Raw genomic sequence first — 1,153,433 nt, 5'->3', positions numbered from 1 at the left:
GGGTTGATGGTAACCTTGAAATCCCCGAAGATCCTGACACTGCCGTATCGCTTGAGGACTAGTACCATCGGAGCTGACCATTCAGACGTCTTGACGGGCACCAGGATGTCCTCTCGCTGTAACCGCTGCAGCTCGTGGGCGACCCCGTCCTTCAGGGCGAACGGCAATGAGCGAGGCTGGAAAAAACCTGGCCGGGCTCCCTTAGGTGCATAGATGCCAGCCGTCGTGCCGGCGAATGTGCCCACCTCTGGCTGCAACAGGGACTTGAGCTCGGTTATGAGGCTGGGGACGTCTTTCACCACATGCAGGCTGGCTCCTGGTACTCTGGCAGACGAACGCCCAGTGCATGAATCCAGTTTCGGCCCAGCAGCGTCGGCGACGACCCGTTGGTTAAGGGGAAGGATTGCCTCCCTGTCACCAAAGCGAACGCTGACCTGTGCCTGACCCTGGACCTGGGAGAGCTGCCCGGAGTAGCTGCGCAGCATCACGCCCGAAGCCTCGACGGACACGCCGGGGAAAGTACGCCTGAAGAGTTTCCCGGCCATGACCGACACGCTGGCCCCTGTATCCAGCTCCACGGAAATGGGGTGCCCGCAGATTTCGACGGTCAGCATGTACGGCGGCACAGACGACGGTACAAGGCTTGTGTGCCACATGTCGAAAATCGGCGGGTTCTCTGCCACGACGTGGTGCCTGGCCGCGGAAGAACTCGAGCCTGCTGCCGCACGCCCCCGCCGCATACCCTTGCGACGGCTACTCTGGCCGCGGGCTTGTGTGGTACCTGGGCTTGAACCAGGCAGCTGCTGATGTTTGCTGTTCGTCCTCCCCCTTCGGCATACACGTGCCAGGTGCCCAGTTTTCGCGCACGTGAAGCACTGAGCTTGACAGAAAAGGCACTGTGAGGGGGAGTGGGCACTACCACAGCGACCGCAGGTACTACTCGTTGTGGCGAATTTGTTGACCGCCGCTTCCGCCGAGGGTGAGCCAGTCGCACGGGCAATCTCGCCGGCGTCCTTGGCGGCAGCATCCATTGCCAGCGCTGCCTTCACGGCGTCGTCTAGCGAGGGATCGGGAAGCTCCAGGAGTCGCGTCTGCAGGGCGGGGTTGTTGATGCCGCAGACCAAATGGTACCGGATCAGCGAGTGCAGTTGGTCCCCAAAAACGCAGGCACTCGCTAACCCTCGTAGCGCAGCAACGAACTGCCCGAGGGTTTCTTCTTCCCGGCGGCTCCGGTTGTTGAAGCGAAAACGCTCCATTAGTGTGGACGGTGCTGGGTTGAAATGCGAGCGCAGTATGGCGAGCAGCTCACCCAGCGTCTTAACATGCGGCGTGGCTGGCTTCAGAAGGTCGAGCAGGAGACTGAAAACGCCGAGGTCCCGCAGCTGGCCAGGAAAATGTCCCGCTGTTTGCCTTCGGGTGTGTCGTTAGCCCGGAAGAACACGTGGACTTGTTCCTCGTAATTGGCCAGGCGAACCCATCACCCTCGAACGGCTCGGGCCTTCCGTACAGAGGCATGGCGGCAGCAACGGAGGGCGGTGTTTCTCCGCTCAAGGCGGTGTGGGACGATGCGTGGGTACTCGTCGCCAGCCTCGTCGCCAGTGTCACGATCCACCCGGGTTCGTGAACGAGGGAGGGCTCGAGGCAGCCTCCGTTAGAAGAACGCTCCACGGCGTGGTGGTGCACGATGACTGACCGCCGAGCAGCCGTGGTCGTCGGTGTGTATTCAGGGGGGTGAATCTCCGCATGGCTGCCATTGGTTGTTTTGGAGCATCCGCTCTTTCCACGCTAGCGCCAAGGTCTCCTTCAGTTACGGCCCTAACCAATGGGCAAGGCAGAAGCGAAATGGCGGCGCACACGATTGTTTACGTTGTCATGGCAACAGGTAGAGCAGCCGCGCGGCGCCTCCTTTCGCAAACGTTTTTCTTTTTATTATGCCGACCCTCTCCTCTCACTTTCCCCCTTTCCCCATGCCGCGCGCGCCGCTTACTTTTTTTTACCTGTGCGAGACGCGTTCTTTTTTTTTTATCGCGCGCGTGCTACGGCGCATCACGTGCCAGCCCGCAAGCAATGCGCGCGCTACGCAGCGCATTGGCATTGTTTGCGAGCTGGCGCGTGGTGCGCCGTTGGCTATGCGTTGGCACGCACGCAGTCTCGCCCATACTTATAGTACACCAGCATGTGCCGGGACATAAAAAGAAATTCCACTTCCAACACATTAGATTTTTGGTCTCGCTTTATTGACTTCGTTTCCGAAAACAGATTTTTCTTATAACGTGGTGGTGATGCACGCTCAAAAAATGAGCAATAGTGAACGGTGCATGACATATACAAGAGTACTAAACACAAAAGTTCACAGACGGTGAAATAAGAAAAGAAAGCGCTAGAAAACGCGAAGGCCGCTTCATGTACACACACATAAAAAAACAAGATTTTTATATAGCGCCCTCGAGACCGAAATGTAGACAAGCTTCTGATATGCACTAAAATATTGCACAAAACTGGACAGGTATGACAGTCATGACAACTATAAAAAGGGAAAACTCACTGGTAATGGCAAAAACAATGACACGCAAAATACCTAAGAAATAGAATAAAATGCTAACATTGTTTGATTGAGAGCCATACCAAAAAAAAAAGAGATTACTTATAAATCTGCACGAAAGTATATGAAATGCATGACATGTTCATTACTGCTGAACAAATTGAAAAAGACATGGCAGAACAAAAATAACATTGTACTAAAAACTGAAATACACATTATCACATTATTTTGCACCTGGCCACAACTTGAGTAACGGTGGCAAGGTTAACAGAAGGTAGTCGGCTTTTGCAGCAGCACATAGAAAACATTCTCAGAAAGGCTTATTCCTCCATCAAAGACCAGGTAAAATAATCCAACAACACGACTTTTCTTTCGACCCGAATGCAATGCTTAGCAATAAAATTACGTCATTTAGGCACTAAGTCGTATCTACTGGGCACTCGTTTGTATAATAAACACGAGCTGCAAAAATCTGCATGTAGGACGCTTGCAATGCTCATGCTTTCCAGAAGAAAAAGAAAGCGCATCATGCCTACACATGAAGGTTGTTCGCGCGGTTTTCCAATCGGCGGTTGTTGAGATAGTACACAAACACGAACAGTAATTTTTCAGCTGTTAGTACGTTTGTAGAACGTGACACACAGAAAAAGCACTGAGGGCGGTACGGAAAGCTGTGCAAGTTACTGAAGTTGCAGAATGAGACTTGGCACGGAAAAACCCAAGTCATAGACCAGGTGACAATGAGGAGAAACATCTATTTGTCAGCTTTCTCTACCGGCCGGGAAGAAGCAAGTGCAGCATAATCAAGGCGCAACGACGTCCGGAGCTTCATGGAGCACACACATGGACAGGGCTGTGTTCGTGTGCATGCGCCTTCTGAGGTCCTTGGGTCTGAGCGCTCACCTGTTGTCTATAGGCACCTGAAACAACCTTGCAGGGCTTGTTTTTTAGGTATTTGTGCACCACTGCACGATGCACGAGCGGTACGAGTCGCGAAACGGGTGAAACATCGCGGAGCACAAGCACACAGCTACCGTGGAGCACGAAACTGACGAAACCAATGAAACTACCCACGCCGGTCAACGCACAGCAGCGCAGGCTTCGCGATAACAGCAGATAACGAAAAAATTGGAGGACGCTTAAGCTTCGCCTTCAAGAGTGGAACGCGATAGCGTTCCCGTCGACCCGCCAATGGGTGTAAGACAATGGGCTACAGGGCAGCCATCACTTACGAGGCGCCCCGCATCAGACACGGTGAGCGTCGAGCCATATGGTCGAGCAACGCGGCGTTCGGCGCAGCAATGAAACGTGCGCCTGAGCAAGCGGAGCGAACCAAAGAACTCGGTATCCCGGAGGGGGAAATGATGCACGCCAGCCAAACGCCGTGATCGGCACGGGCAGAGAGATAGAGAGATAGTGATCTAAAGAAAGGAAGGACGCTTGATTCTACAGAGGGAGCGAGCCGCGACAGCTCCAATGCGCGCGTGGCGCGCCATCTGTCGGGGCAGCGCCGTACATGGAGAGGAGGGGGTCTTCTGTGTTTGCCGCAAGATGGCTCTCCGTGTGCGGAAAGCGCAGAAGAAATGCAACGAAACGCACTTCGCTACTCGTGTAATTGCGACTTCTGTAAGTTACATGTTCATAATTACCGATATACACCACAGTATAACTTTCCACGGCTCGTTTCGAAGGCAACACCGCATTCACTAGAGGCGCGTTTGTACCTTATGGAAGCATCGAAATCGTGGCTGAGTGGTAGCGTCTCCGTCTCACACTCCGGAGACCCTGGTTCGATTCCCACCCAGCCCATCTTGGAAGTTGCTTTTTATTTATGGAGTGCATGCGGTGATTTATCGCTCACGGTCAACGCCGCAAAACGCTGACGCCGACACCGACGCCGACGACACCGGCTTTTCTGCGACACGAGCTCCTTAACGCTATCGCGTTAATATGAAACGTCATGCAGCGGGCTGCTACAACACGGCCGCCAGAATGCACAGACTGCACGGAAAAGGCAGCCCCGCGTGCTTGGATTGCGGCGAGAAGTGAGCACCTTCTGCTCCGCTGCCCGGCCTTCGATGTTGAGCGCACTGCGCTCTTTGCATCATACCGTCGTGTGGGACTGCCCTGTGATTCGGAGGGAGCACTTCTCTTTCCGGCAGCCCACCCTTCCATTGTCAAGAAAGTGCTTCCTGCCCTACTTGACTTGTTGTGACACGCAGCTGAGAGCGCGGCTGTAAGCCCCGCATTGCTTCTTCAACCTTCTTGTTATTCTTTTTCCGCCTTCTTTTCCTTCTCTCCCTTATCTTTTTCTCCCCACTCCCCTTTCCCTGTGCAGTGCTGTTGAGGTGTCCTCCTCTGAGAGACAGTTACGGCACTGCACTTCTCTCTTCCTCTCTTTCAAAAATCACTGCACACACACAGCTGGCGCGGGGCCGGCGGGGCTGCACGGCGTGCGCGCGGAGACAGTCGAAGGTGAGGTAGTTGCGAGGGAGTAACGAGGGAGGGCGATTGGAGAGGAGTTGGGGGCACGATGGAAGAATACTTTCTTCCACCATGGTTGGGGGGCAAGGGCTCGGCCACCTGGATCGGCGCGCGTGCGCGCGACAATCTACGAGGCCATGCCAGGGAAACGGATTTTTGGGTTCGCCCAATACAGAGATGACGTCATTACCTCTGCCACCTAGAGTCACTGGAAAAAATCTCAGAGTACCGCAAAGGTCGGCATTTGACTGGCAACACTGAGCGGCCACCGCCATATACCTTCCAAGCCGACTGCGTCGCGGGAAGGCCGCCGTGTTTACCCACCATAGCCGTGTTGGAAGAGCTTGATATTCGGTGACACATCGGGTTGAGTGTTTACTGAAGTACAAATACTTTGTGCCCGGAGATAATGGTTGCTAAGAACGAAAATTAAATGTTATTTTGTGCGAAGTAATGCAGCCGGTGGTTGTTTTGCACGCCGATCGCGTCTACTGCTGGAACTGTGCTACGATTGTGGGCAGCAGCTCAGCGCTGCTATCGGGAGCTTATGCACGCGTTTTTTTTTCCTTCCGCGGAGCGAGCTACGAAGAAAACATTTCGTCACTTCGAGCCTGAATGAGGCAAGCTTGTGCTTTTGGGCATGAACATCGTGGACCGCTGTCGGCTTCTATTGAATGTTTCCAATCAGGACGAAACTAACACCTGACAGTGTCACGGGCACGTACGTTCATTGTATAGTTTCACAAGCTAATTAAATCGGATACACTTGATTTAGTTTGTAAACGGATACCGCACGTTCTCGATTCTGCCGGGCGACTTCGTCCGCCGTATACGCACGACTCACTGCGACTGCCATGTGCGCACCGGTGTTTGCGCCGTGATCGTAACACGATATGTGCACAGCAGGCGTAAAAACCAACTTCGATTACCATTTTGCGCACTAAATCTTGGGGAAGCCCAATATGAGCCATTTGCGTGATTGCAGCAACGTATATGTACTTGAGTAATACTTGTTGGGGGGCTAGTTGGTGCATGTTTCCAGAAGTGGGTTATAGCGCCGAAAAAAACACAACACACAGCAAGCGAGACGGGACAGGCGCATGTCTTGCGCCTGTCCCGTCTGGCTTGCTGTGTGTTGTGTTTTTTCGGCGCTATAACCCACTTCTGGAAGTATATGTATTTCTGTACACTGATTATGATCGAGAGTTTGCTACATTGCGATTTATGAACGCGGCTGTCTAGTGCGTTCATGAGCGGCTACTCTTCTCAACTTATTTATGACGGTTTTCTTAGACTGCTAAGATTTGCTGCCTGTGTAAAAAAAAGCAGGAACGCCCGCTGGTGACGCAGCACTTTTTTCTTCTAAGTTACATAGGCGATGTATAAAATTCTTGAGCTTTTATAGCGGTTTATGTAACATTCATAGTGACAGAGTGAAACTAAAGCTACTGGGTGTTCTGTTGTTTTGTATTTCTTGTTATGCATAAAGCACAACATTATTTAGGTATGCACCGTAGCATTTCAACATAAAACATAATATGTATGCTGACTTCAGTTCATTGCATGTGCTCGGCTTACAAGCTCAAAATTTAAAGCATGTGTTGTGACTATCACCTGGCCATAAGTTTCAAGCTCGAAATGCGTATGTATAAATGAGCAAACGATAAGTGGAAAAAAGAAAGAATCATGGGCTTCGCATTGACCATGTTTTTATTGACTGCGATCGTCACGATCTGCGAAAAGCAACTGCCATATGGGTCGAGTGACTCGAGGCGAGAGCGGGCTCACGTGCGCGGAGAAATCATGCGAGTACCTGGTGCACGTGAGCACGCGGAATTCTCGCGCGACAAGTGTGCCTTCGCGTGCCACAAGCACGGAATAACCGCGTGTGTTGAGCAACAAACGCGTACCCGTGTGCCCGCGTCAAACGTGCAAGACGCGAACGATCCCTGCAATGAACTCCTATTTTCGTAGCATCGCTAATACCTCGTGCACTTCGCTTAAATATCTTCTAAAACAGCGCCGAAAAGCACAAGCAAAGTGTACTTATACCTCGCACACGCGGGTGTTTTTTGTAGGCTTGAAGTTCTCCCGGCCGACATAAAAACGTTTACAGCGCAAACACATGCAACCACAAAGTAAGGGACAGGACACAAGCGCTGTGTCCTGTCCCTTACTTTGTGGTTGCATGTGTTTGCGCTGTAAACGTTTTTATGTCAAGTATGCACCAACTCGCCCAGAAAGAAGTTTTAATGAAGTACCCTTCTCCCGGCCGATTCTGTGCAACTACGCAGAACAACGCCCTCGGTCATTTTTCCCGGTCGGAATCTAGGGAAAAGTATTTCCAGACTCAGTTCGGTTGCTGCATCCGAAGGCGCAGCAGCCAGGCATGATTTCCTTGCAGTCAAACGCGAGCGCGACAATCGGAACACCAAAAAATTGGAGGTCGCTTAAGCTTCGCCTTCAAGAGTGCAACGCGACAGCGTTCCCATCGACCCGCCAAAGGGTGTAAGACAATGCGCTACGGCGCAGGGATCACTTACGAGGCGCCCCGCATCGGACTTTGCGCCCACCTATCACACGGAGAGCGTCGAGCAACGCAGCGTTCGGCGCGGCAACGAAACGTGCGCCTGAGCAAACGGAACGAACCAAAGAACTCGGTGTCTCGGAGGGGGAAACGATCTACGCCAGCCAAACGTCGTGATCGGCACGGGCAGAGAGATAGATAGTAATCTAAAGAAAGGAACGGCGCTTGATTCTGCAACCCGTGTGGGAGCACGGCGAAGCGTCGTCAGGGGAGAGGGAGTCGGGGGAGAGGGAACCGGACCGCGCACAGCCCCAATGCGCGTATGGCGCGCCACCTGTCGGGGCAGCGCCGTACATAAAGAGGAGGGGGTCTTCTGTGTTTGCCGCAAGATGGCTCTGCGTGTGCGGTAAGCGCAGAAGAAATGTAGCGGAAACGTACTTCGCTATCGTGTAAATGCGACTTCTGTAAGTTACAGGCTCATAATTACCGATATACACCGCACTATAACTTCCTACGGCACGTTTTTAAGGCAACACCGCGTTCACTAGACGCGCGTTTGTACCGCTTTCAAGCATCGAACGCGTGGCTGAGTGGCAGCGTCTCCGTCTCACACTCCGGAGACCCTGGTTCGATTCCCACCCAGCCCATCTTGGAAGTTGCTTTTTATTTATGAAGTGCCTGCCGTGATTTATCGCTCACGGTCAACGCCGCTGACGCCGACGCCACCGGCTTTTCTGCGACACGAGCTCCTTAACGCTATCGCGTTAAAACGTAGGGAACCTGCGCTGCCTGCGCTCAAACTCAGCCGGCCCGCCCGGCGCTTGGAAGGTATATGGCACTCCCAAGTCACGTGGTACGGTTGGGCCAATGAACGCATCGGCGGCGCGGGGAAAACGAATGCGGTACTCTGAAATTTTTTCCAGTGACTCTACTGCCACCGAAACCGGGGAGTTTCCCCCCACTGGTGTATTGCGGTGCGGTGACCAATGTTGCCTACCGAGCCTGGCAGGCAAAGATTATGCCCGAGGAGGCGTCACATGCTTGTTACAATCAGCAATCTCGAAGGTACAGTAAAAGCAACGGAAGAAATCTATGCTGTCCTGTGCAGTACCCAAAGCAGCCACGATATCTCCATTCAAAGTAGTAATGAACAGGTTACAGAGGCTCCTTCCATAACTAGCGATGAAGTTAGAAGGGCCTTGCAAGACATGAAACGGGCACTACCAGTCGATGGACTCGACTGGTAGTCCCCGAAGTCGAAGATGCACTACCAGTCGATTTATTCAAAGATGGTGGAGACATGCTTGAAATACTGGCGACTCTCTATACAAAGTTTCTATCGACTTCAAGGGCCCCAGAGAACTGGAAGAATGCCAACATTATACTAAAAAGGGAGGCGGTAAAGAATTGAAAATTTTAAATAGACCCATTAGCCTACTTCCAATATTATATAAAATATGCACTAAGATAATCTCCAATAGAATAAGAGCAACACTGGACTTTTGTCAACCAAGGGAACAGGGAGGTTGTTATCTTTATTTTATTTTTTTTATTTATACATACTGCAGCGCAATTTGCGCTATAGCAGGAGTGGGTTAAGGAAATGTACAGAAAATGCATTGGAGTATACAGCGGTAAACACAAGTGAACACTTTTAAAGAGCACAGATGAAAGGAAAACACACAAAAATACAAGTGAACACTTTTACAAAAGAGCACTGATGAAAGAATACACAAGAAGTTATACAAATGCTGCCAGGCATACCCATGCCTGATTATGCCCATACCCATACCCATGATTATGCATCTGGGATGGCGGTTGCAAAAATTTGGGATGAGCATGAGCGAATGGACCCAGGTAATGAATTCCAGTCTTCGATTGAGCGGGGAAAAAAGCTGAATTTGAACATGTTAGTACGTGCGTAGTAGGGTGTCAAGTTTAGGTCATGATGTCTTCTCGTTGATGATCCCGGCGCGAAGTTAATGTAATTATCATTTGAGAGCTCAACTAAAGAATTTACAAGGCAATGCAAGAATTTTAATGATTCGACACGGCGACGAGAAGAGAACGTGTTTAGGTTCAAGGAAGAAAGCGTTGAAGAGGGCGAAAAGTCGCGATCGTAACGATGACATATAAATCGCACAGCTTTTTTCTGTATAGCCTCTAGTTTATTAATCTCTAACTGCTTATGCGGGCTCCAAACTACAGATGCATTATCAAGAACAGGGCGGATTAGAGATTTATGCATTAGTAACTTTGTGTCTTTAGGAGATCGGGTTAGCATTCGCCTAAAGTAACCTAATTTTTTTAGTGCTTTACTGCATATGTAGTCAATGTGTTTGGACCATGACATGTTATGCGTAAAAATGACACCAAGATACTTATACTCAGAAACCTCATCTACTGTACGGCCATTGGACGAGTAACTGAAAAGGGAGGGGGAAGATTTGTTGCAGAAAGACATCAGAACGGTTTTATTGAAATCAATGTTCATTTGCCAAGTGTTACACCAATCGCAAAACCTAGAAAACGACTCTTGAAGACGATAATGATCATTAGAAGATTTCATCACTTCATATAGAACGCAGTCATCAGCATTGAGACGGATGTTAGAAGAGCAGTGAAGTGGCAAATCGTTCATGCATAATAAAAAAAGAAGCGGCCCAAGGACGGAGCCTTGGGGCACACCTGATGTCACATCAACAGTAGCGGAGTCAGTCGAACTGTAAGATACGAACTGGGAGCAAAATGAGAGAAAGCTTAAAATCCAGTTAACCAAATGAGGATTATTCAGTACAGCATTAAGTTTAGCAATAAGTTTAGAATGTAAAATGGTGTCAAATGCCTTCGAGAAATCTATAAAAATGGCATCAACCTGGTTGCCTACGTCAAGGTTAAATGAAATGTCATGCGTGAACTCAACTAGCTGCGTTAACGTGCTAAAACCACGCCTAAACCCATGTTGCATGTTAGACAGTAAATTATTTGATTCCAGAAAGAGCGTGATGTGCTTATGAATGATGTGTTCCAACATTTTGCATGACTGTGACGTCAGTGAAATTGGTCTGTAGTTCGACAAACACTGCTTATCTCCAGATTTATAAAGAGGGACTATATAACTTCCCTGACTACTAAGCTAAACACTCATCTGAAAAATATTTTAACCTGGTGCCAGCTTAACTCGCTAAGCATAAATCCTACCAAAACGTCTTTTATGCTTTTTCATTCGAATCATAGGACACAAGAGTTCATTCCCACTGTCAACCTAAACTCTCTTAACATCAGTGCAGTTAATGAATGCTCATTTCTTGGAATAATTCTTGACTCAAACTTAAAATTTACGAAGCATATCGCCTATTTAAAGCGCAAAATTTCTCCTGGTATTAGAATTTTACTTAAATCTAGATATTACTTTAGCAAACCAACATTGCTGACCTTGTATTATTCTTTTATTCACAGCCATCTTAATTATTGCATTACAGCATGGGGTAACACATATCCAACTCATATAGCACCACTACAGCATTTCCAGAATCAAGCCATCCGGATATTGTCATTCAGCTCATACAACTGCAGTGCTTCTCATATGCTTTTCAACCACAGAATACTTTCAGTAAAAAATATTGTTAAATATAAATTATCCATAACGTTATTTAAGGTAATACGTAAGCCTTCTCCAGTAAATATATTTTCTACGGCTACTTTGGTTAACTTGAACCGCACAAGGTTTGCAGCTAACAACAATTTCTTATTGCCACTAATACATACTAATTATGGAAAACAATCTGGATATTTCGCAGCATTATCCACTTGGAACAGCCTCCCATTAAATGTCAAGCACTCTTCTTCTTTGAGTTCCTTCAAGAAAACATTATTCACTTTTCTACTAGATAGCCAAGATAATCCACATATCTAAGCTATTCACCTCACTCCTGCTCATTTCCTTGCCGTTTTTTTTTCTTTTTTCTTTAGTTTTCTTATTCTCTCATTTATAGCCTTTATAAGTGTTTTGGTTTGTTATGTTGCGAATGCCCTAAACCACTGTTTTAATTGTACGACTAGCTATTGACTTCATATTACTTTACAGTTTGTACTTATACTTTGAATATTCTTCATCATTGTGACTACTGTATTGCTGTTTTATGCCTTGTATTTCTTTTAATGTATATATTTTCTGTCAGGAGGTCCCCTTTCAGCCACATGCTCTGGGACCTCTTTCTGTATACTTATGTAAACATGTATGTCTCCTCCTTATTAAAGAAATAAACTGAACTGAACTGAGCACTTTGGCTAACTTCCATGAAGAAGGTACAGTAGAGGATAATAAGGACTTTCTGAATATGACTGACAGATATTTTGATGACCACAACGAATAACGAACAAGGAACGCGTTGTGTATCCCGTCCGGACCGGTGCATTTCTTAACATCCAGGTTTAATATAAGGTTGAGGATGCCTTCGCAGTTAATCTCAACGTCACTGATTGCTTCAGAAGAAACTATATTGGTAAGTGTCGGGATAAAGTTGTTATCGGAAACAAACACGGATTGGAAATACTTGTTGAATGCATCGGATATCACCGCCGGGTCGTTGGTGACGTCATTATCTATTCTGAAAGAAGTGGATGAAGCATCGCGAGGTAAAATAGAAGACTAAAATTTTCGTGGGTTAGTTCTTAACAAATTGTGCAGGCGAACGCGAAAAAAGATCCTTGGCGTTTTGCAACATAAGATTGAGTTCTTTCTTTGCCTTAAGAAATCTATCCAATGCCAAGGGATATCAGTGCCTCTTCTGGAACGCCTTAACCTTCGAACGCGACGGGACAAATGCAAGATATCGCGAGTCATCCACGGAATGTTAGAATTTTTTTTCTTCGTTTTAATGGGCACAAAACGTTCGATACATGATTTGACAAGACGCTCAAAGTAATTAGCAAGGCAGTTGACGTCCTGGTTGTCTGCAAGTGCACTAAACGTATCAAAATGATGAGATAAGGCATCAGTAATGGAGTTGTCCGCACGAGTGAAATCAGGAAAACTAGTAAACGTGTAGGGGGATTTAGAAATTGGACAGGAAAGTGACACTAAAACGCCTTTATGGTCTCAAATACCATCAAATACTTTGCAAGAAAAGTCATGTTCGGCTAGGTTAGCGCTTAAAAAAACTAAGTCAAGGACGGAATTTAATCTGGTTGCACTAGGAACAACCTGGGTGAGACCAAAGGACAAGGAAATGTTGATTAGGTCTTTACAAATAGCTGTGTCGCGACCGACTGCAGACAATGATGGCCAGTGGATGCCAGGGGCGTTGAAGTCACCCATGCAGATAAAACTCGACGAAGCAATGCTGATCTCGCTCATGACATTTGAAACAGCATGAACATCAAGAGTAGAGCCGGGGGGACGATTAACACTAATCACAATACACCGATTATGAAGGTAAATTTTACACCACACGGATTCTGTTTCTGGAGGAGAAGGCAAGACTGAGAATCGTAGATCCGACCGGATAAGCAGTGCCGCGCCACCACCAGTACCGCTAACCCTGTGTAAGCGCACGGCAACAAAACCGGGTGGAGTGAACTCAGATTCGTAAATACCATTAAATACCAGGAACGTTTCAGGAAGGAAACTCTACAATGGATCATATATCCATGTCATCAATCAGGTAATCGAGAAATCCGCAGAGTACAATCAGCCTCTCTATATGGCTTTCATAGATTCCGAAAATGCATTTAATTAAGTTGAGATACCAGTGGTCATAGAGGCATTGCGTAAGCAAGGAGTACAGGACGCTTAGCTAAATATCTTCAAAAGTATCTACAGAGATCCCACAGCTGCCTTAATTCTCCACAAGTAGGAACATACCTATAAAAAAAGGGGTCAGACAAGGAGACACAATCTCGATCTCCAATGCTATTCTCTACATGCTTGGAAGAAGTATTCAAGCTATTAAACTGACGAGGCTTACGAGTAAGGATCAACGGCGAATATCTCAGCAACCTTCAATTTGCAGATGACATTGTCCTGTTCAGCAACACTGCGGACGAGTTACAGCAAATGATTGAGGACCTTAACAAAGAGAGTGTATGAGTGGGGTTGAAGATTAGTATTGTCGCGGTACAACGCGGACAGAACACAGGGAGACGTTCTTCACGAACAACAGGACAATCTGTTCAAAAACAAACAGAGCAGAGACACGTCTTCTTTGTCATCACCCAATCTCGCTCTGACCCACTAGGCGGAGTCCGTTAGTGCTCCCATCGTCGTCGTCGTCGTCTGCATAGAATGCACGCGTCATTTGTCCCTCCCTACGAGAGCATCGTCCCGATGCTAGACAAGAAATGTCAGTTGCGGAAGTAAAGGCCACTAGCATAGTTATTCGCTCACATACGGCTTCATGCGGACAACGTGCACAAGTTCAGGACGGTGTGTGCGGCGCCGCGTACAGTTCGGATTATCGGGAACGACCTCGTAGGTGACATCACTGAGTCGCCGCAGTACCCGATATGGTCCGAAGTATCGCCTTAACAGTTTCTCGGGGAGGCCTCGTTTCCGTACGGGTGTCCAAACCCACACTCTGTTGCCGACTTCATAGGTAACTAAACTATTCTACGGTGAAGATCGTAGCGGCCTGGGTCGTAGTCTTGCTGCTGGCAGATCCGCAAGCGCGCGAGCTGCCGAGCTTCTTCTGCGCGTTGTGTAAACACATCGGCGTCCGTATCAGCGTCGTCAAAGTCGAGTGGAAGCATCGCATCCAGCATCGTTCGTACATCTCGTCCGCGAACAAGGGTGAACGGAGTCATGCGCGTCGTCTCTTGTTTCGCTGTGTTATATGCAAAGGTGAAATACGGTAGGATGTCGTCCCAATTTTTATGTTCGACATCCACGTACTTTGATAGCATGTCTTCAATGCTTTTGTTTAGACGCTCTGTTAACCCATTGGTTTGTGGATGGTAGGCGGTTGACTTTCGATGGGACGTTCCACTTAGTAGCAAGACGTGACCTAAAAGTGCAGCCATAAATGCGGTTCCTCGGTCTGTTATTACGACGGTTGGCGCGCCGTGTCGTGCTCTGGATAGCCTTTTTTTCAGCGTAACGTGTGAGATAGTCGGTTGCGACGATAACAAAGCGATTGCCTGCAGTAGAAGTAGGAAGAGGGCCCAAAATATCCATTCCGATTTGATCAAATGGTCTTCGAGGGACCTGGACGGGTTGTAGGAGGCCGGCTGGTTTCGTCGGAGGCGACTTGCGCCTCTGGCAGTCGAGACAAGTGCGAACGTGATGTTTCACGGCGGTGGTAAGTCTCGGCCACTAATACCTTTGCTGCACTCTGGCTAATGTTCGCGTGTAGCCTAAGTGACCGGAAGTCACCTCGTTGTGGCAAGCTTCAAGTACTTCCGCACGAAGAGCTGCAGGAATGACAAGCAGATAGGGGGACCTTGGCCCGTAAACAAAACGACAACAGTCCTCTTGCGAAAACTCTAGGTAGTTTCGCAGATCTTCCCTCCAAGTTCAAGCAACTCAGGGTCGTTCCGTTGTTGTTGCGCGATGGCGGATGTGTCCATAAAACAAAGAAATACTGAGTCTTCTTCTTCGGGCGGAGCAGGTGACTCTATCGGCGATCGAGACAAGCAGTCAGCATCCGTATGTCGTTTCCCCGACTTGTACGTGACAGTCATGTCAAACTCTTGCAGCCTTAGGCTCCGACGCGCGTCGTCCAGAAGGATCTTTAAGGCTTGTCAACCAACATAGTGAATGGTGGTCGCTGATAACTGTGAAGTGGCGGCCATACAAATATGGGCGAAATTTCATAACCACCCATACCACGGCGAGGCATTCTTTCTCAGTTGTGGTGTAATTAGCCTCTGTACGTGAGAGTGTTCTACTTGCATAGGCAAGCACGCTTTCTGTGTCGTCTTGCCGCTGCACAAGAACAGCTCCCAAGCCAACATTGCCGGCATCAGTGTGGAGCAGTGTAGGAGCGGTCTCATCAAAGTGAGCAAGCACTGGAGGTGTCTGGAGACGTTGCCGCAAGTCGTTGAATGCACCTTGCTCTTCGTCGCCCCATACAAAAGCAACATCGCCTCTCGTCAAGCAAGTTAACGGCGACGCAATGCGCGCAAAGTCTGCAATAAACCGCCGGTAATAGACACAGAGGCCGAGGAAGCGCCTGACAGCCTTTTTATCGGATGGTACGGGAAACTGTGCGACGGCTGCAATTTTTTCAGGATCCGGCCGGACACCTGCGTGGCTGACGACGTGACCGAGAAACTGCAGTTCCGCGAAGCCAAAGTGGCACTTCTGCGGCTTCAGGGTGAGGCCGGCGGACCGTATGGACTGCAGAACCGCTTCAAGCCGTTCGAGGTGCTCTTCAAACGTTGCGGAGAACACGATGACGTCGTCGAGATACACTAAGCAGTTTTTCCACTTCAGACCCAAAAGTACAGTATCCATGAGGCGTTGGAACGGGCAGAACACAAGCCCAAAGGCAACTCTTTAAATTCGTATAGGCCGTCTGGCGTCACGAACGCAGTTTTTTCACGATCTCTCGGGTCTACCTCGATTTGCCAATATCCGCTTTTTAAGTCCATTGAAGAGAAGTAACGTGCCTGTCGAAGCCTGTCGAGTGAATCATCTATACGGGGAAGTGGGTATACGTTTCTCTTTGTCACCTAATTTTGCTTTCGGTAGTCCACACAGAAACGCAAGCTGCCGTCTTTTTTCTTGACCAGAACTACAGGAGATGCCCAGGGACTCGTTGATGGTTGGATCACGTCATCTTCAAGCATTTTTGTCACTTGTTGTTGTATGGCTTCACGTTCTCTAGGAGCCACACGATATGGATTTTGGTGAATTGGTCTTGCCGTATCCTCTGTAATTATTCGGTGCTTTGTTAGAGGCGTCCGACCGACGCTGGACGTCGACGCAAAGCAGTCGTTGAACTTGGCCAATAGCGTAAGAAGGCGCTCTCGTTCGTGCTGCGACAAAGCAGTGCTAACGTGAAGTACACTGCAGGAGCTGGGTCTTGCGTAGGTGTTTCTTCGAGTAGTGAACAGCAGCCACGAACATCCGCAACGGCGTCAAAATAAGCCACAGCCGAGCCCTTGGGAAGGTGCAGTCGCTCTGTGCTAAAATTTGTTAGCAACAGGTTTGTGCGCCCGTCGGTGACATTCACGATTCCTCGTGCGACCGAGATACCGTGCGTAAACAACAACGTGGTTATTTGGTCGGCAACTCCTTCGCAATGAAACGGTATGTCACATGCAGTGGCGTAGCAACAGGGGGGGCCGGGGGGCCGTGGGCCCCGGTTGCAAGGGGCCAGTGGGGGGGGGGGGTATTTACGCCTGAATGCACCCTTCTTTCCGCCGGCTTGACTGGACCCAAATTGCAAAGAATGCTCCGGTATCCAGTAGCCCGAGCTCACGCACCCGATGCGTTGCGCCGCAGAATTGTCGACTGCAGCTCTATCAACACCCCACGAAATAATGGGCCTTTTTCATGGGTGCCTTGTGCGCATGCGCACCGGAAGTACTCTGACAGCGACACTAGCGGCGAGCGCCCGAAACATTTTTGGTGACATCCGGCAAAGAACGTACGTACGGGCTCTGACGTAGTAGTTCTGCGGAAACCCGCAAGGTGGAGAGAAGTAATAAAGTAATGGCTCTCCGTGTTGGCCGCGCTGCTCCTTGGCAGGCAGGATCATAGCTTTTTTTTTTTTGCGATGCCACAGCGATGTGCTGCCGTAGGCTGCAGTAATGCCAGCGGAAAGCCTCCAAATGTGCGATTTTTTAGATTTCCTGCCGCGACACTTCAGGCAACGAGACGAAAGAAATGGGTGCAAGCAATGCATCGCGTCAACGCCGACGGATCGCCGTGGGAACCGACAGCGAACTCCCGCGTCTGCAGCAATCACTTCGTAACAGGTAAAGAAACAGTGACTTGATATTCCTTATTACTTGATGAACAGCGTGTCTGTTGAGCGCATAAGTGTAACTTCGAGCCCTTTCCGAGCGGGACCATGGCAGGTCGGCGATCGTGCATTTGTTTAGTACGCAGTTTCGGTTGTGTTAGCGCAGTGTGTCCTGTGTCGTACACGCGTGAATAACAGAAACACTCAAGCTGTTTAACCGTCACATTTTATTTCAGGAGCGCCCTCCCGCTTTATGCCCCACCCGGACTACGTACCATCGGTTTTCAAGCACACGCCAATGAGATGCCCTGGGTCAATCGCTCGCTTTGACAGAGTGAAGAAACGGCAAGGTATAGGCTGTGTGTGACGCTGTTTGAGATTCGTCAACTGTCAGCATTTACGACCTTGCAGTAATCTTTCTTCATTTTGTATTCGGCACTTGATATTATTTTTCATTATCATGAAATCGCCCGTGTAATGCTGAATACGCCGGCTGTCGTGCGATTGCCGATGCTAAGCAGCATCGTGCAGTACTTGCGAGTGAAGCTTCTTGAATAGCGAATGTTGATTGCTCTTTCTGCCGCAATATAACTCGCGCTTTCGTCTTGGGCGAGTCAGTTACGGTATCGGCGGCTAGATGCTCCCTTCTCTAAACACTAACCCATTTTTAATGAGTCTTTATCTAGCAAAGGGAGATTAAGTGGTCACTTATTTATGAGTAGTACAGAGTTTTTATATTTGATGTTGCGCCTATCTTATTAGTCTTAAATAGCACATTGTTACACTGTCGCGAAATATATTTTAATGTTATTTATCAGCTTCAAGACTGGCAAATGCAAGTGGCCAAGCCAGCAGCGGTGCAACCACATCAGCTGTTGGACAGAGGACTCCACCGAGTATAGCAGCAGGCCAAAATAGGACACCACAGGATTGTCAACCAGTTGCCGGGGCATCTACTCCACCTCTTGGTCAAGGAACACCATTAAGCAGAGCAGCAAGTGCAATGTCATTAGGCTCTACGACCTGTGAAGATGGTGCAGTATTGCATAGTGTGCCAGCTGAACACGAAAAGAGCTGCCAGACGGATAATTTCTCCCTAGAGCGTATTATGCTGCTTGAAAGCCAATTAAGTGCAGAAAGAAAGAAGGTGCAAAAGCTAGAAGTACAGCTAAAAGCTGCTGAGGAACAGACAATACAGTGGAAAGCACATTACTACGAGCTGAAGGCTACAACACTGTGCCTCGATAACATGCAAGGTACTGAGCATATGTTGTATTACACAGGATTGCCTTCTGTGCAAGTGTTTCACGATATACTAAATTTAGTTTTGAACAATAACCCTCGGTTTGCAATAGACATAAAGAGCAGGTCACTCACTGCTGCCGAGCAGATGTATGCAGTACTGGTTCGCGGACAAGTATGGCCACACGAGAGATTGCTCGCAATTTTTCAATTTCAATGCCATCATTCAGTCGTATATTTTCAGAATGGGTACTTATATTGCAGAAGGTTCTCACTGAAATAACTAGCTTCCCCACACTTCCTGAAGTACAACAGCACATGCCACTTCATTTTAGACGGTACCCAAACACACGTATAATACTTGACACAACAGAAATTCGTATACAAAAGCCCTCAAGCTTAACTGCCCAAAGACGAACTTTCTCCCACTACAAGTTCCCAAACAGAATGAAATGTGTTGTAGGTGCAACACCTGACTGCTATGTTAGCTTTGTGTCGCCATTATATGGGGGAAGTACCAGTGACAGAGCTATTGTACAACAGTCTGGAGTACTTGATCTATTCGAATCAGGAGATGGCATCATGGTTGACAAGGGATTCAAGGTAGATGACCTTCTGCCACGTGGTGTTGTCCTTCATATGCCTCCATTTCGTATTCCTGGAGAAGCGCAGATGAGTGCCAAGGATGTTGAAGCCACAAAGCATGTTGCAAGTGCACGGGTGCACATTGAAAGGGTCATAAGAAGAATCAAGGAGTTCCATTTATTGGACAGACCCTTACCTATAAACATGTTAGACATAGCAGATGCAATTTTCACAACATGTGCATTTCTCTCAAACTTTAGGCGACCACTAATAAATAATGGGAAGGAAGTGGAGACAGACACCATGTAATAGAACACGAAAGCATGCGGTATATTTATTCAGAGCACCTAAAAGGTGTCGTCATGCACTAAAGTTTTATGATGCAAAGGAACGCACTATGTGTGTGTCAGCCTTCTGATAGTCATCTTCAGATTGTCCTCATCACAATGGTCAACTAGATAAAACCCCACAGCATACTTCTTGAAGGACACGTAGCCTGCACCTGTAGTGTAAAGAAATCCAAGGCGTCGGATACGTCGTGTCATGAGTTCTGGAATAATAGCAGCCTTATAGAAGTACACCAGGCCCTGAAGTATGTCTTTCCAAATTTCTGCGTCAAAATATTGTTGCGGGAAGAAAGCAGGCCCACGAGTGTAAAATAACTTATATTTACAAATGATGGATATGGCGTTCAGGCAGCCGCCAGACTTCGTCTTTCTCTAGTCCAATTCAACGTCTTCCTTCACTTCACCGTAACATCACCCTCCCGGTGGGGGAGCTCCGTCCCGGTGCAAGTTAAACAGCCTCACTTATTGGGGGGACATAGGGCTTGAGCCTGGTGACGTGAACAACATCACTGGTTAAGTTGGGAGGCACGGAAGGCTGACCGAGTGGGGCGATCTCGTAGGTCACGTCGGACAGTTGGCGTAAGATCTGGTACGGACCAGAAAAACGGGACAGTAATTTTTCCGACAAGCCGACACGACGTGAAGGCGTCCAGAGAAGGACAAGGGAACCAGGTGAAAAATGGTGGTCTCGGTGCCGAAGGTCGTAGCGTCGCTTTTGAGAAGCTTGCGAGACTGTGAGGCGATGACGGGCGACATCTCGGGCCTGGGCGGCTAAGTCAATAGCATCGCGAGCGTAAGCAGTGCTGGGTGACTGTACTGCGGAAGGTAGCAACGTGTCAAAAGGCAAGGTGGGGTCGCGGCCGTACAAAAGGAAAAATGGTGAAAATCCGGCAGTGTCGTGACGGGACGAGTTGTATGCGAAAGTGACGTATGGTAAAGCGACGTCCCAGTCGCGGTGATCGTTGGAAACGTACATGGCGAGCATTTCAGTGAGTGTGCGGTTGAGTCGCTCGGTGAGGCCGTTCGTTTGAGGGTGGTACGCGGTAGCAATCCGATGTTCTGTAGAACAGGAGCGGAGCAGATCATCAACGACCTTCGATAGAAAGTAGCGGCCGCGATCTGTCAGCAACTGGCGAGGGGCGCCGTGGTGCAGGATGACGTCTTTTAGTAAGAAGTCGGCGACATCTGTAGCGCAGCTGGTTGGCAGGGCTCGTGCGATGGCATATCTAGTGGCATAATCGGTTGCTACAGCAATCCATTTGTTTCCTTTGATGGAAATTGGAAACGGACCAAGGAGGTCGAGGCCCACACGGATGAAGGGCTCTGTAGGTATATCAATGGGTTGAAGCAAACCAGCGGGAGGCATAGCAGGCGTCTTCCGGCGCTGACACAGGTCGCAAGAAGCGACATAACGGCGCACAGAGCGATAAATGCCAGGCCAGAAGAAGCGGCGCCGCAGGTGGTCGTAAGTACGAGTGACGCCCAGATGTCCAGCAGTAGGAGCGTCATGAAGTTGCTGGAGCACGGTGAGTCGAAGGTGCTTGGGGACGACTAGGAGGAGCTCCGGGCCGTCAGGACGAACGCTACGACGGTATAAAGTTCCATCGCGCAAGGTGAACATCCGAAGGGACGGGTCATTGGGCGAGGAGCTTAGGCGTTCCATAAGTGTTCGAAGAACAGGATCCTTGCGCTGCTCGTCGCCAATGTGGAGGAAGCCGGAGAGGGACAGAATACTGATGTCCGAGTCTGCATCGGTATCGTCCGGTTGATCCACGGGATTGCGGGACAGGCAGTCAGCGTCTTTATGCAGGCGTCCTGACTTATATATAATAGAAAATGTATATTCTTGTAGGCGCAATGCCCAACGTGCAAGTCGTCCAGTTGGGTCCTTCAAAGAGGAGAGCCAGCAGAGGGCGTGATGGTCGGTGACAACGCAGAAGCTCCGACCGAAAAGGTACGGGCGAAATTTCGCGACCGCCCATACGAGCGCGAGACATTCTCTCTCAGTAATGGAGTAATTTCGCTCGGGCGTGGAAAGGCGGCGGCTAGCGTAAGCGATGACACGGTCTTGGCCCTGTTGACGCTGAGCGAGGACAGCGCCGATGCCATGACCACTCGCGTCAGTTCGTACTTCAGTGGGCGCAGAAGGATCAAAGTGGGAGAGAATCGGGGAAGTGGTAAGCCGCTCAATCAGGGTAGAGAAGGCTTTCTCCTGTAGCGGTCCCCAAGAGAAAGAGGTGTCTTTCTTAAGAAGGTCAGTGAGAGGGTGAGCAATGTCCGCAAAATTTTTCACAAATCGCCGAAAATAAGAGCATAAGCCCAGAAAACTACGGACATCGTTCGTTGAACAAGGTACAGGAAAATTTCGCACGGCGTGAACTTTCTGTGGATCAGGTTGGATTCCGGCGGCGTTGACGAGATGACCAAGCATGTTAATTTCACGGCGACCGAAATGGCACTTGGAGGAGTTTAGCTGAAGGCCAGCCCTGCGAAACACGGAGAGTATGGTTGTGAGGCGCCGCAGGTGGCTCTCAAAGTTCGGCGAAAACACAATCACATCGTCGAGGTAACACAGGCATGTAGACCACTTCAAGCCGCGCAAGAGAGAGTCCATCATGCGCTCGAATGTAGCTGGCGCATTGCATAATCCAAAGGGCATGACTTTAAATTGGTACAGACCGTCCGGTGTGACAAAGGCGGTTTTCTCGCGGTCCATCTCATCGACGCTAATCTGCCAATAGCCGGAGCGGAGGTCAATTGATGAAAAGTATTGGGATCCGTGAAGGCAGTCAAGAGCGTCATCAATGCGAGGCAAGGGATAAACATCCTTCTTTGTTATCCGGTTGAGGTGACGGTAGTCAACGCAGAAGCGCCACGAGTTATCTTTTTTCTTTACTAAGACAACCGGTGATGCCCACGGGCTACTGGAGGGTTCAATGATGCCCTTGTCCATCATCCTGTCTACTTCTTTCTGTATGATGGCCCTTTCTGTTGCCGAGACACGATATGGCCGCCTATGAATGGGGCTGGCGTCACCGGTGTTGATGCGATGCGTGACAACAGATGTCTGGCCAAGTGGACGGTCGTCCAAATCAAAGATGTCCCGATAAGATGACAGGAGATGACGAAGAGCTGTTGTTTGCTCGGAAGGAAGGTCGGGGGCGATCATCTTAGAAACATCGTCCGCAGGCGTCGAGTACGAAGGAGTGGATGACAAAGGTCCGTTCGTACTGAGGAAGGATTCAGAGGTCAAAAAAGAAATCTGAAATTCTTCCAAAGGAGTGATATGCGCTATGGCGATACCGTGTGGCAAAACATGTGACGAGAACCCAAAATTGAGGATGGGCACGCGAGCGCAGTTTTCGCGGATCCGAATTAAGGTGCTCGGTAGGGCAATATTACGCGACAAAACCACGTCAGTAAGCGGCGACAGGACGTACTCGCCATCAGGTACGGGAGGACAGGGCGTCAGCAGGACATTTGTAGCAGCCTGTGGAGACAGCCTCGCAAATTCAGCAGCACATAAGCGGTGTGGAGCACAAGTGGTTGCGTCGGCAGGAAGCGGCAGGTCCAACTGTACAACACCTGCGGAGCAGTCAATTTGGGCAGAGTGTTTCGAAAGGAAGTCGAGGCCGAGAATTAGGTCGTGTGGGCAGTGTTCAAGGACGATAAATAGAACAACGGTATAATGGCCCCCAATGGTCACACGTGCTGTGCACATTCCAAGGACAGGTGACGTACTCCCATCGGCGACTCGCACGGTGCACGGTACGGCGGGGGTCAGAACCTTTTTGAGCCGGCGGCGGAGAGCAGCGCTCATAACTGAAAGCTGCGCTCCTGTATCAACGAGAGATCTAACAGGAACGCCATCGACTTCAATGTCCAGCAGGTTTCCACATGTAGGCAGGGTCAATAGAGGATTTGTGGGCCGGGTCGGAGTTGCAGCTTCACCTCCGGGAGCTGCACCGCCTAGTTTCCCGAAGCGAAGCGACCGGTTGCAGAAGGGGACGAAGAGCGGTGAACGAGAGGCGAACGGGACCTACGACCTTGCGGAGACGGGGATCGGCTGGATCTTGGTGGAGCACTGTCGGCGTTGATGTTCCTAGTCGGCGTATAGGGCGAGAAAGTGCGATTGTCGGGTACTTGGCTGTAGTGACTCGGAGACGACCACCGAGGAGGCGACGACCAGTGGTTGCGGCAATGACGGGCGATGTGTCCAATACCGGAACAATTAAAACAGATGGGTTTATCATCCGCTGTGCGCCATTCAGCTGGGTTGCGACGGAGTGGTGGAAAGCTTTGCGTCCGGGAGCGAGCGGTCGGAGAAATTTGGTAGGTGTTGGTATGGCGGACTGAGCAGAGAGATGGAATGCCCAAACTTGCTATTTCCTCCCGAACGACCGCTTGTATAAGGGAGATAGCGGGTACGCTTTCCCGACAGTCTGAACGAACGGGAGCCGGGGCCATGGCCTCAAGCTCACGGCGAACGATGCGCGTTATTTCTTCCGGTCCTGCGGGCTGAACGAACCGCGGCGGGTCTTCGCAAGAAGATGTCGCGGCGGTATTGGGCAACCGGTCGAAAGTTTGAGTGACGCGGCGGCCCTTCGCTTGTTCGAAGCGCCGGCACTCCTTAATAATTGCATCCACAGTGGCACAATCCTTACACATCAAGAGATTGAAGGCATCGTCTGCAATACCTTTCAATATATGGCCAATCTTGTCTGCCTCGGTCATGTTGTCATCAGCCTTGCGACAGAGGGCCAGCACATCCTGTATGTACACGACATAGGATTCTGTGGACGTCTGAGCGCGGCACGCAAGTTCTTTTTTAGCTGCCAGCTGACGACCGACAGGTCTGCCGAACAGGTCTCGCATTTTTTCTTTGCAAACATCCCAGCTCGTTAGGTCAGCTTCATGTGTGTCATACCATTGCTTCGCAGTTCCCTTCAGATAAAATATTACGTTTGCAAGCATCATTGTAGGATCCCACCTGTTGTTGTCGCACACTCGCTCGTACATCGTAAGCCAGTCCTCGACGTCGACGTTGTCCGTGCCACAAAATGTTCCCGGGTCCCGTGGGTGAGTGAGGATGACCGTGGGCACGGGCTGCCGAGGCGTTGTCGCTTGTGTCGGTTGATTTGCCATTGTGGCAGCAGGTAGATGACGTCCGCTGCGAAGTTCCGTGGTGGTACCCCGCACCTTCCACCAAAATGTTGCGGGAAGAAAGCAGGCCCACGAGTGTAAAATAACTTATATTTACAAATGATGGATATGGCGTTCAGGCAACCGCCAGACTTCGTCTTTCTCTAGTCCAATTCAACGTCTTCCTTCACTTCACCGTAACAATATATACGTTCCACTGATATGCAGTCTTGCAGGTCAGCATGGTCTGTGAAGACTACAAAGTCGCACCATGGCTTCTTCGCGACTCCCATCTGTCCTTGTACTTGGTAGTAATAATAATGGTCTTTCTTCAGGGTGACCTCACCATTAGTTACTGCCAAGTAAAAACCTTTGTCAGCGCAGGCGTCGACAACTCTTTGGCCAGCTTTCGAAGCGGGGCACTTCACTTCTAGAAGGCCATCCTCACTGCCATCTCTCACAAGGCGATCGGGCGATGCGGCGATGAAAGAATGCAATTCATGAATATGCAATCCTGTTTCCAGGACATCTATATTTTTGTCATATAGCTGCATGAATTCTAGATATTTTTGAACTGCTTTTGCTTCATTTTGTATTCCGTAGAGCCTGGGGTCACCACTCTTCATTATTTCTTTGCGAGGATAAAGTATTTCTTTAACAAGCCCTTCTGGCTTCAGGCAGTGCAGTATTCTGCGGAACTTTGAAGCAGTTAGCTTCCCGGTTCTTTCTGTGAACCATAGAGGGTTCTTATCCTGGCCTACAGTCTTTGCACAGATATCTGCCCTCTCGGTAGCTGTGAGCGACACCTGCTCCTTGAAATATTCATCGATCAATGCGAGGCACTTCTGCGAATTCATGTCCTCTGTGTCGTTGATGGGGCTCGCATTTCTCACTGGTGCTGGCCTCTCTGTGTAACGGTTCCACACCAGCTCAGGTGCATGTGTTGCAATCGCACTCCTAAACTTCAACAGCCCAGACTGCCCAGCTGTTCTCAAATGAGGAGGAAGTTGTCGCTTAGCCTTAACGGGCACCGTCTTGTTAATCACATGTTTCTTAAAGGTGATGTCCACCAAGGGTTTGGTCAGCAAATGCTTTTGTCCTGAAAATAACAAAATGCGGGGACTTGTATACAGTTCATACACATGTTTTATAAAGCTTACTGGCCAAGATCTATTTTGACATTTGATTACGCATGCGGTTATTTTGCACTAATGATGGACACTGCAAACTCCTGTGAATCCGATCAGCATGCTAGCTCACCTCTTTTCAAATACAGTGTTTCTCTATCAGCATGCTTACATTCTACATTAAGGTACCATTACAAGGAAGAGTGTAGATACCAGACCAAAGCTCCTTTTGAAGTCATTTGTCACATCGTCTTGTGTTCTACCACATACGTCCCTCCTTATTCTGTTCGCTGCATTTTACCTGATTAACTTGAACTGTGTTCTGAATAAAAACATTCACCCTACCTTGTGTTGGTGCCATCCATCTGCACGGGACACTCGTACAAGACGGCCTCTGGATACTTCGTATGGCAAACAGCAATGCAGCTATATGCTGGCACCTTTGGCTTTGACTAGGAAAATCAGAAGAAAATAAAAAGTATTCACATTTAGATGCCTGTTAAATGCTCCTGTGAGTGGGCAAAACAAACGGAAAGAGAAAGCTAATGTTCGTTGCAGAATATATATTTAAGAGAGCACGTTGTTGGGCGAGTCGGTCGTACATACTTAATACTTTAAATATATATTTAAGAAACGCGGACTCGCTGCACTACATTGAAGTGCGAGCGTACATTGATTTTCATTCTTTTTCTTTTCCAGCTGCACGGGCAAGGTTCTCGAAGGCACTGTTATCCGTGCATGATATAGATAGCTTAAACGGTTTATGCACGGTCGGGTTGTTTTTTTTTTTTGCGTAAATACGGTAGAACATCAAATAATCGCCAGAACTATTCGCCGCGAACTACTCTTCGCAAGGTCATATAGGCCCGAACCAGTGACATGCGAATGCTTTTGCGGCACGCATCGCCCACAGCCTGTGGCTCGACTCACTTTGTAAACGAAAAATGAATGTTTCCCGACAGCGAGCCGTAGCGGTGCTTGCACGTAGAGACGGTGAAAGCGCTGCCACCTCGCGAACGCACCGTTGTTAGGACACCGTTTTCTACATCGTCGTTCAGTGTTATATCATAAGGGCGGACAGCACATTCGTGCACAGCATTTCACGTCTCTAAAAAATGTACTTACCCAGCAACGCAATCGCAGTATGCTTGGACGACGGCCCCTGCTCCGCCTTTAGCAAGCGCTACGACTTGCTTGTAGTGGCCAGCTTTCATCGAGCACAAACATATGCTGCGCAACACAAGTTCGGTCCCTGTTGGTTGTCCGCACATCAAATACTCGATCCGGCGAATGTACCTTTCCTCTTTGAACATCCAGCCTTTATGCAGCTGCCGGTGCGACTCGCCGAAATGGCTGTCGATCATGTTGTCAGTCACTGGCGGCACCAACTCCAAATCGCAGCTCCACTGACCGCCGGAGTCGAGAAGTTTCTTGAAGTCTTCAATAGAAAACATGTCGAAGAAAGCTTCGCAAGAGTCGACAGGCGGTTGCGAAAATCAGCGGTGACGATGCAAGCGTACTGTGTAAACTTTAAACAGCAGCAGTCACAGCACAACGCAAAGCAACAAAGACCGTCATGCCGCCGCGTCAACCGAGAGCCACCGTATTTGCTTTCGGCTCTCGCCGCTAGAGGCGCTCTCCCATCGTGAAAAAGGTCAATTGCCCGAATGTGCGGGCTAACAAATTTAATTCGCGAAATGGTCGCTAAACTACTCGCCTTAGCGGAACGTTTCATGTGGGGTGCGCTCGTGCTCTGCGTTCATGCTGGGAGCAGGAGTCGTGAAACATGCCCTGAAGAATGTTCTTTTAGCAATTATAAATAACATTATAACCACAAAAGAAATACCGCCTGGCCTCAAGGAAGCGCTTGTAGTTCCTCTCTTCAAAAGCAGACAGGTCAATGTTGTCACAAACTACAGGCCAATTTCGATACTTTCGTGCATTGCTCTTATACTTGAAAAGACTATTTTTCACGTAATGCAGAGCTTCATTGATGCGCACAACATAATGTCGCCTAATCAGAACGGATTTACTTGTGGGCGTGGCACTAGATTAGCATTAGATGAATTAACCGATTTCCTTAATAGTACTCTTGAAATTAGTGCATTCGCTGGTGCATTATTTCTAGATGTATCAAAAGCTTTTGACTCCGTCAACCATGAAATTTTACTTTGTAAACTTCATAGCTATGGCTTCCGAGGGCCTTTTCTAACTTTCCTTAAGAATTATTTGCACGGTCGAATTCAAGTAGTAGTTCTCGGAAATATTAAAAGCAAACCTAGACAGTTGAGCGCTGGAGTTCCCCAAGGGTCGATTTTAGCTCCCCTTTTATTCAACTTGTACGTTAATGATCTCAGTCAAGCAATTTTTCGCTGTCGGGTGTTTCAATACGCAGATGACACGCTTTTAGTATCTCGTCATACTAATTACCATCAAGCCGTGGCTGAATTACAAACTGACACTACAAACGTTATCAGTTGGTACCGTAAAAACTTAATTTCTATTAACCAGAATAAAACTAAATTAGTTTGTTTTCACGATCCGCTGAAATCTATTCCTGTCATCACTCCACTGTTTCTTCATTCTCCTCTGTGTAACAATTGCTCTTGCTCTCCTATTCCATACCTCTCAAGTGTCAATTATCTCGGTGTTCATTTCGATTCTAACATGTCTTGGAACACTCACTTGGCTAACGTTTGTGAAAGGCTGCGCAAAATAGCCTGCCTACTGCATTCTATTAAAGCACTATGCCCAATTTACGGAAGGAAAACAATAGCACATGCATTAGCGTACAGTGTGCTGAGATATGGAATCTGTTCTTTTTATTTCTGTTCAGTGTTTTGGTGCAATAAAGTTGATTCTTTACTAAAATCCATAATTCGGGCGGTGATGTATGGTGTACCCATTACTAACAATTCCAGTCTTTTTTCATGCTCGCACATGCCCTCGTTCAGGCTCTTATTCAAAGAAACGGTAATCCTTTTGTATATATGGAACAATGAGTTCTGCCTCCCGTATGTCCCCGCCAGAGCATTACGTACACGCGACCGCTTTACCTTACCAAGAGTACGGACAAGATATGGAAAACGTGTCCGTGCCTTCTATGTACCTGATGTGTTAAATGACCTGCCAGATAAAGTTTTATCTTCCAGCACATGGAAAGATGTTAAATCTTATATTTTTGATTTGTATGTGTAATTTGGTTTCTTTACTTTCTTTCTCTCTTTCTTTCTTTCTTTCTTTAGTTTTATTTTGAGTCTTGTACATAATTTATTTACTGTGCCGCTCCCTGGCTTGCTCCATTCTGCCGAGCGCTGCCCCACAAGCCCATTGTTGGCCTGGGCAGGCTCGTATGTGTATGTCATTTTCGAAATAAATAAATAATTTATATATATATATATATATATATATATATATATATATATACAGTGAGGCGTTGTAAGGCGTTGGGGCTCTTGGGTCCCTCTTCCGTTCAGAACGCGCAGCGAAGACGAACAAAGCAGCAAAAGGGCGTTCAACCAGCGCGCCCGGCGCTAGCGTTTACGGCGAAGCGTTCGTTGAGAGCGACGTTGCATAAGTGGGGCCGTCAAAAGTCGCGAATTGGATTCTCTGGATCGTCTTCAGACTCGGTTCGGCCGAAGAGTTTGGCGGCGTATGACTCGACAGGCTGTAGTCGCGGGCCCGCCGCGGTGTCCGGCTTGCTTTTATTTCCCTTCCCGCTCGCTCCGAGAAGCCGCTGCGAAACCTGCCCTTATGTTTCACGCTTTCCTTCTTACCCTCGAAAGTTTCAGAAAACTGTTGTTGTGTGACTTCATGTCACAAGTACAGTGTCTGTATCAGCTGCACAGAATTTTATAAAGAAAGAAAGGTGAATTTTGTAAGGATATTTCCCGATCGAGATTCTATGAAGTTATGTCTTTTTGTGATTACTAGGAACTCGGTAGCGCGAAAAATATGGCAGATTAGTAATTACCATTTCCTTAATAATCCCGTAATTAGTACTTATAGAGAAAGCACTTCAATTCGAGAATAGAGGACTCAAAGTCATATTATTAACTCAACGAAACCTATTAAACAAGATCGTTTTGGGTGCTACAACCTACAGTACTTTGGCACTGCGGGCGGCGCCCAGTATAAAACCCGGAAATTGTCGATATCCTCGCCTTCCTCGACTACATCAGGGGGGAGGGGGGGTGACAGAAGAACTATGGGCCCCCGGTGCCACACGACCTAGCTACGCCACTGGTCACATGCTACCGAAACAAGGGCACACGATCGAGGGAGGATGACGACGTCGTCTTCTGTTAGACGAAATGAGTTGTGTTGCGGCGATAAGCAATGGACTATAGTCGGATACAACTTTAGAAAAAAGGGGGCGTTTACTCCTCCGAGGCGGGTGCACCAATGGGCGCGCATTCTGGACCGACGTCATGCGCCGGACGGCCGGTGACTTCGCCGCTTCGGTCATCTGGGCGGGGCCTCCCCTTTTTTCTAAAGTTGTATCCGACTATAGAAGAGTTGACTGTTGGGCTAGTTGGTCGTCCATATTTGAAGTAGTAGCTTAGCGCAAATAAAACCACAGACACAAGGAAGACAGACAAGGACAAGCGCTCCTCACAACTGTTTAATGGAAAGGAAGGATAGTGCATATATATATCCTCTTGTCACGCATGCGCCTACCAAGCAGAAGTGAAGCCGGTACATGCCCATCAAAGGCGGTCGCGCAAGAAGTTGAATTCGGCATCCAGTAATGTGATGGAAGGCTCACTCACACATCTCTATTCTTCTTGATAAAGAAGGCCTCAAGAGGGAGCCTGGAAGGCGCGTTGCCGCTCCTGCCAAGAATAGTTGTCTCAGAAAATCGAGCGTCGCAACCACACGCGGTAACATGAGCCACCAAATGTGCGCCCTTATCCTCTTTTTTCTTTAGTTTTTGCGCATGTTCCCTTAAACGGTCATTCACACAACGCTAAGTTTGACCAATGTAGAGCTGCCCACAAGGGTGCAAGGGAATTGCATAAACAACCCCTCTGGAGCACTCAACAAAGGGCTTCTCATGCCTCGTGCGGCAGCCCCACCTGCTCTTGCAGCAAACTCGAGAACACAGCTTCGAAAGCTTGTTGGGCGCAGAGAAAACCAGAGGAATACCATGACGGTTAGCAACCTTTTTAAGGTTGTGTGACACCTTGTGTACATAGGGAATAACCTCTGGTCTTACCTTCTGTCGTTCGATTTCTGCGCTCGCCCTTCGTGCTCCAAGCTTTACTTTTTGCCTGCTGGTCCTATCAACCGCGAGCCATGAAGCAATTGCTGCCGTACGATTCCGCACACTCTAAAGTGGTGAAGCGAGCAGTTGGTAATCTTTGCTTGGAATCGGCTTTGCGGAAATCGTGCGCACACCAAATGCGGTCTAGTTTTATGAACCAAGTTGGACGCCTTTTGGCAGCAGGTTTCCCTTTGACGGTCGTCAATGCTATAGTAGAGTCTCTTCTGCAAAAAGTAAAGCTTGGAGCACGAAGGGCGAGCGCAGAAGTCGAACGACAGAAGGTAAGACCAGAGGTTATTCCCTATGTACACAAGGTGTCACACAACCTTAAAAAGGTTGCTAACCGTCATGGTATCCCTCTGGTTTTCTCTGCGCCCAACAAGCTTTCGAAGCTGTGTTCTCGAGTTTGCTGCAAGAGCAGGTGGGGCTGCCGCACGAGGCATGAGAAGCCCTTTGTTGAGTGCTCCAGAGGGGTTGTTTATGCAATTCCCTTGCACCCTTGTGGGCAGCTCTACATTGGTCAAACTGAGCGTTGTGTGAATGACCGTTTAAGGGAACATGCGCAAAAACTAAAGAAAAAAGAGGATAAGGGCGCACATTTGGTGGCTCATGTTACCGCGCGTGGTTGCGACGCTCGATTTTCTGAGACAACTATTCTTGGCAGGAGCGGGAACGCGTCTTCCAGGCTCGCTCTTGAGGCCTTTTTTATCAAGAAGAATAGAGATAGATGTGTGAGTGAGCCTTCCATCACATTACTGGATGCCGAATTTAACTTCTTGCGCGACCGCCTTTGATGTGCATGTACCGGCTTCACTTCTGCTTGGTAGGCGCATGCGTGACAAGAGGATATATATATAACGCACTATCCTTCCTTCCATTAAACAGTTGTGAGTAGCGCTTGTCCTTGTCTGTCTTCCTTGTGTCTGTGGTTTTATTTGCGCTAAGCTACTACTTCAAATATAGCAATGGACTAAACCGGAGCTCTCATAAAACGTCACCATGCGGTCCGGGATGTTAATTACGGCGCCATATTTTTTTAGGAAGTCCATTCCAATAATCAAATTTTTGCAGCATACAGGAAGGACGGTGAAAGCGGCCACAAAAGAAGAATCCCCAATGTTAACTCTAGCAGTACATCTTCCAGTAGGCATCAGTAATTGGCCGCCTGCCGTCCTTATGCGAGGTCCCGTCCATGGCGTCTTTACTTTCTTCAGGCGGAGGACGAGTTCCTGACTCATAGATAAGCCAACACCAGTGTCGACTAACGCTGTCACCGGCTGCCCATCCACGGAAACATCAATGTCGGCGCTCACAATTTCTTCAGTGTTTATCGGCTTCACGTCCTTCTGCAGCGAGAATGTTGAGGGCTTTTTAGTGTCTTGCGGCGGGCCTGCAACCTTGCCCCCAGAGGCCGCCGCCTTCAGTTTCCCCGACGTGGGCTGGGCGACCTTCGCCATAGTATGCAGAAAACAAAGATAATTATCAATAGCTGGGCAAAGGAACAAAAGTTCAGGATTGCCAGTCAGCCTCTACAGTCTGTGAAGCAATACGTTTACCTAGGTCCATTAATCATAGGGGGCCCTGATCATGAGAAGGAAACTTACAGAAGAATAAAAATGGGTTCGAGCACATACGGCACACAGCACCAGATCCTGACTGGAAGCTCACCACTATCATTCAAAAGAAAAGTGTACAACCAGCGCATTCTATATACCAGTGCTAACATATGGGGCAGAAACTTGGAAACTGACAGAGAAGCTTGAAAACAAGCTAAGGACCGCGCAAAGAGCGATGGAATGAAGAATGTTAGGCATAACGTTAAGAGACAGGAAGAGAGTGGTGTGGATCAGAGAGCAAACAGGGATAGCCGATATTCTAACTGGCATTAAGAGAAAGAAATGGAGTTGGGCCGGTCATGTAATGCGTAGGTTAAATAACCGGAGGACCATTAGGGTTACAGAATGGGCGCCAAGAGAAGGGAAGCGCAGTCGAGGACGGCAGAAGACTAAGTGGGGTGATGAAATTAAGAATTTCGCAGGCGCTAGCTGGAATCGGTTGGCGCAGGACAGGGGTAATTGGAAATCGCAGGGTGAGGCCTTCGTCCTGCAGTGGACATAAAATAGGCTGCTGCTGATGATGATGACTTTAGACTTCGTTTCTTTGTTGTTTTGTTACTTTTTTTTAACAAGTGTAATTTTATGTTTCCTTCTCCTGTTATGTTTGTAGCATGGTGACGATGCTTTTTGAGAAGGGGGTGGGGCATTGAAATGTGGACTTGTTTAACATCTTTTATGGGTGAGCATTTTTCACCATCTAACAAATGTTATCGTTCAGCGCAGGACGCGCCCCATGTATCGGAAGTTTCTCGAATGTTATCGATCGTTCTGTTGTCACCGAAGCTTCTGTAATCTGATTGCATGCGGGACTCGAATGTGTACAACATTCTGAAAGACACGCGGGCACCACCGAATACTCCAAAACCTTCGATGACACGTGTATAAAAGCCGACGTGCTTGACCGGCAGATCAGGTTTTCGACAATCGCCGACTGTGTTCGCCGCTATCGTTGTTCTTCGGGTGTCCCCCGTTTTTGAGGGCAGAAGTTCGCCAAATAAAACGCGAGTTTCATCAATCACAGTTTCGATGCCTTCTTCACCGTCACTACTACGTGACAATATTACCCACACTTACGCCCAGAGGTCATCCATTGTACTATGTATGGCTGCATCCACATCTAATATTGTCACGTGGTGGTGACGTTGAATAACACAGTAGCAATACTGTGAACGACAAATCTAACCTTTATTGGGCGAACCTGTGCCCACAAAACAGGCTGCACTTATAGCACAACGATAGCGGCGAACACGCTCGGCGATCGTCGAAAAACTGATCAGCGGGTCAAGCGCGTCGGCTTTTATAGATCAGTCGTCGAATGTTCCAGATTAACTGATGGGACCCGCGTGTCTTCCACAAAGTTCTACATCATTCGTGTCACGCGATGAAATCTGATAACACAAGGTTTGGCGACAACAGACACGCGGATAGAAGCGTCGATAACTTTCCAGAAACGTCGGATACATGCAGGCGCGTCCCTCCCTCTGCGATTACAGTTGTTAAGCGGCGAAACGTGGTTGCCCGATAAAGATAAGTACACGTGTCATTACCCCCCTCTTAAAAAAGCATCGACCCGATGCTGCAAACAAACGAAAGTAACAAAGAAAAGCACTCGTAGCAAAGAAAACAACAAACTAAGGAAGTTCATCAGCGTCCGTAAAATGGTTTAAGGCGCACCACGTGGACCACTTCAGATCGTGCGCGGCGCCGCTGTGAGTGCGAAATGCCGTCTGGCACGACCTCATAGTTTAGTGCGCCAATACGTCGAATGACCTTGTAGGGTCCGAAATAGCGTCGCAGCAGCTTCTCACTGAGTCCTCGCCGGCGTATCGGGGTCCATACCCAAACACGGTCGCCGGGCTGGTACTCCACGAAACGTCGTCGGAGGTTGTAGTGTCGGCTGTCGGTACGCTGCTGGGTCTTGATCCGTAGGCGGGCGAGCTGTCGGGCTTCTTCGGCGCTCTGGAGATAGGTAGCGACGTCAAGATTCTCCTCGTCAGTGACGTGCGGCAGCATGGCGTCGAGCGTCGTCGTCGGGTTCCTGCCGTAAACCAATTTGAATGGCGTGATCTGTGTTGTTTCTTGCACCGCCGTGTTGTAGGCGAAGGTGACATACGGCAGGACCGCGTCCCACGTCTTGTGCTCGACGTCGACGTACATTGCTAGCATGTCAGCGAGGGTCTTGTTCAGGCGCTCCGTGAGACCATTCGTCTGCGGATGGTAGGCAGTTGTCCTCCTGTGGCTCGTCTGGCTGTACTGCAGAACGGCTTGGGTGAGCTCTGCTGTAAAAGTTGTTCCTCTGTCGGTGATGAGGACTTCTGGGGCACCATGTCGCAGCAGGATGTTCTCGACGAAAAATTTCGCCACTTCTGTTGCGCTGCCTTTCGGTAGAGCTTTGGTTTCAGCAAAGCGGGTGAGATAGTCCGTCGCCACGATGATCCACTTATTCCTGGATGTTGACATCGGAAACGGCCCCAACAAATCCATCCCAATCTGCTGGAATGGTCGACGAGGAGGTTCGATCGGCTGCAGTAATCCTGCTGGCCTTGTCGGTGGTGTCTTGCGTCGTTGACAGTCTCTGCATGTCTTGACGTAACGGGCGACGTCGGCGATCAGACGCGGCCAGTAATACTTTTCCTGTATCCTCGACAGCGTCCGGGAGAATCCGAGGTGCCCAGCGGTTGGATCGTCGTGTAGGGCGTGCAGTATTTCTGGACGGAGCGCTGACGGCACCACAAGAAGGTAGCTGGCGTGGACTGGTGAGAAGTTCTTCTTCACGAGCAGGTTGTTTCGTAGCGTGAACGAAGACAACACGCGCTTAAATGCCCTAGGGACAACGTCGGTGTTCCCTTTCAAATGCTCGACGAGGCCTTTTAGCTCCGGGTCTGCTCGTTGCTGTTTAGTGAAGTCTTCCGCGCTTATTATCCCAAGGAAGGCGTCGTCGTCCACGTCGTCTTGCGGCGGGGGATCGATTGGGGCGCGTGATAAGCAGTCGGCGTCGGAGTGTTTTCTTCCGGACTTGTATATTACCGTTACGTCATATTCTTGTAGTCTGAGGCTCCACCGCGCCGGCCGTCCTGAAGGGTCCTTTAAGTTAGCTAGCCAACACAACGCGTGGTGGTCGCTGACGACTTTGAATGGCCTGCCATAGAGGTAAGGGCGGAATTTAGCTGTAGCCCAAATGATGGCGAGGCATTCCTTTTCAGTCGTAGAATAATTGCTTTCCGCTTTTGACAGCGACCGGCTAGCATACGATATCACCCGTTCAAGTCCTTCTTTCCTCTGGACTAGGACGGCACCGAGGCCTAGGCTACTGGCGTCAGTGTGGATTGCAGTATCGGCGTCCTCGTCGAAGTGTGCAAGTACCGGCGGCGACTGCATGCGTCGTTTGAGTTCTTGAAATGCGTCGGCCTGTGGCGTTTCCCAATTGAACTCGACATCAGATTTCGTTAGATGTGTTAGCGGCTCCGCGATGCGCGAAAAGTCCTTGACAAAGCGCCTATAGTAGGCACACATGCCAAGGAATCTGCGCACTGCCTTCTTGTCGATTGGCTGCGGCAACTTTGCGATGGCAGCTGTCTTCTGCGGGTCGGGGCGTACTCCAGATTTGCTGATGACATGGCCTAGGAATAGAAGCTCATCGTAAGCGAAGCGACACTTTTCCGGCTTCAGGGTGAGCCCTGATGACTTGATGGCCTCTAATACTGTCGCAAGCCGCTTAAGGTGATCGTCGAAATTTCCGGCGAAGACGACGACGTCATCCAAGTAAACAAGACAGGTCTGCCACTTCAATCCTGCTAAAACCGTGTCCATCACGCGCTGGAACGTTGCAGGCGCCGAGCACAGTCCAAATGGCATAACCTTGAATTCATAGAGGCCGTCTGGCGTGATGAAGGCGGTCTTTTCGCGATCCCTTTCGTCGACTTCTATTTGCCAGTAGCCAGACTTGACGTCCATCGATGAGAAGTATTTAGCATTGCAGAGCCGATCTAATGCGTCGTCTATCCGTGGGAGGGGGTATACGTCTTTCTTCGTGATTTTGTTCAGTCGACGATAATCGACGCAGAAACGTAGGGTTCCGTCCTTTTTCTTCACTAAAACAACTGGAGACGCCCACGGGCTTTTCGACGGCTGGATGATGTCGTCGCGCAGCATTTCGTCGACTTGTTGTCTTATAGCTTCGCGTTCTCGCGTCGAAACTCGGTAAGGGCTCTGGCGTAGTGGTCGAGCGCTCTCTTCGGTGATTATGCGATGCTTTGCGACTGGTGTTTGTCGAATCCTTGATGACGTCGAAAAGCAGTCTCTGTATCGTCGAAGCAGACTTCTGAGCTGTTGCTGCTTAATCACGGGGAGACTTGGATTTATGTTGAAGTCTGGCTCGGGAACTGCGGTCGTCGGGGTAGATGCAACAGAATCCGAGAGGACAAAGGCATCGCTGGTTTCCTGTATTTCGTCGATGAATGCGATCGTCGTGCCCTTGTTGATGTGCTTGAACTCCTGGCTGAAGTTTGTCAGCAACACTCTCGTGTTTCCTCCGTGCAGTCGAGCGATCCCACTTGCGACGCAAATTTCACGGTCGAGTAGTAGACGTTGGTCGCCTTCAATGACGCCTTCTACGTCAGAGGGTGTTTCGGTGCCGACTGAAATAACGATGCTGGAGCGAGGCGGGATGCTCACTTGATCTTCGAGCACACTCAAGGCGTGGTGGCTACAAGGGCGCTCCGATGGTATCGCTTGATCTTCCGACAGCGTTATTGACTGCGACTTCAGGTCGATGATGGCGCCGTGTTGGTTCAGGAAGTCCATGCCGAGAATGACGTCTCGTGAACACTGTTGCAGGATAACGAAGGTGGCAGGGTAAGTCCGGTCATGAATGGTAATTCTTGCCGTGCAGATTCCAGTCGGCGTAATGAGGTGTCCTCCAGCGGTTCGAATTTGAGGGCCTTCCCATGCAGTCTTAACCTTCTTCAACTGGGCGGCGATGTGTCCACTCATGACGGAGTAATCAGCCCCTGTGTCGACTAAGGCGGTAACTGCGTGGCCGTCGAGTAGTACGTCGAGGTCGGTGGTTCTTTGTCTGGCGCTGCAGTTGGGTCTTGGCGTCGGATCACGGCTGCGTCGTGTTAAGCTGAAGCTGGAACGTCGCGTCGTCAGGTTGTCTTTCGTCGTCGTATTCTTTACTTCCAGACTTCGTTGGGACGGCGGCGTGTCGTTATATCGTCGAGGTAGTTTCTTCGGCGTCTTGTCGGCGGCGGAGGATCTTCGTCAGTTCGACGAACAGCAACCGCACCTCCATCGGTTGCAGCTTTTAGTTTTCCGGATATGGGCTCGCTGACCGGCCCCGAGCTGGGCCAGTGTATGGTCGGCGCTGCGGCGACAGGTAGCGGCCTGGTGACGGCGAACGGGATGGTCGTCGAGGGCTCCATTGAGTAGCGGCGAGGTAGTCGGCGATGTCACGTGGGCGCTCTCCAAGCTGTGGACGCGGCGCGTTGACGGCGAAACCTCGCAGTCCCATTTCCCGATATGGACATCGTCGGTAGACGTGACCCGCTTCCCCGCAGTAGTAGCAGAGCGGGCGGTGGTCAGGAGCGCGCCAAACGTCGGTCTTCCTCGGGTAGGTGCGCTGGGCGACGGGTGGGCGCGTTGGCGGCGGCGGCGCCGGACGACGGAATTGCGTCGTTGCAGGACCCTGCCGTGGTCGCGGAGGGGGACCTTGACGGCGTACGACGGCGGCGTAGGTCATCGCTTCGGGCTGTGGTTGCGGTAATTGGGGTTGCACCTCCGGGATTCCAAGCGACCGCTGAACCTCATCTTTGACGATGTCGGCGATCGAAGCCACTTGGGGCTGCGACGAAGGCAGGACCTTGCGCAGTTCTTCGCGCACAATGGCCCTGATGGTCTCCTGAAGGTCGCCGGAATCCAGTCCTTGGATGGCGTACTGTGGCGTGAGCCCCTGGCGGTTATATTGCCGGGTGCGCATCTCCAGAGTTTTCTCGATCGTCAATGCCTCTGCAGAAAACTCAGCTACGGTCTTCGGCGGGTGACGAATAAGTCCTGCGAAAAGTTCTTGCTTGACGCCCCGCATCAGGAAGCGGACTTTTTTCTCCTCTGACATTTCCGGGTCGGCGTGCCGGAAAAGACGGGCCATCTCCTCCGTGAAGATCGCGATCGTCTCGTTTGGCAGCTGCACTCTGGTTTCTAGTAGTGCTTGGGCTCGCTCTTTTCGTACGACGCTTGTGAACGTTTGTAAGAAGCCGCTTCGGAACAGGTCCCATGTCGTTAAAGTGGCTTCTCGATTCTCGAACCAGGTCCTGGCGGCGTCTTCCAGTGCGAAATAGACATGCCGCAGCTTGTCGTCGCTGTCCCAACTGTTAAACGTAGCGACCCTCTCATACGTCTCGAGCCAGGTTTCCGGGTCCTCGAATGTTGATCCGCGGAACGTCGGAGGGTCCCTGGGCTGCTGCAGCACGATGGGGGACGCTGGGGCTGCCATTGGGGTTGCCTTGTCCACAATCTTTTTGGTCTTCTCAGGTAGAAGTCCGTGCTCCGGGGGCAGTCCTTGCAGTCGGCGGCTAGCACGCTGGTCTTGGGCGACGTTGGTTTTGTCGTCGGGCTTCGGGCTAGGATCGCGGCTTTGCGGGGGCGTTCGGTACATGAACGCACAAGCACCTCCATCAGATGTCACGTGGTGGTGACGTTGAATAACACAGTAGCAATACTGTGAACGACAAATCTAACCTTTATTGGGCGAACCTGTGCCCACAAAACAGGCTGCACTTATAGCACAACGATAGCGGCGAACACGCTCGGCGATCGTCGAAAAACTGATCAGCGGGTCAAGCGCGTCGGCTTTTATAGATCAGTCGTCGAATGTTCCAGATTAACTGATGGGACCCGCGTGTCTTCCACAAAGTTCTACATCATTCGTGTCACGCGATGAAATCTGATAACACAAGGTTCGGCGACAACAGACACGCGGATAGAAGCGTCGATAACTTTCCAGAAACGTCGGATACATGCAGGCGCGTCCCTCCCTCTGCGATTACAGTTGTTAAGCGGCGCAACGTGGTTGCCCGATAAAGATAAGTACACGTGTCAATATATATCCACAGTGACATCCACCAAATTTTGCCTTGTACTATTTTTTTTATTTCTCATATTCGTCATGCATGCATGCACTGGACCTCTTCAATTTGTTGTGTCAGACTGCCCCAGACTGCTTGAGACACTATTACAGCCAGTGAGAGTTGGCATACGCAACTTCTCGGACAATCCTGGACTGCTTAGGACAACATATAAAAGAAGTGCCACTGTTACTAAGCCAAGAAAAACTCAAGTTGTCACCACCAGCATCTTTATTGTGAAACCTCTTATTGGTAACAACCGTCTGACAAGTACGTAACGGTGTACACAATATATGCAGTGAAATACAATGGCAGACTGCAGACATTACAGGCAAACTAAATTGCTGCACATAATAAAGAACTGCCTCTGTCTCATGAAAATAAAGTGAACACTAAAAATACAACATAATGCCATCTCTTGGTTTCTGAAAGCCACAATGAGCCCTTAACGCACAAACCAATACAAAAATATCACATACGCATAACAGCTAAGCGTAAGCATACTAAGGGATAAATAGAATGAGACAGTAAAAGCAATGCTTGAAAAGGAACGCTTCTCTCATAAAAAACGAGACAAGTTCTTCTTGGGTTAGCAAAGCACAGTGTTAGCTGCACTCTCTCCAGTAAAATGAAACACAAAGGGCACATATTATATCAGGCCTAATTCTCATGAAGAAAAACAAAGGCAGGATTCACACATGGAAACATCAAAGCACTGTTTGACTAGCCTTGTATTCAGCCAAAAAGAAATAGAAATAACATAGTGAAACATAAACGAGAGCAACAGCGGAAGGCCCAAAACAGCAATATACTATAGAAAAAACCAATACATTAGTACAATTATAAATTGTGTAGGAGAAGCAGGCAAAGCCCTGCAGCAAAAGGGTGCCAAATCAGCTGCTCCATGAAAGATAAATATTCGGAACCCAGCTGCTACATAAAAAAATATTTTTAACATATTGTTCTCACTTTTACAAATGAAGACTTGCAAATGGCACAAAGCTGTTATAATTAGGAAGGATCTTAATTTTTTACTTATTTTCCTTGTATGTGTCGCATGTTGTTTTTTAGCTTAAGTCCTGTCGCTTCGGCACTCTGCACAACAGTGTTATGTCGAACCAACTAGCCCACTGTGGAATTTTCCTGAATTACATTTGAAGTAAGCAAGCATGCAGTCCAAGTACAACCATGGTATGCTCTCTATATAATTTAAGTAGAATAAGTATACCATATATACATGTGAGTGAGACTACAGCCAATTCGTGTGTAGATTCATGGATCAAAAGGAATGTCAACATGATTGCAGTGAGTGGTTACCTGGTATCACAGCACACTTGGCATGCACTAGTCAACCAAGTGCAGTGGCACCACGCCACACCATGCTGCTGAGAGTGCCGAGCAGGGTCCCCACAGACTCAAAAGGGGAAAATTCAAGGATATTCAAGGAATTTCAAGGCTCAGTGGGAGTATTTTCAAAGACTCAACACAATGCTACATGCAGCAATTTTTAATATCCGGTACAAATTTTACTGAACAAAGTCGAAAAAAAGCACTTAAAGGAACAGCTTATATTGCACTAAACCAAGATAATATTACTGAACAAATTCGAAAAAAAATCATTTCTAGGAACAGCTTGTACTGCACTAAACCAACATAATATTACTGAAGAAAGTCGAAAAAAAAACATTTCAAGGAACAGATTGTATTGCACTAAACCAACATAATATATGTTCCGTCTTGAAAAACACTGCAGTGCATTGCACCAATGTCGAACAGCAATCCATTCTGCAAAAGTGCTAATGGCAACTTCAGGGGAGCTCCTGCCGCTTTTCCTGAATCTTCTGGTTGAGGCTACACAGTTCCTCAGTCTTGCTTCGTGCAGCCTTTCTCAGACTATTTGATCTGACCACATACTTCAGATCATTTGCTGCTTCTGCCTTTTCGGCATAGGTATCCGCTGAAGCCTGGAGGTCAGCTATTGTTGCCTCGAGTTTCTTTTTCTTTTTTTTTCATTGCGTCAATCTCTTCGTCAATGCAGCGCCTCTTTGATTCCCTTACATTATCGCATTGCTTCTTTTTTTCTGCTTCCAGATATGCAGCATACTGCTGCCGGGCAGCTGATACAGCAGTCCTCAGCTCTTTTGTAATAGGGACGTTAAGGACGCCCCCTGCCTTGTCCACAGCATCGCACACAATACGTTGCGAAATGTACGACAGGTCCTTCAGGTTTCCTACAGCAACCTGGCGGTTCACGCAAAACCCTCGCTCCACAGTGGCCTGTCCGTGGCTGAGCACGAGCAAAAGTTTGACAACCTTCCACAGTTCCCCACATGATGAATTAAACTTCATCAGCTCAGTCAAGAACTCGTCCAACCTGTTTACGTTCTTCTCAAACATTCGCAGGTTATGCATCTCTTCCTGCAGGAACTCGGTGTACTCCCCTAGTACAGTGTTTCTTTGGTGCTCAGACATTCTGCCCGCTGTAATGAGGGCATCCAACACTCTTCTGAAGCCGGCCAGGCACTCATCAGGTTTAGCACACATTTGTCGTGGGTCCAGAGAGGACAAACTCCTCACGATTGGGAATCTCAGTGGACTTCTCTCAAGCACCTTCTTTGTCACACTGATCAAGAAGCGTTTGCATTCCATGCGGAATTGGAACACATCCTTTTGGCTTGCTTTAGTTTTCCTGACAGTCTGTTCAGCGGCATAGCCTACATCCACCTTTTCAAGTGGAGTGTGGTTCTCGGTGCTTTCAATGTCCACCATCAGCAGACCAGTGGCTCCTTTTGCTGAAGGCAAGACCGAGCACTTCAGAAACTTCGTCAGTAGCTTCCTGACCACAGTTTCCAAGTCCCTTAAAAGAAAGAACACCATGGGCTGATCCGTTTGGTACTCAGTGAGAAATGGCATGAGGGTCATGGCCACACCCAGTGCAAATTGAAGCTTTGCTAGCAGTAGGTCATCACTGGCAAACTCACACAAGTTGTGAAATGATCCACACTTAGGGGGGTTTACTTCCTTCTTCCTTGCAGCTACAATAAATTTCTTAATGTCACACCACAAGAGCACGGCTCTCTCTATCACAGGCACATTCTCCAACCACCGGTGGGCAACAAAGTTCAGGGGAAAAGTATCCTGACCGGTAACTGCTGAGAAGTCCTCCCTTCTTGCAGAAGAACCATGGAAAAGCGCGCTCAGACTGGAGAGCAGACAGTCAAGTCCACACTTACTTGCTGTAACACCCGCCCTGTAGGCGTTGTGCATGGTGTGGAGGCCACAAGTCCCAATGTCCAGACATTGAACTTGGTATGCTTGATCCAGGTGCTCTTGGAAATTCTTGAGTAACTTCAGGTTAACATTGTTATCGTTGTTAACATTGTTAACGTTGTTAAGATTGTTAACAACGTTATCTAGTGAGGCGAGTCTAGCAGTGCTATTGGAGGAATTAGAGGGCAGTAAATGGGATATAATAGGGCTCCGTGAAGTTAGGAGGCCAAAGGAAGCATATACAGTGCTAAAAAGCGGGCACGTCCTGTGCTACCGGGGCTTAGCGGAGAGAAGAGAACTAGGAGTCGGATTCCTGATTAATAAGAATATAGCTGGTAATATACAGGAATTCTATAGCATTAACGAGAGGGTCGCAGGTCTTGTTGTGAAACTTAATAAGAGGTACAAAATGAAGATTGTACAGGTCTACGCCCCTACATCCAGTCATGATGACCACGAAGTCGAAAGCTTCTATGAAGACGTGGAATCGGCGATGGGTAGAGTGAAAACTAAATACACTATACTAATGGGCGACTTTAATGCCAAGGTAGGTAAGAAACAGGCTGGAGACAAGGCAGTGGGGGAATATGGCATAGGCACTAGGAATATCAGAGGAGAGTTATTAGTAGAGTTTGCGGAACAGAATAACATGAGGATAATGAATACCTTCTTCCGCAAGCGGGATAGCCGAAAGTGGACGTGGAGGAGCCCGAACGGCGAGACTAGAAATGAAATAGACTTCATAATCTGCGCTAACCCGGGCATCATACACGATGTGGACGTGCTCGGCAAGGTGCGCTGCAGTGACCACAGGATGGTAAGAACTCGAATTAGCCTAGACCTGAGGAGGGAACGGAAGAAACTGGTACATAAGAAGCTGATTAATGAGTTAGCGGTAAGAGGGAAAATAGAGGAATTCCAGATCAAACTACAGAACAGGTATTCGGCTTTAATTGAGGAAGAGGACCTTAGTGTTGAAGCAATGAACGACAGTCTTGTGGGCATCATTAAGGAGTGTGCAATGGAAGTCGGTGGTAACTCCGTTAGGCAAGATACCAGCAAACTATCACAGGAGACGAAAGATCTGATCAAGAAACGCCAATGTATGAAAGCATCTAACCCTACAGCTAGAATAGAACTGGCAGAACTTTCGAAGTTAATCAACAAGCGTAAGACAGCTGACATAAGGAAGTATAATATGGATAGAATTGAACATGCTCTCAGGAACGGAGGAAGCCTAAAAGCAGTGAAGAAAAAACTAGGAATTGGTAAGAATCAGATGTATGCGTTAAGAGACAAAGCCGGCAATATCATAACTAATATGGATGAGATAGTTCAAGTGGCTGAGGAGGTCTATAGAGATTTATACAGTCCCAGTGGCACTCACGACGATACTGGAAGAGAGAATAATCTAGAGGTATTCGAAATCCCAAAGGTAACGCCGGAAGAAGTAAGAAAGCCTTGGGAGATATGCAAAGGGGGAAGGCAGCTGGGGAGGATCAGGTAACAGCAGATTTGTTGAAGGATGGTGGACAGATTGTTATAGAGAAGCTGGCCACCCTGTATACGCAATGCCTCATGACCTCGAGCGTACCGGAATCTTGGAATAACGCTAACATAATCCTAATCCATAAGAAAGGGGACGCCAAAGACTATTATAGACCGATCAGCTTACGGTCCGTTGCCTACAAACTATTTACTAAGGTAATCGCAAATAGAATCAGGAACACCTTAGACTTCTGTCAAGCAAAGGACCGGGCAGGATTCCGTAAAGGCTACTCAACAATAGATCATATTTACACTATCAATCAGGTGATAGAGAAATGTGCGGAATATAACCAACCCTTATATATAGCTTTCATTGATTACGAGAAAGCGTTTGATTCTGTCGAAACCTCAGCAGTCATGAAGGCATTACGGAATCAGTGTGTAGACGAGCCGTATGTAAAAATACTGAAGGATATCTATAGTGGCTCCACAGCCACCGTAGTCCTCCATAAAGAAAGCAACAAAATCCCAATAAAGAAAGGCGTCAGGCAGGGAGATACGATCTCTCCAATGCTATTCACAGCATGTTTACAGGAGGTATTCAGAGACCTGGATTGGGAAGAATTGGAGATAAAAGTTAATGGAGAGCACCTTAGTAACTTGCGATTCGCTGATGATATTGCCTTGCTTAGTAACTCAGGGGACCAACTGCAATGCATGCTCACTGACCTGGAGAGGCAAAGCAGAAGAGTGGGTCTAAAAATTATTCTGCAGAAAACTAAAGTAATGTTTAACAGTCTCGGAAGAGAGCAGCTATTTACAATAGGCAGCGAGGCACTGGAAGTTGTAAGGGAATACATCTACTTAGGGCAGGTAGTGACGGCGGATCCGGATCATGAGACGGAAATAATCAGAAGAATAAGAATCGGCTGGGATGCGTTTGGCAGGCATTCTCAGATCATGAACAGCAGGTTGCCATTATCCCTCAAGAGAAAAGTATATAATAGCTGTGTCTTACCAGTACTCACCTACGGGGCAGAAACCTGGAGGCTTACGAAAAGGGTTCTACTCAAATTGAGGACGACGCAACGAGCTATGGAAAGAAGAATGATAGGTGTAACGTTAAGGGATAAGAAAAGAGCAGATTGGGTGAATGAACAAACGCGAGTTAATGACATCTTAGTTGAAATCAAGAAAAAGAAATGGGCATGGGCAGGACATGTAATGAGGAGGGAAGATAACCGATGGTCATTAAGGGTTACGGAATGGATTCCAAGGGAAGGGAAGCGTATCAGAGGGCGGCAGAAAGTTAGGTGGGCGGATGAGATTAAGGAGTTTGCAGGGACGACATGGCCACAATTAGTACATGACCGGGGTTGTTGGAGAAGTATGGGAGAGGCCTTTGCCCTGCAGTGGGCGTAACCAGACTGATGATGATGATGAACATTGGGACCATCCATTGAAATCTGAAGAATTTTCTCAAGAGGGAAAGGCTCGAGCGCAGTCAGCAGCGTTCCTTGGATGTCTTCGGATGTCGAGTGCCCCATAAACACCGAGGTATAGTACCTCGTTGTTAAACCGGATGTGAACATCCAATTGTTTCCGCTGGAGATAGTCGTTCGTGGACTCGTCGAAGAGTACCACGTAGTAATCGCAATCTTTTATATTCCGTTGCAGAGCAGATAAAAAGAAGGGCCTCAGACCATGGCACGTCACATAGGCACATTTTTTCTCTCCGCAAGAAAATGCTTTGGCCACGCCACTGTCCGGGAACATACGCTGGAATAGCTGGCCTGCTTCCGACGACGACCGATAGGAGAAATGCGATGTGACAACTTTCAAAGTCCACAGAATCTCCGCGTTCGTCACCAGCTCGTGTGCCTTGCAAGCATCGTCTAGATTTCCCGATTGCGAAGGAGGTGGGACGGCTGACTGTTTCCCCGTACTTGGAACTAAATACCTTCGCACCGAACTGTTGGCTGCAATCTCCATGACACCAGCATGCTTAGCACTCTTCATATGGCTCTTTAACGCCGACTCGCCCATGTTGGTGATATCGAAGGTCTTTCCGCAAGGTCTGCATCTTGCACGGTGCTCACTCGTCGCATCTAGTGCAATCCAGTCTTTGTAAGCCTCGTTGTGAAGCCACGCGCCTTGAAATTTGCTTTTCCCAGGCATTTGCTTTGTATTCAGATGTTTCAGCCGCAACAAGTCGGGTGCAGAAGCGACGGCAGAATGCAATGCCGTCAACCACCATAACAAAGCGCCAAGATCAGATTGGATTGAATCGGCTCAAGTTGGCTTCAGAGCCGAGTGGCTCCAGTGTGGCTGACCGTCGCGCAATATTGGCTATATTAGCACACACTGATTTTTTACGCCTGAAACGCACATATTGAAACACGGTACTGAAAATAAAAATATTTTAACTGCGTTTTTTTTTTATTTATAGTCATTTGCATGTACTACGCTAGGAATTCAAGGATTTTTAAGGAGCAGCAAAAAGTCCAGGATTTTAAGGGCCTTGAAAACCAAATATTCAAATTCAAGGGTTTTCAAGGTTTTCAAGGACCTGTGCCCACCCTGGTGCCGAGCCACTCGTAGCAGTAGATCAGCCCCTCTCCTTTTCAGCCATCTCTATGCTTTCCATACACTCAGCCTGATACCAGGCAACATGATTCTACATTTGTAACATTTTTGAAAACATACAGCACTCCTTATGATGCAATCAGGTGCCATGAAAGCCCAAAGCATTGATTCAGCTGATGCTGGAGAAGAGCTGCTACATCTATATCTTCGTAGCGTTACATGGTTAGTTTTCATACACTGGTCTCAACATAGCAGCAGTGGTTAATAGCATTCGCTCCCGCAGCAGTTCTACCAAAGAAACATGTTGCAGTGAGTGCTCATCTTAAAGTTGCCACCTCAAAGGGAAAATTTTTTTGTGCACTGAAGATAGTGAAGTTTATTTAGCCTTGCAGTCATTACCGTTAGTCATTACAAGTTAGACCGCTACTCATTTCAAAGGAGGAAGAAAATTTGTCAGCACTCCTAAAGGCACATGGTACGATGCTGTGGGGCTGGAGGGTGAATCGTACTTGAAAGAACACTCTCTCGCTGGCTGGCTTGAGCATCCTAAACGTGAAAAAGAGGACAGAATCTTTACAACTATGCAAACACATCGCTTATTACTTACCCCGCATTTAGATATACACCCTTACTTGAAGCCCATGCTTGATTTTGTCACAGGTGTGAATGTGCCCAAGACGCTCATTGCTTTTCCTTGGGCGCGTTCGCGTCGGACTTTATCTTGACCAAATCAAGCACAGGCTTCAAGTTAAGGCACATTTCTGAATGAGAGGGTAAGACATACAAAGCAGCTTAAGATGCCTAACGTAACCGGTTTTCAGCTTCTCTAAATTCAGTGATTAGCTTAACATCTCCAGAGTAGAAATCCACAGCTATAGCATCTCCTTTATCGTGGAAGCAGATCTAAGGCATCTGCTTAACTAGTACCACTGACAATGAAATTTGACCTTGCAAGCAGTAGAGCACAGCGAAGCTTTATATAATGTGCAAAAAGATTGACTGTTCAAGAACATGTGAAGGTACATGGCTTGTGCCTACAAATGATACAAGCACGTAATACTGCGCGCTATACACAAGAGCTATGTAAACGTACAGAGGAGCAACAAAGCGCGCAAAAGATCACTTAGCTCTACAGACAGCCCTTATCATAAAAGATATCCACTGGCAGACAGAATAAAAGCAATGCATAAATGGTGACTACCTCACAACATTGAGCACCAGTATTGAAAATGTCTGCCAGAACCACTAAAACCATATTGTGCTGCTGTGCATAACACCTGCGGACCGCGAGAGGCGCAGTACAAGAAAGACCAAGACGAGCATGAGAAGCTGAACTGAAACAGGGGACAAAGGGAGACAGACAAGAACGTTGCTTGTCTATCGCCATTTGTTTTGGGTTATTAAGCTGATCATCTTAGCCATGTGCCAATTAGCTCAGTCTAATACTATTCTGACAACAAACACCGCCGACATGCCTTGAAGGGTGCTGCCAAAACCGTTGTGCGTTTGCGTTGTGCATCAGCCCTTCTGGTTCATGCTAAGCACTCATTACCGGCATAAAAGAGAAGAAAGTGCAAAAACAAACCGCCGAAATACCTTGAAAAGCATGTGCCTGCTGCCAACCGGACACCACTGCAGACAAGGCGAGAATAAGAAATGAAGTGCCACAGCATCAGCATTGCCACATAAAAGTGGTTCGCTGTGAGAAAGGTTGGCGCTACCTTGCTATTTTCTGCAGCCCTTGAGGGAGCATGGCATAGAGGAACACAGCTCAGCACCAGCACCAAAACATGCTCCAAACAGCACCAAACATGCGTATGCTCGCATACGCTTGCATGCTGCGCCATTGCAATCGCTGTGCTTATGGCAACATATGACAAGCATGCGACTGTGAGGCTACTTGATAATTAGACAATAATGCTACGTAAAATCTATTTAAATCATTTAACTTTTCTAACATCATTTAAACATTATTTTTCATTTAGTGCGACATTTATGGAGTGCTTCCGGCTCGTTGCGTTTTACACACATGGCATCCGAGACCGAGTGTCAAGTATCAAAGGCCATGCAATCAATACCTTGCATGCGTGAGGTTTTAAAACATTTGGTGGTGCTTAACAAAAGTAGAGTCCCTTCATATAATTTCCATGCGCTTTTTTTCTGCTATATATCAGTTAATTGCTGAATATACTGTACCTTGTTTTTCGATTACTTTTCCAAAGTTGGAAACAAGGAAGTCTACAAAACACAGAATCTGCAACACGAAAGTTTTGGGTACACGTAGTACATTCTTCTTTCATTTCGCCCACTGCTTGTACATTTTGTTCTACTGAAAAAATGAACATTTCATGCGCAAACATCCATTTTTTGAAGTAGCAATAATTGATCGATGTCCAGCGAAAGGATGGGACGTCTTATGGACATCCATTACATGTGAACTGATACAGCGTGATATAGTAACACCAACTACAGGCACCAACTGCGTAGCATCGTCCATGTTAAAATCATAGAAGGGTGTATACAATGCAAAAGTTTTGAGGGGCCTACAATGCACGTCTAATGTACAACCTTTATGGAGGTTTCATGGACATCTAAAACTTTGTGCAATGTATGTCTGAAGTAGTTTTTAGAGACATTCTATGGATATCCAAAATTTTGTCCGCTGTACGTCTGATGAATGAACTAAATGGATGTCCATAGGACCTCCCATTTTTGCTGGATGCTTGGATCAATCCGGTACATTTATTGGATGTTTGTGGCTATCTGAAAATCTTAGGGACACTCTTTTAAGCCCGTGGGGAATCTTATGGAAGTAGGGAATAACCTCAATGTTTCTTGTCTCTTCCAATTGGCGATCGGAATTCACGCGTGGTTTCTTCAATTTCCTTGTCAATGTTTCCCCAACAGTCAACAGTACACACGATGAGAAACCGTAAGCTTTTAACCGATCCACCTGTTCCACAAGGCTTTGCTGCATAACATGCGGGCAACTTTTGTTCAATGCGTTCATGAAACACAGGTTCGCAATGCTGCGCTTAACCAATTTCGAGTGGGCTGATCTGAAAGGCAAAAGCGCCTTTTTAGATCTGGGAGCATACTTCCAACAGAAGTGTTTGTCAGGTGGAAACATAACTTCTAAATCTAGGAATCTACTGGTCTTGTCACTTGGTACATCTTTAGTAAAAATCATGTTCTTTGAACAGGTGCTAAAAACATTTAAAATCTGATCTGCCACATGAGACAGCTGGTCTGTTAAAGAAAGATTTAGGATGATTACAAAATCGTCAACACATCTATAAACCCCGACAACACCTGTCGTGAAGTGCTTCATGTAGTGCTGAATCGAACACGTTACACAGTACAGGCGCGATACTCGAACCAATACAAATGCCTTGTTTTTGAACAACATACTTGTCACCATCCTGTACAATGATGGGCCTTAAATACACACTCAGAAGCTCTAAGAAAGACTCGAGTGCAATTCCTCATTTGTTCTGAAAGGAAACAGTCCTGTTATTCTCAATTATTTTCGAACTGCTTCTAAAAGTTTATCCTGGTGTATTGAGTAGAACATGTCCTCAATGTCAACCGAGAAGGCAGGATTGACACTGGGAAAACCGTTAGTAAGGTGCTCCACAAAGGACAACGAGCTCTGTACCACAAAAGGGTCCGTCGGTGTAAGTCCTTTTAAGGCCCGTTGAAAAAAGCTTGACACCAACTTCTTCCAAAAGCCCTCTTCAGTCACAACGACCCTAAATGGACAGTCGGGCTTATTAATCTTCGTAGTGATGAACACACACGTTTTGTTGGCAATTATGAATCTCCTTCTCCAATCCATCCAAATTCAAACCGTTGATCAGATAAAGGGCTAATGCCTTTGCCTTGCGAGGCTTAAAGTCCTTCTCTATTGCTTCAGCCGCTTTTGAGCCGAATGTGGAAGACAGAATCGCCACAAGCCCACCTTCTTTATCCACCTGGAGAAGCCCAAGGTCATTCTGTTGGAATTGGAAGTGGGCAATCAAAAGTCGCAGGTCCTTGCTTTTTAAGCGAAGCACTGCTTTTAGCCGCACCACCACGCTCTTCCTTGCTGCGCCGCGCGCGGCCGCGTAGCTTCCCATATGACGTCATAACAGCTGCAAAAGCGGAGGCTCAACTCGTGCGCTCGCTTGCGGCCGCGTATCTACATAGCCGGGTCTCAGCTCGTGCGCTCGCCTGCATGAGTTGTTTCTTCGTCTAGCCGAACCAAATATAGCCAAGCAACAGCAGTTCACCAGGCTAAACAGTGGTTCAACAACTAAAATAAAGGCTAGTATGCTTCGCATCCTGGGCTTAACCTTAGCTAAGCCAAGCCATTTTTTGTTGTTGCTCCCCCAGGTCTTCATTAGGCAGCCAACCCCTTCCGAGACACAGTGGTTCCTTTCTTTTGGCGGGGCTTTCCTGCAACTATGTGCACTGCTGCCAAAAGCTCGTGTTTCTGAGCATGCGGCTCAAGGCTGAACTTTTGTTCCATTTTCAGCACATGGTCTAAGGCCGATGGAAGGGTTTGAGGATCCGTTTAAGTTGGTGACTGGTGTGCTTGTTGCACTTTTCTTTGTTTCCTGAGTAGACCATGTCGAAGCTCATTCTAGTATACCAAGTATACCTCAGTGAGCACCGCAGCAAGGCGGCCATGCTACCATAGCCTGTTTGACAAGGCCCAGGGATGCTCTGACTTCAGGCACAAGTGGTAAAGCCAGTATTGTAGGTACCCGACTTGCCTTCAAAATCTTGCAGGTGCGTTTCCAGTGTCTTGCGGAAGGTAGCAGCGGGCCGAACAGCTGGAGGATTTCCAAGGGCGGAATGCCAATTTTGAGGCAATAGGACACAACACGTGCCCTACAGGTAGTGAAGGCAATTGCACTGACGCAAGAGAAGACGTCTGTTGAAGAGGACACACGTAGAAAGGAGCCCAGGTTTGCATAAGCAACCCATCTGTGCTTATTACAGAGAAAGAGTGGTGCTTTTTATCGAGGTTTGTTTGACATCAGTGTGTCTGATTGGTGTCTTTTGCATGTGCCCTTATGCAGGAAAAGCGTTGTTCAAAAGTATGTGGATGTTTCAATAAATCAGTTCTAAGTCCGGCGACTGTGTGTGTGTGCCTCCTTCTGGTCCTGCGTCTTGGTTTTCGCTGGTCTTTTTTTTTTCTTTAAACATGAACCAACTGGCCCAGCAATTCACACTTCTAAGTGACCATGATCAAGCATGGGCTGAGGCCAGCAGGTGAGCGCATATCTCCTCCACTAGCCCAGCCATGGCCACACATGGCTGCCTGCACAACTGAGCGTGTACAGCGCCCCGTGCCCTATTTCGGAGTTGATCTCTGGTTGGTGCAAAGAAGGTCGAGCCGAGACGGCTAGTGGCTGCATGTGCACTGCCTTCCCGTACGCCTAGTGCTGGAGGTCGCGTAATCTAAAGTTTCGGAGATGCGTTGAATCGAGAGGCAGGAGAAACATTTGTGCCCCTCTGTTTGCGTTATTGATCACGCCAGCATTGTGACAGCGTGCTCGGCGCCATTGAGCCTGCTGATGATTACCTGCGCACGCATTACACCATGCGTGTTCATTTAATTAGCAAGCGAATAGTGTCTAACTTTTCTCCATGTTCCATCCCGACCAGACGGGCTTTCGACAAACACTGAACTTCAGTAACAGAATGTCTATTGCAATTTATACGGCCGACAAGACTACAAACTATACAAACTTTACTTCGTGTAGTTGTCTAATACTTTGATATATCAATACTTTGTACATCGTGCGAAAGTACTTTTTAGACTGCACCGACTTCAGGTTCGGTCCACATTTTTACTGCACATCTCCAGGATCTGCCCACGAAAGAGGCTTTAAACACATGCCCGATATGGAAAAGTGGGAGTAACTCGTTAAAGAATACATAGTCAAAATTGGCCCCGTGGGCACGTAACCTACAACCGTAGGAGGTGCCCATGGCAGCCCACTTCTAAAGCAAACCACATTCCTGACAAAATTTCGCGATAAATAGCAGAGGGAAATAGTAGATCGAAGCATATTTTATCAATAAGGCAAGTGACATATGCCTAAGCCCGTAGCCTTTCTGAATAAATAAATGAACTTTCTGCATGGTAACGCTTTGTTGTTGGTGGAAGTGACGTAACTAAGAAAGGTGATGGTTTGGGCTTGTTGGTTTTCCATTTAGACTGTGTCGTACAGTGCGAACTGGGACAGGGGACACTGGAAAAAACGTTAGCATGTCTTCGTTTCTTCCTGTGTCCCCTGTACTGCTTCGTGCTGTACAACACAGTCTAAAATGGAAGCGATGGTTATGAAGTGCGCATGTATAAAGGTGCAGTTGACGTTTCAATAAAACATCATTTAGAAGTAGCGCATCATCCTGTGTGTATTTTTGTTTCACTGTTTTTGTTCTAAATGACATGAGTCTAAGGAACTAAAATAACAAAAGCATGCACACTAGTTTCATAACTTTATTGATGTTCGTGAGAGCACCAGGGTGGCCCAAGGTGAACAGTCCACAGCGACTGCATCCTCAGCTGCAACCTCCACAGGCTTGGCGCTTTGCGTCATCCCATCTGCGCTGGGCCCCAGCTGTCCATAAATGTTGCTGCCCCAGGCCCAGGCTGAGCCGTTTCCTGCAAGAACAGTTGGGCTGTGCGAATTCCCCCCAAGTTGCTCGAAGCCTGTACCTGCTAGAGCAGCTGTGTGGCGCGAGCCGAGGCTGACAGCATGCACCTCCAGCAGTGTATCCAGCAGGAACGGCAGCGTGGATAGCGGCGTTTGCCGCGGATCGGTGGCCAGCTGGCCATCACGGTTCCAGCCCCAGAGATAGAGGTCACCGGCTTCGCTGAGTGCGGCAGAATGCCAGCCACCCGCAGTGGCTCCTACCAGGGCCACACCTGCCAAGGACTCGAGGAGTCGTGGCGAATGCTCAGAGTCAAGGCTACCGTGGCCCAGCTGGCCGCGGCCGCCATGCCCCCAGCTCAGCAGCTGGCCACTTACAGTGAGCGCCAGCTGGTGGTCATGACCACAGCTCACGTGGCACACCCGACCTGCCACCGGCACTGGGCTCAACCTGCAGTCATCCAGTTGCAGCTCCTGCAAGGAGCCATCTGCGGGCCATGAAGCTAGATGGGTCTCTCAGTTTGACTAGCATCGAACTTGAAGTCAACATTTTTACAGAGCAGATCGCACTTACAAAGGGATTTTTGCTTTTCAAGAAACTCCCTCCAGCTTGCGGACCACTTATTTGACACACAGTGCATTAGACAACTAAAGAGTGACACCCAACCAATTTATTTGCACAAAGCACACACATTGTACAGGAGGGAGTCTTAATGCATCTGTAGAAAGGCATGGATAACACTTTAAGCGCCAGCGGATGAGGGCAGAAAGGAGACTTGACAACAGAATTTGCCAACTTCAACAATTTATTCCCAGAAAAAAACGCCATTACACATCATGCACAGTAGCACTACAATTGATCAATACGTCAAACTGAGCTTTCCAAAAAGGCTGTTTCTTTATCTAACAGGTCGATAGACAGGGTGCTTACACCACTCCCAATTGAGGCGGTGTCTTAATTGCTCAAAAGAGCATAGCTTAAATTTGAAAAATTACTGTGACAGTCATCTGTCTGTGCAGGTGCATAAAGGTAGTTTTTTCGGGGAATAAATTGAAGTTAGTGCATTGTGTTGTCATCGTCTCCCTTCTGTTCTCGTCTGCTGGCGCTAAAAATGTTATCCAAATTACAGTACCAATGTGCTCAACATACAGCAGTAGAAAGGCAATTTGTTTGGTAAGGAGATAACATTCACTCAATCCTCTCCTATTCGGTCAATGGAATATCCTCGGTAAGGCTAGTCATACGTGGGAAGACAGCCAGATAGTGTGTACAATGATAGGACGAGATTCCTTGTTTGCCAACACTAAGTCTTTGAAATTAAACGACGAGAAACTGACAAAGCACAAAGACAACACGGGTGCTGACTGACAACTAGATGTTTTATTATGCTAACGAAATTATATGCACACATAGAAAGGCACGTGGTGCAAGGCGCATCAGCAAATCATGCCTCTCATTAATAGTACTTTTTGTTGTGCAAGGTGATACAAGTTTAGTATACACAGGAAGGCTAACACAGAATATTTATGCATGTGATATACCTGTACTAGTTCGCCGGTCACCTGGGTCTCATTCTGAAACAGAACATTGGTGTCCCGAAATATGGCATTGCAATGGCAACATCTACAACGCGCGGGCGGATTTGAGTATGACAAATTTTGACAGGAGCGTATAGCTTTCTAAGGCAAATGTTAAGACAGAGCCCTGTTTATTCATACAGCAAACTTTCGCGCACGATAACTGCATAGCATATACCACTCCTACAGAACAGTAAACCAACCGCGGTGTGCTTGATTCAACACGTGGTTTGGGAAGCTAGCTTAGATTAATTAACATGATTACAAATCCTGCTTAACTGACTCTTCGCAGAAAAGAACACTTCAACACCGTATTTCTTAGCAACTTCGTCTTCTTTTCTTTTAAATCTTTATTTGGTCGGCGAAGTGCCCCGGGTTTTTGTTTACCCTTTTAACCAACTTCGTCTTAGTCAGCAATTTTCCCCTTTCTGTAAAAGAATTGCTTAAGCTGGATGTGTAATCTACTTATTTAAAGGTCCAAGCAGGAGGCACAAAGCATTGCAGAATACACAAATACAGACAATGGTACATAGCATTATTACATACAGTAAGAGGAAAGTATAACACAAATTCAATTGGGTTAATAATGGCAGGTAATACACAATACAGTAGAACCCCACTGTTACGTTTCTCGGTGGTCCCGGCTGCTACGTCATTTTTGCCCAGTCCCAGCATAGCTCACATAGAATCTCATGCATTAAAAACCCTGCTATTACATCGTAACTCTGGTAACATTCTCATATGATAACTTGCAATCTGATACCCCGAACCTGCCCAAGCAACGAGCGCTGACCACCAGTTTGACTTTGACTAGCTTGACTATGAAACTGGCTGCATGAAGCTGCATTTGAGTGAGAATTGCCACCACTAAATGGCCATCAAGTGGCAATGTTAAACTTGTAACCGCAATCTTTATCGTGCCTTCATGATGATTTTTGAAGAAAAGTTGACGCACTCAACACAGTCGACAAAGAGCCAGCGTGGAAAAGATTCGAGATCGAGGTAGCAGACTCTCAAGTTCAACAAATCGCCACAGAGGGCGAAAAAATCGACCACGGTGCTGCTAATAAAAACAAGCATAGTACCTCCACTCAACATATTCCCTCGTGAGCACAATCTCCCACTACAGGCACTGTAATAAGCACAATTTCAACCAACAAGCTTTCTCCCACATTTATCGAAGCACAAAAGCGTGGCAGTTTGGGCGAGTTGGTATGTCATGACTTTTTTAGGCTTGTAGCGCAGCTCACAAAAAGCAAAAAGGAAGGTAGAAAGGGTAATGCTCACTCTGTTCTCCATTCCTTTTCATTACCCTTTCCACCATATAGACTTGTGTAAGGGACGCATCCCCAACTTGGCAGCCCAAAATTTGCGAAAAAAATTCCCATTAGAGAAGCAATTGCATTCGGTCCCCCAATATTGCATGTGCGCATTGACAAATTTTCACGCAATGCGCACTTCCGCATGCCCCTACTGATGGCGAGAGGTGTACGCTGCAGGGGCGTAGAGAGATTGCAGGCGTAGAGAAAAGAAAGAGCTTGCTGTGGCAAAGCGAATTGTCACATGGTGAAAGTTTCATTTTGTTACTTCTTCTTTTGCGGAAAGTAATGGGCCACGAGACTCTTCAGTTGCCGGACACTCTTATTATATTATTGCTATAGCAATCATACAGACATGTACTCAAGGCGCATTCCTGTCGTCGCCAGCGAAGTCAGGTTCCGTATGAAGTCCAAGGGCGATAACCTCGTCACCATGCGCCGCATGCTGTATGTGCGAGTGAAAGCGCAGGGAGGCAGGGGAGGATGAGGTGAGCCAACGGCGATGGCTCAGTCTTGTGTGCGCAACTAGAGTGTACATAGACAATGGCCAAGTGGGACGAATGGTGCTCTCCCGCTGAGGCGCCACGTGTGGAAAAAGTTTGCGAGGACACTGCGAGTGAACAGGATAGGGGTGGAGACGCGCTTCACGGCATATTCAACGTAATTTCGCAGCGGGCGTTGAGACAGATTGCAAATTTCAACTGCAAATTTATATTGACACTTTTTTGCTATGTATACATATTTGACGCATGGGTCATACAACATGACGTCTTCAATTTTGCTGCCGTTGTCAGGTGCGTCGTCTGCTAGCGGGCGCCCATTCGTTGCGCGCACGCTCGTGCACACCCAGTTTTTCTCGCAGAAAGTTTGTGCAGCCAAATTTTTTTATGGTTTTACTTGCTTTGGTGCGCCCGTGACTCTTGTCGGCTGGTACAAATTGTAGTTTTAGCCAGGTGAACTGCTATTTTTAACATTATTTTCTAAAAGTAATACGTAATTTTTGCCACAGAAGCCACCTATCTGTAACATGAAGCTACCAAAGAAAATTTTATTGATATCATGTCATTTTATGCGATCTTTTTGTTGGTAGAATATCGATCAGGGACAATGATAAAAAAAAACGATATTATAGTGAAACAAACCAGGTTTATTGACTGCGTGGCGTGAAGAGATGCAGATGACCAATGCCCTTGTAGATAAATCTAAGGGTACATAGACACATATATAGAAGGCATACATGTAAGAGAACAATAATCAAATATTCTAAATGCACTGACTGAAGAAGTGAAAACTGCTGACCGGAATAAGCATGTTTCTTCTATAAGCTGCACCAGCCCCAGCTGAACCAATCGACTTTCCGAGAAAAGGAATCACAGTAATTATTGGATGTTAATATGAACAACAGTGTTAGGGACAAGATATTGCCTATGTCCTCAGACTGAATCGGGGAGACCGGGAAGTCTTTACCAATGTAATCTCCGTGGCTTGTCTGGCAATCTCCTTCAACATGCCAGCAGGCAAAATGAAACAGAAACATATTGTCTCATCAAATGGTATTTGCTATTCAGCAGGTCGTGTTCTACTACAGAATTCACTTATTATCGAATTCAAAATTATCGAATAGCTGAGCTGTTTCTGTTCTATTGTAATGCATAAAAGCACTTTTGAAGTCTCGAAGGCGAGGGGCCGATAAAAGTGAGGACTCTTATTCCGAATGATTGTGCTACTGGAGAGTCGCAGCTGTTGCGCAGAGGCGAATCAATTCCAGTGAGAATTAACGCATGGGTGCTAGTTAGTTCTGCTGAACAAGTTCCTAGCTGTCATTAAATATAAACGCCCCATTTCGGGGCAGCCTGTAAATCTGCCAACTTGATTCAGGCAAGGAAAACATTTTTTTGACAGCATCATCATGTCTGCTACCCATTAAAACTTGGTGCCCAATGTGGTAGCACACTTACCTTCTTCAACAAACATAGCAGATCGATAAATATTTCTGTGTACGTGAGGCATGCCGTTCCTTTAATTGCTTCATCATTGTCCTTATGATAGTGCACCGGATAACTGAAAGCAGCCATTTACAATACAGAAGCTGCTTAGTTGAGTGGACTTACAGCTGGGAACAGCATTAAATTTAGGTATGAAATATTAGTTAAGCGGAACATGTTTTTCTCAGAAATCAGTCTCGAGAATAATTTCTTTCATTTACACCCCTAAAGAAAGGCGAACGACGCAGCTAATTCCTTTTTTTTGTATGTTACTAATTTTAAAAATTCTGCTATTTTACGCCTGGCGATATGATTATGAAGCACCCTGTCCAGTTCTCATCATCTAGGGTTCTTTAACGTGCACATAAACAGAAGTACACAAATGTTTTCCCATTTCGTTCCCATCGAATTCCTCGACCTGGTTTAAACGCGTGAGTAGAGCTTAGCAGTGCAACGTCACGTCATATCCATTATGTAGCCACTAATTAGGATACCACACCGCCTTTTTTTTTCTTTGTTGTTGTTAAGCATGAACAGGACAAAAAATTTTGCACGGTTTACGGGCCAAACATTAGCATATATAATGGCTACCTACAAATCTTTTCGGCGCCCGAGGTCCGACCGCAATAAAAGAACCCGTACCAATTACTCCACATTTTGTTACGCGATGAAAAGGGAAACATGAATGAAATCTTGCACTGCAGCTTTTTTCTTTTTCTATAAGAATACCTTCCATAAATCTGAGTACAGAACACCAGATGGGGCAGGTATGTTTTATTTGTTTGAAGCGGCAAGCAGGAAGTTTACATATGTTTTTTCCGTCTGCATTTCGCAAGACCTACTGATAGAACACTATATGCGCAAAAAAGCACACGAAGGATACATGCTGCTCGAAGGTCAAGAAAAATATTTGTTCTCCAAAGGGAGCCATACAATAACATGGTAGAATGAAAGCCGACACTGCGGCCGCAATGCAAGCGCAATCCCGAGCGGCATTTAAAAAATAAAATTAAGAGAAAGAAAGGCATCTATTGCTACGGCATAAATACATGTCATATGCAATTATAAACACCGTTTGAGCGGACGCATATACCAGTACACTAAGTAGTACGAATGAACCTTCCGAGAAGTATCGCCAGCAGTTTCCCACGCCGCGACCTCGATGTGGCCCAACACACTTCAATTGCAGCGCCGCCACAGTATTTTTCGTCGTCGCACTCCTCACTGCAAAGCATGCGCCACCCCAGCCGCTTGTGTCACTCAGGCGTATTCTAGTACACTCTGGCGCAGCGGAGAAAAGCGGAGAGGGAGCGCGCCGCCTTCTGCCGGGCGCGTCGCATCCTGGGAAGTGGGCGGAGGGAGGGAAGGGCCTTAGGATTCCATGATCTGTGATTGTGCAACATGTTTCTTTGCCTTGTTTTACACATTATATAAAGTGACTTTTGCTTAGATACGTAGATTTACTGGAGACTTATAGTATATTTAAATATCTTGTTGCAAGCTTTTGTGGATACATGCAGTGAACTTTGTTCCCAGTGACACTTTCCTGCCCTTTGTCAAGCTTTATCTTTGCATTAGTATATTCCATTGTATCTTCGCATTTCTTGTGCACATTTTGCAGAACTGCTTTTTATATGTGATCTTTGTCGCGACTATTTCTTCGGTAAAATTACAATACACGACCAGTGACACCTCCTCCTGCACAATACATTGGAACGATGGACAGTGTCATTGAGATTTTCCCTGGCCGTTGCATATGTACAAAAATTTAAACAAGGTTCTTGAATGGCAAAGCTTCATTAAAATATTTGCCCTCAACTTGTTTATTTCATGGCCTTTACGTTTATCATATCAGCGGAATGGACTGCTTTGCTGGTTTCGAAATGATATAGTATTAAAGTTTGTGTGATAATTTCTTTACTTATTAAATATACAAAAAAACATGGAAGCATTGATATCAGTTATTTCTGGCACAACTATTGGTACATATGAATATATTCTTTTATGAAATGATACATACTTGTGCTGACAGTGCGTAGCGTTCAAGAATTCATTTGCAGCATCTTTGGCAATGGCAATTCATTTATTTGAATTAGGAAGGAACAGCGTCAACTAAGACAATCACGAGAGGGAGAATGACACAGGACAAGCGCCAACTTCATCTATCTTTTATTCACCAAAAAATCAGCAAATATAAGGAAAATCACAGACATGCGCACAATAACCATAATGCATCATCAACATATTCCCATTCATTTCTACCCAAAACTAGCCGTGACTGGAACCACCTGCCAGCTTCAACCATCGGTATTACTAACCCAGAAAGATTCCATGAACTTAACAGATCCTTTTGATGTACTTTTTTTACATCATTCTTTTTTTAATTATTTGGCACGTGTATGTGTGCATAGCGCAATGACCTATGTGACACCATGTCATTCCATGTTCCTTCTGTCAACATGCCATTATTTTTCACTCATTTATTTATTGCTGTCTTTTCTGATTTTGTTTTAGGTAAAGTGCTTCTTATCAAATTTGTAAGTGTTCTTTCTGTGCCCCTCTCCTCTACAATGCTGTAAAGCCTTGAGGGTACAATAAATAAATAAATAAATAAATAAATAAACAAACAAACAAAAGGGAGCTTTTGAATCTATTCACTATGCTAAATTTAAATCTATAGGCAACAACACTTAGTTTGGTTGCTCAGTGTTTTTTTTTTTCTTCTTTCCTTTTCTTTCCGTCTTTTTTTACTCTTCTCGATTTATTTATTCCATTTCAATATTTTCTTTTATTTAGTTTATTTTTCACGAGCACCTGTTTCTGTTGCTCCTTCTATTATCTCTTTCAGAGACACGATAGCCCAAGACCGCCAGCGAAACAGGTAATAGAGAGGTGCTGTGCACGCCATTGACACACCGGCTGACACACGGCCATTGACACGTGATTGACAGACGGCCGTGTCACTGGCCTGGTGCACAGCACTTCTTCATTCTCAATTTGACACCCTCACCATTAACACACTTCGCTTGTTGCCGCACCAACCAGCCTTACGCCCTCTCCCCTTTAGAAGAACCCCACCTACATATCCTGTGGTGAGGAAAGCATATGTCGCCTTGAAGGAGACAAGTCAACTTGTCGAAACGTTGGCTCCTGCTTTCACCTTGTTCTTGTTTTGCTCATCGTTTTGTTTACATTATGTGATACATGTGATGCCATGAACCACGGGATGGCAAGTCAACTAAGAAGCTTGTAAATGAGAAACAAAGTACAATCATATCTGGTACACGGTGACCGTTAGAGTAATGAAAAAAGAAAGAACGAAAGCAACAGGATTACAAACAGGATTATTAGGTACAGTTGTCCCTAATACTTACACATTTTCAAGTGCACATTTTTAGTGTATCTTTATCTTCTGCCACCCTTCCCAAAGACTGGTGATCGGCTCGGGTTGTACCGGCGCTTAAGAAAGGCGAAGCGACATTAATAACGAACTATTGACCGATATCCCTTACTTCATCTTGCTGCAAACTATTGGAACATATTATAGCTAACCAGATAAAAGAATTCTTAAGTGACAACAGCATCCTCAGATCGGTACAGCATGGCTTTAGGAAGGGGTTTTCCACCGTCACTCAGTTAGCTTCAGTCATTCACAGTTTTGCTAGCATTCTTGATAAACCTGGTCAGATTGATGTTGTATTCCTGGATTACAGAAAAGCATTTGATCTTGTTTGTCACCATAAGCTAATTGAGAAGCTTGAAATCATACAATTGCCGCCATACTTAATTAGTTGGATCTCTGCATACTTAACAAAGCGCACACAATTCGTCAGCATAAACGACTGCCCTTCAGATGAAGTGCCAGTTACTTCCGGTGTTCCTCAAGGAAGCGTGCTTGGCCCCTTGTTATTTTTAATATATATTAATGATATTGTAGAAGTAATCGCTCACCCCGTTCAATTAAGATTGTTTGCTGATGATTGTGTTTTATTTAATGAAATTAAATGTCACGAAGATCAAGTCCTCTTAAATTCTACCCTTCAGAGCATTCATTCCTGGTGCCAGCAGTGGAACATGGAGCTCAACATTAACAAATCAGTTTCTATGAGAATTACTGAAAAAAAGCACCCTTTACCATTTACTTATGATCTTGCATCTCAACCCTTATCCGAAGTCGAGGAATACAGGTACCTGGGGGTTATCATAACGCATGATCTTTCCTGGAATAAACATGTCTCTGCTACATGTGCTTCAGCATTAAGAACACTTGGCCTGCTCAGGCATAAATTAAAAATGGCACCTCCGGAAACCAAGCTGTTGGCTTAAAACTCTATGATAAGGATTACACTAGAATATGCGGCGATTGTTTGGGACCCGTACACGAAACGCAACATCGATGCATTAGAAAAAATTCAGCGAAAAGCTGTGCGGTTTATATTTTCTAAATACCGTCCAACTGACTCCCTCAAACTTAATGAAAATTAATAATATACAAACATTAAAATTGCAAAGGAAAATTCAAAGGATTAAGTTCCTCTATCTGCTTCAGAATAATCAGCTATCTCTTAATCCACAGCAATACATACAACCACTAACAAGGCACCGGCAGGCCAACTCATTAACTCCGTATTTTGCCAGGACCAACACCTTTACATATTCCTTCGTTCCTCGCACAATAACAGAATGGAATAACTTGCCCATATCGCTTCTTATTAACACTGACAGCATTGAATGCATTGACAGCTAAACATGCGACAGTTGAAAAGTGTTGTTTGCTTCTTTTTATCTTGTTTTGTTGCAGTGTTTCTGAAATTGTTTATTTTTTATTTTCCTTCCATCATTCCAATGTAATTAATTGTTATTTCTGTTTTGCTACTCGTGTATTCTTGCATTTCCTTGTTGTTGTTCTTTTTTCTGTACTTCTGCCCCTCCTGCAAGGGCCGCTACAAGGCCTGCAGTATTTTCTAAATAAAATAAAATAAATAATAAAAGTTTGGTTCCATTCAACTGCACGCCGCCAAGACGACCGCCAAGGCAAAGTTCATCAACGTTAATTACACTGCACAGTTCAAGGCCGATTCCGGTGTCGAAGTAACCGCTGTTCCAAGCGACTTCCCTATGTTGCCTGCCAAGCTCAACGAAGTCAACGCTCTGCTCACCGGTCCTGTAGGACAGCCACTGCGTATGTTAGACTATTTAGCACGACTTCGGTGGCAGGGGAAAACGAGCTCTCAGCGCCTGTAGGTGATCCAGTCTCTCACCGTGCCTTTTTTGGGACTGCCAGCGCTTCAGGCCCTCCAAGTAGTCAGATTTCTTGACGAACTCCAGACTCCGAAAGCAACATCGCACGTCGAGCTCTTCCAGGGATTGGGCACCCTCGAGGATGAGTACATCATCTGGCTGAAACCCGATGTCGTGCCTTTCTCGCTAAGCACCCCTCGCAGCATTCCCATCCCGCTGCTCGAGGTTGTCCACCACAAGCTAGACAAATTGGAGAGTGGAGGTGTAATCCGCAAGGCAAACAAGCCAACATCGTGGTGCTCTGGTCTCATTGTTGTTCTGAAGGATGATGGTTCGTACCCGCTGTGCGTGGACTCGACTCAGCTAAACATTGTCGTCCTCCGGGAACGCCACATTCTACCAACTGTTGAGCAAGTCCTCAGCCCCCTTGGCAACGCAACAACTTTTTCAAAGCTTGACACAACCACGAGCTTCCACTAGGTGAAGCTCTGCGGACTCCCAGGAGCTTACGAAGTTCATTACCCCATTCGGCCAATACTGCTTTTGCCGGCTCCCCTTTGGCATCACCTCCGCACCGGAGTACTTCCAAAACAGATGGCCAGAACCCTGGAGGGCCAAAAGGGAGTCACCAATATGATAGATGACATTCAGTTTTTTGGATGCACCCGCCAGGAACACGGCGCCAGACTGAGCTAGGTGATGTATTGCCCTGCAAAAGCAGGCACAGGGTGTCTACCAAGTTGACATTTCCAAATTCCCTGAGTTTTCCAGGTTTTCCCCGAGTGCCTTTGCAAGATTCCCTGAGTGATGCAGAAATATGTTTTACGTCAAGACGGGCTGAAACCATATCGCCTGATGCTGTCACTCTCTAGTAAGCATATGAAAAAATGTAAAAAAAAACCCTTAATCCAATTTTAATACTAAGAAGTAGTGTTTATGTTATTCAAAAAAAGAATAGAAGGGAGGGGTTAGTAAAATTCAAAGAAAATAAGATGTTTCCGAAAAAAAATTGCAAATTGAATCAGACATTCTCAAATCCAAACAAAAAGGAGATGCATACCGAAGCAAATATTTTCGAATATGAGCTATCTCTATCAACTGATAGCAAGCTCAGTGGTACGAGGCCCGAACTTTGTCACAAGTGAGATTCTCTCTCAATAGCTCGTAAGTCAACCTCAACTGTCTTGACATACTCTCAGCCCGCGCACGACGCCTCAGTCTTGTGTTTCACTGCTTCAAAGAGTTTGTTTTGGTTTGTATGAGGGACACCTGTATCTCGGCATCAGCCAACACTTTGTTTTTGAGCTCAAGATGGCAGCAGCACGCTTCCTTTCCCATTCATTCCCCAATGCGTAGGTCCTTTCTGTTCTTGTCGTCCTTCCGCCACTCGTTTGCCCCACAGACCATTTGAATCATCATCTTGGTCAGTTGCACAGTCCACGTCCAATTTTTCGAACTCCCTAGGGGCCGCGAAAACGTCCGAAAAATCGGCCAGCTGGAAAAAATAAATGCAATCCAGGTGAAAATGTTTTTACTTCCAGCTGGATTATGGAACTGGAAATTTCACCCAGCTGGATACTTTTCTAGCTGGGAAGGCAGCTGGAAAAAATCCAGCTGGGTACATTTCCGGTTCCATAATGCAGCTGGAATATGTCCCAACTGGAACGTCTTCCAGCTGGATCCAGCTGCAAGAAATGCCAGCTGTAATTCAGCTGGAAGAGGTTCCAGCTAGAATCTCCAGCCAGGACTGTGGGTCTATAGACCCACAGACCAGGCTGGCACACAGCACCGGTCGCCATGGTGTTGAGCCATGCCCAGGTGAAATCCCAGGGTGTAAGCTCGCATCAAGCAGGATACAAACTGGCCAGAACTCGCATGGATCTCAGCTTGCTGTCGCAAGTCACAGTTCGTTCCTAATGTGTCTGGCCGCAGGACCAACTGGTCCGGTGAAAATACATGCAGCCATAACAGCACGGTGCTGAAACTTGCAACCATTTATTTGAACACTTGCAGCAAGGATTGCGGAAGCATATCTTGCATCTCCCTCAAGATGTGGAATACACTTGCACATCTCCTTGTACACCATCTGGAAGAAATATTTAGACATAGTGAGTGAACTTTAAAACAATCATCACTTTAATCCACTCAGTTCTAGTAAACAGTGACCTTTACCAAAATCACGTGGATTGTATAAACAGCGTTTGGACAGTACCACAGTTTACCTTCATCACAACCCCTTCTACAGTTTATGTGGCGCAATTAAGGCCTCAACCTGAGCTCTCAAGAGGCTCTCAACTTGAGCTGCAAAAGCTATGCAATGATTGTTAAATTGTTTAGCGCCATTGACTGTGGCTTTAGTGCAAATAGAATTCAAATGAGCTCATTTGTAATTTGAACTAGGCATGTGATGCAACTCAACAGCCTCCCAAGAAGCATTCTTCTGCTGAATAACAGAGGAGCTTGGACCACTTGGACTTACTTTCCAGAATGACACCAGTTGGAAATATGTGTCATCAAACTCGCCGTAAAAGTGCTCTGTTGGTCTTACTTCTTTAACAAAACGCTCTTTTATGTATTGGAGCACAAAAGTAACTGGAACGCCCATTTATTTCGTCTCACACTTTAGAAAATAATATATCGAAACTGATGTAATTCTGGAAATTCATTTAAAGTGGATCCATCTTGCAAACTCACAGCCTACAATTCGTACACTGCAATATGTGCAGCATGGTAATAAGTTAATTTGTCAATTTTTGCTAATTACTTGAAGATGTCTTTCGATTTCGCATGCTAATAATGTCCACCTCTTCTAATAATTCCGCTCAGCAACAAGAATTATATCTGCCACAGGCCATTTCTACAAATTCCGCAAACATAAAAATGATCAACCTGTATACGAACATCACGTACAGCAGGGACCTATATCATGTGCACGATCAAGCGTGCCAACATTCAGGATAAAAATAAACATTAACTTACGCTCAAAGCATAAGCAAGTGAAATAATTACCTCCAAATTTTAGAATCAGGGCTGGAGAAAACGGTGCTCTTCGATCCGCACTGGTGAATCACAACACCACAAAGTACAGCAATAACAACCGTTGATACCCGCTTGCCTGTACTTGTAACGCTGTCCAGAGAAGAAACTGTCCAAAAACAATTACTTCATGCACAAGATCATGCAGGTTCCTCACAAAAACTTGATCACACGCACATCCGAGAGACTCTCGTTGTCTCACAAAACTGCCTCGCAATGACAGTTTCCGCCATGTGCTGTACGAAACTAGGGCCCCTGTGGCCTCGTCACATTTTTTTATATTCGGTCTGCATTTGTAATGCTGCTGTTCGCTGTGAATAAAAACCCGAGCTTTTCTGAGAAATACTGATATTGCAATAACACGCTATTATTTTATTATCAGTGTCAAAAGAGCACATCAAAACAAGATACGAGACTAAAGCTACTAACTATACAACAAATATGGCGGCGATTGTAGCGGCGTCGTGCAGAAAGGAATAAGTGGGAGCAGCGGTCATTGCAGCCTGAACTGCTGAAGGTGCCACATGTTAAGGCTCTTTTTTGTTAGGGAAGGAATTGCTATGCTGTAAACACTAGCCGTTTGCGCAACGGCTCAGCATGACCATTCGAACAAGCTCCTCATTAGACGACGTCGACAATGTAGCAAGATAACAGTGTCGACCAAGAGCGCGTCGCTTTTGTCTACTACAAGTAAGGTTCAATAAAAGTGGCAGTTCTTCCTGGAGATATATTTTTTTTGGCAACTCGATCACACAGGACACTTTAGATTGCAATCGATCGCGATCAAAGGTACCCGGAGTGACGAGCATTTCCATGCAGTTCATGCAATTACGATTGTTGTCACGACACAAACGAATATAGTTTTTTTTGCTGCCGCAAGAGTAAAAGCTTTTCGTTCTGATACAAACACCACCTAGGGCTAAATATGGGCATGTTGCAGATACAAAAAATGTCTTAATGCAAGTGGGAAGCTCCACTTTCCAGTCGATAGATTCTACTTCCGGCTGGAAAATGCTCCATCCAGTTGTTTCCAGTTGGAAGCACTGTTTCCAGCTAAAAAATGCTGTATCCAGTTGTCTCCAGCTGAAGCTAGAAACTTCCAGCTGGTAGTGCTGCTTCTAGCTGAAAAACCAGCTGAGGTGGATTCCACTTCAAGCTGGAAAGTGCCGTTTCCAGCTGGCTCTGGAAAATTTCTAGCTGGAAGGGCTGATTCCTGTTGGAAACCTGGCTGGAAAGACCATTTCCAGCTAGAAATTCAGAGCCCATTTTCATTTACTGCCCTTAAGGGCTCAATCCGCCACAGGCACATTCGAAAGCGCTCTGCAGGCCTGCCGGTACACGTATTAGGCATATTGGTGCTCGTACTGTGACTGGAAAGACTGGGTGCACGCGTGTATAATTAAGGAATACATACTGTGTCTCGTGGCAATAGCCCCTTCCCACACGTGTTATGCTTCACTGCAATACTTTTGCGTATGCTTCACCAAGTAACACTTCTGTACAAAGGCGAAGCTGACTTTCGGAAACCGGCATTATGCAACGCATCGTGCTTTCCAAGCTTCTAAGCCCATCTAGAGGACCACAAAGGCGGAGTCCGTGCCAATGTTACGGCAGCGAATTCTTTCAATAAAAAACGCGGCACCCAACGGCAAGAAGCTTCATAGGGAACGTCGAAGCAGCTAGGCCTAGCGTTGCCGCAGTGGTGGCCAACGCTACTAGACTAAACTATCCGTAGGCGCCGTACATCGCGGGTGCCCCCGTTTCTTGGTTTGCCGTAGGCGCCGTACATCGCGGGTGCCCCCGTTTCTTGGTTTGCCGCCAGAGGGCGGGAGCACCGCAGGTAGCTCTACGCGGGCGCAGCTCTGCTAGCCACCATAGCTCTGCGTTTGCGAAGGGGCTCGGGTCCTCCGACTTCGCAACTTACGTACTCAGCAAGTGTTTTCACCGATGCGCCTTTAAATGTTTGTATAGTCTCACGTTTAGGAGATTGATTTAAAAATTTTACGTAGCTGTGAAAATGCTGCTGCGCTGCCCGAGAATGCGCTGTGGAGTCCTTAGTCGAGGGCCGCAGCAGCCCCGGCCGTCCACTGCGCTCTATTAATCAGCTGTTGCTGATGAGCAGCTGTAAGTAGCTGATTAGTAGTTGTAATCAGCTGTTGCTGCTTAGTACTATATAATTATTAATGCAAACGCGCGCGACCACACGATGGTCCAAAAAGTCACGGGAGCCCAAGCGAACCAATCGAGGCAGTTCACGACGCCAGTTAAGGCAGCGTCAGTAGATTAAAATAGAGTTAAGGCGCTCGAACCCACGACCATTGGGGGAACCTTTCGAACCCGCGACCGTTGGTGTCAATTAGGGCGATGTTAATTAAGGCCCAGTTTGTAAGATATAGTTAAGGCGGTCGTTGGTGAGAGTTGAAGCCTCGACCTTTGCTGGTGCCAATGAATTGCCTAACTAGGTGAATTAATCAATTAATGATTAAATTAGGTACTTCACTAACAATCAATTGAATAACTATATATATATATATATATATATATATATATTAATCATGAATTAACTACGCATTACCTAACTAGGCGGATTTGAATATCTACAAGCTACGGTAAACATTATTTTGGTTGTGACAAGCTACGCGGCATTTGCACATTTAAAACTCTGGCTGAAGTTAGCTGGGACACACGGTATATACGCACTCTCAGCACTTCATTTCGGGATGAAAAAAATGAAGCTAACACTATTTCTTTCATCAGAGCACTGCATTCACAAGTGCTTGAAACCTACGTGAGCTTTGCTCCCTTGCGAGCAGACTTGCACATTCAAAGTAGGTTATCGCTGCAAGACCGGAGCATAAATATGCTTTCGCGTCACCAAATAAAATTGGATGATACGACCCATAAGCTCTTCAAAACGCACAAGAGTGTCGAAGAAATGCACCGAGACTGCAGCAAAACACGCATGTATACAACGTGCCAAAACAGATAAACAACGGACAGTGCTTCGTCGCCCCGTCCGTGCCGTGCTGACCGAGCAAAGTGCGACAGTAGCGCCACGAGATGCGAGGATCGGTGGTGGGTCCACACAGTCACGGGAGTTTGACAACTGAACCTAGTCTAGTAACCAGAGGTAATCTAGTAACGTTGCTAGTAACGTTGGTGGTGGCTACGGTTGCCAGCGGATCTGCGTGCGAGAGCGCCGGTTCGAGGCGGCGAGGTAATCAAAATGGCAGCGGTGGTGGCTTTGATTAATGCCGTTTCGGACCTGCGGTCAGGGCAAAATGTCCGGAAGATCGGACGGCGAAGAGCGTCAGCATTGCGTCCGAAATTTCAGGCGTTCTGATACGTTGACTCTATGGTGTATGTGGTGGTGCCGCGAAGCCGTCCAAATTATCGGGAATCTGGAAAGTCGGTCGTTGAATGTACACTGGCAACTCCTCCAGCCGACGACAGGGCGTCAAAAACGATTCATTAGGAGTCCTGTAGGTTACTCGAGCCAGCATTACCGCAACTTTCGACCCTTTCAATAAAATTACAGCTAATTTTCCCCGATAGAGGCACAAATTGCCTGAGTTTTCCCCGAGTTTTTTCAGACTGCTCAAAATTCCTGAGAATTCCCGGTTTTCCCGGTTGGTAGACACCCTGCCTCAGGCATCACGTTGAACCGGAACAATGTTTTGGGGTGTCTGAGGTCTCCTTCCTCGGAGTCATCGTTTCAACGCAGGACATCAGGCCAGATACAGGCAGGGTTGAAACAGTCAAAGCCGTGGACTCTCCAACAGACATTTCTGGTGTCAGCCTACCGCTTGCAATGGTAAATCATCTCACCAGATTTTTGCCACCCATCTCGGACGTCAAAACGTCCATCAGGGCCTTACTGAACAGGTCCGCTAGTTGGGTGTGGCAGCATGAACAAAGTGCAGCATTCGAGAAAATCAAGGAACTCTCAACGTCAGGCCGGTGCATGGCCAAGTACCACCCGTCGTACGCTACTACAGTTTCTGTAGACGCGAGCTCGTTCAGACTCAGTTCAGTCTTGCTACAGATGCGACCCTCTGGAGAGCACCCCGCCCAGTCACGTTTGCTTCGAGGTCAATGACCTAGACCGAACAGCGTTACAGCCAGACAGAAAAAGAAGCTCTGGCGACGACGTGGGCTATACCACGGTTCGACGAGTTCGTCCATGGCATCACCTTTGATGTCGAGACGGACCACCTGCCACTCGTTTCACTCTTTGGCAAGATAGAGTTGGACACGTTGCCACCTCGTGTACAGATTTCAGTTGAAGACTATGCAATACCAATTCTGGATGCTACACGTACCGGAAAAGCTGCTAGCCAAGGCAGATACCTTGTCATGCATCACCCAGAAGGCATACAGTCCCCTAGACACAGTGGAACTATTTGCAACACAGGCGGTCTACTGCACATCGGAAGTCTTGCCGCTTTGCCCAAAAGACATGCGACAGGCACAAGAGTCTGATGGCGAATGCAAGGCCCTCACCTCCTTCTGCCAGCATAGCGGGCCACAGAAGTCTAAGCTACCGCTGCACCTCTCCAAGTACACCTCGGCGGCAGGCGAGCTTTCTGTCTGTGACGGGGTTTTGCTGAACGGCGCCCGGATAGTTGTCCCTTCGGCCAGCGGTTTTGACTGTTGCACGAAAGACATCGGGGCATTACCAGAGCCAAAACCCTGGCTCGAGAGTCAGTTTGGTAGTAGGCATATCGGCAGACAACACCTCTCTAGATGCCAACTGCGAGCAGTGCACTTCCACCCATATGAACCTTGCAGAGCCCCAGGTGTCCACGGTCCTACCCGGGCATCCTTGGAAATTTCTCAGCATGGACCTGTTCATCTCAACGGCCAGACAACCATCCTGGTGGCAGATTATTACTCAAGGTTCCCAGAGGTGGTGACCTTGAGGAGCGCAAAGGCTCAGGCAATCATCGATGCTCTGAAGAGCATCTTTGCACACCATGGAATCCCTCAAGAGGTCAGGTCAGACAACAGCCCACCGTTATCATCGCAGGAGTTCGCGGCATTTGCAACTTTGTAGGGCTTCAACCATGCAATCAGAAGTCCGCACTACGCTCAGTCAAGCGGAGAGGCAGAGAGAATGGTTCGGACAATCAAGGACCGATTCCGCAAGACAAAAGATCCTCATCTGGCCCTGCTCAGCTACCAGGATACCCCAAGATCGACGGCTTGAGTCCGGCACAGCTGTTGATGGGACGACAACTAAGGACGAGAGTTCCCAAGAAAGACTGCCAGCTACGTCCCAACTGGTCATCAAGGAAAGACGTCGTCGGCAAGGATGCGGTCTACAAGCGGATGCAGACCGACAACTACAACAGACATCACGGAGCTCAAGACTTGCCACCACTCCGAACAGGTCAGCGTGTCCACAAGTTGAGGCCACAGTCCTGAGTCCGGCACTATGACCAGGAAACTATGTGGTTAGACCGAAGTGTGGCGGTGTCCTACAGCATAACCGGCAACACCTAGTGCCTTTTCACTCTGCTCCCAGAGGGGGACCACTGCCACCAGACGAGCAAAAGCCCCCCCACCACCAGTTCTCCCTCAAGAACCTCAGCCTGCCAACCATACTCCCATGGCACAGGCTACAGTTCTACCCATTCTCTGCCTCCTCTCCCATTTTATTTAGCTTCCTTCTGGACTTGCACATTAGTAGAAAGGTAAGCTCTGCAGTTTCGGCAATGCTTTTAAGGGGGTCATGAATAACTACAGCGCCAACAGGCTAATGTGGCGACGCCCAGGGAGCTCAAGAGGGCATTGTGAACATGCAATGCGATGGAAAGGTCCAAACGAGTTTCTCATGTCTCCTTTCCTTTCTGCCATGCTCCTTCCATGTATATACACGCTCTGAAGAACCCCCGATGTGGTGTGCAAGCCAGCCACAGCAGCAGAAGTAGTAGCAAAGTCGAAGAACGAGGCAAAAAAAAACTTTGCTTTAAAAATCGAATATTTAAATATCAAATAAATGCCTTTCAAACCTCATGATCTTTCCGGACGCAGCAAAACTTCTCATGTACCAGGAGTTTGCAGCAGTTGTTACATGAGTGAAATGATTTGAGCAGACAAATGCGCATTAACACTGACACATCACTACAGAGTTTCAGTAGGCACCTAAGAGTGGTGATGGAACACGGGAGAATGTCAGACGAGCGAACGTCTTCACGTCAATGGTTCTGCATCAGAACTTACTGAGGTGCAGCAGCAATGCCCGAGTGGGACCCAGGGCGGCCGCTTGTAGCGGCCCCAGTGCCAGGAGGGGCCCGCGGCCTCGCCCAAGAAGCGCCTCCTTCTCGCAAAGCACCAGCCAGTGTCCGCGTATGCCCAGGACCGCCTTGACAGCCCCTTCGCCTACTTGCTTTGGGCCACCAAGGCCACGGAGCACAGCAACGCCGGCCTCTGCAACAAGCACATAGCTTTGTCTCTGAAACGGGAACCCTGCAAGAATGTCTTCAATGTGTGCCGCCATGTTGCCCAAAACCAAGCTGTCTGGGTGGCGAGACCTTTAGGAAAACGCAACGGGGACGAAACGAACACTGGATATGACGTGGACACGAAGTGACACAGGGGAGCGCAAACTGCCATCTTAGTAGCTTGTGCTCCCTTTTGTCATTTCGTGTCCACTTCATATCCAGTGTTCGTTTTGTCCCCGTTGCAACTTACAGTAGTACTTGGCGCAAGAAAAGTGAATACACACCAACTAGCCCAATTCGTACCTCTTCTAACTATATTCCTTCATTGCAGTCACATGATGCCTCTGCTATGACTGTCTCCTCACCTGCATAGGACGTTATGTCAGTTGTACAGGCACAAGATTTCTGTCATTTAAAGTTTTACAGAAAATTGTCGACCGAGTGTAGCTACAGCATGAAGCACAATCACATGAGAGCAGAACAAATTGTATGATCTTTTACAGCATGTCAACTGCCGTGTTCAGCTTAAATAGGTTACCAACATCAAAGATGCTAGTCAATGGCACGGCACCTTAAAGAACCCCTCACCAGGCCCCATAGCAAATTTTGTTTATATGCTGGAAGTTGTTACGTGTCCTCTAGGGAAGGTTCTGCGGCAAGAAGTTTTCAAATCGGCTCATTAATAGCCGAGATAGTAATATTTCAGTGCCGCAAACCCATGATTTCAGCAGGCGGGCTCCACTGCCAAGCAAGACGCTCTCTCCACTCGCCCCGTCTAGCCTACGCAAGCGAAATTCCTTCCTTGCGTTCTCCTATAGCGGACCTCAAAGATCACGTGACGCAGACGTGTCACGAGCGTCGCCTTCATTTTTATTTTTTTTTTTATTTTTTTGCTCCTCGCTTTCACACTTCCGCCGGTGGCATCGCGCGCGAGCGGTTGTCTCGTTTGCGCAGCGCACGATTTTGCGCGCTGCGCACAAGGAAATATGATTAGCAGTATAATTCAGCGCTACACGAATACTGAGGCAGAACAAGCGGATCGCAGAGCATGATCACGCGCTGGAACACGGCAGAAAATGGCATAGTTTCAGTACCTGCATGCGCACGTTACCGCACGACCGTGGGAACAAGCAGACGAAGCGGAAGTGCATATCTTGCTTCGGTGCGAAGTAAAACAAAAAACACACAGACATTCCGTTTGTGTATTTTATTGTCACGTGGTGGTGACGTTGAACGCAGTAGCAATACTGTGAATGACAAAACTAACTTTTATTGGGCGAACCTGTGCCCACAAAAACAGGCTACGCTTATAGCACAACGATAGCGGCGAACGTGGTCGGCGATCGTCGAAAATCTGATGAGCGGGTCAAGCGCGTCGGCTTTTATACAGCAGTCGTCGAATGTTCCAGCTGCTTCGGGAGCGCCAAAGTGAGCTGAAAACGTGTTTAAATTCCCTCGTACGCTGCGGTCCTCATTTAGTGGCGAGATTTTCCCGCTTCGAGTGTCTCCTTTACAACGCTTGAAAGCACTACAATAAGTAGTGACTGCCTTTGAAGGCGCGCAACATGGTAGGCTACTGCTCGGTGCCGCAGTGCCGAACGCGCGTAACGAAGGCCGGTGTCAGCCTTATTCACACGTAGCCGCAGGACAAGAAGCTGCGTGAAGCTTGGCACGCGAAACATAAAACCGGCAAACAGTCATCGGCTACAATTCGGCTATGCAGCAAGCACAGACGCGAGGAAGATTTCTGCTACGGCGCCCCGTCTGCGATGTTCTGAAAACGCGCCCTGAGACGGTCGCCCGAGTCCGCTGCCCGACTAATGTCATGACGGTTTGGTCTATGAACTTGTCGATGCTATAGATACTGGCATGTTCACTGGAGTGGAAAGCCAACGGTAAGAAGCACATTTAAAAAAGCATGGCATATGGTCATGTTTGTGTTATGAATTAATGCACTGGATTACAAAAAGGAGCAGCGGGAAATGGCACGCTGAGAACACCGATAAACATACAGTGCTACGCAACTCGAGAAATAATATTGAAAGGTCAAAAGAATTTAGAAGAAAACACAAGGTTGAATCGTCGCGACGGCACATCAGTCCCCGTAGGCGTCGAAGTCTCTACAGTGAAGTTATTTTTGAACAGCTCTGATAGCACCCACGCAACAATGGTTGCTTGTATACTGTCAAATGATCATATTCTGCGGCCTAAAACTCATGGCACGGTGCGAATCTACGCGATCGCTGCATTGAGGCTTCATGCTATTACGCTCCATTTAGTTATACAAACGCTATAAGAACATATTTCACATAGCTTGCTCTCAGCGTTTACCTACCTTTCACGCAAGAAGCCGGTTCGGGAGTCTCCATCGCGGCGACCGCGCGCAGTGGCGTTCACTGTACGTATTCGGTAAAGAGGTAGCGTCTGTGAACGATTGTGTGCTTTCAGTTTGCCCAACATTATTACTTAGACAGTAAAAAACTTCTCTCGTTTCGAAAGTACTTACAGAAATCTCCGGGAGAGCTCGCGCGTGGTGTTTTCAGTGAGCGCTGACACCAAAACCTATGAGGAGCGCGCCGCGTGATCCCTCATACTACGCCAGCGAGGCGCTTCCGCTAGATGGCGACTCCGTAACTCCTCGCCTCGAAAAGAACTAGGAAGCTTACCAGCAAGTATGCGGCTTGTGGTGTGGGCAACACAGCAACAAAGAAGGTCAAGCGGAAAGTTAGAGAGGCTGAATTAATCTCATGGGTGGCGGCAATGGAAAAGAAACCTGCCATGAGTAACTACACAAGAGGAAAAAACGAAATCAGGAAAGAAACCATTTATGATAACTCAAAGGGAAGCTCATTACTTTTCGAAGCGAGATCGGGATGCCTTAGAACACGCACCTATAAAGCGAGATATAAGAAGGAAGAAGAAGCATGTGCTTGCTGCGGTAAAGCTAGGGAAACGACGGAGCATATTTTATTAGAATGTGAAGACGTCTACCCAGCGGTCGATTTAGGCACCACTGGCCTCCTTGAAGCCCTTGGGTTCAGCGGGAGCAGTGGTAAAGCAAACAGGTCCGCAATAGACATTAGTAAGAGGCGATTGGAGGATTGGTGGAAGAAAAGTACGGAAACGACAAAAGACGGAAACGTACAAAAACACAGTTCGCAATAGGGGATCAGAAAATTTGGACGTGTTAGTTCATAGTGTTTTTTTTTTCTTTTCTTTTTTCATTGGTTAACCTAGGTAGGATATCAGGCAGCATAGTAGCAAGAGCTCGGTGGCGCAACCCATCGCCCCGTTCCAAAGGGGACGCTCATAACATCATAACATCCATCCATCCATCCATCCATCCATCCAGCCGCCAATATGAGTGCGAGTGTGCCGGTTCGAGGCGGTGAGATTATCAAAGTGACAGCGGTGGTGGTTTTGATGAATGCCGTTTCGGATCTGTGCTCACGGCAAAAAGTTCGGAAAATCGGATAGCGAAGGGTTCCTGCGTCCGAAATTTCACACGTTCTTATACATTGACCCTATGGGGTTCGCAGTGGTGCCGTGTAGCCATCCGAATTATCTGGTGTCCGGAAAGTCGCTCGTTGACTGCACTCTGGCAACTCCTCCAGCCAACGACGCGGCGTCAAAGACCATTCGTTACGATTCCTCTGTTACTCGGGCCAGCATTAATGCGACTTTCTTTCCCTTTCAATAAAATTACAGCTGATTTTTCCTGATAGAAGCGCAAATTCCTTGATTTTTCCCCAAGTTTTTCCAGACTACTCAAAATCCCCGAGAATTCCCGGTTTTCCCAGTTGGTAGACACCCTGGGGTTCTGATGAAAACCCGAGTTGGCATCAAGTTGCGAAAAAAATTGAGCCGCTGACAGCTCACTTTCTATACCTTTGCGGGTAGGCATCGGATAGTGCTCACGTAATATATTTTAGAGCGCAGCTCTTTGGCGTCCGTTCCTGGGTTTCGCGTCGTCGTCGGCGTCGTCGTCGGCGTTGTCGGCGTTGTCGTCGGCCTCGTAACCAGCTCGCCTCCGCCGCCGCGCTCCGCCGCCGCGCATGCGCCGCTGCTCCGCCGCCGCGCATGCGCGCTGTCGGCTCTCCGGGCGAGGGAGGATGATGGAAGGGAGGAGGAGAGACTGTGGAGGAGGGCTGGCTACACAAATGGCTCTTTGGCGTCCGTTCCTGGGTTTCGCGTTGTCGTCGGCCTCATAACCAGCTCCGCCCCCCTTTCATCCCCCCAGCGCTAGCAGCGACCGACTGATACCGCTTTCGTGAGTCCGCTACCGCACTCACGAAAGACGTCGTGCACTTCCTGCAACTCGCATTAACCGTCCATCGATCCACACCGATGTTAGTAGTGGGGGACTTTAATGTTGACATAAAGACAAACAGCAATTTCCTAACACTTATGCGGGAGAACATCCCGTTCCTCTCGCTCGTAACGCGTCCCACGGCTGTGACAACCTCGCGAGGCACTTGTATAGATCTCGTCTTTGAGAATCAAGCATTGGTGTACCAAGTCGAACATATATCAGTCTATTTTTTGTTCACTACTTTAGGGTCAATGCACACTTGGAGAGCGCCATTCCTTTTTCGCACCATAACTAGAAACCCATTCGGTGGGTACTTCTACTTTTTACGATGGACACCTTCTCCATGCATGCCAGCTCGTCACGCAATGGTTGCTTCGATGGACACCTTCTCCATGCATGCCAGCTCGTCACGCAATGGTTGCTTCAGTGCCAAAGGTACTTTCTGAGCAGGTTGTATGACTGGAACCACATCTGGTCACAGAACCATCTTGTACTTTCTTTGCATGCAGCCCATGCCGCGAAACAGACGTGGAAATTCTATTTCTGGCCCTGCTTTACCACTTTGCCTGACTGAGTTTGCTTGGACAATGCCGAACTCAATGCATGTGCTCAAGCCAATGATTGCTTGGCGTCCTTCCTTGACAATAAAGAAAGCAGTATCTCTTGTTGTACCGTTTAATTCCAGTGCTTTAGTGACGACACCGAGATGCTTGATTTTGGAGCCATTGTAGGCAGTCAGCACTGCTGCGCTCTTGCACAATGCATTCGCTTTCGAGATGCGTTGAAAAATGCTAAGCAGTATCAAGTTGGAACCCGTATTGGCTTTAAGTTCTATATCGTGACCAGAGACCATACCACGCACTGTCCAATCTTTTCCTGGTTTCGTGATTACACCACAGACCCCGACGTCGAATACATTGAAGCTATCTTCATGATCTTCCTGAATGTCATGAACTTGCAGGTTCTTGCAGCATGATGAAAAGTGACTCTTTTTAAATGTGTAGCAGGTTTTTCTGTAGACTGGGCATTGCCATGGCGCATGCACCCGACCACAGTGCTTGCACCGGCCTTTCTGTTCTTTGCTACGTTCATATTGGCAAGAGAAGACAACACGTACGATGGTTGGGCATCAACTGACTTCTCTTTATTAGGTTCTCTTTTATAGCTTTGTGCAAGAGGGTGGCGCATGCATCAAAGCGGTTAGGGGGAAAAAGAATGCGCTTGCTATCAGCTCGTCTGCTTCCATGGTGGCCAAGTATGATACAGTTTGTTGTGAGAAAGCGCAGCAATGCAGATGAGTAGGTTCTATGGCTTGTATATTTTTGCTCTGCATAGCGCACTATGATATGACACACTCTTGCTATTTCCACATCTGAGTCCATTGCGAAGTGCGCATATAGACGAAAATGGCGAGCTGAATATTAGAACAAATTAGGAAATATATAGTACAACGCTGCATGAGTTCAGGCATTCGGGTGTTTTAAGTAGAGAAGTAGAGAAATAGCACCAGTATTATTCTCAATGATTTTATTCTGCTCACATCTTCTGTTCTGTTGAGTGGCCAATTCCAGTAAAAGCGGGCATGCGACTTGTTCGAGCCGTAGTCACACGGCGAAGTTTTAAAAAGGAGATAGAAATGACCGTTATTATATATTACACCTAGTCATGCTCATCCAGGGTTCGGAAAGGCACGTACCTCTTTTCACAGAAAAAGGAATTTTAGTGATGCATGATACTGTCTGCTCCCGGTGCACAGCTTTTGCAGAAATTCAATGCCGCTCTAAGCTCGGCAATGTTGAATGGACGGCATTTGCGATCCAGTGTCTTGCGTTCTTCTATTTCTTTGTAATTTCAGGAATGTCTATGAATAATGCACAGAGCTAGATATGTACTAAAAATGTTTACCAAGAGCTGGTCTTCTGGTCTTCCAACCCATTTCCTTGATTATTTATCAAAAGCAGCGGATGCAGTTGCTGCCCCTTCAGTTTTCTGAGCACATCCCACACTTGTTTCTTGGGTACACGAAGAAAATTATTCCAGTTTGCTCTCCTAGCCTGTCATTGCATGCGTCTTCCCTGCGATTTAGACAATTTGAATTCAACAAGATCTTCCATAGTTGGGTATCGGCGCAGAATGCCCCATGCTTTGTTTTGCTTTTTTTCGAGCTTGCCTGCACTCCTTGTTCCACCAGGGAACTCGTCTTTCACTTGAAAAACCTTTTGTTTGAGGGATGAACTTTTCTGTAGCGTCAATAATAAAAGCAGTAAATTATGATACAGCATGATCTATACTAAAATTACTTATGCAATCTCGTGATAAATAGGCGGATTCCTTAAAACATTTCCAGTCAGCTGAGGCTAGTTTCCAGCGAGCGACATGCAGAAAGGAGTCATGTTGTGTTAGTACTGAGTTTAGAGTTACTGGGAAGTGGTCACTTCCAATCGGATTTTTGATGACATGCCATTCTAAATCAGCGAAAAGAGAGGCAGAGCCAATCGACAGGTCCACTGATGAATATGAATTATGATGAAGGTTGTAATATGTTGGTTCCATCTTATTAAAGACGCATGCACGAAAGTTCACAAGGAAGTTTTCGATGAGTTGATCTCTCGCATCCCATTGCGAGTCTCCCCAAAGCATGTTTTGAGCATTAAAATTACTGGTGATCATGTATGCTTCTGGGAGCTCGTCAATGAGGCTGTGAAATTCAGTTTTATTGAGGTGGTATGCAAATATTATCAGTTCTGTAAAGAAGGCGCGCTTCACGGCACAGCCGCATCACAAACGCGCGGCTCGGCTCCGCTCGCGCTGTTGATTACTGTCGCCTTTTTGGACAGTGCTTCGGGCTGTCTCGCCATTCCCGGTCGCTGCGCTTTTGCATTAGGAGCCGCCAATAAACCTCTTTTCAATTGGTGGAGGTACGGGGACTCAAAACCCCGTCGCTTGAAGCCCTGGAGCTGCGATCAAGAACGCTATCGCCCGCCATGACCAACAGCTCATCCCAAACGGCGCCGTCGCCACAGTCCGTCACTTGCACCGGCGTTCCACGACAACCGGACCCCAAGATCTTCAGCGGTGCAGACGACGAAGACGTAGAAGACTTGTTGGCGTCATATGAACGGGTGAGCTCGCACAACAAGTGGGATGATCCAGCGAAGTTAACCCACGTCATCTTATATCTGGCTGGTGTTGCCCAACTCCGGTTTCACAACCACGAAAGTGACCTACCCACATGATCAATCTTCAAGACAACCTTTACGGAAGTGTTCAGCCGACCCGCTGTTCGCAAGCTGCGCGCTGAACAACGCTTGCGCGCTCGAGCAAAGCAGATGGCAGAAACGTTCACGAGCTACATTGAAGACATCGTGGACCTGTGTAAACGAGTCAACGCCGCAATGCCCGAAGCTGAGCGTATTCACCATATACTGAAGGGCATCGATGACGGCCCTTTCCAGATGCTCCTAGCCAGGAATCCGCGCACTGTGTCCGAAGTCGTCAGCCTATGCCAAAGTTATGATGAGTTAAGAAAGCAACGCGCTTCGACTCAGCGTGCTCTGGGAAGCGACGACTTGGTGGCAAGCCTTGACAGCATGTACGACCCACGCTCATTATTTCAATGGGTCAAGGACTTCGTGCGTGAGGAAGTTGCCCGCCAACTTTCTTTAGTCCCCTTCACTCAGGAGCCCACCTCCCATCTTCCAAACACGCTCCGCACTCTCATTTCCGAAGAGGTCGCTCAAGTTGTCCCTTCCGCACACCATCAGCCGCCTGCAGCCACGAATCTCAACTCTGCGCTGGCAGTGCAGCCTGTCGCCACGCCTCTCACCTATGCGCAGCCAGTCCTGCCTGTGGCCGCGCCTCTTACGTACGCGCAGGCAGTACGCAGGCCTCCGCCTGCGTCTTTCGCGACCCATTCCCAACTGGTGCCACCGGAAGCCCATGCTGCATCCTGGACCGCACCGAGAGCTAATCCTTGGAGGTCGCCTGACAATCGTCCCATCTGTTATTCTTTCTGCACTCCCGGACACGTCGCCCGATATTGCCGCCGTCGGCCTCAAGCGTTCGGCGACGCCTATTGGCCCTTCCAGTACGGCAGCCAGCCCTTTCGCCAATGCGCCACTCCTTCCCCCCAACCGTATGCTCGTGCTGACCTTCCAGAATTTCCTTCACGTCGCTCGCCATCCCCTCGCCGACGCTCGCTCTCCCCAATGTGTCGGCGACCCGCACCACCTGACCAGGAAAACTGAACGTCGCAGTTCACGAGGCAGGAACTGTGCCCCATTCGAACTGCCTAAGTCCTCATGCCTGTCCTGCTAACGTGGTCGAAATTTGTGCAGAAGGTGTTCCTGCATTTGCTCTTGTGGATACCGGTGCAGCCGTTTCTGTGATAGCCGCCAAACTGTGCCGTTCACTGCGCAAGGTGACCACGCCACTTTCTGGACTGTCGCTTCGTACGGCAAGCGCGCAGCACGTCGCTCCGCAAGCAGCCTGTACTGTACGTGTGCTTATTCACGGCATAGTTTACATATTCGAGTGTACTGTTCTTCCCACCTGCTCGCATGACGTCATCCTCGGATGGGACTTCTTATCCCGTCATAAAGCCGTGATCGACTGCGCACGCGCCGAAGTTGAATTTTCCCCTTGTGACGCACCCTTGCACGAATATTGTGGCCGCCCTTCTAAACTTACCGTTGTTAGATATGGCGCCGTTTCCTGAGGCTACTTCGAGTTCCCCAGACCACATCGAATCGCAGCACAGCTAAGTGAGGAATGCAGAAGCAGGAAAGCACATTCCAGAGGAGCGCACGAGCCAACAAGTTTGTAAGCCGCCGGTAGCTATTCTCTGCTTGACTCTTCCAGAAAGCGAGGGGATAGCACGGCATTGTTGGAAGTAAAGTGGGTGCCAAACCAAGGCGGCGGTAATGCGCCGAGACAGCCGGACGTGCCGGGAAGGCCCAAGCGTACCTCTTCATCGCCTTTGAAGAAGACATTTGCTACCGCTGCGCGGCCGTAGCACCGGGAGCAGGTGGGCACCCGGACAATGGAGCATGAGCACCCCCCCATTCTCCGCCTTGGAAGAAGCGCATTGCAAGTCTGCGAGGCAAGACCGCAGAGAGCCGCCGGGTGCGACAACGCGATACGGGCGCCAACCATTGGCTGAAAATGGCGTCATCTGAGCGGACTCTCCCATTGGCCAAACATGACGCGACTTCCAGCCCTCGAAGGGTTTAAAAGAAGCATTCCAGAGAGACCAGAGCATTCCCTGATTCCCTGATTTACCTCTCTCGAACTTCTTGCCGCGGGCCGCAGCGTCCGAGTTGCTGCCGGCCCGTAATGACTGTACGACTGTTACTTGAGTCTCACCTCTCTGTATATAATGTAAAATAAATACTCCCAAGTTTTGTTTTCATCCCGAAGTCCGTCCTCAACCCCTACATCTGGTAGGCAGCGGTGAGATCGCCTCCGAATGCATCAGCTGGTGGCAGCGCTACGGATGAACCTTCGTCGAGAGAGATCCTAAGGAACCGGGAAGAGCGAAGAAGAGAGAGCCTTCGTCGAAAGAGGTCCGAAGAAACTGGGAGTAGCGAAGAAGAGCGAGCCTTCGATCCAGGGAGTCCGGAGGAACCGGGAACAGCGGACAAATGAACCGGATGGCAGGGTGCTGCAACCGTAAGTGAGCGCGTGGTTTTTTTCCTTATGATTCGCCAGACTAAAATGTTGTGTGTTCATTTTGATAGTTCTGGGAATCGGGAGTTTGATGCATTGTGTGTTTGCACAAATTAATTAAGGAAAACAGTTTTAACCACCTGTCGGGGCAGCTGCCATGGATCTTAGCAGGTTGACGAGGTTAGACTTGTTGGTGTGCGACGATTTGGGAGGCGGACGAACGGATGGAAACGCCAGCTATCATAAAAGCTATTCAAGATAGTGGCAATGATGACAAAAGCATTGAGCTTGCTTGGGAGGTGATACAGGAGCCACGGGAACGTGAGCGTCGTGAACGTTTGCGAGAGCGTCGTGAACTTAGGAGTGAGCGTAAGCGTGAAGAACGCGAGAATGAACGGAAGCATGAGCTTCAAGAACTTACTCTTAGGTGTGAGCGTCACGAACGTGAGCGTGAGCAAAAGTATGAGAGAGAGAAGGCAGCACTGATCAAAGAGATACAGCATTGTGATCAGTTATTGGCACAGAGACAACGGCTGTCTGAGAATTCTGTAGGAAGTACAGAGCGAAAGAATGAGGAAGTGTCTAACAGATTTTCGCCAAAAGCCGACGAGAAGAGTAGTGCCTGTGAGATTGGCTGCCGATTCATCGGAAAAGGGAAAAGGCTAGCTGCTAACGATGCCTTAGTGGCAACAGAGGCCGTTAAAGGCCGCAAGGAGAGCGACGAGGTGCTGTGCCAACAGATGATTGTAGAGACAGCTAGGCCAGCTGCGAACAAATTGGCACAGTTACCGCGTGTGTGCGTCGCTGGTAATGTTAGCGAAGTTGCTAGCGAAGAAAAGGGTACTGTTGACGCGACAGACGCGAGCACCCATGTCAGGTCAGATCCATTATGCAAACTAGAAGTGAGGCGTGCAGACAGGACACAAGAGTAGAGAAGTGGACAACACGAACGCCGACTATCAACTGAAGGGAGCACTGAGGCGAAAAATGAAAGAAGACACAAAACTCATCTGCGCATGCTCAGGAATGGTAACACCACGTGTCAATCGGGTACACGTGCTGGTCTACGTGAGAGATAACTGTTAAGGCACGTAATCTCTTCCTTATGTAAAGTAATCGAAGGCTGACTCACGCACGCACTTCCACCATTATAGATATGCCAAGCCTCTACCATAAGACGCGTATCTTCATTCTTATGCCTGTACAGTATCGCGCATTCATCTAACTTTGGCTTGCAGTTACAATCTCGGCAATGTAGCGAAAGATTAGAAGGCGATCCACCGGTTAACGACCTTTTATGCTCCATTAGCCTCTGATTGATACACCGTCCCGTTTGCCCTACGTAGAACTGGCCACAGCTAAGGGGAATTTGATATACCACACCAATACGACATTCCGTAAAACTGTTGTTCTTATTGTGCTTCACTGGACAAATATCTGTTCGTTTTTTGCCTTTAACCCGCTCCTTTTTATTCTGTACGGCAGCGCATATCTTACCTAGCTTATTGGGAGCAGTGAAAGCAACATTAACATCATATCTACTAGCAACTTTTTTAAGCCTGTGCGACACTGAATGAATATACGGAATAGCCACTACTCTTTTTTTGCGATTACTGCTTTCTGTGATTACGTCCGTCCCCCTGGAAACAGACTTCTTTAGGCGCTCAGCTACAGTGGCCACCGCTACATTAGGATAACCTGCTTCTAAGAGGCGCCGGACTTGCGCATTAAAACTGGCGCTCATTTTGTGCATGCAGGATCTTGTGAGGGAAGACTTAATGCACGACATGGCGATTCCGTTTTTTACTAATTTAGAATGCTTGGAATTCATTCAGTGTCGCACAGGCTTAAAAAAGTTGCTAGTAGATATGATGTTAATGTTGCTTTCACTGCTCCCAATAAGCTAGGTAAGATATGCGCTGCCGTACAGAATAAAAAGGAGCGGGTTAAAGGCAAAAAACGAACAGATATTTGTCCAGTGAAGCACAATAAGAACAACAGTTTTACAGAATGTCGTATTGGTGTGGTATATCAAATTCCCCTTAGCTGTGGCCAGTTCTACGTAGGGCAAACGGGACGGTGTATCAATCAGAGGCTAATGGAGCACAAAAGGTCGTTAACCGGTGGATCGCCTTCTAATCTTTCGCTACATTGCCGAGATTGTAACTGCAAGCCAAAGTTAGATGAATGCGCGATACTGTACAGGCATAAGAATGAAGATACGCGTCTTATGGTAGAGGCTTGGCATATCTATAATGGTGGAAGTGCGTGCGTGAGTCAGCCTTCGATTACTTTACATAAGGAAGAGATTAAGTGCCTTAACAGTTATCTCTCACGTAGACCAGCACGTGTACCCGATTGACACGTGGTGTTACCATTCCTGAGCATGCGCAGATGAGTTTTGTGTCTTCTTTCATTTTTCGCCTCAGTGCTCCCTTCAGTTGATAGTCGGCGTTCGTGTTGTCCACTTCTCTACTCTTGTGTCCTGTCTGCACGCCTCACTTCTAGTTTGCATAATGAATCCTTACCAACTAGCTCAGCTTTCTGTCGTCCCAGGTCAGATCTGCGTGCAGTAGTGAGGTGCGAACTGGACGATGCAGTTGAGAGTAGTTCTCGGGATGGCGAGCTCCGTAGTCCACGAGAGAACAACTGCATTGTTCAGGGATCGGTGCGGCTCTCCGCCAGTCTAGATAGCCTAGAGAGGGATGGTTCAGTTATTAATCATTCGGACTGTGCGCGTGAGCCAGCGATCGATACCGACGGGCTGTGTGCCGATGCACAGCGTGAGCTAGGCAATGTAGTAGAGGGCAGTTCGCAAGAGTGCGAGTTGTCTTACTCGAGTAAAGCCTGCTGCATTGTGCCAGAGTCGGTTGGGCTGTCCGCCAGTCGAGGCAGAGAGAGTGTTGATTTAAGTGTAAATCACTCAGACTGTGCGGGTAAGAGACTGATCCGGGCCGACGAAATGTGTACCGGCCAGCACGAGGCACGAGAAGGCGACATGAAAGCGAGTGCAAAGAGAAAGCGCCGTAAAAAGAAGCGCGGTAAAGACCGAAAGTCGGTAACTAATGTAGCGCCGCCAAAGATGGCGAGAAACCCAAAAGGGCAGGGCGCGAGGAAAAAGATGCGGTCTTCTCGGACGATGTTGACGCATCGAAAACGTTCGAGCCACCGGTCAAAGGGGGACCGCGAAGCATGTTCTCCACGGACGCGGACAAAGGGCACGAGGCAGTTAAACTCCTCGTCGTTCCGTAGTTCTTTTCACAGCTCAACGTGCAGTTCGAAGAAACGCAAGGTGGCAGGACGAGACCAGGTGGGGAGTAGCGACGCGGTCAATCAAGTTTGTGAGGAAAGCGGGGCGCCAGGGCGCAAATTGGCAGAAGACCGTAACGTCTTGGGGGAGCTGATAGTGGATCAGCCCTTTTGTTGTTTCTCGGCAGCCAGAGTAGCTTTCAAACCGCGCCCACCTCGAGTCCGGCTGAAAGTATGAGTCAGTCGAAAACGTTTGGAAAGGAAGGCCAAGAGCCCTTCCGTAGAAATGAAGTGTGTTGTTTTTTATTTTTGAGCATCGGAAAGTTTTCGCGATTTGAGACTAGGATTTCTTTCAATATGTAAACGTATGAGCTTTGCGTTTTGGTTCGAGAAGCTCGAGATTTGAAAGATGCGTTTTAAGTAAACCTGTAGTCTCGCGAGATGTTCATTAATAAGTATATAGGCTTTCTTTTTTTATGAGTGTGTGAGTAACCTGAAGGTCAAGGTTATCGTCGAAAGGCCTATGGTAAAGCGCGTGTGTTATTTAACCTTCTTTCTTTTTAAGTGTTTTTGAATTTTCTAAGGTTAAGTGCGTAGATTTTCAGTGAGTGCATGATTTGCACTGAGAAGCGTTCTTAGTTCCATTAGCGCATGTCCTGTGTGGACGGAAGGAAGCAGATTTATTACTGGGTTGCTCGTGTGTGTTGAGGGCAGCCGTATTCTGACTTCTCTGATAAGTATGCGTGGAACGAGTTATTAAAAGACGCATTATTTTAAGGGTTCTGCGGAGTGTGTAAGTCCCGCAAGTTTAATTATTCGTTTATGTCACGTGTCCTGTAGGACTTTCAGGGAAGAAACGTGAGTAAGCGTAAATGAAAAGTTTGCCTACAACGCAAGTACGCGTTTTGTTTAGTGACCACAAGGCTAGTGCGCTTGTGATTACGTACTTCTGAGGTTGACCAGATTGTTCAGTGGCACCAATACGTGCGATAAGTACGCCACTGCGATAGATTGGAAACATGCTGTTCGTGTAGCTAGGCCACTTAAGTTATGTTCGGCTGTTTTCATTTGTTGTTTGCATCGTCAACGATGTACAACACTAGTACTCACACTAGTACAACAATAGTACTCTGCTCTTGTCGGCATTCGAGGAAAAATGGATAGCTGTTTGGAAGGGTGGTTGGAACTGTTTTGTCAAAATTGGGGAAATAAAAGATCAGGGTTCATTTTGACTCAGTAATAGCCAGGCGAGTCAGGGGTGAAGAGCCTGCGCTTACACGTGGGGCAGCGCTGTGTTGTTTTGTTTGTTTGACGTATGTTCTCCAGGGCCCAGGATCCCGAAGTTCGTCAAACGAGGCTCGACAGCAATACCCTGCAGGTTCTTTCAGCGTTCCTCATGGCCAACGAATTGAGTTCACCGGCCATTCAGAACAACCGGGGCGAGGACGAGCTGTTAAGATATGGCGCCGTTTCCTGAGGCTACTTCGAGTTCCCCAGACCACATCGAATCGCAGCACAGCTAATTGAGGAATGCAGAAGCAGGAAAGCACATTCCAGAGGAGCGCACGAGCCAACAAGTTTGTAAGCCGCCGGTAGCTATTCTCTGCTTGACTCTTCCAGAAAGCGAGGGGATAGCACGGCATTGTTGGAAGTAAAGTGGGTGCCAAACCAAGACGGCGGTAATGCGCCGAGACAGCCGGACGTGCCGGGAAGGCCCAAGCGTACCTCTTCATCGCCTTTGAAGAAGACATTTGCTACCGCTGCGCGGCCGTAGCACCGGGAGCAGGTGGGCACCCGGACAATGGAGCATGAGCACCCCCCATTCTCCGCCTTGGAAGAAGCGCATTGCAAGTCTGCGAGGCAAGACCGCAGAGAGCCCCCGGGTGCGACAACGCGATACGGGCGCCAACCACTGGCTGAAAATGGCGTCATCTGAGCGGACTCTCCCATTGGCCAAACATGACGCGACTTCCAGCCCTCGAAAGGTTTAAAAGAAGCATTCCAGAGAGACCAGAGCATTCCCTGATTCCCTGATTCACCTCTCTCGAACTTCTTGCCGCGGGCCGCAGCGTCCGAGTTGCTGCCGGCCTGTAATGACTGTACGACTGTTACTTGACTCTCACCTCTCTGTATATAATGTAAAATAAATACTCCCAAGTTTGTTTTCATCCCGAAGTCCGTCCTCAACCCCTACACCGTGCGCGAGGACACAGATATTCCACCTGGCTCCTTCGCTCTCGTACCAGTCTCTTGCGATACCATCCCTGATGCAACGGTCCTCTTCACACCGTCCGACGTCTTCATGAGCCGTAAATCTCTCCCACTACCCTTCGCAACACTTGACACGGCCGGCGGCTGCAGCAATATATACTTTTGCAATCCCCTCTGTGCGCCTATTACATTGCTCATTGGAGAATGCCTTGGCGTCGTGGAACTCCTCGACTCTTCGTCCTTGGTTGACGTCCCCGGAGACTCTTTTGGTGTTGACTCCGGCCAGTCATCTTCGATTTCCGCGCTTGAGGAGACGTCCAGGGATGCATTCTCGAGTGCCATCGCCGATACCCTCACACCTGCCGAACGCGCCGACCTTCTTGATCTCCTGCACCACTTTAGAAGTTCATTCGACGTCTCACAACCTCACTTTGGCCGCACATCAGAAGTGCAGCACTACACTGACACCGGTTGACATCAGCCGTTACGTCAACGACCGTACCGCGTCTCTGCCGAAGAGCGTCATGTCATTACCACCCAAGTCGAGGATATGCTGCGCCGTGACGCTATTCAACCTTCGCACAGTCCCTGGGCATTGCCTGTCGTTCTCGTTCGCAAGAAGGACGGGTCTATTCGCTTTTGCGTCGACTACCGTCGGCTAAATAAGGTAACACGCAAAGACGTCTATCCTTTGCCGCGCATTGACGACGCCCTCAACAGTCTTCAGGGAGCAGAATTCTTCTCGTCCCTTGACTTGCGTTCAGGGTACTGGCAGGTACCGATGGCTGCAGCCGATCGCCAGAAAACCGCATTCATTACGCCTGATGGCTTATATGAATTTAACGTAATGCCGTTCGGGCTTTGTAACACCGCTGCCACCTTTGAACGACTCATGGACAACACGCTGCGTGGCCTCAAGTGATCCATATGTCTGTGTTACCTCGACGATGTCGTGGTTTTCTCACCTGATTTTCCAACTCACCTGCTCCGCCTCAGACTTGTTTTGACCTGTCTAACGAACGCTGGCCTCCAACTCATCATCATCATCATCATTTTTTATTTTCACCACTTGATACAAGGTGAAAAAGGGAGAGCCGGAATAAAAGCCGAAAATTCTTCGGCTTGACAAAGCTCCGGTCTCCCAGATAGGCACGGCAGCGGCTGGTGTAGCAATACAATCATGAAGTGTGGATATAAGAGTATTTTTACACAGAAATACAGACATTTTCGTGTTATTACATAGAAACTAGTTATAATATAGTTGTGCCAAATAACTCCCAGTATACAATTACAATCTGTTATCTTGCGTTTTATTATTTAACAAAGACTCCGCCGCATATATCATAAGAATGCAAAAGCAATGTATACATATATATATACATTAATACATACACATACAAAAATAAATATAACAAATTTCACAGAAGTGTACAACAAACATAAGTTAATATCAGGAAATGTTCTTTCTTTTTTCGAAATTAGTTTACATACTTGCAAATACATATGTGCGTCCAGGTAAAAAAAAAACAGAAAAAAAAAGATAATCTGCATATAGACTGCTGCTTTCGTGACAGACACCACGGCAACGTAGCCCAGGGCGTCGTCACATCCTAGATTTTAGAGCGCAGCTCTTTGGCGTCCGTTCCTGGGTTTCGCGTCGTCGTCGGCGTTGTCGTCGGCCTCGTAACCAGCTCCGCCCCCCTTTCATCCCCCCAGCGCTAGCAGCGACCGACTGATACCGCTGGATGCCGCTGACGCCGCTAGAGAGTCAAGATAACGTGACTGCATAGAACACCGTCGCCGCCATGCAGAAAGAGGAGGAAAGGGTCCCCCCCCCCTGTTCTTGTGTGGCGGATAGGGTGCTCTTCAGTTGCCGACGCGCCGGTTATTTCACGTAGGCCCCGGCACGTCGACGAATACGTGACCACCTTCCCACGGCTAGACCTGGTTCTTAGCGCTGCGGAAGCGAGGGTATCATATTGTTTGTGTCGGCATCGGCGGCGTTGTCCCTGAAACCAACTCCGCAGCTGGGGTTGACTCACTATCGGCGTCAGCGGCATCAGTCAGTCGCTGCTATCTCTTCCCTCCTCCCTTTATCGTGTTGTCCGCTTGCTGCGCGCGCTTCTGCCCCCATCGTTTGCCGCTGGGTGTACACGCCGCCCCCCTCCCCCCTCTTCCTGCGAGTCTCCGGTCGTCAAAGCGCCGGCTCGAACTTAATTCCTTTCTTCGCTCCTGTGGTGCTCGCAGAGACCACAACAGAGCGGCGGGAGTCGCTATCTACTTGCGCACAGGTCTCTCTGCAATACCAGTCGAAATGTTTGGCACGTCACATGAAGTTGGCGAACTGTGCGCCGCAAGGTTGCCCAACGGCTTGCTGGTAGTAGCTGCCTACTTCGCCCCTACCGCACTCACGAAAGACGTCGTGCACTTCCTGCAACTCGCATTAACCGTCCATCGATCCACACCGATGTTAGCAGTGGGGGACTTTAATGTTGACATAAAGACAAACAGCAATTTCCTAACACTTATGCGGGAGAACATCCCGTTCCTCTCGCTCGTAACGCGTCCCACGGCTGTGACAACCTCGCGAGGCACTTGTATAGATCTCGTCTTTGAGAATCAAGCATTGGTGTACCAAGTCGAACATATATCAGTCTATTTCTCCGACCACAAAGCTTCCTTCATGACTGTCAAGAACTGTTAGTGGAGTCTTTGTTAATACGTGTGAAAAATAAAAAAAAATTCTGTGATAGCGCATACATTTGTTGCTCGATTTCTTTGCCTCAATCTATCGAAAAGGTGAAACAGCTTATTTGCTGCGCTCAAATTTCGCATTAGGAAGTAACGTAATCGTCGGTAATTTTTTTTTCTTTTTCGCGAAGACACTTTTTACAGCATCCAGTTTACAACCCAAACCCTGCCACGAGGTCCGGGCGCAATCACTGCCGCGGAAAACCTGGATTGTAGGAATAATAGTTACAAGTGTGAACGTATAAACGCAACGAAAGTACATGGTAAGTTTGGCGGAACTGTTAGAGCTGTTAACAATACACATCTATAAGAACAAATCCAATATTTTAGTTTTGTTTAGAGATAGCACATCAACATTTTGTTGGTTGAAATAGTTAAGTAGGGAAGGTAGTGTATGTTTAAGGCGTTGGCAGCCATAATTAGTACGTGAGAAAGGAATGTGCCATGGTGCCTGGTGACGATATGAATATGTACTTCTATTTTGTTGTAGAGTTTCCAGGGTTAGGAATGAGTCGAGTTTTCCCAGCATAGCATTTCTATAGCTTAGTAACGTTTTGAATTTATATATGTCACGGGATCTGATTATTCTGTTTTGTTGGAAAAGCTCTTGCGTATGCTCGAAAAAAGAAACATTCGCTATCGCCCGAATTGCTTTCTTTTGAAGTATTTCCAGCATTTGAATATTTTGCGCTGTAGTGTTACCCCATATACGTGAACAGTAACTGACGTGTGAATGGAAATGAGCATGATAAATAAGACGCTTAACTTCAAAGGGTAGTGCACTTCGATTCCGGTTTAACACACCAACAACTTTTCGTACCTTTGAACAAACATGACTAACGTGTTCATTCCAGGACATATGCTCTGTGAATATTACACCTAGGGTTTTTATGGATGACGAAATGTTAATTTTATACGGACCCAACACAATACTATCTGGCAATGTAGTGGAACTTCCCGGAGCATGAAAAATAACGCATTTTGTTTTGGTTTCATTGAGGATGAGGCCGTTTGCCTTAGACCAGGCTCGAAGTCCATAACAAACGGAGCTTGCTATAGGCGTTATTTCTTTTAAATCTTTACCGGTAAAGAAAACAGAACAATCATCTGCATACACGACAAATTTACACATATCGCTCACTTGTACAATATCATTAATGTAATATAGGAAAAGTATTGGGCCAAGGATGCTACCTTGGGGCACACCCGCTGTCAAAGGTTTCGTCTGCGACCTGTACTCATTAATTTCAACAAATTGATGTCGGCTTTCTAAATAAGAGCGGATAAGTTCAAGTGTGATTCCTCGGAAGCCATATTTTTCCAGCTTTATCAGCAGCAATTTGCGGTTGACCCTATCAAAGGCTTTGCTGAAGTCTAAGTATAACCCTAAAGTCAGATTTTTTTTTTTCGATGTCATCTAGAATAAGCTCCTTCTGTATGCTAAAGCAGTTTCCGTAGACCGCTTTTTCTTAAACCCGTGTTGACAGTCGGTTAGCAGGCTATGTTTTCGCGAAAAATTATCAGTACGAAAGTTGACAATTTTTTCGAGTCCCTTTGATAGCACAGGAAGTATAGATACAGGCCAATAATTGCCAATATTATTTTTGTCACCTCCTTTGTGAACAACGATTACTCTCGCTACCTGCATATTACGCGGGAAAACTCCGGTTGACAGGGAAATATTAAAAATGTGCATTATTGCAGGTGCAAGTAAATCTATGACGTACTTAATTGGCCTAATTTCTAAATCATCTACGTCTCGACTGTGGCTATTTTTCAGGGATGAAAATGTTGTAATCACCTCAGGGATGCTAGTAGGCCTTAGGAATAAAGATTCTCTTAATGACTCTGCATGCATTGTATCTTGAATGTCGTGATCTACGCACCCTACTTTAACAAAAAAATTGTTGAAATGGTTCGCAAGTTCTGTACCACCTACGTAAGTGCCATCAATGTTCAACGTATCTGTTCGTGTATCGACTGACTTCCGATTTAGTGTTTATTTTTTTCCATACTTTATCACTTCTGCGCATGCAATCATTATTAAATATACGGTTGTAGTAGTCATTTTTCGCCTTTTCTTCTTCTTTGTTCAGTTTATTCCGAAACTGTTTATATTCTTTCCACTTTGACAAGTCTTTTGACTTGATGAACGACTGATAAAGCTTATTTTTTTGGTTGATTTGCCTAATGATTTCTTTCGAAATCCATGGCTTGCGCGACTTTCTTCGACTCCGATAGTTTTCAAGCGGGAATGATTTGAAGTACAGCGTTTTGAGTTTGCTCGTAAACTTATTATATGACTCGTTGGCATCTTCAATGGCAAAAATATCGCTCCAGTCTATTTCGTGCACTGCTTCTCTGAATTTATCTAGTGTTTGAGCCGATATCTTGCGGTACGTTGTCTTTTCAGTGCACGTGCTTTTGACGGTGCCTTTACGCTCTAGAAAAAGGTATATAGGCATATGATCGCTGATATCATAACTTATGACTCCCGATGTCGTGCTATCGATAGTCGAATTTATTATGAAAGTGTCTAGTAATGATGATGTCGTGACGGTTACACGTGTCGGGGATCTGATGATGCTGCAGAAGTCATTGCACTCTAGGATAGATAAAAATTGCGCAGTAGTTGCTGAATTAGTCAGCATGTCAATGTTGAAATCCCCGCCTAGTATAAGCAGATAGCCGCTTTCATTTACGTATGACAGAAGGTTATCTAAAAAACTCAAAAAAAGCAGAGTGGCTGGCATTAGGGGGTCGATACAAAACCGCAAATACTGTCTTTTCTTTCTTTATGCAAAAGACTTCATAATGTTCTGTAGCTGTGCTATATTCTCTAAGAATGTCATACCCTGTTAGAGAAACTAGAATTGCAACGCCGCCACCTCTGCTTCCCCTGCGGTTCACGAAGAAATGCTCGTATCCTTGAGGTATATAATGTTCCGAGTCATCATTGTACCAAGTTTCGGTAAACATCAGTACGTCAAATTTTACCTTACATGATTCGATTAGTACAGTGACTTCATATTTTTTGTTCAGCAGTGACCTTGCGTTTAGATGCATGAATGTTAGCATCTTTGCTTCGCCGCTAATTTTGTGTCTCTTAACGATTTCCTCGGGAATCACACAGTCTGAGGACGCCATCTCTACTGGAGGTACGAATGTGTCAAAGCTTATGTTTGTTAAACGCTTGTGATTTTGCTCAGGTCGCTTTCACGCCTGATGCGAATTACAGGTGAAGTCTCTGTGCGACGTGCAAGAATAATGCCATTCTTCGTCCACACAAATTTCCAGCTGTGTTCACGTTTGCGTGCTATTGCCATCCCTAACATTTTCTTCACTTCGGGACAAAGGTGTTCATTTACAAACACAGGAGATTCAGTGGGCAAGCCGAGGGATGCATTTGTTAGCCTTTTCTTGCGTGACTTCTGAAGCACTTCGTCGCGTTTGTCACGGCGTTGAAACTGAACAATTATATTTGTCTGATTTTCCTTCTTTGTACGAATTCTGTGACAAACATCGATGTCCTCGCGTGCTATAGGTTCACCAACCACATCACCAATTTTCTTTAGCACTTCAACTAGATTTTCGTTTGGTTTCTCGACTATTCCATTAATTTCAAGATTTCGATTACGCGAGTACTGCTCGGACTGCAAGAGGCCCGACTGGCAATCTGCTAAGTCCTTCTCCAGCGTAGAAACTTTATGTTGTAGCAGTTCGTGTTCTTTCTTCAGCTCATTATTTTTACTTAGAGTTGCCATCAATTTTTCATTTGTATCATCAAGGCTCTTGCTGAAGAAATCCATGCTTTTCTTCATTTCATCAATTTCAGTGCACAAGTTTCTCTCTTCGGATCGGATGCTTCGCTCTAGCGCTTCTTTCATTTGTTTCCACTCATTTCTAATTTCATCTTTGAAATCATGTAGCATTCTTCAAACTTCCTTGTTCATATTTTACACTATAGTCGTAACACAAAGACCACGTACACTCAAGATCGGGCAGCAGTGGCAGCAAAAACTACAATTTGTATTCAGAAATGCGCTGAGTGCGCCACTAACCTGCAAAACACAGAAGAAATGGTTTAGCGTGTGCCTGGGAAGCCGCCACTGCTGCCGTATGCGATCCCCGGTAAGATGGCAGGCTTTATATGTCCAGATGGTCAGGTGGTCCCGGAAATCACGTGGTCCCGAAGCCAGTCGCCTCGAGGTGCTTTCGTAGATTGCGCTTGCTTCATTTCGGGTGTCGATGACAAGGGCACGTGTATGCGGATCTGCAGTATATCTAGCTGCCCAGTGAAACTGCAAAACACAGAAGAAATGGTTCAGCGTGTGCCTGGGAAGCCGCCACTGCTGCCGTATGCGATCCCCGGTAAGATGGCAGGCTTTATATGTCCAGATGGTCAGGTGGTCCCGGAAATCACGTGGTCCCGAAGCCAGTCGCCTCGAGGTGCTTTCGTAGATTGCGCTTGCTTCCTTTCGGGCAGTCGATGACAAGGGCACGTGTATGCGGATCTGCAGTATATCTAGCTGCCCAGTGAAACTGCAAAACACAGAAGAAATGGTTCAGCGTGTGCCTGGGAAGCCGCCACTGCTGCCGTATGCGATCCCCGGTAAGGTGGCAGGCTTTATATGTCCAGATGGTCCCGGAAATCACGTGGTCCCGGAGCCAGTCGCCTCGAGGTGCTTTCGTAGAATGCGCTTGCTTCCTTTCGGGCAGTCGATGACAAGGGCACGTGTATGCGGATCTGCAGTATATCTAGCTGCCCAGTGAAACTGCAAAACACAGAAGAAATGGTTCAGCGTGTGCCTGGGAAGCCGCCACTGCTGCCGTATGCGATCCCCGGTAAGATGGCAGGCTTTATATGTCCAGATGGTCAGGTGGTCCCGGAAATCACGTGGTCCCGGAGCCAGTCGCCTCGAGGTGCTTTCGTAGAATGCGCTTGCTTCCTTTCGGGCAGTCGATGACAAGGGCACGTGTATGCGGATCTGCAGTATATCTAGCTGCCCAGTGAAACTGCAAAACACAGAAGAAATGGTTCAGCGTGTGCCTGGGAAGCCGCCACTGCTGCCGTATGCGATCCCCGGTAAGATGGCAGGCTTTATATGTCCAGATGGTCAGGTGGTCCCGGAAATCACGTGGTCCCGGAGCCAGTCGCCTCGAGGTGCTTTCGTAGATTGTGCTTGCTTCCTTTCGGGCAGTCGATGACAAGGGCACGTGTATGCGGATCTGCAGTATATCTAGCTGCCCAGTGAAACTGCAAAACACAGAAGAAATGGTTCAGCGTGTGCCTGGGAAGCCGCCACTGCTGCCGTATGCGATCCCCGGTAAGATGGCAGGCTTTATATGTCCAGATGGCCAGGTGGTCCCGGAAATCACGTGGTCCCGGAGCCAGTCGCCTCGAGGTGCTTTCATAGATTGCGCTTGCTTCCTTTCGGGCAGTCGATGACAAGGGCACGTGTATGCGGATCTGCAGTATATCTAGCTGCCCAGTGAAACTGCAAAACACAGAAAAAATGGTTCAGCGTGTGCCTGGGAAGCCGCCACTGCTGCCGTATCCTCAAGAAGTGCCACATCGCCGTGCGAGAGCTCACCATTTTAGGCCACGTTGTGTCCAAGCACGGCGTTCTACCCGATCCTGCAAAACTTCGAGCAGTCGCTGAGTTTCCGAAGCCTCAGACCATCAAAGAACTTCGAAGCTTTGTGGGCCTATGCTCATATTTCCGGCGCTTTGTTCGGAATTTCGCATCGATCATGGCGCCATTGACTCAGCTTCTGCGCGGTGACACCACCCTCTCCTCCTGGTCCTCTGCATGTGACTCCGCCTTTGCTACGCTGCGTCGTCTTCTCACCTCCCCACCTATCCTTTGCCATTTCGACCCGTCAGCTGCAACTGAGGTACACACAGATGGCAGCGGGGTCGGTCTCGGTGCCATCCTCGCCCAACGAAAGCCCGGGTACCCCGAATACGTAGTCGCCTATGTGAGTCGCACGCTGACGAAGCCTGAGGCCAATTACAGCGTGACCGAAAGAGAGTGCTTGGCCTTAGTATGGGCACTTGGCAAGTTCCGACCATACCTGCACGGGCACCCATTCGACTTGGTCACAGATCACCACGCGCTTTGTTGGCTTGCCAACTTGAAAGATCCCACTGGCCACCTAGCCCGTTGGGCATTACGCATCCAGGAGTACGATATTCGCGTCGTATACCGCAGTGGGCGAACACACTCCCATGCAGACGCCCTGTCTCGTTCACCTTTACCTCCAGACTCGGCCTGCGGAACAACTTCCGCACACTCCATTTCATCTCTCGACATGGACTCCTTTGCCACCGCAGAACGACGTGACCCATGGATCACTTCTCTTTTCGACTATCTATCTGGATCATCGACCATCCCTGTATCCCGAACCCTCCGACGCCAAGCAGTTCATTTTGCCATTCGTGACCAGCTGCTCCACCGACGCAATTACTCTCCTGAAGGCCGTCGGTGGCTTCTGGTGATTCCCCGCAGCTTAAGGTCACAAATATGTGCCGCTTTCCACAACGATCCACAGTGTGGCCACGCCGGAGTCTTCAAGACATACGAACGAATTGCCACCGCTACTACTGGCGCGGCATGTACAATTTTGTACAAAAGTTTGTTCGGTGCTGTCTTGACTGTCAACGCCGCAACTCGCCGCCTTTACGCCCGTCTGGTGCCTTGCAGCCGCTCCCGTGCCCTGCCACACCCTTCGATCGCGTCGGCATCGACCTATACGGCCCGCTTCCTACGACGCCAGACGGCAATCGGTGGATCGTAGTTGCTGTTGACCACTTGACACGCTACGCCGAAACTGCTGCTTTACCAAGTGCTACAGCGCGGCATGTAGCCTTTTTCGTCCTACATCGCTTCGTGCTTCGACACGGCGCACCTCGAGAACTCCTCAGCGATCGAGGTCGCGCCTTCCTCTCCGAAGTCGTCGAAAGTTTGCCCCCGCGGAATGCCGTATTACTCATAGGACAAGCACGGCATACCATCCACAGACCAACGGGCTCACAGAGCAATTTAACCGCACACTTGGTGATATGCTCTCTATGTACGTGGCAACTGATCATGGTAACTGGGACCGCATCCTTCCATACATCACGTTCGCATACAACACCGCGATTCAGGCCACTATGGGATTTTCACCTTTCTTCCTCCTGTATGGCCGCGAGCCTACGCATACCATCGACACGCTCCTTCCATACCGTCCTGACGCCTCCGAATGTCTACCTGTGTCCGACGTCGCCCGACAAGCCGCAGAATGCCGCCAGCTAGCGCGCTCCTTTACAGCAGAGCAACAGCAGCGCCAGAAAGAAAACCGCATCAACACGCTTCCAAACACCACCTACGCTCCAGGCGTTCTTGTGTGGTTGTCGGTCCCTTTCCAAACGCCGGGGCTTTCCTCGAAACTCGTCCCAAAATTCGAAGGGCCTTACCGAGTCTTGGAGCAAACATCTCTGGTGAATTTTCTAATTGAGCCCCTGTCACCACCTGAAGACTTGCGCCAGCGTAGACGTGACATTGTCCATGTGTCGCGTCTCAAGCCCTAACACGACCCTCTGCCTCCCGATTCTTAAGGCGCCAGGATGGCTCTTTTTGTCTGGGGGGAGATTGTGAAGAAGACGTGCCTCGCGGCACAGCCACATCGCCAACGCGCGGCTCGGCTCCACTCGCGCTGTTGATTACTGTCGCCTTTTTGGACAGTGCTTCGGGCTGTCTTGCCGTTCCGGGTCACTGCGCTTTTGCATTAGGAGCCGCCAATAAACCTCTTCTCAGTTCGTTAAATAAAATTGCTCGCACAGATACAGCCTCGAAGGAGCAACAGACTTATTTACAGCTATAGCTACACCTCCGGACAAGGCAGAAGTGTTGCCACGGTCTTTACGGAAAATGGCATATTGCTTGAGAAAGTTCGACTGTGTAGGCTTTAAGTGTGTTTCTTGGATACACAGCGCTTTCGGATTAAATTTGTGTACGAGGCAGCAGAAGCTTGATGTGGCCGAGTTGGTTTTGCGTACTTGAAAAAAAGAGCGCTACGAAGACGTGGGCTAAAAGAGGAACATGCACGACGTACACGGTGCTGCATCCGCCGTGTCCGTCGTACATGTTCCTCTTTTAGTTCGCGTCTTCGTAGTGCTCTTTTCTTCAATTATGTACGAGTTCTGTGATGTCGACGAGGTTACGAAAAAGTCCTCTAACATTCCACTGTAGTATGTGCGTATTCATGTTGCAGACAATCTTTATGTTGTGTGTCTCGTGTAAGAAGACTAACTTAGAGTCCCTTTGAGGCCCAGTTATGCGGGCTTTTTTTTTTAGAGCGCAGCTCTTTGGCGTCCGTTCCTGGGTTTCGCGTCGTCGTCGGCGTCGTCGTCGTCGGCGTCGGCCTCGTAACCAGCTCGCCTCCGCCGCCGCGCTCCGCCGCCGCGCATGCGCCGCTGCTTCGCCGCCGCGCATGCGCGCTGTCGGCTCTCCGGGCGAGGGAGGATGATGGAAGGGAGGAGGAGAGACTGTGGAGGAGGGCTGGCTACACAAATGGCTCTTTGGCGTCCGTTCCTGGGTTTCGCGTTGTCGTCGGCCTCATAACCAGCTCCGCCCCCCTTTCATCCCCCCAGCGCTAGCAGCGACCGACTGATACCGCTTTCGTGAGTCCGCTACCGCACTCACGAAAGACGTCGTGCACTTCCTGCAACTCGCATTAACCGTCCATCGATCCACACCGATGTTAGTAGTGGGGGACTTTAATGTTGACATAAAGACAAACAGCAATTTCCTAACACTTATGCGGGAGAACATCCCGTTCCTCTCGCTCGTAACGCGTCCCACGGCTGTGACAACCTCGCGAGGCACTTGTATAGATCTCGTCTTTGAGAATCAAGCATTGGTGTACCAAGTCGAACATATATCAGTCTATTTCTCCGACCACAAAGCTTCCTTCATGACTGTCAAGAACTGTTAATGGAGTCTTTGTTAAAGGAATACGTGTGAACAATAAAAAAAAATTCTGTGATAGCGCATACATGTGTTGCTCGATTTCTTTGCCTCAATCTATCGAAAAGGTGAAACAGCTTATTTGCTGCGCTCAAATTTCGCATTAGGAAGTAACGTAATCGTCGGTAATTTTTTTTTCAGCGATTGTGAGAGTTGCCACTCCTTAGGCGCTGGCAGCGCCGTCTGGCCGGTTGTTGTGTATATTACCTCTTGCGAGGAGCTGGACACGCTCTCTTGCGAACGCTGTGTTTGACGTGAAGGCCTCGTCTTGGGAGACGAGACCTTTAAGGCCACCAGCCTAGAGGTCGATGGCCCCTTCTGCCAAGGCGGCAAAGCAGCGCTAGTAATACATGACAGGCATAGTAGATAATTGCTGCCAATCGTAATCAATTTGCGCTTATAAATCCACATACTTCAGAATCCTTAGTTATAGGTCTTGTCTGGCTGGAAGCTGTTGTATCGCTGAACCCTGGCGTGCCACATCGGCAAAACTGTTCTTGAGCAGGTATGACACCCGCCTTAGTGTCTCTTTAAATTAACTATTCTTTCACTATGATAGTCACAATTTCCTTTTCTAACTTCCACGATGGGCAGGACCGCGAGTAGGCGGCGTGCTCCCCATCACAGTTGACACAGTGTGGAGTATTTTCACAGGATTCCGATGCATGCTGATGAGAGCACTGCATTTAGCACAGGTTTGGCGGCCTTGGCAGTTCTGTGAACTGTGGCCAAATCACTGACATTTGAAAGACCACAGGGGATTTGGGGCACACGGTCTGACGTAGATCTTCACATACCCTGCCTCGATAGTGTCGGGCAGGATGCTTGAGCCAAATACAAGTGTTAAGAGCTCGGTATGATATCTTTACCATCTCGCCTCATTTTAATTCGCTTGACATTGATCACATTTTGATCATTCCATTCTTTTAGAAGTTCAACCTCAGTCAACTCCATCAAAATCATCGGAAACGATGCCTCGAATTGTGTGCATGGCACGGTGTGGGGTCGCTGCCACCAGGATGTCTCCGAATGACACTAGCTTAGGCAGATTTTCATGTTGCTTCTTTACACGGAGCTCCAGAAGGAGACCACCGCTCGCCATCTTTGATGCTTTATAGCTTGCCTAAGAACTTCAGTAAGTTATTTGGCAACTATGAAAGGTGAGATAATTCTCACTGTCTTTGCTGGTTTCTCAGAATGTATTACGTGGTATCTCTGAAAGTTTTCTTTTTGCCGTCCAAAAACTTGGAACACTTCATAGGTGTGCTCTCTTTACTGAGGGTGATCAAGGAGTAGGGGGAAAGAACTTGCCATTATTGACATGAAGTTTTAAGCAGCGGCGCCAGCCGCCCACCATGGAGCTCAACAAGGAGTAGTGAAAGGATTTATGTTTGAACAAGGCCTGCCAACGCCAGCTGTACACAGCCACTATAACCAAATCTGTTAGAACCAAGGTTGGCTATCCCACACAAGATTAACCCTTGCTGCCTGGCAAAATTGGAAGGGGAAGCCAGATGACAGGAGAGATGGAAAGTGAGAGAAAGACGAAGGTTGGAGGGAGAGACAGGAAAAGGCAACTACCAATTTCCCCCTGGTGGGTCAGTCCAGGGTTGCCGTCTAAGTGAAGCCGAGGAGCAAGCTCGTTTACTTGGATGATGTCGTCGTCTTCGCCAGAAATTTCGACGATCACCTTGGGCGGCTTGCGACAGTACTAGAGGCCATCAAGTCATCAGGGCTTACTCTGAAGCCGGAAAAATGCCGCTTCGCTTACGATCTGCTCTTGGGCCACGTCATCAACAAATCTGGAGTCCGCCCCGATCCACAGAAGACAGCCGCCATCGTCAAGTTCCAACAGCCCATCAACAAGAAGGCAGTGCGTAGATTCCTTGGCATGTGTGCCTGCTACAGGCGCTTTGTCACGGACTTTTCACGCATCGCTGAGCCACTGACACATTTAACGAAATGTGATGTCAAGTTCAAGTGGGAAACACCGCAGGCCGACACATTTCAAGAACTCAAATGACGCATGCAGTAGCCACCGGTACTTGTGCACTTCGACGAGGACGCTGATACATAAATACACACAAACACCAGTAGCCTAGGCCTCGGTGCTGTCCTAGTCCAGAGAAAATATAGACTTGAACGCGTCATAACTTACACTAGCCGGTCGTTGTCAAAAGCAGAAGGCAATTATTTTACAACTGAAAAGGAATACCTCTCTATCGTTTGGGCCACAGCAAAATTTCGCCATTATCTATATGGCAGGTCATTCGAAGTCGTCAGCGACCATCACGCATTGTGCTGGCTAGCGAACTTAAGGGACCCTTCAAAACGGCTGGCGCGGTGGAGCCTAAGACTGCAAAAATATGATATCACTGTAACCTACAAGCAGTGGCGTAGCTAGGTCATCTGGCAGCCGGGGCCCACAGGTCTTCTGTCACCCCCCCCCCTCCCCCGTTTGTACTCGAGGAAGGCGAGGATATCGACAATTTCCGGGTTTCAGCACCAGTACAGCCGCCTTGTACACCGCGCACGTCCCCCGGGTCCCCCTCTCCTTCGCTTTCTTTCCCAGAGGTCGCGAATGGAGCAGGTATTGGCGGCGAGGAGTTACGGAGTCGCCATCTATAAGAAGCGCCTCGCTGGCGTAGTATGAGGGATCACGCGGCGCGCTCCTCATAGGTTTTGCTGTCAGCGCTCACTGAAAACACCACGCGCGAGCTCTCCTGGACATTTCTGTAAGTACTTTCGAAACGAGAGAAGTTTTTTACTGTCTAAATAATAATCTTGGGCAAACTGAAAGCACAGAATCATTTACAGATGCTATCTCTTTACCGAATACGTACAGTGAACGCCACTGTGCGCGGTCGCCGCGATTTAGTCTCCCGAACCGGCTTCTTGCGTGAAAGGTAGGCAAACGCCGAGACCAAACTATGTGAAATATGGTCTTATAGTGTTTGTATATCTAAATGGAGCGTAATAGAATGAAGCCTCAATGCAGCGATCGCACAGCTTCGCAGCGACCGACTGCGTGCGTCTGCATGCTTGTGCGCGCACTGTTTCGCGTTCGCCGCGTGCGCGTTTTCGCACAGTGCCACGAGTTTTAGGCTGCAGACTATGAGCATTTGGCAGTATTCAAGCAACCATTGTTGCGATGGCGCTATCAGAGCTGTTCAAAAATAATTTCATTGTAGAGACTTCGACGCCTACCGGGACTGATGTGCCGGACGTCGCGACGATTCAATCTGCTTTTTTTCTAAATTCTTGGACGTTTAAATATTATTTCTCGAGCTGCGTCGCACTATATGTTTATCGGTGTTCTCAGCGTGCGATTTCTCGCTGCTTCTTTTTTTGTAATCCAGTGCATTATTTCATAACACAAACATGACCATATGCCATGCGTTTTTTTTTTGTGCTTCTTACCGCTCCCTATCCACTGCAGTGAACTTGCCAGTATATATAGCATCGACATGTTAATAGACCAAACCATCATGACATTAGTCGGGCAGCGGACTCGGGCGAGCGTCTCAGTGCGCGTTTTTCGAACATTGCAGACACGGCGCACAAGCAGAAATCTTCCTCGCGTCTGTGCTTGCTGCATACCCGAGTCGTAGCCGATGACCGTTTGCCGGTTTTATGTTTCGCTAGCCAAGCTTCACGCAGCTTCTTGTCCTGCGGCTACGTGTGAATAATCCTGACACCGGGCTCCGTTGCGTAAGTCTGGCACTGCGGCACCGAGCAGTAGCCTACCATGTTGCGCGCCTTCAAAGGCAGCCACTACCTATTCTAGTGCTTTCAATCGTTGTAAAGGAGACACTCGAAGCGGGAAAATCCCGCCAATAATTGAGGACCGCAGCGTACGAGGGAACCTAAACTTTCCTTTTCAGCTCGCTTCGGCGCTCCCGAAGCAGCCGACGCGGCCGCTATGTCCACGTGATCCCTAATAGCACGACACGCCGACGATGCGCCAGCTTTTCCAGTGGTGGAGCTATACCATAGTGGAGCTCGAAGCCAATACACGCTGTTTTTTTTCTGCGCCAAATAACACAGTGTGCTGCAGTGATAACTTGTGATAAGCGCATGTGCACATCTTCTGTCAGACTGTAAGGCTAGGCAAGCAATACAAATGCGACATCGTCGCAAATACGGCTCACGTCACAAGTAAAAAAAAATTATAAAGTTTTAGTTACCACTTTTAGCGGCAACATTGCATTTGCAAAATTGAAGGCCGACATTCATATCTTGCCCAACAACTTCACAAAAATCGTCGTAGGTACTATGGCCCGCAGTATTTTGGCTGTGGGCAGCCCTGAACGAAAACGAAAATTAAGTTATGTCTCAGTGACGCTGATCTCCCCACCCTATTAGAAAACGGAAAACGCCACCTGCAGCCTCCCTGCTGCGCGGGCGCCGATGTTATGACAATTACGACTTCACTTTATTGTGATCAATAAAGCCTTGTTTTTATTTGCTGCTATACGGACAAACGTGATTATCCTAGCTGTGGTACCACCAAAAGATTGGGAACAGAATAGAGCACGCTTCGCGTCGATTCTTGGCGTCACCATAAAAAAAAATAAAGGACCTCGATGAAGCCCGTGCCAGCGAAACCTGTTGGCCTGCACTCGCAATGGAGTAGGTTGAGGGATCAACCTGACTGGTCCACTATTTCATTTCTTTCACTACTGCCATACTAGGCGCCGCCCGCAGTGCCGAAGTACTGTAGGTTGTAGCACCCAAAACGATTTTGTTTAAGAAGTTTTTGTTGAGCTAATAATATGACTTTGAATCCTCAATTCTGGAATTGAAGTACTTCCTCTATAAGCACTAATAAGGGGAATATTAAGGATATGGTTATCACTTACCTGCCATATTTTCCACGCTACCGAGTTCCTAGTAATCACAGACACGTAGCTTCATAGAATATCCGGAAATATCCTTACAAAATTCACGTTCTTTTTTAATTCTGTGCAGCTGACACACACTGTACTTGACATGAAGTCACACAATAACAACAGTTTTCTGAAACTTTCGAGGGTAAGAAGGAAAGCGTGAAACATAACGGCAGGTTTCGCAGCAGCTTCTCGGAGCAAGCGGGAGAGTTCGGGAAGTAAAAGCGAGCTGAACATCGCGGCGCCCGCGACTGTATACAGCCTGTCGAGTCATTTGCCGCCAAACTCTTCGGCCGCACCGAGTGACGATGCAGAGAATCCCATTCGCGACGTTTGACGGCCGCACTTATGCAACGTCGCTCTCAACGAACGCTTCGCTGTAAACGAGAGCGCCGGGCGCGCTCGTTGAACGCCCTCTGGCTGCTGTCTTTGTTCGCCTTCGCTGCGCGTTCTGAACGGAGGAGGGACCCAAGAGCCTCAACGCCTTACTGTATGTTTAGCGACTCCTGCTCCCAGCATGAACGCACGGCACACCCCACATGAAACATTCCGCTAAGGCGAATAGTTTAGCGACCATTTTGGGAATTAAATTTCTTAGCCCGCACATTCGTGCAATTATGTCATGGGGTGTTGATAGAGCTGCAGCCGACAATTCTGCGGCGCAACGCATCGGGTACATGAGCTCGGGCTACTGGATACCGGAGCATTCTTTGCCATTTGCGCCCAGTCAAGCCGGCGGAAAAAGGGGTGTCTTCAGGCGTATGACACCCCCCCCCCTTCCCTCTGGCCCCTGCACCCGGGGCCCACGGCCCCCCGGCCCCCCCTGTTGCTACGCCACTGCCTACAAGTCCGGACGAAAACGATCTGATGCCGATTGCCTATCACGCGCCCCCATTGACTCGCCGCCACAAGATGACGATGATGACGACACTTTCCTTGGATTATTAAGGGTGGAATATTAAGCGCGCAACAGCAACGAGCTGACCTGGAACTGAAAAGCCTCGTCGAGTATCTGGAAGGGCACACCGACGTTGTCCCTAGGGCATTTAAGCGAGGATTGTCCTCATTCTCGCTTCAAAACAACCTACTTGTAAAGAAGAACTTCTTACCAGTCCGCGTCAAATACCTTCTTGTTGTTCCGTCAGCAATGGGTCCAGAAGTACTGCACGCCCTAGATGACAATCCTGACCACTGGACACCTCGGATTCTCCCAGACACTATCAAGGATACAGGAAAAGTATTACTGGCCGCGCCTAACCACTGACGTTGCCCATTACATCAAGACATGCCGAGACTGTCAGCAACGCAAGACACCACCAACAAGGCCAGTGGGATTATTACTACAACCAATCGAGCCTCTTTGCCGACCATTTCAGCAGATTGGGATGGACTTGTAGAGACACATTCCGACGTCAACAACAAATAAGTGGATTGTTGTGGCGACGGACTACCTCACCCACTTCGCTGAAACAAAACCTTGTATAATCTGATTGCATGTATGTGCGACGCGAATAGTGAAGCACTTTGTGGAAGACACACGGGTCCCAGCGATTACTCTGGAGCATTCGACGACTGACGTATAAAAGCCGACACGCTTGACCCGCTGATCAGATTTTCGCCAATCTCCGACTGTGTTCGCTGCTATCGTTATGCTTTAAGTGTAACTTGCTTTTGAGGGCACAAGTTCTACCAATAAATATTTAGTTTCACCATTCACAGTATTGCTACTGTGTTCGTCGCAGTCACTACCACGTGACAATATGGCCAACATGTCCGAGACCCCTTAATTATTCCCATGGAACTGTGGACCGGGGATGACCTAAATGAAGATGCCAAGACCACATGTGTATATGCGCTTGATCTGAGAAAATGTCTTGAACAGACTTTTAGGCTGGCACAAGAAAATCTCTCCAAAGCTCAAAACGTGCAAAAGAAGCATTATGACCAGGCCCTCATACTACTCCTAACCAGCAAAAGCTAGCTACTTATGCATTGGAAAGGGCCATTTCAGGTTACAGGGAAGAAGAGTGACCACGACTATTGGTTGGACCTGGGACACGCAACAAAACTGTTTCGTATTAATATGCTGAAACGATACGAAGAATGTCAGCCAGAAGTCATTCATTCATTGTTGTCGAAGTAGAAGAATCTGACAGTCCCCTGTCTATGTTTAAAGTAAACAAGGGCAAAAGTATTAAGGCAATAACACTTGGTAGCAAACTACACGAAGCACAACGTGCTAATATCGGCAATCTCTTCGACACATTCAGAGACGTGTTTTCAGAAGTTCCAGGGAAGACGACTCAAGTGGAATGTGAAGTAGAGCTCAATACGTCAGCAACGATTTACACGTCCCAATACCCATTGCCGTTTGCAATGAAGAAGTAGAGAAACAGGTCCAAGATATGCTGAAGCTGGGCATTATTGAGCGATCACACTCACGTTATAACTTACCTTTGGTAATCGTCAAGAAACCAGACAACAGCTACCGTGTGTGCATTGATTTTCGTCAAATCAACAATGTTCTGGTGTTCGACGACGAACCCATACCAAGGACTGACATTATGTTTGCCGCAGTCGAAACAAAACTTTTCCTCAAAGTTGGACCTCACAAAAGGTTATTGGCAAGTACCCTTAGAAAAATATGTTCAACCGAAATGAGCCTTTTCAACGCATACAGGACATTATCACTTTGTTTATATGCCTTTTGGAATCAACATGGAATTAGCAGTGTTCATGTGGTTGATGAGGATGCTACTACAGGGCATCTCAAACACAGTACGCTACATAGGCAATGTTCTGATCGCTACAGCTACATGGGAGGAAGATCTACGAACCTTGAAACAGTTGTTTCAGAGGATATGAGAAGCGGGCTTGAAAATCAAGCCTCAAAAATGCGAGATCAAGATGACCTCCATCGTTTTCCTTGGTCATCAACTGGGAGACGGTAATATCCATCCGGTAAAAAGCGCCATAGCGAAGATCGCGAAAACCCCAACTCCAGAAACGAAGAAATAGCTTCGCTGTTTTTTCAGCCTAGCAGGATATTACCGGGATCTGATACCTCATTATGCAAAGAAATCCAAGCCCCTGACTGAGATGACAAGGAAGATGGAAAAGAACAAGGTAGCCTGCAATTCCAAAAGAGAAGAAGCATTTGAAATGCTCTAATAAGCTCTTGCATATGGACCAGTACTCAAAGCAGCCGACCTGAAAAAGACATTCGTGTTACATACAGATGCCTCTGCTACATGTATTGGTGCTGTGCTTATGCAGAAGCACTGTGGTCTCCTCCACGCCAGCCACCAGCTTTTGCCCAGGGAGCAGAGGCACTACTCTGCAATTGAAAGAGTGTCTAGTATTAGTTTGCGCAATTGCAAAATTTTACATCTTCCTCTATGGAACATTGTTAAATCTGACCACCAACCACTACAGTACCTCTCGCATGCCAAGAATTTGATCAGTAGAATTTTATGCTTGCATTGGAAAAGTATACCTTCCGTGTGGAGCGTAGCAAAGGTTCAGAGAACAAAAGGACCGACTGGTGGGCTAGTTGGTATGGCATTATTCACAGTAGCGCAGAAGCGCATGGATGACGAAAGGGAAAAGAAGGGTCACAGCACTATGTCCCGTCTTTTTCCTTTTGTAATTCATATGCTACTGTGTAAATAAAAGTTCAGAGAATGGTGGTGCGGATTACATGAGTAGGTTGCAGCCATAGGCACTAACCATACGACAGATAACATAGGACTGATCTTGGTTGTTGACTTCAGTGGACTGATCTGTTGTCATTGAGCAAGAGTCTGTGTACATTTAAGTGAATATGGTCAAATAAAAAAAATCAAATCAAGATCACTTTATTTCAGGGCATTTTTTGCGGAGACAGAGACTAAAGGCTGAAATAGCCTGACTGGGCCCCTGCCCCCGTTCAGTTCATACAGCATTTACGCTTATAATAACATATACAGTAAGGTGCACATTATATTAAAATTACAGTTGCACTCAATGTACAGCCGATGAAGAAAAAAAAGTGACTTCTAATACATCAGATAAGAAGTATGAGATGCATACATGTGCACACAGATCCCGCAGATAGATATACATATAGAAAAGGTCACACAGGATTCATGTGTTAGATAGCTAGTAGACCCTTTATCATGTTACAGATACGTAGAGAACGATTATGTACCAGTACATTGTGCTTACAAAACAGAAAAAAAAATCAGGAATGTCATGGACATAGAAGAAAGTAATGTAAAACAGTCTACAATACACATGCTGTTCGGACAAGGAACGTTTTGTACATTCTTTTAAGTTTACCACGGCTGTCTGCCCAATTTATTATGTCTTTCTGTTTATTTAGAATCTGTATAGCTTGATACGTTACCGACTGTTTCCCGTAATTTGTCCTAATCTACAGAAGCGTCCTCCTATGCTGCCTAAACCTGTACTTATGTTCAACTACCATATCACTGTCTTTGCATATGTTTGTGGTGTGTATATGCTGCACTAATTTATAGAGATAAATTTGATTGGCCATAAGCATGTTGTGTTTCAGAAATAACTCCCTGTTACGTAAGTCATGGATATCTCCTGCATAATTTTCAAAAATACGTAGCACGCGCTTTTGTAGTACCGTTAATCTATTGTAGTTACGCTAAGTGGTGGTGCCCCATACTAGCGAACAGTAGGCAATCTTAGAATATACTAGAGTGTAATAAAGAGTTTTTTTTAGCCGAAGAGGTATTAATGTAGAAATTTTTCTAATACATCCTATTGATCGAGCTATATCGACTACCAAATGGTCGACGTGACATGACCATACCAAAGATTCTTGTAACCAAACGCCTAGAAATTTTTGCTCAGGTGTTTGGTGAATAATCTCGGTTCTATGCGTAATATGCATGTCATGTTGGTCGCGTTTATTTGGAGGAGAAAAAATGATGTATTTAGTTTTAGAGGCATTTAATTGTAGACAATTATTATTTAGCCATTTGGGTGGGTTTTGTAGATAATGATTAGTCTTTTCTTGAAGTTCACGTTTCGTCCGTGAAGTGAAAAATATGTTAGTATCGTCCGCAAAGATTACTATATCAAGGGTGTTGTCAATCTGAGTTATGTCATTAATGTATAACAAAAACAGGGTAGGACCTAATACTGATCCTTGGGCTACTCCATTTGTTACTTTTAACGACGTCGAGGAATAATTATTAACATCTGTAAATTGGAAGAGTTTCTCAAGATAGCTGGTTATTAATTTCAATGACATGACACGTATTCCATAACACTGCAGTTTTAGAAGTAGAATATCGTGATTCACCGAATCAAATGCTTTCTGCAAATCTAGAAAGAGACCTAAAGTAAAATCCTTATTTTCAATACCTTGAATTTTCTCCTTTGCACAAAGTAGTGCCTGTTCAGTTGACTTGTGTTTTTGAAATCCAAATTGCAGACTAGATATGATATATTTCCCTAAGAACCTTGTTATGCGATCACTAATTGCCCACTGAATGAGTTTTGATAAAACAGGCAATACCGATATTGGCCGATAATTTGTAAGGGCATTTTTGTCTCCGGATTTGTGTATCGGAACAACCCTTGCTATTTTCAGTTGGTCAGGGAAGATACCAGTATCAAACATTAAGTTAATAATATAGGTGAGAACGTTTTTTAGTAACTTGGAAACATACTTTACTGGCTCAGCCCTAGATTTGTCATAACCAGCGGCGACATTTTTTATTCTATTAAGTAACTCTTCAGTCTCTTGCAGGGAGACGTGATACAAAACAAACGAATTTGGTAAGAATTGATTTGTCTTGTTGGTTGTTGACTGCCTATAATGGCGCTATCTGACTTCCCTGATTGTATAAAGTACTCATTGAAGGTGTTAGCCAAACACTGCCCTGCTATCGCATTTCCATTTATCTCAATCTCTTGTACGCTGGTTATTGCATTGGTTCTGCTTGTCAATCTGTTTACTGTTTCTCATATCTTTTTTACATTAGTTTGATGGCGAAGAAACAAACTTTCATAATAATTTTCTTTTGCTTTCTTTAGATCTGAAGTTAGTTTATTTCGAAGCTCCTTGAACTCCTTAAATTGGTTTACATCGCGCGTACTAATAAAAGCGTGATACATCTTGTTTTTTCTCTTATTCTTCTGTATAGTGCAGGGTTAATCCAAGGTTTTCTTATTGCTTTCTTATTCTTTCGGCCACATTGTAAAGGAAACGCATCATCATAACTTACTTTTCACTTCATGTAGAATTCCTCGTAAGCATCATTAGGATCACTGCAGTCAAACACGCTAGTCCAATTTATGGCCTCCACTAACGAAAAAAATTTTTCAAGCAATTTGTCATTTACGACTCGATATTTGCTTACTTCAATATATCTGCGTGTGAAGTGATCAATAACACAAAACACGGGTAGATGATCACTTATGTTGCTAACTACCACTCCACCTATTAGTTCTGATACACTGATATTCATAACACAGATGTCTATGGTTGTCTATGGTCATTTATTGCTTTGTGCTGAAACATTTGTTTCCTGTCTCGCGCACATTTCAGGCATTTTTTTTTTCTTTTCCAAATAAGCTTTCAAAAGGGGGGGGGGGAGGGGGTGTTGCCATGTCGTGCGCAGTATTCTTATATGGTGCACGGTGGCCATGGTGTTGTGCAGTGCTTAGAGGAAATCACACGAGGACGATGTTAAAGATAAAGAAAAGCAAGAAGACTGGAAATGACAATTCAACAATTTTGACCAATAGCAAACTAACAAGCAAAGAACGAGAAAAAAAAGTGCTGGGAAAAGATTGTGGAGCAGCACAGAAGCAAGCAGTGCCAGGCCGCAAGAACTCGTCGGGTTCGGGTCTTCAAAGCCCAGCTGCTGTCTGGCTACTTCATTTACCTGGCGATTCCTCAGCCGACCACGGTCCGCTGTACTCGGACTGGGACAAATTCCAGCCCTGGGCCTTCCTTTGGTTGTATGGGACCAAACTGTGCCAGGCCTACCCTACTGTTCGATCTTTGTCCACCTGCGACCCATCTGCCCATGCCATGCTCGTCCCTGCCGTCATCATGAAGCGGAATCTACCGACCCAGCGACACTACATCGACGCCCACAGGATGAACGCTTGCGAACACTGTTTATCGCGGTGTGAGACTATATAATTCCACGGGACTTTATTCGTTGGCTAACATTAGGGAAGTGTGCAGTGCTTACATGTTTTTTAGCGTTTATCTAACACGGTTACTTTCACTTCTCTCATCACTGTATTAAAGTAGGGTCATCGAAACTGCACATGGCCTCGTTCCTCTCGGCAACGGTTTCGCCTTCATTACCGCAATTGTTCAACCCTTCCCTCACAATCTGAACTCTTCTATTTTTCTTCTATTCCAAATATATATTAACGATTTTCCTGAGCATGTTTCCTGCAGTATTCAAATGTTTGCAAATGACTTCATCATTTAGCACACCATCAGTAACATTCATGATCAACTTAGTCTCCAGGCAAATCTTAACAACATGCCAAATAGCTGTAAAAACTGGCTAATGTCCCTCAACCCTAGTAAATGCAAACTCGTGTCCTTCTCTCATTGCCACAGTCCACATAATTTCCAATATTCTATCGTTAACACCCCAAATGAATTAGTACCATCTTTAAATATCTAGGAATAACCTTGTCTTACGATTTATCGTGGCATACCATATTGCTAACATCATTTCAGCATCAAATAAAACACTCAGTTTTCTCAAGCACGATCTCCGTCTTGCCCCCCCTCCCCCCCCCACCATGTAACATTACTCGCGTATAAATCACTTATACCAAAATTATAATACCCATCTGCCATATGGGGCCCATACCAAGCGTATTTAATCAATGCATTAAAAGCAGTCCAAAGTCATGCCGCTAGATTCATTCACTCTTCTTACTCATACGACGTCAGCATTTCATCTCCGAAAGCAAAATCCAGCCTACTGGCCCTTTCTTTTCATCACCGCATCGCACATCTCGTCCTTTATCATAGTTTCATTCTTCTCGCGATCAGTCACCCTATATAACAGCCACGGCACGGATATCTCGCAGACCAGTTATCCACTTCAGGTTACCCGTCCATCATTGCGACTACCTTTAGTGCCTTATTCTTTTTTCGAGCAGTTACAGACCGGTAATGCCTGCCCCTCATCACTTCATCGTGGCAGCAGCAGTTGCATTCTCAAGCACACAACTAAATGAACTTCCTTGGTTTCACAGGCTAGCTACATCGGCTGTCCTCTAGATAGCTGTGGTGGCTACCTGGCTGACTATCCTTGCATTGCACATGTGCCTGTGGGGCACTAACTACCCTGCTGGTCTCAGTGCACACTCCACTGACACCACCCCAATGCTGCGTTCTGAACAGTCCGGATTCCTGACATAAAAGCCGTCCCAGCGAGAGCATCACTGTTGTAGCAGCAGCAATTGCATTCTCGAGCATCCAACTAAGCGAACTTCCTTGGTTTCACAGGTCAGTTGCTTTTATTCTTGATATTGTCACGTGGTAGTGACGTATAAAGAACACAGTAGCAATACTGTGGAAGATGAAACTAACTTTTATTAGTCGAACCTGTGCCCACAAAAACAGGCTACACTAAACAGGCAACAGTGGCAAACACAGTCAGTGATCGTCAAAATCTGATCAGCAGGTCAAGCGCGTCGGCTTTTATACATCAGTCGTCGAATGTTCCAGAGTAATCGCTGGGACCCGCGTGCCTTCCACAAAGTTCTACACTATTCACGTGGCACATACATGCAATCAGATTACACAAGGTACGGTGACAGACAGCGGATGGATCTATCAATAACATTCCAGAAACTTCCGATACATGCAGGCACGTCCTGCACTGTGCGATAGCATTTGCCAGGCAGTGAAACATGGTCACCCAATAATGATAAACATGTACACGTGTCAATACCCCACTCTTAAAAAGCATCGAATCGATGCTGCAAACACGAAAGTAATAAACAAAAACACCCGTAGCAAAGAAACAACAAACTAAGGAAATTCGACAGCGTGTGTAAAAGGGCTTAAGACGCACCACGTGGACCACTTCAGATTATGCTCGGCACTGCAGTGAATGCGAAATACCGTCTGGCACGACCTCATAGTCCAGTTCGCGATCACGTCGGATTATCTTGTAGGGTCCGAAATAGCGTCTCAATAGTTTTTCACTGAGTCTCTGTCGATGTATTGGGGCCCAAACCCAAACACGGTCGCCAGGCTGGTACAGGACGTAGCGTCGTCGGAGGTTGTAGTGTCGGCTGTCGGTACGCTGCTGGTTCTTGATCTGTAGGCGGGCAACTGTCGGGCTTTTTCGGCTCACTGGAGATAGGTAGCAACGTCAAGAGTCTCTTCGTTGGTGACGTGCGGCAGCATGGCATCGAGAGTCGGCGTTGGGTTCCTGCCGTAAACCAGCTTGAACGGCGTGATCTGTGTTGTTTCTTGCACCGCTGTGTTATAAGCAAAGGTTAAGTATGGCAGGACCGCGTCCCATGTCTTGTGCTCGATGTCGACGTACACTGCTAGCATGTAGGCGTGGGTCTTGTTAGGCGCTCCGCGAGACCATTCGTCTGCGGGTGGTAGGCAGTTGTCCTCCTGTGGCTTGTCTTACTGTATTGCAGAATGGCTTGGGTGAGCTCCACTGTAAAAGCCGTTCCTCTGTTGGTGATGAGAACTTCTGGGGCGCCATGTCGCAGCAGGATGTTTTTGACGAAAAATTTCACCACTTCGGCTGCGCTACCTTTCGGCAGAGCTTTAGTTTCAGCGAAGCAGGCGAGATAGTCCGTTGCCAAGACGATCCACTTGTTTCCAGATGTTGATGTCGGAAATGGTCCCAACAAATTCATCCCGATCTGCTGAAATGGTCGGCAAGGAGGTTCTATCGGCTGTAGTAATCCTGCTGGTCTTCTCAGTGGTGTCTTGGGTCACTGACAGTCTCAGCATGTCTTGACGTAAAAGGCGACGTCGGCGGTCAGACGTGGCCAGTAATTCCTTTCCTGTATCCTCGACAGCGTCCGGGAGAATCTGAGGTGCCCAGCGGTTGGATCGTCATGTAGGGCGTGCAGTACTTCTGGACGCAGCACTCACGAAATGACAAGGAGGTAGTTGACGCAGACTGGTGAGAAGTTCTTCATGAGCAGGTTGTTTTGTAGCGTGAACGAAGACAATCCACGCTTAAATGCCCTAGGGACAATGTCAGTGTTCCCTTCCAAATACTCGATGAGGCCTTTTAGCTCCGGGTCTGCTCATTGCTGTTTAGTGATGACTTCTGCGCTTATTATTCCAAGGAAGGCATCGTCGCCCTCATCATGTTGCAACAGGGGATTAATGGGGGCACGTGATAGGCAGTCGGCATCGGCGTGTTTTTGTCGGAACTTGTAGATTACCGTGACGTCATATTCTTGCAGTCTGAGGCCCCACCGTGCCAGCCATCCTGAAGGGTCTTTTAGATTAGCTAGCCAACACAATGCGTGATGGTCGCTGACCACATTAAATGGCCTGCCATATAGGTATGGGTGAAATTTTTGCTGTAGCCCAAACGATGGCGAGGCATTCCTTTTCAGTCGTAGAATAATTGCCATCCACTTTTGAGGATGATGCGACCAGCTAGCATAAGATATCACCCATTCAAGTTCATCTTTTGGAAAGATTGGATGCGCTTTGTAGACGATCGCAAGGAAGAAGACAGGACAGTCTTCTGTCTTGTCCTGCCTTCTTCCTTGTGATCGTCTACAAAGCGCATCCAATCTTTCCAAATACAACGAACCAACTTGCCCAACAATGCATTCTGCTAAACTACAAGTTCATCTTTCCTCTGGACTAGGACGGCACCAAGGCCTAGGCTACTGGTGTCAGTACGGATTTCGGTATTGGCGTCCTCGTCAAAGTGTACCGGCGGCGACTGCATGCGTCGTTTGAGTTCTTGAAATGCGTCGGCCTGCGGCGTTTACCACTTGAACTCGACACTGCATTTGGTTAGATGTGTTAGTGGTTTTGCGACATGTGAGAAGTCCTTTACGAAGGGCCTATAATACCCCTGACACACGGGCACACTAAAGTTCTTTAGGTAAGGGGACATCTACCGGAAAGGCGTTTAAGTGCAGTGACACATGACAAAGGAGTATCTCCTTTACGGCAAAGTTCCTTTTCGGAAAAGGAGATCGTGCAACTACTTTTCGAGCGGAAAAGGACCTACTGTCGCACACAGCGTGCACAACTCGTCAATAGATGGAAACCTGCCACACAACTATGGTGCCCATAGGTATTTTTTTATCTTGCGAAAATGTTTTAATTGTTAGCGGTAATATAATTTGTCGAATAGTGAAGATTTCCTCTAGCTATACTCTCAAACGCTCGCATAACGTCGCTAGTGCCGCCATATTGAATTCCGGCAGTGTCGTCGTCGTTTGCTGCGCGTATGTGGTGTGTTCACGTCGCGAGATGGAGACTGCACAATCAGCGGCCACAGGAAATACCCAGAAGAAACCACAGTTGTTGGAATAACATATTGAATAAAACGCGTTACGCCTGCACGCACAAAGGAAGGGACGACAAAGACGTGAAAAAGGACGACAGAAACGGGGGCATCACCAATGAACAGCACGCACAGTAAAACACCGGCTGCACATAGTTGCTGGACCAAGTTAAATGGCTGCTAACAACGCAAAAACGCGAATAAAATAAACGACCATAAGCATTATTAGCCATCAACAATGAAAAAAATGTATTTTTAGGTTCTACAGTAGCTAAGTGTGATTAAATGCGCAGCTTTTTAGGAATGTTTTCTCTCTTGTGGCTTTAACAGCCAACGCTATTTTTCTTGCGGCGTTCATCTGAAGAACCACCTAAAGAAGTTCAGTGCGGTGCCGTGTGTCATCGGCGCAACTCCTTTCTGTAAAGGGTCCTTCAGAGTAGCAAAAGGGGTTTACTGGAAAGGACTTTAGTTATGCCCGTGTGTCAGGGGTATAATAGGCACACATGCCAAGGAATCTATGCCTTGCCTTCTTGTCAATGGGCTGTGGAACTTTGCGATGGCAGCTGTCTTCTGCGGGCCAGGGCAGACTCCAGATTTGCTGATGACATGGCCTCGGAACAGAAGCTGATCGTAAGCGAAGTGGCACTTTTCTGGCTTCAGAGTGAGCCCTGATGACTTGATGGCCTCTAATACTGCTGCAACCCGCCTAAGGTGATCGTTGAAATTTCTGGCAAAGACAACGACGTCATCCAAGTAAACAAGGCACGTCTGCCACTGCAAGCCTGCTAACACCATGTCCATGACACGCTGAAACGTTGCGGGTGCCGAGCACAGTCCGAATGGATGCAATCATGGACGCGCATACATGCGCGAATAGACTCAATGGAATCATGAATAGACGCGCATACATTCAATCAAATTGCACAAGGTTCGGCGACAACAGACAGCAGATAGAAGCATCGATAACATTCTAGAAATTTCCGATACATGTAGGCGCATCCTGCGCTGAGCGATAACATTTGTTAGGCGGTGAAACGTGGTCATCTGATAAAGATAAACATGTACAGAATACATTGTTGCGCCAAAAAAGGAAAATAAAGACTTGGGAAGGAAGAGTACGAAACGACAGATTGAGCGCTGAACTTCAACTGATTTTATTCTTACGGCAGGGCAGGGAGAATGAACAAATGCGCATGCGTACATCAGTGTTGCCTAGAGCGATTCCAGTGACGTTTTTAAGAGTTGCAACTTGTTTTCAAACAGAAAAACCGACGTGTCACTAAAACAACTCGTGCCTCTCTCTTTAATGTGATATGCCTCCTAAAGTTCTCTTGCCAACGTATCACCACTCCTGCCAAGTATCTTTATCTCACGCAGCAGTGGCTGGCATCTGCCTTCCAGGCAAACCGTGCAATGAACAGGTAAATGCGCATTACCTTTATTGATTAAAGACAATTCATGCTCCCGGGCCCGGTCATTAACACATCTCCCCGTTTGTCCAACGTAGGATTTCCCACATTTTAGCGGTATTTCGTATATAACGCCCGTCACACATTTCACGTACTGTCTAGTGTGCTTTTTCTGGCATCCTGACTTTTTGTCAATGCAGCTTATGCGCGGACACAGTCCAGCCAACTTGTGTGGTGCCGAGAAAACAACTGGCACACCAAACCTAGTAGCGACTTTCTTCAAGTTGTGGGAAAGCTTGTGGACGTATGGCACCACTGCAGGTATGCCTCGTTTTTGGTCAGTGAAACCAGGAGAGATGCCTCTTGGAAGGTGTTGATGCCCTTGGTAGAGCACCCAACAAAGTGCGGTTCGACAAGTCCAGACACCCTACAAGGACCATCGTAACTTTTTTCAAAGAAAATAACCTCTAGCTTCTTCAGTCTGATAAGGAAGGACGTTTTGTGGTCTTCTCAGGAGGTGTGTTTAGCGACAAGGCACAACAAGCTGTAGATAAGAACTTTGTCCTAGTCAAAGAAAAGGCAACAAGAGTCAAGAAACAAGCTGAAGCCCTTTGCACAGAACTTCATCTTTCGAAGTTAGTCATGGCAATAAGCGATTGTAAAGGTGCTTCCTTAACCCTGTTTTTCACAGCAAAATCTCATATGAAGAAATTCCGTTCCGTGCCATCGTAAGCGAGAAAGGATCTTGGCAGCAGATAGCCAGTTTCTTTTAAAGAACTTGAAATCGTTGCAAGTGAATGATCCTTTCACGACTAAGAGCTCTAGAGATGTAATTCAATTCCTGAAAGGAAACGCCTCTATCACACACGCTTTTTCTGTAGACGTAGTTGATTTGCTTTACTCAGTGCCTCAACAGGAATAGTGTGCCTCTATTAGGGATTGCATTGACCGCAACAGCCCAGTAGATTTTCAGAATCTAGTGGGCATATCCATTGACAATTTTATGGTTTTATTGGAATTTTACTTAAAGTCTAATTTTATTTCTTTTAACGATGAATTGTATGTTTAACGAGAAGGGATATGCATCGGGTCCTGCGCCGCTCCTGTGCTGTGTGACATTTTCTTGGCTTCAATTGACCGCAACCTGCACAGTTCCTTTGACGACAGGTTCTACCTTAAGGCTTTTAGATATGTCGATGATTTTTTAATTCTTTTAAAATGTAACCATGATTTTACTGTTGACCAGTGCATTAGCCAGGTCTTAGATGTTTTTAGACTACATGAGAAGGGCATGCTATTTACACATGAAATCCCTTCCCACGGCACTCTTCAGTTTTTAGATCTGTCTTTATTTTTTGACAAAGACCACGTATGTTGGCAGTATAGCCCACGTGCCCAGAAGAAATTGCTACCGTATGATTCGGCACACTCAAAGTCAGTTAAAAGAGGAATAGCCACTCTTTGCCTTGCATCTGCTCTCATGAAGTCGTGCCCCCATGCGATGCAGACTAGCTCTGATAAGCAATTGGCAAGGCTACACACAGCCGGTTACCCGAGCTCGGTCGTTGGGGCGGTGTCTAAAACATTGCTCCAGAAGGTGAAGGGAAAAAGGCATACGCATAGGCCCAACCAAAAACGAGGCAAACCCGCAGTGGTGCCATACGTCCACAAGCTTTCCCACAACTTGAAGAAAGTCGCTACTAGGTTTGGTGTGCCAGTTGTTTTCTCGGCACCATGCAAGTTGGCTGGACTGTGTCCGCGCATAAGTCGCGTTGACAAAAAGTCAGGATGCCAGAAAAAGCACACTAGACAGTACGTGAAATGTGTGAGGGGCGTTATATACGAAATACCGCTAAAATGTGGGAAATCCTACGTTGGACAAACAAGGAGATGTGTTAATGACCGGGCTCGGGAGCATGAATCGTCTGTAATCAATAAAGGTAATGCGCATTTACCTGCGGCGCAACAATGTATTCTTTAGATCCCAACCAACTCGCCCAGCAACATGTTCTACTCAAACATGTACACGTGTCAACATTTCTTAGAATTTGTCAATCCTGCAACTGCTGCTGCTACTGTTGTTGTTGCTATTGTTTTTCCCTGCTTATGTACTCACATTGTGTTCGCTATTTAGCCATCCTTGCAATGCTGACAAATGTTGAACTTTGTAAGCGAATGGATGAGCTAGAAGCTACATTGAAGCATCGGTTGAATGAATTAGTCGACCAGATTGCAGTTAGTATACAAACTAAGCTTCAGGACACAAGCTTAGACGTTGATGCGATGAGAACTAAAGTTGGTTGCGTGGATGAAAGTCTAAAGCTTTTAAACGACGTAGTCGAGTCCACCCGATTTCAACAGCTTGAGTTGTCCGAGGCAAACCGCGCTCTGAAGGCAGAAAACGAGGCCCTTCAAAGGAAAATCGCTGACCTTGAGCAATACTCAAGATTAAATACCTTGGAAATAAAGGGGGTGCCCTGTACCCAGGGGGAGGAGTGCACCACAATCCGACTGCCATCGGCAACAAAATCAACTGTACAGTCTCGGCCACTGATGTTGACATAGTGCATCGTCTACCAGCAAAGTCTGGTCAAAAGAATATAATCACGCAGTTTTGCTCTCGAGCAAAAAAAAAACAATTTATGAAGAAGGCGCGAAGGGCCCCGAGTGAATACCCGAAGTATAGAGTTTTCAGGAGAGAACACGCAGGCGATATTCGTCAATGAGCATCTATCGCCAGACAATAACCGTTTGTTCTCCAGGATGCCTGCCTTAAAGAAGAAAAAAGGTTGGCAGTTCATCTGGACGGAAAACTGTCAGATCAAGGTGTGGAAATCTCCTGACAGGTGGGTATTTCACATCGCTTCCGATTCTGATCTATCTATTATTACCTAACCTTGCATAAGCCTTCCAACTTTCAACCTAAATTGTGTCCAATGGCTTCGTACTTTTTACCTGAAGAACTTGAGGCTAATTTTTCATCACCCTGCCATTCACTAATCCATTTAAATGTGCGAAGCCTGCAAAAAAACATGGATGGCATCACAAATTTGTTATCATCTACCCATCATAATTTCTGTTATTTGCATCAGTGAAACCTGGCTCTGCATATCTCACAATAACTTGTATAGCGTTCCTTCATAATCTTCTGACTACTGCCACCGTGATAACAGTAATCATGGTGGTGCTGCTATTTTTGTGCCTTTAGAGTTGCATTTCCATAGGCAATCTGATTTGACACTCAACGTGGCAAACTGTGAATCTGTTTGGATCAAATTTCATGATGCATTTTTTTTTTCACAAGAAATACCTAATAGTTTGTTGCATCTATCGTTCACCTTCCTTATCTGGAAGCGCGTTTTGCTTAGCCCTAGGTGATTTACCCCATAATTTAACATTCAAGCAGAAAAATGTCATTACCATGGGCGATATTAACCTTTACATACATCCAACCCACTACTTAATGATTACATTATCTGCCTCAATGGGTTTGGTTAGGAAAAGTTAATTGCTGTTCCAACTCGTCCCACAAATAAACAATCCAATCCAAGATATCCAATCTTATTACTAACCCTGACTGCGGTGTTGTCGAAGCTTCAGTAACCGATCATTAACCAACATTTGTGCACTTATCTTCTACTGCTGGCACTACCGATACAAACTTCACCAGAAAGTTTAATTCGTCAACTTTTATTGAAATAATTGTGCACTTCATACTTGTCCCCAGTAATGGCATGTGATAACTGTGAATTTGCCTATAACACATTTTCAAAAATAATTTCTAATGCTATATTAGATTCCACGGTTGTAATGAATTTAAAAAACGTTTTCAGCTTCTCGTAACCCATGGTTATCATAACACAGTTGGTGCTCATAGGTGGTGCAGAGTTGGCGCTCATTTGGCATAGCAAACTGATGCTTATAGCAGAGCATCAGTTTGCTAAATTGTTTATCGAAAAAAGTAACCTTTATAGAAAAACAAAAAAAACAGCCATTTAGCCCTGCACTTCACGAAAGGTATAATAAATATTCTTATTATGAAAACTACTCAAACAGGCTAAAACTATCTATTATGAAAATGAAATTAAGTCTGCCGATAGTGATGTCAAAAAACAATGGAAAGTATTAAACTATTTTTTAGGTCGATCCAATCGTAATTCCAAAATAACTATGATACAATCGGGCGATTTTCTCCTTGATAATCCCTTGGACATTGCAAACTCCTTCATTAATTTCTTCTGTGCAGATAATGAAGGGCACAACAATCCATTGACTGAGACTTACCCCTAAGTGTCTCGTAGCTTTTTCTTTCATCCCGCGACTCCTGAAGACATAGTCATTTCCAGTCTAAAATATACAGGGCCTGGTCTTGATAACTTGAGCCCATCTCTCAAAAAAATTATAGCGTACCTAATATCTGAAATATTCTGTCACATACTGAAACAGGAATCCATCCAAGTTCTTTGAAAAACGCCAAAATAACCCCTGTTTTCAAGAACGTAGATAAGCGTCTAACATCTAACTACCGCCCTATTGCTATACTTTCACTCTTTAGTAAAATTGTCTAAAAACTAATCGTAATACGCTTATCCAGTTATTTATAAAAATTTCATATCCTATCGCCAAATTACTTTGGGTTTAGGGAGGGATACTCAACTGACTTAGCATTAATATTTTTTTTGTGTGTGTGTTCTGTTTATTACGTTGCGTTTTTTCATTATGTCTCATTGAGTGTTGCTGTTCTGCTTTTTTTTATTCTTGTTGCCTATTCCTTGAATACGCTTCTCTAGATGTTTGTTGAATTTTTGTCACCCCCCTATGTAATATCCCCGTTGTGAGGGCCTTTAGGGGTTTCTTGAAATAAAAATAAAAAAACAGACGAGATTCGGCAGGCCATTGACACTGCAAATGTTGCTGGCGCATTATTTATTCACCTATCTAAAGCGTTCGATTCACTTGTTCATAATATACTTTTTGCTAAATTGGACTCTATTGGTATAACTGTCCCAGCACTGCGATTATTAACTAACTATTTGAGAGAGAGAATATATTGTTTCAATATCTAGCACTTACTCACACCCTAAAACCACTAACATTGGTATACTACAAGGATCTATATTAGGACCCCTCTTGTTTTTAATATACATTAATGAGCTCTCGCAGTGCCTGAAGTTCTCTGACTGTATTCTTTACGCTGAAGAAATTACTATCTTCTCCTCAGACAAAAGTCTTGATGCATTAATGTGCAAGCTTAACCACAACGCGGCTAACATTGCAACCTGGTGCTGACTAAACAGACTACATATTAATACTGCAAAATCTAACTTGTCATTTTTCTCAGCTAAGCAAAAGCTTATCTCAGTGTCTGCATCGCTAAACCTTGCTTCCAGCACACTTTATCCTACTGATAGTGTGCTGTTTCTTGGCATCATATTAGACAAACACGCTGGCATCGATGGATTAAATTCCAAAATGCTTAAGAACACTGCACACATCTTTAGTGTATTGTTGTATCTCTAGCAATCATCATCGGGAGTGGTGCCACAAGACTGGAAAATAGGTAAGATAATTCCAGTACCAACGAAAGAATCATCACCATCGTGCCACAATTAACGTCCAATTTCCCTCACCAGTGTTTGTTCCAAACTAATAGAGCATATAATTTATTCTCATATTGTAAAGTATCTAACATCCACTAATTTCTTTAATCCTAATATACATGGTTTTCAAAAAGGCATGTCTTGCGAGACTCAACTAGCTCTCTTCATTAATGACATCAGCTCACATCTTGATTAAAACGTACCCATAGATGCCCTCTTCCTAGATTTCCAAAAGGCTTTTGACAAGGTTCCTCATGAACGGCTCTTCCTAAAACTATCGAGTCTTAATCTTAACCCTTCTGTTCTCCAATGGATACGCAACTTTCTAACTAACCGTCAACAGTTTGTTTACACAAACTAATGCTTGTCAAATTCATCACCCGCTATCTCCGGCATGCCGCAAGGCACAGTCCTGGGGCCACTACTGTTCTTAATATACATTAACGACTTACTGAGAAGTTCGTCTTCCAAAATTCGTTTATTTGATGATGATTGCGCAATCTATCGTCCTTTTACCAATGACGCTGATTCTCGTGCTCTCCAGTCCGACCTTAACGTCACTGAAGCTTGGTGTAATGATTGGCTAATGTCTCTCAACGTCAAAAAAACAAAAAAAAAACATTGTTATGTACTTTCCGCTGCCGGCAATAATTTATTCCAGCTAATTACGTTATCGCCGGTTCTGAAATATGTGCTGTGACTTCTTATAAGGTACTTCGGTATTAATTTGTCCAATAACCTCGGTTGGTCCTCACACCTGCAGCATTAGTAATGACGCCAATCGTGTACTATGCTACCTTCACCGTAATCTAAATCTTGTTCCCCCCTCAGTAAAACTACTCGCATATTTAACACTTGTTTGACCCAAACTGGAATACACATGCTCAGTGTGGGACCCATACCAATCTAACCTGGCAACAACACTGGAATCCATACAGAATCGTACAGCAAAGTTAATTCATTCCGACTACTCTTACCACACTAGCATAACTAAACTTAAGTCATCTCTCAACCTTCCAACCCTCGAGCACCACTGCAAAACAGCAAGACTGTCTCTTTTACAGATTTTATCACTCACTGCTTCACCAGAGCGACATCACGCCTGCGCATCGCACTTCATCCCGCCATAGCCATTCAAAGGCTGTTTATCTGCCTCCAGCTGGCACCACCGCTCATCTTAACTCTTTCTTCGTTCAAACAGCGAAAGACTGGAATCATCTACCTACTGAAGCGGTGTACCACTCGTCATTCATCATTCAAGGCATTCATTGAAAATATGACCTAAATAATATGCCCACCCCTCATGTAAAACCCCAAATGGGGTATTTGAGGCATGAATAAATACAACAATTTGATGAGCATGCTTTATCCTTAAAGAAGGCAGCATATGGGATTAGCATATTAAAGTTCGCAATTTCTTTAATGTGAAGACACTCATCTCCCTCTATTACGCCTTTATTCCCACGTATATTAATTATTGCATATCATCATGGGGGAACACGTATCCCACACATTTATCCCCACCACAGCATACCCAAAATCAAGCAATTCGCATCACTAACCTGCCATCTAACTACAGACCAATTTCGCTCACCAGCACATCATGCAAAATTTTGGAACACATTATTCTCAAACACTTAACCGCACATTTCGAAGAACATATTCTAGTAGATGTTCAACACGGTTTTAGAAGAGGCTTATCGACAGTCACTCAGCTAACAGAGGTCGTACACGATCTTGCTTTAAGTATTAATAATCATAATCAAATTGACCTACTTTTACTAGATTTCAGTAAAGCTAGGTTAAAACACGCTGGCGGGCTAGTTGGTTAGAATCCATGGTAGAGTGTATAAGCGCGACTGGACGAGGACGAAGAAAGAAACAGATACACAGACACAGCGCTTCTTACACAGATACAGATACACAGACACAAAGCGTTTGATTGTGTGTGCCATACTAAACTAACAGCAAAAATTACAGCTGCGATTGGCAATGGACCCATTACTGCATGGATAAAAAACTTTTTATCTCACCGATCCCAATTTGTCGTCATTGAAAACATCTCATCTGCTCCGGGGCCTGTCACATCAGGGGTACCACAAGGCTCAGTAATAGGTCCGCTGTTATTTGTACTTTTTAGCAATGACATTACAAATAACATCGATTGTAAAATCAAACTGTTTGCAGACGACTGCATAATATACAGAGAAATACGTAATTACCAGGATCAAGTTCTGCTCAATAATGCACCAGCAAAAATAACTGAACAGTGTGATAACTGGCAAATGACCATTAATACAAACAATACGGTTTGCATGACAGTAACGAGAAAAAAGCACCCATCGCTTTTCCACTACACACTTAACGGCAGCCTCGTAACTAGAGTTCAACAGCATAAGTATCTTGGTTTAACAATAACGTCCAACCTTAACTGGACAGCACATATTAACAACATTACTTCTTGTGCATTATGAAAACTCTTCTTTCTCAAAAGGTGCCTGCGGTTGGCACCAACTAATGTCAAACTTTTAACTTACATTACACATGCGAGACCTGTCCTTGAGTATGCTAATGTCGTATGGTTCCCATACACTAAAACAAACATATCTAAACTGGGAAGGATCCAGAGAAAGGCAATTAGGTTTATCCACCAAAAATACCAGCGCAGTGATTCCCCTACTCTTCTTCTAACACAGTCAGGGCTTGCAACTTTGGCTGTATGAGCAAAACGAGCTCGTCTAAAATTTCTGCATCAAATATTACACAGCAGACTAAAAATAAATGCCTCTGCATACGTTACCTTTTCTAAATCCCACGTACTTCGTAATAATCATGCATATACACTCAACAAGTTCCTTTGTAATAACATTACTTTTCAGTCTTCCTTTTTCCCCCGTGTTGTTCGTGAGTGGAATAACCTAGATGCATCTGTAACTAACACAGTATTGCAGTCTGATTTTATTAAGTTATTAGAAGATGAAATAAGTAGTTAGGAAAGAATATTTATTATGCATATATAATCGTCAGAACTCCCATTTTCTGAACTATAGCTAAACATTTACCTCCTTTGTTTCTTTCTTTGTTTTTATAACATTGTAATAATCCTTACGTACATGTAACCTGCAGTGTACTATTTCTGCGAGTTGCTCTTGTTATTCATATTATTAGTGTTGTAAAATTGTGCATTGAACCTGTTTGATGTATTTCCATTTACATGTTTTCATGTTCTTACCATTCGGTATATAAAACATGAATTGTATGAACAATCATATGCCCACCTGCTATGGTCTCGATATGAGACTGGCAGTATTGTAAATAAATAAATAATAATAATTACACGTAGCAGCTTCACATCGGAAGAATCTGCATTACTCAGCTCTAACAGTATTTTATCCTTACAGAAACTAAATAAATACTCACTTCTAATACTTGTTCGTAAATCTGTTAACAGAAAACTCCCATTCCCTATAATTACTAATGGCCAGTATCCACAATCCACGTCTACCCGTTTTGCTTCTACCAACAGCTATTTATTACCAAAGCCTAGAACTAATTATGGTAAATTTACTTTTCCAGCCACACTACTTTGAAACTCATTACCATGTCATATTGAGATACTTTCATTTTTACACATTGAATCAAACCTCCGTAAATTTTTTGCACTCAATATAATAATTTCATCATTACCATTATATTATTCATTGCTTTGTGTCATTAAATATTTTACAGCGTCAGCTAGTGACTAATTTAATATGGTAAACCATTAAACACAAAAGTAAACACTAAACCTATCCCATTCTTTTGAAAGGTGTAAATAATGCTACCCACCGAGTTAGTGTACGTCAAAACTTGTAGTTTCTTAAGAATAATCAAATAATCATCGACATGATCATTTGGGAGGGGTTTAGTGTTTACGTACGAACTGCCTTCTCAGCGTTCATCGCAGTTTTTAGATATTAACATTACTTTAGAGAATGGTTATGTGTGTAGGGAGTACGCTCCACGGGCACAGAAGGAACTTTTACCCTACCTGTCAGGACATTTGAAAACAGTGAAGAGAGCCATCGCATACCAATGCCTGGGTCTGCCCTCACGAAGTCGTGCCCCCACGCAGTGCAGTATAGTTTTAATAAGCAAATAATCCGGCTAATGTCTGTGCTAGTTACCCCAGCGTGGTCATTGAGTCTGTGATGGAAGCCCTTTTACGAAAAACCAAGCCATGTTTGGGAAGGAGGCTGTACAGGAGAAGAGCCTGGTTAAACCTGTTGTGGTTCCATATTTTCACAAGGAGGCCCGCCATGCAAAGAAAGTGGCGAACCGACATGGCGTGCCCGTGGTGTTTTCTGCTCCGAAGAAGCTCGCCCAGCTGTGCTCACGCATTTTGTGTGATAGAAATCTGAGCGGATGCAGAAACAAGCATGCCAAGCAGTTTAACTGCTGTACGGGGGTTGTGTACGAGATCCTGTTTACCTGTGGGATGGCTTACATAGGCCAGAGTGGGCGCTGCATTAATGACCGGGCAGGGGTTCATTTGAGGGCTATTAGGGGAGGTGGGACAAATTTGGCTGATCATTGCGCCAACTGCATACCGTGTGAACCGCAACAGAGTGACATAAGAATCCTAGGCAAAGGTGGTGATAAGACTACGCGTGAACTATTGGAAGCCTTTTATTTTGGGAAAAGGGGAGATAAATGTGTGAGTCATACATCTGTGAAGCTCTTCAGGGCAGAAATCGAGTTTCTTGAACGCGTGTTGTAGTTTTAATGATTTGGGTTACCTTGTCACTGTTTTTTCAGTGTTGTTATGCACTACACATGTCATCCTTTCCGCGTATATTTGCTGGCGTGGCTGCAAATAAAATAGATGCAAGTTAGCGCCTGTCCTGTGTCTTTCTCGGCTGTTTGTGTGCGTCTTTCTGTGCGCTTATTTCTGCAATGCACCATCTAGCCCGTCTGGAGGTGTTAAAATATCCTACTAATTTCTAATGGGAGGTCCGCTGTACAGTCTGTTGACTATGGGGACCTCCCTCTGTCGTACGTATAATCCCCATTTATAACTTACTAAAAACTCTCGAACTTACTTTTGAAGACTACGTTAGTGATCACCTTCAATACTAAAACAATCTTCACTGCTTGTTTGTTAATCTAAATAAAATCCCACCCCTTATGTAAAACCTTCTAAAAGAAAGGCCTTTAAGGAATAAAACAACTGGACTGAAACTCTCAATAAACGAAAGACCGTCAGGTGAAGCAGGAGTAAAAACAATGGATCTCATGTCATTATACAAGGTGAATGATGCCATGGGATTGTTTCTCGTTGCTTTTGAACGAACCTGCGAGAAAAATGGGTTGGCACTTGAGAGTTGGCAACAACAGATTCTGACCATTCTTTCTGGCAAAGCAACCAAAAGAATTGCAAGGCTAACACGAGACGATGCAGATGACCATCAGAAAGTAGAAGCTGCATTAAAGAAATATCATCTCTCAACGGAGGCTTTCTGCCACCGCTTACGGGAGGCCGCTAAAACATCAGGTGCGTCTTTTTAAGATTCACTTATAAGTTAAAAGCCAATTTAATTTAGTGGTTAAACGAGAAAGATGCTTTTGGTTGCCACATCAAGGTTGTTGAGCTAATCTGCATGGAGCAGTTCTATGGGTCCTTTAGCGAAGAGATGCGTCTGTGGATTCAAGATAGGTCAGGCAAAAAAGCTTGGAATGTGGTGCAGTGCTAGCAGATGAATTTGCCGCACGTCACAAATCGGAGAAAACATGCGTCAGGCCATTCATTAAATTCAGGCAAGAGGAAAACAGACGCTCCTTTCACAACAAGAGATGGAGGCATTTGGACTACTGCTGGCTGAAGCCGCAGTATTGCAAAGTCTGTCCAAACATTATCCCTACTTATTTTCAAATCACTCGTAAATGCTGTTGAACAAGGGATATAGTTTTAGCGACTACTTGGTCCAAGCTCTCACATGTTCCAAAGCTCAGGAGTTCGTGGTGAAGACAAAGCGCAGCAACAAAGCTAAAAATATGCCTTGCGACACACACTCGGGAAGCACAGCACATAGCTAGTGAAAGAGGCACAGAAGGAACTAGCGACAAGGCATCCGGCTCAGTGAGAATATTGCAGCTAGAGCTAGCAGAGGAATTAGACTAATTTGGCGCTGCCACATTTGCAAGGCTTTTTAGACCTACTGAAGGTTCATAAAAAGGGAATCGTGGGAGAACATGAGAGCGATGTATCCCTCAACAAGCTGAAAGACAAGAGGAAAAGTGAATAGCCAGGAAGAGCATCACTTTTCAGCCCCGCAGTGGTCTTTTGTACCGACAGTACTAAGACACGAAGGGGCTACAGTACAATCAGCTTGTTCCCTCAAGATACAGGGCTCCAATCCTCAACTTGTGCCATGGCAACGGCTGGGTTGGTCACTTAGGAATAAAGAAGACCAAAGACAGGTTACTACTAGAATTTTATTGGCAGGATGCTTCAAAAACGTAGAGCATTATGTTCAGACATGCGAGGCTTGCCAGAAAGTGGAAGTCACACGAAACGAGGAAAGCACCTACGAAGTTGGTTCCTGTAATCACTGAAACCTTCAAATGCTTAGTGGTTGATGTGGTGGGACCCCTTCCCATGACAAGTTCAGGGTACGAATACATTTTAACAATGATTCGCCCCCCAACCGAATTTCCAGAGGCCACTCCCCTAAAATAAATCAATTCAGTTGAGGTAGTTGAAGCCTTATACTCTCAGTATTTTCCTGATCAGGTTTCCCGTCTGAGCTACAAAGCTAAATGCTATGTTCATTTGTACGTGGAGCGTTTCGGAGTGCTGAAACCACAGCGTGCAAGCGGACATGTCATGTGATATTTTTTTTTCTGTATTTCACAGGCATCTGCAGTAGGCGGAAAAACACTGATGCCTAAAAGAAAGTTAGAACTGTCTAATCGGATGTTTTGCAAAGCAGTCTACAACTTTCTAACTGGAATTTTTTTCATAACTTCGTTGGTTCCAAAGTTGGTTAATTAGTCTTGACTAATTATGCGAGTACATTGAGGCACTGTGTACAAAATTGCATGCGCCAAGGTTGTGCGTCAACAGCAAACACATTGATGAAAGTAATGACATTTAAAATATGTCACATACATCTTAAAACACTTCTGATTAGAATTTAGAATTATGCTGCAAGTTTAAATAACATTCAAAATGTTCTAGTAAAATCAGTGGGAAAGTAGATGGTTGGATATTTTTACTCGGTGTGATTACGTCCAGAACTGAGGTTGAACAACGCGAATAAAACAAAGACACGAGGAAACAAATACCACAGACAAGCGCTGACTGCCAGCTGGAAGTATATTTGAAATTCTCCAGCCATTTTATACCTTTTCCAGCATAGGCATGCGTATGCCAGTCGCAAACACATCGGAAATCAGCTACGTCATAATCTTTCATGCAAAAAAAGCTATTTCTTTTCCCGACTAGGCAAGAGTGCTTATACATTTATCTCCTTCCTTTCTAATGTAAAAAGCCTCTATTATTTCCCTTTCCCTCTCCCAATGAATTTTGTTTTTTCAAATATGGGAGTGCAGGGACACTTGTTACAATGTCCTGCTAAATGACTCCCAGAGCCATTCTTTAGGTTACTGCTGTGCTGACAAGCTCTGTCATTGAAACAGTATGTCATATGCAGCGGGTTCACTCCTTTCACTGTGTTTCACAATTCATTGCGCAAGGCTCAATTTTTAAGTGATTGTATAGGTGCTTTTCAAGCCAGCTAGACATGGAATGGTTGATGCTCTCACATGTGATGTTCTTGTACAAGTTTTTGCATGGAGTCCACATTCTCTAAACATGACAAAACACACTAATAATGGAAAACTGTTAATCTATTTTAGAGCTGTACACTTTTTATGATTCTGAAACTCTTCAAAACGAGGCTGAAGTAAGTTTTAAATCAACAGAATCAGTTATCGCCTAAAATGGATAAGAATACAAAAATAGTGCGACTTACTCCATACAATAGTCAGCAACATGTGTTTGGTCGCATCATCTTAGAGTGCATCGGCATATTTTTAAACTCTGACTAAAGTTAGCTGAGACACCCTGCACAAAGTCCCAAGTACCCATAATTAGATACTTCGGAAAGAAGTATATTTTAAACATTGCACCTAAAATGCAACGGAATTTTCTTATGAGTAACCTTTATAAAGACAGTTTTATCAAGATTATTAACCATTTGCCATTTATTCGCACCAGGAGGCTACCTTATGAAATGCCCGATTCAACAGCAACTGATCGGACGTACTGTCAACTTCAGAGTATAAAATACGATCGGCTCAAAGCTTGACCTTAACAGAAATTATATCACAATATTGTTACGTAAGAAGACGCAAATGAAAAGCTATATACAAGTATATTTACAACGTAATACGCCGCACTTGGCCAAGAGGCAACAGCCCGCGCTAGCCTCCAATCGTTGTCGTCGTCTTCTTACTGCTCGCCTCTTCGTCATCGGTAATACTAGTCCGTAGCACTACCCCCGGCGGCAAAAGCGCCGTCCCGGAGCGAATAAAGGCCGGACTTGGAAACAGTGTAGTAGGCCTTGAGCCTACTGACGTGCACGACATCACTAGGTGCCACGGTAGATGACGAAGTGGAGCTCACAGGGGCAATTTCGTACGTCACAGGCGTCACCTGGCGCAGCACGCGGTAGGGCCCTGTGTATCGCGAAAGGAGCTTTTGTGAAAGTCCGACGTGACGAGAGGGCGACCACAAGAGCACGAGCGCACCAGGCGAAAACTGTACATCACGGTGGCGGGCGTTGTACTGACGCTGCTGAGTGGTTTGCGAGTCCGTCAGTCGAGCACGGGCAAGCTGGCGTGCATGGTCGGCGAGAGCGATGGCGTCGCGCGCATACTCGCTTGTTGAGATCGAAGCAGGAGGAAGTGCCGTGTCAAGGGGCAAGGTCGGTTCGCGACCGTAGAGCAGATAAAAGGGAGAAAATCCGGCGGTGTCGTGCCGGGAAGAATTATAAGCGAATGTGACGTAAGGAAGGGCAATGTCCCAGTCGCGGTGGTCCTTGGAAACGTACTTTGACAGCATATCGGTAAGAGTACGGTTTAACCGCTCTGTCAGGCCATTGGTTTGAGGATGGTATGAGGTAGTCAGCTTGTGTTGAGTGGAGCAGGAACGTACAATGTCGGCGATAACTTTCGAGAGGAAGTTACGACCACGGTCAGTGAGCAGCTGTCGCGGGGCGCCATGAAGTAAGATAATGTCACGCAAGAGAAAGTCCGCGACGTCAGTGGCGCAACTGGTAGGGAGAGCCCGCGTGATAGCGTATCGGGTGGCGTAATCAGTCGCGACGGCTACCCATTTGTTCCCAGAGGATGACGTGGGAAAGGGACCGAGGAGGTCTAATCCAACACGAAAGAACGGTTCCACAGGGACAGTGATCAGCTGGAGATGACCGGCAGGTAGCACCTGAGGTGTTTTCCGACGCTGGCAGGTATCGCAGGCAGCAACATACTGTCGGACGGAGCGAGCGAGACCAGGCCAATAGAAGCGGCGGCGGACGCGGTCGTACGTGCGGGTTACGCCAAGATGTCCTGCAGTAGGTGCGTCATGCATCTCAAAGAGCACAGTCTGTCGTAGATGTTTTGGCACGACAAGAAGAAGATCAGATCCGTCAGGGAGGAAGTTCCTTCGGTACAGAATGCCGCCCTGGAGGACATATCGGCGAACGGATGCGTCGGTAGGTGTAGAGCGCAGACGCTCGATGAGTACTCGCAGCGATAGGTCTCGGTACTGCTCATCGGCGATGTTAGCGAAGGCAGACGCAGAGAAAATGCCGTCGGCGGTACTACTGTCGGCGTCGTCAGGCTCGTCTACCGGGTAGCGAGACAGGCAGTCAGCGTCCTTGTGTAGTCGGCCAGATTTGTAGGTGACAGAGAACGAATATTCTTGGAGGCGTAAGGCCCAGCGACCAAGTCTTCCTGAAGGGTCTTTCAATGAGCATAACCAACAAAGCGCGTGATGGTCTGTGATAACGGAAAAGGGTCGGCCATATAAGTATGGGCGGAACTTCGCAACCGCCCAAACTAGGGCCAGACACTCACGCTCAGTGATGGAATAGTTGCGCTCCGCGGGTGAGAGGAGCCTGCTGGCGTAAGCGATAACACGGTCGTGGCCACGCTGGCGTTGTGCCAGTACTGCTCCAATTCCGTGACCGCTGGCATCAGTACGGACTTCGGTAGGCGCAGAAGGATCGAAATGGGCCAGAACGGGAGGTGTTGTGAGAATGTCAATTAGATGAGAGAATGCAGAGGCCTCGTTATCGCCCCACTGGAAAGGAGCGTCTTTTCTCAAAAGGTCGGTTAGTGGTCGTGCTATGGCGGCGAAATTCCTCACGAAACGGCGGAAGTACGAACAAAGGCCGATGAAGCTGCGCACATCCTTGACACACTTCGGAACAGGAAAGTGCGTAACAGCATGGATCTTGCCTGGGTCCGGTTGCACTCCGTTCGCGTCAACGAGATGCCCAAGGACGGTAATCTGGCGACGGCCGAATTGGCACTTCGATGCGTTCAGTTGCAGACCGGCGCGACGAAAAACGTCCAGGACTGCCGAGAGGCACTCGAGGTGCGTAGCGAACGTTGGGGAGAATACTATGACGTCGTCCAAGTAGCACAGGCATATGGACCATTTGAAACCGTGAAGAAGGGAGTCCATCATGCGTTCAAAAGTGGCAGGAGCGTTACATAGACCAAACGGCATCACTTTGAATTGATAAAGACCGTCCGGAGTTACAAAAGCAGTCTTCTCGCGGTCGAAATCGTCCACAGCAATCTGCCAGTAGCCGGAGCGGAGGTCAATAGAAGAGAAGTAGCGAGCACCATGGAGGCAGTCAAGGGCGTCATCGATCCGAGGTAGGGGATACACGTCCTTTTTGGTAACCCTGTTAAGGTGCCGATAATCCACGCAAAAGCGCCATGAGCCATCCTTCTTTTTTACCAGTACAACCGGTGACGCCCATGGACTACATGACGGTTCTATGATGTTATTGGCAAGCATTTTGCGAACTTCAGCGTGAATAACTTGACGCTCAACCGGTGACACTCGATACGGGCGGCGATGAATAGGAGGGGCATCGCCGGTATTAATGCGATGTTTAACAGTTGTAGTTTGGGCCAAAGGACGATCGTGAAAGTCAAAAATATCGTTGTAGGAAAACAGAACGCGGTAGAGCTCACGAGCGTGCTCGGACGGCATGTCGGGCGCAATCATTTTCTGTAAGTCGGCGATGGTGCAAGTTGTCGACTGAGATGGTAGAGGAGGATCGGCTGAATGGCTGTCTACCTCAATAGATGCTATTGAGTGATCTTCGAATGAGCAAAGCTGGGCCAGAGACATCCCGCGTGGCAGCACTTGTGTCGTCAAGCCAAAATTGACCACTGGCAGGCAGACGCAATTAGCCGTAATAGATAAAACGGTATGAGGTACCGTGATCCCGTGTGTAAGGAGGACGTCTTGTATAGGAGCCGCGATATAGTGACCGTCGGGCGCTGGTGGGGATGACACTAGGTCAACGTAAGTCAGTGCCGTAGGTGGCAAGCGAACAAAGTCGACGGAACTGAGGCGACTGGGGTGTGGTTCAGCGGGATCCAGAACAGGCAGGTCAAGGCGGAGAGTACTGCCGGAACAATCAATTAGAGCAGAATGTGCAGAGAGGAAGTCTAAGCCGAGGATGATGTCATGGGGACAGTGGGCGATGACCGTGAATAGCACGACTGTTGAGCGATCGGCGAAGGAGACGCGGGCGGCACACATACCAATTACGGGGGCTGTTCCGCCATCGGCGACACGGACAACAAGCGTCGTGGCGGGCGTGATTATTTTTTTCAGGCGGGTGCGAAAGTCCGCGCTCATTACCAACAAATGCGCCCCAGTGTCTATAAGAGCAGATACAGGAACACCGTCGACTTGCACGTCAAGAAGGTTCAGATGAGTGGGCAACGTCAGTGGAGGATTTGGCGGCGTAGGGAGCAATGCAGCGTCACCTCGAGGCGCTGCATCATTCAGTTTTCCGGCTGGGAGCGGCGTCCGAAGGTAGTCGGCGAAGAGGAGCGATGGGGCTGGGGAGAGCGAGATTGTCGTCCTTGGGGCGAAGGTGAGCGAGAATAGGGGCGGTTCGGCGCAGGAGAGTCAGTGGCGGCATTATCGGAGCGTGCGGCATAAGGACGAGAAGGGCCACCCGAGGGGCGAGAATAGGCAGTATAAGCAGACCGGGTCGGGGAAGTCCAGCGACTTCGACAGTGCCGAGAAATGTGCCCGATGCGACGGCAGTGAAAACAAATGGGCTTGTCGTCAGCAGTGCGCCATTCAGCTGGGTTGCGGAAACGTGGTGGGTAAGACGATGCGGGACGGGGCGGAATCGAAGAAGCCGGATGGGTATCAGGGTGATGGGCCGAGCAGATGGTGTGAAGGCCCATGTTTTCGAACTCCTGGCGGACAACTGCCTGGATCAGGGAAACCGTGACTGCCGGTGCGTTGGTGGGGCTGGAGTCGAAGGCAGCCGGATAGGCGGCCTCAATCTCAAGCCGAACGATCTTGGTAATATCGCCGGTGTTGTTGGGACGAGGAGCGTCGGCACAGGAAGAAGTCGCTGGGGTGTTGGGCAAACGGGCAAACTGCTGATCGATACGTCTGCTTTTAGCGAGTTCCAGGCGGCGGCACTCTTTGATAACAGCATCCACCGTCGCGACGTTGTTGAACACGAGCAAGTTGAAGGCGTCATCGGCAATGCCTTTGAGGATGTGGGATACCTTGTCTGACTCAGGCATGTGTGCATCAACTTTGCGGCACAGAGCCAGGACGTCCTGAATGTACGTGACATAGGGCTCTGTTGACGTCTGCACACGGCCGGAAAGCGCCTTCTGCGCGGCAAGTTTGTGACCGTAGGGGTTGCCGAACAAGTCTCGGAGCTTTTGCTTGAACGAATCCCAACTGGTGAGCTCCTCTTCGTGCGTCCGAAACCAAACTTGAGGTGTGCCACCGAGGTAAAAGACTACGTTGGCGAGCATGATAGTAGGGTCCCACCGGTTATTGCGGCTGACGTGTTCGTACAGGCTGATCCAGTCGTCGACGTCGTCCCCATCTTTGCCCGAGAATACGCCAGGATCACGAGGAGCAGGGAGAGAGATGTAGGTCGTCGAAGTGGCAGGAGGGGTCGGAGGCGGCTGAGTCGAATTGTCATCGCCGGGAGCCATGAAGCTAGGCTCGACGTACCGTCCACTGCGAAGCTCCGTGACGAGGTACAGGGAACGTCCACCTCCACCAGATATGTTACGTAAGAAGACGCAAATGAAAAGCTATATACAAGTATATTTACAACGTAATACGCCGCACTTGGCCAAGAGGCAACAGCCCGCGCTAGCCTCCAATCGTTGTCGTCGTCTTCTTACTGCTCGCCTCTTCATCATCGGTAATACTAGTCCGTAGCAATATAATTACTAAACAAAAGAAACAACAAAGAACCAAAATCTGAGCCCTGGGGAACAACAGAATCAACCTTTACATGTTTTAAACAACAATCATAAAAATAAACAAATTGTTCTCTTTTAGTTAGGTGCGAAGAAAGCCAACCCATCAATATTTTATTTGCAGTGTGTTCAATGGGGCTGGTTGGTTCATCTTTAGAGTAAAAATAGGAACAGCACAACACAAGCGAGTAAACAGGACAGGGCGCTCTGTTCTGTTTACTCGCTCGTCCTGTGTTGCGCTGTGCCCGTTTTTATCCTAAATATTTTATTGTTAAGTACCTTGTCTAATTTGAAGATTAATTTTTTTTGTGAGACCTTATCAAAAGCTTTGCAGAAATCCATAAAAATAGCATCTATTTGTTTGCCATGGTTGATGGATTTCGCAAACTCATGTAAGATTTCAAAGCTGTGTGCAGATTGAAAAACCTTTTCTGGATCCGTGCCAATACCTAGTTAGGAAGTTGTGTTCATAAAGAAATTCAAGGCTATGATTGTGTATTATATGTTCTATTATGTTGCGAGAGGTCGATGTTAATGAAATTGGTCGATAGTTGGAAACGAAAACCACGTTGCAAACTATCGACCAATTTCATTAATTTTTTTATGTATTGGTTTAATTCTGGCAGTTACCCAATCGTGTGGCAGTTCACCCTCATATGATGATTTGTGAAATAAAACACAAATACTTAGAGACCCATTCTGCATACCTTTTTAAAAAACCATTAGGGATGCTTTCAGACCCAGGAGATTTTTTTTCATATCAAAAGTTTTAGTAGCATGTTTAATCTACCGCCCTCTGAGATAACATTCAACATAAGGGCTAAGGAGACACTGAGAGTTGGCAAGATACCACTGTCGCTTGTGTAAACAGATTTAAAGTGTTCATTAAAAAGGTTCACAATAGACTGACTCACAGATCTCTTTGCCATTATCATAAAAGATTTCACATTCACTGAGCTTTGGGGAAATTGTTCTCCAAAACTTTTCTGGTGAGGTGGTTATGAAGTTGGGTAATGACTCACCAATTGTTTACTTCGAATGTGTTTTGCTCGTCTGTTTTGAATTTATGATTAACAACATTATTGCTGTGTTTCAATGCACACTCTATCTCTCAATAACCGCGGCTTTCTCGGGAAAGAGAAACAAAAACGTTAGGCATTAGGTTGGTTAAAACACACACTGAAGCTGGTTTTCTTTAATTCTCTGGAATCTCGAATGACGGCTGCAGGTATGATTCTAATAAGGTTTCATTTGAAGAATGTGTGGACCGGGCAGTTCTCACGGTAAGTTTGGTGCTCTCTGTGCTACAGCACTGCTGTGCTGTCAAGCACCTGGAAGACCAATTTCAAAGTGCTTGAGAGCAGGTAAGCTGAAGCACTTAGAACCTGTCTGGGTCTACCGTGATGCGCTTCAACAGCCGCAACAATTGCCATTGCTAGGGAACATCCCATCAGTGAGTATATCGCCATAGACACCCTTAGAAATCATCTTCCTCACTTTTCCCGACCCCAGTCTCAACGCTTTCCTTCTCTCTCAGAAAGTAGACCAGATGCAACCTTTTCAGGCATCGTAATCTCGTACCAATCCTCTCTTCCATCCAATTTCAGTCCTGCAACAAGACCACCTAGTCTTTTGCAGTGTCTCAAGCAGCCACAAGTGTGGCTTTCCATTCCAGGAGTTGGAAAGAAGTCCGACTGGCCTACTAGTGCCCTGAATAAAGCCGCTCTACATCTACTGCATGATTCATACTCCAATCAGGTTCACATTTATACAGATGGCTCTTCGACTCTAACCAGCTCTACTAGTGCGGTAGTCTTTCCGTCGATATCAATCTGCAAGAAGTTCAAGATCAGCTGCGTCACAACATCGACAGGGTCCAAACTTTCTGCCCTCCGTAGCGCAGTGCTATATGTGCAGCAACAGTCACCAAATCACTGGGCTATATTCTGTGACTCAAAGGCAGCCCTGCAATCACTCTTATCAGCACTGCACTGCAGCCCAGATGAACAATTGGAAGCAGAGATACGATTACGCTACCATCAAAGGCTGGACAGAGGCCACAACATTGTATTTCAGTGGCTACCTGGGCACTGCAACATTACTGGCAATGAAAGTTGCTTCGCAGACAAAGCTGTCTGTGAAGCACATAGTGAATGTGAAATCACCTTGATACCATTGTTGAGAATGGATGCAGTGCGGCACATCAGCGGTCTTGCCCATATTATTACTCTAAGGAAATGTAACACACCGGAGTTCACTAACCGGCACCTATAATGCCATGACCCGCATATGAGATTACACCTTTTACCTGGTGATAACTGACGGGAAGAAATGCTACCGTGCCGCCTATGAGTAGGAGTTTTTTTCACAAACACTTACTCCTTCCTAATTGGAATGGCGGGCAGTCCCAACTGCAGCACATGTGATTTCAAAGAAACGGCCAAACATCTCCTGTGTGACTGCTCCACATGCGAAGATGAAAGGAGTGTTCTTCGGACAGCTTTGGGGCACTTTGACGACAGGCCCTTCACAGAGGAGATCTTGGGCCCATGGCCTCATGCGTCTGCTATGTGCAAGGCCACAAAGGCGCTTGTGTATTTCTTGAAATGCACCAGCCTGTATGACCGCCTGCGAGTGACTTAGCGATGTGTGTAACATCTGCTTGTGTGTGTAACAGTGCGAACTGTGAACTTTTTTCTTCCTTCTCTTTCAATCCCCTTTACCCCTTCCCCAGTGCAGAGTAGCCTACCGAGCTTAGCCTGGTTAACCTCCCTGCCTTTCCCTTTTAACTTCTCTCTTTCTAATTGGTGCTCTCTGTTTGTTGTGCCTTGGGCTTGGCATGGTTTAATTCCAAAGGCATCACCTATCAGGCCTTAGACTAAACAGGGAAACGAGGCAAAGGCACAGGGTCTACCGGCCTCTTCAAGGTGCTTGGATGCTGCAATCCCTTCAAAACCTCCGGTGGCAACGGACGGGCTGTTATGACCGACGCAGAATTCTACCTCTAAAATGTGGGAAATGTTCCAGCTCGCTTTCCAATGTCAAGGTAATTGCCCTCATCACCGAGAACGCATCACCCCTATGACCCCTGCCACATCCCGAGCTAACACGGGTAACCAGCAGGCCACGAAGGGGAGGAGACCATCAACTTCACAACTTGACAAGGGGACTCAAGACTGTGCTGAACACACAGGCACTGGCACTTCCATGGGTGCAACCACAGCACACTTTGACTACCAAGAGACCATGAGAAGTGAATGACCCCTTCGGTGGGGACCTCTCCATCTATTGTAGCGGCAGTGCGCAAGGGGTTATTTAAGGCCATCCTAGCCCGAGTGTTAGGCAGAACTGCTCGCGACTCTAATAAGTCACAACCATGTACCAATAAAGTAAATACATTCTTCCTATTTTTCATCATCACAATGCCTGCCTTCGTCACTGTCTTCTGATTTTTGTGGTGATGACCCACCTCACTCGGTCAAGATCATATCAGCGTCATCCATTGAAAATTGCACTATCTTGCTAAGCAGAAGGCTGTCCAACTTTTCGAGGAGGTCAACCGCTCTGCTGTGACCGAAGAATGATGAAGTATTTGGCTGTCACCTCAGCATTGTTCCAGAGCCACACATAGATATCCAGATGTTTCTTCTGTAGTTGCTCGTTCACTTCATCAAAAAGCACAATAAAGTGCTCCAACATTTCAACCATATCTTGCACTTGCGAAGCAGGAAATGGCCACAGGCTATGACAGGCAATGTAAGCGCACTTTTTCTCTCCGCAAGTGAAGCTCCTGGTATTTCAGTATCATCAATAATTTTCCTGAAAACTTGCACGTCTCTACATGAGTTGTATAAGTAATGCAATGACAAAGTTTTCAGGGTCCATGGAAATTCAGTTTCAATGACTGTGTCATGCTTCCTACAGTCCAAGTCAAGCATTACACTACGAAAAGGTACTACTTGCCAACTCACTTTGGCTTGTGGCCGCTTCTGATGTAGCTTCTAATGCCTAAAGGTAATTGACAACAGAAGGGCTGAACGCAGCCACCACAGCTCCTGATCAACGCTTTGCTCTGTGGAGATGCTCGCCTCTCATGCATCCCTCGATGTTGTGTTCCCCGCATAGCTCTCGTATCCTGCAATCTGGCTTCTCCGTGTAGCTGAGCGCCAGCAGCGAGCAGTGTGGTTGCAGATTAGTCTGAGAGATGGTGCGAGTGTTACGCTGCTAATGGCACCTAAATGGAGGGGCAAAAGGGAGTATGTTGTTCCACTTTGCCTTGGGGTCGGCAGCATGCGCAGTCGTCGGTCGTCTCGCCCGCAGGCCGACACTTCGCAGGACCATCCCAAAAAAGGCTTCGGAGTGGGACACCGGGATGGATGAGCACAATTGTTTTAATGCGCCACTGTTTGCATGGCCATACATACGAATGATTAGGCACTGGTGCTCAGCACGGGGGCGAACATATTCGCTCGCTATCCGGTTGCCGTGAGTCGAACATCCTCTATTTGTAGCGCACTCATCGGAATGTTCTATGGGTAAGAATTGGGCTAACAGGCATTAGTGTATGAAAGGTGTAATAAATGCCCTTTTAGCTGTTTGCACTACTGTGTTGCCATTCTTTTGCCCCAAGAGCTTTGTGAGATCCCACAGCACTTTTTGCGTTGCTCTTCAAAGTAGATTCCCCCATTAAGGTGACGTCGATCTTACAGGAGAGTACACATTTCGATCATCAAGGGTCACTCACATCCGGTCTCACCCATTGGTGGTAGTCTCCATGTTGCAGCTAAAAGGACTGTAAATTGCACTTTCCGCCTGGCATATATAGGCGCCAAGAGAGAGCACCTTGCAAAAACTCAATTCAGATGCGCCTGTTCGCTGATGACTGCCGTGTACACAGTCGTACACAACCAGGAAGACCAGATAGAACTTCATAATTCACTGCAAACAATTTACTCTTGGTGGAAGACTTGGGGCTTGAAACTGAACACATCAAAAACATATTACATGTCTTTCACAAATAAGAAACTCCCGCTTAACTTTACATATTCGATCGGAAGGTCAACAATCAACAAAAGCGACCAGGTAAAATACCTAGGCATTAAACTCACGCCTAACCTTAACTGGAAACCTCATATTTCGACCATGTGTCAAAAAGCCATAGGCAAACTATCCTTCTTAAAAAGGAAACTGCACGCAGCACCACCACACCTCAAACTAAATGCATACAAAACACTAATAAGACCATGCCTAGAATACGCTGATCTAATCTGGAGCCCTAATCAAAAATGCCTTATAAATAAAATAGAACACATACAAAAATTAGCAATTAAGGTTTGTATAGTCGGACTACAAAAGGCAGTCCAGTATCTCAGGTCTGCTAGCAAGGGCAAACCTAAAATCCCTCTTGCAGAGAAGAGCAATTTAGCGACTAAAATTCATCTATCAATTATACCATGGTCATTTCCAGATAGCACATTCTCATTACCTGCAAGATCCTCCAAAACGCTCAACCAGACTAAATAATTCCAAAACAATCTATCTTCCCCCAAGTCGTGTTAATATTCACAAGCATTCCCTTTTTCCGTCGGCCACTTCCCAGTGGAACAAGTTAACTAACGATATTGTGTGTTGCAATAACATCGACTCTTTTATTAACCGCATTATGTGTATTGACTTATCATGATTTTTTTTTCATTTCATTTCTGTGCCACTCCTGCACGGGCCGTGAAGGGCCTGCAGTATACTTAAAAAAAAAACTTGACAGCACAATCGCAATACCACCAGCCACAGCAGAAAGTTTCACTTTTGGAAGCCACGTGCTGCATAGCTAGATATCGCAGCTGCCGCAGGGTGCCACGATAAGCCCTATTGCCATGGGAACGCTGGGATGACCACGTTGGCCTTGGTTACTCTGCCGCTTCTGTAATGATGATGATGATTTAATGGCATCCCCTTTGAAACAGGGCGATGACAAATGGTCACCTAGCCTGCATCATTTAATCAGGTATACTAATACATGTTTTTTATCTAGCATTTTTGCTACATCTCCTTAAAGTCTTTTTTTCCTTAAAACTCTACCTTGTACCACTATGGCTGTCAAAGGTTAGGTCGCATCAATCTCTTTGCTTTTTTTTTCCACCGATACTTAAACGTCTCTTGCTTATCTCGAATGCTGACCAGTTGACACTTCCGTCCAGTTTAAACCCAAACGCTTCTGCAATGTGTATGTTACCTACGGTTCTTATTGGGTGAATCCTTTCGCATTCCATTAGGATGTGCTGAGCAGTCTCCAGATTTTTGCTGCAGCATACACATGCCTCATCTAGTTCCGAATATTTGCTCCAGTATGTTTTGTCCTTAGGCAACTGGCTCGAGCCTCAAATAGTAAAGCACTGCTCTATGTGTTATCGAACAGATTTTTCCTTCCAATTTCTTTTCTATTCTTGTCAATCTCCATGGTGCTTTTTATTTCCCTTATTTGCATCCAGTTAACTGTCTCCGTTTCTCTCACTTTCTTTCTGATCACTCCTGGCTGTACAGTTAGCTTTAATTACCCTGTAGTTGGTTGCCAACTTTCTTGACCGCTTCCTCCATTCTGTGTCCACGCTTTTCAGGTAGATACTTGTACGCTTTAGCTGCCCATTTATTTTCATCCATGTTCCGGAGTCTTTCTTCAAAACTAAGTTTGTTCTGTGCTTTACCAACTTCAAAGGAGGACCAACCCATGTCACCCTGCACTGCCTCATTTGTGGTTTTACCGTGGGCTCCCAAAGCCAGCCAGCCTACCGATCGTAGGTCAACTTCCAACGCTGACAAGATATCTGATTTTAAGCATGGAATGGCATTTGCAAACGTTTGCGCTGGCACCGTTGCTCCTTTTCAGATTCCACGCACCCCCTCATACTTATTGTGGCCCCACAGTGCTCCATGTTTCAATATTGCAGCATTCCGCTTCCCCTTTATTTTCAGACTCTCTTGGTGGGTGCTTGAGTAAGTCTTTCCTTTGCTTATGTATATGTTGAGGTATTTACATTGCTTAACTATGGGTATGACTTGCTGTTCAATTGACACCACGTATTACTTATCTCTTCCTTAAAGATCACAATTCCCGATTTCTCTGTGCTAAACTTGAGGTCTAGATTTGTCACTGCACTGCCACAGATATTTGCAAGTGCCTGTATATCTTTTATTGCCCACTATGTAGAAGCACTATGTCGTCCGCATACATCAGTCCAGGGAGCTTCTGTTGCACCATTTGTCCATTACGCAAGTGGGATAAATCAAACCCTAATTCACTGTTTTCCAGTAGTCCTTCTATGCCCTTAACATAAAGCATGAACAACTATGGAGACAGAGGATATCCTCACTTCAGTCCTTGGTGAATTCCCACTACTTCAATACCTTTTTGACACAGGTAATTTTTGTGGCACAGGTAATTAGCGGCATCCATTAGCAGGACGCAAAAGCAACTCCGCTGCCCTCCTGCCTTTCCTCACAACTCATTTTTTCTTTGCAACACTTTTGCTCATCTTTGCAGACACCCCACCGGCAGGCCGGTGCCTGCTTTTAAGTCGAGAAGTTTCATTTTCTGGCCGTTAACGAAAAGCAAGCGTTGGCCAGTGTGGGCAGACATGCAATCTTCGCTCACTGTGTACTTTGTGCACAGCAGTCCCCTTGGTTTTGTGTGCGTCCTACTGTGTGGCACGAGATGCAACCGAAGAGAGAAGGAAAGAAACCTTAATTGGCACAGGCCAGTGTCAATTGTCGCCTGCTTCTGTTCAAAAGAATGCATGGTTTCGACGGCATTTTGCATGTTAATTATCAGCATACCAAGAAAGTGCCGGTTACATTCAACATGCGATGCACACTGGAAGGGTGAGCTGGCGATATCACACAACCAAAGGCTTTGCGCCGGTTCAGTGTAGAAATATACTTGCTTTGCAGCCCTTGCTCATGCTGCAGGTTAACGAGTGGCCACTGCTTGTTGGAACAATCATGATTTTCAAGGAATACAAGGAACACTGCTCCGCTGAAGGAGTCTCGAGGGCCTCTGAATTGCATTTTTCAAAATCCCAGGTGCTGAAGGTTTTCAAGGGGCTGTACGAACGTTGAAGTTGATACGCAGGCTATTTTCCAGATAGAAACACTCGTTTGTGGTGGGAGCCAGTGATAGAGTGCATACAAACCTATCGCCCACTGTTTTTATACTAAAAGGTTCGGATATCTTCCTACCAGCCTGCCTCTGGAAGCATATGAGTGTCATGAAACTGTGGGGCGCACGAGCACCCATGGCAATGGTCAGCCAGGTGGCGCCCCACTACTGGACGCTGCACGGTAACTCTGTACATGGCTGATGGTTCCCCTCAAGCCATAATTAACGATGACCCTTTTGACCAATGTGGCACTTGGACAGGGGAATCATGCAAACCACAGCCACATGACGGCAAAGCACATGGCATGATTTTTCACGCAAGCTTCCATGAAGGTCAGTAACGTGGAAAGTTGGGCTAGTTGGTGAGTGATCATAGTACCTTGCTGGTGAAGCAGCGCACAGACACGGACACAGTGAAGACAAACAGGAATAGACGACACTCGCTGCACTCGCAACTATTTTATTTCAGAACACATACTTCAACCATTCCATGAAGGCTTCCACCATGCGGCCCGCCCATCCTTTATAGTTTGTGGCACTGAGAATTTTGAAGATACATTGCTGTAGTTCCTGCATGATTAAACATTTAACAATTTGCGATGATTAAGCAGACGAGCAGAGGCTAATTGTGTTGCTGTGTTTCGAAAATATGGAAAGATTAAGTGTAATAACTACACAATAACATCTGAAACAATGAGATTGTAGTGGCGCTACTATTGCCTTCAAAGCAGGCGAAGAAGAAGATGGGCTCACGTGCAGGTAGCACGATAATAGAACACGCTAGCGCACTCGACCTGAGTCCATGGTGTTGGCCGCTCCCGAGATCCCGCTGCACCATGGCTGGCCAGCCTAATTAAACTGTGGCTACAGCGGCTACCTCTTCGTGCCACTTCCCACAATATTAGACAAATCCATCACTTAAAATCCAAACCATCATTCCCATGGTACTACAATGCCAGAGTTCCTGCTAGTAAGTTTTGTAAGAAAAAGTATACCTTAATGTCTTGTGACCTATCCTGGTGCACATACGTCACTGACATTTGCCATTTCATCTGTTGGTTTTTAACCTACAGTCACACAAGGCACTTGCAATCAAACTTCTCAATCAAAAGTGCGCTGTGTGATAATTGTATTGTGCACCTCCAAATCAGCTAGCTTAAGCATCAATTATTAGGCCTAAACTAAAACATGCATCTACCTTACCATGCCACAAGATTAATCCATTTCAAGTATTCATTAGGTGCGAGCAAGTCATCCCTGAAAAAAGAATTGGCCTTCCATTCTGTACGCATTAAAACATTGCAACCCCATGCTTTTTCTGCAAGTGTTACCACACCTCGCTCTGTCACCATACATCCTCCCCACATCATACATTGAACACTATCCAAGTGGGCCATCATCGCCAAGCACACTTTTTCTGTCTTGTTCTCCTATGTTGCTACAGAGTGGAACAATCTGCCTTGCTATAGAAAGTGTTACTGCTCATTTTTCACAAAGCTTTTCTTTAAGGTACTTATCGGCTCCCCTATTTCTAGTTGATATAATTTGGATTCATGGTAAGGGTTGTAACAGCGCACCCAGGACAAGGATAACAGAAGGAATAAAACAACACAGCACTGACTCTCAACTGATTTTTATTGAAGATATGTCTAACACATATATATATATATATATATAGGAGCCATTTGATAACCATGACATGCACAAGATACAGATATGCGTCGAGGCAACTGTGACAAACTGACACATAATCAAAATTGACATAGGTAATGCAGTTCCTTGTCATAAAGAGTGATAGACGGTTCACTGATACACGCTTTGTGCCTAATCTTTATATTGTGAGCTTCGGCGATTTCCCTTGTCAATTGGCTTGCGTGTTTAAAAATGACACTAGTTTTTTTTTTAATTCAGGGCGACAACCGCACGACTAGCAGTGCTCCGGGAGATGAAGTGGCGCAACCCCTTGAAGAGATAGCTCATGCTCCCGAAGTCGAACATTCACACATCGCTTCGTTTGTCCCACGTACTCTCGACCACAAGATAATGGAATGGCATACACAACCTGCTTAGCACAAGTGACGTACCTGTTCACATGTTTGACAGTGCATTTTCCCTTCACTTGCTTTTCTTTCAGCAAATTATCAAGTAATGGGCATATGCGACCTATCTTATGTTTCACAGAAAAACGAGCATCAATGTTGTATCTTGAAGTAACGTTCTTAAGCCCGTGCGCTAACTTGTGTACATACGGTAAAACTGCGTTTTTCCTTTTTTCTTCTAATTTAGTTTGAATACCTTGGTCATTTGTGCTCTTGAGGCCGCGAACCATACTTTCATTCACAGATGAAATGATTGCTTCGGGGCCAGTAAACGAGTAACCTGATCGGAAAAAGCAGTCTTCGTCATACGAAAACACGACTTTTTTAATGCAGCATTCAGGATAGACTTCGCTACAGCCAGCTTCACTACTTTGAAATGACCTGATTTATAGTTCAAAATGGGCTTAACCGGCCTGGAACCATATTTCCAGCACACATGATTTTTACCAAAAATTATTCTCAGGCCAAGAAACTGCAGTTGATGGTCCTTAGGGACTTCGAAAGTAAAATCAAGGCCCATGCCGTGCTGCCTGAATAACTTTAAAATTCATAGACACCATCGGTGTGAATGTCTCTGGTAAAAAAATATAACGAAATCATCAACATAGCAAAAAACCCTATTGGAAAGTTTAGCAAGGTGGCCCTCTAATTGCCTATCAATATAACCTAGAAAAATGTCACTAATAATAGGAGCTACGCACGAGCCAATGCATACACCTGATTTTTGTATATACAGACCCCCTTTCCATGAAACAAAGGTAGATCTCAAGTAAAAGGAAAGGAGTTCAAGAAAGGCTTCTACTGAGATACCGCAACCATTGATGAAGGCTTGTTCGTCATTGTCTCACACTTGTGCTTGTCATGTCTTGTGCATGTCATGGTTATCAAATGGCTCCTATATATATATGTTAGACATATCTTCAATAAAAATCAGTTGAGAGTCAGCGCTGTGTCGTCGTTTTATTCCTTCTGTTGTCCTTGTCTTGGGTGCGCTGTTACAACCCTTACCATGAATCCCAACCAACTGGCCCAACTTGCCGTTCTGATGCGATATAATTTGGGCCTGTGTATGTGTTTTCTATATATTTATACATTTGCCTCATGTCTTTATGCATGCATGTACTTAATAGTAATGCAATTATGTACTGATTATTCCCCCCCTTATGTAAAACCCCATCAAGGTATCTCCAAGGTATCTCTTAGAAGCGCTTAAGCACTGTCAAGCTTCCGTTGACGTGGAACTTAAACAGCTCTCAGCCAGAGTACACGCCATCGAAGCTGACGCCGTTGCCTTAAAAACGAACCCCGTGGCTACATCGTTTGAATTGGCAAATAGTATGGATAACTTTTTTTGGCAAACTGAAAACTATCGAACGTAGCGACAATGCCGAAAACAGACTATGTCGTTCAAATTTGTTATTCTTTGGAATTCTCAATAACCTGTCAGAATCTTGGTCCACGTGTGAGGGCAATGTAATCGATTTATGCTCGAAATACCTTTAAATCAAAGATCAAAGATAGCCCATACGCCATACGCGAGGATTTTTCTCTGCAAACAGTTGTACCTAGAAAGAAGCTACTGGAGTTTTTGCAAGATCAAAAAACACCACATGCAAGCTCACTGTTGACCGAATGCAAATGGACAATTCAGTGTATATGTACAATGCCACAGCCGATAATGTAAGGCAATTACCCGGATAGCTAGTGCAGCCATCTAAACAACGTCCACCTGTTAAACCCTTAATGTCACATGCAGCCGCAATAACAAAGTTATCTGTGTCATTTACTAATGTACGAAGCCTTATTCCAAAGCGGACAAAACTATGTTCTTATTTAGATAATAGTGACTGCGACGTTCTACTTACTGCTAACAGAAACCTGGCTTCACACAGATATTGTGAACTCTGAAGGACAATGGGACACAGATGAATATACCATATATCGGAAAGACCGAGATAGTAGATAAGGTAGAGGCATGCTCATCACTGTAAAAAAACACTTCTCCAGTTTCCTTGTTGATGTCAGCAGCCCATTGTAAATTCTATGGATCTGCATTGCATCACCTGCTTCTCAATCTCTCTTCGGTGTGTGCTACTGATTGCCAGATAATTCTGTGTCCTTTGTTTCCGATCTTTACAATAACTTTGCCTCTATCCAACAAATTTCCCAAAGCTACAATAAACTTTTTGGATGACTTCAATTACCCTCACGTGGACTGGACCAACCTAACATCACACTCAAGTACCACTCACGATTTCATTCAATTGACCCTCGACTTCTCACTTACTCAACTTGTTTACGAAGCCACATGTCAAGCGAACACTTTAGATATTTTGACATCTGTGCCCGATAATGTAACCTCTTTACAGTATAGCACTGGGTTTAGTGACCACTTGCTTCTGTCTGCTGTAATCGAGATACCTGCCTGTTCGCATAACATTGTACAAAAACATATTCTCAACTATAACAAAGCAAACTTTGATGCTATTAACCAGGGCCTTGAGATCTTTTGCAAATCCTTCCTTCAATCATTCTCCTCTCGCTCAGTGACAGAGAACTGGTCTCTTTTTCAGCAAAAACTAAGTGATTTGGTTCATGCGCACATACCGTGTATCTCAATGAGAGCCGCGTTCCGGGCAAGTTGATTGGTGAAGAACATTTAGAAAAGGGCCCGCTGAACTAGAAATGAACTTAATGAGAGCAGCATTCCGGGCAAGTTGGTTGGTGTGTCGTGTGGTGTGACTTGGTGTGTTGTCTTCGCTCATGTCCGTGTCGTTTTTTTGTCGCGCAATATCATTTAAGTAAACCATGTATCTCGTTTAAAACAAACCTATCTAAACCATGGTTCCACAGATTGCTAAGCACAACGAAAAATAAAAAGACACAGCTCTTTAAGATGGCAAAGCTCAGGGGCACGTCTTGGATGAAACACCAGGCTATGGAAAAAGAGCACTGCAGTGCTCTTTGCACTGCCAAGCACAAATTTATGCTATGTGGCCTTCAACCGCTTAGTAAAAATAACGCTAGAAAGTTTTGAAAATCAATTCCTCCCACCAACACTACCGTTGAGATCATTTCACTGGTGGATAAAGCATAGAGTTTATCACAAACAGCGTGATAAACATGAGGAGAATGACTTTAGATTGCAGGTGGGTGATGTGTTAAATTTGCAGATACGCGATTTTCTTGTCTAATAACTGGATGGATGGTGAACTGACGCATTAAGGACCACGTTGGATAATGGCAGGTCCCTCTATAATTTCACGTGTGCGCTGGTTCGCATGCTTTTGAATGATGGTGACATTAATGAAATGGGGGATGCATTCACACGAGCTGCCGTGCAGAACAAGATTGCTGCTACATTTTTTTTTATGCTGTTGGCATGCTACCGGAGGCGATCACTGAGGCAGCGTCCCGTCTTTCCTATGTAGGAGTGCCTCCACCTCAAGGGTATTTCATAATTGACTCCATCGTCTCAGGTGACCCTTCTGCACAAGGCGTTCAGCTTGCCTGGGGCTTGCCCCCATGAAAAAAAAGGTTGCGACAAGAACCATCAAGCACTCTTCACCAGCTGCATCATTGCAGTCGTTTATGAAATATTGAGGTGCGGGCGCTCCAACATAGGACAGACGGGATGCTGCCTCAATGATCACCTCCAGCAGCGCGCCAACAACATAAAACAAAAAATATAGCAACAATCTTCCTCTACATTGCAGGTTGTGTCAATGCATCTCCCATTTCAGAAAAGCCAGTCATCCAAAAGCACGCTGACCAGCGCACGTAAAATTGTCGAGGCACTTGCTATTATCCAATGTGGTCCTTCATGCATTCATTAGTTCCCCACACATGACAAGGAAATCGCGTATCTGTAAATATAACACATATCCGCCCACCTGCAACCTCAAGTCATTCTTCTCATCTTGATCAAGCCATTGATGTTTCACTCTTACTTTGCTGCCTATATATTCTGCACTCGCGCAATAATCTGTAGCAAGTCAGCGCCTGTGTCGTGCGCGCCTTTTCATGTCCCGTTTTTACGCTTTTTGCTGAAGTATGTGTTTGTGCCAACAATCCCGGCTAGCCTTCTGCGTTTTAAGATATACGTTGCGGTTTCTGTTGAAAGTGTCAACGGAGACCCCGTAGCACTGACACATATACCTTTAACTAATGTTCCTTTGAAAGTTCTACGCTCCTTAACTTTAAATGTTAGCCCTGTGTCAATCCTTGCAAAGATTTCAGCAAGGTTGGCTAGGAACAACCGATGTCGCGCCAAGCATTTTTTGTGCCATTGAGCACTACCGGTTCGATGGCCGTGTGACGGGCCGTACCAGAAAACTGTATTACGCAAGGGCTGTTTCGGCGTTGTTGATGCATCCGTTCGAAGGCTGGAGCGACAATGATAAGTTTTCGCACCGTCATCTCAGACTACGGTTTCCATTTGTGTGCCGTAAAAGACTACTTGCGGATAACCCCGTCGACTGTTCAAAATGAGGGAGCTTATTTGCTGCCTTTACACACTTGCTGTTCTTTAGGTTTTAAGACGCAGTAGCTTGACTAGATGTGTACATACATCAGCTGCAAACGCATGTCCATTCGTGACCAACGAATACGCAAGCGCACTCTCCGGCCGCACCTACGCAAGTGCTTACCGTACGTACTGCTGGTGGATTAGTTGGTGCTCACCTGTGACGAATAGAGCATTTGCCCAGCCAGCGTGCACAGACAGCACGGGACCGATATCCTCAGGACACATCCGAAAAGGTTTCGCAGGAACACAGGTGAAGCACTCGAATTTGTCAAAACCGAAGTAGCGGTACAACATACTTCTGTCAGTTCTACAGTTCTGAGCGAACCTCCAAATTCAAGGTATTTATATATGCATGTAATAAGGTAAAAATGAGAAAACAACGACAAACTATGACAAACTACATGGCCAGTGAATCGTCACCGACTTTCATTTGCCCATCAGATTAGACAAGCGCCGTGACTGGTAACGAGCACATCAATATTGGATTTACCCGCCCTTTCTGCGCATGCGTGAGGTGCAATGGTTGCGATCATAAGAGTTACTACTCTAGAGGACAAGCTACCCATAGCATAGAGTTTCTCACTATATCACCTAGAGGGTAATCTGGCGCCACCTACTGAACTCCAGACCTGCACAGATCTCCCTCCTCCAGCACGCCTGGTCTAGTTCGCCCCTTTCGCCGCTAGGGAAAGAACGTACGAGCGCAGTGGCGCTAGTTATAATCTGTTCGCTGTCGTCTGCTTCTGCGATCTGTTCAGCGCTTGTCTTGCCATTTCGGCAGGCACAAAGCTCTTGTATTGGCGGTAAATGAATAAATTCACAAATATACAAAAGAAAACATATTTGCGAACAATGCTTTGCGTTTGAATAGTGAAACTACAGGAGCGGTGAAAGAAATGTAAACAACGAGCATAGGTGGCAGCTGCAATGCTAGATCGACGGCATTATTTTCCCTTTCCTAGCCTCCATAAGAGACTGGAAAAATTGTCTGAAAAAGATTCATAGGATAATCTAGTTTTTTTTTTAGTTGTTTACAGATAGCCTAGTGTCGTAGATGACACGAGAATTTACTGCTGTGTGCCGTAGTGAAATGCAGATGACCTGGTAAAAGTATATAGTAAAAGTATTCACGAGTATAAGTCCTCCGCCCGATATGTACAATAGGTTGATCGATTCTGTTTCAAGGAAAGGTGAGCATACCTTGTTTTTATTGTCATTGGTTTCCTAGCTCAGTAGAAAGCTTACCAAAAATTAAGCGATCCCAGTTCTTTAAAACGTGCTGCACTGCAGGCCTTAAAAATCGTGTCACGGAACTCTTTTCAAACTGTAAAGCTAGCTTTTCTGCGTGGTACGGCGGCAGCATAATGGTGGTGCTTAAGATACGTACGCAGTGAAGCTGTGTGTGTAATTCACTTTTTGAACTCACGACGCATTCACGGACAACTTTTAAGAGTTAAAATGAGTGGTCATCGTTCTGTCGTCGAACATTACGGTGATTTCAAGTTTCTAAAGAGCGCAGAAGCGAATTTTACAACGTGTAAAATAAGACTGTTGTGTACTTTGCGAAATCTATACACATTGTGATTTATAATAATCTGCTAATAATAGGCAATAGGAGCGGCTATTTAACGCTATTTTAGAGAGCAGCGGACTACACGCTCCGACATTTTTTAGGTTCGGGCAGTCAACTTTTGGAGCCAAGTGACCGATCAAAGCCTTGTGACATCACTGTCACTGTGTTAGCAAAAATCATCAACTAGACAAGCAGTTCGTCACAACCAACGCCTCCTATAATATTGGCCTCGAGCTCCACCACTGGAAAAGCTGGCGCCACCGTCGGCGTGACGTGCTAGGAGGGATCACGTGGACATAGCGGCCGCGTCGGCTGCTTCGGGCGCGCCGAAGCGAGCTGAAAACGAGTTTAAATTCCCTCGTACGCTGCGGTTTTCATTTAGTGGCGAAATTTTCCCGCTTCGAGTGTCTCCTTTACAACGCTTGAAAGCACTACAATAGGTAGTGGCTGCCTTTGAAGGCGCGCGACATGGTAGGCTACTGCTCGGTGCCGCAGGGCCGGACGCACGTAACGGAGGCCGGTGTCAGCCTTATTCGCACGTAGCCGCAGGACAAGAAGCTGTGTGAAGCTTGGCTCGCGAAACATAAAACCGGTAAACAGTCATCGGCTACAACTCGGGTATGCAGCAAGCACAGACGCAAGGAAGATTTCTGCTACGGCGCCCGGTCTGCGATGTTCTGGAAACGTACACTGAGACGCTCGCCCGAGTCCGCTGCCCGACTAATGTCATGACGGTTTAGTCTATGAACTTGTCGATACTATAGATACTGGCAAGTTCAGTGGAGTGGAAAGGCAGCGGTAAGAAGCACATTTGAAGAAAGCATGGCATATGGTCATGTTTGTGTTATGAATTAATGCACTGGATTACAAAAAAGGAGCAGCGGGAAATTGCACGCTGAGAACGCCGATAAACATACAGTGCGACGCAACTCGAGAAATAGTATCGAATGGACAAAGAATTTTGAAGAAAAAAAAAGATTGAATCGTCGCGACAGCACATCACAGTCCCCGTAGGCGTTCAAGTTTCTACAATGAAATTATTTTTGAACAGCTCTGATAGCGCCTACGCAACAATGGTTGCTTGTATACTGTCAAATGCTCATATTCTGCGGCCTAAAGCTCATGGCACGGTGCGAAAACGCACGCGCGGAGAAAGCGAAACAGTGCGCGGACAAGCATGCAGACGCGCAGTCGGCCGCTGCGAATCTGCGCGATCGCTGCATTGAGGCTTCATTCTATTACGCTCCATTTAGTATACAAACACTATAAGAACATATTTCACATAGTTTGCTCTCAGCGTTCACCTACCTTTCACGCAAGAAGCCGGTTCGGCAGACTCCATCGCGGCGACCGCGCGCAGTGGCGTTCACTGTACGTATTCGGTAAAGAGATAGCGACTGTAAACGATTGTGTGCTTTCAGTTTGCCCAAGATTATTATTTAGACAGTAAGAAACTTCTCTCGTTTCGAAAGTGCTTACAGAAATGTCCGGGAAAGCTCGCGCGTGGTGTTTTCAGTGAGCGCTGACAGCAAAAGCTATGAGGAGCGCGCCACGTGATCCCTCATACTACGCCAGCCAGGCGCTTCCGATAGAGGGCGACTCCGTAACTCCTCGCCGCCATAGAGTTAGTAGAACGACTCTAGAGGAAAAGCTGGGCCGGAAAAGTGGGAACCTCTAGGGCGGCGCCCTGTTGCTACTGGTCAATGTGGCCAGCGCAATTACTATTGAAAGAGCTGAAAACAAGTACAGGTCACCTCATGCCTTGTCATCTAAAACGCATATTTGATGGCTTTATGAAGGTGGTGCGTTAATATTAAGTTTACAGAAAGCGATCGCTAAGTCCGTGACTTATGTAAATCACGATGTACGCATTCATGCAATAAAGGATGACGCGAATTTCGGTTTCGAATCTGTTTTTTGGATGCGCAGTAGTTTCGTACAGTTTAGGTTTGACATGCGATCGCGCGTCGACATCGGATGGCACACTCGTGCCTTATGTGCCACCGAAGCCCCGAAGTGCTCCGGCATATACCTCCACATGTAAGTAAACGAATGTATCTCCTTGTTGAGAATATCACGCGAGTAGGGAGCTCTTGTGGTGCATCACAATCGTTTGAGAAGCGTCACTTTTCTACATGCGGAGCGGTGATTTTATTTGCAGGTTTCCCTTCAGTAGGAAATTGCTGCAGGCGGACCAGCGCACTGGAATTGTACTGGCGAAGCCACAAGCAACTCAAAGAATCTGTTTAATTGTTGCACTTTGAACAGTCATGCTTCTACAAAGGCCACAGCAGAAAAACAGCCTGATGCCGAGTATTTCTGTGCCACGAAGTAATCAAGAGGCGAGTGCCTAATGCGGACGAAATCGAGCTCTTTCATCGAGACTTAGAACGACAGAAAGCTGAGCTAGTTGGTAAGGATTCATTATGCAAAACAGATGTGAGGCGTGCAGACAGGACACAAGAGTAGAGAAGTGGGCGGCGCTCGTGTTGTTTACTAAATACTCTACTCTTGTGTCCTGTCTGCACGCCTCACCTCTGTTTTGCATAACAAGTGCATCAACCCACATATTAATAGCGTAGGCATTTTGTTAACTGTGCAATATTTTCAACACTTCCTTGCATGCCATTTCATGTGGATTATCTTTTCTGGTCACAAATTTGTGCAGCGAATCTATTTGCATGATCGACTCCGGGCCTGTGGGACCGTTCACTTGCACTTGATGCTGAGTCTTTTACATGTATCCATAAACTGCAGATGTGCACATCAGATCCCTGCGAGCATTTTCAAAATTCACTTATTATAGACAACAGGCACATATACAATACTGACATAATCTCAAATACCACTAAGCAGTTGGGACACATTTTTGTTGATCATACTCGCAGGTAAAATAAGTAGATCATGTGGACAGCTCCAGCTCGTTTTCCTTAAATCAGTGTGTGCAAGGGGTATGCAAAAATAATTTTTTATCGCGCATCGATTATTTTGCTGTATAAGCAAGAGAACCCACCACGTTAGTGTAACGTATCTTGTACATCACGCTAATATGTGCTTTAATTTACCAAGTGAGATGAGTTACTTTTATGGCTCATTCAGTCATATCACACTGCAAGCTGCATTCATCAATCTTCAATTGGATTTTGCAAATGTTTAATGAAACATGTTTCCCAAATTTTATGCAGACATGCAATGGCAAGCCCTTCCGTGTGTTCCAAAGGTAAAATTTAAGCTCTGAATTAAAGAAGACATTTCTAGTCAGAAACAAGCAAAAATAGTGAATGCAGAGTATCAGAAGCCCAAGGTACAGAAATTATGAGAAGTGTCGAATGATTTTAAGGAAAGAGTCGTATTTGAAAATGCAAGACTGTTCAGTGGAGGTCAAGCAAGTCAATATAGGTAGAATACTCTGCAAAATTATGCGAGAGAGGGGATGTCAAACTATGGGTCAGGAAATGCGTTGTTTTTCTGCAAAACAAAAGCTGATTGCCATTACATAAGTCACTTTAGCGTCACGAGGCTGCTGCTTGATAAATTCAGAAATAGACCAAAAAACAAGACACGCAAAAATAAAAAACAAATTTAATGATGCTCTCTCCACACTGGGATAAATAAAAACAAACACATCACATCTAATGTGGACATATCAGACGCCTTTAACACTAAAGGAAAAATTCAGTTTCGAGCTATGGCACTTGCCGCATAGATGTGGGTGCCCTTGCACTAATAGTGATAGAAATTTAGAAATGCATTTAGAAATTGAAAGCATTCATGCAGACAAGGATGATTCTTTATATTTTTGGCTACCACTTCAAATGCCTCCACTAAGTGTTACAATGCTGCACGCAGCCATACTAAGGAACTCGCAGCAACACCTGCAGGTAAAAGCAAAAAGCAGTCAAAGTGCTGGTGTGTACTGGACACTATGTTTGAAAACATTTAGGCAAGAGGAGTGCAAGAAGCAGACATAACTGCATTTATTTCCATAATTCCCCATTTGAATGGCCTTTTCTTTTTGCTTAGACAATGCCTACGCCTAGCCACAGCAGCTCCCTCATACAGACTCCGCAAGCCAAGAGGCCGTGGAGGCAAAGGCAGGTAAGAGGCAAGAAGCAATAGCACTGGTTTCGACATTCATCTAATTTCTTTCTTTTTCTTTCGTTTAGGCAGCCAGCACACCCCGAACAGCCACCTTGACTGCGGGTGTGTCACCCTAGTCACCAAGGAAACATTTGAGGGAAAGCAACAGGCAATGTGAACAGCCACTTCTCCATCTAAACAATACTCTTTCTCTCGGATGACTCCTACGCCTCGCCACGCCAGCACACTTGTGCACAAAGATGCCGCGGAGGCACGTGCAGGTCAGAGGCAAGAAGCAGTGACACTGGTGTCGACATTCACCCAATTTTTTTTACTTACACTGAGGCAGCCAGCACACCTCGAACAGCCACCTTGACTGCAGGTGTGTCAGTAGATTCCTGTCGTACATATGCTTATAATAAACTTGAAGGCAAATGGGACAATGATGCATTGTTTTTTTGAACATTTATTGTACACATACAATATATGTTATACTTTGCAGCGCTACAGAGCATATTTTGAAGCTTCCCCCTATATTTTGCACATTTACTTACATATGTGTTGTGTGGCCCTCAATGCAGTTCATGTTGTAGCAGCTGCTTTGTCTGTGTATTGCACATTGGCTAAAGCTCATGATATCCACATACTTCTCTCACATATGCACAATAAAGTTCTATGTAGTCCTCAGTGTCACAACAAAAAATGAAAGTAAGCAATCCGATTGTGGAATTGTGTTTATTACAGTGATTCCTATGACAGTTACTGACAAGTTGACAACTTGAACTGGTCAATCCGTCCATAGCCTCCTCTATTTTTCAAAAATAAAGGAGGCTATGATCCGTCATGGCAAGGAATTGTATGTATACATAAAAAAAGGGGGATATGTGTGTGTGTGTGTTTGTAGTGGGGGGTATAGGATTAGGGCGGTACGAAAAAAATGTACCAACTCCGTCTAGACCCATTCTGTTAAGGTACCGTAACAAAGCGTATTATGCATAAAGTTCATACAACCAACTCTGATACTACTACACACGCCAGGCGACGCGAGCTACATGCCATGACGCATTCGCGACTGCACCGGATGCCCTCCATATTATTCTCGTTAATCGTGTTCACTGCACCGAGGCAAAAGAAAGATCATGGGCGCAGGTGCCTTTAAAGTATCTCGACCTTGCGAGGCACTGCTGCGCGTGCCAGGGGAGCTGTCCGTGCGAACACTCCCTGGCACACACCTGACTCGGCGGCCCCAACCTACGTACCGTTCTGCTTCGAGCTTTGATCCCCCCACTTCTCCCTTGGGTGCCCTCGAGTTCCTGCGCCGCCTGCTTTACTATAATCTCAGGTGCTCTCCTGAGACTTCCGTTTGTCGGTTACATGCGCCTTACAGCTGGATCAGTACTTATAATAATAAAAAAAACGCGATCTATCGTCGCGACGATAGATCGCGAAAGCGGATTTTGAAGCATACCGCGTCCGTGCGAACATAATTACGGAACGCCAACGAGGAATCTGACCACAGCTTCAAGGTAATCTCGTCGAGTGACACTCCTGCAACAGGCGTGACCGCTGAAAACCGCATACCGCCGGAAACTTCAACATGATCATCCCTCGGTTGCATAACTGCCACCTGTACGGCCAACATGGATCGCACCCACACCGTCCCGCAACATAGATTAAACAACCAACTTATAAAGCCCAAACACACGGCTGCACGCACACATCAACAGAAACTACAAGCGAGACGCCATGCTGCTACGCTGCTACGGTTGCCGGATTAAAACTGACTACTGTCGCCATGTCTAGCAAGCGTCTCAGGGGCTGGCAACCGCGGCGCGTAGCAACATGGCTGCGCTCTTGGGGTTCCCGATTTTAATGCATGGGCCCTATGGGTAGCTTGTCCTCTAGAGTCAGTATAGTAACTCTATGCTCGCCGCCAATACTATGCCTGGAACGTGAGCCGCAAACGCGCTGCCCTTCCCTCGCATGTACTCTCCTCCTTTTGGTACGGTGGCGAGCGCCTCTTGCGGCCAGCCCTTGTAAACACGCCGGTGGCGCGGCTACCGGGAGCCAGCCGGGAGCGACGTCGGCAGCCAAGTGGCTGGCGCGTCGTGAGCTTTCGGCGGCGGCGGCAGTGGTTGCCATGGGGACCGGTACGGTGGCGCGCGCCGTCCTGCGGCGCATGGTCGCAAAACTCGGCAGAGAGCTCCCTATGGAAAAGAGAGCAACGTTCCAGGCATATAGCTATAGGAGGCGTTGTCACAACACAACAGCTGCCGTACTAATTACAACGCCGCACGGCCGCCCACCGCGTACGGATGGATGGATGGATGTTATGAGCGTCCCCTTTGGAACGGGGCGGTGGCTTGCGCCACCAAGCTCTTGCTACTATGCTGCCTAATATCCTACCTAGGTTAACCCATGAGAAAAAAAAAACACACTATGAACTACCACGTCCAAATTTTCTGATACCCTATTGCGAACTGTGCTTTTGTACGTCTCCGTCCTTTGTCGTTTCCCTACTTTTCTTCCACCAATCCTCCAATCGCCTCTTACTGATGTCTATTGCGGACCTGTTTGCTTTTCCACTGCTCCCGCTGAACCCAAGGGCTTCAAGGAGGCCAGTGGTGCCTAAATCGACCGCTGGATATATGTCTTCACATTCTAATAAAATATGCTCCGTCGTTTCCCTAGCTTTACCGCAGCAAGCACATGCTTCTTCTTCCTTCTTATATCTCGCTTTATACGTGCGTGTTCTAAGGCATCCCGATCTCGCTTCGAAAAGTAATGAGCTTCCCTTTGAGTTATCATAAATGGTTTCTTTCCTAATTTCGTTTTTTCCCCTTAAGTAGTTACTCATGGCAGGTTTCTTTTCCATTGCCGCCACCCATGAGATTAATTCAGCCTCTCTGACTTTCCGCTTGACCTTCTTTGTTGCTGTGTTGCCCACCCCACAGGCCGCATACTTGCTGGTAAGCTTCCTAGTTCTTTTCCTCCACTGTGAATCAATGTTTTGCCTGTACAGATACCTGAACACTCTCCCAGCCCATTTACTTTCCTCCATATTCCTCAGCCGTTCTTCATACTCAATTTTACTGCGAGCTTCCCTCACTTCAAAACTAGTCCAGCCCATATCCCCTTGCACCGCTTCATTTGTAGTCTTCCCGTGAGCGCCCAATGCGAGGCGACCCACTGACCTTTGGTTCCCGTCGAGTCCTGATTGTACCCCTGATTTAAAGCAAACAACCGCATTTGCAAAAGTAAGTCCTGGAACCATTACCCCTTTCCACATACCTCGGAGGACCTCGTACCTATTGTATCCCCATAGCGCTCTGTGCTTCATTATGGCTGCATTTCTCTTCCCCTTGACTGTTATGGTTTTTTCCTGTGTTTCCATATATCCGTTGCCTTCGTTTATCCATATACCAAGGTATTTATATTCTGTTACCCGAGGTATTTCTTGGCCCTGTATCTCCACTGTCTGTTCACTGTTTTCATTGAATACAATAACACCCGATTTTCTAACACTAAATTTCAAACCTAAATTGTTGCCTTCCTGTCCACAAATATTAGCCAGACGTTGCAAATCACTTTGGTTGTTTGCGAGCAACACAATGTCGTCTGCATAAAATAAACCTGGGAGTTGCTGCTCTATTACTGTACCTGCCTGTTTGTATGAGAGATTAAACCCGATATTACTTCCTTCTAGCGCCCTCTCCATCCTCACCATGTACATCATAAACAGCAGCGGGGATAAAGGGCACCCCTGCCTCAGTCCCTTGTTGATATGAACTTTCTCCGCGCTCCTCATCCCTTCCCATTCAACGCAAACAGTATTTTCTAGGTAAATCTCTCTCAAAAGCTGTATACAATCGTTACCTAAGCCTTCCCCTTCCAGAATATCCCACAAAATGCTGTGGTCTACGTTGTCGTATGCTCCTGTAATGTCCAAAAAGGCCACATACAACGGTCTGCTTTCTGCTTTTGATATTTCAATACACTGAGTAAGAACAAACAAGTTATCATCCAAACGCCTACCTATTCTAAAGCCATTCTGAAGCTCTCCCAAAATGTCATTATTTTCTGCCCAAGCTTGAAGCTTTAATTTGATTGCCTGCATTGCTAGCCTGTATATTACCGATGTAATGGTCAACGGTCTATACGAGTGAATTCTGTCTTTCTCCCCCTTACCTTTATAAATTAAATTCATTCTACTTTGTCGCCAACTGTCTGGTATTCGTCTATCTTTTAAAGTTTTTTCAACTGCTTTCACGAGAGCTTCCTTACTTTTTGGTCCCAGTTCATTTATCAGCCTAACGGGAACCTCGTCTAGCCCTGTGGCTGTGTGCTTAGGAATTTTCTCTTCCGCTTTCTTCCAGTTTAAATTTGTAAGCATTAGCTCCTTTCCCCCTTGGGTCTCTTTCATGCTCTTTTTCTCTTCAAATACAACCTCGTCCTTGCCTTGGAAAGATTCGGCTGTTACTTTTTGGATGTAATTTATTGCTGCTTCTCCTTCCAGTCTGTTTTCATCTTCGTCTAGGATATGTTGTTGTATTGTTGTTGATTTCCTGCCTAATAATTTTATGTGATTCCAAAATATTCTAGGTGCGGCCTTCTTTTTCTCACGTATTTCTGACAACCAACTCTCACTTTCACCTTTTAATTTTGCTTGCACCAGTATTTGAACCATAGACTTTTTCTCCCGGTATATTTCCCATTTACCGGTTACTTCATCCTGTGGCAACTGCGCCTTCTTTGCCTGCCTGTGCTCTCGAGATGCTTTCTGTCTTTCGGCGATCGCTTCTCGTATCTCCTTGTTCCACCAGCTTTTCGGTTTCTTTTTTCCTTTCCAATGAACGTGTTGTTTCTCTTTCCGTATTTCTGTCGTTACTACACTTAGAAGCTCACCATATTCCCACCCCTTACTTGGCGACTTGCCAATTTCTTCCTCCACTCTAGTGACTATATTTGCTATTCGTTCAGCGTTCAAATTTGGGCTGGCCATTTTGCTTTCGTTGCTCTCTTTCCCAACTACATATCCCATTTTCAAAATGATGCGTTTATGGTCACTCCCTATGCTGCTAAACCCTTCCTCATCGATGACCATTTCTCTCAACTTATCCTGAATTCCTTCTGTCATCAGACAGTAATCAATGGTCGATTGCCGGTTTCCCACTTCCCACGTGATCTGTCCTTCACACTTAGGCCCTGTATTCACGATCACGAGGTTATGTTGCTCGCAAAGGTCTAGCATTAACTTCCCGTTATTGTCGGTATAGCCGTCTAAATCCTCTATGTGGGCATTCATGTCACCTAATAGGACTATCTCAGCACCATTCCCGAAACCCCTAATATCAGCGCTTATGCATTCTACTAACTCTTTATTCTTCTCTGTGCAATTTATTCCGGTCCACAAATACGTAACTCCAAGCCAAGTTTCTTTCCCACTCATTGTACCTGATAACCAAAGATGCTCTTGACATTGTGAATTTACTCTTTTCCATTTGGCTCCCTGATGGATGAGCATTCCGACTCCCCCTCCCTTTCTTTCCGACTTAGTTCTGTTGCACCCTTCCCATACATAATTCTCAATAACTGGCGGCTCTTCTGAGTCTCTAAGGTGCGTTTCTGTAACCGCATATACCCCTATTTGTTCTCTATGTAACTGCTCCTCAATCTCTGCCCACTTTTCCTTTCTTCTGCCGCCCTGCATGTTTATGTAGCCTATTGCATGGCGAGCTCTTGTTCTTGCTTTCCTCCTTTTCCTCTTATCGACGGCGATGCTCTTCTGCTGTTCCCCTAGGGGACCTTCTTTATTACTACCTACTCTGACCTCCCGAGCGCCCGCGGGCCCCCTAAAAAAGCAACAGCGCGACCCCCAAGTCGCCAGCCCACTTCTCGTGCTAGCCTGTAATTGAAGTGGATCCCATCTCGTTTAAAACCACCACAACTTCTCACTTCCCTGTTTACTTCGACAACCTCGAAGCCTTTCTCTCGGCTCATTTTCCATATTGCCTCATTGGCAGCCATTACGGCTCTTTGTACGTGACTGTCACGCACAGGCACCTCCGGCACCGTGCACACCACGATCTGCACCTGAGGGGATAGCTCGCGCAAGTCGTCCACCCCCTTTGCCAAGCGCTGGGCTAGTCCTGGCCCTTTCCTGTTCAGGACGTCATTTAGCCCACCTGCTACTACGACAAGGTTGCGCACGTGGGCATTTTCCGTGAGCTTTTCTTTTGCTCGCTCCATGACAGAACCCAGTGTCTGCCCTGGAAATGTCCCTACCGCCACTCTTTTGTCGCCTTTCACCCTCTCCACAATTGCTTTTGAGCACCCAGCCATGTTTGAGTCGCCAGCGATGATCACCCTTTCACTCTCTCCTACCTCGCCCTGCTTCCCGGCTTCCTGTGGCTGCAGCGTCGCCTCCCGCGGGGCGTGTTGCGCTGCTTCGCTATAACTACGCCGATTCACCGGCGGCGAGCTGACTACCGCTTGCCCTGCCACCCTGCCCCCGACTTCGCATGTAGGGTCTACCCTACTTTCTGTGCTTTTGCCTCCGGCTTGGTGTCCCGACCCATCATTCTCCGCTGCGCGCGTCTCAAGCGCATCGAGACGCCTATGCAGTTCTGCTCTCCTTTCCTTCTCTTCTCCAAGCTCGGCCACGGTTCTTACTAATTGCGCGGCCTGCACCGCTTCCACCTTGACCAACTCGGCGACTTTCGCCTGCAAAGCTAACCGCCTCTCCCGCTCCTCCTTCAGGTCTGTTTTCAGCTCCTCGAACTTGGCTGTCCAATTTCCTTCCAGTTTTTGGACTGCTTCCCTGACCTTTTCGCACAGCCTGCACGTAAAGCTAGACTCTTCCGCGTCTGCTAAGCTCTGGAAACTGGTCTCGTCGAGGGAGCACCAGCGCAGGCACTCGTCGCACTGCACTTGCTCCGCATCCCCCGCGGCCTTCCCTTTGTTTGGTTTCATCGCTAGGCCTACTTCCTCAGGCTCAACGAGCACGTCCGCCAAATCACTTCGAAGAGCTAGCTGAGATAGTTACATAGGCCTATGAAACAGGTCCCGCCTAGCACCCAGGCCCAACGAGGGAAACCGCCAGACCCAGACAAAGCCGGCACGTTTACCACGCTTACCACGAATTCAAAATTTGCGCCCCCGCTCCATGCAAAACAAAAGAAGAAAAAAAGACCACCTAGCCACGAACGAAGTCGCTAAAGCCTCGACACAGGAGCGTCCGCACGCCCAATTACTATTTAAATACAAAAAACAGCTAATAAAAACAGAAGCAAGCTCAAAGCATGCACAAAAACTTATGATTTCGTCGTCGCCACGGAGCTCCGAAACGCACGTCCTTCCGCCACAAAATCCGCCGTTACTGTTATAAAAGCGCCACCTACGGCCATCGGTTGAACGAAAGTGGGCGCAAGCTCCTCCCATTGAAGCCGGATATCTGTGCAGGTCTGGAGTTCCAGTAGGTCGTGATGACCAACGTTACTAGAAAGTATCTCGTACAGAGGCTAGAAGGTTTTCCTAGTGTCGTGAACGGCCGCCATTTCAAGGGGCCTCTGTGAAACCAGTTTGGATGCACTGCGTAGGTGGCGCTGCAGCTACCAGGCGAGTTTTGGCCGCGCTGTTCTAGGCGCGCCGTTCGCCCAGCCAGTTGGCAAGTGCGCGCGGGCTGGGATTTGTGCGTGATTTCTTTGTGCCTTTAGATGCACGTGTAATAATGCCGACAAAAAAGGTCGCACGTGTTCGTGCCGCTCTGCAAAGGTGGCCACAAGTCGTCGAAAGAAAAAGTGTCGTTCCGCGCCCCGTCCAACCCTCATCGGTCGCAAGAATGGGCTCGAAACATAACGCGAGATGACAAGGCTCTCGACGAAACCTGTTTCGTGTGCTCAAGGCATTTCAACGAACGCTAAGTTCAAAGCACGAGATAAATTGCTACTTTGTCCCGGCTGTTAGATTGAGCCTCTCTCACCTGGCCAACATACACAGTATGGAAAAGCGTACTTCTCGAAACCCTGCACTGTGACGACGTCCGATATGTAATACTTGCCTACGATGCAAATACTCAAGAAAGCTTATCTTGAACCAGTTCAGCTGGCAGCATAAGAAACGACTAACGACTTTGAAACAAATAAATGCAAGGAAGCGAAAATCCCTTGACTTATTCCGCCCCCCCCCCCCCACAAAAAAAAAAAAAACTTTCAGCAAGACCGTCAAAGACCTCCGGGTACTCCCGCAGTCCATCCCAACTATTGTGCTGGAGGAGAAAATCGGAGGCCTTCCTCCAAAGCAGCGCCTTGGTGTGAAGGCATGTTTCGAGGCAGCTTCCAGAAAGTCAACCCGGGGCATGCGGTTCAATCAGCTGTGGGTGTTGGAATGTATCCTCATGCGGATGAGGAGCCCACAGCTCCTGATCCGCATTTGCAAAGGGACAACGTCTGAAACATCGACACGACAGAACGGTTTCTAAAACTAATGGAAGACTAATTTTTATAATGTCGTCTAGAATCCCATCAAAAGGCCTTCGTGCTGATTCAAGAAGTGCACAGTTTTTTAATGAGTTTATTGTTTTTCTCAATGAATGGGAATTATATGCTGCACAGCATGGTGGCGGTTTTTAAGTGCAGGAACTGCCCTTGGGCTTGTAGGGGTTGGAGGACGGGACTTCGGGATGGAAACCCACAAACTTGGGAGTATTTATTCTACATATTATGTACAGGGAGGTGAATCAGGGAATCAGGGCATATCCCAGAATGCTCAGGTCTCTCTGGAAGGCTTCTTATAAACCCTTCGAGCACTGCAAGTCACGTCATGTTTGACCAATGGGAGAGTCCACTCCGATGACGCCACTTTCAGCCAATGGTAGGCGCCCGTGTCGTGGTGTCACACCTGGCGGCTTGCTGCGGTCTTGCATCGCAGACTGGCAATGCACTTCGAACAAAGAGAAGGGGAGGGCTGCACCAGCTTCATTGTCGGATGCCCACCTGCTAATCCCGGCGGCGCACGAACTTGTTGGCATGTAAACTCGTTGCCTTAAACTTGTCTGCTCGGCCGCTTCTCTGGAATGCGCTTTCCTGCTTCTGCATTCCTCAATTAGCTGTGCTGCAATCCGATGTGGTCTGGGGAACTCGAAGTAATCGCAGGAACCAGCTCCATATCTAACAGCTCGTCCTCGCCCCGGTTGTTCTGAATGGCCGGTGAAATCAATTCGCTGGCCATGAGGAACGCTGAAAGAAGCTGCAGGGTACTGGGGTCGAGCCTCGTTTGACGAACTTCGGGATCCTTGGCCCTGGAGAACAGACGTCAAACAAACAAAACAGCACAGCGCTGCACCACGCGTAAGCGCAGGCTCTTCACCCCTGACTCGCCAGACTATTACTGAGTCAAAATCAACCCTGATCTTTTATTTCCCCAATTTCGACAAAACAGTTCCAACCACCCTTCCAAACCGCTATCCATTTCTCCTCGATTGCCCACAAGACCAGACTACTATTGTTGTTGCAAACAAAAGGGTCGTCGACGATGCAACCAACAAATGAAAACAGCCGAACATTACATAAGTGGCCTAACTACACGAACAGCATGTTTCCAATCTATCGCAGTGGCGTACTTATCACACGTATTGGTGCCACTGAACAATCTGGTCAACCTCACAAGTACGTAATCACAAGTGCACCAGCCTTGTGGTCACTAAACAGAACGCGTACTTGCATTGTAGGCAAACTTTTCATTCACGCTTACTCACGTTTCTTTCCTGAAAGTCCTACAGGACACGTGACATAAACGAACAATTAAACTTGCGGGACTTACACACTCCGCAGAACTCTTAAAATAATGCGTCTTTTAATAACTCGTTCCACGCGTACTTATCAGAGAAGTCAGAATACGGCTGCCCTCCACACACACTAGCAACCCAGTCATAAAGTCTGCTTCCCTCCGTCCACACAGGACACGCGCTAATGGAACTAAGAACGCTTCTCCGTGCAAATCATGCACTCACTGAAAATCTACGCGCTTAACCTTAGAAAATTCAACACTTAAAAAGAAAGAAGGTTAAATAACACACGCGCTTTACGATAGGCCTCTCAACAGTAACCTTGACCCTCAGGTTACTCACACACACACAAAAAAAGCCTATTTACTTATTAATGAGCATCTCGCGAGACTACATGTTTACATAAACCTCATCTTTCAAATCTCGAGCTTCTCAAACGAAAACACAAACAAAGCTCATACCTTTACATATTGAAAGAAATCTCAGTCTCAAATCGCGAAAACTTTCCGATGCTCAAAATAAAAAACAAGACACCTCATTTCTACGGAAGCGCTCCTGGCCTCCCTTTCCAAACGCTTATGTCTGACTCATACTCTGAGCCGTCCTCGCGGTGGTCGCGGCTTGAAAGCTACTCTGGCTGCCGAGAGACAACAAAAGGGCTGACTAACTATCAGCTCCCCCAAGACGTTACGGTCTACTGCCAATTTGCGTCCCCGCGCCCCGCTTTCAACACAAACTCGATTGACCGCGTCGCTACTCCCCACCTGGTCTCGTCCTACCACCTTGCGTTTCTTCGAACTGCACGCTGAGCTATGAGAAGAACTACGGAACGACGAGGAGCTTAACTGCCTCGTGCCCTTTGTCCGCGTCCGTGCAGAACATTCTTCGCGGTCCCCCTTTGACCGGTGGCTCGAACGTTCTGGATGCGTCAACATCGTCCTAGACGACCGCACCTTCTTCCTCGCGCCCTGCCCTTTTGGGTTTCTCGCCATCTTTGGCGGCGCTACATTAATTACCGACTTTCGGTCTCTACCGCGCTTCTTTTTACGGCGCTTTCTCTTTGCACTCGCCTTCATGTCGCCTTCTCGTGCCTCGTGCTGGCCGGTACACATTTCGTCGGCCCGGATCGGTCTCTTACCCGCACAGTCTGAGTGATTTACATTTAAATCTACTCTCTCTCTGCCTCGACTGGCGGACAGCCCAACCGACTCTGGCACAATGCAGCAGGCTTTACTCGAGTAAGACAACTCGCACTCTTGCGAACTGCCCTCTGCTACATTGCCCAGCGCACGCTGCGCATCGACACACAGCCCGTCGGTATCGATCGCTGTCTCACGCGCACAGTCCGAATGATTAACAGAATCATCCCTATCTAGGCTATCTAGACTGGCGGAGAGCCGCACCGATCCCTGAACAATGCAGTTGTTTTCTCGTGAGCTACGGAGCTCGCCACCCCGAGAATTACCCTCAACTGCACCGCTCAGCTCGCACTTCACTTCTGCACGCACATCTGGCTCTACATGGGTGCTCGCTTCTGTCGGGTCAGAAGTGCCCTTCTCTTCGCTAGCAACCTCGCTAACATTACCAGCGACGCACACGCTCGGTAACTGTGCCAATTTGTTCGCAGCTGGCCTAGCTGTCTCCACAGTCATCTGTTGGCACAGCACCTCGTCGCTCTCACTACGGCCTTTAACGGCCTCTGTTGCCACTAAGGCATCGTTAGCAGCTAGCCTTTTCCCTTCACTTAAGAATCTGCAGCCAATCTGACAGGCACTACTCTTTTCGTCGGCTTCTGGCGAAAGTCCGCTAGATGCTTCCTCATTCTTTCGCTCTGTACTACCTACAGAATTCTCAGACAGCCGTTGTCTCTGTGCCAATACCTGATCACAATACTGTATCTCTTTGATCAGTGCTGCCTTCTCTCTCTCATACTTTTGCTCACGCTCAAGCTTACGTTGCTGATACTCCCGTTCGCGTTCATTCTCACGTACGTGACGCTGACACCTCAGAGTAAGTTCTTGAAGCTCCTGCTTCCGTTCATTCTCGCGTTCTTCACGCTGACGCTCACTCCTAAGCTCACGACGCTCTCGCAAACGTACACGACGCGCACGCTCCCGTGGCTCCTGTATCACTTCCCAAGCAAGCTCAATGCTTTTATCATCATTGCCACTATCTTCAATCGCCTTTATGATAGCTGGCGTCTTCATCCGTTCGTCCGCCTCTACTCCCAAATCGTCGCACACCAACAACAAGTCTAACCTCGTCAACCTTCTAAGATCCATGGCAGCTGCCCCGACAGGTGGTTAAAACTGTTTTCCTTAATTAATTTGTGCAAACACACAATGCAACAAATTCCCGATTCCCAGAACTATCAAAATTGAACACACAACCTTTGAGTCTGGCGAATCATAAGGAAAAAAACCACGCGCTCACTTACGGTTGCAGCACCCTGCCATCCGGTTCGTTTGTCCGCTGTTCCCGGTTCCTTCCGGACTCCCTGGGTCGAAGGCTCGCTCCTTCTTCGATACTCCCAGTCTCTTCGGACCTCTTTCGACGAAGGCTCTCTCTTCTTCGCTCTTCCCGGTTCCTTACGATCTCTCTCGACGAAGGTTGATTCGTAGCGCTGCCACCAGCTGATGCATTCGGAGGCGATCCTACCGCTGCCAACCAGATGTAGGGGTTGGGGTACGGGACTTCGCGGATGAAAAACCACAAAACTTGGGAGTATTTATTCTACATATTATGTACAGGGAGGTGAATCAGGGAATCAGGGCATATCCCAGAATGCTCAGGTCTCTCTGGAAGGCTTCTTATAAACCCTTCGAGCACTGCAAGTCACGTCATGTTTGACCAATGGGAGAGTCCACTCCGATGACGCCACTTTCAGCCAATGGTAGGCGCCCGTGTCGTGGTGTCACACCTGGCGGCTTGCTGCGGTCTTGCATCGCAGACTGGCAATGCACTTCGAACAAAGAGAAGGGGAGGGCTGCACCTGCTTCATTGTCGGATGCCCACCTGCTAATCCCGGCGGCGCACGAACTTGTTGGCATGTAAACTCGTTGCCTTAAACTTGTCTGCTCGGCCGCTTCTCTGGAATGCGCTTTCCTGCTTCTGCATTCCTCAATTAGCTGTGCTGCAATCCGATGTGGTCTGGGGAACTCGAAGTAATCGCAGGAACCAGCTCCATATCTAACAGGCTGCGTGTAACGCTGCGCAAAGCACACTGCCGCTTGTAAAATACCTAACCACGTCCCTGCAATACAAGTACTTGTTGACCGCAAACCTAAGCCAAGACAGGATGGAGAATGTATTTGGTATTGCGTGCCAGTGCTTCGGTTGCAATGATCATCCAATAGTGGTGCAGTTTTTGATAATTATCAACAACCTGGCTTTCTACAGCCTCGCAAAGCCTCCAAAAGGAGCAAAAGTACTTGCAGAAGTAGTGACTGCCCTCTTGCAGCCATCTCATGTCCCCAAAGAAAAAAATGCGCGAATAACTGAACTTGTCGATAATTTACTGGATGGCGGAAACTTGGCTTCTGCTGCATGCAGAGCTGCTCGAGGAGCACAGCAGCCTGAGCGATCCTCAGGGCTGTGTAGACAAAAAAAAAAAAAAAAGTGACAGCAGACTAATCTTTTTATGTAGCTGGGTATGTTGTAAGAAAAATCCTTAAAAGATTTCCTTGCCCTCAATGTGCAACTTGTTTCAGCACTTTGTCTTTGCAAGCCGAGTCAAACAACAATACCTCGCTTACTCGAAATTTTGACCATGGAGGCTTAGTTTATCCATCAAGGCCAATTGAACAGCTCATAGCAAAGCTTGAGGACGCATTTACGGTGTTTTTCAGTCGCAATAAGCTACACGCAGATAGCATGGTCAGCTTTCTGCATTTTCTTCAGGGACGTGAGCTTCAAGGTGAGAGCTGCGAGGAGCATGGACGTCGAATTACGACAGAAGTGATGAAGTTTTACGCCTTGACTAGGATGCATTTTCTTGTAAAGTCAGTAAACAAAGCGCGCGGCGATAAAAGAAAAAGCTGCTGAAAATGAGGCGCTGTTGGTAGCCTCGCACAGGGCCCTTCCCACAAGGAAAGGCATTAGTATATTGTTGCCATGGAACCTTGTGTAATACAGACATTCCGCCCTGCAATTTGTCCCGCTTCATTTTCTCGTTTCGGTATCATGTACAAGATGTGTTCTTACGCTTCTTTACGGCGCAGTAGGTCGGGCCCGAAGTGACGCTTGCATTTGCTCCTGCCGCGGCACGCTCTCGGCGTTACAGCTAGTCCGTGTCGAATCTAAATGACAAGAGAACCTATGCCAGAGTTTGCACTGTCTTTAGCACCTTGTCAAAGCAGTGACAGCAGCACACACACGATCAACCGACTGAACCAGAGAGCACTACCCCCATGAGAGCTTCTTGTGCCTGCCCGCGCGCCAGTAGGGTGCCTCGATGTCCTCCTCGCCCGCCGCCGGAGCGGCGGGCGAGGAGGACATCGAGGCACCCTACGCGCCAGCGGGCGGTAGCGCCATCTGCCTTGCGCATAGCAAGTTATTTCAGCTGCGCCGGTTCGGTCGTGACACTAGGAAAACCTTCTAGCCTCTATATATCTAGTAACGTTGGTGATGACGGTATATGTGTCTGCGAGGCTCGTGTTGGCTGGTGTTGTAAGAGGCTTCGTCTAAAACGTGGATATGGCTACGCAATTAACGCGTTCTCAAAGTAAAATCTTCATAAAATGTTCCATTCACGCATAATACATCTTTACTCACCCACGAGCAATGACCAAGCGAAGAAAAGCAAGAACAGACGACCAACTGTTCCAAAGCGAGCGCGAACCTTGTCGTCTGTCCTCCAACTTTAGCGGCTCGCTGATACTTATTACGTAACGTGTAGTCGTACACACAAGGTCCGTTCGATTTATCTGCACTACCTGAACTAGTTCATATAGTGCCACACTCGGCCATTCGTTTTGGCAGTGCAACGTGGCGCCCTCTGAACTACGGCGTTCGTTTTAAACAAGTGCAGGCGTCGTGCAGGGCTAGTTCAGGCAGACCCTGCACCGTGTTGAGAGGTGGTGCCGGTCGTGCACAAGCGCTACAGCCATGACAGCAGACGACGGCAGCATTTGCGTTGCAATAGGCGGCGTGGCAACGAAGCTGACGCCGATCGTCAATGAAGATGGGAACCGTGTTTGGCGATAGGCGTGTTTGGGAACCGTGTTTGGGAACCGTGCGATAGGCGGAAAAGTCTTTTAAATTCAAAATCAAAGTAGCGACTCACGACTTCTTCACAGTACTTAGGAATTCTATTGCGTTGCAACCTAGTTAGCTTCAGCGCTAGAATTGTGACAACATCGTCGAAATCCTCGTCTTCACTGTCCGAGTCCATCAGCTCAATAACTGTTTGAACGATGGCTGCACATGATGCGCCGCAATCCATAGCGGTTTCCACCATATATCAACCAGCCTGTACACCCTTTAATACACTTTCGCCTAACCGCGGGCAGGCTGGATCAATCCATGAACAAAAGTCGACGTGCAGCTGGCGAAGCGCCAAGACCAGCAGAAGGCCTGCACTACCTGCACTTCAGCATTCGTTTCAGTTTGGCGCTACTGTCGCGCTATGCCTGCACTGCTGAACTGGCGCTGCATGAGTGTGACACTTTTTCTGAACTGCCAGGAACTAGTTCACGCAGTGCAAGGTAAATCGAACGGAGTGACAATAACAAGTTCTCATAGTTCACTTTTTTTAAGTTTCCTTCCTCCGTGTCATAGTTAAACAAAACATGTTTTCGCGTAATAATAAAGCTAAAACAGCTTTTCACGTGCTTTTCTAGTAGAAAATGAATCATTGTGACAGACGGACAGGTACTTGCCAAGCGCGTCTTCAAGGTCATAGAGTTTCTCACTATACCACCTAGAGGGTAATCTGGCGCCACCGTCTATGGGAGTTTCTTAAGGGGGCACCGTGCCGTCATGGGAATGACGGGATATGTGTCTGCGAGGCTCGTGTTGGCTGGTGTTGTAAGAGGCTTCGTCTAAAACGTGGATATGGCTACGCAAATAACGCGTTCTCAAAGTAAAATCTTCATAAAATGTTTCCATTCACGCATATTACATGTTTACTCACCCACGCTGCATGACCAAGCGAAGAAAAGCAAGAACAGACGACCAACTGTTTCAAAGCGAGAGCGAACTTTGTCGTCTGTCCTCCAACTTTAGCGGCCCGCTGTTACTTTTTACGTAACATGTAGTCGTACACACAATAACAAGTGCTCATAGTTAAACAAAACATGTTTTCGCGTAATAATAAAGCTAAAACAGCTTTTCACGTGCTGTTCTAGTAGAAAATGAATCATTGTGACAGACGGAACGGTACTTGCGAAAGTGTCTGCGTTCACCCGGTGAACGCAGCGCAAGCGTTAGGTTCACCCAAACGTCACGTCCGGGACGCCACATCTGGTCTTTGTTTTTTCACGTCCGTGATGTCACATCCGGCCTTTTTGGCGGCATAATATGGCATATGGCAGGCTCGGAGTGCACGAAGCGGTGGATCGCTTATTTTTCGGGCTTTTGCTTCTCGTAAGTATACTTCGTCTTTGCGTTTGATGTGCATCTACTACGCGTAGCTAATCTTTCGACTGCATGATGCCATATATAGGTGTTCTGTGATGATACTTTATAGCCAGGTTCCTCACGAGCTTTTGTGATGCATTGCAGGGACCGCCACACCGGCCAGCCAGTGCTACAGTGTCCTAATGCAGAGAACGTATATTACACGGAACTGCGCTCCTTCAGAGTTATTTAGAGTCTTTGTCAGAAGCACGTAACAGTAACATTACTTGGTTACGGTACTGCTACATGGCAGAATATTTGAATGGCAGATGTCCCGAGTGCGGCATGTAAGTACGTACGTACGCGCGCTTGTTTAGCCTAAATAAGAGTTTCTATTGTTCCCCAATGGAAATGCACATTCCTGATGCATGGTTCAGATCTGCCGGCTAAGGGCGGTAGTGAATAAAGTCACCAAATTGCGGCCTCGTTGCGGTCTCGCATTGCGGCCTCAATGCACGGTCGGGAAAAATTGCTTTAGAACCAAAATTTCGCTGCGCTGTCAGTAGCCATTCACTGATAAGCTTTCTCCGCAGCGTAATGCTCAGTGCAGGTGTGATGGGGGTTGTGTGTGCGGTCGGTATGTGACCGATATTCCTGAACGCAGTGTCATTCAGCGATGTGCACAGCTGTGGCTGATTGTAGAATGTGGGCTGTGACAGGAGAGATGGGGACCATGCTCCTGCCTCGGCCAAGGTTGCAGTGATTTCAGAGCTGCAAGGAGCGCCCAGGCAGAACCTAATCTCGGCCCTATGCTGCAGCTCCAGCTTCTTGAGACGGGCACGTGGTAGTGCCACGAGTGGGAGGACGTACCGCAGGCGTGAGGTGGCTATTGCATGGTACAGCCGCAGAGCCCACCTAGTGGTGCAGCTCTGTCCTCGGGCAACAAGCTGGGAGACTGCCTTGTGGACCCGGAGGACCTGGACATGCAGGGTCTTGACAGCAGGCAGCCAGGTCAGCCGGTGATGAACGTGTAGCCCCGGGTACGTCACTGCCGGGCTTCAAGGTCGCCTTCCAGTTGCAGCTGTGCAGTGGGCGGTTGCTCTTGGGTGGAGCAGCATGGCCCCCGTCTTCCTTGCCGAGATGGCAAGGCCAATGCAGCTCAGGTAAGCAGCGGCGGTGTCGAGGGCCCTTTGCAGAGCCGAGCGCGCACTGCTGTGGCTGTGTGGTGGATTTCGCACACATAGGGCGATGTGGTCCGCGTTGATGGAGGTATTCACGTGGTTGTGGGGGTCAGTCTGCAGGACAGCAGGCAGTCGGGCCAGGTTGAACAGGAAAGGGCTCACCACTGATCCTTGTGGGACACCCTCTACCAAATAGGTCCAGGGCCTGCTGAATGACTGGATAGGGCAGGCCGTTAAGCACCAGGAGCCGATAAGCACCAGGAGCACGGCGTCACCGCAGGCCTTGGCCTCTTCCAGCGTGGAGACCACGTCCACGATGGAGTCCGCACTGCATCAGCTCCGCCGGAAGCCTATCTGCTCATCGGCCAGAAAGCAATGGCCTCCATCAGCTTGCAAGCAGCAGAGGTGAGTGAGACTGGCCGATAGGAGCTCACGTTTTTCAGCCGGCCTTCAGGATGGGGGCCATGTAGGCTGTGCGCCATGACTCCGGCACCTGCCCTGACTGCCAGATGTTTAAGCAGTCAAGCAGGTGCAGCTGCTCGCTGGCGGCCAGGTTGCGAAGCATTTGGGTTCCTGGTGCACTGCGATGCTTGGAGCTCGTGCAGCGTCAGCGGGTCCTGGTAGATAGCCATAACCTGGCTCGATGGCCACCCTGGGTGGTGAGAGAGAAGGGAAGACGGAAAGGCAGGGAGGTTAACCAGGCTGAGTCCAGTTTGCTACCCTACACGTGGGGAGGGGAATGGGGAGTGAAAGAGGAAGAGAGAGAACTTAAGTGTAGGATGTCTATAGTCGGGCACTCAAGTCTGTTGCCCTCAGGCAGCGAAAAAGCGCTCGGACTGCTTTCTGGGCCAATGAACTGTGAGGCCAGGCTCCCAAGACTGGATGACAGGCCAATTACAGAAGCGAAGACCCTGTGTGGTGGTTGTGCAGGCAGCTAGGCAGGCTGACGGAAGGCTGCCCTACCTTCAGGATGGCTGCAGTGCGTGGTACAGCCAGCGCAAACTGGTTGGCGAGGAGCTCCGCAAGGGCCTCTTCGCTGATGCTCAGCGTGATGGCCACGGCGAGGACAGGTTGTAGGCTTCCTCTCCTGCTGGTGAGGGATTTGAGCAGTCTCCAAGCCAGGGGTCCCCTGGACCTTCCCTCGATGGCAGAGCAGAGGCTCCTCCTGCGCCGGGCTTGGCGTCTGCAGCGGGCATCTGCACGTCTGTACTCGGTCCAATGCTCTGCCTTGCCCGTCCGGATTGCTCCACGCTACATACGGCGCCTGGAGGCACGTATGTTGAGCAGGTGGAGGTCCGGAGCGGGGGTATCTGGTTGGGTAGAGCACTGAACGGTGGCAGCCTGAGCACAATCCACGATGGCGCTCAGGAAGTCACGGCCATCGTCCAACTTGCTGCAGTGCTTCCGGAACAGGGACCAGTCTGTGACGTAAGTTCTTGACCTAGGCCTTCTCCCATACCTGGGGCTGATCACAATAGGGAAGTGGTCAGACCCCCATTTGTCCGAAGTTGTGGCCCAGGAGTAGGAGCACTGCTCAGTGTTGAGGGAGAGGTCAATGGCCGTGCGAGCTCTGCGGTAGACGTAGGTGGGCTCCCTGGTGTTCCAAGGTCAGCAGGCCAGCTCAGCTGATGGCATCTGTGAGGCCTTTGCCTCAGCGGGTGCAGCTGCGGCTTCCCCAATCCGTGTGGTGTGCGTTGAAGTCACTGCACAGGACTGCATGCCCACCAAGGCGAACAGCCAGCTGGATGAGGCTGGAGGGATCCCACGGCTTTCCTGGACGGATGCAGATGCTCGCCACAGCCGTGTCCTGGCTGCCAAGGCGTACCACAACGGCGCATGACTCCAAGGGGCCACCGGCGATGTCAGCAACAGGTAGAACAGCACGCGCCAGGGTGCTGCGGACATAGATTGCCGTGCGTGGCTTTCCTGGCTTATGGACTCCATCTAGGCAGGGTGCCGCAGTGCAACTGCGTGTGGCACAGGTGGTGGCACCCGAGTAGTCGGGAAGCCGTAGGTTCTCGGCCACGGCATATGTCTCCAGCAGTGCGAGTACCGTATAGTGCGGAATATAGGTTGAGGTTTTTTCCCAAAAATATTACTAAAAGTTCACCCCTTGACTTACATACCGGCCCTTGGCACAGCATGAATAGTCGTCTGGCAGCATGTAGGAGCGCAGACCTTTCGGCATCCACATTGTTATCGCCCCCTTGGTGACCGACGCGACCCAACTCGCGGGCGCTGCGCGGTTCTTTATTCTGACGAAGTTCTTTATTCTATGGCGCAGTGCACCCGGAGCTCAAAGACAGGGTGGCGGATTTTGTCCGCGAGCATCGTGCCAGATCTTTGCCAGTCACAGCAGAACTCATCTGCATCAAAGCTATTGAGATCGCCCAAGAATCCGGACTGCCCAAGGAACAATTCAAGGGCTCCATTTATTGGGTTCGTCGCTTCATGCAACGCAAGGGATTCGCACTTCGACAGCGCAAATCAATCTGGCAGAAGCAGCCAGAGGCATACGAGGACAAGTTGGTCGAATTCCAGCGCTATGTTATCCGTCTCCGGCAGCAGCATGGCTACATGTTGGTACAGATCGGCAACGCTGATGAAATGTCGGTGTGGTTCGACATGCCGTCGCTCACCACAGTGTGCGAACGCGGCACAAAAGAAGTCGAGCTTCTTTCTACGGGGAACGAGCATTCACGGTGATGCTCGCGTGTACTGCAGATGGCAGAAAGCTGCCCCCATACATAATATTCAAGAGGAAGACGCTGCCGAAAGAGGCTTTCCCACGGGATGTCGTTCGCGTGAATGAAAAGGGCTATATGGACGAGGCCCTCATGCTCAATTGGATTAAGACCGTCTGGAATCGGCAACCAGGGGCACTCTTGCGGTGTCCGAGCATGCTCGTCTTGGATGCCTTTCGCGGGCACTTGACCGCAGGATTGAAGCTGGCACTCCGCGACGGGAGGACGGAACTCGCCGTCATTCCGGGAGGCATGACGTCAACACTTCAGCCACTGGACGTCGTGCTCAACAAGCTTGTTAAAGACCGTGTCCGTGAACAATATAATCAGTGGATGGCCGGCGACAACCTGATGACCCCAACCGGCTAGCTGCGCAGGCCGCCTCTCGTCACTGTGGCCACATGGGTGTCGCAGGTTGTGCTCGCTGCCCGACGATATGGTGGTGTGGGCATTCAAGAAGTGTTGCATAAGCAAGAAGTGTTGCAAAATTTTTTGCATAAGCCAGGAACGCACACAGGAGTCCAAAGAACTTTGTCACCAGGAGAAAAAGTTACAGCACAGTGGGTCGAGTCGTAACGAAACTTGCGAGCGTCCTGGGAGACGTCGGTGTTAAAGGGAAGCTGAAGTGGTTTTCAATTTCCATGAATTGCTGGGATTGGGAAGAACAGACCTAATAATTTACGGTTCCGAAATTTTTTTCTTCGTTTTGTTAATATAAGGGGCGGAAATCGCTTTCTAAATCACCCCCGCGGACACGCCCCCATCGCTTCCCGGAGCGCCGGGTGAGGAGGTTACCAGAGGAGAGAACCGGCGAGAGTGACGTCACTGGCAGGGACCGAGCTGCCGGACCGGCGTGCTGGCATGCGCTCGCATGCCTCTTTCCGTCCTGCGCTTTACTGAACGACGCTACGAGAGATTAGCCGCCGCCGCCGCTCACGTTTGTTTTCCGATTTTCGTAAACTGTTCTTTCCTTCTGTGCTGCGTGAGTGCCTACAGCCAAGGGCGCCCAACATGCCCTCGTTCTGTGCAGCATTCGGCTGCGCGAACACACGCGGGCGAGACGATGTGGTGTTTCACAGGTTCCCGAAGCACAAGAAGCTTGCAGCGCAGTGCGGTGAGGAGAGACGAAATCAACTGTGCTGTGCTCGGACTATTTCCGCGATAGCCGGATAGCCTTACGACAAATGCGGAAACGTGTTGTTGCTAGCGTTGCTATACTCCGTTTCATACATCAGGTGCCACGCTGTGGAGGCTTGAGATACTTCTTGCAGTGGCTGCGTTCGCACTTAGAAAAAGTTCGGTGTTTCTTGACCCGATTTTTTAGAAAACTTTTCATATCTAAGCTCAGTTCTGAATGAAAAAAAAAAGAATTTACCCATAGAAACAATCCGTGTACTTATACGGCTGCTAACACGTTCTTTCAAATCAATTTTCTTTTCGGCATTCTTTAATTGCAGCCCGTTGCGGCAGCTTCACGTGCATGCTCGCGCGAGCAAATGCCGCTGGCACGGTGCGAACCATAGACGGAAACGCGCGCAGTAATAAATTTTGGTAATCGGACTTCGTGCATAGCTTCCACAGCGTTGCACCTGAGGTATAAATTTCAGTATACGCTTGCCTAGTGACATTCGACGTACGGTTGCAGTTATCATGTTTACCACACGGCGGTGCTAAAACTGCCTAATATCTTTATGTCAACACTAGCATGGAGCGCGCATACCGATTCTTGATCGAGCCACAATCGCAAAGTCGTCGAACCATATTCTGAATATTGCACATATAATCCCCCTGACCATCTCGATCTGGATGTGTATGATAAGCAACTTCCATGACTGTACCTCGCAGCACTGCATGTGCGCGCTTTGTAACGCGGCACTTATGTTCGCGATCGTGTATCAACGCTCAGAAAACCACGGGACTTCAGACAAGCAGCGGCAAGGTGCTTGACATCGCGGAATTGTACCCGTGTTTACAATCTAATGAGAAGTTAGTGCTTCGGCATTCTTCCAGCAGCAAGTTCCCAGTGACACTTTAGCGCATTTTTTCTCCCGTCATTGGAACGTGCAGCTACATGAAAAAAAAAAATAATAAACCATACGTAACAGCTAAGATTTCCAGCGCGCGAGAAGGTGTACACATCGCTCTCGCTTTTGGCACACTCAACATCGTCGTTGCCGCCATCCTTTTCCGTATCGGCTGTCGGTCCGAACATGTACGGCGAAAATACAAGCTGTCCGAGACAGCGAGAACGTTCCATAATGCTTACAACTCAGCTATGCAGCCGGAACAGAACAGCGTGCTACGCTCTCAGACGGCGGCATGCGGCGGCGCCGACCGGCGACTGCCGCCACTGACGTCACAGCGGCTCCGACCAATCACGGGCAACAGCGGCGTCCGCGCGATACCCTGAGGCGCTGGTGCGCGTTTTCATGAAAAAACAGCCGCTTGCGCTTGTTTCCCCCCTTTTTGAACGAGATATTCGTGTTCAGGGGACTCAAAACTGTAGAATGCCGCAGAGAACTCATTTTTTTCGAAAAGTGTTTCAGCTTCCCTTTAAGCGGGGCGAGGCGTCTGCACTCTGCGAGGCGAGACACAAACTGTTCCAAGAAAGGAACTGATGGGGGTACAGGAGTCGAAAGGAATGATACATCAAGAATGAAACTTGGTGAACAGCCATAGATGAAGAAAAAATGTTAAAATCCAGTGGTACGTTGCGTAGCCATGTTATAGGCGAATGTCATGAACGACAGGATTGCATCCCCGTTCGTGTGGCCAGGATAGATGTACAGTCGCATGCAATATGACTTGCAACACTCTTGTTCGTTGTTGAAGGGGCTCCACGGCTGCGCAGCAGCTCTGACATTCGAAATAGCAGTTCAATAGACACCACTAATTGAAGCTGTGTTTCGGTCTGGAACTTACCATGTGTCTGCACAGCCGTACAGCCTTGGAACCCCTTCGACCACGGGCACCGGTGTTGCAATTCATATTGCACGTGACTGTACATCGCAATCATCAAGCTGTTGGTCTGCGGATGGTAACTGGAAGTCGCCTTGCGAATTGTGTTAGAGGCGCACAGAACTTCGGTAAGGATAGAAGAGAGGAAGACTGCTGCGGTCACTGAGGAGAACGCGCGGAGCGCTGCGGTGTAAGATAATGTTGTGTAGAAAGAAATCGGCGACTTCAGCAGCAGTCCAGGATGGTAGAGATGCTGTCTCCGCATAGCGTGTTGGATGGTCTATGGCCGTTGCAATCCAACGATTTCCATGTGAGGTCATGGGAAGAGGACCGTACAAGTCTATTCCAACTACTTCAAAAGGCGGAGCGGGACAAGGCAGAGGTTGTAAAGAGCCAGAAGGAGCTGTTGGGTTTGCTTTGACAATGAACGCAGGGTGCAACATACTTCGCAACGGCTGAAGATGGGCCAGGCCAGGAGCAGCAACTTCATATTCTGTTGTAAGTCTTGTGGTAGCCTAGAGGACCAGTCGTCGCATGATCGTGAAAGGCTTCAAGCACCTCACATTGCAGAGAACATGGTATGACCGGGACCCATTTGTTGCCATCGATGTGATAAATGTTGTGATTTAAAACCCCATTGTGCAGCTTGAATTGATTAAGTTGTCGACGAAGTCAGGTGTTTGGAGGTGACGAAGAATCTTCCATGCGTTGGAGAATAGTTCAGCAGTATGGGTCGATGCGTTAGTGGGACACAAGGACAGATGGGCTGTTGTGTCTTAGCCATTAGAGGGCTACAATGGGTAAAGCCGATGAAGAGGACTCGGGACGTACACAATCGCGGAGAGGTTATGGTGAATCTTCATGATTCGGCAGAGGGTAGCAAGAGAGAGCATTGGTGTCTTGATGCTTCTTTGCAGCCCTGTAGGTGACATCGAAATCGTACTCCTGTAGGTGAAGCACACAGCAACCCAGGTGACCTGATAAATTCTTTAGCGATGAAAGCCAGCACAGTGTGTTATGGTCGGTAACGACTGTGAAATGGCGGCCATGAAGACATGGGTGAAATTTTTGCACGGCCCAACAGCAAAGCACTCCTGCTTGGTTATGGTGTAGTAATTTTCTGCACTGGTTAGTGCACGACTAGCCTAAGCTATTACTCGTTCGCGGAATGTGTTGTCGCATTGTAGTAGAATGGCACCGAGACTGACTGCTAGCGTCGGTGTGAAAGACGGTGGGCGCGGTTGGATCAAAGTGGCGCAGTACTGGGTCTGACGTCAGGGCATGTTGCAAAAGCAGGAAAGCATGTTCACATTCGTCGGACGAAACAAAGGGTGCATTACTAGGGAGGAGTTGATGGAGCGGGGACGTAAGTGTAGCGAAGTTGCATATGAAGTGCCGGAAGAAGCAAGTCCAAGAAAACTGTGCATGTCTTTTTGACGCAGTGGACACAAAATTCGAGGATGGCAGTAAGCTTCTCGGAGACCGGACGAATACCTTCTTTGCAGACTATGTGCCCCAGAACTTTGATGGCCTTGCTGGCCAAACTGCATTTGTGTGTGTGTGTGTGTGTGTGTGTGTGTGTGTGTGTGTGTGTGTGTGTGTGTGTGTGTGTGTGTGTGTGTGTGTGTGTGTGTGTGTGTGTGTGTGTGTGTGTGGGCGCGCGCGCACACGCGCGTGTGTTGAGCTGCAAACCAGCATTTGCAAGACAGGCAAGGACTTCATCAAGATGTTGCAAATGTTGTGAGAACATGGTTGAAAACACACTGTCGTCGAGATAGCACAGACAGGTTTTCCATTTCAAGCCACACAAGACTTATCGATCATGCGTTCGAATGTGGCAGGCACATTGCAGAGTCCAAAAGGCATCGCACTGAACTCGTAGAGCCCATCAGGGGTAGCAAATGTCGTTTTTGCTTTGTCGGATTTGGACATCGGTATTTGCCAGTAGCCTGGTCTAAAGTCAAGGCTAGAAAAATACTCAGCACCGTGGAGTGAATCTAGTGCATCATCCATCCGTCACACGGGGTGAACATCTTTGCGCACGATTTTGTTCAGCGCACGGTAACAGACGCAAGAACACACTGAGCTGTCTTCGTGACAATTGCAACGACATGAGTGTCAACAGCTCAAGTGACAGTTGATCCACGAGGCAGCAGTTGGGGTTCGATTTGGTTTATTGCAGTAAGCAATGCAGACCCCTCAGAGAAGCGAATAAGGCCAGGGGTAATCAGAATTGCTCGAGATAGGGCATGGTCATAGGGTAGAATGAATACGCCGCCATCCACAATGTTACAGGAGTTGACACCTATAATCTTTTCTCTAGGTGGCCAAAGAACGTAATCGGAAGAGGTGACGAGACGAATGCATTCTTCGTGGTTAGGAAGAGAATTGCCAGTGGCATCATCCAGTTGTGTGAGGCGCTGACGACAAGAGATAGAAGCAAACGCCAAAGATAAGAAGTCCCACCCCAAGATGAGTTCATGGGTCACTCACGAAATACGGCAAAAACAATGTGGTGAAGAATTTAGTCTATGGACACACGAACAGGACATGGTGCGATTGGACGAATAATAACCTTGGCCGCTGCACAAAGAGAAAGGCTGGAGTAAGGCAATTCTTGTGTTTTATAGAGTCCCAAACAGTCACATGGCAATGATCGCCAAGCGTCTTGTAACATGGAGCCACCTCAGAATTGCGCCAAACAAAGATGATGGATGCAGCCAGTCTTGCCAGATAACTACATTTTGACTATTCTGTATTGTTTGCATTTTTTGTGTAAAAGGAATTGTTGCAGAGAGTTTTATCTTCAGTGGCCTTCAGTTGACGTCATCTGCTACAACTAGCACATAAGTTAACTCCATAGCACCACTAGGATGGAGACATTGTGTCGTGGGGTGCTTCCTTAAAAGTGGACAAGAAGATTCTAAAGGAAAAGTGTGAGATGGTCACAGTAATAACCAAGGCATTTGGCATGGGAATGACCCAGCTATGAAAGTATTATCAGATGTGGACAAGCATATAATACTAACTGGCGCCTTGCACGAGTCCCAAGTGTCAAATGTAATGAGTATTGTGCATTGAAAGGGCCAAAAATGTTTTGTACATGCAAGGGAACACTATGGGCATTTGATAACAGTTGCTTAGATGTACTACATTAACAGGAACCAAACGAACTCCCTTAGACATAAGCATGCAGCAAATTCAAGGACTAGATGAAGCTTCAAAGAAGTAACTGCATTTCATGTAGGATAGGTGTGAATGACCTTTGTGCACGAGATCAGTGACAAAAACACTAAATGAATGCAGTACAGTGTCTGTATCATATCTTGTGCAGACCAAACTAGCCTGGAGTTTCAGCGTTCCTTGTCAGTTCATTTAAATAGGCACTACATTGTTCAAAGTGCAATATTGTTCTACAAAACATAATATGCAAGATGTAGCATGCTAACCCTCGTGGCTCAACAACTACTGAACCGAAACCTCAATGAGCAGTGAAGCTTCCTTGTAATTTTCATCGTAACCATACTTTCGCTCTTGAAAGTGAACCTCTTTAGTGAATTTGCTTGTGTATTAATTTTTCTTTAGGCAAGTATTTATTATACATGTTAATGTCTCAATCCTGCTTTTTCTTTCCGGGGCTAAAACAAAATGCCTCTTATTTTACTTTGATCTTTTGACCTAGGAAGCCATCATCTGGTGCTGTGTACAGCAAGCACATGCTTCGGGCAAGGAGGGAGCCAGCACCATATCTACATCAGCAAGAACCTCGGTGCTCAAAATAAACATTTTCTGTGCAAATACCTGTCTTTTTATACTTCCAGCATGAATTAATAAGTTTCTTTTGCCTTCACATGCAGGAAGGTTTATAGGAATAAATAGTGACTGTTGAATGCCCAGGAAAAGCCTTGAAGCCATTCTACTTGTACAGTGATAAAGTACATGTGTACTTGAACTTGATAGTACAGAAACGAAAGGCAAAGTAACAGGCAAAATGCTCGGGGCAGCAGTCGTATAAATGGTAGATGAACACAGCTAATTGTGCTGTCCAGTTTCATTCAGTTTGACCAAATGTTGCAAGAATTGCCTTCAATATGAATCATTCAGTTTAGCCAGCTAAAGTCGAACTCGTACAAACTTTGGAATGTCTGCTGGGAATTTTAGCATAAATGGTATGTGTGCATCCTTAAGCAGCACCACAAGCCCAGTAAGGTTTTTGCGTTACTGTCCCCCCTCCCTTGGGGTTATTGCAGTGTCTACTTCAAGTGCTTGAGGGTATAATGGAAAATGACTCCATTCTCCAATGAGAAGGCTATATAAATATGCAGGACAAGAGCTTGTAGGCCTGGTTATAAGCATGAATTAGATATGTATAGACCAAAGGCAATATGAATACAATATGTTAAATTGCATCCATATGTGGGAACTGCCCACATCAAAGGAAAGAAAGTGCAATACTTGCAACCTACCAACATAAACATCAGTTTAGGGAAGGATTCTGTAAGGATCCACTAAGTGGACTGTTTCAGCACACTGATTAGGTAGAGCTATAAGCTGGTAGAGCAAGTGGCAATCATCACCATGGGCTCTCGTGCTCTATTCATTCAGCGTGTACTGGAATGGACAGTCCACTTAGTCAACACTTACAGACTAGCCCCCTAGGGCTGTGGAAGCACGCAGTATATTAAGCTTAAGTCTGGAGTGCTACCTTCTGCTTATGTGGCAAGTCCTCCTGTTTACCTGTTCCTTTCAACTGAGAGCTGAGCATTGCCTAGGTTAAGTCAGAAAAAGCAACCAGCGTCCATAGAATTCAAACTATTACTATTTGCCCTATATAAGGGGACAGTGAAGCCTAAAATGACACTTGACTTGGGCCATATTTTTCGCGATATGCCCGAGAATATTGGGATTTCCCATCAATTTTACCCTTCCTACATCACATAGTGAACAACCTGAAAACTTAACACTGTTGCGCAGAGCGATGAAGGGTCAGGATTTGAGCGAGAAAACAACACATGACACCTGAGCGCAAACTATGAACTGGTTTATTTTTCTGCAAGTGAAGCGTACATAAAGCCTACACGCATGCACAGGAGTCCTCTTCCCGGTCTACCTACACCCTCTATTGTCAGTGATTATGCTACTCTCTTTATTGCTGAGTGAAATAGACGGCGGGCTGACACATGAGCCCTGTGGGTCCACCTTGAGGTTGTATGCTTCCACGACTTGCCTTTTCCTTTGGTTCCTACTTTTCAGCAGAATCATTGCCTTGTGATAATCACCAGTTGATAGTTTGTGCTCAGGTGTCTCTTGTTTTCTCGCTCAAGTCCTGTCCCTTCGTCACTCCGCACAACAGTGTTAAGTATGTTGAACCAACTAGCACACTGCACAATTTTCCTGATCTTGAAAACAATTGTAAACTAAAGTCCGTGAGAAACAAAGTGTTCTGTCATGACATACAGATTTATGCATGATCACTTTGCTATATAAAAATACAATTTTAGCCAATGTTAATGAAGAGCTTCACTTCTGGAGTTCACTTAAATAATGTCTGTGATGCATTGTGACAGTACGAGGTCCTGGAGATCCTACTGTGGAGATATGTCAACATTGAGCCTATTCCTGTTTAATGTATGGATAGATGCCTTCACGAAGAGTTGGAGAAACTGCACAATACAATGTTTTATATCACATGTAATAATTATGCTGTGATAAAGTGTACACGCTGAGCTTAATGTTTTAGAAAAGCTCAAGAAAAGGCTCCAGAATAGGTATGATGGATAGGCAACCTTTTATTTGGCTCTCTTCATAGTGAAATCTAGACGCATCACCTCAGCCACACTTAGTAAAATCTGTGGGCTCGTACTGCCCATGCCTTTACTGCACAAGTTGCCTTGGTGCTCCCAGTCTTGACAGGTAACACTTAAGCACACTCTCATGCACGTGTTTGTTCCAAAGCTACAGCTGCTAACTGAAGTAACTCCCACATGCGATTCTGTAACTCTAGACCTAACTGCAAAAACGCATGCAGTACCACGAGTTTGGCATGGAGTCCACATGACATGTGCACAACTTCAAATTTCGTATAGGCAACAGATAACTGGTAACCTGTTCGAGTAACAAAATGGATGCCAAGGAAAATTCACCCAAAGCCTTAGGCAGGAAAATGAGGTGTTGTGATGAGATAAATAGCAATCACATTTGATCGACTGACTAAAAGCTGGCAGGGGTATTGCATTTGACATGATTGAAATGAGCTGCAGCATGGCATGGTAACTGTGGCAGCCTTTACAATGCCGCGCTCTCTGAATTACACTTATGTGCATCCATATGCTGCAGCGACCAACTGTTTTTATTCAAGAAAGCCAGGTTTGTGGTTCAGCACACATCATACGCTGGCAAACTCACTGATGAGTCAACTCCCTGAGATCATCCCATGAGTCTGAGTGAGCCCAGCTGAGCAGTATTTTGGCGAGTATATTCTTATGAGTTCAAGTGAGCAGCTAATTATAATTTTGGCGAGTCTAAATAGTGAGTTCCGATTATTTTGCCAACATATATATGGTCCGTGTACTTTCGAAATTCAGCTACGACACTTGCGCATAGGTTGGAAATTAAGCTTCTCGCCAAGTGACTACTGCATAAATGATCATAGAGCTAGCGAAGAACGATACGCCTTAATGATGCAGCGTGCCGCGCGGGATCCATGTGTGCAGCGTGCCAGTGGATGGGTGCGTGTTTGGGAAATTAGAGGGTTTCGACCCATCCACAGATAATTTACATAATACCTTTCTCCATAGTGTATTATTGCGATAGCAATTTTTGGACACCCTAAGCGAATTTTCGCCATCGCCTTGATGTTTGGTTTAAAGTCCAAGTGTGACAAAAATTATAGTGCTCCGTTGCATCCCACATGCTGGGGTTAATTGCGAATGAAAGGGTGCGAGGCTGAGCCGAGAAGGATGGCAGCTTTATGCGCGCTGTCCACGTCCCGTGATCAAGTGCGCGCTAGGGTCAGAGAGCGCGCGACGTCTCTTGCCTGGCGCCGTGCCCGCGCATATGGCTGTCCGCGCGCAGCAGAGTGCATATACACGGCCCGCGCGTGCCACATTTTTTAAAAGTAATTTGCGGCCGGTGTAAAGGCGGCAAGCCGACGTGGCTGCTGGTTTCACGAGTGTCAATTGGAAGTAGCGATATCTAAGTTTCGGGCGAAACTTAGAGAACAGTGAATTCCTTAGAGGGGCCAAAATTTTGGGGCGCATGAGCGGCACGTATAGTAGAATGCAGTGTTCCATTGTAAAAAAAAAAATTGATGTAACAAAATAGAGTGCTGAGTGTTACGTCTTTGTTACATCAAGGTTCAACAAAAATTAAGCGCTGGAAATCAGCGCTGGACGCACATGCAACTCCTTACTCCACACTGAAAACATTTGAGAAAACATTTTTTTAAATACTTTGTACATTTGTATAAATCCCTACCTGCGGATATTCCTCTGGTTTAGCCTAATTATGTGCTGCCTACTTAACTTACTGACGCAGCATACGTATCATTGCGAAATTTATAATTTTTTGCTTTTAGAAAAAGCATCGAGTTATTGAATTTTGCGAACAGAAAAAAAATTGCAACTTCCAATATAGCGCGCTTCCTAGGCTATTAAATAGCTACAATGTTCAAGGAACGTACTGTTTCCATGAGTGGTTTACTCATGCAGTAAGATGTACTGCTCCTACACCTTGTAATAAAAAGCATATGCATCGACACATAGCAGCTGATATTCTTGCTTATTTTCTCATCACAGAGGTAGATGGGGCACATGAACCAATATGCTCACACAAATCAACGTGACCAACTACTGCGGAGAGATGGCAACGAATTCTTTGTTTACCTTGTACACCACAAGTGCGAGGTTTGCGCATTAATTTGACTTCATGAAACCCTATTTATACTACAGGCTTTACGGCAATGCTTGCATGCAGTGCGGTGAAGCGCTCGACGAAACTGCACATATTATATGATTTGTTTGATATTAACTCGAGATGCAAACGTTTGTGCAGGCAGGCAAGCAATGTTTCCATTCACGCAGCGCACCAAAATAGCGAGGTATATGCATTGATCTGGTTTCATGACATCGTACTTTTGCCACTAGCTTTACGGCAGTGCTTGTGTATAGTGCTGCGAAGCACGACGGAACTGCACGTTATTATACGGTGTGCTTGAAATCCACTCGAGATGCAAACGTTTGTGCAGGCAGGAAACGAATGATTTAATTCACGTAGCACAACACGAGAGCGCGCTCTATGCAGTCCTTTGATTTAATAAAACTCTATTTCTGCCACAGGCTTCACAGCAATGCTTGTGTAGAGGGCTGTGAAGCTCGACGCAGCTGTAACAACATCCCACAGTACACCCGATTTTTACCGAGTTTGTTTTAAAGGGCCCGTCACAGGCAACATAACAAATTTTGGTTATACACTGAAAGTTGTTACGTGTCCTCTAAGAAGTGTTCTACCGCAAGCATTTTTCAAATTGGTTCATTAACAGCTATGATTGAAGTGCCGCGAACGCATGATTTCAGGAGGCGAGCGTCGCCGCCTATATAAACACTCTCTCGACATTCCCCGTTTCGCCTGTGTAAGCAAATTTCCTTCACTGCGTTCTCCAATACCGGAGCCGAGGGGTCGCGGCGGGTATACCCTGCCGTCTTCTTTTTTTCACCGTCTCCGGCACACTTCCGGTGACGGTGTCGCGCGAGCTGTTGCGCTTGTCTCGTTTCCTGTAGCGGACGATAGTGCGCGCTCTACACGAGAACACGTGATTAGCGGTATAAGTCAGTGCCCCAGCACTGAGGCAAACGCGAGAGGATAAAAGAGCATTCATGATCGCAATGCTGGAACACATGTAGACAATGACGTATAGTTTCGTTCTCTGCGCGCGTGCAAACGTCGGGAAAAGGAGACGAAACGGAAATTCATCTCTCTTGCTACAGTGCGAAGTAAAACAAAAGCACCCAGACATTCGGGTTGTATTTTTCATTATTTCTCTAAACTTTAATTAGTTCACTGCAGCAACAGATTCAACAAATAACTGATGCTGCCTTGAATCTAAGTCACGTGTCACTCTGAGTGCCATCACAGCACAGCCTGTGCTCCTATGCAGCAGCAAAGTTACGGGCATTCATCTGCTTGCTGCTGCGATAACATTATGACACTTTAACTCAGAGGTACGATTTTTGTTGCGTGAGATTATAGATAGCCAGTAGACTACTTGTCTGATGTTAAATGCTATGACCCACTGGCAATCCACGATGCACTCAACGAAAACGTTTTTATGCTGTGTGTGGCGTGACTCACCAGTGACCCACACGCAAGAATTCCCGCTCTTGTGTTGCCATCTGAGGTTTGAAATTGCAACAAATATATATTTTTATTGCATTGGACATGGGGTGGCATGTTTGTTTCGGAGAGTGGAGTGGCGGCGCATTTCTCAGTTGGGTTTCTTGCAAACTTTCGCAGCAGTCTTTGAAATACGTGCCATTGGAATAAGTACCTGCATTTTTCTTGCTACTCCCAAACTTTTCAGCATGTCTAATAGATAGATCCTCATGCCCCTTACGGATGAAAAAAAAAAAGCACAATGCAGAGGAAACAAATAAACTTAGTTTTGGGCCAGAAGAATGCACCAGCAACTTCGCGATCACCAGCGGATGAGTCAAGTGCTTCAGTGTCAGATGTTCAGCAGTGGACAGTGAAATCAGTGACAAAGATAGTGTTTACGAACCATCACAGACCTCAGCCAGCATGTCGAATGGAGAGTCAGACCTGACTGATGATTCTGAGGTGAATGATTCAGGATACAATGCTCTCATTTCTCTCAGCCCATCTCTAGAGAAATGGACACCGGCAACAACCACTTCGCCTAGTGTGACACCACACGTACTCTAGGCCGCCCACTATCATTCAGTTGCCATCTAGCCGTTATGCCCCATCTTTATGTTCACTGTTTATTACGGATGACATTTGGCAAATGATGGTCAATGAAACAAACAGGTTCACACAAGTGTTGAAGTCAACTACTCCTAAATCTAAATCACGCTTGAAAAATTGGACGGAAACCAATGCCAAAGAAATTAAAGCATTTATTCGAATACTGATTTGTATTGGTCTCCTCCGTCTTCCTACTCCCAAATCTAAATCAAAGTTGAAAAATTGGATGGAAACCAATCTCCAACAAACGAAAGCATTTGTTGGAATACCAATTTGTATTAATCTCGTCCATCTTCCTATCCGAGTCACTACTGGGCAAAAAGTAACCTGTATGGTGTTGAACTCATTCATCAAAATATGAGCCGTTACCGCCTTTTCCATACTTTTGAGGTTCCGGCATTTTGCGGACAATTAACTGGTTGCAGAGTTGCAGGATCATGTCTTTAAGATCCATCCTCTGGTAGAGAAATTGAACCAAAATTTTTGCCACTGTGCTTGAGCCAGGAAAGGAGGTTGTGATAGATGAAACAATAGTGCCATGGCGTGGCAGACTTTCGTTCTTACAGAGTCAGGCTGTTCAAGGCATGTACCAAAGACGGTTACAGGCTAAAAGTTGATGTATATGCCGGAAAGTGTGACCGAACAATTGGCATCGGACATGCCGAAGATGTATGCTTGAAACTCCTGCAAAATTACAAGGAAGTTGTGTGCCCGCTGTCCCTAGACAACTTCTACATGAGCTTGCTGCTCACTTTTCGCCTTCTAAAGGAAGACACTTTCATTCGTGGCACAGTTTGCTCAGTGAGGAAAGGGCTGCCAAAAGATCTCACTGAAGTAAAGGTTGCAAATGGCAGTGTTACCGAACTTCAGTCCAAAAATGGAGTGAAGGCACTGAAGTGGATGGACAAGAGGCCTGTTCTGATACTCACATCTGTCGCCAAATATGAAGCAACTTTGGTGGACAGTGGGAAGAAAACAAGGGACAATGCACCAATCATGAAACATCAGGCCGGTCTCGATTACAATGCAGCAAAAAAGGGCGTCGACTATAGTGACCAAATGACGTTATACCACAACTGCCTTAGAAAAGGACTCAAGTGGTACAGAAAGGTAGCTGTTGAGTTGCTTGTTGGATGTGTCATCATAAATGCGTGGAACATTCGTGGCATGCTTGAAGGAAACTCTACGCCAATTATAAAATTTCAGGATGAACTGGCTCATTCACTGTTCGGCCCTCGTCAAGACAACATCGAAGAAACTCGTGGGAGAAGTGTCCACATGCTAAGAAAAACTGGCACATCGGCACACGACACTCAGTGGCTCTGCACTGGCTGCTATGCGGCCAACAGTACCAGCAGTAGCCCAAACACTATGGTGAGAGTGAGAAAAGTGACCACTTTCTGTGAATAACGCCCCGGCAAGCCATTCATCTGTTTGTTGTGCTTTAATTCTAAGCACAAGTAACCTGAGAAGCAAGCTAGCTTCAACTGTAAAATGAGTAGGATGAAAACTTCAAGACATGGCTAATGTTCATACTAAATTTTAGCCTTTCTCTAACTAATAAATATTTCTAACACAGGAACTGACTTCTTGTCTTTTTTAATGGCAAGCACTTTGTAGTTCAACATAGGTTTCTAGCATCTTGAATCCATTGAGGGGCTACAGAATGTATTAAAGAAAGCTAAAAATGCATAATGTTGTGCTGAATGTGATCAAGACACATGTACAAGAAACTATAGTCATTAGTTCGATGAGGACAGTAATGTGCTTTAGCAAGTTAGAACTTTGTTACCGACTTGCCCACATTCACATCTTAACAGATTTAACAATGTTTCCACTACGTGGAGAACCTTGATCTACAGTGCTTTTATCATACTGAAGAAGGTTGGTGTTCCTATTATAACACGTGTACTTAAGAAGCTCAATCTCTCAGGATTTCATGTTGTTTTACTTGACATAAGCTTACGAGGCTTACAGATTACGTGCTCATATCTCAACGTAAACACTTACTTCCTTTTCAATGATTTTCATTTCTGTAAAAGCACAGTAAATTTCGTCAGACGAGAAGTGCAAATGTGTTTTTTATTCTTTTATACTTGGTGCTTGCTATTATACAACTTACTTATATCAACTTGCTTGTTTAGAAAACTCGTAAAGGACACTCCCCCCACCTTCTTCTTTCTTCTTTTACTTTCCATTGACTCTGACTTTCATTATGCTAATAAACTTCAGAAGAGCTTGCTCTCAGGCTAGTTTGTACACACTGCTAAGAATGAAAAAATGGAGAGAAAACGGGACAAGAAAGAAAGGCCTACAGAATGCTGATTTGCGCGCGGCAATCGATATCAAGGACGGGGTGCTGGACCAGGGAAGCTAAGAAGCCGCCACAACAAACTATGGGAGCTAGTTGAATGGCCTCGATGTCCACACAGAAACATAAATATAGGAATGTTATAGAATGCTGTGTCATTCAACAACCGCGTGAATGTTGAAAAGCGGGACAGTGATTAGCTGAAAAGAGTTTCAGAGAGCTCCAGGGAGTGGGGAGGATGATACAGTAAGGGGGCTAGGGTGGTGACACGCATTAAGGGCATCAAGAATGAAGTGAAAAATTATGGGACATAGGGGGATTGTCTCATCACTGCTCGATCGCTCAACACCAGATAGCTGTGGCCAGTTGCCTTAGCTGAGATTCACCTACCCTGTCATAGCATGTGCTGTGCTTGCTGCTTTGCAGTCTTTAGAATAGGCAGGTGTCAGGGAAGCATGCCCATAATGCCTGCAATTAAGTAATAGGCGACTTGCAAAATAGTGCCCGTTCTCTTCCATACACAGCCATGGCTGAACCACTCAGTAGCAAATCTGGTAAGAAAATAACGCTGACCTTCACTGTTACTTGGGCTGCAACAAGTCTGGGCTGCAAACAAGAAGACACAAGACAGAGCGCTGTCATGTTTTTAGCACAGTTCACTTTCCTAAGTAATGTACCAACAAGGTCATAATATACATTATATTATCAATTATAATTATCATCAATTTGTAAACAAAATGTTATTTTTAATATAGTCATTTTTAAAAACAGCACAAGGATGATAGCATAATTTTAGGCGTAGTCTTAGCAATGAAAAACTTTTGTCAGAAGTTAAGCAAAGTTTTGGCAATGTAAAAATGTGCATCCTCATTGCTAAAGCATTCCTGTCCGGGGAGTGCTAGGAGTTTGCCTTGGTGTGATGTAAAACCCTCCACACATTTATATAGTGCTAGAGAGAGAGGTGATGGGGGAGTGGTAGTGGCCAGTGGAGAATCCTTCCCTGAAATGAATTTCTGGCTACATCACTGAATGTCTGCAATGCCTTGTAATAGCAATAGGTCTTGGATGGAAACACTATAGATGATACCAGTGAACCTATTGAGCCTATTCCTGTTTAGTGAGGTGATGTATGTTTTCCCAAAGAATTACAGAAACTGTACAATGGAATGTTTTGTACCACCTGTAATAACCATGCTGTAAGAAAACAGAAAGGCTGAGCTTAAATGTTGTAGGAAATCTCTTAAGAGGCTCAAGGATCGGTAAAGATGACTAACTTCTGTATTCTCCACTCAACCCTCCACCTGGATTCAAATGCACAGCAGCCCCACTCCTTGACACAGGCGGTTGCTTAGCTTTAATTAAACTTCATGTCAATTACTGTGAAACACAGCATCGTCTTCAGTCAAGGGGTGGCACTGCGCTCATCTCAGTAGAATGAAGCTTCCAGTCATAGATGGTTTCAGAATACAGGGCAAGTGACCTCACATTTTACTCTCTTCGTCGTGAAATCTAGACACCAAAGCCTCGGTTTGAACAAGTAATGCTTTAAGCGCTCTCTCATGCATATGTTTGCTTTAAGGCAGAGTCAGCTTACTATTTCCTGCTTCTGCCACATGCAAATGACACAAAAATATCTCAATAAAATGATTGTGATTTAAGTGGTACACACTCTCTGCAATGTGATTAAATGTTTGTAATAAAAGAAGCACTACTCATGTGCTGGTCAGCATCAGCAGCATTATGTTCACCAAGATAGCTCTTTTGTCTCAATATATTCAATATTGTTGCAAATTTAAGAGGTTTTGCAGCTAACATGTAGCTGTCAACTTGTGTCTCGAGAACATACAGCTTTAGTTGAGAGGAGCGCTATATTGCATGAGACAAAGGAGCATTTTTAGACTGCTTGTTTTATTTATGTGTGAAAAACAATTGTGAAGGTTTTAATAGCAAAGTAATACAGTAGGTGTTGGCAACGCGAACAAGCTATGCAAAGTGTATGCATTAGAAATGAACTATCCAGATGAGGACCCCCCACCCCACTGATATATGTCAATGCTATAATATCAAATGCTGTGACATTTAACACATATGGTGACTAAAAAAAAAAGAATAACTAAAGCAAGAGCAGCATTAATAAAACAACAATATCAACTGCAAAATTTATACAATTTTTCTCAAAACTTTTATCTTCGCATAAACTGTGGCTTCACACACTGTGGGCACTTTCGCTAACAACCTTCACATTTCACTAGAGCTAATTCTAGCTTCCCTTTAGCTTCTAGCTTGATTCTAGCTTCCAGCTCAACTGCAATGTTTTGAACGTCAGGGCATGTGCAAGTGAAAATTAGTTTGTGATGGCCATGTGGATCTGTTTCTCTGCCTGAATAATAGGGAGAGGAGGACAATATAATTGCCTTGAGAACTATTAAGCAGAAGTAGCATGGTGGATGAGGAGCAGTGGCCGGGATAAAACATTTCAGGTGTTCAATGTAGTAAGGATACAGGAGTCATATGATTAACTTCGCAAGAATATGAGGCCATTATAACACTAAGGGAAACAGACTGGCCCATCACACTGAATTTTCAAATATCGTAACTGGTCTAGAACACCTTGCACAGCTGCTGTAATTAGGAAAAAAAAAATGTAGCATTGTCTTAAAAAGACAGCTTTTTGTTTGTTTACTCTGCTATGCCACTGTACACATTATTACTATTACTTTTTTTTCTTTTGGAACAGAAAGTCACCATATGCCTGGAGGTTTTAGATCACCTTCTTGGTGTGCTCCCGATATATGAACAGTTCGAAAACATTAACATTGTTGCTTGGTTTATTGCTCAAGTAGAGCGGCACGTAACGACTGACTACGGAACCAGGCGTGTGAATATGCACACCCTGTATCCAATCAACCCCTATATCAATCAATTTTGTACAATTAGACCTCCATATATTGAACTTTAATGTAACAAACCGTTTTACTTTGCAGAACGTATTTGGTGTGCATATAGAAATCTTCAATTTATTGAATTCTGTTTATCTGCAATTTCAATTTACGGAAACTATAAATTCTTCTAAAATTTAAATGAGGATATGTGTTGCATTTGAACTGTAAATTCTATGGATGTACAAGCGCTTTCCGGGAGTAAAGCTTCACGATTTCCTTCCAAAGTTTATTCGACTTAAGGACAAAATTCTGCAGCAAAGTTATAAACGACCACAGGTGACAAGCAGCTGAATGCGAGGTATCTGGTACAGACCCACGGGGGAAAACTTAAAAACCACAATAGCACACATTCAGGCGAGTATGTAAACAGGCGAACTAAGCAGGGAACAAAAACAACACAGCACTGCTTTCATAGGTCCCGAATGATCAGAGTTTCGTCAGAGTTGGTGCAAGCACGCATCCGCAGATAAAACGGGCTCCCACCGTGCATTGACCAATACTTCGAGAGCTGACGCCTACACAATAACCGGGGTAGGTTACAGCACTTGTTTCTGCTCTGATCGTATAGTGTTCGAATGATGTCGCGACAACGCAAGTACTTGCAATAGGGGCGACGACCTTCCACAACTCCAGAACATCACAAAAGACCGTTTGCACATGTACTAACCAGCCAAACAAACTAACCACGGCAGCGAAGACCACTTAAATCGAACATACAACGCAGAAACACCTCGTAAAGGTTTCACCATAGAGAAAGGTTACACCTTGTTGCACAGACGCTCACAAGAAATTCAAGAAATGTCCAAAGCGCACTACCGCCGCCTTTTAAAAATCCAACGGGAGCCAAGCCAAATCAGTAATAAGTCGGCTATTTGGGTGAACGCAACGTACCCGTTAGAACCACCGGGTACGCCCAACGCCGGCCGGTACTTGCCAAGCGCGTCTTCGAGGTGTCCCGTCTCTACGAGAACGATGCCAATCCGAATCCACAATATACCGGCATTCCCGTGCATACCACAGCGCAGCAGCGCCAGATTTCCCTCTAGGTAACGTAGTGAGAAACTCTATGTTCAAGGTGTCCTCAGGCCCCGTACACTCTCAAGTTCAACGAATGGCCACAGAGGGCGAAAAGTCAATCGAGGCGCGTTTCAGCGTAAGCGCGCAAGTGGAGCTACTGTAATTTGGTCGAATACTTTAATTTGTGCTTTCTCTGCTAGGGGCGCTGAACATGCAGAATTTTTTACTTTACACAAACCATTGACATAAACAATCGAGGCGTCTAAGGACGTTTTGTTACCTCAGGCAAGTAGGCAGTTCATTTTTTTTAAATTTGATTGTTTAAGCTGCTGTTTAGTCATAGCGTCAAGGTTTTTGTACTTGATTAACCACCGACAGCCGACAGCCTATTGGTATCGATGTGTTTCCTGACCGTCTCGTGCGTTCGAATACTGCGGCGGTAAAACCGGTAAAACATTTTCGAAAGCATGCTGGTTTCGTCTGCGAGTCATTACATAGACTTGCTGTAAAGAGGTCTACTCTTGGCAAAAAATAGTGCCTCATTTTGTTTAGGCGTTGATTATCGTAATGAATGCGGCGGAGGTTGAGGGAGTACGCTTGAAGGTACGTTTTTATGCCGTTGATCTCCATAACACCGTAAGTACGCAAACCGATGTCACAGAACACCCGATGCATCATTGTGTGTTCTCCGTCATCGCTTGTTTGCTGTACGCCTACTAATTCTTCATTTCTTCAAGTGTTGTATCCTCCTTTTGTCCTTGTTCTCTTGTGCTTCAGTTACAGTATGTCGTTCTGTCAGCTGTAACGCGCATTCGCAAAACCAATACGTTTGATAAGACGCAGTGGTTATCATAATTTCACTACACGTGTATAAGCTGGCACATATGGTTCAGATACAGATACCTGTATGCGGACTTGCACGACGTTGATGCGGACATTAGGATAATTATGACACCCGTAAGGAAGAGGCAGCTGACGGCCGTAAGCTGTTGCGTTCTTTCGGCCAAACTACCCGACCTGGTAGTGCTGTAAAGATGCTGTATAAAAGTGACACGCGGTGACAGGGAAATTATTATACTTAGCAGCCGACCGTACGTTTTGTAGCTTAGGTCTTCTTTCTTGTGCGTTTGTGCTACCCTTATTAATGAGCCATTTCTTGATTACGTTCTTGACTATGTAACCGCGTTTGTGTGGATGCGTAGACGTGTGCTTTCTGTTTGTACTTGTAAAATGCAAATAAAATATTTTCAGGCTTACTCAATCTTTGGTGTCATGTGCGTTTATTCCAGTCGAGGCCATCGTGCCACCTGGAAAGCGCATTCTGTCAGTAGCCCTACACGAAATGCAACAGCTGGCGCGCGGCGGCACAACTCGGAGTAACGGCGGCGTAATGAACAAAAAACCGCTCGGGATGCCCTTAAAAGTCAGTTCAGAGTGTGCCTTAACTCGACATGACTCAGCGCTACATGTATTCTGCTGCGCCTCGATCATGTTCCCGCCAGTTTGGTTGCTGTGTGGCAAACGTAGCGCCTACATAAATATATAGGCGCTACGTTTGCCACACAGCAACCATAGAATAAAGAACAACTTTAGAGAAGGGAAACTGTACCTTTGGCAGTGGTTCGAAAATAAGCAGCGGCAGCGCATGGAACTAACTTTCGGGGACGCCAGATGACGTTGCTCAATCCGGAAGCGGAAGTGCAAACTTTTTTTTTTTTAGCGCAAAATTCAATATGGCCGTTTTTTGCCGGTCGCGTACGCTGGTACGTGCCGTGCTTGCCCTGCAGGCTATGCGGCATGCCTCAATGCCTTCGCTGCCGCTTAGCTGGTGCGTTCTAATTGCCAAGAGCCTCTACTGACGCCCATACAAACAAGCCACAAGTGAGTGAACAGAACGCGCGACTTTATTGGCAGAAGACAAGCAGTGTACATCCTCGTGCAATAGCAGAAATAAAATTTGCATGTCGAGATACGCTGGAATCATTGACGCGAGCTCGTAAACGGCTCACCGTCGTCGTCGCACGTGGTGGTCAGGTTAACGAGCAAGAACCAGCAGCGGAAACATATTGGACAGAGTGTGCCACTTATTTGCAGCGACAGTCGCCGTTAAAAATGCCCAAATTGCATTGCGAAGCAATCGGGAGACGCAGGCATCTGCTGCCGCAGCCTACACAGCGACATGGGCTACCCCAGATTTTAGCCGTTCACTCCTTTCCAACCTGCACGTTTCTTTTCTTTCGGGGGCCGCTAATGTGTGGCTCGCACTTGGTGTCTCACATTGTCTCGCTATGGACAAGTCGCTTTCGTGGGCATCGCCTCCATCAGCTACTTTTGCGGGCCTTTCCACCCATGTAGCTATCAACTTCATACGCATCGGACTATGTAAGCACGTATGCTGGTCTCCGTTCATGCCTAATCGCGGCCGAGAAAGGCCAGAGGCACAATTTGCCCATGGCTGCAGCAGGAAAGGGCGAACGGGGAGCACGAATCACGGTGCATGAAAATTGGGAGTCTATGTCGCTGTGCAAGCTGCAGGAGCGAATGCTTACTTCGAGAGACTGCTTCCCAGTGCAACCGACCAGGCCGCAATATTCTAAAAACATAACACTGCGACCATAACCAAGTGACATAACAGCAAAATTAAACAGCAATCAGTCACCGCATGAGGTTCAGACAATACGTTATACATTGGCGACGAACTATATGGCAACAGTGAGCATTCACATACACGGGTCTCTTAGGGTACATTGAGCTGCCTACCTACAGGCGTAGTGCCCGACTTCGTCGCACGTGGTGGTCTACTAACGAGCAACAACCAGCAGCAGAAACAGATTGGACAGAGTGTCCCACCTGTTTGCGGCGACAGTCGCTGTTAAAGATGAGCAATTTGCAGTGCAAAGCAGTCGGGTGACGCAGGCATCTGCTGCCGCAGCCTACACAGTGACATGGACTACCCATCATTTTAGCATTGACACCTTTCCAGCCTGCATGTTTCTTTCTTTTGGACGCCGCTAATGTGTGGCTCACACTTGGTGTCCCACATTGTCTCAATATGGACAAGTCGCTTTCGTGGGCATCACCTTCATCATCCACTTTTGCGGGCCTTTCCACCCAACTTCATACAGGTCCGACCATGTAAGCACTTATGCTGGTCTCCGTTCATGCCTAATCGCGGCCGAGAAAGGCCAGAGGCACAATTTGCCCATGGCTGCAGCAGGAAAGGGTGAATGGGGAGCACGAATCACGGTGTGCGTAAATTGGGAGTCTATGTCGCTGTGCAGACTGCAGGATCAAATTCTTACTTCGAGAGGCTGCTTCCCAGTTCAACCGACCAGGCCGCAATATTCGAAAAACATAACACTGCGACCATAATCAAGTGACATAACAGCAAAATTAAACAGCAATCAGTCACCGCATGAGGTTCAGAAAATACATCATACATTGGCGACGAACCATATGGCAACAGTGAGCATTCACATACACGGGTCTCTTAGGGTACATTGAGCTGCCTACCTACAGGCGTAGTGCCCGACTTCGTCGCACGTGGTGGTCTACTAACGAGCAACAACCAGCAGCAGAAACAGATTGGACAGAGTGTCCCACCTGTTTGCGGCGACAGTCGCTGTTAAAGATGAGCAACTTGCAGTGCAAAGCAGTCGGGTGACGAAGGCATCTGCTGCCGCAGCCTACACAGCGACATGGACTACCCATCATTTTAGCATTGACTCCTTTCCAGCCTGCATGTTTCTTTTCTTTTGGAGGCCGCTAATGTGTGGCTCACACTTGGTGTCCCACATTGTCTCAATATGGACAAGTCGCTTTCGTGGGCATCACCTTCATCGGCCACTTTGGCGGGCCTTTCCACCCAACTTCATACACGTCCGACCATGTAAGCACTTATGCTGGTCTCCGTTCATGCCTAATCGCGGCCGAGAAAGGCCAGAGGCACAATTTGCCCATGGCTGCAGCAGGAAAGGGTGAACGGGGAGCACGAATCACGGTGTGCGTAAATTGGGAGTCTATGTCGCTGTGCAGACTGCAGGATCAAATTCTTACTTCGAGAGGCTGCTTCCCAGTGCAACCGACCAGGCAGCAATATTCGAAAAACATAAAACTGCAACCGTAACCAAGTGACATAACAGCAAAATTAAACGGCAATCAGTCACCGCTTGAGGTTGACAATACATTATACATTGGCTACGAACCATCTTACAGGCATAATGCTTGCCTTTGTCACATGTGGTGGTCTGGTAACGAGCGACAACCTGCGGTACAAACAGATTGGACAGAGCCTTGCACCTGTTTGAACCAACAGTTGCCGTTGAAGATGAGCAACTTCCATTGCGAAGCAATCAGGTGACGCAGGCATCTGCTGCCGCAACCAACACAGCGACATGGACTACCCGGCATTTTAGCGTTAACTCCTTTCCAACCTGCACATTTATTTTCTTTCGGGGGCCGCTATGTGTGGCTCACACTTTGTGTCCCAGTTTGTCGCAATGTGGACAAGTCGCTTTTGTGGGCATCACCTTCGGCAGCCATTCTTGCGGGTCTTTCCACCCATACGGCTATCAACTTCATACACTTCGAACCATGTAAGCACATATGCTGGTCTCCGTTTTGAGCAAATCATGGCCAAGGTAGGCCACAAGCACAATTTGCCCATGGCTGCAGCAGGCCAGAACGAACGGGGCGCACCAGTTACGGTGTGTGTATACTGGGAGTCTATGTCGCTTTGCGGACTGCAGGAGCAAATGCTTACCTCGAGGGACTGCTTACCAATGCAACTGACCAGGCCCCCACATCTGTAACACAGTTACCACAACCAAGTGTGGCAGCAAAACCAGATTCTGCAATCAATCACTTCACTGTAGCTTGCACAAAGACCCAGGCTATCAAGGAAGAGGAGCAATCATCAACGAGACTAGGAATATGGAAAATGAGAAAGCTTGCATTCAAGAGAGAAGCCACTCTGCTCTGCAAGCATTGAAGGCTAAAAACACCAAGAAAAGTAAAATGGTGCATAGCACATGTGCATAGGTTAATGCAAGACGCATGCCGATGCTGCATCAGCTATTTCAGGAGAGTAATTGCGCATGACAACATACACTAGAAGATACTGCTACAGATATGTTAGGCTGCTAGACAGTGACTGGTATTAAGTATCAGCGAAATATCCAAATATAAAGGTTGACCTTTATATTTGGATGAGGATGAATAACCTCTAACAAAAATGGGCAATGAGAAAGCTTGCATTTATAGAAGAAAAATTACACTTCGCACAAACGGAATTAACATGGCTTGGAAGCTGATTAAGGACGAACTGATGAAACTCAATCTTTTGGCCAGCGTCGTCCGTGCTTGGTCAGATGTTGCAGGTGCATCTGAAGACGAAGAATTTCTAGAAAGTCCTTTTTGAGTTACTTGGATGACTCAGCCAAATGTCCGTGCTGGTGGAATGGTGGCTGAAGCTCTTTGCAGTCTTAACACAGTCCTTTGCAGACTTGATATCTCATCCATATTCTTGTGCATGTGCTTCTTTGTTCTTGGTGTAAAAGCCTTGCAAATTCGGCTCCAGCCCCTTCCGGTTGGTGCAGATAGGAGCTCCTGTGATGACCAAGATGTGCTTGGCATAGACTCTGTTGGGGCAAAACGGTGACACGTGAGATATAGCACAGATTAGCCAAATTTATGTGGGTTTTATATGTTCGAACCAATTATACTGAACCATATATATGAACAAACATTCATATCTGCTGCAAACGGCAAGCCAATACAGCATAGATCAAACATATTTATTTCTGAACCATATGTTGTTTACCTTGTAGTAGTAGCCAATGTCCACACAATGACCTTGTCGTAGCAGGCAGCAGCTTCTGTTTAGTGCGTGGAGTGTGTTGCTTTATACTGGTGCCGTCCTCATTACTGCATGTCTGGAACAGAAATTTTGACTGAATCAGAAATTGAAAAAGCAAAGTTTTGCAATATGAAATGCAAAAAGGTGTGACATATATGTTGTAATGATTTGCGACTACAGAACACATGCAAATGTACACTGTCTATTCTAGGGTGCTTAAGCAGCATGTTAAATAAATATTGCTATTGCCCATAAAATTGATGTCTGCCTAACTACAATGCATGTCAACAGCGCAAGTACTATTAAGATCACAAATGAGAACATTTGTGGGTTCATTTATGCTCTAGAAGTGATCACACTGCTAGTTACTCAAGCAAATGCATGAAAGTCATGAAGCTATTAGAACTGATGCATTATTTTTCTCCACGAACGTGATGCACCGCTTCACTACTGCAAAAATAAATGCCCTACGGTAAACCAATCTGAACAGCAAGAACATTTGGAACCAACAAGTACGAAATATGGGTATCATGCTTGCAACTGTTTAATACATTAAATTCTGTACTTTCACTTCATTTTACCAAAGGATTATTCGGTTTTGTGGACGAAAGACGTTGCCGGCCGACTCGAAAAAAAGTTTAATCTGTATATTGATAAGGCTACTCAGTCACCTACAACCACGGCTACAATAACATGAAAAATGAGACGCGCGTTCCGATATCGCTCTTTCTTTCCTGGTTGTGTGTGTAAACCAAACGACAGCCTCGCAAGTAAAGGTTTATTTAGGAAACAGCAACTGAGATCCTCACTGCCCATATGTAATGCAGGATCTAGTTCGTTAACTTGTGCCCGCCTGGAAGGTAATGAGACAGATATTATATAACGATTGAAGCAGCGGTGTTAAACGACTCACCGTTATTGCCGTTGTCAACCGCAGCAAAATCCAGCTCCCGTTTCGATGCAGACCTGTTCCGAATGGCTCACGACCGAAACCCAACTGCCGGGCTTACATGTCCGCTTGCAAACACGTAACTTCACCCCAAGTTACATAGAAGCGCAAGAAACTAGTTTTAGAAACAAAGAAGCAACCAGTCTTGAGTGTACGAACGAATGAATCCGTGCCGCCGTGCACTCGGAAATACCGGTAAAAATTTTAAATCCAGGCCAGAGGTCACGTGAAAGATCGATGATGCTGAACGCTATTTGCGTTCATAATGGCGAAGAAACAATAAACTTACTAACAAAGAGTACAATATCTAATTAGCAATGATAATTTTGCCCTGTTTTTATGTAAAAGAAAATGCTTCGGTAATTGTAAGAGAAAGTTTGTAAGATAAAATTGCGCTTATTACGACGCCTCTACCGGGAAATGTTGGAACTAACGAACGAATCCCGAGGTGATGCTACTAGGTCGGCTTTGTTAGCAGCGGCGCGCGGTCGATTTTTTCGCCCTCTGTGGCCATTAGTTGAACTTGAGAGTGTACGGGGCCTGCAGCAACTAAACTGGCGGGAGCACGATCGAGGCGCACCAGCTAGAAACCCAGTAAAGCCACAGAACACCTGGTAAACTGCGCAAAACCCCGTTTCCGTTTCCTGTTGTACAGCGCCACCCGTGGTCACATACTTTAGTTCACGACGCCACCGCTACGCTTATTTCCGTAGCACTGTGGAAGGTACAGTTTCCCTTCTCTAAGTTTGTATAGGTGTTCTGTGGTGTCCTGTCTCTACGAGAACGATGCCAATCCGAATCCACAATATACCGGCATTCCCATGCATACCACAGCGCAGCAGCGCCAGATTTCCCTCTAGGTAATGTAGTGAGAAACTCTATGACCCATAGGGCCCATGCATTGAAATCGGCACATAGTAAACTCTATGGAAATCGGGAACCGCAAGCAACGTTCTTAGACATACTTCAGTTTCGCAGCTCCCTATGCGAGCCCATTGGCCGACGTGGCCGAAACGGGTGTCACTGAAACTACCGGCGCTGCAGTCGCGTCTTTCGTCATGCGCCGCGCGTCGTCTGCTCCTGCTGCGACGCGTCGTTTGCACCAACAGGCCTGTGAACGCTTATCCGTCGGTAAATGTAGTTTAGATACGCAGTCTGAGTTTTGTGACAAACCTGCCGCGCGTAAGTAACGGGGAGTTCACGGTGTCTGTGCACTATCGGCGCTGCAGTGACATATCTCTCACGCAGCGCGCATCGTCTACTCCTGCGATGTCATCTCTGCGGTGGGTCGTTTTCCCCAACTTGCCTGTGCCGTTTGCTCTTTGACGACTGTGTTTCGACTGCCCGAACAATATTTTATGCCAAGGATCTTTGAATGACATGTCTAGCTAGTCTTTAGAAGCTGCAACTACACCGCAAATGAGAGGTCGTGCACTGCGATTCCGCTTTTCAACCAATTTTTTCCTTATAAAAGCGCCACGGTGCTCCCTTCAGCGGGGGCTTTGTTTTTTGCTGCTTATTCTTAAGATGTGTATTGACGGCGAGCGCCTGTGCAGACGTAGGGACATTAACGCATCACGCCCAGCAGTCGCTTGAGTAACGCTGTGGTGAATTGATCCACCCCCGTCAACGCTTCTTCGCCTAATAAATTTAATTGACACATGTATTTTTTATAGTTGTCCGCGGATATTATGGGACGTGCAAATGAGTTGGAAGTGATCTGTGAGCAGGGACAAGGACGAAGTTAAATACTATGAACATATTTATGTCAAAGCTTAATTCATTTTCTTTTTGACGAACAAAACAAACAACAAACACAGTGACACTTTTTATTTACTTTGTGCACAAAAAAGTAATTTTGAGCTACTTTTGCTTAAAGCAATTTTGCCCTCTTTCTGGCTGCTTGCACCTGCTCTGTCAGCGAGTTATCGGTGCCAATCAGCACAGGTTATATATGAAATAAACTACGCTAGCTCACGTGTCCATATCTGTGCTTGAGCAAATGGTTGTATACACACTTCAGGGCATGTGGCACATCACACAGGAAATAAACGTACGCGCGCTCAGGCAGGCATGTATGTGGAATCTTGTGAGAAGGTGAGGTTACGCTGTCGCTGATTCCCATCTGCTGCCACACCGAGCGATTGTTCCCAGCTCCGTCACTGACTACGGCGATCACCATAGCACCATGTTTATGCAATTGCATTACATCTTGCAACACCAGCTCTGCTAAAATCCTGCCAGGCGCAGCACCTTTCGTGGCAAAGCTAGGTGGCAATCGGTTGCACCCAGCTCTCCAGAAGTGGTACGAACATCAGCACGAGCGCATGATCTGCAAATTGGTCAGTTCCTTCATTTGAAATACCATCGTAGTCCACAAAACCATCAAGTTTGAAGGTTGACTTGTTGAAATTGTACGCCTGGTGCAACTTAATTTCATCCAAAATCAGTGTGCTGAATTTCTTCCCATCTGCTCTGTTGCCCAGCTGTTTTCCAACAGCTTCCATGCAGATAAGATTGAAACCATACTTGCATGGTATTCCCTTCAGAATTTGTGTGAGACGGCTCACGGAGGGCAAGGGCAGCATATTCATGTCTGAAGCTTATATGCTCGAGGGCTCAGAAGCCAGTCCGTATTGTACCGCGCGCCACACGGAGGAAGTTCGGCCAACGCTTCCTCGATTCTGTTATCGGGCATTTCAGAAAGCCTTCTTCAGAGGCAAAATTTCATTCTTTTGCTTTTGATGCGCGGCAGCCGCCCTAAGCAGCCTCTTCTTCTCATTGCGTAGTTTCTGATATTGCTTGAGCGTTGCGCTCGGAGCCTCAATGCTCAGTCGAAGTTTCCTCTGTAGACGGAGAAAACGCGCGCAGACTAGTTGCTTTGTAAGTACGTTGCACTGCTTGTGGTACATATTATCCGATGTCACCGTGTCACGCTGGCCTGCTTTCACGCCCGCACACATGTTCAAGCTCTCTGCTTCTCTCAGGATTCTTTCCACATTTGCAATGCTAGTCGCAGCTCGAAATAGCCTCTTGTGACAAATTTTGCTGTCGCCGTTTATGCAGCAAGTACCACCCTCTTCAAGTACAACAGTTTTCATTACTCGCAGATGCCTGGCTACCAGTTGCCTCATATAAAATATTCTGCATCGCTTCTGTGTTGCGTCGTCCTCAACAATTTCGAACTTCCAGAGCGTAGAAGGCAGTGTCACGTTCGTGAGCTCGTTGAGCACCAAGTGTGTAGCGCTTATTTCTCAAGTTCATTCTTCCAAGCCCAACAGCAGGTTTGGATTAAGTTGAAGCGCTATCACTACAAGCTTCGCCCGATGTACTTGCCGGCACTTGCGCTCGTTCTTTTGGTGGAAATCGCTTTCGCTTCACATTTTTTGGCTTTGAGATGTGCTCAGGCAGCCCAGGAAAGAGCCGAGGAAGTGCGCCGGGAGCAAGCATCGATTTCCCGCGAGGAATCATTATTTCTTAAATTTGTTACCCACAACATGCTTGTAGTATTTCAAAATGTCGTCGTCCTCAAAGTGGAGTTCACACACTTCTGATTTGTTTGTGAGGCGTTTGTCTTTTCGCTGTAGCATGCGTTCCCAACTTTTAAACTCTCCAGCGTCTTGCGGCGGGTCGAAAACATGGTGACCAGCGACATCGTGTCTTAGGCTGCTGGTGCAGCCGAGGGCAAAACAGCACGGCATAGGGAACTTCTTGCTGTCATGAGACGCGGAAACGCTTCTTCAAGAAGCTTTTCAAGAGAGCAAATCACGACGCATCACACAACATCTACAAAACGGAGAAGGATAACGACAGACGATGCAGCGCAACCAACATGAAACCAGAAGTGAAAGCAGAAGTCATGTTTCAAGTTCATTACCAGAAACGCATTTACAATACCTAGCTCAGATATGACAAATTTTCACAAAGAGGTTCAAAATTAAGAACTGTGAAATAACTACTTCTCAAAATTGAAACCGGAAATCTACCAGAAATGGAGCAACTTCTATCAAAAATGAAACAAAAAGTGACGAAAGACGCGATCGCAGCGCCGCTAGTTTGCGTGACCACCACTTCGGCCATCTCCCAAGCGGAGCTGCGAAACTGAAGTATGTCTAAGAACGTTGACCGCAAGAGCGCCGCCATGTTGCTACGCGCCGAGGTTGCAGCTTCTGAGACGCTTGCTAGACTTGGTGACAGTAGTCAGTTTTAATCCGGCAACCGTAGCAGCGTTACGGTCTCGCTTGTAGTTTCTTTTGATGAGCGCGTGCAGCCGTGTGTTTGGGCTTTATAAGTTGGTTCTTTATTCTATGTTGCGGGACGGTGTGGGTGCGGTCCATGTTGGCCGTACAGGTGGCAGTTATGCAACCGAGGGATGATCCTGTTGAAGTTTCCGGCGGTATGCGGTTTTCAGCGGTCACGCCTGTTGCAGGGGTGTCACTCGACGAGGTTACCTTGAAGCTGTGGTCAGATTCTTCGTTGGCGTTCCGTAATTCTGTTCGCACGGACGCGGTATGCTTCAAAATCCGCTTTCGCGATCTATCGTCGCGACGATAGATCGCGTTTTTTTATTATTATAAGTACTGATCCAGCTGTAAGGCGCATGTAACCGACAAACGGAAGTCTCAGGAGAGCACCTGAGATTATAATCAAGCAGGCGGCTCAGGAACTCCAGGGCACCCAAGGGAGAAGTGGGGGGATCAAAGCTCGAAGCAGAACCGTACGTAGGTTGGGGCCGCCGAGTCAGGTGTGTGCCAGGGAGTGTTCGCACGGACAGCTCCCCTGGCACGCGCAGCAGTCAGGGTGTCCACCAACCGGGAAAACCGGGAATTCTCACGGAATTTGAACAGTCTGGAAAAACTAAGGGAAAACTCAGGGAATTTGTGCTTCCATCAGGGAAAATTAGCTGTAACTTTATTGAAAGGGAACGAAAGTCGTGTTAATGCTGGCTCCAGTAACAGAGGAATCGCAACGAATCGTCATTGACGCCGTGTCATCGGCACGATGTATTGCCAGAGTAGTTAACGACCGATTTTCTAGACGCCCGATTTTTCGGACATGCCCGATAATTTGCACGGTTTTGCGGCACCACCACGTACTCCATATAGTCAATGTATACTGCCCTGACTGCAGGTACTGCAGGTCTGAAATGGCATTAATCAAAGCCGCCACCGCCGCTATTTTGATAATCTCGCCGCCTCGAACCGGCACTCTCGCAGGCAGATCCGCTGGCAGCCGTAGCCACCACCGCGGCAACGTTAGGCCTAGCTGCTTCTATGTTCGCTATTAAGCTTCTTACCGTGCGGTGCCGTGTTTTTCATTGAAAGAATTCGCCGCTATCACCAATGGCACCGACTCCGCCTTTGTAATCCTCGCGATTGGCTTTGAAACTCGCAGAGCACAGCGCGTTGCGTAATGCCAGTCTCCGAAAGTTAACTTCGCCTCAGTACACTAGTGTTAGGCGGTGAAGCATAACAAGCGTGGGAAGGGGGCAATTGTCACGGGACATAGTATGTATTCCTTAATTACACATGCGTGCACCCCGTCTCCTGTCACAGTACAAGCCCTGATATGCCTAATAAGCGTACTGGCAGGCCTTCAGAGCTTTTTCAGACTTGCCTGTGGTAATTTTAGCCCTTAAAGGCAGTTAAAGACATGCATTAATTTTTTTCAGACTGCCCGTATTTTTTTCGTTTTCTTTTGCGGCCCCTCGGAAATCCGAAAAATCAAATGTTGACTGTACAACTGACCAAGAGGATGCTTCAGATGATCCATGTGGTGAAAGCGTGGTAGAAGGAGGATGAGAACAGAAAGGACCGACGCACTGAGGAATTAACGGGAAAGGAATTGCCGGCGCCTTTTTGAAGGAGCTTGAGCTAAAATAACTAAGTGTTGGCTGACGCTGAGACGCACGTGACCCTTATCCAAACCAAAATAAATTGTTTAAGTAGTCAAACCCAACACTGAGATGTTGTGTACGGGCTGAGAGTATGTCAGGACAGTTGAGGTTGACTTTCCAGCTGCTGAAAGAGAACCTTAATAATTAGTTGTGACAAAGTTCAGGACCTCATACAGATGAGCTTGCTATCAGTTGATGGAAATAGCTGATATTAAAAAAATATTTACTTATGTATGCATCTCCTTTTCATTCGTATTTGAAAATGTTCGACTCAATTTGGAATGGGCTTTACCATTTCTTTCTCTGTGCATTTTACACCTTCCTTCTGTTTTCTTTTTAAATAAAATAGATATTACTCCTTACTATTCAAACTGGATAGTCTTTTTTTTTTGTTTCAGTATGCTTACTAGAGAGTGACAGCATCGGGCAACGTGGTGTCGGCCTGTCTTGACATAAAACAAAGTTCTGGCTCATTCAGGGAATTTCGCAAAGGTGCTCAGGGAAAACCTGGAAAACTCAGGGAATTTGGAAATGTCAACTTGGTAGACACCCTGAGCAGTGCCTCGCAAGGTCGAGATACTTTAAAGGCACCTGCGCCCATGATTTTTCTTTTGCCTCGGTGCAGTGAACACGATTAACGAGAATAATATGAAGGGCATCCGGTGCAGTCGCGAATGCGTCATGGCATGTAGCTCGCGTCGCCTGGCGTGTGTATAGTATCAGAGTTAGTTGTATGAACTTTATGCATAATACGCTTTGTTACGGTACCTTAACAGAATGGGTCTAGACGGAGTTGGTACATTTTTTCGTACCGCCCTAATCCTATACCCCCCACTACAAACACACACACACATATCCCCCTTTTTTTATGTATACATGCAATTCCTTGCCATGACGGATCATAGCCTCCTTTATTTTTGAAAAATAGAGGAGGCTATGGACGGATTGACCATTTCAAGTTGTCAACTTGTCAGTAACTGTCATAGGAATCACTGTAATAAACAATTCCACAATCGGATTGCTTACTTTCATTTTTTGTTGTGACACTGAGGACTACATAGAACTTTATTTTGCATATGTGAGAGAAGTATGTGGATATCACGAGCTTAAGCCAATGTGCGATACACAGACAAAGCAGCTGCTACAACTTGAACTGCATTGAGGGCCACACAACACATACGTAATTAAAGATGCAAAATATAGGGGGAAGCTTCAAAATACGCTCTGGAGCACTGCAAAGTATAACATGTATTGTATGTGTACAATAAATGTTCAAAAATACAATGCATCAATGTCCCGTTTGCCTTCAAGTTTATTATGAAGTTCAAGTTTACTGAAGTTAATTACGAGCATATGTACAACAGGAATCTACTAACACACCTGCAGTCAAGGTGGCTGTTTGAGGTGTGCTGGCTGCCTCAGTGTAAGAAAAAGAAATTGGGTAAATGTCGACACCAGTGCCACTGCTTCTTGCCTCTGACCTGCACGTGCCTCTGCGGCATCTTTGTGCACAAGTGTGCTGGCGTGGCGAGGCGTAGGAGTCATCCGAGAGAAAGAGTATTGTTTACATGGAGAAGTGGCTGTTCACATTGCCTCTCACTTTCCCTCAAATGTTTACTTGGCGACTAGGGTGACACACCCGCAGTCATGGTGGCTGTTCGAGGTGCTGGCTGCCTAAACGAAATAAAAAGAAATTAGATGAATGTCGATACCAGTGCTATTGCTTATTGCCTCTTACCTGCATTTGCCTCCACGGCCTCTTGGCTTGCGGAGTCTGTATGAGGGAGCTGCTGTGGCTAGGCGTAGGCATTGTCTAAGCAAAAAGAAAAGGCCATTTAAATGGGGAATTATGGAAATAAATGCAGTTGTTATGTCTGCTTCTTGCACTCTTCTTGCCTATAAAAGTTTTCAAACATAGTGTCCAGAACACACCAGCACTTTGACTGCTTCTGCTTTTTACCTGCAGGTGTTGCTGCGAGATCCTTAGTATGGCTGCGTGCAGCATTGTAACACTTGGTGGAGGCATTTGAAGTGGTAGCCAAAAATATAAAGAATCATCCTTGTCTGCACGAATGCTTTCAATTTCTAAATGCAGTGGTAACTATCACTATTGCTGCAAGCCCCCCCCCCCCCCCACATCTATGCGGCAAGTGCCACAGCTCGAAACTGAATTGTTCCTTTAGTGTTTCACAAGGCATCTGATATGTCCACATTAGATGTGATGTGTTTGTTTTTATTTATCCCTTGTGGAGAGAGCATCATTAAATGGCTGAAGTATAGTGCCAAACAGACGTACGACACACGGACGAGCGCTTATGTTCGTGCCTCTTCTTGTGTCGTCTGTATGGCGCTATAGTACTTCAGTAATATGCACCAACTAGCCCAACAAAAAGTTCTGCTGGAATATCATTAAATGGTTTTTTTTATTTTTGGGTGTCTTGTTTTTTTGGTTTATTTCTAAATTTATCATGATGCTAAAGTGACTTATGTAATGGCAATCAGCTTTTGTTTTGCAGAAAAACAATGCATTTCCTGACCCATTGTTCGAAATCCCCTCACTCACATAATTTTGCAGAGTATTCTACCTATATTGACTTGCTTGACCTCTTGCATTTTCAAATACGACTCTTTCCTTAAAATCATTCGACACTTCTCATCATTTCTGTACCTTGGGCTTCTGATACTCTGCAGTCACCATTTTTGCTTGTTTCTGACTAGAAATATCTTCTTTAATTTAGAGCTTAAATTTTACTTTTGGAACACATGGAAGGGCTTGCCATTGCATATCTGCATAAAAGGGAAACACGTTTCATTAAACATTTGCAAAATCCAATCGAAGATTGATGAATGCAGCTTGCAGTGTGATATGACTGAATGAGCCATAAAAGTAACTCATCTCACTTGGTAACTGAAAGCACATATTAGTGTGATGCACAAGATACGTTACACTAACGTGGTGGGTTCTCTTGCTTATACAGCAAAATAATCGGTTCGCAAGAAAAAAATTATTTTTGCATAACCCTTGTATACACTGACTTAAGGAAAATGAGCTGGAGCTGTCCACATGATGTACTTATTTTACCTGCGAGTATGGTCAACAAAAATGTGTCCCAGCTGCTTAGTGGTATTCGGGATTATGTCAGTATTGCATATGTGCCTGTTGTCGAAAATAACTGAATTTTGAAAATGCTCGCAGGGATCGATCTGATGTACATATCTCGTTTATGGATACATGTAAAAGACTCAGCATCAAGTGCAAGCGAACGGTCCCACAGGCCCGGAGTCGACCATGCAAATAGATTCGCTGCACAAATTTGTGACCAGAAAAGATATTCCACATGAAATGGCATGCAAGGAAGCGTTGAAAATATTGTACAGTTAATAAAACGCCTAAGCTATTAATATGTGGGTTGATGCACTCGTTATGCAAAACGGAGGTGAGGCGTGCAGACAGGACACAAGAGTAGAGTATTTACAAGCAAACAACACGAGCGCCGCCCACTTCTCTACTCTTGTGTCCTACATGTCTGCACGCCTCACCTCTGTTTTGCATAATGAATCCTTACCAACTAGCTCAGCTTTCTGTCGTTCTAAGTCTCGATGCACTCGATTTCGTCCGCATTAGGCACTCGCCTCTTGATTACTTCGTGGCACAGAAATACTCGGCATCAGGCTGTTGATCTGCTGTGGCCTTTGTAGAAGCATGATTGTTCAAAGTGCAACAATTAAACAGATTCTTTGAGTTGCTTGTGGCTTCGCCAGTACAATTCCGGTGCGCTGGTCCGCCTGTCCAGCAATTTCCTACTGAAGGGAAACCTGCAAATAAAAACACCGCTCCGGATGCAGAAAAATGATCTACTGTGATGCTTCTCAAACGATTGTGATGTACCACAAGAGCTGCCTACTCGCGTGATATTCTCAACAAGGAGATACATTCGTTTACTTACATGTGAAGGTATATGCCAGACCACTTCGGGGCTTCGGTGGCACATAAGGCACGAGTGTGCCATAGTGTCCGATGTCGACGCGCGATCGCATGTCAAACCTAAACGAAACTACTACGTATCCAAAAAACAGATTCGAAACCGAAATTCGCGTCATCTTTTATTGCATGAATGCGTACATCGTGATTTTCATAAGTCACGGACTTAGCGATCGCTTTCTGTAAACTTAATATTAACGTACCACCTTCATAAAGCCATCAGGTATGCGTTTTTAGATGACAAAGCATAAGGTGAACTGTACTTGTTCTCAGCTTTTTCAATAGTAATTGCGCTGGCCACATTGACCAGTAGCAACAGGGCGGCGCCCTAGAGGTTCCCACTTTTCCGGCCCAGCTTTTCCTCTAGAGTTGTTCTACTAACTCTATGGCTACGTCGGCCAATGGGCTCGCATAGGGAGCTGCGAAACTGAAGTATGTCTTTGGTACTAACTCTATGGCGTTAGGGTTAGGTTCACCCAAATAGACGCTAAATAATGGTTTGGCTTGGCTCCGTATATTATTTTTAAATAGGTGGCGCTAACGCGATGAACGCGACGAGAGCATCGGTGCTTCCGTTCTGGCCGTGCGGTCTTCGCCTGTGCCCGTGACTGTGGAGAAGGGATGGTGGCTGTTTGAAGTCGTTAAATGTGAGAGCTTGTGGCAAAGTGATTGAGCGTGGCCGTAGTAGTTCTGCCCATGTAGTGTTTTGCGGAAAGCGACGTGGTTTGTGTGGATGTCATCGCAACGTTTGCCAGCTCCTGGGTGGCCCCTGTGCTAGTTATTGATGGCATTGCCCAGTAGCTTTGTGGAAGTTGATGTACAGGCTCGTCCACTCTTAGGGTGAACACGGCTCACCGTGGCCGCGCTCCGCGGAGCGCCAGTGCGTCCGGCGCGGCGGCGCATCGAAGCGAAGCGGCGCAGGCGCACACGCACCTAGGGGAGGTGCTTCGCGTCGTCTGCTACAGCGCTGGAGCGCGCCGCATCTTGCTTTGCTGTACACTTCGCTAGACCCAGGTGACTGAGTGCCCGAGGCGGCATTGCAGGAAGGCGCACTTCACTAACTTTAGCATTTTCCAGCTGGTTCCGTCTACAGCTTGTGAACAGCCTGCTTAATCAATATACATAAACAGAAGCAAGCTTCTCATCACAGACGTCACTTAGCATGTTTTTCATATGTGATGAGGGTCAAAATTAATAATAATTTTTTCGCGCTCTTTATTAGGCTGGGGCCCTCTTATTTTACTCTCACAGCACTTGGTGTAGTGCATACCGAGAAACCTATTAGGCGCGCTCTTGGTTGGAGTCGTCATGGGATGAGCCTAGCGCGCCCTTTCGCGCGTGTCTTGATGCTAGAACGAATGTGCTTAATTGACTTAAGAAAACGACGGAAACCCGCTATAAATTTCGCAGAAAGTTAGAGAGCGATTGTTCAATCACGCATCATCATGTTTGCCATGGATTTTACCATTCAAGAGGGCAATACTATTACTTCGACAACAACTAAGAAGTGATCCGCTGCTTCGCACTCTCTTATTGACGCGTTAATGTCGCTGGTAGGAGAGCATGGAACGCTTTACGCGATGTAGGAATGTGCTCTCCCCGGCATAGCAACTGATTTGGCGGCGATTTTACTCCCCCTTTTCATCTTTCTGCATCCTATAAAAAAACTAAATTCATTTTTGCTGTCACAGCTTGTGTAAAATCACCGAAGCGGTGCCGGTCCTCTGACGGCTACCTGATGCGAGATATGTCGCATTCTCATTTTTAGGAATCGTCGGTCAATTATTTGATTACATTGATTAGGTGAACTAAAACATATAGCGCCGACGTTTCTTTTTTTTTTGTTGTTTTTTTCTCCTTGGAATCAATGCACGCCGCATGCGAATGCTGTTTCCGTCCGTTTCGAATAGGTAATTAAAGTGGAAAATCTATAATCTACATGTCTGTTTTCTAGTTTAAATTACGTCTTGCCGGGTAATTAAGTCGTTATTTGCTTCTATTTCATGTCAGTACTTCCTCAGAATGGGCCATATGCATATTCTCACTAGCATATAATAATTTGCTAATTGTGCGGTATACGTCCCGAAGCGACACATGGAGTTACGCCATAGAGGTGGGCATCGGATAAATTTGGAGATTAGGAGGAATTTATTTCTTTTTCTTTAGGGGGGGGGGGAGGGTAGGCGGGGGTGGGCTGGGCTAAGTGGGTAAAACCAAAATATGAATACGGCACAGGAACCCTTGCCGCGGACAAGCGATGCTGTTGCCGTCGTGGGGAAGTGGCCGGTCCGTGTGTTGGACGAAGGCGGCCACGACATTTAAATTGACGGTCATGAGGCCGGCATGGTGTCGTCTGCCCAAAGCATGCCGGTGGTCGGCAAACGGACTCGCCGTTTGTAAACGCTAAGCCCGGACCAAGCGAGATTGCTTTGTTCAGGCCAGTCCACTTTTTAACTAACCATGGGCGTCAGCCCGATCAACCGCTGAGCCCCCCTCCCCCCCCCCCCATTTTTTTTTACGTAGGTCATGCTACCCCATCCTAGCTTAATATGATGATGCGGTGCAGCCAACGACTACTCAACTCGGTGACTGGCCACTCAGGAGTTACAGATTCTGGGTGACTCGCCAAATCGAAAGACACCAGAGGTGTTTCCATTAAACTCATTTCCGTCGACTTGCATGAGGAATTGCATTTTATTCGGTTGCTGGTTGCCATGGCAATTCGGCGATAAAAACGCTGTAAACGTGCAGGATAATTTCATTTCCCCGGTTCGCTTTGGAAACTAGCCATGTCGCGGGTACTGGAAAAAGAACGACGACGAATTGTAGATGTGTGCCTACAAAACTATTCTCAACGCGTTATATCGGAGATGACAAAAAGGCCACTGAAAACTGTAAATAGAATTGTCCACGCTATTACAAGAAGAGTTGACTGTTGGGCTAGTTGGTCGTCCATATTTGAAGTAGTAGCTTAGCGCAAATAAAACCACAGACACAAGGAAGACAGACAAGGACAAGCGCTCCTCACAACTGTTTAATGGAAAGGAAGGATAGTGCATATATATATCCTCTTGTCACGCATGCGCCTACCAAGCAGAAGTGAAGCCGGTGCATGCCCATCAAAGGCGGTCGCGCAAGAAGTTAAATTCGGCATCCAGTAATGTGATAGAAGGCTCACTCACACATCTATCTCTATTCTTCTTGATAAAGAAGGCCTCAACAGCGAGCCTGGAAGACGCGTTGCCGCTCCTGCCAAGAATAGTTGTCTCAGAAAATCGAGCGTCGCAACCACACGCGGTAACATGAGCCACCAAAAGCGCGCCCTTATCCTCTTTTTTCTTTAGTTTTTGCGCATGTTCCCTTAAACGGTCATTCACACAACGCTCAGTTTGACCAATGTAGAGCTGCCCACAAGGGTGCAAGGGAATCGCATAAACAACCCCTCTGGAGCACTCAACAAAGGGCTTCTCATGCCTCGTGCGGCAGCCCCGCCTGCTCTTGCAGCAAACTCGAGAACACAGCTTCGAAAGCTTGTTGGGCGCAGAGAAAACCAGAGGGATACCATGACGGTTAGCAACCTTTTTAAGGTTGTGTGACACCTTGTGCACATAGGGAATAACCTCTGGTCTTACCTTCTGTCGTTCGACTTCTGCGCTCGCCCTTCGTGCTCCAATTAAGCTTTACTTTTTCAGAAGAGACTCTACTATAGCATTGATGACCGTCAAAGGAAAACCAGCTGCCAAAAGGCGTCCAACTTGGTTTGTAAAACTAGGCCGCATTTGGTGTGCGCACGATTTCCGCAAAGCCGATTCCAAGCAAAGATTACCAACTGCTCGCTTCACCACTTTAGAGTGTGCGGAATCGTACGGCAACAGTTGCTTCATGGCTCGCGGTTGATAGGACCAGCAGACGTGGCCAACTTCAAAAGACAGTTTTAAATCTAAGAACTGCAGGCCTGTGTCGTCAGGAAGTTCATGGGTAAAAACAAGCCCTTGGCCTTGGTTGTTAAAAGCTTCTAAAATAAAAACAGGGGATGTAAAGTCACCCTTATTGTTTAAAAGCACTAGAAAATCATCAACATACCTAAAAACTTTTAAAACCTGCCCCCCATTAAAAACCTGCTCTAAAGACCTATCAACAAAAGACAAAAAAAATGTCGCACAAAATAGGCGCTTGTCCTTGTCTGTCTTCCTTGTGTCTGTGGTTTTATTTGCGCTAAGCTACTATTACAAGAAGGATGGAAGAATTGCGGATGCTCCCCGTAAAGCCCGGCAAAGAGTCACCATTGTTGAGGCGGCTTCAGCAAACCCGACCTCCACCATTCGAGAAATTAAGAACAGCCTCAGGCTGGGTGACGTCCCTGACATGACTATCAAGCGTCGCCTCTAGGCCCCAGCCTAATTAAGAACGCGAAAAAAAAGACTGTATTTTTACCCTCATCACATATGAAAAACATGCTAAGTGACATATGTGATGAGAAGCTTGCTTCTGTTTATGTATATTGATTAAGCAGGCTGTTCACAAGCTGTAGACGGAACCAGCTGGAAAATGCTAAAGTTAGTGAAGTGCGCCTTCCTGCAATGCCGCCTCGGGCACTCAGTCACCTGGGTCTAGCGAAGTGTACAGCAAAGCAAGATGCGGCGCGCTCCAGCGCTGTAGCAGACGACGCGAAGCACCTCCCCTAGGTGCGTGTGCGCCTGCGCCGCTTCGCTTCGATGCGCCGCCGCGCCGGACGCACTGGCGCTCCGCGGAGCGCGGCCACGGTGAGCCGTGTTCACCCTAAGAGTGGACGAGCCTGTACCTTGTGTGGATTTCGTTGCCGCCTATGACTGCCTTAATTATAGGTGGTCACGCTGCCTTTTGAAGCGCGTACGAGCGCGAGAAACTTCACTGATTTTTGTGTAAACAACGTGGACGTCTCGAAATGTTAGCTAGAAAATCAATCAGCAGCAAGCCAAGCCCGTGTTTTGTGCTTTTGCGAGTTTATGCTCATGCGAGCAGCAGAATGACAAAAAGTCCGTTACATAATGTCAGTTCCATATCAGCTTTGCCGCAATACAGTCACGTTATGCGGTGAAGCATACGCAACGTATTGCGGTAAAGTATATGAAAAAGTAGGCAGATACCACTGCGTTACTGTGGCGATTTTCTTGTATTATGGTCATGGCCGTGCGCGAACAAGGAAGAATCACTGTCGAAGCGCATGGCACAAACCTTGCCAATGCTTCAATTGACAAAAAAAGAAAACGAATTGGAGTGGGTGATGCCAAAAACAAAGCCTTGACTTTTGTATTATCAAAGCAGTTCCGAGAATATTCAATCATATTCCAAGTTCCTGCCTTATTTATGATTGTTTACAGTACATGCATATATTGTTCACCAGCCTTAGCACCAATTCTAATGTACTTTAATGATGTAAGTTTAATAACACGTGGCAAATATATAATTTGTGCTCTATGGTGTTGTGCTGTTTATAAGCTGCTGCTTTCATGTGGTAATGTGTACATTGGCTGGAAGAGTTGATGCATCCTCCTTATAGAACTCATTGAAAGGTTAACCAGCTGTCAAGCCATCGTTGTTCTTGCAGTTGTACACCAGATTTCACAAACATGTGGATAGTTATGATACACAAAGAGTAGCTGAGGCTTAACATATCCAGATGCATACACAGGAGTGCGGGAGTTGACCATCTATCTAACTCAGGTTGAATGTGCATACTGGAGTAACATGTAACACTTGTTGGGTGTCTGTTTTTTTTTATTGTTAGCTTTGAGTGTTTTCTCCCATTTGTAGGTCTTAGTGTGTGTTGCTGTGTATGTATATAATTGCTTCCAGAGTGGCTTTCTTGTTGCTAATAAATTTAGAGAAGGCAGCATTCTTCATTTTGTGCATAAGACAGCAAGTGAGTATGTTTCAAAGGATGTTGGATTTTGTTGCCATAAGCAACAAAAAGGCATAAGCATATAGACTGTTTGCTGGAGGTACTCTTTATTGCATTAAGGATATTATCGTGCTGATAACTCTGTGCACAATAGTTAGAAAGATCACATCATGTCTGACATGTCTTCTTGCCACCATGAAATCTTGTCAGATGCATAACACGGGACATACACTACAGATCTTGGCCAGCCATTCTCATTTGTGGTCTCGACCTCCTACCATTGAGCAGACTGGTCCAAGAGACAAAACATGCAACTTTTATCTGATTAAATGTAGTGTATGTTGCACAAAATTAGATGTCAGGTGTTATTGTTGACACAGATATAATTGTGCTCATAATTGTGCATTAGTTTATGAGGCTCACAGATACATATCTGTGAGCCTCATAAACTAATGTCAAAAGAAAGAGAATAATACCCATGAAATGCACTCTTGTAGGATGGCAGGACCATTCTCTTGCAGGGCTAAATAACAACCATGCAGTAGTATCATATCAAGCTGAACAATAATTTACTCCAAGAATAGTTTTCTTCATGGAACATTGCACTGATAGTCTTGAAATACAATACCCATTGCTAACAGAAAGCCTTCCAAATTAGCATGACAGGAGGACATATTTTAGGAAGCAAGAATGAAAACGGAGCCGGTTAACTATGAAAGTTGTGAATGCAACTCTGCAGAAGTTAGAAAAATGAACCATATGGAATAGTTTAAAAGTAAGTGGTATAGAGACAAAAGGCCGTTTTATTCCATGCTAGAAAAGCAAGCAGAGGTTGAAATGCTTTCCACATACATACCTTCGAGGTACATATGTACAGGGTCTGTTCTGAAAGTAATGTCAGTAAGGCGATTAAAAATCATTCATTGAATTTGTTGTTACAAAAAGTTTTAAAATCTTCAAAATACTCTCCTCTTGCGTCAATACATCAGCTGCAGCGAGACTTCCAGCTCTCCAATGCGTTGCGGTAGTCCTCCTCTGGAATGGCCTTTAATGCTGTGGTGCTAGCTGCTTTGATCACGTCCGCTGTCCCAAAATGATTGCCTTTCAGGGGTGTTTGTATGTGTGGAAACAGAAACAAGTCCGAGGGAGCCAAGCACGGGCTGTACAGGGGCTGGGGAATCGTTGGCACCCCTGCTTTAACTAGTTAGTCGGTGACAAAGGCACTGTGGGCCAACGCATTACAGTGAAAGCTCGTTAATTCGAACTTCAATAATTCGAATTTATGGATAATTCGAACTGTACGATTTGGTCCGGCCAAGCTCCACAGAAGTCTATGTATAAAAAAGTCCGTTAATTCGAACGCGAGAAGGTTCCCTCACGGATAATTCGAACTACGCTCGCCTGACACACGGCCAGAGAAGCGCGCCTACTGCCTACACACAAGGCTGTATTGCCTCCGAAACGGACAGAACGGCGAGAGAAGGCAAAATCGGAAAAAAAAAATCTAACCGACGCGGGGTCAGCCAGAAGGCAGCGGTGGCTGCCGCCTCTCCGTTCTACGTAACCTCCGAGACTTCTTGCCCGTTGCGAATCTTGGAGGCTTTGCAAATCTTGTACAGCTGCTAATGTTGTGTGGAGATGGCACGGCAACCTCCAAAACACAGCGAATCAAGTACGTCGCAGCTGCGCTTGCAATCAAGAACCAACGAATGAGGGCCTTCGCCACCTTCACATGTTCAGCGTCTTTGTCTCGGCAGTCTTCATCGGTTGTGCACCTCTGTTTTCAGCTTAGGAGGTATCGGCCGTCGCGATTCATTGTGATGGTGTTAAGCCTCGGCTAACGTTCGTTTCGGTGGACATCGGTGGTGTGGCACAGTCGGACCCAAAGCTTCGACTTGAAGAGGGTGTGTGCCCGCGGCACACGCCATCACTTTCTGACACGCCAAATTTATGACATGCCCTACTGCTTCCAAATCGCAGTTTACTGTTGCCCTCCTTCACTTTCGTTAGTTCGAACTTTCGTTAATTCGAACTGAAGCGGCTTCCCCTTGCGGTTCGAATTAACGAGCTTTTACTGTATTGTGGTGCAACTTCCAGTTGTGTGCAATGTCTGGCCGGATGTGTTGAACCCTGCGTTTCAGTCTTTTGAGGACATCCACATAAAATTTGGAGTTCACAGTGGTTCCAGGTTCTTGACATTCATGATGAACCAGTCCGTGGATGGAAAAAAAACAAACCCGATGAGCATGATCTTGATCTTTGATTTGCTCATACTGGCTTTCTTCTGGGGAGGGGACGAGTGCGTGTGCCACTCAGATGATTGCCTTTTGGTCTCCGGGTCAATATCGAATACCCAAGTCTTGTTCTCGTCATCTGTAATGACGTACGTCCAAAAATTTTCGCTCACGTTTGCACATGTTGAGATTTTCTTGGCACGTTTCAACGCGGCATGACTTTTCGTTGTCAGTGAGCACTTTTGGAACCATTTTTGTGCGTGCACGCTTTCCACATGCCGATATCGCTTGTAACGATTTCATGAACTTGAGTTTTCAGAATGTTTAATATGTCGGCCATTAAACGAACACTTAATTGTTGGTCTGAGTTCAACAGTTCCCTCACTCGTGTCACACTGTCAGTCGTAGTGGTCATGGATGGCCATCCAGCGCAGTCCTTGTCGTCGCCCTCTTCCTGGCCTTCCAAAAGGCCTTGTGCCACAGAAACACTTGCCAATCTGACAGGGCATGTTCTTTTAAGCAGTCTTGAGCATAGTAACAGTTTCCGCACCGGCATTGCCAAGTTTCACACAAAACTTGATCGCAAATCTTTGTTCTAATGAGCGCTGCATTTTCATTTGCACAAGAATGAAAAACAGCTCTCACGGACAGGCCCGTCCAACACTCTCATGTTCGGAGCACACTGAGTGATGGAGCGCTGCTTAGCTGGATTCCGTCACTACCAGTTTCAACCAGTTAGACCGCTTTGACATACAGTCACGTCACAATAAATTTACTGACATTACTTTCAGGACAGACCCTGTATGTGGTGATAGACAAGTGTTTTAGATATAAATGTTGGGAACCTGGATAGAGGTGAGGGACATGCACTGTAAAAACAAGATGTATAAGGACAAAATTAATCAGGGTGCCTACCAAGTTGACATTTCCAAATTCCCTGAGTTTTCCAGGTTTTCCCTCAGCACATTTGTGAAATTCCCTGAATGAGCCAGAACTTTGTTTTATGTCAAGACAGGCTGACACCACGTTGCCCGATGCTGTCTCTCTCTAGTAAGCATGCTGAAACAAAAAAATGACTTAATCCAGTTTGAATAGTAAGGAGTAATATCTATTTTATTTAAAAAGAAAACAGAAGGAAGGTGTTAGTAAAATGCACAGCGAAAGAAATGGTAAAGCCCATTCCAAATTGAGTCGAACATTTTCAAATACGAATGAAAAGGAGATGCATACATAAGTAAATATTTTTTAAGATCAGCTATTTCTATCAACTGATAGCAAGCGCATCTGTATGAGGTCCTGAACTTTGTCACAACTAAGGTTCTCTCTCAGCAGCTGGGAAGTCAACCTCAACTGTCCTGACATACTATCAGCCCTTACACAACATCTCAGCTGTTGGGTTTCACTGCCTAAACAATTTATTTTGGTTTGGATGAGGGACACCTGTGTCTCAGCGTCAGCCAACACTTAGTTTTTTTAGCTCAGCTCCTTCAAAAAGGCGGCGGCACCCTTCCTTTCCCGTTAATTCCTCAGTGCATCGGACCTTTCTGTTCTCATCCTCCTTCTACCACGCTTTCACCACATGGATCATCTGAAGCATCCTCTTGGTCAGTTGTACAGTCAACATTTGATTTTTTGGACTTCCGAGGGGCCGCAAAAAAATTGAAAAAAAAAACGGGCAGTCTGAAACAATTAATCATGCCTTTAACTGCCTTTAAGGGCTAAAATTACCACAGGCACGTCTGAAAAAGCTCTGAAGGCCTGCCAGTACCCTTATTAGGCATATCAGGGCTTGTACTGTGACAGGAGACGGGGTGCACGCATGGGTAATTAAGGAATACATACTATGTCCCGTGACAATTGTCACCTTCCTACACTTGTTATGCTTCACAGCGTGACACTTGTACTGAGGCGAAGCTAACTTTCAGAGACTGGCATTACGCAACGCGCTGTGCGCTGGGAGCTTCAAAGCCAATCGCGAGGATTACAAAGGCGGAGTCGGTGCCATTGGTGATAGCGGCGAATTCTTTCAATGAAAAACACGGCACCGCACGGCAAGAAGCTTAATAGCGAACATAGAAGCAGCTAGGCCTAACGTTGCCGCGGTGGTGGTTACGGCTGCCAGCGGATCTGCCTGCGAGAGTGCCGGTTCGAGGCGGCGAGATAATCAAAATAGCGGCGGTGGTGGCTTTGATTAATGCCATTTCAGACCTGCAGTCAGGGCAATATACATTGAGTATATGGAGTACGCGGTGGTGCCGTAAAACCGTGCAAATTATCGGGCATGCCCGAAAAATCGTGCGTCTAGAAAATCGGTCGTTAACTACTCTGGCAATACGTAGTGTCGATGACACGGCGTCAATGACGATTCGTTGCGATTCCTCTGTTACTGGAGCCAGCATTAACACGACTTTCGTTCCCTTTCAATAAAGTTACAGCTAATTTTCCCTGATAGAAGCACAAATTCCCTGAGTTTTCCCTGAGTTTTTCCAGACTGTTCAAATTCCCTGAGAATTCCCGGTTTTCCCGGTTGGTAGACACCCTGTTAATTATTTTAGTCAGAAATTGGTCAGTGGTGTCTGGCTTCTCTTGTTCCCTGGCCCTGGATGGTGAATACAAAGTATATATATATTTGTGTACAATCAAGCATAGAATCATTGCATACTACCTGTGCTAACATATGGGGCAGAAACTTTGAGGTTTCTTGGAGACAAAAAAGGGCATTGTGTTGTCATGTTGGAAAGCACTTTTCCGGAGGAGGGTGTGTCAGCCACTGACATAAATTTTAATTAAATTTATACCAATATATATAAAATGTTGAGCTGTCACGAAGTTGAATCAGTTTGGTTTGACAACGGTCTCAAATGATGTTAAGGTGGAAAAAGGTCTTTTATGCGCCTTCTTCAGGGCAAAACAAGCTTAGGGAATCCATTTCAGAACCATTGTGTCGGAATATAAATCATGGCTTCATGTTTCAGAATTTCTGCAGACACACCTTGACAGGCTGAGAATCAACGACCAATTCCTTGCTCCCAGCTCTCAGAGTGTTGTACACTTCCTGCAGGAGCATAATCTGAGAAAATGGACAGGCTTTAGTATAGATGCAGAAGATCTATACAATTCTTTGCCACAGGTTTGTCTCCCGCAGTTTGTTAAGGACTGCATACACAATGAAATAGGTTAGCCGGAATTTGCTGAAAGGTGTAAAATTCTGGTTGCAAGCTTTCTGGAGCTTCTTGATTTCTATGTAAGGTCAATTTCTGTCTGGTGGGAAGGTAAACTATGTGTACAGAATGCTGGCATCTGCATAGGTTCCAGTGTTGCACCAGTGCTCAGTAATATATTAAGTTATGTTGACCAGAAAATAATCAAAACCTGAGTGGGCTTGCTCTTAAAATTTTCAGATACGTGGATGATTATTTGTTTTTCATGAGCAAATGATAACTTTTGCAGAGCTGTCATCGAAGTACTGAAGCTATCTAGAGAACAAGAGCAAGATTTCAACTTCACATTAGAAGTTCCAGAAAAAAAATGTGCTGCAACTTCTTATATCAGGCTTGCTTTTATGTGGGATCACGTATGCTGGGGATATCAGTCGAGAACTTCTATGTCCCTCTTCTTGATTATAGGTCTAGCCATTCAAAACTTATTGAGTACAGTATTGCCACTCACGCAATTAGAGATGCCCCAACCAAGAGCTATCCTCACCTTATCCTTGAAAGTGTAAGGAATCTGGTGACAAGGCTTAATGAGGCAGGTTATTCAGTTTCAGTGGTTTCTTTATCTTAGAAACACGTTAATTAAGGAACTTAAAGTGCAACCAGGGTGGAAGAAGCTTAAGGAGGAAGAGCGTAACAAAGTTGCCATTGTCCCCTCTATTAATTGTCACACAGGCAGAAAAAGGTGGCTTCTAAGTTACAGGTCAGGATTGGGTTTTCAATTAAAAATAAGCTGAAGGGAATATGTGAAGCAATAAACAAGCACATTCACAATGGGTGTCTGAGCAGGGAGGAGTGCAAAGTGAAATATAGCATACAGTTTGTCTCTTGCACACAAAATGTTATTTATTCAATTCCTTTTTTTTTTGCAGCCTACAAAATATACATCAGTCAGACTGGAAGGTGCTTAAACATTCGACTAAGGAAGTACCATAGTTTTTTTAAGGGTTTTTCCGCATTCACACCTTTCTGTGCATTGTTGCAGCAGCGGGCGTCATCCAGTTTTTGAAAGTACTATTCTGCTGTTCACACACTGAAAAGCTCTCACATGAATTAATGGAGGCTTACACATTAGAAAGAAAGGCTCACTATGTGTTAGCCAGCCATCCATCTCGCTGCAAAATAGTGAGGTTGCCATGTTAGATCTTAAGTAAAGCCACTGAGTTGCATTGTGCCTTAGTAATTGTTTTTTTACATTGATTAATCAGCCGTGATATGTGTGTTGCCGTCAAAACATGTGCATTCGGTGATGTGAAGGTTGTTTTGGTATGTATCTGCATATGCTAGGGGGCTGGGTGTTGGTCACGTGATGCGTATTATATATTGGTTGTTTTCTTTCAATAAACTTCATTTAATAGTGATGTATCCTGTCTCGTTCTATTACTTTTGTCGGCGTCTGTCATGCAGTAGCTACCATGAAGCTTCAACAACTTGCCCAATTTTCTATCTTATTGAGCTTAGGGCAGATAACCAATGGATCATTAGAATTATGGAATGGGTGCCATAATAATATTATATATATATATATATATATACCTCCACCAAATGTCAAGAGGAGTTATAGTTCGATTGCTAAAACGCTCAGATAGCAGAGCACCGCAGCGAGAGGACACAGAGCTTCGGCGACACAGGCACAAGGCTTCCAAGCACTCGTCCTCGTCGTCTTTCTCCAAGCAATGTCTACTGCTCATTCTCCTTCAGTACAATATATATATGTATATATATATATAAGGTAAAATGGTGGTAAGGTGGGGTGGTAAAAGTAAAATGAAGAGATTTTAGCATCATAATTAACTAGTCCTTTTAACACATTTACCTACAAAATTAAACACTCTGTTCTTACTAAGCACCTTGTACATAGGTATTCATATTACTAGTAATCTTTCAATGCAAATGCATATCAACTTTTTGAGTAATGCTAATAACTGAACACATGGCTTTTTATGCTGCAAGTTTTCTTGGACTCCTGCTTCCCTTAAACTTATACTGTATAATATGCTTGTAAGATCAAAACTGGAGTATGCTTCATCAATCCGGGATATACCTACAAAAAACACAACTCATATTTAGTTGAAGCCATACAAAACCAACCTGTACATTTTATTGTAGCTGCTTATTCCAATACCGCAAGCACATCAACAATTAAAAGTTGCCTTGATTGGCTAGGCAACAAAACTTACCCGTTTATTTTGCAAATTCTCAGTTGAAACATGTTTTTATTACCTCCTTGTAGCTCATTGATATATATATGTGTGCATGTGGGTGTGTGTTCTGAGGCTGCCTTTGACAGGAATAGTAAAGATTGGTTTGGCAAGTTGGCACCTGTACCTTGAGGTTGTGGTTCATTCTCAATGAGATATAAGGAAGTAATAACATATGTTTCAATTGAGAATTTGTGAAATAAATGGGTAAGTATTTTTGTTGACAAGCCTGGCCAATCAAGGCAAGTTTTAATTGTTTATATGCTTGCGGTATGGGAATAAGCAGCTACAATAAAATTTACAGGTTGGTTTTGTATGGCTTCAACTAAATATGAGAGTTGTGTTTTTTGTAGGTGTATCCCGGATTGATGAAGCATACTCCAGTTTTGATCTTGCCAGCATATTATACAGTATAAGTCTAAGGGAAGCAGGAGTCCAAAAAACTTGCAGCACAAAACGCCATGTGTTCAGTTATTAGCATTAGTCCAAAGGTTGATATGTATTTGCACTTAAAGATCCCTAGCAAAAAATCTGATAGGGCAACCTAATAAAAATTTTATCAGTCTTTTTCTATTGCATTATGAAACGATAAAACTGATACACTGATAAAATTCCTTTTAGTTTTACTCTGGACCTATCTGTGCTATTCTGCTTGTGCAAGTCTACTAGTGTATTCTTTTTATTAGTGTAATAGTGTATTCATATTATTTTGTCAGATCTATAGTCTATCAGTATCTATGTGTGTTGTATAGGTGTAATGTGCTTCAAGGAGAAGCAAGCTTCCTCATTTTGCCCAAAAAATGGGCCAGAAATAATGCATTTATATTATCACAGAAGACAATACATATAAATCAAATATGAAGCCCAGGATTCGGAAAGGAAAGATTGTTGGAACAAATATACACCATACAACAGCTTAAAAAGAATAAAAATGTGATCACATTTAAAAGAGAAAAGGTGTTTACATTGGTTCACAACAAAGTTTAGCCTCTTCAAACAGGAGGTTATTGGCAATCAAGCCACCAAATTGGTTCACACGTACACTACGAAGATTATCAGGCTTCGCAATCTGGAAAGCTAGTGAATGGAAGTGGTGGGTTCTTCCTTATTCATTACCATGCCTTCATGGCTTTTTGCCGGATAAGTATGTCAGACATTTCAGTTTGCTTGTGGAGGACGTCTATATAGTACTTCTACTGGACACCATCACTTCAGATGACCATAATGAGATCATCCGATCTTCTCTTGGAGTTTGTTGTGAGAACACAGTCTTTGTACGGATAGGGTGCAATGACATACAATGTACACCAAATTCTGCATCTTCCTAAAAGTGCGGCTAAACTAGGACCTCATTGGTCGCATTCTTCACTTGTATTTGAAGGCGGAAATGGACTTCTTGTGAAATTGGTCAGCGGAGCTAATGATGTTCCTTTACAAATATTGGAAAGTTATGTACTTGCTCGAAAGTTGCAGGCAGCTAAAGCTGAGCTCTTTCACCAGAAGCAGTGAGTTTTTTTGGTGTACAGGAGAGGAGAGCTGGTCAGCAGACAGTCTTGTTAGGCACTGGAAAGCTGTGCCTTAACTTGGAAGAAAGTGAAAAACAGGCTATAGTCCACAACTGTGGCAGTGACTCACCAAGTGTCACTGAATGTTACCGAATGGTCATCAACCAACGAACATTCCTCTCTCTCCAGTACACTTGAACTATAAAGACTAAAAACAGTGCATTTGTCAGCTTCTCAGGTGCGTTTTTTCTCATATGTAGAATTTTTACTGGAGAGAATTCTTGTATAATTCTACAATGCCAGAAACTATTTCCTGTTGAACTTCTCCATGCAAAGCACCTATCAGTCTGTGTCAGAAGAGAGGAGCCACTAGTTTATGTAACACCCAGAGAAGTTATGCCCCTTTGTGTGTTTATGGAAATATATCACAATATTTTTGTAGCGACAATAGCAAACCTTTATGAAAGAGACCAATTCCCGTGCTCAAGACATGGCAACGATGGACAGTATGTATTCAGCCATGGCACATGAATGTCTGGTAACGACAGGTTATAGCTTTAAAAAACAACAGTTGGTAACAGTGCACCACGCTTTATGGCGTTCAGTGATAATCAGCTTTTTGATGTTTGAATATATTAAACAAGCCAGAACCATCAAAATTCTAGAGCGTTTATTTTTTCTTGAGATAGCTTCTTGTTTTCCTAATGAACCAGCTAGCCCAATTTGCCATACTTCATTATTGTACTCTTGTTGAGCAAGTGCTTGGGGAATTGCATGGTCTGCATGTTGGCAGTAGTAATGCAGCTGCTGATGAACAGTCGCAGTATCCAAAACATGACAATATTTTACAGGACTTATGCACGGTTTCGGGTCGGTATCCTTGCATGTAGCGAAGGGCACTACTTAACCAAGTGACTGCCTTGAGTGGGTGATCACAGTGAACAAACAGTGCTTCACTAGCAGATGGTGAAGAAGTAATGCTTCTCAGTCTGTATGCAGAGGCATTTAAAGCAGCTGAATGATGCCTGAAGTGAGCAGTTGAGCTACTTAAGACAACAGCATCACTTTCACACCATGCATCTGTTTTCCTCACTTTATTTTCTCCTTTGACTCAATGTAGCTGGTGCAAGTTTATCCGTTAACTGTGGCGGCATGACTAAGACACTGTCTTTTTTTCTGAATGAAACAAGCAAACTGAAATTTTATTTTAAAAGTGTATTACGGTTAGAATCAAAGACTCCAAACACTATATATGAAGCCTGTTGCCGATAGTCTTCTTTGGAAGATACCTATGAAGAAAGGAGTCACACAAGGAGACACAATCTCTCCAATGCTATTCACTGCGTGCTTGGAAGAAGTATTCAAGCTATTAAACTGGGAAGGTTTAGGAGTAAGGATCGACGGCGAACACCTCAGCAAAATTTGGTGTGCCGATGACATTGTTCTATTCAGCAACACTGCAGACGAGTTACAACAAATGATTGAGGACCTTAACAGGGAGAGAGTAAAAGTGGGGCTGAAGATTATTCTGCAGAAGACAAAGATAATGATAAATAACCGGGCAAAGGAACAAGAGTTCAAGATCGTTAGTCAGCCTCTAGAGTCAGTGAAGGTGTACGTTTACCCAGGTCAACTAATCACAGGAAACCCTGACCATGAGAAGGAAATTCACAGAAGAATAAAAATGGGTTGGATCGCATATGGCAGACATCATGAGCTCCTGACTGGGAGCTTACCATTATCATTGAAAAGGAAAGTATAAAATCTGTGCATTTTGCCAGTTCTGACATATGGCGCAGCGATTTGGAGACTGACAAAGAAGCTTGAGAACAAGTTAAGGACCGTGCAAAGAGTGATGGAACGAAGAATGCTAGGTATAACTTTAAGAGACAGAAAGAGAGCCGTTTGGATAAGAGAACAAACGGGTATAAATGATATTCTAATAGACATTAAGAGAAAAAAATGGCGCTGGGCAGGTCATGTACTAATGCGCAGATTAGATAACCGTTGGACCATTAAGGTGACAGAATGGGTACCAAGAGAAGGGAAGTACAGTAGAGGATGGCAGAAGACTAGGTGGTGCACCGAAATTAGGAAATTTGCGGGTGCTACTTGGAATCGGTGGGTGCAGGACAGGGTTAATTAGAGATCGCAGGGAGAGGCTTTCGGCCTGCAGTGGACATAAATATGATGATGATGATGACGACGACGACGACAGTAATCCTGTTTCGGATATGCATTAAATGTTGCACATCCGTCTCGCAAAATTTGTAAATGTAATTTTGTATTAAAAGAACTGGAGCACACCTGCTACAAGAATGGACTGATACTTTTCTCATGCAACTTCCCCAATGTAGTTTCACAGATTAAGTAACGCTACTGTGCTTTGAAAACGTGTGCTTTAATTCATGTTGAGACATGTTTAGGATATGTCTGCATACAAGCTGTAAAAAGTTTTGATAAATACACAGTTTACACACTTTATTTTTATTTGATACTCTAATATCCAAACTGTGTTTGTTAATCAGTTCACGTGGCAGGCAATGCATTCGGGATTGTATATTCAGTTCATTTAAAAAAAATCTCTTCAGGTGTGTGGGCACCGGTGTGTGTGCTATTTCTAACATGCTTTATCAGTGCCTCAATTAGATTTCGGTATGTCATATGATGATATCTATCTGCTGCCTACCAGTCTGGTAAAGAGTTCTATGGGTCAGGTAGGAATATTTATCACTCTTAGAAGGACCCGTACAACCTATACATATTCCTAAGAGACTTAAGCTAAATCCCTCACCTTAGAACTGTTTTTCTCGGCCAGGACCCATAAACAAGAAATTCCTTTTCGTGCTATAGTGTCAGAGATAGGGACGTGGCAGGTCTGTGTCGCTAGTTACCTACAGAACTGCCTAGCTTCTCTAGTTTTTTCAGACCCCTTTTGCCTGCGTAATTCTCAGGCTCTAGTTCAGTATTTGAGAGAGGAAAATCCTGGTGACTGTACAGCTTTTAGTATGGATATCGAAGACCTGTATTATTCCTTGCCGCATGACGGGTTGCTAAATTCCGTAAATGAGTGCATTAAAGAACAAGTGCAAGAGTTGGCTTTTATTGACAGATGCGGTGTTTCCACGGGAGCTTTTCTAGAAATTCTTTCAATGTACTTGAAGTCGACGCTGATTGGGTGGAGAGATGGCGTTTTTCTGCAGAAATCAGGCATTTGTATTGGCTCAAAGGTTGCCCCTATTCTTAGCAACATTTACCTGAGTAAGGTTGACAACTGCTTAGAGAAAGCCTTAGGTGATAGTGTTATCAAGATATTACGTTACGTTGATGATTACCTGATTTTCTGTAATAAGGAAGATTTCGATTCCGCTGCTACCTCAGTAAGTGAGCAATTTAAACTTTATGGGGGAGGATTAAAGTTTACGAAGGAATTTCCTCAGTGGTGCGCAATTCAGTTTCTTGACATTTCCTTGATCTTCGAACAAAATCATGTTTGTTGGCAGTACTCCCCAAGATCTTCGAATCCGTTGCTAAACTTTCAATCCAAGCATTCTAAATTAGTAAAAAACGGAATTGCCATGTCGTGCCTTAAGTCTTCTCTCACCAGATCCTGCATGTTGATGAGCACCAGTTTTAATGCGCACCAGTTTTAATGCGCAGGTCCGGCGCCTATTAGAAGCAGGGTATCCTAGTGTAGCAGTGGCCACTGTGGCTGAGTGCCTAAAGAAGTCTGTTTCGAGAGGGACGGACGTGATTACAGAAAGCAGTAATAGCAAAAAAAGAGTAGTGGCTATTCCGTATATTCATTCAGTGTCGCACAGGCTTAAAAAAGTTGCTGGTAGATATGATGTTAATGTTGCTTTCACTGCTCCCAATAAGCTAGGTAAGATTTACGCTGCCGTAGAGAATAAAAAGGAGCGGGTAAAAGGCAAAAAACGAACAGATATTTGTCCAGTGAAGTACAATAAGAACTGTTTTACTCACTGTCGTGTGGGTGTGGTTTATAAAATTCCCCTTAGCTGTGGCCAGTTCTACGTAGGACAAACGGGACGGTGTATCAATCAGAGGCTCATGGAACATAAAAGGTAGTTAACCGGTGGATCGCCTTCTAATCTTTCGCTACATTGCCGAGATTGTAACTGCACGCCAGAGTTAGATGAATGCGCGATATTGTACAGGCATAAGAATGAAGATACGCGTCTTATGGTAGAGGCATGGCATATCTATAATGGTGGAAGTGCGTGCATGAGTCAGCCTTCGATTACTTTACATAAGGAAGAGATTAAGTACCTTAACAGTTATCTCTCACGTAGGCCGGCACGTGTACCAGATTGACATGTGGTGTTTCCATTCCTGAGCATGCGCAGATGAGTTTTGTGTCTTCTTTCTTTTTTCGCCTCTGTGCCCCTTCAGTTGATAGTCGGCGTTCGTGTTGTCCACTTCTATACTCTTGTGTCCTGTCTGCACGCCTCACTTCTATTTTGCGCAATGATGACGACAGATTGAAGACTGTGAATGGTGAGCAATGATGCATCCACTTGGCAACTAAAGAAAAACATATGAGGACAGCTAAGCATATCTTATCTGAGTTGTGATTGCAAAAAAATTAATGCCCAATTGAACACCGCTGAGCAGTCCTTCGAGTTTTGTGTTGTGAGTGATGTACCCTAGAGCTACATTGGGCCCGAGCTAGCAAGCACCAGCCTGCCGTGCCAACACCGCATGCCACCGACGTGCTACACGACCAGAGACCAGGAAACAGCAGTGGCCACCAAGGCCGGCAGATACGCGCTGCAGCTAAGCCCAGTGGAGGGGGGAGATACGGACCGGGCGGCGGCTTGCGAGAGCAAGGATGACGTGGCGTTGCGACGATGCCCTCTCCCCTCACGCAACACCTGGTGCGCTATAGTGACAGCAAGTGTACCCTTTCACCCGCTCTGTTCCGTCGAGGCGTGCTTGCGACGTGGTAGCAGCCAGTGGGATTTGAGGTGCCGTTTCGCTGAGACGACAGACGCCGGATTTTTGGTCAATGGGCCATTTGCCGCTTTCGCATAAATAATCGCTACAAAATAATGACAACGCGGTTACGTTGAGCTCGCATTCACGCTTCGTCTGCACGGATCGCCCTACCTGTGTACTTTTGGTACTGGGGCCAATTCTGTACCATGCAATACACTCAGCCATGGAGCACCCGCAACAATCAGGCGATAGGCAAAAAACGCTGTGCTTTAAACATGCACCCACAGAGTGCCCCAATATTGCAACCAGCCGATCCGCGCATAGTGAAGTGTCCGCACGGTCGTGTTTGCCATGTGGCCGTGCTATGCGTGCGTGTGGCTGATATATTAATTGAGTAATCAAAAGACTGGTTCCGAATGCATTTACTAGCCAATTTGAGTCCACGGCACTTTTATGTGCTGCTTTGAATAACTGCATGTGGTACCGCGGTTGCCTCAGATTTTTTCTTGCTCAATGCATGTAGCGCGTACTTTAGCAGCAGTGCTCGGCATGTTTCGACTAAAGCAATGTCATTTCAATTCTGCTTGCCACTCGTGGCGGCTGTAGCTGCTTATAGTTATACAGTACTTTGGTTATAAAGTACAGTAAGTCTAGTTAATAGATTTTACTGGGATGCGAGGTTTTATTTTGTTAAATCGAGAACTTCTTCAAATTGAAACCACTTGATTAGATCAAGCAACATGCCATAAAATTGATGCAAGAGCCAAAAATGTCATTTTTTCCTATGTTCACACTTATTGTAGCAGTACTCTGCCTTAATGGGAGAAACGATTAAACATTCTTAAAAGCTATATGTCAGTGATACTAAAATCACCAGAACTCAATTAGACCTACTATACCCACATTTTTCTTTTTAATTATGGCAAATCAGGCATGATATTAGTTGATTCTAGGTTTTCAGTGCTCATGAATGTGACAGTGAATATTGAATGGCATGTAGTGTAGTGCAACGAAAACAAGGACACAAGAAGAAACAAATCACAGACATAATTAGGCGTTTGTGTCTGTGTTTCATTTCTTCTTGTGTTCTTGTTTTTGCTGCGCTACACTACATGCCTTCCCATGATATCAACGAACAAGCCCACAAATTGCCACCCCCGTGTAGAGAACTGGAAATTTCGTTACACACTTAAATCTTGATATAACAAAGTAGGTAAAATCGGCAATTCACTTCGTTATATAGAAATTTCGTTGTATTGAAATTAGATCTGTTATGCAAATAAGTACAGTCGTCGATCGATTTTTGTTGAACGGAAAGGGGCCATGCAATTTTCCGAATTATCGGGCAATCGAAAAAAAAAGTTTGAATGAGAAAACAATTTATTTTGACGAATATAAAAGTCAACGATGAATGATACAGTTTCATGCCACGTTGATATCTTCATATCAGCGGTATAAATTAAGTGAAGCCATGCTTTCGCGTGCACTCCGCCCCAAAAGCGTCGCCCGGCCGCACTGCGACGACGCTATCATGAAAAGTGTCGGCAGCTGGGAGCGAATGCTTCGTCTGCTTCTCGTTCCAATAACGGGTCATCAAAACTCGAGATTGCGCAACCTCCAATACTAAACATGCGGGGAAAACAGCTTACATGATGCCACGCCGTCTCGGCATGTCCACTCTTTCCACACGCAGCAGATTACCTCTAAAGCAGGGTGCGTGGCTGTGTATACGCTCGGCCGCGCTTACAGCCACGCGCAGTCATGGCCGAGACGCGCGCCAACTTACCCCTCACACCGCCCCCTAGCGCAGGCTGGATCGCGTTACCGCGAATTCGTTTTCCTCCCCCACTTTGCCATTGCTCGCATGGGAAAACGGCACATATGAAGCCACCATCTTCCTTGTCTCACCCTCGCACACTTTCACTCGCACCTAAAGCGCAAGTGCGCGGGGCGCGATAGGATCTGATCGCCCTTGGACTTAATTTATACGGGACATGATGTGGCTCCAGGCTGTTGTTCTTGTCGCGCTGCACGCAGTTTGAGAGGTACGTTTGCAAGCAGCTGCTTGTAATTAAATCATTTGACTATCTGCGTCCGCGGAAGTTACCATTGATTGTCTTGGCAATCTCTGCGGCAGAAGCGAAATTTCGTTATATTGAAATTGCACACAAACACACTGTTATATTGAGGCTCTAAATGCATGGTGTTCTATGGAGAAGAGGTGATGAAAAGTTAGATACTTCGTTATATTGAGAATTTCGTTATACTGAGGTTTAACTGTATGGAGATTTGAATGTATATACCTTGTTGTGCTGCTCCTTGGGTCATCATCACTTGTGGGTGCGAATTTTTTTTTTGCTTATTCTGTCCATTATAGTGGCAAGGAAAGAACCACAGAAACTGAACTCGGATCAATTGATGCTGCTTACCCAACGTTACTCCAGTTCACTCAATCAAACTGCAGAGTGCTGCTACACATGACAGCTTTACTAAAGGGACCATGCAAAGGCAATTTTCGGCACATGTTCAATGTTTTCTTCTGTCAGCAGTGGTGAAGTAGTTCTTTCTTTAAGTCGTGTTATGCCTGCACCTAGTAATTAACTTGTTCATGTGGTTTGGGCCGGTGATTTAAACCTTTTTATAAAACAATTCATGTAGCATTATACTGATTGTACATCAAGTCAAAACTTTATTACTCTGTATTAACAAGAACTCACGAAACAATGCAGAATGGATATTCCTGCTATCTCTGCATCCTTTCAAGAGAGTTTCCAACTCTGTGGAGTAAAATTATGTGACTTCTACACATTTATTGACAGTGTACCATAATTCATGCACAAAGGGACTGTGTACATACTGAGCGAGATTGCAATATTTCAGTCATGTAATATTGCCAGTATTTTCCTGCAGCAATAAATATAAAGTCCTCGTCAACAAGTTCGACAACTTATCATTCATATAAACAATTGCAGTATGTAGGTTTGAGTGAAGCATTTTTGTGCTCTATTTAACCAAGAACAATTAAGTTACTGCATGATGCTCTTTTGCAAATATCAGTGAATTATTTGTGTGCAAAAAAAAAAAGAGCTTTCGTTACTAATTATAAGGAGACAGCTATATTACCATATTCTGGATATACACTTAGTTGTGCAGATTTATTTTCTATCTGCCAGTTGACAACTGCTATATTAAAGCAATATTGGCCTAAGTTTAAAGGTAAACACAGTATGAAAAAGATATAGTGCTTTATGCCTATCAAACCGGAATATATATATACCGCGTTGCCTACACCATTGGCAGATTCAGGTGGAGGGGCTCTGGAAGTTTGTCTCTTCCCCTGAGACATGCTGCACCCGCCGTGGTTGCTCAGTGGCTATGGTGTGAGGCTGCTGAGCACGAGGTCGCGGGATCGAATCCCGGCCACGGCGGCCACATTTCGATGGGGGCGAAATGCGAAAACACCCGTGTAGTTAGATTTAGACGCACGTTAAAGAACCCCAGGTGGTCGAAATTTCCGGAGTCCTCCACTACGGCGTGCCTCATAATCAGAAAGTGGTTTTGGCACGTAAAACCCCATAATTAAATTTTTTTTTTTTCTGAGACATGCTGACTCTAATTCTGACTCATATGATTCTGTATCTGTTGCGTAGAAAATCACTCTCGCCTCGTTTCCCTCTTGTTCTCCTTTTGGAGGAGGCCCCCTCTTGATGTGATCCTTGTTCCACTCTTGGCCTGCATCATTTCATAATCGAGGCATATAAGGCCCTTAGGCGATGCAGCTCTGACATTATGCGTACCATTCAGAATTGTACACGAGCCTGAGCCAGTGCTTAACCATTCTTCTGATCAAATGTTAATTTTTAGACTAATGTCCTTTCCTCTTGCATGACAGTTATCTCTGCTGTATTGTTGCTGCTCTCTCATGGATGTATACTAATAAATTATCTTAGTCAATTTTTCTTCTTGAACATTGAGTCCAATCTTTGCCAATTTGAGTGTGTGTTGGATGTTAATTTTCTAAGACCTGTCTTCACAATCTGCCTCCACCTCATCCATTTTAGCACCCCCAATTCAGTCACTTCTCCATCCTGACTTCTAGGTGACTTTATTAAAACTGTTTAGGTTCCATATGGTATTGCTGGTCATGTATTTTCTTGTAAGTTTATTGGACAGTGAAAATCTTCAACTTGACTGGAACCTGTATAACATAAATATCATAATGCATCTTTGCAGTTTTTCCAAACTATATCAATTCTGCTGATTCTGTGGGCTGTCCAATTTTTCCATGTTGGCGTTTTCAGTTATCATTGAACCAAGGTATCCGTCTTCTTTATGGTTTACCCTCAAGGCTTCCCTTTCATCTACTCAGAGAAATTGGCACTTGGCGAGCAAAACATGTACTTGTCTTTTTGAATATCCCAGCTTAATGTTTTAGTGTGTGCAGTTTGGACGTGAATCTTGAGAAGCACTACATCTGCTACAAGTATACGAGGTATAATTACTTGTGTTTAAAAATAATCCTAATGTTCCTTGATAGCTGTCTTTTTTTTTACTAGACGATACAAGCATGGTGCTTAATTGCAAGATAAATATGCCTGCTGTAACTGTATGCACCAGTGTTTGACTATTCGATACCTACTATTCCTATTAGAAAAATGCGATATTTGCCAACCTCCAATTATTTGCGCTGAAGTAGAGAAGAGTTTGACGGCAGCCTGTCTGGTTTGGTCAAAAGAGGCATGGTAAGTAGTTTAAACTTAGATGCCAACCATAAAAATGAAAAACAAGAGCTGGTTCAACTGGAGTTTTGTTCACAATCATTGTGAACAAGGCTTTCGTGTGGGAGCCGAAACATCTATTTTTTATGCCCGATCTTCATTTGCTTATTATTATTTGAATTCATCTAGCCCTAAAGAGGTGGCAATATATTTGGAGTACTACTCTTTGCATTTTGTTTCCATTGTTGAGTTTTTTTTAAAAAGTAACTTCATGCACCACACAAGTACAACTCAAACATTTTCATTCTTTCAAGGACGTCACAACTAGTGGAAGGTATTCTGCACTAACATAATTATTTTGAGATTTCCAGTAAATATGTAGTCCCCATAAAAAGTATCTAAATAATTTTGGCCTAAGCGGTTATACATTAACCATGTAGGCTTCATCAACTTCTGACATCACTTGGTCTTGGCAAACTTGTGAGCTGACAAGTTTGAGCATGCAGTCACTTCCCTCCATATTTGTTTCGATGAAGGCTTGCCCTTTGGTGCTACTCTGGATCCACCCCTGTTTCCTGTGATTACCACTACGGGCTTCAAGGCACACACCCTCAGGAAAACTTTTCATGCACAAACCTGATTCTTTCACACTTTTACTAAGACAGACATTGAAAGCAAGGATGGCATAGCAGGCATGTTGATTACAGAAGTACTCTATTAAATAGCTTTGTAAGTATTCATCTAGTGACATGTCCATATCTTTTTCTGCTGAAGTGCAAATTAGCTGGGGGAGCATGTCTCGTTCTCATGCATACCCCAGCCCAGCCAATCAGAACTTCAGCAGCGGATGAAATAGACATTTCCACTAGGTGGGCACGGAATACATCCCCTGTGCCCTGATCTATCTTTCCACCCTTCTTCATGTATTTTACTCAGTAAACTACTGGTTCAGCATGTTGATCACCTTAATCAATCTTCCAATAGTTCAGCACTTAAAAGGTATACAATACAAATAAGGCACTGTAAATCCAAGCAGTTAGGCTGGCACTTGCTGCTATGATGCACCATACAGGCTGAAGCAATGGCTTCACCGTAGCTTGCCAAGTTAACTTTACTGAACTTTGAATTTAGAGAAGGCAGAATATAAAAACAGACTAGCGTTTTTCTTATGTGCTTCACCCCTCTGCTTTTTTGTTACTAAAATCAGTATATTGAACCTAATTGAAGTAAAAAGAAAGGAAAATTGTGCCACTAATTTCATTTCACTGTCTTTTTAAAGGTATAGCAAGATTTTTAAATTGCATTACGAGTTGTTACTTATGTTTCGATTTCTCATGCTCCAAATAGGGCTACAACTGTTCCCTCATCCACAGCTATCAAGGCCTTATGGCAACTTTGGAAGCTCTGAACTGAGCAAATGCTACGCATTGCATAATTTCTTAATACATTTTCATAGCTGCCTTCAACGTCTATAGTTTCTCATTAAAGCCAGCATCTCTCTTGTGACCACCTTTAAAGAGCTTGTGGTAATGTATGCCTAACAAGAAAGATGGGTGCTTTGTAGTGCTAGTATGCTCTAACTATATTGTTTTATGCAAAAATTGCTGACATGCATGTCTGACAAACACCGCATCATGTTTGCTACTTTGCCTTCTGTTTCAATTTCACTGCATCTATACATTTTACCAGTGCACGAGTAGGGTTCAAGGCTGTTCTTTAAAATGCTCATGAGCACTTATCATGATCAGTTCCCCATATAAGCGGTTTTGCCATAGAGAATACAGGAATACAAGCATAATTAGACAACGAGGAATGTGGGTAGGAACACTATATTTTCAGCAAACATTTTTTTAATGAACTGCTGTTATACTGCTAAAATCTGCACATTTAATAAAAGTACACCGCTCTGCTTCACCACTCCATGCTAAGTGCAAGTATCCTGTACCACGGAACTCAAACCAAGACATGGGATGTTCAGTCTGTGAAAATAAAAATGAGTTTGAAACAACGTGCAAAAACTAAAGCACACTCAAGAAAATAAACACAGCACAGGAACAAATCCAATGAATCAAAATTACCTTTGAGAGCAAACATAGTTTCTATGGCACAGTGAAGAAACCTTATTCCTTCGGCTTTTTTTGTGCACGAGAAAATATGAAGGTGCATGTGTTCTCCCCATTTTGTATATCTGTCACCTTTTCACACACAACAAAGATGTCTCAATGCACCCAACTGTCTTTGCATATCCATTTCTCTGCTCTCATACCACGATACCTACAGTTAAAAGCTGTAGTAACGCTTAGCTTGAATGAACCAACACCAGCTACATGCACTGTGCTGTTGAACATGGCATTGTAATTTAGATTCATGCACAGCACATTCGTGTGCTATAAACATTTGATTGTGATCGTAGACGAGATAAATAAAAAGAAGGTATGTAAATAAGAATGTTCCCTAATAAGCTATGCAGAAGTGGTCTCCCATTTGGAAAGAAGCCGAGTGCAACTGCAGTGAACAAGAAGAGAACTTATACAGCCTTTAAAATCTATGTTCTAAATGTGCTACAGATAGTTCTGAATTCACGGTCGAAAACCTAGGCGTTAAAGGTGACAAACATTTAAAAAGGTCTCTGTTCAGACTGGTAATGCTATGTGTCGCCTAGTTTGATAAAATATGCCATATCACTGGTCTCCCAAGCTAAGGCTGCTGTCCAGTTGCAAGTGCAAATCACTCAATTATGTCTAGGGCACGCTTGAGCAAAAGGCAGCGAAGATTACTGTGCCACTGAGGTCTTTTTCCTGACATCTGCTTTCTTCTCAGAAAGCTACTTCTCTAAAAGAAAAACATTCACAACAAAATAACCCAAATCTTTCTTGAGAAAAGCCATCACACTGGTCCTTGAACACTAATTATGCAGTGGCTCCTTGTGATGTAATGTTATGTTCGTCAGCATTTTACAAAGTACAGGAAAATTTAATAATGGCAGCATGACAGGTACACAAAAAGTAAAGGGATAAAACATCACACAGGCTGCCATCAGTGTTCATGTCTCCATTTGAATGTGGATGTTTTTAGCAGTGGATACATGTTCTCATTAAACTGAGTCATATCACAAAAGTGAAGGGCAAGGGTCTTTACATTCTAAACTGACAAATGTGCTTTATTATGATTCACCGCAATACAGGATGTGTTTTGCAGTGAACGGTGACGTAAGGTTTTGGCTAACTACAGCGGGCATGTCCTGCAGTGAGGCCTTTTATGTATTGCGGTAAAGCGTATTATTGCGACAAGAGCTAACCTGGCATGTATGGCTTTAGCCAACAAAAGTTCTTAAGACATCATGCATCCTGCCACGAAAATCTGCTTTGTTGAGAGTAGAACACTAGGTTCGTCGCTGAGTGAAACCATACATTTCAGATTCGCGTAAATCTTTCCCAATATCGGCATGCTTCACTGCAACACACAAATATGTTGCAGTGATAACGGTGGTCGAACAGGCTGGTGCAAATGTTTCGACAGGGCAGTTTGCCTTCATCAGGACAACTGCTTTCCTTGGCAGTTTTCATATATGTGAGTCTCCCCCACTCCCAACTGGGGAGATTTAGCTGGACCTTTGCCAAGAGACGTACCGACAAGCGTTTGGTAGTGGCTGGTAGAGATGCAGGTGTCTAAAAAGCGTTGCGAAATTCGGTTCCGTAAGGTTAGCTTCACTGCAGTACAAATATGTTAAGCGGTTAGACATAGAAACTGTTTTGCGGTGAAGCATAGCAAGGGTACCTGGTCTTTGATGCAAAGCAGCTTCCCAAGAGGCACGCTAATCCCATGGCTAGTTATGCAGTTCCCCGCGTGCGACTGAGTTCCCCACGTTCGGTGGTTCCCCAGTGACATACAAAATGACATTGATTGACTGTAAATGGGCGACGGCACTATATGCTGATGCAAAAGCGTCGTTCTGCTTTCGAAAACTGCACTCGGCTAAAGAGAACATCTTGACTTGCATATGACCAAAGCAGTTGGACAGAAAACTAAGAGATCACATAGCTATAATGGAAGAAATCAACAGTTCAGAAAAAAATGGCCGTGTAAACATTAGCTGGCTTACGAGGTCGACAAATCGACATCAGACAATCAATCGGGTACATGAACGAAAACTTTGAAGATTACCGCAAAGAAATGAAAAGTCTTCGACTTGAGCTTACCGAAGTGAAAAACCAGGGCCTGGAATGCAAGAAAGAGAACCTAAGACTAAACAAAGAGCTTCAGGAAACGAAAAAGCAGCTTATTGAGTTAAAGCAGTACAGCAGGCGTAATAACCTGGAATTAAGAGGTATACCAAAGGCTGACAATGAAGACGTCCTCGGAACAATCGGAAAAGTCGCATCTTCCTTGTCCGTCCAGCTTTCTGATGGTGACATTGACGTAGCTCACCGCGTCCCATCGAAGAACAATACGCCTCCAAACGTAGTTGTGAAGTTCACATCCAGATCAGTTCGTGACAAACTGTTGAAGGCAGCCAAAAAGAAGCGACTGAATGCAGCCATGCTGGGTTTTCAGAATAGCGATCCAGTGTACGTAAACGAACACTTGTGCCCCGAAAACAAGATCTTGCTGGGAAAAGCCATTCAACAAAAACGAGAGAAAGGATGGAAATTTGCATGGGTTTCTGAGGGGAAAATAGTAATGCGGAAATCTGAGAACTCCAAAGTAGTGCATCTAACACGTGAAGAAGACTTAGCAGAAATAGTTTAAGTACTTTTATAACTTGCACACCCTTTTCGTTAACAATGGCTTATTCAATCAAAGAGATTGACAATCTTTGTAGAGCAAAATCTACATCAGTTTTTCATTGCAATATCCGTAGTATTAATAAAAACGTAGACTTGCTTTCTGCTTTCCTGTCACTACATGAACATTCGTTCAGTGTAATTGCAACAACTGAGACGTGGCTGCGGAAAAGTGAAACAATCAGGCTTCCAGGTTACAGAACAGAATCAAACGCGCGCGACTCACGTTCACGCGGGGGCGGCGTTGCATTGTTTGTAAAAGATAATATATCGTATAGTAAAGTTCCAGCGGCCACATATAGTTGCAATGACATTGAATCCCTTTTCATTCGGCTAGAGTGTGACGTCATCATTGGTGTAGTTTATCGGCCACCGAGTGGTAACCTCGCAGGATTCCTCGATAAGCTGGAAACAATTTTCTGCGCTGTGTCAAAGCAGCGAAATGAACCAGTGATTACAGTAGGCGACATGAACATAAACACGTATGACATGCACAACCACGACTACAGCTATTTGTTGCAATCTTACAACTATCGTAATTTAATTACGTCGCCGACGCGTATAACTAAGGCATCTTCGTCTTTAATTGACCACGCATTAACAAATCTAGACAAAGGGGTTACCGGAGGCGTTTACCAAGAGCCAATCTCTGATCATCTACCTATCTTTGCCGCTTTAGATCATCCAACTAGTACCAAAGAAATAAGAAACAGCATTGGAATGAAAATAGATTACAAGCTATTACGAGAAGAAATCCTTCGCATTAATTTCAGTGACATCTTGCACGAGGATATCGACATTGAAATAAATAACCTAATTGCATATCTTAATATCGCCGTAGATAGGAGTAATCGCAAGGTCTCGAAGGGTCGACATGATACGCCCATGTGCCCTTGGATGACAAAGCACATACTTGAAACACTTAAGGCCAAAGAATACTGGCATGACAAATGGCGCCATAATAAAGATAACATATACTACTTAAAGCAATTCAAAGAACAGCGGAATAAATCTGTCGCTATGATTCGATCACGCAAAAGGGCCTATTATGCTCACCTAATTACACAGACCGCTGGTAACACAAAAAAGCTGTGGGAAATCATAAACGAAATCACAGGAAAACAACGCAAGCTAACTGTGCTTCCCGAAACCACTGATAATGACGTTGTAGAGAATTTTAAAATATACTTCGCATGTATCGGTCCATCCCTGGCTGAAAAGTTTAGTGAATCGGAAAATATATCCATCTTCCAGAGTCCCGTACCTAACACTTTCGTTATGTATACCATTGAACTTGAAGACGTGATGGCAACAGTCAATAAGATGTCAGTCTCTAAAGCCTCCGGACTAGATGGTATTTCTATTCGAATGATAAAAGAGAATATAGATATGTTAGGGCCAGTATTATGCCACTTGTTTAACCACTCCGTGAACTGTTCTAGATATCCGTCTCAGCTGAAGATAGCTAAGGTTGTCCCTATCTTCAAAGAGGGAGACCGAAATGACCCTTGCAATTACAGGCCGATATCCGTGCTCAGTACCATTAATACTATATTTGAAAAAATTCTAACACATCGGTTCCACAAATTTATTGATAAGTACAAGGTTATGTGCCCACAGCAACATGGCTTTCGTCCGAATCATTCAACCTCGTCAGCAGTGTTAACGCTAACTCAAATGATTAATGAAGCTTTGCAAAATAATGTACTTGTATGTGTCATATTCCTGGACCTAAAAAAAGCATTCGATACAGTTGATCACAACATACTCTTACATAAACTACAACATTATGGCTTCCGCGGTCGCTCATTAGATCTTCTTACTGATTACCTTCGTGAAAGAGTACAAGTAGTAAGAATGAACAATATTGCATCATCGCCTAAGCATATGCGCACTGGAGTCCCTCAAGGATCCGTCCTTGGACCTCTTTTATTTTCATTAGACATTAACGACTTCCCACTTATTTTTGGTACAAGTGAAACCCTTATGTACGCCGACGACACTTGTATTGTAGTAACAGCCGATAACACTTGTGATCTTGAAACTAAAGCAAACGAAGAGTTGAAAAAAGCAAGTGAATGGTTCTCAATGAACAAACTTACGATTAACGTCAGTAAAACCAAGTATGTGGTATTTCGAACGCGTAACTATACCTTTCCTGCTAAATCATTAAATTTAGAAATAAACGATTTTCCATTAGACGAAGTCAACTCATTTCAATATCTTGGCGTGATTTTCGACAGCAATCTGCACTGGCAGGAACAAATAAGCGCAGTTTGTAAAAAGCTCGCATCAGGATGCTATGCGCTCTCACAAGCACGGCATAGTCTCGATACTAACACACTGCGTATTTTATATTTTGCACTCATCCATAGCCATATCGCATATTGTAATGAATCATGGGGTACGACATACAAAACTTATCTTGAACCTGTACGCAAACTACAAAAGCGCGCCCTGAGAATAATTACCCATTCAAGTTTCGATAAACCAAGTCTGATTTTATTTAATAGAATGAATGTGTTGCCGTATGACAAGATACACGAATTAAAAATTGCCACGTGTGTCTTCAACATTGTTAAACACAACCTCCCTTTTCATGTTTCTATATTTTACTCATCTAATCGTGCGACCAGAAATCAAACGTGCGGTAATTTTAATCTTCCTCCAACTAAAAATATTTACGGACAACGTTTGCTACAGTTTTCAGGGTCAAAAATTTGGAATAAACTACCAGCAGAAATAAAACAAGCAAATAATTTTTCATCGGTACTTAAGAAATACTTGCTTAGCCTCAATAATGCTTTTCAATGGTACCAATCACGATGTCCTTTCTTTTCTTTAGTAACTCGCTGACACCTGCAGTGTTTCGATTTTGTCTAGATTAATATTGTGTGTTCATAATAATGCAGAAGCTTGCCTGCAATTCTCCTAACTAGCGTATTGTATTTACTTAGAAATGTTTAATAGTATAAGATGCTTCTCACTGCTTCGCATTTCATTGTGTACGCCCGTGCAACTTAATGGTATGCGACAAATATGTGTATGCACGTGATGTATTTTAATTGCTTTGTACTTGCAATTGTTGTTCATTTTTTATTGGACCCGACACTAGCCTGTGGCTATGGGTCCAACCAGTTCTGGTATTTCTGTGTGTTCTATGTCTGCAAATAAAGAATTGAATTGAATTGAATTGAAACCAACGGTTCAAAGCATAACAGCCATGTTTGAAATAGCGCTGAAGGCCAGGCAGTACACTTATTAGGCGCCTCGGCGCGCGTAATGTAACAGGAGATGGCGGGTGCACGCGTACATCATAAGGAACACATATTATATATGACGTGTGAAAACGGTCACTATTCACGTTTGACATGCTTCACTGCAATACTGTTGGGTGCGCTTCACCGCGTAACACCAGTCTACTGGGGCGAAGCTGACTTCAGGACGCCGATTTATTCAACTTATTTATTTATTTATTCAAAAGAACCTTACAGGCCCTATGGAAGGGCATAAAGTAAGGGGGGCATATTAAACAGTAAAAGGTATGAAAAGTACGAATTTCCAACAGGAACAGTGCTATAAAAAGATTACCATGTTACACAATATTGAAGGCACTAGGAATACAAAGCAATATCTGAAGGCGCACAAACACTTGTTACTGTTAACAGAGCAAAGGAATACCGTTTATGAAAATGATATACAACATGGCAAAAATGCACGATAACATACACTAGACTGGTCACTCATGAACGGTATTAAATGGGAAAAGCATGAGTAACTGAGATATATATCGTATACCCTTATCGTGTGGGAAGTATTACGTCAGACAGTCGGGCAGATGCATTAATGATAGACTGCGCGAACACAAAAATAAAGTCGACTAACTTGTATCAGATGGGTTTCTTTCCCTTCATTGTAAGCAACATAAGTGCTCCCCTCTCTTCGAATCAACAATCATTACCGGTAGAAACAAGTGCGAACTCACTAGACTTATAATAGAAGCCGAGCAGATTGATGCCCTAGGGGATTCATGTATCAGCAAACCATCATTGGCTCTCTCTGAAAAAGAAATGAAATTTTTGCGCATGGCTTAACATATCACAAAATGTATCGCTCTGATTGTTAATCTGTTCACGTGGCTGTGACTCATGTTGTCTGAGTGTATAAGTACGACCTGGTTTTCGACAATAAACAGTGTTGAAAGTTACAGTGGTGGTCCAGCAAGTTTAGGATTTGGAGCAATTTTTGGAGCAGGAAAAATGTCATTCTGGAGCAGTTATGTAGCAGAAGAATGTATTTTTGGAGCATTTGGAGTAGTACGGCAGTAATCTGTAGCCATTTGGCAAAGCTTGTTATTACTGTGCAATCAGTAAGTGAAGAGTGACGCAAGACACAAAGCCAACGGCAGCACAAAATTACGAATGCGCCAGAACGATTTGCGCCGTTAGGCGTGCACAAGACAAAAAGTGATGGCCAATGTCCTATGTGCAGTCCAAATGACCGATGTGCTTTGATTGACTTTACCGCACCAGACAAAATGTGTATTAGTATGCCTAAAACAATGCTAGAAGCTTGACAACACTATGCGTCTATGAACAGTGCCAAAATGAGTACCGTTGTGTGCTATGTCGCAAAGACGGTACACTCGCTTTCGTTGCAAGGCAGATTGTCGCCTTCCCGTGTGTCAGGGGGCATCCGCGAATAGGTACCAATCGATTCAGCGTAAAACCGTAGTTTTCCTCACCTATACCCGACTGGGCATTCGTAACACTACCGATCAGGCTTAACTAGGCCGAGGCAGTGTGCCATGGCGAAAATTGGCTGTTAGCCGATTTGACGGGCAAGCTTTCCACAAGTCATCATGGAAAGCTTACCGCTAATATGTTCGTCTAACCGGCGATCGGTTCCGAGATCATGTATATGTGTTTTTGAAAACTGTCGAAGCCGGCAGCTACTGCAATCACGCATAGAAGCTTACAGATTGGCAGAAGGTTCCGAACTGCATGTGCAAACGCATGAATCCGCGTGCATGAACACGTATATGATACGATCTCCGTGCCTTCCAGTGGCTAACTGGCCCTATACCTTCGCACATAAGCGCTGCTTTCGTCGCCGTTCCCTTTGTCGGCGTCGGGTATAAGAATTGTTTCGATTAGAGTTGATGACCCAGACGACCCTTGTACCAATACAGGCGTGCCTCATAATTAGATTGTGGTTCAGCTACGTAACTGTTTCTGTCCCGGACGTTCCTGTCCCGAAACCATCTGAGTGCCCCGGTTAGGCTACGTGCAATACATCGGCCTCAGCCGAATATTTCATTTAATATGCAAAAACAGAGTAGCAAATAATCGACTCGCGAAATGAATTATATGAATGTTAAATTTAATCGTATAGTTGTTCCATAACGTCCGATTTTCACACTCCCTGGAGGCCGCGAAAACGTCCGAAAAAACGAATCTGTGCCTTTTACTGCCCCCAAGGGCTCAAATCACCACATAAACGTTCGAAATAGCTCTGAAGGCCTGCAAGTACACTAACTAGGCTTATCGGTGCTCACACTGTGACAGGGAAGCGAGTGCACGGATGTGTAATTAAAGAATACAGTATATACTGTGTCGCGTGATAATTGCCCCTTCCTTCCACTTTTGCAATGCTTCACCGCAACAATGCTTCGCGTACGCTTCACCGCATAACATTGCTGTATTAAGGAGAAGCTGACTTTCAGAAGCCGGCATTATTTAAACGCGTCGTGCTTTCCGAGCTTCGAAGCCATGGGGGAGGATTACAAAGACGGAGTCGGCGCGATTTCTAACAGCGACGAATTGCTTTAACGAAAAACAAGGCAGGAACACAGCTTGGTTGCGGACGTCGAAGTAGCTGTAGGCCTAGCTGCGGTGGCCTAGCGCAGCGTTGCCGCGGCAGTGGGCGGCGGCCAGTGGATCTGCGTGCGAGAGCGCCTGTTCTAAACGGCGACATAATAAAAATGGCGGTGGAGGTGGCTTCGATTATTGCCGTTTCGGATCTACGATAATGGAAATAGGTCCGGAAAATGGGACGGCGAAGAGTTTTTGCATCAGAAATTTCAGACATTCTTTTCTATGCGGTAGGTACCATGGCAGTGGCGCGAAGGCGTCCGATCATTGGGCATGTCCGAAAAGTCGGGCGTCCGGAAAATCGTTCGTTGACTGTAGTTGCAAACCCTACTGAAAACATTGCGTTGCCGCAAAAACGAGAAAATACCGCGCTTTTGCGCAGTTGGCGCAAGTGGCACTTGAGTGGGCGCAGCCAGGAGCAGGCAAGTCGAATTGTAGCAGAACGGCGCAAATGGCGCAGTTGGACCACCACTGAAGTTAGTGCTGTGTGTGTCCCTTTGTGTCTTCTCTTGTCCCGTCTTTGAATCGCGCTACCATACTCCCCTTGAATATTTAGAATTTACACATTTTCGGCTGAAGCACATCACCTCGCACTTTGTAAAGTTTAGTGTCATGAGCCATTTGTTACACCAGTTACTGATAAGGTTAAGATCTGCTTGAAGTTTCAAGTGATCGTCAGTCGTGTGAATAGGACGGTAGATTATACAGTCATCAGCAAAAAGGCGCATGCAGGAAGTAATCTGGGTGGGTAAGTCGTTAATGTAGATTAAGGAGAGTAAGGGGGCCGAGGACGCTGCCTTGTGGCACACCAGAGCTAACAGAAGAAGGCTGGGAAGAGAAATTGTTAACAACAGTAAACTGTTCTCGAAAAGAAAGAAAATTACGAATCCAGGATAATGTTAAAGAGTCAAGTCGTAGGGCAGATAATTTAGAAATTAGGCGACAGTGGGGCACTCGGTCAAAAGCTTTAGAAAAGTCAAGATACAGTCAGTTTGAAGGTTGCAGTCCATGTTAAAGTGCAAGTCAGTCGTTAGTTCGAACAATTGCGTGTCACAAGAAAATCCCTTCCTAAAACCATGCTGATTAGAAAAAATGAAATTGTAAGCTTCTAGGTGGCTGTACACGTAGGAAGTGATTATGTGCTCGAGCATTTTGCAACATATGCAGGTTAAAGATATGGGCCGATAGTTGTCAGGTGTATGAACATCTCCAGATTTGTGAATTCGTATTATTTTTCTATTAACCAATCGGTGGGTAACTTTCCAGATGCTAGGGATTGTTGAAAAATATGGCATAAGATCTTGCTTGAGGCAGCGATGGTGTTCTTTAAAATCTTAGAATTAATGTTGTCAATACCGGCGGAAGTAGATATTTTGAGGTTACTAATGAGTAATTTAACGCCTTCAACAGTGATATCGATTGGTTCCATGTATGCGGCATCAAGTTCAGGAAAAGTTGGAACATTGGAAAAGTCCTCCTGAGTGAAAACAGATGAAAAAAATGTGTTGAATATGGTGGGGCAATCGGCGCTAGAAATAGGTATGTTTTCTGTTCCGTGCAAAGTTATGGTGTTAGTATCTCTTGTCGGAGATATGGTTTGCCAAAATTTTTTAGGATTGGAAGTTAGCAGCGATGGTAGGTCTTGAGAGTAATATTTATCTTTGGCGGAAGATATCGCTGAGCAGTAATTGTTTAAACAGTCTTTGTATATCTGCCAAGCCTCAGCAGTGCGTACGTGTTTAGCCCTGTTATAAGAACGCTTCTTTCTATTCCTTAGTTTGCGAAGAGACTTGTTGAACCAAGGGCTGGATTTGTCGTTAGTTATGGAGATTATCGGGATGTAACGGTCTACTAATGCTGTTAATTTGTCCCTGAAGAGCACCCAGTTGTCGTTTATGAATCGACAATGAAATGAAGGTAGTAGCACTTGGCAAAAAAATTCTTCTAGTTGGGAGTTAATCTCATCGTAATTTGCTCTGTTATAATCGCAAATTTGTTTAGTTGTTGCGCCAGACACGGGCTTTGGGATGTTAACAGCTAGTTGGATGAGGTTATGATCACTAAAGCCGCTCATATTTGAAATGGAAATAATAGTGTCAGGTGCGTTTGTGAAAACCAAGTCCAAGATATTGGAAGTGCGTGTAGGGGCCTTCACTATTTGGAACAGGTTAAAATCTAACGTTAGATTGATTATTTCCAGAGACGCGTGACATGAAGATGACATATGTTCCCAATCGATAAGCGGAAAATTGAAATCACCAAGAAGATAAACGTGGTTGGATGGATGCAGCTGGAGCGCTTTAGTGACACTGTCCCGCAAGTCATTCAAAAAGGAATGGTTGCAATCTGGGGCCCGGTAACAGGCACCAATAAGTACAGCACTGGAGGACACATAAAAAGCAGCCCACACAATCTCGAGTGATGACCCTGAATCGATAAAATATGAATGAAGGTTTTTCTTAATGGCGATAAGTACACCCCCACCGCGCCTATCGATGCGGTCGTTTCTATAAATTTTGTAAAGATTATTTGTTGGCAGGATCTCATTGTCGTCGATATCTGGATTCAACCATGTCTCAGTTAGTACTATTATGTCAGAGTTACTATTTTTTTTTTCAATTTTATTTCCCAGAAGCATCTGGACGGCTTCCTGGCTAAAAGCTGCTAGAGCAGCTTGACAAAAGGCGCAGGAAGCCGTTACAAGGCATAGCGGACAAGTCACATAAAAAAACAGGTATAATCGCAAGCAATGGAATCAAACACGATTTCAGTTTAAGAAATCAGTTTTACAAGATACGCCAAAGAACAGCAAATTAAGTATTGAAAGAAAGAAACAAAGTTGAGAACAGATAACGAAAAGACACTAAGTTCAAGTTCATTCTCAAATAACAATTTGAAATGCACTGTACGCAATCAGTAGGCATGAAAACACAAAATGAAAAAAAAAACAATCTGTCTTACAACACGATACATAAGCAATCGCAAACACACTGTACATAACAATACACAATAGGCCAGAAACACGATATCAAACCAAATGGCAATACACTGGATCTTTTATTTAGTTACAATTGCACAACATATGTTCGAAACTGCCTTCTACTATATCCAGCAGTATTTTGGTGCTTGTTAAGTGTTAGGGGAACATTGTGAGCAAGTGACTGAAGTTTGTAATTCGTACGAAAATGTGGTATCGCCCACATATCAGTGCAGCGCGTTTTAACAGTCAACGAGTAACGTTGTAACGATGCCAGAGAAGAGAGGTAATTAACGATTTTAGTTGATGAAAAATTAAACAACTGTAATAACCGAAATTCATACATTTTATCCGCGCGAAGTAAATTATGCTCTAGAAATGCTTCTTTCGTGGTAACTGTGCGTTCAAGAATTGAAATTTGCCGTATAATTCTTTTTTGTATGGTAACAATCTTATTTATATTAGTTTTTGTTGTGGTAGCCCAAACCAGGTTGCATCTAAAAAACCACAAAGTGTATCGTGTTTAGGTAGCAAACTTCGGATGTTACTGCAAAAGAGTACGCATTTGGGCTGGTTGGTTCATGATTACGAGCAATAAAAAATATCCGAAGCCTTCCACATTCACGTTAGTGGCGAAGCATGTGTAAGCCTTCCGTCCATTTCTCTCCTTCCGAAGGAGATTGCCTTCTTATCACATTAATTGCAATTCCCCCTGCGCATGCCCTATTCTGTAGATTCTGTGGTTCAGATAGCGGTGGAGCATATATATGTTGACTGACGGAATAAACACACTTTGGTTGTTAGTCAGCGCAGTTGTCTGTGTCCTTTCACTCGTCCCGTCATTTAGCACAGTTTTTATTGCTCGTATTCGGATGTTAGTGTAGGCCAGTGAGAGCGAGAGAGCGGCTTGCGGCAAGAAAGGCAGTTGATCATTTTGCGAGCTTGGGCTTGTGTCTAGCTACCTGGTAGATTGTATTACCGAGTCGCTAGCGGTGTCATAGACATATACTTGTTTGTCTATATAGAGCTTGTCGAGCACCAACTTAAAAGGCTTTTCAAGTGGCCTGGCAAAAGCTACCAGCTTTCTTCTAGCCACACGTGTTGATGGCGCGAAGTCTTCACCAATTGAAAATGTTGTCCCCCTAAGTTTACGTGCTGCGGACAGGATACTTTGCTTGTCTTTGAATGAACACAGTTTTGCGATCATGGGCAGTTTTTTTTCAGTAGAATATTTTCCTAGGCGATGAACCCGTTTGTACTGCATACTGGTTGTGGGAAGTTCGAGTTTTTCTTCGCAAAACTTCTTAATCTTTTCTTCAGACGTGGGCCAATCTTCTTTTTCGTCATCCTCGATACCGAAAAATAATAAGTTTGATCGTTTTAATCTGTTTTCTGCATAGTCACATCTGTTTGTTATTCGCTGTAGCTGGCTTGAAATATCTTGCAGGGTATTCTGAGGGGGAACCGCTTCAGTGGTAGCAGTTACGGTTCCACTAGCTTCAAGTGCAGTGACTCTCGCTAAAAGTTTTTTGATTTCATCGTTAGTAGCGGCTTGTTCATCCTTGATGCCCTTAAATTCAAGAAGAACTGACTTCAACCCAGATTCCAATTTTTCAATTGCCTCCAGGGCGGATTCGAAAGCAGCGGACTCAGTCTTGCTTATTGGGCCAGGATTCGACTCAACATAACCTGATAACATGAGAAGCAAGTTAACGAGGGAAGAAAATACACACTGCAAACAAGTCAATATCAGCTTTTTAACGCTAGACTGCTCCAATGGGCACGACACCGCAATAAGACAGCAATTGCTAGTTTTGGCACATGCGGCACGGTTCAAGTAACCCAGACAACACCAAATGTCCTAAGGACGTCCCAAGCAAGTACTGAAGTCCCAAGTCCAAAAAAGGAAGTAATATGGATGTCCCATGGACTTAAGCGAACGGATGTCCAATAAACGTCCCAGAACAGTACATAAATGGGCTCCTGCGTGCTATATATATATATATAGTCACATTAATATGCTTACTTTACCGAGTATTTTATGTGTGCCATCTTGGTACACGTACACGCTCAAATTAAATTTGCGTAACCCTGCACACATAGTATGCATTACGCAGACGAGAACACAAAATGTCGCTTATTTATTGTAATTTTGCACATGAATTCTGCCGGTCGCGCGTTAATTAGCAAGCGCAATACGTATGTGCGTGAACAATATCGCGCGATAGGCTACGTTGGTCGTTGGTCCCACATTTATGTAAACATTAACCTTGCGCACTAAACCGGTTCAACTCCGATGGCGCACGAATGTAGTTCAACGTAAACATTATTGGGGATTGAAACCATCTGTGCGACAGACCTGCCTACATACTTCCTACTTGCCAAATTCTCGGAGAAGCGGCGTGCAGTTTCGGTTTCAGATCTTTTTGAATTTATCTTTTACTCCATAACTAATTCGAAATAGGCCGGGAAAACACAATAAAACAAAAGCATTATTATTAGTATTTAAAATACCGAATCGCTCTTTTTACTTTTGCCCTATTATATACGGCACAGCAGCTATGGCTGTTCTGTTGCCATGGTTTCGCATTTTCTCCCGTGGGCTCCGCATGGGCTCCGTGTTCGCATTGGACCTACATAGTTTCGGGGTTTCGCGCACTTTCTCAAATAGTTTTTATAGTTGGGCTCGTGGAGCAAGCCTGCGTCTCAATCTAAGGTAAGTGTTGTCATTTGCTAACTGTTTCTGATCAATCTGGCCTGCGGACATACGTGTGATGGCCTTGTTTTTCACCTCCTTTAGAGCTTACGGTTCGCGGGAAGCGCGCCATGGAAAACGAAGACGAAAGTAAGTTATCGTCGCATTTTTTATTCCTCCATGTTTGTAGTGTTAGTCTGCCGGTTTTAATGTGCAGTCCAGTGCTATACTCTCAATGTCACTCGTGTAAACAACACGCACACATCAATTTACTGGCGATTGAGAATCTAAACAACGAGGAATACAAGCGAGCAGTAATGTCAGCATGGCCTCCATGTTTAGAGCGACTGCCTACCGCCGTGTCAGCCAAGCCGTGCAGGCCGATGTGCGCGCAATACTGGCAGCTGCTGGCGAACATATTAACGCAAGGAATCTTTCTGGTGTCGCTGCCACCTCGTTTCAGCCAGTGGAAGTTCGCGAATCACATCCGAACCTTTCGCTCGGCCAAGTTGCGAGGGGCAGGATTTGTGGCGGTGCGCAGGAATTTTGCAATGTGGACAAGTCTGGTGACAGCATACATAGCAATCACAGCTCTCCCGTGGATTGCATGCAGTTTATTGGCACATTCAATGTTTTGCTGGTCTCAGCTAGTATATTTAAATTTTTGTCTGCTTGTGCATTCTGCTATAAAACAGAGTGTAAGCCATGGTGTCTTTGTTGTTTCAGATGCTTTGCACAGGTCTGTAGCTACTCACACTGAAGCTCCAAGGTTATACACAGACTTGCAAACTCAAGGTTAGTTACCTATGTGATTAGTGTTAGTGTTTGTACTAGTATTAGTGTTTGTACATTTATTACACTATGGTCATGTGGAGCATAACCTATGGTCTGTTCTACATTCAGGTTCAGCCTACAGGCCATATCCACATCTCTTGCTGAAGCTACAAGGTCACGCATGAATCCACATGTGCTCAGTGTGTAATTCATATGCAATGTTATGTTCTTTATGCAGGTGGAGTTTAACCCATGGTGTTTTTGTTTTAGATGCTTTGCACAGGTCGGAAGCTGCTGGCTCATTCACGGAATTGCAAACTCGTGGTATGTCATTTATGGGATATGCATCATTATGTTGATGTCTTTCATTGTTTCCACTTTTTTATTTTTCTGTACATTTATTAGCTATGGTCAAATGCCTGTGGTCTGTTTTATGTTCAGGCTCATCATACACACCAGTATCCACACTCCTTGCTGGAGCTACAAGGCCACACACGGAACCACATGTGCTTGGTGTGTCATTCTGATGTCACATTGCTATGTTTGTATGGTGCTGTAGTTCTTGATATTTAGTTCTTTTAATGCAATTAGGATTCTTTGCCTACTTCAGGCGTTTTGAGCCTATCTATCTAACTATCCTCTTACGTCTTTGTTTCAGGTGGTTTATGCAGGCCTGCTTCGACACATGCTGAAGTTGCCAGCTTCACAGAGTTGCAACCTCTTGGTATGTCCCGCATGCAATATAAATTTTTATGCTGGCTTTGTTCAGTGATTATAATTTTTGTTTTTGGACATTTAATGCACTGCAGTCAGGCAGAGCATAACCTGTGGTGTCGTTTATGTTCAGATTCATCGTACACGCCGGTATCCACATATCCGACTGGAGCTAAAAGGTCGCACACAGATCCACAAGTGCTTGGTATGTTGTCTACCTTCTATTAATCATTATAGTTAATAGGGTTCAGTGGTGGGTTTTAGTGTTGCTAAGGCGATATTTTCAGTATTTTATCTGTGAAGACTGATTTGTCTTGCTTTCTCATTTAATATTTACTTGAGACAAGTTATTTTTTATATTCTATATGTACCATTCGCATTCGTGATGGTCCATTAGCACTAACTTAGATTGTTTTTCATTGTAACATATTGAAAGCAGAAGGTGGTGCCCTTAGCACTAAATCAGCTTTGTTCTTTAGTTATCTTGCGGCGTCATGACAGAAAAAAATGGCAGAACCCATCTCATGATGACTGTCGACGTAATGTGATTAGCATTCAAGCAATATAGCAGCACACCACATTGCTGAAGCCACATTCATTTAAAAAATCTACAGTGACCATTCTAAGACTATCGTTGCTTTGGCTATAGGCGACATATGGTGTCTCCGGTATCAGCTCACTTTCTTATAGCGCTCGCATGGCGAGGTTGCCTATCAGCATGACGGCATAACGAAGACTGTGTGACGAAAATGTCATGATAAAGTATGACGTCTATGGAACAGCGAAGGTATTATGATGACAACGCCATGGGGACAAGGATGGTAATTTTGAAACAATGACTATGGTATAATCACGACAATGTGAAGACTACAGCATGAGGACAATGGGATGACGCAAGTGCATGGTGATGACTGTGATGAAGGTACGGCAACAACTGCATAACAACGATGGCAACGACAATAAGATGACATGTTTGAGGTGATGACAATGGAAAACAGTGCGATGACAATGGTGTGCTGATAACCATGGGATTACGATGATGTAGTGATGGCACGGCGAGAGTCGGATGATGTTAGAATGACGAAGGTGGAAGGACCATTACGGCATCAAGACGGCAATATGACTATGAAGTGTCCAATCATTCAGTCATGGAGATAGCCAACTTTTTTGTCGGTCAAGGCAACTGACTGCGGGCTGACACTAAAAATTTAAATTCTGGCTTTTTACATGCCTCTAGCAAGATATGATTATGAGCCAGGCACACCATAATGAGAGGCTCGAGAATAATTTGGACCACCTATGGTTCTTAAACATGCACCCAGTGCATGGCACATGAGCATGTTTGCATTCTGCCCCCATCAGAATGTGCATGCAACAGCCAGGAATTGTACCTGCGAGCTCAAGCTTAGCACCACAACACCATAGCCTCTAAGCCACTGCAGCAAGAAGTGAGCTGACACATGAAAGCCCTTTGCAATGCACAGTGATCCATAGTTTCCTTGACTGAAAAAGAAATTGGCTATCTTCGTGACGAAGAGATTAGATGCTCCTTTTGTTTTCATTAAGGACACACGTCTGGTTTTTAGGCGCTTTTTTAGTACCTTTTTTTATTTTCTAAAGCGTATATATTGCGGATGCAGAGTCAGAGTAGCAGCCAGTGCTTAGTCCTATTCTCTCTTTCTCGTCCCGTTTGTCACTCTGCTTTTCTATCATGAAGCCATACTAACAAGCACAGGTTCAGAATTTCTTGCAATATTGCTGGCTGTCCAGTCATTAACGTATCTACATTTTTATTTTTCAGCTTGCGTTGACATGTTTCCTGTTGAATGCTGTAGTGTAAATGATAAGCAGCAAGTTCTGAGAGTTCCATGTCTTAAGCTTGGGTAATTGAACAATATGTTTCTTTCACTTGTGCTATGTACCTGTGTAGATTGAAATGCAAACAGCAAAGTGCATAGCTTCTACACAGTTTGCCTCACCTAGCTTTCGCTTCACAATAGTGGTGCGAGCGTGAGTATTCATTAGCCAACCCTATGGTGCAGCTATGCAGCATGTAAGAAAAACTTTTGTATGTCGCTGCTGGCACACTACCTTTTCTCAATGTCATTGTGATGGAGTGACACTGCCATAGGTCAGTGGTGCAGTTTATCGCTTCTACCTCATTTAGGAGCGCGCCCCATCATTCGAGATATGACGGTTGCTAGCGTGGACGCGGTGACTTAGAAAAGCACTTGTGGTCCGTGGTGTGGCTGCGGCGTTGCACAAATCGTGAATCCTAACTCACATTGTTATCACAAGGCCAGTGCTAGGTGACGAAAACTATAAAGAAGGCATGTGTTCTGCTGTTTGTGTTCCAACTATGGCTGATAGTACGTTTAGTAGTGCTTATCACTGTTTCTTTTTTCCAATTGTTGCCTCATCAACTACCATACGTGCACAAAAATAGGTTGACTACTGACATACTTGACCCCCATTTAGTAAACTTACAGAAAAAATTTTAAAATATGATTTGAATATAGGTAGACCTATATCTTTCTAGAAAAATGAAACACTTTGACCATGACACACCTTTATTTACCGCTCGGCTACTAAATCTTGTTAGTTGATGCCACAAGCTGTAACCTTGACGTAGTAGTTCTGCGGAAACGCGCAAGGTGGAGAGAAGTAATGAATAAAGGGAAAATGAGACATCCACCTGTTCGTAGCAATTGCTACAAAGGAAACCCATACGGGTTCCTCGAAAGAAAAGCCTCATAGTTGAAGAAAAATTCGTCCTGGTCCGGGACTCGAACCCGGGACCACCGCTCAGATGGTAGAGCGGCTGCCCCGGAAAGGCGGTGGTCCCGGGTTCGAGTCCCGGACCAGGACGAATTTTTCTTCAACTATGAGGCTTTTCTTTCGAGGAACCCGTATGGGTTTCCTTTGTAGCAATTGCTACGAACAGGTGGATGTCTCATTTTCCCTTTATTCAAGCTGTAACCTTGTCTGAACTGGCACAGAAGACAACCTCGCGAGATGCTTCGCAGGCATCTTTGGCATCCCAAATGACGTTCGTGCACCGTTGAGCGCATAAAATGTGCAGCATTTTTTAAAGCCAGTTTTAATAATCTCCAGACTGGCCTTACGGCAGGCGTAATGGTGGAACTCAGCTTGGTACTCTGGCTAGCTGTGTTCACGAATATGGTCGATAGCTAATTTTGGGTAACAGTTTAGAAAAAAAAAAAAGGTCTACCTATATTCGAATAAATGCGGTAATTTTTCATCTTGCAAATAGCGCTGAAATGAAAATTTACATAATACTAATGGCATTATTTTTTTTATTTTTTTGTAGCCTTCATGGAAAGGGTCTCACAGATACTTAATGGTATTAAGCAGACCCAGCAGGCCCATTCACAATACCTTAATGAGCTGCTCAGCAATACCAACAGTGCATCTTCACAACCTTGTGACCTCCCTGATTTGCCTTTTTCGGATGCGACAGACGTGCTCGACTTTGACAAGAAGCTTGAGACAGACAGACAAGCTCTACATCAGAAGGTAAGTTCTCTGCTTCGTCTATTCTTGTAATTTTGCGAATTTTATGGCTGTAAGCACGTTTTAATTAGTACTCCACTCCCTAATCATGTTGCTTCATGGCCTAGGCTCAGTGTGAAATTGCCTGTCTTGTAACTACAGTGGGCTGTAGTTACAAGACAGAAATTGATACTGATGTTACTTATGACACTAAGTCTCATTCATGACATGCTGTAGGATTTTACATTAACTGTCTATGGCAGTTTTAAAGAATATGAGTAAAAGTAAAAGCCAGTTAGCACTTTTCTATTACCAAGAAATAATTCAGGTTGCAAAACTTTCAGTGTTAACTGAATCCCAATTTATCTTTATAGCTGTATTTTTTCTTTTCTTTTTAACTGAAGAAGCACTTGGTTGTCCAAGGAGGGGACTCAACAAAACAGAAAATGACACGCATTCTACAGTCCCTCCTTAGCAGGAACGCGGCAATAAGCTTCAGTTGGTTTGGAACGAAGGGGAAAAAGAAATTCTCCGAGCTGAATCTGTGCAAGCTAATGTGTGGTGAGTTAGGTGTAGCAAGTTTGATATCACTTACTTCTTTTTAAATCTAGTGTCAAGCAGTATACTCACTGTATTGAGGGTGCTTTGATAGATTTGATCCCTTATTGCCTAACTAGATAGATTTTCCATGGCAAAATATATATAATGTACGACATTGTAACAGCTTATGACTTATACACCTATTATTCACACTTTGCTAAGTTTAGTGCTGGTATTTAGTTTTGTCTCTTTAGTAGAGTATATACTGGTCCATGTTTTGTGTGGTGTGCAAAACTTATAGGAAAGATAATTTTGCTCATGCATGCAGGCACATTTACTAATGACATCAGACACCCAGATGCCACCCTAAAGGATGTCGAGAGGGCCGCCATGACGTGGTTCCGCCATGCTGCCGAGCGACTTGCTGCTCAACAAATATAATTTTTTAAAAAATTTCGCTGTCAGATATGATCATGCTGAAGTCGGCTTGTTGCAGATTATCTGCATGGCCTGTATGAACATATTTTTTTCACTAGTGTTTCATCCTTTTTTGTTTTGTTTTTGATGTTACCATTTGCCACTTTCAGAGCCATCATTTTCTTAATGTGTTGTTTCCTGCGCCTAGCTGAAATTTTTGTTTCCTGAAACTTAATTTTTTTACTGGTGCACACAGCTTGCACTGCCTGCTTAACTGTCTTCTAGCAGTGTAGGATTAAGAGTTAAGAGAGCAGAACTAAGACTAATTAAATGCATCATTGGCGTAACTTGGAACACTGTTGTACAATGTTTAAAAAGTGCACAGCAATCTACAGAAAAGCACCTTAGCAAGTAAATACAACTTTGAATTCTGCTCTACTAGATGAGAGTTGAGCAGGCTGTGCACACCAGTAAAGAAATTAGGTTCCAGGAAATCAAAATTTATCTTGGGCACAGGAAACAACACAGCAAAAGCTTATTTTAAACTTTGTATTAATAGGTCCTGTGAGGACAATGTGACTTAATTACATTTGTTTTCATTTTATTTATGGGAAGCGTGCAATAAAATTACCATTTCCAAAGTTCAACTGGCGTGAAATACTGTCTAATTTATAGTGCATTGTCCAACATGAAATTAGTGTCTTGTATTTGCAACAAAAAATCCAAAAATACTAAATGTTTTAACAATTCATTTTTTCTGTCAGAGCATTTCTAAACTTCAGCAATCTTCACTGTACTCCAAAATTCGCTGCCTTATCACATTACTTTTTCTATTTAATTCTGTTCTAGAACTGTTACAGCATGATGGCCTTCAGTACGTTTGTCATTTGCTCTTTTACCTTTTCCTCGTCCTAAAAACATCTTAAAGCTCTTGTTTCAGGCTTGGAATTGAAACACGGAGGTCAATATCCATTGTTTTCCATTTTATGTTGTGAACTTACACACACCCACTGCTGTGTAGCTGGGTACGTGTGCTTCTGCCCCCTCGGCAATGTTTCCAGTGTTTTCATGATTTGGTAAATATAAAACAAAGAGGAAAACAACAGAACCACTGAAAGCCATAAGCCTGCAGTCTCGGAAAAAAGCAGGAAAACGAGTGAATTACATCTTGGGAAGAATACATTGAAGGTGACTGAAGTAAAAAAATGTTCGAAAAAATGTACAACTTTCAAAAAGACAATTCTGTCTATATATGGGTACCTGCCTTTTAAATGCAGCATGCACTGGTAATTTTTAGGAACAGTGGATTATGTAACATCCAAATTTGATCCCTGAATGTCCCGGAGAGCACATATAATGGACATCCTGTGGATATCCAAATATGATTCCAGAATGTCCCGGAAAGGTCACAAAATGGAAGATCCTATGGATGTCGTTTTTTGTCTCATTTGGGAGGATTTGGGGATTTGTATGGGACATCCCACACGTCCTGAGCAGGACATCCCAGGGATATCCAAAGGACATCAGTGTGTTGTCTGGGTAACTGACCTGGAAGAATAGCAGTTGTGAGCAGCGCATGGTTACAGCGGTGTCGTGCCCCGCTGTAACCTGTAATCCAGCGAGGCAGGTCCGTTTATCACGCTTGGCAACGTTTGACCACATTTTCTGCATTAATTTCGTTCGTTCTTTTTAATTTTCCTATCATAGTGACCCTGTATCACGCAGTAGCAGAGCTGGTGCCGCGCCCTAACTGCGTTAGGAAAGGTAAGCGTGTATGCAGCAGGCACGGCGGCACTGGCTCTTGTTGGGAAACTTCACGAGACGCTCTTCCGCGCAGCGCTGCCATTTGCCTTATTAAAATATAGCATGTGATGATTAAATGAGCTGCAGCAAAGCTGTAAAAAAGCTGTAGTAATGCTGTTCTAAGTCCATTTCGCTCGAGCGAGATGGTCTTAGAAAAAAAGCGCGATGTACACAACCTGACGGGATAGCTCGTCATGCCAGTGTTTTCTTACGTCCTCGTTCTTTCGCGCATCCTGCCCTGAACCAGACTACTGAATAGTCGTGTGCACGCACTGACGATCCTGACGGAGGCAATTCACATGAGCAGCTCTATATAGGATGCCAGTACGGCCCATTCTACAGGCCGGCTGCAATTTGACGCGGCCAGGAGGCAAAATATGCGCGCAAGGTACCTAGCGGTAACGCATCGACCAGCTCACAGCCTCAAGCTGTTATTACTCGCATATAACGTGGAAATATCAATTACTCACGCTCTAAGTGGGCACGGAATACGGACCGCTTCACAGCGCAACCACGTCATGGAAATGAACGAATGTGACATCATGGGTTATAGCGGACGTGACGTCATAGGTGAACGTAGACGTTTTGGGCACCTTTCTTCATAGGCCGGCGCTGGGTGCACGCGCGTGGCAGCAGACGACCCCAAGTGGAGTCCGCTGCTGCCACGCATGATGACGTCACAAAAAGAAAACTTAGTAAAAAATACATGAAATGCTAACGTTATCGTTTTGTTTTAAATACACTACGCCTAAATAAATAAAGCATTTATTTTGTGCTGCGTTTCAAAATCGAAAATGACTGTCGGCGCTTACACACGCGTTCACGCAATGGGAGGACCGTTGCGATTCCTTGTGGCTGTGTGGTGTGTACTGTAGTATTGAATCACTGTGTAATATCGGCGAGCACGAATAACATTGCCGTTACGAAGCTACAGAAGCTTCGAACGAACTGTGCTGCATCCACGAAACAGCACGACATGACGCTTCATTTGGACTGTCGGTTTCGAAGAGTCGTGGTAGCACGTACAGTCGCCCAAATCTTTAACTGGTGTGCGGGAGCGGCGACTTTTCCGGGCGTCAGCGCCGTATGACGCGGCGAGGCTGGAAACAGCCTAGTAGACGATGGGCCCAGCTGAGCGCGCTTTGTCCGCATGCGCTTAGCCTCAGACTGTTTCCAGCCTCGCCCCGTCAAACGGCGCTGACGCACGGAAAAGTCGCCGCTCCCGCACACCAGTTAAAGATTTGGGCGACTGTACAGCGCCGACTGCATATGGTGTCGACACGGATCATGCATATTGCAGGGTGTGTCGTATGTAGCGATTCTTTAAGTTGTGTGTACGCCTTCTGGCAAAGTCGGATGTCTGTTTGGCCTTGGACACCACGTCGACACACTGCTCTCGAGCTCGAAAACGCAGAAGTGGTGCGCGTCGGCATTGACGTCGATGTATTGAGCCACAGTAGAACTATGAGCGGCTGGGCCACGTTCTGCAATATTTGTCTTCATAGTTAACATTGAAGTTGCTCAACATGTTCCTTTAGAACTGCGGCGAGCAGGTGCTCAAGCAAGTCGCGATTCGCTAGCCGCCAAAATCCGATAAACAAGGGAACAGTATGAACATGCAAGACAATTAAGAAACAGTACAGGTAAATGCGACATCGAGTGCCATATAAAAATTGCAACAGCTCACTTACTTAGGCAATATCTGCAACAGCAATCCTACGAAGGATGAAACATTTGTTTTTTTTTCCGCGATCGATGCACAACGCTAAGCGGCAACTGCAGCAACAAGCATTTGGAACGAGTTTAAACGTTTTTACCATAACAGAAAAAAGTTCTGCCAAACTGAGAGCCCACATATGCTCCATTCACATCAGTAAATTCAACAAACAAGAGCAACAGCACTGAAAAACGTAACAGGGGCTGCACAAGACCACACTACCAACCATAAACGCGCTCCAAGGCATAAAGAAACGAGCTGCTCCAGCGTTGCGCCCAAGTGTGGCTCGAGATCACAAGCTCGAACACCATCCGGTTCTTCCAGCGCAACTAACTAGAACAACATTCTATCACACAACACAGTAAGAAACCGTAAAAGCTGAAACGCTGAACAGCTCCAGCAGCGCGCGCAAAACTATAAACCGGAACACGCCATACTTGTTTAAACAACGTCATCATAACTGTGACGTCACTTCCGTGCGTGGCAGCAGCGTTTTGGTATGGCATTTCGCTTCTACCACGCGCGTGTCACCAGTCACCGCCTTCTTCTTCATATATTCAACAGACTAGCGCAAAATAGCAGGGGCACAGACAGAGAAGACGACAGGACGAGCGCAGAAGAAGCGCTCGTCCTGCCGTCTTCTCTGTCTGTGTTCCTGCTATTTTGCGCTAGTCTGTTGAATAATGATGACACACCAACTAGCCCAGCTTTCTGCCTTGATGGGCACCTTTCGTCTGCTGTACCCATATAACCTCCTTGTAACCTCCTTGGCTGTGCCCCAGTCACACCAGACACGGCCTAACTGTAATTAGAAACTTTATGCTATGCGTGATGCCATGCGATACCGACGAAGCCTCTAATACGCGTCGACCGAGTTGCCATAATATTTCGACATAAAATCACCGGCACAACTCGTTGTTCTTTTTTTTTCATTTGTTATTACTTTTTTTTCACTCGCTTCATCTACTCTCTCGAACGTAAATCGCCTCCCGCAGAGTGCAGTAGGGGGCAGCCATGCGCAGCCCCCTCTAACGGAAAAAACCCTGCCATCAAGTTCGTGGCGGACGCTGCTTGGGGTAAGCTTCTGTTTACAATGGTGCCGTGTTCGCTCCCTTTCAATCGGCTCGGAAAGGTGGCTAGTACCCAGCGGTCTGATGAGTGTCAAGGGGTGGCGTTCGCTTTGACCTCCGATCGACGGTTACATAGCTGGCATTAAAGATGCTGATTCGTTCTAACCTGAGGAACCATCCGACTCTATATATCGACCGCTGCCTGTCGTTTCAGCATTGGCGATTACGCTTGGCAGAGCACACACTCGTGTTTCATAAGTAAATCTGCTGTCGGCAGTTTAATAACATACTTTGAACGTTTTGTAGCATCGGTCGATCACCTCGGTTATTATTGGTTTCCATGTGGATCTCATCCTGCTTGCCTCGTATGCATGTAAAAGCATTTGTTGCTGGTATGAGTCGGGTTCTTTTTCCCGTGCATTGCCAAAGTGCCAAAAACGCAAACGGGTCAGGTTCACCGCGAATTGAACGAATGATGTGACATTGAGTTGGCAGAAGTTAATATGTGCTCCAAGACCGCTGAGCGCAAGTTGCATTAGCCTCACTTTCAAGTATTCATTTTGTAAGCGTTGCGTTGAAAAAAAAAGAAGAAAAAAACAAACCTGATGTTTGCAAATAACACCAAGACAGCAGTTTGCTTCAGCGCTGCTGATGCACTTACTGTGCAATGCGCTTGAAAGACCATTGCGGCATGAAAAAAAAAAAAGAAACAAATGTAGTTTTTGAGATATAGAATCGCAGCGTTGTTCACAAAATCAGGTTACGTTTTTATGAGCTCCATAGTGTTATTTGAGTGTGCCTGTCAACTCTTCCTGAAATTAACTTTGGCACTCTAGCCCTCATGTCTTGAATGAACTCTCTCTCGTCTGCTGCAGTCTAAATCCAAAGCGTAAATGTTTATCTACTAGGCGGGGCGATTGTGAGTAACCATTCAAAGCTTTAATAATGGTTCATGTTTCAAATCATGTATTTGTCTGCTTGTAATCTTGTTGAAGCATCCCAACCTCAATGACAGCAGAATATTGAATACAATTTTGTTTTTCTGTTGTATATCTTGGTGAACTTAATAAACCAGCAAGTCTTGAGTGTCAGCAACAAAATACAAATAGAATGCGCTTTTGTTAATGCCACCTTCTCAGTGTCTGTAGTAGAAAACAACTAATGCAAAATGAATATCCTTTTTTGCAAATGTGAAGAAGCGCATCTAGTCAATTGATTAGTATATTATGGCATGTAGACAAACAGAAAAAAACTTTAGCATGTTTAGCTGCCTGGCACCCAGTGCTACTCAAGAGGCTGCTTACGGTAATTATTCTCGTTGTCGAGTGGACTGGTCATGTTGACATTTCAGAGAAGGTAACTTGTATATAGCAATATAGAAGCTGCTGCTTCTACTCCGTGAAAAAAAAAAAAGAACATTTAATAGTGGTTTTTCCTAATAATTTTAGGAGGAAGCTGCATGTTATGGTATGGACACTGTAGCCTCGCTCCGGCTGCACTGTGTTGGTGTTGAATCAACATTTTCTGCACTGATTGCAGTGTCATGGCTGTAATTGATGAAGTGCAAGTGAGTATGACAAATGCTGCAGGGAAGATTTGACTACAATAGGTTCAGTACTGGCTCCCACTGGACTGTGCTCAGCAACTTGAGTGATGTTTAAAAACTAGCACTACTCATTGGGCCAGCCACCCTGATACTATATGCAGCTCAGTGTTTACAATGTGTGCCTTCAGCACATGCATGCATACAAGAAATGTGTTGCCAAAGTCTACACTGGTTCTGTGGCGTTACAAGCCCATGAGGGGAATTAGCAGGAAGGGTTTCACATAGAGGGTCCGGCATATTTTGCTGTACCTGTTCAAAAAAAAGGTTTTGCACTCACTGCTGCACTGTTCTAGCTCAAATTTCTGCTGAAAGATCAAATTTCGGAGTTTACATTGTTTACTGGCACACACCACAGTTAACTGCTTGGTTTTTAAGAAAAAAGTTCGAATTCACCTTCAATTATATGGGATGCGAGCTGCTGGAGCGGTAGTGCTAGCATAAACTTGTGTCGCTGCCTGCCGGCAGCTGCAGGAAGCAGCCGGTTAGGGACGTTTGCCGCATGTTCCAGGAGTGGGCAACACATGGCAAACCTCCCTGACCGGCTGCTTTCTCCAGCAGGCAGCGACACAAGTTTATGCTAGCGCTGTTGCTCCAGCAGCTCGCATCCCCATAAGTGAAGGCAAATTTAAACTTAATTTCTTAAAAATCAGGCTGTTAACTGTGGTAAGTGTTATACTAAATGACATAGACTACAAGATGCAAACTTCCAGCAAAATTTGAGCAAGAAGAAGGCCACAGTTAGTGCAAAACCTTTTTTCGAACAGGTACAGTGAAATATGCAGAATCTTGTATATCTTGCCATGCACGCACACAGAAAGTATAACACAGGATTGCACATGTGACGAGAAATCATATTCTGAGGTGCAATGGACAGCTCCCTTAATAAAACATGCTTCCAGTTCAAGTTTTCAAGAGTTGTGGCTATAGATAGTTATCCTCGAGCCTCACAACCACATGCCCTCTTTATTGCTTACTGTATAAACTCCTTGAAGGGCCCGTGTAAGGGCTGCGCCCCCAACTTGGCCGCATAAACTTTGGGAAAAAAATTCAATGGAGGAGCATTCGTGTTCGGTACCCTGATGCCACGCGTGCGCATCGGCAAATTTTCGCTCACTGTGGACTTTTGCATGCCTCTACTAGATGGCGAGAGCTGCGTGTTGACCTCTGATGCTATGGTACATCCGGGGTGTGTACAAGTTAAGGCTCGGTTCCGTATAAAGCTGCAGCTCACCAAAATTGTAAAAAAAAAGAAAAAGAGGCCCTTACACGAGTCTATGCTGTACTTTTTGTGCATGATCCTGTAAGTGGTCATTCACCCCAAGTTTGGTTTGGCAGATGTACATTGTATCGCAAGAGATAGCATAAGCTACTCCTCTGAAGCACTTCACGTAGGGCTTCTCATGCCTTGTCTTGCAACCTTGTCTGCTTTCACAGGAAATTTGAGGGCACAGCTTAAGAAGCTTATTATTGGCAGAAAGAGGCACCTCATGATGGTGAGCAAGCTTTTTAAACTTGTGTGACACTTTGTGCACATGTGTTCTTGCCTTCGGCCTCAACTCTGGACGTTCCATGGTTTACATTTTGTAGTAGTGCCTCGGCTACAGCTTGTCTCTTGTTTTGTTGTGCTAGTTGCACTCGTCTAGCCCTTCTTGCAACCTGCAATGCTGCACACACTTATTCTGGTCTCCTCGGTGTGCCTGTTAAGCAGGAGCTAAGACTTCCCAGACAAATGACAGCATAATGGTTGCTGCTGTGAATTGTTTACTACTGTGCCCAAGAACAGCACATTGGCCTTGTAATTTTGGTGCACAACAACAAAACGATACGCAAAAGAGCACAAGAACAGAATAATGTATAAAACTGAATGGAGTAATTCTGCATTAATTCTAGAAACGAATGTATTGTTGGGCCTCATTATTTTATTTATTTATTCAGAATACCCCTAAAGGCCCTCTCACAGAAGGGTATTACATAGGGGGGGGGGGGTTACGACTTTGCACCGCTGCACCACTATTACGACTTTGTGGTGGTCCCGTAGCGCTCGTCACCCGTTTCGTGACAGAGCATTGGTAGCGAAGACTCCGAGTCAGGCGTCGGTGAGAATAACAAAAGGGATTTTATACACTATATACAGGTCATTATACAGGACAGGATCGGATCGGCACTGGGGCCGAGAGCTCACAGCAAACGCGACTGTTCTCACACGGCGACGTCCGGCAAAAACGCGTGACACATCTCACCCCAGTCGAGAGCGGCACTCTGCTCCCGGTGGGTTGGCGGATCTGGTTTTCCAGGCGGCTCGTCGCGGCCTTATAATCCCCGAGAAACCATTGTCACTCAAACGGCCCAATACAAAGCCAGCACTCGACGGTCGTCCGAGAGGTCCAACCAGCGACCGCGCTGGCCACCCGGTTCAAAGTTCGCGCGCGCGGTGACCTCCAGGCAAAAGGAGGTGCGGCGCCGGGCTGTCTGGCACTCGGTTGCACGTTCGGACATGTTGCCCGCCGATGCTTCTCCGCAGGACACCGCTGCCTGACGGCTCAGCATCATGACTTGTCAAGGGAGAATTAGGGCGCTCGCAGGATAAATTCTGCATCTCGCAGATTCGGAATCTGGGCTGGTGGTAATGGCACAACAGCATACAGATGTAATAAGTGAGTAATAAGTCAGAAAAAAAAAACGGGAACTGATAAACAATAATTAAAAAAAATAATAATACAAGGCCCATAAGGTTATCGTGGTACTAATAATAATCAGAAATGTACAAAAAGAGAATACGAATCACAAGCACACAAAAATGGAGGGTAATCTGGGTCATAGAAAGCACTCAGACCATTAATGTATAACAAATCAGAAAACAACACAACACGTGAACTTAAAAGGAAAAGGCAAAACACCGCAATAAAAATAGGAACAATAACCATAAGAATATGCATGTTACACAGAAGACGAGCACATTTTTTAACACCATTCGTGGTGTTAAAAAAAAAAAAAAGACAATGGGGGGGGGGTCGCACATAAGAAAGGTTTGCGCACTTTCATTAATGATTAGAAGTTTCTGGAATTCATTTATGTCGGTGACAGTTGCGATGTGTGATGGCAAGTTATTCCACTTGGTTATGTTGTGCGGTATGAACGATCTGGCATAAGTTAGTGTGCGACACGTGAAGCGTTCGACTTTAAAAGGGTGATCACGGCGGGGAAAGATGGCAGGGGGTAGCCTAAAGAAGTCCTCGTGAAGTGATGTGAAGTGATGCGTCATGGTAGAGCTTATGAAGAAGTGATAAGTGAGCGGTTTTACGGCGACATGATAACACATGCAGTTCAGCACGATACTTCAATGAAGTGACGCTGGTGTGACAAGAGTAATCTGAAAAAATAAAACACACAGCGTGGTTCTGCAGGGCTTCGATGTTTTTAATAATGTAGTCTTGATCGGGATCCGAAATGGCTGAGGCATATCCTATTTTAGGATGGATTAAAGTGATATAAGCCAGTTTACTTAAGTGCGATGGGGTGTGTTTCAAGTTACGTTTAAGAAACCCAAGTGAGTGGTTTGCTGAAGCAAGGGTGATGTTGATATGGTAATGCCAGGGCAGGTCAGAGTGAAAGTTAACTCCAAGATATTTGTACGTAGTCGTAAGTTTCACTGAAGTATTATTTAGCAAGTAAGATGTTTGAATGCGAGAAGCTTTTTTAGTGAAAGACATCAACTTAGTTTTTGAAGGATTTTGTGTCATTAGCCACGTTGTGCACCACGCAGTTAAGGAGTCAAAGTCAGATTGCAGAGGTTGGCGATCAGCTTCAGAAGAGATGTTGCGGTAAATAACACAATCATCACTGAATAGCCTAACTCTAGATTTGACAGAGGAGGGTAAGTCATTTATATAAATTAGGAAAAGCAATGGACCGAGCACACTTTCTTGAGGAACACGAGATGAGACTGGGACAAGAGGAGAGTCAAAGTTATTAACTGACGTGAACTGTTGTCTACTAGAGAGGAAGGCTTGCACCCACGCCAGAACAAGTGGGTGAATATTAAGTTGTCTAAGTTTTATTAAGAGCCGGTGGTGAGGAACTCGATCGAATGCTTTTGAGAAGTCAAGGAATATGGCGTCAATTTGGATGCCGGCGTCCAATGATGAGTGTAAATCCTGAGTAAATCCTGCAAGTTGTGTTTTGCATGAGAAGCCCTTGCGAAACCGTGCTGGTATTTGAAGATGATATTGTGTTCCTCTAAATATGTAATTACTTGTGAGTGTATAATGTGTTCCAAGAGTTTACAGATGGTACTAGTTAAAGATATAGGTCTCTAGTTAAGTGGGCATGAGCGATCCCCTGATTTACATATGGGCACTACTTTTGCTATTAGCCAGCCCTGAGGAATGGTGCCTGACGATAATGATAGAGAAAAGATGGCTGCCAAGCAACGATGGATACCAGAAGAAATATGTTTAAGTATTTTGTTGTTGAAGCCATTATGGTCAGATGCAGATGAAGTTTTTAATTTTCCAAGTAGAGATAAAATACCAGCTTCGTCAATTATTATTTCAATCATATTAATACCGGAAACAAGATCAATGTTAGGGCATGTAGTAATATCCTCAAGAGTAAAAACTGTTGAGAATGAATCATTTAATAACTTAGCACATTCGGATTCAGTAACAGGAGAACCATTGGTATTAGCAAGAGTTACATCAGGGTGGTTGCTAGGATTTATTGTGTGCCAAAAGCGCCGAGGGTTATTTATTAGCAAAGATGACAAATCATGACTGAAAAAGTGTCAACGAGTAGTTTTTAAAAGCTGTTGATATTCGTTGTCACACTTTTTATCACGACACTACGAAGCCGATAATCTGTTTTTGTCTGCCATTCTGAAAAGTCGTTTCTTTTTATTATTAAGTCGATGTGATTGCTGATTGAACCATGGAGAAATGTTGCTTGTTTTGATGGTCATAACTGGAATGTATTTGTCAATTAAGTTTGAAAGGGTATTTTTAAAAAGGTTCCAGTTATCTTCTATGGAACGTGACAAGTGGGCATCTAAAAAAGGTTCCATGAAATGGGATAATTCGATACATATTGCATCAAAATTGGCTTGCTTATAACACCTTATACACTTTTCTGCAACTCTCTTTTTGTTAAGTGAACAAGTTAAGCTTCCAGTAATTATGTCATGATCAGAAAGACCATCGAGATGGGCTACGTCAGTAAACAGGTCAGGACGAGATGTTAAAATTAGGTCAAGAATGTTTGCACATGTGCTCGAGCAACATGTAGGTTTTTCGATAAGCTGGCACAACAAAAAATCAAGGCAAGAATCAAGAAATTCCTGTGCCTGAGTATCGTTGGCTGAAACAGACTGTGTAGACCATTGAATATTGGGATAGTTGAAGTCTCCGAAGATAAGAACCGCATTTGGAAACCGCCCGCATATTTCAACAACTCGATGAAATTCACTTTCGAAATGAGTTAACAAGGATAGGTATAGCAATGAAATCTTTACAAATTCCAGTAAGCACACCACCGCCTCTTCGATCCTTTCTATCGCAGTGAAAAAAGTTAAAATCTACTTGCCTGAAAAGAATATTACTATCGGAAACAATATCGTTCAGCCACGTTTCTGTTAGTGCAATGATGGAATCTGAACTTGAGTCGATAATTGAAGATAGTTCAACACTTTTAGAAAGAACATTTCTGATATTAGTGTAGAAGAAAGAGACCTTTCCATCTGAACGAGATGGGGTGGTTACATGTGCTTGACGCTTAGAAGGGGCACGTCACATGGTTGGGGCGATTGCCGAGCGTGCGTCGGTGCGTAGTACACACACCGCGCAATTAGAACTTGTGTCCCAAATTTAAGTGTTGTTAGTTAGGCATAGCTTGTCAAAAATAAGACGCACACGATCACCTTCTTTCCTTAGTGTTTTCGAAAAGTGCAATTACTTTCTGCATTTGTCCCGCACAGCCTCAGAATAGTCCCTTGCGACACTGAGGGGCATATTTTTCAGTTTGAAGCCTTTGCTCAGAATGGTTTCGACTTTTGTCATTAAAAAGTTTAGCGAGGATGGGGCGCTTTTTATCTGAGGTGAAGTGATTTATGCGATGAGCCCTGGCTAGTGACGAAATCGAAAAGTCAAGTCGGTTCATGCAGAAGTCACACACAAGGCGTTCAGATGATTCCCATGTTTCAAATTGTTCGCCGTCGTCGCATTTCATAGAATATTACGTTTGACCTTCGGGAACGATTTTCCAAGTCGTCAATTTTGGCTTGAAGGTCTGAGAGGCCCTGTTTACTTGCGGGGGCTCCCGTTAACGCAACCGACTGGACTTTACATTCAAGCTCATGTACTCTTTTCGTCAATGAATCTAGCTCATTTTTTAGAGCTAGGTGGATATGCAAGATTTTATTCATTGATTCAAGCACGTTAGCATTATTGGCTTCAAGCCGCGAAACGGCGCCATAAACCAACTCCAACTTTTCTTCCTGCGCCTTAGTCATAGGGCCGGGATTTGGTTCAATATCGCCACTACACATGAGAAGACACCAAAGGTACAAGGCAGTCAAATGTACACGCTTAAAAAAATCGGGTGGCCACGGCACTGCAAAGAAGCGAACATGATCAGAAGAAGTAACTAACCTGAGCAAACATGGTCAGTAAGCCCCCAATTATGACCCTTGTTAATATAGATCACCCATATTATGGACAATTTTTTCAAGCACCCAAATTTTCCTCCTAATTTCCGCCATATGGACACTCAGTGTCTGGACTGGAAACACAAAAAGCCTGTAGATGTTAATATGGTCTGGTATGCTGTGAGTGGAAAAACTGCCCGAGCACTAATGTGTTTTTGGAAGCGTAAATGCTCTCTCACCTTTTATATCTTGTGTGCACAAGTTGTGAAACTTTTTGCAACTTTTTTACTTCCTTGTTCAGCAAGCTGCACATGTCAGTCCCACACTCCTTTCTTGAGGGAAAGCTCTGTTGTTGGGAATGACATCGATGTAAAGCCTGCTGTCATGGCACTCGTAGATCTTTTGCTTTATGCCAGCAACCCGATGTACACATTGGGTTCTTGCTACCATAGTGAAGGATAGGAATTACAGCACACAACATGCACAGAAAGCTTGAGCGCAGCGTGCACTGTGCTACAGGTGCCGTTTGCTGTTTTGTTCTAAAATATACATAGCTTGTTTGCCATACAACATGGCCTTGCAAATGCGTGCTTGGTTCCCCGCAATGATAGAAGTGGAATATTTTGTCATGCTCTGCGCTTGCACCACAAAGGCATCATTGACTACTACAAAAGGCTCTGAGTGCAGGAGCTAGTACTTTTGTCAAGACACAGGTCATTCTGTATTCCACCAAATTAAACTACACGAAAACGAGGGAAGAAAACCAACAAGCGCTGCATGTTGTTCAATCTTGTGTCTGCATGGTCATTTAGCATGGATGGCTCCCATGCTACTGTGCCACCCAATGGGGTTGGCTTGTTGCACCCACCTTGGCGTGGTGTGTGATCCTCTTGGCACAAGAAATGCGACTGCTGTTGCCTACACAGCTTGTGGCCAGTGACAGTGCTCATGGATGTGAAAAATGGAGAAGTGCACTCTGCTCATTCTTTTAAGTATACTTTGTGGCTGATATAGCTGCTGCACCTAACTGTTACAATTAGTGTGCAATATGGACAAATGGTTGGCATGGCCATGAAGCAATCGAAAGTGAAGACGGCACATTGAACACTTTTTTTAATTTTTGCACACTTACTAGTACCTTTTGGCCAGAACTGTACACATAGACAATGCTTGCTTAGACAGACAGACAGAAAAACTTTATTTATAGCATGTGAGTTTGGACTCTTCTGGGTCCCTGGACCACCGCACGGTCCCGCACTACGTCGAAACGTTCATGCACCTTTTGCTCATGACGTCGGCAGCCCGAGCCACCGCAGTAACCTGCGATGTCGGGTCCGTAGACGAGAGCAGGACCTCCCAGTCCTCCCAGCTTGAGATGGCGGGCTGTCCCTGCGGGGGAGGATTGGCAGGGCAGCCAAAAAGGATGTGGGAGAGTGTGGCGTGAGGGTCTCCGCACAGGGAGCATGTAGGGGAGGTGCCACAGTAGTGGGATAGCAGCTGAGGGGATGGGAGAGAGCGGGTCTGGAGGCGTCTCCAGAGGATCTGTTGGGAGTGCGTCAGGGAGGAGTGGGGAGGAGGGTAAGACCGACGGTCCAAACGGGGTATTTGCGTGAGCTCCTCAAAGCTGTGTACCCGCTCCCTCGAGAAACCCGGATCGAGGCTGTCCTGAGCCCGGCAAATTAAACCTCGGGCCAATTTATCGGCAGCCTCGTTTCCGGGGTTCCCAGAGTGAGCCGGCACCCACCGGAGCTCAACCCTACGTGGTAAATTCTGGGTGGGGATGTTCAACAAGTTCCAAGCAGGGTTGTGAATTCTGCCTCTGGCAAAGTTGGACAAAACAGTCTTTGAATCGCTAAAGATGTATTCAGCATCCGAAAGGGCAAGGGCTAAGGCGATGGCGATCTCCTCTGCTTCCTCAGGTGTAGAGCCCGAGGGAAGATGGTGAGTTAGGGGTCGGGGTAAGGTTGGGTTGTAAGCAACTGCTACAGCTTCATGCGTTGTACATGCGGCGTCCACCCAGATGGCTTTCTCGACCTGTCCGTAATACTTGTGGAGGGCATTTGCGCGAGCTATGCGGCGAGAGATGTGATATTGGGGATGGACGTTTCGAGGAAGGGGTTTCACTACAAGGGGTGTATGAATGTGTCGAGGAATGGCCATAAGGGTTGACTGATTAGCGGGTATGTTGATGCGAAGGGAGGCGAGGATATGGCGGCCAGTGGCGCTCGCGGCAAGTCTTAAATACTGCGTCTGAAGGTGTGCCTCAACTAGTTCAGGAAGCGTGTTATGCATGCCTAGTGCAAGGAGTTTGGCTGTGCTAGTACTGCGAGGCAGGTTGAGGGCTTCCTTAGTTGCAAGGCGGATCATGGCGTTCACGCGCTCGGTTTCCGTGCAGTTCAGCTTGAGATATGGAGTGGCGTACAGAATGCGGCTAAGCGTAAAAGCATGAACAACTTTCATGTTGTCTGCTTCGTCTAAACCCTTGTGCAGGGAAGATACGCGGCGTAGAAGCTGCAACACTGATTGTGTGGAGGCCTTGAGTGTTTTAAGGGTATGGTCATTGCGTCCGGAATCCTGCAGGTAGAGACCAAGGATGCGCAGGGTGGGAGTGATGGGGATAGGGGATCCTTGTAAAGTGATTTGGATGGGTGAGTTGGCGGCAGATTTCGGTCTAATTAGGAGGAGTGCGGACTTAGAGGGGGAACATTCGAGTCCGATAGATGATACGTGAGCGGAGATCGTGTCGACTGCTAATTGTAGAGTTTCCTCAATTTCCCCGTCTGAGCCATGAGTGGTCCATGCGGTAATATCATCAGCGTACAGAGTATGTTTTAGGTGTGGGATGAGATTGAGCTTCTGGGCTAAGGGGATGAGAGCAATGTTAAATAAAAGGGGGGAGAGGACCGCGCCTTGCGGGGTTCCAAATTCACCGAGCGTATAAGAGGGTGTGCTGAGCTGATCAATGTGCAAGGAGGCAGTGCGGCCAGAGAGGAAGGCGCGAACGTAGTTGTAGGTCTTAGGGCCTACCTGTAGTTCCTGCAGTTCCCGTAAGATGGCAGCGTGTCGTATTCTGTCAAATGCCTTAATGAGGTCAACCGCCAGGATGGCTTTAGTAAGATGGGGGATGGTATCATCAAGCACATCGTGCGTAATTTGAAGTAGGGCATCCTGCGCAGATAGATGCGCACGAAAGCCGACCATACTGTGGGGGAGAAGGTGATTTTCTTCCATGTACGTTGTCAGTCGGGCGAGGATTATGTGCTCAAAGGTCTTGCCGAGACAAGATGTAAGAGAAATGAGGCGGATGTTCTCGAGGGTGATGGGCTTGTGGGGTTTTGGGATAAATATAATTTTTCCATGCTTCCAGGAGGCAGGGAGGGTACCTGCCTCCCAGCACTCGTTAAAGTAGGTAACGAGGTGAGATATGGAGGCATCATCAAGATTTCGGATGGCAGCATTCGTAATTTGATCTTCCCCGGGTGTGGTATTGCGCAATTTCAAAAGGGCTGCACGAAATTCAGATTCTGTAATAGGAGCGTCAAGCTGTGGTTGGGGCGAGCCCGTGTACTCGGGATGTTTGCAAGGAGGACCTGGGGTGGTATAGGTGCGTTTCACCTGCGTGAGGAAGGCGTCGGTGTCCTGCCGATGATTATGAGTGAGGCGGCGAATGCTAAGACGCGTCTGAGTTTTAGATTGCGTGGGATCGAGCATATGGCGTAACAGGTGCCAAGCGCGGGTTGTGGAGAGATTGCCTCGGAGGCCGTCACAAACCTGAGCCCAGTTAGCTTTGCAAAGAGTGGCACTATGGTGTTCTATTTGGGATTGAAGCTGGGTGAGTTTGAGTTTTAGTTTCCTGTTGTGCTTTTGAGTTCTCCACCTTCGCGTTATGTTCTCTTGAGCTTCAAGAAGGTGGGCGAGCTTACTGTCGATAACGGGGGTGTCTGGGGTAGTATCGAGCGTTTGGGTATGTTGGCGAATGTCTTTCTGTAACTGAGTAGTCCAGGTGTCTAGGTCGAAGGGGCCCTGTGCTGGCTGCGCTTGCCTAAATTTACGGAGCTGATCCCAATTAGTGTGCCTAGCGGTAAATTTGCGCTGAGGTCGGCGATAGTTCACCGCTATGCGAATCAGGTGGTGGTCGCTGCCTAGTGTGGCTTGCGTTCTTCCCTACTGTAGGTGAGCCAAGTTTCTACCAAGCGTGAGGTCTGGGCTAGTATCGGCAGTAACACTGTTACCAACCCGCGTAGGTAGGCTAAAATCATTAAAGATGGTCAGGTGAAGTAATAGCGTATTATTGTATAAAACTGTGCCTCTATGGTTGGTGCGTCGATAGCCCCAGTCCACGTGAGCGCAGTTAAAGTCACTGGCAATCAGTAGGGGGTTTGATCTGGCCATTTGGGTTACGGATTTGAGGAGTGGAACAAGTAGGTGAATCGGCTGTCGTGGGAGAAGATAGCAGTTAAGCATGAACAGGGGAGATTGTGCAGGGGTGGGGGGTAAAATTTCGATGAAGGTGTGAGCAATAGGGGAGGTAACGTCGTGCTCCGCGTAATGCAAGGTGTTACAGATGTATGTAACCACCCGAGGAAGATCAGTGGAGTCAGAGGGGATAACAGCGTATCCTGGCAGTTGCCTGCAAACATTGGCATCCTGGATAGCGATAATGTCTGGTGAGGACAAAGAGTTGGCGATAATCTGCTGCAGAGGGTCGCGCTTTCGCCGAAAGCCCCTGCAATTCCATTGAATAATTTGTAAGGAATTATGGTGCCTCGGAGGAGCCATGTTGAAGGGTGGCGGGGCGAAGGAGGAGTGCAGAAGGTGGGACTGTGGGAGGAGAGGCCGCTGAGAGTCCAGATATAAGGTTAGCTAAACGCTCCTCAACCTTGGCCATGATGCTCGATATGACCCTATCTATTATACCGGTAATGGTAGCTTCAATCATAGTCTGGCACTGTGCAGTGACCTGCGCAGTAATGCGCTCTGTGAACTTGGATTCTAGGTTTTGGGCGAGGTCCTGAAATTTGGCTTCCAGGTCTATAGGTTGGACTGGGCTCTCATCAGGCCTCCTCTTTTTCTGAGGAGGTTGGTCGGACGGGTTGGATGAGGAAGATGGGGATGGTGGAGTGGGGGGTAGAGCAGGGGTGGAGGTAGAGAGGGCTGCCTTGAGCTGCCTTACCTCATCCCGCAGGTCCTGGGAGGTCATGATATTCGTCTTGGCAACCTTGGAAGCTCATGTAGAGGTAGACGGGAGGGTCGTGTTAAGCGGGGGAAAGTCCTTCTTGGTAGGGAACTTTGACTTCTGGGGCGGTGGGCTATGTCGTTTGGTGGCGGAATTTCTTGCCTTGCACGAGCCGGTGCCCGTGAGGTGCTGCCCCCCACAGAGAATGCAGATCGGGATGCAGGAGGGAACATCTTGCGGCTCATGCTTGTCCCCGCACCGCGGGCAGAGACCACTCTTGGGGTGGGGGCACACGTCGTGTCTGTGGCCCGGTCGACGACAGTTTGTGCACGCGTCTGGACTTCCCTTGTATGTCGTGCATCTATGCACTACACTCATGTAGCGTATGGTGTGAGGGACTGGGCCATGCGCAAATGTGATCAATATGGAGAGGGTCCTACCCATTCTGCGGGCTGCGATGATATCAGCTTCCGGGTTGCGAGTCTGGAGGTCTTGTAGCATCTCTTCGGGTGTTTCCGCCCAGTACGCTTGCGAGATGACTCCGCGCGCAGCAGCGGGCGGCGGTGCGATGTAGGTGGCGACGGGGTAACTGGTTTCTTGAAGGACCACTTCCTTGAGTTGGACGAGGTGAAGGGCCGTTGACTCGTGAGGTGTAGCGACCGTGAAGGTGTTATTCGTCGGGTGAATCCGGAGGTGAAACTCTCCTAGGTCCCGGTCAGCAGCAGTGACTCGCAGAGCTTTCATGAGTGGCTGCGCTATGGCTCCGTTCAAAGCGAGGCCTCCTCTTGGTCGGAAGACTACCCTTATAGTGCCGGGAGGGAGTGAAGCAAGTTGCTTACTTCGCAATGCGATTGCGTGCGTCACGCGCAGCTGTTGTTGTTGAGCACGGTATGTCGGCTTGAAGGTCGCAGGGGCAGTGTCGGCCGGAGCACCGACGGCGGGCGCGGCAGGCTTATCTCGAACAGGGGCTGCATGAGGAGGCACAACCAGCGTTTCCGGGCTTGGTTTGCCTCCCTTGTACGCGCGGAGTATCGTGGTCCACTCACTGGGTCTGAACGTTGTCGGGTCGAGGTCTTCGCCCTGCACCTCCATGGCTGTTGGGGGTGGGTGCGCTACCAGTGATTAGCGAGGCAAGACCAAGTGCGGCGGCTGGCCAGGAGCAGACTTTCCGACATCGATGTGGTCCAAAAAAGTTCGGATGTAGGTTTAGCGGTCGGCAGCGGCGCAAACGGAGGGGATTTGTGCGTATTCCGTGGTGACTGGCACACACAGCGCACGGCACCTCCTGCTTGCTTAGTGGCATGCAGCTGTAGGCCAACATGTCAAATTTCAGTCAAGGGTCAGTGGAGAAACAGCCCGTAACTGGCTGCTAGAGCCTTCCTTTGTTCTGTAAATATGTCCACTTTACCGGTGTCTATCCCTTACAACTGAAGCGTGTGGTTTTATGCAAGTCTGATTTGATGGTCTGGCATGGTTTTATGCATGACTGTATTTTGATGCACAAATTGCTCACATCTTTATCATTTATGGTGCAATGTGCAGAAACAAATATTAACTTTTTCAATCCACTTTGTTTTCTATCAAGATTATGGATCACCTAATGGGGACAGGAACCAATATGTCCATATTAATGAGGCACACCTGTATTAGATACCTCAATGTTGACATCACTCAGGGCCTTAATAAACATTCAATCAAATTATGGGACTCTGAATTTTAAAAAAATTATCAACTCGAAATGCAGGATTTTACTAAAAATTCGTTTTCCAGAAATTAACAGAGTAGCAAAATCCAACATTGAAAATAATCATGACACTTACGCAAAATTAAGCTCAGAAATTTTATATTTCAGTATAAATGTTTTCTTATACCTTTTCAGAACTCTCATGTAACTTTTACATCCATTTGTTAAATTTTGTTAGAAAACAAAACGCACTTCCAAGCAACCTGAATGTTCATCTAGTTTGATAACAAAACTAAGCAACTATGGTTTTCCACCTAACATTGTAAACTGGATCTGTGCATATTTGAGCATGCGCAGACAATTTGTCGATGTTGAGGGCCATTACTCCGGATGTCTCCCCGTAAATTCGGGAGTGCCGCAGGGAAGCGTGCTCGGACCGCTACTTTTCCTAGTATACATTAACGACATAACAGTATGCATAGACGATAGTGTGAGTATTAAATTGTTCGCGGACGACTGCTTACTTTACAAAGAAATTAAAATGCCAATTATCAAGTGATCCTGAGTAAAAGTCTTACTGCGATTTCTGACTGGTGCGACACCTGGGAAATAAAACTTAATGAAGAAAAAACGGTTTTTATGCGCATTACCAACAAAAAACACCCTCTAGCATATCAATACACTATTAATCAATCCGCGGTCTCTGAAACAGACTCCTTTAAATATTTGGGTGTAACCATCAATAATCGTCTAACCTGGTCGCAACACATTCATAATGTTTGTGCGTCTGCTCGACGTAAACTCGGCCTACTGAGGCTCAAGCTAAAACATTCTCCTCCGTCCGTGAAACAATTGGCATTCTACATACTCGTAAGGTCGCGATTAGAATATGCTTGCGTCGTCTGGGACCCATTCACGAAAACAAATAATAAAAAACTGGAAAACATAAACAGGCTTGCCGTCCGCTACATATATAATTGTTATGGACGTTATGACTCCCCCTCTAAATTGATTAATGAAAATAATATTGCCACCCTAGAATCCCGAAGAAAGGTAGCACGCCTAACATTGCTTTTCCGCCTTTGGAAAAGAAGACTACAACTTTGTCATTCACCCTGTCTCCAGCCACTACCAGCTAGAGCAACCAGAAATTATCACCCCGACAAGATAACCCCTATTTTCGCGAGTACAAATTGCTTTAAATATTCCTTCTTTTCTAGAACAATAAATGATTGGAACGCTCTGCCAGCCGATGTATTCCTGTCCAATAACATATTACATGCCATTGAAAAACTGCATTTCAAATAAACGTGTGACCGCATGAGTACTTTCATGCGTGTTAGCATGAAAACAAAAAACAAAAAAGAACTGTTTAAACTGTTACTGTAAATATTTCTCTCCTTTCAATTCAATCCCTTGCATTGTATGCTTGTATAATGTGTTTTTTATGTATTTATATCATCCTTCAATGTACCTCATATGATTCAATGTATTTCATATTTCATATGCACTTCTTTTCTTTGAACGTATTTAATTGCATTACTGTATGAATGAATTCCCTCCTGCCTGGGTCACAAGTTGGCCTGCAGTATTCTGTAAATAAATAAAAAAAATCTGTTGCTGCTTTCAAGTCTGTACTACCATTTGGGCCAAATGGGGCGTAACTGACGTCATTGCAAGATGGCATGAAATTGTTGCAAATGGCGTGACAAGTGGACGTTTTGACGGTCCAAAATCACAAGGATTGTGAATGAACTGATCCAATCTGAACAGCTTGTGCTCTCGACACTTCATATTCCATGACGGAATTGTAGTCTTCTGCTCGTCCGTCATGAAGGTTTCCAGCTTGATGTTTAGCGCAGATAATTTCATTTTCACTGCCTGTAATCGGCTATCGAGGACATGAAGTGTCGAGAGTGCAAACTGTTCAGATTAGATGAGTTCATTCACCTCACTCACAATCCTTGCGATTTGGGATCGCTGAGACGTCCGCGTGTTCTTGACACGCTCCATGACAGTCTGGGTGAAGAAAGATGTCCCAAATCAGAAGCAACAGCTCGTGGGAATGAAGACTGGCTTCCTGGGTTTTGGCACCAAAATACGACGTGGGAAAATTCCTTCTCCATCCTTTATTGGTGCTTAGCGTGATACCATCCAAACATAGCGTACATCAAATCAGTCCTCCTCAACAGACCACACCCTACTATCCAGTTCTCCCTCTTCTTCGCTCTGCATGCGATTACCAACATGGCGATTTGGAGCGTGAATACATTTTACGTCCAACACCCACGCTATGATATTCATTATATTCTTCACACAAGCTGCAGGTCACTTAAAGACATTGCAGTATGTTGTTCTTGAAGGAACAGAAGCAAACATGAATGGTCTGTTTGGTGGATGAAGCAACTGTGTCTTCCTTTACTACTGAGTAAATATGTGCGTCCACAATGGTGGACATTAGGACATTGAATTTGATATTTGCATGCATCCTTGAATTCGCACAGCTAATTTAATTTTGGTGTTCATAGCTGACTCACTTTGCTGCTAAAGGGGGACATAGAGAGTGCAATGACGATGATGTTCCAGAGGTCCCCCCCCCCCCCAAAAAAAAAATATAAAGCCGATCCCAAGTACAATAATGCGAATGTCTAATACCCCTGACACACGGGCAAAAGTAAAGTCCTTTGCAGTAAACCCCTTTTGTTACTCTGAAGGACCCTTTGCAAAAAATAGTTGTGCCGATGACGTATGGCACCGCACTAACTTCTATAAGTGGTTCCTCAGATGAACGCAGAAAAAAAAAGAAAAAAAAAGAAAGCGCTGCTTGTTGAAACAGCAAGAGAGAAAACATTTGAAAAAATCTGCGTATGTAGATTACATTTAGTGATTGTAGAACCTAAAAACATTTTTTTCATCGTTGATGGCTCATAATACACATATTCATTTATTTTCTTCATGTTTTTTCATTCTTACCAGCAATTTAAATTGGCCCAGCAACAATGGACAGTCAGTGTTTTTCTCTGCATGCTGTTTATTATGGTGCTGCCGTGGTACCGCCCACGTTTCTGCCATCCTTTTTCACGTTTGTGTTGTGATACGAGCAACGTGATGCGAACGTTTGAGAGTATAGCTAGAGTAAATCTTCAGTTTTCGACAAATTGCATTACCGCTAAAAATAATTACATTTTTTAAAATAAAAGTACTTATGGGGCACCATTGTTATGTGACAGGTTCCCTTCTATTGACGAGTTGTGCACGCTGTGTGTGAGAGTACGCTTTTTCTGTTCGAAAAGTAGATGCGTGATCTGCTTTCCAGCAAAGGAACTTTGCCTCATAAGGGAGATATGCCTTTATCGTGTGTCACTGCGCTTGAACACCTTTCCAGTAGATGTCTCCTTACATAAAGGTCTTTAGAGAGCACGTGTGTCAGGGGTATTAAGGACTACACTTGCCTATAAAAGATGATATCAAGAACACTGCAGGATGCCATAGCCCTGGCTGCTCCGAAAAGACTCGGCAATGTCGCATTACACAATTTTTGTTGGGCATCTCTGTAGTGACATTGATTGCAGTCATTTTCTACAATTTCGCTCCAAGTGATGTGATGATGATAATGAACAAAGCTCAATCATGCTTCACTTTGAAAACTGTTTTATCTGAAGTAGCAAAAGAGAAAATATTTGTATAAAACTGCAGGAAAGAAGGTAATTCGTGTGCAATCAATTTTTTAATTTTATCTCACCTCTACTTTAAAGCCCCAGTGTCCACATGGGTGCACAATAATTTGTGTTTGAGCTACAAGCAAGTGAAAACATATTGCTTCATAAATGATCTATCTAAGTCCCTGCAATTAATTTAAGAGTGGTAATAAATAATATTACTGCAGGGTTTTGTCAGGAACTGCGAGGTTACTGCCAGATCACTTTGTTCAACAGAGTGCCATCTAGAAAGCATGCAAAAGGGCTTCCTAATAAAAGACAACACTTTTTCTGCTTTTAGAAGTGCAATAGTGCCAATCAGGCATCGTAGAACATGGTAGAAGTAGTAGAACATCTAGTAGAAGTAAACATTGTTGTATTTAGGGATTGGATTTTGTGGCATATATTTTTTTGAAGTTCGGCAGGCATTTATCAACATTTACTTTCCCCTGAAAATTCGTCGCTTACGGCACCTATTTTTTTACAGTACCTTGTTTGGTGTTTTCGGCCCTTTGAAAAACTGCCCACACGTACTATATTGGGAAGGAAACAGCAAAACGAGAACACTTTCTTGCCATAAAGGCAGTGAGGCATATTATTTACACAAGAAATCAGTTAAAATACATGCACATATACATGCAGAGATTCTTGTCAGAGAGATGGCAGTGCTCCTTTCTGTTTATCATATTTATTTGGGAAATGCAGTGCTCAAAGTTGTCACTAGATGAGAATGGAAAGCAGTTAAGTGCTGCATTCACAGGGCATGGCCAGTCAGGTCGATGTGATTCCCAGAAAGAATCTGGTTCCACTTTGTACTGTGTAGAGCATATCATCATCATCATCAGCCTGTTTCATGTCCGCTGCAAGACGAAGGCCTCTCTCCGCGATCTCCAATTACCCCTGTCCTGTGCCAACCGATTCCATTTATCACCCACGAATTTCCTAATTTCATCGCTTCACCTTGTCTTCTGCCGTCCTTGACTGCGTTTCCCTTCTCTTGGTACCCATTCTTTAACCCTAATGGTCCGACGGTTATCTTACCGGGGCATTACATGACCTACCCAGCTCCATTTTTTTCTCTTATTCTCAATTAGAATATCTTCTATACCCGTTTGCTCTCTGATCCAAACTGCTCTCTTTCTGTTTCTTAACGTTATGCCTAGCAATCTTGGTTCCATCGCTCTTTGTACGGTCCTTAACTTGTTCTCCAGCTTCATTGTCAGTCTCCAAGTCTCTGCCCCATATGTCAGCACTGGTAAAATGCACTGATTGTACACGTTCCTTTTCAATGATAATGGTAAGCTTCCAGTCAGGAGCTGACAATGTCTGCCATATGCGATTCAACCCATTTTTATACTTAAAAGGAAGAGGTCTGGACACCGACGAAAAATGGTTTAAAATAGTTATTTACGTTTCGACTCCCCCACGGGAGCCTTGTTCACAATGAAAGAAGCGGCAGAGCTGGCGTCCCTTTTTATGTGCGTCTCAAAACATGATTAAGGCACCTGGCATACATGGGCGGCAGATTGCCTTTGTTGCGATTAAGAGCGTGCGCCGTGGTTTGGATGATTAGGGACTCAAGATAAAAATGCGAAGAATGATTTCGTTCTTTGGCAACCACGTGAGATTTCTCCCAGTTAATCTTATGTGATGTGGCTGCGCAGTGTTCGGCCAAGGCATTCGATGCAACGTGTCGTTTCTGGACGTCATTCATGTGTTGCTTAAGTCTTGTTTTGAAGTTGCCGGTTTCACCGACGTAGACTTACCGACAGTCCGCACACGGAATGACATACACCACGCCTGGGAACTTGTCCTTTTCCAAAGGGTCTTTCACATGCACGAGCTCGTGTCTAAGTTTCCGGGAGGGCACGTGCGCAGCCTGCACGTCATATGACCGCAGGACGCGTGCAAGAGTCTCGCTTATGCCGGGGACGTACGGAATCGAAGCCCGTCCTTTGGGGGGTCCAGGCTGGGTGGATACTGTGCGAGCCTGCTGGCGCCCTACTGAGTCAATGACGTACTCAGGGTATCCACAAGCCATTAATTCCCTCCGCACAAGTGCATTGTCCGCCATGCAGTCTTCCGCTGTTGTGCACACGTTCTTTTGCCCAACGAAGAAGAGAGCGGACAAGAGACCTCTTTTGCGAAGCAGGGTGCACTGATTTGTAGTTTAGGTAGTGGCCTGTGTGAGTGTGCTTCCTAAACACCTTGAATGACAGGTTTGGCCCTTCTCGCTGCACAAGGGTGTCCAGGAACGGCAGTTGCCCTTCAGATTCCACTTCAACGGTGAACTTGATTGCTGCTTGTGTATTGTTTAGGTGAGCCGTGAAAGGGTCAAGGTTTTTCCTTTGCAAAATACTGACACAGTCGTCGACATATCTGAGGAAGACTTTAGGTGGTGGTGTAAACGAGGACAATGCTTGAGCTTCGATAATCTCCATTGTTAGGTTAGCTACTGTGACCGAAATCGACGCACCCATTGCTGCTCCGTGTACTTTCCGATAAAATTTCTTCTGGAACGTGAAATACGTATTTGATAGGCAAAATTTTAGTAGCCTACCTAGGTCATGCACATCGATGGGGGATCTGTCATCTTGAGTCCCTGTATCTTGAGTCCCTAATCATCCAAACCACGGCGCACACTCTTCATCGCAACAAAGGCAATCTGCCGCCCATGTCTGCCAGGTGCCTTAATCATGTTTTGAGATGCACATAGAAAGGGGTGCCAGCTCTGCCGCTTCTTTCATTGTGAACAAGGCTCCTGGGGGGGAGCTGAAATAAATGTAAATAACTATTTTAAACCATTTATGGTCGGTGTCCAGACCTCTTCCTTTTAAGTATGTAATTCGCGTCTTTATCTTGAGTCCCTAATCATCCAAACCATGGCGCACACTCTTAATCACAACGAAGGCAATCTGCCGCCCGTGTATGCCAGGTGCCTTAATCATGTTTTGAGACGCACATAAAAAGGGGTGCCAGCTCTGCCGCTTCTTTCATTGTGAACAAGGCACCCGTGGGGGAGCCGAAACGTAAATAACTAGTTTAAACCATTTTTGGTCGGTGTCCAGACCTCTTCCTTTTAAGTATGCAAATCCCGACCAGACGGGCTTCCGTTATACTTACAACTTAACCCATTTTTATTCTTCTATGAATTTTCTTCTCATGATCAGGGTTCCCTGTGATTAATTGACCTAGGTAAATGTACTCGTTCACTGACTCTAGAGGCTGACTTGTGATCTTGAACTCTTGCTCCCTTGCCTGGCTATTCATCATTTGTATTCTGCATATTAATCTTCAACCCCACTCTCACACTCTCTCGGTTGAGGTCTTCAATCATTCGTTGTAATTCGTCTGCATTGTTGCTGAATAGAACAATGTCATCGGCAAACCGAAGGTTGCTGAGATATTCGCCGTCAATCCTTGCTTCTAAGCCTTCCCTGTTTAATAAACTTGAATACTTCCAAGTATGCAGAGAATAGCATTGGAGAGGTTGTGTCTCCCTGTCTGACCCCTTTCTTTGTAGGTATCTTCCTGCTTTTCTTGTGTAAAATTAAGGTAGCTGTAGAGCCTCTGTAGATATTTTCCAAGGTATTTACGTAAGCGGTCTGTACTCCTTGATTACGTAATTCCTCTATGACTGCTGGTACCTCTGCTGGATCAGATGGCTTTTCGTAATCTATGAAAGCCGTATAGAGAGGCTTATGGTACTCTGCGGGTTTCTCGATAACCTGAATAATGGCATGGATGTGCTCCATTGTAGAGTATCCCTTCCTGAAGCCAGCCTGTTCCCGTGGTTGACTAAAGTCCAGTGTTACCCTTATTCTATTGGAGATAATTTTGGTAAATATTTTATATAATACTGGTAGTAAGCTAATGCATCTACAATTTTTCAAGTCTTTACCATCTCCCTTTCTGTGGATTAGGATAACATTTGCATTCTTCCAGTTTTCTGGGACCCTTGCAGTCGATAGACACTTCGTATGAAGAGCCGCCAGTTTTCCAAGCATTATGTCTCCTCTATCTTTGATTAAATCGGCTGTTATTCCATCTTCTGCCGCTCTTCCTCGTTTCATGTTTTGCAAGGCCCTTCTGACCTCATCACTAGTTATAGGAGGAGTTTCTGTATCCTGTTCATTACTGTTTCAAATTGAGGTATGTATCCTGACTGCTCCGCGTACCGTACAGGCCAGTATAGAATTCTTCCGCTGCTTTTACTATGTCTTCGAGATTGCTGATATTACCCTGCTTATCTTTCAGTGCATTCATCTTGGTTTGTCCTATGCCAAGTTTCCTTCTCACTGATTTCAGGCTGCGTCCATTTTTTACAGCTTCTTCAGTCTTCTCATGTTATAGTTTTGAATATCACTTATTTTCGCCTTGTTGATCAGTTTTGACGGTTCCGCGAATTCTGTCTTATCTCTTGAGTTGGACACTTTCATTCTTAGTTGTTTCTTTATCAGGGCCTTAGCTACTTGGGAGAGTTTGCCTACTCCTTGGTGCCTTGCCTCCCACTTCAATTGCTGCCTCTGAAGCCAGCCTAGTTATGGTTTCATTTATTACCTCTATGTCATCTTCATCTCTGTTCTAAGGCTGCATATTTGTTTGCAAGTACCAGCCTGAATTTGTCTGCTTTTACCCTTGCTGCCTCTAGGTTGACCTACTTCTTCTTGACCATTTTTTACTCATTCTCTCTTCAAATTGGGGTGAATCCTAGCCCTCACTAACTTATGATCACTGCACTTTACCCTACCTATCACTTCTACATCCTGCACTATGCTGGGATCAGCAGAAAGTATGAAATCACTTTCATTTCTAGTTTCACCATTAGGGCTTTTCCAGGTCCACTTTCTGTTTCTATGCTTCCTGAAAAAGGTGTTCATTAATAGAAGCTTATTCCTTTCTGCAAATTCTACCAGCATCTCTTCTCTAGCATTCTTAGAATCAGTGCCGTAGTTGCCAGTTGCTTGTTCACCAGCCTGCGTTTTCCCCACTTTTGCATTGAAGTCATGCATTACTACAGTATACTGAGTTTGCACTTTTCTCATCGCTAATTCAACATCTTCATAAAACTGATCGTGACTGGATGTTGGAGCGTAGGCTTGTACTACCTTTAATCTATACCTCTTATGAAGTTTGATTACGACTACAGCTGTGCTCTCATTAATGCTGTAGAATTCGTCAATGTTGGCCGCTGTATCCTTATGGATTAGGAATCCTATTCCATATTGTTTCTTATCTGGGAGACCTCTATAGCAGAAGACATACATGTCCGTTATTCAGCAATGTATAAGCCTCACCAGTTCTTCTAATCTCACTAAGGCTGTTGATACCCCAACAAATGTCTGATAGTTCTTCAAAGAGTCCTGATAAGCTAGCCTCACTCGAGAGGGTTCAGGTGTTAAACGTTGCAAGGGTCAGTTTCCATTGGTGGCCTGTCCGGACCCAGACATTCTTAGCACCCTCGGCTGCGTTACAGGTCTGACCACCACCTCGGTCAGGTGCTCCGAAGCTGCTGGGGACTGAGGGCCATTGGGTAATTAAGTGAGCCATTTGGGAGGGGGTGGCTAAATACTGTGCTAGGGAGGCCAATTCCTGTTCTGGTGAGGGAGTGTCTTGTTGAAGCTTAGTGGGCCTTCCTAATTTGGTTGTACCTGGATTAGTACAGCCCCACTCGCTCTCGGAATCTTTTGCAGGTGTCAGGCGTCACTCCAAGCCTGCAGATGTTGTGCACTGGAGGAGGTGAATTTCAAGCTTGCCATCATCAAATTAAAAAAAAGAATAGAGCCTTATAGAAGGATTTGAACTTCCGACCATGGCAACCGAGCATTCAACATAGCTGAGTCAGATAATCCCGTAAGCGGTGAGGCTACCTTATTGCCGATAAGTACAGCCCAGAGGGCCCTATGTGCTTAGAAACTTTTTTGATTTATCCGCGATAGATGTGTTTTCCTGATCGTGATGGGTAACTCAATATAGAACGATTTCTAAACGGTTCTGGCCTTGTAGTTCCGGAATCACACATGTGCAGGCGGCCGTGAACTCGGCTAGGCAAACCATATAGGTGTACCGATGACCTTTCACTGTTGCGTATACATGCTTGTGATCTACAGAAGTACAAACGAAAACCCGCGAAAGCGAATATAAGTGCAAATGTAGAAGAAATACATGGATGCAAACTACCTTTTCTTTTCTTTTTTTTTACTTGATGAAAATCTGTATTTGAACTTTGCAACTGTTGTTGGTATGTTATTTTTTTTATTTGCATGATACTGCTAACCTTCTAATCATTTTTTCCCTCTTCCTTTAGCGCTACAAATTTTTTTTTTTTTGGTGGGGGGGCTCTCACTAGAAAGCCAGCATGAGGCATGTTGGTAGAGTCAGTTAAAGTCAATTTAGTATATCTCAAATGCCTGAAAACATGCTTAAATTATCCGAGGTACACGGGTTTCGCTGATCGCGGCAGGTGGCACGGCATAGTATTTCTCAATGTTTCTAACATTGTGGTTTCGGAGTCTCCTGTATTCAAGTGGCCATGAACTAGAGCATATAGTCTGCACATATTTTTTTAATATTCTCCAGCATCACTTCCTCTCTTGCAACCTTGTAGAATAGTGCACAGTATAAACACTGAAGTCCTATACTGGCCCACGAGAAGAGATGCCCCGGGCCATATGCCAATTCCTGGTATCATATTCGATCAGAAATGGTGAGCTGGCTTGTACCTCTCAGATCAAGCTCTCTGGTCGTGTCCATAAGTTGGCAGGCACTGATGACCGCACCTGCTTGGAAGGCATCAACCCCATTAACACATCCACATGTCTTTTTCTACAGCCAGACTAGTAAGCTGATGAGGATACGCAGGAAGAGCAGGGAAGAATGGACGCTCACAAAATTCACTTTACTGATCCCCTTTGTCATGAAGGGGTGGGTGATGAGGTATGGGCGAGGCTGCTTGTCCAGAAACCCCATTCTCACCTGCGCGTGAGCTTTTGTCCCGGCTGTAAAGGGGCTTAAGCATGAGCCTGCGTGGGAAGGTGAGGTCACATTGATGAGACACAGTGGGATGAGCTATGACGAATACCCGAAATTGGAGTTGCCTGGTAGTTTTTGGCATTTATCGGTAAAAGCCGGAAACTCCAATGCCAAGCTATATTGTTGTACTTTGGCACATTGAGAAGAATAGGCTGTGGTACAGTGTTATGAAAAAAATATGGCATGCCTAGAGACTTGTTTGTTCACCTGTCATGTGCCAACCTAAAAGCTTTGAAGGCGTATCAACTTGATTCATTGAATTAAATGGCACAGTAAAGCCTTCTATTACTGTCGTTGCAGTGACTGATAATCCTTTTTCACTGTTCCACACTATAGTCGCTCATACAAATGGCTTGAAAATGACCCCTGGATTTTCTGTCTAATCAACATCCTGGCTGAATGAGTATGAAGCATCAAAAGCAAAGGCCTATTTGTTCCTTTGGGAGAACAGTCATCTGAATGGCAGGCACAATGACAAGCACACAGTCTTGAACATGATTTGCATTTACTCGTAGAACAATGACGTTGCTATTGTCCAAGTAACCTTGCCTGAGAAGCTCACTGAGAAGCCTTTTCTTATCTCTTTCATCACAGGATTTTTGGCACATACACACTGTGGGAAAAGCCCTGTATTGGGTGGTGTTTCCACTTCAAAGATGCATGCGTGTTTGGCAATGGCCAAGTGCATGTGCATGTGCAGCAAGACGTGTTAAAGAATGGCATGCTTCTGATACTGTGCAACTTATTTGCCTTGGCTGTGGCCAGCATGGTACCAAGAATGGCTTCATTATTTTGCCACTAAGCTTATCTTTACATTTCTTTAAAATCCATGGTTGGCATTAGGAAGGGTCCCCGCGCTCCAAATTGTGCATGTTGTTTTTATTTCACATTTTCTTGCTATAGAACTTGATAATGCCTTCAGCACCAGTGAAAGTGGCAAAATCAGAGCATTTGGTATTGTTGCTCCTGAAATTGGTTTCCACACTGACTGCAGCGTCATACATCAACAATTTTCAGCCGTGGATGTGAGGCACGCTACTTATGGTGTTCGTTTTGGTTAGTCGGACATGATGAATATATTGTGCATGTCTATGCTGTACGTACAATGATTACTTTAAAAACATGTTTTATGGTTTTTAAAGCTGTGAAAAGGACACAAACTTGTGCAATACAAGTTAATTTTGGTAACAACTGACATTAGACATACTAACGGTCTACGCTCAAAATACCCTGCCAAAATAAGCATTTGCACATAGTGTGCACCTATGAATAGTGTGCAAAGTTTATTTCTTATATTGTTTACAAGCATCCGATGGGTATACATTGTTACGCTCTTAGGAGCATAGTGGGTTCACGCCTCAACAAACAGTATGCGGGGGCACCGGAGAGTGGTGAACGAGGAAGACGACGTGTGGCTGGCTGGCTGAATCTCGCCAGGCGCTCAGCTGATCCAGGCCATCGCTGCTAACTCTACCCGGCTTCAAAGTAACGCCTTTTGTGGGCGCAACAGAGTGGTGGAGGTGCGGGGTACGACAGGACGTACCACGGAGTCGCAACATCCAGAACTTCGCCGGAGCCGTCGTCTTGCCGGTCTCTTGCCAACGACCTTCCCTATGGCTCAGGACGGAGGTGGACAAATGCCAGCTCTAGTTTCACCTTCTCAAAGGTCAGCGCCAGTTGGACCTTTGCGGCACTACATGGAGCCACGCTCATTCGCGGGAAAAGTGGGCGAAGACGTCGACGAGTGGCTGATGCACTACGCAAGGGTGAGCCGCTACAACCGTTGGGATTCTGTCACTCAGCTTGAATATGTCGCGCTCTTTCTGAGTGAGACAGCGCTGATGTGGTATGAAAACCACGAAGACTCCCTAACAACGTGGGAGCACTTTGTCGAGGAAATTAAGAAGTGTTTTGGCGACACCCACGCCAAACAGAAACGCGCCGAGAGAACACTTGCTCAAAGAGCTCAAGCTCCTGGAGAAACATGCACTATATACATAGAGGAAATCCTCAAGCTGTGCAAAATCGTGAATCCGCAGATGTCCGAGGAAGACCGAGTCGGACATCTCCTCAAAGGAATTGCAGAAGATGTATACAGTTTCCTCATAAGCCGGGAACACGTTGATTCCGTCTCAGATGTCGTGCGTCATTGCCGTACGTTTGAGACGTTGAAAACACGTCGCATTGTGCCAAAGTTTGGACGCCTGGCGAATGTGACAACCATTGCCAGCGTCGATGAGAGCCCGTCTGCCGATCTTTCGTCTACTATACGGCAGATCGTGCGTGAGGAACTGCTGCGGCACCAGGAACTTGCGCGCGACATCATACGACAACCTGACGCTTATTACCCGCAACACATGGCGCCTGCCGCACCCTGCGCTTCCTGGCAACCGGCGGTATGTGTCACAGACGTCAACCGCAGAGGTGCTCCATGGCCACGTGAGGACACATTTACGACCGAACACCGACCTGCAGAACATCCTCACCCCAGCAGGTTTGCACGCAGACCGACCGTTCCTCCTGTGCAGCAGGCTCAGCTGCTTCGCTCTGCTACACGACCCCCCACGGCTGAGCGCTTCGAAGGGCAGTTCATCGATCGTCGTTTACCGGTGTGTTATAGCTGTGGCGACTTGGGTCACATTGCCAGGTACTGCAATCGCCGCCAACCACCGAGGTTCGACCGATCGACGATGTCTAGGCGGTACCGCGCTCCTCTGGGCGAAACATACTCGCCCTCGCACACATACTTAGGACGCTTGCCTCACCAGCACCCGGAGCCGCTGCGGAACCGTTCGCCAGCATCCGATCGCAGCTTGACACCACCACCCGCTCCTCGTGTAAGCCGATCGCCCTCTCCGCGGCGTCGATACCCGTCGCCACCTCCGGAAAACTAGCCAGCGCGGCCGTTGGAGGTGAGGTCGCTGGACAATCTTCGCTGTCGACAAAGATACCTCCAACCATTTGTATGTTTAAGAATAAGGTGTTTGTATTAATTGACGGGGTTTCATCCATGGCCTTAGTGGACACGGGAGCAACCGTTTCAGTGATGAGTCTGGCGTTTAAAAGCCTCCTAGGACGAAAGGTGACGTTTTGCTGGGACCGTGCCGATACGTTTCGCGGAGTGAGTGGGGAGTTGTTGTATCCTGTGGGCGTGTGTAATGTAGACGTAACCTTGGGTGGTCAAATATTTAACGCGGAGTTCGCTGTTCTACCTCATTCTACGCATGACGTAATCCTGGGCCTTGATTTTTTGAAACTGTGTGGTGCCACTGTCGACTGCAAAACGGGTGAAATCAGTGTAGGTACGAGCTTTTCTGCTGCGTTTATGGAAGGCCCACCGTATCGTGAAAGTGTGCTTTGTGTATCCCGGGATACCGTTGTGCCTCTGTTATCTGCAACGTGTGTTTCAGTCGCCTGTTTCCCCACCACCGACGGAACGTTTGACGCTACCGTGGAGCCCGTTCACCTGAGTTGCATCAAGAGGAATGTACTGATACCGTATTGCACGCTGTCAGTTGTTCAGGGACGCACCAACTTATGGGCCGTAAACTGTTCCAGTGAACCTGCAATACTACCACAGGGTCTGAAACTTGCCGCCTACCATGAAGATCACGTGCTATCGCTCGCCATTCTTACAGAGGCTGTTGATTCTGCGGATGAGCGCCATTTCGCTAATGTCTGCCCTGCGGCGCACTCCTCATTTCTGACTATGGTAAACAAGTCGCTCAGCACTAAGCAGCGTCACGAAGTGGCGAATATTCTGCTAAAACATGCCCGACTGTTTGACTTCTTCCAGCAAGAGGGGCCACCATTGTTTCCTCCTTCTCGTATACACCATCGCATAGATACGGGATCTGCCCAACCGCTGCGACAGAAACCATACAGAGTCTCACCATCGGAACGCAAGGTAATCAATGACCAAGTCCACGAAATGCTAAATAAGAATGTAATCCAAGAATCCTGTAGTCCGTGGGCAGCGCCAGTGATCCTGGTTAGAAAGAAAGATGGTTCATGGCAATTTTGTGTTGACTACCGCCGCCTCAACACCATCACTAAAAAGGACGTATATCCTCTTCCGCGTATTGATGATGCTATCGACTGCCTCTCATCAGCGTCTTACTTTTCGTCTGTTGACTTGAGGTCGGGGTACTGGCAGATTCCGATGCACGAGGCAGACAAGGAGAAAACGGCATTTGTAACACCAGATGGACTTTTTGAATTTAATGTGATGCCGTTCGGGCTCTGTAATGCGCCTGCAACTTTCGAGCGCTTCATGGACAACATCCTGCGTGGTTTGAAGTGGGAAGTATGCATGTGCTATCTAGATGATGTAGTACTTTTCGGGCGCACGTTCAGTGAGCACAACGCACGTCTCGATCTTGTGCTAGACTGCTTGGACAAAGCGGGTTTGGTCCTCAACTCGAAGAAGTGCCATTTTGGAGAGCGCCAAACACTCGTTCTGGGACACCTAGTGGATAAGGACGGTATACGACCTGATCCAGCGACGACTGCTACGGTGGAAGCCTTCAAGCAACCTCGCCATGTAAAAGAGCTACGCAGTTTCCTAGGGCTTTGCTCGTACTTCCACCGGTTTATTCGTGGATTTGCCAACATCGCGTATCCGCTGACATGCCTCCTCCAGAAGGGCGTTCCCTTTGAATGGACTCCTGAATGTGAAGCTAGTTTTCGTGAGCTGAAGTCTCGTCTGACGTCTCACCCCATTCTCCGACACTTCGACCATGCGGCTCCCACAGAAGTTCATACGGACGCTAGCGGTATTGGCATCGGCGCTGTCCTTATTCAACGCGTCGACACCAAAGAACACGTCGTCGCCTATGCGAGTCGTTCTTTAAGTAAGTCCGAGCGTCACTACACCGTTACAGAGCAAGAATGTCTTGCAGTTATTTTCGCGGTACAGCGCTTCCGGTCGTACCTGTACGGGCGCCCCTTCGCTGTGGTGACAGACCATCATTCTCTCTGCTGGCTGGTTAATCTCCGTGATCCGTCGGGCCGGCTTGCGCGTTGGACACTCCGTTTACAGGAATATAACTTTACCGTTTCTTATAAAAGCGGCCGCCGACACGCCGACGCTGACTGCCTCTCGCGCATGCCGCTTCCACCGACGGACTGCGATGCGGACAACTTCGACTGCTATATTGCATCACTGGAGCCGGGTAGAGTTAGCAGCGATGGCCTGGATCAGCTGAGCGCCTGGCGAGATTCAGCCAGCCAGCCACACGTCGTCTTCCTCGTTCACCACTCTCCGGTGCCCCCGCATACTGTTTGTTGAGGCGTGAACCCACTATGCTCCTAAGAGCGTAACAATATAAAAGTGAGAGGGTGTGTTTGTGAGGATTTAACTAGATGGGCCATTATATCCAGCAAGGCTCGGGGTCACGTCCGATTGCCTGTCTCGTCTGAATCACATGTTGTCGTCTGCGCTTGCTGTTGACTTGTATTAAGAACTCAACTTTACCCGCACTAGACGTGACAAACGCAATGTTGAATATGATAAACGTTTATTGTTGTGCAGCATGTGTGGTTATTGTAAATATAGTAATGACCCTGTCAGATACCGTGGCTGCAGGCTTGTGGTGGGAAGAAAGCTTCTGGTACCATAGGATGCAAACAGCAGTTTGATTGCAAGTAGCGTAAGTGCTCATTGGGTGAGTGAAGTCTGAAAGGGTATGCCCCTTTATGTCATCTGCTTTTATTTTGAATATTTAGGTGGAATACCTTTTGTTTGTCCGCATCAATTTTCGTAATCTGCCTTTTTCACAGCGTGACAGCGCATGTGCCCTGCCCTAGTGTCGCAAAACGCTTTGGAAGGGGCATGCGCACGGCTCGATCTCGGGGTAAGTCCCCCGAAAAAACGACAAAAAAAGCTCACAGAAGTGCACTGTTGCAAACACTTGTGCTGTTTACTGTGCTGCAACTTATCGGTAGCTCTATGTCGGTGCAGTTCTGAAAACGTGCATAGCAAAAGACTGCCAACTCTACGTTTCAAACGGAAAGCAGCTGGAGCTTCGTCTGGACTGCGCCATAAACCACATAGTTGCTGCCTTTCATTGATGGCTAGCACATTTATCGATAGACCCCCTGCGTTACACTTAGGCGACACTCCAAAACCATCACATTGCTGATGGAATTCTCGCAACGTTGGTCCTCACTTACTGGTGGTGCAGCACGTGCGTGACTCAACGTACTCCTTTAAGTAACAATGCGTTGATACAAGACCGACAAGGCACTGAGAAAATTTTATCGTACCAGGCTGATAACAACACAACTGACAAGCGCGAGTTGTCTTAGTGTGATGGGTTTTCTTGTCTCGGCATCCGACAAAATCAGCGTGATGACCATTGTTCAACTGAACCCCGTGCGATTGGCTATCAAACCGACAACGCAATAGCTGCAGCGTCTTCGCTTGTATATTTAATTAATTGCACTCAGAATGAGTCAAACATGCCTTCAAAGTTGAAATGCACAGACTTCAGCCCTCACAAGCCGTAACATGAAATTTGAGCCGATGTTGATCCTGTTCAGTGATGGTTAGGCCTAATGGTGCCTTCGCATTCATGCACCTGCTACTGTGGACCTGAAGTAAGCAGTTAGGGTGAAGGAAACTGCTTTTATAGCTCAGTTCTGGCCTGAGCGATTTGAAGTCAACTACTCTTTACTTCGCACGGCGCGTACACAAGAGGAAAGCGGTGACGCAGTGCTGTGTCAACATCTGCATGTCACCGTTCCCGAAGACTGCCAGTCGCATTCGCTACGTAGATTGGTGGGTCTGTACGTGTTGTTATGCTGAGACATTTCTTAATTCCAGAGATGCACTGTTTAATAACTCTGCGTCAAATGGGAAACAAAAGATAGTGTATTCGGTACAGCAGCATAAGCCACTGCCTTGCTCAGTTACCGATGGTGTCAGTGATGGCATCCGCATTTTTACGAGAGACTTACATGGGCTATAAATGTGTGCTTATGCTCTGCGCAGATTTAACTGTGCGCGAGCACAGTTTTCTCTGAACATACTTTATAGCACATGCAAACTGTCAGTGTGATGAAGTTAAAGAAAAGTGGGACTCCGTAATAACAGCCCATAATATATGCATCTGGATCACAGTTGCCATTGTTTAAGTGGCTCGGCCGCTTATATTGACTCATCTCAGGGTGGAACAACACAGCTCATATGTGCAGATATGTATATTTTGACAATATTTCATATCAGAGATGCGCCATTTCCACAATATTTTAAGCTAACAGTGATTTATAGCTGTAGATGTCAGTGTAAACAAATGTAATGCTTTGGTAAATCCACTGCGGAAGGTTGCGCTTGAAGACTTATTGAATATGTGAAATGTCTCCATGTTCTCAGACACTTGGAATGCACATTCCTTTGCATTATCATAAAGGCCTTCTTCTATTTCATTCTTTGCTCTATGATTCAATTTCATCACTGGCCTATCCTGTATTTACATTTTTTACGCGACCCACTGTAAGTGATCCTATAATAATGTAGCCCTTCTTACTTTTTTTAAATGTGGCTTTGAACTACTTTGGAGGATCGTAGTTTTTTTCATGCACACCTGAAGTATTGCACTTGTTACCTGGTGTGATAGTCATGATGCCTTTGCCTCCTCCATTGCACTTTATTTATTTACCAAAGTACCCACAGTGCCTTCGATAGGCATTACAGTGGCGGGGGGGGGGGGGGGGAGATATTACATAAAAGAAGAAATATACATAATACAGGCAGCATAGGATAAAACACCACATGTTCATGTCTATAATATTATTACAATATTATCGAGAGATGCTCAAGAGACGAGCCGCCGCGAGAACAACTATGAAGTTGGTCTGTGCCTTGGCACGGGCCAGTGTCGGCCTGGCTGTCTGGCTCCAGTGTAACTAGCCTGTAAATAGCCTCTTTCGTCTGTGTCTTTCCACACGTAACATTCTGGTGGAGGTTAGCGATCCCTGTCCTCGCCATGGAACTCTGAAGTGGTCGGTTCATAGAACTTGTCACCATGCCTCCCAGTGATGAAGACCACCTCTGCAACGGCTTCGGCTTGTCCAACTGCTCCAATCGTCACGGTTGCCCAACATTGGGACCCTGGTGTCTTCTTTGGCCTGGTGGGACAGAACGTTGATGAATGGATCAAGCTGTATGAACACGCCAGTGCTAATAACAGGTGGGACCCAACGATCATGCTCGCCAATGTCATCTTTTATTTTGGCGGCACCCCACGCATGTGGCACCAAACACATGATGACGAGATAACCAGTTGGGACAGTTTCAAATAAAAGCTATGGGAACTGTTCGGCGACCCCATTGGGCGCAAGGTTGCCGCGAGAAAAGCTCTTGCGTCTCTTGTTCAGACATCTACAGAGCCGTATGTTTCATACATCCTCAACGTCTTGGCTCTATGCCGCATAGCTGACGATACTATGTGTGAAGCAGATAAAGTGGCACATGTGCTAAAAGGCATCGCCGACAACGCTTTCAATTTGCTTGTTTTCGGCAATGTCTCGACTATCGACGCCATCATAAAAGAATGCCGTCACTTTGAACAAGCTAAGAGCCGCTGTATCACACACCACATCACGCGGCTACCCAACACTTCTGCTACGTCGACATGTGAGGTTCGACCGCGTCAGACCACCACCTCTGACGACGTAACCCATATTGTTCGCCGCGAGCTCGAGGCCGCCTGTTCGCCAGTTTTCTCCGCGATGTCTCCCGATCTGCCAGCAACCACGATTGCGATGATTCAGGCCGTTGTCAGACAGGAATTTGAGAACATGGGTCTGAACTCCGTGTGTTCAACGTCTCAACCCAGTGTTCTCCAGTTCTCTAGCGGCCCTCCTCGTGACCGGCAGTCCTTTTCTGCCACATCTTGGCGCAACCAGTCCGAATGGCGTACCCCTGTTGACAGGCCGATCTGCTTCCACTGCTGGCGCTTCGGCCACGTCGCTCGTCACTGCCGCAACCGATGGCCACCACCTCCTCAGACATATGCTGCCACTTATTCCCGCACCTTTGGACCTTCTGTTCCCAATACCACCCACCATGAACCCACTGCTGCTGATGCCCCTGCTCCTAACCTTTGCTACAGCCGCTCGCCCTCACCTTGACGCCATCAGTCTCGTTCGCCCCAACCTCGTCGCTTCTCTTCGCCGCCTATTGCCTCCCAGATCCAGCCAGAAAACTAGGCACTGCAGCTTCTGGAGCCTTGCCCTCAAATCCTCTGCTCACGTTACCTACGAACCAAAACCTTCTTGATATTGACGGCTATCCTGTCACTGCACTCATCGATACAGGCGCCATCTTTCTATTATGAGTGCTGCCTTCCGATGACGACTCAACAAGCTCCTCACCCCAGCGTAGGCATGCGTCGTCCGCGTTGCGGATGGCGGTACTGTGCCTATCATTGGCATGTGTACGGCACGTGTCAGCATCGCCGGCCGCCACACTCCTGTCCTCTTCACCGTGATTGTTCATTGGTCCCACGGCCTAATTCTTGGCCTTGGCTTTCTCTCCGTGCATTCTGCTCTTATTGACTGCTCTGCCAGTACCCTTTGCCTTGAGTTGCTGATTCTCACAACCTTCTGACGCACCCCAGTGCTGCTTACGCCCCACCGGTTTTCTTCGCTTGCCGCCAAAGTCGATAGCCTATATTGAACTGTTGTCTTCCCCACCACTTCCTCATGGCGAGTACCTCGTCACTCCTTTGCCCGACATTCCACTACAGTGTGACGTTACCGTGCCTCACATTGTACTTACTATTACTGCAAACTGCACTCACATGCCTATCTTTAACTTTAGATTGGCAAAGCAAATCCTACCGCAAGGTATTTGCCTTGCCAACATTGATTGTCTCAGTGACCATCACGTGGCAGTGTTATCGACTGATGGATCTTGCGAGCTCAGCAGGCCCCCTGCGCCAGCCTCTGTCGCCGATCTCAACATAAAGAAAATTGTTGCGACGGACCTGTCCTCTGTGCAGGCTGAAGACCTATGCCAAGTATTATTGTCCTACCAAGATATTTCCAACTTCGACGATCGCCCTTTTGGCCGGACGCTCGCGGTCAAGCATTGGATCCTTAGTGGCGATGCTACGCCTATTCACCGACGACTGTATCGAGTTTCTGCGTCGGAACGCCGAGTAATTCAAAGTGAAGTGAACAAAATGCAAGATAAAAATATCATTGAGCCTTCTTCGAGTCCCTGGGCGTGACCTGTGGTGTTGGTTAAGAAGAAGGATGGCACGTGGCACTTCTGTGTAGACTACCGTCATCTGAACAACATTTCTAAGAAAGACGTCTACCTGCTCCCACGTATAGGCGACGCCCTTGACTGCCTGCACGGTTCCAGCTATTTCTCTTCTATTGATCTTCGTTCTGGATACTAGCAGATTACTGTTGACAATATGAACAGAGAAAAAACCGCGTTCATCACACCTGATGGACTTTGAGCGTATGATGGACTCCTTGCTCCAAAGCTTCAAATAGTCCATATGCCTCTGCTACCTCGACGACGTCATCGTCTTCTCACCAACGTTCCACACTCACCTTGAGCGTCTAACAACCATACTTGATGTATTTCAAAAGGCAAAGCTGCAACTTAACTTGTCCAAATGTCGTTTTGGCCACCGCCAAATTACTTTTCTGGGCCATCTCATTGACGCTTCCGTAGTACAGCCTGATCCCGACAAAACTTGCGCTGTCCGAGACTTTCCAGTTCTGAAGACAGCCGCAGACGTTCAAAGTTTTGTAGGGCTATGCTTGCACTTTCGTCATTTCATTCAAGATCTTGCGGCAATTGCTAGACCCCTCACTAATCTTTTGAAGAAAGCCATACAATTCTCGTGGGGTACTTCAGAAGCCGCCGCCTTCTCTCATCTCGTCACTCTTCTAACCTCACCATTCATTCTCGCCCACTTCGACCCTGATGCCCCTACAGAATTGCGTACAAATGCTAGCTGTTGTGGCGTAGGTGCCACCTTAGCCCAGCATCAGTGTGGCCAGGATCACGTTATTGCTTACGCAAGCCGCCTCCTAGCACCATCGGAGAGCAAGTATTCCATTACGGAACAAGAATGCCTTGCTTTTGTCTGGGTGGTTGCGAAGTTCCGTCCTTATCTTTATGGTCGCCCTTTTTCCGTAGTCACTGACCATCATGCTCTCTGCTGGCTTTCATTGCTAAAGATCCTACAGGTTGGCTTGGTCGATGGGCTTTGAGGCTACAAGAATTTTCATATTCCGTGGTGTACATACGACGTTACGTCAGCTCTTGTGAACTTTGCCAACGACGCAAGAAGCCTTGCCAGCTCCCCGCTGGTTACCTGCAGCCACTCGACATCCCTGCCAAGCCCTTCCATAGTCGGCTTAGACCTTCTTGGCCCATTTCCGGAATCTACATCAAGAAACAAATGGGTTGCAGTCGTGGCAGACTACGCGACTCGCTACGCCGTAACCCGCGCTCTTCCGACTGGCTGCGCAACTGATGTTGCGGACTTCCTCCTACATGATATCATTTTCATGCATGGTGCTCTGCGTCAATGGCTAACAGACTGTGGCCGTAGGTTTTTGGCCAAAGTCATTGACGACATCATGTATGGCTGCTCAATACAGCATAAATTTACCACCTCCTACCACCCTCAAATGAACAGCCTCACTGAGCGCTTGAACCGCACCCTTACAGACATGCTATTGAAATACGTTTCAGACGACCACCGTGACTGGGGCCTGGCTCTACCTTACATTACCTTTGCGTACAGCTCTTCCCCTCTCAAAACTGCAGGCTTTTCCCCGTTTTACCTCTTGTATGGCCGAGAACTGACACTACCACTGGACGCTGGGCTTTGGTCTGCCACAGCTTCAACTAGCCATTATGCCCATGATGCAATCGCCTGTGCTGACCATGCTCGCCAACTTGCACGCGCTCATCTACAAGTGTCTCAGGACAAACAGAAGCAACGCTACGACCTACGACCTCCGTCACTGTGATGTCCATTTGGTGCCCAGCACCGTCGTGTTGCTTTGGTCACCATTGTGTAAAGTTGGCCTTTGTGAGAAACTGCTTTCCTGTTACACAGGTCCATATCGCGTGCTCCGCCAAGTGACCGATGTCACCTATGAAATCGTTCTAGCCATGCCCACTACGTCCTCTGCTGTGACAACCAGTGACATTGTCCACGTCGCCCGACTCAAGCCCTACAACTCTCCACGCGCCTTGCATATTTACCAGCACTGTGACGGCGCTTTTGCCACCGGGGGGGGTAGTATTACGATATTATTGAGAGATGCTCAAGAGACGAGCTGCCGCGAGAACGACAATGAAATTGGTCTGTGCCTTGGCGCAAGCGAGTGTTGGCCTGGCTGTCTGGCTCCAGTGTAAATAGCCTGTAAATAGCCTCGTTCGTCTCTGTCTTTCCACACGTAACAATATTACATCATGAAGCGACTGTACAAACATTTCATTTGAAGTTGTTTTCACAATATCACTTGGTAACCGATTCCAGTCTCGAGTTGCATTGGGGAAAAAGGACTTGGTAAACACGTTAGTTTTACATAAAGTTTCGTTCGCTTTGAGTTTGTGATCAACTCTCATAGACACGTAGTCAGGCATATATGTAAGTAGTTCGTGTTGTTGATACCTGTTCTTGAAGGAAAGATATTATGGAACAGTTTTAATCTACGAATTAAATATTGTTTTTGTAGCAAAAACAATTTTCTTTTTTGGCCTCTGTCACACTAAAATTTCGTGTGATTTTTAAATACAAATCGTACAGCCTTACTCTGTACTCTTTCCAGTTTGGCTATGTTCACTCGTGTCCAAGGATCCCAAACCGTGCTGGCATATTCAAGTGTTGACCGGATACTGGAAAGATAGAGTTGAGCCTTCGCTTTGAATGGAAATTTTTTTGCATTTCTTTTCATAAAACCTACAACCCGAGATGCTTTGGCAGTGATGTAATCAATGTGACGTGTCCAAGATAAATCAGTCGTGAGATACATTCCCAAATATTTAAATTCTGACACAGTCAACAGTTGTGTACCATTAATGTTATAATTAAACTAAAATTCTTTCCTTTTCTCTTTAGTTAAACACATCTGCACCATTTTCTTTATGTTAAGGTTCATATGCCATGTTGAACACCGCTGTGTGATCTTGTCAATGTCACCTTGCACTTAGTGTTTCACTGTTTCTGCTTTTCTGTGCAATTATATTACTCTACACACTCCTCCACTTGCCTGATAAGAGGAGACCATTTCTTTCCACTGAACCCTGCTCACTCCAGGCAGAATGTATCGGCACAAGATTAAACCAGGGAGACCCTTTTGCAGACTTGTTTGGTTGACTGTGCTTCACTAGTCAAAGATGTTTGTGGTAATGGAGGCATTGTATAGTGAAGTGCTAGCAACATGTAGGTCATCTCTACAGCTACTGTGACAAGTGGAACAGAAGGATATCGGATACAACATTGGTGACGCTGGCAACAAACTATTGATGAATTAAACTGGCAAAGCCTGAGGGTTGGTGTAATGTGCAATAGGGAATAAGACATTGTGATTGGTAGTTGACCTCTTGAAATAGTGCAGGATTGCATATGCCCATGCTAAGTAGGAGCAAAAAGAATGTACCGATGAATAAGATTTCCTCCCAAATGCAAAACAGCAGCTTGCCCTTGAAAGTGAAGGGGGAAAAAAACAGTCACAAAAGATGAAGGACAAGAAGAGATGTTCACACCAGAATTACTGGACTATCAACTGAGCTTTATTAGAAACGGCATAGTCCCAGCGAGGCCAGCAGAGCATGCGCAACAACAGCATCACTAATCACAGAGCATTGAAAAGACAAGATATCACATCTATCGTGACCGACCTAAAAAAAGCAAATTCTTTTTCAAGTAAGCGCACTGATGTGGTACTAATGCAGTCATCACCTAATAACCTGATATAGTATGCTTCCAGGATTTTCTCGCTCTTCTTTTCCCTGACCTCTACCAAGAATCGTTACATTGCTGAACAATGGGTAACAGCCACATTTATTGCAATGGCAAGGCAAGTTTGCACCGTCATCAGACCCCACGGAGGAGTGGTGCTCATGCAGCTGGTCATTAGTACATCGACCGGTTAGGCCTATGTAAACTCTCTCGCATGCGAGAGGGAACTTATACACCACCTGTGCGACACATGCCATGAAACGGTTTTCGTGCTGTATTGTGCAAACTTGGTTCCTTGCCCTGCCTCGAGAAATGCGCGAGCACAGACCCGAAAGCTTGCAAAGAGCAGAAAACACTAAACTTACTCCCTGCTTGGCCGCAACCTTTTTAATGTTGTGGCTCACTTTATGCACATATGGCATGACTTCGAGTTTCCTATGTTCAGTTGCCCCAACATCTGCCAGATTCGTACATTATTTCTTAAGCGTCTGAAACAGCGATTCAGCCACTATCAAAAGGGGCTGAGGGAACTCTGTGGCTTCCAAACATTGGAATTGTATGTCAAAGCTACTTTTTATGGCATGGTGACAGCTTTTTTCGAGTGCATTGCGGAAACAATTCATTGCAGTCCTTCTTTTAACAATCTTTGAGAGTGCAGAACCGAATGGCGACAGAGCTTTCTTGCTTCTAGGTGAAAACATCTAGCATAAATGGCTGTCGTCAAAAAATGTTAGTTGCAGTTCTAGGAACATAATAGAATGATTGCTAGGAAGTTCATGAGTGAAATTAAGGGTGCGTGTAGAAGCTTTAAAAGCAGTCAAAACATTGTCTACTGCTTCGGGCAGAGTGTGGTTAGGTAAAAGCTCTGAAGGTACTAAATGTATTATTAGGTTCCTAGAACTGCAACTAACATTCTTTGACGACGGCCATTTATGCTGGATGTTTTCACCTAGAAGCAAGAAAGCTCTGTTACCATTTGGTTCTGCACACTCAAAGATTGTTAAAAGAGGAATTGCAATAAATTGTTTCCATAATGCACTAAAAAAAAGCCTTTACCACGCCATAAGAACTAGCTTTAACATACAATGCAAACGTTTGGAAGACACAGGGTTCTCTCAGCCCCTTTTGGAAACAGTGGCTGAATCGCTGCTTCAGAAACTTAAGAAAGAATGTACGAAGCTGGCAGATGTTGGGGCAACTGAACGTAGGAAACTCAGTCATGCCGTATGTGCATGAAGTGAGCCACAACATCAAAAAGGCTGCGGCCAAGCAGGGAGTAAGTTCAGTGTTTTCTGCTCCTTGCAAGCTTTCGGGTCTGCGCTCGCACATTTCTCGAGGCAGAGCAAAGAACCAAGATTGCACAATGCAGCACGAAAACCGTTTCACGGCATGTGTCATATGGGTGGTGTACAAGTTCCCTCTCACATGCGAGAGAGTTTGCATAAGCCAAACCGGTCGATGTATTAATAACTGGCTGCGTGAGCACCACTCCTCCCTGGGGTCCGATGACGGTGCAAACTTACCTCACCATTGCAATGAATGTGGCTGTTACCCATTGTTCAACAATGTAACGAATGCCGTATCTAATGAAGCTCAGTTAATAGTCCAGTCATTGTGGTGTGAACATCTTTTCTTGTCTTTTGTGACTGTTTTTTTTCCCTTCAACTGTGTACTTACTGGCCCGAATGTCAATCCTTGAAAGTGATTACTTACAGTTGTGACAGAACAGTCAATGAGAAAGGCGCAACAGCCAGCAGCAGTGAAAGCTCTATTGGGCACCTACTGCAGACAATGCCTGGAGCAACTAGCCGGGGCTGACAGCATGTCTGGTGGTGTGGCTGCTGACATTGACCCCAGCACAGAGCTGCATAACTTGCCACCGGTCCTTGCCACCAGCATCGACCGAGAGGATCTCGGGGCCAGGTATGTCATGCTAATGCTATGAGTTGCTCTTTGTGAAGCACAAGAATGTAGTCGAGCATAGTTATTATCCAGTGTTACCTTGGGGGCAACACAACCATATTAAAACGTCTGTCACTACTTTGTCTGACCATATGACAACCTCCACATTTCAAGCTCATTGTAAAAATAAACTTCAAACTTTATTTGCAGAAACTTGAAAGAAAATGTGCATGTAACAGCGAGACCAATGCCAAAATTAGGTGTACCTTTTTGGGCATTTAGGAAGCAGCTTTGCTTTCGGTGCCAGTAACAAATATTGCTTGAGCGTTACTTTCAGTGCAAACAGATCAAACACGGACGTGACGAGGCTTCCGATGCTTGACCAGGCATTTTTTCCACGCCAATGACGAGCCTCACTAGTCCAGGTCTTTTTTCACTAAATGCCAATGACTGGTCTCTTGTTCAGTCATTTCCTTTTGTCTGCTGGCCACCACAAACAAGTGGAAGTAGCCTGATCATTTTGGTGGGGATGATGCACTAATAGATAGTGCCAATTTCACAAAACAGTATTTTGTGAGTGCAGTCAGTGGAAACGTACTGGAAGTCTGGCCCTCCTGGGTTTTTCAAATGTTGGCACAATGTTAGGCAGCTGCAGTAATGACTGTTGCCTTTTTCAATGCCGGAATTGCGCTGTTTTTGGCTGTTGTTGTCATCCCAGTAAATGATTAGATGGGGACAGCTCTAATGAGTCTTGTTTAGAGCTTGGCACTTGTTAGGGCTTCAGGCAACCTCTCTCGCATGTGGATACAAATGTTTTGCTGCCTCTGTCATTTCTTTTCCTCACAGCGCTATGAATGATGCATTGCATGGAGGACAAAAGCATGCCTCAAGCCTCGTGTAGGCTCTTTCTGTGGCCATGCCTATCTGGAACTGAAAAATGGGAACAGTGCGACATTAGTAGAAAACGGAAAATAATAAATGAGCAGTGAGAATTGCAATAACAAAAGCTGTTGGCGATGAAGCAGTCATAAAAAAATTGAGGAAACTGGTGGCATTATGGAAAAAAAGTTTGCATAGAAACCCTGATGTAACAATGTAATGAAAATTGTACAAATTTCTTTGATTTAGTGATTTCAGCTCCATTGCACAGTATGTATTGTTTACTGTAAGTTAGCGAAGTAAATTAAAAGAAGTTCCCACGCATCATTTGCACATTCCTTGTTATGAGTAAAGAAATAATAATGGGAAACAGACGTGCAAACATTACTGGCCGGAAGCGGCTGCCGAGCAGAATGCTTGTGTTGCATTCCTTTAAGTTCTCCAAAGGAGTACAATGTATAGCTTTGTTACCCAGAAGGGCTTCCCTGTAGCATCTAGGTTGACAGTGAGGAATCAGCTGCCTCATGCTGTCCAGACATTGTGTGAAATGTCTAACTGCTGCTGGAGCACACGAAGAGTCTAGTGGGAAGCACCACTGCAGGCCACTACACACCTTGGCCAGGTTGTACCAAAGTTCCGCCCTGTCAGTGCGGTTGTTTCTGTTCATGCCATCATGCACCACCTACAACGACCAGCGTCCTACACTCTGCTCTATGCAATTGACGTGCTCCTCGCCACACACAACAATGCACTTGCTCGTCTAGGTGACCGCCAATCACAGAACAAACTCCGGCTAAACCTCAAGAAGACCTGATGATGGACACAAATCGGAACACAAACAACGTTAGCGGTGCCAACCTGCTTGAGCTATCTCGTGAATCTATAGCAGCCTGAAGCACCGACCTGGCATCGCAGTCACCAGGCTGGCACACTGCAGCTGGCGTGCTCTGCAACCATCAGATGAGAGACTGCCTGAAGGTGTTCCATACAGTCGTCAGCTATATGGCTGCGAGAACATTTTTCGGTGCTAACGCCGTTAACTAAAAATTAAATTATGGGGTTTTCCATGCCAAAAGCACGATGTGATTATGAAGCAACTAATGCCGTTGTCCCAATCACTGAGAAGATGCCCAAATGTAAATGCGAGAGCTTCAAGCGAGGTGCTTCGTTTGCAAGGAACACACTAGCAGTGCACACATTGTATTTCAGTCCAAGGACATTCGGTTCAAAGATGTTTGAGGCGCCCATGGGCCAGATTGCAAATTTGTTACCACTTTTGTCGAATACTGAAAAGGGACCATAAAGTAGTTGAAATAAATGGAGTCCCTTTAATACAAAGCTGCAGTGCAAACCGTGAGTTACTGCATTGCAAATGCACTTGAACCGTGCTAGCAGAGGTCTCGCCACAAATATTGAGGCCGCAGGGTGGCTGTGACTTTACGTCACAAAGCCAGAAATATAACATGTTCAACGCGGAAACACAAACGGAAAGGAGCGTATATGAACATGATTGTGCTGATCCAGACTGATGTGCTTGAAAAGAGTTGGACTAGAAGCCTGATTGGTTTGGTAACGTACCACCAACTCTGGGCTGCAGTTACTGTATTAACGTGTGCGTCAGCAATGCCAATAGGAGTATTCAGCACAATATTCATCATTCATGACATGAATGCTGAAGTGTTCCGCATTAGCCACATCCATGGGGTAACGGCACTGTTGTTATATGCAAAATCATTACCAATAGGATGATAGAGTTTCATATTAGTATACCTAGAGGGAAATCTGGCGCTGCGATCATTCAACCATCATGGGAATGATGGGAAGTACAGGCTTCAGATTGGCATTCTATTGACTGGCGAACTAGTCTACAAGTATTTTTTTGGCAGTTTTGGTTTCGCTCCAAGCGCAATTGCTATAACCTGCAGTGGGACAGTGCAGCGCAAAGCTCTTTGCCTTTGTTCTGTTGCCCGAAGTGGCGATAGCGCGCTGGGCCAGCGACTGGGATGATGTTTGTGTCGGGGTGTGGCGTTGAAGCCCTGACAAGAAAGTGACGGCGTCGTAAACGTTGAAAGAATATGTTTTGAGCATTTGGATCTTGGTTTGTTAAGTGTGTTAGGTTGGCACTGTAGCGTTACGTGCTTTATGAAACTTCAGAATAGGAAAAAAAAGGTACTACTGATACAAGAGATAGACAGTTGTACTTCTAGTGGCTTGACAATAAAATTTTATTGAATGCTTCATTGTGCATTGCTCGTTTATGTGCTCATTGAAATGCGTGTTTTAAGACTTCGAGAACACAAACTTACTTGTGGTAGGAAAGGTTGCTGCTTCCTGGCTGTAGTCTAGTGTCACAAAATGGGTAAATGCAAAGCCACGCCATAACGCTTCGGAAGCGGTACGTCAACATAAAATATGATGGCGAAATACTTGTAGGAGGCCACTAGCGCCCGAGGCCACTGCAGCAGATGTGCTTAAAAGTTCTTGAAGACGTTCAGCAATTGTGACAGCTGACGCAGCCTTTCGAAAGAGCGAGACACTTCGCAAGTGCCTGTTGTTTGCGAGAAAAGTCTAGCGTTTGCAGCGAGCAGGCGTCGTAGCAGACGACACTTGTAGCATTCCGCTCAAGGGCGCAACACTTTCTCACAATACAACATTTTTATTTCCAGAAATACCTGATGTGTATCTTTATATAAGTACATGCACAGTTGTTATTACTGTTGCAAAAATAAATAAATAATTATTCTTTGGCATTAAATCGGGAACAGAATCACACAAGTAGGCATACCCTGGTGTCTCCTGGTGACAAACCAGAGTAAACCGTGCTTCCATCTCAAAGTCATACAAAGTTTATGTAACGTGTTGTACATTATGTAACATATTGCAGAAATAAAATTAGATTTTACGCGATAATATTTGAGTATAGCTTTGTTTATTGCGCCGCAAGCAAACGCCACTAGTCTAAAGATCGAAGTCAATCCGAAGCCTGTACTTACCATCATTCCCATGTAGGTTGAGGCAACGCTCATGAGAACCCCCGTAGACACTAGTGCCACATTTCCCTCTAGGGTATTTATTTAGAAACTCTATGAATTGGATAAAACATGTTGCTACAAAGCAGTTTGAAGCAAATCACGGTTCTAATTTAGTGGCGTACCAACTAGTTTTTGAGTGGAGGGGCAAGCCAAAACTCCTCCCCCCAATTTCCCGTGTGCATTCATAGCGAGGGTCTCGAATCTGGCAACTTCGATGCCGTAGGTAGCATACGAGGATTTATTAGCCACGTGTCTGTTCCTTAGGTCCTGTGTGATGTGATGTCTTTGGGCAAAAAAAAGTATTTAATTTGCCCACCATGGCTCTGAATAACACTCCCAGGTCTAGATCTAGTACACATAAATACCCAAGATGGTGGCTGAATCAATGGACATTGCCGTAGCACAATTGGTAGTGCTACACAAGCGTAATGCGAAGGTTGTGTGTTTGGTTCCCGTGATGACAAGTGATCTTTTTGTGCACTTTATTTTCCTCATTATTTTCTACATTTCGATTTCAGCCACAACTAATCAACCTTTGTTTTCATTGGCGTCATTGCCTGTAGGCTTTATATGGTCATGATTAACAAATATCGAGCCCCTCAGTCTCCCTTGAGATGGTTGTAGAACAATATCATTAGTCAGACTGTTTCAGTCTCTGATAGCCCTAGGAAAAAAACGAATTTTTAAAACAATTATTGCGTGATTGAAAGGGTGCAATAGGGAGATTGGGACGTTGCCTTGTGGCATAAACTGAAGAGAAATAATAATTGGTAAAGTCTATACTGTAGTGTTGGTTAAATAATAGATATAAAAGTTTTAGACGAGAAACTCTATTTCTTTCACTTATGGGCGGTAGATTTGCTCTCATTAGCAGTGTACTTACAGATGTTCGACTGTAACAATTCTAAACGAAACTGGCAACCTTTTTTGTGAGTTGTCAATCTAGTTTATATTAGTCAATGTGAATGGATCCCAAATGATGACTGCGTAATCAAGTATTGGTAGTACTGTGGATTTGTATGCCAGCAAGCAAACACTAGGAGTGGAGCACTTGAGAGCTCGCCTTAGAAAGGAAAGTCTAGTGTTAGCACAGGCTACAACATAATCTATGTGTTTATTCCAGGAGAGATTATTGGTAATTGAGACCCCCAGATACTTGTAGTGCTGCATCTCACTGATAAATGTATCGTTTAAATGATATTGGAACACAAGGGGCTCCTTTTTATGTGACATTTGCATAAATACGGTTTTCTCATAGTTTATAAGCATCTGCCAAGGGTCACACCAAGAGATTACGTGTTGAAATGTGGCATTTAATGTTATTTGCTCATTAGAGCACTTTACCTCGGAGTAAATAACACAGTCATCTGCGTGCAGTTTTATGTTAACAGGTATGTCACTGACAATGTCATATATATATTTAAAGAAGCGGTGCATCAGGGTTTCTCCAAGGCTCAATATTGTGTCCTCTTTTATTCCTGCTGTATATTAATGATCACCCCCTGCACACCACAGTTAAAATACGCCTTTTTGCAGATAATTGTTTTATAACATACAATTAAATCTCCTACTGATCATGTTGTCCATAACAATTATTTTGCTGACTTCTGTAACTGGTCCAAAGCATGGCAAATGAATAACAACTTTTCCAAAACTGTCATGTCCTTTGCATGACGCTCATCCCGTTCCTTCTTTGCTTATGCCTTTAACAATATTACTTTACATAGGGTCTTCAAAATCAGATATTTGAGTATCCTACTAACACATGATTTGTCATGGTCATGATGTCACCTGTTACAAGGCCTTTAAAAGACTAGGTTACTTACATCATACGCTGGCTGTGTTTTGCTCCTCAAGAAACTAAACTTCTTACACATAAAACCCTCATTCGCCCCATCCTAGAATATGGCTGCGTTGTATGGAATCCATACAAACACTGTGATGTCAAAAAACAATAATCAGTGTAAAAAAAAGGCAGTGCGTTTTGTTTGTAGGAGGTATGACAAGGAATTTTTGCTGTCTAACTCTTTTCCCCTACTTGGTCTCACTCCTCTTGCAGAGCGTCGCAAACTTGAATGCCTAAAATTCTTTCACATGTTAATCAATTCTCCTTGCCTCTCCTCTCTAGATAACTATTTGACTTTTTCCAAACCCTCATGTACGAGGAATCACCATGCTCTAAATACCTCAACCTTTTTTGCCCACACTGATTCCTTTAAATTAACACAGTTGTTTTCCATGAACAGTTGAAGTCTGGAATTCATTACCGGGCAATATCCATTCACTACCACTGAAACAATTCATGCAAGCTTGTTTATAAATGTTTGTATGTTGTTCATCCCACTCTGCAATAGCCTCATTGAGGCTGCAGTATGTATGTATGTATGTATGTATGTATGTATGTATGTATGTATGTATGTATGTATGTATGTATGTATGTATGTATGTATGTATGTATGTATGTATGTATGTATGTATGTATGTATGTATGTATGTATGTATGTATGTATGTATGTATGCATGCATGCATGTATGTATGTATGTATGTATGTATAAATAAATAAATAAATAAATAAATGAACTATGTGGCATTGAGCAAGCAGTGCTTCAACCACTTGCGACAAAAACACACGGCGTCTATCACTCAGCAGCTCCCGAGGTGGGCCATGACGAAGAATGAAACGATGGAACAGAAAGGATGCAACGTCACTGGCGGTCGCTGCAGGTAGAGCAGTGGTTTCAGCAGAGCGTGTCAGGTGATCAACTGCGACAGTAATCCATCGTTTGCCAGCGGGTGTGAGCGGTAGCGGCCCGTAGAGGTCAATTCCTACACAGTCGAAGGCACGAGCAGGGCACGGAAGCGGCTGTAATAAACCGTGGGCTGGATGAGGCGGAGATTTGCGGCGTTGGCATTGCGGGCCCGAGTGGACAAACTTTTGGACAAAAGTAAACATTCCTCGCCAGTAGTAACGTTGCCGCAGGCGCTCATACGTCTTCAAAATGCCTGCGTGTGCACATTGTGGGTCAGTATAAAAAGACGCGCACATGTCGGAACGCAAAGTCTTAGGGATAACCAAGAGCCACTTGCGACCATCGGGCTGGTAGTTGCGTCGATACAAGAGGTTATCCCGGACAGCAAAGTGGGCAGCCTGGTGACGCAGGGAGCGGGAGATGGGAGATGGAGGCGAGCCAGAAAGGAGATCCAGAAGAGAGGCCACCCAAGGATCTTTGCGCTGTTCTGATGCGCAGGTGGCGATGTCGACCGAGGATACTGCCTCAATGGTGGAGAGGGAGGCCGTTTCAGCTGGCTGCGGAGAGCGGGACAGAGCGTCGGCGTCAGTGTGCTTGCGACCTGAGCGGTAGATGACGTGTATATCGTATTCTTGAATGCGCAGAGCCCAGCGGGCAAGGCGTCCAGACGGGTCTTTTAAAGAGGATAACCAACAAAGGGCATGATGGTCAGTAACGACATGGAAAGGCCTGCCATATAAATAAGGGCAAAACTTCCTGAGTGCCCAAACGATGGCCAAGCATTCTTTTTCTGTGACGGTGTAATTGCGTTCCGCTTTGGTCAGTGCACGACTGGCGTAAGCAACGACGTACTTGGAGTAGCCAGGCCTGCGCTGCGCAAGGACAGCGCCAAGGCCAATACCACTGGCATCAGTATGTACGTCAGTTGGGGCGGCGGGGTCGTAGTGTCGCAGTATAGGCGGAGACGTCAGTAGATGGCGTAAGGTCACGAACGCGGTGTCGCAAGCAGGAGACCAGGAGGCTAGGTCGTTGGCGCCACTTAAGAGTTGTGTCAAAGGTGATATAATTGAGGCAAAATTGCGAACAAAGCATCTGAAGTAAGAACAGAGGCCGATGAAGGCGCGGAGTTCTTTGAGTGTCTTAGGTTTCGGAAACTCTGCCACAGCACGAAGGTTTGATGGGTTGGGGCAAATGCCGTCTTGTGATACGACGTGACCTAGAATCATGAGCTTGCGCACGGCGAACTGGCACTTTTTCAGGTTCAATTGCAGGCCTGCGTTGGTCAAGCACGTCAACACTTGCCTAAGGCGAAGAAGATGCGTGCTAAAATAAGGGGCGAACACAACGATGTCGTCGAGGTAGCACAAACACGTGCTCCGTTTGAGACCGCGCAAGATATTGTCCATCATTCGTTCAAACGTAGCAGGCGCATTGCATAGGCCAAATGGCATCACATTAAATTCGTATAAACCATCAGGCGTAATGAACGCAGTTTTAGGGCGATCAACTGCTGACAGCGGGACCTGCCAGTAGCCCGAGCGTAAATCGAATGAAGAGAAGAATTGAGCGCCTTGCAAGCTGTCCAGAGCATCGTCAATGCGTGGTAGAGGGTAGACGTCTTTTCGCGTTATCTTATTAAGACGGCGATAATCGATGCAGAACCGAATAGAACCATCTTTTTTTGTGACGAGAACCACCGGTGATGCCCACAGGCTATTGGAAGGTCGAATGACGCTGCGCTGAAGCATGTCATCCACGTGCTCACTGATCACCTGACGTTCCTTGGCGGATACGCGGTACGGGCGCTGCCGCAATGGCGCGTTGGAGCCAGTGTCGATGTGGTGGCTGACAGTTGACGTGCGACCCAGAGTGGGCTGAGCGACATCAAAAGAAGAATGGAACTGGGCAAGCAGGTGAAGAAGCTGGGAGCGCTGCTCGGAAGTGAGGTCATCAGCAATTAAAGGTGTGAATAAGTCAGGTGATGGCGGAGCAGAAGTGGAAAGCGCACAGAAGTCAGTGAGCTCTGTATACGAAGCATCCGGCACGTCGTTTAGAAACATGTCATCAAGAGGCTGAACATGGCCAAGTGCTTCACCGCAAAGAGCCAACAGGGCTGTAGGAAGCGGATTGCAGACAGCGATGGCGCTGAGACCGGCGGAAATGTCAAGCGTGGCGAAAGGGAGGGGAACATCGTTGCGGGTTATGAAGAGTGCCTAAGGAGTGAAGAGGACAGTGCCTTCAGAGACAGCGCCACAGAAGACGGGTACAATGGCAGACGAGTACGGCGGTATGGCGATGTCTTCCCGAAGGACTAGCTTAGCGGGAAGAGATGTGGCGCCGACGAGGAGTACGTCACACAGAAGGGATAATTCCACTTCAGCACATGCACAATTGATGACGGCGTTATTTCGCGAAAAAAAGTCCCACCCAAGTATCACGTCGTGAGAGCAGGACTGAAGAACCACAAACTCCACAAAATAGAGAACGCCCGGAATAACAACTCTAGCTGTGCATGCTGCTGAAGGCTGCACTGGCTGGGCGCTTGCTGTGCGAAGAGGAAACCCAGAAAGTGGCGCCGGAACTTTTCGTAAGGCGCGAGAGAGGCGTTCGTTTAGGACAGACACGGCTGCTCCAGTATCAATTAGTGCAACGGTGGGGAGGCCGTCCACAGTAAGGTCGACAACGTTCGAAGGCGACAATGGAGGACTTGTAGAGATCGATGGCGACGCAGTTCTTGCCTCCTGAACTGCGGCGCTTAGTTTTCCTCTCGCGTGGGTGAAGGGCGCCGACGCATGGGGGATAACGAGCGGCAACGCGGGGAAGGCGAACGACGTGTAAGGACCGGGTGCAGATAAGTGTCATCAAAAGGTTGCACGTCGGCGTAGAGAGGCGACTGCACCAACCCATCAGAGTGCAGCAAGCGGCGGCAGAAGAGTCGTGCAACATGGCCGGGAATACCGCAGGCATAACATATGGGCATGTTGTCTTGTGCGCCAAGGATTAACAAATGCAGGAGCAGGTCGATGAACGGGATGACGAACGGGTGGTAGTGGCCGTCGATGTAGCGCAACGAGTGGTTGACGAGCAGGCTGCGCGGCGACGCATGCGTAAGTAGGTGGCACGGCGCCAGGGTACAGCTGATGCTGCATTGGTAGAGCCTCAGCAACTTGCTCTTCAATAACCCACCGGAGCGTAGGGGCGAGCTGTGTAGGAGGCTGTGACGGCAGCGGCTGCTGTTGAGGTAGCTCAGCAAAGGGCATTAGAGAGAGCTGACGTGCAATTTCCTCCCGCACGAAAGCTTGGATTTGTGTGAGCACGGGGGAGCGATCAGGGAGGACGGTCATGGAAGAGAGGGCCTCGTCAGCCACGGAGGGGCGCCTGGTCAAATCGCGCTGCCTTCTCAACTTGTAGCTTTGGCACAAGTTTATGAGCTCTGCTACGGTGCGTGGACTCTTGGCGATCAACATTTGAAAAATGTCATCGGCGATGCCCTTCGAAATGTGCTTCAATTTCTCATTTTCGGACATAGAAGCATCCACACGTTTGCACCGGTCAAGAACCTCTTCGATGTAACAGGTGAATGTTTCACCGGGTTGTTGCGCTCGCTCTCGTAACCTCTGCTCGGCGCGCAACTTGTAGACGGCGGGGCGACTGAAAACTTCAGCGAAACTGGCCTTGAACGCGGACCAGGACTGAAAGTCGGCTTTGTGATTTTTAAACCACAGGTGAGCCACTCCCGCAAGGTAGAAGATGACGGCGGTATCGTCCCATCGATTGTGCAAGCTCACCCGTTCGTATGTAGACAACCAGTCATTGACGTCCTGCTCATCCGCACCGCTGAAAACCGCTGGATGGCGTTGCGGGACAGCGCCAGAGCAGGCCACGGAGGGTGGCGGCGACGTCGGCTGGGGAGAGGCAGGCATGACGGGAGGCAGAGTCCGAGACCGGAGTTCCAGGGTGTAGATGTTCTTGAATACCCCGCACCTCCACCAATTGTAATGGAGTGTTTGAACAGTTCAGTTGGTAGCGTCTATTCGTAATCGAGAAGGAAGGTCAAGCAGAGCAGGAACAGCTGGTTGCCCGAACGGCTCACGCTTGCGCTAAGCACTGGCGATCCCGCTGGCCCACTGTTTCGACTGCAGGCACGGAAGTGACGATCTGGCTGGCCTTGTCCTTATGCTCTTCTTCTTCATTACACTTTTCATGTTATCTTCTTGTGCTGTACGTTCTCGTGCCTGATGCTCTTCGATGTCGTTGTTTTTCACCTAGCACGGGATTCGCCTCCGCATGTGCACTCTTTGTCATCCTCTTCTTTTTTTCTCCGACCACAGCACTGTCTCGCGCACTACGCACATCACAGCAAGAAAACCAGTCTTGGACACCAGAAAGCCAGAAACAGCAAGAAACGAGAATTCTTTCACTCAGCAAATATATTTATTACAACCGAATATGTAAAAAAGAAAAAAACAATTGGTATGCTTCGTGTTGTGCTACTTAGCCTGAAGCTTTTTAAATTTGTGGACTACATGCAGCTGTGTAGTAAGAAACAGTGCACTTCGAGCTTTGGCTGTGCTGCCACAGAAAGTTGTCATTGGGTATAATTACGTTAATAACGCGAGCAAGTCAGCGCTGGGCAACTGCAAGATGTATGAAGCTACGCATTGTATTCATTGCCGGTCATGCTTGTCTGCGGAATGCAGCACTTGTATATATGTGGGCTGGACCACCGCTAATCACAGTCCACACTTGTAGAGTGCACATTTCTATGTAAGCACTGCCACCGCATAAATAATTTTCTTCCAAACGCACAAGTGAAATATTGCAACCACGTATGTCCTTGGTGCAGAGGCGGGACAGCTGCATAGCATCTCCCATCTGCAGTTGGATGGGCCTGCTTATGGATGCATGACACTGCCTATGATGTATAAACGAGGGCCTAAATGCTGTCTTTTCTAAGTTTAACGAGGTGTTGTGGCTTTTGCATGACATTGAGCCACAAATAAAATTGTGGAAAATAACATGTTTTGTTAACAATTGTGTGAAAGTATTTTTGGGCTTTCATATCGGACCATTGTGTGCAAATAGCTTTGAAAATGCAATATTTTAAACATTTTTATGAGCAAAGTACAGAAAAAAAAGAATAGTGCCTAAGTTGTTTAATAATAATACCATGTCTACCAACTATTATAGTGTAAGTTTTTATTCTCCCACCTGATTTTGTGCGGTTTGAGAAAATTGAAATGACACTCGAACACATAAAAATATTTTCCCCCTGAAATATTTGAGGGAAACGGTATTCATACCAATGATGTTAAAATAAAATTGGATATGGTCAAGTGCACCAGTTGGCATAGAATGAGTCATATGTGCAGGAATGAGCATGCAAAGTGTGTGGTGTACCCATGGTGTATACAGAGCAAGGTGCATTGCTGACCAGGAAACTAATTTTGGGAAGACACTAACGTTTAGGTCGGCTAGCTTCCTGCTCATAGGTTATCAACTGCGGAAACAAGAGGTAATGCCTGTATCTGTTGGGTTAATACCATGACCCCTGCTGCGCAGCTGAGGCTTGGGGAAGAGGGATGTCGCTCATACATTATTTTAGGGCCAGGGTCAATGTTTGCGACTTGGAGGTGTGTCCTACCCTGTGATTGTTAGCCACTCACAGTGGTGGATGTTTTCAATGGCAGGCATTGTGCAGTATGTGATGTCAGAAGCAGGCTAATAAATCCTTGCATGCAGACTTGGTGCACAGGCAGGACGATCACATGGGTTCTGAACCAGGGTGTCTACCAACCGGGAAAAGCGGGAAACCGAAAATTCTCGGAGATTTTGAATAGTCTGGAAATACTGAGGGAAAACTCAGGAAATTTGTGCTTCTATCAGGGAAAATTAGCTGTATTTTTATTGAAAAGTAACGAAAGTCGCGGTAATGCTAGCTTGTGTAACAGAGAGGGATCGTAACGAATCGTCTTTTGACGCCGTGTCGTCGGCTGGAACAGTTGCCAGCTAGTGTACAGTCAATGGCCGTTTTTCCAGATAAGAACATCTGAAATTTCGGACGCAAGAGCCCTTCGCCGTCCGATTTTCCGGACTTTTTGCCGTGACCGCAGGTCCGACGCTGAATTAATCAAAGCCACCACTGCCGCCGTCTTGATTACCTCGCCGCCGTGGTAAACGCTAGGCCTAGCTGCTTCAACCGTTCGGCGCCGTGTTTTTCATTGAAAGAATTCGCCGCTGTAAGCAATGGTACCGACTCCGTCTTTGTGGTCCTCGCGATTGACTTCGAAGCTCGGAAAGCACGGCGCGTTGCATAATGCCGGTTCCCAAAAGTCAGCTTCGCCTCAATACAGAAATGTTACGCGGTGAAGCATACGGGAAAGTATTGCGGTGAAGCACAAGCGTGCGAAGGGGCAATTGTCACGGGACACAGTATCTATTCCTTAATTATACACACATCCATCCGCCATCTTCTGTCACAGTACGAGCACCGATATGCCGAATAAGTGTGCTGGTAGGCCTTTTCGGATGTGCCTGTGGCGATTTGAACCTTTAATGGCAGTAAAAGACATGCATTCATTTTTCGTACTGCCCGATATTACGAACGTTTCCGTAGCCCCTAGGGAGTCCAAAAAAAATCGGACGTTGTCTGTACAGCTGACGAAGAGAATGCTTCAAATGGTCCGTGAGGCGAATGCATGGTGGAAGGCGGACGAGAACAGAAAGGACCTACGCATTGAGGAATGAACGGGAAAGGAAAGGTGCTGCTGCCGTTTTGAAGGAGCTTGCACTCAAAAAACAAAGTATTGGCTGATGCCGAGATGCTGGTGTCCCTCATCCAAACCAAAATAAACTCTTTAAAGCAGTGAAATACATCACTGAGGTGTCGTGCGTGGGCTGAGAGTATGTCAGGACAGTTGAGGTTGATTTACGAGCTGTTGAGAGAGAATCTCAATTGTGACAAAGTTCAGGCCTCATACCACTGAGCTTGCTTTTAGTTGATAGAAATAGCTAATATTCAAAAATATTTGCTTCTGTATGCATCTCCTTTATATTCGTATTTGAGAATTTTCCACTCGATTTGCAATGAGTTTTGCCATATTTTTCGAAGACATTTTATCGCTGTGCATTTTTACTAACTCTTCCCTTCTGACTTCTTTTGAATGAAATAAATGGTACTCCTTACTGTTCAAACTGGATTAAGTCGTTTTTAGCATGCTTACTAAAGAGTGACAGCATCGAGCAACATAGTGTCAGCCTGCCTTGACGTAAAACAAAGTTCTGTGTCACTCGGGGAATTTTGCAAAGGCACTCGGGGAAAACCGGGAAAACTCAGCGAAGTTGGAAATGTCAACTTGGTAGACACCCTGGTTCTCCCATCTGCGATCCTGAAATTGTTGAGTCTAGGCTTTTTCTTTGCAACGAGTGGCAACAATCGGGGGAACTGATTTTACAGCGAATTTTTCTTTTGCCTTGTCAACTTGTTCCACTGGGCAGTGTGACTCAAGCCTTAAATGTATTTAGATATGTGTCAGGCTTCTCTCTGCCCCTCAGTCTTCCCTTGACACGCTTGCATTGAATCTATTGCAGTGGTAACCAGGAGAAGCCAATGCATGTAATTTGAGAGAGCCTTCTTTTTTTTTTGCAGCACAGACAAGGAAGACACCTTTGGCCTAGGGTGAGTGTTGGATTGGATTCGTGGTGTAAGAAACGGGTGTACAGTACAAGCATTTGAGGCTGCTCAAAGTACAACAAGAAAGCAGGGACACCTTGCATGAATTGTTTTTGGGCGGGGGCAGGGTGCTCTGCATCCAGGAAGAAGGGGCCCGCGCTGCCGCCGAGGCCCTCTCAGCCACGCAGCTGGAGGTGGCCTACCGCGAGGCTGGTGGTGGAGCGGCAGTGGGTGCTGGCTGGCTGGACGGCCTGCTAGGCTGCCTCCGCCCTGTCTGGAGCATCTTGCACAAGGCTGACGACCGGCAGGGGCCCGGTGAGTGGTTCTTTGACCTCGATGGGGCCAACAAAACGATTGCAAATAAAAGTAGCACTCTTAATCAAAATAGAAATCTGACACACACAATTTTGAATGAGGAAAATGTAGCATGCTTCTGATTCTCTGACAGTCAGAAAAAGATGAAACCAGCAAAGTAGGATGCAAATTTACACACACCTAATGTCCATTATGGTCGTCAATCTTGGACAGCTTTTTATCGCTGCCTCTGGACCCCAGCATGGTCGCCTGCCTTGCAATCCACTTGATATTCTACATTCCTTGAACCACTCCACTGGAACCCCAATTGGGATGGTGGCCCACTTCATCAGTTCATCCTACAGGGCTGAAAACACGTGATGCAATTCCATTGCTGTTAGCTTAGCTTTTGTAATTAAAGCCTCAAAGTGGCATGCTGCCATCCTGTGATGACAGTGGTGATGATGATGCTGGCTCGATGGTAGGCTTTTGCAAATACTACAAGTGCGGTTTGTAGTCAATTGTAATGCGCAGGCAATTTTCAAATGAATTTTCTTGGAAAAGCACACATTGGAATGGGGGAAATATGGTATTTATTCAGTTTAGCTGCCATTTTTGCTTGAAAAGTCTTCCTAGGGCAGACCAAAAATAAGCATTTTCAGCAGTAGATGATACGTCTTTGACCCAGTCACCTAGCACCGTCAAGACTGGGATCACCATTTGACATTGTGCCAACCAGTCAAGTTTGAGTTATTTCATTTCATTTCATTTTATTACCTTAAAAGCCCCATAGGGGCATTACATAAGGGGTGGGCATACATATATTTATTATACATCAGTTTAAGGATAACAGAGCACAAGTTTTAAATACAACACACGGGAAAATTAGGTACATAATTCGATCTGGTTCACACATAGATAGCATATCCCGTACATTTTTTTTTTATTCTGAAAAATGGTCTGTTAGTTTTTGCATGAATGTAGGTGCACAGGTTATGGTGGCAATTTGGTGGGGCAGGTTGTTCCAATCTGTTGCTGCGCGAAAGAAGAATGAGCCTGAAAACGTGGTAACATGAGTGCGAGGGCGGCCAACTTGCTATGCATGCCGAGTGCGATGGGATATACGTGCAGCGGGAATAATGTATGGTGGTTAAGTGAAGTATGATCAAACTTATGAAAAAGAGAGAGAGTTGAGATGCAACGACGATTAGCAAGTGTAACCAATCCGGATTCTTTTTTCAATGATGAAACGCTGATGTCATAAGAATACGTTCAATGGATGAACCTTGTGGAATAGTTTTGCACCGATTCAAGTGTATTGATTAGATATGCTTAATGAGGGTTCCATGCGGCACCTGCATATTCGAGTTTAGGTCTGATTATGCTTTTGTAGGCTAGCAATTTCACATGCTTGGGCGCCTGCTTTAGGTTTCGTTTTAAGGTCTCCTCGATTTGGCTGCACTTTCTGCACTAGTTCAGGGGGTGCAGCACTCAAGCACTCGATTTGCCAGTGCAGCTAGCGCCATCTGCACTTCGGCACTCGATTTGATGTCGTGCTGCACGAGTTCATGTACACTTTGGCACTAGACTCTCCGCAAGTTCTTTTCTCGTGCACGTAGTGCAAGGCTCTCGGTAGCAGACGACACATGCGGTTCCGTGGCCATGCGGGTGTTGGTAGACGGCATCGACGGTGCCTGTTATTGGTAACGCAGCACGGGTACCAGTTTTCTTCAGGATGTGTACGCAGCATCTTGTTAAGGGCGCTTTCCAGGATCAGCTGCTGCTAAGTGCACTGAAGGCCGGGATTTTCCCACAGGTCACAGTCGTTTGTATTAATTTTCCCGAGCTTACCGCTACCTTGACGTTAAGTTTACGCAACCACATCAGTCCGTCATTTGAAACGTTGTGCCATATATGATTCAGAAAGGTGTGGAAACTGCGCTTGGTCATGCTTTCTGAATAATTATGCCGAAGTTGAACTAAATTCCAGGTACTAATACATAAATTCTTCCCAGAGGACAAGAACGGCCATTGCGCACACGTTTACGCTTGCGGCACACACCAACAAAAGAAAAGCCACAGCCGCCCAGTCGCAGCAGATGAAGGCCTGAACGTTCCTGCACTTTCGTCCTCAATTTGACCGCTGCACTGAAAGCGCTAGTGTGGCGCTACACTCGCACTTCAAGAGCTGGCGCTACACTGGCACGACACTTTTCTGAACTAGTGCAAAAAGTGCAGCCAAATCGAGGAGACCTTTAAAAATCAAGGGATTTATTAGAAGGTGAGATGACGTTAGTAATATGTGCACTCCAAGTCATTAGTAAGGGTAACACCAAGGTATTTGTAAGACTGTGCAGTTTCTACGTCTATGTTATTTATTGTATATGGGTAAGCGAGTGGGTTACGTTGGCGGGAGAATACCAATACTTTACATTTATTTAGGCTAGGTGTCATTAACCAGCAATCGCACCATTGTTGCAAGCGGTTAATATCCTCCTGAAGGGAGATTTGGTCAGACGTGTTAGTAATTGTTTGGTAAATGATGCAGTCATCTGCAAACATGCAAATATTGCAGGATACATGCAGAGGTAAGTCGCTAATATATATTAAGAAGAGGAGAGGCCCGAGGACAGATCCTTGTGGAAAATCAAAAGTTACTGGTAGGGAAACAGATGGGCTGTTGTTAATGAGGACAAACTTTGAGCAGTTACTAAGGAAAGCTTCAATCCATTGCAATATATCGGGATGCACGTTCGCCAGAGATAGTTTTAGTAACAGTCGATGTGGTACCTTATCGAATGCTTTTGCGAAGTCTAGGAATACTGCGTATGTCTGCTGTTTAGTATCAATAGTTGGATACAACTTTAGAAAACAGGGGGCGTTTACTCGTCCGAGGCGGAGGCACACGAGCACCCACCAATGGGCGCGCACTCTGGACTAACGTCATCAGCCTGACGAGGGTTGAGCCCGCCGATGGAGAAGATGGCCGCCCATGCTTCGAACTGGGCGAGGTCGCGTCAGCTGTGTGTTTCAGCCCCTCGTCAGAGTGAATTCCAGAACTGTTTGTGATGGTTTATCATGCCGGAAATATTACTAGGAGCTCACGATGCGGCATTTGTGCCGCGTGCGTTTATTCTGAGCCGTGATCCGGTGAAGGAACATTGCAGCGAGCATCTCTGGTGCTGCACTACGCTTTGCCTGAAAACAGGATCCCGCGGCGACCGCTACGAACACACATCCTGGGTGTTTGTTCCATGTTGTTTTATTTCGCTCCCGAGTGACATTACGACGAGAAGAGTTTTCTAAAGACTGGTGCCTACTGTTAGCGGCGGGTGTGCTCATGTACTGTGTCGCTGCGTTTTTCGTCAGACGGGGGAAGTAATGGAGGAAAACCATTCTCAGGAGAAATCAAACAAGTGTGTGCGCATGAAACAAGCCTATGAGTGTCTCAACAAAAAATATTTGCAGAAGAAGCCTTCAATGCAAAGATTTGTCGCCGTCAACTTAGCGTGAACGATCATTGCCAGCAGTGACATAGCCGAGTGTCTAGCGACAGTGTTCGAGCATTGTGTACACCGTCGATTGATTGCTGTCCACCAGTGCTCACTGCACGCGCAAGCTGTAGAATGTGTGCTGTGAAATTGCGAAAACACAAAACCAAAAAAATATAAGTGTTATGCTATTTAAAAGCAAGAGTATTTATTTAAAACGATGAATGAAGCATTTTTCTACCGTCTTGCCTCGACCGTATTCTCGCCCCAGGTTTGTAATGGTTGCGATAAATGAATTGTTTTATATAAGTACTTTTTCAATAGCAACTGATTCATTTTAAGCTTGGAAAACGAGTAGTAGATACGCCGTGTACATGTAAACAAGCGCAAAAGCCATGCAGAGCTGCTCTTTCTACTTTTGTCACTTGCAACGAAGCTAAACAGCAGACGACGGGCAGCATTGTAGAAGGCACGGGGGTCATTTTTTTGTCGCTATCCGGCATGTGCTGTAGCACATGAGAGCTCCACTAAACCAGTCAAAATCAAAATACAAGTCTTTATTTATACCAAGAATTGCGCGTTTCAGGAGCATGATTTTTCGAGCGGGACTATTTTAGTCGCAGAGGCAATCGGCTGTTGCGCTTCGGTCGTCTGGGCGGGGCCTCCCTTTTTTTCTAAAGTTGTATCCGACTATAGATTAGTGTGAAGATCATGAAGGAAAACTGCCAATTGTCTTTCGCAGGACAATCCCGTGCGAAATCCGTGCTGTGAAAAATGAAAAAAGTTTCCTGCATCTAAAAATTTCATAATTTCTGTATAAATGATATGTTCCATGATTTTGCAAAGTATGCTTGTTTGTGAGATGGGGTGATAGGTAAGTGGAGAGTTCTTGTCACCTGATTTGTAGATGGGTACAACCCTCCCCACCTTCCAGTCATCTGGCATGATGCCAGTTGAGAGTGATGGCGAGAACAGCAAGCACAAATAAGCAGCACTGATGTCTAGTATTTTTTAACACTTCTGAGTTTATGTTATCTACTCCGGCTGAGGATGTTATTTTAAGATTGTCAATTAGAGACAAAATACCATCGGCAAAGAAGGTTACCGATGGCATGACACTAGTTGAGTTGTTAATTGTAGAGGGAAGTGACAAGCTAGGTTCATAGGAGAAGACTGACACAAAAGCTCTCAAAAAGATTAGCACATTCATCATCGTCGACCGTTTCACTGTTCTCGTTGACTAACGCAATACTGCTTATTTCCCAAGGATTGATCATCTGCCAGAACTTTCTTGGATTAGTGACTAGCATTTTTGGTGGATCTTCGTGAAAGAAAGACTGTTTTGCCTCCCGAATAGCTGATAAATGTGCGCATTCTACTGTGTAGTATTTATCCCAGGCGACTGTGTTTGTCCTGCCGTTTGCTGCGCGGTACAAACGTTTATTTTTATTATCAAGTCTCTTTAAAGAATTGGTGAATGACGGCTTCTGAAGTTGCGTTCGAAACGTTATCTTTGGAATGAACCTGTCAGCTAGATCATTTATTTTTTCTTTGAACCTTTGCCAGTTAGTATGGATATTGTGTTTGTTAAAAGTTGCCTCGAATGAAATAAAGAAGTCGTACAGATTATTACGTATAGCCTCGTAGTTGCCTTTGTTAAAAAGATGTATTGTCTTTTGAAGTTTCTGGCGTGTAATTGGCGCAAAGTGAAAAGAAGTGTGAATAAGTTTATGGTCGCTAATTTCCTTCAGATAGGTAATTGATAATAAACCGTCTGGTCGACTTGTTAGTATTAGGTCTAGTACATTAGCTGTGTCTTGTGTGACACGCTTTGGTTCAGATACAAGTTTAGCGAGGTTAAAATTAACACAAACATCAAGGAAATTTCTTGCTTCTGTCTGATTTACTAAAGACGGAGCTATATTGCGCCAATTGATATCTGGAAAGTTAAAGTCTCCGAAGAGGAGGAGGTCAGCTTTGGGGTACTGAAAAGGTATTTTGCAGAGTACATTGTTAAATTGACAGGCAAAATCTGGGCTATATAGCAACCGCCCAAAAGAACTGTTTGTGGAGCGGTGTGACAATGAATGAAAAGGATTTCCAAGTTGGATATGACGCTAACAACAGAACACGATAATTGTTGACTGACAGCTATAAGAATGCTTCCTCCTCGTGTTGTCGTGCGATCCTTCCGAAACACATTAAAATTCGGTAAATCAGCCAGCACTTCCAAGTCTGGAATATGGTCACTAAGCCAGGTTTCCGTGAGTACCAGCACGTTGCTTTTAGATGTTAGTAGAAGATTAGACGCATGTTCGCGTTTTGCAATGAAGCTTCGTATGTGAATAAAGATTACTGAGATAGAAGTGCGTGATGCAACTGCTATTCGGGGGTGTCGATTTATATTTGATTACGAAGTGGTTGCTATACTTCTTTAATCGTCTGCAAAGCTTCATTATATACGTAGCGCTTGGAACCTATGAATAGCATTTTAAAATGTAGGGAAAACGGCACAGGCTTAGCTTTTGCAAAGGCGACAAGGTGTTTACGGGCATTCCTAACAGCCGGCGAAAAATCTTCGGCAACGCCGAAGTCAGTGCCTTTACGATTACGGCCATAAAAAAGGACAGGTTTCTTTGTTTTAAAGAATACAAATTTAACTATAATTGGGCGCTTGCGATCAGGGGAATACTGACCAATTCGATGCACTCGCTCTATTTCCTTAGGGTCAAGCGGTATATTCAGATGATCCGAACAGTGGCGTAAGATAATTTTTTCCGATTCGTTTGATGGCTCTGATGCTGATCGATGGAAAAGGCCATAAAAAATAAAATTATTTCGCATTGAGCAGTTCTTAGCATCATCTACACGGGCATCCGGTTTATGAACCAACTGCGTCATTTGTTCCCTGTCTGCCCGTATGGATTGCATATCGGCTTGCATGGATAAAGAACTTTCGTAATTGCCCTCCAGGTGCGTCAGTCTCTCGCTTAGAGTCTCTAGAGATGCAGTTATAGCCATGTATTTGTTTTTGAGATCTTGCATCTCAGCGATAATTGTATCTTGGTCAGCAGATACCTTCTTAATTTCAGCAAGTAATGTGGCGTAATCCGGACCGGGATTACTTTCAATATCCCTAGAGAGTAACAAAAGGCATCTGATAACCCAAAGGCACTCAGGAACAACACACAAGCAGCACTTCGGGCTCGGTAGCTGCACAAGAAAATAATTATTGGTTTTCTTAGCGTAAAGAGAGCTTGGTTCACAGGCCTGCATGAAGAACAGCAGCAGGTTAGTGGACCGCATCGTGGCAATGCCACGGAGCCCACAGTGTGCCAGGGGTAGTCGCTCTTCTTTTATAGGCAGCTGGATGGTTGTTGACGATGGCAGCAGGGCCAGTGGTGTTTCGTCGAGGATCCATTCTTTCACTGGCGTCGTCGCCAGACGGGTTGAATCCCTGTTGGTTCTGATATCCCATGTTATCACATCATCGAAGCACTGTTGCGATCATCCCAAACCGACGCTTGTTCATTTTACAAGAAGAGGCAGAAGCATTCGCATGATAACTGATGTCCAAACCTGCATGAAGAACAGCAGCGGGTTAGTGGAACGCATCGTGGCAATGCCACCGAGCCCACTAAGCCCACTTGGTAAAGTCCAATATAAGGATCAAAATAAAGTTGTTCAAAATGAAATGAGCTGACAGAGTGAATAGCAGCTGGATTGAGCTTACCAAATGTCCTACTGTATATAACATCCATTGTAGGTGTCCCAGCTAGTGCCCCATACATTTCTAGGCCATGGTTGGACTGCATGGTGGATAGGGCTGGTGTGTCAATGGTGTGCCATGTGCTGCTCAACCATGACAGACCTTCAATCTTGTTGCAGCGTGCAAGCTGTTCTCTTTGATTACGTCACTGTCTTGCCGGTTTCATGATACTATGGACAAGCCAAGTGGAAAGCTGAAGCAAAAGACCATTTCATTGGAACAGAAGGCCATAAAGGCTGTCAGGCCACTCGCAGATTCTTTTGTTGCTGTTTTATTAAAATTTAATCACATGCATGGCTGTATGGTGCTTTGACAGGCCGCAAAGCCATCTTCTTTTCATGTTTAAAGTTGTGCAACCCACTGGGCATATATTGGAGTAAAGGGCAGTAATGGAAGTAATTTTAGCTCTAAAGGTTTCATGCTTTTGTGATTGCCAGTATCAGTGCCATGTTACATTATTCTTGTCATAAAATCGAGTGCATGTTAGATTTGGGGATGCACGATGTTTTCTATATTGAACAGGGTGTGGATTAGATTAGGGGGAGGCATTAGAATCGGGTAAATGCTGCCACAGAAAGCAGTGGTGTGCTTCAATATTTTCTCTGCACCTTCTTTTAATTCGACCCACTGGATAATTCCATCACTTTTGACGCTTCCGCCAAGGTCCAATTGACGAAACGCAGCTGTATTTCGCTTTTGATGCGTCACTGCCACAAGTTCCCTAGGGCCAGTGCACAATGACAACCAAAAATTTGAATGCCACACAAAGGTTTGTTAGAATTTTTTAACAAAATCCACATCTGTCTGCATCTGTAAAATGTTGCTGTTGTGAATGATAGAGTAAGTGGTATTTCTCATGGCAGTATGCCCACCAAGCCTAATTTTGAAGTGAACAATGGAATCAATACGAACCACCCTAATTATTTAAATGTGTAGGCATTTATATGCTTCCCGAATGAGAAAACTGTCCGTCCCTTCGTTTAGTAAGACGATTACTTTCAAGATAGAATTCGCAGCAACGAGTGACTTTCCCTTTGTGCTGCCTGCCGCTTCAACGCCAACGAAACGACGCGAACTCTGCGCTCACGGCGCTCTCAGCACATACTGCACTCTGCCCGTTTCGCAGATCGTTTTCAAGATATGGGTCCACGCGTCTGCCTTCAGTGCTAAGTAAGCGGTGAGAACATAGCACGCCAAGCTATCAGGGGGGGCTGCCGCACTCGAAAGTACGAATGTGTACTGAGTTTGCAACTTACAACCTCTGTGGACATTGCACTTACGCCTCCATTATTCGCTTGTCAACAGCATGTGAGATGCTGCGAGTGCATGCTGTGGCTGACCTTGCCAAAACCCGCATGGTGCACACTGTAAATTACCTGCTTGCGGCGCCAAGGCAGGCTAATCTATTAGCAAGGGAGCACTTCCATAATCAGCAGGTGCACCATTATGGAGGTGCAACTTCACGGCCTGTTCCCCATCCCCCACATGCAATGGATACTGGAACCTTCTTTGTCATCACCATGTGAGACATGCTGTGCCTTGCTAAATACTTATCAATTTATTTATTTCAACTACCTGCAGCACCTGAAGGCATTATTGCAGGGGGGAATACACAGGGTTACATATGCACAGATGAAATACATAAGTGATCAGACAAAAAAAGCACCACAATAGAAAGGTTCATGCCACTATAAATTCAACAGCAATGCTCTGAACAATACTTCTGTGCGACTATCAGCAATTTCCTACTGTAGCTTATTCCACTGGGATATTGTGTGGGGTAAAAAAACGAGTGCCGGAAGACGTATGTTCTAGAAGTAATCTCTTTTATTTATCTGAGTCTTATCTTGCCGGTATGACTCAAATAAGTTTTTAGAAAGGCACCCTAATACATGTAACCTAGGAGTGCACTAAGTGCCCTCATAGGCCAAATAGCAATGAAACAAGGGAGAAGTGGGAGGCACAGCTCACCCATTACGACTTGGCAGGACAAAACTCCTTAATTAGACACTTATAGAATAGCGAACACAACTACAGCATACGGTATACGCTATAGTATAGCGTATGATAAGCAGCGCATGTTTTTTACAGTTTTAGTTGCCCTGTGATATCTTCAGATCTCGGAGGCCATATGCTGTCGTTGGGGCTATTTCCTGACTGTCGTTAGGCGGCACCGACATCTTGAATGTTTCGTTAGGCTTCGACTCGCTCGAAATGAGAAGCGATGTCAAAAACCCCACAAGGTTATCCATAATACTCTGTCTTCCAAGCAGCCTGAGACTAAGCGAAAGCTGTTTACACACTCAGTTGCTACGAACGAATTTGAATTTCACAAAAGCAACGCCAAATTCAATTCGAAGCGGGTAGCCGGGACAGCCACCATGTTTTCCGCAAACTACGCAAACCATGCAATGACACTAACGCTAAATCTGAGAAATAGAGTGTGTACGCTATACGCTATGGGTTGTTTAGCATTCTGCACATGCACAGTAATGACCCACTATGTTGTAGTGTACGCAATGGTATAGCATACGCTAAACTATAACTTTCTATTAGCCAGGTCAGGCAGGCGGCAGAGGCCAGTGGGGCCGTGGACTGGGGGGCTCCGACCACCCCTCCTTAAAATCTCTTTCTGACAAATAAAGTTTCTCTCTCTCTCTCTATATATATATATATATGTATATGTGTGTGTGTGTGTGTGTGTGTGTGTCATTTCTCGAGCCATTTATTTCGTTTCCCGTTATCACGTTTTTCGTATCACCCACAGATAACGTCTTCCTGTCGTACCTTGACTTTCACCTCTGCATTTCAGTTGCCCAAAAAAGAGCAGTGTGCTATGACTGAGCCAAAGGCTGCCAAAAATTTCTAATTTATGATGTTTTGCCAGCACCTTGCTGGCGTGCTTTCCCATGCCAAGAACAGCATTGATCACTGGTGCAGGGTGTCTACCAACCAGTAAAACCGGGAAAACCGGAAAAACTCAAGGAAAACTCAGGAAATGTGTGCCTTTATCAAGGAAAATTAGGTGCAATTTTATTGAAAGGGTCGAAAGCCGCGATAATGCTGGTTCGAGTAACAGACAGAAATCGTAATGAATCGTCTTTGACGTCCTGTTGCGGCTGGAGGAGTTGCCAGCGTACAGTCAACTATCGACTTTCCGGATTCTCGATAATTTGGACGGCTTCACAGCACCACCGTGTACCCCATAGAGTCAATGTATCAGAATGTCTGAAATTTTGGACGCAGGAACTCTTCACCGTCCAATTTTCCAGATGTTTTGCCATTACCGCAGGTCCGAAACGGCATTAGTCAAAGCCACCAACGCTGCCATTTTGATTACCTTGCCGCCTTGAACCGGCACTCTCGCATGCAAATCTGCTGGCAGCCGTAGTCACCACTGCGGCAATGCTAGACCTATAGCTGCTTCCAAGTTTGCTGTGAAACTTCTTGCCATTGGATGCCTGGTTTTGTATTGAAAGAATTCACTGCTGTCAGCAATGGCATGGACTCCACCATTGTGGTCCTCGCGATTGGCTTAGAAACTTGAAAAGCATGATGCATTGCATAATGCCGGTTCCCGAAAGCCAGCTTCGCCTCCGTACAGAACTGTTACTTGGTGAAGCATATGCAAAAATATTAAGACATGTTTTTTGCCGCAATTGAACACGTACAAAAGGAAGAAACATAAAGACAACACAGGCGCCCCGTGTTGTCTTTATGTGTCTTCCTTTTGTGCGTGTTCAACTGCGGCAAAAACATGTCTTTTAGCAAGCACCAACTAGGCCAATAAGCAGTTCTGTTACAAAAGTATTGCAGTGAAGCGTAACAAGCGTGAGAAGGGGCTATTGCCACGGGACACAGTATGTATTCCTTAATTATACACGCTTGCACCCAGTATTTCCTGTCGCAGTATGAGCACCGATATGCCTAATAGGTGTACTGAATGTGCTTGTGGTGATTTGAGCCCTTAAGGACAGTAAATGACATGCATTTATTTTTTCCAACTGGCTGATTTTTCGGACGTTTTTGTGGCTCCTAAGGAGTTCAAAAATCAGACATGGACTGTCCAACTGACCAAGAACATGCTTCAAATGGTCCGTGGGGTGAACGAGTGGCACGAGGAGGACAAAAACTGAAAGGACCTACACATTGAGGAATGAATGGGTAATTAAACGTGCTGCCGCCGTTTTGAAGGAGCTTGAGCTCAAAAAACAAAGTGTTGGCTGATGCCGAGATGCTGGTGTCCCTCATCCAAACCAAAATAAACTCTTTAAAGCAGTGAAACGCAACACTGAGGCGTTGTGCGTGGGCTGAGAGTATGTCAGGACAATTGAGGTTGATTTACGAGCTGTTGAGAGAGAATCTCAATTGTGACAAAGTTTGGGCCTCATACCATTGAGCTTGCTATCAGTTGATAGAAATAGCTCATATTATAAAATATTTGCTTCTGTATGCATCTCCTTCTTATTCATATTTGAGAATGTCCGACTCGATTTGCAAGTTTTTTTCAAAAACATTTTATTTGCTGTACATTTTACTAAACCCTCCTTCTATTCTCTATTTGAATAACATAAACACTACTCCTTAGTATTCAAATTGGATTAAGTCTTTTCTTTTTAAATTTTTTTCATATGCTTATAGAGAGTGACAGCATTTGGCGATATGGTTTCTTCAAAACATAGTTCTGCATCACTCAGGGAATATTGCAAAGGCACTCAGAAAAAACCTGGAAAACTCGGGGAATTTGGAAATATTAACTTGGTAGACACCCTGCTGGTGGCACCAGACAGCCATTGTCCTTCGATAACTAGTGGGGCTCCCATGTTTTCACCGCGAAAAACTTTAGACGGCCTTGTTCATAAAACATGAAACCGTGAGGCATTCTGGAGGCTCAGTCACGACAGCGGCACAAAAAAAAGTTACAGAAAGAGTGTGGTGCTGTTCACTACAAACATTTAACTTGGTCTAGCTGTGCAGTATACATGCGACGCCTGCAGCTCATAGCTTGGTCCGAGTATTCTGTACCAATTATTTGCGCGTTCACAAGAAGATTGCTAAGAAAAACAAATTTTGTTGCCTAAATGTTTCGGATGTTTTCTTCCTGCGAAAGCTACTGCAAGGGGCTGGGGATATTCGATACGCTGATGAGGTCTGCCAGCACTGCTTTACGCGCCTCAAGGAAATCCTGTCTTCATCTAATGACACCCGCAATGAAGCAGACGAGGAATTTCTTCAGGAAGAAGTGATTGACGACTAGAACAGGTACGTCCACCTTTCTTTTGATGTTTCACCATTGAAGCCACCATCTTCCATTCACAAACGCAGCAGACGATCTTACGGAAAGATAAAACCGGCCGAGATTGAAAACGTCGCGGTGACGAAGATATGCTCAACTTTAAGCGCTGCATACGGAAGCGTCAATACACCTGAACTGTCTGTGACAGAATGTCGTGGATGCGCTGGCTGGTTAAATAGCTTGACGCAAGTGTACGAGGCTTCAAGGTCCTATCGAGAGCGTCTGCATCTCTAACCATTGTGCCACCAGAACTTGAAAGCCTGTACATTTCAGAGGCAATCCCGTCTGTTGCAACCTACATGATCAGAAAGGCCCGAAGTTGGTGCGAGAAGCATAGAATGCGGTCAGATTTTGATCCGTAGATGAAGTCAAGGTTAAGCCCATTGAATGTACAAGCTGCGCTCGACTACTTCCCCAAGGACGAACTTGGGTGCTCTCGGCAGAGCCCGAACGAGAAGGACGTTGTGTCAGTCATCACAAATGGCCAGAGAGAGTGTGTCTCAAAGCTGTTTATGACATGTTTATGGCTGTTTATGACAAGCATTGTTCTGTATTTTGATTTTGGAGAAAACTGGACAGTCCTTCTCTCAAATGAAACACCATTGTACCACTGGCATAAGAAACAGATCTCTATTTTCACCTGTGTCACCACGACTAGGAAAGCAACACACAGGTTTGCTCTCATAAGCGATGACATGCATCAAGACGCAGCGCATGCCTGCTACGCCCTAGGTAGAGTGCATGAAGTGTTAGATGAAAAAGCACCCGTCTACTGTCACGTAATGTACACCACCGATGGTGAAGTGAGCAATTTTAAAAATAGGCTGCCAACTGTATGAGTTGTGCCACTCCAAGTGTACGTCTGCGAGGTGGATATTTGCCGCTACCGGGCATGGGAAGAATGCCTGTGACGGTGTGGGTGGAATCTTTAAACACCAAGCTTCCCTGCAGATCCTCAGGTTTGGAAGCACCGCCTTCATTCAGTCTGCACACGAGATGGTCTCCCAACATAGCGGCAAGATCAAGAGTGTGGCCCTGCCTATGTGCCTGCTGCAACCATTAACGCACATCATCACCAGAAGTCAGTGGAGTGGAAGTCAGTGCCGTATGTGCCGGCAATTCAGTCACAGCATGTGTGAATGTGTGCCTGCGATCAGTCAAGCAGACATGTGCTGTCTGTTGTGAGAACTGCTGCTAGCGAATCATATTGACCGCAAAAAAGACGGAGACATAGGAAGAAAACACATAAACAGCACAGGCGGTGGAGGCTTACCATATAAATAAGTTACCGCCTGTGCTGTTTATGTGTTTTCTTCCTATGTCCCCGTCTTTTTTGCGGTCAATATGATTTGCAGTAAATACTAACTAGGCCAAACTGAAGTTCTTCTGCTGCTAGCGAGCTGACGGTGATTAAACCCTTTTAAATGCTAACTGCAAAGGACATGCAATAAATTTGTTCGAGCGCCACAAGTACTGTTGAGTTTCTGCTCTCTTGTGTCCCAGAAAACAAAGCAAAAAACACATTCTCTGTTCTTGCCATAATAAAAAACGGAGGTAAACCTTCCTTCATTTGTGGCAACCATTGCCTTTTCCTTTTTTAAGAGAGAGTAAATGTTAACAAACCAGAACGAGTCATTGCGGCACCAAAGCCAGCACGTTTGAAATGGGTCACTTTGGCCCGTTATATTTTGTGAATAAAGGAAATGAGGAAACATTATCACACCCATGTTTTGCACGACATAAGCGGACTGCGTCCAAAATTTTTTCAAAAAATGGAACCGGTGTTGTTAAAATTTTTTCTTAAAAATGAGCTTTTTTGAATAAACTTGTTTCTTTAGCTATATTTTTCTTTTCTTGTGTTTCATGTAGGAAGATCATCTTTTGCATAAATGTTGCAAAGAGAATGTTCTATGTTTGACACATTTTTCAAGTTTCTGTGTAAAATAGAAATTGTGCCAAGACACATCAAAGTTACATGTTTATGATTTGGGCCATGTTTGGACTTTTCTTACATTTTTTTCTTTTGTGAACAGCATAAGAAAACGCATAGAACTAATTTACTGTGAAGTGTATTAAAATGAGTATAAAAGTTCTTCGACAGAACATTTTTAGTTTGCAATTACTTCGGCCATGAAAGCGAAAAATATTGTGGTAAATAATAGGAGGACGCTCGCGCTGCCACCTTCATATGTTTTTTTGGCTTGCTGGGAATGCTTTTCAGGAATAAAATTTTCGGTTCCGCGCAGTTTGAATATTCCTACATATAAAAAAACCAGCCAAAACAAAAATATTAAGCAGACACGCATGTTCGGTCTCACGTAGAATCACCCTGCGGCTTTTGGTTGCAACCTGGTTATGTTTTACCATATTAATAATCACTCCCTGTGAATCGATGGTCATTGAGGCCTTGCAAGTGCAGGACAGTAGTGTATCTGATGAACTACATTGGCATCATCAGCATTTACGTGAACTGCATATAATTATGGAGCACTAATGTTTTGACTTTGAAAAGGCTGTTTTCCATCTATCAGAGAAACTGTTACTATGGAAATAATAGTTATGTGGGCTAGAGTATTTGTCAGGTTTGGTGAATGTGTTTATGCAGCCATTAATACACTTGAAGTTCCTATATGCAATACACTCTGCAATCACAAGCTCTACCTGCAGCCGAACCAGGCACATATTCTGTAATGTATTAGCCTGCTTCAGCTCTGCACCTGAGCAGATTCCTCCCATAGATGATCTCAGGAAGGCATCTTTTCAACCTTGACTCAAAGACATCACCACACATAGACAACATACCAAACACTTTTATTTTCAGCAGATATGGTGCTTCAAGTTCTTGAGCATCATCTCTTTCAAGTCTCTGTCACTAGGTGAACTTCCATGTGACTGAAAGTTCGTTATTCCAATACCAAAAACAAGCAACACATTAATGTTTCCTCGCACAGGCCATTTCATTGCTGTCTCTGTACTGGAACAACAACTATGGAACACAGTATATTCAAGTACATATCCCTTCCTCTTGAACAAAACTGCCTGCTCAACACCTGGCAACACAGGTTCCAGAAAGAGATTTCAACAACAACCAACTGCTGGAAATCATTCACGACATTGTAGCCATTTTAGACAAGCAAGACAAAATTGGCATGATTTCTTTAGACTTCGAAAAACCTTTCGACCATGTTTCCCCTTCAGTGCTTTTCATTTAACTTAAGCTTACACTAAAAAAAAAACACTTGGGTGGATTGATGCTTGCTTTTCCTGTCGAAAATAGTTGGCTCTGATTCACCACCATTAGTGAAGATGGGCATTTTGCAGAGATCAGTGCTAGGGTCACTTTTTTCCTGATTTTCGTTACTGAGATCACACAAGGCACTCTAGTAAACATAAGGTTATTAGCAGACGACTACATTCTATATCATATAATTCGTAGTCACCATGACCAGGACCTCTTAAATTCGGCACTATTAAAAGTACATGCTTGATGCAAAACCTGGCAAATGAAAGTAAATAATGAAAAAACAGTGGCTATGGCTGTAACTCATACACAGCTTCATCTCCAATCTGCCTACATTATCAATGATCATAAATTTCCATTTTAAACATCTTAAGTATTTAGGTGTCATATTCAGCTCAGATTTTAAGGGAGGATGTGGCAACAAAAAGTTTTTCTTTAATTTATGGAAATAAATTTATTAAATTTGGCATGCAGGTGTGATTAGTCATGCTGATATCATAACTGAAATCAGTTTTGTGCGATCTATTATAGTTTTTTAGTTAGGACACTTGACAATCTCTAATAGTCATCCACAAACTAATGAATTAATTAAACATAAGTTCGCCAAGGTTTTCACATCAAGATTTCACAAAGGCCAATTTTGTGCAATAAAGCTATTGGTTTATTTTATAAATGCCGAAATGAGCATAAAATATTTCTTTTTGGAACTTTCCTATGCATATTGTCTTACTAACAACTTTTGCAAAATATCCATTATAAATTTTTTTATAAGGTGCAGATAAAAATTAACAGCTTTATTGCACTCATCAATCCTTCAGGATCTAAGTGTTAAAGAGAGAATGATTTTGTCTTCATTCGTGAAATATCACTGGGATGATTGAAGGCAACTGCACAAAAAATGAAAGCTGAGAAAACGGAGCTCAAAGTTTAATTTGTTCTAAAGATTTAAATATTTACTTTTAGCACCTAAAACCTGCCTGGGATATAGTCCTTTGCCTGTGAGGACACATTTTCTTTACGTTTTGATGTAGTTTTTCACTTCCTTGCAGCAGTTTCTTGCAGCTTAGTTGCCTTCTTGATGTGTTGTGCGCCCATGCGTCATGCAGAGGTAAATGATAGCGTATTTGAAACGTCCGCTCTTGTCTCCTCTCTTTGTGCAACCTCTTCATTAGTCAGAGTTGGAGTTGAAATCGGCAGCTGAATATTCCGTGCAAAAACTTTTGCTCTCGCTGATGTCACATTGCCGTTACAACCACACACGCAAGCACTGTCACAATTGCACGCAGATGCGCCATCAACACAGCCCACGGTCAGGTCGTCACCAAAGCCCACGGTCCCATCATTAGCACCGCATTCGAACACGCTTTCCCAGTCACCCATATGCGGCACTCGTGCCTCGTCGACAAGGCCAGTGGCACCCACTTCTACTGGTAGTTTTCTCTCTCTGTTCCACGCCTTTTGTGGTCTTCCTTACACATGGGCCATTCGGAACCTGCTTTCTTTGGGGCTCATCACAGAACATGTGCGTTATGCTGCCACGATCGTTGGTCACATTGATCGGAACGCATAGCTCGCTGCTGCGCAAATGTGCATGAGAGAGGTTCGTCAGCAATTCAAATCTGCAACAGCCAATAGGAGCGTGCCCTGTGGCCCACGTGACTATTGCGGCCAATCACAATGCCGCTTTTGCCTTTTTTCGCTGAGGTTTGCTGGTTTATTTTTTGGTGCAGAAATATGTTGCTGTGGCTATCTTAAGCTCCGATGTCTCCTCTTTACAATGATACCAAGATGGCAGTGCTGCATCAACGGATAGCCAAGTGATCGGCGGTGTGACGGCCCCTTCTGAAGCCCGACTTTTTCACAATTTTTTATGACAACACTCTAGGAAAGTGCTGTTCACTCGATTTCTATTGCATATTTCATTGCAATATTTCACCACGAGGTAAATAAAGATCCGTGGATCATGAAAAAATAATAATAAATATGCTGGAAAATAGAAAAATTTCGACAATTTGACCACTTCAATTGCCACGTCCCCCCTTCAATGAAGAAGCACGTCTTTTACATTGAAATCATCATCATCAGCCTGGTTACACCCACTGCAGGGCAAAGGCCTCTCCCATACTTCTCCAACAACCCCGGTCATGTACTATTTGTGGCCATGTTGTCCCTGCAAACTTCTTAATCTCAGCCGCCCACCTAACTTTCTGCCGCCCCCTGCTACGCTTCCCTTCCCTTGGAATCCAGTTACATTGAAAAAGAAAGCGTTACTTCAATTGGGCTGCTTAAGGAGGTTTCTGAGAAGGTCCACACCAGAAGCAACATCTTATTTATTTACTTACTTATTTATTTATTTATTTGTTTATTTGGGTATCCTAAAGGCCTGAAAGGGCATTACATGTGGGGATTGGTTGAATAGGAAATAACAAAAATAGTCACAATGCAGGCAAGTACGGCGATTCAGGAAACACGGAAATGCAACACCAAGTACAGCGTGGAGGACCAAACTAAAAAGAAAAAGGTACAGTACTAACATGGACAGTTCAATACAAAATTCTTTTTACTAAGTGCAATCTAGGCAACACTTCACAAAACAATGGGAGCATCATGCGGATATGCTTTGTGCTTTGTTTAGTTTCTAATAAATATGACAACAGGCACCTCATGCAGTAGCGAATACAAAAAGTAAAACTATTGTAAAACGCCTTTACATTCGAGAAAGGTATTTTAACGACACTTTCATCGCATTTCAACATTTCAACTGCCACTCTCATAAAATAAAATGCAGAAAAAAGGTATCATCGCCACAAAATCCTTGGCTTACAGATAGCCTTCTGAAAGCAGTGCGGTCACGTGAAAATTTGTATAAAAAAACAAAGAAGCAACCTTTCAATACTAAACTACTTGCCCATTATAAAAAATTTTCTAACTCGCTTTCTGCACAGCTGAGAAATGCAAAGAGAAATTATAACGAACAAGAAATTATAGATTGTGGTAATAACACTAGAAGAAAGTGGGAAATAGTTAACACCTTTTTAAACCTTAACTCTCAGAGCGTCATTTTGAGAATCATTGACAATGAAATGGTATACATTAATCTGCTTGATATTGCAAATGCCTTTTGTGATGCTTTCTTCAATAACACTTCCGATTCCGCTTCATGCTGTAGCATATCCTTTAAACGATTACCTCATTAATTTTTCCTTGTTCCAACAACACCTGATAGAGTAATTTTAGTAATTGAAACCCTTAAAGCCACTAGTGCTGGCCTAAATAATATTAACGCCTATCACATTAAAATGACTGCAGAACATATTGCTAACGTCCTCTCAGCTATCATTAACCTGATTTTTAAAACCGATGTTTTTCCACATGAACTTTAACACGGTCGAGTCATTCCCGTTTTCAAAAAAGGTGATCGCAGGCTTACGCAGAATTATAGACCCATTTGCGTTTTTCCCTTTTTTAATATTGAAAAACTTATCAAAAAGCATCTAACAAAATATTTAGATAAATTTAGTATTCTTTCCCTTTATCAGTTTGGCTTTCGTTCTGGTTTTTCAACTAATCTAGCACTCATTTCTCTTACTGATCATCTCAGAAAAAGCGTTTGATGAAGGTAAATTTGCAGCCTCGATATTCGTTGATCTATCCAAGGCCTTTGACACAATTAATCACACAATTCTTTGTGCTAAACTTAAAGCCATCAGAATAACTGGTCCACCTCTACTTCTAATCCACAGTTACTTACTAGATAGAAAGCAAGTTAACCTTTCTGGGTACTACTATAAAGAAGCTACTATTAAATTGGTGTTCCACAGGGGTCCATATTAGGTCCTCTACTTTTCCTAATTTATATTAATGACCTGCCTAGTTGCCTCTCCTCATCAAAGTGTATTATTTATGCTGATGATACTACTATATTTAGTTCTAACAATTGTATATCAATGCTAACATGTAAGCTAAACGAAGATCTCGCGAAAATTTTCACATGCTGTCAACTTAACAAGCTGCAGATTAACCTTCAATAAGACCAATTTTGTCGTCTTTGCCTCACATCAGCAATTGCCTGAGCTCCTTCAATCTATTTCCATCAACAATCACCTAATCACTGCACTTGATCATTGCTCCTATTTAGGTGTGGAATTTGATCGTCATCTTAAATTTCACCTTCACATAGCTAATGTGAAGAAGAAAATGGCATACAGAATATGCATTTTAATCAAAGCACGACCATATTTCTCATTTTCAACTCTCACGTTGCTTTATTATGCTTTTGTTCATTCTCATATTAACTATAACATTGAATCATGGGGAAACACTTACAAGTAACTTCATTGCAAGTCATTCAGAATCGAGCTATTCGACTAATAACATTTTCACCTCATAGCATTAGCACAAATCAGCTGTTACATGCACATAATATTTTGAATGTGACTGATCTTGTTAAATACAACCTGGGACATGTATATATTTAGGGCATTAAACAATGATATTCCAGTAACGATCATGCCAAAGACCTCCCTTACGAATGTAAATACTACTAGATTTGCAGGAAATATGAACTTCATTTTACCCTTAGTTTGCACCAACTATGGTAAGCAGTTGTTACTCTTTTCAGCTTTATCTCTGTGGAACACATTTTTTATTTATTTATTTATTATACAATCCCACATTCGCTCCGAGAGCATTACAATGGGGGGGGAAATAACACATGTGTTAAACAGTTGTAATTAAGGTTACATAAAAAAAAACAACCTTGGTGACAAATAATACAGTGCAGGCAGCATAACTATCCCAAAACAAAAAGGGGAAAGAAAAAGAAAAGGACTATATGTACATATATACACATACATGGGCATACATGAACATATGAACACATATACACTCAGAAATACATATAGTAGGCAAGCAAATGCGAAAAAAAAAACACGCGAACTGATCACGTCAAGCAGTTCATTGAAAAAGGCTGAATTTGATGTTTTAGAAACAGTATCCTGAGGCAGAGCATTCTATTCATTTATGGTTTTGGGAAAAAAGAATACTTTAACAAGTTAGTTCTTGACTTCATTGGCCTTACTTTTAATGTGTGTTCACGGCGATGGGATACGTAATGCGGGTTAAGCATGTATTTCGATTTATTAATGCCAGTATTGCTGTAAAAGACCTTATGAAAAAATGTGAGACACAAGCAGCGCCGGCGTTCGGCTAACATTGTAAGCGCTAGGCATATTTTCATTTGTGTGACGCTACTAGATCTGCGATAGCTCCCAGTGATAAAGCGTGCCGCTCGGTTTTGCACGCGCTCTAAGATGTGTTTAAGGTTGTCCTGATAAGGGTCCCATATCGTACACGCGTATTCAAGAATAGGTCTTACGTATATCGTGTATAATAACTTTTTCGTTGCCAGAGGACAGGGATGAAAATTTCGAGCCAGGAACATTAGTGTGTTATTCCCTTTCGCGGCAATCTCTGCAATGTGATCCTGCCAAGTAAGATCGCTTGAGAAGTGAACGCCGAGGTACTTGGCCCCTGTTACGCTCGAAATGGTCGAATTATTTAGCCGGTAAGAATGGGAAATGTCAGTTTTTTTCCTAGAAAAGCACATGTAGTTGCATTTTGACTCATTTACTGTCATGCACCAAGTGGTACACCAGTTTGAAATTTTATTAAGGTCCTCTGGAAGGATTTTGCTGTCATTTGGATTGTATATGGAGCGGTAAACAATGCAGTCATCTGCGTACAATCGTAGGTTCAACTGGATGTTCTTAGCTATATCGTTAATAAAAATAAGAAATAATAACGGGCCCAGAACAGACCCCTGCGGTACTCCGGACGTGACTGGAACAGCTGATGAGCAACATCCATTTACCACTGTTATCTGTCTGCGATTTACGAAGTAGTTAATTAACCAGTTCATTAGGTCAGCGGGAATTTTTAAGTGCTGAATCTTGTGTATTATACAATCATGCCGTACCCGATCGAATGCTTTTTTGAAATCTAAAAACAAACAGTCAACGCTAGTACCTTGATCTAATGCAGTTGTTATGCCAAAAGAAAATTCCGTTAACTGTGTGTCACAAGAAAATCTGGTGCGAAAGCCATGTTGTTCTGTGTAAAAAAAGTTTTGCAAATTCAAGTGCCTTATTAGGTTGCTGTATATGATGTGTTCCATAATTTTCGAAGCGCCGCATAGAAGAGAAATTGGGCGATATTGTTCTAAATTATTTTTGGTCCTTTCTTATGGACAGGAACCACATGAGCAGACTTCCATTCGTCCAGCACGATTCCTTCAGATAATGACGTCATATACATTGTATGAAGAAGATTGCTAAGAGAACTAGCACATTCCTTCAACACGGGATTGGGTATGCCTTCAGGACCTGTCGCTTTGTTTGTGTCTAGGCTGGTAAGGATTTGAAAAATACCATGAATTGCTAAAGTGATATCGTGCATTTCCTGAAGAACTGAGGCACAAGACGGTAAAGGGATATTGCTCATCGCTGAATTAGCGGAAAAGGCGGACCTGAAATAATCGTTGAAAGCAGTGGCTTTCAATTCATCATTTGTTATCGTGCCATTGTCAGACGTGATACATTGTACTATACCAATTTTCTCTTTCCTGGTTTTTTGGGCAAGCTTCCATATAATGTTGTCATTGTTTCGAATCTTTGCGTCTAAAGTACTGAAGAAATGATGCTTCTCTTCATTATTTTTCGATTTAGAAATTTGCTGGACAGAAAATAATTTTTCAGAAGTAACTGGCATTTTGCTTTTTCTGAGGTTCTGAAAAAGACGGCGTGTTCTTCTAAGGAGTTGACGGATTTCGGGGGTGATCCATGGTTTACCTTTCCCACGTTTGGCAGTTAGAAATTTTGATGGTATGTGCTCCGAAATTAGTGCAACTATCTTTCAGTACGCTTCAAGCAATGTTAACATCTTTTTCTGAGCAAACCTGTGAAAAAGCTGGAAGAAAATCAGTTCATTCACTGTTCATTGCCTGGTAGTTTCCCTGTTCGTAAAAGTATATAAGTTTTCGAGTAAGCCGAGCTCTATTTTAGTGTGGATAAGAAACGCTGGTTAAAACGACAGCGTGGTCACTGATACCGGGAACACAGATAGGTGGAGACACCAGATCAGCTTCATTTGTGAAGAGGAGATCGAGGGTGTTGGATGACAGAGCAGTAACTCTGGTTGGGGACTCGACGCACTGAGTGAGGTTGAAGCTACTTGTGAGATCAAACAATGCAGAATGAAACGATGAGTTTGATAAATTGGTTGGCAGACCGCCGCCCCAGGACACATCTGGTAGGTTGAAGTCGCCCCCCAGTAGAACAACGTCACAAGAAACTGATGCCAGTGCTTCAGACAGGCTAGATATAGCTGTACTGTCATTTCCAGGTGGCCTGTAGAACGAAGCTATCGTAATTGTCTTACCAGTTTGTGAAGCAACTTTACACAGGACAAGCTCACAGTCTATGTTGCAAAGATCGATCGGCCAGCTTTGCAAGTTATCTGAAACAAGTATAAATATGCCCCCTCTGTGTCTGTTCCTGTCCGAGTGATAAACCGTGTAGCCTGTTGGGAACACTTCAGCATTTAAAACTGTGTCATCCAGCCAAGATTCAGTGCCAATGATAATGTCCGGACAATGCAGTGAAATTACGAGCTCGAACTCGTCAGCTTTATTTTTTATGCTGCGACAGTTAATAATTTTAAGCTGCAAACTTTGTTTGTCATACACAGAACAGTCAACTTCGTGGGTTTGCTATACTACCTCTTTTGCCTCGTTATCAAAGATGTAGGTGCTGTTTCCAATATTCAAATAGTTAAACCGAAGCTTAAAGGGGTGAGTTTGCTTTTTGGCGAATGAAATTAGATGCCTTCTTTCTAAGCGAACCTGCGCGGAGTAGTCCTCACTCATAGCGTAGGTTGTTTCTTTAAGCTTCCGACCTTGAAGTAAGACCTTCTGTTTAGTTTTGTAGGACGAAAAAGCAACTAAAGTTGGTCGTGGCTTTTGCGTGCTGTATCGCCCTATCCTGTGAGCGCGTTCAATATCACTGTGACTGATGCTCACACCAGGCAGATCCTTACACAAACAGATATTTTTTTCTGCCTCATCCCAGGTTTCCCTTTCAGTATCCGTAATGCCATAGAAAACAAGGTTGCATCGCCTAGATCGGTTTCCTAAGTCGTCGTTTTTGCCTGACAAAGTTTGAACTTGTTTTGTCAGAGAGTCTACAGTTGACTGAAGGTTCGTGACAGCTGTATGTGTGCCTCTGAAGGACTCAATCTCGTCTTCTACTTTGGATAGCTTTGTTGCCAAACAATCTAGTTTCTCCGTGAATTCGCATTGATTTGACTGGATAACTGAGACCTCCTTCAAAAGTTTTTGCTGGTTTTCTTGAATTACAGGAATGACATCAACAGCTTTCATGAGCTTTGCAACCTGAGCCTCTGTCAGAGTTCCAGGATTCAGCTCGACGTCTCCGGACAAAAGTACAAGCAGATGCATCACAAAGCTCGTAATGCAAAACCACGTGAAAGGCACACTTCCAATAAAGCGGATAGCAAGGAACAAGGGCCACAGTGTCGACAGAAAACGGCGCTTCTTGGGTTTAGGAGTAGCATAATATGCGACACCAACCTGCACAAAGACGGCACGTAAGCGCATGGTAGTGCTCTCGTCGACACCGGGCCCCGTTGTGATGGCGTGAGGCTGCCGCTTTAGTACTTGATGGTCTGTTGGCAACGCCCACTGTCCGCTGACATTTTCTGTGACGGTTGACATGGTCGAAAGATCCAGCGATGATCCCGCCATTTCCACCGGGAATCGGTAGGCGTGACCAGGTGGCGGTGGTAGCGCCGACATCAGTACCCCAGCTGCCACGATCTGCACAAAGACAGCACGTAAGCGCATGGTAGTGCTTTCGTTGATACCGGGCCCCGTTGTAATGGCGTGAGGCTGCCGCTTTAGTACTTGATGGTCTGTTGGCGACGCCCACTGTCCACTGACGTTTTCTGTGACGGTTGACATGGTCGAAAGATCCAGCGATGATCCCGCCATTTCCACCGGAAATCGGTAGGCGTGACCAGGTGGCGGTGATAGCGTCGACATCAGTACCCCAGCTGCCGCGATCTGCACAAAGACGGCACGTAAGCGCATGGTAGTGCTCTCGTCGACACCGGGAATTACCATTCCCTTTAAAATTGTTCAAAGCTCACAGGTTTCGTACAGAACTTAAGTATTTTCTTTTAGCTTCCTCCGACTTTCCCATTTGAGTATACTATGTGTTGTATTTTTAACTTTCACTTTGTTATCTATATGTCTCTCGCATTTTCTTGTACTTTTTTTTTCTCTTAAGCTATTTTTGTAGTTTCACCTTTTGTTGACTAATCCAAGGCCTTGTTATAGCTTAATACATTCATCTGCTGCTTTTCTGTTCATTTATGCCTTGTCTCCTAAACCTTTATTATCGTAAGTTTTACATGTTGCCATTGTTGTTTTATTAATTCTAGTTATCATGCACAGGAGGTCCCATTTCACTTTCTAACTATGGAACCTCCTTCTGTATATACTTATCGCGTAATTGTCCTCATTTTTTTTCTTGAATAAGACGGATTCTCATGATTATAAAGTGCTGACTGAAAAGATTGAGAGCCGTTGATAGTGGCAACGCTAGATGGCAATGAATTCCATTTATTTATTTATACTACGAGAGGTGAATTTCGGTATTTTTCAGTGTGAACAAAAATTGGTTTGACTTTGTATGTGTGATCTAACCTAGCCAAGATATGATGTGCTGGAGAAATATTTGAGCGGGAAAATTATATGTTACTATAGTACAGGATGTGAAAAAAAGATAACCAGGAAAATGTTCTGTGCATGGCAAGTGGTGGCGTTCTGAGGATGTCTTTCAGTTTGGTGATGCTTTGATATTGTGAATAACATGACAGGATGAACCGTGCTATGTTGATTTGAACCGCTTCGAGATAGCTAGTCCGAGTGACATGATTGGGATGCCAAATGATAGATGTGTATTCTAGCAAAGTTCAAATGAGCGAGTGGTATGCTAATAGTCTAGTGTCACGGTTGGCAAGGTGAAGGCACCGCTGTAGAAGGCTGAGTTTCTTTAATGCTATTGAAGTTATGTGTTCTATATAATCGTTCCATGTTAAAGTAGAATTAAATTTAATTCCTCAGTACGTAAATGTCGAGATTGAATCCATTGCTATATTGTTAATTGCCTATATATTGACCTGTGTTTTTGATGTCGGGCTAAATATAAGATGTTTTGTTTTGTTAACTATCCAAGACAAACTTATAGCTGAAATTATGAGCCGCTCAAACCTCTCAGATTCAGACCAACAAGGTCCAACCACCTCAACCACTGTTAACATTATCGGCCGACTACAGCACGACATCACTACCCTGAAAGCCGCGAACATTGACGCCAACAACCGTATGCGGCGAGCCAACCTGCTCTTCTTTGGCATTGACGATTCCGATAAAGAACCTTGGAGTGATTCAGAGAACAAAATTCTAGACCTATGCAAAAATAATCTTGGTTTAACATTGAACGCCAGTGATATTGAGCGTGCACACCGACTTGGAAGATTCTCTGAAACAAAAAAACGCCCTATAGTAGTAAAACTGGCCCACTTCAAGACGAAAGAAAACATAATGGCATGTGGGCGTAAGCTAAAAGGTACATGTTTTGCCGTCAGAGAAGATTTTGCCCTAAGTACGCGCCTTGCACGCTCAAAATTGTTAAAATTTATCAAGCCCCAAAAATGCGCGTTTAAGCTCAGCCTGGACAAGCTGCATGTAGGCAGCAGATGCTATTTTTATGATACTACATCCGATACAGTCATGGAACATACCACAACACCTAACAGCAATCAAATGCCAGCTCCGACTGATACCTTATGTGACCAGCCGCAGTGACAAACAAGAAATTCCGTGCCTGCTTCATTCAAAAACCGCCCTGATTCATTTCTTAACATAAGCCTGGTTTTCACTAACATCCGCAGTATAATTCCAAAACGTGACGAACTCGAAAGCTTCATAGACGACACCACAGCCGATATGATTTTACTAACGGAAACGTGGTTAAATAAGGACGTCGGCGACCACGAAGTTTTTCCATCCTACCCTAACTTAACAGTTTACCGACGCGATCGGCATGATAGGCGAGGGGGAGGTGTACTAATCGCCGTTAAAAACAGCTTACCGTCATCCCTGATAAATCACGACGACAACATCGAACTAACATGGGTAAGCCTGCACAGTACAATTGGCAAAATAGTGTTTGGAATCTGTTACCATCCACCAGATAGTAACCCCTCATTTTGCAATTTCTTACGCCTCTCTTTAGAACAAATAAAAAAAGATATGCCCGCTACACCTATCTTCCTTTTTGGAGACTTTAATCATCCCAGCATCAATTGGCCACTACTTTCAGTACCCAACAGAACACCCTGTAGTGAACCCAAACAGTTTCTTGAATTAACACTAGACTTTAACCTCCACCAAGCAATAACATGCCCAACTAGGGGCGACAACACCCTGGATCACTTATTAACATCTAGCCCGGAAAACATAAAAAATTTGACTTCGCTCCCTGGCATTAGCGACCACAACGTACTTCATATCGGCATTTCATTGCCATTAAAAAAGAAAGCCCCAACGCAAAAATTAATCACTGATTACAAGAAAGCTAACTTCGACGCATTTAACCGTGATCTTGCACTCTTCTACGAAGATTTTCGACAGTCATACTCTGCTCGCTTGGTCAACGCCAATTGGGAATTATATAAAAACACTATGCTAAACTTAAAAAACATATATATCCCTACTATCCATATAAATACCGACAAAAATAACCAGTGGTTTACGCAGCACCTAAAACGTCTACTTAATAAGAAAAAACGCCATTATCAGAAAGCAAAGTTAACTAATAACCACAGAGCTTGGGAAAGGTACGAACTAAGCGTCAAAAAATACATCAAGGAATTGAAAGCTTCCAAAAACAAATTTTTTTCAACTGACCTCTTATCAATCCTTCAGTCCAACCCTCGTAAATTCTTCCAGATTATCTCCCCGCCTAAGCGCCAAACTCAGTTACAACTATCAGACGACGACAATGTACTAATTGACACTGAAAAATATGCTACAGCTCTTAACAATTTCTTCACATCAGTATTTTCTCCTGCTATAAACTTCAGTTCTGACGAATTACCATGCCACTCGCTGTCCACAATGCCCGATATCCAGATCAACGCTGATGGAATAGCTGGGCTAATACAGGCTCTAAAATTATCCTCCTCGGCTGGTTGCGATCAAATCAGCAGCAAATTACTTAAGAACACCAGTTCCCTGTCAAGCGCAATACTTAGCTTACTTTTCCAACAATCAATCAGTACTGGTGAAGTTCCCCACGATTGGAAAAAGGCTCAAATCATTCCCGTCCATAAATCTGGTGATCAAACAAAAGCATGTAACTATCGTCCAATTTCTCTAACCAGTATCCCCTCTAAACTGCTGGAACATATCATAGCAACAAATCTAATGCACTACCTTGAATCAATTAACTTCTATTCATATCAGCATGGTTTTAGAAAACTATTATCCTGCGAAACTCGGCTCTCTGAATTCACCGATGAAATCTTACAACACATGGACAATCACCTACAAATTGACGCCATCTTCTTAGACTTTTCGAAGGCCTTCGACCACGTCCCTCACAATCACCTACTTGCCAAATTATCTACTCTTGGAATCCCCCCATCACTGATTACTTGGATCGAACATTTCTTAAAAGGACGCGTACAATACACATCCGCTAACTCTCATGACTCACACATTTCTGATGTTACATCCGGTGTCCCCCAGGGAGCAGGCTTATCCCCGCTGTTATTTTTAATCTATGTCAATGACCTGCCATGTAACACAAAAACTAGACTGCGTCTTTTTGCTGATGACTGCGTCATCTACAACGCCATCCATAAACCTGGTGATTCCATTGACTTACAAGAAGACATAGACACTATCGTTTCATGGTGTGAAAAATGGTTCATGCCTCTTAACCTTAATAAGTGCCAATGTATGTCCTTTTCACGTAAGCGCAGCGCCACAATCTACGCGTACCACATAAGCTCAACTACAATACCACGAACAGACTGCTATAAGTATCTAGGTGTTCACTTGACATCATCATTATCAGGGGTTACTCACATTGAAACAATATGCGCAAACGCCTCGCGCACACTTGGTTTCTTGCGTCGCAATCTGAAATCTGCATCGCCCGCTATAAAAAAACTTGCATATCAGACATACGTTCGGCCGAAACTGGAGTACGCATCATCTATCTGGCACCCCTCGCAAGCATATCTCACCTACGAATTAGAAGCCATTCAGAATCGTGCTGCACGCTTTATCATGTCAAACTACTCAAGTAAAACCAGCATAACTGAACTAAAACCCGCACTCGATCTTCCCAGTCTCCAATCACGTCGTATCATCTCGCGTCTCTGCATGCTTCACTCTTACTACTATCACCCAATAGCCAGACACCCTCGACTACAACCCTCGCCTAGAATCTCTCCCCACCTCAACCACAGCTGTCCAATCGCGCACATTCAATGCCGTACGTCTTCGATGAGGGATTCTTTTTTTCCAAATGCAATAGTGCTGTGGAACACTCTGCCCGACAGTATTGTTTCTTCCGCCGACCACACGACTTTCCGTGAGAAACTAACAATCTACTACACCTAGAATGGTTCGTCTCAAATGCATTTGCTTATTGACCCCTTTTATGTAATTAATTGATAATAATTCGTTCTCACGCATAATATGTTTTTAATAGTATTTATGTACTATATATTTTGTTGTATATTATGGTTTCTTTACAGTGATTTTGATGATACTACTGCTTGCTCGGTTCCCTCCTGAGCGTTGTTTCCGTTTCTATTCTTCGTCTATCTTTCCTTGCTCTTTTCCCTCTTTAGCGTGATGAGTTCCTCATACTTTGTTTGCCCCCGCCTTATGTAATGCCTCCGGGCCTTTAAGGCTTTAATAAATGAAATAAATGAAATCTATGTTGATTTGCATCTGCCATACAGAACACCATTCTGCTAGTTTAATGAGGGCAGACTGCACGTAAGTAATGTTGGTAGGGCTTGTTATTTCTTTATATGTTATGCAGTCATCCGCAAATAACCGAATTGTTGTATTTATGTTAGTTGTTATATTGCTACGGGATAGTATTCCCAATGACGAAGAGCCGAGCAGTAAGAAGACGGCGACGACGATTGAAAGCTAGTGCGGGCTGTTGCCTCTTGGCCAACTGCGGTGTATTGCCTTGTAAATATACTTGTAAATAGCTTTTCGTCGGTGTCTTCCTACGTAACATATCTGGTGGAGGTGGACGTTCCCTGTACCTCGTCACGGAGCTTCGCAGTGGACGGTACGTCAAGCCTTCCTTCATGGCTCCCAGCGATGACAACTCGACTCCGCCGGCTCCAACACCTGCTGCCATTTCGACGACCTACATCACTCTCCCCGCTCCCTGTGATCCTGGCATATTCTTGGCAAAAGATGGGGAAGACGTCGAGGACTGGATCAGCCTGTACGAACACGTCAGCCGCAATAACCGGTGGGACCCTACTATCATGCTCGCCAACGTCGTCTTTTACCTCGGTGGCACACCTCAAGTTTGGTATTGGACGCACGAAGATGAGCTGACCAGTTGGGATTCGCTTAAGCAAAAGCTTCGAGACTTGTTCGGCAACCCCTACGGTCACTAACTTGCCGCGCAGAAGGCGCTTTCCGGTCGTGTGCAGACGTCAACAGAGCCCTATGTCACATACATTCAGGACGTCTTGGCTCTGTGCCGCAAAGTTGACGCACACATGACTGAGTCCGACAAGGTCTCCCACATCCTCAAAGGCATTGCCGATGACGCCTTCAACTTGCTCATATTTAACAACGTGGCGACGGTGGATGCAGTTATAAAAGAATGCCGCCGCCTGGAACACGCTAAAAGCCGACGTATCGACCAACAGTTTGCCCGTCTGTCCAACACCCCAGCGACATCTTCCTGTGCCGACGCTCCTCGTCCCAACAACACTGGCGATGTTACCAGGATTGTCCGGCGTGAGATCGAGGCCGCCTCTCCAGCTGCCTTCGACTCCAGCCCCTCCAATGCACCTGCAGTCACTGTTTCCCTGATCCAGGCAGTTGTCCGCCAGGAGTTCGTCAACATAGGTATTCACACTATCTGCTCGGCCCATCGCCCTGATACCCACCCGGCTTCTTCGATTCCACCCCGTCCCGCACTTTCTTACCCACCACGTTTCCGCAACCCCTCTGAATGGCACACTGCAGACGACAAGCCAATTTGTTTTCACTGCCATCGAATTGGGCACATTTCTCGGCACTGTCGCAGTCGCTGGAGTTCCCCGAACCAGTCTACATATACTGCCTGCTCTCGCCCCCCAGGTGGCCTTTCTTGTCCCTATGCTGCCCGCTCAGATAATGCCACCACCGATTCTCCTGTGCCAAACCGCCCCTATTCTCGTTCGCCTTCGCCCCAACGACGACAATCTCGCACCCCCCAGCCCCGTCGCTCCTATTCGCCGACTCCCTTCGGACGCCGCTCCCAGCTGGAAAACTAGACGATGCAGCGCCTCGAGGTGACGCTGCATTGCTCTCTACGCCGCCAACTCCTCTCCTGACGTTGCCCACTCATCTGAACCTTCTTGACGTGCAAGTCAACAGTGTTCCTGTACTGTGTTTTCAATATCAATATTTTGTTGTATTGTGTATTAGATCTATCCTTTTGTAACATCAATCATCTGTATTTCCATCATTTGTATACTCCTTCCCCCTACTCTAATGCCCAACATTGGGCGCTGTAGGTATGTAAGTAAATAAATAAATAAATAAATAAAATCTGCTCTCATAGACACTGGGGCGCATTTGTCGGCAACGAGCAGTGACCTTCGTAACTGGCTGAGGAAAATAATCACGACGCCTGTTGTCCGTGTCGCCGATGGCGGAACAGCCCCTGTAATTGGTATGTGTGCCGCCCACGTCTCCTTCACCGATCGCTCCACTACCGTGCTATTCGCAGTCATCGCTCACTGTCCCCACGACATCATCCTCGGCTTAGACTTCCTCTCCGCACATTCTGCTCTCATCGATTGCTCCGCCAGTACTCTCCACCTCGACCTGCCTGTTCTGGATCCCGCTGAACAACACCTCAGTCGCCTCAGTTCCGTCGACTTCCTTCGCTGGCCACCTTCGGCACTGACTTACGTTGACTTAGTGTCATCCCCACCAGTGCCCGACGGTCACTACATCGTGGCTCCTATGCAAGACGTCCTACTTACACATGGGATCACAGTACCTCATACCGTTTGATCTATTACAGCGAATTGCGTCTGCCTGCCAGTGGTCAATTTTGGCTTGACGACGCAAGTGCTGCCACGCGGGATGTCTCTGGCCCAACTTTGCTCATTCGAGGATCACTCTGTAGCATCGATTTCAGTAGACGACAATTCAGCCGATCCTCCTCTACCGTCGCAGTCGGCAACTTGTACCATCGCCAACTTACAGAAAATGATTGCACCCAACATGCCTTCCGAGCACACTCGTGCGCTCTACTGCGTTCTGATTTCCTAGCAAGATATTTTTGACTAACGATTGTCCTTTGGCCCAAACAACAGCTGTTAAACATCGCATTAATACCGGCGATGCCTCTCCTATTCATCGCCGCCCGTATCGAGTGTCGCCGGCTGAGCATCAAGTTATTCACGCAGAAGTTCGCAAAATGCGTGCCAAAAACATTATTGAACCGTCATGTAGTCCATGGGCGTCACCTGTTGTGCTTGTAAAAAAGAAGGATGGCTCAAGGCGCTTTTGCGTGGATTATCGGCACCTTAACAGGGTTACCAAAAAGGACGTGTATCCCCTACCTCGCATTGATGACGCCCTTGACTGCCTCCACGGTGCTCGCTATTTCTCCTCTATTGACCTTCGCTCCGGCTATTGGCAGATTGCCGTGGACGATCTCGACCGCGAGAAGACTTGTCTTTGTAACACCCGACGGTCTTTATCAATTCAAAGGGATGCCATTCGGTCTATGTAACGCTCCTGCCCCTTTTGAACGCATGATGGACTCCCTTCTTCACGGTTTCAAATGGTCCACGTGCCTGTGTTACTTGGACAACGTTATAGTATTCTCCCCAACATTCACTACGCACCTCGAGCGCCTCTCAGCAGTCCTGGACGTTTTTCGGCGAGCCGATCTGCAACTCAACGCATTGAAGTGCCAATTCGCCCGTCGCCAGATTACCGTCCTTGGACATCTCGTTGACGCGAACGGAGTGCAACCGGACCCAGGCAAGATCCATGCTGTTACGCACTTCCCTGTTCCAAAGTGTGTCAAGGATGTGCGCAGCTTCATCGGCCTTTGCTCGTATTTCCGCTGTTTCGTGGAAAATTTCGCGGCCGTAGCACGACCACTAACCAAGCTTTTGAAAAAAGATGCCCCTTTCCAGTGGGGCGATAACGAGGCCTCTGCATTCTCGCGTCTAATCGACCTTCTCACAAAGCCTCCCGTTCTGGCCCATTTCGATCCTTCTGCGCCTACCGAAGTCTGTACTGATGCCAGCAGTCACAGAATTGGCGCAGTACTGGCAGATCGCCAGCGTGGCCATGACCGTGTTATCGCTTACGCCAGCAGGCTCCTCTCGCCCGCGGAGCGGAACTATTCCATCACTGCGCGTGAGTGTCTGGCCCTAGTTTGGGCGGTTGCGAAGTTCTGCCCATACTTATATGGCCGACCCTTTTCTGTTATCACAGACCATCACGTGCTTTGCTGGTTATGCTCATTGAAAAACCCTACAGGAAGACTTGGTCGCTGGACCTTACGCCTCCAAGAATATTCGTTCTCTGTCACCTACAAATCTGGCCGACTACACAAGGACGCTGACTGCCTGTCTCGCTACCCGGTAGACGAGCCTGACTACGCCGACAGTAGTACTGCCGACGGCATTTTCTCTGTGTCTGCCTTTGCTAACATTGCCGATGAGCAGTACCGAGACCTATCGCTGTGAGTACTCATCGAGCGTCTGCGCTCTACACCTACCGACGCATCCGTTCGCCGATATGTCCTCCAGGGCGGCATTCTGTACCGAAGGAACTTCCTCCCTGATGGCCCTGATCTTCTTCTTGTCGTGCCAAAACATCTACGACAGACTGTGCTCTTTGAGGTGCATGACGCACCCACTGCAGGACATCTTGGGGTAACCCGCATGTACGACCACGTCCGCTGCCGCTTCTATTGGCCTGGTCTCGCTCGCTCCGTTCGACGCTATGTTGCTGCTTGTGATCCCTGCCAGCGTCAGAAAACACCTCAGGTGCTACCTTCCAGTCATCTCCAGCCAATCACCGTCCCTGCGGAACCGTTCTTTCGTGTTGGATTAGACCTCCTCGGTCCCTTTCCCATGTTATCCTCTGGGAACAAATGGGTAGCTGTCACAACTGATTACGCCACCCGATACGCTATCACGCGGGCTCTCCCTACCAGTTGTGCCACTGACGTCGTGGACTTTCTCTTGCGTGACATTATCTTAGTGCATGGCGCCCCGTCACAGCTGCTTACTGACCGTGGTCGTAACTTCCTCTTGAAAGTTATCGCCGACATTGTGCGTTCCTGCTCTATTCAGCACAAGCTGACTACCTCATACCATCCTCAAACCAATGGCCTGACAGAGCGGTTAAACCGTACTCTTACCGACATGCTGTCCAAGTACGTGTCGAAGGACGACCACGACTGGGACGTTGCCCTTCCTTACGTCACATTTGCTTATAATTCTTCCCAGCACGACACCGCCAGATTTTCTCCATTTTATCTACTCCACGGTCGCGAACCGACCTTGCCCCTTGACACGGTACTTTCTCCTGCTGCGACCTCAACAACCTAGTATGCGCGCGACGCCATAGCCCTCGCCGACCATGCATGCCAGCTTGCTTGTGCTCGACTGACGGACTCGCAAACCACGCAGCAGCATCAGTGCAACGCCCGCCACCGTGACGTACAGTTTTCGCCTGGTGCACTCATGCTCCTGTGGTCGCCCATTCGTCATGTCTGACTTTCAGAAAAGCTCCTCTCGCGATACACAGGGCCCTACCGCGTGCTGCGCCAGGTGACGCCTGTGACGTACGAAATTGCTCCTGTGAGCTCAACCTCTTCATCTACTCTGGCATCTAGTGATGTCGTGCACGTCAGTAGGCTCAAGACCTACTACACTGCTTCAGAGTCCGGCCTGTAGTCGCTCTGGGATGGCGCTTTTGCCGCCGGGGGTAGTGCTACGGGATAGTATTTCCAATGACGAAGAGCCGAGCAGGAAGAAGACGACGACGATATAAAGCTAGTGCGGGCTGTTGCCTCTTGGCCAACTGCGGCGTATTGCCTTGTAAATATACTTGTAAATAGGTTTTCGTCGGTGTCTTCCTTCGTAACAATATTATTAATATAAATCAAAAATATAATGGGGCCCAGTACTGACTCCTGTGGTACCTGTGATATTACGTGGGCATGGCTTGAAATAAGGTTTTGTAGCTTGACGGACTGATGACAGTTTGTTAGAAACTGTTTGATCCATCGCGTTGTTTTATGATTGAGTTCAAGATTACGGATTTTTAAGATCAAACGGTTGTGAGGGATGCAATCAAATGCCTTTGAAAAATCTACAATGACTGCGTCGACATACAGCAATGAGTGCAGTGAACGATAAATATTAATGACTAATTCAAAGAGTGTAGTTTGGCATGAAAGATTTTTTTGAAAGCCGTGCTGGTTGATGAGGAGTAGGTTGTTTTCATTTAGATATGTTATAATATACTTGTGTAATATGCGTTCTATTAACTTACAGCTAATTGAAGTTAATGAGATAAGCCTGTAGTTTGGAAGGGAAATGTCACTGGATATAAATATAGGTATTATAAACGTTGACTTCCAACCTTCCAGTACGCATCCTGTGTTTATGGATTGCTGAAAAATAATGAAAGTAGGGGAGCTGAATACTCACTGATTAGCTTTAGAAGTTTAGCGCTGATGCCGTCGGAACCTGGACTTGTGTTAGGCGAACGGCGTTGTATTGCATGACATATGCCGTGTGCTGTAGCTACTATGGTTGTAGAAGGAAACGCAATATGAGCTTGTGAGAGATGATGTGAATTATCAAGAGGCAGTTCATCTGTAAAAACTGTGGCAAAATTATTGTTGAATTCCTCAGCGCAGTCGACTACTGGTAAAGCACTGCTGTTTTCCCCCTGAAGTGTTGGTACTGAGTGTTTATTTTTTGGATTTATGACTATCCAGAATTTCTTTAGATGGGTTTTTAACATGCTAGAAAGCTTGAGATTACAGTACTGATGTTTCGTTTCAAGAATAGTTTTTTCTGCCCATTCAAATATGCTTCTGTAGTACTGCCAGTCAGAAGAGGTGTTCGTTTGTGATGCCTTTTTGTACGCTTCTTATTTAGGCACCTGTTTACTTCTCGTGTGAACCATGGATCATCAGCACATGATTTTATTGTAGATTTTTGCACATAGGGAGCTTCTATCTCCATAACTCGTTGCGAAATATGCACCAGTTGTGATTTGTCGAACGGTTTTCGAAGTCTTAGAATTTGTTTGAAAAGGTCTGCAGCATTCGATTGATGCTTTTAATGGCAGCTCTTGTGTAGTTCAGAATGAATTTTTTATTTTTGTTTTGTTAGCATAAGAAAGCGAGAAGGAATACTGCACTACTTTATGGTCACTGATGGCTTCTAGGACATGTGTCAAAATATCCTGGATATTGTCAAAATATCCAGGTTGTTTGTGAATAAAAAATCTGAATTGTGATTACCGCATGTGGGGTCACGAACTAGTTGCGTGGAGTCATGATAATGAAGAGTGAGAGAGAAGCAAAGAGGGAAAATTAAGGAGGTTAACCAAGGACATGCCCGATTGGCTACCCTACACTTGGGCAGGGGGAAAGGGAAGAACAGATAAGGAAAGAACTGAAAAATAATAGTCAGTCATTCACAGTCAGTCACAGAGGAATCTCCACTGTTACAAGCGTAGTCCAGTGTCCTTAAAGAAACGCAGAATGATAATGAAGAGAATCAATAAAACGAAGGTGATCGGCCTGTTTAACATGTGTGCTAATGGATAATGTTGACCAGTCTATGGCAGCGTATTTGAAATCACCACCTATTATTAGGATGCAATTAGGGAGCCTGTTAGTAACCAGCTGGACTGCTTTGTTAAACAGGTCAGTAAACTCGGGACAGCTGTCTGGTGTCCGTTAGCAGATGCCTAAACCCACCATGGTGTGATCAGATTTGAGCAAAATCCAAAAGGCTTCTAGGGGTGAGTCAACAGCAATGATAGATGGCTGGCAATCCTCTTTCACTACAATAAGCTCACCACCTCCTCTAGAACCAGTCCTATCTTTATGAAAAATTACAAACGATGAGGGAAGCGCGAGATCATTGCTACTGATGTCATATGAAAGCCACGTTTCCATGCCAGGAATGATATCTGATGAGGTGGCATGAATGATCCCTTTAATGTGTCAAGTTTGGGGAAGATGTTGTGAAAGTTTGCCAAGAGCAGGGATACCGGGCTGACATTAGTCTGCATGCTGTACGTAATTGCAGGCTGTCATTCGGTTTGGTGCTTCTCTGCTTCCTTTATACAATTACTTAATCCGAGGCAGGATCATATTGGTAAATTGCACTGCGCATGTGGAGTTTGTTAAAGTGCATGGAGCGTTCATTTGGTTTACGTTTTTCTTTCCCAAAGTCATGCAGTTAGCGCCTGTCCTATGTCTTTCTTGACTGCTCGTGTGCGTGTTCCTGTGCGTTTATTTTCCGTCTATCTGCACGCAGTTTAGTAAAGCAATGAAGGGGGCTAGTTGGTGAACGTTCATGGTTATATTGCGCTCAGTTTTACACAGACGATATTAAGAAAGGACAGGACGTGGACGGACGTAGCGCAAACTACCAACCGTTTAATAATGTTAAATAACGCGCTTATATACAAGGAGATATGGCGCGAGGGGGTATAAAAGATATGACAAGTTCACGGAATGTGATCATAGTTCGGGTCAGGCATACGTGGTTCACTGGCACCCGTTCGCCCTGGCAAACTCAACCTCAGCTTTGATAAGCGCGATGGACAGAGTGGTTACGCACATTTCTTTTTCTTTTGCTATCGCAAGCGCCTCCCATATTTCTCGCTCCGTTTTTGTTTTTGATGTGCCAATAACTGTGGCGCTTTCTAGAAGCGGAGAGCATTTGCATTGTTTGCAATGTGCAGCCAGGTTGCTGGGTGCTGTCAGAAGCTGGCACGTGTATTTGTGCTCCCGTAACCTATCATTTAGACAACGTCCAGTTTGCCCGATGTATACTTTCCCCCCAATCTAGTGGGATTTGGTAAACAACTGAAGTTGCACATTCCGCGTACTTTGTCACGTGCTTAGTTTGACAGATCGTAGCACTAGTGTTTGCCTCTTTGGATCCTGCATTCACCCTCTTGCACATGCCTTTTAGTTTTTGTGGAGCGGAGAACAGAACTTGAACGTCATGGCGTTGGGCTCTTTTTTATCCTATGTGACAAGCCATGAATGTAAGGCAACACCACGCGTTTTTTCAATTTTTCTTTTTCCTGTGTTTTCTGCTTTTTCCTGTTGGTTCTGATTTCGACCCGCTGTTTCGTAAGCGGCTTACTTGCAAATCGATGCTCTCCCTCACCGCATGGCGGCATGATTTTTCAATTGCTTGACTGATGCAAGCCTTGGCGATGCCTCTTTTTATGATTTTAGAATGGCATGAGTCATACCTCAGGATTTCTTTTTCTCCTCTAGTTTTGTAGCACCAGCAGATGTGGGAGCCTCTGAGCCTAATATTTATGTCAAGGTACTGCAAACGACCTTCGGTAGGAGTCTCGTACGTGAACTCTAAACCTTCATGCACTTTTTTGAACATGCTGATGACAGTTTCAATGCTAAATGGATCGGTTTGATCTTCTTTCATGCACACCAAATAATCGTCTACATATCTGAAGCAGGTAGTTATGTTAGTTTCTTCAAACAAGGTGGCAAGTTTCCTGTCTCCCACACTCAAAAATAAGTCGGAAAGCACGGGAGCTATACAAGAACCAATAGCGATGCCATCCTTCTGCTCATACACACTGTCACCATATTCGATAAACGCACCATGTAGATACAGTTTTAACAAGTTCACAAAACTTGAAATACTGCACTTGCACACATCCTGAAATTTGGTGTAGCCCAACGTGTCGATGGCTTCTTCTACTGCTTGTACCACCGCAGGCCTCGGGACACTGTAAAACAAGTCCTTCACGTCTATTGAAAAACAAGACGTCGGCGGGCTACTCTTCAGTGTTGCAATAACTGTATCTACATGGTACGTTTATCGAATATGGTGACAGTGTGTATGAGCAGAAGGATGGCATCGCTATTGGTTCTTGTATAGCTCCCGTGCTTTCCGACTTATTTTTGAGTGTGGGAGACAGGAAACTTGCCACCTTGTTTGAAGAAACTAACATAACTACCTGCTTCAGATATGTAGACGATTATTTGGTGTGCATGAAAGAAGACCAAACCGATCCATTTAGCGTTGAAACTGTCATCAGCATGTTCAAAAAAGCGCATGAAGGTTTAGAGTTCACGTACGAGACTCCTACCGAAGGTCGTTTGCAGTACCTTGACATAAATATTAGGCTCAGAGGCTCCCACATCTGCTGGTGCTACAAAACTAGAGGAGAAAAAGAAATCCTGAGGTATGACTCATGCCATTCTAAAATCATAAAAAGAGGCATCGCCAAGGCTTGCATCAGTCAAGCAATTGAAAAATCATGCCGCCATGCGGTGAGGGAGAGCATCGATTTGCAAGTAAGCCGCTTACGAAACAGCGGGTACCCAAATAGCATGGTGGTGCAAATCTGTGAAAACTTGTTGCCCGAAATCAGAACCAACAGGAAAAAGCAGAAAACACAGGAAAAAGAAAAATTGAAAAAACGCGTGGTGTTGCCTTACATTCATGGCTTGTAACATAGGATAAAAAAGACAGCCCAACGCCATGACGTTGAAGTTCTGTTCTCCGCTCCACAAAAACTAAAAGGCATGTGCAAGAGGGTGAATGCAGGATCCAAAGAGGCAAACACTAGTGCTACGATCTGTCAAACTAAGCACGTGACAAAGTACGCGGAATGTGCAACTTCAGTTGTTTACCAAATCCCACTAGATTGCGGGAAAGTATACATCGGGCAAACTGGACGTTGTCTAAATGATAGGTTACGGGAGCACAAATACACGTGCCAGCTTCTGACAGCACCCAGCAACCTGGCTGCACATTGCAAACAATGCAAATGCTCTCCGCTTCTAGAAAGCGCCACAGTCATTGGCACATCAAAAACAAAAACGGAGCGAGAAATATGGGAGGCGCTTGCGATAGCAAAAGAAAAAGAAATGTGCGTAACCACTCTGTCCATCGCGCTTATCAAAGCTGAGGTTGAGTTTGCCAGGGCGAACGGGTGCCAGTGAACCACGTATGCCTGACCCGAACTATGATCACATTCCGTGAACTTGTCATATCTTTTATACCCCCCCCCCCTCACGCCATATCTCCTTGTATATAAGCGCGTTATTTAACATTATTAAACGGTTGGTAGTTTGCGCTACGTCCGTCCACGTCCTGTCCTTTCTTAATATCGTCTGTGTAAAACTGAGCGCAATATAACCATGCCCGCAGTTTCTTTTGCACAAGTTGCACCATTGGAGAAAAAGCTTCCAACCAAACCTTAGGTGTCTCCAGGTCCTTCAGCTTGCTTGCATACTTAAAGCATCCGTTGAAGTTCAAAAACTTCACAACTTGACCAGTTGCCTTCACCCCCCCCAAAAAAAGATCACCTTCTCGTGACGCCTGCGGCAAAAAGGGCGTTCCACGTCCGCCGCAAAGGTCTGTGAGTGGTGGTGCTGGCTAACACTCCCAGTGTTCTACTAGGACACATAAATACCCAAGAAAGTGGATGGCAAAATGGCGCCGCAGTAGCTCAATTGGTAGAGCATCGCACACGAAATGCGAAGGTTGTGGGTTCGGTTCCCATCTGCAGCAAGTTGTTTTTCATCCACTTTAATTTCCATTAATTTATTGTTTTTTATTTCATTTATTAAGCACAAGTAATTTTCCATATGTTGTCCTTGGTGTCAGTGTTTGCTGGCTCCTTCCGATATAAAGTGGTGCAGTGTTCTTTCTCGATTCATTATGCTGATTCATTATTCGTTATGCAAAACGTGAACCTAATGCTGCAGAACTTTTCAAATGAATTCCAAGAAGACTTAGAAAACCATTTGACTAATCACAACTGGTGCGTATTTCGCGTTAAGTTAAAGGATATAAAAGCTTCCTGCGTGCTGAAATCTCTAATGCAAAACATTTACAGTAGAATTTCGTTAATTCGACTCCGGTTAATTCGATTTTTTGGTTGATTCGTTTTTGACGGAAAGTTCCGTCCGGCGTCCATATATATTTCTATGGGCCCAAACTTTCGTTATTTCAATCTCAAAATTGACCCTTGCCGAATAATTCAAACTCGACTAATCAGCTTCGCTGCAATACAGTTTTGTAATGCGGTGAAGCATACAGATTTATTGCGGTTAAGCATACTGAGAATAGAAAGGGGTCACTGTCATGGGACATAGTGCGTGTTCCTTAATTATACAGGCACGCGTGCGCCGTCTCCAATCACAGTACAAGCACCTAGACACCTAATAAGCATAATGGCAGCTATTCAGAGCTGTTTCTGATGTTGCTGTGGTGATTTAAGCGCTCATTTTGCCCGCCATGCGTGTCTCATAGGAGACCCTTAACGGGGCCTAGTACGAATTCCTTAATTATATGCGTACACACGTGCCTACGAGAAGCAGAGGAAAACTATCGGTTTTTTGGGAAAGTTAGTGAAAAAGAAGGTGGTCAGTTGAAAAAAAGTAGCCGTTTCGGCAGAAAGGCGAAGCATCGATTGCGATAGCAAATTAGTAAACAGCCATAATAAATAAGGATTGTAGTTTTATTGGCCATGTAAACTTGTAAGCACACGCTTACTAACTAAACTAACAAGCATGGTGTCAGCGCGCACAGGCAAAAATGCACACATCACACTTGATGACCGTGGACACTCGCTGTCAAAATGCTGACGCGAGGAAGAGTGGCAGCAGCAGTGACCTTCATGCTGTCTATTGTTTCAACACAAACTGAGTCGAAGTTATCAACAACTCCAAGTGAAGGCAAGAGTTGTTGATAAGTTTGACTTTGTTCTGCCATCTGCTAGCCACCTGGTTAGCTCAGGTGGTAGAGTGGCTGTCCCAGATAGGCGGTGGTCCCGAGTGCGAGTCCTGGACCAAGACAAATTTTTCAACTGCGAGGCTTCTCTTTCGAGGAACCCATATGGGTTTTCTTCGTAATAAATGCTATGATTGGATGGATGTCTCATTTTCTCTTTATTAATTACTTCTCTCCACCTTGCGGGTTTTCGCAGAACTATTACGTCAAACTCATGCCTTTGCTTCGAGTTGTTAAGTTTGACTTCGCCCTGCCATCTGCTAGCTGCCTGATTAGGTGAGATGGTAGAGCAGCTGCCCCAAAAAGGCAGTGGTCCCGGGTTCAAGTTTCGGAGCAGGACGAATTTTTCTTCAACTGCGAGGCTTTTCTTTTGAGGAATCCGTATGGGTTTTCTTCGTAGTAATTGCTACGATTGGGTGGATGTCTCATTTTCGCTTTAATTACTTCACAGTTCAGTTCAGTTGATTACCATAAAAGACCATAAATTAGATTACCATAAAGACCAAAATAGACCAATTACCAAAAAGACCAAAATAGATTACCATAAAAAAGGGGTGGGTTTTCATAAAATAGCGAAAACATCGTGAGAAATAATTATTTAACAAAATAGTCAGTTACAAGTTCTGTGAACGAAGATGGACAAGTGGTAGGAGCGATGTTGGTGAGAAGGCCGTTCCAGTCTGTGGCGGTATGGAAGAAAAAGGAGGCTGTGAAGGTTGTTGTCCATGCACGTGGGCGCGCTTCTTGAAGTGGATGGCTGGTGCAAGGAGATATGCGTGCTGCTGCTGTGATGTAAGGCTCTTGATTAAGGGAACAAAAGATGAACTTGTGGTACAGGGAAAGACTGGAAATGTGATGTCAACATGAAAGCATTGACAAGCCGGATTCTGATTTCAGAGATGAAATGCTGAAGTCGTATGAGTATGAGGTATGAATGAATCTAACAGCATGATTTTGTACTGATTCTAATGCGTCGGTGAGATATGCTTGATGCGAGTTCCAGATGGCTGACGTGTATTCCAGTTTAGGCCTGACAAGTAACTTATGTGCCAGTAATTTTACATCTGGTGGGACGTGCCATAGATTCTGTTTTAGAAAACCTAAGGTTTTGTTAGGTGCGGAGATAATGCTGGTGACATGTGCACGCCATCTCCATCTTGCGGGTTCCGCAGAACTATTACGCCAGTTGACTTGATTATGCCGAATAATCTGTTACATTTAGATTTGACTACATATCGAGCCAACTTCACCAACAGGACTGGGCTGAACTTGTTACTGAAAACTCTAAGTGTGATGATAGCTGTGTGATCACCTGTCTGACATGGGAGGTTCACAGTGCAGTCAATCCCAGTTACACATTTAAACCTTGATGTTGACATGTGTTTATCTTTATCGGGTGACCGTGTTTCACCATGTAAAAAATGTTATCGCTCAGCACAGGACGCACCTGCATGTATAGGAAGTTTCTCAAATGTTATCGGTGATTCTATTTGCTGTCTGTTGTCACGGAACCTTGTATAATCTGTTTGCCTGTACGAGTGACGCAAATTGTGTCGAACTTTCTGGAAGACACATGGGCACCAGCAATTATTCTGGAACCTTCGATGACTCATGTATAAAAGCCGACGCGCTTGTCCCGCAGATCAAATTTCGATGCTCATTGACGGTTTTCGCCGCTATTGTTGTGCTTTGAGTGTAGGCTGTATTTGTGGGCACAGATTTGCCCAGTAAGAGTTAGTTTTGTCATTCACAGTATTCTTACTGTGTTGTTTACCAGCACTACTGCATGACAATATAACCACGTCGGCAAAATTGGCAATTCGCTTTGTTCCATCGAAATATGTTTATGTTGAAATTTGACCTTTTATGTAAATAAGTAGTTGCCAATGGATATTTTTTTTATGTGAAAGGGGCCACAAAATAATCTGGAATTATTAGGCAATCAAAGTAAATTTCAGTGAGAAAAAGTTCATTTTGTTGAATTTAAGAATTGACTGGGAAAGATAACGGTTTCATGCCGTGTCGATGATATCTCCACATCGACAGTACAAAGTGAAGCCTGCTATGCTTTCGTGTCCACTCCACTGCCGCGGCTTATAGTGTCGCCGAAATTGGGATGACACTATCATGAAAAGCCCTGGCATCGCGAAGCAATTGCTTTGTCTGCTTCTCGCTTCAACACGTTTCTGAAACTTGAAATTATGCAACCTCCAGTACTATACACATGGGAAGACGGTGCATATTGTGCCGTGCCATCTCGGCATGCCTACTCTTTGCACACATGGAAGATTACCTTTAAAACAGGACACGCAGGCTGCGTATGTGCTCAGCTGAACTGGCAGTCGTGGGCAGCCATGGCTGCACTAGAAAGGAAAACACATGCCAACTTGCCCCCCACTTCCTCCCCCTTCCCCTCGTGCACGCTTAATCGCGTTACCATGAGATTATTTCTCTCCCCTATTTCCCCCTGCTCTGGAACGCCGTGCTCATCAAGCTACCATCTTTGTCCGCTCATGCCCCACGCTTTCACTCGCACCAAAACAGACAGCGTGCGAGGCACGATTGGATCTTATCGCACTTGGACTTTATAAAGAACATGATGCTGCTTCACTTCGGAGGTTGCTCTTGGTCGTGCAGCACATGATTAGAAAAGTGCGTTCGCAAGCAGTCGCTTGTAATTCAACCATCTGACCATCTGTGTCCACATAAGTTTCATTTATTGTCTTGGTATTGCTTTGCGGCTGCAGTAAAATTTCGTTATATTAAAATCGTGTACAAACACAGTTATATTGAGGTTCTAAATACATGGTGTTCTGTGGACAAGAATTTATCATATGGTAAATACTTTATTAAATCAAGAATTTTGTTATATTGAAGTTCATTATATCGAAGTTCAACTGTATCCAGTTGTCATCTTTATCCAACTGGTGTAAAATCCCCTTAGAAATCTCATGCAAATGTATAGCAATGTGCTACACGTACCGTATTTACTCGCGTAATCCTCGCACTTTTTTTCCCTGAAGATCAACGCGAAGTTTGGGGGTGCGATAATTATGCGGGGAAAATTTTCAAGCAAATGTTTCGCAGTGTTAAATGCAAAGATGAATGGGTGCAAGATCAGGATTGTCAGGTCCGCAATTGTAAATATAACGAAAACATTACTTTCAAGCGTAACTTACCTTCGTTATGAAAGTACAGGGTGAACGTTACGTTCACCCTGTACTTCACCCTTTACTCAAGCTGCTAAAGCACTTTATTTGCCACGCGCAACCTCCCCGTCACTACTCGCGTTGCGTACGTCCTGCAGTCAATTGTACTTTTCATCAGAGTCCGTGTCGACACTGGAATCGATGGTTTCTTCATCTTCCGATGTTTCTTCGTCATCCCACACCATTGCGCCGCATAAATCGTGTGGCCCAACCGTTACTAGCGCGGAAGTCTTGCACCGGGATGCCCTCCTTTCTTGCGATTACGAGCGCCTGGTTCCGTATCAAATCAATCGACACAGCACACCCATCTGCTCGTCGAGCCTTGATATATTCCAGTAAAGAGGATTCGACGACAGGAAATTTCCCAGTCTTTGGCCCACGGAAGGCCCGGCGCATCTTACCAGTCGTCTTGAGTTCGTCGTGCTGCCGTCTCCAATACCGGACGCAAAACTCGTTGACGCCGAAGTGTCTGCTGGCGGCGCGGTTGCCATGTTCCAACGCATACTCAATAGCTTTTAGCTTAAAAGCAGCTGTGTAGCTTGTGTAGCGTCCCATGGCGAAGTGGCACAAAGAGCATGGTGCAACACGCGAAAAAGGCAAACAAGACCTACAAGGCCTACGAGACACCGGAGAGTTGGAGACACCTTCGCAAAATGGCGTAGCGGTGGTGAGTGGATGAGCGGTAGCGGCGGTGGCAGCAGATGATTTACGGATGATAGCACAGTACCGCCGCCTAGTAGCACGTGGGCCCAACCATGGCGATCGCTACGACAAGCAGACGGCTCGCGGCAGTAATTTTGGGGGTGCGATGATTATGCGGGGAAAAAAAATTTCCACTTTTTGATAGCCAATGTGGGGGGGTGCGAGCATTACGCGAGTGCGAGCATTATGCGAGTAAATACAGTATATTGAACTCCCGTTCACCGCCACACTCAATATTGAATGCTACACTGCAGCCCTGTAAGTATGCTTTTTTTTAATGGAGATGCGATCACTTGCGTCATCAGAAACATTTAATGCTGACAAATTTGAAACAGCGTTGTTTTGGCAGATGTTGTCGAACGAGAGATGAAATTTGAAGGGCAGTACATGCCATGGAGGAAAAATTAACAGGGAGTAATTTACAGTTTAGCTCGCCTGCACATATGGATGGCTCATGCAAACTGTGGCCATTCGTTAATGGCAGGAGTACATTGCCATTCTCCTTCAAGAATAAGGAAGGTCTCCCAATTTGATGCACATTCCACAAGAAAATGTGAATGACAATCTTTTTCCTGAGTGGCGCTGGGCATCGGATACCGAAGTGGAGATGTCTGTATTTATAAATACTACGATCTTAAAGATCTTAGCAGCGTGGTACAGGAGTAAGTTTACGAAACAATGTAAATACAAAAGTGGGGAGCTGCACTAAAAAAATCCTTCACACAAGCGCTTCACACAAGAGCAAAAAACAGGTGCAAAAACAAGCACTTCAACGTTATTTCAGCAATCTTTACCAATCATACACTCAAACAGTGCTATCACTAACAATCTCGGAAAGTGCAAAAAATTTTTTTGAATAAAGATATGTCTAAAAAAGGGGTAATGAGTCCTGTGTTACTTATTTATTTATTTATCTATTGAAACTGTTAGCCCAAAGGCCAATACAGGGTGGAGTAATAATAAAATAAGCTTCAAAGATCGCTACAAACACGAGCGCTACACAAATCAATACAGAAAACACAACTGCTTAGATGTGCCAATTTTACACAAGAATATAAGCATCGTATAACAGGCACCGAACATTACAAGCAACAAATGTACCATACAAAATAATATTTTCAGCATCACAAACAGAAACTTCAATATCCCGTAGGATCATTTCAATCATGTCATGTTGCACATGCTGCTTATCATTGCATAAAAAAAGCTAATAATGTGAGAGGATGGTTACATAGAATAATAATATGCCAGTACAGATTTTTCGAACTGTTCAAGAGAATCAATTTCCGTTATGCTTTGCGGTAGCGCATTCCAATCTTCAATCGTTTTAGGAAAGAGGGAGTACTTAAATGAGTCAACCTTTGCTGGTATGGGCATATAGTGGCCCTCGTGGCTAGACCTAACGGACCGTGATATCCGGGACGTTCTCTTTCCGTGACGACCTTTGAGTGTCGAAATTGAAGTGGTTATGTTTCATTAAATGAATAAATTTTAGTCTAGCCACTTTTCGCTGCAATGAAAGTTCGGGCAAGTTTAGTTGATTGAGCATCTCAGTCACAAAATCCGTGTACCTATATTTTGACATAATAAACCTTGCTGCACGCCTCTGTATTTTTTCAATTTTATTTACTTCATTATTCTTATACGGATCCCATATTATGCTAGCATATTCTATCGCAGGACGTACCAATGCCAGATATGCAGTTAGTTTAACATCTCGAGGAGCAAGTTTAAGCCTCTGTCTTAGTGACCAAAGTTTAACCTTTGCGGCATTACATAAATTAGTAATGTGTTTTTTCCAAGATAAGTAATCTGATATCGTAATGCCTAAATACTTCAAGTGGCTCACTTGTTTTATTGGTCTACCATCTAACTTGTAATTGTAATGTAACACATTTCTTGTTTTTGTATTTATTCGCGGATAAACAGTTTTTTCATAATTTATTTTCATTTTCCATCACTTGCACCAATCGGTGATTGATTCTAGTGCTGAATCTAATTTTAATTGGTCCTCAAGACACGAGATTTTGGAGTATATTAAGCAATCATCTGCAAATAAACGAACCATCATCTTATCATTAAGGCCATCTGTCATGTCATTAATATAACATAGAAACAATACAGGTCCTAACACAGACCCTTGAGGGACACCTGATGTTGCTTTTAGAATTTTCGATTTGTTTCCTTTCACTTCCACATACTGCGATCTGTTAGTAAGGTGTGAAAGAATCCACTTAACTATATTTAAATTAACTCCGATATCAAGTAGTTTACCAATCAAATTCGAATGTGAAACATGGTCGAAGGCTTTTGATAAATCTAGGCAGATTCCGTCCACCTGACCCGTTTCATTAATTACCTGCGCAAAATCGTGTACTGTTTCTGCAGGCTGGGTGATAGTGGACAATCGGCTTTTAAATTCGTGCTGGTTAGAAATGAATATGTTCGAGCTTTCGATATAGTTAAAAGGCTTTTTGATAGGATATGCTCGAACATCTTGCAGCAAGCACATGCAATTGAAATGGGTCTGTAATTTTGAACTCTATGTTTGTCCTCAGTTTTATGAACTGGCACGACTCGCGCCATTAACCAATCATTTGGTAAATTGTGCTGTTCAAGAGACGCACGGAAAATTATCTGCAAATACTTCGCAATCCATTCAGCATATTGTCTCAAGAATTCATTAGGGATGCCATCTGGGCCAGGATACTTTTTTGTGTCTAGACCTAAAAGAAGTGAAAGTATACCTTCTACAGTTAAGGTAATGTCTGGCATGTCTGAACGAGCATTAGTAATTTTCTCTCTTATTTCTGCAGGCAATGCCAGGGGAGGGTCAAACACGAAATGGAAAAATTCGTTGTATATATCAGCAATTTGCGCAAAGTCTGTAATTATAGATTCATTGCTGGTAACATACCTCAAATCCTCACGTGATGGAGCAAAGTGCCGCCAAAACCGCTGTGGCGAATCTTTCATAAACCGTGATAAAGTGTGGGAATAGTAATGTTCTTTCGCAGTAGATCATTTTTCTTTTAGTATTATCGAAAGATCTCGAATCTCATTATGATCTTTATTTTGAATTTTCCTTCTACGTTTTAATTTCCGCTTTAACTGAATGATTTCTCGGTTCACCCAAGGATTTCATTTTTTCACTTTTTTTATCTTCATTAGAACATAGTTATGCAAATAGTAATTGACAATTCCTTTAAACTTATGCCACAACGTATTGACCTCAGCTGCTTCATCAAACGTCTCCAATGCCATCTCCAGATAATCTAGGATGCTGACATCATCTGCTGCAACAAAATTTCTTATGTGTATTGCTTCTCTGTGAAGCTTGACTGGTAACACTTTCTTTATGCACAGTAGGACAAGTTTGTGGTCTGAAAGTCCGTAGTGAACAGAAACAGCATAATTAGTAATCCTGCCATCTATAAATACAAGGTCAAGCACTGACTGGGTGGTTGGTCCAATTCTAGTTTCTTCATTAACAACCTGCGTAAGATCTCTGCTAAATACCATGTCCAATAAAGCATCACAGTGTTTCAAGTCTGCTGAGCCAGTCTGCTGCACATCCCAACGAATATCTGGCAGGTTAAAATCCTGAACTTAACGTTACAGCGCAAACACCTAAGATGAACCCCAAAAGGAAGAGACAACACACGTCAGCGCTGTAACGTTAAGTTCAGGATTATGTACCAACTAGGCCCAAATGAGGTTAAAATCACCTGCTATAATGAAACTATAATGGGTGTTTTCAGATAGATTGTCAATCAAAAAGTTGTGAATTGATTTTAAAAAGGCAAGAGGGCCATTAGGAGGTCTATAAACAGCACCAATTACGCAAGGAGAGCCACACAGCATTGATCTACACCAAATACTTTCGTTATTGGGATATCCGCGTATCATCACAAGCTCAATATATTTTTATGAACAATTGCTACGCCACCACCACGAGTTTCACGATCCTTGCGGATAATTTGATAAAAGGGGGGCATTATTTTGCTGTTGCCTATGTCCGAGCGCAACCAGGTTTCAGTCACAATGACAATATCGGGGTTTTACAGAAAAAGAAGGTGTTCAAATTCAGTGGTTTTGTTCACTAGGCTGCGAGCATTAATATTTATTAGCGTGAAATCTCGAGTTTGGTTTCTGCTGTGTCATTCAGATTCACATGCAGTTTTGTTTTTCTTGTTTTTTTTATTCGACAAGATTGTGCATCGTTCCATGCATACAACTCGTTGTCGATAACAATCTTGTCATACACCAGTCGAACCTTTAGGCCCCGTTCCCTTTCTGCTTTCGCATTTTCCCATAGATTTTTCCACCCGCCGTGGTTACTCAGTGGCTATGGTGTTGGGCTGCTGAGCACGAGGTCGCGGGATCGAATCCCGGCCACGGCGGCCGCATTTCAATGGGGGCGAAATGCGAAAACACCCGTGTGCTTAGATTTAGGTGCACGTTAAAGAACCCCAGGTGGTCAAAATTTCCAGAGTCCTCCACTACGGCGTGCCTCATAATCAGAAAGTCGTTTTGGCATGTAAAACCCCAAATATTATTATTATTTATAGATTTTTCCACTTTCGTAGCGTGTTTATAGAATAATCATCCGAGAAAGAAATACCGGTCCCTTTGAACTTTCTTCAGTTCTTGAACACCGCAGCCTTTTCTTTGTAGTCGAAAACCCTCCTGATAACTGGGCGTACTTTTCCTTCCTGCTTTCTACCCAACCTATGTATTCTTTTCACTGTGGTTATGTTAACATTAAGTCGCTTTCAGAAAAGATCAGTAAACACTTTCTTTTCAATCTGTTCAGCAGTCTCATTTTCACTCTCCGGAATTCTTAACACTATAAGATTATTTCTACGGCTGCGGTCTTCCAGGTCAGCTGTTTTCTCTTGTTGCACTTCCATGGCGATTGCCATATCCTTCAAGGTTGTTTCAAGGTGGGTAAATCTTTCCTCATACTTCTCTACTTCAAGCATTCTTTGGTTCAGCTTGTCTAGTTGAGTAGAAAAGGAAGATTGGTCCACCTTAATTCCTTTTATGTCTTTCATTTCTTTTTGCCCTTCCAAAATTTTCTGCAGCATATCCTCTACCTTAGGTTCGGGGTTTTGCTCTATATCACCACTAAGCATCAGCAACATCGACAAGCATGCCATGGCAATATCAACACAAGCTTTGGGGCACGACGCAACAACAATAAACCTATTGTAATTTTTGAACTTACTAACCTGCAAATACAAAACACGCAGTTCAGTTGGCTTCATCCTAATAGATTTGCCGGGCCCACGAAAAACCACGATGCTGACTGCCCTTAAGTAGCCAGCACACTCCGTTTTCACAGTGGGGGCGGGGGCCATCGTCGTTCCATACGCATGCGCCAGTCCATACATGATAACATCCGAGGATAGCTGCATGGCATGCTGCAAGCGACGATGGTCAGTAGTTCTGATGGCCAGGCCCGTTCGTGAAGTGTCCGTGAAGTCCGTGGCATAGCACAGCAAAATCTGCAAATACAGGACATGCAGTTCAGTTGGCTTCATCCTAATAGCTTTGCCATTCCCACGAAAAACCTCGGTGCCGACTGCCCTTAAGTAACCAGCACACTCCGTTTTCACAGCCGGGGCGGGGGCCGTCATCGTTCCATACGCATGCGCCAGTCCATACATGATAATATCCGAGGATAGCTGTGCGGCATGCTGCAAGCGACGATGGTCAGTAGTTCTGATGGCCAAGCCCGTTAGGGAAGCGTCTGTGAATTCCGTGGCATAGCACAGCAAAATCTGCAAATACAGGACACGCAATTCAGTTGGCTTCATCCTAATAGATTCGCCGTTCCCGCAAAAAACCTCGGTGCCGACTGGCCTTAAGTAGCCAGCACACTCCGTTTTCACAGCGGGGGCAGGGGCCGTCGTCGTTCCATACGCATGCGCCAGTCCATACATGATAACACCCGAGGATAGCTGCGTGGCATGCTGCAAGTGACGATGGTCAGTAGTTCTGGTGGCCAAGCCCGTTCGGGAAGCGTCTGTGAAGTCCGTGGCATAGCACAGCAAAATCTGCAAATACAGGACACGCAGTTCAGTTGGCTTCATCCTAATAGATTCGCCGTTCCCACGAAAAACCTCGGTGCCGACTGCCTTTAAGTAGCCAGCACACTCTGTTTTCACAGCGGGGGCGAGGACTGTCGTCGTTCCATACGCATGCGCCAGTTCATACATGATAACATCCGAGGATAGCTGCGTGGCATGCTGCAAGCGACGATGGTCAGTAGTTTTGATGGCCAAGCCCGTTAGGGAAGCGTCTGTGAAGTCCGTGGCATAGCACAGCAAAATCTGCGAATACAGGACACGCAGTTCAGTTGGCTTCATCCTGATAGATTCGCCGTGCCCAGTTTACAGTTTATCAGCCAGCTTATTCCAATCTACTATAGTTCTAGGAAAAAAGGAATACTTGAAGCAGTTGACACATGTTGTAAATGGAGTTACAGCTAGTGAGTGTCGCTGTCTGGTAGCGTAACCTGTTTTATAGGTGATAATGTGAGACGTGTCAATGTTGTAGTAACCATTTATTAGTAGGAAAAATAATTTTAGACAACGTACATGATTTCTGTCCTGAGCCAGGGATTAAGACATGTTTTTTGCTGCAATTGAACACTCACAAAAGGAAGACACATCCAGGGATTCTTAGCACCCTCTGCTGCATCACAGATCTGACCGCCACCGTGGTCACTTGCGTCGCAGCTGCTGGGGACTGAGGGCCGGGGTTTGATTGTTGTATTCATATAAGAGGTTGTGGCCGAGTACTGCGCCAGGGTGGCCAATCCTGCTCTGGTGAGAGAGTGCATTACCGGTTCTGGTCACCGGGATCAGGCCGCACTCCAGGCCTGTTTGTGCAATTTTCTCAACACACGTTTTTTTTTTCCCGGTGGAAAATTTCGCGGCACCGGGATTCAAACCACGGTCCTCTTGCAGGTGAGGCGGATACTATACTGCCACCGCAGGAGTTGTACGCCTCATTTAACCTACAGTGGTGCCTTCTTTGATCAGTCAAGGTGGACCAATCTGAGTTTGGTTAAACTGCACAGATGGCACTCAACTAGAGAAACCTGGTATTTATGACCTGCACCTGTGTGGCCATACATAATCGAGGAGAGGGTCCCCGTACAGTGATAAACTAAAAATAAATGCATATTAAAAAGGGGGGAAGCAAAAAAAAAAAGAAGGAAAGAAAAGGAAGGGAACAGGGGATTTGAACTCCTGACCCTTGGATGTTGCCCGGAGAGATAGCTCAGTCGGTTGGTCCATCAGGCCCCAGGTTACATTGAAGTGTCATAGCTCCTGTCCAGAGCCTCATACTTACTTGGAAATAGACTGATGTTGTCTGCGATGGTCGATTTTTGGAAGGCATACTTTCTTAGGAAAAATGGCCGCCCGTCGATGGGAGCGAACTACTTTCGAAATGAGAATGGCCCAGAGGGATGTACTACGAGTGCTAAGACTAATAATTTTCTCTCTCTCTCTTTCTCTCTCTCTCTCTCTCTATATATATATATATATATATATATATATATCTTTTCATCTCATCTATGGGTTCGACTGTGAGCGCTGTTGCTTTGTCTCTGCATCTAGTAGTTAAGAGGACGAGTTTAAGGGAGGAGAAGAAAAAAAAAAGGAAAGGAAAATTTCTGAAGCATAATTGCAGCGCCGTGGTTTTAAAGCGCACCCGCGGTAGAGAAACGGAAGGAGATCTAAACGTGCGTGGCAATGGTACGCACGCGAAAAACTGCCTTAATAATTTAGAGACTTGAGAAAAGGTTTCGTTAACAACCGATACATGGCAATCAGCACTCGTATACAACAAGAGAAATTATTGAGACATGGAAAATTCCCTTGAACTACTAAGTACGGTTTGCGAGAGAAATGCTTGTAAGTATTGAACTTTTTAAAAGATGAAGGAATATAGGATAGTCTCCACAGGCCGCCATTGGAATCTGAACCTGGAAACGTTTAACGTCAGAATGTTATCTAGTGAGGCGAGTCTAGCAGTGTTATTGGAGGAATTAGAGGGCAGTAAATGGGATATAATAGGGCTCAGTGAGGTTAGGAGGACAAAAAAAGCATATACAGTGCTGAAAAGCGGGCACGTACTGTGCTGCCGGGGCTTAGTGGAGAGACGAGAACTAGGAGTCGGATTCCTGATTAATAAGGATATAGCTGGTAACATACAGCAATTCTATAGCATTACCGAGAGGGTGGCAGGCCTTGTGGTGAAACTTAATAAGAGGTACAAATTGAAGGTAGTACAGGTCTACGCCCCTACATCCAGTCATGATGACCAGGAAGTCAAAAGTTTCTATGAAGACGTGGAATCGGCGATGGGTAGAGTGAAAACAAAATGCACTATACTGATGGGCGACTTCAATGCCAAGGTAGGCAAGAAGCAGGCTGGAGACAAGTCAGTGGGGTAATATGGCATAGGCTCTAGGAATAGCAGGGGAGAGTTATTAGTAGAATTTGCAGAACAGAATAATATGCGGATAATGAATACCTTCTTCCGCAAGCGGGTTAGCCGAAACTGGACGTGGAGGAGCCCAAATGGCGAGACTAGAAATGAAATAGACTTCATACTCTGTGCTAACCTTGGCATCATAGACGATGTGAACGTGCTCGGCAAGGTGCGCTGCAGTGACCATAGGATGGTGAGAAGTCGAATTAGCCTAGACTTGAGGAGGGAACGGAAGAAACTGGTACATATGAAGCCAGTCAATAAGTTAGAGGTAAGAGGGAAACTAGAGGAATTCCGGATCAAGCTACAGAACAGGTATTCGGCTTTAACTCAGGAAGAGGACCTTAGTGTTGAAGCAATGAACGACAATCTTATGGGCATCATTAAGGAGTGTGCAATAGAAGTCGGAGGTAACTCCGTTAGACAGGATACCTGTAAGCTATTGCAGGAGACCAAAGATCTGATCAAGAAACGCCAATGTAAGAAAGCCTCTAACCCTACAGCTAGAATAGAACTGGCAGAACTTTCCAAGTTAATCAACAAGCGTAAGACAGCTGACATAAGGAACTATAATATGGATAGAATTGAGCAGGCTATCAGGAACGGAGTAAGCCTAAAAGCAGTGAAGAAGAAACTAGGAATAGGCAAGAATCAAATGTATGCGTTAAGAGACAAAGCCGGCAATATTGTTACTAATATGGATGAAATAGTTCAAGTGGTTGAGGAGTTCTATAGAGATTTATACAGTACCAGTAGCTCCCATGACGATAATGTGAGAGTGAATGGTCTAGAGGAACTTGAAATCCCACAAGTAATGCCGGAAGAAGTAAAGAACGCCTTGGGAGCTGTGCAAAGGGGGAAGGCAGCTGGGGAGGATCAGGTAACTGCAGATTTGTTGAAGGATGGTGGGAACATTGTCCTAGAAAGACTGGCCACCCTATATGCACAATGCCTAATGACCTCGAGCGTACCGGAATCTTGGAAGAACGCTAACATAATCCTAATCCATAAGAAAGGGAATGCCGAAGACTTGGAAAATTCTAGACCAATCAGCTTACTGTCCGTTGCCTACAAAGTATTTACTAACGTAATCTCAAATAGAATCAGGAACACCTTAGACTTCTGTCAACCAAAAGACCAGGCAGGATTCCGTAAAGGCTTCTCAGCAATAGATCATATTCACACTATCAATCAGGTGATAGAGAAACGTGCGGAATATAACCAACCCTTATATATAGCTTTCATTGATTACGAAAAAGCGTTTGATTCATTCGAAGCCGCAGCAGTCATGGAGGCATTACGGAATCAGGGTGTAGATGTGCCGTATGTAAAAATACTGAAAGACATCTATAGCGGCTCCACAGCCACCGTAGTCCTCCATAAAGAAAGCAACAAAATCCCAATAAAGAAAGGCGTCAGACAAGGAGATACAATCTCGCCAGTGCTATTCACAGCGTGTTTACAGGAGGTATTCAGAGACCTGGAGTGGGAAGAACTGGGGATAAAAGTTGATGGAGAATACCTTAGCAACTTGCGATTCGCTGATGATATTGCCTTGCTTAGTAACTCAGGAGACCAATTGCAATGCATGCTCACTGACCTGGAGAGGCAAAGCAGAAGGGTGGGTCTGAAAATTAATCTGCAGAAAACTAAAGTAATGTTTAACAGTCTCGGAAGAGTACAGCAGTTTACGATAGGTAGCGAGGCACTGGAAGTGGTAAGGGAATACATCTACTTAGGGCAGGTAGTGACCACGGATCTGGATCATGAGACTAAAATAACCAGAAGAATAAGAATGGGCTGGGGTGCATTTGGCAGGCATTCTCAAATCATGAACAGCAGGTTGCCGTTATCTCTCAAGAGAAAAGTGTATAACAGCTGTGTCTTACCAGTACTCACGTATGGGGCAGAAACCTGGAGGCTTACGAAAAGGGTTCTGCTTAAATTGAGGACGACGCAACGAGCTATGGAAAGAAGAATGATGGGTGTAACGTTAAGGCATAAGAAAAGAGCAGATTGGGTGAGGGAACAAATCCGGGTAAATGACATCTTAGTTGAAATCAAGAAAAAGAAATGGGCATGGGCATGACATGCAATGAGGAGGGAAGATAACCGATGGTCATTAAGGGTTACGGAATGGATTCCAAGGGAAGGGAAGCGTAGCAATGGGCGGCAGGAAGTTAGGTGGGCGGATGAGATTAAGAAGTTTGCAGGGACAACATGGCCACAATTAGTACATGATTGGGGTAGTTGGAGAAGTATGGGAGAGGCTTTTGCCCTGCAGTGGGCGTAACCAGGCTGCTGCTGCTGCTGCTGCTGCTGCTGCTGGTGATGATGATGATGATGACACGATTTCTATCACTTATGGAAAGCAAGCCACTCCGAGATAAAGAGTTAGTAATAGAACTACGCCCATATGTGTTGTAGATGAATCGAACTGCTTTTTTTCTGTAAGCTTTGTAGCTTTCCAATATCGCTTTTATTGAACGGGTCCCATATAACTACAGCATATTCTAAAACGGGGTGGACGAGCATTTTGTATGCCAATGGATGTACTGTTGCTGTAGAGGATCTTAATACGTGTCTTAGAAAAAACAACTTGCGGCAACAGTTTGCTATTACTGTGTCAAGGTGCTTTGACAAGGAAAGATCCTTTGTTGTGTACAAGCCCAGGTACTTATGTTGTGTTACCTCTGACAAAAAAGCATTTTCTGTGCCATAGCGATATAGCAGTGGCTTCTTTTTTAAACTTATTCGCATACATACTGCCTTTCGAAAGTAATGCACATTTGCCATTATTTACACCACTCAACTCCCTTATTAAAGTCCCTGTTTAACCTGAGTTGGTCATCTTCTGTTGTTATTTCATCCTACAGAATGCAGTTGTCAACATAAAGCCTGATTTTAACAGAGAGGTTAGTGACAATATCATTTAAATATAACAAAAAGAAAAGGGGGCATGGAACAGATCCCTGTGGGATGCCAGAATTGACAGCAGCCATATCAGAGATTGTTTTATTTACAGTAACAAGCTGATGGCGGCTTGTAAGGTAGGCTTTAATCCATGCTAATATCTTATCACTTTTAAGCTCAGCTCCTAGCTTATGAAGCAATTTAACATGAGACACCCTATCAAATGCCTTGCTGAAATCCATGAATATCGCGTCTGCTTGTTTCCCTTTGTTTAGAGTGCTAGCAAAGTCATGTATGATTTCAGCTAATTGAGTAGTTGTTTAAAGGCCATTTCTAAAACTATGCTGCATGTTTGTAAAAACATTATGTTCGTCTAGAAAACCAGTTATATGTTTATGAATTATATGTTCTAAGAGCTTACAAGATGTTGATGTTAATGAAATCAGTCTGTAATTCTTGATGCGAGATTTATCCCCCGATTTATGTAAAGGTTTTATTCTAGCAATTTTCCAGTCTTGTGGTAATGATCCTTCGTTGATTGACCTCACAAATACAATGTACAAGTATTTTGCACACCATTCAGCATAACGCTTTAGAAAACAGTTCGGAATATCATTTGGCCCTGGAGATTTTTTAATGTCAAGCTTTAACAATAAATTTAGAATACCCTGTTCTGAAATAACAATGTCAGGAAGAGAAGGCAGTTCAGCAGAAAAGCATGGTAACCAGCCATCATCATTTGTGAATGCACTCTTAAAATAGGTATTAAAAGCAGAACATACAATTTTCCCATCCTGCACACTTTCACCGTTTATAAAAAAGGTGTCGGAAGACGAAGAGGCCAGCGTCACAACCCCCATAGAATTTCTCGGGACATGATCTGATAAAGTCTAGTAGTAATGTGCTGTGATAATACTCTTTATCGTTGACAATCTTTTCGTGAAGTTTTTTTGGAAAAGTTATCAATATTGGCTTTCAGTTCTTCGCCGTCCTTTATTTTGGCGTGTTCTTTTTTTAATCGCTTGAGTTTCCGCCTTATCTGTAACGTCTCCGGCGTAATCCATGGATTGTGGGGCTCGGTAGTCTTCAATATTTCAGGAACAAAGCGTTCCACACAATAAAAAATGAGGCCTTTGAAAAAAAAAGCCAGAGGTCGTTTTTACTACAATCAAGGCCTTGAAAGTGATCGTAGTTAAAAGCTAGCACATCTATTATACAGCCATCCTGTGCGCTTGAAAAATTAGGAAAATATTGGACCTTATTAGTTCGATTGATTAAACCACTTTTCAAAATCGGGACAACTGCTTTGTGACAGAAATACCGGATGTTACTGTACATGAGATGCAGTTTTTTATGTACCCGCCGTGGTTGCTTAGTGGCTATGGTGTTGTGCTGCCAAGAATGAGGTCGTGGGATCGAATCCTGGCCACGACGGCTGCATTTCGATGGGGGCGAAATGCGAAAACACCTGTGTACTTAGATTTAGGTGCACGTTAAAGAACCCCAGGTGGTCGAAATTTCCGGGGTCCCCATCTACGGTAGGCCTCATAATCAGAAAGGGGTTTTGGCACGTAAAACCCCATAATTTAATTTAATTTTTTAAGTCTTTTATGTGCCACTTACAAAAAAACAAATCAAGAATGGACCTTGAATCATTTTGAATTGTGAAATACTTCACAGTTTGTAGTAGATCAAAGGTAAACGTTATATCAGTCATAACACTTTCCGTACTCTGAATTGAATACGAAGAAAAAGTTTCCCAATTGATATTTGGCAGGTTGAAATTTCCAGTTAGTATTAATTTATCTTCTCTTGTTACACATGAATGCATATAAGTTGACAAGCGCTCCAAGTTATCAACAGTCGAGTTAGGAGGTCTGTACAAAGCTGCAAGGATGTATCTAAAATTATTCACCTATAATTTACAAAATATGCTTTCTACATCTGGAACATCATGCATTGTCTGCAGCATAATGGAAGATTTATACAGTAAAGCAATACCTCCCGGTCCCTAGGTAACACTTTATAATTCTTTGGTACGAATTCACTGTCAAATATATGATCACTTAACCAAGTTTCGGTTAGTATAGCCACGTCAGGGTCTAGTAAAAAGAGCATGCTCTCAAGCTGGACAGTCTTATCGCTTATCAGTGTTATCATCTTATGGAGTCTTAGCGCTCATCCTGTCTGTTCCTTTCTGTGTCCGTGTTCACTTCGCGCTACTAGCCAAGATCATGTTACCGTACCAACTCGCCCAACTGTCTATCCTTTTGCAGTCTTATTCATGACACTGCCGCGATTCATGGTAAGAATTGTGAAGGGCCTACTGCTTATCTTGTGAATTCATTTCTTTTTAGTAAGTTTAAAGCGCTTATCTTTAGCTTCGTCCCAGCCAAGCATTACGCCATCCACACTTAACTTATCAAAAAACAACTTCACCTTTGCATTATTTTCTTTTTTTCTGTTTCGCACTTAGCCATAATTTTTTTCTTATTTGACACACTCTGAATGAAAAGTCTTCTGTTATGGAAAGGTTTCTTCCTTTTAACTTTGACCAAGATCTGGGAATGGTTAGTTTCTCATGATAACCCAAGAATTTAATTATCACTGGGCGGCCTTTTCCACTCTTTTTGCTTATTCTGTGACACCTCTCCATGCCACTAACACCGAGTCCCAGCTCATCCTTGAAAAGATCGTTTTGTAGTATTTTTGTTAGGCTATCCGTGTTTTCATTGTCATGTTCCTGTATCCCGTCAACGATCAGGTTGTTCTTCTTGTACAAGAAGACAAACGATCAGGTTTGTCTTCTTGTAGGCAAGTATTGTCTGCAAACAGCATTTTAGGCTTCTGCAAGTGGCAAGAACGCATCCACGCCCAACCCCCTACTTGGATGGATCTTTAAATTGCAGTTTGTTGCATGCTGTCGACTACAGTAGAAAAATTTCAAAAATTTTGGCAGCAAGTTTATTGCTTCCGAGAAGCTCTTGTGCATACCAACTTCAGTGGACAACAGAAGTTTTCTGTAGCAGCCATAGAAGGTGCCACCAAGCACTCTTTCACCCCACCTTGGCTTCAGAGATGGCGTAGGCGATATGCCATGTTCATCCCAACACTTTTACTTATGACTCTTGTGACATTGAATTTTGGTACATATAATTGTCTAAATTGGATAGAAGTAGCCTTCGCAGGCAAGAGATGTAAATATTTTGGCAAAGAAAAGCCAAGGTTTTTTTCTTCACAACAGATCATCTAAAATGTCCACTTAGTGGACACCATGGATAAGAACAACACATGTGTGGGAGCATTTTCTGCGCAATGCAGTTCTTGCTCTTTCTAATTTCAAACAGATTGTTTTCGATGTGCCTTTGCTCATTATATTATCCAGTGAGCTAACAGGAAAAACAATTGAATGAGTCATTAGCAGCTCCTGCCAATGCTAAACAAAGGCTATCTGTCAAAGCAAATTTAGTTACCGCCGACGTATGTTAGGATGTCAGTAATTTTTTCTTGTCCCCCCGCATTGGCATCTGCGTGAGCAGGTGTTTGGTGCGGTGCGACACCACGTACCCGAGCGCACGAGGGTTGGCCCCTCCCGCCTGTAGCCGTGCGCGGCTTGGCCATGTCTGGGGAAAGGGGGATCCTGGGGGTTGAGCTGATGCTGGGTGTTTGGACCTTAATAAGGCCTCCCGGCGGAGGCAACGCACCTCTTCGGCCTCTGCTTCACATAGACGGCACCCCCAGGCTGACCCACCTGGAGGAAATCGGCAGTCGCCTTTTCCTGTCCTCCGCTCCATTCTTCGTCTTTCTCTCCCACTTTTCCATCTTTCCGGTCTTCTCTTCATTTCTTTTAACTTCCCATTTCCTGGCGGCAACGGTTAACCTTGTGTAATATATCCAGTCTTGGGTATATATATATTAGGTTATAGTGGGAACGTACCGCTGGCGTATGCAGAATAGAATTTTTCTAATTTTGTGACGTCCCCAGGTTGGGATTAGAGGTGGGCGGCGGGCATTCCTGCCAAATACAGTAATCCTATATATGGCTTCAAATTTCCCCACACTCCCTGATCGCTCCATGAAGAGGGGGCACACCGATGAAACCTTCAACTTTCTCTTAAAGCCAAAAGAAATATTTCCCAAGTACCTTGTAATACATAGTCAACACAAAACCAAGACAGTCCGTACAATATCCCCATTTGTGATCGCAAAATGTCTGACAGCAGCAATCGGTTCTGGTTACAAAGTAACTAAGATGGGAAGCGGCGACCTTTTTCTCGTAGTGCGTGACAAGATCCAATATAGCAAACTGACCAAACTTGTTGTGTTTGGTGACATTCCTGTATCTGTGGGCCCCCACCGGTCTATGAACACTGTACGTGGTGTCATTTCTGATGACGACCTCCTTGAACTTCGTGAGAGTGAGCTGTTGGAAGGATGGCAAGACCATAACGTGGTAAAGGTGCAACGAATTAAGTTAAGGCGCGACGACAAGGAAATTCCAACAAAGCATCTAATAATAACATCTGGAACAAGTGAACTACCTGATTCATTAGAGACGGGATATTGTAAACTACGCGTACGACCGTACATTCCCAATGCCGATGCTTCAAGTGTCAGCGTTTTGGGCATGGGTCTCAGAGCTGCCGAGGGCGTGCTACTTGTGCAAAATGTGCATTTAAAGACCACACTTCAGACAACTGTTCTTCCACAACCCACTGCGCTGTGACGGAGACCACCTCGCCTATTCGCGATCGTGCCCGTCATGGGAGAAAGAAAAACAAATAAGCAAACTGAAGGTAAAACTAAACATCTCTTTTCCAGAAGCGCGCAAGCGTTTTAGTGTCCACAACCAATCGAATCTGTCCTACAGTGATGTGATGCGCCGGGGGGCAGTGCCACATCTTCTGGCGGCCACGCAAGTCACACGGAGTGTGACGGCGGTTACGCCATCAGCCCCCCTGGCGGGAGCAGCCACTGCTTTTCCGCCCCCTACCACGAAGGGCCAGCAGACCTCTGAGCCTGCTGGTCCCAAGGCCACTGCTCGTGCAGACAGGCCCGAAAACCCCCGCGCGTGCCCGCTGAGCGGACGTCACCCAGTGCCTCTGACGAGGCGATGGATGTAACAAAAACTTCTCTGGCGTCTCAGATGCCGAATGAACGGCGTTGCTCCCTGGATCGCGCCAACAAAAAAGAATTACCCCGCATCAAGGGGCTTGGAAAGGTCCCTTGAGCCAACCTAATTGATATCTCTTGACACACACCATAAAACACTTCCAATATGGCCACACAGGTAATGCATTGGAATGTGAGAGGTCTAATACACAATCTTGATGACATTAAGAAACTCCTTCGCAAGTTTAATCCAAGGGTGCCGTGTGTGCAAGAGACACACCTCAATCCTTCACATATTAACTTTCTCAAACAATATGCCATTTATCACACAGATCGCAGTGACACCTACGCCTCGTCAGGCGGTGTTGCTATTATAGTTGATAAGGGTATCGCCTCTAAACGCCCCTTGAGGCAGTGGCAATCAGAGCCGTGCTATTTGATAAGCTAGTTACAGTTAGCTCTCTCTACATTCCTCCGAAATACTCCGAGCAATGAGCTATGGAAAGAAGAATGATCGGTGCAACGTTAAGGGATAAGAAACGAGCAGATTGGGTGAGGGAACAAACGCGCGGTAATGACATCATAGTTGAAATCAAGAAAAAGAAATTGGCATGGGCAGGACATGTAATGAGGAGGGAAGATAATCGATGGTCATTAAGGGTTATAGACTGGATTCCAAGGGAAGGGAAGCGTAGCAGGGGGCGACAGAAAGTTAGGTGGGCAGATGAGATTAGGAAATTTGGAGGGACAACATGGCCACAATTAGTACATGACCGGGGTGGTTGGAAAAGTATGGGAGAGGCCTTTGCCCTGCAGTGGGTGTAACCAGGCTGATGATGATGATGATGACATTCCTCCGAGTCATCAACTTTCCAGAACAGAATTCGAGAGCTTTATCGCAGAACTCCCCGAACCTTACATTGTAGCAGGCGATTTAAATGCACACAACACCCTCTGGGGAGGTTCTCGTTGTGATAGGAGAGGGCGCTTATTAGAAAACTTCCTTTTATCTTCCAATGCATGCATACTAAACAAGAAAGAACCCACACTCTACAGCGTGGCGAACAAAACGTTCTCATCTATTGACTTAAACATAACATCAAGTACACTAGTGCCATACCTGGAGTGGAACGTGATCGAAAATCCATATGGAGTGACCATTTCCCAATTATCTTAAAATTAACAAAAAGCGATAAGTTTTCTCTACATCTGCCCCTTTGGAAGGTCGACTGTGCTAACTGGAAACGATACAGAGAGCTGATACATTTGACCTGGGATGACATCTGTACTCTCTCGATCGATGCTAGAGTGTCATATTTGATGGCATTTATAACTGATGCTGCATCAATATGTATCCCTCAAATGAATGGATCACCCTCTAAACGACGTATTCCTTGGTGGAATGAGCAGTGTAAGGAAGCCCGCAAAAATCAAAGTAAGGCTTGGAGTCGCCTTCGCGACTGCCCAACTACCGAGAACTTGATTAGTTTCAAGAAAATAAAATCAGAAGGTAGAAGAATGCGCCGCTTTGCCAAAAGGGAAAGCTGGCAAAAATACATCTCTAGTATTAATTCATATACAGACAAAAGAAAAGCCTGGAACAGAGTAAGCAAAATAAAAGGCCACGAAAGTCATCCTCTACCATTAGTAAACATGCAAACAGATACTCTTGAGGACCAGGCTGACTGTCTAGGAGCACACTTCGAGCACATTTCCAGAACATCTCATTACACAGATACATTCCTAAAATTCCGGCGACAAGCAGAACAGATGACTCTGGGTGGGAAAGGCACATCCAATGAAGTGTATAATCGTCCATTTGGAATGGCTGAGTTCCAAGCCTCACTGAATGTTGCAACAAGTCCGCTCCAGGAAGTGACAAAATAATGTATGAGATGATCAGACACTTACACCCTGAAACCCAAAAAACACTACTGTCACTCTTCGATTCCATGTTCTCTGCCGGCTACATTCCATCTGTCTGGAAAGAAGCAATCGTAATCCCTATTCTCAAAGAGGGCAAGGACCCTTCCTCACCCAACAGTTATAGGCCTATAGCTCTGACTAGTTGCCTATGCAAATTATTTGAGAAGATGATTAACCGTCGCCTCATCCATTTTCTTGAAAGCAACAAGATACTCGATCCCTTTCAGTGTGGTTTTAGGGAGGGTAGATCCACAACAGATCTCCTTGTCCGCATCGAGACAAATATCCGTGATGCTTTTGTCCAGAAACAGTTCTTCCTGTCAGTATATTTAGATATGGAAAAGGCATACGACACAACCTGGCACTTTGGAATCCTCCGTGACCTGTCTGAAATGGGAGTTCGAGGCAACTTGCTGAACGTGATTCAGAGTTACCTCTCCAATTGGACGTTCCGTGTTAGAGTTGGTAACGTTCTGTCTCATCCATTTACGCAAGAGGCTGTTGTTCCACAAGTTGGTGTGCTGAGCTGCACTCTTTTTATTGTCAAAATTAACTCGATCCAGACTGCCATACCACATACTATGTTTTATTCTGCATATGTAAATGCCATCCAGATAGGTTTCAAATCATGTAACCTGAGTATCTGCGAGCGACAAGTACAGCTCTGCATAAATAAATCATCTAAGTGGGCGGACCAAAACGGTTTCTTCAAGCTAAACCCACAAAAAAGTACATGCGTCCTGTTTTCTAACAAGAGAGGCATACTGGCGGACCCCGCAATAGATCTAAATGGAGAATGGCTATCTGTGAGTCATGAACACAAATTTCTAGGAATCCTTTTAGACAGTAAGCTGACTTTTGTACCACACCTGAAGTATCTGAAATCAAAGTGCCTCAAGTCTATGAACCTGCTGAAGCTCTTGTCACGTACATCTTGGGGAAGCGACTGGCGGTGCCTTTTAAAGCTGTACAAAAGTCTAATATTAAGACGCCTTGACTACGGAGCAATAGTCTATAATTCTGCTGGACCTAGTGCTCTGAAAATGCTAGATCCTATTCACCACTTAAGTATCCGCCTTGCTACAGGCTGTTAGATATGGCGCCGTTTCCTGAGGCTACTTCGAGTTCCCCAGACCACATCGAATCGCAGCACAGCTAATTGAGGAATGCAGAAGCAGGAAAGCACTATCCAGAGGAGCGCCCGAGCAAACAAGGTGAAGGCCACAAGACACGTGCAAACAAGTTTGAGGCCCCCAGGTCGTGTGCCGCCGAGGAGCTATTCAATGCTTGAGTTTTCCAGAAAGCGAGGGGATAGCACGGCATTGTTGGAAGTAAAGTGGGTGCCAAACCAAGACGGCGGTAATACGCCGTGACAGCCGGACGTGCCGGGAAGGCCCAAGCGTACCTCTTCATCGCCTTTGAAGAAGACATTTGCTACCGCTGCGCGGCCGTAGCACCGGGAGCAGGTGGGTCCTCTGACAATGGAGCATGAGCACCCCCCCCTTCTCCGCCTTAGAAGAAGCGCATTGCACCACTGCGAGGCAAGACCGCAGAGAGCCGCCGGGTGTGACAACGCGATACGGGCGCCAACCATTGGCTGAAAATGGCGTCATCTGAGCGGACTCTCCCATTGGTCAAACATGACGCGACTTCCAGTGCTCGAAGGGTTTATAAGAAGCATTCCAGAGAGACCAGAGCATTCCCTGATTCCCTGATTCACCTCTCTCGAACTTCTTGCCGCGGGCCGCAGCGTCCGAGTTGCTGCCAGCCCGTAATGACTGTACGACGGTTCATTGACTCTCACCTCTCTGTATATAATGTAAAATAAACCCTCCCAAGTTTGGTTTTCATCCCGAAGTCCGTCCCTCAACCCCTACATCTGGTTGGCAGCGGTGAGATCGCCTCCGAATGCATCAGCTGGTGGCAGCGCTACGGATAAACCTTCGTCGAGAGAGATCCTAAGGAACCGGGAAGAGCGCAGAAGAGAGAGCCTTCGTCGAAAGAGGTCCGAAGGAACCGGGAACAGCGGACGAATGAACCGGATGGCAGGGTGCTGCAACCGTAAGTGAGCGCGTGGTTTTTTTCCTTATGATTCGCCAGACTCAAATGTTGTGTGTTCATTTTGATAGTTCTGGGAATCGGGAGTTTGATGCATTGTGTGTTTGCACAAATTAATTAAGGAAAACAGTTTTAACCACCTGTCGGGGCAGCTGGCATGGATCTTAGAAGGTTGACGAGGTTAGACTTGTTGTTGGTGTGCGACGATTTGGGAGTTGAGGCGGACGAACGGATGAAGACGCCAACTATCATAAAGGCGATTCAAGATAGTGGCAATGATGGCAAAAGCATTGAGCTTGCTTGGGAGGTGATACAGGAGCCACGGGAGCGTGAGCGTCGTGAACTTAGGAGTGAGCGTAAGCGTGAAGAACGCGAGAATGAACGGAAGCATGAGCTTCAAGAACTTACTCTTAGGTGTGAGCGTCACGAACGTGAGAATGAACGCGAACGGGAGTATCAGAAACGTAAGCGAGAGCTTGAGCAAAAGTATGAGAGAGAGAAGGCAGCACTGATCAAAAAGATACAGTATTGTGATCAGTTATTGGCACAGAGACAACGGCTGTCTGAGAATTCTGTAGGTAGTACAGAGAGAAAGAATGAGGCAGCATCGAGCGGATTTTCGCCAAAAGCCGACGAGAAGAGTAGTGCCTGTGAGATTGGCTGCAGTTTCATAAGTGAAGGGAAAAGGCTAGCTGCTAACGATGCCTTAGTGGCAACAGAGGCCGTTAAAGGCCGCAAGGAGAGCGACGAGGTGCTGTGCCAACAGATGACTGTAGAGACAGCTAGGCCAGCTGCGAACAAATTGGCACAGTTACCGCGCGTGTGCGTCGCTGGTAATGTTAGCGAGGTTGCTAGCGAAGAGAAGGGCACTTCTGACCCGACAGAAGCGAGCACCCATGTAGAGCCAGATGTGCGTGCAGAAGTGAAGTGCGAGCTGAGCGGTGCAGTTGAGGGTAATTCTCGGGGTGGCGAGCTCCGTAGCTCACGAGAAAACAACTGCATTGTTCAGGGATCGGTGCGGCTCTCCGCCAGTCTAGATAGCCTAGATAGGGATGGTTCAGTTATTAATCATTCGGACTGTGCGCGTGAGACAGCGATCGATACCGACGGGCTGTGTGCCGATGCACAGCGTGAGCTGGGCAATGTAGTAGAGGGCAGTTCGCGAGAGTGCGAGTTGTCTAACTCGAGTAAAGCCTGCTGCATTGTTCCAGAGTCGGTTGGGCTGTCCGGCAGTCGAGGCAGAGAGAGTGTTGATTTAAATGTAAATCACTCAGACTGTGCGGGTAAGAGACCGATCCGGGCCGACGAAATGTGTACCGGCCAGCACGAGGCACGAGAAGGCGACATTAAAACGAGTGCAAGGAGAAAGCGGCGAAAAAAGAAGCGCGGTAAAGACCGAAAGACGGTAACTAATGTAGCGCCGCCAAAGATGGCGAGAACCCCAAATGGGCAGGGCGCGAGGAGAAGAAAGGTGCGGTCATCACTGACGATGTTGACGCATCCTAAACGTTCGAGCCACAGGTCAAAGGGGGACCGCGAAGCATGTTCTGCACGGACGCGGACAAAGGGCACGGGGCAGTTAATCTCCTCGTCGTTCTGTAGTTCTTTTCAAAGCTCAGCGTGCAGTTCGAAGAAACGCAAGGTGGCAAGACGAGACCAGGTGGGGAGTAGCGACGCGGTCAATCGAGTTCGTGTTGAAAGCGGGGCGCCAGGATGCAAATTGGCAGGAGACCGTAACGTCTTGGGGGAGCTGATAGTTAGTCAGCCCTTTTGTTGTTCCCCGGCAGCCAGAGTAACTTTCAAACCGCGCCCACCTCGGATTCGACTCAAAGTATGAGTCAGACGTAAGCGTTTGGAAAAGGGAGGCCAAAAGCCCTTCCGTAGAAATGAAGTGTTTTGTTTTATTTTTGAACATCGGAAAGTTTTCGCGAATTGAGACTAGGATTTCTTTCAATGTGTAAGGTTTGAGCTTTGTTTGTGTTTTCGTTTGTGAAGCTCCGAAATTTGAAGGATGCGTTTTATGTAAACCTGTAGTCTCGCGAGATGTTCATTAATAAGTATATAGGCTTTCTTTTTTTTGTGTATGTGTGAGTAACCTAAAGGTCAAGGTTATCGTTGAGAGGCCTATGGTAAAGCGCGTGTGTTATTTAACCTTCTTTCTTTTTAAGTGTTTTTGAATTTTCCAAGGTTAAGCGCGTAGTTTTCAGTGAGTGCATGATTTGCACTGAGAGGCGTTCTTAGTGCCATTAGCGCATGTCCTGTGTGGACGAAAGGAAGCAGATTTATGACTGGGTTGCTGGTGTGTGTTGAGGGCAGCCATATTTTGACTTCTTTAGTGAGCGTGCGTGGAAAGAGTTAGTAGAAGACGCATCATTTTAAGAGTTCTGCGGAGTGTGTAAGTCCCGCAAGTTTAATTGTTCATTTAAGTCACGTGTCCTAGAGGGACTAAAGGTAGTAACGTGAGTAAGCGAACTGAAAAGTTTGCCTACAACGCAAGTACGCGTTTTGTTTAGTGACCACAAGGCTAGTGCGCTTGTGATTACGTACTTGTGAGGTTGACGAGATTGTTCAGTGGCACCAATACGTGCGATAAGTACGCCACTGCGATAGATTGGAAACATGCTGTTCGTGTAGTTAGGCCACTTAAGTTATGTTCGGCTGTTTTCATTTGTTGTTTGCATCGTCAACGACCCTTTTGTTTTGCAACAACAATAGTACTCTGGTCTCGTCGGCAATCGAGGAGAAATGGATAGCTGTTTGGAAGGGTGGTTGGAACTGTTTTGTCAAAATTGAGGAAATAAAAGATCAGGGTTCATTTTGACTCAGTAATAGCCTGGCGTGTCAGGGGTGAAGAGCCTGCGCTTACACGTGGGGCAGCGCTGTGTTGTTTTGTTTGTTTGACGTATGTTCTCCAGGGCCCAGGATCGCGAAGTTCGTCAAACGAGGCTCGACACCAATACCCTGCAGGTTCTTTCAGCGTTCCTCATGGCCAGCGAATTGAGTTCACCGGCCATTCAGAACAACCGGGGCGAGGACGAGCTGTTAGATATGGCGCGGTTTCCTGAGGCTACTTCGAGTTCCCCAGACCACATCGAATCGCAGCACAGCTAATTGAGGAATGCAGAAGCAGGAAAGCACATTCCAGAGGAGCGCCCGAGCAAACAAGTTGAAGGCCACAAGACACGTGCAAACAAGTTTGCGGCCCCCAGGTCGTGTGCCGCCGAGGAGCTATTCAATGCTCGAGTTTTCCAGAAAGCGAGGGGATAGCACGGCATTGTTGGAAGTAAAGTGGGTGCCAAACCAAGATGGCGGTAATACGCCGTGACAGCCGGACGTGCCGGGAAGGCCCAAGCGTACCTCTTCATCGCCTTTGAAGAAGACATTTGCTACCGCTGCGCGGCCGTAGCACTGGGAGCAGGTGGGTCCTCGGACAATGGAGCATGAGCACCCCCCCCCCCTTCTCCGCCTTAGAAGAAGCGCATTGCACCACTGCGAGGCAAGACCGCAGAGAGCCGCCGGGTGTGACAACGCGATACGGGCGCCAACCATTGGCTGAAAATGGCGTCATCTGAGCAGACTCTCCCATTGGTCAAACATGACGCGACTTCCAGTGCTCGAAGGGTTTATAAGAAGCATTCCAGAGAGACCAGAGCATTCCCTGATTCCCTGATTCACCTCTCTCGAACTTCTTGCCGCGGGCCGCAGCGTCCGAGTTGCTGCCGGCCCGTAATGACTGTACGACGGTTCATTGACTCTCACCTCTGTATGTAATGTAAAATAAACCCTCCCAAGTTTGGTTTTCATCCCGAAGTCCGTCCTTCAACCCCTACAAGGCACCTTTAGGACTAGCCCTGTGCAAAGCCTCTACGTCGAATCAAACGAATGGTCATTGCACTACCAAAGGACATATTTAACTTTTTCCTACGCCCTAAAAAAAAGTTAACTCAGATGTTACACATCCTTGTCATTCTACAATATGCGACTTGTCCACTGCTAGGCTGTTTCGTAACCACCCAGCCACTAGGCCTCCTCTGTCCCTCCATTTGGAAGCACTCTCAGAAAAAACAGGGGTCCCTCTTTTACACAATGTCCTAATGGCTCCTACATGGCTTCCACCGCCTTGGGAGTGGCAGACTATCCTGTGTGAGATCTCTTTCTTAGAAATATTGAAACGAGCCCCGGAGGCACACATATGTTCGCATTTTCTGGAACTCGAGGAGAAGTACTCATGTGATGAATTTTACACAGATGCTTCGAAGTCTCCAGCTGGTGTTGCTTGTGCAGCTCTGGGACCCTCACTTTCAACATCTGGACCACTCAACCCACACACCAGTATCTTTACAGCGGAAGCATACGCCATTCTTAAGGCTATTCAACAATTACGGCTCATAAATATCGCTAAGGCTGTTGTCTTCACAGACTCATTAAGTGTAGTGAGAGCCCTAATTAGCTTACGAAAGCATAAGAATTCGGTTTTAATGAGCTGTATAGCTTGTTATGCTCCACATATATGTGCAACCAAGCGATTATCCTATGCTGGGTACCTAGCCATAAAGGTATAAAAGGCAACGTAGCTGCTGACGAAAACGCTACAACAGTGAGTTTTAGCGACACAGATGGAAATATCCCCATTCCTGCCACAGACCTAAAGCCCTTTCTGCGCCATAAATTGAGGAATCATTGGCAAGCAGAATGGGATACACAAACATTGAATAACTTACACACTATAAAACCAAAATTGCGGAATTGGATAAGTGACAAGACAGCACGATACAAGGAAGTACTTCTTTGCCGGTTAAGAATAGGACACACTTGCAGTACTCACTCCTACCTCTTGACTGGCTGGGATCCTCCTACTTGTAGTAGGTGCGGCGATAGCCTGACAGTCCATGTTCTTACCCAGTGCCCTGCAATACAAACAGAGAGGAAAAAGTATTTCCCTTCTGCATATCGGGAAAATATACCTCTCCATCCTGCATTTTTTCTTAGTGACGAATCATTTTTTAAACTGCAAATAGTCTTAGATTTTTTAGCCGAAACCGACAGCCTGAAAATAATTTGGCCAGGCAATTTTTAGCACATGACTAACAGCCCTGCATTCAAGGGCTTTCTTGAAACTCTGGCGTCAGTGTTATGTTTTATTGCATAATGTTTAACGAAAGCCCATTGCCATAGCCCGCATCACTGCCTAGTCACCGTTATTATTTTAGCAACTATGTATTCTATGCCACTTACAGCTACAGGTTTTAGGCCCTTTTACAGCCATGTGACATCTACCATGAGGAATTCATTGTGCACGCCATCCATAATACATCGTCAAGATTACCACTGGTCATTGCGCTCTTTGGCCAAACCTGGCCCTTGCGCCATAAAACACACACACACACACACACGCACACACACACACACACATCATCATCATCATCATCATCATCATCATAATTTTTCTTGTCAAAACTGAAATAATGCACAAATTGGCAAGTGGAAAATGACATATAATTGCGCAAAATGCAAGCACATGCAGGCACATGCGCACCAGGCACGTGCCCTCCTCTCCTCCTCACCCCTCGCATATCTGTGTATCAGAACTTGTGCCAAAAAGTCGTTTATGCCACGTATCCCCCCCCTCCCCGGTCTAATGCGTGCCCCCTCTTTTCTGAAATGAATTCCCGGCCCCACTGTCACTGCAAGGTGTACTTGCGCATTACCGTGAAAGTAACTCTTTTATCGTGTTCTATAATGCAGAGTAACTTGTGCCCCATCCAATGTTTTGTATTCAAGCTTACGTTTGTTAATGTGGGGGCAGTAACTTCGCCTATTGGAGCAAAAGAAAACTTTTTGCATCTCAACTCACTGGAGCTGCTGTGCATGTTGTCCACTGTAGTGGGCATTCTGTATCTGATAAAATGAACTTTTGAAAGTCTGCCCCCTTCCCCCCACTTTTTCTTAGCTTTTTCTGAACGCACATTGATAGAAAACCAAAAGTGACCGTAATTCACATGTGTCATTTTTCTTCATGCAACAAAGGGTTAACAAAACCATGCCACATCTGCACTTTGCAGAAATACCAAATTGTGGCAGTGGCGCACAAGACTCACCTCTGTGCGGTTTTCGGGTCTGTGCTGAATGCGTTCCATTCGTGCTCACACAGTTACATGTGAGTGGGAATGGACTGTAATGTTTTTCTAGCTAGAAACTACTTTTGAAGCTAACAGCATATGTCAGTAGTCACCAAGATAGTGGCCGAAGGAGAAGGACCAAAAATGAAGGGACAAGGGGCCATGGAGTGTCTGATGCACAGACATATTAAGGTGGTCGTGAAGCAAGGATGACTGGTTCAAGCAAGAAGTCGGTTCCGAAACATAACAGCCTGACTGGTTCGTTGACCATATATGACGATAGGCCGTTCAAACAGCAGATTGTTGCTGTTGCAGCTGACACGTGGCTGGGCATATTAATGTGCGAGTCGCAGAACAAGTGCACTGATGGCGGCTTGGCACATATCCATACAGGCTGGTTTGCTTCTGTGGTGTGTTCATTTCTACCTTGTGTTGATTAATTCGCAACAAACACTTGGATACGTGCAAGGTGTACTGTGGTCTCGCAAACTACTTTCTTTACACATCCGGAAACATCTTGGTTTGATGTGTGCCAAGGTGAACGCAGGACATCGGGAAAATAAACAGGTGTGCGCTAAAAAACATAAGCAGAAACATGTCGGATGTGTAAAGAAAATAGTTTGTTCGGTTCCCTTGTCATGTGGTTCATCATATGTAGGCCAAACGGGCAGATGTATGAATGACAGATTGCATGAGCATCAATATAAGATGGAAAACCAGCTCTCCGGTCATATAAGTACGCATTGTAAGGCTCACAAGTGCATTCCAAATTTTGATAGAACCTTTGTTTTGAACAGAGCTGATGATCAACTGACAAGGGAGATATTGGAAGCGCTTGAGATCAAGAAGCGTGGTAATGATTGTATCAGTGAAGCCTCAGTTTTTCTTTTGACAAAGGAACTGGCGTATCTTGGGAGCAACACTTAGAAGTTATTCTGTATTGTAGCTTCTGTGTGCGATGCAGATGACGCCCCTGTTTTTTCTTTTTGTTTTGATCCTTGACAGCACCTGTATATTCCTATGTCAAGAAATAAAACCCTCAGTTGTTAGTGCGCCTACATGGTTGTCTCGTGTCTCCTTCCTTCGTCTGTTGTTTTATTTGGCGCCTTCTTTTAATCATTCTTTATCCTGTTTATTACTGTTTCAAATTGAGGTATCCTAACTGCTCTGGGTACCGTACAGGTCGGTATAGAATTCTTCCGCTGCTTTTACTGTATCTTCGAGATTGCTGTTGATATTACCCTGCTTATCTTTCAGTGCATACATCTTGGTTTGTCCTGTGCCAAGTTTCCTTCTCACCGATTTCAGGCTGCGTTCATTTTTTACAGCTTCTTCAGTCTTTCTTATGTTATAGTTTCGAATATCACTTATTTTCACCTTGTTGATCAGTTTTGACAGTTCTGCGAATTCTGTCTTATCTCTTGAGTTAGACACTTTCATTCTTTGTCGTTTCTTTATCAGGTCCTTAGTTACTTGGGAAAGTTTGCCTACTGGTTGCCTTGGTGCCTTGCCTCCCACTTCAATTGCTGCCTCTGAAGCCAGCCTAGTTATGGTTTCATTTATTACCTCTATGTCATCTTCATCTCTGTTCTAAGGCTGCATATTTGTTTGCAATTACCAGCCCGAATTTGTCTGCTTTTACCCTTGCTGCCTCTAGGTTGACCCATTTCTTTACCATTTTTTTACTCATTCTCTCTTCAAATTGAGGTGAATCCTAGCCCTCACTAACCTATGATCACTGCACTTTACCCTACCTATCACTTCTACATGCTACACTATGCTGGGATCAGCAGAAAGTATGAAATCAATTTCGTTTCTAGTTTCACCATTAGGGCTTTTCCAGGTCCACTTTCTGTTTCTACGCTTCCTGAAAAAGGTGTTCATTAATCGAAGCTTATTCCTTTCTGTGAATTCTACCAAGATCTCTCCTCTAGCATTCCTAGAATGAGCGCCGTAGTTGCCAATTGCTTGTTCACCAGCCTGCGTTTTCCCCACTTTTGCATTGAAGTCGTGCATTACTACAGCATACTGAGTTTCAACTTTTCTCATCGCTAATTCAACATCTTCAGAGAACTGATCTACTTCATCATCACCGTGACTGGATGTTGGAGCGTAGGCTTGTACTACCGTTAATCTATACCTCTTATTAAGTTTGATTACGACTACAGCTGTGCTCTCATTAATGCTGTAGAATTCATCAATGTTGGCCGCTGTGTCCTTATGGATTAGGAATCCTACCCCGTATTGCTTCTTATCTGGGGGTCCTCTATAGCAGAGGACGTGTACGTTATTCAGAAATGTATAAGCCTCACCAGTTCTTCTAATCTTACTAAGGCCAATGATATCCCAAAGAATGTCTGATAGTTCCTTAAAAAGGCCTGCTAAGCTAGCCTCACTCGAGAGGTTTCGGGTGTTAAACGTTGCAAGAGTCAGTTTCCATTGGCGGCCTGTCCGGACCGAGACATTCTTAGCACACTCTGCTGCGTTACAGGTCTGACCGCCGCCTTGGTCAGGTGCTCCGCAGCTGCTGGGGACTGAGGGCCATCGGGTAATTGAGTGAGTCATTTGGGAGGGGGTGGCCAAATACTGCACTAGGGAGGCCAATTCCTGTTCTGGTGAGGGAGTGTCTTGTTGAAGCTTAGTGGGCCTTCCTAATTTCGTTGTACATGGATTAGTATAGCCCCACTCGCTCTCGGCATCTTTTGCCAGTGTCAGGCGTCACTCCAAGCCTGCAGATGTGCACTGGAGGAGGTTAATTTCAAGCTCACCATCGTGAAATGAAATGAAATGAATGAACCTTTATTTCACGCAGTGACTTGTCAGTCGAGGTGGGAGGGTTTCTATTCCAGCAGAAGCTTGATGTGGGTGAGTTGGTTTTGCATACTTGAAGAAAAGAGCACCACGAAGACACGGACTAAAAGAGGAACATGTCTGTTGTGCATGTTCCTCTTTTAGTCCGTGTCTTCGTAGCCCTTATTCCAGGAATCCTCTGGCTTGGATCGCCCTCCGGGCCCAGGCGACGAGTTCGCGCTGGTCAACCAGGTCCGGCTTGGAGATCGCAGCCTCCCACGTTTCAGTGAGGAGGTTTAAGTCTGCGTCTGCTGCTAGTAGTTTTGTCACTGTGATGCTTGCTCGGGTGTTCTTGCATTGCAGTAGGAGGTTCGCCAGGGTGTCTGACACGTAACCTAAAGATATTAGCTGCGGTGCCAAAACATACGCCTAATGTGCACTTTCCTCACCTCACCATCGCGAAATAAAAACAAAAAAAGCTTATACTGTAAACTCTCAGTTGTACGAACGTTGGTTTATTGAATATTTCAGAATAACGAACTTTTTAAAAATCCCCGGCAGTTTTCTTATAGTTTCTATGCAAAAATGTTTCACTTAAGTGAATTTCGCAGCAGTCAATATTTCAGTTTAACGAACTCGCTCAGAGGACCAAGGCTTATTTTTACGATCAGAACCGATGCCCGGCCTCATCGAACCGCCGCTCCAGCGGCAATGTAACGTCGCTGGCGCTACAGCGCCCCTGGGGCAAAGTGGCGGCGCGGAAAACGAACGGCAACTAGGTATGGCCTCCGAGATTAGCCGCACAAAACGAGCAAGCATGTAATCTCAGAGGCCATGAACAAAGTAACATCACTGGCGCTTACAACGCCGCCAGAGCAAAGCGGCGATCTGTCACACCACAAGCCACGTGGTGTGTTTTTTTTTTCCTACCGGCTAGTCGTGGCATGGTCGTCGTCTCTTTCTTTCGAAGAAGAGGCGAAGAAGATGAAGAAAAGGCAACTGCCAAGCCAGTTTCAAGCCCTATAACTCTAGCGGAGGTTGTAGGGTACATTGTAAAGTTGAGAGACTTTGTGTCTCAACAGCAAGCTGTGCCAGAAGAAGTGTACAAAAACATTGACTCTTTGGACAGTTTTGTTACTTCCTGCACTTTAAAAGTGCTAGTGCAGAAGAAGATTACAGATTTCTTTCTAAGTGAGAAAGGCAGCATTATAACTGTTATGAACCTTGTACTTGTTGATATGTACAAATTCAATTTCACACATTTCTAACACTACTAACACTGTCTTTTGCTCCATGAATTTCACTTCAAACTTTTGACTCTGTATACCATGTCTTATGTTGGTCTAGTGAATATTCAGTTTAGTGTACTTTCAGTTAAGTGAACTATTTCCTTCGGTCTCTTGAAGTTCGCTCAAGAGAGAGATCACTGTAAAAGGATTCGAACTTCCGACCATGGCAACTGAGCATTCGACATAGTTATGTCAGATAATCCCGTAGGCGGCGAGGCTACCTTATCTCCAACAAGTACAACCTAGAGGGCCCTACGTGCCTAAAGACTTCTTTGATTTATCCGCAATAGATGTGTTTTCCTGATCGCTCCATATAGGATGATTTCTAAACAGTTCTGGCTTAATGTTCTGGAATCTGACGTGTGCAGGCGACCGTGAACTCGGCTAGGCTAGGCTAGACAGCCGTACCGATGACCTTTCACCATGGCAACTGCATGCTCGTGATCTACAGGAGTATGAATGGAAACTCTGGAAAACTAATATAAGTGTAAATGCAGAAGAAATAAATGGATGCAAATTACAACCTTTTTTTTTACTTGACGAAAATCTCTATTTGAACTTTGCAACTGTTGTTGTTACGTTATTTTTTCTTATTGTTTGCGTGATGCTGCAAACCTTCACGTCACTTTTTTTCTCTTCCTTTAGCGCTACAAATTTGTTTTTTGTTTTTTAAGTGGGGGGGAGGGGGGGCTCTCACTAGAAAGTCAGCGTGAGGCATGTCGGTAGAGTCAGTTAAAGTCAGTTTAGTATATCTCAAATGCCAGAAAACATGCCTAAGTTATCTGCCGTATACTGGTTTCGCTGATGGCGGCAGGTGGCATGGCATAGTATTTCTTAGTGGTTCTAACATCGTGGTTTCGGAGCCTCCCATATGCAAGTGCCCATTAACATGGCTACACAATATATTTTCGGCGAATTTGGACAGCACTTAAGTAGTGTGGGAAAAAAAAGAAAATAAGAAAATGAAAAAGGCAACTTTCAGTGCTTTTCATAAATTTACTAGCCGCGTATGGAGGGAGGTACACCAAACAGTTCATGGCCTCAGCTGCCAGTCTTACGCATTGGAGAACTCTTTCCGAACAAGACAGAACTGGTACTGATGCGCTGCACAAGGCTGAGACGTTGGATGTGAGGAGGGTGCATTGACAGAGACTTTCTCTCAAAGGCAAATTTTCAGTGGTGAGACGGGCTGCCAAAACGTAAAATAGGCGACCTTTGAAGCGGCCTTGCTCTGTAGTTAGAAAGCACTTATACGATGCCTTCTTTAAGCTACAGCGTAAGTGTCTGCGATCAGTTAGGCATTGCTTATACATTGACGTCCCTTTTGCCTCTGCACTTGCAATACATGCAATTTATCAGTTGTGAATACATGTACGTGATCTACAATCGTACAAACAGAAACCCGCGAAAATGAATATATACACACACACACACACACACACACACACACACACACACACACACACACACACACACACACACACACACACACACACACACACACATACACGCACATACACACATACGTATGTATGTATATGCGGAAAATTTCGCTCCCGAATGAATCGGAAGACTGTCCGACACAGAGCTCATACCGCTACTCTCATTACTCATACCGCTACTCGCGGGCACTAGTTAGAATCAGTTAGCGCTGGACAGGGGTAACTGGAGATCGCAGAGAGAGGCCTTTGTCCTGCAGTGGACATGAAAACAGGTTGATGATGTGGTCAGTATATCAAAGACCATTCCACAGTGCGAGTGACTTGTAACATTCGTGTGCAAAAATTAAGTAAACTTTTATGCATTCGACACGGCCTTGGAGAAGCAAATTCGTAAATTCCCGCACTTCACAATCTTGGAAAACTGTCGGAGATGTGTAGAGGTCTTGGATGAGCTTCAGATAGGCATATTTTATATTTCAAATGATTGATACATATCTAACTATTTCACTTTCCTTCGAGCTGGATATATCCTGGATTGTCTGTATAACTGCATATGGGAAGACCTGATGAATGAGATTGGCAACTGAAGGAGGATGTAGTGCAATCCTTTGCTCAAAGGTCATGGCTGGAAGATGTGACCTCTGCAAAAGCTAATGTGCTTTGTCTTTTTGCACTTGCCACGGTGACTTAGTGGCTATAGTGTTTCGCTGTTAAACATGAGTTCGCGGGCTCAAAGCCTGACCACGGCAGCCGCATTTCGATGGGGTGAAATGCAAAAACCCACGTCCTGTGCATCGGGAGCACACTAATGATCCCCTGGTGGTCAAAATTAATCCAGAATCCCACACTACGGTGTGTCTCATAATAAAATCGTGGTTTTGGCACATGCGACTCCAGAATTCAATTCAGTTACTTATCTTTCTGCATCGCTAATGCATTGCACACGTGGAAAATTAGTTGCATTTAGAAGATAGTGTAGAAACCCACCTATAATATCCCATATTTGACCAGCCTAATATCTCTTACATAATATATTGACATCCCAAAACATTATTCTGTGTGCCTTATTTCATGGCTTGGAGGCGAGGCAGCACCATCACAAAAGTGGATGTGGCAACACATTTGCTTAGGCCTGCATGCTATGCCAGTGAGACCATAAGGTCAGCGAGACCTGGAAGCAAGCACAGAAACATCCCACTATCAGAATATTCAGGTTTTTATGTTAATAGTTTTTTTGCAACTTAGCTTACCTTTAGGCAGGATACTGACCTATGTGCCAGTATTTATATGTAAATTTTGGGCCAATTTTTAAACCTTAAAACCAGGCATTTTCTGAAAACTGTTATATGTTGAGCTCATTTCTGAAAGCACAGTAGAAAAAGTATTTTTTTGTAGTGGTGTAACTTTTTGCCACAGATGGATCCAAAAGAGTGACCCATGAATTTGCGTTAAACTTGGCCAGAATGCAACGACCAGTCTTTCGAGCTTCCTCCTCTAACTGGGCTTTCTTTTCTGCACTGCAATGACAATAATAATTATAATAATGCTTTATTTTTGAAAATTTATTATACAGAAATGAATGTATGATGACAAGATTTGGCTTCAGCTGTCTGTGTTCCAGAAATTCTTTTGATTCTTCTGTGGTCTCAAAGTTAAGGACGGTCAGCTCCTGTAAAACCTCTTCAAAGCTTTTGTTGATGCACATGTCCATGGCCGCAACAGTGTCGGGGCACAGTAACTGCTGTTGAGAGACTTGGCCATGTTCTTTTTTTTTTTCCCATGATACAGTGAAACAACATTCTTTTTCTTGTCAGCCTATCATAAGTAGGAAGTGTAGCCTTCACCTCAGCAGGTGTAGAATGAGCTGGTGCTGACTCGGCCAGGGTTTGCTTGTTGTTTCACCAGGGCAAAACTTGGGAAAATGAAACCTCTACAGCTACCATACCTCAAGTTTTCACAGTTTTCTTCTGGTTGCAGAAATGCCTTGATTTTGTTATACGTGAAAATGAAATGTTGGAGCGTAGCTTGGCAATAAGAAAAATAACAAATAAATGAAAAGTCTATTTCTGACCGGCATTGATTTTTGACAGCTTGCACCTTCTCTCTTGATAAAATTAACAAATATTGGGGTAGAGATTTTCGTTGAAGTGACTATTAGAACTGAGTCTATAGAATTATTGTGTTGTGTGCAGGGGGGGACACTTGGGAGATCCCCTTTGAGGCCATCGGTCATCTCCAGTTTGTGGGCAGTGGAGCCCAAGGTGCTGTCTTTGTCGGCCAGCTGCATGATGAAACAGTGGCTGTCAAGAAGGTCACCAGCTTGGCCGAGACTGACATCCGCCACCTGCGGAAACTCAATCACCCCAACATTGTGGCTTTCAAGTGAGTGCGGCGTAATGTGCCACCTCCTGCGCTTGGTTCACATTGTTGCCTCTCCATTGCCTTGTGTAGGGCCAGCTGTTTCAGAATGACTAAAATAAGAGGCAGCTTCTTGGAAGTGGTGGACATTTTTGTAATAATTGGTATTAAATTATCCCTAAATTTTAATTCTAGGGACATGCAACTGTAGAATTCTAATTGGGCTGTACCCGCAGCATGAGCTTTTGCTATAAATTCTCTGAATTGCTTCCCACGAAACCTAGAAGCAGCTACTTGATGTCTAAAAGATGTCTTAAATGGCTAATTCAGAATCTAGTAGCTGTCTTGATACGACATTTTGTAGCTGTGGACGTCTAGAAGTACTTCAGTAAGCCCTGCTAATGTTGCGCAAATGGACAGCTTGACAAGAACAACTGAAGACCTTTATTAGACATTCCCTCAAATTTTTGTGGCAGCTGTTACAGTAGCACGAAGTTTGCAGACAGTTACATTTTATATTAAGCGAGGCATGGACATCAGAAAAAAAAGTTTATATTGTCGAATAGGGTGATGCACAGGTAGTTTTTCCAGATGTGAACTATAGGAATAGTGTAGTACAGCCTGATTGGTCAATTAGTGCATTTTACTTCGACCAATCAATTTAATGCCACCTGTCAGAATTATTTTGAAGATAAAACAGGACCTGTATTGTTTGCTGATATCATGCCAATGTGCGCGCATTGACTGAAACAAGAATGCCACCTCTACATGAAACACGTCATTGTTCACACAACTTTGCCCTGCTGGGTCTCCACCGAACTTAAATAGTTTCTAACAGGGAAACATTTTGTCATGGATGCTGTGGTTCAGGCAAAAGTTACATCATCTGGTTTCAGTTACAGGCGGCAGGATAGCATGACACCAGTATACGAAGCAACGCTGTGCTACAATGAATTCTTAAGAAATAAAGGGTAGTTCATAGCTGGAAAAACACTGTGCATCACTCTATCTGGTAATATAATTTTTTTCCTGATGTCCATGCCTCATTTAAAAGTAAATTGTAACTTAACTTTGTGGGTGCTCCTTGTATGGTATCACTATATGCTTGTATAGCATACCGCAGAAATAATGGCCAGTTCTTTGGCATACATACCACCCATTAGTGAATTCTTTGCATGTTGCATGTTACCGGAACTGTATGTTGAGTTTTTCCTGCAGTGCATAAAACATGATTGCAAGTGAAAATGTAGCAAGACATCTACTTCACATCATGTGACATAGTCAAACTTTCATCATCATCATCATCAGCCTGGTTATGCCCACTGCAGGGCAAAGGCCTCTCGCATACTCCTCCAACTACCCCGGTCATGTACTAATTGTGTCCATGTTGTCCCTGCAAACTTCTTAATCTCATCCGCCCACCTAATTTTCTGCCGCCCCCTGCTACCCTTCCCTTCCCTTGGAGTTCAGTCCGTAACACTCAGTGAGCATCGGTTATCTTCCCTCCTCATTACATGTCCGGCCCGTGCCCATTTCTTTTTCTTGATTTCAACTAAGATGTCATTAACTTGGGTTTGTTCCCTCACCCAATCTGCTCTGTTCTTATTCCTTACCGTTACACCGATCATTCTTCTTTCCATAGCTCGTTGCGTTGTCCTCAATTTAAGTAGAACCCTTTTCGTAAGCCTCCAGGTTTCTGCCCCGTATGAGAGCACTGGTAAGACACAGCTGTTATACACTTTTATCTTCAGGGATAATGGCAACCTGCTGTTTATGGTCTGAGAATGCCTGCCAAACGCACCCCAGCCTGTTCTTATTCTTCTGATTATTTCAGTCTCATGATCCGGATCCGTGGTCACTACCTGTCCTAAGTAGATGTATTCCCTTACCACTTCCAGTGCCTTGCTACCTATCGTAAACTGCTGTACTCTTCCGAGACTGTTAAACATTACTTTAGTTTTCTGCAGATTAATTTTTAGACCCACCCTTCTCCCTCTGGTCAGTGAGCATGCATTACAATTGGTCCCCTGAGTTACTAAGCAAGCCAATATCATCAGCGAATCGCAAGTTACTAAGGTATTCTCCATTTACTCTTATCCCCAATTCTTCCCAATCCAGGTATCTGAATACCTTCTGTAAACACGCCGTGAATAGCATTGGAGAGATATCTCCCTGCCTGACGCCTTTCTTTATTGGGATTTTGTTGCTTTCTTGATGGAGGACTACGGTGGCTGTGGAGCCGCTGTGGATATCTTTCAGTATTTTTACATACGGCACATCTACACCCTGATTCCGTAATGCCTCCATGACTGCTGCGGCTTCGACTGAATCAAACGCTTTTTCGTAATCAATGAAAGCTATATATAAGGGTTGGTTATATTCTGCACGTTTCTCTATCACCTGATTGATAGTGTGAATATGGTCTATTGTTGAGTAGCCTTTACGGAATCCTGCCTGGTCCTTTGGTTGACAGAAGTCTAAGGTGTTCCTGATTGTATTTGCGATTACCTTAGTAAATACTTTGTAGGCAACGGACAGTAAGCTGATTGGTCTAGAATTTTCCAAGTCTTCGGCATCCCCTTTCTTATGGATTAGGATTATTCCGGTACGCTCGAGGTCATTAGGCATTGTGCATATAGGGTGGCCAGTCTTTCTAGGACAATGTTCCCACCATCCTTCAACAAATCTGCAGTTACCTGATCCTCCCCAGCTGCCCTCCCCCTTTGCATAGCTCCCAATGCTTTCTTGATTCTTCCGGAGTTACTTGTGGGATTTCAAATTCCTCTAGACCACTTTCTCTTCCATTATCGTCGTGGGTGCCACTGGTACTGTATAAATCTCTATAGAACTCCTCAGCCACTTGAACGATCTCATCCATATTAGTAATGATATTGCTGGCTTTGCCTCTTAATGCATACATCCGGTTCTTGCCTATTCCTAGTTTCTTCTTCACTGCTTTTAGGCTTCCTCCGTTCCTGAGAGCATGTTCAATTCTATCCATATTATACTTCCTTATGTCAGCTGTCTTACTCTTGTTGATTAACTTGGAAAGTTCTGCCAGTTCTATTCTAGCTGTAGGGTTAGAGACTTTCATACATTGGCGTTTCTTGATCAGATCTTTCGTCTCCTGCAGTAGCTTACTGGCATCCTGTCTAACGGGGTTACCACCGACTTCTATTGCACACTCCTTAATGATGCCCGTAAGATTGTCGTTCATATCTTCAACACTAAGGTCCTCTTCCTGAGTTAAGGCCGAATACCCGTTCTGTTGCTTGATACAGAATTCCTCTATTTTCTCTCTTACCGATAACTCATTGATCGGCTTCTTATGTACCAGTTTCTTCCGTTCTCTCCTCAAGTCTAGGCTAATTCGATTTCTTACCATCGTATTTTCACTGCAGCGCACCTTGCCAAGCACGTCCACATCTTGTATGATGCCAGGGTTAGCGCAGAGTAAAAAGTCTATTTCATTTCTAATCTCGCCATTCGGGCTCCTCTACGTCCACTTTTGGCTGTCTGGCTTGCGGAAGACGGTATTCATTATCTGCATATTATTCTGTTCTGCAAACTCTACTAATAACTATCCCCTGCTATTCCTAGAGCCTATTCCATATTCCCCCACTGACTTGTTTCCAGCCTGCTTCTTGCGTACTCTGGCATTGAAGTCACCCATCAGTATAGTGTATTTTGTTTTGACTTTACCCATCGCCGATTCCACTTCTTCATAGAAGTTTTCGACTTCCTGGTCATCATGACTGGATCTAGGAGCATAGACTAAGGTCCCTCTGTAATAATGTAGCGACATCTGCCGCGCGCGCTAACTAGGAAGTTCCTGTAGCAGACGGCGCCCAAGCTAAACTGCGGCGTCGCTGCATTCACGAGGTGAAAATATATCTGCACACGCGCAGAAATAAAACCTGCTGTTGCCTGACTGTGGTGAAAAACTAAAGAAGGACCCGAACTTTTAAATCTAGTCCTTTAATTTCAAATGAGCACAGAAAAAAAAAAAAAAAACGCTCAAGTGAGCGGAATGAGTGCTTGATCGCCTTGATTACGCATGTTTACTTTTCGTTCGTTTGCGCTCAATCATCGCGCGAGCCTTGGTGATGGCTTGCGCTTAATCCCGTTTCCTCTGTGAATTTCATTGCTTGTAAGTGAACGAGAAGAATGGGGATTAACCGAGGGGCCCAATTTTTATTAGTCATATCATAAAAAGCCAGCAAACACTGACACCAAGGACAACATAGGGGAAATTACTTGTGCTTAATAAATGAAATAAGGGAACGATAAATAATGGAAATTAAAGTGAATGAAAAAACAACTTCCCGCAGGTGGGAACAGAACCCACAACCTTCACATTTTGCGTGCGATGCTCTACCAATTGAGCTACTGCGGCGCCATTTTCCCATCCACTTTCTTGGGTCTTTATGTGTCCTAGTAGAACCCTGGGAGTGCTAGCCAGCGCCGCCACTCACAGACCTTGGCGGTGGACGTGGAACGTCATTTTTGCCGCAGGCGTCACAAGAACGTGATCTTTTTGGGTGAAGGCAACTGGTAAATAAACCCACATATGCTACCTGAAGGCATCAATGTTGCTGGATTCGAGACCCTCGTTATGTAATGAACGAGAAGAAAGGGGGTTAACCGAGGGGCCCGATTTTTATCATATCATAAGAAGCCAGCAAACACTGACACCGAGGACAACATAGGGGAAATTAATTGTGCTTAATAAATGAAATAAAGGAACGATAAATTAATGGAAATTGAAGTGGATGAAAAAACAACTTGCCGCAGGTGGGAACCGAACCCACAACCTTCGCATTTCGCACGCGATGCTCTACCAATTGAGCTACCGCGGCGCCACGCGAAATGCGAAGGTTGTGGGTTCGGTTCCCACCTGCGGCAAGTTGTTTTTTCATCCACTTTAATTTCCATTAATTTATCGTTCCTTTATTTCATTTATTAAGCACAAGTAATTTCCCCTGTTTTCCTTGGTGTCAGTGTTTGCTGGCTTCTTATGATTTGCTTGTAAGTGTGCTACGTACACAAAAAGGTTACTTTGAACGAATAATTAGTGTAAAAAAGGCTGACAGTCGCTTTGACCGTTCGTCATAACGTCGCTGAAACGTCCAACCTTCACGGTGACTAAACAACATCCTGTGTGTGTGTGGAAACGAGTGCACCAACAGTCTTCTTGCCCCTGAGCGTGTCTGTCGTGTAGCGATTACACGACGACTGTTGTGTTTTGTGGCTTAGTGCTACGAGCCAGTGCAACTGTCATAACATCCTGAAGTGGTGGTATGGATTGTGTCAGCGAGTCTCCTCGATCATGTTCGGGCTGCCAGCACAATCTAATCTCGCGGCACACCTACATCGAGCGTAGTGAGTGCGCGTGTGTGAATGCGGTTGACTGTTCCTGTGAACCGTGAGACGTCGCCACATGAACTTGAATCATGATGCGCATTGTTGTGTTTATGCCTTTTCGCCCCCGTGCACCGCTAAAGCCCCGTAAGAATTAGAGGGCCCTTATAGGAAATGCACGCGGATTAGCCTAGCTATTACTGCACTGGGTTTTGCTGGTGATCCGTGTATCGCTTCTGGCATTTTTCTTATGTTAATTTGCAGTTGTGTGTTTTTCATCAGTAAAATGGCATCGCCGATTACTGAAACATCTTTGAGTGTAAGGGAAACTTTGAAGGAACGAGCTCGCATGTGTATGTAATGTACTCTGATATATTGTATTATACTTTATTATTGTATGGCCAGTAGCAGTGGCTATGCAGTATTTGTTTTTAAAAGCAGAGTAATGCAGGCACTTAGGAATATATTTATTCACATATGCAATGCACAATATACGATTAGGATATGCAGAGTTGGAAATGACTTATTGGTCATATTGTAAAGCGCAGTTAACAGTGCATGCAGAAACACAGGAAAGTGTAAAAGTAGAATTCGCTGATGAAATTGGTGATTTTTTATCGCACGTAACGCAATGCGGACATTTGTGAGTGAATTAATGCGCTTCTGCCCCACTATTTACTTGCATGCCAGGTCACACTACACTTGCTAAGTCAGCGGGTTCATAATGCATTAAAATCAATAATACCCACAAACTTCGCCCATAAACATTCATGCGTGCGAATGAAATACTATTGCAGCTCTGCACAAACACGTGTATACTTTCTCTCGCATCTTCGTATCACTCTATGTTACTTTCCTCGCATAGTCGTGCAGTTACCGATGGTTCAAAGCCCTTCTGTCCAATTTTGTGCAACCATACTTTTTTTCTGGTTCAGGTTCTGGTTGCTGCGTGAGATGCAATATAACTTCTTGCCATCCTTCATCCAGTTTTGGCACCCAACCGCACGGCAACAAGGCATTTCGGCCCTCCCGGAACGAAAATATAGCAGCAATGTGCATAACACAACAGGCGAACCGGGTGCACTTCGCCCGGTGTGCAGGAACTTTCATAGTGGCAAAGGGGCGGAGCAAGGTCACATGTCACCGATCAGCCTATCGCTGGCGTCGTTGGCTGGATCAATGCCTTTCTCTACTTTGGAATTATTGAGGGACTTTAGCATAGACCTGTACGACCCTCAATTTATACCTCTTAATAAAGGGACACTAAAGGTTACCAAAAAGTCAAGTTAAAGTGATAAAGCAATGCTCTAGAACGTCTAAGGCGTCAATATAATTGTGAACAGAGCTTTAGTAACCGAGAAATTGAGGTACAGTGAAAGCTCGTTAATTCGAACTTCAATAATTCGAATTTATGGATAATTCGAACTGTACGATTTGGTCCGGCCAAGCTCCACAGAAGTCTATGTATAAAAAAGTCCGTTAATTCGAACGCGAGAAGGTTCCCTCACGGATAATTCGAACTATGCTCGCCTGGCACACGGCCAGAGAAACACGCCTACTGCCTACACACAAGGCTGTATTGCCTCCGAAACGGAGAGAAGGGCGAGAGAAGGCAAAATCGGAAAAAAATCTAACCTGTGCGGGGTCAGCCAGAAGCCAGCGGCGGCTGCCGCCTCTCCGTTCTACGTAACCTCCGAGACTTCTTGCCCGTTGCGAATCTCGGAGGCTTAACAAATCTTGTACAGCTGCTAATGTTGTGCGGAGATGGCACGGCAAGTGCCAAAACACAGCGAATCAAGTACGTCGCAGCTGCGCTTGCAATCAAGAACCAACGAATCAGGGCCTTCGCCACCTTCACATGTTCAGCGTCTTTGTCTCGGCAGTCTTCATCGGTTGTGCACCTCTGTTTTCAGATTAGGAGGTAGCGGCCATCGCGATTCATTGTGACGGTGTTAAGCCTCGGCTAACGTTCGTTTCGGCGGACATTGGTGGTGGGGCACGGTCGGACCCAGAGCTTCGACTTGGAGATGGCGTGTGCCCGCAGCAAACGCCATCGCTTTCTGACATGCCCTACTGCTTCCAAATCGCAGTATACTGTTGCTCTCCTTCACTTTCGTTAGTTCGAACTTTCGTTAACTCGAACTCAAGCGGCTTCCCCTTGCGGTTCGAATTAACGAGCTTTTACTGTAAATGCACGACACGATTTGAGACCCCCCAGCGACATTCCGGTACTAGCCTGATGACGAAAGCACTCCTCATCATAATTTATGTGACTAGTACTCAACTACTCGTATTAAAAAGATAATTTCATTAGATTATAAGACGGAAGAAAGTGCTACTTGTCTACTTCTACTCGATTCTAAGAAAAAAAATAACATTTTGACGTTACCCTTGAGTAGTATGGGTGATCGAAAGGTTTCGTTTTCGCTCGACTCTGCATGCTCGACTTTGCCCCGCGCGCGCTTTGGAGTTTCAGTTGTTTCTTTATCGCGTCGTGCTGCGGTGGTCCTGCTGGATCGCGAAACTTGCATTTGGAACAAGCGGCGAGAATGCCACGTCCATGTAATGTCGTGGGATGTGCGAACGGTCCGCGGCACTTGGCCAAGGGCAGTTGCAGCGGCGAATCCAACGTTACTTATCACTGCGTGCCAACGAGTGAACCTCTCCGTTCAAAGTGGTTAATTGGCGTACCTCGATCTGCCACAGCGCACTGGCATAGAGCCGAAAAATCACGTAGTATGCTCGCTGCACTTTCGTCCAGAGGATTACGAGTTCAACGCCGACTTACTGAAGTCGCGTGAAGTGCCTTTCAAAGCAGGCCGTCATCGTAGTAGTACGCAACGATGCCAGCAGCACGAACCCTCAACATCAGGTCACGTTCATCAGTGCTTAAATCGCTGAACTCGAGCCCAGCATCGCGAGCTAATGTGTCGTTGTCAGGGTCATCCATTGCAACGACCGTCGAAGTTTGCGTCATAAAATAAAGAGCCAGCTTATCGTCGTGCGCTGTCCCTTCTGCTAGCCACCATAGTTCTGCTTTCGCGCTGCTGTCGGCTCTGTCTTGGCTCTGTTTCTGGCCGCGCGTTTGCGTTTTGTGCAGAAAAGCCATAGCGCCATCTGCGGGAGCCGTTTTACTCTCCAAAGGCGCAACCTCACTATGAGACCATGACGTCAATACTCCTCGATCGAAGGGCAGGTGATTTGAACTGCGCTAGAGGTACGCGGGCGCTTCAGAACGCATTTTCTCATAAAATAAGTCTCTTCTTTGCACGAAACAAGCGTTTCGAGGTTTCTGGGATGATATTTCAACAATCCACGTTGACTTAATAATAACCTTTAGTGTCCCTTTAAGTTTCACAACTAGACCTGCCACCCTCTCGGTAATGCTATAGAATTCCTGTATGTTACCAGCTATATCCTTATTAATCAAGAATCCGACTCCTAGTTCTCGTCTAGGAAGCCCCGGTAGCACAGGATGTGCCTGCCTTTCAGCACTGCATATGCTTCTTTCGTCCTCCTAACTTCACTGAGCCCTATTATATCCCATTTACTGCCCTCTAATTCCTCCAATAGCACTGCTAGACTCGCTTCACTAGATAACGTTCTAGCGTTAAACGTTGCCAGGCTCAGATTCCAATGGCAGCCTGTCCGGAACCACGGATTCTTAGCACCCTCTGCTGCATCGCAGGTCTGACCGTTGCCGTGGTCAGTTGCTTTGCAGCTGCTGGGGACTGATGGCCGGGGTTTGATTGTTGTGTTCATATAGGAGGTTGTGGCCAAGTACTGCACCAGGGTGGCCAATTGTGCTCTGATGAGGGAGTGTGTTACTGGTTCTGGTCACCGGGATCAGGCCACACTCCAGGCCTGTTTATGCAATTTCATCAACATGCAGATTTTTTTTTTAATCTAGTGGTAGATTGCGCAGCACTGGAATTCAAACCATGGTCTTCTTGCACGCGAGGCGGATTTTCTACCTCTACGCCACCGCTACACCCTTCATAAATAAATAATAAAGTCAAACTTTGTTACCTAATAAATTACAAGAGATGTAGAAAGTGTAATTAGCAAGAGTTACAAATAGCAGCAAAGGTGATCATGCATGAATCTTGAAGATGATTGTCGCTACTTCCAGAGCAGGCCAGCCTTCGTAGGAGAGCGCTGACTGCCCGCAAAAGCATGCTGTCACAGGCCACGCAGGAAGGTTCTTGTGTCTCAACACAGCAGTTCTTGCAAACACACGAAAGCAATATTTGTACAGAAGAGGGAAAAAAGGCGAGGGAGGAAACGAGAATGTGCAAATTGGAACTTCAGTCAGGAATATGTGTCAAATAAGAAGTTCGCCTCACATTAAAAATAAATTTAAGCACACCTTTCTCTTAAATTTTGGGGCTCCTAAGGTACGTATGGAATGATTTTTAAAATTAGTAGCATATTTCGTGGCATATAGTTATTAAATCGCAGAGCAGATTCCGACAAAGTCAGGCTTCAAATTAAATATGGTGTTTTGCAGCTAAAAAGGCACTTATCAACTTGTTAAACATGTCTGAGAACCTTCCTGCAAAATATTGTTACCCAAAAGCTAGGGGAAGAACGGAGGAAGAGAGCAGGAACTTCAGTTTACGAAACGAGGAATCGCAATCTGCTGTCCACGTGAAAGGGTTATCCTTGCGCAGCAATGAAGTCAGAGGGTAGGCAGTATCGGCAAAGTTGGGCACAAAACGGCGCAAGTATGAGCAAAGACCCAAGAAGCTCCTCAGCACGCGTTGTGACTGCAGTTGTTTAAAGCCGCTAACTGCAGCGACCTTCTGTGGGTCTGGTCTCACCCCCTGCTGGTCGACTAGATGTCCAAGTACTAGTGCCTCTCTTTGGCCAAAGTGACATTTCTTGGAGTTGAGGGTAATGGCAGCTTGTTCAAGGCATGTCAGAACAACGTCCAGACGATGGTTGTGCTCTGCAAAAGTGCGGCCAAAAACTACAACATCTAGATAACACAAACAAACCTCCCATTTGAGGCCGCGCAGTGCCGTGTCCATAAACCTTTCAAATGTTGCAGGTGCATTGCACAAGCCAAACGGCATGACGTTGAATTCAAACAAGCCATCTGGGGTCACAAAAGCAGTTTTCTCTTTGTCAGATGAATGCACGGGTATCTGCCAGTAGCCTGATCGGAGGTCTACAGATGAAAAGAAGGATGCAGAATGAAGGCAGTCGATAACGTCATCGATCCGGGGAAGTGGATATACATCCTTTTTCGGCACAGAATTGAGACGCCGGTAGTCGACACAAAACCTCCAGGACCCATCTTTCTTTTTCACGAGGATGACCAGCGTAGCCCAAGGGCTAGAGGAATCTTGGGTGACGCCCTTTGCTAGCTTGTCGTCGACCTGTTAAACGATGATCTTGCCCTCTGATGTGGACATGAGGTTAGGCTTCTGCCTGATGGGATGCGCGGACCCGTGTCGATCCTGTAGCGAGCCCGCGTAGTTGAAACGCGAACTTTGTTAGCATTCTGCGCGAAATCAAATAATGACGCATGCTTGCTAAGGACGCTGACCAGGGCTTGACGCATCTCTGAAAACAGTAACTTGTTGATTATTATAAAAAAGGTGACGAGTCTTCAGGGACACCATGGTCAGCCCCGTGCTCTTGGGATTCGTGTGATGTATCATCAGTTAAAGCGCCTATGCTGAGACTGGTATCCATTTCAAAAGAGGCAAGTCGCATACCGTTGGGTAGCACAACAGATTGGGAGGCTAAATTTGACACCCACAGTGTATTTGTTCCGCAGGCCACAGAGAGGATGCATCGAGGTACGAGCACACTTTTCCTCACAACCATCGAAGGCACAGGCTCAACAATTGCATCAAATGCATCGGCGTTGACCCTGCAAGCAGCAACTCGAACTCTGGAGAAGGAACATGCCGGTAAGACAGCATCTTCAATGACGACGAGAGAGTGTGGTAGCAGGTTGCAGGTAACAGGTAGCAGGCTGGTGGGCAAGAGGAGACAGGAAGAGCTCGATACATGCGAAACCGTCACCACGGTTGAGTTGCTTTTCACTAACTGCGGCACAACGCCAGGCCCACAGTCAACAGTGGCACCGCACTGTTGTAGGAAATTGAGGCCAAGAATTACGTTGTGAGTGGATTGAGCAAGCACTGCAAATTCGGCTTGATACACCTTATCGAAGAAATAAACTTTTGCGGTGCACACTCCAATAAGTCGGAGAAACGCTCCACTCACAGCACGAAATGCATATGCGTTATCCCAGAGAAACATTACTTTACGGCCTAGTCAGGTTTTGAAATCCAGGCTGAAATCGGAGACACTCACTCCTGTGTCCACTAAGGCCAACGTAGCAATGTTGTTCACTAAAATACGAATCTTGTTATGACACATGGTGACTGGCAGAGGCATACGGGCGTGTAGCTGATGACTAGGGACCTCACCTCCATTGGTCGCGCGCGTGCGCCTAGTTTCCTGGCGGCAGTGACGTGAGACAGCTTCACGGAGATGGAGACCTGCACTGGCGTCAAGGTGGCGGCATCAAGCTCCGCACAGAAGCTAGTGAGTCGCTATAGGAATTCACCTGGTGGTTTGTCCTGCTATCAGAGTTAGAAGGCCAGCGTGTCCTGTCGTCGTCCCGATTGCTACACCAATAAAGAGTGCGCGGTCGCTCATGGGACGTTGACGTGCAACGGCGATGAGGACAAAATCTGGCGACATGACTGCAAATACCGCATTGGAAGCAGATGGGGTGCCCGCGGGACACACCGAAATTGTCAGTAGCAGGATAACTTGCACAGCCGTCCCACTCTTGAGAAACTGCAGGTGGTCTGGGTGAGTAACCATCGTGGAACTGATAACTGGGATGCGCATTCATAGTAGGATTTGGTGCTCTTGAACGAGGAGCAAAGTTTAGGCGTCTGTGGAGGTGGCGCTGATGGACATCTCACGTAAGTCGCAGTGAGAAAAGGGCTCTCGAGCCCATGGAGTCAAGAGGGAAGCCACCTCACGTCGGTCAAGCTCTTCTCGCGCCACTTAGCGAATAACTGACGCAAGGTCGGATGGAGCTAGGACCACATCAGCACTGGCGACGTTAGCTACATTGGCCAGGCGGCTGAACTTCAGTGTGATACGTCGAGCTTTCAAGCCTTCATATGTACAGCAGTGCCAAATGATGTCACTTACGGAGTCCAGACTTTCTTTTCCGATGAGGAACTGGTACACGTCCTCAGCGATCCCTTTTAAAAGATGACCAACTTTGTCCTCTTCTGTCATCTGAGGGTCCAGGGCCTTGTACAACTTCAGCACTTCCTCGATGTACGTTGTGCAGGTTTTGCCAGGAACTTGGGCTTGCTGCATTAGGGTTTGCTCTGCACGCTTCTTTTTAGCTGCCGGATCTCCGAAGCACTTCCTGATTTTGTCTACGAACTTTTCCCAACGTCATCATGCTTTCTTCGTGGTTTTCAAGCCACACAGACGTGGTTCCCTTGAGGAATAAGGCAACGTTGTTAAGCTGGGCGGTGGCATTCCAGCCATTGAACTGACTTGCACATTGGTAAAAGCTGAGCCGTCTGTCCACGTCTTCCCTGGCTTTTCCGGCGAAGGTTCGTGGTTTGATGTAGGGCTGCCCTGGGTAGCTGGAAGAAGGTGGCGGGTTGTCACTGTCGGAAGCAATCTGTGGTGGCAGACTGGCAATTCGGTGAAGCTCCACGGATTGCGCTTCTGCGGGCGGTTCATCGTCATTCTTCAGGGGCGCCGTTGTTTTACCCCACACCGTCCACCAAAACTGTTACAATGGGGTGCGTTTATTTAAAGATGAATTGATGAAAACGGGCCGCGCCGACACCGAGCCACTGCAATGACAAGCGCACTTCGTTCTCCTCTTCCTCTGTTCTTCCTGTAGCTTTTGCTTAACAATATAATTAGTTTAAAGCAGTTATCCATTCTGCAGGTAAATGATGATAAGGTAAAAAGGTAAATCGCATTTTATATTGTTAAACCAAAAGCAAGTTTTGCATTTTGCACTGTCTAGCTGTTGCCTTTTTTTCAGACTTAAACATGACATAGTACAGGGTAAGCAGGTAGCATGCAAAGAAGTGGTGATAAAGAAGTATCCTGAAGCAACACTTCTAGGGCTGGATCAATCACTTTTGATATATTTTCATGTGACCCTGATTGGCTTGGGCAATACATCACAACAATGATGCATCACCTTGATTACAACGAAGGCACTGAATAAAATGACGGACGAAGGAAGACAACACGAGACAACCACTCAGTGCTCAGTGATCAGCATAATATTATATATACATTACTTATTATATATCACCATATATTATTTATTTATTTATTTATTTATTTATAGATACTGCGATCTTTTACAAGATCTTAGCAGGGTGGGAACATACAAGTACATTCATAAAAACATACAGTTCAAGCAATCGTGCCGACGCTTGAATTCAAAATGGCAAAAGGACAAAATGCATGAAGATGCATTAAAATGCACGAGATGCATATAATGCATGAAAATGCATTATATCACCATTTTTTACCCAGTCCATTGCTGATACGCAGTTCACTTCCAAATGACTGGAAGATTAGTAAAGTGGTACCGGTATATAAGTCAGGCAGCCACTCTGATCCTTCCAATTATCGCCCCATTTCCCTAACGAGTATTCCCTGTAAATTCCTGGAACATATAATATATTCGCAAATAGCATGTCATCTTGGTGATCATTCCTTCTTTTTTCACAGTCAGCACGGTTTCCGGCCTGGTTTGTCATGTGATACACAGCTTTTTGAATTTATTACTGAACTTCACCTCAATTTAAACTCATCACTTCAAACTGACCTCATATACCTAGACTTTGCCAAAGCATTTGACTGTGTTCCCCATCAGCGGCTTTTGGCCAAACTTTCATGCCTCGGTCTCAACCCTGTTGCACTTTCATGCATCCGTTCTTTCTTGCTAATTGATTCCAGTACACAGCTGTCGAAAATCATTGCTCAACCACTGCTAGCGTCATCTCCGGAGTACCACAGGGGTTCGTCCTCGGCCCCCTTCTCTTTCTTATCTTCATGAACAACCTTTCGAACGCATACCATCCAACATCCGACTTTTTGCATATGTCTGCGTAATCTATCGTCGCTTTACAGGCCCAACGGACCATGTAATGCTCCAAAAAGACTTACATTTATTAGAAACCTGGTGTTCCAACTCTCTAATGAAACTTAACATCTCCAAATGTAAAGTTATGCAGGTATCCTGTAAACACTCTAACAAGGATCACCCATACTTTTTAAACTAGACAGCCCTATTCACCGTTGAATCGTATAATTATCTTGGTATCACTATTAATAGCAAGTTGACCTGGTCCGACCATATAACAAAATTGGCTACCGACACCAATAAATCACTTGGTTACGTCAGACATACCCTTGCGTTGTGCCCCTCATCCACAAGAAAACTAGCTTATGAAACTTTCATTTGAAGTAAACTTGAATATGCCTCAGCTATTTGGAGCCCGCACCAAGCTTACTTAATTAATACATTAGAATCAATACAAAATCGTGCCGCTAGATTCATCACTTCCAGGTACAGCCGGGAAGAAAGTGTCAGTGCAATTGAATCATCTCCAAGACTCGAATCATTGGTGTTGCATCAGAAAATTGCAAAACTGTGCCTTTTCTAGCGACTTTATTATAACTTCCCTGAACTGCATAGAAGGCTTCTAATCTCACCAACCCGTACATCTCGTCGCCTTTTTAACTCTTGCAGCATCCAGTGCTTGCATGGTTCAACATTTTCCTTTAATCAATCATTTTTGCCTAGCGCCATTGCAGAGTGGAACAATTTACCAGATAGAGTTGTCAGTGAGCGCAACCCCATTATTTTCAAGCAGCTGCTTAGTGACCACCTGAAACCCTAACCTTATAATGACCCTACTGTGCCTTCATTGTTTTGCGATTGCCGTGTCACATTGTGACTGTTCTGCTGATTTGCTTTGGCATTCTGTTAAGTGTGCCGCTTATCTTTTCTCTCTTTCTTTTTGTTTTAATACGAATCCACAGGCTGAGTTTTGTAAGAAATTGTAACCATATCTGTGTTTCTATCCTTATCTTTTGTACCCCCCCCCCCCCTCCCTATGTAATACCCCGACAGGGGTCCTTAAGGGAAAATAAATGATGATGATGATATTAGTACAGAACATCACGGTGCATCAGGGTACATAAGGCAATGTATTGCTTCCAAGAATGCATTAACTTATTTTATTTGGACAATTGAATCAGGCAAAGATTTGCACTGCTGAATTGCCTTGGGAAAAAAACTATACCTGAAGCAGTCATTGTGCACTGTGGAAAGAGGTATATACATATGTGTCTGTGCCGTGATGTTTCCTGTGTCTTGATTTGGAAGTACTTGTTGTATCTTATTTTCACATGGTTATGAATTACTAAGAACAGGAATTTGAGCTTTTCATACTCTGTATGATTTTGCAGAGGTGGGAGCTCTGCAAGTTTACATAATTCAGTTGGAGAGTGAAAATGGCGGTATTTGTTAAATATAAACCTAGAAGTAAGGTGCTGGACTTTCTCTAGTTTTAGGCAGCTACTTTGGGTGTAGGGATCCCATACTATTTTTGCGCACTCAATTATGGGTCTTAGCAAGGTTTTGTAAGCTAAAATATTAATTTCAGGGGAGGCACAGTGCAGGTTACACCCACAATACTTTGTTAGCTTTTGCACAAAGTTCATTTACGTGAAGATTCCGACGCAAGTCGGGTGTAAATATAAGACCTAGGTATTTATGTTGTTTAACTCGAGCAAGTTCATGACCGTTGATACTGTATGAGAAATTTAAAATATTCTTTTTTCTAGAAATGAACATAAAAACAGACTTAGTTGGGTTAAGCTGCATTTGCCACCGATCGCACCAATTCTTAATTTTCTGTAAGTTTAGATTAATGTCGGCCTGATCACCTGGTGACTCTATTCTCTTGTACAACATGCAGTCGTCGGCAAACATTCTCACTTAGGTAGTGATGTCATTTGGCAGATCATTTATAAAAACTAGGAATAAAAGGGGCCCTAAGACACCACCCTGGGGTACTCCAGATACCAAGGGAGATAAACTGGATTGCTGATGCCCCAGTGGAATGTATTGTTCTTTATGCGCAAGGTAGGAAGTGAACCACCGTGTAAGGGAAGAATTTTTGAAGGTAACAATAATTTTAAGCAAAAGCTTTTTGTGGGACACCTTGTCAAAGGCCTTTGCAAAGTACAAGAATATTATATCAGTTTGGCCGAGGGCATTAATTGTGCTAGAAAGGTCATGTACAAGTTCAATAAGCTGAGTGATGGTGGACAATCCATTGCGAAAGCCATGTTGACCTGGAAAAATTAATTTATATTCATCTAAATAGGTGAGCAGATACTTTGACACAATGTGTTCTAGCATTTTAGAACAGGTGCTCGTGTGCGATATCAGTCGGTAGTTGCTAGTGCCAGAGGTTGGACCACCTTTATGTATGGGCACAATTTTTTCGCGCTTCCAGGCAGTGGGAAACGAGCCACTAGAAATGGATGATTGAAAAATTAGTGTTAAAAACTTGGGTGTCCATTCGGCATATCTATAAAGGAATTCATTGGGGATTTCGTCAGGACCGGGACTTTTTTTTTATATTAACGTGAAGCAACAGATTGAAAACGCCTTCTTCTGTAATCTTGATATTCTGAATAGGAAGTCTGTCTGCATACTCATTGATGGTAGGCAAGATACCGTCATCGATGGTAAAAACTGAGGAAAAAAAAAAGAGTTAAATGCTTCCGCTTGATCCTGGCTACTTTTGTCTGTGTGCATGCTACACGACTTAGCCGTTAGGTTCAAGTACCTCCAAAACTTATCTGGGGCTTCTTTGAGAAATCGTTTCAGTGTTGAGTTATAAAAGTTATCTTTAGACGTCTTCAGGTTGTGCCGGAGCTTTTTACCTAAAAGATGAATGTTATGTTTCTGTTCGATACTAAGACGGAGGGTGCAAGCCTTTCGCATACGCTTAAGCTTTCTTTTAGTGTGTATTATTTCCTGAGTTACACAGGGGTTTCTTTTTCCTGCACGTTTAGAACGCTCAGGAATGAAATGTTGTATGCAAAACGTTGTCATATCATGGAAAAATTTCTCTAGTTCTTCAGTAGTACCAGATGATCTGCACAACTCCAAAAAAGAATAATATGGCTGCTCCAGATGTTCCAGTATTGCCAGGTCATTGGCGGCATTAAAGTTTGGAATCAGAAGTTTCTCATTCTCGCGCATGATATTAACACACACGTCTAGTGACATCGTAACCATTTTATGATCAGGAAGACCAACAATTTCACACATGTTAACAAATGGGAGCAACCAACCAGATAAGAATATTAAATCAAGGATTGAAGAAGTAGTTGGACCCACACGCGTACAAGCTGAGACGACCTAAGTCAAATCATAAAAAGAAAGCGATCTCAAGTAGTTCATAATTAGGGACGTCATGCCCCTCTACACAAAGTGTCCACCAATTAATTCCAGGAAGGTTGGAAGTCTCCTAATAAAATAATATTGTCTTCGTGCTTTAGGTGTGCATCCATAAGGTTTCTTAGTTTATTAAGCTCATTCACTGGGGAGTTTGGTGATCTGTACATAGCACCAACGAACACTGTACGATTATTAAGTTTGGTTTTAATCCAAATAGCTTCGACTCAGTGACATGCGGGAGAATACTGAACAATATGCAGTCTTTAATTAGCAGGACAATTCGTCCTCCTCTCGTTTCGCGGTCTCTTGTCACGATTATCACTGATGATCACTGGGACACTGGCATTTCGCTCCTGCTGTGCAAGCATAGAAGAATAGTTTCCAGGCGTTGTGTGCGTGCCTTGTGTGGAAAATGACAACACGCCCTTGATTGTTGGAAGTTCCAGCGTGAAATTATTCAACATTAAAGCCAACTTATTAGGTTGCTTCCTATGAGTTCGATTTGTCTGTGGCAGCCAATGGTCACCGCACTTTTAACATGCTGTTTGGCATTTTATGCACATTTAAACAAAAAGATCTCTCATAGTTTTTGAGTTAGACGTTGCGAATGCATTTACCCAGGGTGTCTACAAACCGGGAATTCTCAGGGATTTTCACTAGTCTGGAAAAACTCGGGGAATTTGTGCCTCTATCAGGGAAAATTGCCTGTAATTTTATTGAAAGAGTTGAAAGTCGTGGTAATGCTGGCTTGAGTAAGAGACAGGAATCGTAATGTATTGTCTTTGACGCCCTGTTGTCGGCTGGAGGAGTTGCCAGTGTACAGTCAGCGACTGACTTTTCGGATGCCCGATAATTGCACAGCTTCACGGCACCACTACGCACCCCCATAGAGTCAATGTATCAGAATGTCTGAAATTTCGGACGCAAGAACCCTTCGCTGTCCGATTTTCCAGCGCTTTTTGCCGTGACCGCAGGTCCAAAAGGGCAATAATCAAAGCCACCACCGCTGCTGTTTTGATTACCTCGCTGCCTCGAACCGGCACTCTCGCATGCAGATGCGCTGGCACCCGTAGCAACGCTAGACCTAGCTGCTTCAATGTTCGCTATTAAGCTTCTTGCCACTGGGTGCCATGTTTTCCATTGAAAGGATTCGCTGCTGTCAGCAATGCCACCGACTCCGCCTTTGTGGTCCTCGCGATTGGCTTAGAAGCTTGGAAAGCACGGTGTGTTGCATAATGCCGGTTCCCGAGAGTCAGCTTCGCCTCTGTACAGAAGTGTTACTTGGTGAAGCATACACAAGAGTATTGCAGTAAAGCATAACAAGCATGGGAAGGGGCTATTGCCACGGGACACAGTATGTATTCCTTAATTATACTCGCGTGCACCCTGTATCTCCCGTCACAGTACGAGCACTGATATGCCTAATACGTGTACCGACAGGCCTTCAGAGTGTTTTCGAATGTGCCTGGGGCGGTTTGAGCCCCTAAGGGCAGAAAAGGACATGCATTTATTTTTTCCAACTGGCCGACTTTTCGGACGTGGACTGTGCAAATGACCAAGAAGATGGTTCAAATAGTCCGTGGGCTGAACGAGTGGTGGAAGGAGGACAAGAACAAAAAGGACCTACGCATTGAGGAATGAAAGGGGAAGGAAGCATGATGCCGCTGTTTTGAAGGAGCTTGAACTCAAAAGACAAAGTGTTCGCTGATGCCTAGATGCAGGTGTCCCTCATCCAAACCAAAACAAACTCTTTAAAGCAATGAAACACAACACTGAGGTGTCGTGCGCGGGCAGAGAGTACGTCAGGACAGTTGAGGTTGACTTACGAGCTGTTGAGAGAGAATCTCAACTGTGACAAAGTTCGGGCCTCATACCCGTGAGCTTGCTATCAGTTGATAAAAATAGGTCGTATTCGAAAATATTTGCATTTGTATTTGAGAATGTCTGACTCCATTTGCGATTTTTTTTAACACATGTTATTTGCTGTGCATTTTACTAACCTCTCCCTTCTATTCTGTTTTTGAATAAAATAAACACCATTCCTTAGTATTCAAACTCAATGAAGTAGTTTTTTTCCTTTGTTTTTCATATGCTTACTAGAGAGTCACAGCATCGGGCGACATGGTTTCAGCCCGTGTTGACATAAAACATAATTCTGTGTCACTCAGGGAATTTTGCAAAGGCACTCAGGGAAAACCTGGAAAACTCAGGGAATTTGGAAATGTCAACTTGGTAGACACCCTGGTTTACCAAAATTGACTCTGGTGACACCAGTAGTGGGTTTTACCACACATAGAATATATACTAGCACATTCCAGGTGCTTAGGTTATGTTTAGAAATTCTACTTTCAGTCTTATCGTTGACCCAGACATCTATAGCCGTTTGTAGTCATTCCAAACATTTTTAAAAGGTCCTGTGTTTCGTGGGTTGCACCAGTTTAGAAAAATAAGTACAGTAAACGACCGATCACTCGAATGCCTTTGCGGCACTGCCATGGTGCCCCTAGAGCCAATGTGTAAAAACGTCTGAAATTTCGGTTGCAAAAACCCTTTGCCGTCCAATTTTCCAGAGTTTTTGTCATTACTGCTGGTCTGAAACAGCATTGATCAACTCCATCACTGCCACCATGTTGATTATTTCGTCGCTTCAAACAGGCGCTCCCGCACACAGATCCGCTGGCAGCCATAGCCACCACCGCGGCTGCGCTAGGCCTAGCTGCTTCGAAGTTTGCAACCAAGCTTTTTACTGTTCGCTGCCGTGTTTTTCATTAAAACAATTTGCCACTGTTAGCAATGACGGGGACTCCACCTTTGTAATCCTCACCAATAGCTTCAAAGCCTGAAAAGCACAACACGGAGTATGATTCTAATCACTCTAAACTGGTCGAGCGGGGTGTAGCGGTTGGACGCCTTCTGGACGGAGTGCAGAATAGCTGCTGCGACCGCATGGCGTGTAGATTAAAACAGCAGGTTTCCCTCTCTCGGTCATTAGGGCTGTTGCTGAAGCCGTATTGCGGAAAGTGAAGGTTCTTGCAGGTCAGAAGTCGCCGACATCAGAGCGAAGAAAGCAACGAGAAGTAATGCCATGCATTCATAAAATCTCCCACAGCATTAAGAAGGTGGCTGAAAGGCAAGGTGTAAGCATTGTATTTTCCGCACCTTGCAAACTGGCTAGCCTGTGCACGAGAATTGGAAACGAGGGGACAGAGAGAGGGGCCTGTAAAATTAAACATGTGACATCCTTTATCGAGTGTGAGACTGGTATTGTTTACCGCATTCCATTGGCTTGTGGTAAAGTCTATATAGGCCAGACAGGTAGGTGTGTTAACAAGCGCCTGCAAGAACATAACACATCCTTGAGCAGGAACCAGGGAAGTAATGTGGCAGTTCATTGCCACAGCTACAAGAAGTGCAAAAAAAGTGCACCACTGTTTGGTTGTGTGACCATTTTAGGGCAGGGTAAGACTAGATATGAGCAGGAAGTCTTAGAAGCCTTTCACGTTGGAAATAAGAAAGAAAATTGCGTCAGTGATACGTCTTTATGTTTAACCAACAAGGGACATGCTTACCTGTCGGGTAGGTAAAAGGTGATTAAAGAACTGATGTTGATGCACAAGTCTTGGGAGGAGTAGAAGGTGCGCATGCATTGGCTGTTTTCATACGGCAATGTACTTTTCAAGGTATTATCAATGCACATGTCTTGGGAGGAGTTGAAGATGCGCATGGGTTGGAGGTTATGTGCGGCAATGTCAATTCCAATAACGTATAGTTGAGAGTCCAGCATCTGTCCATGTCTAATGCGTTTTCCTTGTGTGCGCGTCCTTTCTGTTTCGCTGGTACCCCCTTTTTCAAATTGTCATGGGACACAGCATGTATTCCTTATTTATACACGCATGCACCTGCCGTCTTCTGTCATGGTATGAGCACCGATGCACCAAATAAGTGTACTGGCGGGCCTTCAGCACTATTTCGGATGTGCTTGTGGCAATTTGAGCCCTTGGGGTCAGTAAAAGGCATTTATTTGTTTTTTTGGATGTTTTTGCGGCCCCTTGGGAGTCTGAAAAATTGGACTTTAACTACTTAAAATCTGCGGTTGGAATGCATTTCTATTCTAATTAATGTTGTTATGGGGAGAAACTATATGCAAAAGATATATTTCCAAGGCAATTCGCACAATGCTGCAGCAGTGGTAGCATGCCCAAAAGACTGCCACTATTAGATTCTTCGGACTATCCCACCACTGTCAACCAGATGTAGGAGTGGTCGGACGATCTCGCCGCTGCCACCATTTGAAGGAGTTGAAGGTCGTAGAGAGGAACTTGGTGAACAGGACTAGGTGAGCAGGGTTTATTTACAGTATTTACGTTTGAACATGGGATACATTTACACAGTCTAGCGTGACTCCCAAATGGAGCCTGCAAGACGAAGCATACAGCAAACGAGCACACAGCTCACGAGTACATTGACGAGCACAGAGCATGACGACGAGCACACCTTAGCAGCCGACAACAGCAGCTTATAACCACTCCGTTCGACGCCATCGTTCGACGTCATCATTTGACATCACCGTAGAAAGTCCTCGTGGTCGCCTTTGTGAGAAGAGGGTAGGGGTTTTACACACACACATGCCGCACAGGTTTCGGTGCTCTCTCCGAGGGCCGATGACCTTTGCAGCGCAGTCATCGTGGTATCCATTGTCTGGCGTCCCCGTAGTCGGGTCGTCACACCCGAACCCAGCCAGCGCCTCTGCATTCCAGAGCTGCCTTGCACAGCGGCCTCCGCTGCTGCACATTGTCTGGTGTCTCGAAAAGCGCATGGGGAGGTTTCGCCAATTACCTCCCCTCGAAAACTCCCCTGTGCTGACCCCTGCCGCGTGGCTGCCGGTTGTCCACAGGGCTCTGAAGTAGGTTCATGGTTGGTTAGCGCTGTCCTCGCTGGTTCTTTGAAGGGCGCCACCACCCCGGATCGGTCGACGCACCTGCAGCGGGATAAAATAGCTGCAGGCCGATCCTAACACCACCTAGCAACTACCAGATAACTTCAAGAGGTTCAGTGGCATGTGTGTTAGGCCACCAAGCCCCAACCCAACAGTGTAGATAAACTGTATCTTCAAAGGACACTTTGTGGTCCTGAGTGAACAAGGTACACAGCCATATTCCTCGTTTTTGGCAGAGAGCTACCAAACCCCACAGACTGTCGACTGGCAACGCTCGATCTGGCTCATTCCAACCTACCATGGGCTGGACAGTAGGCCCTACATCTGATCACATGACGAGGTTGGCATCTTCAAGCATAACCTTATCATGAGTGATGCTAGCATCTCTCTGTTGGCGAAATGGCTGGACCCACAGTGAGTGTAGCTGGCCGAGTTCAAAGGAAGGCCAGCCAGCCGTCTAGTTAACATTGCAGCCCTCAAAACATATGTTACTAGAATACCAGAAAAGACCATTCATATTTAAAACAGTGCCAAAAAGCATGGACAAGGGAGGACACAGGACGAGCGCTGACTGCCAACAACACCTTTATTGGAGCCTGTGCAAATATATACAATTTGCAATGGGCATAAAGTGAGTGAAAGAAGAAGGGGAAGGCAAGTCATCGTCGTTCAACTCCTGCTGCGCATGCGTCAATAACATTAAACAATATGAAAGTAACCATAACATGGTGGACACAGTCCAAACTGATTAACTTCTAAGGAACTTGAGTTCTTTATCACAAAGTGCTATGGAGGGGGAACCAACACAGGTTGCTCCTAACTGATTCATTGAAAACGCCTCAAAGGTTTTCCTGGCCATCTGATTGGTGTACCTTTTTAACACATGTGTGTCGTCAAGGAGTGGTGAACAGCCACACTTTGCACAATGAACAGCCAGATTACTGCCAGTCTTAATCTTGACACAGTGCGCATGCTCACGCAAACGTTCATTGATACAACGTCCTGTTTGCCCTATGTAAGTGCTGCCGCAAGATGTGGGAATGGAATACACTACACTGGTACTGCAATCTACAGGCTTAGCGACATGTTGCTTATTGCACAGTCCAGGTGTTCTCCGGCTTTCGTTTACCTTTTTGCACATCCTTCCCAACTTGTTAGGCGCAGTAAACACAACCTTTACACCGGCCCGGCCTGCGGCTTTCTTGATGCGATGGGACACACCATGTATATACGGGATCGCAACAGTCTTGGTTAAGTCATCACCCGCTTCGCGCTGTTTCTTGGGGGAACGAGCCTCTTGCAATAAAACTTCCGCCAAGGATTACAGCAGTTGTGCAGGATAGCCACTTGCTTTAAGCCGCTGGACTTGATTGGAGAGGCTGCTGGACATCGAGTGGTGGCAAGAGCGAACGGCTGCATTTCTAAGGGCCCATTTCTAAGGACCGCATTTCTATACGCATGCGCAGAAGGAGTTGACTGACGATGACTCGCCTTCCCCTTCTTCTTTCACCCTCTTTATGCCCGTTGTGAATTGTATATATTTGCGCAGGCTCCAATAAAGGTGTTGTTGGCAGTCAGCGCTCGTACTGTGTGTTCCCTTGTCCGCGTTTTTTGGTGCTGCTTTAAATATGAATGATCCGTACCAACTAGCTCGCACCCAAACCCTTCTGAGTTACCAGAAAGGACAATGGGCCATGGTCACCTTTAGAGGAAATGCACCTAGACAAATTTATCCTTCTGTTAGGACTCTATCCTGGTAAACATGTTGCTAAGGTGTGAGGGCTGGCATCGAATCAGTGACAGGCCCTGTTACATATTGCCATAGCCTGGCAGGTATCCCACTTCAGGGAACACTGCAACTGAACCAGAACACAGCTATATTTTTTTACTCTGTAAGGAAACCCAACATAAATAATGGTTTTTTGGTTCAGGGCAGCCACCTTCTCTTCTTTCTTTTCATTCATGCATTGCTAGTGGCTGAACCATGTTACCTCATTTGTATATGCACACAAGCTTGCGTTCATTTTGGGAGTGGCGACACCATTCGTGCGATTTTCAATGTGTCGGGAGGAAGGCATGTTAGTAATGCAGTAGACTCGCTTTAAGACAGACTCGAAGGGACCATGAAAGTTTGTTCGTCTTATCAGAAGAATAATTGGCAACATCACCAGGTGCAACCAAATATCTTACTTCAATACGGTAAATGAAACGGGGGAAATAAGACATAAAAGGCATTTGTTTAGCTGAACTTAATAGAAAGCTGTTTTCAAGTGGTACTCTTGCTTGGTTTGGTTTCATGCAGTCTGTGATGGATCTTTGGCGCTTCTGTGCAAATTGGCGGACAGCCACAAATGATGTCATCTCACCTAATGACCTTAAAAATCCTTCTGTGCCTTCGTGCTGCTGGACAAAGTTCACCAGCGAGATAAAGCAGTCATCTGCTGCCTCACAGGTCATTGGTGCAGGCTCTAAGATATCGAAAGTACGAAGGAGTGCACTGAGCACACGGCAAAGCAACACAACCTAGAGGAAAGTATAGGTGACGTTCAGCAAAGTGGGGAAAGAGAAACAAGGCGAAGGGTCGGGGTGGAGAAAGGTAGGCAGAGGCATGCTGGGTTGACCGCCTCTGGCCATGAGGATAGCTATATGGGCTTGTTGGTACGGCATATCTTATCTTGTTGTGCAAGCTAAACTAGGATGTTTTCCAGCTCCTCTGGCAGTTGCTTTAGGTTTCGTTTGGCATATCTTATTTTGTTGTGCAAGCTAAACTAGGATGATGTTTTCCATCTCCTCTGGCAGTTGATTTAGGTTTCATTTGCAATGCGGATGTAGCGAGTTCATTTCATGATAACATCGTCCTCACGTGCCGTACGCGGTGTGTGCAAGTGAAAGATGTGGGAGATATGGGGTTCTCCTCCGTGCTCTTGGGACAAAGGAACGACAACACAGTAGTGCAAACAATCACAAGGGCATTTATTGCACCTTTCATGGATCAATGCCTGCTAGCCGAGTTGCTATCCACAAAACATGCCGATGGGCGCGCGACAAATCTAGAAGTCCGACTCACCGCGAGCGAATATGTTCGCCCCATGCTGGATCCCAACGCCTGGTCGTTCGCGTGTTCGGTCACGCCGACGGTGGTGCGTTCGAAGGCGGCCACGCGAGGCGATCTCGCAGAAGCATGGGTCGGCGCGCACGCAGGAGACGTCCACGCCGTGCGCCGACCCGCCGGGAAAGAGGCAGCCCGTTCTGCCCTGCGCCCCCAAGTAACCCTGCCGTGAGGCGGCGTTAGCAGCGCAACACTCGCGCCATCTCTCGCACTGCGCTTCAACCACATCGACCGCCGCGGACGTCACGCAGGCCACGCGGCGAAGCGGGATTACAGGAGACGCGCTATGCGGGAAAAACATCAGGGGACGCGCGAGAGTCGCGCATCCCCACATCCCCCCAACCTTAAATCAGTACATACTCCGGCGAAACATGTCACTCGGTCTCACATCAACGCGTGCTTCGCGACAAGGTAGTACATATAGCAATGGCCGCGCCGAAGAAATGTCCACACGCTGTCCATAGCATGCGAGCCGACATTGTCCTGGGTACACCGCTGGCGTCCGCCGGTCACAGTAGCAGCTTTGTAGACTTGACGGCACGATTCCAGGCCAGGACTCCGGAGACGACGACGCAGTAGTCGGTACGAGCAAGCGTCGCTCGCGCCGACGCGCCCTGCTGGGAAGAGCCGCCATAGCTGTCGGTGACCGCCGGCTCTTTTGTCCGCCGCCGAGGGTTGTGAGCTGGATGCAGGAGGCCGCCGAAGTCGCTGCGCCGAACTGGCCATAGCATCACCATCGCCCGGGGTGGCTCGATCGTAGTCCGGGGCAGCAGCGCAGGCGATGTGCAGGTGACAGCAAGCTAGGGGTGATTCCAATCACGCTGCCTAAACTCAACACACTCGGCGAACACTAAAGTAGTGCAAGGGAGAGGAATTCTGCATGCGCATCGCCCACGTGGTACGATGTTCAACTCGGCTAGCAAAAGATCGGGCAGCTACTCAAATGATAAGTTCACGTGAACGAAGCTCGCTTCCTTGAGTCGAACGAGTAATTTCAATTCGCGCGAGGCTAACTAGAATGAGGGAAGCAATTTGCAACACCTCAACGCCACGGTCCACCTGGTTGTGTCCCTCCACGTGCGACAGGCAGCTTCGTAAAGCCTTAGGCCTAAAGCGTCGCTACTCTGACAACAACCGGCATCCAACAAACAACACCCAAAATGGGCGCAAAACAGGCAGCCGCGAGGAGACGTCAGCTCTGTGAGGTGGTCCTACTCCGCTCGGTGTACACAGCATCCGAGTTGACGGCGCCCACCGTCCCAGACGGTGTCGGAGCGCCCGGTGCCAGGCCGCAATACCAGTCAGCCCGTAGTGGCACCCGTGGCCCGCGGCCACCCGGCTCTCAGAGCCGCGACTTCATCAGAGTCAAAGAGATAGAAGAAGCAATTTACATAAGAAATTCGGACCACCCACGAGGCTTCCGTACTCACTCGCTTCAGGCTTGCCAATATGCTCCGCGGGCGCTATGCCTCGCTCTCCCAGGATGCAGACCACGTGGCTCTCGTCCCGACGAATGTCATTAAAAAAACACTTGCGAAAAGGCTTAGCATGTTGACATGTTCAAACACACTACAGCCACCGTCACCTCGCTCAAGAAAGCATGCCGCCGACGCTAGCGATCAAAATTCACGCTAGGCCTACGCTTCGGTTCAAACAAAGGTCTCGAACGAAGCAAAACTGTTAAAATTATCGTCCGATGCCACAAGAGTCCCACGTTGGGCAGCCAGATGTGGGAGATATGGGGTTCTCCTCTGTGCTCTTGGGACAAAAGAACGACAACACAGTAGTGCAAACAATCACAAGGGTATTTATTGCACCTTTCATAGATCAATGCCTGCTAGCCGAGTTGCTATCCACAAAACATGCCGATGGGCGCGCGACAAATCTAGAAGTCCGACTCACCGCGAGCGGAAGCGAGCGAATATGTTCGCCCCATGCTGGATCCCAACGCCTGGTCGTTCGCGTGTTCGGTCACGCCGATGGTGGTGCGTTCGAAGGCGGCCACGCGAGGCGGTCTCGCAGAAGCATGGGTCGGCGCGCACGCAGGAGACGTCCACGCCGTGCACCGACCCGCCGGGAAAGAGGCAGCCCGTTCTGCCCTGCGCCCCCAAGTAACCCTGCCGTGAGGCGGCGTTAGCAGCGCAACACTTGCGCCATCTCTCGCGCTGCGCTTCAACCACATCGACCGCCGCGGACGTCACGCAGGCCACGCGGCGAAGCGGGATTACAGGAGACGCGCTATGCGGGAAAAACATCAGGGGGCGCGCGAGAGTCGCGCATCCCCACAAAGCGTGCGACGGTGAGCCGATGATGGTGGCTCCATCTCGCGTGCGCAAATGGTGAAAGGGGGGAGGGGGGGAGCGCACCATCTTTTGTTGTGCATGTGGCACCAGGGAGGTAGGGAAGTGTTGTACTTTGGCCGCGCACGGTCGCGCGGTCTTCATCTTTAATGCGATCTGCTTTGGGAGGCACAGTCTAGGTGGGCCGATGGCTCGTAGCTTTGCGTGCACTGTGCTCTCGCCGCTCAGTTTGCATTGAAGCGATAGACAAGCGAAGGTCACTTTGATTGCTGCTGCTGCTGCCGTGATTCCTCACACCAGCGTTTTGACAGCGAGTGTCTGCGGTCATAGAGTGGGATGTGTTCATGTTTGCCTGTGTGTGCTGACACCGTGCTTGTTAATTTAGTTAGTAAGTGAATGGTACTAGGGGCATTCTACTATGGCGGCTGCTGCATGTGGTGCAGCCGCGCGAGCCCCGTCTTGAATACAATCTGTGATGCAGACAGTCTACACTCTTAAAACAGTTGCACCCGTTGGAGTGTATATTTGCCTCATAGCAATAATGGTCATCTTTCTTGCCCACATTTCCTTTCTTTAACGCTGCGAGCCCAGTTGCTCTCAGGAACGGAGGAAGCCTAAAAGCAGTGAAGAAGCTAGGAATAGGCAAGAATCAGATGTATGCGTTAAGAAACAAAGCCGGCAATATCGTTACTAATATAGATGAGATAGTTCAAGTGGCTGAAGAGTTCTATAGAGATTTATACAGTACCAGTAGCACCCATTACGATAATGTGAGAGAGAATAGCCTAGAGGAATTTGAAATCCCACAAGTAATGCCGGAAGAAGTAAAGAACGCCTTGGATGCTATGCCAAGGGGGAAGGCAGCTGGGGAGGATCAAGTAACAGCAGAGTTGTTGAAAGATGGTGGGAACATTCTTTTAGAAAGACTGGCCACCCTATATACACAATGCCTCATAACCTCGAGCGTGCCGGAATCTTGGAAGAACGCTAACATAATTCTAATCCATAAGAAAGGGGACGCCAAAGACTTGAAAAATTATAGGCCGATCAGCTTACTGTCCATTGCCTACAAAGTATTTACTAAGGTAATCGCAAATAGAATCAGGAACACCTAACACTTCTGTCAACCAAAGGACCAGGCAGGATTCCGTAAAAGCTCCTCAACAATAGACCATATTCCTACTATCAATCAGGCGATAGAGAAATGTGCGGAATATAACCAACCCTTATGTATAGCTTTCGTTGATTAGGAAAAAGTGTTTGATTCAGTCGAAACCTCCGCAGTCATGGATGCATTACGGAATCAGGGTGTAGATGAGCCATATATAAAAATACTGAAAGATATCTATAGCGGCTCCACAGCCACCATAGTCCTCCATAAAGAAAGCAACAAAATCCCAATAAAGAAAGGCATCAGACAGGGAGATACGATCTCTCCAATGCTATTCACAGCGTGTTTACAAGAGGTATTCAGAGACTTGGTGTGGGAAGAATTGGGGATAAAAGTTGATGGAGAATACCTCAGCAACTTGAGATTCGGTGATGATATTGCCTTGCTTAGTAACTCAGGAGAGCAATTGCAATGCATGCTCACTGACCTGGAGAGGCAAAGCAGAAGGGTGGGTCTAAAAATTCATCTGCAGAAAACTAAAGTAATGTTTAACAGTCTCGGAAGAGAACAACAGTTTACAATAGGTAGCGAGGAACTGGAAGCGGTAAGGGAATACATCTACTTATGGCAGGTAGAGACCATGGATCCGGATCATGAGACCGAAATAACCAGAAGAATAAGAATGGGCTGGGGTGTGTTTGGCAGGCATTCTGAAATCATGAACAGCAGGTTGCCATTATCCCTCAAGAGAAAAGTGTATAACAGCTGTGTCTTACCAGTACTCACGTATGGGGCAGAAACCTGAAGGCTGACGAAAAGAGTTCTGCTTAAATTGAGGATGATGCAACGAGCTATGGAAAGAAGAATGATGGGTGTAACGTTAAGGGATAAGAAAAGAGCAGATTGGGTGAGGGAACAAACGCGAGTTAATGACATTTTAGTTGAAATCAAGAAAAAGAAAGGGGCATGGGCAGGACATGTAATGAGGAGGGAAGATAACCGATGGTCAATAAAGGTTACGGACTGGATTCTAAGGGAAGGGAAGCGTAGCAGGGGACGGGAGAAGGTTAGGTGGGCGGATGACATTAAGAAGTTTGCAGGGACAACATGGCCACAATTAGTGCATTACCGGGGTAGTTGGAGAAGTATGGGAGAGGCCTTTGCCCTGCAGTGGGCGTAACCAGCCTGGTTACGCCCAGATGATGATGACAGATGATGATGATCATCATCATCATCTCAGTGTTCATCGATTGCCTTATCTGCTACACCAGTGGTGGAATGCTGCTATGTGGAATACCAGCCCGGTGACCATGTTTGGACCCTGATACAGCGATGTAGTCTGAGTAAAAATCTACTTTGACGTTATTTCGGACCATACAAGATCCTCCAACGTATTGGTGCACTGATCTATGGGGTCGTACTGGACGGCATTATGCAATCACAGCGGTGCCACACAACCTGAAGTTATCCATGTGGTGCTTCTTAAGTTATTCTATGACAGAGAAAGACATACATCGACCAAATAAAACTTTTTAAAAACAAGATGTGCTGAAATGTCTCGTTTTTAAAAAGTTTTATTTGACCAGTGCACGTCTTTCTTTGTCATGTTTCATCCCAACCTGGGGCTCTATTACGTAAAACTATTCCAATATGTTTTTATTCCAATCCCTGATGTCAAATTTGCGTAACCGCTAATGCAAGCATTGGGCGGTGACCCGCAGGGTTATCTGAACAGACCAATCAAACGCTCTCCTCATTTATAGGAGGTCACTTTTGTTTGCTTTAAAAATGAATAACATTGCCTACGCTGAGCAGCTTTTTTTATCTAATTGGCTGACAAGAGGTGTGGAATACGCTCAAGTCGAGAGGGATTCGATGGGGCCGAGCTAGTGCACTGAAAATCGATTACCACATGAAGAGGGTGGTGCTAGCGTCTGCAATTGGTCCGCTTTCTCTTACTTGGCTTGATGTGGCTGGCCGAAAATCACGGCGGCATGCAACGGAAGTTAAAGAATGCCGCTAAAATAGATCTTCAGCAAAGAAGAGTTTGCAGAGCGAGGTTATAAACATGCCGAAAGTGCTCGATAACGTTACACGGCCCCACAATAACTCTTATTGTACGCAAATAAACCCATGCTCTCTGGCAGGTGCGAGACGCCATTGCCCAAGCGATCGGCAGCAGCCATCTTTTATTCCTTTTAGAACGGGGCAGCCTGCAGCTATTCAGAAAAAAATCCAGTTTTGTTCGGCATATTAATGCATCTTTAAAGCGTACATGTCGCTTTGACGCGATGAGTTTTCGCGGTTTTGTGACGGCGCGTGACAGGCAGGTGAAGTGGGTGTGGTGGTGGTGGTAACAACTTTATTAACAATCCGGCAAATTCGTGGCCTGGGCCTAGGCGGCCCCCGAGGAGGTCCGGAGATCCTGTCTCCTCGCCGCCTCACGGGCTTGCTGGAGTGCCCATAGTTGATTTTCGAGGTTTGAGCTGCGCAACGCGGCCGTCCATCGTGCCGCAGCTTCATCTGGGGAAACTGCATTTTCTTCGCATATAACGTCACATTCCCAGAGAATGTGTCTAAGAGTTGCGTGAGCCCTGCTGCATAGCTTAAAGTTATCATCTGAGTAGATGTCCGTATATATCCTCCTGAGATGGACGGGGTTGGGAAAGGTCTTTGTTTGTAGCTGCCGCCAGTCTACTGCTTAGGCCCTGTCGAGTTTGGGGTTAGGGGGCGGATAAACCCGCCTTGAGTTTTGATAAAATTTTGTAATATCACAGTATCTGGTCATTCTGTCCCTCTCTGTCCATGCCTCCGTTGGATTTCCAACCCCAAGAGAGGATCCTTCTTCGCGGGGGCGGAACGTGAGACCTCGCGCTACGCGGTGGACCTCCTCGTTGAGGTTGGGTACGGGGGTGTCGGGAGGCGTGTGAGCCGGGAACCATATAATGTATCGTTCCTCCGTCTCCTCGGAGGTGACATAGTTCGCGTTGGCTCTGAGTATAGCCTCAGCCTTCGGCAAAATTCTGCTTTGTGCATAGTTTCTGACCGCCGTCTGCAAGTCACTGATTACGTATCTACAACTGGGGTTAACGATGGCTAGGGCTATCGCCACCTATTCCGCTACCTCGGGGTTTTTTACACGTATGCTACAACAAATGACTAATTGTTTCTCGCTATTGAGGACGGCCACTGCAAAAGCACGTCGATCCTCGTATTCTGCCGCGTCTACGTACAGCGCTTCCTTGTCCCTACCGAAGGCTTGGAGTAAAGCCTTGGCTCTATTCTCTCTTCGACCCTGATTGAATTCGGGGCTCATGTTCTTGGGTATATTAGTCACCTGCAGCTTTTCCCTGATCGCGCTTGGAAGGGGTGTCTTGTCGCCGTGCTGCTTGTGATAACTTATCCCGAGTTTGTCCAGGATACTCCTGCCCGTTCGTGTCTTCGCTAGTCTTTCGAGTTGCAAGATTTGGTGTGCTTCAATTAACTCTTCAAGCGTGTTGTGGACGCCCAGCTGTAGTAGCAGTTCCATGCTGGTGCTGTCTGGAAGGCCCAGTGCCATCTTGTGTGCTCTTCTAATGAGAGTGTTCAGTTTGGCATATTCGGCCGCGTACCAGTTGTTGTAGGCGGCCACATAGGTAATGTGGCTAATAACAAAGGAGCGTATGAGTCTGACGACGTTGGCCTCCCTCTTACCCTGATGTCTGTTGGTGATTCTTCTGATGAGCCTCATCGTGTTCGTGATCTTAGTCTCCAAATGCCTGACCGTTTCTCCGTTGTTGCCGTTCGATTCTATGATGAGTCCGAGCACTTTAATCGGCTTCACCCTGGGTATTTCTTGTCCGTCTTTGGTGCGTATGCAAATTTCTTCGTATGCAGCATGCTGGATGTAAGCCTTGGGGGGTCTTCCCCTAAGCGTCGGGCGGTAGAGGAGGAGTTCCGATTTTTCTGGCGAGCAGATGAGACCGGTTCCGACGAGGTACTCCACCACCACCTCGACCGCGGTCTGTAATCGCTGTTCGATTTCTCCGTCGCTTCCCTCAGACACTCAGATCGTAACGTCGTCTGCGTATATTGTGGGATGCACTCCCTCGATGGCGTTGAGGCGCTCGGGGAGGCCAATCATAATGAGATTAAAGAGCATCGGCGAGATGATCGAGCCTTGCGGGGTGCCGACGCTGCCTATGTTCCTGTCTTCGGATGCAAGTTTGCCCAGCGTTAAGGAGACTTTCCTGTTTGTGAGGAAATCCTTAACATAGCTGTACGCTCGGTTTCCTAGATTGAGTGCGGCAATGCTGCGTAGTATAGCTGCGTGAGCTGCATTGTTGAAGGCTTTCTTGAGGTCTAATCCTAGAATGGCCCTGGTACCTCTTGTCTTGTTGTCGAGTATCTGGTGCTTGATTTGCAACATTGCATCCTGCGTGGAGAGATGAGCTCGAAATCCGAGCATGGTGTCTGGATACGCTTCCACGTCGTCCAAGTGGGCGTTGATACGGGTGAGGAAGGCGTGCTCCATCAACTTGCTGACGCACGACGTAAGGGATATTGGTCGAAGGTTGTCCAGATCTGGGGGTTTCCCTGGTTTGGGGATGAGCACCATTTTTGCTCTTTTCCACTGGTCGGGGATGCATCCTCGGGTCCAGCAATCGTTGATGTACTTGGTCAGTTCGGAGATGGTCTCGTTGTCCAAGTTACGAAGGGTCTTATTAGTTACGCCGTCCGGTCCCGGGGCCGACTTGCTGTTGAGCTTTTGCAAAGCGGCCCAGATTTCCGCCTCGCCAAAGTCTCTGTCCAGAGAGAAATTGGGATTTCCCGTGTATTTCCCGTGTTGAATAGTCGGGCTGTGCGCAGAGTTCGGAAAGGATTTGTTCCTCGTCCTTGGTGTGTGTGTGTGTGTATTAGCTTGCGCATGGTTTCCCGATTTGTTGCCTTGGTCTTGGGCGGGCCTAGCAGGTGTCGGAGCAGGCGCCATGTGTGACCGGTGCCAATCCATCCGTCCATCTCGTTGCAGATCTCATCCCATTGTTGTTTACTAAGAGTTTTGCAGTATTCTTCTATTTGTTTGTTGAGTAACGCTGTGCGTTTCCTCAACTTCCTATTGTGTCTTTGTTTCTGCCACCTGGCTTGAAGTGATCGTTTGGCCTCCCACATGTGCACCAGGCGGCTGTCGATCTTCTCGACGGGAAGTTCTGGCGTCACGGTCTTTGTAACTTCATTGACGTCAGCCATCACTTTTTCGGCCCATTGTTGAATGTCTGTGATGGGCGTGTGCGTCATTCCGGCTCGATTCTTGCGGAACTGGTCCCAGTCCGTCCATTTGAAGGTTTTGTTGGGTTCGACCTTTAAATTCTCCAATAATTTCGTTTCGAGAATTCTGTGGTCACTACCAAGGTCTTCGAACGTGTTATTCCAACTCGCTCCTCTTGCGTTCTTCACTAATGTTAGATCGGGCGTGGTGTCTCTTGTCAGCCCTGTTCCCATTCTGGTGGGGGAGCTGGGGTCGGTGATGAGGGTCAGGCCTGTTTCCTGTATATCCTGCCATAAAGCCTTGCCTTTGGCTCTCGTATAGGCATAGCCCCACGCTCCGTGCGGGGCGTTAAAATCTCCCCCGATTAGTAGGGGATGGGAGCCCGCGATGTCGGTGGCCCTCCTAAAAAGGGTTAGAAAGCGCTGTCATATGTGCGCTGGCTTGCTGTATAGATTGAGGATAAACGTGCTGCTTTGGCTCTTGCTTTTAGGTATAATTTCTACGAATACTTGTTCAATCTGCGCTACCTTAAGGTCGTGACGAACGACCACTAAGCCTTTCCTGACCAAAGTAGTTACCACTTGGTTCTCCCCGGATGGGGGACCGATGGCTTGGTAACCGGGTAGTTTTGCTAATTCGTGTGTCTCTTGTAGCATTATTACATCGGGTTTCGATTTGCTTTTAAGGTGTTGTTGCAGGACCGCTTTTTTTGCGGTGTAACTCCTGCAATTCCACTGCCATATCGTCAGAGCGCCTCTTTTACCGTGCTTGCCTATTTTGGTCTGGTCGAGGGCTGGAGGTCTGAACGACCCCAGATGCTCCTGCGTTGTTTGCAGGTGTGTCGTGGAATTTATTAGATGCGACCCCAGTTAAGGGGGCCCCTGCGGTGGTAACTGGTTGCAGCTTGGCTACTCTAAGACTTAGGTTGGCCACGTTGTTTTCGAATTTGTCAATTCTCGACATTATGGTCGAGACCGCCAGCGTGAGGTTGCCGACGGCTTCCGCTTGTTCTTTGAGTACATTTTGCATTTCTGTTAATTTCTGTCCTAGGTCTGCCAGTTGTGATCCGGTTTGGCTGCTAACGGCTGGAGCCTTTCTCTTAGGTGGCGGAGGGTTGTCGTCCTCCTCCATGCTATTGTTATGAGTTACCGCAGCTGTACCTGCACTACAAGTACTCAGACGGGGAGATATCTCCACCCTTCGACTATTCTTAAGTTCCTGGATTTCTCTCGTGAGGTGTGAGATTAATTCTCTCAACTGCGCATTTTCCCGTCTCATTTCTGCTATTTCTTTAGAAGCTGCAGTCTCCTCAGTTCCGCCGCGGCGCGACGAGCCTTTGACCGCCTCTGCCCAGCTCACCTTGTTGGTGGCCTCTTCTACCGCCGGGCCGCCTCCGCTGCGGCGGGAATGCGAACGCGTACGGCTCCTGGATCTGGTTCGGGCCGGTCCGGGTGTGTGGCTTTGTGATCTGGACTTTCTGGTTCTCGAGCGGGCCGTCGAGCGTGAACCGGGCCTGGTATCTCGGGAAGGGCATCCAACAGATTCCCTCGTAGCCTCCGATGCTAGAAATTCTTCCTGTTGTCGTTGTCTTTCCCAGCGTCGTCTCTTGACTATATATGGCGTCTTGAAGCGAGCCTTGCAATTCTTATCGGCCGTTAAGTGCTCACCCCTGCAAAGTTGGCAAAGGGGGTTGCACTGGTGGTTGAGACCTGGGTTGGCCGTGCCGCAGCCTCTACAGATGCGGTCCTGTGGACTGGGGCACACGTCCATGCGGTGGCCCAGTCTGCCGCATTGGAAGCACAGGTCAAGTTGTTTTCTGTACAACGTGCACCTGATGAGAGCGCCTCCGTAGCGGACGAAGGAGGGAACTTTCAGTCCGGAAAACAGCACGATGACCATAGTGGTATTGCTGAGTCGTTTCGCAGCGATTGCCGTAGGATTCTTGGGGGTAACGACCTGGGCGGTGATGTCCCGGGGTGAATCTTCGAGAGGTATACCCTTGATGACTCCTTTGAAAGTTAAGTCGGGTGCCGATTCATATGCGTTGGTCTCATAGGCCTGGCCGTTGACCACGAGGCGCTCGACTCTTTGGTATCTGTCTGCGTTGGCTTCACTGGGGGTACTCACTACGATGATGTTCTGTTGTACGTTGAGGCACACGGTGTCTTCCCGGTGCTCCCCGGTTATGCCAGCAGCTTGGTAGACGCACGAAGCTACTCGGGCCGCTCCTAATTCGCCAATCTTGAGGCCTCCCTTTGGGCGGATGATAATCTTGAAATCACCCTTCGGTAGATATGGCATGCGGCTGGCCTTGATTAACTGCTGTTTCAGTTTCTGCTCGTGCTTCTTCCTTCCGCTGGTGCCGAGGTGGGCGCCGAAACTGCTCGTATTGGATCTCTCAACGGCTTGCTTTTTCGAGCCGACAGTACTCCAGCCCGTGCCGGCCTCAAATTCTTCTTGGGAAATGTTCTCCCCTTGCACGAGAACCTCCATTTCTTCCATCTGCGAGCGAGCGTGGGCGCGCGCCACGTGTACTTTTTGCGGGGGCGCCTATAGGCCTAGGCTCGCGGCAGCCACCACCGCGGCTGCTGGTGTGGCAGACGAAAATTTGTCGTAGAAGTTCAAAAAATGGGATTCCCACCTTGAAGTTAGTATCGGCAGAATCTTGGTAACTTGCTGCGTGAGATGGTAGCAAAAACTCGGTCATTTTCGGTGACTTCCCTGCAAAATCATTGAACGAAGACAGAGCCGACGTGAAGTGCATCTACCTTCTTCGGCCACCTCTTCTTCTCAAGTGGGTGTAGGGTGTAGCCTGAAAACTTTTGACCAATAGCCGACAGCTAATGGTGAAAAGGCATCGAATCATAAATAACTATGTTATTTTGTTCGGTCCAGCCATGTATAATCAGTGTGTACGCGTCATATCAGATGGGTAGCTATCGCGGTTTTCGTGACGTCGCTTGACAGACAGGCGAAGCGGAGGTGGTTCAAAAAAGTTTTTGACCAATAGTAGGAGACTGATTGCAGCATTGGAATAGAAAAGTTTGGAATAGGTTTACGTTATAGCACCCCAGATGGGCTTCCATCGAACTCTCAATTAAGCCATTGTATTTGTGCTAACAAACATTTGGACTTTTTTTTGTTGCTTTGTTATTTTTCTTTACTATGCGTGCTATTGTTTTTTTGCTTTTGTGTTGTTTTGCAGCATCAGGACGATGCTTTTTTAACCCTCTCATGATCAAAGGGTTATTTTTAATTCTGATAAGTTTATTTCCTTTTTTATTGTTGTTATTCATGAATGAAGAGTGCATATATGCCAACGCAATAGGTTTTTTTCTCACTTTACGGTCACCTAAGAAAAATTACGATAATTTTTTTCTAAATAAGTCCCTAAGAAGAATTGGAATCTGCAATAAAAAAAATCGATCCTGGGCAGTCGCATATGGCGAAAAAAATCGACCCTCATAAGGTTAATGCTGGGTGTTGACATGCATACTTGTTTGTCCTTCTTTTTGGGGCCGCATTTCACTTGCTAACTGAAATGTATCGGTCAGTTCAAGACATGCCTGCATGTACTTTCTCGAATATTATTGTTGATTCTATCTGTTGTCTAAGTTGTTGCCACAGCTTGAGTAATCAGATTGTATGCACGATGAGAAGATTGTTGTACTTTCTGGAACTGGCTCATTTGCCAGTCAACTTCTGGCAGTAATGTCAAGGTGTGACGAAGCTGAGAACAGAATGTGACGGTGCAATCTGTTGTTCTTTGGAATCCCCGATGAGGATAAAGAGAGTTGGTCGACTACAGAAAGAAAAATTATTGCCCTATGCTCAGATAAGTTGGAAATCACAACTGCCGGTTCTCAGTTTGAACGTGTGCACCGGCTGGGAAAATTTGCTTCAAATAAATCTAGACCAGTAATTGCCAAGTTTACGTTCCTTAAGGATATGCAGGAAATTCTCACTAGTGCACATAAGCTGAAAAATACTGGGATCTCTATTAGTGAAGATTTTTCGCTAGCTACTCGACAGGCACGTAAGAAATTGCTTCAATTTGCCAGTGAACGTAATTGTCCTTACAAACTGAATGTCGACAAACTTCGTATAGATAATACCACGTATATTTACGACAGTTGTTCTGATTCCATAGTACCTGCTCGATAGCTAGTTGCCGATGTGCGCAGCACTAAAGTCCAGCGGCTATCAACTACACGTGCACCTTCACTTTCAGTATCATTTACTAACATCCGCAGTCTGTTGCCAAAATGTGTCCTGCTTGAATCATATATTGAAGATAGTATGTCTGGTGTTATATTGTTAACCGAGACCTGGCTTAATGCAGATGTAGGTGACTCCGAGTTATTTCATACTTCTAATCAGTACACCATTTATCGCCATGATCGTCCGCATAAGAAGGGGGTGGCGTGTTGGTGGCCATCAGTAAAACTATTCCTTCTTTTCTCGTTGACAGTGACACTGCTCTTGAGGTAGTTTGGGTGGCTTGTCCTACATTATACGGGAAGTTACTGATGGGCGTTTGTTATCGCCCACCTGCCGCTGACCGCTTGTTCGTGTCCGATCTTCATAAGAGTATTACCAGGGCCCTTGAACAGTTTCCTACTAATAAAATCTACCTATTTGGGGATTTTAATTTCCCTGATATTAATTGGTCTAGCTTGTCTTCATCGAGCATTGATTCGGGTGATTTTATTGAGCTGTGTTTAGAGTTCAATCTTACGCAAATTGTTTCTGAGCCTACCCGCGGTACTAACATATTAGATCTTATTCTCGCAACAGAGCCACATAGCATAAGCCCTGTCATGCAACTTGATGGCTTTAGTGACCATAACCTACTGCAGTTCTCAATTTATATTCCACTGAAATTTGCTGGTGCTGAACGTAAGATTATCAGGGATTATAGCAAAGCAAATTACGAACAAGTGAACAATGAACTTGAGGTTTTCTTTCAAAAAACGTTTCTTCCATCATTTACAAATAATTCTGTTGAAGTGAATTGGAATTCATTTAGAAATATTATGTCACTCCTAGTAGACAAATATGTGCCACTAGTCACTATATCTAATGACAAATGTAACCCATGGTTTAATAAATCACTTAGATCACTCCGAAATAAAAAGAAAAGGTTATATGCTTCTGCTAAACAGCTATCATGTCCCTCGGCATGGTCTAAATATAAGGATTGCTTGAAATCTTACTGCCTAGGAATATGTGAAGTCAAAAAGAAGTATTTTTCCAAAGATCTGTCCTCACTTCTACACACTAACCCTAGAAAGTTTTGGCAAGCTATCTCTCCTGATTGTGACAGTAATACAGTAACATTATATGACACTGACAATGTTCTTGTCCCTGCATCTGAGTTTGCTTCAACTTTCAATTCATTCTTTAGCTCTGTGTTCACCAATGAAGACTGCTCCTCTGTTCCCTGTGTCTACGACCTTCATTATCGCTTCATGTCACCTATAAATATTAGTGTTGAAGGCATTTCAAAACTAATACGCGATCTAAAGGTGTCTACATTATGTGGCATTGGCAATATTAATTCTAAAATTCTAAAGAACAAGTCAGCTATATCCAGTCAGATTTTGTACTACATCTTTCAGCAGTCTTTATCAACAGGTCTTCTTCCTGTGGACTGGAAGATAGCCAAAGTTATTCCTATATTCAAAGATGAAAACAGACACTCACCTGGTAACTACCGCCCCATTTCACTAACATGCATTTGTTATAAGCTTCTCGAGCACATCATTGCCTCCCATTTATCCCACCATCTTGAATCTAATAACTTTTTCTTTCAAAATCAACATGGTTTCCATAAAGCGTTGTCTTGTGGCACCCAACTACTGGAATTAACGTCAGATTTACATTATGGCATGAATAACAGCAAAATTATTGATTGCATCTTTCTCGACTATGCAAAAGCCTTTGACAGAGTTGCTCACTGTCGTCTAATAGCTAAATTAACTGCTCTTAGGATTGACTCATTAACATTATCTTGGCTTCGCAATTTCTTATCTAATCGGCACCAGTTCGTATCTGTGAATACCTTTAGCTCCTCCACGTCTGTTGTAACGTCAGGTGTACCCCAGGGTAGTGTGCTAGGCTCTCTTCTTTTCCTAATTTTTTAAATGATTTACCGAAAAACATTTCCTCTTGCATACGACTTTTTGCGGATGATCACGTCATTTACAGAACTATTAACTGTCATGATAATCACCTAACTTTGCAAAATGACCTTCACCTAGTTAATCAGTGGTGCGACCATTGGCAAATGGCACTTAACACATCTAAGTGCTGCGTTCTTTCCTTCACTCGTACAAAATCATATCCTAAGTTTCCTAACGAAATCTGCTCGTTGGAAGTTCTCCGTGACTCTACTTACAAATATCTTGGTGTTTATTTTTGTACTTACCTAGCCTGGAGCTTTCACATCGAGAAGATGTGCGCTAAGGCTAACAAAACTTTAGGGTTTTTACGTCATCATCTGCACCTCTCGCCAGCTACCATCCGTCAACAGGCCTACCAAACTTTTGTACGCCCTCAACTCGAATATGCTTCATCGATCTGGTCTCCTCATCAACAATACTTAATAGATAAATTGGAATCCATCCAAAATCGTGCTGCCCGCTTTATAACTTCTAACTACAGTCGTCAATCTAGCATTACCCATATTAAATGCGATGTTCCCCTGCCGGACTTGGATTCCCGCCGCTCTGTTGCTCTCCTATGCCTCTTTCATAAATAATACTATAACTCATGGTCCAGCCGCTTGTCGCTTGAAACTCCTTCTCGCACATCTACTCAACTTCATGATCATCTCAGTTTCAGGCACATTTTTGGCCGCACACAGCCATTCAATAACTCTGCATTATCGCGCGCCATCACACTATGGAATAGCCTTCCAAATAATATTGTCTCAATAAAAGATCCTGCCAAATTTCGTTAACGTTTGGAACTTCACATGTTCGCTTGACTTTGTTGTACGACTTTGTATTGTATTCACCTTTGTATTGTTTTTGGACTTTGTTTTCCACTGTGTTCCTTTGAATTTGTATGTATTTTTTCCAATGTTTAACAGTGTTCCTTTTTTCCAATGTACAAACTTATTTGTTTCTCTTACTATGTAGTTCCCTTTTTTGCATTAAATATTTGTCATTTTTCTGTAACACCCCCCCCCCCCCCCCCATTCAATGCTCCTCTGAGCCTGTAGGGTAAACTGAATAATAAAAAAAATAGTATTTGAGCACCAGCGATTACACTGGAACATTCGACAAGTCATGTATAAATAGCTCACCCATAGATCAGATTTTTATGACTGATACATGCGCTTGTCACTATCGTTCTTCCTGTATGTTACTTGTTTTTCTGGGCACATGTTCCCCCAGTACAGAGTTAGTTTTCTGTCTAATTCTTCATTTTCATGACAGCATGTTGTTGAAGCTCTACTCATTTACAGCTCATTTACATTTAGTGCTCATTTAGAGCTCACAGCTTTCAAGCGAAAATGCCAATGCCTGCGGTATTCGCATGACAAATGGGCAAGGCGTTTTTTGAGGCTGCAGTATCAAAAGATCCATCACTTGTTGGTTGTTTGGCAACTCTCTACAGCTAAGGAATTTGTCAGCATAATGCACACAAACCTACCACTCTGTGTAGTTGCATTTCATTCATGAAAGAGCCAACGAGTGTGAACGGCAGCCATGGATAAAGAATAATCACGTACCGGTGTGGGTGTGAACTGCGCCGTGTGTGCATTGTATGAAGTCAGGAGTGGTCCATTTCAAGCTATTAAGGCCAGGAGTGAGCTATAAAATCAGTTTCCTTCATCATAATTGCTTGTCCTTTAGTTCATGTCTGCCGGTAATGCACAAACCTGGCGGCTGGGCTAGGCCTAAACGGCGCTGAATGAGACGGGACCGGCTCAAACTCAATGTGGACATCTGGCAAGGGCTAGCAACTGTACACTTCAAATTCAGTAGTACGTTGTGGCTCACTTTGAGCATGAATTAATACATATACAAGTGCACTTGCTGGGGTAATCGCATTGTTGGTTCAATGTTTTTGCACAGCAGCCAATTGCATGGCAATACAGCAGACTGGTTTTGTCAACATCGTTGGCATGAATGTCTGTCACACTACAAAGGCTCGCTGTTGTCAGTTGCATTGGCATCATCGTGGTCTTATTATGACAATATCTCTCTCAGTGACACGGTCTTCTCACTTGACGGCTGAAATTTGGTGCCAGTGTCATGTCGACTTCTTGACGGAATCAGTGTCATGTCGACCTAGTCATCATCATCAGCAGCAGCAGCCCACTGCAGGGCAAAGGCCTCTCGCATACTCCTCGAACTACCCCGGTCATGTACTAATTGTGGCCATGTCGTCCCTGCAAACTTCTTAATCTCATCCGTCCACCTAACTTTCTGCCACCCCCTGCTATGCTTCCCTTCCCTTGGAATCCATTCCGTAACCCTTAATGACCATCGGTTATCTTCCCACCTCATTACATGTCCTGCCCATGCCCATTTTTTTTTCTTGATTTCAACTAAGAACCTAGTACCTTGTCGTAGTACCTAGTACCTTGTACCTAGAACCTAGTCGACCTGGTACTGCACGTTAACTGACTATTGTTGTGAGCAGCTGGATAATCTACTGAAACACTACGACAAATACCATATTATTGGCACTGCATCGTCAATATGAGTTCATGTCCACATAGGCTATGCTGCAGGCTGCCTAAGCTATTCTATACGCACGTGTCGGAGAACACCTATGTGCGCGTCCTCAGCTCCACGAACCACCGAAGCTGTTCAAAACATTTCCAGCACTCTCCACTAGGGTATGGTGCATGTGCAGTCGTGTCATGCAAAACTGTCACATTCACTGCTACTGCTGACCTTTCATTCCAGCCAGCTGGCATCACCTGTCTTACTGAGACGTCCAAGGCAAACTCCTGGCCATCTCGCTAAGGTGGCTTGGTTTTCTTTGGCTGCTTTGCCAACTGACCTCCTTTGCAGACTGGTCTTTAGCAACATGAGGATCAAGGTGCCACATCCCCAGCTGACACATGTTGACGGCCAAGCTCCATCTTGTAAAACCAGCATGGCTAGCATACTTCCTTGTGCAAACTCCTTCCCAAGTTTGAACCACATTGTGTCCCTGATTCCCCATCACCATGGCAGATGCTCTGCTCATGTTGGCTGCATGTACTCCTGGCTAGAGAATTTGCATGTAAGCTGTGATGTTTCTTGGTGGGGAAGAAGTTTGGGCGTATTGGTGGGATACATACAAACCGGGATACATAGCGCAAGAATGACACAAGGACGAAGCAGGAACACAGGACGAGTGCTAACTTTCAACAATTTATTTATTGCAGCTGATGAGCATATATACACTCACTGGGACGCCACTGCAACAGACACACTGAAGGGAAGGAGGAAAAGCAGTCATGTGGCTACTACACCCAAAAATTCAAGCTCTTTCTTTGATAAAAGAATAGATGGCATGCTAACACAATTTTCACCGGCTCTAGCTATCTCGGCTGCTTCGACAATTTCCCTCGTTATCTTATTCTTGTGGCGATAGACAACAACAGATTGTTTTAAGAAAGGAAAGCATGGTGCCTTCGTGTCACATTTTCTACAATGGGCAGCCAGATGCCCATCTATTGCAATGCTCTCCACTTTATTACTATGCTCCGCCAGATGCACATTTAAACATCTGCCCATCTGGCTCACGTAGTACTTCCCACACGAAAGTGGAATCTTATACACTACGTTGCGAGTGCATGTAACGAAAGGATCCTTGTGCACAGTAGCACAACCTGGCTTTCTTTTCCTTATGGGACAGCTCAACACACTCAACCTCAAGAGTTTGTTAGGTGCTGTAAAAACAATGTTTACACCAGACCGTCGCCCAACCTTTTTTAGGTTGTGGGAAACATTATGAAAGTAGGGAATTACAGCCACCCTTCGTTTGTCCCTTTGTTCTTTCCTCTCTCTTTCGTCACCCGCTCTCTGCTCATCGCTCATGCATGAAGTTAGCTTCCTTCGATGATGCAGGCTTTCAGCAACCGAGATATCTCAGTTGCTGAAAGCCTGCATCGTCGAAGGAAGCTAACTTCACGTATGAGCGATGAGCATAGCGGATGACGAAAGATTTCACACTCGCTCACGAAGACGGAGCAGATATACAGCCAGAAGGAAAAGGAGGCCTTCAGGTGGGCCATACAGTGCTTTGACAAATTTCTTCGAGGCCTCCTATTCATTGTTGAAACAGACCATCAGCCGCTAACAACACTTCTGGGTGACATGGAGGTGGATTTGCTACCACCCAGAATACAACGCCTGTGATTCAAGTTGATGTGCTATCAGTTCAAGGTACACTACATTCCAGGCAAGCTGGTAGCTACTGCCGACACATTGTCAAGGGCTCCGCTTCCCTCTTCGGATGCTGCAATTGATGCAATTGCTTCTCTTGAAAGCTACATGTAAGTGGTCATGAAAACCGTTGACGAAAGCGCGCACGTTAACTTGGAAACAATGCAAAGGCATCAAGCATCTTATGGCGTCTGCCCTACCCTGGTCAAGTTCCGCAACTACAGTTGGCTGTCTAAGACAAGACTGCCAGTAAACTTGGCAGCGTACTGGAAATGCCATGGTGAACTTTCGGTTGCCTACTCACTTCTGCTGAAAGGGGGTTGACTGGGTGTTCCTGCAGCTCTTCAAGCGGAGGTCTTATGACTGGTACATGAAGGTCATCTCGGAGTGGCTCGGTCTAAGGCGAGAGCTTGCAAGTCGGTATGGTGGCCTGGAATAAGCCACAGAATCAAGGAAGTGGTCGAAAACTGCAAGCAATGCGCAACTGTGAGACAGCAGAGGGCAAAACCCATGATACCGATGGATACCCTAGAGGGCTCCTGTGGCAACAAGTAGGGGCAGAGATCTTCCATTTTGAAGGTCAGGACTTCCTATTAGTAGTTGATGTTAGTAGTTCTATTAGTAGTATTCAAGGTTTCTGGAAGTACTAACTCTGTGTGTAACGCCAAGCAAATCAGTCATTACTACGTTAAAGAGCATGATAACTCGATTTGGCATGCCTGAAATTCTTCGGTGCGACAACAGACGACAGTTTTTGTTGAAAGAATTTACGGACTTCGCGTGAATAGATGGCTTTACTCATTACATGAGTAGCCCCGCTTTTCCACAGTCAAATGGGGAAGTGGAATGTGCAGTGTGAACTGGGAAGGAACTGTGGAGGAAGAAGATTGATGGTCACATGGCTCTGCGGGTGTACAGGGACACTCCCGGCTCAACAGGCTTCAGTCCTGCTCACCTTCTGATAGGTCGGCGCCTGCGCACTCGTTTGCCAAAACTTCCTGACCATCTTACTCTGAAACAGCCTGGCTACAGGACCTTCAAAGAGTGTGACAAGGCTGCTAGGTGCAGGCAGACCACGAACTACAACTGTCACCATGGTGCTCAACTACTACTGGGTCTACAACCTGGCCAGAGTGTCTGGTTGACAGATGCCAAGTGTGCTGCTTGAGTGCTTAGTTGTGGTCAGCGTCCGTGATGGTACGTGGTGGAAACGCCAACCGATTTGATTCAATGGAACGGTTGTCTGCTTGTTCCCTGTGCTGGTCATAGCGGGTCACCTGGTTTGAGGGCACCGTCACCAGTGCCAGAGACAGTGGAGACAACTGACTGTGTGGGAGAACTCCTGTCACCACTGCCAGAGACAGAGGAGACAACTGGCACTGCAGGAGAACTCTCGGGTACTGAGCCTGGTGGTGTGGTTTCTCCAGAGGCTCCCCTGGAAAGTGTGCCTTTACTACCTAATGCAGACTGTTTGGGGACGGTGCACACTGGGACTCTAAGTCGCTGTTCTCGGCACACTCAATCGGGTCAATGCATTTTTATGCCAAAAAGACTGGACCTGTAATTAGCCTGTAATTAGCCTGTAATTAGTCCAGCTTTTTGACACGGGGGGATGTAGTGTAGAGGGCACTTCTAACCCTACTAACGTCAATAATGACTGACACTACTGAGAGCGTAAAATATCCGGAAATGGGAAGTAATAAGGGTCGTTTTTGTGTTCTCTTCTGTTGTCCTCATCTTTATTTGCAGTCAATATGATATGCAGTGAACCCCAACTAGGCCAAACTGAAGTTCATCTGTAATAAGGGTGTTCTGGCATCTTATTTTCTTCATAAGATACCTGTATGGAAATGGGGCTAATTGTGGTCGCTGATGCAGTCCCTGACTGATTTCGTGAGACTGCTTTGTAACACGTGCATGCTGCTTAAACTGAGTGTTTGCGCTGTTGCCTTGTTTGGATGCAGAACTGGCATTCAGTGGAACTGAGAGGAAATGTCGATGTCACTGCCTAGAGTGTCCATAGACCTGCTATCGCAATACAACATTCCGAGTGTACAGGCAAAAAAAATATGATTATGACGCATGCCGTAGCATGGAGCTCCGAAATAATTTTAGCCACATGGGGTTCTCTATCGTGCACCTCAATCTAAGTACACAGGTGATTGCAGTAGGTTGCTGTGGGCAGGTCATGCTACATAATGCTTCACGCCAGATCACAATGGTGAAATGTACAGACGAAAGCAAGTGCTGATACCAGCTGGCAAAACTGCTTTGAAACTGGCTGCTTTGGTGAGCCAGCTTTGAAACCTAGCTCATAAAATGATAAACCTATCTATATAGCCTGCACAAAGATATTCCACTTCTACATACTCACTTGAATGTAGTGAGTGTATGTCTGCAGAAAAAAAATTAAACACATGATCCTCATCCCGTGAAACATAGCCTTTTTATTTAATCACGTACAGATATCGATGAGGTACAGACAAACCCAAGCAGGGCTACTTTCTATGTTATGAGAAGCCCATTTGAACGTTAAAGCCATTAGGGGTTGTCAGCTGTTGCTCCCGTAGGTCGCTGTGCAATGAAGGCTTGCAGCTCTGAAACATTTTAAAGCATTCCGACTCCTGACACCTGCTCATGGCTTCATCATCATCATCAGCCTATTTTATCTCCACTGCAGGACGAAGGCCTCTCCCTGTGACCTCCACTTACCCCTGTCCTGCGCCAACCGATTCCAACTAGCGTCCACAAATTTCCTAATTTCATCACTCCACCTAGTCTTCTGCCATCCTCGACTGCTTTTCCCGTTCTCTTGGTACCCATTATGTAACCCTAGTGGTCCAACAGTTATTTGACCGGCGCATTGCATGACCTGCCCAGCTCCATTTTTTTCTCTTAATGTCAATTAGAATATCGGCTATACCCATTTGTTCTCTGATCCAAACCGCTCTCTTTCTATCTCTTAACATTATGCCTAGCATTTTTCATTCCATCACTCTTTGCGCGGTCCTTAACTTGGTCTCAAGCTTCATTGTCAATTTCCGAGTCTCTGCCCCATATGTCTACTATGTCTACGCAAATCATTTGTGTCCTTTGAATCCTGCACATGTTTCCGGAAGCTTAGAAAAACCTAATAGTATCTGCTGTCATGCTAGTTGGTGCAGGAACGAGCCAGCTCGTTACAATCTCAATTGCCATATCAGAAAATTTGTCATGGGGAAATTCGTCACATCAGCCAGCTGGTTCGATGCCATCTCGAGATAGGAATTCTGGAGAGGGTGTCTTATCCTCATTTGGATTTATTGTCCTTGCGACCTTGTGAACGAAATCACTGAGCTCAAAGGAGAATGGAGAGTGGGCATGACATAGGTTGGCAAACTAACTCGAGAGTGGACTCACTCAGACTCACTTACAGTCACTCAGACTGTAATGCCACTGTGGCGCTGTGGGTAAATAAATAAATAAACTTGACTGACCCGGGAGTGTGATACTTGCTGAGTAGAATTTCAATGAGTCTGAGTCCGAGTGAGCCTTAAGCAAAAAGTAAATGTTGTGAGAGAGTTCTGATTAATTTTTTACTGCATGGTGAATTTTGAATAAAGCAATTGCTAAAATCATTGCGACTGCAGAAATGTCAAAAGTTTATCCAAGCGGCATGCACCATACTCCAAATGACTGTATCGAGGGAAAAGAAGGACCCATCACAACATTGCCCGACCGCCACCTCATCGACAGCACAACGCTCGTACATATACGTTGAAATTTTCCATTCCTGCACACACATACGAGCTCTATGTATGCACCTGTAGCTAACTCATTCCCTGCCATGGGGCAAATAGGTGTTTTTTCTAGGTTACACCAGACTTTTTTTCTGAAGGAACTACTGCACTCTATATTTTATGTAATATATAAACAAAAAGCAGACTGAATGCACTTTTCATGCATAAAAGTTTTATTAACAAGGTGTATGTCATAAAAAAGATATAAATTTAGAGAATCAAGATTGTGGCATAAAATTGAACAAAGTTTGTAAACACACGCTTAAATCTACTAAGAAAGAAATGTAAAAAAAATTATGAGACATAGAATATGTATTGCCATCTAATAGTCACTATCCGAAAACAATCAAAATTTTTCATTGAACAGGTATTCCACTACAAATATTTAAGTGCAAGCACTGCAGTTTGCATACTGAAAAGATTTTGCGCCAAAAAAACAACACACACAAGAAAGACGACGACACCACGGGTGCCCGTGGTGTCGCCGTCTTTCTTGTGTGTGTTGTTTTTTTTGGCGCAAAATCTTTTCAGTATGCAAGATCATCAACTAGCCCAGCAGTTAACTCTTCTATACTGCAGTTTAGCACACCAGGCTGCAGCCACCAATGTTCCAGGCTTGCTTGCGTCATCATCGCTCTCGAAGTCGAAGCGCGCTCTGCTCCCGGAGGTGGCAATTTTTGTTTTCTGCTTTGATTATCATGAAACTTCGGAGTGCGTTAAAAAATTAATGCCTGGCGGGCAAAAAGACAACTGCTTAGAAAACAAAAAGTATAGTTCTCCTCCTTTACGTCTGATAGCGCAGTGTGTCTGTGAGTGGTTCGGAAGGTCTCGAAAGCGGCGTTTCAAATCATTTTTAGTGGGCTAATGATGTCCATGGGCGTGCTATGGAAAGAGTTAAACACATTTGAGAAAATAGGCTCTAGCATGCACTTTGCACCTCGTACACCTTGAGCTGTCATTTCCAAATCAGTAAAAGAGCACTAATACGTGAAAAATATAGCAGCACAAGAACATTCTTTTCTTGCCTTATCCAAGCTACTACAGCTGTACCAGAGGGCTCAAAAGCCTTGCCGACGCATGAATACCCATTGGTTACGAGCGGTGCGGAGGAGGAGGCAGCCACGCCCACCTCTGAAAATTGCATGCGATTGGGACAAACAGAGGAAAACCAGCTGGTGTGTGCAAATATCGGAGGCCATGGTCGGGGTGTGGGTTATATGTGAAATTTGGCTTGACGTGTGGCTTCGCGGTGGTGAAAATTTTGTTTAGAAGTGGGATTATAGCCACAGTTTCAAAACGCGTCACTGATGTGTTAGCTGAGTGCACATCTGCCACCTAACGCTACACTGCACGTAAATCCTCCATTAATGAGCTTCCTTTAATCAAACGCTATTTATTCAGAACAAATCTTTGGGCCCCTTCAAATTTGAATGATTGAGATTCGACTGTATTACAACATAATGATAGGTCGGATCACACCATGTTTTCATATTCTTTGCTTTGTGGCACAGTATTTTTGTTTGCCATAACTGGCCTTGCAAATAGTAGCTCAAGCCTCAGCAGCATCATCTGCTGCACCGAGTAAACATTGATTTGCACCGCCTGTTGCAGCCTTTATTGTTTTGCTAATTATACGTCCCTGTCACAGTGCAGTTGCACCATCCAAAGATGGCCATTAATACCATTTTTGTAGATGTTATAATTGGCATCTACGTGTGAATTTTCAGAGCTTCTTTTGCTTGATGCAGGGGCGTGTGCACTCAAGAGCCATGCTTCTGTATAGTGATGGAATACTGTCCCTATGGGCAACTGTACGACGCACTCAAGAATGGCCGCGTCATCCCGCCTGCCACTGTGGTCGAGTGGAGCAAGCACATAGCATCCGGCATGAACTACCTCCACTCTCGGAGCATCATTCACAGGGACCTCAAGTCACCTAAGTAAGTTCTATTCATGCACTGCACCCTGTTCTTTTAACTGGGGCATGCTTCATACATTGAGCCACATTATTTGCCAATCTTACATTGCAGATTTATTTATGTTTTTCCTGCTGTGAAACCCAGCACCTCTGTTTTCCACCTTTGATCCATACTTCTAAGTGTTTGTACTTGCATACACTTGGTAACTCATTTTCATGTTTTGTGACTTGCTGACCACTCATTATATAGAACACCATCAAGTCTGATTTCATTGTACCCGCCGTGGTGGTGTATTGGCTATGGGGTTGCGTTGCTAAGCCTGAGGATGCGGGATCAAATCCCGGCTGTAGTGACTGCATTTCAGGGGGGGGGGGGGAGAATGCAAAAATGCTAGTGTACTATGCATTGGCCGCATGTTAAAGAACCCCAGAAGGTCAAAATTAATCTGGGGTCGCTCACTGCAGTGTGCCTTATAATTGTACCAGTGGTTCTGGCAGGTAAAACCCCAGAGCTTAATCATTTTCAACTTCTTTACACTAATGTTCACTCCCAAATATATATATCTGCAAGAAGCTCCATATCTCACTGAGTATCCACTAAGAAAGCGATGTCCTCTGTGCACATCAAACATGTCTATCACCTCACCATCTCATTTACATGAAACATAATTTATAACTCCTGCCTCTGGCTTCCTTTCTGGCCATTTCTTTCCTTTCTGGCAGGCCATTCTGAATATCTAGTGTGATGTAAATAATGAGACCTTCCCATGTTAGCTGAAATACATTATACTGAAAGGTGTATTGTCTTGCCACAGGTTTTCATCTGTAACAATGCTCTACGAAATCTCCCTATTTACGGTGTCACATGAAATATGTTGGCAGATGTTGTGATTGTAGATGGTGCTGCATCTACAGAGCCACCAGGGGGCATGCAGCTGACCCACCTATTAAGAGTTACTGTATAGGCTCCATTTAGGGAGCCAGAGTTGCGCCACTCTTTTCCGCATGCAGCTCTTGCCGCCTCCAGCTATCCCAGCGCCACTATTTTCTGAGCTCCATTACATGGTCAAAACGGGCTCCATTGCATTGTGGAGAAGCCAACACTTCGACGGTCACGCCAACACTCCTCTGACGGAGGGTGCCTGGACCCCCCCATGGTCCACGAACCCAGGTGGATCGTGACAGCCAACGCTCCGCTGGAGCCAGCAATCAACAGGAAATGCAATTGACATTGGCACTGTTGTTATTATTGTTGGTTGTTCCTCGGTGCTGCTGGCCGAAAGATATGTGTTCGCTGGTGTTATTTCGAGTAACTTTTGCAATCAACCTCACACGGCGCACTGGCAACTCTTGTACCCTATTTACTTGCATAATGATCACACTCGCGTAATGATCGCACCACTGAATTTTGTCGTAGCGATATGTCGTGTGCCAAGTCTAGCTAATGATGATTGCGCTTACCATCTGTCGAATGCTAAGCGAACGACTCTTGAAGACATACCAAGCGGTCTGCACGCACCAAACATTCTTAAGCAGATGCCCCATTTCATTCCTTTCATCACTTTGCACACTTTCATGAAAAAAAAAAAAAAGCTACAACCAAACTTACCTCGGCTTTATTATTTGTAGGCTTCTTAATGGTTTTGGTCAACAACAACAACACAAAGGGCGCCTTTCGATTCTTCTGGTCTGCACTCGTGGGCGTGCAACAAATCGCGAGCGGCAACGATAGTGGCCATGTTTACACTGATACGTTAGACGTGCACCCTATTCATACACCGACGCTTGTAATGCAGCTAAGGTATTCGCCTACTCTTAACGGAAACGAAACCAAGACCAAGTCGCACCAAAGGGACAGACTCGCCAGGCTCATACATTGGGCGGTCTCAGCACACGGCGTCGATGAAGTCACCAGGCGCATTAACGACAAATACCTGCCGACTTCACCTACCGAACAACACGCGCCGTACAGCGGCCTGCCTAACGCGAAGCTCGATCGTGACATTTACGTCGAGGAGGTACGCGTGGCCCTGCACGACCTCAACAGCCGGTCGGCAGCCGGCCCGGACGTCGTCACGAACAAGGCGCTCAAGAACCTCGATGACGGCTCGTTTGAAAAGTTCTGGAGAGCGGGCGCGCTGCCAAAGCTGTGGAAGACAGCCAAGACCATCCTGATCCCCAAGCCGGGGAAGCTGCCGGACACAGATAACCTCCGGCCCATCTCGCTCACGTCCTGCGTGGGCAAGGTGCTGGCGCACGTCCTGCTCAACAGGTGGCAAGACTACCTGGAACGAGAAGGGCTGTACTCGGCCACTTTGATCGGCTTCAGACAGCACCTCAGCACGCAGGACGCGATGCTGCAGCTCAAACACCAAATCATCGATGATGGTGGCAGCGCCCGCGACAACAAAGCAATCCTAGGGCTCGACCTGCAGAGCGCCTTCGATAAGGTGAAACACTCGGCGATTCTGTCCCATGTCTCCAAGCTCAACATGGGCAAAAGATCCTACAACTACATCAAGGACTTCCTCATGGACAGGACCGTCGAGCTACGAGCAGGCGACCTACAGACGCAAGAGAAGAAGCTCAGGAGCACTGGCACACCACAAGGATCGGTCATTTTGCCGATGCTGTTCAACCTGGTAATGATCGGAGTGGCTGAAAAGCTCGGGCACAGCGAAAACGTCAGGCACACCATCTACGCGGACGATATCACGATATGGGTGACCGGTGGCAGCGACGCCCACATCGAGGGCGCGCTACAAGCCGCCGTCGACGCAATAGAAGACCAGCTAGAAGGCACCGGACTGACATGTTTGCCGAGCAAATCGGAGCCTTTCATACTCCCACCTACCAAAAACAGCAGAGGCAAGACCAGACAACGCGAAAACGAAAAAATCAGAATCATCACCAAATCCGGCAACGTGATCCCCAAGGTCGGCAAAATTAGGATCCTAGGCATGGTCATCGAAACCATCACCCGTCTCAAGGCAGAAGCAGCCAACGCGATTACACTGCTCAAACGAGTCACTTCCCGAAAGGCTGGCATGAGAGAGGATAGCCTAATTAGGCTCGTCCAATCCTTCGTCATCAGCCACGTCACGTATGTTGCAGCCTACCACAGATGGCTGCAACACGAATGAAACAAAATCAACGTGCTCATCAGAAGAGCGTACAAGACGGCCCTGGGCCTGTTCGAGTCCACAAGCACAACCTGCTTGTTACAACTCGGGCTACACAATACGCTCGAAGAAATAGCCGAAGCGCAACGGACCTCTCAACTGACTGACCTCTCAGGTGTCCATGACCAAAGCCGGGAGGAAGATACTGGACGATCTGGGAATTAGACGCTTGAACAAGGTGGAGATGAAGCTCCCCATCCCCGAAGAGGTCCGACGCCAGACCAGAATCGACCCCATAACGAAGAACATGCATCCCGAGTTCAACAAGGGAAGAAGAGCGGCGAGGGCCAAGGCTCTCATCGACCAGCATGCCAACGACGAACACGTGCGGTACGTGGACACGGCCGAATACCAACGGAACGCCTTTGCTGCGGTCGTCATAGAGGCGTCAACCGGCGCCACGAGGACGGCAGCGAGCGTGAGAAGCGCCGGAGCGGAACAAGCGGAGGAGGTAGCCATCGCCCTGGCCATCGCCGACGCAGACTGCCACACAGTGCTGAGTGACTCAAGACAGGCGGTGCGAAACTTCGCCAAAGGCCAAATCTGCAGGGAGGCTGAGCGCGTACTGCGAGTGGTAAAACTAGAAGAACGAAAAGTACGACTCAAGTGGTTCCCGCGCATGCGGGCGACGCGTCGGAACGCAATGAGAGCCATAATGAGACTCATCTTAAAACTTATTGTGCGCAAACAAACAGGGACAAAGAATAGAAGAAACACAAGGACGAGCGCTTTCTAACAACTGGTTTTATTTTTGAAGAACCACCTGCTTAAATACCCACAGATCTGCGCGATCTAGTCAACAGAGCACGCCTATAGCGCATATAAACACACAGATCTTCGCAATCAAGTCAAGAGAGCACGTCTATAGTACATATACCACTTGTGATAAAAAACAAGGACGTGCACCAAAGCCACCCGGTCAACATAAAAACAGCAAGGTGCATGAAACAACCACTTGGGATAAAATGCGTTGAAGATGTGATGATAGAAGTGAATTTTCTTTATCCAACAATGAAACCGATGGATGGCTGATGCATTTTTCTTTTTGTTTTTCAATCCAGTGTGCTTCCACAATTTTCCTCACGGTTTGATTCCTATTCCTATACAAAATGTTGGTGCTGCTAAGACGGGGGGAGCATTCATGTTCTTGGCAATGCATTGCCAAATGCGTGCTAGGGCGACCTTTCAGACTGGACAAGTGTTCCCTTAACCTCGTGTTAATGCATCTCGCAGTCTGCCCTACGTACACATGACCACACGTCATAGGGATCTGATAAACAATGTTCATCGCGCAATTGACAAATTGGTTCTTGCGCATATGTTTAACACTACATTCTTTCTTTACATCATCCTTTCTTTCGAACTTATTTTTAACCTTAGAGCACACACTACCTATCTTGTTTTTCGCCGAAAATACCACTTTTACTGCGTAGCTACCAGCCAGCTTTCTAAGTCTGTGTGAAAGGCCGTGCACTTATGGAATCACTGAAAACTTGGTAGCTACATCCTTCTGCCTTTGAATCCTTTTGCAATGTCCTTTATCCTGTTTAAGTTTTTTCATCAGTCTAGCGCACGACGCCAGCATCACAGCGAGCGGGTACCCAGCCTTTTTCAACCTATCAACTTGCTCAAAAAATGCAATCTTTACAGTGTGGTGACATGAATTCAACAACGCCGACCGGAAACACGAAATGACTATGCCATTCTTCACAAGCCTGGAATGATTTGAGGCATAATTCATTAGCGGTTTTCCAGCTCGGGGTGAAAATGACCAACATACATGTTCCGGTAGGAATTCTAACTTGACATCAAGAAATTGTAGCTTGTTATCTACCGGTAATTCAGAAGTAAACGTTAGGTCTTTGCCCAGAGAATTGAAGGCTTCTACAACCCTATTTCTGAAAGCACCCTTGTCTACATGACAGCCTAAAATCAAGTAGTCATCGACATATCTGTATACCTTATTTACTACACCTTCTAAATCTTTGGCCAACTCTCTGTCTATGCTTCCCAAAAAAATGCTACTTAGGATGGGAGCTACCTTTGACCCGATGCACTCACCCTTTGCCTGTATATATGTTTCACCACAGAATCCTATATGTGTATTCGCTAAATAAAAATGGAGAAGTTCAAGAAAGGATTCAACGGCCATGCCGCATTTGTTGCGGAATGACACCTCGTCATTCTCATTAGTTATGCAATCTTTAACACTGCACATTAGGGGCCCATGCGGTAAGGAGTAGTAGAGATCTTGAACATGTATGCTGAATCCCCAGCTGCAGCTTGTCTTCTCTGATGCCAGAAAATTCACAAGGCCTTCCGAGTTTTTCAATAAGTACGGATCCTGTACTTCTAAGGAATTCAACATATATTGCAGGAACTCAGCGACCATAACCTGCCAACACCCTCGCTCGGGCACAATTGGCCTAAACGGAATTCCTTGTTTGTGGGTTTTTGCTATAAAAAATATCTCCAATTTCATTCCTTTTGAGTTCTTTAAATGTGACGCAAGCTTTTCTTGGTCACATTTCTTCAATAACTCCACCGCCTCCTTTTTTACGTTTTCTACACTCACGTCACATTTCTTAAAGCACTTATTCACCGCTAGGAAAGCCTTTTCTTAGTAACAATCGTTTGGTAAAACAACCAGAAAGCCTTCCTTGTCTGCTTGAACAACGCGCAGATTATTCTCAACCAAATACTTAGCAGTCCTATCAACATTGGGTCTGGATCTATCGCTTACCGAAGCTTTGGCCACCACGTCCACACATTCCACCACACATCGTTCTTTTTCTTTCTCTGGTACACTCCTGGCAATGTCCCTTGTAAGTGCTAACTGTTGTATGTGTGGTTTCGGTTCCGGTTTGGGGATCACCTGCCGCCAGAGGCACCAGTGTCGCTATGTGTATATATATGACTGTATGTGGCAATAAACCGGGAATTGTTTGGTTGCTAGCAGTTCGTGTACTTGGGCGGCACATGCCGCTACAACATTGGCGACGAGGATGGGATCATTTCGGGGGGCGCCTTCTATTACTAGGGGGTGCAACGGTGGAAGAACAGCATCAGCAGGTACTCAAGTTGGGGCCGAAGTTCTGCGTGGAACCAAGGATCAACATCGTCGACAGGTTAGTGTTGTAGCGGCGTGTGCCGCCCAAGTACACGAACTGCTAGCAACCAAACAATTCCCGGTTTATTGCCACATACAGTCATATATATACACATAGCGACACTGGTGCCTCTGGCGGCAGGTGATCCCCAAACCGGAACCGAAACCACACATACAACAGTTAGCACTTACAAGGGACATTGCCAGGAGTGTACCAGAGAAAGAAAAAGAACGATGTGTGGTGGAATGTGTGGACGTGGTGGCCAAAGCTTCGGTAAGCGATAGATCCAGACCCAATGATGATAGGACTGCTAAGTATTTGCTTGAGAATAATCTGCGCGTTGTTCAAGCAGACAAGGAAGGCTTTCTGGTTGTTTTACCAAACGATTGTTACTAAGAAAAGGCTTTCCTAGCGGTGAATAAGTGCTTTAAGAAATGTGACGTGAGTGTAGAAAACGTAAAAAAGGAGGCGGTGGAGTTATTGAAGAAATGTGACCAAGAAAAGCTTGCGTCACATTTAAAGAACTCAAAAGGAATGAAATTAGAGATATTTTTTATAGCAAAAACCCACAAACAAGGAATTCCGTTTAGGCCAATTGTGCCCGAGCGAGGGTGTTGGCAGGTTATGGTCGCTGAGTTCCTGCAATATATGTTGAATTCCTTAGAAGTACAGGATCCGTACTTATTGAAAAACTCGGAAGGCCTTGTGAATTTTCTGGCATCAGAGAAGACAAGCTGCAGCTGGGGATTCAGCATACATGTTCAAGATCTCTACTACTCCTTACCGCATGGGCCCCTAATGTGCAGTGTTAAAGATTGCATAACTAATGAGAATGACGAGGTGTCATTCCGCAACAAATGCGGCATGGCCGTTGAATCCTTTCTTGAACTTCTCCATTTTTATTTAGCGAATACACATATAGGATTCTGTGGTGAAACATATATACAGGCAAAGGGTGTGTGCATCGGGTCAAAGGTAGCTCCCATCCTAAGTAGCATTTTTTTGGGAAGCATAGACAGAGAGTTGGCCAAAGATTTAGAAGGTGTAGTAAATAAGGTATACAGATATGTCGATGACTACTTGATTTTAGGCTGTCATGTAGACAAGGGTGCTTTCAGAAATAGGGTTGTAGAAGCCTTCAATTCTCTGGGCAAAGACCTAACGTTTACTTCTGAATTACCGGTAGATAACAAGCTACAATTTCTTGATGTCAAGTTAGAATTCCTATCGGAACATGTATGTTGGTCATTTTCACCCCGAGCTGGAAAACCGCTAATGAATTATGCCTCAAATCATTCCAGGCTTGTGAAGAATGGCATAGTCATTTCGTGTTTCCGGTCAGCGTTGTTGAATTCATGTCACCACACTGTAAAGATTGCATTTTTTGAGCAAGTTGATAGGTTGAAAAAGGCTGGGTACCCGCTCGCTGTGATGCTGGCGTCGTGCGCTAGACTGATGAAAAAACTTAAACAGGATAAAGGACATTGCAAAAGGATTCAAAGGCAGAAGGATGTAGCTACCAAGTTTTCAGTGATTCCATAAGTGCACGGCCTTTCACACAGACTTAGAAAGCTGGCTGGTAGCTACGCAGTAAAAGTGGTATTTTCGGCGAAAAACAAGATAGGTAGTGTGTGCTCTAAGGTTAAAAATAAGTTCGAAAGAAAGGATGATGTAAAGAAAGAATGTAGTGTTAAACATATGCGCAAGAACCAATTTGTCAATTGCGCGATGAACATTGTTTATCAGATCCCTATGACGTGTGGTCATGTGTACGTAGGGCAGACTGCGAGATGCATTAACACGAGGTTAAGGGAACACTTGTCCAGTCTGAAAGGTCGCCCTAGCACGCATTTGGCAATGCATTGCCAAGAACATGAATGCTCCCCCCGTCTTAGCAGCACCAACATTTTGTATAGGAATAGGAATCAAACCGTGAGGAAAATTGTGGAAGCACACTGGATTGAAAAACAAAAAGAAAAATGCATCAGCCATCCATCGGTTTCATTGTTGGATAAAGAAAATTCACTTCTATCATCACATCTTCAACGCATTTTATCCCAAGTGGTTGTTTCATGCACCTTGCTGTTTTTATGTTGACCGGGTGGCTTTGGTGCACGTCCTTGTTTTTTATCACAAGTGGTATATGTACTATAGACGTGCTCTCTTGACTTGATTGCGAAGATCTGTGTGTTTATATGCGCTATAGGCGTGCTCTGTTGACTAGATCGCGCAGATCTGTGGGTATTTAAGCAGGTGGTTCTTCAAAAATAAAACCAGTTGTTAGAAAGCGCTCGTCCTTGTGTTTCTTCTATTCTTTGTCCCTGTTTGTTTGCGCACAATAAGTTCCAACTCAATCTCGTCATCACCGTCATCTCTGTCACACAAATCTGTCGCAACAATGATAGCCTCATCGAAAATCTCTCTGCAGAATGAGGCAGCACTACCTGCACTTAGAAATTCCTCCTTCGACGCACCACCTGTGTCATGATCAGTAGCGAAGTGCTCCCAGAGCTCGGTAATGTCAGTGGCTTCCACAGTGTTGGTTTCACTCTCACAGGAGTCTTGGCCTGGCACACAAAGTCCGCCTTTCTGAAACAGTTTACGGTGGAAAATGGTCCCTAACTCTTTTCCCATTGATTGGCATGGCCACTGTATGAAGAGTATGAAGAACGAGTTCATGTTACATCTTGGAAGCTATGCTTTTCCTCTACGAGATGTTCTGCTGAGAATCTCGAACAGGTAATGTCTATAACATGGCAACTGTGACGTTTATCGGCGCTCGCAGTACCAAAAAGCATAGCCTTTGAGATTCGAGGCTATTACTCAAAGGAAAGCATCGTTGGACGGACGGACGGACAGACGGATGGACGGACGGATGGAATAGTGAACATTGTTTTGGTACGGCTCTGTTTTTTGTCGTGTCCCTACTCTTCTTCCACCAATCTTCCAGTTGCCTTTTACTAATCTGCATTGCGGACATGTTTACTTTCCCCCTGCTCTCGCTAAACCCAAGGGCTTCAAACAGGCCAGTGGTGGCTAAATCGACCGCTGTGCAGATATCTTCACATTCTTATAAAACATGCTCCATCGTTTCCCTAGCTTTACCGCAGCAAGCACATGCTTCTTCTCCCTTCATATATCTTGCTTTATAGGTGCATGTTCTAAGGCATCCTGATCTTGCTTCAAAAAGTAATAAGCTTCTCTTTGAGTTATCATAAATTTTTTTTTACCGATTTCATTTTTTCTTCTTAAGTAGTTATTCATGGCAGGTTTCTTTTCCATTGCCGCCACCCATGCGATTATTTCAGCCTCTCTGACTTTCCGCTTGATGTTCTTTGTTGCTGTGTTGCCCACCCTACAGGCCGCATACTTGCTGGCAAGGTTCCTAGTTCTTTTCCTATACTATGAATCAATGTTTTTCCTGTACAAATACCTGAAATCTCTCCCGGCGCATTTACTTTCTTCTATATTCCCCAGTCCTTATTCATAATCAATTTTACTGCAAGCTTCGCTCACTTCAAAACTTGTCCAGCCCACATCACCCTGCACAGCTTCATTTGTAGTCTTCCCATCAGCGCCCAATGCAAGGCGTCCCATTGACCTTTGGTTGCCATCGAGTCCTGATTGTACCCCTGATTTCAAGCAAACAACCGCATCTCCAAAAGTAAGTCCTGGAACCATTACACCTTTCCGAATACTTCAGAGCACCTCGTACCTATAGTGTCCCCATAGTGCTCTGTGTTTCGTTATGGCTGCATTTCTCTTCCTCTTCACTGTTAGTGTTCTTTCCTGTGTTTACATATATCTATTGCCTTCAGTTATTCATATACCAAGGTATTTATATTCCTTTACCCGAAGTATTTCCTGGCCCTGTATTGCCACTGTCTGTTCATGGTTTCATGGAATGCCATAAAACCTGATTTTCAAACCTAAATGCTTGTCTTCCTGTCCACAGATATTTGTCAAATGTTGCAAATCTTTTGCTTGTTAGCTATCAACACAATGTCGTCTGCATAAAATGAGCCTGGAAGCTGCTGCTCTACTGCTATACCTGCCTGTTTGTATGAGAGATTACACCCGATATTTATTTATTTATTTATTTATTTATTTCAGAATACTGCAGGCCATTGCTTGGCCCAAGCAGGAATGAATTTACATTGTTACATAACCAAGAGAATAAAATTTATACAATGTTAGCAGCACACATATATCGAAAGAATAAACCAAAAGAATAAAATTGTACAATATTAGCAGCATACTGATACCAAAAGAATAAAATTATACAATATTAGCAGCACAAGGATACAAAACATACATATCAGGTAAGTAGACGATGTAACGCATCAGAAAAATTTTGTGAGGAAAAAACAGATGCCGGTAACGAATTCCAATCTTGTACTGTTCTAGGGAAAAAACTGTACTTAAAGCTCTTAGTTTTGGCGAAGATGGGAGCAAGTGAATGCTCATGAACGCTCCGAGTCCTTCTCACTAGAGGACGCTTAATGCACTCTGGAAGCTGGAGCTTATTTTTTCCTGTTAAACTATTGTTCAAGAATATCAATCTATTAATCTTTCTGCGGGTTTCTAGTGTATGAATGTTATTTGAGATCATTAACTGCGAAGGAGAGTCTTCCCTTTTGTATTTTCCGTATATAAACCTAACCGCTTTCCTATCGACTTTTTCAAGGATCATTACATCTTTTTTTGTGTGTGGGTCCCATACTACTGAAGCATATTTCAAGTAAAGACCGCACACAAGTTTCGTAAGCCAATTGTTTTATGTGTGCAGGGGCAGTTTTTAGCTTTCTTCGTAAAACCCATAGCTTTCGAAATGCAGATGTAGAAATATTAGTAATGTGAGCCGACCATTTTAACTTATTGTAGAGTGTTGTGCCTAAATATTTATATTTGTCAACTTCCAAAATCATGTTGCCGCGGAGAAAGTAAGGAAGCAAAATGGGAGACTTTTTTCTAGTTATACGTAAAAGAACAGTTTTTTCACTATTAAGTTCCATAGCCCATTTCAGACACCATTCTTCAATAGCAAAAACTGCTTTTTGAACAGAGATGTGGTCATGTTCAGATGAAATTTTTTTTAAACACAACACAGTCGTCTGCAAACAACTTAACAGAGACATCTTTAGGAACAACTGCAACTAAATCATTTAGATATATTAAAAACAACAAAGGTCTCAGCTCACTTCCCTGAGGAACTCCTGAATGAACATTAACAACACTAGAAGCGGTCTTATTGATTTCCAGATATTGCCGTCTGTCTGTAAGGTAGTCTTGAATCCATCGAATAATAAAAAATGGTATACCCATACATTCCATCTTATAGAGAAGTTTGCCATGTGGCACCTTATCAAAGGCCTTGCTAAAATCAAAGAAAACCACGTCCGTTTGCCCGGACATATCAAGCACCCGCGCAAATTCATGTACAGACAAAACAGTCTGATAACTGTGGATAACCCCTGCCGAAACCCGTGCTGATTATCCGACAAAAGATTATGATCGCTCAGGAACTTTCGCAGGTAACCGGCTACAATATGCTCCAACATCTTACAGCAACTGGATGTTATGGAAACAGGCCGATAATTTGAAACAGACAATCGATGACTTTTTTTATATACGGGAACCACCCGTGCTATTTTCCATTGTGAAGGAATTTTTCCGTTTGCTAATGAGAGTTTAAAGATGTCTGTGAGGCAGCCTGATATTTGTTCTGCGTAACGCCTCAAAAATACATTTGTAAGACCATCGGGTCCAGCGGATTTTTTAGTGTCCAGTTTCAAGAGCATCGCCAGAACACCCTCACGAGTTACTTCAATGCCATCCTCTGGTGCAGCCACTGCTTTTATTTCATAATCATCTAATTCTGAAAACACCTCTTAGAAATACTGATTAAAATTCTCAGCTATTTCGGCAGCATCAGTGATAATCCTGTCCCTAACTTTTATTTTAGTAAGTGCATCTTTGGGTTTACTCAAATGCTGCCAAAATTTCTGCGGATCAGTCTTTAGAAACTCTGCTAATGTGTGTGTAAAAAATTTAGTCCTGGCGCAGCTCACCTTTGATAATAGGTCACGTTTGATTTCTATAAACAGTGGTGTTGACGTCCCCTGCTTCTTACGATGTCTCTTAAGTCTATGCTTAATGTGTATAATTTCACGAGTAATCCATGGATGTTTCCGCTTTTTAAGTATTTTTCTGTTTGGAACATATTTTTTAATGCAATGCCTAAGCACATTAGCGAACCTTTGCCAAGAGCTTTCCACATCATCACATGTAATCCCAACATTTTCTTCAGTATAGTCAATAATCGCCACATCGTCAGCTCTACTAAATTCCTTAACTGTAGCGACATCAACCGCACGTGTTTTTGATTTTTCGACCTTCCAGGAAAAAGAAATTAACTTATGGTCAGATATGCCGGGTTCAATTGTAACGGTTCCTTGTCTAAATCCTTCACTAATGAACAGCAAGTCAAGAATTGATGTTCCGCGAGTACATTCAGTAACTATTTGGTCAAGACCAAGACCAAGCATAACATCAAGGATTCTATCGCTCGTATGCGATAATCCAAAAGACAGATTGTTCCAATTTAATAAAGGCAAATTAAAGTCACCCGTTACAATAACATTCTTATTTCGTAACAACAACAAACGGTCATACAATTTACTCAAAAAGCTTTCATCAGTGTCTGGAGCACGATAAACTGCACACAAATAAAACGCCGTTTCCTTCACTTTGATTTTCAAAAAAAGGCTTTCATGCTCAGCAATCTGGCTTTCTACGTCAACATCGACAAAGGATTTAACAACCACAGCAACACCACCCCCTCTAGATCCTCGGTCCCGCCGATATAACCGATAACCTGGTGGGACTATGTCATCGTCACTTATTTGGTCGTGTAGCCAGGTTTCAGTTATGACACACACGTGCGGATCCAAAGAGTGCAAACAATCTTCCAGTTTATCTTTTTTGTTCACAATGCTTCTTGCATTGAAAGAAACTAACCGCACATCGGACGTATCTGGCCGTTAGCTTTCAAATAAGGATCTGGTGTTGCGCTCTATCAATGTTCTAGAGTTTAGAGCAGCATCCCATTTATAGTACCACCCATCGATCTTCAACTTGTCATAAACCAAGGAAATCTTACTTCCAGCCTTTTTTTTCAAGTTTTGCACTTTGCCAAAAATGCTTTCGTTTGCACAACGTTTCCGCGCAGTAGTCATTATCGATTCTAATGTTTTTTCCCTTTAGTTTAGATACATTGCTCCAGACCGCTTGCTTTTCTCTGTAGTCCTGAAAGTACATTATGACAGTGCGATTAGAAGAACTTTTCCCCAGTCTATGGATTCGAGCTACAGATGAACACTGCACTCCCAATTTAGCAGAAAAGAGATCATCGATAACTTTTCTGCGCAAGTCTGACTCTGATTCAATAGGATCTTCCTTTACGCCAAAAACAATTAAATTTGACCTCCGACTTCTATCTTCTAAATCATCGAGTCTGGCTTGATGCCGTGTAAGTGCATCCTGCACACCATTTAAAGCTATGCTTATGTTGTCAATCCCATCTGTTTTCATCTGGAGATCTTTTATGTTTCCCTCTATCTTATTCAAGCGATCACCAAAGTTCCCCAGTGCCCTTTCCGTTGCCTCTAAATGAGACCTAATGTCTTTCTGCCCCTCAATGAGTCTCTGAAACATTTCATCAACTGTTGGGCCTGGATTCATTTCTATATCTCCACAAACAAGCAGCATACATGAGCAATAGCAGCTATAGGCACAGCCTAGACATGTGCGTGGGCACGGCAGGAGAACAAGAAACCTATCGTCAGATCGTATGGTGCACACATAACTAACCTGTACCAGGAAAAGACATAGCATTTTGAGCACCTTGCCCGCAGCGCTTTCGCCGTGCCCACTGAAGACGGACGGGTGTGGTGCCGAATTTATAGGGCCAAGGGCTGATGACGTCACGGTCGATGACATCCGATATCCATGTACCTGTGGCGTCCCCACGGTGACGGCGCTGCCAGATGTGCTATCTTTGGTGACGAATTCTTCTGTTGAAACTTGATGAAGCTCGGCGATAGTCTGCGAAGATGCATGGGCACTTGACAGCAGCAGGACCTGTGCCAGGAAAAGACGTAGCATTTTGAGCACCTTGCCCGCAGCGCTTTCGCCGTGCCCACTGAAGACGGACGGGTGTGGTGCCGAATTTATAGGGCCAAGGGCTGATGATGTCACGGTCGATAACGTCCGATATCCATGTACCTGTGGCGTCCCCACGGTGACGGCGCTGCCAGATGTGCTATCCTTGGTGGCGAATTCTTCTGTTAAAACTTGATGAAGCTCGGCGATAGTCTGCGAAGATGCATGCGCACTTGACAGCAGCAGGACCTGTACCAGGAAAAGACGTAGCATTTTGAGCACCTTGCCCGCAGCGCTTTCGCCGTGCCCACTGGATATTACTTCCTTCTAGCGCCCTCACCATCCTCACCATATACATCATAAACAGCAATGGGGATAAAGTGCACCCCTGCCTCAGTCCCTTGTTGATATCAACTTTCTCCTCAGTCCTCATCCCTTCCCATTCAATGCAAACGGTATTTTCTAGGTAAATCTCTCAAAAGCTGCAGACAATCATCACCTAAGCCTTCCCCTTCCAGAATATCCCACAAAATGTTTTGGTCTACGTTATCATACGCACCTGTAATGTTTAAAAGGCCACATGTAACAGTCTGCTTTCTACTCTTGATATTTAAATGCACTGAGTAAGAACAAATAAGTTATCATCATTGGGATACGTGTTTGGCGCCATGTATGCGTATAGTTTCAGCAACACTGCGGACGAGTTACATCAAATGATTGAGGACCTTAACAGGGAGAGTGTAAGAGTGGGGTTGAAGAATAGTATGCAGAAGACAAAGATAATGATAAATAACCGGGCAAGGGAACCAGAGTTCAAGATTGCAAGTCAGCCTCTAGAGTCTGTGAAGGAGTATGTTTATCTTAGTCAACTAATCACAGGGAACCCTGACCATGACAAGGAAATTCAGAGAAGAATAAAAATGGGTTGGATCGCATACGGCAGACATCTTGAGCTCCTGACTGGGAGCTTACCGTTATCATTGAAATGAAAGATATACAATCAGTGCATTTTACCTGTGCTGACACATTTGGCAGAGACTTGGATACTGACAAAGAAGCTTGAGTACAAGTTAAGGACTGCGCAAAGAGTGATGGAACGAAGAATGCTAGGCATAACTTTAAGAGACAGAAAGAGAGCGGTTTGGATCAGAGAGAAAACGGGTATAGACGATACTCTAATAGACATCAAGAGAAAAAAAATGGCGCTGGGCAGGTCACATAATGCGCAGATTAAATAACCATTAGACCATTAGGGGGACAGGATAGATACCAAGATAAGGGAAGCGCAGGAGAGGACGGCAGAAGACTAGGTAGTGCGATGAAATTAGGAAATTTGCAGTTGCTAGTTGGAATCGGTTGGTGCAAGACAGGGGTAATTGGAGATCGCAGGGAGAGGCCTTCCTGAAGTGGACGTAAAATAGGCTGCTGCTGCTGCTGTGTATAGTGGAACTCGGCAGCGTGCAGCCATTGCAGCTACGAAATGTACAACGGAGACCAACGTTGCAGCAGGTTGTGGTGCGTTTCGAGAGTGCATTTTAGAGCACAGCTCTTGTTCCTGCGGCGGGCGTTGGCAGCGCAAAGGCACGTTTATAGACCTATGTTTTTGGCGCGCATCACTTTCGGCCAGTTACGGTATGCCACCTCCACTGCACCATACGAAATTCCATCAGCGTTCGATGCGTACGCCACTGGTTGCACTCTTCAGAGCATGTGCAGAACTATCCCCAACCCGCGTGCCGCTTTGAACAGCTGCCTGTGACCGTCAGCAAAGCGACGTCGGCACCTTTTTTTCTTCTCCGTGCCATGCATTGTGGGTCAGCGCAGTTGGTGCGACGAATGCGCAGATGGAGCAAGAGCCATCTCAACGTCGGGCACATCAGACTGCGTTGGCACTGTCCAGTTGCGCTGGATGCGCCATTCTTTCGTACTGTAGACATTGTTCTTCTCGCCAACGTGACGTAGCATGTGTGTGCGCACACATACGCTACATTGGACTATATACGCGCCTTAACCGAGCGATTTTTTTTCTCTGACTTTTGTTAGTTTGAATTTTGCATAATTAGAATTTTCATAGGATCCCAGCAGAATTTTAATTAACAAGCTTTTACTGTACAGTCAGCGACCGATAATTCAGATTCCACGGGGACCATAAGTAAGTCCGAACTATCGAATGTCCTAAAGAACGAATGTATCCAAAAAAGATCACTTTATTTACATCTTGAGGCACCCATGCATAGAACAAGGGATTGATGCATTGGTGCATGCACTTCCGCTTACGTGCAACAAAGTGCGCCTGTATTTCTACCAGTTTTGAGTTTCACTGTACGCCGATGCAAGGACCGCAAAGGCTTGAGTCAGATCCGCATGTGGAGGGCTCCGGAGCACACAGCACATCGTCATCTGAGTCAGAGTTGCTGTTTGATGGTGGGAGAACTTGCTCAATTATTTCGTCATTGTTCAGTTTGGCACATGATGGAACCGTGCTGTCGATGTCTGCAAGGTCTTCAAATCTAACAGCGGCAGGAATCGGCACACCGCAGCCCAGCAGGTCATCAACGATGTCCGCATCGTTGTGGTAGGTGGCAGTTCAGGCTCTTCAGTTGTGGAGTCGGGCTCATTCGGACTGCGACGTGAGACTCATTTGGAGTTGCACTGCGAGGGCACCGTTGGTTCCATTTGAAGTGGCCTGTCTATAACTTCATGAGAATGACTTGTTGGAGCCAACAGAGAACTGTCTGGAATGCAAACTAAACAAACAAGCACAGTATGACAGAACACTGTGCGCAAGGCAAACTGAGCATAGAGTGTACTAGAGAATGGTCGAGTGGGTCGAACGGCGCTGTCCCGCTGAGGCTCTGCGTGTGGACAAATTTTGCGAAGACGCTGCAAGCGAACTGGATTGGGCCGGAGATGTGCTTTGCAGCAGATTCAACGTAATTTCGCTGTGAGCACTGAGCCCGATTGCACGCATACGCTCTTATAATGGTGCTTTATTTCAACTGCAAATTTATATTGTTACGCAAACGAAGGAGTAAGAACTGGAGACTATTTACAAAGTATATTTACAAAAGATGACTGCAACGCTGGCCAGTTCAGCCGACAGCTCGAGAGGCAGAGAGCGTTCGTCGTCTTCGTCGGGGCACCCACGTCCATCGTCCACAAGAAGCACGCAATATGCATATACTGATATTGACACCATTTTGCTACATATACATATTTGAGGCATGGGTATACAACATGACATCTTAAATTTTGCTGTCGTTGTCAAGTGCGTCGTCTGTTACACTTGCGGACAACTTTCTGTGGCTATGAAGGGAAAGCTACGGAGGCAAAGCGCACAAGTGAGAGTGCATCTGAAAAAAGTCCTGCGTTTTGATCTACGTTGACAGCCCAAAACTGACAGCCCAAAAACATGACATAGAGAACACCCAGACCGAACACACCTTAATCGAGGTTTTACCGGAACGAAAGATGCAGAAAAGCCTATTCGTGGCCAGCGTATACAGCCCGCCTCGCGACCAGCTACCGGCCTTCGATCACTTTGTACGAGAAATGAGGAAATCCACGAATGGACACCAACTCGTCATAGTGGGAGACTTTAACGCCTCGCACACGGCATGGGGCTATCATACCACCACAAAGGAGGGTGCTAGAGTGCACGATGCCGCACAGCAACACAGACTCACCCTCTGGAATGATCCCCTCCAGACCACGAGAAATGGAAACAGCGTCTCCAGGGACACAAACCCCGATCTTACCTTTACTGCGGATGTCCCCTGGGCAGCGTGGAGTCGACTCCAGGAAACCTTAGGTAGCGATCACCATATTCTCCAATTAGATGTAGCACACACCCGTAAACAGACCAAGACCGGAATCGCACGGCTAACCGATTGGAAATCCTTCAAGGACAAGCTAGATTCCGGAGCAAGCATAACTGACATTGACGAATGGCTCAAAAATGTATTAGACACAGCAGAACGTCACACCAAGATCATACAACTCGATGCCGATACACCCGCGGTCGACGCGCACCTCCTACATCTCTGGGAGGCAAGAAGTGGCCTCCTGAAGAGATGGAAGCGACAAAAGCTTAACAGAAAGCTAAAAACACGTATCGCTCTCCTGACCAAGCAGGCTCAAGACTATGCGGACCACCTCGTCAGGCAGAACTGGCACGCTTTCTGTGACAAGCTACAGGGGACTCTGAGCACGAAGAGGACCTGGCACCTCCTACGCGCACTCCTGGCCACTGAACCCACCAAAACGAAACAGAAGCAACATCTTCACAGTCTTATCCACAACCACGCCGGATCAGAAGAACACCTCCTGCGAGAACTACAAAAGAAACTATGCGGAGACGCACCCTCTACCACGTCATCTCGCAGCAAAGAATACTCTGGAAAACCGAACCCAGAACTCGACCGACCCTTCACGCAGGCCGAAATCCACGTAGCCCTATCCAAGCTGACTAGAAATACCAGCCCAGGTAAAGACAGGATCGTTAACAAACACCTACGCAACCTACCGCAGCAGGCCACCGAGGCTCTCCTCTGTTACTACAATGAGTGCTGGGAGAAAGGAGAACTGCCTGCTGTGTGGAAACACTCGGACATCACCATGATCCCCAAGGCCAACAAACCTCTCAGCTTGGAGAACTTACGCCCGATCTCCCTCACCTCGTGCGCGGGAAAGCTCTACGAACATATGGTGCACGACCGCATTACCCAGTACCTAGAAGACAATAACCACCTACCAGACACCATGTTCGGTTTCAGGCAGCACCTCTCAACGCAGGATGTACTCTTACAACTAAAGGAAGGCCTTCTAGATCACCTAAACAATCGAAGCAAATACTCCATAGTGGCAATAGACGTCAAGGGAGCCTTCGATAACGTTAGCCACGACGCGATCCTCAACAATCTCGAAGGAACCGGCTGCGGCACTAGGACCTACGCATACGTCAGAAACTTTCTGATGGACCGCACGGCAACAGTCGGAATCTGCAACATCCGCAGTGAAAGCTTCCTACTTCCAAACAGAGGCACCCCGCAAGGGTCGGTCATTTCCCCGCTACTCTTTAACGTAGCTATGATCAAGCTACCCCCACTACTCGAGACCATACCAAATCTGCGTCACGCGATGTATGCTGATGACATCACGCTCTGGACCGGAGCTACGAACGTTGGAAGGCAAGAAAGTAGCTTACAAGAAGCCGTCGACACCATCGAAAGCTATCTCCGAAACTGCGGCCTCCGCTGCGCCCCAGAGAAGTCTGAACACCTCATCCTGAAAGCAAGAACGAGAGGCCGACCACCCAACTACGAAGAGGCTGACCCCAGCATCACACTCAACGGGACAACAATCCCGAAAGTCGACACTATGCGAATACTTGGACTCCATATCCACAAAGACGGATCGGGAGCTGCCAGCCTACCGAGACTAGAACGCACCCTTTCGCAGCTAATGCACCTCGTCAAACGGATCTCAAGCCAAAGAAGCGGGCTCAAGGAGCAAGACACTCTAAGAATAATACAGGCGCTCCTCACCAGCCGCATCACATACGGAACGCCGTACCTGGCTTTAAAGAACGCTGAAATAGAAAAGCTGAACATCATGATAAGGAAGGCAATCAAAGTCGCCCTGGGACTACCCGCCATGGCCTCTACATCACGTCTCCTTAAGATGGGCGTCCACAACACGTGGCAAGAGCTCGCCGAAGCGCACAAGAACAGCCAGCTGGAACGACTCAAGCTCACGCCCACAGGGAGATCAGTACTCCGACACCTAAACTACAGCGAGACGTATGTCGCAGACACGAACAAGAAAGAACGAATACCACCGGACGTTCGAGAGTGCATTTGCATCGCACGTGTCCCGCGCAACATGCATCCCATATATCACAAGAGCAGAAGACAGGCTAGAGCCAACGCCATCAAACGAAGTTTCAGGCATGACCCGAATGCCCCCTACACCGACGTGGCCAAGTATCCGCATCGAAACGCGTACGCTCTGAGCGTCGTAGACTCCCAAGGCTCCGAGCTAGCATCGGCAACCATCAAGGCACGCAACCCGGAAACGGCTGAAGAAGCGGCAATCGCTCTCGCCACCACCACATGCACAGACGCAGCGGTTATATTCACCGACTCTCAGGCCGCCTGCAGAAACTTCTTGAGGGGCCGCATCTCGGCCGATGCACTCAAGATACTGAAAAGACGAAGCACTCCGCTCCCGTACACCTGCGTAACGTGGGTACCCGGACACGAGGGCCTAGAGGGGAACGAAGCGGCCCACGCCGCTGCCCGCGAGCACGTCAGCCGGGCTCCCCTCTCCCCACGCGCTCTCGGACCCGTGACAGAAGAGCCGGAGGCCGTATCCACCAACTATTCGGCCATATTGCAACATTACAGGCTCGAGCGTCGAGTGTACCCTCCACCGCACCCTAAACTCGACAGAGAAGAAAACCTAATCCTTAGACGCCTGCAAAGTAATACGTACACGCACGGAACGATAATGCATCGCCTCTACCCGACGCTCCACGGCTACCTCTGCCCACTTTGGAACGTACCCGACACTCTGGCACACTTGCTCCTGGAATGCCCGTGGCAGGAAGGCAGCGAAATGCAACCAGAAACGCACGCAAAACGAGCAATAGAAGCAAACGACCTATTCGAAACGTGGGAGGCCAAGCTAACCCTCGGGGACCTGGAAGACCAGCGACAACTCGTCGCCAGGGCCAAGAGGGCAGTCGAAGCCAGAGGGTTCCTGGACTAAGGAGCCCTCCCACCTTAGGGTGATACCCGGCCTCGCTCGGGACACTGTTTCGTTTAATAAACGTTTCTCTCTCTCTCTCTCTCTTCTTGCCATAATTTTTATACTGCTTTTAGACCAGCGGTACTCTTGAAAATATCAAATTGGATCTCAAAAAAATCAAGAATCGAAGTGTCATCAGCCCTAGCATAGTCCTTAATTTTTACTGGCTCATAGCTCTTCATTTGCCTACTTGCTCGAATAGGCACATCGAGACAGATCATCCTGTGATTCGATATACCATCTTTTACCTTTACATTGTAATCATTTAATTTATTTGATAGGAACGCCAAGTCTAGTATTGACCTTGATGTTGGTGTAATTCTGGTATCTTCAAGCACTCTTTGTTTCAAATTGTATGTAAACCTAATGTCTAGTATTTTTTCAACACTTACTGATTCCACACCACTATACGAAAAATTTTTCCAGTTTATATGTGGTAGGTTAAAATCTCCAGTCATTACCAACCTAGTGTTCCCATTTACATGAGAATATAAAAACTTGTTCACGTTTTTGAGAAACTCGGGGGAGCTTGAGGGTGGCCGATATACAACTCTGATGAGGAAAACAGTACTTTCATGAGGTTTTTTACACCAGAGAGTTTCTGGTACTTCACAATCAATCAACAAAGCATTCAGAGAACTTATAACTATTATACACACCCCACCTCCACGTGAGTCTGTCTTTTCTAAATATGTTGTAACTTGGAGGAACAGTGGAATCATTCGGTACATTTTCATGCAACTATGTTTCAGTTATAGTGGTTATGTGAGGATCACGCAAAAGCAATAAATACTCAAGATGCGTAGTCTTATTTACTATACTGTACGCATTAAAAGAGAGCAATCTTAGCTATTTTTTGGTTTCTCAAATGAGCTGCATGAGCTATCAGATCCATTTGACTTAGTTGATACAATGCACTCACTTCGCTTCATTTGATCAGTATCACATTTGCCCGACTGCAAGTAGCACTTGTCTCTGACGTCATCCCATGTGTATAATTGATTGTTTATCCGAAGTTCATAGTGCACAAGAACTACTTTTGCGCCTGCATCCCTGTCCAAGGCAGCACTTTCCTATAACTTCTTTTGTATCTGCACTGTTTCCTTCGCGTAGTCATTGCTTATCCTGATTGAAGTTCCCTTTAGCTTTGCACAGCTTTTTAGGACGGTATCCTTTTCCTTGTAGTTGTAAAATTTCAAGATCGCAGGCCCTGGTCTATTAGGATTTACTTTGCCAATACGGTGAATTCTTTCAACTGTAGTGACTTCTGTGCCATGAACTTTAGAAAAATATCATTTACAATGCGTTTATTTAACACTTGTGCAGACTCGTTCGGGCTTTCAGTCAGACCAAACACCGTGAGGTTATTTCGTCTGCTTCTATTTTCACAATTGATTAATTTTTCAGATTGTTTTCGTACGGTGGTCTCCAATTTATCTATTCTATTTTTCATTTTGTCGAACATGGCTAGCACACTTTGCATCTTATGAGCTTTAGCATTCACTTGTGCATTTTCTTTCCTGATATCGTATCTTGCGATCCGATGCATTTTCATTTCCAAGAATTTCCTGCAAGATTTCAGCATTTCTTGGGCCTGGATTTTCCTCAACATCTCCGGCCATCAGCAGCAACAGCAGTATTGTCCAGCAATCCACCAAAATAGCACAACATCTACGAGGGCATGGCAGAACTAACAAGCATATATTTTCACTACAATACTGGAGCGGCAACTAACTTGCAATAGCAGTAACGGCGTTTTAGGCATCATGCTTGTCAGCCAAGTGCCATTCCCTCTAATATATACATACATATATATATATATATATATATATATATATATATATATACACACACATACATACACTGTACGAGTGGAAACAAACGTCACAGAAAAAAAAAAATTCAGTGGTGGATATCAATTAACCATACATGTGTGTTAGGCATGATGAAAACATACTGCAATAGTTACAAAGGTAAACCGAGGAATCGTATCTCCTTTTCAGATTTTTTTTATATATTTATAAATACTACAATCCCTGGTCGGGATTTTAGTAGGGTGGGAAATGAGTGATACATGATCTGATACAATAATATTGGTGGACAAGAGAGAGAGAAAAAAAAAGAAAAATATATACAATGCAATCCAATAATCATACTTATATACACATATACACAGATATATACCGATATGACATATCCATAAACACATACACACATTCATACATACATACAGTATACACGCCCTCAGTTCATATAAAGCAATAAATTTACAAAGCAGGTTAGTGAAGCACAAGAGCAAAATATATATAAAGAACGCGATTTATATGCACAAGCTTGAGAGAAACTCAGCCAGGGAGGGCTGTAACACTTGGTCATTTCCTAACAAATTCCAATCGTGAATCATTCTTGGGAAAAATGAATATTGAAAACAATTGTTATGTGTTTGGTACGATGTTAATGTTTGATAATGCCGTTGTCTGGTGTTATAACCTGAGGAAAATCGAATAACTGTAGATGTATCAACCTTAACATGTCCCGGTAGTATTTGATATAGAAAGTTTAAACGTGAGTGATGGTTTCTCGGGGCTAGAGGTTTTAGGTTAGCTCTGGTTTACAAGTCTGTTACAGATTTGTAGTCATAACGATTGTATATAAAGCGAACTGCTCTTTTCTGAATCATTTCCAGCTTCTCAATATTTGTTTTTGTGAACGGATCCCAGATAACAACGTCATAATCTAACCTAGGCAGAATGACAGATTTATATGCTAGAAGACGGACTGTAGGAGCGGGCAGTTTCAGAGCCCTGCGAAGGAAAAATAGTTTGCGTTATGTGTTTGCTGTGACTTGATCGATGTGTTTCTTCCATCTAAGATCACTTGTTATGAGGAGACCTTAGTATTTATACTCTGTATCATCTGCGTATAGTTTAATTTTAACTGAGATGTCGTCAGCAATGTTGTTTTTAAAGGTGAGAAAAAAGAGGGGTCCCAGCACCGAGCCCTGAGGGACATCGGACGACACTGAAACTTTACCTGAGTAATGCTGGTCAAAACATACAAATTGCTGGTGGTCAGTAATGTACGATGAAATCCAGGATATTAGCTTAGAGTTTTGTTGTACCAAGTTTAATTTATAAAGCATTTTATTGTGAGAAACCGTAGCAAAAGCTTTACGAAAGTCTAAAAAAATTGCTTCAGTTTGATTTCCATTATTTATAGAAACGACGAAATCATGTATAGTTTCTATTAATTGTGTTTGTTTAGAAAAGCCCCTGCGAAACCCATGTTGTTCTTTGGTGAAGAAGTTTTGTTCCTCTAGAAATACTGAAATGTGCTTATCTATTTGTGCTCCATCAATTTGCAAGCGGTTGAGATTAATGATATGGGACGGTAATTTTTTACACAGCATTTGCTGCCATTTTCGGTAGAGGTATCACCTTAGTCATTGTCCAGTCTCTTGGAACCTCTCCCTCCTGTAACGATTTCGAAAACAATATGTGAAGGTACTTTGCCACCCACTCAGCATACCGCTTTAAAAATTAATTTGGGATGACATCGGGACCACACGATTTTTTTATATCAATATTTAGTAGCATATTAAGTATGCCCTGTTCGCTAATGATGATATTGGGTATGGGCGGAAGGAAGGAGCTGAAATTGGGCATGAGATCGTTGTCTCTAGTGTAAACAGATTGAGAATGATCGTTAAATGCGTTTGCTATTTTTAACCGGTCTTGGGTAATGCAGCCTTCAATATCAAAAGCGCTGCAGTTGCGGGATGAAGAAGAAACCAGGCGCCAAAATTTTTTTGGCGATGACGAAATAAAATGCGGAAATAGTACTGTAGGGGTTGGAGGACGGACTTCGGGATGAAAACCAAACTTGGGAGGATTTATTCTACATTTTGTACATAGAGAGGTGAGCGTCAATTAACAGTCGTGCAGTCATTACGGGCCGGCAGCAACTCGGACGCTGCGGCCCGCGGCAAGAAGTTCGAGAGAGGTGAATCAGGGAACCAGGGCATGTCCCAGAATACTCAGGTCTCTCTGGAAGGCTTCTTATAAACACTTCGAGCACTGTAAGTCACGTCATGTTTGACCAATGGGAGAGTCCGCTCCGATGACGCCACTTTCAGCCAATGGTAGGCGCCCGTGTCGCGGTGTCACACCTGGCGGCTCTCTGCGGTCTTGCCTCGCAGACTGGCAATGCACTTCTTCTAACGAGGAGAAGGGGAGGGCTGCTCATGCTCCATTGTCGGAGGCCCACCTGCTAATCCCGGCGGCGCACGAACTTGTTGGCACGGGAACTTGTTGCCTTAAACTTGTTGGCTCGGCCGCTCCTCTGGAATGTGCTTTCCTGCTTCGGCATTCCTCAATTAGCTATGCTGCGATTCGAAGTGGTCTGGGGAACTCGAAGTAATCGCAGGAAACAGCTCCATATCTAACAGCTCGTCCTCGCCCCGGTTGTTCTGAATGGCCGGTGAACTCAATTCGCTGGCCATGAGGAACGCTGAAAGAAGCTGCAGGGTACTGGGGTCGAGCCTCGTTTGACAACCCTCGGGATCCTGGGCCCTGGAGAACATACGTCAAACAAACCAAACAACACAGCGCTGCACCACGCGTAAGCGCAGGCTCTTCACCCCTGACTCGCCAGGCTATTACTGAGTCAAAATCAACCCTGATCTTTTAGTTCCCCAATTTTGACAACAGTTCCAACCACCCTTCCAAACAGCTATCCATTTCTCCTCGAATGCCGACAAGACCAGAGTACCATTGTTGTTGCAAAACAAAAGGGTCGTTGACGATGCAAACAACAAATGAAAACAGCCGAACATAACTTAAGTGGCCTAACCACACGAACAGCATGTTTCCAATCTATCACAGTGGCGTACTTATCGCACGTAATGGTGCCACTGAACAATCTGGTCAACCTCACAAGTACGTAATCACAAGCGCACTAGCCTTGTGGTCACTAAACAAAACGCGTACTTGCGTTGTAGGCAAACTTTTCATTACGCTTACTCACGTTTCTTCCTTTAGTCCCTCTAGGACACGTGACATAAACGAACATTTACACTTGCGGGACTTACACACTCCGCAGAACCCTTAAAATAATGCGTCTTTTAATAACTCGTTCCACGCGTACTTATCAGAGAAGTCAGAATACGGCTGCCCTCCACACACACTAGCAACCCAGTCATAAAGTCCGCTTCCTTCCGTCCACACAGGACACGCGCTAATGGAACTAAGAACGCTTCTCCGTGCAAATCATGCACTCACTGAAAATCTACGCGCTTAACCTTAGAAAATTCAACACTTAAAAAGAAAGAAGGTTAAATAAAACACACGCGCGTTACGATAGGCCTCTCAACAGTAACCTTGACCCTCAGGTTGCTCACACACACAAAAAAAAAAACCTATCTACCTATTAATGAGCATCTCGCGAGACTACATGTTTACATAAACCTCATCTTTCAAATCACGGAGCTTCTCAAACGAAAACACAAACAAAGCTCAAACCTTACACATTGAAAGAAATCCTAGTCTCAAATCGCGAAAAACTTTCCGATGCTCAAAATAAAAAAAACAAGACACTCCATTTCTACGGAAGGGCTCTTCGCCTCCCTTTCCAAACGCTTATGTCTGACTCATACTCTGAGCTGTCCTCGCGGTGGTCGCGGCTTGAAAGCTACTCTGGCTGCCGAGAGACAACAAAAGGGCTGACTAACTATCAGCTCCCCCAAGACGTTACGGTCTCCTGCCAATTTGCGTCTTCGCGCCCCGCTTTCAACACGAACTCGATTGACCGCGTCGCTACTCCCCACCTGGTCTCGTCCTGCCACCTTGCGTTTCTTCGAACTGCACGCTGAGCTATGAAAAGAACTACGGAACGACGAGGAGTTTAACTGCCCCGTGCCCTTTGTCCGCATCCGTGCAGAGCATTCTTCACGGTCCCGCTTTGACCGGTGGCTTGAACGTTTTCGATGCGTCAACATCGTCCGAGACGACCGCATCTTTCTTCTCCTCGCGCCCTGCCCATTTGGGGTTCTTGCCATCTTTGGCGGCGCTACATTAATTACCGTCTTGCGGTCTTTACTGCGCTTCTTTTTACCGCGCTTTCTCTTTGCACTCTCTTTCCTGTTGCCTTCACGTGCCTCGTGCTGGCCGGTACACACTTCGTCGGCCCGGATCGGTCTCTTACCCGCACAGTCTGAGTGAATCTCACTTAAATCAACACTCTCTCTGCCTCGACTGGCGGACAGCTCAACCGACTCTGGCACAATGCAGCAGGCTTTACTCGAGTTAGACAACTCGCACTCTTGCGAACTGCCCTCTGCTACATTGCCCAGCTCACGCTGTGCATCGGCACACAGCCCGTCGGTATCGATCGCTGTCTCACGCGCACAGTCCGAATGATTAATAACGGAACCATCCCTATCTAGGCTATCTAGACTGGCGGAGAGCCGCACCGATCCCTGAACAATGCAGTTGTTCTCTCGTGAGCTACGGAGCTCGCCACCCCGAGAGCTATTCTCAACTGCATCGTCCAGCTCGCACTTCACTTCTGCACGCAGATCTGGCTCTACATGGGTGCTCGCTTCTGTCGCGTCAACAGTACCCTTTTCCTCGCTAGCAACCTCGCTAACCTTACTAGCGACGCACACACGTGGTAACTGTGCCAATTTGTTCCCAGCTGGCCTAGCTGTCTCTACAGTCATCTGTTGGCACCGCACCTCGTCGCTCTCACTGCGGCCTTTCACGGCCTCTGTTGCCACTAAGGCATCGTTAGCAGCTAGCCTTTTCCCTTCACTTATGATTCTGCAGCTAATATCACAGGCACTACTCTTCTCATCGGCTTTTGGCGAAAGTCCGCTAGACACTTCCTCATTCTTTCGCTCTGTACTACCTACAGAATTCTCAGACAGCCGTTGTCTCTGTGCCAATAACTGATCACAATGCCGTATCTCTTTGATCAGTGCTGCCTTCTCTCTCTCATACTTTTGCTCCCGCTCATGCTTACGTTCCTGATACTCACGTGCGCGACGCTCACACCTAAGAGCAAGTTCTTGAAGCTCCTGCTTCCGTTCATTCTCGCGTGCTTCACGCTTATGCTCACTCCTAAGTTCCCGTCGCTCTCGCAAACGTACACGACGCGCACGCTCCCGTGGCTCCTGTATCACTTCCCAAGCAAGCTCAATGCTTTTATCATCATTGCCACTATCTTCAATCGCTTTTATGATAGCTGGCGTTTTCATCCGTTCGTCCGCCTCAATTCCCAAATCGTCGCACACCAACAACAAGTCTAACCTCGCCAACCTTCTAAGATCCATGGCAGCTGCCCCGACAGGTGGTTAAAACTGTTTTCCTTAATTAATTTGTGCAAACACACAATGCATCAAACTCCCGATTCCCAGAACTATCAAAATTGAACACACAACCTTTGAGTCTGGCGAATCATAAGGAAAAAAACCACGCGCTCACTTACGGTTGCAGCACCCTGCCATCCGGTTCATTCGTCCGCTGTTACCGGTTCCTCCGGTCTCCCTGGGTCGAAGGCTCGCTCCTTCTTCGCTACTCCCAGTTTCTTCGGACCTCTTTCGACGAAGGCTTTCTCTTCTTCGCTCTTCCCGGTTCCTTAGGATCTCTCTTGACGAAGGTTTATCCGTAGCGCTGCCACCAGCTGATGCATTCGGAGGCGATCCTACCGCTGCCAACCAGATGTAGGGGTTGGTGTACGGACTCCGGGAGGAAAACCCAAAACTTGGGAGGATTTATTCTACATTGTGTACATAGAGAGGTGAGCGTCAATTAACAGTCGTGCAGTCATTACGGGCCGGCAGCAACTCGGACGCTGCGGCCCGCGGCAAGAAGTTCGAGAGAGGTGAATCAGGGAACCAGGGCATGTCCCAGAATGCTCAGGTCTCTCTGGAAGGCTTCTTATAAACACTTCGAGCACTGTAAGTCACGTCATGTTTGACCAATGGAAGAGTCCGCTCCGATGACGCCACTTTCAGCCAATGGTAGGCGCCCGTGTCGCGGTGTCACACCTGGCGGCTCTCTGCGGTCTTGCCTCGCAGACTGGCAATGCACTTCTTCTAACGAGAAGAAGGGGAGGGCTGCTCATGCTCCATTGTCGGAGGCCCACCTGCTAATCCCGGCGGCGCACGAACTTGTTGGCACGTGAACTTGTTGCCTTAAACTTGTTGGCTCGGCCGCTCCTCTGGAATGTGCTTTCCTGCTTCGGCATTCCTCAATTAGCTATGCTGCGATTCGAAGTGGTCTGGGGAACTCGAAGTAATCGCAGGAAACAACTCCATATCTAACAGTACCCCATAATAATTATGTTTATCTTTCGCAACCTGATCTCGGAGTTGAATGGTTAAGGTGGAAATTTCTTGTATGCGGAAATTTGTTAGACAGCCTTTTTTCTTTTTTAGTCTTTTCAGTTTTCTTCTAAGCTCTAGTGTAGATTGAGTTATCCAAGGGTTTTTATTTTTTGGTTTTACAATACTAGGCACAAAACGATCAATACTTTCTTTGTTAATATCCTTTAAATAGTCCCAGAGATTGTTTACATTAGCGTCACTGTGTGAAAGTGTATCAAAATGAAAGGATAACATGTCTGTTATTGAAACATCATCTGCTCACGAAAAGTTTGGAAAATGACAATTTGTTTTATTTGCATTCACAGATACACCAGAGAGCGTTAGTAGTACCATCTGGTGATCCGAGATGCCGGTATAAATTTCGCATTTAGCATTAGAAGCAGGAATGCCACATATAAAAAACAAGTCAAGTATGGATCTAGTATGACCTTGTATTCTAGTAAAGTCATCAACAATCTGTAATAGGTCGAAGGCAAATATGAGGTCAATAATTGCTTCTCTTGCTTTGTCGCATTGCGTCTGAACTGTCAACGAGTTCCAGTCAATGTTGGGTACGTTGAAATCGCCAAATAAAGTGATCCAATCCCCTTGTTTAACATGAATGCTCATATATTTTTTCAGTTCAACAAGATTGGTAGGTTCAGAGGAGGGTGGCCTGTATACAACACCAATAATGTACTTAACATTTCCTTAACATAAGCTCTACAGAAAAGAGTCTCGACGTTAGGTACATCAGGCATTTGAATAATGTTCAAAGAATGTTTAAAAATAATGCAAACTCATCCTCCTCTAGCTCCACGGTCTTTCCTGAATACATTGAAGCCAATTAGTACAAATTCACTGTGGAAGACTGAATCATTCAACCATGTTTTGGTTAGTAATACAATGTTGGGATCGTGAGAAAGTATATTACCTTCCAGTTCAGTGGTTTTGTTTAATATTCTTCTGCAGTTTATGTTCAGGATTTGTAAGGATGGGCAGGGTTGTGATATTGGTCATTTATGGGACTCTTTATTTAGCAGATAACATTGGTTTTTCTCGTCATTGCATGCGTAAAGAGTTCCGTCAACACTAAGTTTGTCATAAATGAGTTTAACTTTGTTACCCCTATTTCTCTCTTCACTTGCGTTTACCCATAGAGTTTTACGCACCTCATGCACCCGTTTGGAGAAGTCCACAGAAAGAGACAAAGATGTGCCTTTTAGTTTGCAGGAATTTTTCAGGATAGTTGCCTTTTCACGATAATTTATGAATTTAAGAATTACAGGACGAGTTTCTTTACCTTTTGAGCCCAGCCTATGCATTCTTTCTATAGCTGGAGTAGGTACTTGCAATTTTTCTATGAATATATCTTTCACAACTTTCTTTTCTGTTTCTTCGGAGGTTTCTACAGAAGACTCCTCTAAGCCGTATATTATTAAATTGTTCTTGTGACTTCTGTTTTCCAAGTCATCCACTTTTTTAATGACTGAAGCTAATGTATCGTTCTGATTTGAAATCGCTTTTTCTATATCATTTACTTGAATTGTTAATTTCTTAAAGCACGAAAGCTGCTGTTCCATCCCATCAATTCTTTCAGTTAAGGCAGTGATCTTTCTTTCCATTTCTTTTTGGTTGACTTGGGTATTTTTTATGGTAGCACTGATTTTATTTTGACCAGATAGCAGCTGCATCAACATTTCTTTTTCAGTCAGGCCAGGGTTAGGCTCAATATCACCGCATACCAACAAATCTTTAGCAAAATAAGAAAAACGTATAAAAATACACTTAGCAAAAAATGGGCCGGGCAGCAGCAATAGAATCGGTCATCGCTGCGGTAGGAATAAGCTAATGTGTAATCACTAACCTGCAGTAGAAAGCAGAAAGGGTTGCTCAACATTCTGCCTGGTTTGCTGCTGCCGAGCCCACTGGTGAAGAACGGTACTGCGAAGCCATTTATAAGTGTTCGAGCGTCCACGTGACATGATGTCACTGATGTCCGGTACGATGCAGATAGCGTGGCAAAAGGGAGGGATACCACGTCATCGATGTACACGTTCGCACGTGTAGGGCTTTGGATTCTAGGGCGCATGTCCACTGGTTGCTTGGCTCAGTCATTAAAACAAAGCCGATCGGTGTAAGCTGCCATCCAAGAAAGACTGCTGCAACCTACAGTACAAAGCAGAAAGGGTTGCTCAGCATTCAGCCTGGTTTGCTGCTGCAGAGCCAACTCTATATAGATAGCGACACTGATGGCTTGCTCACGCGCCTTTCTTGTAATTTTGCAATTTCATGGGCTTCCACAATCTTCCTTGTCATCCTGCTTTGAGCCCTATACAGAATGGAAGTACTTTCAAACATGGGTTTGTAGGAACAATCTCGGCAATGAATACCCAAGTGACTCGAGATTACCCTAGTGACGTTATATGGATGCTCTTTTAAACTCTCATTGATGCATCTGCCGGTTTTACCAATATACGTTCTTCCACATGAAAGTGGAATGGCATAGACAATGTTATGAGTGCAGGTTACAAATTGTTTGCGATGTTGAGTAGAACATGCGTACCTCTTGTTATTCTGTGTATTAACCTGTTTGCATAGCTCCTGTAGATGCTCAGGGGTGGAGAAAAACCATGTCCACCCCTGATTTTGCCACTATTCTTCTGAGATTATGTGAAATGTAATAAATGTGTGGTACCACAGCAACTTTCCTTGCTCTAGCAGTGTATGGTTCATCGATATGCGCCACTGTCGTTTTTTTTTTTTTTTTCATGTCACGTTTGTTTCCGTTTGTACGGTATATATATACTTACATACATATCAATGAGTGCAAAAATATATAGTTGAAACTGAAGCGCTGTCTCTGTGTATCTGTTTGTTTCTACGTTCTCATTTAGTCATGTTTATACACTCTATTATGGTTTCTAACCAACTAGCCCGCCAACATGTTTGAACTTAATTCTAACTTTATTAACCTTCTACAATTCCTTAGGTGTGAAAGCTATGAAGCAGCAGTGTGTTGTGTGAATAACCTTTATAGGTTATAGGGGTATTACTCAGGCTCGCGCGTGCGCACCTGACCCTTCTCTGGATGGCACAGTGCCGATGGAGCGGCAGTCGCTCGCTAGCACTTTCACAGCAGCCCTAGCAGTCAGAGCTGTGACCCCTAACCCGCGGTTCGCAGTGAGTTGCGACCACGGCGGGTTCAGGCCAGGGGGGACAGGGTGAGTCTCGACCTAAGGTGTTTATTCACCTTAGAGTACAAATATTCCAACAGACAACAACAGCCACAACACACACAAATACAACACAAAACAAAACCACAGTGGCGGAGCATTCCGCACGTCTGGGGTGAAACAAACCGCACAATGTGGGAACCACAAAAGAGGCTGATAAGAGTTCAGCTCACCCAAAGTGGATCCGCGCTCGGGCCCTGGGGCGGTGAGTCGCACACAAAGGCCGGGCGCAACAGGGGGACGGCGTGCGGCGGTCTCAGCGGCTGAATTTGAGATGCGGACAGTCGCAAGCTCCTCCACCGAAAAAAGATGCATCGGGGGAATAGCGCTTCTCCCCGAGCGTCGGAGAGGGAGTCTCCCCGGTTCCAAGAAAGGGAAAGGAGGGAACGGGGTGCCTTGGCTGCAGCGTCGCGGCCAGGCGCGAAGAGCAGCGGGAGCGGCGAAGGTGCCCTCTCCCCGCTACCCTCCGCGAGCGAGCACGTGATTATCGTGTGATAACCGCGTGGCCGCTCCGGAGATATCGGGATGCGCGTGCGATCCCCACAAGGTATGTAAATATATACAGTCGAACCCACTTATGACTGTAGTCAAGTGCGAAGAAAATCCCATTGTTATAACTGATAATTGCTAATAAACAAGTTGCCTGAAAAAGCAGAGGGGACGAACATTCAAACATTTGAATTGGTAAAGTAAGTAAGTAAGTAATGTAAACCACTTACTACAATGTTCCCATGCTGCATTATTGGCTGTAACAGTAAGGTAAGTCCGGCTACTGGGTGCCTGTGCTGAAAAGAAAAGGAGCGCAAAATCCAGAAAAAAAAAAAAAAGAAAGGAAGCCCCTGCACCTGCCTTTGTGCCTTCGGCACAGTCGACTTTTGCATTGTAGGCATGGAAGAGAGAGAGGCCCCTCGCAGGGGCGTCTGTGTCAGCAGGCGTTTGGTCTGTTGCGACACCATGGACCCAAGCACACGAGGGTTGGAACCTCCCGCGTGTAGCCGTGCGCGGCTTAGCAGTGTCTGGGGAAAGGGGGATCCTGGGGGTTGAGCCGATGCTGGGTGTTTGGACCTTTAAGGCCCCCCGGCGGAGGCAACGCACCTCTTCGGCCTCGGCTTCACATAGACGGCACCTCCAGACTGACCCACCTGGAGGAAATCGGCAGTCGCCTTTTCCTATCCTCCTCTCCAATCTTTGTCTTTCTCTCCCACTTTTCCATCTTTCCTGTCTTCTCCTCACTTCTCACTTCCTAGTTTCCCAGCGACAAGGGTTAACCGTGTGTGGCTAGCTAGCTTTGGTATGCTGTATTTGGTTATAGCAGCGATGTACGGCTGGCGTTGGCAGGGTTTCTCTTGCAGGAACTTGTCACATCCCCCTGTTGGGCTCCATGGTGGGTGGTTGGCATCGCGGTTGAAAACCCAACTATACTTATGGAAAATGCTTTTCCTAAACTACCTGATCGCCCTCAGAAACGAGGGCGCAGCGAAGATGTCTTTCAGTTTTTCGAACAACAAGTCCACAACTTCCCTCGATTCCACGTAATTCACTCAGAAAAACCAGACAAACTAGTGCGAACTATTTCACCGTTCCTTCTTTCCAAGTCTTTGACAGAAGTTTTTGGTACAGGATATAAGGTGTCGCGAATGTCAAGCGGTGATCTCCTTTTGCAGCTCCAAGATCAGAAGCAGTATGAGAAACTGCCAAAACTTGTGTCATTTGGGGAGACCCAAGTAACAGTAACCCCGCACTGTACCATGAACACCACCCCTGGCGTTGTCTCGGACGATGACTTGCTAGAGCTCACTGAAGCTGAACTCTTGGAGGGCTTCAGTGAACAGAATGTCTTAAATGTTAAACGAATTAAGATGAGGTGAGATGGTAAAGAGATCAAGATGAAGCACCTGATACCTTCGGCTCGAGTGTCCTTCCTGAGTCCGTCGAGGCCGGTTATATCAAACTTCGTGTTAGGCCATACGTGTCCAATCCTCTTAGATACTTTAAGTGCCAAAGGTTCAGTCACAGTTCACAGAACTGTCGAGGCCGGCTGACATGGGCCAAGTGCAGTAACAATGAACATTCCTCTGAAACGTGGCTGAACACTCCACATTGTGTTAACTGTGATGGCGAGCATGCCGCATACTCGTGGTCCTGCCCGTCTTGGAAAAGAGAAAAAGAAATTGTGACAATCAAAGTCAAAGAAAACATATCTTTCAAGGAGGCATGTAGGCGGGCGTTATACCTGTCTAAGAGCAGCTTTGCCGATGTGACGCGTCAGGGGGCAGCGTCACTATGGCCTCCGGCGGCTGTCCGACCCACAAGCAGTGAGTCGGCAGTTATGCCATCTGCCCCCGCGGCGGTTGCAGCTAGCGCTGCTCCATCAACCCAGCAGAAGGAACCTTTGACCCCGAAGGTGGGCACAGCCAAGGTTGCCCCAACCTCCCCGGCCCCTTCCAGCGCTTGCAACAGCCGGCGCAGCCAAATCCCTCAGGGAGCCCCATCGATCTCTAGGCTGGTGGGCGCAGGGGCCTTGCCATCCGAGGCGGGACCCTCTCAGGAAACTTCTCGCTCGCAAGAGCGCATGTCCGGCGTCTCACAAGAGGCAATGGACACTACACCTATCCTCACGACACACCAAGCGCCTAAGGGGCGGCGAGGCTCCCCTGAACGCTCCAAAAAGGGCAAAATCCCCGTTACAGGGCCTGGAAAGAGCTCTGTAATCTAAGGCATCACTTCCTTTTCTGTACACACAGCACCAATTTACTTTAAATGTGGATACACAAATCATTCAATGGAACGTCAGAGGTCTTCTTAGAAACCTTGATGATGTGCAAGAACTTATCACAAACACAATCCAAAAGTGCTGTGTTTACAGGAAACACACTTAAAAGCAAAACACACAAACTTTCTTCGACAGTATGTTACTTTTCGCAAAGATTGCGATGATGCTATCGCATTACCGGGTGGTGTTGCCATTGTAATTCAAAAAAGCATAGCGTGTCAACGTTTACAGCTACGAACCGCCCTTGAAGCAGTGGCGGTTCGAGTTGTTCTCCTAAACAAACTTATCACTGTTTGCTCACTTTACATACCCCCCCATTACAAATTAAATAAACATGAATTTCAGTCCTTTATAGATGAATTGCTAGAACCTTATGTTGTTCTTGGCGATTTCAATGTGCACAGCTGCCTGTGGGGCGACTCTCTTATACATGCACGAGGTCGTCTTGTTGAACAGTTCCTTTTCTCTTCTGGTGCGTACCTTCTGAATAAGAAGGAACCCAGGTATTACTGTATTGCAAACAGAACATTTTCTTCAATTGACTGACCTCAGCATAGTTTCCCCCTCTATACTGCCTGAACTTGAATTGGAAGTTACCAGCAATCTTTACGGGAGCGACCACTTCCCCATTCTGTTAAGAACTTATAAAGAAAACGAATATCCACCACAGGCCCCTAAGTGGAAGATTGATACAGCCGACTGGGAGAAATTCCCAACTCTCACTAGTATTTCATGGAATGACATGTCTTCTTTAGGAATTGATGCTGCTGTGCAGTATTTTACAACCTTCATTATAGATGCCGCATCTAAATGCATATCAGAAGTAAATGGCTTGGCATGCAAACGACGTGTCCCGTGGTGGAACGATGAATGTAGGATCGCTCGTAAAAAAACAAAACAAAGCGTGGGGTTGCTACAAGCGTCTCCCACTGCAGAGAATCTTATCAACTTTAAGAAAGTAAAGTCCCAAGGGAGGAGAACCCACCGACAGGCCAGAAGAGAGAGTTGGCAGAGGTTTTTATCGAGTATCAGCTCGTATGCAGATGAGGCCAAAGTCTGGAACAGGGTTAATAGGATAAGAGGGCGACAAACATATTCACTCCCTTTAGTAAACACACAAGGCGAGACCAGGCAGACTCACTTGGGGAGCATTTTGAGAGCGTGTCAAGTTCAACAAATTATTCACATTCCTTTCTCAAATACAAACAAATAGAAGAATGAATTCATCATTCATCAGAAAATGTCGACAGAATGAACCATACAACCATCGTTTTAGTAATGCCGAGTTGAAAGCTGCCTTGAGCGCATGCAAGAGCTCTGCACCGGGATCTGACAGAATCATGTATGAAATTATGAAAAACTTACACAATGACATCCAAGTTACACTACTCGCACTTTTCAACACCATTTGGGCTGTAGGATACCTCCCAACCGCATGGAAAGAAGCCATTGTGGTCCCTGTTTTGAAACAAGGCGAAGACCCCTCCTCAGTGGCAAGATACTGCCCGATAGCCCTCCCAAATTGCCTTTGTAAGGTATTTGAAAAAATGATTAATCGGCGACTCATTCATTTCCTTGAACTGAGCAAAATGCTTGATCCTTATCAGTATGGCTTCAGGGAAGGGCGCTCCACAACTGATCATCTTGTACGTATTGAAGCAAACATCCATGACGCATTTGTACACAAACACTTTTTTCTATCCGTATTCCTTGATATGGAGAAGGCGTACAACACTACGTGGCACTACGGAATCTTGAGAGACTTGTCAGAAATGGGCATTCATGGTAATATGCTAAACCTAATAGAAAGCTACCTCTCCAATCGTACCGTCCGGGTGAAAGTCGGCAATGTGCTTTCACGTTCTTTTACACAAGAAACTGGTGTACCCCAAGGAGGCCTGCTCAGCTGCACGCTCTTTATAGTGAAGATGAACACGCTTCGTGCTTCGTTACCACCGGCCATTGTTTATTCTGTATATGTGGACAACATTCAAATAGCTTTCGAATTCTGTAACCTCGCAGTGTGCGAGAGACAGGTACAGCATGGCTTGAACAAGGTGTCCAAGTGGGCAGACCAAAATGGATTTAAAATCAACCCTCAAAAAAGCTCTTGTGTTCTCTTTACAAGAAAGAGAAGCCTGGTCTCGGATCCTTGCTTAGAACTTTGTGGACAACAAATACCTATCAACAAAGAGCACAAATTCCTTGCTATTATACTTGACTATAGACTCACTTTCATTCCACACATTAAATATCTGAAAGAAAAATGTCTAAAAACAATGAACTTAATGAAACTTCTATCCCAGACTGCATCGAGTAGTGACAGGAAGAGTTTAATGAATCTATACAAGAGCCTGATTCGGTCTCGATTGGATTATGGTGCTGTAGTATATAACTGCTGCCCCGAGCGCGCTGAAGATGCTAGGTCCTGTTCACCATCTAGTTATCCGCTTAGCCACTGGCGCTTTCAGAACAAGCCCGATTGAAAGCTTATACGCGGAATCAAATGAATGGTCGCTCCAGCTACAGAGAACTTACATTAGCCTTACATATTTCCTGAAAATACACTCCAATCATCAACATCCATGTTTTAACACTGTTAACAATATGACGTGTACTACACTTTTCCATAATCGACCCTCTGTAAGACAGCCTTCTCGCTTCGTGTGAGGGAGCTTAGTCATGAAATGCATGTCCCACTCCTCGAGCTTCGCATAATGCATCCAACCAAGTTGTTACCACCTTGGGAGTAGCAGGTCGTAGAATGTGACATATCCTTTTTAGAAGTAACAAAACACGCAACAGAGATCGAAATGCGAACTCATTTCCTAGAACTCCAGCACAAGCACTCCTGCGCAGAGTTCTACACAGACGCTTCGAAGTTAGAGGGACACTAAAGGTTACCAGAAACTCAAGTTAAAGTGGTAGAGCAATGTTCTAGAACATCTAAGGCGTCAATTTAATCGCGAACAGAGCTTTAGTAACCAAGAAATTGAGGTAAATGCATGACACGATTTGAGACCCCCCAGCGACATTCCGGTACTAGCCTGATGACGAAAGGACTCCTCATAATTTGTGTTACTAATACTCAACTACTCATATTAAAAATATCATTTCATTCGATTATAAGACGGAAAAAAAATGCTACTTGCCTACGTCTATTCGATTCTAAGAAAAAATAACATTTTGATGTTACCCTTCAGTAATATGGGTGTTCGAAAGGTTTCGTTTTCGCACGAGTCTGCGCACTCGACTCTGCTCCGCGCACGCTTTGGAGTTTCAGTACTTTCGTTATCGCGTCATGCTGTGAGGGTTCTGCTGGCTCGCGAAACTTTCATTTGGAACAAGCAGCGAGAATGCCACGTCCATGTGATGTCGTGGGAAGCCCTCGTTGCTTTCCCGCTCCGGAGAGCCGGTGTCGAGGCCACCGTCGTAGTACGCAACGACGCCGGCAGTGCGAGCCCTCAGCAGCAGGTCGCGCTCGTCTCTGCTCAAATCGCTGAAATTGAGCCCACCATCGCGAGCCAATCTGCCAGTGTCAGGGCCCATGGCGACGAGCGTCGAAGTTTGCGTCATAAAATGAAGTACCAGCTTATGGGCGTCTTGCGCTGGAGTTTGATGTATAGTAGCGGCGCCTGGTGGCGGTGCGGGAAGCGACACCTGGGTCGTGCCAGCTTGGGTCGTATTGAGCCCTGGCTGTGGTGAAGCACGTTTCTAGGCCGAGTTTTGCATCGATTCGCACTTTTTTATGCCCTGTTGCGAGTGCGAAAAGGCTCGTCACTTCTCACAGACCACGCCGACCACGCTGTGAGCTCGCCGCAGCCTATAGTTTAACGAAAACTGACTCTCCGTGTGCCGTGGGACGTAATTCGTTTCTCCTTCCGCTAGCCACCATACTCCGGCTTTCGCTCTGCTGTCGGCTCTGTCTTGGCTCTGTTTCCGGCCGCGCGTTTGCGTTTTGTGCAAAAAAGCCGTAGCGCCGTCTGTGGACGCCGTTCTACTCACCGATGGCGCAACGTCACTATGAGACCATGATGTCAGTACTCCTCGATCGGAGGGCGGGCGATTTGAACTGCGCTAGAGGTACGCGGACGCTTCAGAACACATTTTCTCTTAAAATAAGTCTCTCCTTGACACGAAACAAGCGTTTCGAGGTTTCTGTGATGGTATTTCAACAGTCCACGGTGACTTAATAGTAACCTTTCGTGTCCCTTTAAATGTCGGGGTGTCCTATGCTGCCGTCGGCCCATCCTTCTCAGAATCCGATGTACTGCATCTGGAAACAAGTATCTTTACAGCTGAGGCCTACGCATTACTCTCTGTTGTCGAGCATATAAAAAAATAAAAACTTCAAAAATTAACGATATATCCAGACTCCCTAAGTGTCGTGAAGGCCTTGATGTCACTCTATACACACAAAAATCCTGTACTTAATGAACTCTATTCCGTCTTGTGTAAAGCATACATATCCAACCAGCATGTCATTATATGCTGGGTGCCTGGTCATAGGAGCATCGAGGGTAATGTTCTGGCGGACAAGATGGCCACGTCAATCGCATCGCAAGCTGTTAACCCTACCGCTGAGGTGCCTGTCACAGATCTGAGGCCTTTCTTGCTGAGGAGGCTGCGAGATCACTGGCAACACATGTGGGACGCGCAAACAGATAATAAGCTCCACCTGATAAAGCCACAGTTAGGATTCTGGCCCTCTACTGCAAAATCGTGCCGAACAGATGTCCTGTTCTGTCGTCTCAGAATAGGACACACATTTGGCACCCATAATTTTCTACTCACCGGAAGTGAGCCTCCAACCTGTGGTAGATGCGGGGAGAGGCTGACCGTACTCTACGTCCTGCTGGAGTGTAGGGAAGCCGAATTTGAGGGAAAGAGACATTTTTTCTTAGCATACTGGCAGCACATTCCTCTTCATCCTGCAATGTTTCTCGGTCCAGAACCGCTTTTTAATACAGACACAGGCCTAGGTTTCTTCAGAGATGTGGTCTTACATGTTATTAGTTCCATACATTCGTAGCACTTCCTCTCTTTAGAGGATGCCGCTGGGATAGTTTTACTGTATAGCACATGCCTCCAGGCCATTGTGTTTCAAGGGCTCTGGGGAGGCAGTTGTGCTGTAGCTAATCTTTGCATCTTACATGTTCTGCATATCATATCATTCTTCCGCAGTGTAGTGTAAGGCTCATGGTACTCATCATTAGTCATCGCCATAATCTTATTGCACGTAGATTTTACGCACTTTACAGTGACTATTTTTAGGCCCCTCTACAGCCACGTCATGTCAACTTCACAGAACTCATCATTCCACCTCGAAATCAATAACACTGTCTTGGCGCTCTTTGGCCATACCTGGCCCTTGCACCACTAAACAACATGCATTCATTCATTCAAGAGAAAGAGAGAGAGAGGTCGGCGATTTGATGTGCATGGCAAAAAGGCGAGTGTGGCAAAGGGCATGCAGGCGGGTGCAGCGGCTCACATCTTTTTCCAAAGATATTGCATTTTTTTTCGACACACACACCTAGTAGCCACATTTAATTGTTATAACTGATAATGCAGCATGGGAGCATTGTAGTAAGCGATTTATTTTGCCATAGAACATATAATGGTGCATCGGCTGCTCATTGTTATATCTGACATATTGTTCAAATCGGTACCTGTTGTGGTGGCTGAGTGGCTATGGTGCTGTGCTGATAAGCATGAGGTCGTGTGCTCGGAATCCGGCTGTGGCAGTCATATTTCGATGAGGATGAAATGCAAAAACACTCGTGTGCCGTACATTGGATCAATGTTAAAGATGCTCAGGTGATCAAAATTATTCTGGAGTCCCCCACAATAACGTGCCTCATAATTAGATCATGGTTTTGGCACAAAGGACCTTATAAGTGGGTTTGACTGTAGTACAATAATGCTATGTCAGCTGGAAGATATTGAAATGTGTGTTGCATTATTGATTCTGACAGCATCCTGATCAGCTACAATGATGTGCTCAAGATCTCGGACTTTGGAACTAGCCGACAATGGAGTGAGCGCAGCACCAAGATGTCCTTTGCTGGTACAGTGGCCTGGATGGCACCCGAGGTGATCCGCAATGAGCCCTGCTCTGAGAAGGTGGATATCTGGTGCGTCTGCTTTCTTTTTGACACAATTTTTGCATGTCTGTAAGCCACAGGACGGGTTCGGCACTGTGCACCAATACTGTTGTCACTTCTGGATTGGATGTGCAAAGTTATGTACAGCCTTACCTTTCTGCATGCATGTTATACAGCAGACAAGCGCCGTCTTTTTGTTTTGCACACTTTGGGACATTCAACGGCATGCGGGTTTTGCAGGTCATATGGTGTGGTCATGTGGGAGCTACTCAACTGTGAGACGCCGTACAAGGATGTTGATTCCAATGCCATTATCTGGGGCGTGGGCAACAACAGCCTGCACCTACCTGTGCCTGCCACCTGCCCAGATGGGTTCCGGCTGCTAATGCGCCAGTGCTGGTGAGCATGAGACAATTCACCTTCTCATATATGACCTCTTGTAGCAACTCATTTCACTGTGTCATAGTGTTCGCATCCTGGCTTGTCTGGTGGGATCACTGAAAAGATCAAGTGCAACTTGTGGTTTAGGCACCTAATTTGCACAATCATTATGAATTTCAAAGGAAGCATTCAGACACTTCTCTGGCGCTCTTCTACTTTAGTCTGCCTTATTTGCTTGAAATGTCTATTTTTGATTTGAAGAAAATTTTTATAGCACTCCAAACTTTCCAGTGCCTGCTGTATTTTGTCATGAAAAAAGGAAAAAGAAGGTACTGCAGCTTTTGCAGGTCATTCTGTCTTCGCAAAAGTATAAAGAAAATAACATTCATTACACTTTCACGCTTTTTACACCTTGCTTAGACAACATTGTAAATTAAAATAAATTCAATTTATTATACAAACAAGAAATGACAAACTTTGTTTGCTTGTTGAGAAATGGGTCTCTTTGGGAATCTTTTATGTGCCTTGTAGCAACGCTGTTTGTGTGCATGCTTTACTACCTTGTGCAGCAATATACAATTAAACATCTATATAACAAACTTCAATGTAACAAAATTTCACTGCCACCACAAAAGAATACTGAGGCGATAAATAGGGGATGCAGATGGGCAAGTGGTTCAATTCCATGTGGCTGCTTTTGAACGCACCTCTCAAATCGAGAGAGCCACTGCCAAAACTGAGCAGCGTTGCTGCAGGACCCTCTCACTGTCATGTTCCATATTAAGTCAAGATCGTATCACACCCTGCACACCATTAGCTGCGGGTGCGAGGGAAAGCTTATGAGAGTCAGCCGAGAGGGATGGCGACGTGGTCTTCCCTCGTGAGCAAGTGCTGCACATCGTCCACTGTGAGTTGCTGTGGGGGCAAAGTCTGGGCTAACCAAGATGTCCATAGCTTCATCTGGCATTCATGTGTTCATATGCTTTGCCGCATAACACAGTTTATTGCGGCAAAGCATACTTAAAGAAAACCATCCGGCCAAGCTGACATTAGGAGACTGGCTGCTGCTGTGCAACATTAGGCCCTTGCCCATTTTTATTGCTAATAAATAGAGTGCACGCCAGATTTCTACTTAGTTTAGGAGCTTTAATGTTATCTCTACATTAGTTTTCTACTTTGGACACATAGAAAGCATGTGCGTGAGGCGTGTTAGAATCAGGCAAGTACTGCCAAATGAGTCAGGAGTGTGTTTTGACGTTTCGTCTGCATCTTTTTTAATTCGACTGACCAGATAAGTCGGTAAAATTAGCCATTCCCATCATGGTCAACTTACTGGAAGTCTACTGTATAACGAAATTTAGATATAATCAAGTAAAGTGCTGATTTTACTGACTGCATCATATTGTTACGTATGCAGACACCGACGAAAAGCTATTTACAAGTATATTTACAAGGCAATACGCCACAGTTGGCCAAAAGGCAACAGCCCGCGCTAGCTTCCAATCGTCGTCGTCGTCTTCTTACTGCTCGGCTCTTCGTCATTGGAAATACTATCCCGTAGCACTACCCCCGGCAGCACAAGCGCCGTCCCGGAGCGACTAAAGGCCGGATTCTGAAGCAGTGTAATAGGTCTTGAGCCTACTGACGTGCACAACATCACTAGATGCCAGAGTAGATGACGAGGTTGAGCTCACAGGAGCAATTTTGTACGTCACAGGCGTCAGCTGGCGCAGCATGTGGTAGGGCCCTGTGTATCGCGAAAGGAGCTTTTCTGAAAGTCCGATGTGATGAGAGGGCGACCACAGGAGCACGAGTGCACCAGGCGAAAACTGTATGTCACGGTGGCGGGCGTTGTACTGATGCTGCTGCGTGGTTTGCGAGTCCGTCAGTCGAGCACAGGCAAGCTGGCGTGCATGGTCGGCGAGGGCGACGGCGTCGCGCGCATACTCGGTTGTTGAGATAGCAGCAGGAGGAAGTACCGTGTCAAGGGGCAAGGTCGGTTCGCAACCGTAGAGTAGATAAAATGGAGGAAATCTGGCGGTGTCGTGCCGGGAAGAATTATAAGCAAATGTGACGTAAGGAAGGGCAACGTCCTAGTCATGGTGGTCCTTCGAAACGTATTTGGACAGCATGTCGGTAAGAGTACGGTTTAACCGCTCTGTCAGGCCATTGGTTTGAGGATGGTATGAGGTAGTCAGCTTGTGTTGAAGAGAGCAGGAACGCACAATGTCGGCGATAACTTTCGAGAGGAAGTTACGACCATGGTCAGTAAGCAGCTGTTGCGGGGCGCCATGCACTAAGATAATGTCACGCAAGAGAAAGTCCGCGACGTCAGTGGCGCAACTGGTAGGGAGAGCCCGCGTGATAGCGTATCGGGTGGCGTAATCAGTTGCGACGGCTACCCATTTGTTCCCAGAGGATGACGTGGGAAAGGGACCAAGGAGGTCTAATCCGACACGAAAAAATGGTTCCACAGGGACGGTGATCAGCTGGAGATGACCAGAAGGTAGCACCTGAGGTGTTTTCCGACGCTGGCAGGGATCATAGGTAGCAACATAGCGTCAGACGGAGCGAGCGAGACCAGGCCAATAGAAGCGGCGGCGGACGCGGTCGTACGTGCGGGTTACCCCAAGATGTCCTGCAGTGGGTGCGTCATGCATCTCAAAGAGCACAGTCTGTCGTAGCTGTTTTGGCACGACAAGAAGAAGATCAGGGCCCTCAGGGAGGAAGTTCCTTCGGTATAAAATGCCGCCCTGGAGGACATATCGGCGAACGGATGCATCGGTAGATGTAGAGCGCAGACGCTCGATGAGTACTCGCAGCGATAGGTCTCGGTACTGCTCATCGGCGATGATAGTGAAGGCAGACACAGAGAAAATGCTGTCGGCGGTGCTACTGTTGGCGTCATCAGGCTCGTCTACCGGGTAGCGAGACAGGCAGTCAGCGTCCTTGTGTAGTCGGCCAGATTTGTAGGTGACAGAGAACAAATATTCTTGGAGGCGTAAGGGCCAGCGACCAAGTCTTCCTGTAGGGTCTTTCAATGAGCATAACCAGCAAAGCTCGTGATGGTCTGTGACAACGGAAAAGGGTCAGCCATATAAGTATGGGCGGAACTTCGCAACCGCCCAAACTAGGGCCAGACCCTCAGGCTCAGTGATGGAATACTTGCGCTCCGCGGGCGAGAGGAGCCTGCTGGCGTTAGCGATAACACGGTCGTGGCCACGTTAGCATTGTGCCAGTACTGCGCCGATTCCGTGACCGCTGGCATCAGTACGGACTTCGGTAGGCGCAGAAGGATCGAAATGGGCCAGAACGGGAGCGTTGTGAGAAGGTCGATTAAAAGCGAGAATGCAGAGGCCTTGTTATCGCCCCACTGGAAAGGGGCATCTTTTTTCAAAAGCTCAGTTAGTGTTCGTGCGATGGCCACGAAATGTTTCACGAAACGGCGGAAGTACGAGCAAAGGCCGATGAAGCTGCGCACATCCTTGACACACTTTAGAACAGGGAAATACGTAACAGCGTGGATCTTGCCTGGGTCCGGTTGCACTCCGTTCGCATCAACGAGATGTCCAAGGACGGTAATCTGGCGACGGCCGAATTGGCACTTCGATGCGTTGAGTTGCAGACCGGCTCGCCGGAAAACGTCCAGAACTGCTGAGAGGCGCTCGAGGTGCATAGTGAATGTTGGGGAGTATACTATAACGTCGTCCAAGTAGCACAGGCACGTGGACCATTTGAAACCGTAAAGAAGGGAGTCCATCATGCGTTCAAAAGTGGCAGGAGCGTTACATAGACCGAACGGTATCACTTTGAATTGATAAAGACCGCTGAGTGTTACAAAGGCAGTCTTCTCGCGGTCGAGATCATCCATGGCAATCTGCCAATAGCCGGAGTTAAGGTCAATAGAGGAGAAGTAGCGAGCACCGTGGAGGCAGTCAAGGGCGTCATCAGTCCGAGGTAGGGGATACACATCCTTTTTGGTAACCCTGTTAAGGTGCCGATAATCCATGCAAAAGCGCCATGAGCCATCCTTCTTTTACCAGTACTACAGGTGACGCCCATAGACTACATGACGGTTCAATAATGTTTTTGGCAAGCATTTTGCGAACTTCTGCATGAATAACTTGATGCTCAGCCAGTGACACTCGATACGGGCGGCGATGAATAGGAGGGGCATCGCCGGTATTAATGCGATGTTTAACAGCTGTAGTTTGGGCCAACGGACGATCGTTAAAATAAAAAATATGGGGGTAGGAAAACAGAATGCGGTAGAGCTCACGAGCATGCTTGGACGGCATGTCGGGCGCAATCATTTTCTATAAGTCGGCGATGGTACAAGTTGCCGATTGCGAGGGTAGAGGAGGATCGGCTGAATTGTCGTCTACTGCAATAGATGTGGACCGGACAGGCCGCCATTGGAATATGAACCTGGCAACGTTTAACGCTAGAACGTTATCTAGTGAGGCGAGTCTAGCAGTGCTATTGGAGGAATTAGAGGGCAGTAAATGGGATATAATAGGGCTCAGTGAAGTGAGGAGGCCAAAAGAAGCATATACAGTGCTAAATAGCGGGCACGTCCTGTGCTACCGGGGCTTAGCGGAGAGAAGAGAACTGGGAGTCGGATTCCTGGTTAATAAGAATATAGCTGGTAACATACAGGAATTCTATAACATTAACGAGAGGGTGGCAGGTCTTGTTGTGAAACTTAATAAGAGGTACAAAATGAAGATTGTACAGGTCTACGCCCCTACATCCAATCATGATGACCTGGAAGTCGAAAGCTTCTATGAGGACGTGGAATCGGCGATGGGTAGAGTGAAAACTAAATACACCATACTAATGGGCGACTTGAATGCCAAGGTAGGCAAGAAACAGGCTGGAGACAAGGCAGTGGGTGAATATGGCATAGGCACTAGGAATAGCAGGGGAGAGTTATTAGTAGAGTTTGCGGAACAGAATAATATGCGGATAATGAATACCTTCTTCCGCAAGCGGGATAGCCGAAAGTGGACATGGAGGAGCCCAAACAACGAGACTAGAAATGAACTAGACTTCATACGCTGCAATAACCCTGGCATCATACAAGATGTGGACGTGCTCAGCAAGGTGCGCTGCAGTGGCCATAGGATGGTAAGAACTCGAATTAGCTTAGACCTGAGGAGGGAACGGAAGAAACTGGTACATAAGAAGCCAATCAATGAGTTAGCGGTAAGAGGGAAAATAGAGGAATTCCAGATCAAGCTACAGAACAGGTATTCAGCTTTAACTCAGGAAGAGGACCTTAGCGTTGAAGCAATGAATGACAATCTTGTGGGCATCATTAAGGAGTGTGCAATGGAAGTCGGTGGTAACTCCGTTAGGCAGGGTACCAGCAAACTATCGCAGGAGACGAAAGATCTGATCAAGAAACGCCAATGTATGAAAGCATCTAACCCTACAGCTAGAATAGAACTGGCAGAACTTTCCAAGGTAATCAACAAGCGTAAGACAGCTGACATAAGGAAGTATAATATGGATAGAATTGAACATGCTCTTAGGAACGGAGGAAGCCTAAAAACAGTGAAGAAGAAACTAGGAATTGGCAAGAATCAGATGTATGCGTTAAGAGACAAAGCCGGCAATATCATTACTAATATGGATGATATAGTTCAAGTGGCTCAGGAGTTCTATAGAGATTTATACAGTACCAGTGGCACCCACGACGATAATGGAAGAGAAAATAGTCTAGAGGAATTCGAAATCCCAAAAGTAACGCCGGAAGAAGTAAAGAAAGCCTTAGGAGATATGCAAAGGGGGAAGGCAGCTGGGGAGGATTAGGTAACAGCAGATTTGTTGAAGGATGGTGGACAGATTGTTCTAGAGAAACTGGCCACCCTGTATACGCAATGCCTCATGACCTCGAGCGTACCGGAATCATGGAAGAACGCTAACATAATCCTAATCCATAAGAAAGGGGACGCCAAAGACTTGAAAAATTATAGACCGACCAGCTTACAGTCCGTTGCCTACAAAGTATTTACTAAGGTAATTGCAAATAGAATCAGGAACACCTTAGACTTCTGTCAACCAAAGGACCAGGCAGGATTCCGTAAAGGCTACTCAACAATAGACCATATTCACACTATCAATCAAGTGATAGAGAAATGTGCAGAACATAACCAACCGTTATATAGCTTTCATTGATTACGAGAAAGCGTTTGATTCAGTCGAAACCTCAGCAGTCATGGAGGCATTACGGAATCAGGGTGTAGATGAGCCACATGTAAAAATACTGGAAGATATCTATAGCGGCTCCACAGCCACCGTAGTCCTCCATAAAGCAAGCAACAAAATCCCAATAAAGAAAGGCGTCAGGCAGGGAGATACGATATCTCCAATGCTATTCACAGCGTGTTTACAGGAGGTATTCAGAGACCTGGATTGGGAAGAATCGGGGATAAAAGTTAATGGAGAATACCTTAGTAACTTGAGATTCGCTGATGATATTGCCTTGCTTAGTAACTCAGGGGACCAATTGCAATGCATGCTCACTGACCTGGAGAGGCAAAGCAGAAGAGTGGGTCTAAAAATTAATCTGCAGAAAACTAAAGTAATGCTTAACAGTCTCGGGAGAGAACAGCAATTTACAATAGGCAGCGAGGCACTGGAAGTCGTAAGGGAATACATCTACTTAGGGCAGGTAGTGACGGCGGATCCGGATCATGAGACGGAAATAATCAGAAGAATAAGAATGGGCTGGGGTGCGTTTGGCAGGCATTCCCAAATCATGAACAGCAGGTTGCCATTATCCCTCAAGAGAAAAGTATATAATAGCTGTGTCTTACCAGTACTCACCTACGGGGCAGAAACCTGGAGGCTTACGAAAAGGGTTCTACTCAAATTGAGGACGACACAACGAGCTATGGAAAGAAGAATGATAGGTGTAACGTTAAGGGATAAAAAAAGAGCAGATTGGGTGAGGGAACAAACGCGAGTTAATGACATCTTAGTTGAAATCAAGAAAAAGAAATGGGCATGGGCAGGACATGTAATGAGGAGGGAAGATAACCGATGGTCATTAAGGGTTACGGACTGGATCCCAAGGGAAGGGAAGCGTAGCAGGGGGCGGCAGAAAGTTAGGTGGGCGGATGAGATTAAGAAGTTTGCAGGCACGGCTTGGCCACAATTAGTACATGACCGGGGTTGTTGGAGAAGCATGGGAGAGGCCTTTGCCCTGCAGTGGGCGCAACCAGGCTGATGATGATGATGATAATGCAATAGATGCTACTGATTGATCCTCGAAGGAGCAAAGCTGGCCCAGAGACATCCCGCTTGGCAGCACTTGTGTCGTCAAGCCAAAATTTACCACTGGCAGGCAGACGCAATTCGCCGTAATAGATAAAATGGTATGAGGTACTGTGATCCCATGTGTAAGTAGGACGTCTTGCATAGGAGCCACGATGTAGTGACCGTCGGGCACTGGTGGGGATGACACTAAGTCAACGTAAGTCAGTGCCGAAGGTGGCCAGCGAAGGAAGTCGACGGAACTGAGGCGACTTGGGTGTTGTTCAGCAGGATCCAGAACAGGCAGGTCGAGGTGGAAAGTACTGGCGGAGCAATCGATGAGAGCAGAATGTGCGGAGAGGAAGTCTAAGCCGAGGATGATGTTGTGGGGACAGTGAGCGATGACTGTGAATAGCACGGTAGTGGAGCGATCGGCGAAGATGACGCGGGCGGCACACATACCAATTACAGGGGCTGTTCCGCCATCGGCGACATGGACAACAGGTGTCGTGGCGGACGTGATTATTTTGCTCAGCCGGTTACGAAGGTCAGCGTTCATTACCGACAAATGCGCCCCAGTGTCTATGAGAGCAGATACAGGAACACCGTCGACTTGCACGTCAAGAAGGTTCAGATGAGTGGGCAACGCCAGAAGAGGATTTGGCGGTGTAGTGAGCAATGCAGCGTCACCTTGAGGCGCTGCATCGTGTAGTTTTCCAGCTGGGAGCGACGTCCGAAAGGAGTCGGCGAATAGGAGTGACGGGGCTGGGTGGAGCGAGATTGTCGTCGTTGGGGCGAAGGCGAACGAGAATAGGGGCGGTTCGGCGCAGGAGAATCGGTGGCGGCATTATCTGAGCGGGCAGCATAGGGACGAGAAAGGCCACCTGGGGGGCGAGAGTAGGCAGTATATGTAGACTGGTTCGGGGAACTCCAGCGACTGCGACAGTGCCGAGAAATGTGCCCAATTCAATGGCAGTGAAAACAAATTGGCTTGTCGTCTGCAGTGCGTCATTCAGAGGGGTTGCGGAAACGTGGTGGGTAAGAAGGTGCGGGACGGGGCGGAATCGAAGAAGCCGGGTTGGTATCAGGGCGATGGGCCGAGCAGATGGTGTGAATACCAATGTTGGCGAACTCCTGTCGAACAACTGCCTGGATCAGGGAAACAGTTACTGCAGGTGCATTGGAGGGGCTGGAGTCGAAGGCAGCCGGATAGGCGGCCTCGATCTCACGCCGGACAATCCTGGTAACATCGCCAATGTTGTTGGGACGAGGACCATCGGCACAGGAAGATGTCGCTGGGGTGTTGGGCAGACGGGCAAATTGTTGGTCGATACGTCGGCTTTTAGCGAGTTCCAGGCGGTGGCACTCTTTTATAACTGCATCCACCGTCGCCACGTTGTTAAACACGAGCAAGTTGAAGGCGTCATCGGCAATGCCTTTGAGAATGTGGGAGACCTTGTCGGACTCAGTCATGTGTGCGTCAACTTTGCGGCACAGAGCCAAGACGTCCTGAATGTACGTGACGTAGGGCTCCGTTGACGTCTGCACACGACCGGAAAGCGCCTTCTGCGCGGCAAGTTGGTGATTGTAGGGGTTGCCAAAGGAGTCTTGGAGCTTTTGCTTAAGCGAATCCCAACTGGTCAGCTCATCTTCGTGCGTCCAATACCAAACTCGAGGTGTGCCACTGAGGTAAAAGACGACGTTGGCGAGCATGATAGTAGGGTCCCACCGGTTGTTGCGGCTGACGTGTTCGTACAAGCTGATCCAGTCCTCGACGTCTTCCCCATCTTTTCCCGAGAATACACCAGGATCACGGGGAGCGGGGAGAGTGATGTAGGTCGTCGAAGTGGCAGCAGGTGTCGGAGCCGGCGGAGTCGAGTTGTCGTCGCCGGGAGCCATGAAGGAAGGCTCGACGTACCGTCCACTGCGAAGCTCCGTGACGAGGTACAGGGAACGTCCACCTCCACCAGATATGTTACGTATGAAGACACCGACGAAAAGCTATTTACAAGTATATTTACAAGGCAATACGCCGCAGTTGGCCAAGAGGCAACAGCCCACGCTAGCTTCCAATCGTCGTCGGCGTCTTCTTACTGCGCGGCTCTTCGTCATTGGAAATACTATCCCGTAGCAATGTCAAGGCTTAACTATATATTCAGTTTCTTCTGAAATTTGGACGTGGCATTGCAATTGCATCAGTTGAGAAAGTGCAGGTCAATGGAATGGAGTTGCTTATTTGCTTGGGGTAATACTGTCATCTTGTGCAGGAGCCCCAAGCCACGAAACCGGCCCTCATTCCGGCACATCTTAATGCACCTGGACATAGCAGCTGTGGAGATCCTGAGCACGCCAAAGGAAAGCTACTTTGCGGCCCAGGCTGGCTGGAAGGAGGAGATACGGCGCTACATGCAGAGTATTCGCCAGGAGGGCCAACCCCAGGGTGAGCAGGAACTGATCCGGCGGCGGCGGGAGGAGCTGCGCCATGCCCAGGACATTCGGCTGCACTACGAGCGCAAGCTGGAGCGCACCAACAACCTCTACATGGAATTTACAGCCTGCCTGCTGCAGCTGGAGCAGCGCGAGCGTGAGATCATACGGTGGGATTCCATGGCCAAGCACTCCATAGTCACACTTGAACTGAGGGCCCATGCCAAAGCCTTCAGCCAAACCAGTGGTGCCACCATACACACACAAATACCATGGGGACAATCTCTCTCGGAGTCAGTACACTTGTCCAACCTTTTCTCCCACTGTTTGAAGCAACTCTTCAAGCTTAATGCTGTTGAGTGGCCTCTGCCAAGGGATCCTCACCTCATGCACAGGGGTGAATCTCCTTAGTTTATTGATTTTCACAGAGCTCGGTATAATGAAGGGTTGGTGGGGAAAGCTGGCCCATTCCTGAGAGGCGAACCTCATTGATACGATCCCGTTTCGTGTGATTTTCCGGCACCAATGTTCGCTATCAAGAACACAGAAAATGGCCCACTTCACTTAAGCTTTTAATGCGTTAGCATTGTTTGGGTACGTCTCACACTTCCTGAGGGCTATTTATCTATCTGTGTATGTTAGTATCTATGTATGTTTGTATCTAACCATTTTCCTCGCTATCTGGGTCAATGGGTAGTCTGTGGTCAAATGGTTTGCGCATCAGGCCGCTGTGCTGACGTAACCTGGTTCGAAGCCAACCGTGGGACCAACTTGGGCCACTGAGTACCGTATTTACTTGAATCTAACGCGCACCTTTTTTCTGATAGAACAGGTCCAAAAATTGCATGCGCGTTAAAATCGAGTACGACCCTAAATCTGCGTTACTATATCGCCATCGGAATTATAAGAATGGCTGCCTCGTAAGTGTTTCTAGCCTAGCTCCCGTAGTTTCCTCCATGTGCGTACCTCCATGTTATATGTGTAACCAGGCACTGGTGTAACCTAATCTACCGCCTGTCTTCCCATTTTCTGTGTTAATTCAGTCAGCATGGAAGTGCCGACTGCGAAGATAGGCCGAGTCCACCATGATGCCGCATTTAAAAGGAAAGTTATCATGTGCGCAGAGACGTACAGAAATCAGGCTGCATCACGGGCGTTCAGAGTTCGTAAAACTTGCGTGCGGGACTGGCGCAAAGAGAAAGAGAATATTTTCGCCAGCAAAGCAACAAGGAAAGGTTTCAGTGGACCGAAGCAGAGCCACTTTGCCAAAATAGAAGAGCTGCTTGCAGAATACATGCAAGAGCAGCAAGTGGCACAGAGGCCTGTGACGACCAATCTGCTCATAGTAAGGGTGATGCAGTTAGCCATACAGAAAGGGCTAATGCAGAGTGACTTCAAAGCGAGCAGGTGCTGGCTATCAAATTTTATGGAAAGAAAAGGCTTTTTTCTACGAAAGTGGACAGGGATATGCCAAAAATTGCCCGAAGAATATGATGAAAAATTGCACAGTTTTCAGCAATACGTTTTGAAGTTGCGCCATAGAAATGGCTACCACTTCGGACAGATTGGAAATGCCGATTAGACGCCACTTTACTTTAACATGCCTGCCACCACAATTGTTGAAAAGAAGGGGGCGAAGCAAGTGCACATTTTGTCTTTCAGCCACCACCGCAATGCTTTGTTGCACTGTGGATGGGCACAAGCTGCCCCCGTACCTTATCTTCAGATGGAAGACGCTCCCTAAAGTAATTGTGTTTCCAAGTGCGTGATTGTGCACAAATGAAAAATGTTGGATGGCCACAGTCTTGGTTGCAGACTGGATAGACAACGTTTGGCGAAAGAGACCCGGTGGCAGTTTGGGTCTGCGTGGGATGCTTGTGCTCGATGTGTTCAGGTGCCACCTTGACCAGTGTATCAAGGAAAAGCTGGCTGCATGCAGCACCGATCTTGTGATACCCGGGGGAATGACATTGCTGCTCCAGCTGCTCGATGTTTGTTTGAACAAGCCAGTGAAAGATACAATTCGTGCACTCTACACCTAATGGCTTGTCAGTGGTTGCCACAAATTCACGCCCGCCAATAAAATGAAGCCTGCCTCGCTGCAGGACTTTGCTAGATGGGTGAAAGATGCATGGTGCGCAATCCCATCTGCCATGGTCAACAAGGCCTTTGAAAAGTTCGATTGCCATAGACGGCACCGAGGATGAAATGCTTTGGTCCGTTGATAGCAATAAGGTGTTGTCTGATAGCGACGAGTGATATCTATTACTCCACGCGACTCGTACCAGCCCAGTGAAAATCTTGGCGGGAAGGTATGCCGTTTCCATTTGTGTTTTTATTCATCGCAACTTTATTGTACAGTGAAACCTCGTTAAACCATAGTTCGCCGTAGCTCGGAAAAAGTATTTATTTTTCGCAGCCTCAAATTAACTGAAGCTGCGAGCCAGCTTTGCAGCCAGCCCCGTCTTCTTGGCAAACACTCACATGGCAGATTCCTCGTTGGCATTGCAGATTCTCCTTGCACAGGCGCGGTATCGCTGTTCGTGTTGCGAGGCGCCTTTTTCATTGCAGGGTGCTGTTATCATCGCAACGATTGCATTCACGAGGCTGGTGTAAAGTGCAGATTCTGCCACTGTCAGGCCTGAATCGCCCATGCTGTCGCTTTCTGTGTCATCCTCATCACTGTTGCTAGGCGACACTTTGGCAACAACACAGGCAACGATGGTGAAAAGTCGAAGCTCGTAGCTGACATCTCTTCGCAGCCGCAACAGTGCTGCAGAGGAACTGCTATGGCACAAACCGTAGTCAACAGCAGATCCCTGTCATGTGCCAGCGCCGACTTCTTCATTTCATGTTCGATAGCATGAACAATGTCTAATTTTTCTTCTATGCTGAGCACCCGGCGTCTCTTTTATCCGAGCTTCGGCATGACGTGAGTCCTTGTTTGCACGACGCCACAGCACTCCCTGGCACGGTGCTGAAATGATGTTGATGTTGATGTGGCTTCATGCGCAAATGCGCAGAGTGCTTGGAGGCTGTTGTTCTGATCCATGGTTCCAATCTCTGAGGCTTGTTGTTCTGCGGGGCGACGCGATAGAGACGACGCGCCGCCATGTTTGCTCGACGAAAAGTGGAAACACTACGTGTTAATCAACACGTACGCAATAAGCTGATATGGTTTATGCGGATACAGAACACATTTGACGAGGATTTGACTTTACTACTTTTAAAACTAAAGTACTGTTTAAGTGGATATGGTTTAACGAGGCTTTACTGTATTGGGAATAAATCTGTTTTTTCCAAATTAGAGAAAATAGTATTTCTGTATGAAAACACGAGGTGCGTAGTATTGTACTTTTTTTTTTCTCGTGGAAAACGGTGCGTGTTACAATCGAGATTTTTATTATTTTTTTATTATTATTTTTTGGTTACGGAAAACGGGTGCGTGTTATAATCGAAGGCACGTTAGAATAGAGTAAATACGGTATATGCTAATGTGTACATACATGCTGCTCTTCAACAAAGCTCTTTCATGCCGACTTGGGTAACTTTAGATGCGGGACTGGGTAGACACCGCTGTTCGAGCTCCATGATGCCAACTTGTAGCACTGGGTATGTGCCAGTAGGTGTATGCCGGCCTTCAATGAATGTCTTTGTCGCCCACTTGAGTAACTAGGTATGAGCCACTGGAAATGTGCCACTCTACAATGACAAAAAATATCTTATAAATTTCTCCAATGCTGAGCTGAACCAAACCAATGTCGCAAGGGTTCCTCAAGGACAGCAACTCGATGCATTAGCAGGCTGCACCACAAATGCACTGGGTGTTGTGGGGGTTTGGGCTAACGAGCCCGGCACTGACTTGCTAAGGTCTGAGGAGACACATACCTTGTCCCCACTTCTCAGTGCATGCAAAGGAACACTGTGGCGGGTTTGCTTACTCACCGGCAAGAGGTAGAGATTACTCCAGCCATGGTACGAATGAAAGGGGGTTTATTCCCCATTACTTAGAACATGAGCGTGCAGTATGGGAGGTTACAGCAATAAGGTGGCAGACGCTATATAAAACAATGCTGGAATGGCATGTGCCCACTGAACGCGCATGCAAATGGCTCAAGTCGCACATCAATTGCAGATGGGGGTCCAAAGGGGTAAACACAGTATGTGCTGCTTTTCAACTAATGCCTTTCACGCCTGCGCCTTAGCGAGCTGCACCATGAATGCACTAGGTATGTACCCCTCTTCAATGAACCTCTCGTCAACTTGGGCTGCTAAGTGTGTGCCACTGATTCTGCGGCAAGCGAGGGAACAGTTCTCAGCATTTGCAGGCAACGGCATGCCATGTTTCTCTTCTCGGCGGGTGCATGCAGACATTGCGGTTGTGCCACTAGATGGCACACCGTGTCCAGAAAGAAGTGTGGGAGAGGAGCTAGATTCACACATGCCATGTTTCTCAACGGTAGCATACACTGGCGCACCAGGCTTATCGGAGGCCATGGGCAGCCTTCACTGTGGCGGCACCAGATGGCGCCTAGTGTTCTTAGGAAAGTGCAAAAGAGGAGTCCCGCTGCGGTACACGCCTCATACCCACCTCGTTTCGACGATGACAATAATTGTGGCACTGTATTGGTTCAATGCTAATGCATTACAGTCGACAGTCATCGTGAATTCGCGCTAAGCTACTACTTCAAATATCGTGAGATGGGTTCTGCTGCAATTTTTTTTACCAGTTTAGAAGTTCCCGGTAAACACTATACAGTAAAAGCTTGTAATTCGAACCGCAAGGGGAAGCCACTTCAGTTCATATTAACGAAAGTTCAAACTAACGAAAGTGAGGGAGAACAACAGTACACTGCGATTTGGAAGCAGTAGTGCATGTCAGAAATGGAATGCTTGAAAAAGTCTGTGATCGTAGTCTGCCTTTCTACCTTGAAGGCGACAGCTAGCATTTCTTGCTCTAACGAGCGAATGTGGCGGAAGACCTCCTCTTCGCCATCTTCAAAACTGAAGAAGAAGCGGGCAGCATTCAATCCAGCCATGACCTCTGCAGCGGAGAACCGCACTGGTGCTTCGTCCTCCTCCTCCTCCTCGTCACTGGCAGCGACAGGTTCAGCGCTTCTGACCTGAGAAATTATGTCCTCATATGTCAGCGCACCACACACCACTGCACTCTCGTCCACGTTGACATTGTCAGCAAAGGAGATTTGCAAAGCCCCCGAGATTTGCGACGGGCAAGAAGTCTCGGAGGTCAACGTGGAACAGAGAGGAGGCAGGGCGACACAGCCTTGTGTGTAGGCAGTAGGCGCGTTTCTCTGGCCGTGTGCCAGGCGCCAAGCTGCCGGCATGATGGCGCGTAGTTCAAATTATCCGTGGCGGAACCTTCTCCCGTTCGAATTAACGGGCTTTTTTTTATGCATAGACGTTTGTGAAGCTTGGCCGGACCAAATCGTAGTTTGAATTATACATAAATTCGAATTATTGAAGTCCGAATTAACGAGCTTTCACTGTATTTCGGCACCAACATTCAATATATTGATACATGCATGTTGTGTGTTTCTTATGGACAATGCACGCGGGCTCCCTGACGAAGACGATGAACGCTCTCTGGCTCTCGAGCTGTCGGCTGAACTGGACAGCACTGCAGTTATCCTTTGTTAATATACTTTGTAAATAGTCTCCAGTTCTTAATCCTTCATTCGCGTAAAATTTTGGTGGAAGGTGCTGTTCCCCGTTCGCGCCACACAGCTCCGCAGCGGCCGCACCTTCCTGTTTTCTGCCATGGTTCCCGGTGACGACACCTCATCTACTTCTACTCCTGTGACCCCGACAACAATGTACGTTACGGTTTGTAATCCCCGCGATTCTGGCAAATTCTCTGGCCAAGATAATGTCGACGTTGAGGACTGGCTCAGCCTGTATGAGCGTGTTACCCGAAACAACCGCTGGGACCCTACCATCATGCTAGCGAATGTCCTATTCTACTTGTGCGGAACTCCTCCTGTCTGGTTCCAAACACAAGAAGACGAGATCTCTAGCTGGGATACTTTGAAGGAGAAGCTCAGCGACTTCTTTGGAAATCCCACTGGTCGGCAGCTGGCTGCTAGAAAAGAGCTTGCTACCTAAATTCAGTCTTCTACTGAATTGTATGTCTCGTACATACAAGATATGCTTGCTCTTTGCCGGAAAGTCGACAAGGAAATGGCCCAGGTTGACAAAGTTGGCCACATACTCAAAGGGATCGCGGACGACGCATTCAACTTGTTGGTCTTCAACAATGTGTCCACCATTGATGTCATTGTCAAGGAATGCTGCCGCTTTGAGCTTTTCCAAAAGCCGCCGCATCATTACACAGTTCTCCTGGCTCCCTAACACGGCTGCAACGTCGTCTTGTGTCGACCTTATCGCTTCACCACCCTTAAATGAGCACGTCACATGTATTGTTCGCCGTGAGCTCAAGGCTACAAGTCCTGTGCCATTCCATTCACGCCCACTTGACCCCACCATTGACCAACCAGCCCCAGTGATCTCTCTCATTCAGGCAGTTGTGTGGCAAGAATTTGCAAACCTAGGTTTTCCTGCTGTCTGCTCCGTCTCCCGACCTGACGCCCGACCGGTGCCGACAGCTACGCCTCATAGCAATCTGTATTCCCCTCCCAGATACCGCAACTCTACCGAGTGGAGAACTCCGGATGACAAACCCATTTGCTTCCATTTCCTCTGCATTGGCCATCTCGCTTGCCATTGCCACACCTCCTGGACTTCGGCGTATTTGAGCTCCTTTTACCTGTCTCCTCGCCCATATGCCGACCCGCATCACTACTCACCTCGCCGTATGCCTCCTACCTCTGACGTATCCGTCGATGTCAGTCGCCCTGCTCGCTCGCCGTCACCTCAGCGCTGTCGGTCCCCGTCGCCCCAGCCATGCCGTTATTCATCACCGACCAATTATAGACCTTCCCGGATGGAAAACTAGACTGTGCAGCTCCTGGAGGTAGGGCTGCATTATCTTCGTCGTGTCGAAATTCTTCATTGATGCTCTCAACGAACCAGAACTTACTTGATGTTCACGTTGACGGTGTCCCTTTGACGACGTTAATAGATACTGGAGCCCAGGTGTCCATAATGAGTTGTAACCTCCATCGTAGACTGAGGAAGGTTCTCACGCCTCCTGCTTTCGAGCCATACACGTGGCCATTGGCAGCACTGTTGACGTCACTGGAATGTAAAGTTCCCGTATAAGTATCACCAGCCGCCATGTTCCTGTTGGTTTTACAGTGCTGACCAATTGTCCCCATGACCTAATCCTCGGACTCGACTTTCTTATGGTGCATTTAGCTTTGATAGACTGTTCTGCCGGTACCCTTTGCCTCAAACTTCCTCTACTCGCGCATATTCGTGCCGAACTGCCGAACAACTTTAGTACGACCGCCTTCGTCCGCCTGCCACCTAAAGCCTTGACATTTGTCGATTTGCTATCATCTTTTCCTGTGCCCAATGGTGTTTACATCACCACACCTGTTGCTGATGTCCTTTTGATGTGCAATATTGCTGTGCCCCACTCTGTTGTCACCGTCATCGATAACCGGACGTGCCTGCCCATCATCAATATTGGCGTGACAAAGGAAGTTCCACCCCAAGGCATATCGGTTGCAATGCTGCGTTCTATAGGAGATAGAAAGATCTTATTTTTTTTTTTTCCAGATTATTGTACACAAGTAACAACCACTTGTCGGACCTGTAGCCGAAGGCTAATTGAAGGTCCAATAAAAAAAAATATATAAAGGAAATCTTAGCACAGCAGGAATAAAATAAGAGCAACAGTAATTGTAGATACAAAGTTGTTGATTGTCAATTCACAAGTAAACTAAAAGTAAGTGAATACATCAGAGTACCAAACAACAGTGTAAGGGGCACAGTTCAAATGCAGGAGAATACATATCTGATTGTAAGGATGTGTACTATGATGTCAATTTCTTTTACGTATCCCATAAGAAATTGAAAACAATATCGTTAATATTGAACTGTTTGATAAAGCATACAATTTTTGTAATTCAATACATACATAATGAGCAAAAACTAGAGGAATATGACATTTCAATGCATAACAAAACAACACAATCGCATCATACTAATTACATAGAATAAGCAGAAAATAGTCCAAAAATTATTCTTTTTGCTTTGTACAGATGTACCAAAAAGTTCATGATCTACTCTGTCTTTAACAAAGAAAGCAAATATTGTTTCAGGGCATAGGGAAGTTCGAGGAAGTAATGACTCCCGCTGAGGGTCCGTTCAAGTTTAATGCCTATGAACTGTAGCATACACTCTCCGTATATATTGCTACACGGTGCGAGATTAAAATGACCTGCAGTTACATTTATTGTACAATGCGAAGACGAGTAAAATATGGATGAGCTAAATGGGTGGTTTAATCTAATAACCCTATAAACACACAATGAAATGCTCTGCTGACGTGAAGGCAGACGAAGAAGCGGCTCTTGAGCGGAACTCCATTTTCTACTGCTCTCATTTTACTAGTGTTTTTGTGTGCTTTCGGGAGGCGCCGCTCCCGAGACCTTCGGCGATGGAAACGGAGGAGACAGACGTCACAGCGTCAAGCACTCCTAGGAAGCGCAACCACCTCATGAGCGACACAGGCAGCGAGGACACCATGCTGTACTACTCTGCTTCAGACGAGGGTCTATTGGATGACTGTGACTACTTGACAGTTGTGAGGCAAAAAGGAAAGAGGAGAATCATCACTGCTTCCTCGTCTTCAACAAGGACGACGGCGATGGCAAAGAACAGTGACATGGCTCATACCATCCTCTTCTTGCCCGAGACGCCGACCGACGACCTGAATGGGCTAAACAGGCAAGCCAGATCTGTTACACTGGAGGCTCTTTTTCTGAATGAGATTACAGATATGAGAATTGTGACGAAGATCGGCAGGCTGAAAAGCCCCATTGCCATCGCGTGGCTCGTACCGAGTTCGTTCGCTGGCTGCGCCCTACCTGCTAGTGCTGAGTTTGTCGCTGCTGCTCTACGAGCCAAATAAACCCCCCTTTACAATTGGTGGAGCTGCTGGGTACAACCGGAATTCTGGAACTTCGCAACCGGACACTGCAGCCTGTCTTCATTATGCCGGAAGAAGGACCACCGCAACCACAACCCGCTGCCCAGGTGACTACCGTGGTCTGCCCCGGCCCGTTGCGTCAACGCGACCCACCCATCTTCAGTGGTACCGACCATGACGTTGAAGACTGGCTCGCTGACTACGACCGGGTGAGCATCCACAACCACTGGGACGACACCAAAAAACTGAATTACGTATTTTTTTATTTGAGCGGTGTCGCCAGCGCGTGGCACCGCAACGATGAACGTGATCTCATGACGTGGCCAGCCTTCAAAACTAACGTGACGGAGGTATTCGGGCGCCCCGCCGTTCGCAAGCTTCGCGCCGAGCAACGTTTGCGCAGTCGTGCGCAACAGTGCGGGGAGATATTTACAAGTTGTATAGAAGATGTTGTCGACCTCTGCAACCGCGTTAACGTCACAATGGCTGATGCCAAGAAGATCCGCCATGTCTTAAAAGGCATTGAAGACGACGCCTTCCAGATGTTGTTGGCGAAGAATCCGGTGACAGTCTCTGAACTCGTCAGTCTCTGCCAAAGCTTCGACGAACTCCGCAAACAACGCATAGCCACCCGCCAATCTCCTTCTCAGGCGACTTCAATGTCGAGCTTGGCTGTTTCCCCGGATAACACGTCGCTACTGCTACAGATGAAGGAGTTCGTCCGTGAAGAGGTGGCTCATCAGCTTTCTCTGATTCCCCTTACACACGGCAGTCGAATTCCCCTTACACACGGCCAGCCGAATTCACCGAACGTCCCCAACAATGTGTGTCCATATGCGCCACGTTTCCAACAACGCCGCAACTATTCGGGTACCTTTGAATCTCCTCCTGTTGTCGACACCGCATTCTCCGCCGCTCGCCGTTCACCTTCTCCTCGTCGCCGCTCGCTTTCCCCCATGCACCGGCGTCTGAGCTTTTTGCGCCAGGAAAACTAAATATCGCAGTTCAGGAGGCGAGAACTGTGGTGCCAGCGAAATGTATAAGGCCTCACACTTCCCAGAAGAACGTTATTGAAGTCGCAATAGAAGGAACATTGACGTTAGCACTTGTCAACACCGGCGCTGCACTTTCAGCGATAGATGCCCGTATTTGCCACAAGATAGGAAAAATGACGACGACGCTTTCTGGACTGTCTCTTCGAACTGCCAATGCGCAGCACGTCGAGCCATCCGGCACCTGCACTGCTCGTGTCGTAATTCAGGACGTCCTCTATATCATAGAATTCATCGTGTTGCCGTCGTGTTCACACGACGTCATATTAGGTTGGGACTTTCTCTCCACACATCATGCGATCATTGACTGCGCCCGCGCCGAAATCAACCTGTTTCAGTTTTTGACTGATATTATCACTGACCATAAGGACCATTGTAGCAAAATCTGTTTCAGAAGACACCGTTATAACTGCTTGGTCTTCCACCCTTGTCAATATCTCTTGTGACTATGTAGATGACGGCACAGTACTCTTCTCTCCGTCTGAACTCTTAGTTCGCCACCGTTCACTACCACTGCCGTTCGCCGCCCTCGAGTTCAAAGCTGGCGCCTCTCTCATGTTCGTCTCAAACCCATCGGCTGAACCAATTACTTTACGCCGCCGTGAAAGCCTTGGCAGAGCAGAGCCACTGACCTCATCTTCAATATTTGACACGATGGACGACTCCACTTATATTGCTGCTCTCGAGGCATCGCGTCCACAATCACTACCGCGTTCTTTTACGCCAGCTTATCCAGTGACTTTACGACGCAGCGCGACGAACTTCTTCGCTTGCTCCAAGGCTCCTCTTCCTCTTTTGATTGCCAAGCAACATCACTCGGCCGCACAACGACTGTTTCGCACACTATCGACACTGGGAGCCATGCACCAATTCGACAGCGTCCCTACCGAGTATCAGCGACTGAAAAACGCGTTATCAATGACCAGCTGAACGATATGCTCAATCGCGGTGTTATCCAGCCTTCTAGTAGTCCTTGGGCATCACCAGTCATCCTAGTTAAAAAGAAAGACGGCACCATATGATTTTGCGTTGATTATCGAAGGCTTAACAAGATTACCCGAAAGGATGTATACCCGTTGCCACGTATTGACGATGCACTTGACTGTTTGCAAGGAGCGGAGTTTTTTTCCTCCTTAGATCTCCACTCTGGCTACTGGCAGGTGCCCATGGCTGACGCTGACAGTTCTAGAACCGCGTTTGTAACACCAGATGTCTTGTATGAATTCACTGTGATGCCGTTCACTCTGTGCAATGCGCCTGCCACCTTCGAATGCATGATGGGTGGTATCCTACGCGGCCTGAAGTGGCATACTTGCCTTTGTTACCTCGACGACGTTGTCGTCTTTTCCCCTGATTTTCCGACCCATCTTCGGTGTTTATATCAAGTTTTGACCTGTCTCCGGAATGCTGGTCTCCAACTTCACTTAAGAAAGTGCCGATTTGCAGCTCGAAAACTGACTATATTAGGCCACGTTGTCTCCAAAGAAGGCATTTTTCCTGATCCTGATAAACTTCGCGCCGTATCCGAATTTCCGAAGCCCACTAACTTGAAACCACTAAGCAGCTTCATTGGCCTATGCTCCTATTTTCGACGTTTCGTTTGCAATTTCGCTACAGTGATCGCACCACTTAACCAACTTCTCCAAGGTGACAATGAACTTTCTGCTTGGTCGGAAGCCTCTGATGATGCCTTTACGACTCTTCGTCACCTACTCATGTCTCCGCCAGTCTTGCGCCATTTTGATCCAAGCGCACCAACAGAACTTCACACTGACGCCAGTGGTGTCGGCCTTGGTGCCGTGCTCGCACAACGCAAAAACACTAATGCCGAATATATAGTCGCTTATGCTAGTCTGGCCCTCACGAAACCTGAGGCCAATTACTCAGTCACAGAAAAAGAGTGCCTGGCTATCGTATGGGCTCTTCCAAAATTTCATCCATATCTCTACGGTCGACGCTTTGACGTGGTGACGGATCATCACGCCCTTTGCTGGTTGTCCAACCTAAAAGACCCGTCCGGCCGCCTCGCTCGGTAGGCCCTCCGAATCCAGGAATATGATATCCGTGTCGTCTATCGTTCTGGATGCAAACACTCTGACGCCGATGCCCTCTCGTGCTCCCCAGTTACTTCAGACAGCAGCACTTCTACCTATAGACATGACATCTCACCACTTGACATCCTGGACATGGCATCGGAGCAATGAAAAGACCCATGAATCGTCATGATATTCGACTTTTTGTCAAATCCTCCGGCAACTTTGGCACCTCGAGCGTTATGCCGACAGGCGCAGCATTTCACAATCCGCGACGGACTTTTATACCGCCGCAACTACCACAATGACGGCCGCAAATGGCTCTTAGTAGTGCCTCGCCACCTACGACAAGATTTATGCTCCGCTTTTCATTCTGACCCGCAGTGTGGTCACGGCGGAGCGTCAAAAACCTACACACGGCTTCGCCTATGATATTATTGGCGAGGGATGTACACCTTCGTCCACAAATACATGCGCTCCTGCATTGCCTGCCAGCGACACAAATGTGTCCCGCATCTCTCCACCGCACCTCTCCAACCACTTCCCTGCCCAGCTCAGCCATTCGACCACGTCGGCATTGATATATACGGGCCTCTTCCATCTACTGGCGCTGGCAACCGATGGATTGTTGTGGCCGTAGATCATTTGACACGGTATGCTGAAACCGCCGCCTTGCCTGCCGCATCAGCAAAAGACATCGCCTCGTTCATTCTAAACAACTTCGTTCTCCACCATGGCGCCCCTCATGAACTGTTGAGCGATCGGGGCCGCATATTCCTCTCAGACGTCCTGCAGTCACTCCTATCTGAATGCCAAATTATTCACCGCACTACTACAGCTTATCATCCACAAACCAATGGCTTAACAGAACGATTCAACAGGACTCTTGGTGACATGCTATCAATGTATGTTGCATCTGACCACTCCAACTGGGATCTTAGGCTTCCGTTCGTCACTTACGCATATAACACTGCCTCTCAAGCCACTACTGGATTCTCGCCATTCTTTCTGCTTTACGGCTGCCACCATCATCATCAGCCTGGTTAGCCCACTGCAGGGCAAAGGCCACTCCCATACTTCTCCAACAACCCCGGTCATGTACTAATTATGGCCATGCCGTCCCTGCGAACTTCTTAATCTCATCCGCCCACCTAACTTTCTGCTGCCCCCTGCTACGCTTTCCTTCCCTTGGAATCCAGTCCGTAACCCTTAATGACCATCGGTTATCTTCCCTCCTCATTACATGTCCTGCCCATGCCCATTTCTTTTTCTTGATTTCAACTAAGATATCATTAACTCGCGTTTGTTCCCTCACCCAATCTGCTCTGTTCTTATCACTTAACGTTACACCTATCATTCTTCTTTTCATAGCTTGTTGCGTCGTCCTCAATTTGAGTAGAACCCTTTTCGTAAGCCTCCAGGTTTCTGCCCCGTAGGTGAGAACTGGTAAGATACAGCTATTATACACTTTTCTCTTGAGGGATAATGGCAACCTGCTGTTCATGATCTGAGAATGCCTGCCAAACGCACCCCAGCCCATTCTTATTCTTCTGATTATTTCCGTCTCATGATCCGGATCCGCCGTCACTACCTGCCCTAAGTAGATGTATTCCCTTACCACTTCCAGTGCCTCGCTACCTATTGTAAATTGCTGTTCTCTTCCGAGACTGTTAAACATTACTTTAGTTTTCTGCAGATTAATTTTTAGACCCACTCTTCTGCTTTGCCTCTCCAGGTCAGTGAGCATGCATTGCAATTGGTCCCCTGAGTTACTAAGCAAGGCAATATCATCAGTGAATCGCAAGTTACTAAGGTATTCTCCATTAACTTTTATCCCCAATTCTTCCCAATCCAGGTCTCTGAATACCTCCTGTAAACAAGCTGTGAATAGCATTGGAGAGATCGTATCTCCCTGCCTGACGTCTTTCTTTATTGGGATTTTGTTGCTTTCTTTATAGAGGACTACGGTGGCTGTGGAGCCGCTATAGATATCTTTCAGTATTTTTACATATGGCTCGTCTACACCCTGATTCCGTAATGCCTCCATGACTGCTGAGGTTTCGACAGAATCAAACACTTTCTCGTAATCAATGAAAGCTATATATAAGGGTTGGTTATATTCTGCCATCCGGCCGCCATCCCTCCAGAACCATTGATACTGTCCTCCCATACCGGCCGGACCCTGCTGAATGCTCACCTGTTGCTGCGATTGCTCAGCACGCCGAGAAATGCCGACAACTGGCCCGTTCTTTGACGTCTGCTCAATAGTGCCGCCAAAAAGAGCGCCATGACCTCAATCCTCCCCCTCACCCCTTTCCCGTTGACTCACTCGTGTGGCTTTGGGACTCGCCTGTTGCTGCTCCTGGCCTTTTGTCCAAGCTCCTCCCGAAGTACCACGGGCCCTACCGCGTGGTTGTACAAACATCACCATTGAACTACGTGGTCAAACCCGTATCGCCATCTCCCGATCTGCATCGTCGAGGGCGAGAGACTGTACACATTGACCGGCTGAAGCAGTACTACAATCCGCCCACCTCTTCCTAGGTCGCCAGGATGGCTACTCTTCAATTCCAGGGGTGATGGTGACGAAGAAGATCGGCAGGCTGAAAAGCCCCGTTGTTATCGCGTGGCTTGTACCCAGTTCGCTGGCTGCGCCCTACCTGCTGTTGCCGCGTTGGTCGCTGCTTCTCTACGACCCGAATAAACCCCCTTTACAAAATCAACACCCATAAGAATGTTCTCGCGATCGATGTCAGGGACAGAGCAATGCTGGATGTCTTGAGAACAGTCAAAGTGCTGGGATAGAATAATGTTCACACCATAATACCACAGGACAGCGATACTTCATCAGGTGTGATTTATGATGTCGACGAGTCAATCAACGACAACAATCCGCCTATATTGGTTAAACCCACCACAGCAGATGTCACTATTACCGAAATCCGTCGCCTAGGAGAATCACGTTGTGTAAGGATAACCTTCAAGGGAGGAAGCTTGCCGTCACACGTGAAAGTCGGATTTTTTTCGTCATCCAGTGCGACCGTTCGTTCCACGACCACTTCAGTGCCGTAATTGTTTGAAGATAGGGCATATCAGCGGCATATGCAAAAATTCGACCGTGTGCCCAAAATGCTCTGAGCAGCACAGCGCTGATGCATGTCGTGCGACTGATTTCAAGAGTGCAAATTGCTCTTGTCCTCACGAAGCATCGTCGAAAGACTGCCAGAGACACAAGACAGAGCTGAAAGTCCTAAAACAAAAGTTGAGAGACAACTCAATGCACAGAGAAGCCTCCGCCAAAGTGCGACGATGTCGTTCCCGCCACAGACGATCTTCGTCTGCTAGAATACTGAGACCATCATAAAAAAGACGCTACTTCCAACAGCTGGTGCTCCCAAGACGCTCATTCACACTAGCAACATGGCGTCTGGTGGCGCATTGAATACGTCTTCTGCAAACGCCTGGCCTGCACTTCCGACATTACGTCCTCCAGCAGAACAAAGATTGACAGTGGACTACCAACGCACCAATGATGGCACAGATTGCGTGCAAGGACAAGACAAGCAAGTAATTGCTATAATCAAGTCTCTAATGAAAGTCATTCGCGTGTTGATAAATGACATGCAGACGCCATCTGCTCGGGGTGCACTGCAAGTGCTGGATAATCTGGATCTGGTTCTTACGAGGCTCAAATGGCAAACACAATGGTTCTACCGCATCAGCCATCCTTCAGACAAGTCAAGGAAGCGTCTATTATCCAATGGAATGCCCGTGGGCTGAAATCCTGTATTGCTGATTTTTGCCAATACATTTTCCCCAATCGATTCCCCATTATCGTCGTATCTGAACTGAACCTACAGAAAGCCATCTGGATCTCAGGCTATGAACCTTATGTGTCATAGACTTGTAATGAAATTAGCAAGGTGTTCATCTACATACGGTGTGAACTGACTTACATTGTTCATCCAGTGCTGCCACATGACAGTAATCAGTATGTCTGTTTGACCGTGAAAAAGTGCAAACTTTCATTTACTCTAGTGGGCGCTTACCTTTCTCCATCAAGTCATTTTGACAGACAGAGACTGAGTGGCGTTATAGATGCGACTCCTGCTCCATGGATTGTTGTTTGGGACTTTAACGCACATCATTCACTTTGGGGAAGTGTCAAGCTAAATTCCAAAGGAAGGAACCTCGTTTCCTTTGCCTGTGACCATGAACTTTGCTGTCTAAACGATGGCAGTCCCACGTTTCTGCGCAGCCGCACATACAGTAGCTGTTTAGACTTGGTTTTTGTCTCGCGATGCCTCACTCGCCACATACTTTGGTTCGCAGATATAGAAACTCACGGAAGCGACCACATTCCTACCTACCTGAAGAATAAATGCCTAACCAAATCCATCTCTTCCAATTTTAAACAAACAATAGACTGGCCCGTGTTTAAATCACTTATGGAAGATGCATGCCACAAAGGCTTTTCGTCCACACTAGAAACTCAGATCGCCAAGGCTATGAAGGATGCTATGAAGGATGCTATGAAGGATGCGTCCATTTCGGCCATTGGAGAAATACACAGATTTTGATGCGGAAATACAGAGCCTTCATGCAATCCGCCAGCGAGCGGAGTGCCGGTACAGACGGACTAAATCAGTTTACAACCTTAGAGAGGCGAGACGTATTCAAAAGAAAATTCAACGTCCTCTGGTTGTGCTGCAAAATCAATGTTTGTAAATCCTTTTGTGAGTCTCTCAATCCACGTAAACCTCTGGCAGCTGTCTGGAGAACAGTCCGTGGACTTCGAACAGCTCCTCAACAGCGCCCTCCTTTGAAATCTCTAGCCCTCCATCAAGGACGCCGAGAAGTTGACGTAGCCGAAGATTACTGCACAAGGATCGCGGGTCCGGCGTTCACCTATTCACCTCGCGCACATATTTCTATTATTGTCCCCCCTTGCTCCCGAGATCCTCATATGAACGCTCCTTTCTCCATCGAAGAACTGGAGGCCGCACTTGCTGGGTGCAGACGATCTTCGTCAGCAGGACCCTATGACATCACATACTCTGCACTTGCAAACCTTGGTCAAGAAGCCAGAGATACACTTCTTGACCTATACAATGCATCATGGCGGGACAGCCTGGTTCCTACCACGTGGAAATCCAGTCACCTTGTTCCACTCCTCAAGCCTGGCAAGTCTCCACTGGAATTTTCATCTTACCGTCCGATAGCAATGGCCACCTGTGTCTACAAGGTAATGGAGAGAATGATCCTTACATGGTTAGAATGGTACTTGGAATTTTACATCTATCCAGAGGTAATAGCTGGCTTTCGACGTGGCCGCTCGTCAATAAATAGCGTTATTGACCTCGTAACATATGTACAGCACCAGAAACATCTGAAACAAATCACTGCGGCCTTATTCCTTGATGTTAAAGGTGCGTACGACAATGTCCATCATCATGCGATTCTGAACGCCTTAGAAGCTGTAGGGATTGGTGGACACGCCTTTTGCTGGATACGCAGCTATTTGAATGGAAGATCTTTCTTTATTTTGACTGAAGATGGATCAACGCCGTCTAGCTATACCAGTTGTGGTGTACCGCAAGGCGGGGTATCAGCCCGACCCTCTTCAACCTGGTGCTCGTTGGTCTTGCCAATTCATTACCGCAAACCGTTCAGCTCTCCGTAAATGCAGACGACATTTGCATATGGGATTCAGGAATGACACGTCTACAAGTCCGCGCATGACTTCAGAAGGTTTCAACGGCCGTGTCAACATGCCTAAGAAGGCAAGGCCTGAAGCTTTCCCTTTGTGCACTCGTTGCCTTTACTCGCAAAGCCATGGCCCCGTATGCTTTGCAGATTAATGACCAAACTGTGCAACACAGACGAATGCACCGCTTTCTTGGCGTCATCATTGATAGGGACTTGTCTTGGAGCCCTCATGTCTTGTACATAACAAAGCGTTTGGCCGCCATTGTGGACCTTCTTGCATTTCTCGGCGGGAAGTCCTGGGGCGCAACAGTACCATCATTGTTGCAACTATATAAAGCACTGTTTTTGGGCTTCCTGCGGTACAGCTTACCTGTACTAGGAAATACTTGCACTACAAATATCTGCAAACTTCAGAGTGTGCAAGCACAAGCACTCAGAACTTGTCTCGGTCTCCCCAAAGCTACGTCATCGATTGCGACAGTGGCCATTGCCGGATACACTCCTTTGACAGTCTATATAGATACAGATGTCCTGAGAGCACGCATCCAACACCTGACTTGGATTACCTCACACCATCTTGCTTGCTTGCCAGCAAAGAGGCCACATTCTACTTTTGCCAAAAGTGTTGTCAGACATCAGTCTCACTTGCCATCAGAATTTACGCCCGCTACACAATTATCAGATCTATTGTGGTGTCTGCACTGGCCGCAAGTGCAATTGATAATTCCGGGAATCAGAAAGGAAGCTAGAGCGCCGTTGCAAGCTTTGAAACAAGCAACTTTGGAACACATTCACCGCGTACACAGATACCGGCAACATGTCTACACAGATGGTTCAGTAAAACTCAACAGCTCAGCTGCTGCAGTCATCATCCCGGCAAAATCTGAAGAAATAAAATTGAAAACTTCATGTTTGACCACATCAACAGGTGCTGAACTTGTGGCACTCTGTGCTGCACTCGATTTCATTAATCATGAACCACCGCAACAATGGACAGTCTAGTGACTCAAAGGTAGCCCTTCAGTGCATACAAAGCCCAATGTGCCACGGACCCAATGAACAACTGGCCTCAGAAATTCGACACATGTGTCATCGCAGCCATGACAAGGGATACAACATAATTTTTCACTGGCTTCCAGGACATTGCAGCATCAGCGGGAATGACCACGCCGACGAAGCCGCCCGATCTGCACATGAAAGTGATCAACGTGTCTTGATTCTGCTTTCGCGAACAGATGCTGCGGCTGGGCTGTGACTGATGCTCCGTGAATGTACTTTGCCTCTGTGGGACTCGAACCCTTTCACCATGTGTCGTATGCGTTCGCTGTCTCCGGACATACGGATGCACCTACCGCCTGGGTTTACCACGGCGTGAACAGACCATGCTGTACCGTCTGTGGTTAGGCATTGCATTTACGAACTCGTATGCTTTCTTTATTGGAATGGCCAACTGCCCCACGTGCACCACATGCAACATCGATGAGACGCTCGCACATATCTGTGTCTGCCTGCGATATAATGCTCAGAGACAAGTGCTGTGCAGAGTACTGGTCCAGTTGGACGACCTTCCACTATCAGAAATGAAAGCTTTAGGTCCACACTCCCACAGAACATCCATGCTCAAGGCCTTACTTGCGTTATTAAGGTTCCTGCGATCTGCAGGGCTTCACGATAGACTGTAAGAATGCTGCCCCTACCGCTCTGTATCGTACGCGGTTTGGTCATGCTCATTTCTATTTCTTTTTATCTCCCTCTTCCGCTCTCTTTCTCTTTTTATCCCCCCTTCACCCTTCCCCCCGTGCAGGGTAGCCAACTGGAACTGCCTCTGGTTAACCTCCCTGCCTTTCTATGCATCCTTTTCTCTCTCTCGCTCTCTGCTGACGTAAATAGAGAAATGGTAATATGGTGATATTGGTGGAATAATGGGGATGTGTGATCGTAATTCTTACAATGAGACAGAATTCTAATTGCACGTTTTTGGTGCTTAATAATCGGATTTAATATGGTTTTATACACCCATCCCCACGAGTCGATACAATACCTTAAGTGACTTTCAATAAAAGCAAAACAAGTTGTAAAACTGATGTGTCAAAGTACTCGCGGGCTAGAGTTAAGCCGTAGCAACCAGATATTAATCTGGAGCAGACGCTATTTATGTGATCTTCCCTTTGCAGGTTCTTATCAAAAATTACCCCAAGGTATTTGTAAGAACTTGTATGATCCAATGGGATGTTATTTATATGTATGTTTAAAGGCGTAGTATGTATCTACTATTTTGAAGCGTGACTGAAAAACAATATATTTTGTTTTCTTTGTGTTAATTTGTTAGCCAAGACCAGTCAGAAATTCTGTTTAACTCTAGATTTACCTTATAACAAAGTTCTACAATATTATCCACAGTTACTGTAATACATGTGTCATCTGCATACATCAATATTTCTGCAGAGTCTATAATTTGTTGCAGGTCATTTATATACGAAGAAAAAAGAAACAGACCTAATACGGAGCCCTAAGGGACTCCAGTAACAATATTTTGTTTTGAAGAAGTTCTGTTATTGACTTTCACGACCTGAAATTAATCGTGCGTATAACTTGATAAAAAGTCAAATACTTTGCCTCAAAAGCCACAATGTTTAAGTTTGTCCAGTAAGATGTGATGATCCACTGTATCGAATGCTTTCTTTAAATCTAAAAAGACGACAGCTACTAGTTAATTTAGTTGTAAAGCCATATTTATTTTTTGCGTTAAGGTGATGACTGCAGTAGCTGTTGAGAAACAAGGTCTGAAGCCATGTTGCTGATGGCAGAGCACATTGTACTTATCAAGGAATACTTTCATCCAATTCGATAAAATTTTTTCAAAAACAGTATTGATTATGCTTAAAACAGAGATTGGCCTATAATTTGAAGGGTCAGACGGATCACCTTCTTTATGGATTGGAATGACTTTGGCAATTTTTAGAGAATTTGGATATATTGCTTGAGTAATAGAGTGATTGAACATTTGACACAAAACTGGGCCTAATATGTCAATGTTTTCCTTTAACACCCTTACAGAAATGCTGTCGGGTCCTGACGCTTTATTGTTAGGTGTATTTAATATGTTTGAAACGATGTCACTGAGCTTTATCTCTTCTAGAATAAACGAATTTGCTACTGGATTAGGAGCGGGAGGAGCTTCACTATTTAACTGTGGTAGTTGAGCGGCTAGTGCTAGACCTACAGTAGTAAAATACTTGTTGAAGTCTTCAACAGTGTCTGCATCGACAGTTGGAGAATAAACACACTTTTTTGTCTTTTTACCAGTAACCTCATTTACTATTCACCACAGTAGTTTGGAATCGCTGGCAGCTTGACTGATATGTTGCGAATTAAAATATCTCTTTCGGACCCTCATCATGGACACCGCTTGTTGCGAAATGTCCTGTGCTGACCTAAGTAGTAAGCATTACTCCTATTATGCTTCCATTTGTTATACCAGTATTCTTTTATTTTAAGTATTTCCAAAATTTGTGTTGTCATCCATGGACAGATAGGCTGATTATAAGAACTTCAAGTATATGTACTGCTACACTCATTTATCAAATAGCTAATTAAGTTAATTAAGTTGAAAAACTCTATGTGTACATAATCATTATACACTTGTTCAAGGTCAGCCTCAAGGATTTTATCTCTAAACTTCATATAGTCTAATCTAGTTATAAGCCTCCCGTCATCTTTGTTCTTTAGACTTTGGCTGTTAAATGTCATGAAGATAGGCAAATGGTCTGGAAGAGGTAGACTGTACACTCCACTATTAATTCCAGACTCGACGTTCTTCATTGCATGATATATTATAGTAGCCGTAGTGCTTGTTACATGCTTCGGTTGACTTATTAAATTTCGGAAATTCAACCATTTAAGGAGGTAAGAATAATCCTTGTGTATTGGATTAAGTACGTCAATGTTAACGTCACCAACGATTACAACCTGCGTAGCTTGGCACTTTCGTAAGCAAGATAAAATTGATTCCATTTTATCGAGAAAACTGCCAAGGCTCGCGTTGGGAGGTCGATAGACCACGCCTACAATATAACCGGTTTCTGTTTTCTCAAGCAGTACTTCAATATCACAGGAAGAGAATGTAATCAAAGGCAGTATTGTAAAATCTAGATTATTTCTCACAAAAAGGGCGACATTGCCCCCTCTATAACATGACACATGTGGGCGGGATATTAATCTGTACTCTGGCATATCTACGATTTAATCATTCAAAAGCCAAGTTTCACTTGTTCAAATGACATCATACAAGAAATTATGCACCAACAAAAATGAGGTTTAGCAGAATGCGTTGTTGGGCAAGTTGGTTCATTATAATTGGAGACATGGGTTGTGCTTTTTAGACAATCACAAGGAAGGAAGACAGGACAGGTGCAAAATATTGTTACTGTCCTGTCCTGTCCTGTCTTCCTTCCTTGTGATTGTCTAAAAAGCGCAACCCATGTCTCCAATAACAAAAATGAGGTCAAGTGGTTTACGTTTTTTCTTAAACTGCGTATGTTGCAATGAAAAATGGCGCATTTTTGTTCAAACAAAGGTAATCAATTTGCTTTGATGTGTAAGCCATTTTGATTTAAAGATTGCATCTGTTAGGCAGCCCAAATATATGCAATCACACTATTTGGGCTAAATCTTCTTCACTTGTGAGGCTGATGACCCTAGAATTATCTGTCTTCTGCATAAGTACTTTGCCATCCGATACCCAAAAGTGGAAAAATTTCCACTTTTGCTCTTGTTTCATTTGGAGGGCCTTGGCGAGTAGTGCCTTATATTCAGGGCATAGATGTTCGTTTACGTACAGTGGTTGAGCTTTTTCCGCGCCAAGCATTGTTGTTGTTAGTATTTTTTTTCTTGCGGCTTGTAGGATCATGTCGCGCTTTCGGCGTGAATTAAACCTGACAATGGCATTAGCTGGTCCGTCACCCTTTGTGCGCACACGATGAATGGCATCAATGTCTCCATTAACAAGATCAACATTCACGTCACAATGTTTGACCACATCATGACGTTTTCAGTAGACGTCTGCTCAGATTCTTCACCATGTCCACAGGATGCCATTTGCAGTGACGCCACATTTCGTTCCGTGATTGTTGCGGACCTATTGCCTGAACAAGCAGCAGCTCTGTGTCACCTTTTGGTTTCCTACCATGACATCTTCGACCTCAATAATCTTCAATTGGGCCAGACTTCAATTGTTAAGCATCACATAAATACGGCTGATGCCAGTCTTATTCATCGCAGGCCATATCAAGTTTCTGCTTCAGAGCCCAAGGTTATTCAAGATGGACTGAACAAGGTGCTTGCCAAAGGCACCTTTGAACCTTCGTCGAGCCTTTGAGCATCGCCCGTGGTGCTTGTTAAAAAGAAAGATGGCACATGGTGTTTCTCCGTAGATTATCCTCATCTAAACCGCATTACCAAGAAAGACGTCTACCCCCGTGCCTTGCATTGACGACGCCCTCGATTTTCTCCATGGTGCCAACTACTTTTCATCAATAGACCTTCGGTCTGGTTATTGGCAAATTTCTGTGGATGAAAAGGCCCAAGAGAAGATCACGTTCGTCACCCCTGATGGTTTATACCAATTCAAAGTTATGCCATTCGGTCTATGCAACGCCCCAGCAACGTTCGAATGTATGATGGACTCTTTGCTTGAAGAGATCAAATGGTCAACATGCCTCTGCTACCTAGACGACGTTCTCGTATTTTCGCCAACATTTGAGACACACGTTGAGCACTTATCAGCTGTTCAAGTCTTCTGCCTGGCCGGGCTCCTACTAAATTAATCGAAGTGTCACTTCTGTCGTCGGTAGATTACAGTGCTGGGCCACCTCGTCGACACTTCCGGTATTCAACCGGACCCGGGGAAAATTCATGCTGTCATGTCATTTCCTGTACCTCAGTCTGTCAAAGACGTCTGAAGTTTTGTAGGACACTGCTCCTACTTCTGACGCTTCGTTAAAGACTTTGCAGCGATTGCCTGACGACTTACTGATCTTCTGAAGAAGGATGTACCATTTACTTGGGGCCCCGCTCAAACTGCCACCTTTGCCCACCTCACCAACACTCTCACCACGCCACCTATACTGGCCAACTTTGACCCGTCCTCTCCTACAGAGCTGCGTATCGTTGCCAGTGGTCACGGTATAAGGAGCCGTCTTAGCCCAGCGCCAACAGGGTCAAGATCGTGTTATCGCCTACACTAGCTGCCTCCTCATAGGAGTGAAGTGCAACTATTTGATTACAGATCGTGAATGCCTTGCTCTCGTCTGGGCGGTTTCCAAATTCCGCTCGTACTTGTATGGCACGCACTTCTCTGTAATCACGGACTACCACGCGCTCTGCTGGCTTTCCTCACTCAAAGATCCTACCGGCCAGCTTAGTCACTGGGCTCTGCGACTGCAAGAATATTCCTATGCCGTAGTGTACAAGTCGGGCCGATTACATCAAGATGCAGACTGTTTATCATGCTATCCAGTGGACGAACCACCCGCCGACCCTGACCCCGATGCTGACGCTTGCGCTTTCTTCGTTTCTTAGCTGCTGCATCTTGCTGACGAGCAACGCCGTGATGCTACCTTGCGCGCCATCATTGATGGCTTGGAATCTTCGCCTTCTGATTCATCCTTTCACCTGTTTGTTCTCTGGGAGGGTGTATTATACCACCACAATGTACGCCCCGATGGTCCTGCCCTACTCCTCGTCATTCCTAAGCACCTCCGGTCAGCTGTTCTACAAGAACTTCATGATTTACTAACGGCAGGTCACCTTGGCGTCTCTCGCACCTACGACCGGGTTTGCCGATGCTTCTTTTGGCCATGCCGTGCCCTCTCTGTCCGGAAATACGTTGCGGCATGTGAAAAATGCCGGCGCCGAAAAACACCATCGATGCTCCCTGCCGGGTGCCTTCAACCGCTCGACATTCCTTCGGAGCCATTCTTTCGTGTTTGCTTGGACTTACTTGGCCTTTTCCCTCTATCCACATCTGGCACCAAGTGGGCCGCATTGGCGACAGATTGCGCCATGCACTACGCCATCACCAGAGCACTTCCAACAAGCTGTGCCATATATGCAGCTGATTTTCTATTATGCGACGTGATTCTGCAGCATGGTGCTCCATACCAACTGCTCACTGACCGTAGTCGGACATCTCTTTCTAAAGTCATCACCGACATCCTGCAGTCCTGCTCAACCAAGCACAAGCTGACTACGTCTTACCATACACAGACTAATGGTCTCACGGAGCGTCTGAATTGCACCTTAACAGATACGCTTGCAAAGTGTGTCTCGGCTGACCGATTGGGACCTTGCCCTACCCTATGTCACTTTTGCATATAATTCTTCGCGTCACGACCCTGCCAGTTTTCCCTGTTTTTTTTTTTTTGTTTGTTTGTTCAGCCGAGAACCCACATTGCCACTGGACGCATCCCTTCCATCCACTGCATCAGAGACCAGCAAGTATGCACTTGACGCCATCTCCAGGGCAGCCCAAGCACGCAAAATTGCCCATGCTCGCCTCATTACCTTCCAAGAGAAGCCACGGCGCTTGTACGATTGCCAACACAGAGACTCCTGTGGTCCCCGACTCGCCCGTTGGCCTGTCAGAAAATGTCTCGGTACACAGGCCCATATCAAGTGCTGCATGCCGTGACTTCAGTTACATATGAAATCGCCCCAGTCAGTACCAGTGCTTCATCTGCCCTGTATTCCACTGACATTGTGCATATCGCACGCCTGAAACCATATTATTCTCCTGTTATTACCGATACTTAGATGCGCCGGTACGGTGCTTCTGCCGCCCGGGATAATGATACATGCATATTGCGTGTTTCTTGTGGATGATGCACGCGGGTGCCCCGAAGAAGACAATGAATGCACTGTGGCTCTCGAGCTGTCGGCTGAACTGGCCAGCGCTGCAGTTATCCTTTGTAAATAAACTTTGTAGATAGTTTCCCGTTCTTAATCCTTTGTTCACGGAACAATATTGGTACATCAAGAAAGACAAGGGGTTTATTTAACAGCCTTTAAGGTGAGCCTCAGAAGGTGAAAAACTTTCTTCTTCTCTTCCTCGTTTCCTCTGCTCACACGTGTTCTTCCACTCATGTGGCTACATTTACTGTACTAATAATATTGTTACGTATGCAGACACCGACGAAAAGCTATTTACAAGTATATTTACAAGGCAATACGCCGCAGTTGGCCAAAAGGCAGCAGCCTGCGCTAGCTTCCAATCGTCGTCGTCGTCTTCTTACTGCTCGGCTCTTCGTCATTGGAAATACTATCCCGTAGCACTACCCCCGCCATCAAAAGCGCCGTCCCGAAGCGACTAAAGGCCGGATTCTGAAGCAGTGTAGTAGGTCTGCACGACATGGTTATGGTTATGGTTATCCTTTGTTTATTTCCGCAACGGGTGTTGCGAGGACAGCCAGGGAAAAAGCTGTATAGACAGCTTGAGAGGTCCTGGCTTCCTCTTACAGTGCAGCATTGACGGCGGCGGAGTACAACATCAAACAAAACATGAGGAGAAAAACAAAAAAAAACAAAAAAACACGTACGTTCGGTACAGAGAATGAGACATGCACGTTCAGTACGCAGTACATTGTACTTGTACAGTACAAAACTACACGAACATTTGGTGCAATTCTTTCAGAGAAATATTGGATAAATCAATATTCTCGTAGCAGTACAAATGGTTCAGAAGGGTCGGTAAGGTATGCTGCAACATTTGTTTGCCATAGTTTGTGCGGCATTTCTTAACATTCCAAGGTTCTGTTGTGCGGGTATCATACACAGTTCTGCTCTGCTCTAAGCCAGCAAGTCTAAGGAAGGAGTCATCATTTTTCTTCATGGCGAGTTTATATTTATAGCACAGTCTGTAGTTATACATGGACTTCATCTGTATAATGTTGTGTTGATGGAAAAGGCCTGCAGTGTGGAAGAAATACGGCACTTTACATGCAATGCGTATAATACGTTTTTGTAAGACAGTAAGTTTGTTAATGTTTCCAGCTGTTGTTGTTGCCCACACCATACATCCGTAGTTGGCTATGGAAGAGAACAAAGAGTGGTAAAGTAACAAGTTAACTGATGTAGGAAAATTAAAGCAATTGCGGCGCATGATACCAACTGTTCTGGAAAGTTTCTGAACTACGTAATTAATATGATCATTCCACGACATATCTGCTGCAAAGTAAACGCCCAGAGTTTTCACAGACTGCACAAATTCTATTCTGGTATTGTTTAATTCAATTAGAGGAGGTTCAAAGTGTTTGTGACGTGGGTGAAACATGACTGCTGCAGTTTTGCTAACGTTAATTCTTAAGTGATTATCAGCCGCCCAAGTATTTATTTCTTTTAAGGTTTTATTAGCTCGATTTGCGAGATCAGCAGTTGAAGTACCCGAAAAAAACAAGCTGGTGTCATCTGCGTAAATTATATACTTAGCAGTGCTGTCGATGTGGACAATATTATTGACATAAAGAACAAAAAGAAACGGACCCAAAATGCTCCCTTGCGGAACGCCGGAAGCTACTGCTTTCAACTGGGAGCATTCACCGGCAATACTAACAAACTGAGACCTATGTCGCAAGTATGAGGCAATCAGCGTATGGGCTATGCCTCTAATACCGTAATGATCCAATTTTTTAAGCAGCACAGAGTGATTAACAAGGTCGAACGCCTTTGAAAAATCTAGAAATAATCCTAGTACCATGTTTTTTGATTCAAAATTTTCTAGTATGAATTCTTTTTGAGCAAGGAGAGCTAACTCAGTAGATCTGTTTTTACGAAAGCCATATTGAGCTGAAGTGATAATGTTGTGTCTTTCACTAAAACAAGATAGCCGTCTAAGAATAACTTTTTCGAGGCCTTTAGAAAACACAGGTAAGATGGATATCGGGTGATAGTTTCCCACTACATTTTTGTTCCCTTTTTTATATATTACTATAACTTTTGCCCTTTGCATAAGACGCGGGAAAACGCCGGAAACTAAAGATAAGTTGAAGATATGGGCAAGGCAAGGTGCAAGAATGTAGATAGTAAATTTTATAGGCTGTATCCGGAAACCTGCCGCATCTGTAGCTTTACTATTATTGAGTGATAAAAATTCTGTAATTACTTCATTTACTGTAACCGGCATTAGAAATATTGTTTCGCTATTTCGGGCACTCATATTAGACAGATTTACATCGCTGTTTGATGTGTCCGCAAAAGAAAGAAAGTAGTCATTAAAGGCATCTGCTAGGTCAGCACCTTTTAATTCAATCCCTTCGTAAATAATTTTTGTGGTCGGTTCGGAAGAATTACCAAAGATAGATTTTAAAACCTTCCAAACTTTTTCGGACTGTCCAGCAGTTGAATTAAATTGGTTATAAATATATCGCTTTTTAGCGATGCGAAGTTGCTTTGTAACGAAGTTCCTAAATTTTTTGAACGTTTTGAGCGCTTCAGGACACCTACTTTTTAAAAACAGTCTGTAAAGTTTATCTCGTTTTCTTATCAATTGCAACATATCTTTGTCGACCCATGGTTTTCTACTTTTCTTTGATTGGGAGAATTTCTTCAGTCGAAAGGAAGCATTATAAATGTCAGTAAATATCTCTAAAAATTTTTCGTATGCTTCATCAGGGTCGGTTTCCTCAAAAACATGTTCCCAGTTAAGAGTAGTTAAGAGTGTTCCCACGACATCACTAGGACATCACTGTCACTAGGACATCACTGCACGACATCACTGCACGACATCACTGTCGTGCACATCACGTGCACGACATCACTAGATGCCAGAGTAGATGACGAGGTTGAGCTCACAGGAGCAATTTTGTACGTCACAGGCGTCACCTGGCGCAGCACGCAGTAGGGCCCTGTTTATCGCAAAAGGAACTTTTCTGAAAGTCCAACGGTACGAGAGGGCGACCACAGGAGCACAAGTGCACCAGGCGAAAAGTGTATGTCACGGTGGTGGGCATTGTACTGACGCTGCTGAGTGGTTTGCGAGTCTGTCAGTCGAGCATGGGCAAGCTGGCATGCATGGTCGGCGAGGGCAATGGTGTCGCGCGCATACTCGCTTGTTGAGATCGCCGCAGGAGGAAGTACCGTGTCAAGGGGCAAGGTCAGTTCGCGAACGTAGAGTAGATAAAATGGAGAAAATCCGGCGGTGTCGTGCCGGGAAGAATTATAAGCAAATGTGACGTAAGGAAGGGAAACGTCCCAGTCATGGTGGTCCTTCGAAACGTATTTGGACAGCATGTCGGTAAGAGTACGGTTTAACTGCTCTGTCAGGCCATTGGTTTGAGGATGGTATGAGGTAGTCAGCTTGTGTTGAATAGAGCAGGAACGCACAATGTCGGCGATAACTTTCGCGAGGAAGTTACGACCACGGTCAGTAAGCAGCTGTTGCGGGGCGCCATGAAGTAAGATAATGTCACGCAAGAGAAAGTCCGCGACGTCAGTGGCACAACTGGTAGGGAGAGCCCGCGTGATAGCGTATCGGGTGGCGTAATCAGTTGCGACGGCTACCCATTTGTTCCCAGAAGATGACATGGGAAAGGGACCCAGAAGGTCTAATCCACCACGAAAGAACGGTTCCACAGGGGTGGTGCTCGGTTGGAGATGACCAGCAGGTAGCACCTGAGGTGTTTTTCGACGCTGGCAGGTATCACAGGCAGCAACATAGCGTTGCATGGAGCGAGCGAGACCAGACCAATAGAAGCGGCAGCGGACACCCAGCTACCAGCGACTTGACCAGCGGCAGCTCCCAGCGACCAAGTCTTCCTGTAGGGTCTTTGGGCATAACCAGCGAAGCACATGATGGTCTGTGACAATGGAAAAGGGTCGGCCATATAAGTATGGGCAGAACTTCGCAACCGCCCAAACTAGGGCAAGACACTCACGCTCAGTGATGGAATAGTTGCGCTCCTCAAGCGAGAGGAGCCTGCTGGCGTAAGTGATAACACGCTCGTGACCGCTGGCAACCGTACGGAGATCGGTAGGCGCAGAAGGATCGAAATGGGCCAGAACGGGAGGCGTTGTGAGAAGGTCGATTAGAAGCGAGAATGCAGAGGCCTCGTTATTGCCCCACTGGAAAGGGGCGTCTTTTTTCAAAAGCTCGGTTAGTGGTCGTGCTATGGCCGGGAAGTTTTTCACGAAACGGCGAAAGTACGAGCAAAGGCCGATGAAGCTGCGCACATCCTTGACACACTTTGGAACAGGGAAATGCGTAACAGCATGGATCTTGCCTGGGTCCGGTAATCTGGCGACAGCCGAATTGGCACTTCGATGCGTTGAGTTGCAGACCGGCTCGCCGAAAAACGTCCAGGACTGCTGAGAGGCACTCGAGGTGCGTAGTGAATGGTGGGGAGTATACTATAACGTCGTCCAAGTAGCACAGGCACGTGGACCATTTGAAACCGTGAAGAAGGGAGTCCATCATGCGTTCAAAAGTTGCAGGAGCGTTACATAGACCGAACGCCATCACTTTGAATTGATAAAGACCGTTGAGTGTTACAAAGGCAGTCTTCTCGCGGTCGAGATCGTCCACGGCAATTCGCCATTAGCCGGAGTTAAGGTCAATAGAGGAGAAGTAGCGAGCACCATGGAGGCAGTCAAGGGCGTCATCAGTCCGAGGTAGGGGATACACATCCTTTTTGGTAACCCTGTTAAGGTGCCGATAATCCACGCAAAAGCGCCATGAGCCATCCTTCTTTTACCAGTACAACAGGTGGCGCCCATGGACTACATAACGGTTCAATAATGTTTTTGGCAAGCATTTTGCGAACTTCTGCGTGAATAACTTGATGCTCAGCCAGTGACACTTGATACGGGCAGCGATGAATAGGAGAGGCATCGCCGGTATTAATGCGATGTTTAACAGCTGTAGTTTGGGCCAACAGACGATCGTTAAAATAAAAAATATGGGGGTAGGAAAACAGAATGCGGTAGAGCTCACAAGCATGCTCGGACGGCATGTCAGGCGCAATCATTTTCTATAAGTCAGCGATGGTACAAGTTGCCGACTGCGAGGGTAGAGGAGGATCAGCTGAATTGTCGTCTACTACAATAGATGCTAGTGATTGATCCTCGAAGGGGCAAAGCTGGCTTAGAGACATCCCGCTTGGCAGCACTTGTGTCGTCAAGCCAAAATTGACCACTGGCAGGCAGACGCAATTCGCCGTAATAGATAAAACGGTATGAGGTACTGTGATCCCATGTGTAAGTAGGACGTCTTGCATAGGAGCCACGATGTAGTGACCGTCGGGCACTGGTGGGGATGACACTAAGTCAACGTAAGTCAGTGCCAAAAGTGGCCAGCGAAGGAAGTCGACGGAACTGAGGCGACTGGGGTGTGGTTTAGCGGGATGCAGAACAGGCAGGTCAAGGTGGAGAGTACTGGCGGAACAATCGATGAGAGCAAAATGTGCGGAGAGGAAGTCTAAGCCAAGGATGATGTCGTGGGGACAGTGGGCGATGACTGTGAATAGCACGATTGGGGAGCGATCGGCGAAGGAGACGCGGGCGGCTCACATACCAATTATGCGGGCTGTTCCGCCATCGACGACGCGGACAACAGGCGTCGTGGCGGGCGTGATTATTTTCTTCAGGCAGTTACAAAGGTCAGCGCTCATTACCGACAAATGCGCCCCAGTATCTATAAGAGCAGATACAGAAACACCGTCAACTTGCATGTCAAGAAGGTTCAGATGAGTGGGCAACGTCAGTAGAGGATTCGGCGGCATAGGGAGCAATGCAGCGTCACCTCGAGGCACTGCATCGTCTAGTTTTCCGGCTGGGAGGGCGTCCGAAGGGAGTCGGCGAAAAGGAGCGACAGGGCTGGAGAGAGCGAGGTTGTCGGCGTTGGGGCAATGGTGAACGAAAATAGGAGCGGTTCGGCGCAGGAGAATCAGTGACAGCATTATCGGAATGTGCGGCATAGGGACGAGAAAGGCCACCTGAGGGGCGAGAGTAGGCAGTATAAGGAGACCGGGTCGAGGAAGTCCAGCGACTGTGACAGTGCCGAGAAGTGTGCCCGATTCGACGGCAGTGAAAGCTAATGGGCCCTTTGTCAGCAGTGCACCATTCAGATGGGTTGCGGAAACATGGTGGGTAAGAAGATGCAGGACGAGGTAAAATCGAAGAATCTGGGTGGGTATCAGGGCGATAGGCCAAGCAGATGGTGTGAAGACCCATGTTTTCGAACTCCTGGCGGACAGCTGCCTGTATCAGGGAAGCCGTGACAGCAGGTGCATTGGTGGGGCTGGAGTCGAAGGCAGCTGGATAGGCGGCCTCAATCTCACGCCGCACATTCCTGGTAATATTGCCAGTGTTGTTGGGACGAGGAGCATCGCCACCGGAAGATGTCGCTGGGGTGTTGGGCAGACGGGCAAATTGTTGGTTTAGACGTCGGCTTTTAGCGAGTTCCAGGCGGCGGCACTTTTCTATAACTGCATCCACCGTCACCACGTTGTTAAATACAAGCAAGTTGAAGGCGTCATTGGCAATGCCTTTGAGGATATGTGAAACCTTGTCTGACTCAGTCATGTGTGCGTCAACTTTGCGGCACAGAGCCAAGACGTCCTGAATGTACGTGACGTAGGGCTCCGTTGACGTCTGCACACGACCGGAAAGCGCCTTCTGCGCGGCAAGTTGGTGACTGTAGGGGTTGCCAAAGAAGTCTCGGAGCTTTTGCTTAAGCGAATCCCAACTGGTCAGCTCATCTTCGTGCGTCCGAAACCAAACTCGATGTGTGCCACCAAGGTAAAAGACTACGTTGGTGAGCATGATAGTAGGGTCCCACCGGTTATTGCGGCTGACGTGTTCGTACAGGCTGATCCAGTCCTCGATGTCTTCCCCATCTTTGCCCGAGAATACGCCTGGATAACAAGGAGTGGGGAGAGTGATGTAGGTCGTCGAAGTGGCAGCAGGTGTCGGAAGCGGCTGGGTCGAGTTGTCATCGCCGGGAGCCATGAAGGAAGGCTCGACGTACCGTCCACTGCGAAGCTCCGTGACGAGGTACAGGGAACTTTCACCTCCACCAGATATCTTACGCAGGAAGACGCAGATGAAAAGCTATACACAAGTATATTTACAAGGGAATACGTCGCACTTGGCCAAGAGGCAACAGCCCGTGCTAGCCTCCAGTCGTCGTTGTCTTCTCACTGCTCGCCTCTTCGCCATGGGAAATACTGTTCCGTAGCAATATCGCCAAACTGCAATCGTATGATATGTTTTCCGGCTGCTAGATCCCATGTAAACAAGAAATGATGTGAGGCATGTGCGATCCAGAGCAGTAAGTGCCTGCAATGGGAGAATCCCCGCAGAATTCGCCTGCCCATGTCGCATGAAAATGCCGTCACACACTCAGTTTCCTATTCCAGTACCAGCAAATCTCCTTGTGGGATGTCACACATCGCCATTTACAGCTTTTGCCACCAACCTATTGCTATAAGCATCTTCATCTATCTGTTAAACTCAAACTGCTAAAAAAAAAACTCTACGGTTGTGTGTCTCTTCCATAAGGTCTTTTTATTTGTTTTTTATTTACAATACTCTAAGCCCTTCGGTGCTGTTACAGGGTGGGAACAAACAAAACAAGATGTTCAGAGGAGCAGTTTAAAAATGCACGTCATGCAATGCTGGAATAACAACAATACATAAGCAGTGCATGTTTTTCTGTAGTCTTTCTTTCTAAGGAGGAATCAAATTCTCATGCAGATTCACTGTCCATTACAAACGGATGTCACGATTTTGTAAAAGTAGTGTGGCAACAGTTAGACAGCTTTCACTACAAACTCGGTAAGGCATTCTATAGTAGTGTTGGTTTGGCTGCTGACTAGTGAACTGTCCACCTAACCCACATAGTTCTACACATAGGACACACAGTCTGTACACCTTCTTGAAATCCTTTAAAATCCTTGAATTTGGAGGAAGAGACTCAAGGGCCCTTAATACTCCTTGAAAATAAATTCGCTCCTTGAATTTCTTGCAATTTTGAACATTAAAAGTAACAAACTCCGAATAGGCACTGTGCCATGGACACTTGGGTATCAGGAAATAATCCTAGATACAGTTGACTTCTGTTAATTTGACTCCGGTTATTTCTATTTTCTTTTCGGTTATTTAATCCTGACCAAAGGTGTCAGCTAGTGCCCATATGTAGTCAACTGTTTTGTTGCCTATGTAGTTTAGAAGAACTTGTTGTTGGGCGAGTTGGTACATATTAGCGAACATGGTTTAACTGCGCTAACAAATGGACCACAGAGACCACAGAGTCCTTGTCCCACGCTGTCCCTGTGGTCCGTTTGTTAGCGCAGTTAAACAATGTTCGCTGTTTTGTTGCCGTTGAAAAAGTGCTTGTTTTTGGTGATTTTATGTTTTAACATTTTATTTCAAGACACACAGTTTAACCTCGATATATCAAACATGGATATATTGAATTACTGCATATATCGAACACTTTCTGTGTCACCAGAACCATTGCGTGCATTTAAAATTTTTTTTTTCCGAACGGGGTTGGACGTTAAAGGGATATATCGAACTCCGCCACCCCAGACCAGGTGCGTTCTGCTGACCAGCGGTGAGCTTTCCCGGAACACCCTTGAAGATAGCGGTGGCACGATGGGCATTCCTGACTGTGGTGCACTATAGCTGCACACATCGATTTTGCCGAGGGCACCATTTGAGCGTATTGACTTATGCACGTGGACTTGGCTAGTTCAACAATGTCAACGACACATTGCATTTGCCGCACTGACTCCACCTCGGTGCCGCGCTCTGCATCTGCCGCGCCTCGCGATTACTGGTGGGTTGCACCCACAATGATGCGCAACAGCACGTGCTCACTGGGCTCACTCATAGATGCCTTGTCAGATGCCACTTAATACTTTGTTATTGGCAGTGTTTCAAAATGCTTTGATTGACAGACGTGGATATCGCGACAGAAGTAGTGGCCAAATAAAGACGCTGCCGAGGTTGATTCCGCAAGCGCTGATGTTGCCTCGCTCCCGACTTCAACTGAGGCTGTAGCTGCTTTGGCCCTTCTATGCCGCTGCTGCAGTGCAGTAGAAGGGACCGGCCTATCGCTTGTGGATTGTTTATACTATGTTGAGGAATCGCATGTTTAAGCACACGGCTTTCAATGAGAGGCAGGCTACACTGCTGCAGTACTTTCAGCCAAATAAATAAATACTTCCTGGGAAGCTTCAAGTAAGTATTTACTGTACCGTGATTGGTGCTTGATCGGGCAACGTTGTTCGAAGCACGTGTTTGGTTGCACTGCGTGACTGGCCTAGGCCGTGCCGACTTCGCCCAGCCGATGAAGTCAATGCGGCCTAGGCCAGCGCCTCTTATAGTTAGAGGAGGCATTGCTTAGGCTAATTATGTACGGTGCAATCGACCGCATGCTCCCAGCTGGCAAAGTCAAGGTGCGTCCTAGGCAACTGAACGCACGCTCTGAACAATGATCTCCGTTTGCGCCCTTAGTTCACCGATTGATTTGCAAAAGTTTTTCATGTGTTTTTTACATGATTTTCTATATTGAATTCTGGCTACATCGAACTTTTTCTCAATCACCATGCTGTTTTATATATTGAAGTTTGACTGTAGTAGTCGCAACGTATGCCGTGATATTTAATATTATAGCCTGATCACTGGTGTTTTGAATGGATGCATAGCAGTAACTACTGCAAAGACAGTTTTTGAGAATTCTTATGTGAAACCTCAAGAAATATGAATGAAGTAATAATTTACTATTTTAGTATAAGTACTGAGACTGAAAGAAATCTGAAATATACAAAATATGCATCTGGCTCCTAGCTCCCAACTTTTTTTGTAAGTCAGATTACACAAAGATAAAATATTATGATGATTATTTGTTCGCGTCAATGCTAGCTATAGTGATGCCCATGTTCTGCGGGAAAGAAGTAGCTTTGCAAGTGAGAAAACAGGTAAACTGAAGTTTCCAAAGTAAGTCGCATTAGAAAATTCGCGAGGTACAATGTACACACGACCTGCAGGCAAGATAGCCTTGGATTGTAATTCAAACAGGCGAGAAAACATAATTATGTTAGGAAACTCAAAGGATAAACTCTTGTAAGATAAATATTCATGTGTAAGCTGAGAAAGATCCATGTGCGGTATCCTTGGGACATCAGTGGTAAGATATCCGAAATAGACCCATGTACAATAACCTCAAGATGTCTGTGGTAGAATATCTAAAATTGGACATCTGACAGATGTCCTATTTGTTTCTGAAACAGTGAATATCCAGTGACAACAGTGATGTCCAGTGGCTCTCCTGTGGACATCCACATGGATATTGACATGTGTACTTATCTTTATCGGATGACCACGTTTCGCCGTTTAACAAATGTTATCGCACAGTGCGGGACGCGCCTGCATGTATCCGAAGTTTCTGGAAAGTTATCGATGCTTCTATCCGCTGTCTGTTGACGCCGAACCTTGTGTCATCTGATTTCATCGCGTGACGCGAATGGTGTAGAACTTTGTGGAAGGGCACGCAGGTCCCAACGATTAATCTGGAACATTCGACGACTGCTGTATAAAAGCCGACGCACTTGACCAGCTGATTGATTGACACGTGTACTTGACCCGCATTGATTGACATGTGCACTTATCTTTATCGGGCGATGCCATTTCGGACCCTACAAGGTCATCCAACGCATTGGCGCACTGGACTATGAGGTCGTGCCAGACGGAATTTCGCATTCACAGTGGCGCCATGCACGATCTGAAGTAGTCCACGTGGTGCGCCTTAAACCCTTTTACGGACGCTGACGAACTTATTATTTTTTTTTTTTTGCTACGAGTTCTTTTCTTTATTACTTTCGTTTGTTTGCAGCATCGGGTCGATGCTTTTTAAGAGGGGGGTATTGACATGTGTACTTATATTTATGGGGCGACCACGTTTCGCCGCTTAACAAATGTTATCGCACAGCGTGGGACACGCCTGCATGTATATGAAGTTTCTGGAAAGTTATCGATGCTTCTATCCGCTGTCTGTTGTCGCCGAACCTTATGTTATCTGATTTCATCGCCTGAAGCGAATGGTGTAGAACTTTGTGGAAGGCACGCGGGTCCCAACAATTAATCTCGAACATTCGACGACTGCTGTATAGAAGCCGACGCGCTTGACCCGCTGATCAGATTTTCGCCGATCGCCGAGTGTGTTCGCCACTACCGTTGTTCTTCGAGTGTAGCCTGTTTTTGAAGGGAAAAGTTCGCCCAATAAAACGCTCATTTCGTTAATCACACTACACGTGACAATATTCTAGGGATGTGTCGAATACATCCTGCAGACGTCCATCACACAATCGTTTGGCTGCACTTCACATGTCTTGCGGACGTCCCTTGCATGTCTGCAAGAGACATCATGGGAACATGCTGTGGATATTTTGCAGACACATGCCAGATCCTTTTGCACAGTGTTGTCTGTAGTGCCTATTACATTCACAGCACATGCTGTGTGAAAGATGCAATGGGAAGAGCGCTCACTCATCAAGAACAGATACGTTGTGCGCATTGAGGAAGTGCAGTATACTTCTCATTCTGCCAGGCCTTCCACCAAGCACAAGTGGCTTATTGAACTAAATGAAGTTTCCAAAGTAAGTTATGTTTGAAAATTTGCAAGGTACGATGTACACACAAGCTGCAGACATGATAGCGTGCAACTGTAATTCGAATATGCGACAAAACATAATTCTATTACAAGGAAACTCAACCGCAAAGCTTCTTGGAGGACAAATATTCACGTGTGTGTCGAAAAACCTTCGTGTGCAGTATCCTTGGGACATCCGTGGTAGGAACAGGTCCGTGTGCGATATCCTTGGGACGTCGTTGGTGGGATACCCCAAAGTGGACATCCAGCAGGGATGCAATCGGAGATGGTTGTTCGGTGCATTCGTTCGGTTACCGGCGCGCGCGATTGGCCTACTCCGCGCCGACGTCGCCAACCGCGGGGCGCGGCCACGTTTTTGGTGACGTCAAAATGACGACACGCTCCTGTCAATCATCCTCCCATTGAGCATTTCGTCTGCTAGGCGCCAAATCTGATGGGAGCTGGGAAGTTTGGAGCTATCATACGTCTTCGCATGGCGCGTCTGGTGGATTGGATTGGATCCAACCGGCGGCTGCGGCATGGCATGTTTGGATCCAATCCATAGTTTAATTCGAGAAAATAGCGCTTCCGTTGGGAACTTCGGTTGTTGCACTGACGTTTCTAGAGGAAGGTGGAGAGTGGGTGGCGGTGCGAAACGCGTTTGAAGAAATGGCAGAAAATGAATTCCGGCGTCGTTTTCATTTCTCGAAACGAATAATTCGTTGGTTGTACAGCGAAATCGCCCCCATCATCGGTGCCAGCGAGCCACTGGAATGTTGTCGCTGCCTCTTGAAAAGTGCGCCACTCTTCCTGTCATTTCTTTTCTTTTTTCTTCTCGCTGTGCCCGACACCACCTAGGGACGACGCAGAAAAACTAATAGTTATAAATTGCAGTAGTCACACGTACTACTATTTGCTACTATTTACTGCTATTTACTATTTACTTTTACTATTTACTTACTACTATTTACTACTACTATGTTTGGGCTTGAGAAGAAAAAATACATTTTTTTAGATAAAGATTTCATTCATTTGGAAGACGAGAAACATTCCGTTTTGTAGTATACTGTCTGCAAGCAGACGACAAACGATGTAAGTAAGCTTCCGGGGAGGTCACCGCTTCCTGATTGGCTGCTCACTCCGCTCCATTGTCACAAATTTTGCATACTGCCACATTGTGACGTTGCAGCAACCGAACAGAACGCATATCGAACAAAATATCTCCGATCGCGCCCCAGATGTCCTATTTGTCTCCAAAACAGTGTGCATACATCGGGACATGATTCCGATGTCGTACAGATGAAGTGTTTTCACTGGCGGATTAAATTGAAGGCTGTTGAAGTGGCAATAATTTCATCGCCGCATTTCCAGCACGCTCTGCATGCCCTATGGCATCTAATTGGCTCGATCTTCACACACGCTCTTGCACTTTCCGAAATATGAGCTGCTTTTGTTGCCATTCCCATTGTTTGCGTCGCTTACTTTCGTTTTGTCTCGGGTACGGACGCACAAGAGTTATGCCATGTTTGCCTGACACATATTTGCAATATAAATCAACAGCCGTTTTTGCCAATAGAAATAAACTTGTATTTTATAAAAAAAAAAGAACTATTTCTTACCTTGTTCGATGATCTATCATTAACTGTATGATCTATGTTGAGAGTAGCAGCTTGTCGCATGCAAAATAATAGTTTGAACTCTTGGTGGTACGTCGTATATATGTGTACACTAAAACTTTGATATAATGAAGTTGTACTTGCGATGAAAAACTTTGTTAAATCGCGAATTTTGTTAATTATAGGTTTTAAAGTTGCAACGGTAAAAACAGCTTCACAACTTCTCAGAGCATTCTTGGTGGATAGTATCTCGTTAGTAAGTAGTGATAAACAAATTGGAAGAATTTTGTGCGATAAATTTACGAGGGCTGTTTTTTTTTTTTTTTCAACCTCCGATAGGCTATAAATAAAAGACAAGTTCATCTAAAACAATAATTTTACCAAAAGATTAGTACAGTTACAGTTACTTTTCGACATAATCACCGAAGAGATTGAGGCATTTGTCATATCTGTGGACAAGCTTTGCAATACCCTCTTCAAAAAAAAGTTGCCGCCAATGAATTCAAGTAGTCCTTGACGTTGGTTTGAAGGTCGCCATTGGTTTGAAAGCGCTTCCCACCAAGCCATGTCTTCAGTCCAGGAAAAAGATGAAAGTCACAGGGTGCTAAGTCTGGACTGTGTGGCGGATGATGGAAAATGTCCCATCCAAATTGTTCGAGAAGCCGTTGAGTTGCTCCAGCAGTGTGTGGACGGCCATTGTCATGGATCAGAACAACTCCAGCGGTCAGCTTTCCTCTTCGTTTGTTCTGAATGGCTCTACGCAAACGTCGTAAAGTTTCACAATAAACAACTCCAGTGATTGTGGTTCCGGGCTCCATAAACTACACAAGCAACACACCTTGTTGATCCCAAAACACAGTAGCCATGGTCTTTCTGTTGTTGAAGGTTTTTTTGAATTTCTTTGGTTTGTTTGGTGAATTTGAATGCATCCATTGTTGTGATTGTCGTTTTCTTTTCGGTGTGTCGTATTGAATCCAGGTTTCATCCCCAGTCACAATTGATTTCAAAAGGTTGTCTCCTTCATCCTGATAACGCTCAAGGAACTCCAAAGCTGACGCCATTCGTCGAGTTTTGTGGCCGTCCGTCAACATTTTTGGGACCCAACGTGCACAAAGTTTTTTGTAGCGTAACCGTTCAGTAACAATAGAGTACAAAACAGACCTTGAAACTTCTAGAAATTCTGTAGACAAAGCAGTAATGGTGAATCTGCGGTTTTCTTTAACCATTCTGTCAACTCGTTGAACCAGGTCATCTGAAATGACAGCTTTGCGTCCTTGGCCCCCTTCATCATGCACATCATTATGTCCATCTTTAAAATTTCGACACCATTCACGCACAACACCATCACTCATGAAGTTTTCCCCATACACTCGACTCATTCTCCGATGGATTTCTGCAGCACCATGGCCTTCAGCCTGTAGAAAACGAATAACACTTCGCAATTCACACTTGGCGGGAGCAACAATAATGGCAGCCATGTTTACGTGGCTGTAGCACAATGCCGACTGACGCCTGAATGTCAACAATGGCGGAGTGTGTAGTGCAAGAGCTGTGCAGTTGCCAACAGCACGTGTCCGCTTTCTGCTGCCCGCATAGCGCCTGCACGGAGCGATCTGAGGTTGAAAAAAAAATGGCCCTCGTAGCATGATTATGAGCAACAGCACATGCAGTGCTGATCGCGCCGAGAGCAATACATTGACGTGGCTACATTGACACGCGCAAGCTTGACATCGGAAGGGAAAACACCAGAAATGAACATACAATTAAAGATATGAGCCAGGGGCTCTGAGATGAGATCCGCAACATACTTCATAGGCGCCGTGCTTAATTCATCAGAGTGTGTTGCGACATTGTTATGTATTCTATTTATCAAGCTTAATACCACAAAAGGTGTCACTGGGGCTAAACTAATTGTGTTAGGCTGTCTCACTCTACGGGAGATTCTTTCCCACGTACTCTGTTTTGAAGGCAGCAAATAGTCAACGGAATGGGCTATATAGTCATTCAAAGCCGTTATAGCATCATCATCGCTCATGTCTTGAGAGAGGGCTTTGATGTTAAAATGCGTTTTGTTTTCCACAAATTGTCTCAGATTAGTCACTGAATTCCATAGTTTGCGAGGATCGAGGATCATTATAAATCTTGGTGAATAGGTATTCATAATAAATCTTACCTTTTCGTGTGTTGGCATTTAGTTTATTGCGATACGTTTTCAATTTTTTTAGAGCCGCTAGGTCACGTGTTTGAACAAACTTATGATACATTTTGTTTTTTATTTTGATTCTTTTGTGACAGCTCGTGCTGATCCATGGCTTTCGAATTTTCTTTTTGTTTAATGTGTGCGATACCATGGGAAAATTGCTTTCATTACAGGTTTTGAGATAGCGAAAGAAAACGCTATATGTGCGATCAGAATCTTGTTCTGCATAAACGAAAGACCAGTTCATAAGCGCTATTTCCGAGTGAAATTGTAATTAGGTTTTTAGGTGTAGTAGAGAAAAGGTCGAAAACTGGTAAGGGGTCACTAAGGTCAAGTGAAAATAGGCCTGTAGCAATCTTATTTGTTGGTGTGTTTGTGATGCAAACGTCCAGCAATGTGACGCTATTATAATAGGTGGGCAGAATAGTTTCAAGCTGCACAGTGACTGCGTCATCGCTTATCATGTTGATATTTATGTCACCCATCAGAAAAAAAGGCATGTGCAATAAGTTTAACTTACATATAAGGCTTTCAAAGGTATCAAGAAATTCAGACTTTCTGCTCACGGGTGGCCGATACACTACAATAACTGCAATATTTGTTAATCGGATTGTAATACATTCGAGGCTAGTGGTCATGCAAGTTAGCTCATCGATGGCATCATGAATAAGACAATCTTTCACATACAAGATTAATCCTCCACCACGATTGGTAGTCCTGGTAACACCATTGTATGTGTAATAGTCTAATTGTGAAGGAGCGTCATTCGGAGGGAGCCATGTTTCGAAAAGCAATATCACATCAAATTTTGTCGTTATGGAGTCAAGGAACGTGCTGAGACTAGAAATTCTGTTTTTAATACTGCACACATTTAGATGAAAATCACTGAAATGCTTTCCAATATGTTCCGCCGCTTTGTTAAAACTGTTCGCATCATAGTAATGACAACTGTCAAATAAAGCCATTTCGTAGCAGATTAAGCCATTTAAAAGTGTCAGTTTGATACTTAGTGACATATTTTGTTGAAATCTTTCCATTCAGCTATTCTCATAACCTCCGATGATTCTGTTTTCCTGGCAAGAACTTTGCCATTGTTTGTCCATACGTACTTCCATTCAACATCACGCTTCTTAGCTATAGCAGCACCCAGAAGTTTTTTCCCAAGCTGAGTTAGGTTTTCATTGACAAATATTGGATCGGTGGACTGGAAGCCAATTTGGTTAGCAGAAAAACGTGCTCTCTTGGCTTTAGTAAAAATAGCATTTCTCTTTTCTTGGCGAACAAAGCGTACAATGATATTCATCACATCGGGATGCTTAGTTCCTATTCTGTGGCAAACATCAATATCTGTGGAAGTGATTGGTTCCCCAACTGCGGCACAAATTTTCTGGACTAATTCGGAAGGATCACCTTGATTGGGTACACCCTTGATATCAAGGTTGTCTGCCCTAGTATATGTCCCCCAAGTTTTCAACTTTCATGCGTAATTTCTTTGTTCCCATCACAAGAATATAGTTAGCTTTCGGTGCTTCTGCGAGTTCTTTTCGCAACGACTTTATCTCTTCCGTGAGTGGCCTAATGTCATCACAGACTGAACTAGAATAGTCCACACTTTTCTTAAAGTCGCGAAGTTCCTTTCGTATTTCTCTCTGAAAGATGTTTAGCTCCTTACTCATCTTTCGATAAAACAGCAATAAAGAGATACAAAAGGGTCAGTGGTGTTTGGCAGCAGTGCTAGCTACAGCATAATTAACATGAAGAAATGAATCCTCATCTGCGTGCAAAGAATACTTGTTAGTGATGTGAATCCTTCAAGGCACTGCTGCTAAACTGTGGTCAGAGCAGAATTGTCCCGGCTCATATATTGTCCATGGCCTAGAGTCCCGTCATCTGTGCAGGCGTATCCGTTCCGCAGCACCAAGCCATTTGTCGATGGGGTAGGACTGCGCCGCTGTAGGAGTTGAGGAGGACGTCGGGATGAAAAACTTGGAAGGTTTATTTACATTATTTACAGTGAGAGTCAATTAACAGTCTTAGAGTCATTACGGGCCGGCAGCAACTCGGACGCTGCGGCCCGCGGCAAGAAGCTCGAAAGAGATGAATCAAGGAATGCTCTAGGAATGCTCTAGCAATCTCCTCTGCTGCTCCCGGTCTGCATCTTTTAAGCCCTTCGGTGTCGATAAGACACGTCACGTTCGGCCAATAAGAGAGCCCGCTCAGGTGACGCCATTTTCGGCCGATGGTAGGCGCCTGTGCGATGGAGTCACACCCGGCGAAGAGAGTCGCTGCCCGGGTGTTTGTCCGAGGGCTTTCTTCTCCCTGCGGTCTTGCCTTGCTGACTTGCGCCGTCACCATAGAGGGAAGGGGGCGACGCCGCCAGGTTGTCACGGCGCATTACAGCCGTCTTTCTTCGGGACCCACTTTACCCATAACAGTGCCAGGATGGAAGAGTCCCTTCCCTTCACTTTCGGGAAGAGCCAAGCAGTGAATAGCTCCACCAGCTGCACACGAAGTGGGGTCCGCCAACTTGTTTGCACGTGCCGTGCCTCAGGAATGTGGCATCTGTGTTTCTGCGCTCCTTAATTAGCTGTGGTGCGATTCGATGTGGTCTGGGGAACTCGAAGTAAGCTCAGGAAATGGTCCCGTATCTAACATTGCGTGTTGACACAAGGTGTATCGCTTAGCCTGTCTGATCAGTGCTCCAGTAGGCAGTACCCCTTGCGACACGCGGTGATAAAGATTCCAGGAATGTGATCAGCTGCGTACAGAGAACACTCATTAGTGACGTGAATCCTGTGAGCACTGCTGCCAAACTGCGGTCAGAGCAGCTTGCCATCACTGACAACTGACACGAGCTTGCCAAGCCGCTCATCCCACTCCCACAGCCATTGTGCGAAAATTTCTTTCATCATCCAAGCCTTACGGTTGGACACATATCTCACTTGAAGCTTTCATTTGCCTTTGAAGCATTGTGGTGACGCATTTTTGCTGACCACGAGGGCCGCCACATTTTCCTACCCCTCCATGTTGGCACAAAGCAACATGGTTATGCAGACCTTGCTCTCCTTACCGCCCTGGCAGCGTTCACCTTTGAGGGCCAGGGTTTTTTGCGGCAGCATCTGGTAGAACAGGGCTGTCTCATCCATGTTAAACAAATCCTTGACACTGTATTTTTCTAGCAGCTGTCCAACGTTTGTCTCCACCCATGCCACTGCAGCTTCGCAGTCGACAGACTGCGCTTCCCTGCTGACATCCCTGCCGACGATGTCGTGGCGCTCCTTGATATGCTGCATCCAGCTGACACTCTCCACAAAATCGTCGTGCCCCATGATGCATGCGAAGTCCCTCGCTTTGCATCACAACAGTGCCCCACTCACAGGAGTGCCGCTTGCTCTTGTGTCCAAAAACCACTTGAAGACTACCTTCTCTACAGCTTCGAAAGTGGGGGCTCGCAGCTTCTTTGTGTCACCTTTTACGCCACGTGCAACAGCACTGGTGACAGCTTCTTTGCTGCTCAAAATTGTCAACAGCATGCTCAACGCTATGATGAATTCTTTGGCCACTTTTTCCTTCACGCCGGACTTGACAGCATTCTGCATAGCCACCTTCTGCTCCATTGATATCGTTTTGTGCTCCTGTTTGCCGACGTCTATCCCCTTTCTGGTGGTGGGAACTAGAAACACTGATACTGTCGATGCACACGGAGCACGGTGTAAGAATAGTTTAGGTGAGGGGACGCCGCCATTTTCCGCTTCGCAGCAAAGCTCTGCTTCTCAAGTGCCCCAACAGATGGCGCTACCAACTTGGGCCCGGCTGAGCTGTTCCGCTCTGAGGCCCAGTAAGCGCCGGTTGTGGTGTGAGGCCAGTGGAGCCAAGTGAACAAGAAGCCCAATTAATCTTGCAATGACATCATTATGAGGCCAAAGCAAATTGTCCAGTAAAATCAATACTTTGACTTTGCCACCTTCATGTTCTGCATTGTAAAAGCACATCTTTTATCAAGCAGCTAGCGTTTGGTTTTATATGCTGCGAAGGTGAAGCAGCGAGTTGTGTCCGGCTATCGCATGAATAAGCATCTGCAATGTCTTCACTGGCCCTGGTCACCTGTCGTAGGTGGTCAAGCGTAGCTACTGTTATAACACCGACTTTATTTTCTGCCGCTCATGAGGGACCTATCATGGCAATAACGCCGTGGGTTTTAAGAGAACTCACAGGAAGCAGTTGCAGCATCTTGGCCCAGAAAACAGCTAATAAACTGTTATAACCCTTGCAACCTTATTCTGCTGTGCCAAACAAAGTGTCTGCGTGTCTTTGGCAACTACAAATTCGATGCTGTCTGTCACGCATACTTTGTATCTAAGTTTGATACGTACAGTTTATAGTCTTGTGCATGAGAAGAATGTATACATTTGTGAGGATGGCAATTAGGCATTGACCTCATAAATGTAATTTATTTGCAGTACAGAAAAATTGCATTGGTAAGAGTGGCTGTGTACATCACACTACACACACACAAAAGAAAAGTTAGTCACATGTGTACTACACATAAGCACTATATTACACATTGCGCTCATCCCGGATAAAAGAAATCATACAAGTTTTGACAATTTACGCAAGTCTTGGCTTTTTTTTACATGCTTGTTTCTCAACTGTCGGCAGTACTGCCACATACGCAGGCACACATAATAGTGTAATAGCTTAGCAAGCATTCTTTCTTTATGAGCAGCACATGGAAATGTGAAGTTGAAGTTCTTAAGCACAGCGTCAGTCGTGCAATCTATGCATCTCTTTCGCCAGCATGTTTTGCGAAGTGCTCCTCAGTTGTTTAAAAGAAAAAACAGATGCATATTCATATGCGCGAGCCTTCCTCTCATTTTACAGTTTACCAAGTTGGCTTCAGGTAGCTTTGAAATGCTTTTCTGTCCAACCAGAGCCTCCTTACAAACTGTACAGGATGTTTGAGAACCAAGCTTTTGTGACACAAATCCAGTGATATAATACACAATGCAGTCGATAACTGTAGCATTCGGATAATCATGCTGAAACACATCATCGCACTCCAAGCTTTCCTCACTGATAAGGCCATACAGCTTCTGCTTGAGGACATGAATTTTATCGGTGTGCTGAACACCTGCAGATTTAAACACCTCTCTAAAATCACTGAGGGTGAGAAAAGCAGACTGTTCTTTCTCGGACACTACACAGTTGCCAAACTATGGTGGCCTCAATAAAGAATAAAGAGAAAGCATGCAGTAAAGCTGCAGGAATGTTGGGAATGTGGGATGCTCATCTTGGCCACCCGCTTGTCTTATAATACCAAAAAAAACACTCCAAGGGATCCTGGTTCATTTTGGCTGACAGCACGTACTTGAAACCGCACTCCTTCAGAAGGAATGCTGACAGTTCCTGAACAGATTTAAGGGTAACATGCAAGCCTTCGGCTGTAGATTGTGTTAAAAAAAGATCTTTGTGAATGTCGCGCCTCACAACTTCCTGCTACCAGCTATCTAGCCACTTAGACGCAGACTCGAGAACATGGAAATCTTTACATCTAAGTGTAAGGCCTTCTGCGGGAAAGCGAAGATTGAGAGCATCAAAAAGGTTATTCCCAAGAGGGTAAAGTCCACAGTAGGCTCGACATTGTCAAGCTGAGGTGCACCTTTTCGTGCATAGAAAGATATTCCCTTGGCAACTAAGTTGCTGAAAACTTGTGTGGCCAGCTTCATCTGCATTTTGAGCATATGGGAAGGATCTACATGACAATATGTGAGCTTTGGGCACATTCTAAGTTAAGCTGCATTTTTGGTATCTGCCACAAAAAGTGCATCATAAAACGACCATTTCACTAGCCGCCCATTTACTTTCAAAATCTTCTTGTCATAGAGATGATTCCGAAGGCACTTTAATGAATGAGGTGTCTCTGCCACGACATACACTTTTCTTGAGGCATCTAGGGGATGTTCAAAACCATTAACCACATGTCCTAGGGCACCGCTTGCTCTGAGCTGCTTCCACATGGCCCTATTTGTAGATGCACCATCGCAGACTACACCATCAACAAAAATTTCTGCCTGCTTTAAGTGCACAATTCACTGCAGCAACAGCTGTGCAAAGACAGTCCCCTTTGTTGCTCCTTTTGAAGCAAACACTGCTACAGGTTGTAAATAACTGTCATCAAAAGATGCGAAGGCGAACATTAAACCATGGTCTGCCAGCTCATTACTTTGTCCACCTTGGTCTCCATAGTCAACAAAACCAGCATACGTCATGGTCTTCGAGTTTACAGTCATCTATTTCTTGACCTGTATTTCATATAAAATCAGCATCCCTCTGTGATGAAAGGGTGTCTTTCTTGCTAGTTTAATCTTGAGAGCTTGAAAAAAATTCTCATCAAAGCCGCATTTCAGCCCAACCATGTTTATGTGCTTTCTTATGGTGGAAGTACATGGCATGGTCAATATGTTATTACTTTTCAAGAATGAGTAAGTAGTGAGGCTCCTGATGTTTAGCAAGAGGCATAGGAGTTGCCAATCATCTGTATAGCGCCTGTTATTCTTTGTTGTGCACCTAGCTGCACATATACATTCCTGCACAAGAAGGAGCTGAATCGGAATATAAAGAGTTTGCAGTTTCTTTTTGACATCCTCCTCCTGCAATTTCATTATTTCATCTTTGCTCTCTTCAAGTTGTTTAGTTATCAGTCTTTTTTTATTTTATTTTATTTTATTTTATTTTATTTTATTTTACAAGTACTGCCAGCCTTGTTACCAGGCCTTAGGCAGGAGTAGGCATTTGAAATAACAAAAAACATATATGAAATAAGATCAAACAAGATAACAGACACTGAACAGGAATCTGCATAAAAAACAACAACATAAGAGAAACCTTTCAAAATCATGATTTGATTAGTAAAAACGAGAGATGAACGCTATGGTTTATTCACAAAGTGCAGAAACAAAGGATGAAACCGTTGGACATTCGACAGTTGTGGCAGGTAGTGCGTTCCATTCAGAAATCGCGCGCGGGAAAAAAGAATTTTTAAGTACGTTAGTCCTGCAAGTAAAATCTGTAACCTTTTTGTTGTGATAAGAGCGCATGTGACGGTGACTAGCCGGTAGAATATATGCTGTTTTATCTATTCCTAATTGATTGTTATACAGTAAGAAAAAAAATTTCATTCTGTCCCGATAACGCCTTATTGCAAGGTTTTCCAGTTCTGCAGCTTCTAGAAGAGATGATGGAGATGTGCGCCAGCTGTACGAATCGAAAATAAACCTGGCTGATTTTCTTTGGACTTTCTCAATTTTAGTGATGTTGGTTAGTGTGTGCGGATCCCAGACAATCGCAGCGTATTCTATAATGGGTCGGATGAATGTTTTATATGCAAAGAGTTTTATTTCAGGTGAAGTGTTGCCTATTGATCGCCTTAAAAAACCTAGTTTCTTCATTGCTTTATTATAAATGTATGTTACATGTTCATTCCACCTAAGATCTGATGTTAATACTAATCCCAAGTATTTGTACGTGGACACAACTGATAAAGACTGGTTGTTAATGCTATAAGTAGGGGTTAAGGGATTCTTTTTGCGAGTAATGGTCATTGCAACAGTCTTTTTGAGGTTAATACTCATCTGCCATTTCGAGCACCAGGTTTGTATTTCATACAGCGCGGTGTTTAAAGCTTCCTGATCATTTGAATTGCGTATTTCGTTGTACAAAATGCAGTCATCTGCAAAAAGCTTTATCTTGACGCGTATGTTACTGATGACGTCGTTGATAAAGATAAGAAAGAGGAGCGGCCCTAACACTGATCCCTGTGGAATGCCTGAGTCTACAGTTGCGGGTGTTGAAGCTGCGTCGTTGACCTGAACACTTTGTTTGCGTAATGAAAGGTATGCTGTAAGCCAGTTAACTAAGGCGTCATTCTTTAAAATAGGTTTTAGTTTAAGAAGTAGTTTGGAGTGAGAGACGCGGTCAAATGCTTTTTCAAAATCGAGAAATATTAAGTCTATTTGGCCTTGTCTATCTAAAGCTGCCGCTAAGTCATGAACTGTTTCTATGAGCTGAGTTACAGTTGAAAAACCTCGCCGGAAACCATGTTGTCTTGCGTCAATTATTGCGTTGTCGTCAAGAATGGCAGAAATGTGCTTAAAAATTATGTGTTCGAGGATTTTTGCGCATGTGCATAGTAAAGATATTGGCCTGTATGATGTGAGGAGAGACGGATTCGCTGTTTTCGGTATGGGGATGACTTTCGCGTACTTCCAGTCGGTTGGAATTTCTGCGCGTGACAGTGATTTCTCGAATATTAGAGTTAAATACTTTGAACACCATTCGGCGTACCGGGAAAGAAACGCATTCGGGATTCCATCAGCTCCGGGCGATTTTTTAGCGTCGAGGTTGAGCATAAGTGCTAACACACCTTCCTCAGTAATTGTGGCATCACCAATCGGCAGAATGTGTTCATAGCTAGGGAACTGTGGGCTGATACCGTCGTCACGCGTAAACACTGAGCAGAAATATCGGTTGAGCGCATCTGCGGTTTCGGCACTGTCGGTTAAAAAGGTGTCGCCGATACGGAGTTTGGGTGCAGCTTTATTTTTTGGCGATAAGTGCTGCCAGAACTTTCCTGGGGATGAGACAAGAAAATTTTTTAGTGTTATTTTTTGATAGTGTTCTTTTGCTTTTTTTATTTTATCAGCTAATAATGTACGCAAGCCAAAAAGCCGATCGCTTGCGGGAACAGTCGGGCGCTGCTTGAGTTGTTTTCTTGCCTTTTTCAGCTTCCGCTCTATTCGTACTATTTCTTTTGTTACCCAAGGATTGCGCTTCCGCAGCACTTTTCGCTTCACAGGTACAAAATCACGGACACATTTGAGAACCAGGAACTTGAAGTAGCCCCATATTTCATCAATAGAATGCTCGTTTGATTCACACATGGTATGAAATTCCGGAAAAGCACCATCTAGGGCGTCCAATACATCAATATCACTGGCACGGAAGAAATCTGGAACAAATCTTTCTTGTTTTTCAATCTGTGGAGTAAAATTCACTTCGAACGTAAGGTATACCATTTTGTGATCCGATATACCTTCGAAAACTTGAATTTGTGGGTTGCGGCGGACTACGGCAGTATTTGCAACGAAAAGGTCCAGAATTGATAGTGTATTGTTTTGAATGCGGGTAGGTTCTTTGACAAGCTGAGAAAGATTGTGAAGCACTACTATATCTACGAAAGGTTCAGAAGCACTTGAGAGGGGCTCAGGGAAATCGTTAGTCCAATTTACAGAAGGAAGATTAAAATCACCCGCAAGTAGCACACTGCAGCGTTTATTCTTATAGGCGCACAAGAACTCGTTAAGATTTTCAAAGAAGGTGGTGTCGCAATTTGGAGGCCGATAGAACCCTCCTACGATTAGATTACACTCGTCAAGAAAAATTTTTACAACAACACATTCAATTCCTGTAATATCAGGCATCCTAGTAACACTCAACGTTTCTTGGAAGAGAATTGCAACGCCGCCGCCGCGGGAATCCCCCCTGTCATGTCTGTAGATTCCGTAACCGCGAGGTGTTATTTCAGAGTCGGTGATGTCACTATGCAACCAGGTTTCTGTTATTATTAGAACATGGGGTTTGTGGGCAATTACAATACTCTCTAATTCGGCGATTTTGTTTGCTATGCTCCTAGCATTTATGTTTAGACACCGAAAAAGTTTTTTTTCTTTTTTAACAAAGGAATGGGGTCATTGCAGTCCTTTAGGGTTTTCTCGACGGAAGGTGACAGGTATGTGTTTCATCTGAGCGCTGTCCCATCGGTACGTTTGATTGTCAACCTTTATCTTGTCGTACTGAAGCCTTACTTTGGCACCTGCTTTCCTATCGTCAGCTGTGCTGTCCCAGAGGTGCTTCCTTATCTGTCGCGTCTCTGCTGAAAAATCTTCCGAAATTGATATATTTTGCCCTTTGAGCTTGTGGCAGTTACTCAGCACGATTGTTTTTTCTCGGTGGTCAATAAATTTTAGAATGATAGGGCGGTGCTTCTTTGCCTGCTTACGGCCCATCCTATGCAGTCTTTCAACGGAAGATACTCGAACACCTAAGTGCTTTAGAAATAATTCTTCATTTAATGTGCTCAATAGCGAATCCGGTGTTTCGTTCACATCTTCTTTACAGCCGAAGACTAATAGATTGTTTCGTCTGCTCCTATCTTCTAAATCGATTAGTTTTTGTTCTAGATTCCGTATTGTTCTTTGCATTTTCTCAAATTGTGCTCCAAGTTCCGCATATTTAGCTGCTATGGTTTCCACGTTCTCAAGTTTAGACTCAATGGTGTTTAGTCGCTTCTGCATACTCTTTTGTCCATCAAGAATTTCCCTGAGCAACTGTTCAGGAGTGGGCCCAGGATTGGATTCAATATCCCCACTGAGCAGCAGCAACGCAAGCAAAAATTTTTTAACGAACATGCATACAGTACTAACGCTGGAAGGGCACGCCAGCTGGACTAGACAGCGGTGAGACGTTTTGACGGAGGAGTACGTGTTACTAACCTGCGTAAACAACATGAACGGGTTCGTCAAGGCTCTGACGGATGACCAGCTGGCGTGCCCGCTCGATTGCGATTCAGCAACCGTGCCCATGACTTTAGCAAGAGAGCCCTTGCGCGATGCAAGGTGTCAATCTTCTGTTTTTTGGCAAGTGACACAGACAGCCTGATGCATCTCAGTGGTTGTCGCTGTTTCGCTCGAGCAGCTTGCCGGTCGGCATGGATTCTGAGAGTATGAGACAGGCTACTGCATGCACGACATATATCTCTCGCAGGTAACAGCAGTGGGCATCTTTTATGCCTCCATTTACTCTGGCACTCAACGAAGGCACATTCAGGAGCCACAGAAGGAAAGTCCTTCATATTAAGTCCCCCACGGCAAATGTGTAAGTTGTCAACAGTTTTTAGAACATCCTCCATTTGGGAAGTTGACCCAGCAAAATTATTTATGCCTAGCATACTGCATTCAACCGGTTTGCCGAATATGTACACTTGCACAGCCATGTCACTTTTCACATGCACAGACTTTCGGTTAAAAAGCACACTATGCACCGTCACTTCTGAGTAGCAGAGAGGGGTCGTGGAACACGAGGTCACAGAACCGTTCCACGTCGATGTGATGCGTCGCCCAGGAAGGTGTCGAAAGGCACAGAGTCGATGCTGTGCAGAACATTTCTTCGAATGGTGACGAAGTGCAGAGGTCACTTGCTCCGACGACATTGCTGCTCTCAATAACTTCGCCAACTGGGTCCACGTTGCTGGGTCCACGTGTAGACGTAGAGGAAGCTGTACGGAAAATATTCCACCTTGACTGCTTGCAAAGACTCTTAATCTTCTTTGACAGGTAACTCGGCACTCCTTCAAAGATAGTGTGCAGGGCATCCTTGGTAAGTCCCGCCCTCCTGTTGCCCGACATCGGAATGCGGCCATCAATAGCTGTGGACCATGAAATGTTTTTCACAAACACACTCTGTGCGTTGCAGTACCCGGTCTTTGCGAGGTATCGCACGTCTCCATGCGTCAAGCTTGGCTTGGTCGTGCGGCGGCGTAAAAAGCGATAGCTATTCTTTACAGGACTTATAACCCGTGTTGCAGTATGGTACAAAGCACTTTCCCATCGCATGTTTTCTGGTAACTAAACTTGATTGATTGATTGATTGATTGATTCATTCATTCATTCATTCATTCATTCATTGATGGCACGCCAGTACGTTATACAACGAAGCAGATCGGAGCGCTAACACATAGCGCTAACGCAGGTGTGCACGATCACAAGAGCAGGCGCAGCGAGCGAGACTGGTGTGGATGGAGGGGCTTTAGGCGGGCGCTAGTTTCGCGCACCACTTCTCGGGGGGGTCTCCTAACCAGAACTTAATTCGCCGCTTCGCACAAAGCGTTGCCGCCGCACCGTTCTCTCACCTAACCTATTCTTACACCGTGGCACGGAGGCAACGACAAGCAACAACACAACCGCAGTCGGTGCTGCCCCATGCATGCAGTGAAAGAGGCGGGTGCATCAGTTCCACGGGAAAGGGGAGGCCGGGAGATGCGAATGTCACGCGGTGTAAGACATTGACCTGACAGATACCAAAATAGTCAGTAAATGCTCGTAGCGAAAAAAAAAAAAAAATTGCCGATGATTACGTTACTTTCTGGTGCAAAATTTGAGTGCAGCTCTTCAGCTTTTTCGGCTTTTCTATATACTGAGGCAAATAATTCAAGCAAGACATGTATATACAGTTACAACTTTTTATTCTTCACTTTTTCAAGAAACACTCCACTCCCAGTTCTTGATTGTCATGAAGGTAGCTTTGTGCTCAGAGAAATAGATGGATATGTGCTAGACTTGCTGCACCAATGCCTGGTTCGGCATAGCGCACCTCTCGATTCTGGTGGCGGCGGCGCTGGGCCTCTGCTCGGGCAGCTTGTTTAGCAGCTGCAGCAGATGAAGAACTTCCACTGGTTGCCTCACTCATGGCCCACAAACAACTGGCTGAGAATAAACTACTTATATAGACAGACGGATTATATTATAATATAAACCGTCTGTGAGCCTTGGACAATCCATCTGGTGCGGAACATTTTGCACCAGCAGTCGCAAACGGAGCATAGCTTGGCGCAGCTACCTCGCTTATCGGGAGGTTGCGGGAGGCAGCGCATAGGCACATAGGAACGTTGCGCAGTGAAGAGATGGCAACGACTGATTGACGCCGCTGACGCTGCTAACGAGTGAACTGAAGGTGGCTTTGCGTTTCAGCTTGGGAAGAACGCACCATGATTTGCTGATACCGAGCCAGCGCTTTGGCAACCGGAGAACACCGCACACTCTTGCGCGGTTGCCGCCACGGAGGAGAGGAGGGGGAAAGGGGTACACGCAGTGGCGAACAGTGGCGGCTATTTGTTTTGGCTTGGGCAGCAGCACATCATTGAGATCAGCCGCCACCGAGCCGGCGCTCTGATTGCCGCCGCACATGGGTGGCATTGGAGGAGGAGCGAAGAGAGCAAGGCTTGCGCCGTGCGCAAGAGATGGCGCCAGCACTGTGCTGGCCCCGGCTACAAAGCTGGTTATGGCGAGGCACGACGGTGATGGAAATGCAAGAACGGGTGCCAAAAAGCTGCACCCTTAAAGAAGGTTCATTATACCCATTGCGAGGAAACAAGGTTTTCAATACATGGGCATCTATTGGAACTTCAAGGGGAATCACAATTGCTGCATTATATCCATTAGTTCATTATACCCGTTCCATTATAACGAGTATGATTACAATCACACTGACATGTCTTTGGAAGCATGTATTCATCGTATTAAGTGATGCGCCTCGGTTTCGCAAAAAGAAGGAGCTTTTTGGTGAGAAGAAATGCTGTGACCGGCTTAATTACAGAGAGCAAAAAGTTTTTGCAAATTGCCTACCAATCACGAGCTCCTAAACCCGTGAATGATTTGTTGTACTAAGTTTGATTAATTAGTACCATGCATCCGTAGCGGCACAACCATTTCACTGAGTTTCATCCCATCGAATACTAAAACACTGGTGAGGAATAGCACCAAGAGAACTAGAGATGGTGCGTAATAAATGGATTATTGCATGTAGGTGAAAATAATATGATGCTATCAGCTGGGTTTATTTCTGTCGAATCTGCATATATAGGCAGTGTTCACATGGGACAAAAAAAAAATGAAGGGGGGAAAAAAGAGAATGAACACACAGGGGAGCATGCATTATCAATTAGGAAAAGAGAAGAAGTGCACTTGCCCACTCATTGCATTGCATGTGAAGAATGTAGACCACTGTTCAACAAAATTAATGATTCCAAGCAGAAGCAAGAATAAAATGGGCCGTGAGCTTTTAGAAGCCTTTCAGATCAAGGAAAAGGGCCATGACTGTGTAAGAGACACTTTTGTTGCCTTATCTCATGTTGAACACAATTTCCTGCACAGCTTATGTTGACATGAGGCAGGCTTGATTTGCCCTCTCCTCCTCCTTCTGCCTTTCCTTTTTTGTCACATAATGTTATGCTGTTGGTTTGTATTCCACAAGGCAACAATTGCCGAACCGTTACTGTCACGATCCGCCAGGGTTCGTGAACAAGGGAGGGCTCGAGGCACCGTCCGTTACATGGACACCACGCAGCGTGGTGGGGATGAACGATGGCTGACCGCCGAGCAGCTATGCTCGTCGGTGTTTATTGGGGTGCGGTGACCAATGTTGCTTACCGAGCCAGGCAGGCCACCGAGCCTGGCGGGCCAACGAAGATTATGCCCAAGGGGTGTCACATGCTTGTTACACCCTCTTACCTCCAGTTTGTTTGTCGACAACAAACATCCAAGTTCAAAGTGCGAGGCTCTGCCTCCGCCCTAGCAGGGTCGACAGTGCCTGCTACCCAGGTGAGTAATGGTCCTGTGGCCTCCGCCGTCGAGAACTCCACCTGGGCATCGGTGTTGACGGGCCGGGCGTGGCAACGCCAGGTGCTGCCTGAGCCAGCCTTGCTCCCTCCGGAGGATCCGCAGTGGTCGGCCTTGTGAGTGGTGACGGGCTCGACACCGGCCCAACGGGCACCGCACCACTGGCAACACTTCCCGTCTCCGAGGTGGGCGGTGCTCTACTGGAAGCGACTGGTGCTGCCGCTAGTCCTCCTGCGGGCTGGAACTCGGAAGTGGCAGTCGAGGGTGCTGGCCAGGTACCGAGGCGAGGCCTAACATGGTCGGCATGTCTCTGCCAGGTGGCCCTGTCTGGCATGCGGACGAGCAGCGATGAGGCGCTGGCAGGAGACACCACCTGTCCGGCGGACCAGGGTGGCCCAGGACGGAAGTTCCTGGCGAAAACTGGAGCTCCCGACTCCGGCAAAGGCCCGGGACAGCACTCTTGATCAGCAGCCAGCTTCTGCTTCAGCTACATCAGGAGCACTGTGGATCGGAGGTCCGGATGCAAGACGTCCAAGGGTGTCTTGACCATTCGACCCAGCAGGCGCTCACAGTGGGCACGACCAGTGACATCATGGGGCGTGGTCTGGTACTGAAACAGTATCTGGGTAATCTGCGTCCGGAAATCCCCAGTCTGGCTCTTCTTGAGTTTCTCCTTGATAGTTTGCACCACCCGCTCAGTTGCACCATTTGAAGCAGGGTGGTATGACGGAACCATCATCCGGCAGATTCCGTTCTTCGTCAGCCAGGCCAGCTACTCAGTGATGGCGAAAGCAGGACCGTTGTCTGACACGATGACATTTGGCAAGCCCTGGGTGGCGAATACCTGTCGTAGCGCTGCAATGGTTGCGCCTGCTGATAGAGTGATGACAGGTAGAACCTCCACCCACTTCGAAAAGGCGTCCACCACCGCCAGGAAGTAATGACCCTTGAAAGGTCCCCCAAAATCCACATGTAGGGGGGGACCAGGGTCTGTGCGGAATGGCCAGGGGGTGATTTCCACATGACGTGAGGCCCGCTGATGCTTCTGGCAGATTTGGCAGCTCTGCACCGTCTGAGCGATGTCCTGGTCCAGGCCAGGCTACCAAACATAGGACCGGGCCACCATCTTAGTCTTTTCCACACCCGGATGACCCGCGTGCAGCAACTGCAGAACCCTGGACCGGAGACTTTGTGGGAGACTTTGTGGAACCCTGGAACCCCACAGTAGGCAGCCCTGCTGCAAGCTCAGCTCAGCGGCTTTGTAGCTATAGGCCTGCTGAACCAATTCCTCCCCACGGGACACTGCCTTGACCACCTGAGACAGGACTGGGTCCCAGCTGGTCGCTTGCGATACCGCAGATCTGGAGAGCACCTCCGTGTACGCGTGCTCCAGCATGAACACTTCAGCAGTTTCTGGAACAGCATCAGCCACCTCTGGCAGGGGCAGGCGGCTCAGGGCATCAGCAGGTCCCAGGTCCTTTCTCGGACGGTAAAGCAGCTGGTAACTTAAGCTGCCAGCCTCAAGGCCCAGCGTACCACTCGAGGTGATGCCTGCACAGGAACTGCCTTCTCTCTCTCCAGTAGCCCCAATAGCGGCTTGTGGTCCGTACCGCATCGAACTTCCGGCCCCACAGATACTGGTGGAAGCGTTCGACATCGAACATGAGGGCCAGGCCTTCCTTGTCCAGCTGGCTGTAGCGTTGCTCTGCAGCATGAAGCCGACGAGAAGCAAACGACGCAGGGCATTCCTGGCCATCCTTGTCCCGGTGCGCCAGAATGGCTCCCATGCCATACGGCGATGCATCTACGGTAAGGACGACAGGCTTGGCAGGATCGAAGTGTACCAGCACTGGAGCTTTGGTGATTAGCTCCTCGCTGCACTGGAAGGCCCAGTCCTGTTCCTTCTTCCAGACCCATTGCTGACCATCTCAAAGCAGAAGATGGAGCGGCTGTAGATGCTCTGATAGGTGCGGCAGAAACTCCTGTAGAAGTTGATGAGGCTGAGGTAGCTCTGAAGCTCCTCCTTGTTCCTGGGCTTAGGCACCTTGAGCACAGCATCAACTTTGTGGGGAGCCGGGAATAGGCCAGCCTGGGAAATGACATGTCCCAAGTACTCAAGACTGGGGGCCAGGAAAGTGCACTTTTCCAGCTTGAGCTTAAAACCAACATCCTGCAGCTGTGCCAGGACGTTGTGCAGGTTTTGCAGGTGGTCCCTGTCGTCGCTTCCAGTAACTAGGATGTCATTCAAGTACACCGCCACGTGCCTCTTGCCCCTGAAGAGGTTGTCCATCTCCTTATGAAATATGGCTGGGGCTGAGTCCATGCCAAACGGTAAGCACGTGTACTGGAAGAGCCCCAAAGTTGTCGGTATTGTGACATACTCTTGGAGGCATCCTGGAGCACCAGTTGCTGGTAAGCATCTCTGAGGTCAAGTTTGGTGAACTCCTGTCCACTGGACAACGCTGACCAGAGATCTTCAATCCGGGGCAACGGGTACTTCTCGACAGTAGCGATGGGGTTGATGGTAACCTTAATATCCCCGAAGATCCTGACACTGCCATCTCGCTTGAGGACTGGTACGATGGGAGCGGCCCATTCAGACGTCTTGAGGAGCACCAGGATTCCCTCTCTCTGTAACCGTTGCAGCTCCTGGGTGACCTCGGCCATCAGGGCGAGTGGCAATGGGCGAGGCTTGAAAAAACTTGGCCAGGCTCCCTCAGGTACATAGATGCCAGCCGTCATGCTCTAGAAGGTGCCCACCCTTGGCTGGAACAGGGACTTGAACTCGGTTAGGAGGCTGGGGACGTCTTTCACTACATGCACGCTGGCTTCCTAGTACTCGGGCAGACGAACGCCCAGTGCATGAATCCATTTTCGGCCCAGCAGCGTCGGCGACGACCCCTTGGTTAAGTAAAGGGGAAGGGTTGCCTCCTTGTCGCCAAAGCGAATGCTGACCTGTGCCTGACCCTCGACCTAGGAGAGCTGCCCGGAGTAGCTGTGCAGTATCACACCCGAAGCCTTGACGGACCTGCCAGGAAAAGTACGCCTGAAGAGTTTCCTGGCCATGACCGACAAGCTGGCCCTTGTGTCCAGCTCCATGGAAATCGGGTGCCCACAGATTTTAACAGTCAGCAGGTACGGCGGCACAGACGACGGGACAAGGCCTGTGTGCCACATGTAGAAAATCGGCGGTTCCTCGGCCACGACGTGGAGCCTGGCTGTGGAAGAACTTGAGCCTGCTGCCACACGCCCCTGCCACGCACCCTTGCGATGGCTACCCTGGCCGCGGGCATATGTGGTACCTGGGCTTGAACGAGGCTGCTGTTTGCTGTTCGTCCTCCCCCTTCAGCATACCCGTGCTAGGTGCCCAGTTTTCCCACATGTGAAGCATTGTGCTTGAGAGAACTGGCACTGTGAGGGGGAGTTCAGTTCAGTTCAGTTCAGTTTTATTTCCTTAAAGACCCCTTTGCTAGGGGTATTACATAAGAGGTGGGTACAGTTGATAATGCAAATATAAACACAGGTATACAGAAAAAATTGTACATGGAAGCTACATTTTCGCAAGTGCATAAAAACAGAAATAATAACACGTGAAAAAGCAGGTTATTGATTAGCCAACAAGGACACATTTTCAAGAAACGATGTCGGGCAAGTGATTGCAGCTACGTGGTGGGGAAGGGCGTTCCAATCTGATGCTGTGCGGGGAAAAAAAAGACGAGGAAAAAGTAGTTGTGCGGGAGCATGGGCGTAAGACTTGTAATGGGTACCCAGTTCGTAGCGATATGCGTGCGGGTGGTGTGATATATGGCTTGTGAAATAAGGTACTGTAAAAAAACTTATGAAAGAGGCAAAGGCTAGCAGTAGCGCGGCGACGTGCAAGGGGCTGTAGATCAGATTTTGCTCTTAAGGAGGATACGCTTACGTCGTATGAGTAGGATGAATGGATGTATCTGACGACGTGGTTTTGAAAGGACTCGAGCTCGTTAACTAGATAGACTTGATATGGATTCCAGATGGGTGATGCGTATTCAACTTTCGGTCTGATAAGGGATTTGAAAGCTAGGAGTTTTACGTTCTGCGGGGCGTCACGCAAGTGTCGTCTCATGAAGCCAAAAGTTCTGTTAGCTGATGAAAGTATGTTGGAAATATGCGTACCCCAACTGAGATCACGAGAAAGTGTGACGCCCAAATACTTAAATGATTCTACTGATTCTAAAGGAACGTTTACTATAGTATAAGAGGACAGGAAAGGGTTACGGCGACGGGTAAAAGATATATGTTTACATTTGTTGGGATTAAGAGTCATCAGCCAATTTTCACTCCAAGACTGCACATTGTTAAGACTTCGTTGTAAGGTGTTTTCGTCAGTAGCATTAGAAAGTGGATGGTAAATCACGCAGTCATCAGCGAAAATTCGTATCTTACAAGATACGTGTTGGGGTAAATCATTAATATAAATTAGAAAAAGAAGAGGACCGAGAACTGATCCCTGAGGGACTCCAGAAGTTACAGGGAGAAGAGTGGATGATTTGTCATTTACAGAAACGAATTGGTAGCGATCAGTAAGGAATGCTTCGAGCCATTTGAGTACGTCACTGTGTAAGTTCAAAGAAGAAAGCTTTAGTAGTAAGTGGCGGTGAGAAACTTTGTCAAAGGCCTTTTCATAGTCCAGAAAAATATCGTCAGTTTGTTGGTTAGAGTCAAGGTTTACATGTAAGTCGTGTAGAAATAGAGCTAGTTGCGTTTTGGTAGAGAAACCCTCGCGGAACCCATGCTGTGCCGAATGAAAAAATTGATTCGCGTCCAAATGATTTATGATCAGGGAGTAGATGACGTGTTCCATGATTTTGCAAGAAAGACTAGTTTGAGAGATGGGTCGATAATTTAGCGGTGTGTTCTTATTACCAGACTTGTAGATGGGAATAACCTCCCCCACCCTCCAGTCGTGAGGCATGGAACCTGTAGAAAGTGACTGCGAGAATATAAGACACAAAAATGATGAAGAAATATATTTTGTATTTTTTAGCAGTTTAGAGTTTATACCATCTATACCTGCTGAGGATGAAAGTTTAAGGTTTTCAATTATGCGCAAAACACCATCAGGATAGAACACCACGCTCGGCATGCTAGAAACTATGTTTCAGGGGACATTAGTCAATGGGACGTTATTATCATTAGAAAATACTGACGAAAATGCGTTGTTAAATATGAGTGCGCAGTCAGTTTCAGGCACGATTTCACCCATATCATCAACAAGAGTTACAGTGCGTGTGTTACTTGGGTTGATAACTTTCCGAAATTTCTTGGGGTTGTCTGTTAACATTTTAGGTAAGTCGTTATTGAAAAAAGACCATTTGGCATTGTGGACAGCACGTAAGTATTCACTCTCAGCGGCGTAATATTTATCCCATGAAGTTGGGCTTGGTTTAAACTTGGCTCTATGAAAAAGTCTTTTTTTCTTATTTTCCAACCTTTTTAAATTGTTATTGAACCAGAGATTCTTATGATTCGCACGGAATGTTAGTTTCGGAATATACTTGTTTGCTAGTTCATTAAATGAGGTTTCAAAGACTGCATAAAAAGTGCATAATTCTTCATTTATAGCTTCAAAATTTGCTTTTTCATACAGGTTGATAGTTTTGCTGGAAAGAACACGGGGTGCTGGGGCAAAGTCAAATGTGGCATGAATTACACTGTGGTCGCTGATAGGACGAAGGTAGGTAACCGATGATAATGTCTCTGGATGGTCAGTAAGTATAAGGTTCAAAATGTTTGCGCAGTCGCGCGTTACATGTGTCGGCTCTGAGATAAGCTATGTTAAGTTAAAATTCAAACAGATGTCGATGAAATCCTTCGCCTCAGTGTTATTTATTGTGGAAGTTAGGTTATTCGTTAGGTTAGGTTATTCGAGTGGGCACCACCACAGCGACCGCAGGTACTGCCCTTTGTCGCCAACTTGTTGACCGCAGCTTTCGCCGACGGTGAGCCAGTCGCACAGGCAATCTCGCTGGTGTCTTGGCGGCAGCTTCTATTGCCAGCGCTGCCTTCACGGCGTCGTGCAGCGAGGGGTCAGGAAGCTCCAGGAGTCACGTCTGCATGGCGGGGTTCTTGAGTCCGCAGACGAAATGGTCCCGGAGCAGTGAGTCCAGCTGGTCCCCGTAAACGCAGTCACTCACTAACCCTTGTAGCGCAGCAACAAACTGCCCGAGGGTCTCTCCTTCCCGGCGGCTCCGGTTGTTTAAGCGGAAATGCTCCATTAGGTGTGAACAGTGCTGGATTGAAATGCAAGTATGGCAAGCAGCTCACCCAGTGTCTTAACATGTGGCACGGCTGGCTTGAGAAGATCGAGCAGGAGACTGAAGATGCAGGTCCTGCAGCTGGCCAGGAAAATGTCCCGCTGTTTCGCCTCGGGTGTGTCGTTAGCCCGGAAGAACACTTGGACTTGTTCCTCGTCAATTGGCCAGGCGGACCCATCTCCCTCGAACAACTCAAGCTTTCTGTACGGCGGCATGGCGTCAGCAATGAGGGGCGGTGTTTCACCGCTCGCGGCGGCGTGGGACAATCCGTGGGTACTCGTCGCCAGTGTCACGATCCGCCCGGGTTCAAGAACGAGGGAGGGCTCGAGGCACCCTCCGTTAGACAGACGCTCCGCAGCGTAGTGGTGATGAACGATGACTGACCGCCGAGCAGCTGTGCTCGTTGGTGTTTATTGCGGTGCCTTATTGCGGTGTTTATATGTTGCCTACCAAGCCTGGCGGGCCAACGAAGATTATGCCCGAGAGGGCGTCAAATGCTTGCTACCGTTACATTGCCTGCTGGACAAGCATGCAACTTGGGTTTGAGGTCGAGTGCAACAGAGTGTCTTTGTCAGTGTGAAATGGCTCTTGGCATCCAACCAAGTCTACACTTTGACGAAAGGAAACCAGTTATCCTTGGTTGTGGTGCATCTCCGTACGGTATTGGAGCCATGCTCCAATACTGGTATGGAGCCAGATGGCACCGGAGCTCCAATTGCCTTTTATTCGCGAACCTTGTCCGCCGCCAAGAGGAACTATGTGCATATCGGCAAGGAGGCAGTCGCTATTGTGGCAGGTGTGAAAAAGTGCCATGATTACATGTACGCCTGCCCGTTTCAGGTTCACATGGATCATAAGCCACTGACTGTGTTGTTCGTTCTCAACTGTTCGACATCACAAATGTTGTTGCAATGCATGCTGCATTAGTCCATTTTCTTAAATGGCTACCATTACAGTGCAGTCCACTTATAACGATATCGAGAGAGACGAAAAATATGATCGTTATAACCGATGATCACTATATCTGGGCTGCAGTTTAAAAAAAAACGTGGAACATACCTTTGCAGCTCCAAACTCGAATTTGCTACTTGCTCTGAAGAATAGATGATGTGGAAAGTAGACTGTGAAAAACAAAGTTTATTTGTAGCGCCAATGACCGTGTCAAGGGTTAGGTACGCCGAAATAGTCCGAAATCTGCACTTGCTTTTGCGGCAGCTTCAGCTTCACAACCGTGGTGTGCATGAATTCCAGCTGCTGTGCGAACACTGGTGGCAATCATTTAGCATGCATAAAATCAATTAAAGAGTCTATCGACAACAGTTCACTTTGCGTGGACATCGTGGTCGGGGTCAAGGAGCCACTGTCAATCTCGTTGTCACTGTCGCTGCTGCCGTCGCCACCGTCGCACAACTTTGCCGTCTGTCGAGACAGCACATCTTCAGCGATTGCCTCGTCAGTGACCTCATTGCAGAATGAGGCAGCACTGTCTGCAGTCAAAAACTCCTCCATCGACGCACCACCTGTGTCACCAGTAGGAACGAGCTCCCAGATCTCGGTTATGTCAGCGGCTTCCACCGTGTTGGTCTCAGTGGGTTGGGGAAGTTCGTCCTGATGCACAAAGCCCGCCTTTTTGAAGCAGCTGTATATGGTTGACTGATTTACTTCATACCATGCACCATAAACGAAGCGCACGGCTTTCAAAAGGCTGATCTTCAGGTCAGGGTGCCCGTCTGCATGACCCAACGTGCCAGGAGCTGCGCGGTCAATGGCTAAAATTATCCACTCCAGCATGCGCCGCCGATACAGGACTTTAAAGTTGGCGATGACGCCGGCGTCCAACGGCTGCAGGCCTGCTGTAATATTCGGAGGCAGAAACATCAATTCGACAGATGTTAGCTTCGGGTTAATGCTGTGTGCACTACAGTTGTCAAGTAGCAACACTACTTTTCTTCCTTGGCCTTCATTTATACTGTCGAACTCGAGCAGCCATTCTTCGAACAGGTCATTATCGTCATCATCATTTATTGGTCCTCAAAGACCCCTGGAAGGGGCATTACATAAGGGGGGGTCATCCTTGCCTTCTTATTGCTGCGAAAGCGGACGGGGATGTGCTGATTCTTAAAGCACGTTGGCTTCTTTGATCGCCCGATCATGAAAGGCTTGAGACGATGGCTCCCGTCCATGCTAACGCACAGCAACACGGTCACCCTAAGTTTCGAGTGCTTCCCGCCGGGACATCGATCTCCTTTGAGAGCGTGGGTCTTCGACAGCAACATTTGAAAAAACAGAGCAGTTTCGTCGCAATTATATATGTCCTTCTCCACGTAGCGTTCCAGCACGCCGGGCAGCTTTGTCTGCAGCCACTGCTGCTTTGCCTCTGTGTCCAAAGACGCCGCTTCCCCTACCACATTTTTGTAAGCGATTCCGTGCCGCTCTTTAAAGTGCTAAATCCAGCCTCCCCCAGGCTCAAAATTTGAGCGTCCCAGAAAAAAAGCGAAGTTTTTCGCTTTGGTGTGGCAAGTATTGGCCCACTAATAGGCACATTATGCGCGCGGGTTGTGATGGACCACAGGTAAAGCGCCTCTTCAACATCGGCGTACAAAGGCTCTCTAACCCTTTTCCGCTGATCGGCATGGCCGCTGATAGCTCCTGCCTTCACAATCGCGGTGCTCCCGGTTTTCAAGATGGTTGATATCGTCGACTGAGCGAGCTCATACTTCTTCATGAGGGCGCTCACCTTGAAGCTGCGTTGAGAGTCCTGCAAAATATCCATCTTCGTGTCAAGCGACACAGCTTTGCGCTTTGTCGGTGCCATCTTCGAACTGGGTTGTACCGTTGGTTGCACGCTGCTTCGGCAGCATCAGCCTGCTATCGCGAGAGAAAGAGAGACTGAGTGCAGGACGGTCGCCACCGCGCTGCATTGGTTGTCGCTTTTTTTTTTCTTTCTCTCTCTTTCGGAGTGACTGTGGCCAACGTTCATGAAGCAGCTAGTGCCATCTTGTGGTGCGCTGCGCCTACTCAGGTACTCTCTGGTACGCAGACGGCATGGGACGCGCCTAGTAACGTTGGGATGCGCAGTGTGGTAATGGCGGCAGATACAAACTTATGGAGGTAAATATCGCCTCGTCTTGACATTGTTCATTTCAGGGAACTAAGCAACGCAAATGCTACGATTATTTTGCACGGAAAAAGCCATCTGGACGGCAAAATTTTGATTGTTATATCCGATATGCGGTGAATAACCTATCGTTATAAGTGTTTTTTTTCCCCATAGACCTAATGCATAAAATGACACTCTCATGTCAACCCATCGTTATAACCGATATATCGTTATATGTGGTATCGTTATAAGTGGACTGCACTGTACTCTGTACTCGATCGATGTGGATGACGGTTGGTCCACGCGGATAGCCTAGGTAGGCTGCCTTTGCCGCAACCGCACCAGGATGACCTTGAGCTGGCGGAGGTCGCTATGTTGTTAAATATTGAATTGAATTTTATTTCTCGTTCATTCAAACAAGGGTAGACTGAGACTAAAGGCGTAAAGCCTGAAAAAGGTCTCAGCCCCCACGAACGACAGGTTTGACATCGGATCACACACATACGCACAATTTTGCACGTTACAACAGCGTTGGTTACTGTGAAAATTCATCGTAGCAATGTCCATGGTGTTAGGAATGGCTGTACGGGGTGACAACGTGCCAGCTATTTCAGCCCGCTGCACGTGTTCCAATCCAACCGGACGGGGCGCACTTCAGAGAACTGCGAATAACCGGCAGCCACGTGGCGCGGGGTCAGCTCAGGGGAGTTCTTGAGGGGAGGTAATTGACGGAACCTCCCCATGAGCTTTTCGAGACAACAGATAATGTGCTACCCGGCGTGCCACCCGGGACGGAGCAGATTTCTACGAAGCCCCTCTGACGTCGGCTCCAGACCTTTACACCAGTGTGTGTGTGCGGCACGTGTATGTGAGCCCTCCTCCACCTCCAAAAGGGCGGGTCATCTTCAGTGACGTCGAGCGGTGACGTCGAACGATGACTGGACGAACGTTTCCGTCCACTTGGAATCAAGGGGGGGGGGGGGCCAAGTGCTTATAAGCAGCGATTGTCGGCTGCTAGTGCATGCTCGTTGTCGTGCTCGAGATGTACTAGTGAGCTGAGTGCTCGTCGTGCTAGAAGTGTACTAGTGAGCTGTGTGCTCGTAAGCGGTTTGCTGTATGCTCGTCTTGCAGGCTCCATATGGGAGTCAGGCTAGACTGTCGATGTATGTCTTGTCTAAGATGTAAATAATGTAAATAAATCCTGTTCACCGAGTTCCTCTCTACGACCTTTAACTCCTTCAAATGGTGGCAGCGGCGAGATCGTCCGACGACTCCTACATCTGGTTGACAGCGGTGGGGGATCGTCCGACAACTCTGACAATGGTCATTCGTTTCTACAAATGTATAGTACAATGTACAGCGACGACTAAGTACAAGTAAGCGTTTCAGATTCTAATGGTATGCTAAAATTGTGCAGTTATACACGAAATAAACGTCAGCGAATTTATGGAGCAATATAGAGCAACAACATGCGCAAAAAAAAAATACATCCTTATTGTGTGCCAAAAGTAATAAAAAACTGCGAACAGCATGTGGATGCAAACATATTTGTGTTAATACAAAACCCAACAATAGATATTAAATGAAATCATATGTTAATCCTGAAAAGAAAAAATATGTAATTCATGGCAGAAACATTTTTCATTTTATTACACGCATTTATTAAATTTTAAGGTATATATCTTCCCTATCTAACCAATCTCTTATTTCTGCTTTAAATATTTGTAAAGAAGTGTTTAAGGATACAGATGCACGGTAACTGTTCATTATTTTTGTGGACTGATAGAGAAATGTTTGTTTCCCGTAATGGGTCCTTGCTTTTGGTGTGTGTCGTGAGCTGTGTCGCAAGGAGTATCCGGTGAGGTTACATTCACTACATTAAGCGCTTGGATTTCTCTTTTGGATTACTAGAAGAATTTGTATATAATATGCCCGGTCTGCACGGAGCATATCATATTTTTGGAATAGTGGACCGGTTCTTAGATCTGAAAAACGGCCATAGTAATTTGCATACAAGTGGATAACTCATTTTTGTAAGGTAACCAATTTTGTGTAATTTGTTCTGGTGCTTGTACCCCAAACCAATATCCCGTAGCAAAGCTTTGAATAAATAAGTGCATTATATAGTTGTTTTTTCAGCCATAGAGGGATCAGGTGTGCAATTTTATAGCTTACACCGATGTTTTTTGACAATTCACCGCAAAGGGAATTTACATGTGTATTCCATGACAATTCTTCACTGAAATGTATTCCCAGAAACTTTTGTTGTTTAACCTGTTTAATAAGGTAGTTTTAAATTTTACTTGTATTCTACCCTGAATTCTTTTATTAGGTGCCCTGAATATAATTTAGGTTTTAGTTGCGTTCAGCTGGAGTTTGTTGGTCGCCAACCAGTCAGATAACAAAGTTGCATATTAAGTTACACACTGCTGTAATTCTGTTGTGTTATCAGCTGTAAAGAACACATTTGTATCATATGCAACCATTGCCAACGTTTGTGAACCTGGTAAATCTGTAATATCATGAACATAAATTAGATATAGTAATGGTCCTAACTTTGAACCTTGTGGGACACGTTGATTTAGGTTAAGCATGTCAGATGCAGTAGTTCCCAGCTGCACGAACTGTTTTCTATTACATATATAACTTCTTATCAAGTCATTTGCAGCGCCTCATACTCCGTATCTTTCCAATTTTTCAGTTAAGATATAGTGGTCAATCGAATGAAACGCCTTTCTCAGGTCCAAAAGCAGGCCAAGCGTTAAATTCTTATGTTCGATGTTAGCAATTATTCTATCTTTAATATCCAGTAAAGCTTGCTCAGTTGACTTATTTTTTTGAAAACCGTATTGGCATTGTGGAATAACGTTGTGTTTCGTAAAAAAAATTTGAAAATCTTGCATAGATAACACCTTCAAAAAGTTTTGAAAATACCGTGAGAACTGAAATTGGTCTGTAGTTCGGCAATTGGTCTGCACTTCCCCCTTTATAAATTGGTGTGACACGTGCCATCTTAAGCTCGTCTGGAAAAATGCCTGTGCTAAGACAAGTTTATAACATGCACGAGCACTGGCCCTATTTCGTGTGACACATATTTAACCGGAATAGGACTGACACCGGCTACGCCAGCTGAAACATCATGCTTTAATGTCTTGATAAGATCACTTACTTCACCCACACATGTCGGTTTAAAAAAAAGGGGGAATTTGATACACGTGTTGTGGAAAACCTGTGATCCTTTCCGATTGCAACGTGTGCAGGGTTCATACGAGCGTTAATAAAATGCGTATTCATGCAAGTAACCATTTCCGCACATTCTATTTCCAGTCCGTTTAGGCCTGTCATTTGCAGATGCATGTTTGGATTTTTTCCTGTTATATCATTAACGGCATCCCATATTTTTCTCAGATTGCTTCAGATATTCGAAAAAAGGTGCTCATAGTAATCACACTTTACTTTCTTTAAATCACCTTATACTTCATTCCTAAATTTCTTGTACGTCACGAATAGGTCAGGCTGCCGCGTGCGGATGAAGGCATGATACATAGCGTCTTTTTTTTTTTATGCATTCGTACAAGTCTTTGTCGACCCAAGGTTTGCGCCTTTTTATGTTTCTTTCCAGAAGCCGCTGGCTGAAGTGGAAAAGCCAAATTGTAGCACGCAAGCACATTTCATTGAAACAGAGCAAACGCTCTGTTTACATTTGTTTCATTATAGATTTCTTGCCAGTCTATACACTGGAGGAGACATCGGAATAGCTCTAGAGTATTTGATCTGATTATTCGGCAAAATCGCTGTTTGCAGTCATTGTTTTGTTTGTCAGGGTCTTTAGGTATAAGACAAAACACAGGTAAATGGTCACTTACATCTGCTATTAGTACTCCCGACTTGACATCACATTCATTTCAACTCGAAATGCATATGTCTAACAATGCAGCACTATTGATTGTTACCCTTGTTGGTGCAGTAATGTAATTACTGCAGCCATAACAAGAAAACAATGTTTTGAGTTCTAGCGACCATGCGTTATCAGTGATCATGTTGACATTCACATCCCCCATAAATACACAAGTCTCACTAGTCGATCAGGTCAGAAGCAGTAGCCTTAAAGAAAACTACAAAATGTGGCCTTGTCTCCAGTTGGGGGCCTATATACGACACTTACAACAGTTTTATTTAGGTGCACGGTCAAGCATTCCACATGATCAGTAATAACAGAAAACTTTTCAATAACAACTAACTTCAACGGCTCTTTACCATAAACTGCTACCCCTCCACCAGCTTTATTTCCTCTTCTTACACAATGCGAGCTATACCCTGAAAACTGTGGAACAGGATCATTTGCAGTTAACCATGTTTCCGTGGAAAGCACAACATCAAATTTTTCGGTTTTTGATTGTATTAACTCATTAATTTCATCGAACTTATTTCTAATGCTTCTTGTATTAATATGTATACAGAATAACATCTTGCATCCGGAATATTCTTTGTTCAACTTTTGCATGTCATAATAAGCGTCTGTCACTTGGTGATCAGATTAATGAGTAGACGCCATATTAGTGTCATAATTTATCATTATGTTGGTCATTTTAGATAAGTCCTCAATAGTGGTGATGCGTAGAATGGGCAAGCCTTCATCTTTCTGAGCAAGCACCATGCCATTGGCAGTCCAGACATATTGCCACTTTGTTTCCTTTCTTTTCTGTCACGCAGACGCGAGAAGTTTTTTCTTTTGTTGCGTCAAATGCTCATTGACGTACACTGAGTTGTCTGAGGTGAAACAAGATCTTTACAAGTTAGCTGCTTTTTTTCTTGTCTTCATGCGCACATGGTTTCTTTTCACTCTCTGCACGAAACGCACAACGTTTTGACGCCAGTCTTTGCTGTTGGCACCCAGTGACACGTGTCACTATCACTTTCTGAAATGCTCTCGCCAAGCGCTACTCCAATTCTTTCTATCACTGTCATGACGTCATTTCCACCTAGCACACCTTTAATTTCTAAATTATTGGCTCTTTGATACTGTTCTAGTTCGTTTACTCTCTGTGACAACCTTTCGTTCTCTGCCTTGTAATGAACATTAAGTTTCGCTAGCTCCTTGATCACAGCCCTCAAATCAGCTATATCTTTTGTGAGGCCCTGCATTCCATCGCATGCAGTGGAACAAAATTTACACTGTCTTTCAATTCTCTGAGTTCCGTTCTCATGTCCCGCTTGAAATTCTCTAGTTGTCGGCACAAGTATTTCACATACATTTTGCCTGACTAGCTCAGACAACAAAGCAAGTATACATCAGTATCAACACACACTTTGTTCGGCAGCAGCACACAGGACAATCCAATAAAATGCTCGACTCCTAAACAGTTAGCTCACCTGTGAAAGCAGACGATGGCTATTAGCGCTGTACAGACGGTGCGCTGCTGCCGAACTGTAGCCCGTGCCAGCCTTTCCTTCACCTTTTAAAAGGGCGTGGTGACGCCCTTTTCTGGAAGATGGCAGTGGTAGCCTCGACTGTCACGTCATGCACCGATTAGCCCTTGTGTCGCTCCTTCACTTCTTGCTGATATGTCAGATCAGATGCAGCACATTTCCTGCGAAAGCAGACAATGGCTATTAGCGCTGTACGGACGGTGCGCTTCTGCCGAACTATGATTCCGGAGCGCCAGCTCCATGCTGCTGTGCTGCAAAAGATCACACCCTTTCCTATGTGCTGAACTGGACGTGGAAGGGCTGGCTAAGGGAGTGTGTGTGCGCCGAATTTGCGCCATTCATTTCACGGCAACATGAACTGTCCACTCACAAGGGTTGCTTTCTTTCGGGTGATAAACTGGTGGTGACTGAAAAGTTACATTTCCATATACTTCCATAAACCCTGCACGCAGGACACCCAGGCATCGTCAGGATGAAAGCACTCGCTTGCAGCTATGTGTCGTGGCTTGGAATGGACGCTGCTATCGAAGAATGGGTTCGCCGGTGCCAGGCATGTCAGGAGGCGTAGCCAGAGATGCCACAGGGACCAGTCCACCATTGGTAGCCCACCCGGACACCATGGTCCCGGCTGGGTGTTGATTTTGCCGGGCCGTTTCAGGGGCAGACCTTCTTGGTAGTGGTTGACTCGTATTCAAAATGGCTAGAGGTCATTCTTGTATCATCGATAACGTTACTTACCATGATTGGTGTCCTGTGGAGGCTATTTGTGACACATGGGCTGCCGGCCGCAGTCGTCTTAGATAACAGAGCGCAGTTCACGTCCGTCGACTTCAGGAGTTTTCTGAGTGTAAATCTGATCTGTCAGGCTACATCGACACTCTTCCACCCCATCACGAATGGACAGGCTGATAGAATGATTTTTAGAAATGGTTTTAGGCGCAAAAAGTACACGGACAACAGAATAAAAGACACGGACAGGCAAACGACCAAAAGAAGGCCTATCTCAAATCATATACGAGAACTGGGAAAAGTGACTGGCTGATTTCATGTTACAGCAGCACATAACCTCGCACACAGCCACAGGTCAGTCACCGACTGAACTTTTAATGGCCCGTCGGTTGTCAACTATACTGGACTGGCTGCATCTGGACATGGCTGCAGATAGGTAATCCTGGCTGTCAGCACCTATGCCTACCTCACGGACGTTCCAGCCAGAAGATCTTGTCTTCACACGCAACTATAATGAAGGCCCATCATTGATTACAGCACTTATCTCGAGATCCACGGGGCCTGTGTCCTATGAGGTCGTGTTACTGGATGGCTGAGTACTTTGCCACCATATGTACCAGCTTTCACATTGGATTGGCGTGGCTATCATGACACCGGAACCGGCAATCGCAGAACGGCAACTAGAGAGCAAGCCTGTCGAGTTCCCCACAACCAATGGGCACAGCAGCGGAACTTCCGAAGATGAAGTTGTAGAGCAGCAACCTACAGAAGTTCAATTTCCATACGGCACCTCTGCACATCAACCAATCTTGACCGACGATGTCGCAGAACCAGTCATTGAATCGAGGGAGCCGTCGTCCACCATTGATCAGCCGTGCTTGCGTCTTTCACAGCGAGCTTGTAATGTTCGACGGAATTTGAGGCGCTATGTTTTAGCATTAGCGGATTGTTAGTAATGGTCTGTCTAAGGGGGGAGGGGTCTTATGTTTGCATACTACAGCCGCTTGCGTGCCATGACTGTAGTTTTATGATGTCGGCAAATTTGCTTGGTTCTGACTATGATGTCACAAAAGTGAATAAAGAGCAGCCATAGCAAGTGGCTGGGCCTTCTGCAGTTGAGTCGAACTGCATGTCAGTATGTCATTGCTTGTGCAATATAATATTGTTTTTTCTTCTAATTTGACATTTCTCGACTCAATAACTTTGGACTGTGTACACCTATCGCTGCAAGTCTTGTTGAAATTAAATTAAATTGTTTATTTGCCATCCTGTACATTTACAGATTCCTATCTCTCTGACCATCACTCTACGCAACTTGTGACCGAAATATGGTGCCTTGAAAAGCTTTTGAGGGTCCCTCTGTGTTACGGTTTGGTGCCGAATCGATACAGATCTATTTGCTGAGGCCACATGACACTTGGAAAGCCGACAAACCATCTTGCCAACAAAATCAAGTGTACAGGATGGCAATGACATTATTCACAGCTGCCATCTTATCGACACATCATCTTGGCGCAGCCTCTTGTTCTGGACACCATTCATAGGCATGCATCGGTCTCCTCGTAGCTTCAAGCAATCCATTACAAAACTAGCTTTGGGTTCACAAAGCAGGTGCAAACAGGCCACTTGTTCATTGACTATCCGACACAGATGTAGTGAGGCCTGTTGCGTGAACCTCCTTATTTGGTAATTGTCGACTGGTACAAAACTAGGTTGAACTTGACAGGCACCTGCTACTTTTTCCATTGGAGCGAATGCTTATGCAAAAAAGAAGTGAGGCGTGCAGACAGGGCACAAGAGTAGAGAAGTGGACAACACGAACGCCGACTATCAACTGAAGGGAGCACTGAGGCGAAAAAAGAAAGAAGACACAAAACTCATCTGCGCATGCTCAGGAATGATAACACCACCTATCAGTCGGGTACACGTGCCGGTCTACGTGAGAAATAACTGTTAAGGCACTTAATCTCTTCCTTATGTAAAGTAATCGAAGGCTGACTCACGCACGCACTTCCACCATTATAGATATGCCATGCCTCTACCATAAGACGCATATCTTCATTCTTATGCCTGTACAATATCGCGCATTCATCTAACTCTGGTGTGCAGTTACAATCTCGGCAATGTAGCGAAAGATTAGAAGGCGATCCACCGGTTAACGACCTTTTATGTTCCATTAGCCTCTGATTGATACAGCGCCCCATTTGCCCTACGTAGAACTGGCCACAGCTAAGGGGAATTTTATAAACCACACCCATACGACAGTCAGTAAAACTGTTGTTCTTACTGTGCTTCACTGGACAAATATCTGTTCGTTTTTTGCCTTTTACCCGCTCCTTTTTATTCTGTACGGCAGCGCCTATCTTGCCTAGCTTATTGGGAGCAGTGAAAGTAACATTATCATCAAATCTACTTGCAACTTTTTTAAGCCTGTGCGACACTGAATGAATATACGGAATAGCCACTACTCTTTTTTTGCTATTACTACTTTCTGTAATCACATCCGTCCCTCTTGAAACCGACTTCTTTAGGCGCTCAGCCATAGTGGCCACTGCTACACTAGGATAACGTGCTTCTAATAGGCGCCAGACCTGTGCATTAAAACTGGCGCTCATTTTGTGCATGCAGGATCTGGTGAGGGAAGACTTAAGGCACGACATGGCGATTCCGTTTTTTACTACTTTGGAATGCTTGGATTGAAAGTTTAGCAACGGCTTCGAAGATCTTGGGGAGTATTGCCAACAAACATGATTTTGTTCGAAGATCAAAGAAATGTCAAGAAACTGAATTACGCATCGCTGAGGTAATTCCTTGGTAAACTTTAATCCTCCCCCATAAAGTTTAAATTGCTCACTTACTGAGGTAGCAGCCGAGTCTAATTCTTCCCTATTGCAGAAAATTAGGTAATCATCAACGTAACGAAATATCTTGATAACGCTATCACCTAAGGCTTTCTCTAAGCAGTTGTCAACCTTACTCAGGTAAATGTTGCTAAGAATAGGGGCAACCTTTGAGCCAATGCAAATGCCTGATTTCTGCAGAAAAACGCCATCTCTCCACCCAATCAGCGTCGACTTCAAGTACATTGAAAGAATTTCTAGAAAAGCTCCCATGGAAACACCGCATCTGTCAATAAAAGCCGACTCTTGCACTTGTTCTTTAATGCACTCATTTGCGGAATTTAGCAACCCGTCATGCGGCAAGGAATAATACAGGTCTTCGATATACATGCTAAAAGCTGTACAATCACCAGGATTTTCCTCTCTCAAATACTGAACTAGTGCCTGAGAATTACGTACGCAAAAGGGGTCTGAATAAACTAGTGAAGCTAAGTAGTTCTGTAGGTAACTAGCGACACAGACTTGCCACGTCCCTTTCTCTGACACTAAAACACGAAACAGAATTTCTTGTTTATGGGTCTTGGCCGAAAAAAAACAGTTCTAAGGTGAGGGATTTAGCTTTCTTGACATTACAGACAAGCCTATCAAGATTATGTCTTGACAAGGGGTCAACCGCACATTGCTTAACTACCGAAGGCTTGAGTTTTACTGACTGTAAATTCTTTTCTATGGCTGAAAGAAATGGCTTTTTCTGTAAACATGTCCTCTGGCATAATTACGAAATAACCTTCCTTGTCAGATATTACTGGTCTAAGTTTATGCTCCACAAGGTAATCAACTAACGATCGGACAGGGTCAGGCGTCTTAAAATGAGAATTTGATTGTTTAAGACCAGCAATGCAATCCGAAATACAGCTTGAGCGTTCTTCTTCCGGGACGAACTTGGTTATGTAGCGTGGTATGCTTAAAACGTCAACGGGTTTTATGTTAGGCTTAAAACAGTGCTTAGGACCTAAAGCAAGGGTTCTTCTATGGTTATCACTTTCGATGGCGTCTCCAAGAACCAGTACGTTATTTGGCAGTGAATTATTAGAAAGATGTTTCCTCTTACTTTGTTGAAGCTCCGGAAGTTTCATCCTCCATAGGAAGTCCGCGTGCTGCACGGCTAACTTATTCCAGTTGACGTAGGGGCGGTTCCTATGGCGACCGATTACAGAAAGTAGTAATAGCAAAAAAAGGAGTAGTGGCTATTCCGTATATTCATTCAGTGTCGCACAGGCTTAAAAAAGTTGCAAGTAGATATGATGTTAATGTTGCTTTCACTCCCAATAAGCTAGGTAAGATATGCACTGCCGTACAGAATAAAAAGGAGCGGGTAAAAGGCAAAAAAACTAACAGATATTTGTCCAGTGAAGCACAATAAGAGCAACAGTTTTACTGACTGTCGTATGGGTGTGGTTTGTAAAATTCTCCTTAGCTGTGGCCAGTTCTACGTAGGGCAAATGGGGCGGTGTATCAATCAGAGGCTAATGGAACATAAAAGGTCGTTAACCGGTGGATCGCCTTCTAATCTTTCGCTACATTGCTGAGATTGTAACTGCACGCCAGAGTTATATGAATGCGCGATATTGTACAGGCATAAGAATGAAGATACGCATCTTATGGTAGAGGCATGGCATATCTATAATGGTGGAAGTGCGTGCGTGAGTGAGCCTTCGATTACTTTACATAAGGAAGAGATAAAGTGCCTTAACAGTTATCTCTCACGTAGACTGGCACGTGTACCTGACTGACACGTGGTGTTACCATTCCTGAGCATGCGCAGATGAGTTTTGTGTCTTCTTTCTTTTTTCGCCTCAGTGCTCCCTTCAGTTGATAGTCGGCGTTCGTGTTGTCCACTTCTCTACTCTTGTGTCCTGTCTGCACGCCTCACTTCTTTTTTGCATAATGAATCCTTACCAACTAGCTCAGCTTTCTGTCGTTCTGAGCGAATGCTGTTGACCTGTGCTGTGCCAGCAATACCTTAGCACAGAGTAGTGATGCGAAGTCACATGGTGTGTGTTGTACAGTTTGACCTTGACGTGTTGATGATAACCCACAGATCCCACCTGCTATAAATATTGGAAAACTCTTCTGTTTTCTTGAGGAAAGCTGGAAACCAAACCCTTTCTAAGCAGTATACAATTGCCATGCCACACAGTGTGACCTGTTATTGAAATGAAAACCTCATTGGTCATCATAACATCACTATTTCACTTAAACAGAGGAAAAAGCAGGTGACGTAGGCTGCATTCTGTTTATGAAAACATGTTTTTCACACGTTTGTATATGAACTGACCTGTAATCAGCATACTAATTTGGTGTTCCCTTTTATTGGATTAGACCATGCTGTACAATTTCTGGGTACCAAACTTACTGGGAGCTAGCAACAATCTTGTTAAAATGTAGACTCCTGAGCATGTGCAGTACCTGGTTTCCTTGCATAAAATTTTTTTATATTCTACTCCATATTCTACATTTTTCTTTTATGCAATTCGAAATATACTATTAGGTATTTGCACAATATTTTGATCACTTCTGGGCTGTATGTGTCCATCATGAAAGTTGTTTGAAATGTGAAGGTATTCGTGGGAACCCATTGCAAGCACATGTGCAGAGTCATGGAAAAAGACTCGGTCATGAGCTGACCAAAAGGTTTTTTCTGTTTACTTCATTGGTAGCGGTGCTGGGTACATATAAAGGCAGAAAATTTGGCACTTCAGAGCAGTGAAATTCATGATCTTTGATTGTAGCTCGAAGTGAACACGGACACAGAAAGGAGCAGACAGGATGAGCGCTAACTCTCAACTAAATTTTTATTAAAACGAAGAACATATATATATATAGGTGATTGCAAAAACTGCAGCACCTATATATATATACATATGTTCTTCGTTTTAATAAAAATTTAGTTGAGAGTTAGCGCTCGTCTTGTCTGCTCCTTTCTGTGTCTGTGTTCAACTGCGCGCTACAATCCAAGATCATGTTACCGTACCAACTCGCCCAACTTTCTATCCTTTTGCAGTGAAATTCCACTATTGCAATCTATTGCGATTTTTTTTTACGGGCTGGTTAATGTTCGCTAAAGAAGGATGTCCTGCCACCATCCGTGTAAAATGTTTTCATGCTCTTTAGTGTTTGTAGGGCACCTCTAAGCATCAGATAAACAAAATCAAGTGTCATAGCATCCATCAGATTATCTCATTGGATACCATAGCTTTGTGTTTTAGTACTTACAATTTCCTTGAAGGACTCCATGTGTTGCAGGCGAGAACAGAGCTTGGAGATTGGTTCTGGCTACCGGCCCTGCAAGAAGCGCATTGTGCGGCCCCTCATTAAGGCCCAAGAGCGGTTTGGCAAGAAACGCTCCTACCGGCTTCCCTCGGACCCTCCCAGGTATCATGGCTCCATCCCTTCATTTTGTTCTGCCTGTTGTAATGATATTCAAGAACATTGTCTTAGTTCAGTTTTTATGCACTGTGCTTATTGTGCAGGGAGCTTTCGTCACACTTTTTCTACTTGAAACATACACAGGCACTATGGACTGAAACATTCTGTTCATGTTTGTGGGAAAACCTTGGTAGTGTTTTTTAATCTCGCAACCTTCAAGTGGGAAAACGTCTGTCGATGAGGTCAGCGCACTTGCGTCAAACCAGATTACAGCTGTTTCAACTCCGTGGTTATGTGTCAGCAGGGGCAAGAATAAAACTAGTAAAATAAAGGTTTCCTAAGATCGTGTCACACACGCTGGAAGGCATGTCAGTTTTTTCGAGTGTGCGCAACTTTATTTACTTAGACGCATCCAAAAAATTCGAGTTGGAACTTTGGAAAAGATATGTGGCCCTTGTATTACAGGTTGTAATAGTTAATATTGATTCAATTGTACACCTTTGTTGCATATATATGCGGTTACTCGGCACACCACACACTCCACTTCTCACATTTTGCAGTAGTATTGAAAGTTGGCAAGTTGGTGTTTCTTGTTCCTTTTAGAGTGCAGCTCTTAGGTGCCCGTTCCTGCGGCAAGCATCAGATTCTGTGGCGGCATAACCAAGCGAACAAGCAGAGTGAAAGATGAAAGAGCAAACATGGAGCGAGATAGAAAGGACACAAGCCGTCAATGGCGGAGACCAACTAGAGCAGCCCCTTCAGTGACATGCGCATGGGAAACTAGTGTCATGCGGACCCACCCAACCACTCCATGCGTACTCGTAACTGGTTGCAGCCGGACCGCTCGTTTCGTACTATCGCCTGCTCGCGTCAGCTCTCGCTCACACTTGTTTGGGTTGCTTGGTTTGGTCTCGTTCATGCTTGTTTCGATTGTAATGGTTTGCGATTGTTTTATAATCTGATTGTATATGCGACGTGAATTGTGTAGTACGTTCTGGAAGCCACACGGCACCATCAATTACTCTGGAATATTCACCAAGTCATGTATAAAAGCCGATGCATTTGACCCGCAGATCAAATTTTCGGTGATTGCCAACTCTGCTACATGTCTCTCAAATTCTTTTCCTCAATATATCATGAAATGAAAACACGTATAAAGCTGCCTTCCAATTTCCCATTGGAAAGTATCGTAATCGTTGGTGATTTTTAGGAGGTAATATTAATTTGAAATGGGAACTACAAGTTCGAAAAATCACACTTTTATAGTGTGCTGTCAGCAAAAATCGAGTAGAATATCGGGCCTTGGGAGGTGCCGTCACACTTCGAATCGTTCGGCTTGTTGACACTATGCCGCCATCTTGATACTGTAGTGCTTAGAATATACTGACTAGCCTGCTGAACCATGGCCAATGGATTGAAAGGCACATGGTGCGGCCTGCCATGTACACTGAAAATGACTTCCCCCACCGAGTGGGGATGGCCGTGGAGTGAGAAGCACGGCAGCAGGCATGCCTTGAGGTCGTTCACACAGTCTGCTTTTATGAGTACCATTTGCTGGAAAATAGCTGGAGTTACTTACCCGGCCCAAGATGGGTGTTTCACCTGATGGTTGCATTTCGTAGGAGAAGTTACCGAGGACGTATTTTTTCATATCCTAGAGGGCCACAGCTGGTTCTGGAGCCCTCCACTGAGGTTTTTGTTGAAGTCAAAAATCTGAATTTGCTTCACTTTATTAGGGGTGTGCATATAGCAGTTTTTCAGACTGAATTGAATATGAGTAAAATAGTGCTAGATGCGAATAGAATTGGCTATAGAATATTTTTCTATTAGTTATGTGAATAACGTACAGCCTTCTTGCCAACAGTTTTCACATCCTGGCATTCACAACTATAGAAAGTTTCTGTCATTACCTGCACATTAGGAAGCATGCTTTATTAAAAGTACAGAGGAAGCAATAGGAACATCTAAACAGATTGTTTGGAAGGTCAGGGCGTTTATGCCTGTTTCACATGGTGGGATTTTCGTCTCTCCGAAAGTGCAGTTTCAGTCAAGTGCACCAAAAATTGCAATTGTACTCATCCCCCCACCCCCCATGGTATATTGGTAACATGCGACCAACAATTTGGTCGCATGTTACGCTGATTGCAGCATTTGGTTGGATGCGAGCACCAAAAAATGTAAGCAGAGAGGAGAAAATCCATCGCAATTGTGCCAAGAGCAGTTTCGCAGTTTGTTTTGATTATGGTGGTTGGGAAATAACTGTCGTTCAACAAATACAGAAAACGGCAACTTAGCCATGAATGGCACAATCCGGTATGTATCATGAGCACCGAAATGTTAACATAAGATAAGATAAAAACTCACAGTTCAGATTCGGTTCTATGATTTCTATGCATTTGTTGACTTGCTACGCTGCAAATGAAGTAACAGTTTTTTTCACCTTGGCTTCTGGTGCTGATAGTTCATACATTTGCAAGCCTTTCTGTTATTCATACGAGCTGCGAGTTGTAAATATACCTTGATATAATGAAATTCTTGGTATAATAAAGTATTTAACTTCTTATAACCTCTTGTACATAGAACACCATGTATTTAGGACCACAATTTAGCAAAGTGTATTTGTATGCAATTTCAATATAACAAAATTTCGCTTCTGCCACAAAGGCATGCGAGACAGTAAATGGAAACATCCGTGGACACAGATGGTCAAATGGTTGAGTTATAAACGTCTGTTTGCGAACGCACCTCTAAAATCGCGTGCAGCATGACAAGAGTGACCTCTGAAGTGGAGCTGCATTATGTTCTTTATAAAGTCCAAGTGCAATAAGATCCTATCGCACCTCGCACACTTTCTGTTTTAGGTGCAAGTGAAAGTGTGCGAGGGTGAGACAAGGAAGATGGTGGCTTCTTGAGTGACACCTTCTCACACAAGCAAAGGGAAAGAGGGGGAGGGGGGCAGCTCGCAATAACGCAAGCAATTGCGTGCTAGGGGCAGGGGGGATAAGTTGGCATGTGTCTCGGCCGTGGCTATGCATGGCTATAAGTGCAGCTGAGCACATGCGCGTCTACGCACCCTGCTTTAGAAGTAATCTACCTCGTGTGCAAAGAATGGGCGTGTTAAGACGACATGGCATTATGTAAGCTGTCTTACCGTGCGCGTTTAGTATTGGAGGTTGCGTAATTTTGAGTTTTGGTGACCCGTTGGAGCAAGAGGCAGACGAAGCATTTGCTCCCCACTGCCGGCGCTTTTCATGATAGCGTCATCTCAGTGCGGGTGACGCTATCAGCCGTGGGGGCGAAGTGCATGGTCGACGTGGCATGAAACTGTATCATTATTTTCTGACTCCTAGATTCATCAAAATAAATTGTTTTCTAATTCAAATTTGCTTTTTTTTTATTGCCCGGTAATTCGAAAAATTCCGCGGCCGCTTTCTGTGTAAGAAAAATCCATTAGCGACTGTACTTATTTGCATGAAAGGTTGAATTTCAATACAACAAAATTGATATATAAGAAGCAAATTGCCGATTTTACCTACTTCATTATACCGAGGTTTAACTGTACTACGAAATGTCCCTCACTAAAAGAATGGCATTCGGATGTCGCGATTTTCTGGTTTGTTGTGTTCCATGCTGCTCGTGATATACCGTATTTACTCACATAATGATCGGACTTCTTTGTCAAAAAAATTGATGCAAATTCAGGGGTGCGATCATTACGCTGGTTAAATTTCTTGTGAAAAGAATTTTTTTTTTTTTTCATCCCACATTTGCTACGGGATGACAACCGGTCAAGAGGCGGCTGCTGCTGCACGATTGCGCTGTAATAGTTAGGGACACCAAAACAAAAATGGCGGCCGGCGGAGCAAGCTGAACGTGCTGAACACAATTTTTTTTTTCCTTGAGTGCATTACGCGCATTGAGACAGTTTCTTCCGTATCAGTAATGAGTAATATTGTTAATATTGGCAAGTTTGCGACCATAACATAGCCATGTTCACTTTGAGGGGACAGAAACAGAGATGGGTGCGCTTAGCTGCCAGTGACATAGAAACACATGGCGGGCATGCTGCAGAAACTGCTGCATTTGTCTTCACTACCATCCTAATACGGCGCGTTTCCGCTAACGGTGGGCGAATATCTTAGCTGTGTTACAAGCGTCGGCGTATGAATAGGGTACACTTCTAATGTATCAGTGTAAATGTGGCCACTATCGTGGCCGCTCGCGATTTGTTGCGTGCCCACGAGTGCACACGAGAAGAATTGAAAGGCATCTTTTTTGTCATTGTTGTTGGCCAAAACCATTATGCCTACAAGTAATAAAGCCAAGGCAAGTTTGGTTGTAGCTTTTTTTTTTTTTTTCATGGAAGCGCAGAAAGTGATGAAAGGAATGAAATGGGGCATCTGCTTAAGAATGTTTGGCGCATGCAGACCACTTGGTATGTCTTCAAGAGTCATTCGCCTAGCATTTGACAGCATTTGACAAATGGTAAGCACAATCATCATTAATTAGACTAGCTAGCACGACATATCACTGCGACAAGTTTGGGGTGTAAGCATTACATGGGAAAGAATAAAATCTAATTTTGACGACAAAATTCAGGGGTGTGATCATTATGCGAGTGCGATCATTATGCGAGCAAATACGGTAAAAAAAAATGCTGCATTTGAAGCATGGTATTGTTATGTCGGTGTGACCACCAAGAATGCCATGCCGAGCATATTGGGCACGCTGGTACAGCATTCTGAAGAGAGATGCAGACGAACACAGGGACCGAGGCTGAGAGTGAGTTTATTGAAGCGTGGCACCTTAAATAGGCACAGCGTCGCTATCACAGCGCCCCCCGAGGGCAAGTAAGTTTTGGTCTCGAAACCAAAACCCCGATATAACACCGTCCCCCTCTCTTTGAAAACAATTCTTGGGAGAAGCAATGTCATACATTATACAATAGTAATTGTAAGAAGGCATATTGAACAGAAGGCAGGGGAAGCATCATTATACATTTGTTAATGGTATACATTACTTTGGCATCCTTTCCCAATTCTCTCTCCTTCCTGAAGAACAAAAAGTAGCAAAATAGAGCACTTGATTTACAATTAAAAACACATAACAAAACATGAACATGGAACACAATGGACCACACAGCAGCCAACAAAATTTGAAACAACAGCGCCGTTTTGATGGGGACAAGCAGGGAGAAACAACACGGACGAGCGCTGCCGTGTCGTGTCGAACAGTGCTCGTCCAAGTCGTTTCTCCCAGCTTGTCCCCATCAAAACTGCACTGTTCTGTTTAAAATATGGCTTACCAACTCGCCCAAACGTCCGTTTTAACGAGCCAACAAAACACCTTAATACCTACCTGTCCAGGTATGTTACAGAAATGCAAGTAATAAAATATGAACACATGACGTAACAGTTCTGCGGAAGCCTGCAAGGTGGATGTCTAGCAATTGCTACGAACTGGTGGATGTCTGCTTTTCCCTTTATTATGAACACATGAAATGATCATGAAATACAATCTTGAAGGTGGCTTGGTTTCTGGTGCCGCCTTTTTGACCGCCAAGGCAATTGCGGTGCATAAAGCTGCATTTCATCCATAGATGCCAGTAATAGCTCTGAAGTTGCTTTTGAGCTTTGCTGCTCCGCTAAGCACTCACCAGGCGAACCTAGCCCACTGAAGCACCCGTCAGACGACTCCGAAGGCGAAGAACAAGGTCCAAAAGAATCCGAAGATTCACTGACGTGCTCCTCAGGCACAGCTGGGAGCGAAGACTTATGAAGGACTGCATGTGAGCACAAAGGCTCGGAGACATGAGCGTTAGGTGTTTCAGAGAAAGCATGGGGACTGGGCACATCAGTCATTTGTTTTGAAGGTGCCTGCATTGAACCACTGGGTTCACTTACACGTCTGTCAGGCAAAGCAAGGAGTTCATTTTGGCTGGGTACTACAGCTGGACGTTGAATTGTACCTGAACAGAATCCTCAGATCCTGTGAAACGCTCAGCAGTCGATGCTGCAAGCAATGCAGTATAACTGGGCATGTCAGTCAGCATAAGTAATGGTGCCTGACTCTTTTGCCTTTCGGCCGAACATGTAATACTCATTCGAGCAACTTTACGAGCTTTATAAGAATGCACTCACGAATGAGAAGAATTGCACTGAAATGAGCAATTCACTGAAGGCATATCTGAAGTACTGCATCTGACTGTTTTGCAACAGAATTGATAAGACGGTTATATGCCATAGCATATAACGAACGGGTGGATGTCTGATTTTCTCTTTATTAATGCCATAGCATGCGTGCGATTATAGAAAAACCTGGTAGGAATGCACTCAACATGCAAACTGACCCATGATGTTCAGTTAACCTGAGTTTTCCGTGGAGCTTGCCGTCGTGACACTTTAACTGGGATGGACTGTTCCAGCTCTCTACACTGGTTCACTCTCGCTGATGGTGAAGTCGTACTGCCATTGGCATGTGGTGCACTGTTAAAATCCAAAGCACCGTATAATTACAAAAGGACACAGCACAAGAAAGACAATGACACGAGAGAGCGACACTCCCACAGTGCTGACTTACAACAGTTTATTCATGAAGCAACGAAAGAATAAATATATAAAACATAGGGTTTTACCATGCACAATATGTGAATGATCGGCAAAAAACCTGGAATGTCATTTGCAATGCTGATAATGATAGCCACGTACACACAGAGCACATGAAATACTTGCTATTCACCCACTGTGGTTGCTCAGTGGCTATGGTGTTGGGCTGCCGAGCACGAGGTCGCAGGATTGAATCCCAGCCACGAGATTCGATCCCAGCGGCCGAGCCCCGGCGGCCTCATTTCGATGGGGGCGAAATCAGAAAACGCCCGTGTAGTTAGATTTAGGTGCACGTTAAAGAACCTCAGCTGGTCGAAATTTCTGGAGACCTCCACTACGGCGTGCCTCATAATCCGAAAGTGGTTTTGGCACGTTGTGGAGACCCCTTTTGGACCCCTGTCTCCTGTTCACGCGCGACATGGGCCATTCACCCGTGCGATCACTGGAAACACGCAGTTACTAGCCTTCTTTTCGATAGTGTACATTCCCCGCAGCCGCTGGCGCCAGCACGACGCGGAGCCTGCTGCTTGCGCGCGCGGCTCACGTTACACCGTGCGCCGCCCGTAGGAACAGTGCCTGAGGAGCGGGCCCCTCTCGCCCTCTCTTTGGCTTCTCTCTCCTTCAGCATCGGAGGTGCGCGGCGCTTTCGCCTGACAGATTGACTTTCGGTGCTCTTGGCTGTCGGACGTGCGGACCCACTTGGTCCTGCGACCCTCTGAGCAAGGCAGCCCCCTTCTGTGTGGCGAACCTGCTCGGAAGAGCCATCGTGGCAGAGCAGACTTCCCGGGAGCTTTCACCCACAGTCTGCAACTGCCACCCCAGTGCTGTATTCCTGTACTGTACGCATATTTTGTACATAACAAGGAATAAACCCCCATTCGTTGGTGCCATGGCTGGAGTAGTCTCTATGCCTTGAAGGTGAGTCAGTGAACCCGCCTCGGCGCTTCTTTGTGTGCGCTGCTTAGTGGGGACGAGCAACATGTCTGCTTAGACTATAGCTAGCCGGGTGCGGGCATGTTAGCCTGAAGCCCCACAACGTAAACCCCATAATTTAATTTTTTTTAAATACTTGCTATTCAAACCCTGTCAAGATATGCCATTTCCCGAGATGAAAGTGAAATCGAAGGAGAACTGTCGCACGAACTATCAAACTTCCTAATGAAATCTGTGTCAGCTGTGAACTAAGTTTTTTCCGGAGTGCCAAAACCACCGCAACACCAGCGCGTTGCCCTACCCTCGTCAGTTTGTGGGACACATCATGTATATACAGAAGTACTGCAAGTTTTTTCTTTTCCGCTGGCGTATGTGGTGCTCGATCAGCTTCACCATGCTTGATTTGCTTAAAAAGCTTTCCTGCAACAGCTGATACTAAAGCCTTCGTGTATCTGCGAGACAACAAGCGGTCAACCTGAGCTTCGAAACTTTTTTTGCATAGAATGCGGAGATGACCTTCTGAGGGCACTGACATGGCACACATTAACAATTCCTCGGTGTTTTTAATTTATTATTTTATTTACTATTATTATTTAGTTATTTTCTGGTCACATGAGCTACGCGAAAATAACTGTTTAAGGTTTTTGGACGTAAGGCTGTGCATGTCTAGTAGACATTTGTACTAGTCGTTCGAACCAAGGAGTGGGAAACCACTTCTCTTTCCAGTCAGCACATTCGAAATTACTCAAACGAAGAATCGTTAATGTGTGCCTTGTCAGAGCCCTCAGAAGGTCATGTCCGCATTCTATGCAAAAAAAGTTTTGATGCTCAGGTTCACCGCTTGTTGTCTGCCAGATACATGAAGTCTTTAGTATCAGCTGTTGTGGAAAAGCTTTTTAAGCAAATGACTCATGGTGAAGCTGATCGAGCACCACGTCCGCCAGTGGAAAAGAAAAAAACTTGCAGTAATTCCGTGTATACATGATGTGTCCTACAAACTGAGGAGGGTAGGGCAACACCCTGGTGTTGTAGTGGTTTTTCCCACCCTGGAAAAACTAGCAAAGCTTTGCAAGTTTGCTTCACAAGCCAGGCGTGGCCATTGTACTGTGAAACACAGGAGGGGTTTAGTGCCCTGCATCACTGCCTAGGCATCCTTCTCTCATTTGGTCTTGGGCGACGATTCAGTATCAGTTTCACCTCGTTAGGAATAACTTCTCTGATGTGTGAGACAGGCAGCTGAGACTGTAAGTTGTTTTGGTGCACCGCCTTGAACACGCTACTAGTGAATTCCCGGTAAGCGCTGAAAGTTTTTATTTCTTCTCATTTTATTTTTTTTTCCACACTACATTTAAGTATTGTTCACTTTTGCCGAAAATGTATCGTATATCTAGCCGCGTTCATGGCCGCATGCGTACGGGTGACTCCAAAACCACAATGTTGGAACCGTTGAGGAATACTACGCAGTGTCACCTGCGCACGTGTGACTCCGGAACTACAAGGCCGGAGCCGTTTAGAAATCATTCTATATTGAGTTACCCATCGCGATCAGGAAAACACTTCTATCGAGAACAAATCAAAGAAGCTTTAAGGCATGAAGGGTCCCTGGGGGCTGTACTTGTCGGCGATACGGTAGCCTCCCCGCCTGCAAGATTATTTGACTGAGCTATGGTGAAGGCTCGGTTGCCATAGTCAGAAGTTCAAATCCCGGTATAATTTTTTTTTTTTATGATGGTGAGCTTGAAATTTACCTCCTTCAGTGTGCAACTTCTGCAGGCTTGGAGTGATGCCTCTCACCGGCAAAAGAATGCCGAGAGCGAGTGGGGCTGTACTAATCCAGGTACAACCAAATTAGGAAGGCCCGCAAAGCTTTAACAAGACACTCCCTCACCAGATCAGGAATTGGCCTCCCTGGTGCAGTATTCTACCACTCCCTCCCACATGGCTCACTCAATTACCCAATGGCCCTCAGTCTCCAGCAGCTGCAGAGCATCTGACCAAGGCGGCGGTCATACCTGTAATGCAGCAGAGGGTGCTAAGAATGTCTGGGTCCGGACAGGCCGCCAATGCAAACTGACCCTTGCAACGTTTAGCACCCAAACCCTCTCGAGTGAGGCTAGCTTAGCAGGACTCTTTGAGGAATTATCAGACATTGTTTGGGATATCATCGGCCTTAGTGAGATTAGAAGAACTGGTGAGGCTTATACATTGCTGAATAACGGACATGTCCTCTGCTATAGAGGTCTCCTAGATAAGAAGCAATACGGGGTAGAATTCATAATCCATAAGGGCATAGCGGGCAACATTGGCGAATTCTGCAGCATTAATGAGAGGGTAGCTGTAGTCATAATCAAACTTAATAAGAGGTATAGATTAAAGGTAGTACAAGCCTACACTCCAACATCCATTCACGATGATGGGGAAGTAGATCAGTTTTATGAAGATGTTGAATTAGCGATGAGAAAAGTGAACACAATATACTGTAGTAATGGGCGACTTCAATGCAAAAGTGGGGAAAAGGCAGGCTGGTGAACAAGCAATTGGTAACTATGGCTTCGATTCTAGGAACGCTAGAGGAAAGATGCTTGCAGAATTCGCAGAAAGGAATAAGCTTTGAATAACGAAAACTTTTTTCAGGAAGCGTAGGAACAGAAAGTGGACCTGGAAAAGCTCTAATGATGAAACAAGAAATGAAATTGACTTCATACTATCTGCTGATCCCAGCATAGTGCAGGATGTAGAAGTGATAGGTAGGGTAAAGCGCAGTGATCATAGGTTAGTGAGGCCTAGGATTCATCTCAATTTGAACAGGGAAAGAGCTAAATTGGGCGAGAAGAAACAGGTCAACCTAGAGGCAGTAAGGGTAAAAGCAGACAAATTAAGGCTGGTACTAGCAAACAAATATACAGCCTTAGAACAGAGAGTTGATGATGACATAGAGCTAATGAATGAAATCGTAACTAGGTTGGCTTCACAGGCAGCAATTGAAGTGGGAGACAAGACACTAAGGCAACAAGTAGGCAAGCTCTCCCAAGTAAAAAAGAACCTAATAATGAAACAACAAAAAATGAAAGTTTTCAACTCAAAAAAAAGGATAAAATTCGCCGAACTGTCAAAACTGATCCACAAGGTGAAAATAAGAGATATTCGAAACTATACCGGGAGAAAGACTGAAGAAGCCGTAAGAAATGGACGCAGCCTGAAATCGGTGACAAAGAAACTTGGCATAGGACAAACCAAGATGTATGGACTGAAAGATAAGCAGGGTAATATCATCAGCAATCTTGAAGATATTATAAAAGCAGCAGAAGAATTCTATACTGACCTGTACAGTATGCAGAGGACTCAGGAGTACTCTATTGAAACAGTTTTGAGCAGTATACAGAAACTCCTCCTATAACTAGAGATGAGGTCAGAAAGGCCTTGCAAGGCATGAAATGGGGAAAAGTGGCAGGAGAGTATGGAATAACAGTCGACTTAATCAATGATGGAGGAGACATAATGCTTGGAAACTGGTGGCCCTCTATACGATGTGTCTATCGACTGCAAGGGTCCTAGAAAACTGGAAGAATGCAAACATTATACTAATCCACAAAAAGGGAGACGTAAAAGAGCTGAAAAATTGTAGGCCTATTAGCACACTCCCAGTATTATATAAAATATTCACGAAAATAATCTCGAATAGAATAAGGGCAATACGTACTGGACTTTAGTCAACCAAGGGAACAGGCTGGCTTCAGGAAGGGATACTCTACAATGGGTCACATCCATGTCATTATTCAGGTTATTGAGAAATCCGCAGAGTGCAATAAGCCTCTCTATATGGCTTTCATAGATTACGAAAAGGCATCTGATCCAGTAGAGATACCAGCAGTCATAGAGGAATTACGTAATCAAGGAGTACAGATCGCTTACGTAAATACCTTGGAAAATATCTACAGAGGTTCCACAGCTACCCTAATTCTACACAAGAAAAGCAGGAAGATACCTACAAAGAAAGGGGTCAGACAGGAAGACACAATCTCTAATGCTATTCTCTGCATATTTGGAAGTATTCAAGTTAATAAACTGGGAAGGCTTAGAAGTAAAGATCGACAGCGAATATCACAGCAACCTTCGGTTTGCCGATGACATTGTTCTATTCAGCAACAATGCAGACGAATTACAACGAATGATTGAGGACCTTAACAGAAAGAGTGTGAGAGTGGGGTTGAAGAATTATATGCAGAAGACAAAGATAATGATGAATAGCCGGGCAAGGGAGCAAGAGTTCAAGATCACAAGTCAGCCTCTAGAGTCTGTGAACGAGTACATTTACCTAGGTTAATTTATCACAGGGAACCCTGATAATGACAAGGAAATTCATAGAAAAATAAAAATGGGTTGGATCGCATACAGCAGGCATTGCCAGCTCTTGACTAGAAGCTTACCATTATCATTGAAATGGAAGGTGTACAATCAGTGCATTTTACCAGTGCTGACATATGGGGCAGAGACTTGGAGACTGACAAAGAAGCTTGAAAATAAGTTAAGGACCGCGCAAAGAGCGATGGAACGAATACTGCTAGGCATAACGTTAAGAGACAGAAAGAGAGCGGTTTGGATCAGAGAGCAAATGGGTATAGACAATATTCTAATTGTCATCAAGAGGAAAAAATGGAGCTTAGAACGACAGAAAGCTGAGCTAGTTGGTAAGGATTCATTATGCAAACTAGAAGTGAGGCGTGCAGACAGGACACAAGAGTAGAGAAGTGGACAACACGAACGCCGACTATCAACTGAAGGGAGCACTGAGGCGAAAAATGAAAGAAGACACAAAACTCATCTGCGCATGCTCAGGAATGGTAACACCACGTGTCAATCGGGTACACGTGCTGGTCTACGTGAGAGATAACTGTTAAGACACTTAATCTCTTCCTTATGTAAAGTAATCGAAGGCTGACTCACGCACGCACTTCCACCATTATAGATATGCCATGCCTCTACCATAAGACGCGTATCTTCATTCTTATGCCTGTACAGTATCGCGCATTCATCTAACTTTGGCTTGCAGTTACAATCTCGGCAATGTAGCGAAAGATTAGAAGGCGATCACCGGTTAACGACCTTTTATGCTCCATTAGCCTCTGGTTGATACACCGTCCCGTTTGCCCTACGTAGAACTGGCCACAGCTAAGGGGAATTTGATATACCACACCCATACGACATTCTGTAAAACTGTTGTTCTTATTGTGCTTCACTGGACAAATATCTGTTCGTTTTTTACCTTTAACCCGCTCCTTTTTATTCTGTACGGCAGCGCATATCTTACCTAGCTTATTGGGAGCAGTGAAAGCAACATTAACATCATATCTACTAGCAACTTTTTTAAGCCTGTGCGACACTGAATGAATATACGGAATAGCCACTACTCTTTTTTTGCGATTACTGCTTTCTGTGATTACGTCCGTCCCCCTGGAAACCGACTTCTTTAGGCGCTCAGCTACAGTGGCCACCGCTACATTAGGATAACCTGCTTCTAATAGGCGCCGGACCTGCGCATTAAAACTGGCGCTCATTTTGTGAGCGCCAGTTTCATGGCGCCAAGTTAGGTTCTACCAGGAGTGTCTAAGGGTCCGTTGCGCGGCCCTGGGAGACGGTCACCTTTGGAACCGCCCTTACAACCATTGGAATAAGTTAGCCATGCAACATGCGGACTTCCTATGGAGGATGAAACTTCCGGAGCTTCAACAAAGTAAGAGGAGACACCTTTCTAATATTTCACCGTCAAATAATGTACTGGTTCTTGGAGACGCCATAGTAAGTGATAACCATAAAAGAACCCTTGCTTTAGGCCCTAAGCACTGTTTTAAGCCAAACATAAAACCCGTTGAAGTTTTAAGCTTACCGCGCTGCATAACTAGGTTCGTTCCGGAAGAAGAACGCTCACGCTGTATTTCGGATTGCATTGCTAGCCTTAAACAATCTAATTCCCATTTTAAGACGCCTGACCCTGTCCGACCATTAGTTGATTACCTTGTGGAGCATAAACTTAGACCTGTAATATCTGACAAGGAAGGTTATTTCGTAATTATGCCAGATGACGCGTTTTCAGAAAAAGCGATTTCAGCCATAGAAAAGAATTTGCAACCAGTCAAACTCAAGCCTTCGGTAGTTAAGCAACGTGCGGTTGACCTCTTGTCAAGACATAATCTTGATAGGCTTGTTTGTAATGTCAAGAAAGCTAAATCCCTCACATTAGAACTGTTTTTCTCGGCCAAGACCCATAAACAAGAAATTCCTTTTCGTGCTATAGTGTCAGAGAAAGGGACGTGGCAGGTCTGTGTCGCTAGTTACCTACAGAACTGCCTAGCTTCACTAATTTTTTCAGATCCCTTTTGCCTACGTAATTCTCAGGCGCTAGTTCACTATTTAAGAGAGGAGAATCCGGGTGATTGTACAGCTTTTAGTATGGATATCGAAGACCTGTATTATTCCTTGCCGCATGACGGGTTGCTAAATTCCGTAAATGAGTGCATTAAAGAACAAGTGCAAGAGTCGGCTTTTATTGACAGATGCGGTGTTTCCACGGGAGCTTTTCTAGAAATTCTTTCAATGTACTTGAAGTCGACGCTGATTGGGTGGAGAGATGGCGTTTTTCTGCAGAAATCAGGCATTTGCATTGGCTCAAAGGTTGCCCCTATTCTTAGCAACATTTACCTGAGTAAGGTTGACAACTGCTTAGAGAAAGCCTTAGGTGATAGCGTTATCAAGATATTTCGTTACGTTGATGATTACCTAATTTTCTGCAATAGGGAAGAATTAGACTCGGCTGCTACCTCAGTAAGTGAGCAATTTAAACTTTATGGGGGAGGATTAAAGTTTACCAAGGAATTACCTCAGCGATGCGTAATTCAGTTTCTTGACATTTCCTTGATCTTCGAACAAAATCATGTTTGTTGGCAGTACTCCCCAAGATCTTCGAAGCCGTTGCTAAACTTTCAATCCAAGCATTCTAAATTAGTAAAAAACGGAATCGCCATGTCGTGCCTTAAGTCTTCCCTCACAAGATCCTGCATGCACAAAATGAGCGCCAGTTTTAATGCGCAGGTCCGGCGCCTATTAGAAGCAGGTTATCCTAATGTAGCGGTGGCCACTGTAGCTGAGCGCCTAAAGAAGTCGGTTTCCAGGGGGACGGACGTAATCACAGAAAGCAGTAATCGCAAAAAAAGAGTAGTGGCTATTACGTATATTCATTCAGTGTCGCACAGGCTTAAAAAAGTTGCTAGTAGATATGATGTTAATGTTTCTTTCACTGCTCCCAATAAGCTAGGTAAGATATGCGCTGCCGTACAGAATAAAAAGGAGCGGGTTAAAGGTAAAAAACGAACAGATATTTGTCCAGTGAAGCACAATAAGAACAACAGTTTTACAGAATGTCGTATGGGTGTGGTATATCAAATTCCCCTTAGCTGTGGCCAGTTCTACGTAGGGCAAACGGGACGGTGTATCAACCAGAGGCTAATGGAGCATAAAAGGTCGTTAACCGGTGGATCGCCTTCTAATCTTTCGCTACATTGCCGAGATTGTAACTGCAAGCCAAAGTTAGATGAATGCGCGATACTGTACAGGCATAAGAATGAAGATACGCGTCTTATGGTAGAGGCATGGCATATCTATAATGGTGGAAGTGCGTGCGTGAGTCAGCCTTCGATTACTTTACATAAGGAAGAGATTAAGTGTCTTAACAGTTATCTCTCACGTAGACCAGCACGTGTACCCGATTGACACGTGGTGTTACCATTCCTGAGCATGCGCAGATAAGTTTTGTGTCTTCTTTCATTTTTTGCCTCAGTGCTCCCTTCAGTTGATAGTCGGCGTTCGTGTTGTCCACTTCTCTACTCTTGTGTCCTGTCTGCACGCCTCACTTCTAGTTTGCATAATGAAAAAATGGAGCTGGGCAGGTCATGTAATGCGCCTGTTAGATAACCGTAGGACCATTAGGGTTAGAGAATGGATACCAAAAAAAAAGGAAAACACAATTGAGGTTGACAAAAGAGTAGGTGAAGCGAAGAAATTACGAAATTCGCAGGCGCTAGTTGAAATCTGTTTGCGCAGGACAGGGGTAATTGGAGATCACAGGGAGAGGGCTTCGTCCTGCACTGGACATAAAACAGGCGGATGATTATGAGGATGATGACCACTGGCGTGGTGTATGTTATTCCTCTCTTGTGGAATAAAGTACATGGGACAGACAGGCAGGTGCTTAAATTATCATCTCAGGGAGCACCATAACAATGTGTACAACACAGTGCAGGGCCATCTGGGTATTCGTTGCCGCAACCATGAGTGTAAACCCTACTTTGAAAAAAGCGAAGTGCTGGCTAAACATAGTTCACAGCTGACACGTGAAATCATTGAGGCAGATTTCATTAGAAAGTTTTATAGCTCGTGCGTCAGTTCTCCTTCGATTGCACTTTCATCTCGGGAAATCTTGACAGGGTTTGAATGGCAAGTACTTTGTGTGCTCTGCATGTACGTGGCTATCATTATCAGCATTGCAAATGATATTCCAGGTTTTTTGCCGATCATTCACATTGCGCATGGTAGCACCCTATATATTTATTCCTTTGTTGCTTCATGAATAAACTGTTGTAAGTCAGTGCTGTGTGCGTGTCACTCTTGTGTCGTCTTTTTTTTTTGCACTGTGTCCTTTTCCAATGAATCGCCAACAATCCTAAGCTTCCACCCTAAGGCACAGTATAAGTTTAGTGAAGTGGGATGATACACCGTCCAGCGGGAACCAGTGTCGAAATCTGGAGGTAGAGATGAGGCTTGGATACACGACAAAGTCGCTCCATCGATTACTACGTTCAATGCCTTAATAGTGTCGAGTCCCAGAAATGATGAACTGCGTTCAGTGATGTTGAAGTTCACCGCAGCTGTCTTATCTTGGAACTTGACGGTTGTGGAGAAAAAGCCCAAATTCTTCACCACTTGCTCCGAGTAGTTCTGGATGATTAAATGCGATTGAAGCATGCAGATGTGTGAAAAGTACATCTTGTAGTCCCGAAAATTCATGAGTGAGACGACTGCCCCTGTGTCGACCATCAAGGGAAGCGTTACATTGTTCACCTGTACGAGAACACGCATAAGTGATAGAGCGCGGATAGTGTCTTCAAGTGTGTAGAATGGCCGCTGTCTTGCTAGCAGTATTGTCTTACGTTTCCAGCTCGTTGACTGGTCCCGATGTACTTTCTGATCAATGGCACAGCTGAAAGAAATGTCCCTTCTTGCCACACGTCTGGCAGGATTTGTGGCAGGCAGGACAACCCGGAAAATTGGGCCAGTGCTGCAGCAAGCCGCAGCGGAAGCAGCCGCCGGGTCGAGCCGATGGCATGGAGGCAGAGGAGGTGCCCGGTTGCCTCCTTCCCTGACGGGGAGGCCCACCTCCTCGCCCTTGGCGTCCACCATCTCGGCCTGGTCAGGGGGGGATGGCCGGTCCATTGGCGGGCGGGGAGGGTAACCACCATTTTGAACTGAAGTCGTGTGGGGACGGAGACCGCCATCTTGAACATCTCGATGAGGACAAGACTGTTTGCGTCCGCTATCTTGTGGCTGCCGACACGGTGAAACAGCATCTACTTGTAGAATGCCGTGCTGCGCCATTATTTTATCAGTATGTTCCTCTTCCTGAGCAATTTCCAATGCTTTCTTGAAGGTCAAGCACTAGCCGAGTTGGATGAAGCAGCGACGAAGCTGAAGCGATAGCAAGCCACAAAGGATCTAGACTTGAACCATGAGGTCGGCAGCTGTGCCATACTTGTACGCTTTGGTGAGCCGTTGAGCATCTTGAATTAATTCCATAGCCGGCTTCACAGGACTTTGTACTCTTCGTTTGAAGTGGGCGCGACTGCAAAATTCGTCTTCTTCACCAAAGTGCTTGTCGAGCACTTGAAGCGCCGCTTCGTGTACAGTCGAACCCACTTCTAACGATACCTGTTTTAACAATATATATGAGAAGCTGCTGCACTGGCAACTTTTGTATGTTTCCCATGATGAAATAACCCGCTTACTACAATGCCCCGATGCCGCATTAATGGTTATAATGAAGTTTGGCTGCTGGGTGTCCGAGCCGAAAGGTAGTGAAATGTGAAATCCTTGAAAATAAAAAATAAAATGGGAAATTCAAAACGCTGCATGATGGGCCGCTGCTCCAACAGCCGCCGTGCACTTATTTTTTAGCCATCTCTCCGCTCCTCTCTCCCGTCGTCCTTCCACCCCTCTGAACACGAATGGGCTGTGCGCATAGTTTGTCTGTGCCCACTGCTCTACGCCACCCCACCTTACGAAACACGAATGGACCACGCCAACTACTGGATTTGTTGAAGTTCACCGCAGCTGTCTTATCTTGGAACTTGACGGTTGTGGAGAAAAAGCCCAAATTCTTCACCACTTGCTCCGATTAGTTAGTAGAGGAGCCAGCTTGCATGTTGCTCGCTGGCTCCTCATTCAGTGCAGTTCTGCAAACAGCTTAATCGCTCTCGTTGGTCTTCGTTGTTTGCGTCAAAATCGTTCCTGGCCATGCGGTTTCTAGCCGCTGAAACGGAAGATGGCTGATCCGCCCGCTGATCATCGTCAGTGCACGACGTTGCTGGTGGAAAGAAAGGGCATGGCTGTAGATCTAGAAACTAAGTGCTTATAACCAATCAGGTGATTGTCGCGACTGTGCTTGCATCAGATAAAATCAGACGCCCACCCGTTCGTAGCAATTGCTACGAATGGTTAGCTCAGATGGTAGAGCGGCTGCCCCGGAAAGGTGGTGGTCCCAGTTCGAGTCCCGGACCAGGACGAATTTTTCTCCAGCTGCGAGGCTTTTCTTTCGAAAAACCCGTATGAGTTTGCTTTGTAGAAATTACTACGAACGGGTGGGTGTCTGATTTTCCCTTTATTAATTACCTCTCTCCACCTTGCGGGTTTTCACAGAACTTATGTCAAACTCTTGCCTTTGCTTCGAGTTGTTGACGAATTCGACTTTGCCCTTTCATCTGCTAGCCGCCTGGTTAGCTCGGATGGTAGAGTGGCTGCCCCGGAAAGGTGGTGGTCCCGGGTTCGAGTCCCGGACGAGGACGAATTTTTCTCCAACTGCCAGGCTTTTTTTTCGGGGAACCGGTATGGGTTTCCTTTGTAGCAATTGCTACGAATGGGTGGATGTCTGATTTTCCCTTTATTAATTGCTTCTATCCACCTTGCGGGTTTCCGCAGAACTACTACGTCAAACACTTGCCTTTGCCTCGTGTGTTGTCGACAAATTCGACTTCGCCCTGCCATCTGCTAGCCACCTGGTTAGCTCAGATGGAAGAGCGGCTGCCCCAGAAAAGCGGTGGTCTCGGGTTCGAGTCCCGGACCAGGACAAATTTTTCTCCAACTGCGAGGCTTTTCTTTCAAGGAACCTGTATGGGTTTCCTTTGTAGCAATTGCTATGAACGGGTGGGTGTCTAATTTTCCCTTTATTAATTGGGTTTTATGTGCCAAAACCACCTTCTGATTATGAGGCACGCCGTAGTGAATACTCCAAAAATTTTGATCACCTGGGGTTCTTTAACGTGCACCTAAATCTAAGTACACAGGTGTTTTCACATTTCGCCCCCATCAAAATGCGCCCGCCATGGCTGGGATTTGATTCCGCGACCTCGTGCTTAGCAGCCCAACACCATAGGCACTAAGCAATCACGGCAGGTACTTACCGAAGCAAGTAGTCGAGCAATGTAATCTGCAGCTAACAGTTTGAACGCTTGTCAAATTATAACAGCACAGCTTCTATTGTAGCAGAACGGTACGCATGCTGTTTCGATCATCGCGTATGTTTCATTGCTCCTAAACCGCAGCTTAGAACTAGAGGATAATACTGCAATAAGGTCACATTAGTAAATGGAACTGTCAGAAATACACAATTGATCTCCAAGGCTGATTGCAGGCTCAAATATGCACGCACACATCGTGCTGCGGGCTCCATCCGCCTCAACTCCTGGAGAAAGTCTGGCCATACCAACTTAAACCATTTCAGTACATCTAACAGAACCGTTTAGCATGTAGAAGACACACATCATACTAAATAGACCCCACGAGCACGAAAACAAATGCCAGAAACTTCAATGGAGTGATCGCCCAAGCCACCATGCCGCCTGCCCATAGATGGTTCCATTGCATAGCAATATGGTGGCACCCATGAAAAAATGGTCTATATGCGAGAAGTTTCATGTCCTTTGGGGCGTGACACAAATGACGCCTAAAAAAACCGAGAGATCTGTTCGCTAATGATATGACGTTGGTGACATGTGCATGCAAGGAAAGATTGCAGGATAAGGTGATGCCAAGGTATTTATAGAGTTTGACTTGTTCAACGGTGGAGTTACAGATTACGTACGAAAAAAGCAAATGGTTATGCTGGTGTTGAAGTGAAACGTGTTTGCATTTAGTGGGATTAAGCTTCATTAGCTAAAGTTCCCACCACTCCTGTGCACGGTTAAGGCCCTTTTGGAGTGCATTTTGATCAGAAAGGTTCGTAATTGTGCCATCGTCTGCAAACACACAAATATGAGAAAATACATGGATGGGTAGGTCATTAATATACATTAGGAACAGAAGGGGTGCAATGACAGATCCTTGGGGGACGCCTGATGTTACTGAGAGGGAGCTAGAATGGTTATTTTTAATAGAGGCAAATTGAGAATGGTTAGTAAGAAATTCTGAAATCCAGTAGAGAATGTGAGGGTGCGGGTTCAACTAAGCAAGTTTTAGTAACAGGCGTTGGTGTGGTACTTTGCTGAATGCTTTAGTGAAGTCTAGAAATATTGCATCAGTCTGAAGGTTATGGTCAAAATTGAAATGTAAGCCATGAATAAATATTGCCAGTTGAGTTTCACACGGTAAAGATTTACGAAAGCCATGCTGGGAACAATGAAAGAAATTGTTCATGTTCAGGAAGTGCATCCATCGGTCGTAGGAAGTTTTATCGGCCCTATAAACTTGGAAACGTTTGCTTGCTAAATGAATTAACAAGCATATGGTGTCATCGTGCACGAGCAAACATGAACACATCACACTTGATGAGCGCAGATACCCGCTGTGCTGGTGTGAGTAACCCGGCCGCAGCAGCTAGCGAAGTAACCTTCGCGCGGTCTACTTCTTGAACACAAGAGCGGCGAGCACACAGCACGCACAATGGTATGAGCGATCTGCAGATCATTTTCAAGATACGGCTTGTGCGACCATGTATGGCTGTACAAAGTACGCACTTGGTGGAGTTGAAGTCCGCCCCTCCTCCCGCACTGCCTCCCCGCTTGCCTTTATATACGGCACGCGATATTGAGCCGTGATCATCAGTTCCCCTTGTGCCCAGTTGCGAAATGCGCAGTTGCTGCTGGAGCATAATGCTGCCCCCCCTCTCCCTCCCATCCCCCCACGGCCTTTCGCACGACGGAAAATGGCACCGCGTTTGCTCTACCATTTCTTTGTTCGCGTGTGCCAGATTGAACAATGATCGTCAGCTTCCCTCGTGTGCTTTCACTCGCACATACAGCATACGACGCGACACGCCGGTGTTATTGCCCTTGTACTTTATACGTAACATCACGGCGATGCTGACGGCAATGAAAAAAATGCGCTTGGGGTGTACATTTAATTGCTGTTGCAACAAAAATGAATCCATGGCTTTTATTACCCCCAAGGGCTCAAATGACCACAGGCACGTCCGAAACAGCTCTGAAGGCCTGCCAGTACGCATACTAGGAGTATCAGGGCTGCTACTGTGACAGGAGACAGCGAGTGCTGTAGGGGTTCCACTCGGCATGCAGCTAGGGCTGAAGGCGAGCTCCGGATCTAGCCCCACACAGTCACTTCGTGGTACTCCCCAACTCGTAGCACGGGTTGGGGAGTACCAACTTGCGCTATGTCGTTGCCAACCTATGTACCAACCTATGTCATTGCCCGGGATAGTCAGGCAAACGAGGTAACTCACGGGTTGTGGCAGGTGCTCCAGTCTGGCAGGGTAGGATTCGGGCGTCAGAGAGAGAGGGTCTCCCCCGGTGGGGCTGTTTTATACCTTTTTACATTGGCGAGGGGAATGAAGTGTGCGCGCGCGTCGCGAGAGCGAGGGAGAAGCGGGAGAGGGCGTAGTGCGCCTCTCCCGTGTCTATGCCGGCTCTCAATGCGACCGCGACGACGTGGGGGAAGATAGGGCGCATGTGCTCCCCACAGTGCATACATGTATAATTAAAGAATATGTACTATGACCCGCGACAGTGGCCCATTTCTGCTCTTAATATCCTTGACCGCTATATGTTGTGTATGCTTCGCTGCGTAACACCACCTTATTGCGGCGAAGCTGACTTTTGAGAATCTGCATTATGCAACGTTTGACCCTTGCCGTACTTTATGCACTTTGAAGCCATCGGCGAGGATGACAAAGGCGGAGTTGGCGCTGTTGCTGAGAGCGGCGAATTCCTTAAATGAAAAACACGGCACTGAGCAGCAGGAAGCTTGCTAGTGAACGTTGAAGCAGCAATGCCTAGCGTTGCTGTGGTAGTAGCTATGGCTGATAGCGAATCAGCAAGTGAGAGAGCTGGTCGAATGCTTCGAGGTAATCAAAATGGATGTGGTGGTGGCTTAGATTATTAGTCTTTTCGACTGGCAGTCACAGCAAAAAAGTAAAGAAAATCGGACGGTGAAGGGTTTCAGCATCCGAAATTTTAGACGTCCTTATGCATTGACTCTATGAGGTTATGCAGTGGTGCGGCAAAGGCATCAGAATTATCGAGCATGTCCGAAAAATCAGGCATCCAAAAATTTAGTTGTTGACTGTATGGTACATACGAGGAACTGCTACCAATACTAAATGAGCTATAGACTTGTGAAAACGTCGGCCCTGATGCCAAAGCGACCTACCTACCAGTATGTCTTGAATCGTCTTGAAGAGACTGTGCGGTTGGCGCATGAGAACTTCACTGCCTCTAAGGAGTACCAGCAATCGGTACTAAAAAAAAGGCGAAGAAGCAGGACCTGAAGGTGGGAGATAAAGTGCTGCTCCTCATGCCGACAATGTAAAACAAGCTGCTGCTTGAATGGAAAGGGCCACTTCCTGTAGTCAGAAAAAAAAAATCAAGTAGCCTTCTTACTAGCCGTGGGCAGTGCAGTCAAGTGGTTTCATATTAACATGCTGATGAAGTACTGTGAGCACACCACAGAGAAGAAATACTACACCAGCTGTATTTGATAGCAGTTGAGGACGAAGCCTGCAAGCTCGAAAACCTTGCTTTAGTGCCCAGCTGTCTGAGGGTGTTCAGGAAGTTAAACTGGCTGACACCCTCTCAACAGCCCAACAACAGGGCAAGCTCTCATCAAAATTGATGAGGAACGTCCTCGGAAAGGGAGGACACACCTTGTTGAGTGCCATTTGAACTTGACATCAACGACTCCCATCCAAGTACCACAGTATAAACTTCCTTTGGCACTCAACGATGTGGTAGAGAAGAAAGTGGAAGAGGTGCTCCACTTGGGTATCATTGGAAGATTGGCATCCCATACAGTTCACCCTTAGTGGTTGTCAAAAAGCCTGATAACTCATTCAGGGTCTGCATTGCCTTTTGCAAAATCAACAACATACTCGAATCGGGCGCAAAACCTATTTCGCAAACTAATGTTGTGTTTGCTGAAGTGTCAATTAAATTGTTTTCTAAATTGAATTTAGTGTTGTACAATATTGAGATAAATAAGGGAAATGAGACATCCACCCATTCGTAGCAATTGCTACAAAGGAAATCCATACGGGTTCCTCGAAAGAAAAACCTTGCAGTTAAAGAAAGTTTTTCTTTTCTTTTTCTTCAACTGCAAGGCTTTTCTTTCAAGGAACCCATATAGGTTTCCTTCGTAGCAATTGCTATGAGTGGGTGGATGTCTCATTTTCCCTTAATTAATTACTTCTTTCCAACTTGTGGGTTTCCGCAGAACTATTATGACAATATCGAGATATTTTGAACGTGAGAAAAAAGCTTCTTCCTGGAAATATTGGAAACACTAGAAAAATACCCTATTCTTTGTTGTATGCAGAAGTAAAAATAACAGCATACGAGGATGGATGTAAAGACATGTTTCTAAAAAAAATGTGTTTTATTTGCCAAAACCATGATATGATTATGAGGCACACCGTAGTGGGTGATTCTGGATTAATTTTGACCACCTGTTGTTCTTTAACATGCACCTGCATGTTTCTACAAGTTTTGGCAAGATATGGAAATTCTTTCTTTCTTTCTTTCTTTCTTTCTTTCTTTCTTTCTTTCTTTCTTTCTTTCTTTCTTTCTTTCTTTCTTTATTTATTTATTTATTTATTTATTTATATTTTTGTTTATTCAATACTGTAAGCTAATTCAGGCCTATGCAGGAAAGGGCATACGAGGCACAAGGACTTCATGTTAAAGGAGGACAAAGAAAAAAAGCATGATACATTGTAAGCATAGACAACAACAATAAAGCAAAGAAGCAATAAATGGACTATACATATGAATATTTCAGTGGGCATATTAGAATTTTAAACATGTTGAAGATAAAAGAAGAATGCAGTAGTAAAAGGTTATGCAATGTGCAAATGCGATAATATGAAGAGAGACAAGACCAAAGAAGAAAAATAAAAATTTGTTTGAACAGAAGAGCGTGTAAATACATGCTCAATGCATTGTTTTCGCTTTTCTTTGTGCACCAAACACAAGCGGCTTAGTGCAGTAACTCGAAATAGGATTCCAGAAGGGGCAAAAATGCGTCAACTGATTCAGCATTGACGACATCATTCGGCAGGTCATTCTACATTTCGATAGCTGAAGGAAAGAATGAATACTTAAACGTGTTAGAGCATGGGAGGAAGGGGCGTATACATTTCTCGTGATTATTTCTATTTGAGTGACGGTTCAGGGTTTTCAAGTATTCGTCTTCATTTATATTTACTAAATTGCGGGAAAGAAGAAAAAGAAAGTTTAGGCAGGTTAGCTTATGCCGGCTAGCCAGAGTTTGCGACACGGGCTTGCATGCGGAGCGCAGTAACGCTCTCTTGCCTGGCATACTTTGCATCAGCAAACCTAAGTGCAATGCAAAAGGATAGACAGTTGGGCGAGTTGGTACGGTAACATGATCTTGTCTTGTAGCGCGAAGTGAACACAGACACAGAAAGGAGCAGACAGGACGAGCGCTATCCGACGAGCACTATCTATAGCGCTCGTCCTGTCTGCTCCTTTCTGTGTCCATGTTCACTTCGCGCTACAAGACAAAACCTAAGTGCTTTGTTTTGGACTATTTCTAACATGTCGGTCAAGTACTTTTGGTGCGGGTTCCAAACTATTGCTGCATATTCTAAGATGGGTCTAATTAGTGTTTTGCATGCTGTTAGTTTCACCTTAGGGCACGTATTAACTAGTTTGCACCTTAAAGAACCTAGCTGTTTAAATACTCGTCTAGAGATATGATTGATATTGACATCGCACTTTAAAGATTGTATTAACCTGACCCCCAAGTACTTAACAGTATTCACTCGCTTGATGTCTGTACTGAAAAGCGTGTATTCAAAATGAAAAGGTGTCTTTCTATGAGTAATGGTAATGTACATTGTTTTATTGGTGTTAATTTGCATGCCACTTTTATTGCACCAGTTGCCAATATTCTTTAAGGATTTGTTAAGTTTTACTTGTTCTTCCACTTTATTAGCCGGAGTGTATATTACACAGTCTGCAAAAAGCCTTAGTGTAACACCTGGTTCCGTGCAAGTATAAATGTTGTTAACGTAAATGAGGAATTGTGTTAGTCCTAGCACAGATCCCCGTGGTACGCCAGAAAACACCTTAACACGGTCAGATTAAACATTACTAAAGCTCACATACTGCATACAGTTGGCGACATAAGCCACAACCCAAGAGACAATTTTTGAATTAACACCAAATGAGTCAAGTTTTCCTATGAGTAACAAGTGTAGAATGTGGTCGAATGCTTTTGAAAAATCAATAAATATTGCATCTGTTTGCTGTCGAGAATTAATAGCTGTAGCAAAGTCATGAGCAATTTCTAGGATCTACGAAGTGGTCGAAAGCCCCCTTGAAAACCGTGTTGGTTTGGGTAACGCAAGTTGTTATCCTCCAAGTGATTCATGAATGCTTCATTTATGATACGTTCCATTAACTTACAACATGTGCTTGTTAAAGATATGGGTCTGTAGGTGTCTAATAGCTGTTTGTTACCACTTTTGTGGATAGCTATAACTTCCGCACACAACTAGTCAGTAGGCAACACCACTGCTTCTAATGATAAGGCGAATATCTTCTTTGGGGAAGGGGATAATTGAGCAGCATAGCATCTAAGAAATGTGTTTGAAGTTTAGTTCGGGTCATGTGGCTTTTTAATGTCAAGTTGTAGAAGTAGATTTAAGAATGTGGGACTGAATATATTAAAACAATAAATGAGGCCAAGGACAAATTCTTCTCTGTTGACCTGATTACAATGCTTCGCTCAAACCCAAACAAATTCTGGCGTGTCATCTCCACGAAACAACAAACTAATGAAATAAATCTCGTTGACTCAGATGATGAATTAATAAGCCCTAATAATTCCGCAGCAGCCCTAAATGAATTCGGTATTTCACATCCCTAGTCCCTGCACTAAGGAACCTTTACCTAGCTTCTCGGCCAAAACAATCCCTAAAGTGCAAATAAACTCGGATGGCATATCTAATCTAATTCGCTCTCTTAAAATATCACCCTCGGCTGGCTGCGACGTCATAAACACCAAATTACTTAAAAGTACTGTAACTCTTTCTACAAAATTTTGTACCTTATATTTAATCAATCTTTAAACACAGGAAACATTCCCGACGATTGGAAAAAAGCGAAGGTAGTTCCCATTTTTAAAGCAGGAAGGTGCGATAAACCTACTAATTACCATCCGATCTCTCTAACCAGTGTACCATCTAAGCTCCTTGAGCACATTATAGCATCTAACCTAATGGATTACCTAGAATCAATCAATTTTTTTACCCTTTACAACACGGTTTTCGTAAATGTCTGTCTTGCGAAACTCAACTTGCCGAATTTACCCATGACCTACTACTACACATGGACAATAACCTTCAAATAGATGCAATTTTTCTAGATTTTTCAAAGGCCTTTGACCGTGTGTCTCACAACCATCTCCTTGCGAAATTATCCTCCCTCGGTATCCGCCCCGAGATTATCAAATGGATTTAAAATTTTTTAACAGGACACATTCAGTTTACGTATGCTAACAATTTTCAGTCAACCCTTACCAGTGTAACTTCCGGGGTTCCCCAAGGCGCAGATTGTTTTTGATTTACATAAATGACCTTCCCACTAACATATCAACGAAGCTGCAACTTTTTGCAGACGATTGCGTTCTTTATAACCCCCTTCATACATCTAACGACACAATCGCCCTACAACACGACCTTGACACTATCGCTTCTTGGTGCGAAAAATGGCACATGCCTCTTAACCTCACTACCTAAATGCAAGGTAATATCCTTCACACGAAAACACACCACCGTACACCATACTTATCGCATTAACTCTGTTCCTATTGACCACACGTGTACTTACAAATATCTAGGAGTTCATATGACGCCATCACTTTCATGGGTGAAACATATTCAACCTATTCACTGCGAAGCTTCACCCACACTAGGGTATTGAGGACGTAACTTAAAATACGCATCGTCTGAAATAAAAACAACTAGCATATTTACATATGTGCGACCCAAACTTGAGTACGCATCTTCCATCTGGCATCCCTCACAAGCTTATCTCGCCGATGACTTAGAAGCCGTACAAAACCACGCTGCTCGCTTCATTACGTCATAATATTCAAGACATATCAGCGTAACCACCTTAAAACAAACTTTGTCTCTTCCATTGCTTGCTTCACGGCGCGTAACTTCTCGTCTTTGCCTTCTTCACACTTTCTTTTACTTCACCCAATTAGGACACGCCCTCTTAAAACGCACGTTCAGAACATCATCCTGTTTATCTCATACTCGCCCCTTGGCTGCAATAAAGTGCCGGATGACGGCAATGAGCCGCTCATTCTTCCCCCATGCCGTAACACTATGGAACACACTCTCGGATGACATGTTTCGTGCAGCGACCGCAAAACATTTCGCGAAAAACTAAACGATTTTGATAATGCCAATATAACCACATGAATAACACATCTATTTATTTATCGCCTCGTTGGTACTGTGTATATGTTCTGTTTTCTTCTTTTTTGAAATTCTATTTTTTTGTACCTATTACAACCAATGTGCACTTCATTATGTAACTTTCTTATGAAGCTGTTCGACTTTGATGCACGCCTACCCCCCCCCCCCCTTATGTAATGCCTTCGGGCCCTTAAGGTTGAATAAATGAAATGAACTACGAGGTTCTGATATCATGAAGTTTGGCATCTGGGATTCGTTATTTGTTAGTGGTAGGTACGAAGGCTGCGTGAGTATAAAAACTGACTAGAAGTAAGTGTTAAAAGCATTTGCAATAGTGCGCGCATCTTCAGTGAAACTACCTGAAATTTCCATTTTAGTCACAGAACTGTCTGGTTTGGATAAATATTTCCAAAATTATCACAGTTGCTTTGTCATAAAGTTTCTTAGTGTGTTTGAAAAAAAGTTCTCTCTAGTGGTCTTTATTTGCGTTTTTAACTGGCTTTAAAGCTTGTTGAAGAGAACAGATTTGTTGTTAAATTTGGGCATCCTTTGCACTTTTCTTTTGAGGTAGATTATACTTCTCGTTGTCCACGGCATCTTTCGATTAGTTTTTTTAAGCCTAGTGGGTATAAAGGGTAATTCGCAATGCGCAATTCCATTTTTTTTAATTTCCCCCATAGATCAACAACACCTGATGGTTTATTAAAGAAATCATCCTGCAATGCTTCAAGGAAGTCTAACGCTTTCGTCGTTCGCTTTGCAATAATTTTTAACTGAAATACGTGTTGTTCGACCAGCATGCAACACACTGCTACCCAGGCTACGAAGTGTTAGTAGAATGAGGTTGTGGTCAGATATCCCTTCTTCAGTGTTTATTTCTGGTGTTAAAAAGCTGGACACAAAAACAAGGTCAAATACCAAATGTGATGACCCTTGGACGCGAGTCGGTTTTGTCACTAGCTGTGTCAATGAGCAACCAAACATTATATCAAAAAGAATGTCTGAATCTTTAACATCAGTTGTTTTGACTGTGAAACTACCCCAGTCTATTCTTGGCATATCAAAATTCCCAGTTAGTATGACTTTAGTTTACTCATTCACACAACTGTGAAGAAAATTTTGTAATTGCACAAGGTAATCGTCAGGAGCACCCAGCCGCTGGTAGACACCACCAATCAATACGGAAGCGTTATTAATAAGAACCCCACACCACAGACTTTCGTGGCCAGCAATGCCATTTTCTTTTTGGAAAGACAAGTTTCTTTTAAGGGCGATGGCCACACCCCCACCCCAAACGTCTCGATCTCTGCGAAAGAGTGGGTAGATGACGGCACTATCTCCGAGTCGTGGATATCGGGGTTTAGCCATGTTTCTGTAATCACTACCACGTTGGGACTGTACAAGAGAAACAGTCCTTCAAACTGCTGTATTTTGTTTACGATACTTCTTGCATTAAAACACAATAATGTAAAAGGTTCTTTTGTTTGCTGTCACGCTTTAAAAGAGCTTGTCTTTCCACCACCTGGGGTGCGAGCATGTTTCACTGCTATAATTTGTTTGCCGTTTCATGCCAGGCAAAGCATTAATTGTTGATGTTAAGCTACTCGTAGACTAGAGGAACTTTTGCTCCATTGCCGCGATTCAACGCAGACACCTGCCACAGCTTCTTCCTAGTTTCTCAAACAGACTTTGAATAATCTTCAGAGATGGATATGTGTTTATGTTTCAGTTTATAACAGTTGCGCAATACCAACATTTTTTTAGTGAAGTCGTGAAAGTGCAGTATCACCGGTCGATTGGGGTTAGGCTTCTTGAAACCTATTCTATGCGCATGCTCGATGGATTTGGCATTGATGCCCAACATTTCAGAAAGTATTTCCTTGGGTGCTTGCTGTGCCAGTGCTTCTGGTTTCTGTACAGTTTCCTCAAAACCATATGTAACTACTGTATATTGTTTCGGCGACTTCTATTTTCAAGGTCATCAATTTTGTTGCGCATCTGCATGAACTCCTTCCGCATGGTTGAAATAGTTTCTTAGCATTTTTCTACTTTTTCTTGACATAGCTTCAGTGATGTAATCATAGATTCTATCTGCGAATGTCTTAGCTGCACATCTTTAAGACCAGTATCAAGAGCCGAGTGCGATGTCATAATTTCGTTGGCAGCCATTAATATCTGATCTATTTTATCAGGACCTGGATTTTCTTCGACATTGCCACTGAACTGCAGTAACTAGACAATTACATGAACAGACTGTAGGTAGCAAGACAATATGCACTGGGAGCTTCGCAGCACTACTAGACCGTAACTAGAACTAGCTCGTAATCATGAACCAACCAGCCCAAATGCGTACGCTTCCCTTCACTCGTCCTGTCGTTTAGCGCTGTTTTTATTGCTCGTAGACCAAAATGTCTAGTCTTAGTACATTTAACAATGGACCATTTGTCACCAACCTGTAGAAGGAAGAGCACGTAGTTTAGCATTGTGCTCCTAATGATGCTGCCAAGCCCAGTGAAGTGCGCACGATGCCTGTTGGGCCTTTTACGCTGTTCCGCTGCCATGCCAGGTGTCACTGGTGCACCAAAAGGATCCTCCGGACACGACATAGATGGTGTTCCACCTTGAATTGATGAGTCCAGCGGCGCTGTCAGCAATGACTCGGCATGCACGTGTTGTCAGTCAGTCAATCTCATCAGCGCTGTGGCAAGATGATCACAACTACTTGACAGGGAAGCATTGCCAGTTTCGTGAAGTCCAAAGAACACCTGTAGAAGGAAAAGCACGTAGTTTAGCATTGTGTTCTTAACGGTGGTGCCAAGCCCAGAATAACCAGCTTCTTTTATTCATTTGGGGGTTCTTGGTAGCTTTCAGAATTCTCGCCTACCGACCATGAAAGCCGTGCACCTTTATTGTATTAGTGAGGAGAGGCTGGTGTACTCTTTGCATACTTCCAGAACTTTAGTTTTTTCTGGGCCACTATGAGGAAAGTCAGATTTTCCCCTTGCTTTGACGCCAAGAGATGCAGGCCCAAAAATGATGCATAGAACTGCTAACCTCTTGGCTCATGTGCACAAATTTACATTAGACTAAAGGGGTACTGAAGTATGACACGAAAATATTGTGTCCCAATTTTCGTGCTCTTTATGTAACTTGTTGAGTCCATAATTGTAGTACGAAGCCTCAATTAGTCGAGATTGAAAGCCACAAATAATAATTATAGCACCTTTTATGCAAGCAGCTCGAAATGTGCAGCAAGTGCAGCACAGCTTTGGACAATAAAAGGGGGCTATTCTAGCCATCGAAGGTGCAGGTGGCGGTGACGTGGTATTACAAACAACTAAATGGCATTCCAGTCTGCCCTGTGCGATGACTGAAGGCCATACAATGAGCATGTCCGTATTTCCCATTCCAGTTGTGTGTTTCTCTTGGAAATGCAGGGGAACTCGCCCACCCCTCTTGACCCATCGAGGGCTAAAGTCAGCTTTTGGCGGCATGGTCATAGCATGCATGTGTACGCGTCAGTAGTGTCTGGTGTCACGAGACCAACACATCAGTTTTTGGTGACGCGAATACACTGAAGCCTTATTACTACGAACACCACATTAACAAACTGTTCATATTAACGAACTGTTCAGAAATCCCCTGCAGACTTCTTATAGTGTCCATGTAAAGTATTTCAGTACAGTGAACTTCAGAATCTTGAACTTTTCAGAATAACAATCGCTATTCAGTTTCCCTGTGATGTTAACAATGCCTCAGTACAACGAACTAATATTCCGAAATCTGGGTATTCTTAGATTTCCGTGTATTCTTCACATCAGCCACTAGATTCTTCACATCAGTACACTAGCAGATGACAAGACGTAGAGTGCAGATGTCATGGTGCATGGGTTTTGAAAACCTGAGACAGTGCCTGAAAAAAAGAAGAATACAGGCGAGTGGAGGCGACAACGCATCAGGTTTTGCGAGCACATGCTCTGCCCAGAAGTGTTGCCTAGCATCGGAGGCGCGTCTCTTCCTTCTTTCACCATTCTTTCTATGCACGCCTCTTTCTTTTGTGCTTCTTTCTGCAGCCATCCTAGCTACGCACGCAGTAAAATGTAACCTTTGCTTGCAGGGATGCCACACGGTCGCACTTTGTACTTTCCAGGCGGTGTCGTTTACACAGGCTTACGCTTTGACATAGTTCAGGTGTTCGCCTTCAGCAAGACAGTTGCAGTGTCCACGCCAAGAAATGTGAAAAACAAACAAAAAGCAAGAAACATTGCACTTTGGAGGCAACATGGAGCTACCTTTTTGTTGGTATTTTTCTAGGCGTCAGGGTCTGTTTTGCGTGCGTCACTCTTATTATACGGTGCTTCAGTGGTGCGTGGCAGCAGCATCTATGAAAAATAGCAACATCCCGTTGCGAGAGCCAACAGCAACGTTTTCATGGATAGCTTATATTGTCATGTGGTAGTGGCGTATAAAGAACACAGTAGCAATACTGTGAAAGACGAAACTAACTTTTATTGGGTGAACCTGTGCCCACAACAGGCTACACTTAAAGAATGGTGACAGCGACGAACACAGTCGGCGATCGTAAAAATCTGATCAGCGGGCCAAGCTCATCGGCTTTTATACATCAGTCGTCGAATGTTCCAGAGTAATCGCTGAGACCCGCGTGTCTTCCTCAAAGTTCTACATTATTCGTGTCACGCACACATGCAGTCAGATTACACAAAATTCGGTCACAGACAGCAGATGGAACCATCGATAACATTCCAGAAACTTCCGATACATGCAGGCGTGTCCTGCACTATGCGATAAAATTTGTTAGGCGGTTAAACGGGGTTGTTTGATAAAGATAAACAAGTAGATGTGTCAATATGGTGACATCTTATGGAATGATGGGTTGATGGGCGGAATGGTTAATTTTAGGGCTTTCACTATAACGATCTTTCAGAATAACGAACAATTTGGTGTGGTCCCCTGACGTTCGTTGTATCTAGATTTCACTGTAGTCTGATTGCTCACATGCAAAGCTGTGCTGCACTTGGAGTGCATTTTGAACTTGTTCCAATAAACTTATGTAATAATTTGCTGTGTTCTCAAGCAGTTTAGGCTCCATTACTGCGTTGATTGTTATCCAATGAAGAAATCAGACAAAGCTTTCCCGAGTTCAAATCACCTGTTCTCCTTTTTTTTTTATATCCCCCCTTTTAAAAAAAAGGAAAAAAAATATTCTCTATTATGTATGGCCACACATGTGCAGGCCATAAATACCAGGTTCTCTAATTGAGCGCCATCCATGCGGTATAACCGAGCTCAGATTGGTCCACCTTGACTGATCAAATAAGGCCCCACTGTAGGTTAAATGAGGCCTACAACTCCTGCGGAGGCGGTAGAGTATCCGCCTCGCATGCAAGAGAACCGTGGTTCGAACCCCGGTGCCGCGCAATTATCCACAGGGAAAAAAAAAACGTGTGTTAAGAAAATTGCACAAACAGGCCTGGAGTGCGGCCTGATCCCGGTGACCAGAACCGGTAACGCCCTCTCTCACCAGAGCAGGATTGGCCACCCTGGTGCAGTACTTGGCCACAACCTCCTATATTTTAATAAAACTTGGTGATGGGCTAGTTGGTGATGCATTCTTTAACGGTAACGGTATGGCTTTTCTTCAATTGGTCATGTGTTCACTTCTTGCTGCTCGGGTGTTTTATCATTTCACTTCGCGTGCATGCTTTCGATATTGCGATAAAGGAGGCTGGTGCAGTTCGGTTGTGCACATGTGTTGTGATTCTTTTAAATATAGAACTTTTTCGAAAAATAAATCAGTTGTCAGTAGCGTTTCCTCGTCGTCGTGTCGTCTTTTCATCGTGTGTCCGTCCTTTTTAGCACTACCATCAGTTTTAAAGAACCTCCTATATGAATACAACAACCAAACCCCAGCCCTCAGTCCCCAGCAGCTGCGAAGCAACTGACCACGGCGGCGGTCAGATCTGTGACGCAGCAGAGGGTGCTAAGAATACCTGGTTCCGGACAGGCTGCCATTGGAATCTGAACCTGGCAACGTTTAACGTTAGAACGTTATCTAGTGAGGCGAGTCTAGCAGTGTTATTGGAGGAATTAGAGGGTAGTAAATGGGATATAATAGGGCTCAGTGAGGTTAGGAGGACAAAACAAGCATATATAGTGCTAAAAGCGGGCACGTACTGTGCTACCGGGGCTTAGCGGAGAGACGAGAACTAGGAGTCAGATTCCTGATTAATAAGGATATAGCTGGTAACATACAGGAATTCTATAGCATTAACAAGAGGGTGGCAGGCCTTGTTGTGAAACTTAATAAGAGGTACAAATTGAAGGTAGTACAGGTCTATGCCCCTAGATCCAGTCATGATGACCAAGAAGTCGAAAGCTTTTATGAAGACGTGGAATCGGCGATGGGTAGAGTGAAAACTAAATACACTATACTAATGGACGACTTCAATGCCAAGGTAGCCAAGAAGCAGGCTAGAGACAAGTCAGTGGGGGAATATGGCATAGGCTCCAGGAATAGCAGGGGAGAGTTATTAGTAGAGTCTGCAGAACAAAATAATATGCGGATAATAAATACCTTTTTCCGCAAGCGGGTTAGCCGAAAGTGGACGTGGAGGAGCCCGAATGGTGAGACTAGAAATGAAATTGACTTCATACTCTGCGCGAACCCTAGCATTCTACAAGATGTATACGTGCTTGGCAAAGTGCGCTGCAGTGACCATAGGATGGTAAGAACTCGAATTAGCCTAGACTTGAGGAGGGAACGGAAGAAACTGGTACATAAGAAGCCAATAAATGAGTTAGCGGTAAGAGGGAAACTAGAGGAATTCCGGATCAAGCTACAGAACAGGTATTCGGCTTTAACTCAGGAAGAGGACCTCAGTGTTGAAGCAATGAACGACAATCTTATGGGCATCATTAAGGAGTGCGCAATAGAAGTCAGTGGTAACTCCGTTAAGCAGGAGACCAGCAAGCTATCGCAGGAGACGAAAGATCTGATCAAGAAACGCCAATGTATGAAAGCCTCTAACCCTGCAGCTAGAATAGAACTGGCAGAACTTTCGAAGTTAATCAACAAGCGTAAGACAGCTGACATAAGGAACTATAATATGCATAGAATTGAACAAGCTCTCAGGAACGGAGGAAGCCTAGGAATTTGCAAGAATCAGATGTATGCGTTAAGAGACAAAGCCGGCAATATCATTACTAACATGGATGAGATAGTTCAAGTGGCTGAGGAGTTCTATAGAGATTTATACAGTACCAGTAACACCCACGACGATAATATGAGAGAGAATAGTCTAGAGGAATTTGAAATCCCACAAGTAACGCCGGAAGAAGTAAAGAACGCCTTTGATGCTATGCCAAGGGGGAAGGCAGCTGGGGAGGATCAGGTAACAGCAGATTTGTTGAAGGATGGTGGGAACATTGTCCTAGAAAGACTGGCCACCCTATATACACAATGCCTCATGACCTCGAACGTGCCAGAATCTTGGAAGATTGCTAACATAATTCTAATCCATCAGAAAGGGGACGCCAAAGACTTGAAAAGTTATAGACCGATCAGCTTACTGTCCGTTGCCTACAAAGTATTTACTAAGGTAATCGCAAATAGAATCGGGAACACCTTAGACTTCTGTCAACCAAAGGACCAGGCAGGATTCCGTAAAGGCTACTCAACAATAGACCATATTCACACTATCAATCAGGTCATAGAGAAATGTGCAGAATATAACCAACCCTTATATATAGCCTTCATTGATTACAAAAAAGCGTTTGATTCAGTCGAAACCTCAGCAGTCATGGAGGCATTACGGAACCAGGGTGTAGATGAGCCATATGTAAAAATACTGAAAGATATCTATAGCGGCTCCGCAGCCACATTAGTCCTCCATAAAGAAAGCAACAAAATCCCAATAAAGAAAGGCGTCAGACAGGGTGATACGATCTCTCCAATGCTATTCTCGGCATGTTACAGGAGGTATTCAGAGACCTGTAGGGGGAGGAATTGGGGATAAAAGTAGATGGAGAATACCTTAGCAACTTGAGATTCGCTGATGATATTGCCTTGCTTAGTAACTCAGGAGACCAATTGCAATGCATGCTCACTGACCTGGAGAGGCAAAGCAGAAGGGTTGGTCTGAAAATTAACCTGCAGAAAACTAAAATAATGTTTAACAGTCTCGGAAGAGAACAGCAGTTTACGATAGGTAGCGAGGCACTGGAAATGGTAAGGGAATACATCTACTTAGGGCAGGTAGTGACCACGGATCCAGATCATGAGCCTGAAATAACCAGAAGAATAAGAATGGGCTGGGAGGCGTTTGGCAGGCATTCTCAAATCATGAACAGCAGGTTGCCACTATCCCTCAAGAGAAAAGTGTATAACAGCTGTGTCTTACCAGTACTCACGTATGGGGCAGAAACCTGGAGGCTTACGAAAAGGGTTCTGCTGAAATTGAGGATAACGCAACGAGCTATGGAAAGAAGAATGATGGGTGTGACTTTAAGGGATAAGAAAAGAGCAGATTGGGGGAGGGAACAAACGCGGGCAAACGACATCTTAGTTGAAATCAAGAAAAAGAAATGGGCATGGGCCAGACATGTAATGAGGAGGGAAGATAACCGATGGTCATTAAGGGTTACGGAATGAATTCCAAGGGAAGGGAGGCGTAACAGGGGGCGGCAGAATGTTAGGTGGGCGGATGAGATTAAGAAGTTTGCAGGGACAACATGGCCACAATCAGTACATGACCGAGGTAGTTGGAAAAGTATGGGAGAGGCCTTTGCCCTGCAGTGGGCGTAACCAGGCTGATGATGATGATGATGATGATGATGATCAACTCTGCATGCACACCAACCCAGAGTGCATGGACAGACCAGGCAATACATTTACGAAGCCTTTGAAGCCATCTGGATCATTGTGAGTGAGCTCATTACTGCAACAGTCCTTTCTGTAGTCTTCTCATTGTAAAAGGGCGGATAAGTGATGCATGTAGAGGTTGCCTCTCGGAGCTGCATATGGTGGAGATGCACCAAACTACCACCACAAAAATGTCATGCGAATTTGATGAAACAGTATGCTACCTGAATGTTTTAATCACAAAGTGACACTAACTTAACTTTCACACAGTTCACACCAATGCGTTTAATTTTGGGGGGTAAATTGGACCCCTTTGTTTTTTTCCACTCTTCATGCCGTAGGAAAAAAACTAGAAAAAAAGTGTTTTTGAAAAATTAACTTTTTTTTTTTTCTGAGCCCTCACATGTCTAGTGGGATCTGTCAACAAGGGTAGTGGCAGGTCTTTTTATCTACAGATTCCAAGGCAAAGACTGCTTTCGCTACACAGTCAGGTCTCCACCAGTTTGGGTTCATGCCTTTTGGCATAAAAAGGGCATCTGCGGTGCTTACACACCTGACGAGGATATTGCTGTGAGACTTAAACGAGGTGAAGCACTACATCAGGTGATTTTCTTGTGTAAACAGATTCGTGAACAAAGCTAGCAAAGTACCGAGCTAATGGAGTTCCTCAGTCGCGCCCATCATAAAGCTAGTCTGGTTAATATCTAGGCTCGCTTTAAAGGGCCCCTCACCAAGTTTGGCCATCTCTAGCTGACAAGCGCAGAGCATACATTGTGTGATAACGATTGTGTCTTCGAAGTATTACATCGCTATGCACCGTGGAAAAATCTGAAATTTCAAACCGAATGCCATTTTTCCTTCTCCTCGTGGCCACCGCACTACAAGCCGTAGGATGACATAGTCACGTCCCTGCACCTACGTACTCGAGTCCATAGTATGATGTCGCTTGTGGTGACATATGACTTCGAGAATTATTCAAGGCACCATCTGTTATTTGTGTGATCTATTCCTTGAATTGACGAATTAAAGCTTAGAGAAATAATGAAACACACAAACGGACTGTCTGCATGTTTTTTTGCTTTACTTCGCACCAATCAAGAGAGATGTACTTCCGCTTCGTCTACTTGTTCCCACGGTGGTGCAATTACTTGCGCAGATACTGTAACTATGCCATTTTCTACCCTGTTCCTGCGCGTGATCATGCTCCGAGATCCGCTTGTTCTGCCTCAGTATTCGTGTAGCACTGAATTATACCGCTACTCGTGCGTCCTTGTGCACAGCACGCAAAATCGTGTGCTGCACGAAACGATAACAGCTCACGCACAACGCCGCCAGCAGAAATGCGCATCGTCGAAAAAAATAATAAATAAAGAGCGAGGAGAAAAAAAGTGAAGGCGGGGCTCGTGATGTATGTGTCATGCAATCCTCGAGGTCCGGCATGAGGTTTGGCATGGGAGAATGCAGAGAAGGAATTTCTCTTGTGAAGGCTAGACGGGGCGGAGGCAAGTGGAGAGAGAGTCTCACTGTGCAGTGGAGCCCGCCTGCTGAAATCATGGGTTTGTGGCACTGAAATATTTCTATCTCGGCTATTAATGAGCCGATTTGAAAAACTTTGGTGGCAGAACGCTGCCTAGAGGACACGTAACAACTTCCAGCGTATAACCAAAATTTGCTTTGGGGCCTGGTGAGGGGCCCTTTAAATTAAGAAATGCTGTATATCGAGGGCACTTGACCGCCCCTGAGGACAATGCCTTCAGGGGTGCCGACGTTGCCTGCGAAGCATCCTACGAGGACGACTTCTCTAGCAGTTCCGTCATGGATGCAACTTGTGGCATCGACAAACGAGATTTAGTAGCCGAGCTTACGGTAAATAAATCTTTGTCATTTTCATAGTTTTTCGTTTTTCTAAAAATATACTAGTCCAGATAATATCCCAAGCATATTGTTAAAGCAGTATGCTGAACCCGTACGCAAACTTATTCACCTCATATTTAAAATCGCTTCACACGGGTCGCCTTCCAGCTGAGTGGAAAGTTGCAAAGTTATTCTTGTACACAAATCAGGTGCTACTTCTTCCCCTACTAACCATAGGCCCAACTCGCACATGATGCAAGCAGTCGTACCATCCGGGTAGTGTCTTATCGCAGCAACACATTGAACTAAGGCAGCCCAACGGCTCCTATTGGGGTGCGAGCGATTGCACTGGCATTGAAAAAATAGAGGAGGCGATGGGTACACAGGCCACAGCGAGAGCCATAACTTCGATGGGTGCCATCATGTTCGTTCACGCAAAAATTTTGCGTCGAGTTTTTGTCGCTTTGCTTTTTCGGTGAAATAGCGTTGCCGACACAAACGCGTATTTGCATCTCGCACATGGCGCTGACGCAATTTTTTTTTTTTTTTTTCGGCCGTGAAACCTTTGGGGCCCCTATTCGAAAACTCTCTAATGTGCATGGCACAATATGCTTATATTGCATGATGTCATGCTCAATGCAGGCACGCTTACTTGATCGGTGTCTCGCGTTGGGCCTTTTCCCACAAGCCGTGGCTTTCGCCCTGTGTTGTACCCTGAGTTAATAAACCCACTTTTGTTGATGATCTGCCCATGGTGCCTTCTCCGCGCTGTATCGACGAACCTGGCTGTAGTGCCCTTTGTGTGTCGCGGTGTGGAAGAGCGTTGCATCCTTTCCTGACTGCGCTTGCTGGGTAAGCATTCCGCAAACCAGTCTCCACGACATGTTGACTATATCAGTTAAAATTTGCATGGTATATGGTAAGCATACGTATGTTGGACCCTGCACCAAATGTAGTGCTTGTTGCGGCTTCGCATCAGCTTTTTGCCTGTGCCAGGACCTGCACTGAAAGGTGAAATGGCTGTTCCACCACTGACAAGTGGGTGCTCGGCCTGGAGCTTCAACAAGCAAACACATTTGTGAGGGCCGTGACGAAGGCAAGTTCCCACACTGAGGCTTCCCTTGCTTGTCCACTGTTGATTGGCTGAATGTTAACTCGAACTTACTATTCTCCGAGTATTTTTCAAAAGGTTTTTGGGAGCACACTGCGCTCAGGTTTATCATCTGCTGTTTGAAGACAAACAAAAATTGTTTTTAGTGATGTGTCTTGTTTGTGAGATGTGGAGTAGGCCGATTGTGTGAGCTTGCCTTTTCTAGCAGCTCTATCTTACCAGCAGGGCTAGCCTAGCTATTGACTTCATTCTAACTGTTCACGAACCATGTAAGAGGGACTGCCAGAGATTCAGTCACCATGAGGTGTCATTTCCTCAAAATTGCATTGAGCAATTTTGATCGTTTTAAAATTCTTTGCATTTTCAAGTAACAAATTTATGCTGTAAGGTAGCATGGGATAGTTGGTGGCTTTGCCCACCAAGTATTCTGATTTACAATGACCAGATGACAGAGTTTGTGCATTAACTAGTAGGAATGTGCTACATTGTTTCTGTTCAGGTCACCACAGTTGTAATGACTAGAAAGGAAACAAGTTGCATGTTACTTCTCTGTTTGGTATTAAATGGCATTAAAAACAAGTGAGATTGTATGCCAGATTATAACATTCATCTTCTGTATAATGCAAAACTGTAGACCGCTGCTGTCCTGTATAGGGTCCACACCCTTCCCTCTGGTAAACTTGCAAACAGTTCATGGTGAAACAGCGTGTTCAAAAGGACCTGTTGTCATGATGGTGACCGTCGAGCTGCTTATGGCTCAGTGTGGGCAGGTTGCAGACCAATAATCTTTCTTTTGTCTGTTTTCCTGAAAGGAGAAGTGGTAATGCCATAACAAACATGTAAGTAAAAAATCATGAAACAAAAAAAATTACAATAAATGAACAAATCACTGTACCAGATGAAGTGTTCATAAACATACCTTGTGAGGATGCTGGCCTTTGAGGATACTTCTAGCGGTGACACATTCACTGTTGACTTGAGGTACATCCAGAAACAATAGTGTGCAAAGGCATGAACAAATATGAGCAGCATCTGGGAGGCTATGGTCAGAAGAACAAAAAAACAGCCTCAATTACTGTGATGGAAGCATGGGTGAGCTTGTGATTCATGTCCAATTAAGAACAGATCCCATGATAACGCTGCATGATGACAGGATAGCGCCTATAAAACACTGTTTTGCATATGAATTTCTTTGAATCGTGACTTTGTGTGGACAGTGCTTAGTCGAGCCTTGATTAGGTGACAATCGTTTCTGTGTTATACTAGTAATAAACACGTCATTTTTATGTCTAAAGTGCAAATAAACTAAATGTATCACTGGAAGTACTTTGGCACTGATGTGCTGTGAATTTATTGCAATGGATCATTTATGCACAAACAGGCAAACCTATTTATTATTTATGCGGTACTATATTGCCGTGCCAGTACTCCATGAAGAAGAGGACAACGTGAGTAGGCATGAGCGTTTGGTCAAGGCGCAGTGAAGAAGAAGTCACAGCTGCGCTCGGTATTGAAGAGGCGAGCCGCTGCTGTGCCTCCTGAATAGCGCTCTACAACCCCTGTTTTTGACGTTGGGACACTGGTGGAGGGGCTGGAACCTGCAACCTCATGTGGGCAACCCTTGTTCGGAACCTTCCACCCAGTTGCGAAGCTCCACCTCTCGTCACGACACCAGTGCACCGTTTCAGTCGGCGCGTGCTCAGCCTGAGCTAGGACTTCCCTCCTGTTGCGACTCCCACCTGGCTACATCATCGGCGCTTTTTCCTCCTTCGCAAATGGTGGTTAGCCTTTCCCAGGTGACTCTTGACACACCCTCGCGTCCCCGAAATATTCCACGTCAATGCTTTTGAAGATGTCAAGGACTGGCTTGACCAGTACGAACGTGTCACTCTGGTAAATCGCTGGAACGACCAACTAAAATTCTCCCATGCTTATTTCGCACTAGAAAACAGGGCTCATACATGGTACATGAACAGGAAAGCGAGCTTCCAAACATTGAGCAATTTTCATCGCCAGCTCCTCAATATGTTCTCTAGCTCGGACCGGCGCGATTACACGCAACAACTTATTGAGGCTTGGGTACAGAAACCCAACGAAACTGTCGCCATGCATGTGGAAGATATGGCCCATCTATTTCGTCAAACTGACTCCGATATGACCAAGGCAAAGAAAATGCATCATCTGATGAGGGGAGTTAAGGAACCACTCTTTGCAGGTCTTGTACAAAACCTGCCAACAACAGTCGACGAATTCATCAAGGAAGCAACTGACATCGAGCGGTCACTTCAACAACGTTGCTGCCACTTCGACCGCCAGCCCAACACGCCAGTCAGCTCCGCAGCTCAGATTATGACCACACTTCTTTACGGGACATGATTCGAGACATCCTGTGTGAAAAGCTGTGAGCCCTCGGCATTCCTCCTACAGAGTCGCCGGTTGCTTCTGTCGCCGAAGTCATGCGCCAGGAGTTGCAGCAAGCCTTCTCTTCACCAGCCCCATGTCCAGCAACATGTCCGCCGACATGGTCCGACGTCCTGCCCCTTCGCCGCCGGTGACGCCATTTCAGCCACGGCCCGTTCCCATGCTGTGGTGGCAACGGAAGTCGGTGAGACGACCTCCAGTTCGCTGTACCGACTTGTGGCGCGTGGCCGACTGTCGACCACTCTGCTTCTACTGCGGCGAACCAGGCCACATTGCTCGTTACTGAGCCCATCCAGATGCTGGAGCTGGCCCCTTTTCGCCTGCCGCTTCTCTGCACTTTGACGACCGTCGTGCCCCAAACAGTGATCAGGTGTCACCCCGCCAAGCAGCTTCACCAAGTTGTTGCTGGCAGTCCCCATCACCTGTGCGTTACACTTCCCCAAACCGCCAGACTTTCACCGCTGACATCGGCAGGGGTGGTCGCTCCCCTAGTCTGTGCCAGGGAAACTAACAGTAGCGACCTCCGGGGGGGAATTGTATTGTTTGTTCGATTCAGAAAAAGGTGCACGGTACCACAAACGAAAGGGTGCAGAGGGTGTCAGTTATGGTGTGCCGGGCTGCACCCACTTGCTGCAAGGTTCAAGGGTTCACTGCACCGCGGCGGCACCTTGCCTTGCACCCCATTCAATCGAGCACTGGAGTGCAGGGTGCACCGCTGCACCTCGGGGTATCGAAGTTCTAGGTGCAGTACACCGTGAATAGGTGCAAAAGGTGCAGAGAAACTTGACTGAATCAAACAGACCTAAAAATACCCCCCATGCTCCCTATGAAGACGATATGACGATGACGAATGCTAACGCTGACAAAGATGACATGATGACGACGAATACTCACACTTACAAAGACGACATGACGACGACCAATACTCACACTTACAAAGACGACATGACGACGACCAATACTCACGCCGATGACGTTGCCCGTGTACTCACGCCGATTACGTGGCGCGTGCTGATCTCAAAATTCTGGTAGATGGACATCCCTTCACCGTACTTTGTTGACACTGGCGCAGACTTCTCGATTATGCGGCAAGAGCTGGCCGACCGCATTAGGAAAGTGAAGACACCGGGGACAGGGCCCCACATAAGAAGTGCTGGGGCCAGCTAATGACACCAATGGGAACATGCACCGCCCGAATTCACATCGGTGATTCTAGTTTAGTCGTTACTTTCGTCGTTCTCCCCGACTGCTGCAAGGACCTCATCTTGGGGATGGATTTCCTGCAAGATCACGGCGCAGTCATAAACATTCCGCAACGTATAGTGATGTTTTCTGCCAGCCCATATGGCGACACGATGAATGACGAGAAACACAAGTGTTTGTGAATCGCCGACGATGTGACCTTTCAGCCGCGATCCAGTCGCCTTGTCTCTGTATCATGCAAAAAGCCCTACCATGGAGATTTGATCGCGGAGAAAATTGTTGCACTATTGCTCACGCAAGGTGTTTCCATTGCTAGAGGCGTACTCAACATGACTCATGGGCATGTGGAAGTCCTTTTCACGAACTTCAGCAACAATTGCCGCCACATCCAGAAGGGTACTGCAATTGCGTACTGGTGATGTTGTCACCAAAGTGAAAAATTGTTTCGCTCTACAAGAAACGATCTTGCCGCCCTCGCCACCTTTGTCTGTCGACATTAGCTCCACCCTGTCGCTTTCGGAGCAGCGGCGCCTATTGGAGCTGATACACCAGTTTGAAGATTGCTTTTCGACTACATCAAAGGCCAAACAAACACCACTGACCAAGCACTGTATCATCACGGATGATACTACGCGGCCGATTCGACAAAATGCCTACTGTGTAGCTCCAAAGGAATGTGAAGAGATTAAAAAACAAGTGAAGAAGATGCTCGAGGATGGTTTGATACAGCCTTCGAAAAGTCCCTGGGCCTCACCCATGGTATTAGTCCAAAGCAAAGATGGCAGTTTGCGATTCTGCATCGATTACCGTAAATTAAACCAGGTCATGAAGAAAGACGTCTACCTGCTGCCATGCATCAACAATTCGCCGGACAGGCTGTGGCATGCACATTATTTTTCATCAATGGACCTACGAAGCGGGTATTGGCAGATCAAGGTCAGTGAGAGAGATCGCGAGAAAACTGCCTTCGTGACCCCCGACGATCTTTACGAATTTAAGGTCCTGCCTTTCGGTTTGTGCTCAGCGCCTGCCACTTTTCAGCATTTAATGGACACCTTACTATCAGGTCTGCAGTAGAAAACATGCTTGGTCTATCTAGACAACGTCATAGTGTCCTCAGCTACATTTGAGGAGCACCTAAGCCAATTACTCATTGTTCTCCAAGCCATACGCTTGGCTGGCCTGACGTTAAAGCCCGAGAGATGTCATTTTGGTTTCAGTGAACTGTGCTTCCTTGGCCACATTGTCAGTCACGAGGGTGTACGACCTTATCCAGCCAAAATAGACGCTGTGGCCAAGTTCCCCACACTGTCCGACAAGAAGGCAGTGAGGTGCTTCTTGGGGTTGTGCGACTATACCGGCGCTGTATTGCCAACTTTTCATGTCTTGCTGCACCGTTAACACGCCTGACATGCGACGATGTTCCCTTTCTGGGGGGGGAAAATTAGCAAGTAGCTTATAGCGAACTATGCCAATGCCTGCAAACGCCTCCTGTTCTTGTACACTGCGACGAGCATGTTCCTACAGCACTTCACACGGATGCGAACAATGTTGGTCTGGGTGCAGTCTGGTGCAATAGCAAAACGGCTCCGAAAAAGCAATCGCCTACGCTAGCTGATCTCTCTCTCGTACGGAGGAAAACTACTCGACTACCGAAAAGAAATGCCTCACCGTGGTGTGGGCGGTTATAAATTTTGCCCGTATTTGTACGGCCGTTCATTCAAAGTTGTCAGCGATCATCATTCTCTTTGTTTACTGACTAACCTGAAAGATCCATCTGGCTGTTTAGCGCGCTGGAGTCTTAGGCTCCAGGAGTTCGACATGACCATAATTTACAAATCAGGCAAGAGGCACACCGACACCGACTGCCTCTCACGGTTACCCGTCAAGTCCGCAGGTACTGATGACATGGACGCAGACGCTGCATTTTTGGGCGGCGTCGATGCCGTCACCATTTCACAGGAGCAGTGCCATTACCCAGAGCTGCTCCCACTAATTTTATTTCTTGGAAGGCCGAAGTAAGGACGTTCCGTGACTTGATGCCAGAGGACTGCTGTCGTTTTGTCTGCGGAATAATGTTCTCTATAAGAACTTTTCTGACAGTGGCAGCACGTACTTGCTTGTTGTACCGGCATCACTTCAAAAAGAAATACTAAAAGCATGCCACGATGAGACCACCGCAGGTCCTCTACGCTACACAAGAACATTGTCCCGACTCCAACGGAAGTATTACTGGCCAAGGCTACCCGCTGCTGTAAAGCATCACGTGCAAACATGCGCAGACTGCCAAAGACGCAAAGCACCTCTCGGCAATCCCGCAGGTCTCTTACATCCGGTCATGCCATTTGCCCAAGTTGGAATGGATTTCCTGGGCCAATTTCCAACTTCTACAGCTGGCAACAGATAGATCATTGTTGTCACCGATTACCTGACGCACTACGCAGAGACGAAAGCTACACAACAGGGCACAGCAGCCGAAGCAGCTCATTTTTTCTTCGAAAACGTCCTTAGGCACGGTGCCCCAAAAGTAGTCATCACAGACAGGGGAACTGCCTTCACTGCCGAACTTCTTGACTCGCTTCTCAGACTCAGTGGTACAAGCCACCAGAAAACAACCGCTTATCATCCCCAGACGAACGGACTAACCGTGCGTCTTAATAAGACCCTCGCAGGCATGCTTTGCATGTATGTTGACGTAGAACAAAAGAACTGGGATCAGATTTTGCCATACGTAACATTCGCCTACAATACCGCTCGACAGGAAACTACTGGAATGACACTGTTCAGCTTGGTCCACAGTCGTAGAGCCACGACAACGCTGGATGCCATACTGCTGCACGAGTTTGACGACCTACCTACCAGCGTTGACAAATTTACTCTGCGCGCCGAAGAAGCCAGACAGCTTGCCTGGGTACGTATCTGCATTCAGCAGGACCAAGATGGGAAACGGTACAATCTTCGACAGAGGTCCATTTTTTACACTCCTGGCAACAAAGTATGGGTCGGGATACCCATACGCCATTATGGACTCTCTGAAATGCTCCTAAGACGGTACTTTGGGCCATATAGAGTTATCCGCCGCCTGAGCAACGTGAATTACGAGGTCATTCCCGACAGTGACAATGGCTCCAGTCGCCGCAAGCACTTACTCGAAGTTGTGCATGTGGTACGGATGAAGCCATACCTGTCGACATAACTTTTGCTTTTTTGTTGTTGTTCCCAGTTTTTTTTTGTGTGTGTGTGTGTGTGTCACTCTGTCCTATTCTACGATGTCCCATTGTCCCGGTGTCCTGATTGAATCACGTATCAGGACGATGCTTCCTTCGGAGGGACGCAAATGCCGCGCCATTACTCTATGAAGAAGAGGACAACGCGAGTAGGCATGACTGTTTGGTCAAGGCACAGTGAAGAAGAAGTCACAGCTGCGCTCGGTGTTAAAGAGGCGACCCGCCGCTGTGCCTTCTGTATAGTGCTCTACGACCCCTGTTTTTGGCATTGCGACATTATGTTAAGAATTTTAGCAACGTGACAAAATACAGTAGAACCTCGAGAAAAGACATACTAACCGGGAAAACGTTTGCATGATCCTAAACAATTTGACAGACTCAACTATTGTTGACCTCTACGTAATGCGAAGCATGGGGCGGATCGTTGCGGCACGAGACGCCAACATGCGTCAAGCTGGTGGTGCTCCGGCGGCCTGAGACGCATTCTGTTGTTTTCCTATTGCATGGTGTTTTAAGAGGGCAACAGGAAACCGAAACGAAATCGAGCTGGTGGGCGATGCCAAATGCCGCCAAAGTGAAACGGTATACCCACATCACGCCACCTGCAGCAGGGAACGGTGACACGATTGGATTATCTCCTACTGAAAGCACGCAGTACGCTACCAATGGCACTATGCACCATGCGCTGTAAAACAGATAGGTGAAGATGCTTATTGCAATAGGTTTGGTGGCGGTATCTGTGAATGCGGTGTGCGACAACCCGAGTGGAGGTTTGTTGGTAGTGGAATAAGAAACTGTGCATGCAGTCATTTTCACGTGAGATGAGCATCTATATTGGGGGTGAGGACGTACACAGTCGCCATCTGTTGGAAGCGCCTCCCTTGCGTAGTATGAGGGACCAGGCGGCGCGCTCCTCATAGGTTTTGCTTACGGCGCTCAATACAAATACCATGCGGCAGCCCTCCTGGACATTTATGTAAGTACTCTCCAAACAAGGAAAGTTTTTGACTGTAATAGTAATAATAATAATAATAATAATCTTGGGCAAACTAAAAGCACAGAATCGTTTACAGATGCTACCTCTTTACCGAATATGTACAGTGAACGCCACTCCGCGTGGTCGCTGCAATAGAGTCTCTCGAACCGGCTTCTAGCATGAAAGTTAGGCGAATGCTGAGAGTAAACTACATTAAATATGATATTATAGTGGGTTGTCTGTATAACCAAGTGGAGCATAACAGAATGAAACCTCAATGCAGCGATCGCACGGGGTTGCAGCGACCGACTGCACATTTGCATGCATGTCCGTGCACAATGATCTGCTTTCGCTGTGAGCGCGTTTTTGCACCGTGCCGTGAGCTTTAGGCCGCAGCATATAACAGTACACTAGCAACCATTGTTGCGTGGACGCTATCAGAAATGTTCAAAAATAATTTCATTATAGAGACTTCGACGCCTAAGGCAACTGTGATGTGCCGTCGTGACAATTCAATCTTTTTTTGTCTTCTAAATTCTTGGACAATTCAATATTATTTCTCAAGTTGCGTCGCACTCTATGTTTATCGGTCTTCTCAGCGTGCGATTTCCCTCTGCTTATTTTTCGTAATCCAGTGCATTAATTCAATATAACACAGGCATGACCATATGCCATGCCTTTCTTTAATGTGCGTCTTAGCACTCCCTTTCCATTCCAGTGAACTTGCCAGTATCTATCATCAACAATGCAAGCATCTCATTACGCGTTTTCTGCTACTCACCGAACATTGCAGTCCCGGCGTCGTAGCAGAAATCTTCCTTGCGTCTGTGCTTGCTGCATACCCGAGTTGCAGCCGATGGCTGTCTGTCAGTTCTAAGTTTCGCAAGCCAAGCTTCACGCAGATTCTTGTCCTGTGGCCACGTATGAATAATGCTGACACCAGGCTCCATTGCGTACGTCCGGCACTGCGGCACCGAGCAGTAGCCTACCATGGTGCACGCCTCCAAAGGCAGCTGCTACCTATTATAGTGCTTTCAAATGTTGTCAAGCAGATACCCAAGGCAGTAAAGCCTCACCACTTAATTAGAACCGCAGTGCAGCTGGGACCTTAAACTTTCGTTTTCAGCTCGCTTCGGCACCTCCGAAGCAGCCGACGCGGCCGCTGTGTCCACATAATCCCTCATGCCATGTCACACCGACAGTGGCGCCAGCTTTTCCATTGGTGGAGCTTGCCCCCAATACTGTTCTTGATCGTGCACGCCTCATGCCTTTTCTTGTTCACACGGAATCTAGCAACTGGAAACCGTGTACGATCGCAGTCTGCACCAGGGAAGGGCAGCGCGTTTCGGTTGTCACCTTTCAAAAGCATGCGCTACGCTTCCAACGACACCACACGCTGTGAAACAGATCAGTGAAGATGCTTATCGCAATAGGCATAGGAGGAAAGTTTTCATTTTTCCAGGGGGGAGGAGGCTTGACCAGCTTTCCAAACTCCACATACACACACACACACCCATATATATATATATATATATATATATATATATATTGAAACGGGGTTTATTGCAGCTCGTTCGAGGGATCGCAGGTAACTCTAGATCACTAGTCCTAGCGCTTCGCATCAACAGCCCGAGCTCGTGTCTTGCGCCGCAGCGGTGGCAGTCTGCACAGTGCCACATGCATATTACCCACTACAACTTCCCCCGCGGCGAAGAGGAGCCATCCTGGTGACCTAAGGGGATGATACGATAAGGGGGTCGTGGTACGGCTTCAGGCGGCTGACGTGAACAATCTCGCGGCCACGGCGGCGTTTGTCCGAAGATGGCGTCACCAGTTCGACCACATAATTCACAGGCGAAGTACACGCGACGATCCGGTACGGACCTTGATATTTCGAAGCAAACTTTGGGCTAAGGCCTGGAGCTTGGAAGGGCAGTCGAAGCCAGACGTGAGAGTCCACAGCGAAGGACTGTGTGGGCTGATCGTTGTCGTGGCGATCTTTGTGGATTCCTTGGGTATCCGATGTGAACGAGCGTCGCCGGTTCGACCACATAATTCACAGGCGAAGTACACGCGACGATCCGGTACGGACCTTGATATTTCGAAGCAAACTTTGGGCTAAGGCCTGGAGCTTGGAACGGCAGCCGAAGCCAGACGTGAGAGTCCACGGCGAAGGACTGTGTGGGCTGATCGTTGTCGTGGCGATCTTTGTGGATTCCTTGGGTATCCGACGTGAACGAGCGAGCCAGTTGGCGGCACTCTTCAGCATGGCGAGCAACTTCGGAAAGAGGGGTGAATTCAGAGGCATCCGGGTGATATGGTAGTACGGTGTCGAGGGTAGTGGATGGTTCACGCCCATAAAGAAGGAAAAATGATGAGAAGCCTGTGGTAGCCTGAACGGCGGTATTGTATGCGTACGTCACAAAAGGGAGGACATCGTCCCAATTGGAATGATCAGACGCAACATACATGGTGAGCATGTCCCCAAGAGTGCAGTTGAATCATTCCGTTAGACCGTTAGTCTGTGGGTGATACGCCGTAGTGGTGCGGTGAATAGTGCGGCACGCGGCATTGTCGCTTCGGCAAGCGATGCGCATGAAAGAGGATCAAATACCACGCTGTGAGGGGGAAGGTCAGTATCTGAAGCTACAAAGCTACACAGATCCTGGTAACATCATGAACTTGAAAGTCGTGAGATGGCAAATCGCACAGAACGGAGAACTGAACCTCAGCACGTGCACAGTCAATGACGGTGTGATGGCGCGACAGAAAATCCCAACCGAGAATCACATCGTGGGAACAAGTTAGCACAAAGAAATCAATTGAATACAAAATGTCTCGAATCAGCACCCTGGCAGTGCACATAGCGACTGGCTGAACTTGTTGTGCACTGGCTGTTCTAAGCAATAGTACCAAAGACATCATGGTCACTTTCCATAATTCACGGCAAAGTTTCTCACTAATCACGGATACAGAAGCACCTGTATCGACGAGCGCAAGACATTTGATGCCATCAACAGACACTTCAATAACGTTAGCGGGGGGGAAACGAGGACTTTGATGTTCCGACGATGACGCAGTTCGTGCCTCAGGAACTGCGGAAATCAGTTTTCCGCCTCAGTAGTACTGGCACTGGGCCTACGACGCATGGGTGAGAGTGAGCGCCGATGAGGGGAAGGCGAGCGACGAGTATTGTAGAGCTGTGACTGCGGTGCTGGTATGTCATCAGCAGCGTAGACTTCCGGTGGTGGTTGCTAAGGCATACGGAATGGTAGGAAGCCGGAGCTGGGTGGTCGCGCGGTGCCCACGAAGGCCGGCAAGCGCCGGCAGCAGAAGCGCGCTACATGTCCCGGTGTACCGCAGGCGCTATGCCTGCGGTACACCGGGACATGTAGCGCGCCATTGATATTGGGCGATATTGGGTGGTTGTCAAGAGTGCGCCAAGGATTTGTGCCTTGCTGCTGTGCACTGAAAAAGGGAGCCACCTGCTGGCGAGGCAAAGGCAGATGAGAGAACACCGGCTGGAGAGGCGCTGAAGGCGTAGGAGAGAATCCCGGCAGACGTGGCACCCGTGCAGCGGCTTCAGCATACGTCAGAGGCGCGGCCACGGGAGCCGGCTGACACGGAGGTGGAAGAGCTTCGGTCACTTGCTCTTGAATTACCTGTCGGATCGCTGGAGCCAAATATTGAGAAGGCTTCTCCGTGGTCGGCAAAATCGAGAGCTGTCGCGCGACCTCCTTGCGCACAAATTATTTTATTTGCGTCAGCAAAGTTGTGTGGTTGTCGCCAATAACCAATGCTGCTAACGAATCTTCTGTAGGCGATGGGCGCCGAGCTAAGATGCATTGTTTCCATAGCTCGGCTAAACTTTAACACAAATTGATAACTTCAGCCACGGTACGCAGATCCTTTGCTAACAATTGAAATGCGTCCTCATCAATGCCTTTCATAATATGTTTTCAGGGTGTCTACCAACCGGGAAAACCGGGAAAACCGGGAATTCTCAGGGAATTTGAACAGTCTGGAAAAACTCAGGGAAAACTCGGGGAATTTGTGCTTCCATCAGGGAAAATTAGCTGTAACTTTATTGAAAGGGAACGAAAGTCGTGTTAATGCTGGCTCCAGTAACAGAGGAATCGCAACGAATCATTATTGACGCCGTGTCATCGGCACGATGTATTGCCAGAGTAGTTAACGACTGATTTTCTAGACGCCCGATTTTTCGGACATGCGGCACCACCACGTACTCCATATAGTCAATGTATATTGCCCCGACTGCAGGTCTGAAATGGCATTAATCAAAGCCGCCACCGCCGCTATTTTGATTATCTCTCCGCCTCGAACCGGCACTCTCGCAGGCAAATCCGCAAATCCGTAACCACCACCGCGGCAACGTCAGGCCTAGCTGCTTCTATGTTCGCTATTAAGCTTCTTGCCGTGCGGTGCCGTGTTTTTCATTGAAAGAATTCGCCGCTATCACCAATGGCACCGACTCCGCCTTTGTAATCCTAGCGATTGGCTTTGAAGCTCGCAGAGCACAGCGCGTTGCGTAATGCCAGTCTGCGAAAGTTAGCTTCGCCTCGGTACACTAGTGTTAGGCGGTGAAGCATAACAAGCGTGGGAAGGGGGCAATTGTCGCGGGACACAGTATACATTACTTTATTACACATGCGTGCACGTCGTCTTCTGTCACAGTACAAGCCCTGATATGCCTAAAAAGCGTACTGGCAGGCCTTCAGAGCTTTTTGAGACGTGCCTGTGGTAATTTTAGCCCTTAAAGGCAGTTAAAGACATGCATTAATTTTTTTCAGACTGCCCGTTTTTTTTAAATTTTTTTTTTGCGGCCCCTCGTAAGTCCAAGAAATCAAATGTTGACTGTACAACTGACCAAGAGGATGCTTCAGATGATCCATGTGGTGAAAGCGTGGTAGAAGGAGGATGAGAACAGAAAGGACCGACGCACTGAGGAATTAACGGGAAAGGAAGGGTGCCGCCACCTTTTTGAAGGAGCTTGAGCTAAAAAAACTAAGTAATGGCTGATGCTGAGACACAGGTGTCCCTCATCCAAACCAAAATAAATTGTTTACGCAGTGAAACCCAACACTGAGATGTTGTGTACGGGCTGAGAGTATGTCAGGACAGTTGAGGTTGACTTCCCAGCTGCTGAGAGAGAACCTTAGTTGTGACAAAGTTCAGGACCTCATACAGATGAGCTTGCTATCAGTTGATAGAAATAGCTGATATTAAAAAAATATTTACTTATGTATGCATCTCCTTTTCATTCGCATTTGAAAATGTTCGACTCAATTTGGAATGGGCTTTACCATTTCTTTCGCTGTGCATTTTACTAACACCTTCCTTCTGTTTTCTTTTTAAATAAAATATATATTACTCCTTACTATTCAAACTGGATTAAGTCATTTTTTTGTTTCAGCATGCTTCCTAGAGAGTGACAGCATCGGGCAACGTGGTGTCAGCCTGTCTTGACGTAAAACAAAGATCTGACTCATTCAGGGAATTTCGCAAAGGTGCTCAGGGAAAACCTGGAAAACTCAGGGAATTTGGAAATGTCAACTTGGTAGACACCCTGGTTTTATCTTGTCCTGTTCTGACATGGACGGATTCACGCACTTACACAGGTCAGTGACATCTTCGATGTAACTTGTGAAAGTTTCACCGTGATATTGCGCACTCCCCCGTAAGCGTTGTTCTGCGCGAAGCTTGCTCACAGCGGGGTGCCCGAACACTTCTGCGAAACTTGTCTTGAATTTGCTCCATGTTGTGAAATCGTGTTCGTGGTTTTCGGAACCAGAGGTTCGCGACGCCGGTTAAGTAAAACAGCACGTTGTGCAACTTGGTGACGTCATCCCACTTGTTATGCTGGCTCACCCTTTCGTAAGATGACAACCAATCCTCCACGTCATGATCATCGGTGCCGCTAAAGATGGCAGGATCACGCTGGCGCAATGCACCGGAAACGATGACCGTCGGAGGCTGTGGTGCATCTTCCTGGGTGGTTTCGTCAGGCATGGTCGCAGCAGTCGGTAGTGTCCGGCTTCGGAGTTCCAGTTTTCGAGGTTACCCCACACCTCCACCAAATGAAATGGGGTTTATTGCAGCTCGTTCGAGGGATCGCAGGTAGCTCTAGATCACGAGTCCTAGCGCTTCGCATCAACAGCCCGAGCTTGTGTCCCGCGCCGCATTGGTGGCAGTCCGCACAGTGCCACATGCATATTACCGACTACAATATATATATATATATATATATATATATATATATATATATATATATATATATATATATATATATATATATACATATACATATATATATATATATATATATATATATATATATATATATATATATATATATATATATATATATATATACACATATATATATATATATACCATGCTCTTGAACAAACTTCGTGTGCCCTCAAAGAATTCAGCACTGAAGTGACGGCGTGTATGAGTATATACAAGACCTCATAAAAGGAGACAGTTCAATTTCACAGCCCGAGTCCAATCGGTGGTGTAATCTTCCTTCATGTTATCGTCGCATACTTGGCTATCACCAAAACTGCTTCGCCTTTCCGGCGAAACTGCAGCCTCTCTCTCTCTCTTTTCTGTGAGTCTGAGTATAGGCGCTGCTGCTCATGGCTGCTGTTGATCCTTATTTCGAGTGAATCCGGCTTGGTGTCATTTCAGTTACTGAGTGAATTATACGGTGTTCCCCAACTACCATGCACCAAGACTTAAAGAAAGAGCAGTTCCGTTACTAAAAAAAAACCTAGTGCATATTGTTTCCAGTACAGTAGAATAGCCGCCAGTAATTATTTCGTTACTGAGATTTAATTTGGCATATCATATTGACCGCAAATAAAGATGGGGACAGTGGAAAAGAACACGAAAACAGTACAGGCGGTAACTTTCAACTGGTTTATTCACGGCAGCCCGTGGGCATATATAGACAAATAGAACATGCACAGAATGCAGCAAACAAGAACACTCATCAGCCTAGCGGGGCAACCAGTTATAAAAAAAAATCTATTTCCGATTGAAACAACCTAATGGAAGTGTTACTAACACAGTCTTGGCCTTTCTTTTTTATGTGATAAGCCTCCATCAGTTCGCGGGCAGTGTGGTCCTGGCTTCTCCCCAGAATCCTTATCTCCTTAAAAAGAGGTGCACAGTGACAGGCATCGCAGTGCGCAGGCAAGTGTGCCAATTCATCTTTCGTTAACTTTTATTCATGTTCTCTGGCTCGATAATTGAGGCACTGTCCTGTCTGCCCTATGTAGGACTTGCCACACGCCAGGGGGATTTTGTACACAACCCCTACATTTCATTTTGCATATGGCTTGGTATGATTCTTGCCACAGCCTTGCCTTCCTTTAGGATCATGGGAGGTGCGGGGGCAGAGCCGGGCCAGCTTAAAAGGGGCTGAAAAGACAAGGGGGACTCCAAACCTGTCTGCCACCTTCCTTAGGTTGTGAGTGACCCTGTGAATATACGGTACCACTTCAGGTCTTACAGCCATAGTAGTTGTCCTCACCCTTGCTTTGCTCCTAGATCCTTTTACCTTCTGCTGGAGGGTTTCCACCACTGGCATTACCATCGAGTCAGGGAACCCTGCCGTCTTAAGACGGGAAATATGATTGCCAAAGGCAAGCTGCATCTTGTGCACACACGACTTGCGGAGAGCTGATTCTAAGCAGAGCATCGCTACTCCTCATTTAACAATCTTTGACTAGGAGGAGTCATATGGCACCAATAATAATTTGGCAATTGCATTTAATTATCTAGCTCGAGAAGTACTGCCCTAATTTTCAAAGTGTCGATGAGGCATTAGTAGGCACCCCAAAATGACATCTAACTGTGGTGTTTTCAGCAACGTACTAATTGCGTACAATTTTTGTCGCCTGGCAAAAAAATCTCACCAAGTATGAAAAATACCACGTGAGTGCACTCCCACTCGCATCATAAAGCAGCACCCTTAAATAAGCTGATTGAAAGCAGTTAACTGTGCTGCCTGTCGCAAACCCGAAGAGACAGCGCATCACCTTGATAATGGTAAGGACGGAGCACCAACAGCAGGTTTCGCGGCTTTGCAGCTATTCCTTCCTCTCATTTCTACCCCACACTTATTATCAATTTCTCAAGGCCGACTGATCACATTGATAACAAAAGCCACTTGATAACACGGCCGAAGCACCGCTCTGACCACGCACAAAATGGGAAAAGCAATGTAATAGGCATAAAATGTTTCAAAATCTTGTCTTTGCTTGCACCGAATCGAAAGAGTGCGCGCAAAGCTATATTTCGCGCCAGAAAGTTGCTTTGAACCAAAGTCAAATTAAAGTGAACGTTTTATTTTTCATGAAAGTGTATACGTGCTGCAAAAGCAGGTTCGTGTCAAAAAAGTAAAAGCGAAATAAACAGACTGGGAAGCGACTAACGTGTAGAGAAAAGGCAAAACCGATGCATTAAAGAAAGTATATATAGGACTTCTAAATGAGCCAAATTGGCAATCAGAATGTCTCGACAACACACACACGTGCATACGCATGTGCGCAAACACACACACACACATGCACACACGTCAGATTTCAGTGTGCTTTATTATCTATGAATTCGTAAGCTTCGTTGAACACCAGCCTAGAGGACGTGTTCGAATAGGTCTCCTTTCTTCAGCTACGCAGTACTGTGTCCATTTTATCTCATCTGCAGTGGCTTTCTTGATGACCGACCCCGATGACTATGACAGACATCCGTTATCCTTGCCTTGAACTAATCTGATGTCCATCTCAATCATTTAAGCACTATCTTTCATATAACCCCAAAGAAAGAAATCGAGCGGAGAGAGGTCAGGTGACCTAGCCGGCCAATTTACAGGCCCATGCCTTCCAATCCATTGCGCATAAAAAGTCGCATCCAGCCAGTTTCGTGTTCGGCTGCTGCTGTGTGCAGGTGCCCCAGCTTGCTGATACCACCAACAAACCTTCAACTTTCCACCTTCAAACTCATCCACTCACTTCAAGGATTTTGTTCACATAACGCTATCCGCTGCAAAAATTGGCTTCATCTATGCACAAAATGTTGCTCAAAAAGTCTGGCAACTTGTCGGCTTTTGTGAGAACCCAATTCGAAAAATCTAGACGATTCTACAGATCCCTATCTTCTAAGCACTAGTGCTGGTTAGGTGGTACAGGTGAAAGACTGTCATTTAGAATCCTCCAAACTGATGACTTGGAAATTGGTACCTGGGCGGCCACGTCCCACACGCTAGAGTGAGGGCTTGAGGCCATAAATGCTAGAACATCCATGCGTAGGCTAGGGCTCAAAGATGGAGTTCTTCGCTGCTGTTTCTTGAAGCTACTGGTTTGTCTCGGGTTTTCATAATTTCTGGTGATAGTCGATGCGTTTCGTCTACTGTCAGACTTCCATGAATGATATATATAGTTGTGACCTTCCTCTTGTTGCCATTTGCAGATCCCAAGGCAAGGATCATGTTTACCTTCTGCTCATTAGAGAAAGACATGACGACTGGGACGAAACAAAATGCACCTTTAGACCTTTGCACTGACGTTGTCAGTTCGCTTTTGTGGTGATAGGTTTTGTAGCAAAAAAAAAAAATGTAACATCCATGCACTTTATTTATGTTAAGACGACAACTACCACAGCTTGTTTCCAACGCCAAATGCGACATGTTACTTCGGCCCGGGTGTGGCAGATAAGGCACCAACCAGCTCGATCGCGATTTTTTCTTTATTTCCCTTATTTCGTTCTGCATAACTCAGAGGGAGCCTGTTCGAAAGCGCAGCTTTATGGTCCAGATGGGAGCGTAGTCACGTGGTATTTGTCATATTTCACAGGGTTTATTTATCAGGTGAAAAAAATTTGTACGCAATTAGTATGCCGCTAAAAATACCACAGTTAGATGTCCCTTGCCTGTGTCTGAAAATGCCTAATTTATACTTTGTTAATTAGGATAGTATGTCTCGAGATAATTAATTATTATTACCTAATTAAATCTCAGTAACGAAACATTTACTGGCAGCTGCTTCACTGTACTGTAAACAATATGCACTAGGTTTACTTCGAGTAATGCATTGGTCTTTTTTTTTAATCTTGGCAAATGATAGTTAATTGGTACACCCTGCACATATTTATGACCTTTGCATGCAACTGACAATGTTTCCATCCCTAATAAATGTTGTAAATTAATAGAAATGTTTTTTTCATGAGTTGTTAGCATTGCTTACTGGAAAAAGATGCAATACTGAGACACACAACATTCACATGCATTTCACACGCCATTGATAAAAGATTCTGCCCAAGGGGTCACTGAAGTCCATAGATATTTTTCATGGTCAAAAAAGCACGCAAAGCAATTTGAAGCCTGGTGAATATACAGCAACATATTCATTCTCTAGGCGTAGGCTATCCATATCTTTAGGAATAATTTTTAATTGGCTACCTCTATCTTTTTCAAAAATATAATAAACTTTGTCCTGTGTGTATATTTAAATATATTGTGTATGTGCATGGTGTTTACAATGGAAACTTAAAATAATGTTGAAGTGACAAAGTACAGATGAGGCAGCCGCCACTAGTGCTTCTAATGTGCATGTCCTCCTATTGTCTGTATTTGCAGAAATAAAGTGAAAGTATCAAATAAAAGCCATGTACTTCCGCGCCAACAATGATGCAGTAAGCTATTAGTTCCAGTAATATTTCAAGTGAAAAGGTCATGGAAAGTAAAAAGAAACCTCAAGTGATGTGGGTGGCAAAGCTCTGGTAATAACACCTTAGGTGTGTGCGCGTGGGGGGGGGGCTTCGGCACCGCCCGGAGCGGTCAGCCTCGCCCCCCCTCCCCCTTCTTGGAAAGCTCCAGAGGGGGCTTGGGCCCCGGAGCCCCCCCTTAGTCGGCGCCTATGGCAATAGGATTGGCGGGGATAGTTGTGGATGCCACATGCGACGACTCCAAAGAAGATTTGCTGGTACCGAAATGAGAAAGTGAGTGCACGCCGGCATTTTTCATGTGAGACGGGCACAGGCGAGTGTTGTGGTGAAGCTGCCATGGCGAGCAGCTATATACTGTTTTCAATCGTGCATGCCTCGCACATTTTCTTGTTTACATCGGATCTACCGTATTTACTTGCATAATGATCGCACTCGCGCGATGATCGTACCCCTGAATTTTGTCGTCAAAATTTGATTTCTTTTCATTCCCATGTAATGATCGCATGCCTAACTTGCCGCAGTGGTATGTCATGTGCCAAGTCTAGCTAATGATGATCGCGCTTGCCATCTGTCGAACGCTGTCAAATGCTACGCGAATGACTCTTCAAGACTTACCCAGTGGTCTGCATGCACTGAACATTCCTAAGCAGAGGCCCCATTTTATTTCTTTCATCACTTTCCGCACTTCCATTAAAAAAAAAAGCTACGACCAAACTTGCTTTGGCTTTATTATTTGGTTGTGGTCAACAAAAACAAGAAAGGCGCCTTTTGATTCTTTTTGTCTGCACTCGTGGGCACGTAACAAATCATGAGCGGCAACGATAGTAGCCACGTTTACACTGATGCGTTAGAAGTGTACCCTATTCATATGCCGACGCTTGTAACACAGCTAAGATATTCGCCCACCCTTAGTGGAAATATGCCAAATTAGGATAGTAGTGAAGACAAAAGCCACATTTTTGCAGCATACCTGCTGTATGTTTCTATGTCACTGGCAACTAAGCATGCCCTACTCTGTCTCTGCGCCCTCAAAGTGGACATGGCTACATTATTGCTGCAGACTTGCCGATATTAATGATATTATTCATTACCGACACAGAAGAAACTGTTTCAATGCACGTAATGTACTCACGAAACGAAAAAAAATCGTGTTCGGCGAGTTTGGCTTGCTCTGCCGGCTGCCATTTTTGTTTTGGTGTCCCACACTGTTACAGTGGCAGCCACCTGTTTGTTTACCTGTTGTCATCCTGCAGCAAATGCGGGATGAAAACAAATTTAATCTTTTTGCTGGAAATTTAGCCCGCGTAATGATCGCACCCCTGAATTTGCGGCAATTTTGCTGACAAAAAAGTGTGATCATTATGCGAGTACAAACGGTAGTAGCCAGAAAACGTACCATACAATCACAGTTTGGTGATGTGCTGAATGTTAGTGTTGAAAAATAATGTTTTCCAGCAATGTATAAACTGGTAGAAAATGAGCGCAACACTATTGGGTGACTTTTTATGGTCTCGATTGCGAACATTGGCACTGGGAAAACACACTTAACGGGAAAGTATCAACAAGGTTCTACTTAAAAAGAGCCTTGTTTGAATTGCCTTTGATAGCAAAAACTTATTAGTTTCTATAAATGTGAGGGAAATAATGAGTTTTAGAAAATCTCATTGGAATGCACAACCTGCACTTCTGAATAGCTGGTCTTGCAGCTTTAAGAAATTACTACAGTAATCTGCTTTATCCGCGTCGCATGAAAAGAAATTGACAGTTGAATTGGGAAGCAGTGTGTTTTTACTCACCAGTGCATGTGCCCGCAGGCTGCAAGGTTAATCCTCTTTCGTGAGTGATCTCCAAGTAGACTGTACTCGGTTCCAGCGATGAATTTTTGTGTTAGCTAGCACCTTTTTTTCAAGCAATTACTACAGTAATCGATAAGTAATCTGCTGCAGTAATTAAGAGTAAGATTACTGTAGTAATCGTACTCTTAATGCTACAGTAAGATTACTGTAGTAATCTACAGTAGATTACTACAGTAATCTGCTTTATCAACCTCGCATGAAAAGAAATTGACAGTTGAATTGGGAAGCAGTGTGTTTTTACTCACCAGTGCATGTGCCCACAGGCTGCAAGGTTAATCTGCTTTCATGTGTGGTCTCCAAGTAGACTGTACTCGGTTCCAGCGATGAATTTTTGTGTTAGCTAGCACCTTTTTTTCAAGCAATTACGTGGCCAGATGCAGCAAATCACTAACAATGAAAGCTGTAGAGCTGTTATGCCAGTGAAACGACACAGCCGATTACAATTTACTGTCATTAAACACGTTTGCTTTGTGGCAGCGGCAGTTGAAAGCGGGACGCATAAACTGGCTGAGATATTATTGTTATCAAAAGATGACATCTTTAAAACAAACCTGCGTGATGCTTATCAAAGGAAACAACCACCTCTTTCGCAAATATTACTGCCATATAATTTGAATCGATGAACGACATGGAATGCAATTACTGCCAATGGGCTGCTGCTTATCGCACATCAGTGAGGTCTCAAAACATTGATTCAAACAATAAAGCGCATACTTTGATAACAAAAGTACAATAAAAACAATTTTCTACTCATTTTGCAAAAATTACAAACTATGCTTATCGCCTACTCCAGCTACATTTATAGGTCAAATATTTAGCCACATCGAGCCTCCCTTGAAGAAAAGACACCATCCCCTGCTATGCTTTCCTCCCCTTGGAATCCATTCCGTAACCCTCAATGACCATCGTTTATCTTCCCTCCTCATTACATGTCCTGCCCATGCCCATTTCTTTTTCTTGATTTCAACTAAGATGTCATTAACTTGCGTTTGTTGCCTCACCCAATCTGCTCTTTTCTCATCCCTTAACGTTACACCTATCATTCTTCTTTCCATAGCTCGTTGCGTCGTCCTCAATTTGAGTAGAACCCTTTTTGTAAGCTTCCAGGTTTCTGCCTTGTATGTGAGTACTGGTAAGACACAGCTGTTGTACACTTTTCTCTTGAGGGATAATGGCAACCTGCTGTTCATGATCTGAGAATGCCTGCCAAATGCACCCCAGCCCGTTCTTATTCTGATTATTTCAGTCTCATGATCCAGATCCGCGGTCACTACCTGTCCTAAGTAGATGTATTCCCTTACCACTTCCAGTGCCTCGCTACCTATCATAAACTGCTCTTCTCTTCTGAGACTGTTAAACATTACTTTAGTTTTCTGCAGATTAATTTTTAGACCCACCCTTCTGCTTTGCCTGTCCAGGTCAGTGAGCATGCATTGCAATTGGTCCCCTGATTTACTAAGCAAGCCAATATCATCAGCGAATCGCAAGTTACTAAGGTATTCTCCATTAACTCTTATCCCCAATTCTTCCCAATCCAGGTCTCTGAATACCTCCTGTAAACACGCTGTGAATAGCATTGGAGAGATCGTATCTCCCTGCCTGACACCTTTCTTTATTGGGATTTTGTTGCTTTCGTTATGGAGGACTACGGTGGCTGTGGAGCCGCTATAGATATCTTTCAGTATCTTTACATACGGCTCGTCTACACCCTGATTCTATAGTGCCTCCATGACTGCTGAGATTTCGACTGAATCAAACGCTTCTTCATAATCAATGAAAGCTATATATAAGGGTTGGTTATATTCCGCACATTTCTCTATCATCTGATTGATAGTGTGAATATGGTCTATTGTTGAGTAGCCTTAACGGAATCCTGCCTGTTCCTTTGGTTGACAGAAGTAAAATGTGTTCCTTATTCTATTTGCAATAACCTTAGTAAATACATTGTATGTAACGGACAGTAAGCTGATCGGTCTATAATTTTTCAAGCCTTTGGCGTCTCCTTTCTTATGGATTAGGATTATGTTAGCGTTCTTCCAAGATTCCGGTACACTTGAAGTCATCAGGCATTCTGTATACAGGGTGGCCAGTTTTTCTAAAACAATCTGCCCACCATCCTTCAACAAATCTGCTATTACCTGATCCTCCCCTGCTGCATCCCTCCCTTTGCATAGCTCCCAAGGCTTTCTTTACTTCTTCTGGTATTACTTGTGGGATTTCAAATTCTTCTAGACTATTCTCTTTTCCATTATCGTCATACGTGCCACTGGTACTGTATAAATCTCTATAGAACTCTTCAGCCACTTGAACGATCTTATCCATATTAGCAATGATATTGCCGGCTTTGTCTCTTAATGCATACATCCGGTTCTTGCCTATTCCTAGTTTCTTCTTCACTGCTTTTAGGCTTCCTCCGTTCCTGAGAGCATGTTCAATTCTATCCATATTATAGTTCCTTATGTCAGCAGTCTTACGCTTGTTGATTAACTTGGAAAGTTCTGTCAGTTCTATTCTAGCTGTAGCGTTAGAGGCTTTCATACATTGGCGCTTGTTGATCAGGTCTTTCGTCTCCTGCGATAGCTTACTGGCATCCTGTCTAAGGGAGTTACCAACGGCTTCTATTGCACATTCCTTAATGATGCCCATAAGATTGTCATTCATTGCTTCAACACTAAGGTCCTCTTCCTGAGCTAAAGCCAAATACCTGTTGTGTAGCTTGATCCGGAATTCCTCTATTTTCCCTCTTACTGCTAACTCATTGATCAGCTTCTTATGTACCAGTTTCTTCCGTTCCCTCCTCAAGTCTAGGCTAATTCGAGTTCCTACCATCCTATGGTCACTGCAGCGCACCTTGCCGAGCATGTCCACATCTTGTATGATGCCAGGGTTAGCGCAGAGTATAAAGTCTGTTTCATTTCTAGTCTCACCATTCGGGCTCCTCCACGTCCACTTTCGGCTATCCCGTTTGCGGAAGAAGGTGTTCGTTATCCGCACATTATTATGTTCTGCAAACTCTACTAAAACCTCTCCCCTGCTATTCCTAGAGCCTATGCCGTATTCCCTCACTGACTTGTCTCCAGCTTGCTTCTTGTCTACCCTGGCATTGAAGTCAGCCATCAGTATAGTGTATTTTGTTTTGACTTTACACATCGCCGATTCCACGTCTTGATAAAAGCTTTCGACTTCTTGGTCATCATGACTGGATGTAGGGGCGTAGACCTGTACAACCTTCAATTTGTACTTCTTATTAAGTTTCACAAGAAGACCTGCAACCCTCTCATTAATGCTCTAGAATTCCTGTATGTTACCAGGTATATTCTTATTAATCAGGAATCCGGCTCCTAGTTCTCGTCTCTCTGCTAAGCCCCGGTAGCACAGGATTTGCTCGCTTTTTAGCACTGTATATGCTTCATTTGTCCTCCTAACTTCACTGAGCCCTATTATATCCCATTTACTGCCCTCTAATTCCTCCAATAGCATTGCTAAACTCGCCTCACTAGATAACGTTCTAGCGTTAAACATTAAGAGTGTTCGGGACCTGGTTATGAGACCTTCAGCTCTTAATCTATGGAAAGACAGCACATTACCTCCGAGAGTGTGTGTGCCCAGCTGCTATGTATGCACTGACGGCCAGGCTAGAGGGGAGGAGATGCAACCCCTCCTTGCTAAGCGCGCCCTTGTTCACGTGTGGGTACGTTTGACTTTATCGCGTCCTCTCATGTTTTCTCTGCATAGCACTCATGTCTCCCAGAATCCGGCTTTCCTGCATAGCTCGTGCAGTGTCGGGGTTGTGCTTGTGCCTTCCCCACGTAGCGCATATGGCGTCATTGGTTGCACTTGCGTCTTACAAGAGATGGTGCATGATTCACTGCTAATGCCACCTGAGGGTGGGGATACTCGGGCACGCAAGGAAATCGCCTCCTCCTCTTTGGCTGCGGGAACTCAAATGGACCTTGCATGTGCTCGACGGGGTGCTCCGCAGGACTGCCCTGTGAATGCCTTCCTGTTCGCTCGTATGTGCCTCTGTTTGTGAGACTGCACTCGTGAATGAGTTAGGAGTTGGTGTACTCGCAGGGGCAAACATATTCGCTCAGTATCTTTGTGCGGATATCTGAGAAACCTGGGCTAGAAAGAGTGGATATCTGAGGATATCTGAGCTGAGAAAGAACGGCCAAGTAAGCCTGTAGTGGTGCCTTATTTGCACAACCTCTCCCACTGCTTGAAGAAAGTGGCTGGAAAGTGCAACGTTCCCATAGTCTTCTCTGCCCCTGAAAAACTGGCATGTACGTGCCGTGCAGTGAACTGTGCACGCACTTCGCAAAAGTGCGGAAAAAAGCCTGTTGTGCCCTTTGTAAGCTGCCAAAAGGAGGATGTACACCGCATTCTGCTCTCCTGTGGCAAATGTTACGTCGGCCAGACTGGCCGATGTCTTAATGACCGTTTGAGGGAGCATCGAGCAAATGTGTGGCCTTTTGTAGCGGGGGGTCACTTGGCTGACCATTGCAAAAGGTACCTGTGTACTCTAGTGTACAGAGACACTTGTATACTCTGGAGTTTAAAGGCTCAAAAAGAGAGGGAATTGTTAAAGGCATTTTGTATTTTAAAAAAAACGGTGAAGGTTGCATTAGCACCGCATCACTTAATTTATCATGAAAACAGAACAGAGAAGATATATTTGCACAATAAGTATCGAAGTCCACGGATATGAAGAGCGTAGAATGTGTTATAGCATGGTTAGAAATATGTCTTTGATCTAGCACAGATCAGGACTTTCATAGTGAAGTGAGACATGATGGTCTACTTTTTTGCTGACAAAGTCTGCTGTGGCAGTGTTGTTTCTAATGTTTCTGCGCAGAAACTGCTGCTCGTGTAATTTTTCCGCAGTAAAGCTCAGTTGAAGCTCAGTGACTTTCCTACGTGCATCCTTTCTGTGTCCTGTCCTCAAAACGTGCTGTTATAACCATGTTCCATCAAGTCAGCAACCACCTGGCTCATCTAAGTCTGTTAAGAGCTGTTTAAGCTTTTAGTTCCGCCATGGAGCATTACCAGAAAACTCAGCCCAGCTGTGCACCATCTCGCATTGCCTAGGAACCACCTGCGAAAGCACCGAGCCATGTAACCTCCTTGCACCCAACGCGCGTAGGGCAGAGTCGGGACGTCACAGGCGAGTAAAAGCTCTGAACAGCTGGCGTGGCGACACACCTCTCGCCTCCTCTACTTCGTGCATGTGTGCTGCTGCCAAGTCCAGATGCCCGAAGAAGAAGCGGCTTACCAGGAAGAGCACTGTACTGCCAAGCGAGAAGCGATGCGTCACCACTGAGCTTATCCGGAACATCACGCCGAAGCTGCAGCTGAGAAGAGGCGACACCGAGTCGATCTCGAGTTTCAGTCCAGGGAATGCGAGAGTCAACTTGAAGTGTCGTTCAGAATGCTGTCCAGTTGGAAAAGCCAACCTCATGGTTGCGGAACCAAAGATGGGCGACCACGGAAAGGTAGAATGGTTTGTAACCAAGCTTGTCAGCTTCAGACCATTTGTTGTGGGCACTCACTCGGTTGTACAATGACAGCCAGTCCTCTACGTCATGATTGTCAGTGCCATTGCGTATGGGAGGATCCCGTTGGCGTGGCGCACCAGGACAGACGGAGGCAGTGCCATGGGTGGCTCAGTAGCACTAGTCTCTGTAATATAGTGTCGCCCCCTGTCAGATCTATGCGTCATCGCACATGTATGTTTTGTAGTTGTTTAACTAGATGGCGCACCCCCCTTCTGTCATGTGATGAGCATTGGACCAATCGGGAGGTGTCATCTGGCGTGTGAACCCTTTATTAGCAATAAACGGCCGAGGGTGGCCGAGTTGTTCTTTATTCTATGGCCGAGTCTTCGTTCCGGTTTTCAATGGGAGCAGTTCGCTCCGAGCCTCCTTCACTGCGCCGGCGTTAGCCGCGCGTTCGCTGGTTGGGGCCCCCCGCTTGCCTGCCGCTGCCGACACAACATCTTTTGGCGACGAAGATGGGATTCCTGCAACGGTGTCTGCACGGCCGTCAAACGCCGCCGACGCACTTGGCGTCGCGAGGCTTCCGAGCCTAGGCCTACTCGCCCCCTTGTTCTTCCGTGCCCCATTCCTGCGGCGAGCTCCGGCTTGCCTCCTGCACGATACCCGGCATGGCTTTTACGGCGAACCTTCCCGTTTTTCTTTTAGTGCCCGGCCCACCGTTAATTCCCTGGTACCGCTGGAAAAAAATTTTTCAGGCCCACCTCGAAGCGGCCGGCGGCGGCGACTGGACGGACGCACGGTGAGCGTCTGCGCTCGTCAGCGCTCTCGGGCGTGAGGGACAACGGAAGCACTTTGCAGCCGAGGAGCAGGAAACAGCAAGGCAGTTAACCAGCGCAGCGTCAGCTTCAAGCGAAGCAGCAAGGCAGTGGACCGGCGCAGCGTCAACGTCAAGTGATGCGGTCCCGCCAGCGTCAGAGTTTCCGAGACTCTTGCAGCGGCTTGACCGGCTGTTCGCCGCGTCAACAAATGTCCTGGCGGAATGGCACGAATTCGCCAGCCGAAAGCAGTTTGAAGGAGGATTCCTGGAATTCGTGACCGCATTGAAGGAGAAGGCGGTACAGTGCAACTTCGGCACAAGCTATGACGAGCGCGTCCGAGACCAAATCATACATGGGGTAGCGAACGCCAGCGTTCGCGAAAAGTTGCTGGCCCATGGCGAAACCCTGTCCCTGGCCAAGGCAGAAGAAATTGGACGCTCGTTAGAAGCCCTGCATCGAGCGAACCCCGCGTTCGACTCGGAGAAAATACAGAGAATCGAGGCAGCTCAACTTGGCGCTCCGTCGACGAGCCAAGATGGCCGACTTCTTCCGGGGAGCCGCCAAGATGGCCGACGTAGTCCGGGAGGCCATGAAGATGGCCGACTTCTTCCGAGGAGCCGCCAAGATGATCATTTTCCGCGAGGCTCCTCCGGGACCCGCAATGAAGCACAGGATGCAAAGGACCCTAATTTCGACCGCAGTACATGCGACCGGTGTGGCAGCACGAAGCATATTGCCACATACAGGAATTGTCCTGCAAGGAACCGGCGGTGCAACGCCTGCCACACGTTGGGCCATTTTGCATCAGTATGCCGAAAAACCCGTACTGTTCAGCACGTCTCTTCCGCAGAGACGCTGTCTTCAACTTCCGCAGGACAGCCGTCCGCGTCTGTCTTGACAGTGAGCACTTTGGAAGCTAAAAGGGATTTACAAGTTTCGGTCGTAGTTAACGGCGTCTCCATGCGACTGCCGGTGGATACGGGAGCGTCTGTCTCATTGATGACAGCCGAAGATATTGGAAAGCACTTTGGTCGACAGCCCAGACTGTCACAAACAACAGTGGACTTGAAAAATTTCTCCAAGCAGCGCATCGACATTCAAGGCCTGTTTCAAGCCACTGTCCAGTTTTTCGAAAGGTCATGCTCCGTCACGTTCCATGTAACGTCTACAGGAACATCACTGCTGGGTTTAGACGCCATCCAACGCTTGGGCATACAGATCGACGGTACGTCGCTGACATGTCTACCATCGCTTCCTTCAGTACAGAGCTCCACAGGTGTGCCTCCGGGTTTTGATCACCTTTCCTGTGACGAGTTGGGTGTCGTCAACAACTTTGTGCACCGAATTCATCGGCAGCAAGATGCGAAACCAGTATCTTCAAAGTTGCGCCGACTACCCCTGGCTCTCCGTGACCAGGTCACAAATGAATTGCGACGTCTCGAGGACTGCGACGTCATCGAACGCGTCGAGGCTTCTGAGTGGGTGTCTCCACTCGTGGTGGTGCGCAAGAAGGATGGAACCATGCGGCTGTGTAGATCTACGGGAACAGGACAGTCTTGTGTCTCGCATTCAAGAAAGGGTCTTGCAGAAACAGTGGCAGACTAAACAGTACGTAGACAAATGTAGAGGTGCTCAGGCAACTCGTGTCTAGGTGGGAGACACCGTCAGAATTACATTTAACAGGAAAGGAATTTTTAAGTACAGTAAACCTCGTAAGGTCAAGGCCCAGATAGGACCATCTACTTTTCTACTCAGTGATGGGAAGACGTGGCATGTGTCTAAGTTAACCCTAGTGATGAAGGATCCAACAGGTAGTCCATTGTGTACAAGTGACAAAGATTTTTTGTACTCGTATTCAAACCTCGATAGTCACTACTGACGAGTCATCGGAATGACATCGTCTTCTCGTAAGCATCAGCTAAGTAGTCCGTCTGACTCTATCACTTCCGGGTCTGCACAGTCAGCAGTCGTCTCTGATTCCGTGGGGGAATCTGTAGCCTCCCAGGACTTGTTGGGACGTCGAGAGGAGCTTCCTGGGCAACCCTCTCCAGCTTTGAGCGACAACCACATTCAGTTTTCCAACCAGGGGGAGGCAAATAGTGGGACGACTGGGTCTTTAAAGTCGACCGCTACGCGTCGCAACCCCCAAAGTTCTTCTGAGGTACGCACGCGTCCTCATCGTGACAGAAAACGGCCTCCGTGGCTCGATGATTTTATGTAGTGTAGAGCGCATTGCCGTCTTCGAAATGCCACGGCTAGGGGCCTTGCTGCGACATTTAGGAGACTGTCCACATGTTTCATTAACACAGGTATAAAGTGCTCCTTGTTGCGGTACAGTGAGTTTTGTGCAGTGTTCCTTGTTGAACCTTGTTTGAGTGACTGCCTGTGTTTTTAGTGCCCAAGACTGGTGCGTGTGTATGTGAACTTGGGTGGGGACGGATTGAATTTTTTGTGGACTTAAGTGCGTGCTTTGTGTGCAACTGGTGCGCGTGTGTGAACATGGGGGGGGGGGGGGAATGAACTGAAATCGCCTTTGGACTTAAGTGCGCGTCTTGTGTGCGCATTTCACTGCATTTACTTTGTTTCCAGGGGGGGATGATGTAATATAGTGTCGCCCCCTGTCAGATCTATGCGTCATCGCACATGTATGTTTTGTAGTTGTTTAGCTAGATGGCGCACCCCCCTTCTGTCATGTAATGAGCATTGGACCAATCGGGAGGTGTCATCTGGCGTGTGAACCCTTTATTAGCAATAAACAGCCGAGGGTGGCCGAGTCTTCGTTCCGGTTTTCAACGGGAGCAGTTCGCTCCGAGCCTCCTTAACTGCGCCGGCGTTAGCCGCGCGTTCGCTGGTCGGGGCCCCCCCGCTTGCCTGCCGCTGCCGACGCAAGTCTCCTCAGGCATGGGAGATGTGACAGGGATTGTCCAGCTTTGAAGTTCCAGGTTTGCAAAAGGTCCAGCATCTTTCACCGAATGTCGCGAAGCTCTTTGGGCAGTAAGCTTTCGCGACTAGAATGATAAAACAGCGAGAGATGGTATAGCTGATCGAGCACCAAAACAAGATTTTTCTCTCTTGTCGTCGTCTCTCTCATAGCCACAGTCCCACTGCTCCTTATTTTATAGTACACAATATTCAAGTAACCTTTAATTTGTACGCACTTTTTAAGACAAGGTGTTTTTCGGTAAAATCCTGGAAGTAAATGATGACTGGTCTCTTGTTACTTTTGTTACCAAGACGATGAATTCTTCCGACAGATTTGCAAGGAACAGCAAGCTTTGCAGAAAACACCTCGTCAAGAACTTTATTTCTAAGAATAGGTTCAGTTTCGCCGGCATCCTCCAGAATGCCAAAGACTACCAGATTGGATCGCCTGCTTCTATCCTCCAGATCAGTCAACTTCACTTCCAGTGATCCCACTGTACGCTCAAGGTCATCTACATGCGAGGCTCATATTTCTAATTCAGTGAATCTGGCTCCCCAATCGGCTATAATGTTTTCCACCTTATTCTGTTGTTCCCTGAGCGCAGTCACGTCCGCTGCCAACTGCTCACGTCCGCTGCCATCAGTGGGACCACGATTTAACTCGTCACCGCACATCAGCAGCAAGCATACGTAGTACACATCATGGACAATAGAAGCACATCGTGGGGGGCACGGCAAGACCAAAAGACCACGACAATCACTTCTAACTGGGCTATAGCAGTTACTAACCTGCACAAGGTAGCAGAATGGTTTAAGCCACATGCTCGTCGATGGTCCGCCATGCCCGCTGAAAGCGTAGCTCTAAAGCTGTTCCCTTATGAACCGATGCGTCCACGTCCCATGAAGAATAGGTGGACACTCAAGTGACGCGTCCCAAAACAGCGAAGGATCGGCGTCGTGAAAGCAGTGACGTAGCATCAGTGTCGTAGTTGTGGTCCAAGTGCACGTGGCGAAGTTTGGCAGATAGGGATGGTCAATTGCATTTCTTGAAGACTGGTCAGGCTGCAGCAGTTGTGCTATCTTTGATCCGGCCAGGCCATCGGCAAGCACCTGCACAAGGTAGCAGGACAGTTTCAGCCACATGCTCGTCAATGGCCCGCCGTGCCCACTGAAAGTGTAGGTCGTTTTCACATAACAGAATTGTTTTCTCATGTAGTCGAACCCGACTAATAGAGTTTACAGCTAATTGCTCTATATATTGAACAATTTCTGGTCACGGTATAGTTACAATGAGTATACAGCAAAAATTACGCTTACATTGAACAAAAATAGCAGCGACTCCCGATATATCAAAAACATCACACTATCAAAAACATCACACGGCGGAAAGTGCCCCCAGAAGTTGGCTTTCCCTCGCGGTGGCGAGGGAAAGCCAACGGCGCGGCTCCATCCAACCGCTCTCTTTACTATGACCGCACTCCCTTGGACGAGCCATCGACACCCCCCTGCAAAAAATTATTCTGGCCCGCCCGCAACACTTGCTCAAACAGCCAATCAGAGGCTCTTGTGGCCTCGTCGTGAAAGTGCAAGTTGTCTCGCTGGTTTTTTTGTTCATTGTGCGTGCGCCTTGTTTGCCTTCTCCCGCAAGGTTGCCGTGATGAAGCGGCAGAATTCACCTTTCGTCGTGAAGCTTGAAATCGTAAATCAGTTCAAACGCAGTGAGAAGTTGGATGTCCCCGCAGCGTACAAGATTCCGAGGAGCACTCTCGGCACGATCTTGAAGAATAATGGGGAGATTAGGGCTAAAGTGGCCAAACTCACCACCTGGTGCGCGTGGCGCCCGACACGTACGCACGGCCATGTACGAGTGGTTCGTCCAAAATTGCTTCGGCCATGCTGACTTCCGCGTGCTTGGTGATGACTGTAAATTCTGATGAATGCGACGAAGCCGTTGCCGGTATTGCCGAAGTTTGGAGCGAGCTGTCAGAATTTCCAGAAGCCATTGAAGAATCAACGGTGGACGAGTTTGTGAGCGCAAATGATGGTGTCGCGACCACGGGAGAGCCCAAAAACGAAGACTAAACTGCCGACATCGTACCGAGCACAAGTGAAAGTGGGCACAATGAGGAAAGCAATGACGGTCCTTTGCCCACATCCTCCGAAGTGATTGGTGCTGTCGCACTAGTCCGGTGCTTCTGCGCGAATGCGAAAGGTTGCAGCCTCAGCTGCTCCGACTCCTTAGACAATGTGAAGAAGTGCGTGCATCGCAGGCAGCGAAATTGCCCAAGGAGGAGAAAATGCAGGACTATTTTGTGTGAAACTAAGCTAGTTTCATCAATAAAGTGCTTTCATAAATGGTATGTGCTTTTATGACATCCAAATCTTTAGCAGGCTTATATCTAATTATGCTCTATATCGAACTAATAGGCGTTTTTTAGCGAGTTCGATATAGCCGGTTTCGACTGTATAGTCAAATTACAATCTGACACTATTGTGTCTGTAGGTTGTGTGTAAGTCGGACCTTACAATTTTTTTACGTATTTTACCTTGAAGAATTTATTTGTACAATAGCTTCCTCCTCCCACATGGAGGGCCTGGGTATAGGTGGTTCGAAAATCTTTTTGCTGAAACGACATCCGACACCGTATTTTCTGCGACACGGGGCCCTTAACGCTATTGCATCAAAATTCAACTTTTCTCATGTGATTTCCACCTCCAGGTTTCCCTGCTCCAACAGGCTGACTGAGAAAGGGGTACAAGTAACAAGGTGCTGAGTGAAAAAGCCCTGCTTGGAAAAGGAAGATTTCTCTTTTGGCCTGCTAAACTGCCAAACGGCACTCCTTGAAAGCAGTGAAGCATCATGCCAGGTCCGCATGGGCAGGAAGATAAGAGGAAGGCTGCCAGAATTTGCAGTGCAGAGAACTGATGTGAGAAAAGATGTGCAAGCTCCTGGACAAGTGCTGGAGCTCAAGAGGCCAGGTTGAAAGCAAGGTTGCCCCTACCAAGTGTGCATAATGGAAACAAGCCTCCTCTGCCAACACTCAACTTTTTTTTCGTCTTCAGAAGGAGGAAGGTGTATCGGGTTGGCAGAACTTGTATTGTGCCTGGCAACCATGTCATGCCGGTTGGTGACCAGGCACGAGTATATGGGAAGTGTGCAGAATAAATGTCCACTTTTCTTTGTGTCAATCCTGTGCAGTGCATGTCTTGGTACACTTTGTGCCTTTCTGATTTTGGTGAGCTTAGGCATCTGAATTTGCCATACTCACACCTACCAATTATTACAATGAGCGAAACGAGAACAAGGTGAAAGCAGGAGCCAATGTTTCAACTACTGGACTTGTCTTCTTCAAGGCGACATATGCTTTCCTCGCCACAGTAAATATAGGTGGGGTTCTTCTAAAGGGGAGAAGGCGTAAGGTGGGTGGGTGCGGCAACGAGCGAAGGTGCGAAGGTGTATTAGCATGTTGAATAGAGAATAAAGGAATGCTGTGCACAAGGCCAGGGATCGGCCGTCTGTCAATCATGTGTCAACGGCGTGCACAGCAGCCCTCTATTACCTGTTTCACTGGTGGTCATAGGCTATCGTATCTCTGAAAGAGATAATAAAAGAAGCAGCAGAAACTGGTGCTCGTAAAAAAAAAAAGGAAATACTAAAATGGTATAAATAAATAAATAAAAGGGGAAAATACGGAAAGAAGAAAAAGGGAAAAAAGAGAGAAAATAAGGGAGGGGGGGGGGACGCTAAGAAACCAAGCTAAGTGTTGTTGTGTATAGCTTGTAATTTAACATAGTGAATAGATTCTAAAGCTGCCTTTGAAACGTTTATGCCTATTGGTTGCAATGTCTTGAGCTTATGGATAAGGTATGATTCTCTGTATTTTCTTTCTTGTTCAGAACAGACATTTGACTGTAAGATGTAGAGTTTAAGTTCATCAAAGTTATGACCTGGTTGGTTGAAATGCTCGGCGACGGCTTTGGGAAGCTTTTTAGCTGTGTCCGCACGATGTCCGTTTAATCTGATGTTCATTGATTGTCCTGTTTCACCTATATATTGTTTCTTACAGAAGAAACATTCAAGCATATGAATCACATCCGAACTGGTACAAGTGAAGCTAAATTTGACTTTGTGTGTATAGCTATTTGCGGTGCTTTTAATTTTAATGTCACTTTGAAGGTGCCTGCAGGTTTTGCACCTGGGGCGACAACATGCTTTTATTACGGGGGAATGCTGTTGGCTGACTTTTGCGTGCACTAACATGTCTTCCTAAAACATCTTCTTCCTAAAATACATAAACTTCCTGTCGAAGAAATATTTACAGCAGAAATCCCAGGTCGGCCTATTGTGTCCAATAACAACACACCTGTTCCAACAGTTGCAACACTGGTTATTTGCCAAACAAGTGTTTCTATAGTTTAACTTGATGCACTTTTATGCGAAGCATATTACGAGAGCTCAACCCAGCTCCTCAGGCGCGGCGGTGTCGCCTTGAAACCACGTGACACCGTGACGTCACGACAGAGGAGAAGTGGCTTTGGCTCAACTCTTGCAAGATGGGCTGGGTGGGAATCGAACCAGGGTCTCCGGAGTGTGAGACGGAGGCGCTACCACTGAGCCACGAGTACGATGCTTCAAAGCGGTACAAAAGCGCCTCTAGTGAATGCGGTGTTGCCTTAGAAATGAGCTGTTTCTAAGGCTCAGGCGTGCGTCGCTTGCTCAGGCACACATTTCGTTGCCGCGCCGAACGCTGCGGTGCTCGACGCTCACCGCGTCCAATGCGGGGCGTCCAAGGCGAAGCAGAGTAACGCATGAGTTGTTTCTTCGTCTAGCCGAACCAAATATAGCCAAGCAACAGCAGTTCACCAAGCTAAACAGTGGTTCAACTACTAAAATAAAGGCTAGTATGCTTCGCATCCTGGGCTTAACCTTACCTAAGCCACAGCCATTTTCGAATGTACTTTGTATTTGCACTGCAAGGTGTCATTGAGCATTCATTCCTGTTGTTTCAAGCAAACATACCAGGCAGAGACATACACTCTTCTGTGCCTCTGTTGATGTCATTGGCGTAAGCATAATCCTCATACTTCTCCAGCCATGTTGTCCAACTGCCTGACTTGTCAAAGTTGAAGGTGGGCAGTGCCTGCAAACCAGGTACCCTAACGAAATCCTGTGCTTCTGTTCAAATTCTCTTGTGCTCCAGCACTGTATTGCTTCCTTGCGCTCAGTGCAGCTTCCTGTGGAGAGGAGGAGGGTAGTGACTGTTGCATGGTCGATTATCTCATTTCATTTTCATTCATTTATTATACCCTCAAGACCACAAGGTATTACAGAGGGGAGTGGGGTAAAAAAAAAGGTTACATAACAAAGAAAGCAAAAAAGGCAGCAAGTGATGTAGTCATAGACATGTGAAGCCCGAAGCGATGGTGTTGATTAAGGCCGCACGAAATTGTGCCTGGTCTTCAATTGCAATCAACGCGCCGGGAAGGTGGTTCTATTCATGACATATCCTAGGAAGAAAAGACTCATGAAAAGCTCTAGTGTGACACTGCAAAACTCCCAACTTTGTGATGATGATCAATGCAAGGAGAAATGTAGGTTGGGGATGAAATAAAATTATTGTGCAGATATGAATTATGGAAGTATATTTTATAAAACAAAGCCAGGCGAGAGCATTTGCGACGAGCAGAAAGTGGTGGAAGTTGGAGGATGTTTTTCATAGAAGTTACGCTAGCCGTGCGGTTAGAATTGCTTAGGATGAAACGCGAGGCATTATTTTGAACACGTTCGAGAGACTGGATTAGTGTCTCAGCGTATGGGTCCCAAATTGACGAAGCGTATTCCATTTTACTCCTAATTAGCATCTTGTACAAAATTAACTTTAATGATGACGGAACAGAAGAGAAGTTTCGGCGGATATAACCTAACATGCGATTACTTTTATTGATTACGCTGTCAATGTGTAAAGACCAGGAAAGAGTAGAGGTTAAATGGACACCTAGGTATTTGTAGGGTGTAACTGCTTCCATGGCAGTATTACTAAGGTAATAGGTCGAAAGAGGAAGTTCACGGCGGGTTACATGCATGGTTTTGCACTTAGATGGGTTTAGTTTCATTAACCACAAGTCGTACCAGTTACAGACAGCGTTAATGTCATTTTGCAGAATGTTAGCATCATTGGCGTCAGAAGTTTCACAAAGAATAACGCAATCGTCGGCAAAGAGATAAATGTTAGAAGAAATTTCATTGGGTAAGTCGTTAATATAAATTAAAAAAGGAGAGGGCCTAACACTGAACTTTGAGGAATGCCAGATTCAACAGGGCTAAATGAAGAGAAGTGGTTATTAAATGCAACGAACTGCGATCGATTAAGAAGAAACTGCTCTAGCCATGCAAACAGATTAGGGTCAAGATTTAGTTTACTAAGCTTAAAAATGAGTAGTTTGTGACATACCTTGTCGAAAGCCTTTTCAAAGTCTAAGAAAACACAGTCTGCGCATGAACCTTTATCAAGAATAAGATGAAGATCGTGAGTGAACGAAAGCAGTTGTGTTTCACAGGACAAATGTTTGCAGAAACTGTGCTGTGCGCGTGTGAAGAATGAGTTATCATCCAAGTGCTTAACTAAATGAGAAAACAAGATATGTTCGAGTACTTTACAAGAAATGGTAGTGAGGGAAATGGGGTGGTAGTTATGAGGTGAGCATTTGTTGCCGGACTTGTGAAGTGGAACCACCTTCCCAATTTTCCAGTCTGCAGGAAGCTGATGGGTGTCCAAAGATTGCTGGAATATTTTTGAAAGTAATAAAGATGAGTAAACAGAAGTGTTTTTCAAAAACTTGCGGGAACCAGGTCTAAGCCAGGGCTTGACGACATTTTTAGATTTTGAATTGCAGTTTCTACCCCAAGTGGCTCGATCCTAATAAAATCCATGGCCGGGTAATTGCAGCTATTTAGGGTGGGAAACACAGGATCGGGACATAGAACGAAATTACTGCAGAATACGGAGTTTAGGGTTCGGGGACATTCAGCGTTGGGTATTTTTGATCCACCAGAATCAGCTAAGGTTATTGTATCATCTTTGGAAGGGTTTATGATGCGCCAAAACTTTTTCGGGTCTTCTGTAAGTATTGTAGGCAAAGTGTGTTCTTGAAACATACTTTTAGCAAGTTTTTTAGCTGCTATGTAAGCTTCGTTGGCGTCCTTGTAAGCGTCCCACTTAGATGCCAAGCGACTTTTTTTTTTCGATGCGGTACAGGCGCTTATTACAATTGCAAAGCCTCTTTAGGTGGGAATTAAACCAAGTCGCCTTAGAATTCAACGATGTAATACGCGATGGAATAAACTTATCAGTTAGTTCATGTACTTTGTTTCTGAATATCATCCAGTTATTGTCTACCGTGCGATCATCGAAGTTACTTAAAAAGAGGTCAAGGAAGTTAGATAATTCCAAGTTTATGTCGTTAAAGTTTGCCTTGTCATAGTCATATATTAACTTTTATTTAACAGCCGGCTTTGACAGAGGAGACGTAACGTTAAATGAATGAATGAATCTCAATAGAGAAGTGAGCACGAACCACACTGGATGGCTACTGACGCTGCCTTTATTTACTCCATTATTTATATGCATGATGGTGATTGATAATGATCTATTGGCATCCCCTTTGAAATGGGGCAGTGACAAAAATCACCTAGCCTTCCTGAGTTGATCAGGTATGCTATAGTACATGCTTTTTATTCTAGCTTGTTTGTATACATCTCCTTAAACTTTTTCTTTTCCTCAAAGCTTCTCCATCTACCTTGTACTGTTACCTATGCCTGTAGCGGATCCAGTTGTATCAATATCTTTCCTGCATTTGTTCCAACAGCTCTCTATAAATGCCTCTTGCTTATCTCACCTGTTGACCGGTTGATGTTTCAGTCCAATTTAAGTCCAAGCACTTCTGGAAGATGTATGTAACCTATGGGTAACACACATCCATTTCTTCAGGATATGTTGATTGGTCTCTGGATTTTTGCTGCAGCACACAGGTGCCTCATCCCATCGCAAATATTTGCTTTGTTATGTTTTTGTCCTTAGGCAACCAGCTCGAGCCTCAAGTAGCAAGGCATTGTCCTTTGTGTTATCATACAAATTTTCCCTTCTAATTCCTTTCTTCGCATTCTTGTAAATCTCCATGGTCTTTTTTGTTTCCATTCTTTGCATCCAATTCACTGTCTCTGTTTCTCTGTCTTCTTGATGGCTCCTGGTTGTCTATTTACGCTTTCAATTACCCTGTACTTGGTCGCCAACTTTCTTGGTCTCTTCCTCCATTCTGTGTCCACACTTTTCAGGTACGAATGCTTGTGCACTTTAGCTACCCATTTATTTTCATCCATGTTCCTAAGTCTTAGTTCAAAACTAATTTTGCTATGCGCTTCTCTGACTTCAATACAGGCCCAACCAATGTCATCCTACACTGCCTCATTTGTAGGCTCCTTGGATAGGGTGCCTGAATGGTCTTGCCATCGCTCCATACAGGGTGGGGACAACCGCGTCGTTTGCTATTACATCTGCCATTGCATGTCTCACTCCCAATGGAGTGCACTGCTGGTGCGTGCGTATAGCATGAGTTTTTTGCAACCAAAGGCATTTTGCACAAAATAGACTGGTCGGAGTATGCATATCTGTGCTCATAGACTGTTTGCAGGCTCAGCTACATTAATTTAGCTGTTGCACGCTATCTCCTGTCGCTGCAACTTCTCCTCAGTGGAGTCCTCGGTGGCCGTGAAGCTTGTCAGCTGCTCAGCATAGTTCTTCTCATTGTGCGCTTGGGACCTATCTTACATGGTTTAAGTCTGCTTTCTTTCACCACCTGTGATGCATACCCTCGTAGCTCTGACAAATCTTGACGGAGGGGATGTCAAGGTTTATCAGATCGCTCTTTTTGTTTTTAAGCTGATGGAGAGTGTGAAACTGCGTTCACATAAATGAATTTTGCATTTTTTCTTGCGCGATCATTGAGAGGAAAAAAAAAAAAACCTTTTTGACAAGACCATTAGGTTCCTAGATTTAGAACTTATGTTTTCACCTGACGGACACGTGTGTTGGAAGTAGGCTCCCAGGTCTAAAAAAGCACTTTTGCCTTTAGAATCAGTCCACTCGAAATTGGTTAAACGCAGCATTTCGAATCTGTGTTTCATGAACGCATTGAACAACAGTTGTCCGCACGTTATGTAGCAAAGCTTTGCGGAGCAGGTGGATCGGTTAAAAACTTCTGGTTTTAAATCACCTGTACTAATGGTAGTGAAACACTGGCAAGAAAAATGAAGAAACCACGCGTGGATTCCGATCGCCAATTAGAAGAGACAGGAAATGTTGAGGTTATCCCCTACTTTCATAAGGTTTCCCACAGGCTGAAAAGAGTGTCCCAAAAATTTGGTGTTAACTTGGTGTTTTCAGCTCCCTGCAAGCTTTCAGGCCTCTGCACCCGCATCTCTGGCTCTGAACGAGATTCAGCTTGCAAAACCAAGCACCGAACAAAGTTCACTAAGTTTGCTGCAGAGGTGGTTTATTCAATTCCAACGTCTTGTGGCAAAGTATATATCAGCCAGACGGGGCAGTGTTTAAATGAACGCCTCAGAGAATACAACTACATGCTGCGATCAGGCACAGGGAGCAACCTAGCTTTGCATGTGAAAGATTGTAACTACTGCAGTCCTTTGTTTCACTTCACTAGCATCATTGGCAGGGGGAAGTCAAAGCACGAGCACAAACTGCTTGAAGCGTTTTATATAAAAAAGAATGAGCGGGTTTGCATAAGCGACCGATCTGTGCTTATCACAGAGAAAGTGTGGCGCTTTTTATCGAGGTTTGTTTGACATCTTCAGTGTGTCTGATTGGTCTCTTTCTTTTGCATGTGCACTTGCACAGGAAAAGCAGTGTTTAAAAGTATGTGGATGTTTCAATAAATCAGTCCGGGGACTGTGTGTGTGTCTCCTTCTGGTCCTGCATCTTGGTTTTCGGTGGTTTCTTTTACTTTAAAGTTGAACAAACTGGCACAGCAATTCACGCTTCTTACAGATCCCTAAGAAGGTAACACTTCATTTGGGCCTAGTTGGTACATAATTCTGAACTTAACGTTACAGCGCAAACACCTAAGACGATCCTTTCTTTTTATGGATTGTCTTAGGTGTTTGCGCTGTAACGTTAAGTTCAGATCTAAGAAGGTAGAAAGGGAAATACTACAGTAATAAACGTGTTGGTACTGTCATAGACCTCCTGCATTTGTGAACTTCCTTTATATATAAAAGCACCCAATCCAATCAGCAGTGAAGTATCACTGATGCATTTCGCGTCATTGATGCTGTGTCTTGTATCACTCCGACAATCGTAATTTTCACTGAGAATAACTGAATAACCTCCTTGCAAAAATCAGAGCCTTAATCAGCTCAGAGATCACAACACTTCTTTTATTTGTGCATGTGGGTAATTTATCTTGAATAAGGGCACAACATTATATGAGCACAAAATTATATAATAAATCAATAAAATATTCTGAAAGAAAAAGAAACTACCAATGCACTCAATAAAAAAAAAACTGTCCAGTTTTTTTGGTCACCGGATGCCCTCGGCACATGTTTTGCTTCTGTGTTCATAAACGCCGTTCGCACCAATGTGGCCAAATGTATGTGAAGCCTCAGCCGTGCATAACTCGAGATCAGGAGATTCTTTGCAGACTTGCTTTGCTCGTGGCAGATCTTCACGCAAGGGCGCACTATTTTCCTCAAATACTCGTACTGTCACAGCCTTCTAAGGGGACCTCAAGAGAAGCAACCTGTCAGTCCAACTTATGCCCCTGGAATGCTCTTCACATGGTTTCAGCGTCAGCAAAACATTCTCACTTGGATATGTAAGGTTGCTACCTTCACATCTGTATTCTTTAAGAGTCAGATGTACATGCTCGCTGTCACCTTAACCGAACAAGGCGGTGTTGCACTGCGCACATCCTGCAACAGATGGCAACATATCATGAACAGTAAATAGTGCTAAACAACAGGATGAAGAGAGGGATGCAGACGACAGCGCTGACCAACAACAAAGTGTCTTTTTTCTATATCCCTTTTAAAAGAAAACCACCGGTGTAGAATAGCATGTTGCATTAATTTTTTTCAAGGTCTACAATTAATAAAATTGTAGAGTCGTCGATAACATGGGCCTTCACTTCTCTACGCTCTTGTTTAGCTTTTGACAGCATGTCGGCGAGGTCCTGCCTAATCTTCACAACCACTGCAGCTTTCTCTTGGGCTCTGTTGGAAAAAAGTAAAGTTTCCGACCATTTCTGGGATTGTTGGTGAACCTGGGCACGCAGCAGCGTCATTCCACTGAAAAAGGGAGCAACCAAGTGGCCGCAGCTCCTTCCTCGACCTGTTGCGTTGCGAAGTGAGATCCGCATTGGCAGCAGCCATTGGGAAAAATTGGTCGAGGTGGCAACTACCCCTTCAAAGAATGTCCCCACCCTGCACGGAGCGGCAGTGAGGGAAAGGCCATTCAGGCACCCTATTCTTGGAGTGCTCCTAGCGCCCTCTACACTTACGAGAGTTGACATTGCAGTGTAATTATTTTTCATTGGGCTAGCGTACATTTTGGGGTGTGTGAGTTGGAATTGTTGAGAATGTTCTGTACAGTAAATCAGTTTTATTTGTGCTAGAATCACTGAGGCCATCTCTAGTAAGAATGCATGGTGGCTATAAAAATTAATGTTGACAGCAAGCAGTGAACTATGCTGTGCAGTCCAGAACCCATGGAACAGGCAGGATCGCCATCCACCAAGGCACGTTCCCGGAGGGCCACACACCGCCGCAGTGGCTCGGGCAGCAGTGGCTGCCGCATGGTTGACAGTGAGACACAGACCGATGTCCTGGAGCTCCTCAGCAGCTGCTCCCCACCGTCAGTGGCCTCGCCCCAGAGTGAGGAGAAGGACCTGAACAGCAACCAGGCACCACGTGTGGTGCTGCAGCAGCACACAACCAACGTTCCAGAGGAGGATTGCTGCCCTGCACTACCTGTGCGTAACAAGCGTGCCATAACTGACAGTGATGAGTCGCCCACTCGTCTTGGCCCTTGCCAGCAGGTATGGTGTGATGAGACATTAGTAGAACAGAACAGGTACAAATTTCCTGTTCAGAAATATTCACTTTGGAAAATTTCAATAAGATAAACAACCAAGTTGAAAACTGTGGGAAAAAAAGCTCCTTCACCCTCCCTTAAAAAAGTAAATACAGAAAGAAAAGCAGTCCACAGGCACAGAAGAATAAAAATGTTAAAATAATTCGGTTGTGTAGAGCTAGGCTTGTGCACTACGATGTCATGACAGAAAACGGTGGAAGCTGTAATGTTGCACGGGTTGCATCACGAGTAGGGCATCGACAACATCAGTTTATTGCTATTGCACCAAACCTAAACAGCGGAATGCCCAACACTGGTAACACTGGTAACTATATACACCTCTGTACGCTAATAGATGGTGCTCCCCATGCCTAGGCTTCAATGCACTGCTAAACTATTCCACTCAACTTATCGGCCAGGTTCAGTACGTAAAACTCCTTCCTCCTTAGTCCGGACAAAACAATCGGCCAATGCCAGCACTAAGTCCCTAAGGTGTTGGCATGTTTTCCCAGAATGCTGCAAATGGCATGGACCTGGCGGTTCTACAGTTTGCTCAGTTGTTGCTGGCCAAGGTGTTCCAATGTCGTCTGTATGTAGCACAACTGTTGGCTGCCCCTCAGGTTCACTGTACTCTGATGCCTTGCTGCTGGTTGCTCCGCCAAGTGTAGAGCTTGACAAGGGCTGGACCTAAATAGTCATGGAACTTCTTTACTTCCGCAACCACAGTGAGTGCCTCCTTATCAACCTGGGCGTAGTTCTGCTCTATAGAGGACAGTGTCCTTGAAGTGGACAATGTCTTTGGTGCTTCTATACCATCCGGCATTCTATGACTCAACACTGCTCCTATTCCATATGGGGACGCATCGCAGGTGAGGATGATTGGCTTCTCCTAGTCATAATGTGTCAGAACCTGGGTGGATAGCCAGTAGTTGTTTCACCCTGCGGAACGCTATCTGTTGTGGGTTTTCTCACAGCCACGGCACTTTCATACCCAACAAACGGTGCAGGGGTTCTGCTATAGTGGCCTTGTGTGACAAGAACCTGATAAATATGCAGAAGGCCCCGGAAGGCCTGCAGCTCGGCTTGGCTCGAGGGCTGTGGTGCATTAAGGATGGCTTGAGTCTTGGCCAATGTGGGGTGGATTCTTTTGGCATCAACTCAAAAACCCCAAAACTCTACTTGAGTCACTCCTAACTTACATTTTCTTTTTTGACCTTGAGCCCTACATGTTGGAACCACTGGAGGACCTGTTGGTGCTGACTGAGCGATTCCTGGTGAGATGCTCCCGAAATGAGGACATCATCAAAATATGTAATGACACCTGGTTGTCCGTGCATTAGGTTTTCCAATAAACTCTGAAAAAGACTAGGGGGGACACTGACCCCAAATTCTAATCGGCGGATGCAGAAAGCACACTGATAAGTCAGTCACAATGGTCTGTGCCTCTGCAAATTCATCAGTCACTGGCAGCTGCTGGTATGCCCATGCAAAGTCTAGCTTCACAAAAACAGTTCTGCCAGAGAGTGATGCCAGCAGGTGGCTGACCACTGGCACTGGATACAAGTGCTGCTGCAATGCTTTATTGATCGTGCACTTTTAGTCTGCACAAATGCGGATGTCCCCATTTGCCTTCAATGGCCTAACAATAGGGGTTTTCTGTGATCTACCGGCTCCAGGACTCCTTGTTTTAACAGTTTGTCCAGCTTGCTGTCAATTTTCGGTCGAAGCACTAAAGGAATCATTCTTGCTTTCAAGTGGATAGGCACAACCTCAGGGTCAAGTGCAAACTGCACAGGTGGTCCTTTGTAATAACCCAGTGTTCCGTCGAACACAGAGGCAAAATCTCGGAATGTGTTATCAAATGAGGTTGGTAGCTGGTCGATATGTTGTACTCTCGTGATATCGACACTGAATGCCGGAAATCGGTCTAACCCGAGAAGGCTAGGGTGTTCGCCCTTGACAATGACCAGGCGTAGTGGGCCGTCGAAATTCTTTAACTGCATTTGGACAGTACCCATTCCACGCACAGCAATATGGTTGGCTTGATAGTCTCTCATCATGATGTCAAGGGCTGCAGCTTTGGGACACAGCCCTCAGGAAAAATAAGTCTAGCTGTGGTGTCTGAGATGATAGAAAAAGTTGATCCTGAGTGCACTGCCGTCTTACACTGTGCGCCTTCAATTCTGACTCTCACATGTATCTTCTTCTTGGCGGGCTGAAACACACCATGGATAACAGTCACCACCAGGCCATCGCAGTACGAGATGTCTGTTTGAGGAGTGGTCTTGAAACGGTGCATCCGGCCTTCGGCATTGGAATTTCAATGTAGGTCAAGCTGCATCCAGAACTGACAGACTTGAGCAATGTGCCCGGTTTTTCTACATTCCTTTGCCCCTGTTTTTCGACATCTCTGGCATTGGGTGTCACAAAACTGACACAGGCAGCATTCGTGTGGGCCCCACAGCTGGCACAGGAGCTGTTGACCAGTCTCTCAGTGTCCCGTCGCTGACCGGGGCTAGCACGCAACTGAAGAACATCCTATTCGACAGCGTCTTACTCACCGTCATTGACTGTCGTCATCCCTTGGTGCACTGGCTCAAATTGTTGTGGGCTGTTTGGGCTTTGGAGCAAGGGTAAGCTGGCTTCCTGGGCAATGGCCTTGGTGGCGACTGCTGCAAAAAGGGACACCTTTTTTGCTAGTAGTTGCTGCTAGTAGTTGCAGTGCTGTGCCGTGATTCAAAGGGCAGCCAAGTTCGCGGTGGCAGACTCGCTCGATGCTTGGTCGCAGCAGTGGAATTCATATAGCCTGCGAAGCTCTGGTGGCTTGTGCACTATGCAGCACAATAAGAATTGTTTCAAACAGGGTAATTTTCAGCTGGGCAGGTGCCACAAACGCTTTGGCCAATTGTAACGTGGCGGGACCACAGCTGCTGAGAAACATCAACCTCTTCTTGCCAGCATATATAATGCGCTGTGCCTCTGGAAAAAACTAGTAACATTACGCATAGTCCTCCCAGTCTTCAAGGTGAGCGAGAACAAAAGAGTCGAGCCCCTTTGTTGTGGTGGTTGTCATTGTGAACGGGTAGGCATCGGAGTTAGCCTTCCATGGCGGCGATTTCAGTTGAGTGACTCGCTTAGGCTTGGCGCTGGATGAATCCCATCTTCGTTGCCAGTGTTATGATGCGTGAGTGGCATAATGAGGCAGGCATCGGCAATATCAGTTTATTGCCATCTCACAAAACCCAAACAACTGAATGCCCAAAACTAGCTAACACTGGTAATTAGAAAGAGCATATACTTGGGCATGTTGATAATCTATAGTAAACTTTATAGTGCACAAAAAGGGAGACAGGACTGAAAGGAATGACGTGGACACAGTGCTTGTGTCCGCGTCATTTCCTACAGTCATGTGTCTTTTTTTGTGCACTAGAAAATGCACTGTTACTGATAATTATATACACCTCTGTACTTCGGTAGATAGTGCTTCTCATGCTCAGGGTTCACCGCACTGCTCAACTAATCTGCTGGACATAGCAGCCAGGTTCAGTACACTACAGGGTGATTCCACGAGAGATCAAACATGCGTTTCTGCTTGATCATTTTCTTTTGCCGGGTTTTTTTTATTTGTAGAAATATTGAAACAGCACGGAACCGAAAATTTTATTCCCAAAAGGCATTCCCAGCGAGCCAAAAAAATATTTGAAAGTGGCAAAGTGAGCGTCATCCTATTGCTTACCACAGTATTTACTGATTTCACAGCTGAAATAAATGAAAATTAACCCTTTGAGGGTCGATTTTTTTTTTTTTTGCAAATTCCAATTCTTCTTAGGGACTTATTTCGAAAAAAATTTGCCATAATTTTTCTAGGGTGACCATAAAGTGAGAAAAAAATATTTTGAGTTGATATATATGTACCCTTCAGTCATGAATAACAACAAAAAAAGAGGAAATAAAGTTATAAGAATTAAAAATTTGATGCATTGTTATACACATAGTTCAAGCTTTGAAAATGCGCACGCGAGAATATTTCACAAGACTCAAATGTTCCTGCTCTTACACTAATATGTACATTCATAGCAAAATAGAACTGCGTAGGCGCGCACTCAAGAAAACTGTGTGGTTGCGTGCCCGTCAAAAAAGCAAAACGTGTGACAAACTTCCGCTAATCTTCATCTTATTGCCAACAAGAGACAATTAGTTTTCGCGAGTGTCAAAAAAAAAAAAGCAACGGAAATACATGCATGGTGGCATCCTTCCGATGCGCACCCCTGTGAGTACTAAATGAGCGAGAGACAGGTGGTCGCCCTTTGAGTGATTAGTAACGAGATAGCCATCAGTTTTGCAAGCGCAAGAAGCCGAAACCACCCGCGAAACAAAACCAAAACCGCCGCCCGCCCGCACGCCCGTGCGCCAATGCGGAAGCGGTAGTATATAGACGCATGAGAGCAAACTAGCTCTAAAACAAACCATGCAATAAAAACCGCATGTGAAAAAGCTTTTTGAGGCCGCTGCGAGCGAACTGGATTGGGCCGGAGACTCGCTTCGCAGCATATTCAGCGTAATTTTGCTCCGGGCACTGAGACCGATTGCATGCGCTCACTCTTATAATGGTGCTTTATTTCAACTGCAAATTTATATTGACACTGTTTTGCTGTGTATGCATATTTGACGCATGGGTTATACAACATGATGCCTTCAATTTTGCTGTCGTTGTCCAGTGCGCAAACGAGCTGCTAGCGAGCGCATGTTCGTTGCGTGGATGCCAGCGCAGACAAGCAGTTTTTCTCGCCGAAAGTCTGTGCAGTAAAATTTTTTGTGGTTTTGCTTGCTTTGGTGCGCCTGCGACTCTCGTCATCTGGTACCTTGTTGTAGATTTAGCCGGGTGAACTGCTATTTTTAACACGGTTTTCCAATAACACATAATTTTTTCCACAGAAGCCACCTATCTACAACATGAAGCTACGAAAGAAAATTTTATTAATATTGTGTCATTTTATGCACTCTTCTTGTTGGTGGAATATCGATCAGGGGCAATGATCAAAGAAAACAGTATTACAATGAAATAAACCAGGTTTACTGACTGCGTGGCGTGAAGAGATGCAGATGACCAATGCACTTCTAGGTAAATCTAAGGATACATAGACACACACACACACACACACACACACACATATATATATATATATATATCAAAGACATACATTAAAAGTTATCAAATATTCTAAATGCACTGATTGAAAAAGTGAAAACTCCCGACCGGAATAAGGGTGTTTCTTTTAAAAGCTGCACCAACCCCTGGTGAACCAATTGACTTTTCGGAAAAAGTGATCAAAGCAATTATTGGACGTTAATATAAACAACAGTGTTAGGGAAAATATGCTCCGTATGCACTAGGACTGAATTGGGGAGACCGGGAAGTCTTTACCAATGTTATCTCCGTTGCTTGTCTGGCGATCTGCTTCGACGTGCCAGCAGGTGAAATGAACTAGAAACATATAGTCTAATCGAATGGTATTTGCTATTCAGATTGTATTCGACTTGAGAATTCACTTTTAAAAAATATCAAATGGCTGTTCCCATTCGAACGTAACGCATAACAGCACTTTTGAAGTCTTGAAGGTGAGGCGCCGATGAGAGTGAGGACTCTTATTCCGAATGATTGTGCTGCTGGAGAGTCGTGGCTGTTGTGAAAAGGTGTACCAGTTCCTGAAAGAATTAACACATGGGTGCTAATCGGTTCAGTTGAATGATTTCGCAGCTGTCATTCAATATAAACACCCCGTTTTGGGGCAGTCTGTATATCTGCTAACTTGATTCAGGCAAGGAAAAAATTTTTTTCTCAGCAGTGACACAATGCACTGTAGTGACATACCATATGGCCCAAACGCTTCATGTATGAGCTGTTAATGGAGCCAGGCTCCTCTCCCGTACTTCTCACTTGGGGTGCTTAAATGGTTTCTCTCTCGCTCCGTACAGGGTGGGAACAACCGTGTTGGCTGCTGCTTCATCCGCCATTACGTATCTCACTTCCTACGGAGCGCAGTGCTGGCACGGGCATATAGCATCAGTTTTTTACAACTAGAGGCATTTTGCAGAAAAGAGACTGGTGAGAATACGCACGTCTGTGCTCATAGACTGTTTGCAGGCTCAAACCACATTAATTTATCTCTTGCACGCTGTCTCCTGTAGACGCAACTTATCACACAGCTCGGTGGCTGTGCGACCTGTCAGCCACTCGATTTACTTTTTCTCATTATGCACTTGGGACCCATTTTACACGGTTTGAACCTGCTTTCTTTTACCAGCTATGGTGCATACCCTCATAGCTCTGACAAATTTATTTATTTATTTATTTTGTCGCGAAGCACTTTCAGCAGTAAGCGTTCGCGACTAGAACGTTGGAGCAGCGAGAGGTAGTGTAGCCGACCGAGCACCGAAACAAGGTTGTTCTTTCTCGACGTCGTTGTCTCTCTCCTAACCACAGCCCCACTGCTCCCTATTTTACAGTACAGTTATCTCCCCCGCGGAAAAGGAAGCCGTCCCGGCGACCTACGGGTAGGACAGCACAGGCGGATCATAGTAGGGCTTGAGACGCTGGGCATGCACAATTTCGCATCCACGACGGCGATGATCCAAAGGTAGCTCGAGGGGTTCCACAATATAGTTGACTGGAGACGTTTGGTTGATCATGCGGTATGAGCCTTGGTACTTCAACGCGAGTACTTCAACGCGAGGTACTTCAACGCAAGCCACACTAGCGAGCCAGGAGCATAGGATACAGGAGCATTGGAACTTTGTCGATGGTGCTTCTGGCGTTGCTGGTCTTCTGACTTAAATATACGGGAAAGCTTGCGACACTCTTCTGCGTGTGCAGCAGCTTCGGATAGGGTAGTTGTTTCCGTGGAGTCAGGGCGGTACGGAAGGATAGTATCCATTGTGGAAAAAGGTTCGCGTCCGTACAGGAGAAAGAAGGGCGAAAATCCCGTGGTAGTCTGCGTGGCGGTGTTGTAAGCGTAGGTCAGAAAAGGCAGAACATGGTCCCATTTGGTTTGATCGGATGCAACGTACATGGCCAGCATGTGACCAAGAGTGCGATTAAAGCGCTCGGTCATGCCATTAGTCTGCGGATTATACGCAGTAGTGGTGCAATGAATGATGCGGCATTCTTTGAGGAGAGCCTCGATGACATCGGAGAGGAAGACGCGGCCTCTGTCACTGAGTAATTCCCTGGGAGCTCCGTGGCGAAGGATGATGTGGCGCAGGAGAAACCAGGCGACGTCACGTGCAGAAGCGCTGGACAAAGGGGAAGTTTCCACATAGCGCATAAGATGGTCGATGGCCACGATTTCCCAGCGATTGCCATCTGATGTGGTTGGCAGAGGTCCATAAATGTCGATTCCTACTCGATCAAAAGCATGTGCTGGGCAAGGCAAAGGCTGCAATGGGGCGGTTGAACGACGAGGGGGATCTTTACGGCGTTGGCAAACCAGACAGGAGTGGACATAAAGATACGGACGGAATTTGGTTATGGCCCAAATTATAGCCAGGCATTCCTTTTCTATGACAGAATAGTTCGATTCAGGTTTAGTGAGTGCACGACTGGCGAAGGCAAGCGTTCGCGACTAGAACGTTGGAGCAGCGAGAGGTAGTGTAGCCGACCGAGCACCGAAACAAGGTTGTTCGTTCTCGTCGTCGTTGTCTCTCTCCTAACCACAACCCCACTGCTCCCTATTTTACAGTACAATTTATTTATTTATTTATTTATTTATTTATTTATCACAGTACCCACAGCGCCAGTTTGGCATTACAGTAGGGGGGAGAAGTACATATATACTAATTGACAAAAAGCAGTTAGTATAGAATACATGAAAAAAAAAGTTACAGATCATGGCAAATCGCCGGCACAACAAAAAGATGAAAAATGGAAGCAGAGCATAACCGTACATGCACGAAGGGAAACAAAGCGGTTCTGTTGACACAAGCACAAAGTACAGAGAAAGAGAAATTGCAAGTCATATGGCTGAAGCAAAGGCATCACTTGAAGATAGCGATACAACATCGCTGGGCAACCTGTTCCACTCACTGACCGTCGTAGGAAAAAATGACATCTTAAAAAGCGCCGTTCTACATCTATACTCTTTAATCTTAAGTGGGTGATCGTGCCTGCCAGAAGTGTACTCCGGTGGCCTTATGTAGCTATCACGATTGAGGCTGGTTTTAGAATGATATATATTGTGCAAAAATTTTAATCTGAATGTTTTTATATGATTTTGAAGTGTATTCCAGCCTAATGTTTCCTTTGTTTGGGATGCGCTAAAATACCGAGTATAATTTTGAACCACGAAACGGGCTGCTAAGCTTTGTACTCTTTCTAGTTTCTTTATGTCTGTCGCAGTCCACGGGTCCTAGACAGTACAAGCATATTCCAGTATTGGTCTTATGTTAGTCTTGTAAAGCAGGTTCCTTGTTTCTAAAAGAAAGCATTTCGCATTTCTACATAGCATAGCAAGAACTCTACACGCCTTAACAATTATATACAGTAGTTAACATGACGGTGCCAGCATAGTTGAGGGGTCAAGTACACCCCAAGGTATTTATATTCACACACGGATGCAAGATTTTTCCTGTTATTGCTATATGTATATACATTTGGTGACCTTTGTCTCGTAAAGCACATCTGCACAGTTTCATCAAGATTTATACTCGTGCACCATTTATCACACCACTCTGCAACCTTGTCTAAATCCTTCTGTAGTTCATTATAATCATCGGGACCTTTCATAATGCAATACAAAATGCAGTTGTCTGCGAACAATCGGATGAAAGATGATATGCCAACGGTAATGTCATTCATGTATAACAAAAACAATAGCGGACCCAAAACTGAACCTTGAGGCACCCCCGATGACACATCAACACCATGCGACAGCCTACCTCCAATGACTACGCGTTGTGTCCTACAATTTAAGTATTCTTTTATCCATTCAACAACCGTTTTATTTATGTTGTACCACGACAATTTTTCAAGCAACAAAGAATGGGGCACTAGGTCAAAAGCCTTCCTGAAATCTAAAAAGATGCAATTTACACAGCCCCCTTTGTCAAGAGTGGATGCTAGGTCGTGCATTAATTCTGTAAGCTGAGTAATACAAGAAAAAGCACTTTGAAATGCGTGTCGCTGAGGGATCAACAAGGAAAACAAATTTAAATGAGTCACGATATTGCTAAAAAGTACATGCTCAAAGATCTTGCAAGGTGCGCTAGTCAAGGACACTGGTCTATAATTAAACACAGATTTTCTAGGTCCTGACTTCGGAATAGGAACAACATTGGCAATTTTCCAGTCTGTAGGCAACATTCCGCATGTCAAGGACTTGGCAAAGAGCACATATCTTGACGGAGGGAGCGTCAAGGTTTGTCAGATTGCTCTTTTGCAATACAAGCTGATGGAGAGTGTGAAACTTCGTCCACATAAATGAATCTTGCATTTCTTTTTTGCAGGACCATTGAGAGGGACAGAATTCCTTAGAGATCTCTAGGAGGGTAGAGAGTGAAATAGAGTAATAAACAATGCGGCTACTGTCATAGACCTCCTGCATTTTTAAACTTCCCTTATATATCATCATCAGCCTGGTTACGCCCACTGCATTGCAAAGGCCTCTCCCATACTTCTCCAACTACCCTGGTCATGTACTAATTGTGACCATGTTGTCCCTGCAAACTTCATAATCTTATCCGCCCACCTAGCTTTCTGCCGCCTCCTGCTACGCTTCCCTTCCCTTGGAATCCATTCCGTAACCCTTAAAGACCATCGTTTATCTTCCCTCCTCGTTACATGTCGTGCCCATGCCCATTTCTTTTTCTTAATTTCAACTAAGATGTCATTAACTCGCATTTGTTCCCTAACCCAATCTGCTCTTTTCTCATCCCTTAACGTTACACCTATCATTCTTCTTTCCATAGCTCGTTGCGTCGTCCTCAATTTGAGTAGAACCCTTTTTGTAAGCTTCCAGGTTTCTGCCTTGTATGTGAGTACTGGTAAGACACAGCTGTTGTACACTTTTCTCTTGAGGGATAATGGCAACCTGCTGTTGATGATCTGAGAATGCCTGCCAAACGCACCCCAACCCATTCTTATTCTTCTGATTATTTCAGTCTCATGGTCCGGATCCGCGGTCACTACCTGCCCCAAGTAGATGTATTCCCTTACCACTTCCAGTGCCTTGCTACATATCGCAAACTGCTGTTCTCTTCCGAGACTGTTAAACATTAATTTAGTTTTCTGCAGATTAATTTTTAGACCCACTCTTCTGCTTTGCCTCTCCAGGTCAGTGAGCATGCTTTGCAATTAGTCCCTTGAGTTACTAAGCAAGGCAGTATCATCAGCAAATCACACGTTACTAAGGTATTCTCAATTAACTCTTATCCCCAATTCTGCCTAATCCAGGTCTCTGAATACCTCCTGTAAACATGCTGTGAATAGCATTGGAGAGATTGTATCTCCCTGCCTGACGCCTTTCTTTATTGGGATTTTGTAGCTTTCTTTATGGAGGACTACGGTGGCTGTGGAGCAGCTATAGATATCTTCCAGTATTTTTACATACGGCTCATCTACACCTTGATTCCGTAATGCCTCCATGACTGCTGAGGTTTCGACAGAATCAAACGCTTTCTCATAATCAATGAAAGCTATATATAAGGGTTGGTTATATTCCGCACATTTCTCTGTCACCTGAAGACCTCTCGCCTTCGCTCAGGGGGTCCACGAGCCGCGACCAGCACGACAAAGGACCAATGGCACGAGGAACAAAAACCGCTTTAATTTACGATATAATGAAACACTCAATTACCGCAGCCTCACGGCCAATAGCAGAAAAGAACAAGGCAAAGAAGCAAGCAGCAGCACAGCGAGGCAACAGAAGCAGCATACAAGCAGCGAGGCATACAAGCCAAAGGGAGCGACGAAAGAACGGCCGATACACACCATCAACCAACACAATCTTTCGGTCGATAACAGAATGCATAAAGCGCAGAAAGCAAGCAAGCACCGAACCAGGCGCGCAGACACAGTCCCAAAAGCGAACAACTAGAGCACTCTTTCACGTTGACACAATACAAAAACGCTCTCCCCCCCGCTCTGCAGCACGCTCGGAAAGAAACCTAGACGGGCCACGCCCCACCAGCGCCTCCCCTGCCCAGGCCCCGGAAAAAAGCCCCTACTGCCGTCTTCGCTGCCGTCTTATCGGGCAGCTCCCTTCCCGGCAGTCCCCGTGCGAGTTCTTACAATAACGCGATCGGTGCGCATGCTCCATGCGACGAGTGCCGTTGTGGCGCGCGTTTCAAAGGCTTCCCCCGTGCGCGCTACAGAAAAGGCCCAAGGGCCCGACACTCCCCCCCGTACAAGACCGGACACCCGCCTGGGTGTCCAACAGCACTATGCAACAGCACTATGCAGCAACACTATGCAACAACACTATGCAACAACACTATGCAACAACACTATGCAACAACACTATGCAACAGCACTATGCAACAACACTATGTAACAACACTATGTCCAACAGCACCATGCATCGTCCTAGTCGAGTATATCACGGCTGTTGCGAAGCAAAATGTTCGGGGCAGTTGGCACGCGATGGGTTGGAATGCAGTCTGGCGTCGTTCGGAGCTCCACGTGACGGCTCCAAATGGCATGCGCTCAAGGTGTGCGCTCTTTCAGAGACAATGCACTTTTCGCCCAACCGACGCTAGCGCACATCGGTCGCCTCGGTGAGAGGCCGACGACATAGGTGATGTTTCGATGGGCCGCCGTGGCAGCCAGGCTGGTCACGCCCGTTGGAGTGGTAGCGTGGCATTCTGCGTAAGGCGAGGATATCCGAGGACAGCATATGTAAAAACGCCGTGATTAACAGATAACAGATGTAGGGCACAGCTGCGTTAACTGCTGAACTCGTATAACGACTGAAGCACGGTTAGCTGTCTGATGGGCGCTCGTAGTACGCTTTGAGGTCGTGCTAGCTTACGGGCCCTATTAATCTGCTGCTGTGTTTTTCCCGCAGTAAGTACACCAAGCTAGAAATACGTCTCGCAATCACTTAAGGGCCATCTAGGTGCGAGGGAAGCAGCAAACCCTTTTGCAGCATCGCTGAGTGGGTGCGTGCGGCGGAGCACTTCGTCGCCAACCGCGAACTCCAGGGGCCGCCTGCCTTTGTTGTTATGGTTGCCATGTTCCAGGCGGGCAAGGTCCAAGTTTTCCCTGGCCTCCTTCAGAGTGTGGGCCAAGCGGCTGGAAAGATTTTGTGTAAACGAAGAGTAATTGCAAGTTGGTAATTCAGAGCCGTTGGTGAATGCATGCTCAATAGGAAAACGGAGCTCGCGACCGAGAAGAATAGCCGCTGGCATAAACCCTGTCGACCGGTTTACTGTGGTCCTTGTGGCAAAAGCCATCTCCTGGATACGAACGTCCCAGTCCTTGTGCCGCTCGGTGAAAGCCACCAGCATTGTCTTAAGGTTTCGGTTCACACGCTCCGTGATGTTGGCTTGAGGGTGGTAGGGTGTCGTCCTTTTGTGCTGCACGCCAAGAGCTTTGCAAGTGTCAACGAATATCCTGCCTGTGAAATATGTGGCATTGTCTGTGATAAGCTGCGCTGGGAAACCGAAACGGGTGAATGCTTCCAACAGCCTATCCCAGATTACCTTAGAATCCAGCTTGCGTAGCGGGTACAGCTCTACCCATTTGGAGAAATGGTCAGTGACCACTAACAAGTATCGATTCCCTTTAGCTGACCTGGGGTATGGGCCCATAACATCACATGCCACAATTTCCCATGGGTATCGGCTCTCAACTGGTTGCATGAAGCCTGGTGGCTTCCCTCCCCTCGGTTGCACGGTCTGGCAGGTAGGACATGTGCGAACGTATCTAAAGACATGCTTTCTCATATGCGGCCATGTCACGACGCGACACAACTTCTCAAATGTTTTCATGCCGTCGCTATGACTGGCGAGCCGGGTGTCATGAAAGTACTCTAGAAAAGGCTTGCGCAGCTTCCTAGGCACAACGACACAGAATGGGGACTCACCGCAATCCAAATCAGCAGCAGGTATATACTGCAAGAGCAGGCCATCTTCTGCTTGCATGTAGCAGTCGTAGTTTCCGCTACCGGCAGGGTTGGCGCCGTCCAGTGCCTTGCGTATCAAGTTGCACTGGTCGTCGCTTAGCTGGGCATCGAGTAGCTGCTGGCGGGTGATCAGTGTTCCCCAGGCATCCACCGGCACTGCCACAGCCAGGACTTCGGGTGCCAGCTCGCCATCCCCGGAGAGTGGTGCTCGGGACAGGGCGTCAGCTACCTTGTTGAAGGTGCATTTCCTGTATTCTACTCTGTAATTATACTTCTGAAGAGAGAGGGCCCAACGGGCTAAACGGCCGGCTGGGTTTTGTAGCTTTGACAGCCACGTCAGTGCCTGGTGGTCAGTCTGAATAGTAAAGTCAGCCCCATCCAGATACATGTCAAATTTCTTTAGTGCAAATACAATTGCTAGGCACTCTTTCTCTGTTACGGTATAGTTCCGCTCTGCTCCTGTGAGAGTGCGACTTGCAAAAGCCAGAGGCTGAAGCTTCCCTTGGTGCTTCTGAAGCAAGTCTGCGCCGATGCCATACTCACTTGCATCGGTCTGCACGGTGAATGGCAGGTTGAGGTCGGGAAGCAGCAGACGTGCGGTATCGGCGATAGCCGATGACAGAGCTCGAAATGATCCCTGCTCCACGTCAGTCCAGTACCAACTGGCACCTTTCCGTAAGAGCTGGTGGAGAGGTCTTGCCAGGTCAGCGCAGTTGGGGATAAAGTGGCGGTAGAAGCCCACCATGCCCAAATACCGCTGCAGGCTCTTGACGTCTGTTGGTGGTGGAAGCTGCAGTATGGCCCGGAGTTTCTCCTCGTCAGGCCGGAATGTGCCTTGCTCGACAATGAAACCTAGGAGGTTGATTCTGGGCGAAACCAGTTGAACCTTCCGGGGGTTAATAGTGATGCCTGCGGCCTGCATTCGTTGTAAAACGGTGGTTAGGTGAAGGAGATGCTCCTCTAGGGCATTCGAGAACACTACGTCATCCATGTAAGCCATCGCATAATTGAATTTGGCGTCTTGAAGCACAATATCTATTACACGCTGAAAGGTTGCCGGTGAATTGCACAAACCGAAAGGCAATCGGACAAATTCGAACAGTCCCCGAAGGGAAGGTAATGCAGTCTTTGCAATATCGCAGGAGGCGATCGGAATTTGCAGGAAGCCCCTGCATCAGTCTAAAGTAGTAAAGAACTTTGCTGACCCAAGTGAATACATCACTGAATCGATTGATGGGAAGGGGTACGAGTCTCGAACTGTGACAGCATTCAACCGACGGTAGTCAACACACAACCGCGCCGTGCCATCTTTCTTGGGTGCTAGTACAACTGGGAATGCCCAGGGGCTCTTAGACGGTCTTACAGCACCCGTAGCGATCATTTCGTTTAGCGCACTATCAAGAAGTGCTCGCTTGTGGATGCTCAGGGGCCGCGGGTTGAAACGAATTAGGCGGGCGCATCCGGTGTCTATCCTATGAGTCAGCACATTAACGCTGCCAGGAGCTTCCGTGAAAATTTCGGCAAATGGTTTAAGTGCTGTCTCGATTTTGGTCTTCTCCACCGGAGATCCTGTGAAAGACTTCAGCACAGTGAGAATACCACAACCAGTCCCGGAGACCGCAGAGATATTGGCGGTAAACAGATTTGACTGTGGTTCTCTTGGCTTAGTCATGAACTTGAGTGGATGTGCATGCATGCCGTACTGGTAGGTGCCTTTAGAGAGATCGAGAACGATTCCTGCTTTGGCTATGAAGTTACGTCCCAAAATCACAGGACAAGAAAGTCCTGGAAGGTGTAGGAAGCGTTGCCGGAATTTTTTTATCATTAATGTAACCGTTAACCGGGCTGCTGACGTAGCTGACGCAACGTGAGCTGATGCCATGCGAAGGGTCGTGTTTACACTTCGTAACTGTAGACGTTTCGTCTCGCAGGCGCTTTTGACACAATCGCCGAAAACAGAAACAGCAGAGCCAGTGTCTAAAATAGCAGGTACTTCTATTCCGGCCATTCTGACCACCACCGATGGTGCTTTCTCAAGGTGGGCGTCAAGAAGACTGAACGTGGACGGCAAAGCCCTCACCATTTGTCCGAGATCCTGGGCCCTCGATCGGGGGGGGGGGGGTGACACCTTTCCGGTACAGCTACTACCGTTGATGCCGGTGGTGATTCGAGTGCGAGGAGCCGCTTCTTTCCCCCTCTGCGGTGCCAAGGTTGTCCGCGGCTCAGCGCCGTGGCAACAGGATGGTGGGACGACCGAAACACCCGGCTTTTCGTAGTCTTGGAAACGCCTGCCCCCACTCGGTGCTTGACGGCCGCGTAGTCTGCATGTTCCGAGGGGACGTCGGGGCGCGGTAGGTCGTTGGCCGGCGACTGGGAGCTGCTCACCACCGCCGGCCCTCGTCGTTTCCCTGCTGGCAGGAGCCAAGGGGGCTCGGGCACTGGCTCTTGTAGTGGCCTCGTCCTCCACACTGGAAGCAGACTGGAATGCTGCGTGTATCTGCTGCGCCTGATTGGGCGGCAGCCGCTACAGGCCTGCTGCGGCCCCGAGTGCCTCGCAACGTTGTGGCAGGTTCTGGGACCGGAGGCCGGAAAGGTACCTGGGTGGCAAAGGTGCGGTGAGTGAATGGGTCCAGCGCCCTTGGAGGTGGTACTATATTCCCCGGGCTTTCAATTTGAGAACCGTGCCACACGCAAGACGGCTCGAGGGAGGCTTGAGGCGGTGGTGGAGGCTGGTAAGTGAGCTCTGCCAACATCGCCGCCTGAATATCAGACGCCGCTTTAGCGGGTGAGATTGCCGGATTGCCCGGGGTACTCTTTTTGTTTCGGGTGCTGAAGGATCTGCGCGCTCGTAAAGCTCCTGAAAGGACCGTATGTATTCTTGAATGCTTTCCTCCTCCGCCTGACTACGGGCGCAAAGCTCGTCTTTCATGCGGACGACGTAGTCTGGGGGGAGGAATTCTGCTCGCAGTAGCTGCTCAAGGTGCGTCCAACTTTGGAATGACTGGCGACGATGCCAGCGGGTGGCGGACCCAGTCAGGGCAACGAGCAAAACGCGCTGAAGAAGAACGTCATCCGTAATGGCTTGCGCGTCGTGGTAATCTTGCATTTCCTGAAGGAAGTCTGCCACCGATTTCTTATCTGTGTGGCCTTCATATGTAGGCACAGCGAGCTGCAAACAGAAGCTGGCTGCTGGAGTTATGTTTGTCTGATGCTCGAGCAGCGTGGTCAGCTGGGCAATAATGCTGGACATATTTTGTCCGGGCGCGCCCTGGTCCTTTTTATCAGGCATCGTACTAGTGGTTTGGCGAGTATGATTTTCAACCGCACCCTTGTTGACTTTACGTGAACGTAGGTGCATTAAAATGCCGGCGGTGCATCTTTGGTGTTGAAAGTGGACAGAAAAAGCGGTCTGACGGAATGGTCAAGCAATGTCAAGTGGTTCTGTGGAGGCAGGATGGCGCGAAATAGCGGAGCGCAAGGACAGCGAGAGGTAGAATAAAAACGTTCAGTGAGCTTATGCGGGTCAGAGCGGTTGGGTACAGATGCGGGAGCTGTGGGACCCAATGTCGGAGCGAAACAAGTAGGCCTAGGGGGAATTGCCAGCTGCTTCAAGATGGGGGCGGTTCCCTTGTTCCCGTGCTCGTGGTCCCTGCGGTGCGGAAGCGTACTCCAGAAGAAACAGAAAAAAACTAAAAAGAAGAAAACCACGTTGGGCACCAGATGAAGACCTCTCGCCTTCGCTCAGGGGGGTCCGCGAGCCGCGACCAGCATGACAAAGGACCAATGGCGCAAGGAACAAAAACCGCTTTAATTTACGATATAATGAAACACTCAATTACCGCAGCCTCACGGCCAATAGCAGAAAAGAACAAGGCAAAGAAGCAAGCAGCAGCACAGCGAGGCAACAAGAGCAGCATACAAGCAGCGAGGCATACAAGCCAAAGGGAGCGACGAAAGAACGGCCGATACAAACCATCAACCAACACAATCTTTCCGTCGATAACAGAATGCATAAAGCGCAGAAAGCAAGCAAGCACCGAACCAGGCGCGCAGACACAGTCCCAAAAGCGAACAACAAGAGCACTCTTTCACGCGGACAAAATACAAAAACGCTCTCCCCCCCGCTCTGCAGCACGCTCGGAAAGAAACCTAGACGGGCCGCGTCCCCACCAGCGCCTCCCCAGGCCCGCGCCCCGGAAAAAAGCCCCGACTGCCGTCTTCGCTGCCTTCTTATCGGGCAGCTCCCTTCCCGGCAATCCCCGCGCGAGTTCTTACGATAACGCGATCGGTGCGCATGCTCGATGCGATGAGTGCCGTTGTGGCGCGTTTCAAAGGCTTCCCCCGTGCGCGCTACAGAAAGGGCCCAAGGGCCCGACACACCTGATTGCTAGTGTGAATATGGTTTATTGTTGAGTAGCCTTTACGGAATCCTGCCTGGTCCTTTGCTTGACAGAAGTCTAAGATGTTCCTGATTCTATTTGCGATTACCTTAGTAAATACTTTGTAGGCAACGGACAGTAAGCTGATCGGTCTATAATTTTTCAGGTCTTTGGCGCCCATTTCTTTATGGATTAGGATTATGGTAGTGTTCTTCCAAGATTCCGGTATGCTCGAGGTCATGAGGCATTGCGTAAACAGGGTGGCCAGTTTTTCTAGAACAATCTGCCCACCATCCTTCAACAAATCTGATGTTACCTGATCCTCCCCAGCTGCCTTCCCTCTTTGCATTGCTCCCAAGGCTTTCTTTACTTCTTCCGGCATTACTTGTAGGATAACAAATTCCTCTCGACTATTCCCTCTTTCATTATCGTCGTGGGTGCCACTGGTACTGTATAAATCTCTGTAGAACTCCTCAGCCACTTGAACTATCTCATCCATAATAGTAATGATATTGCCGGCTTTGTCTCTTAACCTGTACATCTGATTCTTGCTGATCCCTAGTTTCTTCTTCACGGCTTTTAGGCTTCCTCCATTCCTGAGAGCATGTTCAATTCTATCCATATTATACTTCCTGATGTCAGCTGTCTTACACTTGTGATTAACTTCGAAAGTTCTGCCAGTTCTATTCTAGCTGTAGGGTTGGAGGCTTTCATACATTGGCGTTTCTTGATCAGATCTTTCTGCCTTATCAGATCTTTCAGATCTGCCTTATATATAAAAGCACCTAATCCAATCAAGCTGATGCATTCTGCCTCAGTGAGGCTGTGTCTTGTGTCGATCTGACAATCATTGTTTTCACTGCAAATAACCTCCTTGCAAAAATCAGAGCCTTAATCAGCTCAAAGGTCAAAATGATTCTTTTATTTGTGCATGTGGTATTTTCTCATGAACAAGGGCACATGTATGATTACAAAATAATATAATAAAACAATAAAATGTTCTGAAAGTAAAAAAGAACTGCCAATACACACAATAAAGAACCAGTCCAATTTTTCAGTCACTGCAGGCTCACCCTGGCACATGTTTTGCTTCCATTTTCGTTGATGCCGTTCGCACCAACGTGGCACAGATGTATGCGAAACCTCAGGCTCGCATAACTCGACATCAGGAGCTTCTCGGTACACTTGCTGTGCTCGTAGCAGGTCTTCAGGCAAGCGCGCACCATCTTTCTCAAATACTCAGTCACAGCCTACAAAAAGGACCTTACATGAAGCAAGCTTTCAGTCCAGCTTATGATGCCCCTGAAATGCTCTTCGCATGATTTCAGCATCAGCAAAACATTCTCACTTGGATATGTAAGTTTGCCACCTTTACGTCTGTATTTTTTGGGGGTGAGGTGCGTGTGCTCGCTGTCACCTAAACCTGAACAAGGCAGTGTTGCACTGAGTGCATCCTGCAACAGCTGGCAGCATATCCCTTTTATAAGAAAACCACCGATGTAGAATAGGATTAGAACGACAGAAAGCTGAGCTAGTTAGTTGGTAAGGATTCATTATGCAAAATAGAAGTGAGGCGTGCGGACAGGACACAAGAGTAGAGAAGTATTTTATTTATTTATTTATTTATTTATTTATTTATTTATTTATTTATTTATTTATTTATTTATTTATTAGTACCTCAAAGGCCCCATTGAAGGGGTATTACATGAGGGGGTGGAATTTCAGCAGTACATTTTTTCTATTGATGTTCTGAATGATGATGAGTCGATCTGATCAACGATGGCGTTTGGCAGGTCATTCCAGTCCCTTGCTGTATGGACGAAAAATGATGACAGATGCGCAGAAGTGCGAGCAGGGGGCGGGTAGACGGCCTTCCCGTGGTTTGTGCGACTTGAAATGCGATGGGCGGGGCTGATAATGGAGTTCAAAGATGGATGATAAAAGAATTTATGAAACAGACACAATCTGGAAATTTTTCGGCGGTTAGCTAAAGTTGTGAGATGAGCATTACGTTTTAGTTCAGTCACACTTACATGGTAGGAATAGGCGGAGAAAATGAAACGAGCTGAGCGATTTTGTACGGATTCAAGAGTAATGGAAAGGTTATTTTGATGAGGGTCCCAGATCGCGCATGCATACTCTAATTTGGGGCGGATAAGTGTTAAGTAAGCAAGGGATTTCACTGATGGGGGTGCTAGTCGCAGGGTTCGTCGAAAGTAACCAAGGACGCGATTTGCCTCGTTAGTAATCTGTGAAATATGAAAAGACCAATTTAGATCAGATGTCAAATGGATGCCTAAATACTTATAAGTTGGTACTGAAGCGATTTCTGCATTCCCAATTAGGTATTTTGAAGATGGTTGTAGACAACACGAACGCCAACTATCAACTGAAGGGAGCACTGAGGCGAAAAAAGAAAGAAGACACAAATGTTACATTCATTTGTCTCAAGTTCTTCAATAAATGAAATTTCAAAGTCGTCAATGTCTTCGGCCTCCACTTCTCCACGCTCTTGTTTACCTTTTGACAGCACATCAGTGAGGTACTGCATGTTACCGACTTGGTAGTTTGTTGTTCCTGGTGTGTGAAGAAATTGGCTGACTCACACAAGCTTCAGGACGTATTTCAAATCATAAACGTTCGGGACAGGCTTCTTGATGCACACCACTGAAAACAAATTTTCAAGACAATCTTGTAAAATTCTGCTTGTGAGGAAAAAGTCACATCCTTTACTCTGCAAGAGAATATCCTGCAGACGAAGAACAACTGTTGTTGTTATCAAAAAACCTGCCGTGAAGGCTTCCACTGCTTCCACTGTGCTACGCTTCCCATTTTCGTTCCTTAAAAAGTCTAAAGTGCTGAGTTCAGCAACTCAATTGCTTCGTGATGCTTCTTGATGTCTCGAAAACATAGAGCAACTCACAGGTGGCGGGAAGGCATCAGGGTGTACCAGCTGATTACTGACATGTGTACTTGTTTATCTTTATCGGGTGACGGTGTTTCACCGTCTAATAAATGTTATCGCACAGTGCAGGATACGCTGTTCCATCTGCTGTTTGTTGTCACCGAACCTTGCATAATCTGATTGCATGTATGCGCGATGCGATTTGTGTAGTACTTTCTGAAAGACACGCAGGCACCAGCAATTTCTCTGGAACCTTCAATGATTCATGTATAAAAGCCGACGCGCTTGACCCGTTGATCGGATTTCTGACAATCACCTACTGTGTTCGCTGCTTTCGTTGTAGTTTCATTGTCACTTGCTTTTGTGGGCAAAAGTTCACCTAATAAAAGTTAGTTTCGCTATTCACAGTTTTCGTATTGTGTTCTTGGTGGTCAATACAATGTGACAATACCAACTCCAAAAACCATGCTGTTGTCTCTGCTTCCGGCTCTATAGCTTTTTCTTTGATGAGGTACCGAATTGCAGTAGGAGCTTCCCTAAAGAAGCAGACAGCAACTCCCACTTTCATTTTGGTGAAGTGGACCCTCATAGTGTTCAACTCTGAGAGCCTCGGGGCGTCTTTCGGCTCTTGACCAGCATCATATTGTATCACACTGCGCACATGGTCCACTTTCACTTCTTTTGATGGCAGGTTGTGCAGGCAGACATCTCTGAGAATGAACGCTTCCTATGTAAGCAACTGTGACTTTATATTCTTTAGCATGTGTGCAGCATCTGTGGTGAAAAACAACTCATTGCCTTCCAGGCAGGGGTGAAGTACTGAGCGTACGGTGCTAGAATTCCTGTGGCTGGAGAATCCAAGCTCGCACCACATAGCCCAGTTCGAGGCCCCCCAAGTTGGAAGTTGCAATGTAGATTCTGAGAGAAATGTTAGCGCAGAGCTGCACTATCTCCATGACGTAGTCCTTGGGAATACGACCCTCTGCACGACTTCCGGTGAAGTGGTAGACAATGACTTGTTTCTACCTCGTATTCAGACCTCCCACCATGAACACCAACACCTGGTGAGCAGGTTCATCTGCCTCCTCTGGCAGAGTTCTCCCCCCCAATACCACATCCTCAGCACGATCAAGCTCATAGCCGTGAGCGATTTCCATGTCATCCAAGAACAAGGCACAGTCTTTTTCAATTTCTTGCATGTTCTCTTCTTTCATTTTGAGAACGTTGATCACTTCTGTGAAAATTTCAGGAAGAAACTTGAGGCCCTGAAGGCAACGCACAAGGGTTTTGCTGGCCAGCAGAGGGTAGCCCAGCTTTCTCAGGGTTTTGTAACCTGTTTTCCTGCACGAAAACTTTATTTGAAGTGCCTGCTTGATCATTTCTGCGGGCAGAGTGCTTCCCTTTTTTGCTCTGGCGCCCAAGTGCCTGCAGTTGGTCATCATTGAGGAATTTCAAATGCTGTCCGAATAATTCCATGTTGTTTTCCAAGTTCTTATATTTTTTAGACCTTGAATTGTAAAGGTGGCCTTCTTAGGAACCTCATGGAGTTGTCTGCATTTTTCGCCCATATCTGAGAGCTTTTTGTTTAGCTGTGCATTTTCAGATATCCCTGCAAGTGCATCGGCAGAGGACAGCTCCGTGCTCGCCACACCTCAGCGGCATCTACGAATGAAGCTGGATCCACCTGTTTGCTTGTGAGCTGTGTAGAATTAATGGCCGTAGAAACGATGTTGCCTGTTTTTGGCATGCTTCCAGTAGCACAGCAGGTCTTGCCCTATCATTTGGTGCTTTTCTTTGGCGACGTAAATCTGCAGTACAGAAAAGGAGCATCACAAGCTTGCACAAGCTGCAAGGAGCATCACAGGTTGGAAGTATAATGATCTTTGCCTAATCTCACGACACGAGGAACTCCATCTGTCATCCTAATTTTCGAAACCGTTTAGTCTAGCCTTGTACTGCTGCTACCTGTTGGGTTCGCATGACTGATGTTTACAAAATACCTCAGACACGGGGATGCAGCAAATCCAGCAGCACACGTTACACAATGCGACAAGCAGAATCGGATTGCAATATGCAGCAGTAATGAAGCATATAGGTTTGCACAGAATCATTGATGCACAATGAAACAGCAGCTTGCCACTGAAAAAGAACACCATTGGCACGACATTCGGCTTCAGCTTTCTCCACTTGCCAGCTCGGTGCTGCTCAAAGCTGCTTGCCTCAAGGTGAGCCAGCCTGCACGTTGGCTGGAAACAACAAAGTTTTGTGTTTAGCTTACCATTAAAAAATAACTAGCAGCACAATATATGAAGTGACCACACAACATTCTGGGAATGTTATGAAATCCACTTAACAAAAAGAAAATTATTTGGTGAATACACAAATCACGTACAAGCAGCCTATGGCTCTGTAGTGGCTAGAAATTGATAACATTCCAAAATACTGTGACCTTCAAACACCTGGCCTGCAGTGCCACGTGTTTAGAGATCGCGAGAAATTGCTTAGAAGGGTAGTGTTTACAGCACCGACAAACTAACCTGGAGTCATGTACATACCTGTAAAAATACATAACAAAGTATTTGACAGGAAAATAACATGTGTCACGGTACTCGCACTGCATACGAACGATGGCTTGGTAGGCTATGACTATACGGTGAATAAAAATAATATTCCAAAATACTGTGACCTTCAAACACCTGGTCTGCGGCAGCACGTGTTTAGAGATTACAAGAAATCACTTCGAAGTGAAGCATTTACAGCACTGAGAAGCTGACCCGGAATCGCATACATACCTGTAAAAATATGTAACAAAGTATTCAAAGGGAAAAGAACATATGCAAGGATACTCACATTGCATACGGACGATGACTTGGTAGGGTATGACTATATGGTGAATAAACATATAAATCTTTTTTTTTTTTGTCATTGACGAGCAACAAATACTCAGTAGCACATATCCAGTGACCCAAGTAGGTCCGAGGGTTGGTTTCATTCCCTCAGCACAGCAGCCCTATAGTCTATCCATTGAGTCCCAGCGACCTAAGCTTTTGGAAAAACTGCAGGCATAAATAAAGTTGTCTCCAATCCAATCCAATCCAATTAGAGACACAGCTGCCAGAAAGCGTGTGAAGTATCGTAAGAATGCTAATTGCAATAACGGAAAACGCGCTTTGCCACTTTTGTATAAGCCTGCAGATGGAGCATGTATGATTGCGATTTCCTAACTACAAGGTTAAGCTAGTTTTAACTGCAAGGTTAACATAGTTAAGAAATAAATCGGAGCAGGTTTTCCCGAGGGAGGAAAAAAAATTACCGCTGCACCCATCTCACGGTTAATGTTGACATTAATGCTATTTGCATTGAACCAATTTAGCGACATACTGTATGGCCAACACTGAAAGGCATCATGTGTGAGACATGTGTTTTGCCCGGCCCCTCTCTTGTGCTGGACATGCTGTGCCATCTAGCGATGCTGCAGCAAAGTCCACGTGTGGAGAATGTTTGAATATGTATATACTTTGAGACCAGGCAGGATTTTGTAGAGTCTACTCAACAATAGACCATATTCACACTATCAATCAGGTGATAGAGAAATGTGCAGAGTATAACCAACCCTTATATATAGCTTTCATACTGAAAGATATCTAGAGCTGCTCCACAGCCACCGTGGAAACACCACGGGAGCTTTTCTAGAAATTCTTTCAATGTACTTGAAGTCGACGCTGATTGGGTGGAGAGATGGCGTTTTTCTGCAGAAATCAGGCATTTGTATTGGCTCAAAGGTTGCCCCTATTCTTAGCAACATTTACCTGAGTAAGGTTGACAACTGCTTAGAGAAAGCCTTAGGTGATAGCGTTATCAAGATATTTCGTTACATTGATTACCTGATTTTCTGCAATAGGGAAGAATTCGATTCCGCTGCTACCTCAGTAAGTGAGCAATTAAAACTTTATGGGGGAGGATTAAAGTTTACCAAGGAATTTCCTCAGCGACGTGTAATTCAGTTTCTTGACATTTTCTTGATCTTCGAACAAAATCATGTTTGTTGGCAATACTCCCTAAGACCTTCGAAGCCATTGCTAAACTTTCAATCCAAGCATTCCAAAGTAGTAAAAACCGGAATTGCCATGTCATGCCTTAAGTCTTCCCTCACCAGATGCTGCATGCACAAAATGAGCGCCAGTTTTAATGCACAGGTCCGGCGCCTATTAGAAGCAGGTTATCCTAGTGTAGCAGTGGCCACTGTGGCTGAGCGCCTAAAGAAGTCGGTTTCGAGAGGGACGGACGTGAATACAGAAAGTAGTAATAGCGAAAAAAGAGTATTGGCTATTCCGTATATTCATTCCGTGTCGCACAGGCTTAAAAAAGTTGCAAGTAGATATGATGTTAATGTTACTTTCACTGCTCCCAATAAGCTAAGTAAGATATGCGCTGCCATACAGAATAAAAAGGAGCGGGTAAAAGGCAAAAAACGAACAAATACTTGTCCAGTGAGGCACAATAAGAACAACAGTTTTACTGGCTGTTGTATGGGTGTGGTTTATAATATTCCCCTTAGCTGTGGCCAGTTCTACGTAGGGCAAACGAAGTGCTGTATCAATCAGAGGCTAATGGAACATAAAAGGTCGTTAACCGGTGGATCGCCTTCTAATCTTTCGCTACATTGCCGAGATTGTAACTGCACGCCAGAGTTAGATGAATGTGCAATATTGTACAGGCATAAGAATGAAGATACGCATCTTATGGTAGAGGCGTGGCATATCTATAATGGTGGAAGTGCGTGCGTGAGTCAGCCTTCGATTACTTTACATAAGGAAGAGATTAAGTGCCTTAACAGTTATCTCTCACGTAGACCGGCACGTGTACCCGACTGACACGTGGTGTTACCAGTCCTGAGCATGCCCAGATGAGTTTTGTGTCTTCTTTCTTTTTTCGTCTCAGTGCTCCCTTCAGTTGATAGTCGGTGTTCGTGTTGTTCACTTCTCTAATCTTGTGTCCTGTCTGCACGCCTCACTTCTTTTTTGCATAATGAATCCTTACCAACTAGCTCAGCTTTCTGTCGTTCTCAGGGGACCAATTGCAAAGCATGCTCACTGACCTGGAGGGGCAAAGCAGAAGGGTGGGTCTAAAGATTAACCTTGCAGAAAACTAAAGTAATGTTTAACAGTCTCGTAAGAGAACAGCAGTTTACGATAGGTAGCGAGGCACTGGCAGTGGTAAGGGAATACATCTACTTGGGGCAGGTAGTGACCGCGGATCCGGATCATGAGACTGAAATAATCAGAAGAATAAGAATAGGCTGGGGTGTGTTTGGCAGGCATTCTCAGATCATCAACAGCAGGTTGCCATTATCCCTCAAGAGAAAAGTGTATAACAGCTGGGTCTTACCAGTAATTACGTACGGGGCAGAAACTTCGAGGCTTACGAAAAGGGTTCTACTTAAATTGAGGACGACGCAACGAGCTATGGAAAGAAGAATGATGGTGTAACATTAAGGGATAAGAGAGCTGATTGGGTGAGGGAACAAACGCAAGTTAATAACATCTTAGTTGAAAGCAAGTACTATGACAAGCTTTGCTTCAGACAGAGCTGAGAGTTACGTGATAGAAACCAGATGTCTTTGTTTCATTTGAATGCACAAAGTTTAAAAAGCAAACACGAATCTGTCTGCATGCTTCTACATGAAATACAGCATGAATTTGATATTTTAGCGTTCTCTGAGACTTGGTTCCGCGACGAATACGACGCTGTACACTTCTCAGGCTATAAGTGTTCTTCACTGTCCCGAAAACGTAAGAAAGGGGGTGGTGTCGCTATTTATGTAAAACACGATCTATGCTTTGATGTAATTTCTGAGTTTTCTGTAATACACGACCACTATGAATCCCTCATGATCAAGTGTGCGAATACTACATTTGTGGTTATTTACAGGCCTCCATCCGGTGTTTTATCCATGTTATTAGATTTCATTGACTGTATGTTGGATTTTTGTACACAGCTTGGCACTCCCCTCATTGTAACGGGTGATTTTAATATTAACGGACCGATCCAAACAAGCGCTTCTGGATGTTTTTTTTTTTTTTTTTTGGCTACGAAAATGTTAATAATGTTCCAACCAGGGTGACGAACAATTCCGAAAGCCTACTTGACTTGTGTTTTACAACGCGATTAATTGGCTTAGTGTCGGGTGTCCTCATCTCTGATGTAAGCGATCACATGCCTATTTTCCTGTTTTTTACACGTGAGATGAAAGTGTACCGACAGCGCAAAAATAAAATGACACACACTCACAGTACAGATTGATAACCAAGAACACGATTGCTGATTTTGAAGCGTCAGTCAGCAAAGTGGAATGGTCCGAATTATACGCATTGATGGATCCTGTCAAGGAATTCACTCACATTCTCGGCATAATCAAAGACCTTTATCACAAAGCTTTCCCTCTAAGAGAAGCTACAAGAAGCAAGAAATGCAGGAAACCGTGGGTTGACACCACCCTTCTAAAACGCATAAAGGAACATGATTGACTATTCGCTACTTTTATAAAGACAAGGCAACCAGAGTACTTAATGAACTACAAGAAGATCAGGAATAAATTGGGCCGTGATATAAAGCTGGCAACAGAGAGGTACTATGAGAATAAGTTCACTCATATTCTTAATGATCCCAAAAAAGTTTGGAAAACATTGAATGATCTGCTTCCGAACAGCGACCGTAATCCTGTTTTTGAAATTATGGATAAAGGCGTATCTTTCACAGGGACTGCGCTGGCCGATAAGTTTAATCAGCATTTCTTACAATGTGGCGTGTCTGATGCATTTGATGCTGACAGCCCAAGTTACAGGTCTTATATTCCATGTAGTATGAGCAGATCACTATTTCTTGCACCAACAGATGAAGCTGAAATAAGTAGCTTATTTCTAAAGTTAAAGAATTCCACAGCATGTGGTGTAGATGACATAAAGGCAGAACCAATAAAAGCTGTGGCGCTGCATATTTGTAAAGTGATGTCACACATATGCAATTTAATTTTGTGCACTGGCGCATTCCCTGATAAATTAAAGATTGCACGGGTATCGGTAATTTTATAGGGGGAGACAAGAATGACGTGAACAACTACAGACCGATTTCAGTTCTCCCAATCTTTTCCAAAATAGTAGAGCAGGTCATTAACGAAAGAATTTTAAATTTCTGTACTCAAAATAATATTATAACAGAAAAGCAATACGGTTTCCGAAAACACCAATGTACTGAAATGGCGCTGCTAAAGATCAAAGAAAAAATAATAAGTAACTTTGAGGACAAGCTGTACACAATAGGAATATTTCTTGACTTTAAAAAGGCATTCGATTCCATTAAACACGATATCTTGTTACAAAAGTTAAGTGAGTACGGCATTAGGGGAACTGCTCTTAACCTAATTAAAAATTATTTAACCAACCGACTACAGTACACATACATTTGTCATTCCTAATCGGCAATGGGTGAAATCAAATACGGTGTTCCGCAGGGGTCCATCCTAGGGCCACTTCTTTTTTATTATACATTAATGACATCACAAACGTGCCTCTAACACCTGACATAATCATGTATGCTGATGACACTAATATCTTCTTTTCTGGTGGAAACTTGCTTACTCTCGAGGAAGAAGCAAATATTTGGCTCAGTAATCTTTCGGACTGGCTTAGAGCAAATAAATTGGAATTAAACACTAAAAAGACAAAGTACATTATTTTTCGGCCTCGTAACAAAGGTATTGATGATAGCTTAGTCTTACAATTCCGTGATGAAGTCATTATATGCTCTACATGCCAGAGGTTCCTTGTGTGGTGTTACGTTTGAAGAAAACTTAAACTGGTCCAGTCATGTCGGCAACATTAAAACCAGCATTGCAAGATCCATCGGTGTTATTAATAAATTAAAACGTCTATTACCTTCTAGATTAAAAAAACAATTATACTATAGCCTAGTGCATTCGCGCCTCCAATATTCTTTATCTGTGTGGTGTACCAAAACGAAAACTAACATCCATAGTTTACTAACCTTACAGAAACGCATGATTTGGGTAATTGAGAATGCGCCCTATAGAAGCCACTCCGCTCCTCTTTTCAAGAAGAATTGTATTTTAACATTAGAAAACCTTATTAACAAAAAAACAGCCATTGCAATATTTAAAGAGGTAAGACTCAATGAAAGAGCCTTTTTTAAAACATATCTCCCGAATGAACATAAATATAACACAAGGCAATTAATTTACAACAAGGGCAAGACCGTACCAATTACAGCATGCAAAAGCAGGCATTCATAGTTGCAGATTTTTTTAATCATCACCCTGGCTTACTCACTATAATAAATGTATCACTGTCCCTAAACATTTTCAAAAAAAAAAGTGAACATGTATTTGCTGTCGCTTCAGGTATGACTGTTCATTCTTTTGTACACAAATCAAATTCAGTATTTCTGTTACATATTTCATGTACTTTTCATTTTTTTGTGTATGTATCCACTTTGTGTACCATGCTTGCCCTGTGTGCTTGAGTGTTTTGTGCACTGGGAATGGGTCGGGGAAGGGGACTGACACTTAGTCAGGCATACGTGCCTTTTTGTCAGCCTCTTTGACAGAGATTCTTTGTATTTTATTTCTGTCAAAATAAACATTCATTCATTAATTCATTCGAAATCAAGAAAAATAAATGGGCATGGGCAGGACACGTAATGAGGAGGGAAGATAACCGATGGTCACTAAGGGTTACGGACTAGATTCCAAGGGAAGAAAAGCATAGCAGGGGGCAGCAGAAAGTTAGGTGGGCGGATGATATTAAGAAGTTTGCAGGGACATGGCCACAATTAGTACATAACCGGGGTAGTTGGAGATGTATGGGAGAGGCCTCTGCCCTGCAGTGGGCGTAGCTAGGATGATGATGATGATACTTTGATATAACGAAGTCTATAAAATCAGCACTTTGCTTCATTATATCAAAGTAGTACTTCATTATATCAAAATTTTATTGTATTGAAATTTAACCTTTCATGCAAAGAAGTACACTGCCAACATGCTTTTCTTACGCAAAAGGGGTTGAAAAATTTTCCGAATTATCGGGCAGTTGGAAAAAGTAAATTTCAGTGAGAGCAAAATTTCATTTCATTATCATCAATTCGCGAGTTGGCAACCAAAAATATGATTTCATGCCGTGTCGATAATATGTTCACATTGGAAGTTCAAAAAATTTCACAATCATCATCATCATCAGCTTGTTTTATGTCCACTGCAGGACGAAGGCCTCTCCCTGCGATTTCCAATTACCCCTGTCCTACGCCAACCGATTCCAACTAGCGCCTGCGAATTTCCTTATTTCATCGCTCAACCTAGTCTTCTGCCATCCTCGACTGCGTTTCCGTTCTCTTGGTACCCATTCTGTAACCCTAATGGTCCAACGGTTGTCTAACCGGCGCATTACATGACCTGCCTAGCTCCATTTTTTTCTCTTGATGTCGATTAGAATATTGTCTATACCCGTTTCCTCTCTGATCCAAACCATTCTCTTTCGGTCTCTTAACGTTATGCCTAGCAGTCTTCATTCCATCGCTCTTTGGCGGTCCTTAACTTGTTCTCAAGCTTCTTTGTCAGTCTCCAAGTCTCTGTCCCATATGTCAGCACCGGTAAAATGCACTGATTGTATACTTTCCTTTTCAATGATAATAGTAAGCTCCCAGTCAGGAGCTCATGATGTCTGCCGTATACGATCCAACCCATCTTTATTCTTCTGTGAATTTTCTTATCATGATCAGGGTTCCCTGTGATTAACTGACCTAGGTAAACATACTCCTTCACAGACTCTAGAGGCCTACTGGCGATCCTGAACTCTTGTTCCTTTGTCCAGCTATTTATCATATCATTATCTTTGTCTTCTGCATATCAATTTTCAACCCCAATCTGACACTCTCTCTGTTAAGGACCTCAATCATTTGTTGTAACTCGTCTGCATTGATGCTGAATAGAACAATGTCATCGGCAAACTGAAGGTTGCTGAGATATTTGCCGTCAATCCATACTCCTAAGCTTTCCCAGTTCGATAGCTTGAATATTTCTTCCAAGCACGCAGTGAATAGCATTGGAGAGATTGTGTCTCCCTGTCTGACTCCTGTCTTAATAGGTGTCTTCCTGCTTTTCTTGTGTAGAATTAAGGTAGCCGTAGAACCTCTGCAAATATTTTCCAAGGTATCTACATAAACATTCAGTACTCCTTGATTACGTAATGCCGTTATGACTGCTGGTATCTCTACTGAATCAAATGCCTTTTCATAATCTATGAAAGCCATATAGAGAGGCTCATTGTACTCCATTGATTTCTTGATAACCTGATTAATGACATGGATATGATTCATTGTAGAGTATCCCTTCTTGAAGCCAGCCTGTTCCCTTGGTTAACCAAAATCCAGTGTTGCCCTTATTGTATTTGAGATTATTTTGGTAAATATGTTATATAATACTGGGAGTAGCTAATGGGCCTATATTTTTTCAATTCTCTAACGTCTCCCTTCTTGTGGATTAGTATAATGTTCGCATTCTTCCAGTTTTCTGGGACCCTTGCAGTCGATAGACACTTCATATAAAGAGCCGCCAGTTTTCCAAGCATTATGTCTCCTCCATCTTTGATTAAATTGACTGTTATCGATGAAAAAATTTAGAGAACGCTTAAGCTTCCCATTTAAGAGTGGAACGTGATAGCATTCAAAGGTCCCTGAGTGCTTCTCATGCTTCCTGGCAACTGGAGCGTATATAACCGTAATGTTTACCGGGAAACGCTGTCTGCGAACGCTATGCACGAAGGCGGACTTTGCGGTAGAAATGTGGCCTCTTGCGTGGGCTAGCTGCGATGCGACGGAGGCAAGCACCAGTTGGAAATATTGTAAGGAACCGGGCACGCCACTCCGTGGCCTCCAAGACGCCTGCGTGCCGGCACGCACAAATGGCGGACATGGCGGCTAGTCTGTGAATGGTAGAAATGCTGAAAAGAAGGGTTTCTTTGAATTTTCGCATAACTGAATTATGTTTTCTAAATTATCTATGTGACGCCTACTTTGCTGCTGCAACTGATAGTGTGACGACTCTGTCAACAGCAGACCACTCTCTGCACAGTGCAACCAATGCAGCATCAAAACCAGTGGGAGAAAGGTTCGCTTTAATATCGCATAAACCGGTTCATGGCCACCATATATTATTAAGATGTGCAACATTGCGCAAGCTTGTGATATCCAATAAATGGGGCAAAATAGTATATAGATGCGCTGGAGCAAACTAGCCCAAAAAACCATGAAACGAAAACTGAGAGAGGGAGGCGCAAGAAAAAAACTTGCTGTATTCCCACATAGTGGCAGCACATGCCAAGAAAGAAAAAATGGGGAAATTGGCACGCCTTTTCAACGTACACACGGCACCGTAAATATACGGCATTGACCATTTTGGACTTGTTCACAGCGCCGTATATTTACGTCATTGACACTTAAAGGGTTAACTACCGGGCAAGTTCATCAACGAATATTTCTTGTAAAATTATGGAGCTTATACTGTACTCTAACGTTTTTAACTTCTTAGACTCAAATAACTTCTTCACAGGTGCTCAACATGATTTCCACCGATCCTGCTCATGTGACGCACAACTACTACTATTCACAGATTGCTTGCACGCCGTACTGGACAGAAGTTCCCAAGCTGACTGCATATATTTAGACCTCACCAAAGCATTTGATAAAGTATGCCATGCACTTCCTATGGTCAAACTTTCAGCATTGAATCTAGATTGTAAACTACTAGCATGGCTAGAATATTTTCTTGCCAATCGACTTCAGTATGTCACGATTAACAATCACGATTCTTCACCAACATATGTTAAATCTGGAATGCCTCAGGGTTCTGTTTTAGGCCCGTTGCTTCTTTTAATCTACATTAATGATTTACCAAATTGTGTTTCTTCTAATATTCATCTTTACGCCGATGATTGTGTTATATATAAGAAAGTTGCTGTGAGCACGATGACCATATGTTACAATCAGACTTATATTCTATAATGGATTGATATGACAAGTAGCTTATGGAATTGAACAATTATAAGTGCAAATTAATTTGTGTTTCTCACACATACAAACGCCATCCAATTTATAAACTTAACAGTACTACGCTTGGACAAGTTTCGTGCTATTGATTTCTCAGAATCAATATAACGTCTGATGAAACATGGAAAACTCATGCCACCGTAGTAATTAATAACAGAAATCAAATGCTAAGATACTTACATAAAAATTTGATTAAGTCTCTAACAGAATTAAAATTGCTTCTTTATAAAATTCTTGTGTGCTCCAAATTAGAATATGCTGCTGCTGTTTGGGATCCTCACGGTGATAACATTATTAATGCACTTGAACTGATTTAGAACAATGCCACTTGTTTCATACTAGCGAATTATTTTTGTGCATCCAGCTTAACAGCAATGAAAGCTAGTTTATCATTGTCTCATTTATCATTACGCAGAAAAGTTTTTCGCTTATGCTTATTTCATAGTTTACCATCATCATCATCTACACACTGAGCTCATCCCTGCACCTACGTACCTTTCATCATGGGTTGACCACATTAGTAAAGTTGGGTGTACATCCTCTTGCACAAACAAACTTCTACACTCGTACCGAACACCTCGCATGACCGGAACCACCTTCCCACCAATCTTGTTTCATTATTTTTTCAGACAATCCTTATTTGTATTTTTTCATTGCAACTAACTGTGCTATATAGCGAGTCATTTTGTTTGTATCACGTGGTTTTTTGTTTTATCATTACTTTTTTTGTAATCCGTCTCAATGGTTTCTGCATTACCGTTTCTTTTTTTTTTTAACTTTGTATAACTTATCATTCCTTTGTAACCCACTCCCCTCTACAAAGCATTTGCGTTTTAGGGTATTCAGAATAAATAAATAAATAAATGTTAGTGAGCGTTCATGCCAGCAGTGCAAGGCAGGCCTGGTGCACCACGGAGCCTATTGAATGGAACGTTGACAGTTTGTTGACAGTGCCTGTGTCCTCAGCAAGACAGCTTCACGCCTTGAGCGTTTGTGTAATCGCAATAGAAGAGAAATTGTTCTGCTGACTGCACTGCAACTGGCTCACTGGATCGACATCAGCCGGTATGCAATATAAGGGAAGGAGAAAATATATAAAGCTAGAGAAACAAAACAAAGGCATTGTTGTGAACCAGTCTGGTGACTAGTTAAGCATCGATTGGAGCAAAACAAAGTGACTGTTATGAACTGGTCTGGGTGGTGGTTCTGAACATTTCACAGCTTCTTGAGGTTCTGGCTGCCGAAATTGCTCATCTCATCGAGTATTCCATTGGCAGTTGCAAAAATAAAAATATCAAAAGGTTTGTGCTACCGAGCATACACATTTCATTGAAGGAAAGTTCCTGAAGAATGTTCTATAATTAACCTGCGAACTTTGTTTCTGAGTTTGAAATGTTCAGTACATATTTATTCGGGCTTTAAAGTTTAAAAATCATCGATATGTGATGTTCAAGTGGTTATTTAGATGTTTGCACTGCCGAAACGAGATTTTGGAAACAGATTTTTTGTGGTATGCCACATAAAAAGAAATTCTGCTTTGGCTTTATTCTTGAGACATTTGTGAGTTTTAGAACTGTTTAGGTGGCTTGCTGTCCAATTACTTGTCATTAGCAGTTCATAAGGTGTCCATGTATCAGCATGCTGCATCATCATGCAAAAGCGTTTACAAGCATTGGTATAACTGTGGCATAAACATTCTTTGGATACCTGTGTAATACAAAATTAGACTTGACACAAATGGTGCACTATGTTTTGTTTACCTCATTTCACCAAAACAGAAATAAGCTCTTTTCTGAAGGTGTTGTTATACCCTGGCGCAGGATCTGACTACCTCTGAAGAGGAGGGTGAAGTGGATGATGAATACACTGCACGACAAGGGTAAGACACCACTGTAAACCTCTGGGTCTGCGCTCGGTATTTGGTGGTGCCATCTTTTTTTGTTTGAAGTGAGTTGTCATAGTGTCAAGTAATTTTGGAGCGAAGAATCTGAATGGCTGAGGGATTTGCATAAAATCTTAACAGCCAGATACATAAAAAAAAATGAGTGTTGTGAGGTTTTTTTTCATGCAAAGATAAAATAATTTTATCTTAGGAAACTTTTCAAAGTTGACAAGATATTTTCATGAAAAAAGAGTAGTTGTTAAACATTTTTTTTTTTTTTTCGTAACACCAGTAGTACAGAAAATTTGTTTTACACACTTCTGTTCAGTGTTGTAGTTCAGTTTACTTCAGATTTCATGGTGATTGCAGCCAGATTGTCTGGATGTGCCGCTGTTTTTTTTTTTTCACTTGTTTACTTTGATGCAACAATATTATAGTACGTTTGAAAATCAGGGGTCCATAGTTATTTCTTATCCTAGGTGTCCTATGAAATACACATCAGAGATCATATTCAGCAAAAATACTAAGGTTAGGTTTGTTGTGGATCAAACAGTGAGCCTCTGCTGCCTGTCAAAGAGTTATCTATCTATAAATATTCAGAATCCATAATTGTTGCCAATATAGTAGAACCTTGTTGATACAGTCCCATTTCGTACAGTTACCCGGCACCATTGTTGAGAAACTTGAGATTGGGAACACAAAAATGACCAAATACAGCTGCTCTTCTTTTTTTTTTATTGGTTCATACATTCCCTGAAAGTAAGATGTTTAGGCACCAATGTTCACTACACCGCCAAACTGTGATCGTATTGTCTCGTGGAGTGACATACGAAGAACACAGTAGCAATACTGTGAAAGATGAAACTAACTTTTATTGGGCGAATCTGTGCCCACAAAAACAGGCTATACTTAAAGAACGGCGACAACGGCGAGCACAGTCGGCGATCGTCAAAATCTGATCAGCAGGTCAAGCGCTTCGGCTTTTATAGATCAGTCTTCAAATGTTCCAGAGTAACCGCTGGGACCCGCGTGCCTTCCACAAAGTTCTACACCATTTGCAACAGACAGCGGATAGAAGCATCGATAACATTCTAGAAACTTGCGATACATGTGGACGCATTCTGCGCTGAGCGATAACATTTCTTAGTCGTTAAAAGCGCTCACCCATAAAAGATAAACGAGTTCACGTGTCAGTATGTTAAAATATTCGGCTGCTAGATCCCATCTGAACAAGCAAAGGCACGAGACACGTGTAATTAAGAGCAGTAGGCTCCTACCATAGCGGCTTCCCCTCAGTAGTCACCTGCCCGTGTGAAACGGCTCCTACGTAAAAATGCTGGCGTGCGCTCAGCTTCTTCTTTTGGTACCACCAAATCTCCACTTCAGCCCAACCAGCCCGGAGTACTTTGGCCTTTCGTGCCGCAGTGATCCTCACCAAGTGGGCACGTCAGAACTTTCTGCCAAAATGACCTGTCCAACGAAGCCGCTGAATTCGAGGAGCGTAAATGTAAGGCTTGCTGAAGCCTCAAAAATGACAGTGTGCATCTCAGGTCGCTTCAACCCCACCAGCTTGATGTGCATCGAGGTCTCATGGTGTAACGATTCACATGCTTTGCACTACATGGACGTCAACCACAGTTGAGTCTACTGAATTTTTTTAGTGACTTCGAATCGTATGTTTTTCTGGTTAGTGCGTTTTTTTCTCGTCTTTCTTTTTTTTTAACATGTGAATGAGGCGCTACTGTATAGTGCAGTACTCGGAAGTAAAAGGTATGTTGATAATTGCCGTAATTGCCTTTTTTTGCAAAACATAATCAATCCATGAATCTGTCAATCAAATTTATGCATCTCAAGAAGAGAAAGGGAGTAATGGGAAAAAGCTGCATAAACTGCAGCTTGACTAATCCCAGCCCCCTAAGATACAATTCGGCTCTGAGCAGCACTGACACACGTACAAAGTGACTTTCAATAAATATGAACATTGCATAAAGAACACAAAAAGTGAGAAGAAAACATATGATGCCTTGTAATAAAATCGTAAGAAAACGTACAAGTGTGAAAAAGCTTTTGCTAAAAGAAGGTACAAAGCCTTAGTATGGGGAGATGGATTTGCACAAGGCTCACCCTACGAGTGACGATCAGGAAAGGGCATGAAACTCCTCCACTCCACAATGCACAAAGGCACTACGGCAGAATTCGTCGACTCTCTGACATGGTGCAGAGGAGGCTCCAGAGTCAGGTCACCAACAAGCATTGGTTTATTCACCCAAGAGACAGCACAGTGTGACAGTCACGGCTTTTATGGGCAAAGGCTCATTACAAGACCGATTTATACGTCCTTCTTCGGGCATATAAAAGTGATGTATGTGAAAAATAAAATTTGTTGGAAGTTAGCACTCATACTGTTCGTGTGTTTGAATTTTACTGTCCCGTCCTCTGCATGCTATTCATTGCTATGCAACATGTGTGCCACTTAGAACCAATGTTTTTAGATTCTAAAAACGTTGCTTCGAATGAGTGATCAAACAAGATGGCGGCCATGACGGGTTTCCCGTGCGCGCAATCGCTCCCGGCACTTGGTTGTTTTTGTAAACAAAAATGGTGGTGCCCACGCAGGTGTAATGTTATTTATTCAGGGTGTCTACCAACCGGCAAAACCAGGAATTGGGGATTTTGGCTAGTCTGGAAATACTCAGGGACAACTCAGGGAATTTGTGCTTCTATCAGGGAAAATTTGCCGTCATTTTATTAAAAGGGGACAAAAGTCGCGCTGATGCTGGCCCGATTAACAGAGATAAATCATAACGAATCGTCTTTGACGCTGTGTCGTCGGCTGGAGCAGTTGCCAGTGTACTACAGCTGACGAAGAAGATGCTTCAAATGTTCCGTGGGGTGAACGCATGGCAGAAGAAGGACGTGAACAGAAAGGACTGACACGTTGAGGAATGAACAAGAAAGAAAGTGTGCAGCCTCTTCTTCGAAGAAGATTGAGCTCAAAAAACGAAGTGTTGGCCAACGCCGAAATAGGTGTCCCTCATCCAAACCAAAATAAACTCTTTAAAACAGTGAAACACAACACTGAGGGGTTGTGCGCAGGCTGAGAATATGTCGGGACAGTTGAGGTTGACTTTCCAGCTGCTGAGAGAGAATCTCACTTGTGGAAAAGTTCGGGCCTCATACCATTGAGCTCGCTATCAGTTGATAGAAATAGCTCATATTTGAAAATATTTGTTTCGGTATGCATCTCCTTTTTTAATTGTATTTGAACATGTTCGACTCGATTTGCAATGGGTTTTACAATTTTTTTCGAAGGTGTTTTATTTGCTGTGTATTCTATTAACCCCTCTCTTCTGTTCTTTTTTTTTTGAATAAAATAGGCGCTACTGCTTAGTATTCAAACTGGATTAAGTCGTTTTTAAAATGTTTAGCATGCTTACTAAAGAGTGACAGCATCGGGTGACATGGTGTCAAGCCCGTCTTGACATAGAACAGAGTTCTGTGTCATTCAGAAAATTTTGCAAAGGCACTCGGGGAAAACCTGGAAAACTCAGGGAATTTGGAAATGCCAACTTGGTAGACACCCTGTTTATTTATTTATTTTTATTTATTTGCGGTATACTGCGGTCACGAAGGACCATGCAGGTGGGAAATTTTTTTTTGTACAATTGCACAGTTTTGTGGCACGAATGAAGCCGCGCGGCACACAAAGTGGATAATACAAAGCAAACATATTAGTGTAACTAGAACCATTAAAAGAAACCGGTGCAACCTGCCCAGATAAAAGATATGGTATTTTATGCAATTTTAGTGCAAAGCAATTGCATTTGAGCACATTTTAGAGCCTGCAAGCCTTGTGCGAGTAGCTAATACGTGGGGTTATGTTCCGTCAAATTTTGTTGATGTGGGATTGTAGTACAGCGACATTTCGTTGTTGAGAGGTACGAAATGCATTGAATCCTATGGGTGTTTGCCGGGGATACGAAAATATATTGTTGTTGCGAAAATTTCGTTGCCGCGGGGTTTTGTTATTGCGGGTTTCAACTGTACAGTGCTCACGGAATGAAACGCGACAGCGAGTATTTGGTAGAACCGAGCATATGTGCAGAGAACTCGAGAGTACCATGTCATGTCGCTATGAATCTGGTCACTAAAGGTGACTCTGACTCCGCTCTAAGTGTACACACCAAAGTTACGTCGATGTGACACGAACTGCAGCCGGTACAAACGAAAGTCTGGGCATTAGTTAGCCCTAAATTGACGCGTTTCATTCCGTGAGCACTGTACACCATAACTGAGCATGAATGTATGGCCCTAATTTGGGCGGTTGTGAAGTTCCACCCATACTTATATCTGTGACCCCTTTCTATCATCGCAAACTATCACACGCTCTGCTGGTTATCCTCGTTGAAATATCCTACAGGGGCCCTATAACGTAAAACTATTCCAATATGTTTTTATTCCAATCTCCTGACGTCAAATTTACGTAAACGCCGATGCAAGCGTTGGGCGGTGACCCGCAGGGTTGTCTGAAGAAATCAATCAAACACTCTCCTTATCTATAAGAAGTCACTTTTGTTGACTTCAGGAATGAATAACATTGCCTACACTGAGTGGCGTGTCTTATCTAATTGGCTGAAAAGAGGCGAGGAGCACGCTCAAGTGGAGAGGGATTCGATGGGGCCGAGCCAGCGCACTGAAAATTGATAACTGGATGAAGAGGGTAGTGCCGGCGTCTGCAATTGGTCCGCTTTCCCTTACTTAGCTTGCGGTGGCTGGTCGAAAATCAAGGCGGCATGCAACGGAAGGTTAAGAATGCTGCTAAACCAGTTCCTCAGCAAAAAAGAGTTGGCAGAAGGAAGTCGTAAACATGGAAAAAGTGCTCGAAAACGTTACACAGCCACGCAAAAAGTTTTATTGTACGGAAATAAACCCATGCTCTCCCGCAGCCCCGAGTAGCCAGTGTCTGAGCGATCGGCGGCGGCCATCTTTTATTCTTTTCGGAATGGGGCAGCCTGCGGCTATTCAGGAAAAAATTCAGTTTTGTTCGGCATATTAATGCATCTTTAACGCGTACATGTCACTTTGACGCGGTGAGTTTTCGTGGTTTTGTGACGTCGCGTGACAGAGAGGTGAAGTGGGTGCACCCCTAAAGCTTTTGACCAATAGCTGAGGCCTAATGGAGAAAAGGTGTCGAATCAGAAATAACTATTTTTCTTTTGTTCAGTGCAATCTCACAAAATCCGTGTGTACACGTCATATCAGATGGGGAGCTGTCGTGGTTTTCGTGACGTCGCGTGACCGACAGGCGATGTGGGGGTGGTCCAAAAAAGTTTGTGACCAATTGCGGAGATCTGATTGCAGAATTGGAATAGAAAAGTTTGGAATAGCTTTACGTTATAGTGCCCCAGGACAACTTGGTCGCTGGTCGTTATGCTTACAAAAATATTCCTATTCAGTCATTTACAAGTTACAGAGACACTGATTGCGTATCTCGTTACTCAGTCAATGAGCCTGCCAACACCTGACTGCAGCACTGTCATTTTCTGTCTGCCTTCGCCAGCATTGCTGTGAGCACTCCTTATGCAAAAAAAGTGAGGCGTGCAGACAGGACACAAGAGAAAAGTGGACAACACTAACGGCGTTCGTGTTGTCCACTTCTTCTGTGTCCTGTCTGCACTCCTCACTTTTTTTGGATAATGAATCCTTACCAACTAGCCCAGCTTTCTGTCGTTGTGAGCACTACTGGCGCGTCTTCACTCTTCACCTACCTCTGTCTCTCTTCGCGGATACGTCCTACAGGACGGCATTCTATACCACCAGAACTACCACACCGATGAGCCTGCTTTTCTTTTTGTTGTGCCTAGACACCTACGTCGGACTGTGTTCTTTTAGCTCCATGACGCATCCACTGCAGGACACCTTGGGGTATCACGCACATACGACTGCATCTGCCGTTGCTTTTAGTGGCCCAGTCTCGCTCGCTTCATCGGGCGCCATGTTGCTGCCTGTGATTTCTGCCAGTGTCAGAAGTACGTCTTAGGTGCTACCTTCTTCCGTGTTGGGTTAGATCTCCTCAGCCCCCTTTTTCATGTCATCTTCTGGGAACATATGGGTAGTGGGCAACTGGGCAACTGATTACACCACTTGCTGTGCCATCACATGGGGGCTCTCCCTGCCAGTTATGCCACTGACATCACAGACTTTCTCTTGCATGACATTATCTTGCTTCATGGAACTTTGCGATAAATGCTTACTGAACATAGTCGTAACTTTTTGTTCCAAGCTATCACCAACATTCTGCGTTCCTTATCCACTGAACGCAAGCTGACCGTCTCGTACTATGCTCAAACCAATGGTCTGATAGAGCGGTTGAACCATACTCTCAGAGATATGCTGTCCATGTACATTTCCAAGAGCCGACTGGGACGTTACCTTTCCTTACGTCAGATAATTCTTCTTATCATGACTCTGGCAGATTTTTTCCATCTTATGTTTGATATGGTCGCGAACCAACCTTTCCCCTTGAACCTGCACTCCCTCCTGCTGTTACCTCGACAAGCGAGTCTGTGCGCGGCACCATTTTCCTGGCTAACTATGAACGCCAGCTTGCCCGTACTTGATGGATGGTCTCGCAAACTGCTCAGCAGCTTCTATACAATGTCCACTGCCATGACACGTAGTTTTCAGCTGGTGCTCCTGTGGTCACCTTCGCATTATGTTTCAGAGAAGCTCCTTTCCCAATGCCCATTGCCAGGCATGGGTCAGAATGCTTATGAGCAACCCCTGACTCATCTCACAGGTAGAGTAGGTCAAGAAAGGTGAGAGTGAGTATGACCAGAAGTGAATGCCGGTTATATCATTATAAGAGAATAAAAATCGCATGTTGGCATGAGCATATGAACACTAGTGTTGATGACTGTGAGTATGTATGTGAGTGAGTGGATGCAGGTAATGGAAGAGATTATGAGTGAGTGTTGATAAATATAGGTGGACATGAGTAGGAATCTGAGTGTGTAGTGTGAGTACACATGAGCAAGGAGAGAGCCTGCAAAAATATTGGGTATGAGTGAGCCTATTCTGCCGCCCTGTGGCACCAGCTGATCTACGAGATTGCACTCGTCAGTCCTACCTTGCTTTCTATTCTGGCGTCTATTGATGTAAACCTCAGTGGGCTCAAAGCCTACTACACTGCTTCTGAGTCGAGCCTTTGATGAGTTTCGGACAGTGCTTACACTGTTGGAGTTTGTACTACTCACCAGTTTTATCGTGGCATAGAGGCCAGTGGTGTGAAGATGCCGATTTGAAGCTAGTGCAGGCTGTTGCCTTTAGGGCAAGTGCAGTGTATCCATTTGTATGAGGGCGATACAGAAAGTAATGCCTCCAAGGTGATACCCTTATTTGTGTTTGACAAATAGCACTGATACAGGTATCAGTGGAAAGCTTGCAATGTCAGCTACAAATGGTGGCATCATTTTTCAACATAGTCCCCATTATGGGCAACACACTTGCGCTAACACAAAAGGTTTTTCATGCCGTCGGGGAAGAATTGTGGTGGCTGCGGTGACACCATTGCAAAACTGCTGCTTCCACCTCCACGTCACAACTGTAGTGTTGGCCCTTAAGGTGATCCTTAAGTTTGGCGAAGAACCAAAAGTCGCAGGGCGCAAGATCCGGACTATAGGCAGGATAAAAAAAATGTCCATGAACCTCAGGTGCTGCAGTGCTCCTCGAGTTTCATGGCTTGTGTGCGGACGAGCATTGTTGTGGTGCAGAATTGCCTGTTTACGAGTACCTTTGCGAGTGCATTGCAATCTGGCCTGCAGTCACTTTAGGGTGTCAATGTAGCAGTCTGAGTTTATTGTCTGACTGTTCCTTGTGGAGCCTTGTATGCACGACAGCCTAATCCCAGAAGAGGATCAACAACATTTTGCCAGCAGATGGGACAACTGAATTTTTTTGGAAGAGGATAGGACGTGCAGCGGTGCTCCACTGACTGACACTTCGTTTCCAGATCGTAATGATGTGTCCATGACTTGACACCAGTAACAATTCTGTGAAGAAAGTTGTCACCTTCCTGTTTATATCGCAGGAGCAGCTGCTGACAAATTCTCTTCCTTGACTCTTTCTTGTCAATCGTCAGTTGCCATGGTACCCAAAGAGTGCAAATCTTCTTGTAACGCAGGAGGTCCTTAATGATGTGGTTCTCTGAACAAATGGAAATGAGTGAGTGAGTGTTGTCGTGACCTCGTGTTGCTTGATCCTGCGATGACCCCGAATCAACTTGTCCATCTGATGTTGATGATCCTCATCAGAGGTCGTTGCGGGCTGTCCACTTCGGTGCTGATCCTGGAGATTTGATGTGGCTGGATTTTGGTCTGTCGCAGTCCTTGCCCACCTCCGCGCAGTACTGATGTCAACACAGGCATCCCCGTAAACTGCGGTCAGACGGCGATGAATGTTGATTGGCGCACAACCTTCTGTAGTGAGAAATTCAATTACAGCCCGCTGTTTCAACCAGACATCACCGCTGGATGCCATGGATTGCTCAGTTACTCTGGAACGAGAAGAGATAGGAAGGTGAAGCAAGTGACATTCTATAGCTTAAACATCAGTGCATTAAAGATAAAGTTCAAAATGTTTGCAGTACTATTGGCAAAGTAGTGGGCTTCGAGGCATTACTTTTTGAATTGCCCTCGTAAATACACTTGTATATAGCTTCCTGTCTGTGTCTTTCCACATAACAATATTACTTCTAGTGTTTTGACCTTACTTAAAATTACAATTTGCTTGTCATTTAGGTGCATGTTTTCAAAATTTAGGGCCTTATGCTTAGCACGAGAAATGAAGCCTTGCATTTTCTTGGCATAATTCTTAATCAATTTCTTCCATACCAATTAGAAATATTCTGGAGCACCACATTTGTGAAATTAACAAGAGTTTTTGTATTTGTGCCTCTGAAAAGAAGTGTGATGTAAAATCAGCATATGCAATCCATTTCATGTTTTCAGCAGTATAAAACATATAATTTGTATAAACAATAAAGAGTAGGGGCCCAAGAATGCTTCCTTGTGGGACACCGTAAAGGATAAATTAAATTTTTGGGTTTGAACTGTTATGGCTAACATACTGAGACTGATGCTGGAGACAGGAGGGCAAGAACTTGTTTTCATGGCCACGTAGTCCATGTTGCTCAAGCGTAGCTAAAAGTGTAATGTGCTCAATGCTGTCAAATGCTTTTATGAGATCCAGATATATGTCTCAAACTACCTCTTTTGCATCAAGCGCTGCACTTAATAACTAATAAGGCCAATTCTGATGATTTGCCATTTGGGAAGCTGTACTGTGCGAGTGTTTGTCAAAAAGCAATAAGCGAGTGTTTGTCAAAAAAAAGTCTGCAGTTGCTTGCACATCAACTTTTTTCCAAACTTTGAAAAAAAACTGGTGAGATGGAAATCGGCCTGAAATTGTTTACACATAATTTTTATCCCCACCCTTGTGGATCATTATTACCATTGGAAGGCAACTGTGTTCTAGAGCTAAGTTATACATTGCAGTTAAAACAGGTGCAATTATGTCCAGATCGATTTTAATTGGCCTAATTTACATATCATTAGCATCACATGACTTTAAATCTTCTAGGCTGTGAAACACCTTTTTAACTTCATTCCCTGCCATGAGAAAAAAACATGCTTCTGTGGCCATATCACACTGTCATTCTGATAGCGCCCAGACTGTTAAGATGTGACGCCTACGTCACCCCTTTTGAAGTGTACTTATATCGCTCCCTCCCATGAATAAACGCCTTTCGTTACCGGATCACCGGCTTGCCTACATGGTGGCAGCGGAGCCCAGTTGAGATGACGACGACACCACCCCCGCCTACGACGCTGCCAGTTCCATCGACTCTACTACCGGCACCGAAACCCCTGGATACGTCAGACGACGCCTGGCTTGGTTGGAGAACATGGAAGAGTGAGTTCGAACTGTTTGCCACTGCTACTCAATTGACTAAGCAGCCAACCGATCTGCAGGCAGCAACATTTCTCGTGAGCATAGGCGAAGAAGGCAGGAAGGCATTCAGCACTTTCAAGTTCGACGCGGACGAGGACAGAAATGACGTCAAAGTTTTGATCAAGAAATTCGAGGACTACTACAAGCCAGCAAACAACTTAACCCTCCACGAATTCCGCTTTGGTTCAAGGGACCAGAAAGAAGGCGAACCATTTAATGACTGGTTGATCGAACTGAAAATTTTAGCCAAGAACTGTGAATTCGGACTTCTAGAAGACCGTATGCTACGCAGCCGTATCGTTCTAGGCGTCCGAGACAAGCGTTTGCAGCAGAAGCTATTAGCGGAAAACCCTTCTTACCAAAAAACGGTAGACATTTGCCGCATTGAAGAGCAAGGGAAGCAGCACTTCCAAGAGATAAGCGCAGCAACAGGCGGAGCGCAAACTACGATAGTGAACTCGGTTGCGACGGAAAAGAAGCTGTGCAGTAGGTGTGGCTACCAGATGCATCTTGGTGGAAATTGTCCAGCGAGAGGAAAGAATTGCAGGAAGTGCGGTGCACAGAACCATTTTGCCCAGGTTTGCAAATCAGTCGGCGCCACGCATAACGCCAGCCGTCCAGGAAAAGAGCTACAGGAGGTACGGGCCGAGACAGACGATTTTTTTCTTGCGGGGCTAGCGATAAACTCGCTTGAAGTTGATAAATGGACAGCAACAGTTTACATCGAAGGCCAACCTGTCACGTGCAAACTGGACACAGGAGCGAACTGTTGCGTTATCTCCCAAAACGAGCTGGAAAGGTTACCTGCTAAGCCAAAGGAAGCCTGCAAGGTGACTCTAACAGCGTTCTTTGGTCACAGAACTACGGCACAAGCAAAAATCAAGCTTCTGCTTTACGCTAACAACAAAAAATGTGAAGAACAATTTTTCGTCGTCGAGCACGATGTTCCAGTCACGCTCAGCGGGGCAGTCGCAGAACGCCTGGGGTTCATATACCGCATACAGAAAGTCTACAGTGAAGAACTATATCGCCCAGCCCAACCTTTTGCAGATGTTTTCAGCGGGCTAGGACAACTGAAAGGTGGGGAGTACTCGATGAAGCTGAAGCCCGGCAGCGCGGGAACCGTCGTGCCTGCTAGGAGGGTCCCCATCGCCCTGCAAGACAAAGTTCTGGCAGAACTGCAGCGCATGGAGCAGCAGGGCGTCATTACAAAAGTAAATGAACCAACCGAATGGTCTAGCCACATGGTGACCGTGGTGAAAAAAGAAAAAGTGCGTATTTGCCTCGATCCAACCGCCCTGAACAAACAGTTGCTTCGAGAAAATTACCCCATGCCCACTTTAGAAGACATAGTTCCGCGGCTGTCCGGGGCAAGATTTTTTTCTACGCTTGATGCAGCATCGGGATTTTGGCAGATTAAGCTAACGGAAGAAAGTTAAAAAATCTGCACTATGAGTACGCCATACGGGCGCTATCGCTTCCTGCGAATGCCCTTTGGAATATCGTCAGCCCCAGAAATTTTTCAAGCTGCAATGCATCGCTTGTTAGACGGTCTACCCGGTGTCGCAGTTGTAATGGATGATATACTAGTCTGGGGCAAGACAAAGGATGAGCATGACTGCAACCTGACACTCGTACTGACACACTGCCGTGAGCACAATCTGCGACTCAACCTCAAAAAATGCACCTTCCTGCAGGCAGAGGTTCGCTACTTGGGACACATCCTCACTACGCAAGGCCTGCGCATCGACCCGGAGCGTGTTCAGGACATTCTGGAAATACCCGAGCCTAAGACCAGTAAGCAACTGCAAATTTTTCTCGGCACAATGAACTATGTACAGCGTTTCATTCCCAACATGTCTGTCTTAACGGAACCGCTAAGAGAACTACTGAGAAAAGATAACGCATGGGTCTGGACAGAAAAACAACAGGCCAGTTTTGAAGCACTGCGCCAGGCACTGATAACAGCGCCGATTCTTTCCTACTTCGACCCGAAGAAGGCAGTCACGCTTTCTGTCGATGCTAGCCAGTCGGGCGTAGGGGCTGTTTTGATGCAAGACGGCCATCCCGTAGCCTTCTCGTCCAGATCTCTAACAGAGGCACAACAGCGTTATGCGCAGATTGAAAAAGAAACGCTTGCGATAGTACATGGGTGCACGAAGTTCCATGATTATATTTTCGGCCAAGCAGGCGTGATCGTCGAAACGGATCACCGGCCTTTGATACCGATCTTCTCCAAGCCCCTGCATCAGTGCCCGCTTCGTTTGCAGCGAATGCGCCTCAGCTTGCAGCGTTACGCAATAACTTTGCAATACAAATCGGGTAAAGAGCTATTCCTAGCGGACGCGTTATCGCGGTTTCCTAATAAGATGGCACTGCAAGAAGAAACCGAGCAGTTTCAAGTGAATGTGCTTGACTATGTTTCAGCGTCGGAACACCGCTTGAAAACCTTGCGGGATGCGACAAACGAGGATCCGGCACTGATCATCATCCGTGAATACGCAGAGACGGCGTGGCCGGAACACAAGCATGGTGTCCCAGAGCCGGGAAGGCCATACTGGACCTACAGGGAAGAAGTTCACGCACAAGATTGGCTAGTCTTCCGAAGCAACAAGGTCATTATACCGAAATCGAAACGGGCAGAGATCATGCAGCTCCTCCACGCAGCGCATGCTGGAGCAGATAAGATGAAAGCGAGGGCCAGCAGTGTAATGTTTTGGCCAAATATGTCCGCAGATATTAAACAGTTTTGCAAGACCTGCAAGGTATGCCAAATGCACCAGCCACGAAACCAGAAAATGCCCCTTTTGAGCCATGATGTTCCGACCCTGCCATGGGAGTCCGTAGGCGTGGATCTGTTTCACTATGGCGGTCGGGAGTTCGCCGTCATGGTTGACTTCTATTCCTTTTTCTTCGAAGTCCGAGAACTTCGCCACACCACGTCTAACGCACTCAAGACTTGGTGTGCACAAGTTTTTTCGGTGCATGGGCTGCCACAGAAGCTGTATAGTGACAATGGGCCCCCCTTCAGTAGCTCAGATTTCAAAGATTTTTTTAGTAAACTAGACGTTGTGCATGTCACGTCAAGTCCATATCACCCGCGTTCTAATGGCATGGCGGAAAGAGCTGTTCAGGAGGCCAAAAAGCTGCTCAAAAAATGCTCTTTTCGCACACCAGATTTTGAAATTGCTCTGCTTGAGTGGCGTAATACCCCCAGGGAGCCAGTTCTGAAGTCTCCTGTGCAGAGGCTCATGGGGCGGCAGACCCGGACCCTCCTGCCGGTACCAACAATCCACCTGGAGCCAGAGGCCATACCCAGCAAGGAGGTCCACGACCGTCTCCAGACGATCCGGCGCCGGCAAAAGATCCACTACGACCGCAGCGCCAGGAACCTTTCCCCGCTGACGCCGGGACAACGCGTAACGACGTACGACACTCTCCAGAGAACCTGGGCTCCAGCTATTGTTCTAAGGCCAGCCGCAACGCCAAGATCTACGATTGTGAAGACCAAAGACGGCCATGAAATCCGTCGCACAAGAGAACACCTGCGGGAGGCAGCACCTCAACCGGAGCCAGAATCAACCTCGCAGGAGCCTTTAGAAGACGACCTCCAGCCTGGACAACAGCAGTTACGCATGAGCACAAGATTGCGTCGGGAACCCTGTCGATACCCGTTGCCAGATGAAACTTCTAGACCTTATCATCATTAAAGGGGAGATGTGGCCATATCACACTGTCATTCTGATAGCGCCCAGACTGTTAAGATGTGACGCCTACGTCACCCCTTTTGAAGTGTACTTATATCGCTCCCTCCCATGAATAAACGCCTTTCGTTACCGGATCACCGGCTTGCCTACAGCTTCCAGAAAAGCTTTTTGTTTTGTAAATCGGAGGAATACTTGCTGAACTGGAATTTTTAGGCTCCCCAACAGCTACAAAATGATCATTTAGGTCATTGGGAAGGTCTGCTCCACAGACAACAGTGTTGTTCACGAGCATGTTATTACAGTTATAGCTACACCGGTATCAGGCTGTTAAGTCACTTCCAAAAAAGAGCATAATTATTCACCACATCGTTAAAATAGGCCTGATAATACTAATCTCTTGAAACATTTAATTTAGCTTATGTTTAAATACCTTAAAAGCTTTAAATTTCTCTATATTATTACGATATTATCGCGAGATGCTCAAGAAGCGAGCCGCCACGAGAACAACGAAGTGGGTCTGTGCCCTTGGCGCGAGCGAATGTCGACCTGGCACTCTGGCTCCAGTGTAAATAGCCTGTAAATAGTCTCTTCCATCTGTGTCTATCTACACATAACATGCTGGTGGAGGTGAGCAATCCCCGTCCTTGCCACGGAACTCCGAAGTGGTCAGCACACCGAGCTTGTCACCATGCCTCCCGGTGACTAGCCCGCCTGACTGGTCCGACTGCTCCAATCGTCACGGTTGCCCAACATCACGACCCTGGTGTGTTCTCTGGCCTGGAGGGACAGGATGTTGACGAATGGATCAAGCTATATGAACATGCCAGCGCTAATAACAGGTGGGACCCAACCATTATGCTCGCCAATGTCATCTTTTATCTCGGCGGCACCCCACGCGTGTGGCACCAAACACATGATGACGAGATAACCAGTTGGGACAGTTTCAAAGAAAAGTTATGGGAACTGTTCGGCGACCCCGTTGGGCGCAAGGTTGCCGCGAGAAAAGCTCTTGCATCTCTTGTTCAGACATCTACAGAGCCGTATGTTTCATACATCCTCAACGTCCTGGCTCTATGCCGCATAGCTGACGATACTATGTGTGAAGCAGATAAAGTGACACATGTGCTAAAAGGCATCGCTGACGACGCTTTCACTTTGCTTGTTTCTGGCAACGTCTCAACTATCGACACCATCATAAAAGAATGCCGTCGCCTTGAACAAGCTAAGAGCTGCCATATCTCACACCACATCACGCGGCTATTCAACACTGCTGCTAGGGCGACATGTGAGGGTCGACCGCGTCAGGCTACCACCTGTGACAACGTAACCCGTATTGTTCGCCGTGAACTCGAGGCTGCCTGTTTGCCAGCTTTCTCAGCAACGTCTCCTGATCCACCAGCAACCACAATTGCGATGATTCAGGCTGTCATCAGACAGGAATTTGAGAACATGGGTCTGAACTCTGTGTGTTCAACATCTCAACCCAGCGTTCCCCAGTTCTCTCGCAGCCCTCCTCGTCCCCTGGCAGTCTTTCTCTGCCACATCTCGCCGCAACCCGTCCAAACGGCGTACCCCTGATGACACGCCGATCTGCTTCCACTGCTGTCGCATCGGCCACGTCGCTCGTCACTGCCGCAACCGATGGCCACCACCTCCTCGGACATACACCGTCGCTTACCCCCGCACCTTTAGACCTTCTGTTCCCTACCTGCCATGAACCCACTGCCACTGATGCTCCTGCTTTGAACATTCGCTACAGCCGCTCACCCTCACTTCGACGCCATCAGTCTCATTTGTCACTTTTTTGTCATTTGTCACCCTGTCACTTTTCTTCGCTACCTATCGCTTCCCGGATCCAGCCGGAAAACTAGGCACTGCAGCTTCTGGAGGTGAAGCTGCATTGTCGACCCTGCCCTCAAATCCTCTGCTCATGTTACCTACGAACCAAAACCTTCTTGACATTGACGTTGACGGCTATCCTGTCACGGCACTCATCGATACAGGAGCATATCTTTCTATTATGAGTGCTGCCTTCCGACGAGGACTAAACAAGCTCCTCACCCCAGCATCGGCACGTTTCGTCCGTGTTGTGGATGGCAGTACTGTGCCTATCATTGGAATGTGTACGGCACGTGTCAGCATCACGGGCCGCCACACTCCTGGGCCCTTCACTGTGATTGCTCATTGCCCCCACGACCTAATTCTCAGCCTCGATTTTCTCTCCACACATTCTGCTTTTATTGACTGCTCTGCCAATCAATAAAAGTTACCGATTCTGGCAGTACCTTCTGACGCACCCCAGTGAGCTTATGCCCCACCGGCTTTCTTTGCCTGCCGCCAAAGTCAATAGCCTATTGGCGGCGAGGAGTTACGGAGTCGCCATCTAGCGGAAATGCCTCGCTGGCGTAGTATGAGGGATCAGGCGGCGCGCTCCTCATAGGTTTTGCTGTCAGCTCTCACTGAAAACACCACGCGCGAGCTCTCCCGGACATTTCTGTGAGTACTTTCGAAACGAGAGAAGTTTGTTACTGTCTAAATAATAATCTTGGGCAAACTGAAAGCACACAATCGTTTACAGACGCTATCTCTTTACCGAATACGTACAGTGAACGCCACTGCGCGCGGTCGCCGCGATGGAGTCTCCCGAACCGGCTTCTTGCGTGAAAGGTAGGTAAACGCTGAGAGCAAGCTATGTGAAATATGTTCTTATAGTGTTTGTATAACTAAATGGAGCGTAATAGAACGAAGCCTCAATGCAGCAATCGCGCAGATTCCTAGCGACCGGCGCGTCTGGATGCTTGTCCACGCACTGTTTCGCTTTCTCCGCGCGCGCGTTTTCGCACCGTGCTATGAGCTTTAGGCCGCAGAATATGAGCATTTGACAGTATACAAGCAACCATTGTTGCGTGGGTGTTATCAGAGCTGTTCAAAAATAACTTCATTGTAGAGACTTAATTCGACGCCTACAGGGACTGTGATGTGCCGTCGCGACGATTCAATCTTTTTTTTTTAAATTCTTTGACCTTTCAATATTATTTCTCGAGTTGCGTCGCACTGTATGTTTATCGGTGTTCTCAGCGTGCAATTTCCCACTGCTCCTTTTTTGTAATCCAGTGCATGCAATTAATTCATAACACAAACATGACCATATGCCATGCTTTTTTTAAAATGTGCTTCTTAGCGCTGCCTTTCCACTCCACTCAACTTGTCAGTATCTATAGCATCGACAAGTTCATAGACCAAACCATCATGACATTAGTCGGGCAGCGGACTCGGGCGAGCGTCTCAGTGCGCGTTTTCAGAGCATCGCAGACCGGGCGCCGTAGCAGAAATCTTCCTCGCGTCTGTGCTTGCTGCATACCCGAGTTGTAGCCGATGCTTGCCGGTTTTATGTTTCGCGAGCCAAACTTCACGCACCTTGTCCTGCGGCTACTGTGAATAAGGCTGACTGCGGGCTCCTTTGCATACTACATCCGGCATTGTGGCACCGAGCAGCAGCCTACCATGTTGCGCGCCTTCACAGGCAGCCACTACCTATTGTAGTGCTTTTAAGCGTTGTAACGGAGACGCTCGAAGCGGGAAAATTTCACCACTAAATGGGGACCGCAGCGTACGAGGGAATTGAAACTCTCGTTTTCAGCTCGCTTCGGCGCTCCCGAAGCAGCCGACGCGGCCGCTATGTCCACGTGATCCCTCCTAGCACGTCACGCCGACGGTGGCGCCAGCTTTTCCAGTGGTGGAGCTCGAGGCCAATATTGAACACTTGTCTTCCCCACCAGTTCCTGATGGCGAGTACCTCGTCACTCCTCTGCCCGACATTCCACTGCAGTTTGACGTTACCATGCCTCACAGTGTACTTACTATTACTGCGAACCGCACTCGCATGCTTATCTTTAACTTTGGATTGGCAAAGCAAATTCTACCACAAGGTATTTGCCTTGCCAACGTTGATTGTCTTAGTGACCATCACGTGGCAGCGTTATCGACCGATGGTTCTTGCGAGCTCAGCAGGCCCCCTGCGCCAGCCTCTGGCGCCGATCTCAACATAAAGAAAATGTTGCGACGGACCTGTCCGCTGCGCAGGCTGAAGACCTTTGCCAAGTATTATCGTCCTACCAAGATATTTCAAACTTCGACGATCGCCCTTTCGGCCGAACGCTCGTGGTCAAACATCAGATTCTTAGTGGCGATGCTACACCTATTCACCGACGACCGTATCGAGTTTCTGCGTCAGAACGCCAAGTAATACAAAGTGAAGTGAACAAAATGCTACATAAAAACATCATTGAGCCTTCTTTGAGTCCCTGGGCATCACCTGTGGTATTGGTTAAGAAGAAGGACGGCACGTGGTGCATCTGTGTAGACTACCGTGATCTGACCAACATTACTTAGAAAGACGTCACTCACTCCCACGTATAGACAACGCCCTTGACTGCCTGCACGGTTCCAGCTATTTCTCTTCTATTGATCTTCGTTCTGGATACTGGCAGATTGCTGTTGACGATATGGACAGAGAAAAAAACCGCGTTCATCACACCTTACGGCCTATACCAATTTAAAGTAATGGCGTTTGGATTATGCAACGCCCCTGCCACCTTTGAGCGTATGATGGACTCCTTGCTCCAAAGTTTAAAATGGTCCACATGCATCTGCTTCCTCGATGACGTCATCATCTTCTCGCCAACATTCCCCACTCACCTTGAGCATCTAACAACTATACTTGATGTATTTCAAAAGGCGAAGCTGGAACTTAACTCGTCCGAATGTCGTTTTGGCCACCGACAAATTACTCTTCTGGGCCACCTCGTTGACGCTTCCAGAGTACAGCCTGATCCCGACAAAACTCATGCTGTCCGATAATTTCCGGTTCCGAAGACAGCCGCAGACGTTCGAAGTTTTGTAGGGCTGTGCTCGTACTTTTGTCGTTTTGTTCCAGATTTTGTGACAATTGCTAAACCCCTCACTAATCTTTTGAAGAAAGGCGTACAATTCTCGTGGGGTACTTCGGAAGCCGCCGCCTTCTCTCGTCTCGTCACTCTTCTAACCTCACCACCCATTCTCACCCACTTCGACATGGAATAGATGCCATCTTAGCCCAGCGTCAGCGTGGCCAAGATCGCGTTATTGCTTATGCGAGCCACCTCCTAGCACCATCAGAGTGCAACTATTCCATTATGGAACAAGAATGCCTTGCTGTTGTCTGGGCGGTTGCGAAGTTCCGTCCTTACCTTTACGGTTGCCCTCTTTCCGTAGTCATTGACCATCATGCTCTTTGCTGGCTCTCATCGCCAAAAGATCCTACAGGCCGCCTTGGTTGATGGGCTTTGAGGCTACAAGAGTTTTCATATTCCGTGGTGTACAAGTCTGGCCGCCTGCACCAAGACGCTGACAGCTTGTCGCGTTACCCTGTTGACAACTCTGACTCCTCCAATATTACCAGTGCTGCTTGTATATTCTCTGTATCACAGCTGCTTCATTTCGCCGACAAGCAACGTCGTGACGCCTACATCAGAGCACTCTTCGACCGTTTTGAACACTCGCCGGCCGATGCTACTCTGCACCTCTTTGTCCTTCGCGACGGTACTCTGTACTGTCGTAACCTTCATCTGGCGGCTCTGAGTTCCTACTTGTGATACCTAAACACCTCCGCTCCACCGTTCTAGAAGCGCTTCACGACGCACCAACGGCAGGCCACCTCGACATATCTCGAACCTATGACCGTGTAAGTCGCCGTTTTTTCTGGCCGGGCCTTGCCCGTTTCGTATGATGTTACGTCGCCGCTTGTGAACTTTGCCAACGACGCAAGAAGCCTTCCCAGCTCCCCGCTGGTTACCTGCAGCCGCTCAACATCCCTGCTGAGCCCTTCCATCATGTCGGCTTGGACCTTCTCGACCTATTTCTGGAATCTACATCAGGAAACAAGTGGGTTGCAGTCGCAGTGGACTACGCTGTAACCAGCGCTCTTCCGACCAGCTGCGCAACTGATGTTGCGGACTTCCTCCTACATGATATCATTTTGATGCATGGTGCTCCGCATCAATTGCTAACAGACTGTGGCCGTACGTTTTTGGCCAAAGTCATTGACGACATCATGCTTGCCTGCTCAATACAGCATAATGTTACCACCTCCTACCACCCTCAAACGAATGGCCTCACTGAGCGTTTGAACCGCACCCTTACAGACTTGCTACATGCTGTCCAAATACGTTTCAGAGGACCACTGTGACTGGGACTTGGCTCTACCTTACATTACCTTTGTGTATAACTCTTCCTTCTCGAAACTGCTGGCTTTTCCCCGTTTTACCTCTTGTATGGCCGAGAACCGACGCTACCACTGGGCACTGTGCTTCCATCCACCACATCTTCAACTAGTGATTATGCCCGTGATGCAATCGCCCATGCTGACCATGCTCACCAACTTGCGCGCGCTCGTCTACAAGTATCGCAAGGCAAACAGAAGCAACGCTACGACCTCCGTCACCGTGATGTCCATTTTGTGCCCGGCACCTTCGTGTTGCTTTGGTCACCATCGTGTAAAGTTGGTCTTTGTGAGAAACTGCTTTCCTGTTACACAGGACCATATCGCGTGTTCCGCCAAGTGATCGATGTCACCTATGAGATCGTTGTAGCCACGCCCACTGCGTCCTCCACTGTGACAACCAGTGACATTGTCCACATCGCCCGACTCAAGCCCAACACTTCTCCACGCGCCTTGGATATTTAACAGCACCGTGACAGCCCTGGGGGGGTAGTATTACGATATTATCGCAAGATGTTCAAGAGACGAGCCGCCGCGAGAATGACGCAGTGGGTCTGTGCCCTTGGCGCAAGCGAATGTTGGCCTGGCGCTCTGGCTCCAGTGTAAATAGCCTGTAAATAGTCTCTTCCGTCTGTGTCTTTCTACACGTAACAATATCTTTAGTTTTCACAAACTCCCAGTACATGCAGTTTTTTAAATTTATCTGCCTGTGAAGATAACTTTTTATTCATATTTTTCGAGATTTTTTGTGTTTGCTGCACATAGTATCCGAGAAGTTCTTTTTGTAGATAGCTTATAGTTCACAATAAGCACTTCATACATGCTATCTATAGCAGTATTCAATAAAACATGGCTCCCATCATAATTCTGAACTTTTGTTCGAAACCTTTGTAGGGAACAATCAGTAAAATCTTGGGTACAAGAGGAATGTGTTGCTCCCCCTTTTTTTTCCATCAGAAATAAAAGCAAAGATAGGGAAATGGCCACTGATATCATAAACCAGTGTTCCACTTGACACGATTGCACTGTCTGCATTGGTGATAAAGAGATTAAGAAAGCTCCCAGTTTTTTCAGTGATGCAGGTATTCTAACGTTATTAAACATGTGAGGATTGATAAAAGACCTTGAAAACTGATAAATTATCTATTTTTAGGTCTCTGTGCGAATGAGTAGTACATACTTATTTTGTGGCACAAATTCTAACATTCTTCTTATTTCCCACAATGCCAGAAGAAATTGTTAATGTTATAAATAACCTAAAAGTGACGAGCACTGGAATCAATGGGGTCCACCCTGCTAAAGCTGGCACTCATCTATCTTACTGACCAGCTTAAAAAATTATTGGACGAAGGATTTCTCGCAGGCCCAGTTTTGATTGATCTAATGCAGGTATTTGATAGCATAAATCAAGATATCCTATTCGCTAAGCTCGAGGCCATTGGTATTTGCAGTTCTGCCCTTTCGCTACTGAAAAGCTACTTGTATAACAGAGTGCAAGATGTTTCTATTTCTAATGTTTACTCTCAACAGTGAATCACTGTTGGTGTTCCTGAAGGCTCCATGCTGGGGCCATTTCAGTTTTTGGTTTATATTAATGATTTACCTGACTGTCTTTCTTTTACGAAATGCATTCTGTACATTGATGATACCACTATAATCTCATCTCTTGTTAATAAACTAAATGCTGATTTAGAAAATGAGTTAAGGAGACTTAATGATAACATGTTATCTCTTAATGCAACCAAGACTAAATTTGTTGTTTTACTTCCCATCAGTGAAACTTAAAATCCATTCCACCCATCATTTTTCTTCCCCACTGTCTTCCTCCAAGTTCAGGCTCATCTTTCCTGGGCATTGTACTTGACTGTAACTTGAAATAATCAGAATCATATTGATCACATAAAGAATTCACGCAGAACCTTCTCTGGGAGTTGGCTAAGTATGCGTAAGCGTTGTGCCACTTGCTCATCTCCACGCAGCCCAGTGCCATTATCAGTGTTATGATACTTGATCTGGCCAGTACAAACAACAGCGCTGTAGCAACATCAACTGGTGCGGACGGTGGCGCAAGGTGCATTGAAAATGCAAGCAAAGTACTGCAAGTGGCAGCGCCAGGTGCGCTCTTGTTCTGATCATTTTAAGCCATTATCGCTCTTTAGCACCTTATCCTCCGTGTCAAACCATTATCAACCGTGACCAAATGTGCTCCGCCGGCAACTGCATATGGCACGGCTGCGCGGGCCGTATCTTGAAAGTGAACCGCAATGCCGAAAGAGAGCGCCAACTGCTGATAGCTTGGCGCGCTGTGTTCTTGCCGCTTACTTAGCATGGAAGAGAGACGTGCGGGCCTGCATCTTAAAAGCAATCACCGAAATGGGTGGAGTGTGGCATGTGCTAAGAGCTCTGTGAGCGCTTTGTTCTCGACACTTCATTTGCGTTGAAGTGACAGGCAGGCAGCAGAAAGGTAAAGTCGCTCGCTGCTATGGGCTCTATCTCAAAAGTGATTGTCTTACACAACGGGCAGTTTTCTCGTTTAGGTAAGCATAAAAATACTTATGCATTTAAAAAGAAAATAGCTTATGGTATATGCATCTTAATTAAAACATTCCCTTGCTTTGCATCTGCCACCATTACACTGACTTTACCACTCTCTTGTCCACTCCCATATCACTTATGGTACATTCAGAAAACGCTGACATTTCCTCTTTCCAGGCAATTTAGAGCCAAGCCTTAAGAATTATTACTTGCAGTTCATGGTTTGCTAATGCCAAATCCCTACTACACGAGAGTAAGATCCTTACCATTTCTGGACTCACCAAATTCAACTTTGGCATTTTCTTCTACAGAATTGTGAATAATGCGCTACCACCAATCACATTTTCACCATCTAACCTGATGATTTATAGCACCACTAGATTCACATTGAGTAACAATTTTCTTCTACCAAGGGTCCACACTAACTATGGTAAGCAGACTGTGAAATTCACTCCCATATCAGTATGGAGTACTCTACCACTCATAATAAAAAATGCAACAGCTTTATAACGAATTAAAAGAGAACTAAAAATGCACTTATTATCAACATACTTGTGAGAAGGCTTATTGTATCCATTATATAGTGCTCTTGTAACAATACGAATGACTGCTCTCTTTTTTCATATCTATACAGTTTTTTCTGTTACACTGATTTGCCTTGCTGTCAGGAGATATGCTAAGACCTTGTTAGTCTTTCTAATTAATTCAGTGTTTTGTTCTGTTAACATTCCTTCTTTTTTTCTTGTGTACTACCTTATTGGTGTGCTACTATTACTTTGAGTTGTTAACTGTCATAATTGTTTCTTCGTAGAAGGTCCCGGTGCAGTGACTATGGGACCTCATTCTGTATATCTGTATACTAAAACCTGTAATATGAACAAAATTTTAATTAAAAAATTCTAATAGATTTTGAAAGAAATCAAATGAGCAGTGACTCCAAGTGTTAGCAAACTGGTAAACTACAGATGTAATCTTAGAGCCATTTTGCAAATATTTCATCATAATCATTTCAGACGCAAAATTCTTCAAGGATTTACATTTTGCGGGCAGAACTGACCAACAGGAACACATCGCGGCCCCTTCGTTGCACACGGTTAAGTAGAGAAGTTGGATAATCAGCACATGGAAACAGCACAGTGTCACATGTACCAAGGTTTCGAGACCATTATTGTGTCAAAATTAATGCGGTAGAATCGATGAGCGTATTGAGATCATCGTGCTTATCTTCCAGTGATTACGCATTAATGGAGAGCAAGGCTTAGGCAGTTTTTGTTTCACACCGTTTTTAGGTTTTTCGGTGCCGCAGCCATCGCGGTGCAGATAAATAATAACTATAAAAAAAACAGGAACTAGAAGAATGCTCTCAAAGCTTGTCATGACTCTTGAGCATTGTCAGTAATCAGTGCACAACTTCAGGGAATATGAGTCGGAGCACAGGGGAGCTATCTTCATGACATACAAAAACTTTTCCGTCCTTTGTTCACACATGCTTCCAGCCAACTTGTCTCTTTTTTTGCTATGGCAGCATCAAGTATCAGCTTGTTTTTGTGGCTTAGATGCTCGTTTATGTACACAGTGCTGATTGTTTTGTACTCCAGTGCAGCCTTTGTAATCCATATTTTCATTGCTTTTACAATAAGTGAGTTTCGCTTCTCTCTCACTGTTCGAACCGAACAACATTTTGTTTTGCAGTTGACACTTTATGAAAAATGTCAATATTGCCTTCTGTGACAGGCTCACTGACAAAATTGGTGAATTTCATGACAGCATCAAGAGGATGACAGTCGGTATAGATGCCCTTAATTTAAATGCTGTTTGCATTTATACAAGAGGTTTTAAACATTTCCAGGTGGTATGAGCAGCTAATTTTTTAAAGGGGGAATGCTGCATCATAGCAGGTACAAAGTAAACCTAAGAAGGCATCATAGGCCTTATCTGTATTTGTTTGCATTTCTATTTCACTCCAGTAAACTGTAATCTGCATAGCCAGTGACAACACAAAAATGTGTGCCGACTCCTTCTGCAGAATAGTTTTTGTGCAACTATGTGTTGAGAGAACAGTTGCAAATTCTCTAGCATAAGAGTTACTTGAATTTAAATCAATGTTTATACCACCCATGATGGCAAAAAAGCAGGTATGAAATATGTTACTGGAAGGCATTGCTTTGAAAAATTAAAGAAAGCAGTATGTTTGCCCCAATTGTGACCTGTATACAACCATCGAGAGCATTTAGAAGTAATTCTTAAAAAGGTCGGTCGGAGACAGTGAATGCTTTTGAATATGTGAATATTTTCCAACCTGATCTGTGCAATGTGGGCCTTCGTGCTGCTTGCACCACACCTGTGGATCTCTCCGATGCAATCTTGGAGGCCATGCAATGTCTACTGAATGGCATGTTTCTGATGCATGCAGCCAGTTATAGCATAACTATAGAGATCGGCTTCTGTTACTCAGAGGTCGCTGGGGCATTATTGCGATACCTACTATTGCAACGGCCATGTTTGTACCCTTGTTCTACCCATCTGCCAGTGCAAACGCCTCGGCAGCAACAATGAATTTCAGTAACAATTTTTTTGTATAAACTAGTTCTTTTTTCCCCCGTTTGCGAGAACAATGACTCAAAAGATACGTTTCTCAGGTCATAAGAAGCCAACAAACACTAACACCAAGGACAACATAGGGGAAATTAGTTTGTGCTTAATAAATGAAATAAAGAAACGATAAATGAGTGGAAATTTGATGCCTTCAGGTAGCATGCGTAGGTTTATTGACTGGTTGCCTTCACCCAAAAAGATCACATTCTCATGACGCCTGTGGCAGAAAGGATGTTCCACATCTGCCGCCAAGGTTTGTGAGTGGTGGTGCTGGCTAACACTCCCAGGATTCTTCTAGGAGATATAAATACCCAAGAAAGTGGATGGGGAAACGGTGCCATGGTAGCTCAATTGGTAGAGCATCGCACTCGTAATGCGAAGGTTGTGGGGTCGTTCCCCACCTGCGGGAAGTTGTTTTTTCATCCACTTTCATTTCCATTAATTTATGCTTTCTTTATTTCATTTATTAAGCACAAAGTAATTTCCCCTATGTTTTCCTTGGTGTTAGTGTTTGTTGGCTTCTTATGATATGACTAATAAAGATTGGGCCCTCGGTTAACCCCCTTTCTTCACGTTTCTCAGGTGTAGCAGTTGGAGCAATACTTATAATGTCTGAAAGTTGACCAAGTTAGTGTTACTGAAAGGCAGGCGTGCAAACATGGACAGAAAGTGGAATCAAAAGAAACACACCAACTGAAAGGTCACGCAATTAGCACATGCTCAAGGCAATACTTGCGACAGATTAAGCATTACAATAGGGGGTATTCAGAGTGCATATTATTTTTATTTTTATTTATGAATACTGCGATCTTGTACACAAGATCATAGCAGGTGGGAAACATTGTGTGAAGATACAGAATTACAGACACAAAGAAAACAAAATTGCACATAGAGATTCAACAAGAGAATACAGCGACAAGGTCAATTAACAGCAATCAATGCAAATGCTCTTGAAATGAATGTAATGATGTCTGTCTGACAACATCATCCGTGAGGTTATTCCAATCAGTGATGGTCCTTGGAAAAAAGGAATATTTAAAACAGTTAACTCGCGGATTTAATGGTGTTATAGAAAGAGAATGGCGATTTCTAGTTTGGTACCCCGAGGAATAGGTAAGGATATTGGAGGTGTCAACTTTGAGATTATTATTAATTAATTGATAGAAAAACTTTAAGCGACATATGCGATTTCTGTTAGGAATAGAGGGTAAACCGCTTTTCTTGAGGAGGTCACTGACTGATGCTCGCCCGTAAGTGTTATATATAAACCTTACTGCTTTCTTTTGGATTCTCTCAAGTTTATTTATGTTTACCTTTGTAAAAGGGTCCCAGATAATTACTGCATATTCTAAGATTGGTCTAATAATAGTGTTGTAGGCAAGGAGGCGTGTACCAGGGGTTGCTAGCTTGAGCGAGCGTCGTAAGAAAAAAAAGCTTTCGGAGAGCGTTTGCTGAAACATAGTCGACATGCCTGGTCCAAGAAAGGTTATCAGAGATCCATAGACCTAGATACTTATATTCTGTGACTTCGTGAAGAAAATTATTATTAGCAGTGTAGTGATATAGAAGAGGGAGCTTTTTAAGTGTTATTCTCATAAATACGGTTTTTTCAAAGTTAATTGACATTTGCCACTTCTCACACCAAGAAACTATTTTTGCAAAATCATTATTCAGCCTAATTTGATCATCAGTCGAACTTATTTTCTCATACAGCACGCAGTCGTCCGCATATAACTTAACACGTACTGACAGGTTTTTAACAATATCATTAATAAATATTAAAAACAGTAGGGGGCCGAGGACGGATCCCTGGGGAACACCAGAATCGACAGGAACGTAATTGGAGCAAGTTTTACACAGTTCGACAAACTGACGGCGATCAGATAGGTACGATTGTATCCATGTTAATATCTGTTTATTATTTATAATAAAACTGAGTTTATGAAGTAGTTTCTTGTGCGAAACCTTATCAAAAGCTTTTCGAAAGTCCATAAAGATAACATCAGTTTGTTTTCCTTCGTTGATTGCTGTCGCAAAATCATGGATTGTTTCGACCAGTTGAGTGCATGTGGAATACCCTCGTCTGAACCCGTGTTGAACAGCTGCCAGTACATTATGCTCGTCGAGGAAATTAGTTAGATGCTTATGAATGATGTGTTCCAATAATTTGCACGTTGTCGAAGTTAATGAAATAGGGCGATAATTTTCAATACACGTTTTCTCTCCACTTTTATGCAAAGGCTTAATTCTAGCAGTTTTCCAATCGCACGGTAGAACACCTTCTTTCAATGATCGAGTGAATAGGACGCACAAATACTTTGAACACCACTCTGCATACTGTTTAAGGAAGGCATTCGGAATATCATCTGGTCCAGGTGATTTCTTAATATCCAGTTTTAATAATAGATTAAAAACACCCTCTTCAGAAATTATGATATCAGGCATGGAAGGAAGGGACATGCTAAAGGGTGGGAGACGCCCGTCATCTTTCGTGAAAACTTTCTTAAAGGTGTTATTAAATGCTGCTGATACCTGGACATTGTCACTTACATGTTGTCCATTTATAATAAATGCATCGGTAGAACGAGAAACTGGTGCAATTGACCGCCAAAACTTTTCAGGTGCAGTTTTTATAAAATCCGGAAGTTCTTTATTGTAGTATTTTTCTTTATCTTTCAGAATGCATTGTTTTAATTTCTCTGAAACTTCATGAATTTTTGCCTCTAAAAAGGCTGAGCTTGATTTTTTTATTCTTTTCTTTAATCGCTTTAGCTTGTGCTGCAATTGCAAAGTTTCTCGCGTAATCCAAGGATTGTGATTGTCTGACTTCTTGCATATCACTGGTACAAAACGCTGAATGGAGTCACGAACAATGTTTTTGAAAACAAGCCACAGGTCATCCACGCTACAAGTGCTGTGCAGAAAACTATAATAATGAAGATCTAACATATCAATAATCGATTCATTATCAGCACGGGCAAAATTCGGAAAATGTCGAATATCATCCCTTCGGTCCAATAATATGTCTTCTATTACCAAGATTACGGCTTGATGATCAGAAATACCGGCCACTACATTGCATGAAAGGTTTTCTTTGATATTGCCTCGTACCAAGAATAAATCCAATATTGATGAAGAATCTTGTTGGATTCTAGTAGGGTTCTTCACAATTTGTAAGAGATCGAAATGAAACATGATATCAAGCAGAGCATCTCCTACAGCGTGCGGAGATTGAACAGAAAAAGTAGCCCAGTTTATGTTTGGTAAGTTAAAATCTCCAGCTAAAATTAACTTATCGTCTGGTTTCGTGTAGCAATAAAGATATTTCTTAACTTCATCTAAGACAGCGACAGAGGAACCGGGAGGCCTATAAATAGCACCAAGGATATATCGGAAATTGTTAGCATATACTTTACAAAAGACAGCTTCAACTGTGGCAACATCAGGCAGTTTTAAAATCTGAAATGTGCTTTTGAACAGTATAGCCACTCCGCCACCTCTTCTGTCGCGGTTTTTCCGAAAGACTTTATAGTTTCTTGGCACAAACTCAGAATCAAACATTTCTTCATCTAACCATGTCTCTGTTAGCACAGCTATGTCCGGATTATGCGTTAACAGCATACCTTCCAGATGGGAGACCTTGTTCACAACGCTACGACAATTAATACTAATTATTGTTAATGTCCTCCTATTTTTCTTTTGTGGTCATTTCTTTCTTTCAGAAATTTTGTAGCGAGCATTGTTCGCCGAGTCCCAAGCAAACATCATACCATCTACACACAGCTTGTTAAAAAAAAGCTTCACCTTAGCTCCGTTCAATCTCTCTTCCGCTGAGCTTTGCCATAACTTCTTTCTAATATTTCGAACGGCGAAAGAAAAGTCTTCCGTGATCGAAAATTCTGTTCCCTTGAGCTTATAGCAAGTTTTTAGGACGGAACCCTTTTCGCGGTAGTCTAAAAATTTTATGATTACTGGGCGATCATTTTTGCTCTTTTTTCCAAGCCTGTGGCATCTCTCTATGCCTTTAACAGTAACATCCAGTTTTTCTTGGAACACCGTCTTGTTCACCTTCGTGATAAGTGATTCAGCAGTTTCATCGCTCTCTTCTTTTATTCCGAAAATTATCAAGTTATTCCTCCGGCTCCTGTTTTCTAGTTCATCAACTTTGTCTTGCAGGTATGTCACTTTATCTTACAACTCAGTCGTTGTTGATTTTAACTCGCAAATTCGCTCTTTTAGTTCATTCAAGGACGCCATCTGAACCTCTGACAACTTCATCTTTTCGTTCAGCCCTGCGATATCTGCTTCAATCTTTCCTTGATTTGTCAAAATGTTGTTGATGGAAGCTGTCATATTACTCTGGCCCGAAAGAATCATCTCCAACATTTCCTTATCAGTAGGACCTGGATTTGACTCAATGTCGCCACAGCTCAAAAGGCTCTTCCTAAATGAACACACATCCGAAAGTAAATTTCTTATACTAAGTGGGCAAGGCAGCAGCAGTAGGAAACGGTCATCACTGCGATAACATTTGGCATGTAAGTATGCACTAACCTGCACGACAAAGCAGAATGGGTTGACCATTGTGTCCGATGTGCTGCTGCCGAGCCCACTGATTCCGAACGCCAGGCTGCTGCTTCTTATACCCGCTGGTGGAAGCCTATGATGCGACGTCATCGATGCCGGCGCAGGCGTAGTCGCCACAATGAGTGGCTGGAAGATGTTGTCTACGGGGCAATCAATGTCTCGTGCAGATACGTCGATGACCAGGCGCTGCATGGCAATTCCTTCTTCTGCGCAGGTACACGGTGCTTGCATTTGTAGCAAGGAAGCTAGAACCTGCACGACAAAGCAGAATGGGTTGACCATTGTGTCCGATGTGCCGCTGCCGAGCCCACTCATTTTCATTTGGCAACACTGATCTCGTTCTCCATCTCGTCTAAGGCACTGTTGCAGGCCGGCTGTATGTTGTGAGGCTCAGCGATCATGACATTCAGGACTCTAAAATTCAACAATCACCTTCATCATCCAGCGAACAGTGAACTACACTGTGCTGCCACGAATGAACAAAGCCAAGTCAGAGAGTTTTTGCACCCTTGGATATTCGTCCTGAGGGCATTCATAAAACCTATGCTGAGCCTCTTTTTGCAGTGACATACACTTAAAACCTGAGCTAAGTGACCTGAAAAATTGCTCATTTGTTCTCAAATTTTCGCATCAAGCTTCAAAAGCTGCCTTACATTGTAACACAATGCCTCAGATTTGTTGGTCTGCAAGAAAACGTGCTCGATGTGCAAAATAGAAGCTACGGTAGTAGTGATGTTTGCTGAAGCAAATAATAAAGCTCCATGCATGCAAGTAATGAGAATTGTTGTTGCTCTGTTCGCATTGGACTGAAATCGTGCAAGTCGCGTCGCACATGTAGGGGCAGCAGCCCGTGCGTCTGGTAGCAGCCCGTGCGTCTGGTAGCAGCCCGACTTCCTCTCGTGCTGCCTCGAAAGCACTGCACTGCAAAAGCAAGTGTTCGAGGGTCTCGACTTGATCACAGTTTTTGCAGTTGTCCGTAGACACAAAACAGACGTGTAGCCTGCACTCTTGCATTCACATGTTCCCAATTCGCGGCCATAGTGACCCTGCCTATTGCTGCCGCGAAATATCACACGTAAGGACCACAGGCAGCTTCTCTCCATGCACAGTATGTGTGCCTGAGTGCCGTTGAAGTTGGCATCAAATAGTAGGGTGCATGTCTCAGGGGAAATTGAGGACTTAAAAAGAGAAAGTGTAAGAGTGGGGTTGAAGATTAATATGCAGAAGACAAAGATAATGCTCAGTAGCCTGGCACGGGAACAAGAGTTCAAGATCGCCAGTCAGCCTCAGAGTCTGTGAAGGAGCAAGATTACCTAGGTCAATTACTCACAGCGGGTCCTGATAATGAGAAGGAAATTTACGGAAGAATAAAAATGGGTTGAAGTGCATATGGCAGACATTGCCAGGTCCTGACTGCAAGCTTGCCACTATCATTGAAAAAAGAAAAGGTGTACAATCAATGCATCCTGTCTATGCTAACATATGGGGCAGAAACTTGGAGGTTCACAAAGAAGCTCAAGAATATAATAATAATAATATTTGGGGTTTTACGTGCCAAAACCACTTTCTGATTATGAGGCACGCCGTAGTGGAGGACTCCGGCAATTTTGACCACCTGGGGTTCTTTAACGTGCACCTAAATCTAAGCACATGGGTGTTTTCGCATTTCGCCCCCATCGAAATGCGGCCGCCGTGGTCGGGATTCGATCCCGCGACCTCGTGCTCAGCAGCCCAACACCATAGCCACTGAGCAACCACGGCGGGTAAGAAGCTCAAGAACAAGTTAAGGACTGGGCAAAGAGCGATGAAATGAAGAATGTTAGGTGTAGCATTAAGTGACAGGAAGAGAGAGGTGGGTGTGGATCAGAGAGCAAACAGGGATAGCTGATATTCTAATTGACTCTAAGAAAGAAAAAAAAAATATTACCGACGATTACGTTACTTCCTAATGCGAAATTTGAGCGCAGCAAATAAGCTGTTTCACCTTTTCGATAGATTGAGGCAAAGAAATCGAGCAACACATGTATGCGCTATCACAGAATTTTTTTTTTATTTTTCACACGTATTCCTTTAACAAAGACTCCATTAACAGTTCTTGACAGTCATGAAGGAAGCTTTGTGGTCGGAGAAATAGACTGATATATGTTCGACTTGGTACACCAATGCTTGATTCTCAAAGACGAGATCTATACAAGTGCCTCGCGAGGTTGTCACAGCCGTGGGACGCGTTACGAGCGAGAGGAACGGGATGTTCTCCCGCATAAGTGTTAGGAAATTGCTGTTTGTCTTTATGTCAACATTAAAGTCCCCCACTACTAACATCGGTGTGGATCGATGGACGGTTAATGCGAGTTGCAGGAAGTGCACGACGTCTTTCGTGAGTGCGGTAGCGGACTCACGAAAGCGGTATCAGTCGGTCGCTGCTAGCGCTGGGGGGATGAAAGGGGGGCGGAGCTGGTTATGAGGCCGACGACAACGCGAAACCCAGGAACGGACGCCAAAGAGCCATTTGTGTAGCCAGCCCTCCTCCACAGTCTCTCCTCCTCCCTTCCATCATCCTCCCTCGCCCGGAGAGCCGACAGCGCGCATGCGCGGCGGCGGAGCAGCGGCGCATGCGCGGCGGCGGAGCGCGGCGGCGGAGGCGAGCTGGTTACGAGGCCGACGCCGACGACGATGACGCCGACGACGACGCGAAACCCAGGAACGGACGCCAAAGAGCTGCGCTCTAAAAACTGGAGCTGGGCAGGCCATGTAATGCATAGGATAGCCAACCGGTGGACCGTTAAGGTTACAGAATGGGCGCCAAGAGAAGGGAAGCATAGTCGAGGATGGCAGAAAACTAGGTAGCATGATGAAATTAGTAAATTTGTAGGCGCAATCAGTTGGCGCAGGACAGGGGTAATTGGAGATCGCAGGGAGAGGCCTTCGTCCTGCAGTGGACATAAAATTAGGCTGTTGGTGATGATGATGTCTCGGGGGAACGTGGGTGCTTGCTGGGCACGCCGCCATCGCTTGGCACAACTTGCTTATTAGAAGGAAGCCCTTCACCAGGACACGGCTGAGCACTGTGTGCAACTCGCACAAGACTGCGGTGACTGGCAGTGGCATCCGGCCTCGGAAACTCGGCCGCTCCGATGGCAGAGGTAATTAGCGCCATCCAGCAGGAGGGCGGGAAAGCAAATCCGCTTCCCTTGTACAACCTCCTGCGCGTGCCAATCCAGGAAGCGGTGCCCTTTCGCCCCTCCTCTCAACTCCTCTCTCCTTGCCTTCTCTTGCAACTCCCTCACCTTCGACTGTCTCCGCGTGCATGCGCCGGCCAGACGCCAGCTTAGCCCGCTGCATGACATTTCATGTTTCGTTATGTGATGTTATCGGGAATCGTGCGCTGCTGTGCATTGACCGGCGTGGGCTGTTTGGCAGTTTCATGGTCCTCGATAGCTGTGTGCTTAGTATATAGTATACTGTGTGATAGTATATCAGAAGCTCTCAGTGTGCATATCAGAAGCTCTTCTACACTTTGGTCTTGAGGGCATTATATAAGAATCTTTTATATGTGTGTACAGAAGTGGCCTTCACATTTTCTTGAGTTTTTTTTTTATGTCACTGTCTGTGAACTTTTGTGTTGTTTAGTAATCATGTACATGTCATGCATTTTTCACTTTTGTTTATTTTTTTAGCGTTTATCATACCAAGTTATGAGAAAATGTTTGTTTTTGGAAACGGTAGTCAATAAAACGAAGCCAAAGATCTGTTGTGTTGGAAGTGGAATTAATATACGTTCTGGCATATGGTGGCATACTCAAAGTATGGATAAGACTGCGTGCATGCTAACGCATAAAGAACCCATGGTGCACCACTCGCCATTTCACAAACAATGCCGCACACGCATGATTAAAAAAGAAAAGATATGTGCCGCGGACAGGCAAAAAGAAAGCAAAAGTAAAGGCGCGCTGGGCATGGGTAAGGGTAGAGAGGGAGCAGAGCAGGTCATCGTAATAAAAACAAAGAGCACTAGGCTGAGGAGGCGCTGCACGCCTGCTGTTTCTGTTGCCATGACAATGTAAACAATCGTGTGCACTGCCATTTTGCCAAAGTATCGCGCTCATGCTAGGGCTGTAACTGAAGGGGACCTTGGTGCTAGCGTCAAAAGAGTGTCTGCTCAAAAGCAGCCAATGGCAGCCATGCAGATATTCACCCCTGGGGTGGCATCACCTTCAGGATAAGGAGATGCTCAGGCCACACAATTTGGCTGTTGTCAACGGCCCTTGGTTGATGTTGATTAGGCTTTCCTGAGCAGAGCGTTGGTTCGGGTTAGTTCGGCCTCCTTGTTGATACAGTAGGATGATTTCGCGAGAGATCGAATATGCATGTCCGCTTGATATTTTTGTTTTATCTGGTGTAAATATTTGTCAGGTAGGAATGTTCAAACTGCACGGAACCTTAAATTTTATTCCTGAAAAGCGTTCCCAGCAAGCCAGAAAATATTTGAAGGTAGGGGCACGAGCATCCTTTTATTTCTTACCGCAATATTTTCAGATTTCATGACCAAATTAAATGCAAACTAAAAACGTTGTATTAAAACACTTTTCTGTTCATTTTAGTACACTTCAGCGTAAACTAGTTCCATGCATTTTTATACGGTCCACAAACTAAAAAAACCAAAAAATTTCAAGCATGGCCCAAATCGGAATTTTTTTTAAAATTTGATGAGTCTTGGCACGTTTTCTATTTTACACAGAAAGTTTAAAAAAGTGCCAAACATAGAACGTTCTCTTTGAAAAATTTCTTGTCTTTTCATGCTTTGTGATTATCGATGATGCAGTTGCACATGCTCTGCTGGCCTTGCTGGGACTACACCGATTCTAATAAACCTCAGTTGATAGTCCAGTCGTTGTGGTGTGAACCTCTCCTCTTGTCCTTTGTGTTTTTGACTGGTTTTTTCGTTCAACTTCCATAATCAGCAACTGCGCCATTATAGAGGTGCTACTTCACTGCCTGCTCCCCATCCATGCAATGAATACTAGAACCTTCTTCAGCACCACCACCTGCAACATGCTATGCCTTTCTAAAAACTTATCCCAGTCATTTCCCAAGCCGTTTATTTCGTTTCCCATTATCACACGTTTCCTGCGTCACTCACAGATAATGTTTTCCTGTCTTACGTCGACTTTCACCTCTACGTCTCAGCTGCCCGAAAAAGTACATTGCGGCATGACTGAGCCAAAGACTGCTGAAGTTACCTAATTTATGATGTTTTGTCAGCACCTTGCTGATGTGCTTTCCCATGCCGAGAACAGCAGAGGTCACTGAGGGCACCAGACAGACACTGTTCTTTGATAACTAGCAGGGCCCCCACGTTTTCACAGTGAAAACGTTTAGATGACTTTGTTCATAAAACATGAAATCATGAGACATTCTGGCAGCTCATTTATAACAGCAGCGCTGAAAAAGTGACAGAAAGAGTGCGGTGCTGTTTAGTACAAACATTTCGACTTGGTCTAGCTGTTCAATATACACGCGATGCATGCAGCTCATAGTTCGGTCTGTGTATTCTGTGCTGATTATTTACGTGTTCACAAGAAGATTGCTAAGAAAAAAATATTTCGTTGCCCAAACATTTTGGATGTTGCCTCCCTGCGCAAGCTACTGCAAGAGGCGGAGGATATTCGCAACACCGACGAGTTCTGCCAGCACTGCTTTATGCGCCTCGAGGAAATCCTCTCTTCCTCTAGTGACACCCGCGATGAAGCAGACGAGGCATTCTTTCAGGAAGAAAAAGCGATTGATGACTTGAACAGGTACGTGCACCTTTCTTCTGATGTTTCACCATTGAAGCCACCATCTTCCATTCACAAGCACAGCTGACAATCTTACGGAAAGAGAAAACAGGCCGAGATTAAAAGTGTCAGGGTGATGAATATACGCTCAACTTTAAGTGCTGCATACGGAAGCATCAGTATACCTGAACTGTCTGTGACAGAATGTCGTGGATACGCTGGCTGGTTAAATAGCTTGAAGCAAGCATATGAGGCTTCAAGGTCCTATCGAGAGCGTCTTCGTCTCTGAACCATTGTGCTACCAGAAGTTGAAAGCAAACACATTCAAGAGGCAATTCCAGCTGTCGCAACGTACATGCTCAGAAAGGCCTGAAATTGACGCGAGAAGCATAGAATGTGGTCAGATTTTGATCCATAGACGAGGTCAAGGTTAAGCCGATCGGATGTACAAGCTGTACTCGACTATTTCAGTGCTCTCGGCAGAGCCCAAACAAGCAGGACATTGTATCAGCCATCACGAACGGCCAGAGAGAGTACGTCTCAAAGCGGTTTATGAAACACTCTATCCGCGAGACATTCCAGATGTTTAAAGCAGCTCACCCTGAAAGTGCCATCACCCTGTCAAAGTTTTACAGCATGCGTCCAAAATGGGTGCTGCTCGGACCATAGCAAGAGGTTTGCGTTTGCATTTATTGCGCTAATGTCAACCTTTGTGTCTCCGCACTTGAGAATGTAACCGGCATGGAAATCTCATTGGAAGGCATGAAAGCATTGTGTCTTTGCGGCTCCCCAACCGCAGCTTGTTTGTTAGGTGAATGCGAGCACTGCCCATGGAGTGAAAGTCCCACTTTGGCCAGTCTGGAAATGGTCGACGAGGACAAGGTCACATTTGCTGTTTGGGAAAGTGCTGACTTGATCAAGAAGGCGTCGTCTCCAACCCTTTTTGTGAAAGAGCTTGGCAAATGGGCGACCAAATGGATTCCTCAATAATACATATGCCACACTCAAGCTACAGCTATTCCTGAGGCACAGAAGTGGGAGCAGCACGGAAGCATTGTTCTGCATTTTGATTTTGCAGAAAACTGGACAGTCCTTCTTTCAAATGAAACATCATTGTATCATTGGCACAAGAAACAAATCTCCACTTTCACCTGTGTCGCCACAACAAGGAAAGCAACACGCAGCTTTGCTCTCATAAGCGACGACATGCATCACGACGCAGTGCACACCTGCTACACCCTAAACAGAGGGTACGAAGCATTAGATGAAAAAGCACCTATTTACTGTCACGTAACATATGTCAGCGATGGTGCAGCGAGCCATTTTAAAAATAGGTACCAGTTGTATGAGTTGTTCCATTCCAAGTATACGTCTGCGAGGTGGATATTTTCTGCTACTGGGCGTAGGAAGAATGCCTGTGACGGTGTGGGTGGACTACTTCAACACCAAGCTTCACTGCAGATCCTGAGGTCTAGAAGCGCTGCCTCCATTCAGTCTGCACACGAGATGGTCTGCCAATTTAGCAGCAAGATCAAGGATGTGGCCCTGCTTCATGTGCCTGCTGCAGCCATCGAGAAGCATCGTCAGCAGAAGTCAGTGCCGCATGTGTCAGGAATGGCAAGTGTGGATGTGTGCCCACAATCAGTCAAGCGGACATGCGCTGTCGCCGCTAGCCAGCTGACAGTGATTAAACCCTTTTAAATACTAACTGCAAAGGACAAGCAATAAATTTGTTTGAGCATCACAAGTAGTGTCGAGTTTGTTCTCTCTTGTGTCCCCAAAAACAAAGCAGAAAGCATGTTTTCTGTTCTTGCCATAATAAAAAATCCAGGTAAACCTTCTTCATCTGTGACAACCGTTGCCTTTTCTTTTTTTAACATTAGGTAAATGTTAACAAACCGGAACGAGTCATCACGGCACTTAAGCCAGCAGGCTCAACATGAGCCACTTTGGTCCATTATATTTTGTAAATAAAGCAAATGAGGAAACATATTGCACCCACCTTTTGCCCGACATGAGCAGAATTGTATCCAACATTTTTTCGGAAATTAGAACTGGAGTTTCTTTATTCATCTTTTATTTTTTGAAAATGAGTTTTTCCTTTTTTTAAGCTTGTCAAATTAACTTTTTTTTCTTTTCTTATATTTCATTTAGGAAAATAATATTTTGCGTAAATATTACGAAAAGAATGTCCGATGTTTGACACTTTTTTCAAGTTTCTATGTAAAATAGAAAACGCGCCATGACGCATCAAAGTTACAAAATTTTTCTGATTTAGGCCATGTTTGCAATTTTTGTACATTTCTTTCATTTGTGGACAGCTTGAAAAAAATGCATAGAACTAATTTACTGTGAAGCGTGTTAAAATGAACAGAAAGGTTCTTCGACACGTTTTTGGTTTGCGTTTAATTCAGCCATGAAATAAAAAAAATATTGTGGTAAGTAATAAAAGGACGCTCGTGCCGCAGCCTTCATATATCTTTTTGGCTTGCTGGGAGCGCTTTTTGGGAATAAAATTTTCGGTTCCATGCAGTTTGAACATCCCTACTTGACATATAAAGAAAGGTACACAAAACAAAAATATCAAGCAGACATGCATGTTCGATCTCTCATGGAATCACCCAGTATTTAGTTGGCTTTTCCCTTTAGATTGAGTCGCCGTGCACAGAGCGCACGGCATAGATATACAAACACATGCACACACACACAAAGGAAGAAAAAAAGATCAAGTGAAAAATAAAAACCTGCGAGAAAGAAAAAAGAACTAAAAGTTGGAAGATAATTGCTTTGTGCCGCAATGATACCGTTATTCAAGTGGACTCTGTCGTATCCCTCATTTTTGCTAGTTGCTGCTGACAGCAAAAGGGGTCTGTAGTGAGCTTGTCCTGGTGGCTGGATTGGAATCTGCTCAATGGCTTTGGCTGACATACTGCAGAGGATGCCCTGTGTTTGCAGCCCATCAATATAGTGTGCTATTGATTCTCTAGTATGCAGTGCTGCAGAGTGTGCTTCTGCCAACAGGTTGCTTCCCCTTGTATTGTCCTACAAGTCCTCTTTGGGTGCCAATCATGAAGGGCTAATGGTAGATTTGGAATAAAAAGAGCATGGACTAGTTTTACATTATTGCAGCCTGGTGAGTTCTTTCACTCAAAACCAACATCTACTGATATACTGTCCAACGCTAGCCATCGACAAACTATCACGGCTATCGCCGTTTCACGGCCACTTTTTCATGACCTCCTTCCCTTTTGCTTCCTCTCTGGATGGTAAACAGGGAGCCTGCCTTAATAGATACCAAAGCTTATTGCCTACCAGGCACTATGAGAGACAATTCTGCTATATTTGCAGCCAACAGAGACCCCTTCCAGCTTATAAACCAGCTGCCTGGGCAGGCATCGCAGAGTCTGCGGGCGTCCTGTCCACTTATACTTATGTTGTCCATGTACTTGTAGCGCATTACCCTCCTAATTACAAGATGAACTTCCACCAACTCGCCCAACTTGCCACTCTACTGGATTCTGGCTGATGGGAAACAGACAGGGACAAGTTGTAAGCACAAAACACCCATTTATAGTTAATAATGTAAGCTCAGTAATACCAAACAACATGGATGGGCATTATACTAGCGCTGTATAAATAACTGTGCAATAATACACTCCCACTCACTGTCGGCACATGGCTTCTCAGCAGGTCGGGCCCATACTCAGCTCATAACATAATGTCACGTGGTAGTGATTGTTAAGAACACAGTAGCAAAACTGTGTATCGTGAAACTAACCCTTTATTGGGCGAACCTGTGCCCAGAAAAACAGGCTACACTCAAAGCACAACGTTAGCAATCGGCGATCGTCACAAATCTGATCTGCGGGTCAAGCACGTCAATTTTTACCCATGAGTCATCAAAGGTTCTAGTGTAATCCCCGTGCCCGCGTATCTTCCAGAAAGTACTACAGAATTCTCGTCGCGCATACAATCAGATTACACAAGCTTCGGTGACAAAAGACAGTGGAGAACCATCGATAACATTTGAGAAACTTCCGATACATGCAGACGCGTCTTGCGCTGAGTGATAACATTTGTTCGACGGTGGAGTGCATCACCCAAGAAAGATAACCACGTACACGTGTCAAAGCCCCACGTTAAAAGGCATTGTCCCAATGCTACAAAGAAACATGAAAGGGAAAACAAAGCCATGCATAATCAAGAAAAAATAACAACAAAGCAATAAAGAAACTAAGCCCTTAAGTTCGTCAGCAGGCATAGAAAGGCTTAAGGCGCACCACATGGACGACTTCAGGTTGTGCGCGGTACTGCTGTGATTACAAAATGCCGTCTGACACGACCTCATAGCGCAGTGCCCCAATACGTCGACTGACCTTGTAGGGTTCCAAATAGTGTCGCAGTAGTTTCTTGCTAAGTCCTCGTCAGCATATCGGAGCCCATACCCAAACACAGTCGCCAAGCTGGTACTCGGTAGGGCGTTGTCGAACATTGTAGTGTTGACTCCTCTGCTGATTCTTGATGCACAGGCGGGCGAGCTGTCAGGCTTCTTCGCCGTGCTGGAGATAGGCTGCAACATCAAGATTCTCTTTGTCGGTGATGTGCGACAGCATGCCGTCAAAGAGTTGTCGCGGGGTTTCTTCCGTAAACCATCTTGAACGGCATGATCTGCATTGTTTCTTGCACTGTCGTGTTGTAAGTGAAGATTATGTACAGCAGGACGGCATCCCACATCTTGCACTTGACGTCGATGTACACTGCAAGCACATCGTTGAAGGTCTTGTTCAGTCACTCCATAAGACCATTCGTCTGCGGGTGGTAAGCAATCGTGCTCGTGTGGCTTGTCTGGCTGTATTGCAAGATGGCTTGGGTGAGCTCTGCAGTGAAAGCCATTTCTCTGTTGGTGATGAGGACTTCTGCGGCACCATGTCGCAGCAGGATTCATACGCACTACCTTTAGGCAGAGCTTTCGTTTTGGCGTAGTAGATAAGGTAGTTGGTAGCCACAATGATCCACCTATTTCCATATGTTCACATTAGAAAGGGTCCCAACAAATCCATCCCTATCATCTGAAATGGTTGATAAGGAGGCTCAATCGGCTGTACTAATTTCACTGGTCTTGTCAGCGGCGTCTTGCCTCACTGACAGTCTCAGCATGTCTTGACATAATGGGCAATGTCGAAAGTCAGGCGCGGCCGGTAATACCTTTCCTGTATCCTCAATAATGTCCGGGAGAATCTGAGGTGCCCGTCGGGTCATCATGTAGAGTGTGCAGTACTTCTAGATGCAGTGATGAGGGAACAACAAGAAGGTAGTTGGCGTGGACTGGTGAGAAGTTCTTCTTTACGAGGACGTTGGTTTGCAGGGAAAATTAAGAGAATCCTCGCCTAAATGCCTTAGAGACAGCGTCGGTGTTGCCTTCCAAACACTCGATAAGGTTTTTTTAGCTCCAGGCCTGCTTGTTGCTGTTCAGTGAAGTCTTCCGCTTTATTGTTCCTAGGAAGGCGTCATCATCCTCACCGTTTTGCAGTGGCAGGTCAGTGGGGATGTGTGATAGGCAGTCGGCATCAGAGTGCATCCGTCCAGATTTGTTGACGACGGCTATGTCGAATTCCTGGTGTCTCAGACTTTACATGCGAGGCGTCGTGAAGGGTCCTTTAAATTTGCCAGCCAACACTAGGCTTGGTGGTCGCTGACGACTTTAAAAGGCCTGCCATAAAGGTAAGGGTGGAATTTCGTGGTAGCCCAAATGATGGCAATAATAGAAATTGGCTTCCGCTTTCGACAGCGACCGACTAGCGTAAGCAATGACCCTGTCAAGTCCGTTTGGACAAAGATGGCGCGAAGGCCTAGTTCACTTGCGTTAATGTGAATTTCGGTGTTGGCGCCTTTGTCGAAGTGGGCAAACACTGGTGGTAACTGCAGGCGCTGTTTAAGCTCTTGGAAGGCTTCAGCTTGCAGTGCTTCCTACTTGAAATTGATGTCCGATTTCGTTAAAGAAGTTTATGGTTCAGCAATTCGCAAAATGGTTATTAATAAAGCATCTGTAAAATATAGGCACACAAGCCAAGGAATCTGCGTACTCCCTTCTTGTCGGTGGGCTGTGGGAAGTTAGCAATGGCAGATGTCTTCTGCAGATCAGGGTGAACTCCAGATTTGCTGATGACGTGGCCCAAAAACAGAAGCTCATTGTAAGGGAAGCAGCACTCTTCTGGCTTCAGAGTTAGCTCTGATGTCTTGATGACCTCTAGTACTGTCCCAAGCCACTTAACGTGATTGTCAAAATTCCCAGCGAAGACGATGACGTAATCTAAGTAGACGATACAGGTCTGCCACTTCAATCCTGCTAACACCGTGTCCATTACGCGCTGGAACATTGCAGGCGCTGAGCACAGTCCGAATGGCAAGACCTTGAGCTCGTAGGGGCCGTCCGGTGTAATGAAGGCGGTCTTCTCGCGATTCCTCTCGTCAACTTCTATTTGCCAGTAGCGAGTCTTGAGATTTATTGACGATGCATTCCTAATGCATCGTCTATGCATGTGAGTGGGTATACATCCTTCTTTGTGATCTTGTTCAGCCAAAGATAATTGATGCAGAAATGTAGGGTTCCGTCCTTTTTCTTCACCAAGGATACAGAGATGCCCACAGGCTTTTTGATGGCTAGATGATGTTGCGCAGCATTTCATCGACTTGTTGCCGTATAGCTTCAAGTTTTCACGTCAAAACTCTGTAAGGCTTCTGGCGTAGCGGTAGAGTGGATTCTTCGGTTATTATGCAATGTCTCGCAACTGGTGTTTGTCGAATCCTCGATGATGTCAAAAAGTAGCCTATATCGTCAGAAATGACTTTTGAGCTGTTTCTGCTCACTCATGGGGATACTTGGATTTATTAGGGTTGGGAGCTTGTCAAGCTGCTGTTCAGCAGCTTTTTCTTCCATCTCCCCATGTTTTGAACAAACATGAAATAAATCGTATTCGTATTCGTATGTCGAAGTCTGGTTTGGGAGCTATGGTATCGAGATAGATGCAGTAGAATCGGAGAGGACAAGTACATTGCTGGCTTCCACAACTTCTTCAATGTATGTAATCGTTGTGCGCTTGTTGATGTGTTTGAACTTCTGGCAGAAGTTCGTCTACTCAGCAATATGTACCGACTAGCCCAGCAACATGTACTTCTGAATTTTGTCAGCATCACTTTCGTTTGTCCTCCGTGCAGTCGAGTGGTCCCCCTTGCGACGCATATTTCACGGTCGAGGAAGCAGTAGACATTGGTCATCCTTGATGATTTCATGATGCCTTCTACATCTGCAGGTGTTTCTGTGCCAACGGAAATAACAATACTGGAGCAAGGCCAGATGCTGACTTGATCTTCGAGCACACTCAAGGCATGGGTACTAAGCGCACTCTCCGGCGGTATCGCTTGATCTTCAGGTAGCGTTATCAATTTCGACTTCAAGCCAATGATTGCACCGTGTTGGTTCAGGAAGTCCATGCTGAGGATGACATCTCGCAAACACTGTTGGAGGATAACGAAGGCAGCAGGGTAGGTCTGGTACTTGAATGCAAAGCACCTCCACCAGATGTCACGTGGTAGTGACGGTCAAGAACACAGTAGCAAAACTGTGAATGGTGAAACTAACATGATTTTGGCTTCTAGCGCGAAGTGAAACACGGACACAGAAAGGAGCAGACAGGACGAGCGCTAACTGTCAACTAAATTTTTATTGAAACGAAGAACATATATATAGGCAATTGCAAAAACCGTAGCATAAGAACATGACAATGTAAAAAACATCAGTTAAACATGTCAGTGGGTATGGAAGTCAAAGAACAAAAATTATTTCAGATTAGTACACGTATTGCGAAGGTACTGGAATTCGCAATCTAACAGAGACAACGAAGCATGACTGACGCAAGTGTCTCCTAATCTTTTTATGTGGAAAGCCTCGATAATTTCCCTCGTGGTTTGGCATCTGTGTCTAGAAAGAATTTTTGTGTCTTCAAAGAAAGGTTTGCATCCACAATCGAAACAATGTGCAGCTAAATGTGATGCGTTAGGGTTGTTTAGTGAATGTTTGTGTTCTTTTAGTCTAATGTTAATGCATCTACCACTCTGTCCAATGTAAGCTTTCCCACACTCGAGTGGAATCTGATAAACTACGCCCGTGTTGCAAGGCACTAAAGGGGACACATGTTTAACTCCGCAATCATCTTTTCTTTTTTTGCCTTCCTGTTCAAGTCTCCTATTTATCAAAGGGCACATGTTAGCCAACTTTCGTGGGGCCGAGAAAACGGTACTGACGTCATACCTATCGGCCACATTCCTTAAACCATGGGATAATCTATGTACGTAGGGTACTACAGCAAACTTTGTTTCTTTTTTCTGTTTTTCTTGTTTCTTACCAGGGCTTTTAACCCATTTTACAAGTTTTTCGCAGGTTAGTGATAATAAATGCACGGGATAGCTAGCCTTTCCAAGCCTTTCTATCTGTTGTGAAAAACTTTGTTGCATATTGTGCGGACATGATTTAGTAATGGCAGACCTAAGAGTTGAATAAGCTATCCCCTTTTTAACAAGTTTAGAATGGCAAGAAGAAAATTCTAGCAGTGGCTTCTTGGCCCTAGGCGAATAATGCCAGGGACAGGCTACTGGTTTTGTGCGGGAAAGCGCCATCTCCGGAAGGCCAACGACGTTGTTTTCGAGAATGGATTAAGATCGCAGAGCAGGCCACGGAATTCCTATGGGCCCATGCTCGTCTGTCGTTACCGAAGAAGGATAAGACTGCACGGGACCAAGGAAAAGTGCTTGTGCTCGGCGGTCAACAACTCCCAGCTAACATCGAAAGCACTCTGCCCAAGGGACCAAAGTTTGCCTGTGAACCTGAACTGTCACCTCCGGAAAAGGTCAGCTTGTCTAGATCCATTTCTCGTTGGGTCACTGAAGACTTTCGACCAAGGTATGTGACTGAGTGCGTTGATGTGATCGCGAGGACTGTACCTCAGCCCTGTAAGTCAGACAACCTAACTGGTGTGTCGCATTTTTTCGTCAAGCACGAGCTTAGGTTGGTTACTGCGGACAAAGAAGGTTTCTTTGTTGTTGTTCCTGAAGAATTGTACTCACAAAAAGCTAAAACCGCTATTGACAAAAATTTTGTTCCAAAAATTGCCAATTTAAAGAAAGTGAAAAAAACTGCAATTGATTTGCTTGAGAAATTTGGACTGGAGCGCCTCGCGTCGGGAGTTAAACATTCCAAGGGTCTGCACCTCAAAATATTTTTTAGTGCTAAGACACATAAGCCGGAAGTTCCCTTTCGAGCCATTATTTCTGAAAAAGGAACTTGGCAGTACGCAGTCTCAACCTTTTTGCATAATGTATTGTCTTCAGTTTGTCTTAACGACCCCTTCCTGATAAGACATTCGGAAGAAATTGTGGCCTTTCTAACAGAAAATAATCCAGGTAAACGCTGAGCGATCAGTGTTGATGTTAAAGACCTTTTTTATTCGCTTCCGCAATTGAAACTACTGTGTAGTGTTAAAGAAGCACTGATGCTCAACAATGATGAGTTCCGGTTTACTCAGGACTGTGGGATGCCTGTGGAATCTTTTTTAGAACTTTTGTTGTTTTACATAGGGAATACTGTTGTAAAATGGGGTAGTTCTATATATGTACAAAAATCGGGAGTTTGTATTGGTTCTAAAGTTGCGCCTGTTTTGAGTGACATTTACCTAAGTCGCGTTAATAGAAAACTACAAAACAATCTTAAGGAATTGGCGGTGCATGCGTTTAGATACGTAGACGACTATCTGGTGTTTTGTTCTCGCGATAACTATACCAAGAAAGCTACGGATATTTTAAAGGTTTTTAGGGAATGTGGTGGGGGCCTAGGTTTCACGCTAGAAAATATCCAGGGCAACAAATTACAATTTCTAGATCTGTGCTTAACGTTCCAGGATGAGCATGTCTGTTGGCATTATTCGCCTAGGGCCAAGAAGCCACTGCTAGAATTTTCTTCTTGCCATTCTAAACTTGTTAAACAGGGGATAGCTTATTCAACTCTTAGGTCTGCCATTACTAAATCATGTCCGCACAATATGCAACAAAGTTTTTCACAACAGATAGAAAGGCTTGGAAAGGCTAGCTATCCCGTGCATTTATTATCACTAACCTGCGAAAAACTTGTAAAATGGGTTAAAAGCCCTGGTAAGAAACAAGAAAAACAGAAAAAAGAAACAAAGTTTGCTGTAGTACCCTACGTACATAGATTATCCCATGGTTTAAGGAATGTGGCCAATAGGTATGACGTCAGTACCGTTTTCTCGGCCCCACGAAAGTTGGCTAACATGTGCCCTTTGATAAATAGGAGACTTGAACAGGAAGGCAAAAAAAGAAAAGATGATTGCGGAGTTAAACATCTGTCCCCTTTAGTGCCTTGCAACACGGGCGTAGTTTATCAGATTCCACTCGAGTGTGGGAAAGCTTACATTGGACAGAGTGGTAGATGCATTAACATTAGACTAAAAGAATACAAACATTCACTAAACAACCCTAACGCATCACATTTAGCTGCACATTGTTTCGATTGTGGATGCAAACCTTTCTTTGAAGACACAAATATTCTTTCTAGACACAGATGCCAAACCACGAGGGAAATTATCGAGGCTTTCCACATAAAAAGATTAGGAGACACTTGCATCAGTCATGCTTCGTTGTCTCTGTTAGATTGCGAATTCCAGTACCTTCGCAATACGTGTACTAATCTGAAATAATTTTTGTTCTTTGACTTCCATACCCACTGACATGTTTAACTGATGCTTTTTACATTGTCATGTTCTTATGCTACGGTTTTCGCAATCACCTATATATATGTTCTTCGTTTCAATAAAAATTTAGTTGAGAGTTAGCGCTCGTCCTGTCTGCTCCTTTCTGTGTCCGTGTTTCACTTCGCGCTAGAAGCCAAAATCATGTTACCGTACCAACTCGCCCAACTGTCTATCCTTTTGGTGAAACTAACTCTTTATTGGGCAAATCTGTGCCCAGAAAAACAGGCTACACCCAAAGCATGATAGTGGCGAACACAGTCGGCGACCGGCGAAAGTCTGATCTGCGGGTCAAGTGCATCGGCTTTTATACATTAGTCATCGAAAGTTCTAAAGTAATCGCTGGTGCCCATGTGTCTTCCAGAAAGTACAACAAAATTCTCGTTGCACATACAGTCAAATTACACAAGTTTCGGTGACAACAGACAATGGATAGAACCATCAATAACATTCAAGAGACTTCTGATACATGCAGGCACATCCGTCATTGAACAATAACATTTGTTAGACGGTGAAACGCGGTCACCCGAGAAAGATAAACAAGTACACGTATAAATAGGATGTTGAACAAAGCAACATTCTAGCATGAGCACTAGTGAAAAGGGCGATGTGATTAACCATTACTACAAGTTGTCCGTGTTCTCCTTTTATAACATCCATGTCGTTATTGTTCCACGCCCATTTTGTCCCTCTAACCGCTCATAACATTGTTGCAAGACAAAATCAAAATAATTATGGCTCTTGGGCTTCATTTGTGGCCCTGCAATCTCCAAAGTAATAAAGCATCTCTCTTGTGGTGCACAAGTAGGCCATGCAGCACCTGTTGGCAGTATGGATTTGCTAAGCATGTGACTAATTGTTTGAATTATAAAAGTTGTGCAAGTATGTTCTTTCACCTGATTACAGGCAGATGCGACAGGCAGTGAGTGGCCAGTCTATCTCCACACTCAGCTCGGAGGGTAACCTGTCTGAAGAGGAAGGCAACACAAGCGAGTGCTCCAGCTGCCAGCCTGCTGAACTTCTCTCCAGCCTCTCCAACCCGGATGTGCATGACTGTGGGCCACGCCGTCCACCACCGGGGGTTCCACTTCGCCTCAAGCGGGTATGCTGATCTCATGTTCAACTGTTGCATGATGCAGCTAGGTGCCAAGGGCCACTCATGCTGGCCTAGCATTTAGGCTGTTCCAAAATTGTAATGTTTCAAGAATGCTGTTTGCTCCATTTTACAGAGAAAGACCATGCTCACTATATGCAATGTTTCAAGTCTGCATTATTCATACTACGACTCCATTTAAGCAAATATTACAGCTGTGTCACATGGGGACTCCTCAGTGCATATTGATTTCATCACCTTCTTAGTTCTCAAACTCTGAGACTGTTTTTAGCCCTAACATAACTAACGGACACAAAAAAGGAAAAAAAAATCATACACATAGGACAGGTGCACTACTAGTGGTTTTGTTAAAATAGCAACTGCAGCTTTATGCATATGAATGGAATGCATTTATGCGCTCACAGAAAATTTTTTCCGGAGGGCTACAGATGCTACATTTACACACCTGTCCTCTGCCAGCTTGATAAAATATGCTTTAGTATTTTCCTCCCTAGTTTAAAAGCATCTGTCATCAAATAAGTTGGTCTGTTGAAAATGTAGTTTTGATTAGGGGTGTGCGACTGTCAGAAATGTTTAATATGAATCAACTATTCTTGGTTATTTGACTCATATATCTCATTCAAGATTTGAAATTGTCGAATTTGCCTTCAAATATAGGAGCACTTACTGGTTTTGAGATGTACAGTGAGTGCTGTTTCTTACAGTTCTTCTAGAGGAGAACTGCAGTTGCTGTGCAGCAGCTACTAAGTGCTTAGCATCCTGGCATAGGCAGGGAATGTCTTATTTTAAGGAGTAAAGCCACGAAAAATGACTGTTTCATATTCATGCAGGTTGGCTCCCTGCAGAGCTATTAGGCTCTTTACCGCACCGCAAGTCAACCTTCTTACGCAATACTTTTGTTTTAAATCACCTTAATAAAGGAATAAGTCAATAAATCTTGTGCATCATTAGCTACAGGCTCAATGCAAGTGCACACTTAGCCCTTGCATGCGTTTGCAAGACAGAGCAACCTTCTACCGCAGTACAGTTGTTTGTACGCAGGGCTTGCTGTAGATGAAGCATGTTTTGTGAAAAAATTATGAAACATCGTTCCAGCTCACAATTGAACATGGACGAGAAGAGAAGGACAACACGAACGACAGACTTCAACTGAATTTTATTCATGGAAAACGGGGCTTTATGTACACAGGGAGAGGGGGAAGGGGGGGGGGGGCGCTGCTAGTGCACCGGACCACCCAAAAATATTTGCTCAGTCCAGGCGACATTCATCAGAGGCATCGAAACCAAAAGACAAAAATAAATAAAAGTATAAAAAAGTAAAAAGTTAGAAAGGTGAAAAAAAAAACTTTTCTTTTTCTTTCACATCACTGAAGTACAATCTTGCTCATCTCCCGCCCTACCTTGCTGATTCGACACGCACATTTGCCCTGAGATAATCAAGTTCTTTTTTCCCGAGCACAACAGAAGGAGCACTGACGTAGTAATCGTTTTCATTAGAGATACAGAAGGCTTCGAAAATTTCCCAGATTTTCTGAGTTATAAATTTGCACAACACACGTGTTCGTTCGAAAAATGCCTTGCATGCTGGCTTGTGCGAGCAACGGCGAATGTGGTTGGCTAAATGACCAGCGCCACTTAGTGAAGTAGCATTCCTGCAAAGCTCTAGCAGGCGTTGATTCAGACAGCGCCCGGTTTGGCCAATATAGCATTTCCCACATACGAGGGGAATACTATACGCAACACCAACGTCACATTAGCCAAGGGCTTTGGTGTGCTTTATTTTGCAGGCTGGCTTCTTCTTAGATTCATTCACTAGGCGACACATTCGTCCCAGCTTTTCCGTTGCTGAAAACACAACACGCGCCTCGCACCTGTCGCCAACCTTCTTGAGGCGGTGAGAAACCTGAGGCCAATAGCATAGAGTCTCTGCAACATAGAGGTGCGCTTTTTGCTCCAAAATTACCTGTCAAATTCACTGTTAACTATTTGAAGAGCAAGGATCTTGCCCTATTAGTTTGGAACAAAAAGGCTGGCTTTGTTGTGATGCCAAAAGCTCTGTTCCTACAGAAGGCAAATGAGGCTATCACAAAAAACTTTGTCTCTGTGAATGTGTCGTTAGCTAAGGTGAAGAAGAAGGCTATTGCTTTATGTGAAGAGCTCAACCTAGAAAAATTAAGAAAGAGCATCAACGCTGCTGATGTAGTGCCTTTGAGTGTTTTCCTTACTGTAAAGACCCACAAGGAATCTGTTCCGTTCAGGGCTATTGTCACTGAGAAGGGCTCCTGGCAGGGCATCTTGTCAAGGTATCTGCAGAAGCACCTTAGTACCATTCCGTTAGAAGACCCTTTTCTGGTTAAAAATTCTACCGAGGTTATTGAATATTTTTCTGGCTGTGAAACCTTGTATCAAATGAGCTTCACCTTTTCTATTGATGTAGAAGACTTGTTCTACTCATTGCCTCATCCTGAGCTTTTCCATGCGGTTATAAGTCACAATGAAGACATGGGACCAGTGGCCTTCCAAAACACGACTGGGATATCAACCGACAATTTTTTAGAGCTAATATCCTTTTATCTCTCATCCACCATTATCACTTTTAATGATAGCTGTTTTATCCAAAAAGAAGGAGTGTACATTGGCTCTTGCGTAGCACCACTTTCAAGCGATATTTTCTTATCCAGTATTGACAAGCGCATTCAAGCGTCCCTTTTTCAACGCAGGCGTGCTGAAAGTATTTAGATATGTCGACGATTACCTCGTGGTAATGAATGCGACTGATGCTCAGGAAAGAGGTAATAGTATGATCAACATTCTCGATATTTTTCTAGCAGCGCCTTTGGAATGAAGTTCATGCACAAACTGCTGCAGGATGGTCGCATCCAGTACCTCGATGTGTGTCTTATTTTTCACGGAGCGCGCGTGTGCTGGCAGTACAAGCCACAGTCGAAAAAACAAATTCTTAATTATCAAATCGGCCCACTCCAAGCTCGTAAAAAGAGCTATAGCAAAAAACAGCATCCGCTCTGCTCTAGAGAAGTCCTGCGAACATCGAGTTCGTGAGAGCGTCGACGCCCAGCTAAGGAGTCTGGAGAAGGCTGGGTTCCACGGAGAAATCATGGCCTCGGTGGTAGAGAGCCACATTCACGAGATAAACGTTGCTGGGAGGCGCAGGCTGAAAAAATACGCATGGCCACTACAGTGCCCTGTCGTAGGGCCCTATTGGCACCAGGTTTCTCACCACCTCAAGAAGGTTGGCGACAGGTGCGAGGTGCATGTTGTGTTTTCTGCACAGGAAGAGCTGGGACGAATGTGTCGCCTAGTGAATGAATCCAAGAAGAAGTCAGCCTGCAAAATAAAGCACACCAAAGCCCTTGTTGAATGTGACATTGGTACTGTGTACAGTATTCCCCTCGCCCGTGGTAAATGCTATATTGGCCAAACCAGGAGCAGTCTGAATCAACGCCTGCTAGAGCATCGCAGGAATGCTACTTCACTAAGTGGCGCTGGACATTTAGCCGACCACATTTGCCGTTGCTCGCGCAAGCCAGCATGCAAGGTGTTTTTCGAATGAACACGTGTGTTGCACAAATTTAGCACTCAGAAAAACCGGCAAATTTTCGAAGCGTTCTGTATCTCTAATGAAAACGATTACTGCGTCAGTGCTCCTTCTGTTGTGCTCGGGAAAAAAGAACTTGGTTATCTCAGGGCAAATGTGCGTGTCGAATCAGCAAGGTAGGGCGGGAGATGAGCAAGATTGTACTTCAGTGATGTGAAAGAGAAAAAAAAAGCTTTTTTTTCACCTTTTTCACTTTTTACTTTTTTATACTTTTATTTATTTTTGTCTTTTGGTTTCGATGCCTCTGATGAATGTTGCCTGGACTGAGCAAATATTTTTGGGTGGTCCGGTGCACTAGCAGCGCCCCCCCCCTTCCCCCTCTCCCTGTGTACATAAAGCCCCGTTTTCCATGAATAAAATTCAGTTGAAGTCTGTCGTGCGTGTTGTCCTTCTCTTCTTGTCCATGTTCAATTGTGCACTGGAACGATGTTTCATAACGCCAATCATAACCAACTAGCCCAGCTGTCCATACTTTGTCAAAGAATATTGATAATGGCACGGCCGAACCTGGCACTTAAGGTGCATGGCAATGGCAAACTCAAGTTTTTGTTTCGTCACAAAGCACTGTTCTTTTTTCCGGATGAGTTTAGTGGCTCCATTGTACCCAACAAAAACACACGATTATTACAGACAGCTTTTATTAGTGCAACATATCCAATGGGTTGTGCTGTCACACTCCTGGTGCAACAGCATGTTTAGACCGTATATGGAGGAAGGGGCTGAACAAAGCATGGACATAAAGCGCAGGGCTACCATGACTGCTGTACTAATACACTTTGTGTTACAAGTTAGTTAGTAGGTTTATTAAAAAGTGGCCAGTTTCCTCAGCTGGCCAGAACCGAACTATCGGAGCCGCACCTTGCGTCACTTGATATAGGCGGGTGAACTGCATGCCTCCTGGTGGCTCTGCAGATGCAGTGCCATCTACGCCTCCCCTGCAAAGTTTTTGTCTACGGTGAGTACTGCTGAACTGGTGGCGAATCTGTCGCGTGGTTGGTGCCGCGCGGGGCACGAGCACGCAGGGACGGACCGAAACGTGCGGCCACTTGCTTGGACGAAAAGAGAATGCCCCTTCTTTATTGGGCCCGAACATATATACACACACACAGATCACAAAAGTTCAAACGGCGTGGCGGAACGATAGGCCGGCCGTAACGTGTTCGAGTCACACCGTCACTGCGGTCCCTGGCTGCAGGGGACTGTTGCACAGACTGTCCGAGGGGGACCGTTGATTCCACGATGTTGGCAGGCCGAGGCTCCTGACAGCGAACTTGCTGCAGTGGTGGTGGTTCCTCTCCGGAGGCAGTAGTCCCAAAAGGCACTAGGTGACGCCAGTTGCGCTGTAGGGTGCCACGTAGCTTCTTGGTCTTTGCCCCGGACTGAGGACCGTAGCCTGCACTTGATCAGGTCGCACCCAGACACGCTGACCTGTTTGGAGTGGCGGCAAGTCTCGAGCTCCATGATGCCTGTTGTAATTGTCGGCCTGCTTCTGCTTGTAAGTCGCATCCTTGGCGACGACTTCTTTCATTGGGGGCCAGTTGGGACATAGCTGGGAGCCTTGCTTTGGGACTCTGGTTCCGAGTTGACGTCCCATCAACAGCTGTGCTGGACTAAAGCCGTGGACTCCTGGAGTGTCCCTATGGCTGAGCAGAGCCAGATAAGGATCCTTTGACTTGCGAAGCAGGTCCTTGATAGTACGCACCATCCTCTCCGCCTCTCCGTTCGACTGAGCGTAGTGTGGACTGCTGGTCCTGTGGTTAAAGCCGTATGAAGCTGCAAACGCCGCGAACTCTTGCGACGAGAATGGTGGGCCGTTGTCTGACCTGACTTCTTGCGGGATTCCATGGCGGGCAAAGATGGATTTGAGAGCATCGATGACTGCCTGAGCTGTCGTGCTCCTCAGGGTCACCACCTCAGGGAACCTTGAGTAATAGTCCACCACCAGGATGAACGTCTGGCCGTTGAGGTGGAACAAGTCCATACCAAGGAATTCCCAGGGATGTCCAGGTAGGGCAGTGGAGAGCAGGGGCTCGGCAAAGTTTACGCGGGTGGAAGCGCACTGTTCACAGTTGGCAACGAGAGAGGCGATGTCTGTCGAGATACCGGGCCACCAAACTGACTCCCGAGCTAGGGCTTTGGTCCTGTTGATGCCCTGATGACCTTCATGCAACAGCGTCAAGACCGCTGGCCGAAGGGACGATGGGATGACTAACCGGGCGCCCTTCAACAGAACACCGTCACAGACAGAGAGCTCGTCTGCCACCGAGGCGTACTTTGTAAGGTGCAGTGGTATCGTGGTCTTTTTAGGCCAACCATTCTGGCAGTAGGAAGCGAGGGCTTTGCACTCGCCATCGGACTCTTGTGCCTGTCGCACGTCTTTAGGGCTGAGTGGCAAGACTTCCGACGTGCAGCCGACTACCTGTGCTGCAAAAAGTTCGATAGTGTCTAGAGGAGTGGGTGGCTTGTAGGTGATGCGCGACAACGTATCAGCTGTGGCTAGCAGCTTTCCTGGCACGTGCAGCATACGGAACTGGTATCGCATGATCTTCAGTCGTAGTCTCTGAATATGAGGAGGCAACACGTCCAGTTCCATCTTGCCCAGACGCGAAACGAGTGGCAGGTGGTCAGTCTCGACGTCGAAGGGGATGCCACGGACGAACTCGTCGAACCTTTGGATAGCCCACGTCGTTGCCAAAGCTTCCTTTTCAGTCTGGCTGTAACGCTGCTCGGTATCGGTCATTGACCTAGAAGCGAATGCGACTGAGCGGCGCTCTCCTGAGGATTGCGTCTGTAGCAAAACTGCGCCGAGTCCGAATGAGCTTGCGTCTGCAGACACCGTAGTGGCGTACGACGGGTGGTACTTGGCCATGCACCTGTCTGACGTCAAGAGTTCCTTGATTTTCTCGAACGCTGCCTTTTGCTCGTGCTGCCACACCCAACTCGCGGACTTGTTCAGTAAGGCTCTGATGGGAGCTGTGACGTCCGAGATGTGTGGCAAGAATCTGGCAAGATGGTTCACCATTCCGAGCAGTCTTCTAACGCCAGCGACGTCCGTTGGGGCTTCCATGGCTTTGACTGCTTCGATCTTGCCCGGATCTGGCCTGATGCCCTGTGCTGAGACGACAACTCCGAGGAAGGAGACCTCAGGTACCCCAAAACGACAGTTGTCCTGGTTCAATGTGATACCTGCTTTTGCAAGGCGAGATAGCACCTGGCTCAGTCTGGCGTCATGTTCCTGGCGGGTGCGTCCAAAAACGAAAATATCGTCTATCATATTGGCGACTCCTTCTTGGCCCTCCAGGATTCTTGCCATCTGCTTTTGGAAGTACCCTGGTGCGGAGGTGATGCCAAAGGGGAGCCGGCAGAAGCAGTATCGGCCATATGGGGTGATGAATGTCGTAAGCTCTTGGGAGTCTTCAGACAGCTTCACCTGGTGGAAGCTTGCGGTCGCGTCCAACTTCGAAAAAACTGTTGCGTCGCCGAGGAGGCCAAGGACTTGCTCGACAGTTGGCAGAATATGTCTTTCACAAAGGACGACCTTGTTGAGTTGTGTTAAGTCGACGCAGAGGCGGTAGGAACCATCGCCTTTCCGGACGACGACGAGACCCGAGCACCATGGTGTTGGCTTGTCGACCCTACGGATCACGCCTGCGCTTTCCAATTTGTCCAGTTCGCGGCGGACAATCTCGAGCAGCGGAATGGGGATCCTGCGAGGTATGCTTACCGAGAAAGATTTGGCATCGGGTTTCAACCGGATGGTGTACTCGTCCTTGAGAGTGCCCAATCCATTGAAGAGCTCGGTGTGCAGCGTCGCTTTTGAAGTCTTGAGTTGATCAAGAAACCGAACTACTTGGAGGGCTTGGAGCGCTGGCAGTCCCAGAAGAGGCACAGTGAGAGACTGGATCACGTAGAGGCGCTGACGGCTTATTTTCCCTTGCCACTGAAGTATACGCTCCTGACAGTGGAGTTTCCCGGCGACGGCCGCGCCACCTGTAGCGTTGAAAGCGCAACTCTGGTACTGATACAACTTCAGTCGACGGCGTAGTGGCGCTTATGACCGCGTGTGATTTGAAACTTCTGAACCACGTGCGCCACCGCCCTGCGGGTAAACGTTCTCATACCGCTGTTTTATGATGACAAATGTGCAAGACATCGAAAACTGCCCAGGAAAAAATGGCGTGGCGACGGCGGTACTGCTGCGTCAAAGGCTGTAACAGCCGTGCAGGGCTGCCTGCTCTCCGACTCCAGATTTCTTGGCCGGCCGTGGTTTTGTGCTCGCGCTTCCTTCCTGGAGGATCGTACTAGAAAGCATTGTAGTCAGTAGACTGAAGTTTTTGGTCAAGAAAGAGTCTTGCCGAGCAGCCGACTTACATATTTTTGAAAATTCTCCATATCTTTTAGAGCTATTTATTTTGCTGTGTACGAGGCATACTGCGCGGTGGCTGCAGGTGTTCTGGCTTGCGTGAGTCGCTCAGCACTTCCCGCTGTGTGGCTCTGTTTGGGTTCAGATTGCCGGATACGGTCACCCGAGTCTTGGCGGCAGGAGCGGCCCAAGCTTGGTCGTGCCGGTGCCTCGGCAGTTGTAAACAAAGTACTGCGGTTGCTTGTGTAATAGCAGTCTAATAAAAATTTTCTGCAAGTTGTTTACAAGAGCCTTTTAGTAATTTTAAAAGATCTGGCGCCTATCATCCCTGGCTAATGAGGCTTTGCAAGCGTGTCAAAACAGCACCACGGAAGGACACGGCACGGGTCTGCGGCACGGGTCTACGGTAACTCAAAAGGTTGGATAAGAACACCTACGGTTTCATTAGTAGCAATCGCTACGAACGGGTGGATGTCTGATTTTCCCTTTATTCATTATTTCTCTCCACCTTGCGGGTTTCCGCAGAACTATTACGTCAAACTCTTGCCTTTGCTTCGTGTTGTCGACAAATTAGACTTCGCCCTGCCTTCTGCTAGCCGCCTGGTTAGCTCAGATGGTAGTTGCCCCGGAAAGGCGGTGGTCCCGGGTTCGAGTCCCGGACCAGGGCGATTTTTTTCTTCAACTTTGAGGCTTTTCTTTTGAGCAGCCAGCCCGTTTAGGTTTCCTTTGTAGCACGAACGGGTGGGTGTCTGATTTTCCCTTCTTTACCTGCCCCTAACGCTTAATAAGCTCAGCCATGCCTGCACACTCAATTGAGCTGCTTGATCACAGCATAATGTGATAGTTGAGTGTACTCAGGCTACAGATACGCTGCATTTGTGTTTGCCTTGGTGGAAGTGACACTTCTCATGATTCAGTTCTCATGAGATGACCAATAAAAAAATCGGGCCCCTCGGTTAACCCCCTTTCTTCTTGTTTACTTCGCCAGCACAGTCACACCGGCGACTTCTTTCACGCTGTGTACGTGCCCGGCAGCGTAGAACTTTTCCCCTTTACGACGAATGACAGGGCGTATCCGACGTCTAATTTTAAGATTGGTCTGAAACCTTACAGCAAAACTTGCGCCATTTCTTCGTTTCAAAACAAGCATGAACAAGCGATCACATTGGCAGATCCGCGTGGGCAGCGTGAGTAGCGCGGTCCGTCAGTCACGGCCGGTCTCTAGGAGAGCGAGCGCGCGCTCCCCTCGAGACCGGCCGTGCGTCAGTGTCAGTTTTGACGGAAGGTGCCGCAAGAGGCGCTGACGATCGCTGCTCGGTCGCGCCGCCTGGGCAGTGTCAGGAGCGTATACGAGCCCAGGACGCGCAGCGGCTGTCCTTCCGGGCCAGTGAGCAGAGTGTCGACTTGGTCGAGTTTGGCAGGCAAGGTAGGAAAGTCGCTGGGAACAGCAGATACTTCGGCTCCGGAGTCGACCTTGAACCAGGGGGCGGACACTTCGTATACATCCCATTGGCCGTTTTCGAGCAGACGCTCTTTCGACGCTAGCGCCAAGGTCCCCTTCAGTTATGGCCCTAACCAATGGGCGACGCATTAAGCAAAATGGCGCCGCACATGATTGTTTACGTTGTCATGGCAACAGCAGCGGCGCGGCACCTCCTCTCCCAAACGTTTTTTTTTCCTTTTTGTTTTTATTATGCCGACCCGCTCCACTCCCTTTCCCCCATGCCGCGCGCGCCGCTCACTTTTTTTGTTTTTACCCGTAAGCGGCGCGTTTTTTCTTCTTTTTTATTGCGCGCTTGTTACCGCGTGCCACGCGCCAGCTCGCAAGCAATGCGCGCGCTGCGCCACGCATTGGCATTGCTTGCGAGCTGGCGCGTGGTGCGCCGTGGGCTATGCGTTGGCAGGCACGCAGTCTTGCCCATAGATGTATTATACCAGCATGTGCCGGAACGTAAAAAAAATTCCACTTCCAGCACAACAGATGTTTAGACTCGCTTTATTGACTTCGTTTCCGAAAAGCGATTTTTCTTACAACGTGATGTGATACACGCTCAAAAAACGAGCAAAAGTGAGAGGTGCATGACATATACAAGAGTACTAAAGACAAAAGTTCACAGATGGTGAAATAACAAAAGAAAGCGCTAGAAAACGCGAAGGCCATTTCATGTACACACATATAAAAACAAGATTTTTATATAACGTCCTCAAGACTTAAATGTAGACGAGCTCCTGATATGTGCACTAAGATATTGCACAAAATTGGACGACGTGTATGACATAGTCATGACAACTATAAAAAGGGAAAACTCACTAGTAATGGCAAAAACAATGACACGCAAAATACCTGAAAGATAGAATAAAATGCTAACATGGTTTGATTGAGAGCCATACCGAAAGAAAGCTTACTTATAAATCTGCACGAAAGTATATGAAATGCTTGACATGTTCATTACTGCTGAACAAATTGAAAAAAACATGGCAGAAAAAATAACATTGTACTAAAAACTGAAACACACATTATCACATTTTGCACTTGGCCATAACTTGAGTAACGGTGGCAAGGCGAACAAAAGATATTCGGCTTTTGCAGCAACACATAGAAACATTCGCAGAAAGGCTTATTCCTCAATCAAAGACCAGGTAAAACAAGCCAACACGACTTTTCTTTCTACCCGAATGCAATGCTTAGCAATAAAATGACGTCACTTAATGCACTAAGTCGTACCTACTGGCCTCTCCCTTGTATAATTAACACGAACTGCAAAAATCTGCATGCAGGACACTTGCAATGCTCATTCTTTCCAGAGGAAAAAAAAGCGCATCATGCCTACACATGAAGGTTGTTCGCGCGGTTTTCCCATCGGGCATTACTGAGATAGTACACAAACACTAACAGTAATTTTTCAGCTGTTAGTTGGTTTGTAGAACGCGATACACAGAAAAAGCACTGAGGGCGGTATGGAAAGCTGGGCAAGGTACTGAAGTTGCAGAATGAGACTTGGCACAGAAAAACACAAGTCACAGACCAGGTGACAATGAGGAGGAACATCTATTTGTCAGCTTTCTCTACCGGGAAGAGGCAAGTGTAGCACAATCAAGGCGCAACGACGTCCGGAGCCTCATGGAGTACACAAATGGACAGGGCTGTATTCGTGTACATGCGCCTTCTGATGTCCTTGCGTCTGAGCGCTCACCTGTTGTCTTTAGGCACCCGGAACAACCTTGCAGAACTTGTTTTTGAGGTATTTGTGCACCACTGCACGATGCACGAGCGGTACGAGTCGTGAAACGGGTGAAACATCGCGGAGCACAAGCACACAGCTACCGAGGACCACAGAACTGACGAAACTAGCCACGTCGGTCAACGCACAGCAGCGCACGCATCTCGATGACAGTAGATAACAAAAATAAAGCGTTACCTAGCGGACTAAGCAGCAGCCGGGCCGGCGGGGATGGCACGGCGGCGCGGGCGCGTAGACAGTCGAAGGTGAGGGAGTTGAGAGGGTATTACGAGAGAGGGCGTAGGGAGAGGAGTTGAGCGGGGGGAAGGGCTTGGCCACCTGGATCGGCGCGCGTGCGCGCGACGATCTACGAGGCCATGCAAGGGAAACGGATTTTCGCGTCGCCCGTTACAGAGATGGCGCCAATTTCCTGTGCCACCGGAACCGAGGAGTGTCCCCCCCCTGCTTGAACTGCGCTGTGTAGTCGTCAACGGTGACGTCGACGAACTTTGCCGAGGCGGGCGTCGCGACGGCGTGCAGGTGAACGGAGCTGAGCTTGTACTGCTTGAACTTCCGCGAGCGGCATACTTCGACAAAGTGGCCTTTCTTTTTGCAGAAGTTGCAGGTGGAGCGACGGGCCGGGCAGTCTGAACGTCGATGAGGCGCGTGGCCGCAGAATTCACATGTGGACGGCTCGCGTGAGCGCTCTGCTAGCGACTGCGGCGAACGAGGCTTAGCGGCGAACCGACGGCGAGAGGGGAACTTGCTAGCTTTTGCGGCGTCAAGGTTGAGCTCGCGGGAGTGCTCGTGCGGTTCTGGGGCAACGCCTTTTCCCTGTCGGCGTCTTCGGATTGACGGGCTTGTGTCCAGGCGTCCTGTAGTGTCAACTTCGCGTTCCGGCACAGCTGGTCCGAGAGACGGGAGTCGCGGAGGCCGACGACGAACCGGTCGCGTACGAGCCTTTCCTCGACAGCAGCAGACGGATAGTTACAGCACTTGACCATCCTGCGCAGTTCTGCGTAGTACGTGTCGACGCTTTCGTCGGGTAGCTGAACGCGTCTGTGGAACCATGACGATTCGTAAAGCTCATTTGCCGGGTGCACGAAGTGCTCAGTGAAGCGGGTGGCAACGGCTTGGTATGAAGCGAGCGACTGGGCGTCGAGCGAGAAAGTCTCGAGAAGCGGGCGGGCCTCCGGGCCCATGCAGTACAGTAGCGAGCGTACCTGCATGTCTTCCGACGCTTTCGTCAGTCCTGAAACCACTGCATAGTCTTCGTAGCGGCTGAGCCATGTCGCCCACGTTGGCGGGTTCGCGAAGTCAAACGGTGCCGGCGGCTGGAAGTTGACGCCGTACAGTTTCGGCTGCTCGCCGGTCTCGAGGGACATCTTCGTGCCTTCCTATGAGGTGAGGGCTAAGGCAGGGGGGCGTTATCCGGCCACTTCTGACACCATGTCGCGTGGTTGGTGCCGCGCGGGGCACGAGCACGCAGGGACGGACCGAAACGTGCGGCCACTTGCTTGGACGAAAAGAGAATGCCCCTTCTTTATTGGGCCCGAACATATATACACACACACAGATCACAGGGGGCGCCACACTCTGGTGGCAGCCTAAGAAATGGGGCTGAAATGTGGCGACCTCTACAGAATCCTGGAAGAGTTGCGAACTGGCAGTCACTGTAGCACAGGCTGATTGTATGTGCTCCAGCTGACTGAGTGCCAAATGTCTCACCAGGGCCATTGTCAACTTTGTTGCCTTCTGTTTGCCTCCTCCACATGCTGATGTGTACCAGACCCAAGACACTGCCTGCCACCCTCCTCCACAAGGGACTGCCATCAGGATACAATGTTTGTCCCAAACTGAGGCATCCACCTACGGCACCTCCCTGAACAAAATGCTTTCCTAGCAACTGCAGGTATCCAGCGAGGACCTGGCCTCAAGTTTTTTGCCAATACAGGCTCACCTGGTTGGGTTAACAACTCCATTCTCACCCTCCGATCACTCAGCAACTTCTGCTTCAGTTGTCAGTGCTGCATCTCGGTCTCGAAGGTCTGGCCGCAGCAGGTCTGGTGCAGTCAGCAGATGTCATCCCATAAGCAGCTGTGCCCAAGAACGTGCTGACAGATTGTGTGGTGTTGTTCTGTAGTATAACCACATCCTGGCTATTCAACACACATCCCGCAGGGGTGTCTGTTGAAAAAAAAAAAAAGAAACCCTCTTATAGCAGGATTCAAACTTCCGACTATGGCAACTGAGCATTCGTCATAGCTCAGTCAGATAATCCCACAGGCAGCGAGGCTACCTTATCGCCGACAAGTACAGCCCCGAGGGCCCTATGTGCCTAAAAATTTTCTTGATTTGTCCGCGATTTGTCCGTGAGCTGATCGCGATAGGTAACTCAATATAGAACGATTTATAAACAGTTCTGGCCTCATAGTTCCGGAATCGCACGTGCCCAGTCGGCCGTGAACCTGGGTAGGTATAAGGTGTCTCGGCCACCCTTGACAGCGCTTAGAGGGGCAAGATAATGGTGGAAAACTGGTCGCTTCTCTCACCGGAAAGGCGACTAGACACAGGGCATCTCTATTCTGTGCTCCTTTGACGGCTGAGCCGAGGAGAATAGATAAGCTGCTCAGTCGTATGCACACACGCATATATACAGTAAAACCTCATTAAACCGTACCCGCTTAAACAGTAGTTTCATTTTAAAAGTAGTAAAGTCAAATCCCCAACTCAGTGGCCATTGAACATAATGTGTTTTCTATCTGCATAAACCGTACCAGGCTATTGCATACGTATCGGTTAACACGTAGTGTTTCCACTTTTTGTCGCGCAAACATGGCGGTGCGTCGTCTCCATCGGGCCGCCCGGCAGAACAAGCCTCAGAGATCAGAATGGCCTCCAAGCGCCCTGTGCATTTGCACATGAAGCTACGTCAACATCATTTCGGCGCTGTGCCAGAGAGCATTGTGGCGTCGTGCAAAGAAGGACTCGCGTCATGCTGAAGCTCGAATAAAAAAGACGCCGGGTGCTCAGCATAGAAGAAAAATTAGACATCATTCATGCTATCGAACGTGACACGAAGAAGTCAGTGCTGGCACGTGACAGGGATCTACTGTTGGCTGCGGTGTGGGGCATTTGGAATGCGAAGTTGTTGCTCGGCAGCGCTGCTCTGACCGCGAAGAAATGTCAGCTATGAGGTTCGACTTTTCGCCATCGTTGTCTCTGTTGTTGCCGAAGGGATGCCCAGCGACAGTGATGAGGACGATACTGAAAGCGACAGCACGGGCGATTCAGGCCTGACAGTGGCAGAGGCTGCACGTTACATCAGCCTCGTGAATGCGATCGTCGTGATGAGAACAGCACCCCGCAATAAAAAATCACCCCGCGATTTCTGCAGCGCTACCGCCTGCGTGCACGGAGGACATGAAATGTCAACAAGCAATCTGCCATGTCAGTGTTTGCCGAGAAGGGGGCGCTGGCTGAAAAGCTGGCTCGCAGCTTCAGTTAGTTTGAGGCCGCTGTCGTTGCTGCTAGACCTCCGCGGCATCACTAGAAAATAAAACTTTTGTCGCGCAAATTGAATAAATAATGCATGTTTTTTTTTCCCTTTCATCACACTCTCTCCGAGTTCTTTTTTTGACAGGTAAGTGGGCGATCTCATGCTATTTCGGTCAAGCCGTACTACCGTTTAGTACGTACTTCTTCCGAGCTCCGGCCAACTACGGTTCAACAAGGTTTAACTGTACACCTGTATACACGAAAACTTTCGCTCACGGGCGAATCGGAAGACTGCAAACCCGGATTTTTCTACGGCATAGAGCTCATAACGCACTACTCTCATTTAAAAATAATAATAACAGCAATAACGTCGACTATGTACTGCAGATGCTGGCGCAAGGAACACAGTGACAGCCACAGGAAAGACACAAGTACAGCAGAGGTGAAGCGTGACAGGCAGAGTGTAAAGAAACAAAGGGGTAACCACATTAGCTGCACATATGAGCGGAAATATTTTTTAAAAAAAATAATGAACACGTGGCATATGGTTTCATGCGTGCAACGTGAACATTGTCAGGGCTAGGTTGTTGTCTACGCCTTGTTTGAGCTGCACTGTCTGGAACGACTTCGTAGTTCACATCACTAATGCGGCGCAGCACTTTGTATGGGTCAAAATACCGGCTGAGCAACTTTTCACTAAGGTCACGGCAGCGAACAGGAGTCCACACCCACACTTGGTCGCCGGGGTTGTAGCATACTTGTCTGTGGCGGATGTCATAACGCCTTGCATCTGCGTGCTGCTGCTGACCGATAAGCAGCTGTGCAAGCTGGTGAGCTTCCTCAGCGTGCTGAGCAAATTATTCGGCATTAGTAGTTAGACGCTCTTCGTCTTGACATGGCAGCATAGCGTCCAGCATTGTCTGAACTTCGCGGCCGTAAAGGAGACAAAATAGTGTAAAGTGCATTGTTTCTTGTACAGCGGTATTATACGCGAAGGTCACGTAAGGCAACATATGATCCCATGTTTTGTGGTGGACGTCGATGTAACAGAGATCATGTTTGTGATGGTCTTGTTTAACCGTTAAACTGCGGGTGATAAGCAGTAGTCTTTCAATGCCTAGGTTGCGCAAATGAAAAATTTCATCCATGAGCTGTGCTGTGAACGCCGTCCCTCTATGTGTGATTACAGTGGATGGGGCACCATGACGCAATACGATGTGGCACATGAAGAACTGCGCTACCTCAGAAGCCGTTGCTTGTGGGAGTGCCTCTGTCTCGGCATAGTGGGTTAAAAAGTCAGTCGCAACAATCACCCACTCGCCATCGGTTGACAGAGGAAAAACCCCAAGAATGTCCAAGCCGACTTAGTCGAATTGCTTATGAGGTGGTTCGATGGGTTGCAATAACCCGGCGGGCTTCATAGGCAGTGACTTTTGCCACTGACATTTGCGGCAACCTTTAACGTACTGTTTGATGCTTGCCTAAAGCTCCGGGCCAGTAATACATCTCGCGTACTCTGGCAAGCGTTCTGTAGCAGAGTAGTGAGTGGCTAGCATAAGCTATTACTTTTTCATTTCCGTCTTGGTGTTGGACAGGTACTGCGCCAAGACCGATGCTACTGGCGCCACTATGTACCTCGGTGTCAGCGTCGTCATCAAAATTCATCCAGGCTCATTCGTCCAGGCAAATGGCGTGTCATCCCTTGTAAGGCGAGTCAGGGGTTCAGCTATCTGCAAGAAGTTTTCAATGAAATGGCGATAATATGCACACAAGCCTAGAAAATGCCACACGGCCTTCTTGTCAGCCGGAGGAGGAAAAACTGTTACCATGGCAAGCTTGTCGAGATCGAGTCGGACTCCTCTGGCACTTACGACGTGTCCGAAAAACTTGAGCTCTTCATAGCCAAAGTGGCACTTTTCTGGTTTAAGCGCAAGATCAACCAATCGGATCACTTTTAGCACATTCCACAGGCGATGATGATGTTTCAGAAAAGACTACTACATCATCAAGATTCACGAGACAAGTCTGCCAATTGAGTCCAGTGAGGACAGTATCCATAATTCGCTGGAACGTAGCTGGAGCTGAACACAAGCCAAAAGGGAGGATTCGAAATTCGTAGATGTTGTCAGGAGTCACAAAGGCAGTTTTCTCGCGGTCTAGTTCGTCTACCTCGATCTGCCAGTACCCACTTTTCAAATTGAGTGACAAAAATACTGGGCACGCCGCAGTCTATCTAACGAATCGTCGATATGTGGCAGTGGGTACACATCCTTTTTAGTTACATTGTTGAGCTTCCGGTAGTCGACGCAGAAGCATAGAGTTCCGTCTTTCTTTTTGACAAGAACGACTGGAGACAACCATGAGCTTTTGGAAGGTTCAATAATGCTGTCTTCAAGCATCTTTTTTACTTGCGTATGAATCGCTTTGCGTTCTTTCGCCAACACGCGGTAGGGCTGTTGGCGTATCGGGCATACATCGTCGCATGTGATGATCCTGTGCCTTGCGATTGAAGTCTGGCGTACCTCAAATGAACTTGCGAAACATGCCCTGAATTCAAGTAAGAGTTTGCGCTGTGCTACCTGGTTATCTTTCGATAGCTCTGAACTAATGTCGATGTTACCCAGTGACTTGTCAACCATCCCCACTGCTACAAAGGCAAAACATTCAGCCACATTATCTACTTCGTCGGCAAACGCAATCGAAGTACCACAAAAGAGGTGTCGATGTTTGCTACTGCAGTTGGTGACAAAAAACTGAGAATAGCTGTCACTAAGCTGTAGCACACTCCTAGCCGCACAAACACCTTGCATCAGTAGATGTGATGTTACTTTCTGCGACCACTTCGTCTTCGTGCATTCCACCACACATAACTTTGATGAGGACACTGGCTCGTGAACGAAGCGTAACACTTTCGGCGGAAGCACAAAGGGCGTCGTCACGTCAGTTGTCGTCATACCTGTCGATTGCTCGGTCAGCTGAGAAAGTGACTACACCTCCCCGTAGGTCAATAACAGCACTGTATTCTTGCAGAAAGTCAACCCCAAGAATGATGTCACGGGGGCATTTACATAGGACAAGGCAGCTGGCAGCGCTCGATCAAGGGGGGGGGGGGGCTAAGGATGCTGCAGCCCAGTGCCTCACCTCGGACAGTAGAAGAAGGGGGCCCATTTATTCTAACCTGCTTAGTATATGGAACCATGGGCAACGAAACTTCGAGCGACACGTATGAAGCGAGAAAACCAGAACGAGTAGATGGAGCCCCCCGCCTAATGTAACAGCATGCGTTTAGCCTGATCATATGGGGAGAGCTTGTCGAGCTGCAAAAACAGGAATCCCCGCCACCCCGGCGGGGCCCTCTTTCTTACAAAGCAAGGTGCGTTTGCTTAGAAGAGTTTTTGTGGTTTCCTGTCAGTCCGTCTGTCCAGTGCTGTCTGGAGAGGAGGGGCAAGGGGAAACACTTAAAACATGTAATGTGGGATGAGAACTTAAATCTCCCTTGTCCCTCGTCACCACCACGCCACCCTCCACCTCTCAAATAGTTCCACCGCTGTCCTTCTCAGAAAGAATGTGCTGCAGTACTGTTACGTTTTGCCTACGGCGCGCGGTATAGCCGCCGCGGATGCAACGGACGCCGGGGCTTCATTCAAAGCGGCGGACATTTTGGCCCGTTCAGCGCTGCCGCAACGCCTCCCCGCCAAGCGCGTCCAGGCATGTTTCAATGCCACGTGTCTTCGTGTGTGCATGTGTGTGTGTGTGCGCATGTTGGTGCCCACGCTTGTCAAAGCGCGGCAGCCGGGGAGAGGAGCTCCCCAAGTGTGAAGCGAGAAGGTCTGACCGGCGCCGGCCCGGCGGATGCGTCACCTTCTTGTCTCAACGTGTCTCTCAGCGTGTCCGTGCCCCGCCGTCATGTGGCCTCGTCCCGAGACGTTCCTTCTTGCCCTCACCTCCGAGAGCATAAAAGCAGCTGCCCCCGGACGCCAAGAGAGAGGCTCCGAATTCTTCCATCGAGTAGCATGCTCTCCCGTCTCTCCACTTCGGTCTACCTGACCGGCCGCTCTTTTGCGATGCTAGAATAAACAAGTTGTCCTGTTAGCAGTCGACTCATGCTTTGCCAGGACCTTCGGATGCTTCCAGTTGTGCCCCAGGCCGCCAGGCCAACGCTACCCTTGGGGCTTGCGACCCAGATGCAACAGTACTCAACAGTGCTTCCCATTCGACTTTTCTTTACCGTGATGGTAATTTGGGCGGGAGAGGATGAGTCCGATAGCAGATAATGACGAGTCTGATGGCAGAGTCTAGGCAGGAAAGGAAAGAAGATGTCACACGTGCTTTTGTCCACGTGCCGTGGGGCATGGAATGTTCACTGTTCGGGCTAGGGTTGTGGAAGAGTGAAGGGGGAAGTTGGAGAGCTGGACACAAAGGCCTGTCTCCAGGGCCCATTCCTGCCTAGTGGCTGCGCACCCTCGCGCTCGCTCGACGGAAAAAGTAGGTCAGACTGGCCATCGAACTTTCCAGAAAGAAGTAGAAAAAGATGACTCAGAGGTAACAAAGGGCGTGTAACTTCGCCCATGCTAGGAGTCGCCGTCTCCCCTTCGTTCTCGCGTTCGGCGACAACGGGGCGACAGAAAAATCTAGAACCTCTCAGAACACACGATTGCTCCTAGCCATTAGGAAGACGAGACGGGAACAGCAGAAGGAGTGAGTTTGTACAGAGAAGGAGAGAATTTGTACAAGGAACTCTATGCGTATGTAAACACCTGCTTTGGCGCTAGTAACAGACAGACGTGGCGCACGTCTATAGAAGGAAGTTGATCGCGGGCTGCGATTCAGCCCCGAGCCGCCGGTTAAGCTTGCATAAGCCCGCCCGCTGAGGAGCTCCTGGGGGACGCACCACTCTCGGCCAGCCACGGACCATCCAGGCAGCGTGCGCCAGTCATCGGGGCTACCACCGTTGGACACCTGTGGTCGCGTCAGACTGATGAAGTGCCCAGTGAACAATTAGCATCCATTCATGCGAAAATGCTCGGTCGGAAGCATCAAAGTGGTGCGTCTAAACAAAAGGCGAAGTTAGAGAAGAGCGTAAAAAGAAGCTACCAAAGATGACAGAGTACCTACTGAATCCAGCTTCTGCGCAGCAGTATGATCGCTCTACCCAGAGTCTGTGTCAAACCCCCAATAGTACCGACTGTGCTTCTGTGGAGGACTTCCCAACTCCATCACCACTGTTTCCTGACAAGAAACAAGGTTTGACTCTTCTTGGTTGTCTAGATCCTGTGAAAACGGTGCCAACCTCGGTTGTCCATATTTCTGAGCAACCGACGCTAACTTAGCCCTGTCCTGTTCCTGAGTCAGCAACGTCTATGCTACTCAGCCGGGCCCCTGCCACAGAGCTCTAGGTGTCCGGTCCGCCACGCCCGATTTCTACTACTGCTGATCAACGGGTGCCAAACCTCCCCGATGAGCCTCCTTCTACTGATGACCGCCAGGAAACAACGCTCCAAGAACCGACTCACTTGTTTCCTGTTAGTTTAGCTTCAAATAATCATGTTCCCACCCACAAAGTGTGCTTCGAGAGGATGAATGAGACGGCTTCTCTTTGCAGCAACAGAGAAGTACACACCCCCGTAGCTGGAGGTACGTTGCGAGATTCTCCGAAGTGACCGTGCTAAGTGGCCGGATGTTATTACTGACAGCTTTCGGAGTGTATCCCTTGAGAAAGGGTCATTGTATTTTCAATATCGGGCTGAAAATTTTCCGTCTTCCGAAAGGCAATACAAAACTCAGAAACGCTGTATGTCACCTCATCTCTTCATGCGAAAGGCTGTAAATAGGGAGGCGTACGAGCGACACTGGTTAATGTACTCGGAGTCCAAAGGTTCCATTTACTGTTTCATGTGCAAACTACTTTCGATTTCAAGTAACCCGAGTGCTTTCACCACGCACGGCTTTTCTGATTGGAAAAGAGCAGAAGAAAAGGTTTGCGCACATGAAAATAGCGTCGAGCTCCAGAACTACGTGGCAGCATGGCTCGCCCGCTCTAACTCGAGCAGCACATTTGACAAGGAACTGGTTAAGCATCTTGTCACTGAGACCACTTACTGGACAGAGGTGTTGAAGTGCGTAGTCGTTGTAGTTCAGCTTCTCGCTGAGCACAAGCCAGCATTTAGGAGAAGTGAGGAGATTTTTGGTTCACCGAGAAATGGCAATTATATGGGAGTGCTTGAGGCCATTGCCAAGTTTGATCCCTTTCTAGAGGAGCGCATCAAACGCTACGGGAACAAAGGAAAAGGTCACCCATCGTATTTGTCGAAAACCATTTATGATGAATTAATCAAGCATATGGCAAAGGCTGTCAAGGAACGTCTCGTTGACGATGTGAAATGCGCAAAATACTTCTTTAATTGTTGATTCAACTCCAGACCTTACTCACGCTGATCAGCTGTCAGTTGTTTTACGATACCATTTAAATGGGAAAGTGTACGAACACTTTCTTGGATTTGTTCCAATTGAATCGCATACCGGCTTGTATTTTTTCGATACCGGGATGTCCCTCTTGGCGACCAATGGCATCTCAATTGATGATTGTAGGGGCCAAGCTTATGATAATGCGAGTAATATGCCAGGAAAATATAAAGGACTGCAAGCTCCAATCAAACACCTGAACGAATTGGCAGTCTACGTCCTGTGTGCTGGTCATTCACTGAACTTAGTTGGTGCATGTAGCGTTGACAGTTGCCTTGAGGCAGTCAAATTTTTCACTATAATTCAGAGACTGTATGTATGTGTTCTTTGCTGCCTCACCTAAGCGATGGAGGTTTGGACAGCATGGGCGGAACTGGCCAGCAGCTTGTTTTTAAAGTCTCTCTGAGACCAGGTGGTCAAGACACACTGAATCATGTAAGGCCAATCTGAAAAATTTCTATGCAGTCTTGTGTTGCCTTGAAGCTATATCAAAAAACGGGAAAGAAAACGGCGACACCAGGAACGAAGTGCACTCAGTCTTCAAGAAAATGACAAAACTAGAGACTGCATTCATGGCGATTTTCTGGAGTGAAATCTTGGAGCGCTTTGACAAAATGAGCGTAGCACTTCAGAAACCAGGCCTAGACATTTCAACTGCTGTAGACCTGCTGAGCTCTCTGGAAGGCTTTGTTAATTCTTTGCGACCTCTTTTTGACACCTTCGAAGAGGAGCATGCACGCTAAGTACCCATCAGTGTTATCAGGATGAGGGTAAACGCATCATTTTGAGTAAGCACCCGGACGGAAAAAGCGATAGTGCGCTACAAGGTAGAAAAAAGTTTATCATAGAGACCTACAATGTTGTACTTCACAGTCTAGGCTCTGCTTTGCGAGTGTGAAAGGCTGCCTACACTGAACTCTGCGAAAGGTTCGGATTCTTAAAATTGCTGACAGAAGTAGGGAGTGAGGCCTCTCTGGCACAGTAGGCTGAGAAGTTGGTGAAAACATACAAAAATGATTTGGAGCCAGCATTTTACGCTGAAATCGTTCATTTTGCAAACTTTCTGCACGACTCTGTATGCCAGGACACGAGTCCCCTGGGAATAATGAAGTTGCTGCAAGAAAGAAAGCTTATTGATTTGTTTCCAAACCTTTCTATTGCTTTGCGAATGTACTTAAGCATACCCGTGGCAAACTGTGAGACCGAACGGTCGTTTTCCAAGTTGTCGCTAATAAAAAATCACCTTCGTTCGAGCCTCCTTGACGACAAGGTGAACTCGCTTGTTATCATGTCCATTGAAAGTGACCTCCTCCACGATCTATCCTTCGAACAGACTATATCTGATTTCGCCCAAAGCGAAGGCGGGAAAGATGCCGTTTTAAAAGAGGACTGTTTGCGCTTACATGAATAGTTCCAATAAGTTCGTTGTGTCGCCTCCCAGCCTCCACGTTGCCAATGAAACGCTGAGCAGTGTAATTCAAGATATGCAAATCTTCGTTGTTCGTCTCTTGTTTGTTTTCCTTGTGATATTTAGCATGCTTATAAAGAACTGTATTTTTGTTGTTTTTGATAGTGCCACGTCTATTTGGTGTCATCTTGCTTGTCTTACCTTTAACGAAAATATTTTCAAATAATGTTTTTTGATTACAGTTGGTAATTTTCATCTATATTCTGGTGCATTTTTATAGTGTTTGTGTTGCCTTAAGTATTGTATATGTCTTTTGCATAATTATAGAGTAACGTGTATAACGATTACTGCAGTCTGATGCTTGAATTTTAATAAAAAAATGTTTTGGATACAACCATGCATCTCCTCACGGTATTAAACTTAGTGATGCAAACAAAGCCTAGCTTCAGAAGGATCGACATCTGAGCTGTGTTTTTTCTATGTTCTTGTTCGTCTTGAGTGCACTAAACTTTTCCTTAAAGCCTAGCTTTTGCTGAAAACAGAATGCAGATTAATCACAAAGTGAACATATGTGTTGGTGTTTACAACAGCACGCGTTTAAAGCAAGTTTTGTTGTTTTCCTTATAATAATAACAATAATAATATTAGCTCACTCATTCGCACTTCATTGCACTTCATTCTTAATTTAGTGGAATTAAAATGAAACATGGCATATTTCCAGTAGCGTAGCAGGCAAAAGGGGGGGCAATGCGTGTTCTGCAATGTATTGTAGCGGTTGGGTCAGTATAGGGAAAGGGGGCCAGCATGCGCATTAGCCCAGGGCCCCCATTTTTCTTAATCCGGCCCTGGCTGCTGGCCACGAATGTCGATCCTCGGATCCGAACTCTAGTCGTGCAGGTTTCCAGCAGAGTAATGATGTGACCGCCAGCCATTCGAATCTGTGAGCCATGCCAAGGAGTCATTACTTTCTTCAGAAACATTGCCATCTTCCCACTGAAAATTTATTAATTTATATATATTTATAAATAGGGAAGTCCGCACCGGTACCACCCACTAAAGCATTAACCACGTAACCGTCGATCACCACCGGTATGTCGAGCGAAAGCCGGTCATTCCGTTCAGCTGCTGTTGATGTCGGATCAATGCCCGTATTTGTTCACGTCGATCAGAGGTCTTCAGTGTGTTGACTGCCAGCAGCCTCGCCCCCTAAGGTCGCTGTTAGTTTTCCCGGCGGAGACTTGGCGATCGTGTACTCAAATATCGCTGGGGTGGTGGTGAAAATCACCTTGGTGACGGCGAGCATGACTGTCGTCCAGTAGACGGTGGTGTGCGCTGTTGAGCCAGGTAATGTTCAATATCCAGGGGTCATTGGCCAGCTTAGGGTGGCGCCGAGTAGGCGGAAAATCCCCACAACAGCCCTGCAACCCGAGACGGCAGTATGGGCACTGGCGATACAAATCATCTGCCTCACCGCAGTGGAAGCACAGAGGACAGTGGTTCGGTGGGTGCCAAACATCCGACTTTCAAGGGGTCATGCATTGATCGTCGGCGTAATGCACTGGTTGCTCCGGCTGAAGCACATGAGGAGGAGCAGCAGGTGGCAATGCTTAATGCGTGTTCTGCAATGTATTGTAGCGGTTGGGCTGGTGAAAGTGCAACCGGATGAACGGCGTGAACAAACAGCGCGGGTGACGAAGCAGGGAGCCACAGGTCTGCGTAGGTCGCACGGCAGTGTTGTCGGTGCAGGCGCAGTGTTAGCAAGAGGAAAGGTGGACCAGAGCACTTGGTGTACTTTATAATTTACAACATTTGCAATGGAGCTCACCGTAGCTTGTGACGCGCCGTAAATCTTCTGCATTTCTTCATGCACAACGGTGCGGATTAGTTCTCGGAGGTTGTCATTGTTGCTTCCGGTCACCATGAAAATATCGGAAGTGGATGTTACATTCACTTGCCGCTCGTAGAAGCTTGATCACGGCTGAAGCATCCTCTCCATACTTACAGTCTCAGATAAAAATTCGATGATGGAGGGCTCCGCACAAGACCAGCAAAGAGCTGCTCTTTCACTTTTCTCATCAGGTGACGCAACTTCCTTTCCGCGGTCATTCCAGGCTCTGCTCGTCTGAAGAGGCGCGTCATGTCTTCGACGAATGCCAGAGCACTTTCGTTGGGAAGCTGGACGCAGGCCTGGATCGCTCGTTCTGCTTGTTCGCAGCAATCAGCACTAGCGTAGGTGTCTAGTAGCTGATGGCGGAACTCGGGCCATGACGTCAATTGCTTCTCATGATTTTGAAACCACGTATGTGCACCATCCTCCAGGTAAAAATAGACATTTTTAAGTTTAGTGGCGTCGTCCCATTCGTTGTACTCAGCCATGCGCTCAAAGTCGGCCATCTTCTGACACGTCGCCATGGAACGACTTTGGAAAGCATGGGTTTTAAAGTGTATACAGGCTCATCATCGCACTATCCATACCATTTGAGTTCGTTGGAATCGCTGTGTTGTCTTCTGGAGGCAGCCCCTGATCGTGCGGCTGGCCCGATGAATGGGAGTTTCTATTGGCACTGGGCTGGTGGTTCCACTCCCAGGAGGGTTCTGCGGCATGATTGAGAATTCCCAGCACCTCCACCAGTTTGTCACGTGTCTTCAAAGAGGACTGGCGACACTTACTGAGGACAGCTGGCTCCTGAAAAACAACAGCGGTTCGGACCAGGCTATCGAGCGGGCAAGGGTAGCATGCGCAGTTCTTCCTTCTTGTCCTTCCTGTCTCTTCTTTTGCACTGTCTCCACTACTGCAGGTGGTAATATTGAGTTTGCACTTTTATCATCGCTGATTCATCATCTTCATAAAACTGTTCTATTTCATCATCATCATGATGGGAGGTTTGAGTGTGGGCTTATACTACTTTTATTCTATACCTCCTATTTAGTTGCATTGCGACTGCTGCTACCCTCTCATTAATAGAGAGTTTTAGAATAGGGGCCCCAATATTTTGGGGCCCCAAAGAGCTTTGCGGGTGTTAGCGTTGGGGCACGCAGGAGTGAAGAGCTTTAGAATAGGGTTTTACGTTTGCGGATAGCGTCTTGCGCTGACAGCGCCACTACGGCGTCTAAGAAAAGCTATTAGAAATAATGAAATCAAATTTACGATTTTATGATAGGAAATATAATTTTGGCTTTCGTGTATTCGCATTTAATTACAATTTAGAGGTTATTCTGTAAGCAGCAAACAATTATTTGCGCTTAGTTTTGAGCAAAGCAACTTTACTAGCCTTCATCAGCCAAGCTTAGCCGTGTTAGGCCTACGAGCCATAAAATCCACAATCGAATTCAAAATCAGCGGCGTCTAATGAGTCAATCTTCATAACACACGCTAGTTGAGAGGAAGCGATAACCGCAGTCACTTCTCCTAGCTTGCGAACTTCACGCGTTACCGCGAATCGAACCCAGTTTGGTGCTAGGTTAGAGCCGTCGCTTCGATGGGTGCCGCCATGTTTGTTGACGCAAAGCTTTTGGGAACGCTATTTGAGCTCCCGCTAAATCGGTGAAATAGCGTTCCCAACGCAAAACCCAAACACAGTTTGCGTCTCACGCATGCGCAGTGGCTTCGACGCTATTTCTTTGGGGCCCCAAAACGTTTGGGGCCCCTATTCTAAAACTCTCTAATGCTGTAGAATTTGTCAATGTTGCCCGCTATGTCTTTATGGATTAGGAATCCTACCCCGTATTGCTTCTTATCTGGGCGTCCTCTATAGCAGAGGACGTGGCTTTTAGTCAGCACTGTATAAGCCTCACCAGTTCTTCTAACCTCACAAAGGCCAATGATATCCCAAACAATGCCTCTGACAGTTCCTCAAAGAGTCCTGCTAAGCTAGCTTCACTCGAGAGCGTTTGTGTATTATATGTTGCCAGAGTCAGGTTTCCAGTGGTGGCCTGTCCGGGTCCAGAGATTCTTAGCACCCTCTGCTGTGTTACAGATCTGACCAGCTGTCTTGGTCAGGTGCTCCGCAGCTGCTGGGGACTGAGGGCCATTGGTTGATTGAGGGATTAAAATGAATGATCTGTGCCAACAAGCTCTCACCCAAATACTTCTGAGATAAGTCACTTCTTGAGCAGGTATCCTTTAACACACAGAGCTAGGAACTTTTTCTGCTCCTGGTGTAAGTTGCATATTTTCCCCAAAGATTTGTGTCATCTGGATTGCCTAGTTCCTTGGACATTGTAAGAAAAATTATGTTTGAAAAACAGTGACAGTCTTCCGATGTTGTTTATTCTTTAGTCATGGAATTTTCCTGGTGACAGTCAGGTGACAGTAGAAAACCTAAAAAAGTAGGGGAATCTTGAATAAAGGAACTTGCTAGGCACCCTGTAAGCAAACGCATGAAGCAGATGGTATCGTATAATAATGCCTCGCTTTTAGGCAGACTACAAATTTGTGCTCATGGTTTAGGCTTTGCCTAAATCACCATATTCTTTTAAAGAAGGTCTGCAGTATTGCTCTCAGTGTGCACGTGCTGTTCTTTTGTTTCATGAAGTCATTGTCATATGGTGCACCAGGTAACTGAAAGCAGTTTTGTCATTAATACAAGCTCCTCAGCTGTACAGTTATGAGCAACTTTGCATGCATGTGTCAAATAAAGTAAATAAGCCTTCTCTTTCTCTCACTCTGTCCTTTCTTTTTTTATTGCAAATGTGCTCCATGCAAGCTTTATATTTCACCTTGTTTGGAAATGGGAAAATATTTGGTATTCGATTCAATATTTCAAGTCATTTTTATTTAGTATTTCTATTCCATTCACTTTGAAAATTTCACTATTCTAACACCCATAGTTTTAACACATTTCTTGCATCATTTAGAATAGACATATAGCTTCAGAATTCTGAATCTTTATGGGAGTTTTGTTGGGTCCATCAGCTCTGGACTCTGCATAAAATAACAAAACTGAAGTACAGGAACGAAGCCGACTACGTCACATGCAATGTATTTGGAAAATGTTGACCTACTTAAAAAGTTGTTGAATGTGAACCGTTGCTCCCAAATGAAACAGTAATAAATATCCGAGGACATCTAAGCATTTTTTTATTGTGAATGCAAAAGCATTAATGTCCAATCAGACGCCGCTGAGCGGTCCTTCGAGTTTTGCAGGTCACTGCATCGGATGGACGAATCTACACTTGGCATTTCTGTGCTAAATGTTCAGTACATTCCTCGGGGACTCATCACCACTGTCCGATGCCACTTCGCTTCGCGTTTTTCAAGCCAACAGACACCCTTGTTCTCGGCCACACTTCGCTGCATATCAAAGATGTTCTGCGTTGTGTTGTTGATCTGCTCTGTCACAGTGATGCCCTCTCCCTTCACGACACCAGGCGCACTACTGCACAGCAGGTGTTTCTATTCGCCCACTCTGCTCCGTCGAGGCACGCTTGTGACGTGGCATCGCAGCCAGTGGGAATTTAGGTTCTGTTTTGCGCTACTGATGATGCCGGCTTTTCTGCTCAATGGGCCATTTGATGCTTTCACATCAAAATAAAAGCAAGCCCCTTGCATCAACTCATTTCTCTCTCTGTGCATATAGTCAATTTCACAGTGCAAGTACAATCACAAGTGTCATACGGATAGGCTTCGAAACAAGAAGTCTTGTCATTTTAGTGCTCCAATCTGCACTTATTTGCTGCATTTCATTGAAAAATTTCATGTATTTCTGGCTGTACACTTTTTAAAAACATTGCTGCAGTTTGATTGCACATTACTTGGAGACTGCTACTATATATAAACTCTCGCAGTTAAGATTTTGCTGTATTTTATATTAGCTTAAAGCCACGCTTGCTCGAAGTGCAAGATGTATCGAGACAGATAGAAATGAGACAACCTCCTGGTCCTAGAAGTGAGAAACTTAGGGAAAGAACTCCAGAGAACAAAGGAGCTGTATCAGTCACCATGCCATGCAGGCTCTGATGTGGCCCTCTTCCATTTTACAGCTCAGCAACTCTGCCCCATTTCTCTTGGAGCCCTTTCCTCATAATAAGTCCCCAACATTACACTCCGAGTCTGATTATCAAAAGTATGAGCAGACGTGAGCGAGACAAGGTAATCTTTCCTTCAGCGCTTCCAAAGGTTCTCCAGCATTTGTTTTCTGTCTCTAGCATCGCGTCACAACCTCCCTTGATGAATCAGTTTCTGAACTTGGTTCGTCTTTCAAGGGTAAACTTTTGAAGTTTGAACCATGTAAACAGCAACACGTCTGTCTTTCTCTGATAATCATCTCCAGAAATACTTTTCTAATATCCACTGTCAGAGCTATCCAGTAGGCCCTGAACTGGATCAGCGACCTGATAAGATTTGAGAGGAGGCATAGACCCTTTTCAAGGTGGCCGTTTAACAATGTAGAACCTTGTTATTTAGACAACTCACAGCTTCATTGTTTTTTAGTCACAACACAGTGCGGCGTGGTTCAGCATAAAATAAACTTGGTGATTGCAGTCTCCTTCATTTTGTATTCTTCAGTGGCATCTATCTCCATGTAGCTTCGCATAGTAGTGTCATATTCTATTCTAAATTCTGGAGCGTGCAGCATCTTTAGGCCAAGGCTGATTAGTCTGCTTGACCGTATTTACCAGAAAGTTGGTAGCAGTTCCCTTTCCAAGGGAGTGCTACCTTGTAACAGCCATACTTTGCCTTGATTTGACGTTCAAATTCTCTGAAAATTACTTGTCTCTTCACAGGGCACCTTGTGTTGATTTAAAATTCCTACACTTTCCAAATCCCAAAACTTTCGGGCAAGTTTTTCTGCCACTTCACAAAAGGTGCTTACCCTCAGGACGCATTGAAGGAAAGACAGTGTTTTTTGACACAATGCTGTTCTTTCTGGCTCCGGTTTATTTCTGTGAAAATCTGAGTGCATCCACTGGTCCTCGCTCCCTGCTCGGTCGTGATCGAAGTGGACCACCCCACACGTCTGCTGGCGACGGCGGCAGCCACCACCAGGAAGCGGATCGGTCAATAGAGCGACAGCGAGGACACCCATGTTTACTCTATCAGCAATGAGGACCTTTCCGACGACGACTTCCAGCTTGTGCAGAGCCGGAGAGCAAAGAGAAGTTAAGGAGGAAATTGCATCTTGAAAGAGATAGTGAGAGATCATTCATCTCATCGTGAAGCCGCTGATAAAATCATGTAGCGACGTTCCCATCGCAGACGTTACTCAAGGAAGGCTGTTGCATCTGCGACGCGCATGCCACTTCCTACAACACCACCTCCTCCTCAGCCACCCAGGCCAGGCACTGTGGCAAGGCCCACGAAGAACAAGGCCACTGAGAAGAAGACCACATCTGCCGAATCTTGGCCGACCCTACCAAAATGACAGCAATCACCAACAGAATCACAGCAAACTTTTGATGGACAACCCCCAGCATCTACCGTTGGTGATTTGTGCGACCAGGACAGGCAGATGGCTGTAATGCTGCAATCGCTAATTAATACAATCCACATGATACTAAACAAGCTGCAAACACCAGCTGCTAAAAATGCTCAGCAAATACTGGATGCACTAAATCCAGTGTTTGCTAACATCGTTTAAGCACTATGGCTCGACCAATAGTCTCCCCTTCCCCACTGAAGTTAAAGGTGTGCCAATCTTTCAATGGAATGCCAGAGATCTCAGGACCTGTATAGCTGACTTTTGCCAATTCTTTTTTTACAAATCACTTCCCCATACTGGTCATTTGCAAACCAAATACATCAACTCCACTCAGACGGTCTGGTTACGAATCTTTCGTCTCGTCCACAGGCGGCGCGTGCACCAAAGTAATCATGTACATCCGCATGGACTTTACATATGTCGCTAGCATGGTAGAGCCTCATGACGACAATCAATATATTTCATTTCATTTCATTTTATTACCTTAAAGACCCACGAGGGGTATTACATAAGGGGTAAGTACATATATTTTGGTGAGCGAGTGTTAACAGAACGAAACATGACTGGTAACATTATTGGCAAAGTTGGATGAGCACGTGATGGCTGCGATGTCGTTGGGTAGGTCGTTCCAGTCTGCTGCAGTACGGGAGAAAAATGATGCGGCAAAAGTGGTAGTTCGGGCACGAGGTCGGGAAACTTGTAGCGGATGACGAGTGCGATGAGATATGCGGGCTGGAGGGACGATGTAGGGTGCGCGACCTAGTGAACTATGGAAAAATTTATGAAACAAGCAAAGGCTGGCAATGCGGCGACGAAGTGATAAGGGCAATAAGTCGGATTCAGCTTTCAAAGCTGACACACTGATGTCGTAAGAATATGATGAATGGATGAATCTGGCTGCTCTGTTTTGGACTGATTCGAGTGCATTTATAAGGTAAGCTTGGTGCGGGTTCCAAATGGGTGAGGCATATTCTAATTTTGGTCTGACAAGGGATTTGTACGCTAATCATTTCACATGTTTAGGGGCTTGGCGGAGATGACGTCTTAAAAATCCAAGTGTTTTATTAGCGGATGAAATGATGTTCGTAACGTGTGTACTCCAGGACAAGTCGCCACACAAGGTAATGCCTAAGTACTTGTAGGATAGAACCGGTTGTACAGGGACGTTAGCTATGACGTATGGGAAATGAAGTGGGTTACGGCGACGCGTGAAGGACAAGATATTGCATTTTTGAGGGTTAAGTTCCATTAACCAATTGGCATACCATTCCTGAATGCGGTTAAGGTCGTCTTGAAGAGATGTTTGGTCAGAAGCGTTATTAACCTTGCGATAAATTACACAATCATCGGCGAACATGCGAATATTACTAGAGACATGCGTTGGTAAATCGTTAATATAAATTAGAAACAGAAGCGGACCGAGGACAGACCCTTGCGGGACACCTGACGTTACTGGGATAAGACTGGAGTTGTGATTGTTAACGGTAACGTACTGTGAGCGGTTAGTCAAGAATTCTTCTATCCATTTAAAGATATTAGAGGGAAGGTTCAAATATGAAAGTTTAAGTAGTAGGCGTTTGTGAGGAACCTTGTCAAACGCTTTTGCATAGTCAAGAAAAATAGCATCGGTCTGTACGTTAGTGTCAAGATTAGCCTGCAAATCATGAATAAAAATGGCCAGCTGTGTTTCGCATGAGAAGCCTTTTCGAAAACCATGTTGCGCAGAATGAAAAAAGTTGTGACAATCGAGAAAGCTCATGACATTGGAGTAGATGATGTGTTCCATGAGTTTGCAGGGTACGCTGGTAAGGGAAATGGGACGGTAGTTAAGGGGTGAATTTTTTTTACCTGATTTGAAGACTGGAACGACCTTACCGCTTTTCCACTCGCGTGGTAGTTGACCTGTTAACAGTGACTGTGAAAAAAGTAAGCATAAAAATTGCGCACAAATATCCTTGTTATTCTTCAAAAACTTTGGGTTAATATTGTCGATACCGGATGAAGATGAAATTTTCATGTTTTCAATTAGGGACGAAATGCCAGATGACGTGAAGACAACTGGTGGCATAGCATAATTTATTACTGAGGGTGGTGCTGAAAATGATGGCGGTATTTCAGTTTCTTTTGTAAATACGGATGAGAAGGCAGAGTTAAACATAGTAGCGCACTCAGCATCAGTGAAGACTGTGCCCGACTCATCTGTGAGGGTTATTTCTGGTGCGTGATGCGGATTGATAACTTGCCAGAACTTTCTGGGGTTACTAGTTAGCATATTCGGCAAGTCCGAGTGAAAAAAGGTATGCTTGGCGTCAGAAATAGCGGCGAGATATGATCGTTCAGCTTCATGATATTTCACCCATGCGCTATGCGTCCCCTGAGACCTGGCTGAATGGTAAAGACGCTTCTTTTTGTTATCCAAACGTTTCAATGTTTTAGTAAACCATGGCTTTTGTGAATTAGAGTGAAAACTAATTTGGGGGATGAATCTATTAGTTAGACTTTCGAGTTTGTCTTTGAAGAGTAACCAATTTTCTTGAACACTGCGGGAATAAAAATGTGACGAGAAGACTTCAAAAAACGCGTTAAGTTCATTATTTATGGCGTTATAATTTCCTTTGTTATAAAGACGGATGGTTTTATGGTATTTGCGGCGCCGGTTTGGCGTAAGGAGAAGGTTAGCGTGAATTACTTTGTGGTCGCTTATTTCAGGTAGGTATGTAATGGGCTGAACGCTGTCTGGGTGATTGGTTAATAAGAGATCTAAAATATTTGCACAGTTCTGTGTTACGCGGGTAGGTTCAAGTATTACCTGAGTAAGGTTGAGTTTATTGCAGAAATCTAGGAATTCCCGTGTTTCTCCATTGTTAGCTATAGGTGCGGGCTGGGTATGCCAGTCAATATTCGGAAAATTAAAATCGCCGAAGAGGAAGATGCGTGAATTCGGATGCTTTGCGGACAGTTGACTTAGTACGTTATTAAGCTGACGGGAAAAATCCTGGCTACTATGTGGCGGCCTATAACAAACGCCTAGTAAAACTGTGTTAGGTGCTGCGTGAAAGATTAGCCACAACATTTCGAGGTCAGATGAATCTTGTATTAGGGAACATGATAAATCGTGGTTGACGGCAATGAGTACGCCCCCTCCTCGTGAATCTTTACGGTCTTTCCGAAAAACTTGAAGGTTTGGTAGATCGGTCAGTATTTCGTTGTCTGTCATGTCACCGTTCAGCCAAGTCTCAGTTAGTATAAGCAGGTTGCTGCTTGATGATGAAACAAGGCTAGAAATAATTTCACGCTTAGGAATAAAACTACGAATGTTAGTGTATATAACGGAGAGCGAGAGGTTAGATAAAGAAGCGTTCTTGGCGCGGTTCCCTGAGGGTTCACGACGAGGTGATTGCTAATCTGATTGTGAGGGCCGAGTTGTTATTTCCTTGACTGTTTGCGTGGTTTCGTCGAACATGTAGCGCTTGAGACCAATGTGCAGTGTCTTAAAATTCAAAGCAAACTTTGTTCTCTTTTCTTTAGCGAACACGACTAGATGCTTTCGCGCATTTCGTATTTTGAGGGAAAAGTCCTCGCCGACGCTGAAGTTAGCTTCCTTAAACTTATGACCATTCGATAATATGGTGTCTTTAATCTTAGATGAAGTAAACTTGACGATGATTGGACGAGTGTGGTTAGGTTTGTAACGCCCAAGGCGATGGGCGCGTTCAATGTTCTCAGGGTTAATTGTTATGCTCAAGTTCTGACAGCAATGGTTGATGACTGTTTCCTCAGAGCCAGCAAAATTTTCGGATGGGTTATTATCGGGAATGCCATAGAATATAAGGTTATTGCGGCGCGAGCGATTTTCTGCATCCTCAATTCACCCATCTAGAATGTGTAAATGTCGAGCAAACCCAGCACTCTCAGATTTCATTGCTTCGAAATTGGTTTGAAGATCTGAAAAAGCTTGGAAATGGGCCTCCAGATTGGTCATTCGCTTAGTCAAGCCGGCTATCGCAACTTCAGTGGAATTTATCTTAGTTTTGAGGTCTTGTATTTCGAAAATGAGCTTGGTTTGACCGGCGGATACATTCTTTAGCTCAGCGAGCACATGGTCGATAGTATTAGGGCCGGGGTTAGATTCGATATCACCTGCCAAGAGCAGCAAGGCACGCAAAACATTGCCACAATCAGCCACAAGAAAAATGCAGCACTGCGGGCTCGGCAGCTGCACTAAGAAGTAGTTGCTAGTTTTTTTTGCAAACAGGGAATACTTGTTACCAACCTGCATGATGAATACAAGAGGATTAGTGACTTGTGTGGGAGCACAGCCACCGAGCCCACAGAGCGGCGAAGCCGGTTGCAGCACTTTTATATCGGCGGGTGATGGCAGTGGTGATGCGGCTTTCCATTGGGCATCCAGGAACAGAAAACCGGGTAGTGGCGTTGACGGACACGGTGAGGCGTTGATCTTGGGCGGAAGCAGGAATAAGATGCCGTTATCACAGCAGCTGGGTGCTGTAGTCGAGACAGTGGCGGGGGAAAGGGCGAGATGAGCAGCGAAGAGCGCGTTGGCAGCGACGGCAAACACCTGCATGATGAATACAAGAGGATTAGTGACTTGTGCGGGAGCACAGCCACCGAGCCCACCATATCTGCCTGCATGTCATAAAGCAGGCTGTGTCATTTACACTAATGGAGCCTACATATCCCCAGTGGGTCACTTTGATGGCAAAAGACTTAAAAAATATTACTAAGGACCAATGGCCCCTGGGTTATCACTGGGGACAGTAACACACATCACCAGCTATGAGGAAGCACTAAAATTGACTCCAGAGCCAGGAGTCTTGCCTCCTTTGCTGCCGACCATGATATGTGCTGTGTGAATGACGGCAGCCCTACATTTCTGTGAGGCACAATCTATAGTAGCTGGTTGAACTTAACTTTGGTGTCACAGCGCTTTGCCTCGAGCGTTCAATGGTTTACGCATGTAGAGACACATGGAAGCGACCATATTCCAGCATACATAAAGATTAGTGGAGTTTAGCAATGCTCCTCTACTGTCCTGCGTAGAGTTGATTGGTCAAGGTTTAAGAAGCATATGTATGACGCATGTTTGGAAGGTCTTTCACACAATATCGAAGATGCAATCGCAGAAGCAAATACTCGCCTACAAGGTCAGCAAGGCAAACAGACACGAATATAGAACTGGAGAGGCTGCGCGCGGCACACCGACAGGTGGAGAAAAGGTATCGGCGCACAGAGTCCGTTTTGGATCTGAGGGCTTCACGACGCATACAAAAGAAAGTCCAGCGTCATATGGGTAAATTGGAAGACAAGCGACGGAAAACTTTCTGTCAGTCACTTGATCCCTGAAGATCACTCTCGCACATATGGAGAACATTTAGGGGTCTTTGCTCATGTCCACATCAAAGGAAGCCCTTTGCTGCTCTGGCCCTCTACCAATGCTGCTCGCAGCTTGATGTGGCTGAAGAGTTCTGTGCATGGGTTGCTGGGTCTGTGGTCATCATTACTGACGCAGTACTGAATGACATTCCTGAAGCATGTGTACCAGAAATGAACATGTTATTTTCACTCGAAGAGCTCGATGCTGCGTTGGCAACCTGCAGGCATTCTTCGTCACCAGGACCAGATGGCATCACGTACGCTGCCCTATGCCACCATGGACATGACGCACGTGGTGGGCTGCTCAACTACTACAGTGCGACTTGGCACAACGGCGTCACTCCTAAACAGTGGAAATCCAGCCGCATGATCCCCATTCTGAAACCTGGAAACTTTCCGTTTGATCTTTATTCTGAAACCTGAAAAGCCTCCGCTTGATCTATCATCATATCGTTCGATTGCGCTTTCAAGCTGCATTGGCAAAGTAATGGAAAGAATGATTCTTACTCGCTTGGAATGGTACCTCAAGTGATTTAACATCTATCCGGACGCCCTGGCGGGCTTTCATCGAGGTCGCTCGTCCATCAACAACGTCATTCACATCGTTACCTAGGTCCAAGAACAAAACTCCAAGCGCCTATCAGTGGCATATCTTATTTTGTTATAGCGCAAGCTTGACAAGGACAACAGAAGGCACATCTGACACACACAGCGCTGTGTGTGTCAGATGTGCCTTCTATTGTCCTTGTCAAGCTTGCGCTATAACAAAATAAGATATTCCGTACCAACAAGCCCCTATTGCTGTCCTCATCGACATCAGTGGCACTTTTTCTAGATGTCAAAGGCGAATATGACAACGTCACCCATGAGTCCATACTGAACTCCCTTGAGGCTGTGGGAGTTGGTAGCCAAATGTATCAATGGATTTGGGACTATTTGATAAAGAGGTGCTTTTTCTTACAGACCAAAGACGGCCCAGCCCAACTTTGGAATATTACATCTGCCGTGGTGTGCCTCTGCGAGGAGTGTTGCGCCCCTTGTTGTTCAACCTCGTCTTGGTAGGACTTTCGGAGTACTTACCACAGACAGTTCACGTCTCAATATGCGCCAATGACATTTGCATCTGGGCCTCTGCGGTCACTCGCCCTCAGGTACAGGCCAGGCTTCAGCGGGTGGCAACCATGACGGCATCTTATCTTCGAGAACAAGGCCTCGGTGTGTCTAACGAAAAGTACACATTGGTTGGCTTTACATGCAAACAAATGTCATTGTAGCACGTTTCAATCAATAAATAAGCTGTGTCCTATGTGAAGACACATCACTTTCTGGGTGTCGTCATTGACCACAACCTCTCGTGGAGCTCTCACTGCATCTATCTGAAGAAATAGTTAGTTGCTATTGCTCAGGTCTTCAAATTTCTCCGCGGAAAAAACTGAGGTACACCACTCCATTCTATGTTGCAGCTGTATAGGGTGCTGTTTCTCGGACTCCCACGTTACAGTCCACCAGTTTTGTCAAATACATGCAAGACGAACATTTGCACTTTGGAGAGCATACAAGGTCAAGCCCTACGCATGTGTTTAGGGCTGCCTCGGTGCAGCTCAACAGCAGCAACAATTGCCATCACGGCAGACCACACGTAGCTGCCGACTCCCTCAGAGTGAACATTCGCCATCTGTCAAGGATCCCCGACCATCACTTAGCCTCCCTACCGGCCGAGAGACCTCAAGCAACCTTTTCAAGAGTGATTAGTGCCCATCCAGAGTCATCATCATCATCAGCCTGTTTTATGTCCACTGCAGGACGAAGGCCTCTCCTTGCGATCTCCAATTACCCCTGTCCTGCACCAAGAGATTCCAACTAGAACCCGCGAATTTCCTAATTTCATCATTCCACCAAATCTGCTGTCATCCTCGATTGTGTTTCCCTTCCCTTGGTACCCATTCTATAACCCTAATGGTCCAACGATTATCTAACCTGCACATTACATGACCTGCCCAGCTCCATTTTTTTTCTCTTGATGTCAATTAGAATATCGTCTATACCCGCTTGCTCTCTAATTTAAACCACTCTCTTTCTGTATCTTAACGTTATGCCTAGCAATTTTCGTTCCAATCGCTCTTTGCACGGTCCTTAACTTGTTCTCAAGCTTCTTTGTCAGTCTCCAAGTCTCTGCCCCATATGTCAGCACTGGTAAAATGCACTGATTGTATACTTTCCTTTTCAATCATAATAGTAAGCTCCCAGTCAGGAGCTCATGATGTCTGCCATATACGATCCAACCCATCTTTATTCTTCTGTGAATTTTCTTCTCATGATCAGGGTTCCCTGTGATTAACTGACCTAGGTAAACATACTCCTTCACAGACTCTAGAGGCCTACTGGCGATCCTGAACTCTTGTTCCTTTGTCCAGCTATTTATCATATCATTATCTTTGTCTTCTGCATATTAATCTTCAACCCCACTCTTACACTCTCTCTGTTAAGGTCATCAATCATTTGTTTTAACTCGTTTACTCCTAAGCCTTCCCAGTTTAATAGCTTGAATACTTCTTCAAAGCACACAGTGAATAGCATTGGAGAGATTGTGTCTCCCTGTCTGACCCCTTTCTTTATAGGTATCTTCCTGCTTTTCTTGTGTAGAATTAAGGTAGCTCTAGAACCTCTGTAGATATTTTCCAAGGTATTTACGTAAGCGTTCTGTACTCTGAGAAAAGCACTGTCCAAACGGACGCCAGCAATCAACAGCGCGAGCCGAGATGAGCCGCGCGTTGGCAATGCGGCTGTGCTGCAAGGCGCGTCTTCTTCTTCACAATCTCCCCCCGAACAAATAGAGCCATCCGGGCACCTTAAGAATCGGGAGGCAGAGGGTCGTGGTAGAGCTTGAGACGCGAGACGTGGACAATGTCACGTCCACGCCGGCGCAAGTCTTCAGGTGGTGACAGGGGCTCAATGAGAAAATTCACCGGGGATGTTTACTCCAAGACTCGGTAAGGCCCTTTGAATTTTGGGACGAGTTTCGAGGAAAGCCCCGGTGTTTGGAAAGGGACTGACAACCACACAAGAACGCCTGGAGCGTAGGTGGTGTTTGGAAGCGTGTCGATGCGGTTTTCTTTCTGGCGCTGCTGTTGCTCTGCCATAAAGGAGCGCGCTAGCTGGCAGCATTCTGCGGCTTGTCGGGCGACGTCGGACACAGGTAGACATTCGGAGGCGTCAGGACGGTATGGAAGGAGCGTGTCGATGGTATGCGTAGGCTCGCGGCCATACAGGAGGAAGAAAGGTGAAAATCCCGTAGTGGCGTGGATCGCGGTGTTGTACGCGAACGGGATGACTGGAAGGATGCGGTCCCAGTTACCATGATCAGATGCCACGTACATAGAGAGCATATCACCAAGTGTGCGGTTAAATCGCTCTGTGAGCCCGTTAGTGTGTGGATGGTATGCCGTGCTTGTCCGATGAATAATGTGGCATTCCGAAAGCAAACTTTCGACGACTTCGGAGAGGAAGGCGCGACCTCGACCGCTGAGGAGGTCTCAAGGTGCGCCGTGTCGAAGCACGAAGCGATGTAGGACGAAAGAGGCTACATCCCGTGCTGTAGCACTTGGTAAAGCAGCAGTTTCGGCGCAGCGTGTCAGGTGGTCAACAGCAACTACGATCCACCGATTGCCGTCTGGCGTCATAGGAAGTGGACCGTATAGGTCGATGCCGACGCAATCGAAGGGTGTGGCAGGGCACGGGAGTGGCTGCAATTCACCAGACGGGCGTAAACGCGGCGATTTGCGGCGTTGACAGTCAAGACAGCACCGAACAAACTTGTGTACAAAATTGTACATGCCGCGCCAGTAGTAGCGGTGGTGAATTCGTTCGTACGTCTTGAAGACTGCGGATCGTTGTGGAAAGCAGCACATATTTGAGACCTTAAGCTGCGGGGAACCACCAGAAGCCACCGACGACCTTTAGGAGTGTAATTGCGTCGGTGCAGCAGCTGGTCACGAATGGCAAAATGAACTGCTTGGCGTCTGAGGGTTCGAGATACAGGGATGGTCGATGATCCAGAAAGATAGTCGAAAGAAGAAGTGATCCACGGGTCACGATGTTGTGCAGTGGCAAAGGAGTCCAGGTAGAGAGATGACACGGAATCTGCGGAAGTTGTTCCGCAGGCCGAGTCTGGAGGTAAAGGTGAACGAGACAGGGTGTCTGCATCAGAGTGTGTTCGCCCACTGCGGTATACGACGCGAATATCGTACTCCTGTATGCGTAATGCCCAACGGGCTAGGTGGCCAGTGGGATCTTTCAAGTTGGCAAGCCAACGAAGCACGTGGTGATCTGTGACCAAGTCAAATGGGCGCCTGTACAGGTATGGTCGGAACTTGCCAAGTGCCCATACTAAAGCCAAGCACTCTTTTTCGGTCACGCTGTAATTGGCCTCAGGCTTCGTCAGCATGCAACTCGCATAGGCGACTACGTATTTGGGGTAGCCCGGCTTTCGTTGGGCGAGGACGGCGCCGAGACTGACCCCGCTGGCATCTGTATGTACTTCAGTTGCAGCTGATGGGTCGAAATGGCGAAGAATAGGTGGGGAGATGAGAAGACGACGCAGCGCCGCAAAGGCGGAGTCACATGCAGGGGACCAGCAGGAGAGGGCGGCGTCACCGCGTAGAAGCTGAGTCAATGGCGCAATGATCGATGCGAAATTTCGAACAAAGCGCCGGAAATATGAGCATAGGCCCACGAAGCTTCGAAGTTCTTTGATGGTCTGAGGCTTCGAAAACTCAGCGACTGCTCGAAGTTTTGCAGGATCGGGTAGAACGCCATGCTTAGACGCAATGTGGCCTAAAATGGTAAGCTCTCGCGCGGCGAAGTGGCACTTCTTGAGGTTGAGTTGAAGGCCAGCGTTCGTTAGACAGGTCAAAACTTGTCTGAGGCGGAGTAGGTGAGTAGGAAAATCAGGCGAGAAAACCAAGACATGGTCGAGGTAACACAGACATATAGACCACTTGAGGCCACGCAGCGTGTTGTCCATGAGTCGTTCAAAGGTGGCAGGGGCATTACAAAGCCCGAAAGGCATCACCTTAAATTCATATAAGCCGTCAGGCGTAATGAATGCGGTTTTCCGGCAATCGGCCACAGCCATCAAGACCTGCCAGTACCCTGAATGCAAGTCAAGGGACGAGAAGAATTCTGCTCCCTGAAGACTGTCGAGGGCATCGTCGATGTGCGGCAAAGGATAGACATCCTTGCACGTTACCTTATTTAACCAACGGTAGTCGACGCAAAAGCGAATAGACCCGTCCTTCTTGCGGACGAGAATGACAGGAGATGCCTAGGGACTGTGCGAAGGTTGAATAACATCACGGCGCAGCATATCTTCGACTTGGGTGGTAATGACATGACGCTCTTCAGCAGAGACGCGGTACAGTCGTTGACGTAACAGCTGATGTGAACTGGTGTCAGTGTAGTGCTGCACTTCCGACATGCGGCCCAGGCGAGGTTGTGAAACGTCGAATGAACTTCTAAATTTGTGCAGGAGATCAAGAAGGTCGGCGCGTTCGGCAGGTATGAGGGTATCAGCGATGGCATTCAAGAACACATCCCTGGACGTTTCCTCAAGCGCGGACATCAAAGACGGTTGGCCGGAGTCGACAAAAAAAGAGTCTCCGGGGACGTCAACCAAAGACGAATAGTCGAGGCGTTCCACGAAGCCAAGGCATTCACCCACGAGCAACGTAATAGGCGCACAGAGGGGATTGTAAAAGTATATATTGCTGCAGCCGCCAGCCATGTCAAGCGTCGTGAAGGGTAGTGGGAGGGATTTACGGCTCATGAAGACGTCGGACGGTGTGAAGAGGACCGTTGCATCAGCGATGGCATTGCAAGAGACGGGTACGAGGGCGAAGGAGCCTGGTGGAATATCTGTGTCCTCGCGCACGCTAAGTTTAGAAGGGCAGTCGCAATCTTCGTCCAAGGGTACGTCACAAGGGGAAAATTCAACTTCGGCGCGTGCGCAGTCGATCACGGCTTTATGACTGGATAAGAAGTCCCATCCAAGGATGATGTCATGCGAGCAGGTGGGAAGAACAATACACTCAACGATTTAAACAATGCCGTGAATAAGCACACGTACAATACAGGCTGCGTGCGGAGTGATGTGCTGCGCGCTTGCCGTACGAAGCGACAGTCCAGAAAGTGGCGTGGTCACCTTGCGCAGCGAACGGCACGGTTTGGTGGCTATCACAGAAACGGTTGCACCGGTATCCACAAGAGCGAATGCAGGAACACCTTCTACACAAATTTTGACCACATTAGCAGGAGAGGCGCGAGGACTTAGACAGTTCGAATGGGGCGCAGTTCTTGCCTCTTGAACTGCGACGTTCAGTTTTCCTGTTCACGTGGTGCGGGTCGCCGACGCATTGGAGAGAGCGAGCATCAGCGAGGGGATGGCAAGCGACGCAAAGGAAATTCTGGGCTGTCAGCACGAGCGTACGGTTGGAGGGAAGGAGCAGCGTATTGGCGAAATGGCTGGCTGCCGTACTGGAAGGGCCGCGAGGTGTCGCCGAACGCTTGAGGGCGACGGCGGCAATATCGGGCGACGTGTCCGATAGTGCAGCAAGAATAACAGATAGGTCGATTGTCAGGTGTCCTCCAAGGATTAGCTCGCGGTGCGGTCCAAGATGCAGCATGGGCTTCCGGTGGCAGCGGTTGGGACTGGGTCGCGAAAGACGCCTGTGGAGGCCTGCGCACTGCCTGCGCGTACGTAAGAGGCATGGCCACAGGCAGGACTGGCTGCGCATAGGTGATAGGCGTGGCGACAGGCTGCACTGCCAGCGCAGAGTTGAGATTCGCGGCTGCAGGCGTCTGATGGTGTGCGGAAGGGACAACTTGGGCGACCTCTTCGGAAATGAGGGTGCGGAGCGTGTTTGGAATACGGGAGGTGGGTTCCTGAGTGAAGGGGACTAAAGAAAGTTGGCGGGCAACTTCCTCACGCACGAAGTCCTTGACCCTGCTGAAGGAATGAGCATGGGTCGTACATGTTGTCAAGGCTCGCCAACATGTCGTCGCTTCCCTGAGGACGCCGAGTCGAAGCGCGTTGTTTCCTTAACTCATCGTAACTTTGGCATAGGCTGACAACTTCAGACACAGTGCGCGGATTTCTGGCTAGGAGCATCTGGAATGTGCCATCATCGATGCCTTTCAGTATATGGCGAATTCACTCAGCTTCGGGCATTGCGGCGTTGACTCGTTTACAAAGGTCCACGACGTCTTCTATGTAGATTGTGAACGTTTCTGCTGTCTGCTGTGCTCGGGCGCGCAAGCGTTGTTCGGCACGCAGCTTGCGAACAGCGGGTCGGCTGAACGCTTCCGTAAAGGTTGTCTTGAAGACTGATACGTCACTTTCGTGGTTGTGAAACCACAGTTGGGCAACACCAGCCAGATAAAAGATGACGTGGGTTAACTTGGCTGGATCATCCCACTTGTGTGCGCTCACCCGTTCATGTGACGCAAACCAGTCTTCTACGTCTTCGTCGTCTGCACCGCTGAGGATCTTGGGGTCCCGTTGTCGTGGAACGCTGGTGCAGGTGACAGACTGTGGCGTCGGTGCTGTTTGGGATGAGCTGTCGGTCATGGCGGGCGGTAACATTCTTGATCTCAGCTCCAGGGTTTCAAGCGACGGAGTTTGAGTCCCAGCACCTCCACCAATTGAGAAAAGGTTCATTGGCGGCGCCTAATGCGAAGGCACAGCGACCGGGAACGGCGAGGCAGCCCGAAGCACTGTCCAAACGGACGCCAGCAATCAACAGCGCGAGCCGAAACTAGCCGCGCGTTGGCGATGCGGCTGTGCCGCGAGGTGCATCTTCTTCTTCACAACTCTTTGATTACGTAATGCCTCTATGACTGCTGGTATCTCTACTGAATCAGACGCCTTTTCGTAATTTATGAAAGCCATATAGAGAGGTTTATTGTACTCTGCTGATTTCTGATTACCTGATTAATGACATGGATGTGATCCATTGTAGAGTATCCCTTCCTGAAGCCAGCCTGTTTCCTTGGTTGACTAAAGCCCAGTATTGCCCTTATTCTATTCGAGATTATTTTGGTGAATATTTTATATAATACTGGGAATAAGCTAATGGGCCTCTAATTTTTAAATTTTTTAAGGTTTCCCTTTTTGTGGATTAGTATAATGTTTGCATTGTTCCAGTTTTCTGGGACCCTTGCAGTCGATAGACACTTCTATAAAGAGTCGCCAGTTTTCCAAGCATTATGTCTCCTCCATCTTTGATTAAATCGACTGTTATTCCATCTTCTTCTGCTGCTCTTCCTCGTTTCATGTCTTGCAAGCCCCTTCTGACCTCGTTAGTTATAGGAGGAGTTTCTGTATCCTCTTCATTACTGTTTCCAATTAAGGTATCCTGACTCCTCTGGGTACTGCACATGTCAGTATAGCATTCTTCCGCTACTTTTACTATATCTTCGAGATTGCTGATGATATTACCCTGCTTATCTTTTAGTGCATATATCTGCGTTTGTCTTATGCCAACTTTCTTTCTCACTGATTTCAGCCTGCATCCATTTCTTATGGCTTCTTCAGTCTTTCTCACGCTATATTTTTCGAATATCACTTATTTTCGCCTTGTTGATCAGTTTTGACAGTTATTTCAGTTCTATCAGATTTCTTGAGTTGGACACTTTAATTTTTTGTCGTTTCTTTATTAGGTCCTCTGTGACTTGGGAGAGCTTGCCTACTGGTTACCTTGGTGCCTTGCCTCCCACTTCAATTGCTGCCTCTGAAGCCAACCTAGTTACAGTTTAATTTATTAGCTCTATGTCATCATCATCTCTCTGTTCTAAGGCTACATATTTGTTTGCAAGTAACAGCCTGAATTTGCCTGCTTTTACCCTTACTGCCCCTAGGTTGACCTGTTTCTTCTTGACCAATTTTGCTCTTTCTCTCTTCAAATTGAGGTGAATGCTAGCCTTCACTAACCTATGATCACTGCACTTTACCCTACCTATCACTTCTGCATCCTGCACTATGCTGGGATCAGCAGAAAGTATGAAATCAATTTCATTTCTAGTTTCACCATTAGGGCTTTTCCAGGTCCACTTTCTGTTTCTACGCTTCCTGAAAAAGGTGTTCATTATTCGAAGCTTATTTCTTTCTGCGAATTCTACCAGCATCTCTCCTCTAGCATTCCTAGAATCAGCGCCGTAGTTGCCAATTGCTTGTTCACCAGCCTGCGTTTTCCCCATTTTTGCATTGAAGTCATGCATTACTACAGTATACTGAGTTCGCACTTTTCTCATCGCTAATTCAACATCATAAAACTGATCTACTTCATCATCATTGTGACTGGATGTTGGAGCATAGGCTTGTACTACCTTTAATCTATACCTCTTATTAAGTTTGATTACGACTACAGCTACGCTCTCATTAATGCTGTAGAATTCGTCAATGTTGGCTGCTGTGTCCTTATGGATTATGCATTCTACCCCGTATTGCTTCTTCTCTAGGAGACCTCTATAGCAGAGGACATGTCCGTTATTCAGCAATGTATAAGCCTCACCAGTTCTTCTAATCTCACTAAGGCCGATGATATCCCAAACAATGTCTGATAATTCCTCAAAGAGTCCTGCTAAGCTAGCCTCACTCGAGAGGGTTCGGGTGTTAAACGTTGCAAGGGTCAGTTTCAATTAGCAGCCTGTCAGGAGCCAGAGATTCTTAGCACCCTCGGCTGCGTTACAGGTCTGACCGCCGCCTTGGTCAGGTGCTCCGCAGCTGCTGGGGACTGAGGGCCATTGGGTAATTGAGTGAGCCATGTGGGAGGGGGTGGCCGAATACTGCACCAGGGAGGCCAATTTCTGTTCTGGTGAGGGAGTGTCTTGCTGAAGCTTAGTGGGTCTTTCTAATTTGGTTGTACCTGGATTAGTACAGCCCCACTTGCTCTCAGCATCTTTTGCCGGTGACAGGCATCACTCCAAGCCTGCAAATGTTGTGCACTGGAGGAGGTTAATTTCAAGCTCACCATTGTTTAAAAAAAAAGAAAGAAAAAGAAAATTAAAAAAGAAACATCTTATAGCGGGATTTGAACTTCCAACTATGGCAACCCAGCATTCGACATAGCTCTGTCAGGTAATCCCACAGACAGTGAGGCTACTTTATCGCTGACAGCCCCGAGGGCCCTACATGGCTAAAAATTTTCTTGATTTGTCCGCGAGCTGATCGCGATGGGTAACTCAATATAGAAGATTTCTAAACGGTTCTGACCTTGTAGTTCCGGAATCGCACATGCGCAGTCAGCCGTGAAGCCGGCTAGGTATAAGCCATCTCGGCTGCCTTTGACAGTGCTTAGAACGTGGAGGGGTAAGATAATGATGAAAAACTGGTCGCTTCTCTCACTGGAAAGGCGACTAGACATGGGGCACCTCCATCTTGCACTCCTTTGAAGGCTGAGTTGAGGAGAATGGATAAGCTGCTCAGTCGTATGCACACACGTATATACGTATACGAAAGCTTTCACCATACAGTCAAGAGTGCATACAGTCATCTTATACACCGGCGGCGAAGCCTTCATTTGCCCTGTGGTACCTGCTACAGCCAGAATTACTTTGTTTAGAGCAAAACAACGGACACAAGACGACAGGACAAAGCGCTACTCTCAACTTACATCATTTTATTGCGTCACTCCTTTATAGAGAGCAGAATCCAGAAGAACACGCGCAGTGAGCACCATGTGCAGGAACCACCATGACATCTGATCGCCAGAGCGCACTCATTTGACAGAAGCCAAAAAACCATATTCAGTGCTGTACAAGGTTAAACAAGGCACACCAATGCACTGCAAACCCAGTGACTGTATGAAAAAAGCTACTGATAATTCTCGGGCTGCGGTGTCATGGCTCTTCTTCAAAATCGTAGTGTCATGAAACATAGCTTTGCACTTGCATATTTTACAATGTTGAGCTAAATGGAAACCTGTGCCTGTTGGTATGGATCGCTCATGTTCTCTAAGGCACTCGTTAACACAGTGGCCTGACTGTTCTACACACACGTTGGCACATGACAATGGAATCTTATATACCACACCGACACTACAATCTACAACCTTCGCGTGGTTCTTTTCACAATCTGGCTTTTTACTTGTTTTTGAAATATGGCTGCACAACATAGACAGATTCTGAGGAGCAGAAAACACTACTGGGATTTGGTATCTAGTGGCGACATTCTTTAGATTGTGAGCCACTCTATGGCAATAAGGCACAACTTCAGGCCTCTTCTTTTGTGTAACACAGTTACTTTTGTGACGCTTCCCTTTCAGTTTCTGAAGCAATACCTCAGAGACTGACGTCACCACCACACTTCGGTAACCTGCAGCCTGTAGCCTATTTAACTGAGAAATGAAACTCTGGTTCGCAGTGTGATGACAGGATTTCATTAACGAAGATTCTAGACACATCAAAGCAATGGCCCGTTTCACAATCTTTGAGTGCACAGACACATGAAGTAAAAGTTCCTTCATGGTTATATTGCGCTCAGTTTTACACAGAAGATATTAAGTGAAGGACGGGACATGGACAGACGTAGTGCAAACTACCAACTGTTTAATACTGTTAAAGAATGCGCTTATATACAAGGAGATATGGCACAGGGGGGGGGGGGGGGGGGCATGATATAAGAAGATATGACAAGGTGACGACATGTGATCATAGTTTGGCTCAGGCATACATCATTCACTTACACCCGTTCGCCGTGGCAAACTCGACCTCAGCTTGGATAAGCGCGATGGACGGAGTGCTTACGCACATCTCTTTTTCTTTAGCTATTGCAAGCGCCTCCTACATTTCTCACTCTGTTTTTATTTTTGATGTGCCAATGACTGTGGTGCTTTCTAGTAATGGAGAGCATTTGCATTGTTTGCAATGTGCAGCCAAGTTGCTAGGTGCTGTCAGAAGCTGGCACGTGTATTTGTGCTCCCGTAACCTATCATTTAGACAACGTCCAGTTTGCCCGATGTATACTTTCCCGCAATCTAGTGGGATTTGGTAAACAACTGAAGTAGCACATTCCATGTACTTTTTCACGTGCTTAGTCTGACAGACCGTAACACTAGGATTGGCCTCTTTGGATCCTGCGTTCACACTCTTGCACATGCCTTTTAGTTTTTGCGGGGCGGAGAACAGAACTTGAACATCATGGCGTTGGGCTATCTTTTTTATCTTATGTGACAAGCCATGGATGTAAGGCAACACCAGGCGTTTTATTCAATTTTTCATTTTCCTGTGTTTTCTGCCTTTTCCTGTTGGTTCTGATTTCGGGAAACAAGTTTTCACAGATTTGCACCACCATGCTGTTCGGGTACCCACTGTTTCTTAAGCGGCTTACTTGCAAATCGTTGCTCTCCCTCACAGCATTGTGGCATGATCTTTCAATTGCTTGACTGATGCAAGCCTTGGCAATGCCTCTTTTTATGATTTTAGAATGGCAAGAGTCATACCTCAGGATTTCTTTTTCTCCTCTAGTTTTGTAGCACCAGCAGATGTGGGAGCCTCTGAGCCTAATGTTTATGTCAAGGTACTGCAATCGACCTTTGGTAGGAGTCTCGTACATGAACTCTAAACCTTAATGCGCTTTCTTGAACATGCTGATGACAGTTTCTACGCTAAATGGATCGGTTTGGATTTCTTTCATGCACACCAAATAATCGTCAACATATCTGAAACAGGTAGTTATGTTAGTTTCTTCAAACTTTTTATATACCCCCCCCCCCCCCTGCGCCATATCTCCTTTTATATAAGCGCGTTCTTTAACAGTATCAAACAGTTGGTAGTCTGCGCTATGTCCGTCCACATCCCGTCCTTCACTTAATATCGTCTGTGTAAAACTGAGTGCAATATAACCATGAACGTTCACCAACTAGCCCCCTTCATTGCTTTACTAAAAGTTCCTTACGTGCATGTTGTGAGCACATCCAACAGGCGTGATGTGTTTGCAAGGAAAGCTGCGAATCTAAAAACTGGAGTTTACCGTCCCTAGATGGCTCGTGTGTGAAAGTTAAACCTTTGCCATTGTCAGTGAACAGAGTTAAAATATCAGCCACCGTAATGGAGCATTCGTTGTTAGTCTGTTTCATCACAATAAGAAAATCGCCGACATATCTAAAAATTTGAACGAAGTCATTGTCTAACGCACTCTTAAGAGCGTAGTCGACAAACAATAAGAAAATATTACAAAGAGCAGGCGCCACACGTGAACCAATACACACGCCATTTTTTAAAAATAAATAGCTTATTTTCGAACCAGGTAAAAGTTGCACTTAGATAAAATTCGAGAAGGGACAAGAAATTTTCCAAGGACAACCAGGTTGCATTGTGAAAATCTACCTCGCCACTTTCTTCGATGCACATCATCACACTACGAAATAGCTCATTGTGTGGTATTGAGTAATAAAGATCTTCAACGTCCACAGAAAAAATTTCGGCTGCTGAATTGTTGTCTTCCAGAAAGGAAACAACACTGATAGAATTCTTTATGCCATAAGGACCATCAACAGTTAAATGCTTCAACTGTTTTTGCAAAAAGTGGCCAACCAAAACCTGCCAACAGTTATTTTCACTGACTATTGTACGGAATGGCACTACTGTTTTGTGCGTTTTTGCAATGAAAAAACCTCTAGAGCAAGCACCTTACATTGTTTGACATCTTTCACAATCTTGGTGAGGCCTATATTTTCCAACAAAGAAACGGCTTAGCATTTTACCTTTCGAGATTTCTTGTTTGCCAGAATGAAATTCGTGTCGACAGTCTGAATGGCTTCTTTGTTGAAGACAGCAGCCGGAGCTATCACGAAACCACCCTCCTTGTCACTCAGTAACAGCCAAAGTTCATTGTCTTTAAAGAAAGATACTACTCTCTTGATCACAGCTGTTGAAAGTGGCGCATTCTTGGTTACGCTTCTATGAAGGCAATCCACTCCATCCAGGAGGCACCATTCTTGGTCTTCTAGTTCTGCTTTCTTTGCGATGCACCTGTTCAAGGCCATTACCTCATGTGCAGGAATTCTTGGTATCGTGCTAAACTTCGGCCCATTCTTTAACAATTCTGCAACTTCGTCAGGAAGCCCGACGTCACCGAGTACCTGAAAACCAGCGATGACAGGTTCTGTTTTTTCCTTTCTGTGCGGGGGTGTGGACTGGAGCAATAGCAACAGCTGTGTTCACCAGAATTCTGTAGTCTGAGTTGATAGACGTCTGTAGAAACGAAACGTTCTCTCAGCCACAATAGAAGTGTCCCGCGAGTAGCAGACGGCTCTCAACCAGTCGTACAGAAGGCGTGTATCCCGCCAAATTTCAGAACGGAGAATCTGACACATTCGCCAGACGTAACCAATGGAAGGCTTGATGCTCCCAAAGAGACCCACCACATCTTGAGGAACGTGTCCATTCTTCAAGCAGTAGGAAAGTATCCTTGCACAGCACACAGCAAACGCTATGTGACTGACTAGAACAGCAATAGTGACGCAATAAAATGATGTCAGCTGAGAGCAGCGCCTTGTCCTGTTCTCTTTCTTGTGTTCGCTGTTTTGTGCTAAACGAAGTAATTAAGGATTCACACCAACTAGCCCGCCAGCACATTGTGCTGAATTATCTTTCTTCTATTGTGGGCCCTGATTTTTGTGCTCTGTGTCATCTCCTGAACCTGCTGTTCTGGTCAATCACATGGCGTTTGCTGTGTGCTGTGCAAGGATGCTTTCGTTCTGCTTGCAGAATGGACACGTTCCTCAAGATGTGGCGGATCTCTTCGGGAGTGTCAAAAGTCCATTGGTTACGTGTGCCAAATGTGTCGGATTCTCTGTCGTGAAATTTGGCGGCAGGTACATCATCTGTACAACTGGTTGAGGGCCGTCAGCTACTCGCGTTAAATTTAAGTTGTCACACATGACATGTACATCGGCAGAACTTGCAGCTCTCCATGCCGCTATGACGTACGTCACTGAAGAGCCAACAGAGAAATTGGTCGTATTTTGTGATTCTAAGGCAGCTCTTCACAGTATCAAGTCTGCATTAGGGAAGTACACCACTGTGCTCTGGAAACAGGGCACAACATAATCTTTCTGTGGATTCTTGCTCACTGTGGCATCGTTGGCAACGACCTTGCTGACAGGGCTACCTCGTCTGCCCACGAAGACACCCAGACGCATCCAATACCTTTGGTGAGGTCAGATGCTGCCAGGGAACTTCGCCTGCTCGCACACGAAAAGTCACATGATTTCTGGAGTTCAAGTGCCTTAAATTGCCAATTGCATAAGCTTGACCCCATGCCACGGCTACAATTGCCATCTAGCCTTTCCTGCGGCGAAACAGCTTTGTTATGCCGCTTGTGGCTGGGAGTGGCATTCATGAACGCTTACTCCTATCATATAGGAATGGCTGAGAGCCCCATGTGCGACTCCTATTGGTGCGAGGAATCTATCAAGAACCTATTGTGTAGCTGCCCTCACCACGATGTGCAGTGCCTCTCTCTCCGGACAACTTTAAACTGACTGGACTCGAGACTCTTCTCCGAGCCAAAGATACTCGGACTGTGGCCACACCCGTCACTGGTACGAAAAGCGATCCGTGAAGTAGTATACTACTTGAAGTGCACCAGCTTAAGGGACCACTTATAGTGTCCCTGTGCATCCTACCACACGCACTCAGTGCTCCTTCTCCCTCTTTTCTATTCCCCTTTCCCTCACTGCCAGTGTAGGGTAGGAAATCGGGTGCTCGACTGGTTGACCTCCCTGCCTTTCCTGTCCTTGCTCTCTCTCTCTCTTTCACAGAGACATGTAGTGAGGTATGGATGTTAATTGTGCCCTGGAACATCCAACCAAAAACCAAACCCAGAGCAACCAAGTTGGTGTTTTTAGTTTGGCGTCGCATCTCTCCAGTTAAGAATTTCCACAGGTGATACGCCCCAGTGAGGAGTCAGATTCCAGGTACAGAAGGCATTCCTTGTAGAAAGACTTCGTCTGCGATTAGTTGTCCACTGTATTAGATTTCACAAATCCATTTTCAACTAGTGCCTGGATTATGTCTTTAAAAATTTAAGGCATATCAATGGCTTCTGTAAACATACCTGCCAACTTCTACAATTTTATCATGAAATGCCTGATGTTTAGAGCTTGTGTAAGATTGTCCTATTGACACCAGTAATTTTACAATATTTCATTGCTTCTAGTTTAAAGCAGAACTGCTTTCAAAACAACACATATGCAGTCGTGGACTGAATTCCAGAGCATGAGTTTTCAGACCCGTCGATTATTTCCACCTACTGTCATCAGCGACGCCTACTTATAGAACCATAGATTTCGGCTGTCATTACGTGATGATTGTATAAACTTCATAAACATTTCTGTCTGTGGCACAGATAATTCTTGCTGTGACTGTATAAAGAACAGATCGTTTTCACAGCATGCCTACAGAATAAAGTCTGTGAACATATAGCAATTAAACACCATGCTGCATAGTCAATGTTTGGTATATTTCATAAAATTTTAGTATTTTTCTGCTTCGGCTGTAGTATTTTTTATAATCTAACGTTGGCTGGTCAGTACAAAGTAAACCTTGTAATCCTTGTAAACCTTGTATGCTTTCAAGGCATATCTGTGCTACACAGTGCTCCTGTGGGACTGAGGTGGCCTTTCGAAATGTACGGAGATGAATATGAGTATTCCCAACTTCCTTTAGACACAGGTTTCTAGACATGTCCTCCTGAATTAAGGTGCGATGGCTATCTTCATCCACTATGCCTCGAATGTAGTCCCAACATTGTATTCGTATAGCCCATAGCCTGTAAGTTTTAAGCAAGACTTGATTGTGCATGGAGTTCAGGTTAGTTGTGTGCAAACTGTGACCTGTGCCTTCTTTGGTTGCCATCTTGGATCGCATATAGATGTAACGTATCTTTCTTTCCACTTTCCACACACCACTCAACAATGACAGCCTTTAAATCGATGTCCACAGAAGGTGTAGCAAAAATAGTAATTGTCTCTTTGAAATTTTTTCATCCTTTCCTCAAGGCTGATTTCACTGTTGCAGATTTCTGTACTGTAACTGGCTGAACTGCAGAACACACAATGTTTCTTCACTTGAGAAGTTACATGCAGTAGGGAGAAAGTTGGCGATGAGGGTGCCTGTTTTCTTTTCCTCTTAGGGCCCTTGTCTTCCTTACTCTCGGCAATCTTTCTCTACTTTCAACTTTAACGAGGAACAATGCCAAAAGTGGATCTAGTTTGTCGGCAGGGGCGTAGCTGGAGAGGGGGGTTATAAAGCTATGGAGTTATGGGGGTTATTACGTGCTTTAGGTTTTCAATTCCGGAACTTTGTGGGTTTAATGCTGTTATAAACATATTTGATGCCAAAAGTGCATTGACTTTTCGAAAGTCGTACATCGGATCATACAACGCTTGCATGATCTGGAACAACACTTTTAACTCACTTAACGCTGTCACTTGTTGGATCATACATGCAACATTGTTTGTCAATTAAAAGTTTGTTAAAACATACTTTAAATTAGGGGGAATTAGGCTGGTTTTTACCAAATTTGAGAAGCTTTTTTAAAGCGAGCCTTGTTGCAGGCGAGAAGTCCTCAGATACTGAAATGTTACTACCTTTAAGCTGGCTGCGCGACGAAAGCATGCTCTCCTTAATTTTGAGGTTTGATAGTTTCATTATAACCGGACGACACTTCGTATTTGAAAAAGTCCCGATTCAATGCGCCCGTTCGACTGAGTTTGGTGGCAAGGCAGTTTCCATCGCTGACGACAGGGCATCTAGAGTTTTCTGTTCAGTTTGCAGCCATGACACATGGGAATCGGGTGTGCCGTAAAAACGAAGTTATTCCACCTTGATCTGTCTTCCAAGTCATCTAAGCAAGAGACTATGGTGCCCTGCTGCTTTTTCAACCGTTCAGCACTTTCTTGAACTATGGCGAAATCATTGCAAAATGTGTCTAGTGCTTCAGATTTATTTTCAAGTGATTCAAGACGGCAGAAAATATTGATTAGCTTGCCTTCAATTGCATTTTGGCTGGTTTTCACATCCTTCATATCTGATTTAACTCGGACTGACCTTTAGTAAGCTCGACTGTCGACTTCTTTGTCATTTAGCATTACTAACACGGTACTCATCTGAGCAGACTGGGATTCGCGAAGACTATTCGAGGCAGAGTCATCTTGAGCCAACCTCTGCACCTTTGGAGGCCCAGGGTTTTCCTCGACATCATCGCATTGCAACAACAACAGCGCCACGTCGAGACAATCACACATAGTAGCATATAAGACAAGTGGGCATCATTATCAGGCATCATTATCAATTTCTCTTATGATGTGCTTAATTCATTCTGCTTCAGACATGGTGGCTGGCATTGATGCATTTGTACAGATCGACGACATCTTCTATGTAACTGGTGAATGTTTCACCTATGTCCTCTACACATGTGCACTAATGCTGCTTGGCTCGAAGTTTGTGGACAGCGGGATGGTTAAATACTTCTGTGAATGCTGTCTTGAATGTTGACCACATTCAGAAATCCGCCTGATGGTTTTTGAACCGGAGATTGGCCACACCTGCGAGATAGAAAACAACATTGGTTAGCTTGGCCAAGTCGTCCCATTTGTTATGAGCGCTCACCCACTCATAGGATGCAAGCCAATCTTCAATGTCATTGTCATCCATCCCGCTGAAGATCGTAGGATCCTGTTGGTGAATAATGCCAGCACAGAGGACGGGCGGTGACGGGAGTGTCTGCTGGTCGGCATCTGGCATGGTGGAAGGTAGCGTCCAAGTGCGGAGTTCCATGGTGGTAGAGTTGAGGGGGACCCAGCACATCCACCAATTATGAAGGAAGTTTATTAGACGAAAGACCAGTGATGGGTAGAGCAATTCACTAACCACAGTCTCTTAAGCTCAGCCCTCTGCGGCACGTGATGCTGTTGGCAATGCTGCTGCCTCCACCCAGGCATTCATTACACTTTAGATTTCTCCGATGCAGGGTGAAATCTAATCCATATCAGATGAGTTACTCAAGGACATCAACCTTACGTTTAGCAAGCTGCACCACAAATGCACTGGGTATGTGCCGCTCTTCAATGAACCTTTCACTAACTTGGGGACTGAGTATGTGCCACTGGGTGTGCGGCAAGCAAGGGAAGAATTCTCAGCATTTGCAGGCACCGGCGCGCCACGCTTCTCATCTCATAGGTTGCGTGCAGGCTTCTCGGCAGTGCCACTAGATGGCACAGCATCTCCAGAGAGAGGAGCCCGGGTGCCCCAGGATGCGTTTGTCAGTGTTCACACGCACCAGCACGCCCTGAATTTTAAAGGTCGCACGCAGGCTTTGTGGTGACGCCGCTAGGTGGTGCCGAGTGTTCTTAGGGAAGGAAAAAAGAAAATGTAATGATGTGGTGGAAATTCACCTAGGACTTAAGCTAGGATGTCCGCTGTCTCTATTGTTGTTCACTCTTTATGTTAAGGGCATTGGAAGATGAGTGGACAACAGTGAATTAGGGTTTGATTTATCCTACATGCGTAATGGACAAACGGTGCAACAGAAGGTCCCCGGACTGATGTATGCGTACAAAATAGTGCTACTAGTGGACAATGCAAGAGATTTACAGATATTGGCGAATATGTGTGGCAACACAGCAACGAATCTAGGCCTTAAGTTTAGCACAGAGAAATCACAAATTATGATTTTTAATGAAGGGACGAGTAATTACGTGGTGTCAACTCAACAGCAAGTCATACCCATAGTCTAGCAGTATAATTATTTTAGTGTATACATAAATGAAAGAAATACTTACTCAAGCACTCACCAAGATAATCTGAAATTAAAGGGCGAGCAGAATGCAGCAATATTGAAGCACAGCACTGTGGGGCCACAATAAATATGAAGTGGTGCATGGGGTACATGGGATCTGGCAAGGAGTAATGGGGCCAGCGCTGACATTCACAAATGTCATTTGGCCGGTTGGCTTTGGGAGCCTGTGGTAAAACCACAAATGAGGCAGTGCAGGGTGACATAGGTTAGGCCTGTATTGAAGTCGGAGAAGCGCAGAGCAAAATTAGTTTTGAAGAAAGACTCGGGAACTTGGAGCAAAATAAATGGGCGGCTAAAATGCACAAGTATTTATCTGTACATGAAAAGTGTGGACACAGAAGGGAGGAAGAGGTCAAGAAAGTTGCCAACCAAGTACAGGGTAATTGAAAGTGCACATAGACAACCAGGAGTCATCAGAAAGAAAGAGAAACAGAGGCATTGAATTGTATGCAAAAAATTGAAACAAAAAAGGAACTTGTAGATTTTTAAGAATGAGAAGAACGAAATTGGAAGGCGAAATCTGTACGATAACACTAAGGGCAGTGCCTTGCTATTTGAGGCTCAAGCAGGTTGCCTGAGGGCAAAAACTGTGGGGATGCGCTACTGTCACGTGTCCCCTAATATGCTTTTTTCCCCGCATGTCTCGCGTCTCCTGTGATCCAGCTTCTCCATGTAGCTTAGTGTCGGCGCATTCTGGTTACAGTGCATTACGAGAGATGGCATGAGTGTTGCGCTGTTAGCGCCACATAACGGCTAGGTTAGTCAAGCACGACAGGGAGTAGGATCTTGCTCTTTGACTTGGGGTCGGCAAGCGGCGCGGACGTCCTGCGCGTGTGCCAGTCCATGCTTCTGCGACACCGTCTTGCGAGGCCTACACTGTACGATAACACTAAGGGCAGTGCCTTGCTATTTGAGGCTCGAGCAGGTTGCCTGAGGGCAAAAACTGTGGGGATGCGCTACTGTCACGTGTCCCCTAATATGCTGTTTTCCCCTCATGTCTCGCGTCTCCTGTGATCCAGCTTCTCCATGTAGCTTAGTGTCGGCGGAGTCTGGTTACAGTGCATTACGAGAGATGGCATGAGTGTTGCGCTGTTAGCGCCACATAACGGCTAGGTTAGTCAAGCACGACAGGGAGTAGGATCTTGCTCTTTGACTTAGGGTCGGCAAGCGGCGCGGACGTCCTGCGCGTGTGCCAATTCATGCTTTTGCGACACCGTCTTGTGAGGCCTACACTGGAATGGACGAACATGATTGTTCGAACGTGCCACCATTCTCATGACCATACGCATGAACGACCAGGCGTTGGCGTCCAGCATGGGGCGAACATATTCGCTCGCTATCTGGTCGAGGTGAGTTGGACTTCCTCGATTTCTCGAACATCCATCGGAATGTTCGGGGATAGCAATTTGGCTAGTAGATATTAGTGTATGAAAGGTGCAATAAATGCCATTGTGATTGTTTGCACTACTGTGTTGTCGTTCCTTTGTTCGAAGAGCACGAGTGAAACCTCCCAGAAAGCATACTGGTGCAAATATTCGCAATATTTGCTCCACTCAGCACATTCTAATGGAATGCAAAGAAATTCAGCCAGTGAGACCCATAGCTACCGTACACCTACCAGAAGCACTTGGATTTAAACAAGGAGGGAAGCATCAACCAGTCAGCAGTCGAGATAAGCAAGAGATGTTAAGAGTATTAGTAGGAAAAAAGCAGGGAAGAGATTGATACGACCAAATCCGTTACAGGACAGGTAGCGGTACAAAGTAGAGACTGAAGTTTTTGAGGAATAGAAAATATATTAAGAAGATGTATACAGAAATGCTAGAATGAAAAGCATGTAGAACATGGTTACACGTTGGCGGGCGAATTGGTTAGAATCCATGATAGAGTGTATAAGCACGACTGAAGAAGGACGTAAAGAGAAACAGATACACAGAGGAGGAGGAGGAGGAATGAATGTTTATTGTATGAAACAGCGAGAAAGTGTCCTTTCTTCGCCCTAGGTGGGCGGCTCTCTCAGTCCAGAAAGCCGTTGGCTAATGCTGCAGCCCGGGCCCGGTCCACCAGACTTCGCTGATCTTCCAGGCTCTGTGCCTTTAACATCGCCTCCCACGTTTCTTCGATCGCTTGTAGCGGTTCTGAGGCATCATCATCACTGTTTTTCTCGCGGTGCGGGCACACCAACACCATGTGTGGGAGCGTGTCTGGAACGTCACAATACCGGCATAGGTATGAGAATTTGGTGGGGTGCATTCGGTGCATGATAATTCCATGTACATACGTATTTGTTTGTAGTCTGTGGAGGGCGGTGGCTTCTTCCTTGCTTAATTTTGGATCAGGTGGAGGATATTGTCTTCTTTCCAATCGGTAATGTTGCAATATTACGGCGTAATTGATGGGAATGTCCTCCACCCTCGTCGCTTTCCGGAGACCGTGCGGCAGGAAATCCCGGCTGGTATGCTCTCGGGCAGCAGCATGTGCTGCTTCGTTTCCTGCCAGGTGTTCGTGGCCTGGGGTCCATGCGACGTAGGTGTCGGGTAGTTCTTGGCGTCTTGTTATTTCTTTTAGAATCTTCACTGCTGCGGCAGAAATTCGGCCTTTTCGTAGGTTTCTACATGCCGTTTGCGAGTCGCTCAAGATGATTGCTGTATCTTTACATGTGGCGATGCCGAGGACGATGGCCACTTCCTCCGCCGTTTCAGGATTTCTGGCCGGTATGGTGGCAGCGATTAGCTCCTTCCCTTGATTGTTGGTCATGGTAATTGCGTATGCTCTTCTACCTGGGTATTTTGCCGCATCTGTATATCTCGTGTTCGGGTTCTTTGAGTATTTCTTGCTCAGCGCTCTCACTCTTGCTTGTCTTCTGTCTTTGTGGTATGTTGCATGCATGTTGCGAGGTATTGGAGCGACTGAGATAGAGTCACGAAGAAGTGGCGGCAATCGGGCTTTCGCGTCTGAGTCTGCTATGAAGTTTTCGCTGTATGCGAGCTTGCGAAGTACTGCTCTGCCTGTTTGAGTCAGCTTAAGGCGTTCCAGCTGGCTGGCTCTGTGCGCTTCGCTCATTTCTTCCCAGGTGTTATGGAGGCCAAGTTTGAGGAGTGTCGTGGTTGAGGTCGTACTGGGGAGTCCTAGTGCGCTCTTGATTGCTTTTCTGATGATGATGTTGAGTTTTTCAATTTCAGCTTTTTTGAGGAGTAGATACGGGGTGCCATATGTGATCCGGCTTATAAGGAGTGCTTGGATTAATTGGACGGTTTCTTGCTCTTTAAGTCCTCTTCTTTGGGTGGTTATACGCCGAATGAGATGGGTTACTTGTGTTAGGGTCTTTTGAAGCTTCGGAAGTGTAGCTGCCCCAGAACCGTCTTTATGTATTGTGAGGCCAAGGACGCGGAGGGAGCCAACTTGAGGGATATCGATTCCATTGAGTCTGACGTTGGGATCTGGAGCGACGTAGCCTGGTGGTCTTCCCCGGGTCCTTGCCTTGAGTATAAGTAGCTCCGATTTTTCGGGGGCGCACTGGAGACCGCATTTTGAGAGGTACTGTTCTATCTGATCGATTGCCTCTTGGAGGGTAGTTTGCTGTTGGCTGGTTGTGGACGCTTTTGTCCATAACGTTATATCGTCGGCATATATTGCATGGCTTAAATCTTCGATGCCATCGAGTTGTTGTGGGAGCTTAATCAGTGCGAGATTGAACAGCAAAGGTGAAATGACTGACCCTTGTGGAGTTCCTTTGTTGGGCATTTCGAACTTGTCGCTTCGGATGTTGCCTATACCCACCGTAGCCGTGCGATCTTTGAGAAAGTCATGTACGTATTGGTAGGTCCGGATTCCGCAGTTTGTATCTTGGAGATTTTGGAGGATTGCTTCATGCTTCACATTATCGAAGGCTCCTTTTACGTCTATTGTCAAAATAGAGAACTTTTTGTGGCGTTCTAGGTGGTCCAAGAGGTCTTCCTTGAGCTGTAGTAGTATATCTTGTGCTGAGAGGAGCTGTCGGAAGCCAAACATTGTGTCGGGCATGAGTCCTGAGTCTTCGAGGTATGTGGTGAGGCGATCGTGAACCATGTGTTCGAGCAGCTTTCCAGCGCAGGAAGTAAGAGAGATGGGCCTTAGGTTGCTGATTTGTAGTGGCTTGTTGTGTTTTGGGATCATAATTACATTTGCGTGCTTCCATTCTGCTGGGAGCACACCTTTTTCCCAGCAGTTATTCATGTAGCCGAGAAGTCCAATTAGGGCCTTGTCTGGGAGGCTTCGTAGGATCTTGTTGGTCACCTTGTCATTTCCTGGCGATGTGTTACGGGTCAATTTGGCAAGGGTGGCATGGAGTTCAGGAAGCGTGAAAGGGCTGTCGAGGGTGAGATTTGGTTCGCCTTTGTACGGTCGGGGATTGGTAACCTTGGGGGCATTGTCTCCGACAAGTTTACGCTTGATTTCTTCCAGGATTTGTTTGTCTGTTCCTGGATGGGAGTTAATGATTTTCTTGAGGTCATGTCTTTGCTGGATCTTGGTTCTGGTGGTAGCTAGAAGGGCTCGCAGTATATGCCAGGTCTTCTTCGTGCTTAGTGTGCTTTGAAGTTGGTCGCACAGTTTATGCCAATTCTGCCTGTTGAGTTGATCTCCGTATTCTTCCGCTTGCTTTGTTATGTGAGCGATTCGTCTCTGCAGCTTGCGGTTAAGTTTCATCTTTTTCCACCACCTCAGTAGTCCTCTTCTGGCATCCCAAAGATGTAGGAGGTGAGAGTCTACGGCCGGCGTGTCCATCGTGAGTTGGATGACTTTAGTGTGCTTCTAAAGTCATCCAACTCACGATGGACACGCCGGCGACAAAGATAAACCGAGGTTACAAAGATAAACCGAGGAATCATATCTCCTTTTCAGATGGCAACACTGATGGCTTGCTCATGCACCTTTCCTCTAATTTTGCAATTTCGTAGGCCTCCACAATCTCCCTTGTCATCCTGCTATGAGCCCTATACAGAATGGAAGTACTTTCAAACATGGGTTGCAGGAACAATCTCGGCATTGAATACCCAAATGACCCGAGATTACCCTAGTGACGTTATATCAATGCTCTTTTAATCTCTCATTGATGCATCTGCCAGTTTGACCAACATGCGTTCTTCCACACAAAAGTGGTATGAGTGCAGCTTACAAATTGTTTGCGATGTTGAGTAGCCCATGCGTGCCTTTTGTTATTCTCTGTATTAACCTGTTTGCACAGCTTCTTATAGACGCTCAGGGGCAGACAAAACCACGTCCACCCCGATTTTGCCGCTATTCTTCCGAGATTATGTGAAATGCAATGAATGTGTGGTACCACAGCAACCTTCTTTGCTCTAGCAGTGGCACTGCTTCCATTCGATGCGTTTTTACACTTCCTGCTTAAGCCCTCCACAACAGAGGTGAGCATATGCACTGGGTAACCAGAATCTGCCAGGCGCTTGGCCTGATCTCTGAAACTGGCTTCCACTTTGTGGTCACATGACTTAGGGAATTATTGAAACACGATATTACTACTGTGCGTTTTACGAGTTTTGAATGAGTGGAATGAAATGGTAGGACTGCCTTATTGCCTCTCGGCTGATAACTCCAGCAGGCCTTTTGTGGGGAAAAGTACAATCCCAAGTCATGGTGAAATCATATACTGCAATGGTTACAAAGATAAACCGAGGAAAAGTACAATCCTAAGGCATGGTGAAAACATATACTGCTGTAATGGTTACAAAGATAAACCTCATGAAATTACCTATGGGGACTTCATGTGTCAACGACAAAGGGGCAACACTTCAGTGAACGAGGTTACGGTTTTTGAAACCAGCGAGTCAAAATTGTATGATTCGTTAATCAAAATGATTAGAAAATTGTCAAGAAATCTGAACACTTTCACGACATCAGTGTTATTTTTCAGGCGTTTATCAAGAACCTGGTCATGGTTAGCTAGATATAAGTCACTTAAGCACGGAGCAATACATGAGCCATTGCAAATGCCATCTTTTGTGGGGATGCGCAACTCTCACGCGTCCCCTAATATCTTGTTTTCCCGCATAGCTCCTGCAGTGCGGCTTCGCCGCGTGGCCTGGCGCCCGCGGCGGTCGGAGTGGTACAAACGCAGTGCGAGAGATGGCACGAGCATTGCGCTGCTGCGGGGTTACCATCACCCAGAGGGGACATACCAGCTTGTGCGTTTTTGCTGAGAAAAACAATTCAAGGTCCCCCTTTGTGCTTTTTTCGATAGACCGGTATAAACCATCTAGTTTGAAGCTTTTGCATAGCTTCTTTGCTTCATTTTGTACTTTCTTAAGTGTTATGTCGCTGGGACCCTGAAAGTTGACGAAATGGTTTGATGAGCCTTTGAATTATACATCATCCTGTTCATGATCACCATGAAACCACCCTCCTTATTCACAGGGATAAATGTGAGCGTATTGTCTTTCATGAACTTAACAGTCTTATTCAAGGAGAACCTTTCGCTAAGGGGATGGGACCGCATTAGCACATCCACTCCCTCTGATACACACCTTTCCGACTCGGCTTCAGGTACTCACTTTGAGACTTCTCATTCCATTGAGACGTCTCGTTGAGACTTCTCGTTCTCGTTCCAAGCGGTCTGCACGCACCAAAGATTTTTAAGCAGATGCCCCATTTTATTCCTTTCATCACTTTCCACACTTCCATGAAAAAAGGAAAAGCTACAACCAAACTTGCCTTGTCTTTATTATTTGCAGGCTTTATAATGGTTGTGGTCAAAACTCAACAACAACAACAAGTGGAAACCAACAAAATCGGGGGTGGACGTGGTTTTGTCTGCCCCTGAGTGTCTTCAGAAGCTATGCTAATAGGTTATTACAGAGAATAACAAAAGACACGCATGTTCTACTCAAGATCGCAAACAATTTGTAACCTGCACTCGTAATGTTGTCTATGCCATACCACTTTCGTGCGGAAGAACACATGTTGGTCAAACTGGCAGATGCATCAATGAGAGATTAAAAGAGCATCGATATAATGCCACTAGGGTAATCTCGGGTCATTTGGGTATATATTGCCAAGATTGTTCCTGCAAACCCATGTCTGAAACACTTCTATTCTGTGTAGGGGTCATAGCAGGATCACAAGGGAGATTGTGAAGGCCTATGAAATTGCAAAATTAGAAGAAAGGTGCATGAGCAAGCCATCAGTGTCGCTATCTGAAAAGGAGATACAATTCCTCAGTTCATCTTTGTAACCATTGCAGTACAGTGAAAGCTCGTTAATTCGAACTTCAATAATTCGAATTTATGGATAATTCGAACTGTACGATTTGGTCCGGCCAAGCTCCACAGAAGTGTATGTATAAAAAAGTCCGTTAATTCGAATGCGAGAAGGTTCTCTCACGGATAATTCGAACTACGCTCGCCTGGCACACGGACAGAGAAACGCGCCTACTGCCTACACACAAGGCTGTATTCCCCCTGAAACGGAGAGAACGGCGAGAGAAGGCAAAATTGAAAAAAAAATCTAACCGACGCGGGGCCAGCCAGAAGGCAGCGGCGGCTGCCGCCTCTCCATTCTACGTAACCTCCGAGACTTCATGCCCGTTGCGAATCTCGGAGGCTTTGCAAATCTTGTACAGCTGCTAATGTTGTGCGGAGATGGCACGGCAAGCGCCATCGTAACACATCAAATCAAGTACGTCGCAGCTGCGCTTGCAATCAAGAACCAACGAATCAGGGCCTTCGCCACCTTCACATGTTCAGCGTCTTTGACTCGGCAGTCTTTATCGGTTGTGCACGTCTGTTTTCAGCTTAGGAGGTATCGGCCATCGCGATTCATTGTGATGGTGTTAAGCCTCGGCTAACGTTCGTTTCGGTGGACATCGGTAGTGTGGCACAGTCGGACCCAGAGCTTCGACTTCAAGATGGCGTGTGCCCGCGGCCCACGCCATCACTTTCTGACACGCCAAATTTCTGACCTGCCCTACTGCTTCCAAATCGCAGTGTACTGTTGCTCTCCTTCACTTTCGTTGGTTCGAACTTTCGTTAATTCGAACTGTAGCGGCTACCCCTTGGGGTTCGAATTAACGAGCTTTTACTGTATATGTTTCCACCATGCCTTGCACACGTGTACGGTTCATCAACATGCACCACTGAATGTTCTTTTTTGCTGCCACGTTTTGTTTCCACTGGGACGGTATATATTTACCGATGCGTGCAAAAATGAAATCCATAGTTGAAAGTGAAGCAATGTCTTGTGTGTATCTGTTTCTTTCTGCATCCTTGTTCAGTTGCAGTTGTACACTCTATCATGGATGTAGAATCTACCGTATTTACTCGAATCTAACGCGCACTTTCTTTTTCCGATAAAATGGGTTAAAAAATTGAGTGCACATTAGAATCTAGTATGACCCTGAATCTGCATTACCATAGCGCCATCGGCATTTTAATATAGCTGCCTCGTATGCGCTTTCAGCCTAGCTGCCATAGCTTCCTCCATGTGCTGTAGTATGTGTGCTTAGGCTAGTTCACTGTCTGTGTTCCTCTTTTCTCTGTTTGCTCTATCAGCATGGAAGTGCCGACTGCGAAGACACGCCCAGTTTATCACGATGCCACAATTAAAAGGGAAGTGATCACGTGTGCGGAGATGGATGGAAATCGGACCGTATAATGGGTGTTCGTGGTTCCCGAAACTTGTGTGCAGAACTGGCGCAAACAAAAGAGGTGTTCTACTCTGGCGGCCACTGCGTACACCGCGCCCGCGCGCCCCCTATCCTTAAAGGAATCTGCGATGGAGACAGAGTGTACATACACATGAAGCTGTGTTCTACGCAGTGTGTTGTGTTCTCATCGCATAGTTCGCGTTGAAGGTAGAGGCTGCACAAAAGTCAATTCGCTCGCACCTGCTATCGCACTTCCTCACTCAAGCATTTTGATTAAGAGTTTCCGCAGTCATTGAGTGAAACATGTTCATATTTGCTTGTGCATGCATGACACCACGCTTGTTACTTAAGTTAGTAAGCGAATGTTTAAATGTTTATACAGCCAATAAAACTACTATCCTTACTTTTCGTGTAGCTGTCTACTAATTTGCTATCACAGTCGATGCTTCACCTTTTGTGCGAAACTGCGACTTTTTTATTTATCGCAATTTTAGTGTATTGGGGGTAAATCTTTGTTTTTCTAAATGAGAGAAAGTTGTATTTCTGTATGAAAGAATGAGGTACACGGTACTGCGAAGGACTTATCTTTTTTAGGTCACGCCAAACGGGTGCGCATTACAATCGAGGACGTTTTTTTTTCCTTTTTGTTGGTCACAGAAAACGAGTATGCGTTACAATCGAGGGTGCATTAGAATCAAGTAAATATGGTACCTTATTAACTCAAGCAGGCGAGGTGACTATTTGTCACTGCCCCATTTCAAAGGGGATGCCAATAAATCATCATCGAAGTGCAAAAGAGAAGTCCTGCTGCAGTACATTTCTCATACATAACTTGTTTCGATGGTGGCAATACGTTGTGTTGCTATATTGATTCAGTGCTAAATTCGTTACCATCGACAGTCACCGTGAACCGAGTTCTGCTGAATTTTTTTAATACTGCATACTGCACTTCCTTCGAAATCGGCGCACATGTTGAGACTGCACACACCCAGGGGAACGGGCCTAATTTTTAGGCTGCACTACCTTCAGGATTGGCCTACATATAGACTGCACACAGCCTTGGGAATGGATCACATTTTTAGACTGCACTGCTTTGGGATTGGCCCACGAAAAAGGCTAAAAACACACATACCTGATACCGCAAAATGGAGTAACTTGCTCAGAAAAACATTGCCTTCAATATAGTGGAAAGCATAAACTTAATGCATAGAGAAACAAATTCATCAAGAGCAGGCACTCCCATAGAGCTCAGTGGCCGAATTGACTGTAGTACAACAAGTGCCTAGTCTGGACAACTGAATAAAACTTCCAGTTTCAGTTTTAGGCACTCATAGCTTGAACGTTAGCTAGTACATGTTATGCCAGCTGTGCTGATTGGCGCAGCATTTGTTTTTGCTTCTACTGTTCAACCGTGCATTCTCATGTTGTGGAATCGTTTTTTTTTCTATTAAGTACTGTAAATACTATTGCGAGATCTTTATGAGCCTTCATCGAAGCTGTCCTCTGTGACATGTGCAATGTCATAAAGTAGATGCAAGACACCTTGTGATATAAGAAAATGGTTATATTGCTTTATAAACATGCTCATTCTCAGGCTCTTTGTGCATTCTTCCATTGTGGCTTTTTCTGTCTGCGCTCTTGCACCCAGTAATAAGCCCATAATTCTGTTCATGCTGGCAAACGCCCATGTTGTATCTTGAGATACCTTTGGGCTCAAGTGAAGTGTACCTGCAAGTGCTTGTCAGCATTTGTTTTCTTACTGGCGAATGAAGGTGGTTGTCCTCTCCTGTAATTGCTTGCCTGTGCCTGTCTGTGCAGAACCCATTGCCAACCATCAGTGACACGTACAGCTCGGCCAGCCAGACGTCACGTGTGAACAGCGAGACGGGTCGCACCGAGACCACCGTCTGGTAGACATCCTGTGTACAGTGTGGTCCAGTTGACTTTGCTTTATTTTCCAATGCTCATGAGACATTCCAAGTGAACAAAGGGCTCTGGGACCAGCCACAGCTGCTACCCAATGGCACCCATTGATGTAACACGATTTTACTTATTTATTATGTTTTACTGCTCTTTTGTTACTGCATGAGAGACTGGGGCCAGCCTGCATCTGTACCCTCCATCATGTGATGGCACCGTGATTTCCAGATAACAGTTCTATATAGACTCTTCTAATGGCTGCACACTAGACTATGTGCATAAAACTTGCCAAGAATGCTGTTGTTCCACTTACAATTCCTGAGTTTTAACATGCCACGACTAATGTGAGGACATGAAAAGCACCATGTGATGCAAGCAACAGACCCTGCTTATCCATGTCGAGAGGCTGGAAAGTCGTCCTTGAAGTTGCTCATGTTACTTATCTGACCCTATACACATCTACATTGTTTCATTTTGTGAAAACAAACGAGTTAAATTTTGTGATAAAATCGTTACCAAAAAAAGGATGACAATTTTATCTGTGTAATAGCCACACCTCGACTTTTTATATACAGTGTTTTTATTGCAATTATGGGCACTCCAGGCAAGTTTTCTTCATAGCCACAATGTTCTGTACACAGTCCAAGTGCGATAAGACTCTGCCCTTATGCTGTGGGTGAGCTGAGCCAATGTTAGAGATCACATGGCAAAGCAACAGTCCTGTCACATGTAGTGCTACTTTGAGTGAGTGCACTTTGCTATTCAGTGGCTGTCAAACATTTAGTGGCACTTGTCTATAAGTGCATTAATCCAAGTAGCCTCGATGGCACTGTATCAAATATAAGTAAAATAATGCTCAGCTGACAGTCACTACTGTTTCTAATACCAGTTTCCTTTGCGTTTCAATATGTTCTAAGAACCCTCTGCTTAAGGAAACAGCCATTCTTCATCTGTCAACAAAATCTGAATCATTTTCAGGCATCGGTGCCACTGTCGGGACTTCCAAAACGCGAAGCGCATCGCTGAGGCGTTGAATGCAGTCGCTTTTGGTCTTGCCTCGTGATAATGGATAGTTGTTTGCCAGTTTTCAAATATTTACTAAAATAACAATATATGATGTGCTGGCTCATTTACATATTGACACTGGCATCAATTCCAAATGGCACTTTCATTCCACATCTAGCAGTGCACCATCAAAGTGACACTCACTACACTCACTCCAGGTGTCACTAAATTTGCCTTCCTGACTGTGGTATAATACAGCAAGTTTGGCGATTTGGTTTCTATTCATAATGAATGTGGTAGCTTATCGGCAATGGCATTGTGCTGCTGAGCTTTCCATCTGGGCCGCATTTCGACGGGGGCGAAAACCCCCCAGTATTTACACTAAACAACCTCAGGTGGTCAAAATGAATCCAGAGTCCCTTGCTACCTTATAATCATCATGCAGAATACTTAGCGCAGTAAGAACAGGTCGTGACTGGACAAGTGCTGACTTTCAACTAAGGTTTTATTGGCCTTATAATCAGATTGTGGTTTTGGCGCGTAAAACCACAGTATTAAATATTCAATTTCATAATGAAAGTAGAGAGAGCAAGAAGGGACAAGTTAGAAGCCAGGACGAGGACTCGCTCACAGCTGAAGTTCATTATGGAAATCATGTGATGCCATACATGTCAGAATAACACCCAGCAGATAACAAAGGCTACAACACTATTAATCTAGCAGTCACATAGTACTAGATTCGCCAGAGCATACGTGAACACAGAATTACAGTCAATTCCCTGACAGATATTGTACCTCTTTGTCCAAGAGTGTCACTGATGGCTGACTAATGCACACATTAATGTCTGCAATGTGACAGGCCTTGTGGCTTCCTGCCTACTTGTGCTAACATCAATAAAAAAAAAAGGACCTCACAACCACACACATTACAGTGAGCTGCTAAATGAGATTGCGTTTTAATCCAAATGTTGTTCATGTGTTCCCTGACCCAATAATTCATACAGCGTCTGCTCTGACCAATATAAACTTTTGCACAATTTTTTTTTAGACTGACACAAAAATTTTCAAGCTGCCTGTGGGAATAGCACAATTCTAATCCTTGAACTGGATTGCTCAAAGAGGCACACATTATTTGCACAATAAATCGAAATGCATAATCAACTAATTTACCTTATGGCGCATTTTGCAATTTAAGCATTGTAGCCGGTCAGATTTCAAGGCACATCCACTTGGAACCAGTTATGAGGATGACACCAATTTTGAGATGTATGCCATCAAACTTGTGGTAAAAGTACGCTGTTGTTCCACTAACAATTCCTGAATTTTAACATGCCAATTCCATAACATGCCATAACGTGTCCTTGGTGTTTTTGTTTGTTGGCTTCTTATGATATGACTAATAAAAATCTGGCCCTCGGTTTCCTTTCTTCTTGTTCATTACATAGCGAGGCCTCAAATCTGGCAGTATTGATGCCTTCAGGTGGCATGTGTGGGTTTATTAACCAGTTGCCTTCACCCAAAAAGATCATGCACACGTAGCATCTGGAACAAAAAAGGATGTTCCACATCCGCCGTCAAGGCTGTGAAGTGTGGCGCTGGCTAACACTCCTAGGGCTCTACTAGGAAACATATATACCCAAGAAAGCGGATGGGGAAATGGCGCTGCGGTAGCTCAATTGGTAGAGCATAGTACATGAAATGCAAAGGTTGTGGGATCATTCCCCACCTGCGGCAAGTTGTTTTTTCATCCACTTTCAGTTCCATTAATTTATCATTTCTTTAATTCAATTAATAAGTACATGTAATTTCTCCTCTGCTGTCCTTGGTGTCTGTTTGTTGGCTTCTTATCATATGACTAATAAAAATCGGGTCCTTGGTTTCCTTCTTGTTCATAGCTTGCCATAAAGTAATTTATGGCATATTAAGTAAAAATAAAGGTGATTATCTATTTCAATTTCTCATGCAAGTAATGTTAGCCTTTTGAAGTAATTCAGCACAAGGACTAAAATTGTGCTTTCTTCCATGGGCTATGTTTGAAAATTCTGTAGTCTAAAGAAAAACACAGTGTGTGTATTTTCATTTTTTCTGTTTGTGGCTATTACACAGACCTATGCAGTATATTGATGGTCAGTTTCAGTTACACATGTTTGTTGCACAAATCTTTGTGCACATACATCAGAAATGTTTGTGGCATGTATGCTGCCTCCTGAATGATGTATTTGAAGGTCGTCTGGGTCGAGCAACGAGAGTTTGGCATAATTAACATGACATCTCATGTTGCCTCAGCATTTTAGGTTTATCCAGGCACTATGGAGTGTAACGTGCACAGTTTCCATGTTCACTGCTGCGACTGGGCTCATGTTTACACTGTAGAAGAACGCACTGCTCTGACAGGACCCACATTACCATGTTTTGTCTTGGAGCATCTCACACTTTGTCCAGCACTGGATAGCCAGCTGCATTCGATCACGTAGCTGCAATAGATTAGCCCTCACACACATCATCCAGCCGTTACCTTGCTCTTAATTGTCAACGGCAACTCTAGTGCACTGAGTCACAGCAGTTCAACTTCAATCAGAACTTGAAGCACCACCATCTGCAAAAGCTCAATGTTGGTGGACTGTATTCTGAATGCACTCATTGAAAACAATGGACATTTTGCTGTTTAATAGCATAAAATGGCATGTTCACGTTGAGTGTACAAGGCAGGACAAATTGTACAAAGTGTCTTGTGCACTTAGCAATGCTTTGTACATCCTAACGTCCTACTTCAAGCAACAGAGCCTTTCCATGGTGTTTGAAAAAGGAGTTCTGACACTATTGCACAGGCTATTGGTTGCCCAAGCATTCTGGAGTACACATGATTTTTTTTTTTTTTTTTTGACGCATTCCTTGGGGTTGTCGTGCTAGTCACACCGCTACTGTGTTTGCACTGACAACTCAAGCTGTTGGTCTCTGTAGGGGAAAGTGGTAGAATGTTATTATTTATTGGCACTGGTCTTGGGGGCTGTAGTATGAGTCAGCATAGAGCTGCAAGCGTGGGCCATTAAAGCTTGAATAATTGTAGCCAAAAGTGTGTGTCCTCCTGAAACTGAGAAGTGACCTCTCTTGGTTACTGATGCATGACCTTTGTGAAACACCAGGTGTCCTGACAGATGAGTACTAGCAAGTGGCATTTGCTTATCATTTATGTGAGTTACCAATTTCTTGTCAGAAAGGTATGTTTAAAGTAACAGGGCATTGTGTAAGCTTTTCAGAAAGGTTGCACACACAAAACACTAGAAATGATGCCACCGAAAGTAAGTATGCAATCAGTTAACACACTGCACTGGCTAAGTAAATTGTGCATGCATGAAGATACCGAAATATCAGCACCTCTGCTTCAGTGAATGTGTCATTCATATTATTTCAACTGTGACCAGTCCTGCATCACTCACTCAAGAAAATTGAAGACATGTTTTATCATGTAAAACACGAAATGCCCTGAAAAGGTGACTGCCCGATTTGATTGTTGTCTCACCACTGTGGTGCAAACCGACATGGTTAGTGCCTGTGGCAAATGCCTAGCAGCAAGATGCACTTGTTTGTATGAGCTGTTCTTTATGCACATGGACTGCGGAGGTGCAACCAGTAGTCTGTTTCAGTGATCCTGGTACTCTGTAGAACAGGCACGTACCCAGGGGGGGGGCCGGGGGGGCCCGGGCCCCCCCCGAAATCAAGTGGCATACCCCCCCCCCCCCCCCACACACACTCACGCCACCACTCCTCACACATTCCTAAAGCACCACCAGATCAATGTTGAGTATTGGCAGCTATTAATCGGTCAGCATTATGCTGCCTTTTTCACTCCTTTTAAATGGCGGTAGTTATCGGCGTCTCTTGTACTGTGAAGGACAGTTTTCTCATAGATTCCGCACCTGTGCGATTAACTCGACATGCGTTCAGTTGTCACCATCTATTCAACCGTCACGCGCATAGCTGTTGCTTTTGTTAGTTCAACCTTCTTTGTTTAGGCTGATCCTGGGACCAGGAAAGGGATTCGGCTGTTACTGAGCTGGTCTGTACTCTCGTGGAACGAGTTCCGGCCGGAGAAAACGCCAATTGCGTTTAACTTTTCCCTTTGCTTCATTATTTCCTGGAGTTACGGCTCGCCGCGAGGCTGTCCACATACACGTGATGTGGGTTAGATAAGGTGGGACATAAAATAATGTGAAAGTGCATCCATCATGATACCCTGCAATAACCCTTAAAACCATAAGCAAGATGACTGTCGCCCATCACCTCGTCTGTTTTTCCCTAATTGTACAACCCTTTTCGTGCAAAATTGGCAACTGGAAACAAAAATCGCAAGGAGTTGAGAAATGAAGCGATCTACTAAGGGAGAGAGCCAAGGCAACAACCAAACTGCAAGGAAAAGCGAATAATAAAAAAAGTTCACCGTTGCCTATGAGAATATTTATGGATGAACATCTTTTTATTTTAAAAGGAAGTAGAGAAAACGCTGCCGGAAGTGAAGAACAATTACTTGCTTTGAATGACGCTTCTACAGTTATCGGTCGAACCGCCTCACGTAGCCACTTCTCTGCTGTGCTTATGTGGGTGTTTTTCTAACCTTTCGCGGTGAGCGCAGTACATCTAGAATCGCAGAGTCCTGCGCTCTACGCGTTTGTGTGGGACTGGCGGCCGCACAGCGTTGCGCAATTCGCGGAGCTGTCAAAACTGATCAACAAGGCGAAAATAACTGATATTCGAAACTATAACATGAGAAAGACTGAAGATGCCGTAAAAAATGAACGCAGCCTGAAATCAGTAAAAAAGAAACCTTGCTTGGGACAAACCATGATGTATACACTAAAGGATAATATCATCAGCAATCTCGGAGATATAGTAAAAGCAGCGGAAAAATTCTAAGCTGACCTGTATACAGTGCTAAGAGGAGTCACGATACCTCACTAAGAAACAGTAATGAACAGGATGCAGAAACTCTCCTATAACTAGCGATGAGGTCAGAAGGGCCCTGCAAGAAATGAAACGATGAAGAGCGGGAGGAGAAGGGGGAATAACAGTCGATTTAATCAAAGATGGAGGAGACACAATGCTTGGAAAACTGGCGGCTCTTTATACGAAGTGTCTATCGACTGCAAGAATCCCAGAAAACTGGAAGAATGCAGACATTATACTAATCCAAAAAAAGGAGACGTTAAAGAATTGAAAAATTATAGGACCATTAGCTTGCTCCCAGTATTATGTAAAATATTTACCAAAATAAACTCCAATAGAATAAGGGCTGGATTTGTCAACCAAAGGAACAGGCTGGCTTCAGGAAGAGATACATTACAATGGATCACATCCATATCATCACTCGGGTTATCGCGAAATCCGCAGAGTACAATAAGCCTCTCTACGTGGCTTATATAGATTACGAAAAGGCATTTGATTCAGTAGAGATACTAGCAGTCATAGAGGCACTACGTAATCAAGGAGTACAGAACGCTCACGTAAAAAGCTTGGAAAATATTGCTACATGCGTGTGGTATTTGTTTGTTTTAACGAGGCGCGTGGGCGCCATCACTCCAGAAAAGAGGAGGAAGAACGAACTGGGCTCGCGCTGTGAATCTAACCGGTCAGCGCGCTGCAACCGTTGTTGTAAATATAAACTGTAAGTAGTTTCTCGTCTTACTGACTTTTCCTTCGCGTAAGAATATCTACAGAGGTCTTACAGCCACCTTAATTCTACATAAGAAAAACAGGGAGATACCTATAGAGAAAGGGGTCATACAGGGAGACACAATTTCTCCAAAGCTGTTCACTGCACGCTTAGAAGAATTCAAGCTATTAAACTGGAAAGGCTTAGGAGTAAAGATCGATGGCAAATATCTCAGCAACTTTTGGTTTGCCGATGACATTGTTCTATTCAGCAACAGTGCAGACGAATTACAACAAATGATTGGAGACCTTAACTTAGAGAGTGTCAGAGTGGGGTTGAATATTAATATGCAGAAGGTGAAGATAATGGTAAATAGTCGGGTAAAGGAACAACACATCAGGATCGCCAATCGGCCACTAGAGACTGTGAAGGAGTTCGTTTGCCTAGGTCAATTATTCACAGGGAACCCTGATCATGAGAAGGAAATTCACAGAAGAATAAAAATAGGTTGGATCGCATACAGCAGACATTGCCAGCTCCTGACTGGAAGCTTACCATTATTATTGAAAAGTAAGGTGTGCACTCAGTGCATTTTGCCAGTGCTGACATATGGGGCAGAGACTTGAGATCAAGTTAAGAACCGTGCAAAGAGTAATCGAACGAAGATTGCTAGGCATAACGTTAAGAGAGAGAAAGAGAGCGGTTTGGATCAGAGAGCGAACGGGTACAGACAATATTCTAATTGACATCAAGAGGAAAAAATGTAGCTGGGCAGGTCATGTAATGCGCCGGTTAGATAACCGTTGGACCATTAGGGTTACAGAATGGGTACCAAGAGAAGGGAAGCTCAATAGAAGACGGCAGAAAACTATAGATGGTGCGATGAAATTAGGAAATTTGCGGTTGCTAGTTGGAATCGGTTGGCGGCAGGACAGGGGTAATTGGAGATCGCAGGGAGAGGCCTTCGTCCTGCAGTGGACATAAAACAGGATGATGATGATGATGGAGGTGGTGGGCCCCCCCGAAAAAAAATCCTGGGTACGTGCCTGCTGTAGAAGTTAACACAGCAATGCTGCAAAATGGATGCCCATACTGCGTTTACTCGCGTTCTGGTTCTAGCTTTGATTCCCTTACTGCCTCTTGGGTGTCATGTAGATGTTGTACCACCTACCTTACTATAATCTGAGGTGCTCTCCTGAGGCCTCTGTTTGCCGCTTTCACATGCTACCCACTTCCTAGTGAGCATAGCACAAGGAGCTACTATAGAATATAGACAACCCCAAGTTTCAACCTATGCTTTGAACCTATGTTTCAAGGAGATATAAATGTGATATGCATAGGTGGAGATTTGCACAGTTGGGCTGTGGCTCAGTGAGCTTTTCACAGTGAAGCTGTATATGACTAGGATCCCGGGTTTTCTTCGTCTCCGTAGCCAAAAACTCAACCGATAACAGCAGAAAGCGTGCACCGCTTGGTTCCTTGCAGCATCACCAGATGGTGCTCGCCTCTGCACATCCGACCCTGGAGCTCTACCACTCACCTAAGTCCAGCCCAGCTATGGTGAACTTCTACGACAATGACACAGGGAGTGCACTACTCTTTGAAATGTGCGCGGGAGCACTCCGAACCCTCCTATACCGGCATTGCTCCAACGCATGATGATGATGATTATGAAATGTGGCTGGGCCCTTTGCATCAATCGAAAATCGAATATGCATTAGCCAATGAATTAAACAGAAAAAAAAGAAAAAAAAGAAGAAGAAATTCCACATACGCTCACACACGCACTACAGTGCTAGTCCGCCGTTATTGTATGCATCCCCACAGTTCCACCACCACTGTCCAAGCCACATACTTCACTGCACCAGTCGTCTCACCTCCTTCGTGTTGTTGCACTGAGCCACTTGGATCTGCAAACCCCAGTGCCTGCGGCAGTGTGGTGTCATCTTGTTGGTGTGAACGCACAGGCAGAGCGAAGCACAAGGTGGTCAGTGGTCTCTTCCTCCCCTTCGCAAACTTGGCTCAAAGCACTCGTGACTTCGGTGGAGCCATCGAAATGGCGACGGTAACCAAGTGTCCACAGTGCCCCTGCCCATGCTTTGAACAGCAAACCACTGCTGCTGTTGTCGTACAGCCGCTCCTTGCTTATATCACTCTTGTGATTGTGGTAAACCATCAAGGTTGACTTGGGGCACATCACTCTCTGCCACTGTTCGTTCTGTTCACACACCTGTTCCTGAAACGGGCCCATTTGCGCTCCTTGCTTGCTTCACGGGTTTTGTGAAAAACTTCCAGTGCAGGGTGTGCACCCACACAGTTTACCAAGTGCCCATTGCAGTCAAGCTAGTGTATCTGAACATGCGCCGAGCCCACTTTCTGTCACTTAGGAGATGTAATGGGCCCTTGTAGGCCAGCTTGCTTCTGGCTTCTCTGGCCTCGTATGAGGACTAGCCAACATCACCCTGAACGGCCTCTATGGCCACGTGGCCATGGCAGCCCAATGCCAGTCGACCAACCTCTAGTTGTCTTCATTCCAGCCACTGTCTGGTACCTGACTGGAAAGTGAGCACTGCATTGGCAAACGAGAGGCCTGGGACATGCACACACTTGCACGTTTCTTGAACCAACAGGAAGCGGTTGCATCTCCAGAGACTCCATTTACACAACATTCTGCGCGATGCTTGCTGAACATTTTCCTCGTGGGTGGCACACACTGCTGGAAGTGTTCAGCAACACACTGAGGTATCTATACTCTATCTTCCCTGGTATCTGTCCGCCATCAGGCAGTGACGCAGCCGCAGATTTGTCTGGGCCCGAGAGTACCAGCACCGCTGACTTCTTGGCATTGAAGCTGGGTCCAAGTTTGGAGAGATGATTTGCTGACAGCGAATCGAGGTGTTGGAGGTCGTCCAGGCTGTTAGCCATCGGAACAACATCTGCATAGACCAAGCCTGGAAGCCTCCATCTCACTGGTGTTCCACCATACGTGTGAAGGAGCGAGAATCCCCACCCAGCCTCCTTCAACATACTCTCCAGGCCAGCTGTATGCAGCACATACAGCAGCAGCGACAGTGGGCATCCCTGCTGGAGACCTCGTCTCAGCGTCACTAGTTCGGCTTGGGCTTCAGCAAAACAAGCCAGCACAGTATTACCCATGTAGAGCCAGCACAGCAGACTGACCCATATTCTTGACATTCCAATTTGTGTCTTTGAATAGTAATGAATAGTGCACAGAGGACGAGACAGTAAAATTCAGACACACACACAAACAGTACGAGCACTAACTTCCAACCTTCATACTGTTCGTGTGTGTCTAAATTTTACTGTCTCGTCCTCTGCACACTATTGATTACTATTCAAATCATGCACCAACAAGCCCTAAAAGCTACACTGCTGAATTACAATTTGTGTCATTTGGTGAAACATAGAGCCATTTGGTATGCTATTGTAGGCCCTGGCGACATCGAGAAAGCAGGTGTACAGACCTCTAGCCTCTTTGCATGCTATTTCAATTGCCTGTGTCAGCACAAATATATTGCCCTCAAGGTGCCGTTTACTGCGGAAACCGTTCTGTAGTTCTGTCAGCTTGTCGCCGTGTCCAACCCAGGCACTCATTCATGCCTTCAATATTTGTGCGAAGATTCGATACAACACCCTTGTCACAGTAAGTGGTTTGTAGTCTCCCAGCAGTCCTGCGTCTCCTCCCCTCTTCGGTACCAGGATGACTCGTCCACATAGCCAATCCTCAGGAATTGGTTCAGCTGACATGATGTCCGAGAAGATATCCACCAGACGTTGCCTTGCCTTGTCTCCCAGGCCCCTGAGCTGACCTGCCGGTATGCCGTCCAGCCCCTTGGCCATATGTGTTCCAATATGTGTCATCGCGCTGTCAAGGGCTGGACGTGTCACTTGCCACTTGACGTCGTTGCCAAGTTGGTATCCATTTATGCGCTGCTGTTTGGTTGAGTCAATCTCTGGTTCAGCGTTGTCGACTTTGTACAGCTTGTGCATGTGGTCTGTAAGGTGCTCCCCTATGTCAGAGACCGGCTGTCTTGTGGGGTAGCAACCTTCCTGTCCAGCGATGCCACGTATGTCCAGAACTTCCTGGCCCCGTTGTGCGCTTCCGCCATGAACAACTGGAGCTGTCTGCTGTTGTGCCCGACAACCTTGCATTGAATGATTGCCTGCGCAGCCTGCTTGCAATTCAGGTATTCCTGCCAGGTTTGGAGAGAGGGTTTGGTTTCACTGCTTTTCGGTGCAGTCGGTTAGCTGTTTTGCACGCGTCCAATGCTTTCGTACCTCTTCATCACGCCATCCCTTTCGCCGCATCCCTCCACATGAGTTAATACAAACTTCGTATCCCCAATGTTGCAATGTGCCATCTGCCGAGCATCTGGGGAGACTCAAGAATGAACGATGCATCTTATTGCTCAGTGTGTTGGGGTGTTACCAACTCACCTTGAGGGCACCACTCGTTTCGAAGCCCACAACAGTGTCACGACGTCCACAGTAGTGGCAACAACCAAAGACGGACTACGCTGGCAGCGTGTTTCCATTTACCCCCAAGTCCCGTGCTCGACCGCTGCGCCACCATGTGCCACACACACATACATACCACGTTTCTAGGTACTGTTTCGCCGAAATGCCATGGCACCATGCCCTAGATCCTTCTAGGTACTGTATTTGGTTTTGTGTCTGTAGGGGCTAGGGAAATGTACTGTGCTTGGGCATGCAGTCTGCTCAGCCCAGCCCGCTGTTACCTGCATTCGCAGAATTTAGACGGTTTAGGTAAGTTTTAATTTTTGTGTTCCTGGACGTCACACGATAGTTTGTTTAATATGCGTTGTGTGTGGCACCTGTGCCTTGCTACTGTTTCAGCTGGAAGAGAGATAGTGATGTAAAGAAGGGAAGGAAGCTTGATTACAGTGGTGATATGGCTGGTGCGAAAAACCCTCCATGCACCAAGATTATCGCAGCTTTTGTAGATCGAAGCACCTGACACACCACGACCAACTTCTTAATCTCATCCCTTTATGAGCGAGTGTCAGCCAAAAACAGAGACACTCATGTGATCATGACGTGGGCCTTTGTCTTCTTCAATGTGCTATCATGAAACACAGGGGCACATCTGCTTCACTGAAATTGTTACAGACGTTTCATAGGTATTGTTCTGACGCACATCAGCAGCACACATTTCCGGCAGCTCGTTGCAATGCAAGTTCAAAGGTCATGCTATCTCCTCCGGCGAGCTGACTGGAGACTCAAAAGGAGATGGCACACCAACATAGCTGCACTTCCGGCTTCAAAAACGTGACGTGAGGGCATGGAGGAAGGAAAACTTCCTTCCTCCATGCGCGAGAGCCTTTCTCATTTTGTTTCTTTCTTCCATGGTTTTTGTCATGGAGGAAGGAAAAACATAGGGGGGGAGCATACCGCAACGCAATTGAAGCCAAACATGCCGGCCCAACACGTGATCACACATCAAAGTGTGCGGTTGGTTTCAGTGTTCCCGCTCTGCCGGCAAAGCCACGGCAGGGCAGCCGAACAAACATGCACCGAATAAAAACTACTGGCATAGCTACAGGGAACCAAACGTCTCAGCAAATCTCGATTCTTGCTCCATGATCTCCATGCAAGAGGTCACGTGTTGGGCCACCACTGTGGCTTCACGGAGCACTCGCTTGCGAAGGCTGGCTGCATGACATAATGCTCACTCCTATATTTTTTCCTTCCTCCAGGGGAGGGAGCATTGCGCAATGCGATTGAAGCCAAAGATGTCGTCCCAACATGTGATTAGAGATACAGGCAGAGCAGCCGAGCAGCTGCTGGCCAAGCGTGTATCGATTAAAAACTACCCATAGAGTATAGAACCAACTATCGGGCACCAAATGTCTCGGCAAACCTCGGTTCTTGCTCTGTGATCTCAACACAAGAGGTCACGTGTTGGGCAGACACTGAGCAATGCACTGAGCAAAGGGATTGGAGTCGCGGAGCGTTCACTTGCCAAGGCTGGCTGCGTGACGTGACGCTCTCTCCTATCTTTTTCCTTCCTCCGTGGTTTTTGTCCTTAGGCGACCAGCTAGAGTCACAAATAGCAATGCAATTCCCTTCATGTTATTGTACAGATTCTCCCTTCTAATTTCTTTTTTCATATTCCTGTAAATCTCCATGGTCCACCTACCAAGTATACCTAGGAACTCCATGGTCTTTTTTGTTTCCATTCTTTGCATCCAATTCACTGTCTCTGTTTCTCCAACTTTCTTTCTGATGACTCCTGGTTGTCTATGTACACTTTCAATTACCCTGTACTTGGTGGCCAACTTTCTTGACCTCTTTTCTGTGTGCATGCTTTTCAGGTACAGATAACTGTGCTCTTTAGCCGCCCATTTATATCGATCCGTGTTTCTGATTTTTTCTTAAAAACTAATATATTGCTCTGCGCTTCTCTGACTTCAGCGCATCCGTTTGCCTCCACAGATGCGTGGATCGAGGTGAGCGCCATTTGGTGGTGCTGCAAGGAACCCATTGGCGCACGCGGCGTGCACCTTCTGCTGTGATTGAGTTTTTGGCTACGGAGACGAAGAAATTCCAAGATTATGGTCATATATATCTTCACTGTAAAACAATGTTGTCCAAGTTTACAGCTGCTTGTGTGAATCGTCTAAATGTAAATAATCATTACTAGAAGTGTGTATGATGCACCAATGTAGGTAAGTGCATGCTATCTCCTTACCCCGACGCGAAATCTTCAGGGTATCGACGCATTACAATGTGGTCTCAGATATGCTGTGCAGTGGCGTAGCCAGAAATTTCGTTCGTGGGGCGGGGCTCACATTGCAGCTCGGTCTCCTCCTTAAGAGGAAGCTTTAGCTCGAGTGCTCGTATCTAAATACATGTAGAAGGAGAATACGTTTTTTTCGGCAACCAATGCACCAAATTTGACGAGGTTTATTGCATTTAAAAGAAAAACTTAAATTCTAGTGACTGCTGGTTTCGAATTTTTCATTTGGGTAACCAATTCTTTATTTAAAATTGACCAAAATCGTAAATTTTCAGAAAGCGAAACCATCAAGTTTATAACTCTGTAACTCAGCAATGAAAAATGATATCACAATTCTGTGAATTGCACCTAATAGTGCATCTACAGCAGACAAAATTGCTATGTTACACATGAATCTCAAGAAATTTCGCATTATGGAAATATGGCTTTCGCAGAATCCTTGTACACAACGTAACCAATTCACGTAACATACGAAATGACACACCAAGTTTGTCCAATTTCACTCTTATAATAGATGCCGTTTACTGAACAGCGATATATGTGCTTGCTGCAGAGCTATTAGTTTGTAAACGTAGTGCTTCTATTCTTTTTATTTTTTTAATTTTCCAGTTTTTCAAAATCGAAATTCTCTAAACTGAAATTCCGCTTCCAACAGACATGAGAATTTAACTTTCTCTCTCAAATGCAACAGATTTCATTAAAAGTAATCCTGGGGTTACCCTGGAAAAGCGTTATTTCGTTTTACATGTATTTTAGTAGGCCGCGTTGGAGTTAGGCGAGAGCTAAAGTTTCCTCTTAAAACAATTTGTCTGGGGATCAAATACATGAATAATAACTGCATTGCCATCGCTAAAGATGCTGCAAACGAATTCTTGAACGCTACGCACTGTCAAAACAAGTAAAATATGTATTTTTTTATAAAATAGTATGCTTGTATGTGCCATAAATTGTGCCCAAAATAACCGATGTCAATGCTTCCATGTTTTTTCTCTAATAAGTAAAGAAAATATCACACGAACTTTAGAACTATATCAGTTCGAAACCAGCAAAGCAATGCATGTCGCTGCTATGAAAAATGTAAAGGCCATGAAATTAACAAGCTGAGGACAAATATTGTAGTGAAACTTTGTCGTTCAAGAACCTTGTTTAGATTCTTGTACATAAGCAACGGCCAGTGAAAAATGTCAATGACGCTGTCATTTGTTCCAATGTATTACGCAGGAGCAACTGTCACCGGTCATGTATCGTGAGTAATTGCACTGAAATTATAGCCGCAACAGAAAGCACGTATAAAAAGGCGAAGTTCTGCAAAATATACGAGGGCGAGTCAAATGAAAGTCAGCCAATGCGAATATATAACAAACGGGGTACTTTATTTAAAAGCAGCCTCCATGATTATTTAGACATTTGTCCCGTTGTTTAACGAGGTCGCGTGATTCCAGTCTCATTCAACTCCTTGGGTTGCTGCTTCAAAAAGTCTGCAACTGACTCTTTCACATCATCATCCGACACGAATCTGGTTCCCTTGAGCTGGTTTTTTCGGTTGCCCAAAAATGTGGAAGTCTCAAGGCGACAGGTCTGAGCTGTATGGCGGATGTTGCAGCGTTTCCCACTTGAACATTGCCAGTTTTGTATTAACCACATCAGTTATGTGGGGAAGGCATCGTCGTGGAACAAGATGACCCCATTCGTCAATTTCCCACATAGTCTGTTCTTGATTGTGACACGCAGCCGATCTGGCGTTTCACAATAACGAAAAGAATTGATAACTTCTCAGGATTTAGCAAATTCTATCCAAATGACCCCTGACGATCGAGAAAGAAAAGTCAGCAGCACCTTTCCGGTGGAAATGACAGCCTTTCCTTTCTTAGGGGTGGTGAATTCGAATGTTTCAGCTGTAAGCTTTGCCGTCATATTTTAGGCGCGTAGAAGTGGCACCATGGCTCGTCCCCGATCACAGTTGGAGACAAGAAGTTGTCACCCTTACTGTGATACCAGATCAGATGAGTCAAGGCAGCGCTGAACTTCTCTGTCTTCTAGCAGTAGTTCAAAAATCTTGGGCAACCATTGCGCACACAAGAGCCGATAACCGAAATGTTCATGAATTATGGCGTGAACCGAACCGTGACTGATGTTTACACGCTCTCCCAGTTCATCTATACTTATCCTCCGTTCTTGCCTCATCAGCTCATCAAGCTTTGCAATTTTGTTAGGGGTGACTGCACGATGGCTTTGGCCCGACCTTGGATCGTCTTTGCAAGTTTCATGTCCTTCTTTGAACCGTTTGCTCGAACGCTTCACAGTGGCCAATGAAATGCAATGTTCAACGTACACGGCAGCCATACGGCGACTAATTTCTTTTGGGAAATACCTTCAGCTGTCAAAAACCTCAGGACACCACGCTGCTCAACTTCTGGAGCGTCCATTACGTCATGCAACCATGTTCAACCCAGTGTATGAGAGCATTAAAAAAATTTATCCTCAACCCTGCGTGTCACTTTTGTAAATGAGAGATGCCTGTGTGCTACACGCATGCCTCGCAATAATTAACTGAACCATTATTGCGCGGGGCTGGTTGGATCACTTTCATTTTCCTCGCCTTCGTACATCAGAAATGCGAAGATGCAATGGAATATACAAATGCAAAGATACAGCTTGATAAAAGGCAAAAAAGTGTCACTGGAAACAAAGTTCACTGCACGTATACACAAAACCTGGCAACAACATATTTAAATATACGTATAAGTGTCGAATATAAATCAACGTATCTAAAGTCACTGTATATAATGCGTCAAACTAGGCAAATAAACATGTTGCGCAATCAGAGATCCACAGAATCCTAGATCCCGCCCCCACTCCTCCCGACGTATCGCGCGCGATGGAAGGCGGCACGCTTCCTCCCCGCTTTTCTTCTTTGCGCACACAAGACTGAGCCACCATCGTCGTCTCACCCATTCCAGCCCCCCCCCCCCCCCCCCCTACGCTTTCACTCGCACATACAGCATGCGGCGCGCGGTCCCGATGTTATCGCCCTTGGACTACGGCGACGTCAGAAATGGGCCTATACTATATAATAAGAGTATCCGGTAACAAGCGTCCCGTGGCCCATTACTGTTCGCAAAAGAAGAAGTAACAAAATCAAACTTTCACCATGCGACAATTCGCTGCGCCACAACAATGTCCTTTTTTTTTTCTTTTGTGTGGCCGGGGGGGGGGGGTGCACCGAAATGAAAAAGCGCACGGAGGAAGGAAGGAGAGGCCCTGACGTCACTCTCTGTGAAGCCGGAAGTTGGCGTTGCTCATGGCGTTACTCCGCCTATCGGGCCAGCTCTCCTCTCTTGTTTACATTTCTCGCGAAACCACACCGTGCTGCTCGAACCCGCGCGCTCCGCAGCAATACTAAGCAATCGTTAGCCTGATTCCGCGAAAAGGGGCAAAATTACCCGCGGATATTCCTTCGTCCGTAGCCATTGCCGTGGCGCGGTACAGCGTTGCATGCGCGTTCATTTCACGAATGTTAGTTCCTCCTGCCCCACCTGGCCACAGCAACATCCGGGAGAGCACGGTCCTGATAACGCCGCGCAACAAAACACGGAGACCAACGCAAACCTGCCCGCACGGCGCCTTTGCCACGGTACGAAACCTACGGAGCACACGTGTGAGCGCACAGAACCAAAACAAAGCCGCCATTGTGGCCCGAAAGGCGTGGTCGCTACGACAAAGAAATAAACAATCTGCAAAAAAAGGAGAACGTGCTACGTCACTTCCTCCACACTTTTCTGCTAGCGCGCGGAGGGGGTAGGGCCTCTCCTATGGAAAAAGCGCAAAGTATATTGGCCACAATCGAATGCCTACTTTGGGCACCTAATGTGGCTACCGAAAGAATGTCGAAGAAAACGTGAGACGCTTGGTCCACCGAGAACGATACGCACAATGCTCGGTAGTCTACACTGGCGAGACAAGACTTTCCGGAGAGGTTGCGCTCAAGCGCACGCGGAGCAATTCGTCGAGTCTCCACAGTGATAGCGGCGAGCGACGATAGCTTCTTTTTCTCGTATGCTAGCCAGAAAGCGCCCAAAACTCTGCCAGGCGAAGATCCACTCGGCCAGGGTATGCGCACCGAAGTGCACCGCGCTGTGGTCAGAGCAACACGAGCAAAACGCATGCGCTCTGGCTGGCTCTGACAGCCCGGGAGTACGGGAGGGAGGACAAAAAAAAAAATTAAGAGGCTCAACGTATTCTCGCGAATAAAAGCCGAAGTAGAAAAATAAATAAGAACGTAGTTTAACCTTGGCTGCCTTTGGTTTCTTGATATGGATGCTTTGGCGTAGGTGAAAAAAAAATGGCTGTGGCTTAGCTAAGGTTAAGCCCAGGATGCGAAGCATATACTAGCCTTTATTTTAACGCGACAGCGTTAAGGAGCTCGTGTCGCAGAAAAGCCGGTGTCGTCGGCTCAGGCGTGCGGCGCTTGCTCATGGCGCCCATTTCGTTGTCGCGCCGAACGCTGCGTTGCTCGACGCTCACCGCGTCCGATGCGGGGCGCGTAGTCGCTGCGCCGTAGCAAAGCCACATAGAAACAGTGGGCGCGTTAAGTTAGCGCGCTCCGAACTCCAAAGGAGCACGCTCGAGTGCGCTCGAGTGCGACGCCTTCAGAGCTTAACTTAACGGCCATTTTCGCCGACTGTTTTCGGGTGCACGAACGTGCCGTCTGGCGAATGTTATGTTGCTTCCGCATCCGCTATTGCACTTCGCGCGCTTCTCGAAAATGGCCCCGCCGACCGTACTTCTGCAGCCCTTGTTTGGACGATGAAGAGGTAGAAGAACTTGACGCGCGGCGACGGAGGCAGCAGCAGCAGCTTACGATGCGATGCAAGCTCAAAGCGCGCCAACACGTTGCCGATCTCGCCTGACAGCAGTTTCAGACGCCCGGCAGCGCGGCGGCGAGAGGAACGAGTGGGCAAGGAGAACGGACTTGCATTGGTGGAAAGAGTAGGAAAGACGTCATTTTTCCGGAAGCCGTAGCGGGTGCGCGCTCTCGCGCACCGTTTCCAGGATGGTGCGCGTAGAGCGCGCTCCGCAATCACGCCCCGGAAGTCGCTTTTTAGCCGTTAAGCTTAAAAGAGCGCGCTCTGCTGGCTAGAGCGCGCTCGAGCGCCTTAACTTAACGCGCCCAGTCTCTGTAGCACGCCGCAACCTTCGCTTCTCATTCCAACGAGCAGCTCTGTCTCCAGCGCTTCGATGTCGTCATCCCTGGTGGGCGGGACGACAAATTTTGATGACGTCACACAGGTTGCCAATCTTCTGGAAAGGAACCGGTTCCCTGCTAGGAGCGGAACCGCGGAGAAGTGGTTCGTTTGAGAGTCGCGCGCGGAGGCGAGCATGATGTCGAGGGTTGCTAGGGCAACCGCGGCTGCCGGCTAATCTCGCGCCAGCTGACGAGCCGGCACCTAGACGAGACGAGACAGAGACGGCAATGGCGGCTCCCTTGGTTGTGCTGCTGGCGAGTGCCGAAAGACAACGACGCGACGAGAGGCAACGACGCGACGCGTTCGGCATGGCCGAAGAAGAGTTTCGAAGGCATTTTAGTCTCTCCAAAGACATAGTGCGACGTCTTTGCGATGAGCTGGAAGGACATCTCGGACCTCAAAGATTGCGTGGTGTCGACACTACGATGAAAGTGCTGTGCGCGCTGCGGTTTTTTGCCACCGGGAGCTTTCAACAGTGCGTCGGGAATGAAGAAGCGATTGCACTTCGGTCAGCCGGATCATTACAGCTGTCGCCAAGGCCATTACGGTTGCGGGCAAGGAAAAAGGATGGGTTAGATTCCCATCCACGGCGCAACAGAAAGCCGCCGTCAAGGAAGGCTTTCTTAGCCGTGGAAAAATTCCAGGAGTTCTAGGATGTGTGGACGGGAGTCTGATAGCCATCGTTCGCCCTAAGAAGCTCGGCCCCGGCGAAACGGAATCGTACTGGAGCCGTAAAGGGTATTACACCCTCAACTGCATGGTCGTGAGTATTGTTCATTGACAAATATTTTCGATATGTGTTTGCGCGAGTGCACGTTGTAAAAAACTTCGTTTCGTTATTTTTCATCAATTGCCGGCAATACTTGCGTTCCTATTAGAGAAAGTAGCGTTTGTGTTGTATGTGTAATGACGACTTTGATCTTTGCATAGAACACGGCCGCACTTTTTCAGTGCTCTCCAATCACAGTTGAATAGCCTTTTCGATGCTACAATGTAAACACATTACGCGCGACTTAAACCGGAATAGACGCCGTAGCAGTGAAGGGAGTCTTCGTCTGCGAGCGATCCTAACAGAAGACGAGCCCTTGTGATTCTTATTCGACGTAAAACTAAAGCATTGTGGCCAACAGACTGTAAACGCGAAAAGGAGCATCCCATCAATGAAAATGGTGTGAGGGAGAATGAGAATGTGTGGACACCCATTTGCTCTAGCTGTCAATACGGCACATGCTGTTTCCGCGTTCTTTCGCTTGTAATAGGCACTTTGTCTGAAAAAAAAAAAAAACATAGGTTCACTCTTCAGCAGAATCTTATACAATATGGACGGAAGAAACCAAAAGAATTATTTTGCGCATTGTGTTGTTACCGCACGCCATACATGAGCATGTGAACACATGCCAACATTGCATTTGTAGGTTAAGATGACACTGTTATCATGCTGATCATTAGTTCAACTGCCTAGTGCGTATATTGATATCTCCTTTTCTGTAATTGTGTTCACTGACTGAACAGTAACTGTTTGGCAAGTAGTGTTGTAAGCAAAAGGTTGTGCCACATATTTGTTGCAGTGTCACTGACACCTTCTCTTTGCTTTCCCTTATGAGGTGTGCGACGCGAAGCTGAATATCCTGGAAATTGACCCACGGTTTCCGGGATCGTGCCACGATTCATTCGTCTGGAGGCATTCTACATTTCGCCGCCGCCTCACTCGTGGCCTGTTACTTCATGGAGAAGTCTTGCTTGGCAAGTGCACCTGAAGTAGCAGTGCTTCTTCCACATGTAAAACATACACAGTCAAATAGTTTTGCATCCTAGCAAACTTTAAGAAAGCGTGATTTGCTAGAAATGTGTTGTGAATGCAGCGGTACCTAATGAACCTGCAGCGACTATCGAGAGAAACAAGTCTCTCTTAAAAGGCAGATATTTGTACCAGCATGTATACAACAGCTGACATGTTATGCTCTTTATTTATTAATTTCAATACTCTGAATGCCAAGTGGAGCGCTACAGGCAGGGGTGGAATTCTACAGAACACGTCGAAATGGCAGTTTACAAGTATGGTGGAAAAGGGTTGGTGACAATGGACTCGGGGACCTGGTCCCTGTCCTTGGAACAAAGGAATAAGCGTGTGCGTGAAACTTTCGGCATCGACGTTAGTGATCGGTGTAGTATATATTGTAGAATGGTGCTAGTTGCGCTATTTTGCTTTGTGTCGCAATGTGTGTGATTTTTTTAGTTGCAGCGACATGTCGTGCTGGAGTGATTAGAAAGGATCAAACCGGTAGCTCGATTTTGGGTACCTTCATGAGAAGAGGTACGAAAGGTAGAGCAAGGATCCCAGATACTGGCAGCATATTCGAGAGTAGACCTTAGAAGTGTCTCATAAAATAAGACTTCTGAAGAGAGAAGAGCTAATAAGTTTTAGTGGAAGATGTACATTTAGGGAGGGGCAAATGGGATGAACGGAGCAGAAAACCACGAGTATGAAATATTACATGTCCAACTTAACCTGAGATAGAGATTTGCAGCCAAGACAACAGGTGAAATAGGGCTTTTCTTTAAAATGAGTTGAACTTTCTTTACAACTTTCCGGGAAGGTCAATGTTTGATAGATATTGCAACAATAAATCCAAGACCCGCTCCTGTTGTAAAAGGGCCCTGGCGTAGACTGTGTTCTTGCATTGCGCCTTAATGTATCCATTTCGTTCACTAACATGCAACACTTTACAGGGGACTCTGGGTACCGGCTAGCGCCATGGATCATGACTCCTGTGCCTGGTCACCCAAATCGCCTCACGGCAGAGGGGCGCTATAATGAGGCACACGCATCAATGCGAAATGCCGTTGAGCGGTACATAGGAGTCGTCAAGAGCCGCTTCCGATGCCTGCAGATGTATCGGGTGCTCCACTACTCGCCTCAGAAAGCAGCCACTATTGTTGCAGCTTGTGCAGCGCTGCATAACCTCTGCCTTGCAGCAGGCGTGCCTCTGCCAGACGACCCAGATGATGACGGTGCACATGACGACAGCGCACAGCGGCCAGCCCAGGCACAAGTGCCGCTTCAAGTACAGGTGCCACCGCAGGCGCACCCTGTACAGCCTTTTCGAGCTTTGTTTCAATGAGGCCGTGCGGTGCGCGAATCCATAGTTGGTGTGTTTCGGCTGCCCAGAAATTTGCGCATTGCCTACCTGCAAAGTGTGCGCCGGCGCATTCGCTGGCAAATGAGGCGGAGACATGTGCTGGTGGAACATGTTTTATTTTTCTTTTCATGAAGTAAATAGGCCGTGCACTTCAACATAACACATTGCGTGTGCTCACATGTGGCTAATCGTAGTATGCTGCATACTGCGGTAGTGAAAAGCACATGATTTGTCTATGTTGAGCATGACAGATACACATGCAGTGACAAATAGCCATGTGCCATTATGTTACTCCTTTGCTTTGTTCACTGTGCTTTTGAATATTGTCTTGCCAGGGAATTTTCTTTAAATAAAGGTTATTTCCAAGGTGAATGGCAACCAATCTTGCATAGTTGAATATTGCTTTGCGATGCCTATTTTACTGTGCAGTATGCATTGTTCCAAAGCTGAAGGTGTCTGTTCATGTGTGACACACAAGCACAGCACAAGTTGCACAGCAACTGAAATGTCGTTCAAAGCAATCTGTATAGCACATATTGAAACGTATAGCAACAAACGAGACATGCCAAGCACTTTTTGGAGCAGGATTTCTTTACATAGCAGACACTCATGCTTACTACTGCTTTGTTTAAACTCAAGAGTTGCTTCAACATTGCATTTCTTGCACGCATGATTTCACATAATGCTCGTAATTGCTGCTTAACAAGGTGCAACTACGCTATAACACAATATAAACAAAATCATGACAATGAAGCATTTCTTTATTTTATTCACTGGGTACCTGCTTCGCCATTCAGGCATTACAGCAGGGAGGGTACAACTCATATAAATGAACACTCAAAATTACATTCATAAAGCATGGAAGAAATCATCATTTGAACAAATACAGACAGTGTCAGGTGGTAGAGTATTTCAATCTCTTATAGTACGAACATAGAAAGAGTAGCGGAAAGCGTCGCTTTTAACCTTCTATTGCATGGCGTCCCATATTTGGCACATACCAGTTACCATTCTTTTTCGCTTGTGTGAGATTCCCAGTTGAGAATGTGATACCATCAGAGTAAATCTCATAGTTATGCGCACTTATTATGAGCAAGTGCTGCCATCTCTTGAGCGATACGCAAAGCAGAGGTGAAGTAGATTTTGGGATGCAACGTGAAACTTGGAGGGGGCAAACACGAGCAATTGTTTTTTTTTTCTCTGAAAATTTCGACCGCAGAAGCATAGAAAAATTATTTTGGCATATTTTTTGGTCTCGTCAATTCAAGGCAGTTACTAGTTTTCTCAATTTTGCCTGCAACTACAGCAGAGAAACCGAAATCGGTGTGTGCCATATTGGCACAGTATGAACTTGAAATACAAAATATGGTAACGTGCTGCCATCTGTTCAATAGCCCGAAGTTGCAGGTCACTCTATCACAAGATGGAATTTTGACGATCGGTACGGTAAGGGCGAATTGTCTACCAAACAGCCGCCTGAAAAGCGAAAAGGAACTGAAATGTAAAGGACGTGGTGCTTCAGAGGCACTCACAAACGCGATACATGACGTGGAGTTATCGTGTGTGCGTTGATACGATAACCGCGCAGTGACATTTCTGCCGAGCTTTGTTGGGAGAGATCCAGTCCAAAAGACTAAGCGCTGGTTTACCTCCGCCAAGGTGTTTCGCGAAATTGATTGCCCCAGCGTAGTAAAGGTCCATAACAGGCACATGGGTGGTGTTGACCTGCTGCACTCACTGTTTGGACTTACTGCATACATATCAGAGGTCGAAGAAATGGCACTTTCGAATTTTTACGCCTATGCTAGACTTATCGGTAGTAACAGCATGGGTCTTGTACAGGAGGGTGCAGGAGCAGCTTAGGAGGAGACAAGTACTACCGCTGGCTCATTTAAAAGCAGAAATTGCAGAATGCCTTACCTCGCATAACAAGTGCCTACCCAACTAGCGACCAGGAAGGACTTCTAGTCAGGACATCGAATTCCAGGTTCAAGTCAAAAAAGCACAGGGACCAGCGGCCGCAATGCCACCCAAAGACGACCGATCTGACCAAGTCGGCCAATGGCCAGAATTTGACGAGAAGAAACAAAGATGTAAGCGGCCACCTTGCACAAACAAGTCGTTGGTAAGATAGAGGAAGTGCAACATTCATCTGTGCCTGAACGCAGCAAACAACTGTTTCATTTCATTCCCCACATCGCACTAAAAAGACCACCGTCCGTGAAGGTTTGTTTTCCGCCCATGGCTGCAAGAGCGCTCAGCCATCTTCATGGTGTGCCATATTTGGCACAAAGCTTTATCTTTATTATTACAGTCGTGTTTGCTCATTCAATCAATAATGAAAGCTGAAAAAATGACTTTTCATAATTCATGCAATAGAGCGTCAAAAGGAATCTCACATATTTTTAATTTGTGATCTCGCCTTTGAGAAACATGTGGGCGGCTGAAAATACAATTACCTGGCTATCCCCGCATTAGAGTGGTATATGTTATGAAGAAATTTTAATCTGAGGTTTCGGCGACGGTGTTCGAGAAGATGCCAATTTAATGTCTTTTTGCTTTCTGTCATGCTAAGCATCCTGTCATAATTGCCAAGGACAAACCGAACTGCCCTGTTCTGCACTTTTTCTCGTTTATCTACAAGTTCTGTAGTATATGGATCCCAGCAAACACACGCATACTCTAGTGTACTGCGCACATGTGTGAAATACAGTTGCTCCCTAAGTTTCTGTGGCAAGCTACTAAAGATACGTTTCAAGAAACCTAATGCTCCGACAGCCTTGTTCCTAACATGAGTAACGTGTCTGTTCCACCTTAGATCAGCAGAAAAAAATACACCTAAGTATTTATATTCTGACACCTGTTCAAGAGTAGCATTATTTATAGTGTTACGATTGCTGTCATATGAGCGCTTCCCGGTAAAGGTGACGTGGACACTCCTTTGCTCATTCAGTGACATTTTCCATTTTTCACACCATGTGGCAATCAAATCCAAATCATATTGTAGTGCTTGTTGGTCAGATTCGCTGTTGATGAACTTATATACAGTCATCTGCAAACATTCTAAATATTGATTTATTTATTTACGTGTACCTTACAGGCCTTCGAGAAGGCATAGTGTAAGGGGGAAATACGGTAACATATTAGTATTGAATCGGGAAAGAAATAAACATCAGCATAATGAAAGGAGTGCACACAGAACATGGAAAATTAATACATTAGCAAATACAATATGTAGAGCAATAACAATAAATGGTAAACAACAACATAATAGCATAATAACATTGTAAACGTTTTTACATGTTATACAGTAGTAAGTATTGTAAAAAAATTGGGAGCGCTGAAATTCTTTAACTTGTAGAAAAAAATGCAAGTAAATTACAAAAGACATGACGTGTTTAGACGATTGAAACGGCATATTGATTGCTTAGCAGATTGCGAAATGCAGTGTGTTTAGATTGGCATGCAATGGTATCTGGTAGTGCGTTCCATAAACGGACCGCACGGGGCAAAGTTGAAAAATTAAAAGTGTTGTGTGTTGCCATAAATTCGGGTGTAGCTGAACTGATTGTTCAGTCGTTGTGACGTCGAGGATGCTTCTTTCAGGTTTGATAAGGTTAGGCCAACTGTGTGAACAAATCTGTGAAATAATAATCGTACAGAAGATGATATATTGTTCGGCAAGTCGTTAATGTAAATTAAAAAGAGAAGAGGCCCAAGTAAACTGCCTTGAGGTACACCAGAGGTGACGTCAAAGAGGCCAGAGGAAAAGTTAGCAACAACAGTGAACTGTTCGCGATTAGTAAGAAAATTGCGAATCCATGATAGGGTTAGTGAGTTGAGTTTAATTGCTGAGAGCTTTGATATCGGGTGACTATGGGCTACACGATCGAATGCTTTCGAGAAATCCAAAAAGATGCAGTCAATTTGTTTATTACTGTTCATATGAAAGCGTAAGTCTGACGTGAATTCTAGTAGTTAGGTTTCGCAAGAAAATCCTTTTTGGAAACCATGCTGTAAATGATGATGTAATGCCTGAAGTGGTGCCATGAATGTGACTTCTGGGGAACCCCAGAAGTCACATGTACGTATTCAGAGGAACATCCGTTGAGAGCCACAGACATCTGTCTTGAGCGAAGATACTCGGCAATACATGCGATAACCTTCTCAACCAATTTGTAAAGTCAAAGTTTAGCGATCAGTAGACTATGCGTAACGACGTCAAAAGCTTTTTTGAAATACAGAAATATACAATCAACAATTTGTTTCTTGTCGACTGCTGAGACTAGCTCATGAGTGAATGCAACCAATTGTGTCGTACACGAAAAACCCTGCCGAAACCCATGCTGACTAGGATGAAGAAGGTTATTGTTATCAAGATGAGACATGATGCAGGTATACACATGTGCCATAACCTTACATACATAAAATGCTAGTTAAGGATACTGGTCCGCAATTCTCAACTCTGTTCCTCTGTCCACTCTTATGAATTGGCACCACTCGCGCTAGTTTCCAATCACCAGGAACAACGCTGTTATTTAAGAAATTTTGAAATAAGCGACAGAAGTACAAAGATGCCCGAGCAATTTATAAGGAATGATGTAGGGATATCATCCGGACCACACACTTTTGTTCGTTTCAAACTCTGTAATAATCACTCGATGCTCGTCACACTAAATACAACCTCAGACATTTCGCCGGCTCCGACCGGAAAATCAACTCTATTAACCCCCCTAATGTTTGAATGAGTAGACTGAAATACTGATGAAAGGTATTAAACAAAAATGTCGACCTTACTTGACGCAAGCGATAGTAAATAGCTTGACGATTTCCGCTCAAGCTCGGGCCATCTTCTGAGCGGCAACACTAGCGCGCGACCACACATCAGCCATAACGGCGGTGACTGAGCGAATCGCGACAGCACGTCGACTTGGCGTTGACCTATTGAAACCCATGCGCCTGATGTTCACCTCTTCGTCGGGCTCAAAGAACGGCGGGCAGACTCCGATGGCGCTCGCCCGCCCTCGCGGTCCGGGCAGGCTGCCTCCTCCGGTTCCTCTGTGATTAACACGTTTGTTAGAATATGGTGCGCAAAAGCTCCGTCAACGAGTGTGCTTACCTGGCTGCATCACGGCGGACCTTATACACGTCTTTCTTCCACACGCCGCGCCATTGGGCTGCAGTTTTCACTGCCGGGCAGCAAGGCAATCACTTGCTGCGAGAGCTCCTCCTTGCGCGCCGCCGTCAGCTGTTGACCCAGCACACACGACGCCTTCGCAAGGTAGGGGTGCTCTTCAACAAATGACACGAGTATATCGCGTTGCCTCGCTGAAACATGAGGACCCAGCAGCCTAACCTTCTGCGAGGACATCGTTTTGGATCCGCGGCGCGCAAACTGGCAAGTCCAAAACGTAAACAAAGCGAGGCAACTTGTTTGGATGGATGGATGGATGTTATGAGCGTCCCCTTTGGAACGGGGCGGTGGCTTGCGCCACCAAGCTCTTGCTACTATGCTGCCTAATATCCTACCTAGGTTAACCCATGAGAACAAAAAAACACACTATGAACTACCACGTCCAAATTTTCTGATACCCTATTGCGAACTGTGCTTTTGTACGTCTCCGTCCTTTGTCGTTTCCCTACTTTTGCATAGCGTATGGCACACCACCTAGCGACTAAATAAGAAAACAACAGAAATAAACTTACAACTCCCAGTAGCGGTCTGCGCCGCAAGCTCACATTTATTACTGAAAATATATTTGCAAGTGTTCTGTAGAAACCAATGTTTTTTTATCAAACCAGCAACATCCTTTAATTGCTATACAGTCCCCCAAGTACAAACAAAAATGATGACGTGATCTTCCAGCAGACCGCCGCTCGTTGATTGGTTCCCCTCACGCCGCCCCGTTCCACTCTTTCTCCGAGTTACGTAATCCAGACGTAACAGCCAAAAGGAACCGGTTCCCAAAGGAACCGTTACAGAATACGGCCCCTGCTTATATACCGCCGCGAGCAACGGCGCGAGTTGGAGCCCCGTTTCTCCTCTGTCGTGACGTCACGGTGTCACGTGGTCAGCCTTGAAGACGACGGCGCGAGTTGGAGCCCCGTTTCTCCTCTGTCGTGACGTCAAGGTGTCACGTGGTATTGAAGGCGACACCGCCGCGCCTGAGGAGCTGGGCTGAGCTTTAGTAATATGCTTCGCATAAAAATTATATTGACGGCACAAATGAACCACCACAACGCTTCATCTCATCGGACCTCGCTGCTGGCTTTGTCAACTTGTCTGATAGTGTGTTTATTTGGCTTGCCTCGTTGTATGCTCCGATGTAAGGCTTTAGAAAAGTCAATGCACCATTGGCGTTCAATATTTATACGAACATTAACCCACAAAGTTCCGCAATTGAAGATCACTTTGGAAATGTCAATGCACCTTTCACATCAAAAGTTAATGACAACTAAATTTCGGAATTGACATCCATGCGCTCTGTAGATGCCGCGGCGAGCCCGTTCGCAAAACGCCCTTGAAACTTTGTGCTCGGATGGGGCTGCTTTGTTCGATTCAGAAAAAAGGTGCACGGCACCACAAACAAAAAGGTACAGGGGGTGCCTGGCTGCACCCACTCGCTGCAAGGTTCAAGGGTGCAGTGCACCGCGGCGGCACGTACCTTGCCTTGCACCCCGTTCAATCGAGCACGGGGGTGCAGGGTGCGCTGCTGCACCTCGGGGAATCGAGGGTCTAGGTGCAGTGCACCGTGAATAGGTGCAGAAGGTGCCGAGAAACTTGGCTGAATGGAATAGACCTTGACTACCGGTGCATGGGCATTACCGTGAAATCCAGCCCGAGTTCGCAATGTTGGTGGTGAAATGTCTTTTCGAGCGTGAAAAAAGACATTCTAGACAAAATTCAGAATGATTTCCGGCACCGGGGATTGCTTTGGTGGGCGGTGCATAGACTGCACGAAAAAAATTTCGGGGGGGGGGGGCTGAACCCGATAAGTCACCCCCCCCCCCTGGCTACGCCCCTGATGCTGTGATATACTGTGCAGCGCATGGGTGCTGTCCCATAAGATTAGCCCGCATTGTAATGCAACGGCCGCAGGGGCTGAGAATCGCACTTGTTTAGTAGTAAACTTTAGCAGCCAATTTATCAGCTCGATCGTGGCAGGTTTCTGAATGAGACCGAAAGTCCCCGAATTTCTCTTTTGCAACTACTGCTCCTCATGCATCGGAGAAAGAGCGGATAAATCCAATTCTAATGTGCACATGGTTTCAGATGCACATGCGGCAGTCATGTATTCATGTGGTTATACGCCAGTTTAGGCATAGTGGAAAATTAACCTGTTTATATTCATTTATTTATTTATTTATTTGGTACATACTGCTAGCCTTAACGAAGGCTTTGGCAGGAAAGGGTACATTCATAAAAGGGAAAATACATCATTCACACAGGGTTCAACGATAATCGTTTGCAACAGGCCTTGGCTTTGGTTTAGAAATAAGCTTATACATACACACGTACAGCGATATAGACAATGCACATTCATGGTGACAATAGAACATAATGTAAAAACCACATTTCATCATGTAGCAACAAAGATATGGTTAGACAGCTTAGACAAAAAAGAATCGAGGGTGGCACAATCGACAACTTCTTGTGGTAACATATTCCATTCTCTAATAGCTTGTGGGAAGTATGAATATCTGAAGGTGTCATTGTGAAACCTATACTCAGATAATTGTTTATTATTGTGTTTCGTGCTTGAAATTCTAGCGTTAGCGTGTACTAAAAACTTATTTTTGTCTATTTTTAGGGCATTGCTCTGGAGAATAAACAGGAATTTTAGTCGGAGATATCTAGCACGATCGCTAATTGTTGGGAGTCCGGCTAAGCGTAGAAGTTCAGTTGGGGAATCATGACGACGGTATTTATTATAAATGAATCTTACTGCTTTTCTTTGTACGTTCTCTAACTTCGCTATGGCACATTTAGTTATGGAAATCAGCATATGGCGCCGTATTCTATAACGGAGCGAATGAGTGACGTGTACGCGAGTAGTTTGGTGTTGGGTGAAGCGTATCTGAGGGACCGTTTGAGGGAAAAAAGCGCTGAGAGTGATTTTGCTGCCACGTACGACACGTGTTTGTTCCATTTTAGATCGGAAGAGATAACTATACCTAAATGCTTGTATTCTTCTACCCTGTGTAGTTCTCTTTGCTGAATTTCGTATGGAAAGGTTAGTGGTTCTTTCTTTCTCGTTACTGTCATGCAGACAGTTTTTTCTGCATTTAGCGTCATCTGCCAGTCTTGACACCATTTTGCTATATTTTTAAGTGCGTCATTCAGAACAACTTGATCATCCTTGGTATGTATTGGTTTATAAATAATGCAGTCATCTGCGAACATGCGTACCGTTGCGTCAATGCCGTTTGCGATGTCGTTAATAAAAAGAAGGAAGAGAATGGGAGCTAAAACTGTGCCCTGAGGCACACCGGATAAAACTTCAACGTAGTCTGAGGATTGCCCTTCGAAATGAACGAATTGTTGACGACCTGACAAATATGCTTTTAACCACTTTGTAAGAATACCGTGTCCCAGAATTCCTTGCAGCTTATGGATTAGTTTTGGATGCGATACCCGATCAAAAGCTTTTGATAGGTCTAGAAAAATTATGTCTACCTGTCCTCGCTTATCGATTGTTAATGCTAGGTCATGAATAGTTTCTATTAATTGAGTTGTTGTAGACAAACCACTCCTAAATCCATGTTGGTTAGGGTTAATTAGAGAATGACTTTCAACAAAAGTTACGATGTGTTTTAATATTAAATGCTCAAAATTTTTTCCTGCTGTACAAGTGAGTGAAATAGGACGGAAGTTTGAAGGATTTGTAGCATCACCTGATTTATGTATCGGAATAATTTTTGCAATTTTCCATTCTTGAGGAACCTCAGAAGTTTTCAACGATTTTGTAAAAATTAGCAATAAGTATTTGGAAACCCATTCAGCGTACCTTCTGAGAAAAGTATTTGGAATGTTATCTGGGCCGCTGGATGTTTTTATATTAAGATTAAGTAATAAAGAAAGAATTCCCGCTTCCGTTATATTCAGCTCACTTGGTACTTCACCTATGTCACTTGTCTGTGCGATGTTGTCTTGGATAGTGTTATTGTCTACTGTGAAAACTGATTGGAAAAATTGATTAAATTGGGTAGCCTTGGTTAAGGCTTCTGTTGGCAATAGGTTGCTCTTTTTCGGAACCCTAGATTTGAGATAGTGCCAAAATTTATGGGGGGATTTTTTAATGAAGTTATTTAAGGTTTCATCTAAGTACTTTCGTTTAGCAGTTTTCACTGCTATCTTCAACGTCTGAGAAAGTTCGCTAATTTTTCTTGTACAATTGATGGAAAAAGTTCTTTTGTTTCTAAGCTTTCTGAGCCTTGCAATTCTGCGTTTTAAATGTATAATTTCTCTCGATATCCATAGGTTCGTTTTGCGTACGGTTTTTATTTTCTTAGGAATGAATTTTCTGAGACAGTGATCAACATTGGCCCTGAAAAGCACCCATAGGTTATCAGTTGGCATGCTTTCATCGTGGAAACACCGAAGGAATTCTGGGTAAGATTCTTCTAGGAAGTCAAGAACACTAACGTCATCGGCATTTGTCCAGTCGTATATTTGAGTCTTTTTCTTTCGCGCTCGTGGCCGGTTGTGCAATTTTAATGAACATATGGTTGCTTTGTGATCTGCAATGCCATTGACTGTTTCCCAAGAGATTGTGTTATCGGGAATATTGTCGCTTAAGAAGGTGAGGTCTAATATATTGCTGGTTTTCGTGGTTACACGTGTTGGTGCATGTATTATCTGCTTGAGGCTAAAGTTAAAGGCAATTTCCAGCAGTGCTTCTGCGCAGGACGGATCGGCAGTTCCACCGTCAAGCGTTGCCCAGTCTATTGAGGGTAGCTTATAGTCACCCGTGAGTATAATTTTATGAGTATCCTGAAGACGACGTTGCATGTAATCAGCCAGTGCGTGAAGCGTACTGCAATCGGCGTTTGGGGGCCGGTACATAGTTCCAACGAAGAATACAAATTTACCGACAGTAATCTTACACCACAATGCTTCTATACCATGTACGTCAGGCATGGGCATCGTTGGAATGTCGTCTCTCACCAAAATTGCAACACCACCCCCCCGGGTGCATCTATCTTTGCGCAGGACAATATAGCCGGTTGGAAAGATACCGCTGCTCGGAATTCGTGACGACAGCCATGTTTCACTGATTGTGACTATTTGCGGAGAGTGCTCCAGAAGAAATGCTTCTAATTCTTCGGTTTTGTTTACAACGCTTCTGGAATTAATGTTCGCTATAGTTAGCTTTTCTTGTTGGTCAGGCTGTTCCCGTTTTTTGCAAAGTTCTGCTTTTTTCTGTTAAATGGTACTTTGTCACCACTTTGTTCGTCCCAAACGAACACGTCATCATTAACCTTAATTTTATCAAAAATCAATTTGACTTTATCCTTATTTTCTCGATTGGTCTTGCAGCTATCCCATAGTTGTTTCCTAATATTACGCACCCTCAACGAGAAATCTTCGCTGACTGATATGGTGGTACCTTTTAGTTTGGTGCAGTTCTTAAATATTTTAGTTTTATCTCTGGAATCAAGCAGCTTAAAAATAACAGGACGTGTCTTGTTTTCTTTTTTGGCCCCAAGGCGGCGAATCCTCTCTATTCCAGAAATAGTGACACCAAGTTTATTTTGAATGAGTTTCACACATATTTCATTTTCAAGGCGCTCGACAGTCTCCTCTTGCTCTTCCTTAATTCCGTAAACGATTAGGTACATTTGTTTTCACTAACGAGTTGCACGTATAAACTCGCAACTACGCACCAGATTGCTTGTGCCGTGCAGCAACACAACATAGTCCTATTAAGAATTCATTTGGTGCGTTTATTATCTTTAAAAACGTGGAGCCGTCCGCATCGATGAAATTGCAAAAAGAATTTCAAAAGAGTGGTTAGCCGGGCTGCGTATTTCCAATTGATAGTAGGTGCAGCGGGGCGTGGCACTTGCGGAGACGATGGGCGTTTGCGCGCATGCGCGAGTAAGAGCGGGTGCGAGAGAGGAAATGTGGGGAGTTTTGCTCCTTGAAAATACGACTGCATAGGTACTGCGGAGGAGTTCCTTGGCGCGCGTTGTATGCGCTTGTCCCTAGGCGCGCCGGCATAAGTCGCGGGGCGCGGTAGTGCGCCTAGCATCGCAAGTTGGCCGCACGACGCAATTATATTTATTCGATCATGTTTCTACTAATGAAAACAACGTGTCATTATTTCGCATTATTGGTGGTGCCTCCAGGACACCAAAGCGGCAACGGGGACATCAAAGCTAGAAGCCGGACTGGTCCGTGGGTTGGGGCTGTATAAGATCGGCTGTCCTTTATCGCGGACAGCCAATTTTTCATGCAAACACCCCTTGGCACGCGCAGGCCTCTGCGGCACCAACCCACGCGTGCCGCCCTGCTTCCAGCTTTGATCCCCCCGCTACCGCTTGGGCGCCCCGGATATCCTGCGCCGCTCAGGTGCTCTCCTGAGGCCTCCGTTTGCCGGTTACATGTGCCCTCCTGGAGCAGTGCTTGTGAAAAATCCGATCTATCGTCGCGACGAAAAAAGCGACCCGCGACTGATACAACACTAGTCAGATACATTGTCCCTTCAGACACAGCGATCACTAAGCGGCGTCCGCGCCCACTGCCTCACCGCGCGGGCAGCCAGCAGCGGATAAACCAACTCGACCGCACTCCGCAATGCCGGCATGTCTAGCGGACAAACGTGGGACAAACGAATACAACGCGCTCCATAGAGTTACTATACTGACTCTAGAAGACAAGCTACACTCTAAGAACAGTTTACACCCTTTGGCTTGCCCCTTCTGCCACACAAAAATAATCGTCATCTGCCTTGATGCGTTTCCTTTCTTTATCGCTGCAAGCCCGGAACTTTCCAGTGACGAACGGCACGCGCGTTATCAGAAGGGGCACTCCAAAGGGTGTAAACTGTTCTATGCTGATAACGCGCGTGCCGTTCGTTACTGGAAAGTTCCGGGCTCGCAGCGATAAAGAAAGGAAACGCGTCAAGGCAGATGACGATTATCTTTGTGTGGCAGAAGGGGCAAGCCGAACGGTGTAAACTGTTCTTAGAGTGTACCTCCCAAGCTACCCACAGCATAGAGTTAATTTCCTACAAACATTTTTGTAGGAAACTATGCTATGGATAGCTTGTCATCTCTGCTTTTCCTCTGAGTTGTTCTACTAACTCCATAGAGTTTCTCACTACAACACCTAGAGGGTGATCTGGCGCCACCGTCTATGGGAGTTTCTTAAGGGGGCACCGTGCCGTCATGGGAATGACGCGCGCCGTACAAAAATCCCTCACGTGACCAGATCCTAGGTGCCTAGGGACAGCATTGTTTAGGGATTTTTGAGAAGGCGCGATGCTGGCGCCGAGCGACGCCGTGGCGTGTTCGTCCTCGGCGTGATCGCTCTCTGCACCGCGCGTTGTTCAACATTGCTCATGTGATTGTGCCTGCGTTGCATGTGTGTTGGTTGTAGGTTCTGTGTTACTTGGCGGAAAGCCGTGAGTAGTGGCGGTGCGGCAGCGCGGCTTTGGCCTCGGTGAGCTCTGGCAGTACAGAATCTGCGTTGTGTGACCCGTGCTTACTTGAGAACCCGGCGGTGGTGACAATTGAAATATCGAAATGGCCTAGCGCCTCGGCAGCGAAGTTCTGCGAACCGCGATGTGGCGTCGCCGTGTCCGACTTTGCTTAACGGACATCGAGGGATGTGCTGCTCGCTGCAAGTCATGTAAATGCGACTGCGTCGACCGCCCACGGTTCAGCGCTGAATGTGTGTTTGGTGTGCTGTGCTTGAAACGAGTGGTGCAGCTGGGGTGGCGGAGGAGCAGAGTGGCCTAGGGGCTCCGTTTGCGCGTTCACAGACATGTGCTCCCGTCTTGGTCTCATTCGCGGCTGTCGCGGGATTGTGGTGTGCTAGCTCCTTGCCTAGTATGAAGTTTACGACGCTAACACAAAGCATGTTTACGTTTTTTCCGCGCTATATGTCATTTGCATGACGGCCGAGTTGACAACGAGACATATGTCTGTGTTCTTTGCGTTTGTGTGTTGTAAATTGCTTTCTGTTGTGGAAGTTCTGGGAGTCTCTTACACAAGGAGTGCGAACGTAAACATAAACACGTGTGTCTGAAATTTTGAATTACCCATAATACCCTTTACGACTGATAAGTGGGCTACACGTCCTGCGTGAATCAGCTACCGTATGTTGCGACGCTCTTCCGTGTGGTAGACTGATGCATGGTGCGCGTTTATTTCTGTACGGTTGTAAAAACCGTTTCTTTATTCACTCAATACAAATGTACGGCTTCTTCGCCGCAGTACATTCTAGTTACGCGGTGAAGCATACTAAAATTGCGAGGGGGCCGCTATCAGCCAGCATAGTATGTCCACTTAGGCGACCTGAGAGGCGGCGGGTGCGCGAGTGTATAATTAAGAACTCTTATTATGTCCAGTGACAGTGGCCCCTTTTCACTTTTAGTATGCTTCACCACCGCAGTACGTTGCCTAGGCTTCACCGCGAAATATTAGTGTATTGCAAGAAAGATAATCTTAAAAATCCCAATTATGCAGCGTTTCTTTTCGAGCTTGCTACACCGCAATACAGGAATGTAAATAAGCATCGTAACATACTAAGAGTGGAAAGGGCACATAGGTTTACACTGTGCTCATTATTTTCAATTGTGACATAATTTGCAAGTGCATCTGTGCTTGTAGTATGCTTCAGTGACAATTCTTTGTACATTACAAATTCATATTGCAGGGAAGCTTACTAAAGCACATTCGCCATTTTGTAACATTATTCACTTTCAATGCAGGAGCACAATGCGGATTCTTGCCCCTGCTTTTGGCTGGACTGCACATGCTCTTTGAGAATCGATTCATTTCATTGACTCATTCTTTGATTAAGTGCAAGACCTAGCGATGGGTAGCCCAAATATAGATGTTAGAAAACCAAAACGAATTCAGCAGTAAGAAGCTAAAAGGTTGTTTTGGTGTAGAGCAGTGGCCAAGTCCAGATATGAAAGAAGAGGAAGAAAAGACGAGTCTTTCCACTTCAACACTGGGAGGCACAACTCCCACAAATAAATACGACTCTTATTTGACTTTTTTTAAGGAGGTTACCGACTTGCATCAGCAAGTGTTCACTTCAACAAACACTGCATGAAATAAGCTTCCTGCGCATATTTCACCAGCTACTGCATCATTGTTTCACATTGAGTGAAACTGCAATTTTCTTTATGCCACAACTTGCTCAATTTTGTGTTTAGTATGTTAGCAGTGCTATTAAGGTACTTAAGTACTCATGAATAGTAGAGAGAAAAAAATAGTAAGAAAGCAGTGGCTTTTTGTGCGTAGACTATGCATGCACCTGGTGTTCTTATGGTCATTTTTCCTTATCCGCTGAGCCATTCTAAACAAGAAAAGTTTTCTACACACACAAGTTTACCACGGGTATCGTTGGTAAGCAAAGTATATTTATTCGGTGACATTTTCTGTAGCCCTGCTATTGGGCTTTCCTTCCTTCCTTTTCAGCTGTGCAGGAGAAGTGATGAGACAGTCTGACAATTTTAATCGTTGAAAGACTTAGCGAAACCTTTTTTGGGTTGTGTTTTCTTGCTTTCAGACTCTGCACATTGCATTTTAAGACGCGTTTTCTGTGTTAGTTGCTTTTTCTTTATGGGTAGGGCATGTCAACATTTTTTACACCATGTCAAGTATGTGGTGCCACAGACTGTTCTTAGATGGAGTCTTGCCCTTTCATTCTGTACAATATGATGTCGGTTGTTTGTGTACAAGGCCGTTATACAGCGTGATTGTAGCATTTTGCCAAGTTTTGCCTCTGCCACCCAAGCTTGAAAGATTGCTACCCACTGCTGGTGGCATGACACGTCACATTTTTTTTTTCAATAAAAGGAAGTCTGTCACTTATCCTGTGCACTGGTTGTCTTTTGTCTCTTTGAATTGCAATTTGTTGCCTATATTTGCTCTTTTGTTGCATTTCAGATTAGGAATGGCTATCATAATTGACATTTAACCATATTGCACACAATGTGGATGATATGTAATTACAATATATGGCCACCATAAATATAATAGAAGTTAATAATTCAAGAATAGTGTATTTGCATGGTGGTGCAGCCATGAATTGTGGCTATAAGGTACCAGCGCTGCAGGTAGCACTGCTTGTGCAGAATATAATTCAACTCTACTATTTTCAAACATCATTGTTTTTATATGCATTTGTACAGCTCCAGTTTCTGTGAACAACACACACCGGGTGGTAGAGTGGCTTGCACCTGCAGTTGGGTCCAATGAATAGCCAAATTTCTGCCTGTTTTTATGTTATCAGCATATTAGTAAAGGCATTCGTTTTTATAGTAGCCTGTTTGCCCAGTGTAGAAGCCGCTGCAGGGTGTGAGGATCTCATACACATCTTCAGCTTTGCAGGTGACACAGCATCTGGCACATAGTTTGTCACAGGCCATGTATTCGGGGCAAGTTGAGTTTACTCACTAGCAAAGGGAGAACCAAGCTTGTTGGATATGAAGTTAACCGCCTGTATACTCAGTGGCCTTCTTCATTTCGTGTGACATATGTGGTTATAGCGACCCTTGTTTTAAGCACTTCTTGTCCAGTAGCGGTTTGCTTTTGAAACACTCAGGGTAGCTTTCAGCAAGCTGGACAGGAACAACACTGAAAAAACAACACTGAACTAATAGCGGTATGGCTGAACTAATAGCGGCAACTGAAACTTCGAAGCAACGAAAAACACCTGGTCCCGATGGTATTCCTTATGAGGTTTTCAAGAACATGGAAGGAGCAGCTCTCAACGCACTTCTTCAGGCTATTAATAAAGTATGGGAGACTGGAAACATTCCACCTGATTTGAAGCATTCAATTGTTGTGATTCCGAAACCAGGAAAGTCTCCAAATAGCCTGCAGTCTTTACGCCCAATTTCACTAACCTCAACTGTCTGCAAGCTCGCTGAAAAGATGCTGGCCACACGTGTTTCCTGGTGGCTTGAACGCCACGATAAATATCATCCTGCTCAAATTGGATTCCATTCTTACTTGGGAACCGAAGACGGACTTTTTATCTTATCAGACGATGTTTTACAGGTTTCACCACACAGTCACGCTGTGCGCACAGTAGTAGCAACAGACATAATGAAAGCTTATATATAGACCATGCAGTCATTATAGCCAACCTCATCGACCTGGGACTTCCACCGCGGATGATAAGATTCATCTACTCATCCGCCAGGGGAGAAACGAGCGCTGGCGTCTAGGATGAAACTTGGCGTGCGGTCGTAGTGCACTAGAATAATGTCCTAGCACGGAGGAAGGAAACTAAGGAGAGGTCCTACCCCCTCCGCGCGCTAGGACAAAAGTGTGGCGGAAATGACGTAGTAGGTTCTCATTTTGTTGCTGCTTTTTTTTTTGCTGTATGGCCACGCCTTTTGGGCCACAATGGCGGCGTTGTTCTGATTTTGAGCGCTCACACGTGTTGCCCTGGTAGGTTTCGTGCCGTGGCAAAGGCGCTGTGTGGGCGGGTTTGCGTTAGTCACCGTGTCTTGTTGCGCTGTGTTACCTGCGCCGTGCTCTGCCGGATGTTGCGCGAGCGCGCGCGCTCCGCGCGCGAAACCACGCGCAGCGCGGCGTGGTTTCGCGAAAGATGTATCACAGGGTACACCATATCGCTTCAGAGACGCCCTGCGTGATCACTGAAATCATACACCATAAACACACGTTACCATCCATATTTATTGTCAACGTTTATCACCTCCCATCACACCCGATGGCGTCTCTAGAGTCCCTACTTCGATCGGTGCACCGGCTGGCAGGAAAGCACCCCCTGTTAGTCGGCGGAGACTTCAACAGCCAACATACAGACTGGGGATAGAAAACAACAACACACCGAGGTCGCAGGCTCTGGCTGCTCCTCCAGAGCCTCCACCTCACCGTACACAACAACTTCCTGACGTCCACTCGGATCGGAAATAGCGTCAGCATGGACACCAGCCCGGACCTGGTGCTGACCCGCTCCCTCCGAGGCGTCACCTGGACCAGAACACAATACACACTAGGCAGCGATCATTACATTATACAGGTCACTGTCCCATACAAACAACCCCGTCACACTTACATGACACACAAACTCATAAACTGGGACTCTCTCCGCACGACTCGGGCGGCCCGCTCTGACACCCCTATTTCCGATATCGACACCTGGGTGAAATCACTCCAGGATGACGTCCAATGCAACACAAAACTCATTGAAACCCCTGCAGAAACCCCTACATTAGACACCCGACTGGCCCACCTCTGGGAGGCCTATCACAGCCTCCTAGAACGGTGGAAGAGGAATAAGCTAAACAGGACACTTAAAAAGCGGCTGGCCGCGCTGCAAACCCAAATCCAACAACATTCTGAGGAGCTCTGCCGGTCCAACTGGGGCCAGATATATGCGACGGCATTGCTGGGAACCTGTCCACCAAGCGGGCCTGGCAACTCCTCCGCCACCTAGATGCGACGCAGACAAAAACAGTAACACAACACTGTTATGTATCTCCTGGCGCCCCCTACAAATCCGACATTTTTAATAAAGGCTAGGCCAGTCGTGGCCGCCACAGTTGTTCTCAAGAAATGGACACTCGCGGCTTCGTGCCGTCGCATCTTTGAAACCCTACGCAACTAACCCAAACAACATAACATGGTGTCAGAAGTGCAAGCAGATTGTCCCCGCAACGCCTGAAATTAACAAAATGGCCAACGTTTTCATCCAGCCCCCGGCTCACTTCGAACCTGGTGACACTCCTCAGACCGCATGGGAAGAATGGCGGGAAGCATTCACCATATATGAACTGGCTTGTGAGTACAACACTAAGCCTAAATCAGCGCGGAAGGCATTGTTGCTTCATGTACTTGGCCCGCATGCTCGTCGCATCGCGCAGACGTTCCCTCCAGACCCTGCCACCGGAAACGAAGACGCAGACCCAGTGGAATACATACTTGACAAGTTTGACGAGTTGTATCGCCCATACAAGAACGTCATACAAGCAGCGGCGGTGTTCAACTCGATGGTACAAAAGCCAGGTCAGTCCATTGACGATTTTGTTACTGACCTTCGACGACAGGCGCAGAAATGCGACTTCGGTGACAAGTGCGACAGACTCATCGGCGATCGCGTGGTGGTTGGAATCCGCGATGGAGCTCTCCGCGAACGGCTCTTTCGGGAGCGCGACCTCACTCTGGAAAAAATCGTCTCAGCGTGCAAGGCAGCGGAAATATCAAAGAAACATGTGCAAGAGATCGGAACCAGTGATCAGCAGCCAGAAGTGAATGCCGTTCACACGTATAATCGGAAACCCACGAAGACAACTGGTCGTCCGCTAGGTATCAACAAGCCTCAGCAGCCTCATCGCTCGTCCCAAAGGTCTAATCGTAAATGTTCTCGCTGCGGAACCTCGCATCCCCCACAACAGTGCCCAGCTTTTGGCAAAAACTGTTACAACTGCGACAAACTTGGCCATTTCGCGCACCTGTGCAAGCAGTCACGTCGGCAGACACCAGCGCATGGACCGCGAGTCGGACTGCTTCATGAGCAACCACAACAAGACTCGCAGGAGGAATTATACTTGGGCTGTTTGACTACGTGCAGTGTCAATGTCGACGCAACAGACTGGAGCGAACGTGTCAGTGTTAATGGACACGAGGTGACATTCAAGTTAGACACCGGTTCGGACGTCAACATAATTCCAGAAAATATGTTCAAGCAGTGGCCGTGCAGACCAGCAACCAAACCAACCACAGCTAAAGTGACTACGTACAGTGGCCACCAGTTTCCAATAGACAGTGAATGTGAACTGTCTTGTGCGGTAAACAGGGAGTGCCGTCTGAGATTTCTGCTGGTGAAGGAGCCCCTCAAGCCGATACTAGGGGCCGCTGCATGCTCAACTCTGCACTTGCTTTCCCGTGTGAAGACCCTTCAAGCAACGACAAAGTCCACTGACACAGTGTTGCAAGAACAGTTTCAGAAAGTACTGAATGATTTCCCTGACATATTTGAAGGAATCGGCCAGCTTCCGGGACGTTATAGCATCCAGCTGCGTGAAGGTGCAGTGCCGACAGTTTGTGCTCCTCGCAGAGTACCTAGTGCACTCGAGGATAAGGTCAAAGCAGAGCTGAAGCGCATGGAGAAGAATGGCATAATCACGCGAGAGTCAGAACATAGTGAATGGGTCCATCCCATAGTGGTGATAACCAAAAAAGACGGAACTGTTCGTTTGTGCCTGGATCCACGGAACCTCAATGCAGCATTAAAAAGGCAACACTACCGCATACCAGTACCAGAAGAGCTTTTTGCAAGCCTGAATGGCGCAACAGTCTTCTCTGTCCTTGATGCCAAGAGTGCTTTCTGGCAACTGACATGCCACCCCAACCATTGGAGCATCTTCCCCAGCAGAGTTGCTAATGGGCAGGAAATTGAGAACGTTCATACCGACCTTGCCCCATAATCTGAAACCACACTACCCCACAGATGTACATCAGAAGCTCCTCAAACGCAGACAGAGTGCACAACACAGATATGGAGACAACCACACTCGCATACTTGCACCTCTGAAGAAACATCAACCTGTATGGGTGAGGCACAAGAATGACTGGAAAAAAGCAGTCGTCACACAGGTTGGTCCTCAACCAAGGCGCTACACAGTGCAAACTACAAGTGGAGCAATTTATGTGCTTAACCGTGTGCACCTGAGGCCACGCACCCAGGTGTTCTGTGAAGCCACTTGTACAGCAGAAGACTACACCCTGGATGAATCGGGCCGAACAAGTGCCAACGATCCTACGCCTCACAACTATCCTGAAGAAGCAAGACATGCTTCGACATACGTGACAAGGGCTGGGAGAGCCATACGGCCACCGGCCAGATTTCAGAACTGAACGTCATGAAGTGCGTGTTTTATTGTTGTAATCGTCACTCAAAAAGGGGCGTGTTATGTATCTCCTGGCGCCCCCTACAAATCCGACATTTTTTAATAAAGGCTAGGCCAGTCGTGGCCGCCACAGTTGTTCTCAAGAAATGGAGTCTGTCACTCGCGGCTTCGTGCCGTCGCATCTTTGAAACCCTACGCAACTAACCCAAACAACATAACAAACACCATGTAACAAGACTCGTCCACGCACACATGGACAACCCTGACAGCCTTATAGATACACTTCAAAAAACCTACGCCTCCCCAGGCACACCGACTCGCTTACCTCCCTACACAGGGCAGCCCAACCCCACACTCGACACGGACATAACGGAGACGGAAGTCAGAGCGGCCCTCCTGACTCTCCGTACCAGCTCTGCACCTGGCGCCGACCAGGTAACCAAATCTATGCTTCGTAATCTGGATGATCAATCCATCACACAGATTACGGACTATTTCAACCAGTGTTGGAGGGAGGGCACCCTCCCCCAGTCCTGGCGTCATGCGAAGGGTATTTTCATACCCAAACCCAACAAACCACTTACACTCCAAAACCTTCGCCCGATCTCGCTAACCTCATGCCTCGGAAAGCTTTTCGAGCATGTAGTATTATCGAGACTCGCACAACACATGGCGGAAAACGACCTTTACCCTCACAGCATGGTGGGCTTCCGCCCCCATTTATCCGCGCAGGATGCCATGCTACAACTTACGCACGACATTTTCGACCCCCTTATCCCAGGTCACACAAAGGCAGTCTTGGCTTTGGACCTCTCCAAAGCCTTTGATCGCGTAGAACACCATGCGATCATGACTGCCCTCTCGCCACTGAATGTGCGTGCACGTACGTACACCTACATTCAAGCATTCCTGACCGACCGCACGGCTCAAATACACTTTGGCCCACTCACCTCCCTCTCTTTTACTTTACGGAGTGTTGGCACCCCGCAAGGGTCCGTTCTGTCCCCCTTTCTATTTAATATCACCCTAATCCCCCTGGCCCGACAATTGGCAACCATACCCCATCTCAAACACACCCTCTATGCCGACGACATCACGCTGTGGACTACCCACGGCAGTGACGGTGGCATAGAGGACACTCTCCAATCTGCAGCCACCCTGACCCAAAATTATGCTGCCAGTATCGGTCTTTCTTGCTCCCCAGAAAAATCCGAACTTCTACTCATCAGACCTCGTAATCGCTGCTCCCCGTGCTCCCCCATCACGATCGAGCTGGACGGACGCCCAGTGCCGGAGGTTGAAACCCTCCGAATACTGGGACTCCATATCCAGAGTGATGGTAAAAACACCACCACCCTGAAGAAACTCAAGCAGATTGCAGGTGCGATTTCGCACCTCATTCGCCGGGTTTCAGCCCACCACAGAGGCATGAAGGAGCGCGACCTATGTCGCCTCATCCATGCCTTCGTCCTCAGCCGTGTGCTTCACACAACCCCATATTTACACTTATCCCGACACGATACTAATGCCCTAGATGCATTAATACGCAAGGCGTACAAAGTAGCATTAAAACTACCCATTAATACACCCACAGACAGACTACTCGGCCTGGGCCTCCACAACACTATCAGGGAACTTGTAGAAACCCACCGACAGGCGCAATACATTCGCCTGACACGAACATCCACTGGGCGGCACATCCTGGACTCCCTCGGGATCCAGATACCGGCCAACGACCCTACACAACTCGCCACCCCACGCCACATCCACCGGGAGCTGCTTATTAAGCCGCTCCCGAGGAACATGCATCCACAACACCACGAGGCGCGCCGCCGAGCTCGAGCTAAGGCGCTCCATCGCTATTACGGCCCCGAACCGGACGCCGTATGGGTGGACGCCGCATGCATGGGAGAGCAAGCGGTTGCCGCCGTGGTGGACACCTCCCTCTCCCCACTCATCACACTACCCATCCCCCCACACACTTCCCCAGAAGCTGCAGAGGAAGCTGCGATTGCCATTGCCATCACCCATACGGAAGCCCGGTACATAATAACAGATTCAAAAACAGCTATACTAAATTTTGCACGAGGCCGAGTCCATGTTCCTGCTTTTTGCATACTGGACTCGCCCGTTGCACCTCCACCCCGCCATGTGGAGCTGATATGGGTGCCTGCGCACTCCGGGAATCCCGGAAACGAGGCTGCCAACCTTTTAGCCCGAGGTTCTATTAACCGGGCTCAGGTGGCCTGCGATCCGGGATTCACGAAGGAGCGCATGCACTCTTTCAGCGATCTGACGCAGGCTTATAGGGCAGCACGTCAGATCTACCCTCCACCTCACCCATCCCTAGAAAACAGGCATGCGACACTGTGGAGGCGACTCCAGACCCACACACTCCCCTCCCCTGTCACCCTATCCCATTACCATCCCTCTTTCCCCACGCCTGCCTGCGCCCTCTGTCCTGAACCGTTCGCATCCGCCATCCACATCCTCTCGCTTTGCCCGGCGGACCCTCACCCGCGGGGCCTGGAGCACCTGACATCGTGGGAGGACTGGGAGACCGTGCTCCGCTCTGAGGACCCGGCAACGCAGACCATCGCGACCAGCCGGGCTGCCAGTGTTATGGACCTACGGAACATAAACACTTGAGTGGACTACGGTCGTGCGGGGGCCCAGGGGCCTACGTGGCCCGAACACCTCTGTTTAAATAAAGTTTTTAACAACAACGAAAGATGTAAACAAGAGAGGAGGGTGGCACAAAAGGCGGAGCATCGCCATGAGCAACGCCAACTTCCGGCTTCACTTTTGCTTCACAAAGAGTGACGTCAGGGCCTCTCCTTAGTTTCCTTCCTCCGTGTGTCCTAGTGACACGACCGGAAAGGGACGCGCGTGCCTCTTTCCGTTGACGCCACCAGGTGTCGCCACTGCAACCTTATCAACTAAACACTCGGCGGCACTAAAGTCCCTTGATGATTTGAAAGTAGCGACACTCTTTGAACTCTGCCGCCGCCGCGCGACCTCCTCGCCTCCTCCTCGCCCCTTGTGCGTTCCCCCCGCGGTAACCAATTTTGCCCCCGTTTTTCTGCACGACGATTGGTCTCCCTGCCGTTGCCCTTGGAAACGCGCGGATCTTGAGTTTTGCTTGTGTTTTTCTTTTTCGTTCGCGCCATTTTCCTCAGCACGGCTGGCTCGGCGCTTTAGCTCGGCGTAGCGAACGTTGTACTCCGTGTTTCCTGCTATATGTGCTAGCGCTATGCCGGGCTGTTGCGCATATAACTGCAGCAAGAAGCCTGAAGATGGTTATGCCGTTTTTATGATACCACAAGGAAAGCGTGACGGCTTGCGCAGTAAGCAGTGGCTGCATGACAATGGCCGAAAGAACTTTGTTCCGACAAAGAACAGCGTTGTTTGCGAGCTGAGGCGTCTTTCTTATAGCTTGTAGCAAAGCATCCCGTAATGCTGCATTTTTTTTCATTCTTCCGCTCACCACGCCCACCATGCTCACCACGCTCATAAACGCTCACCAGCGTTTTTGTTGCGGTTGTCCTCAGTATGCTTAATATTCCCCTCACACGTCGCGAACTGTTGTTATTCAGTCGGAAGTGCAGCCTTATAGATTGTGCTTTGCGCCCTGAAAAAATTAGTGGCAAGTATACCCGTGGTAATGCAGGTGATGAGCGTTAGCTAGTCAACATTGAGTTTTTTTTAAGCTTTAAGGCGAAAGCCTTCAGATCTCTGTTTCAAGGTCGCCTTCTAAACTGGAAGTATCACGTGACCCAAGGAAGGCCAGAGGTGGCCCAAATGATGTCCGCGCCTGCATAAGAGAATGATTACCCAAGTTAATTAATGAATCATTAGTGATTGACATAAAATGGATTAGGGAGGATTAATGATTAGCGTGTATTAAGGAAGATTAAGGTGTATTAGAGTGCCTTAAGAAGGATTAAGATGAATGAATAAGGATTAAGGTGGGTGAAGGAGGATTAAGGCTGATTAATGCGGATTAAGGTGAATTATGGTTGCTAAAGGAGAATTAAGACCGAATAAGGTGGATTAGGGACCATAGAGCTGGATTAGGTTTGATAGAGGTGTATTAGGGTGTATTAAGGTAGATTGGGACTATTAAGCAGGATTAAGGTGAATGATGGAGGATTAAGACGGATTATAATGGATCGCGGTTGATAAAGGAGGATTAAGAACGTATATGGCAGGTAAGGTGCATTAGGGGCGATGTAGATTGATTAGGTTGTATTAAGGTGGATTGGGAGTATTAAGCTGGATTAAGGCGGATGAAGGAGCATTAGGGTGGATTAGGGTGGACTAAGGTGAATAAGGGTTCATTGAGTATTAAGCCCGATTAGTCTACCATAATCCCCCTAATGCACATTACTCCACCGAATCCACATTAATCGACCTTAATCCTCCTTCATTCACTTTAATCCACCATAATTCACGAGAGTCCGCCTTAATGAACCCTAATCCAACGTCATCGACCTTAATCTGCTCTAACTCTCCTTAATGCACTTTAATCCTCCTTAACCAACGCTACTGCTTCCTCATCCACTTTAATCCACCCTAATCCGCTATAATCGTCCTTAATTCACCTTAATCCACATTCATCTACTTTAGTCCACCCTTATCCTCCTTCATTCACTTTAATTCACTTTAGCCCACCATAATCCTCCCTAATGCACCTTAATCCTTCCTAATCGATCCTCATCCTTCTTCATGCACTTTAATCCACCCTAATCCACTATAATCGTCCTTAATGCACCTCAACACATCTTCATCCACCCTAACCCACCTTCATCGAACTTAATCCAACCTTGTCCTCCTTTATGCACCTTAATCCACTTTCATCAACTTTAATCCACCTTAACCCTCCTTAATACGCCCGAATTCATCTTAATCCAATCCTAATCAATCATTACTTTGCTAATCATTAATCATCTCCTATGCGCGGCTGCACATGCTTTGGTTCGCTTCCCGCCTTCCTTCGGCCACGTGATATTTTCTGTAACCCACAATGGGACCTTGATACAGAGGTCTAAGGCTTCCGCTTAATAAGCCACACACAAAGGGATGTGTCACAAGCAATACTATATCAGACGCACGAAATAAAGCATCTCATCATGCGGCAGAAAAATTGTCTGGAGTACAGAACTCGCCTCAAAAGCTCCTTTTACATCGGTATACCCCGTTCATACGGCTTTAGGAAAAAACCAACCTCGTCATAAATGTTGCCTCTAGCATTATCGATGCTGCTGTTAGCATTTCTCAAAATTTTCAACCCCAATGGGGCGCGCAACTGGCCCAAAATAACACGCCTCCATAGAATCCTGCGGCCCGTCCGCGGTAGCCAAGGAGGAATAGCGTGCCGTGCGCAGCCGGCGGGCGAGGAGAATCGAGGAGGAAAGCGCCGTGAGGAGGAGAGTGTCGCTACTTTCAAACATCAAGGGGCTTTAGGCGGCACGCACACAACACACCACCTGCGTTTCGGGGCTCCGTGGCGACGACGAAATCATAAGTTTTTGTGCATGCTTTGAGCTTGCTTCTGTTTTTATGTGCTGTTTTTTGTATTTAAATAGTAATTGGGCGTGCGGACGCTCCTGTGTCGAGGCTTCAGCGACTTCGTTCGTGGCTAGGTGGTCTTTTTTCCTTCTTGTTGGCTGATGTTTTTGAAGAGTTTTGTTTTGCATGGAGCGGGGGCGCAAATTTTGAATTCGTGGTAAGCGTGGTAAACGTGCCGGCTTTGTCTGGGTCTGGCGGTTTCCCTCGTTGGGCCTGGGTGCTAGGCGGGACCTGTTTGATAGGCCTATGTAAATATCTCAGCTAGCTCTTCGAAGTGATTTGGCGGACGTGCTCGTTGAGCCTGAGGAAGTAGGCCTAGCGATGAAACCAAACAAAGGGAAGGCCGCGGGGGATGCGGAGCAAGTGCAGTGCGACGAGTGCCTGCGCTGGTGCTCCCTCGACGAGACCAGTTTCCAGAGCTTAGCAGACGCGGAGGAGTCTAGCTTTACGTGCAGGCTGTGCGAAAAGGTCAGGGAAGCAGTCCAAAAACTGGAAGGAAATTGGACAGCCAAGTTCGAGGAGCTGAAAGCAGACCTGAAGGAGGAGCGGGAGAGGCGGTTAGCTTTGCAGGCGAAAGTCGCCGATTTGGTCAAGGTGGAAGCGGCGCAGGCCGCGCAATTAGTAAGAACCGTGGCCGAGCTTGGAGAAGAGAAGGAAAGGAGAGCAGAACTGCATAGGCGTCTCGATGCGCTTGAGACGCGCGCAGCGGAGAATGATGGGTCGGGACACCAAGCAGGGGGCAAAAGCACAGAAAGTAGGGTAGACCCTACATGCGAAGTCGGGGGCAGGGGGGCAGAGCAAGCGGTAGTCAGCTCGCCGCCGGCGAATCGGCGTAGTTATAGCGAAGCAGCGCAACACGCCCCGCGGGAGGCGACGCTGCAGCCACAGGGGCGCCAGCGAGGAGAGGAGGGGAACAAGCTAACCCCAAGAAATGAGCTCATAGCCAATGATAAGCACAACCTGGAAGTTAGGAGGGAGGGAAAGAATGCCCTTGTACTTATCGGTGGTGATTCAAATATGAGGAGGTGCAAAAGAGCTATAATGGAGCGTGCAAAGGGTGATAAGCGGGTAGCAGTCGGGACGTTCCCAGGCAGGACAATGGACGCAGTACTGAAAGAAACAAAAAGCGAGCTTTCTGAGAATGTTGCAGAGCGCAATTTGGTAGTGGTAGCGGCGGGGCTAAATGATGTGTTGAATGGTGAAGCTGCAAAAGTAGTGGAAAGATTAGCGGAGGGAGTTGACGATTTAAGGGCGATAGCACAGCAAGTCCAGATCGTGGTATGCACAGTGCCGGAGGTGCAAGGAAGGAACGGAGCAATTGCCAAGGACGTTGTAGCTGTAAATTGTGAAATAAGAAAGCTAAGCCAGGAGAAAGGATTTGAAGTGGCAGACATAAACAGAGAAGTGCATAGAGCAGGCTTTGGCGGAGGCTTTACACGAGATGGCATCCACTTTAATGGAAGGCTAGGAGCCGAGATCGGCTGGCGCCTGGCAGGTCGGGCAGTAGCTTTTTTAGGGGGTCCACTGCGCCTCAGGGCGTAGGGGTAGGTAGAAACAGTGTAGAAAGTTCAACAATAGAGGCTGACGCCAATAAAATGGCCACTAGGAGGTCCAGGAAGAAAACTACAAATAAATTTAGCACCAGGATCAGGTACATAAACATGCAAGGCGGTAGAAAGAGAGCGAGGTGGTTAGAAATAGAACAGCAGTTAAAGGACGAAGAAGTAGGTGTATACGCGCTATGCGAAACACACCTCAGGGATCTAGAAGACCCACCGCTGATTGAAGGCTACGTCTGGGAAGGGAGCAATAGAACAACAACGGAGAGGAAGGGAGGAGGAGTAAGTATGCTCATACACCAAGGAACAAATTGGCAAAGAATAAAGTTAACTTGCAAAGAACATGTCTGGGTATCAGGTACAATTGCCGGTAAAAAGGCATGGCTAGGAGTAGTTTATTTAGGGACAGGGTACAAATACAGGCAAGAGAACAAAGATCTAGTGAAGTGTCTCGATGACGATATAAAGCAGTTTGGAGAAGGTGCCGATATTTGTCTGCTGGGTGACATGAATGGTCACATCGAGGATCTGGATGGATACACAGATTGTAATGGGAAGTTGATGCTAGACTTCTGTGAACGACACAACCTAGTTATAGCAAATAGAGAAACTAAGTGTGAGGGACAAATCACGTGGGAGTCCCGTAACAGACAAACGACCATTGACTACTGCTTAATGTCGCAGGGATTGTATAGCAAGCTAGCAATAATGGAAATAGACGATGAGGGGAAGTACAGCCTCGGAAGTGATCATAAACGTATTAGTCTACAGTTGGGAGCCCTACTCAAAAGAGAAATACGGGGAAGCCAAAAAGAGTACGCAAAATTAAATGACGCGTAAATAGCGCAAATAGCGGCTGGCATAGAGGAAGCAATAAAGAAAAATCCCATGGAAAGGTGGGATTATAATCAGTTAGAACTACTCATTAGTACAAAAATAAAAGAGGTAAAAGGAGTAAACCGCTGGAGAGGAAAGGGGAAGCCACGAAGTTGGTGGAATAAGGAAATTAGAGAGGCCATCGAACAACGACGGTGGGCATCTCGGGAACACAGAGAAGCAAAGAGGGCGCAGTTATCTGAAGAGGAAATAGGCCAAAAATGGGAATATTATCGACAAAAGAAACAACAAGTGCAGGTCCTCGTCCAGGCAAAAATAAAGCAGTCCTCTGATCGCTGGCTGGTTGAAGTTCGCGATACAACTAAAGGGGGGTCAAGAAAATTCTGGAACCATATAAGCTGGCTGGGTAAAGCTAATCACAGAAAAGAGGAACAGATTCACGATACCGAAGGAAATTGTTTAGAGGGAGATGACGCTGTGAACTACATTGGTTCAGTTATAGCAGAGTCTTTTAGGAAAGACGATAGGGTAATCGCCCCAAATGAGGGAGCAACACAGGATAGCATAATAGAAAACAGCTTAGAACTGACCAATCTTAACTGGAAAAAGGCGGAAGCAAATGTTCTAAAATGCACGTCCGCGGGGATAGACGAAATTCCAATCAAATTAATTAATGAACTTGGCCCAAGAAGCAAGGAAACGCTGATAAAAGCATTGGAGGCAGTCATAACGAATAAGCAAATTCCGCACAGCTGGAAACAGAGTAAAATGAATTTGATTTATAAAGGGAGAGGTGATAAGAAGAACATAAAATCTTTCCGACCAATTACGATAACATCAGTTATATATAGGCTGGCGATGCAGGCGGTGAAATTAAAAATGCAGTCATGGGTAGAAAGTAATGGAATACTTGGAGAACTTCAGAACGGGTTCAGAAGTGGTAGGCGCTTAGATGATAGCCTGTTCGTGCTTACCCAGTGCATAGAAATAGCTAAGGCGGAAAATAGACCTCTGTATTTAGCCTTCCTGGACATAAGTGGTGCGTACGACAATGTGAACAGGGAACTCCTGTGGAACATATTAAAAGCTGAAAGTATCGGTAATGACGTAATTGATTTTCTACAGGAACTATATCGAGAAAATAATGTTCAAATAACATGGGAAGGAATCAAGAGTACGACAACTGTCGAGGTTCACAAAGGATTAAGGCAAGGTTGTCCTCTATCACCGCTGCTGTTCATGCTATATATGATAAGCATGGAAAGAAGGTTACAACGAAGCAATCTAGGGTATAATCTGTCGTACAGATTAGGCGAAAAGGTTGTTGAGCAACGACTACCAGGTTTAATGTATGCGGACGATATTGTACTGTTAGCAGATAGCCAGGAAGATTTGCAAACTCTGGTTAATTACTGTGGGGACGAAGGAGACAGTTTAGGTTTAAGTTTTAGTGCAGCTAAGTCCGGTGGGATGTTTTTCAACGATACAACTGATCAGGAGCTTACAATACAAGGCCACGAAATACCCCGAGTGGCCGAATACAAGTATCTCGGGGTATGGATAAACAAAGGGCAGATGTACACGGAAAAGCACGAACAGTCTCTAATAGCAAAAGGGCGAAGAGATGCCGGGATAATGAAACATAAGGCATTGTGGGGTTACAACAGCTATGAGGTACTGAGAGGCATTTGGAAGGGAGTAATGGTGCCGGGGCTTACTTTCGGGAATGCGGTCCTGTGTTTAAGGGCAGAGGTTCAGTCGAGACTAGAAGTAAATCAGAGAGCTGTGGGAAGGTTAGCACTAGGTGCCCACGGGAAAACCACAAACGAAGCAGTACAGGGAGATATGGGCTGGGCATCATTCGAAGCAAGGGAAGCTCAGAGTAAAATCCTATACGAAAAACGTCTGAGGAAATTGGATGATAACAGGTGGGCAGCTAAGGTGTTTAAATACCTATACAGAAAGAGCGTTGACTCAAAATGGCGGAAAAGAACTAGGAAGCTAACCAGTAAGTATGCCAGACACGAGGACGAAAAAGGACAGAGCATTAAACGACAGGTTAAAAATGCGGAAGGTAAAAATTGGATAAATTCAATGGAAAAGAAGCATAGCGTAGAACTATATCGATACTGGAAACAGCAGATCAGGAAGGAAGCGTTTTATGATAACTCAAGAGGCAGTGCCCTACTCTTTGAAGCTAGATCAGGATGTCTTAGAACACGGAGCTATAAAAAGAAATTTAACTAAGAAGAAGACACATGTACTGTGTGTGGTAAATATGTAGAAACAATGGAACACCTCATACTAAAATGTGATGGTATCAATCCCGATGTCGATGCGGCCACAGTCACCCTTCCTGAGGCCCTAGGGTTCAGAGATAATGATAGTCATGTAAATAAATGTGCGGTGGAAATTAGCAAAAGGCGATTGGAGGATTGGTGGCTCAAAAGCAGAGAGGTGACATAAGGTTAAAAGGGTAGGAAGACGTATTTAAAGAAAATCGAGAAATTCAATAACACACAACACAGATAAAAATAAAAGGCAAAATAAAAATCTGAGCATGGTGGCAACTGCCATCGCCCCGTTTCAAAGGGGACGCTCCTACCTTCCATCCATTGGCTTGGCAGCAGCGAGGGCAGCGAAAGTTCGTTCCTCACACGCCTGTTTTCGGTTATTGCAGTTGACGGCGCGCTGGCAAAATCGACGCATCTACACGTGGTCTACTGACTGTATCGCCACGACTGCTGACTGCACCACACGCATCAAGAGGCAAATCGACGCATCGACACGTGCCGAGGCACGAACACTGCCTGACGAAGCAGGGACACTACCGACGGAAGGCACCGCCAGGGGCACCTTCTATAAAAGCTGCTGCATTGGAGCCCTGAACCTCACTTGGCAGCAGCGAGGGCAGCGAAAGTTCGTTCCTCACACGCCTGTTTTCGGTTATTGCAGTTGACGGCGCGCTGGCAAAATCGACGCATCTACACGTGGTCTACTGACTGTATCGCCACGACTGCTGACTGCACCACACGCATCAAGAGGCAAATCGACGCATCGACACGTGCCGAGGCACGAACACTGCCTGACGAAGCAGGGACACTACCGACGGAAGGCACCGCCAGGGGCACCTTCTATAAAAGCTGCTGCATTGGAGCCCTGAACCTCACTTGGCAGCAGCGAGGGCAGCGAAAGTTCGTTCCTCACACGCCTGTTTTCGGTTATTGCAGGTTAGCAATCATTTTCTTACTACACAAGTATAATTCAATTGCTGCCTCTCTGCTGCCAAAGTGATAATTTGGTGTTGTGAATATGAGCGAATTGGCAAAGTTTCGAGAAGAGATGAGAAAAGAAATGCTTGAATTCAAATCTGCGATTGAGAGAGAACTACGGAAGGAAATAAGAGACCTAAAAAACAGTGTGAGCTTTTTGAATGAGGATGTGGAAAAATTAAAGAGAGGAAACGTTGATCTTGAGAGGGACAACAAGTCTCTAAGGAGCATCAATGAAAAGCTAACAACTGAGTGCGAAGCTTTGAGGAAACAAATGTCTCAACAGGATCAGAGGATCACCGCCTCAGAACAATATTCTCGCAAATGTAACCTTGAAATTAAGGGAATACCCAAACTTGCTGATGAGGACCTTCCTAGTACCCTTCATGAGATTGGTGCACTGTTAAATGTTCCCATCTCGAAAGATGATGTCGAAAAGTGTCACCGTGTACCTGCAAAAAATTCCACTTCAAACCCGAACATAGTAGTCCAATTCAAGAGCCGCTCCAAACGCGATTCGGTGCTTCAAAAAGCAAAGAAAACGCGCATTTCGACAAAGGATCTTGGCCACTCCTCTAACACGCCTGTGTTCATCAATGAACACTTATGCCCAGTTTTAAAGCAACTTCTTGGCATGGCAATAGCTAAAAAGAAAACAGCAAACTGGAAGTTTGTGTGGACGAATGATGGGCGTATTCTTGCGCGGAAAGATGAAAACTCGCATGTTCTGCACATTCGTGAAGCATGTGACATTGAAAAGATTGCTTAGAATCGCTGTGCGCTGTTGTGGTGCATCTTTTCTTTCGCCATGGCGATATCATCTCGTGACGTAAATAATCTTGTAGCGAGTCGCTTTCGCGACAAACTGTGCTGCTTTCACCTAAACATTCGCTCAGCACGACACAAGGAAGATGAACTATCTGCTTTTCTTAACACCTTTTCTTTTACTTTTGACATCATAATGATTACGGAAACTTGGTATACGGTAGAAGACCAGGTTTACAGGCACGATAACTATAACACTTACTTCCTCAACCGTACGAATAAAAAAGGGGGTGGACTTGCTGTTTTAGTAAAGAACGACACAGACTCTCGAATAGTATCAGAATTTTCTTTTATTAATTCCGACATTGAATGCTTAACTCTAACGTCACGAAATTACGTTTACTCTGTCATATACAGACCACCTGATTCATCTGTAAATAATTTCACCAGTGTTCTTGAACAATTATTCAATTACGTAAACGACAACAATTTAAGACTAATTCTTGGTGGCGACATCAACATCAACGTACTAGAGTCTTCTCCCCTAGTAACTGAGTTCGTGGCTATGGTTGTGTCAAATGGTTACGAGATAGTAACAGAGACCCCCACACGTATCACACCAAATTCAGCAACTTTAATTGATGTGTTTATTACCAACATAAACAAAGATAACGTGGAGTCAGGTGTATTGCACTGCGATATAAGCGACCACCTAGCACTTTATTTTATGACAGACAGTACTACCAAAAAGCCGACGGATTTACCGACTAGAACAGTTCAAGACATCACGCCTCTTACCTTGGCTGCTTTTAGCACAAGTCTTTCCCAAACAGATTGGAGTACAGTCTACCTTTCGTTAACTGCAGATTCAGCCTACGAGACATTCATAGCTATCCTTAAACAAATTTATTTGAAGCATTTCAAAGAAAAGGTTGTAAAAGAATGCCGTAAAAATCGAAAACCATGGATAAATTATGAGTGTTTAAAAATGATCAAAAGGAAAACGAAACTCTTTAGTAGGTTTTTAAGAACTAGAGACATATCAGACCTTAAAACATTTAAAGAATTCCGAAATAAAGTAAATGCGTTTATTAGGAAAGAAAAAAGAAATTATTTAAGTCAACAATTCGATCCAGACTTCTGCAATGGGAGTGCAAACATCTGGAGGAAGCTTAACACGTTACTTCACAGGACCCCTATTTGCCCAGGAATTACGGAAATAGAAATAGATGGCCGCATTGTTAAAGATCTAGAGCTTGCTGAAAAATTTAACCACTTTCTCATAAACGTTGTACAGCCAATGCAACAATTACAGCCAACGGTAACTCGTGCACAGACTACAGAAACGAACAGCATCTTTTTCGCACCAACCGACGATCAAGAAATAGTCTTAACGTTCTCTACACTAAAGAACACCAGCGCACGTGACATAGACGGTTTTCAAATATCTCCGATCAAGCATGTAATCCATATTATAGCTCCTGTGCTCACTCACATTTATAACCTGTCTTTATCGACAGGCTGTTTTCCAAAACAAATGCAAACGTCTGTTGTCACTGTGCTACATAAAAAAGGAGACAAAAATGACCTTGGGAACTACCGACCCATCTCCATATTACCGATATTTTCAAAAGGCTTTGAAAAAATTATTTTTAAAAGAGTTATAAACTTTTGCACCAAATATCACATAATAACAAAATCGCAATACGGTTTCATGAAGGGCAGGTCGACTGAGACTGCTTTACTAGCCCAAAAAGAAATAATTCTAAAATCTTTTGAAGATAGGAAACTCTGCATTGGAATCTTTATAGATTTTTCCAGGGCCTTTGATCGTCTCTGTCACTACACTTTAATTGAAAAACTAGAAATGTATGGTATTCGTGGCATCCCACTTTCACTTTTGAAATCATATCTTAAGTACCGATCACAATGTATAAAAATTAACAATTACTGCTCTTCTCTTCAGCCGATAATCACTGGGGTACCACAAGGTAGCATTTTAGGGCCGCTGCTTTTTAACTTATACATCAACGACATTGTAAAAATTAATGATAAACTTAAATATATAATCTATGCCGATGACACTAGCATTTTCTTCACCGGTAACGATATGAGTGCATTGACTACACTTATCAACACTACATTAGAGAACCTATATGCATGGAGTGAGCAAAATTCATTAGTCATTAACGCATCAAAAACAAAAGCTGTTATTTTTCACTCGCGGATGCAGCTTACTTCTCCACGCGATGCCTTACGCTTAGGTAGCGCGACGATTGAAATTGTAGAGACGGTTAAAACCTTAGGGGTGTTTTTTAATTGTATAATGTCATGGGAACCACAAATTAATAAACTAATAACTAATATTTCCAAATGTGTAGGTATACTTGCACGACTGCGTTCCTTGCTTCCAGTTTCGGTTAAGATAACACTTTATAACAGCTTGTTTTTATCGCATGTCAGTTATTGTTTTCTGGTATGGGGAAGTACAACAGCAACGAACATTAATAGACTATACAAACTACAGAAAAAAGCGATTAGGCACATTGCTAATGTTGACTACTATGCACATACAGGTGAATTATTTCAGCGGTTTAACATTATCCCAATTCATCAGCTTTACGAGTATTACCTGGCAATAAGATATAAAAAATCCGTGCTCCATAGCAATCGAGCTTTTTTGGATATTTTTCAACTTGAACCATACACTATCCCATACCCTACTCGTCACCAACAACACTGGATCATTCCATTGTGCAGAACACACTTTGGCCGACAAATGCTTCGCTTCACTGTTCCTGTTTTATTAAACAAATTAATTAAAAAAAAGATAATAATTGAAGAATGTGGCATACGTGTTATTAGGGAAGCCCTTTTATCACGAAATCAACGCAATATTGTTTATCACTAACTAAACTTTCAGTGTATATTGGAATTTGTGTTCATGTATTATACTGTATAATTTAACCGTAAAGGAATTTGTATATCTATATTTTCAGTTCATGATGAATCTATGTGTATTACGACTTGAAAATATTAACCCCTTCTTGCTATGAACGAATTTTGTTCGTTTGTCCTCAATGCATTCCATGTATCAGGGAGGCTCGGGTTCCCCTCAAGTGACTGATGTCACTTTTATCCCGAGCCTGCCCTCATCCTTGAGATGAAAAATAAACTGATTTGATTTGATTTGATTTGATTTGATCCATCCATCCTAGCAGACCGGCTGCTCTCATATTCGCTGCTTTTGAGGCGGTCCGTGTTATTAAGCGTTTTTTACGGACATGCTGCGCGCAGCCTGGCTTTAACAGCACCTAAAACATCTAAAACACTGTCTGCGTGCAACTCAAGAAGACTAAAACAAACTATGAAGTCTTTGTCTAAGTTGATCTTAAACTTGTACATAGTGGAGGCAGGATATGACAAACCAGCGTTGTCTTTCATATGGTAAACTCTGCAAGCCTCAAATTTCCTGCTGCCCATTTTGTGATCAGTAGCAAGTTCAGGAAGGCTTCACAGCCTGTCTTTAAAATGCACTTTCTCGCCACAACCAGCGATATAGAAAATTAGGCGGCTGTCACTGGATGCTTAAATACCCAAGCAGCAGGCTGCAACCTCGAGTTAAAACATGTGAAAGGTCATGAAAGTCACTTTCAGGCATTATTCCTTGGCAGATGATGCGGCTCTCGGAGTCTTGTAGCAAATGGTTCGCAGCGGCAAGGGAGCGTACAACTATGTCTTGGCACAGCGCACCTCTAAAGTATAGTTGAGCAGACGTACACTTCGTCTTCATGCCCACTGAAATGCAGAATTTTTCATGCAATATCTCGAGCCTTTCTTGCTTTTGTACCCACGTTGTCGCAAAAGCTACGGCTGAGTCGTTGCCACAGTTAAAGTGGCACCAGAGCTTGAGGGAACATTCACTACTTTGGAGCGAGCTAATTGCGAATGGTTCATTCTCCGCAAACTGTTACGCAGTCTCTACCACGATCTCGCGAAGCGGTTGGCGGAGCTGACAATCTCCCGCTCTTTCTTCATTTCGTGCGTCCGTGCGCTCTTACGTGGCTTCGTGCTTAACCATCGGTGCACTTTCTGCGGCTGGCCTCTTCCTTTCTGGCCTCTCTTCAACAGGTGCGACAGAAAGGAAGGACGTGCAGTCGGGCAGAAGGGCCGGTAGGCACCGCGCCAGGCGCCAGCGACAGCTTCCCACGTGGAAGTCGCATTTCGGTGCTATTGATGATGTGGACGTAATCCCTCCAAATGTATCGAGGCTCAAAGTGGCGCTCACATACCGCTGAACATCAAAAATTGTAACAGCGCAAACACATGCAACCACAAAGTAACAAGGACGAGACACAAACACGCAATTTTTATGTCGAATATGCACCAACTCGCCCAGAAAGAAGCTTTAATGTATTGCCGCTCAAGATTCAGTGAGACGCTTGTCTGCTGTTCGCAGATTGCGCTCTCCCATTTCTTCCGAAGTTCATTTTCCGTTGGTGCGGCGAACAATGACGCTTTCGGAGCACCCTGATAATCGCTGTGGCAGCCCGGAGCGTAACAATGGCTGTCCGTCTTTCTTTTTGGCATCGAACCTCCTGTGCTGCAGTAGATGCAGGGATACGCCTTCTTTCTTCAAATCATCCACTGTTTTTCACAAGCATGGCCACGTTTAACGTAACACGGTTCGGAAAACACACGGAGCAAACAGCCACAGAGCGTGCCTGAGCCGGCTCGACTAGAGTCACTGGAAAATTTTTCCCACTGACTCTAGGCTCGACCGCGCGCCAGCAGCTAGGATCATAGAGTTTCCTACAAAATTTTTGTAGGAAACCACGGAGGAAGGAAACTAAGGAGAGGCCCTGACGTCACTCTTTGTGAAGCAAAAGTGAAGCCGGAAGTTGGCGTTGCTCATGGCGATGCTCCGCCTTTTGTGCCACCCTCCCCTCTTGTTTACATCTTTCGCAAAACCACGCCGCGCTGCGCGTGGTTTCGCGCGCGGAGCGCTCGCGCTCGCGCAACATCCGGCAGAGCACGGTGCAGGTAACACAGCGCAACAAGACACGGTGACTAACGCAAACCCGCCCACACAGCGCCTTTGCCACGGCACGAAACCTACCAGAGCAACACGTGTGAGCGCTCAAACAACGCCGCCATTGTGGCCCAAAAGGCGTGGCCATACAGCAAAAAAATAAAAAAGCAGCAAAAAAATGAGAACCTACCACGTCATTTCCGCCACACTTTTCTCCTAGCGCGCGGAGGGGGTAGGGAGTTTCCTTCCTCCGTGTAGGAAACTCTATGGCTAGGATGGATGGATGGCTGGATGGATGATTGAGGCTCAACCCTTTGAATCGGATGGATGGATGGATGTTGGAGGGATGTTATGAGCGTCCCCTTTGGAACGGGGCGGTGGCTTGCGCCACCAAGCTCTTGCTACTATGCTGCCTAATATTCTACCTAGGTTAACCAATGAAAAAAAAACGCTATGAACTACCACGTCCAAATTTTCTGATACCCTATTGCGAACTGTGCTTTTGTACGTCTCCGTCCTTTGTCGTTTCCCTACTTTTCTTCCACCAATCCTCCAATCGCCTCTTACTGATGTCTATTGCGGACCTGTTTGCTTTACCACTGCTCCCGCTGAACCCAAGGGCTTCAAGGAGGCCAGTGGTGCCTAAATCGACCGCTGGGTAGACGTCTTCACATTCTAATAAAATATGCTCCGTCGTTTCCCGGGCGGCGGCGACGCGCGCCACCTAGCCTCTATGTATTTACTCCTTTACTTTTGCGTTGATAGTATCCACCAATCAGATAGTCTCCGTTTTGTTATTTCTACCTGTTCAAAGTCTATTCCACTTTCACTGTTTTTAAAACCCGAAGCTTTGAATAGTTTCCCGTTAGATTCAACTGCAGGGTGAAGTTGTGTACAAGCAAGTATCAGGTGTTCAGCCGTTTCCTCCTCCTCTCCACACGCCTCGCACACCAAATCTATCTCCTGGTATCTGGCTCGGTACGTTTTAGTCCGCAGTACACCTGTCCTAATTTCCAACTGTTGCCGGGTCTCTGTTCTAATACATAGAACTGCATTGGCAAAAGTCAGGCCTGGTACCATTACCCCCTTCCATATCCCTCGTACTACCTCGTACCTATTGTAGTTCCACAGTGCCCTAATCTTCATAATCGCTGCACTTCTGTACCCTTTAGTCGTTAGATATTTTTCGTACTCTGTCAGATACTCAATGCCATTATTTATCCACACCCCAATGTACTTGTATTTATCGGCTATCTCCAGCGTGGCCTCCTGTATTTTATGCTTGCCGCAAATGTTATCATTAAAAATCATGACTGCTGTTTTTCTTTGCTAAACTTCAAGCCTAATCTGTCTCCTTCTGTACCACATATGTCCATTAATTCCTGCAGATCTTCTGCATTGCCAGCCATAAATACAATAACATCCGCGTACATCAGTCCTGGTAATGACTGTTCAATCAATTTTCCTTGTTTGAAAAATGATAGGTTGAAGCCGAGTCCGCTTTGCTGTATTTTAATTGGCCTCTAAACCTTGTAGGTACAGCATAAACATCAGAGGTGACAATGGACACCCCTGCCTAAGCCCCCGCCGAATCATTACAGGCTCTGAAACCTGCTTTTCCCATTGTATAATCACCCGGTTACCTTTATAGATATCTTTTAAGAAATTGGTTACTCCATCTTGCACTCCTAAAGTTTCCAGAATGCCCCACAAGCCCTCTTGAAGTACACTGTCATAGGCTCCCTTGATGTCCAAAAAAGCCAGCCATAGGGGTCTGTGTTCCTTTTCAGCTATTTCAATGCACTGTGTTAGCGAGAACAGATTGTCTTCTAGCCTCCTATGCTTCCGAAACCCATTTTGTAGCTCTCCAAAGTACCCCCTCGTTTTCTACCCATGCCTGCAGTCTGTCCTTTATAATCTGCATAACCACCCTGTAAACCACTGACGTCACTGTTATAGGACCGTAGTTATTTATGTCAGCTTTGTCCCCCTTTCTCTTATATATCATTCTCATTCTACTTAGCCTCCATTCGTCGGGTACTTTACCATCCACTAGCATTTTGCTCTCCACCTCCCTCAATGCTTTCTTAGATTTCGGGCCCAATTTCTTTATTAACATAATTGGAATACCATCGGGGCCTGCCGATGTGCTACTTGGTACACTCTTCTCAGCCCTTTCCCACTCTTTTTGTCCAAGCGAAAGCAGTGGGTTGACCGGGCTATCCCTCTCCGACGTACTGCATGTACCATTTCTCTGTTTTGTAAATTTTTCCCTCATCATGGTTCCTATATGCTCCATTGCCTCCTCTCCTTCTAACCGAGTACCTTGAGCTGTTACTATAGACGAGGCAACCTAAAGTTTGCCCGCGCGGCACCAGCGCCGAATGCTCCCCTAGCGGACCGATGGAAGTTTCGAGGGTCGTCGCTGCGCTGGCGCGCGCCCATGTTCTGTACGGCGGGAGCGCTCGTGCGCGTGGTTTTTGCGATGCCGAGTGCGACCTCATCAGCCAGGAAAGGTGGCACGTAATACTGATGTGTTGTCGATTGCCACAGCAGCCTCGAAAACACGAAAGGTCCTACGCAGCCCGTGAAGTTCTACAGATTTCCTGGGAAGTGGTACGAGAAGGACAGACGACAAGCATGGATAACTGCAGTGCGCGGTCCAGTCAAGTAAGTCTCATACTTTCGCATTCGCGTGTAATATCTTGAAAGCGGAATAGTCATGTGCCTGTTTTTAGTGAACGGCCGTTTGTTTAGTCGTGTCGCGTTGTTGAATTGTGGTGGCATCCGCCGTTTGTTAGCGGTAAATGCATGCGTGTTGCGCCGCTAAGCTCTACGACGCGTGCTTGATTCCCAGCCACGGCGGCCACATTTCGAAAGGGGCAAAATGCAAGAACACACTTGTTACCGCGTGCTTTAATTTTTGTGCACGTTAAAGAACCCCCAGAGGTTAAAATTATTCCTGAGACTCCCCATTACAGCGGGCCTCATAATGATTTCGTGGTTTTGGCATGGTTTTGGCACTTAGAATCCCCGAATTTATTTGATTGCACTGTGGCTTCCCTCGCGATCGGCATGGACAAACTGAAGAGAATTATTTCCCTTTTCCAAACGCTGCAACTTAAATTACAAGTCGTGCAGGTAACGAAATGGGCCGCGCGCTACTTTTGTGTGGTAGCAAACCGTATTTAATGCAAGCCGCGGTCGTCGCGTGCGTCGGGAAGCGGCAGATCGGAAATCAGCCGCTCGAGATGTGCGTGTTATGTTTGTTGTTTGCCCATGCTTTCATACTTAAGTGTGCAACTATCATAACTTGTAGTGGTACCACTCTTGTAGAATAATATATGCACACAATCACAGGAACGTTACCTTTGCAAACATATTATTGGGAGTAATTTAATCCCCACAACAAATAGGCACACATACTGTTTCATTTATATGCGATGCAGATGGAAGCGGCGCCAAACAGACCAATGGCAATCGCAACAGTCTTCTCAGCAGTCAGCACCACCGGGACATGTGCTTTCGTACTGCAGCGACACAGCTCTTGAGCAGCAGCAAGACACGTGTGAAACAGACTCCAGAACATGCCTTTGTGAAGTGATGGAACCGTCAAGAAGCAGCCCAATGGATCTGCAGTCATCGAGTAGTATGACAACAGAAGTTCCTGCTCGCCAGTGTGACTTATGTTGTAAATGAAATAAAAGTGGCTAAATTTCTGATCATGGTGCGTACCTCTAACTCGACGTCGTCTACGATCTTGTCGGACACCTGTGACACGCACTTGGCTTTCACTCTCACATCACCGTCCACAATTTGTTCAACGCCGTACACGTTCGGAAGCAGACGCTCCCCTATCGTGAGGTTGCCGCCACGAAAAAAAGCTGTCGGCGTCGGCAACCTTCTTGAAACCGCACGGCAATCATTGCATCGCTGTTGAGCAAGCAGGCGATCTGCCGCCGTCGAAAACGGAGCGCCGTGAGAACGAGCAGCGAAGAAAAGCTTGGCGTTTCCACATTGGGGCGCTGTCAGGAGGCGGCGCAGTAGCGCGGCCGGCGCTGGGTGCACGCGCGTGGCAGCAGACGACCCCAAGTGGAGTCCGCTGCTGCCACGCATGATGACGTCACAAAAAGAAAACTTAGTAAAAAATACATGAAATGCTAACGTTATCGTTTTGTTGTTAAATACGCCTAAATAAATAAAGCATTTATTTTATGCTGCGTTTCAAAATCGAAAATGACTGTCGGCGCCTACACACGCGTGCACGCAATGGGAGGACCGTTGCGATTCCTTGTGGCTGTGTGGTGTGTACTGTAGTATTGAATCACTGTGTAATATCGGTGAGTACGAATAACGTTGCCGTTACGAAGCTACAGAAGCTTCGAACGAACTGTGCTGCATCCACGAAACAGCACGACATGTCGCCTCATTTGGACTGTCGGTTTCGAAGAGTCGTGGTAGCACAGCGCCGACTGCATATGGTGCCGACACGGATCATGCATATTGCAGGGTGTGTCGTATGTAGCGATTCTTTAAGTTGTGTGTACGCCTTCTGGCAAAGTCGGATGCCTGTTTGGCCTTGGACACCACGTCGACACACTGCTCTCGAGCTCGAAAACGCAGAAGTGGTGCGCGTCGGCATTGACGTCGATGTAGGGTGCATACACATTTCCAAATCGCTGTGCAAAGTAAGGGCGCCTTTTGTCGATGAGCAAAGTGCATTCAAACATTTCGCGTCGCCTTAAGCACGCAGAAGCCTAGTAACGAAAGCCTGGACGTGAAACGTGAATTTAACAGAAAGGCCTGTTCCCGCCTGAAGGCAATGTCAGCAAGTGTCTGTGACGAGTGTCAAGTGACTCACACGAGGCTGGGCGTTGAAAAGTGTGTCTCGAGTGCCGCTGCTTCAGTCCGGCCAGGGCCCAACCCGCTTTCATGAACCATTTGAAATGCCCAGTGTATTAGTTGCTATAGATTGTGGTGCAGTGAGACAGCCATTCCATAGCAGCCATGAAAATTACCTGTGGAAGTAATAGTAATGCGATAGGCTTTCGTGGTGATTGTCATTATGTATCACATGCATCGGAGTGCGATCATTTACACCCTGTGCTCGTGTTTAGGTAAATGCTTTATCTTCTGAAGCAATATCTGCAACAGCAATCCTACGAAGGATGAAACATTTGTTGTTTTTTTTCCGCGATCGATGCACAACACTAAGCGGCAACTGCAGCAACAAGCAATTGGAACGAGTTTAAACGTTTTTACCATAACAGCAAAAAGTTCTGCCAAACTGAGAGCCCACATATGCTCCATTCACATCAGTAAATTCAACAAACAAGAGCAACAGCACTGAAAAAAATTGGAGGACGCTTAAGCTTCGCCTTCAAGAGTGGGACGCGACAGCGTTCCCGTCGACCCGCCAAGGGGTATAAGACAATGCGCTACGGCACAGCGATCACTTACGATGCGCCCCGCATCGGACTTAGCGCCCACCTATCACGCGGTGAGCGTCGAGCAACGCAGCGTTCGGCGCGGCAACGAAACGTGCGCCTGAACGAACGGAACGAACCAAAGAACTCGGTGTCTCGGAGGGGAAACGATCTACGCCAGCCAAACGTCGCGATCGGCACGGGCAGAGAGATAGATAGTAATCTAAAGAAAGGACCGGGAGCACGGCGAAGCGTCGTCAGGGGAGAGGGAGTCCCGCGACGCGCCTGGCAGCGGTCCGAATGCGCGCGCGGCGCGCCTCCTGTCGGGGCAGCGCCGTACATTGAGAGGAGGGGGTCTTCTGTGTTTGCCGCAAGATGGCTCTGCGTGTGCGGAAAGCGCAGAAGAAATGCAGCGGAAACGCACTTCGCAACTCGTGTAATTGTGACTTCTGTACGTTACATATGTTCATAATTACCGATATACACCGCAGTATAACTTTCCACGGCTCGTTTCGAAGGCAACACCGCATTCACTAGAGGCGCGTTTGCACCGCTTGGAAGCATCGAACTCGTGGCTGAGTGGTAGCGTCTCCGTCTCACACTCCGGAGACCCTGGTTCGATTCCCACCGGGTCAATCTTGGAAGTTGCTTTTTATTTATGAAGCGCCTGCCGTGATTTATCGCTCACGGTCAACGCCGCAAACGCCGACGACGACACCGACACCGACGCCGACGACACCGGCTTTTCTGCGACACGAGCTCCTTAACGCTATCGCGTTAAAACGTAACAGGGGCTGCACAAGACCACACCACCAACCATAAACGCGCTCCAAGGCATAAAGAAACGAGCTGCTCCAGCGTTGCGCCCAAGTGTGGCTCGAGATCGCAAGCTCGAACACCATCCGGTTCTTCCAGCGCAACTAACTAGAACAACATTCTATCACACAACACAGTAAGAAACCGTAAAATTGTGTTTTAGCCAAGCTGAAACACTGAAGCAGCTCCAGCAGCGCGCGCAAAACTATAAACCGGAACACGCCATACTTGTTTAAACAACGTCATCATAACTGTGACGTCACTTCCGTGCGTGGCAGCAGCGTTTTGGTATGGCATTTCGCTTCTACCACGCGCGTGTCACCAGTTACCGCCTGGGAATTATGGGAAGTACATGGATTTGCCTAAACTTCGTCCTTTTGGCTTCAAACGGCTTTGTGACTTTGTTAACTCGTCATTTTCAACTGTTTATTGCATAATAAATAATTAAGTAAACATCATTAAAATTGCCCGACGGCAGGATTCGAACACAGAAACTCTAGTACAGAAGCCTGATACTGAAACCATTAAGCCACGATGTATCGACAAGCGAATGAAACGCACTTATGAACTTATCGCGGGCATGGTCGTAGAAACCGGCGAAGGGGTAGGGTAGTCCGCTTTGGGTTCCGTTGCTGTGGCTTGGCTTTGGCTTGTGACCCTGGCCGCGCGCGCCGGAGCCGGCGTTGCGCGTACCCGGTGGTTTGAACCACGACCTGTTTGAACGCCGTGTCATGGCCGTGTTCGAACGGGTGCGTTGCGTTCACCCAAATTACACCCTTCTAGCCACCGTACCCAAATAGCCAACTTATTACTGATTTGGCTTGGCTCCCGTTGGATTTTTAAAAGGTGGCGGCAGTGCGCTTTGAACATTTCTTGAATTTCTTGTGAGCGTCTGTGAAACAAGGTATGGGCACCCTGCAATGAAGTTTGCCTGTAGATGTCGCGCCACCTGGCAGTGGCGGTGAGCACCCGCGGGTAGGCCCTCACCGTCATTTCACCCACGACCTACTGAACTACAGACCTGCACAGATCTCCCTCCTCCAGCACGCCTGGTCTAGTTCGCCCCTTTTGCCGCTAGGGAAAGAACGTACGAGCAGAGTGGCGCTAGTCATAACCTGTTAGCTGTCGTCTGCTTCTGCGATCTGTTCAGCGCTTGTCTTGCCATTTCGGCAGGCACAAAGCGCTTGTTTTGGCAGTAAATGAATAAATTCACAAATATACAAAAGAAGACATATTTGCGAATGCTTTGCGTTTGAATAGTGAAACTAGAAGAGGATGAGGGGTGCAAGAAATGTAAACAACGAGCATAGGTGGCCGCTGCAATGCTAGATCAACGGCATAAATTTCCCTTTCCTAGCCTCCTTAAGAGACTGGGAAAATTGTTTAAAAAGATTCATAGGATAATCTAGCTTTCTTTAGTTGATTACAGACAGCCTAATGTCGTAGATGACATTAGGATTTACTACTGTGTGCCATAGTGAAAGGAAGATGATCTGGTAAAAGTATAGTAAAAGTATTCACTAGTAAGTCCTTCACCCGATATGTGCAATAGTCTGATCGATTCTGTTTCAAGGGAAGGTGAGCATATCTTGTTTTTAATATCGTTGGATGTCTAGCTCACTAGAAAGCTTGCAGAAAATTAAGCGATCCCAGTGCTTTAAAACGTGCTGCAGTGCAGGCCTTAAAAATCGTGTCACGGAACTCTTTTCAAACTGTAAAGCTAGCTTTTCGCGTAGTATGCGGCAGCATAACGGTGGTGCTGAAGATACGTACGCAGTGCAGCTGTGTGCGTAATTCACTTTTTGAACTCGTGACGCATTCACGGACAACTTTTAAGAGTTAAAATGAGTGGTAATCGTTCTGTCGTCCAACATTACGGTGGCTTCAAGTTTCTAAAGAGCGCAGACGCGAATTTTACAACGTGTACAATGAAACTGTTGGGTACGTTGCGAACTCTATACACAATGCGATTTATAATAATCTCCTTGAAAAGGGCAGTGGGAGCGGCTATTTGACGCTATTTTAGAGAGCAGCGGACTACACGCTCCGACATTTTTTAGGTTCGGGCAGTCAACTTTTGGAGCCAAGTGACCGATCAAAGCCTTGTGACATCTCTGTCACTGTGTTAGCAAAAATCGTCAACTAGAGAAGCAGTTCGTTGCAACACAACAGCTGCCGTACTATTTACAACGCCGCACAACCGCCCACCGCGTAGCAGACCAACAGGTTATAAAAGCGCCACCTACGGCAGTCGGTTGAACGAAAGTGGGCGCAAGCTGCTCCCATTAGCCCCGAGAACGAACACGAGCGGCGCTGCGAGCGCCGCTCGCGTGACGTCAGGGCACGGACTCGCGCCTGTCGTCTGCTACAGTTCGGGCGTTGTCCGGGCGCGTTCTGCGGTGTTTTCGTTTGTTCGCCCTCGTTCTCTCTGCTTGTATACTTATGGTGGTCGTCTCAAATATATTTTTACGACGTCTTCCTTTGCGAACATTTATTCAAAGAGCTAATTTCTTAGACAACAATGCAGCTCTCGAAGGCAACGCTACAGTGCCAGCCGAAGCGACGCAGACCAGCCCATTGCGGGTTTTTCATGCGCGGATAGAAAACCGCAAAAGCATAGCCTATAGGAATCCAGTTATGATACCATACCTGCCGCGGTGTAACAAGTATGTCACAAAGCTGGCTATATATGACTTCTACAGCAGTTACGTTGATTTTATTCCGTTAAAATAGGTTTGCTCACGACGAGTAGTTCATGGTATAATATCGAATTTTTGGATTTCCTCACAGAAACGCTCGGCAGTAGCACGGGGACTTAACTAATACTGGAGCTTAGATTCTACACGCCTCACTTGCTTCTTTAACTGCCTGTCAACATTAGGTGGTTCTTCACGTGTTTATTTTTTTTAAGCGGCGGAAATTTGAAGTAAAGTTAATGAAGGCTTACAGCTATTTACAGAGTACAAATAGGAATGTACCAATATATATTTCCTTTTCCGTGCTACACGTTCAACTCACCTCTTTAGGGCGCGTTTGTTAATGATTAATAATGTAAGTTATGTTCCTCTTTTTTTATCTATATTACGGTACCAAGTGTATCTCATTTATTTATTTCAATGCCGCAGTGTGTTTTGCATTGTTATTGTGGAAATATTTCACTGTTCTTTCATATATTGTATAACTGCAATGTTTTATGGCCACTATATAATTGTAATTTATATGGCGCTTGATGTGTTACCCCATGCAGCCATATTGTACCTAAGGGGGTGAGGTTACCTCAAGCTGCGTCTGTGCGACTTTTTTCCCTCATCCACCTCCACTTACCACTCCTCTGTACAAGTGTGTGTATAAATGGAAATTAATAAATCAAATCAAACTCACTTGAGAAATTTACTGGTGCTTGCTGCTCGAGGAATATACATGACGAATCTGTTTGGCGAACTCACACAGGCTGCTCGGCCCAATTTTTTTAGTGAGGTATGCCTGCTGGACCGCATAGCTGCAGCCAGAAAGAAGTCGAAGCGTCAATGATTAGTAGTATGGGACATATTGAAGATATCGAAATTCCCCCGGTGGAGCGTCAGAAATCAAGTGAAAGTATATGCAAGGCTTGTGGTGCTTTCTTTATGAATGTTTGCGATTGTATTGGAGCAAACTTAATTTGCCTGCAAGGTTCTCTTTTATGTACCGACGAAGCGAATAGTTATCCGTTTGTATAATTAGATAACGCTGGATCGAGACATGGTGAGACAAAAGGTGCTTGAATTTTCCTTTTGTAGGCAATCTAAGCTGCGTAGTAGTAGCTCGAGAATACTTTAGCCATTCCAGTTGGCGCTGTAAAAAAATGCTTTATGGTTTTAATTCGAAGTTGAAGTGAACTGATGGGTTTCGCGAACATAGCGTGCCTCGCCATACGGACAGTCGATAGCTACCGTTACGTGATCAGGGGTGTGCCATATTGTCGATAAAGGCTACTGAGGGCCACTATGAAACATTTCATCACTTTCAATTGAGTGGCTCTCGATCTTAAAAACGAAACTTTTCTCTCAGGTGATTGCTACTATGGTGTTTGTGAATTAACTATGTAAATACTCTACATGACGCGCCGTCGTGTTAGCAGCCATGAGCAACTCGTTTTTTGGAGGCCTGTTTCAGAGGGGGATGAAAGTAGCAGCAAACTTTTTCATAAGAAATGCGCGCCTAAATATTTTTTCACGCATTAATGAATGGCCATATTTGAATAGAACAACACACCAGAGTAATAGGAATCATGATGAGAGCTTCGCTGGGCAGTATCTTTCTAAAATCAGATAACATGTTGACGCCAATCACCAAATTTTTCTTCCACGTAAAATGCAATGCCTCTCATAGATAAATACTAAAGGAATGTTAAATGTTTAGCGAAACATCATTCACAACTTCGCGCGTTGAATTTGCAGATATTCTTTTTTTAGTCAAAATTTACCGATAGACACGGCGCATATATGCATTGCAAAACCTAGTAGACCCCTTTAACGCTACTTAGCTTGCGATATCCAAGCCGCAAAGTTTCTCGACTCACACGCTTTTGAAGAAGAAACTGTGGTTAAGGTATGGCAGCTGAAAGAAGCCGACGTATTCTTCAATACGTACGGCTCGAGCCTCCCATACCCCAAGCATACACGAAGGGAACCAGCGCGCGCGGCAGCCGAGCGAGCCGGAGCGAGCGGCGTCCTGGCCGTGACGTCACTCGCCAGAGGGCGCCACTCCTAATTCTCGGGGCTAATAGAAGCCGGATATCTGTGCAGGTCTGGAGTTCCAGTAGGTCGTGATTTCACCATTGTCCGTGGTGCGCTCAGACCCGCCTGAAAGCCTGCATTTCCAATTTTCCGATGAATTCATCGCGGCCTCTTGGTAGCTGTTTCGGAAGAAGTGTGAACAAAAAGAACAAGCGCAGATGCTTCAGCGTTAAGGATTGTCACAACCGCGGAAGGGATGTCGGCATCAGATTGTACCGCTTCCCTTCATAACCGGGGGAAGCGACCCGGCGCCTGAAGTGGATCGTCGCAGTTCGTGTCGGTCTTGCGAATTTCTATTAAGCGAACTAAGACGTTAATGCAAAAACAAGAAAAAATAAAAATACAACCAGCAGCGGCATCCTAAAGACACACAATAAAGCGTAAACTGCATGAAAACGTGTGAACTGATTCCCGCTCTTGTAAATTAGTTTAGGTAATTGTTCAGCTCGTCTTACTCCAAAACAAACGCGCAGTGGTTGTTACGTGTCACATCCAGCTTCGTAAGCGCTCCGTGCTGGAGCTTTGTACGCGCTGTGTTTCTTCCTGCGCCAAGATCCAGACGCAAAATTTGGAACCGAGCTCATCCTTGCCCATATTTTCTCGCGCTTAGAACAGAACTAAGGTTGGAGTACACTGCAGCACACGTCGAGTATTCGAAAATTAGTATTTCTGTCGCGCACGCTAGCGTATATTTGTTCAGTCTTCAGGTTGTTTAGTTTCAGCTGATTGCTCTCTATGATGCTTCAGCGGTAATGCCCTCTCACATTCGAGCCCGAACGACACTACCAGAATATGCTCGAGGTACTTTGTCAACGGAGAAAAAAGCACTTACCTGCCAATTCGCCAAAACCTCTACAATTGTGAGGTTCAAGGCACGCTCCAAGTAATTAAGCGACAATTGACAGTTCAGAGACGTCCACGGCCGTATTTGCTCATTTAAGTGGCATAAAATAATTATTTCCTAACTAACTTTGAGTTCGACGTCGTAAGCATGCTTGCTATGTTGTGACAAATACTTCGTGGCCTGCGGTGGTTGCTTAGTGGCTATGGTGTTGGCAGTAGCGTAGCTAGGTTGTCTGGGACCCAGGGCCCATAGGTCCTCTGTCACCTCCCCCCCCCGGGTGCAGTCTACTAGAATATCAACAATTTCCGGCTGTCTTCAGACGTATATGACACCGCCCCCCCCCCCCCCCCCACTGGCCCCTTGCACCCGGGGCCCACGGCCCCCCGGCCCCTGCCGTTGCTACGCCACTGGGTGTTGGGCTGCTATGCACGAGGTCGCGGGATTAAAACCCGGCCACGGCGGCCGAATTTCGATGTGGTCGTAATACCAAAACACCTGTGTAATTAGATTTAGGTCTACGTTAAAGAACCCCAGGTGGTCCAAATTATTCCTGAGGAGGCACGCTGTACGGCGTGCCTCCGAATCACACCGTGGTTTTGGCACCTAAAATACCATAATTTAATTTAAGCACCTTGCTGTGATGTCCGTGATGTTTACTTCTTTGACATGATATACATGGTTGTAGTAGTAAGTTCGACGTCCTTTCTCAAGCGTCGGTGGTCCAAAATGTGCCTCGATCTTTTCGATTGCCTTAAAACCGCAATTTAGAACGTCCGACAGGTTTCAAACGAGCGCCGCAAAAGCATGCCTCCATAGCAGTGGCCGCCTCGGTGTTTCGTGCAACTGACACGGTGGCGCTGACGGCTGAGCCGATCGCTGCGCCGCCTGACCATTGCAGGGAGCCCATAACCTTTCTCTATGGTGAAACCTTTACGAGGTGTTTCTGCGTTGTATGGTCGATTTAAGTGGTCTTCGCTGCCGCGGTTAGTTTGTTTGGCTGGTTAGTACATGTGCAAACGGTCTTTTGTGATGTTCTGAAGTTGTGGATGGTGGTCGCCCCTATTGCAAGTACTTGCGTTGTCGCGACATTATTCGAACCCTATACGATCAGTGCAGAAACAAGTGCTGTAACCTACCCCGGTTATTGTGTAGGCGTCAGCTCTTGAAGTATTGGTCAGTGCACGGTGGGAGCCCGTTTTATCTGCGGATGCGTGCTTGCGCCAACTCTGACGAAACTCTGATCATTCGGGACCTATGAAAGCAGTGCTGTGTTGTTTTTGTTCCCTGCTTAGTTCGCCTGTTTACATACTCTCCTGAATGTGTGCTATTGTGATTTGTAAGTTTTCCCCCGTCGGTCTGTACCAGATACCTCGCATTCAGCTGCTTGTCACCTGTGGTCGTTTTATAACTTTGCTGCAGAATTTTGTCCTTAAGACGAATAAACTTGGGTAGGAAATCGTGAAGCTTTACTCCCAAAAAGCGCTTGTACGTCCATAGAATTTACAGTTCAAATGCAACACATATCCTCATTTAAATTTTAGAATTTATAATTTCAGTAAATTGAAATTGCAGATAAACAGAATTCAATAAATTGAAGATTTCTGTATTCACACCAAATATGTTCTGCAAAGTAAAACGGTTTGTTACATTAAAGTTCAATATATGGAGGTCTAATTGTACAAAATTGATTGATATAGGGGTTGATTGGATTCAGGGTGTGCATATTCACACGCCTGGTTCCTTAGTCAGTCGTTACGTGCCGGCCTACTTGGGCAATAAACCAAGCAACAATGTTAATGTTTTCGAACTGTTCATATATCGGGAGCACACCAAGAAGGTGATCTAAAACCTCCAGGCATATGGTGACTTTCTGTTCCAAAAGAAAAAAAAAGTAATAGTAATAATGTGTACAGTGGCATAGCAGAGTAAACAAACAAAAAAGCTGTCTTTTTAAGACAATGCTACATTTTTTTTTTCCTAATTACAGCAGCCGTGCAAGGTGTTCTAGATCAGTTACAATATTTGAAAATTCATTGTGATGGGCCAGTCTGTTTCCCTTAGTGTTATAATGGCCTCATATTCTTGCGAAGTTGTTCATATTACTCCTGTATTCTTAATACATTGAACTCCTGAAATGTTTTATCCCGGCCACTGCTCCTCATCCACCATGCTGCTTCTGCTTAATAGTTCTCAAGGCAATTATATTGCCCTCCTCTCCCTATTATTCAGGCAGAGGAACAGATCCACATGGCCATCACAAACTAATTTTCACTTGCACATGCTCTGACGTTCAAAACATTACAGTTGAGCTGGAAGCTAGAATCAAGCTAGAAGCTAGAGGGAAGCTAGAATTAGCTATAGTGAAATGTGAAGGTTGTTAGCAAAAGTGCCCACAGTGTGTGAGGCCACAGTTTATGCGAAGATAAAAGTTTTGAGAAAAATTGTATAAATTTTGCAGTTGATATTGTTGTTTTATTAATGCTGCTCTTGCTTTAGTTATCCTTTTTTTTTAGTCACCATATGGTTAAATGTCACAGCATTTGATATTATAGCATTGACATATATCATTGGGGTGGGGGGTCCTCATCTGGATAGTTCATTTCTAATGCATACACTTTGCATAGCTTGTTCGCGTTGCCAACACCTACTGTATTACTTTGCAATTAAAACCTTCACAATTGTTTTTCGCACAAAAATAAAACAAGCAGTCTAAATGTTCATTTGTATCATGCATGCAATATAGCGCTCCTCTCATCTAAAGCTGTATGTTCTCGAGACACAAGTAAACAGCTACATGTTAGCTGCAAAACCTCTTCAATTTGCAACAATATCGAATATATTGAGACAAAAAAGCTGTCTCGGTGAACATATTGCTGCAGATGCTGACCAGCACATGAGTAGTGCTTCTTTTATTACAAACATTTAATGACATTGCAGAGAGTGTGTGCCACTTAAATCACAGTCATTTTATTGAGATATTTTTGTGTCATTTGCATGTGGCAGAAGCAGGAAATAGTAAGCTGACTCTGCCTTAAAGCAAACATATGCATGAGAGAGCGCTTAAAGCATTACTTGTTCAAACCGAGGCTTTGGTGTCTAGATTTCACGACGAAGAGAGTAGAATGTGAGGTCACTTACCCTGTATTCTGAAACCATCTATGACTGGAAGCTTCATTCCACTGAGATGAGCGCAGTGCCACCCCTTGACTGAAGACGACGCTGTGTTTCACAGTAATTGACATGAAGTTTAATTAAAGCTAAGCAACCGCCTGTGTCAAGGAGTGGGGCTGCTGTGCATTTGAATCCAGGTAGAGGGTTGAGTGGAGAATACAGGAGTTAGTCATCTTTACCTATCCTCGAGCCTCTTAAGAGATTTCCTACAACATTTAAGCTCAGCCTTTCTGTTTTCTTACAGCATGGTTATTACAGGTGGTACAAAACATTCCATTGTACAGTTTCTGTAATTCTTTGGGAAAACATCCATCACCTCACTAAACAGGAATAGGCTCAATAGGTTCACTGGTATCATCTATAGTGTTTCTATCCAAGACCTATTGCTATTACAAGGCATTGCAGACATTCAGTGACGTAGCCAGAAATTCATTTCAGGGAAGGATTCTCCACTGGCCACTACCACTCCCCCATCACCTCTCTCTCTAGCACTATATAAATGTGTGGAGGGTTTTACATCACACCAAGACAAACTCCTAGCACTCCCCGGACAGGAATGCTTTAGCAATGAGCATGCACATTTTTACTTTGCCAAAACTTTGCTTAACTTCTGACAAAAGTTGTTCATTGCTAAGACTACGCCTAAAATTATGCTATCATCCTTGTGCTATTTTTAAAAATGACTATATTAAAAATAACATTTTGTTTACAAATTGATGTATTTATATAATGTATATTATGACCTTGTTGGTACATTACTTAGGAAAGCGAACTGTGCTAAAAACATGACAGCGCTTTGTCTTGTGTCTTCTTGTTTGCAGCCCTGCAGACTTGTTGCAGCCCAAGTAACAGTGAAGGTCAGCGTTATTTTCTTACCAGATTTGCTAGTGAGTGGTTCAGCCATGGCTGTGTATGGAAGAGAGCGGGCACTATTTTGCAAGTCGCCTATTACTTAATTGCAGGCATTATGGGCATGCTTCCCTGACACCTGCCTATTCTAAAGACTGCAGAGCAGCAAGCACAGCACATGCTATGACAGGGTAGGTGAATCTCGGCTAAGGCAACTGGCCACGGCTATCTGGTGTTGAGCGATTGAGCAGTGATGAGACAATCCCCCTATGTTCCATAATTTTTCACTTCATTCTTGATGCCCTTAATGCGTGTCACCACCCTAGCCCCCTTACCGTATCATCCTCCCCACTCCCTGGAGCTCTCTGAAACTCTTTTCAGCTAATCACTGTCCCACTTTTCAACATTCACGGGGTTGTTGAATGACACAGCATTCTATAACATTCCTATATTTATGTTTCTGTGTGGACATCGAAGCCATTCACCTAGCTCCCATAGTTTGTTGTGGCGGCTTCTTAGCTCTCCTGGTCCAGCACCCCATCCTTGATATAGATTGCCACACGCAAATCAGCATTCTGTAGGCCTTTCTTTCTTGTCCCGTTTTCTCTCCATTTTTTTCATTCTTAGCAGTGTGTACAAACTAGCCTGAGAGCAAGCTCTTCTGAAGTTTATTAGCATAATGAAAGACAGGGTCAATGGAAAGTAAAAGAAGAAGAAAAAAGGTGGGGGGAGTGTTTTTTATGAGTTTTCTAAACAGGCAAGTTGTCATATAAGTAAGTTGTATAATAGCAAGCACCAAGTATGAAAGAATAAAAAACGCATTTGCACTTCTCGTCTGACGAAATTTACTGTGCTTTTACAGAAATGAAAATAATTGAAAAGGAAGTAAGTGTTTACGTTGAGATACGAGCACGTAATCTGTAAGCCTCGTAAGCTTATGTCAAGTAAAACAACATGAAATACTGAGAGAGTGAGCTTCTTAAGTACACGTGTTATAATAGGAACACCAACCTTCTTCAGGATGATAAAAGCACTGTAGGTCAAGGTTCTCCACGTAGTGGAAACATTGTTAAATCTGTTAAGATGTGAATGTGGGCAAGTTGGTAACAAAGTTCTAACTTGCTAAAGCACTTCACTGTCCTCATCGAACTAATGACTATAGTTTCTTGTACATGTGTCTTGATCACATTCAGCACAACATTATGCATTTTTAGCTTTCTTTAATACATTCTGTAGCCCCTCAATGGATTCAAGATGCTAGAAACCTATGTTGAACTACAAAGTGCTTGCCATTAAAAAAGACAAGAAGTCAGCTCCTGTGTTAGAAATATTTATTAGTTAGAGAAAGGCTAAAATTTAGTATGAACATTAGCCATGTCTTGAAGTTTTCATCCTACTCATTTTACAGTTGAAGCTAGCTTGCTTCTCAGGTTACTTGTGCTTAGAATTAAAGCACAACAAACAGATGAATGGCTTGCCGGGGCGTAATTCACAGAAAGTGGTCACTTTTCTCACTCACCGTAGTGTTTGGGCTACTGCTGGTACTGTTGGCCGCATAGCAGCCAGTGCAGTGCCACTGAGTGTCGTGTGCTGATGTGCCAGTTTTTCTTAGCATGTGGACACTTCTCCCACGAGTTTCTTTGATGTTGTCTTGACGAGGGCGGAACAGTGAATGAGCCAGTTCATCTTGAAATTTTATAATTGGCGTAGCGTTTCCTTCAAGCATGCCACAAATGTTCCACGCATTTATGATGGCACATCCAACAAGCAACTCAACAGCTACCTTTCTGTACCACTTGAGTCCTATTCTAAGGCAGTTGTGGTATAAGGTCATTTGGTCACTATAGTTGACACCCTTTTTTGCTGCATTGTAATCAAGACCGGCCTGATGTTTCATGATTGGTGCGCTGTCCCTTGTTTTCTTCCTACTGTCCACCAATGTTGCTTCATATTTGGTGACAGATGTGAGTATCAGAACAGGCCTCTTGTCCATCCACTTCAGTGCCTTCACTCCATTTTTGGACAGACTAAGTGGACTGTCCATTCCAGTACACGCTGAATGAATAGAGCACGAGAGCCCACGGTGACGATTGCCGCTTGCTCTACCAGCTTAGAGCTCTACCTAATCAGTGTGTGCTGAAACAGTCCACTTAGTGGATCCTTACAGAATCCTTCCCTAGACTGATGTTTGTGTTGGTAGGTTGCAAGTATTGCACTTTCTTTCCTTTCATGTGGGCAGTTCCTACATATGGATGCAATTTAACATATTGTATTCATATTGCCTTTGGTCTATACATATCTAATTCATGCTTATAACCAGGCCTACCAGCTCTTGTCCTGCATATTTATATAGCCTTCTCATTGGAGAATGGAGTCATTCTCCATTATACCCTCAAGCACTTGAAGTAGACACTGCAATAACCCCAAGGGAGGGGGGACAGTAACGCAAAAATCTTATTGGGCTTGTAGTGCTGCTGAAGGATGCACACATACCATTTATGCTAAAATTCTCAGCAGACATTCCAAAGTTTGTACGGGTTCGATTTTAGCTGACTAAACTGAATGATTCATATTGAAGGCAACTCTTGCAACATTTGGTCAAACTGAATGAAACTGGACAGCACAATTAGCTGTGTTCATCTACCATTTATGCGACTGCTGCCCCGAGCATTTTGCCTGTTACTTTGCCTTTCGTTTCTGTACTATCAAGTTGAAGTACACATGTACTTTATCACTGTACAAGTAGAATGGCTTCAAGGCTTTTCCTGGGCATTCAACAGTCACTATTTATTCCTATAAACCTTCCTGCATGTGAAGGCAAAAGAAACTCATTAATTCATGCTGGAAGTATAAAAAGACAGGTATTTGCACAGAAAATGTTTATTTTGAGCACCGAGGTTCTTGCTGATGTAGATATGGTGCTGGCTCCCTCCTTGCCCAAAGCATGTGCTTGCTGTACACAGCACCAGATGATGGCTTCCTAGGTCAAAAGATCGAAGTGAAATAAGAGGCATTTTGTTTTAGCCCCAGAAAGAAAAAGCAGGATTGAGACATTAACATGTATAAAAAATACTTGCCTAAAGAAAAATTAATACACAAGCAAATTCACTAAAGAGGTTCACTTTCAAGAGCAAAAGTATGGTTACGATGAAAATTACAAGGAAGCTTCACTGCTCATTGAGGTTTCGGTTCAGTAGTTGTTGAGCCACGAGGGTTAGCATGATACATCTTGCATATTATGTTTTGTAGAACAATATTGCACTTTGAACAATGTAGTGCCTATTTAAATGAACTGACAAGGAACGCTGAAACTCCAGGCTAGTTTGGTCTGCACAAGATATGATACACACTGTACTGCATTCATTTAGTGTTTTTGTCACTGATCTCATGCACAAAGGTCATTCACACCTATCCTACATGAAATGCAGTTACTTCTTTGAAGCTTCATCCAGTCCTTGAATTTGCTGCATGCTTATGTCTAAGGGAGTTCATTTGGTTCCTGTTAATGTAGTACATCTAAGCAGTAAAGCAGTGATTTGGGCTTGTTGGTAAGACATCGTGAGGATTATAGCGCGTTAAAAAGACAAGGACGAAGGTGAGACGTGACACACACAGGCGCTGACACACACAGCGCCTGTGTGTGTCACGTCTCACCTTCGTCCTTGTCTTTTTAACGCGCTATAATCCTCACGACATCTAAGCAACTGTTATCAAATGTCCATAGTGTTCCCTTGCATGTACAAAACATTTTTGGCCCTTTCAATGCACAATACTCATTACATTTGACACTTGGGACTCGTGCAAGGCACCATTTAGTATTATATGCTTATCCACATCTGATAATACTTTCATAGCTGGGTCATTCCCATGCCAAATGCCTTGGTTATTACTGTGACCATCTCACACTTTTCCTTTAGAATCTTCTTGTCCACTCTTAAGGAAGCATCCCACGACATGTCTCCATCCTAGTGGTGCTATGGAGTTAATTTATGAGCTAGTTGTAGCAGATGACGTCAACTGAAGGCCACTGAAGATAAAACTCTCTGCGACAATTCCTTTCGCACAAAAAATGCAAACAATACAGAATAGTCAAAATGTAGTTATCTGGCAAGACTGGCTGCATCCATCATCTTTGTTTGGTGCAATTCTGAGGTGGCTCCATGTTACAAGACGCTTGGCGATTATTGCCATGTGACTGTTCGGGACTCTACAAAACACAAGAATTGCCTTACTCCGGCCTTTCTCTTTGTGCAGCGGCCAACGTTATTATTCGTTAGTAAATGTGAAACAGACTGTACACCGCCTTTCGAAGGAAATGTCCACGCGCACACACGTAGGCACACACCGCGCGTGGCACGAAACGTGCCCAAACACGCGAAGTGCAGGAGGAAATCAAGGCGGCGCGAACGAGAGATGGGAGAGGGGTACCACCCGCTAATAGAATTTTGCTTCGCATGCGGCGCTCTCAACGCCTAGTGTTCCTGTATATGCTCCCGCAGGGAGCATCAACGCCGGCGCCGCTCTCGGTGCCGTTCTTGTCCATATACCGGCATTCCCATGCATACCTCAGCGCAGCAGCGCCAGATTTCCCTCTAGGTAATGTAGTGAGAAACTCTATGACTAACTATGCGACAAATAGATGCATGCCCTAGGCACCTAGGATCAGGTCACGTGAGGGATTTTTGTGCGAGATTTAGACGCACACCGAAAGTAGTTATTAAAAAAAAAAAGACAGCAATGTGACGTGATATTTGGTAAAGGAAGCTTCAGCTAACGCATGCGCAACGACCACAGAGTCCTCGGGGGCGATGGTCAGCCTGATGTCCAAATATCATGCTTTCCCGTCGAAATAGTGCCAATATCAGCTGCTGTAGTATCGACGTTTTTAGGGCTGCTGTAATCTATGGAGCTACGGCTGAATATGTCGCATGGTATGCTGCAGAGTGTGCTATGTGCGTGATTGTGAGTTGCGTGAGCGCTGCTCTGGCAGCCTGAATTTATACAGCGTGCGTTCTCGATATGGTCGAGGACGGCCGGCACGTCACCACCAGTTCTGAATTCATTCACCGCATCAATGCCAAAAATTGCAAACTAGTTGCCTGCTTTGTCGTGGTTGGTTTCGTCGTATACCACGGCGTTATTCACTTGACGTACGGTATGGATGACATTCTCGCGTGTTCGTGCACGCCTGACTAGAATGCACGTTTGAGTGCTTTTTGTCATGAATACAATATTTTTATCTCTTGGCAGGAATTGACACGTGCAAGTGGCTGCTGAGCGATGGACGATTTCAAGGCTATCATGTGTGGCAACCGTACGGGTGTATGTTGCACACCTACACCAATGCGTAAGAGTTTCACTCTAGGAACTGATACCGGAGCAGCTGGCGGTGTGTCGTAATTTAATTATGCATTTTCAACAGCCCTTTAAGGGCACACTGATGTAGCGTCAGCGCCTCACAATGGTCGTGCATTGTTCGGCTCTAATGCAGCTCTGTGTGTTGCTGTACTTTCAGGGAATCCCGCATGTGCCTGCGCTACATCGCCTACTGGGGGGGCAAGAACCACATTGTGTTTGTGGGCGACTCGCGCATCCGCCAGCTCTACTGGGCCTTTGTGCAACAGGTGCAGCCGTCACCCGTGTCAGCTCCCCAGCAGGCACACCGGGACTTGCGTTATGAGGAGAAGGACCTACACCTCATAGTGGTCAGTTGAGCCCCAGAGTTTGTTACACAATATCCACAAATAGTGCTACTCAGACGCCTTTTAAAAAAAATGTAAACAATTAATGAACATTAAATGACATTCTTAAACGGGCCACTTTCTTTCTTAGAGAACCATTTTTGTGATAGACGTCAATCATTTGCGTTCTAAAAAGCAACAAGTATCTTAACTATAACGTGATAAAGTGGAAGCTTGGGTGAGTTGGTGATTCAATATCGACATGACTGCACAGTGCAAAAAGACAAGGACTGAAGAAAGGACACAACACAGCGCCTGTGTTGTGTCCACCGTGCGTACTAGGCTGCTATTAGCGAAAACTGCTCTATGTGCCCTAACATTCTTTTTTAAATAAGAACAGCCACCTCAGCCGTAACACTGTAGCTGTTAGTTGCGAAAACGTGGAAAATTCTGGTTACCATTATGCATTGGTTCAATAGAAGCTTTATAAGTTGGCACAGAACACCCACGTAGTTTATTTATAAAGTTGGCAGCAGTGCTGCTGCAGGTACGTGCGAGCAGCTTTGAAAAATTGGTCGGCTACTTATTTCCATAACTTGTTGCAGGAGCAGTGCGCTCAGCAAAAACGCTTATTCGTGGCAACAAGCATCCATTCCAACTCCTTTTGCTGGGAATTTGGGCCTATTACTCAACACTTGCAAGCTCAAGCAAGATGAATGTTGAAGCTTAGGCGAGTTGGTGATTCAATATCGACATGACTGCACAGCGCTAAAGATGACAGAAGAAGACGCAACGCCTGTGTTGTGTCCTTTCGTCTGTCCTCGTCTTTTGTGCTGTGCGGTTGTGTCAATACTCAAGCAAGAGACGTTAAGTACTGCTGCCTCTACCGCTACTCATGTGTGTCACGGTGACAACAGAAACTCTAAATCGGGTGCTGAGTCAAGGCACACATTCGACTATGCTGCCTAGAGTGCAATGAGATGTGCTGGTATGTGTGACCCCGAGTGCCTCTGATCGACACTGCACTTGTCAGCTTATGGCCATGACGAGCTAAATTCCATCTTATAGCCATGACGTCGCTTTGTGGTATCTTTACTCTCTCAGTCCCTGTCGATTTATTGTGCGCTGTGTTCAAATAGACATGTATAACCAACTAACCCACCAGTTTGCCCTGGAACTTAATTCTGTTCTGCTGGAGAAGATCCAGCTCAGCTTTGGCAGCTGTTCTCTCTTGTGTGGCATGCGATTTGAAAGTCCACGAAAAACTGCAAGTAATTAAGCCATTTGACCACTGGTGCCTGCAGTAGTTTCAGTTTTTTGCCTCAGTCATCCCTTGTGGCTGCAGTGAAATTTAGTTATATTGAAAACGTGGATAAACACGTTTCATTTTAGGGAGGTTTATAACTTCAATATATAATTCATGTTCAGTTTAGGTCATAACTTCAGGTTACAACCTTATTTTATAACTTCATGTCTATTGACATAAGTCATAAAAAGTGAAATGCTTCATTACATTAAGAAGTTCGTTGTGGTGGTGTATTGCATAACGCCTTGTGGAAAACACAGTATTGCACAGTTTTGCAATGCCCTCGGGCTTTGCAAGTATTCATATAAATAAAGAAATGGCTTTAAAAGAAAGTAGTACATAGTACAGAAGAGAAACAGCTCTGACTTCGAACTGATCTTTATTTTTGAGAGGAGCAGAATATGTACACTGGCATATGGCAAAATGAAACTAGTGGTAACAGAGATGGAGTCAAATCGACCATAGCACGTGCCCACGATTGCGCAGCCAGGTAATGACGCTCTAGTCATGATAGTGCGATAGAAGGGATGCTTATCTTACCTTATGGTCACCAATCTTACAAATTCCTTCTGCTTCTATTATTTGACTTGTCAGCTGGAACCTGTGCCTTGCGAGTACTATGCACAGAAGGGGGATGCAGCCACAATCGTGGCAGTGAATGCCATGAGGGCCCTGCACTGCATTATGCACACTATTTCGGTGCTCACTGAGCCTGTATCTGAGACATCTGCTGATCTGCCCAACATACCTTTTCCACACGTTGGATCAAGTAAGTGACATCCACTGCACAGGGGCTGAAGCGTGACTTGTGCTTGACAGAACACAATGAAATGTTAGTGCAAGGCGCGTCAACTTGATTGCACAATTTTGCAGTTTCTGAGGTGCTGAAAAAAAACTGTCCACACGCTGGCATGCTGACAATCTTTTTCAGCCTGTGTTAGTTGTGTTGTAGAGTAGAATGACTGCCCCGCTCTTTACAGAGCTATCGTGCTTTTCAGGGTTGTGTCCTCATTTGACGACCATTAGCAACTTCTTGGCCATGGCAGAAAGCAAGTTGTTTGGGTAGCCATTGTCTACCAGACGCCTCACCTGCTGTGCGAAGCTGCGATGTGTTGTATTGGGGTAGGACCTCTTGAGGACATTAGCAAAGCAAAGGTTGGTAATGCCCCTCTGAACTAACGTCGAATGGGCCCAGTTGAAAAGCAAAAGTGGTTTACCACTTCTTGGCTCATACATCCAGCAAACGTGAGTGGGCAACATTCAAGTCTACTATATCGAGGTTTAGCTGTTTAACAAAATGTGTCTGTCTGCAATTTCAATAACTAAATTTCACTGCTTCCATGAATGAACTGCAGGGTGCGGGAGTGGACCCCGTTGCTTTGTGTGTGACCGTTCTCAACGTGAACAGAATTGTGGGTAAACAGTCCTCCCAGTCTTACTGTTCATGGCCCAATGCATGTAACACTTTCTTAAGCACCGACTGCATCTTCTCAATGCTGTTTGACTGTCGACGATACACGCAGCTGTGTATCGCCTTTCTAGGAATGTTGTGGTTCAGGCACTTGTAAATACCATCCCCTGGTCAGCCGGAATCTCTGCAGGAGAACCGATTTGCGCAAACGCGGACAAAAGAGCATCGACTATCTCGGTGGAGCGCAGTTCCTTCACAGGAATCGCCTCAGGAAATTGGTTCTATGGTTGAATTACATCAGGTCTTAGGTTTGTAGAAAAAGTTAGTTTCACCTGACAGGTGAAGCACTGATTGTGGTAGCAAATTAGTAGGTAGCTATATGAATTAAGGATAGTAGTTTTATCAGCCCTATAAACTTGTAAACATTCGCTTACTAACTAAATTATCAATGACAGAAGGTGTAAGCGCAACTGAACAAGGACGTAGAAAGAAACAGGCAGCGCTGTCTCTGTCTGTCTGTTTCCTTCTACGTCCTCGTTCATTCGTGTTTATACATTCCATCAGGGATTCAAACCAACTAGCCCACCAACGTGTTTTAACTAAATTAACAAGCACAGTGTCATGCACGCGCGGGTAAGCATGAACACATCTCGCTCAATGAGCGCGTAAACTCGCTGTCAAAATGCTAGAGTGAGGAATCGTGGAAGCAGCAACGAGCAAATTGACCTTCGTGCATCTCTCGCTTCACCGCAAATGAAATGTCGAAAGCACAGTGCATACGAAGCTACTAGCACTATGCGCACTCTGCAAACATCGGAGATCGCTTTGAAGATGAGGCCCGTGCAGGCACGCACTTTGGCCACATTGCAGATCGCTTTCAAGATGCAGCGCCCACACGGCCGTAAGCAGCAGCCGCCAAGGAACACCCTAACTCCCTCGCTTCACCCCCGTGCCTCGCACACACAGGGGAGGGTGCGCTTTCGGCCCGCCTTCCTCGCTCACGACCGTGTTCGCTGCTCGCACGCTTTCACTCGCAGCGTGTGGCAACTATTTTATCGCCCTTGGACTTTATACGGAACCTCACAGTGACACCGATGCGAAAACACTCATGTACTTTGGTTTAGGTGCATGTTAAAGAACCCCAGGTGGTCGAACTTTCCAGAGTCTTCTACTATGGCATGGCTCATAATCAGAAAAGGGCTTTGGCATGTAAAACCCTATAATTAATTTTAATATTACACCGATGCGATGGCAGAAATGCGTCTGGAATGTCCATATAATTGTGCTCACAATAATAAGCCGATAGTTGCCAATATTTTCACAGGCTTGTGCTCGTGCACTCATCGGTATTCACATCTGTTCCCACTCATGCTCGCATCATCCCACGTCCAATGAAAATCTCCAACCGACAATTGCTCCCGTTCACACTCGCATAACCACACACTCGTTCACACTCGGGGCAGAAACCTGGAGGCTTACAAAAAGGGTTCTACTTAAATTGAGGACGATGCAACGAGCTATGGAAACAAGAATGATGGGTGTAATGTTAAGAGATAAGAAAGGAGCTCATTGGGTGAGGGGACAAAAGTGAGTTAATGACATCTTAGTTGAAATCAAGAAAAAGAAATGGGTATGGGCAGGACATAAAATGAGGAGGGAAGGTAACCGATGGTCATTAAGGGTTACGGACTGGATTCCAAGGGAAGGGAAGCGTAGCAGGGGCCGGCAGAAAGTTAGGTGGGCGGGTGAGATTAAGAAGTTTGCAGGGACGACATGGCCACAATTAGTACATGACCGGGGTAGTTGGAGAAGTATGGGAGAGCCCTTTGCCCTGCAGTGGGCGTAACCAGGCTGATGATGATGATGACACTCGCATATTTCATCACTCAATAATGCCTTAGTGTGGAGCGAGATTGAGTCATTGTACTCCTTATTGAGTGTGCCAACCTATGCGGGAATCACGCAATGTGAGTTTGCAAGTGCGCTGCAAGGCCAGTGAACTTCACTAATAATGTCATAATAATGGCGACAAGAGTAGGATGAATATTCTCAAGATTACTGGGCCTATACATGGTCAGTTGTGACTGCTGCTGTGCGGCACTTGGCTAGCTGTGGTTCTTGGCGCTTGCTTTGACGTGGCCGGAGCTGATCGTAATTCACCATGTTATCATTATCTGCCCATCCCATGAAATAATTTATGGTTTCATTCTATTATTAAATCGAAGCTTTCTTTGCCCCTTTCTTCAACTTTCCCACTGCTGCTGCTGCTGTGGCTGCTGATGTCTGGCACACCGTATGGGGGGGGGGTGTGTTCAGAGCGTGTGTATACATGACAGAAACGGGGGGGAGAGGAAAGCTCCCTGGGCATCACCACATTCGCCTCTTGGCAGCTGTAATTATCCGTGACAACCTTAAAGAGCATTGCAGAAACTGCAGCCCTTCCCTTTCTACTAATGTGCGAGTGCAGAGGGGACATAGAACTGTAGAGAGGAAGGAGAAGACGAGACAAGGGGGAGGACACGTGAAAAGGCAAGGAAACACTACTACTACATGACAGCAGTTGTGGGGAAACTGGATAAGCTTAACTTCAAGGTACGGTACAGTACATTGCTGCTGTTTCTGAGAAATAACACCATGCAAACATGTCAAGTGGACTAATTACGCAAGGCTGCAGAAGCAGAGCCGCATTAATTAAATCACACCGCAAAGTCCAGGCAACACTACGGAAGTGGTCGACCGTCAAATCAACACTTCTGTGCCCACTGCGCTCGCTTTGCGGCTATGGCATTGCTAGAGGTTGCGGACTTGATCTCGACCGCAGCAGCCGCATTTCGATGGGGGTGAAATAGAAAACGCATGTGCACTTAAATTTTGGGACATGTTAAAGTGCGTCACGATGTCAAAATTAATCCGGAGTCCACCGCTACGGCGTGCCTCATAATCTGATTCTGGTTTTGGCATGTACAGCCCCATGATCCAATTCAAGTTTAATACTTCTGCCAAGATGTGATGTGCCATGTGAGGTTATGACAGTGCTCAACCCTCTCAGAGGTCATGAAATGTGGCTCACGACAGTGCCTCAAGCAAGCACCTCTCCCTGTGTGTTCTGTGTACTACGCAGACAAACAGCAGTGGTGCCCACAAGATAACGTTTAGCATCAACTCGCCACTCTCGTGTTAAACTAAATGTTGAAGAAATTAAGCTTTCATCGTCAACATCGCTGATAATTATCATCAATCAAAGCAACCACCACAGAAAGCTTCGCTTAATTCGATTCCCACAGTGCGTGGGATCTGTATAATTTTTAGACACAAATCAACTAGTCAAAACATAAAAGGAAAACAACACAAAGTTTGCAGTCAGTGGTCTTGTAAAGGGGTCCTGAACCACCCCTTGGGCTTGGTGAAAAGGCGTAATCCTCGGATGGCGTATGCTGCTGTGAACATCTCGGCCAGGTTTTGCAATCGTGCATGGCATTTGGAGCTCGCAAGTAGACCAAGAAGTCAACTTTCTCTAAAATGCTCTCTTTTCAACAGAAGCCTGCCCCTAACTCTTTTCTGGAGGCTTTATTTAGTAATATAGTGGATTCCCTTATGGCGGCTGCTATTGGCCAATAGCTGACGTCAATCAACAAGGGTGTTTAGATTGGGGTGCTTTTTCCTTCTGTTACTAGGTATATTTATTGACGAAGTTTAATAAACAGGCTGAAGTAAGTGAAAATCTGCTTTAGAATTTCTATATTAAGTACTTCCGGAAGAAGCCGACTCTCGTGTGCTCACGCTCGGCCGTGGCTGCCCGCGTATAAATGAAACTTTGGCCACCCTGCTTATCGGTCTTGTAGCCGTCGGGTCTCGCTAATTTCAGCTAGTTTTAGACGCTCAACTACCCTCGAATTATGTGAAACTTAAGGTCGGACCACATTCCTGGCTGGTTAGAAGCCTTGGCAGACTTATGGATAGTGCTTCAAGATGCCCAAGTTGGATGTGACTACTATCCGTTGGTCAAGCTGGTGAAGGTCAAAGCCCGTCTGCACCACATAACACAGTCAGACTGGTGCATATGAGTGCGAGCACGTGGTCAAGCCCTGCCGTGCACAAAGCAAACGCTGCGCACACGCACAGCAGTTGCATGTAGCTGCGGTCTGCTGCGTAGCGTGGATACTGTGGCCGCCAAGGGGTGCCGCGACGACTCCACTGGCTAAGCGCACCATGGCTCGCCCAGTACAACCATGTTTGGCTTACGTTTGGCGTGTCGTAGGCGCCAAAATCGGAAGCAGTGGCGTCTACGTTAACAACCATAATCAAATTTGAACTGCATACCAAGGTGAACACATTCAGTAGGCAGAGCGTTGTGGACACGCCCCGCTCAGTCATAGCTTTCGTAGTGCAAGGTATTGAAGAAGAAGCGGAAGCACTGCAAAGGGTGTGTTTGATTGCCAATACGTCCGCTTCTACTGAATGCTTAGAAGTACCTTTTGCGGCAAGGTATTTCTGAAATAGCCTCTTTTATCTTCAAATGTATTTCTCCACTTCTATAAAAAGTGGTTCAGGGCTCCTTTAAAGGGACCCTGAAACGATTTTGGCGATTTTCTACAAACGTACTGAGTCGTTAGAGTAGGTTCTTCTGATCATTAATTGATGCATCTAAGTGCTCTGCGTAAAGCGTGTAATTTATTATAAGGTTTTAAAAATACACATCGCTGCCGATCGCAGCGCACTGCTCGGCGGAATTTTAAGCCGCTCCTACCCATATGATGCAAATAACCCATATTACGTCACATGGGCGAGCTATCTGATTGGCTGACCAGGGCGCGTGGTCGATAATTTTTCCAACTTTATGGGGAACAAATGATGCTCGTAATAGTTGGAATGTTAGTTACTTTGTTTTTGTAAAAAGAAAATAACTTAAATAGAATACACAAGAATAGTTTTTTAGTACACTTCAGCACTTCCGGCACACAGCAAGTGTCGTCTGCTTGTGTTACAACGTACTCCATTTTGACGAGAGCTCCGCGGTCAGAGTCGGTCTCAGTCTTTTCGCGAGCACTATGATTCGACTTTGTTGCCTTGTGGACTGCAAACGTAGCGGCTGTCAATATGTCAAGCTGCGACATCGTGTCCCTCTGCAAGGCAGCGTACGAGCGAACTGGCTGCGGCGCAGGATTTGCGCGTTTGTGGCCGTCACTTTACACCGGAAGATTACTAACGCAATAGCGTTTCGCGAGTCCCGTATTAGGGCAAACGCAAGCGCAAGGGGACAGGGTCTGGCCGCTTGACTGTGCCGGGATGAGCCACGAGATGAGCAGAAGGGCAAATGTGAACGGTCTGCACGGTGCAGCCACCTGGTGGCACAGAGCTCAACCATACACAGTAGCAGCAACAAAGTGTATTCTTTGCTGCTGGTGTGTATTTTTCGCAGGAGTGTAATCATCAACACATTGATTTATAAATGTTTAAAATGCTTTACACTTGGTTAGAGCAATATTAGCGCTTTGTTTGACTGGTTAAGCGCTGCGCCTGCAAGTGTCTGGACCGTGCAGACCGATCAGGCTGCTCACGTACGTCTACGCTAAAGTTCCTTCATCAGCTTGAGTTTATGCCTCCAGTCATTTGCCGAAATGACCAGCTTGCCTGTTTTTAGCGGAGTACCGGACACGTTCGGCGCTACGACAGAATGCTCGCAACGCACGCTGCTTCGATAGCTCTCGGTCGACAGCCAAGCGGCTAGCGGAGAGGTCTCGCGCGGGAGGGGGCGTGTTCCTAAACAACCGGAAGTGAAGGATGTGACGTTGCATCGTGACGCTGAACCAGTGAAGGCGGAGCTTAGCGCCGCTCGCTCGGCGAGCGAGTTGAGGAGGAAAAGCATAGCTAGGGAGGAGGGTAACTTCTAATCGCTTGCAGGCATTAATACGTAACGCTTCACTTAAATTGTGGTGCGAATGTTCTACTTAACCTGTACCCTACGCGCCTACAAAATTTGTCCGAACCGTTTCAGGGGCCCTTTAAGTGTAACTTTCTCAAGCTCTTCTGAACAAACAGACAGGATAGAAATGGGTGGTAATTGCAAAAGCCGTTTGTCACCTTTCTTAAATATTACAACTTTGACACATTGCATCTTATATGGAAAAACTCTTGTGAGACATATATTGAAGATATGTACCCAGCAGTGTGGAGTTATGTCAATAACATATTTAACTGGAGTTATTTGAATGCCTGGCATGTCGATGGATTTACTGTTATTTAATGGGACAAAAGAGCAAGACTGCTCCACTCTCAATAGCTAAATAAATAAACAAATTGTGTGCTCTTTCCAAAATTTTATTGCTGCACCAAATACAATGTGGGTGTTCGCCTAGAAGGACTTAGGGCAGCTTTGCAGCAGCAGGCTGAAACAACTCAATAGGAGCTATGGCGAAGCAGGTAAGACAAGAGACAACCGCCGGTTGTCTCTTTCACCAGCACCGTGGCCATTGCCTTCAATACAGCTGATACGTTCAAAGATGAGGGTCATAATGAGCATGACAAGGATGCCCATGAAGAAACTAATAGATGGAATGCCAAAGGGGCACGAAGGCTCTGCTGAAACGCCTGATGGATATGGAAGCACTGTCTGCGGACAAGTAAAGAGTGCACAGTAGATTAAATTTTACGTGTATTCACATTCTCTGTGTACCAGAGCAGAATCATGTGGTATGCACTACAATTGAGGCATATTTTTTTCATTATCAGCCTGGTTACGCCCACTGCAGGGCAAAGGCCTCTCCCATACTTTTCCAACCACCCCGGTCATGAATTTTTTTCATATCTTTTATGTCATATTTTTTTCAATACAAGCCAAATCCAGAAGCCGAAGCTAACTCTTTTTGCCTATGTGGGTGGTCTGCACAGCAACGATATGCTGCCAACATAGCCGTCAAAACAAAATGAGCCAGTTTACAAAGAGCTCACTGTAAGAAACAATGCATTTCAAATAAGAAAAGTTGCAGTTTTGCCCGAAATCTGAACCATCAATTGTGGACGCAAATTAGTTGATAGCTAAACCAAGTAAGGATAGTAGTTTTATCGGCTGCATAAACTTGTAAACATTCACTTACTAATTAAATTAACAAGCATGGTGTCACGCGCACAAGCAAACATGAACACATCTCACTCTATGAACGCGGAAACTCCTGTCAAAATGCTGGAGTAGGAAGAGCGGCGGCAGCAGAAAGCTAATTGACCTTCATGCTGCGTCTCGCACCAGTGTGAACTAAGCCGTGAAAACATAGTGCGTAGGCATACTCTGTCCCTGTCGCAGATGGCTTCCAAGGTACAGCGGCCTAGGCGGGCGCTTGCCCCAGCCTGGGCCGACATGTGATTTGTGATGGGCGAAATAGTGATTCATGGACTAAGTTTGTGTCATGCACATAAACAGGACAAGAAAGAAATGCAAAACAATGTGGACAGGTGCTGCGCAAGTGCACAAATAAGCAAAATGTTTCTAAGTGCAGACTTATCAGAAATACGTCTGTGAAAAGTTGGCTCTGACACTTGCCGCCTGTCATCCAGTGTTGATGGAAGATATTTAGCTCAAAACTACATACTTGGTACCTAAACTGAGCAATAAAAAATTCATTGTGTTGCCTGTAGGCAACAGTTATCCATAAAGCGTCAAGTAGATTGTGTCGGTTACTGCTAAATGTTTTCCCATTTTACTGCAAAACTCAAAGGCAAGGGACTTCATTAATGTTTTTTTTTCTATATGTATGACATCAAGGTAACTTGGAAGAAAGATATTAAAAAGAAAATGAGTCAGAAGTGCTATTTTATAGCTATAAAAGCTAAATTCAATCTTAGAGCCTGATTTATTGTTAAAATATGAACATAATTTTTCTCTACTGACCGTGGGTTAGCTTGTGTTGCTTGTACAGTTTGTCTTGTTGATATGAACGCTTCAATTTCCCAGGAAAATCATTCATAATGTGTGTTGTCCATAATAACGAATCAAGATAAAAAAATGAAGTGTCCCTTTATTGACGAGTGTTGCCTACAAGCAACATAACAGAAAAACTTTTTTTTTATTCCTGAGTTTTGTCATTGAGGAAGAAGTTTCTAGCTATATGTTTTCAGCCAACACTGAATGGCAGGCAGCAAGCATAATTTGTTGGCTTAGAGCATAAATGTAGGATGTAGAAGAAGTTTGGCACACAACCTGCTTTCTTTTGAAAGCATGGTCACCACTGCTGCAAGATATGCGGCTGCAGTGGTGCCATACATGGGTTGTAAAGCAAATGAAATGCACACTCATGATTCACATAGAGTGAGAGCTGTCTATTCCAAACGAAGCCGTAGGTGGCTTGGGATGAAGCCCACTTATAGTTTTCTATCTGGGGTTTTCCCTCTACTGCTAAAAAAATTTGCACAATCTTTTGATTATGCTTGTTCTCAATGTGTTTTGCACATTTGGATAGAAAATAAGCATTTTCTCTAGGTATTTATAGGTGCCGTCAATAAAGAGTGAAGTTATTAGTGTAAGGCAAATGCAACTATCCTTGATTCAGTCAAAAAATGAGTGTTTGCACTTATGACCCTACTTTGGCGTCCTGTAAGCACAACACATCATCAGCTACTTGAAGCGCAATGTTCAGCATGCCCCTCTTGTCCTGACACTTGCCATCTTTTTTCACCAAAAGGTGTTCTACCTTTACATGCCAGGTTTTCTGTTATCAGCACATACGTGTACCGTGCCCTGCTCAGCTTTTCTAGCCATACCTTCACTAGCTTTTTTTTGTTGGGGAAGCTGGTTTATGTTTCATGCCTACCATTGTTTTTTATTACGCCTTCTAGTAACCAAAAATCGTCCAACCTTGTCTTTCAGATCAACACAACAAAGGTGAAAAGTTGGGCCAAGGGAGCCAAGTGGGGGTGGGAAGGGCCTTGTATAATCACCATTCTTCCTGGTCATGGTGTTAATATCAGCAGATAGACAACGCTCTGTCTGTGTGACTCTCTTTGCTTTTTGTCCCCAGCTATGCGCTGCTTCCATGACGTTTTGAAGCAGTGTCCATAACAACAAGGGAAAAATGCATACATTTTTCAGTTTTGTCCCTGGAAAGGCCGGACTGTGAGTCTCTCTATTAATGGAGCAGAAATGCATGGCAACTGACCGGTCACTGACAGTGTTCATATTTCGGGGTGTCCATAATAAGGGGCTCCATATTAACGAAACATGAATGTATCATTGTTGGGATAGGTGATAGGCTTACATCAAACTTTTGCCTGTTTCTTCAGACTGTCTGTTTGGCTCAATTTGAAAAAAAACAAAAAAAAAGCTCCTCAATTGCTGGTCACTTATTCAGTACTCATAACAGTGACCAGGACAAGTCAGATGGTACACCAAGGGAGAGTACTTTCACATATCTCTTGCTGAAGTGTAGAGCCCCTCACTTCTTTTTCTGCTGCTGGTGTAAGCTGTACATCCCCCCCCCCCCCCCCCCCAAAAAAAAAGGTCTTGTTTCCTCTTAGTTGCTTGATTTCGCTGACATGGTGCAAAAAATCATGTTAAAAAATCAGTTGTGTTTTGTTGTTCAGTCAAAGAATTTTCACTGTGAAAATGAGGGAAAAAGTTGGGGAAGAAGAAATTTGCTAGACACTCTGCTTGAGTGGTTTCAAAAGTGAACAAACAGTGCTTTTTCACATTTCACTGAAAGAGTTGTAGGTCAGTAATGACCTTCGGGCAGCGCAAGTGTTTCTGCTCCCAGTATGCGATTCACTTATGCGTGGCAGATTTGAGAGCACTGCATTTGTGGTGGGCATGTTCTCCACAAGGGTCTTTTTCATGTTTTGCTGAATTTCTCCAGAAGAAAATTATTTTTGCAAGTAATGCTTAATCAGACAATTCATCGAACAATTTTCTCATTGGAAGCTTTTCTCCAAATTCATTATATGCCAAATAATCTTGTCTAGTTTGACTGAGTAAAAAATAGTATGATTAACTCTGTTGGGGATGCCAATAACCTGCAGTTGATAGTGCACTCCTATAGTGCACATAGGAGACACCTTGTGTCAACCATTTTTGTTCACTGATTGACGAATAGATTCAAGATGTCGGGGGGGTGTTTGCAGGAATTCCTCTGGCGTCCACTGATGGATGGCTCACTACGTTCAGCGGGTGCACGCTGGCTGCAGCGTGCACAGCGACCTGCCCTCATTGTGCTGGGCAGTGGCACTTGGGCCATCAAGCAGAGCAATGGTAGCCGGGCTATGCTGGCTGAGTATGCGGCCAATGTGAGCCGGCTGGTGCCACTCTTTGACCGGCTGGCCAATGGCTCCCGCGTCCTTTGGATGCTGCAAGACCCTGTGCAGGCGGACCGGCTGAGCCCCAGCCGCCAGGCCATCTCCAATGAGCTCATTGATGCATACAACCAGGCAGCTGTGCACGCACTGTAAGCAGTAGGCTTTTGTTAATTTAACTCCAGCTAATTTGATACATTTTTAAGGCCCATAACTTTTTCAGTCCTAAAATTGGCCGTCACTGTATAATTGAAACTGGTGACCCAATCAGCTGCAGTGTCTGTCTCGGTGGTGCTTGTGCACTTTTTATAACTTGTCCATAGAAGATCATGTATTAAAACCTGATTATAACCAAGTGTGTTTAAACACTTGCCAAGGTTGACGACTGGGCGTGTTGGTATAGCATATTAGAGGTTGGATTGCGCAACATTTTGATGAGACACACAGAAGAGAAACGCACACTACAGAGCGCTACTTGCAACTGTCGTTTTATTCCCTTGTCAATGGAATAAATACAGGAAGATACTCGGGGGGGGGGGGGGGAGGGCGGTAGCGACAAAATAATAAAAAAAAAATGTTTTGACAAACATGGTCATCTACCAATGCCAAGCCGGCTTTGGCATGTGATCATTTTTTGCTGCACTCGTCATCGCAAAAAAAAAGAAACAGGATACGAAATTTCAGATTGGCGCGTGAGGAAATCTATTTCCTTTCCACTTAGGGAGACTGAGGGCGTGCTCACGCACATACTTCTCAAACGCGCAATCTCAGCTGCTTCAATTATCTCTCGTGTTGTTTGGCTGCAATCTTTGCTCACAATCTTACAATTCTTAAAGAATGGCCGACATCCGCAATCTCTACAATGTATCCCAATCTCTACATTGTATCCGCTCATGTGCGCTCACACAGAAAAAAGTTTGTCGACTGCACTGAGGGAGTGGTATATTCCATTCCACTTCAGTGCGGTAGAAAGTACATCGGACAGACTGGGCGATGTTTGAATGAAAGATTAAAAGAGCATGATTATAACGTTTCAAAAGCAGTCGCCGGACACCTTGGGATACATTGTAGAGATTGTGGATGTCGGCCATTCTTTAAGAATTGTAAGATTGTGAGCAAAGATGGCAGCCAAACAACGCGAGAGGTAATCGAAGCCGCTGAGATTGCGCGTTTGGGAAGTATGTGCGTGAGCACGCCCTCAGTCTCCCTAAGTGCAAAGGAAATACAGTCAAACCCCGTTACAACGAACACCACATTAACGAACATTTCAGATTAACAAACTTTTATGAAATCCCGTGCCGACTGCTTATAGTTTCAATGTAAAAACATTTCACTACTACGAACTTCAGAATAACGAACATTTCAGAATAACGATCGTTATTTAATTTCCGTGTCTTCTTAACAACACCTCAGTACTACGAACTCATATCCCGAAATGCGAGGATTCTTAGATTTCAGTGTATCCGTCACGGCAGTCGGAGCTCTAAGCTAGCAGACGACGCAGCGCGAAGAGCGGGCCGCCTTGCAACTTGCTTCCCGCAAAAACCTGACATGGCGCGGAAGGAGAAAGATGCGGGCGGAGACTTTTTTTTTTCCTTCTCCGTTGTGGAGGCAACGACGCACCAGGTTTTGTGAGTGGAGAGGCGGGGAGCATGGGCTCGTAAAACCTGAGACGGTGCGGCAGAAGAAAAAAAAAAGTAGTAATTAACGCTGAAGTGGGCCTTTTTTTTTTCCTGTTGCGGAGGTGACGACGCATCACGTTTTTCTTGCTTGTTTTCTCAGTTGTTCGCGTGCTGTCACCTGTATCAGGCCTGTCCATCTTGTTTTTCTTCTGGTTATATTATTGTGTTAGAAGTGCGTGCCGGCGTTCGCGTTGCCATGAGCTCAACAACTCTAACCACGGCGAAGAAGCGAAAGCAGTTTTCTTTGAGCGAGAGAGTAGAGATTCTTCGCGAGATAGAAGACTGGAAGAAACAATCCGTCGTGGCTAAAGAACGTGGAGTGGCACGGTCGACGATCGCCACGATTCTCAAAGATAAGGAGAAAATCTTTAAGCACCAGCAAGAATCTTGCTGCACGTTACGGCAGCACCCGAAGACCGCGACGAGTCCGTGTCGGCCACAGATGCGTTGGACTGCTTGCGAAAACTCCGCATATTTATAGCCAAAAGTGGCACAGCGACCGAAGGCGTGCATAAGAATGCGGACGGTCTGGAATCGTTCGTGCTGCAGAGTCTGTGCTGCACCCGTCAGAAGACGATCACGGACTATTTCAAATAAATGTGCCTTCTCTGACGATCACGTGTGCATTGTGTGAGAAACGAGTTCAAGCAGGTACCGTTTCAAAGGTAGGACGCTTGCGTTACTGAAATGCTATTGTTATGGCTAATTTTTGGGCTTTCACTATAACGACCTTTCAGAATAACGAACATTTTCCCGCGGTCCCCTGAAGTTCGTTGTAACGAGATTTCACTGTAGATTTCCTCACGCGCCAATCTGAAATTTCGTATCCTGTTCCTTTTTTTGCGATGACGAGTGCAGCAAAAAACGATCACATGGCAAAGCCGGCTTGGCATTGGTAGATGACCATGTTTGTCAAAACATTTTTTTTATTTGTTTTTTGTCGCTACCGCCCTCCCCCCCTGAGTATCTTCCTGTATTTATTCCATTGACAAGGGAATAAAACGATAGTTGCAAGTAGCGCTCTAAGGTGTGTGTTTCTCTTCTGTGTGTCTTGTCAAAATGTTGCGCAATCCAACCTCTAATATGTTTAAACATGATTTAAATAAAACAATTTCACTGCCACCATGAAGTAATAGCAAGACAATAAATGGAAACTTCTGCGGGTGCAGATGTTCAAGTTGTTGAATGACAAGCAGCTACTTGCAAATGCACCTCTCAAATTACGCGCAACCGCTGAAGCCAAGCAGCACTCCCTATAAAGTGCGATAAGGTCCTGTTGTGCCTCGGGCGCGGTACGAGTGGAAGCATGCGAGGGTGAGAAGGATGGACGAGCGCTGTCTGGGGGTAGCGAGCGCCCGTGATCAAGTGCACGCGAGGGGAGGAAGTGGGGCCAGGTTGGCGTGACTTCTTTCCTGCCCGTGGCTGTGCATATGCAGCCAGTGCTTTGAGAGGTAATCTGCCACGTTGGCAAAGAGTGGGCATGCCAAGATGGCGTGGCATCATGTGCGCTGTCTTCCCATGCATTTAGTACCGGGGGTTGTGTAATCATGAGTTTTGGAGGTGCATTGAAGTGAGAGGCGGCTCCCAGCTGCCAGTGTTTTTCATGATAGTGTTTTAGCTTCTACAACTCTTGTGCTGTACTGTACAAAAATATCTTGCCCATAAGCACTCTAAGTGTGCTGAAGTAATTTTAACCTCGAAGGTGGCAGCAAAACCAATTAAAATCACAAGAAAAGCACCGCAGTTGATGGCGTGATTACTTGGCCGGGCCAAAACACAGTCATGGTTTTGCGCTGTGTGCTGAGGAAAAATATTCGATTGAGCAAAATCTGTAAAGTATGACTGTGCACTCACTCCTAAAATGTACTGGAACAGTGTACGGCTTGCCACAGGGAATGTGCATGTACTGCTTGCATGTTTTTATGATTGCTGAAAACGCTTTTCCACAGGGAATGTACAAAAGGCAACCCACTCAAATTATCACTTTTGTTCACATGGGTGGGTCGGGTATGACATAAAAATTCCAACTCGAGATCACTCTTGCATAGCTACGAGCTCATCGGCGCATCATCTGTAAAGTATCATGTATCTTCACTTTATTACCTTAAAGACCCCCAATATGGGGGTGTTACACAAGGGGTGGGTACAGGTATAAGTAATTGGATATAAAAAAAAAATTTTTGTTAAATATGGCAGTTATACAATCAGAAAATGTAGATGGACAAGTGGTTGCAGGGATGTCGTGTGGAAGGCCATTCCAGTCTGTGGCTGAGCGAGGAAGGAATGATGCAGCAAACATTGTAGTATGAGTACGTGGACGGGGAACTTGCAGGGGATGACCAATACAGAGTGAAATGCATGCCGGAGGGCTGATGTAGGGCGGAATATGAAGTGAGCTGAAAAAAAACTTTTGGAACAAACATACACTGGCGATTTGATGACAAGCAAGATTTGCGAGACCGGATATCGCTTTTAAAGATGATATGCTGGTATTGTATGAATAGCACGAATTAATTAATCCAGTGATGCGATTCTGTAGTGATTATAGCGAAGTTATCAGATAGATTTGGTTACGGCTCCAGATAGGGCATGCATATTCTAGTTTTGTTCGTACCAGGGACGTGTATGCGGTAAGTTTTACATTTGGCGGTGCGTTGTGCAAGTGCCGTTTTAAAAAAACCATGTTTGTGACATGTACATTCCAGGTTAGGTCTTCGCACAAGGTTATGCCCAGGTATTTGTAAGAACTGGTTAATTCTACTACGATGCCAGAGATTAAGGGAAGAAAAGGGGGTTGGGTTTGCTGGGAAATGACACATGTTTGCATTTAGCAGGTTTAAGTTCCACGAGCCATTGGCTGTACCAGTGTTGTAAACAGAAGGAGTAAAACGACGACTTGTAAACAGGTTAGGTCGGTTTGGAGAGCTAGCTGATCGGATGTGTTTAGTAACTGTGCGGTACACAATGCAGTCATCGGCAAACATGCTGATGTTACAGGAAACAGGGCCGCTATCTTGTACACGTTTGAAAAGCCGACGTTTGATTTCGCCTTGCGTGATTGTCCAGGCTGCGTGGATATCACGGCCTAGGTCAACCTAGTCCAATCGTGTGAGGCGAAATCGAACATCGGCTTTTTGAACGTGTACAAGATAGCAGCCCATGTGTGGCTAAGTCGTTTAAATATATTATAATACCGAGACCGATCAAGTTGTCCAGCGCTGTTTATTCCACAAAAGGCAACGCCCCTAGCTCACGCACGAAGAAGTCGAAGAACAGGGAAGATGATGATGGCTATGTACAAATGAAAATGACGAAGTACATTAATAGTGCTTACACTAACTTTCCACTGTCATGGAAGCGGCCAGCTTGGCCGCAGATTAGAGATTATCTAAACGGGGAGTGAAGGGCTTCATCCGCGAGGAGGAGGAGGAGGAGGAATAAACTTTATTTGTGCACAGCAGATTTGAGACCTAGGCCTCTACCTAAATGACGGCCTCGAGCCCTTGGGCCCTGGCGGCATCTTCGGCCTGCTGGATTGCCTTGCGTTGGTCTTCCGGTGCACAGCTGAGCAACGCGGTCTCCCACTGCTCTCTGGTTTTAATTATTTTATTCTGTATGGGTGTACGAGGACAAGCCCATACCATGTGTTGTAGGTCCGCCCTTTCTTCACAGAATCTACATCTATCCGTGTAAAGGTCCGGGTAGTAGCGGTGGTAGGCCACCGGGTTCGGATATGTATCTGTTTGTAGGAGGCGCCATGCCGTCGCTTGCCGTCTATTTAACGAGGAGTGTGCCGGGGGGAAATGGGCCCTTCCCAATTTATAGTGTTTGGTGATCTCGTTAAAGCTGGTCATCCGGTCTCTCTCCGTTCCCAGTATTTGTTGCGTGTCACCTGCTCGGCCTGTCAGTTCTCGAGCCAGGTTGTGCGCTATTTCGTTCCCGGGAAGGGAGGAGTGTGCGGGTGCCCATATAATGTGAATGTCGCGATCTTCACGAAAGTTGTTTAAAATTCTGAGTGCTTCCGGCGAGATTCTTCCTTTTGCATAGTTCCTGACTGCTGTCTTGCAGTCGCTTACTACGATGTTGGCTTCCGTGGAGGCTATTGCCAGTGCTAAGGCAGCTTCCTCCGCCACCTCTGCCTTCCATGTTTTCACCGTCCCACTAACTCTGCAGTCACCCTCTAGACTCGTAGCAACTATCGACATACTCTGTCCATTTGCGTACTCCGCCGCGTCCACATAGACCACGTCCCTGGCATAACGGAACCTTTTGTGGAGAGCTCTCGCTCGTGCGTTTCTTCGATCTTGGTGAAACTCCGGGTGCATGTTTCTGGGGAGTGGGGGTATTGATAGATGTTCCCTTATTTTTCTTGGGATGTCCCTCCGCACTCCGTGCTGTGCTTCGTAGGTTATTCCGATGTCATCTAAGATGTGTCTCCCCGTCAAACTCTGCGTAAGCCTTTCATACTGCGCTACTCTCTGTGCCTCAATAAGTTCGTCTAATGTATTGTGCACGCCGAGCGCCAAGAATTTCTCGTTTGACGTATTTGCCGGAAGTCCCAAGGCTTGCTTATAGGCCCTTCTAATAATGCAGTCTATCTTGGCTTTCTCCGCAGCGTAGAGCTTGAGGTAAAGAACCACATATACAATACGACTGATTACGAATGTTTCTATTAATCGGATGAGATTGTGCTCTTTCATGCCATAGTGCCTGTTGGATATCCGCTTTATTAGTCTGATGGTTTGTTGAACACTATTGTCAAGTAGTCTAATGGTTTCTCCGTTATGGCCGTTTTCGGATATGCGGAGTCCCAGTATTCTCAGGCTCTCCACTATCGGTATTGTGGTGCCTTCTACTGTGACCACAATGCCCGGCCTTTCCCTAATGCTTTTTCGACCGCGGCATGTGGGCCTATAGAGCAGAAGTTCTGATTTTTGCGAGGAGCATCTCAGTCCCTTGTCTTTGATGTAGTCTTCTACCGTGTTTACTGCGGTTTGAAGGATCTCTTCCACATGCCCATCGCTTCCACCCGCCACCCAAAGGGTGATGTCGTCCGCGTAGAGGCTGTGTCGGAGTCCTTCTATCTTTTCGAGTCTCGCAGGAAGACCAATCATTGCCACGTTGAATAGAAAGGGAGATAGGACGGAGCCCTGCGGGGTACCCCTATTACCTAGCTTGAGTGCGTCCGATTTGGATTCTCCAATTGAAATCTTTGCGGTACGATCTGTCAAGAAGTCTTTGATGTACGCGTATGTTTTACGTCCTACATCCAGTTTTTGGAGATTTTGTAGTATGGCCTTGTGCGTGACGGTGTCAAAGGCCTTAGTTAGATCGAGACCTAGTATGGCCTTAGTGTCTAGACTTTTCTCACCCGCATCTATGATCTGATGTTTTAGTTTGAGCATAATATCCTGCGTCGATAACTTTGGTCGAAATCCAACCATGGTATGTGGGTAAAGTCCTCCATCATCCATGTATCTCGTGAGACGTGTGAGAACCACATGTTCCATGAGTTTACCGACGCAGGATGTCAGGGATATGGGCCTTAAGTTCGTCAGTTGTGGTTTCTTTCCAGTCTTTGGTATAAAAATAATTTGGGCTGATTTCCATTGACTTGGAATGCTGCCTTGCTCCCAGCAGTTATTCATGTAGTCCGTGAGAGCTCGGATGGATACATCGTCGAGGTTTCTAAGTGTTTTGTTACTTATCCCATCAGGTCCTGGTGCAGATTTCGAGTTGAGCCTGGTCAGTTCATATCTGACTTCTGCCTCCGTAATAGGGGTATCAAGATCTGGATTCTCGTTACCTAGGTAATCCGGAAGTACTTCTCTATCCGCATCTCCAACGTACATCTTTTGGAGCTCTCGGAAGAGCTCTTCTTCTGTGCCGTTGTAGCTGTGTATAACCTTCTGTAGATTGTGTCTTTGTATGGTTTTTGTACTTCCGGGGTCCAAGAGGCATCGGAGAATGTTCCAGGTCTTGGACATTCCTATCTGCCTTTCCATCAAGTCGCACGTGGCTTCCCACTTCTGTTGGGTTAACCTATTTGCATATATCTCGATTTCCTTGTTTAATTCCACAATTCTCTTTCTTAATTTCCAATTATGTTTTTGCTTTTTCCATCTTTTCAGCATGCTACCTTTCGCTTCCCACATGTGCAATAATCTGCTATCCATCTCCTCTATACCTGCCTCCTCTGGAACAGTTTTGGTAGCTCGTTTAATGTTTTCTTGCAGTTTCTCTGCCCATTTCTCTATGTCCGTTATAGTGTCTTCCGCATCATCTTGTCGGATTTTGCGGAAAGAGTCCCATTCTACAAGCTTCAGTTCTCTCCCCCTCTTTTTCCTTGGGCCTGCTTGTACCGTTGTGACGACGATGTAGTGGTCACTACCTAAGCTTTCCTGCATGTTTGTCCATTGAGAAATTGCTACATTCTTCGTAAATGTGAGATCTGGTGTCGTGTCGTTGGTTACGCTGTTTCCTATTCTGGTTGGTGCCTGAGGGTCAGTCATGAGCGTTAGGCCTTCGTGCTGAGCGTCTGCCCACAGGCTTCGGCCTTTAATGTTCTCTATGCTGTATCCCCAAGCCGCGTGTGGCGCGTTAAAATCGCCGACCACGACTAGTGCCTGCTTGTGCGCTACGCTCAACACTTTGTGGAAGAGTGGGCCGAATTTGGGCTTGTGCCGGGGTGGACTATATATGTTCAGAATAAATAGACTTCCCTCTTCTTTACGGGAGGGGATTATTTCAATCAGGACGTGGTCTATGCCGCGCACACCGGTATCGTGCTCGACAGCCGAGAGGTTTCTGTGTATGAGCGTCGTGACGGTTGCCTTCTCGCCGGAAGCACTATACGATTTATACCCCGATAATTTTGCGATCCCCCCGGTTTCCTGCAGGGCGATGACATCTGGCGCCTCCTTAGTTGTTATGAACTGCTGCAGGTTTCCTCGCTTGCGACGATACCCGCGGCAGTTCCATTGCCAAATCGCGTATTGGTTACGCGGCGCCATGTTGATTTATCTGTTCTTCCCCGGTGGCCTTGCTATTTTCTACCGCATTCGGCCTGCTATACGGCTTGCTTTTAACCGGTCCTGCGCCTGCTGGCCTAATATCCTTTGGTGTGCTTTCTAGTGCCGCTACTCTATTCTCTAATCCATCGAATCGTTGTTTAATCTCTACATACATGTTTGTGATTTGTTGCTGTAACCCATCGAACATTCCTTTAAACGTTCCCATAACCTCGCTGATTGCAAAGACGCTGTTTTCTTCAGCAGTTTCTTGCGCCCTCCTTTTGTGTGGTGGTGCTTCTCCGTTCGCTTGCGTGGGAACGGGCGTTGGAGCCCGACTCCGCGTCGACGTCGTACTGGCGGAGGGTGCGTTGCCATTCTTTTCTTGCTGAAGTTTCGCGTTTTCTGCCCTAAGCTGCTTGATCTCATCTTTAAGCATTGCATTCTCTCGGGTAATCTGTTCTAACATGTTTCTAATCTGTGACATTTCCTGTTCTAGGGCGGACCCTTTAACTTTAGGCGATTGAGTAGCAGTGCCGGAGACCGCGCTTGCCCAGCTCACCTGTGCTTTGCTCCCGTCTCCCCCTCAATTAGTTCTCGAACCGGACCTCGACCTCGATCTCGTCCACGATCTGGTCCTGGACCTGGACCTGGAGCGTTGGCGACCGGCTTCTCCTGGCAGTCTCGGGAAGGAACCGGAGCGGTGTCTTCCATAGTTTTTCCTGCTTGTGTCTTCTCTGTCGGTTGAGGGCTGCTTGCTCGCTACAGTCTTATGATTATTATTGTTGCTCCCTCTGTTTTCATTGTAGTTGTGGTAGTAGTACTCTTCCTCTTCGGCCTCTTCTTCCCTCCTCCGTCGCTCCCAGCGGCGTCTCCTGACCAGGTACGGTATCTTGTATCTTGCTTGGCACTTCTTGTCTCCCGTGAGGTGGTCTTTGCCGCACAGTTGGCACTCCGCGTTGCAGTTGTGATCCTGCTGTGGATTCTTGCATCCACACCCCCGGCAAATCTTGTCTTCAGGGTTGGGGCACACGTCAGCCCTGTGCCCTGTTCTTCCGCATCCATAGCATATGTCGATGTGTTTTTTATACAAGGAGCATTGGATAAGCATCGCTCCATACCTCACATATCTTGGGACGTGAAAACCTTCAAATAAAACGATCACGTTGTCAGTGTTACCCATTCTCTTGGCGTGCAAGACTCCAGGATTGCGTGGCGTGACCAGACTGGTCACTATGTCCTCCGGACTCTCCTCCTGAGATATTCCTCTGATGAGACCCTTGGATGTATTATCAGGAGCTGCTCTGTAAGCACTTGCTTCAAATTCTTGTTCTCCAAGGCGTAGCTTATTGATAGCCCCATATTTCCTGGCTCGGTCCTCGGAAGGCGTGCTGAGCACCACTATATTTTGTTTGCTGTTTATGCATATGCTGTCTTCCTCCGCTGTCTCTCGGCCGACCCCGGCAGCGTTGCGCAGACAGTAGTAAATGCGATCCAGCTTGTAGTCTGATACCTTAAGTCCGCCACGTGGACGCACGATAACCCTGTAGTCTTCTTTTGGCAGGTTAGGCAGCCTACTTGCTTTGATGATTTGTCGCACCTTGCGTTCGTTCTTCCATTTGTTTCTATTTTTTGGTTCCCTGACGAAGGTTCTTTCCTGCTGCTCGTGTCCCGCCAATCCGGCACCACCGCTGCATCGCTTCTTTGTGCCTCTTCTAACTTCGCACCAACCTGATTCTTTCCCGAACTCCTCCGGTTGCATTTCTTCGCCTCCCACGCTCACGACTTCCATTAGGGAGCAGGGCCTGGGTATCTCCGTCGGTAGGCCGAGCTCTCTCAGCCACCGCTGCGGCGGAGCCGTTCGAGGTGTCGAGGCGTTCTAGTTGGGTGTAGATCTACCGCCACGCGCAGCGAGAGGAAGGACCGATTGACGGCCGAAAAACGGGCCCACCTGGTAGAGAATGGTGTCCTTGGACTCCTTGGCACCTGTTCTTTTGAAGATCAATGGATTTCTCCACAAAATGCGATTTTCCGCCGAGAATCATAAGAAAATGCGGAGCTGACGCGATGTGCATCCGCACTCCACGTGAACAATTTCGGCATTCCGGCGGCGCCGGTCAGTGACGGAGTGTACTGGGCGGACGAGATAGTTCACTGCAGATGTTTGCTGCACAACGGTGTATGGGCCAATGTAGCGTGAAAGGAACTTCTCACAGAGGCCTTGGGTGCGGACTGGAGTCCAAAGCAGGACTTGGTCTCCAGAGTGAAAACGTAGGTCACGGCGTTTGTTGTCGCAGTAACGCTTGCGCTCAGCTTGGGTAGCTTCTGTGCTTTGCCGGGCAATTTGACGGCAATGTGCAACTCGGGCAGCAAAATCTTCTGGAAGTGACGCGTTAGGCGAAGAAGGTGCGAAAAATAGTTCTCTGTCGATTATGGTGGAAGAAGATCGTCCATACACAAGGAAGAAAGGGCTGTAGCCGGTAGTCCGTTGAATAGCAGTATTATATGCGAATGTCACAAAAGGAAGAATTTTATCCCAGTCAGTGTGGTCAGGACGGATGTACATGGAAATCATGTCAGACAGCGTACGGTGGAAGCGCTCAGTAAGGCCATTGGTTTGCGGATGATAAGTAGAAGTAGATTTGTGGACGGTATTAGTGGCTCGAAGAACTTCGTCGAGAACTTGTGAAATCAACGCCTTGCCACGGTCACTGAGAAGAACGCGAGGAGCCCCATGGCGCAAGACGATGGCGCGCAAGAAAAAGTCGGCGACCTCAGAAGCGGTGCCGGATCGCAGAGGGGCAGTCTCGGCATATCTTGTTAAATGGTCGACCGAAGTGACAATCCAACAGTGACCGGAGGGTGTCAACGGCAAGGGACCATATAAATCAATGCCAACAAATTCAAAAGGTGCGTCCGGGCAAGGGAGAGGTTGTAGCAAACCGGCCGGAGGGGATGTCGAGCGTTTGCGGTGCTGACATGACGCACAAGAGGCAATGTATTTGGCCACCGTTGAGGATAGGCCAGGCCAGAAGCACCGGGTCTTTATGCGGTCGTAAGTCTTGTGGAAGCCTAAGTGGCCAGCCGATACATTGTCGTGAAGTGCCTCTAATACCCGCAAACGAAGGCAGCGAGGTAGAACTGGGACCCACCGGTGACCTGTTGGGTGGTAAACGTAGCGGTGTAGCATGCCACCCTGAAGGCGGAATTGTCGAAGTTGGCGTTGCAAGCGGCTGTTGGTTGGTTTGGCGAACCCACTAAGGCGATCCATGAGAGCTCGACAGTAGGAGTCGGCCCGCTGAAGCGAGACGAAATCAGAGCGTGATGAAAGCATAACTTGGTCCAGGGGCGCTATCGATAGTTGGTGAGAGGCAGGCGTAGCATCGGAACGACGTGGTTGGGAAGACGACGGTGCGTTACCTGGAGAGAGTGAGAGTGGGCAGCGAGACAATGCGTCTGCATCGTGATGGTGTTTTCCAGACTTGTACGTTATAGTGAAGTCATATTCCTGCAAGCGGAGTATCCAGCGTCCTAAGCGTCCTGACATGTTTTTCATTGATGACAGCCAACACAGAGCATGATGGTCGGTGACGATGGTGAAGTGGCGGCCGTAAAGGTACGGGCGAAATTTCTGAATCGACCAAACGATAGCCAGGCACTCTTGCTCTGTAATGGTGTAGTTCCGCTCAGCTGGAGAAAGTGTTCGGCTGGCATATGCTATGACTTGCTCTTTAGATGCTGTATTACGTTGCAGAAGTACTGCGCCAATACCTTGTGCGCTTGCGTCAGTATGGAGTATGGTGGGGGCACGATTGTCGAAGTGGCGAAGCACTGGTCCGGAAGTAAGATGCCGCTTAAGAGCTTGAAAAGCCGACTCGCAGTTGCCAGTCCACGTGAAAGAGGCACCGGTAACCAGTAGCTTGTGTAGAGGAGCTGCTATTGCTGCGAAGTTGCGTATAAACCTACGAAAATATGACGCCAAGCCGAGGAAACTATGTAGATCTTTCTGTTGCTGGGGGCGAGGAAACTGAAGAACGGCACTAATCTTTTCGGGATCAGGCTGGATGCCATCTTTTGAGACGATGTGACCCAATACTTTTATTGTTTTGCTTGCAAATTTGCATTTTTTTGTATTGATCTGGAGACCAGCATTCGCAAGGCACTTGAGAACTTTGTCTAATCGATGAAGATGTTGGCTGAAGTCAGACGAAAAGATGACAATACCGTCCAGATAACAGAGGCATGTCTTCCATTTTAGACCACAAAGTACGTTGTCTATCATGCGCTCAAATGTGGCAGGAGCATTACAAAGGCCAAAAGGCATCACGTTAAATTCATAAAGGCCATCCGGTGTAGCGAATGCGGTCTTTTCTTTGTCAGTCTCGTTCATCGGAATTTGCCAATATCCTGATCGAAGATCAAGGCTGGAGAAATACTCCGCCCCTTGTAGTGTGTCCAAAGCGTTGTCAATTCAATGTATTGGATATACGTCCTTGCGTGTGATCTTATTGAGCGCTCGATAATCCACGCAAAAGCGAACGGAGCCATCTTTTTTCTTTACCAGGACCACGGGAGACGCCAATGGGCTAGATGAAGGTTGTATTATCTTCCGCGCCAGCATGTCAGCGACCTGTTGTTCAATGACCTTTCGTTCGGACGGCGATACACGATAGGGGCGTCGTCGTATTATAGCGGAACCATCGGTTTCGATGCGGTGTGTAGCCGCAGGAGTTTGGCTCAACACAGGGGAACAGCTATTGAAACAGGCTTTGTGTTTTGCCAAGACCACCATTAAGGCTTCGGACTGCGCGGCTGTTAGGTCAGAACCAAGAACGGCTGGAGGAGGGAAAGAATCATCCAAACCTAAGGTTGGTGCTGGCGATGAAGAAGGGCAAAGTGTGACTAGAGAGATAGGTTGAGTGTCGGCGAGGGTTGCCACAGTCATCCCTTTGGGCAGCATCACTGGATCTGGGGTCGTGTTGCAAGCAGATAGAAGGGCGCGGCCGCGTGAAAACCGGACGAGACAGGTGGCAATGAGAATTCCGCGAGAAGTACAGCGGGAAGAAGGGGCGACTAGGGCGTCTCCGTCGGTGATCTGACTGGATGTTACGGCTACAACGTCTTCGTGACCAGGACCAGGACATAGTCTGCAGCGATGGCCAAGTTCACGCATGAAAGTGAAGAGTCCGCAACAGGTTCAAGCTCGGTATCCGTGATGTGGACAACGTCCTCTCTACATGAAATGACGGCTGAAGCAGAATGTAGGAAGTCCCAACCAAGTATAAGTTCATGGATACACGTTGGAAGGATGATAAACTCGATGTGGTGGCGTATGCCGTCGATTAGAACACGAGCAGTACACTGTCCGTCAGGGTGAATGAATGCATTATTAGCACCACGCAAAATAGGTCCAAGATAAGGCGTTTTTACTTTACGGAGCCGGGAACACAGATCACTCCGAAGAACAGAAACGGCGGCACCGGTATCGATGAGCTGACGCGGGAACACCTTCGACAGTCACAGAAAGCATGTTGGCCGGGTGATCAGGAGGAATTTTTGAAGACCGATAAGAAGCAGTTTCCCCTCCAAAAACTGCAACAGTTAGTTTTCCGAGTGCTGGTCGACAAAATGGGAAGTGGGACGAAGCGGTGATGCAGAGCGCCGGTAAGGGGATGGAGAACGATGTCTGGCCGAACGGGAACTATGAGGCAGATTGGGAGCAGCTGGTGGAGACGTAGAACGCTGTTGAGGGAACGAGTGCGGTCCGGGATAGTAGTCGTCTGATCGGCGAGTGCGGTCTCTTTCGTGCTCAGCATAGCCTCGCCTTTCATCCTGCTGGCGCCGGCGGCAGAAGCGAGATATATGGCCGCGTATACCACAGTAAAAACAAACCGGACGAGGTGGACACCACTGAGGGTACGATGGCGCAGCAAATGCTCTGGTTCCCATCGAAGCCAAATGGTCATAGGAAACTTCGCCAGTAGGCACGGAAGTCACGGTAGGGGTGGGTAGCGAAACAACATCCGCGTAGGTAGGTGTGGAGCGCGCTACCGGAGCAAGATGCGTCGTGGGTGTAGTCATCGCTGTCAACTCCTGCTTTACGACCTCGCGCAAGTCGAAAGTGGGGGTTGGTGCGCAGGCAGCAGGGGGACGCTTTAGGTCTTGTAGTTGAAGCTCCTCGCGGATGATGGTGCGGATAAGAGCACGTAGATCTGGAGAATGAGGAACCTGAGGATCGCTGCTGTCATGTGCAAGACGAATAGACTGCAGCTCGTCGAGGCGTTGACACGTTGAAGTGATGTCTTGGACAGAAGCCGGATTTTGCACGATTAAGGCGTTGAACGCGACAGGCCCAATGCCTTTTAAGATGTGGCGAACGCGTTCGGCTTCCGTCATGCTAGGATTTGCACGGCGGCACAGAGCCAAGACATCCTCTATGTATGAGGTGTAAGACTCTTGGGGAAGTTGGCGGCGCGTTCCCAGCTTCTGTTTGGTGACTTCTGCACGGCCGGACGAGGAAGCGAAGATTTGCCGCAGCTTCGAGGTAAACGTGGACCAATCCGCGATGTCGGATTCGTGGTTGAAATACCACGTCTTTGCAACACCGGTCAAGTAGAAGGCGACGTGTCTCAATTTCTGGGTGTCGTTCCACTTGTTGCAAGAACTCACGCGGTCGTAGTGGTCGATCCAATCGTCTACGTCATCACCATGGAGTCCCGCAAAGACAGGGGGATCGCGCTGAGGGCTCGTCACAGTCCAAGAGGGCGCCGCAGGTGGGGTCGTCTGTGTGGTAGGGTTAGAGGCGCCGGAAGGGCCGGGGTTGTAGGGGTAGCTGGGTGCAGGCGGCGACCGGAACGGAGCTCCAGGGAGGACGGGAACCCGAGAGGACGTCGGGATCTTGACGTACCTCCACCACTTTATAATACCGAGACCGATCAAGTTGTCCAGCGCTGTTTATTCCACAAAAGGCAACGCCCCTAGCTCACGCGCGAAGAAGTGGAAGAACAGGGAAGATGATGATGGCTATGTACAAATGAAAACGACGAAGTACGTTAATAGTGCTTACAATATATAAAAAATAGAAGGGGACCAAGCACAGATACCTGAGGGACGATTGATGTTACCGGAAGGCAATTAGAAACTTGGTTATTAACATAGACGAACTGAGAGCAGTTTGCTAAAAATTATTTTATCCATTGTAATACATTAGGGTGTAAATTTAACTAGGGAAAATTTAAGCAATAAGCATTTGTGAGACACTTTGTCAAAATCCTTAGCGTAGTTCAGAGCGATTACGTTAGTTTGAACGTTAGAAATCAAGATTGATATGCAGATGAAGAATGAAAATGGCCAATTGTGTTTCGCAGGACAATCCCTTACGAAACCCATGCTGAGAGAGATGAAGAAAATTATTCGAATCAAGAAAATTCAGTATGTGAGAATAACTGACATGTTCCATGATTTTGCATGGCACACTAGTTAGAAAAAGGGACTGTAACTAAGAGGTGATTCTTTGTTACCTGATTTGAAGACTAGAATGACCTTTCCCACTTGCCAGTCAGTGGGTATGGTACCTATGTGCAGTGATTGCTCAAACAGTAGCGATAAGTATGCCGTGGAGACGTGCTATTTTTTAAGAGATTGGAAGTGATTTTGTCAGTACCCGACGAGGATGATGGCATAATGTTTTCGATAATAGGCGATTCCATGTGTAGAAAATGTGGTTGATGGCATTGGTGGTATTGGATAAGCAGTTACGACAGGTAAGTGGTACAGTGAAAGCTCGTTAATTCGAACTTCAATAATTCGAATTTATGGATAATTCGAACTGTACGATTTGGTCCGGCCAAGCTCCACAGAAGTCTATGTATAAAAAAGTCCGTTAATTCGAACGCGAGAAGGTTCCCTCACGGATAATTCGAACTACGCTCGCCTGGCACACGGCCAGAGAAGTGCGCCTACTGCCTACACACAAGGCTGTATTGCCTCCGAAACGGAGAGAACGGCGAGAGAAGGCAAAATCGGAAAAAAATCTAACCGACGCGGGGTCAGCCAGAAGACAGTGGCGGCTGCCGCCTCTCCGTTCTACGTAACCTCCGAGACTTCTTGCCCGTTGTGAATCTCGGAGGCTTTGCAAATCTTGTACAGCTGCTAATGTTGTGCGGTGATGGCACGGCAAGCTCCAAAACACAGCGAATCAAGTACGTCGCAGCTGCGCTTGCAATCAAGAACCAACGAATCAGGCCCTTCGCCACCTTCACATGTTCAGCGTCTTTGTCTCGGCAGTATTCATTGGTTGTGCACCTCTATTTTCAGCTTAGGAGGTATCGGCCGTTGCGATTCATTGTGATGGTGTTAAGCCTCGGCTTACGTTCGTTTCGGTGGACATCGGTGGTGTGGCACAGTCGGACCCAGAGCTTCGACTTGAAGATGGCGTGTGCCCGCGGCACACGCCATCACTTTCTGACACTCCAAATTTCTGACATGCCCTAGTGCTTCCAAATCGCAGTGTACTGTTGCCCTCCTTCACTTTCGTTAGTTCGAACTTTCGTTAATTCGAACTGAAGCGGCTTCCCCTTGCGGTTCGAATTAACGAGCTTATACTGTACGTCAAATTCTTTAGTGAAAACGGATGAGAAGGCGGTGTTAAATATGTTCGCGCATTCAATGTCACTGACCACGTGTCCAAGTGCATTAGTTAGAGTGATAGTGCGTGTCTGTTGAGGGTTTAGTATTTGCCAGAATTCTTGCGGGTTGTTGGTTAATATCCTCGGCAGGTCTGTTCCAAAAAATGTGCGTTTAGCGCTCCAAACAGATTGCAGATACGCATCCTCTGCTGCATAATACTTGTACCATGGGTATACGCTTGGGTTGAATTTTGCTGCGCAGAATAAGCGTGTTTTCAAGAGTTTATAAAAGTCTTGGAGAACCATGGGTTATTATGGTTGGCACGAAATGTTATGGTGGGAATACCATATTTACTCGTATAATGATCGCACTCGCGTAATGATCGCACCCCTGAGTTTTGTCATCAAAATTTGCTTTTTTTTATTTCCCGTATAATGATCGCACCCCGAACTTGCCGCAGCAATATGTCGTTTGCCAAGTCTAGCGAATAATGATCGCGCTTACCATCTGTGGAATGCTACGCGAACTACTGTTCAAGACAAACCAAGTGAGCTGCACGCGCCACACATTCTTAAGTAGGTGCCCCATTTCATTACTTTCATCACTTTCCGCACTTCCATGACTAAAAAAAAGCTGCAACCAAACTTTCCTTTATTATGTGTAGGCTTTATAAAGGTTGTGGTCAACAACAACAAAAAAGGCGCCTTTCGATTCTTCTCATCTGTACTCGTGGGCACGCAACAAATTGCGAGCGGCAACGATAGTAGCCACGTTTACACTGATACGTTAAAAGTGTACCCTATTCATACGCCGACGCTTGTAACACAACTAAGATATTCACCCACCCTTGGCGGAAACATGCCGTATTAGGATAGTAGTAAAGACAGATGCCGCAGTTTCCGCAGCATGCCGGCCATGTGTTTCCATGTCACTGGCAGCTAAGCTCGCCCGTCTGTTTCTCTCCCCTCAAAGTGGACATGGCTGCATTATTGCTGCAAACTTGCCGATATTAACGATATTATTCATTACTGATATGGAAGAAACTGTTTCAATGCACGTAATGTGTTCACGAGAAGAACAAAAAAACAAGCGTTCGGTGTGTTCGGCCTGCTCCGCCGGCCGCCATTTTTGTTTTGGTGTCCCGCAGCAAACGCGGGACGAAAAATTTTTTTTTTCTTTTTGTGAAAATTTAACCCGCGTAATGATCGCACCCCTGATTTTGCGTCAATTTTTCTGAAAAAGAAAGTGCGATCATTATGCGAGTAAATACGGTAAATTCGATCACTAGTTCTGTCATTTTAGTTTTGAAAGTTAGCCATTTAGCTTGAGCAGATTGGTCATGAAAGCCTGCTTCAAAATTTGGAAAAAAAAGCTTGCAGTTGATTATTGATGGCTTCATAATTACCTCTGTCATATAAGCGAATAATTTTGAGGCAAGTTTGGCATTGTTCCGGTATAAAGGTGAAGGTGGCATGCAAGACTTTATGATGGCTAATTTCGCGGAGATATGTAAGGGATGATAAACTTTCTGGAAGATTAGTTAGTATCAAGTCCAGAATGTTTGAAGAGTCATGTGCGATGTGTGTCGCTTCCGTGACTAATTGGGTGAGGTTAAAATTGAAATACACATAGATAAAGTCCCTTGTTTCTGCACTGCTTGTTGCCATTATGTTTTGTATCGCAGTGAAAATGCTGTTGATTTGCTTCGAGTGAATGCAACGAGCGGTTTGCGCGCAGCACGCACAGGGCATGAAAAGTCCTCCCCAACGCTATAATTAGTTCCCTTTAGCGTAGTGCCTTTAAAAAGTATTAACTCCTTGGTTTTGAAGAAGGCAAATTCCACTATTATTGGGCGAAAGTGCCCGGTTGAGTGGCATCCAAGACGGGGAGCACGCTCAGTTTCTTTTGATTCGATTGTTAATTTGAGAGTTTCACAGCAGTGGCGGAGGACTACTACTTCGGATTTGGCATATGCTTCTAATGGATTCATGTCCTTAAGCTTATAAAAATATAAGTTGTTGTGGCATGAACGATTCTTGGCGTCATCTAGGCAGGCTTCCATAGAAAGGCAACACCGGGGGCTTGGCAGCTGCAGAAGACAATAGTTGCTAAATTTTCTACTAAAAAGGCAGTGCGCTTGACTGACCTGCATGGCAAAAATTGGCGGGTTGGGTAACAGTATCGTGGCACAGCCACGGAGCCCGCAGGGTGCCGTGCGCGGTTGTCGCAGCTTTATAGGTGTAGGCACGCCAGTTGTAGTCGATGACAGTGGGGCGGGCCAGGTTAAGTCGATGGTCAGCAGCTCTGGTAGCGGCGCTGGCAAGTACATTGAAGCAAGCGTTTGGCCAGAACGGCCACCATAGCGCTCAGAACAGAATGGCTCGGCGAGAGCCATGGAGCACGAAGATGCACGCAGGAGGGCAAAGAAGGGCATCTTGGTGACGAGGGGAGCAAACACCTGCATGGGAAAAATCAGCGGGTTGCATGACAGTATCGTGGCACAGCCACCGAGACCACAGGGTGCCGTGCGTGGTTGCCGCAGCTTTATAGGAGTAGGCACGCTAGTTGTAGTCGATGGCAGTGGGGCGGGCCAGGTTAAGTCGGTGGTCAGCAGCTCTGGTGATGGCGTTGGCAAGTACTTTGAAGCAAGCGGTTCACAAGATGGGCCACCGTAGGGCTCCGAACAGAATGGCTCGGCAGGAGACATGGCGTACGAACGTGCCGGCAGCAGGGCAAAGAAGAGCATGTCGGTGACGAGGGGAGCAAACACCTGCATGGCAAAAATCAGCGGGTTGGATGACAGTATCGTGGCACAGCCACCGGGCCCACAGGGTGCCGTGCGCAGTTGACGCAACTTTATAGGAGTAGGCACGCCAGTTGTAGTCGATCACAGTGGTGCGGGACAGGTTAAGTCGATGGTCAGCAGCTCTGGTGGCGACGCTGGCAAGTGCTTTGAAGCAAGCTTTTGGCCAGAAGGGCCACCATAGCGCTCCGAACGGAATGGCTCGGTGAGGGCCATGGAGTGCGAAGATGCACGCAGCAGGGCGAAGAAGAGCATCTTGGTGACGAGGGGAGCAAACACCTGCATGGGAAAAATCAGCGGGTTGCATGACAGTATTGTGGCACAGCCACCGAGACCACAAAGTGTTGTGCGTGGTTGCTGCAGCTTTATTGGAGTAGGCGCGCCAGTTGTAGTCGATGACAATGGGGCGGGCCAGGTTAAGTCGATGGTCAGCAGCTTTGGTGGCGGCGCTGGCAAGCACTTTGAAGCGAGCGGTTGGCAAGATGGGCCACCGTAGTGCTCTGAACGGAATGGCTTGGCAGGAGCCATGGCGTACGAAGATGCAGGCAGCAGGGCAAACAAGAGCATGTCGGTGACGAGGGGAGGAAACACCTGCATGGCAGAAATCAGCGGGTTGGATGACAGTATCGTGGCACAGCCACCAAGCCCAGCAATAGCAAATGCAGCGTAGAACACAATTTAGTTAAATTTTGAAGTTTGTGTGAGCACCGAATAGGAAAGTGCTGCACCTGTTGATGTATTCCACCAGTGTAGGTCCTATATGTAAACAGTTTTACGTCACGAGTTTAGGAGATTCATTTCGGTGACGTGTGATGTCATTGGCTTGTCTTACCATCTGGAAGACTTTTTGGAATGGGTTGCATGTGTTGTGTGTCTTACACTGACTACACACGAAGCGTATGCACGAGCGCACACAAAGCGTATGTGCAAACGTCCTAACATTTACGGATTACCAGGTTTCCGATGCTGTGGACAGCATCAGTAGGAAAGCTGGTGGCGACATCTTGCGATGATTTGTCTAAATACAATGCATTCGAACAGTAGATTTTTGTGCAGTTAGTGTTGTTATCAAAGGGTCTTACTAAAAAAGTACGGCACATTAATGATTATGTTGCTACCAACACCGTACACCAGCAGTTAGATAGAATATGCAAGTTGCAGTATTAGTTTCACATGCTCTCCGGTTAGACACTGCGTCATCAGTTATCGCTACCAGCATTGTTCCTGCCGTACGTGTCTCCGGTTACCCAGCAAACTGCAAACGGTAACAAGTTTGCGGAGATGCTGAAACGGGGATAGAACTCTAATGCCAGAATCATACTGCGTGTTATTGTTATTGTGTACTAATAGAACAAAAGCTACGTTGCCCAAAGGGCTGACGTAATCGTTGGTGGCCTCCTGAGCCAGCTTCATCATGTGGACAAACTTGAAGGAATGCTTCCACGCACCGAACCGCCGACCGACCGCATGTAGCTTAATTCCATGTATCGTGTCTGACCATGCAACAATCACACAGGGTACATGAAACTTGATACATATGAGTACAGCGCAAACATACAGCCACAAGAAGGGAGACACGTACACCTAAGTGCTGACTAACAACTGGTTTTATTGGCAAGGATAGCACACCTTATATATGCCAGAGTGAAGCAAGGGAAAGGGAAAAACATATCCAGGGTGATAGCATGCCAACATCACAAGCGCAATACAGCCAACCAAGTGCAACAAAACGCAAAAAATTACCGTATTTACTCGCATAATGATCGCACTCGCGTAATGATCGCACCCCTAAATTTTGTCGTCAAAATTCGATTTTTTTTATTTCCAGCGTAATGATCGCACCCCGAACTTGCCGCAGCGATACGTCGTGTGCTAATACTAGCGAATAATGATTGCGCTTATCACCTGTCGAATGCTACGCGAACGACTCTTTAAGACAAGACAAGCGGCCTGCACGCACTAAACATTCTTATGTAGATGCCTCATTTCATTACTTTCATCACTTTCCGCACTTCCATGACAAAATGAGGTACAACCAAACTTGCCTTTATTATGGGTTGCCTTTATAATGGCTGATGTCAACAAAAACAATAAAGGCGCATTTCGATTCTTTTCATCTGCTTTTGCACTCGTGAGCACGCAATAAATCGCGCGCGGCAATGACAGTAGCCACGTTTACTCTTATACGTTAAAAGTGTACTTTATTCATACGCCGACGCTTGTAACACAGCTAAGATATTCGCCCACCCTTAGCGGAAACGTGCCGTATTAGGATAGTAGCGAAGACAGATGCCGCAGTTTCCGCAGCATGCCCGTCATGTGTTTTGTGGGGATGCGCGACCCTTGCGCCTCCCCTGATGTTTTTCCCGCATAGCGCCTCTCCTGTGGTCCCGCTTCGCCGCGTGGCCTGCGTGACGTCAGCGCGGTCGATGTGGTTGAAGCGCAGTCCGAGAGATGGCGCGAGCGTCGCGCCGCTGCGAGGTTACTTGGGCGCCGAAAGGAAGGCGCTTGCTCTCTTGGGTTCGATACGAAGCGGAACGGACGTGCCGCACGTGCAGCAACTCTCTTCCCCGGCGGGTCGCCGAACAGCGCGGACATTCCGCGCGCGCGGCGACCGATGCATCTGCGAGACCGCCTCGCGTGGCCGCCTTCGAACGCGCCACATTCGCGTGACCGTACACGCGAACGACCAGGCGCTGGGATCCAGCATGGGCGAACATATTCGCTCGCGAGGACGCGGTGAGTCGGACTTCTAGATTTGTCGCGCGCCCATCGGCATGTTTGTGGATAGCAACTCGGCTAGCAGGCATTGATGTATGAAAGGTGCAATAAATGCCCTTGTGATCGTTTGCACTACTGTGTTGTCGTTCCTTTGTCCCAAGAGTACGGTGTGAGAATCCCACCTCAGACCCCACAGTTTCTATGTCACTGGCAGCTAAGCGCGCCCACCTGTTTCTGTCCCCTCAAAGTGGACATGGCTACGTTATTGCCGCAAACTTGCCGATATTAACGATAATATTCATCACTGATACAAAAGAAACTGTTTCAATGCACGTAATGTACTCACAAGAAGAAAAAAAATCGCGTTCGGCGCATTCGGCTTGCTCCGCCAGCCGCCATTTTTGTTTTAGTGTCCCGCACCCGCAATCTCGCATCCCGCAGCAAACGCGGGACGAAAAAAAAAATTTTTTTTTTCACGGAAAATTTAACTCGCGTAATGATCGCACCCCTGAATTTGCGTCAATTTTCTTGACAAAAAAAGTGCGATCATTATGCGAGTAAATACAGTATTCTTCTTCTTTTTCTTTGCAATCTGAACCCCCGATAGCCGCACCCAGAAGATCAAATTCAGCATCAAAAGATCAAGGGAAGGGGTGCTAAAGCACTTGCTACCAAATTTTCTAATGTGGTAGGCTTCTAAACTGAAGTTCAGTGTTTGACGGAAGCCCATCTGGTAGGGATGGAACATGGTGAAAAGGTAGACAAAAACCCAGGGCACTTCGCCGACCAAAGTAAAATTTAAAAGAAAAGGAGACGTTTCGGCTCTAACATGGGAGCCTTGTTCACAGGTAAAATAAACGCAGCTGTTCGAGCAGCTCTTGGAACACGTGACGCAGGCAGTTCATATACACTGACGGTAGATTGCCATTGCTTCTGTTCAGTGTGTGTGGCGTAGTCTGAATCATGAGTGATTCAAGATACAGGTGTCGAGATAGCCCCTTTTCCCTGGCAAGGACACATGCTGTCCTCCAGTCCATTATGTGGCTGCTTGAAGTGGTATGCTCAGCGAAAGCAGTGGATTTCACATTTTCTTTTCTCACGTCATAATTGTGCTGTTTAAAACGCCTCTCAAAGTCGCCAGTTTTGCCAATATACATGTAGTCACAATCCGAGCATGGGACAACGTACACAACACCTGGGAATTTCTCTTTTAGTGATTTGTCCTTAACATTGATGAGCGATTGTCGTAGTTTCTGGTTTGGAATGTGTGCCACTTGAACATTGTGAGAATGCAGAACACGGCTTAGAGATAAACTGCAAAAGAGTACGCATTTGGGCTGGTTGGTTCATCGGCGGTTCTCAGCGCTGTTGTCTGTGTCCCTTCGCTCGTCCCGTCGTTTAGCGCTGTTTTTATTGCACGGCTTAGAGCTTCACATGTGGACGGGATATATGGTATTCCGGTGCGCTTTTGACCTGAGGCAGCATAGGGTAACTGTGGATGTGCCATTTGTTCTTCAACAGCATTCAAGAAAGAACACTGGTAACTACAGGCTGATAGTTTCCGCCGTATCACGCTTACGTCGGCTGTGTAGTCATCTGGTCTTGTGCAGATTTTCTCCGTGCGTCATAGGAGTGTGCAAACCGCTGCCCTTTTATGAGAAGCAAGTTGCATAGAGCCGAAATGCAAGTAGCATCCTGTGCGAGTTGACTTTCTGAAAACTTCGAACGACAAAGTAGACCCCTTTCTTTCAATCAGCAAATCAAGGAACGGGAGTTTGTTGTCGACCTCCTCTTCCACCGTGAATTGGATCGCTGCTTCCATGCTGTTCAGGTGGGAAGTGAACGACTGAACTGCTTCTTTGTGAATGATGCAAAAACAGTCGTCCACGTAGCAAAAAAATGCCTTCGGAGCAGGGCTAAACGAAAAGAGCGCTCGATTTTCAAGTGCTTCCATTGTGAAATTAGTGGCGTTTACCTATATAGAAGCTCCCATATCCATTCCGTGGACCTGTTTGTAGAAACTCTTTGGAACGTAAAGCATGTCTTTGACAAACAAAACTGAAGCAGCCGAGCCAGGTCCGGTGCGTCGACAGGCAATCTTTCGGGTAGAGTTGCATCCGACTCCAGAGCAGTCTTGCATACATTCACGGCTAGTTCCGTTGGCACACTAGTGAAAAGCAATTTCACGTTAAAAGAGACCAAAATGTCGTTTTTATCCTGTATGACGTGACGGACTTTGTCCGTCGAGCCATAGGAGTTGCAGATATGAGTGGCACATTGTCTGACAAGGGGCGAAATGACACGACGTAAAAATAATGGACAGGACGTGGACGGACGTAGCGCAAGTCCGTCCACGTCCTGTCCTTTCTTAATATCGTCTGTGTAAAACTGAGCGCAATATAACCATGAACGTTCACCAACTAGCCCCCTCCATTACTTTAGTAAAAATAATCCTGATAGCTGGTGGAGGGGGGAGCGTGTATCTTCAATTCAAAATCTTCAATTTAACGCATGGGGACGTCGGGCTTGTGAACCTTGGGGAGGCCATAAAGAGCTGGTGCTGAACCATTATGACAAAGTAATGTGAAATACAGTGACTTGCGTTCAGGGGCGACCACGCGGAAGACATCGGCCCAATGCTTCTGGTAAGCGCGCTCTGAACTGATGCGCGAAACATGAAGCTATTCAAGTAGAAAGCATGAGAGATCGTAAAAACGGTGAAGACGAGAGAAAATGCGGCAAGTGATCACGAAGCCAACAAAAAGTGGAGTGGAACACACACATACAGGCAGCAACGAAGCAAGCAAGCTGCCTTGCCAGGGGACACGCAGCATGGCTGTTGGAGGGGACCACTGCACCATCGCGTGCAGCAGCCAAAAGCAGCTGTGCGTTCCGCTGCTTGCTCGAGAAGCACAGACTTTATCCAATTGCATCTGAGACATGGGTAACTCGAAAGCCCCTGCAAGACTCCAATTACAAGCGAATCATGGTCCGACTACACTGCCGTTGCTGACACCAAGGGTGGCAAGACAAAAAAAAAAAAAAAGACCACGGCATGTATAGCTGACAGTTGGGGAGAAATTTCGAAGATGGCACCGAGCCACTGCAGCATGTATAGCTGATAGTTGGGGAGAAATTTTGAAGACACCGAACCACTGCAGCGTGTATGGCCCATAGTTGGGGAGAAATTTCGAAGACGGCGCCAAGCCACCGCAGCGTGTATAGCTGATAATTGGGGAGAAATTTCGAAGACGGCACCAAACCACCGCAACATGTTTAGCTGATAGTTGGGGAGAAATTTTGAAAATGGCACCGAGCCACTGCAGCGTGTATAGCTGATAACTGGGGAGAAATTTCGAATACAGCACTGAGCCACCGTGGTGTTTATAGTGTTCGTCTTAGTAATGAAAAAGGATGGAGCTCTGCATTTTTGCATCTATTATCGTCTGCTGAATAAAATCACGAAGGATGTCTCCCCACTCCCACAGATAGACGACTCGTTAGACCAGCTCTGTAATGCAAAATAGTTTTTGTCGATGGATCTCAACACTGGATCGAGGCTGTGGTGCGTAGCCAGGAAAACACCACCTCTTCACGATCGTGCCAGCAAATGTTCAAATCCGGGAAGGTAGAAAACGGCCTAAATTCAGCCATGTTTCTGTAAATGCTACAATCTTAGACTCAGTTGCATTGACTAGATGACAGTCAGTAGCATTTTGGCTGAATGCTTCTGATATCGATGTTCGCTCTTTAACACCAGTTATCGCAGATTCATGGCATTTCGATTAGGTGCAGCCTATCCCCTGTCTATATCTCAGAGTTCATTTATCCTCCGATTCATCTTGGAACGAACACATTAATACCATAACCGGTAAGGCATCCAAAACACTCGGCTTCATTAAACGTAACTTATACTTGGCGAACTCTGCTACTAAGTTATTAGCGTACACTACGCTTGTTCGTTCAAAGGTGGAGTACGCATCCATTATTTGGAATCTGCATCAAACCTATCTGATCGATCAACTTGAAGCAATACAAAATAAAGCAGTAAGATATATCGCAAAAAAATACTCGCGAAACTACTGTGTTACGGATATCAAGGAATCACTTTCATTGCCCTCTCTTCAAAACCGCCAACTAATAACATTGTTACCGCATTTTCACGCGCTTTATCATAGTAGATCCCTGTTCCGCGAATCTTACATCAATGCAGCTCATAATATTTTTCAGCGTTTTGATCACCCATTTAAAGTGCAACCCTTTTTTGCTCGCGCTAATCTGTATCGTTGTTCACCATTACTTTTGGCTATATATCATTGGAATAAACTACTGAGGGACATTGTATCTGCCATTAACCATGATGCTTTTGTTAAGAAGTTGAAGATTTGCCTAAATGTGTGATTATTTATGTGTTGAATGCTTACTTGCATATGTTATTCTTTCTGTATATAGTTGTCACTGTATCTTACCAATGTTCTTTTTTACACGTTTGTAATTGTAACTGGCCCCCCTCCCCCTATGTAATGCCCGAATGGGCCTTTAGGGTATATGAATGAATGAATGAATGAATGAATGAATGAATGAATGAATGAATGAATGAATGAATAAGAGTATGCTTTCTGGCTCAAGTGCTGGTTGTCTGTAACTCACACTTACAAGATGTGCTGACATTCATGCTGACATTCATGCGCTGGCATGCGGTGCCATCGAGGAACATTAGCGAAGTCTAAGAACCATTGTTCGTAGCTGCAATCAATGATATGCTCACACGTGTAATGTCAACTATTTTCTACAGATTTTGTGAACATAAAGTCAGTTTATGCTTCCAAAATTTTCTTCGCATTGTTTACATCCTAGAGATAATGATGGGTCTGTAGTGAGCTTGAGAATACAGTAAATTTTAGCATTACCACTTTGGCTACGGTATGTCGTGACATTCAGCATTTGCGGCGCTCATTGGTTGTAGCAACGTGTTTTCGAAAAACTAGGAAAGCTTTTTTTTTTATTTTGACACAGTATGGACATTACATCCTTTTACCGTAAGGAGAGGCTTCGCGCACGCCTTTTGCCAGAGGATATAAGCGACAAGAGGTGTATAAGAGGAAGGGAAGTTGTATGAAATAGGTGCCTGTAGCGAGGAATCCTTTTTCCGAGGTGAGGGTCATGCACTTGATGGGGTTGGTGCAGGTGGGTGTTGTCAGGCATCCCTGATACAGATAAATTTAAAGGATAGAAGGGAGGGCACATGCCTGATGTGCCCCTCCCCCCTCCCTGGCTATGCCACCTCCCTGTAGTCTGCATTAGCACTGACAGCACCAGACACTGGCTAGCCGTCAACAGCACACACCAACCATGCAAGCAACCAGGGTGCAAGGAACAGACTATTTTTTATGTGCTTAAAGTTCAATGTGCACCTCTGTTTGAACAAAAGTTTCAACCATTTTCAGTATTTTCAACAGCCATAGGTTACCAGAAAAATTAGGACCACCCATTTGTTAAATATGTTTCTATATTAAGTGCAAACTAAACAGTTTTGCACAAGTAAAGCAAGGAACTGCCTCAAACTGATTTTGTTTTTTTGCTATATGTGTGCAACAGTTTCTGGCCTAACTGCCAGATGTCATAAATTTGTGGCGTACCTTCACATTCTATAAGTTCATAGAAAACACAGTCCTCACACAAAGTATTGGTGGCATTCGATTATGAAGGCTAAATGAAGTTACCGTATTTACACGACTGTAAGTCGACTCGAATGTAAGTCGACCCCGCCATATCGCATGTGACAGGAAAAAAAAACAACAACAGAAGAGCATACCCGAGGGCGAATTCGATAACGAAAATTTATTGGTAGCTGACATGGTCACTGGACTACTCGTCTTAACTAGTGCTGCCATCGTCAACGCTGCTATGGTCCCACAGCACTTTGTCGTCCAGCGAAATTCCACATTTGGCAAACGACCGCACCATGACATCTCATGGAACAGCAGCTCACGCCGAGTGCACCCAACCACACACAGCCGTCAGGGAGGCTCATTTGACAGGTCCGGTTGGTGCAAGTTCGCGGTATTCTGCTGCCAGCCACTCGTACTCGCTGCGGAGCAGGTCCTTAAAAGGCGAAGATCCGGGCTTGTTTCATGACCATGCCGCACTTCACTGGCAGGGACCGATCACGCATTTCAGCGACGTACGCCACAAGCTTGGCCTACAGCTCCGGAAAGCATCCAGACTTCTGCATGTGGGAAATTCCTCACTTGCCGTCACAGGTGAAAATTTCGCTTTGCTGCAGTCGCCACTCTCGCACCACCTGTTCAGAAACATCGAACTTGCAGCCCGCTGCGCAGTGATTTGTTTCTTCGGCGTAAAAGATGGCAGCCCTCTTGAACGAATGAGTGCCGAATGATTAGTGGGCCTGGAGCACTCATGACTGAGGAAGCATGGAAGGAGCACGTAGCCAGCAGTCAAGTTGAACGTGTGAAACCAATGCCTTTGGTCAAACTAAGAGCGTAGAGAAAGCTTAGAGCTACAGGGAAAAAGAAACACGTGAGTGGTCTCTGCTCTTCCATGAACTACCGATACTCCCCGCAAGCACCGCCGTTGTGAAAGTGCCACCGCGAAGGGAACAGCAGCGATTCCATCAACTATTGACAGTTCCCCGTGAGTGTTGTGTGCACTGTAAAACTCAAAAATGCTGAAAAACCCTTCCAAAAAGCGAACAAACACGCGGGATAGCGAAAAGCTACAGGTAGGGCCGTAGAGCAAACATTAAATTGCAACTATGTTGTAGATCCCGTTGGTCTCGTTTTTTTGCCGGTGCCATGTTTTGGTTTTGATTATAAGTCGACCCCCCCACTTTAGATTTTCAAATTAAAAAAAAAATAGGTCGACTTACAATCGTGTAAATACGGTAAAATCTCCTGCAACAATTTTTTTCTGCAACAATTTTCCCTGCTGTGGTTTAATAATTTCGGCGTTACACGGTTAACTTTCATATGTGGGTCTCAAACAATGACTGCGTATTCGAGTTTGCATATAATAATTGAAGTGTATGCTAAATGTTTCGTTTCATCTGGTGCATGCTTAGATTTATGCCTGAGGAAGCAGAGTTTGTGGAAAGGGAATGCGCAAACGTTTTATTTGTGCCAATTTATTTTAATATGTTAGTTATCATGGCACCCAGGTGTATTTGAATTCAGTGACCTCTACATACGGTTGCAAGTGGGTACTGAAAATGTGAAACATTTATTATCCTAGTTGTTTTCATGCAAACGGTCTTCTGAGCATTCAGCACCATTCTTGAATCTTCTGCAAATTACACAGTCGACTCCCGTTAATACGAAGTTCACGGGGACCTCAAAAAACTTCGAATTAACCGAACTTCCAATTAAGCACAACACACAAAAAACAGCACTTTATTTGTGGTGAAATCGAGTATTTTCTCTAAGAAAAATAGTCGGTCGTCTTGCTTTGCTTCTTCTTGCCGAATCGCGCTGCTGAAAGCAAGTTCGGCAGGCTGTAGATGTGGCGGAACGCTTCTTCCGCATTACCTTCAGCGGCAAAAAAGCGCTCCGCGAGAGCAAGGCCCGCAGCTACGTCGGCAGCCTTAGGTTGCGGCTCGCCTTCAACGTCATCGTCGCTTTCCTGGGTCACTTCCTGGGGCCGAATAATCTCTACAATTTCGCTACCCAGCAGTGCACTGCACGTTTCGACCGCCTTGTCTACGGCGACGTAATCTTCAAAATTGACGTCCCCGAGAGCATCACCAAAATCAGTGCCGTCAAGCTCGCTTGTTGACGCTTCCTCCGCTAAAATTTCAGAGGCATCCTCCGAAGAAGCTGCCACAAAACCGCAAGCCCTGAAGCAGTTTGCGATTGTTTCTTGCTTCACACGATCCCATGCTCGTGCCAACATGTGGATGGCACTAAGCAGGCTCACCTCGTACTTTGTGGAGCTATCCATACACAAAATCATGCGCTCGAGAAGGTGCCGCCTGTACAGGACTTTAACGTTCTTGATGATGCCTTGGTCCATTGGCTGCAAAACAGCTGTTGTGTTTGCAGGCAAAAATGCGAGGCGTATTGCACTCAAGGCTGGCACATTCACGTGAGCACTGCAGTGATCGACAAGGAACAACACCTTGCGGTTCGAAGCAGCAAACTTGCGGTCCAATTTGCTTATCCAGCTCTTGAAGATTTCGGCCGTCATCCACGCTTTTTTGTTCGCCTCATAGTCCACAGGCAGTGTCTTCACACCTTTAAAACATCTCGGCTTCGCGGCTTTCCCGATCACAAGTAACCGATATCGTTCCGTGCCAGTCATGTTTGCCGCGATCAGCACCGACACTCTCTCCTTGCTGTGTTTGCCCTCAGCACAGTCGTCGTCCTTGAATGTCAGGGTCTTCTCTGGTAGAAGCCGATAGAAGAGTGCAGTCTCATCTGCATTGAAGATGTCTTCCGTTCTGTATTCGGCGAGACATTCACGCAGCTTTCCGTCCTTCCACGTGGCGCATGTTTCCTGGTTAACGGACGCCTTTTCACCACACACGCTCTTGAAAACCAGGTCATGGTGATCTTTAAAGCGCGTCAGCCATCCATCTGACGAAACGAAGTCATCGATCCCTAACATTGCTGCAAGCGTTCGGGCTTTCATCGCAACGATGTCTCCGCTGAGAGGAAGTTTGTTGCTCCTGGCCTCCCTAATCCAAACCAGCAGAGCCTTCTCCAACTCTGGGTAAGCGCCGGTGCGCATTCGCTTCCAAGAAGTCTTGAACTTGTCGTTCTCAAATGCATCCATTATTGTGCGCTTGTTCTTGATGTAGATTGAGAGCATGTTCGGCTTGATCCCGTACTTCCACACAATGTCTTGTTTGGTGGCACCTCCCTTCTCAACTTCCTTCAAAACCTCGACTTTCGTTGCCAGGTCGAGCGTGCGATAAGAGCCATGGTTTGCCATGGCTATAAACTGCGCGACTAGGTACAGTCAATTACGAATCACCCGTGGAACAACCTAGCCTACGAGCTACCCGCACAAAGGAGCTCGACCAACACACGCCTCGACATACGCTGCGCACGCTGCAAGACTAATCTCGCACAATCTCGCCACTGCCAGTATGCAGCGCTGCGTGCACCTATGGCACCCGCAAGGCCTCTGCGATCAGCTCCGGCCAGGCGCGGCAGCCAACTCTGGCGGGAGCCGCTTCGCCTCCCGCCAGAGTTGATCGCAGAGGCCACGGCAGCCGTAGCAATGAATAATCGCGCCGCTCCAAGAAGGATGGCGTTTTGGGCGGCTGTTGCAACACTTGAAAAATTGCGCATTCTACCAAAGAATGACGGTCACCTCGAGGATCCCGGCTGAAAATTAACTTCCGATTAAACAATATTACTGGATCAGGACTTCGAATTATTGAGCGATTTCTTCTATAGGATTACATGCAAAACTGACGGGACCAGCACTTCACTTCTAATTAACCGAAAATTCCAATTAAGCGGCTTCGAATTATCGGGAGTCGACTGTATAAGGATCTCTCAGTCATCTGAACATCCGGTTATCGGGGGGGGGAGGGGTATTCTGCAAGTGTCCACTTAGTGGACATGTCCATTTCGCTGCATCTGGAGTTCTGATTGGCTGCGCTGGGGTACACTTCAGAAGGAGACAGGCAGCCCCAGCATTCAGCATTAGAAACTGCTTTGTTCAGAATTGGTTGTGTCGCTGTCACTGTGCTCTTGTTGGCTTTTGTTTGTTTAACCCTTCCAGTGTCGGCTTTCTCCGGAGATGATGCACCCCTAGTGTTGCTTTTTTTAGCAGAAATTATAAAAGTAACACAACGGTTTACTTTTGGTTATGCAGAAGGGGAAAAATTACATGGTTAATGAAAAAGGCACTTGTGGGGAGAGAGTGAAGAACATAAGGGGTGCATGAATGATATGGCGGGACAGAAGCGTGGAAATGTACCGGTACGTCAGTGACACTGGAAGGGTTCAATCTCAAGTTTTCACTTAAGGGCCCTCACCTGGCCACATAGCAAATTTTGGTTATATGCTTGAAGTTATGTGCCCTCTTAGGAGCGTTCTACTACTAGAATTTCTCAAATTGGTTCATTAATAGCAGAGATAGAAATACCGTATCCACTCGCATAATGATTGCACTTTTTTGTCAATAAAATTGCCGCAAATTCAGGGGTGTGATTAATTACGCGGATTAAATTTCCCCCGAAAAGAAAATTATTTTTTTCATCCCACATTTGCTGCGGGATGAGAACAGGTTAACCAACAGGCGGCTGCCGCTGTAACAGTGCGGGACACCAAAACAAAAATGGTGGCCAGCGGAGCAAGCCGAACGCACCGAATGCAATTGTTTTTCTTTTCACAAGTACATTACGCACATTAAAACAGTTTCTTCCGTATCAGTAATGAATAATATCGGCAAGTCTGCGGCAATAACGCAGCCATGTCCACTTTGAGGGGACAGAAACGGAGATCGGCGTGCTTAGCTGCCAGTGACATCGAAACACATGACGGGTATGCTGTGGAAACTGCGGCATTTGTCTTCACTACTATGTTAATACGGCACATTTCCGCTAAGGGTGGGTGAATATCTTAGCTGTGTTACAAGTGTCGGCGTATGAATAGGGTACGCTTCTAACGTATCAGTTTAAACGGGGCTACTATCGTCACCGCTTGCGATTTGTTGCGTGCCCACGAGTGCAGATGAGAAGAATCGAAAGGCGCCTTTTTTGTTGTTGTTGACCACAACCATTATAAAGCCTACAAATAATAAAGCCAAGGCAAGTTTGTAGCATTTTTTTTGTTATGGAAGTGTGGAAAGGGATCAAAGGAATAAAATGGGGCATCTGCTTAAGAATGTTTGGTATGTGCAGACCACTTGCTATGTCTTGAAGAGTCGTTCGCATAGCATTCGACAGATGGTAAGTGCGATAATCATTAGATAGACTTGGCACACGACATATGACTGCATGCTGGAACATGGTAGAAAATGACATAGTTTTGCTCTCAGTGCGTGCAGCTGCACGACGTGGGAACAAGCACATTAAACGGCAGCTTGTCTCACTGCGGTGCGAAGTAAAACAAGAACACTCTCCTAACATTTCACTTCAATAAAAAAAAAAAAAAAACACGCAGACATTCGGTTTTTGTGTTTTATTATTTCTCTAAACTTTAATTCGTCTATTCAGTCAACATATACACATATAACAGATGTTGCCTTCAATAATTCTTGAAGTGTCATGTGTCACTATGAGCGACATGACAACATATACATGTATGTAGGTGCACTGGCTCATATGTCATTCACCCCCCCCCCCCCCGTCTTGGAGCATGGCACCTGCGAGGAGAAGGGCAAATGGTGTTTAGTTTGAAATTTCAGCTCTTGCTGTGGCATATAGCGATATAATTCTTGGCAAACACAATCAGGAATGCGCATTATATGCACTGTGCTTGTCAGCTTACATTGGCCAGACCTGGTGAGGGGGCCCTTTAACCCTTTGAGGGTCGAATTATTTTGAAGAAAACTTTCCCGGGTGGTCAAATTATTTTATTGCAGATATTGAATGTACAAGATGTATAAAGTCGGGAATAAATAGTAAAAAAAATCAGGGAACAGTATTTTGGTGTCGGCATCACTCAGAACTGCAATATGTTCAATAGTATTTTAGAGTGTGGTACTCCTTGAAACACGAGTCTCCGCGCAGCTGCAGAGAGCGAGAATACCTCATGAGCGGCGGTGATAAACGAGCTAAGAGCCGTGCCAATCAAGATAGAAATCAACTTCCGCCGCCCCTGCGATAGTGTGCCGACAAAGATAAAAATCACGTTTCGCACGCCTCCGTTGCGGCGGAACCGAAACCGCGAAAGCGCGTTGCCGCTGAGAGCGAGAATACCTCGCGAGCGGCGGTTATAAACAAGCTAAGAGCAGCGCCAATCAAGATAGAAATCAACTTCCACAGCATTCGCAAGAGAGTGCCGACAAAGAGAAAAATGACGTTTCGCGCGCCTCCGTTGCGATCACGCGGCGAAACCGAAACCGCGAAGGGGATGTGGCCGCAGTCTGCGCGACGCGCTGAAGCTTGAAGTCAATTCTGTTTATCTCCCTAAGAAGGTAGCACAAATTTCAAACGCTTCTTATAAGACCTAAGAGGTGGCAGCACCTCCCAGTAAGCGTCCATCGTCATTATGGCGCGAAATTTCAAACGGAGGGTCGAAACCGTACCCGTACGACGAAGACCTTGCGGGACAGAAAACCGGAGCCGTACATGTAAGGCTGAAACCGTCAAAGGGTTAAGGTGCAACATGTAAGTAATTATGGAAGGGTTATTTTTTCTATGGTTTCTTTATTTTATTCAATACGAAGTTAGCAAGACAGTATGTACAGGCAGGGGCAAAATATTACGAGGTCTGCAAGTACGTGCAAACTGCATTTTCGTTCCCTCTCGCGAAGCAAGCACCTAGTATCAAGACATGGCAATGCGTGTCCTTTCTTGCTTGTGTGCCTGCTAACACACTCACTTCTGTTCAGCCTGGTGTAGGAATCGGGATCAATGCAAAAGATTGCGCTACAAGAGCGGTGCCTGTTTCAGCCATTGTGGCGCCCGACAATGCACCGCATGCCCTGCCAGCCAAAACAGACACCACTCTCCTTGGGTAATATTTTGCACTCATCACGATTCCGTCAACAGGCTTGCAAAAAGTGGGTGCCTTGACAGCCACACGAGCACTAAAGGACATGCAATGCCATGTCTTGACACCAGGCGCGTGCTTTGTCAGAGAGTGCAAGAATACAGTTTTGCACGCGCTTGCAGATCCTGTATTATGTTGTGCATTAGTCCTTAGATGTGCTCCACAGCAAATTGGCATTGTATCCTGAAAAGTTGCCAAGGCAAGAAATCTGTGCTTTCGTCTTCAAGCACGCGAGAAGTCTTTAACATGAGGTATAGCTTGTTGCCACTTGCTTCACTGCTTTTAGTCCATCCCTCTGTAGCAGAACAACAGCATGGCACACAGTAAGTGTTTGTTGGTCAAGTTTCATTTGAGCTTTGCCACACATGGCAGAAAGAGAGCATAAAGCCATGCCAAGGAACTGCTCAGCTGCTGTGCCACTTGCTGAGTGCCCCTTTACTACTGGTGGTGCCAATGTGCGGTGACGGTTGGCAGTGCATGAAGCTCTCCCATAGCATGATATAGAAAAAGAAGTACTAAACCTATACAAGTTATACATGAATGACATCACCATTGGCGTATCATCTTTCATCCGATGGTTTGCGGACGACTGCATTTTATATCGTGTTATGAAAGGTTTGATGATCACAATGAACTACAGAAGGATTTAGACAAGGTTCCAGAGTGGTGTGATAAAAGGGGCATAAGTATAAATCTTGACAAAACTGCGCAGATGGGCTTTACGAGACAAGTGTCACCACATGTATATACGTATAGCATGAACGGGACAAATCTTGCATCCGTGTGTGAATATAGATATCTTGGGGTGTACTTGACCCCTCAACTATGCTGGCACCGGCATGTTAACTATATAATTGCTGAGGTGTGTAGTACACTACACACCTCGGGCCATGCCTAATGTTACATAGATTTACATTTAGGCCATGCCTAAACATTAGGCCATGCCTAATGTTTCGATACATTTCAATATCATAGAAAAACATAGATTAAAATTTTTTCACAATATATATCATTCTAAAACCGGCCTCAATCGTGATAGCTACATAAAGCCATTGGAGCACACTTCTGCCAGGCGCACTCACCCACTTAAGATTAAAGAGTATTGATGTAAAACAGAGCTTTTTAAGATGTCTTTTTTTCCTAAGACGGTCAGTGTATGGAACAGGTTGCCTAGTGATGTTGTATCGCTATCTTCAAGTGATGCCTTTGCTTCAGCCGTGTGACTTGCAATTTTTTTCTCTACTTTGTGCTTGCGTTCCCAGAACCGCTTAGTTTCGCCTCGCGCATGTGCGATTATGCTCTGCTTTTTTTTTTTTCTTGTTGTGTCGGCGATTTGCCCTGAACTGTAATTTTTTCTCTTGATGTATTCTATATTAACTGCTTTTATTTGTCAATGGTATATGTACTTCTCTCTCCCCACTGTAATGCCAAACTGGCATTGTGGGTACTGGGATAAATAAATAAATAAATAAATAAATAAATAAATAAATAAATAAATAAATAAATAAAAAACTCCCTTGACAACATTGAAAAAAGGTTGTAAAAGTGCAAAATTTTCGTATACATGTTTATTTTGTATCATTTTTTTCTAAAATATATGATACCAGGGATGTCTATTGCATTTTTCCTGATCTTGTTGAACGAAAATAGCAAAAGTCATTGTGTATTATTTATTTGTCAAAATTACAAGAAACTGTGTGTATACACATGTGCAGGAATTGGGGAATGTTCACAACAAGTTAACTCGTCATCTGCAGTTAAGGGGTTATAAGTTTGCCTACGCAGTGGCTGCACATGAGCAACGTAGCTAGCCAGTCCGCGGGACTCCAAAGGAGTGATGAAAAACTTGTTGTGGTCTCCTTCTTGTGTGGCGACAGAATTGAAGCTCCTTTATTGCAACTGGCATTAGTACAAGACGCAGTCAAGCATGTCCTGATGCAGAATGCCAAGTATGCCCACATCCCTTGAGCAGGGTTGTCATATAACAACCCCCATGCAGGCGACACAGCAGCGTGGAGATCTGGAGCTCTATCCGGCTCATCTCGGAGGGTTACCCAGGTGACTCGCCCGATGGCTTGCACACGGGGCCCCTGGCCGTCAATTACGTAAGCACACTTTATTACCAAAATGTGATGCTTTTTTTTAAAGCACAAAGACAATTAAAAAAATGACGACACCTGCTTCACTACTTGCCACTCGAGAATTACCCTGTTTCTGATATCAACTCTTCAATGTTCACAACATACGTTGAAATGCTAACAGCTTGCATTAAAGTGCAAAGTTGTGTGCACCTTCACGTTCTTTTTTGGAAGTAAAAAAATGAAGCTGCTCCAACATTGACCACCATGGTCGAGATTGTTGCAGAGCAAAGCGAGCTTTTAAAGGGGATAAGGGGAGCTTCTTTTGACGCGAGACAAGCTGTATCAAAGTGAGTCATTTCAGGCATAGAACATTGGCTACAGTACTAGCCTCAAGGTGGCATATACAGCACAAAATTTGAGGACTGCCCATCCAGGAAGGAATAAAGGTGTGCATTGCACAACCGTAAGATGCTCTTACAGTGTTTTTAGATTTCATGAATATGAAAAGCTGTGCTTCAAATGACTGCTTCAAATGTGCAGTTATAATTAGAAGATAAATTTCCTTTAATTAGTTTGAAAAGCTGGACCACAGTGCGAGTTGAAAATGTGAAAAAAGAAAAGAAAAAAATAAGCTGTTTGTTTCAAGCCTGTGTTGGAGCTGCCTGGCATTTGCCTGCAGTGAAACTGAGCTAAGGCCATCTGCTACTTTGATTCTTCCATTGCTGCATAAACCCGCGTGCCTGTAGTTTGATTTGCCAGTGCTGGCAATTGTTCACTACACAGGTGCTGTCATCCAGTAACAGGCAATAAAAGTGTGGCAGCAGCTATCTCTCTTGGAACGACAGAAAGCTGAGCTAGTTTGGTAAGGATTCATTATGCAAAAAAGAGGTGAAGCGTGCAGACAGGACACAAGAGAAGTGGACAACACGAACGCCGACTATCAACTGAAGGGAGCACTGAGGCGAAAAAGAAAGAAGACCCAAAACTCATCTGCGCAAGCTCAGGAATGGTAACACCTCGTGTCAGTTGGGTACACGTGCTGGTCTACGTGAGAGATAACTGTTAAGGCACTTAATCTCTTCCTCATGTAAAGTAATTGAAGGCTGACTCACGCACGCACTTCCACCATTATAGATATGCCATGCCTCTACCATAAGACGCGTATCTTCATTCTTATGCCTGTACAATATCACGCATTCATCTAACTCTGGTGTGCAGTTACAATCTTGGCAATGTAGGGAAAGATTAGAAGGCGATCCACCGGTCAACGACCTTTTATGTTCCATTAGCCTCTGATTGATACACCACCCCGTTTGCCCTACGTAGAACTGGCCACAGCTAAGGGGAATGTTATAAACCACACCCATACGACAGTCAGTAAAACTGTTGTTCTTATTGTGCTTCACTGGACAAATATCTGTTCGTTTTTTGCCTTTTACCCGCTCCTTTTTATTCTGTACGGCAGCGCATATCTTGCCTAGCTTATTGGGAGCAGTGAAAGTAACATTAACATCATATCTACTTGCAACTTTTTTAAGCCTGTGCGACACTGAATGAATATACGAAAATAGCCACTACTCTTTTTTTTTTTTTGCATAAGAAGCAGGTTATCCTAGTGTAGCAGTGGCCACTGGCTGAGCGCCTAAAGAAGTCGGTTTCGAGGGGGACGGACATGATTACAGAAAGCAGTAATAGTCTGATTTTCCCTTTATTAATTGCTTCTCTCCACCTTGCGGGTTTCCGCAGAACTACTACGTCAAACATTTGCCTTTGCCTCGTGTGTTGTCGACAAATTCGACTTCGCCCTGCCATCTGCTAGCCGCCTGGTTTCCTCAGATGGTAGAGCGGCTGCTCCGGAAAGGCGGTGGTCCCGGGTTCGAGTCCCGGACCAGGACGAATTTTTCTTCGACTCTGAGGCTTCTCTTCCGAGGAACCCGTATGGGTTTCCTTTGTAGCAATTGCAACGAATGGGTGGATGTCTGATTTTCCCGTTATTAATTGCTTCTATCCACCTTGCGGGTTTCCGCAGAACTACTACGTCAAACATTTGCCTTTGCCTCGTGTGTTGTCGACAAATTCGACTTCGCCCTGCCATCTGCCAGCCGCCTGATTTCCTCAGATGGTAGAGCGGCTGCTCCGGAAAGGCGGTGGTCCCGGGTTCGAGTCCCGGACCAGGACGAATTTTTCTTCGACTCTGAGGCTTCTCTTCCGAGGAACCCGTATGGGTTTCCTTTGTAGCAATTGCAACGAATGGGTGGATGTCTGATTTTCCCTTTATTAATTGCTTCTATCCACCTTGCAGGTTTCCGCAGAACTACTACGTCAGACACTTGCCCTTGCCTCGTGTGTTGTCGACAAATTCGACTTCGCTCTGCCATCTGCTAGCCTCCTGGTTAGCTCAGATGGTAGAGCGGCTGCCCCGGAAAGGCGGTGGTCCCGGGTTCAAGTCCCGGACCAGGACGAATTTTTCTTCAACTCTGAGGCTTCTCTTCCGAGGAACCCGTATGGGCTTCCTTTGTAGCAATTGCTACGAATGGGTGGATGTCTGATTTTCCCTTTATTAATTGCTTCTCTCCACCTTGCGGGTTTCCGCAGAACTACTACGTCAGACACTTGCCTTTGCCTCGTGTGTTGTCGACAAATTCGACTTCGCCCTGCCATCTGCTAGCTGCCTGGTTAGCTCAGATGGTAGAGCAGCTGCCCCGGAAAGGCGGTGGTCCCGGGTTCAAGTCCCGGACCAGGACGAATTTTTCTTCAACTCTGAGGCTTCTCTTCCGAGGAACCCGTATGGGCTTCCTTTGTAGCAATTGCTACGAATGGGTGGATGTCTGATTTTCCCTTTATTAATTGCTTCTCTCCACCTTGCGGGTTTCCGCAGAACTACTACGTCAGACACTTGCCTTTGCCTCGTGTGTTGTCGACAAATTCGACTTCGCCCTGCCATCTGCTAGCCGCCTGGTTTCCTCAGGTAGTAGCACGGCTGCCCCGGAAAGGCGGTGGTCCCGGGTTCGAGTCCCGGACCAGGACGAATTTTTCTTCGACTCTGAGGCTTCTCTTCCGAGGAACCCGTATGGGTTTCCTTTGTAGCAATTGCTACAAATGGGTGGATGTCTGATTTTCCCTTTATTCATCTTTTTTGCCTAATGAGCTATCTCTCAAGCAGCTGTTGGAGCATCTCCTCTAGTTCGTGAAGATGCAGGTGCTTATTTATATAGGATTCCTCTGTGGCATCCGTAATTTAAGGGGCCAGAAGAGAGACATCTGGTGGTTTTGTTGTGATGCACACTGTGGTTTGCATTTAAAGTCTCTGTTTCGGTACTGCGACCAAATTAGTGCAGTTTATCAACATGAGACGTGGAGATGGGCAAGAATTGCTGTCATGCATTCATATTGGCACAGTGTGTTTTGTCTCCAACAGGGTTGCTTCAGAAACATTCTTTCATTTCTGCAGGCATTGCCCTCTTTTCATCATTCTGCCACCTCTTTTGATGCAGAATCTACACTTATCTTAATCACTGGCAGCTTGGCCGGAGCAGTCACCTGGCCAAATTCAACATATATATAGTGTGAGTTATAATTACACATAAAGGAGGCTAAAACGATGATACCCTGGCAATCTCGCTAGTCGTGAGGCCAGCTCAGGGCTGCAACCCTGGCATCGTGATCTTCATCTCCTCGGAGCCCAGCCTTCGAACTTTTGAATAAGTGGAGATGGTCCAACAAACCAGGCCATTTCCACAAAACTGTCAACAATTACTGGCTGTTGTCCATACTTCTAATATTGTCAGAGGGCCTTGAAATAAATATTGTCACATAGTAGTGACAGTGAAGAAAGCAGCAGAACTGGGAATGACGAAACTAGTGTATTATCGGGCGAACCTGTGCCCTCAAAAAACATGCTACTTTCAAATAACGGCGATAGCGGCGAACACAATTGGCGATCGTCGCAAATCTCATCTGCCGGTCAAAAGCATCGGCTTTTATACACGAGTCATCGAAAGTTCCAGAGTTATCGATGGTGCCCGCATGTCTTCCAGAAAGTTCTACACAATTCTCGTCGCACGTGCAATCGGATTACACAAGCTTCAGTGACAACAGAACCATTGATAACATTCGAGAAACTTCCAATACATTGGTGCCAAAAAACGTGCACTCACCAAGAATAAAAGAAAAATAAAGAACAGACGTTTCGGGCCCGGTACGGGTCCCTTGATCACAATGAAGATGTAAGCATGAGTGCGCGGCTATTTATAGGTGACGTGGCGCAGCGTTCGGGAGTATATCTCGGGAAGATTACCCCGCGTCCTGTTTATCGTGTGTCTAGTTGATTGGATGTAAAATGATTTCTAAAAGCAAACGGGCAGATAAGGGTTTCTCCTTTGCGATGATGGCTGCCGAGTCCCAGTCAATGATGTGTCCAGTTAGTTCGTGATGTTCTACGAGGGCATTCGCGGCTGTGTGGCCCTTGCCGAGGTCATTCATGTGTTGTTTCAAGCGCTGTTTAAGATTTCCACTCTCGCCGATGTAAGACACGTCACACTCCTTGCATGGTATCTTGTATATCACTCCCGGGTAGTCCGTGTGTTTCAAAGGGTCTTTTGCACGAACCAGCTGTTCGCGAAGTTTTCGGGAAGGCATGTGGGTGATTTGTACACCGTAGCCCTTAAAAATTCGTGCAAGGCCTTCGCTTGTTCCCACTGTGTATGGACCACGCTCTTTACTGCTTCTTTTGTCGTTGCACGGCAGGGCTTTGCTGATTTGCGCTCCTGCGTTCTGAGCAGTTGTAGAGGGTAACCGTTATTCAACAGGTCCCTTTTCACAACATGTAGCTCTTGCCTAAATTTCGTAGGCAAGAGCTACAGGCGTTTCGGAATGCCCGGGAAAAGAGTGCTGCTGCGACAGATCGCTTTTGCCCAATTGAGTGCGTCGAGTCGAAGCTCAGGTACTTTCTCGTGTGCGTTGGCTTTCTGTACACACTAATCCTCAAGCCGCTTGACGTCCTCTCTATGAGGGCATCCAGGAAGGGAATTTGCCCATTGTTTTCCTCTTCAGCCGTGAACTGTATACTCGGCTTGAAGGAATTTAGGTGCTCGTAGAAATGTGTTGCGTGCCGGCGAGGGATAATGCACAAGCAGTCATCCACGTATTTTAGAAATAGCTTTGGTCTCTTCCCGAATGAAGGTAAGGTGGCACTTTCTAGATCCTCTAGAGCAATGTTGGTGCAAATGACGGACACAGAGGCTCCCATCGCTGTGCCGAATACTTGCTTGTAATACTCCTTGTTAAAGACGAAGTACGTACGTATTCTCAAGGCATACATGCGGGCGTGTCCCGCGCTGAGCGATAACATTTGTTAGACTGTGAAAAGCACTCACCCAAAAAAGGTAAACAAGTATACGTGTCAATGCCCCCCCCCTCTCAAAAAGCATCGTCGTGATGCTACAAACAGGAGAGCAAAAAACAAAAGGAGACTTGCCATATTTATTCGAATCTAGGCTGATAGTTCTTTTTCAAATAATCATATACCAAACTCTAGGGTCAGCTTAGATTTGAGGATTAAAAAAAAAAGTCGCGCCAGTTTGTAATTGAAAATGATATGGTGCATAGCTAGCGCCATCTAGAAAAGTCAGTGTCGTAGCTGCTACTAACCGCGCCAGTAGCCAACTGAAGTACACGAGCAACGGTGTCATTTTGACAAGACGGTCATTTGAGGGATCGCCCGACGTTTGTGCGCAGGCGTGAGTAAGAGCGATTGCGAGAGAGAAAATCTGGGGGCTTTTGCTCCTTGAATATCTGTCTTTGTCTAGGCACTACGTTGGAGAAGTTTCTGTGCTCGTGTTGTATACGTTTGTCCCCTAGGCATGCTGGCATTGCGGAGTGGGGTTGAGGTTGTTTACGCTCCGATGCTGGCTGCCGGCGCGGTGAGGCAGTGGGCACGGACACCCCATTTGGTGGTCGCTGTGTCTGAAGGTATGTCGGAGACACTTTCTCGTGCCTGCGGCGCTGGTGCTGAGTCAGTCATGCCAGATTAAACCTTTCTTGCTTCTTACTACACTCTGCCTTAAAAAAAAAACACTGAATTTTCTGGGGGATCAGTAGGGGCCGTTGTAGAGGCCCTGCCTGCTCTTCTGGTACAGTATCTTTGCTCTTGGCAGGCTTTTCGTGTGCTGCTGTCCGTGACTTTTCAGGAGCATTTTTTAGTGGTCCCTTTTGAATTAAATAAACGCGCAGCACCTTAGCAACCGCGATTGAACGCCGCTGCCTGATGTCATGCCGTGAGGATTATTGGGTTTGTGTCTCGCCCACGTTAGGTTAGCTTAGGTATTCGTTAGGTTTAGGTTACCTTAGGTTAGGTTAGGTTAGCGTAAAAGGCGTTAGGGTGGTGCGGCGTATTCTCACAACGGTTATGCTTTGAGGAAAATTGTCTTTTCGTCTTGGCCATGTTTGGTTAGGTTAACGTTCGGTTAGTTTAGCGTAACAGGCGTTAGGGCAGTGCGACATATTTTCATAGCGGTTGCTGGGGTATCGAGTGTCACCGGTGGCCTTTCAGCCACTTGAGTTAAACCGCGGATGCTAAGGCGCTCTGACTTCTAGATTTTCAGTATGTGTGGCCTGGCCTCTACTATGGTCCCTACTGCTCCCACGGAAACATCTCTGATGTTATTTTCAAGGTGCATCGCCGTAAGGCGCAAGGAAGCTATGATTCAGCACGACTGACTTGGGACGAGCGCCGCAGGTGCAGGACAGCCTGTCCGACACAGTGGTCGCCTGTATCGGCATCCTCGTCAAAGCGTGCAATTACCGGTGGCGATTGCATGCGTCGTTTAAGTTCTTGAAATGCATCGGCTTGCGGCATTTCGCACTTGAACTAGACATTACATTTAGTTAGATGTTTCAGCGGCTCAGTAATGCGTGAAAAGTCCTTGACAAAGTGCCTGTAGTAGGGGTACATGCCAAGGAATCTGCGCACTGCCTTCCTGTCGATGGGCTGCGGAAACTTCATGATGGCAGCTGTCTTCTGCGGGTCGGGGCAGACTCCAGATTTGCTGATGACGTGGCCCAGGAACAGAAGCTAATCGTAAGCGAAGAGTTTTTTCCAGCTTAAGAGTGGGCCCTGATGACTTGATGGCCTCTAGTACTGTTGCAAGCCGCCTAAGGTGATCGTCGAAATTTTTGGCGAAGCTGAAAATTTTGCTGCTGACTTGGGCTTGATCCCTTGGGTCTTCTCGAGAAGAGATCTGTACTATTACGGCAGCAGTCCTTGTTGCCTACGGCTAGCTCGCTGGTCCTTAGCGACGTTGGTGTTGTCCCCTTGGGTTTCGGGCTTGGATCGCGGCTTTGTAGGGGCGTTTGGTACATGAACACACTAGCACCTCCACCAGATGTCACATAGTAATCACGGTGAAGAAAACAGCAAAACTGGGAATGACGAAACTAGCATTTTATTGGGCGAACCTGTGCCCTTAAAAGCAGGTTACACTAAAAAAATGGCGATAGCGGCGAACATTTCGACGACCATAGAAAATTTGATCTGCTGGTCAAGCGCGATGGCTTTTATACACGAGTCATTGAAGGTTCCAGAGTGATCGGTGGTGCCTGCGTGTCTTCCAGAAAGTTCTACACAATTTGCGTCGCACATGCAATCAGGTTACACAAGCTTCGATGACAACAAAACAATCGATAACATTCGAGAAACTTCCAATACATGCGGCCGCGTCCCGTACTGAGCGATAACCTTTGTTAGACGGTGAAATGCACTTACCCGAAAAAGATTAACAAGTACACGTGTCAATATCAATATCTGTCTTGGTAGCTTTTCTTGTAACCACTGAACTTTAATTGAATGCCTATAGACAAAAAAAAATGGTCTATAGAATGACATTCTAGAAATTTGAAAAGGTGGCAGCGCAAAAAAGACATCGACGGAGACGAGACGACAAGGATGAGCGCTGAACTTCCAAGAACATTATTGTGAATGATTCACGAGTATACAAGTAGAACATCGGTAATTCATACTCGGTTGGTTGGGAATCCCGGATAATTTGTATTATATGTGCGGTCCCATATCTTTACATGTACTATATTTAACCGGCTAATTGGTGCGGCCAGTCTGCCGCTTCCCAGTTAATTTGCGTACTGGGCTGTGGCTTCCGATCTATGCAATAGAAGTTGCCAATCACTTAGGCTTCAACTGAATTTAAATCTACGTAGTTTCTTTATGAACATATTTCGAAGGCGTGCTTTTCCAGCTTTGTGGGCCTTGTTTTGTCTTGTCAGTTGGATCTGAGTTGGCAAACATTGTGCAACTGCTGGGTTTGTCTGCGTCTGTGCATTTTGCATTGTGAATTGTTTAACTGTGGTGTGCTTAGAAGATTCCGAAGTACAAGTCGCTGCAAGAAAAGGTTTGTTTGATTGAAGAGGCCAGCAAGTCAACGGCATCAAAAACTGCTCATGCTGAATAGCACCATGTGCCCTTGTCAATGCTGTGTAATCTCCAGAACAAGCAGAAAATACTCTACGGGTACATCAAGACGTACTCGGCAAAGCGTACACGAGTACGCACTTCTACATACACTGACGTCGGAGCTGCCTTGATTGCTTGGCTGCAGAAAGCGAACACAGCCCACCTTCTCATCAACGGGATCATTTTGCAGGAGAAAGCTAACCAGCTGGCACTGTAACTTAGCCATACAGAGTTTAAATGCAGCAATGGATGGTTCTGTTGCTTCAAGGATCGCAACAATTTAACGTTCCTTACTGTTTGTGGTGAGAGTGGCAGCGTGGACCAAAGTGTTGTCGGCGGCTGGAAGCAGCACACCGTGACACCACTACTCTCCAAGTACGATGCAGTAGCAATCTTGATGAGGCTGGTCTATTCTACAAAATGCTGCCTATGAAGACGTTCGCTGTGAAGGAGGCAGACATTAAGGGGCAGAAACAGAACAAAGACAGAATCACCAGCGCGAATATGTGCGGTGAGCACAAACTGCCGCTGCTTGTTGTTGTCAAGACGGAGAAGCCTCGTTGTTTTAAAAATGCATGACTGCCACCCAAGGAAGGCCTAATTTACAAGAACAATAATAAAGCTTGGATGACAGCGACAATTTTCGAAGAATACGTGCGCCACCTTGGCCGCAAGTTTACGGTTGCGGGGCATAATGTTCTGTTCGTTGTTAATTGCCCAGTGCACGGCAGCATTCAGAACACCAAAATTTAAGTCAGACCTTACATTCCAAATCCTTGAAGATGCTTCAAGTGTCAGAGATATGGCCAGGGTTCGCAAAGCTGCCGAGGCCAACAGACCTGTGCGAAATATGGCAAACACAAACATGCATCCAATGACTGTAGTGGCACACTGTACTGACCAAACTGCGACGGTGGACACGCAGCAGATTCTCGGAACTTGCTCCTCATTGAAAAAGGAAAAAGACATAATCACATTTAAAATGAAGGAAAACATTTCGTTTCAAGAAGTGTGGAAATGTGTTTCTTTTTTCCATACTTAGGGTACGCTGATGCGGCGCGCAAGGAGGCAACGTCGCAGCAGGCTCCCGCATGGTCCCACAAAAAGTGTGGCTGTCCTGTGCCACCAGCCCCCTTGCGACAGCATCTAGAGCCATGAAGAAGGCCCCATCGAACTCTTGTGTTCTCGTCTCTCGAGGCGAGGCTCACAAAACACATCGCTCACAACGTTCCAGTACCCCACAGGAGGCAATGGACATAACACCTATTCAGGCGGCGCAGTCAGTGCCTAAGGAATAGCAGGAATCTCTCGACCATTCTAAAAACCTCGAGTGACGGCACCTGGAAAGGGCACCGTGAGCTAATCTTCACCTTTTAAGCACATAGCGCAAACACTTTCCTCATTATGGAGACACAAATACTACAATGGAATGTTAGAGGACTTTTTCATAACTTTGACGATATTAAAGAACTCCTACACAAACATAACGCAAAGTTGCTGCTGTTCAAGAGACACATCTGTAACCTATAAACACTAACGTTCTTCGGAATTACTCCATCTTCCAAAAAGACTGTGACGAGGCTAACGCCTTCGGCAGTGTAGCAATAGTTGCAGACAAGTCTAGCTTGTCGACACGCCGCCTTTCAAACACCCCTTGAGGCAGGGTCAGTTTGGGCAATATTTTTTAATAAATTGTTCTATATATATACCCCAAACTATTATCTCGGAAAAACTGATTTCTATAACCTCATTTAAACAGCTTCCAGACCCCTACATATTTGGTGATTTTAAAGCTTACAGCACGTTGTAGGGAGACTCACGATGCGATGTGAGAGGTCGACTCATAGAAAACTTCCTCTTGAACGCTGGTGCGCGCCTCTTCAATAAGAAGGAACGAACATATTACAATCTCCATCATAATTCATATTCATCAATACAGTCGCCGACCGTTTATTCGGACTTCACGGGGACTGCGGAAATGTCCGAATAAACAGGTGTCCGAAAAAGCAGGTTTGCTTCAACCAATTGATATACCTACAGAGCCCTTCTTCCGTGTGGGCCTCGACCTCCTTGGTCCGTTTCCAATTTCCATCAAAGGAAACAAATGGATTGCTGTAGCAACTGATTACGCCACTAGATATGCCATCGCACGAGCGCTGCCAACCAGCTGCGCTACAGATGTCGCCGACTTCTTACTAAAAGACGTCATCCTGCACCGCGGCGCCCCTCGCCAGTTGCTGACGGATCGCGGCCGCTACTTTCTATCGAAGGTCGTTGATGATCTGCTCCGCTCCTGTTGTACAGAACATCAGATTGCTACCGCGTACCACCCTCAAACGAACGACCTCACCGAGTGACTCAACCGCACACTCACTGAAATGCTCGCCATGTACGTTTCCAACGATCACCGCGACTGGGACGTCGCTTTACCATACGTCACTTTCGCATACAACTCGTCCCGTCACGACACTGCCGGATTTTCACCATTTTTCCTTTTGTATGGCCGTGACCCCACCTTGCCTTTCGACACGTTGCTACCTTCCGCTGTACAGTCACCCAGCACTGGTTACGCTCGCAATGCTATTGATTTAGCCGCCCAGGCCCGAGATGTCGCCCGTCATCGCCTCAAAGTCTCGCAAGCTTCTCAAAAGCGATGCTACGACCTTCGGCACCGAGACCACCATTTTTCACCTGGTTCCCTTGTCCTTCTCTGAACGCCTTCACGTCGCGTCGGCTTGTCGGAAAAACTACTGTCCTGTTTTTCTGGTCCGTACCAGATCTTACGCCAACTGTCCGACGTGACATACGAGATCGCCCCAGTCGGTCAGCCTTCAGTGCCTACCAACGTAATCAGCGATGTTGTTCACGTCACCAGGCTCAAGCCCTATGTCCCCCCGTTAAGTGAGGCTGTATAACTTGTACAGGGACGGAGCTACCCCGCCGGGAGGGCGATGTTACGGTGAAGTGAAGGAAGAAGTTGAATTGGACTAGAAAAAGACAAACTATGGCAGTTGCCTGAACGTCATATCCATCATTTGTAAATATACGTTATTTTACACTCGTGGGCCTGCTTTCTTCCCGCAACAATATCCTACTGCTGAAGATCTTGTAGAATTTATACATGTTAGATCCCCGGGAAGAGGGACGCGACGGCAGGCAAGGAGGGCAAACTGGTAGAGGTTTCTCTCAGGTATAAATTCATATACTCGGGAATAGCTTGGAAGGCCAAGCTGACGCTCTTGGCTCTTACTTCGAGCGCGTATTCAGTTCTAATGATTATTCTGAGGCATTCCTAAAGCACAAAAAAATAGCAGAATGCAAGGCCATCAACCGCAAATGCAGACAGAACGAATTCTCAAACCTCCCTTTTAACATCGCCGAGTTGAGAGCCTTGTTGACTAAATGTCTGAGCTCTGCATCTAAACCTGACAGAATCATGTACGACATGATTAAACACCTCCACAGCGACACTCCAGTGACACTACTCACACTCTTCAATGCTATGTGGGCTGCCAGGTACCTTCCTACAGCATAAAAAGAATCCCTTGTGGTTCCAATTCTGAAACGAAGTGAAGACCCCGCATTAGTAACAAGTTACCACCCAATCGCCCTCACAAGTTGTATTTACAGACTTCTTGAAAGAATGATAAATCGGTGCCTTTTGCACTTCCTTGAGTCAAATTCTTGATCCATATCAGTGTGGCTTTAGAGAAGGGTGGTCTACAACTGACCATCTCGTGCGCATCGAAGCAAACATTCGTGATGCGTTCGTACATAAACAGTTCTTATCCGAGTTTCTAGATATGGAAAAGGTGTACGGTACAGCCTGGCCTTAACGGAATCCTGCGAGACATGTCGGCGCTGGGAATCCGCGGCAAATTGTTAAACGTTATAGAAATGTACTTACATAATCGTACATTCTGTGTGAAAATAGGTAATGCGCTGTTGCGGTTCCTCATGGAGGCGTGCTGAGTTTCACCCTTTTTATTTGTTTAGATGAACTCGCTTCGAAACTCATTACCTTCAGCCATTTTTATTCCGTGGCCGTGTACAGTGTACAGGTTGGTTACAAATTCTGTAACCTCACAGTGTGCGAGCGACAAGTGCAACTTAGCCTCAACAAAGCGTCAAATTGGGCTAAACAATATGACTATAAACTCAACCCCAACAAAAGTTATTCTGTTCTTTTTTCAACAAATAGAAGGCTCATCCCAGAGCCATTTATTGAACTGCATGGACACAAATACCCATCAACAAAAAACACAAATTTTAGGCATTATACTTGATTCAAAACTAATATTTATTGCCCATATTAAATATGTTAAGAAAAAATGCTTAAAAATGGTGAATGGTCTTAAGATTTTATTGCACATAGCATGGGGTAGTGACAGAAAGGGCCTCGTGAACCTGTACAAGAGCCTCATGCGTACATGTTTGGACTAAGCGTTTTAGTATATGGGTCATTCCACGCGAAACGTCCCAGACCCAAAAAGAACCATCGTTGATTTTCTTGAAAAAAATTTGCCAACATGGCTATTCTGTGCATAATATTTCACCAAACTATTTTCATGAAATGTTTGATAACATGAGCGCCCTTTGAAGTTTCTGTGAAGAAGCAAAAGTTGGTTAGGGGTACATTTTTTTTATTCAGGTCTGAAACTAGGTGCAATAGCAAATTTTATATTAACGCATTCTATTGGCATCCTTCTTTCATATGAGGTCATAATTAAAGGCATTTTAGAAATTTCTGCATTTATTTGGTTCAGTAAAAAAGCATAAAAAGTTGCATTTTCAGAAATGTTTTGCATAAACTGTGTTAATTTTTCAGCTACAGTAATTTTTCTCCCATTTCGCCTGTTGCTATAGTGTACACAAAAAATCATTTGAAATTATTAAGAAGTGACTTTCTTGTGACATTCAGGCCAAATTTAAGTATTAAGCCCGCCAGATAAAGTATGCCGGATAACTCAATATACACACCGGCCTCATAGCTTGCGATTTAGAAATTTTTATTCGAATAAGTTTTCTTTGAAGCGAGAAATAAATGTTTCAAGTCAACAACCTATATCACCAGTAGGCACTAATATGTTCCTCCGCTCTCCTCCTCCTCCTCGTTGTTTGTGCATCATCGTCTGCTGCCCAGAAGACGGCGGCTAGTATATGTAACTGTGGCATATGGAAGTGTTCAACGCTTTTTTTGCTCTTTTGGTGCTGAAGAAAAAAAAGTTTTAAAAAAATTAAAAAAATTAATTCCTCAATTATTTTCAGGGTTTCTTGCTTACCGTTACATCTATATTCATTTGTTTCTCAGATCAGAATAGTGTGATAGTTGACAGACACAGAAGGGTGCAGACAAGGCTTTCTTTGAGTGACTTTCAGTGGAATGCGTACAAAGTTGTAATGAAAGGACATCAGAAAGAATAAGCCTCAGGACGCAGTCTTAACACCTCGAGAATGGATGTGAAATCCAAACTTCAGTACCATGCCTTCGGCATCAATTTCTTCCAATTATAAAGCTAAGAAAATGTTTCTAGCAATAACTTACGAATCTGTTCAGTTTGGCTAGAGCACCTGAACTAAATTGGATATTTCCACAAGACTTATATTTGGAGGCGCCATCTGAGACGATACGTGCTATGTCAATTGTGTGATGTTTTCGTGAACAGACTCATTTAATCATCTCATTTACAGTGCAGCATGTTTTGAAGTATGTCAGAAAAGTCAAAATGTTAAACAGTGAGACATACAGAATACAATGCAGTTAAAACACGCTTACATACCTGCCAACCCTCCCGATTTGCCCGGGAGACTCCCGATTTTTTACTGAACTTTCCGATTGTACGGTCACTGTATTACATCTCCCGAAAAGTGGTCTCCGTTAGTGCAATAATGGTTTTTGCGAAACCGGCACTGCGGAATCTACAGCCACATTGTAATCATCAGCATCACCAACAACGGCTGCACTAGCGCCATCGATATCCTCGACTAAGCAGTCTACTACAGTGCCTAGTAAGCCAACCAAAGCCGATGTAGCTCTTGCATTTCATGCATGCCTTCCTCCATGGTGCATGTTGTTGCTGCTGCTTGGTGTATGATTAATGTTGGCTAGGCCGTCTATGTGTGGTGCACTGTGTAAAGTTAGAATCGTAGTGTGCTTGTGCCATGGCACTATCAAAGCCCAAGAAAAGGTACTTATACTTCTGAATTTCCGTGCTTTTTGACATCAAGAAAAGGAGAACATATTGCATTTTGTGCAATGTGTGGATGCGAAGTCAGCCTGTCTTGTGGTGTCAAAGGCGACTTGAAACTGTAAATCTCCACGGCAAAGCATCAAAGCTATGTTCGCACGGCTGAGCAGCAAGGCAACATAGTGAACTTTCTCGGGAACAAGTGCGACGACAGTGTTATATGTGTGGAGTGCCTGTTTACGGGATTCCTCGTCGAATGCAACCTACCCCTTAGTGTCAGCGACTACGTTGGGGCCTCTTCTACGGAAAATATTTCTGAAATGCAACGAAGCGAACCGCTATGGATGTGGACGCGACTCTCAAATGCAACTCTGAAGAATGCGGAGGTGGCCAACCTGAAATTTATTTCGCAGGCATCGCTCTCGAGTCTTCGTTTCTTTATTCAGAGTTTTCTTCAGCTACTGCTCTGAGATTCCAGTGAATCTGCTGAAGACGCTTTAGATGCTCTCGAAGCTGAGTTTGCCACACTACAGGCGCACAGTCTTCCAGAGGACATTCTGAATGAAGAAAGGTGGGACATGCAGTGGTCTCTGGTTGGGAAAATGAAACACACTGATGGACAACATGTTTCACTGAGTTGCTAAGGTGATGCTGGATTTACTCATGATACCGCATAGCAACGCAGAGTGTAAGAGGCTTTTTAGCACGGCGTGAAAAACTAGAAATGAGTTCTGCTCATCAATGTGCAACGCAACCCTCAACACCTGCTGTTAGTGAAGGGCCGTCAATATGGACCATGTTTTGAGCAAAGCTACTCCGACAAATTTTTGAAGTGAGCAAAGTCTGCTACTGCAAGGTCTCTGCAAAAGGACTCGCCGAACACTGCCTGAAAGGTTGAGCGACCCCCCCCCCCTCCCCGTTGGTGCGAATAAAAAGTCTCCCGATTTTTGACCTCGCCAAGTTGGCAGGTATGCGCTTATTTCTGGAGGCGTACAGGTACGCTTGGCACTACTTCTCAGGCGGGCCATGGTTCTGCCACAAAATGACTTCCTGCAGCAAGCAGCAGCTGACAGCTGTATGCAGTTTGACCGACATAGATTGGCTTCTTGCGCTGTGCTCAGCCTGGATGATGATGTAACGGTTTGCAAGCACCACAAGCGACTTTACCTTCATCGATACACTTCTAAAATCGCTTCAAAGTCGTGCTCGCACCCATTTTTCAGACATGTGATACACTGCCGGGGGTGGACAGTCATCACACTAGCCATTGTTGATGGCGACCCTTCCCTGGGCCTAGTTCCAGGAAATAGAAATTGTGAAGCTTGCAAGTGGCACTTATACAGAGTGTCCCAGCTATCATGCACCACATAGCTGGACAGAACCAAGGTAATGTTTTTTGTTTTTGCATTTTGCCTAATGAGATAAGTTGTCTTAATTAATCAGGTTCTCAAATATAATTAGAGGAAAAGTGTTGATGAGAAATTTGTAGAGCAATGTGAAAAACACCCAATAAAGCTTTCTGTTGCTCAATACATGCTACATAAGTGTTTTCCGAGCGGGAATGAAGCCAGCGAATACGCGCAATGTGCCTTGAGCGGCCAGTCTCACTTCAATTTTGCCGAAAGCTGTAGTGGGATTTTTTCACGTTGCTCTACAATTTTCTCATTGACACTTTTCATCTAAATATAACATTTGAGAAGTTGATTAATTTACTAAGACTAAGGTAATTAGGGGAAATGCAAAAAATAATCTGAGTACCTACAAGTGACGACAACAGGCACGTACCTGAGCGACCGCTTCCGCTTCCGGCAACGCGGTTTCGGCGGAACCGAAACCGCGCTGCCGCTGAGAGCGAGCATACCTCGCGAGCGGTGGTTATAAACAAGCTAAGAGCAGCGCCAATAAAGATAGAAATCAACTTTCACCGCATCTGCAAGAGAGTGCCGACAAAGAGAAAAATGACGTTTCGCGCGCCTCCATTGCGATCACGCGGCGAAACCGAAACCGCAAAAGGGGTGTTGCCGCAGTCTGCTCGACGACGCGCTGAAGCTAGAAGTCAGTTATGTTTATCTCCCCAAGAAGGTAGCACAAATTCCAAACGCTTCTTGTAAGTCTGAAGAGGTGGCAGCACCTCCCAGTGAGCGTGCATCGTCATTATGGCGCGAAATTTCAAACGGAGGGTTGAAACCGTACCCGTATGGCAAAGACCTTGCGGGACAGAAAACCGCTGCCGTACATGTACGGCGAAAACCGTCAAAGGGTTAACCACAATAAAATTGTAAGTGAAAAGGTCAAGGCAAGTAAGAAGAAACCTCAAATGATGTGGGTGTAATGACGTTTTAGGAGTGTGCATGTGGGGGGAGATTTTGGCATTGCGGGAAAGGGGAGGGGGCGCTCTGCCCCCTCCGGAAAACTCTGGAGGGGGCTCGCGCTCCAGAGGCCCCCCCCCCCAGTAGCCGGTGCTTCTGCACCTACACTTCACTAATTCTGCCCAGTGGCATCTTGGTGGAGGTTGGGGTTGCGGGAGGTGTCGCTGCTGTGCGGCATTGTCTTTATTAAATTGAAGCTTTCAGAATACAAAAGGCGAAATCATGCTCGTGAGCTTGTTGATGACAATCAGTGACGCATATTTTGAAGGGAAGCACAACAATATTCCAAGCACAATTAGTTTGAACCTGAAGCGCATCACTGCAAACTTATGCCAAAGAGCCTGCCAGCACTCAAGCTCCTTCTCTTCGTGAGCTTTGCTTTTGCATCATATTTCTTGGCTTTGAGATTTGTTCGTGAAGACCAGGAAGTCCATATTTCTTGGGAGGAATCAATATATGCTCTCAAGAATGAGAATATAGATTGTCAATGTCAACATGATGCTCACACATGTCGGAATCATCTGTGAGGCAATCTTCCTTTCGACGCAACATGTGTTTCCATATATAATACTCTCTGCTGTTGTCGTGGTGCGAAATAAAAATTAGTGAGCACCAGCATCACATTGTATTTGGCCGCTCGAGCAGCCGTGAGCAAAGCAGGACTGCATAGGAAACTTCATGTTATTGAATTGAGTTTATTTCTATGTTAAATGGGGGAAAGGTTGAATTAAACGTGATAATTAATTCAAGTGACAGAGGTTCAGACCCCCTTTACGAGGCATACAGTAGGAGAAACCGGTAATACACCTTCTAACATTTCAAACATTATGCGAGTACAAGAAGCATTAAAAACAAAAATGGCATACATTTCACTCTCAAAATATCCAAATTTCAGGCACAAACTATCGTTTCACACATTCTCTGTTGGAAACAGAATATACAAAGAACAGCATGGATCCATACATCAAATGCATATAATGAAAAGCACATCCACACAGAGCAGATGGTATTATGAAGCGTCACTAGGATCGAGTACATTGGTTTTGCTGGCAGTTGTGATATTGATCTCTCTTTCTTGAAAAAAATTTACAGTTACAGGTATGCTGTACTGAAGCATTTGTTTGCCATATTTTGTTTGACAAAACGGTGCTTTCCAATGCTCTTTGTTGCATGTGTTATATATCGATGTCCTAGTCTTCAACAATGTTGTGATGTCTTCCCTAGTATTCATGCTATGTTCACAGGGTATGGTCACGTTATATAAATAAAAGTTATGAACAGGTATTACATTAAATCACCTGAAAAGTTGCTCTGCATGTGCATCGGAGGGCACGCCAGCCGTGTGTCTAAGGGCTTTTTTCTGAAATCAATTGGATGATGTAGTTTTGCCCCACACAAGAAAGCATTAGTTGTTCAAAAGTAATGCTTTGTAAATCAGTAATTTGATATCAGGTGGTAGAAAAAAAAAATTAGGATGTCTAAGCTTCTCCTTTAACCCTTTCGCTGTCGGACCTTTCTGGCCGTGACGCACTCCCAGTGTTGGCTTGGTTTCAGGGAACGAGCATAACAGGGAATGAACATAGCAATTTATTTTTCATTATGATTGGTATACAAATAACATAGTCAATGCAATATGCAAATTTCAGTGTTCTGCAGCTGTTGTTAGTGATCATCATCATTATCAGCCTGTCTATAAAAATCCGTTCAACATCCGAATCTGACTATGCGGAACTTGCCTCTTCCTCGCATGAGACTCTGTCCGAGTCCGAATCCGAGCTTGGCTCGTATTCTGAATCGCAATTGAGCCACCGCTCCAATGAGCAGACGAAGGTCCCGCGCACACAGCCATCCGAAAGTAACCGCGCGCAGGGAGGATGCGCTTGCAGTCGCCCGCACAACAGAGAGAAATGGGACGTTGTGTGATCAAGAAGACAGAGGGAGATGGAAAAAAGCTAAAACAAGGTTCAAAGGGCTTTACGTTTACTGCTGCAAGTCGGAAGCGAGGGTGCGGCGAGAGCGAAAGCAGCAATCGAGTCACTCTTTTCGGAGAGGCAACGGCACGTGCCCCTGAACTTGAAAGGCCTTAGCAGACACACCAACAGAAGAAATATAAAAACCTTGAAACCAGCGGAGATGGCAGAACAACCCTTGAACCCATAACCACACGCGCCCGACGCATGATCCAGCGAACGTGGAGCCAACACGCCACTCAGCTAAGAGAGAGGGGCGAGTGGCAGTCGCACCATACTCTTCAATACATGTATTAACACAGGTTGGGGTGAAATTACGAACTTGTAGAAAGAGTCAACAGATGGCGTGGCAAGTACAGGAGCGCCAGCTTTGCGCTCAGGCGCGAAATTTGTAACGCACGATAAAGGACGTACCAGTACGTCAGTGACACTGTGGGGGGTGAAGCGCGAAGACGTACCGGTACGTCCGTGACAGCGAAAGGGTTAAGAGTGGAACGCGATTGCATTCAAAGATCCCTGACTGCTTCTCACGCTTTCTGGCAACTGGAGTGTATGTGACCGTAATGTTTACTGGGAAACGCTGGCCGCGAATGATATGCATGAAGGCGAGCTTTGTAGTAGAAACGCAGCCTCTTCCGTGCGCCGCGATGCGCCGCAGGCGAGTGCCAGCTGGAGGTACTGCAAGGAACCGGGCACGCCGCTTCGTGGGCCCCAAGACGCTCGCATGCCAGCGCGCAAATGGCGGACGCCGCAGCTGGTCTGTGAATGGTAGAAACGCTGGAAAAAGTGTTTAGTTTTTTACGCAACAGAATTATTTTCTCGTATAGTCAAAATACAATGAGTGAGCTATCATGTCTGGAGGTTGTGTGTATGTCATAGTTTCCGATTTTTTCTTGTATTTTAGCTTGAGAAATTCAATTATTTCAGTAAATTCCTTGCATCACATGGAGGGCCTGGGTATGGGTGGTCTGGAAATCTTCTTACTGAAATGACGTCAGACGCCGACACAGGATGCCCAACGCGGCACGGCGGATTTTCTGTGACACGGGCTCCTTAACGCTATCGTGTTAAAACATAATCTAGCCAAAATGCTGACAGTCGCCAAAATTCTGGTGATGTGTCTAATATGCATGTCCCAGGACATAAGCTTGTGGTAGTATACACAGAGTATATCATGTTGACTGTAAATAAAGACGGGGACAGCGGAAGAGAACACATAAACAACACGGGTGGTAACTTTCAACTGAAAGTCACTGCCCGTGTTGTTTTTGCAGTTGCCGCCTGTGTTGTTCTCTTCCGCTCTCCCCATCTTTATTTGTGGTCAATATGATATGCAGTAAACACCAACTAGGCCAAACTAAATTTCTTTTGAAGCATATGCACAGAGTGTTTTGAAAGAGTAAAAAATCTCCAAAGGGGTGTTTGGCCAAGCATAAAATTTTCTGTGAAAACTACCAGTGACTGTATAGGAGTAAAAAGGATTGCTTTAGTTTTGCTTGTATTGATTTTTAATGAATTTATATTACTCATTGTCAGCAGGCCTTGTAGGAAACCATTGATGTTTAATTGAAGTGTTTTAATGTTGAAAGCGTAATATAGGAGTCACGTCATCCGCGTAGATTATATAAGTTGGTGTTTGCTAATGTGAGTGACATCATTAACATATAAATTAAACAAGAGCAGTCCAAGAATGCTGCCTTGAGCAGCACTAGCATTTATCAATTTCAGAGGGGATAGGTTGTCATTGATAGCAACGCACCGTTTCCGGTATTTAAAATATGGTTTTAATAGTTTTAAAGGTATTCCTGTTATACGGCAATGTTCAAGTTTTAATAATAACTGGTCATGGTTCAAATGGTCGAATGCTTTTGAAAGATCTACACACATTCCAATAACAAACTGTTTTTCCTCAAGTGCTTTTAGAATAATTTCTTTTTGTGTTAACAGAGCATGCTCCGTCAATCGACCTTTGCGAAAACCAAACTGACATTCATTCATCAAAGTGAGTTTATCTACGAAAGAAATTCTAGGAGGCAACAGTTTCCCTAGTACACTGGTAGAAGAGAAATTCGTTGGTAATTGGCCAGGTTATTTTTATCTCCGCTTTTAAAAATTACAATAACCTTTGAAATTTGCATCTTTTGTAGAAAAGTTCCGGTTGAGAGGGATAGATTGTAGATATGAGTGAGCACTGGTGCAATTAAATCAGCTACGTATTTTCCAGGTTTTATTTGTAAATTATCTATGTCCAGAGCTGTGTTGTTTCTAAGGTAACAAAGTGCGGCAAAAATTTCAGATTTGCTCGGTTTTAGAAAAAAGCTGTTAAGGTTTTTTCAACCATAGTGGTTGCATCAAAATGATGGGTGCTTTTCCCTAGATGCAGAAAAAAGACATTAAAAGCTTGTGCCAGTTTAGTACCATGCACTGATTGATCATTTAATTTTAATTCAGTGGCATTTTGATCTGCATGGGACCGATTCAAGAGGTCATTAATTTTTTTCCTAACGGCTTCAGGCATATGTTCTAGAGAAAAATTATTGTGCAGGCATTCGCGTTTTGCATTATGCAGGAACATATCAGTTGTATTTCTTTGTTTTTAAAATAGTTCCCAATCCTCAGTGCCGCGTGTGACTAAACATTTTTTTTAAAAGCTTATCCTTCTTGATTAGTTTAAGGCAGTAATTAGTTATCCAAGGTTTACGTGATCATGCTGATTTCCTAATAAGGACAAGTGGAAATGATTCGACATACGCTTTGTTAAACAGGCACAAAAAATTATCATAGGCTTCATCGCATGTTTTCGAGTCATAGATGACTTCCCAGAAAATATTTATCAACATAGCTAAAAAATTGTAGAGTGTATATGAATTATTGTTCTGTAGTTTTCTATATAGGCAAGGTATTGTTTTAGCGTATTGGTAGGGGGGTCTTCAGAAACAAAAATTCTTGGAATGCTTCTTTGCATCTGCATTCCAATGATACGTGGTAGGGCCATCTCAACATCTGTAATTTGCAGCAAAAAGAGCGACTTCAGAAAAATGTTATTGAATTCTGTCTCCTGACTCACCATTTTTCTGGAAAGAATGTCTATAACATTCTTTACATGATCGCACGCTTGAGACAAGTCGCAGTCAACTTTTTGCAGAAACTTTCAAAGTGGCGATGTTAAAAAAGAGGTCACTACAGGTCTGAAGTGAAACGACAAACTCTGGCTTCGTGATGGCACTGAGCAGTTACGAAGCCTTTGATGAAGTATCGGATGACGCGCCGTCTTCTTCCAAATATTTGAGAAATTGGGCAATGGGCGTGTACAGCCCAAGAAAATGCTGAACTGCATCATGACTCTCCACCCACCTTGTCTGGCAAAAGGAAAAAACTGATCTTCTTTCTTGTGTTTTCTACTTTGTCTTGCAGCTGGTTTGTGCTGTGTGGCGAACCCGCCGGGGTTGCTCAGTGGCTATGGTGTTAGGCTGCTGAGCACGAGGTCGCGGGATCGAATCCCGGCCACGGCGGCCGCATTTAGATGGGGGTGAAATGCGAAAACACCCATGTACTTAGATTTAGGTGCACGTTAAAGAACTCCAGGTGGTCGAAATTTCCGGAGTCCTCCACTACGGCGTGCCTCATAATCAGAAAGTGGTTTTGGCACGTAAAACCCCATAATTTAATTTAATTTTTTTTTTCCTGTATGGCGAAGCCTTTCCAAACACACAGGTTGTAGATAGTTACCAAACAGTTGCGTATGCTGGGCAGTTTGCATGTGGGAAGCTGAGCAAGGTTTAGCGAGTGGGCGCTACAATGCACTTACAACACTTTGGGCGTGGTTTGACGAAGGCTTGAACACCGTTTAGGTGGCCGCTCATTGACGCTGCATCATCCTATCCTTGCCCGCAGAGTAGGTTGAAGTCAAAACCATGATCCCTAAGGCAGTTCAGGATTGTGCTTGCCAGCACCTTGCCAGTGAGATCGTACACGGGAATGAAATCTACAAAATCTTCAAGTATGGGTAGTCCCAAACTGTCATGCTCCACTTACCTCACATAGGGAAATGTGGGCAGTGCGAGATGTGTCATCCAGCTGGAACTGAAAAACGTGAACACGAGTTGACTTTGTCAACTTTCTTTGTGTGATTTTACCACGGAGGGTGATCAACTCATTTCCTGTTCTTGGGCTCGTGTACAGGGCATTTGCCAGAGGTGTTCCAATACGAGGTCTCTAGGTGGCATCTTTGCATTTGGCCCTCATCCTAAGCAGTACATGGAAATTTCCATTGTTTGTCAATGGCAGCACTTGAGACATATTTATTAGACCAGAGTTGTCTATGCTGTGAAGCAGCACTTCTTGCCTGCCAAAGAAAAGGATTGTTTCTATTATTGGTAGCAAGTTCTTGCGGTATTCTTCTGCTTGCTTTTTAAGGCCATAGTCAAGTTTTCTTAACATGTCATGCTGTGAGCGGGACCGGACTGTTAGAAAGTTGTCACTTGGTGTTGTTGACATTAACTGCTCAATGTGTGGCTCTGAAAGGCATGCATGGCTTTCTTGCCATTGGTAAACACCTTAGTTATAAAGCAGCCCAAGCGCTGGTGCTTCCCTTTTCCTGCACACTTGCCTGTGTAGAGTTGGCAATATTTGCATAATACTCCTTGAAGGTTCTCTGAATAAACAAGCGATGGTTAATGATATACCAAGGGAGGTTCGAACTTCAGGTTTCTTTTCTTTGTGGCTAGATGATCTTAGTTAGCTGCAGGGGTCTAGGGATCAAGCAGCAGCCTCTCCATCGTCTCTGGATCCAGTATACGTTTAGTCTTTGAGGCAAAAAGCCCAAGTCAAAAATATTTGCAATCGTCGCACCGAGGGCGGGCAAACCAGAATGTGTAGGTGCCATGCCACTTGCCTTGCTTGGCTATTGCTCCGTGGTGCAGGCGTTGCTTTGCACAGCGCTGACTGTAGAGCAAAGGTCACTTGGAAATGCACGGTGGCCACCATGATTTTTCGGTGGCCCGTAGGTGTCGTGCTTGTCGTATTTTAGGGCCTGCTGCTATTTGTTCGCGGGTGATTCACATGTGCCTGTGTGTTTTCCTGAGTCCCTACAGAAGTTCTGATGCGCTTGGCTATTCGGCTATGGAAAGAAAGGGGCAGTTTTGTCCATTGATGGAGGGTGCTCTTTTCTGCCTGTTTCATCCATTTGGACTTTCTTGAAGTAAGACGCAAGTTTCATTTGCTTGGTTGTTGCAGCGTGTCTTTTAATTTTGCTACCGCAATCCTGTGGACGCAAACAGAAGTGGCTAGCGACTCCAAAGAGACACATTTGCAATTGCCTGACGAAAACATCGGACAAGCAGAGAGAAAATGAATGCGCAGAGAATCTACCGTGACATCCTCTCCTGCTCTGTGCTTGTATTGCGCTTAAAACTGCAGAATGTCTTCGCGCTCCACATTTTACTACAACAGTCTTTTCTTTTTTCCCATAATCCAGCAGGAAGGGAAATGTTGGCTTCACTGCAGCAAGTTTTTGGTTGTTTTTTTCTCTTAACCTTTTTTTTCTGTCTTATATGGAAGGCAATGGAATGCCACCTATTTTTGTTCTCCTGTCATGCCACCTTGCAGGTTTTCTTTTTTTGTTTTCAGCATGCCACCCATACGGACAGAGCTTTGTGCTTGCTATCGACAGGCCGGCAAAGCACGAACCACTCCTATGGCCTGCATAGCACTACACACGACTTGGAAACACTTGGTGCATCTTTTTCACTATGTTCTTTACATCCATGCATCCCCAGCAGCAGCAATTATCCTCTGACAGCATGTGTTCGCTGCCATGTGGAATTGCTGGAAACACAGCAGGGTACACTTAAGCATTGGGCGTCGAGTGGCGCTAGTGGTCATAACCATTGGAACCCGAGACTGGATATCGAAACAGGATATCACAGCAGCCCAATGCTCTAACCACTAGACCATATACTACCCAGTGACCCATGTTGGCAAGAAAATGGTCCGACACCGCCAGACAGCCAGCCCCTGGAAGGAGCATGAAGTATGCTCATAATGCTAATCGCAATAATAAATATGACACGATCTTGGCCATGATGGAAATATTTCGCCAAAGAATAACGTGTGCTATAAGGATCTTTAAAGAATATTGACACAAGATGATTTCAAATTACGCGCGCCAGCCGCCTCCTGCGTTTTGCCAGTTGTTTACTGCTACCTGCGAAAGATAGCGGCAGTGAAGCGGGCAACACGGGCTCGCAAGGCACGCGCAATCGGAGCAGCGTGTCATGAGCGCGGGACACGAGGGAACAAGAAGAGGTGCGGGTCTCTTGCGAAAAGACTGCGGACGCTCCTGTGAGGTTCTTGTTTAGCTGTTTGTCGGGCACAAGTTCGCCCAAGGTAAAGCGATTAAAGCACCATCACTCAACTGTGCGTTACAAATCTGGTGGAGGTGCGGGTAATGATTTTAAGCCCTGCTCAAGTCAGAGAAAGGAGCCCGGACTCACGGCAACTTGTACCCATCGAATTGACTCCTGTTCACTAACGAGCAGTCGTCGCCTACGTGGTGAGCCCCCTGAGTTCTCCCCTTTGCCGGATTCTATCGGAGCGTCAGCATCTGCTAGCGGAAGCGCTACCGAGATGACCACTCAAACCACGCCAACTCATGTCGTAGTCAACTCGCCAATGACGCCAGAGCCTTTCCACGGCGACACATTTGAAGACGCAGAGGACTGGCTGGAACGCTTTGAGCGCGTCTCTGAGTTCAATGGATGGAGCGGAGAGCGCAAGCTACGAAACGTTTACTTCGCATTAGAGGACAGGGCACGAACCACTAAGCGACATTTGTGTCGTGGGATGCTTTCCGACGGGAGTTGCTGGCGACTTACTCGAGTACCGACCGCAGGGAGAGGGCTGAAGCTGCCCTGCAAGCTAGAAACCAGCGTGACAACGAAAGCGTGGCCATGTATGTAGAACACATGTCCCGCCTATTCCGCCGAGCGGATCCGAACATGAGCGAGGACAAGAAACTACGCCATCTAATGCGGGGCGTAAAACAGGAACTGTTCGCACGGTTGGTTCGGAACCCGCCGGGCACCGTCGTTGAGTTTCGTTCAGAGGCGACGACTATGGAAAGCACGTTGCAACAGCGATCAAGGATGTACAACTGGGAGATGAACATCACCTCTGTGGACGCATTTCCAGCCGTCTTCGGAAACAGCGTGGAGGTCATGCGAGAGCTCGTGCGATCTGTAGTGGGAGAAGAGCTTCAGAGGCTACGGCTTGACCAGATCGGTCCAACGCCCTCTTCACTGGCAGACCTCGTTCGCGAAGAAGTCAGACAGGTGGTCCGGGAACCACAGCTCAGTGCGCAGCCCCAAGCGCCACTCCTGCGCCAACCGACCCTCTCATATGCCGATGTGCTGAGGCAAACTCCCGGACGTGCTGACGTCGCAGCCACTTCCGCTATGAATAGCTCGATGCCTCGAATTACGCTGCCGCCACCCGAGAGAAGATTCAGGAAGGCCGATGTATGGTGCACTCCTGACCGAATACCCCTCTGCTACCATTGCGGTGAGGCTGGCCACCTGTACAGAATGTGCCACTATCGTCAGGCAGGGCTTCGCGGTTTTTCGGTGAACGCACCTTGCCCTCGAAATGGTGTGCGTCCCTTGGAAATCGAAGAGTACCTGTCCGCTTGTCAAAGCTCCCCAACCAGCAACACCAACCTCGGTCAACAGCGCCGTTGAGGCATCGGTCACCGAGCCCCCGCCCATCTTCAAGCTCTCCAAGACGCCGTTCACAGAGCCCGCGTCGGGAAAACTAGTCAGCGACCTCGGGAGGTAAGGTCGCTGCCGACGCGAAAAGAGAAGAACCTCCATCGATGACTCCGAGCGACGACGAGGGACTCAGAAACCAGTGCCGTAAGAGTGACGTTGCTTCCAATTTACGTGTGTTTGTTGACGGTTACGAAGTAGACGCATTAGTGGATACAGGTGCAGATTACTCGGTAGTAAGTAGTGAGCTCGCCAGGAAACTGAAGAAAGTGCTGACTCCCTGGAAAGGGCCACAAGTTCGCACAGCAGGAGGACACCTCATCGACCCGACGGGCAAGTGTACGGCTAGAATTGGAATACGAGGCTTCACGTACGTCGCCAGCTTTATCGTGCTTTCCGAGTGCTCAAGAGACTTGATTATTGGCATGGACTTCTTGCAGGATAATGGCGCTATAATCAACTTGCGGGAATCATGTGTTTCCTTCTCAACCAAGCACGCTGTCGCAGCATTCAACACTGAAGAAAAATTCGACGCCCTTTACATTGCCGATGACGACGTGATGCTTCCTCCGAGATCCAGCGTAGCCGTCACAGTCAGAAGCGACGTGTTCAGCGACTACGTAGGAATTGCAGACAGCAACACCAGTCTCCTACTCGAAAAAGGGATCTGCATGGCAAGAGGCCTTGTTCAGCTGCGTGGCGGATGTGCCAACGTTTTCCGTACCAATTTTGGGAATGAGGTGCAACATGTCGCGAAGGGAACTGTTGTTGCCACCCTTAATAACTTCGTCCAAGTTACAGATCTCAGCATTCCAGAGTCTTCACCATCGAATTTTCAAGATGTGGATCCTGTCCTTGCAGCCATCGACATCGAACCAGGCCTATCGCCCAGACAGAAGGAGCAAATAGAGACCCTCGTAAGAGAATTTGCCGAATGTTTTTCAGTGCCATCCAAAGTCCGGCGGTCATCTATTGCCAAACATCGGATAATTGTTGACGAATCAGTGAGGCCTATTTGCCAGCATCCCTACAGAGTGTCACCAAAAGAGAGGGAAGCCATCGGAAGTCAAGTTAAGGAAATGCTTGAAGACGACGTAATTCAGCCGTCGGCTAGTCCGTGGGCGTCGCCTGTGGTACTTGTAAAGAAAAAGGATCAAACCTTACGCTTCTGCATTGATTACCGAAAGCTGAACGTTGTCACAAAGCGGGATGTGTGCCCACTTCTAAGAATCGATGACACTCTAGATAGACTACGAGATGCCAAATTCTTTTCCTCCCTGGACCTCAAAAGTGGCTACTGGCAGATAGAAGTGGACGAATGAGATCGTGAAAAGACGGCGTTTGTGACGCCAGACGTACTGTACGAGTTCAAAGTGCTCCCATTCGGCCTTTGTTCCGCACCTGCCACATTTCAGCGGATGATGGACACTGTGCTCACCGGTCTGAAATGGCAAACCTGTCTCGTTTATCTTGACGATGTTGTGGTTTTTTCTACCACCTTCGAGAAGCATGTAGAACAACTGCGGGCTGTGATGGAAGCGATTAGATCAGCAGGTCTGACGATAAAACCGCAGAAATGTCATTTTGGCTTTTGCGAGCTTCTTTTCTTCGGCCATGTCGTCAGTTCAGAAGGCATTCACCCGGACCCTGAGAAGACTGCGGCAGTGGAGAAATTTCCGAAACCAACCGACAAAAAGGCTGTGAGGCGATTCTTAGGACTTTGCGCCTACTACAGACGCTTTGTGAAAAATTTTTCAAGGATCGCCGAACCACTAACGCGGCTAACAAAGGAAGACGCGCCTTTCGTCTGGTTGAATGAGCAGGAGAATGCTTTCAATGAGCTCAGAAAGCGTCTTCAGAACCACCCAGTTCTTGCTCATTTCGACGAGGAAGCCGAAACTGATATTCACACAGACGCAAGCAATTTAGGTCTTGGTGCCGTCCTCATTCAGTGGCAAAACGGAGAGGAACGAGTCATTGCGTATGCCAGTCAAACACTTTCGAAGGCTGAGGTGAACTACTCAGCGACAGAAAAAGAATGCCTCGCGGTGATATGGGCCATCAGCAAGTTTAGACCATACTTATATGGCCGACCATTCCGAGCTATCAGCGACCATCATTCGTTGTGCTGGCTGGCGAATCTCAAAGACCCATCTGGACGGCTGGCAAGATGGGAGTCTATGGCTGCAGGAATACAATATAACGGTCGTATACAAGTCCGGTCACAAGCACAGTGATGCAGATTGCTTGTCCCGTGCCCCGATTGAATACACGGAATCTACGCTTAGGGAAAATGAACAGGATTGCCCTTTCCTAGGAGCTGTAACAACATCACAAATGGCTCAGCATCAGCGATCTGACGCGGAGTTACACCTGCTCATTGATTACCTAGAAGGACATCCTGTCGACATTCCACGAGCTTTTGTCCGCAGCTTGTCGTCGTTCGTCCTGAGAAATAATGTCCTGTACAAACGAAATTTTGAACATAGTGCAGAGACATTTCTGCTCGTCGTACCTTCAAAGTTACAACTCGAGATATTGGAAGCATGCCACGACGAGCCAGCAGCAGGACATTTAGGAGTGAGCAGAACATTCGCACGCATCCGCATGAAGTATTACTGGCCAAAGTTATTGAATTCTGTGCAACACTACGTAAGAACCTGCCGGGACTGTCAAAGACGTAAAATACCACCATTCAAGCCAGCAGGTCTCCTACAATCGATACAGCCACCGGAAACTCCATTCGCACTAGTGGGAATGGACTTACTTGGCCCCTTTCCCACATCGTCATCAGGAAAGCGTTGGATCGTAGTTGCAACTGACTACCTAACTCGATATGATGAGACAGGGTCTCTTGTCAAGGGAACGGCCAGTGAAGTAGCTCATTTTTTTTTGTCATTAACATAGTACTACGGCACGGCGCCCCTAAAGTTCTCATCACGGACCGAGGAACCATATTTACTGCCCACTTGACACAGTCCATTATGAAATTGACGCACACCAGTCACCGAAAAACCATGCCATATCATCCGCAGACAAATGGACTGACTGAGCGACTCAACAGAACGCTGACTGATATGCTGTCAATATACGTGGACATGGAGCACCGAACATGGGACAGGATACTACCGTACGCAACGTTCGCGTACAATACCACTGTGCAAGAGACGACTCAAATGACACTTTTCCAACTCGTTTTTGGCCGGACCGTCACCACAACCTCAGATGCAATGCTACCAGTAGATGAGACCTCCGAAAATGACAATGACGTCAGCAACTTCACACAAAGAGCTGAAGAAGCACGGCAGCTGGCGCGACACCGCATCCAGCAGCAACAGCAAACTGACGCGGATCGGTACAACGTGCGACGAAGAGACGTCCAGTATGCACCTGGAGACAAAGTATGGGTGTGGACTCCCGTACGAATGCGCGGCCTATCCGAGAAGCTTCTTCGTCGTTACTTCGGCCCGTATAAGATAATTCGCCGAATTAGTCCATTGAACTACGAAGTTGCTCCAGAAGGTCAAGTAACCTCATCACGACGGCGGCATCGAACAGAAATCGTCCACGTCGTCAGAATGAAACCGTACTACGACAGGCAATAACTGCTTCCGCCTACAAGCATAGCGAAATCATGACAGTCTAGAAATCACCGCCCTCTGTATGAGCATCGGGACGATGCACTCTTGGAACGAGGACAATGACACAAGATGATTTCAAATTACGCCTGCCAGCCGCCTCCTGCGTTGGTCCAGTTGTTTACTGCTACCTGCGAAAGATAGCGGCAGTGAAGCGGGCAACACGGGCTCGCAAAGCACGCGCAATCGGAGCAGCGTGTCATGAGCGCGGGACACGAGGGAAGAAGAAGAGGTGCGGGTCTCTTGCGAAAAGACTGTGGACGCTCCTGTGAGGCTCTTGTTTAGCTGTTTGTCGGGCACAAGTTCGCCCAAGGTAAAGCGATTAAAGCACCATCACTCAACTGTGCGTTACAATATGGAAATCTTTGTGTGTTGGTCAGTCTCTAAAGTTGCGCTGGACACTGAGCATTTGGAAAGTATGGAAATTGACACAAGCGTATATGCACAGCACGACCAGCAAACAACCAGTATGTCACTCACACTGAATGCCAGCCAGCACTGCTTCCGCTCAGAAGCAAGAGTGGCAATGCTGAGTGCAGGCAAAACGGGGGATGGGTGAAGCAAAGCGGACCGAACCTTCCAAACTCGAGACACTTGGCCAGCATCCCTTGCTTCTTGCAACACTGTAGCCCACGGTGCACTCGTTGCATGTAGCCTTTTCTGACCTTGGCTGCAAGGGTAAAAGAGAAAGCTTATTAAGCAAACACTACTCACATGTGCCCGAATATTTTGCAGTGGGCCTTCCCCCACTTCCCTTCCAGACCTGCCTCCAGCATCGCATTGGGACAGTCTAGATTTCGTGGTGTCGACTTACGTTGCCGGTGCCGCAATGAGGATGTGCATAAAACTGGTGCATGCGCATTTGGCTGGGGTTGCAGATGTTGTGCCGAGCGATGACAATGCGAATGAAGGCCACACATTCCCATGCTCAATCTTTTTTCTTTATGCACCTATGCGGTGTGTGCTGCATCATGTTGCCACCATTACCATGACTTTAGGGATGTTATTCTTAGCTCGGCAAAATAAAAGGGCTCACTCAGATTCTGAAGTTAAAGCAGTGTAAAGGACAGGGTGAGGTCATTTGTATTCCTTACCTATTTGTCCCATCTTTTGCACTGTTAAAACTTCAAACTATCCTGCATCAAGGCATAGTTCACTCAGATTCACTCACAAAATATATTTCTTGCTTAAGGCTCATTTGGACTCGCTTGCCAAAATTCTTCTCAGCCGGGCTCACTTACACTTATGGGTCTGAGTGAGTTGACTCGGTGAGTTTTGCCGACCTATACTGGTGTGAAATGTTGGTCCAAAGTTGAAAGCCAAGTTTGTATCACTGCTTTTATGGATTGGGATAATCTTTGCCATTTTCAAATTGTGAAGTAAGTGTGCAGATTATAGTCAATTGTGAAAATTGAGGCCAACGTATATGCAGGTAAACCTTGACATAATAAAGTCGGTAAAATCGGCACTTTGCTTCATTATATCTAAATTTCGCTTAAGCGAAATTTGTCCTTTTATGCAATGTACAGCTGCCGACTGATTCTTTTTTGCACGGTAGGGTCCATAAAAGATGTCCAGATAATCAGGCTGTCAGAAAAAACAAATTTTCATTACAAGAAAAAAAAAATCAATTTTGTTAAACTTGTGAGATGGCGACCACTTCTCTGTTTGATGCTGCACCGACAAAGTCCTCTTTACAGCGGCCGTACAGCACATGGAAAGCCATAAAAAGAAACACATATCCAATGCACTGTGGTGATTGGTGCAAGCAAAGGTTTCACGTCCACTCTGCGGCTTGCCAACCTCATGTCGGCTGTCGCCCAGAGTGGTACGACACTGAATGCTATGCTGTACCGCCGCTCTCTACAGTGTCTGGTCAATGCAGCATCAAAAGCCATTAGATGCTTCAAAGAAGCTTCGCTTTAAAATCACTTGCAAACTAGGTGATAACCTGAATTATGGCAGTTTTGTTCAAGGTTGTAACATCTTCTATTTTGTGACATCGCGTATGTCTGAAAAATCGAGCAAAATCATCCAGTACAGCATTGGAAATTTTGGTTGCCCTTATGCATTGCTGCAACAGAAGTCTCGTGTTTTATCATAGAAAACCAGCATGGTTTTATGGACTAGGTTGTGGCAGCTGCAAATATGGTCAGCTACTGATATCTGAAACTTGTTCCAAAGGCACTGCACTAACTGAGAACACTTATTTGCTGTAAAGGCATCTGTTTCGATTGCTCTTGCTCGGAATTCGCTCTTCAGTGAGTTGAGGATAACTTCTTTTGATGCTCGTGTTTCATTTTTTGCTGCTCATATAATTAAGCAGCACAGGATGTGTGCCTCACAAGAGTGGCATCATGCAGGCCATTCAAATCTTGACCAACATGTACTGCAACGACCACATGAATTACAACGATGGCACCTGCTGCAGCAGCCCGGAGCCAATCACCTGGCTGCAGACCATCACCTTTACATCCTTTGCAATCGTGTGAGTTTCCTCTGGCCTTTCGCTCACAGAGGTTTATATGTGCAACACTTGTCATTAAAGGTGATCCTTGCAGAAAATCCAATGTTTCTGTACCATGTTCTGTGGACTCAATGCCATTGGCCATACCGTGCTGGTCATTCATTCAATCAGTCTCCAGCAAGCTACCAGAATTAGAAACCTTTTTTTCTGATATAAATAATCAGTGTAATGTAGTCATGCTAAGCGAAACATGGTATTGCTCTGATGTTTTTCGCCTGCCTTGCAAAAAAGTGTTTTATAAAAACCGAACCTCACGTCGCGGTGGAGGAGTCTCTGTTCTGATAGATGATTCTCTAACATGTGAACTGTTAGCCGAGTATTCTTGTATGACAGAAAATTGTGAAATGTTGTGTGTACAAACACCGGGTGTACTCTTTGCAGTATGTTACTGCCCGCCGGATGGTTTATTGGAACCTTTTTTCATTTTTTTAGAGCGCATGCTAGAATTTGCGTCAGAAAACAAATATAAAGTGGTCTTAGGAGGAGACTTCAACATTGATATGAGTTCCGATGGTGCTAGGAAAACGATATTTCAAAGAATTTTTGTGGCAAGCGGATGTATAAATACGGTTGAAACCTTCACGAGAGTAACAGAAACTACGAAAACCACTCTTGATCTCTTTATAACGAACTATAGTCCTTTCTTAGTAACTAGTGCAGTCTTAAACTGTCCTCTCAGTGACCACATGCCAATAGTCATGTTTATCCACACAAGAGCAAACGACACCGAAAAAGATAACACTGAAAAAACATTTCAGACAATAAACGAGCACACAATAACTGCCTTTCAGGATGCCTTGAGACAAGTATCTTGGAAGGAGGTTTTTCAACAAAACGAGGCAGAGCCAGCATACAACATCTTCTTAAAGAAATTCTCAGCTGTTTATGCGCAACATTTCATACATAAGAAAAGAAACCAGAAAGCTTACCGGAAACCTTGGATGACCAAAGAGCTTCTAAAAAAAAATAAAGAAAAGAGATAAGCTTTATGCCAGGTTCATAAAATCTCGGAACAGCGAGGATCTAAAATTCTTTAAAGTTTTTAGAAATAAATTAAATAAAGAGCTAAGAAATGCAAGAAATCGCTATTATTTACGTACTTTTTCTTCATGCGAGGGACAAACAGAGAAGATGTGGAACAAGTTAAATGAACTAATGGGACGTAAACAGAACACTGAACCTATAAAGAAAGTTTCTGTAAACGGATGCATTTTAACCGGAGATAATTTAGTTAACGCATTTAATGATTACTTTACAGACACTGATTCCCATTTATCACTAAGCCCACCATGTACATTTCAATTCCCTGCAACCATGGACACTATTTTTTTTCCAACCGACAACACCTACTGAGGTTTGTTCAGTTTTTCTCAAACTGAAAAATTCATGCAGCTACGATGCTGATGGCCTCCAAATAAGACCTATTAAACACGTCATTTGTGACATTGCACCTGTGTTAGCTTATATTTATAACTTATGCATAACATCAGGTACTTTTCCCGAAAAAATGAAAATTGCAAAAGTAATTGTGTTATATAAGAAAGGTGACAAGCTTGATTTAAAAAATTACCGTCCGATATCTATTCTCCCGCAGTTTTCTAAAGGTCTTGAAAAAATCATTCTTAACCAATTAACATCTTTCAGCAATAAACATAAACTAATAACAGACGCTCAATACGGTTTTCAACAAGGCAAATCAACAGAATTAGCACTAGTAGCACAAAAAGAATATATACTGCAGAACCTCGAAAATAAGTCGCTTGTAATTGGTCTATTCATAGATTTCACAAAAGCGTTCGACTGCATAAATCATGACCTCCTAATACTTAAACTTGAAAGATACGGCATCAGGGGCCTTCCTCTTCAGTTACTGATATCCTTAGAAATCGGCAGCAATATGTGTCTATAAACACTAGCATATCATCTACACGACAGATATAAATAGTTGTACGTCAGGGAAGTGTCCTCAGTCCATTTCTATTTAACATCTACATAAACGACATAGTTCTTATCCACCGAGAAGCAAAATTCATAAACTACGCAGACGATACGAGTGTTTTTTTATCAAACAACTCTTTTACAGGCCTCATTAGTGCAGCGAACAACCTACTAACCCATCTCTCAAAATGGAGCCAGGACAACTTTTTAAAAGTAAACTCGAATAAAACACAAGCAGTCATTTTTAAAACAAGAGGTACATGTACTCCATTGACCCACAACATATTTTATAACTCTGAGAAAATAGAGGTTGTTGACACGGTAAAAGTACTTGGCGTATATTTCACCGACACATTGCAATGGGATGCTCACGTGGATTTTGTACTGCAGAAATTGAGCCGCGTAACAGGTATACTACATCGAAATCGCTACCTTTTACCAATGTCAGTTAAATTGATCATTTATAATGCACTATTTGCCTCGCATGTAAATTATTGCCATCTTGTATGGGGCACGACATCAGCTTCCAATCACTCTAAAATACTATTGATGCAAAAAAAGATAATACGTGCTATCGCAAATGTGCCATACAACTCACACACTGAGAATCTTTTTACCAAGTACAACATAACAAAAAGTCATCATCTCTACAAACAAACCCTCCTACGCACCTATTACTTTCAGGTAAAAAATAGAAGCAACTTAATTACAAATATAGCAAACTTAAAAGAGAATACACCTACATATGAGACGCGCAGCCATGAAAAATGGCTCATACCCTTCTCGAGGACAAATTACGGCCATCAAATGGTCGCAAATACCTTGCCACGGCTATTAAATTATTACCTAGAAGCCGGCATTGACATCCATGCCTTGACACCATCGGAGCTCATCTGTCTGGTGAAAACTACCATTTAAATCGCCATGATTCCGTAAAACCATATGCATTCAATGAAAGAAATGTTTTTATTTTGATGTAACCCACTGTTCTTTATTTTTTTCATTTCTGAAAGTGTTCTTTGCCACCGTTCTGCCAATATGTAAAGGGGGCCAGGGACCACTCAAGCTGCCAATAAGCAGCTTTTACCTTGGCCCCCTCCATTTGCTTGTAAATGGGCACAAATAAAATGAAAATGAAATGAAAATGAATACTATTCTGTGGGCTCATAACATGCACGTGTCCTATAGTGGCCATTCGTACTTCCCACGATGACATGTAGTTGAGAGCAAAATCGTTTCTAATCAAATGGAGCTACATTATGATGGCTTTGTGGAGGTCACGCAAGGTACAGGAAAAGACTAGGGAAGCAACTTGTTTGACAATTTTCACATGTACAGATAACAAGTACAGTTTTGATAAAATTGTAATAGAATTGTGTTTCCGTGCTGTTAGTAAAAGTATGAGAGTATCACCCAATCAGATGTATGTTATTGACTTGGTTCACTCCAGCACTGATAAGCCACGTATGCTTGGCGCTTCTCCTGTGCAGATAGGAGTGCATGTGTGTGCCGGTCAGGTATGAGTGCTGGAGAAAGGAAACAAGCATTGCTTAAAGCACTATTGGTTAAGCTCAGTATTGATCTGTCAAGGCCAGGAGTGTTTTAGATGCAGCTGCCATTCCTCGCAGCTGGTGCCTAGGTTGTCATTATGCGTTTTGTACTTTTCAACGAGTTTTGCCTGCGTCTCGTGCAGCCTGCTACTGAGCCTAGCCCTGGAGGTACGTCAGCATATGTGGCCCACCAGTGACTACTCGCCACTGCAGAGTGTGCTGCAGCAGCTGTCGCGTCTAGGCCTCATCATGGCCTACTTCTTTGTGTGTGACCGGACCAACTTCTTCATGCGGGAGAACAAGTACTACACGCACCTTAACTTCTTCCTGCCTGTGGCGTATGTGTTCGCCCTCGGCCTGTTCTTCACTGAAGAGACACAGCAGACGCAGGTGCTGCACCGGGACCAGACAGACGAGTGGAAGGGTTGGATGCAGCTGGTGCTGCTGGTGTACCACATGACGGGTGCCAGCCAGGTGCTGCCCGTGTATGTGCATGTGCGGGCTCTTGTGTCGGCCTACCTCTTCCTGGTGGGCTACGGCCACTTCTCGTACTTCTGGCACCAGGCAGACTTTGGGCTGCTAAGGCTGGCACGGGTGCTCTTCCGTACCAACCTGCTGGTGGTGCTGCTGTGCCTGGGCATGAACCGGCCCTACCAGTTCTACTACTTTGTACCCCTCGTCTCCTTCTGGTTCCTGGTAGTAGCCGCTACCCTGGGCAGCCTGCCACGCGTGTCGGCTGCCTCGGCCGAGGCCAACCCTCTCCACCACCTCTACGTCGTGCTCAAGTTTGTCGGCCTCTTCTCAGTCCTCACCGTGCTGTACATGTCTGAGGTCAGAGCGCTACTTACGTGCATGCAAGGGCCCATTGCATTATGCACACTGTGACTGTGTGCATATCTCTTACTACAAATCGTCGTAAAGCACCAGTGGGTTGCGTAGAAGCTGTTGTTTATGAGCTCCCGCCTTCCTATTTGAAAAAATACATTGGACAGACAGGAAGGTGTCTTAATGACCGGTTACGAGAACATAGCCTAAACGTGAAAAATAAGCAATACGGTCATCTGTCAACTCACTGTCAGGAATGCGGCTGTGCGCCAGTGTATGGATCCTGCCGGGTTCTTGCGAAGCACAAAGATAAAGATGTGTGAGATATTATTGAGGCACAGGCTTTTGGTCGGAATAGTGATACATGTGTTAGTGCCCCTTCGGTCGACTTTTTAGATAAGGAGACTGCTTTTTTTGGATGATTAAGATTTGGATGAGGTGGCGCCACTGTCAATGGTTTAAATAGGTGGGTGTTTCCTGAAAATCAAGTTGTTGAAGTTAGTGCATTGTGGTGTCTCCCTTCCGCCTTTGTTCGCTGGCGCTAAATATACTTTTCTTGCCCTTCTCAAGAAATGCAGTCATAGTTCTCACTTTCCTGTGGGTGGCTGAGGCTCAACAAGCTTTTTACCCTTCTCATTCTTATATTTATTTATTTACAATACTGTAAGCCCTTGCAAACTGTTACAGGAGTGCGAAAAACATTATACAGTACTATATATGAACTAGATCTAAACACCGCTGAAGGGCTTCAGGTGATTGGCAGTCCACAAACACACTACAATTGAGTTTATTCCATTGGGAAATTGTACGTGGCAGGAAACAAAACTTGAATACATATACTCTTGTAGTGTAGGGTAAAATAGCATAAGGGTGATTAATACGCGGTGACAATTTTCCCGGAAGGGGCAAATACAAACTAAGATCTAAATTTAGTGTTTTATGATACAGCTGATACAAAAATTTCAAATGTGCAATCTGTCTACGTGTAGGCAGTTTTTGGAGGTTAGCCCAGTGGAGTAACACAGTCACTGACTGAGTCCTATGGTAACATGAGTAAATAAACCTGGCTACTAATCGTTGGATCTGTTCCAACTCATCAACTTGCTTTTGACAGTGTGGTTCCCAGATTATGCCAGCATACTCTAAGGTTGGATGTACTATTGTTCTATAAGCCGTCAGCTTTGTTTCAGGCATGGCATCTCTTAATTTTCGCCTTAAAACACCCAGGTTGCATTCAGCTGAACCGCAAATATTTTCATTGTGCTTGTTCCAATTTAAATTCGAAGTAATTGTAACACCGAGATATTTAAACTGACAAGATCGCCTAACTGATTTGTTTTTGACTTTATATGTAAACACCAGTGGCTCTTTCTTATTTGATAGAGATGTACATGCAGTTTTATCAAAATTAATTTTCATCTCCCATTTTTGACACCACTCCTCAACATCTCTTAAGGAAGCATTTAGCGAGACCTGGTCAGTGACACTTTTCATGCGAGTAAATAGCACACAGTCATCCGCGAACAGTCTCACATCAACAGAAGAATTAACATCTTTTGCAATATCATTAATATATAGCAGAAATAAAATAGGTCCTAAGGCCGAACCCTGTAGTACTCCAGACGTCACAGGCAATGTAAGTGAACATGCTGCACCAAAAATCTCTACAAACTGGTGCTAGTTGTGCGAATAGGATTCAACCCAATTGATAATCTTTAAGTCAACACCAAGCTGTCGCATATGTTCAATAAGTTTGACATGGCAAACTGTGTCAAATGCTTTGTAAAAGTCTATTGTGATTATATCAATTTGTTCGCTACAATTAGTTGCAATGGTGAAGGTGTGGATTGTTTTAAATTAAAAGTTGGGGGTGACACTTGACAGGCGTTTCTGAAAACCATGTTGCTTCGCATAGAAAAGATTGTTGTCTTCAATATATTGAACCTGTTGTTTTGAAATTATAATAATAATAATAATATATGGGGTTTTACGTGCCAAAACCACTTTCTGATTATGAGGCACGCCGTAGTGGGGGACTCCGGAAATTTTGACTACCTGGGGTTCTTTAACGTGCACCTAAATCTAAGTACACGGGTGTTTTCGCATTTCGCCCCCATCGAAATGCGGCCGCCGTGGCCAGGATTCGTTGTTTTGAAATTGTGTTCCAATATTTTACATGTGGTGCATGTGATCGAGATTGGGCGGTAATTGGCAACCTTCAGTTTATCTCTCAATTTTAATACTGGCACAACTTTTGCCATCAACCAGTCACCCGGTACTGTTCCTTCTCGTAGTGATTTATTAAAAAATTCTTAAGGGGAAATGCGAGACCCATTCACAGTATCATCTTAAAAACTAATTAGGCAAGGTACCAGGACCTGCCAACTCCTTAGTGTCAAATTGTAACAACAAAGACGAAATACCCTCTCTAGAGATAACAATGCGGTTGATACTCTGTCTGTCACACACCATTGGAAGTGGAGCATTCAGTGATTTTCGAGTAAATACTGAGCTGAAGTAATTATTGAATTCTTGGGCAACTAAGGCAGAATCATTACATGTAGCTCCCTTTATATTAACTCTGCTTATAAGTTATTTGGAATGATTTGGAACCGGACAAATATCCATGAGTGATTTGAGGACAAATATATATGAGTGATTTGAGGACAAATATATATGAGTGATTTGGAACCGGACAAATATCTCCAGAACTTCCGAAGTGAGCTTTTCATATACTCAATCAATGTCTGAGGTAGGAATTGCCCTTTAGATGCTTTTAATTCTGCTCAAACGTTATACCATCATCTCAGTATTTCTTGGAATTTTCTGCCGGGCACGTCGCAGTCACCACATCAAGTGTATCAAGTTGTGGGTCATCCAGGGATTGGATTTCTCTGAGCGCTTCACCTTCAGTGGTACAAAAAGTGATAAGCATTTCCTGAGAACTGTTGTGAAGCAGTTCCACAGACAGACAGACAACGAACTTTATTTAAGCCTGAGGAGCTACTGTCAGGACCTCCTAACGGGAGGCCTTTGTAGCCGCTGGCCGCGCCCATGTAGAGTACAAAATGCCGTGATGCAACGCCCTTTCCTGGGCCCTCTGGATAGCCTGGGTTTGATTTTGGAGTACCGTGCTTCTGATGGCCTCATCCCATTCGGCTTCGCTGGAGAGGAAGTCGTTAGGCAACACGGGACATCGCCAGAGCATGTGAGCCATAGAACAAAATGTTTCACTGCAGTCGGGACAACTAGGGTCCACATCTGAGTACATCCTGCTGAGGAATCCCCGCGATGGGAAAGATCCCATCTGCAACATTCTAAAAGTAGCTGACTGACCTCTACTGAGCTTCGGGTGAGGCAGAGGATTAATCACCAAGTCGGTAATGTTTAGCAATTTCATTAAATGTGAAGAGTGGATCGTTCTGCTGAGTCCCTTCCTGCCCCTCCAGACCGTCGCGGTGCGTGAGTTCTTGCGCACGGTCGTGGGCCAGCTCGTTGAGGTTTGGAAAGCCCTCGAGAACGTTCGTCCCCATGTGTGTGGGGAACCACGTGATAAAATGAGAACTGGGGCAAACTCTTTTCTCTAGAATAGAGGCCGCTTCTCGTGCGAGGTTACCCGATTCGAAAGCTCTGATTGCGTCTCTCGAGTCCGCGTAAATGTAGGAACGCTCTGGGTCACACAAGGCCAGCGCAACCGCAATTTGCTCTGCTATACTCGCGGTGGCCGCTCTGACCGAGGCCGAGGAGCGAAGCACCCCCCCTGTCCGTCTACAATCGACAACGCGAACACTCTCCTGTTCCCGTACTGCGCCGCATCGACAAAGACCGCAGAGTCTCTGTCATCTCTAACTTTCTTCAAGATGGCTCGTGCACGGGCTTTACGTCTGCCCTCGTTGTGCTGTGGATGCACGTTTCACGGGAAGGGCCTCACCAGGTAGGTCGCCCTCGTTTCGCATGTCAATGTTATGCGCTGGTCCTCCATTATCCTAGGAGCCATGCCAACCTCGTCGAGAATTCGTCTGCCAGCTTTGGTTGTTGATAGCCTAACCACCTGGGCATTGACCTGTGCCTCTATGATCTTGTCTATGCTATTGTGCATCCCGAGTTGATCTAGCCTGTTGGAGCTCGTGGCAATAGGCAAGCCTAGCACTTTCTTGATGCTCTTGCGCATGAGGGTAGTTAATTAGGTTTTTTCTGTTTTTGTCCATACTAGAGCTGACGCCACATAGTTAATATGACATGAGAAATGCGTTGTACATCCGAACGAGGTTGTCTTCACATAACCCCTTCTTTCAGTTGGACACCCTAGCAATTAACCGCAACATATTCTCAGTCTTGGCTGTAACGCGGGTAATTGTTCTGGCATTACAGCCCCTCGTGTCTATGAGCAGGCCAAGGATCTTAACTGAGTCGACTCTAGGAATTTTCTGCCCATTATTCGCGTATAATACCACGGGTAGCTGGTTGAGGGGTGTCAGACCCCTAACCCGTTGCCTTGCGGGTCTGTAAAGTAACAGCTCCGATTTACTCGTAGACAGCTTGAGACCCGTGTCTGCGAGGTAAGCCTCCGTCTCGTCCAAGGCCGCTTGTAAAGCTTGCTCCATTTCAGCTAGGGAGCCCCCTGGGCACCAGATCGTGATGTCATCTGCGTAAAGTGCGTGACCTATGCCCTGGAGGCCGCCCAGCCTGTCTGATAGACCCTTCATGACTGTATTGAAGAGCAGTGGCGATATGACTGATCCCTGAGGGGTACCCCGAGCCCCCAATCCATACACGCTCGACCGAATCTGCCCCACCTAAAAGTAGCAGTTCTATTCATGAGAAAGGACCTGACAAAGGCCTGGAATTTGGCTCCCAGGCCTATCCCGGCCGTGGCCTGCAGAATGTATCTAACACTGTGTCGAACGCCTTTGTGAGATCCAGGGCGAGAATCCCTCTCACGTCCCAGGTGCCGCTATCAAAAATTTGCTTCCTTAGCATTAGAATCCCTCTCACGTCCCGGGTGCCGCTATCAAAGATTTGCTTCCTTAGCATTAGCATAACCTCCTGCGTCGATAGGCCGGGCCGAAAACCAAACAGAGTATCTAGATCATTTGTATCTGGCATAGCATCGTAGGCCAATTCCATGTGGTCGATTATTGAGGTGTCATCTGCATTATTGAAGTTGTACTCGTAAACTTTTGAGTTCTCTTGTAAGCACTTATCACTAATACCTAAAGCAGCTACGACTAGCTTGTGATCTGCAATTCCATCTATTTTGTCATTTTGCAACAAAAAGTATCCTGAGACAAGAATAACAGATCTAGTACTGCCCTGGATTTGCCTTGTATTCAGGCTACCAGTCGAGTTTTTTTCCTAAAATTTTCATCGTGCATCTGATACAATGGAACGACTTACGTGTGCATAAAACCATGCACGCTGGCACAACCAATATAAGCATTTTTTTTACGAGCACATTACGCCGCATAAGCGATGCCAACAATGTGCAGATGATGGGACCGAGCAATGCTCCTGGCTGAAATAGCTCAATTTTTTACTGCATCAGAGAACGAGGCCTTCAGTAGGTATGAGTGAAGTGCAATAAATGTTGCTCTTTTGCGCCTAAAAGGATTTTTTTCCAAGTGTTTTTGTGTTTGAATTTGTGGCTCGTAAACATTTTTTTAAACGAAAATTTAGTGCCCTGAAATAGGAAAGTATGGCACCTTGTGATGAGTGTACAAGCGTGCTTAATCGTGTAATTATGCTGCCAGAGTTTAACTAGGTGTGTCTTATACATTAGTGTGACTTGTACAGTAAAATCTTTTAGTTCAACCCTTGTTATTTCGGAAAATTGATAATTCGGACTGATCCTTTGGTCCTGGCAGGTGTATGAATTATTTAAAGGGACACTAAAGGCAAATACTAAGTTGATGTGGACTGTTTAAATACCATTCGAGAAACCTCGCAACATTTGTTTCTTGCCAAGAAAAGACTTACCGTAGTTTACGAGAAAATTGCACCTGAAGGGTCCGAATACCTTTTTTGTAATCCAAATATCTCGCCACCTAACTGGGGGAGTGATGACGTTGCATATGCCATCACCGCTCTTTGCTGCCGTCGGTGAGTAAAATGGCACCCGACAGATGGCGGTTTTTTGCCTAAAACGTAAATGTGCGGCAATGGAGAAACCGAGCCAAGGCAGAGCGGTGGATTTGCCACTGCAGCTGTTTTTCGGTGAAGTTATGGTGGCTAGAAGGGGGCAGTGTGACGGGTGGGAGCCGGTGGGGCGCACATAGGAGCGATGAATGTTGCAGATGGCGCTACTTGCAGCTGGTGTGCGGCGTCTGCGGCTTTTGAAGGGTGCGGCGCACGGCAGCTAGCACGTGCGTCACGTTTGAATGTATTGTGTGGTGCAAACATCACCAAGTGTTTGCAGCTTAGAGATGCATTATTAAGGGGGACACTTCTTCGGAGACCAGACCATTGAATGGAAAGATGAGTTATTTGCAATACTGGAATACACAGCAGATGGTTAGCCATGCAATTTAAAAAAGGAGGAAGCTTACACTTGAAGGCCACTCTGGATGAGTTGGTTTTTACTAAAAGGCTTGGTGCTAGCGCAAGCAAATGTGGACCGTGAACACAAACAACCCGAAACTCCGACTTTCAACTTTTTTCATCCGGTCATCTGCTGCAAATGTAGCCAGTGGGTGCAGAGAAAATTGTACACGCAAACAAACAAAAACAAAGCTGGGGCTGTGCACAACAAACCAGGGAATAACATCACTGCGTCGTTCAGTTCACTCTGCATCTGCATGTGCCAGCAACATCCCCTTTAAAAAAGCTTTAGTATTGTAAAAAAAAATTAGGCACATATGTGGGTGCTTCGGCGAACCTCGACATGCACTAAATATTTTCCATCACTGCTTTTGTTGTACTGGTCCACAAAACAAGAGGAAACACTTCATTGCATAGTACAGTAATCCATATGCACACACCAGATGGAGCTTAGCAGTAGGCTTTACTTCACTCTCCTTAACTTCAAATGTTTCTGGCACTCCTTTTGAAGAGCTTTGTCCTTCTTGAAAGATTTTGGGAAAAAGTGCAGCCTAGTTAACACCATGAGCTGGATAATTTTTGCAGTGAGCTCTTTGGGATGGAGCTCGCATCCAACTTGGTGCTTGGTGGAGTGTTAAACTGCTCAAGCACTGCATAAAATCATGGAAACTGAAAGCATAAAGCTTCTCGGTTGAAAAAAAAAATTATGTTAATTTTTTATCTTTCTTTATTTTTTTATTAAAAAAAATACTTCAGGCCCAAGCTAGGGCCCATGCAGGAGGGGTATCAAAAAGCTTTACACAAGCACTGGTAAAAACATCAAACAGAAATCATCACAAATCATGAAGAGAGGGAAAGAACATGACACATCTATGAGTACCTTATGGCCTTGAAAACAATTATAAACATTGCAACTTTAGGAAAAACTGTCCTTTGCTAGAAGAAAACAAAAGCGTTTCACATTATGATGTTAATGCGTCGAATGAGTCACTGTTCTGACGCATACATAGTGGCAAAGCGTTCCAGTCTGTAATCGTTCGTGGAAAAAAGGAAAACTTGAATGTGTTAGTACGTGTTCTAAATGGTGTTATCGATTCAGCATGACGATTTTGAGTCAGTCGTGGCATCAGAGGTTGGATGTACGGAGCAGAGTCTAATGCGAGATCGTTGTTTTTCAAGCGAAAAAGAAACCTTAATCTCAGAATTTTGTGTTATAGCTTAAGTTCCTGGATATTATTTTGTTGCATCATAAAGGTTGGGGAGTCCGTCATGCGGTATCGAGAAAAGATAAACCGAATGGATTTATGTTGAATCATTTCTAGAGCATCAATGTTTTTCTTAGTGTGTGGGTCCCAAATAATACATGCGTATTCGAGGGCAGGTCTAATGATTGAATTATAGGCGAACAGCTTGACGGATGGAGGGGCTTGTCGAAGTTTATATCTGAGGAAGCATAACTTATGGAAGGCAGATGTGCATATGTTAGATACATGGTTATTCCAACTGAAATTCTTTGTTATTGTTAAGCCAAGGTATTTATATTCGCTGACTTCTTTGAGTAGGTGAGATGATAGCGGATATGGAAACGAGAAGCAATTTTTCTTTCTAGTTACATTCATGTACACTGTTTTTTCAGAGTTTAGCTTCATACTCTATTAGTTGCACCATTGATAAACATTATTCATGCAATTATTTAGAAGCACCTGATCATCTACGCTATCAATTTCCTTAAACATAACACAATCGTCAGCGAATAGCCTTATTTCGACAGGTTCAGGGATAACATTAACAATGTCATTAATATATATTAAAAAAGCAAGGGTCCTAAAACACTTCCCTGAGTAACACCTGATGTAACCAGAAGTTTGGATGAGCAGTAATTGTTTACATTAACGAACAGTGTGCGATTAAATAAGTGAGCAGAAACGCAATCCACAATAAAATTTGGAAGGCCAATATTTTTAAGTTTGAAAATAAGTTTAGCGTGAGGAACTAAATCAAAGGCTTTCTTGAAGTCCAAAAAAATAATATCAATTTGCCTGGGTTTATCTAGAATAGTTATGAAAGTATGTGCAACTGAGACCAATTGAGTAACAGTGAAAAAACCCTTCCTGAAACCATGTTGAAAAGGGGTTAATATGTTCCTATTGTTTAGAGAGTCAGTGAAATAGTTGGCTATGATATGCTCAAGAATTTTGCAACAGGAAGAAGTGAGAGATATGGGACGATAATTTGAGATCCATGACTTATCCCCTGTTTTGAATACTGGCCTGATTCGTGCTGTTTTCCAATCGCCGGGAATGTTAGATGACCATAGGGAAGCACGGAAGATGATTACAGGAATACTGGCAACCATCTCGGAATATCGACGCAGAAATGCATTTTGGATATTATCAGAGCCTGGTGAAGTTTTAGTCTTTAAATTGAGAAGCACAGACACCATGCCTGATAATGATACAATGTCGGAGTCAAGATGACATGATGTGGTATCGACACATGCGCCATTGCAAGCCTTTAGAACAACGCTCTGAAAGTAAACGTTAAAATGCCAAGCGATTCTTTTTTTATCTGTAACAAGGGTGTCAAACGGGTCCCTGATTCTATTTGCGATTACCTTAGTAAATAGTTTGTAGGCAACCGATCAGCTTACTGTCAGTTGCCTACAAACTATTTACTAAGGTAATCGCAAATAGAATCAGGAACACCTTAGACTTATGTCAAGCATAGGACCAGGCAGAATTCCGTAAAGGCTACTCAACAATAGACCATATTCGCACTATCAATCGGGTGATAGAGAAATGTGCGGAATATAACCAAACCTTATATATAGCTTTCATTGATTCCAAGAAAGCGTTTGATTCTGTCGAAACCTCAGCAGTCATGGAGGCATTACGGAATCACGGTGTAGACGAGCCGTATGTAAAAATACTGAAACATATCTATAGCAGTTCCACAGCCACCGTAGTCCTCCATAAAGAAAGCAACAAAATCCCAATAAAGAAAGGCGTCAGGCAGGGAGATACGATCTCTCGAATGCTATTCACAGCGTGTTTACAGGAGGTATTCAGAGACCTGGATTGGGAAGAATTGGGCATAAACGTTAATGGAGAATACTTTAGTAACTTGCGATTCGCTGATGATATTGCCTTGCTTAGTTACTCGGGGGACCAATTGCAATGCATGCTCACTGACCTGGAGAGGCAAAGCAGAAGAGTGGGTCTAAAAATTATTCTGCAGAAAACTAAAGTAATGTTTAACAGTCTCGGAAGAGAACAGCAATTTACAATAGGTAGCGAGGCACTGGAAGTGGTAAGGGAATAATACATCTACTTAGGACAGGTAGTGACGGCGGATCCGGATCATGAGACGGAAATAATCAGAAGAATAAGAATGGGCTGGGATGCGTTTGGCAGGCATTCTCAGATCATGAACAGCAGGTTGCCATTATACCTCAAGAGAAAAGTGTATAATAGCTGTGTCTTACCAGCACTCACCTACGGGGCAGAAACCTGGAGGCTTACGAAAAGGGTTCTACTTAAATTGAGGATGACGCAACAAGCTATGGAAAGAAGAATGATGGGTGTAATGTTAAGGGATTAGAAAATAGCAGATTGGGCGAGGGAACAAACGCGAGTTAATGATATCTTAGTTGAAATCAAGAAAAAGAAATGGGCATGTGTAGGACATGTAATGAGGAGGGAAGATAACCGATGGTCATTAAGGGTTACGGACTAGATTCCAAGGGAAGTGAAGCGTAGCAGGGGACGGTAGAAAGTTAGGTGGGCAGATGAGATTAAGAAGTTTGCAGGGATGACATGGCCACAATTAATACATGACCGGGTTGTTGGAGAAGCATGGGAGAGGCCTTTGCCCTGCAGTAGGCGTAACCAGGCTGATGATGATGATGATGAACAAGGGTGTCGTTATGCATTATTTGATTAATGCCCAAAAATGTACAGCGCGAAGGACAAGGGCTGCGAGAGACGACATACACAGCGCTGACTTCCAATAATGTTTTATTGCGTTGCCACATCGTGTGTGTATATATACAAAAGGGGGCACGTGCAGAAAATGAAAGGCAGTCACAAAGGGTGTTCTAACAGCAAGTCACTGTACTAAGAGCATGGTCACAAAAAAAAAAGAAAGCTACGAATATTACGATTTCTATCTGTTTAGATACGTGACTTCACTAGGGTCAGTGCGATAGAGGGGGCGCTAACGTACATACTACCCTGTTTTCTAATGAAATCAGCTTCCACAATTTCCCGGGTGAACTGTGAGCTATGTCTCGCTAAAACTTTCATATCTTCAAAGAGCGGCATGCAGCCGCTGTCCCGGCAATGGATGCCCAAGTGGCCTTGTGCAGTGTTATGAACATTGTGCAGTGTTATGGACAGTGTTACGGACAGTGTTATGTTACAGTGTTATGTTATGTATGTACAGTGTTATGGACATAGCAAGACACAGCTCACAGCTCACTCGGGAAATTGTGGAAGCTGATTTCATTAGAAAACTGGGTAGTATGTGCGTTAGTGCTCCTCTATCGTGCTGACCCCTAGTGAAGTCGCATATCTAAACAGATAGAAATCGTAATGTTCGTTTTTTTAAGGTGACCATGCTCTTGCACAATGACATGCTTTTAGAACACCCCTTGTGACTGCCTTTCATTTTCTGCACATGCCCCCTCTTTTATATATACACACATGATGTGGCAACGCAATAAAACATTATTGGAAGTCAGCGCTGTGTATGTCGTCTCTCGCAGTCCTTGTCTTTCGCGCTGTACGTTATTTTTGATAATGAATAACCAATTAGCCCAAGCAACCATCCTGATTAATGCCCTCTTTTTTCCGGCACAAGTGGGACCAGAATTTTTCAAGGGCAGTCTGGATAAAGTTTGGCAGCGTATGTTGAAAATAGTTCTGCTTTGCGCGGCCTACAGCTTGGTTGAATAGTGTCTGATTCGTTCAGATAATGCTGTAGGAGGCACCGCGCCATCTTAACCATTTTATTTTTATTTTCTTGTGCAAGATGTTGCGCGTTATGCGTGGGTTCCTTTTCTTTGTCTTTTTCGTTTTATTTGGCACAAACTTATCTATTCAGTACAACCATAACTGTTTAAATTTATCCCATAGCTCTGAAACATCAGACCCGCCAAAACTGCTGAGGTTAAGATCAAGGTAGTCTAAAATACTTTCATCTTCCGCACGAAAAAAGTTTTTAAGTCACTGTTTCTATAGAACTATTCCGTGCTTTTAGAGGGCATGAGAACTTCACCATGTAGTGATCTGAAAGACCTGGTTTGACTGACACAGAAAAGGTTTCCACACATCAGCTTACAAAAACAACATCCAATATTGAGGACGAACTGCCTTGAATATAAGTAGGTTGCTTAACCACTTGCTGCAGGTTCCTACCCAACATTAAGTCTAGTACACTCTGAACATGCACGCTATGCTCACGAGAAGCAAAAGGAGCATTCCGATCAACACCAGGAAGGTTGAAATCGCCATCAATAATTATTTTCTCCTGTGCGAAATTCGACATGTGTTCGTATAGATCATGTAAAAACTGCGGGGGTGCATTGGGAGAATGGTACACTGCGAATAGTAATAAAGAAAAGCCCCAGCATGACAGCTTTAATGAAATACTTTCATTATTGTCGATTTGTCTTAGAAGAGTCGCTGGAATGTTATGTTTAACCAAGACGGTGATGCCACCCCCTCTTGTATTCCTATCCCGCCTAAAAATTTGGTATTAAGGTGGAAAGATGCTGTTATGAATGTCATCACAGAGCCAAGTTTCCGTGATCGTGACATGAGAGCTGTATCCCAGAATGATGGCTTCAAGCTGATCACTTTTATTCACAACACTGCGCGCGTTTATATTGAACAGATGCAGCTCTTCAGTACATGAAGTTTCCTGTCAATTTTTGCTGAAGGTTCTTTGACGGCTAACCAATCCTACCCTAGAATTGGTGTCATCGTCCCATGCGTATAGGTCGTTGTCTATGCACAGTTTATCATGCAGAAGAGTCACTTTCTTGCCCTGCTGCTTTTCTATTTTGGCGCTTTGCCATAACAGCTTGCATTTCCTTAGTGTGTCCGCCGAATAATAATTCTGAATGGAAACTTTTGTTCCCTTGAGCTTTCGTGCATTTTTTAGGACTTCCTGTTTTTCGTTGTAATTTTGAAGGTATACAATCACTGGTCTTTTCTTTCCCGCCTTTCCAATGCGATGTATTGCAATGGAGCGACATGTTACATTGAGTCTCTTACAAAAAAGATTTTGAACCACTTTTGCGCGAAGAGCTGTCTCATTTTCACCCCTGTCTTCTTGTATGCCAAAGATAACCAAATTCGAGCGTCTGCTCCTGTCTTCAAGGTCTACTACTTTAGCTTGAAGCAACTTTACTGTCTGTTTAGACTGTCAACTTGTTAAACGGGCCTTTCAAAATCTCTGAAACACTCATTAAGGTCAGAAATCATTTTTCCTATGTCACTCTGCTGATTCCTAAGAGTGGATATCTCTGTGACTAGCTTGTTCTGCACTTCTAATAGTTGGGTCAATAAAGCTTCCATGTTAGGACCTGGGTTCACCTCAATGTCCCCACACAATAAAAGTTTGCATGCACAAAGAACTTCGCATACAATCTCAACGCACTGGCGTGGGCACGGCAGGGCCAGGAGGCCACTGTAGTCACTTTTGATTGTGCTGTAGTGAACAGTAACCTGCACAAACAAAAAACGTGGCAGACTCGCAGCGTCGTGCGCGAAGAAACAAACAAATCAGCTGCTGGATTGTCTTGACATGGCTTACTAAGCTGAGACAGAAACTGCTTCAGCCACTCTATCGGACCAGGCACAAACGATGATGATGAGCGGGGATTTGCAGTAACGCCAGTTCGTGGGGCAGCAAAAAGGCTCCGTTCAAAACAAAATTGGCGTTCAGCAAGTCGAACCATGCACCGGTCAGTGTCGGTGCGTGGTGCTCTCTATTGACTTAACTCAAGGAGTGTCCGAAAAATCAGACGAGAGATTACAAGGTGTCTGAACTTTCAGCAGTTGTTATACATTATGGTCTATGGAGAGAATGGCGGTGCCGCGAAACAGACCGAATAATCGAGCATGTCCAAATTTTTAGAGTCTGAAAAATCAGTCGGCGACTGTATCTGTTTTGATAGATGATTCTCTAACATGTGAACTGTTAGTCGAGTATTCTTGTATGACAGAAAACTGTGAAAAGTTGTGTGTCCAAACACCGAGTGTACTCTTTGCAGTATGTGACCGCCCGCTGGATGGTTTATTGTAAGCTTTTTTCATTCTTTTAGAGCGCATGCTAGAATTTGCATCAGAAAACAAGGACGAGACTCCAACATTGATATGAGTTCCGATGGTGCTAGGAAAACGATATTTCAAAGAATTTTTGTGTCAAAGGGATGTATCAATTCAGTTGAAACCTTCACGAGAATAACAAACTACGAAAACTACTCTTGATCTTTTTATAACGAACTATAGCCCATTCTTAGTAACTAGCGGAGTCTTAAACTGCTTGCTCTTAGTGACCACATGCCAATAGTCATGTTTATCCATACAAGAGCAAACGAAACTGGAAAAAATAACACTGAAAAAACATTTCAAGCAATAAACGAGTACACATTAACTGCCTTTCAGGATGCCTTGCGACAAGTATCTTGGAAGGAGGTTTTTCAACAAAACGAGGCTGAGCCAGCATACAACATTTTCTTAATGAAATTCTGAGCTGTTTATGCGCAACATTTCATACACAAAAAAAGAAACCACAAAGCTTATCGAAAACCTTGGATCACCAAAGAGCTTCTAAAAAAAAAATAAAGAAAAGAGATAAGCTTTATGCCAGGTTTATAAAATCTTGGAATGGCAAGGATCTGAAATGCTTCAAAATTTTTAGAAATAAATTAAATAAAGAGCTAAGAAATACAAGATATCGCTATTATTTATGTACCTTTTCTTTATGCGAGAGGCATACAGAGAGGATGTGGAACAAGTTAAATGAGTTAATGGGACGCAAACAAAACACTGAACCTATAAAAAAAAGTTTCTGTAAATGGATGCCTTTTAACGCATTTAATTAATGCATTTAATGATTACTTTACAGACACTGATTCCCATTCATCACAAAGTCCACCATTTACATTTCGGTTCCCTGTAACTATGGACACAATTTTTTTTTCAAGCGAAAACCCCTACCGAGGTTTGTTCAGTTTTTCTCAAACTGAAAAATTCATGTAGCTGCGATGCTGATGGCCTCCAAAGAAGACCTATCAAACATGTCATTTGTTACATTGCACCTGTGTTAGCTTATATAACTTATGCATAACATCAGGTACTTTTCCTGAAAAAATGAAAATTGCAAAAGTAATTGTGCTATATAATAAAGGTACCCGCCGTGGTTGCTCAGTGGCTATGGTGTTGGGCTGCTGGGCACGAGGTCGCGGGATCGAATCCCGGCCACGGCGGCCGCATTTCGATGGGGGCGAAATGCGAAAACACCCGTGTGCTTAGATTTAGGTGCACGTTAAAGAACCCCAGGTGGTCAAAATTTCCGGAGTCCTCCACTACGGCGTGCCTCATAATCAGAAAGTGGTTTTGGCACGTAAAACCCCAAATATTATTATTATATAATAAAGGTGAAAAGCTCGATATAAAAAATTACCATCCGATATCTATTGTCCCGCAGTTTTCTAAAGGTCCTAAAAAAATCATTCTTAACCAATTAACATCTTTCAGCAAAAAACATAAACTAATAACAGACGCTCTATACGGTTGACAACAAGGTAAATAAATAGAACTAGCCCTTGTAGCACAGAAAGAATACATACTGGACAACCTCGAAAATCAGTTGCTTGTAATTGGTATATTCATAGACTTCAAAAAAGCGTTCGACTGCATAAATCATGACCTCCTAATACTTAAACTTGAAAGATACGGCATCAGGGGCCTTCCTCTTCAGTTACTGATATCCTTAGAAATCGGCAGCAATATGTGTCTATAAACACTAGCATATCATCTACACGACAGATATAAATAGTTGAACGTCAGGGAAGTATCCTCAGTCCATTTCTATTTAACATCTACATAAACGACATAGTTCTTATCCACCGAGAAGCAAAATTCATAAACTACGCAGATGATACAAGTGTTTTTTATCAAACAACTCTTATACAGGCCTCATTGGTGCAGCGAACAATCTCCTAACCCATCTCTCAAAATGGAGCCAGGACAACTTTTTAAAAGTAAACTCCAATAAAACACAAGCAGTCATCTTTAAAACAAGAGGTACGTGTACTCCATTGACTCACAACATATTTTACAACTCTGAGAATATAGAGGTTGTTGACGCGGTAAAGGTACTTGGCGTATACTTTACCGACACATTGCAATGGGACACTCACATGGATTTTATGCTCCAGAAACTGAGCCGCATAACAGGTATACTACATCAAGAATCGGTACCTTTTACCAACGTCAGCTAAATTGATCATTTATAATGCACTGTTTGCCTCGCATGTCAATTATTGCCATCTTGTATGGGGCACAACATCAGCTTCCAATCTCTCTAAAATACTACTGAAAAAAAAAATTGTAAGCGCTATTGCAAATGTGCCGTACAACTCCCACACTGAAGGTCTTTTCACCAAGTACAACATAACAAAAAGTCATCAGCTCTACAAACAAACTCTCCTATGCACCTACTACTTTCAGGTAAAAGATAGAAGCAACTTAATAACAAATATAGCAAACGTAAAAGAGAATACACCCACATGACACACGCAGCCATGAAAATGGCTCATACCTTTTTCGGGAACAAATTACTGCCATCAATTGGTCGCAAACACCTTGCCATGGCTACTAAATTCTTATGTAGAAGCCGGCATTGACATCCCTGCCTTGACACCATCGGAGCTCATCTGTCTGGCGAAAACTATGATTTAAATCCCCATGGTACAGTGAAACCACGTGCATTCACAGTGAAAGAAACGTAATTACTCCCTTTCATCGATGTAACCCACTGTTATTTGTTTTTCATTTCTGAGTGTTCTTTGCCACCGGTGTGCCAATATGTAAAGGGGGCCAGGGACCAATCAAGCTGCCAATAAGCAGCTTTTACCTTGGCTCTCTCCATTTGCTTGTAAATGGGCCCAAATAAAATGAAATGAAATGAAACCGAACCTTGAGGCACCCCTGATGATACATCAACACCATGTGACTGTTTACTGCCAACGACTACGCATTGTGTCGTACAATCGAAGTATTCTTTTATCCACTCCACAACTGTTTTATTTATGCTGTACCACGTCAATTTTTCAAGCAGCAAAGAGTGGGGAACTATGTCAAAGGCCTTCCCTAAATCTAAAAAATGCTAATTACACAACCCACTTTGTCAAGGGTGGATGCAAAGTCGTGCATTAATTATGTAAGCTGAATAATACAAGAAAAAACACTTTGAAATCTGTGTTGCTGAGGGATCAATAAGGAATGCAAATTCAAGTGACTCATGATGTTACTAAAAAGTACATGCTCAAATATCTTGCAAAGTACACTAGTCAAGGACACCGGCCAATAATTAAACACAGATTTTTGAGGTCCTGACTATGGAATAGAACCACATTATCAATTTTCCAGTCTGCAGGAAATATTCCACATGTCAAGGACTTTGTAAAGAGCACATAAAGGTATTTAGACAACAGGCCTGCACAGAAAGTTCGGCAAGTTATTGGGACTGCTGGCACTAGTGGTACTTAAATACTCAAGTTGTAGTTGAATGCCCCTCCTGTCAAAATCGATGTCATTCATGGGTTCCCCTCCTATAAGCCTATAGTGAAACATTGGATCAGTGGTAGTTGCTCTTGCAGAAAAAACAGAACTGAAGAAGGAGCTAAAACATTCTGCCTTATCGAGGCTATCATGAAAAGAGGCCCATTGTGTTCGAGCACAGGAATTGCCACTTCGTCTTTTCTATTCCTTTTGATAAATTGCCAGAATTCCCTGGCGGTACTTTTTAACCTAGAATGAAAAGAAGTGTAAAAAATACTAGAACTGGTACAGCGCTACATACAAAGGAAGAAACAAGCCGAGTCGGCCAGATAAAGGAACAGAGCGCTGACTTCAACTGGTTTATTGGCAAGTTGCACGATATATATACCTACAAGAAAGCATCAGGACAAGTCATCACAATACTTCACAAAACGTCAAATTGATAGACGGCTACACCATCATGAGTCGCAGAACGCGCAATTCTGTCATGCAAGGTTAAACTGATCAAGAAATCTTGCTTCCTGCGGAGATAGGCACAAAGATGGCACGCTAACGCACGTGCGGCCAGCCCTTGCTATGAGATCAGCTTCAATGATCTCCCGTGTAATTTGGGATCGGTCCTTTTTTAGCAATTCACACCGATAAAAATTCGGTTTACATCCACAGTCACGACAGTGAATTCCTAAGTGTCCCTGTATAGCCCAGTGCACATTGTAATCATGTTCTTTTAGCCTTTCATTAAGGCAGCGACCAGTTAGGCCTATATATCTCTTCCCGCATGATAGTGGAATTGAATAAACAACTCCAACAACGCAAGACTGAAAACGCTTCTTGTGCATAGTCGAACAGACAGTAGTGCGCGGATGGAACGCATTTGTGACACTACAGAGCCTGCATAGTGTAACGGGTGCTGAAAACACTACTTCCACGGACAGAGTTTTTAAGCAGCCGTTTCCAGCTCTTCAGTGTGCATTTTTTTTCAGTCATGCTAGACTGATGAACTGTAACGTTCTCCACCCTTCATGTAGATATTGTAAATGTATACAAACTGTGATAGCGCAAATGAGTTGTATAATTTCATGAATTCCTTTGCTGAGGCATTAGATACATTAAGTATTGTGGCATTTTGCGTCCAATTAATTTCGGGTAAATTGAAATCACCACCGATCACTAAGGAGTCATAATTTCTCACTTTTACATCTTCCACTAGATTAGTTAAAACCTGTACCTTACTGCCAGGAGGCCTGTAAAAGGAACAGATCGCCAGCGATTTTTATTTTTCTAACGAAGTTTCACCCAGCCAACCTCAGTAGAATCATCTGACTTGCTTGACATCTGCGACTGTATTTTCTGATCAACAAGAATAAACGCACCACCCCCGTGACAGTCTGTATCTTCTCTATAACTAATGTAGTCGCAAGGGAAGACATCACAATCCCTATCGTTACCATCTAACCACGATTCAGTGCCCAAAATCACAGATTGTTTACTCGTCTCAATCAAGTTAAAAAAATTCATCTGTTTTGTTTTGGAGGCTTCTGCAATTGATGATAAGGAACGCTAACAATGCGCCTTTCTCTCGGCTTTTTCAAACAACTCACACAACTTTCCCCATGGGTTTGTCATAAACATACTTGACTTTATGAAAGTAGAGTACGTCGCGCTTAACGTATACTTTATCTGCCTCAGTCTGGTGTTCAAGAAGCATTTTTCGTGTCTTTTGTAACGGTTCAGAAAAATCTTCCGAAATTGAAATTCTTGTACCTTTCAATTTCTTTGCCACCAACAAAACTTTGTTTGTCCTTATATGTATGAAATTTGACAATTATTGGGCGTTGCTTGTCAGTGTTAAATTGAGCTAGTTGGTGTGCCGTTTCTATTTCCACCTGGTAAAAAAAAAAAAAAAAATATGGGGTGTTACGTGCCGAAACCACTTTGTGATTATGAGGCATGCCGCAGTGGAGGACTCTAGAAATTTCGACCACCTGGGGTTCTTTAATGTGCACCTTAATCTAAGTACACGGGTGTTTTCGCATTTCGCCCCCATCGAAATGCAGCCGCCGTGGCCGGGATTCGATCCCACGACCTCGTGCTCAGCAGCCTAACACCATAGCCACTGAGCAACCATGGCGGGTTATTTCCACCTCGTCGACTTGTGATACTGAAGTGCACAAATTGACAACACGCTCTTCAGATTTTGCATATGGCTCCTGTGCATTATCTCCGTCGACACACAAAAAAAAATTAAGTTACACCTCCGACTACGGTTTTCAATCGTCGATTGTTTACCAACGATGCTAAGTTAGCCTGGAAGGAATCACAGCTTAACTTATACTCTGCAACGCTACTGCGTAATTCTTCGAGCCTGTCAATAGTTGCTTCAATCTTGGTCATACGCGCATTCATATTAGCCATAGCAGCCTTATTGTCTGCTTGGTACTTTTCAGTAGCGGTTAGTTTTGGCTCGATTTCATTTTGACCTTCCTAAAGTTGCTGCAGTACCATGTCACCGGGCCCAGGGTTTAGTTCAACATGGCTGCTTAACAGAACAGCAGGAAGTAAAATGCAGTGGAATGAAGCAGCAAAAAGTGCGTCTTCCCACCACGAGAAGGTCGCCTGGCTCCTTATCGTGAACATACACATGCTAAAAGGGCAGGGGGGGGGGGAGACCGGCAAGGCAAAAACACTGCGCACGTTTAATATAATCTGAACCAACCTGCATGAAGAGCAGCAAAGACTTGAATGGAACAGCCATAGCAGTGCCGGTTTCATGCCCTGTTACGACTGACCTGCAAAATTTTTCCAGCTGCTACAGCTGCGGGGGTGGCGACCTTCACAGAAGCGACCTTGGAACTCTTCCCAGCCCTCTGTGACGAGCCCCTTTGTAAAGTCGACAATGCGCCTCCTCGTACAGCCCAGCGACGCCGGCGGGGCTAGCCGTTCGGCGGACCAAGTATTGTTGGTTGATTCACTGTCGCGTTCTCGGTTAGCTTGGAGCAGGAGAATTCCTGTCCTGGAAGGGGATGTTTTGCAGTGGTTTCCCACAAGTTCCAGAGGTTGTCACAGACAATGGACAGATGCGGCGGCCACTGACTGCGGGGTCAGCTCTGGGATCAAGAGGTGCCTGCTCGGGTCAAGACCTCTGTCTGCGAAAACCCTCTCACCTCTGTGTGTTCAGTGAAACCAAAGTGCGGAAGTGAATGTGTGAACCGTCCCCCTCAAAGGCGGGTTGACTTCGATGACTTTGGACACTCCCATTGGTCTTGGTCAAAGGTTGTACAGCAGTTTTCCCTCACCTAGGGATCTAGGAAGGACAGAGTGTTTCTAAGCAGCCGTTTCCGGCTCTTCAGTGTGCATTCTCTTTCAGTCATGCTAGACTGATGAACTGTAATATTCTCCACCCTTCATGTGGATATTGTAAATAAATCCCATATTTCTCATTCTCGATGAGAACAAGTCCCTCCCTTCAACAACGTCCTTAGTGTGGATGAGTCGGATGACGGCATGGGCCAGCTACCGTCTATTTCATGCCGACCCCAATCCTTACAGCCCCCAATCCAGAGTGAAGCTCGCCGCCTTTTGTACATGAAAGTGGTGCTTGCTGGCATCCCATGGTAGCTCGACCAGAGTTGCACAATGTCCGAAAGCAGCAGCACTGCAGTATTCCTCGGTGATGTTGAAGCCGGTGTTTTCGATGACGGTGTCAGCTGTGCATGACGAGTTGGTAACATGTGACGAAGGCCCTTGAATGATGTCCACTTCGGTGATAACGGCGCAGCGGCTCGTTAGTGAGCCAGTACCAACTTGCTTGAAGAGCAGCAAAGACGTGAATCGCACAGCCACAGCAGTGCCGGTTTCACGCCCCACAGTACCGGTTTCACGCCTCACAGAACTCGCGGATTATATGACAAGGCTGTTGTAACAGTTGTAACAGTAACTTTCACATAATAAATGTGTAAATGGATTTGTGTATAAATGGAAAATTTCTTAAACGGAGGAGGGTCCAGGCTGGACAAATGCAGATGACGCAGATGAAAGATTCAATGCTTCTGGTGGGTTGACCAGATGACTCCGCGTCATATCACCTCCAGACCTCGCTCCTTTCTCTCTTCTCATTGACCTATCATACGTAAAGTAAAGCCCCTGCACCTTTTTAGTCATATGGCATAATCTTAGTAATGTCTCCGCATTACATCATCAACTCCTGTCTCCTAATCTTTCTCGCTTCTCTTATTGAGCTATCATGTGGCATAATGGCGTCCCCACATTGCCTCACCACTCACAATATTTCTTTACTTTCTCTCTTCTCTTCGCTCATTCTGTAGTTATGCGCCTTTGCCAGATTGCTAGGCATTGCATCATTGCTTCAATTCAGGGCCAATGATGATTTCAAGATGATGCAGGTGGTTCAAAGCCTGAAAATGTGGCTTGATCGAAAGGCTGATAGAAGAAGGAAACCGGTACGGTGCAGAGCCAGACCATGTCGAACGCATGTTTCAAAAAAGTGATGAAAGGCTCATTTTTTTTAACATTTACGGCTATGTGACCAGGAAGCTTGTTCTGAAAACAAAGTGTGAACACTGTCGCAATATTCTACTAACCAAGAAAGAATATGTTAGTCACCTGAGCACAACTGATTACGCATGTCTAGCAGTGTGACAAGGGATCCTTGCTGTATCTGTCTTGCCATCACTTTAAATTTAGAGATTTTGAGAACCTTCTCACACAGGTGTTTCAGTACTCAGGAGCTTCATCACGAAACTGTGATGCATGGACATTATTTAACTCATCAGAAAAAAGCGGGAAGTTGTGGTCGGGTGCCCCATTCGCACGCACTCACTTGCCGCTAAAGTTATTGCTTTCTATGTAACTACTCTCCATTTTTTTTTGCAAACTCTGTGAAATGCACGAACGCTAACCGTGGTGAATCTTCAAAATATCTGAAGTTAAGCTGCTGTACGTGAGGCTGCGTTATTCTGTTTAAAACGTTTTCATCTATTGCACTTTTTATGTTAAAGCAATTCGAGCACCTCGGATGGAATATATTTTATTGATAGCCAGTGATCCCTGTAGAAAGACACAAAGCCGATGCATGACTGACCCCAGCATACTCTGAAATGTCCACTGTGTACCTGTTTATAATGAATATTTGTTGTCTCATGTTATATTTTCAGGCACGAAACATAAGAGATCTCTATATTTGTTGATTATATTTATTATTTATATAGAGCAGGTTTGTATTCCTGAACAATTTTCTAAAATATTTGCAATAATACTTTTACGTTTGTACATTGCTTGCCATATTTTCGATTCGGCAGTTATTTAATTTATATGAAAAAAATGCTGGTATTTATGCCTTTAATTTTTTTATCTGAATATTTGTGAAGTCTCTTTCTGTGGGACACATTTTGTGTAGAACCTTGTGGAATAAAGTTTACCTGACATTACTTTTATTTCTAATGTCTGCATTTAATGCAAGCTTTGTCTAAGCGCATCGAAGCTCATTACTGCAAGCTATCTCTAAAGCGAAATAAGCTAACATGATTACGGGGTTATGGTCGTCTCTACTCTTTATCTCGTTTCCCTTAAGCTCTCTTTCGGTGCTCTTTGAATAATGAAGTACTAGTCGAGGCTAACAAATTGTCGAATGAAGACGTTTGGATATGGCTGTAAACCGCTGGCAACCGTGACTGGAAAGCTCGTAGTGGTGAGCGACGCTGTCACTGCACCTAAGTACTGCACTTGACTGCGCGAGCAATTTATTTTTCGTTACTCTTAATTATTGCATGCATCACCCTTTTGCCCGACTATCCATGTGAAGAACTTTGTTTTCGTTCGTTCCTTGTGTGTGTGACTTCATTTTGTGCGTTTCTACACGTACAGCTCCCACATTACCGTTTCTGAACTCTAGCACCGAAACTAGGCCGCGCTGATGCCATTCGATACATTATTTTTGCATTATCTTGCTGCCCCAGCACTAAGACAACGCTTAAATATTCGCAAGTTCCATGCCGTACTGTACCATTGAAGTTCAATAGCTTCCGAGTGTCTTGCGTAGAAACTGAACGCAAGAAAACTACAGTGCGTAGCAGACGCCCCTTACTTTCCACTTGCTTCCCAAGGGCAGAAAGCCCCCGGGTCCGGCACAACAGCGGCGCGCCACGGCAGTTCCCCGCAAAAACCTCATGTGGGAGCCGGCGCTTCGGACACTCTGCCAGTATTCTAGGCAAGGAGGATTCTAGGTCGTTTCAACCGTGCTCGTGTTCCAGATCGCTATGTGAATCTCTGCATGGCTTCCATTGGTCAAGGTAATGCAGCCGCTTTTTTCAATGCTAGCACCCAGGCGGCCTTAAGTTATGGCCCTTTCGGGTGGGCGATACTTTAGGAAAGTGGCGGCGCACACGATTGTTTACGTCGTCATGGCAACAGGAACAGCAGCTGCATGGCACCTCTCTAAAGTAGCTTTCTTTTTAAAAATTATTATAGCGACTTGTCCGGCTCGCTACCCGCTTCCCTCACTTCCCCACCCATGTCGCATGCGCAGTTTTGTTGTTGTTGTTGCTTTTGCCATTGCCCACGGCACATTCATTATGCATGCGTGCTATGCCGCGCAATAGCTTCTTTTTAAATTCAAACACACTGAATGGATGGCATGCCACACGCGAGTACACAAATGACGTCAATGCGTCCTTGAAAGCATAAAGAGGAATTCGAATTGTTTGTTCCAGACTCCAGTGCTGCGAAGAAAGAACCCTGTACGGGATATAAAGAAAGAGCACGCTGCTCTGTGGATAAGAACTCTGCTTCTAACTTTTGTAGTTGCTGGCATACACTACGGTGCTCTGTTGCTCGATGTTCGCTTGCCTGTAGCGACATATTAAACCAGTCCATTTTACGTCGCCTCGTCTACGTGCCATTCCCTCCTCGATGATCAATGAGAGACGAGCTTTGAGTGAACGCTATTAAATTTGGCGGCTGCTCGAAGTCATGAAGTTATTTAAATATAAAGCTTTAGTAATGGAAGGACCAATTTCATTCCGTTCCCTAATTGTGTTAAGGAAATATGAATATTTAAAGCAATTTGAGTTAAAGGTGCATTGATTAGGTGCTCTAGAGTGCTTGTAAGAAAACTGCTTGTTGGCATAGCTGGTACTTGCTAAAAGACATTTTGCCGCTAGTTAAAACACACAAAAGGAAGACACATGTCACGTGTGTTGTCTTTATGCGTCTTCCTTTTGTGCGTGTTTTAACTTGCGGCAAAAAACATGTCTCTAGAGTGCTTGTGGCATGTTGACCTAAAACGATTCGAAGAACTTCGTACGGATGTGTCAATTGTTTTGTCACCATGAATAAATTGAAACAAACTTTAGTCATGCTAGTTTTGCCCTACTTTGCAGTGTTAATAAACCGGCTTTTTAAAATAATTCAGTCGATGAATCCATTTACTTGCATTTATTATAATTTAATCTTCTTGCCTTCCTCTGCACCCCCCCTTATGAGGATAGCAATAGGGGCTTGTTGGTACGGCATATCATATTTTGTTATAGCGCAAGCTTTGACACGGACAACAGAAGGCACATCTGACACACACAGCGTTGTGTGTGTCAGATGTGCCTTCTGTTGTCCCGTGTCAAGCTTGCGCTATAACAAAATAAGACCACCCTTATAAGTTCTTTTGTGTATGTCAATCGAACAATACTGGCGTACTCCAGCACTGGTGAAACAAGCATTTTGTAGGCCAGCAGTTTGATTTGTATCTGCTGGCGCAAGATGAAGATGTCTTCTCAGAAAGATTAGTAGCTTTTGTGCTCAGCATATACATCGATTTCCACTTAAGGTTATGTTGTTTACATGGGATTCCCAATGGAGAGCACGTGTTAAAGTGACACCTAAATATTTACCCACAAATACAAAAGTTAGAGGTGTGCCATAAATTATGTAAGTAAAATCAGATATATGTTTCTTTATACTTGCTGTTAGCATTACTTATCTTTGGGCATTTAGAGTCACCTGCCAATCCTGATGCCAAGAAAACATGGAATTTTGTATATGGTGATCATCATTGCAATTTCGCGGTACGGAAAACAATCGTCAGCGACTATACGGATGTTACCATGTAATCGGGAAGACAGATTGTTTATGTATATTAAAATTAAAACTGGGCCCTGAACACTGCCTTCTCGCACTCCAGATGTAATAGGTGCTAAATTGTAAGTTTTGGTCTGTGAGTGGCAGAGGGCAGCGCACTCATTCATGAGTGCACTCGCTCATGTTCACTCGCACTCATTTAAAAGGTGTGCGTATAGGGGCGCCAAATGCGTCTGCTATAGACGGACACACGTAGAGAGAAGAGAATGAACTTTCAGTGCAACCAACAAGTGAGCGGTGGTGAAACAGCCTTTATTGTACATGCCTTCCACGCCGAGGAGGCCTGTGCTTCAAACATAAACATCCGATCTTGTGCAGACTTTCACGGCGGGGGCGCTGGAATTGGATCCTCTACAGGGCTCCCCCTCGTAGATGCAAAGGTCGCTGTTGTCGCGCTGATGCCCAGGACACGTGTTTACTCATGGGGCAGGGTACGGATGAGGGAGAATCGAGCAGGGAACGAGTGGGGAGTGCAAGAGAAACACATAAGTTTGCCATGTACACAGGTTTCACATGGTCGATTGCAATCACGTTTTCCCGGCCATTCACAGAAACAGTGAAAGTCTTTTCTCCGCGCTGTAGCACTTCGAACAGGCCGTCGTACGGTGCAGTGAGAGCAGACCAGATGCCTTGGCGGCGCACAAAAACGTGAGTTGAGGCAGCTAAGTTTTTGCTTACGAAAATGTTTTAAGTGAAGGGCTGTTGAGCTGATGTTGGTCGCAAGCGCCCAAAGAGTGACAAGTTGCTTAATGTAGGCAGGAGGCAAGAGGCTGGGGACTGCAGGTGGTGCGAAGAATTCACCGGCTAGACGTAGTGTTGTCCTGTAGACCATTTTGGCAGCAGTACACCCAAGATCCTTTTACCGAGGATGCTTGTTAACGCTCCAAAGATCGCTTTTTCAAACTGTCGTCCGTGGTCGGTTGTTACCACGCTGGGGCAGCCAAAACAAGATATCCAACCGGCTACGAAAATGGACGCCACGGTGGACGCCGTAATATCATGTACGGGAAACACTTCAGGCCAGAGCGTGTTGCGGTCAACGCAGGGCCTGATTCTGATACGTTCGCCTTCCGCGAAACTATCGCCCTGGCCACGCCTTCACCAACGGCACACGCTGATTGGCTGTTTTAGCAAAACCGGAAAATAAACAGTGCCATCTAATAGTTCCGGCCTGCGTCATTCGAACTGTATTGCAGTAAAACACGTTGTGGGGCTAGTTGGTGCATAGCTTTCAATAGGTGAAGCGCCAATAGTGACGACACACAAGAAGGATTGTCCTGTCTGTATTCCTTCTTGTGTGTCGTCACTATTGGCGCTTCACCTATTGAAAGTAATTCGAATGTTGTGGTGTCGATGGCTGCTCTGGACATATATTGAATAAACGAACATGTCTTTTGCCGTCTTTTGGCCTTCGGTTGCTGGTGCAGTGTAGTAGAGATAAGATACGTGGTAGTTTATAGTAGCCTTTTTGGTGGCGTCTTGGGTGAGTTGTTTCGTAGCGATATTTGTTGATTTTATAAAATGAAACATTTCACACTTCCTGGTTAATTTTATTTTACCTAAAGAGGCCGTAACCAACCGTAGTCAGTGCGCAGAACCCGTACTGCGGCCACTGCAGATCGAAAACAACACACCCGAGCCGCTATGCACTCTTACGGTGCGCTCTCTCATTCGATGTGAAGCGTTCGACAACGCATGTTGGCAGTGCACGCTGACGTCACGGGTAAGCAGTCGCTTGATCTATCAAACGTGAGTTTCACGGTGGCAAAACTTTCGCGGAAGGCAAACGTTTCAGAATACGGCCCCAGGTGAGGATCTAGCGTATACCATGCGATGAAGGCAGTCGACCGACAATGTCAGTGTGAACGTGGTCAAAGCGAGAGTCGGGCGGCCGGAAGGGTTGAAGTGGTGACTTGGTGTGGCGGGTCCTTTTTGCACATTGGCAGCGCTGACATTCTCAAGCCCAGCGGCGGACATCTGCGTTGATGCAGGGCCACACGTAACTGGAGGTGATGAGGCGCTGAGTGTTACAAACACCAGGATGGCTTGAGTCGTGTAGCTCGCCAAAAACTTGACGACGGTGCGAGGAAGGCAGAAATGAATGGGCACAGCCGTCGGGCACAGACATGTCGCAGTTGTTCGTACTGGAGGAGAATGTCAGTGGCACCTCAGAAAACGAGAAATATGTGGACCCTACACGCAGGTCAAGCAGCTCGTTGTCAGAAAGTTGTGCTTCTGCGATGAACTGAGAAGTCCACAACAGCAGTGGAAAACGCGTCGACTCTTGACAGGGTGTCAGCAGCCGCACTAACGGGCTCTTCGATGTACCGGAGGTCGACCGTGAAATTTGGAGATAAAATGCAGGTGCCGAATTTGCTGGGACATGTGTGTGTTGTGGTTTCCATGGAAAGCGAATGTCAATGGCTTGTGATCCGTCAACACGTGGAACACAGTACCTTCGAGAAGGTGGCGAAAGTGCTGTATCGAGTTCCTGCTGGCTTCATCTTCTGCGAAAAGAAACCGAGTGGACACCACAAATTCTACTGGAATTGTTGCAGAACTGTACCAATGACACTGGAGGAGGCGTTGGTGAAGAGCCGAATGGGCGCATCGGTTAGGGGATGCACTAGGAGGGTGGCGTGTGCCAGGGCATTCTTAGCTTCTTGGAAGGCGGCGTCTGCTTTGAATGTCCACTCCAAGATTGCAGATGGTGCTTTTGGAGTCTTCAGCATGTTGGTCAGAGGTAGAATGATGCACACGATATTAGGCAGGAACCGATGGTGGAAGTTCAGAAGCCCGAGTAATTCACGGAGCTTGCGAAGCGACGTTGGGCTTGAAAAATCCCGCAGAGCTTGAACCTTCCTGTCCAATGGCTTGATTCACTCAGGTGTGACAAGGTGTCCAAGAAATTCGACGTTGTCAACACCAAAGACGCATTTGGCTGTGTTGTTAGTCGAGCCATGTTCCTTGAGTCTGGAAAACAGCCACTGCATATGGTCAGCGTGCTGCTCTGGTTATTGAATAACTTACCACCAGCAGATCGTCAAGATAGGCGACGACAAATTGCAGACCACGTATGACTTATTGATGAAGCGTCGAAAAGTTTGGCCTGCATTCCATAACCCAAAAGGCATGTGGACGTACTCGAATAGGCCAAAAAGTGTTGTGACGGCAGTCTTCGGTATGTCCGCTGGTTCCGCAGGAATTTGATGATATGCCTTGACTAGGTCAATCTTGATAAATATGGTTGTTTCAGCAAGAGTGGTAGCAAAGTCGTGAATGTGCGGAAGCGGGTACCGGTTAGGGGCAGTGCGAGCATTCAATGCACAATAGTCTCCACAAGAGAGCCAATCTCCGGGGTCACGCTTGGGCACCATGTGCAGGGCAGATGACCAGCTGCTTGACGATGGGCGGATTATGCCTAACTGCAGCATGTGGTCAAATTCTCTGTGAGCTGTGGCGAGGCGGTCTCCAGCAAGACGTCGTGGCTTGCAGGACGCTGGAGGACCCGTGGTGACGATGTGGTGCATCACAGTGTGTCGCACTGGAAGTTACAGGTTGCTAGGTTTGGTAAGTTCAGGAAATTCACTGAGGATAGAGGCAAATTCTAATGATGGCGAATGCAGAGCTGCTTGCATAGAGGCGGATAGCGTTGCGAGGATACCTTGCACAGAGAGGCTAATCACACAGTCCACAAGTTGACTGGAGTGGAGATTCACGTTCAAACCGAAATGGGTAAGAAAGTCTGCGCCTAGTATGGTGAAGTGCACGTCGGCGAGGATGAAAACCCACCGAAATATGCAACGCAGGCCCAGCTCAATGATGAGGGAGCGTTGGCCATATGTTGCGATTGTGGATGTATTCACAGCTTGCAAAGGCGCAGTCCTCGAACAACGGTGTCGGTCGCGGCGGGAGGCATCAATGACGCTCACCTCTGCTCCAGTGTCCACAAGAAAGTGATGGCTTGCAATCCTGTCTGTGATGTAGAATTGGCGGCTTCGCGTAGTGGTTGAGTCACGCGCCGCCATTAGTGACTCCCTTTTGTGTTTCCCTGCCAGCGACAGGGCTGTTCACATTTGGCAGCGCTGGCGCCGAACCTGGGGTAGTACCAGCAGAAGCCGTCGGAAGTGTGTCTTGAGCGGGAACGGGAACATGAGCCACCCCTAGCCAGTAGAGAGTGACAAGGCGTGTCCATCTGCATTGCTGCCATGGTGTCCATCAGCCAGTCAATTTTCTCCTCGAGGCGAGATTGCCGGGCCTCGAGGTCTGATGTGACAGTGGTCGAGGACACCGCGAAGCTTGCACCGGAGTAGTCGTTGACGCGGTCCATGAGCTCTGCCAGTTGGAACGAGCGGAGGTGAGTGCGAGTGCGAGTGAGTGCCAGTGAGTGTGAGTGAGGGCCAGTGAGTGTGAGCGGAGGTGAGTGCGAGTGCCAGTGAGTGTCAGTGGAGGTGAGTGCGAGTGTGAGTGAGTGCCAGTGAGTGTGTGTGGAGGTAGGTGCGAGTGCAAGTGTGTGCCAGTGAGTGTGAGTGGAGGTGAGTGCAAGTGAGTGAGAGTGAGTGCCAGTGAGCGTGAGCGGAGGTGATTGTGAGTGAGAGCCAGTGAGTGTGAGTGGATGTGAGTGCGAGTGCAGGTGTGAGTGAGTGGCAGTGAGTGTGAGTGGGCGCTTGTGGGTGGGAGGGGAGGTGAGCGTGAACGTGAGTGCAGGACCTGAAAAAATTATGGTGAGTGAGTGTGAGTGAGTATTCTCCCATACTGCCGACCTATGATCTAAAAATGGTGTCCTTCCTGATGCTGCCAAGCTCCGTGTGGTTGCCGATTTTCTTGAACCTTCCTCCGTAAAAGAACGGTAAAAACGGTATCCTTCCTGATGCTGCCAAGCTCTGTGTGGTTGCCGATTTTCTTGAACCTTCCTCCTTAAAAGAATGCTGCAGCTTTCTTGGCCTCTGTTCTTACTTTCGTTGCTTCATTTGAAATTTTGCATCCATCACCGCTCCCTTGAATCGGCTTCTACAGAGCGACTCGAACAATTACGCCTGGTCACCCGCCTGTGACGATCCCTTCCAAGAGTTGCCACGTCTACTAACTAACCTCACCGCCAATACTGCATCAATTCGACCCTACAGCTCCGACCATAGTACACACCGACTGACGCCAGCGGTGTTGAACTCGGTGCTATGCTTGCACAGCACAGATATTGCTTTGATGAGTATGTCATTTCATATGCAAGCCAGTTTAATAATTCTGTTCCGGAAAAGGAATGTTTGGCCATCATCTGGGCACTTGGTAAATTTAGACCTTATGTCTATGGCTGTAGCTTCGACGTAGTTACAGACCACCATGCGCTTTGTTGGCTGTCCATGTTGAAGGACCCCTCAGGTCAATGCGTTCACTGGGCTTTTGCGATTGCAAAATTTCAACATGCACGTTGTCGACAGGTCTGACCGTCACCACATCGATGTCGACGGGGTTTGACGTTTACCCGGGTCAACCGAAGGCGCTGCCTGCCTGTCTGCCGTTGACGAAGTTCCCAGCAGGCTGCGACATGGCTTCTGGATTAGTGCTCTTCTCTGATTCCTTTCGAACATATTGACTCTTCCTCCATCTTCTTGAGCTTTGCGCCATCAAGCTTCTCGCTTTGAGATGTGGGATGGCCTTCTCTATCGCCGGAATTACGTCTCTGATATTTGCAAGTGGCTGCTGGTCATACCTCGACATTTTTGTGGTGAAATATTGTCACCCAGCTATTGCAACTAAAACAGTTTACCACCAACAGATTGGGAAAAAATGTCTGCCTTTAGCGGTGGCTGGTCCTCGGAGAGCGCGCGAGCAACCACGAACTTCGTCGTTCTCGCCTTAAGGGTCCCGTGTCATCACGTGTAAACTTATTTCGCGTCATTGCTCCCCTCTCAAAAGCAACCGGCCCGGTCGTTTCAAGGGCAGCGGGCGCGCACTATGCACTAGAGTGCCAACATGAAAACACACACAAAAAAAACATACAGGAATGTACACAATGCTGAAACGGTTTGTGAGGGTTGCTTAGCCCTCGTGTGCGTAGTACGGCTTCATCCGTACTACGTGGACGACTTCAGCACAAGGACGGCGTCGGTTCGAACCAGGATCAGAGCTTTGAGGCACCACCTCGTAGTTCACATCACTGAGGCGGCGTACAACTTCATAGGGGCCGAAATAGCGGCGCAACAATTTCTCTGAGAGCCCACGGTGTCGGATAGGTGTCCACACCCACACGCGGTCACCTGGTAAGTACTGGACATTCCGTCGGGTCCGGTTGTAGCGGTAGGCGTCTGTATTCTGCTGGGTGCGGATGCGATACCGAGCAAGCTGGCGAGCTTCCTTGGCTTTCTTGGCGAAATCTTCAGTGGTGTCATTCCTTGTGGTTTCGTGGTCTACCGGGAGCATGTCGTCTATGGGGGTTGTAACGTGACGTCCGTAAACTAGCTCGAATGGTGTAAACTCGGTGGTCTCCTGCATAGTGGTATTGTATGCAAACGTGATGTATGGCAAAATTTCATCCCATGTTTTGTGTTCCACATCAATGTACATGGAGAGCATGTCGGCTAATGTTCTGTTTAGGCGCTCTGTTAAGCCGTTAGTTTGGGGATGATAGGCTGTGGTCTTTCGGTGGTCGGTGTGCGTCAGTGTGACGACTTGTTGCAATAACTCCGCTGTAAACGCTGCACCGCGGTCAGTAATGAGTACAGCGGGTGCACCGTGACGAAGCACGATGTTGTGGACGAAGAAGCTGGCGACTTCAGCAGCAGTTCCCTGCGGCACAGCTTTCATCTCCGGATAGCGAGTTAAATAGTCAGTTGCCACGATTATCCACTTACTTTGCAAGGGTGACGTGGGGAACGGCCCAAGAAGGTCCATTCCCACTTGCTGGAACGGCGCCGGAGGCGGATCCAAAGGCTGAAGGATGCCGGCAGGCTTGACGGGTGGAACTTTACGCCTCTGACAGTCACAGCACGTTCGCACATAGCGCTGAACCGACGAAAATAGGTGTGGCCAATAGTATTTTTGCCGTATGCGCGCTAATGTCCTCGCGAAGCCTAAGTGGCCGGCACAGGGATCGTCATGATACGCCTGTAAAACTTCCTCGCGCAGTGCCGTCAGAACGACAAGAAGGAACGTTTCCTGGCTGTTCTCGAAATTTTCCTTGTACAGGACATCGTTTTGCAGGCAGTACGACGTCAATCCTCGTGAAAATTGGCGTGGGTCAACAACGTCAGCTTCCTCGAGATATCGGATGACTGGAAGCAGCTCAGAGTCTGCACGTTGATAGTCAGCCATGCGCACCACGTCAACTACACCAAGAAACGGCAAATCTAGCTCCAAGTCGGAGGATGTCAAGGGAATAGGAGAATGTGACAAGCAGTCAGCGTCGCTATGCTTATGGCCGGATCTGTAGACAACAGTTATATCGCATTCCTGGAGGCGGAGGCTCCAATGAGCGAGGCGACCTGATGGGTCTCGTAGATTGGCAAGCCAGCAGCACTCGCTCGAAATGGCCGGCCGTATAAGTAGGGTCGGAACTTGCTGATGGCCCACACGACTGCTAAGCATTCTTTTTCGGTCGTTGAATGATTAGCTTCTGCTTTTGTCAGACTACGACTCGCGTACGCAATTACACGTTCTGCACTATCTTGCCATTGAACCAGAATGGCCTCGAGTCCTACGTTGCTGGCATCGGTGTGTATTTCAGTTGCCGCGGTGTCATCAAATTTTACCAGCACTGGAGCGGATTGAAGGCGTTTACGCAATTCGGTGAAGGCCTGCTCTTGGTCTTCTGTCCACGCAAAGGGCACATCTTGTCGCGTCAGTCTCGTGAGCGGTTCAGCAATCCTTGAGAAGCCTTCAACGAAACGATGGTAGTAAGCGCAGAGGCCCAGGAACCGCTGAACAGCCTTTTTGTCTTTAGGACGAGGAAACTCGGCAACGGCAGTGAGTTTTTCTGGGTCTGGTCGTACTCCTTGGGAGCTGACCATGTGGCCTAGAAACTTGAGTTCCTGGATGCCAAAGTAACATTTTTCAGGCTTGATGGTGAGGTTGGCCTTGCGTATTGCGGTAAGGACACTTCGTAGCCGGGCGAGATGTTCATCGAACGTGCTGGAAAACACAACGTCGTCTAGGTACACTAGACACGTCTGCCACTTTAGCCCAACGAGTACAGTGTCCATCATTCGTTGGAACGTAGCAGGAGCGGAACAGAGACCGAAAGGCAGCACTTTAAATTTGTACAGCCCATTGGGAGTCACGAAGGCGGTTTTTTCACGGTCACGCTCGTCCACTTCAATTTACCAGTAGCCTGACTTTAGGTCTAACGAAGTAAAGAACTGAGCATGACGCAGACAGTCCAAAGCGTCATCAATCCGTGGCAGGGGATAAACGTCACGTTTGGTGACTTGGTTAAGCCGTCTGTAGTCAACGCAGAAGTGGAGTGTGTTGTCTTTCTTTTTTTACTAGTACGACAGGCGATGCCCACAGACTTGTCGATGGCTGGATGACGTCATTATTTAGCATTTCTTGAACTTGACGCTTAATCGCCTCCCGCTCCATAGGTGACACGCGATACAGATGCTGACGAACAGGCCGCGCCGACTCCTCTGTAACGATCCAGTGTTGCGTAGCGGAAGTGCGCTGGACTTTGGATTCCGTGGAAAAACAGCTGGAGAATTCTGTCAGTAGGCCTAGCAGCTGATTCTTCTGTACATCTGCTAAGTCAGCATTAATGTGGACGCGGGTATTCAGGCTGCCGTGAGTTTTTGCATCCGGTGAAGTCACTTGTAACGTGCCGATGTCGGAGAAGTCAGCAATGTCCAGGAATGCCACAGCTGTACCTTGAGGGACGTGCTGATACTCATGGCTGAAGTTTGTCAACAATACTTGCGAGCACTTATGCTGTATACGAACAAGGCCCCGGGCGAAGCAGATGTGTCTTTCGAGCAGCAGCGGGATATTTGCCGTGAGGCACCGTGAGGTTCTCATCAACAATCCTCAAGGCGTTGACATACGTGTCGTCAGTGTTGCTCCCTGCTAACGCCTGCGCCGTCGAAAACGTTACGCGCGACTTTTGTAAGTTAATCACAGCTCCATTAGCCTGCAGAAAGTCCATTCCCAGAAACTGGTCCCTCGAACAGCTTGGGAGGATGAACGAAATCTCCGAGGTACGTAAACCCACGGATGCTCACTTGCGCTGTGCACCTTCCTACCGGGGTTAGCAGATGGCCTCCTGCAGTGCGAATCTGCGACCCAGTCCACTCGGTAGAAACTTTCTTCAGCTTGCAGGCAAGGTCCATGCTCATAACTGAGGTGTCCGCTCCAGTGTCGATTAACGTAGTTATTTCTTCGTCGTCTATGGTGACGGGATTGTTCGACATTACTACCTCTCGTAAGGTGTTTGACTCCGTCTGTACCTCTGCGTCGTTCTGTTTTCATCGTTGTCGTCATAGTGGAGGATCTTGCGTACGGTCGTCGTCGTCAGCGGCCTCACCTCCGAAGGTTGCTGAACTCAGTTTTCCCGACCCGCCGGGCTAGGCGAGCGGCGTCTGAGAACGCCGCGAGTAAAGGCTTGGCTTGGTGATGGTGACCTGTAACGAGCAGGAGACGACGAACGGGGCTCCTGCCATCGCTGATCAACATTGCGACAATTTGCGACGAAACTCTCTATTTCCGGTGGCCGCTCACCAGGTCGTGGACGAGGTGCATTCGGCGAGAATCCATGGAGCCCCACATGACGATAAGGACACATTCTGTAGATGTGTCCGGGTTCGCCAGTGGGCACGGGAGAGCAGCTACCATGCGGTCGCTGCTAAGCTCTTTTTTCTGCTTTCTTGTGCAGATTGCTGTTTTCGGCTCATCATTGTCACCGTCTAGCACGTGTGCTACGTCTACATCCCTATCGAATTTCCTGCTGGATCCACCGCCACAAGCAGCTGACAACAGCCTTGATTATCTGAGCATGGAAGACGTCATCATCTTCACTCCTGTATCAAGTGGGACACGGACACTGCCGCCAGCGGCAGCACTGCAGCGCTCAGATTTAAGCAACTGGCATCAGCAAGGCGCTTCCAGTGGGCACGGGAGAGCAGCTACCATGCGGTCGCTGCTAAGCTCTCCTTTCTGCTTTCTTGTGCAGGTTAGTCAGTCCGAATCGCTTTTTTGTAAACGCACAATGTCGGTTTGCTGCTCTTCCCTTGCCCACAAGTGCTGGCTGCCACTCTGAGTGATTGTGTCTCTGTTGCTATGTTGCTCTTACTTTCCGGGGATGTAGAATTAAACCCTGGTCCCCATACTGAAGTTCAACATAAGCACAATGAAGTTATGGCGGCCATAGCTGCTTTGTCGTTAAAATTTGACTCGCGACATGCCGAGATGATGAATGCCATAGCTGAACTAAAGGCTAACCAAGAAAACCTTACTGAGACCGTTTCAGACCTTTCCAATAGAGTGACTGCTGTGGAAGCTGCGGTTGAGTCTTTTGAAAATATGCCTTCAGGAAGTGATATTACTACCGCAGTCCATGAAGCAGTTTCAAATGAAAGCGCTTCGCTCGCGTCAAGACTAGACGTTCTGGAGGACCATTCAAGACGCGACAACTTGATCTTCTATGGTATCTCAGACAACGTATCAGAAACATGGGCTCAATCAGAAGCCCGGATCCATAACCTTCTTAGAAACTGTCTCAACATGACTTCCTCGGAAGTTGCTATCCATAGGGCTCATAGGCTAGGCACATACGTTGTCGGCAAGACACGGCCTGTTATAGCTAAGTTTGTGTCTTCCAAAATGAGAGACCATTATACTCTTGCAAAAAGCGAAGTTTAAAGCCGATGGTATTTCAGTCGGCGAAGAATTTTGCAAAGCCACTCGTCAATCACGGAAAGCACTAAATGACTTTGGCAAGGCCAGCGGCCAGTCTTTTTCTTTGCGACATAACAAACTAATCATAGGTAAAAAATGTTGCGTTTATTGCGCAGCTGCAGATGAAGTATGCGAGATCGGACCAGCTAGGAGCGCGATTACCCCAACAAACAACAAACCATCGGGTCCACAATCTTCACATTTGGGTGCAGCATAGCTATCTCGTGTTCCAAAGCAAGCAAACTCCTTATCACTTCTTTTTACAAATGTCCGAAGTATCGCCAACAAACGCACATCACTGTCATCACATATTGACGCATGCTCAGCTGATATAGTTGTGCTCACCGAAACATGGCTTTCAGCAAAAATTAAAGATAGTGAAATACTAGACTGTCAAAAAACATATAACTTTTACAGGTACGATTGCGATTTCCGTACGGGCGGAGGTGTACTGATTGCCGTGAGCTCTGCTATCCCTTCCTTCACTATCCCCACTGACTCACCATTAGAAATAGTTTGCACTCGTGTTGGCTTTCCCACTGGCGACCTCATCTTTTGCGCGTGTTATAGGTCCCCATCCTCCACTACCAATTTATGCACTGACCTTCATGACGTCCTTAACAAATTAGTTGTTCGATACCCAAAATCACATTTGTTCTTACTAGGTGATTTCAATTTTCCAAACATAGTGCGGCAAAATGGTGTTCCCTCCCTTAAGCAGTCATCTTCCGAGTTCACCCATTTTTTGGACATAAGCGCTGATTTTAATCTAACCCAGCTGATTCATGAACCCACACGCACTACCAGCACTTCGTCTAATACTTTAGACCTCTTTTTTACAACTGCTCCTGATTCGGTTTCGCCTCCAACATACCTTACAGGAATAAGTGACCACTCGCTTTTCCACTTAACACTCAAGAAGTTCGCTCGAAGAAAACAGTTAAAACGATATGTGATTACCATGCCGCCGATACCACATCCATTTTAAATGAGCTAGAATCATTCATTACTGACTACACAGTCAACTTTTTTGAACGTACCGTTGAAGAGAACTGGTCATTGTACAAGAACAAACTGCTAACACTAATGGATCGCTATGTACCTAAAAGAAAGATTGTTTCGAGTCCTTCCTCGCCATGGTTTACTGGAATTCTGCGCCGTCTGCGCAACAAAACGAAACGTATTTTTCGTCGCGCCAAAGCAACTAATCTTCCCGAACGCTGGGCAGCATATCATTGCATTCACGCAGAATATACTATCGCTATTACAAATGCAAAAAAGATTTTTTTCGATAACACCCTCCCATCACTTTTGCAGTCTAATCCACGTAAATTCTGGAATATTGTTGGTGGCAAAGAAAGCAAAACAATCCAACTAGCCCGTTCTGACAATGTCACGATCCCTCCGAACTAGTGCTGTTCCGTTTTGAATTATGTATTTGCTTCTGTCTTTCACAAATGTGCTCCTGCCACTCTACCATCGGTAACTAAATGCTCCTATTTACCAATGAACTCCATTTATATAGATTGGGTCGGCATACAAAAGTTGATTGAAAACCTGAAAATATCTTCTTCATCCGGTGAAGACTCAATTAACTGTAAAATGCTTATAATTACTGAACCATATTCTTCCATTATGCTTTCAATGCTCTTTTCCCAGTCTCTAGGTTCCTCAGTTCTTCCAAGCGATTGGAGGGTTGGCAAGGTTATTCCGGTCCCTAAATCGGGTAACACTCATTCCCCCGATAACTATCGTCCTATATCACTGACAAGTATACCATGCAAAATATTGGAGCATATAATACATTCTCATCTGATTGATTTCCTTGAGTCTAATTCCTTCTTTTCGACTGAACAACACGGTTTCAGGAAAACATTTTCATGTGAAACGCAACTCATATGTTTTACTAATGACCTATTTACCCATACTGATATGGGCTTCGATGTAGACTGCGTGTTTTTGGACTTTGCAAAAGCTTTCGACACTGTTTCACATGATGTTCTCATTCTTAAACTTAGCATGCTTAACATTGACCCTAATGTACTAAACTGGATTAAAAGCTTTCTGTCTAATCGAACTCAGTACGTTTCAGCTAATGAATGTTCATCCTCTCGCACTTTCGTAACATCGGGCGTACCACAGGGATTGGTACTGGGACCCCTCCTTTTCCTCATTTACATAAACGACCTTCCTAAATGCATTTCCCATTCATCTATCAGGCTTTTCGCAGATGACTGCGTCATTTATCTTAAAATAACTAACCACACTGATACTGATAAGCTTCAAGACGATCTTAGAAGCATATCCAACTGGTGCGATAAATGGCTCATGCGACTAAATGTTAATAAATGTAAAACAATGCATGTATCAAGCCGCACTAACACTGACAATACGCGTGTTTACTTACTTCACGATACTTCTCTTGAATCCGTCAACTCGTACAAATACCTAGGTGTCCATATTTCACGTAACTTATCATGGCATACGCGCATCAAACACGTCACTAATAACGCTAACCGGGTTCTTGGATACTTGCGTCGAAATTTCTCTGCTGCGCCTGTGCCAATAAAGCTTACCCTCTACAAAACATTAGTGCGACCAAAGCTAGAATATGCATCCACCGTATGGGATCCCCATCAACTCACACTGATAAACACTCTAGAATCCATCCAGAATCGCGCAGCACGTTTCATCTTATCTAACTACTCCCGTTACACCAGCATTACTTTCATAAAAAACACACTTACATTACCGGAGCTTTCATTGCGCCGTAAATGTTTTAGACTGTGTCTTTTCCACGGGCTGTATCACCACAACCCACTATTAAAGGATCATCTTATTACTCGCCCTTCATACATTTCATCCCGTTTCGATCACATGTTTAAAGTTGGTGTTCCATATTTTAGAACAAAGCTGTGTCATGGTTCTTTTATTCCTAAAACCAGCGCCGACTGGAACGACCTTCCTCCCTCCATCGCTGCCATTTCTGACGTTGGCAATTTCAAAACTGCTGTATTTTCTGCCGTTTTGTAATACCTATTATTGTATAATTATGTACTTTTTTTTTCACTTACCACTCCTTTCTGTAATGCCTTCGGGCCAGGAAAGTATCCGAAATAAATAAACAAATAAATGAAACAAAGGGGCTTGTAGTCTGTGGTGCGCTAGACGTCGCTCTTCCTAGTCCTTGCTTCGGCGATGTGCGGTGGGCTGCGAGGCGGCCCATAGCTTACGTCCATTTGTTGAGTGGGGTGTACCATGCTGCATGCACTTGAGGGTGGCGGACGGCGTACTGCTTCAGCGTAACTCATTTCGGCATGCGGTCCCTGCTGTGGTGCCTCGTACTGTCCAGGAGTATGGACGGCCTGTCAGACCTCGGTGCGCACCATTTAATTTCCGCAGTGGAAAGTTGTCCCACAGGGGCAGTGGTCGTCTGCATCTTCTGCAGTTCCTCCTTGACGACAGCCCTGATGAGTTCTCACAAGGCGCCAACGTCGTTACCGAGGGTAATGGCAGAGAGCTCCCTTGAAATCATGGTGTCACGGTTGTTTTGCCTGGCCCGCTGTTGAAGGGCCTTTTCCATAGTAGTGGCTTCGTCATGGAACTCTTCAAGTGTCGTCGTCGGATTTCGAATGAGGCCAGCAAAAATTTCCTCGTTGACGCCGCGCATGAGATGGCGCACCTTCTTTGTTTCAGTCATCAAAGAGTCCGCACGTCTGAAAAGCCGATTCATGTCTTCTACAAACGCCGTCACTCGCTCATTCGAGCCTTGAATTCTTGCCTCCAACGCTAACTCCGCCCTCTCCTTCCTGTCCACCCTGGCGAAGGCATTGAGGAATTGCCTATGAAATTCTTCCCATGACGTCAGTGTCGCCTCGTGGTTCTCAAACCATGTTTTCGCGGAATCCTCAAGAGCGAAGTACACGTAACGTAGCTTATGCTCGTGGTTCGAGTCGTTGAGGTTGGCAACCTGGTCAAAATGGTCAAGCCAGTCGTCGGTGTCCTCTAAAGCACTTCCGTGGAACAGATTCGGCGTCCGTATGTGATTGACGACAACGGGTGCTGCTGCAGGAGTGGCAGGAGGTGGTTGGTTCATCATTCTAGTTCGTTCGGGTAGCAGACCGTGCTGTGGCTGGAGTCCCTGGAGACGTCGGCTGGCACGTACGTGCACAGGGGTAATCTCGGTTGAACTACTCGGCGGGCTTAGGTCTGGGGTATGCTCTGGAGATCTTAACATCGACCGTACCCCGCACGTCCACCAGAAATGTCACCCTGCTATTGCAACTAAAACAGTTTACCACTGACAGATTGGGAAAAAACGTCTGCTTTTAGTGATGGCTGGTCCTCGGAGAGCGCGCGCGCAACCATGAACTTCGTCGTTCTCGCCTTAAGGGTCCCGTGTCATCACGTGTAAACTTATTTCGCTTCAATATGTTCTGCCTTCCGTGCTGACTCACACTGTGTGCATGCAGGTGTCTTCAAAACATACGCCCGACTTCGCTCCAGGTTTTATTGGTGTGGCATGTGCACCTTTGTATGCAAATACATTCGATCGTGCCTTCAGTGCCCATGCTGCGAGGTTCCTGCTCAGCATGTCTCTGTCCACTCCAGCCAATTCCGTACCCTGCCAGGCCCTTCGATCGCATTGGCATTGACCTGTATGGACCCCTTCCAAGCACAGCTCTCGGAAACTGCCGCTAGTCGTTGCCACCGATCATTTGGCATGATACGCAGAAACAGCCACTTTGCCTGCTTCCACAGCCCATGATGCCACTACCCGTGATATAGCATCCTTCCTCCTGCGAAACTTCGCATTTTTTCATCCTGGTGCACCTTGCGAGCTTTTGAGCGATAGAGGATGTGTGTTCCTCTCTGAAGTTGTAAACGTGCTCCTTGCTGAATGTCGCATCGTTCATTGCACCACCACCGCCTACCATCCTCAAAAGAATAGTTTGACGGAAATCAAACCGCACTCTTGGCACCATGCTCTCCAAATACGTTACCTCTGATTGCATTTGCTGATAATGACATACGCCTACAACACTGCACCACAGGTGACCACAGGCTTTTCCCCATTCTTCCTCTTGTATGGCCGCGAACCTGCGACCACACTCGACCCTATTCTTCCATACCGACCTGACTCATCCGAATGTATGCCTATCTCTGAAGCTGCCCGCCGTGCCGAGGAATGCTGTCACCTTGCCCACTCTGCCACAACCGTCGACCAGTGGTAAAAAAAATTTTGAAGTGACAATGACCACTTGCCTTGTCACTTTCTTCCACACTCCCTTGTGTGGCTTTAGATTTCATCTGTTCCTACTGGCCTCTCCTCCAAGCTTATCTCGAAATCTGAAGGACCCTGCAGTGTTGTAGCGCAGACATCGCCTGGGAACTATATCTTCGAGCCTGTCATGCCATCTATGGACCAACGCTGTCGTACGTGGATGGTTTCGCAACCGTCCACGTACAACACTTTAAGCAGTATTACAACCCACTCATACTATGTTCACTATGACTTGCCAGGTTGGCTCCTTTTTCGATGGGGGGTGATTGAAGTAGAGAGGAATGCCCGGTGCTGCAGCCACATCGCCAGTTGTCCGGGAGGCGTGAGCTTGAGATTGCCTGGGCTGCTTTGGTTGAAGAACACTGCCAATGCTGCCTACTGCTCTCTTGTCCTGTCCTTTGTTCACATTAGAGTACTTCTTAATTGAATTAAAGAAATGATAAATTAATGGAAATGAAAGTGGATGAAAAAACAGCTGGCCACAGGTGGGGCACGAACCCACGTCTTAGCATTATGTGTGCGGTGCTCTTACCAATTGAGCTACCGGTTACCTTCACCGAAAAAGTTCACTTACATGTGATGCCTATGGCAAAAAGGATGTTCCACATCCGCCACCAAGATTTGTGATTGGTGGCGCTGGTTAACACTCCCAAGGTTAGTTCTAGTAGTAACACATAAATACCCCAGAAAGTGGATTGGAAAATGGCGCCGCAAGTAGCTCTATTGGTAAGCGGATCGCATGCGTAATGTGAAGATGTGGGTTCGTATCTCACCTGCGGCCAGTTGTTTTTCATCCACTTTTATTTTCATCAATTTATCATTTCTTTAATTCAATTAATAAGTACAAGTAATTTCCCCTATGCTATCCTTGGTGTCTTTGTTTATTGGGTTCTTATGATATGGCATCACTTGTGGGTGTGCTAAAGGTGTGACAATTGTGCTCTTCCATGGTTCAGTTTTGGTTTTCCAAGTGATATTGTCTGGAACTCATTACAATGCAGAAAGTAGCAGCGTCAGCTCTCTGCATGTCTGGAAGCTGTTATGGTCGAATCACTGGCTTCAAATATTGTATTAGGATCAATCGTCTTGGCTTTGTGCCAAGCAGCTGTCGTGGCACAGTGCCAGTAATGCCATTGGGCATAGGTGCCGGTGCACACTAATGTGACCGAGAATACTAATGGCGTCATTTTGTAAAGGCTTTATGCAGTCTGGTGAAGCCAGTGGGCTTCTATTTTTTGTGATTTTGCTTACCTCGAAACTTCACTTATCTCTAAATTTTTTCAGTTTTTTATAGCTTCGAGTTAACGGGGTTTACATACTGTGTATATATATATATATATATATATATATATATATATATATATATATATATATTGTTACAGATGATCTATGTTTATTTACAGATGAAGACTGGGATGGATGAGAGGTTGCCACGATGTCGCCACCAAAATGTTGCCTTGTCTACTAGTCAGCTCGTCGTCCTCTTCTTCTTCTATCTACTCCTCTTTGCCACATTACAATCCCCCTTTCATAGACGAAGTCCACTGGGAGAGTTACTATTCTGTGGCGGGGTAGTAGCGCTTAAGGCGTGCAACATGAACAAGCTGGGTGTTCTTGGAACGCCTGTCTGTAGATAAAACCCGTGCAACCACGTAAGTTAGGTCGCTCAGGCGATCTTAAACAATGAACGGGCCCACATAATGTGACGAGCTTGCTGCACAAGCCACGCTTGCGTTGTGGGGTCCATAGCAGCACTAGGACACGTTTTTCAAAATAAATGGCTTGATGGGAACTATCGTACTGATCCTTCAAGCGATTTTGCGACGCCAATGTGCGGACGCGTGCTATTCGGTGGGCTTCCTCGGCGAGGCCAAGTGTCTTGGCGACAGAATCCTCAGCGCCCAGAGAAAATTGCAGAATTGTGTCGAGGAAGCTTCGCGGCAATCGAGCATAAAGCAGATAGAATGGGCTGTAATTGGTTGTCCCATGCTCTGCAGTGTTGTAGGTGTATGTTATGAATGGCAGCACATCATCCCAGTTCTTGTGGTTAGAAGACACATACATGGATAGCATGTTCGTTAAGGTTCGATTCGTGCATTCAACAAGATCGTTGGTTTGCGGATGGTACGGCGTTGAGTGACGAAATTGTGTTCCACATAGCCGAAGCAGCTCTTCAACAGTGTCGGCCATGAATTGACGACCGCGATCACTTATGATCACGCGAGGTGGGCCATGGCGTAGGACGACATAATGCAACACAAAAGCTACGACGCAAACAGCGGTAGATGACAGTACTGCTGTGGTCTCTGTGTAGCGTGTAAGATGGTCTATACAAATGATCATCCATCGATTGTTATTCGATGACCATTGGAGTGGGCCCAGGAGGTCCACGCCGACGGGCTCAAAAGGTGCGTAAGGGTGAGGGGGAATCAACAGCTGCAGAAGACCTGGTTGGGCAGTTGAAGGTCGTTTCTGCTGTTGGCATTGGTCACAACTAGCCACATATTGCTTTGTTGTTTGACGCATGTGAGGCCAGTAAAAGTGCTCTTGCACACATTGTAGCATACGGGCGAATCCAAGATGACCTGATGTTGGATCATCATACATGACATGTAGCACAGCACTACAGAGACTCTTCAGGGCGAAGAAAACGGGTGCCACTGGCAGAATGGTTGGTTTTATGCAACAAGTTGTCATGTATAGAAAAACCACCACTGGCTTTCGGATTCAGGGGCATGATAAAGAGAGGTTCTAGACTGATGTCGTTGCGTTGATCCTCCTGGAAGACGGTCGCATCTGGAAATTCAGGTGCAATAGCGGCCAGACAGTCATCGAAAGTGTCTTCAGAATTTGCCATTGGCATTGGTAAGCTGGAAAGACAATCGGCATCAGCATGATGGCGGCCGCTTCTGTATTTCACTACAAAGTCATACTCTTGCAGTTGTAAGGCCCGGAACTTGAGCTCTTTGAAGGAGCATTTGCTCTGCCTGCTTCTTCTTTACGACAGAATCGCCGAAATGCTCCTTGATCTTGGACGTGAAACAATCCCATGTTGTCAGAGTTTCCTCGTAGTTATCGAACCACACGAGTGCCATGTCCATCAGAAAGAAGACTATGTTTGAGAGTCACGTTACACTGTCCCAACAATAGTGCTTGCTCACCCGTTCGTAGTGGCTAAGCCATTCTTTGATGTCCTCACCGGGTTTCCCTCCGAATGTGCGAGGCTTTTCCAGGTGTTGGCGCTGCCATGGACTAGCCATTGTTTGGGTTGAAGATGCCGCTGGTTCAGTGCGAGTGTTGCCTTCGGTATGGGACATCTCAAACACCGGAAGTGATGGGGGCAATCCAGTGTCCCGGCTGCTTCGACACAGATCAGGAGGTTGGAGAACTGTGGCGTCCGTGTTGTGTGGTGGTCGGGGATACCCGGCACCTTCCACCAAAAACTGTTACGCATGATTGATGTTTATTTACAGATGAAGACTGGGATGGATGAGAGGTCACCACGATGTCGCCACCGAAATGTTGCCTTGTCTGCTACTCAGCTCGTCGTCCTCCTCTTCTTCTATCTGCTTCTCTTAGCCACATTACAATATATACAGTCAAACCTCGTTACTATGAACCCCACATTTCTGAAATTTCTCAAACGAATTTCTCAAATTTATGAATATTTTAAAAATACCTGCCAGATTGCCTATATTTTCAATGTAAAAATATTTCAGAACTAAGAATTTCAATACAGCACATATTTCAGAATGACACACGTAGTTTTTTGTTCCTCATTATAACCGAGGACCATCAGTATTTGAAATTCGTCTAAAAGTAACAGCGCCACAACTCTCGCGTGAAACAGAAACCACGAGTGCAGTAGCCATCATCATTGCCATGTCGCAGTAGCTATCATCATCATCACCACCTTGTTGAGTGCTAACTGCTTCACCACAAACTTCACCAAGAACTTCACGGTGAAGGTTTGGCGATGTTCGCGCGAGATCCAATGATAAATGCAGCTAGCGACGGTGCCAAGAAGCGAAAGCAGTTTTCACTGCAGAACAAATTGGACGTATTGCAGGAAATCGATGCAGGGAAAAAGCAAATCAACATGTGCAGACAGCGTAGCATTGCCCCATCGACCGTCGCAACCATTTTGAAAGGCCGAGGCAAGATTGTCAAGTTTCACCGGGAATCGCAACTCGCTCCTACGAGAAAACAGCTGTGACTGGGAAACTTTCAAAATGTAGACCACGCTATTCTCACGTGGTTCAAAGATGCCAGACTGCAAAAGGTTCCCACGTCTGGCCCAATGCTCCGAGAAAAAGCCCGCGAATTTGCCGATGCACTTGAAATAACTGGGTTCGACGCCAGTGAGAGTTGGCTTTTTTGTTTCCGCCAAAGGAATGGAATAACTTGGCAGGTAGTCTCGGGCGAGGAAAAGGCTGCTTACAGAGAAGGCGCGAATTCCTGGTGCAATGATTGTTTTCTAGAGGTGGTTGAATCGTACTCTGAAGATATTTTCAATGCGGATGAAACCACATGTTTTTATCGGCTCCTGCCAGACCGGACGATGCACTTCAAAGAGCAGCAGTGCAGAGGAGGGAAGTAGTCGCATCTTCCCGTGACAGTCCTGCTCTCCTGCAATGCAACAGGCACGAAAAAAATTAAGACCGCTCGTCATCAGCAAGTACGCGAAGCCTTGCTGCATGAAAAATGTCATGTCATTACCATACAGATACCGCGTCAACAAACAACCCTGGATGACCAGAGAACTCTTTCGAGTGGCTCATCAAACTCGACGACCAAATGAGGAGGAATGATCGAAGAATTCTACTGGTTGTCGACAACTGCTCTGCTCATGTTTGTGAATGTTCGCTTGACGCACGTTGACTTGGAGTTTCTGCTGCCAAACATGTCCTTGCTGCAACTCCTAGACCAGGACATTTCATTATAAAGAGTGTGAAAGTAGTGTGAATTTCGTAAGCGCCTTGTGTAGCAGTTGATTATCAACCTCCGCCTAAAGCAGCTGACTGCATTCAGTATTTGTCAGGCAGCGGAAATTCTCACAGGAGCTTGGTGGAACTTGAAGGCGTCCACCATTAGGAACTGCTGGCGAAAAGCAGGGCTTGTCAAAGCGCCTGTACAACTTGGAGATGATCTAAAGACGACTGACAACAACCCAGGAGACCTGTGGACTGAAGTTGTGGAACTGCTGCCCGCTGTCTATTCCTTTGATGACTACATGTAGAGCGACAGCGCAGCACTAATGGCGGCCGACCTGACAACCGAAGAGGTTGTTAACTGCGTTCGCGACGTCTCCAGTGATGATGACGACCCGAAGGAAGACAACTGTGTGTCACCGAACACGGAGGATGAGATCGTGTCGAACATTGATGTTTTAGTGCACATTAACAAAGTCCGCACTTTCATCGCTCGGTGCAGTGACGTACCCGATGAGGTATTGTGCGAAGTGGAAAATGTAGACGCATTCCTAATCGATCGTGCGTGCTGCACGTGCCAGAAGAAAAGCACTGATTTCTTCAAATAAAGCAGTTTTGAAGTGAGTGAAACATTTTTATTTGAGAGTATGCTTGTCTGCACACGTGTCTACTGCCAAGGTACGTCATTTTCATTCCTAGGTCTGTCCACTGGCTTAGAACCGCAAGTTTTTCATTACGATATTTCAAAGTAACAAACGATTTTCGGCGGTCCTGTGTGATTTGTTATATCTGTTATATCGAGCTTTGACTACATAGATATACACCTATTTACTTGATCATAACGTGCACCCGTCTTCCGCAACCAAAAAAAAGTCCTTTACAGTATCGCGCACCTCATTCTTTCATACAGAAATACAACTTTCTCTCATTTGGAAAAGGCAAAGATTTACTCCCAATGCACTAAAGTTGCGATAAATAAAAAAAGTTGTAGTTTCTTCCAAAAAGTGATGCATCGATTACGATAGCAAATTAGTAAACAGCTATACAAAAATAAAGATAGTAGTTCTATCTCACGCATAAACTTTTAAACATTCGCTTAAAAATTAACCAACACAGTGTCACGCGTGCAAAAGCAAACCTGAACACATCTCACTCAATGACCATGGAAACTATCAATACGCTGGAGCGAGGAAATTGACGTTTGTGTGGCCTCTTGCTTCAATACGAACTAAGCGACGAGAACACAGCGGGGTGCCCCTAGATGCCTACACTCTTGTCTCCGTTGCAGATCGCTTTCAAGATAGGGGCTGCACAGCCACGCCGTACGTAGCAGCCGACGGTGTAGAACGCCTCTCCTGTTTACACCAGTCCCACACACATTTCGGGAACTCTGAACACCCGTGATGTGGCCCAATTTCCGTCCATCTCCGCACACGTGATCGCTTCCCTTTTAATTGTGGCATCGTGATGAACTCGGCATGTCCTTGCAGTCAGCACTTCCATGCTGATAGAGCAACCGCAGAAAACGGGAGGACGGACAGTGCACTAAATTAAGCCAAAAGAAGCGTTGCCTAAGCACACGTACTGCAGCACATGGAGGAAGCTATAGCAGCTAGGCTTGAAGTGTGTACGAGGCAGTGATTTTGAAATGCCGATGGCGATATGGTAGCGCAGATTTAGTGCGTACTCGATTCTAACGTGCACATAATTTTTTGACCCATTTTATCAGAAAAAAAGTGCATGTTAGATTTGGGTAAATACGGTATATATATATTTATATATACACAGTGAAACCTTAAACCGTAGTTGGCCGGAGCTCGGAAAAAGTATGTACTAAATAGCATGAGATCGCCCACATACCTTTCAAAAACAGAACTCGGAGAGAGTGCGATGAAAGGGGGAAAAAAAACATGCAGTATTTATTCACTTCGCGTGACAAAAGTGTTATTTTCGTTAGATGCCGCCGTGGCCTAGCAGTGATGACAGCGGCTGGTAGTCGGCTCAGTCATGATTGGCTCATTTGCGCAAGATGCACAAGGCAGCCAATCGCAGTCGAGACTTGCGATCCGAATCGGGCTTGATCTTGATTGGGCTTGATCGGGATCAAAAGTGTTCACCGGTATTACTGAAGCTGCGAGGCAGCTTTTCAGCCAGCCCCCTCTTCTTGCCAAGCACTCGCATGGCAGATTCCTTGTAGTTGTAGCATGTTCTCCATGCACGTGGGTGGTAGCGCTGCAGAAGTCGCGAGGCGCATTTTTCATTGCCGGGTGCTGTTCTCGTCGCGGCGATTGCATTCATGAGGCTGATGTAACGTGCAGCTTCTGCCGCTGTTGGGCCTGAATCGTCCGTGCTGTCGCTTTCTGTGTCGTCCTTGTCACTGTCGCTGGTTGACACTTCGGCAACAACAGAGGCAACGATGGCCAAAAGTCGAACCTCGTACCCGACATCTCTTCGCGGTCGCAGCAGCACTGCCTAGCAACTTCTTCGCATTCTAAATGCCACACACCGTAGCCAACAGTAGATCCTTGTCGCGTGCCAGTGCCGACTTCTTCGTGTCATGTTCGATAGCACGAACGATGTCGATTTTTTCTTCTATGCTAAGCACTCGGCGTCTTTTTTATTCGAGTTTCGGCATGACGCAAGTCCTTCTTTGCTCGATGCCACAATGCGCTCTAACATGGTGCCAAAATGATGTTGATGTTGATGTGGCTTTATGCGCAAGCGCACAGGGCACTTGGAGGCCATTCTGATCTCTGAGGCTTGTTGTTCTGCCGGGCCGCTCGATCGAGATGACGCACCGCTGTGTTTGCACGACGAAAAGTGGAAACACTATGTGTTAACCGATACCTACGCAATAAGCTGGTATGAGTTATGCAGATACAAAGCACATTATTTTCCATGGCTGCTGAGTCGGCAATTTGACTTTACTACTTGTAAAACGAAACTACTGTTTAGGCGGGTACGGTTTAACGAGGTTTTACTGTATGTGTGTGTGTTTGTCGAGAGAATTAAATTAAATTATGGGGTTTTACGTGCCAAAACCACTTTCTGATTAGGAGGCACGCCGTAGTGGAGGACTCCGGAAATTTCGACCACCTGGGGTTCTTTAACGTGCACCTAAATTTAAGTGCACGGGTGTTTTCGCATTTCGCCCCCATCGAAATGCGGCCCCCATGGCCGGGATTCGATCCCGCTACCTCGTGCTCAGGAGCCCAACACCATAGCCACTGAGCAACCACGGCGGGTCTGTCGAGAGAGGACGTACATATGAAAACATCTGTATTTTCCAGCATTTTGTCCAAGGTCCTGCCTGCATAAGGGAATCGGTCGTGGGCGTGAGACCAGCTGAAACATTGAAAAATGAAGATGTTTATGTATGGACGTCCTCTTCCAAGTAACTATCCAGAAAAACATTTTATGGATGTTTTTATTGCGGTCATTTCCTACATATTCCAAGAAAGAAAGGCATGCCTTTCCCTTCTTTAGCACTTCACGCCTGGTAATTCCACTTCACGCCTGGTAATTCACGCCTGGTAATTCACGAACAGCATCCGCATTATCATTGTGATATAGCTTTCTTCTGTGGGATAGTAGTGCAGAATTTTCAAGAAAGGAAATGCAAGCATGCAGGCTGTGCCCGAGCCATTTTGACCTGTCGCGGAGGGTTGATTTGGAATAAAGAGAGATTAGAATAGTTTTGTGTTATCCTGGCCCATGTGACGTCTTCGCACAATGCTGCTACATACAACATTGGGCCTTTTTCTTCTATGGCACATTTTACAGGTAGGCTTTGTGTACAGCAGCATTGGTTTTGGTCTCAACTGCAAATCTGAGAGTGGAAGCTATCAAAGCGAGGAGCCCTTCTTAATCATCGACAATGATTGCTTGGGCGCCTGGATTATGTGGAGAGGTGTGTTCTTGGATGCTCGTACTGGAAAGGCCGATAAATCCTCCGATGAAAAGAAAAGCAGGCCAAGGCACATGCACTGACTGCTGTGTTTGAGGACTTATATATTTAGGACACATGGGATTTCACCTGTAAGCATGAGTGACCTGATGAATGTGAAGGATTCGCTCCTGTGTGTAAGTTCTCCTGGAGAGGTTTACATTCAAGCATGTGTACCTTGCTGGAAATAGAAATTTCTGCAGACGTCTTCAAACAATGCAACAGTGGCATAGAAGAGCATGCCCAAAAGATAGGTAAACAATGCACATAATGTTTAACCTTTAATTTATAACCTCAAATGCTTCATTTTAGCAGTCGCTTAAACCAGAAAGGAACACATTGACCACATCTGTTGGGAACCTGAGTCTTGTGCACCCTGTGCTGAGTTAAGAACCTTCTGCTGCTTTCATTGCGAAGTGAATTCTGGGGTTTTACGTGCCCAAAGTACAATTTGATTATGAGGCATGTTCTAGGTGGGTACTCTGGAATAATTTTGACCACCTGGGGATATTTAACCTGCCCCCAATGCATGGGACACAGCCATTTTTGCATTTTGCCCCCATCAAAATTTGGCCACTACGGCCGGGATTTGTTTCCTCGACCTCATGCTTAGCAGCACAACACCATAGCCACTAAGCCACAGCGGCGGGTGCTTCCATTGCGAATCTGCTTGATTTCTAAGAATGGCGTTACCTGTGAAAGTAGGGGGACAGCGCAAAATTGATGGAACACAAGACAAAGAAAGGACTAAAATGGCATTGTGTCATCTTGTTTTCCATCAATTTTGCGGTCCCCCTACTTTTTCACCATGAACCAACTAGCCCAAGTCACAACTCTAGCAGTCTTTACCCGACCAGATGGTATTCTGGCAAGTGCTTGACTACACCTTTAGGTTATGTAATGCCGGGATTTGTGGGAAGGATGTGCAGCAGAAGCAGGCAGAGCCACTGTCTTGCTGCTGAATTGGTGTGTGCATTAATCTTTTCTGCATATGATGTTCACAGCATCGAGAGCTTCTTTGTTTGCTCAGTGTGGAGACACTCATTTGCTGTGGCATTCCATACCTCTCCTGAATTTTCAAAGAATTCGGGCTACGAGCGTCGCATCAAGTTTTTGCAAAAAAAGTTTAGCTTGCTGCTCTCTGGCCCTTGCCAGGCAGGTGAAAGGACAGCAGAATTGAGACAAGTAGCAGGCAAAATGAGCAGCAGTGAAGACACTGAAAAAGTGATCTGAAACAATGTCTTTCAGCTGCTGCTTGTGTACCCCACTTTTTTTTTTTTTGTTAGGATGGCATTCTGCTGCTGAGCAACTCACGGCTGCTTTCGGATGGGCATACAGGATGCCGACTTTATTGAAGCATACCATTTATAGGATGCAGCTATCAAAAGAAGTTTACGATATTCAGCTGCATGCTCTAATCAAAAGGCAAAGCTAAATGCAGCTCATGTGCCAATGACAAGTGCTGGCGCCAGGCATGGCATGAGAGCAAAATATGAGTGAAACACCCTGGCCCATATAAAACCATCAAGAGAATTGTACCAAATAAACCAGTGGTACAAAGAAAAAAACAAGAAACAATCCTTACAAGCAACTGTCACCGTTAGACCAAGTGCACGTGGAGCTAGAAGCTGCTACATCAGAATAAGCTCCTGCCTGCAAACCTCTTTGAAGAGCTTGGTATCCTATCCTTTGTGACGATGAAATCGCAAGATCTGCATCACGATAAACATTATTGAAACTAATTCTTTATTACCGAATTAACACAGCAAGCTGGGCAAGTTGGGGACTGAACATATTCCTAAGGGTGGGTAGCGCAACCCGGACGAAGGACAAAAGGAAGTGCACATTATTTTTTCAAACAAGTGATTAAATATTGGGGGCTAGCTCCACCACTGGAAAAGCTGGCGCCACCGTCAGTGTGACGTGGCATAAGGGATCACGTAGACACAGCGGCCACATCGGCTGCTTTGGAAGCGCTGAAGCGAGCTGAAAACGAAAGTTTAAAGCCCCACCTGCGCTGCGGTTCTGATTAAGTGGTGAGGCATTCCCGCTTTGGGTGTCTGCTTGACAACATTTCAAAGTGCTATAATAGATAGTGGCTGCCGCCTTTGGATGCATGCAGCATGGCAGGCTACTGCTTGGTGCCGCAGTGCCGGACATACGCAATGGAGCCAGGTGTCAGCCTTATTCACACGTAGCCACAGGACAAGAAGCTGCATGAAGCTTGGCTTGCGAAATTTAGAACCGGCATACGGCCATCGGCTACAACTCGGGTATGCAGCAAGCACAGATGCAAGGAAGATTTCTGCTACGGTGCAGAGACTGGGATGTTCGGTGAGTAGCAGAAAATGTGCACTGAGACGCTCGCCCAGGCCCGCTGCCTAGCTAATGTCATGACGGTTTGGTGTATGAACTTGTTGATGCTAGATACTGGCAAGTTCACTGGAAGGGAAAGGGAGTGGTAAGAAGCACATTAAAGAAAGGCATGGCATATAGTCAAGTTTGTGTTATGAATTAATGCACTGGATTACGAAAAAGAAGCAGTGAAAAATCGCACACTGAGAAGAGCAATAAACGTACAGTGCAACACAACTTGAGAAATAATGTTGAAATGTCCAAAAATTTAGAAGGGAAAAAAAAAAAAAGATTGAATCGTCGCGACGGCACATCACAGCCGCCGTAGGCGTCGAAGTCTCTATAACGAAATTATTTTTCAACAGTTGTGATAGCATCCATGCAAGAATGGTTGCTTGTGTACTGTCAAATGCTCATATCCTGTGGCCTAAAATGGCACGGTGTGAAAATGTGCTCCCAGCGAAAGCGAAACATTGTGCGCAGACATGCATGCAGACACACAGTCAGTCGCTGCAAACCCTTGCGATCGCTGCATTGAGGCTTCATTCTGTTAGGCTCTATTCGCTTATGTTAGGCTCTATCCGCGTTTGCCTACCTTTCACGCAAGAAGTCGGTTCGGGAGACTCCATCACGGTGACCGTGTCCAGTGGCGTTCACGGTACGTATTCGGTAAAGAGATAGCATCTGTAAACGATTCTCCGCTTTCAGTTTGCCCTAGATTATTATTTCGACAGTAAAAGACTTCCCTCGTTTTGCGAGTACTTACAGAAATGTCCAGGAGGGCTGCCGCGTGGTGTTTTTGTTGAGTGCCATAAGCGAAACCTGTGAGGAGCACGCCGCGTGATCCTTCATTCTACGCAAGGGAGGCACTTCCGACAAATGGCGACCCTGTAAGTCCTCGGCCGCAATACAGAGAATGTGATCATGTGATGAAGTGATGCTTACAAGTGGTGAAAGGGTGTCAGCGTATCTTGCCATCCAAAAACTCGGTTTCTTTATCATGCAGAGAGACAAAAGTCTGGCTGACGCATGCGCCTGAGTTGACATGCATGAAGTAGGCTTCCACGATCTCGTGAATGATTTGTTTTCCATTTTTATTTAATATTGCGTTTTTTTCAAACAAAGGTTTGTATGGGCAATTTCGACAATGCGCAGCCAGATTCGAGCCTGTTGCATTTCTAATTGCACCTTGGTGCTCCCTAAGGTGAATGTTAAGGCAGCATCCTGTCTGCCCAAGGTACTTTCTGCCGCACGAAAATGGAATAACGTAGACCACTCCCACCGAGCATGCCACGAGCTGCCCCGTGTGTTTGACGCCGCACACATTGCCTTGGACGCCTGTTTAGGTCTATTGACGCGATTGCAGATCTTGTTTAAAGAGTTTTTAGCTAAAAAGACGACTTGAACACCATATTTCATGGCTGTCCTTTTTAACCCATGCCCCGTCTGATGTACATAAGAGACGACTGCAAAATTTTTTACCGCTTCAGTCTGTTTCTGGGGTGCTTCCTCCTTTTTTATTTTCTTCACTAGCCCTTCACATATTGATACGACAATAGCTTTTGGAAAACTAGCCTTCTCTAGATGATTAAGCTGTTGCGAAAAGCTCAGATTGGTGAGATGGTGGCATGGCTTTCTAAGTGCGGAACTTAAACACATCACAGCGACGCGTCTTTTCGCTAGTTTTGAGTGTGCCAATGCATAGTTTAAAATTGGTTTGTTTGACCTGGGGTTATATTGCCAACAAATATGTCGTGCTGTTAATCTTAACTATAAATCCAAAAACTTAATTTCATTATCAGTTGGCAGTTCAAGAGTAAATTCATTCCTTCTTTATCAAAGGCTGTGAGAATAATGCCAATATCTTTGGAACTTGTTTGAGAGCGGATAACTACCAAGTAGTCGTCAACTAAAGCACTTTAATCATTGTTCCTGCCAAGACACTCTCGAGTGCCCAGTCAGCACTGTCGAGGAAGATCTTGCTAAGAATTGGTGTGACCTGAGAGCCAATGCAGACCCCTGCTTCTGAATCATAACTTCATTATCCCAGATAACAAACGTGGAATTTAAATAAAAAACCAAGAGTTTGAGAAATGGCACTCTCATTCCTAAACTTAAGCTCATCATTATCAATAATGCAATCTTTGTCTTCATCAGTGGATTTCTCGGAAGGGAATAAAGTAAATCTGTGACATCAATGCTGAAGGCTGTGCATGCTGGATGCACTTCTTGTAAAAACCTAATGAGCTCTTCTGAGTTTTTACTTTGAATGGGTCTTCTACCTGGAGCCCTGTTAAGTTTTTCTGAATAAAACCGGAGACTACGTGTTGCGAAGTGTTTCTCTCGGACACAATTGTGCGCAAAGGTTGCTCAGGTTTATGCATTTTTATCGTAAAGAAAACCTCAAGGTTCAACCCCTGACTTTTGTTCACTGTACTAGATAGACGCTCCAGGTTGAATTCCAGCAACAATTTCTTTGCTTGATCTTTGACTTTCTCAGGTTCAACGTATGCCTTCTAAAAATTTTTTGTTAAAGTGGTTGAGGCTTTCTCGGAAAACTGCCCTTCTGTTAGGAGGATGAAGTGCCCCTCTTTATCAGTGGTCAATACTTTTCCTTCGTTTTCTCTTAAAAATTGTACAAGGGTTTGAATCTTTTGCACTCAGCCATTCTGGTTTCCTTGAGATTTGACTAACACATCAACACACTTAGAAATGCACCTGAATATTTCATATTCTTCTACATTAATGAACACTAATCTAACGGTGGCTATGTTATTGACTGGGTCTAGGCCCAGTTCTAGGCATAACTTCGGGCCTAATTCAAGAATGTTTATGTACTTATCTGGAATGCCAATATCGGTCAGATTCAGCACTTTGGTCGTGGGCTTCGGTTTCTTTTCCTTGGGAGGTGGGTTGCGCTGGACATTGCTCCAGAGGAATTCCATTGAAGGTTGGCTTGTCCTAGACAACTCGTGGTATCGACGGCACTCTCGTTGTCTTCCTTTTATAAAAAAATGAAATATTGTATAAAAATGGAAATCAAATCAATGCGAGATTGTGGAAGCCTACTTATGCATGTCAACTCAGGCCCATGCGTCAGCCAGACTTCTATCTCTCTGCATGATAAAGAAACTTTTTGAATGGCAAAATAGGCTGACACCCTTTCATCACTTGTAAGCGTCGCTTCATTACATGATCACATTCTCTGTATTTAATCATTTGTTTGAAAAAATAAACCAGTTGTTAGTCTGCGCTCATATTGTGCACTTCCTTTTAGAATAAAAACAGGAATAGTGCAACACAGGATGAGCGAGTAAAGAGCACAGGACAGAGCGCCGACTAGCAACCAAATGCTTCATTTGCAGAAGCAGCATATAAAGACATTGAATGTGACATAAAGAACAGAAAAAGAAGAATAAGAAGGATAAGCGTCAGCCAAGAAGATAATCGTCCAGTTCTTTTGTTGAGAGCGTGAGGGACGCAGAACTGATGCATGCGTTGCCACTTTTGAATATTCAAAATGCCTGAAAGATTTCGTGCGCACACTTTTCACTGTATCTGCCAATTATTTTGCACTTCTTAATCGGGGTGCAACCACACGTGTTACAGTGGGCAGCCAGATGACTGTATGGGTTTCCTTTTAGAGAAGCAGCATGCTCATGCAAGCGACCATTAATGCACCTCTCTATTTGCCCTATATAGCAATGTTTACAATCAAGTGGGATTTTATAGACCTGCGTTGTACAGTCAATAAGGCCACGAACATGATTCTTATAGCAGCTATTGCGCACGACAGTATCCTCCCTGTTGACTATTTTGTACAATCTGCTCAGCTTATTAGGGGCATTGCACACCACCCTCACTCCTGCCTTGGCCACAATTTTGTTAATGTTATGGGATACACGGTGTACATAAGGAATGACGGCAAGCCTAGATCTTGAAGGTGGTGACTGCATAGTTTGTTTTCCGGCATTCTTTAACTCTTTTACAAGGCCACCAGCAACACTGCACAACATGCTGGTCGGGTAGCCTACTGATGTTAGTCTGTTGACTTGCACTGAAAAGCTCTGTTCAACAGTGCTCACACGAGCGCTTCAGAGCAGCTCGCAAACATGCATTAGCGATGCCTCGTTTTACGAGTTTGGAGTGTGCAGACGAAAATGGGAGAAGCCCTATCTTTGAGCGAGGCGAGTAGCTCCAGCGCACAGGATGAGGATTAAAAACAATTTAGATGTCTAAAAACCTTAAACGGTCATTAGTGGGCTCATCTGTTGCTAATGTGAAATCCTTCATTATCTCACTGGAGGCGTCAATAATTGTCTTGGAGGTTAACTTCGTGTCACAAGGGTCAACTGGATAAAATACTAAAAAATCATCAACAAAGCAAAATACTCTTACGGTCATCAGCTGTAGGCGAGTGAGTAAGCCCCAGTCATAGCATGCCAACAAAATGTCGCTAAGTATGGGTGCCAAACACGAGCCTGTACACACTCCCTGCTTTCGAATTAAAAGCTTATTGTCATGACAAATGAATGTGGATTTTAGGTAGTAGGTGAGAATTTCCATGAAGCTGCCGACCCTCGTTCCACTGGCATTTTGAAACCTAACTACCCCATGCTTATCGATGCAATCACCAACTTCCTCTAAAATCAGGCTACTTGGTAACGAATAGTACAAGTCTTTTACATGAACGGAAAAACGCGCGGCAGTCCGGTGGGTACTCAGTTTGCAAGAAAGTAGACACTTCATGTGGCTCCTGGATGAGGAAAGGGTCGTCCACTTCCAAATTTCCCAGGCATTTTTGAAGGAAAGCACCTAGGAGTCGCTGCCAGGTGCCCGCTCCGACACAATCACATGAAAAGGGATTTCCACTTTATGTGTTTTTGCCAAGAAGAACACAGTCAAAGTTGCACCCTTTGAAGTCCTCACAGAGGATGCCAGCTTGGTTAGACCCGACGATTCGCACTGTTTGGCTGCTTCGGCCTTCACCTTTGCTGGCTTGACTTCACTTGACTCCTTGAAGTGGCTGCTCAGGTCTTGTTCAGCCTTGAGATGGTAGGTCGCTGCAAGGGCGAGTACGAAGCCACCTTCCTTGTCCTAAAGGAGCAGTTTCAGGCCCTTGTCCCTGAGTGAGGAAACAACAGAGGCTGCCTTTTCGCGTTCCTTGCATCCATTGGGTTATTTGAGGTACTGCTGTAGGTCTTCAGGGACGCAGGCGTCGTCCAAAAGTGGCGATGCGTGCGTCAGTTCTGCGTCCCTCAAGCTCTCAACAAAAGAATTGGATTATCTTCTTGGCTGACGCTTATCGTTCTTATTCTTCATTTTCTGTTCTTTATGTCACATTCAATGTCTTTATATGCTGCTTCTGCAAATAAAGCATTTGGTTGCTAGTCAGCGCTCTGTCCTGTGCTCTTTACTCGCTCGTCCTTTGTTGCGCTGTTCCTGTTTTTATTCTAAAGATGAACCAACCAGTCTCATTAAACACGCTGCTAACACTTCCTTTTGTCCTTTGTCCGGGTTGCACTTCCCATCCCTAGGAATATGTTCTTTATTACCAGCAAGTGTTTTCTCTTTTCTAAACCGTAACACTAGGCAAGAGTGTAATGCAATTTCAACTTACTAGAATGTAACGACCTGTATGGTGAGTGGTTAATGACAGTTTGCTGTTAACTTGCAAAGCTTGGAATGAGCTGCCAATACAAGTAAAAGTAGCTAGTGATGTTAAACCCAATTGTAAATTATATTATCTAACCAAATAATGCTGAAATTTCTTGTTACTGCAAGATGTCTGTAAATTTTTGACATTTTCATGTCACATGTTTTGTGGTGCTGGAGTACTGTACATTTAAATGCACAATGTATGAACTCATGGCTGTCGTTAAAATTTGTTCTGGTGTGTTTTTAAGAGGTGCTTATAGTGACATGCAAAGACATTGTATCTGAATGTTGCTTTGTGTTTTATCCTTTACCCATAACCTGCATTCGTAGTTTATATTGAACTGGCTACTAGCTTTTAAGCTGTCGGTCCAAAGAGTGTTGTGTACATTTCTTCTGGTTTCTTGAATAACATGTGCACTCCTTAAAAAAGAAAACGAGGCCAAATGAGGCAAAAGCGGTACCCACAGAACAAAATCAGCCTGCTTAGCAGAATCAAATACCACTGTCAAAAGGATCACTTAACAAAACCATATAAGAACTTTCGGAACAAGGAAATCGTATGCATGCTTACGCATTGGTTAGAATATTTAGCTGTAAAAAATGCTCCTATTAGTACGTAAGATGGCCTGATGCTTTTCTGTAGCTATGTACAATGTAATGCTGTGCAATAGCCATCACATTTCAGTTTGGTTTGTGCTACCTATGATTAGAAGTTAATTGCGGGTTGAATTAGGGAAAAAAGTAAACCTTCTTCAATAAAGTTGTGTCTGTCTTGTCCATGTTTCATCGGGCAGTCTTAAAGCTTTATTTGCCTACCCTCACAGGTTTGGTATGGCTCGGCCAATATCTTGATGACGGCGCGCGTGCACGCACACGCTGCACGCACGCACACGCATGCACGCACACACACACACACACACAGGGTGTCCCAGCTAACTTGGACCAAGATTTTGAAAAACCTATGCGTTCTTCAGAACAGAAATTGTGTGGATGTTGTTATCGTTTATCTAAACTTACACTACCATTTTATTGCTGGTCTTTTTTTGAGTAATTAGCCGAGATAAATTAGCTTTTTAAATATAGCATGAAACATTCAGGTATTAATAGGAAAGCTGTGGAGCTCCACAAATATTGCCCAACCCAGGCACTTCCAATCAGATAGACTTAGTGTGGCCGTTTTTATTTGGGAAAAATGAAAGCCCACAGAGTTTTAAAGAATACCACGTGACAGCGGGCTCTGTGTGCCTGAATGCACCATGATTACAGCCCTCTCAACTGTGCTTTGTAAAAAACATTGCTGGCTTCGTGGCTTTCGTGCTACCCACGATAGAGCTTCGCGTTGTGCTTGGTTCTGAGTTCCAACGCCCGTGTGTTCAGGCGGCAGTTGAAATACAGCGTGGTTCCCGTTCCTGTGGCGATAATCTGGGAAAAAAATGACGAGCTCAGGAGTCTGAATTTGGGAGCAAGACCCCAACAAGCAAACACGCATTATAACAAGCTTGACAATGTTGTGGGAATTACGCTGGTTGTCACAAAAGGAAGAATTGTAAACTGACACGGAAGGTTGCTTTTTAGCTTCCTGTCCATTCCTTGTCGGCAGAGAATTTGTAATTTCATATTACTTACATGCCTTTTCCTCATCGTACAAAAGTTTCACACAGATGGCTCTTTTCATGGATAACGGTTGTAGAGATTTATTCGCTGTGAGGCTGTCTAAAGAATGTGTTCAAACAAGTTGCCCTCTGCCTTAATGCAGTATTGGCACCTTTTCAGCATGTCCGATGTAGCTTTTTTGATGATGCAAGATGGTATCTCGCTGCAGGCCTCGGCAATCTCTGCCTTTAGTGCTTCTGGTGTAGTTGTAGGTTTGTGGTACACTCAGTCTTTCATATGTCCCCACAAGAAGAAGTCAAGAGGTGTCAAGTCCGGTGACCTTGCAGGCCATGCCACTGGTCCATGCTGCCCGACCCACAAGCCAGGCTTGGGCAAGGCTGCTGCTGTGAGCTAGTGCACCATCATGCTGATACCAAGTTCGCTTTGAAACGCAAGAGGAAGATCACAGTGAAAATCATCGACTGGGCCTTCCAAGATGTCATTCACGTACCGCTGAGCAGTGAGCATGTGGTCAAAAAAAATGGGGCCAATTATTCTTCCGTCAGAGGTACTGCACCACACCCTGAATGACCATTGGTACTGGTGTCTGGTCTGCGCCACCCAATGCGGATTCTTATCGCTCCAGTAATGTGCATTTTGGATGTTGACTTGAGAATTTCTGGAGAAGGTTGTCTCATCTGTCCAGAGTACTTTGTCAACAAAATCCAGTATTTCGTCACTGTTCACAAGGATCCAATTTGAGAAGTCAAGCCGCCATTGAAAGTCTTTCTTGCAGCTTTTGATGCAGTTGGAGGTTGTACGGATGCATTTAACCCTTCCTAAGCACTATTGAACTGAATACTTTGAAATGCCGACCTCACCACTCGCATCACGCATGCTGGAATGAGGGTTTGCAGTCATGAAAGCCAAAATGTCTCCTTCAGCCTCTTCACTGATGGTCCCCTTTGTGTGCCGCGTGTTCTAGAAGCTACCTGTTTCTTTCAGCATCAAGTAACTCTTCATAATTGTGTTCGGGCTAGGTCTTCCCCCACATCGCCATTTTCGGTATACCTTGGCAGCTTTCCTCTTGTAGCCCTGTGCCACGCCCAAGGCTAAGACCATGTTCGCCTTCTGCTCGTTTGAGTACGTTTAGGCTTTGCAAGCAAATTCTTGGAAATGGTTGTGCGGCACGACAGTAATAGACAGCCGAGCTCACATGCATCTAGCCGCTGGCACAGCTTGGAAGAAAAGCGGCATTGTAACAAATGATGCTCTCTCTTGCACAGGTTCTGGACGTATGATGCATGTTTTGTGTGTATTTTTTCTATTCCACATTGACTTGAATGCTGGAAAAAAAAATTGCTCTTCTCGTCATATCAGAATAAATGGCTGATGACGGCACGTCCTTCGGCGACACGTGCGAGCGGCTGCTGATGAAGTGCTCTTTCGGAGTGCCGTCGCCAGCCGCTGCCGGTAATGTCAGAGCCGAGCAAAGGTTGAAGCCCTTTCTCGTAAGTGACGGGAAGGCGCGGCGCTGGCAATGTTTTTACAGATCACCCATGAGAGTGCTGTAATTGCGGTGCATTCAGGCACACAGAGCGCGCTGTCACGTGGTATTTTTAAAACTCTGCGGGCTTTCGTTTTTCCCGAATGAAAATGCCCATGCTAAGTCTATCCCGTTGGAAATACCTGGTTTGGACAATATTTGTGAGGCTCTGCAACTTTCCTATTGTTGCTTGGAACGTTTCAAGTGATATTAGATTTAATTAATTTATTTTGGCTAATTACTAAAAAAATACGAGCTAAATATGGTACTGTAAGTTTAGATAAACACTAACAACATCCACGCGATTTCTGTTCTGAAGAACGCATATGGTTTTTCAAAATCTTGGCCCAAGTTAGCTGGGACACCCTGTATATATACGAAGGTTATATGTGTTCCAAATAAAAGTACGAGTGAACTGCCTTATATAACTCTTGTATGCTTACCGACAAAATAGCGTGAATGCGTGCACTCCTGTTCAGCATAACAAAAAAATGAATTGCTACATAAAACCTCAAGCAATAAAACGACGGACACCGACCAAAAGAAGTACTAAAAAAAAGGAATAAATCTACAAGACGTTTCGGCTTCCCTACAGAAGCCTTGTTCACAATGGGATGAAGGAAAGTTTCACGGACTACCCGCCGTGGTTGCTCAGTGGCTATGGTGTTGGGCTGCCGAGCACGAGGTTGCGGGATCGAATCCCGGCCACGGCGGCCGCATTTCGATGGGGGCGAAATGCGAAAACACCCGTGTGCTTAGATTTAGGCGCACGTTAAAGAACCCCAGGTGGTCAAAATTTCCGGAGTCCTCCACTACGGCGTGCCTCATAATCAGAAAGTGGTTTTTGGCACGTAAGACCCCAAATATTAATTATTAAATTAAAAGTTCACGGAAGCTTATGTATGCTTCAGAATGTGACGTAAGCAGCACGTGTTTGACGAGGTAAGGGTTCCTTCATTTCAATTGAGCATGTGACGTGTTTTTTGTATCTCTAGTAATTCCAGATACAGCTGCGATTTCAGGTTTCTTTCTTGGCCAATAACTCTCGAGCGATCCCAGTCAATCTTGTGGCCCATTGCATCCATGTGCTGGGCAAGGGCATTCAAAACCGGGAAACGATTCTTTCAAAAGGCTGTCCTTGCCGCCAATGAGTGCTTGCCTCAGCTTACACACGGGCATGTGCGCCACCTTAACGTCATAACTGCGCAGAATGCGAAACAAGGCTTCGCTTATCCCTGGAGCCTAGGGTATGGCAGCGCGCTTTCTTGGTCGGGGATTAGCCGGTCGGACTGAATTGGACAGGTGGCATTCCACAGCACTAAAAAAAGATGTGAGATAGCCGCTTGTTGGCGGTAAGGACAGGCTTCCGAGAGAATCGTTTCCCGGCGTATTCTAAAAGATACTCTGTGCAGATTGCAATTACGCATACATCGGTGAATCGAGCAACTTCAAAAAGAGACTGAGGCAGCATCAGAAAGATGTCGCACAGAAACGTACAGTTTCGTAATGCCCTTGCTGAGCACACAGATTCAATGGGCCACAAGATTGACTGGGATCGCATGAGAGTTATCGGCCAAGAAAGAAACCTGCAATCGCAGCTGTATCTGGAATCACTGGAGATACAAAAAACACGCCACACGCTCAATCGAAATGAGGGAACCCTCCCCCCATCATACATGTGCTGCTTATGTCGCATTCTGAAGTATATAAGCTTCTGTACGTATAAGCTTCCGTGAACTTCCCTTCATCCCATTGTGAACAAGGCTTCCATAGGGAAGCCGAAACGTCTTTTAGATTTATTTCTTTTTTAGTACTTCTTTTGGTAGGTGTCCATCGTTTTATTGCTTCATGCTTCATCCTGAGCAGACGGGCTTCCATCGAACCCTTGACTACATAAAACCTGAACAAATAATGTCAGCGCATGGGTAAAGGTCACAGATGTGTTAATGGAATAGGGCATTATTCAGCGCATGTATCCTCAATGTAGCCAACACTGGGCATGTGCCAGTGTTGTGACAGAAGAGGAGGGGCAGAATCCTTGAATGCATGTCACGCTTTTCTGTGCATGTCATTGCCATTCTTCCCTTGGCAAGCATTGACTTGGTTCTTGTAACATTGCTATGTTGATGTCTCGCACTGTGCATCTGCCCAATTTGGTGTTTGCATTTGGGCATAACTTGCGAGTGGTATATTGGTGCTTAAACGTAAAAATTAATAAAGTTGTGACCTCTCAAGCAAATAAACATTAACACTGAGAGATGTCGCATTGTGTAGCGGGAAAGAAAACAAAACTGATCGCATTGCCGTTAGTTGTAAAGCATTTAATTGATTGCTTTGTTGGATGTGCATATCTTTCTTTTTTACTTGGGCCAATTCTCCTAATGGCAGCTAACCTGCCAATTTATCCCATCTTTGACCTTGCTGCTGGTTTGTAGGCAAGCATAGTTTTTGACAATCGTAGCTCGGTGGGCTGTACCAGCATTGGCACAATGGCTATTGGACCAGCTAGGTTTGAAAGCACATTTTTTTAAAACTTGTCTCAAAACATTTTGGGATTCCAGCCAATGCATACATAAAATATGACTAGGGTAGTGATCGCTGTAAAATCAGTGCCCAAGTTTCTTCTCTTTAGCATGTGTTATAAATCCTATCCATGCTAGGTTACCAGCTGTGGGTAGCTTTAGTTAATTAGTGCACTGGGAAAGATTGTGTAGAGTGAATGACATGCCTGGTGGGAAGTTGTGAAAATACAGTCAGCAGTTGGGGGTGCATGTTCTTGCACCATTGACCCCCCATGCATGATGGCAAGAAAGGCTCGTTTTCTGGTGCAGGTGTTCTTTGAGAAGATATTTGTCACACGACCCTGGAAGGCCCTGTTTGTCACCACAGACGACTCCATAAAGGAATGGTGGTTCCGGTGGAAGATTGACCGCTATGTGAGTGTTTAGCGTTTTGTGGTGGAAGCCAAACTTGGGCTGTACCTGTATAGTGATACTCATTTCAGAGTGTGGCAAGCGGCATGCTGTTTGGCTTTGCGCACTACCTGCTGCGGCAGTACCGGGTCATTGGGGACCACCACCATGGGAACCTGTTCTCCCGGGGCCTCTCCCTCACAGTTGCCTTTGGAGCCTTGCTGGGACTCGGGGTCAGTGCAGCATCCCAAATGATATCACGGAATACGTTGCTGTCCCAAGTGATGGTGCTTTTCTAGGCTCACACTACTCGCCACTGTGTCCACACTGTGGCAGCTACTGTCCAGAGCCTGCTGTGTACTTGCATAGAGCAGATGCCGGCCCAATGGGCAGTAAGAAGGCATAAAATATGTAAATGAGCTCCATGTTTTTCAAAAGTGCGAAATGGAGCAGAGGCTATGTAAGCAATCAATAACTGCTTTCTTGGAGCTTGAGCACAGAGGTCCTTGAAAAAAAAAAGAAAAATAATTTTAAGTACAAAGTCTGACCATCTACAGAAGTCTTATCACATGTTGACATTCTGGCTTAGTGTAAACAAAGCCTCTAGTAGCTCAGAAATATCTGCAGTAGAAAGGGATGCACACTTGTCCTCACTGAGTGGCTTTTCACCAGATTTGAGGGCTTGTTAGTGTTGGAGGTAGTTTAATACATAAAACAGCACTTTGATGCACATTTCTGCAGTCACATCGTCAGATTTTTATTTGGTCTGGGCTGGAATGCTCATTTTTTCCCGTAATTCTTTCTGGAAATGATGCACCCAAAATGTCATTATGACAATTGGTTAGTGAACTGTAACATTGTTGCCAAGGTTGATGACCAGTATCTATTTTTCTGTATTTTATACTTGATTTTAACCGTTAGTCTTCCAAAAAAGTATGTGAAAGTTGAGCTTACCAGGTGTGCTATATTTACTCATGCAAGGCTTACCCTTACCTTAAGCTTTCAACACCAGTTCGGAGTGTGAAAAATTGAAAAAAAAAAAAATTCATGAACTGTCACGTGGGTACCCACATATGGTTAATTTTTGCAATCTGCTACTAGCTGGCATGTATTTTTGCTGATGATTGCATCATTGTTGTCACCATACCTTGACGGATTATGCAGCACAGGGCTTATTGTTTAGCTCCATTATGCTTGCTGCAAGAAGCGTGCTTGTGGTTTTGAATGCGTGCGATTTCATTTGAGACTGTCAAGTGCTTCAAGTTAACGGGAATGGGCAGCATGGAGGAAGACCAGCTTAGAGGGCGCCACTGAGGTGAGCTTATCAAACAATGAGATCAGTGGTAGCGATGACTGAATAACAGTGTTCATAGTTGGCTGCCAGAGGTTACGTTATTCTTCATAGCAATCTGAATGCAGCAGTTCGAGAAATTTACTTTGTGGGAAGGTGAGCATATTTACAGTAACACTGCTTATTGTAACCATCATATGAACTGAGCATGACTTTGACATGCAAAAATTTCCTGACAATGTGCAATATAGAAGGTAATAATACTTCTGACACCATGTATGGTGGAACCTCGATTATATGACTTTCTTGGGACCGCGAAAAAGCATCGTAAAATGCGGGCGTCGTAAAATCCGAACATAAATTATACTTATAAAAATACTACTTATTTCGTGCAACAGATTTACGAGAAACTTTAATGTAAACTACTAACATACTCTGCAGGGCTTGGAAACCCAAATTACCAAAAAAGTAAATGCGATAAGAATTAATGCTGCAGTACAGGTACCAATCATGCTTTATTCAAACGAACCTTTACTGCACTTCACTGCCCACTGCCGCGATTCCTGTCAGCTGGCGCGAACTTTAGAAATGTCAGTAAGTTTCTTTTGGACCTTGCTTGATCCGTGAACAAAGAGCTTTCGCTTGAGTTGGGCAACGTCCAAAAGGAGGTCCTCTGCAGCGTCGCGTGAACAGATGAAGTTCCGAATGCCGTCTATGGGCCGTAGCACCTCGGCGAATGTGATAGGCGCAAGCACGGCATCTGGGGCGTCATCGTAGTCCTCGTCCGATGTCACAGCGGTGTCGTCACTAGGCAAAGCCTCCTCGATGGCGTCATCCAGCCACACCTCGCCGCAGATCGCAACATTGTCGTCGGCCTCCACGTACTTGGTGAAGGTCGTGGTGAGGTTTAAACCCTCAAAATCGTCGGCGAAGCCTGCATCAGCCTCGAGCGGCATCGAAGTTGTTGTGTCCCCAGCAGAGGAGGCAGTCTCTCGCTTAAACCCACAGTGATTTAACAAGTTAGTGATTGTGCTTCGTGACACTGCATCCCACGAACTGGCAATAAAAATCGTGTCTTCGAGCACAGTGATCATTTTTTCCGATTCGCTGCGCTCCATAGCTTCCAGCCGACGCTGCACTAACCGCTTCCGGTACCCTTGCTTGATGCACTTAATGATGCCGGCATCCAGCCGGCATCAGAGCACGTGCGATAAACCCAGGCCTCTCCACGCTACCTTGTTGGGAATCTGCTGCTGGGAAATTGGAAGGAGAGAAACGCTTCCCCAACGTGACGACAGGCGGCGCCACCAAGAAGAGAGGGAGAAAGTGATTGTGGAGGAGGAAAGGCGCTAGGGTATTTTCTTCGAAAAGACCCGCGTCACTTTTCTTTCGTCCGCCATTCTGTCCCGCGCTTCGCGAGGGTCGTCGTATAACGCAAGTCCGGCGTAAAATTGTGTCGGATAACCGGCGTTTTTAATGCATTGCTTCTATGGCGACTCTGCCGGGACTGCGCTAATCCGTCGTAAAACCCGGATCGTCACAAAACCGGGGGACGTATAACCGGGGTTCTACTGCATTTTTTAGATGGAATGCAAGAAATGTAAGTGCAAGCTGATACATGTGTAGTCTGCACGATACAGTTCCAAGTATCCTCAGGCCCCTTCTTTTTATACATACACAAAGGATCTAATTCACATTTATTCCAATGTTACATGCATTCTACATGCCAATAATGTCAGTATTATTTTTTTCAGCTGAAGAAAGTACAACACTGCAGGAAAGAATGTCCCATAGCTTCTTGTAAAGCCAAGGGGCGGGTAACTTTTTAACAATTTAGGCTTAAATAAAAGTAAAACAAAGGCTGTAGTAATCATACCAAAAAATAGGCCAGAGATGATAGTTTGCATCTTGTATGTCACACTACTGAAATAGAGGTGATAAATCATATTGTTACGTTTTCAAACAATATGCTTTGCAACGAACATATTGACAGCATGTTGAAACATACAACTGCAGAGTTGTGTTGCCATTTAAAGTGAAGTTTATAGATCACTTTTTTATTCATACGTTTCTTATGCTTTTTTGATAGAGGGCCCCCCACAACTTTCACAAGCTTTCACATACTTCACCTCATACAAAAAAAAAGTGTATCAGAATGCTTTTTAATTTACCATATGATGTGCATGCCGAGTTGTTTCAACAGGCGATAATATTACCTGTTCTTAAACTCTACAAATATAAATTCACTGTCGTGAATTAATCAAGCACTAAATTCAAGAAAATCAAATCAAAATTTTTTACATGATCTTTTTCATCTACAGCAAAACATTACATTGCTAAATACACAGCACAAATAAATGTGGAAAGTGGTAACTTCAAAAACAAGTTATTCAAAAGATTAACTGACCTACATATTTCTGACACTGCTTAACTAATACATGAAAATCGGCTTAGATTTCCTACTGTGTACACCGATGTAGGCTTGTGCAAATGTTCAATGTTATGAATATTCGTTTGAATATTATGCTGTTCAATGTTTGAAGTTTTCGAAGTATTCCAACCGAATTAATATACTTATTTTAAGCTTATAAGCCACACTGCCAATTGCAACACTCTGGAAAAAAGAAATTAAAAAGAAAAAGAAATAGGAAAAAAAAGAAAAAGAAGAAAAAAGAAAGCCATGTTGATGTGCCATCTCCCTTTGCGCCTCCTATCAACTGGCTGGAGCAGATAGGCGCAAGCTTCGAACTTGCATTGCTACGAGCCACTGGAAGTGCGGACTGCTAATGTGCGTCGGAACAAGGCTGCGAAACTTCTGTAACAGTTTTAGTGAAGCAGACTCGCTCCTGTGCTGTTCCGTGCCACATTGAAGAAGACGACAGAGATGCACCGTGATTACTTGCATGTCTCTATTGCTGGCTGACACTTACACTCATAGACCCTAAGTACAACTTTCAAGCTTACACACCATGCTCCAAAGTCAGCCTGTCTCGTGAACAGAATGTGCTGCGAGAAACACACGGCCTGAGAAAACTTCTCACTTTTCAGAGGTCGAGAGCAGCAGTGACAGCTTCAGGAGCACAGTTGCTATGGCAACGCTGACGTTTGGGGTTCCACTGCTCCTTTGCAAAAAAACAGCATCTGACTTCTGCCACACTTTCTCCAACACATCCGTGCTGGCCGGGCCTCTCCTACGCTTCCATGGCATTCGACTACATTCCCCATCAGTGCCTAATGGCTAAACTTTCATGCCTTTCACTTGACCCCTTCGTACTTTGCCGGAGTAATTATTTAATAACCAATCGCCTTCAGTTAATGGCTATCAGGATTCATACCTGCCATGGTGGCTTAGCGGCTATGGCATTGTGCTGCCAAGCACGATGTCATGGGATGAAATCTCGGCCGTGGTGGCCGCATTTCAGTGGGGGCAAAATGCAAAAAGTCCATGCAATGGGGGCACGTTAAAGAACACCAGGTGGTCGTAAATTAATCTGGAGCCCCCCTACAGCGTGCCTCATAATCATCTTGCATAAATGGAAAATGAGACATCCACCTGTTCGTAGCAATCCCACCTTGCGGGTTTCCGCAGAACTTCTACGTCAATCATCTTGCGTTTTGGCTCATAAAACCCCAGAATTTAATTTAACGGGGACCATCATTCGGCAACTAGCAATGTAATTTCAGGAGTTCCACAGGGCTGCCTTCTCGCCCCTCTATATTTTTTCGTTCTCCATATGCCTATTTGCTGATGTCTTGAATGTTCTTTACTTTCTTCCAGTAATGACCAACACATTCTCCCGGCCGACCTACAAAAAATAGAGACCTGGTGATCCTGATGGCTAAACTTAACGTATCCAAATTTAAATTCAAAATTCATACAAGTTTTGCACAAGCACTTTGTCAGTTTCCTTATTCTCTGTGCTCAACACCTCTATCTTATATTCATTAATACCGATACCGTGGCATTATCATCTCAAGTGATCTGTCATGGGCTGGTCATGTTCAACAAGTTACCACTGACCCTAACAATTCACTTGGTTACATCGGGGGATCCCTTTCATTCTGTCCCGCATCTGTCAGGAAATCTGCACTAAACTGGAGTATGCGTCAGCTATTTGGAACCTGCATCAAAACTTAACTCCCTTGAATCAATTCAGAATTGCACTGCTCAGTTTATCACTTTAATTTATGACTAGTTTCACAGTACCACAGTCATAAAATCATCTCTTGACCTCTCATCGCTAGCGTTGCCCCAGAAAATTGCCAGAATATGCCTTTTTCATAAACTGTATTACAATTTCCCTGCTTTATGAAGCATGGTCCTCCTTCGCATTGTCTTTTCAACTCCTTCAGCACTTAAGTGGCTGGACTCTAAGCTTTAAAAGGACACTAAAGGCAAATATTAAGTCAAGCTAAAGTGGTAGATTAGTACTTAAACATCTCTAAGACGTCAATATTATTGTGAACAGAGCCTTAATAATAGAGAAATTGAGCTAAATGCAAGACACGATTACAGACCTCCCCTGGGACATTCAAGTATTTGCTTGATGACAAAAGCACTCCTCAGTTAAATTCTGTCACTAGTACTCAACCACTTGTTGCAAAAACATCCTCATATTGCATTATAAGACAAAATAAAATGCTACTTGTCTGGTTCTATTTCCAGGGTGTCTACCAACCGGGAAAACCGGGAAAACCGGGAAAACCGCGAATTCTCAGGGATTTTGAGCAGTATGGAAAACCTCAGGGAAAACTCGGGGAATTTGTGCTTCTATCAGGGAAAATTAGCTGTAATTTTATTGAAAGGGTCGAAATTCGAGGTAATGCTGGCTTGAGTAACAGACAGGAATCATAATTAATCGTCTTTGACACCCTGTCGTCGGCTGGAGGGGACTGACTTTCCGGATTCCTGATAATTTGGACGGCTTCGTAGCACCACTCCATAGAGTCAATGTATTGGAACGTCTGAAATTTCGGACGTATGAACTCTTTGCCGTCCGATTTTCTGGAGGTTTTGCCGTGACCGCAGGTCCGAGACGGCATTAATCAAAGCCACCACCGCTGCCATTTTGCTTACCTTGCCGCCTCAAACCGGCGCTCTCGCACGCAGATCCACTGGCAGCCGTAGCCACCACGGCGGCAACGCTAGGCCTAGCTGCTTCGACGTTCGCTATGAAGCTTCTTGCCGTTGGATGCCGTATTTTTTTATTGAAAGAATTCGTTGCTGTCAGCAATGGCACGGACTGCGCCTTTGTGGTCCTCGCGATTGGCTTAGAAGCTTGGAAAGCGCAGTGCATTGCATAATGCCGGTTCCCAAAAGTCAGCTTCGCCTCAGTACAAAAATGTTACTTGGTGAAACACATGCAAAAGTACTGCAGTGAAGCATAACAAGCGTGGGAAGGGGCTATTGCCATGGGACACAGTATGTATTCCTTAATTATACACGCATGCACCTGGTATTTCCTGTCGCAGTACGAGCACCAGTATGCCTAATATGTGTACCGGCAGGCCTTCAGAGCATTTTCGAATGTACCTGTGGCGGTTTGAGCCCTTAAGGGCAGTAAATTACATGCATTTATTTTTTCCAACTGGCCGATTTTTCTGATGCTTTCGCGGCCCCTAGGGAGTTCAAAAAATTGGACGTGGACTGTGCAACTGACCAAGAAGATGCATCAAGTGGTCTGTGCGGCGAACGAGTGGTGGAAGGAGGACAAGAACAGAAAGGACCTACGCATTGAGGAATGAACGGGAAAGGAAGCGTGCTGCCGCCGATTTGAAGGAGCTTGAGCTCAAAAAAACAGTGTTGGCTCATGCCGAGATGCAGGTGTCCCTCATACAAACCAAAATCAACTCTTTAAAGGAGTGAAACACAACACTGAGGCGTTGTGCATGGGCTGAGAGTATGTCAGGATAGTTGAGGTTGAGTTACGAGCTGTTGAGAGAGAATCTCAATTGTGACAAAGTTCGGGCCTCATACCACTGAGCTTGCTATCAGTTGATAGAAATAGCTCATGTTCTAAAATATTTGCTTCTGTATGCATCTCCTTTTTATTCGTATTTGAGAATGTCCGACTCGATTTGCTATTTTTTTCGAAGACAGTTTATTTGCTGTGCCTTTTACTAACCCCTCCCTTCTATTCTCTTTTTGAATAACATAAACACTACTCCTTAGTATTCAAATTGGACTAAGTTGTTTTTCTTTAACTTTGTCGTATTCTTACTAGAGAGTGACAGCATCAGGCGATATGGTTTCAGCTCGTTTGACATAAAACATAGTTCTGCATCACTCAGGGAATTTTGCTAAGGCACTCAGGGAAAACCTGGAAAACTCAGGGAATTTGTAAATGTCAACTTGGCAGACACCCTGATTTCATCTTAGAAAAAAGAACTAATTGAGATTACCATTGACAACGATGCAGGTGGTCAAAAGGTTTTGTTTTGGCTCAACTCTGCGCCACCCACGCTTTCGCGTTTCAGTGGTTTCGTTATTGCATAGTGCTACACTAGTTTTGCTGGCTCGCGAAACTCGCACAAACTGCAAGTAGCAGAGAATTCAACTTCCATGTAATGTCGCTATATGTTGAAAACGGTCTACGCCACTTGACTAAAAAGCAGCTGCAGCGACAAATCCACTGCTCTGGCTTGGCTTGGTACTGCCATCTGTTGGGTGCGGTTTTACTCACTGACGCCACACTACCAATGGCAGAAAAGGGTGGTGATGGTGTATGCAACGTCACCACTCCCTCGTTTGGGTGGCGGGAGATTTGAATTTTGATAAAGGTATTTGGACCTTTCAGACTTAGTTTTCTCATAAACTAAGTCTTTTTCTTGGCACAAAACAAGCAATTAGAAGTTTCTGGAATGGTATTTAAACAGTCCACTTTGACTTAGTATTTGCCTTTAGTGTCCCTTTAATAAGCCATTCTTGCCTGCTACAATTAAAGATTGGAACAAATTTACATGATTGAGTGCAATTCAACTAAATTCAAGCTATTAATTTCTGAACAATTTATCTGTTAACCTGGTTTTATTTTCTGTTTCTAGTTACATATTTTACTTTTTGTTTTATGTATCTTATTGTGTATTTCATGTATCTTTTCTAATCAAATTTGTATTGGTGCAGTGGTTTTTCCCATATTTTCTCCCTCTTAATGTAATACTCCAAAAGAGGCCTTTAAGGGATTATAAATGATGATGATAATGCCTATAAAGAAAGGGGTCAGACAAGGAGACACAATCTTTCCAATACTATTCACTGCTTGCTTGGAAGAAGCATTGAAGCTATTAAACTGGGAAGGCTTAGGAGTGAGGATCAGCAGCGAATATCTCGGCAACCTTCGGTTTGCAGATGACATTGCCCTGTTCAGCAACACTGGGGACGAGTTACAACAAATGATTGAGGACCTTAACAGAGAGAGTGTATGAGTGGGGTTGAAGATTAATATGCAGAAAACAAAGACAATGATCAATAGCTGGGCAAGGGAACAAGAGTTGAGGATTGCCAGTCAGCCTCTAGAGTCTGAAGCAATACATTTCCCTAGGTCAATTAATCATAGGGGACTCTGATCATGAGAAGGAAATTTACAGAATAATAAAAATGGGTTGGAGCACATATGGTCGACAGTGCCAGATCCTGACTGGAAGCGCACCACTATCATTCAAAAGAAAGGTGTACAATCAGCGCATTCTACCGGTGCTAACATATGGGGCAGAAACTTGGAGACTGACAAAGAAGCTTGAGAACAAGTTAAGGACCACTTAAAGAGCGATTGAACAAAGAACGTTAGGCATAACGTTAAGAGACAGGAAGAGAGGGGTGTGGATCAGAGAGCAAATGGGTATAGTTGATATTCTAATCGACATTAAGAGAAAGAAATGGAGCTTGGCAGGTCATGTAATGCATAGGTTAGATAACCGGTGGACCATTAGGGTTACAGAATGGGTGCCAAGAGAAAGGTAAGCGTAGTCAAGGGCAGCAGAAGACTAGGTGGGAAGATGAAATTAAGATTCAAGAGGGGGGAACTTTGGGCCAGTTGGTCTGACATGTTTAAAGAGGAAAAGAACCGCGACTTCAGATGGGATGTAAGACGAAGGAGCGGACAGGACGAGCGGATACCGATCGTCCTGTCCACTCCTGTCCGCTCCTGTCTCGTCTAAAGTCGCAGTTCTTTTTCTCTTGAAATTAAGAAATTTGCAGGTGCTAGTTGGAATCGGCTGGTGCAGGACAGGGTAATTGGAGATCACAGGGAGAGGCCTTTGTTCTGCAGCGGACATAATATAGGCTGATGATGGTGATTATGATAATGAAATTTAAAAAGAAAGAGAAAAACCTAGCGCACACGGCAATTTGAACTGCGGACCGCTCAATCACGAGTGAAGCGCTCTGAGCGCTGCGCCAACAAACAGAGTGAACTGAGTGTGAGCTCATTCCAGAGTGTTTATACGCTGTTGCATAGTGTAGCTTAGCTACGGACAGACAGCGCTAAGCGTGTCCTACTCCATGGTAATGCCTAGGGGAAGGCAGATTCTGAGAAGCGCAAGTTCCCAGATGTCTCTCTCGTAACTCATGCATACTTGTAACACTCGAGCAAATACGAAAAACGTCTCCAGCAAAACAGCGCTGGTTAGGCTTAACAGCCATGGCAGGCACGACTGTAGACTGTAAACTATCATGAGAAGTAAGTCGCTCATCAGTGATCGAGCCACAGATCATGTGCGCGGGCTAGACTGAGGACCGCAAAAGTGGTGATTATGCCCACCAAGTTCATATGTTTGCTTGCAGAATGGAATGGGTTAAGTTCACGTGTAGATGGAAAGCATCAAGTTGAGTTTGCACAACACAGCATGAAGTGCCGGTGTCACACAGTCAAGGTCACACTTCACACCATTGTGATGAAGCACAATGGGAGAATGCTAAATGCTCCCACGGCCTCAACCATGACGAAATGGACAGTTGACTGAAGCGCAACGGCAAGCAAGAGCCTGTAAACAAATTTTCTGTTCTGCCGGAATTGTATTAAATATTGAACTAGGATTTTTGCATAAAAATAGCTGACTAACAGTGCATTGAACATAAACTGACTCCAAAGATAAACTTACCATATTTACTTGCATAATGATTGCACTCGCGTCATGATCGCACCCCTGAGTTTTGTCGTCAAAATTCTTTTTTTTCTTTCTCACGTAATGATCGCACCCCGAATTTTCTGCAGCAATATGTCGTTTGCCAAGTCTAGCTAATGATATCGCACTTACCATCTATCAAATGCTATGCGAATGACTCTTCAAGACGTACCAAGTGGTCCGCACGCACCAAACATTCTTAAGCAGATGCCCCATTTTATTCCTTTCATCACTTTCCACATTTCCATAAAAAAAAAAAAACTGCAACCAAACTTGCCTTGGCTTTATTATTTGTACGCTTTATAATGGTTGTGGTCAACAACAACAAAAATGGCGCCTTTCGTTTCTTCTCGTCTGCACTTGTGGGCATGCAACAAATCGCGAGCGGCAACGATAGTAGCCACGTTTACACTGATACGTTAGAAGTGTACCCTATTCATACTCCGACGCTTATAACACAGCTAAGATATTCGTCCACCTTTAGCAGAAACGTTGCCGTATTAGGATAGTAGTGAAGACAAATGCCGCAGTTTCTGAAGCATACCCACCATGTGTTTCTATGTCACTAGCAGCTAAGCACGCCCATCTCTGTTTCTGTCCACTCAAAGTGGACATGGCTATGTTATTGTCGCAAACTTGCCAATATTAACTATACTGTTGCGTGAAAGGACGAGTCAGTAAGGCTGCTCGTCGGCGACATGGAGCAGTGGAAAAACAGAGAGAACACAGGCGTCGGTGTCAGTATCAGATGTAGAGGTCGCGTCTTCGCAGACTTGCTGATATTAACGATATTATTCATTACTGATATGGAAGAAACTGTTTCAATGCACGTAATGTACTTGCGAAAAGAAAAAACGCGTTCGGCACGTTCGGCTTGCTCCGCCGACCGCCATTCCCAGCCGCCATTTGGCTTGCTCTGCAGCCATGGCAATCACCTGTTTGTTAACCTGTTGTCATCCCGCAGCAAATGCGAGATGAAAACATTTTTTTCGCAGGAAATTTAACCCGCGTAATGATTGCGCCCCTGAATTTGCGGCAATCGTTTTGACAAAATTTTGCGGTCATTGTGCGAGTAGATACGGTATTTTTGACAAGTTAAGAATCAGCTTTTTTTAGATTAGTTAATATCTGGCTCTTGCGTCAAGGTTTTATGCAGATCTGACTACTCAACCTATTTCCTTAGACTTTGCTTCGAACCAAAAAATTTATATTCACACAAGCCTACACAGATGGAACTGAGAGACTTGCATGCCAAGTTTTAACGCCATAGCGTTAAGGGCCCCGTGTCGCAGAAAATCCGGTGTTCGACTTCGTTGCAGCCGAAGGATTTTCGAACCACCCATACCCAGTCCCTACATGTGGCGCAAGGAAGTTACTGAGCTAATTGAATTTCGCAAGCTAAAATACGTAGAAAGATCGTAAAGCACAACTTACACACAACCTACAGACATGATAGCACTCGAATTGTAATTTGACTATACGAGAAAACATAATTCTGTTACAAGAAAACTCAAAGAAACCCGTTTTCCAGCATTTCTACCATTTATAGACTGGCCACAGCGTCCGCTATTTGTGTGTATCAGCACGCGAGTATCTCGGGGGGCCATGGAGTGGCACGCCCGATTCCTTGCAATGGCTCTAGCTGGCGCTCACCTGTGCAGCACTGCGGCCAACGCCAAAGGCCGCGTTTCTATCAGAAAGCCCACCTTTGTGCGTAGCATACGCAGCCAGCATTTCCTGTTAAACATTACGGTTACATACGCTGCAGTTGTTGGGAAGCATAAGAAGCAGTCGGGGATCTTTGAATGATATTGCATTCCACTCTTAAAGGCGAAGCTTAAGTATCCTCCAATATATTTTTTAATTTTTAATTGTATTGGCTCTGTGTTCACCCTTATATTTCTGTTTCTTGTTTGTTTGCAAAGCTATGATATGCTCTGTATTTGTTTAACAGATTTTCTGTATGGTTTGTTGAAATTCTTCCGCCATCGATGTGATGGAAAATAAACATTACTGTAATAGACATATGTGACTGTGGTCATGGCCAAGTAGGAACTGATAAAAGTTTATCCCATATGACATTATATGCACTAAAAGATGGCGACGTAGTTTTCAAGTGATGTACAGTAAAAGGAAAGTTAAAATGGGCCCTGAAGCACCCTTTGAGATTAGTAAAAAAGCAGTCAGCGGATATAGCATACACTGCTGTGAACTTCTCAGCCAAATTTTGTAGCCGTGCATGGTGTGTGGATCCCTCTTTTCAACAGAAGCCTGCTCCTCACTCTTTTCTGGACGCTTTATTTCGTAATATACTAGTATATTGCCATGTGCAACTGCTATTGGCCAATAACTGACATCAATCAAAAAGGGTGTTTGAATTAGTGCGCTTGTTCCTGCTGTTACTGTGTATTTATGACACAGTTTAATAAACAGGCTCACATAAATGAAAGTATGCCTTTAAATTTAGATAATTATGTACTTCCAGAAGAAGCCAACTATCGTCTGCTCAAGCTCTACCATGGCTATGCGTGTAGTAAATAAACTTTGGCCACCCTGCTTATCGGTGTTGTAGCCATTGGGTTTAACTAATTTCAACTTGTTTTGAACACTCAACCAGCCTCTAACCACGGGAAACTTAGTTCAGGCCACACGCAAGCTTGCCAGCGTACACTCACTCCTGGCCGCTCCTGTTGAGACGTCTTGGCAGACTTAGCTTCGTGATGATCGAGCTACTGATAGCGCTTCAAAATGCACAAGTTAGATGGGGCTACTATCCATCGGTCAAGCTGGTGCAGTACAAAGCCAGGCCACACCACGTAGCACAGCCACACAGGAGCATATGTGCGCGAGTGGACATTCTAGCCCTGTCGTGCTCAGAGGAAACGCTGCTGCTGCATGTAGCTTGCAGTCTGCTATGTAGCGCAGATACCGTGGCCACAGCGGGGTGCTGCGACTAGTCCACTAGCATAACACACTGGGGCTAGCTGAGCACAACTACATTTGGCATGTTTGGCGCATCGTAGGTGCCAAAATTGGAAATAGTCGTGTCCACGTGAACATCCAAAATCAAATTTGAACTGTGCACCATGGTTACGTTCCGTAGGCTGAGCATTGTGGGCACACCCTGCTTTGCCGTAGCCTTCACAGAGCAAGGCATTGAAGAGGGAGTGGAAGCACCGTGAAGGGTGTGCTTGAATGCCAGTAAATTCACTTCTGCTAAATGCTTAGAAGTACTTTTTGTGGCAAAGTAGTTTTGAAATAGCGTAATTTAACTTCATATGCATTTGTCCACTTCGATAAAAAGTGGTTCAGGGCCCCTTTAAATGGCATCTATTGCTGCATCATGACAATGACCTTATTTGCACGAATATAATGTGATTTTTTTTCAGAATGTCCAGTCTCGGAACTCATTCTCATTTATTTCGGTTTGTGACACGAATATAACTAGTCCTTTATTTTTAACACCGCTCTGTACACTACCACATACAAGGTCACGTTCATACCCACACAATCAAACCCGGCTATGCTGTGCTGGATTGGGTACTGGGCAACTCTGAAATGTTGCTTGTCCAACAACCTTACTGGCATGGAGAGTGACACCGGTCTCGCCTATAGTGACAAAGACATCAGCAGTGACTACGATAAAATTGTGCATGCACTCGTCCTTCCACTGCATTTTGTGATGTTAATTTGCAGTAATATACAACAAAATGCCCTGAGAGCATCTACTTGTATGTGTCGTTTCCAATTTCTATGTGGCTTCACTTCATGTTTTAATTGTAGTAGGCATAAACCTCGATATGTAGAAGTTGTACTTGCAGCAAAAAACTTTGTTAAATTGCAAATTTCGTTAATTCGAGCTTTCAGTGTTCCAGCAGTAAAAAATATTTCACAAAATCCCAGAACATTCCTGGTGGATCTTTTCAGTAAGCAGTTATCAACAAATCAAAAGAAGGTCGAGCCTAATTGCACGGTTATGTGCACCAGCACGTGCGGTTCATATCGTACCGAGAGCAATGCATCAGTCTGGCTCACGGCATCAGAGGTTTGCATGTGCTGCATGGCTCAGCGCTGTAAATCTGGGATGCCATGGGTGACCAAGCTTAGTGCTTGCAGCCGTCATCAGATGGCACCCACAAATTAAAGTTTACAATAGGGATTCAGAAAGTTTGGTTGTGGGAATTCATCATGGTTTTTTGTTTCCTTTTCATTTTTTTTTCTTTTTTAACATAGGTAGGGCATCGCTTGGTGGTGCAACCAACTGCCTCGTTCTAAAGGGGACATTATAGCATCCATTCGTCCATCCGTCTGTTCATCTGTCCGTCTGTCCGTCCGTCCTTCCCTCCATCCATCCATCCGTCCGTCCGTCCGTCCGTCCGTTCGTTCGTCCATTCATTCATTCATTCATTCATTCATCCATTCATTCATCCATTCATCCATCCATTCATCCATTCATTCATCCATTCATTCATTCATTCATTCATCCATCCATCCATCCATCCATCCATTCATTCATTCATTCATTCATTCATTCATCCATCCACCCATCCACCCACCCATCTAAAAGGATACAGATATTCGTCCTGAGAAGAAAAAAAAGTTTTGACAGAAAGGAGGAATTTTGATGGCGATAGCAAAGGGACAACTACACGAAGTATGGTTATTAGTTCTATCAGTGTGATGTGCACTCGTAAGCATGAACAGATTTCACTCTAGAACTACGAACACTCACTGTCACAACGTGAGGGAACGCTTTGCATCGTGTCTCGGAAACTTGAGATTATGGTACTGCCAACAAATTTTCTTGGCCATGACCAAGCTATGAAGCAAAGGTTACAGGACCAAATCGGACCTTTTGCACCACTGTTGTGAATAGTTCCACAGTTTTGTCATGTTTTCATAGTGAAAAATTTAGGACAGCACATATCTTAAGTAATATCCACCACTATGCTACTGATATTTTATTGTACCTTTTAGTTTGCCCTTTCGAGTTTTTGCACACGGGAGTAGTGGCTATGGCGTTGCACTACTAAGCCAGAGGAGGCGTGGGATTGAATTCTGGCTGCTGCGGCCTCATTTTGGTGGGCGTGAAATGCAAAAAAATGCTCTTGTACCGTGCATTAGGTGCACGTTAAAGAACCCCGGATGGTTAAAAAAAAAACGTCCATAGTTCTTTACTGCAGCATGCCCTATAATCAAATGGTGGTTTTGGCATGTAAAACACCAAAATTGAATTTTTTATTGAGGCTCACGTTTTACGCATTCCTCAAAAGTAAAATGGCGTTCACGTCCTTTGTTGAGTGTTCGTTGTTTGCCATCCCGCCTGTCAGTTCCCCTGAGGGGCTGATGACCAACTTCAGCAACAAAAGACTGTTGAGCACACAAAAAAGTGGCATTGCAGTGTCTATGCGGAAACCGAGCTCACGCATCTGGAAATCACAAATGTTGGCACGTCAAAAATGAGTAAGCGAACTGACTTATCCTGCTGCGGCATCAGTTGCACTTCCTAGTCCTAAACAATGCTGAATTCATACGGCACTTTGGGGCTCCCACACAGGCTGCGTTGCTCGTTGTTCAGATCTAGGGATGTGTATAAACATTGATTAGCTTCTGAAATACATGCCGAGTTAATCATCTCTGCCTTCACTAATGTTGAGGAGATATGCAAGGTCAGAGAAACCAGTGCCAAACTTGCCTAGACTACAATGCGACACCCCCTACCCCCTTGGCTTTCACTTTATTGTCAAGAGAAGCTGTCTGCATGTATAGACGAGCAGGAACACAATGTGCATCAAGGCACCAACCATCTCAGCTCCGTCTTTGCACCTGCCACAGATTACCTTCAAGATACGGCGTGTAGCCATGCGTAGCCACAGCAAGGGTAGAGGAGGAGATGCACGCACTGGGGGAAGAGGGCAGGTAGGTGCACAACTCCTGCTTGTTCCTTCCATTCTCGTGCGAGCTTGATCATGTTATTGCGCGTTCACAACCCTGCTTGTGCTGAACGAATCGTCAGCTCGTGTTTCTTCGAGCGAGTGCTTCGGAGCACTCGCTCGAAGAAACACGAAATCTGCTGGGTGCCTCGCAGCGTCCGCAAGTTGTTTACTGCATACTGTGTTCTGGCATGGACACTGCAGCGGTGTTTGCCACTCAGATTTTAATGTGGAAGGAAGCTTGCAAATAACTTCTACTTCGGCCGACATATTTATTGTTCTTTGCCAGATTTACCAGCCATTCAGGTGCCAAGTACATGCTTGAAATGACCGAAAACATTGTTGAATCGAAACAGTGTCACGAAATTACTTCGTTAAATTGTGGGGAAAAGAAATACACGGTTTTCGATGGAACTAAAACTGGGAAATTAAAATAGTTTGTTACATTGCAAATTTTGTTAAACCTTTGTTCGTTGTGAAATATATATATATGATGATTTAACAAAATTTGCAATGTAACAAACTATTTCAATTTTCCAGTTTTAGTTCCATCGAAAACCATGTATTTCTTTTCCCCACAATTTAACGAAGTAATTTCGTGGCACAGTTTCGATTCAACAATGTTTTTGGTCATATCAAGCATGTACTTGGAGCCTGTATGCCTGGTAAATCTAGCAAAGAACAATAAAAATGTCATGTATATATAACGTATTTATTCGAATCTAGGCCGATAGCTTTATTCAAATAATCATACCAAATTCTAGGGTCACCTTAGAGTTGAGGATTTAAAAAAATGTACCAGTTTGTAATTGAATATGATAAATATGCTGCTTAGGTAGTGCCATCTAGAAAAGTCAGTATCACAGTCTAGCCAGTCAGTGTCGGTTTTACGTTTTGGGGATGGAGATTAACCAATAAGGGCTTCTCTGTCCTCGCGTTGCAGCTCGACCTTCTCCTTATAGAATTTGTAAAGGGATCAAATATATGAATAATAACTGCATTGCCATTGCCAAAGATGCTGTAAACGAATTCTTGGAACGCTATGCACTGTCAAGACAAGTAAAATATGTATTCTTTCATAAAACAATATACTCGTTTGTTTCAAAAATTGTGGTCAATATAACTGATGTCAATGCTTCCATGTTTTCTGTCTATTTAATAAGTAAAGAAAATATCAAACGAACTTCAGAACTATATCAGATTGAAACCAGCAAACCAGTGCATGCCGCTAATATGAAAAATGTAAAGGCCATGAAATGAACACGTTGAGAACAAATATTTTAATGAAACTTTATCATTCAAGAACCTTGTTTACATTTTTGTACATATGGAACGGCAAGTGAAAAATCTCAGTGACGCTGTCCTCAGGAGCAGCTGTCACCGGTCGTGTATTGTAATTGCACCGAAATTATAGTAGGAACAGAGAGCACACATAAAAAGCAGGAGTTCTGCAAAATATATGAGGGCGAGTCAAATGAAAGTGGCCAATGCGAATATATGACAAACAGGGTACTTTCCTTAAAAGTAGTCTCCATGAGCATTTGGACATTTGTCCCACTTGCTAAGAGTCACATGATTCCGGTCTCATAAAACTCCTTGGGTTGCTGCTTCAAAAAGTCTGTAACTGACCTTTTTATGTCATCATCCGACACGAATCTGGTTCCCTTGAGCTGTTTTTTCAAATGCCCCAAAATGTAGAAGCCGCAAGGTGACAGGTCTGGTGGATGTAGCAGCGTTTCCCACTTGAACTTTGCCAGTTTTGTATTGACCAGACCAGCGACGTGGGGACGGGCATTGTCGTAGAGCAAGATGACCCCATTCCTCAATTTTTCATGTTGTTTGTTCTTGATTGTGACACGTAGCTGATCCGGTGTTTCACAATATTGGAAATGATTGATAGTCTCTCCAGGTTTAGCAAATTCGATCAATAATGGCCCCTAACGATAGAAAAAAAAGTCAACAACACCTTTCCGGCAGAAATTATGGCCTTTGCTTTCTTTGGGGGTGGTGAATTCAAATGTTTCCACTGTAAGCTTTGCCGTCGTGTTTCAGGCTCGTAGTAGTGGCACCATGATTTGTCCCCTGTCACAACTGCAGACAAAAAGTTGTCACCTTCATTCTGATACCGGATTAGATAATTCAAGGTAGCGCCGAACCTCTCCATCTTCTGCTGGTGGTTCAGAATCTTGGGCATCCGTCGCTCACACAAGAGTCGATAACTGACATGTTCTTGAATTATGGTGTGACCCAAACTGTGATGGTTGTTCACACGCCCTACCACTTCATCTATGCTTATCCTCCGTTCTTGTCTAATCAGCCTTTATAATTGTGTTGGGGGTGATTGTATGGTGGTTTTGACCCGGTGTGGAATTGGCTTTGCAACTTTCACATCCTTCTTTGAGCCGTTTCCTCCAACTCTTCACAGTGGCCAATGAAATGCAATGTTCAACGTACACGGCGACCATACGGTGACTAATTTCTTTTTGAGAAACACCTTCAGCTGTCAAAAACCTCATGACACTACGCTGTTCAACTTTTGGAGTGTCCATTATGTCACGAAACCATGTTCGACCGAGTGTACGAGAGCATTAAACATTTATCCTCACACCTGTGTGTCACTTTTGTAAATGAAAGATGCCTCTGTGCTGTGTGCATGCCTTGCACATAATGAACCAAACTATTATTGCGCGGGGTGGGTTGGCTCGCTTTCATTTGAATCGCCCTCGTACATTAGATATGCAAAACTACAATGGGATATACCAATGCAAAGATACAGCTTGATAAAGGGCAAAAAGGTGCCACTGGAAACAAGGTTCACTGCACGTATGCATATAAGTCTCCAATAAATCTACGTATCTAAGAAAAAGTCACTGTATATGATGCGTCAAACAAGGCAAATAAATATGTTGTGCAACCACAGATTCACCGATCACAGCCCCCCTCCCTCCACTCCCCCTGATGTATCTCGCGCGACAGGAGGCGGTGCGCTTCCTCCCCGCTTTTCACCCTTGCGCACACAAGACTGAGCTACCATCATCGGCTCACCCATACGACTCCCCGCCCCTATGCTTTCACTCGCACATACAGTGTGCGGCGCATGGTCGCGATGTTATCGCCCTTTGCGGAACATGAGGGCGACAGCAATGGTAGGAATACGCCTGGAGTGTCCATATAATTGCTATTGCAATAATGTAATAAGCAGCAACTGGAGCGTCCCGAGGCGCATTACTTTTTGCAAAAGAAGTAACAAAATTGAACTTTCATCATGAGGTAATTCGCTGTGCCGCAACAATGTCTTTTTTTTCTTTTGTGGGGCGGGGGCACCGAAATGAGAAAATGCAAAGGAAAACATGTTGGCCACAATCGAATGCCTACATTGGGCATCTAATGTGACTAACGAAGGTATATCGAAGAAAACGTGACACACTTGGTCCACAGGGAACGATATGCATACTGGTAGGTATCCTACACCAGTGGGACAAAATTTTCAGGAGAGCTTGTTTGTTTGTTTGTTTATTTGGTTATTGACAAAACAACGCCGAAGAGCGGTTTGTCTTGGTGCCAAGGCAAAAGGCGGCATCAAAAGTCACCTGACTAGGCCTTTGACACCAGACAGCACGCGCAGCACACAACATGAGCGCAACATGCTTCAAAACACACTGCATAATATCAAACACATACAAATAAAAATGCATGTACAGAGTATAAAACACGATAAAGCAAGATAAGGAAGAATGACAGAATTAGTCGTCAACACATTCATCATCAACAAGACACAGAACTATTAAGGCCAATGGACTACAATTGGATTTGAAGAGAACAAAACAAATGTACAACAAAATTACAACTGTTGGAGGAAATACATTTTGGTTAGTTTTCTGAAAGCAAGCAAGGAGGGAGCACTCTCCATTGTATCTAAAAACGATGGATAACAATTCAGTAGGTTCGGAATTTGCCATTTTAATAATTGCACACCGTATCTAGTTCTCGTTTTAATCTTTACAAAGTTCTTATTTCTGAAATAATATGGTGTCTCCGTATTTGTATGTGTATGAAAAAACAGCTCACGATTTGCTTTTAATTCGAGAAATATCAATTCCAACAAACGCTGTTTATATAACATTTCTATGTGAAGTATCCGGTTCTCAGCAAAGTATGGGGATGTATGATCACGACTGGACAGGTTTTGAATGAATCGTATACTTTTCTTCTGCATTATGTATAGTCGTTCCAAATTATATTCCAATTGTGCTTGAGCGAACGTGTTGCAATCCGTCGAGTCCCCGCAGTGATGGTGGCAAGTGACCATGCATTTTCTTTTTCTCTCCTGCTAGCCAGAAGGCGTCCAAAACTTTGCCAGGCGAAAATCCACTTGGCCAGAGAAAATGAATGTGCATTGAAGTGCACCACGCGGTGGTCGAGGCAACATGAGAAAAACGCATGTGTTCTGGCTGGCTCCGGCAGCCCATGGGTAGCGAGAAAAAGAAAATTGAAGAGGCTCAATGTGACACCGGCGAAAGATGTTGAGAGCGAGTGGGGCTATACTAATCCAGGTACAACCAAATTAGGAAGGCCCACTAAGCTTGAACAAAGACACTCCCTCACCAGAACAGGAATTGGCCTCTCTGGTGCAGTATTCGGTCACAACCTCCCTAATGAAATGATCTCAATGAACCAATGGCCCTCAGTCCCCAGTGGCTGCGGAGCACCCGACCAAGGCGGCGGTCAGACTTGCAACGCAGCAGAGGGTGCTAAGAATATTTGGGTGTGGACAGGCCACCAATGGAAACTGACCCTTGCATCATTTAACACCCGAACCCTATCGAGTGAAGCTAACCTAGCAGGACTGTTTGAGGAACTATCAAGCATTGTTTGGGATATCATTGGCCTTAGTGAGGTTAGAAGAACTGATGAGGCTTGCAGAGTGCTGACTAATGGTCATGTCCTCTGCTAAAGAGGACTCCCAGATAAGAAGCAGTACAGGGTAGGATTCCTAATCCATAAGGACATAGCGAGCAACATTGATGAATTCTACAACATTAATGAGAGGTTTAGCAGGATGCGTTGTTGGGTAAGTTGTTTCATTGTAATAGGAAACATTGGTTGCGCTTTTCTAGACAATCACATGTAAGAAGACAGGACAGGCGCAAACTAACAACTGAGGTTTATTCCAGAAAAAACACTTATATATCAGACCATACCAGCGCAGGCGCATCAGGTTATCAGCAGCATAACAGAAGAACAACCCAAAATCAGAAACAACCAAAGGCATGGCTCACCTAAACATACTACAGTGAAACCTCGTTAAACCGTAGTTGGCCGGAGCTCGGAAAAAGTACGTACTAAACGGTAGTACTGTTAAACCGAATAGCATGAGATCGCCCACTTACCGGTCGAAAACGGAACCCAGAGAGAGTGCGATGAAAGGGGAAAAAAAACATTCAGTATTTATTCACTTCGCGATACAAAAATGTTATTTTCGCTTGATGCCGCGGCGGCCTAGCACGACGACCACAGCGGCCTCAAACTTGCTGAAGCTGCGTGCCAGCTTTTCAGCCAGCCCCCTCTTCTCGGCAAACACTCGCATGGCAGATTCCTCGTTCGCGTTACGTATTCTCCGTGCACGTGCGCAGTAGTGCTACAGAAGTCCCGGGGGCGCCTTTTTCATTGCCGGCTGCCGGAGTTTGGAATACTTTTCACTTGGAATAGAGTTACATTATCGAGCCCCTGCTCTCGTCGCGACGATTGCATTCACGAGGCTGACATAACGCGCAGCTTATGCCACTGTCGGGCCTGAATCGCCCGTGCTGTCGCTTTTCGTGTCGTCCTTATCACTGTCGCTAGTCGACACTTCGGCAACAACACAGGCAACGATGGCGAAAAGTCGAACCTCGTAGCCGACATGTCTTCGCGGTCGCAGCAGCGCTCCCGCGCAACTTCTTCGCATTCCAAATGCCACACATTGTAGTCAACAGCAGATCCCTGTTGCGTGCCAGCGCCGACTTCTTCGTGTCACGTTCGATAGCACGGACGATGTCTAATTTTTCTGTGCTGAGCACCCGGCGTCTTCTTTATCCGAGCTTCGGAACAACGCGAGTCGTCGTTTGGACGACGCCATTACGCTCTCTGGCACGGCGTCGAAATGATGTTGATGTTGATGTGGCTTCTCAAGCAAACGCACAGGGCGCTTGGAGGCTGTTGTTCCGATCTCTGAGGCTTGTTGTTCTGCCGGGCCGCCCGATGGAGACGGCGCACCGCCGTTCTTGCGCGACGAAAAGTTGAAACGCTACGTTTTAACCGATGCGTACGCAATACGGTGGTACGGTTTATGCGGATACAAAACACATTATGTTCAATGGCCGCTGAGTCGGGGATTTGACTTTACTACTTTTAAAACGAAACTACTGTTTAAGCGGGTACGGTTTAACGAGGTTTTACTGTATCAAGAAAACGTGCCTCCCTATTGTAAAGTATGATTGATGTGTCACTGATGCATGCTTGTCCCTTCTTTTTTATATAATATGACTCAAGAAGTTCATGTGCTTTTTCATTATTGCACTTGCGCAGGATCTTAACTTGGTTGAGCAGAGGCCTGCATTTATGTTCCAAGCAGTGCATGGGTAAATGGCGTTGCTCCCGGTTAATAATTGATCTTTCGTGTTCTCGGATTCGCACGTTCAAACATCAGCCCGTCTGGCCTATGTAGGTTTTGCCGCATGTCAGAGGAATCTGATAAACAATGCCAACTTGGCAATCTAAATAGGGGTTCTTGTGTTTCACGCCGCAGCCACCTTGCTTCTTTCTGGCGTGAAGTCTCCCAATGTGGGCGCAAAGGTGACTCAGCTTACAGGGAGCCGAGAAAACGAGTGGGACACCATGCTTGGTTGCTATCTTCTTCAGATTATGTGCAGTTCTGTGAACATATGGAATTACAACTGGCTTTGAAGCTTTGTTGGCAACATCAGAGTTTACTTTACTTAGCCTCTTTTCGAGCGTTTCAACCACTGCCAGCACAACCACATCAGGGAAGCCAGCCTATTTCAGCCTGGAAATTTGCATGTCGAAGCTAGCCTGCATGGCATGCGTACATGACTTCTTCAAAGATTGCTCAATAATCTGTTTAGCAATGGCCCTTTTGGTGATTTTAGAGTGAGCTGAATCATATGGTAATAATTGTTTTTGTGTGCGAGGGCAGAAACGGCTACAAATGTGCTCTTTTCCAAAGGTAAGTTTGAGGTCAAGGAACTGCAGAGTGTTATTGACAGGGAGCTCATGTGTAAAGGTTAGACCTAAGGCATTATTCTCAAAGAGATTTAAAATGTCTGCAATGGCATCGTCATACATACAATCATTTCGTACTTTCAGCAGCACAAGAAAATCGTCAACATACCTGGAAACGTGTGCTACTTTGTCTTTGTCAAGTACACCAAACACGGTGCGGTCAATACTCGATAAAAAGATATTGCATAAAACTGGTGCTACGCACAACCCAATGCACACTCCCTGTCGCTGCAAAAAGGTTTGGTTGTCGAAGGTGATAAAAGTGGCACTGAGATAGAATTCTAAAAGAGCCAGGAAACTGTCTACCGAAATGCCTGCTGAGTTTTGGAAACCAATGACATCGTTAGCTTCAATGCAGCTACGCACTGATTCAAAAAGTGGCTGGTGAGGTATGGAGTAGAATAAATCTTCTACATCAACTGAGAACCCAAATCCGATTGAGTCCACTGTCTGCAGAAGCGAAAACACATCTTCTGAATTCTTCGTGGCAAAAGGATCATCAATATGCAACATGTTCAAATGCTTCTGCAGAAAGATACTAATTTCGTGTTGCCATGTGCCTTTCTCGCTAACAATGGCTCTGAAGGGTACATCAGCCTTGTGCGTTTTTGCGGAAAAAAACGCAGACAGGCTATCGTTCTTGCTGTTGTTAACAACATGAGACAGTTTGGCTACCTCTAGGTTATCGCATAAAGAGATTACGGTTTGCTTTACGCGAGAACGCTTCACGGGTACCTTTTTAAACTTCTTGAGCACAGCTGCCATTGCTTTTTCGTTGAAAAGTCCGGAGGGCAGAATGACGAATCCACCTTCTTTGTCAGATTCTATGAGCTGGAGGCCATTCCTTACGAAGAAGTCACTTACCCATGCACTGCTTAGAACATAAATGCAGGCCTCTGCTCGACCAAGTTACGATCCTGCGCAAGTGCAATAATGAAAAAGCACTTGAACTTCTTGAGTCATATTATATAAAAAAGAAGGGACAAGCATGCATCAGTGACACATCAATCATACTTTACAATAGGGAGGCACGTTTTCTTGATAGTATGTTTAGGTGAGCCACGCCTTTGGTTGTTTCTGATTTTGGGTTGTTGTTCTGTTATGCTGCTGATATCCTGATGCGCCTGCGCTGGTATGGTCTGATATATAAGTGTTTTTTCTGGAATAAACCTCAGTTGTTAGTTTGCGCCTGTCCTGTCTTCTTACATGTGATTGTCTAGAAAAGCGCAACCAATGTTTCCTATTAATGAGAGGGTAGCAGTAGTCGTTAATAAAACTAAATCGGAGGTATAGAATAAAGGTAGTACAAACCTGCGTTCCAACCTCCAGTCACGATGATGAAGAAATAAAACAGTTTTACGAAGATGTTGAATTAGCGATGCGAAAAGTGCAAGCTCAGTATACTGTAGTAATGGGTGACTTCAATGCAAAAGTGGGTAAAAAGCAGGCAGGTGAACAGGCAATTGGCAACTGCGGCGTCCATTCTAGGAACGCTAGAGGAGCGATGCTGGTAGAATTTGCAGAAAGGAATAAGCTTTGAATAACGAACACCTTTTTCAGGAAGCGTAGCAACAGAAAGGGAACCTGGAAAAGCCCTAATGGTGAAACAAGAAATGAAATTGATATTATACTTTCTGCCAATCCCAGCATAGTGCAGGATGTAGAAGTAATAGGTAGGGTAAAGTGTAGTGATCATAGGTTAGTGAGGGCCAGGATTAACCTCAATTTGAACAGAAGAAGAGTAAAATTGGTGAAGAAGAACAGGTCAACGTAGAGGCAGTAAGGGTAAAAGCAGACAAATTTAGGCTGGTACTTGCAAACAAATATGCAGCCTTAGAACAGAGAGATGATGATGATGATGACATAGAGGTAATGAATGAAACCGGAACGAGGCTGGCTTCAGAGGCAGCAATTGAAGTGGGAGGCGAGGCACCAAGGCAACCAGTAGGCAAGCTCTCCCAAGTAACAAAGGACCTATTAAAGAAATGATAAAGAATGAGAGTGTCCAACTCAAGAGATCAGATAGAGTTCGCAGAACTGCCAAAACTGATCAACAAAGCGAAAATAAGGAATATTCGAAACTATAACGCGAGAAAGACTGAAGAAGCCATAAAAAATGGGCGCAGCCTGAAATCGGTGAGAAAGAAACTTGGCATAGGACAAACCCAGATGTATGCACTGAAATATAAGGAGGGTAATATCATCAGCAATCTTGAAGATATAGTAAAAGCAGCGGAAGAATTCTACACTGACCTGTACGGTACCCAGAGGACTCGGGAGCACTCTATTCGAAACAATAATGAACAGTATACAGAAACTCCTCCTATAACTAGAAATGAGGTCAGAGAGGCCTTGCAAGGCATGAAACAAGGGAAAGCGGCAGGAGAGGATGGAATAACAGTCGATTTAATCAAAGATGGAGGAGACATAATGCTAGGAAAACTGGCAGCTCTCCATATGAAGTGTCTATCGACTGCAAGGGTCCCAGAAAACTGGAAGAATGCAAACATTATACTAATCCACAAAAAGGGCGATGTTAAAGAACTAAAAAATTATAGGCCCATTAGCTTACTCCCAGTACGTATTATATAAAATCTTTACCGAAATAATCTCCAATAGAATAAGGACAACACTGGACTTTAGTCAACTAAGGGAGCAGGCTGGCTTCAGGAAAAGTTACTCTACAATGGATCACAACCATGTCATTAATCAGGTTATAGAGAAATCCGCAGAGTACAATAAGCCTCTCTGTATGGCTGTATGGCTTTCATAGTTATGAAAAACCATTTGATTCAGTAGAGAGACCAGCAGTCATAGAGGCATTGCGTAATCAAGGAGTACAGACCGCTTACGTAAATACCGTGGAAAATATCTACAGAGATTCCACAGCTACTTTAATTATCCGCAAGAAAAGTAGGAAAATACCTATAAAGAAAGGGATCAGACAAGGAGTCACAATCTCTCCAATGCTATTCATTGCGTGCTTAGAAGTATTCAAGCTATTAACCCTTTGAGGGTCGATTTTTTTTTATTGTAGACTCCAATTCTTCTTAGGGACTTGCTTCGAAAAAAATTTACCGCAATTTTTTTAGAGTGACCGTAAAGAGAGAAAAAAATATTTTGCGTTGGTAATATGTACTCTTCATTCATGAATAACAACAATAAAAAAGGAAATAAACTTACAAGAATTAAAAATTTGATGCATTTTTATACACATAGTTCAAGGCCTTGAATGTGCACACACGGGAATATTTTGCAAGACACAAATTTTCCTGCTTTTACACTAATATCGAATATGTATATCCATAGCGTAATCGAACTGCATAGGTGTGCGCACTCAAGAAAACTGTGTGGTTGTGTGCACGTCAAAAAAGCACAACGTGTGACAGACTTCTGCTAATCTTCATTTATCGCCAACCAGAGGTGTTTTTGCGAGTGTCTAAAAAAAAAAAAAAGCAACGGAAACGCATGCAGGGGCGGCATCCATCTTATGCGCGCCGCTGTGAGCACCGCTGTAAGGTTGCCCTTTGAGCGATTAGTAACAACATCGCCATCAGTTTTGCAAGCGCAAGAAGCCGAAACCGCCCGCGGAACAAAATCCAAACTGTCGCCAGCCCGCCCGCCCGCCCACGCACGCGCGCTAATGTGCGAGTGGTAGATATAGATGTGTGGGTGCAAACTAGCGCTAAAACAAACCATGCAATGACAATCGAGAGAGGGAGGCAAGCGAAAGAGATTCCCTGTATTCCTGCATAGTGGCAGCACATGACAGAAAAGAAAAAGTTACAAAATTGGCGCACTTTTTAAACGTAGAGACGGCGCCGTAAATATATGGCATCGACCATTTTCGGACTTGTTTGCGGTGTCGTATATTTAAGTCATTGACACTCAAAGGGTTAAACTGGAAAGGCTTAGGAGTAAAGATTGACGGTGAATACCCCAACAATCTTGGTTTGCCGATGACATTGTTCTATTCAGCAACAATGCAGACGAGTTACAACGAATGATTGAGGACTTTAACAGGGAAAGTGTAAGAGTGGGGCTGAAGATTAATATGCAGAAGACAAAGGTAAGGATAAATAACCTGGCAAGGGAACAAGAGTTCAAGATAGCAAGTCAGCCTCCAGAGTCTGTGGAAGAGTACATTTACCTAGGTCAACTAATCACAGGGAACCCTGACTGTATCGTATCTTGGGCGCCGAGCGCCACACGTGTTGCGCGCAAGCGCATTGTATGTCAATACGCATGCACCATGTGCATGCTGTGCAAACAACTTATCTGTTCTTGATAAATAGACACACCCCTTCCTAAAACCTATATATGTACACATGTTCAATAAATCGGGGGTTCTTTACCCCTCTGCCCCGGCCCAGCATGTTCGTCTTCCTAGGCGCTACGATACATGGTGTCAGAAGTGGGATGTGTAGTCAAGCACGGCTTTGATCTTTGACGGGCAGCACTGTAGGGACTACGTAATGGATTCATTGAGAGCGCCTGGTCCGTTAAACATGACGGGAGAAGCGAGCAAGAATTGGCAGACGTTCTAGCAGAGATTCGAACTCTTCCTTGCGGCATCAGAGCCGGATGACAAGAAGCGATCAGTGTCGTCGAAGACAGCGCTGTTTCTCAGTGTCGTAGGTGAGGACGCCGGCAAGGGAACAAGAGTTCAAGATAGCAAGTCAGCCTCCAGAGTCTGTGGAAGAGTACATTTACCTAGGTCAACTAATCACAGGGAACCCTGACTGTATCGTATCTTGGGCGCCGAGCGCCACACGTGTTGCGCGCAAGCGCATTGGATGTCAATAGGCATGCATCATGTGCATGCTGTGCAAACAACTTATCTGTTCTTGATAAATAGACACACCCCTTCCTAAAACCTATATATGTACACATGTTCAATAATTCGGGGGTTCTTTCCCCCTCTGCCCCGGCCCAGCATGTTCGTCTTCCTAGGCGCTACGATACATGGTGTCAGAAGTGGGATGTGTAGTCAAGCACGGCTTTGATCTTTGACGGGCAGCACTGTAGGGACTACGTAATGGATTCATTGAGAGCGCCTGGTCCATTAAACATGACGGGAGAAGCGAGCAAGAATTGGCAGACGTTCTAGCAGAGATTCGAACTCTTCCTTGCGGCATCAGAGCCGGATGACAAGAAGCGATCAGTGTCGTCGAAGACAGCGCTGTTTCTTAGTGTTGTAGTTGAGGACGCCATCGAGATATTTAATACGCTGAGCTTCGCAGAAGGCGAAGACAAGGCTGACTACGCGACGGTCATCAAGAAATTTGACGATTACTTCAAGCTGCAGACCAACGAAGTACATGAACGCTACATATTTCAGAAGAGAGTTCAAAGCCAAGGTGAGCCATTTGAACACTTCCTGCGGGACCTGAAGCAACAGGCACGGGCGTGCAATTTCGGCGCGCTTCAGGATTTTATGGTCCGAGACCAGATTGTGTACGGAACCAACGACGACAAGGTGAGAGAAAAGCTTCTCGGGGACTGTGAGTTGACATTGCAGAAGGCTGAGCACGTCTGCAAGGCAGCCGAAACATCGGCTCTCCGCCAAGAAACTTGGGAACGAGGTCAAAAGCAAGTAGACACCATTTGCAATGCATGCTCGAATCCAAAAATGACGCAAGCCAAGATGTACAAATGCTTCAAGTGCGGACGCACGCATCAGCCTAGAGACTGTCCCGTGTACGGACGAACGTGCAGAAAATGCCAAAGGAGAAACCACTTTGCGATTTGCTGCAGAGCCACCGAGCTGGTCGGTGAAATTTAAGATCACGAAGATGACTTCAGCGTCTTAGAGGTGTCTACAAGAGCCGTCATAAGCGAACGCGACTGGATGGTTCGAATGAACGTCAATAACGTTTCAGTCGAACTAAAAGTCGATACAGGGTCTCAGGTCAATTTGATGCCCGTTGGAATATACAAAAGGATGCGCCCAAGCCCTGAAATGAAGCAAAGTAGCGTGGTGCTACATTCGTACGGTGGAGACACGATCAAACATCTTGGAGTCATCCAAACGGAAGTAATGCTGGGTGACCGAACTGTTCCTCTCGAATTTTTTGTGGTGCGCAAAGGTCGCGCAATCCTAGGCCTACAAGCAACCGAGCGACTTGGACTGCTCTCGCGCGTCCACAGCGTATCACAGGACGACTGTGAAGAAATCGTGAAAGAATTTCATCACATTTTCACTGGGACAGGCTGCGTGAACAAAGTGTATCACATGGTTCTTCGAGACAACGCCGAGCCAGTCATTCAACCAGTTCGACGCGTACCGTTGGCCCTGACAGAACCATTACGGGGTGAACTTGAGAGGATGGAGCACGCCGGAATCATCACAAAAGTCACCGAGCCTACTGACTGGGTGAGTCCCTTGGTGATTGCTAGAAAAAAGAATGGGAAAATTCGTCTCTGCATTGACCCTCGTAAAATCAATGAGTGCATAAAGAGGGAGCACTACATGATGCTGCGACGAGAAGATATAGAAGCTGAGCTAGCTGGTGCAACTGTATTTTCCCACCTAGACACTAACCCTGGATTCCACCAAATCCCCTTGGATGACTCGACATCGCGCATTTGCACGTTCTCAACCCCATTTGGTCGTTATCGCTTTTTACGATTACCCTTCGGCATATCGTCCGCCCCTGAGGTGTTCCAAAAAATGCTGAATGAAATTTTCGAAGGCCTTCCCGGCGTGAAAATATACGTGGACGACATTCTGGTATGGGGCTCGTCGGTAGAAGAGCACAATGAACGTCTGAAATCTGTGCTGCTAGCAGCAACACGCGCCGGCTTAACCTTCAATCCTGATAAGTGCAGTATCGGCGTCCATGAAATCGAGTTTCTTGGAGATGTCATCGATAAAGCAGGCATCAGGCCGAGCCAGGCGCTGATTAATTGCATGCTGCACATGCCGACCCCAGAAAACAAGCTTGCGGTGAAAAGGATGCTAGGTGTCGTCAATTATTTCGGCAAGTTTCTTCCATGTTTAGCTCAAAGAACAGCTCTTCTGAGGAGCTTGATCAGGCAAGACGTTGTCTTTGAATGGACCAATAACCACGAAAAGGAATGGCGAGAACTATGCGACTACCTCAGCACACAGCCCATGTTGTCGGTATTCGATCCGGCCAAAGCAACAAAAGTGTCATGCGATGCATCCCAAGACAGAATCGGAGCCGCTTTGTTACAGTGTCACAACGACACATGGAAGCCCGTGGCATATGCATCGCGAGCGCTTACCGAAACGCAGCAGTGTTATTCTCAAATTGAGAAAGAAGCAATGGCCTTGGTCTTTGGCTGCGAAAGATTTGATCATTTCGTCTATGGTCGACAATTTACTGCTGAAACGGACCACCGCCCTTTGATCGCTATCTCGCAGAAGGCGATTGGTGATATGCCGCCGAGGTTGCAAAGATTTTTTCTGAGATTGCTGCGTTATGACGTTCAATTAAAATTTGTTCCAGTTAAGCAGCTCCTCCTGGCCGACATGCTGTACCGTGCCACAACCAAGACAATGGCCTGCGACCTCGACAGCAACGATGTAGAGGTGCATGCCGTGAGTACGGTTTCCTCACTTGTTAGTGAGAACACATGGAGGCGGCTGGCTGCGGAAACGGCGCGTGACGAACAGCTAAGAAACGTGCTGCGAGATCTAGAAGCTGGAAAATGCTTGGACGGGCTGTGGAAACAATTCGCAGGCGAGTTATCACACGTGAAAGGAGTGTTGCTCAAAGACTGCAAAGTAGTTATTCCGGCTAGCATGAAAAGAGAGACACTGGAAAGAATTCATCAAGGGCACTTGGGAATCAACAAGAGCAAAGCCAGGGCAAGACAGTTAGTTTTTTGGCCAGGAATGAACTCGGACATAGAATCTTTCGTGCAGACATGTTCTATCTGCAAAAAGTGTGCATATAGCCAACCTCGAGAGCCTCTACTGATGCGCCCTGTGCCGGACCAACCGTGGTACCGTGTCGGCATTGACATTTTTGAATACGGTGGGAGGTCGTACCTGTGCGTTTACGACGCCCTGTCCAACTTTCCCGAAGTGGAACTACTCAAAGACACCACGGCCAAAACAGTGGTTGACGCAACAAGTTCGATCTTTGCTAGACATGGCATTCCCATAGAAGTTTGTTCTGACAATGACCCTCAATTTTCATGTCGCGAATTCGCGTTATTCTCACAATTGTACGATTTTAGGCATGTCACGTCTAGCCCGGGATACCCACGTTCTAATGGGTTGGCAGAAAAAGGTGTTCAGATAACTAAGCGTATCCTCAAGAAAACGACGGAAGCGAAACAAAATTTCTGGTTGGGACTGCTCGCTTTCAGGACAACTCCACTCGAGTGTGGCGCATCGCCCGCTGAGCTGCTGATGGGGCGAAGGCTCCGCACAACAATTCCCGACGTTCAAGGCAACCCCAGTCACGAGGTGATCCGGCGCCTTCAGACAGACCACTCTAGGGGATCAGTGGCACGCCTGAGCCCTGGAGATACGATCCGGATCAAGAAAGGTGCATGGGACACGAAAGCAAAGGTTCTCAAGCCTGCTGGTTACCCGAGGTCGTATACAGTCGTCACTGAAAACGGCACGGTGTTGAGGCGCAACCGCCAGCACCTGCTACTGACCCGGGAGCCTTTCCGACGCAGTGCACAGGAAGACGACGACGATGACTTCGAGGGAAACTCGGGCCAAAGAAATGGGTCAGCACCTAGCTACACAGAATGTACAGCCCCGTCTATTCCCTCTGAGCCCTCTGCCCCAATTAGTGTCTCGTCCACACCAGCCCCAAGGAGGTCGCTCAGACAACGTCGACCCCCTCAACGTCTGGCCTATGACGACAACTTCGCGCAAGTGCCTTGAACTAAAGTGCCTGACAATTTTCATTAATGTTATTTTCCCATTTCTTGTTTTGTTTTTCGTACAAAGGAAGATGTATCGTATCTTGGGCGCCGAGCGCCACACGTGTTCCGCGCAAGCGCATTGTATGTCAATACGCATGCACCATGTGCATGCTGTGCAAACAACTTATCTGTTCTTGATAAATAGACACACCCCTTCCTAAAACCTATATATGTACACATGTTCAATAAATCGGGGTTCTTTCCCCCTCTGCCCCGGCCCAGCATGTTCGTCTTCCTAGGCGCTACGATATACTGACCATGAGAAGGAAACTCACAGAAGAATAAAAATGGGTTGGATCGCATGTGGCAGACATTGTGAGCTCCCGACTCGGAGCTTACCATTATCATTGAAAAGGAAAGTATGCAATCAGTGCACTTTACCAGTGCTGACGTACGGTGCAGAGACTTGGAGGCTGACAAAGAAGCTTGAGAACAAGTTAAGGACCGCGCAAAGATCGAGGGAACGAAGAATGCTAGGCATAACTTTAAGAGACAAAAAGAGAGCAGTTTGGATCAGAGAGCAAATGGGTATAGACGATATTCTAATAGACATTAGGAGAAAAAATGGCGCTGGGCAGATCATGTAATGCGCAGACTAGATAGCCGTTGGACCATTAGGGTGGCAGAATGGGTACCAAGAGAAGGCAAGCGCAGTAGAGGACGGCAGAAGACTAGATGGTGCGACAAAATTAGGAAATTCGCGGGTGCTAGTTGGAATCGGTTGGCGCAGGACAGGGGTAATGGGAGATCGCAGGGAGAGGCCTTCGTCCTGCAGTGGACATGAATAGGCTGCTGCTGCTGCTGCTGATGCTGATGATGATGAATGTGTCCTCGCAAATAAAAGTCAAAGTATAAAAATAAGTAAGAACGTAGTTACCTTTACTGGCTTTAGTGTCTTGACGTGGATGCTTTGGCGCAGGTGAACAAAAAATGTTGAATTATTGTCTGCGAAAATGACGGCAAAATTGAAACACCACAATGTTTCATCTCATCAGACCTCGCTGCTTGCTTTGTCAACTTGTCTGATAGTGTGCTGATTTGGGTTGTCTCATTGTATGGTCCGATGTAGGAGTTTAGAAAAGTCAATGCACCTTTGGCGTCAGGTGTTTATAACAACATTAAACCCACAAAGTTCCGGCATTGAAAATCTAAAGCGCGACTTTGGAAATGTTAATGCAACTGTTGCATCAAAAGTTTAGGAGAACTTTATACCCATAAAATTTCGGAATTGAAATCTACGCGCTCCGTAGATTCCGCGGCCTCGGTGAGATGCCGCGACGAGCCCGCTCGCCATCAAAGCGCCCTTGAAACTTTGTGCTCAGATGGGACTCCTTGCGTTATGTGACTCCCGGTGTATGGGCATTGCCACGAAATCCAGCCCGAGTTCGCCATGTTCATGCTGAAATGTGTTTTCGAGCGGGAAAAAGACATTCTAGACAGAATCGAAAATGATTTCTGGCGCTGGGGGTTGTTATGGTCGGCGGTGCATGGCAGCACGAAAAAAATTTCTTCCTGATAAAGTTGCTTCGCTTGCTCGCTCGCTCGCTCGGGGGGGAGGGGGGCTGAAGCCTCATAAGCCTGGCTACACACCCCCTGGCTACGCTCCTGATTTCATATCGTGCTTACAGTGTGTGCGTGCCATAAAGTACCATTAGATAAAGCAGTGCTCGGCATGAGCGCTCACTTATAGGCCGTGTACTTGTCTCACAAAAACACGTATGTCATCGCTGACACCGTCAGTAACTGTGGAAGAAGGTTGTTTATGTTGCTATACCAAATGCACTGTCTCTTTTGTCCTGTTTGATTGAGAGGTAAACAGCTCTTCCCTGGAATTAAAAAAAAAAAAAATCTGTCAACAGTACGCACACACACCCATCTACGTAGCGAATGCGACCGGCAGCCTTCGGGAATGGCTGTGACGTACATACAGAGGTTGGCACAGCGCTATGTCGCCGCTTGGGTCTTATTGTGGACACGCCATGCCAAGCGAGCAATAGTTGATATGTAATCACTATATTTCCACAATTGAACTATAGGAGCAGTTTCCATCATCGTGACTGCTCATTTTTAAGTTCAGGTCCATCGGTAGGTGCACGAACTCGATGGGGCCAAGGCTAACTCAGCCTTCGCTAAACAGGATCAACGCATTTGGGCTGGTTGGTTCATGATTACGAGCAATAAAAACAGCGCTAAACGACGGGACGAGTGAAAGGACACAGACAACAGCGCTGACTAACAACCAAAGTGTGTTTATTCCGTCAGTCAGCATATATATGCTCCGCCGCTATCTGAAACCACAGAATCTGCAGAATAGGGCATGCGCAGGGGGAATTGCAATTAATGTGATAAGAAGGCAATCTCCTTCGGAAGGAGAGAAATGGACAGAAGGCTTACACATGCTTCGCCACTAACGTGAATGTGGAAGGCTTCGGATATAAGGCGTGCGCGGTCATCACGATATTTTGACAGATAGGTTACACCTTCGAAAGATGGCTTGCAGCCGCATTCATTGCAATGCAGTGACAACTGACTATCTTTTGCCCGTTTTTGAAATTTGTTGAAGTGCTCGCGCGTGCGGTCGAACGACCGCATGCGCGAGCACTTCAACAAATTGTTGTCAGCGCTGTTGTCTGTGTCCTTTCACTCGTCCCGTCGTGTAGCGCTGTTTTTATTGCTCGTAATTGGCCAAAACTTCACGTGTACGGCTTGAGAGGACGGAAGCTTCAGCATTTCAACTTAAAGGCATGTTCCGACTCAAGGCGCTGCGGTTATCGCATTGTAGGTTCGACGGCTGATCGCGTCGGGTGCGGTCGAGCTATCATGGCCTGCACACTAATTTTGTCGGTGCCATCGACAAGAAAGCCTGTCACGCGACGACAACTCATGCCCGTCGGTTGTGTTGTTGTCGGCCTGTTATGATAAAATGGTCTCAGCAACACACTGTGCAGAATAGTTGCCATCAGCGCCTTATCGGTCTCTATCGACCCAGTGTTACCATGCATTAAACAAACGAGCACGTGAAGTGAGATGTGCTGCCACCACCAGCAAGAGAGGGCCGAGCCTGCAAGAAGACTTCGTCAGCAACGAGATGTTTTTAATGTGTCCCCCATGTGTAACGCAGGGGCTTATCGATAAATATGCTAGCTATCAATGGAAGGCGGCAACTACGTGGTTCACGGTGCAGTTGGCACGAAGCCCTGGCCGCTTTCTGTGTTAAAGTGGAGTTGCAGTCCTATGCTACACACGTTTTCGGCACCGCACCAACGTAGAGCTACTATATACCAGTGGAGTTCCAATGCGGTACACGGCACGAGTGTTCGCGGCAGTGCACATCCATGTGCTTTTTTCAGGGGACTTTCTGCCGATATCAGGCTGTGCGGCCATGCGTGTCCCTTCCAAAACGTTTCACAACTAATCCGTTAGGGCAAGGGCGCATGCGCTGGCGTGCCATTTATTTATTTTTATTTATTTATTTATTTATTTATTTATTTATTTATTTAATAAGTACTGCTAGCCTGAATTCTAGGCCTTAAGCAGGAGTGGGTTACACTTTAGTACAAATTTACCTGAACAACAAAAAGAGCACACATATAAACAAATGGTACTGGAGAAAAGCGACTAGTGTGTCAAGTACAGCACTGAATAATATAGTTTCAAATGGTAAAATAGTAGATATATGAACACACATCAAGACGCATTAGACAAGAGCGTTGCTCAACAATTGGCAATGTGACAAAAACAAGAAAAAAAATTAAAAAAATTATTTGGTTAGATGCGTTAGACATGTCAATGCGATGCACAGTATAAAGAAAACATAACTGTTAAAACATCAAAATAAAGGAAAGCAGGATGTAAGTGTGACGCTTTCATGGAAAGTTGCTAGACCATTGGTGATAAGACACTATCATTTCACATTTTGAAGTGCGGCAGTGAAAGCGGCAACAGAAGAGCTCTCGATTACTTTTCTGAGCAAACGATTCCAATCATGGATGGTACGGGGGAAGAAAGAATTAATGTAAGTGTTAGTTCTGCTATAAATTTCGCTAACTTTTTTTGAATGGAGAGAACGAGTGGGACGCTGTGCAGCGTAAGAGGTTTCAAGTACGTGCTTTTGTAGATTCCAAGGTTACCATTGTATATCATGTAGAATGTTTTTCGCCTTTTGCGGTACCGTCTTGTTTGTAGGGATTCTAGATTTGCAGAAATTAATAGATCAGTTAGAGATGTTTCGCTCCTGTGCTAATTAAAATGAATCTAGCTGCCTTTCGCTTAATGTTTTCTAGTTTCCTTATATTTGTATTTGTGGGCGGATCCCATACTGCCTCAGCGTATTCAAGTGTTGGCCTTATATGTATTTTATAGGCCAAAAGTTTTACATTTCTTGAAGCTTTGGGAAGTGTTCGCTGTAGGTAGCCTAGTTGTCTTGTGGCTTTCTTCTGCATGTAGGTGACGTGATCATTCCATCAAAAATCATATTTAATAATTACCCCTAGGTATTTGTAACTTGAAACTACGGACAGATTGTTACCGCTGATACAATAAGTGAAAGTGAGCGGATTCATCTTATGCGTAAGTGTCATTGCTACCGTTTTGCTGTGGTTTATTTGCGTCTGCCACGAAGTACAACAATTTGTAATCTGGGCTAAAGATTTGTTAAGAGAAACCTGGTCATCAGAACTGTGGATTTCGTTATATAGGATGCAATCGTCTGCAAATAAGTGGATTTTTACTGGTATGTCTTGAGCAATGTCGTTTATCAAGATAAAAAAAAAATAACGGCCCAAGAACAGAACCTTGGGGGATACCTGAATTAACGTAGGCAGAATGTGAACTGACATTGTCGATGGACACTGATTGCTGCCTGAAAGACAAATATGCTGCGATCCATGCAAGGAGGGAATCGTTTTTAAGTAGAGGTCTTAATTTCAAAAGAAGTTTAGGATGCGATACACGGTCAAAAGTTTTCTCGAAGTCGAAGAATACGATCTCAAGCTGACCAGATTTATCCAATGTTGCGGCAAAGTTGTGAATGCTCTCTAGTAGTTGCATTCTCATAGAAACTCCTCATCAGAAACCGTGCTGGCGACTATAGATTATTTTATTATCTTCAATCAAGTAAGAAATCTGTTTAAAAATAATGTGTTCGAATACTTTGGCACAAGTGCAGAGAAGAGAAATTGGCCTATAAGAAGTAACAATGAATGGATCACCTTTTTTTGTGTAATGGAGGTATTCTGGTGCATTTCCAATCACTCGGAATTTCTGTGTGTGACAGTGATTTCCTAAGTATTAAACATAAGAATTTTGCGCACCACTCAGCATATCGGTGTAGGAAAGCATTAGGGATTCCGTCTATCCCTGATGACTTTTTGACGTCTAACTTAAGTAAAATTGATAGTATTCTCTCCTTACTGACAGTGATGTCATCAATGGGTGGTACTTCTTCAAGCATAAAAAAATTTGGAACGATACCATCGTCATCAATGAACACCGAGCAGAAGTAGTTGTTAAGCGCATCAGCCATTTTCTTCTTATCAGTTCTAGCTGTACCATTAATTAGGAGACTCGCGATAGATTTTTTTTCCTTCGGAGATAGTGTCGCCAGGATTTTTCCGGGGATGTAGAAAGAAAATGTTTTAAGGAAACACTTTGATAATAGTCTTTTGCCGAAGAGTACGCATTTGGGCTGGTTGGTTCATGATTACGAGCAAGTGGTCTATGAAGCTTAACTTAAGCAAATGTAAATGCATGTGCGTATCACAGCGTACCAATACTACTAATCTGCATATATATTTCCTCAATAATAGCCCTCTGTCAGTTGTCTCAACGTACAAATACCTTAGACTAAACATCACCAGCCACCTTTCCTGGCACATGCATGTCGACATTATATGTAGCTATGCCAATCGCTTGTTGGGCTATTTGTGCCGAAACTCATCCGCACCATCGTCACTGAAACTAACTCTCTAAAAAACATTAGTTCGCTCCAAACTAGAATACGCATGCGCCATTTGGGACCCGGCTAACATTACACTCATAAACAGCATAGAAGCCATTCAGAATCGTGCAGCGCGTTTCATCTTATCAAACTACTCCCGACATGCTAGTGTTACCTCAATGAAGACAACACTTAACTTGCCAGAACTTTCTTTCCGTCGTAGATGCTTCCGCCTTTCGCTATTCCATAAAATCTACTGCCATAACCCTTTGTTGAAAGAACAGCTGATCACCCAACTCTCATACATATCATCTCGCTCTGACCACAGTTTCAAAGTTGGTGTGCCGTCTTCACGTACTAAACTTTGTAGTAATGCATTCATCCCTAGCACAAGCAAAGATTGGAACCACCTTCCCGCCACCGTTGCAGCCATCCTGGATATCGACACCTTCAAAACCAGCATTCATGAAACGCCACATTGAATATGTCTTATCTTGCACAATTTTTTTTTATGTTCACCCACTCCTTTCTGTAATGCCTTTGGGCCTTGAAAGTATCTTAAATAAATAAATAAAATAAAAACAGCGCTGAACAACAGGACGAGTGAAGGGACACAGACAACAGCGCTGACTAACAACCACAGTGTCTTTATTCTTTCAGTCAGCATATATATACTCCGCCGCTATCTCAAACCACAGAATCAACAGAATTGGGCATGCGCAGGGGAGGGGGGAATTGCAATTAATGCGATAGGAAGGCAATCTCCTTCGGAAGAAGAGAAATAGAGGGAAGGCTTACACACGCTTCGACGCTAACATGAATGTGGAAAGCTTCGGAAATAAGGCGTGCGCGGTCATCGCGGTATTTTGACAGGTAGGTCACATCTTTGAAAGACGGCTTGCAGCCGCATTCATTGTAATGCAGTGATAACTGACCATCTTTAGCTTGTTTTTGAACTTTGTTTGAGTGCTTGTACATGCGGTCATTGATGCACCGCCCCATTTGGCCGATATAAAAACGCTTGCATGAAAGGGGAATCTTATACACCACACAGTCACAACAGTCACCAACAAACCTCTGTCTGTGCTGCTTTTTACAACTTTTTTTGTTGTTCTCAGTTACCCGATTGTCTTGATGGCACAGGCTACCTAACTTATTTTTGGCAGTGAACAGCAACCTGACGCCTGCCCTGCTGACAACCTTTTTGAGAATATGCGCAACCTGGTGCACATATGGGATAACCACAACCATTTGCCGTTAGCGATTCTCAGATTGAGCAGCTGCCGACTGCTTTCCTTTAAGGCTTGTTGTGAGGCTTTCAGTGATGCTGGTCGAAAGCGGTACCGGGAAACCTGCGAGCTTCAGCCTGGCTACTTGCTTTTTGAAGCTTGCACTTGGTGGTCACAAGACCTGATGAGGGCTGCCTTCATGCAAGATCTTGCAATACTGCGCTTGACTATTTTTGAGTGCATGGAGGAAAAGGGGGGAAGGCTCTTATGAGACGCTCCTCGGTCTCATAAGAGCCTAACAGCCATAAGAGCCATAAGATGCAAGCGTTTTTAGATCAGCCAACTGGGGCGGTGCATCAATGACCGCATGTACGAACACTCAAAGTTCAAAAACGAGCTAAAGATGGTCAGTTATCACTGCATTGCAATGAATGCAGCTGCAAGCCGTCTTTCAAGATGTGACCTACCTGTCAAAATACCGCAATGACCGTGCACGCCTTATTTCTCATGCTCTCCACGTTCATGCTAGCGTCGAAGCGTGTGTAAGCCTTCCCTCTATTTCTCTCCTTCCGAAGGAGATTGCCTTCCTATCGCATTAATTGCAATCTCTCCTCCCCCCCTGTGCATGCCCAATTCTGGTGATTCTGTGGTTTGAGATAGCGGCGGAGTATATATATGCTGACTGAAAGAATAAAGACACCTTGGTTGTTAGTCAGCGCTGTTGTCTGTGTCCCTTCACTCGTCCTGTTGTTTAGCACTGTTTTTATTGCTCGTAGTCTTTTGCCCTCTTGATGTCGTGCTTAGTCGAGTTCAGATAAATTATCGGTGCTATGAGCCATGAAAGAAATGCATTTGACCACGGTTTGATCTGTGTCTTATTTGTGTGGCATCTCTATGCGTGCGGTGTGGCCCATAGCATGGCGTTATCATAATGGCACCAAACAGGTGATGCCACTATAGTGCCGCTTTCAACTTGTGCTAGCTGCAGAGGCATTGTCAAATGTTCAAGCTGGGCAGGACTTCGGCATTGTGCGAAAAACGTCCGTCGTTGGACGGGGCAACAAGGGACGCTTTTTGCATGCGCCGCAACGAAGAGATGACAGCGAGAACGAAAAACCAAGATCGGTGTTTCCTTATCGAATTTCCTTACACAGAGAGGAACACAGAGATCGTGCCGCATTTCAATGTGTGCGAGCCGTGCCGCAGTCTGCGCTTTGTGGTCTGGGCTAGTAGCGATGATAACGTAGAGTGAGCTGGCATGCTCATATTAAATAAATACTGTTTTCATTTTGTGAACGCTGTCCTCACTTTTTTCGTTCGGCCTACATTCGAGGTATGTTTTTTTTTAAATTTTTTTTCTGGCTTCAGACATTTGGGGGTTGGCTTAGAGTCAGGGCCGGCCTAGATTTGAGTAAATATGGTGTATATATATATTTTTTTCTGAGAGACTGAAAGTCTTTCTTTGTATTATCATCACGGTTGCATTGTAATGCAAATACGGTATTATTTCTCAGAAATATACTAAGGCAAAACCGAAGTAACGAAAATTTATATTGTAATAAGCCTGAACATTTTAGATAAGGGTGTGCAAATTTACGAATTGGTGAATGTTTGAGTAATTTGATTTGTGAATGGAATATCTGCTACTATTCGACTTTTCAAATATTCAGTGAAGGAACTGGCTGTGGTTAGGAACTGGCTGTAATTGGTTTTCCTACAGCACACAATCTCTGTCATTACAAGGTTAGTCCAGGTCAATGTGTCTAATAAAAAAAAAATATCACGACGTGGCGGGACAACATAAGCAGTATGTATAAAAAGCACGAAAGCATGTGCAAAGATTCGGACGGTTAGCCACTGGAAGGCAGAAGGATTGTATCAGATTTGTGCTTTCAATGTTCATGCACTCAGATTTGCGCATTGTGGAGCTTCCTGCCCACATAAGCGAGCTTAGGCACACAGACAAACTTGGCACGTGTGCTCAGGGTATAGCTGCCAGCTGCTCACCTGCGGACCCAAACGCCGCTTCAATGGTCGTCAGTCTAACCTGTACTCGTGATCTTGTGACCTATCACTTATGAGCCACCCATAGGAACATATTTGCTACAAGAACATGTTACTCCAGGGCAAGAAAGGTTATACAGTGGAAGCCTGATTATACGATTTTCTTGGGATTGTGCAAAGTTGTATAATCCTGGTGAAACATAACTTGACCAAAAAAATTGTTTTAATACACGGTGTACGGGGCAGAGTTGCAAGGGGCTTCAATTTAAACTGTAGGCTAATACTCAGCAGGACTCTGAAAACAAAACCGCCCAAAAAGTAAATTCGAAAAGAATACGCCAGTGCAGGTTCCAATCACGCTTTGTTGGAGAGATTTAGCATACCGTGTTCTGCGATCCGCACCTGTTAGCGTAATAAAATGTTCTTTTCTTGCCTACACACTTAAAAAAAAAAAAAACGGTCAGTTTTTTATAGACTTTCTTTGAGCCACACAGCAAGAGCTTTCCGTCGAGTGCCGCAATGTCTACAAAGAGATGGTGTCACCTGCAAAAACAAGTCTTTAAATGTTGTCGATGCTATGTGGCACATCCACAGATGTAGCACAGGCATGGCAGCATCTGGTGGTGGCCAGCTGTGTCGACATGAAGCAATGCCTCCTCCCATGTCCCGTCTCATACAACGACCCACATGAAACTAGGAATCCAATGACACACACGTTAGAAGTCGTGTGTGCTGACGTGTAGATGGGAAGCTCGTGTAGATGGGAAATGGTTCGATCTGCACACATGCTTTTGTGCTTTCCCTATGTGCTCGGGCAGTATTTGCAGGTGATTGCTTTCCGAAACTTGGCATGCGTCAAAGTATACGACTGACAGCACTCTGGGCTCGGTGCATAGCACCAAAAACACTGTTGGCCGTACACATGGATGTGTCCGTTGCCATGTCATGGAGGATCTTGTGAAAGTGAAACTATTTTTGAAAGTGATCACCCGAGTTTACCGCGCTTGGCTCCTGCTTTTGTCGCCGTTCCCTCTATCCACATCGCATACGGGAATCGTTTTGCTCAGTGTAGCGGCTAGGGTGGCGTTTAGGGCATGGAATCTACCAAGCCCATCAACTGTGACATCAAGTTGTAGAAAATGAAGGAAAAAGGGTTTATTTAGCTTAGTTACACGGCTCCAGTGCAGGAGCTCACTCCATGCGGGAGCAAGTTAAACGTCTCGGTTCACATCAAGACCCTCTGTCCCGACTCTCGAAAAGTCTCTGCTTTTAATCCCATTGTCTTCCCTAGGTAAGTTGACTAGGGAATCTGAAGACTGTCCAGCAGCAAATCGCCAGTGTTGACTCCGTTGCGATACCACGCCAATGCTATCCATAACCCGCAGTAACTCCACCTCGAAGAAATTGGTTTGGAATTTGTGGAAAAAAAAAAAAATTCATCCGGTGACACCTGGTTCATTTGTCGTTGCCCCACCCGCCGTGGTTGCTCAGTGGCTATGGTGTTAGGCTGCTGAGCACAAGGTCGCGGGATCGAATCCCGGCCATGGCGGCCGCATTTCGATGGGGGCGAAATGCGAAAACACCTGTGTACTTAGATTTAGGTGCACGTTAAAGAACCCCAGGTGGTCGAAATTTCCGGAGTCCTCCACTACGGCGTGCCTCATAATCAGAAAGTGGTTTTGGCACGTAAAACCCCATAATTTAATTTTTTTTTTTTTTGTCGTTGCCCACCCTGTCCTTCATTCAGTCTGCAAGGTGAAGCGTGGGCTGAGGGCCTTTCGTCGAATCCTGCAGCAGCCGGTTTGTGCACCGTCTTTCTTCTTCGCTCAGCCTGCAAGGTAAGGCACGGGCATAGGGCCTTTCGTGGAATCCTGCAACAGTCGGTTACACGCTGTCTCGATGGCTGGATAAGTGTCGAGGGGTGGGTGGTGATTTGACTCGTCTAATTAACTGCGCTTATCCATTCATTGACGGGGTTCCCTCTCGTTCATCCTTTTCTCCGGTTTCCAGGTAATGGGGGGGAGGTGCACTTCTAGTCGTCCATGCTGCACTGACATCTGGTTAGGAGGTGCAGTGGTTTGACACGTGGCAAACGTTCAATTAACACCCTTGGGGGTGTTTAGGCGTAACATCAGTCATTATGGTATTAGTATACTTCGCTAGAATGACCTTCAACTAAGATTCTGGAATCCCGGGTGATGCTGGCCTTCGTGACTCCATGCTGTTTCTCCACTTCTTCGATAATCTTCTACTTGTCCCCAAGCACCCGTGTCATTAATTTCTGTGAAATCATTCATTGCCGTTGCCTGACCCATCACCGAGAATCCTCATAGATGGTTCAGTTCCTTGACTGCCTGAGCACTGTTCAGTCTGGTTGTGACCGATAAAGAGAAAGCATGGAGGGCTAGAGAGAGGTCGCTCAAGAGCAAGCTAGATCTTTTGAGTCGCTCTTTTTAGAGAATGAGTGAGCCATGGTTCAGTAAAAGTGAGCGACGGTTCATTTGGAGAGGTGGTTCTCGTTCAGTGAGCCTTGCCAAGCCATTCCGTCTGAGCGGGCTCTTCTAGGTGTGACTTCGGCAGTTCTCGGCCTTTCTTCGCATTGAAGCCGTTTGACCACGTTCGTCTGAGTTCCAGTCAGCTCAGCTGTCGCTCTCTCCCTGCTCCTCTCCACTAGAGTGTAGCCCCGCTCAGCTCATTGGGATACGGCTCATAGGGGCAAGATTGAGCAAGCGTCTTGCTTTACAGACATTCACTTGCACGCTCGTGTTTCACCAGTGCCGCACTAGTGTCAGCGGTCTTCAGCACGGCGAGGCAGGAGTGCCATAGAACTCCACCTGCTCAGTGACGTGTCACTCTCATTATGAGAAGCATTTTCTCGTCAATATCAGAAAAGAAAGGTTCGTTAATCTTAAGCTTTCAAAATAAGGAGTTATTAAATATTCACCAAGCATAGTACCGATGCATTTATAACTTTTTTAAGGTCAAAGAACTAGGTTTATGCATAACACATGTTTCAGATTTAAGTGAACTGGCTCATTTCAGTGAGCTGAGCCATTCCGAGCCGCTCACTGAAGTGAGCCGTTTTGCCCATTCTATTGCGAACTTACAGCGCATACATAGATAAAAGGACCGAAGGAACGACGAAGACAAGCACTGACTTCCAACTTAATTTTTATTTCGAATAACAAGCATATATAACTTAAGACACCAAGATAAAAATGCCCTCTCCAAACTATGAAGCCAGCATGAGTACGCATTCAAAATTCAAAGAACCATAACGGCCTCCTTAAAGGGACCCTAAAGGTTAATATTAATTCAACGTGGACTATTGAAATACCATCCCAGAAACCTCGAAACGCTTGTTTCGTGCGAAGAAGAGACTTATTTTAAGAGAAAATGTGTTCTGAAGCATCTGCATATCTCTAGCGCAGTTCAAATTGCCCGCCCCCCGATCGAGGAGTGATGACGTCATGGTCTCATAGTGACGTTCGCCGTCGGTGAGTAAAATGGCTCCCGCAGACGGCGCTATGGCTTTTCTGTGCAAAACGCGAACGCGCGGCCAGAAACAGCCAAGACAGAGCCAACAGCAGCGCGAAAGCGGAACTATGGTGGCTAGCAGAAGAGAAGGCGTGCAACGATAAGCTGGTTCTTTATTTTATGATGCCAACTTCGATGCTCGTTGCAATGGACTACCGTGACAACGACACATTGGCTCGGGATGCTGGGCTCGACTTCAGCGATTTAAGCACTGATGAACGTGACCTGCTGCTGAGGGCTCGCGCTGCTGGCGTCGTTGTGTACTACTACGACGGCGGCCTGCTTTGAAAGGCACTCCACACGACTTCAGTAAGTCGGCGTTGAACTCGTAATCCTCTGGACGAAAGTGCAGCGAGCACACTATGTGATTTTTCAGCTCTTTGCCAACTTGCTGTGGCAGAGGTACAGCACTTAACCACTTCAAACGGAGAGGTTCGCTCGTTAGCACACAGTGATAAGTAATGTTGGATTCGCCACTGAAACTGCTCATGGCCAAGTTCCGCGGACCGTTCGCTGCCACGACATCACATGGACGTGGCATTCTCGCTGCTTGTTCCAAATGCAAGTTTTGCGAGCCAGCAGAACCAGCGCAGCATGACGCCATAACGAAACAACTGAAAGTCCCATGCGCACGCAGTGCAGAGTCAGGCGAAAACGAACCGTTTCAATCACCCATACTACTCAAGGGTAACGTAAAAATGTTATTTTTTCTTAGACTCGAATAGAAGTAGACAAGTAGCATTTTCTTCCATCTTATAACCTAATGAAATGATCTTTTTAATACGAGTAGTTGAGTACTAGTGACATAAATTGTGAGGAGGAGTGCCTCCCTTATTGGGCTAGTACCAGAATTTCGCTGGGGGTCTCAAATCGTGTCATGCATTTACCATAATTTCTTGGTTACTAAAGCTCTGTTCGTCATCATAGTGACGCCTTAGACGTTCTAGAGCATGGCTTTATCACTTCAACTTGACTTCATAGTAACCGTTAGTGTCCCTTTAAGATGAATGAGAGCACAAGTGCAATCTCAAGAAAGTTCTTTATCTGTTAATGTAATTGACGGCTTACTAACCAAGTCACCCTCAGTGATCGCTGCTGCTTCAGTGATAAGTCTAGTGTTTTCATTACGATTCCTAGCCTAGGTATTGGTCTTTTCAAAGAACTGAATACAGCGGCATTCTGCACAATGGATGCCTAGAAACCCCTCCCACCCTCTGCGCACTTTACTGCTATCTTCCTCTGCGCACTTTACTGCTATCTTCTTGCAGTCTAACGTTTAGACATCTACCTGCCTGCCCTGCATAAGACAGACTGCATCTCAGGGGTTTCGAACAATTCGTAACCTTTTTTTTTTTTGTTGTGACTGATATTGTAAGAACTATGTTCCTTAGCAACAGCATTAGTTTCAACACAAAGCTGTGCAAGTTTTCTAGGCACAGAAAAGCTGCATCCACACCTGTCATTCTTTTTTAACAGCTCAAAGGACGAGGACGAGACGAGTGCACATTCACAGCGTCTCGTCCATGTCCTTTGCGCTGTTAAAAAAGAATGTCACACCAACTTGCCCAAGCTTCAACAGTATGCACGCCTACTCTTTGTCCTATTTTCTTAAGTTTGTGAGAGATTTTGAGAGAAGTTGCTGCGAAGCAGAAGACGCGCTCGGGCAGTTATTGATGCATGTAGAATGTTAAAGTAGTTACATGAAAGTAAAGCGACAGTTGCGGAAGTTTAGAAAGCTAGAATGTTGAGGCTGGGCCCCACGCACAACTGCAGCAGCAGCAGCGTTCGCATGCTCTCTCATGCAAAGTTGTGCCTCTAGTGGCGGGTGCTGGCTCTATATGAAGCTGAGGCGGCAGTTTCATGATCAGAAAGAACATGGAAGGACTCTGGTATTAGGTATGCCAATCAGGGTTCCAAATTTGTGGTGCATAATCCAGTTTTGAGTAGACATGTGTGGTAAGCTAAATGTATAAATTCAAGTTGCCCTTAAAGGGACTCGCAACCAATTTTTATGTTTTTTTTTTTTAAGTACAAGCGAAAGTTTACCGCTCAGAGTGTTGAATAATGCATTGGTAATGAAGAAAAGGTTGTGCAACATCTTTGCAGTGAAGATGTAGTCATTCACAGGATACATGCTGGAAACAGCGACAGGTGAGAGGGATAACGATTAAACACTAGAGGCCGATGACAAGCGTGGTCGTAGCTGTGAGAAAGTATACCGTATTTACTCACATAATAGTAGCACTTTCTTGTCAAAAAAATTTACGCAAACTCAGGGGTGCGATCATTATGCGGGCTAAATTTCCCACGAGAAGAAACATTTTCATTTTATTTCATTCATTTCATTTATTTAGCTTAAAGACCCACTAGGGGGTATTACATAAGGAGTGGGTGTACATAAAAAATAAAACACTCAAATTTGTGACAACAGGTACTCAGTCACATTGGCAGAAAAAGATGATGGACAGGTGAGAATGGTGATATTGCGAGGAAGGCTGTTCCAGTCTTTAGCTAGCTGCATGAGGAAAAAAAGGTGCTTAAAAATTAACAGTTCTCATACGTGTACGGGAAACTTGCAGTTGGTGACCAGTGCGAGGAGATATGTATGCGGGCGGTGTTATGTAAGGGGCACTGTTAAGTGATGAATGGTTAAGCTTATAGAATAGACAAAGTGCTGCTATGCGTCGGCAGAGGGATAAAGCTTGCAGCCCAGATTCTGCTTTGAGGGTAAGGAAATTGCTGTAAGGAAATTCTTAAAGCTCTTTTTTGTTACTAAATGTTATGCTCGCCGTTTTCAAAGTATTGAGTTTCATGCTCCATTTGTCACACCATGGACTGATTGAATGTAATGTATCATTTAGTCTGACTTGATCAGAGTGTTCATTAATGCTGGTATAAACAACACAATCGCCCACAAAAAGTCGGATCTTCACAAGTGGGTGCACTGATAAATAGATATCATTGACATAAACCAAAAACAGCAGTGGACCAAGCACTGACCGTTGTGGTATTCCTGAGTGCATGCACATGTAGCGTGTCAGAGATGCAGTCATTAACAGCCACGTATTGTTTCCTTGAAGGTAAGAAGAGGAAAGGGAGTTAACCGAAGGGCCTGATCTTTATTAAGCATATCATGAGAAGTCAACAAAGAAAGACATAGGGGAAATTACTTGTACTTACTAACTGAATTAAAGAAAAGAAACGGGGCACCATCCTCATGGTTGGTTAGTTTTGTATTCATGCAATTGTATTCAGCTTTGTCTCTCAGTAAATGGAACTCCTGATAAACGGAACCAATTTCCCTAGTACCTTGAAGTTCCGTTTAAAGAGTGTCCACTATATAGGGATCACACAGCCAATTTCCAGTTGTTATTTGGACTGCCAGTTCTTTGGATTGTCGCTGTAGTTTATAGCCATAGACTGTGAGCTGATTAATTTGGCCACGAATTGTTTTGGCTGGAGCTCTAGTTTTACATGTCCAATCCAGTGAGGCAACATGGCCAGCAGCAACAGGTGTATTGGACAACCCTTGCTGTGCCTCTAGCACTTGGGTTTTGGTCGCGTCATGTGTGGTGTGTGTGCAGTGGCAGGTGTCAAAAAAGCCAAAGGCTTTTGTGCTTGGTTGCTGATCATTCATTTTTGTAGCAAGGTCTGCTGTTGAGGCATGCTCTGTGGTATTAGCTACCATGCAAAACATCACTCTCCACCAGAAGTCTCTGTGGAACCATTGCAAGCCTCTGAAACAAAAGTGGGCCAGCTCATGATGCATGGTATCACTGCACATGCAAATGTTTATATGGTGATGTAGCGTGACACTATTTTTGTCAATCCCTGCAGTTCTACACCACATTTGCATTCGTGTGTCGGTCCAAGCCTGACTGCAATGAGGTGCATGCCTACGTCTCCTTTGTTCCGGTAAGTGGCTCATACGGTCTGTGCCCATATGTTTGTGTCCACCTCGTGCTGTCGCTTGTTGCAGATCTTGAGCTACATCATCCTGCGCAACATCAGTGGCCTGCTGCGCACTCGTTACAGCACCTTCTTTGCCTGGTTTGGAAAGATCTCCCTTGAGGTAGGCTGGCCATGTTTTTGCAATAGTATGCAGAGCAATGATTGATTCCTTAGCTACTTTCACGGGCATGTTTCTAAGTTGTTTTGTTTTTCATCTGGTTTAAGAAGATTTCATTTTATGCGTTGAAATGAATGTTGTAAGTCTCGGTATGGGCACAAGTTACCCAATATGTGAGCCTAGTTGATCATCAGGCACACAAGGTACTGAAAAACTTTCTTTCTATATATTTTAAATGTTTCAAATGGTGGAGTGTACTTTGTGTGGGCAGGTGCTTTAATAAATTTGTGATGTATGCTTCATCTTCATTTGGTTTTGTTAGCTTATATTTTTGCTCCAGCATTAGTGTTACTGATGCCTTAAGCAGCAGGAATATTCTCTCCAATGTACTTTTGTCCACAGGCACCTGTAGCAGGAACAAAGGTCTGAAGTTGATCATGACATATGTTATGCTGCAAGGCGACATATTGTTTGGTGGCATGCTTTAGTTTAGTGGTATAAGCAGAAATTGCTGTTTCAGCAAGGTGAGTTGTCAGTTTATTTGCTCGTAAGAAATTTAGAAACAACTGCAAGCAGCTCTTGTTCTAGATTTGGAGCATAGGCCTGGCCACAGTGCTGCTAGCTTACTTTCTGACACTGTGCACACAACCAGTGTCTATTAGAACTGGTTGTTAGATTGATTTTCAAATCATGCATTTGCACCTATGCACAAGACATTGCTAAAAGAAAACCCTCGCTAAATTCCGGAAACCTGTTGGGAGAAAGGCAACTTAGTCCGACTGGTTGTTATTCTCACATTTCACAGGGGTTTGAGAATTCCTATGGGCGGCAGGTGTTTGCTGTGTTCCCAAGCGCGGACCCTTCCTTGAACACTGAATACTGCGAGCACAAACAAGTGCCAGTCATCAGGCATAGACTAGCTTATCACACGGATCAGTTAACTATAAGGAGAAAGGTGCACCCTGACTCACAAATGTTCATCAAAACTGAGAGCTGGGCGAGTTGGTGTGGTTCCATCTTAACGAAAAAGTGCGCGAAAAAGACTAAGATGAGAAACGACAAGCTCTCTTACTCTCTTTCTTTCTAGTCTACATCTTTTTCACACACTTTTTCGTTAAGATGGAATCACAAATGGAGCTCTCATTTGTTTTTATCCCAAGACACACTTACCAGGTAACTTAACAATTTTAACCTCATTATATCATGCAGAATATATGTATTTAGCTTCTGAAAGCACGACAACGTTAGTGCCTCTGTATTGTAAAATGTTATGGGATATACTGCAACGTGAGTCACAGTGTGGAGTTGCATTTGAAGGTTGAAAATAGTCAAGTATCGTACCTGTAGCAATGGAGCAACACCGGGAACAAATGATTGCACCTTTTGGAGGCCTACTACATACAAAAACTTCCATTTTTTAACCTCCGGCTTGCTTGAAAGTATCTTTGTGTTTAAACAAGAATGATGCGTCTTGCTAGGTAGGCCCAACGTTTGCATGCACAGCACAATAGTTTCCACAGTTTCGTTGCTGAAATCCTTGAGACTGATCAAAATAAGGTAATCGGCAGCAGGGACCCTTTCAGCCTCAATAAAACACCTTGATTCTATGGCACAAACAAGAAACTTGAGTACAGCACCAAATGAAAGAGCTGCCGTGAACCTAGATGTCGTAGCTGTCTTTGTTTATATGGACAGTGTTGTCAGCACAAGTGACGGATTCTAGAGTTGCTTTAGAGGGTCTTCTGTTTAGTACTATACTGCTACTCATGTTTATCAATGTTATTTCTAGATGAGCCAGGTAGAATTGGCCACAAAAGCTTAATTGATCGCTGACGCAGCACATGCTTGGAAATACACGGTGTAGAATGCGTCCATACGAATAACCGGGACAACACCATACTCTTCATTTATGACCTCCAAAATCTGGCAGCGCGCGTCGCGAAGCTATGACCTGCTGAGTTGTTGCTGTGCATCAGAGACCGCTCTGTCGCGTGATCTGAGAGCAGTGTTGCCGAATGTCGGCGAGCAAAAGTAGCTAGATGCTAATGTGAAACTAGCTAGAAGTAGCTAAAAAATCCAGCAAGGAGCTAAAAATGGATAAATGTTTGAAGCGATTTTTTTAAACATATTCTGGGTATATAACACATTTGTTGGCAGCTGCATTATCATAAAAGATTAAACACAACTCTCAAGTCATCTTTTCTTGCAGGCAACTATGCAGAACATGTATGAATGCATAATAAATGTGCTCCCGTATTGATTCCAATGATTCCAATAATTTAGGGAAGGCGTAATTTTCTCAAAGCATCAAGGTTTGTGCGCTCACGAAAGATGAGCTGCAAATGCATCACTGCTCTGTAAACATGTAAAAAATGTACTACATATAATTTATGCTAAATATAGCTCCTTAGCTATTTTAGCTCATTTATGCCTAATGCGAAGGTTGTGGGATTGTTCCCCACCTGCGGCAAGTTGTTTTTGCATCGGCTTTCATTTCCATTAATTTATCATTTCTGTATTTCATTTATTAAGCACAAGTAACTTCCCCTATGTTGTCCTTGGTGTGAGTGTTTGTTGGCTTCTTATGATATGACTAATAAAAATCAAGCCCCTCGGTTAACTCCCATTCTTCTCATTCATTACATAACGAGGGTCTCGAATCTGGCAACATTGATGCCTTAAGAGGAAGCTTTAGCTCGGGCCCAACTCCGACGCGGCCTATTCAAATACATGTAAAACGCAAATGTTTTTCTGAGATAACCCCTGGACCGATTTTAATTAAATTTGTTGCATTCGAGAGAGAAAGCTGAATTCTAGTGACTGTTGGTAGCAGAACTTCAATTTAGGTCCTGAATTTTGTTTAAAAAATTTTCAAAAATTTGAAAGTTTGAAGAAAAATAGAAGCACAAAGTTTGCAGATTCATAGCTCGGTATGAAAAACAGATGTCATGATTCTGTAAATGGCATCCATTACAGAATCATGATGCCATCAGATCATTCAAAGCAGACAAATTCGATATGTCATTTTAAATCTTACGTCCATTTGTTACATTGTTTACCAGGGTTCTGCAAAAGTTGTATTTCCATATTATTAAATTTTTTTAGATTCATGTGTAACATATCAATTTTGTCCGCTTACTATTATATGCAATTCATGGAATTGTATTATCAGTTTTCGTTGCTGAGTTACAGAGTTGTAAACTTGATAGTTTCGTTTTTTGTCATAGCAAGACACGGGGCCAGCTGAGGGGGGAGGGGGGAATTTTAGAACTTCGCTTTTATGGTGTATGCATTACGTTTGATTCAGTGAACCCCTCAGATGATAATTTTTGGAGTTTTACTTTCCAAAACTACGGTGTGATTAAAAGGCACGCAGCAGTGGTGGACTCGGGATTAAATTTGAACACCTGAGGTTCTGGCATTCCGCCCCCATCGAAGTGTGACCGCTGCAGCCGGGGATCGAACCTGAGTCCTTGAGCTTAGCAGTGCTACTTTTCAAATATAATGACGTTTGGCAGAACCACAAGAATCCAACGATAGCACAAAGACAAAAGCCAATGAATTATAATATGCTCAGTTCGATGACTCTACTGGTGCAAATTCTAGGATTGCAGGTATTTTGGACTGTTCACCATGTTTGTGATATTTCTGCCCAAAACTTCTTTGGTAGCAAAGTGAAATAAAATCTGCAAAATGTTCCAATTAACTAGTTTTTTCAGGACTACAAAAAACTAAGCATATATAGATATCTCCTCATCCCAAGTGCCTTGCGGGCTTACTTTCATCACTTGTCACTCGCCCTCCCAGTTTCGGCGCTCGGGAAGTGTAGAGCAGCTTCCATAGAGTTACGCGAGTTGAGACATCAAATAATAAGTTCTGCTGTTTGCGCATGTGTTTTGTCGTATCTTATATTGTGTGTAATGAAGCAGACGCATCTCTTGTATCGGATAGCAGCTCAGCGACGACGACGACCCATGCTGTGATTTGCAAGAGCGCTCAGGTTGTTCACTGCTGCTAGGCTGCTGTCTATCTGCTGTCTCGCGCCTTCAATTAAACATCATTACATTTGGTGGAGATTGCTGCGATCCCTGAAGTCACCCTGGAGCTTCTCAATCGTACATTGCCCACCGTCACCATGACTGATGCAACCTACGCACCGACTGTAGCTACCCCTGTCACTTGCACCGGCGTTCTCCGTCAACGCGACCCGGCCATCTTTTGCGGGACCGATGAATATGACGTCGAAGACTGGCTGTCCTCCTATGAATGTGTAAGCGCTCACAATAAGTGGGACGACCAGTCTAAACTGAATAACGTCATATTTTGCCTTGCTGATGTCGCAGATCTCTGGTTTAAGAACCACGAATCTGACATTTCGAGTCGGTCCGCATTCAAGACACATTTCGCCGAAGTGTTCGGCTGCCCCGCTGTCCACAAGCTACGCGCCAAACAGCGTCTACGCCAGCAAGCACAGCAACCGGGCGAGAGCTTCTCCAGGTATATTGAGGATGTCTTGGATCTCTGCAGCCATGTTAATCGAACGATGGCGGAGTACGAGAAGATTAACCATATTCTAAAGGGTATTGAGGATGATGTGTTTCAAATGCTGCTGGCCAAGGGTCCAACCAACGTCGCCGCACTCTTCAACCTGTGTCAGAGTTTCGACGAATTGCGCCGCCAACGTAACGTCACTCGCCAAAACGTCCCACAGGCTGACTCGGTCTCGGCCATTGCTGTTGCCGCGGGCCATACCGATCCTTCTGCTCTCGTCCTTCAGCTCAAGGATTTCATACGCGAGGAAGTGGCCTGCCAGCTGTCGTTACTCCCTCACAGTCAGGAGCCTGCCCCAAAACTGACTTCGGCCGTGCAACAAGCCACCCGAGCTCAAATATCTGACGCACTTACCCCTTCATATTTAAAACAGCGCCAAAAAAAACTTGGACAAGGGAGGACACAGGACGAGCGCTGACTGCCAACAACACCTTTATTGGAGCCTGCGCAAATATATACAGTTTGCAACGGGCATAAAAAGAGTGAAAGAAGAAGGGGAAGGCGAGTCATCGTCAGTCAACTCCTGCTGCGCATGCGTCAATAACATTAAACAATATAAAAGTAACCATAACATGGTGGACACAGGCCAAACTGATTAACTTCTAAGGAACTTAAGTTCTTTATCACAAAGTGCTATTGAAGGGGAACTAACACAGGTGGCTCCTAACTGACGCATTGAAAATGCCTCAAAGATTTCTCTGGCCATCTGATTGCTGTGCCTTTTCAACACACGTGTGTCGTCAAGGAGTGGTGAACAGTCACACTTTGCACAATGAACAGCCAGATTACTGCCAGTCTTAATCTTGACACAATGCGCATGCTCACGCAAACGTTCATTGATACAGTGTGCTGTTTGCCCTATGTAAGTGCAGCTGCAAGAGGTGGGAATGGAATACGCTACATTGGTACTGCAATCAACAGGCTTGGTGACATGTTGCTTATTGCACAGTCCAGGTGTTCTCCGGCTTTCGTTGACTTTTTTGCACATCCTTCCCAACTTGTTAGGCGCAGTGAACACGACCTTTATACCAGCCCGGCCTACGGCTTTCTTGATGCGATGGGGCACACCATGTATATACGGGATCGCAACAGTCTTGGTTAAGACATCACCCGCTTCGCACTGTTTCTTAGGGGAACTAGCCTCTTGCAATAAAACTTCCGCCAAGGATGACAGCAGTTGTTCAGGATAGCCACTTGCTTTATGCCGCTGGATTGGAGAGGCTGCTGGACATCGAGTGGTGGCAAGAGCGAACGACCGCATTTCTAAGGGCCCCTAGGGCAATGGAGCACTTCACCACTTTAGAATAGTTGGATGTATAAGGGAGAAGGTGTTTTTTGGAACGCGGGGCATACATCCAACACGTGTGACCTTCCTGGAGGTGTAGTGCAAGGTCTAGGAAGCAGATTTGGCCTTTTTCCGGCAATTCTCCTGTGCACGTCAAACCTCGATAGATGCTCCTGATTTTTTCAAACACTTGGTCGACCAGGGTTGTGGCTTCATTAGGCTGGGCAGAAAGGATAACCAGAAAATCATCATCGTAGCGAAACACCTTCTTAACAGGAATTGTGCTGAGTTGCTCCTGGAGGAGACTATCATAGTGTGCCAACAATAGATCACTCATTATGGGCGCAATACGAGAGCCTATGCATATCCCGTTCTTTTGCACATAAAACTCTTCTTTATGCAGGACGACAGTAGATCTTAGGTAAATCTGCAGCAGGTCCAGCAAATTGGCGACGCTGGCGCCAACCACATTCTGGAACCGGACTTCACCTATCGTTTCTATGCCTTCCTGCACAACGGTGAAGAGGTCATATTGAGGTAGGGAATAATATAGGTCCTTGATGTCTTCCAAGAATGCCTGTGCTCTTTTAATGCTTGACTCCTTTAGGAACTGGTCTACCTCTGTCGAGTTGCGTATTAAAAACGGGTCATTTATGGGAAGCTGCCTGAGACCTTCCAGAAGGTAGGACCCTAGGCACTCTTGCCAAGTGGCCACTTCCGAAACAATGACTCTGAAGGGGTGGCCCATCTTGGGAGTTTTAACAGTAAAAAAGGCGGAAAGGCACACTCTCTTGGAGCGCTTCATCACCTTGGACAACTTTTCTAGACCGGCTTCATCACATCTGCTTACGGCGAACTTCTTGGTCTTGGAAGGGTTGAACCCAGCGGCAACTTTGACATTTTCTTTGAGTGCACTTTCTGCAGAAAGGTGAAATTGCAGGGAGTGGCATACAACAAAGCCGCCTTCTTTATCTGACACTAGCAACATTAAGTCACTACTCCACAGCGATTCGATGATGCTTGATACCTTCGGTTGACAGGGACCAGAGGATCCCAATGAAAGTGCATCAACACACTCCAGAACCGCCCTTTCGCAGTCGGGGGAAGCGGCTCTACTTGCAGTCGTTCTAACAAGGGTGTCGGGGTTGTCGGACGATCCTACGGCTGTCAAGCTGATGTAGGAGTCGTCGGACTAACTCGCCGCTGCCACCATTTGAAGGAGTCGGAGGTCGTAGATGAGGAACTCGGTTAACAGGATTTATTTACAGGATTAACATATTTTAAGACAAGATACATTGGCAGTCTAGCGCGACTCCCATATGGAGCCCGCAAGATTAACATTCAGCAAAACAGCATTCGAGCACACAGCTCACTACTACATTTTGGCATAACATCGAGCACTCAGCTCCTTACGACGAGCACGACACGAGCACGAGCACCCTCTAGCAGTAGGCAAACGCTGCTTATAAGCCTCCGCTTGACGTCATAGTTCGACGTCATCGTTCGGCGTGGACGGAGCACGAATGGTCGGGAATGTGCGTCCAATCCTGGTAAACTTGCCGCCGCCCCGCAGTACAGCCCACACACACAAAGGCTAACACGTTCGAGCCTACACACACAAAGGCTAATGCGTTCGAGGGCTTTGTAGAACTCTCGGTACAGCATAGCCCGCGATGTCGTCGACCGAGGCCCTCGCAGAACTTTGCGCCGTCCCGGGTGGCGCGGCGGCGCACCACATTCCAGAGCTGACCGCGCGCCACGTGGCCGCCTGTCATCCGTAGTTCTCAGAAGGCACCTCGTCTGGGGGGGTTGGAACACGCGCAGCGGGCTGAAAGCTGGCACGTCGCCACCCCCATACGGCCATTCCTAACAGCTCCTCCATGGCCCGGAAAATCTCGCCTGGCCAGTGCTGGCAACCGCTGGGCAGGAAGAGAATGGCTGGCGAGCAAGATGACGGCTTTGCTCTCTGCAACCCCTGCGTACTTGGAATGCCTTCAACCATCTCACAACAACTGGCACAGAAGAGTCGACCCGGCAACACAATACCGCTCAGCGTTCAAACGCCCGGAATTAGCTGCTAACCCACCAGGCCTCCTATCACAATTTCCATGCAAGTCACTCAACTGGGAATCCCAAATTTTGCCCCAAAATTTCGTGCCACCAAAGCGAGCGTTCACGTTCCTCCTGAGTTCGACCAAACCCGGCCGTCGCGCTGCTCAAGAGTAAAGGGTTACGCAGAATTAAACCGAACGCTTTCAAACACCAATACTCAAACATCACTTCAGCAGCTTAACTTCGCGAACAGCCTGTTCTTACCCGGTCACAGTGGTGTACTTATCTCATGTACTGCTGTCACTGAACCGTCTGGCCAACTCTACAGGTACGTCATCACAAACGCGCTAAGTTTGAGGTCCCTATTCCGAACACGTGCTTGCATCATACAAAGTTTTCATCACGCTGACTCACATTTGTTCCTTTAATCCACACAGGACACGTTCCTTAAACAAACAACCACACTTGCGTAACTTACGTAACACAGAGGAACCTTTGAACAAATGTGTCTTTTACTAACTAGCTCTTCGCACGCGTACTAGAGAAGTCAGAATACGGTTGCCCTCGACATACACGAGCAACCCAGTCAAAAACCTTCTGCTTCCTTCCGTCCGCACAGGACACGCGCTAATAGACCTAAGAGCTTTTCTCAGTGCAAATCCCACACTTACTGAATACCTACGCGCTTAACCTTAAAATTCCAAAAAAAACACTTAAAAAGAAAGAAGGTTAAATAACACACACGCGCGTTACGATAGGCCTCTCAACGATAACCTTGACCTTCAGGTTACTCACACACACAAACAAAAAAAAAAAAAGCCTATCTACTTATTAATGACCATCTCGCGAGACTACAGGTTTACATAAAACGCGTCTTTCAAATCACGGAGCTTCTCAAACGAAAACACAAACAAAGCTCAAACCTTACATATTGAAAGAACTCCTAGTCTCAAATCGCGAAAATTAGTAAATGTTCAAAAATAAAACAAAACACGTTTCACTTCTGTGGAAGCTCTCTTGGCTTCCCGTTCCCGATTGCTTACGACTGACTCATACTTTCAGCCGGACCCGTGGTGGTCGCACTTTACAAGCTACTCTGGCTACGGAGGAACAACAAAAGGGCTGACTCACTATCAGCTCCCCCAAGACGTCACGGTCTCCTGCCAATTTGCGTCCTCCCGCCCCGCTTTCAACAGGACCTCGACTGACCGCGTCGCTACTCCCCACCTGGTCTCGTCTTGCCACCTTGCGCTTCTTTGAACTGCACGCTGAGCTTCGAAGAGAACGACGGAACGACGAGGAATTTGACTGCCCCGTGCCCTTTGTCCGCGTCCATGCAGAACAAGCTTCTCGGTCCCCCTTTGACCGGTGGCTCGAACTTGTTCGATGCGTCAACATCGTCCGTGACGACCGCACCTTTCTTTTCTCCGCGCCCTGCCTTCTCGCGCTTGTCGCCGTCTTTGGCTTCGCTACATTAGTCACCGCATTCCGATCTTTTCGGCGCTTCTTTCTGCGGCGCTTTCTCCTCGAACTCTCTTTCATGCCGTCATCTCGCGCCTCGTGCTGGCCGTTACACATCTCGTCGGCCCAGATCGGTCTCTTACCCGCACAGTCTGATTGATTTTCATTTAAATCAACATTATCTCTGCCTCGACTGGCGGACAGCTCAACCGACTCTGGCACAATGCAGCAGGCTTTACTCGAGTTAGACAACTCGCACTCTTGCGAACTGCCCTCTACTACATTGCCCAGCGCACGCTGTGCATCGGCACACAGCCCGTCGGTATCGATCGCTGTCTCACGCGCACAGTCCGAATGATTAATAACTGAATCATCCCTCTCTAGGCTACCTAGACTGGCGGAGAGCCGCACCGATCCCTGGACAATGCAGTTGTTCTCTCGTGAGCTACGGAGCTCGCCATCCCGAGAACTACTCTCAACTGCACCGTCCAGCTGGCACTTCTCTTCTGCACGCAGATCTGACTCGACATGGGTGCTCGCGTCTGTCAAGTCAACAGTACCCTGTACCTCGCTAACGACCTTGATACCATGAGATGCGACGCACACACGCGGTAACTGTGCCAATTTGTTCGCAGCTGGCCTAGCTGTCTCTACAGTCCTCTGTTGGCACAGCACCTCGTCGCTCTCACTCTGGCCTTCAACGGCCTCTGCTGCCACTAAGGCATCGTTAGGTGCTAACACTTCGAGTTCACTTATGAACGTGTTGCTATTCTCACAGGTACTACTACTCTCGGCTTTCGACTGAAATCTGCTGTCGACATCCTGCCACTTTCGCAGCGTCCAGCCTACAGATTTTTCAAGCCGCTGTTGACTTTGTTCGATTAACTGCTCGAAACCTTCAATCTTTATGTTCAATGCCTCAATGTACTGCCTTCTTACTTCTGTTAGGCCTTTTTCCTGTGAAATGCTTTTCAGTTCCTGCCTAGCTTCTTCCTGTTCTTGCTTAAATTCTTCCTGTTCCTGGCTAATTGCTTCCTGTTCCCGCTTTTTGCTTAGAATTCGTTTGCCCATTTGTTCTATGAATTTTGAATCATTGTTGCTTTCTAGAATTGCCTTACGAATTTCTGCTTCCGTCAAGTCCTCCTCTACGTTTACCTCGATCTCCTCACACAACCACAACAGGTCAGCTCTCGTCAAACACATTAGGACCATGGTCGCTACTTTAAGCTTTGGTTCTGCTGTCACACAATACTTGTTGCGATACTCACGCAAATCAAAATACAAGTAAAAGATCCCCAGCGAATCAAATCCAAAAACACAGGGAAATTGAAGCCTGGTAAATCTTACAGCCAAAACCAAACGCTTACCCACTGAAGCAGCACCATATCACCAGTCCTTCCCCGCCGTATCCGGTCAGTTGCAAGAGGTGGTCGCCCAAGTCGCCTCCAACTTGATCAGGATGCCGGTCGGTCACCATGTGCCAACGTCCGTCAGCTGCCGTTGTTGTCTCCCGAGTCGTAGGCCGATCTAGGAGCTGTAGTCGGATCCCTCCGCTGCCATTCAGTTGTCAGATTCGTCGGAGTTGAAGCGGTCGTACTTGTAGGACGATCGGAGAAACTTGGGGCCACAGGACTAGGCGCGCAGGATTTAATGGCAGCATTTACATTTTATAACATGAGGTACATTGGCAGTCTTGCGCGACTGCCATATGGAGCCCGCAAGATTAACATTCAGCAAAACAGCATTCGAGCACACAGCTCACTACTACATTTTGGCATAACATCGAGCACTCAGCTCCTTACGACGAGCACGACACGAGCACGAGCACCCTCTAGCAGTAGGCAAACGCTGCTTATAAGCCTCCGCTTGACGTCATAGTTCGACGTCATCGTTCGGCGTGGACGGAGCACGAATGGTCGGGAATGTGCGTCCAATCCTGGTAAACTTGCCGCCGCCCCGCAGTACAGCCCACACACACAAAGGCTAACACGTTCGAGCCTACACACACAAAGGCTAACGCGTTCGAGGGCTTTGTAGAACTCTCGGTACAGCATAGCCCGCGGTGTCGTCGACCGAGGCCCTCGCAGAACTTTGCGCCGTCCCGGGTGGCGCGGCGGCGCACCACATTCCAGAGCTGACCGCACGCCACGTGGCCGCCTGTCATCCGTAGTTCTCAGAAGGCGCCTCGTCTGGGGGGGTTGGAACACGCGCAGCGGGCTGAAAGCTGGCACGTCGCCACCCCCGTACGGCCATTCCTAACAAGGGACAACGCTTCGACTTTGTCAACCTTAGACTCACAATTTATATAAAAAGGCTGTTGTAACAGTTAAACTTTCACATAATAAATGTGTAAACGGTTGGACCAGTAATAGTTATATATCCATTTAAATCTAGAAAAAAATATTGTGCATAAATGGAAAATTTCCTAAAAGGATGAGGCGCCAGTGCTGATAGGCTGATAAAAGAAGGCACCCAGTCCGTTGCAGAACCGGATCACGCCGAATGCGCATCTCAAAAAGTGATGAAAGGCTCATTTTTTACATTTGCGGCTATGGGACTAGGAAGTTTGTTCTAAAAACAAAGTGTGAACACTGTCGCGATATTCTACTAACCAAGAAAGAATATGTTAGCCAGCTGAGCACAGCTGATTACACACGTCTAGCTGTGGGACAAGAGAGGCTTGCTGTACCCGTCTAGCCATCTCTTTATTAGATTTATCGGAGATTTTGAGAACCTTTTCACAATGTGTTTCAGTACTTTGGAGCTTCATCGTGAAAGCATGATGCATGGACGTTATTGAACTCGTCAGGAAAAAACAAGAAGTTGCGGTCGGGTGCCCCATTCGTGGCACTCGCTTGCTGCTGAAATTATTGCTTTTTATGTAACTACTCATCTCCATTTTTTTGCAAAGTCTTTAAAATGCGCGAATGCAAATGACTGTAAATCTTAAAAATATCTGAAGTTAAGCTGCTGTACGTGAGGCTGGAAAATTTGAATATGTTTTAAATGTTCTAATCTTTTACACTTCTTATGGTGAAGCAATCCCAGCACCTCGGATGAATATTTTTTATTGATGTACTGTGATCCCTGTAGAAAGACACAAAGCCGATGCGTACCCCAGCATACCCAGCATACTCCCAGCATACTCAGCATACCCCAGCATACTCCGAGATGTCCACTCTGTACCTGTTTATAATGAATATTTGTTGTCTCATGTTATATTTTTGTCAGGCACGGAACATAGGAGGTCTCTATATTTGTTGATTATACATGTATTTATTATTCATATAGAGCAGGTTTGTATTCCTGAACAATTTTATGAGGTATCTGAAATAACACTTTTATGTTTGTACATAGCTTTCCGTATTTTTGATTTGGCAGTTATTTAATTTATACAGCAAGAAATGCTGCTGTACCTATGCTTTTAATTTAATTTTACTGGATATCTGTAAAGTCTCTTTCTGTGAGACACCTTTTGTGTAAAACCTTGTGGAATAAAGTTTACCTGGCATTGCTTTTATTTCTAATGTCTGCATTTAATACAAGCTTCGTCTAAGCAAGGCGAAGCTCGTTGCTGCATGCTATCTCTGAAGCGAAATAAGCTAACATGATTATGGCACTACGGCCATCTCTACTGTTTATCTCGTTTCCCTTAAGCTCTCTTTCGGTGCTCTTTGGATAATAAAGTACTAGTCGAAGGTAACAAATTGTCGAATGAAGAATTTGAATATGGCTGTAAACCACTGGCAACCGTGACTGGAAAGCTCGTAGTGGTGAACGAAGCTGTAACTGAAGCTTTGTACTTAAGTTGACTGCACGAGCAATTTAGTTTCTTTTTCATTACTCCTAATTATTGCATGCATCACCCTTTTGCCCAATTATCCATGTGAATAACTTTGTTTATATTCTCTCCTTGTGCGTGTGACTTCATTTTGCACGTTTCTATGCATGCACAGCTCCAACATTACCATTTCTGAACTATAGCACCGGAACTAGGCGGCACTGATGTCGTTCGACATAAGATTTTTGCGTTATCTTGCTGCTCCAGCACTGAGACAACGCTTAAAGATGGCTAAGTTCCATGTCATGCTGCACCATTGAAGTTAAGTAGCCTCCAAGTGTCTTGTGTAGAAACTGAACGCAAAAAAACTACAGCACGTAGCAGATGCGCCTGGCTTTCCGCTTGCTTCCCGAGCGCAGAAAGCCCACGGGCCCTAAAACGGGTCCGGCACTGCAGCGGCGCGGCGCGGCAATTCCCCGCAAAAGCCTCACGCGGGAGTTGGCACTTTGGACACTCTCGGTATTCTATGCAACTGTGCCCGTATTCCAGAGCGCTGTGTGAATCTGCACATGGCTCACATTGGTCGCAATGCTTGCAATGCAGCCGCTCTTTTTGACGCTAGCGCCAAAGCGTCGTTCAGTTACGGCTCTTTCGAATGGGCGGTACTTTAAGAAAGTGGCGACGCACATCCATGTTTACGTCGTCATGGCACCAGGAACAGCAGCCGCGCGGCACCTTCTCTCCAAAGCAGCTTTTTAAAAATTAATAAAGCGACTTGTCCGGCTCGCTATTCGCTTCCCCCACCTCCCCACCCATGTCGCATGCGCAGTTTTTTTGTTGTTGCTTTTGCCTGTGCCCACTGTGCGTTCTTTAATGCATGCGCACCGCGCAGTAGCTATTCTTTTTTTTTTTATTCAGGTACGCCGAATGGATGGCACGCCATGTGCGAGTACATAAATAACGCCAATCTGTCCTTCAAAGCATAAAGACTCATTGGAATTGTTTGTTCCAGACTCCAGTGCTGTGAAGACAGAACCCCGTAAGGGATATAAAGAGCGCGCTGCTCCATAGACAAGAATGCACTTTTGTAGTTGCTGGCACACACTACGGTGCTCCGTTGCTTGATGTTCACTCGCCCATAGCGATGTATTAAACCAGTTTGTTTCCCCGCAGGGGTGTCTGCGTCAGCAGGCGTTTGGTGTGTTGCGACACCACGTACCCGAGCACACGAGGGTTGGACCCTCCCGCGTGTAGCCGTGCGCGGCTTAGCCGTGTCTGGGGAAAGGGGGATTCTGGGGGTTGAGCTGATGCTGGGTGTTTGGACCTTTAAGGCCCCCCGGCGGAGGCAACACACCTCTTCGGCCTCGGCTTCACATAGACGGCACCTCCAGGCTCACCCACCTGGAGGAAATCGGCAGTCACCTTTTCCTGTCCTTCTCTTCAATCTTCGTCTTTCTCTCTCACTTTCAATCTTTCCTGTCTTCTCTTCGCTTCTTATTACTTCCAGACTTCCAGGTGGCGAGGGTTAACCTGGTGTAGCTATCCAACCTTGGGTATCGTATATTAGGTTATAGTGGCGATGCATGGCTGGCGTCTTCAGGCTTCCAATCCTGTAGCGTCCCCTTGTTGGGCTCCGTGGTGGGTGGCCACCATCGCCGCCGAATTTTCCAATTTTTTATGGCAGAAGCTTTTCCCCCCGTTACCTGATCGCTCCCTGAAAAGGGGGCGCACCGATGAACAGTTCAACTTTTTCATGCAACCGAAGGTGTCCTTCCCTAAATACCACGTTGTCCACAGCCAGCACGAAACAAAGACAGTCCGAATGATATCACCATTTGTTGTAGCCAAATCTATCACTGACGCAATAGGCCCAGGTTATAAAGTGACGAAGATGGGAAGTGGCGATCTTCTACTCGAAGTTCACGACAAGCCACAATATGACAAGCTATCAAAACTTGTAGCGTTTGGGGACATTTCCGTTTCTGTAGGACCACACAGGTCAATGAACACAGTGCGCGGTGTCATCTCAGAAGATGACCTTATCGAACTTACCGAAAGTGAATTACTAGAAGGATGGCAAGAACAGAACGTCGTCAAGGTACAAAGGATAAAAATTAGGCGAGATGACAAAGAAATACCAACCAGGCATATAATCATCACTTTTGGAACTAGCAACTTACCAGATTCAATAGAAACAGGATACTGCAAACTGCGGGTGAGACCATACATTCCTAACCCACGCCGATGCTTCAAGTGTCAGCGGTTTGGGCACGGTTCGCAAAGTTGCCGAGGGCGCACTACTTGTGCAAAATGTGCATCAAAGCAGCACTCGTCCGACACTTGCACTTCCGCCGCACGTTGTGCTAACTGTGAAGGAGATCACCCCGCATACTCTCGTTCTTGCCCATCATGGAAAAAAGAAAAACAAATCATCGAAATCAAAGTAAAAATGAACATTTCCTTCCAAGAGGCGCGCAAATGCTTCTCCATCAATCAATGTAGTCCATCCTACACCGATGTGGCGCGCCGGGGGGCAGCACTACATCCTTCGGCGGCCGCCCAAGTCACACGGACTGTGATGGCGGTCCCGCCATCAGCCCCCCCGGCTGGAACAGCTAGCGCTGTAGCGGCCCCCTCAAAGGAGGACCAGGAGACCCTCGGGCCTGTTGGACCCATGGCCACTGCCCAAGCAGATCGGCCCAACATTCCCGCGAAAGTGCCCGCCATGCAGGCAGTATCTACCGCCTCAGAGGAGGTGATGGATACGAGCACAAATCCGGCGTCTCAGATGCCCAAGGAACGGCACCGGGAAGAAAGAGAGAGCTCGCATCAAGGGGCCTGGAAAGGCCTCGTGAGCTAAGCTATATTTCTTAGACACACAGCACAAAACACATACATTATGGATACACAGATAATACAATGGAATGTCAGGGGTTTACTTCACAACCTAGACGACATTAAGGAACTCTTACATAAGTACAATCCAAAGGTGCTGTGTGTCCAAGAAACACATCTTAATCCTTCACGCACGAACTTTCTCCTGCAGTATACCGTTTATCGAAAAGACTGCAACGATGCCCTTGCCTCGTCTGGCGGTGTGGCAATAATTGTAGATAAGGGTGTTGCTTGCCGGCAACTACAGCTTAAAACAACTCTAGAGGCAGTTGCAGTCCGTGCGGTACTGTTTAATAAACTGATCACAATTACCTCTGTATACATCCCCCCGAACTACCAACTTTCAAAAACAGAATTTCACACCTTTATCTATGAACTGCCCGAACCCTACATTGTCGTTGGAGATTTTAATGCGCACAACACCCTTTGGGGAAGCCGTCGTTGTGATGCCAGAGGACGCTTAGTTGAAAACTTCCTCCTCACTACAGATGCTTGCTTGCTTAATGGGAAAGAACCTACATTTTACAGTGTCACAAACAAAACATTCTCATCTATCGATTTAAGCATTGCATCGAGTTTACTCTTGCCGCATCTGGAGTGAAACGTAATTAAGAATCCCTACGGGAGCGATCATTTCCCCATTGTCATAAAACTAACAAAAGATGATGAGTGCTCTCCACATGTCTCCCGGTGGAAAGTCGACTGTGCCGACTGGACACGATACAGGGAGATGACATATTTGACTTGGAACGACATCTGTAATCTTTCTATCGAAGATGCAGTGACATATTTCACGGCGTTCATAGTTGATGCGGCGTCAATATGTATCCCCGTAACAAATGGATCGTCCTGTAAGCGCCGTGTTCCATGGTGGAACGATGACTGCAAAAAAGCGCGTAGAAATCAAAATAGGGCTTGGAACAACCTTCGAGACTCTCCAACTACGGAGAATTAGATCATTTTTAAGAAAATAAAGTCTGAGGGTAGAAGAACGCGGCGCCGTGCCAAAAGGGAGAGCTGGCAAAGATATATTTCTAGCATCAACTCTTATACTGACAAACAAAAAGCCTGGAACAGAGTGAATAAAATCAAAGGTCGGCAAACTCATCCTCTACCATTAGTAAACACGCAAGGAAATACTCTCCAGGACCAAGCTGACTCTCTTGGGGCACACTTTGAAAACATTTCTAGCCCATTGCATTACTCCGATGCATTCCTTAGATACCAGAAACAAGCTGAGAGACTGCCTCTGGACCTAAAAGTAAAGAGCAATGAATCGTACAACCGTCCTTTTAATATGGCTGAATTTCAGGCTGCACTACATAGTTGTAATAAATCAGCTCCTGGAACCGACCGAATAATTTACGAGATGATTCAACACCTGCACCCCGAAGCACACAAAACACTCCTCTCCCTTTTTAACGCCATATTCTCTGCCAGCTACATCCCGTCAGCCTGGAAGTGAGCAGTCATAATCCCCATTTTGAAAGAGGGCAAGGACCCGTCTTTGGCCAGCAGCTATAGGCCTATAGCCCTAACAAGCTGCCTATGTAAGTTTTTTGAGAAAATTACCAACCGTCGCTTGGTGCATTTTCTTGAAAGTAACAAGATACTAGATCCCTTGCAGTATGGCTTCAGGGAACATAGATCCACAACAGATCAACCTGTCCGTATCGAGACAAATATCCGGGATGCTTTTGTGCACAAACAGTTTTTCTTATCAGTATTTTTAGACATGGAGAAAGCATACGATACTATTTGGCGTTTCGGAATTCTTCTTGATCTAGATGGAATGGGCATCCGAGGCAACTTGCTAAAGGTGATTCAATGTTATCTGTGCAACCGCACATTTCATGTTCGTATTGGTAATGTCCTATCTCGTCTATTTACTCAGGAAACAGGTGTGCCACAAGGTGGAGTTCTGAGCTGTACTTTATTCCTTGTAAAAATGAATTCACTCCATACAATCATACCACGTACAATGTTTTATTCCGTATACGTGGATGATATCCAAATAGGTTACAAGTCATGTAATCTTAGTATCTGCGAGCGACAAGTGCAGCTTGGCCTGAATAAGTTGTTTAAGTGGGCAGACGAGAACGGCTTTAAACTAAACCCTGAAAAAAGTACATGCATTCTTTTCTCCAATAAGAGAGGGGTAATACCGGAGCCCGTTATTGATCTTAATGGAGAACGGCTATCTGTTAGTCATGAACATAAATTTCTAGGCCTCATTTTAGACTCCAGACTAACTTTTATCCCACACTTAAAATATTTGAAAATGAGATGCTTGAGGACAATGAATCTACTGAAGCTCTTGTCCCGTACATCTTGGGGAAGTGACAGAAGATGCCTCTTCAGCTTGTACAAAAGCCTTATTCGGTCACGCCTTGACTACGGAGCCATTGTGTATAACTCTGCGACGCCTAGTGCTTTGAAGATGCTCGATTCCATCCACCACTTGGGCATCCGTCTTGGTACTGGTGCGTTCAGGACTAGCCCCGTAGAAAGCCTATATGCCGAATCTAACGAATGGTCCCTACATCTTCAAAGAACATATTTAAGTCTATCATACGCCCTCAAAGTGAAATCAGATTTCCATCATCCATGCCATTCAGTTATTTACGACCTGTCTACGGCTAGGCTTTTCCGTAACCGCCCAGGCACTAGACCCCCTCTGTCCCTTCGGTTGGAAGCATTGTCCGAAGAAACAGGTGCGCCGATGTTAGAGAATGCCATAATGGGAACTACACGGCTTCCACCGCCTTGGGAGTGGAAGACTATCGAATGTGACGTGCCGTTTGCAGAAATATCAAAACGAGCACCTGAGGCACACTTACGGTCACATTTTCTTGAGCTTCAGGAGAAATATTCTTGTGCTGAATTTTACACAGATGCCTCTAAGTCTTCTTCTGGTGTTGCTTACGCAGCACTAGGACCAGCATTCTTAATATCCGGTACATTGAACCCGTATACATGTATCTTTACAGCGGAAGCATATGCAATACTCTCTGCAGTGAAGCACATCAGGCAAACGATTCTTACTAGGGCTATAGTATTCAGACTCATTGAGTGTAGTGCGAGCCCTTATGAATGTACGTAAACATAAAAACACTGTCTTTAAAGAACTGTACACATTGCTATGCTCAGGTTATAGTGCTAAACAAATGATCATCCTATGCTGGGTACCTGGCCACTGTGGCATAAAGGGCAACGAAGCTGCGGATGAGAAAGCTACTTCAGCAGCTTTTAGTAACACGGACATAAACATACCCATCCCAGCCACAGATCTTAAAGCATGCTTGCGTCACAAGCTCAAAATCCATTGGCAGCAACAGTGGAATGCTGAGATATCAAATAAACTGCACTTGATAAAGCCCAAAATAGGATATTGGGTATCGGAGAGAACGTCACGATATAACGAAGTGCTCCTTTGCCAATTAAGAATAGGACACACTTACGGCACTCACTCTTACCTCTTGACTGGGGGGTATCCTCCCACTTGTAGTAAGTGCGGCCAAAACCTCACAGTCCTGCACGTTCTTATTCAATGCCCTGCAATAAAAACACAGAGGAAAAAGTATTTCATTTCTGCATATCGCGAAAATATTCCTCTTCACCCGAAATTTTTTCTCGGCAATGAACCGCTTTTTAGTCCGAAACTAGTTTTAGCGTTTTTAGCTGAAACAGACACTCTCGAAATCATTTGGCCAGCACATTTTTAGCTCACGTATAACAGCCTTGTACTCAAAAGCTTTCTTGAATCTAAAGTGTCAAGGCTATGTTTTATTGCATCATACTTTTAACGAGACCCCATTACCATAGCCCACAGCATTACTTAGTCAGAGTCATTATTTTAGCAAATATATATTTTACGCCATCCACAGCGAACGATTTTAGGCCTTTTTACAGCCATGTCACATATGCCATGAGAAATTCATTGTCTAATTCATTGCCTGCATCATTCACAATGCACCGTTAACATTACCTTTGTCATGGCGCTCTTTGGCCATACCTGGCCCTTGCGCCATAAAACACTACACATCATCAAACCAGTTTGTTTTACGTCGTCTTGTCTACGTGCCGTTCCCTCCTCGATGATCAACGAGGGACAAGCTTTGAGCGAACGCTGTTGAAGTTGGCGGCCACTCGAAGTCATGAAGTTATATAAATATAAAGCCGTTGTAATGGAAGGACTAAGTTCATTCCATTCCCTAATTGTTTTAAGAAAATATGAATATTGAAAGCAATTTGAGTTAAAGGTGTATTTATTAGGTGTTCGAGACTGCTTGTGGCGTGTTGACCTAGAACGATTCAAAGAACTTCGTACAGATGTCTCAATGATTTTGTCACCATGAATAAATTGAAACAAAAACATTAGTCATGCTAGTTTTGCCCTACTGTGAAGTATTAATAAACCGTCTTTTTTAAATAATTCAATCGATGAATCTGTGAACATGTATTTATTATAAATGAACCTTATTGCCTTCCTCTGCACCCCCTCTTACGAGTTGTTTTGTGTACCTAAACCAAACAATACTGGCGTACTCCAGCACTAGTCAAACAAGCATTTTGTAGGCCAGCAGATTTGTATCTGCTGTTGCAAGACGAAGGCGTTTTCTCAGAAAGATGAGTTGCTTTGGTGCTCAGAATATAGGTTTATTTCCACGTGAGGTTATGTTGTTATACTCGTGGACGACTTTTCTTGGCTATGAAGCGAAAGCTACAGGGGCGGAGCTTCTGCACATGACTGTATTCGTACGCAATGTAGTCCGCGCCCGCTCGGCACCAGTTTCGGTTTCGCACAATCTCTTTAGTGAAGGCAGATACAATTAACTTGGCATGAATCAATGTTTGTTCACATACGATAGGCACCAAGTTCTGAACAGCGAGCATCGCAGCCTGTGTTGGAGCTCTGAAGCAGCCATATGGCGTCGGTTAGGAATTTGATGCGCAACTGACGCTGGCGTCGGTAGAGTCGGTGGAGCAGTCAGCTCGCTCACTCGTTTATCCGTGCTGATGGTTGCAATTTCCAGATCTGTTCGCTTGGTTTCCACGCAGACTCTGGAAAAACTTTTTTTGTGTGCTTCAACAGTCTTTTGTTGCTAAAGTCAGTCAACAGCCTCTCAGGGGAGTTGATTGGCGGGACAGCAAGGGACGAACATTCACCAGAAGGCACAGGCGTCATTTTGCATTTGATGAATGGGCAAAATGTGCGATGGTCTTGGGTGTGCGAAAACTCGAAAGAGCAAATTAAAAATACCATACAATACCAATAGCTGACTAGTGAATTTTAGGTATCGTTTCAAATTAGGTGCTGTAAAAAATAAAAGAAGTATTGTTTTCTATTTCCCACGTAAGAAAACGAGAGCAAGATTGTGGCACTACTTCCAGCAGCAGTGAAAGAGGCGCGCCTAGTTTCCGTAGCCTTCGCTTCATAGCCAGGTAAAGTTGTCCGCGAGTATAACATGGATTTCCCATCGGAGAGCGCGTGTTACAGTGACACCTATATATTTACCCTGAAATACACAAGTGAGAGGTATCATTAATAATGTAAGTAAAATCAGATATCTGTTTCTCTCTACTTACTGTTAGCATTACTTCTCTTTGGTCATTTAGAGTCATCTGCCACTCCTGACACCAAAAAAAGCTAGAATTTTGTATATGGTGATCATCATTGCAATTAATTTTGCAGTACGAAAAACAATCATCAGGGAATAGACGGATCTTACCATGTAAGTGGGAAGGTAAATCGTTTCTGTATATTAAAAACAAAACTGGGCCCAAAACACTGCCTTTGTGCACTCCAGATATAATAGGTGCTAAACTGGAAGCTTCATTCTGAATATACACGAATTATGAGTGGCAGAGGGCAGCAAGCTCACTCATGAGTGCACTCACTCACATTCACTAGCACTCATTTAAAAGGTGTGAGTGCCAGTGAGTGTGAGCCAAGGTGAGTGGGAGTGAGTGCCAGTGAGTGTGAGGTGGAGGTGAGTGTGAGTGGAGGTGAGTGCGAGTGAGGGCCAGTGAGTGTGAGTGGAGATGAGTGTGAGCGCGGGTGAGTACCAGTAAGTGTGAGTAGAGGCAAGTGCGAGTGTGTGCCAGTGAATGTGAGCGGAGGTGAGTGCCAGTGAGTGTGAGGTGGAGGTAAGTACGAGTTTGAGTGAGTGCCAGTGAGTGTGAGCGGATGTGAGTGCAAGTGCCAGTCAGTGCCAGTGAGTGTGAGTGGACAGGAGGGGTATTCTGTAAGAGTCCACCTAGTGGACTGTCCATTTCGGCCGCGGCTGATTGGATGCAGCTCTACGAGCGAGGAGGAGACGAGTGGCCCTAGCCAATCAGGAATGGCGGAAATGGACAGTCCACTAGGTGGACTCTTACAGAATACCTCCCATGGAGTGCGACTGAGCGCTAGTGAGAGTGAGTGGAGGTGAGTGTCAGCGTGAGTGGGCACTTGTGAGTGTGAGTGCAGTTGAGTGTGAACGTGACTGAGTGCCGGGCCAGGAAAAATTATGGTGAGTGAGTGTGAGCGAGTGTTCTCCCACACTGTCGACCTATGCTCCCGGGGTTCTACTAGGAAACATAAATATCCAAGAAAGTGGATCTGGAAACGGCGCCACGGTAGCTCAATTGGTAGAGCATCGCACGCGTAATGCGAAGGTTATGGGATCGTTCTCCACCTGCGGCAAGTTGTTTTCACCCACTTCCATTTCCATTTATTTATCGTTTCTTTGTTGAATTTATTAAACACAAGTAACTTCCCCTATGTTGTCCTTCGTGTCGGTGTTTTTTGGCTTCTTATGATATGACTAATAAAAATCAGGCCCCGCGGTCAAGCCGTTTCTTCTCATTCATATACTTTATGAGTGCACCCAAAGGCCTATGAAATCGAAACTGAAATTCTTAGCAAAATGTAGAACTGTAGAAAATTAAAAGAAACAACAAATTGCCGCATCAACACTGAGGACTTCTTTAACAAAATATAAGATTTTTGGTGCCTATTGTGTAGCCAGCCCTATGCCAAGCATTCTATATTGTGTTTTGTTGCCATGTTTGCAAACCACATTTCGTTACCATGCAGTGGCTGGAGGATGGCCAGTGGTCAGGTTAATTCATCAGACACAAAAATTACACTGCTAAGAGACACCTTAATCAAAAGGCTGATATTAGTAAACTAACGTCCACTTATGAATATTAAGTTATCACGAAAACACTTCAAAGCTTTTTTGGATGTTGACATTATTAACAAAAAACTTTTGATGAAACTATACATTTGCCGACATGTGAAAGCTATGAACGCCTGGCAAAATGGTTCACCGGAGTATGATCGTTAAGAACATTGATTTACGCAAAACCTAAGGACAGACTTGCTGAAGAAAACATGAAAAATACATATTTCACTGCGTCACGTGTTGATAAGCAATATACAATAGACAAGCAAAGCAAAGTGCAATTTCCCACACCAGGCAAACAAAACAGTGACGTAGACAAAGGCCGCACAGTTCGCACAGAATGCAAAATATTGTGTCAACCAACCAAATGACAACCAGCATGTGTCACAGGCTTATGTTAATAAGCAGAGTCGCTCCGTCATTTATTTCGTGGTATAAGCTTTGGTATTCCAGTTTCCTTGTTGATGAGTAAGCAAACCATCGGTATGTCTCTCTCTCACCAGAAATTTTGTTTCATGGCAAGGTAACCGACACATGTGAAGCTGCAAGCTGAAGAGAATGGCAGGCGCATTGCACCATAAGATTAGGAATTTTGTTTCTTAGTTCAGTGTAGACACCACTATTTCACACCCCGTCATGACGTTTGTATTGTCTACTCCAATGCTAACATGGTTTTTTGGGTTCAAACCCTTAGACCGCAATCTTTCTAGAAGTGCTGAGCGATGCCTTCAGCATTGCACTGTTCGAATTCTTGCAGGGTAAAGAAAGTCGAAACGACCTCATCATTTAACTGGGAAAAATTGCTGATGATGATGCCGAGGACCTTGAAGACCCTAATATCGGTCGACTCATTGATGAGAATGCTGTACTTTTGTTCGGCAATGTCTTCCTGCAACAATTTTTCAAAATGCGGTACAAGGACATTTTTTATCAGATTAGGGTGGATGCTTGGGCGAGTTGGTCGTGGTTCATAACAGGGGTGTTTGCGTAGTGCACAAAAGTAAAAAAGGAAGGAGGGAGATGAGTAAAGAGTGTTAGATTACCTCACTTTGTGGGGTGAACCTTAGACGCAACTATGCTATCTTGAAAAATCCACTTACGAGCTTTTCCCAAATGGTTGATGGTGTTCATCGCACAATGTTCAGCGATAAAAAGAGGACTTGGCATTACATGTGGCATGACATAAGCTATAGCGGGCTGCTGAAGTCCGTGGCACACATGCCAGATGTTTTGTAGACGTGGCGTGCTTATCGATGCTTGCTTTCTTCGCCTCTATAGAACACTTTCAAACTTTGCAAAAAGGTCTTGAAGGGGTCCTCGGATATCGCCATGAGCCACTCCTTGTACTTATCCTCTTTAAGCCTGCAGTCTACAAAGCACTGTTTGTACATTTTGCTCTTGTCTGCTGTAGTATAGTGTCGCCCCCTGTCAGATCTATGTGTCATCGCACGTGTGTTTTGTAGTTGTTTAGCTAGATGGCGCACCCCCCCTTCTGTCATGTGACGAGCACTGGACCAATCGGGAGGTGTCATCTGGCGTGTGAACCCTTTATTAGCAATAAACGGCCGAGGGTGGCCGAGTCTTCGTTCCGGTTTTCGTCGGGAGCAGTTCGCTCCGAGTCTCCTTCACTGCGCCAGCGTTAGCCGCGCGTTCGCTGGTCGGTGCCCCCCGCTTGCCTGCCGCTGCCGACACAACATCTTTTGGCGACGAGGATGGGATTCCCGCAGCGGTTCCGACCGAAGCCCCGGGAAACCAACGAGCTTCGTAAGTGAAGCGTCCCTTCCGTGTCTGCACGGCCGGCAAACGTCGCCGACGCACTTGGCGTCGCGAGGCTTCCGAGCCTAGGCCTACTCGCCCCCTTGTTCTTCCGTGCCCCATTCCTGCGGCGAGCTCCGGCTTGCCTCCTGCACTGTCTCCTGCACGATACCTGGCATGGCTTTTACGGCGAACCTTCCCGTTTTTCTTGAAGTGCCTGGCTCACCGTTAATCCCTTGGTATCGCTGGAAAAAAATTTTTCAGGCCCTCCTCGGGCCTGAAAATTGTCCGAGTCTCTAATAATCCTAAAACTATATGTGCACCTGTCGTAATAGTTCTGCGGAAACCCGCAAGGTGGAGAGAAGTAATTAATAAAGGGAAAATCAGACATCCACCCATTTGTAGCAATTGCTGCAATGGAAACTCATGTGTGTTCCTGGAAAGAAAAGCCTTGCAGTTGAAGAAAATTCGTCCTGGTCCGGGACTCGAACCTGGGACCACCGCCTTTCCGGGGCAGCCGCTCTACCATCTGAGCTAACCAGGTGGCTAGCAGATGGCAGGGCGAAAGCAGGCTTTGTAGGCTTTTGTAAGCAGGCTTTGTAGGCTTTTGTAAGCAGGCTTTGCTTCTTTGTAGCAGTTGCTACGAACAGGTGGATGTCTGATTTTCCCTTTATATGTACGTTGCTCTCTCAAATTACTTTTCGCAATCAGAGCAATGATAAAGAGGAATTACCAACCACAGCCAACCACACATAAAAAAGCTAAGTGTTCGGCAAAGCACTGCAACATATGTAAAACAATATCTGGAGTCAGTGGCCACAAAGACAGTCCAATTACTGCAGGATCACGGTGTAGCGATCATGCTGAATGGAGCATGGTCGATCCCCCGCGCTGGCTTGGCATCAGTAGCGTCAAAACCCCAGAGGTCACATAGCAGTGCTTCTTGAAAACGCAATCATTGCTTCTTATTTATAGGACATGGCTTGTTTGTTAGTTTGTTTGCACCAAAGCATACAGGTGCACAAACATCTAACGTTGGTGGTGCAACTGCCCTTTCACTCTCCCACCAGGACGCGCGTCCCCATTTGTCGGGAGGCAAGGAAGCCTCCAGAAAGCACATAGGGTTTCTTTGTCATCCGGACGGCGGCGCATGTGATTGTTGAGGAGAGGGAGAAATTTGCACAAGCAAGGCTATGCTTTCTCTGGCTGTCATCGGTGGATTTTTCTCAGATGTTCTCGTACATTATATGGCGGGAGTGGGTCAGTCTTCGTTTGCGTGACTTTAGCTTCCTAAATATGTGCTGATTTCTTTGACAGCAGCAAAAAATGCTTATTTCACAGGAAATAAAAAATGGTAGCAACATCAACAGAGGACAGTGCACTGGAGAAGAAATAACAAACAAGGTGCATTAGGGCAGGTAAATAAACGCAAAATGCCCCAGCCTACCCAACGGCTTTTATTGTAACAAAGCACCCACCAATTCATTCAATCTTTGGCATCAGTTTCTATCGTGTGCCTCCCGTCTGCACACCACCATCCGTGATAGTGTCACATTTGGAGCAGCTATAGTTTGGGTGGTACGTGAAATTAATAGCTCCCATCCGTGAAAACGGCCTCAGCACGTTGCGCTTTTGCTGGGCTTGAATTGATCACATTGGATGGAAACTGGATTAAGGCAGATGGTGCTGCTTGTGGTTGGAAGCATCACACATATCCTGAAGACTGGCAGACCCTCTTCCTTCTGCTCAGCACGCGTGATCTGTGGAGAGAGAGTCAGATGTGGGGGTGCGGAACGCCTCGTGGTTGCCGTGCAGAAATGAAACGTTAGGTGTCTGAGGCACGTCTTAATAGGAAAGCTGACACATGTGTTCTCACATGTACAATATTGTACCGCGAGCATTAATTCGATGCTCATCTTGAGCCCCTGCGCGATAAGTGACACCCGTCAGAAGCCGTGCTGTGTGCCTCATCGCCTCTCTTTTGTTTATGCGCTCTTTTGTTTTCCCCGGTGATGCAGCGAGGCAGACCTGTTCGCAGTCTTCTTTGTATTGCCTTTTCCTCTCTCTTTTTAGCAGTTTCTTTCTTGCTCTCAAGACGCGATGTATCTTCTTGAAAAGCTACTAGATGGCACTATATTCTTAACGTCAGTTCCATAATGTGTAGCATATGTGTAGGAAGTTTTTTTTCTTACCAGAATAGTGATTCCGAAATGTCACTGCACTAAAGCTAGACTTAGCTAAAAGAGCCAGATTAAGAGCTAGATATTGAAGAAAAGGAGCTAAAACAGGTGCTCATAGCTAAATAAAATTTTTGCTACCTAGTTGAGTCCAAAAGCAGCTAGATCTAGCTACATAATAGCCAAATTGGAAATACTGTTTGAGAGGTTCAAGAGTACCCGCCGTGGTTGCTCAGTGGCTATGTTGTTAGGCTGCTGAGCACAAGGTCGCGGGATCGAATCCCGGCCACGGCGGCCTCATTTCGATGGGGGCGAAATGCGAAAACACCCGTGTACTTAGATTTAGGTGCACGTTAAAGAACCCCAGGTGGTCGAAATTTCTGGAGTCTTCTTCTACGGCGTGCCTCATAATCAGAAAGTGGTTTTGGCACGTAAAACCCTATAATTTAATTATTTTTTTTTAGGTTCAAGAGTGGCTTGTTGGGCTAGTTGGTACATGGTTATACTACTAGGAGAATGCCAGCAAACTTGAAAGTAAAAAAAATTGAGAAGCAGACATAAACAAAGCCACAGGAATATGGCTATGGCAGTTTCCAGCCACCTTCCTGATGCTTTGTCTATGTCTGCTTCTTGATTTTTTCTACTTTCAAGTTTGCTGGCATTCTCCTAAAATACCATTTGACTATCTGTGGCTGTGGCAGTTTCCATTTATTGCCTCAGTGTTCCTTTGTGGCAGCAGTGAAATTTCCTTGTATTGGGGGGAATTGCATACAATCGACTTCCGTTAATTCGACCCTAGTGGGACTTGATCGAATTACCCGCCGAGTCAAATTAAACAAGATGCAGAAAAATCATGAAATTGCATGCAGATTCCTTTGGCAATATTTGCCATATTGTAAGACGCCCCTAATTCGAACGTGCGGCCACTGTCTGTGTGTCCAAAATAAAAAACAAACATAGAAATGACAAACAAAGAAGAAATTTAATGCTCACCTGATTTTTTTATGAAGGAAAATGGCCAAGGGACTAATATATATTTTCGTAGGGCATGACGTCCACTTCTTTTCAAATCTTCTGAAAATGCAGCATCAGTCGTCCAAATTTTTCTCTGGATCAGGCCAGTAGCTACTCTTTTTTATCCATGTAGTCTGCCCATCTGTTGCTCAGGGGCTGCTCCGATTGTTTTTCCTTCACTGTTCCAGGGTGCTCATGGCATGCTCTGATTGCAGACTGAATTTCCCTATCTCGCCACCTCTTCCATTTATATTGCCGTCATGTACCAGTGGTATGTTGTGTTCAATGGGGTGCATCTTGCACTCTTTCTACAAGGTACTCATACTTCTACTCTGTTGTTGCTTCCATGAGCTCTGCTATCTGTGTAACATCACACTCTGACAAGTATTGCTTTTCACTTGACCCTTTGAGTTGTGTTTCCCATTTGGCACCAAATAGCAGTAGGATTCTGTTGTGATCACTACCTATGCTATGGCTGCCCTTTTCGTCGATAGTCATTTGAGCTAGGCATAATAGAATCTCTTTGACATAATAAAGAGTTTTAGCAGTGCCAAGTTACCGTACGGTAAGTGCAGTTATACTGTACCGGTTGAGGACTGTGCATGCGCGCACTTTGCCCTACGGAAAGACTTTCTATATGGCACACTATACGGCAAGGAATCGCTAAGGCTCAGCTCGCACCGTGATTTCCAAGCCGAGCCGCACGAAGAAAACACAGTGAGAAACTGGCGTCGGCCACACAGTCCACGTTGTGCATGGCCACGTCTTGCGTGCTTTTTTTACCATGATAGAACCAAGGCAAGAGTTCACTTTAACTCGCCTTCTGCGGCGCGACAAAGTGGCAGCAGGTATGACAGTGGCATTAAAAAAAAAAAAAACGGGTTGGTGGCACCATCTAGTGATGCAGAGTTTAGAGAGGACGCAGAGTTTTTATTGCAGTAACTAACTATATTCTAGTACTTTTCTACTTTTCTGCTGGTGTAAAGTGTCAGCAGCGGTGGAATTTACTACAAGCAAACCCTTTTTTATGTATTGATTAGATAAGAACACCTATGTAACAAAATAATGTTTCACGTGTTGCTGGACAAAGTGTCACAAGATGTCGCTACCGGCCTTGTGACTGGTGTCTATGTTTGCCATAGCCAGGCACTTCTGTAAAAAATAATGCATGTACATATATACAAGCTAAAGCTTTCTAGTATTCGTCAAAATGAATATTTCGCGCTCAGCGCATAGTTATTGTATTCTGCAAAGCCCCAATGTTAGCCCCTTATCATCATTATCACATTACTGTACATATCGAGCAGCACACGCAGCTAAAACGTCTTCGGTCATCACGGTAGATTAGTACGGAACGATAATACCATACCATATACCGCACTTACCGTACTGCAATACGGCACTGCTAAAACTCTCTTATAGCAAAATCAATGCTCGACAGTCGGCTTCTCAATGGCCATGTAGTTATTCCTTCACACTTCCCAATAATTAAATTGAACCTATCTACTACTTCGAGTGGGTCTATGCCATTGCCATCTGTATACCCATCGACGGAGTCCAAGTGTGCATTGAAGTTGCCAGTGAGCAAGATCTCATGCTCCACCTGAAGTCTCTGTATGTGCTCCTGAAGGCAGCGTACTTTGTTGTGATCCCTTGCTACCCTCCCATTTCTCATGTAGACTATGGCAACTGCTGTCTTTCATCCAGCAAGGGTCTCTGTTAGCCACAGGGGTTCTTTACACATAGGATGCGCTCTCTTCCAGTCCTTGTCCGGGGAAACTGTCCCAGCCCAACCTTTCTGCTCATTTGCATCCCTCTTGCAACCTTCTCACGACAGGCTGACATGTACAGATGGAATTTCTTCTGCCCATCTCAGCAAAACCGTACAGTTCTATGCACTCTGATGCCACTCCCTGGCATCGTTAGCTGGCATCGTTAGCTGGCATCGTTCTCCTTGTACATTTAAGAATGCAATGCGAAACTCATGTTTCTTCCCTTTGTTTCTGTACCTCTGGAGTCTCCTAGGTTCGTGGCAGCCAGCTACTATTTGTGTCTTGGCATTTCATGCCTATGTCCACCACTCTGGTTGACTCCTCTTGTGGTGGCTTTGGCCAGATCTCATTTGGAACAGCAGTTGCCACATCATCAATGTGATTAGGCGAGTTGAATTTGTTGCCAGTCTTGGTTGTTTGGTTCGTCAACGCCTCATCTCTGTCATGTGGTTTCTCTTAGCTCGTAGTCCTAAAAAAGTACATACAATACAATACAATACAGTTTTATTCGCCCATTTTTAGAGCACATATTCTGTGCTCAAGGCATTTTCCTAGGTCAGCCACTGCTTGTTCGTGGTACTTGTTTTGGTGGATCTGCTTGTCCGCTGCCCATGCTATCCTGACAAACTTCACCTTTTCTCCAAGGGACTTGCACGCTTTCTGCATGTTCTTATTAAAGCTCGTACACTTTTTTTGCCGCTCTGCATTCTCATGGCATTCAGGCAGGGCATAAACAACATAATGGTGCTGTTGTACCCTTACTTGCCAGCCCCTGGTCTTGTTTGTAACTTCTGTCACACTGTCTGCAGAAGTTCTAACTTTTTCAGTCGGGTCTACTAGTCCAGCATGTAGTACAATCATGGTTTCTGGTGTATTCTCACCATTGATTATTTCTTCCACCTCTTTCCACAGGGCATCCAGTGATGCTCGAGCCTGGGTATGGAATTGAACCCTGTTGTCTTGGTTTGTTTCTTTTAGTGTTGTGTGCTTTATGATGTAACAGAACAGGTAACCAGACTGACAAGGCGGCCATCTCTATTTATTTCAGCTCATCCCCGCCCTCCACTTCTTCGTCTTTGGAATCACCTTTCTCGCTTCTTCTTCTTCGGCTAGGTTACACTTCCCCACTTTTCTGCATCACTCCTCCTGGGGTGATAACGAAGAATGTTGCTTATGGCCGCAAACTCCAGCTGTCCATTATTTATGTACCCCACAGTCTCGTGTACACCTTGTTGCACCGATAACTTCACTACTTCAGAAAGTCCAAGAATCTTTGCTTCACTGGCCGGTAGTACTTTTGGAACGAGCACAAGGTCTTGTAGTCCAACAGAACAGCTTGAAAGAGCGCAGAATAGAGCAGCTAGGTTTGTTCTTAATGACTATAGTAGAAAATTAAGTATGACAGAAAGTAAAATTAAATTATCGTGGCAGGCATTAAAAGACCGGCGAAAAAACCTGAGGTTGAAATTTTTCCACGCTGTTTATTATTCAAAAACAGGGATTCAGAGAGAAAGATATATTAAGTCGCCTACTTATACGTCGTCGAGACGCGACCATGTGCTGAAAGTCTGCGAGTATCCTTTCAAGGGTGACGTCTTTAGGTATTCTTTTTTTGTTCGGACTATCAGAGAATGGAATGCTCTTTCGCCTGACATTGTTAATATTGAAAACAATGATGCGTTTTATCACGCTTTATGTATGTGATTACTTGTTCCTTCCTTTATTATGTGATCCCCCCTGCTGTAATGCCCACATGGGCGATGCAGGTATCTAATAAATAAATTAATTAATCTGGTGTACGGCCTTGGCGCCACTTGTCAAAGCGAAACTTCATGGCTTTTCTATATCCGTATCGCTCCTGACATGTTTTGCATCCTTCAGTTAGCATTAGCCTGTCTGCAATTCCAAGTTCTTTGTCTGCACTTAGCGTTGGAACCTCACCATAGGCAGCAAAATACGGACTGCACCAAGACTGCTTGTATGAGTCCTGTTATGATGAGCCACAGCCGCTTCTAGGCAACGTTTCCAGCCGTCGTTAAAATTTGGATACATCGACACAAATTGTTTCAAATCGCGCATCACCCTCTCTGCCATTCCATTTCCCTGCGGGTGATAGGGCGCACAATGCCTCAGTGTGATGCCCTGGTTCTCTGCCCACTCTTGAGTCTTCCTGCTAATGAATGCAGGCCCATTGTCCGATATCACAACCTTCAAATTGGAAAATATACCTCTGTAAAGGAGGGCTATGACAGTGTTTGCATCTTCCTTGCTGAGTCGTGCAGCCACCATTCTGGTACATTGATCTATTGCGACTAGAAATGACAGAGTTTTGCGTACACTGGACTTTTTCAGCTCGGCGAAGTCTACATGTATGACTTCAAAAGTTTTGTCTGAGTGTTCAGGCAACACAAGCTCATCTGGTCGTGGCTGGTACGTGGCTTTGTTTATCTGGCACAAATGGCATGACCTTACATAGTTATCAATGTCTCTTTTCATGTGTTTCCATCTAAACCTTTGAACAACCTTGTTGTATATGCGCCAGAAACCATCGTGGCCGCCGGACTCTGGAGTGTTGTGGTACAGGTGGAGTATTTTTGAAACAAGAGTCTCGGATACCTTGAATTTGCCATTCTCAAAAAATAGGTCGTCACATCCTTCCCACAGCTTGGTCATATTAATCATCTCATGTGGGAGCTTAATTGCCAATCGAGACAATGCATCAGCATCTGTCAAATGGCTGCCTGAACGATGGAATATTTCGAAGTCATATTGTTGTAATTCATTTATCCAATGAGCAAGCTTCCCTCTTGGTTCCGACATGTTCAGGAGGTAAGTCAAGGCTTGATGATCTGTATATAATTTAAACTTTCTTCCATCTATATATGAACGAAAATAGTGCACTGCCGTTAAAACAGCCAGGGCCTCTTTCTTGGTCGTAGTATAATTAACTTGATGAGGGCTGAAGGTGTAAGAATAGTAATCTGTCACTCGTAGCTGCTGACTCGGGGAAAGTCGTGTGTCTCTTTGGTGTAAGACTGCTCCAGTACCGTAGTTAGATTTCATTTCATTTCATTTATTCAACCTTAAGGGCCTGAAGGCATTACATAAGAGGGGGCATGCATCAAAGTAGAACAGCTTCGTAACAAAGTTGCATAATAAAGTGCACATTGGTTGTAATAGGTACAAAAAAAAAAAATTTCAAGAAAGACGAAAACGAAACATATACGCAGTACCAATAAGGCGATAAATAAATAGATGTGGTATTCATGTGGTTATGTTGGCATTATAAAAATCATTTAATTTTTCGCGAAATGTTTTGCGGTCGCTGCACGAAACAATGTCATCCGGGAGTGCGTTCCAAAGTGTTATGACATGGGGGAAGAATGACCTGCTCATTGCCGTCGTCCGGCACTTTATCGCCGCCAAGGGGCGAGTATGAGATAAACGGGATGATGTTCTGAACGGGCGGTTTAAGACGGCGTGTCCTGAATGGATGAAGTAAAAGAAAGTGTGAAGATGGCAAAGACAAGAAGTTACGCGCCGTGAAGCAAGCAATGGGAGAGACAAAGTTTGTTTTAAGGTGGTTACGCTGATATGTTTTGAATATTGTGACGTAATGAAGCGAGCAGCGCGGTTTTGTATGGCTTCTAAGTCATCGGCGAGATAAGCTTGTGAGGGATGCCAGATGGATGATGCGTACTCAAGTTTGGGTCGCACGTACGTGAAATATGCAAGTTTTTTTTATTTCAGACGATGCGGATTTTAAGTTACGTCGTAAATACCCTAGTGTGCGTGAAGCTTCGCAGCGAATTGTTTGGATATGTTTCACCCATGAAAGTGATGGCGTCATATGAACTCCTATATATATGTAAGTACACGTGTGGTCAATAGGAACAGAGTTAATGCGATAAGTGGGGTGTACAGTGGTGTGTTTGCGCGTGAAAGATATCTTGCATTTAGTGAGGTTAAGAGGCATGTGGACGGGGGGGGGGGGGGGAGCATTTTCGCACCAAGAAGCGATAGTGTCAAGGTTGTGTTGTAGGGCGATTGTGTTGTTAGGTGTATGAAAGGGGTTATAAAGAACGCAATCGTCTGCAAAAAGACGCAGCTTCGTTGATATGTTAGTGGGAAGGTCATTTATGTAAATAAAAAACAATAGAGGAGATAAACCTGCGCCTTTGGGAACCCCGGAAGTTACACTGGTAAGGGTTGACTGAAAATTGCTAGCATACGTAAACTGAACATGTCCTGTTAAAAAATTTTCAATCCATTTGATAATCTCGGGCCGGATACCGAGGGAGGATAATTTTGCAAGGAGATAGTTGTGAGACACGCGGTCAAAGGCCTTAGAAAAATCTAGAAAAATTGCATCTTTTTTAAGGTGATCGTCCTTGTGTAGTAGTAGGTCATGGGTAAATTCGGCAAGTTGAGTTTCGCAAGACAAACATTTACGAAAACCGTGTTGTAAAGGGTAAAAAAAATTGATTGATTCTAGGTAATCCATTAGGTTAGATGCTATAATGTGCTCAAGGAGCTTAGATGGGACACTGGTTAGAGAGATCGAACGGTAATTAGTAGGGTTATCGCGCCTTCCTGCTTTAAAAATGGGAATTACCTTCGCTTTTTTCCAATCGTCGGGAACGTTTCCTGTGTTTAAAGATTGATTAAATATAAGGTACAAAAATTTTGTAGAAAGAGTTATTGTACTACAGTAATTTGGTGTTTTTGGTCGTCGCAGCCAGCCGAGGATGATATTTTAAGAGAGCGAATTAGATTAGACATGCCTTCCGGGTTTATTTGCACTTTAGGCATTGTTTTTGCCGAGAAGCTAGGTAAAGGTTCCATAGTGCAGGGATTAGGGACGTGAAATACCGACGTGAAGAATTCATTTAGGGCTGCTGGGGAATTATTAGGGCTTATTAATTCATCATCTGAGCCAATGAGATTTATTTCGTTAGTTGCATCATCATTTAAGATGCATCAGTATTCATCCTAAAAGGCAGACTGAAGTCAGGTAACGTAAACACTGGTTCAGACAATATACGATGTACAAGTTCCTGGTAGGCTGCCTCGCATTCTTCCGTCCAGAGAAAAGGGACACCATTTTTGATCAGTTCAGTAAAATATTTTGCTATTTTAGCGAAATCTTTGATAAATGCTCTAAAGTGGCCAGCAAGTCCAAGAAACACTCTGAGTGAATGCAGATCATGTGACTTCATAAGCTTCGAGATTCGTTGCACTGACTCTTGTTTGGTGCTCCTGGTGACACCATCAAACACCCTTCGAAGAAAAACTACCCGAGGCTTGAATAATTCACTTTTTCTTTCGTTTATCTAAAGATCTGCATCACTAACCAGATTGCACAATAGTGGCCAAGTGCTCGGAGTGCTTCAAGTGCTCTTTTTCTGACCTCGAGTAAACTATAATGTCATCAATGTAGACGTTGCAAAAGCATCCAAGATGTGGCTTCGAAACATTATTCATCATCTTTTGAAACCAAGCTGGTGAATTCTTCCAACCAGAAGGCAGTCTATTATATTCATATATGTCAGAAAGTGTCGCAAATGCTGAAAACTTATTGGTCTCCTCTACTAAAGGCACTTGCCAAAAACCCTTTCAAAGATCCAAGCGAGAGAATATGATGCAACCACCAGTTTTGTTGACAATTTCGTCGATGTGTGGCATCGGGAAAGGTAACAGGTCAGTTTGTTTGTTAATTTGATGGTAATCAGTGCAAAGTCTATATTTTCTGTCTTCTTTCGGTGCTATAGTGATGGGTGATGCAAAGGTAGACGTGGACGGTTGGATAACATCAGCATCGAGCTTCTTCTGCAGTTCCTCCTTGAGCCATATCTTCTTATCTCACGACATGTTGTACGGCTTCCGTTTCACAACTGTTGTATCTCAAAGCTCGAATGGTACATTGAACTGGGATATAGCCTTAGGATACCCTCCTACACAGAGGAGCTCCAGGTGCATCCTGGTGACGTCATGCGCTGTAGCGGGCTTCTGAAGGCTTTCACTAAATAGGGGAAATGATAACTGGGGATCATCTTGAGTAGTAACTTGGCCATCCCAATAAAGATTTAGACGGAGTTCTTGCATTACTGGGCGGGACAAAATCATTTGATATTTTACTCCATTGAGGACCAACGCTCTGGTTTTGATACTCTTGCTCTGACACGTGACGATTACCTCCGCCAACTCATTGTGCACATGCTTTTTGCCGTCGTAATCTTTCACTGGGTTCAAGTCCGGAATATGTTTCTTCACAACGGTGATGGAAGCTCCACTGTCAACCAACGCACTGACTTCTTTTCCATTTACATGCACTGGAATATATACCAAGTTGGTGCGCTCTACATGAAATATTTTGTGTTGTGGTCGCGGTGAATTGTAATCGGAGGTGTGTGTAGCTGCCTTCCTGCTCTCCTCTTGATATGTGACTTGTTTATTCGGTGGGGCCAGTTCATCTTGGGATTTCACATTATCATAACTACTTACAGGTTGCTCAACATTATAACACACCTCTTTCATATTCTGTAGTAACTCTTCTGTGTTTGACTTTTGAAGCTGAACACGACACCGCATGTCTTCTGGAAGTCCCAGCATAATGAGCGCGACCAATGAAGCCTGGGATAGAGCAGAGTCAGCTAAATGCAGCAGTCTCCATTTCCCAATGAAATAGTCAAGAACCGGCCCGGAGTTGTACTTATATGACATGCTTTATCCCAGCTTTAAAACTTGTTCTCACCGAATGAAAAAAAAAAAAGCTTTGTTTCCACTCATCCCATGGGCAGTCACCTCTTTCAGAAGCTCATGCCAAATCTTTGCGCTACCTCCCAAGTACAGACACATGTTCATAACGTTGTCTTTATCCTCTTGCCAGCAATTCCTGTCACAGGCGTATTCGTAAAAATCAAGCCATTCCTGGGCACTTCTTGTACGACCAGTCGTAGACCTCTGGCCTGACAAGCTGCATGGGTGTCTCCTCATTTGCTGAAAGTTTGCTTGCAATAAAAAATCAAATAGTTGCTGCTGGTGCTGGCTATTCGGTTTTTGCAACTTCATTATATTGTGCGTCAGCGCACTTGCACTGTGATCCTCAACATCGCAGTTACGAGAGATTACGTCCATTTTCGTGAAGACAGATTTGCTGTGGTGGAACAATGAAGCTCGCAAGAGTGCATGACGTTTGCGTCATGTTGGGGATCACTTGTAACAATCTTGAAAGCCCTCACCAGCATTCGACTTCAGGTAGACAAGTTGCAGTAGTAAGACTTCAATATGACAAGTGCTCACCCAAGCAGGACCGCTCTTCACTGTAGACACACTGTGCAACATTCACCGGCTTATCACGGGAATCTGTAACGTCGGTGCACATTGTCCATGGAAAATCGGTGCGGCTCAGGCGAGTAGCACAAGGTTCCATATGCGACTGTGCCAAATTTGTAACAGAACAGGTAGCTAGACCGACAAGGCGGCCATCTCTGTTTATTTCAGCTCATCCCCGCCCCGTACTTTGTCTTCGGAATCACCTTTCTCGCTTCTTCTTCGGCTAGGTTACATATGACGTAAGCATTCATATCACCAAACATATGCACTTGTGTTTTCCACTCCTTGTGTGTTGGCACTGTTCAGCTGCCTCGTTGCGTTTGCCGATTCTTGTGCTTGGTCACTTACCATAGGGGCTCCACTCTGTCTGTTTCTTTTGCTTTTCTTTTTTTCTCCTCCCTCCAACCTTCCCTTTGTGACTCCATCTTTCTTGGTCTTTTTTCCTAGTTTCTATTCTGGCTGTCACATGATGGAATCTTGTCATGGCTTTCTTCTCCCCTGTTCTCTCTTATTGACAGTCCATTCACATTCACTGCTCCTTCCTGGATGCTCTTTCTCCACAACTGATCAGGTTTCAAGCCCCTTTGCAACTCTTGGTCCTTGTGGAGTCTATACACTGTTGTTTTCCGCAACTGCTACTCCAGCTGTCTCAGCTGTGTCTTGCACAGGAGGAGACGCTTCAGATAACATCTGACATAGCTGCTTACTCTTTCTTCAAGCTCACCTCTTTTCTAGGTCTCGTTTTTCAATTGTGATTGCAGTGCTTCGAGCAGTTTTGCATGTGCATATCGAACATCTTTGACTTTCTTCTGTGCCGTTTCCATTGGCAAAACCCATTCCTCTCTGACCTGCTTAACCTACTGGGTCATTTCTGCCTGAAAAAAGGTCAACCTCACGCACTTCTTGCATTTGTATTTGAGCACAGCATGTGCTTGACTCGAAGTGTGTCTCCGCAAGGGTCACTCATGCTTTGCATTCTGTGCACTCCACCCATTCAGCTTCATTGTTCTCGGTGTCACTAGAATCGCTTGTCTTTTTACCCTGGCACTTCTCCAGCTTGTCAGCTCCCTGAAGCCTGTTGGTTCGGTCCTGTCTGGCGACATTTCGCTTTCTGTGGCCCACCATGGCGCCATCCACAGTCTTCTTATTTGCATCCACCATTCACCTGTTCGCTATGCCGCAGGCCGCAACACACGAGCACAAAACACCGCAGTAACCACTCTTGCCTCGTGCGTGTGCTGCACGCTTTTCAGTTTGATATTAAGGCCAGAAGCCCTATAAATGTGCACATTATTCGCCGCTGCTCTGAACAACTTCACAACATCGTTTGATGGGCGCTGCCCATCTGCCCATGCTTTCGACCACGACTGGCCGCTATCTTGTGATGGCGATGACCACGTCATCATTGCCTCTGACCATGCCTCTGACGATAGGTTGTTGCCAGTGCCGAAAACATGGTTTTGGTTTTTTATGTGATTGTAATGTGCAGGCAGTTTTTGAACCCAACTTCTTGAAAAAAATGCGTGTTAGAGTCGGGTAAATCCAACTTGATATGTCAGGATTCAGTATAGTATCCGAGGTCCACTGTAAATGATAGTATAAATAATGGCAAATGACAAATAGGCTATGTTGCAAGAGAGAGAAGAGGGTGGTCTGCATCTTGAGATATGACGCTGCCTGGTAGAGACAGACTGAGATGGATTTTGGACAAGAAGTGTTTCGTGCAAAACTGCAACATTGGGTATATCACTTGTAAAACGAGTTTTTGTGTTTAGTGTCCCAAAAGAGTAGAGCTGAGCATGACAAGGTGTTTCCATGGAGCGTGAAGAATGAGTCCTACAACCAAAGACTACATGTGCGAAGGAAGCACTTCAACCCAGCATATGGGACAATCACATGAACGATAGTGCACAGTGTAGTTGTTCTGCCAGCATTTCCAGCAGAGGAAATTTGAGAAAGTAGGCTGGGCTTATGTGAAACCCAGTTGTGAGAAAGGCCACACAAGGTGCGTGCCTCCTGAATATCAATTGACATCCTCTTTGGCTTACAAATTGCTTTTGTATCTATCTGTTCCCTCATTAATTTTTAATAAAAAAGCAAGGACAACAAACACTCCTGTCATGAAGATTATTTTATTAAAGGATGCACAAATTGATTCCGTGGAACAATGTACACGAGGCAAGACAGCATGGTTTACAAGAAATACGGCACCTTTCAATTCGTGGCTTCAAGAGCTTATGTCTTCTGCATAGAAATCGTATGGAAAACGCGCTACATTTCATTTTCACTTGCACCTACAGAACAGTGAAATATACGAAAGTTAATTATCTACACTGCACGAAGGCGCTTATGCTACAACTCATTTGCGGGGAACTCCTCAGCACACTGCCTCCGTATAAAATAAAAGCAAGAACACAGCATACAGCGACCATTGACAGTGGCTCTTTGTTCAAGTAGAACTAGTCAAATGGAATTGCTAGCTGCTTCAGCAAAAGATGCAAACTGTGAGCATCGCAGCGAGTGAAATGCTGTATGCTTGTTGAAAGCGAAACTATCGTCCTATACTATACGCATTTGTTTTAAAAATTCAGGAAAGCACAGCAACAATTATAAATTGCCTTTTAAGCTTGTGTAACACGACAGTAAAATTAAAAACACTCCTAAAAAGTGCAGGCTGCAACATCCAGCATGATGCCTAGTGTGCGTGAGTGCCCCAGCCTCCTAGTTGCATGCGCCACCTTATGGTGTCCCGCTAGTGAGGCAGGCTGAGCCACGGCCGGTCTCTAGGGGAGCGCGCGCTTCCCTAGAGACCGCGCGCACCCCTCGAGACCGGCCGTGGCTGAGCGCTTCTGTTGAAGCACCTGTTCTTACACGTTTTTGAAAGTCCTGAAAAAAAAAAGATATGCGTGATTCATTCAAGTAATTATTTTGAGTTTATAAATGAAGCAGTGACACGTGAGCAGCTGATCAAGAGGGATTTAGTCTGATTATGGGATGAGGATTATAAAGGGAAATGAAAGCTCCTCATGATGCTCAACTATGGTTCAGCTACTTTGGCACAGTTAATTTATACATGCTTTGGCTGGGTGGGTGCAGCTGTTCATTGCGCAGTACCACATCTGGCTGGCAGCAGACACCCATGGAGTGCTGGTCCTGGTGCCTGGCTACCCTGTGCTCAATGTGATGGTCACCTCTCTGGTGCTGGTGTGCGTGGCACATGAGGTGCACGTGCTGACAGCACGCCTCATGCCGTTGGCCGTGCCCGCTGACTGGAAGTACCTGGTGCGCAATGTGGTCATCTTCGGCCTGCTCTTGGTGCCCATTGGTGTCCACGATGGCATGTTTTGAAGGGAAAGTGCTGGCATTGAGGAGTGGAATAAAGCCTCACAGATTGCAAATGGCTGGGATGTTTTCACAACCTAAACACCATAGTGTTTATGCAAAAGTGATGATGCATATTAGTACTGCTGTGAACAGCACACTAGGATTCTTGCAATGCACATCTCTTGTGGCTGCAGTATAAAGCTGTCCTATATTTTAGTGGGTTCTGCAGCCTAAACATGTAATCAAGTGTTTACATCACTGAAGCCTCTCAGGGGCATCTATTTGGAATAATTTGGATCCATACTTGCCCCAAGGCTCGCTCAGAATCACAAATGGATTCATGGACTCAAATCATGAGTCGGCAAGCTGCGGCCACAGGAACTCGCGTTATACTTGCACCCACTCCTGCACACCACTAGTGAATTGCACTCATTTGTACTCATTGCATCGGTACTTCCACTGAAACTCATCCAGTAGCACTCATGCACCCTCACTCCCTTGTGTTCAAATGTTAACTCATACCCACTAGTATGTCCACTCAGCGACAGTTACATTCGGCAACAGTTGTTCGCTTACTGACAGTCACCCAAATTCCTGCTCCCATCCACGCACTTCTGCTCCTACTTCCGTCCGCTCTCCCTCTTCCTCATTAACACTCACGGCTGCGAAATGAATATGTGTATAAGCGAGTGTGCTCACAAAGCGTACGCCGACCTACGACCATGCCTTAAACCTGGACAGAGATGTATGAGGAGCACACAATGCCCAACCAGACATAACTTTAACTGAAGCTCGTATTTATTTCGCAAAAGTAGACTTGAACAATGCGCTGTAATTTCTTTTTGTTTCATTTGACGTAGATGAGTCCATTGTTTGCATGTCCTCACTCAGGCTCATTGTTTCTAATCAGCCTGGATGCAAGCATAGATTCGCTAGAGATCATGTGGAATTATCCTTGCACATAGTTTGGTCGACTCAAAAACAAATTCAATTGCATGTGTTTCAAGTGTGCTTTACCGTATTAACTCGCGTAATGAACGCATCCCCAACTTTCGTACTGCGCAGTCTCACAATCGAGCGGCCGTGCTGTAGTTTGAATTTCAGAGAGACAACACTCTTTGACTCTCGCACATGTGTTTAAAGCAAGCACACTTAATGCTGAATGCATCCTTTCTGCCAGTGTCGGCGCGAAGGCACCTCGCACATTCGAGAGAGAAAAAAGATAACTAGCTGGCTCTCTGCAACATATGCAGTTTACATACTTCACGCAGACGTAATAGGGGTGTGCGTGCAGGATGCATGGCCAGGCACGGCGCATGGGAAGTAGTGACGAATGGGTGGCCGGTACTTGATCGGCATAATGGTCACTGTCGGGTGTAGTGTCGAATTCACGTGTCTGTGGCTCGCTTTTCTGCTTGCTTTGGGTTTCGATGTATGTGATGGGCCTTAAGTTGAGTTATACGCCTGCTGCGGGACATAGAGTTTACCTGCTCACAAAACGGAAACGCTGATTGGACAATGATGAACTTTGACATGCCGATGAGCAGGAGGCGCGCACTTCAACATGATGCTTGCGATAATGGCATAAGGCCACGGACGCGGCTGCGAGGACAAACTGGGGCACAATCGGAGATCACCGTTCGGAGCGTGCATTCAGTTTTGGCGCGCGGCTTTGGCCTAGGTCACGCCGACTTCGCGCAGCTGACACATCGGTTCTTAAAAAGAAACAAAAAAAATTCTTTGGTGGAATCACGATGTGGATGAAGCGGCCAGCGACCTAATCGGCAGGTCTGGTGGTTCCGATGGGGAGTGAAGTTACACTTTGCAAATGGTATACATGTATTTTCACTGCAAAGATAAGTTATCTTAAGTGTGTCCCAAATCATTACCGTCTTTTCCATTTTTTTTTCGGTTTTGAAAATGTCTCCATGAAACTTACCCCGCATAATGAACGCACCCCCAACTTTGCTTCAGTATATTGAAAAAAAAAAAAGTGTGTTCATTACGTGCGTATATATGGTATTTTGCCCACACTCGGGATATCTGGGATTTACCGGCACTAGATTCAGATCCACACCCAATTCGACTCACCTCTACTCAGCGGTCGGTTTGAGTCAAGTGAGCGAGTTCACCACTCTGTCTGTGCATTACGTGTACAGAGGTCATAGAAGCACTTTTTGTCGGGCTATTTGGTGATGCATAGCTATTGGCGCTCATCCTGTCTCCTTCGTCTGTGTATGTACTAATTTGCACCCCCCGTCTATTAGCTATAACATAGGTCGGTTTGAGTCTGAATGGGTGCATTTGGATTGTTGCGTATAGAAAACGGCAGCAGCTGAAGATGGCGGCACTCAAATGCTTCCGTAAAATACGAACACAGTGTTGGGACCCAAGGTAGCATATCCTACCGCTGTCAACCAGTTGTTGCGACTCGGTGTCGGAGCAGCCATTACGATTTCGTGGCTGATGATGTGGCTGATGGAGATCCGGGCCAATGTCCAAGAGATGAGAAAAGGGGCTTATTTACAAATTTACATGGTTATAGTTTACATGTACGAGCACGAGCACCAGTACTAGTACGAGCATGAGTAGGAGCATCCGTACACCTAGAAGCACTAGTATGAGAGGGAGCACACCCCCACAACACTCAAGATCCACTTTCTATGCACTTTTCCCCCTTTCTCTCGTTGGGGAAATCCGCTGTTCTTTTTGGCCAACCACTATCGTTGAACCATTTGCAAAATCCCACCTATGATGTCGCATTGTTCCGTCAGACTCTGCCTCCAATGTTGCATGAATGCCCCCACATACGAGGTGACGACGTGGCAAACTTGGAACTTGATGTCGAAGTCATTCCCGTTGAAGTCCTCGACGTTGGCCCCCTTTTATCAATTAGTGGGCCATCTGTGACAGTCCACTTCTCAGGATCAGGTTCCGGTAAAGTGGTATTCACTGAGCATGTGCTGGTGGGCACAAAATAAAGAAAATATCGTGGTAGGAAAACAGAATGCGGTAGAGATCACGAGCGTGCTTGGACGGCATGTCGGGCGCTATCATTTTCTGTAAGTCGGCGATGGTACAAGTTGCCGACTGCGATGGTAGAGGAGGATCGGATGAATTGTCGTCTACTACAATAGATGCTACTGATTGATCCTCGAAGGAGCAAAGCTGGCCCAGACACATCCCGCGTGGCAGCACTTGTGTCGTCAAGCCAAAATTGACCACTGGCAGGCAGACGCAATTCGCCGTAATAGATAAAACGGTATGAGGTACTGTGATCCCGTGGGTAAGTAGGACGTCTTAACATAGGAGCCGCGATGTAGTGACCGTCGGGCACTGGTGGGGATGCCACTAATTCAACGTAAGTCAGTGCCGAAAGTGGCAAGCAAACGAAGTCGACGGAACTGAGGCGACTGGGGTGTGGTTCAGCGGGATCCAGAACAAGCAGGTCAAGGTGGAGAGTACAATACAGATGTTTCCACGTGTCTGACCATCCAGGAATCCACAGCGCATGTCCAGATAAACCAGGCGGAACAGGTCGGCTGAAGCTTGAAGGGGACAACAAAAGAGAAAGGACCTGCACAGTGATCTAGACATGGCGTAACATGTTGCTTCGACGAGTGCCGCCGTGCCGCCTGAGGCGATGTAAATAACCCGCGCCTTTTATAGCATTTTCCGTCTATGACACAGCTGTGGGGCCAATGCGACGTTCCATTTTCGGTAGTGATAATAGAAACAAAGACTTGTGGCCGAAAAGGACATTTCCACGCTCCCGAAAATCCCGGAATCCACAGACCATGTCCAGACGAACCAGCCGGACCAGGTCGGCTGAAGCTTATGGGCGACGACAAAAGGGAAAGGACCTGCACAGTGATCTAGACATGGTGAAACATGTTGCTTCGATGAGTGCCGCTGTGCCTTCTGAGGCAATATAAATAATCCGCGCCTTTTTAGCACTTTCTGTCGACGTCACAGAGCTGTGGCGCCAATTGGACGTTCCATTTTCGGCAGCGATAACAGAAACGAACACTTGTTGCCCAAACAGACGGTTGCACATGCCCGAAAATCTAGGAATCCACAGCGCATGTCCAGACCAACCACGTGGACCAGGTCAGCTGAAGCTTGAAGGGGACGACAAAAGGGAAAGGACCTGCAAAATGATCTAGGCATGGGGAAACATTTTGCTTCGATGAGTGCCGCCGTGCCATCTGAGGTGATATAAATAATCCGCGCCTTTTTATAGCGTTTTCCGTTGACGTCAACCAGCTGTGGGGCCACTGCGACGTTCCATTTTCGGCAATGATAGAAGAGACAGACTTGTGGCTGAAACAGACGTTTTCACGGGTCCGAAAAGCCAGGAATCCACAGCGCATGTCCAGACGACCCACTCGGAACAGGTCCGCTGAAGCTTGAAGAAGACGACAAAAGGGAAAGGACCTGCACAGTTATCTAGACGTGGTGAAACATGTTGCTTCGATGAGTGCCGCCGGGCCGTCTGAAGTGATGTAAATATTTCGCGCCTTTTATAGTATTTTCCTTAGATGTCACACAGCTGTGGGACCATGTACGTTGCACTTTTGCCAGTGATAAGAGAAACAAAGACTTGTGGACGAAACAGACGTTTTCACGTGCCCGAAAATCCAGGATTCCACAGCGCATGTGCTGACTAACCAGGTGGACCAGGTGAGCTGAAGCTTGTAGGGGACGACAAAAGAGAAAGGACCTGCACAGTGATCTAGACATGGTGAAACATGTTGCTTCGATGAGTGCCGCCGTGCCGTCTGAGGCGATGTAAGTAATCCGCGCCTTTTTAGCACTTTCTGTCGACGTCACAGAGCTGTGGCGCCAATTGGACGTTCCATTTTCGGCAGCGATAACAGAAACGAACACTTGTTGCCGAAACAGACGGTTCCACATGCTCGGAAATCCAGGAATCCACAGCGCATGTCCAGACGAACCACGTGGACCAGGTCGGCTGAAGCTTGAAGGGGACGACAAAAGGGAAAGGACCTGCAAAATGATCTAGGCATGGTGAAACATTTTGCTTCAATGAGTGCCGCCGTGCCATCTGAGGTGATATAAATAATCCGCGCCTTTTTATAGCATTTTACGTCGACGTCACCCAGCTTTGGGGCCACTGCGGCGTTCTATTTTCAGCAGTGATAACAGAAACAAAGACTTGTGGCCGAAACATGCGTTTCCACGTGCCAGAAAATCCAAGATTCCACAGCGCATGTGCAGACGAACCAGGCGGACCAGGTCAGCTGAAGCTTGAAGCGGACGACAAAACGGAAAGGACCTGCACAGTGATCTTGACTTGGTGAAGCATGTTGCTTCGATGAGTGCCGCCGTGCCGTCTTAGGTGATGTAAATAATCCGCGCCTTTTATAGCATTTTGCGTCGACGTCACAGAGTTGTGGGGCCAATGCGACGTTCCATTTTTGGCCGTGATGAGAGAAACAGACTTGTGGCCGAAACAGACGTTTCCACGGGTCCGAAAAGCCAAGGATCGACAGTGCATGTCCATACGAACCAGGCGGACGAGGTGTGCTGAAGCTGGAAGGGTACGACATAAGAGAAAGGACCTGCACAGTGATCCAAACAATGTGAAGCATGTTGCTTCGATGAGCGTCACCCTGCCCTCAAGTGTTTCATTTACCTCTTGTTAAACTCTGTTTCATAACCCAAGTGCACCTAAGTGCTCAGGTTCCGCGACACTAAAGTCTTGAAGATGTTTGCATCACAATTGAGCCGAGAAATCTTTGAAGTTTACTGTATAAAAATGCAATTTGGCAGCTGCGTAAGCAGCTCTTCAGTGTCATTGAGCGATAAAGAGTTCGAATACTTACAAGCAAATTTGCGGCACTCACGCACGCATGCCAACGTCACGTGATGGCTGTTTGATGATTAGCAAGTGTGATTAGGATACTTGTATAAATGTGAGATTTCCCGGAGTAAACCTTAGTTGAAGTTCCGCGCCTGTCCTGTGTGTTCCTTCTTTGTCCCTTGTTTTTGTGCGGTTACATGATGCATTCCAGTTTTGTTAAACTCTGTTGCTAGTCCCAGCCTGTGTGGTTGTCTTTCCTCTCTTCTTGTGTACGCGTCTCCGAAGGCTTGGTTTGGTCGCTTATTAAGTTCTGGGTACGGTGACATGACGACGCTCTCCTCCCTCATCGGACTGCCACTACCCCTCGCTTTGCTATCACATTCAATCTTTGACTTTCATCCATGTCGCTCTTTCGGAAGCCACCTCCTAAAACTTTCTGTTCCGTGGGAAAGGTATGTGTGTGTGTGTGTGTGGGGGGGTGTTCGACCTACCAACACCCCCTCCTGGCTGTGCCAATGAACTGAACTTCGTCTAAGAACGTCGGTTGAAGCAGTCGTACATGCGCGTACATTAGTCAGTGCCGGGGGGTCTGGTTGCCTGGTGTTTCTCATTTCAACGATGCTGCACACGGGTTCACCAAGTGGATTTTTGGGGCTCGCGACGTGACATGAAAGCTGCTTGGCAATTTTATCGTGAAAAATATTCCGTCATGACTGTTTGCTGCCCACCTTAGTGCAGTAGCTCAACAGAAAAAGTACACCTATATCTTCAATTATCCTGTGACCCAGAACGCAGCCGAAAGTTGACAAGAACCTTGTTCATCTAAACCATGATGCTTAGAGTTGTGTCTTGGAGTGAAATGGTCTTAATAAAATTCTCTGCTCCACTGGGCGTTTGCCGTCTAAATCATTTAAGCGAGATGATGAGAAGCCTGCTCAAGCTCATTGTCTCATTTCCAACAATCCCATGCACTCCGCCTCCTAATGCTAGGAAAATGTTCTTGCCGAGTTTCGTCTTGTTGCAGCTCAGCATTTATACTTGCACTGATTTTACCAGCCTTACTTAACTAAGGGGTGCAATATGGAAGTAAAACCGCCACAGATGTAAGGTTGAACTGATCTGTTTTGACATTTATAAGATGCTTGTACCTTGAGCCTTGCTTTGTCGATGCTGTTCTAGTTTTTGTGCATGCCATCCTGCAGCTTTCGGCAGGTGAACGTTTTGGTGAGCCTTGAGCTACATTTCGGTGACGGTTATATATTTTAGCAATAAATATTCCCTTTCTTTTAGTGATATGTGTCACTATGCTTCTCTTTCTCACATTTCTGTGCTCCTCATGGGTCATCACATAACAGAACGTAAGACAAATGCGTTTTTCAGCAAAATATTTGGACACTGTACTTATACAGGCAGAAAATAATGTTGCCACCTGCAGTATGGGGGGTAGTGCAAAAGAAGACGCAGGAAGGGCAAGAAGGTAGAAGTGCGTGTGCTACGCCCGCCCACTCGATAGCCTGGTCCCACCGCCGTTGTTTTCCAGGAGCCAGCTGTCCTCATTAAACGTCGCCAGTCCTCTTTGAAGACACATTAAAAATTGGTGGAGGTTCTGGGTATTTCTCACTCATGCCGCAGACCCCTCCTGGAGGCGGAACCGCCAGCCCAGTGCCAACCGAGACTGCCCTCCATCGGGCCAGCAGCAGGATCAGGGCACTCCCTCCGGAAGACAACAGAGCGATTCAAACCACCTCAACTGGTATGGATAGCACGAATGCGACCCGGTTCACAGTACGGCGTGTCGACGGCGCAGCGAGCGCACGTTGCATTGCAGAATGCACTGCCGTCGTTTCGCTGTGCGAATAGCCATGGTGATTGGGTCGCTGTTGACATGCGACTGCCTGCAGGCAGATGGCCCGGGGCGGATGGTCAGCTGGCAGCATGGTGCTGACTGCTTGCATGCTGAACAGCAGGTTTTCTACGAGCTGATACAGAGTAGTGTGGGCTGGTGGGGCAGCAGTATCATGTGTCTGTTGGCGTTGGGAGGCACGAGGGGCTGGTACCGAAGGCCTGGGTGCAGGGCTGGGGCCCTTCAGCGCGCTGGCATAGGACCGCGCTGGTGGCGAGGAGGACTGCTGCAGCTGCTTCTCCTCCCGGACTGCTGCCCTGACAGCACGCCTCCACAATGTCGAGTTGGAGGAACTCTGTGCCCCACCCCCTCCGGCTAATACAATCTTTCTTACGCATCTTACGAGGTGCGTGGATGCCGCTACAATATCGTGCACGGTGCCTGCTGGAACGTCGGCCCCCGGTATCAAGCTTCTCAATCTGCGCGCTGTCCGTCGTCGCGCCGAACCCCGTGCCATCAAGAGCGACAAGGTGGAGCATTGGACTTTATATAACCGCCTGGACGCTGCGTGTCGCCGTCACGCCAGACAGCGCCGCAACCAGAGCTGGCAAAGTCTCTGCGTATCGTTGGAGGACACTCGCGACAAGTCACGCCCTTGGCGCATTCTCGCTGCCCTCCTTCGTCCCAAGATCCCTCGCCGTCCTGCACTCTCCATCGCGGTGGCTACGTGCTTGAGCACAGAGCAACTGGCCGAACTCTTCGCCTATGCCTTCGCTCCGTCGTCTCCGTCTGTGCACCCCGTCAGTGCAACTTGCGAAACTACCGCCTCACAACAAAGCTGAACTCCTCGCTCCGCCTGCGCTACTTTCCTACGAGTGCACTCTTAGAGCACGTTGAGGTGCTGCGCTCGGCCGAGTTTACCCTCAGTGAGTTGCGCATTGTTTTGAACACGCGTAAAGGACGCTCAGCGCCTGGTGCCAACGAACTAACACATCAGGTCCTCAGGAACATCCATGTAGCGCAGCTCCCTTCACTGCTCGAGGTCTTCAACGGTGTCTGGCGCAGTGGCATAATTCCAGCTGACTGGAAAGAGGCGATCGTCGTCCCTATTATCAAGCGCGGCAAAGCTGCCACGGACATCAGCTCCTATCGCCCAGTGTCACTTACTTCAGTAGCCGGCAAAACTCTGGAATTATTCAAGAACGAAATCTTAGATCTCACCAGCCGTTTCATACCCACTCACGTAATATGTTATCACCTGCATGCGCCATGGTATAACGCGCATCTTAAGCGCTTGTCTAACCGTAAGAAACGCTTCTTCCGTTCAGCTAAAGAATCACGCGCTGAACATCATTGGTTCCGTTATCGGTCTGCAGCTTACACTTACAATTCTGCGGTCATGAGTGCTAAAGCAAATTACCGGAATAGCACTCTACCAGGTATGTTGCTCAATAACCCAAGGAAATTTTGGAGCGTCATTAACTCCTCTGAAACGTCTAGAATAATACTAATAAATTCAAGTGACGAACCTATATCCGATACTGCCTGTGCAAATGTACTGAACGATGTTTTTTCGGGCTTTTTTTCAAATGGTGAAACTACGGATTTCCCTCAATTGGATCATAACAACTTCCTCAAAATGTACCCTGTAGTCATCCGTCCTGATGGTATAGGTAAAATAATTGACAATCTTAAGATATCTTCCAGTGCTGGTGTCGATTGCATTACTACAAAGTTCCTGAAAAGTACTAAAATGTATTCATCACTTGCCTTAACTAAAATATTTCAGCAATCATTGGAAAACGGTGAACGACCGGCCGATTGGAATATAGGTAAGGTGGTTCCTGTACATCAATCTGGTAATAAACACTCGCCTTTTAACTAGCGGCCCATATCTATTACCAGCATCCCATGCAAAATCTTAGAACACATACTATTTTCACATATTGTCACTTTCTTTGAATCAAACTCGTTTTTTCGTCCTTCTCAGCACGGTTTTAGGAAGTCCTATTCATGCGAAACACAGCTACTCCTATTCACGCACAAACTTCACGCAATTTTAGACTGCCGCTCTGTCGCCGACTGCATCTTTCTAGATTTCGCGAAGGCATTTGATAAGCTTTCCCATCATCTTTTGTTACTAAAGCTTCGCATGGTAGGATTAGACACTAACATTCTAAAATGGCTTGAAGTGTTCCTTAACCATCGTCAGCAATTTGTTTCCGTCAACAATGTTAATTCCACCGTTCACTCTGTTCTTTCCGGTGTGCCCCGAGGCACCGTCTTGGGGCCCCTGCATTTTCTTATATTTATCAACGACTTACCCAGTAACCTTTCTTCTTCTGTACATCTTTTCGCCGATGACTGCGTCCTTTTTCAGCAAATAACAAATGATAGTGATACGCACATCATTCAGTCTGACCTTAACGCTATCTCAACATGGTGCAAAACTTGGAATATGATTTAAATGCTGAAAAGTGCAAACTTATGCGCATCTCTCGTGTTAATAGCGAATTGCCAGTATATACTCTTAATGGTGTGTTACTTTATCCTGTTACAAGATACAAGTACCTCGGAATGCATATTACGTCTAACCTTAGCTGGCATGCGCACATTGTGCACATCACTAACAAAGCTAATCGCATGCTCGGATATCTGAAACGCAACTTTCACGCAGCCCCAACTAGCATCAAACTTCTACTCTATACCACACTCGTACGTTCACAACTGGAATATGCTTCATCAATCTGGGACCCTAGTGTTAAGAGTTTGATCGACCTACTGGAGATGGTACAACACAAATCAGCGCGGTTTATTCTTTCTGTCCTTTCTTTAAAACTGATGGTAGCGCTAAAAAGGAACGGACACACGAAGAAAAGACGACACGACGACAAAGTCGTCGTGTCGTCTTTTCTTCGTGTGTCCGTTCCTTTTTAGCGCTACCATCAGTTTTAAAGAATGCATCACCAACTAGCCCAGCACCAAGTTTTATTGAAGTTTATTCTTTCTGACTTTCGGCGTACATCAAGCGTAACCACTATGAAAACTACCCTGGGCCTAACTTCACTTGCATAACGACGCAAAATTGCACGCCTGTGCCTTTTTCACAAAATATTTCATAATGAGTCTATTGGCTACGAGTTACTTCTTCGCCCTTCATATGTTTCACGCCGCACAGATCACATACATAAGGTAGGCATTTCTACATGCAAAACTAAAACATTCTCGGATTCTTTTATTCCTCGCACGTCATATGACTGGAACAACCTTCCTTCCTCAATTGCCACAATTCCTGACCCTGTATTGTTTCGGACTGCTGTTACCGCTTCTATTGAATGATATATTGTGTTGATCACTTATTCTAACTTATCTATGCCTTGGTAATTGTTCTGTGCTGTTGCTTGTATTTTCAGTGTTATGTATTACCCACATCCCCTCTGTAATGCTTTGCCCTGAGGGTAAAATAGAAAAAAAAAGCTATGGCTTTGCACCGCCTTGAGGGGATTGCCTCCGCCGTTGATGCTTTCGCCCCTGAACCGAGTGGTTTCCGGCGACTGCGCTCAGCAGCAGACTCGCTCGCGGACATCGTGGCTATGCTCGAGCACGCCGCAAGTCGCCAGGAAGCCGGATATCTCGTGCTGCTCGATGTGCAACGCGCATTCGATGGTCTCCCTCACACCACCATCATTGAAGCCCTTCGTGAGCTACGTGTCACCGGCCGCCTCTTTGACTATGTCGTTGCCTTCCTCAGCGACTGCACGCTCAGAGTGCGTGTTGGCGACGCGCTCAGTGCCCCTCGCAGCGGGACCTCCGGGGTTCCCCAAGGCAGCGTGATCAGCCCATTTCTTTTTAACTTGGCTCTGGCAAGACTACCTGACTACATCCCGAAGATGACAGCCCACGAAGTCTGTGTGGCGATCTACGCCGATGACATTGCACTGTTTGCGTGCGGGCCCACGGACCTCGGCTTTCAAGTGCGAGAATCGCTGAAGTCGGCGATCAACGCCGTCGATGAATACCTCGCCAGCATAGGGCTTCAGCTCTCGGCGTCAAAAACTGAGGCGCTGTTAGTACAGCCCCGGTGCTCGTGCGCGCTTCCAAGCGCCTTATCTCACGCTGCGCGGAAGCCCCCTCGCCTGGCAGAGAAAAGTGCGCTATCTCGGACTCGACATCGACTGCCGGGTCAGCTTTAACGCCGCCGTCTCCCAGCTCTGCAAGAATTATAAGGTGGCGGGCGCCGCACGCTCCCTGCTCGCCCATGGTCGTGGTTGTACACCGCAACTTGCACTTGGAGTTTACAACTCGGTCGCAACATCACGAGCACTCTATGCGCTTTCCCTCACCAACGCCAGAGCCGCCAACTGCAAAGACATCGACATGGAGCACCGCACCGTAATCCGCCAACTCTACAGGCTTCCTCGCCGTTCGCAAGGGGGAGCAACTCTCGCCGAAGCGGGAAATTGGCCGCCCTCACTACGCGCACGGAAGCAAGCGCTGCACCACATCGAGCGCCTCCAGCGTTCGTTACAGGGCCAGCGCCTCGTGTGCCGCCTCCACACCCTCGAGGGCTCGGGCATGGGCCAGCGTGCCACAGAGTTCAGCGTACTCATCGCGTCACTGCCGCAACTTTTCCCTCTGCCGCTCTCGCCGCACGACTCCGCGCTACTCTACGTCACCACCACTGTGCCAGGTGTCGGGTCAAAGCGCGGAACAGCTGCATGTGCCATGCAGCAGGTGACGGCTGCACTCCTCTAAGAGTGCCTAGGGGACGGGCTGCTTTTTTACGTCGATGGCTCTGTGTTCAGTGATGGCTCCGGTGCTGCTGCGTGCACGGCGCCGGACATTTCCGCTACGCGACAGTGCCGCCTTCGGTTTGCTTCGTCGTCGACGGAGCCGAGCTCGCTGCGATCGACGTTGCGGCTGAACTACTACAGCATAGCAATGTCGTTTCCGCTGCGATCTTATTTGACTCGCGCGCGGCACTGTGCATGCTTGCGAAGGACTATGTCGGTCTTCCGCTTGTGCAGCGGGTCGGTTCTAAACTCCGCCATCTCGTCATGCGGGGCTGCGATTTGGCCTTGCAGTGGGTCCCGGCGCACATCGGCTTACCGGGAAACGAGGCGGCCGACGCGCTCGGAGGCTCACTCCAGTCCCATCGCCACCTCAGTCACCCCTTTCGACGTGGCCAAGACGACGATTCTGCGCACCGTCCGCGCGCAGTATCCGGACCCGCGCGTTGCCGCATGTACGCCCCCTCGTCTCCTTCCCCGCGCCGGACTCTCCCGCGAGGACCGCTCGTTCCTCTTTCGCCTTCGTGTCGGATGCTACGTGACGGCCGCCAGACTACGCAGGCTGCAGGGAAGAGGCAGTCCCGTGTGCATCAACTGCGCCGATGTGGAGACGCTCGGGCAGCTCCTAAATTTAAATTAAATTATGGGGTTTTACGTGCCAAAACCACTTTCTTATTATGAGGCAAGCCGTTGTGGGGGACTCCGGAAATTTCGGCCACCTGGGGTTCTTTAACGTGCACCTAAATCTAAGTACACGGCTGTTTCCGCATTTCGCCCCCATCGAAATGCGGCCGCCGTGGCCGGGATTCGATCCCACGACCTCGTGCTCAGCAGCCCAACACCATAGTCACTGATCAACCACGGCGGGTGGGCACCTCCTACTTCACTGTCCTGCCTTCAGTGGGGAGCGCACGGACTGGTGTTCCTCATATCGGCGTTTGGGACTGCCTTGCGACACGACCAACGCGCTGCTTTTTCCTGTAGCCCACTAGTCTATCGTGAAAAGTGCGCTTGCTGCAATACTTGATTTTTGCAGTGTGACGCAACTAAGAGCGCGGCTCTGAGCCCCGCATTCGCTTATGTTTTTTTTTTTTGCCGCCTTCTCCTTTTCTCTACCTTCATCTTTCTTTCCCGACATCCCTTTCCCCGTGCAGTGATGGCGAGGTGTCCTCGTGTGAGATACAGTTACGGCACTGCACTTATCTCATCCATTCTCTCTAAAAGTCAGTTCACACACACACACACACACACACCCGGTTCACACTTCAGAACCCACACCCGCCGTGGTTGCTCAGTGGCTATGGTGTTAGGCTGCTGAGCACGAGGTCGCGGGATCGAATCCCGGCCACGGCGGCCGCATTTCGATGGGGGCGAAATGCGAAAACACCCGTGTACTTAGATTTAGGTGCACGTTAAAGAACCCCAGGTGGTCAAAATTTCCGGAGTCCCCCACTACGGCGTGCCTCATAATCAGAAAGTGGTTTTGGCACGTAAAACCCCATATATTATTATTACTTCAGAACCCACGGGTTCTAAAGTCGTTCCGTGGCGACATGTTCGAAGACGTCGAACGCTGAATGGCCGACTTTGAGCGCGTGGCCGAGTACAACAAATGCGACGATGCCAGTAAACTTTAGAGATGCCTATTTTTGCCTGGAGAACGGCGCGCGTATGTGGTTTCAAAATCGTGAGGAGCAACTGATGTCGTGGCCTGCGTTCCGCCGTCAGCTACTAGACACCTACACCAGCGCTGATCGCCGCGAATGAGCAGAACGAGCGATACAGACCCGCGCCCAGCTTTCCAACGAAAGTGTCACCGCGTTCGTCGAAGACCTGACGCGCCTCTTCAGACGAGCAGAGCCTGGAATGACCGCGGAAAGGAAGTTGCGTCACCTGATGCGAGGAGTAAAGGAGCAGCTCTTCGCTGGCTTTGTGCGGAGCCCTCCGGAGACTGTCGCCGAATTTTCATCGGAGGCTGTAAGTATGGAGAAGGTGCTTCAGCAGCGATCGAACTTCTAGGAGAGGCAAGTGAACGCAGCATCCACTTGTGATATTTTCACGGCGACCGGAAGCAACAATGACAACCTCCGATAGCTCATCCGCACCGTTGTGCACGAAGAAAGGATTTACGGTGCGTCACAAGCTATAGTGAGCTCAATTGCGAGTGTTGTAAAAGATGAAGTACACCAAGCGCTCCGGTCCACCTTTCCTCTTGCTGTGTACTGAACGCCGCCGGGCGACCGACGCAGAAGCCCTGAGACTCCCTACTTCGTCACGCCCACTGTTTGTTTACGCCGCTGGTCCGGTTGCACTTTCACCAGCACAACCGATACATCGCAGAACGACGCACGCCTCTAGCGTTTCCACCTGCCGCTCCTCCTGTTGTGCTTCAGCCGGAGCAGCCAGTGCATTACGCCGACGATCGGCGCATGCCCCTTGAAAGTCGGATGTATTGGCTAACGACCGGACCGCCGTCCTCTGTGCTTACACTGTGGCGAGGCAGATCATTTGTTCCGCCAGTGCCTATACCGATGTCTCGGGTTGCGGGGCTTTTCCGCTTACTCGCCGCCACCCCGACCTGGCCGGCGACCCTAGGATATTGGGCTCAACAGCGCACGCCTCCGCCTACCGGACGACAGTCACGCTCGCCGACGCCAAGGGGACTTTCACCACCACCCCAGCGATATTCAAGCGCACGATCACCAAGTCCCCGCCGGGAGAACGAACTACAGCGACCTTCGCGTGCGAGGCTGCTGGCAGTCGACGCGAACAAGGGCGGGCACCGATTCGATGTCAACTGCAGCTGAACGGAATGACCGGCTTTCGCTTGACATACCGGTGGTGATCGACGGTTAGGCGGTTAGCACTTTACTGGATACTGGTGCGGACTTTTCCATCTTAAGCGGGAAGGTGGCAATATTTCCGAAGAAAGTAATTTCTCCTTTGGATGGCTCGCACATTAGGACGGCTGCATGGTGGTCACGTCGTTACTCCACTGGGAATCTGCATGACTAGAGTTCGGATTCGAGGATCAACATTTATGGCCAGCTGCCTGGTCCTACGGGAATGGTCCCGTGCCGTCATTCTCGGTGTTGACGTTCTGCAAGAATACGGCGCTGTTATTGACCTACGGGGAGGAGTAGTCACCTTCTCGGCCGACCAAGCAATCGATGGATGCGACGACAATTAACCGAAATGACGACGCGCTTCGTGTTTCCACCCCAGTGTCTAACATCGAGCCTCGTCGTAGTTATGGGCGGTGCGAGGGCGAAGTGGTCGCAGAAAGTCACCTACGCAAGGTGTTTGTGCGGCTGGATGGATGAATGGATGGATGGATGGATGGATGGATGTTATGAGCGTCCCCTTTGGAACGGGGCGGTGGCTTGCGCCACCAAGCTCTTGCTACTATGCTGCCTAATATCCTACCTAGGTTAACCCATGAGAAAAAAAAAACACACTATGAACTACCACGTCCAAATTTTCTGATACCCTATTGCGAACTGTGCTTTTGTACGTCTCCGTCCTTTGTCGTTTCCCTACTTTTCTTCCACCAATCCTCCAATCGCCTCTTACTGATGTCTATTGCGGACCTGTTTGCTTTACCACTGCTCCCGCTGAACCCAAGGGCTTCAAAGAGGCCAGTGGTGCCTAAATCGACCGCTGGATAGATGTCTTCACATTCTAATAAAATATGCTCCGTCGTTTCCCTAGCTTTACCGCAGCAAGCACATGCTTCTTCTTCCTTCTTATATCTCGCTTTATACGTGCGTGTTCTAAGGCATCCCGATCTCGCTTCGAAAAGTAATGAGCTTCCCTTTGAGTTATCATAAATGGTTTCTTTCCTAATTTCGTTTTTTCCCCTTAAGTAGTTACTCATGGCAGGTTTCTTTTCCATTGCCGCCACCCATGAGATTAATTCAGCCTCTCTGACTTTCCGCTTGACCTTCTTTGTTGCTGTGTTGCCCACCCCACAGGCCGCATACTTGCTGGTAAGCTTCCTAGTTCTTTTCCTCCACTGTGAATCAATGTTTTGCCTGTACAGATACCTGAACACTCTCCCAGCCCATTTACTTTCCTCCATATTCCTCAGCCGTTCTTCATACTCAATTTTACTGCGAGCTTCCCTCACTTCAAAACTAGTCCAGCCCATATCCCCTTGCACAGCTTCATTTGTAGTCTTCCCGTGAGCGCCCAATGCGAGGCGACCCACTGACCTTTGGTTCCCGTCGAGTCCTGATTGTACCCCTGATTTAAAGCAAACAACCGCATTTGCAAAAGTAAGTCCTGGAACCATTACCCCTTTCCACATACCTCGGAGGACCTCGTACCTATTGTATCCCCATAGCGCTCTGTGCTTCATTATGGCTGCATTTCTCTTCCCCTTGACTGTTATGGTTTTTTCCTGTGTTTCCATATATCCGTTGCCTTCGTTTATCCATATACCAAGGTATTTATATTCTGTTACCCGAGGTATTTCTTGGCCCTGTATCTCCACTGTCTGTTCACTGTTTTCATTGAATACAATAACACCTGATTTTCTAACACTAAATTTCAAACCTAAATTGTTGCCTTCCTGTTCACAGATATTAGCCAGACGTTGCAAATCACTTTGCTTGTTTGCGAGCAACACAATGTCGTCCGCATAAAATAAACCTGGGAGTTGCTGCTCTATTACTGTACCTGCCTGTTTGTATGAGAGATTAAACCCGATATTACTTCCTTCTAGCGCCCTCTCCATCCTCACCATGTACATCATAAACAGCAGCGGGGATAAAGGGCACCCCTGCCTCAGTCCCTTGTTGATATGAACTTTCTCCGCGCTCCTCATCCCTTCCCATTCAACGCAAACAGTATTTTCTAGGTAAATCTCTCTCAAAAGCTGTATACAATCGTTACCTAAGCCTTCCCCTTCCAGAATATCCCACAAAATGCTGCGGTCTACGTTGTCGTATGCTCCTGTAATGTCCAAAAAGGCCACATACAACGGTCTGCTTTCTGCTTTTGATATTTCAATACACTGAGTAAGAACAAACAAGTTATCATCCAAACGCCTACCTATTCTAAAGCTATTCTGAAGCTCTCCCAAAATGTCATTATTTTCTGCCCATGCTTGAAGCTTTAATTTGATTGCCTGCATTGCTAGCCTGTATATTACCGATGTAATGGTCAACGGTCTACACGAGTGAATTCTGTCTTTCTCCCCCTTACCTTTATAAATTAAATTCATTCTACTTTGTCGCCAACTGTCTGGTATTCGTCTGTCTTTTAAAGTTTTTTCAACTGCTTTCACGAGAGCTTCCTTACTTTTTGGTCCCAGTTCATTTATCAGCCTAACGGGAACCTCGTCTAGCCCTGTGGCTGTGCGCTTACGAATTTTCTCTTCCGCTTTCTTCCAGTTTAAATTTGTAAGCACTAGCTCCTTTCCCCCTTGGGTCTCTTTCATGCTCTTTTTTTCTTCAAATATAACCTCGTCCTTGCCTTGGAAAGATTCGGCTGTTACTTTTTGGATGTAATTTATTGCTGCTTCTCCTTCCAGTCTGTTTTCATCTTCGTCTAGGATATGTTGTTGTATTGTTGTTGATTTCCTACCTAATAATTTTATGTGATTCCAAAATATTCTAGGTGCGGCCTTCTTTTTCTCACGTATTTCTGACAACCAACTTTCACTTTCACCTTTTAATTTTGCTTGCACCAATATTTGAACCATAGACTTTTTCTCCCGGTATATTTCCCATTTACCGGTTACTTCATCCTGTGGCAACTGCGCCTTCTTTGCCTGCCTGTGCTCTCGAGATGCTTTCTGTCTTTCGGCGATCGCTTCTCGTATCTCCTTGTTCCACCAGCTTTTCGGTTTCTTTTTTCCTTTCCAATGAATGTGTTGTTTCTCTTTCCGTATTTCTGTCGTTACTACACTTAGAAGCTCACCATATTCCCACCCCTTACTTGGCGACTTGCCAATTTCTTCCTCCACTCTAGTGACTATATTTGCTATTTGTTCAGCGTTCAAATTTGGGCTGGCCATTTTGCTTTCGTTGCTCTCTTTCCCAACTACATATCCCATTTTCAAAATGATGCGTTTATGGTCACTGCCTATGCTGCTAAACCCTTCCTCATCGATGACCATTTCTCTCAACTTATCATGAATTCCTTCTGTCATCAGACAGTAATCAATGGTCGATTGCCGGTTTCCCACTTCCCACGTGATCTGTCCTTCACACTTAGGCCCTGTATTCACGATC

General features: G+C 45.8%; 6 protein-coding genes, 6 long non-coding RNA genes, 1 other non-coding gene and 1 pseudogene across 33 annotated transcripts; 7 read left to right on the top strand and 7 right to left on the bottom strand.

The window, feature by feature from the left end:
• The first annotated feature begins 18,868 nt into the window (after positions 1-18,868).
• LOC139057243 (uncharacterized) lies at positions 18,869-20,533 on the top strand. Its single transcript, XM_070535106.1, has one exon. The coding sequence runs from the start codon at positions 18,884-18,886 to the stop codon at positions 19,598-19,600; it is 717 nt and encodes a 238-aa protein (XP_070391207.1). The 5' UTR covers positions 18,869-18,883; the 3' UTR covers positions 19,601-20,533.
• Positions 20,534-24,896: 4,363 nt separating this feature from the next.
• LOC139057241 (uncharacterized) lies at positions 24,897-27,450 on the bottom strand. The gene is made up of 3 exons (XM_070535098.1): positions 27,033-27,450; positions 26,253-26,359; positions 24,897-25,879 (listed from the first exon to the last, which is right to left on the bottom strand). Exons 1-3 carry the CDS (start codon positions 27,359-27,361, stop codon positions 24,945-24,947), a joined length of 1,371 nt encoding a protein of 456 aa, XP_070391199.1. The 5' UTR covers positions 27,362-27,450; the 3' UTR covers positions 24,897-24,944.
• A 26,284-nt stretch (positions 27,451-53,734) lies between these two features.
• LOC139054454 (RCC1 domain-containing protein 1-like) lies at positions 53,735-152,946 on the bottom strand. Its single transcript, XM_070531446.1, has 4 exons — positions 152,610-152,946; positions 73,289-73,495; positions 53,970-54,392; positions 53,735-53,915 (listed from the first exon to the last, which is right to left on the bottom strand). The coding sequence occupies exons 1-4, from the start codon at positions 152,746-152,748 to the stop codon at positions 53,743-53,745; spliced, it is 942 nt and encodes a 313-aa protein (XP_070387547.1). The 5' UTR covers positions 152,749-152,946; the 3' UTR covers positions 53,735-53,742.
• A 3,030-nt stretch (positions 152,947-155,976) lies between these two features.
• On the top strand, positions 155,977-158,536 carry LOC139057238 (uncharacterized). The gene is made up of 4 exons (XR_011512650.1): positions 155,977-156,067; positions 156,189-156,440; positions 158,051-158,125; positions 158,194-158,536. It is a non-coding gene; the product is annotated as an uncharacterized lncRNA (long non-coding RNA).
• A 15,672-nt stretch (positions 158,537-174,208) lies between these two features.
• LOC139054453 (uncharacterized) lies at positions 174,209-185,136 on the top strand. Of its 5 annotated transcripts, none has more exons than XR_011511248.1 (4): positions 174,209-174,796; positions 175,268-175,612; positions 175,751-176,035; positions 183,656-184,976. It is a non-coding gene; the product is annotated as an uncharacterized lncRNA (long non-coding RNA). The 5 variants fall into 5 exon arrangements; XR_011511247.1 differs by lacking the exon at positions 183,656-184,976 and adding an exon at positions 176,561-176,783; XR_011511245.1 differs by lacking the exon at positions 183,656-184,976 and adding an exon at positions 185,015-185,136 and having other exon boundaries at positions 174,211-174,796; positions 175,744-176,035.
• Positions 185,137-202,819: 17,683 nt separating this feature from the next.
• Positions 202,820-204,913, bottom strand: LOC139057237 (uncharacterized). Its single transcript, XR_011512649.1, has 3 exons — positions 204,354-204,913; positions 203,405-203,516; positions 202,820-203,222 (listed from the first exon to the last, which is right to left on the bottom strand). It is a non-coding gene; the product is annotated as an uncharacterized lncRNA (long non-coding RNA).
• A 7,041-nt stretch (positions 204,914-211,954) lies between these two features.
• LOC135921909 (uncharacterized) lies at positions 211,955-214,297 on the bottom strand. The gene is made up of 3 exons (XR_010570672.2): positions 214,233-214,297; positions 213,852-214,101; positions 211,955-212,098 (listed from the first exon to the last, which is right to left on the bottom strand). It is a non-coding gene; the product is annotated as an uncharacterized lncRNA (long non-coding RNA).
• A 51,477-nt stretch (positions 214,298-265,774) lies between these two features.
• LOC135921907 (mitogen-activated protein kinase kinase kinase 13-like) lies at positions 265,775-814,355 on the top strand. Of its 8 annotated transcripts, XM_065456320.1 has the most exons (16): positions 267,386-267,424; positions 268,898-268,956; positions 307,428-307,562; positions 321,852-321,881; positions 322,003-322,190; positions 402,654-402,843; positions 453,320-453,511; positions 495,107-495,265; positions 495,476-495,634; positions 505,147-505,476; positions 582,789-582,917; positions 663,958-664,297; positions 698,669-698,727; positions 741,512-741,631; positions 745,925-746,120; positions 811,830-814,355. In XM_065456320.1, the coding sequence occupies exons 3-16, from the start codon at positions 307,462-307,464 to the stop codon at positions 811,923-811,925; spliced, it is 2,289 nt and encodes a 762-aa protein (XP_065312392.1). In that variant the 5' UTR covers positions 267,386-267,424; positions 268,898-268,956; positions 307,428-307,461; the 3' UTR covers positions 811,926-814,355. The 8 variants fall into 8 exon arrangements, with proteins under 8 accessions (XP_065312391.1, XP_070387542.1, XP_065312390.1 ...); XM_065456319.2 differs by lacking the exons at positions 267,386-267,424; positions 268,898-268,956 and adding an exon at positions 265,775-265,863; XM_070531441.1 differs by lacking the exons at positions 267,386-267,424; positions 268,898-268,956 and adding an exon at positions 266,694-266,776.
• Positions 568,545-570,198, bottom strand: LOC135921901 (tigger transposable element-derived protein 4-like; annotated as a pseudogene).
• On the bottom strand, positions 752,454-758,854 carry LOC139054968 (uncharacterized). Its single transcript, XM_070532679.1, has 3 exons — positions 758,078-758,854; positions 752,573-753,738; positions 752,454-752,492 (listed from the first exon to the last, which is right to left on the bottom strand). The coding sequence occupies exons 1-3, from the start codon at positions 758,715-758,717 to the stop codon at positions 752,454-752,456; spliced, it is 1,845 nt and encodes a 614-aa protein (XP_070388780.1). The 5' UTR covers positions 758,718-758,854.
• A 16,258-nt stretch (positions 814,356-830,613) lies between the features above and the next one.
• On the top strand, positions 830,614-834,122 carry LOC139054451 (uncharacterized). The gene is made up of 2 exons (XR_011511242.1): positions 830,614-831,373; positions 832,215-834,122. It is a non-coding gene; the product is annotated as an uncharacterized lncRNA (long non-coding RNA).
• LOC139054452 (uncharacterized) lies at positions 833,846-839,361 on the bottom strand. The gene is made up of 2 exons (XR_011511243.1): positions 838,870-839,361; positions 833,846-838,808 (listed from the first exon to the last, which is right to left on the bottom strand). It is a non-coding gene; the product is annotated as an uncharacterized lncRNA (long non-coding RNA).
• A 52,144-nt stretch (positions 839,362-891,505) lies between these two features.
• Positions 891,506-1,134,808, top strand: LOC135921906 (N-acetylneuraminate (7)9-O-acetyltransferase). Of its 10 annotated transcripts, none has more exons than XM_065456310.2 (14): positions 891,506-891,667; positions 891,987-892,083; positions 892,252-892,441; positions 905,239-905,558; positions 942,939-943,044; positions 975,776-975,900; positions 979,571-980,258; positions 1,015,593-1,015,889; positions 1,044,759-1,044,863; positions 1,044,932-1,045,072; positions 1,061,089-1,061,172; positions 1,093,929-1,094,006; positions 1,094,071-1,094,163; positions 1,134,507-1,134,808. In XM_065456310.2, exons 1-14 carry the CDS (start codon positions 891,640-891,642, stop codon positions 1,134,756-1,134,758), a joined length of 2,604 nt encoding a protein of 867 aa, XP_065312382.1. In that variant the 5' UTR covers positions 891,506-891,639; the 3' UTR covers positions 1,134,759-1,134,808. The 10 variants fall into 10 exon arrangements, with proteins under 10 accessions (XP_065312382.1, XP_065312388.1, XP_065312380.1 ...); XM_065456308.2 differs by having other exon boundaries at positions 891,507-891,891; XM_065456309.2 differs by lacking the exon at positions 1,061,089-1,061,172 and having other exon boundaries at positions 891,514-891,891.
• On the top strand, positions 945,408-945,481 carry TRNAS-GGA (transfer RNA serine (anticodon GGA)). Its single transcript has one exon. It is a non-coding gene; the product is annotated as a tRNA-Ser (tRNA).
• Positions 1,134,809-1,153,433: the final 18,625 nt, after the last annotated feature.

The sequence above is a fragment of the Dermacentor albipictus genome, chromosome 1 (assembly GCF_038994185.2).
Source record: "Dermacentor albipictus isolate Rhodes 1998 colony chromosome 1, USDA_Dalb.pri_finalv2, whole genome shotgun sequence".
In the NCBI taxonomy this organism is placed as follows: Eukaryota; Metazoa; Arthropoda; class Arachnida; order Ixodida; family Ixodidae; genus Dermacentor; species Dermacentor albipictus.
Note: the sequence above shows the minus strand (reverse complement) of the source record. Positions and strands in the feature narration are given on the sequence as shown.

What these genes read in the sequence shown, in the direction of transcription:
- LOC139057243 (XM_070535106.1), top strand. Translation starts at nt 18,884, where the DNA reads ATGGCCACACGAGAGATTGCTCGCAATTTTTCAATTTCAATGCCATCA.
- LOC139057241 (XM_070535098.1), bottom strand. Translation starts at nt 27,361, where the DNA reads ATGTTTTCTATTGAAGACTTCAAGAAACTTCTCGACTCCGGCGGTCAG. An exon ending in TACTGCGATTGCGTTGCTGG is followed by an intron (nt 26,360 to 27,032) that starts GTAAGTACATTT and finishes TGATTTTCCTAG; the next exon opens with TCAAAGCCAAAGGTGCCAGC. An exon ending in ATGGATGGCACCAACACAAG is followed by an intron (nt 25,880 to 26,252) that starts GTAGGGTGAATG and finishes TGTTATTTTCAG; the next exon opens with GACAAAAGCATTTGCTGACC.
- LOC139054454 (XM_070531446.1), bottom strand. Translation starts at nt 152,748, where the DNA reads ATGTTGTACCGCTACTTCGGTTTTGACAAATTCGAGTGCTTCACCTGT. An exon ending in AAATGCTCTATTCGTCACAG is followed by an intron (nt 73,496 to 152,609) that starts GTGAGCACCAAC and finishes TGCTTGTTGCAG; the next exon opens with AGGCCGGCGTTGCTGTGCTC. An exon ending in GGCATTGCTGCTGCACCTCA is followed by an intron (nt 54,393 to 73,288) that starts GTAAGTTCTGAT and finishes CATGGCCCGCAG; the next exon opens with ATGGCTCCTTGCAGGAGCTG.
- LOC135921907 (XM_065456318.1), top strand. An exon ending in GAAGACACCTTTGGCCTAGG is followed by an intron (nt 321,882 to 322,002) that starts GTGAGTGTTGGA and finishes GGGCGGGGGCAG; the next exon opens with GGTGCTCTGCATCCAGGAAG. An exon ending in TCTGAGAAGGTGGATATCTG is followed by an intron (nt 495,266 to 495,475) that starts GTGCGTCTGCTT and finishes CGGGTTTTGCAG; the next exon opens with GTCATATGGTGTGGTCATGT.
- LOC139054968 (XM_070532679.1), bottom strand. Translation starts at nt 758,717, where the DNA reads ATGTCCCTCGAGACCGGCGAGCAGCCGAAACTGTACGGCGTCAACTTC. An exon ending in AAGTTCCCCTCTCGCCGTCG is followed by an intron (nt 753,739 to 758,077) that starts GTTCGCCGCTAA and finishes TCAACGCTACAG; the next exon opens with GTGGCGCGGCCGTCGCCGGG. An exon ending in CCACTACGGTGTCTGCAGAC is followed by an intron (nt 752,493 to 752,572) that starts GCAAGCTCATTC and finishes ATTCGCTTCTAG; the next exon opens with GTCAATGACCGATACCGAGC.
- LOC135921906 (XM_065456308.2), top strand. Translation starts at nt 891,756, where the DNA reads ATGGTCGAGGACGGCCGGCACGTCACCACCAGTTCTGAATTCATTCAC. An exon ending in GGCCCCTGGCCGTCAATTAC is followed by an intron (nt 943,045 to 975,775) that starts GTAAGCACACTT and finishes GGCATCATGCAG; the next exon opens with GCCATTCAAATCTTGACCAA. An exon ending in TTGGAAAGATCTCCCTTGAG is followed by an intron (nt 1,094,164 to 1,134,506) that starts GTAGGCTGGCCA and finishes GGGTGGGTGCAG; the next exon opens with CTGTTCATTGCGCAGTACCA.